This window comes from Triplophysa dalaica, chromosome 7 (assembly GCF_015846415.1).
Source record: "Triplophysa dalaica isolate WHDGS20190420 chromosome 7, ASM1584641v1, whole genome shotgun sequence".
NCBI lineage: Eukaryota > Metazoa > Chordata > Actinopteri > Cypriniformes > Nemacheilidae > Triplophysa > Triplophysa dalaica.
Window position 1 is genome coordinate 8,627,422 of NC_079548.1, and position 1,101,999 is coordinate 9,729,420.

Here is a 1,101,999-nt window from a genome sequence, read left to right on the forward strand (position 1 = left end):
TTTGTTCCGACGAACACAGAAAAATATATTTGGATTTAAAGAATGTTTGCAATTTTCAGTTCTGGGACATCATTCACAAGCCTACCATAGTAGATAAAACTTACTGTTTTCTCACTAATATGGTAGTGAATGATGTTCCAGAACTGAAAATTGCTAACATTCTACCAAATATCTTCCATTGTGTTCAGCCAAAAGAAAGAACTTTCTACAGGTTTGCAACAACTTGAGGGTGAGTTAATGATTACAGAATTTTGGGTGAACTATCCCTTTAAGACATGACACGAAGTAGGACGGTGGATGTCCGCCTCCCAAAACTTTTTGTCGATTCCCTACTATACTTTAATAGATGCCTTAATAAACAGAAACAAGTTCATAGATAATAAATATATAGAACATATCCAAACACACGTCAGTTACGCACAGCTAATTTCGGGTCAGCTTTGTGACGCGTTTTTAGGCACCGACGAAAAGCGCATGTCCGTTAAAGGGGAGGATTCCTTTAACAGCGTGCGCTCACACAGGAAACATGACGTCACATGCTACTTTCCCTACAGGACTCCAGCCAGCGGAGTAGAGGGGTCGAAGAAGGGAATAGAAATCTAAGTAAAGACATTTCGGCCCTCAGACAGCTCCGTCCAAATAAAAACATTACCATGACCGAAGAAAACATCTTCCTTTTTGTCCCGAATCTGATAGGTGAGTGTAAATCCATCGTTTCCGGTATTGACTACAAGTTATCGGAAGCTGCTCGTAGAGATCAGCGCAGTGAGCTTCATTTAACTGCAGCTTTTATTTTATTGAGCATTTAAGCATTCAGCCTTTTGTTTATGAATGTTCTTTTTTGGGGATGTGGGTGATGTGTTGCTTACTGATGAAAACAATACAAGTTCTCATAGTTTCAATGACAAATCCCAAACCTTCATCTATCAGATAAGCCATTACAATAATCGTTTATGCAGTCTATGTTGGGGTGTAAGTTAGTCCAGTACGATTCAATTCCAATGGTTCCCATTCATCAGATAACAGCCCACCAGTAAACCCAAAACATGACCAGGGGAGACCATTGAAGTTTCCGTTTAAACCAATAAAATAACCAATAAATCTGTTAGAAATGTTGTGATTCTTTCTTTTCCAGCTTGGTTGTCGCTGTAATCCCCTACAGTGAAATGCATTGAGGAGTATTCAAATTCTGTCACACAAGCTAAGATGCTTTCCGCTCAAGCCATCCCACTGCATCACTTTCATTCTCGATTTGTATCGTTTCTCCTCCTTCTCTTTAGGATATGCACGTATTGTACTTGCTCTGGTATCCTTCTTCTTGATGCCCTGCTGCCCAGGTCCAGCAGTATTCTGTTATCTACTGAGTGCGCTGTTGGATGCCTTCGATGGACATGCAGCCCGTGCTCTCAATCAAGGTAGTTATCTATAGACCCATGTTTTATGTGTTGTGTTTATTTCTGTTGTCTCACTCTTTTTATCCTTCACTTAGGTACAAAGTTTGGTGCCATGCTGGACATGTTGACGGATCGTTGCGCTACCATGTGTTTGTTGGTGAATCTGGCACTGTTGTACCCGTCCTACACTTTCCTGTTTCAGCTCAGCATGTGTCTGGATGTGGCCAGCCACTGGCTGCACCTGCACAGGTTTGTAAAACTACCAAAATCCTCGATTCGCCACTGAATCAAAATATGATTGGATTGGCTTCTCTACTTAAACCAAATGATTATCATGATACCTCATTAAAGGAACAATTTGAATTTTTTATGTTAAATTCTGTCATCATTCACTCACCCTCAGATTGCTCCAAACTTGTATGAATGTATTTGTTCTGCTAAACACAAAGGAAGAAATGTGTGACCCTGGATCACAAAACCAGTCTTAAGTAGCACGGGAACATTTTTAGTAAAAGACAAAAATACATTGTATGGGGCAAAATTATATTTTTTTCTTTTATGCCAAAAATCATTAAGATATTAAATAAAGATCATGTTCCATGAAGATATTTTGTAAATTTCCTACCTTAAATATATTAAAAAAAATGTTAGTAGATTGCCTGCCACAGTTCCCCTGATTAACAACTTAAAAAGATGATTTTATCAATATTTGGATTTCTTTGCACACTCAGATTATTTTTCAGAGTTTTATCTCAGCCAGATATTGTCATATTCTAACAACTCATACATCAACAGAAACCTTATTTACTCTGTTCTCAGATTATGTAATTTCGAAAAATTTACCCTTAAAACTGGATTTGTTGTCCAGGGTCACATTTGGAGGAATGTCAGTAGCCAAACAAATCTCATTCCCCATTGACTCCCAAAGTATTTATGTTCCCTACTATTGCTGTTGATATCTTCCTTGGTGTTTGGCGGAACAAAGACATTTATACATGTTTGGCAACCTGAGGATGAGAAAATGATGACAGAATTTTCAATTTTGGGTGAACAATCCCTTTAATTGATATTTTCAAGTGGGCCAGAGCACAATTGAATTTAGGAGATAGACCTGTGTGACTTTCATGAAATCTGTGCATGTAATCTGTTTCATTCTTCCTGTTTATTTTAGTTCCATGATGAAGGGAGCCACCAGTCACAAAGCTATTGACCTCTCTGGCAACCCCATCCTTAGGCTGTACTACACATCCAGGGTAACAAAACAGTCCTAAATTCCCAATATCCCACCCACAATTTTTAAGCACATTTTTTTGCAAGCCTATTTTGATTTGTTAATGAATCTTGAGTCAGTGCATGTGGTCACATCTGTTTTTAACATCTCTTGGAACACCAGTCTTTAAATGGGGGGTTTTAAGTATCATTCCTGTAAATGAAGTTTTTATTGAGTTTTCTTGTAGGACGCTGCAATAAATAGTTGGTCTAATGTATGCATACCTTATTGTAAAATGTCTCAATGTTTTTTTTTCCACAGCCTGTGCTTTTTTTCATGTGTATGGGGAATGAGCTGTTCTTCTGTCTGCTGTATATAATGTACTTCATTGAGGAAACCCAGGGTGAGTACCATCAGTCAGTTTGACTGTGTCGCTTTTTCATTTCAATATTGTGTTAGATTTATTCATTTGAGAATAATTTTAAAATCCTCATTGAGATTTGAGAGAATAAAGGTTGTTATCTTTCTTTTCTGCACAGTGTGGATGCAATTGCTGCTGGCAGTGTGCGGTGTAGTCTGTCTGCTGAAGTCTGGCATAAGTCTCCTGCATCTCATCACAGCCTCCCGCAATATGGCTGCCATCGATGTGGCTGACCGTGAGAATGAGAAAAGCAAGGCACAATGATAGAGAGAGAGAGAGAGAGAGAGAGAGAGAGAGAGAGAGAGAGAGAGAGCAGATGCATTGAAATAGAGCAAAAAAGGTGCGAGAGATAGTGCTTTCAATTTTAAAAGAGAAAGTTGTGATATTGTTGATAGTCCTAAAAATACTGAAGGCCAGTGTAGGATGAGTAAATGGAAACGAATCATGGCACCTTTCAAAGCCTCAGTATAAGCATTTACTTTTATTTAAATATAGATTATCAATGCTTATATACCAGGGCAAATCTATTTATTCACATTCCTATAGTTGTGTTTTCTGTTGCTGTTATTGGAATGAATTGCAGTATGAGTGTACCATGCTTATGTTTTTGACTGTCATTAGGTTTTTAGATGTCATTGGCTTAAGGTTTATAAAAATGAAATGATTCATTATTATAACATTGATAATAATAACAATTCATAAATGTTTTGGAATGGCTCTGGTCATTCAAATTTTTAACAAATACACATACAGGCACATTCCACACTTCAACTTAAAGCCACTTGAGTATTATTGTATTTGGCGGTTGATTATCATTAATTGTGATATTTAATCGTCCGATTTTGGGGCTGTCCAGCATTGTTTGATTAGACTCGTATGTGTTTTGTTGCAGACATGTCAAAATATTTATATGTTTGAATAGAAGTTTAAAGATTGATGGATTTGTTAATATAAAAGTTTCCTTGTGGTATCAGTTTCTGAATGTATTGCTGGGTTTTGGCAGGGGGCAGAAATATACTTTATGGTGAATTTGAGCACCTGAATACCCTGAAGTCTAAAAGCTATTGTTATTGATTAGTTTACAACTTTGGGGAATTTGGTTATATATATAATGAGAGTGTTGTCTGTGAAGAATATCCTTTTGTACCGTAAAAGGTGAGTTGACAATACATATACCTGACAACACATGCAGCTGTTTGTGTTTTTATATTTTAAGTCACACAGACTGTCACCCTGAATCGTTTTCAGGTTTTGTCAGCGCGTCTGCTATGTATTTACTTACATTGAGCGAGTGCAATAATGATCGGCAGTGATCTGGACTCGCTTATTATTTACAGCGGCTGCGTCTGCGTCTGCGTTTGCGTACGCCTTTACCTTTAAGGACCGGCGACGTTTTTTTTGTCCACCAGACAGCTCGTTTCCCACATACGCACGTACGGTTGTCTACCGTCAAGGCTTTTTGTGTACCGGCCCGTGTCTTTTAAAACCCATCGCGTTGACGGTTTCTTTCTTCTATCTGCTCTCGACATTTTTGTTGTCATTTGCGTCGGCCGAACTCACGCGTCGGAGGGGAGCGAGAGGACGACACGGAGCTCGAATACATCGCGTAGAGGAGGGGACGAAGACACGGAGGGGGTGTTCTCTCAAAATATACTATCCCTTTAAAACAAGGGGGACACGGCGGTGGGGGAGAGATAGCGGGGCAGAGAAGACGGGATAAAAAAAGAAAAGGAAGAAAGAGCGAGGGTGGGAGGGCGAGAGTATTGCAGGGGAAAAAAAGAAAAATGTCATCCTCTCGATTGAAATGCCGAGGCGGAGCCATGGACAACGACCGGTAAAGTGCTCGCAAGACGGGAATTGGATTTAACGCGACGCCGAGGCTCGAATAGATGCTGCTCGGGGCCTGGATGGAGAATATAATAATAAAAATGATGGCATTCAGTTTATCTACGCCATGAGTTCGCTAATGGCAATCAAACAATAAAATGCCATTTGTTTTGAAAATGATATTATTTTGCATGAAAAATGTGTTGTTTCACATGGCGGTGTCATTAACGAGAAAGCATTACATGCAGTAAAACAAATGTTATGCATCCTAAAGCATGATGAGCCACCGGTACATGACAATGGGGCGTTGCATCCGCTTGTTATTTTGAGAGATTGACATCTGTAGTCAATTGAATTTACATCATCATTTATAATCGAGAGCGTCAGTGCTCTATTTTAATATTTAGGACTAAAATTGCATATTAGTGTACTTTTTTATTTTAGTGGTGGCGTCGTTTTGCATGTAGTGGCTTGTCACGGAACAAAGTCGTCTTATAAATACTTAACACTTAAACATACAGAAAGAACTTTGTCAAGGGAAATACTAGTTTAGTCCAGACGGCAGCTGTCCAGTTTCACACCTCAAGATGGATGCAGCTTGGAGCAACTTCCTCTTTCAGGTAAGAAAAGTTGCAGGCTTTGTATTTGGGTTAGCATTCAAAGAATGTCACCTGCTTTTTAAATTGTTTATTAACAATAGCTCAGTAATACTGTGCCACTTTCCTTCAAAAGTAAAAGCAAAAGAATGTTTCAAATTTGTAATTTTGCCCCTTCCAAACACAGACTCCGCCTTCACAGTCCCAAACTGATGCGACCCTCCAATCAGATCTTTTGCCGGAGCTCACGGATGCCTCTCAGGACCCGCCTCCTGAAGACTTACCCCCGCCCCCATCCACAGTGGACACGGCAGCGCTGAGTGAGGAGCCTTTACTGGGTGAGGGAGGGGTAAAAGAGGAGGGTGGGGGGGAGTACAGGAGAGAGAAGTTAGGCTGTTGCATTGAGTTGAGGCATTGGTGACTTAAAGAATATATAGATGTGATAATTTTTTACCTGGTTAAGGTTAAAATGTGCTTCAGGATGCCCCCTAAAAGAAATGTGAACCAGGATAACATGTTCATTTCTTTCGGCTCAAAATCGAAAATTAGTTGGTAGACAACATAGTACAACAAGATGATCAAACCTTCCTATATATACATCTTTTTCCCAGTGAAACCAGTTTCTCGACCAGCCCGACCTGCACACATCTGCTCCATATGTAACAAGCAGTTTAAGAACAGCTATAACCTGCGGCGTCACCAGTCGGTCCACACCGGCGTGAAGATGAAGGACAGGGCTGCCAGAGAGAAATTAGATGGAGGGAAGGCCGGAGCACGTGTGGAGAGACAGAGCATCCCGCTTTCCCTTCTTCATCTGTCCATACCTGCCTCTATACCTACAGCAGTCGACCCCATGGCCCATCCTTCCCCTATTGGAAATCAGCAGACAGTTTCTCTCTCTATTGCCCCAGCAACGGTTGCCATGACGGTCACCCAGCCCCTCCCTACCGCAGTGGTGGTTACTGGGACAATGGTTCAGGTTGGTTTGGTTCGTGTCCGTTTTTGCCTACTTTGCATACCTGTGCTGTCCTATCCTTGATGTTTAACCCAGCGTGCTCTCTATTTATTATTACCTCTCCATATGCTCTCTGTTTTGTAACAAAGTAAAAATGTTCAGACCTCTTATCTAACAATTCCCTAAAGTCGCTCAGAATGAGGCTAGTGCGTCAGCAGTTGTGTAACAAGGTCTCAATCCTGCATTCACCTCATTTATCGAACACGCATAGTCAGTTGGTTAGTAGGTCAGCAAACATTGTTCTTGCTTTACTCAGAAAAGAAAAATCTGTCACTTTCCTCAAAAATAATATGCATTGAACAAAACCACTTGTTTAAAGCACCATAGACACAAACCAAATAAATTGGCCCAGGCCACAAATCCTGAAAATTTTCCTTCTTTTTTAGGCTGCACCAAATAGCAACGCAGACGACAACCTCAATAATCCCACCCCGATCCAAATATCTATCCCCATAACAAATACTCTGCCAGTAAACGCATCTCCTAATCCCAATCCAAACCCCAATCCGGTAAGGAAGAACCATGCTTGTGAGGCTTGTGGAAAGGCGTTCAGGGACGTGTACCATCTGAACCGGCATCGACTGTCCCATTCCGATGAGAAGCCGTACTCCTGTCCGATCTGTCAGCAGAGGTTTAAGAGAAAGGATCGCATGAGTTATCATGTCAGGTCACATCAGGGAGGGGTAGAGAAACCATACGTGTGTCCTCATTGTGCCAAGGGGTTCTCTCGGTAAGACATTTACTTCCACATACCTGTACACATGTATATAACAGGACATTTCCAATCAGTTGCATAAAAACACATGAGCAATGTTTAAACAGCATTTTGAATTATTTATTTAGAAAGTTCATTCACAGCATGTCGCAGCAGTGGGCGTTATACTGTAGTTCTGAGAGTGGACAAGGACTGTGAATGATATTGTTAATAAAGCTATTGAGAGATGCCCTAATTACTAATTTGAGACTAAAAGTGTGTTAGTATGATGAGGAATTAATGACCTTCTATGACTATCTTTATTTATCTACCTATACTCTATATAGACGCATTTAAATCATTGTACTGGCTTCAACAACGAAATTAGATTTTTTCTGTTACTGTTTTTTTTCTGGCCAAAATTTGCTTTTTCTTACTAGATATGTTTTATAGTGTCAGAGGTATGTTTTCATTACAAATCACTTAAAGTCAAATATTTTGTAACAACTCAATGGTAAATAAAACGGTTCACTTAAACATTTGAACATGGAAAAAAATCAGTTTACAGTTCTATTTTCGGCCTTGTTTGTTGTTCACATAGGGAGTGTGACTTTGTAGGCTCATTGTCGTTTTGTAAGTATTGTATTCTGTGTTTGAGCCCTCTCTCTGTCTTCTGCAGGCCAGACCATCTTAACAGTCATGTGCGACAGGTGCATTCCACAGAAAGACCCTTCAAATGTCCGGTAATCAAAACACACTCTTTTACTGTCTTCTCACAGTCCGATCTGTTAGTCTTTATAGCTGTCTTTAACAAGATTGATAAGGGGTCATGAGAACATGGTTTTAATGACAGATTTTGAAAGTAAAGAACACATTTGTGCTGATTCTGGGCGTGAATACTGAGCGATAACTGTTTATGTTACATTATAGCCTGCCCATAAGCAAACAATACATTACAGTCTTTGTTTTGGGTTCTTATTCCGTATGCCTTTATAATACAGTATAATGAGCATGTATGGACGTTAAAAACAAATAAATAAACAAATTCAATTCATAGTTTTAAATTTAGACATAATACGTACATTTAAATGCATAATCCCTTGTGGGTGCTTGTAAAAAAAATCTATACCATCAACAGCTTAGAGGCACAGATGATGTGGAAAGAAATAAGTGCTTTTAAATGGGGAACATTCGTTTGAATCATCCTCCCTCAATTTCTTTCGTTCATTATCAAACCATCAGCAATGTATCTCAATACAACAGTGTAATTCTGCGTATTACAGTGACATAGTTTTACCGAGTGCTTATGTATTCCAAAAAGTGCTTTTCTAATCATATGTGAGAGGACCTGTCCGTGGGCTGCAGCCATATTTGACTGTTTGTGTGTGAGCCAAGGATGAGTCACAATGTCTGCGTCAGATAGGAATTGGTTTGGACTATTAAAAAGAATGACGAAAGTATTTGCCGAATCGTGTTTTTGGTTTGTGCAGACGTGCGAATCTGCGTTCGCTACTAAGGACCGGTTACGAGCTCATATGGTCAGACACGAGGACAAGGTTCCCTGCCACATATGTGGCAAACTTCTCTCCCCTGCTTACATCACTGATCACATGAGGGTCCATAACCAGTCACAGCATCATGTCTGCCACATTTGCAACCGCAGTGAGTTACATTCATTCATTCATTTGTGGACTGATAAGCAAGGGAAATGTAATGACTACATTTTGTTCCGCATAGGTTTCACCACGCTGACGTACCTGCGTGTCCATGCTCAGAAGCACCACGGGCAAGAGTGGAAGGATGGTGGGGTCGGCCGTGGGTCCGGTCCAGGGGGGGTGCTGTTGTGCCAGTTGTGCGGGGTGCACTGTAAGACACCCACACAGCTGCAGGGCCACATGGCCACACATGCCAACCAGACAGACCCCAATGTTCCCTGCCCCATCAGCAGCAGTTCAATTGCAACTGTGGGTGCGACGACTTCAGTTTCCAATACTCCAATCACGGTTGGCCTGCTGGTGACTGACTGCTCCAGTATCGCTACTCAGAGCCACAGCTAGCCAACAGCACACCACGAAGAGGGAGGGGTGGGTTTGGATGAAAGGGGGATTAATAGAGACTATTGTACTAGAGGATTGTTCAAACCTGGACAGGTGAGGAATGAAGTAAACTAGGCAGAGCTGATATATTGAACATTCACAAAGTCGTGATTCAGAGATCATTGTGTATATCACAATGATTTTAACGTGATGTAACGTGTGCCTAAAATTTACATGAGTTTTTTTTAACATCGTCTCTTGGCAAAAAAAAGAATGTTGTTAAGATCAGTTCATTTTTGTGAATCAATTCAAAACTCAGTTTGTGTTGTCATTTAGTCTAATGGAATCCCCTTCATGGCTTTTAACATGCTTGAAAATGTTTAAAAACAAAATATATCACTGTTCATAACTACGTTGTGTGCATGTAAGGAATAAGATATATTAATATATGCAGATATTTGCTTTAACCATAACACCCATACATTTTTCTCATGTTTTTTAACATAGCCTCCTCTTATCCCGTGTTGGGTAATTTGTTTATTAATGGAGATATTACCATAGAGGAGGAGCCATTGTGAATGCAAATCAACATTACCAATCAAACCTCACTGTTTTCCCATCCAAGGCTGCCATGGAAATGCCAACACAAAAATTACCGTGGAAACCTACTCGTTAACCAACCCCTCCCATTCACCTTTCCATCTTCCTGGCACTGTGCTAGAACTAAATGACTTTCTCCAAACGTGTGACATATCCTCAAGAAACATCATCTTGCTTCAAATTCATTTTTATGTTCCTTGTATGTTTTAATCTGGTATGATGGATGCAGTACGATATTGTTTTGAGGAAGAAACCTCTTGTTTCTATGACGATCTGCTGGATGAATGGTTGGGGTGTCAGTCATTTCCCGATGGAGAGATCACTCTGGTTTTAATTGTTGACTGTCCCAATTCATTATGAAAATATTCCACATAGGAAAGTAGAAGAGTAAGAAGAATTGACACGTTATGCCTCCTAACCTTTTCTGTATATTATTAGAACTCACATTAACTTATGGTCTTGAAAATGAAGAAGACACATTTTATAAATGAATATACTCTGTTGTAAGAGACCATCATAAATGATCTTTACATGAATGGACCACTACACAGAACGTCCGAGGGGATCAAATATGGTGCCATTTCCTCTCTTTAATCCATGCAAAGGGATGTAAGGATTTCAAACGTTACATGGACAAAATATTTATATTTGTAATGTATGTGGTATATGTGAAAGCTTCAAAAGCATATTGTTAAATGACTCCTTTGATATTTCTCCCAGTTCTCATTGATCTTGATTTATCTACTAACTTTTGTTTTCAAGTGAGGATGTTAATTGTAAAGTTAATGAAGCTGCATAGGAATTTTCAAGTTCTGTTTGTGTTTATGCTTGTTATGCCAATATGTGTTGGTGTCGCTGTACTCTTATCCTAATGAATCTCTGTACAATGATCTTGCACCTAATTATACTGCATTTAACTAACTGAAGACTCTGTTCATCTATTGGGATATTCTTTATTATGTATAGTTTATCTGGTGCCTTCAATGTTGATATATAGTATGAAAGTATGCGACGGGGTGTGGCACTTTATAAAATAGGAAACTTTTTGGTAACCAATTGTTGTTCTTGAAGCATTATAGGAAAAAACATATTTTGGTATTGAAATGTATTACGTAAGAGAAACTGTAACCTACTTCTAAGTTAATATAATTTAAAAAGAAGTTGGTTTTAGTAATAGTGAAACAGTGATTTTGCCCTGTGCCACATCAAATGTCTTTTCCATTCCATTTACATCTTGTTGAAGTCATGCAACAATATCATTGTTTTGTAAAAACAAAAATCCAATTAACTACTTTGACCTAAATTGACCTAAAACTACTTTGACCTAAAAATATTGTTTAGCTGGTTCCTCATACAACCTTGTAACTATATGATTTTAACCAGTTTTTTTTTAAATATACGGTTATTCCATTATTTAGACCCGTTTTAAAGCATTCATAGAAGCCAAGTAGGTTGTCGTTCTTATTTAATTTTCTGTTTCAAACCCCAAAAAACATCTTACATTTCCTCAAATATTTTAATTATTAGCTGGATCCGATAATATATTTGATATTAAATTTATATTAAAGTGTAACTTCAGGCTTTCTGTTTTATACGTAGTAAAACCATAGGTCAATTAAAATGATATCTCTACATTTGGGCACACCAACCTATCTGAATTAATAATTAAGGCTGATCTGCCAACCTATTATGGCATATTAAAGGGCTTTTATAAAGTTGATATTACATTAATGTTTATAATTAACCTGGATACTTCATGATCATTGAAAAAATGTATAGGGAACATTTTAACGTTTGTGAAATATTTATGAAATATCATTTTTAATTTGAGTTGCTGGGGACGATCAACAATGCTTTAATCACCTCCGTTTACTCACTTGGTGAAAAGTATAAATAAATACTTTTGGGCAGTTCCAGACCCTATTTACACCCTCTTAGTGGAAAGTGTATAGTCGCCTGAACTCCAGTCTGTATTAACACAGAAGAGTTAAGGGTTAAATCGCATTGTTTACACCGGTGGTCCTACCCTCCCCCATCCGCTCATCCCTCCTTTCTTTCACCTCATCTCCATCCCCCTCTCTCTCAACTCCTCCTCCTCCTTCTCCTTCACTACCGCTATTTCCAACAGCTGATTTCCAGATCTGACAGAGAAACACGTTCGCAGACGGGCCGGATTTGACATCGGCAGCATCGGCAGATTAAAGCGGGTGAAAATGCAGAGAAAACGCTGCGGACCGCCAATATCCGCGATGCAGATTTGAGCTCCGTCGCCGCTGCCATCAGCTCCGAGAGGTTAGCCGCTGTGCTAAAGCTAACTTTACAAACATCTGTAGCGAATAAACACACATTCACGCGATTTAACACTGACTACGGCTCGGCTTTTCTTCCTCGTTACGCATTAGAAAAGAGTATATATACGTGATGTCCGATGCTTGGTCTAAATAAGATCATTTGTGAACATAAACATCATATATAGGTCATGGAGCAGATGAATTAGCCAGCTTAGCCGGGGGTAACAGCTGGTGAGATCGGGTTAGCTACAACAGGAGAGGCTCTGGATAGAAAATGAATTGATATCAAACTGAGCAAAAATGAAAGAAAGTGAGTTTGTGTATCGTAGCTTAAAGAATATTGTTGTAACGTCTAATTGCAGGGTAGCTTGTTAGCTTGGATATATAACGTTAGAGGAAAGAGGTCACTGCGAACAAAGATAAGGAACTAAAAGTGCTGTTTAATGCTGTTGGTCCGTCTCCAGACATGTAGCAATAATGCTCAGCTTTTTGAAGGGTGTCCAGACGTTGTAGACTAAGGTGTTGACACACTTCAGCACAGACTGAACACATGATAAAAGTACATAACGTTAGACCTTTGGCTTTGGCATACACTCGGTTTGGGTTTGTTACTGACAGTGTTGGTTCACGTTTAACTAGTGGTTACTAAGTTATACTTTACTGGTATTTAATAACTTGTCCCTTGAATAAGTAAAGTAAGGGATAACTTATTTTTTCTACAATTTAATTACAGCTACTTATGGTTTAATTGATCTAAATACTGTGTAATATATTCAATAGAACAAATGACAATTTTAAATCTAACTTTAAAATGTGTGCTTTAATGTATCCTTCACACATTTGGTGTACTTTGTTCAGTTAATAAGAATGTGGAGTTATTTATTATTTATTTGAATGAATTAAATAAGCTGTTTCATGTCTATCCTTGAATCAATTCTAATTAGGGTTGATGTAGGATAAAGATAGTAATAAGTAATTAAATACTTTTTGTAGAGAGTAATTTGTGCAGTAATCTTATTACACTATTGAATATGTAATTCGTAACTAGTAATGAATCACTTTTTAGAGTAATTTACCCAACACTGGTTACTGAGGGAGTTAAACTGTGGCAGTGTGGCTGCAGATACACTTCGGTTATCAGGCACTGGTTGAGGGAATTGGTTGTATTTTACTTACTTGTTTTACATTTTTGTATGTTACCTTATTTATTGTGGGTTTTTTGTACATGTTAATTGATAGCTTGCTATTTAAAGCAACAGTTCTCCCAAAATATTGTTTCTGTCGTTTGCTTTCTCTAATCTCTTTTCAAACTTGTATTGTGTTACGCAGAAATATTTTTAGGAAAATGTGCATGCTTGCCAGGCTCCAGGATAAACATCTCAGAGACCTGAAATGTTTTGCATATTTAAACTGGCGGATTATGTTAAATTCATGTGCAGTCTAAAGGTGCCATATTATAAAAGTAGTGAGCTCTGAGCATATCAAATAAATCTTCTTCATATATTCTCCTTTTCATTATCAATTTAATCCTTTTTGGGAGATTTATGACACAAGCTCGTGACCTGTAGCTTATACATTCAAATTTTACAACTTGAGTTGAATACGTTTGATGACTACCCATGTAACCAAATGCTTTACCTAAAAACCACCGATTCTTGTTTCGATCCAGGATGGCTTTCCATGGGTCCACTCGGCCAACAGTATGTGGTAATTTGTTCCCTGGATCAGATTTAGGCCATAAATATTTTTGCGTGAGCACCACGGCCGGCACTACCTCAACAGGGCTCGGAGCAACGCCAAATCCGACCGGACCCATCACACCCGCTGGGACTCCCAGGCACCCGGCATCTCTTGGAGGCAGCGCAGGTGGAGGGGCGGCCATCCCGCAACCTCACAGTAACCCAGCAAGTGAAGTTCCAAGTCCAGCAGAAATGGAGCCTGATCGACCTATCGGTTACGGTGCATTTGGTGTGGTCTGGTAAGTACACCAGCCATGGACTATAGGTGTATCTAGGTATATATAAATGATGTGTTCAAAATTTTTGGTCGGTGTGTGCAAATGCTCAATGTAATTGTTGCTATGCTCGTAAACATCAATCCCGCAATGTTTTTTCTATGGACGTTCCATCAGGCTTTTTTTGACATACCACAAAACTTATTAAAGGAAGAGAACATTATAATAGGTAATCTCTATTTTGTATGGCTTTGGTAGGGCTGTGACGGACCCTCGAGATGGACGCAAGGTGGCCTTGAAGAAAATGCCGAATGTCTTCCAGAACCTGGTCTCCTGCAAGCGTGTGTTCAGGGAACTCCGGATGCTGTGTTTCTTCAAACATGACAACGTACGTTTAAGAATGGAGTAAACGCATGTGTCACAGTGTATCACATTGTTTTTGTAGGTTCCAAATGAATGAGCAGGTGTGTTTTTGATGGCATGTTTTAATTTAAAGGAAAATTTGCTTTGACAGGTGCTGTCTGCCCTTGACATTCTCCAGCCTCCACAAATCGACTGCTTTGAAGAGATGTATCCTTCTGTTTTAGTTCTCTCTTGAGAGAATGCTCACAAGGAGAATCCTAATGGCTCAGTAGTGAGATGATAAAGTAGTTGTATTGTACAGGACTACAGGATGACTGTAAATCCAGTGTAGATGTTGCTATGCTGTAAATACATGTATTTGCATAGTGATCTTTTAGAGGTACTCTTAAAATTTCTAGAAAAACAAGTAAACGCAAAAACACTAAACACGTAATAAGAATGAACTTGTTACACCACCTTTTCATAATTTTGTAGAATGTTAATTCTAAATGTAGAGGTTTATAATGAGTGTGTAGATATGTCAAAGATATGTTATCTGCTTGACTCGAGCTGTTGTAGATATGTTATCACTGAGCTCATGCAGAGTGACCTGCATAAAGTCATCGTTTCTCCACAGCCTCTCACCACAGATCACATCAAAGTGTTCCTCTACCAGATACTCAGGGGTGAGTTCACATCTACATCACTCTTTACATGATAACAATGTAGTACAGGAAAAGTTGGGTTTTTAAAAAAGTATCACATGCACATGTTCACACGGATCCACGAAAATGAGTAAATGCTATATTGTAACATGCCATTGTTGTTTTGGGAGAACTCGGACAGGCCTAGACTGAACACATAATATGCATGAGCATGACAATAGCGTTTTCACAGTTCTGCACAGTTTTGTTGTAACTTGTCGTGTAAACAAGCAGCCAAAACGCATAAAAAGTTTTCTGGTTTTAGTTAAAAAAGGTTGGCTTTATTGAGTATCCGGACAGATAGGGGTTAGTTGTGTGTGTGCATTTTGTGCCTGAATTACGGCATGGGAAGGCTTTAATCCCGTGCCATGAAAAGAACCTTTCTAACGAAAATCCTGCCCAATTTTTAATCTCATTTAGAGCGTTTTTGATTTTCCTTGTCTACATTATAGGGAATGTGAAGATGATACTAATTGTATCCATAAAATGATTTCTAATAATAGTCATTAAACACTATGTAGTTTCCAGAGCACGAAATGTGAATGTCAAACTATTTCAAATGAAAAATGCACCAGTTTTGCGCCACAGTTATTTGTTTCTCTAATCGGAGTCTCTCTCTGTTCCTCAGGCCTGAAGTACCTGCACTCAGCAGGCATTCTGCACAGAGACATCAAACCAGGGAACCTTCTGGTCAACAGTAACTGTCTGCTTAAGGTAACGCATGTGCCCAAATAATAATGGTACTCTGTCCAATAAGGTGAAATGAGAAGTTGAGAAATGTTACCGTCCTTTTTTATTTAGATTTGTGACTTCGGTCTGGCAAGAGTGGAGGAACCAGACCCTTCTCGTCACATGACCCAGGAGGTGGTGACGCAGTATTACCGCGCTCCGGAGGTCCTGATGGGATGTCAGCATTACACATCATCTATAGACGTTTGGTCTGTAGGCTGCATCTTTGCAGAGCTGTTGGGTCGTCGCATTCTTTTCCAGGCTCAGAGCCCCATACAACAGGTACTGACGAATAATAAAGAAGAATCACATCCCCAAAAATGTTTTTGTCCATGGCATTATGTGTCTTGACTTTCCCCCCCTTTCTCTCTCTCTCAGTTGGACCTGATCACTGATCTACTCGGAACTCCTCCTCTCTCCGCCATGTCATCTGCGTGTGAAGGAGCCCGAGCGCATATTTTAAGAGGACCTCACAAACCAGTTCTGTACCCTTCCTTCTATTAAATAATAAAAAGCCATTTGTATTTCTATAGATTTCATTGGCTATACGTTACTTTTTGTAAGTCTTATCCATACAATTCTTTTTTTTAAATCTTTAGTATCTACGAAACCATGCATTTATGCTGAGTTATAAAAAACTGCACTTTTATTAATATATCTTTTTAATACTAGGCAAATCAAGTTGCCGAAACTATTATTCGGCTGTAGTTCACACAGGGATACTGCTTTCCATTGACAGTATTGTAAATTGAAGTTATGTTCTGTCTCCCTCAGCCATCACTGTCTGTTCTGTACATGCTGTCTGATGGAGCCACACACGAAGCTGTTCATCTTTTGTGTCGCATGCTTGTGTTTGATCCGGTATGTATGACATTATAATAGAATTCTGTGTTTGGGGTTGGTTTTTTAATATTTTGCGCTATCACTTCAACGATGAATCAGTCTGTGTCTATCTGCAGGCCAAGCGGATCTCAGGCAGTGACGCTCTGTCTCACCCGTACCTAGATGAAGGTCGTCTAAGGTACCACACCTGCATGTGCAAGTGCTGTTATTCGGTGCCCAGCGGTAGGGTGTACACCCGGGACTTTGAGCCGCCTGCCGATCGCCCTTTTAGCCACAACTATGAGCAGAGCATGCACTCTGTCTGGCAGGGCAAAGGTGACTGGCTTTTCATCACTGTCGTCTTTCTGCAACATGATAAATGTTCTTCCTTTTGTCAAGGACATTTTAATGACCTGCTTTCTCTTTTGGTCTCAGAGCTCATCCATCGTTTTATAACAGAGCACCAGCAAGGCAAACGAGTGCCTTTGTGCATCAATCCCCAGAGTGCTGCCTTCAAAACCTTCATTAGGTCAGTACAAGAACCCAAAGCACACGTTTACATAAAACTACCATTTTACAGAAGATTTTGGTAATTTGCTATAATTTGGCTCATTGGGAAATAGCTTATTTTAGTTGCATTTGATACATTGATTTGGGATCTTAAAATGGCTAATTGTGATCTGATTGAGTATGTCAAGGCTCTTTTTGATGTGTCTTGGCGTTTACCAAGCATAAAAAATTTAAGCAAACTGTCTCTTTTTCGTTTTTTTCCCGTATCAGATCTACGGCCTGGCATTCCTCTAAAGTATCAAGGAAAGAAGAGAGATGAGGTAGATAAAATGGGATTCTAGGAAATGTGGAACAGGCTCGTATTGGAGATGGTTGCAGATGGTTTTCAGCGCTCCTGAACATGGGATTTGTCCAAAAAACAGAACTTTTTTCAGATTCCATTTTCACAGGACTGTTTAATTATGTTTCGGATGCTGCTGGGAACATTTTTATACTGACATTGGGATAGAGAATTATGGGAAAGAACTTTTCACAACAAGAAAAAAATCTCATGGCTTGTAGAATTTTGACTAAATGCACCAACATCGATGTTGTGCAATACAGATATCTGGAATAATGCAACTGACAAGACTTTTCTGACGATGATTTTCATGCGCCGTATCACAGATGAGATAAGACGACGTGGTCTGGATGTCCATTGCATCGCCCTCATGGCCATCTGAAGTCTGCCAGTGCATCTCCAAACAATGTTTATAGACATGTATCACTGTGTTCCTTTTGCAGGTTTTAGGTTTTATTCTTAATCTTCGGATAACCAAAAGTTCCTAAGTCTTCTGATTTTTTTTTCTTCGATTTTAACATTCCCAGCATTCTGTTCAACAAAACTCAAAATTTGTACTTAAAAAAATTTTTAGTTTGGAGTTTTACTTGGTTTTATTCTGAGGGTTTCTTTCTAACCTCTTCATATTTCTTGTAGAGAGCATTGCATCTCCTGCGCAAATGTGTTTTAGAGATGTATTAGAATGTTGTATATGGGTGATTGTGTCCGGAAGAAGATTCCACTCTTCTTCAGTGTACATGATTTTGACACGTATCTGTGGAACAGAAGTTTGTGTAGTTTACAAAGAATCTCCACCTGAACCATCTTTCCAAAGGTTTCGTCCCACACTTAGGGCCAGACAAGATTGACAGTACCCTGTTCTCTCATCGGGTGAACAGAAAAGATACCCAAGTCTTCTGGTTGGATCTTATTTATTTTTTCTCTTTAATTTATTGTCTTGTCCAGCTTGTTGTGTTTGCTAGGCAGACCGGGGGTGCCTGTTTCTTGGAGACATGAGCGAGACATCTGGTCTGTGCGTATTTTTGTGCGTGGAGAGTTTAGGGAACGTGCAGTGTTGTACTTTTGAAATGTTTCATTACCTCAATAGGCCCTACAGGTTCAATGGGCTGGTGTGTATAGACTGAACCCAATCATTTTATCAAAAATGTACTGTAATAGTTGAATGACGTCAAGTGTATCGCGCCACTCTGCGGATCTACAGTCTCTCCCTACATCGAAGTTCTGCATCAGTCTACGTTTCTCCTTTTTAGAGTGAGGGATTGGCAGGACAGTGGCTGATCGATGCGTTTTAGATAGTCGTTGGGGAAATGCTGCTTTTTGTTTTGTCTAATACCTCCAAAACCTCCACGACTCATTTGTAAAAGTAACGTCTAGAGCTCAGGTTTCATATTATATGATATGGACTAGACTGTAGACACAAAACTTATATCCAGGCAGAGTAATTGTATATGGGCAATTGCTGGTGCTCTTCGTGAATATATTGTAGTAGGCTCAATATTCTCAAATGCCCAGGACTGTAAACGCCTGTCTCCCACCACTAGGTGGCAACAAACGCATAGGCTGATTTCTGATTAATAATGTCTCTGAACGCATGTATGTAAAAACTGTACTTGGGTTTGCAATTGCAGTGCATTAGGAGTTTTATTTTAGAAACTTTAAATGTGCTGTTGCTATTTAATTTTATTATAGGAACATATTTGGTTATTTTAGGTTGTTGTTTTCATGTATTGCGACCAATTTTAGGTTCTGTCTTTAATTTTGTTGACATTGTTTTATGACCACTTTTGCTATTGTGTTGGTAGAAAATCTAGCTGAGTAGACACAGAGGAATGAATATCGATGGGTTGGTGTAGTCGTTTTTGTCTTACCGACTGCCAAGTAGAAAGTGAGCGATTTAAGTAAATGGTGAATTCATTTAGTTGTAAGATAGATGTTAGACGATTTAAGATGCTGAAAACTTGATATTCGTGTTGATGACTATTATGGCTTTGATAATATGATTGAACAGTTGTTTTAAGATGGTTATTATTTGTTAACTGTTTTATTAGATTTTTTTTCTTTGTCTTTGCATTTTAGAAGAAAAAAGGTTTTTGGACTTTTGTGTTCCCAACAAATACTTGAAGTTTTTAAGAAAAAAAAGAAAAGTTGATTAGGGTAAAAATGGATATTAAAGAGACAGACACTGGAAACTTTGGCTCGGCATCTTTTTATATTCTCTATTTTAAATTTACCAAATGTTTTAACCATTGCTCATACCATTGTTCCTTAATATTAATGAATGTTTATTGTAAATAACACACCTCAAGGAATAGCAACGTAATGGCCACTTCTATTGTATAAAAAAGCATCTCCCAACTATATTTGTGTGTAATGTGTAAAGAATCGATAGATTAGCAAAATCATAATAATTTGTATTTTTCCTGCCGACTACAAAACACGGTCGGACCATCAACAGTTAATGTGGGTTCTCGCTATCAGGTCACTTTGTTTTCACTCGCCATTGGTCAAATTCACTGTCAGTCAAACCCTAACCCAAACAGCGAAGGGAAAATCTGTCGCGTCCGCCTCAAACACCCAATCACAGTTGAGTAACCAAGAGTCGCGGTGCAGATTTAAAAGTAAAATTAATCTCTTGTCAACACATTTCGGACAGAAAAAAGACGCGATATTCAACCGAGAGTGATGCACGGTAAGTTAAATTAACTGTTTCCCCCGTTTAATCAACATATACTCACCTCTCTCTCTTTATTAACAAACAATTATGTGAGAGGACACGGACAAAACTGCTTTATTTGTCCTCTCAGCGACGCTCTGAGTCATGTTAGCACAGCACTAGCCTAAAAGCTAGCGTGATTCCTTCTCCGTTTGCACGGGGCCACAGTTTGCATACAGGCGAATTAGAATAAGGCCTTATTTAGAAAACTTTCGCAATTTGGTTCAGGATTTGCACATGTTTTGTAGTCAAATATGAGCCAGCTTTCTCTAGTCCCCACCTGTTTTGTCTAATCCTGTTGAGGTGGTCAGAGATGCAGAACCGGGGACCAAAGTGGTTGCCTAGATACCTGCTTCTCTCCCCATCCATCTGGCAGTACAGGTATCCGCTCCGGCCACAGGTCACCTAGATTTTTGTATTTAAATAAGTTATTTGCAAGTCTAATGTTTGAGTGTAGTCACATCTGACCACTGCAGCGTTGGAGCTGCTGAATCAGCTTTCGTAAAGAGCTTTGGGAAGACCAGGTGGACTCTTATGCATGAGGGGATGCACTCTGCCAAAACGCGGTCACGGGGCAGACAGACGGGCGGATGAGAACAGACAACTGAAAAGACAAACGCGTTGCTAGTTTAGATTTGGTAAACAGACTGTCACGCTGTCCTCCAGCTCTCGTGGATTTTTGTGTTTATATAAACGTACATGCGTTTTCCTGACAGGCGGCCTCACACCACACTGTGAAGAACTTTGGGATCAAACGCTTAGGGTGAATCTACAACACCATGAGGACCGTCTCACAGATGCCACTCGGACCTCTTGATCCGCGTTCTGCAAGACTGTGACGGGATCGTCCTGCCCCACACCAGGACTGCTCAAGCCCAATGTAATTGCCTGCCTTTATTTGTTGGCTTGCTTCTCCCCTTCTCCGAAATAACCCCATGCTTTGCCCCACCTGTCCTGGCTTTGCCTTAAACCCCATTTATTGCCCAGGCTAATTTATCATTGTCTTAAAGCGACAGAGCCGCGCTATTTAAAGCTGTAAAGTAATAGCGTAGTTCAAGATCACGGCTCGTGCGCAAGATCACCCGTATTCTCGCTCGTGTTGGGGGTCGTGGGGCGGCTCCCCGTGTTTGCGCTCGGGTTTTTTCCACAAACCATGTGGGGAAGAACATCGATTTCTTACTGGCTGGTGTAATAAACGCGATCGGGCCTATCGCCTCCAACCTGTTAGCTAAAGGTCCTGTCGAGATTTCCTCCGGCTCGTGCGCTGCTGGACCGCTGGCGAGGAGACAATAGGATGGATGCCGCTAGCCTGCTAGCTCACAAGGTAGCGATGTGACATGTTTGCAACGGAATTGAAACGTTGGGGTTTGGTTTTTGAACACGTTTGCTTCGTCGTTGTCTGGGTTAAGTTTGCACGAAAGGAGAATAATCGGACGCACGCTGACTGACCCGAGACGACGATGGGTTTCATAACACGGTTACATTGTTACGAGCGAGATTCGACTCGAGTCTTCATTTTACGCAACGTTTTAGAGATTATAGAGAAGCATGTGTGATGTGTTTTCATAAGAGATGCTGTCGTTTGTCACCTGGATAAATTCGTGCTTTGTGTAATCTAAATGATGCATGTTGCATCCCCTAACGAAAAATGTACCTCGAGTTTACCATGATATTTGTAACATAACCATTCGCCCAAAACAACGAAAAAACATGGTTCATTTTTCTAGGAGATATATGAATACAAGACTCCAACTAGAAAACCTGTCCTCTGGCTCTGTGCATGTCTGGTCCTGTCATGTTACTTCTAGTATCTGTCACAGTTTTGTTTTTCTGTCTGTTCATCACATTTGAATGTAGCGTTTATGAAAATGTTTAACATGTGTTGGCTTTTTATGAACGTTTTAGCAATAACTGGAATACAATAGCTTTACCCCTCCGACGAGGTTACCCTCACTTTTATCTGCTGTACCACAGAATGACCGCCTCCACCCTTGGACTCACCCTCTTTCTTTCTCTATTTCCTCTCCCCTCCCTCTCCCCCTGCAGTAATCTTTCTAAATCTCAGGGTTGCTAATCCTTTCTGTGTCTATTTTAATACAGACACTCGCCCCACCCAGCTTCTGATTCAATGTAAATATGGATTGAGCATGTAATTCAGTCGTCCTGAATAATTGAAGGATTCCTTACAAAGCAATAATGTCGACCACTGAAGGAATGGAGTCCTTGTGGTCAGAAAATATCTGAGGAATATGTCCATAACAATAATCTTACCTTGAATAGTCATATGCTAAGTCTGTTTCTTTAACGTGATGTGACGTCCCAATTGTGACATCACTAACATGCATATTAATTATCCCTTTTTAGACAGATAGTGAAGTTGAGCAACATTTCCCGGGATTATGCTGAGCATCCTGGCAGCTGGCTCCATATTTTTCCCAGGCCTTTTTCTCCTGTCCAAGCGGATTCTAAAACAGGGGCTCAAGTGGGGCGAGAAGGATGCCGTCATCGTCTCATCCAGGTAAAGAAAAAGGCACAAAGAAAGTGAAGTGTATTTAGAGAGGCTGTCAGGCCAAAGATACCTTGAATCGTTTATTTTGACAAGTTGAAAATGTTACAGTTTACGTAACATATTCTTTTAGTTCCATTGCGCTGTAACATTTCATGTATTGATGAGCTTTTCTTCTAGGCAAGTCAAACTACTACAGCTTGATGATTCGCCCATTAATTGTTGTCAGCTGCTCTACATTTTTAATACCTCCTGTCGTTTATTTTGGTTTTTCTATAGTCTTCAGTGTCTTTTTTTCTCTCTCAGACTGGTTTCCTCCATTCAAGCCATTATGGCATCCTCTGCTGGCTATATCATCGCATGTTCATGTAAAGACATCATCGAGGACCAGTAAGTAATATTTCATGACTATGATAGAGTAAATAAAGCTTGGTTTATTGTTGGATGGCAAAAATAGACGTTGATGTCAATGTAGGGTTTCAGTATGTTCAACACAGCACACAATGTCTGTTCTCCCTTAAGGGAGTGTCTTCCTTTTTGCTTCTTTGCTTTTATGTGTGTGTTGTATTTAAGTATACAGCTGAGAATTCTCTGATTTTATGGGATTGTTCCCAGATGTGCAGGAGTGAAAAGTATTCCCTTCAGTCTGAGTGGTTCTAAGAATGTGCTATTTCTCCAATGCACACCTTGTGTCAATGTAATCTAATTAGTCTCTCAACCTAATTAGTTTCTTTCTGTGAATCCACTGTGGCACACCAAGCCGAGGGGAAAGAGAGAGACTGACAAGATGCTCTGAAACACTTGATAGTGGGTTTAGTCAGCGGTTTCAAGTTTGTAATTCATAGGTAATATAATAAGTATGTCACACCCAAAAGTCATACCATTGGTTGAGTTGATTTTGCCATGTCAGGCAGGTCTGGATGATTTTATCTCCATATTTTGATAGTTCTTAACTGTTCGCATTTTTTTGAGAAATCAGTTGGTGAATGGGTAATTTAAAGTCTCTGGATATTAAGCTGGGATAGGAGAACGTCTTTCGACACTGAAAAAATTACACTCTTGGTCTGTAAAGCGCATCCGAAAATCATCTTATGTGGTTTTATGCAGACGGTTTGTGGAAAGCAATTGGTTCCAATTTTATCTGCGAGCAATTTTGCTCACTTAAGTGAATTGTGTTCTGTTTATTTTGTGTCACGAACCGAAAACACAAGTTAATAAAGAGTAGCAGCTGAAATTTGTTTGCACAATCGTGTTTTGTAAATAATTTTAACAAAGTAAACCCGATTACCTTTCTTATAAATGCCGCATTTGGGGAGCAATGTGAATGCTATGAACTGTAAAAACATCTGCAAAAGATGGCATTTGTTATAGGTCTCAGTCAAGTCAGGTTGTGAATTTTTTGAATATATATAGTATTTTAGTTTGGAAGGTTTATGGGTGTGAAAATGGATTTTTAAAGTTATGCAGTTAGATATTTATCTAAAATAAATCCTATTTGTTCCTGGAAATTGTTTGATACCATCACAGCCTGATTTGCATATTCATGAAATGTATTTGCATGGTATTATACATGTGATTTGCTCAAGCTTTCTGGTTAACATAATTGTTGAAAGCATTTGTTTCACATTCGCATAGTTTGTCTAGCTGAGCGCAATAAATATCTGTCAATAGTTAGGCCTATTTCCTAGTCTTTGATAGTTAAAAAGTCATTAGACCTTTCATCACATTAATATTTGTCCCCATAATTATGCTATAGTATGACTCGAGACAAAAACTTTTGGTCTTGTGAACACCTCTGAACATGTGCCTTTTCTACAACATGCTGTTTGATTTGCAAGTCAAATTTTAAAGTCAACCAAAAATTAAAATTCTGTCATCATTTACCCACCCTCATGTTGACTTTCTCTTCTTTAAAAAACAAAAGACACTCAGCATTTGTTTTTAAATGCATTTTTTCCAGCAATGTAAATGAACGGAGCAGAGTAAAATGTAAAGGACTGTATAGATAAAACACAATCTGTTGAATGACTTATGTCTCATAGTAGTTTCTCACTATGATTCCTTCATGCACACATTTGTTTCCCTCTATCCAGGCATTGGCTCACCAGCAGCTACATCCTCTTCGCTGTCCCATACTTTGTCTATGACATCTACGCCATGTTCATGTGCCACTGGTACAAGCTTCAGGTGAAAGATCATGTGGAAGAAAGCGAGACCAAACCAATTAAATCAGCCATCGGCGGCTACCTGCACAGAGAGTTCCTTATGGTCCTGCACCACGTCGTCATGGTTACCGTCTGTTTCCCTGTCTCCGTGGTGAGTGGGATGAGGGCTATGCGATGTGGACACACTAATGTACCATCTTCTCATAATCAAACACGTGTAGTTCACATGTAGTTTTAAAATATGACCACAGAGGGCAGTCAGAGCAGAACTGGCTGTGTATTATAGTGCTTTTGGCCTTATGACTGTTTAATAGTGATTTGATGGGATCGTGCTCCGTGGGTGGCGTGAAGTGTGGCTGAGTCAAAATTGTCCCGTACGAGCCTGTGTACTTTCACCCTGTCATTATGCTCTCCATCACTCTCCATCTGTAGCCATGGAGACTGCAACCAGCAACTTGACATGTACATAGCTGTATGGCAGTGAGTGCTTTGGACTGATAAGACCAGAAAACATCTGCAGCACGTCTGCTGTTATACTAGAGACCTGCTAAGATTTCCCCCCTCTAATACAAGTTTCTCTTTTGTTCTTTTTTCCTTCTTCTTCTTTCCTTTACCTTTCCTCTTCCTATAGTTCTGGAGACAGGGTAAGGGGGATTATTTCCAGGGTGTGATGTTCATGGCAGAACTCAGCACTCCATCTGTTTGCCTGGGAAAAATACTTATCCAGGTACTACAAAAGCCTCCTCCTTTCATTTTTAACTTTCATTTACTTTGGTAAGCAGATTTGCAGCTTCTCTCTCTCTTGCTAGTTTATATGCAAAATCTGAATCTCAGATCTGAATGATTTAAAAGGATATCTCTCTCACTTGGTCTTTAAAGCGGGCGTAACACACAGGGTTTCTGCCAATATCATATTAATCTTGAGTACCTATAGAGTAATATTCGAAGAGTATTTAGTTTTATAACATTTTTAAAAGATGGATACAGCTTTACCATTGTTTCTAAAAGCATAGGGTAGGCTGAACCAAAGCACATGCGCACCCATTTTCAACAAAACACAGACATCAGTTTCACTCACCACATGCTGTTCATGTCCGGCATCTTTAAGCACTGGGACGGGTCCATATATCAGTTTCAAATGATTTCCAAATCCAACGTTATATCCACAGTTTATATAACATGCATCACCCAAATGCAGTGAACAAACAATCACCTGAACTTGCGAACGTATGCTCTCTCTCCTGCTTACAAGTAAAAGTGACGTCTGCGTATGCTCCTTATCCTGTCCTCATTGCTGCCGTGTGGCCAGCCACGTGCTTTTCTGGGAGAATTGTCCGATAAGGGACTAAGAAAACAGTTTTATATGTTCGAAAAAACTTTCCAAAACCTGTACGATCGCTGGGGGAGTGTATCGAGCACAGAAATAGTACGTAATACGCCCAACTTGTTTTTTGACAAGTTAAACATGAGAAGACCGCATGTTTATCATTGTAAAGAAGTCAGAATGCATGAAACACCGTTGCAGGGCCGCTTTAACAACTCTTTTGCGTTCTCTTGTTCAGCTGTCTTTCAATGTTGAATTACTTATGGGACTTGTCGAATCAAGGGTGGTCACCCGGGGGCACTGCTCTGCCTATTAACATTTTCTACCTGTTTAACACTCTTGTTCTGTCTATTTCTTGCTCTCTCTGTTGTTTATTTGGCTCAGTACAAGCAGCAACACACTCTCCTTCATAAAGTCAATGGAGCTCTTATGCTGGTCACTTTCTTCATCTGCAGAGTTCTTCTCTTCCCCTACCTCTACTACGCCTATGGCAGGTATGATCACCGTCTAACATACTCAATCCTTCAGTCCGTTCCTGTCTCTTGTATTTTTTGTATTTCCATCTATACTGCCTTACAGTTCTTGTAATGTTACCATAGCAGCTTCTCCTTTTGAATCAAATGTTAACCAAAAATGTGAAGACCACATCTTATCTGCACAAGTTATCCACATAAACAAATTTCAGCTTGCAGATTTGAATAAATTATTATGTATGTGTACAGGTATGCCTCCATCCCCTTCTACATGGTGCCGCTGTTTGTGCCCTGGCAGTGTAATGCTGGCGCAGCTCTGCTCATGGCCCCACAGGTCTACTGGTTTTCCCTCATCTGCAGGGGCGCCTTCCGTCTCTTCACAGGAGCCTCGCGCCACAGAAGGGCCCCCAGGAGCACGGACTCTAAGCCTAAAACCTCATTCTTGCCCCCCGCCAACGGATACAGCCCTAGTGAGACCGACTCGCACTGAGGAGAGGGGTAGATAGAGGGAGGTGGTATGCACAAGGTTCTTAGATTTAAAGTCTCGGTAAAGAGGAGTCAACAGACAAATGAACTTTGAAGATGTGTGCGCACGTTATTTACCCTCTTCCTCTCCTTAAGATTCCTGCAAGCAAAACTGCAGACCAAGCAAACATGCAGAACTCCTTTGTTGAAGGAAACCTGATCTGCTGCATTGCAGGGTTATTACATCATTTGTAGATTCCCATTATCATACAAGTTTTAGAAAAACAGGTGTGGATACAGTGAAACAGTGTTTGAAAATAAGTCACGGATGGAAATGGATACATCACTTCTCATTTCCTCTCTTCAGTCTCTCTCCCACTCTTCGTTTGTCTGTTTTGCAGTTGCGGAAGAGGGAACAGCGATTTCCCGGCCAGTTTGTACATATGTTTTAATATTTATGTTGAAGATAGATTTATTTATTTTAGACTTTTGTAGAATCTGTTAATTTATAAACATTTTTAGCTATTTTCCTCATTATGGGCGAATTAGGTTGAATGCAAAGCCGCACATGCTACGGATAACGGCGGTTATTTTATTATTCAGTCACTGAGATCCTTGCGTGGCCTGGTGCCAACTCTCCCAATCCTCCATCTCATCCTGTTTTTCCTGTTCCGGCTGCTTATCACAAGACTGGTAACGAAATTGAAGCCGCTAGGTGCAGTTTGATGGTGAATCAGCAGTTTTGAAGGAGGAGGGGGGTTCATTTAAAGGATTTGGATGGTGCTGAGGTAATGCATTAGCATATCTGCACTGCATTACTCCAATCCTTTTAAGACCGTTGGACAGAGGAGGCAGGGAACGAGACGCACGCTAAAAGCGTGCAATCAAAAACCAAGCTGTACTTGCCAAGACACTTGGACAGACCTCAGGCAATCGATCTGTACAGTTTTGTGCGAGGAGTGTACACGGTCCTTTCAGCAGATTTCCACACAACTAAATAGACTCTGTGCTACCACTAAATTGATTGTAATCGACACTATGAATTGGTAACTGCACATTTATTCTCCACCCTTTTCCGTGAGATCAGTCTTAACGTCCAAATACGTCCTAACAGCCAAAGGTACACTGATGAAGTGTGATGTCATCAATAAATTCTCACCTATTGTCATCGGTATAAGAATGATCTTTTAGCTACTCTTCCCTTAGGCCTGCTTGTCTGTTGTGCTGTACTCACAGACGGGGCTGTCAGCTTGATGTTTAACAGTATTATTGGTTTCTGAACACAGGGAAACTTGCACTGAATTCTCACAAGGTGCGGTGCTAAACAAACACGCACGTCTGTTTTGAGACACCTGGAGGCAGTGAATAGAGAGATTCTCTCAGATGTGAGTCTAGAGTTTAGTTCTTGACCAAAACGATCGAAGTCCTACAATAGATTAGTCCTGTTTCTATTACTCGGTTTTAATTTGGGAATTTTAGAGCTTATGCCCAAAGGCATCAATGTAGTCTTAGAGATATTGCATTCAACATACTTTTAAAGTACCATTGGATTGTTTCACACTAGGGCATCACAACACTTATACTAACTGTTTATTTATTCTGATTATTTATGTATTTATTGGACTGAATGTACCTATGAATACACATTTAAATGTTCTTCTGAGTGGACTTATTTTCTTGTAGTTGCCTGAAGACTGTTCTGTAATTCTGATTCTCCCATCTCAAATATACTCTGCTCTCCTGCTGTGATACTGCGTTTGACCTCCTTTTATTCAGACACAAAAGCTCCGTACCACCTGCTTGGTCTGTGTGCGTGCGTGCGTGAGAGAGAGAGAGAAAGAGAGAGAGAGAGAGAGAGAGAGAGAAAGACAGACCGACAGACCTGCAAACACTGACTATCCATACATCCATCCATTTTCTACCGCTTATCCGAACTACCTCGGGTCACGGGGAGCCTGCGCCTATCTCAGGAGTCTTTGGGCATCAAGGCAGGATACACCCTGGATGGAGTGCCAACCCATCGCAGGGCGCAAACACTGACTAGGAAAGGTTAAATCAGTGTGTGTTCAACATGTTTCCTTAATACTGAATAGGTTTTTAAGCACCATGGAAATAATACCGAGCATCCTAATTCCAACATATTCTTTACTTTGTTATATATATTGATAGAACTGTGAGCTGTTTTAATACCACACACAAAGTGCAGTGCCGCCACATTAATGCACGGGCTTGCCTGGGCTTAAGCTAAGGGCCCCAGGCGGGGGTGGGGTGTGGTTGGTGTGGATTGAAAAAAAAAGATGGTGTGTCTATTTAAATTATACTGAGTGCAAATAGCCCTAGTAACAATTTATTGATGCTGGAGACCCAGGTTTGGCCAAATTTGGTATTATGTCTTTTTCCATAACATATCACATCAGGACATTTATAAAATCAATGTTTACAATAAAATTAAGAATCTTTTTAATATTTAGTATTTACTAATGTGTTTAATCGTAAAATTTAGGATGAAGTTAGGGCTAGTTGTAGGGCTTTATTATTTCATAACCACTGTTTCAATCATTTTAATGAATGAAAAGATTTTCACCCTGTTATTATTGCCTAATGTTTAATGCACAGCAATACTTGGGTGCATAAAAAAGCAGCCACTATTTATAAGTAGGCTATCAATAGCTACTCTAACTACTATTTGCACTTAATCCAAAGAAAATAATTGTATTTGGTGTAAAGCATATCAAAAGAAGGAAGGAAGACATGTTCGGCTTTACTGGGGCTTGTGCATTTCTTTACTCTTCAGCTCAAAGCAAAACCTGCGTTTTCACAAACATTCATAAATATAAAGAGAGTTCTTCGTAGCTTTCTCACAATGTTCAGCATGAGAACACGAGACTTAACACCAGTTTCTCTCTCTCTCCGCTTTTTAGCTGCTTTTCTCCCGGCACTCGAAACCACTAACTGCAACAAGTCAGGTGTGTGTTATTTGCGCTTGACTCTCACAGCATCTCTTCCAACTCTCTCCTGCCGCAGACTTCACTAAACCCCGCCCCAATATCGCTAAGTAATGCTGCTATTTTCACTTGATATTTATGTATATTTTACATGACGCATTGTTTTAGATATTTTGTTAATATTTCTGCAAAATAAAGGTGGTTATTAAGATTGTGTGTATGTAGGTAATTCTGGTGGATGAAGGGCCCCTCAAGAGCCCAGGCGCCCCTTACAGTCTTATTGCGGCCCTGACAAAATGCCCTGAATGTGTGTTTGAAATATGTATATTGAGAAACTAAAGCTGTCACTGCGACAGTCTTGATTTAATTATTTTGGCAGTAGGAGCCAGAAGGTCCGAAAGAAAAAACTGTCTCTTCCCATTAATATCTATCAAGTATCAGCCATTAATCTTGTGTGGTGCTCGGGCCTGTTCTTCTTTCAAGACATATTTACAGGAAACAAATGACCTTCACAAACAAACAGGTAAATTACAAATATCAACATGCTGTCTATGTTGTTGTAATTGGAATCAAGTAAACATATTTAAATTTGTTTTAAAACCAAATATTTCTGTGCACCCACTAGACCTCCGGGTAACAAAAGCATGAACACCATACAAGGGTTAAAATCACAGATTAACAGCATTTTATAATCATTTATAATTGTTTCCTGGCATTTCTTAATTCTGAATAATGTGTCAAGACATCCATATTAAATGTGTATTTTTGTGTAATTCCACAAAACATTTTGTTGTATTTTTTTAAAGTAAACCGTTAAAGAGGCATTTAGATCTTAATGCATTTTTTCAATGGAATCAGTCTGAATCAGCAGCAATGTGTGTTAGCAGGTAGAGACTATAGAAGCAAATGTTTTTAAGATGCTTTAGCACACCCTGGTGGTCAACCTGTGCTTGTGGCTTATAATGGTACAAAGAATCAAAATCAAAAAGAGTTTAATTGCCAAGAGTGCAGAGACACAAGCAATTTTCTTTACAATTCATCTGATGTGTCATCACAAGTTATCTTATCAATACCAGACCACTCAAGATAACGTTTCAGAGGGCATGTAAATATTCACACAGCAGTCCATTGCCACATTCTTACCATCGTACCATTACATTTTAAAACAATGAATTAGTCACTTTGACTAAGAGTTGTACATCTCAAAAAGAAAAAAAAAAAATCGACATTCGAAAAGGTTTTCAGAAATTTTTAAAACTTTATTTAATTGTTACATAAAATTATCCTTTTAATCTCTTATTTACATTACTTGTAATCACTTGTAATGCTGACAGACATCAGTTGTGCTTCAGTACAATTAAAAACAGTCTTGTTGTGTCTTTCTGGAGGCAGACACTTTTATAGATGGTAAATGTTGCTGTGATCACATCCCTCCCAATCGATGAGCTCTGCGCTCTGGAACCACAACGAAATCTCTTTCTCTGCTCCTTGCACTGAATCAGACGCATGGACAACATTCCTAGACATGCAGTTGAAATCATGAATGTTGTTTTGTGTGTGAATCTCTTGTGCAAGGTTCTCTGTTTTTTTTACTCTGCATAGTTAAAACATATTTTGTTTTGAAGGTCTGTTTGCAGTAGGCTATGTTTTGTGTGCACAGAATGTAAATGTTCTGTATGTATGAATAACATGATTCCACTTACTGAATCAAAAAAATGTAGTGCAATAGTTATCACATACAGTACACTTTCACATCCCTAAAAAATAAAGACAGTCTACTGTGTAGCATGCATTAAAAAGTACACTAATAGCCATTGCTGTATTTACACTTTATGGTCTCATACCTGCTGATGTGCACACTTAAGTCTCCTCGAATAGTTCCAGGTGCGGCCCCCGCTGGATCCGTGTCCCCCACTAGCATGCGAGACGACCTTACTACATTATGCCCCTCCCACACCTGCAAACGGTCAGATGAATTATGTAGCGATTTCATGTTTCTTTCAGTAATTTGTGACTTTGCTTAGAATAGCGCAGATAGAATAGATCAGACTCATAAAGTTATTTTACGTTTGATATTTCAGCTAATACATTTTAATGTGTGAGTGAGTGAAACTTCTAAACATTATCTTCACTTTCAGGTTTACAGGAGCCAAACTCCCGAAAGAATTGCATACTGTGAATGGTGTCTTAAACACAGTCCCTTACTGAAGCTCAGCTTTTGATTGGTCCTCACCATTGCAACAACAGGGCCAGAGGTCATGTAGTGAAGTAGGCTTGAGTAAAAGGGTTTCTTCTGCAGCGACACATAATGCTGAGCTAACAACTTCTCAGGAGCCTGAATAATATTCAAAAACATACAGCATTGCATCTTTAATACACATGGAAACCAATAGCATGGTGTCCTACACCTAAACAGATTAATAAAACCAAGCAATGCATCCTCCATATGTCTTGCAAACATGACAAATACATAAGCAGAAAATAGATTGTTGTGACTCACCTGCAGCATCTTTAAGCCCACCAATCGGAATCCTCGCTGCTCAAAGCGTTTGATAATCTCACCAATCAGACGTCTCTGAACACCATCTGGCTTGACGGCTACCAAAGTTCGTTCCTTTATGCCAGGAAAATCTATAGCGGTACAGTTCAAGAGGAAAGCATCAACATGTGAGTTTCCCACAGGGAACTTAAAAAAATGAGACACACCAAGTCTTTCTCAGCAGAAATAGGCCTATCTCTGTAGGGTTAAGAGCATTTTAATCAGAGCGAGAGGGCCGAAACACATTGCTTTAGTGTTGTCAGAAGCAAAACGCATCCTCATATTTCTAGAAAGCTTATTGCTATCTGAGCTGCTCAAAAAGTGAAAGGCAAATAAACAAATGCCATGTTCTCAACATTTTGTAAATTAAAAGTGCAGGACAGACATTCATGTGATATTTAAATCACATCAGCTATTTCCAACTGTATTTATTACCACTGTTCTCACGTTGCTGCTGTTCATAATGTGTATTTATAATCCTACATTGCTCTGTTCATAATGTACATACAATTCCTACATTTCATTCCTATTTATATTCTGTATATACTCTGCTCAATACTGTATATAGCAACTCCACTGTATATTCTGTAAATCATAGCTTCACTTACTCTGCACTTTCATGTATATAACACACTATATTCTTGGACTTCTGGTTAGATGCTAACTGCATTTCATTAGCTCTGTACTTGTACTCTGCATAATGACAATAAAGTTGAATCTAATCTAATCTATTTAGTAAATGCTGTGATAATCCGCTAATAAATCAATCTGAAAACGTTTCTGCCAAATGTAAAAATGTTATACAAGCATCTGTAATATCAACGCTAAGGCCATTTAACATGTTTCTGAGTTTTTTTATTTGTCATTGGTTGTGACAGAACATTTATTGATTTTTTATGACTTATTTGTTTAACTAAAGTGAAAAAGTAAAAATGTGTGTAAAAAATATATACATTTATAAATACAGCCCATCCATCTTTAACAAGGATTGCACATCACCTAGTAATTTGCTGGGGCAATGTTTATGTTTTGTATTTATATTACTGTAGTAACATTTGAAGGTCATTTTTGGTATTACCAGTCAGAAGCTAAACAGAAACCAATGCTCACACATTCAACTGAAAAAAGTAAATCCAACTAACGTGACCGGCACGAGCATCTTCACTCACTTCTTGATCAAATTTAAGCTGTTCTACGCAAAATATGTTCATGTGCTCTTGATTTTACCCTCTTACTCTGTCATGACCCATTCAATGAAAAATTCTAATTGGCTAACTGATGGACCAATCATGCCACACTATGAAGAGGAGGGCATTTAGACCAAAGTTACTCTGGAGGGAATAACTAATAGGGCAACATTAAAATGATGCAACATTTTGGACTGTAAACACATTTTATTGACAGCTCTAGTTTAACAACATATATTTGTTCAATCTCAACAGGATTCAGAACTCGCCAACAAACTGTTTTTCACAACAAATAACCCAGTTAACCAATAACTGGAACAACTCATGCCCAGGTAATGTCATTACAATGAAAAATTCAATCACATGTAGGGGTGACCAGTACTGTGTGTATATTTTTGGAAGATCTATTGACAGAAATGCAATATACTATTATAAATTATATTTACATGATATATTCATGTTAATATTTTGGACAATGTCAGACGTGTGTCAGCCTGTGCTTCGAAAAGGCAAGGTTTGAGTGAGTCTTGGCTTGTAATTTGCAACCTCACCGCTATACGCTGCCAAATTTCATACACTGGACCTTTAAAGAGTGAAATCACCCAACAATGAAAATTCTGTCATTCAGAACATGCATGTCTTTTTTCTGTGGAACACAAAAGAAGACATTTTAAGATATGTCTCAGTGGTTATGTTTCCATACAATGGAGGTCAATGGGGGCCAGTGTTGTTTGGTTATCAACATTCTTCAAAATATCTTTGTGTTCCAGAAGGAAACACATAAAGGTTTGATAAGACATGAGGGTGAGTTAATTATAATGGGAAAAACTGTAAAAGATTTGTAAAAAAGTGTTTTTTTCAGAATTGTATGGACCTAGCTCAAAAACATGAATACAGAGCTAAAGGGTTAAGGTTTAAGATCAAAGCAAACACACTCACAATGGCTTATAGAAAATGCAAACCCTACTTTCTAAACCTTTGTTTTATATTAACATAGGCTACCCCTAATTTACGACCACAACTTTTACCAAAATACTTTGGTTAGTTACTTTGAAATGTTTAGTAGTAGGCCTACTGTATTCGTAACACTGAAAGTTCTTCATAAGAGCTGTTTTTTGTTATTTATAAAAAAATAAACAATAAACAGCAATTGTCTCTTGGGTTATAAAAAAAGAAAGTTGCAGACCTGCGTTACTGCCGCGGCTGCGCACTTGTCCGTGTCCCCAAAAGCATGAAACACTCGTGCGCGTGGAACTCCGCATGGCCGCTCGCGCAGCGTGGACGCAGAGACCCAGCGTCACTCCCGCCATCCTCATGTTCAGATGTGTTGAGATCCCAAACTTCACCAGAAATGATCTCGTTTGGCAGCATGCAGCGTCCGAAGCAGAATGATCTGACGCTTTGAACCCCGCCAGCCGGTTATACTCGATCACACACATGCGGTCATTCACCTGACATATCAAGAGTTTGCTCAGATGACATGAAAAGTGTCCCTGTGCGTGTGTGTCGACACAACTAGATTATAGAGATAACTGGCCAACTATCACGTGCACAAACATGACCACTTAATTAACACCATTTCCTGTTTGGGCAACAATCAGCATACATATAACACACACACCAGTTAAAACAAATCTGTGGGATTATTTTAAGATTATCACAAAAAAAAACAATATAGCAAAAAAGAACAGTATGTTTTTGATCGTGATATCTCAGATAATGGCTAATCTAGGGTCATCAGACTATGGCCTTCATCACCAAGAGTTTTGTGGACAGAGCACTTCCAATCTTTATTTTGAGAATTAAACATTTTGTCTGTGTACTTCATGTATTAATGTTGTTTGTTGAAAACCAGATGTTGCAGGAAACCCCACAAGGTGATGGTAGCAGATTCGCCAATGAAATCATTTTTAAAGTATTATGTGCGATATTTATTATGGATAAATATTATATTTCGAACCGGTCCAATGAGTTTAAACTGACCGAATTTATTCAAGACATTGTTTAAAAATGTCTTTTCTTGCACAGAAATGGGGTTTTATTCTAATATTGCAAAAAAGGCCCCGATGACATGTGACATAGCCTACATTAACTACAGTTTGACTAGTTATTAATATTTGTTTAATAACCACAGCAGTCATTCTTTTGGGACTTTACTTAATAAACTTGGTGCATACGTTGACTTGTTTTCCCAAAGCCTTCTTGTATTCTTCTCAAAGCTGAGCTTCAGTCCAAACACAACTACGCAACATGCATTTACTTTTGAATAAATCTTAAATAATATTTTTGACTAAGGGTGAAGAGACGTTCAGGATTTGAGAAAAATGTTGGTTAGATTATTAATACTCCAGCGTCTCTGAAGACTCGACCTGACAAAAAATTGGTTTAGACAACGTATGTTTGGCAGAACAGTGGAGTTTGTGATATACAAGTATAACTGTGTATTACCAATAGTTGAAAATGCTGCACTTATATTTCTACAAGATGTGTACAACATTTTATGCTTTGTGGACTTCTTAAAAGCGCTCTCGCGGTTCTATGACGTCAAACGCCGATCGGTCTGCGCAGCGCCGCATGCATTTCGAACACACACCTACTGGCTCGATGCGCCGTCCGCTGAATTATGTCACGTTGCCTCGAGACCGCAATGGCTATGGGTCATACATCGAAAAAATCCACTTCTAGAAACATCGCTGTGGAGCGCAAGAATCTCATCACCGTTTGCAGGTAGTTTTATTAAATCAAGCCCACCGAGCTCTTCTGCATGCACAAGGAGAGGCGTCATTGTTATGATCGTGTTTTGACAGCCCTCGGAATACGGTGTTACATACAGGCGTCACATGCAATAACAGCTATGACGAGTGATAGTAAGTCCTGTGTTATACGTGGCACTTGTCTGACAGCATCTCGGAAGATAGCGGAGGTTTAAAGTCAAAGGAATTTGTTTACAAAGCCTTACATGAGAGAAGAGATGGGCTTTCACCTTCAGGTGATCTCTCACTGTACGCGTTAGTAACGACATGTGAAGAAACGTGTAATATTTAATTGATATAATTCTGTATTGTTTTGTCATGTTTAACTGTGGCATAGAGTAGCCTATAAGGCGCATTCCATACGGCTAAGCTGATATATAAGGGGTTTATTATCGGAGGAGGAGCCCTTTAAGAATGCTGGTTCATCATCTTATACCAGCGGAAGCGCAACAGCTCAGCATCCATGACGTCATTCCATCCATCCGACCATTTCATGCTGAGGACCACATTACCTTAAATTTTGCTTGTGTAAATTTGATTAGGTTTTTCCATAAACATTCACAGAAGAAACAATAAAGTGACAATATTTCTTCTCAAGAAGCCAACGTGAAAGAGGGAGAGAGAAAAAATAGAAAAATCATGGTACAAGTTTTTACTTGAAGTAGAAAAGTTATTCAGAATTTTTGTGCATTAAAGTAACTTGGTATATTTGTTAAATGTTGCTGCAGAACAAATACTCATTCAGTGGCACAGTGACACAATTGTCGTCAGGAAGTCTTTTTTGAAAGACTGCAGACTTTCACAAATAACCTTTATTGTTTCATTATATTTACCCAAAAAAACGTTTGTTTCTACACCATATCCATAGCTTCTAACGTGTCAATCCCTTCATTATGTGCTTGCCATGTGTGCATGTGAACATTTGTGACAATAAAGTGACAATACTTCTTCTTGAGGAGCCAAGGTGAAAGAGGGAGAGAGAAATAATAGTAAAAATCATGGTACATTTTCTAAGTTTTTGCTTGAAGTAGAAACGTTTATTCAGAATTTTTGTCCATTAAAGTAACTTGGTATATTTATTAAATGTTGCTACTGTAAAACAAATTCATTCAGTGGCACTTACAATTGTCTTCAGGAAGTCTTTAGAAAGACTGCAGACTTTCACAAATAACCTTTATTGTTTCAAATCTACAGATGACTTGAAGATGTCTTTATATATACAATTTATAAGTCATTTTTCAAATCTGTTGTGTATTGTTGTTAGGAACATGTCACATGCCTGATGATTGATAATTTTCAAGTCCTTGAGTGATTTATGTAAAAAAAAATGTTTGTTTAGGGAACTACACCATATCCATAGCTTCTAAAGTGTCAATCCCTTCATTATGTGCTTGCCATGTGTGCATGTGAACATTTGTCCCAGTGTGCTATGCAGCATGCGTTGGTGAGTCATTACTGAATTGTGTATGCTAAACAGAATTCCACCACTGCATTCTGCTCTCCAGGGGTGTGTGGACTGCTCCACAGCTGCACTTAACCGGTTGTTTGGTATACAGCAGATTAAGTGGGTGTTGAATAATTCATGGTGTTTGGGGGTGCCCCAACCGTACGTCATGTACAGTTGCTGAATGGACAGAGAACACAGTTGTTGGGACAGCACTAGCATTGTTTTGTCATAATTGAAATGCAATCAAAGAGCTGATTGTGAGGTAGGCAAGTAACTGTGACATCATCACCCTATCTCTCTGCTTTGAGCATCTAAGAATTTGAGTACTAGATAGGATAATATGAAGAAATCGGTGGATAAGCAAAATATTTAACCTCTGAAAGAAAACAGGACCACTTACTTGCAATATTTGGATAAGAAGACAACAAATCATACTCCTTTAATGTAAGCACATATTTATTAGGCGTACAGCATCATGGTCAGAACCAAACTTTACAAAGTTCTACCATCTGTCATAATGTCGAAGCTGTTAAACGCATCTAACACATACTATGCTAATGCAGTGTGGAAAAATAAACGTGATAGAATGACAAAAAGGACTTCAGACCTCACAGATTATTACAGACACAAAGACGCTTTTGTTGTAAATGGCAGGGGCACTTTATCTGCTACCCACATCCCTTGTTTGGCCCTGACAGAGCTGTTGTAAAGACAAGTCACACAGGACACTCGACGAGAAAAAAACAAAGAATTCAAATGTGAATGTTAATGGTATCGGATGCTAGCAAAGAAATCTCAAATAATACATAATTAAATTGGATCAAATAAATTAGCTCAAATTACTTTGTGCTCATAAGGACACGATGTCCCGTGTCTTTATCAGCTGTCTGCAGTTCACTGGTATGTTGAGATCAGGAGACCATTATATTTTATTTCCTTCACTCTCAATCACCAAACCCTCGTCCTCATTGTCATGTCTCTCGGCCCACATCGATGACAACCTTTAAAATGTTCTATTATAGTGGGAATGCTACTGTGGCATCATCCTAGTGGTTTGTCTTTAGTGACCAAATTCATTTTCAGTAACCTTAATTCAACATGAGTATAGTATATGTTCAATGAAGAATAGCAGATAAGGCCCACAGAGATCTTAGGTAGCTTGAATAATAGTATATATGTATAAGGGCAAATCCACTTAATGTATATCAACCATCTATGTCTAAAACGAGAGCTGCTGACATTGTGGAGAAGGGTTCTGACCAACAGAAACATAGTTAGTTTCACATTGTAAGCACACAACCAATAACAACACCCATTTCTTATCTCAAAGCTGAGTTCATTCTGTGCTAAAAATTAGTGGTACTGCTATCTGTTGCTTCTTCTACGATAGTTACACACATATGATCTGGATCACTGAAATAATAGAACTAAACAGTCACACAGTTTACACAAACGTAAACCCAGACTAAACAAATGTCAGTTTTAGGGGGACTAAATATCCCAGAGAATCATTATAAGGCTATGTACTTAAAACTTTTACATGTTTGTTGGTTGGTCTACTCTAGAGACTTGTCTTCCAAATGTGTAAATGTAACATTGTTTTGATAAGCAAGTCAAGAATACAGTACGTAAGACAATGAGATACAGTAATGTTGATCTGTGGCATCCTTGTGAGAGCAGGTTTAGGGGTTTGGAACATAATGAAAATGTACAATGGGGCATGATAATGCCTCCCAGTTGAGAGGTAAGAGTTCCAGCGGTCAAGGAAAGGCTCTTGTTGATGCCCCCTATGCTTGGCTTTCAAATAACACGGGAGTGCCATCTCTTTAAGAAAGTCCTTCACATAACGTGACAGCGTGGTCTCCAATGATTCAAGAATTCTGCAAGGATGAGCTTTTGAGTCAGTCTTCGTATCAGCAGAACCAAGCTTTTGTTTTGTGTGTGATATTTTGATCTGAAATGATACACAAACAGTCACTTTTGAGTTGTGTAGAAAGAATTGAAATGGTACATATAGTTCTTTGGAGGTTTGTTAGCAGCAGGATTTTTTATGTTCATGTTTATTTACATACTTTAGAGATTCTTTGTTTGGAGGTTTTGGAGATCAAGGTAAGAGAGTCAGAAATGACTTTTTGTGAATTGCAATTCTTTCACCATCTCATGACCGAAGAGCAAACCAGAGGCATATTTATTTTTCCAAACATGTTGGTGCTTGGTACACCAATCCTCCAGATCACCTACTTGGCTTAATTTATAACACATTCCAAATCCATTTATTAACTCCATCTTTAATTTGCATATCTACTGGGTTACAAACATCTGAGGCCACTAGAGAGATTACTTTTTGGGAGAATAGAATACAAATACAAATATCTAAACAATACACATTTTTTTAGCCTACAAATGAGTTAGTGGCGTAACAATTTGAGTGAAATTGAATTGGAAGTTTACACAAGGTAATACCTTGTATGCCTCTATTTTGGTTTAATTACAACATAAAATGTTCTATCAGCATGATCTGACAAGTGTAGAAACTTCTTGTTTATTTACAGGCTTAAGTTGAATTTTGATTGGCAGATTTTCAATGTGGTCTCAGATATTTGGACTCCACTCCACAGTGGGTGTTCGATTACAGGAAAGATACAAGTTCTCTTTACTGTGGTAAACAACTGTGAGATTTAAATTTGGCTTGTTTTTCCAATCTGAAGTCAGTCTGGATTGATTGGATGAATGGTTGGAAAATCTTATAGGAATCAACATATCCTGGTCCTGCCTACAAGAGGGGTAAAGGAAGGGAGAACAATATTAGTACATTCAAAATATACAATGGTAGTAAGATTTAGTGAAATTTTGATTAGTCCGGTTAAAAAGAGGCAGGGTTAGGAAAGGTAAACATGAATGATTGACAGATTAGGCACGGGATAGAGGGATCAAAGTAATAAAGCGAGTAACAATGAAAGTCTATAGACTGTAAGCTTTAAATGCTGACAACAAAACCAGAGCCAGAGAAGGTTATAGAGAGTCCTAACAGCAAATGGTGTGAAATAATATTTTATAGAATTGTTTTTTGCGTGTTGCCAAAGTGGGCGGCACCAGAACACAAAAGCCATTTGTCAAGTAGCTTCACATTTGTTTTTCAGTGTCATATCGTACCAAGAGTCTTACTTCCACTTTTCTGCATTAGCATTTGTGCTCGGCTAAGCAAAGGGCTTTTTTGCAATGATCTTGCACATATTTACTAAATGTATTAAATGTTGTCATTCTTGTTTTTTTTGTGATGCTGTGGCATAATGTGCAAAAATTTGGTTGATTTTTTTACATTTAGTATTGTTTTGGGTGTTTTGGGGATTAAAATGATTCTTGAGGCTGCATGGGATTGCCCTTGTGGAAAACATTCTTGGGTCAAGCACAGATCAGTGAAAGAGTCCAGCCCATAAATGTCTTTGATGTTTAAAGAATACAAGACTGGCAGGATTATTATTCCAATATTCAATTACAATAAAGTCTTGTTCTTTGTGTAGTAAAAAGCTTGAAGTCGTAGTTCAAGTTTACATTAGTAGACTAATGATAAATAGACTACAGAGGCATAACATTAAAAAATGACACAATTATACAAACAAGGTCAATTATGTTACTAAACTCTAAAACATTGATAGATTAATTGCCATAAAGAAAAGATAAATGTGTATTAACTATCATCGCTTGTTGGCATATCAGATGGATTCAGTAGCAACTAACCTGTATTTGGGATTAAATCCATATTGATGAAAACGAAAAATAGACCTGATCCGAAATATACGTTTTTGTTTGTTTTAGGAATTTTTTTCACGAAAGAAATTTGACAATCCAGTAAATAATCTCCACTGAAGGTATGGTGTTTCTTCAACTCCTGGTGATATTTGCTCATGTTTATCTTCTTGTGCCAAGCTTGCTGAATCTGGCTCCCTACCACCCCACTCCCAGCACCCTGTCCCCCCAAAAACAACAACCCCCCCCCAATTTGGCCTTTATCCCCGTTAAAGAGTCTTCCTCTTGGGCATAAATGCCTTTCGGAAAGACGTAGACTTGGTGCCTCTGCTAAAGAAGGCGCCACCCATGGAGATCTTGGTCTTGCCACTGGTGATGGTGGAAGAGCCCAGGGATGTTGAGCTCTTCCCACGAGAGATGGAGGAATTTCCCAACATGATCTTGGACTTTTCTCTTTTGATAGATGTGTTCCCCAGGTTGAGGGCTGTCTTGCCCTCGGTGATGCTGCTGTTACCCATGGTGGAGGAGAAGATCCTGGCGGTCCCCTCCAACGGCCAGCCTAGAAGACCCGGAGCACGTTCAGGGTTAAACTTTCTCTGCTTCACTCCTCTGGAATGTTTTGTTCTCCTGGTTCTACAGGATGAAGTAACGAAGGCTCATCGCAAGTCCTGGCAGCAACACATCCCAATGCACACAGACAGCGTCTGGTCCAAGCAGATAGTGTCGAATGTGACAAGAATGCTAGGCGTGGTGAGAGCAACCCTCATGTAGCACCATTACGCTCTTGTTGAATTGTGCAACGTGGGCTCCACCAGGCCACATATCTCCCATGTGTCCCGTGAATGAACAGAGGCTACCGTAGGAGGCCTCAGTTCTATCTGGGGGTTGAGGGGACAGTAGATTTCATTGTCCCGCTGCCGAAGCGAGGCTGTGGAACACACTGAAGAATACATTGTTGATTGGCACAATCGGTGATGACATCACTTAGTTTTGTGGTATTGTGCCTCCTAAGTACTGCTCTCCAGTGTTTTAGAGATATAGCTACTGTACATGGCTTTTGATAAAGGTGAGCGTAAGACAAACGGCAGGTAATAAAGGGTGTTGTTTACTTGTGTTGGATGTTTTTGAAATCTCTTGATCTACATTAAGAGTGGTCTATTTAGATATCAGACAAAAATGTCTGTTTAATTTGTTGAAAATCAAAACATTTCTAGAGGAAACTTAAACGTTGCATTTAGTAAAAGCTAATTTGTTTACAATGTGTTTTTTTTTTTCTGTTTAAAGGTCAAAGCTTTAAAATATGTTTAAGATTAAAGATAACACAAAGATTAAGCATTTTGCAATCTATTTATTGACAATCATTTTAACTTCTTTGTTATATTTGTTTATTTATGCTACATTAATAGAAGCAACAAATGAATGATCAGTTATTATGTCAGGCTATGCTTGTACGATTAGTAGATTTAGATTAGTAGCATTTTTCATTTACTGAGAATTTTCTTTCCAAACACACAGTCTTGCATTCTGTATCCGTTTCCAACTGACAGCCTTGTGCATGTGAGCAACACACCAGCTGTGCCAACATACATCACTCATGACACAGTCCTGGCGGCAACACCCTTTCTCTCACACACACACAAGTGCAAATTCTCTACATGCTCAGTAAATGAAAACCATCCTTTCGTAGACAAATCTTTTATCATGTTCAATCGTATTCCATATCTGGGGCAAAGATGTAATACTCATTTCCAAACCAATTTAAAGTACATCTACATTTTGCCTCTAGAATGCACTGTGTACAATTCTAGAGCAACCTGGCAAACACTTGCATCACACAAAATGACAAACCTGCTTGAACGGTCTAGAACAAAGTCTTTGAGCACGTACACTGTTTATGGTTACATTTGTCACAGATTAAAATCCCAGTAGAGGTTCCATTGAGACTCCTTGCCTCTTTTGATGGACGTTTTGACCACAGTCACAGATTTCTCTCCTTGACTCAAAGTGGCCTTGCTCAAAGAACTAGTGGTCTCCCTGTGAGTGATTGTAGTTGTACCCACCACAAATGCAGTCTCTCCCTTCCTCAGTTTGGTTTTGGTCTTGGAAACGGCCGTCGTCCCCCACGAAATGGCCTTCTTGCTTTTCATCAGTTTGATTTTCCCTTTTGTGAAGCAGGTTTTTCTCGACAACAGGAATCCCTTCGCCTTTGACTCTTTGAAACTCTCCCCTGGCCTCTCTTGCTGTGTATCTGTCTCTGTCGTTCTTGCTTTTAAAGTCTTTGCCCTGGTGTCAACGTTTTTGCTTCTCCTTTCCATCTACTTGGTCCTGCGCTTCGGCATGAGGGCGTTGCGGAAAGAGGTGGAAGTTTTGCCCCTGCTGAAGCTGGCTCTGCCCAAAGAGATGGTGGTCTTGTCTCTGGTAATAGAGGATTCCCCCATTGAGGTGGTGGTGACACCACGGGTGATGGAGGACTTGCCCATGGTGATGGAAGTCTTGCCTCTGGCTATTGAAGAGCCGCCCACAGACAGGGCAGTCTTCCCTTCCGAAAAACTTGTGTTCCCCATGGAGGCATGTAGGGTGCCGGGTTTCCTGTCGGTCGTGTGTGGGTTAGAGTCTCGGCATGCTGGAGCCTTGCAGGTTTGACTTCCCTAGGAGATCACGGGTTATAGAAACTGTACATAGATTCCGGACAGCCCTAAATAGATCACACCACCATCTGAGTGAGTGGGAGGAGAAAGTGAGCATGTGAGTGATACGGTGGAGATTCGCTCACTATACTTAAAAAAAAAAGGCAATGAAGTTGGAATAGAACCCGGGACGGGAGGACAAAGGTCGACACGCCAACAAGTAGCATTGCGCTGTTCGTAAGGGGCACAAGGACTGATTGTGATAGCAGGAATGGTAACGTGAACATTCCATCAAAAGGGCATTGTGTAGCACACAGGACAATTGGGATTGACCTCAGCACTCCACTGTGGCTTTGCTCCCAAAACCGCCTGTGTTTCCATCTGTCTGAATGGCAGCCTTGAGCAGGGCCTGCACTGAGATTAACGCTCATGTGTCTTTGTGATGCTGGTCATATTGTGTCCTTCATGGTGTTCCATCTTTCCATGTTATTGTTGAGTTTTACGTTACTTTCTTTATTTTTTTCTAAATTTTCTCTGTCAATCCCCAACAAATGCAATCTTTTTAATACCACAGTTGTCACTCATAGACATGCAGTGAGATTCAATGAAGATCAAATGGAGACATAAATTAAGATGTTTCTCCTCATAAAAATACCTAGTAATCTCATGTGTGTTTTAGACAAGTTTCAGAATATCATGTGAAATTATCTGAGCCATGTACTAATACTGTATGTCAACAATTGTCTAATTTGTGTCTATTCCTACTTCTTCATAGTGGTTGAGACTTTCTTTAACTTAACCTTAGCTGTGAAAGAGCAACTCTCTGCATTATCTTCTTTTTCCTTCCAAAGGTTTTCTGTGAAGACTTTGCTGGAGAAGTACACGGCCGAGCCCATTGATGACTCATCTGAGGAGTTTATCAACTTTGCTGCAATTTTAGAGCACATCCTCAGTCACCGTTTCAAAGGTAGAATTGCCTGCCAATGTAACCAGTCTCTTACACACAGATTTTTTTGGCCAGTGCCTCATTCAAGAAACCTCAAGTAAATGAATTCATAAGGCGTTCATAAAACCTCAATCACATAAACTGTTGCATTCAATTTCAAAGCAAAATTCACAACTTCATGATTAACATATAATGTGTAGACAGTAGGTGCTCGTGAATACTATATGTATTGATGGATTTATTTTAATCAGGTCCAGGTGGTTGGTTCAGTTCAGATGGCCAGAGGAGCTTCTGGGACTATGTTCGCTTGGCCTGCAGTAAAGTCCACAACAACTGTATCAGTAGCATTGAGAGCATAGAGAACATTAGCACATCACGAGCGAAGGCAAGACTCTTTCTACCTGTATGTTTCTCTTTATAGCATTTCTGTTTTATCTGTGTTAATGTTCTAATTGTACTTTTGCAGGGACGAGCTTGGATTCGTGTGGCTTTGATGGAAAAGCGTTTGTCTGAATATGTCGCCACAGCTTTAAGAGACACTCGAACCACCAGGTCGAGCTTCTGCACAGTATATACCTGGTCTTAGCGGTGCCCTTATCATTTCAGTTTCACTTGATGTCGTAAATGTATGTTTGTGCTGCAGGAGATTTTATGATGATGGGGCTATAATGCTAAGAGAGGAGGCTACTGTACTGACTGGGATGCTCATTGGTCTCAGCGCTATTGACTTCAGGTAAGAGCACCTTATTCATGAAATGTATGCCCTTTATTTTAATGTATAACTTTATTCTAAATTCACTTTTTTGAGGGGGATTTTCGGCTGTATTTCTCAAAGGACAGGAAGTAATAAGGGACTCGAACTACTATATGTCTGATGTGCTGTCCACATGCATTTGGTTCTGACTACTTAATTACTTAAATTACAAAAAAAGTTTTTATAGTATTGAAACTGCTTTTAAAATGTAAACTTTCCAAGGACGCGCATGACGCTTTTAACAGATTAAACATGGTAGTGGTTTAAGCGGTTTAGCCAGATATTTCTATCTACATGTTTTGGTTTTACTACAAGGGTTTAGAGGTCTGCAACCCGACCCGGTTCGGGTTAATGTTAAATGAATAGCCTCGGGTTCGGGTTTGTAACAAAAAAATATATAGGCTATATACAAACAAGTTTGTGTTTGCTTTACATGAAGCTATTCGTATATCGCAAGCAATCATAAAATGCAGCATATTTCAACAAAGCTTGCTGTTAAATGCACTTCGGATTCGTGCTTAAAATGTAACTGTAATGGTCGGGCCGGGTCAGGTCAAACAATTTCGGGTACGGGCCAGTTTCCGGCTTTAGTTTAAAGCCCATGCAGACCTCGACAAGTTTATTGTTAGTGTCAAACTAAGGCCACGTTTACACGATGAAAACAGAAAAGGTTTTCTTTTGCGTTTTTGAAAAATTTCACGTACACACCACAACCTTATCAAAACAATCCCCGCTTACACAGATACGCAAAAATGACTAAAACGCTGTATTACGCACGGTTTATTGGAAGGCGGACTTCCCACCATCCACTCCTCTCGGGTCTGATCCAAAAGCGCCATTTAAAATCCCTTCGTCGCCGTGAATGAGTGTTAAGATTTTGCTGTAGATAAATAATTTGTCTCCGCCGGTGCTTATAGCACTGGTGTAGTAAATCTACACTGTGCTGGAGAAGCGTTAACAAACTATTGAGGATCACAAAAAAAAACATGTTATCCGCCATAGTTGTATTTGTTTCTCCTCTTTGTTGTGTTTGAGTGTACACGCGCATACCACACCCCCTCACCTAATACGCACAATGTCGTTTTCTCATTCTTGCGTACTTCAGGGTTTACACGGAAATGAGAACGCAGTGGTTTTCAAAGATTTGCACTTTGAAACCCGTTTTCAAAGGTTTGCGTTATCAGTCCCCTAAAACGCCGTTTTCGTGTAAACGGACAGCCAAATCACATAAATTGTTTTGCGCTTTTACTTGTAAACGGTCTTGTGTAAACGGCCACTAACATTCTCTGTCTTGTTCTTTCAGTTTCTGTTTAAAAGGAGAGGTTTTAGATGGAAAAACACCTGCAGTGATTGACTACACACCTTACCTGAAGTTCACCCAGAGGTGAGAGGTCACAATATTGAGCGGAGAATTTTCCTCATTTAATTACAATTGTAATGTAGTAGGGCATCCTTAATTTTGTTCGCTAGGGCATTCCTTAATTTGGTTTATTTTGAATAAACCATTCCTAAAATAAGACTGGGGAAACCGAGAGAGTTTGTAACCGCTGTGGCTCTTCTCAAATCTCTAAATAGGCACTGAATTATTTACAATGTGTCATATGCATACAATTTCGATAATCATGATTATTAAGATTACTCTTATTGTCAGTATTGACAGCATATTGTGACTTTCGCAGTTATGACTACATGAGCGATGAAGAAGACCGCCGCAGTGTGGATAGCAGTGCCAGTGATGAGAGCGTAGCTGAGCATCCTTACATTCCTCTGGTCACTGATGAGGAGACCTGGAGTAACAAGTGTCGAAAGATGGAGCAAAGATTCAAAATCGTCTACGCCCAAAAGGTTTAAATAAGCAGATTTTCCATCTCTAGTGTTGGCAGACCCAGTTAAAGCCAATAAATGTTGTGCTATGGAAAGTGGAAACAATTGTGGATCAGTTTTATCTGGTGCTGCAAAGATTGCACACCACGTTTAACATGTGCTTTAGGTCTAGTAACAGTTATCTGTATGTGTTATTGTTTCAGGGTTATTTAGAGGAGTTGGTGCGCCTGAGGGAGTCCCAGCTGAAAAATGTAGAAACTGAGAGCAAGAGGCTAGATGCTAAACTAGAGGAACTACAAAACCAGAGCCAAACGGAGAAGAAAGAACTAGAGGCCATTATACTGGAGCTACAAGCACAACTGTACGCGTACATACACACTACGTAACGCACAGACAATACTGTATTTGTCCAAACATGCATTGTCTAAGGGTCCTATTCTGGTTTGTTGTGTAGAACTGGCATCATTCCTCGTGAATCGTCTCATTTGGTTAAAGGCCTTTCTATTCCACACATCAATCATTGGACAACTGAACAAGCTGCCAATGACCAAGGAAACGTAAAGTTGTTCCGCAGGTAAGCATAGTTTGCGTGGAGCAAGCCTTGAGGCACCTTGTCGGCGAATTTTGCAAAAGCGACACCTACATTTTACCAAGAAATATAAAAATCTAGTCATTGATTTGTTTTTTTTATATTGTGTGTGTGTGTGTTTAGGAGAAGCTTTCACAGTTTGGACCTCTCGGCTGATGTAAGTTTGAACTCTGACTGTCAGAAGGAAGATGGCAATCAAAATGGAGACACGGCCTGGTCAGCAGGTACAAACAGTGGAGTTGCATGTATTATTGATTAGGTGCTGTAAGCAGTTTCATTCATTTTGCCTGCTTACGCTGTACTGTACATTTAACTACATGTCTTCTTTCCTAAGCCCCGCCTCCAAAGACAGTGTCATATGTTTGATAGGCAGAGAGCATTTCTGATACGTGACCCTGTTTCACAAAACCAGTCTTAAGTAGCACAGGAACATTTTTAGTAAAAGTCAGAAATACATTGTATTGGGCCAAAATTATCGATTTTTCTTTTATGCAAAAAATCATTAAGATATTAATTAAAGATCATGTTCCATGAAGATATTTTGTAAATTTCCTACCTTAAATAAATAAAAACAACTTTTCTGAATATTTTTATTTTTTTGCACTCTCAGATTCCTGAGTTTTAAACGGTTGAATCTCAGCCAGATATTGTCCTATTCTAACAACTCATTCATCAATAAAAATTGTATTCATTCATCTTTCAGTTTATGTAAAAATCTCCATTGTGAAAATTGACACATCCATCCATCCATCCATCCATTTTCTACCGCTTATCGGAACTACCTCGGGTCACGGGGAGCCTGCGCCTATCTCAGGATTCATCGGGCATCAAGGCAGGATACACCCTGGATGGAGTGCCAACCCATCGCAGGGCACACACCCTCACTCATTCACTCACGCACTCACACCCTACGGACAATTTTTCCAGAGATGCCAATCAACCTACCATGCATGTCTTTGGACCAGGGGAGGAAACCGGGGGGACCCGAAGGAAATCCCCGAGGCACGGGGAGAACATGCAAACTCCACACACACAAGTCGGAAGGGAATCGAACCCCCAACCCTGGAGGTGTGAGGCGAATGTGCTAACCACTAAGCCACCGTGCCCCCAAAATTGACACATAATACTTTTTATATTTGTCACCAAACATTCTTGAATGGTTCATTTTTAGGGGAAAAATGTAAACCGTGCAGTTTTGTGAGATTCACCCAAGGTTTTGTTATCCAGGGTCACATATATTGGTTGATTCAATTGGCGAAAGTGCACGTGCTTCCAACCTATCTCTTTTGCACACACAGATTTCACAGGACAAAGATTTCATTGATATTATGTGTATTCAAAGAAATGTGTTTTATGCCAAACACCTTTAATGTTTTCCCCTTCTTCTCCCAGCTAAAGATAACACACCTTCGATGCTGGGTCTGTGCGGTTCTTTGGCTTCTCTACCTAGCTGTAAGTCTTTGGCAAGTCTTAAATCCAGTGAGTATTTGGTCAACATCAGCACAGAGCCAAGTCCTGCCCTGTCCCCCAGCTAGGGGGCACTAGAGCACTCTTTTCCAACTGCACTTTTCTCCAGGAAACAATGCATCAGCCTTATATCAATGTATTATTCCCTCTGGTATTAAATACAACATGCATAACATTTTATTTTAATGAAGCTTTTAAAGAACAGTTCACCCAAAAAGGAAAATTCGGTCTTGATTTATTCACACTCTAGTTGTTCCAAACCTGTATATATTTCTTTGTTTGGTTGAACAAAAGAAGATATGTGGAAGAATGACATTTGTGAGGCACTATTGACTAACATAGTAGGATGTTCTGTTGAACATAAAAAAATATTTTGAGGAATTTAGGAAAGAAAACAGATTTTTCAACTCCACAAAGAAATGTATTCAGATTTGGAACAACTCGAGGGTGAGTAAATGATGACAGATTTTTTGGGGGGGGATGAATATCCTTTTAAGTTCCTTAATTCTCAGCACAAAACGCAGCAAAGTGATTAAAAATGACGCCTTGGCAGATATTGAACTTACACAGACTCATCTTAAAGGTACACTCTGTATTTTTTTGTTTATGTTGTTTATTACGCTGTTCAACATGAAATTATTTTTGGCTTTATAATGACTGTATACTGTTATTGTAGCATTACACGGTTTAAATTACCGATGCCAATGCAGATATGCTTCTACATGTATTTTTTTCCAATTGCGAAAGTGTCCTATAATGTCAGTATTCAGCTGGTTATATGAACTCAAAATGCCCCCATGAGGCAACCCGCTCAGACTAAAATAAAACTTTAAATAAGCTTAAATCCAAGTAATGATATGACTGGAGTCTTTGTCTCGTGTGAGTGATTTTAAACATTGTTTTAAATACTATTTCTTGGTGTTTGAATTGTTTTATGAAAATGACTGAATGTACTTTTTATTCACGCAGAAACACTCTTTTTTATGCCTAGCAGTATTATTCAAGAAAAAGAGACACCAGTTGAGTGGAGACAGTTGCGACTTCTGTATTTGCATGTGAAAATCGCTTTATTGAGGCTGTAAATGCATCTCCTTGCCCATCTGATGGTTATATGATGTGAGTGCAAGTATATTAACTGTTGTCAGCCAAACCCAGACCTTTTGTTATATCAGTTTCGTTTAGGTTTCTTTATGTATACATAATCCTCTATTTTGTGGCAGTGCTCCGATGTTTTGAATTGTAATAAACTATTATTTTATGTCAGCTGAGGCGTTGCTTGTATATTTCCAGATCTCACATTATAATCCCAGAATGCTTTGCACAAACCTCGGTCAGAACAATAGCATCACTCCATGGGAGAAACCGACATCTAGTGGAGATTCTTTGTCATGTTTTGTTTTTAAGGGAAACAGGAAAAGAATGTTTTGTAGACAATGCGCACAAAGCTTGCTACTAAATAAATGATCTGATATGAAGAAATGACTCAATATGACTTAGAAACGAGTTGAGAGAAAGACTTTCCTTTTACTGGTTGTGTTAAACGGATCATGACTGAAGTTTAACCCACCCTTCATTATAAAGGTTCAAGGGGTCTCGTGGGTTTATACACGCAAAGTTTTGAAATAGGCCTATATAGGTAGAGAAATGTTTAGGGATATTAATAGTTAAAAAGTTTGATAAAGTCAAATATGAATGAAAAGTCAAACTCAACCACTGTCTTGGGTGGATATGTCCACTGAATTGTTGCGTAATGCTATATCTGTAATGACTTTTCCTGTCATAAGTGTTTTAACAATTATTTAATATTTATTATAAAACCTTTATTCACAAAACAACCAGACCGAACTTTTGTTAACATTGCGTGCACACTTCACTGCTGGTGGCAGTTAAAAGTATGAATTTTAATGAGATGGGCGTGCAAGTCGACGTTGAAGACCCGCCCCCACCAGATCGATGCTGCCAGCAGCCAATGTGATGAAAGTAGTATTTTTCATTAGCCAATCGGAGCAGAAGCATGTGTTTAGACGCTACGCTGTAGCGTGAATCCGACACGAGTGTGTAGGTTGGCTGTTGTCAGATTGTGGACTGAAGAATTGGCAGCAGCCCATACAATGTAGTTGGTCTTCAACTAGTTCTCCAACTATATGTTTAGTAGGTCACGGGTGATAAACCGTTTAGGACGGTGGATACAACCGTGTCCTTCGTGATTTTCCACACGGAGAGAAAATAACGTGTTTTGTTTGAGCAGTTCTTAGTTTAGAAAAACTTAACTGTTATCACAAAAGAAACTAGCTAGCTGAAGAGCTAGCGGCTGCACTAACGTTGTTGTTAGAATAACAGCACGCGAGCTTTATTTTTGACGACTGGGTTAACGTTAGACGGCAGGCTTCAGCTTTAGGTAAACACTGACGTTTAGGCGATTCGTGAACTCTTACAGACTCCGAAAAGCACGAACGCGACGGTGTGAATGTCTTGTCGGAGTGGAATGGCACGGGTGGGTAATCCAGGACTGCAGCCCCTCCGAGCCACGGTCCCGTTCCAGCTCCAGAACCGAACCGCACCACGCTGCAAAGATGCCAAAACAGGTAAAACCGAGCGTAAACACACAAAAACACGTCAGAAATGCACGCTGTTAAGTTTCGTAACGTGACAAATCCTAACTACGCTGCTTAGGCAGGATCATATTGAGTATTTAACGTGTAAATGTGAGTGGATCATTTGCTCAGTCTTGTGGTTTAGCTGCATTCTCTTGGCTTCGGTGCAACAGGCGTTCAACAAGAAGTTTCTCAGTGCACTGAACGACCCCCACTTCGACCGCACCGTGTTTCATGGTCAATATTGTCACAAAACACAGCACGAGAGTAAATAAACATATTAAGCGTGAAGTTTCAAGACACTTTTGATCTCGATTTTCGTTGTTGATACTTGCCTGCAATATATATAAAGTCTTGTTTTTGTTTTGCCAGTTTGTGTTGCCAAAGCTGAGGGTGTCTGTTTTACTTCACCTTAAATGTCTGCATGCAGGAAAAACAAATGATCATTGTCACATTCTGATAACCTGCTGCTTCACACCAAGATGTCAGGTTTTAGGTCTTGCATTGTTTTGGGTTTAAACCTTGTGTAACCCATGTTGTTTTATGGAAGAATAGGTCAAGGTTCTTGGCAAACCTCGGTCTTGGTGTGACATTTTTGTAGGTGTCATACTGTCTCGGGTATTTTACATCAACGGACGTAAAGGTTCCCTCATCAACGTGAGAATACTTGAAACAGACTATACTTTTAGGGCAACGAGTGAATCACAATGAGGCCTTGAGTGCACCCTGAGTTTAACAATGCTCAAGAGGACGTTTTGGCAGATTCGGTCTTGGTCTGGTCGTGGTTGACCTTTATGTGATCCCTCTAAATATTTAGATTCTTCTTAGCCATCATTCAATTTGACACAATGTCATGGCAGACGTGTCTTAGCACACCTGGTTGTGTGTAACTCCTGTCCATATGCCAACCGTTCCGTATGCTTCCCACTTGTGGGAGGAGGGTATGACTATTGAAAGCTGTAATTCACAGGCGGATTTCATGCTTCATTTATACAACGGATGGGTGAATCTCACAAAACTGAACGCTTTACATTTTTCCCCTAAAAATGAACCATTCAAGAATGTTTGATGACAACACATTAATCGCACTAAATGTACGCTTTTCTTTTGATCGTAGGGTAAATTCACGCACCATTTCAGAATCTTAAATGAGCATGCAAGCACCTCAATGTCACTGTAGACTGTAGTCACCCAACCTGCTTGATACCACACCCTCACAAAATAACAGATGAATGCGCTTCAGTTAGCACCCGCTAGTTAACTTCCACCACCAATAGCCCCTATGCAAAGACCCCAAGGGCTGAGAGAGTGTGAATGGATTCGGGAAGGATCTGACAAGTTTAGAAATCGGATGTTCCATTATTAGATTCTGTGACGTGATCGGTGCTCGCAAGAAAGAAACTAATCTTGTGTGAATATGATCCTACGAAGTATTTTAGGTAAAAAGCCTGAAGACCAACCTGTCTACAGTGTGTTGATGAAGCACCAGGATTATCAGCATCCATTACGACAACAGTGGCTATTTATATAGTGTCTTTCATGCATGGAATGTGTCTCGTGTGATTTACGAGCGGCTAAAAGTGCAAACTCAAGAGATAAACCTGAAGATGATCACACATAAACGGTTATAAAAAAGTCTACAGCTGCATAGTTTTTACATGCCAGTTCTAGGGATGCAAGTTTGAGTCTGGCCATCATATTGAGCCCATAAACCATAAAATAATCATCTCACCTTTGTCATTCTCTCGTGTTGTTTTCTGTCCTGTTTCTGTAGCCGAATGTAGAACGAAGGGCCGTCCACCGAAGCCAACCTTGCGACGGACATTATCTCTGGATACTTTAGTGGGGCCGTACCTGCAAGGCCATTGGCCTAAGGAACCAGAGTGTCAGCCCATTACCTGCGTCAATGATAAAGCCACACAGGTGAGAACCTTCAGTGGACTCGCACACACTTTCTGTTTGTAAAAAGACTTATGTAGAAAGGATGGGGTAAAGAAATGGTTCATCATTTATGCACCCGTGTGTTGTTCCACACCCATGTTGCTTTATAGCTAAAAAAGGTTTGCAGAATCTCAATGGTGCTTGAAGTCTTCTAAAGTCATATGATAGCTTTGTTAGGAACAGACCAAAATGAAATTGGAACGAGATTGCTTATCTATGTTGTTTCGCCACTCATTGTGCCTAGAATATGATGAAGCACAAATTAAATGGCAGAGTTATGGTGAACTGAAGTATTATTGGCATAAGAAGACTTAAAGGGGTCATATGGTGCGAACACGTGTTTTTCTGTGTCTTTGGTGTGTTATAAGTTGCCCATGCATGTGTTAGAGACTTAAAACTGCAAAAATTGAAGTGTTCGAGCAAAAGATGCATTTCTATCTTAAAGCGAATGCTCACCCAGACCTGTCTGAAAGGCCTTGTTTAACCACACCCTCACAAATCTACGTCAGTTCGTGGTATGATTTGACAAAGACCGCCCAAATGTATACGCAAATAAGATGGGTGTACCTGTCAGTACAATTGCTTTGGAACCTGATGTTTACACATTGCATTACATCTAAAACGAACGATAATATTCGTTTAAGCCATGTCATATCACCCCTTTAAACATGTTTCATAAAAGTATTTTTAAGAACTTATCGTGTCGTGCTTGCAGTTGCAAAAACAGTAGTTGTCAATCCTTATTTACCTTCATTGGAAGCACCTTGGAGTTTCTGCTTAAAAAATCTTTTTGTGTTTCACGGATGAAAGAAAGTTATAGGTTCGGAGCAACATGAGGGAATGAATGTTTTGCGTGAACTATTTCTTTAGCCCAGGCTGGGAAATTAATAGCAAACAACAAGGTCTTGTTCAACCGTGCAGGATAAAGATTAGAGATGTAAAAAAAAAAAAATCCTTTGTTTGATCTAGACGTCGCTAGAGCTGTTTCAATACTTGCTGTTTTAATGATTGTTTATAAAGGGTCTTTCTTAAATGACCGAGGGGACAGCCTGTTTGTTTAAAGTCAGGCGGTTATTAATGAGAGAGATCTTGGCCTTGGGGAAAGAGTTCCTTTGGAGGAAGTTAAGGAGAACTCTGCTGGGAAAGGCAGCCATATTGTGTTTTCCAAATGGGTTCCATATGGGGTTCTGGTTTGCTGCTAACATGCCTGCTCGGGTTTACCATATTCAGTCATACACAAAAGGTGAAAGTCTTCATGCGTTGGCTGTTCTTCTCTCCTGGATTCATGTTTTAATTCATAAAGTAGAAAGTTATTATTATTATTAAAAATTAGATTAAGCATCCTTTTTACCACTGCGTATCCTTCGTTTCTTTTCTTGACTTTTTCTGATTTATGGACCAATTCTATTTTCTTCAGAAAGTTAGTCTCTAACAAAAGTAACACATTTAGTCCCTTGCTGCATTTGTATTGCGCTCTGGTTTGTCTGTCGGATTTGATGGTTGTGGATTCTGTATAGGATGTTTCAAGCTGCCTGTGTCTCTCAGCAGGTGATCCGCTAACCAGTCACCCAAAAAAGATGGTTTTGTTCATCATGACCTTCATACTGACCGTCCCCCAACCCTTGTGATACCCCCTACACACAATGCACGGGCAGAACCGTCATTTGTGCCTTTAATACATACATGCACTGTCTCCCAAGTTTATGTAATCCATTCATTCATTAATGGATGAACTCGACCTACAATTCCAATAAAAGCCCTGCCAAAGTAGACCTTCAACGGTTAACAATTGTAGAGGCTCAAGACGCTCCGAACGGTCCACCCCACCCCCATCCGATCACCCTTCCTGTCCAGTCGAGTGCAAATGGGGAACTTCTGAAACTTTATCCAGCGTCTAACATGCTGTGCATACAGAGCTGAATGTCCGTTTATAGGTCTAATCCCATAGCAGGCTGATGTGGGCGAGTGTCCGGGCAGAAAGGCATAAGGGACGAATTTAAATTCGAATCTATTCACACCCCTGCCCCCACCCGGCCATGCGAAACCTTCAGTCACTAAGCAGACGCAGTCAGTCCCGATCTCGCACTATGGGGGTGGAGGAGAAGTGATGACACAGTTTTATACGATGGCATGTTGTTACATTAGCATCCAGCAGCACAAGATATCCATGACCTCTGGTAGAGACAAGGGTGACGGCAAGATCTGAGACGGAGTGTAGTGATAGGCCGATACCCTGTATGACCTATGGCGACAGTGCTGAAGTGATATTCAGTACCTAGACTAAAGTTTCTAGACTAGGCGTTTTATAATCAAATTGATGCCTGGGACCCCTAAATATAATCAAACTTTTGCGAGTGACCTCCCTTCAAATGCTAAATGTTTTTATATATTAAAGGAAGAGTTCACCCAAATTCAGTCATCATTGAATCACTCTTTTGTCATTTCAAACCTGTCCGACTTTCTTTCTTCTGCAGAACACAAAAGAAGATAATTTCAAGAATGTTGGTAACGGCGGTACCCTTTGACTTGGATTGGTTTTGTGTCTATACAATAGAAGTCAATGGGTACCGCCGCTGTTTGGTTACCGACATTCTTCAAAATATCTTCTTTTATGTTCATACAGATTAAAACTTTTAGCAGGGACCAGCCTTAAGAACCTTAGTAAAACATTGTCAAAACCTTCTACAAATGCATTTACTTTAGATTCTTAGGTTAAAGCCTTAAGGGGGGCACATCAGATTATGAACAATTTTTAATTCTTGCTGTGAATGCAAACTTGTTTTCAACCTGATCCGGTAACTGTCAGTATCAGGTTGCCTGTACTAGATATCATCTCAGTCCATGAAATTTGCATATGCAGACATGAGATTCCCATACATATTGTAAATGTGAACGCTTCCTTAAGACACATGCACTTAAAATCAGGCAAATGTATATACAAACTGTTTTGATATACTTGAGTCTTGAGCCTGTCCTCCGTCTCAAATGTCATTTTGCATTTATTTATATTGTTTTGTATTTATACATGCTGATGTATTTAGTGACCCCTAGGTGCACAAGAACATTTATATCAACGTATTTATTTGCCATCATGAAGAATGTGACCGTCATCATTTAACTGTGTTTAATGTTTATTTTGTATTTATATAAAGTTGTTGAGAAAGAGGTAGTTTGTTTGCTTCTGTCACTTACAAAAGTGAGATGTACCCGGTGTCGCACACCACCCACCCCCCGTGCTCTAGGCGCAGCACCCCTCTTATTAAACATATTCTCATGGCCATGCTCAGATCACTCGCACATTCACAGAAACCGTGTGGCTCTCGGTTAGTGGAGCGTGCAAGTGCAGTTAGGTGATCTTTACCGACCTCCGACTTCACCCTGCAGAGTATGTTCAGCGAGGGAGCTGTAAAAAAGGATACACGGGCGTCATGACGGTACGTGAACGCGGGTGCTCCTTAGGACACACGCTCAGTGTTTTTTCCTCCGCCTCTTGTAAATGTAGTGCAGAGAAGTCGGTGGTTTTATCATTCAAGTCTCCACACAGCTGTGTGTGTTTGGACGTGTCTCTGTGTTCCAGGTGTGTCTAGCAGGTGTGTCACATCTTCTGTCTCGTATTCAAATAAACTCGGTGAGGCACGGAAGCTGCTTTCAGTTCCATTTGTTAAAATACAGAAAAAAATGGGTCAAGATTTTAAGCAGAGCAATGCTCTCTCTCAGCGCTCAATACAGCAGGTGCCTTAACTTGAACTGGTGCATGAAAGAACAGCATCGCTTTGCATTGTGCTTGTCTCGCAACCGGAAAGCTGTCAACAGTTCAGGGTGTGTTGTTAACTGTTTTTTGTTCGCTTGAAGGGTATAGATTACTTTATGTAAAGTGTAAGGGTGCTTGGAATTGTTGGGGTCGAAAAAGGAAGGTACAGTTCTGAATGTCTTGAGTCGGCTAGATGTTTGATCTCTCTCAGAAAAAAGCCTTGTGGTCGCAAACCTTTGAAAAAGGTTGTAAAGAAAATCATATAATTTTGCCTGTCTCTTAGACACCCAGTTCCTGGAGAGAAGACACACGAGGAAGGAGAGGGGGCAGCGGTCACAAACGCTCTGCATCGTGGGGCAGCGCCGAGCACCTCAGAGAGGTCAGTATCTGATGTTGGGTAAAAAGTGTGAAGTTTGAATCTATCCATAGATCCATCATATCGCTGCTGTCCTTCTGGAACCTTGCATTTTCATATTTCAGGATTTCTATGTTATGCCACAAGTCATTATTAGTAGTCACTCTTTATGGTTTTATCAAACATTTAGGCAATAAAATGTATTAAAAATTGTTTGTCAATTTAGACAACGCTATATTTTATTATTTAAAAAGCAATCAATTTCCTGAAAAAGGGATTTTGGACACCCGAGGTTTGGGTTTATTTGACCAAATTAAAGTTAAGTTGCTATTCATGATGCAGTCTGTAGTACTTCATTGATATATCACAACTATATCAATAGAAATGCATTTGTATAGAATGTGATATAACACATGAAAGTTAAATAATACTGTAAGATGTTTATCTTTAGTCCACCTCTCCTCTGTGCATGAGTTCATCTGATACTGTGACTTTTACCTTGTTCTACAGGTCGCTAAGCTACGGCAGTCCCTACAGAAACGCTCCAGACATGCGCCTCCTGCCATGGATTGCGAACACACACACCAACACATGCACACCAGCCAAACGCACACACCTGGAAGTACACAGGTAAACGCATGTGCCTCTTTGAACAGTTTTAGAATTGATCTTCTGCAGCATGCGGGTTCACATTCATTATGCTCAGAGGAGAGAAAACAATTGGTGGGAGGATATGACATGCATAGTTTATGGGCTGTGATTATAAATTGAGCCTTTTGAACGACCCCACTTCTCACTAGCAACAGAGATTTAAAAACAGAACAGCTTTACTTAGGGGATGATGTCAGCGAGTTGCTGCCATTTATATGACACACGCACACACTCTGGACTTGTGTTTGTACAGTTGTAGATGTATATAGATGCACAATACATTGTACAGTGTCAATTGTAGTGTGTAATTTGGTGTTGACATATCTGTTTACAGCCGAGTCAGATTCACCCCTTTCGAGACACGTTTAAAGCTTGTTTTTTTAGCTTGTCTCTGTCATCTGTTAAATCGTTTTGATTTATGTGCGTGTACGCAGACGATGCCTCTGATTCCACTGAGCAGACTGGCTCCCAGACTGAGACGCAGCGTGGAGGGATTGAACCTGGAACTGGAGGGAGTCTTTGTGTCAGAAACAGCAAAGGAACCTCACAAAGTTAGTGTCTCCCCACGAGTTTGAACTGGAAATACTTTCAAGGATAATAATTGCAGCATACGTCAGATATATATTCTCAAACGGCAAAGTGATTTCCAAAGTATAATAAAAACAGAATGTTATAGATCCGAAATGCACGCATAACCACATTTTTATTAACATGACCTGTGTGTGTGTGTTTAGATTCTCGATGTTCCAGATGGTCACAGAGCACCTGTTCCTGCACAGAGGCATAGCAGTAATTCACAAAGTGACCCTTCTCCTGCCCAGCTGTCTCCCTCACACTCACCCTGCACCATCACAGACGCCGGTCAGTAGCTTTTTCTTCATCTGAGTGGATGGGGGTTCTGACATTTTTGGCTATACGTAATGTTTTATCTATACATAATATATTGTATAGCCTATACAACTAGGTCTGTGACGGTGGCAGTTTTTTACGGTGGTATTGGATAAATCAATTGCGGTGGTTGGGAAATATATATTATTTCTATAAATAATATTTTTAGTATCATATTTGCGTGTAGCAACCACATGACGAGTGGAAGAGAAATAAAGACCTTATTTAAATACTTGAAAAACTTAAATAGTTAAATACTTGAAATTGAAATATGATATCTGAAATAAATGAGGATGAAACATCCGTCCATTTGTAATGCACAAATACATCTGTGAAAAGGCACACTACAGCATATAAAACATTTTAAATAAACATCAGTAAATAATGATATAAGAAAGTTAACTATTAAAAAAACCGCCCTTGCTGCAGGGGCAACTTCAGTCAGTCGCGTATTAACCCTTACATTCCTTCACAATTCAATTTGAATCAAATTGTTCAAACCTGCCTTGCCTTCTCTATTCAGATTGCCATGAAAACTTTACTGTATCCTAGTCGTTGATGCAAAACTTACATGTTGACATCGTTCAGATTAGAATGTGTACAGCTGCACTTAATGCGCGTTCAGAAGATGTGCACAGGAGCCCATATGAATAGATGTCTCTTCGCAACCGTTGCAAAACCTGTCAGCGCTACGACACTAAGCAAGCGGGTCATAGTCAGTTTCTGTTCATTTCACAACAAGATCCACTGCAGAACCCACTGAATAACCCAGGGTTTGATGGCAGGTCCGCGCTCGAACGCACCAATGGAAAAAAAATATTAAAAAAAAAACCGTCCACAGCTGAAAGGCTACAAATAGCAATCCTTATCGCAACTGTCATTTTTATTACACTTATATTTGTCACAGTGACGTGCACTACCGCCGGTGGCAGTACACCACTGTCATGGCACTTTACCACTGCCATTGTCACGGCCATTGTCACAGCCCTATATACAAACATATTGTATATATGTACACAGGCTATAAAAATACTGTAACATCTAGTTGTTGTGTCTGGAAATGTGAACCTGTTCCAACCTGTATCAAATTTCATTTATCAGAGACAAAATAACTATATTAGCTTTAGTAGTCTCTCTCTTCCTCTTTTCTTGTGTGTAATTCATTTTTTGTTACCTCTGCAGAACGTTACCACATGATGGGAAGTTCAGTGTTAAGTACTGAGTTTTTTTGCTGATGATTCTTTGTGTTGTGTTTAGATATGGTAGTGTGTGGATCGGTCGGCCCGCCTTCATCTCCTCCTCTATGTATGTCTGAGCCACCGTCCTCCTCCCCACGACCAAACAAAACATACGTGTTCCAGAGAGAGCCTCCAGAGGGATGCGAGAGAGTGCGTGTGTCTGAGGAGGCCATGTAAGTTACACATGCCTGTACCGAATGTGATGAATAAGAAGGGTTAGTTCCCCAAACATGAAAGTTGCCCTACAACAAGAATGGTGAACAATCTTAAGCAACTCAACACAATGACTACTGCTGTCAAGCTCCAAGGACAAAAACATACTGTAGTATGGTTGATCAAATTTCTTGTTTGTTTCTCGAATAAAAAACAGATTTTTTTGGTTGAACTCACAGTAACATCAACTATTTCCAAAACTTCTGTTCCTTTTAGACTTTCCTGTCGGGGAAATCCCCCTCGCCTGCCCTCCTGTCCTGACCCTAACAAGGTGAATTTTACACCTCACGGAGTATCCGCCTTCTGCCCTGTCAGTCTCCTCAAGCCCCTACTCCCCTCTATGGACCTGTTGTTTCGTGGCCTGTCTGTTTCACCTGTGACAGGCTGTTCCGCTCAAGGTCCTGGCACACATGCTGTAGGTGGTTACATGAACGGACCTTTCCCAGACTCAACCACAACTTCTCTGTAAAGAGGACATTCATGATGGGAAAAGAAATTAAAGACAAGAATTTTGTGACTGCCTTATCAAAGACTTGACATTAAGCGTCTCAAGAAAATTTGTTGTGGGACAGAGGGAAAAATGAATGTACGAAATGGAGAACTTTCAACCTATGGAGGCTGTATCAAAAACTCTTTGGTGGACTCTCAGCAATGACGTGCCGGCGACTTGTTGACCTCAGGGCGTTCCAGTTGGCACTTGATTGTTTTCTTCAAATTTTATAGTCTGTTGCTATAAATATCTTTATTGCTATAGTACAATATTGATGACTAAGAATATGTAATTTTTTAGCTCTCTTGTAAGATAGCAGAAACAATAACGGTCATTTTGAACATAAGACTCTTTAATTCAGTATTCACAAACGCAAGTCATTATTTCATGCTGACTTTTTCTCTGACCTGAAAAGTCACACGTAGTCCAAAGCATCTATGAAATCTATTCTTTGGCCTCTAAAGAGCTGTTTATGTCTCAACGTGGCATTTTATAACGAGAACTGATATCTTCAGTGTTGTCAAATGCTGGGTTCGCTTTACATGTCTGTTTAGCAGATAATATTATATACATCTTCTAAGAGTCATCTTCGACAGTGTCACTTTTTCCTAAGTTAGGCTTTAATAGTGTAGATATTTCAGACACTATACAGAGAATGGCAAAGCAACAAAAAGGGTATTTGATGGTAGTTTATTGTGGGCATCTCACACAATTCAGTGTAAAATGAGCACCAACGAGACCCTATTAAAAGGGTTTATTTTGCTACACACATGAAATCTATTTCTTCTGAACATAGCACATTATCTATTTAATGCTTAATAATAGTGTTCATAATGTTCGAGCTGGGCACTAAGCTGATTATTTACACTCTTTAGCTTGTATACACAGACAAGACCATTTGCATTGAGGTACAATACATACATTAAAGAATGGGACAAAGCAAGCTGTTGATTGCTGACATCACCTTAAATTTAAAGCACTGTTATAATCCCATTTATTTCCATGGATAGATGGGGCAGACAGCAGTATTGTGCCTTAGTCTGACATTATCTACTTGTAGTTTTTTAAAGTTCTACGTTTACTATTACTTTGTTCTGCAATGGGGTGTTGTTTTTTTCTGTTAATTGTATTCTGTTGCCCCGTAATATGCTGTCATAAATTTAAGTTGTGCATTTATGTTATCGATTCTGATTGCCATAAATGAGAAACAAGCTCTGAGAAACGCGTGGTGTGATTGTGTAGGATTTCTAACATTCCTTCCAATAGTATTCTTCAACTAGACAAAATGCCGTTCACTGACAAAAGCATACGTATACTTGTACATTTAATTTTTAACTGAAGGGTTTTAAATGTCATTTTGTATGATAATATTACATGCAGAAGACAGGTTATATGCTGTTTGTCAATGCCCCGCCCAACTAAGAATCCAGCCCTGTTATTTGCTGCATGTCGTCAGCTTTTACTTATTTGGGCCAATCGAAATAATCCACATACAGACACGTACAAAACCTGACGCATGTTTTATAGAAAGGCCCCTTTAGATTTGTTTATAGTAGACCGTTTCTATTGCCTAAATCAAATGTTGCAATTGTACATTGTTAAAATAATTTAGTAGAAAGATTGAAAAGAAAAAGCGTTTGACTACAGTCAATTCTGAAGCAGGAAGAAACGTGCGAATTTATATGTGCAAAGACTACACGTACTGAAATAGACAAGAGATTCTGCAAACATTTCTATCGCATTCATCAAAAAAGGACAACATTTTATTAAAAAGAAAATATACAGACTACTAAGCGTACAGAAGTCGTCGCTGTTTAGGAAATGAGGACATGACGTTACATTTAAAGTCTTTTTTATTATAAATCGTTATTTCTCCGAAGAGTAAAACCACCAGAAGTTACAGGCATGCAAAAGAGACTCGTTGAAAATCTTTGGGTCCTTTTCGTCTAGCATATCTGACGCGTCAATAAAAACACTTATTAGTGTGTGCAAGCAGCACTTACCACTTAGGTTTTCTAAATGTCCATCATAGACGGTTAATATAGCGCGAATCGTACAATATTTAACAGTAAATAATAGACCTAAATGCTTGTGTACTCTCAAGTTAATAGCGAGCACCTTCATCAATGAAGATGCCCATGTTCGTGCACATCTAGCGTTAGTGCATGGCACACGGGCACTACTTTCCTGTCTGTTAATACATTAATAATCATATTGTGTAACAAGTCATTAGGGAGATTTGTTTATTATTGTTGTTGCACGACGCTATATGTAACTTAATATCCCAGAAAGGAGAGTCTCGTCATCAGTCGAGAGAAGAAGGGGTGACTTAAGTTAGCTCGGGTCACGTAATCGTTAGGGCCGTTGGTCGCCGGTAGAGTGGATAGGGACGCAGGATCGCGGGGTACGGGGAGCGGAGCGGTGTCCGTGTCCATACCAAGACTGCTTGACGACAGCATGGCCACCGGCAAGGGGGAGAGCAAAGCGTCTCTTTTGCAGAACGAACGGCTCCGATTCATCGTGTGTTTCTTTGGCGTGTTCGTGTGCTACTTTTACTATGGAATACTGCAGGAGACAATGTAAGTATACAAAGACAATACAGCAATGCCTTGAGAAGAGTATGCATGTCTTTCTATATTTGCTTTGTGTACTGTGATGAGCTTCTGTTTGTGCATTTATATTACTTGCGTACAAGGTAAAACTGGCATTCATCTAGCATGAATCTTCATTTTGTTGCTATAACAACTAGACAACTGGTCTGTATGTTTCTATAGTTAAGTTAGATGAGCGAGGAGGACGCGACCCTTTAGGTATTTCTCCTTCGCGCTTGTTTCTTTGTGTATTTTTTTGTGAAGTACGGTAGATGCAAAACGTTAATGCTATATTAACTTTCAAAGTAAGAGGGATTTGATTGCCACATACATCGCGAAAATTGTCCCTAAAATCTGGTAATAAAACTAGTTAGATTTTGCGGGTTTGTGCCAGACCGGTCGAAACCCTGATTTGACCATATGCCCTTTCTCTTCAAAGCTCCGCCCCCACAGAATGTTAACCAATCCTATGTCAGCACATCCAGACGATTAAATTGACTGACAGGCAAAGAGCGTTTCTGAGTGGCTAAGGAGGCGCGGGCCACTCCCGTGACTTTTTGTTTACAAAACACGTGGCTGTCACAAAGACAGGTGTCATTTCTCTGGACATCAGATTCATTGTTATCTCTAGTGCTGTAAAATACTTAAGAGCACATGGTTCAAAATCCCTGAAGCTTAACTTTCTACTTTTTCTATAAATAAAAAAACAGCTTTGCTCTTTATACTGTGGTAGGCTTTGTGAGACCAGTTTTATTGAACTTTTTGTTGTCCTTTTGTTGTTCCAATTGCTTCCATTGTTTACCTCATTTGTAAGTCACTTTTGGCGCCTGCTAAATGACTAAATGTAAATGTTAAGATGGAGAGTTGTGGCATGAAAAACATCACACGTAGCATTAACATTTATGCATTTGGCAGATGCTTTTATCTAAAGCGACTTACATTGCATTAACCTATACATTTATACTTGGGTATGTGCAATCCCCTGGAATCGAACCCACAATGTTAACGCAATGCTCTTACGCAATGCATGTTGTAATCGTTTTTCTCACATGATTGTTTTTTTCCCCAGATTTTTGTAGCCTTGTTTCACAGATGTTTTTGTCAAAGGGATAAATCACCCCAACATATATAATCATTTCTTCAGTTCACCGACACGTCATTCCAAACGTGCTTGCTTCTGCGGAACACAACGGCTATTTTGAAGTCGTTTACCAAAGCGCATTGACTTCCATTGTATGGACACAAAACCTCACAGACATTTCTCAAAATATCTTCTTTAGTGTTCCACAGAACTAAGTTACATGCAGGTTTTACTTGACATGAGAATGAATAAATGATAAAACTATTCTCCAACTATCCGTTAAATTGAACGAATTGAATTTGTTTTTGTCTTTCAGCACACGAGGAGACTACAGTCATGCAGGGAAGACGGAGAAATTTCATTACGCCACCACACTAGTCTTCATCCAGTGCATCATAAATGCTGCTTTTGCCAAAATTTGTAAGTCCACATACAAAACACAAGAGAGCTTTTCACTTTTTAACAATGTGAGTTGTCGTTTTAGATTATGGTACCCTTTTTTGCCTCTATGTTTTTGATTTCTCATTCTCTTTGTTTGTGTGTAGTAATATTGTTTTTCGAGGGCTCAAGGCAGGACCATACAAAAAGCTGGCTCTATGGCTTGTGCTCTCTGTCTTACCTGGGTGCCATGGTGTCCAGCAACTCTGCACTGCAATATGTCAACTACCCCACACAGGTGTGTACTACTCATTACTCTCATGTCTCTCTTCCTCTCTTGAAACACAGTGCTCATGAGTCCAATATTTTTTCAGGTGTTGGGGAAATCTTGTAAACCAATCCCAGGTAAGAGTATAGCATCCTTATCTGTTTTAATCTCACAAACACAGATGTAATGCTTCAATCAGGAATGTTAAATATGCTGCACTGGTTTGATTGTTGTACAAACTTACAAAATTAGTACAAGTGCATCTGTGGATCGTTGGTGTTTATTATATTTTTTTCCATTGTTGTTTCCACTGCCTTTCCACAGTAATGATTCTAGGTGTCACAATCCTGAGAAAAAGATATCCCATGGCGAAATATCTATGTGTGTTTCTGATCGTCACTGGGGTCGCGCTCTTCCTCTATAAACCCAATAAGGGCTCCACCACATCAGATGAGCAGACATTTGGCTTTGGAGAAATGCTGCTGGTTGGTCTCTGCTTTTATCGGTTCCACATTTAACCATAGAGCATGACCATGTTTCGAATTTTTACTGTCCTCAATTCATAAAAATGACCCGTGTTATCCTCTTTTTGATGATAGCTGCTGTCTTTAACTCTGGATGGGCTGACAGGTGTTTCTCAGGATCACATGAGGGTGCGGTTTCAGACCGGTGCCAATCACATGATGTTGAATGTCAACCTCTGGTCCACACTAATCTTAGGAATAAGTGAGTTATTAAAGAGGGTTTCATTTAAAAAAAGAGTGTGCTCTATATCATATTTAAGAAACAGCAGGGGTGTTAAAATATTTCTTTAATTTTGTTGAATCATTTTAATTTTAATGAATAGATTTCCCACTCTTATTCATTTGGTAAACTATAAACATAGTTATGTGTATATAGCTGTGTAAAATAATTATATTGCAGTATTTCTTGTTCATTCAGTGAAAAATATAATTGAAAGTAAAGTAATTTTATTTAGTAAATTTGCGTTGTATTTTGCTTTTAGCTTTCAACATTAAGTCTTTATAGCAACTATGACTAGTTGGTTGAAATTATAATTTGCCTTGGTTGAATAAAAATCACCCTTTTGGTGTTTTCCTGAGCAAATACATAAAATATCTTCTGTTTTGTTGCTCTGAGAATATTTCCTCTATGCATCCTCCAGTAGGGGGAGCTCTGGCTCTATGTTTAACGTGAGCATTGTTGTGTAGGCAGGGTTTGTCAGAAGCAGCCCTGCTGATCTCCAGCAGCTGTTCCGTCTGTCTGCTTCATCTCTGAAAGGCATCTGTTCCTCACTTTTAATCTTTAATCTCATCACACATGCGGCAAAGTTCCTTCCTTCCAAACGTCTCATTATGAAACCAGAGGAGCTTTCCTGTGGCGCTTTCTGAAGTTATCAGAAATAATGAAGTTTTTCTACAAAACTTTCGGTTCTAACTATGCAAATACAAAAGAATTGCTTGTAACCAACATCCAAAATGATCACTTGCCAAGCGCCAAATGTGAGTACAAATTGGATTTGGCAAGAAAATAAAAGAGTTTTGATGAGAATTTGTCATCAGCATGGCTAAAGTGTCCTATCGTCACATGGATGGGAATATATTTTTATGAAAATAATGCATTTCTTTACTCGTAATTTTCTTTTATGACCAGTTCATTTTCTTAAGGCATTACCTTTGGTCAGCATGGCACGAAATAATTTCTGAACCCTGCTTGTAACCTGTGCTTGCAATTTTTAATCTCTTTCTTTCCTCTATAGCTGTGCTGTGGACAGGTGAAGTGTGGGAGTTTTTGACATTTACTGAACGGTATCCTGGCATCATCTCTAATATCCTCCTGTTTGGTTTCACCAGTGCTCTTGGACAGGTAGGTTTGTTTTGTGTGGACAATAGAACTTCCCTTTCATACACACACATGCTTATGATCAGACTGAATTATTAACCCAATCTAGTGTGACACATAAGTAAAGTTATGTCATATAATTGTGCTCGTCTTTCCCTATCCAGACCTTCATCTTTATGACTGTTGTGTATTTTGGACCGCTCACCTGTTCTATTATCACAACAACACGGAAGTTCTTCACCATCCTGGGTTCTGTGCTGCTGTTCGGAAATGTCATCAGCACTATGCAGTGGTTTGGCACTTTACTTGTGTTCCTAGGTGAGTCAATATATTTACAGTAAATTAAAGGTCCAGTGTGTAATTTTTGGAGGATCTAATGACAGAAATGCAATATGATACACATAACCATGACTTCACAGGTGTATAAAGACTTAAGGTAATGAGGCGTTATGTTTTTATTACCTTAGAATAAACTATTTCTATACACATACATTCGCCATGTTGTTTCTACAGTAACCCTAAACAGACAAACTGCTGTATAGAACGCGCTAAACACACACGTTATCTCCTTCGGCAAAGAAGCAGAAACGTGACGACATCTTAGTTCTGTGTCAGCCGCCTTAGTGCTAAAAAGAGAGGGGTGGAGTGAGAAGTTGGTTGCAATTCGCAACCTCACCACTAGATTTCATACACTGGACCTTTAAATGTCTACAATTTGAAATGTTCAAATCGTGTTGCTCTACTCTCTCTCTCACTTTACAGTACTTGGTTTTTAACCCTATTCAAGGACTTCCCTTGTATAATAGACAATGTAGGTCCACTTTTCTCAAAGGGTCATATGGTGCGAATACGTGTTTCTCTGTGTGTTTAGTATCTAATAAGTTGCCCATCCATATATTAGACATGTAAAATTGCAAACATTACAGTGTCGGACCAAAAGATGCATTCTATCTGAAAGAAAATGCTCACCCAGACCTGCCTGAAATGCCTTGTGTAACCAAACCCCCATAAATCTACTTCAGTTCGTGTTATGATTTGACTTAAGTTCAGTTTATAGTCGAGCGTCGGACCAACGGCGTAGCCTATGAAGAGCAGCGTACCCTACACCGTAGCCTGACGCGCACCTCTCCAAAAATGTAACAAAGCGTCAACTCAACGCGGACCCTACTCGGACTACAAGCGCTGTGATACGTCTGTTTGAACCCCTCCTTAGGTCAAAAAACTCTGCGATAGAGTCATGTTTACTCGAATGAATTATCTGAGTAAAATATTTGTGCTTCTGTGTTAAACATCTCAAATCTGCAACAAAAGTGACTGTTTACTTGCCGCTATCACTGCTTCTTCTTTGGCTATTGTCTTGGTTACACAAGCAATATGCGCGTTGAGACTGACGCCTAGTGGTCATTGTCTGTCGACGCGGACAACGACTCGGAAGTATAAATGAAAACCGACACGTAGAGGCTACGCCTAAGGTCAGACGCAAATCAAAAAATCTGGCTTAAGACCACCCAAATGTATACGCAAGTGAGGTGGGTGTACCTGTCAGTACAATTGCTTCGGAACCTGATGTTCCAAATATGGTAAGAGGCGTTACATTTCCATCACACACTTGCAGTATTCGACCAATCACTACGCACTTGTTAACTGGCCAATCATAGCACACCTCGCTTTTCTGAGTGATGAACTTTGTATAAAATCTTCGCGTTTCAGAGAGACGGGGCAAAGAGGAGATACAAACATGCACGGTATGTAGAAATACAGCGTTTTGGAACCTCAAATCGTGTAAACACATTGCATTACATCCAAAACAAACGATAATACTTGTTTTAGGCGTGCCATATGACTCCTTTAAACTATCTGGTCGAACTCATTTATTTAAAAAAGTAGAAATTTTGCATGCAAATTAATTTCTGATTTATTTGGCTAATTTGAAGACTTCAGATAAGCCTTTGTGAAATAATGACAGATTCAGTGTATCCAAAGTTTTGACAGCTAATGCTTGTCAAAGTTAAGACGTTCTTAACAGGGATAATAATCAGTCCAGAGCTGTGAGAACATAGAGAGTGGATATTTATAAGCCCGACCATTACTCTGCTCTGTCTTCCAGGTCTTGGACTGGATGCCAAATTTGGAAAGACTCCCAAGAAGACGACACATTAAAGACCTTCTGCACGAGGACTCCCACAAATGTAGAAATGTATTCTCTTAACACTACCGCACTAATTTCATCCGTGGTTTACTGCAGATATTTAATTTTTAGCACTCAAAATATTGTTATTATGCTGATGTTCTGAACATTTAATTATGGGATATATTTGCCCTTCATCTCTCAAAATGGTATCCATAGTAACAAAGAGAAAGTGCAGACTACATTGTGTCTGTGTCTAATCATAATCTGTCATGCTGAAATTTTGAAGAAATATCAAAATAGATAAGGGTTGGAGGAAGATCCTCTATGAAACCGTAGCTTGAAAAGTGCGCACGGCACAGCTTGATTGTACTTCCTGGAACACTCCCAGTGAGACAACCATTGAATTTTTAAGTACCCAGATTCTTTTGACACATATAAATATACCTCCCAGTCAGATTAGAAATAAAACAGGCGGGCTCTGCTTTAATGATAGTCTTAATTTAGGCAGTGGATTCTGTTTAACATCTGGTTATTGTCAATGCATTCCACAGGAAGTGTTTTTGTGTGTGTGTGTGGTGTTTACATTGTGTATGAAATACACAAACATCATTTACAGACGGTGGGAGGCTGTTAACTAAAGTTTACAGTCAGACCTGTATAGATTTTCTTTGTCAAAACATGACATCTGGTATGAAAAGCCATGTTTATATTCACATCCTGAGTAATGCAGCTCATGTTTCTTGTTTGCGCAAATAAGCAAATGTTTAGAAAGTTCACATTTTTTACACAAAAAAAGATCTCATCTCTATTATACTGTGTCTTTACGTCAGAATAAAAATCATATTTTATAAATGAATTTTTGTCTGTCTATCTATGCAAGGATCTACTTGGAATTCGGAATGTCTAACACAACCTCTCAGATTTGTGCCAGCATCATGTTCTCACTCGGTTCGGGGACAGAAAAGCAACCAAATGAAATTAAACACACAGCCCTGGACATGAAAGGTTTTATAATGTGCCTTTTTTCCAGACAAGTGCATGAACTTGTTTTAGGAGATACAGGTGGTACAAACATCAGTGTTGTAGATGACACCTATCTCGGGTTCACTTGAAAGGACTAGAGCACTTAAACTGGATCAAATGTACCTGACAAGAGTCAACACTTCACATCTCATAATTGTGATCGCTATAGAGAACAGTCACTGTTTGCTTAACAGGAACTCTGAGGAAAGGTTAATGTGCAATTCAAAGCAGAAAATGAAATTGAAGGGAAACAAACACGGCCGGATGTCAAGAAGGCAATCTGATTAAAAGAGCCAGCGGATGAGAACTGACAGCAAAGCTAAACTTAATTTCCACACTTTCCATTTAAACATGCTGCCTTCAGGGTGTCATGACTCAAATGGATGATGAAGAACTTATTTTTTATTGTTCTCTGTTATTTTAATACTCATTTTTAAGATGTTCAAAACAATGTTCAAAATTAGTGGCCAACAGCAATGGTGTCGTTTGATGCACCCAAGTATGAATTTATTACTGTGGAATTATTAACTTGTTAGTCTATGCATGCATGCATGTGGTTTTACATGCATACAATAAATGCGGCAAGTAACCATTTATACATAGGCCTACACCAAGGACAAATATTGCTTTTAAATTTAAATACATAATTTTCAATTAAACTGTATTAGCTATAATAATGCAATACAAGAACATAATGCAATTACTCAAAACATTTGAATCAAATCATCAGTAATAAATTCAGTAAGACAAATACTAGAATTATTTATTTAATTTTTTCCCAATTATGTAGGCTACAATAATGATATCAAGGTTTTCCCTGGATTATTGTAGGCCTAACAGGAAAAGAGCATCTTGCTAAATTCTTACAAAATAAATGGGTGAGTTATAAAAAAAATAAAAAATCATAAGTATAAAGTACATTTACATATACATATTATACATGTATTGGTAAATTACGAATAATCTATTAAATAAATAAAATATTCTAAAATTGACTTTGTGTAATTATTATTCAATATACTGTATATTGAGCAGCCTTGTTTTTGTGAGGTTCGCCATTTTTTAACAATTCAGGTGAAGCACATGCTTTCAAAAATGTTTTTCAATGAAAACTCATGAAATGAACATATATCGTATATATTTACTTCAAAGGTCAAACTATAAAACGACCTAGAATGACCTTCTCTTACATTCGCACTATAACTTTAACTAAAACCCGCACAACTCCGTCACTGTATTTGACTTGGGATCACATATTTGAAATCAATATAAGCACGTAGAACAGTTCTAGATCAGCGCAGCGATCATTATAGAAAGAGCTAATCGCCGTCAATTGGGTGGCCGAGGCAACGCCTTTATAAAACAGCTCAGCATTTAATAATATTCCCATCACTCCTACCTTTCATGTCTTTAAATTAAGTAACATTATTTCAATATATTTTGCAATCATTATCATTTAAAAACCTTAACAAGATAACAAATATATAGTAACCTTTCAAAAAAATCAGGCAATCTTCGTAAACACCCCTAGACTGAGACGTCCTGTCTCAGTGCTGGAACGAGACTGTTAGAAGTCGTTCAAAGGCCTTTGGTTAACTCTGGTTCGGTACACTTTGGGAGTATAAACTCATCTCATTCATCACAATGCTGGGTACGATCAGTCGGCAGCTCAGGAGCCACCCTGCTGTAAGTTATGTATGATTTTGAGACGGGTTTAACTCTAAAATTCAATGGCAGGAGCGCGTTTTTGAAGCGTTACCGTTAGCGTGTCTGCTACGGAATGCTAAAGACGCCGCTATTGTAGATACTGAATATTAATCATTCAACTTTTGTAAATACTCAAAGTATTGTAACAGAAAACAGTGTTCGCTAAAACAGAGGGTTGCTACGCTTATGCGAAGCTTCATATATGACTTACTTTAAAGTGATATATACTATAATATAGAATACCTGTAAAGGTTTGCTTTTCTGTGCTTTAAAATGTTAGACAGTCTAAGCGCGAGCTCCATAAAATGACTATTATGGAAAGCCGTGTTTCAATAGCGTTTTGACTTAAAGTTGACAACTAACGTCACGTAGTCATGTCGAAGTGTCAAGTCTTGACCCTGAAAACCAGTGAAGCACTTTTTCCTTGCTTCAAAACCCTGTGTATTTGTTATTTGTAATATGGCAAATTTATTTCTAAAAATAGTTTTATTAGCGCTTAGTAAAAGCAAACAAGTGCCACTGGTGGCTCACGTGTCACGTGACATCATTTCTATCTGAAGCTGAAGGACGTGCATGTTGCACATGGAGGGCACACAGGACCATACGACTTCTAACTACAGCCATTTCTTTTTGCGTTCCTTGTCCGTTTTTATTTGATAGTGAGAATATTGGTTAGGACGTATCTTTTTATTCCTTTACCTAAAGTATATTAACACATTTACATCTTTAAACTCATAAACAGGCTTGCTTTAGTAGAAACTGCTAAATTTTATTAAGTGACTGGTGGTTTAAATCTAGAATAAAGGGTACTAGTGTTGGCAATCACCCACCACAGGCTTATTTAAACATTATATTGCTTTAATACAAACACATATTCATTTGCAAATCAAAATAAATATAAATTCAGTGCAATATAATGAAAGTGTCAATATTTACTATATTCGTGCTGTTCCAACCCTCTGGCCTTTGCTTAAGCTAGGACTAACCCTTAGTTGAATTAAGATATTTATGTCGCTTTTATAAAAATGACTTGGGAGAATACATTACTGGTGTGCATCTTGAGACAAAACAATGGCACTGATGTATTTGTGGGCAAGTTAAATAGAGTTAAGACAGGTCAGAGGTCACACATTATTTTGGGTTTGGGACTAGATTTAAGTCTTGTCTGTGAAACCGGGCCTTTGTTTTTCCATTAAACACAAAATAGTTGTTGAAGCATGCTGCTGTTTTTCCTGCAACGTTTATAACAATCATGTTTGTCAAGATCCAATATTTTGCCAACATCAAGTTTTTACAGCCATTTTATATTTTTCTTCATCTCTCACTATAGCTGATCCCACTATTCGTTTTCATTGGTGGTGGATGCGCCATGTCCCTGTCATATCTGGCTCGCCTGGCCATCCGCAACCCAGATGTCTGGTAAGCATCTCTGCTGCTGAAAGTAGTCTATTAATAATCTGCCTCTCACCATTGATAATATAAACAGGCCTGTTGCATTTTATTGCGGTTAACTTGAAGAATAATGCCTTTTGATCAAGAATAAGTCTTTACTGATACCTTGAATCAGTCAGTTAGGCCAAATGGCTAGTGAATGGTTGTTCATTTTATCATTGTGTTCAGTTTTTTCATGCTTGCATGAAATTAATTTCATTCATCTCCACAGCTGGGATAAGAAAAACAACCCAGAGCCCTGGAATAAACTGGGGCCCAATCACCAGTACAAGGTATGACAACAGATGTCCTGCAGTGCTTTAATTCTATAAGATATAAGCAGTATTAACATGTATCTTGATACATGGACATGATTAAAGTTTAATTCAATTTATAACATTGCTCACTAAACTATGTATGTGCCACATTATCCAATCTTAGTCTTAAACTGGGAACTGCTTTTGCATGATAAACTTAGAGAGCAGAAAGAAATCCATTTAAGAACTCTGATTCAGGAAAATGGCTATTTTGACAACTTAACAACTCAAATAATACAATAATGTGAGCACTTTTACCCAAAACGCTGCACATGTCTATTTAATGCTTTCCAGAATGCCTTGCCCTGTAGAACTCTTGTTTGATCTTTGCTTGCTTTATAAAATCAGAAACGAGTCAAAACTTTTTCTGATAGGATTCAAGACCATGGCGTTAATGAAAGTGTTAATCTTCACATCTTTGCGCTGAGAAAAGTCCTTTAATGTGATGTTAAAGGAGGCTTCTGGATGTTCGTCTGCAACAGTGATTTTAAGTTTCAAAGCTGACTGACCAGTTTGTGTAGTAAAGTGCCGCCATTGTTCCCAAAGTGCCTAGAGGGATCATATTAAGAAATGAGACTGAAGGACCGTATCAAGACCTAATCTCAGATCTTAATGAGTTGAATTCATTAAGCGCTCCGTAAGCTCATTTTATGTGTTCCGTTAGTTGCCACGAATCTAATCAAGCTCATGTCTTAATGTGAATTTGATGCGGAGTCGAGTTCAAGTTCAATACTTAAACAAGCAGTGGAGTTAATGGATTTTGGGGAGTGCGTGTTATGCTAGCTGTTTGTTGAACTATTTAATATGTATTCTCAGTTCATCAGTTACAACTTCTGTTTTTCCCCCTTTTAAAGTTCTACGCAGTAAACATGGACTACAACAAACTGGAGAAGGACCGCCCTGACTTCTAAATGCATCTAGGGAATCCAGACAGTGCTGGACCAAAGGCTTGATTTAAAACAAAACCTAAAGAGCAACATGTCCACACTTCCATGGCCCTTCTTCTAATATTAATTTATGCAATGAGACTAAATGGCACAACCTTCTTAACACATTTGATTTATGGCGTTACTCGTATTTTCTTTCCAATGTTTGTAGTCGAACAGTTAATAAAAAGGGATTTTTCCCCACATACAGAGAAAAATGAGCTGATGTGTCACGATCATGTGGGTGTTTGAGTGTGTATTTGTGTGTGTAACAGATTTTTATTCTGTGCTGCAAAAGCAGACTTCCACTGGTCAAGGAAAGCTGGGTGTGGGCATGAACACATTTCTTGAGTTTTCATGTCCACTGTTATTTTGAAAATGTTACATTACATTATATTTATTTATTTTGTAAGTCAATATTTAATATCTACATTCGTTGTTAAATTAGGTTGTGGAAGATGCCAAGAGTAATGTGAGTGACTGAATGGAAAACCTAAATTTGCCTCAAGTTTATCATGACATCTTATTGTGGAGTTGTATCTTGGTTTCAGTAATATCTTTTAATTATACAGTATTCACTCAATAATGAAAGTCATATTGTTCACTCTACACAGTAATTGAATATGAGTTAATAGTCACAGCCAAACATTATAATAATCAGTTCATCAGCTTTTAAAAAAACACTTCGCCACGTATCTTCAGAAAAGGAAACATCCCCATCGCTTTAGGACTAGTATTGCAAAACTAATTTTCAGGCACTAGGCTATTGCTTTTCAAAGTTTGCTAAGATTTTGCTATGTAGTCACGATATATTGTAAAGCACACCATATATCTACGAAACACACCACCAGATTTTAATGTTGAGACAATCATGATTCACCTTAAAATTAAAGCTTTATTTTCTCAGAATAAAATTAAACTACTATCAAATGCACTGTATTTTCTTGATGTCTGAATACTGCAGTCGCCCGACAGCGCACTCTAGCGGATGAAGACAAGACTGCAGGTGTCAGAGCCCATGCACACTTTTGATTGACTGCTAACTTCACACACTTTGAAACTAAAAAATTATATTTAGTTTCTTAACACTTTCTGTCTTTGACATAGGCTACAACATATTGGGTACAGCTAGAATCATTTAGAAGTGTATAGTAGTTTAAATTAAATATAATATAGTTTTCCTTCGACTTAAAATGAACTGATAAGCTTTGTACTTTTGATGAAAGCGTTGATGTCTAAGAAAAGAGCAAAAATGAACATTTGCGTTTGAATTTTTTCGGATACGATAAGCCAAGCTTTTCATCTTCGATAAGGCGTTGGGTTGTATGCTTATGTGTTCATATTCCCGTTACTCTGAAGAGAACAGGCTCTTAGCTGTTTCTTCTGCGGTAATGCCATTTTTTCCTTGCTTGATGACTTCGCAAATGTCACGGGGGCGCGCACATCTCTTCCCCCAGACAAGCGCGTGAGAAGATGAGCTGCAAAATGTCAAGGAGACCTTCGCGTGCCAGCAGCTTTAACACTTCACACGCCTTCGCAAAGGTTATTTCACATTTTTCGCTGATAATGAAAGAATTGTGTCGATGGCTACTGAGATGTGGGCTGTTCATACGTAATGATTTCTAAGACTAAAAATCACAAAAATAAAAACTTCTATTAGCGATTTGAGCCGTTTTCCTAACTGCCGCTAATCCGCTGCCATCTTTTCACGCGGACTGAAGCTCGTCTAAAATCAGTAGATGCAGTCGAGACAGTTTGAGCGACCATCGTTTGTATCTTGTTAGTGAATATATATTTTCCGTCACGAATATTGAGAATTTTGCCGCAGTAGAACATCCGATCTTCATCCGACCTCCATATTGAACGGCAGCGGCAAAATCATAGTTATTAAGTAACGTTACGTTTGTTGATATACAGTTGGAGGTAGGGCATGACACATCTATTTTTACCTCAATTACAGCACTTAAAGGGCCGCAAATCCAGGTGTTTTTGTGTGTGCCTCTTTAAATGCAAATGAGCTTCTGCTCCCCTCACCGTATGCAAAATAGGAGGTAGAGCGCTTACACATGTGCTTTGGATGACATCAAGACAAGCAATATGGCGGAAAGCGCAATTACATCTGTGATGCCCTATCCAACCAAAACCATACTCTAACTGCAATAAAAATCACCTTGATGCCTTGTTCATAATTATGAATTAAATGAAAAAGACAAAAACATAGATAAAACAACATATGGGCAATTCCAGTTTTATGGACGTGACATTTTGTGTTATGGACGTGACATAAAAATGCTCAGAGAATGAATTTGTTACGATTATATTGAAACATCTGTTTATATTTTACTGAATCCTTGTTGATAGAGTCTAAACATCAAAAATGTCAGTCTATGAAAAAAAAATATTTTGTCAGATTTGACAAAAAGGACTCGGTTTTTGGGAGACGATAAACTTTGTAGGATTTATGTAAAATAAAATACACAATTCTGAAGCAATAATACCCAATGAATGGAGAAGGGATGCCTCTTTATAGAGCATAACTTGGTTACTTTATATTCATTTTCACGTGTCCATGCGTAGCGTTATTGATGTGACAATCCTGAAAATGGCTCTTACTAACTATGAAAAAGCACGCACTAAAAATAAAACAAATGATATACAAATTTGAAGAGATATCTCACATGGGTATTTGAACCAGCAAACGTTAAAATCTGTGCTGTACCATAGTTAAAACCGCTGCTAAAAGCTGACGACTCAATTTCTAAACATTTAAAGTGCATTTTCTAGGATTGCGGCCCTTTAAAAAAAGTTGAATAGAGACAAAGAATCATTTAAAGCTGGTCCTTACTGTAATCTCATGTAGAAATTATTCTCATACTTGGTTGACAGCAACACGATTATAAAACAGACTGATAGTAAATTCAAGCTGTCTGTCACCAAAAGGGGTCAGTCTCATGAGTCATCTATCTCTCTGATCTCTGACCTTGCTGTGGACATGGGCATTTGTGTCAGATCGAACTGCAGGTATAATGAGTGTGTGAGCGAAAAAAGTGTCAGAGTGTTGAAGATGATCTAGTGCAGGTCAGACAAGAGATCAGCTTGGTCTGAAACAGAAACACACAGTCACATACACATTTAGAGAGAATTATTAGCTCATGAAAAAGATTCTCTTTCAATGCTTTTCATGGGGTCACAGACAATGACCTCTGTCAACAATACTGCTATGTGCAATTTGCGATTTTTGCAAACGGTAGGCATTTCGACAACTCTAATCGTATGCTCCCATATTGCAACTTAGGTGGGAAATAACTGTGTCTTAGCACAGAAAAATGGAATACAACTCTGATCTTCATTTGTGCATGTACATTTTTATTCACTGAGCTCTTGACTCTGGTGTTTGTATTAATGTAATGTGTGTTGTGGCACGGCGACTGGGTCAGAGTATTTCCTAGGTTTGTGCAGGGCGACGCGTTTTTTACAAAGAATACACAAAATCGTATTTAATGTTTGCTCAACATTTGAAAAGTTTCACAAGTTTTATTGCTATTTTTTAGCTTAACTTTATATTACACTAAGCTTGGGTATTCTTTGAGCTGGTTATGGATTGCCTTGATGAGAGAAAGGACGCCTGCAAAAGGGATTGAGGGTAAATATTGGATGTTTAAAAACCGCTCACTCACTGTAAGCTCTCAGAGAACAGAGTGTGTTTGCTTTCTTTGTTGTCTGAGCTCACACAAAGAAACCTTGTTTTATTACCTAGAACGTTATCTTAAGATAAGCATTGTTTCTTTCCTTCAAATGAGTTTACGTTATTAAGACTGGATGGGCAGGCGAAGTCGTGATTTAATTGGATGAATTGTAAATGCTGTTGGGATTAAAAGGAATTGTTCATTTAACAAACATCTGCATCAAGTATGTTATTCTGCGATTAGTTACTAAAGTCGTTATGATCTCTTATCAATTTTAGCTTTATTGATGAGTGTAAAGTTGACAAACAGTAGACTACTAATGCTGGTTCATGTTCATTAAAGTTAGCAACACACTCGCTTTGTTAGTTTAAGGAAGTTTTAAAAGAGCTGTACCTTTAAGTGCTATTCAATGGGGTTTATTGTTAAAGTACAGGAGAGTCTGAACTTTTTGCCAAGGAGCATGCCAAGGGGACATTCTTTGTGACCGTTCTCTTTATTTATTTTCAAAAATATTTATTTTGTGTTGGCTCCCCAAAATGTATCAAAATGTAAAGTTTAGTGTGTTCACGGTTAACCTGAAACCTATCTAATATAGTCTGTTTCACCGGACGCACACGCCTGGCAAGAAGTTACGTTCCGGTTTGTTAATTGGTGCGGCTAGTGACTAGTTCTATAGCTATTTATATTGTATTTAAATCATTATTATAATATACATTTGTGTTAATATTTTATTGTATAATAATTGTATTAAAAGTTACACTTTACGAGAAGTGCCATGGGATCTTTAATGACCACAGGGAGCTAGGACCTCGGTTTAACATCTCATCCGTAGGGGGTACTTTATAAAGAATACTGTCCCCATCACTATACTTGGGCAATAGGACCCACAGAGACCACAGGGGCTCACTTACACCTCTTCCAGCAGCAACCTAGCTTTCCCAGGTGGTCTCCCATCCAGGTACTGACCAGGCTCAGCCCTGCTTAGCTTCAGTGGGCAACCAATCTTGGTTGAAAGTTGGTTTAAAATATTAGGTTAAAGATCTTCCCAATATTTATCGAGCATAGTTTTAAGTTTTAAAAAGTATTTGTACCCGATCCATTATTTTTAGATTAAAACCTGCCACATTTTGGTTAAGAGATGACATGCTTTCTTTGATCTCTTTTGTGTTGTCATTGTGAGTCTGAATTTCAATGCAAGTCATTACTTTTGATACGCACATGACCTTTCATGACCCAACCTGTTTCAGGAGGGCCTTATCCACTCCCCTCTGGATAATCTAAGATCACTAATAATCCACAAGACAATGAGATACAGAATCTCATTTGGCTCATGCTCCGTGGTGCTGACAGGCTGGGAGTGTCGATGGGGAATGGCCTGTTTCGATTGGATTATGAACCGAGTGTGCTTGTGGTTGATTGGATTAAATCGAGCACTTAAAGATGATTGGGTTACAGTGATGGATGGCCTCAAGTGTTGACAGCACCTTTCTCTGCTTCAGGCACACAGTTTTCTCTGCCTTTGTATATGTCTAGATTTTGTCCAGATCAGATATTTTACATTAAACATGAAGGAAAAAAATGTTTGGAAATTTCCTATTTGATATCATATAGATGAGTCATGAAAATGAGAATACGCCCCTTTATTCTTTTTTCCCCCCGCTACTTCCATCTCTTCTCATACACACTCCAACAAAGGTCAGCCGTGTCCTTGTAGTTTAGAGCTGTATTGGGTACTGCATGTGCTCAGAACCAAATCCATATTAATAGCAGTTAGGTGAGTCAGTACATTAGCCTGGAGAGAAATGAAATCAGTGTTATGTGTTTGAATGTGCTGTTTTGTGAATTGCACAGGAATAGGTCCCTGTGGAATAGAGGAAGTGAGTATTTGTAACGTGTTAATGTGATAATGGAGGGTGTAAGTGAGACTATTTCCTGTACTCCCAGAGGATTCACAAATTAGATCTCCTTAATATCTCAGTTGTTTCTCCAGGATTGATGGAGATAACAGTAATCTCACTTATATCTCCATTAGAGATATCTCAGCAATATCTGTGATAATGTACCTCAGACATTTCTCATTAACTGTCTCAAGACAAAGTTAAATCCTTCATTCTGCTGTATTTGTCGTGCCGATTTGTGTTTTTGTTTAAATATATGTTTATATGTTTGCTTTCTTTCACAGATGTATTGTTTGACCCATTGGAGGATTTGGGATGATTTGACACATTAAAAGGACAGTTCACCCAAAAATGAAAATTCGGTCATCATTTACTCACCCTCAGGTTTTTCCAAACCTGTATACATTTCTTTGTTCTGCTGATTATCCACCATTAACTGCTATAGTAGGGAAAATAAATACTATGGGAGTCAATGGGGATTGAGATCTGTTTGACATTCTGACATTCTTCCAAATATCTTCCTTAGCAGAACAAAGAAGTTTATACTGGTTTGGAACTCACTGAGGGTGAGTAAATGATGACAGAATTTTCATTTTTAGGTGAGCTGTCCCTTTAATGATGGATCCATGTGATTTTTGTTGCTTCAATTTATTGCATCGCATATAATACGTTGAAAAACACGTCATGTGCGGCTTAAATGGCATAAGGGTGAGTAAATTATGAGAGAATTTTTGATGTTTAAAATTTCCCTTAATCAGCTCATCGTGTTATTCGTATTTCTCATAAAGGGTTAGGTTTAGAGCTGAGGGAAAATAAATGGTATTACATTGCTATGAGATATCCTTCATAAGTAACTAAATGAATGTGTGTGACACGTAAAAACACCCCTCCACAGACCGTTGAAGTTAAACAGGGTTAAATTTCTCTCCGCTTTGTCAGTCTGTTCCTAGATTAAAATCAACTTTGATTGTGTGAAAAACAGAAATAGTCATCCACCCCAACATCCTTCCAAGTGACTTGGCATCTGTGCTGTTGTTGATTGAAATGCCTCCATCTTTTTCTCCTTCACAAACAGAAGCCGGGAAAAGCAGGTCAAAATTTAAATAGCCCAAAATAGAACATCTGGCTTGGGCTCTGTCGCTCAGCTGCGTGTAATGAAATATGGAAATGGAGAGGGGGGTTACTCTTCAAAGAGCGCACGGGCCCCTCTGCGCCGTACGGCCCCATCATGGGCTCGTGGCGGCCCCGCCTCCCCGTCCGTGCAGCGTGGTGCCTAGCGTTCAGGTGCCTCTGCGCTGGCACCGCCTGATCGTTAGTGCCTCCAGGCTGGCAGCACCGGCAGCTGGCATCATTAAACTTCAAACCGAGCTCCGCAGTCCTGAGATGCTGCCTTGCCAGACTCAGACCACCCGTTTGGCCGGCGTCGCCAGCAGCTGATTAGCGTCACGCTGTAGCGATGCCCCCACCTGCATTCACCTGAGTGTGGTGCCCGCTAACAAACTCACAGTTCACATGATATTGATCCTGTCTGCCAGTAAATGTGTTTGTGAGCTTCTAAATAGCCTGATCATATGTCTTACGTTGTCATGCATTATATTTAGTGACTATGAAACTTTCTCTCTCCCTGCGCTCACTACTCCCCAAGCGTGTAATTAAGATGTGAATGATAGCGGTTCAATTATTTGTCCAAACTATCTCTGTGGATTTAATACACACTCGTTGATGTGTGGGAGAGTCCCCTGACTCTTTACACGGGAAAAAGAAAAACAGTAATGACGGTGGTTACAAAGTGTCTCTGCCAGCTTTATAATTACATCATACTTGTTTCTTTCTAAAGCAGTTGATTGTGATGTCTTTTTAAATAATGGTTTGCCAGAAACGCTGAACTGTTGGCATTTGATTTCAGGAGGCTGCTGAAGAGTGATTTGATGTTTTGACAGGTATTTCTATGCAGTTCTGTGTTCACCATTTAGATGACATGGGCACAGGTATGCACCGCATTTTAAATGGATTTGGCTATTTCATGCACAGCATTTACTAAAAGATTTTAGAGCCACGGTTAATGTCTTTAGACAAACATTTTCACTGTGAGTTATAAATTAGATGCTTAACAATGCTTTTTGCAAAATCAAGTTCAAACCGATGTTCAAGTTAATATGCTAAATGAAAAAACCCAGTCCGATCTCATGAAGTTCGTAACTTCTTTACGAGGTAGCTCATTCGTACGAATTTGTAACTATTAGAAGAAGCAATATGAATACATAGAAATTAGCCAATTTGTAAAATTCATCATTGCTGTGAGATTGTGTCGAAAAACATGCCAATGTATTTATAAAACCATATGTTAGACTGTTTCATCAGACACACGAGCCTGGACAGAAGTTAACTTCTGATCGGTGTTTGTTTATTGGTCTGACTAGTGGCTACCCAGATGGCAAGCACATTTAGGCCACATGTGAAAATCCTCTGTCACATCTGGCCTAGCTATGGCATGGCTGAACATATAGGGCCATATTTGTTTAGCCATGACTTTAGAAATGGCGGGAATGTTCAATTGGTTCACATCCTGTTTTGGGGTATATGGCCCAGATAACCATGAACACTTGAGAACCACATATATAAAAAACATGGCACACAGTAGGAAACATTAACTTGTGGCTGACATTTCCATTGGACTTGGATAAAACACATGAAATTTCCAGCTGAAATCAAATGTGTCCTGCAGTCCTTTACAACACCTTTCTCTTGTTTCCTCATAACTTTTCAGGTTTAGGAAAGTGATGTTTTGACATTTTGAAGTCATTTAATTGAAATATGTAGCATTTTGTGTCAGTAGTGCATGTGATTAATATTTTGATAAATCGTATCATTGATGAAGCTGTCAAATTCGCAAAAAAATCTGGGATTTCCTCATCAATAATAGTTTAGTTCTGGAATAACACTCAGTCTAAAAGTGGACTCTCCAGACAGAGTAAACAAGCTCAAATTGACAAATACATATTTTTAAAGTAACATTTTTGTCTTTTAATTGTTGTTTAAATTCTAAAGGCCTTACCAACAAAATCAGAGTTTAAATGAAGTGTGCAGTAATATAAAAGCTGTCTAATGTGAGTATATACTTTTCCCAACAGATTTCCCTTCAAATGATCCCCACAGACATTGGGAATAACCCCAGAAAGAGAACTGTTAATGGAGTAAATTATGTTTATTTTTAACCCTGTTATTAGTGATGTAAATAGTAAATTTACTCTTAGAATGTTAGTTTAATCTTGACAAGTTTTAGTGTTCAGAAATGCAAGATAGACTCTTTCAATGTTAGATATTATTTAACGAAACTGATTACAAATGAATACAGAGTACCTGTACTTTATTTGAGTACTTGTAACATGACAAAAGCAAATCATTTTGAATATATTTGTGTAGTTGAGAGTAGTTGATTTTATGTATAATCTGTAATAAAAAAAATTATCAGTGAATCAGTGTTTGTGTTTAATATTGTTTGATTGTGTTTATTGAATTAAAAAAAAATGTTGTGGTGTAAATATGGTTAAATCCTGGGAGATTTCTGGCTTACGGTCTATCAGCCACACGTGGCCCACATAAGGGACAAACAGCCAAACAAGAGTGACCTATAAGATCCAGATATGGGCCACATCATTCTTCATTATATGTCTCACTATTGGTGGAATTATGGCACAGATCAGGCCAGGGAACACTTTCTTAAGTGGGCCACAGGTCAGCAGTTTATATGGGCCAGATCTGCACCAAAGGAAATTTGTTGACTGGATAATAATATAAATATGTATATTAAAATTGTATTTATATCAATATTGATTTACATTTTTATTTTATTTTGTAATATCTTTTTATTAACTATTAGTTGAATTATGTTGTAGTTTAATTTTATAAAAAAAAAACATATTGATTTGGTTGTGTATCTTTTTGGCATTTAAAGAAACCATATGTGATACTAAATTCGAAATATTGGAGAGGCAAGTTTAGCCAAGTAAAGGTTCTTCTTGGTTTCTTTTGCTTGTTATCAGAAATAATCTACAAGCACTCTATTGTTTGCTGATGTGTGACTGAAGTTAAGTTCTGTCCAGAAACGTGCGCATGCACGGTAACATTAGTTTATGTTCTTGCTTTGAAACCATCTGTAGAAATTAGATTTAGGTATGTGATATCTTGGTCTCCAACTATCTCTCTCAACCTTTAAAAACAAGTCATATTCTGATCTCCCATCATGCTTTGCAGTGGCCCGACTGACTGTTGTCATGGAGATAGGGCCTGACTGTAGGGCCCTGTGGTCATTCCCATTCTCATAGACTGACATTCCGTACAATGGGAATTGTAGCTAGTTGTATCAGTTCCAGCCAAACGTGAATCTATTTGATCCAAAATGGCTGACTATCAGGTTTTATTGTCATAAAGGGGTTAAGGGTATTCTGCTTTTGGCTGCAAACCCACAGCTCTTATGAAAAAAGTGTCTAACTGTTTCGACCGGCACTGCAGTATTTCTATTTTATAGGACATTTGGGGATCGGTTAATGTGCCATTGTAGATTCGGGGGGAGCCGCGTTGACGGACGCAAGGAGAAGCGAAGGAGTTCCATAGCCATTGCAAAGATGGCCACCTTAGCTGTAACTCAGACCGATTGGTAACAAAGGCTTTTCCAAACGCACTTGGAAAAAACTGGAACGGGGCTGAACTGAGATACTTGACAGAAAATGAGACAGATGTAGGTCTCGCAGACCCTTTAGGGTTGCCTGGATATTTATTTATTTATTTCCTTGTTTATTAAGGCCTTTCTATTGCATTTGTAGACACTTGTTTTCTCCCCACAGAGGCAGCAGTCGTTGATGTTCATCTGGCTGCTGTTGAGAGTCGTCCCTCACACGTCGAGCTAGTAGATATAAGTCAACACGAATGCGGTGTGTTCAAATGAACATGCAATAAGGTTTTTTTCGGTTTTTGGTCGAAGACCAACAAATTAGCTTTATTAACTCCTATAGGATACATGAATTTGAGTGATTTACAGGATTGTGACCGATCATTCTCAAGACGAGCGATACAGGAACGATCCAATCAGTTTTGAGGACGTAAAGTCTACTGCACTGTGACACACATATTAGTCCCAGGAGAAAACAGGCCACAGACACATTGATTTCTATGCTGCCTGCATTTCAGATCTACTCATATTCAGAAAGAGAAAGAATAAACTAAAACACATTCCTAATAATAATTTACATATCGACCTTATGTAAAATGTTGTTCCTGGAAAGCATTAGAAAGTAAAGAAATTGCATGGATGTTTTTTTACTCAAATTAAACAGCTAAACATGCTATGAAGGAGACATTTCTTCCCTTCGCTACATGTGACCATAAATCAATTTATGCTCCTTAATTGCTCAAGTGTGGGTCTCTGTGTTCATTCATTCGGTCTTGACCCTCGCTGTAAGCGGTTAACCTTTTCTACCTTGTCGAGTCCAAATGAGCATGCTGGAATGGACCAGACCGTGAGGAGGAGTGCTGAGAATACACCAGAACCTCCGGACTCCATCTGTCACTATGGAGACGGCAGAGAGGGAGGGGGATGCAGGAGTCCGAAGACAGGTGGACCCACCTCGCCAGCTGTTGTGACATCAAACACCTGTGCGAGTGAAGTGGACAAACTTTGTTCTTTTCCTTTCTCTAGGTCTGCCTGCCCTTGATCTGTAGTTTTATTTGTTATTATAAGTATATAATGTATATTTTGTAAAAGCGTGTACACTATTTACATTCTCCCCGCTCTCAAAGTTTAATGTTTGTCTCAGTGTCTCATTTGATTGCACTTATAAATGAGATCCATAGAGGGCGCTATTACACTGATGCTCAGGGGGTCTCCGGTGCGATATTACGACATGTGGCAACTTTCAGTGTCTGTTGTGAGCTGTAATGCATTATTATTCTTGACCGGTCCTCGCAGGAATCAAAGCGCAAGGCCTTTATGTTTTTATACACTACCACTCTCTCTCTCAGCGCTGAAAACCAGCCCTGAACTTGCGATCGCCACTGACCCATAGAGAAAGAGAGAAAGCGCACATCACCTATTCCAATGCACACGCCTTTTCCATTAAGTTGCAAATTTACTGCGATAGATTTAAAAAAAACAAGCATCCACCCGTGCTTGATTAGTCTTTGTCTTGACAACTATCCATTACAATCTTGTTTCTGTGTTGCAAACTGTCATCATAAGCCTGGCTGCTTCAGCCCTTTGTAGATATAGACTGTAACCAGACCCTCATTTCGAACCGGCAACACGCTCATCGAGAGGCGAGGAATAATTCATTCAGTCCTGAAACTCAAGAACTCCAAACGGATTTAATGAGACGACACTGTCCGTGTTTGTGTATTAAAGAGACAATTAGATGTAACCTTAGGATAGGAGAGGACAAATTATTAGGGTTATGTTCCGAGGCAGCAATAACAAGCTTTAATAAAAACCACTAGGAGCATATTTATTTACTGTTAGTAAGGCAAAGATAGGTGTTAAGATGAATATTAGTCTTGGCAATTTCGCTTTTTTTATTGGAATAACAGATTTGCTGTGTTTATGTATTACATTTATCAAGACAGAAGGCAGGTCTCCGAGTCCAGGTGCTTGACGGGTAGGTGCCAAAGGAAGGCAGTGTTTGAGCGTGTGCCTTTTGCTTGTCTGTCTCCTCCTCCGCAATACAAACAATCGTGTGTTCCTTCTGTAAAGTGAGAAAATACTATGCATGATGAGTGTTTTAAAGAGCTTATCTACAAATGTATGTTTTCCCCCCTAATATATAGTTTGAAGTATTGGGCTTTTAGTCTATTGACAACGTAGATTGACACAATTGACTTACAGACGATTTAAAAATCATAATAAATATACAAGTTTGATAGCACACAGTAGGATATATTTTCTTATTTATTTGAAATAAATGTGTGTCTTGCAATGTTGCAAAGGAAATTTTGTACCCATGAAAATGGTGTTTAGTACTTTTTAAGATAAAATCATGAAGATCTAAGTGTACTCAACCCTGTTATTTTGAGACACGAAGACTATGTTGTATACATGTGACCCTGGACGACAAAATCAGTCTTTTGGGTCAATTTTCCGAAATTGAGATTTTAACATCACCGGAAACTTTCTTTTGATGTATGGTTTGTTAGGATATGACAGTATCTGGCAGATACAACGGTTTAAAACCCTTGATTCTGAGGGTGCATAAAAAGCCAAATATTGAGAAAATTGCTTTTGAAGTTGTTAATCAGAAGCACTGTAGCAGGCAATCCATTTAAAAAAAATAAAGATTTTATATATTAAGGGTAGGACATTTACAAAATATCTTCATGGAGCATGATCTTTATTTAATAGTGATTTTGGGCATAACCGAAAAATGGATCATTTTGACCCATACAATGTATTTTTGGCTTTTACTAAAAATGTTCCTGTGCTACTTAAGACTGGTTTTGTGATCCAGGGTCACATATTATGTTTATTAAGTACAACATTAAAGGGAGTTCACCCAAAAATTAAAATTCTATCATCATTTACTCACCCTCTTGTCATTTCAAACCTTTATGACTTTCTTTCATCTGCAGAACACAAAAGAAGATATTTTCAAGAATGTTGGTAACAGAACATCGGTGGTACCAAATGACTTGCATTAGTTTCGTGTCTATACAATAGAAGTGAATGGGGACGAGTATTGTTCGGTTCCCAACATTCTTCAAAATATCTTGTGTTCTGCGGAAGAAAGAAAGTCGTGTCACTGTGCCATTTTGGTAACTTTCTTAAAAATAAATCAAAGACTAGAAGAACTCAACAATTTTACTAGAAGTGGACAATATTCAATCGTGCTGGTCATGTTTTAAGCTATTTTTAAGCTGTGGGCAGGTAGATTGATTTTTTCCTCAGAGTGTAATACGCAGAAATGGAATGAAGACAAAACCAGTTCCGGCTGTTGTATTATTTGAGATTTTTGCTGTATAGGTGCACGTATTGTAGGAAAGAAAAAAAAGTGTGTTTTGGGGAAAAATGTTCATTTTCCACCTCGACAGCTTGTAATAGAACAGGAGATACCTGTGAGAACAGGAACTAAACTCACAATCAGAGACTGGAAATGGTTCTAGCCTGGTAAGCGAGGCGATTACAACGGAAACTCCCACTTTCACTTTACTGAAACATTGTGGTCTGAATACCAATTGCTATTTCAAGCTATTCTAGTGGCTATAAGGAATCCCTCATTATTCATTCCCAGCTCGGGAACAAACGAGATTCCATTTTGACATGAGATCCTATTTGCAAAAATATAGTTCAATAAATTGTGTGATTTCCATATTGCGTCATCCTGGATTGGTTCTAGTCCAGCAAAGATATAATGCATTGTATATAAGCAAATAATTCTGGTCTACCAGCACGGTCGAGCTTGTTTAAAGCCTGGTGGGGACACCAGCATCCAAACACAAGGTGACTTGCATTACTGATTTTGAAACAAGGTCTGTCGTCAAGAGATTCTGGGAATAATGTACCTTGAGTGGATTTTATCTTGCTTGTCACGTTGATCTGGTAATATTGTGGAAAAAAAGTTAGGATGAACTCAACGGTGACCCTCCAGATGCAATGCCTGGAATTAATCCGGGTTGTGCCATTTCCTGGATTTCTACACACTCATCCCACATCAGGAACTCTGTCAGAATGTGGTGCAATAGGGATGACAAATGTTGAAGTTCTCCCACATCCACGTTTTATACAAAGTTTAATTCTGTTTCCAGATATTGCATTCATTTGTCATCTGTTTTGGCGTTCATTTAACCGCAATTGACATTCCCACAAGATTCCGTCTCACCCTGCTCACCTTCCTCTCTGATTCCTGTCTAATATTCATGCTGTGGTGATGGACATTCATGCATTGCGTGGGGACTATTACGCCTATTTTAGGCTCATCTGTTATCTGTGACTGAACATATTGAGTCATTGATTTTAGGAATTGTGGAGCCCTGCATGTGCCATGTCAGGAAGGGAGATGGGATCGAGAGAGAGGATTTTCCAGAGGCTTTTTCCTTTAACCTGTCATCTTGCTTTCATCTACACCAGGCCAGAAAGTCTCATTCTATGTCTTTACATACTCTTTTTATATTATATTTTATTTTATTATAGTATCACTCCAATAAATCCTTTTGTATGTAATTTTATTTATTTATTTACCTTTTTTATGTTTAAATAAATTAGAAATAACCTTAAAAATGTGCCATTTACATTGAATGTTAAACGTTGTAAATGTAATCATGCACTGATAATGTTGATATTTGTGTGTCCATTCTGATTTGCTTGTTCTGTTTGTTCGCATCTTGAATTGTGATTCTGTCTCTACATTAAGAGGTGTGTGGCTTTCATCTGCTATAGCAAAAATAAGAACAAGATCGAGAAAGCAAGAGAGGGAGGAAATGTAAAAAGGAGGCTTTTTGACCCTGGTGATTTCAGGTCAACCCACAAGAGGATTTACAGACATCACAGTCACTATCAGACAGAAAGAGGAGGCGGGGTGAGAAAAAATAACATCGTGCAGCAAGGTCATATAGGAAAGCTGTTAATAATGCAATAAAACATGTACATGTACACTTGCGCACACTCACACTCAACCAAAGACATGGCCATCTGGTCATGAACACGTCCTCTGTGGAGATTAATTGGTGATGTGTAGCTTCAGTCGCAGCACAGCGCTGGTGTTCTGTGCAGAGATGAGAGAGAGGAAGGGTGGGCAAAAAGAGCGCACGCTCGGGGGTGACTGTAAGAATCTGGGCATATGTTGGCGAAAGAGAAAAAAAGACAGGGACAAATGCACAAGCAAGAAGAAAAGGGAATGGAAATATATGATTATTATTTGTTGTGCGTGTGTGCTGCGTAAGGAGTTTGTAATACCTGGAGAGCCATCCGTGTGCATTCCCAGTCATTTGAATAGGTCAGTGCAATTTGACATCTGCTTTCTTTGCTCGTGTGACCACTGAACTTTTTGAATCATCAGATAAACAAGTTATGTCGTATTTTTTATAAAATAAAGGCAAAACTAAAAAAAAGATACATTTATATACATTTTAGTGATGAATTTCAAGTTGCATAGGCCTACATGTTGGTTTCCAATGAGTTGTCATATTAGCCAGGCTCCGCCTCCGACCTCAACTTCGGCAAACTTATTTCCTCTTTGTCCTCGGGGAGCCACTGATGCTACATTTCTCCTGTCCTTGTAACTAAGTGATATGCAGTCCTATTAATGCAAGTTATCATAAACACACATGCAAAAACACATATGAGTACAATGTGTGCACACCTGTGCTGTGACATGTTTAAGTCCTTCAACCTATTGTAAAACCTCCCTGAAGAGCAGTGCTGAGTGTCAGCCTCTCAAGTTGGCTAATTACTGTTGATGAATCCTCCATTTAAACCACATACAGAGAGAGACAGATGGAGAGGGAGAGAGAGAGAGAGAGAGTGCTCAAACCAAAAAAGAGAGAAAATTAATATAGGGTTGGAGTTTTCCATATCGTCAGCAAAATTGTGAAGACAGTAAATAATTATAAATCATCATAGAATTATGATATCAATTCTGGTAGATGTAGCTACACCATCATGCAAGTAAATTATTGTTTCTCTATCGACTGCCATTCAAAACTACACACTTACATTCTGACAAACTGCAACATGCTACTGTAAAACTAACAGATGTCCTTTTCTCTTTTTATTTAGGTGAGATATACCCCTATTTGCAGCGAAACTGTTTCGTGTGATGCTGCCGTAGATTTACATATGCAAATGTGAAACAGCGTTGCTCGCAGTTTCATAATTAAACAAATTCCAAGCTTGCAAACAAACGTCGCTCTCTATTACTTTCCCCATAATAGAGTTACCACAGCAACATGCATAAGTGGCTAAACTCATCAGACTGGAGTTCTCAGTTTCTACTCGGTCTATTAGCAGCTAATGCTAATTTAAACCACGCGACTGGTGATTATTGTCTGCCCGTGAAAATCAGAAATCAGTCTTCATGCTTGACCTTTGCTTTTTGTGCGTGGGTTTGGTAGAAGATTGAGGCCAGAGCCTGAAATAGTGTCAACAGGAATCACTTTTTACTTTTAATTTGCATTTTAAGGAGGATGTCTAATAAAATGGAATTTACCTTGATCTTTTGAAATAAATTTGATAGACTGTGTAAACATTAATAGAAACCTGCAAAATATAAATGCAAAGGCAAATCATGCTTTTTTTACCTTGACATTGACACGGGAGTGCATTTTCAGATTTTCGCTGAAGATTAGAAGGAAACATGAATTTTTAAAAGAGAATGACCCATACTGATAAACTATCTACAATAAATACTGATAGTTTTTGAAAAAATAGAAGTTGTCATTTTCAATTTCAAAAGGACTTTAATAACTAAAATTAAAATCATTTCATTAAATAAATTATTAGATTATGTATATCAGATATTATATTCCAGTTAGTTCATATATTCATATATTTTTCCAGTTTCCAAGTTGTTTTTTTCATGTTTGGTTAGTATTAGGCATTTAGTAATAATATTTTATACTTGCTGTATTTGTAACAATTTATTTCAACCTCCCAGCACTGACATTTATTCAAATCTGTAATGCTAAACATGACAAATCAAATCTGACCTATTACAATGGACATTTTTATCCAGCCATTATTCTAAAAATTCAGACCTGCCGTCTGCTGCCCTTTATATGTCTGTTTTGTATATGTGTGTGTGTCTGTTCAGCACAATTTATGAAATGTACCGCTTGCCCCCTCTGTGCGCAGATACGATGTGAGCTCCGGAAGATTTAGGGTTCGGATTTATGTTTGGAGGTCACTACGACCTGTTCTCGACAGCATGTGTGCGTGTTTCCGCGCTCTCACCGGACCTTCTCTACAGACGGAATGAGAGGGATTGAAACCCCATTTGTGTCTGAAGACAGAAACGGCTATGACCTAAGACCACCAAATCCAGGCTGTGCGTTGCAAACCTCTCTCTCTCCTCCTCCCTCTCCTTCCCGCTCAGCTCTTTTGATACATTCCATTTTCATATCAAACCCTCCCCGTTCATTGCCATGTGAATTGAGAAAAACCTGATTTTTTTGGCCAGATGTGAATGTAATGGATGAATAGATATTGTTCTGGAAGAGGCTGTTGGCTTTTTGTTGATGAAGTATTAGGACATGGCTTTGTGTGAAATCTTATGAACAGGCCAGACAGAATGAGTGAGATGCTGAAAAAGCGAGATCTATCTATCTATCTATCTATCTATCTATCTATCTATCTATCTATCTATCTATCTATCTATCTATCTATCTATCTATCTATCTATCTATCTATCTATCTATCATCACACAGTAATGTGGGTAGCATCTCATGTGCACTGTGATTGCGCTCTAATGAGATTCAATTAAACAGTCGATGGCATCTTTAATGAGTCTAGCGTTGAGATGTTTGTGATACTTCACTTGCCTCCGGTAATGGATAGACAGTCTTCTGTGTTTGCATGGACCAAAACGTATGTGTCTTTGTTTACGTGTATGAAATTAACGAGAATTCCAAAGGACTTGACCTAGCTTTTTACTACATATTAGTAAAGCAACATTAATAGAACAAAAATACTGTCATCATTTTCTCGCCCTCGTGTCTGTCATTTCAAACTGGACAGCAGAGGATGCTTCATTGGACATAACCATATATCTGCAGTGAATTATACATGGACTCCAAAGACTTTCAAATTCATCCCAACTGGTTTAAAACTGCTTCACTAACATATTCAATACAGTTTTTCTCAATTGCTTTGGCTCAATTCTCAAATGAAAATTGTATTTTCCAAAACAATAAGATCAGATCTCTGAACAATTAGCTTATTGTTCACATCAGATTGGAATTTCTTATTGATTTGAACAAATTGCAAATGCTTTGGCACATGTGTGAATACATTAAGTACAATCAACTGCAGTTTGCACAACAAATAATTGCATATGGCTTGTTGATCAAAACTGATGAGTCAATTCTCACTTAAACTGTCAAACTTTTCACAACTTCTCAATCATTTTTCATCGTGTACGCCATCACATTCAAAACAATCCATTCACTTAACAAAAACCGGTATACACGCATGTAAATTACATAAATATCTGACATTGATATTGTTTGTATTGTCTGCTACAATGGCAAATTATGTTGTTGTCTGGGATAATGTCAGCTTCCACCGAACCAACATTGTTAGGGAGTTGTTTGCTGCTCATGAAAGGATAACAGTGGAGTTCCTTCCACCATACTCTCCATTCCTAAACCCAATAGAAGAGTTTTGTTCTGCTTGGAGGTGGAAAGTATATGATCATAGACCACAAGATCAGATGTCTCTGTTGGATGCCATGAATGCTGCATGTGAGGACATCACAGCTGATCATTGCAGGGGATGGGTGCTGCATTCAAGGAGATTTTTCCCCCGGTGCATGACAATGGAAAACATAAGATGTGATGTTGATGAAAATCTTTGGCCTAATCAACAAGAGTGACAGGATGTCCGACAAGAATAATTAGTTTTTCATGGAGGTTATTTTGTAGTTATTTACTATTGTATTTTTGTTGTAACATACCGTAAGAAATATGAAATGTACAGCAATTGGACAAGCAAGATTTCAGTTTACATGTAATACACATACAAACATAAATGTACAGAATAAATCGAAATGTTCATTTACTTTTTTTCTATGTACTATTGACTCTTCTCAATTTTTTTTTTTTTTAATGAAACCTTTATTTCCATGGGTGACTGTCATGGTGAAAAAACAATTAAACATTTTGACCAGTGTGGCTCACACGTTGACAAATGTACTTTATATTTTGGTGGCCTTGGCCAAATTACTGACAAGATAACTAGGTTTTGAAGCATGCATTAATTGTTTTGGGTGATTAACTTCATTTTGCAGACATGCAATAAAGTTCTAAAGTTCCAGCAAACAGTTGTGACATTTGCACTCACAGTTTAGAGAATGTTAAGACTGTTGCGAAAAATGTGCCAAAGCAATTGAGAAAAACTGTAATTGCTGAATTGACTCGTACCGGTAACCGGTAAACCCATTTACTTTATTGTATGGACACAAAAGCGATGCAAGTCAATGTTTACCGTCATTGTTATGTTACCAACATTCTTCAGAATATCTTCCTTTGTGTTCTGCAGAACTGACACGAGAGTGAGTAAATGATGACAGCATTTTTGACTGATCTATCCCTTTAACATTACTTGATGTTTATGCACATGTGAATAATTATTTATTTTGGTGTGTTTTCCTGAAAAGATGAGCACATCTGTTGTCTTCTTTTGGAGATCAGTATTCCAATCATTGTTCCATAGGAAGATAAGAATTCCTGGAGCAACGCTGTGGAAACAGGCTGAATCCTTCCAGCAGTTTTCAGATCAAATCCCTCAAACTCACTTTTCATGTTTCGCTGGCTAATTAAGATATTAATAATTGAGACTTCTGAGAGTTGACACAGACTGGAAACTGTGAAATGGCAAACAGGGCATTCATCTGGTAAGAATTGCAGGAACCAACTGAGCTGTAACATAATCAGAATTCAGGGCTGGCTTCTGTTTAGATAAGGCTTATTATGGGATATTATTGAATATCTGAGGAACATTTTATTGTTCTGAGAATAAAAATAGACACAGATGAGATATACAGTAAGGCAATAGCTGATGTTCAGTATGTAGATTGCATTGGTCTTGGATGAATCTGTGGCTCTGCCTGAGAAACCCAGCCACAAAGACATTTTGTTGTTGTTGTTTCTACATAAAAGCATCTTACATGATGTAAAGAGCGTTCTGTGAAAAGCTTGATATCTTTCAAAGATTTAAATCACAGTGAAACTAATTGGTTGAAATCAAACTTTGAAACAAAATTACATTTTAAGAGTCTGGATTTCACACACAGGGTCCCATTTGATGAAAATGTTTAAAGAGTAGGTAGCATGAGATCATGAAAATGAGATTTCATGCAGTCTGTTATGTTTCCGGGTTTGAAAGTAAGCTGTCTGTCAAGTTGTTAGTCCGAAGGTGAATAAATAACAAAGTTATTTGCTTGTAAAAATGGGAGTCGACTCTGAATCACACAAACCAGACGTGGACTAGTAAACCCGCGTATCTACGTCACTATACATAGTCCCCGCCTACGTTTTGCTGAGACTGACGCAAAAACGTATCTCTCCTCCCCCAAACACTGTCCCCCGTTCGTGATGCGTGTGTATCATGTCTAGAGTCTGTGTTCTATGGTGTGACACTAAGTCCGTCTTATTTCAACTCCCAAAGGAAGAACATCTGAGGGAAAAATGGTTACAATTCATTTATCAAACGATACCAAAGGAGTATAACCCCAGGGTTGCACTGTGCACGCGTCATTTCACCGAAGATTGGTTTAATAATCTTGGCGCGTTCACTTCAGGGTATGTGAAACGACGATCCTTGAAAGAGGGGGCAATACCAACTCTATTCGGACCTGTTAGCTCCACCGAATGACAACCTGTAAGTGTGACTATTCATTTTTGTCGTAACTTCAAGAAATATTTTTTTCTACCTTATGTCTATGTTTAGCTAATGCATATAACGCCAACATTAGCATGTACCGTTATTTCTGGGGTGTTACAGTTTGTTTATCTGGCTATTATCTTTGCATTTTAACACATTTGCCACACGTGCACCTATATAAATATATTTGGGTGATGCTACAATAATTTTTCATAACGTCGACTTTCTGAAATGCTCTATGTACCATGACTACGCACAGTTAAGACAAAATAATAGTATTACTATGTATTAACCGTATTTTAAGAAAAAAATAATATTTTATTTAATTGATGAGCAAAAGCACAACATGCATGTTGTCACACTGGGAGTTTTTATGACAAGAGTTGTCACTTTTCACTGACAAACATCCTGCTCCAGTCGTGGTGGAGTTTGTTGTGGATTAGCGTCTTCTTCCTCGTCAGACTCGGGCTCAAATTGGTACGGTAAAATTGTCGCCACCTCTAGCTACAAATATAATATACATGACAACCAGCCACGTGTAAACCATCCTGTAATGATGGTGGTGGGGTTCCATTTGCGACATATGATGAACGCGTTTGACCAATAACAACAGACTACACCATCTGACCAATCACATGACACAAGGTTAGAGGGTAGGCGGGACCTAGACCGATGAATTGCAGAACGAATCATTTGCAAGTCAGTCAAGAAGTAAGGTATGAATAACTGCCTATTATTATGACATTATAGTGTTTAAACACATTGTGTGTACATAAACTTGTTGTTGGACACTCCATAAACCAAAGTAGGGCCTAAAAAACCCTATGCTAGGTACTCTTTAAGTTGGCATTAAAATCTCTTACATCTCTTATATGAGCCCAGCGTGAGACACGCAAGAGTGAGATCCCTTCTAGAAAATGTACAGGATAAACATGCAAGATCATATGGGGCTTTTCTCAGAGGACACATTCAAAAGACAAGAGAGTAAAGCTTAAGTATCCTTTCGCTTTCCATTTAATCGCATTGCTCTTCAAAAGTAACAATGGACATATTAAAAAGATCCCATTTGTGATTTTTCTGTCCTATGGGACCGTAATAAAGACTTTTTTTCAGTGAAGTGTATATGAAAGAACATTTCAGGCTCATTTAAGCTTATCATTAGAAAGAGACTGTGCACAAGCACGGCATTTTCCCTCCATGGGGTAAAATAGAAAGAGTTACTCAAACAACATTTGAAGATCATAAGACTCTCTTCCAATGGTCGCCTCTAATTGGGAGGAAACCATAAGTGTATTTTTATACATTTGTGTTTGTGTGGATCAGGGATGTCTGGTGAAGAGAATATTTAGAGAAGAACTTTTAAAACACCTTTTATATTTCCAATTTTCCTCAGTGGAACTGCATCTATCTCGCCAGCTTTAATAAACTCTTAATACTGTGCCTTATTACTTGTTTTTAAAGGGATGGGTTATCCGAAAATGAAAATTCTGTCATGAATTACTCACTCTGTATTTGTTCCAAACCTGTATACATTTATTTGTTTGGTGACAACACAGAAATATATTTGGAAGAATGCTTATAACCAAGCAGTTCCTGAACCCCATTGAATACCATATTATAGAACAATGACAACTGTAGTCAAAAGTGCCCCAGTAGGTTGTTTGCTGTCCTACATTCATGTCCAAAAGTACAAAAAATATATAAAGTATTTTTTCCTACTTTAGTAGTCAATGGGTTCCAATAACTGTTTGGTTATAATCATTCTTCCAAACATCTTTCTCTGTGTTTATTTGAACAAAGAAATTTGGTGAGTAAAGACATTTTTATTTTAGGATGAACTGTCCCTTTAAGAGGATTATAAAGATGCATTTCACATTGACAAATATGGCCTGATTTTGTGTTTGACAATCACTTTTGTTGGTCACAGGATATTTTTAATTTCTTTTACAGAAATTTGTTCGCTCAGGGCCTTGACCGCAGGCATGACAATGGACTATTCAACAAACCACAATCACCAATGTTAACTATAGAAAATGAAGAGAGAGAGAAATGACAAGGGTCATCAGGTTTCCTTGATCTTTAGAAATAATACAAGTTCGGAGTACTAAAAAACTAAAAGAACTCTCTCCCCAATAGAAAAAACACATTTCAGCACAAATTGTTTTCTTCATCTGCCACAATGTAATGTAGACTTTCCAAGGAGGCAATTGTTGAAGGACGAGGCAGTTAAAAACTATATTGTAGCTGACAGCAAACCCACGTCTTGCAGCAAAGCACTGTTTCTCATTTCACATGGAACGCTACTATTTTCAGAAATTCTTAAAGAGGCGGCACAAAAACATTTAATTGGTTGGAAAATGATTGTGAAAACTCCACTTGACTGTAATATTGAGCAGAAGAGTCACATTAAAGACAATTACAATGACTCTTTTAAGAACCATGTCCAAGTAGCCAGTAGGATGACAATGGCACAACAAGTAAAACACAAAGAGAGAAAAGTCAAATAGACAAAGAAGTCAAAAGTCAAGTGAGAGGGGGTAGGCAAGCATCTGAAGTATAATCTTGCTGTCTGTGCCCACAGTCTTCACTTAATATACACTGTGTGGGTGAACGAAACAAAATACTTCACCAACTCCCCTCGTTTTTATATGCGTTTGAATGTACAGATGTCCCTGTATGTGCGTTTATTTCTCTTTCTTAGAACTGATAAGGGGCTGTTGTCTATTCCCTTACTAATTATTATGCAGTTTTTCTCTGAACATCCGGCTCTCTGTGGAACACGAGGCATTTGGACATTATAAACACGCACTGCTGTTGTCCGGCAGACACAAAGACTTTCGAGCTTTCCACTCAACCGAACTTGCCATCTTTTGACATTTGGACTCATGTTGACATTTGGAACAGGACTGATAAAGATACATCAACAAGAGGCGCGACAGATTGGTTTCAGCATCCCTCAAACCCTGACAGTGGAACCAATTGAGTTTATTTTCAAACACGCTTTTCCGCTTTTTTTCAAACTCTCTCTCTCTCATTCTCTCTCTCTCTCTCTCTCTCCTTTACTCTTGCTCTCTCTGTCTCTTGCCCTCTTCAGCTCTTCTCTTTGAAATACTCTAATCTACACCACACTTGTGCAAACAACACATTCGGTAATTAAACTGCAAGCGCCTCCTAAGAAGAACCTGTTACAATTAATTATTCATATTCTCTGCCATTGTGTTTTAAAGTGCAGCCAAGCAATCAAATTAGTTTTTCTCTTTGGTTCTGTTATTTATTTTCCTTCTCTTTGCCGCACGTCGTCTGATGTACTAGTTTTTAAAGCATGCTCTTATTTTGTTACTGAATGGCTAAAGGGGGCAAAACTAAAGCGCCAGTTATCACACGCTTGCAGGCAAATCCCCTCTAAATGGCCGGCACTGTTAGTTTGTTGATAATCCATTAGGGTATTTGCAATGAAACTTCGCTGCACTGTAGCTACTTCCTTTATTTACGGTCCCTCTTGCACTTGTTCACTTTAAGAGTAACTGTTGTTTTGAAATCACTCATAAAGGTGCCGAACAGATCAAACAAGCTCACTCCCCAGTGTTGTATACTGATGCATTAAAAACAAATGAAAATTATTTATTGAAGATGGTTCCGCTCCAGAGAGACAAGGAAGATCCACACCTTGGTATTTTCTCAAGGATGATGTCTTCTTCATGCCTGGATGGTTTTCTTCGTTTTGCATGCAGATTGCAGGTGAAGAAAGAGACATCATGTATAGCGTGTGTGACCATAGCCAACAAACCAAAACTATAGATTTGAGAGCATGGTGTTCTAGCAATCTAAACCCTTTTTGAAGATATTTTTATTATTTAATATTTTTGTTCCATTTTCTGCGAAAGACTATTTTGATCTGCATAAGGATACTCTGGTTTTAGTAGCACGCAAGCATATAGATGGACTTAAAAAGAGAATATTAATTTAATGTCTATTTAAAGACAGAGCAACCCAATGAACACTTTACAATGTATAAACAATCAATCCTTTTGCATCACACTAAATGGTGCCCCTGACTTAAGTCTTTAAATAATTAAAATAACAAACCAGACGCTTGACCAGACATTTGTTACTGGATGGTGCTGATGAAAATCATCTCTTCCTTTCTTCCCCTTTTCATCTCGTCAGTTGTTCTTTTCTTTGAGGTCCTCAGCGTGATCTTGCCTTACATCTCTCTCTGTAATATGCAGGTAACCCAATTCCTCTCTTAAGATGCTAAATATTTTTTTGACGGTGGAACGGTTTGGTAAGCGATACACAGAGAAACATGTTCTGCGGGTAATGCCTATTTAAACCGTGCACACAGTATAACATTCCCTCATTCATATGTGTGTGTGACGGTACTACTTTAATTACAGTATCTTTGTTTTTTCCCTATACTCCCCATTGAGCTGTGACTTCCTGTTTCCCGAAAATTATTAATACATAAGCACTACATTGAAGACATACTGATAACAAAGCATCTGCACACTGGAAACAGGTACCTGGTGGGAAAAATGAAAAAGGATATCCAACACTTTTTTAATTTTAATAAATAGTTTGTGAAAAGTGGGCTTTAAATACCAGAATGGAATGAGGTGCGGGAGAGGGTTTCATTTAATGAAGAAGGTTAAAACACTTTCAAGAAAATTAGATTCATTAAAAAGACAAAAAAGTCTTTACATCATTTTAAATATTATTCCAATAAAAAAAATAGTTAAACAATTTACACACGTTTTATATTAATTAAACATCCTAAACACATTTCTCATGTATACCTATTTATCATATTAATCGCATAGGCAATGAGCCAAAGAACATTATGAAAATAGAGCAATTTTTGTATCCATTGTATTACAAACAATGGAAAATAGGTCACTTATACAATAAGCAATATAGGTCTAAAGTATAAATTTAAACTTAACCATTGCTATTTAAAGTTGTGAGCTTGGCATATTTTACACCCCCTTATACTTATATTAATATATTATATTATTCTCTTTCAGTGTTGTAATGTAACAAAGTAAAAATTCTTAGGTACAATATTTACATTTCTGCTTACTTTTACGCCACTACATTTCCTGAACAAAATGTTTACTTTTTTACCCTAAGCATGTTTGTTACTACAAAATAAAAGCATAAAAGTCGGTGATTTGGTCACCGCAGGGGCACCGCCAGGAATTTTGGGCTCCATGACAAAAAATCTAATTGGGCCCCCTCTGCGGAGTTGTTGTCACCACATCTCTGGGACCTAACTGTCCCATCAATAGCTTTACATAACTCTAATTAAAGGCTTGCAACTGTCTTGCTTCTTGTAGTTCAATACTAGTACTAGCACAATATTTACTGCTGGTGATTTGTACATGCATGCAAGTCTAGTATGTAGTTTTCTATTTGAAGCCAGATTAAACGCAACCATAAAAAATGTGCTGAAGGCTATCTTTTACAGTCTCAATGTATTTTTATTGTAAAATTTGACAAAATGGAAAATTCTCTTAACAGAATTATTATTAATTATTATTATAATTATTAATGAAAGATTTAAAAACGAAAACGAATTAACTTAAAAGTTAACATCATCCTCTCAAAACAATGAAAGCGGCAGATATTTTTAATTAGCTGCTCATATATGCCAACAAGAAAATAAAGTGGACATGTAAAATGGAATTTCAACACCAGGGTTATTATAGTGCTAAATGTTTACCTGCACTGATAAAATGGTGATTAAATGTAGGCTAACACTAGTCTGTTGTTAGCTAGCTTATTTCACTAGGGACATTAAGCCAACAGGTTAATACCACTCACAGACTATAGGCCAGTGGTTCTCAACTCTGGCCCGCGAGCTAAGGCAGGACCAAACCATTTCATGCAGATACAGGGGGGTGGTCGGTCAAAATGGATGTTTACTTTTTAGTCAATGGGGTTTATTTACTTTAACTGTCAAAAACAAAGATATCAATAATTGTATTATTATATAAATGTATATAATGAATGATGATGGTTTGACAATGTTATATTTATTTTGGGGCCCGTGTCAGTCATGGGCCCTTGGAATTGTCCTAACTTTTCCCCCCTATACGGCGCCCGTGGGTCACCATGACAGTGCTGAACCAATCATTGGTTAAAGCTCAATGTGCACGTGCCAAAAGGTGCTCAAACTTGCTTTAATTTCAACAAATAATATTGGGGCAAGGAGGCAACTTTCCTTTTATAAAGTTATGATTTATAAAGTAAAGTTATAAAGATGTGGCTTCTGAACTTGTATTTGATAGTTTCGCAATTTGGCAACATGTTGTTCCAGATAAAATTACTGAGCTTGAGACAGAGCTTTTACAAAGTTGTAAATTTCTATGTTTGCACCATTTATGATTTTTATTAGTGGTGGGCCGTTAACGGCGGTGAGACTTTTATCGCGCGATTAAAAATATGTCGCCGTTAATCTATTCTCAAAGTTGGGTTGGGAGCTGGGTCTATACTACGCAAGCTATGATGACTTTCACCTTGATATTTGAGCGCGGATGTATACCAGCTTAACTGCACTGTACGGGGCGAGAACGAGATTTTTCAACTCGCGTGATTCGCGGAAGCAGAAGCCGCCTCATCATCTCATAACCAGGGCTTCATTCGCGCGATTCGCGCAGCAGGTAGGTCTATTGGCTCTTTGCATTAACATATAAATCACTCGCGCTTGACACGCCATTCGCGTTTGGTCTGAACACAACATAACGTTACTGTGAAATTACCGCATCAAACGTGACGTGCTAACATGGATGCAGCTATGAAGCCGCCGGGTTTGCTTCAGGGAATATTTATTTTTAAGAAGCTTCCCAATAGAAACATCGACAAGACTAAGGTTGTTTGCACCTTGTGCAATGCGGAATTGGTTTAAAAAAAAAACACTTTCTCTCAACAGGTAGTGGTCTAGCTTTAGTTGAAACCAGTAACTTTGTATTGAGATCTAATGTATTATGGCTCCTGTATGCCATATCGCTTGTTGCTCCCTCACTCTTTGTAAGTCGCTTTGGATAAAAGCGTCTGCTAAATGACTAAATGTAAATGTACTGTAGGAGCTCTTCCAGTCTCAAGTACCACCTAAACGCAAATCATCCCTTAGCTAATGCGGAAGTAAACACAAGTTCATCTTATTGAACATAATTTAATTTTCATCACCAATTATCATAGTAGAACAGCTTTCTCAAGCAGTTTGTGATGCATTTTGGAAACAGGAGATGAGCCCCTGGTCTAATGCGCCACCTGGCTTGAGAAACCCGTTCTCAAAGACTTACTTTTAGTCATTATTTGGGTAGCACACATATTCTGAATGCCTTCGGCAGAATTCAAATGAGCCATTTTAATCTAGATTAATCTAGATTAATTCCAAAATTAATCTAGATTAATTCCAAAATTAATCTAGATTAATCTAGATTAAAAAAATTAATCTTTGCCCACCACTAATTTTTATGTTAAAAAACCTTTTATTAACAACTTTTGCTTCATCTTAACAATAAATAATTAAGTAGATTTAATATAAAAATTACTTTGGATACTTAAGTACAATATTTATCTGTTACTTTAAGTCACCGTGAGCTGGAAGTTTAAATTGTTTTAACTTCCCCATTCTGACACATTTCCGAGTGAAAAGGAATTTCAAAGGAGAAATTAAGTGGATGTGGCTCGCGCTTTTCCCTGTTAATTGATTCGATGTGTAAAAACAGTCGTCGCATTTTGAAATGAATCTGCAGCAGACTGACAGTTGAAGGAAAGGAGTTAACGGGTGTTTCGGCCAAGCCGTCTAGTTTGGATAGTCATTTCATAATCTCAAGATTATGAGGGTACATGAATTAAAAGAATAAAAAGAAAATGACCCACTTTGACAAGCTATTTACTAAAAATGCTGCAATATTTCATGAAAAAAATAAGAATTGTCATTTTTAATTTCACTGGGTGGGGCACGGTGGCTTAGTGGTTAGCACGTTCGCCTCACACCTCCAGGGTTGGGGGTTCGATTCCCGCTTCCGACTTGTGTGTGTGGAGTTTGCATGTTCTCCCCGTGCCTCGGGGGTTTCCTCCGGGTACTCCGGTTTCCTCCTCTGGTCCAAAGACATGCATGGTAGGTTGATTGGCATCTCTGGAAAAATTGTCCGTAGGGTGTGAGTGCGTGAGTGAATGAGTGAGGGTGTGTGCCCTGCGATGGGTTGGCACTCCATCCAGGGTGTATCCTGCCTTGATGCCCAATGACTCCTGAGATAGGCGCAGGCTCCCCGTGACCCGAGGTAGTTCGGATAAGCGGTAGAAAATGGATGGATGGATGGAATTTCACTGGGACTTTAAGACTTTTACTCAAGTCATATTCTAAAAGTCTACTTTCAGTTCTACCAGAGTAATTTTCTGCAAGATTTTTGTACTTTTACTCAAGAATTGCTTTTAGGTATACATCACTGTTCTCCTTATTACTTTTCCAACTCTTTTCATATTTAGTTAAATTTCATGAACTTCTTTTGGCTCTTAGTTTAGATAGGGAAAGAAAGACATTATTCAAACACAACTCTCTCCTTAACCTCACAGGAATGGAGTGGACAACCTGACACACACACACACACACAATAATCCCCTTCACAAAATGATACCATGAGTTTGATGGAGTAAATAATAAACTGAGGTGGTAATGTAAAGAGTGAGGGAGAATTTTTTTGTTCATTTATGATAATTTTCACATGTAATGAAGCGCATGTAAATATCTTTCTTAATTCAGAATTAAAATGAATTCAGATGTTCAACCAAATATCAGCTATACAGTTTGCACATGGGATAAAACTTTAACTCCCATTTGTTTTCATTTTAAAAAGCAGTATTGCTACTTTAAGATTGAAATTCAAGTCTAAACCATGCAATGTAGATAACATTTATTTTAATATTTATGATTTTGATGATAACATTTTTATTTTTACACACTACCCCCACCTCACCTGTTCTCCGACATCAGATTTAATGCCTTATATGAATTATAATGTATAAAACAACAAATATAAAAGCATAAGAAACATGTCCTGGAATGAAGTTCACAGTTGTGTCTTTTTCACCTAATATACAATAAAATAAAAACTGAACTACATATGATCATGCATAGATGAGATGACGGACCACAAAAGCTTGAATCCCACGACGCTGGAATCTGCGTGCGCGCTCCCGCTTTCCGTCATTCATTTAACCCGGACGTGAAGCCGCTCCATAGAAAAATATCCGATACGATACAACAACCTGCCTTCAAAAAAGGTACGTTTAAAAACACAACAAAACACTCTAGGTGTAGTTATATATTTCGCTATTGTAGCCTTCAGTTTGCGAGGTGAAGGTGAAAAACGCTTTTGTGGATGCCGTGTGGGTTGTATTTGAGCTTGTTGTAATGCTAACTAACGTTAGCTTAGCCTCTTGTTGCGCTTATCAGTCCTATCACTTTATGAGTTCTGTATAATACGAATTTTTTTTTATTCCTGCAGCTTTTGTCTTTAAGCCGTCAGACGTTTTACTGAATTAACGGTGGAGGGATTTTTTTTCCTACTGGGATAGTAAAAGGAGCATACTGAATATTTTCACGTGTTTTAAGTGTTGTGCAGTTTACGACTGTGTAATGTGTAACGTTAACGTTACTAACTGTGTTTTCATCTGACATGTTCATAAGTCCGCTAACGTTACAGTTCCCCGGGTTGTGTTTAAAGTTGTGGAGCTCTGTCGAGTCGACATCTTCACTACAAAGCGCGATTATTGTTGTTAATGCCTTTAATTTGTGATTATTGTTGTTAATGCCTTTAATTTGTTTTTGTGCAGAGGCCTGGGTATCACTGACACAAGCTTTGCTTAATAGTGATTCTTCATTCGCTGTAAATGTAAGGGTCTGTCAACGCATGCGCTTCGACCACCTTAAACATCCTGCCAAATAGTGGTTTGTTGTTGGGCGCATGCGCAGTGCGGCGCTGCAGAGGCGCACTTTGCCAGAAAGTGAGTCGCGTTCATGTTCGTGTTCACGCAGACGTGTTGAATATGTTGCTGCATTGCAGGAATTAGAAAGAGCTGACATGTTGTTCTGCCCGTGCGGTTTTGAAACTTAACTGTGGCATTCATGGCTGGGCAGTGGGAATGACTGAGGGTTTTCAGCTGGAAATATGTTGTTATGCTTCATCTAAAGACACCCCACTTGTGTCTCAAGGAATGATAGTGCTTAATTTTGCTGTGTTGTTGCTTTCAATACATGATCAATAAAGCGATTGCATGATTATTAATTACAAACAGACATGCTATGTAATTTTGTTTATCCGATCACAACCTAGCCATGATGAAAGTGTGCAAACTGCGTTTGAAATATTAATAAACATTGTATTATGTAACTACAAAGACCATGTGGTACTATTGGCACATTTTGAAATGTTTATGATAGTCTTCATAGCCTTGGCTTTGGCATGGCTTGGCTATCATGTTTTAAACTTCAATATGAGGACAGTCAAGTATTTTTTAGCTCTTTGACTCTCTCACTTTTAAGATATCAATTCCACAATCCCGACTGTAAGACTATGTTTAGGAAATGCATTGAAAACACCTTATCATGCAACACTAGTGGACACATACGTTTGCACATAGCAACTCATCAGTGTCCTTAAGAGCGATATGCATATTGTATTGTGTGAAAATGTCTGATTGACAGCCCTGAAAGCAGTTCTGATGATGCATGTCCTTATCTGTTTTTATATGTCTGATGCCTAGTTCTTAACCCCAACAATGAAGTGCTAAAACTAGGGATGACTTTTTTCTTTGCCGATTTGATTCTGATACCTGAATTCTGAATATCGGCCAGATACTGATCCGATACTAGCACTTAATATCTTATATTAATAATAGCGTAGAAGCATTATTATTAATATCGTAGAAGCATTTGAGCATTTTTACTTTCAAGCACATTTTAAAATGTTTTACTGTTGGGCAAAACCGTATATCTAATTTTTATGAAGAATAATGAAAACACAGGAACAAGTAACGTCTTGACTGTTAACGGACACTTGCATGCTGGATGGGGATTAACCTATGACAGCACCAGCGGACAGGGTTTTTCCTGCAAAGAGAAATTGGAGGCGGCTGCCTCTGTCAAATGTCGTGCCGCCTCAGACTCTTGCCCAAATTAATATCAGGTGTCTTGACAAGAAATGATGCGTGCATTTAACAGACTGTCATTTGTAACTGCAGTGTTTCACGGCTGTTTGTTTTGCATCCAAGTATGTTTAATTTCTTTAAATTTCTTAAATGAATATGACGTAAATCATTGTGATGTCTTTAGCTTTGCAGTTGGATCGTTGAATCAGTGTTTACTGTACACAGCGAGTTCGCCAGTATGAACACACATTGCGTTCAGAACGTCTCGCACACGAATGACTCATTTGAATGGATTCATTTGAACTGATTCATTTAAACTATTAAACTTTTCAGTCATTAGCGAATATAATAGATCATTGAATCGTTTAAAGTGAACGCAAGAGAATGCAGGATGTGGATGAGCTTTGCTCATTTAGTAAAACTGGTTAATTCAATTGGCGATTGGGGGCCGAAAAATTAGTTGAAAATTATATAAAATGCTTTATTTTTTATAAAAAAAATCTGTTTGGTCGAATAAAATTAATGTTTTATATAACTTAATTGTCATTTTCATCCAATTATATTTGAACTTTTAATATGTCAAAGTCACTTTGGTTAAGGCCTTCGTGTGCGTGTTCAAGATCAAAATTGGTTTATTCCCCGCATAAAGCTATAGAAATATATGACGTAGAAAACAGTGCTTGAAAACTTTTATGTTGGTTTCCCAATAGTTAGTCCTTTTTGAAGCTTAAGAGTAACATCCATTGGTAACGCAATGGATCGTATTTGAATGGAACCTGTCAGTCCGATTCCCGAACCAGAAAAAAAGAGACCCAAATCGGCCCCAATTCCGATCCAGTGTATCGGATCGGTGCATCCCTAGATAAGACCACACCATTGTCTGATTTGTTAAAGTTCCTGTCTGCTTCTCTTTTCAGATGTCAATTTATGCCATCCGTTGTTCCACAGACTTTTTTATTTCCATATTTATTTAGTTACTTTAGCATATGCCCTGAAACCAGTCTGACCCACTTCTTGCTAGTACTTTAGTCTGTCTCCTTTTCAAGCATATTGATTGTGAGGCAAATTTTATATTATATGTTCTACAAAATATCACACAATGCAACTTGAATTTGATCTTCCTATGAGTTTCATTGTATTTATTAGTGAGGTCCAAGTAAAATACTTACGTTGACATAATCACTGTACTTTTACAGGTCAGGAATATTAATCCTGTTTAGTGTTTGCCTTATATTGTACACGTATGACTGGTGTGTTTGCTGGTTTTAATGAAAAGTTCCCCCAAAGCTGAAACTTCTTTCATCTACCTTTCTATGGTTAAGAAATTGTGCATTTTGATTATTATCCTGTTTGCTGACTTATTTTTTGTCCATGTTGTGAAAGTTTATGGGGACTGGAAATATAACTTCAAAATGACATGTTTTCTGAAGCCATATAAGGGTTTTGTGTGAATTGAATGAATTATTGACTGTGCATTGGTGTGTTCCCCACTAAAATAATCTTATAAATTCAGATGATGTGGAATAGGTTGTGTGGACAACTTTATTTAAAAGTTTATTAACTCGTACAAGTTTGGATGACATAAATTTGCAGATGTTTAGTTTTAAGTTGTTTAACTGTTTTAAGGTTAATTTTAGCCACCGCCTCCTGATATTTTTTCCAATATATTTAAATACCATTGTGCTATTATTAAAACATCTCACTCTGGAACTGTTTAATTCGTTTACTGTAATAACACACTTAAGTCTGTTTCCGACGGATAGATTCCGTCTGAAGTCAGATTGTGAATGACAAATTATAGACTCCGTCTGAAGTTAGATTGTGAATCAGACTGCATTTGTGTTTTCCTCCAGGGCTGATGTATCTTGACGGGCCTTCACAGCAGGTGTCTAGAATGATGGATTCTATAGTGTAACTATCAGCTGTGTAAAACAGGGTTGATGGAGAGACTCTGAATAAACTCTTGCATTAGATGCTGATTAAAGTCCAGTGGAAATGTGATGGTTTCTTTCATTGCGAAAAGATTTACTACCTCAACTGTGGCTTGGCAGTTTCCGCTATTTGAAAATAAAGTAATCAATCAATTACTCAGCAACTCCATCAAAGCCAAGATATTATGCACCAAATTGCCTCGAATGATGAACAGTGTTAATTTATGTACAAAGTAACCCTAGACCAGGCGGCAGACTGCGAATAAGAGAGATTGCTTTCTGAAATATTCAGATTGTTATATTCTTTTAAGCTGTTGTTTTTAAGTAATGAGTAATGTTAACAGCGGTAAATGGCTTGCTCGGGCACAATAAACATAGATCTGTGTTTGTTTAATAAGGGAGCTGATGAAGTGTCTGCGTATTTACCCATTAAACACCACATATTTCGGCTTTGGAAAGAGGAAGTGGTGTAAAACATCAGTGGCAGCTCAGCAAACCGGCAGATGAACTGTGAACACTACATTAACAGTGGATGGAAGTTATGGGTAACAAAACATGCCCTGCACCCTTTATTGTACCAGTATAGTTCAGTTTTAATCTCTCTGTCTCTTTCTAAGTATTTTAAAGCAGATCAAAAAAAAAAAGAGAAAAGCGGTGTGTCAAAGACGAAATTAATGGCTTAAGAAGTGAGGTTCTGGCTTAAGACCATGTGCTTAATGTTAAAGATATGAGAGTATAGTTAGAATAGGCTAATTTTTCACGAAGACGGTTGCAGGGAGGAAACCTAGCGTCGATTGAATATGTTTACATGACAGGATTGAAATTGAAATATGGATTGGGGTCGTGAATACCTGTGTGAGCTTCCACATAAAGGCTGTGGTATTTTCCTGCTTAGTGTCTGAGCGTATCTTTGTCTTGGCCAAATCATCAGGCTAGCCTGTCAGGAATGGTGTATGCGTGTCTGATTATGTTTACTGTAGATATAAGCAGCCAGCAACAGGTATGAACTGGATTTGTGTCTGTCTAATTGGAATTACGCTTCTAGTTATCTCAACTAGAAATGTAAAGCGTGGCTTATTGCAAGCCTGGTTTCTCAAAGCATTTTTAAAAGCTTGTGTTTGCTTTAAAAAGTGACAACAGGCTAAAACATGTGCGTGAGCACAGAAGCAAACATAGTGCTTTTTTTTTATTAACAGATTTTTCACATATTTTTTAAATAGGGTCAAAAACCGTAAAATTACAGAAAAAGGCAAATTTACATGAAAAGTAGGAAAAAGTTAAATTTTAGAGAACCAACTGTAATTTTTACGGTATATTTCTGACGCCCCAGTTGCCAGAAAATTTTTCTGTTTATTGCCAGTTTTTTATAGGATTCTTTTGCTGTATATTTTTGAAATGCAGTCAAAAATCGTCAATTACAGAAAAATTCTGCAAATTTACCTCAGAAAACCATCCATCCATCCATTTTCTTCCGCTTCATCCGGGGCCGGGTCGCGGGGGCAGCAGTCTTAGGCAGGGATGCCCGGACTTCCCTCTCCCTAGACACTTCCTCCAGCTCTTCCGGGGGGACACCGAGGCGTTCCCAGGCCAGCCGGGAGACATAGTCCCTCCAGCGTGTCCTAGGTCTTCCCCGGGGTCTCCTCCCGGTGGGACATGCCCGGAACACCTTCCCGGGAAGGCGTCCAAGGGGCATCCGGAAAAGATGCCCGAGCCACCTCAGCTATCCCCTCTCGATGTGGAGGAGCAGCGGCTCTACTCTGAGCTCCTCCCGAGTGACCGAGCTTCTCACCCTATCTCTAAGGGATCGCCCACCCACCCTGCGGAGAAAGCTCATTTCGGCCGCCTGTATCCGGGATCTTGTCCTTTCGGTCATGACCCACAGCTCATGACCATAGGTGAGAGTAGGAACGTAGATTGACCGGTAAATCGATTGACCTTCTTCACCACGACGGACCGGTACAGCGACCGCCATACTGCAGAGTCTGCACCGATCCGTCTGTCAATCTCCCGTTCCATCCTTCCCTTACTCGTGAACACGACCTCAAGATACTTGAACTCCTCCACTTGAGGCAGGAACTCTCCACCAACGTGAAGTGAGTAAGCAACCCTTTTCCGACTGAGAACCATGGCCTCGGATTTGGAGGTGCTGATTCTCATCCCAGCTGCTTCACACTCGGCTGCAAACCGTCCCAGTGCATGCTAAAGGTCATGGTCTGATGGGGCCAGCACGAAAACATCATCCGCAAAGAGCAGAGATGAAATCGTGTGGTCCCCAAACCGACACCCTCCGGCCCCTGGCTGCGCCTAGAAATTCTGTCCATAAAAATGATGAACAGAACCAGCGACAAAAGGCAGCCCTGCCGGAGTCCAACCCGCACCGGGAACAAGTCTGACTTACTGCCGACAATGCGAACCAAGCTCCTGCTCCGGTCATACAGGGACCGGATAGCCCTTAGCAAAGGGTCACGAATCCCATACTCTCAAAGCACCCTCCACATGATGCCATGAGGGACACAGTCGAATGCCTTCTCCAAATCCACAAAACACATATGGATTGGTTTGTCAAACTCCCATGTACCCTCCAGCACCCTGGAGAGGGTATAGAGCTTGTCCAGTGTTCCACGACCGGGACGAAAACCACACTGTTCCTCCTGAATCCGAGGTTCTACCATCGGCCGTATTCTCCTCTCCAGTACCCTACCATAGACTTTACCGGGGAGGCTGATAAGTGTGATCCCCGATAGTTAGAGCACACCCTCCGGTCCTCCTTCTTAAAAAGAGGTACCACCAGCCCGGTCTGCCAGTCCAAGGGCACTGTCCCCGACCGCCACGCGATGCTGCAGAGGCGTGTCAGCCAAGACAGTCCCACAACATCCAGAGACTTGAGGTACTCAGGGCGGATCTCATCCACCCCCGGTGCCCTGCCACAGAGGAGTTTCTTGACTACCTCGGTGACTTCAGCCCGGGTGATGTATGAGTCCGCCTCCGAGCCCTCAGCCTCTGCTTCCTCAGAAAACCATATTATTTTACAGAATATTTCTGGTATCCCAGCTCTTTTTTTTTACGAGATCTTTTTTTACAGTGAAACTGATATATAACTGGTCTATAATCGTAGCACACACCAAAAGCACAAGCATAAGGAATAGCCATAATGCCGGCAACATTGCTCACGGCACGCAGGCAGTTTTGAAGTCTAACAGTAATTGTTTAGACGTGTTTTTTAGAAGGCCAGTGGATTTGTTAAGCGCTGCTTAGATGATTCTAGTGGCATTACTTTAAAGGGATGAATTCTGAGGCAGTTTGACCTGCTGACAGTCCAACAGCAAGTTATAAAGCACGCTCAATTCCTCTCTGAGTTTCTTAATTTATCCATTTTAAAGCGCCACTGCTAAAATCGGACGTAGGGAAATAGAAAAAATGTAGATAAACTTTTAAGCATGTTACCTTAGAAATTATTTTTTCTTATAGAGACACAGTCCATAAGGACACGTAAGAACAGTTTCCTACATTCTCTCCCACGCTCTTCTTTTCTTCTAGATTATTGTTGCCCTCATTAGTATTCATGTAGATCTTATACACTGAAAACATAAACAGATTGGACTTTATTTCACAATCTCTCACCAGAGAAATAAAGGTGCTGAAGTGCTCATTTTATGTCACAGTTTTGTTGCAGTAGATTTTTTTCCCACTTATATTGTTACTTCTTTGTGAACGAATGACCCTTGTTTCACTTGGTCAGTGTCCATGTACCAGCACAATTCTTTCGTTGGTGCAAACCAGGATGCTTATATGCTTGTTTAACAAAAACTGTTATTTTCTGAATGGGATGATGATGATGTTATTGTGGCTGGAATCTGTTCTGTGAAAGTTGTCCACTGGATGTTAGAACATATATTTTTTCAGTCTTGATAAGGTAAGAAAATAAACTAAGCCAGTATGTTTGCATTCAACAAATGTTGTTGGAGGGCAGTGTATGTGTGTATCTCTTTCTCTCTCTTCTCAATCTGCTGTGTTACCTTACTTGTGTGGTAATGAGTTTGATGAATATTCATGGTACGGGGCTGTTGGCAGCATGTAGATCAGGATTTCCATGAAACCGATGCGCTGGAGTGTTTTTTTTTTTGTTTGCCAAAAGGGCTTGGTTGTAAAAATGTATCAAAGTTCTGCTTTTGCTGAACTTTGGCACTGGATGAGCCATTGTGTCCTTCTGTATGTTTTCTGCTCTTTTGTTGTTGTTGTCTGTTATTTGGCATTATACAAACTTAAAATTCTCTTCATGTTAATGCTGTTTTACGCAGAACAAAATCTGTTCAGTCAAGAGAGGGAGAGAGAGAGAAATTGTGTGTGTATTGTTGTACAGCTTAATATCTAATTTTCCACATTTTTAGTTTCACCTGCTTTGTTCTGCTCCACCTGTCTCTTCCTGTCTGTCGATTTCTCCTTATTTTTTTCTCTAGATGTCAACTTCTCTCACTCTTTCTCTGCGTGACTTTACCTGTCTAAATACCTGTCTCTTTCCTCTCGCTCGCTCGCACGCTCTCTCTCTTTCTGTCTCCTGCTGTTATGTTTCTAACTGCTCGTTAAGCCATCTGTAAAACCTTTGATCTCAAAGCTTTGCCACTAAGCAGCCACACGGAGGAGGAGAGAGAGTGTGTGTCTTCTTTAGACATGATGTGTGTGTGAGAGATGCAGGAAGTTTAGTGCAGGATATTTCAGAGGCTCTAGCAGGTGTTTAAAAGGATTAATTTCAAATATTAAAAATCTTTTATAATTTTTTTTACCCTTGTGACATCCCAGATGTATATGGCTTGCTCTCTTCAGTTGAACACAGGTCTTTTTTATAAATAACGTCCATCAGTTTATAGAAGTGGTTCTCAACCAGGGGGGCACAGAGGTGCAGCAGGTGGGGGGGACGGTTCCCTGAAACCCCAACCTTTGGAACTCGGTCGCGAATGATTGCAAATTGACGGAGGGAAATGTTCTGACTGAATCTGTACGCGTGAGTGGCCGCTCAGACTCATTGTAGGTCCTGCACAGTGCAATTTTAGGCTGCGCACAAAAGCTTAATATCTACAAAGTAGGCAAACGTCCACTCGGGAAGCAGCAGCAATTACCTCTTCATATTAAGAAACAGGTAGATCATATAAGTATATCTTTCAGATTGTCATTTTAGAATAAGCGCAAGTCTCTATTTCTCCAGATGAGTTCAGAGTCCGCGTGAAGGGAGTGGCGTGTAAATAAAGTGCCTTTTCATGTAATTCTGAACTTGGACGGCTGTTTAAAGATGTTAACAGTTATTAAAGATGTAATACCTATTTCTGACAGGCAAATGACACCACACCGCGTCTGTATTATAAACTGCGAATAAACTCTCGCTCGTGTTAAAATCTTACAGATCTGATGATCTGGGAGATTAATCCTTTTGAAATAATGTCCAACAAACTACAATTTTGTAATGGTTTTAATGCAAAAAGCTATTGGTTCTCAATGGTATTGCAATGGAAACCATTCATACCTGTAATGGTTTCTTTTTTTTTATTATCAGGGTTGTTACATTTACAATCTGATCTCTTGAGATCAATCTGTCATATACAGGTATTTTTTGCTTCTTTATATATAGTTTCTATATCTAACATATTTTATACATAATCTTAATTATCCTTTTTTAATATGCAATTTTCGGCTCTTGTTTTGGTTTCAGTTTTGCCAAGTATGCTGAAAATAGTGTTAGTTTTATATTATGGGATGGATACTTTTACCTATAAAAAAGCGTATTATGAGAAAATGTTCATGTTCGGGTGAACAATTCCTTTATGCAAAGATCTATCATATGAAGCACCAAATAGTTTGTTTGGTCCTGGTTTGGTGAATCTTGCAGTACATATTGCTTGAATTGGAGTAAGATGTTTATACCAAGCTCATAAAAGTATTCTCTTCAAGAGCGAGTGCCTTTTTGAAGCTGATGCAGATGTTTTAGGAGTCATGAGGTGCATCTTTTAATGAGCTCATCAGCATCATTAACCTCTGACTGAACTAAAGCAAGGTTTGGGAATAGCAGTAAAGCGGTGTGGAAAATTAGCACTGGAAAGGGATTGGAAATGCACCACTAGCTTGACATTCCAGGTGGCATTAGCTTGTTATTGCTTGCATAGTCTGCTGATAAGTTTTTGTTGTAATGGCTGACCAATATGGCTTTGAAAATGGCTGATACTGATAGTCTAGAGATGCTGATATTTGATAACGTTCACAAAATTGCTGAAATTTTCACATATTAAGTTTCTCGAGCAAAAGAAGAATCAGTGTCATTAAGTGTGCAGTCTTGCTCGGAGCTATTTACTGTTACTGCTAATTAAAAATAAAATTGAAATTGTTTTCTGTGTGATGCTACTGTATTTACCATATGCTAATGTCACAGTGAAAGTTAGGGAAAACAAGCTGCAGTCAGCTACTTTTACCTCTCTATGCCCGTCTCTGTTTAAAACTAGGGATGGGCAATTTTCAATAATTTCATATATGAATATTCATTTATTTTAAATGAAGTTTATAATGACGTAATTTGTTACGTTTTTATTTAGACACAATTTCACATCAAGCTTATAATCATCATTAAATATTCATAACGCATTAACATTTTATCCCGTTTATCTCTGTTCAACAAGCCAATAACCACAAGCCGACAGCGGAGAAAAGGCTCTTCTCTAACTCGCGGTAACAAAACCCAGATCTGACAAGAATATCTGGCTTTGTTATTTATAAAGTTGGTCATAAATAAAGTAAACGGGCTTGATGCCTCCATTCCGACTGTTAAGACCTAGCAACAAAGATGGAGCCGTTGTGCTTGTTTCCCTTATACTTCGTGACTGTCATATGTAGGGATGGGTATCGTTAAGGTTTTAACGGTATTACTACTTTTATCGGTACCATTTATCGATCCGGTACTTTAACGGTACTCTTATCGGTACTTTTTGTTGTGTTTTTTATCAAAGATAAAACTAAAGCTGGAGTTGTTTTCACTCTTTAAAACATTCTTTACTCACCTAACATATCTTAATGCATGTAAAAGATGACTGATACCCGCCTATTATTCATAGAGAATTAAAATAAAAATGCATGGGGGCCTAAGTTTGTTTGTGTTTTTGTTGTTGTTTAATAATAAAGAAATGGTATTCCAATGATGTGTTGTGGCTGGAGATCTTCTCTTTTGTGATGATGTGTGTAGTGTAGCACATGCACATGCATCAGCAACAGGCCCTCTCAGGTTCATGCCTTAGACACTTTATACATTCAAATCCTTGATATCAGATGAGATGTCGTTTCAAATCATGGTCTTGTCCTGGTTGTGCAGTGTAACATGTTTGGGCTTAAAATTATACAGGTTTGGAAACTCTTGCAATGTACACACACACACAAAAGTTTATGTATTTCATCACTACAAATTAATTTTTAGGTAAGCTCTGCTTTATAGTTTCTTAAGCATAATTTACTATTATTCATCCATTTTAAATGCAGTACTGTGAAAGCATTTTCTATGTTTAAGATTTATTTAGGCTACTGCAGAAAAAATCCTCTAAAGATTTATGTGTAGGCTATTCTTTAATGTGATGTGTGTTTATTAACGCGAAATGTCCGTCAGTTCCACACTACACAGAGCTCGTGCGCGCACAACACGAAAGCTCGCGCGCGAGTTTGTGTAGTGTGGGACTGACGCACTTTTCGCGTGCGAGATTGCAAATAACGAAAATGCAGGAAAATGTCTTAAATATAATCGCAAATTAGAAATGGTTGGTCAGTTAAAATATGCTAGGTAACGTTTATTTATCAATAATAAATAGGAAATGTTTTTCTTAATTTCTCCAGTACCGACAGCAGAATCGTTAACGTCAGAGCTTATCGATACTTCGGTCTTTCATAATTTAGCACCGGGACCGATAAAGTACCGAGTTTCGGTACCCATCCCTAGTCATATGAGCAAGATATTTCCTGCCGATCAGCCCTGTATATAAATATTGTTTTCTTCTTTGTCTTGTTAAGCTTTGCATTGCATTTGCATCTAAAAAATAAGGTAGGCATATTTATTTCACCTAAGGTAAGGAATCACAGTGCGTTTTAAAACAAAAAAAACGTACTTGCTGAAGCTAATTTTTATTTTCCAACCAAAATGTGCAGATTACAGTTATAACTACAAACATCTTTACATTGATATTCACTTTTAAAGTTCTTTGTTTCAGGGTTACAAACCAAAACTGGCCTCATTATCACTGATGTTTAAAAAACGCTCTCGACAGAGGAAGTCTCCCATGATAAAACCTGCTTCTGCTTATTAATTGCAGGCTGTGTTTCACAACCGTGACCCACTGAAATAGTAAATATATAAACACAGGAAAGAACCAGTTTGTGGTGTCTTAAGCTGTTGAAGACAGAATAATCATCACATCCTTAATGTAAAAAAACATTATAACAGTCTCATCTGTAACAAAAGCGTCGGTTCAAAGCAGACAAGCTTGCTTTCCATCCTTGTGCTGTCCATCCACACGGGTGGCCTCACAATTCGCTTCCTCAAAGTGTCTGATGATTTTAAAAGCTACGCGTATGATCAAAGCCATCCGTGTCTCGGAAGGCTCTGATGTCATTCTCATTAGGTATGATGTCAAGATGCTTTATAGACCTGCTCTTAGCAAAGACGGAATACCTCATGACAGCCCACACACACACACACACGCCGATGCCTTTTATAGCTCTTTGTATCACCTTCTTCTGAGGAGCAGAATCAATTATCAGTGATTAAGTTAGTGTCAAACTCCTTATCACTCATTCACCCGGACACTTTTATCTTCATACATCTTTTCATCTGTTGTGCATCTCCCTCTCATTTAATCTGTCTCTCGTAACTCTCTTCAGATGTCCAAGAAAGTCCTCTTGCGTCCTTCTGGTGGCTTCTTTGTTCTTCCTTTTGTTTCGCAGCTCCTCTTTCATTATCGCTTTTGTCAACTGTGGAAAATGTGTTCTTTTAAAGATCGTCTCTTGAGAAAGAAATGATAGCTGCGTAAATGCAGTCTCCGTCTGTTGACATCAACACTCTCACTATTAGGATAAGGGTTCGTGTATGAAAGACACATCAAGGGTGCAGATAAAAGCTGGTGAATGTGTTTGGATTGAGAGAGGAAGGATAAATACGGCAGGAAAAGCGATGCAGACTTGGCAGAGAGCATCGTGTCTTGTTGCCCTTGGATGTCTTCTGTTGATCGTGCAGACGGAAAGCATTTATCTTCAGTGTTCCTGTGTGAGCATTTCTATCTGTCCTGCAGCTGACAGCAACACTTTTCATGTTGACACTTAGTCTCGCTTATTCGTTTTAACACGCCGCTGCTTTACTCTGAAGCGCACACCTGTACATCTTCCTGCCTGAAGGGGGCAATAACACACACCTTGTGGTTCAATAGTGGGTGTATCCGGATGTATTAGGTAGTGTGTCATTGTTGGCACTTGTTTATCACGGTGTTGTTTTTATTTTTGTGAAATTTAGTAATAGAGCCAAATTAAATTTGATTGTTATAACTTTTCAAATACATCATACACCGTAAAATCACTGTATTTTTGTACAGGCTGTAGCTTGATGTCCTTTGTAAAAGCTCTGGAAGCGCTGTTGTGCCACTTATGCACTTCAGATGCAGGATGTGTGAAATGGGCCTGTTTTAGATACCACCCAACTTTTCTCTATATCCATTTTCATTCATCTCACTCTTTCTCCTTGTTTCTCATCTCCTATACTTTTCTGTTTTTCTCATTCTTTCCCTCTCATAGCAGATTGCGGTGTGACGCCGAGTTGATCATCTGTCTCGCTCTGTCTCTTCCACTCTCTCATTTCATCTCTCTCACTCTCATCTCTTGCACACACATTCACACAGTCTTGGGAATTGATGCACCTATTTGCCGAAGTTATTTTTATTTAGTTGTTAGGTTTATTTGCATGCGATGTGAAAACCTGATTCAGTTATTTCATTTGAATCTACTTTGCTTTAATCAAACTCTCTCTCTTTCATTTTGATACAGATCAGTCGTTCTATGCTGGGAAGTTGTGAATATGTTTGCTTTCTTGATGAGGAAGTGTTTGCTCGAAACTTTCTGAAGATCAGTGTATGTGCTTTGTTTCAGAGGGGAACTTTTCTTTGTCTCTGAATTTGTGTGTGTGTTTTATTGCTTTCTTTTAAAATCCGAAGAGCGGAATGCATTTACTCTTATCCGTAATGACCAAATGAGAATGCGTGTAGTGAAAAAATTATTCTGTTGTTCTGTTCCCGTGTATAAATCATATTTTATATAAATTAAATTGACTTTAGAATCTTTTACCATTGGGTATCTCCCCTCTTGCTAAAATGAAGAAAAAAAAAATCCACATACTCATGTCATTCCAGACCTATTTGACTTTCTTTGTTATGAAGAACACAAAATAAGATATTTGGAAAAGCTGGTAACAAAACAACATTTGTTTTCAACAGAAAAAAGTGTCATATGCATTTTTTAAGTGATGTGAGGGTCAATATATAAAAATATAGACAAATGGTATGATCTTCATTTTTTGTGAACTTTTAAATGGCATGCAAGTTTAATAGTGGTGTAGCAATTTTTAAACTTTAATATTTCTTCTTTGTATAATGTCTAGTTTTTCTTTGAATGAAGATGCACAAAATGTTTATTTATCCCTTTTCGCTTTTTACCCCACAGTCTTCTTTGTTAAATGAAGGGAAATGTTTCCATTCTTGTGTCCTTGCGGTTAAGGTACAGAAATCAATAGTATAGTATTGTGGTCGTTTCTTTTGCACATGAATAGATACACTAAGAGACTAAGTATCAATATTTTAATTATGATTGTGCATGTTAAGGAATTGGCTTTTTAAAGCTCATTAGACAGCCTATTAGCTTTATTCTTCCATGTAAGAGCAGAGGTGAGAATTCTGTTGACGTGTAGCATAGCTGCAAGATCCGAAATGACTTGTCTGCTTTATGACAGCTGTGGTTTCAACAGCATTACAGGAAGGCTGACCAACATTGATAAACATGTCATTTTGAGTTGATCGGATGTGAAAGTCATGAGCAGTTAAGGTTTGGTTGACCAAAAAAGGATAGTGTCTTCATGTTATTGTGTCTTGTTTGGTTTGAATGTGTTTCCTCTGTGCAACATAAAAGGTTGTGATGGTAAGCTCCTACAGTGCTTTTCATCACAACATGAATGAATGAACAGTTGATGTAGGTCCAGCCACTTTAATGATGCTTCTATGGAACTTTCCAAATCCTGTTGGTTGTTTATTTGATTAGAAAAATATTGATGTGAACATAATATGTGTATAAGTTATACAGCCAAGCGTAATAAAATCACTTTGCAGTGATTATGTATTGCAAAATAATAAGTGATACCTATCACCATGCATTGTTTGAGTGTGTACCGTATTGTTTGATCCCTGTCGGGTCCCATTTGTTTTGAAGGTTTTGTGCGCATTTGCGTCAGAGTGAGTGAGGTGCTTTGACCACCACTTTAAAAAAACTGTTGCAAACGGCATCACGAAAGGAGGATTTTATGAGGTTGCTAGGTAGCAGGAAAGTGGGAAATGAACACCATAAACCGTAAAAAATGTGTTTGAGCTTAGGGAAAAAAAATGTCCTGCCAGTTGCTTTGATACATCGCAGAAAGACATTAAAGGACTTGTTGAGTATATGTTCATGAAACTTTTAAGTACTGTGGCGCAAGTGTGTTTGAAGACGGTCAGCATCCAAAATTTCCTGGCTCAAAATGTTTTTGTTTTGTTTTGTCAAAATAAAAAGTGAAAAGAGAGGAAGGAAGCGGACAAATAAAGTTGTTTGAGCACTGGATCACAAACTTTCACCAGGTGCATTATTATGCCTGATATAAAAGTTCAGTGCTTTGTTTAGCGTTGATGGAGTAATGTGGAAGGGCTATAATTCAGTCGTCTGTAAAGAAGCGGTTTATCTTGTGACCCAGTAATCTCTCATTCTTAGTTTTACACCTCCACCTGCTGTACCAGGCAAGACACACACATACAGACGGGTAGAAGTGATCGAGAATCCAGCCCTGGATTGCCGTGAGCAGGTTTTCTGATGATAATAGTGTTAAGCTGTAGAGATTTGAGCTTTTCTGAGAGTGTGGAGCAGTTAGAGCTCAGCTTGTGTTTGATGTCATGTCTAGAGGATGATGGGATTCAGAACTGGCCCTCAGTCGCTCAAGGCTTCAGACTGATCAGCCCCCATTGAGTTCTGTTCCCCTCCTTAAATACCAGACCATCTTTGGATTTGTCAAGACATTGAAGATTGCCATTTAGTGTTAGCACGGATGGAAAACAAAGCAAAGGTTTTGTACTACAAGGTAAAAAGCTTTTTATGGTTTGATTAATAGAAATATCATAGCATACGTCAATACTAGGGATGCACAATATTATCGGCAAGCAGAAATTTTGGACCAATATTGACTTAAAAATTAAATTTCCGCCTGATATGAAAAATTACGCTGATATGCTTTCTGACATGAGCAGGCACTTGCAAAGACACCAGCTGTCACAGCACACGTGTACTAAAGTTCATTTTCGTTTCTTATTGCGTCTGAACTGTCATATAAACACAGGCTTGTGTTAAAAACACACAAGGTTTTAGGTTAAGCCGGTGTTCTGACATTTTGTGCTACCATTAAGAACCCTACGTATTTTTGTTTCTCATCTTTTTAATTTACTAAATATTTTTGTTTAATGTCTGTAATAAATATCACCTACTGTTAAGCATTGATATCTGAACAGAGATTTATAAAATATATGCTCGAACAACATTCATATAATCATTTGGACGAGGAGTGCAAATCCGATCATAATTTCATAATGGAGCTAAATACCTTTATTATGATACTGCACGTCACTCAGAAATCCAGACGTGGTCACACTGCAAAATCCTCCATGCCAAGAATTCACAATATAACATCCATTTGCACTTTAAGTCTAAAAACGTAATAAATCAGAGAGCTGTGAATATATTTCCTATTGTGTACATTGGATTTCTTGTGAAAGAACTATCTATCATCGTTTTTTTCCAACAAAGCAAGCAGACAGCGCGGTGTTCCTCTGGTAAAACTGCATAAAATCTGATCCGTCAGTCTAATACATATATATATATATATATATATATATATATATATATATATATATATATATATATATATATATATATATATATATATATATATATAATTGAGCCCACGCACACATTATTCATATTTCACAAGCACAAGATTAGTTTATTTCACAGCTGTGTTGTTAGTTTGTCAGCTATAGGCTAATGCTATAGCACAGTACTGTGCTCCTGTCGGGTCCATCCACATTTTCTCTATCAGTAAGGGTGTACCTGCATATAGCCCGGGTGCTCTCAACTGTGCCCGAGCGCGATTGTTCCCACCTCTACCGCTGGCCTGCGCTCTCATTGCTATTTACCATCCACACCTGGGCATTCTTTCATCATTACGATCTGACTGCCTCAAAGTTAAAAGTAAACAAAGCGATCCCTCTCAGCACAACCAAATCCATAGCACTGTTCAGCTTGAAACTTATTAGACGTGTGTAACTTCATTCACTCAGTGCATAGGTCGATCTGCTTAAATCCTGTCATTGTCATACGAGAGCGATACAAGAGCAAACGGCAAAATAGCTTGTGTACTCCCCCTGTCTCCACACTAAAGTGTGTTTTTGACTTCATTCGGTGTTGAGCTGGCAAATTTAATTTAAATATTATGTGGTAAAAGTAATAGGTAAAAAAATAGGCCATTGACAAAATTGAGGGCTATACAGGAGGATTGTGAAAAGTGACACGTTATATTTGTGTCAAATCATTTCATAGCCAATATATATCTTGAATATAAAACTAAATAATAACAACTGTATAAAACTACAAATACAAAGTTTCTATGCATTTATGTTGGATTTATTGGGCTAGCAAGTGTTAAACCGCAAATATGAAGCAGTCTATAGCTGACTATTTTAAAGACAGAGTGACAAATTAACAGAACGATTCATAATATACATTCTAGGTTCTTGGTTTCAGTACTTTTTCCCAAAGGTGTGTAACAGCGCCATCTGCATTACAACATTACAAAACTGATTTACGTAATAACTCGTCTCTGGCGGCTAAGCGTTTTTTTTAAATGACGAGAACCTTTAATGGCGGAGAAAGAGTAAAAACGAATGATTTCTTTCATAATTTCTCAACAATTCTAAATAAGTCTGTATGTAAAACACTTGAAATTTACACGTTAAAGGTTTTGGAAGACAATAATTAGCGCTGTGTTATCGCTGTCAAACCATAAAACTCCGTTTATAAACTCCATTATGTTAAATCTAAGAATCGCATCACTAGTCAATACTGTAAATATTATGAAAGGTAGAATTTTCCATACATTTATACTGCAACAGATATAGGCTAGATGTGTAGCGTGTGGGACTGTTTTGTTATTCACCTGATTGATGTGCGGTCACAGGTGCGTGTGTATTGGTTATTTACATTTTACATTTATGCAAGTGTTTAAATCAGATGGTTTTGGATTTGTGGTAGTTCCCTTTATCTTTACTTTCATTCTGTGATGTCACAGATTTTTGTGGAATCTCCCAGTGACCTCCCAGCATTGTGCTCATTCTCTTCTCTTTTGCTTTCTTTCCAGATCACCATCCACATCAGAAACAACATTTAACTGTGAATCAATACCCTCCCAGCATAGTGAGGCTGACTGAGAGAGAAGCGACAGTGATTTGATAGTCATCCCTTTCTAGTCACTAATAGGTAAGTTTTCCATTTTATGTAACCCATTGAAGCGTATGGATGAGGAAATGAAAATGGGAAGCCTATTGTGTGGCTGTTTTTAACTTTTAAAACAATTTAGTTTTGTATTGAAACTCTGAGGTGAGTCTGACATACTACAAGCTATGCTGAACACAACAGGAGCCATTGATTAAGTGTTTTAAAAGAGGACAATGAAAAAAGTCTCCATGAAAAAAGTCTCTTTAATGGGCTGAGAAGGATGCTGGGAGGTCAAGCAGATATGGGAATTGGAGACAGGGAAGTTTTGGTGCCGAAGGATGCAGATTTAAGCATCTCTGACAATGGTGTAATGAAAGTGGCATTTTTACAGCTAATAATGGACTGCTGGTTGCTAAAATTATGGGAACATCACAGCAAAGGATGGGGAGGAGGAAGACAGTTGGGCGGGTGAGTAAAGAGAATGACAGTGCAAGAGACCTTACATTTTAAGGTACTCTCATGTTAATAAAGAGACCCACATTTTTTCCTCCTGCGCTCTGTGGTAGAGAAAGTGTCACAAGAGGGCATCAATGACAGAATTTTAATTTCTGGCTGGACAAACATTTTAAAAGAACCCTATGAAGGGCATAGTATGCCGGATGTGTCAGAATTTCTCTATCTGGTCCCGCGTGCAAATCCGAGAGGTGAAGGACTCATGCCGGGTACACAAACAGGCTCGTTTGCTAACTCGAAACACACACACACCTCATTCTCAGGTGCGTGTAGTACGGATGACCCTGCGGTGATCACAGCCGTGAGCACATTACTGCTGACAGCATAATTAGCTGCTCCTGACCCGGTGTCTGTTTTTATCCACGTCTCTGTACTCTGATTCTCTTTCAGCATCACCTCCATGTCTTTTATCTCTTAAGAGCAGCGTGCGCTCTCTCTCCCGCTCTGTAATTGATGACTGGTTGGGTTTGTCGTATTGTGCATGTATGGCCGTAATCCAGGACATACAAATCTGCATCGTAGTGAACAAGCGTTTGAAATGAACAGTTCTCCGAAAAACAGTCGTGTTTTCATTTACACACTCAAGTTTTTCAAAATCTGTATATATTTCTTTGTTTTGATGAAGGCACGGAAAGGTATTTGGAAGAATGCTTGTAACCAAACAGTTCTTGGGCCCCATTGACTACCATAGTAGGAGAATTGCTTTTTAAATTTCTTTGTACAGTTGAGCACAAAATATATTTTGAAGAGTATAGGAAAGCAAACAGTCTGGGGCACTTTTGATTACCATTGAAGTTTTTCCTACTACGGTAGACAATGGTGGACCTGAATGTAAACTACAGAAGGCAACCAAAAGAAAAATAGTTTTTTTGATATAATGCTGTAATATTTGTGATTGAACAATGAGCATTGCTGTTGTTAAGATGAAACTTGAACTAATTGAGAAGTCAGTTTGTTTGAATAACGTGTCGGTTTGTTTAAAGCTTCAATAATTTATTATTCATGTAAACTGTAATTTTATTTGCCTCTTTATTATTCTGTGATTGCTCAGAGATGTCATGAAACTGCAGTGAGGTAGTGAAACACAGTGATATTGACATTGAGGTTACTGCACGTGACACAGCGAGAGTAGATAATACGGGTTGTTGGTCCACTTCTGTATTTTTATGATAACCATTTTGCACCCCCATAATGCATTTATGGTTCTGGTGTCATAAAGTTTAACACAAAGCAGCCAGAGTGCTTACTGGCACACAAAAATATGAGCACATTACCCCATCTCACTCTCTCCATTGGTTGCCTATATCTTTTAAGAATAGAGTTTGATTCTACTCTTTGTCTTTAAGGTTTTTAAGGGGTTAGCTCCTTCCTATTTATCTAAACTTGTGACTGTTAACAGTTCAGCAAGATGTTTAAGGTCTTCTAGCCAGAATCTGTTAGGATTGTAGATCGCAGTTGAAAAAAAAGGGAGACCGGGCTTTTACCATAGCTGGTCCCAAATTGTGGAATAGCCGACCCCTTATAAGAGACATCTCTTCAGAATCTCCATTTAGAGCAAAACTAAAAACCTACCTTTTAGGAAAGGCTTATAATATTTGAGTCGTTTTTTAGCTTGTGTGTCTTTGTATTTTTATGTCTCTCTTTTATGTTGTTCGTTTTTATTTATTTATATCTATTTAAATTTTTATAAGTATTGTACAGCATGGTCAACGACCGTTGTTTTATTGTGCTTTATGAATAATTTAATCTTAACAAAAAATAACTACATTTTTACTTCAGTTTAACTGAATGGGGAGCAATTTTTAGGGATTATTAAGCAGTTACCTTTATGCATTTTGCAGATGCATTAATACAGAGCGAGAGACCGTGCATTCAAAGTATACATTTTTATTAGAATATGTGATATCGAACCCATGAGCTTATAAAATACTGATACAATACCGGTTAGGGTTGTTGGGTCAGAAAAACCTTAAAGAGGTCATTTGACTTGATTAAAACAAATATAATTGTATGCTTTAGATGTAATACAATGTGTATACACAATTTAAGGTTAGAAAACGCTGTATTTTCCACTTACCGTGCATGTTTGTATCTCTTCTTTGCTCCTCCTCTCTGAAACGTGATGATATTTCACAAAGCTCATCGCACTGAAAAGCGAGGTGTGCTTTGATTGGCCTGGTCACTAGTGCGTAGTGATTGGTCGAATACTGCACGGAAATGTAACGCCTCTTACCATATTCGGAACATCATGCTGCGCCAGCGACGGTACAATCAGATTTACAAGACCCCCCACCTTACTTGTGTATACATTTTGGCGGTCTTAGTCAAATCATACCACATAGTGACGTACATGTGTGGGGGTGTGGTTACACACAGCGTTTCAGGCAGGTCTGGGTTCGCATTGGCTTATAGATAGAATGCATCTTTTGTTCCAACACTTAGATTTTAGCAATTTTACATGTGTCTAATACATGCAAGTGCAACTTTTAACACACCGAAGACAAAAAACATGTATTTCCGCCATATGACCCCTTTAAGGTTGACGGGCACCATTAGAACGGAGTTGAATGGGTCCATTAGGTAATGTGTCACATAGAAAGCTAGACACAAGAGCATATTGTTTGAGGGACGGCTGTGTGAATATTTTTTAACCAGAAAAATTTTGAGATGTGCGGCCGCTCAACATGATAGTGAATAATTTTTTGTGATTACACTGTAAAACACATATTAAATGGTTTACAGATGATAAAGTAAATTTACATTTATGCACTCGGCTGATGCTTTTCTCCACAGCGATATACATTGCATTGTACTATATATTTCTGACTATGTGCAATCCCATGGGATCAAACCCATGACCTTGGCGTTGCTAGCTCTATTCTCTTACCACTGAGCCACAAGAAAGTACAATGTGTTGTCTTAAGAACTGGGTCGCTTCGCACGTTATTATTTTCTTCCAAATTAAAACAGTGACTTCCTTCATGGTATTGATGGGGTGTAAACACATGCAGTGCAAATTTGTCCCCAATTAAGTCATGCCTGTAACCGACGCTGTGTTGAGAGGAGGAAGTCTCACACTTCTGCTTTTTTAATAAATTACGTTCTGCTTATTTAATTCTTTGAATTTTATTCTCTTCTGGATGGTGTACATGGGCACTAGTCATAGAATATTCAGTGCTATGTGCGTGTGTGTGTCTGCATCAGGTAATTGGGTGACGGAGTGTCACTGGGGCTCAGTTTAAAGCCGCATACAGATTCCACCACGTTACGATCTCCCCCCCACACACAGTCACTGAGACATTTCACAGTCACTCCGTAAAAACACGAACCGTATGGTTCACCACCCACATTTCGGTGCGTGTGTTTGAACTGTTGTGGCTCATGTCTAGTGATGCCTATGAAAATATAAATATTAATTTTGTATCAACTGTGGGGTTCACTTCAAGAGTATTTCCTGTATAGTTAGAAGAAATAATGCTGCAAAGTGATGTTAAGATGAAATAAATTTCGAGTTCTTATAGCAATTTTGTTTAGATTTATTTCCTTGTCTTTCTTAAACAATCTACTCTGGATCTTGGTCACCATTCACAACAGATTTGTCTAAATTCTGGTTACCATTCACGACAGTCAGGTTTAGATCTTGATAAACATAAACAACAGTCTAGTCTTGATTCTGGTCACCATTTACACAGGCACACAGTCTAGTCTGTAATAGCACTGACACCATTCCTATCGAGAGGGGAACAAGAGCAGGTAACCCTCTCTTATCGCCACAGCAGGCCACCTGCCTTGAAATCTGAGTTTTTGCTGTTTTTTTAGACAGCGTGACCAGTTCACACAAAACTCAATCTTAATTGGCTCTGCCGAGGTCGCTATTCTGTATTTGTGTTGCAAGTACCCAAACACCCATTTAGAGGCCGGATCATTGATGTCGACTTTCAAAGTGTCTGTGAATCTGTGACACCATCGTGGGCTATAGTCTTTTTGGGGTTGGTTTGATTCTTTGCTTTGAACGTCGCTGGTCTATTGGAAGGACGCTGTTGTCCCGTCTGTTATGTGTTAAATTTGTGATGAGGTCACAGGGGAGAGGGGCACTGGGAGATTTAGCTCGACAGATCTCAAACATGGTCTTTATCTGTGTGTGTCTGGCCGTAATAATCAAACATCTCTTTGTGCAGTCACTGTCTCCCTTCGGTTTCGCTGCCTTTATTATTGGTTGTCTGAACGGTTGCAGTGTAGTTGAAGTGCGCCCCTGGTCTCCGATTGTGATGTGAAATATTACTCTGGTGATGCTCTGGTAGTTGTCTGTGGTTTAGTTGTCATAGAAATAATTGGGATTAATGATTTGGTTGTCATTTCATTGTTCATTTGTATTTATTCACATGAACCTTGGGAATAGCATATAAATAGAAAATATTTTCTGCACCGATCAAGTGGCTTGAATAATAATAAGCAGAATTTTCTAATGTCTTGTTGTAGTAATATTTTGTAGTAATATTACATTAGTGCTGCATTTACAATATTAAATAGGAAGTTTCAAAAAGGACATTTTACATTAATGGCTGATGTAAATATAAAAAAATAATATTTTATATTCACTAGGAATTATTTGAAATTCTTCTAAAATCGCACCCCTAGGTGCATATAGGCTGCACATACATAAACCGAGAGAGAGAGAGACCGACCATTCATGCTTTCCATCTTTATCACGACAAACTGTTTAGTTCTTTAAGGAATAAGGTATCATATAGTCATTTAAGGATAACATGTTGAAATATATTAATTTTATAAAAATAACCAAATGAAGGAACTAGTGGTGGGCATAGATTAATTTTTTTAATCTAGATTAATCTAGATTAAAATGGCTCATTTGAATTCTGCCGAAGGCATTCGGAATATGTGTGCTACCCAAATAATGACTAAAAGTAAGTCTTTGAGAACGGGTTTCTCAAGCCAGGTGGCGCATTAGACCAGGGGCTCATCTCCTGTTTCCAAAATGCATCACAAACTGCTTGAGAAAGCTGTTCTACTATGATAATTGGTGATCAAAATTAAATTATGTTCAATAAGATGAACGTGTGTTTACTTCCGCATTAGCTAAGGGATGATTTCCGTTTAGGTGGTACTTGAGACTGGAAGAGCTCCTACAGTACATTTACATTTAGTCATTTAGCAGACGCTTTTATCCAAAGCGACTTACAAAGAGTGAGGGAGCAACAAGCGACCTGTCTTACAGGAGCCATAATACATTAGATCTCAATACAAAGTTACTGGTTTCAACTAAAGCTAGACCACTACCTGTTGAGAGAAAGTGTTTTTTTTAAACCAATTCCGCATTGCACAAGGTGCAAACAACCTTAGTCTTGTCGATGTTTCCATTGGGAAGCTTCTTAAAAATTAATATTCCCTGAAGCAAACCCGGCGGCTTCATAGCTGCATCCATGTTAGCACGTCACGTTTGATGCGGTAATTTCACAGTAACGTTATGTTGTGTTCAGACCAAACGCGAATGGCGCGTCAAGCGCGAGTGATTTATGTGTTAATGCAAAGAGCCAATAGACCTACTTGCTGCGCGAATCGCGCGAATGAAGCCCTGGTTATGAGATGATGAGGCGGCTTCTGCTTCCGCGAATGACGCGAATCACGCGAGTTGAAAAATCTCGTTCTCGCCCCGTACAGTGCAGTTAAACTGGTATACATCCGCGCTAAAATATCAAGGAGAAAATCATCATAGCTTGCGTAGTATAGACCCAGCTCCCAACACAACTTTGAGAATAGATTAACGGCGACATTTTTTTTAACGCGCGATAAGAGTCTCACTGCGTTAACGCCGTTAACGCCGTTAACGGCCCACCACTAGAAGGAACATATTATGCACAGTCTGAAAGATGGCACTCACAGTATTTGCTGATCAGGAAGCATATCTTTAGCGATCATTTGAGTGATGGGGGCCGTTGTTAGCCCTTCCCGTCTAGCATAAAACTAGCTTGATCTGATCCTTAAACTATCCAATTGCTGTTGACCTGTGGATGCTTCACCCTCAAAGGAATGCCTCTCCTAATTCTTTACTTATGATGAGCAATCTTCGCAATCTTCACACACTATTCGATGTTCTATTATTAAATCAACTAATCGAATATTAGAAAATCGTGATTCATCCATAATTAATATCCAATATCGAAATTTAGAGATGTAACGATTCGCTCTGAGCTGGTTGAAATTCGATTATAATTAGTGCCGATTCAAGACGGTTGAGATGTATAATGAATTGCAATACACATTTTGAACAGCAGGGGCAGCTGTGTTTACTGCAAACTTGGTATACATGGATATGCTGGTATTTCTAAAATGTAAAAGAAATCTAAGAAAGTTACAGACAAAGTCGTTGTTTATATTAAAGAGACTTCTGAATTTTTTTTTTATTGTATTAATTTTTTTTTATTGGAGTTTAGATTTGTTATTTGACATAAACAATATTTTTATTTTACAAACAAAGAGAATCAATAAAAGGGCAGTTGTTTATTTCATATTTGTCTCAACTAATTTTGTAAAAATAAGTTGTGAACAGATCAGTATCGCGAGATCAGCACGTGAATCGCATCGTGAATCGCTTCGTGAGCCGAGTGAATCTTTACATCCTATTGAAACTTCATAGTCGTATCTTAATGTAATGACCTTCATCTTAGCACTATGGATACTCATCCAAGTTTACTTGTTTGTGCAGGATTGCTGTTATTTGGGGCTTCTTGCCAGATCCGTTTGGCTTTTCATCGTGTGGAAATGTGCACCCCCTCACTTGAAGTTTTCTGCCAACTACCAGTTACGTTTCAGAATACGGTTGTAAGCGAAAGTTGTTTTTCCTTTCCGCTCTTGACAGAGACAGAAAGGGCTTTCACACATGGCTCGGGCTCAGCTGGTGAGGAGTGTTCGATGTGTGAGAACGTCTGTGTTTTTCCCTTTAAGTGGAGAGAAGGATCAACAGAGATTAGACACTACTGTTAGGACAGCAGAAAAATTAGCCACCAACGAGCAGCTTTTTGTTTAGACGCTTTCGTGAGCGAGGACTCCCGCTAATTACCCGCTTTATGCTTCTAAAAAAAACTCCTTTGAAATCTATTGAAGAGGGATAATTGAGCCTGGAAAGTGTTACCAGGCAAAGTCAAGTCAAGGTCATTACTGAAAACAAAACGGGACCTGATCATCCAAGAGGGAACCAATCCTTTGTTCTTAATGTAGAAATGTTGTTTAAACTGAGCTGATGTGCTTCAAACACTAAATTCAGAGTAAACGACAAATTAGAGAAGGACCTGAGGGCAAGCCTTGGGGAACTCTTGACTGTTTGGAGCGATTTCAGTGGGCACGGCTCCCACAAAGCTGATTGGAAAAATCCATCAAATGTTGTTTTTTCTCTTCCAAATTTCATTTAAAACTCATCTCTTGAATCAGATCTGTTGTTCTCAATGTTTGTCATGTTTTTTTTTCGATTGGTAGTCGTCAGTAATCCTTTTTTTCCAGGAGCGAATATTTTGAGGACTCTTGATGATGTACTGCGCAGAAAAGGAAAAGGCATTTTTGTACTGCCAAGGTTTTCAATCACTGGCAGAATTGGATTTGGGGCCTGCGAAAGATCATAATATCGACACACTTAAATTGTTTTATTGAACCCTAAAACTCTGAGCGAGAGAGAAAGGGCGACAGGGAGATATACTGAAGGGGGCGACATTAGAACAGTGAGGAATAGGCTGCGTGTCTCCCCTCACACACCTCGCTTTAAAGGGTGGATATGTACAGATTACGGCTGTGGGTTTTGGCAGGTTGCAGGCGTGTTTTTGCTAACTCTGTTGTTCTGATGGATGGCAGGCAGCGGGTGGGCCCCCTGTGGGGCCCATGCCCTTTCCAGAGTGACACACATGCATGCTACTGCAGTGGAAAGGAATAAGAATATAACTATTGTTTTATTGGCTACCTCGCTAGAGTCAATTGATTCGAGTGAAATTCGTGCTTGGATGCATTTCAGTTTTTGACACGGCGGAAACAAGGAGCGTCGGAGATTGCGCAATTCCATTTTTACTTTATGATGTTCAGCTCAGCTTAACGCTGCAGTCTGTAAAGTTTGCCTCGGTATCACCATCTCGGTTTGAAACTAAAAATTGCAGGATATTTTGGAGCCGATGGCCTTGTGGGAAGTTCTTTGACGTGTGTGACGTGGTTGCATGTCAAGCCCAAGTTGGGGCCCTCTTCTATCACCCACGTTGCGTCCGGTTCTTTTTCCAATGGTACTGCAAAACCCAGTAATGAATCAATTTTTTTTAACCTTTTTGTTATATAACATTCAATCACACTTATAACAGTTTAGTTTTGAATGTGACTTATTCAATAATGAGTGGTATGCAGTACAGTGAAGTATGATTTAACCAAGGTTTTGTCTTTGCCTCATAACTGATGATACAATGCATTGTGAGCCCAGCAACATTTTAGGCTAGACAGATTTCCATTTTTTTAGATGTTGCTTAAGGAGGCAGCCTGTTGGGAGGGGTGTTTGTGTTTGTGTGTATGTGTATGTGTGTGTTTACAGCCTATAACTTTTGCCTAGGATGTTGTGAAGTTGAGAGTGTCAGCTGTCTAATTGATCACACTGCAGCAGTGTGCAACAGCAAACTGTTAACACACACACCCCGACTCCCTCACCGTCTCTTAATGAGACTCCCTCGATCTCTGTGTCAGTAGAGGAAATAAAGGGAAGAGATGGAGTGAGACAGGGATATTCTAGGGATTTTCTTTCATATTCTTTCATTACATCCATTTTCCTGGTAACTTTAGTCATATTAAGCTGCTATTATGTGCACTATTTTTAGGCGAGTTGGGTAAAGATTTGTGCACACCATTTTTTACATACTTCCAATCCCACGCATGCTAATATGGACCTCACCAGCTGAACTCTGATCACTACATTGAAGTGTTTTTCTGTTTGTGTGTTTATGTGAGAAAGACCGGCACGATCTCACCCTCAAAGTTTTCAGCTGCAGCATCTCTCTTTCCTGGCGTCTACTCATCCATTTTAATCAAGTTGATAATTAACTTCATTTATCCGTACACGAAGCGAGGAGGTGAACGCTTGGATGCATGAAATGATTGCATGTCACGCTGATACATTTTTCACTCTTCTGTCACGTTTTTGCCGTTAAGTTATGCAATATCAGCTTATTGACCTGGAATCACATATTTATTCAGACGGCATATTTAATTAACAAAAGCAAACAAAGCTCCAAAGCTCTGATGGACGGATGTACGCTCCGTTCAATATGTTGTACTGTTTTAGGGTCCAAGGTCATGTCTTATATTCCCAACACAAGAGTTTTTGAAGTTTAGTTAATTTTTGATGAATAAAATCAAATCCAGCCCTCCATCGTTTTGATTTTGTTATTTGTTTGTTTCATTTAGAAATGCAGATTCATGAACAATGGATTATTGGATTCTTGCATATATAAGAAATCAAATTGGATCTGCAACAAAGTTAGACAAACACATCTGATAACTGCGTTTTTGTGTCTTCTTTTGTGAACATGGTTCAAACTGGTTGTAACATACGTAGCGAAGGTTTAAATTGAACTTGCATCAAGTCTTTCCTGTAATTGCAGATCTGACATGCACAGTTGTGGGGAGGACGTTGCACCGAAGCATAAATCCATTAAAGCATAAATCTTATTAATCTGAGAATCTCTCTCCTGAGGTCATGCACATACATTTCAATCAGTTTCAGGGCAGGACTGACTCGAACGATCCAGCAGGCGCATTTTCTTCTGTAGCCGTTCTGTTGTTGATTTACTTCTGCGGTTTGGGTCGTTGTCCTGTTGCATCATCCAACTTCTGTTGAGCTTCAATTTGCGAACAGATGGTCATCCTCCTGCAAAATGTCCTAATAAACTTGGGAATTTATTTTTCTGTCAATGATGGCAAGCTTTAAGAGCCCCGAGGCGGCATAGCAGCAGCAAACCCTGATGCCTCCTCCACCATTCTTTACAGATTACGGATGAGGGTTGATGTTGGTGTGCTGTGCTTCTCTCTACATATGTATTCTATTCTATCTTAACAACTCAAGAACAGGATTCATTGCCCACAGAATGTTTTGGTGGCGAAGCTGTGGAACATGTAGGTGCTTCTTTGTAGACCTGATGTGCAGCAGTGATTGTGGTGTCCTGCTATACACTTTTTTGCTGTATTGTATGTTTACAGTTGTTGACACATCAACATAGACGTTTGCATGCCATGTACCAGAGATTTCTGTCTTGCATTAATACTCCAGGGTTCTCTTTAGGATCATAGATGATTCTGTGGTGTGCTTTTGCAGTCATATTTACAGGATGCCCACTCCTTGAGGAAACAGATTTAGGGTTGAACTTTGTTCATTTATAGTCAGTTGGACTTATTCAAGGATCAAACTTGAAATTTGCAGGTTAATTGAAAGGGGTCACACAATATGTCTTACTACTATTGTGCCACAATGTAAATGCTGCTTAATGTTGTAAAAGTAAATGCTGCTTTTTAAAGAGTGGTTCACCCAAAAAATGGACCTCATCGACTTTCCATAGTAGAAATAAAAATGACAACAGTCAAGTTAATGGGGACCTTTTTTGCACGAACTACTCATTAAAGATGTTGATCCAACATTGACCTTGAATGTATTTTAGTTTTCAATGGAGGTTTAAACAAGGTCAAATAAAAAGTATTTTGCTTTCTTTCAATGTCTCACTTCTGTGTCTGTGTAGAGAGAAGAAAGAGACTGCATTAAACTAAAAAGGAAAGGAGAAATTTGACCCATCTTTCCAAAATCCGTTCCACGTACCATTTAAGCCCCTCCCCTACATAGTTACAGCCACTCCCCTTTCTAAATCAAATCCCTTTTCCCTGTGCTACACCCTGCGGTAGGAGGTTAATGAGACGATGAGGTCACGTGATTAAGCTCATTTTCTCACAGGAAGTTCTGGCCTGTCGGGAGAGTCTGCTGGGCGGGGCTGTACTTGATGTTTCTCTTTCAAGTCGCAACTAAAAGAGAATCTGATCGCAGAAATGCTGCATGTTTTCTCTTTCTCCATTCCTCCTTTGCTCCCTTCACCCTCCCCTCATTAATTCATTAATTATTTTGGCGGGGTAACGGTTGCGGTAATGAATTCCTCGAGGGCTGAATCTCCTTGCCTGGCACCCATCTCATCCCACCCGCTCGGCGCGTGCCAAAGATCCAATCTCAGATGCTGTCTGACGCTGAAAACAAATCGTGATTAAACACACAGTCTGTTATTTCCTAGGCTGTTTTCACATGTGCTTTAATTGTTTGATATAGAGTTTGAGTCCTTCCTCCACACCTGCAGGTCACGATCACATTGTGCTTTGGGTTGTACAGTTGGGTATGCTTGCTTTACTGCAGGGGTCTTCAACATTTTTGGGGGCAAGGACCCCTTAAATGAGAGCAGGGACCCCCTTATACTAAATGTGTAAACGGAGCTATTTAAATAGAAATAACATTTCATTAGCACTATTATGCATGATATTGTTGCACTTTTCGGTGTATTCTTTTTATTGTTAATAGAGATTGTTTGATTATGTAAAGGGATTTGCAGCATCATACATTTTTTTACTTTGAGATGGACAGTTAAACATTTACTTGTCCTCAACCTTATTTCTTAATGAGGCTACAGTGAGATGACTGACCTTGGTTAATGGCACAAAGACTATTCTAGTGGAGTTAGATGTTGTCTCTGGATGCGAATTAAGTGTAATTATTTTCTTCCCGGCTCTCTGTGTGTTGCAGAACACGCTGCTATTTTATAATTCTGAGCTCCGTTGTCCTTCTCGTTTATCAGCATTGTCGCGGCTGGTTCACTGTTGCGAAAATTCACCAGTGTTTTTCTGCAGAGCATCATATCAGACTAAGGAGAGAAACATTTTTGGGGCAACTTGTTTGATGTGCACCATCAGAACACGGTGTGCGTTTCATTGATTTCTGACACGTACAATATTTGTCAGAGTTTACAATGCAGAAGCTGTGTGGTGTCATTTGCCTGTCAAATTAGCGCGTTACAGCTTTAACAAATTTCAACAGAACTTCAGAAATATATGAGAATGCACTTTATTCGCACACAACTCCTTTCATGTGAAGGCATACAGAGAATGCACGGATTCAAAACTTACAGTTGTGAAAGAAAGACATGGGTACTTTTTTGATTTAGGCCTACAGTTTTTTTTTTGATGCAGATGTAACGTTTCTTCTGTCACTTCTGCTTCCTGATTGGATGATTTGTCGGCATGCAGGTTAAAATTTCAATATGCGGGAGCTTCAAAGAGTCCGCACGGTCACGAAAGTGCGCAGCTTAATGATAATGTTGGTTGTAATATTTCTCTACCCGTGCTTTACATCTTAAACAAAAATTGCCTATGAGTAAACCGTAATTAGCAGACCCCCTTGCAGTTCCATGGAGGACCCCCTAGGTGCTGCGGACCCCGGTTGAAGACCCAATTTTTTACTGTATAGGTAACAATTGCGGAAAGATCAGGAGATTTGTTACTTGTAATGTGTTTTAATGTAATGTTTCTAGCTCTGTTGTGCATTTGCATGTGGTTGAATAAGTTACTAAAGTCAAAGACTAAGTTGTTAGGAAACTAATGAACAGCAGCAACATGCTGTTTCTTTGATGTGATGTGTGCCTGGAAGCTCAGTTTCCTCCTCTCCTACAGTACCTCTCGACAACAGCTGCGTTGTGTGTCTGTGTGCAAGAGTTTATCCCTTTTGTTCTATTGATTATTGTCACCCATTACTCACTCTTACCTCTTGGAAAATCACTGTTTGCTTAAGTTACTGTGTGTGATTCTTTAAACAAAGTGTCTGAAGACTTTTTATTTCGACGTTCGATTAGCAGATACATTGTTAAAGATCTGACATGTAATTTTAGTAATATAGTGTAATATAGTGTGTGTTTTAGGAATATAGTGCCCTAGCTCATGGGGTTTTCAGTGCTTAAAGGGTTGTTAGATCATCCGTGTGTTATATGATGTTGCCACCAGGTGATCCTACATTGACATTGCCGATAGACGCAATACAAAGACCGCTGGAAATGAAGTTTAGAAAACAGATAAGTGGAGACACATGATGAGAGACACACGCGTGGAAATTAATTGCCAGGAAGTCTGCGGTAATTTGAATTGCAAATGGCCACTAACTTGTTCCCAGACTTGAATGATTAATATTTTATTGTTTTACTGAGCAAAAATGCCACAAGTGTTTTTCATCAAAAACAAACACAACAATGGGAGGAGAAGAAAGTGAGAGAGAATGAGAAAGATCGGATTAACTGATAATATTCAATTGGAAGGTAATGAGTATTGTGTGTGAAGTCGTGTCATATTATTCTGATGTTATCTTACAGATAATATAGTTTTGTCTGGGGTTTTTCTTTAGCGAACTTGCCCTTCAAGTATAGGAGTGATTTTTTTTTATAATATTGTAAAAAATGTCTTTGTTACATTAATTATGTTTATTATATTATTACCTCAAAATAGCAACATGCGAACAATTTGCCTGAACACACCACATTTTCAGACCAGCACGCCCATGGGTGCACAAATGGGTGCAAATGCATTTGCTTTTTAAACAACATGATGCAGGATAGGAAAATGAAAACTGCGCAGAGTGTAAGATGGAGTAACATTGAGAAAGTTTAGAAATATTACTTTAATTTAAAATATCTGTATCAGTGCGTCACTAAATTGTATTTATTAGTTTGTTTTTAATGACTATATGATGAATTCAGTCTTTGGTCAGATGCTCCTTATGATTATGCTTTCAAAAGAGAGCAAATGCGTAAACATCAAGATTTATATCAAATGTCATCAAAAGGGCGAAAATTTCGAGAGATAATTGTTTAAGCGATATTGTCCAGCCCTATTGTGTAGGTGGAGAAACGGTTGAGTTACTCCGCAGTTCTGAAGTTTCAAATTGACCTTTTTGTTCTCCTAATATTCTTTTCTTTCTTTCCTTCCCTCCACAAGCTCAACAATACACTTTGTTTTGCACTTTATCCCTTTTTTCACGCCATGTACTCTTCCTCTCTAACTCTTTTTCAAATCGTCACAGTTTCTGGAAGGTTCTGCCGGGCCGTGATCTATCCTTTCAATCAGATGCTAATTAAGGGAAGGGGACGTCCCCGTCTGAGTCATCCGCAGACGAAGGGACGTGCAGGTTGAGCGAGAAAGGGGAGAGAGGAGCGTGGCGCCAGGAATCGGAGAGAGAAATAAGAAACGAAAGGGCGATGAGGTCGATTCACTTGAGAAAAGACAGAAAAATACTTTTATTTGATGTGTTTTAAAGTTTGGCTAAAATTAAAGATCCCCGTCGCTCCGTCTGGTAAATGTTCAGCCTCGTGATCGGAGCGCAGAAAAATCTTGCAAAGTAAATTAAAAAAAGTTCGCTGTAAGTGAGGTGTTTTAATAAAGACGTTTCCACGAGGTTCACAACCACGGGGGTCACTTATCACGGCCGTGCGTTCTTTAAACATTTATAAATGTCAGGCATGGAAGGAGAAACGTACTTTTCTACTTTAATTGGTTATTGGTTATGAACCTCTGTCCGACAGTTTTTACACTCATTAATTAGCCTTATTAATGACTTTCTGTTAGCTAAGTGGCTAGTTTGGTGTTTTTCTGGTCAGTTCATTAATGTCTGGGATGTATCCAGCTAATGATTAAAGTGGCTTCATTAGTGCCAGTCAAAGCAAAATCAGGATTAGTCTTCTTGAGAAAAAACTATTGAAAAGGTTAAAGGTTCAAAGGTTTAGGAGAAAATGAACAAGAGAACCGATGGAATGATGAATGAGCTTTTCTTCTGGAAAAGAGCCGGAGAAAGAGGGCTGGGGAAAAGAAGAAATTGTTTTTCCCTCAGCAGTATAAACATGTAGCTTTGACGGATTTAAACGTGCCCTACTTGCTGATGGTGCTTCCAGGTTTTCAGAGGTCTGGCAGACTCCAGTGGCAGATGAAGATAGGACCGAACTTGATATCAACAACAATGAGATCAAACGACAGGCGTGTAGATGTGGCGTTTTGTTTGATTTCATGTGTTTTTGGGGATTGTACATAGATAAGCACAAAAAAGAAAGATGGTTCAAACATTCATGCAAGCATGCAGAATCTGCTCACCAGGATGTGTTTGTTTGTTTCTGTAGATCAGTGTACAGTACATCATACATTGTCTCACTTTTTGAAGCTTTAAAGGGTTTTTTGGAGGGAATCCGTTTTCCTGTGACTCAAGTACACACTGCGAAGTATGCTAGAGCATTCTGGGTAATGCTCGGTGGTTGTCTACTAATACAAGTTTAAAGACCCAAGTTTTTGTTCAATTGAGGTATAGCCTCTGTTTTTAAGTGAAATCGTTTTAAAATCATGTCTGTAGTGTGTACTATGTAGAACAAGCTATGGATTAAAGTTAAATACTTGAGTTAAAGGGACAGTTCACTCAAAAATGACAATTCTGTCTATTACTCACCCTGAAGTAGTTGCAAATCTGTATACATTTGTTCTGATGAACACAGACATAAGACATAAGGAAGAATGTTTGTAAGCAAACCGTTCTTGGCCTCTTGACCACCATTGTAGGAAAAATTGATTAATACATTTATTTGTTCTGCTGAACACTAAAGAAGTCATTTTTCCTTCTTTGGTAGTCAATGGTGGCCAAGAACTGTTTGGTTTTAAGCATTCTTCCAAATGTCTTTGGACAGATGTCTTTTTTGAACAAAGAAATGTATACAGATTTGAAACAACTGGAGGGCTGAGTAAATGATGACAGAATACAATTTTGGGCTAAACTGTGCCTTTAAGAGTGCATACAAGGTTTTGAAATTACCAGTCATTAATAACACTTTTAAACACCCCCGCATGATTTCAAAGATCTAAGTCAGATCTGTTGCCGAAAAAGTTAAAAAAAATTATAGTTTCTTTTTTATGTCTGTCTTTTCTACTACAGGTTGTTATACTTCCCAACCGGATGACACACTGAGCATCTCCTCAACGTTCTGTCAACATCACTCACATGTTCTCTTGGTTACGCCCAACACGAGCGTGTGCCTGGATCCTGGCGGCGGCTGTGAAATTCGCATTCGTCTCTGAGTGAGTGACCTCGCTAGAGCTTTTCGTCTGGTACGACTCACGGTGGCTGGCAGAGGGTCCCTCCCCCACCCCGATTCTCAAAACTGGCGATGTCCAGGGTGCCGAGTCCGCCCCCTCCTGCAGAAATGACCAGCGGCCCTGTGGCCGAAAGCTGGTGTTACACACAGGTGAGTGCGTGCGTAGCTCTGTGTCCATCTGTTCATTGAAATACTCTTGACAGGGGTGCTCAATCCTGGTGGTCTGCCTTCAGAGTTAGTTCCACCTTTAATCAAACACACCTGAACCAGCAAATCAAAGTCTTTGGGGTCACTTGGAAATTACTGGCAGGTGTGTTGGAGCGAGAGTGTAACTAAACGGTTCGGGACGGTAGATCTCCAAGGGTGGGTCTGAGCACACAGCCACAACTTTCCCACTCAGCCTCGTCAAATATGAGTAAAAGTTTTGAGTCTTTAGCATCCATTGTCCCCTTTTTTGTGGGGATTGAAAAGAAAAATATGTCGATCAACAAACGTTTTTCTAAATCCGTTAAATTGGGAAATCCTGCATTTTCAATCTATGTGTGACAAACCACGTAACTGTATGTATTTGCGTGTGGGTCTAAAAATACATAGTGGCCATTATTCACAGTTTTTTGAGTGTGTGTGACTTCACAAGACCCTGCAGTGTGTTCCGACTCCCCACGACTAGAGAAATGTGTTCCATTAATGCGCTCATTTATCTCTCCATCTTTCTCCCCCAGTGTTTTTTGTTCGTGGTCTTTTATCCCTTTTCGTTTGTTGTCAGAGCGCATTAAGATGAAAGGCAGATTTGATGTGTCCCTTTTTGAAGTCTTAGCGACACTTGTGGAACTAATGGAGGGAAGGAAAAAGGAGATGGATAAATGGAAGAATGACGTGTCGTGTATGTTATGTACTTGTGTGTGTGTGTGTGTGTGCGCAGATCAAAGTGGTTAAGTTCTCCTATATGTGGACCATCAACAACTTCAGCTTCTGTCGGGAGGAGATGGGCGAGGTCATCAAAAGCTCCACCTTCTCATCGGGAGCCAATGACAAACTCAAGTGGTAAGAAGGGGAGGGGTAGTGTTTAATATGATAATCATGAGATAATGAGTTAACAGATTTCCTTTGTCCCATTTACTTTTGTTGTGTCAAGGTTTGTCATGACTGCATTACAGGGACATTTTGTGTCGCACAGCTGTTTAAATTCGGACACTAAAACAGGAGAAAAACCTGAAAGTGTCAGACTGTAGTGTAAACATGGTTTTGATGCAGTTTTTTTGTTTCTAAATGATTTCGTATTTTCATTCAGGTGTTTGCGAGTGAATCCTAAAGGTCTGGATGAGGAGAGTAAAGACTATCTGTCACTCTATCTGCTCCTGGTCAGCTGTCCTAAGAGTGAGGTTCGAGCCAAGTTCAAGTTTTCCATCCTTAATGCCAAGGGCGAGGAAACCAAAGCCATGGGTAAGAGCTCTAATAAACTCTTAATACATTATGGTATGAAAATAGAAATGTGTCAGCCAGTAGATTTTTAACTATACTGTGTGCTATGATATACATTTGTAATTTATATGTTTTGCATGTTTATCAGTGGGCAGTTACGCCTAATGTTCTTTACACAAAGTGCCATTGGTTTCATTCCCAAAATAGGCATTACGACATGCTTGTTTTAATATTTTAAAACCATTTTTCTTGAATTTCCAGCAAGGATATAACTATAAATTGATTTCAGACATACTGTCCACCCCTAATCCAGTGTATAATTTGATTTCCTTCAAGCAGTTGGTTTATTTTGTAATTTTGTTGAGAAGGGGAACCTTCCCTCAAGTCACCATAATTTCGAAACGAATTTCACATCGCAGTTCTTTTTACGGAACATTAACATAATCAAAGAGTATTTCTGGAGATTCAGTCGTCTGTGATTCCTTTAGAGACCTTTAAGATCCTACAGACGTGCGTACCTGTGTAACCGAGTTAATCACCAACGCATGCGCCTTACGGAGTGTGTGCGCTCTTTATTATGTGTAAAAGTAATAACACTCAACGTGAACTTTTCCCCCTCATAATATTAAATTTCAGGCAGGCGGCGGTGTTTAATTGAAATTTTTGGGGGTGATGTAGCCTCCAGGCTGTCCTGTTTGATGGGTGTAAGTGAGTTACAGGGGCTTTGGCCTTCAGTAGAAAGGAATTGCACTCCCTCTGTGTAGAAACTTTATGCATGGTTTCACTTTTCGTGCCTCGTCTGAAGCTAAGTATCTTATATAGCCTCTTACAAGTGTCTTTAACAGGTTTTCTCTTCTCATAGGAAGAACTTTTTTTAATTAACAGAGTTAATAATTACTTCATATTTATACAGTAAATACCAGAATTTGAATTTTGTTGGATAAATTACAAATATGTGCTCATTGACCTTTTGACCTCATTGATTTTGTCTTTATTATTATTCTGCATGTATTGCGCAAACTGCTCTAGAGGACGCGTTTCGTAAATACATTATCTCATACGGAAAAAAAGGTTAAAACGCGATGACATCTTTGTTCTGTGTCAGCCACCGAAGTGCATCGAAAGAGAGGGGTGAGGGGTTGAGTGAGCTTTGGGTTGCAATTCGCAACTTCACCGCTAGATGCAGCTATTTTTCAAAACGGCACCTTTAAACACTAATAAATACTATATATTCAGAAAAACTAAAAAAAGTATCTTAATTTTTCTACACTGTCCAAGTGCGCTTTAGGCACTTTTTAATAGTAAGTCACGTCTAACATCTGCATAGTTATAACTTTTTTTTATAAGTGTGACGTCTTGAAATTGATTCCATGTCCATCTCTACAACATGCTAGTTTGATTTTAAGCCAGGTGTTATATTAAAATGGTAAATGCCATTCTGAATAGTCCCCACACAGGTGCTTGGTGTTTTATTTGAGCCTGCAATAGGAGACGTTACACAAAGGGGTCGGAGCATTGTGCGTTCTGTAGATGAAACCGAGGTACGAGCAGTCACACTATCATCTTCCTGAAGTATCTCACATATGGGCAGGAGAACGAGAGCGAGAGAGGGAGGAAAGGGTGCCAGATTGTGGAAGTGAGATGAGGGGTTGAACAACCTCGTCTCTCATTTTCCAATTTTCTCATTTTCTGCACCTTAATGGGCGAGAAGGCGCTCCTTGTGTTTTGGCCTGCGCCTCCATTTCTTTCCAACGCGCAACAATCTCTCGTCTTCAGGAAAGGGGGGTGTCCCAGGGGAGCGGCGCAGCGTTGACAGCCCCCGTACAGTGATGGGGGAGAGTTTTTAAAGCTGGTCGGAGGATAAAAATATGGCAGCAGAAATTGCTCTATCGGTTCTGGATCATTTAGAATCCAATTTAATCCTGCCCTCCTCTAGGGGGAGAGTAAGATGGGGGACACAGAGGGGGAGAGAGAGAAATAAAAACAAAGTAAAGTGCTTTAATTAAGAGGGCTGTGTGAAGGCACTGGGACCCTGTAGGATGACTTGTGTTTATGGAGGCAGGCAGGTAGATGGGGCGTGCCGATAAACAGTGGTACAGAGGATGGTTTTGACAGCCATTTGAAACCAGTTTTAATGAGAACATTAAGCCATTCAATATTGTTCAATACTGCATCATTATTCAGATTTTTAATTATAAACTCAAAATAATGATTTTTAATTTTTGGTAAATGTCAACCTGTCAAAATGATTGTGCAGGAAATGTCAGATTTACATTTTAACCCATGTCATGTAAAGATATCATAAAGCAACAGGCATTTTGATGCTTTGAACAGAGATGACGATAGAGAGTCAAAAGTCATGGTTTGCAGTTTTAAGTCTTTTAATGGTCAAATTTGTATTTTTTTAGAGGAACTATTGACAGAAATTCTATATAATATACATAACTATATCTAGAGAGGTGTATATATACCCTTGTATTATTACTTGTTCTTGATGTGAACAGGCCTTTTGAAGCTGAGATGCTGCTGGACAGATGCGTTAGGTTAATGGATAAATCTAAGAGTCTAAAACATGAATGCAAGATGGATGAGTGTTGGGCAGTGTATAAAATACTCTGTTGATGAGCTCTCCTCTGCGGGCTGTGTTTATTTATTCAGATGAGACTGCATGCTGGCAAATATCGATTCTGAACGTGCTTTATTGGCTATTGACTGTTTGATGAATATTTACACGGCAGAGCTTTTACTACTGTTGCTCACAGCCTCGTGTGGCCCATAGATATGAATGTTCTCATCGATCAACTTTTATATTTGCCAGAAAAGAACAATCAGGTTTTACTATTTAAAGCTATTTTGTGAGATCCATTTTTGTTGAAGCTATTCTTCTGTATTCATATAATAATTTTTACAGGTATTTGCCTTCTGTACTGTATGACAGATATACTGTTGTTTTGTATGTATAGTCAAACAGAACTTGACAATTTGACCTCATTTTGACTCTTATTCTTTTGGTGCATTTTTGAACCAAGCAACCTTCCTTTTTCTGTGTGCCAGCAAATTAGGTGCTGTGCCCCAAAGCCCAGCGCTAGGACCTGAATATGTATTACCTCTCTTGCCTCCATCGCTCTCAATCAATCTCTCAGCTCTTCTTTATTGGAACTGTATTCTCTCAGTTTTGGTTTCTAACCCGTGTCCACTGAGGTCTGACCCTGGTTGGGTGCCAACTTGCCCTGCCTCACCGCAATTGGTTAGTTGTTAGACGTCCCAAGTGAGAGTACAAATTTAGCCAATGGCCCTATCTGACCCCATACCTTCTCGAGAGACCAATCAGTGTCTCTGTCATTCTTCCTGGATCTTTTGCCACTGTCAGTCTTTCTTGCAGTTACTTTACACGGGTTCTGAGTCTGCAGTGGTTCCATTTATGTAAGGGACAGTTCACACAAAACCACAAATTCACTTGTGCTGAATTTGTTCAAAAGCTATTTTAATTTTTCTGTTGAGCACAAAAGAAGATATTTTGGAGAATGTTGGATACCAATCAGTTCAGGGTCACCATTCACTACCATAGTAGTTTTTCTTAGGTTACGAACATTCTTCCAAATTTTTGGATATATATATTTGGAATTTTTCTTTTGTTCCGCACAGCAAATTTAAATAATTTATATAAATTTAAAACGACAACTGGGTGAGTAAATGATGACAGAATTTTTTGGGGGGTAAACTTTTCCTTTAAGCACGATGACTGATATCAGAAGAAGTCCGGCTGTTTAGTCAATTAATGATCAGCAAAGTTGCGAAAAGGCTGCTTTAATACATGTCAGAGTGGTGCTGGATATGAGAAATTATATTTTGAAATTCACTTGCTACCTTTTAATAGGGCAGTAACATGATTTAGTGAGAAGTACTTGATTCTGGGCTGGCTAATTAGCCACCGGTGCGTCAGCATCTTCCCTAAAGCAGTTGAATGAAAACTTGCCATCTGTGAACACTCCTGTCTGTCCAATTCAAGACATCACAGCTCATGAGCAGCACGCTCAGTCAGTCCTGGAAGCAAAACTTTAGCAGAACTTATTAGTGATGGGCAGACATATCTGCAAGACTGATAAATTGGCCAATATTTAGTCGGGGTGACCCCGAATAGTCAAAGATTCGATGCTTCGATAGGTGGAGCCTGGTTCGACTACCAATCTCACAGTCGAATCTTCGCAGAGGTGTTATGCAATGGGGATCATGCCATTTTGGTTATATGGGCAGTGGGATAGCAGACGGGCATTTACTGCGGCGCTAAAAATGTTATCTATGATGTAAAGAAATGGGACATTTTTAGGGTTGGGTACCAAAACCCCCAGTGCATTTGAATGCGAGGTCTGGCTATGACCCAGTCCAGGATCGCATCTCTCCGTGTCTTTGTGCTGCAAGAGAAGCAGCAAGTTCCGCACGCATCCGCAGAGGACTTGCAAATAAATATGTACACCGTTTCCAAACATTTGTTTGGGCATTTAAATATAAATTAAGACTTTGTCTGTAAATGCACGAAGTTCGTTACTTAGACTGAACTTTGTGAAAGAGTGTGCTGGAGAAAAAGGAGAAAGGGACTTTTTGACATTTTAAATGATAAGATGCTTTATTGCATTCCTCCTTTATAAAATTATAATTCTGTCATCATTAGTATTCCTTTCAAACGTGTATGACTCTTTTTCTTCCACAGAACACAAAGGAAGATATTTAAAAAAAAGGTAACCGAACAGTTCTGACAACCATTCACTTTTATTGTATAGACACTAATCCAATGCAAGTCAATGGGTGCAAGTTAACAACATTCTTCAGAATGTCTTCTTTTGTGTTCTGTGGAAGAAAGTTTTACAGGTTTGAAATGACAAGAGGGTAAGTAAACGATGCCAGAATTTTCATTTTTGGTTCAACTATTACTTTCAAAGCAAATATTATACAGATACCGGACATTACTTGGTTACAGTAGTAGTATTTGTACAGTACTTATGTGAAATAATTCCCTGGGTTAAATAAAACCAATAAATATGTTACAAAGTTATCTATTTTACAGAGTATGGTAAAATGGAGAAAAAACAACTCGCTTTGGTTATATACAGACATGCTCGAATTTGTTGGTACCCTTACAGCTGATTGAAAAAATGCTTTATTCCTCCAGAAGAGAGATGAAATGAAAAGCTATTGTATCATGTATACTTGCATGCCTTTGGTATGTCAAAGAAGCTGTGTAAAGATATGTATTATTGCTTATTCTACAAAGATATGTTTAAATGGCCTTGACACATTTGTTGGTACCTTTAGTAAAGATAATACATAATTGGATTATAGTGATATTTCAAACAAATTCATTTCTTTAATTAGTATCACACATGTATCCAATCTTGTAATCAGTCATTCATCCAATTTAAACAAAGAAATGTAGTCATTGTGCTGTTTGGTATCATTGTGTGCCGAACATGGACCAGAGAAAACAAAGGATAGAGTAGTCTGAGGAGCTCAGAAAGAAAATAATAGACAAGCATGGTAAAGCAACAAGACCAACTCTAAGCAGCTCAATGTTCCTGTGACAACAGCTGCAAATATTATTAAGAAGTTTAAGGTTCATGGTTTTGTAGCCAACCTGCCTGGACGTGGCCGCAAGAGGAATATCGACCCCAGATTGAACAGAAGGATAGTGCGAATGGTAAAAAAGGACCAAGGATAACTGCCATAGAGATACTAGCTGAACTCCAAGTTGAAGGCACGTCAGTTTCTGATCGCACCATCCGGCGCTTTTTGAGCAAAAGTGAGCTCCATAGAAGAAGACCCAGGAGGGAGAAAAACATAAAAAAGCCAGACTGGAATTTCCTAAAATTCACATTGACAAGTCACAGTCCTTCTGGGAGAATGGACAAGAGGAGCTTTTAGGCAAGTCACATCAGCTCTGTGTTCACAGATGAAAAAATCAAGCTTTCAAAGAAGTGAACGCCATACCTGCAGTGAAACATGGAGAAGGCTCGGTTATGTTTTGCGGCTGCTTTGCTGCATCTGGCACAGGGTGCCTTGAATCTGTGCAGGGCACAATGAAATCTCAAGACTTCAAGGCATTCTGGAGTCAGAAAGTGACCCAAAACACACCACTAAAATCACCCAAGAATGGATCAAAACTAAACATTGCACTATTCGGAAGTGGCTTTCTATGATCCTGATCTGAATCCTGTCATACATCTATGGAAAGACCTGAAACTTGCCGTCTGGAGAAGGCACCCATCAAACCTGAGACAGCTGGAGCAAATTGCTACGGAAGAGTGCACCAAACTACCTGTTAGCAGGTGCAGAAGTCTCATTGAGAGCTACAGAAAATAGTTGCTTGCAGTGATTGTCTCTAAAAGTCTTGCAACTAAATATTAGGTTAGGGGTCCCATCATTTTTGTCCTTGACAGTTTCATTTGGTTTATTATTTGCAATATTATATTGAATAAAAAATCAAAAGCAAAGTCTGATTTCTATTAAATATGGAATAAGCAATGATGGATGTCAATTACTTTCGTCACTTTAAAGTTATTTCAGAGAAATCAAAAAATGCATTGAAAAACTAAAAGTTAAATTCTCAATTATTAATACATTATTAAAACTTTGTTGATCTTCTTTTGTGTTTGAGTACAGCGGTCATTCTTCTGGGTCTTTACTCTTTAAGCTTTGCACATGTTTTGCGTATTTTACTTTTCTCAACGTTGTCCTTCAGTTTTCAACATGAATCCAAAATTATTAATACATCTTTTATAATGTATTTGTATAAAGGGTGAGCCATTTTTACAATGCTGTTCATCACTTTTTGCCTTGTCTTATGTGATAAACGGTGAATTTTCTTTTTGTTTTAACCTATTTACCCCACAAAGGATTATCAAGTGAGTTCCTCTACCTACACTTGAAAGGGAGACAATTTGTACCGTCACACCCTGGGTCTTCCTGTGTCGAACCGGTCCCTGCTCTTTCTCCCGGTCTCTCTCTTCCAGTGCTTCCCCACCGTGTGAATCTGTAAGACTTTTGCAGTTGAATTGTGAACACGCAGCCATTTCACACCGCTTTAACACACCTACACGCACACAAACAGCAGCATATTAACCGGCAATGACTGAGCCCCAGCTGCGTGCAACTGGCAGAAAGAAAAGAGGAAAAGATGCTCGAGTCGAACAAGTGTAACGTTTAGGAAGAGAGGCTGTCACACTAGATTGAGTGCGCTTGTCACACTTACCCACAATGCAACAAAAGCACAAAGGAATCCATTCATCTCTCCTTTTCTCTCTCTTCCACTTCCTGCGTTGTATTTCTTTCTCCGCCTCCATATGAGAGCAGTGACTAAGGAGTAATGCTCAAGAAAGATTACGTTGACACGTCTTGATTCAGCATCCATCATAAGAAAATAAACTCATGAAAAAAAGGCTCATGGATACATATACCAAGCGTCATTGCTGAAATGACAAACAAATCGGAATGATGTGCAAGCAGGATGAAGTCAACTGAACGGCGTTTCTCCTGCAGTTCTTCACTATCTGGTCTTGATCATGTTATGTAGTAGTCTCTGCTGGACACCACTGGAGCACACAGCCGGAGACTCTTTGAATTAGATCCTAGGCGTGGATAGTGGCCACATTTTAAAACCGCTCTGATGTGTCAGGTCGGCCCTGCTGTGATCTAGTCTTGTGTAGTGAACCTTTTTTTTTTGAGTTCCACTGGGTTCCACGTTGCAGAGGATTTTGACCACGGAGCATCCAATTACACAGGAAATCTCCCCAAATAACCCTTTTTTTTATGTGACATTTAGAAAATATGTTTTTTTAATGCAAGTTTAAGTTTAAATGAAGCGTTTTCTTTCTGGCGGACTGTCTTGAAACCTAAAAGCTGCTATTTTTAAAAGCAATAAGCTGCTTAAAGTCATGAATTACAATGATGTATTACAAGTCATGAATTACAGTTTTGCTACCACTAAGAGGCTTGTAGAATACCCCTTACCTGTGTTAAAAACACGCTCTTAAATGTCTTGGGTGGTGTTTACATTAGCCCGTACAAAAACAGCGTTTTAAAGATTCTATTAAAATGCAATTTAAGATACATAACTATGTCTTCGGATGTTTATAAAGACCTTACACAATGAAGCGTTATGTTTTTATTACCGTAGCATGATTTATTTCTGTCTACATACACATTGTTATTCCCCTTGCATGGAATTCATAATGTTGTTTCTACAGTAGCCCTAAATGGATAAACTGTTCGTAAATAGGTTATCACCTTCGGCAAAGAAGCGCAAAATGTGACAACATCTTAGTTCTGTGTCAGCCACCGTAGTGCTTTTGTTTGTTTGTTTGTTTGTGCGATATTCGTCATGGAGCTTTCAGAGAAACAGAAGAAGAGGGAAAACCAGCAGCATAAACAAAGTATATGGCAGAAATTAATGGCGAGCAAGATTACAGAGCCCACAAGAGAGGCAGAAAAGCCTCTTAAAGTGTATTTGGATTCAGATTAGTCTCTGAGATGTGTGCGAGATGTCTTGCATAGATAATTTTTCCTGCCTCGCTCTAATACTCAAAATAAATTAGCGGATGTTCTCCGTCGCCGTGAAGCTTTTCCCATGGAAATGTGTTGACAGGTCATCTCATTACAGAGACCCAGAACAAGGGCACTCTGTATACACCTAATGCATTTTTGTATCGTAATGTCGAGAAAACATGCCGATATGCTTGGGTTTTCTTTTTTGTTGTGCAGAGAGCCAGCGGGCGTACCGCTTTGTACAGGGAAAGGACTGGGGTTTCAAGAAGTTCATAAGGCGGGACTTCCTCCTAGATGAGGCCAATGGGCTGTTACCTGATGACAAATTGACACTGTTTTGTGAGGTAAGTGGTGCATGATCAATCTTACATTGTGCTTTCTATAGGAAATATATTGGAGATGGAGTTTCATTTTTAACAATTTTCTGAATGGCTCGGTCACACGGTAAACCCCCCCGTAATTTTACAGAATTTTAATGGAATTGAATAGTTTTTTATGCATTTTTCAGTTTTTTGTCTAATGTCAGACAATGTAAAATTACAGACAAAGAAAACAAATAGGAAAGCATGTAATTTTACAGGGAAAAACTGTTACTTTACCGTATATTTCTTGCGCCACCAGCTGCCGTACTTTTTTTTAAAGATTTTTGTACACTGCAGTTTTTTTAATGTTTAATGCATTTATCGAAACAAGTTTCACACAAACTTGCAAGTTTTTAGTTTTGGAATTACAGGAGTAAGAGAAGTGGTAAAAAAGAGAAATAGAGCTGGAGTATGAAGGGTAGGGCCCTAAACAAAACTTTTGTTAATGTTGTTCATTGCCATTGTTTGGGTCATTGTGAACTTGCCATAGAGAGTTGTTTAACTGTTTCTTAAAACTATGTTGGGTTGTTTCACCGAGTTCCTCCTTGGAGTTAGTTTTGGCTCCATAGTGCTGTCTCTAACATCAAACAGACAGACTCTGTCCTCTTCCTTCCCCTTCTCTTTTCCTACATCTCATTATTGCAAGAGAGCTTTTGCATCGCCATTGCTTTCTTCCTTCTTGCACCATTCTTAACTCACATTTTCCTCCCACAATTCCATTCTCTCTGTTTTTTATTTGAGGTGTTACTGTCTTTTCTATTGTGTGGTTACTTTTTTGGTGCTGCTCCTTAAATTTGGGCCAGAGTGTTCTCTCTCTCACAAACACAGTATTTTATTTGTATCGGTCAAATGGCTACATGGCAGAAGGCTTCCGATATATGTTTGTTTTTTGCACATTCATTTTAGAAATTAGTTTGACTTTATAGCTGTGGCCTTGGAATCATTGAGACTGTGGCTCTAGACTAGCTGAGAGAGGCTATCTATAGGATGTTATTGTTTTTGAGATCATAGGCTCTTCAGGCTATGTCCCTCAGTTTAATGGCTCGGGGTTAAAGCTTTCTGTGGATCTGATTTTTCAATCCTGAGTCTCTACCTTTCAGGACCGTTCTAATTTATCTGTCATTAATGTTGGTGGTCATGGCTTCCCTGCGCCATGTCTGCTGTAGAATAATAATGTCAATATCTTTTATACCATTGTGAGATTCTGTCTGTTTAAAATATATAGTGTTGTGTGTACGCGGGTGTTTTTCTACTTCACTCACCATCTACTTTTTTGCAGTTCAAAGTCAAAGTTTTTGTTTTGTCACAACCAACATTTTTCTGATACATAAATTTGGTGTTTGTTGGCATTAGTGGGATGGTGGAACCGTTATGCTGGGTTCACACCAAACGCAATTAAGCGATTTGTTTGAGTTAATAACATACAAAGTCAGGCGTGATTTACGTGAACGCATGTCAAAAGGTTGAAAATATTTTTTTAGATCACGTCACTCGCGGGAAAAATTTGTTATTTTCGCACGAGTGATGTGTTCTGACAAATAGTTTCAACCTTCGCAGAAGACGAGATGGACGAGCGTATTAAAGAGCATGGAGCGGGATTGTTCGCGATTGGTGCGAACCCAGCATTAGAGTCTGTTCTCTCTCTCTTTTGCTCGCTCGCTCTCTCTTTGTTTTTAATGAGAAAAGGTGTCCCATTAAAGTACTTGATGCTGATGTCTCTTTTCCACTTTAAAGATTAACAAAATGGAATTCAAAAATCCATCAGCATCAGCTAATAATTTATTAAGATGTCTTTCATTATAAGCTCCACTTCACCTTATTTGCATGTACATACTTCTCACTCTCTGGCCCCTGTTCAACCGTTTTGGCACTCATTCGTTCTCTCACTCCACCTCCGTCCTCCGGCAGGTAGATTGCTCATAGTAAATAAATGAGCTCTACGCTTTTTTTCTCCCTCCACCTGACAGCAGCCATCTTTCACTCAGTGTAGCCATATGCCACACTGATATTTCCGAGATCCACTCCGGCTGCAACATCTGCTGCTGAATCACACACACAAGTTTGGATGGTAGTTTGTTAAGAGGCGGAAAAGTTCGGTACCTGCAGCATCTGCTTTGTTCCTCCACACCCTCAGAACATGGAGGACTCTGCGGAGATGATGCTGGGATGGAGGGAGAGGAAATTAGAGCTAGGTGTGGCTGAAGTTGTGCAATGCCCTAATGAAATATTTAGACCGAATTAAATCACATTAGGAGTTTTGTGCCTTTTATTCGATTTATTATCTTTGACATTGTCTGCACGTTGGTTTTGTTCTTAATTTTAGCAAATTGAATATTTTTTATTTGCCATCTCTTAGGAAGATGACTGAAGAATGTGAATGTGATAGCACTTGCCACCACATAAGCCTACTGGCAGTTTTCAGAAACGACACAAGCCTTTTAATATCTCCATACTTCTTGTATCACAATTCAACTTTTCACATAAAGCTTTGTTCTTGGGTCCTTAACTATAGTTCTTCTACTTATTTCCCAGCATGAATTTACACCACAGGTGTGAAAAGCCGATGTGTTCTTGCCTTCTGGGAAACACATTTCAGTACCAAAACGTAATAAGGTCCATCTGTACATCAAGTCTCTATTGTTTAAATCCCTTTTCGTAGGTGTGTAAAGTCTGCTGGTGTCAGAGCCGTCGGTCTGTGTTTCACTGCACACACCACACACGATTGCAAACAGTTTTGCGAGACGGGAGGCAGGCGGTGCTCTCTAATGTGGGATAGGGAGGAATAAGAACAGGTGAAGGAGAAAAAGCGAGAGAGATGGAGGTTTGTGGCCAGAGCCAGACTTGAACAGCTTGAGTGGAAATGATGCGTGTAAAAGCGTATGTGTAGTCTGACTGTATACGCACACGCACACACACATCTACACAAACATGCAGCTGCTCGCAAATACCAGCCTGCCTCTGTCTCTCGCTCGATTACATTTATTTCAAATTCAGCCTTATTGGCATGCTACTTGTAGTATTGCCAAAGCATTGTACGGTTATTTCTATATAAATTGCTGTAAAATAACAAAATGTAATAAGAACAAAAAGAAAAACTCTGCCTTGCAGCCATTTTTACAGGTGCTTCCGAGCATTTTATTTTCATGCAAGTTTTCCTATCGCAGTTAAATCTGTCATGGGTCTCTCTCTCGTTTTCTCGGTACGGCTCTCTCAGAAACTCATTGGGAATGCATCAAAGTGTAATTGGTCACATGCTGACATTAGCACGCACAGTTCTTGGTTTCGTGTATTTGTTTTCTTGGATAGGGTGCAGTGGAAGTCATTTGGTTGAGCACCGCCTGCACGCCAGCATTAGATGTGCACACCTGCACCAGTGCGGGAGTGTTTGTTCATTTATTGCGGTTCTGTTGGTTCAACTAAATGAGGTGGTATACTGTATAGTAAAATGCAGTGCAAGTTAATGAGCTCATTCAATTTGATATGTTAATTTGTTTATTTTCAATATTTCATGCTTGTTCCATCTCAGAGCCCCTGTAAGCAAACAAACAAACAAACATGTTGGGTCGACACATGCATAAATTAATCAGCGAAAGACACATAATGGAAAGACAAGTAGCTTTAGCAGGAACAGCAAGTTGAGATGCATTTGATAGCCAGCAGCTCATGACAGATTTTCACAATGGGTGGGGCTGCCAAACCAACGGAATTTGGTGATTGAGAAAATGTCTAATTGATAGTCATTAATGGAGAGATTTATGTGTCTTTTACTACGTTTTAGATCAATAAATGAGGTACCATGAGAAAAAAGCATTGAGGTAAATGACAACTTTTTTATGTTGATATGGTTATTAAAATTCAATCTATCAGACATGATACCACACTAAACAAAAAGTCAATATCAGTTAAATGTTATAATTCTTAGTACCGATTTTAGTGTCACAGTAGAAGTCAGTTTGCCATTTAATGCACTCTCTTATTCAAAGTGTGAAATATTTACGTGAATATTAACAGACAATGGCACGGAGCCTCAAGGTGTTTGTTAATGAAGTATAACATTGCTTCAAGTTTTTCAATTATTCATGACAAGTAAACAGTTATGAAATGAAGAACAAAACCAAATTACAAGCAATGGAACAAAGCGCAATCACATACCAAAGAAGATACAACTTAAGTAAAGAGAACTTAAACAGCAAGAAAAGTTTTATAACAGCAATTCTTTGATGCATGAACTAAAGAGCTGTCAAACTATTAATCGCGATTAATTAATTAAAAAATTGTGTTTACATTATATATGTCTGTGTACTGTTTGTATTTATAAACATACAGATGTGCTCACATTTGTTGGTAATCTTCCTCAAAAAAAAAAAAAATTCTAAGAAATAACTTGAAACCGACAAAAGTAATTGGCATCCATCATTGTTTATTCCATATTTAAGAGAAATCAGACTTTGCTTTTGATTTATTATTCAACATGATATTGTAAATAATAGAACAAATGAAAATGGCATGGACAAAAATGATTGGACCCCTAACCTAATGTTTTGTTGCACAACCATTAAGTGAAAGTGACCTATTTGTCAGATATGGTGACCCATTCCCCAAATGTGACCTCTGCATTTAACCCATCTAGAGAGTAGTGAACAGACATACACCTGGAGCAGTGGACAGCTATCAGTGTAGAGCCCGTGGAGGAAGTAGAGGTAAGGTGCCTTGCTCAAGGCACCTCAGTCGTTTCCAGCCGGCCCTGAGAATCGATCTGGCAACCTCCTGGTCACACATCTGACTTTCTAACCATTAGGGCACGGCTGCCCCTTTAGAGGTGATCACTGCAAGCAAATATTTTCTGTAGCCCTCAATGAGACTTCTGCACCTGTGAACAGGTAGTGTGGTGCACTCTTCCGTAGCAATTTGCTCCAGCTGTCTCAGGTTTGATGGTTGCCTTCTTCAGACTGCAAGTTTCAGCTCTTTCATAGATGTTTGATAGGATTCAGATCAGGATCATAGAAAGCCACTTCAGAATAGTGCAATGTTTGGTTTTTATCCATTCTTGGGTGATTTTAGTGGTGTGTTTTGGGTCATTATCCTGTTGGAGGACCCATGACCTGCGACAGAGATTTCTGACACAGGGCAGTACTTTTCGCTCCAGAATGCCTTGATAGTCTTGAGATTTCATTGTGCCCTGCACAGATTCAAGACACCCTGTGCCAGATGCAGCAAAGCAGCCGCAAAACATAACTGAGCCTTCTCCATGTTTCACTGTATTTATGGTGTTCACTTTGAAAGCTTGATTTTTTTCGTCTGTTAACAGAGCTGATGTGAGCTTGTCAAAAAGCTCCAGTTTTGACTCTGTCCAAAGGACATTCTCCCAGAAGGACTGTGGCTTGTCAATATGAATTTTAGCAAATTCCAGTCTGGCTTTTTTATGTTTCTCTTTCAAAAGTGGAGTCCTCCTGGGTCTTCTATGGCACCATACCAACGGATGGTGCGATCAGAAACTGACGTCCCTTCACCTTGGAGTTCAGCTTGTATCTCTTTGGCAGTTATCCTTGGTTCTTTTTCTACCATTCGCACTATGCTTCTGTTTGAGCACGAATGTACATGCAAATATTTAAGAATAAAAAAATGAATAAATGTTCATATATAATTTGAAGTATTTGCAAATATAAATAAATATTAAAATAAATCTAACACAAACTTTTATTATGGATGCGATTAATCTCGATTTATTGATTGACAACCCTAATGAATTACATTTTAAGAAGTAAAGTTTAAAGCTGCAAATCAGATATATTTTAAACAAGACGGGCTGATACTATATGATTCATTTTATTCTGTTCTTTCTTCTGTGGAACACAAAAGATATTTGAAAGAATGTTAGTAACCAAACAACATGGTCCCTTTTGTAATGCAAATCCATCATTTCTCAATGACTTTTGTGTTCAACGGAAGGAAATATCATACTGTAGATAGAAGAATATGGTTTCTTTTGTCTTAAAGCAGAGATTCTGTTCTTTCATTGGACATAGTGTTTGTCCATGTATTCTTTACAGAAAATGTACTGTGAGCCATTAAAGTTTTTTTAAAATGTTAAAAAACGCTGGCGCTGGCTGGCAACCTAAAAAAAGGCTGTCCGGGAAAGAGTTAATAGCATTGTGAATATGTCTGTCAGATTACAATGCTATTTCACTATATCTATTATATACATTAATGTTTTTCTATGCCCTTTTCTGTAAAGCTGCTTTACTACAATGCAAAATGTGAAATGCTGAATTAAACTCAATATGGCATTTGATATATGGTTCGTAAAGCCCAGCCAAATCATCTTTTGAAATGATAATGATAATCAGTACATCATCCTTTTCCAGTGTTATGTAGTGGAGGCATGTTTGTTATTAAGAGTTGAAGTGAGAAGGTGTAATGTGGTTATTCTCTAATTAAAGTGTGTGTAAAGTGCTCACTGCTCGCTTTGATTAATCAATGAAATCATTATGACCTGGCAGAGCTCATTAGCATGAGTATGATGCCGTGGCAGCAGTCGGATCACCGCTGTCCTCTTGTGTATATTTTTAGATGAAGTAATTTTCTCGGAAATTTGTTCTTTTTCTTTCATTTTTTTTCTGGTTCCTTCTTACCACATACATGTAATGAAAGTGTGATTTTTCATTTATCAAATTCACACCGTGTCTACACCAGACACGATCGGCGTGACGCAACACGACAAAATACATTAGAAACGCATTAGGACCCATTATAATTTTAAATTCTGGCCACACTGGATGCGTGTCCTATGCCTGTCGCGTCCAGTGCAGACACTGTGTCAGGAATACGAATTCGCACACTGCCCCCCATTAGTATCAGTGTTTAGATTTGCACGTGCAGCAAACAGTTCCCTCACTTGAGTCTAGACGTCACAGATCTGCTCCAGTTGTCATCTCGCACTGCTCATTAAAGTGCTTTGACTTGAAAGTAGTGATCCATCCTGTTTCCGAGGCTGAAGGCAAAGTCTCGCGTTTGTAAACATATGGTTTGACACAGCACTTTAATGACCAACTACTTTGTCAGCAGTCTTGGTAGTATTTATTTCATTTTCCAAACAGTCGTCGGAAAAATTATATGGCGGAGAGTGCTTCGACTTATACGACCCATGACGTACGATTCAGTGTCAGAATTATTTATACCATTAATTCAATGCAGAAAACAGGGCAAAGATACAAGACATCATTTTGAAAGGTCTAATCACAGCAGATTCAATGACATGAAGTATTTAGTATAAGATGCATTTGCTACTTCAAGAATTATAACGAAGTATTCACCTTTATGCAAAAATCCTAATGCTTTCTGCAGACCTTTATAGTTGATTGATGTAGATTTGACTTTACTGAACCTGGGTCAGTGCAAAAGTGTGCAGGCGCTCAATTTCCACGATTCCTGTTTCCATGGTAATAGTGACTTCTCTCATTAAGCTCTCTGGACTTACATGGATGGATATTCAACGAAGATGTACAGACTGGAAAAAAAATGTTTGTAGGATTTTATGTGCTAAGGTATCATAACCTACTTGGATTTAGGGTGGATTTGCAATGGATTCGTGAGGCATTATTGGTCATGTCATAATTATTCTTTTATGTTTGCATGACTTAAGCAACATTGGCCAAACCATAGGGCTTTTAATTCTGATTTTTTTTCTGGAGAAGATTCCAATTGCTGGTTTGGGAATTCCAAGAATCGAGTCCTAGCTGCTGTTTTCGATTCCTGCTCAAATCCCTGTTTTACAACAGATTTTTCTTTGTAATTACCAAATGTACACATTTTTAATGCAATTTAATTTTCTTTTTACATGTATTCATCGTTCATTGTTTCTATAACAAAAAACCTTTAGCAAATATGTTGATCTTGTCCTGCAATTCCAATGGCACCCTCCAATAGCAATTAATAATATCATAAATAATCTTACTCCGTTTTATTTATTTACTAGCTGTTTTAAAAATAAAGCACAAGTCAAATTCCTATTGATTCTTGTTAACTCTTTCACCGCCATTGACGAGTTATCTCGTCATTTAAAAAAAACGCTTCCCCGCCAAAGACGAGTTATTACGGCAATCAGTGTTTGTACTGTTGTACAGCAGGTGGCGCTATTACACACCACTGGGAAAAAGTACAGAATCCCAGAACCTAGAACGTATACGTTTTAGCGGTTTTTAATGATTGTCTTGAGTGGAATCTGGGTGGAATCTTTGACAAAAACGTTAATTATCTCATTATCTAATTATCTGATTAATTATATTAATCAAAGTGATGCATTTTTGAAGAAACCTACCAACATCTACAGAGTGATAAAAAACGAACAAATGAAGATAGAAGAACACGGTTTCTTTTATTTAAAAGCTGAGACTCTGTTCTTTCATTTGACATATTGTTTGTCCATAAATTCTTTACAGAAAATTTACTGTGAGCCTTTAAAGTTGGGTGAAAATGTTAAAAAACGCTGGCGTAGGCTGGCAACCTTTTTTTGAAGAGGCCGGCGGCGAATGAGTTAAAGTTATTCAGCAGTGTACACAAAAATACTTGCGGAATATATAGACAGATCGATAATCCCTAAATTGTATAAAAAATATGTAAGAATACTGTGCATATAAGTGTAAATGACAGACAGATCTCACGAGATCAGGTACTAAGTAGGTCTTTTTTTTCTTTATTGACTAATAGACTCACACACAAATTTTTGCTTTTGTTCTTAGATCTTCTCATTTAAAATTTAATGCAAGTTGTGCAGTTGTGCCGCTCACGTTTTTAGACATGAAATGTGAATCGGGCCTTAAAGGTTCAATGCACGATGATGTAGTGCATCAGAATGTGTGAACCGGAAATACTGTTGTACTCTTTCATTTCCTCCATAAACCCATTGTTTAGGTGTTCAGCCTGCGTGTCATCTTGCTCTTCCATCTCTTGCTCGTCTCGTCGTCGTGCCCTGTTTTCCTTCAGGGGAAAGTCTACACCTCCATTAAGAACATACAAGGGCCCTTGACATTTAATTTCCTGTTTGTGATGCTCTTTTACCCTCTACCTCGTGTCATACTCGCTCACTCTTCCATCTCTATCCATTCATCTCATTCCCACTCCATTTCACTCTTCTCATGTGTCATCTTACTTTTATGTTTCCTGTTTTTATCTCAAACATCTCTCAAACACCCAGTATTCTGGCTAGCACTAATTGATGAGCTATAGTGTCTCTATAGTGTATAGTGTATATCTATAGTGTCTGAAAAACTTGTTTTCGTGTTTAAGGAAACTGCAGAAACTACATTAGTGCTGCTAATGCCTAAAAAATGCTTTTAAGGTTTGTAGCATACTAAGTCTTAAAACACAATCTCAGTTTTTATGTAGGGAGTTGAGCTTATTAAAGAAATCCTGCATCCTAATACTGCAATTATCTTCATATGAGAACCTGTGGCATTTGTGTGTGTGTGTTTGTGAGACTCCTGGAGTGAGATAAATGAACGTGCTTATGTCTGCGGGAACAGGTGGCTAAGTCAGCATGGTGGCCCGCCACACGCGCAATCACTCGCACACACACACTGTCTTACACACAGAGACCAGTAACAAATTGAGGCAATTTGTGTAAATTAAGAGATAACTAGACGGCTGCCCTTGTTGAACAGTCGTTGAAGTGTCCCCCCTGAGCCACTGTAATCGGGATCTGCCATATTGGCTAACATATGGATGTCCTTAAATGTGTGACTTCAAAATATAAAAAAACGTAAGATTATCATACATCTGGTGTCATTGAAGTGGTGGTTGACTGATAGTGGTCGGACAACACATAATAAGCAGAAAGAGGCTTTACTCCGTGTAGCGCAGAAGAAATCCGCTGAATTTGACTCGAACAAGAGATTTGTTCAGGATTCTGTGCTCGCGTGGATGCTCCCATAATTATCAGCATAAATATGCACAGTATAAATAAGAGATTTATTCTGCAATGCTTCTGCATTTGTGTGATGCTGCATACAAATCCAGCACAGTTGCTATAACGATAACTTGCTTTGCACTTAAAATCACTCCAAAATATTTGGGTATCGATACGTTCAAGTACACACATGCCTTCATAAACATATTTGCACTTTATGCAGTTCCACTTTTATAGTTTGGCAGCCCTGATTGATTTTTGCTCTCTGTTTTTGTGTGTTTAGGTGAGCGTGGTGCAGGACTCCGTGAATATCTCGGGTCAGAACACCATGAACATGGTGAAGGTTCCTGACTGCAGGCTGGCAGATGAACTGGGCGGATTGTGGGAACATTCCAGATTCACCGACTGCTCTCTGTGTGTTGCTGGGCAGGAGTTCCAGGCACACAAAGCCATACTGGCAGGTAACGTGCAGGAAAGGCACATTACACACTAATGTGTAAAAGGATCTTCTTTTTCTTTTAATGAAACTGAATGGAGGCTCTGTCTGTAGCAAGCGACAACCTTCCGATCTCTCTCGTGATGCCAACCTTTAGTGACTTTAACTGCAGTTCATCGACTGTCCGCTAGAGACTGGCTCCAAAAGCAGAATCTCATTAAGCTCCATGTTAAAACGGGGAACTTAAAGGCAGAAAAAACATGTTTACTCCGTGGTACAAAAAATGATTTTGGTCAATATAGCTAATTTATGACAACTGTGATTTTTTTTTTAATCACCCGTTGAACTTATATTAAGCCTTAAAATTCAGCAAATTAAGTGCGTGACGACTTGATTGACAAGTGGGTTTAGCAACCAGGCGCCTCAGGTCCAACCACGCCCCCCGTTTTTGCCCATTTTCGATTATCCTGGAGCGACCTACGGGTGATGTCACGGACACTACGTCCATATTTTATACATTCTATGGTCTGTAGTGAATATCACGTAGAATTGTTCGCTACTGTTCTGTTGGCTTACTTGGCTCATATATACACACTTTAAATCACCTTGGCATCAATTGATAAAATGTCTTCAAAAGTTTCTCTGAAATGGGAAATTAGTTCTGAGAAAAGCTCTAGCTGTCTAATTTGCCGATGTCACTTTATTTTTAAATAACGCATTAATAATAATGAAAAATAATTATGCGAATGAACAAATATAGTCCTGTGGAAGTTACATTTTCACTCAAAACTTGAAATAAATTTAAAAAATGTATTCATTACCAATATATGAAATATATATAAGTCATTAAATAAAGTAATAATATTAATAAATTGTTAACCATTGACAATTTTGATCCAGCTGTTAGGTTTTTGTTCAATGTCAACAATCTCACAATAGTGAAATACCAGATGGTGCATTTTTTTAGGACTTCAACCAAACGCCAAACTGAACACAATCAGTCACGTAAACATCGGATTTGGAAGTGGCCCAATGCCTCCAGCTATTGAACGCAGCCTTTCTCTCTCACAACCTGTCCTTTATGGTGAGGCGGGATTCCTCATTATATGGCCGTACCTCGTAGTGCTCATTAATGGCAGTGAAGACTGAGCTGATCAGCTGGTGTCTGAGCTGTGATTATACTGTGAGAGAGAGAGAGAGAGAGAGAGAGAGAGAACGTTCCTGACTGCAGACGATCTTTTGAACAAGTTGAAGTTGTGCAGACAGATTTGACCTCATATCCAGTCTTATCAGAGAGATGAAAATCGGAGGTGACATTGTTCTCTAGGTTAACAAGCTGAAACCTTGTGCAGAATTACTGAAAGAAATTACTGGATCATTTCACTGAATTTTTTAATTACTCACTATTCCTTTCAGATCCCAGCTATAAGACATTATATATGTAGCACATATATAAACGGTTTCAAAACAACAATGACAAAAACAAATGTTACTGCGCATGCATGGTTTTGTGGCCAAAACTTGACGTATCCTTGCAGATTATTTCTGATAAGAAGCAAGAAATGAGTAAATTACAATAGCTAGTAAATAAAAATTATATTCAGTGTTATTTTGGATAACCAGTCGAAGATCCAGGGGCAGGCTGGCCATCTGAAGCAGTGAAAGTGAAAATGGACAGAGGGGGACATCCCCCAAAACATGATCACGAATAGACGGGGGAGGAACTGAAACATGAGGTTTGGCTGCTCTTGGCCATAATGTCCTAGTCCTCCACTGAAAAGAACCGTTACTTGGCTAAACTTAAATGTGACAAGGTTACATGACCCAAATGTTTATTTAATACAATCAATATATAATAAATATTAATATAAATTAAATAGAATATAAACTTCGTTCCAGGTGCGTGTGTCCGATTAAACCGCCTATAGACTGTTAGCAGTCTTGAATAAACTTATGGACTTAAAGGGGTAGTTGATCCTAAAATGACAACTTAGTATCATTTAAACCCCATTTGTTTTTTTGATTTTCAGAACCAAAATATAGATTTGCTTGTTTTCGGTTTACAATGGGAATGCATTGTAACTGCCTCTTTCCAATCATGTTTTATTGCCTTTTATAAGCTACTTGTAATCATGAAATTTAAAACATGTTTTTAGATTATCCTGTATGTCATTCTCACTGTTTCAGAGGGTGAATGGTTAATTTTTATAATTAAATATTCTATTACTGTATTTTATATAAATATTTTATTTGCCAGTTCAAACCTCTTTGCTTTAATTTTAAGTTTGTGATGTTTCTCATCATTTATGATGGGCTTGTGTTGGTCAGAGCTTAGAATTTTTTGACGTGGCAACTAAATAAAGTCAACAGTCACTGTTTTTGTGTCTCTCTTTTACAGCACGCTCCCCTGTTTTCAGTGCTATGTTTGAACACGAAATGGAGGAGAGTAAAAAGGTGAGTTGGATTTCTTTCTCTCTCGCTCTCCTGCTCTCACCCCCCCCTCTCTCTCTCTCTCTCTAATCGAACTTCAAAAGAAGTGACAAAACATATATCCATTCACACTCCAAATTACAGTGTCCCTTTGTGTATGTTTTTGTGCGCTGTCTGATATTCTTTCTTATACTTCATCTCATAATATCTCAGATCTGCAGTGTTGGAGTTTATTAGTGATCCCTAGGTAGGGTTCAAATTCATTCCACCTATCAGAGGCCTAATTTTCATCCCAGCCGTGTGTGTGTTTGGTTTAATATCTCAACATTTCTCGAAAGGCTCAGCTCTACAGTGTTTCTCATTTTTGCTCCTTTTCAATATCCATTTTTAAATGACAATTTGCTGTTTTTTGTCTCATGTGGCATCAGAATATTATAGTCATTTTAAACCTGACATAGAATAGAGAAGTGAAGTTCTTGGAGGTGTTAAAGATGGTGAGATGGTGGTCTAGTGGGTTAAACCACTGAACTGGTAAATCAAAGGTTGCTGGTTCGATCCCAGCAGCCACCACCAGTGTGTCCTTGAGCAAGACACTTTACTCCATGTTGCTCCAGGGGGATTGTCCCTGTAATAAGTGCCCTGTAAGTCGCTTTGGATAAAAGCGTCTGCCAAATGCCTAAATGTAAATGTAAAGATCCTCTGTGAAAATGATTGCACACACACTCTGCATTTATATAAAGACTAAGAACATATGTGTGTTTTTTTAAGTTAAATACGCACACAGAGCTGGCCTTATCATCTAATGATGTGGAAAAGACTTTCTTGGCATCAAACCGGAATGCAATGTTTAACAAACGTCATTTGCAGGCTTTGTACCCTTGAATTGAATTAGAATTAATACTGTGAAATATCACCTGCAAGTGAAACATTTTTGAGACCGGCTAGTGATAAAATAATAAACAATTAAAGATTAACTGTAGAAAGTGTATGGAAAGTTATATTAAATAACATTTACATTTGCGTTATCAATAGTAGTAGTGAAGGTATTCATATCGTAAGTACTGGGCATTGAACTTAAATCCTTGGTGTTGCTAGCGATGTGCCCTTTTATTTCAGCTTGAAATACTCATCATTGCAGAGATGAGCAATGATTTCACTATGCTTTTTAACGTGGCTGATCTAGGATTCAATTTCAGATACTTAACAATTCGTTTTTAAATATGTATCTTTTAAGCTTCAAACTGCTGTCATTGGAATTGAGTAGTTTCGCCATTTCATTCTGTCATAATCTCACTTGTCATCCATGACAGTTTATGACAGCTAAAAAATCTGTTTCCACAATTAATAACAGTTAGTGGAAGTGCAGCGTAATTGAACAGAAGGCAACGGTGCTAATTTACACACTCAAGATATGCCCGGGTTCATCTGATCAGTCCGTCATTTCAGAACTGACATTGATCCACTGCATCGTGACCAATGCACGTGTCAAAACACGGAAAACTAGCTCAAGACACAGATAAAACAGCGAGACATGACACCGTGTGTTAAGATGAACTGTTTAAATGTTTTTACTTTTTTTATTCAGTATATTCCAATGACACAGGTCCTGCTTCGCCTCTCTCCATCTATGACATTCCTGCATTTCAGCGTCTGCTGATCCAGTATTCTTCTCTCCTGTCTTTCCCAGAGTTTCATCATGCACAGTTTTTTTGGGACAGGATATGCTTGCGTTGGGGGTTTGTGGAGCAGGGAGGTTTCCTGTTGTTCGTTTCTCTGCTACTGCTTATTGGCTCTGTAAGGATCTTTGCAGATGTGTTGAGAGAGACTTTAGTGTTACAGTCGGATTGTGTTGTGTGTTGTGTGGTTAATTGATGAATGATGGGATCTGGGGCTTCGGTTTGAAAATGATCACATGCGAGGGAATGTGGCCGCATGAGTGTCAGTTCAGTGTTGAGACGCGTTTGTCTGGTTTAGATGCCGGCTTTGGCTCACTGACTTGGCTGTGTGTCTATAGAATATTGATGTTTTGAGGTTTCAGTAGGGAAATCTAAATGGAATATAGTGGAGAGGAGAAAAACAGATTTTCTCTTTGATGTATCTAAAGGAAAAACTGCTGGGGGAACATTTCTGGATGCTTAAGTAGCATGATGTGTTTAGTGACTTGAGTTCGTAGTGTTAATCTGATGAGTTTGGTGGCGTTTTGTCGGTCGTATTCCTGTCATCTCTTAAAATGCAGCAATGACGCACAGAAAACAAGTTTCATGTTGGATTTTGGTTGTAAAACAGAAAACACCTTTTGAAATAGTGCTGGTAGCAGGTATCAATTTATACTTGCCGCTTTTAGAAATTTTACATCTGATCATTATGACTCTCTCTCTCTTGTGTGTAATTTTAGATGTAACTGGTTAAAAACCAGCAGGTTTTGGGCTTTATTTGGTGTACAAATTGTGGGCAGGCAACAGTGCCCTACCTACGTTAAACAAAGCAATTTAACCGAGAAAGCAGCCTCAGATGTGTATGTGATTGTCGGCGTACCCTTAAGGTGCAGACTTACTTTCTGTAATAGGCTTTGATATATAGTTGTATGTTTTTAAGTGACCTTTAATTTGACCTTGTGTTGCAGTGGCTGTTGGTGGGGTTGGGTTCATCGCTGTTGATGCATTAATTGGTTTGACCGTGATGGACGGACTGGGACAAAAAAGCCATTGTTACCACCGCTACAAAGAGCTTGTGCTTTGGCAGCCTCGGCAGAAGGGAATTCGCAACAGTCATTCCAGAACATTGATCAAGCGGTAACAGAAGGGGCTTTCTGGGCTGCGTTTTAATTTAGTTTTTAGCATCACTCTGCCCTTTGCGTGTGCGCCCTGACTCGTGCGGTTGGAGGTCAGTGGTCTCGCGGGTTGGTTGTGGGGTGCTCAGAGGAGACCGGAGGGGCTTCAGAGTGGAAAGGACGGATTCCAGAACAAGTGCTATACAATCATTTCAAAACCTACTTGAACAAGATCTAAACTTTTCATAGTCGAACTGCAGCAGGACAATTACATTAGCTCTTAAAACTCAAAGTGTAGCTTGTACACTGTATTTCAGTGGCTCGAAGTAAAGAGCCAAATGAAAATGTAACGAAAAAGTGTAAATCAAATTATTTAGTTTCAGTTGAATGTGGAAAACAGTGACTGAAGTAGCTGTGTAGTACATCAAAAGTAGAAACGGCCCGCTGTCAACTAATGGCTAATCATGATGTGTGCTTGCTCTGTAGACAGCTCTGTCGTTTAGTTTTGCCACACTACTTGCGTCTAATGTAGACACTTTGAACAAATGAGTGTTTGGAGACAACCTTGATATAATACTACAAGCATAAGCAGACAGGAGCTCAAAATCAGCCCATAATTCGGACAGTGTTTCAGGCAGTTTGTTGTTGATCAGCACATTTGAGAATGTTCTGTAAAAGCTGGAGATGTTTCTGATCTGATGTTCTTAGAGACATGTGATATTTACCAAGTTTTGCTCTCATTTCTGGCGTAGAACCGAGTGGAGATAAACGATGTGGAAGCTGAGGTCTTCAAAGAGATGATGTTCTTCATCTACACTGGCAAAGCACCCAACCTTGACAAGATGGCCGACGACCTGCTCGCTGCTGCGGACAAAGTTAGTCTTACACACACACTACTCAAAATTTTAGGGTCACTTGAGTGAAATGTTTCTTTTGATCTGAAGGCTTGTGTTTGAATAGCTTAAATTCTTTTTGTAGACACAAATATAATCGTGCAAGCATGTTAGTATTTTTATTGCAAAACTAACATTTTGCTTGGGTCCAATGTGACATTTTTTGGAGGATCTATTGACAAAAATGCAATATTAAAAACATAACTATGTCTTCAGAGGTGTATAATGAACTTACATAATGAAGCGTTACGTTTTTATACCCTTAGAATGATCTATCTATCTTCACACACCGTGGGTTCCTTTCATGGAAACTGCTCTACAGAACGCATTTCGTAAATATTATCTCCTTCGGCAAAGAGGCGAAAACGTGACGACATCTTAGTTATGTGTAAGCCACCGTTGTGCTTCAAAAGAGAGGGGCTGAGAGAGCCGTTGGACGCAATTCACAACTTCACCTCTAGATGGTGCTGAATTTCATACACTGGACCTTTAAATTCAGTTTTGTGGAAAAAACCTGTTAGTGTGTGAGAAATGACCCTTAACTTGTAAACGGTTGCGATCTAAATTCATGCTTAAAAGCATTTCATCCTCCTCAGAAGGTCTGGAAAGCTATTAAAATATGTTAATTTAATCTCAGGATGACAACAGATCTCAGGGTTTTGAAGATCATGTGTTCAGATTTGTTTTTCTTGGCAGACGCCAGCAAATACCAGAAAGTGTAAATGTGTAAAATGTGTTCTCTTTAGTAGCTAGGAAATACAGCCGTCAAGCGTTAAGACAACATTAACATTTGACAACATTTGTAAGCGCATATCTCTCTTTTTCTAGTATGCTCTGGAGCGGCTGAAGGTAATGTGTGAGGACGCTCTGTGCACCAGTTTGTCGGTGGAAAACGCAGCAGAGATTCTAATCTTGGCCGACCTACACAGCGCTGACCAGCTTAAGACGCAGGCCGTCGACTTTATCAATTAGTGAGTGATGTTCTGTTTAACCTTCCTCTGAAGGATTAAAGCAATTACACCAATCAGTTTTTCTCCTGGATGGGTGTTGATGATAGTAGACCTCTGGCCAAACCAATATTTTGTGTGTTTTTTTAAAGTATAATTTAAATTTAACTGCGAGTTTGTAATAAAAGGAAATAATTTAAAAGAAATTGGATATAATGTATCTACAAATCTATTTTTTTTGCGTGAAAGCAGTGGCATAGGGTGCAAACATATTTGAGTCTTTTCTCAAATATAGTTGTTTCCAAACCAGGATACATGATATTCAACTATCCAATGGAAAACGCGGTGAGCCCAATTTTCATTAACTGGATAGGTTTTTTTTTTCAACCAATGAAAGCGGGAAATTGGGAATCGTCCACTTGATTTTTTTGGCAATAAATAAGAGATTGGAAAATACCTATCCTGCCCAATAATTTTAGAAACGCCCCTTTTTGAGACCCCATTCTCCTTATGATTGAGCCCTGCAAATCACTGTTCTCCATCACTAAGGCCCCTCCCACTTTCCTTATAATGGCTATGCTGGGTCTTTAAGATTGTGAGGGCTGTGCTAGTTTAGTAACTCCTTTCTGAATTCTTATTTTAGCTAGCAAATCCGTTTTGAGGTTTTGCAGTGAAATTTTTTTATCTTCATGAACTTTCTCATCTTTCACTCTTTCTTTTGTTGATTTTTACTATCTTGTTCAGTCTCAGTTTCGCATCGGCTTTATTGGACGGTGTAATTTTGAGTTCATTTCGTGGATGGCAGTAACTTGGCCGACTTGAAACTGGACTGTGGCCATCTCATTTCTCTCTCTCTCACACAATGCATCTCCAAACAGAACACCCACCGCCGCAACAACAGCAGAGACAGAGGGGGATCAATAACAAGGGCGACACAGAAAGAAATAAACACACACAACAACACACAGCCTCGCTCAAACCCTTCGTCCTCTGTGCCCTTCTTTTCCTGCATTCATTGTGGCTGCTTATGTTATTGGTTTATGAGCCCATCCTTCTCCTCTCAAATGGTTTATTGCCACACATAGAAGTTTAGTGTCAGAGCAGTGCAGTTTTCCCACCCAGCCAGACCCCAGTCATCAGGACAACAACTGACAGCAGGAGAATCCCAACCGTTTAGAAAAAAATGTGACTGCCGTTTTAAGTTGCAGTTTGTGACTGGGTCTGAAAGACAACGTTAGTCAATTGAGGTCAGAGATGTGGACTAGCGGTTAACGTTCAGACCTGTTACCATTTTTTAAACAACACTAGATATATGCTTCATTACGTGATTGCACATTGACATGTTTTGTGTTGGGTCAGATGGAATTCTAGATTACAATGTATTTAATTTGACTTTTGTTTACTTAAAATCTCATTTTTATTCTTTTTTAAGTCTTTTGTTTGTTACCTGTTGTGTTCTGGGTACACTGTGACCGTAAAGTGACCTTTAGCATTGGGGAAAGTGGTACGGGATTTTGCCCGCAAGGCTCCTGTAGACGAGGGGACAAGTGCTGCAATTAATGCCAAGTGTTTGGGGGCAACAGCATAGAGGGGTTAGAGAGAGGTCAGTGTCTCTCACACACAAACACACTCCGGGTAAATGTCGTTAAAGGCCAGTTTTGGGTGTGCGTGATAGTGCAGCGCGGGTGCCCTCGGGGTGCTGAGCTCAGCAAAAAGGGGCGGGATCTTCAGAGATCGCAGGTGCTTTTGGCTCGGATGCCCTAATGTCGTTGTTTTCTTTTAGATATTTTTTGGAACGTTTCCATATAAACAAGTAGGTTGTACTTTAGGTTTCCTTTTGTATAGTGACATCATTTTTATTGCTTACATGTGTGTTCTGTTACCATTTCAGTGTGACGATCATTTTTAAGTCATTTTAAAGGACCTTCCTCAATGTACCTCAATTTTGCATTTTGTGTTATTATTTTTACTTTCTGTCTGTCCACTCTGTCTATTTCGTTATATTTTATTCACAAGTTGACAGTTGAATAAAATTACTGTTTAATTTATTTGTTTGCTATATAGCAAGAATTCGTCACTCCAAAAAAAAGCGCTAAAACGTGTCGCAATGTCTCTCTCTCTCTCCTTTTGTTCAGCCATGCCTCAGACGTGATGGAGACCTCAGGCTGGAAATCCATGGTGGCGTCTCATCCTCACCTGGTCGCTGAGGCATACCGCTCGCTGGCCTCTGCCCAGTGCCCTTTCCTGGGCCCCCCTCGCAAACGTCTCAAACAGTCATAGTGCAGTCCACTGGCGTTACCCTACACACACGTACACACGCACTCACACAACTGTCTACAAGGGGGCACTATTTTAGATTTACACCCCTCAAGCTCCGACCCTTTAGATGCCTAAACCAGCTGTTGATCTGCCCCTCCCTTCATGTTATCTAGACAGACCCCCTCTAGAGCACCAGATACCCCCTAATTGCCGCCCCACTGATGGCTTGGGGAAGTGAGGATGGTGTTGCTGGGTGAACCTTTTCTAAAACCTCAGCGCCAACCCAGCTGTCTGTTTAGGAGAGAAATGGATTGTTTATTTGGGTGTAGAATGGACCTGATGTCATGAGAATGGGTGGCCGAATCGAGGTTGAGAAACAGGACCAAAGCCTTTGGTTTGGACATATAAGATGGATAGTGAAAAGCAAAGTTTAAAGTCCACTCACTGGGGCTACCGTGTGATGTCCTCCTTCACTGTGTGAACTGGTTCTTCATATCTGCTTTATCCGTTCTTCAAAGGTTATCAGCCGATAGACGTTCCTCTTAACATGCAGAGACAGAGAGATTTTAACCGACTGGTGACGGGAATAGAGGACAAATTCGGTTACAAATGAACTTTTTAATGGGTAGCATGTGTCCTCAATGACATCAGCATTTAGTAGATTCCTGTGTGACTTTACGAATCCCTCGTGACGACAGCTTCTTCCAGAACTATCCTCTGAATTCTTAAGAAAACTGAATGGAGAGCTTGCCACAATAATGAACTTTGACCCATGACCCTGGAGCTATCCTGGCTTATGAGTGGACATGAAGTTAAGTTGGCTTTTACAGGTCAAAAAAAGTGGACACAAATCCAGCGAGGAAAATGTGGAAATGCTCATGGATCTTTTTTATTTTAATTTTTCCTTGTGACGTTTATTTGAGATTTTCTCCTCCTTGTAGCACTTGTGTATTTGAATCCAGGCTTTCTGTATGAAAAAAATGCAACAAAAAAACGAACTTGGCTGTGTTTATTTTTTTGTTCTTTAACAAACGCAACATAATGTTCATTTCTCAATGGATATCCAGCTTCATGCTGATTCAATTTCTTTATATTTGGTCTCAGTCACGGATAACACAAATCAGCAGCTCTTGCTAAAACAGAGAATAAGGGTTTTTCTTATTTGAAATAAAAGCCTGTCTATCTGATAGCATAGAGGAGACTCTTCGTTCTCGTAAAATCTAATTTAAGGATTTTGCACTGTCCTTGGAGTTAATTTAGATTTGTGTTATGTAGAATGTAGCAAATCGCACATAATACCAGGTGAGGAACTGAAAGGATTTAGGATTGTCAGAGACAACAAGGTGTTTGTTGGATACATGCAGAGAGAAATTAAAACAATCTTATAACAAGTTAAACATATTACAGGGCACAATATAGAACTGAAAACTTATATTTTTCAGCTCTTGAATGATTTGGTTATTCATTTCTTGATATTTATAGCAGGCAGCATCTTGCCATCAGAGGGCCAAACAGTGATTGTAAGTATATTCAACATCTTTAATGCAAGAGATAAAATACAACAATAATCCAGTTAAAAATAACCGCAAGATATTTTTCACCAATTATATTAAATTGTATTTTTTACAGTTTCAGAGAATTTCCATTGAAGCATTTGCACACACAATGTGTTTTTATAGAGGAATGACACTAGCAAACTGCATAATAAAATCGTTACATTTAATATCATCAGCTCACAATTTAGATTTGTAACTTATACTCTATTCTGTTAACCCTGTTTTGAAAAATTACTCCGAAATTACCTTAAAACATGAAATGGTATGCTTGACCTTTTTTGCTCCCATTATTCATTTTGATGATTACACTTATAGCTCTTTACAGTGAGCTTTACTCGTGAGTTTTCTATGATTTGCCTTTAGCCTCTTTTTTAACAGGCCTTTTGAGCAATCCAGTGGATTAGGTGTGAAAAGAAGGTACTAGCTGGTGTATTGTGTTCATCCTGAGATGCTTCTCATTTAGTTTTTTCTTCTCAAAGCCTTTTGAAATTCTAATACTCTTTCTGCTCTGTTTAACAGGAATCGGAAAAAAGCACTTACGAATATTAGGTATGCATGCCCAATGGAGTGTGTGCGCGAGACGTTTTTTTATTTTTCGCAATTGTTTTAACTTAACTATTTTTCTGTTTGTATGGCAATGAATAAGCGAGCTCATAAAGATGTGTGTGCCGTCATGTGCTCAGGTAAGCTCATGAAATCTGCTCGCTGGTGGCTGCACATGCCGTCCTTGAGCACGTGGAATGAAGCATTTGTTTGTGTATTGATGGTTCAATTGTGGTATTATGAGGATCTTGTTCAAGGTTTCTGAACCCATTTGGCGACAAAGCGCTTTGGAGAGACGCCACAGGGTCCTTTCTTGCTTTTCAAAGGCTCGTGGCTCCATACTCGCATTATTTACCTGTATCTGCACGTGTCCAATTTACAATCAAGCTTGCGATTCATGCGGCTGCACCGTGAGATCGATAGATACAGGAGCACAAATGGCCAATCACCAGCTCTCTGTCTCTCCCTCAATCACGTTGTCTCTTTTATTGAATGGAGGGGTGCAGCAGGTCAACGCTGCGAGCGGGATGTGCGGCTCTCTGTGCCTCTTGTTCTGCGGGAGATGGATGGATTTTGTTGTGCACTTGCTGTAGAGATGGGCAGAGACTAAATAGGTTGAAGGATGCAGGACGAGTGGCTTATTCTGTCGGGAGAATGAATGTACACAATTAGCTCTGTTTCTGCTGAAAGGGCTATATAAATATAGGGGGGAAAGGGGAAGTGTCCCTATGACTGCTGCCCATCAAGGTTATTATAGTTAACTAAAACTTTTAAAACATTTCTGTTCATTTAAATGAAATATAATTTCTCATTCTAAAATTGGGCCTATATGAAAACCATTTATTCATTTTTTTATTTCCAATTTTTGTTGTGAAAAGTGTTGGGCTGTCAAACGATTAAACATCCCCACAATAAAAGTTTGTTTAATAATATGTGTGTGTACTGGGCATATTAATTGGGTATTTATTAAAACATAGATGTACATAAATATATTTAAGCAAATATATAAAGGAATGAACATTTATTTGTTAAATGTAAATGTTATGAATATAAATAAATACATGTACATATTTCCTAAATGGATACATATACAAAATGTATGTACAAAATACACAGAGATGTAAAAACAAACTTTTATTATGGCTGCGATTAAACACGATTAATTGTTTGACAGCCCTAAAGAATCAATATAATATTTAACTGAAAATAAATAACCAAACAAAAACTGAAAACAAAATAAGTTCAACATACAGGTGCATCTCAATTAATTAGAATATCGTGAAAAAAGGTCAAAACCTTTTGTCAATCATTTCAGAAAGTAAAACCAATATATTATATATATTCATTACACATAGAGTAAAATATTTCAAGCCTTTATTTCTTGAAACTTTGATGATTATGGCTTACAGATAATGAAAACCCAGAATTCCATGGTCATTGAACCAGCTTTTGGTAGCTTTGGCAGTTAGGGCAGGTGCCAACTCCATCTGGAAAATGAAATCAGAATCTCCATAAATCTTGTCAGCAGAAGGAAGCATGAAGTGCTCTAAAATGTCCTGGTACATGGCTGCGTTGACTGTGGACTTCAGAAAACACAGTGGACCGAACTCCTCTTTTCAGATGAAAGTAAATTTTGCATTTTAATTGGAAATCAAGATCCCAGAGTTTTAAGGAAGATTGGAGAGGCACAGAATCCATGTTGCTTGAAGTCCAGTGTGAAGTTTCCAAAGTCAGTGAGTATTTGGGCTGCCATGTCATCTGCTGGTGTTGGTCCACTGTGTTTTCTGAAGTCCATAGTCAATGCAGCCATCTACAAGGACTTTCAAGAGCACTTCATGCTTCCTTCTGAAGACAAGCTTTATGGAGATGCTAATTTCATTTTCCAGCAGGAGTTGGCACCTCCCCACACTGCCAAAGTTACCAAAAGCTGGTTTAATCGCCATGGTGTTACTGTGCTTGAGTGGCCAGAAAACTCGCCTGACCTGAACCTTGTCAAGAGGAAGATGAGAGACACCAGATCCAACAATGCAGATGACCTGAAGGCCGCTAGCACAGTACATTGGCTTCCATTACACCTCAGCAGTGCCACAGGCTGATAGCCTTCATGCCACGCCACATTGATGCAGTAATTCATGCAAAAGAAGGCCCAACCAAGTATTGAGTGCATGGAAATGAACCTACATTTCAGAAGCCTGACATTTCTGTTTAAAATATCATTTTTTATTGATTTTATGTTATATTCTAATTAACTGAGACACTGAATTTTGGGTTTTCATTATCTATAAGCCATAATCCTTAACATTTCAAGAAATCAAGGCTTGAAATATTTTACTCTGTGTAATGAATCTATATAACATATTGGTTTTACTTTCTGAAATGAGTGACAAAAAATATTGACCATTTTCATATTCTAATTAATTGAGATGCACCTGCCTATATAGAAAACAATCATAGTGATAAAATGACAGAAGCAACAACAAAATAGGTAAAAATACAATTGTGTTTATACATTTTATGTTAAACAAAAATTTGCATTAAAGTGAAAATGGAAAATTAAAAAAACAATTCAAAACAAAACATTTAAAATAACTCTGTAACTTAGGCTTCTTATGACATTGTACTTGTGCATAAACCAATTTCTTAGCAGGCAAAATGATCGGAAACATTTTAATCAAGCTGGTTCAGCACCAAATTAAATATCATGCCAAGGGTCGCCTTGTCCCACTGTTGGGTTAAGATGATCCCTGACCTGGGGCCAAATGCCTCTTGAAGTAAACCGTCTTCTGCAGAATTCAATACAAGTGTACCTGTTGTCAATTATTTTATAACAAAATGTAATCAATGTGCTTCATCAAATGTTCTTTTAAAAAAATGCTTAGTCTCATTTATTTAGTTCATAAACGAATCCGCTATAATACATGTCAAGCAGGGTATTGGTTATAAATGCATGGTTGGAAATAAATGCACGATAATTGGATTTAGTAATAAGTCTGTGAATTAAGCACATGCCATGTTAATGACTGAACAAATTACTTGTTTGTGTATGTATCTATATTTATTTCCTCATACCGGCCCACACGCATTTCCTGTCTCATAAATGCATTTTTTTTCGCCTTAATATCATACATGACCGTTTGATTTGTCACTTGTCCTGCCACAGGCTGCAGATAGATGCTTTCAGACAGTCCCGTTCCTATGATGAATGGAGGACACCGCAGCCTTCTGATAGAAAAAGAGATGGATGGATATTTAAGGGAAAGGGGAAGCGATAAACTGATAGAAAGTGACTCAAAGCAAGAGAGAGAAGGCGGTAGATGAGACGGCTCTGGAAAGAGGAAGAGACAAAGATGTATGGAGAGGGATGTGGAGAGAGCAGCGGTTGTTTATCTCGCTCGCTGTGCATGTTACTTAAGCGGACGTATAGACTGCAGCGGGGCGGTCAATGGCGCTGAATAAATGCGCCGGTGGATCATTATCTACTGGCGCTGTTAGTCTCATGGCTTCTGGCCAGCGGGCTGTCTGTCAGCTGTGAATGACTATTGTCAATGTCTAGATGTGTGAGAAGATTTTGACCTCTTCACAGCTTTTGTGTGCAGCGAGGTAGCTGATAGAAAGTGGGTAATTGTTCTCCTAAAATCTTGTCATGTCATTCCTGGGGTTCTTTTTCAAGCGCACTAAAACACAAATCTTTCTTTTCAGTTTAAGCTCATTTAGCTTGTTAGTTTTGTGTTTGCATTTATAAGTACTTCCATTTAAATACTAAGTACTTTAATACTTGTTGATACTCTGTTTATTATGCATGTTATGCACTACACAACGTTGTTTTTTTTTATTAAAAAAAATAGACTGATGTTTAGTGAAATGTTTTTAACCTTTAGACAGACCTGCTGGGAATAGATGGACGAAGTTATGTACTATAGTATAATTAATGTCATTTTTAAGCTGAATTTCAGGTAAAGATCGGCTCTACCCATAATCCTGAAGTCGTGTTGCTGTGACAGTGGGAAAAGTGGTGATGTCCACACCCATGATGCATTGCAAAATGAAAGCAGTCACTGTTTTGCTCTGTTAATAATCCATGTATTCATTTTTCTTTTTTGGTTAGCCTTTTATGTTTTAGCTTATAAATACGATGCTGATATTTTTGTTGCAATTTCTGTTTTGGTAACATTTTATCTTGGTTTTGGTTTAAAAAATGATTTCCACACTGCTCTCAGTGGGGAGATGGAGAGCAAACAGACTTTTATCCTTCAGCAAACCCTCTGTTCACCAGAGACGCAACATAAGAATACAATTAAAGTAAAAGGCTCTGAGAAGTAATGAAAGCAGACGTGTTCTTGGTCTCAAGGGCCTCGTGCCTGTTTCTTCCACACTCTCCCTAATTCTTTTGTTGTCGCGCACACATTTTACACATTACTATTTATTTTAATACCTTTTCATACATGAGTGTTTAAATTGATTTGCTCAACCTTTACAGTACTTCCTTACTTCATCCCACGCACGCACGCACACACACACACACACACACACAGAAGTGTTTATATAAACAGTATGCTGAAACTGTTTGTTTGTGTGTTTGAAAACTGATAAAGCATGGGCTGTATTATGGCTGTGTTCAAGAGATTGATGTGGCTGCTGGTGTGGCTGTACATGCAGATAAATGTATTATCTCTTGTCATTGAACCATAAGTGTATTTTTCCAGTGGAACCCCACTGTTTTGCACTGCATGCATTCAAATATTATATTGAAGACACAATGCTGATGTGGACGGAGAGAGGAAGATGGTGTCTTCGGAGAAGACACAAGAAATGTTTATGGCAGATTTATTCTGGTAACAAAATACGACTATACATGCATTTCTTTAAAAAACTAATTTAGTAAAAATATATAACCTTAAATCTGCTTTATAATTGTAAATGGTTACAACATTGTTCCCCCATGGCATAGCATTTATATTTCTATAAAATTGACACCCAAAAGTCATTTTTACAGTTTGGTGGGACGAGGTGGGTTATGATCTCAATTTTTTTTCTTAATTCCTTTGTGCATTAATAAAGCTCAGCATTCAAAACTGTTATCCAAGTTATCGTAGGAAAAAGCCTAAATGAATATTTTTATTATGTAACTACATACCATTTGGTCACAGATTTGTTTTTTAACTATATATTCTAATTTATATCTTAATTTATAGTGTTTATTGCTTAAACTAAAATCTCACAAATTATATTTTTGGACGCTATACCGGATAATAAGGTTGCAAACATTTCAAACCATCTAAAACTAATAGAATAAAAATGTTCAACCCCCTCAGAGCTTTATCTTCATTTTCTAAAGGTTGAGCTCCACCTTTCAGCATTTGGTGAAAAAGGTAAACTTTCAGACATTGGTTTTGTATATCCATGGTTGTAGTTGTTTGCCATGTATTGCGATTCTTGTCAAGGTTGTGCTCTGTCTGTCTCCAGTTTCAGTTTAATATGCAGAGATTCATGCAAGTAACCTGTTGGTACTCTAGTTTGATTCGCCTGAAAAGTGTCAGCACGCTTCAGCTGTGGCGCTGTCAAAACATTCATTCAACAAGCCCTTCATACACTATGATAACAGTACAGGAATACATGTTAAGATTCACAAATATAAAATGCAATATGACAAACAACAAACTTGTATGTTAAGTTAAAACTACAGCTCTACGAAAAAATAGCCGTTGTTCTCTTAAATGTAGTCACTTATTACATATTAAAGGCTAAAGTATTAGTTGCTTTCTGTTTGGCTTGACCAATAATTAATGGAAACCATTTTTTCAAACATTGTTTTCATTAAGTTGGGTCCAACAGTGTTACAGACATTTTCCAGTTAACCTTCAACTCATTAACGGGTTCATGTTGTTGCTGTTTTCTCTCTCCTAACATAATAAGCCAAGCTCCCAGTTTACTTATCATATTGAAAGGAGAAAAATGAGAAGGATGGAGAGTGACAGAGGTGGCAGGAGGAGGTGAGAAAAGGGACTTAAGGAAGGAATGAATGCAAGCTTATGCGTTTGGTTTAGTCATAGAATGTGCTTTGGGGTAAAGGTGGGTCTAGGTGCTTGTTAGTATGACTATGTTAAAGTCTCACTGGATGTGGTAGATGGTGCCTGGTGTCTTTGATTGCAACCGTCCGTATGTGTGAGACTGGTTCGTAATGATATAGGGGGCTTTGTGATTAAAATGTGCCCTCCAGTGTCTCACAATTTCTTAGAAAAAAGACTGCGAGGTTCCATTCTATGTATACGCACACACTAGTAGATAAGTTTCAAGATGCATTCAATTTATAATCTTTGAAATCATTCGGATGCACACATGATGCTCAAAACTCTAGGTCGGCTGCTTGGTAGATTTTGAGATGCATTCATGAGTTTTTAATGCTCTAATAAGGCTAATATACACCTCACAACTGTTTTAGAAATGTACTTGCTCTGTTCCTAACTTACAAGCGTTTCCTCACCTCTTTCTTCCCTTCTATAATGAGCCTGTATCTGAACTGCAGTTTAAAAGACCGAGAGTGTGCACTTGTTTAATCTCTCTCTTATATACTCCCCCTTTTGCTACCGTTTTCTGCATGTCTGTCTAGTACTACCTTTTTTCCTCACCTCAGTCCAGTTCTCTGCTCTCTCCCTCTCTCTTCTTGGTGGGTCTAAGAGGTGTAATTGGCTGTTCTGCTGTTGGGGTTTTGTATTGAGAAGGGCTTTAATCTTTAGTTTCACTCAAAATGCAAAGTGAAGGCTGGAGGCAGTCAGGGATTTCACTCGCCTGCCTGTTTGTGTGTGTGTGTGTGTTCCTGTCTCACATTCTGCTCTAACAAACAGCACGAGGTCTGAGTGTATTTTAATGCACACTCCTAACAAACTCTACAAGGGGTGTGTGTGCGTGCGTTTGTATGTCATGCAGTCAAACTGCGCTCTGTGTATATCAGTGTTGAGGAAACTATAGTTCAGTCACATTTCAGTAGGTTTTAGAACAATCTATTGTAAGAAATACAGTAGCAGATTATTTTAAGGAATTTCTTTCAGGAGTCACTATCGTCAAAAATGATTCGGAGATGAACAGATGTTATTAGTTCTTAATGACATTTAAGTGTAACACAATTCGGTGCTGAATTCGGACTTATGAATAGGAATATCCGGAAGTCGAGTCCTGATTGTAAATTGCTGTTGGAGTTGGGGATGGAGGAGGGTAATTTGCTTGTGAGCGACGCGATAACCTGCTGATAGCTGAATGGTTTTAAAACAGAAGCTGTGGTAACATCATATCATTTTTATGCTTTGTAATTCCTCTCATGAGCATTCAGGAGTATAAATACTCCTCGATACCCACAGAAGCCAATGATAAAGGAGCAATGTATAACCGTAATATTATATAAAAAACTCTAAAATCTTTTTTTATTGTGCATTCCAATTGATATCAGTCAAAGTGCAGTTGGTTTGTTTTGATTAAAACCATTCAACTCAAATAATAAAGCTAACTAACACAATAAAAACATAACTTAATAAAAACATTTTCCTCACACATGACGAAAATCTAAATGATACTTTCTTGTTTGTTTACTGTTTTCAAATGTGATCTGTTTATTATATCACAGCATGAGTGTGTTTGGGCTTGTGTATGTGTGTTCTTGTGTGTTTAGTCACTGATTGACAGATGAAACCCACACAAGTCGAGGAATCTCCAGACGGCCACCGTCATGGCAACTTGTGATCGCTCGCGGCAACGTGTCTTCAGATGGTCAGGCTAGAAAGGAAAAAGAAATGGATGAAAGGTGAAGAATACAGACATGAATGGGGAAAGAGAGGAGAAAAAGGATAACAAATGGAGATACATAGGAAGGTGGAGATGCAGGAATCATCTTTTGGTGTTACCAGAGACGATTCACAGGACAGATACATGAGGTCCGGCTTACACACACACACTCTCTTGCGCGTTCATATGAAAGGTCACGGCCAAGAAATTAATTTGTTTATTGTGTCACTTGAGTTATTATCCCTGCATTACATCTTTCTCTTTTAACCCATTCTGCTCCTGTTTCACACTTTTTGTTTCTCTTGGTTCCTTGTTCACGGAGTAAGTTTTTAGATTTTTTTTGGTCTGGTCCATAAAGTATAATACAAGTAAAAAAATTGCAGTAAAAATGAATTGTGATTGAACAACATACTTGATTTATTTATGCAATTTCTATACCTACAAATATTTAGGAATTGAATTAAAACAGTAGTGTTTATAAAATACCCTTAGCGTTACCTTGTGTAACAAAACAAATGTAAACAACCTTTTTGAAAATATGAATTAATAGACAGCAGCTGTGTTTTTAAACCACATTTAGGGGACGGTTTCCCAAACAAGGATTATCTTAAACCAGGACTAGGCCTTGTTAAATTAGGATAATTAAGTAGTTTTAAAAAACATACTTTACAAAAAAACATTGATATGTGCATCTTGAGACAAAACAATCGCAGTGATATATTTTAAGATTTGTCAGTGCAAGGTGTATTCGATCAAGGCATCTCTAACATTTAAGTCAGTCTGAGACTTGGGTTAAGCCCTGTGCTCGACCAGATTTTGCCAAGTGGTTGATGTTCGCAGGACAACATATTCTGTTGCCCTAGGACAACATTTCTTTAAATAAAACCATAACCCACACCAAACTCCAACCCTAATCATAACTTACCCCTAAAATCAGAGGGAAATGATAAGTGAAAATAAGTATGGTCTAGAAGCACCTAATCCTGGTTGGAAGATTAAATTTAAAATAAACTGTTAATTTATTTCTGAAATCTGATTGGTTGATTTAAATTCTGTCACAGGGTCAACATGATGTTTTTCTAAGGATATCAACCACTTGGCAGAAACAGGAGAGCCAAGCCCTGTGCGGGAATCCGCCCCTTAGACTGTTGGCCTTAATGCTGTTCAACTGTAGTTTCAGTTTTACCCACTGGGGGACTGAAGACCAATTTCAGGAAACACAAAATTTGACCTGCTGTTGCTGATTTCCTGTGAGACCTTCAGACTCCATTCCAACTTCGGTATGTTAGTAATTTTTTGTCTTTTCCTTTTGGTTAACTTAAAAGCTTTAAGAGATTTAAAGTCACGGGTTGAAATTTTCCTTTTGGCCTAAATTAATAGGATTATTAGAATGTTCAACATTCAAAAAGTTACTGACTGCAATGATATCATCATAATATTTGCATATTACACTATACACGTTTTATATATATTTGTAATCCGTATAAAGGTCTTTGTTCTGATGAACTAAAAGGAAAAGTTCTTGGCCACCATTGACTGCCATAGCAGGAAAATGTATTTATAAATGTATGTTGTTCTGTGAACACTAAAGAAGATATTTTGAAGAATGTATGACAGCAAACAGTTCTGGAGCACTTTTGGCTAGCATTCCTACTATGCTACTCATTCTTCCAAATATCTTCCTCCGTGTTCATCCGGACAAAGACATTTCTACAGATTTGGAACAGCTAGAGAGTGAGTAAAAGTTTTTATTTTTGGGTGAACTGTCCCTTTAATCATACATGATCTCAATTGTATACAATAACATCAAAGGTTTGCTATACTTACAAATAGCTAGAGAGTACTAATAGAATCACATTACTAGAGCATTCGGATGTGTGTGTATGTGGTTACTATAAAAGTGTTTTTCTTTTTAGAACAAAGTCTGTGGTATCAGAGGACAGTCGGCTTTAATTTAGCTTTGATTTAGTGCAGCCCAGATCAAGTTCGAGTCTGATACCAGGGGAGTCTACGGGGGTTCTGATGTTTCTGCATGGGTTTGCTGAACTGCAGGAAGTGGAAAAGGCTGGCCGTCCCTGCAGAGCAGTTGAGTTGATTGGCTTTGATTTTGAGCTGTGTTCTGCAGAGCCAGCGTTGTTTAATATGCTGCAGAGACGCAGCCGTCTTTAATCGCTCCTGATGTTGCACAAAAATAAAGCAGATTTAATGAAATAGGTTTAGAACGGCGTAATCGTCTGTATGAAGCGTAGGCATTTCGTGCAGATGTGTTTGGTCTAGTGTCAGAAATAACCTTTTGTTTTTATTAAAGGAACAGTTCACCCAAAAATAAAAAATCTATCATCATTTACTTACCATCAACTTGTTGCAAATCCGTATAAATGTCTTTGTTCAGATGAACCCAGAGAAAGATGTTTGGAAGAATGCTTGTTTCCAAACAGTTCTTGTCCACCATCCTATGAAAATTTGGTTTAGACATTTCTTTGTTCTTTTGAACACAAAATAAAATATTTTGAAGAATGGAGGAAAGCAAACAGTTCTGAGGCACTTTTGTCATTGTCATATTTCCAACTAAGGCAGTCAATGGTGGCCAGGAAGTGTTTGGTTATAAGCATTCTTTCAAAAATCTTTCACTGTTTTCATCAGAACATTTATACAGATTTAGAGGGTGAATAAAAAATGACAGAATTTGTATTTTTTGGGGTAAACTGTTCCTTGACGGGCCAATATGTGCCTGAAGTTCCTTTTGTTTGTCACATTTTAATGTCAAATATTTTGTACTTGCTATTTCAAGCTTTTGAAGATGTTAAGTGCTTGACAAACACATCTAATTCACTTACCATCCCACATTCTAAATCCACTACGAATGCCACTGTCATTCTTTTTAGGGCAACCACAACATCGTTTTACGTATACTTTTATAAATGGTACTTTGATAAAAAAACTTGTGACTCTATGCTTGGAACATTAACATTGTGATGTTATCAGCCATGAAAAGTGGTGAACATAATTGTATTTAAACAAGATGTTTGTGTTCATCTTTATTGATCCTGACAGCTGTAATTCATCAAATGAGGAAGGCATTAGAACCAGGCACATTTCCAGTCCTGTCATGCAGTCGAGCCCATTCACATGTCTGGATCACAGTGGTTGTGTGTTGCTTTATAATCTGTGGAAGTCTGCAAAACTCATTCTTAGTTCATTTCCTTCACTGATAATCAAAGAACTTGATTAAAGCTACTCAACACTTAATTTGCATCAAATGAACGCAAGAAAAATACAGTTTGCTGTAGTGCATGCAGATAAAGTTAACACATAATAAACACAACTGTAGAAAATCCTGGGATAAAATACTAATATAGTAGACGTTAGATAACAGATAATACTACTCTAGTTCAGAGAAATTCTTTTACGAGTACTGAGGTCCGCCAAATTTTTCTAATTTTCTTTGAAGTTCTTTGAATTTGACTGTCGTTCAGCACCCGTGGCATCATGGGATAGAATAGAGTCCATCCAATGCAAAGCAGTATTTCTCGCTTACTGTTTTTGCATACTCGATTTTGACGAAGTTTTGGATTTGGGGCATCTCTTTTCACTTTATTCTGTGATCTTTGAATGCGATTCTGTGTGCTTACTGTATGGTGGCGAACACATTTTTGATTCTTGGTTGCTTTAAGAACTTGGTTGTGTGTGGTTTAAAAGGGACATTACGTTTTGGGATGCTGAACACAGTTCCCACGCAGAAAGGGTGTGAGGTTTGGAAAATGTCCTTCATTTACTGTTCTCTTGTGTTCCCCACAGGGGTTCAAGTGGCAGTGAAACATGAGCATGTGTGTTTGTGTGTATATTAGTGCATGTGATCTACTGTTATAAATGTAAACCTCTTCCCTTGGATTTGTGTCAGTTGTCCATATTTGTAAGTATATACTATATCTTTTTAAAGATATACTAATTTGTTTCAAAGCGTCATTGATTTTTTGGGGAAAAAACCTTTAAAGGACCATCGTGTAATTTTTGTTGCATCCAACGTTGAGGTTGCAAATTACGTCCAATGGCTCACTCCACCTCTCCCCCTCCCATTCGAAGCACTAAGGTGGCTGACAGGTGTCTTTATAGACTGATTTCACGCCGCCACCATGTTGAAATCGAAAGCGAGGGTGGGAAGAAAACAGGAAAGGCATATGTCTAAATGGTTTGGACAACCACCTGAAGTTATTAAAACGATGTATGATCTTAAATGTGCAATATAAGCATAGGATGCATGTCACACAAGCTGTTTTACTTGACCACTTTAGCCATAACATCACAAATGAGTTTAAACTGCAATAAACAGGATTCATTCGCACGCACACATCGCATCATTGGTTTATTTATGTCACAGACAACCGATGGTAGTCCAAACCATTGTAGTTTATCTGTCCTTCCTGTTTCCTTCCCACCTCTGCCTCGCTTTCAACATGGCATCAGTATGGAATCAGTCTACACAATGAAGACATAGTCATGTTTATTTTATTGCATTTCTGTCAAACCTGCAAAGAATTACATACTGGACCTTTAAGTAAACAGGGTAATGATCTGTTTCTCAAGTTGAACAACGTTGGTCTGTTAAATAAAAAAAAAACGGTTCACAGACGTTTCTTATTGAGGAGCAGACCAAAGACATTAGATGAGATTGAAATGACATGAGGATGAATAAATAATGAGTGAATTTTCATTTTCAGGTAACCGTTTTCCTTTAACAACTCTTACCCTGAGGCATCACAGCGAATGGGTCTATAGGGGATGACATACAGTGGAGCTTTCCAGCGCTGAGGTTTAGCCTCTCTGTAATAACGTTGCTCTTTCGCAGTCCAAGCATCCCGCAAATATGTTCTGGCTGAAAGAGTTTTCGATGTGAAAGGAAAGTAGCTTGTAATGGTCCGGGGTTTAATGCCGTTGAGAGATGCGGATCGCTAACTCAGCAGAGTTCCAGGTGTGCCGTGAACTTTTTACACGTTATTTATTCTCGTTTCGCCGGTGTCCTCTGGTTCCGTTCGGCTTGGGTGTGTTTATTGTGATTTACGGGTGTTACGGGCGGCAGATACGTAGGAATGAATCACTCCTTAAAAGAGAAGATCATAAAAATTTACATAGACCTCCACAAATGAAGCCAGCTGGGTCTTATTTACGGCGGGGTGAGCAATGGGCGAGCAAGTGTCCGCCTGTACTTTCCCTGCCCAGTTGGTAACAGAACGTGAGGATTTCACATTAGGACAAATATCTAACAAGGTTAAAAACATTGTGCAAAACAAGCGTCAGAAGTGTTGAAATTGCACATGTTTTTTTTTTTTTATAGAAGCCACACCCCTAATCCTTCACTAAATATGGTGCTGTCACACTGATTGGCATAGTGATGCGCTTCAAGTGTGGTAAATATTTCCACATGGGTGTTAGCCATGTGTCTGTTCATTTTTATATGCGTGTATCAACAATTACATCTCACCCCATTGCTAGGCCTCTGCTGGGGGTCTAATTTTCCCAGAGTGCTTTGCTACTCTCTGTGGCTGGTGTTAATATTGATGGGTAAAAATAGGCATGGTAGTGAGCAGATGATATTTGCCCACCCAGTGTGCTATAATAACAGGCTGTGTTTGCTCTGTGCTACCTACCGCATGAGGCGGATGTAAAATGGAAAGAAAGAGGGTATTAGAGGCAAGGGTTTTGTAAAAGCCTGTGTCGCATGCTAGCGGGTTCATCCCAGTATGTCAACATAGTGGAACATAGGACAATTATTAGATGAGAAAATGGGAAAGAGAGAGAGTGTGATAGACGGTTAAGGGATTGACAACCAATTACAAATGAAGTTCAGAGAATAGAGAGAATCTTGATCTGGGGAAGGTGAAAATAAATTATCAGAATGATCACTGATAACATTTTATTATTTTGACATGTAAATATTTTTTGAGAGAACGTTAGACACTTAGGAATACAATAGACAGAATGTTTTGTACTCCTAGCCGTCACCGTTCACTTTCATTGTTTGGAAATAGTATGCAATGGTGACTGAGGCTCTCAGGCCCTTACCGTCTGCCCTTCATTGCATTTCTACACTGTATCACTATAGCAGTATAGAAGCAGAAGTAACTGAACTCTGGTTAAGCAATGACAGAAATGCGATTTCCAATAAAACTATCAACACTTAGCATCTCATTTGTCTTGTCTGGACTAAGCAGCGAGTACAGCTTGTTTAGCTCTGGGCTACATTTAGCCATTTACTGTGGATGTTGTTAGCTACATTTCAGTGACTTATTTCCCTTCTGTTTGCCAGAGCAAGTTCAAGCTTTACTTTCAGCTAGTCCACTGAGAGGACACAATTATATTTCACTAGGCTCAAACTTATTTCTTTTTTATTCATGTAATTTGACTCTCTTTATTACAGCCTTCCTTTCTGCACGTCGAGTCTACATGTACCTTATATTGAAATGTGATTGGCTAAGAGAAGATTTCAGATGTTTTTGTTACAGCTAATGTACATGAAATGTGCACAGACACCTGCAGAGTAATGGCTTGTGGCCCATAAGGATTAACATATTGAATAAGAGTCAGAATCCCCTGTTCAGTCTGTTTTTTTAAGGTCAAGTAAATCCAGCATTAATGAATCGGTACTGTCTACATAAAGAACAGTCTGGCAAATTTTCATTTAAGCATATACAGTAGAAATGAAGGCTTATTGGCTACTGTAAGTATATCCTTGTTGTATTTGCAACTTGTGCTTAAAAATTCATCATCAAGACAAAAAGTGACTTTCTTACAAAACGTTTTTGTCTTGTTTTCAAAGAAAAATATCTAAAAGTTCATATATCAAGATACATTTTCTCTGGTAATCTGGTCGTCTTTGGTTTTGTCATGGTGCTGGATTTCATTTTCCCTTTTAGTAACTTTTTGTTAGTGATGTCTAGAGTTTGTTTATGACCTTGTCCTCAAGGCCTGTGTGGACTTGAGTCTCTTGTTTTTTAAGGTAATGTTGCCTTGTACAACATAACAACATTGCTGTCAGCCTTTGGCTCGATTGGACTATTTTTATGTTCTAAGCTAAAGTTTATATTGCCTCACTGTTCAAGTTAAATTATATGTTTTAATACATTATAATTGCACTTCAGATTTGTAAGTAGTAGAATTCGATTTACTCACTTGCAGTTTTCAATTATGCTGTGAATTCATTTTGATTGTTGACTCATTTAAAAAATCCCACATATGCGCATTTATGCAAAATGCTAAAGAATATTAATTCTGTTGTTATAGACGGTTTCAAAGCAACAGCATAAACAAATGTTGACATAGACACACATTTGTGGTATTTCTGAAAACAAGCAAAGGGAAATAACAAGGAAATTACATTAGCCAGCAAGTTAAAGTATGTCAGGACAGTATTTTTTGGGGTTATCAGAATAGAACCGTTACTTGGCTAAACTTAAATGCGACAAAGTTACATGACCCAATCAACAAATTGTTGATTTCATAAAATGAATACAATAAAATTCAACTAATTGTTTATTTAATACAATTATTATACAATAAATTATTGATATGAAATAATAAAATATAAATAGTTATAGTATTAGCCCTTAGCCAGACTTATCAACAAACAGACCGAAAGTTAACTTCAGGGCCAGGCGTGTGCATCCGATGAACCGTCTAACTGACAAATGTATGTGAATCGAATTGATGACACCATTACACGATCAGCATTTAGTCATTGCATAGCATTTACTGTAGCACTAATCTTCCAACGCATTGTGTTCAAAGCTGGCTCGCCAACCACATTAATTTAATCACTTCTCTGTACTGTTTCTATTAATAAAAGTGATAAGGTATTTATCATTGCGGTGACTCCTCCTCGCCACTTGCCGACCTCCTGAAGAGAGAGTGCTAATATACCACAGGGGTGAAATCGCTCGGCATGATAAGTGATGCTTGGGCTGAGGAACAAACACGTAAGTGTAAACTTCGTTGTGTATCCAGATTCGCATAAACAACACTTATGCATGAATGCAAGATATCCTGCAGGGCTATTAAACTTAAGTTTGGCACAGTGAAAATACAGATAGACTAGTGTGATAGATAAAGAAAGAAAGGAGTGAAAAAAGCGTACATCACTGCTGGGTTTTTCAGACTGTGTTGCCCATGGCGACAGTCCTGGCCTGTCGCAGTGGTTCCCTGTGGTTGAAGGTCGATGCTATAGAGTCCAGGGCTAAAAGCTGCTCGGCCAGGCCTGTGCACGCTAATAGAATTAGTGTGCCATCTGTTAGTGAGCAGCGTGCCAGCCTGGACCCCTGCTAATTATGATATAATATCAGGAGCAAACGGCTGATGACTTATCAGGGGCCTCGGAGCTGCTACCTTTTAAAAATGGGATACTGATGAAAGAATAAGGAAAAGAAAAATATTTGTGCAATGAAAAAGGTCAATAATGTGATTGTTTTAATATATTATTGTATTTTGTTCAGGTGCTTTAGAAATTCCACTAGAAATGTTGACATTCAGGGCACTGGGTTTGATACAAACATTTTTATGAACGGTACTGAAGAACTCTTTGATTTTTTTTTACCCACGATCATTTTGTTTAAACTGTAGTATTTTTCTTGATTGAAATACAAATATTGGTTAAAGTGGTGCTTTTATTTTGTCAATTTTCTGCAAAATACCTAAAAGGGCAAAAAGCAGTAGGTCTACATAGTTTCATTAAATGTCAATTTAGCTGATTTATTAAATTCCTTAGTCTTTTGAAATCATAAAATCGCTTTTTTATTGGATCAAGCTGACATTCTGAGGGTCATTTCATTTTACACATGTAAGTATGTGATACATAATACGTTTTGAAAGACATCATGGTTGGTTCATAATAATATTTGTTTCTTGCATCGACCAAATATCTCCACAGCTAATCTGAATTTAAATATAATATAATTGTGCTTTCTGCACAATGTCAATCACAAAGATGTTATGCAAGGCCAATATAACTAACTGTGTTTAAGATATATATATAACATAATAAAATGTCACGTAGCGCACCCTAATGCTTTCTGGGAATATGACATTTGATCACAAACAATTAATTACTCTTTGACACAAACATGGGTTTTATATAATAAATAATGTATAAAACCTCCAGCGTGAACTTATGGGTGACCTTTTCTGCACAACAATTTCTCCTGCTCTTAGACTTCTGACTCAGTTTAATTCAGTCTGTCTGGTACAGTGGTAAATAACAAACAACACTCTATAAATTCAAAGCATTAAGTTCATAACATTTCAAAGCAAACGGAATAAGCTGCTTGGCCTCATAACTGGTCTTTTCATTTTTAAATTAAACTTAAAGTTTTTTCTTTATTAAGATTCACATTTATATTTTCTGAATAGAATCATAAGTGTAGAGAATTTTGTGGTAGTATCTATCCATATTTTGTGTACAAAGTATTGTTAAGGGTATTGACCTGTCTCTACACAATATAGCCATTGAGGATTACATTGAGCGTTATACTTAATGTCACATAAATATGTCCATATGAAAGTAGCAACTATTTGACTTTAAATAGTTGCATTCTGTAATTTTCTCCTCTCTATTTTCAGTCAAAACACAAAATTGGAGGTCAAGTTAAATGCTAATATTTACAGTATGTGAGTTGATGTCAAATGATGGCAAACCAACATTTTCTGCGAAGGCAGACCCAACAGTTCACCATACACGGAAAAAATATCTAGATATCTAAATATCTATTGGTTTATTGGTTGAACACAACCATAGTACTATAATTTAAACAATGGCATGGGTTTGACCATGTGATCCTTAAATAGATTTAAACATCTCAAAAAAAATTTTTTGTTAAAATATTATTATAATTATAAGTTTGCAAATTATGGTAAATTAAGGAAACAGTTTTGTGAAAAGCCCTATAAATGTCTGTCGTCACACCAGGCATCATAGAGTCAACATGGTTTTCTGGTTTGCTCTCTAAGGGTTCTCATTTTCCTCATTTCCCCGTTTTATGTATTAGCTCGTGTCCCATCCCAGCATGCTTTGTTTCAGGTAAGATGACCTTGCGGCGGCCGAGTGGAGAGTTCTGAAGTGTTCCTCATTAAATGAGAGTGCTGTGTGTCTCCTCGTGTTGTTTTGTTGAAAATGATGCTATTACGGCTGCATGGCGCCTCTCTCTGTCACCCTAACGAAGCACGAGCCGACGCGCCGCTCACGCTGGCTCGACAGGTGTGCGCACAGGTAGTGACTGAAGACTCGCGACTCGCTGCGGGTCCCGGAACTTTCTTTAGACTCAGCGTGTGAACGGGGCGGACGATGACGGCTTTTTTGTTCTGGAACCGTGTGTTGTGTTCTTCAAAACGAGGAGGGAAATATATGAAGAGTACTAAAAAATATTGAGTCGCATTGTTCTCTTTAGTAACTCTTTTGCATGGGAATGCTTGTTTTGTCCACTTTTACACAAATATTAAAGTAATGTTACTTTTTAAAGTACTGTTAAGAGACGAACCTTTGCTTTCTCTGTTTATGAAGACAGCTTGTGACCACGTGCAATCATAACGTTTGCTATCGCTGTTTCGTCAACATAACGTAACGCGCGGTAAAGTCCAGGTAAGTATATTACATTTACATTTAGACATTTGGCAGACGCTTTTATCCGAAGCGACTTACATTGCTTTATCCTATACATTTTACATAGGCATTTGCAATCCCCTGGGATCGAACCCACAACCTTGCGTTGTTAACGCGATGCTCTTACCACTGAGCTACAGGAAACACGCTTTTTTACACTTTGTTAAAGAACGTATTTAAAAAAAAGAAACGAAGACCTTGTTTGAAGGACTCGCCGTGTTTGCTTACTTTTAATCCAATTTACTGTGTGTTTCTTACGTCTGTCTCTTGTGCTGTTAAGCTTTCCTGTAGCTCAGTGGTAAGAGCATTACCTTCACAACGCAAGGTTGTGGGTTCGATCCCAGGGTATTGCAATACCTATGTAAAATGTATAGATAAAGCAATGCAAGTCGCTTTTTAAGCGTCTGACAAATGCCTAAAAATGTAAATATTAAAACGCCGCCTGACTGCAGGTACTTCATGATTAGACTGCGGTGAATAAGATTGAGGTTGAAAATGAAAAAGCGGCGCGAGGAGGCGTCCCGGCGGAACGGATCGTGTGAGTGTAGCCGCGCTTTTTCCAGTTGACCGTCCGACTTGATTCGTCTATTCCCCTTGAGGTAAAAGGCCCGTCTGGCGGCATCCGAGGATTTAGCTGTCTGTCAGATGCCTGTCTGTAATTTGTGATTACAGCACAAGCGAAGGAGGTGGCAGAGATTAATTCAATCCAACCCGTGAATCTGATTGCTTGCATTTGCATATTAATGAGAAAATCTAGCGAATGTTTTTTTTTTCTTTTTGCCGTCCACTTTTCAACTTCGGCAGGTGCTGAGGCACAAGACTGATTTTTGAAATGAGAGAGGGGAAAAAACTGATATTTACAGCAGTCGTGTCTGGCGATCTGAGGTCAGTGTCTGCTTGCGCATGGATTTGCATAAATCTGCATGCGGAATGAGCCGAGATGCGCTAGTCGATTCCTATTGGATTCCCTCTTTATTTAGTCCCTTTTAAGAATGAGAGCTGGTGTGAGTGAGAGGGAGAGAGAGCACTGGGGGAGGTCCGTGTGGAGCCCCTCCTGAGTAGATACACATGTAATTGTGCGTTCAAATGCGTGTAAATAAAAGCAAAGCTGAGAGGTAAATACAGACACTTTCTCTAATTTGCCATCTGCTGTCAGTGGGAGCTCGCAGATAAACTGGGCTTCTGATGGTTGTGCAGGAATGTTGCTGATGGTGTCCTCTCCATTTCCTTTTGGCTTTACCTTTAAAGCAAAATAGCTTGCAGAGAGCTTTTTTGTATGGACATCCCATTGAAACATCGGGCAGGTGTTGGTAAACGTTAGTCAAGGGACATTCGGAGACCTTTTATTTGTAGTGCACGATGATGTCATCAATATTTCTAGTTCATTTTGTAAGGAGAGAAGACTAAATTTGGCCATATCTGATCGCCATGCTTAAAGACATTACCAACAATACTATAATAGTCCACTTAATGGAGTGCATGTGAGTAAATTTAGATACTAAGTGTGCCATCTTAAGCCAAGATGTGAGACATCATTCGGCTCAACCTTCACAGATGTTTGTTAGTACCTACTGTAGCTGTGATATACATTGGTTGTAGTCATTGCATTGCATCATAAGATCGGATATAAAAGGGTATATGAGGCTACTTTCAACACAGCCCCGAACTAAATCCAAATGAAATAAAGGTTTGGCATTTCAGTATTTGCCACTTGGGTCATGTGACATTGAAGCACTAGCAGGTGATTTTTGTATTAAAACACACTTCGTAGTCATGCGACACCTCTCCGATTGTGTGCCGCCATCCTGTTTCAGCTTCTGGTGTGTGTTAGGACTTTAAACGGCGCCGTCTCATGGGCCGTTGCTTCGTGGCTGTGCTCGGTTGCCACGCTGTTTTACGAGCGCCAATGTCAGGCCGTTAAGCGGGCGCGCTCTTTTGTAAAGGTTGTCTGCCTCTTAAATGCTGTCGACTTTATTGATGTGTCTTTCTTTCTTTCTCCCTCTCTCTCTCCCTCCCTCCCTCTCCTCCTCTTCGAGATCTGCTGGACGGCCCTGGTTTAAATGCAATTCTTCAACACAAGCCGTTTATTAAGAAGCGAGGGCAGGCTGAGAGTGGAGACCGAGGCGGGGTGAGATGATAAAGCAAATGAATGTCCTCCTTTCACCACTAAACACACACGCACATAGCAATGCTATTTAGCGAGCTGGAGTCAGTGGTTGTAAACAGGACTAGCCGTATGAGTGGGAACATAAATCACCACGTATGAATGCCTCTACGCTCAGCCCGAAAACACTGCCGAGGACACGGAGTGAAACGGGCTGTCAATCTCTCCTGCCGAGCGGGGAACTACAGCAGTGCCCTCACAACTGCTTAACCTTGTGCTGTTGGCTTATCAGGGAAAATGCCTTTACGAAAAGACTAATAACACGTCACCTAACGCTAACCATATAATATCTCTTAGTTAGGCTAACACAGGCACGCCAGCGCTGAATGGCCTATTGCTTTAATTCCCGTAATGAATGTTGAAAGTATGATGTCATGCTTCATATTCAAATTATTCATGTTATTGTGTATATACATGTGTACCAGGGGCGATTCTAGGATTTTTTCAACTGGGGGGCACATGGGGGCCACAATTAATATAGAGGGGCCATTCTTATGTTGTGTATTTATGTAGAACTGTAGATATCTAAATCATTTCAAGTTCAGTAAGCTTTAAAATCAGCAATTAACAGTGATACCATATTATCTTTTAATAGCAGTTATTCACTGCTCTAAATCAAAACAATAAAATACAATTTATATTAACTTTTCACTTTACAAAAGTGAAAGAAAAACTGTAATAAATGAAAATAATCCAATGTATTAGTGTACAACTCACAAATAATAATAGAACAGCCTTATTTATATAAATACATAATTAGCCTATATTAATCATTCATATAATAATTAAATACACAATTAATGAATTCATATAACTGTAATAAAAAAAAATTCCGACATCCTATTCAATTTGCATATCAGCAGTTGCAGTAAATTCGCCTCGATGAATAGACCAAATCTACTTATGTCGAGGAAGGTTAGTCTTGAGCATATTGATTGTAAAATATCATATATCAATACTTTGTTAGATAGCTACTTTTTCAAAAAGGTAGCTTTAGTTTAACGTAAAATATGTGGATCATAGAAACAGTTTAGAATGGCTTAATTAATCCATTGTTATTTTAGTATTACTTATTTATTTAGCTATTTAATCATGCATTTTTATTTATTTATGATTTTTTTTTATTTGAGAATGTTTCTTGATGTCATCAAAGGACGTTTTGTCACTTCTGTGAAAACACAGTACACGCTACACACCAAACTTGAGACTCATTTTATTCACTTTGCTTGACACACGATTCACCAGATTGTGCCACACAGCAATATCTTATCAACACAATATCTTGTACAACAAGAAAAGTAAACATCAAGATATAGAAATTACATACAACTCTATTTTATTTATTGGCGGATGACAAAAACTTTACCTCTTATCACAACCAGCCCAGCTGGAAAATGATACACTAAAAGAAGGTAAAATGTCATTATCAAGTCATGCGGTTCGAGACTTTAGAATATTCGTTCTCAAGACTCTAAGTCAATGTCATGTAACTTAATTTTCTTTATTTAGAGTGTAGTCACGTTGAGCATTAGCCTAGATAAACATCATACGATTTGTTTCGGCACCTCGCTTGCAATATCACTTGCTTATCGGCTGGGGAAAAAATCATAACGCAGGAAAACCCTGTTACATTCAGCCTCAGGAGCATAGTAACGTTAAATGTAATTATTAGCATTATGTTGGTCTGCTCTAAGAGAATACATAGAGCCTGGTCTGTCCTAACACTGTTACCAAACTCTCAAGTTTGCTATTCTTGGTCCTCGTTGAGAAGCATCACGACGTGGAATCATAAATCATTCTACTACAAGCTGAAAGATTATGATTTGAATTTTTGAGTGACAGACAAGTAGAAGGGTGGGGGCACACTGGGGGGCCAATCAGTTTTCAGGAGGGGCCAGTGCCCCCATGGCCCCTCCCCTGTCTACGCCACTGATGTGTAGTAAATAATATGAATTGACTGCATGTAGTTAACCAAACGTGATGATTGCCACACAGAAAGTTTACGCAATATGGCTGTCACAGTATCCGATTTTCACTCCACATTATTGTGAGCAAAAGAATGCAGGATAACAATATTACTAAAGTATACTGTCCCGTTGGCCCCCTCACACTCACAAACTCAACATTTCTAACAAATAAACTATTTTAGAGCTTGATTTTAACCTAAAACTAAAAGTCAATACAATCATTTTTATTATGAATAAACATTTGTTCATGTATTTCAGGGATCATTTAGTCTATTTCAAATGATTGGTCATCTTGAGGCCCCCTTGATCCAAATATTAAAGAGCACGTTCCCCACGATTCCATTTTTAACCTTTAGTTAGTGTGTAATGTTGCTGTCAGAGCATAAATAATATCTGCAAAATGATGAAGCTCAAAGTTCAGTTCCAAGCGATATATTGTCTTTAACAGAATTCGCTTTTCAAGGACTACAGAGAACAGATGGAGTACAGCCCTATACTTCCCCGGTACATGATGTCACCAATCCGAGTGCTTTTAATAACCTCCGCCCAAAGGAATACGCAAAATAGGGTCGAGGTCTTCCTTAGAGAAGAGGAAGAGCCGCTGGAGTAGTGTTTGGTTATCAGAGATCGTAAACATTTAACTGAGTTACGCGCTGAACTATTTTCACTTTCATTACAGTCCTACAGCTGGTAATAATAATTCCACAACACACATTCTAAGATAACCAACTGTCAACTAACAACTTCCATGACTTCAACATCGGTTGTAAAAGCTGCTCTGTGTAATACACTGATATTTTGTGAGTGTGTGTGTGTGCGCATACCTCTTAAACACTTCTATGAAACATCATTTGAAGCCCTGCTTACATATGTCTCCTTTACCAATGTCAGCTTTAACAATCAGAGCGTTTCGGAAGGAGGGACTTTATATAGACCGGAAGAAATCCAGTCTTTTGTTAGAGGTGGGACAACGATGAACAATAGACTTTAAACATGTGAAATATAATGTTTTTTGAAATTAGAAACATGAAAATCCATTGTTAAACACCAAAAAAAACACAATCAAAGCCTCTAAAACAGCCAAAGACTGGCACTATGAATGTTTACATGTTGTGTTCAATAAAAACATGAAAACGTATAATGTTTGTGCGGTATTAGTTTAAGCAGACTGTGTTTCTCTATTGTTGTGACTTAGATGAAGATAAGAACACATTTGATGATCAATTTATGAAGAAATCCAAGTAAGCCCAAAGGGTTCACATACTTTTTCTATCAACTGTAGATCCCACGGTACAGTACATTACAAAAACATGGATTATGATATTACACAAATGCCAACATTTTAATCACTTTATATTATTTGACGATTATGTAATGCAAACAAGAAAGGCTGTTGCTGAATCACAGACTGCTCTAGGTTATTTGGCTGTCATCTGATTTGTATTTATTTATATATTTAATAGTTTTTTTTGCTTGCCAATGGTTTAGGCAGAGCTGGTTTTTTTGGAAGGGGAAAGGGGTTATTGATGGAAGAAGAAGAACTAGAGATAAAAAAAATGATTTATTAACATCACTTCCAGATTCAACACCCACACACACTTTTTCCTCATGTAGTTAATAACTTGCAATATAAAAACAGCAGGGATGAGGCAGGGGTTTCTGGTGGACTGGTGTGAGAGACCGATTTGCTGATTTATCATGTGCATATTGGTTGTTAGGGTAACTTTGGATATTAAAAGATCTGGCGTGAGTAATTTTAGCGTTTATTAGTGTATGCGATTTCCTCTAATCCGTCTTGGTCTCTTTGACTCTTTAAAAGTTTTCTTGAAGCCAGTAGTTACTTTCAATATGCATTATAAATAACTTTTCAGATAATTTGGCTGCACAATTTATTGTTTTTAATATAACCAAAAAACTATGTGAAACGTTCTTCCTCAATAATACGTTTGTTCTTGAAAATAAATGCTTTATTATGGTGTACAATAGATATACACTGATTTAATAGAATGTTCAGGTGCTACAGTGAGTTCCTCTCAGGGCTGTTTCTGAGATGTATTGATTGTGTCTTCACGACTCTCTGTTGCACATCACTGCGCCTTCATTTATCTTCTCATATTCTTATAAATGAATTGTGCCTTTTGTTGATCTCTTTGTCTGTCAATAAATGCCTTCTATCCTAAATTGATTTTCTCTCTGTTCTTCATTAACTGAACATGTTTAGTCTGAGTGTTTGAGGTCAGGGTTAAAATAAATAATTAAGAAAATTATGTGAAATGTTTGCCTGTTGTTATTTGTTTTCGTTTTGCGTCTCGTACAGTATCAGAGAGAGAGAGAGAGAGAGAGAGAGAGAGAGATTAAGGGTTTGAGGACAGTGATGGACAATTCACTTAACATTCATGTAAAGGCTCTTTTGCCGATCTTCAGTTGTGAATGGATTTGCAGACACAGAAAGATAATATTGCAGTGAGGTGGTTGCTTTTTCTTTCTGCGTCAACTGGCCCATACGTCTATATTCCTTTTTCTCTCAATTTATCTCTACATCACTCCATTTCTTATTTCCCTCTTGTTTCCAAACTCCACACGTCAGCATTTGTGCAGACTTCATTGAATCTATTGCACCCTCTCCAATTACACGAGCATATCCCACCTCACAACATATTTGCTTTTTGCCTGTTTGTATTTCTTACTAGTGTGTATTGAAGTGCGTTTCCTGCATTGTTTATACTTTGTTGTGTATATGAATATGAGTATTTATAATCATTTTTATATTAATGCTATAACAATATGGTTTCATTCTATTCTCTTTGATTTCTAAAATATGTGATCATAGTGTGACATACACTAACACAATGTGTAACACCTGGTTGGGTACTCTGCAAAAGCACTTTACACACTTTAAGATACAATTATGCATACAGTAATGCCAAATAAGTTTTAGTTTCTGATGTTGTCCGTGTGTTGATAATCTTTTTTCCAGCGTGTTATACTGTATACACAAACACCTGAAAACAAGTGAGATCAAACTGCCTTTCCTCCAATAACTCACATCTTTTTATCCATCCCTCCAGCCTTCCTCTCTTCCTATTTCTTCCCTCGTTCTTTGCTCCCATGCTCCCAGGAGCAGATGGCATGAGGTTGGAGGTAGACAGGTAACAGACGACCCCATGTCCCCACTGATCACACATGCCCTGCCCAGGCCTACGCTGTCCTCCCTCCTGCTCGCCCTGACTCCACCCTTTTGACCTCTCTCACTCACTCCCCTCTCTCCCCATCACTCTTTCTCCTGATGGTGTGCTCTGTCTGGCCAGAAGCAGATGGTGGAATGGATCAGGGGGAGACGTCCTCTAGCCCGGGATTGGGTCCAGAGATCATAGACCATTACGGCCCAGTGGAGCTGGACCATAGCACACAGTGTGTGTGTGTGTGTGTGTGTGTGTTTCTATTTTAATCACTGCTAGTATGAGGCTTTTTAGGCTGATGTAATTTGTTTGGCATCATTCTATATTTTACAAATATGAAGCCAGCAGTAAGTTGTGTGTGTGTATCTGTGAATAATTTAACAGAATGTGAAATAAAGTTTTAAGGCAAAGTGAAATTAATGTTTACTTCTTAATAATATTCCCTTATTTACTTGTGTAATTAATTTCTTATTTCCTAGTGCATGTTAATCGGAATGAATGAATGTTTGCTTTAATGTTCTTTTATGAAAATGTAATATCTACAGTTGTAATATTGTTGTGTTCAGACGTATATTTAATGATAAAAAACATAGCAAGGTGTCATATTGTCGCTGTCCTTCCAAAACATTGAATGTCCAAATTCGCAGTTTTTCAGGAAATGAGAAAATCCCTGTAGTTTATAAATGATGACATACTGTGTTGTCCAAGTTGAAGAGCACTTTTAAACACTTTTTCTCTGTTAGATATTTGCAAAACCCATTGGATAAAATATAAAAGGTGACTAATAATTAGATTTATAACCAAATACGGCAGTGAAAGTAGGTTTATAAAAATATGCACAACGTATGAACTAATAATTTAATATTTGTCTTTTTAGATCCAATAAAATCCCAAGGGATAGACTAAAGAAATATGTTATTTCCTGCAGAATACGCCATTGCCCTGGGAACTACAGTGTATTAGTGGCGTTAAATGCAAAGCAAATTCCTGGTCATTAACATAACATTTCAGTATCACAAATGAAGTTTCAAAAGCTATTTATCAGCTCAATTTATAACTTTTTTTAGTAAAATACTTGAAACAAATATATTATTTTTCTCTACACTTAACCCCTGACTCTTGCGCTTTGAAAGTTTTAACCTCATTCTTACTGCATGTGACATTTGTACACCGTAACAGAAAATATAACCACCTTTGCTCTTTGTGCACCTTTGTGCATTTTTTCTAGGTCTTTTCTCCATCTCTTCGTCAGAATGTTAAAGGTGCACGACAAATTCACTTTGTTTAATTTTCCTAAAATGAATATCCGCCCCGATTGTGAGGATCGAAATGTGTGAGAAAGATGTAGACAGATGGAGGCAACATTGGACAAAGGGTGAAATAGAGAGATGGAGAGTTTTAATTCACAGGACTAGTGGGATGTCTTACCTCATTTCTCCTCTCTTGCTGTGTTCTAATAAGAACTATTAGAGCGCTAAATGATATTAAAGGGATAGACATGTGTGCATGTGTGTTTAACTCGGAGATGGACTTGAATGTGTGTGTTAATGTAAAGATGTGTGTATGTGAGACCACCAGCTGAGACAAAATGGGTTTGTGTGTAGGATGTTAGCTCTGCTGGGCTGTTCAGCCCCCCACTTGCTCTCCTGCTCTGGCTCCCCCCTGCCGAGACAACCATTCACAAGCTAAAAGTGATAATGGGAGATTTTATCCACACGTGTTCCCAATTTATAAATTTATGAGATATGTTTTTCCTTCATTTTACAAATCTCATCTCTCTCTCTCTCGCTCTCTTTTTCATCTTTGCTTTCTTTGCTCAAAGCATATTTCTCTTGACATCTCCTCCCCCGTTTAATTTTCTCTATTGGATACCGTAATTACGAATGTTTACTCTTACATGGGCGGGTATCATTTTCTTATTATGAGCCCTAAATAAAACATTTGTGTGTTTATGTGTGTGTCAATACACACTTGGTTAAGCTCGTAAAACAAAGTTTTCCAAAAATATTTGCTAGTGTCTTGGTGAGATTTTAAATATGAACCAATAAAATTATGAACTGCACATTAAAGGGACATTTATCCCAAAAATAAAATATCTGTCATCATTTACTCCACCAAGTTGTATCAAATCTATATACATTTCTTTGTTGTGATGAACACAGAGAAAGATATTTGAAAGAATGCTTGTATCCAAACAGTTCTTGGCCACTATTGACTATGTTAAACACAAAAGAAAATCATTTATGTAAAGTCTAAATGCCCTGTAGGTCACTTTGTTTATAAGGGTGTGCCAAATGCATAAATGTAAATGATAAAGAAGATATTTTGAAGAATACAGGAAAGCAAACAGTTTTGATGCACCTATGAGGACCATTGTAATTTTTCCTTAACTATGGTCGTTAGTGTTGGCCAAGAACTTTTTGGTTACGAGCATTCTTCCAAATATCTTTCTCTGTGTTCATCAGAACATCATAAGAAGTTTGTACATGCAGTATTTGGAACAACTCAAGGGTGAGTAAATTATGACAGAATTCTTATATATGGGTAATCTGTCCCTTTAAGTTGCAAGTTGGGTTTATTTATTTAAAAACCCTTTAAAAGACCAGATGACCCTTTTGACCCTAAAACACAGAAACGAAAAATGTTCGCTTTTGTAACGTTTTGTGAAAATGTAACACCTAGCTCCATCTCGAAACAACTTTACTTTTTTGATGACATCATCAAGCCCCATTGTTTTTTAACGCCTCCCTTCCAACATGTGCTATTCTGGTTTATTGCACCAGTTTTATGATCCAGTTTTTTAAATGGATAAAAATCTCACCCTTCATTTTTTTATTAGTCCTGCTGGATTCTGTTTTATTAAGCTTATATTTTGTGACGATGTATTATTTTAAAATGTGCAATTAAAAAGAATCAATATATGATCTTTGGAAATCCTTAAGTTGACTTTTCTGTTTATGTATATTTTTCCTTGAAAAGTTTAGCAGCACACACTTGTGTGTGTGTGTGTGTGTCCCTTTTGGCTGGTTTGATCACTGCTTTGCCCTTAATGACTGTTTAAAGACATTTATGAGTCACGCTTCATGAAACACTAGCAGCAGGAGACAAGATCACACTTTCACACATACACTCAGGCACGCAAAGAAATCAAAACTTATGAACTCCCTTATCTATCTTTCTGACTGTTTCTGAATCTTTATCAACACTTTCCAAAATCCCTGTTGCAACTGGCCGGTTTAAATAGAAGAGGGCCAGTTTGTGTTTGCATAAGACATACAGTATGAGACAGTGTTTGCGTGCGTGAGTGAGTGTGTGAGTGCTTGCGTGCGTGTGTGTGTGTGCGTGCGCCCGTGTGTGTGTTTAATAAAAAGAGCATTTCAAATGAGGCCGCAGGAATCAAGCCCGTCTTTACACAACGAGACGATGAGATTAGAGAGAGCTCACAGCTAATATAGAGCATGTGAGGGAGGGATTGTGTATATCTTTGCAAGTCCAAGTGGCAGGGGTGGATGTCTTGAGATGGTTTATGTGTGCTGGAATATAAGAATGACTCAGAGGTTGGAAAAAATGTGTTCAGGTGCGGAGTGTGTGTGTCATATTGAGAGACAGGTGGGCTTTGTTGCTGAATGATGAAGCTGGATTGATCATCGGTTCTGGACTCTAACCGTAGATATCACACCAGCTGGCTGCTATTCTCTCTCTCTCTTTCTCCACACACATTGTGCAGGTGGTTGAGAGGCGTAGAAACAGAGGAGAGTGTGTAGATGCTTTTGATGACCAAATGGGTGCCATGCCATTCACACACCATCAAACACATACGCGCACACACTTTCTTTTTGAGCGTCATTGGAAGACTGCAGGCTGTTCTTGTTAATGGTGGCATGAGAGCTTGTTACTGATCCATCATCATGCCTTACTTTCTGATTTTAAGTGGCTTAAGTGGTTAAAGCGAGAATCATTATTACTATTGATTTCAGATGAGCATTAAAATTTGGCAAATCACTCATCCTGCACCATCTGTACTATGATAAATGAATGATGAACTCAAATTGTGTGACTTGAGAAGAGGTTTGCTATTACTTTTCCTAAGTGTTCTGTGTGACCTATGATTACGGGGGTACAATTGTGTAGACATGCATTGAAAGAGAAAATTTTGCCCCGATGGCACATTTGACTCAATGGAACAGTTCACCCAAAAAGTTATTTTTTCATTTACTCACCCTTAAGTTTTTCCAAATCTGTGTAAATATCTTTGTTCTGATGAACACAGAAAAATATATTTGGAAGAATGCTCGATGTTACCAAAGAGTTATTGACCACGATTGAATTCCATATTAACAACCTGTTTGGGGATTTTTTTTGTTCTGTTGAACACAATAGAAGATATTTTGAAGAATGTAGGAAAGGAAAATGTTCTGGGGCACTTTTGGGCACCTGTTTGGTTACAAGCATTCTTCCAAATATCTTTCTCTGTATTCATTGGAACAAAGAAATGTTTACAGATTTGGGTCAAATGGTAAATCAATGTTGACAGAGTTTTTTGGGTGAACAACTAGAATCTATTTACAGTAGCAATGCCCTAACAACCACCCTGACATCTGTAGCAACCACATAGCAAGGTACTAACAACCATTCTGAACACCTTAGAAACAGCATAGAAACACCCTGACAACCACTCATTACCTTAGGATAGTAATAGTCAGTTTTGCTCAGACAAACATTGTAAACATCTTCTTTTCAAATCAATACAGTATTAACTAAAATAGTTTTTTTCTTTTAGAATTAATTTTCGTGCAAGCATCTAATATTCAGTTATTATCTCTATTTATAACTATGATATGTCATTTCATATATATAACACTGGAATGTAAATTGATTGCTAATAAGATTCAAGACTGCTTTCACAGGTCTTCTATCCTGTTCTCTCATCTGCACCTTGGGGTAAATAAACTTGCACCTTCTCACTGTGTTAATGTGTTTGCCAACCACAGTAAAATCACAAACCCAGCAGCACATTTACAACAAATAACAGAGCCATAATCTTTTATGCTACTATATCCTCTCTATGGGAATGAATAATTGAGAATATATATATTTAAAAGGTTATTAGATGTAAATAGTCCTTTTTGGATGTATTCTACATTATAGTAATAACATGGATGTATTACATGTGTTTAGCTCAATTGTTTTCTACTCCCTGTTAAGTATTGTGTGCATCCAAAAATTGAACGTACTATGGAGTATAGATGCTGTAGATGTAAAATGATACACTTTTCCAAACATAACTCATAATGCATGTCCCTAACCGTTATATATTCTTGTTTCGACTGCTTTAAATTTCATCTCCAAATCATTGAATCGCCTGTGGGATGTGTAAGAAGGGCCGGCTTGTGAGATGCTTTGGTTTGCTGTGCTGTCTAAATGAGAAAGGACATCACTCATTTCCAGCCTCAAATTGCCTTGCTCTCATCTGCGACCTTCTGTAAACAGCTTTACACCAGCCCCTGCTGCATCCGCCACACACAACCCAAGAACATGATATCTATACATGCACAAACTTCCTTCAACCCCATGCTGCTCCTTTTTTAAATTTGCACTGCATACGTCATGCATGTTTCCATTCTGAGAGAGATCTTGATCCTTGGACATATCAAAAACGATTCGTCCATCTCTAATCCATCTCTTCTGAGACCCAATGACACTCATTTGGAATGATCCACCGTAGCTTTGCATTGACCTGAATGGTATTTAAAGAGATAGATTTACTGCGCCTTATAAAATCATGTTGCCTTCTGTCTTACACAGAACAAAAAAGGAGTTTGAATGACCAAGACTTGGATTTATACACACTGAAAATGGATGGAGATCACATCGGTCACTGGTCCCCGGTCCCCATCCACTGTCATTGTATGTAATATAAAACAGCTTAGCTATTAATTACATTACATATTGGGGTTGGAATGATATAAAAGGGGTCATATGGTGCGAATACATGTTTTTTCTGTGTTTTTGGTGTGTTATAAGTTGCCCATGCATGTGTTAGACATGTAAAATTGCCAAAATTAAAGTGTCACCCAAAAGATGCATTCTATCTAAAAGCGAATGCTCACCCAGACCTGCCTGAAACGCCTCGTGTAACCACAACCCCACAAATCTACGTCAGTTTGTGGTATGAGTTGACTAAGACCTCCCAAATGTTTACGCAAATTAGGTGGGTGTACCTGTCAGTACAATTGCTTTGGAACCTGTTTATCCAAATATGGTAAGAGGCGTCACATGCTTGCAGTATTCGACCAATCACTACGCACTGGTTAACTGGCCAATCATAGCACACCTCGCTTTTCAGAGCGATGAGTTTTTTAAAAAATCTGCACGTTTCAGAGAGGCGGGGCAAAGATGCACGGTATGTGGAAAATACAGCGTTTCTGAACCTTAAATGCATACACATTGCATTACATCGAAAACAAGCGATAATATTAGCTTTAACCCTGTCATTTGGCCCCTTTTATCATGATTGTAAATTGTGAATTTTTATTTTGGGCTGAACTAACGCTTTAACATGGTGGTTCACAGCATTATAAAATGTATTTCTTCTGAACAATACAGATGTTGAGTATTTGCACGCTCATGGACACTTATGCAGTCCTTCGATTTTCTCTTCCCTTCCTGTTTGGCTTTTGTCACACTTGTTCCTTTCATTTTCTGTTCTTTATGCGTCTCACTGTGTCTCCATCGGTCTCTGATGATCTGTGCAGTGCCACGAAGGTCAGCTGTACCAAGGGGACTTCTCTGCTCGTAGAACTTTATGACTTTTTAATGGGACAGCAATCACTCCAGTCTGCTGCAATCACAGCCAATTAGCAGCTCGTGCTCGTTACCACTGCTCCCAACACTACACTAATTCCGGGTTAATTGGGTTTGATTGGGAATTTTTTTGAGTCTTTGTGCGATACGAGGGCGTGATGATAGATGACCGCAATCTTAAACATGTTTTAATTCAGTTTGGGAAATGCATGTGGGCACTGTGTTTCTATAAGCTAGAATGCGTGTGGATGGGTTTATGGGAAGATATACTCCCTCAGCTCACGATCCGTCAGCCTACTGCGTTTTAAAGCAGGATTTATTCAAATGAAGTTCCAGGAGGTCCAGGCTCTAAATTTTCTTTGCCAGCAAAGGTCTGATCCATTACAGTGAACCGAACCACTACAGTGCAAGGGCTATTTAACCTTAAAAAAAAATGCAATGACAGTTAATTTAACAAATCATTTAAAACAATAAATCTTGTTTTTTGTTTTGGTGTTGGCCAAATGTAGTTATATTTTATAGGTTTCTGTAAACGCGGATATGTTGTTAATTTTTTAGATGTGTGTTTAAAACTATAATGTGCAAGCTTTGAATGTTTCTTAAAACTTTAAAAACGGAACTCCAATAGTGTCATTTAATGATAGTTAAATGACTAGACATCACTTCCTAAAATGTGGTAGTTTGTAAGAATATTTGTAAAAATAAGATTGAAACAATACAGTTTTTTCAGTTAACTTTGTTAATTTATAGTATACTGGAGATCAGATGTGTTCCAAGTTTAAATTACGCTCTTAAGAAAGTAAACATAAAAAAAATGATGGATTGACAATGCAATAACTATACTGTAGCTGTTGTCTTTATGCTTAACTTTTATAACAACTCAAACTTTTTACCCAAAGCCACACTGGAATAACAATTGTAGATTTACTTTTTTCAAAATGTTTAAGTAAATTTACTAAAACTGCATAAAAAAGCTTGCCACAACATTTTGAAAAGTAAATTGACTTTATAGAAGTGTGTAAATACTTCAAAAAGATTCAAGTAATTCTATTAGTTGTTTTTTTCAGTGTGTTGTTCAAAAACTGAACTAAGTGACCAAACTGCATCTTAAATGACACGTACATGATGTTTGAAAGGCTTTTGTCTTGTAAGTGGCATTTGAAAAAAAGCACCTGCTTTATGGTTTAAATTAAGTGTTCATACAAGTTATTTTTACACAAGGTGAGTAAATCATGAACGAATTTGCTGTTTTAGATGAACTGTTCATTTAACTGTTCTGTGTGGGGTGTTGCATGTATAATTTTCTTAATTCATGAATGTTTTACTGTCCGGATGAGACCGATCTGGATAATGCCTGCTAATTGGCGACCTCTGTTTCAAAGAGAAACACCCGAGCTTTGAGTTTTTAACGGGAAATATCACAGCTGCTATATGAATGAGTCTGAGCTTCCATTCAGCCCACAGAAAGCGTCTGCGATCGAGACAATGAGCAGGTTCAGCCAAGTGAGACAATCACAGCAGTTGTTCAACAGTCTGTCAGACCATAAACTTCATAATTTGTGTTTTGAACCACAGGCTTGGCTTATCCTCTAGTCAGTCATTTGCCGCAGACAAAAGGTTGCATAAAATCAAAACAGATGAGTATCATAAATGTCACTTTTAAAATGCCAGTGGATAAAATGCACTTTTTCATAGCGATACAGGAGATCTCTGGTGTCTGTAGAGGTGATAGTCCGCTGAGGTCAGAGGTCAAGTTTTTAATTGTATTTTTGATGACAGGTGGGGTTTAACATATGCAAATTCTCACATTCTCCACATGAAGGAAACGATAGCGAGTGAGGGACGCGTGTGGCTAGATAAATGGAGAATAAAAAGCCTGATCAAATTATTTCTTTTAAATATTGATGGACAGAACCGGAAGCTAATTGAAATGAAAGACAGACATGTCTGTTTTGGAGAGAAACAGAGAGAGTATTAGAGGGATATATTTTCATTAGTACGAGTCATTTAATGGCTGTATGTGTGCGTGGTGATTGACTGGATTAGAGTCTATCTCTGTTGAGGGGAGATTAGAGAAAGTCAGAGATTAATATCCTGCTATTGCAGATGTGCCGTGAATTAATTTCCTCCTTATAAGCTTTTAAGAGTTGGGGACACATGTTAATGAACCAACGGCAGCTTGCAGCCCTGCACGCCACACTTATTCGACACCACATGGTTAATAGGACTTTCAGACAAATGCACATCAAATGTGGACGTCCAACTCTGGTATAAGTAATGGTTTTATTTCAGCATCATAAGATTCTTCTATTTCAGTAAATAAACTGTAACTAATACCAAATGGAAAAATTTTTCATACCAGAATTTATCCAACTGGTCTCACTTAATTTTAAGGTTTAATTCTTATTAATAGTTAGTAAGGTATTTTTTAGGTTAAGGTATTGGATAGTATTAGGGATGTAAAATATGATCGTGCAGAATATGTGCTTTATAAGTACTAATAAACGGACAATATGCTAATAATATGAATGCTAATGAGCTACTAGTTAATAGTGAGAATTGGTCCCATACTACTATTATTTTGTTCAAAATGTCTTTTACCATACTAAGTTATGGTACACCAAAGTAAACAAAAAATAACAGGGAATATATGTGATATAATCTATATATAGATTTGAGTATTGTAGTTCAAGTTTAACTTTAAATTCAAGGTTTATTTTTATTTAATATACGTTTATAAGCAACAACTGCTGTGCCAAAGTTCTGCATAGTCAATAAATAGAAAAGGTCCAGTCCATGAAATTTAGCGACATCTATCGGTGAGGTTGTGAATTACAGCCATCGGCTCACTGAACCCCTTCCTTTCAGAGTACTTCAGTGGCTGACACAAAAACAAAGATGTTGTGTGTTTTCGCTTCTTTGGCAAAGGAAATAACTTATTTACGAAATGTGTTCTATAGAGCAGGTTGTCTGTATAAGGGCTACTGTAACAACTTGCTGAATTCCATTCAAGTGGACCCGCGGTTTATGTAGATAGAAATAGATCTTTGTAAATAAACGTAACACTTCATTATGTAAGGTCTTTATACACCTCTGAAGGCATAGTTATGTATGTTATGGTGCATTTCTGTCAATAGATACTCCTAAATCTTCCACATTGCACCTTAAAATTAAAAAGCTAAAATATGTAGAACAAAACATACAGAGAGAGAGAGAGAGAGAGAGAGAGAGAGAGAGAGAGAGCGGGGGAAAAAATATAAGCAGTTAGTGCAGTTCGTGTTTTATTTTAATATGGCTTCTTTTTCATTCATGTTATCATCAAATGCCAATTATAAATAAATTAAATAAACAACCGTTTTAGATTAACTGATATGTAATTCTGATGAAGGCGTGTGAGTTTTCCAGAGTATTCTTGCACATGAGGTGAAAATGTAAGCTTCAAAAGATCTTTAATTTGGCCAGCTTGACCCTTTCTTGCACCCTGCTGTGATATTGCCCAGTTTTGTGACAGATAGCTTCAATGAAAGCCGTTGCGTGTACATTTCTCTGCAGTCCCTACAGGCTTATGTGTGTTTCCCGAAGGCCAAAGGCTTCATTTAGAGCAGAAACAGTGGATAATGTTGTTCAGATTCTGCTGACTCATTTAATAACAAGCCCGAAACATTCACACTAGTGTCTTTTTGTTACTCCTTACCCATATTGAATTCTGCCGCACTTCTATAGATATTATGTGCTCTTTAACTTTTAAAGAGAGAGTTTTTCTTAATCAGAGAGTCCACCGAAGTAAATCTCACATACACACACTGGTGGAGTGTGGACGGCAGAAGTAAAGGTCAGTTTAAATGAGTGTGTCCCTTGCGGTTCCCTGTTCGTCTCTTTGTGATAACTTGTGGTCTCTCACTCTCTCGTACTCCATCTTGTTGGCGCTGTCCTCTTTTCGAAAACAGGTTTAATTAATTGTTGGTTAATTATTCAAGTGAGAGAGAGAGAGAGAGAGAGAGAGAGCAGATATTTCTCTGTGAATGCTACCCTTTTCTTTTTATCCCTATATCTTTTTATATTAAGATTTACTGCTTCTGTTATTTCTCATCTATTTCCTGTGTTTCTGTTCTTCTTTGCAGATTTTTCTGCATTGGTTTGGTTTGAAGTTTCTTGGATTTGGTATGTGGCATCCATTTACAAAAAGTCAAGGTTTGGCAAGTTGAGGCGACATCATCCATATTTCTGTCTCACACTCTCTTTCTTCTCTCTCTATATATGTTTACTGGATAATGGAAAAATATTGAAATAAGCTATAAAGGACCTCAGGCGGCATCTGCAATGATTTTGCATGGTACAATGTGTTATTTGGAGCTGAAGGTACTACATTAAGAGGTGGGGATGTGAAGAGCTTTATGAATGACAGACGTTTCATTTCTGCAGAGCTTTTTCTTGAATTCTGTTCACATTGTATTTGTCCTTGTTATAGAGTATTACATTTTACCATCCCTATATCTAAGTTAAGTTTAGACCCCCTAACATTTTGTGTCTCAGAATATGTCTGCAATTTTTTTTGTGAAAGAATCCCCATTTGGTGCGCAGCGTATAGCTGTGAAGATAACCAGTCTGCGACCGTCCCCGGCGGTGTTGCCATTTCCAGATCAGTGTTTGGGTGGATTGTTTGGTCTGTGCGGATGCGTCGGAAGGAGCGGGGGGTTTATCAGATCTGTGGGGGACCCGGATCTCTAACAGAACTGCCATTCTCAACATTACCCATAATCCCTTGGGTGGCTGTTAGAAACTCATTGATTGAACAAAACCCCCTGTTGGGCCTGCAAACTAATCGATAAACCAGCATGTATCCCCTGCGGTACGACTGAACAGTGCGAGGAGGAGAGGAGTGTTTGTCGGGCCACTACTGGGACTGTCAAAGGAGTGCCTGATCTTACTTCTGTCCTTTTACAGGGGTCACACAGCACCTTTCTGCTTTCTTTCACATTAGCTTCTCTCTCCAGTTTTCTTTCTTTCTCTGCCTTCACGATAGCACGTATCATTGTTCATTTTTTTCCTATCTTTTTTTGGCCCTGTTGAAATTGTAGGCCTCCAAAAGTAATGACATTTTGTAGATTGGAAGAAAAGTCGCTTGCAGAACGCTGCAAACCTTCTATTGATTTCCATTAAGAATGCAATCAAATATCCCATGATGTCTGATACAAGAGCGAGGGAACCTTTGCGTGGTGAAAAATTATTTAATTTCTCTTATTGGCACTTCTGTCTTTTCCTTTATACCTGATGAGTTTTGTTGCTTTCAGGTATGAAAAGCTGAGATTGATGGGCTTGCTTCAATAATTCAGAGTTATAATACTTTGTCCTACCCGAACCTAATATGTAAAGACAACTATTAATAAGATGCACTCTTACAAAAATAAAGGTGCTTAAAAGGTTGTTTAAAGTGATTTTTTTGTTTGTTCTTTTAAGCAAACCATTTTCAGAAAACCAAATGAAAAAGGCGTTTTTTACCGTGTTTGCATTTGTATTACCCTTGTTTTTCATCATTACCCAATCAAGTATCACAAACAACCATTTGGACTCTAAAACACTCAACATTTATGTTCGGAACTTGTTTTTGCAATATTAAATAAAATGTGAAGGGGCGATTATATTAGTGGAGAACCATCTTTATCTTACATTATTATAGTCTGAAGATTAAATAAGCAGAAATCGTCTTCGGATGTAAAAGAAACCATTTAGAAAAAAGTTATTCTATGGCATCGTGAAACTCCTTTATTTTCAAGAGTGTATTTGAAAGGAAAATCTGTAAATATGAATGCGAATAAATGCGGACATAAATGTATGTAAATTGCTTTTTTTGGTCAATCATGACAGAGCAAAATTGGTTTGACTGATGATGTAAGTTTTGGGCGTGACTCTCTAGACCAAAGTCATCTGCCGAGTATTCAGGAAACCCGACTGAAAAAGGTTATTAGTCAATATTTTCAAGAACAAAGAAAGAAGAAGCGGAAAATGAAGATTAATGTCAGCCTGAAACTTTATTATTTCTGGTTGCGAATGACATTTTCACCTGTAGATGTTTTATTTGAAATAAAGTGATGTTCATGCATTGTAACTTTGTTGTCTTCCCTGAACACAGGAGAGTCAGGAACCTGTCAGCAGTTTTATACTCATCTGTTCGACCTGGAACAACTTAAAACACTGATAAATGTTAGTCTGGGTGAGCAAAAATTTGTCAGCGCTAAATTCCAGTGCGCAGCTCTTCCAGATACTATATCTCTGTCCACAAGCCATTTTAACCATGTGTGCTATTTCCTTTCAGGAAATCACTCTGAATCAATTGGCTAAAGCCATGAATCAACTCTTGTATCAACCCTGAACAGTAGGGAGCTGTGAATCGATCCTGATATTAGCCCTGAGTCGATGGTCTTAAGCCGTGAATCAACTATCTGCTTGTTGGAGAGTCGATTGTGTGAACCATGAATCTCCCTGGAGCAAGAGTTCGGCTGCCCGCCTCAGGGCCAACACCTTCTTCTCCCACCAAGCTGAGGCATGAATTATAGGACATGACAGAGAGGACAGGGAGAGAAAGAAAAGTATGAAGCGTTGAATATTTTGGCAGGTCGTCTAGAGGTGGAATGGACGATTCCATACACGTACTCTCTGCTTTTTCTCATCCTTCACTCCAGCCCTCATTCGTACTCTTGGCAGTCTTACCCTGGCCTGTCTGTCAGCGTGTCGCCGTGGCGATGGGCGGTGATAAACTTCGTAGGGTTGCCTGTCGTGCTCGGGCAATGAAACAGAATTAAAATATTAAATCTCTCCAGCGTCATCCGCCACCCCCCACTCGTAAATAAAACCATAAATTACCGCTCTTCTCATAAATGAAGGAGACACAGAAGATGGAGCTTTATAAGAAGGAGGTGCCAATGTGGCAGTTTTGCACCCTTACAGCCATCACTCTTTTCTTTCTGTCCTTTTCATTTCTTCATTGACGCCTAGCAGACATAAATGTCTGGTTGGTAACATACAGATGAAGGTTGTCTCATTCCGCTGCATTAAAATGAGTTCTGCGACCCTGGGGTCAATTTTACGTACATTGTATGCATCTATGGTATATAATAATGGGTTGTATGGGTCATATATTCACAGCTCAGTGGAATTGAACATGTTTTGCCTTGAACAACTAGAATTGTGTTTTAGTGAACACTTCAGTTCAGTGTGCAGGAAGGTCAAGGGCCAGAGGCACAGATGATGTACACTGCAGTTCAAAAGTATAAAACCATACTGAAAATATGAGATTTAAACTGGATTTACCTAGACTTAAAAAGTGTTTTAAAATTGTGAAGAAATGCTGAAGGTTTTTTGCATATCAAGTTAACATTGGTCCTTACTGTAGCTTGTCGATTTCTTAAAAGGATCTTTGTATTGGAAAAAGGTTCTTTAATGGACTTCCATATTATAACATTAAACTATATTTGCATATATTAATATTCTAACTATGTAAATTAAAACTATGCTAAACTATGTTATTAAACCCACCTTGCGATCATCGATAGTCAAACATTAGAGATCCGTCAGAGACTGTTTAATAGTAAGTTTTATTATTTATCAATTGGAAAAAATCTCTCTGAAAGTGATCCCAACAATGTCATTCTCTGTATATTTATAGTAATAGTTGCGATGTGAATCCAGCCCTCCTCTGTAATTAAGAAAGATTTTTAAAGCTTTATTTCTATACTTATCGTCCATATTGTGAATAGCCCAGGCTACAAAAATGTTTAAAAAATGTTATTTTGAGAACATTTGACTGAATGGTTCTTTAGGAAAACAAAAATGGTTATTTTAATAGATGGCTTTGAAGAATAAATTCGTTGAATTTTAAGTGTGCTGATTTAGAATTTGGTAGACAAAATTCTACTCCAATGTTACTTGAGGAGGACTGTGTAATTGTCTTGTTACTGGTTCAGCCCTGCAGCATCTTGGGACTGAAAATGTAATCCTTTGATTGTTTACCTGCTCACCCGTATGTGTGTGCTTATACACTATCTGCCTATATTTACACTTTTGTCCAGGTGGATTAACTGTAATGGTGTGTGGCCAATGCAATCCTGGCTGTCCACTGTGTGTGTGTGTGTGCTATCCATCTGCCTCAGTACAGCTGTTGCTGCCTAATTGGCTGGTAGGTGGCCATAGTCCTGCTAGAGAGAGAGAAGACGATATCAATCCACCTCTGTTTGGGATCAAAGGAGAGCATTTTAAAGTCTGAGGGCAGACTGTGGATAGATGCACACATATGTGGACTGACTCTGGCCAGAAGTTCTGATTCATTCAGGAAATAATTAGCTTGATTAATTCCCTTCTATAATGACCAAGTTTTGGATTTCTTGGAATACATTTTATTTTGTTACTTTTTATTGGGCATAAACATGTCTATGTGGTGTAATTATCCAGAAATTGGGATACAGTAAAGGGCCTCATTAACAGGCTGAAACTCTTTAAAAGATTAAAAAAAGCATTTTCTTTGTCCTATTATCTTGAATATATCTATGTGAACGATATTACTCATATTAAAGTATTCCTGCCATTCAAGATTAAAAATTACTTGAATATGACACATACCACCAACATATCAGCAAAGACACTGTTTAGTATGCTTGATAGTTAGCCATTGGTGGCAGCATGGTGCCTTGTTCCTGTGAGACCAGCGAAGGGTGGCATCCCATCCAAATCTTTCCATCTACTTCTGCTGCTGTCATCTCATCTCATCTCTCTCTCTTTCTCTCTCTCTCTCTCTCTCTCTCTCTCTCTCTCAATCATTTGCATATTTCGTTGTATATCTCCTTTGAATCGCAGAGTGCAGGTTGGGTCCTTCTGACTCTTTCAGTGATGATCTATCCATCTGTCCTCTCCCTCTCTCTCTCTCTCTCTCTCTCTCTCTCTCTCTCTCTCTCTCTCTCTCTCTCTCTCTCTCTCTGGATAATTAGAACAGGGGGCAGAGGCACACTTGAGTAAGCTCACTATCAGATGATTAATTGCTGGGGGTAGAGGGATGGAGCAGAGGGAGTCGCTGCAGAAGAGAATGCAAGGTTACTTATTCCCTCTCTCTCTCTTTCTCTCTCACTCTCATTGACTCTTTTTCAATGCATTTCATTATAGATTTATTTGTGGGGTTGTCGACATAACAGCATTCACAAAGCAATTAACAAGAGAAGTGTGTACAAGAATGATAAACTCAACAAGAAAATGAACTGATAAAGTTGAACTCTTCATCTTACTTCTGCAAAAGTTTTTGCGCGGTAACATTTGCTGGGTTTCCAAATTAATCATGTTTCTTTCTAGGCAGGTTTTTTCACAAATTTGATTTATTTATATCACGTTGCAGCTTTACAAGTATATATGTCTGTCTTTCCCCATCATCATCTTCATGTTGTCATTTGGCCAACAACCCAGTAAACGTGTCTAGATCGAGTCATTTCTCTTCTTTATAACTAGAATTTCTTAAAATGATTTTATTAGAAACAGATACTGGGTGTGTTACATTCAAAAGTGCTTTTTCTACACCCATGAAGCTGTACGAATAGCATTTATTGGTTATGTGATGCTTTATCTTGGCCTTAATTGGTTGTTTGCTTATAGTCCTGTTCTTTAATGGGTGCTTGCTTAGTTTAATCGGTATAAATGATTTATGTTTTGCCTCAATTTTCTTCTGTTAATATGAGTATTATACCTGTGAACATTAGTGTGTATGTCATTACACAGCCCACATTGGCAATTAACAGTAATATTGCTGTTATTTGTATTCTACACAGTCATTTCTCCGCCCGTTTGCTTTTTCTCCTCATAAAGGCTAATTGTTGATATCTGTCCTTGACATTTCAGCCTCATTTTACCAGCCATTGTCTGTCTTTGTGGAAGAAGCAATATTTCAAATTTCTCTTTTTACTGTGTGTTTACTGCTTTGTGGACGTTCATTTCCTGGAAATCTGTGTGCAACCAGACAGAATTAAATAAAATAATTCTATCTACAAGCACGCTCAACATTTGTCTGGGTGACAATCTAAAAAAACACAAGCTAATACACTCTCGTCCCTGTTATTTTTGTATTTGTCCTCATTTTCAATCGTATTTTAACATGATTCATTCTCTCTTATTGTGAACATTTTTACTTTTTTCGTCTGTTCCTTTTCATTCTTTTATACATTTGTCTGTCTCTATGTCTGTCCGTCTCTTTATTATTTGATGGATGATCTATGTGTAGGAGGACATTCTGAACAGAATTGAGACACGAGCAGCTAAATGTTAAGGGCCTCATAAAACGTGCTTGGCCTCCCCCAACACTCTCTATTCTTTAACCTGCTGCCATCATCCTCCATAACTCATCTTCTCATCCCCATCTCTGCTTTGCTTGTTTGTCTGCTCTTCTTTTCAACCTGATCTTTTTTTTTAGTTTATTGTTATTACTATAGTTTTCTGTGAAAAGTATTTGTAATTTTAAAAGAAAACAATACAAAACTTAACCCCATTAAAAATTGTTGTTTACTTTGATGCATCTAAGGTTCAGTCTGGATTCTGAGCAGTTTTTAAGATTCTAAGTTTTTGCATTCCATTTGATTTTGTAGATAAACAATTTGGGTTTTCAAATAAAGTCCCAAAATGTACACAAAATTGAAACTCACCTTTTTTGAGTATTCTGACTAGAATGATATAGAAAAACTGCTTGTGGTGTGAGTTCGGACTGTGTCCCAATGACAGAAACTTGTCATTGAACAGTATGACTGTGGGTTGCAGATGATAGCCTAGCAAATGATAAAACAATGCAAAACGTGTAGTGGGGTTGGGATGCAGTCAAGAAGTGTGTGTGTGTGTGCAGTTCAGGAGTGCATTATGTGATGTGACTCAGTGATCTTACTATTAATCCTTCAAACTGGAGTGTGTCTGTTTCAGCTCACAGGCTTTGTGTCTGTGTGTGTGTGTTCAGGGGATTTACAATGCATGAGGGCTGCTGCATGAGTGTGTGTTTGTGCTTGCGTGTGTGCGTGTACAGTACTCTAAATGGGTGTATGCTATATGCATATCACTGTGAATATAATCACACCGAGCCCTTCCTCTAATGCTTCTCTCCATCCTTTTATCCGCTCACGCTCTCCTTTTTGCCGTTTTTCTCTAGTGTCTGTGTGTCTACATTTGCTTTGTTCAAATCTTATTGCTAGAGTCGAAAACCTGGAATTTCAGCCAATATCTTCATGCCTCTGTGGATCTATTAAACTTAATTCTCCGTGTGTGATATGACAGTGCAGATGTAATACTTTAATAATAGCTGCATGCTAAAAAGCTAATGCTGATAACAGATGTGTATCAGGGGATTGTGCATTGAAGCTGGTGAAATGGAGGGACGAGTGTTGTTTTAGAGAAGTATAGGACATGTCTTTATGTCCAATTGCTTCCTCTGTGCTGTCTTACTTTCTCATAGGTCTTGTTAACTTGTCAATTTAAAACTAAGTAAAAAGTACATATCCAGCAAAATAAAGAGGCTTCATGATCCGAAAAGGACCATTTTGTCTGAATGGTAAATTAAGGACTTTCTGTTCTTTGTAGTTAGATCATTTAAAAAGATTATATATTTTATAATGATTTGTTAAGCTACTATATGGTATCTCACACCAAATGTTTTTAGGTTTCACCTCTGGTCATGGGATATACACACATCCCTTGCTCTTAGTCTGAGAGGTGCTGGTTATTAAGACGGAGCTGCACCCGCATCCCCAGGTAACGTCTAAGTTCCTGTTTATTAGGAAGGAGGAACAACAGCAGGAATAAATGGGGAAAGACAAGAAAGATGAGCGGGAGATAAGAAGAGAATTGCTTTACTTGAGAGATTCTGACAGTCAGCCGTTAAAGAGGGGAAAAATGGTACGAGAGAAGGAGGGATGTGCTGAAGGAAAGAAAATGAAGATTGATTGAGGGATCTTGAAGGAGGAGAGGGACACGGAGCAGAAGCTGAATCTGCAAATTGAAGCAACTCTGAGGGAAATAATTTAGGGGCGCTGATAATAGTAGCTACAAACTCAGGTGGAAGAAATAAAATAAACACCAGCTAACCAACTAATAAAAACGCACAAACAGACAGTCTGGTGTTTCATTTCTTTATGTAAACTTTGCAATTTGTCTCCACATTTCCTCTCGCTTTTGTGCAGAGGTGTCTGACACCCAGCCACTTTTATTTACAGTAACTTAAAAAGGGATGCATAGAGTCCATGGATGTGGTGGGGTTAATTAATATGTATAGACTGTGCCATTAAAAGTCGGAAATGCTGTTTAGCTGCGGCATCTAAAGTGCATAGCGTACTGTCAGACACAGTCTTCATTTAAGCATCATTGTAGCCCACAGTATCTGCTCATAATGTGGCGAGAGACTCACTGACTTGAGGGAGCCACCTTTTTCAGAACATGCAGAGAGAAACAGACATAAAGGAATGGGGGAAGGATTGGCCTGAGAAACTGTCACATGGGTCTCTGTAGGCCGCCTTCCCAATAAATGTCATTTCCCATTGGACTGTGGGACAGCCACTGCTTCTGACTGCAGGTTAAAGTATGCCAGTTTATTTCATGAGACAGAGGGAGGATTAAAAAAGAATGTGTTGATTAGACAGGAAGAGGGATAGAATATTGGAGAGTTCACTGTTCCAAAGATTTTATGAAATTGGTGACTTTGACTAAACATTGAAGAAAAAGCAGTCAATAACAGCCCTTCACGAACACCTTTGTTAAAAACAAAGCATACAGGGGTGAGACATGATGTTGGCTGAAAAAACACCAGTAGAATATTTGGTAACTCTTCAGCATAGGGGGCAATTCTAACAATTAACTATAGTTGTTATTAGCATTCCTTTTATTGGCAAATTGGCTGTTTATTAGTTCTTTAAACCACATATTCTGCATGACCATACTCTACATCCCCAATCCTACCCAATAACTTAACCTAACAACAACCTTACTTACTATTAATAAGCCACAAATTAAGAGTATTGGAGGGGAAAGTCAAAGTTAATGCTTTATTAATAGCGAAAATTGCCCCTCTGCTGAAGTGGGACCGAATATTTTTACAATTCGTGGGCAAAGGGTGACTACACTGAAGATGGTAAAATATATCACGTTTTGATTTATGTCGAATTTTTCATTCAAAATGAAATGCTGAGATCAAAATGTCGAATTTAATATGAGGAAGAATATTAATAAATGAGTATGTGACCCTAAATTTTGACCCCAAAGTCTTCTCCATCCTAGAAATTAGTATCTCTGTCCTTCAAACGATTATTCTCAGTATAGACCAACATTCTGTGTCTTTTGATTACAAAGGGTAGTGTGTAAATCTGATTCTTGTGATCATGAAATTAACAATGCAAAGGGAAACACCACCACTGCTAAAGAATTAAAGTAAAGAAAGAGAATGGAAGAGAAGGGGAGAATATTGAATAATGCATGTAATGAGTGCCCTATCACAGGGACCTGGAGGAGCACATGTGACCCCTAAACTTCCAGCATGTTCTGACAGAAATTCGTTACCATTTTACAAGGTGGCTAATTCGCATCAATTTGAAAGATGTGAATCTTACAAAAACATATGATTCTTAAAAGATGGAATACTGAAGCACCTTCCCTAACCCCACTCCAAAACCAGTCACTGGCACGAAAGCAAATCGCACTTAAATGTTACTTATTAGCAACCTTGTAAAATGGTAACGAATTTCTGTCAGAACATGCTGGAAGTTTAGGGGTCACATGTGCTCCTCCAGGTCCCTGTGATAGGGCACTCATTACATGCATTATTCAATATTCTCCCCTTCTCTTCCATTCTCTTTCTTTACTTTAATTCTTTAGCAGTGGTGGTGTTTCCCTTTCTGCCCTTTCTTTTATATCATTTTTCAGCCTAATGAAGCCTGTAGCTACATGCTGCAGGGCCTCCACAAACACACTAAAGATAATTCACTTACAAACTTTCTTTTATTATACAGTGCTAATGGATGGTCACCTCTGCACATACAGAAAAATACACCTGAAAACAAGCACTTATCTAATGAAAAATCCTTGCTTTCTAAATTCATAGAATATCTCTCCACGCGCACGCGCACATACATACTCCTCGTCTTTTAGTCAGGTGAATAATTACTTTGCCAAAGGGCACTGCTATGATCCCTGACTGGTATTTAAAGTCCCGTCAGTGAATTTAAATCACTTCCTCTGATTCACGGCACCTCACTCTGAAGTAGAGATGTCCTTTACAGGTGGCCCGCGGAGAGACAGAGATCTCCACTGCTGTCACGATGATCGACTCACAATGTCTCCTTCAGCTTTGTCTGTCTTGAGGTATGTAGGAGTGGGTCGTGAGATCATATCAATAGGGTTTGTCTGACAGAATGTAAAGCTCCTCTAGCTGAAAACATCAAAGGAGGCACATTTCAACATCTAAAACCAAATTCTTATCTAAACCATTGGATCATTATAAAACAGATCCGTTGAACCACTATGTTTTGATAGGATAAGCCATGTTCAAAGCCATTGTGCAATGACCATAAATGCTTTAATGCACACAAATTGCAATGCTCCTTAGCACTGTAAGATTGTCCACAGTTGATGATGTTGCGTCATCATAAAAATATATATTTTTATGTGTTTTTGTCTTATTTCCAGGTAAAAATATCTAAAAACAAGATACTATTTCAAGACAAAATTGTGTACAATAATTAAACTTGTTTTTTGTTTCATTTTCAATCATTTTTTAATCCTTTTTCATAAAACAGACAAAACAATTCACCAATGCTTAGAAAAACGGAAATAATTTTGCTACTCAAGCAAATTTAGTCATTTTTACCATTTTGTAGAAACAACGAGCCCCAAGAGGACGTATATTATAATGATTTTGCTTATGCTTATTAGGGATCCAGGTTATGCCGAAGAACTAAAACCCCTTAATCATGATAAAATCACTAAAATTCACAACCCCATGTAGCTTATCGCTTTTTAAGAAGCATGCAATAAGTGTCGGTTCACTATCTGAATTTATAACACTAAAACACATCCTTGGCTATTGTTTGGATTATCCAGAAAGTTTTAGAAACTTTCTGTTGTCTTTTGTTGACTTCCTGTGAAGCCTCTGGAGAACATTCCGTCAAGTTAGATCATTACTGATCAAGATCAGACCAAGACATTGATTCAATGTGAATGATATTGTAGTGTAGTGTGGAGACAAAAACGATTTTATAAAAGTAAAAAGCATTGTGGTCTAAGTAAAGAGCTCTGTTAGAACAAAGTTATGATATAATCATCTGAACCTGATAAATAATAGAAAAGACAAACTTTGCCCAATTAATTAGCCTGGTTTATAAATTGGTCTTCATTTATGTCTACTGTATCAAACGTTGTGATTTTCTAAATCGTCTGTATAGAGGTAGGCTTAAGCACTTTGTCGATTTAAAATGGTGTTAAATCTTTTGACAGAGTCATAATAATTAAAGTTTGATTCATCTTATTACATCCATTGTGCGGTTGAGCTTTTAGAGCAGTGGAACACTGTTTTTGCGCTATATAATCCAGCCATTAATTTAATTTTGCAAGGTCTGTGGGAGATAATTCTAATTAAATTAGAATGATTAGTTTATTCATATCTTTTTATGTTGGACCCTGCGGCTGTTTCTCTTCTTTTGTTCCTAACAGCCTCACAGCCTCACAGATGCTCGTTCTTTCTTTTTCTCTCTCTCTCACATACATTCCTCATCAGGTTTGTCTTTGGTCCTCCTCCACTTCCAGTGCTTTTTCTGGCCAAGTTAAACATGGCCTATTTTTTCTTTTGCTTTCTGTGTCTCTGTCTCTATCTTCCTGTGTGTGTTAGAGTAAATATTGAGCATTGAAGTTCTCAGTAGCAGTTGGAGTATGCGCCAGTGACGTTATCTTTGCAAGCCTGTGGTGTGCTAATCTCTGTTGTAGACACCACATCAATATATCATTGGTCCTTTTCTACTATCACAGCAATCTAGAGAAGCTATAAAAGGCTCATACATGGAGACATTTCCAAAGCGTTTGTGTGAATGTCTACACACATTTCAGAGGCAATGTAATATTCCTAAAAGTGAATATTCACACATTTGAATGTGATGAGCAGCGCTATGCTAATGACTTGCCTCTGGACTCTTTTGGTTTCCAGGTAACAGCTTCCCTAATTGGTTTTTATAGGCATGGAGGTCTTCGTCGTCCTACTCATCTTCTCTTTTTCCTTTCTGTTCTTCTACGTTGATCGTTTTTCTTTTTGATGCTTTTTCAACTTCGAGTATTCAGGAACCTTTTTGTAAATCTTTCAGGTTGGATCATAAACTAGAGAGCACATCAATATTGATGATTCGTTATGAAAATCAGGCCAACAGCTCATAGAAAAAATATCGCTCAACGTTTTACGTTGTAAATCCAACAGTTCTCAAACTGTTCCGTCATTTTACATTTCACGTACAATAAGAATCAGACAAGACTATATACGTTATGATGCTTGGGAAGTCTGTACACCTGAATACTGAAATGTATCTTTCAGCTTTATTGGATTTGTCCCTAAATTTAAAAGATGTGGTTAGTAACACACATGGGGGTTTCTGCTGCTAACACACGTAATTGATATTGAACCCACAACATTTCTTTATAGTGGGCATGCCAATTATTTTTCCTAATTTCCTATTTATCCCAACCCACAATCCCACAGCACAGATTTGTGCATTCTGATCTAATGTTTCAGTTTACTGAGCATCTTCCTAATGATTGTCAGAAAGCGCACCAGACACGTGCAGTGTATCCTAAACACACAAATATGTGTGTAACTGCTTTCTCTTGCTTCACTTGAGCTCCTGAGGCTGTAGAAATATCCCTCGTTTCACACCTCACATCACGTCTATTTAAACTCTTATTGAATGCTTGCTGTTTTGCTTTATGTGCTCAAAATAATTTGTCAATATATTTTGACATACAAGTAGGCCTACCCTTTAATATTCACATTATACATAATTTTTTATTTAAATTGTGAGTAGAAGTGCTTGCAAACCCCTAGTAGAAACTAGAAATATTACCTTCTTGTATTTCTTAAAAATGTATTCACAAAAGAACTAACAATATTAGTACTGCACGATTAAGTAGTTGTATTTTAATAACAGCTTAAAGGGATATTTCACCCAAAAATGAAAATTTTTTCACCAATTACCCTCATGACATTCCAAAACTGTATGACTTTCTGCCGAACAAACCAGGTGTAAAACCATTGTTAAGTGTGTTAGTGATGTTTCTCGGGTTTATGAAGGATTGGAATGACAGTGTATTTACACTGGATCAATTCATTTTAATCAACATTGAATTGTATTGTCTTTAATTCCGCACATTTAGTAATTCACAAATAGATGGTTTCAGCAGTAACAACATAAACAAACGTTATGTGGCCCAAATTTACAGTTACATATAGTCATTCAGAATTCGCTTTATCCAAATACGACTTACAAATGAGACATAACAATTGAAGCGATCAGCGCAACAAAAGGGCAGCAATGCATAAGTCCCATAGAACTGGCCTCAGTTTGCCTACAGTGCACGAAGCTAATACAAATAAAAACACACACACAATACTTACAGACAATAAAGTTTTACTTCTGTTAGACCTCCGCAAAGATAAATAACTCTTTTAATTGAAGTTAATACATTATTATAAGATACAATATTCATATAAATTAATAAAAATATACATTAAATATATTGTTACATTAGCCAAACCAATAACCAAACACAGACCGGAAGTTTACTTCGGGCCAGGCGTGTGCGTCAAATGAAACCGTCATTATAAGCATCGATATACAGGGCAATTATCTATTAACTTGATTAGCTTGTTGACATGTTTAACAGCCCTGTCTTTTTGTCCAATAGTTTTGTTCAACTCCATCATCAACTTTTATTATTCACTTTTACCATTCACACTCTTTCATCTGCATTTTCTGTCTGTTTTATTCTCTCTCGCTGTACAGTGGGGCACCACCACCGGTTTGCTTTGAATTACACTATTACCGTGGGGTTGAGAGGGAGCGCAGCTTAAATTAGAGCAGCTTCATCACTATCTGCAAGGTTATCCTCAGGCAGGCTGCACCAGAGACTGGATTGGGAAGAGGGATGATGAAACAAAAAGACTGGGGGGGGTGTGATGAAGGGAGGGGCTGAGGTCGCTGTCAGCTACAAGATTGTAATTGATCTGCTTTACGACGACATCATTCTTTGCCTGTTTAAGCTCATCTGCATGCTATATAAAGTCCAATTTAATGATGATTCTGGACAGATTTAATGCACATTATGGATGCAAAACTATAGAGAAAGTAAGACGAAAAGCGGGAAAGTAGGTATAGTAGATGAAAGAAAGACAAATAATAGAAGGTAAAGAAATGTGGAGGACAGAAGAAAACATGAATGGGAAAGAAAAGAGTAAAAATTAAATGAAGCAAGAAAGGAAAGAAAAATATTTTTAAGAAAAAACAGACAGACAGAGAAAAATAGAATAGAAGAAAAGGCAGAGAAATAAAACAGAATGAACAAAAAGAAGAAAAAACAGATGAATGAAAAAGAAACAAACAGTGAGGAGTAGACATTTGAGTTCATGTTGATAGTACTGTATGTAAAGTGAGGTTTATTGTATAGAATGCAATGTTTCAGTTACTCTGTTATCTCTCTCTGTGTCCCTGTGGACTATTGCCTCCTATTTCACTGTTTCTTGCCACGGGCACAGAGTACAAGAATGCAAATAGATAGATAACATAGGCTTTCATGTCATGCTCATGTCACCCGCTATGTCAATCACCATTCAAAACAAGACGAGACATGAGACGGCAGTCACTTCAGCCCTCTGAGCTCGGCAGCCAAGCTCAGTGCTTTCCTTCTAATTTATTCAGTTTTTTTGTCAGATGTCAGTAAACCACAATAAATGCCACCATTGTCATCCATACACTATATCAATATGACACACACGTAAAATAAACAATGTAAAAAATAGAGAAATAAACAGATAAGCCTCAGATCAGAGAAAAGTCCACTGTATGTCTGACATGTAATACAGCTTCATAGGATTCCCAAGAGTTCGATTATTGTATATATACTGTATATATATATTTATTCATTTATTTATATATTTATGTGCGGTATATGTCTATTCAGTACATGTTTCATCACACAGTTTGCTGCTTAGAGCCCACTTGCTCAGTTCTGGTTCTGAGGATCGACCAGGTGTCCGATGCTCTGTCCAAGCCCGAAAGGCCAGCCAAGGACCCTGTCGCTATGACAACTGAAGAGTTCCTCCACTTTTATCCTCGCCTTGGCAACGCCCAGCAGTGCGTGACAGTGTCTTATCCCTCTTTCTGCAGTCAGAGGGAGAGTTCTGAGTTGTTTTGGAGGCGTTTCCCTTGAATGAAATGTATCTATTCCTGTCGGGACTCTATACAAGAATAAACAGATTGGCAGCCAGCTTTGAGTGTAAGTTGCTTTCGATATGATACTGCTACTTGATAGAAATAAAAAACATTAATTTGTAATGCCACGTCCTTGTAAAAAAACATGTAAGTTGTTTAACATTGTTTTGAACAGCAGTTTAGCGCACATGCACTAATAAGCAAACTCCCTTTGTAGAGCGCCAGGAGAACACTTAATGTTTTGATGTTAGCTATAGGTGAGGGGGTTATGAGGCTTCAATTAAATATTGTGTTACCATGAGGAGGGGAAGAAAATTATTTGATCTTTTGCTGAGGTGCTTAAGGATTTGCGAATAAGAAAGAGGGGTGGATGGAAGGAAGATAAAAGGATAGAAAAAAACGAAGAAAAACAAAAATGAGAAACAAAACAAAAAATGAAGCACAACAAATAGATCAAACAAAAGAATAAACGAGTAAAACAAAAACAAGAAATGAAACAAAAACAAACAAATGAATCCCACTTAAGCAATTTCACGCATCTGTGAGGGAGGGAGGGAGGGAGGGAGGATGTGTCTGTGTGTGCTCCGGTCCAGACAGTAGTTTAGTTAAGCTGCAGGAGATTAGGAAGCTCAGTCCAGATCGACACCTCAGGGGGAGGAGAGCAGAGAGCTTTGAGACCACTGCACAGTTCAGCAGCAGGGCAGACCAGACTCCCTGCACTGGGCAAAACCTGGAGCACCGACGGTGCTTTATTTCCATGTGTCAGTATGTGCTCTGAGAATCTGACAGCAAATTTCATATGACCAGACTGGACAAATGGGGTTACACTTTTTAGATGTGACACAGAAAGCAAACGTTCCAGATCAAACGTTCCTAGATCATTCATTAAAACCTTGAGTTAGCTGATAACACCTGAAGCACTTCTTATTACACGGCTTGTTGGAATGCATGATTCTGATTTGGCCAGTCGCGAGATTTGCAGGTTCGTTATTCCCAGATAACAACCTCTCAACACACGGTAAACCGGATGCAGCTAAACATTTGGACATTTTTTTTGACAAGTTAAATATAAATATGTCTTTTTATAACATATATGACATTATATTTACAAATGATTAAATGCAAATTGCCTGTTCGTGACATTTGAACGTCGTTTCTAACATTTAAACCAAAAGTGAACGGCTTTTCCTCGTGAAAGGTGTGCATTTGGTAAAAATGAGCTAATTAAATATTTCAAATTCACATTTCAAATGCGTCAAGTAGCCGTGTAATAAGTGGGATAATGTACCATCAGCCGGCTGTTTTTGCGAAATAATGCAATTATTTCAGCGATAACAACCGGCTCCCTGTACAGTATCCCTGACTTAAAACATTAGGTCTCATTTACTTAGGTTTACATGCAAGTGTTCTTTTGTGTACAGAAACAGCTATTACCTAACAATGTGTTGCTCTGAAATATAAGGTCAGTAGTTGTAGTAGTTTAATTCAGTTTCATATTTTACTAAATGAGACCCAATGATGGTGGTGTAATGGTGCTTTTGTCAGTGTTACAGGACTCTGATGGAAAGCAGAGGTACAATAAAAAGGCCTTTGTAGGAATTGTGTAATGAGCCTGTATGTAAAATAATCAATTTTAGAGATTATAGGGGAATAAATGGTATGTCTTTAAAGAACAAGGATAAACTGATCTACCCACAAGAATGTTTCTATCTCCATTACTCACTAAATTGCACAGAACCCCAAAGGGGTTTATTCATCGTACTGAATTTAACTTCAGGCAAAAAAAAATTTTCATGGACTGATAAAACGCTGCTTTCCCTGAACTATTTGTGAGACACTTTGATGTTCCGTATTGTGCTTTTATGTTTCTCTAGTTAGCATCGGGAGTTTGTTTTTCAGGTTTTTTTGTATCTCGACTTACTCTCTTACATTCATTCTTTCCCTTTCTCATCTGTGTTTTGTTATATGTTATCTTGTGTGCGTCACCTATTTCTTTTTCATATTCTCTTCCATTTTGTCATGCCCACCTGCTTGTCACTGTAGATGTCATAACACCCACTGCAGTCTTTTACCTCCCATCATTCCATTCTTTCTGTTCCTTTTGTCCCAGTTGCCACCTGACAACTTCAGTTTACATGTTCTGTTTTCCCGTTTTGAGTTATTTGCTTTTTTATTAAACATTTGGTCTCAGAAATTAAATAATATTTCATTGTAGTTATTGTATTTTTGCTGTATTCTCATTGAAGGTTAAAGTAAAAGCCTAGATCTAGAGATCACCTGAAGCAGGTTAATCTCAGAATGCAATGTGATTAAATTATGCAAAATTAACAGAACAGTAATTCTCTTTTGTCACAGATAAACTGGCTGACTGCGAGGAAACATTCAGACAAGGACGAAGCAAACCTGCGTTCAGCTAAGTCACGAATCCTGAGTAAACAAAACTTCTTTTCTGCGCTTTCGTAACAGTGGAAACAATGGAGAGATTGGCTCAATGCAGACTCGACATCTCTTCTTCTCTGTACAGTTTTTTAATTAAAGTGCTTTCTGCCCTGCCTGTTTTCTCTCGCTTTCTCAATGATATAAGGGAGGCTCATATCTTATTTTCATATCTGGTCATTTCGCTCTTGCACTTTTGCATTCTGCCTCTGCAGCACTACCACAAAGGTCTTTCTTTCTACCTCATTTTCCATGTCATTATTTTCTGTTTTTTATATATAAAGGTGGAAAGCGGTGTCAATGCGGTGTATTGTATGTGTGGTGATATCTTATCCGATTCTTACTGCAAAAAAAATGATAACATCTTCCACCACTGCATAGTTGACTATGATAACCAGCATGTATGTTTTTCATCATCTAAGGGGTGTGAATGTTTGTATTTATAAGAAGTCTATAACACTGAGCACTGATGAGGGCAGCCAATCACAGAGTCATGCTGACGTAGAGGCCCCTCCCACCCTGAGCTGCAAACACTGTTCAACTGGGCCTGACAATTTGGTTTTGCATATATGTGTTTTTGCAGGTCACATTTGCCAGGTTAAGAGGTTCTTCGAAACGTTGACTGCAGCACATCCAACACTGTACATTCACCTTTATAGAACCACCTGTGATAACTACAGGTCACAGAGAAGGTTCGTGTCATTAGGGGGCGTTTCCATGACAGCTCAAGTCTTTTCATTTAATATTGTTTAAATATGTCCCATAGGTCAGCATCCCATCTCTTCTTTTGTCAATAATGAAACTGTTCATTTATATGCTAACCCCTTTCCCCAGACCAGCCCTCCTCAACTCCTCAACGCCCCCACAGCTCTACCCTGAGGGTAGGTAGGGCATTTCGTTGTGGTAGTTATAATCTGGGCAGACTTTCTGCACCAACCGGTAGTCTGTGCTGTAGAATGAAATGTAGATGCAAATGACCTTAAAGGGTTTGGAACAGATCCAGGACACGTGACTTTGTGTCTGCTCCTGGAAGCAGGTCTTGGAGGGGTCGTAATTGCAGAGCGAGGTGCGTTTGCTGCGGTCTACCTTCTCGTAATCTACACGGCAGTTGAAGATCTTGGAGTCTTTAGGGTAGACAACGCTCTGGCGCTCTAAGTCAAACTCCACTGCCTTCACCGGTGGCACCAGGCTGACCGAGATGTTCCCCTGGCCGGTGGAATTGTGACGGAAGTACACGCTGAAGGTTCCGTTCCCGTGATCCACGATTTTACCCGTGATGAGCAGATTGAGGCGCACAGTCTTGATGTTTGAGTAGAAGTCGCCCCATCCGAACATCTTTTTAAATTTGCCCGTTTTGACGATCGGGGGGCGGCGCTTGACGCGGGAGCTCCCCGACATGTCCGCGTCCGGTTTAAGGAGGTCGCTGCCCAACATTTCCCAGAATTCCTGTTTGGAAAAGGGAACAGGTGAGCGGTAGGGCAGCTCCATCGTCGAAGTGTTGGCGGCACGGCCGCGGCTGTGCATTACCCAGCGGCTCAGGGGGGAAATAGAACCCTGAGTTCCCAAAACCCCTAGAGTTTTGGAGGAGTCTGAAGAGGAGGAGGACTTTGATGCAGATGAGGGATAGGAAGAGGAGTGGGTATCTTCCTGTCCTAGAGCCAGCTGGGAAAAGAAAACAGGAACAGGAGTGAGACTCTAAGAGACAGTATAATAGAGTGGATGGAAAATTTGACATTTAAAGTTACACAGACAGGAATTTAAACAGAAACCAGTTTTGCATTTTGTGAAGGAAATAGCCAGTGCTTGCAAATGCAGAAAAAAGTAATTTTAGCAACCTTTAGTTTTGCTCTGCTCTTTTTACAGATGTACAGTAAGCGTCGACCAATCACAATTCAGTATACAAGTAAATGCATAAGAAAAGTACAACTGCAATTCATTACAATGACACACAAATTACAATGACATCATTCAGATGTTAAAAGACTTACATTATATTAAAGTCAATGGGAGCCTTTCAAAATTAATCTTAATCTTAAATTTCGTAATGGTTATGAAAAATGTGCAAAGCACATTTATGGCTGAAATTATCTGCAAACAAAATTTGAATGGAGTTTGTACGCCGAGTGGTTTGAGATAAATGTATTACAGAACGCTGTGGAGAATACGATATACAATATAAACAAATAAAATGTTTGGGGAAATATCTATATGCCGCTTATTTTCGTGCACTGTAATAAAAAGCGGAGCAATTCCAATACAGTACTTGCCTTGTAATAAGGCATGACTCAATTGGAAAGAAAAATAACAAACTGCTAAAAGAAAAACATCACAAGCAATTAAATTCACCCTCTGCAACACATCAACGTCCAAACCACATAAGTTTCCTATCAACAGAAATTAATCTGTGCAGTCTGACCTGTCCTCTACGCTCACTGTTCTTTATATTGCTTTAGATATTGCATGGGAATGGTTTGATCCCTTTATGGCTTATCTGTTTTTACAGGAGATTCACATGACTCCCAGAGCTAATTTGACTAAGAGAGAAATACAGTATGCATCGAAATTTCAAACCTCAATGCTGCTAGGAAAAGAAACAAACATGATAGCTCTGTTCCAAAAATGCAGAGAGCTGTCTTTAAAGGGATTTGGTCAAAATTGTATATATGTATGATAGCATACTTAAAGGTATAGTTCACAACAATTTCACAACATACTGTGTGGCTTTCTTTCTTCTGCAGAACACAAAGAAGATATTTTGAAGTATGTTGGTAACCGAACAACAGCGATACCCTTTGACTTGCATTTGTTTTATGTCCATACAAAAAAATTGAATGTGTATCCCGCTGTACGGTTACTTACATTCTTCAAAATATCTTCTTTTATGTTCTGCATTTGTGCATTGTGAGTGTGTCTTAGTAGTTTCACCCTGTTGTAGAGGTGGATGAGATGTCTCCCTAAAGTGGGTGTAACTGGTAATTAGTAGATGGTAATGATCTATTTGATACACCTTATACACATAATCTAAGAAGAGCTCTCTTGTCTTTTACCAGTGGGAAGCTTGAGTGACTCCTGTTTGTGTGTATGCGTGTTGTGGAGTGCCAGACAACAATGCTACTTTGATGTATTGTTTATTATCTGATAGGCTGTAAATTCTGTTTGGTCTGTTTCTCGAATCCCATGGACCTGAGCTGCACCGTATCCGCACGGACGGGTTCAAAGCCTTAGCCCCCCAAAAGACGCTCTTCCTTTTCATATCTAGGAAATAGAGCTCTGATTTAGCTAGATACAGAATCATTTCCAGGTTTTTGGGTTGTAGAGACCTTGCAGGTTACGGTGACTTAGGAAACAACCAAAACATTAGTGAACACTGGCAATGGTGTTAAAGTTAGCAGACATCATCTAACACAACCTATGGTCACATGACCTTTTGTCTTCACCTCCATCTGTTCCCGGGACATAAAAATGTAATCTGTGAAGTGCCGAATCTCTCTGAATCTGTGGTACATTAGATTTGAGGACAGCGTTTGTTTGCTTTAATTTGCTGGTTTTACATAGCTGCTCAGGTTTCACCTGAATTTTGCATGTAAATATTTTTTTGATGGGAAGTGAACCATTCACTGCTCAATGTTTTAAATGCGTTAAACCGATTTTGTGATGTTTATAGCATATTTTATGGTTTCAGCGTTTTATAACCCTCACTGTTTTATTTCCAAATAAAGTTCCACTTCACAAACAAGTGCTTTAAAAATGCTTTGCAAATTAATTCAAGTTACCAACCCATCAAAACAGACTACTTGTGAATTGCACTTCACTTGACATAACTTCTTTTGTAGAGCAATACTACATGATACACTTAGTGTGAATGGAGATCTAATGGAGAAGTTGAATAAAAATGCAAATAAGAATATGCTTTGAGACAAAGGTTAGATGTACGTTCTCTTCAATCAGCCCTCGTATCTTAGTGATTCCAAATTGTTGTGTATTCTGACCACAATAAATGCCTATCCACCCGCACAGCGTATGCATGCAATCTAAGTCTGTGTTTGAAGAGTCAGCCCATGTGTGAGATCCTGCTGCCAAGTTATATGAGTATGTATATTCAGACAGTGTGTAAGTGTGTGTATATGAGCATGTTCTCACTGTCAGGGCAGGACTTATCCACCGAGCTTAACGATCTTTCTCTTCCATAATGCATGCTGCCCTGTCTCAACCCTGATCCTTCAGCCCACTCTGAGGCTTCACGCCCATCTCATCTTGTCTTATTCCGGCTTATTCTGACTTAATCAGGCTTACTCATGCCTGATTTTCATTTTACTTTTCTCTAAGTGCCTTTCTCCAATCGTGATTAGACAGACATTTTATACGGTACGGATTAGCGTCACATGTGATTTCTAATTCAGTTTTCTGTGGTTGTTTATGTTCCTTCTTTTGCTCTCAGTTGCTTTTCTTGGATCTTGCTTTGTTCTCTTTTAGCTTTTCCGCGTTCGTGGCTCAGAGGTCTCTGTGAAAGGAGGTGTGGATTAATATCTGGTCTTGGCGAGCGTGTGACGCCTTTGCAGACTGAATAATTCTACATTAGCTCTGGTACGGATCTTCTAATCTGCTCAGCAGCTATGGAGAGAGGGTCTTGCATCAATGTCATGCCGGCTAATTGAAGACATAAATATTAAATTGTATTATTCTTGCTAGAAACACCTGTCTTGACAAGCTTTTGTTTCCTGTGCACACTGTCGGCTCCAATTTTTGCTGGGATCAATATGTGGCATACATTTATTGTCAAATTAAACTAAACCTATGAGTTTCAAAGCTTTCGTAACACCTATCATTTAATACTCGGCTCTCTGTTGTATTTGATTAAGATAGATTTAACTACAATGTTGTGCTAGTTTGATGTCAAGTTATTTATTCAATAAACGAGAATTACATTTGATATTATAGAGTCAAGCAGTAAATTGTTGTCAGCATGACTGATGGGTTTTATAGTTTTGATTATGAGTTCCCTTGTGCTAATTGACTACAGTGGGTCAGCAACTTCTTTAAAAGCAGTCACAATTCACAGCTCTAGTTTTCTCAGTTCTAGTTGTAGGACTTGCACATCTTATTTACGTTTTATTTAAAGTCTATATTGGGTTAAAACCCCCACTGCTTATAAATGGCACGCACGCCCTTATTTCTGTGTCCCTGTGCTAAATGATGCAATGTGCTAAAAGCTTTTCTTTTCGTCTTCCTCCGAGCAGTAAACACTCTGCATGAACAATATTCAGCTCTTTCTCAACCGAATGATTCTCCGTTCAAGGCTGCAGTAAATCCAGATAACTATGTCAAATTAATCAATCCATTTATCCACAGTTTCCCCAACACGATTCAAAACACCATTTTTAAATTGTAATAAACTAATCCAAAAGTCTGCAAATGTGTATTTTTAACAAGTCATCAAATGAACAAACACTCGGTAACCATATAAACTTTCTCAAACTTACTTTATTGACTTATATTGCTAAACTGTTGATGAACAAACACTCTTAGACACTTTGTATAGATTATACTGTAACTGAAATGATCACACATTCCAATCTGCTTCTTTTCAGGACGTGTAAATTCTTCATCTCTCTTTCCATCTTTTTGTTCCTCCAGCCTCCCAAACCTCCTCAGAAATGGTACGCTGGAGAGCCTGCATGCAAACCCCATTTCTCCCATGTGTCCCTGGAGAAGCATCCCAGTCCCAGATTAATAATGAACAAAAATAAAAAGCAGGTAGACATATTGATTTTAATCTATTCAGACTTCACTCTCATTTTCTTTTTCTCTCCTTTTTCCAGCAGAAGGGAGGATGAATTTAAAGCTGCTCAAGAGAGAAGGGGTGAGGAGGACAAACCGCCCCATTACCCTCTGCTCCTATATAACCTGATCTCAATTTCATTCTCTCTCTCTTTCTGCCTGTAGTCCTAAAATGCTTGAAGATGGTTGACTTCTTATATTGATCTACGGACGGTTTTCTCCTACAAAGTCTTGACCTTATAAAGATCGGTGAAAGCAGAACAAGACAGAAAGGGTACGATTTAAGAAACATCACAAAACATTTGTAACATAATCATGCATGTAAATTTAGGAGGTTATTGAGCATGTATCTAATAAATTAAAGTGGATAAACATCTGTTAACCATCTAATTCATTTTAACAGAGGTAGTTTGGCTGCTGCATGACATCTTGGAAGGTTTTGTCTCATTGAGTGGTCAGTTAAGATTATTTTGGCAGCAGAATGGTGCAGTTCCATATCCACCAGTAGGGGCGTATTTCATCATGGAAACCAGCATGAAGACAAAGCTGCAATCCATAACTTTTAAAACAAAATGCTAACTTAAGTTAATATTTCTCTTTTAAAAAGCTCTACCATGTATCTTTACTGATATCCGTGATCTGTTATTGATAACTTTAATCTATTGTATATATACTGTATTTACCTCTGTTAGTAAGAGCATGAACAATGGCAGCCACCCATGCATGAGACTGTCAAACTTAAAGACTGACATTATCATTCCCTTTTTTTTTAAAACATCGTTTTTTCATTGATTAAATGACACGACTGAATGAAACTTCATTTCGAATTTCTGTTGAGGAATAAGGCAGTAAAGGACTGAAAGAACATTTTAATCTCTCTGAATCTAGTGTCAAATGAAAGAATCTCTGAATGAGATGAACTGGATTTTTTTTGTCTTCAGTCTGAAATTAAAAACACGATTCACTCAGTATCACTGTAATTTTCTCCACTTCTCCACATGGATATTACTCCACCTTTCATTAATAAGGTCTGTAACTAAATCAACCGTTTCATCACCCAGTTGACTCGATACAGTATTGACTTCATTCGTTTCCTCATAACACTTGAAGGGAGCAGTGAGACGGCACAGCCATGCTAAACACCGTGGGTGGAATAACACATTATTGTCTTTTTGCCAAACCAAACGCTCATGGATGAGGAAGTAAACAGCTGGAGGCTTTGGTACTGTGTGCAGTGCAACAGTTCTCCAGACTGACCAGCCTCTAATCTTCGCTCACCCTTCATTTGGCTTACGACAGACTGAGAAAGAAGTAAAGGCTAGATGTTATAAACAGAATGGAAGACAATAAGGAAGAAAAATAGGTCTGCTGTGAGCCTCAATTAGAGGAGAGAGAATTCTCTTTAATAACAATGTGATGTTGGGTTGAGCGTGCTAAATCCAATTTACTTAAGTATTCATTTGTATGAGTTCTTTACACGCTAGTGACTTGTTCATAAGATTTAGAGGAAAATGTGTAGTTTAATGAGTGTATGGCGATGATTCATGCTTTAAGTTATCTGAAAAGAACTCAGAATCGATATACAAAGGACAAAGGGCAGAGACTAAACATTTAGACACCAAAATAAATGTTAACACATAATCGGCACTGATGCAGAGAATATAAAAGAATTAAAACAGAACAGCTGGGGCTGTTTCAGCACGTTGAGCTGTGGTGTTCATGTGGGTGGCCAATGTTTGACAATGGTTCATATTATTCGTGATTTTTACTGTCCTCTCTATATCGTTATGAATAACATAAGGCAAAAATATGAAAATCATTGATTAAAGGTAGAGGCAATTGAAGAAACAGACCTCGTAGCACACGTTTGGGGAACATATAACATAAATAGCTTTAATAGTTTTAAAAATTAATAGGTGGCGGCTACCAGAATAAAAAGGTTGTAATAGGCTGTCTTAATGGGGCGTCTGAACATTGTATTGCCGGGAGGCTTAGACTGGCTGCGCGTTTGGTCTTGTTGAGAGTTCATATTGGTTATCTGGGATTTTTATTTATTAAGAAGCATTTTAATGGCATTTTTTAATCTTTTTAAAGCTCAAATTTCCTTTGAGAAATCTTCAGTGGTGATGGTGGCCTTTATAACTCTCCATAACTTTAGATTACAAATTGAGATGCTTTGCTAATAAGAATAATATGTCATTCTAACTCGACAAGAAATGACATGTTTTAAAGGAAAGGCATTAAAGATACAGTGTATGAAATCTAGCAACATCTGGTGGTCAGGTTGTGAATTGCAACCAACAGCTCACTCACTCCACTCCTCCCTTTCGAGGCACTACGGTGGCTGACACAGGGCTAAGATGTCATTACGTATTTGCTTCTTTGCCGAAGGAGATAACATATCTACAAAACATGCTCTGTAGAGCAGTTTGTCCGTTTAGAGCTAGAAACAAAGTGGTGAATTTCATTTAAGGGAACCCGCGGTGTATGTAGATAGAATTAGCTCATTCTAAGATAATAAAAACAGAACACTTCATTATGTTAGGTCTTTATACACAACTGAAGACATAGTTATGTATATTATATTGCCTTTGGTCCCCAAAACAATTGCATACGCACCTTTAATACAGTATAAGAAATGTATAAGTATCATACTTCACTGCCACTGACATCAAAAGAAAAGGTATAACAGACATTTTTATGAATGAGGATTTGAATGAAAGAAAAATTCTGACTCCTAGGACATGATGTCTGCTTTAGTCTCTTTACTGCCGCTGGCAATGTAAATGTCTGGCCGGTTGGTGTGTTTAAGGAGACCTAAGGGATGATTAGCAGGGTGATAAAACAAAAAATGACAAGAGCACTGCTTTAGGCAGCAGATGGCAAATAGCTGTGCAGAAAAAGAGCGAAAGAGGGATCCGTGGGACACAACTGAAGGTTGCAAAATGCGGGAGAAGAGAAAGTGAGCAAGTGTGTGAGCTCCAGCGGAGACGAGCCCCCGTGGGCTGTGTGAAGTCCCACAGGAAAGAAACATAACAAATAAGTGTCTTTAATATCTCAACTGTTTCTCCTTGAGAGCGAGATATATAAACAAGATTAAAGTTAGCACATGATAAAAGTCTACTGCTGCTCAGACTTTTAAGAAACTGAGTCCAGTTATCATATTTTTCACCTTGACTCTGTCAGGAGAGATTTCAAGAATGTCTCATATTTGCTTAGAAACTACACTCCTAAAAAAGGGGCATTAAAATGTTTCTTTGATGCAAAAGAAGAACAGTGTACTTTTCTTTTACTTAAATACAGTTTTACTGCTGTATTGGTACTTTCACTCAGCTATTTTTCCTCACATTGTCGTCGCTACTTCATATGTTTAATTTTCACGTGATTGGCTAAGGAGAATAATCAGTCCCGTCACGTGACCCCATCCACTCTTATCACGCAAAGAAAACTTGCATCAAGCAGATTTCAAGACATCTGCCGCCAATTTAGTTTATGAAGGAGAATGAACGTGTTCGGCAGGCAATGCACGTATCAAAAGGCGGTTTTGCGCACTTGAAAGTCACTGGAAAGGGACACAACACGAAGACTCGTCTGAGATATGGAGAAATATTGAGTTCCTGTATCACTCCGTTCGCCAAGTTTCACCCAAACGACTATATCATGAGATAAAATTGTCCATCTCTCTCAGAAGTTTCTATACATCAAGTGCTCTGACCTTATGAGTAGGGAACATGTGGGACTGGAATGCATGCAAAGCAGTTTCGCAAAATGTGCATTATCAGTTATAATGTTGTAAATAACGTTCACTGTTGTAAATAATAACGTTCATGTTGTAAATGCACTGTTTGATCGATTTGCGTAAATAAGAAGTCATTACATCGAAAGAAGACGTAGGGATTACTTTTATGTTGCCTCTGTCTGTAATTTGAATTTTTAAAGACCTGAACCATGAAAAACCATGGACCACAACTCCAGGTAAAAATCTTTATTGTTCTACCTAAGAAATAATGTCACATACATCTTGGATGGCTTGAGGTTGAGTAATTGATCAGCCAGCTCCTCTACAGATATGACTGTTAATGCTAATCCAATGCAATTTAGGTTACAAATGTTTTTTTTTTGCATGCGGTATTTGGGGCTCTTATTTATTAATTTCTGCATTGTGGGGCCTAGTACACATAATTGAACAGTGTTGGAAGTGGATAGATGGTTTTAACTGGTAACAGAGCTCATGATAGACAGACAGAACAACACATCGAATGGTTATAACACCATGTGCAGTAATTTACTTGTAATTGAGTACAATTTCAGCAATGTAACAGTACTTGTACTTAAGTGCAAATTTTAAGTACTCTTTCCACCACTGCCGCTAGATATCGCAAAAATTTCATATACTGGGCCTTTAAGCATCCTAAAGCAACCTCTAAATAACAGTTTTCTTGTGGAGTGTTTTGGTTTTACAGGATCTGCTATAATGTTGCCAATCGAAAACCCAGGGTTAATGGGTAACACCTCTAAATCTATACATAGATTGAACCGGAACAGGAACAAATCCAAGTTAAAAATGACACAATTTAGTAAGTTACAATGCTTTCAGCACAGAAACTGATTAAAGTTCTACACTATGAATAATCATAAAACTGTGCCAGCTGGCAAGTTTAGGTTGTGTTTTTCCAGTCTGCTGTTTGTCAGTAAGGATGGAGAAATGAGTTGCCGTCGTGTAATTGTGACTCATTCAGAATTGTTGCACACAGGCCTAAGGTGCTTCTACGGGCGACAGAAAGGGAAGGTGGGAAGAAAGCATATTTCCATTGTTTCAAGGCTGGAGGACTGGGGTAAAGAATGAGCTGTAGGAAGTTACGAAATTAGATGGATGGGAACGGAATACTAGCATATTGCATACTGCACAGTGTTGTGAAAACTAAAAATATTTGTACCTGAGTGAAAAGTACAATAAATAAACAACATCATTGCCAGTCAATTCTCCACGATACAGTATTCTAAATAAAAGTAGCTAAAGCCTATATTTCAAAGGCTGTATTTCATACAATGTATTTTGGTTGGGCAAATAAAGTATGTCATCTACTTTATGTATTCCAAACTTTGCACAGTAAATAAGTACATCAGGAATTTCGCCAGAGGGACAATAAAAGCGAGCATGCACACGACATTTAAAGCCAGATTTAGATAGACAAGTCTAAAAGAGAGTGGGAGAAAGAGAGCAATACCGGCAGTTTGGAGAACAGCAGAGAGATGACCGGTATGGGTCTGTCAGCTCCAGAGGCAATGAACAGGCATTTATAAAGACAGGTACACAGTTTCACCCCAGCCAATTAAAAATAGAGACTGGCACAAAATTCTACCTGAGCCTCTTAAAGGGACAGTTACACTCCTCTACTGAGGCCAATTAATGAGACGACAGAACCATTTTACTCGGCAGTGCTCAAACAACAGCATCTGGGAATATCAGTGATTCAACTGATTTACCCTTATGAGAATCTGTGACTGTCCTTGGTGCCAGGATGAACAGTATTCCACAGTGCTGTTGAATAATAGCTTTAATCATTCAATTATGGGGTAGGGTTTTCCTGTCATCTTCTAATTGAATACAAGGTGATGGCGTCACAGACTACGGTACCTAAAGGTCACTTCACAAAGATCAGGCACAAAAAAACAAGAATATGTAGTATATGTATGAATATGGGTAGATGAATAGTATATGATGAGTACTAGAGTACATCTAAAATGAAGGGTTGTGGATAATCTCATAAACATAGAATTATTGTACTATTCTTAATAGGGCTGGGCGATATACCAGTTCATACCGAATACCGGTGTGTATTTTTGTAATGATATGGATTTTTAATATACCGCATTACCGGTGTATGTCCCTTGAACAACGTGCGGAACGCGGAGTAGTTTCAGTGGGGTCCCTTTCACTGTTGCAATGTGATCGGCCATTCACACAGAATGCGTCTTTCTATGCCGCAGCACTATATTATCATCATTTTTCTATATAAACATGCACTAAACTGAGGCGTTTGGATGTTTGCGTGTGTCTAATGCATGAGTGAGTTTCTCTATATGCTATGATGAGAAATAAGTGTCAGTAATGAGGATTGACGGCATGATCTGAGCGCTTTCCTCTCACATATCTAATTTAAGCCTTTGTTTTATGATTAAAAAATATGATCCATGAATCTATTGTGACTATGTAAAACACAACAGACATCACATGCATGTTATAATGGTACAATCGTTACTATCTTGTTTTAAACTATTAATTTCTGGATGGATGCTACTAACTCTTGAAGTTGGGGGAACCAGTGCTTCTAGGGAAAAAAGTTAATTGTGAGCACTGGTCTCTATTTATTTGCTTCAATATTATTTATAAAAAGTTACCTTTGCCTGCTATTCACTTGTTAAAGAATTCTAAACTTTGCCTTTATGATGGGGGATACTGATACCGTGACAGTATAAAAGGGCATTTTAAGTCAATCAACAGCACTATTTCCTCTCTCAATCAGTAGAAAATGGGGTAAAAAAATACCGCCATGTACCGGGAAACCGTTATAAATCTGGAAAACACTGTTATATAATTTTTTGGTTAAACCGCGGCGCCTACGCCCAGCCCTGATTCTTATGCACAACATACTATAAATCAGCCTAAACTTAATGTGGTAAAACCATCGTAAATTACAGACTCTAATAGTGTGTTGATTAAATTAAATGCTGATGCAATAATGTTTAGCAAATAGTTTTATTTTTAAGTAATATTGTTATATGAAAAAAACAATTCTTTCAACAAGTGATTTTGTTTATCAGCCTGATAGGTTGCCTCGAATTTGTGAAAGGTGCATTTATTGAAATTTTTCAATGGAGTCCACCTCATTCAGTTGGAATTATGTCTTTATTATACACGACTAAACACAAGGCTATGCATTTTCGAATTCTTTTTCATTTCCTGCTTAACAATAATATTGCTTGAGGTTCTAATTTTCTCAGTGCTGCATATATTTTCATTTTTGCTGTGAAATACTAAAGCACTTTTTAATTAAATGTGAGTCCTTGTTTTCATATTGTTATGAGAAGTCTGTTCAAGAGAATAAAATAACACCTGGCATATAATAACTTGTCTTTGAAGTGAAATTTTCAATATGGATTTAAATTAAGCTCCTATCAACTGTAGGATTGCAGTCTGCTGTGGCTAACCTTTTAAAACAGCAACCTTGTGGCCTCACAGGGCTGAAATATTCCATAACGAGTGTTTGAGAGCGTGCAGACAGCTCCAGCCCTTTGAATCACACCTCCCCTGGCAATAGTACAACAGACAGATACACTATTACCAAGTTTCAGACTGATAGCAGTGGAAAAAGAGGGACATATTTTTTGCCTGGCTGTTTAAAGAAACAGGCACTGCAGTCAATTGAAACCTGTCTGAAGGGGAAATGGACTACAGTGCGGTTGAAGTCTTTCTTAAATGTGGTGTTTTGTTTTTATGTCCTGTGATATAACAGCTTTACAATTCTGACCCTGCCTGTGAAAACTGAAGTCGTTTTTGTGACTTACTGTTTTCTACATGAAATCATCATACACAATTTAAAGAATATTGAGTAAAATATAATCTTGTTATCTTCAATATGGACTGAGTAGGGCCGAAATTCTAGTGAAATTTATGGTTGATATTACATTTTTTATTCCCATTATTTCAAATTTGATTTTGGGATTTTAGCATGGACTTTACAGTCTGGGTCACGATTTTGTACGGTTATCTACCTTAAAGATGTTGCTAACTTAAATATATTTTCAATTAATTTTTTTATAATTTCATTGAATTTTGCAATTTTGCAAAGCAGCCTTTCAGTAATAAAACTACAGTATAACTTATTTTATACATTTATTTATTTTTCTACCATTTTTCTACCATTTTTCTACCATCAACATATGATTGTAATGTGCCGTGAAGTTATTTCTTAAAAGGCAAAATATACAGTAGGTCCACATTCCACTGCATTTCCACTATAGGCCAAAGATTAAGAGATAAAGGACTTTTCCAGTAGGAAAGACTATACAAGCCTCTGCTACCATATGAATCCTATTAGAGAGAAAGAACGACATTGACAAGACATATGCCCTTCACAAATCTCCCAGGAGCACGGTAGAAAATGAATCAAGGTCTCTGACAAGAGTATCCTAAAATCTGCCAATAAGTCTGACAACATGTCTTTAATTTAGTACTATACTTCTTAAGAGAACCTCCTCTGTGCCGTTGAGTGCCAAGTGCCAAACACACAGACATGCTGTATTAGCTCCCAGTCGAAATACACTGTGCTGTTAACCTGCGTGTCAAATTAAGTTTGAATATTATGCTGAAAACAATATATGAGATGAGATTTTCATTTTCTAAATCACTCCACATAATTGAGGAAGAGGAAGGGAACCAGACAGGGTGCAATGAAAACTAGCCCCCCCTTCCCGACGCATCTCTCTCTCTCACTTTCTATGTTTCTCTTTCTCAATAAGAGCTATGTGCTTCTGTGTTTCCTCAGGCTTTGGATTGAAATCTCCATCTCTAATATGACATCAATTTTTAATTAAAGGCCCCAGATCCCACTCAGATTCCTGAGTATTCGCCGACACGTTTACTTCTCTGCAGACCCCGTCCGCTCACGCTGGGAGATTTCTCCTTCTGTTACATGATTAAAATCTGAAAACGGCTCTGCCCTTAGAACTAATTATTCCACACCAAGGCAAGAGACACAAGGGAGCCAGAGAACACAAAGGGGAGAGTAAAGGTAATTTCACAAGAAACAAGCCATTTGACTCTAAATGAATAATTTATGCCAGCTTCAAGGGGGTCACAAGAGCCCAATATGCAGACCCTTACACCCACTCGCCACCTCAGCCCCAGCTTCTAAACAAACATACGTCTGCTCCTTGCTCCACTACTTTGTCCAAATAGACGGCTCAGGAATACAGATTTTTATTCTTCTGGCTCTGTGCAAATGTTCAGTATGCCCCTGCCATATCGAACGGCACTAAACATTTTTAGAACTTTAAATAGTTTATTACATTTACATTTCTGCATTTGGCAGACACTTTTATCCAAAGCGACACAGCATTATCCTAAACATTAATACATATGTACAATCCCTTGGGATCGAACCCGCAACCTTGCGTCGTTAACGTAATGCTCTTACCACTGAGCTACAGGAAAGCTTTATAATTTAAAAGGGAATGAAAAAACAATACAAATGTTTGCAAATTTGTTTAATGCTTCCAAAACATGACTGTAACCTATTCATGCAAATACTGATCTATGTTTACTTGTTGGATAACAGATGGCAAGGTACGTGCCAGCTCCATTAACTGCCTTTATTACGTGGCCACCTGAGCTGACCATCTAACATGGTTGGGTTGGATTTAGACTAGCAATGTCCATTGGACCCGGAGCTAATTTAGTATTCACCGAGAGATGGCTGTACCTGAATTGGCTATCAAATTTTTGCATTATGCCGTATTGACACAGCGAACGTGCTCATGGTTGCAAATCAGTACGGTCTTATCTGCGGTATGTGAATTTTTACTTGGGGTATAGGAGGATAGAGGGCTGAAAGAAAACGAGTGTGCTGAGGGATTTGAGGGTCCAATCATGAGATTTTTGTCCCGGGCTGGGTGAATTATAGTGACCTGGGAATCAGGTAGGGGTGAGGCAGGTTGAAGGGTTTTCTCCTCCAAGGTTATGTGAGGTAGGTCAGAGATGAATTCGGTGTCCAGGACAGATCTGATGGCAGAGATTTTATTCTATCTCATCTACACAAACACCTTACTAAACTACATCTGTTCCCCCTCCCTCCCGTCTTCCACGCTCGAGAGCACAGCTGATGCACAGAGTAATGGGATTCTCCATACCACCATAGAACAGGCTCTAACAGGCAGTTTTGATCTTATCTATTTGACCCTATTTGCACTTGTTAGGATCATTCCTGAAACACTGAGAGGGAGAGGAAGAGAGAGAGAGTGAGTGAGAGAGAGAGAGAGAGAGAGAAAGAGAGAGAGAGAGAGAGAGAGAGGACAGGTGAATGGTAGGAAACCGACTCCTTTGATAAATTCTCTAGTAGGATAGTGATGTCTGGCTTTAAGTAATGTCTGGCTGCCATAAGACTCTAGGTGTGATAACATTTCAAAGGAGAAGCACCATGAATGCGATCGATCTAGTGCTGTTACGCCAATGTTTCACATCATTAGGAGAACCTGACTAATACAGGAGGGGCCATACTGTATCACTACATCTGGTAGCATATGACCAGGATGAATAAGAAAATGCTGTTGTTAAGTACCTTATTTTAAAGGGCAAAAAAAAGAAAAAACACACATTGTATTTGTATACTGTGAAGTATAATAATATTGTCCATCAAAAATACATATTTCACCCAAATTGAAAAAAATAATTTACTCATTGTCATGTCATTCAAAACTTTCTTTATTCTGCAGAAGAAGATTTTTTTTTAATAATTTTGGTAAAAATCCAAAATTGGACCCAATTACTGACAAAATCAAACATTTCTCAAAATATTTTATTTTGTGTTCCACAGAGAAAATAATTATATACATGTTTGGAATGATATGAGGATTATTCAATTCTATTAACATTTTTGATTGAAATACCCCTTTTAATACTATCTTTCAAACTTTTTTTAAATTGCAGGATAAGAATTATTGAAATATTAGTTGACATCTTGGAGGCAACCTTAGTTTAGGCAATATGACTCTGTTTGCATCCAGCCTTGAAGGTTTCGCCTACAGATGCCTATGTCACACCCTAATGATGTCAGCAGATGCCTTCGTCACACCCTGATGAGGTCATTGCAATGCTCTGGTAGTACAATAACCATCTGTCTGCTTTCGCAGATGGTGACAGATGTCTGCGCTTCAAATAAGTGAATGTGGCACTGCGGCCATGAAGAAACTTTGCCCCTCTCTTCAGATGTGTTTCTGAATGGAAAAACTATTTGAAGTCCAAAACCTCATAAGACACCAACAAATCTGTCCTCCAGTTATAATTGATCAAGCTGTTCAGACACTTTAGATGAAAATTGATTGTTCTGTCTATTGATTAAATGACTGATAAAACTATAAATGTGTAAGATAAAAGACTACAAATGGAAGAAAGTAGCTAACTGTTTAAGGCATGGAAAAGAAAAACAGACCTGTGAGCTGACTTGTCAACACGTTATAATGTATATTAATTAATTTTGTGTCTATATAAATGTGCAACACATACGGTATAACAATAGCAATTTTATTTTCTTAACACTGTTTTTTCCTAATTTTGCGATTTTATTTCTAGCACATTTTGCACCTAATTGTCTATTCTTTCCCTAATAGCTCGAGTCGATATACATTTATAACTTCTATTAATTAGATCAAATTATTGTAATGTAATACATAGTTGCAAACAAAAATGCAAGAGCTTTCAGCTATTCAAATTCCACTTTATATATTCTGACATTTATTGGATTTTTATATGTTCTCATAACTCATAACCCAATGCAAATAAGTGCTGCATTCTCAATGTTGCCGCAAGGGGTGCCAAAGCATTAAATGTCTGCATCTGAAATCAGTTTTCTCTCACTGTAAGTTTGAAGAAAACTTGCTGACCAAGATAATTCAAGTCAAAATGCTTATAGAAAACTACCTGAATAATTACACATCTAGAATATTGTCACCTTTGGAGAAAACTCTATCGCCCCCTTGAGTAATAAGGTATGTTACCACCACAGTAAAGCAAGTTATGTACGGGATAACCACACCCAGAATGCACTGCATTGTGTTGGCCAAACTTACACGCCTGTGTTCATATTCTTTATTACTGTAGATGTCTCTGTCTTACAGCCGTGGCCCTTGCACCCAGAATCACCTCCTGCCGTTTATGCGTAGTGCAATGTAAATGTAAATCGGTAACGTAATCCTCTGTGTTCATCTCAATTAAACTTTCCTGCAGTATTTATGTGAGGTCATTTAACAGCAATATAATTAAAGGGGATGACCCCCATTTTCGGTGTTGACAGGAGGGCTTATAATCTCTGCATAGAAGCAGTTCCACTGAAGTTGTCTTGTGCATTTCTCTAGCTTGAACTGTTATCTCCAAGGGGGAAATCCTGCCCGTGACAGTCATGCCAACGATACCGTCTCACGAATTGAGGTGTGTGGAGGACCTCCGCAGGCTGCCCCAGGAGTCAACCAGGCCCTGCTTATGCATAAAATCAACACATTCCACACAGGCAGACAGGACTGTTTAATGAATCTTAAGTCTTCAGTAAGTCTGTGTGTATATATCACAGTGTGTTGTGCATTGCTTTGTCACTACACTTTTGTTTTACCCCCAATTCAATACTGTTTTTTTTTGTCTTTATGTTACTGATTTGTCTGAGTGTCTAACATGCCCCTTTTCACTCTCAGGCTGAGCTGCGGGTTAAAGAAACATTTCTCAGAATGTTCCTGTGGGGTAAATCTGTCCAGACAAGGTAACGGAGCGTGAGAGGAAGGAGAGGTCTCGATGAACAGGAGAGTCTGTTCCCTCTATTTTACTCTCCTGAATGGCTTCAGGTATATTCTGTTTAGCCTAAAAACAGCCATCTTTAAGTGCTTGAGCTTGTAGTTGAGAATTTTCCCTCCAAATTGAATGGCTTGGGAAAAATATGTTTTTCATATTTGTGTTTTCCACTCACATTATTCTGAACAGGTGTTTTCTCCTACAATGTCTGTTTGGCGAACCCAAAGCTGAGCGCATACACAGATGGACTGAAGCTTGTCTGATTTTAATGCTGGTGTTTCGTTAGTTTCCCTCATGACTGTGTAGAAACTGGACTGCTGGCTCTGAAAAATTACATCTTGTAACTGTATTAATTTAATGAGCTCGTAATGAGAACGATGCTGGGCCAATATCATCAGCATAAATACGTTTAACGTGGTAATTGCCTGCAATAAGCTCTTGACTGCGTGACATTGTTCTGTGGAGGAATCACTTAAATCATTGCAATAAAGAAAGAGAGTGAAAAGGTTTAATTTGTGTAGGTCGATGCTGTAAAACTATTTAAAGGAATGAAAGTTGCTGGTTGTACTAATGAACAGGTCTGGACATATATTGATCATTTTTGATTTTTCGGTATCCCAACCAAAACGATTTCAGGAGTGACTCCTGTTTTATGTACACAAATAAAAATTATGATTGATGGATTTGCTCCTGCATTTAAATGAGTTGTCTCCATAATAACTTGCAAGTGTGCATGTGAACAGATTTTTAATGTTCACAAGCCACATTTTCATGAGTATAAATTGATCAGTCTGTGTTGCTAAATCCAGTGAGCTCATGCTAGTGCACACATTTGCTGAAAGCTTCAGAGTTTAACTGAACAAATGCTTGAAGGCTTTATTAAAGCTGGCCCTTAAGTTTCAATAAAGCGGCTGAAAATTAAATTTGATTATTAATGTGCTCTACACGTCTATTAATAATCTCTGCATAATGTTGTTTAATAAGGGATAATTCACAGATTGCTCTGTAATTTATCACTGTTCCGCGGCAAATGAATAACTCATGATGTCCAATTAAGGCGTGAAGACATTTTCTCGGGTTTTGCTGTCTCTCAGGTTTAAGTATTGTGGTAGATAAATGACCAAATGCCGTTAGCAGAATAGGATAATTACATTATTAGTGTCTTCCTAATATAAATGATGGTTATACTGTATCTTGTGACCCAGTCTCACGGCAGTTGGTGGCATAGACACCAAATTTGGAATTGATTAATTCGTGTTAATTTTTTCGTGTCAGTGAGCGCGGCCTTCTTTTAATGTCACTTAGCACAACTTTCAATACACAGACTGCGTGTGTATTTACATTTATATATTTATGACCTGATATCAAGAGAAGTCGTACATATTTTAGGATGTGACTTCACCCCAAACCCTAAATTTTTTGCTAAAAACGCGAGTTTCCCGAGGTGGCAAAAACGCTAATGGCTCCCCTAACCCCGCCCCTAAACCCAACATCGAAGGAGATAAATCCAGTCATAAAATGAGATCGTAGGAAATAGGAATTCACACGAATGAGCCACCTTGTAAAATAGGTTTGAATTCCCACCAGATTGTGTTGATTTATATATACAGATGAAAGATACCGCGTATTCAAATACATTAGATTGAAAGTCGTGCTGTATGACACGAAAAAGGGGAAAACCGTGTCAGTAAACTTGAATTAATAGATTACTGTTCGTGACCATGTCACAAATTCCTTTGAGACTGTTTTGCATCTTAAGTTATTAAGTAACTGACAGCACTTTCCATGCTAAGATTTTATTTAATGAGACTGTTGTTTACGTCACAAAAATATATATTATTTCTTTATGGAAGCCCGGTTGATTGATAATGTCCTTGGTATGTTTTCCATGATAAGGCTGACCCCCATCAAATCCAAACTTGGGTTTCAGATTTACGTAAATGTGACCTATTAAATTTCCTCTCACTGGCAGCCCCTTTCAGTTCATTACATGTAGGTGTTTTGTCATTAACTTAGGGAAGATTTGTCATCATTCTCAGTTGTCCGCCCCTTTCCGAATGATTCTTGAACGGACGAACGCAAGTAATCAAGTTTGCTTTACAGCGAGGATCTGCGTGTCCTTTTGCGGGGTGTAATTAAACTCCACAAATAAATTGTGTTTTGTTTGCGTTGTTGCTTACATTTAAGAACATGAAATTCCGTTCACTTTAATGACAGCATTTTGTATCCCTGCAGTATACAAGGGGATTAAAATGTGTCAAAAAGTCATGAATTATTCCAACTAAACAGCGGATAATTGTAACACAGAGGTTGCAAGAGGGATATTAAATTTAGACTGCAGGTGTTAAGCTATAACACCCCCACAGCAGGTGGATAAAAAACCGATCTAAACACAACCCTTGGCATATACTTATTAATATCATACGGTAAGTACACCAAGGTGGGTGCAAGACTCTTCACAGAGTGCCAAGAAGAACAATTTCCTCTGGCCAAGTCCTGAAACACTATTTCGGTTGATAATTCTTCTTTCTAAGTCGCACGTGCCTATTCAGATTTTTCAGTAATAGTGGAACCCACTAAAAAAATTGCTACTTAAAAAAAAATATTTTATTTTTATTATTAGCAACGTCCCAAAGGTAAAACATCTAATTAATAAGTCGCACTTTATCGAGTTCTGAAAGCCAACAGCACGATAAAGTCATAATTTTCTATAATATATTTTTTCTACGCTTTTGTCATAGGTCTGCCCAAAGTACAATTAAAAGTTTAAATCATGTTTAAGATCCCTCTTTGAGCACGTCTTATGCCGAGATTGTGGGCCAGGAATCAACCAGGGACTGTCACTGATTCCGTCTTTTAAAGTCAGGTCGCCTATATTACGTCTATTTTTAACCGTATATTCTTCCCTCCAATTTCTCTACGAACCGTGACGTTTAAAGAACAGTCAATTCCAACCACATCTCGCGCCCTAAACTCCCGCCCTCAGGTGTGGACCGTTGGCGACTCGAGCACACGGCGGTAAGACAGTTATGTTCACCCCTCGGCGCGCAGGTGACAGGCAGGTATGGCCACCTGAAGCGCCGCATTCAACCGATTACAAACACCCGGTTCGGTTGAATAAACGCAGTAGTCTATTGAAACTTAATATCGACCTTTAAATCATGTCAGCCGCTTACCAAGCACGCTGTCCCGTTGAGGAGCAGCAGAATGAAGCTGTGGTCGGAGCGCATCTCGTCGGTCTCCCTCTACAGGCTTTCCGTTCAAAAAGACGCGGCTCCCTGGTACCTTATCCAAAACAGCAAAGACTCGGTGCCATGTCCGACAAAACTCTCCTGTGAGTGGAGTCCCACCTGCTTTCTGTCAAGGTAAACTCGCTACTTTAAGAGATAACAGGAGCGCGTGGCATCCAAAGGTGCGTGGAAACTGAGGGAACACTTCATCTTTGCTATCCGCGGGGATGAAAGAGGAGACGAAGGCGTCCGCTTTACTCCATTTAATGTTGGCTTTTGAGTTAAATCATCTCCATTATCCGCCTTTTATTTGTTTGTGATGGTCATTTTTCCAGTGCGCGAGCCTGACGGGAGCGCAAACTCTTCGAGTGTCGCACGTATCAGTAGTTGCAGACTGGCAGCAGGGCTTCTTCACGCACTGACGTTTTAAACCCCCCTCTGTCTCTCTCTCTCTCTCTCTCTCTCTCTCTCTCTCTCTCTCTCTCTCTCTCTTCCTTTCGCCAGAGCCCCTAGTCCCCGTCTTTATCTTTTTCTTACTATACACCCCCATCTCTCTCTCTCTCTCTCTCTTCTCTCTCTATCTCTCTCTCTGTCAGTGTCTTTTTAATCAGCACTCTCATTCCTTATCTCTTGAGCCAGTCATCATGTGACAAACATCATCATTAGTGCATCAATTGGTATATGAGTAACTTAGTATGTGTAAAAGTGTGGGATTCCCTGGATCAACATCCTTTGCTGTTTCTTTTACCAAAATTACTCTGTCTGCTTTACAGTAAAGGTTAGGTCAAACGTTTTGGACTGGTTGACTGGTGAAGTGGTTGATAGGTATGTTTTTCCAGGAACATGGCCTAGTTATGTTGTGATAACGCTGGAACATCACAGGCTACAAACCCTGATGCCCGAGGTACCGGAGCATAAGACACAGGCTATTTGTATCGGTTTGCTTTGACACCACAGTCTGCATTGATATCTGTTTTGTGATATTCAGCTCTTTTTGTGCTATCCAAGGATTCTCTTCTGCATATAACTGGTAATTGGCCCTGGGAGAGCCCTACTGTGTGTATTGAAATGTGATTTGTTTTGCTTTATTGATTTGAAATAGCCTGGTATCCTGTGCCTCGCCCTGTGAGTGTAACATGAAATTGGTTTACTTACACTAAAGCCGATTGAGAGCACTTTCCATACTTTTGTTATGAGCCATAATGTGTCTTTTTGGGACTCAAGGGTGATAATTTCCCTCATTTTGTATGTCATTATTGCTCTGTCCTTTGTTGTTCCCTCACTGGTATTCCACTGGGTTACGCTGTTCTATGATTTAAAAAATAATAATTTTCCAAGGTTTCAATCAGAGCATTTGACCCTATGACCCCCACCATCACCAAGCCAACCCAATTTTTCACTTAATTATGTGCACACACACACGCTCCTGATGCCCATATAAATATTTGAGGACTGTAGTGACCTCAAAGGGTCAAATGTCACTAGTGAATTGTGTTTTGTTGATGCTTCTATGTGCCCCCAGGCTACACACACAAAATGAAAGAACAGTATAGTGATTATAAAGATATTTCCATATATACATAACCTAATTTGCAGAGTAAAATAACACATATGTATAGGTCATCATTATTTATAACCATTAAGATTTTGCATTATCATTGCAAAAAATAATGGGAATTACCAAAAAATTGTAAAAGTAGATTGCTACATTCGCTGATCAAAGTTATGTAGAAATATGATTAAGATAATATTTATGTCATGAAAATAATTTTACATTACAAATCTTAATTGTCCTCAAATGTGTTTTTGTTTGTTGATGTAATCAGGGATCTGGGCTTTCATTTATTGTGACCACCTGAATCCTTTCTGCTGTATGAGAGCTGCAGACATTACAAAGGTATTTGCCGCCATCTGGTGTTGAGTTGTTTTACTACAGCCTTTCTGAACAAAAGTGGTACTGTAATTTGTCCAAAGCAGTCTGTTTTTGAGTTACCACAATGAGAGGACCAAGTAATTAATTAATAATGGCAATTTGATTTATACCTGTGTGTAATTTTATTATATATTTTTTATAAATGTATATATTACAAGTTATTATTATTACTTTCAAATGTGTAGCCTCACAAGCAATTTGTCATATTAAGCAACAATATTTCTAGTAAGTGTAAAATACAAGCAAGATTTGCTCACAAAACAATAATTTGGTTTTATTTCAACCGAGAAAGATCAGACCTTTTTGAATATGAAGTTGCATTTCACTTACAGCATCTGAAGAGGGCACCATTGCTTTAAAATATACAAGCACTGCAGACACTGTTTCAACTGTGACTTAAAAGATTACTTTTGGGATACTTCACCAAAAAATGAAAATTCGGCCATCATTTACTCACCTTTGGGTTGTTCCAAATATTTATAATAGATATACGGAAGATATAACTAAACAGATCTTTGACTCCATTGACTCCCATTTTAGGACAAAATACTTCTTGTTTTGTTGAGCACAAAATAATACATTTTGAAGAATGCAGGACAGCAAACTGTTTTGGGACACTATTTACTACCATTTTATTTCTTCCTACTATGGTAGTCAAGGGGGGACAAAATCTGTCTGGTGAGTAAATGATGACAGAATTTTCATTTCTGGGTGAAGTAATCCTTTAAATTACAGCGAGGGCTTTTCAAAGGTGGTTTGCTTTTAGGATACATCACACTTTAAGTGACACTTACTCAGTTATTTCAGCTCAAATTATCCTCACCAGAGAATTATAAATAATATGACTTCCCTCCCACTGATTTTACCCCTAAAGCTATGTTTCTTTTTCCAGGGGGAAGAGAGCAAAAGCTCAGAGAAACAGGATATAAATGAGAAAAGCAATCTCACCTGGGGAATCCGGGTGGCCGAACAGTCACCAGTGCTAAAAACACAATCACAGCTGCCTCTTGTGCTCTATTCAACATCATCTACAGTCATACACACTCATTATGAAAGTAAACAATGAAACATGAGGAGGGGGAAAATGTGGATCAAAAAACGTAAACATAATCACAGACGGGGGAAAAGCAATGCACTTGCTATGTTTGTTTTTAGCTGTGACAAATTGTGCCGAAAAATGCAATACAATACCGAAGCGACAACATATCCCCCCAACTTTACATGATGCCAGCATTTACTCGGCTTGAGTACTGTTTATGATAATGTCACAATTACATTTAAGACTTCAGAGAAATCTGGAATGAAATAGATAACATCAAAGAGGGGACAGAAAAAAGCAAAAGGAAAAGCTTGGTAAAGAAAACCCGCTTGAAAGATGATGGAGCTGTAGTTTTCGTAAGAGGAGGTAGAGACTGCAGAGGTCAAGTCCATTTCCCTGGAATCAAGCCCAACTTGCTAATCAGCTGTTCTTTTCTGAAGAAAGAGGGAAAAATACACTCCTAATTTTAATCTTTTTCCATACAATTTAATCGCGGCTTATGCATTTGGCTGCTTTTAATAGAGATGCACAATAAACAGGCTAATTAGCATAATAGTAGTGAATGTCGAATGATAATGACTGAAGGAATGATATTTCCCTGGGTCTGTTTGCATATACAGTATCTGATTCTTTTAATTTCTCCAGCCCTACTGTTTGTTCTTTTGGTAGCTGTCATTTCAAGAAAGCTAAACAACTTCATCAATATGACAATGAGCCATTAGCCGCCCGGCATTTATTCCAATGAGTGTCGTTAGATCGGTCTGAATCCAGCTGTGGGTTGGCTGATGAGATGAGGCCAGAGGGGCAGGTCTGTCCTCCATGGCCTCTATTGATCTGAACCTTAAATGGACTTCATTAGACTGCATCAGCATGCTAAATATAATCTGGCATGAACCCACAGAAGCATCTAAAAGACATAAAACTATAGAGATAAAGCCACACAGTCGACAAAGATTAAGTCTGTGTCTGCTTCGGTGTCTCTCTTTTATTCTCTCTATCTTGTTTTTATGCAGTTCATGAGTATTAGGACTTTAGCATGACAGCTTCGCCTGGCTGTTTATTTTTGTTCTTTCTTAATTTCACTATCTCATACTATCTGTTTGAGAGAGAAGCATTTGAGTTATCTAACAATGAGATCTGTCATCTGTCCACCTCTGCCCCCTCAAATTTACTTGGTTCTTGATATTGGAGGAGGGAGAATTGCAGCGTGGGCCTTTTATGCTTTGTTCTTTTGTCATTCAACAGTAAAGTGTACTGGTTAAAGCCCCTCACTGTCTTTAAGTTACAAACTCCACTCTGCTTTGTACAACAAAGAAGAATTTAGTGTGTGTTTTTTAAATTTGATGGTTTAATTCTTAATATCAAAAGTAAGGGGGAGAGTGAGTGAGGCAGACAAACAGGCTACAGGTGTCATTCTGTGTTAACAGAGAGTAACCATTAGGTATACTTTGCTTTGTTGAAAGAGAATGAGAATCCTTTGATAAAGGTGAATGTGAAGCCTATTGAAACAGTGCTGAACCCTGCCACAAACACACACACACACACTGTGGCCCCTCTGGGAAACAGTAATTTGAGAGGTCGCCATGTGAGTGTATGTGTGCATTGCTCCTGCAACCCCCTTTTACCCCAGATGATCTATTTGAAACAGGAAGCAGTCGTGACCTTCTAAAAGATGGTTAGACACAACCTCAAATGCTCACAATTAGATAGTGTTACACATGTAAGGGAAAGCAGAGATGATGATGCTTTGCACACACGTATGTCCAAAGACATGCAAAATTCCAGACCCCTGTTTTTTTAAAGATCATCTCTTTATGATTTATACTGTCACAGACTTTATAGCGGCTTATTAATAGAACAATGCATGTTTAATAACTGTGGATGAGAATAAATAGTTTTAAGAGACTTTGGTTAAAGGCTAGTGAATACACTTCATATAAAAATCAATAATCCCAGCTACTTATCTCCATCTGACTCATGTGCAATGAACAATGTGAGTGATAGAGCTTCTTCTGTTGTTATCTTTTAATCATTGTTTCCCAGCTTTCTTCATTGACGTTTCCCTTTTAAAAATATAAATATCTTTCTGTATGTCACCTCTCGCTCTAAACTTGCAGAGAATACTCACACAAAATATATACAGTATATTTACATATCATCAACAGTACTGTATGCTATTATAAACAGTAATATTAAAACCATGTGAGACATACAGCTGAGGAAAAAAATAAGAGACCATTCCAAATGTTCAGTATTTCCAGATGACTTGTGGGCATTCCAGTCCAGTTTTCATGAATTTTAACAGAATCAAACCTCAGGAGTAAAGTCATCCAACAGCAACGTAAAAGACTGACAGGATGACAAGAAAGTAAAATCAAAATGATCAAAACATTTTTAAATACTTACAAATATTACTGTTGTATTGCTTAAAAGTAAATATGGACTGTTTCTTTTCCATATTTGAGATCATAAAAAAGTCTTGCATCTTTTTTGTTATCTTGTTTGTTATTTTGGCCTATTTCTCCAGTTTTTATTTTCTGCAAAGAAAGAAATACAAATAGAGGAAACGTTTTTACGGAATGAAGCAAAATTATAATTTTACCTAAACATATACCTAAAAATAGCAAATTATAAAATCAGAACAAATGGTTTGGAAATTGTCTCTTATTTTATTGTGGCTGCATATCTTTTTAAAAAGTAAGACCCTTACATCTAACAGGTTACATAACTATTGCAAATGATAGAATGAATTGAGCCAAAGACTCATTTAATAATGATGTGAAGTGATTTGCATTATTTGTATGTATTTTTTTTTTTTAATCTTACGTCGTCTTCCACACACATTCATGTAAAAATCTATATCTCCACCTCCACATTTTCTTGTTTTATATACAGTATGTTTTCAGGTTTGTTTTGGTATTCATACAATCAAGTTTTTAGTGTACTGTTTGTGTGTGTCTTCTGGGGTTTTGAAGATGGAAAAACAAGAGCGAGAGAAAGGCTAATGGAATTCCTGATTGAAAAAGCTTTTACTGTCACTAAAGTTGAGTGATCAGGTTGAGTGATCAGGCCATTTCATGCACCCACACTCATCTGAAGCCTTACATGTAAGCATTTAAGTCATGTATATATGAACCGGTGAAACAAAATAAATTCTTATGGTCGCCGTGGTCGTTTCTTGTTTTGCAAATCATGGTAGTATTGGTTGAATGTACTGCCTAAGATTTAGTTTGATGTTTTTTCAAAATTGGTACTTGTGTTGGTGCTGTTGTGTGCTCTCTTTAACAGGTTGGACTGTGCACTGTGATGCACCTTGGTCTTACACAGAAGCATTTCATGTACATTAGTGAACATTAGGTGTTTCTGCTTTGTGCATGATGTCCTTCCTTTTGTCCTCAGCATTCCATCTGTGATTTTTTGTGGTTTGTTTAATTTGTTGAACATGAATGTTTGGTCCAATAGTAGCAAATATGAAAAAGGAGTCTAAAAGTACTCTTTTTCTATATGAATGTAATTCTTGGAGTGAAATTGTTCCAGTATATTCCACTATGGCCATACTGAGGCCAGTAGGGAAAGTAAATATTGAGCATGACCATATGTGTGTTCTCTTTACTTGTTGTTCGCTTTGTAAGAACACATTATCAGATGTCTGTTTAATTGCTGCAATATTTAACAGATTAACCTTTTCAAGTGTAGGGTATCACATCTGTTATTCATGCAAGCAGCTGCATACCTTATATGTATTGTATTGTTGTATGCCTTTTTTCAAATATGAGCTTTAACCTAAATATATTACACTATCACTACATTGATAAAAAAGTGATAAGGCCTTGTTTAATAGAAGCTGAATGAATTGTTATTGTATTTGTCAACATTTCTTTCCTAATCATAGCTAGCTAGTGCGCTTTGTGCCATTAGGATTTTCAGCTGTAAAATTCAGTTACATTGTATTTTGAGAATCATCTGAATGCTTTTTGCTCAAGTGAAATCACTAAATAAACTACAGTCAAATATGCAAGTTATAATAATAAAATATTTTAATTTATAGTAGTACTCATTTGCTAAAAGCAGATTCGCCATGCTTTGAGTGAACCCTTGGTATTTCTAGCTGATATGATCCTAGTGATCTGAGTGATCTGTTGGGTTTATATTCATTGAGCATATCTGCAATGTATTGAGGTCCTAGGCCATTGAATGATGTATATACCAGTAATAATACTTTAAAATCAATCCTAAATTTAACTGGGAGCCAGTGTAAAGACCTGAGGACTGGTGTGATATGTTCATATTTTCTAGTTCTGCTCAGAATCCTGGCGGCAGCGTTCTGTATGAGCTGCAACTGTCTAATGGTCTTTTTGGGAAGGCCAGTGAGGAGTCCGTTACAGTAATCCACCCTGCTGGTGATGAAAGCATGAACAAGTTTCTCTAAGTCTTGTCTGGAAACAAAGCATCTAATTCTTGCAATATTTTTCAGATGGTAGTATGCTGATTTGGTTATTGCTTTGACATGACTACTGAAACTAAGGTCTGACTCTAGTGTCACACCAAGATTCCTGACTTGATTTTTAATTGTTTGACCCCTAGAGTGAAGGTATGCGTTCACCTTGAGAACTTCATCTTTGTTTCCAAATGCAATTGCTTCAGTTTTGTCTTTGTTTAATTGAAGAAAGTTTTGACACATCCAATTGTTGACTTCATCGATGCATTGGCACAGGGAGTCAATGGGGCTGTAATCGTTAGGCGATAGAGCTAAGTAGATCTGTGTGTCGTCTGCATAGCTGTGGTAAGCAATTTTGTTCTTTCTCATTATTTGGCTCATTGGGAGCATATACAGGTTGAACAGGATTGGCGCAAGAATTGAGCCTTGAGGGACTCCGCATGTCATGGATGTCCATTCAGACTTATGATCTCCTATACTCACATAATAACCTCTCCCATCTAAGTATGACCTGAACCATTTTAGGACTATCCCAGAAAGCCCCACCCAGTTTTCCACCCTGTCAAGAAGTATGTTATGATCGACAGTGTCAAATGCACACATTTAAGCAGTGTGTGGACTTGCAAGCTCCTTGCATTTTGGTCCTAGGAATCCTAAATTCACTCCTGCTTTACATTTCATTACAGGTTTAAATTAAGATGTATGGATTTGGCAGACGCTTTTATCCAAAGTGACTTACATTGTACTGTATTTTACAAGTATGTGTAATCCCCTGGGATCAACCTATGACCTTGGCATTGCTAGTGCCATGCTCTATCCACTGAGCCACAGGAAGACTTTTGTATTTGCTTGCGTCTCACTATCTTGTCTTTATATCCCAAAACCAGCACATCTCTAAACTGTCAACCTTCTGGTTTATATAAGTGACAAAATCTTGAACCTCAATCATAAGAACTGACAAGTCATCGTCCAACTTGGACTTCCAAATATTTTCCCAAGCAAGTTTAAAGCCACATATTGCAAATGTTGTCCGTGGTTATCGCATGACAACGTTGATGAGCGAGACCTTATTGTAATTTTACCATTTAGCATCTCTGCACAAAAATGTAGTCTATCAAGCAAACATTAACGTGACTATAGTACATTTGAACTAATAGCTATACAAACAAGATAATCACCCAAAAACAAAAATTTACTCAGTTTTGTCATTTCAAACCTGATGACTTTCTTCTGCAGAAGACAAGATATTTTGAAGAACGTTGTTAACAGGCCCCCATTCATTTGCATTGGTTGTGACATACAATAAAAGTGAAGGGGGGCCAGTGCTGTTCGGTTACAAACATTTCTCAAACTCGTGTTCTGTGGTAGAAGTTCATAAATGTTTGAAATGACTAGAGGGTGATGAAATGACAGAATTTCAAATGGGGAACAATCACTGAAGTATTCCCCACGAGACATCTTAAACTAGTTCCAAGCTCAAGTTGAATGAATCCATATTTAGACATCCCACTAAGCTACAGTGAATACAAAAGTCGAAACCAAAAAGCAATCAGACTTTCAAGAGTCACAGTGAATAAAGACAGGTAATGAATGTTGTGTCAGACTATATAGCCCAAAACCACCAGATATCAAGTGGTTTAGAAGCACATCTTTAAACTGTCAACCTTCTGGTGTTTCCTTAAAAAAAAACCAGCTCTTTTTCTCAAGACACTTGAAAAGTCAGGGTGTAAACATTTGTGACAACAGGTAGAGTCCAATAACTTTATTAAAATTAGCAGTGAAATTTACATCGTAAAGAAAACACCTCCACTGGAAACCACAGTTTCTTCACTCATCTTTCCAGCAACAGCTCTCCCTGGAACACAAGAGTCAGAAGATGAAACCGAGGTCTTTTGATGTGCACAAACCAAAGTGAAACCTACTTTTCCTGGAACAGCTCTGCTCACAGGAACCAGAAGCAGGGTGGCACACCGCGGTACTACAGTGAATATAGATCTGACCAACAAAGAGATCAGCTTTAGCAACAAATACAAAAGGCAAATTAGGTAAGGAAGGCTCTAAGGAAATCATACAGTCTCCTGCAGAGGGGCCAGTGATGATGGATCCACAAATGTGAACATCTTCACAACAAAGCGCTTGCTGTGGGTTGGGAACTGAAGACCAGACGAGCCAACTACAGGAACCAGTGCGGTCAGGTAACGGTCATCCTGGTAAGGACATCTAAAAGAGAAGTCACAATCAGGACTTGTTCACAGCACACTCTGGACAAATTCTTGGGAGTCTACTCACCCATCAACTAGAAGATCCCACTGGGGTAGACTGAGAGGACTAGGTGTTGATGTTGCCCAACAATGTCCCAACATCAAGACAAGATTGGGGTCAGTCCTCTCCAAAATCCGCACCTCAACATACACCGGCTCTCGCAGGACTTTTGTGACTGGATACTCATCCTCACTGTAGTAGGACGTGTAGGCTTCATCTCCTGAGGATGAACACTTGTGTTACAAGTACCACTCATCTTGAGAGATATTTTTTGAAGACTAGCAGTTACCTTCTGCACAGCCTTTTGTGACACATTGGCCATTTGCCAGTCTAAGCTCCACCCTGAGGGGTCCAGGAGCAGCTACAGGTGGAGGTTGTGGAACAGTGTTGACCTCCACAACCAGAGCTTCCACAGCAGTGGCAGAATATCTACACTGGAAGAGAAGTCTAGACGACAAACAGGGAGCTTCTTACATCGGTTCATGGATTCACAGTCCCAAGAGAAAACACAGATGACCTACTCAAATTGACTGTCCCTTGTGATGGAGCCAAGAGGTCCAATACCCACTTCATAGGATGAAGTCATTCTGTTCTCATACACCACATAACCATTTTCCTCCTGCAAACAAAAACACGATTGACATCAAATCTATTCTAGACATTCAAATCATCAACAGCAAACTCACCATCATGCTGGTGCCACAGGCAGTGACTGAAAACTGGTATATGGCAAAGGAAGGCGTTGAACCAACAGGACCACAAGGTGCTTCATTGCCACTCAGCAGACGGACCGTGTCCAGACTCAGACGTGGCAGAGTAACATCTCTAGCCACCACTAACACAAACTGACCATCGCTTATACACTGGACAGTCACTTTGATGAGAGACAGAGGAAGTTATTAAAGAATCAGCTTGGCAAGAAACATAGCACTGGTCTTAGACCATTACCTGACATTCCATAATAACACTGCTGTCCATTAAAGCAGCAGTTTATAGCTTCACACTCAGCACCACTGATACCCTGTTGTCCACACTGGATCTGCTCATAATCAGCTACAGCACACTTGTCAAGAGGTTCTGACTGTACCACTGGCTTCTGAAGTGGAAACTGTTGTTCAGTTTGCTGGAAGACTGAAGATTGAGGCTCCTGGGGAAAGTTACTAAACTGCGGCACAGCACGACAGAACACACAAAACCATGCACAAACAGCAACAAGACACAACATCCCAATAGTTCCAGCCATCCTGCCACAAGCTGACACTCTAAGAGTCATGTGTTTAGACTTATATACTCTGTAAATGGTCAGTCAGGAATTGTAGCTCCTCCTTGATCAATTAACAATGATTGTTCTCCAGACCTTTAAAGACCAAACAGAGTGATTCGGTCTCATGTTTTAACCAATCTTTACAAAGCCAACAAAAGTAAGATGTTCATTTAAGCACTTCACAAAACAGCTAGACATTAAAACTACAAAATGCACTTTTTAAAGGTGTCATGAACAGGGCTTTTTTAAATCTTTTTTACTGTTGTATCTGGTCAACTTATGACAGGGGTGTCCAAAGTCAGTCCTGGAGGGCCTGTGTCCTGCAAAGTTTAGCTTCAACCCTAATCAAACACACCTGAACAGCTAATCAAGGTCTCACAAAGTAAGCTAGAAACTTCCAAACAGGTGTGTTGAGGCAAGTTGGAGTTAAACTCTACAGGACTGTGGCTGGCTCAAGAAACGCTTGGTTTATGTGGGCAGGCCACATTGAAGACTTTGAAGTAATATATTCCTACTGCTATGATTGGGTAACAGTTCAGAAATACAGCGGTGTGCCTTGTGATGTATATTTCTGCGAGTCTGTTTGACAAGCTACACGCTTTAGGTTTAGGATATTTTTATTTGTCGAAATGAAATGTTGGTTAATATCGACCAAAGACAATGCTTGAGGCCAGCAGAGGAGGGCATAGAAGAGCTGCCGTCAGAAAGGCCATCGTCCTCAGGTGAAAAAAGACGCCGGATTTTGCCTTAAGAGGACATCCATCGGCACTCGGATTTGATGAAACCATCCGTAGTTATAGTGAAAGGTCTAAGTAAAAATAAAGTTTAAGTAAAGTAATGAGTAAAAACTATAAAGTCATATTATGTTAGACTGTGTTCTTTTGTTTTGTCATAATGATCATCTTTGGATAGACCTAATAAGTGCATGCGCGCAGTTGCAAGCAATGTTTGTATACTTTAACCACATCCGAGGATAGGGGTGTCTCCAGTTCCTGACTGTTATTTTGGGGGTCGCAGGCTGAAAAGTTTGAGAACCCCTGGCATAACTATCCCATTTTCTAAGGCTATCATACACTTGAATGACTAAAACCCCTCAGAAGTACAGTAGTCTGTCTTTACAGAAAGTTAATCTCTCACTGATTTTTTTCTCACTGTAATTTCTCAAGAGCATATTCTTTCCCATGGAGGCAACACATGTACAATCACACACATTTATAGGGTAAAGTTACTCCATGAATTGCATTGAATTGCAGTATTTGTATTATTATTTCATCATAAAGTAGTTACAATCTTGAAATCTCTTTCACAAAAAAATAGAAATGTCAGACCATCTACATGTTCACATGATCAATGTTAGCCATAGGTCATATGAAGACTTTCTTTTGTTCTGATGGCCCCTTTTCTCTCTCCAGTCTTTCGCAGTGCACCTCTGCTGAACTTCACTTCTGTGGCTGGTCTCATCATACGGTATTGTTCTACTTACATTCTATATTACAAAATATCTTTCACCAGTTACAGATAACTGATTACAGCTGGGTATGTGACCATGTTTTTACAATTATTCAAAAATCACAGGGTGATACACGGGTATATAAATCTGTCTATTACCTGCTACTATTTCCATTGCATTTCAGAGGGTGATTCTGCTTAGCCTACTTCAGTGAAAAAAAATGTAGGATTTGCAGAAGTGCAGGGCAAGAGTATTCATGCAAGAGGTTTGTCTTATTATCCATTAAAAAAATATGAATATATCATTATCATAATTGTGCATTTCGTACACCTATGTTTACATTATTGTTATTTTTTTATCAGAAGTTGAATACATCAATCTGAGAACATACACTGTGAGTTTGTGTGTATTGGTGCATGTGTACGTCCATGCATATGGGTGTTTATTGGAAAGGTATCAGATGTATATAGGCAGTGTGGTTATGATTAACAGACACTCTAACTCACCCAGGCTGTCAAAACATTCAAAACGCTTTTCATTTCTTCCAGATGAGAAGGACACACACACAACACGCACACATCGGTGCACACATTCTACCTACTGTAAAAAGAAACAGAGGTTCTTTCAGTGACCCAGGTCAGAGGTCACACATAGTAGACAGGCCTCTCCGATCGCAGGCTTTATTTTGCAGTGTTTTAACAGCACTAACAATGCCCCAAACATTTTCTCAGCGGTTTTCATAACATCCAGAGCACATCTAAAGGGCCTCAGTGAGCCCAGCGTATTCCAGCGCAGCATGCTGAAAGCAAGAAGGGTTGATGTAGAGTTTAGAGAGGCATGGAAATGTTAAGACTAACCTGGGTTAGGTTAGGCCTTGAAACGTGGTTGAGGACATCCCAAGGGTCATCTGATCAGCTGCCAGATTTCATTTTTAGAGAAAAACGATTTGACTGATGACTGGCTTTGCTCAAAGTGTCGAAACGGTTAACCTTCAACCAAAACACAGTAAGAGAAAAGGTAAAAGAGGAAAAATGATCAAATGAAACCAGCTTTGCACTTTTGTCTTTCTCTCCAGGCATTAAGTGGGAGAGCAAGGAGGTGAGGGGTCCTTCTATTCAGGAAGAGGGGGTTAGGCTCTTAGGATCTGACATTACTTTGTTTAGGTTCCAGAGGAACTATATATTTATGTGCTTTTGACATGATTTTGTCCACCCATGCTATAAGAACTCTATAGAAAATTCACAAAGGACCAATAAAAGAGAAGTTAAAGAGAAAAAGATTGAGAGAGGGGAAGAGAAACATGTTTTGCAGATATTTTTCAAGAGAGTTACAAATATTGCTTCATGTGGGAAGAGAGTGAAATCATGTTTAAAAAAGAAATTAAAATTTGTAAAAAGTACGCTAAAACGCCTGCATGCAATGTTACTGATCCGTCTTCAATGGCCGTATGTTTAAATGTTGAAGTGTTCTAACCTAATCACACAAGAAGTTGTAACTGTTTAACAAGGTTAATTCGTTTGAATTTGTACAGTAGTGTAAATCGTACAAAGCAATACTAAAGGCCCACCCCTAACCCTGCACTAAACGAAAGCAAATCGTACTAAAATGTGTCAATGAGATTGTACGAATTCATACAAATTAGCCTCCTCGTAAAATAGTTACGTTTTTTAGATTGTGTTGAGCTTTCAGTATTTCAGGACTGATGCATTTGGTTGCAAAGATCTGATCTACTGAGCATGTTAAAGGGATTCTCTCACCCTCTTGCTATTTCAAACCTGTATGCCTTTCTTTCTTTTTCAGAACACAAAATAAATTATTTGGAAGAATGTTGGAAACCAAACGGCAGTATCCATTCTTTTCCACTGTATTGACACATAACCAGTCCAACTCAATGGGTACCGCCGTTGTTTGGTTAGCAACATTCTTCCAAATATCTTCTTTTGAGGTTTGCAAAAGAGAGTTAGTCATACAGGTTTGAAATGACAAGAGGGCGAGTAAATGATGAGAGAAGTTTTTTAAAGTTACAGTTGGTGTCATAATTGCTGTAATGAATTGCTTTGTTGAATAGGTGCATGCACTGCAGCTTTTCATCCCTTTCATGTGTTTAGCATCTATATTTGGTTTCCTTTTTTCCGCATATGTTACTCTTGCCATCCGAGCAGACGTGATCTGTGATGATATGCTGTATTCATCCTTCTCTCTGTTCTCTCTGATGCTTGTTCTATTAAATGCCCTTGAGCTGCACTTAAAAAGCACTAATGTAATACAGCTATGTTCATGCACAGGACCTGTTCTCAATCTCACTTTCAGTATGACATAGGGATGTATTGAGGCGAGCATAGAGTTTGCATGACCTCCGGCTCGCTCAGATATTTACTTTTACTTACGCTTTACATCGACATGCTCAAAACATCCATTCTTTCTTTTTCAAGATAAAAGATGCATTCAGATGTAGTTCTTCATATTGGCCCTGTTGGGAGTTACACTCATGAACTCCATGTCTGGCAATTTGTGTATTCAGAAGTAGGGTATCAAAGAGGCACGGTGTGCTTAGCCCAGTGTGACCAAGTTCATCAAGCTCCTGCAGACGAGTCAAAAAGAACAACCTCACTGCTTGCAGAACTGGATTATTGGCAGATTTCTATGGGTGAACCTCAGGATATGAGACGGACTAATTGTTTTATCGATTTTCTTTGATCTCTTGCCATAAGCTACACACACTGCTCCTGTCTGCTCACTCACTTCTGTTTCTGTTTGATGGTCCACACTTTCCTCTGCATTTGTTTCACTGTTTTGTGTTGAGTTTAGGCCAAAGTGTGGAAATTTTCTCTCTGAAACTTGCACAGCAAACATTTGCTTCTTGTTTAACTTATGGTGGAGTGCACATCAGTGAGTTCCCTGTGATGTGAACCTCCGTTCACCACGACGCTGAGTTCTTAGAACATGTCACGCAATGGACATTTCTAAACATCCAGGAGGTCCAGATGTGTTAATAACTTAGAAATGCTTGGTTTTTCACGCAGTCTCATAATTTCCTGTATGAGTTTTTTAGATGATGGGGCTCCCTGACAGTTCTGAAGACATCACTGAAAGGATCTAACCAATTACGTAGTCTTATCCTCATAAAAGTCTGCACTTATCTCTCCACACTGTGTTCTAATGAGGGCTAATGGGCTTTTTTTGTCTTCCTTTTGTCTCTGGCTATAGGTAAATGTACAGTAGCTTTAGGTCATCAGCATGAAAAGATGTGACATGCATGTATAATGGTTGTGACGACTGCGTGTTCTCCATTAATCAGAGAATCCCCTGGAGGGCAGATGATGAACAACCCATTCTTATGATTACACTAATTTATTCCACCATTAGAGGATTTAATTTGATTTTTGTAATAATGAAAAATGACCAGCTTTGTCCTCTCGGTCCATTATGTAGCCCTTTCCTGTTTAACTTGAAAGTTCTGAATTCTTGCTTTTTAACAACAAATATCAAGATCTCTTCATATTTCTCTTCATTCCTCCTGCCCTCGGACCCTGGGCTGCCCTCTTCTGCCTTTATTATGTATCAAATATCCAATATAGCAAGAAGTAGAAAAAATGACAAAAAAAACCTCAAAACTCTTTGATAGAAAGCAGACCACACGCTAGCCTAGCCTTCTGTGATTGAATACAGGCTTGTGCCACCCTCGCAGTCACACTTAAACCGACCAGGTTTATACTGATTACTACAGCGACAGATTGGTGACAGACATTGAGGAAGCAAAGGCACGTACGTCTTAGTTGAATTATGGGAATTGAAGTTCACCTTGAACACATAAACAAAAGCATCCCGTGGACCGTGGCTATAGTAATGGGAGACATCTTTTCAGTTTGGAAGCATTTATTGTAATTAGTGGACTCTTTAAAGATTGATTATTTGCCCTTGGCATAGTAGAAATAAAGACTTATTATTGACTTTGTGTATTATACAATTAAATGGAAAGGTATGTTTACCACTAAAGACTTTGAAATGCCCGAATATTCTAAAAACAACACCGTTTTATCCTTTCTCTTTCTAACGCTGTATAGCATTTGTGTCCTTTGCCATGACAATGCTGTATGATACTTCCAAAGTACTGTACAGCATGCTAGTTTTCACAACCTATGGGTTGGCAAGTGGAAGAAATGTCCCATTAAAATAGTGTGCAAAATAAATGTTGTGTATTTCCTTCAGTAATTCTGTGCTATAACGCAGATATTCTTGTTGTAATAGTAGTTGTTGTAACAGAGTTGTAAGAGTGATTACGGCAATACTCCAATCAGCATATGTGTGAGAATACACAAACTTTATTTACATTATCAGTACCATTCTCCTCCTGTTACCCGCTGAGAGCTTCTGGGCTGTCTGAGAGACTGATGGTCCATATGAGAGGGTGTCCTCACCTCCTCTTACTCCACTTTGACTAGATCCACTGGGGAATCGGGTGTAGCCTCCTCCCCTGTGGCAACAGAGGTGCAGGCTTTCTCAACCTTTGCCCTCAAGTGAGATGGATATAGTTTTTTCCATCTTTCTACCACCAAGACATTATTTAGAACAGAACCCTTCTGTCTGCTGCTGTTTTCACAGTTTAAAATAAAGCCTCACTGTGCGATCACACCGACAGCGACACCCAGCAACAAAGTGAGGCATTGTCATTTATTTCAATGGAGAGCCGGCGACTTCCTGCGAAATGACTCGCAGTTACCGTTTGCGTCAGGAAGTGGGTGTGTTTAGCGACACGAAAAAGTTGAGATTTGCTCAACTTTTTGCAAATGATGTGCAACTTTCGGGAGAGGAGTGAAGCAGCGGAGCTCGGGTCATCTGTCTCTCGTCAGTTACTGCAGAGTTTGTTTATAAATGTTACTAGAGCAACCAAAGCTAGGAACAACTTCTAACGACCTTGTAGCAAGAGATTAGCAATACCTAGCAGAGTCGCTAGATGTGAATGCACAGTTAGAAGACATTAAAATAGTTTCGCTTATAGTAATAATTCAACCAGCACCCAATTTATTTACCCTCATATCATTCAAAACTTGTATTTGACTTCTTCTAGTGGTGAACACCAAGGAAGAAATGTCCTATTATTTTGAATCCACGCAATGAAAGTCAAGGGGGGCTAGTGGAAAACAAATCTTGTTTTATGTTCAACAGAAGAGAGAAAGTCATACAGGTTTGGAATGACATGTGTATGAGTGAATTTTTATTTTGGTGAACTGCCCCTTTAAATATTATGTCATAGGTTGATGAACACATATCTAGAGGTTTGTCAAGAGGTGTCTGTTGATTTTAAATTAAGTACTTCTAAGCATTTAACATCTTATACAGCAGCTGCTTTCAAAACTCGGTGTAAATATTCTTTAAACGTTGTTGTGAAATTGCAATCAGCCGCATGACCTGATGGCTCCAACCAAAGGCATTATTCCCTTCAAAGTGATTCCAAAGCAAAATAAAGCAACCTGTGTCGAACATTAAACATCCGAAGCGCTCACAGATTTTTCAAGCCAGCAGGTAACGCTCACCAATTTGTTTATTTTCCAGCTTTATCTCGATGGCAGCCATCTTGATTTCTGTTTGTTTTTATGGGACGTGAAATGAAGGGAACACAGTCCTTGACTCCGAAACTGGTGCCTGCTCGGACGGAAGAGAAATGAAGAGAAAAACCAACAGAGAAACATGCCGGTGAAGATTGATATGGTGCTGCTGATGCTGGGTGGCCTGCGAGGCTTCAGAGGAACAAGACATCAAGTACGTTTTGAGAGGTGTGTTTTCTTGCCTTTTGTTGAACTTCTTAGACCTGATTTAGTGCAGTTACTGTGCTGATTTTTGTCCTGTTGTTGTTGTGGGAGCTACACTTCCTTCTGACAATCTCCAGGCGTGTGCTCTTAGAGAAAATCACATTTTCACTAACTTGTTTATGGAGGCTCACAGGATTCTATTTGAAAAGAAAACAATCACAGATAACTGTGATCTGACAAAAGCAATGGACGACATGAGTTTAGATGCTTACACACTTTCGGTCTTTGAAGCTACACACTGTAAAACATTTATACGTGTTTCTTTATTTATTGTTAGGTGATTATTTACTTAACATAACCGTGATTAACTATTTTCAAACACTGTGTTAAACATAACATTATTTAACTATTTCTATACATTGACAGGTCATTCAGTGAATTATTGCTCCTTCAGACATGTGCTCTATATTTCAAGACTTCTAAAGCTACACAATAACTTTGTGTAAGGAACAGACTGATATTGAAGTTAATCTTCCCCTCCAGTGAACTGTTAACTTGAGAACTGCTTTGCCCGGTCACTGAATCAGAGAGTTGATTCTGCAAACTGCATCAGTGAATGAATCTTTCTTTTGAGATTTTGAGACTGTTCTTTTATTCATTTAAAGGTCTTCATTTACTCACGCTGTTGTTCCAAATCGGTGTACATTTTTTAGAGAAAGATATCTGGAAGAATGCTTATAACTAAAAAGTTCTTGGCCACCATTGACTAGTAGGGAAAATTAGTTTATACATTTCTGTGTTCTGTTGAACACAAAAGAAAATATTTTGAAGAATTTAGGAAAGCAGACAGTTGTGTGGCACTTTTGAATACCATTTTTTTTCTGTGAGGGTGAATAAATGATGACAGAATTTGTATTTTTTGGTGAACTTTCCCTTTAATTGTGGTTAATTTTAATGACGGACAAAATTTGAGTCTGTTCCTTATACAAAGCAATTGTATGTCTTCGAAAAACACACATAAGATGGTAAAACTTTCCAATAAGTTTGTATTTGTTAACATTTTGCACAGTGAACTAAAATAAACAACTATTAACATTAAAAATATTTTTAAACGCTTGAAACTATATTCCTATGTTCCTAGTCCATGTTAGCAAATGTATGTACTAATATTTAAAATACAACCTTATTGGAAAGCGTTACCCAAAAGATTCTGACATACCTTATGTCATTTTTCATGTTTTCACTTTTTTCCACAAATAATGTATCGAAGTCGTACATGTTTGGAACGGCACAAGGGAAAAGTATAGCTAAATTATTCCTTTAATTTGAAGACAGCAATATTGTATCTACATTCATGATGAATGTAATTTCCCATTTCCACATGATTTGAGAAACATGCACACACACACTCACAAACATGTATGTGAAGAGGAACACCCAAACTATCTTCAAAAGAGTGTGAAAATTCTCCTGTCAGCAGCTCATGTTAAATGACCAGGTGCGGAAGGGCAGAAGATTCATGCAGGAGCTGGAGTTGGGCGAGTTAATCTCATCCCTGTGTGGGCGAAATTTTATTATCAGCCTCTGCTTCAGTTAAATGCAGATCTATGTTGCCTCTCTTAGACCAAGCAGAGCAAATCAGATTCTGCTGCCGGTGTCCAAGCACCGGATAATGAAGAACATACTGTAAGTTGTACATTTGAACTTAGTCGCCTTCTACAGTTATGTACGGTGCAACATTCAATACTGTTTTTAACTTATTTATGATTTTAACCTTTTAATGGTTGGGTCTTGGCTATGATGTGAAGCTGATTCTAATATTAGGTTGTAACATTTTTTTCTTTTGGGTTTTCATAGGTTTAAGCATTCTAGTTAGAGTAAACAATAATTAAGACATATTCCTAATGATTATTGTTTTAAGCTTATGTGTATTCAGTTTGTATCTGACAAGAATTACTTGCTGTGAAGGAAAAAGTCAGATTCTAGCAGAATGCTGAGAGACATCTTTGAAAAATACAAAAACAAAGATATCATTTAAAAAAAGTTTAGTACACCTAGTTAAGGACTGCATAGATAGCGTATCAAGAAATCAAATCTAAACAGGATACTACATTTCTAAAAATAAATGAAAGATAACAGACTGCTCTCTCCAGCTATTCTTTCATCTCAGACAAGAATTTTTAAGCGCCATATATTGGTCATTGTGGCATGTAAGCAAATAGGATTAGATGTATTTTGTTGCATCATGTGTGGTTTTAGTGATGTGGTACATTTTTTAAGCCTTTTTGTTCATGTTCAAGAGTTTGTGGTGGTCCTTAGGGGGCTATGCAGCCGATTAAGCAAAATTAGATTAGCCTGCCCCGTTGGCTGTACAGTACATACTGTACACACCCCTGTTTTTTTCACAGGACCACCCTAAACTTTTTCGACAGGCTCATTATGACTTCCCCAGCTGTGCAAAACTACCAACAGATCCAGCTGTTCTTTGACAGCTCAGCCGAAGGGGTCACGGTTTGGCAGGGTAGCACTGTGTGGTCCAGTCAGCCCCTGCTGGAAGATCCTGTAATTCCACCTCCAGTCATTATTTAGAGCCCTTCAAAGGTAGCCGTAAGTTAAGTTTTATTAGATTTATTTCAAGCTATAAGTGAAAGGGAGGGGAGCCGTTGGTTGCAATTCACAACCTCACCACTAGATGGCACTACATTTTATATAATGGCCCTTTAAGTCATGTATTTAATACAAAATGTGATTCAGCGAATTTAAGAAGCTTTTTCATTTTCTTGTGTTACTACCACAAAAATGGTCCTTCTTAACACTCCTGTGCGACTCTCATTCTGTCTTTCTTTCTTGTCTACGCAGTATGTGTAATAACAGTTATAAGCTCTTTTTTCTCTATGTACCTCTCTCTCTCTTTCTTTCAGCTCTTATACTTTCTATTCAACCGACACATCTTGTCTTCACTTTCTGTTCTTTCTCGCGTTATTCTCTTACCTCAGGAGGGCTGAAAACACACAGTCATTTCACCTGCACACCGCTGGTGCCAGTGACACAGTTGGGGCCCGACACAGATGCTGCACAGATACTTCCAGGCTTGATGATGAGCGTAAATTACGTCATAATATGTCTGACCTACATCTCTTTCATTTAGTCGTTCTTCCTTTTCTCATCTTTTTCCTCTCTCTTGTCGCCCTCCTCGTTTCATTTAATCATTCATTCATTCATTCTCTCTCGCTCTCGCTCTCTCTCTTGTGTTCACTCAGGTATTGTACATTTTCAATTAAACATTTGACTCGGATTGTTAAACTGATAATATTATTCATTTCAACACATAGAATAAACAGTTTAATTGGTTGCATAAGAAAAAAGTAAAATAGGAGCTGTCTCTGGTATTTTTTTATATTATACATCAGGCAGTTTATTATAAATGTACAGTACTGTACATATGCGATGCATATACTGGGTGCTGTGAAAAATAGCCGTTGTGGTTTGTGAGGCGGCGACGTGTGTTCACAGGCTGATAGATGTCTTGGTCTCTTTGTGTCTTTCTCTCTCATGATCAAGTTCATGTTTAATGTGGTTTTCTGGTTTTAACATGCCTTATTTGCAACGCAAATAACATCACTGACACGAGATAAATGCCAAACCAATTGCAACATACAGAAGCAGAACAGAGCAAGTAAAATAAACAGCGCAATTTAAATGAAATCCCTCTTTCTCAGTTTCTAAACCTTCAAGATCTGCGGCTGCTCGCGTTATTGAATATGTCAGTGGTTTCTCAGTTTAGATGTCAACAGCAATGCGGTGTATTTGCATTTGGGAAGCTTATTGACTTAAAACCCCTCAAATGGCACTTATCTGAATAGCGGTTGACTTTAGGAAGGAAAAAGTCAGGCGATCTAACCTTTTGGTGACTTAAGCTTTTGGTGGCCAAAGACTGAAATGTGTGGTCTTGTAAGTCAAGCTGTGATCACATCAAGTTATCCCACTCGAATCTATTTCTGTCAGTCCATCCGTGTGAAATGTTAGTATTTCAAACATACACAGACACCCTTTTCCCACCTTTGACCTTCAAACTCTCTCGCCGGGTTGTTAAAGCAGGCAGGCTATGGAGGTTTAGTCTCTATGTATTCGCTAGCAGCGTGTAGTCAGGACTTATAGAGGCTGACCATCTGGTTTTGATCAGGATATATTGAACAGTTTTAATAATGGTTCTATCTTCTAATTTTCTCACAGTCTGGGTTTTTGCTCTGATTTTCTCTCGAAGAACTGAGACACCTGTCTCATGAATCTGACCTTCAAAACCCTGTTACTTACTTGCACCCACACACATGCACTTACATAGCTTTTGTACTTTATGAGGCGGGCGAGCAAACTGTTAATCTGTAAATTTAGTCTAGGTTGTTATTAACACAGCCAGCATTGTTATTAAGTATTTACAGTTTACGGCAACACCAATCAACACAAGCAACAATGTGTATTTTCTTTTATAATCTCAGTTTACCCGAGATGGTTTAGATTAGTCGCAAAGCTTGAAGTAATTTGGAGAACCTAAAATGCCAACACATAAACAGTGATTTTGATCAGATAACCTGCTGGGATATGCATCGACTGAGTGACTCCAATGCAAAACCTGTAATTATTCTAGTCTAGAAATGCAAAGTATTTCCATCAGTTTTTTTATTGGCATAAAATTAACCTTAATTAACCTTAAATAGATCAGTGCTGCATTTGAAAACCAAAGTCACATATTTCCTGTAAAACTTGTGGAAGGCTAAGGATGTGGCGGTCTAAATTGGTGACAGCTTGTTTCAATTGTTTGGTGAGACTTGAAACTCAGTCTTTCCATTTTTAAACTCAGGGATTTAAATCTGAATTAATGGCTGCCGGTGACATTTTACTTATTTGTGTCATTACTAGAGAAGCGACAAGGATTTTACTCTTTAGAATCAAATAAACTCCACATATTCAGCAGTCGGTCAGGAATCACTTGGGTGTTAGGGGTGTATGGCATCAATTAAGACTTTCTTTGCCATTTTCTTGGGACTAACAGGAGATGAAAAGGTTTAAACCAAATCAAAATGTTGGTAACGGACTAAATGAAGTCTGCTAATAATTGCTGTTCCTTGTGCAGTAAGTGGTTTGAAAATATACAGGAAAAAGAGCAATACTGTGTACATGTAAAACATTGAATGCATACGGTAGCAAACCTAGATCTTTCCATTTTAAAGCTGAGATCCTGTTTGAAACAACAATTGCAGGTTACATTACGTACTCTACATGGGATAAAGTCAAATGATGCAAAATTTGAGGGAAATCGCACCCAGTAGCTGAAATTATAAACCTATATTAGAGATGGTTTCAAAGTGACAACATTCGTGGAACCAGTAGTTTTCCAAAAAATGTTGGTGTGAGGCCGCCTTGGCAAAATAGAAATTGAATTAAGCCAAAAACATATTCAGTTGTACAATGCTGAGTCATCAATTATTTTGGTTGGTGGCCTCTTTTTCTGGTGTTTCATTACATTAAATGTATGATACATTTCTGTTATTCATAAAAGACCACACCTCTGTAGCCCCACTGGATCCATTTTGGGGTCCCCCAGGTGGCCATGGCCCCCAAATTGAGAACCACTGCCCATAATGTCCTGTACACATTCGCAACCAATAGAGTGCCTGTAGATTATTTCTGCTAGCAAAAGAAACCGAGAAGAACTGTTGCTTGTCCAAACTTGTCTCTCCAATATTTTGAATTTAGACTACATTATCAAACTCGAAATGTCCCATACGTTTTTTTTTTAAAGGAGTAGTTCACTTTCAAAATTAAAATTCTGTCATCATTTACATGCCCTCTTGTCATTCCAAACCGCTATGATTTTGTTTCTTCCACTGAACACAAAGAAGATATTTTGAAGAATGTTGTTGATAGCCCCCCATTCACATCCCTTGGATACATTTACGCATTTGGCAGAGGTTTTTATCCAAAGCGACTTACATCGCATTAACCTTTTACATTTACACTTGGGCATATGCAATCCCTTGGGATCAAACCTACAACCTTGCGTTGTTAGCGCAATGCTCTTACCACTGAGCTACAGGAAACAATAACAGTGAAATGGGTGCTTTGCTTTTCTGTTACCATCATTTTATCAGAAATCATACATGTTTGAAATGACAAGTGTGCGTGTAAATGATGACAGAATTTTCATTTTGAAGGTGAACAACTTTAAATGCGATCAAACTAAAGGACCCATTCAACTGTTTATTTAATACAATTATTATACAGTAAAATTATAATAGAAATGAATATTAACATAAATTAAATAAAATTATAAATAGTTTTATTATTAGACACTAGTTAAACACAGGCCGGAAGTTATCTGCAGTCCCGGTGTGAACGTCTGGTGAAACAATTTATAAGCTTACCCTTGCATATCATAGGGACGGTTTTGAAAACAGTTTTTTTGCCAAAAAAGCTACAGATTGTTGCTTTTATGATAAGTATATTAAATATAGTTTTAGACCCTTGCCCTTTCCACATTCATTGCTAATATAATTATGAGGTAAGACCTTATGGATCCTTGATGCATCAGCATTGATTAATGGCTATTGGTTTCAAGAAGTAGAAAGAGCTCAATAAATTGTGTCATGTTGTTGTGGCAGGTGTCGAATAGAAGTGGTCTTTATGACAGAAGTGTATTGAGATGTGCATGAGTGAGAGCTCTCTGAGACCATTAGTGATTTCTGCTTTAAAGTGCATAAAAACCTGATAATCTAATTATGATCAAAGTAACCTATTGATCACTTAAGTGGCCTGGGAGAGCTCCCACCCTCATTTCTGTCCATTCCCCTACTAACACTGATTGATTAGGTGACGTTGAGAAACTTCCTCACTAATGACAAAATTTTGGCTTTTATTGCGGGGCTCTGCAGACCATGGAGTCCCAAAAATTAACCTAACTTAACAGAGGCCAGTAAGAGCCACTAGAGTCTTAGAAACTAAACTGTGCTGATAGTGCAGACCCAAGCAATATTTCATTGTTCAAAGGTTGCTCTTTTATAATTCAGGGGCACCCTTTGACATTCGTTTCGGCACATTGTATAGTACATTTAGGACCCAGGGATCCACCTGTGGACTGTTTTGGCCATAGCCATCATTGCACTGTCTCTGTGTTCACTGTATCTGACTAAGATGCTTTGAGTTCAGACTGAGGATTCCCATCTGCCGCCATACTGTGCTGAAGGTCTCCAGGACCCTGGGATGATTTCGGTTGGGAAAACGCACCCTATAGGCTACAGGCCAGAGATCATCAGTATTTCTTTCTTTGATTTGAATTCCCAGTACTGACACATTATATTAATGAGACCTGTGCAGCCAATCAAACCAAACTACTCCATCTCAAAGCGGAAGAGAGAGAGAGGTAGCAGGAGATGATGTGAGTAATTTTACTTTAGTAAGCGAAAGTATTATATGTGATGCAGGACTGTAGATTTGGGTGCATGAGTAGGAGTGAATAGGGAGAAATATTTTTCTCCGTGTGTAGAAGGATATGAGTTGTCCCCATTGAACAGCTTTCTTATTTTATTTTTTCCTGCATAATAAAATTGATTTAGTATGAGATGCTTCGAGTACCAATTCTTTGTTTTTTTTAGTTGGTCATGCAAGATGATGTTGGACTCAATAGTGATTGCTCATCAAAAAAGTGAATACTGAACAAATTCAAGTTCACTCAAATTTCTGCATTGTATCACAACAAAATGATTCTCTCTGGACAAGAGTTCAGAAATAAGAGTAGAAACAGACGAAAATGTTGAAAGTGACATGAAGACAAATCAAAATATAGCTGCAAGTAGCAATTACGGGGTCAAGCCCTACGAGGGCACAAAGGGAAAACATGTGGACATTTCTGAGGATTAGTTTCTGCACAGCAGATATGTAAAAGCATAAAGTGTCATGAAAAGTGGACAGAACTCAAGCGCAGACGGACAACAAAAAGACTTCAATAAATTAAAAACAAAAAACAATACACACGAGAGGGCAAAACAACAAGACAGCAGGTAACAATAAAACAAAACTTCACAGGGAACAATACACTGAATTGACCAAACAATAAACGATACTTGACTAAAAACTGGACTGAGTCGCCTTGACTACGACAAGATTTGAAAAACAGGAGGCACGAAAATGACATAGTGTCATTCAGAGGGATTACAAAACAAAACGAACCGGCACAAGACAGCGAACATGAGGAGATTAAATAGGGGAAAAAATCAAGAGGGAACAGGCGAGGAGAATGAAACAATTACAAGATAATTAATGGGGAAATGAGGGGGTGGGAACGGAGACTAGACCGGAGAGCTCATTGCATGGAAAACAAGCGATCCACAAGCTTTTCCACACAAGACATGTGGTTCTGTCATGATCTTGCCACAAGACTAAGTAAAGCATGATCAGTAGAGGCAGAATCGAGGCAGAATCGACACAGAATCATGACAAAAAGAGCAGAATATAAAAGCTTATTACTTTTGACCACAAGATCATGCTGTCAACATGTTCCAGTGATGATGCAAGCCAAGTTCTGTGTCAATACACGAAAGTGTAGCGAAGATACAGCTACATGACCATTTGTTGGGCTCGCCTCGATTTCGTTAAGGCTCTATTTGAGACCTATTTGATCAATCAAAATGCTTTTATTAACTTTTATTAAGGGGTGTCCCTAGAAGCTATATACAAAATTTAGTGCAAAGTTTGATAGAGTATGAGATAGAGTCTTTCGTACAATTCAATATGACAGACAGCAAGTTTGGTGGAATATGAAAACTTTGATATCAATGAACTCGACTTGAACCAACAGATATACTAATGTGAATCGAATAACATTATGTGGATTTCCTCGTATGTTACAAGAAAATTTCGTAAATTTCTTTTTCTCTTGACCACTAGGGGCCAATAACTTGACATCTCCTCTTCGAACATGACCTTGATAAACAATACCAAGTTTCATTCCGAACTGCCATTGCGTTTCTAAAATACTGCATTTTACGACAAAATTCCAGATGAAATGTCAGATTATCATTTTGAAAACAAAGTTTAAAAACATAGGGAAAATCAGTAAGAAAACAAGAAAATTGCTTATTACTTTTTCCCATTAGGTGGCTATACGCTGGTTTCATCTCGATCGGAGTAACGGTAGTAAAGTTATAAACCTGATATGTTTGGCATCGTTGGACTCGGCAAGGATTCCGAAATCTAAGGACATGACTCCTATGAAAATCAACCACAGACAATGTAATAGGCCTGTAAATAAATATCTTCACAACTAGGTGGCTCTCTCAGGGCATGATGCAAAGTTACAGCATAAATTAATTTTGGTGTGCTCTCCGTCAAATTTGTTGATGCCCTATATTGGAAGGGTTTGGCCAATCGAAAATCTTTTGATTAATATTTGTCAACACTGTCTCTAAATACTACATCCCAAATTTCGTGAATAAATATAAATACATATTAAAGTTACTTGTGAAAATTTGGACTGTTATTGGCTAGATAGTTTGAATTAATGACTCCAAATTTGTTCTGGATAATGGTAGCACTGTCAAATGTCTGTGTGAAAAATTTCATAACATTCCTGCTTGCGATTCTATGGGCTGGCATAGGCTTTCATGATGGAAGAAGAAGAAGAATGAGAAAACTAACGGATACAATACTGGGCTTGATCCCTGATTAGTGGGTGGCCCACTGGGGCTGAATTTGATTGTTTTTTGGAAGCCAGCACAGCCAAAAACAACTTGATGTGTCAGTACTAAGTTTGATCTTTAAGGGACGAAGATATTTCTCAAGCTCTGTTGTAATTTAGCATTGATTTCAGACAATATAAAGAGCTTGGGTATGTCACACAGGAAATTGACCCACACACATCTGTGTGTGTGTGTGCGTGTGGGTGGGTGTGTGTGTAGGCCTACTCTTCAATGTGCGTGAATGCAAAGCCAAAAGGAAAAATTCAATTTCTGAGCGAGGTCCAAGCAGTGTATTACATCTAGTTAGGGTCAAATTAAGTTTCGTTAACATTAATTCCAGTTGAAGTCCACCTCTCATTGGACTGCAGTGCTTCAGAGCTCTGCGCTAATGTGAATCTTTCTAAAAGTTACAGTCATTGTGAGAAACAGAGCACTTAAATAGCGTTTCTGTCCTTTTTCTCAAAGACTAATAAAATTACCCATAAATGTCCCTCGTTTTATGATGTAACATTTCCTTCACCTTTTTAAATGGATTTTTGCAGTTCTTTTTTATATTCACTTGTAATAGTTTGGTGCAGGAGTTTGAAAGTGTGTTCTCTGACCTTCGCTGTTCAAAGTAACCAACCCAAAAAAAATCTGTGACACGATTGGCTGTTTTGGCTAATCTTTGTGTATTCCTATTGGCTACTCGTGGTCCCAATTATTCCCTTTATTACAAATAGAGAGCCTATACAATCATACCTGACCCTTTTGTTATGATTATATTAAATACCAACAGACAGAAAGAGAATGGGCTGTGGTGATTTTGATTTTCAGCTGTTGATTAGTTCCACATGTTTGGGGTTTGGCTTTGGGGACCTGAGGTAAAAGTAGATTGATCCCAACAGTCTGGCTGCTAAATCTTTTGCTCTGGTTTTTCTCTCTCACTTAATCTCCACTTTCTATTTCTTCAACTCTATCTTTCTACTTTTCGCTAACATAAATCTTTGAGCCACCCGACACACTTTCACAACTCTTCATGTGCTAAAGTAGTCTTAAGTAAAGGATTAGCTTGGTTTAAGTTTCGCAAACCTAGACCTGTGGATGACATCTCAATATTCAGTACTCAGAAACACTGTTGCGCCCCGGGCTAATAGACCCCTCAAAAAAAACAGTTTGCAATTTATGGAGCAGTTTTCATAAATATATTAAGATCATGCTCTGTATGGTGACCTTTACCCTGGTGTAGATAGGTCATTTGTCAAGGTTTGTGTGAAGTGAAAGGCTTGTCCAGCATGGACATTGTAGTTGGTCTTTTATATAGTGTCATAACTAGCATAGAGACGTTGTATGTTAAGGTTTCAGACACACCCAAGGTTGGGGGTCATTTTGTTTTAAAAAATGCAAAAATAATATACATAGAGTAAATTCAGGTTTTCAACTATTACTCAAAAGTCAGTTATTGCAGCTGAAAATGTGTCCGAGGAGAACTGGCCTTCCCAGCTGAGACTGGTTTCTCCCAAGTTTTTTTTTCTCACAATGACTTGATTGAATAGCTTTCAATAAATAAATAACCTTTTAGAAACTCTAATGGTCTAGTAACAGCATCTACCAGCACGAGCAGGTTTTTACCCTTTGGTCAGCGGTGTTTTGTCTTTAATGTAGTTGATGACCTGTCTTAAGAAAGGAAAAGGTTGGATCCGAAGGCGCTGCCAATTCTCTTTAATGCTCATGATTCACATTTTTTGTAATTTAAAACATAAAAAAGCAGGGCATTGTTAAAACCATCAGCGACGTTAGCTGAACATGGTGAATAAAAATCACAGATGAGTTCCTCGCTGTGCCTGTTGCATGTGGTTGTAAGGAATAGAAGAAAGAGGTGTTTGGTGGTTAGTCTTGGTATATTTTTTTGGGGAGGTGGAACAGTGGCTGAGACCTGAGTTGAAGATCAAAGAGAGGAACATAGCCAGCACAACAATTTAACATTACACACATGGTGGGCCACGCATTTTTCATGGAGGTTATTTCACTCCCTCGCACACACAAAGCGCTCGCTGGAATAGTTCATCAGATACTGTTCTTTCTCATTGATTTGGGCTTGTAAAGTGCCGTCTGAAGGGGAGGGGGTATGGCTAGGGTGTTTATAGTCCCTATAAATAAAACAAATGGTTCCTTATTGCTTATAAGTACTGTGAAATCAAATAAACACATAAACTACACATATACAGTAAATAATTGATTATGTACAGCTTAAGTGTTTTATAGCTGATTTTGATATGTTTTGCTTGTTCTTCTAACTTACTGCCTATTGTGTGTGTGTGTGTGTGTGTGTGTACAAGCGTACGTGTATTTGTGTGTGTGTTGGGTGTGTGTGTGTGTGTGTGTGTGTGTGTGCGTGCGCGTGTGTGTAGAACAGCAGATCAGACTGTGTTAACGTAAGTAAAATCTTTTGAGAGTGTCGTTCCATGAAATAATTTGGGAAGTCGATACACAGGCCTACCTCTCCCCCAGAACTAATCCAATAATGCTTTTAGCTGCCAATACAGTGAAGTACTCTCAGTTCCATTATACAAAATTAATCCCATTTAGATCCACTCCGCAGGTTTCCCCTCACAATTAGCGCAGCATATGTGGAAAAACAATCACATATTCGGCGTGGACCCATATGACACCTTCCAGTTATGCAATGCGCACCAGTAACTGTAAATCAAAGCGCACATTCTTAATGAAAACTACCACACAGCGTGTAACCTCTGCATGTCTTTGACAGGAAGGTGGGAGAGCTTTCCTCTAGCAGGTTTAGTCTGATCTTTAGTCCCAGGACCCATGTGCTTCATATTAGTCCTTGACCTCAACGCCTCACAGAAAGCAAACAATCATTGGTTCTCATAATCTCACTATCTCTCTTAATCCTAAAGTGATGATCTGTTTATCCTCGCTGAGGTGTTTGACAAAAATGGCATAGCTAGGGGGAGATGCCTGTCAACACAAAAAAATCTCTTGTTTTTAAGTAATGTTCCCATCTCAAAAAGAAAAATCTGACCTTGAGGGATGAAGATAGTCTTTTGTTTGTAAATGAGCTGGATTTTTTTTTCTCACCATAGCTTTCCACTCGTTCAATTTTTTTTATATATTTACACCTTTAAAGCCCACATTTTTTCCACCTTTTATAGCTGCTTTATCATCTTGCTTTTTGGTCTCTCTCTCTCCATCTCTCTCTCTGACTCATTTCTCCTCTGTGTGTAGTGGATGCCCACTTATTGGGGAGTGGGTGGCTACTGGCATGGCTCCAGTCTCAGAATATGGGGTGAGTCATATATTGCTGCTGGCACCCTGTGACAGCGGGTACTGGTTCCTCTTCATCACCATATGACTGAGACACAGGCACAGAGCCAGTTACCGAAGGCAACAGCGTGTGAACGTGCCGAGGCTCAGCTGCTTTGTCATAATCACAGCCGTAAAGCAACATCAGTACACATTAGCTGGTACCTTGTTTTATGATTTTTGTAACTGAATGTAGCACATTTGTGTTCTTAAAGGTATATTTTTCTCAAAAATGTATGCATCATCAACTTATAAATAAAATGATGTCATTATTTTATCAAAGCTGTATGACTTTCTTTCTTCTGCAGAACACAACAAGATATTTGGGAGAATGTTGGTAATGAACAACTGTAGTACCCATTGACTTGCATTGGTTTTGTGCTCAAACAATAGAAGTGAAGGGGTATTGCCAGTGTTCGGTTACCAACATTCGTCAAAATATTTTCCTTTGTGTTTTGCGGAAGAAAGACACACATGCGTGTGTATGTGCGTTTGTGTGTGGGTAGGTGTACAGTATGTGTGTGAGAGAGAGAGAGAGAAAAAGAGAGAGAGGTGGGTTTATAGCTGTAGAGGAGAGCTATATATTTTTAAAGGTTTGTCTGTAGCCATGAAATTATTTTTACGGTTTTTCCTTTAAAAGATAAGTGTCTGTGTTTGCGTAGAACTATGCTTGTAGGAGCCAAATCTTTGAACATTTCCAGATATACTGAAACATTTTAAAAGCCGACTTGTTAAGACATTTTGTCTGTATCAACAGCTCTGTGTGAGGGTTATAGGCTAGAAAATATTATTTAAGTTAATGACACAAGAACATGTGTGCTGTTATTTTTGTAATGTCTATAACAGTATGGCCCTTGATGACAAATTCATCACATTCAAGTTTTTTAAAGTCAGAGTCAAATACCCAAGACTCTATTTGAGCACATGTACATGTCTGAAGTGTGCTGGTTCATTTTTGTGTAATTGTTGAGATAAGACTGGTGTTGATGCATAAACAGAAAACACCTCTGTGCAGTCTCAGCGCAGTCCAGGTTTTATGATAATTTTATAGTTTTTTGATTGAAAGTGATGTAAACAGTGCGACAGAGGAAGTTCTGCTCAGTTTCATTCTTTTAATGAGCGGAAACGTGGGATCAATGTCTTTTAGCAAATATCAACATATTACTTCCATTGTTTCCCTCATTTGTAAGTCACTTTGGATAAAAGCTTCTGCTAAATGACTAAATGTAATATCAGTTTAGTTGGTTCTGCATGTGGACTCAAACACCCCACAATCCTGTTTCTGTTTCTTTAAGACACCTGGGAGGCAGGGAAGAAAACTCACAGTGCACTAAAATCTCACATATATTAATTTACAGTGAGTCACGGCTTCATGAGAGCGGGAATTCAACATATCCACGTTGATGGCTGTGCCGCGGTGACCACTAACCACACCTGGTCATTATCTCCCTCACTGCGGACGGGGTGCCTGTGATGGAGGCCTTAATGGTTTTCACACACACACAAATGCTGAGGCACATCAGTGTAAGTTCATAGCTGCACCCATCACTGCAGTCCGGACAGTAATTTCATAAAAGTGGATTTTTAATAAGAGGCTTTTAAGAGAACACCAGTACGGTCTCTGCACGTGCAGGGTGCAGGTTCAGGTGTGTGGGGGGGTCGCATCTAATGGTGATTAATGGTGTGTGTGGGGGGTTGGGATAAACTTCCTGTAAGACCCCATCACCACCACCACATTTGCGCACACACACATTTCGCAATACTGTATGCATGACCCGTACAGTGTATAGTTGAGTGTATTGAGACATGTTTATGATGATAGCATGAGAATATCTGCGTGAGTGTGTGTATATTTAAGGAGGGGAAAGATCTGGACTCCAGACACTAAGAGCACCTGGTTATTTAGATATATTGATCTGTTTCTCCACATCTATCTCTATTACCCCGGCACTTTAGAGGCAAAATCTCTCTCTCGCTGTTCTGTTACTCAATTGTATGTAACTATGAAATATCAGATTCATATTAATGCCTCTGAAGTCTCTTAAGCACTTAAAATACTGCACTGTATTAATGGTGAAGGCCACAATACAGAAGACAGCATGAGGTTCTGAGCTGCATTACAGAACATTCTATCTGTAGAATCCAGAATGTTATTTATTCAGTAGCCATAGCGATTACAGAAATTATCGCATTTCAATAAGTCATTCTAGGATTTCCACCGTTCAAAGGTTAAGGGTGTTTTGACTGAAATGTTTCTTGTGATCTTAAAAATATTTAAATCTGAAGCTGTGTGGTTAAATGTTTAAAACTTTTGACAAATTTACATTTTCTTTTTTTATAAAACTAAAACATTATTTAAAAAAATGCATTTTTAATGCATGACCAAGTTCCCAGGAAGATGCATTCCAAGCTTCAGGATGCTGCCTGATAAAATGCCATGAGAAAACCTTACCATTTAGACAAAGAAAAGATTTTAAAGGAAATCTTTAAGGCACCAGAACATTACAATTACAAGAAAAACATGAAAGACAATGTTTTTTTTTTTTTACATGTAAACTCTGAAGAAAACTGAAAGATCTGCAGTTTTTATAGAGTAACGATACGTAGTTTTAATGAGGTTGCTATTATTCAAAAACTTTGACAGAAATAATATAAATATGAATAAACATTGAATAAGTGACCCTAAACTTTCGCATGGCTGTGTACAGAAGCTGATACCCAAAGTGCGACATTATGTCAGAACAGCTATTTTTATAATATCTGTCATGTAAAACTGACAATTCGTTTAAATAACTATTCTCCTTTAGTTTTAAGAGGATTTTTCTTAAATCTCTAGATCGTTTTTTTAAATCATTTAAAAAGCATTTTTTTATCAATTCATGACATTAGTTCATATTTATCCACTCTTTATCCTTTACTTGAACTTTACATAAAGCTATTGCTTGCTTTAACCACATGTCCCAAACGTGCAGACTTTTTTTACAGTCACACAGACTGAAGGGTTATGAGAAACATTCTAAACCCACTGTGAATAGAGAGACCCCGGAGTGCTCTGGCCAAAGCTCATTATAAACCGCAACATGTAAACATTCATTTGTCCTATAGTTTGACAATGGGCACGCAAATAATAAACATTCATAGTACTATCAAAAATCATTTTTTTATATGTTTGTGAATATCATAGTGTGGCTGTTGTCCACGGGTTAATGAAAGGGTTACAGTATATAGAGGTGGGCTGACATGAGGGGGTGACCATAAATGTCACTATATTCTTGGATATAAATGTTCACAGATGCTTAAGTGAGAGAATTTATAGGCTGATTAAAGATCCACACCCGACAGATGGACAAAACACACACGAAGCATGAACTTCGTGTCATAGACTGTACAGTGGTTGACAGAATGATAGACATAAGGTGTCTGTTCAACATGCTCCAGGGTGTAGCTATGCAGGGGCGTAACAAGAGTGGGGTGTAGGCGAGATTAGACTCTGGAGATTATTCTGTAAAAGTCTCATTGCAGTGAATGTAATAAAACAGTTGAAATGGTTACTTAACATTTATATCAGGATATTGCAATAATGACAACTCTGCCAGTTGAATATTTTTTCCAAGGTAAGCTCAACTATTTGAACCTATACATAATCTTGAACAAATACAGCAGCTCTATATACGTTCAAGACCTACACATATTCTTTTGAGAATTTTTTCAAGTGAAAGTTATTAAAAAGGTCTCACTGGTTTGTGTCCCTACAATGGAAGTAAATGGGGGCCAATGTTGTTTTAGCGTTACTTAAAATAACTTTTTTGTTTGTTCTTCAGAAAGAGAAATTTATACATGTTTGGAATGACATGATGGTGAATTAAAGATGAACATTTATTATACTTTTTGTGTGCACCACTGCTGTATCCCTTTAAGAGGACCCTATTCGACAAACTTCATGTTTTAATGTTGTTTTTTAATAACTCAGTTCAACACTTGTAACAATAAATGTTAGAATGCTCAGATGAGATTTTGTCTTGCGTCTGCAGGTAAAGGTCAGATGCAGCATTGGGCTAGATTATCAGTTAGTTAAGAGTTTCCCATACAGTGTCGTATAGTAAACTGTGCTAGTGAATCTCATGCTTCAGTACATAAACATAAGCTTTGATTTCGATAGTTTTGCATGGCATGGCTGAGCTCGCTTTGGAAACACCTCAGTCGATCTTAATTGCAGGTCTTCTTTGTAAGCGCTTGGCACCGCTGTGCATAGGGGAAATTCAGTACATATGGTTACCCCTAAACTCATCTATGCCAATCAGACACGCTTCATTTGGATCATTTGCACGGCCAAACTTAACTGCAGGATAATACTGATTTCACACACCAGCCAATGACAGATGGGGGCGACGCTGAGGTCACAGGAAGTAACATACGCGGAGGTGAGCCAAATTAGATGACCCAGTGAGTGATAATTGAATAATTGTGATTAAATGAGTATGTGGACTGGGATAATTAAAGAAGGAACACAACCTGGTCTGCCAAGACCTTATTTATGAAAAAGGCAAACAAATCTGCATTGCATTTGCTTGCTTGGTTTAATACCTTTCTGTGCATGCAGTCATGAGTGGGTGGGTGTTCAAATAAGATCTTAGAGAGTATACTTGGTATAAGTATCCAGCGAGCATGCTTCAGATACATACAGACACGTTTTATTTGACATAGTGTAGTCAAGCAAATCAAGTAATGCAGTTTCACTGTGGTACATTTTTCAGAGTTGTTTGACTTTTGTGACTGGTGATGAACATGTTTGGCATGTGCTCAGAGCCTGTAGCTGATGTCCTTTCATCTGCGTGGCATTGAACAGTAATTGCAAACACTTATAATTCTCTGTGTCATTTAGACGCTACATGCATTATGAACTTTCAGAAGTACAAAATCTTAATAAGTATTTGAAGCGTGCATGTGCATCCATGCTGTGGTTGTCGTAGGGCGTTTTTTTTCTCACAATGTGTGTGTAATGTTAACATATTACGCATTGCATCTCAATTCATGTGTGTGCCTGAAATGAACAGATGTTTTGAACGGTCTTGTCTTTTTTCTTTATTGCAATGAATGGCCATACTGTGTCCCATTGATAAAATTCGGAGTATTAGCAATGCTAGACACGTTAGTCCATGCATTTTAAAAACCTCTGTGGTTTTCGATGCGACAGCCCTACGCATTTTTAATTTAAGTAAACAGTGTCTCCTCCAGAACACTTACATGCCTGTCAACTAAGATCTTAATATTGTTCTGAGGTTAAGCTTGGAAAAACAACTCTGCTTGTATTTTGTTAACCTGGCCTTAGGCCTTTGCCATTTCTGGTAGGCATTAGAGCATAAAACCACCTGCACATGATTTGAAAGGGAAATGTGGCGCATACCGTATCCTGCAGTCCTAATGATGCATGTGTGATTGAAAAAGACATCACTCAGATTGTTCATCTCTCTGGAATCAGTAGGAATGGTGATATCAGAAACCCCCAGGAAAACCATCTCTGGTTTTCATCTTCTCTTAGTCAGTTAGACGTCTACAGTGTTTTCCTGTCTCAAGGAGGCACACAGTAGTTCGATGTTATCCAGAGTTTACGGCATATGGAATTCTTCCATTATCCCACATTCTTCACTCTCTTCCTTTCAATTTTTCTCGAATTTGGATGAGAGTATCTATTTACCCTGCAGTCAAGAACGTAGTTGTGGGGTCTCCGATGTTAAGTTTGGGTCGGAAGCAAGCGCATATCGAGAACGCGAGACATCGGGCGGAAGCAGGAAGGAGTTTCCTGCTCGTCACCGGAATTCGTTTTTGATGACTTTGAGGAAGAGAATGATGAGATGGGAAAAGGTTTGTTTGTGTTACGCTTAAATGTCTCGCCCTCTACAATCCGATAATTTGCTCATGAGTCCATCAATCTAGACATCAATCAGCCAGTTGCAGGGTCAACCAAACAAATTAATGCTAAATTGGTTCACCCTTCGGGCTATTTTCACTGGCAGCATCTGTGAGAGGTAGGAGATGAGATTAGAACCAGAAAAAAACTTTTTTTGTTGAATACAGAGTCTTCATGAAAACAAACAAATGATACTACTGTAAAGCCAGTTAGTTAACACTCAACACAGGGTTGTTTATTTTTCTGAAACCTCTGCAGCACCTGTTCATCATTCCCCTGAAGATGTTAATAAACATTGTAAGGCTTTGAAAGATTGAGCTCCCCTTGATGCGAGTGCCTCAAGATTATTTCCAAAATTTTGGGTTTTGTTGAAAAGTAGTGAAGCAGTTTCTGTTCTGGTCGGGTGCTGCTGGTATTGCAAAGCCAAGCTTTGGCAGAACTTAAACTTGGTTGTCCTTTAGATTATTAAGGGACCTGTTAGGGACACCATAACACCAGAGTCCAAAACGCATGACCAGCAATCCGGTTCTTGTCAGAAGGGCCATTATTTCTACATAAAAGGAGGGGAGAAACCCAATAAGATGATGGATGAGAGCTGGTGTTTATTTGATGGGAATTTCTTCTGTGAACTTCATTGATTCTTTGAGAAGACCAAGAAAGAGCAGCTCTTGAAGAAAAGCAGATGTTCAGATCTAATTCTGTAATGGCACTAATCATCCGTGTAATGTGCGGTGAATTGTGCAGATGGGAGAAAAGAAAGGAATTTGCTGTTTCATATGCAGAAATCTGCGGTTTGGAATTGCGAGATTATGTAATTCTGGCTTTTTTAATAAATGTCTCAAGCTTTTGTCAAGTAAATCTAAAAACATTATGCTCTATGTTTTTACTTCGGTCCTACAGATACGATTTTTTTAATACGGTTACATTTTTTTTATTGTTATTTTTGCAAAAAAATAAAATGCATATATATATGTATATATATATATATATATATATATATATATATATATATATATAGTGATAGATATATCATTCTGATAAAAGCATTCCACTGACATGCATATGAGTTATGTATGCAATAATCCATAATTTATGCATTTCTCATAAACCTGAAGCCAATTTGCCAAATCACCTGCAGCTTGAATTTGAAACCAAACTATGAAAGTCGTCTAAAAACATGGACAGTGTTAAAATCCCATTTATCATGTTTGTGGGAAAAAGAAAGGTCGTAATTTAATCAGTTCCATATATGTTGATTTATTGCATCTTTGCCTTTGTGCTTTGGATGTTTTACTGTACCCTTATGGCTGGCATCTCTCACATTCACCTACTAATGATTTTACCAGAAAGACGCTGACGCTACGAAATACATGCAACCTAATACTTCTCTGTTTTTATAGGGTTAAACCATGTAAGTTCTCATCCACCTACACGAACACTTTACGAAAATATCCAGCGTACTTGTTGAGGGGTATTAACAGCATATCAACTGTATTGGATGCAATTAGATTCAGTCTTTCAACAATGGTCCCAAAAGTGTCAGGTACAATTTCACACAGCCACAGGGCCACATTTGATTAAACGGGAAAGAACAATAATATCCAGCTGCTGGGAACATATACTGTAAATATACAATACATACAGTATATATAAATGTGCATTTTGAATAACTGATTCCTTAATGCCCCTAAAGATCCTTAATGCCCCCCCCCACATTTCAATTGTATGCTTTCTGTATTGATTGAAGGGATTCATTTGAATGCTCTAATTATCTATCTTGCCGGTTATGTTTGCTTTTGTTTCATTCTTTTTTCTTTGTTGATTTTCCTACGAATCAAACCCATGACAATTATTTTCATCGTTTAATAATAATAATAATAATAATAATAATAATTTTCAAGAAAGCCTGTGCTATTTCCATTACAACATACCCAAAACAGTAGTGTGACAACATGCCCCTAAAACGTCAATGTGTGGAATTAAAGTTTTTTTTTTTTAATTGTTAAGCATGAAACCATGTAATACACAGGTAAAACGTATATTTGTTCAAATCCTTAGCATTGTACCTCAGTGTCTGTCAGGACTGAATGCATATTACGAACATTTGGGTTAGAAATCCTGATCCATTTCTTTAATGGTCTTTTTCCAGAGAGCATCCTAATGGACTCAAAAGGGAGCCCTCTTGCTGTAATCTCAGTCTCGTGGTCACTGATGGGTTATGGCTGTCATCACATCCTCACAGACTGAAGAGAGCCGTGTGGTTTTGAGGGAACGTTATGGTCCCCCTGTGATGATGAGAAATGAGGTAGAGGTGATCTGTGAACACACTCTTCTTATCACACACGCACATACACAGAGAGAGAGATCAAGTCAGTTTTTCTGCTTAAAGGTACACAAAGCGAATAGCACATTGGAGCACATTAAAGAAATAGTTCACCCAAATCATGTTGTTTAGTATATGCTGCTATTCCTGTCTGTGGAGTACAAAAGAAGAAATTTCATGCTTGTTCTTTATTTACCTAAAGAGGATGTTTGGAGCTTTCCGTAGAGCAAGATAGTCAGCAAATCATAAATTACATCTCGGTCTGTTTCTCACAATGTAGGATTCTTATTGTATGGATGGATTTTATGAAGGCTTATGTTTCTTGAAGCTTAACAGACATGGTAATGAAGTGGATGAAAAAAATGACTGAATTTGAACTGAGTTATACCTTTAATTTCCTTCATCTTTTATCATTGACTCTCAAAGGCGCTTACTGTATGTCCCAGAAGGTGTTGCAAATGTCTTGCTCACCCTAATGACCAAAATCTGAAAAAAGCAAATCTAATTACTATTGATCAACAACAACCAGCCGCTGTCGTTTATTACCGTGTTCTCAGTCCTCCTGCAGATTTGCACTAATGTTCTTTGTCTCCTTGACCCACTGCCATCCCAAAAGAGTCCATCACTTAGATGTTAGAAAAAGACACCACTGCAGACAGAGAGAGAGAGAGAGAGAGAGAGAGAGAGAGAATTTTTGATGGATGAGCCCGGAGAGAAAAGTGAAGGAGCTTATATTTGATAGATGCTGCAGAGGCTCACACATCCACAGAAGAGGGCGTGGATTGTATGTCCCTGTTTGGATGGAGGTCTCTTATCTCCTGGAGAACTGGGCCACAACTTTAGTGGTTGTCACTTTAGTTATAAAGGCCTGGATTTATTCACATCAGCAGTTACCATTCTGCTCCAAACAGCATCCACAGTCACCGTCAGTATTATTGACTTCCTGTACTGACCTCTGTTAGTGTGACTATGGGAAAGGATCCTAAGAATTATAAATAGCCAGATTTTGTGCTCTCATAAATGCAAGCCGAAACTGTTGTACCAAATCGACACTACAAGTCTACAAACAAGCAAGTGTTGTGGCGCAACAAATCTCATCTACACTCTAAGTCTCTACCGTTGTAGCTCCAGACAGCCTCATTGATTTTAAAGGGAACAGTTTTGTTACTCCCTTGCAGTTTCAATTAATTTACATTCTGCGAAACCATTTTCTCCTCAGTATCTGTTTGAAGTATTATGTGGTTTAAGTTGGCTCTAATATTCAATGGTCTCTAAGGTAAAATCACACAAGTATTAGTGCAATGTGTTGCTTTTGAGCCGTCCATGGTTTGAAAGTGTTGTTTTCTCATCAAGAAACTGAAAACAAACTACATCTATTTCCCAAATAGCATTTTTCCAAACATCAGAACAAAGAAATGTACACAGATTTGGAACAATTTGAGATTAAGTAAACTTAGACAGAATTTACATTTGTGGGTGAACTGTCCCTTTGGTTTGAAATAAGTTAAGTTGATGTAAAACTCGATTTTCATCGAATCAGCATGTTTTCTTTCCGAAAATGTTTTCAGTTATGGTTTATGCAAAAGATGCTGGAAATTTGTGAATCATGTCACAATTAATCTGGATCACTTCTTTTCCACCATAAAATGTGCATGCACCTTGATCCTCTCAAACAGTTGGCTGTGATTAAAGGAGACAGAGGTGTTGTGTGAGGGGCTTTATATAAGAGTTAGGAGATTTGAGTCTGTTTCCAACATCTCTTTCCCTGCTGGGATTGAATTTCATCATGGGATCAGCATATTTCACACGGGTGGCGTGTGGTTGACGTCCCATGTGCACATTGTTAACAAACCAATGCTATAGGATTAAATGTGAGTTTTTATTGCCCTTACTCAAAGGAAATGAAAAGCAGTGACATGTAGTGTGAAGGTTAGAGCTCTTTGTAGTTTAACACCTGCATATGAACATTTTCTGCGGGTTTTCTTATTTGCATGGAATGTAGAAGGTGTTAAAATGAGACATAAAAGATATATGAAAGTACGGAGCCCTTTTATACGGAGCCCTTTTGGGGACATGGTGGTGGAAAAAAAATTAGAGGGAAGAGAAAAATATTTTTTAAAACTTATGCGTTATCTCGCAAAATCTTTGCGTTCCCCCGAGAAACATTGCGTTATCTCGCAAAACTTTTGCGTTCTCTCGCAAAAACTTTTGCGTTCTCTCGCAAACATATTTGCGTTATCTCGCAAAACATTCAAACGTCCTGTTATTCAACTGCGTACATTAACAATGGAGCGGTTCATACTAGATTCCCGGACCAATAACTTGTGAGCTAAACGTTGTTATAACACAAACAACACATTATTCTTAGACAAGGATCAACAACCTAGTCTTCCTCAAAACGAGAATATAAATGTATCTCTATATGAGCAGGAAACATGGGGTAGTTCAAAGAGACCGTCTACAAATTGACTGTAAATCCAAAAAGCGTTATTAAAAAATTGTCATTAATAACTTAAATGTTACACACTGTAGTCTCACCAAATTCAGATTACACATTAATGGCCTCCTGCTGAATCTAAACTGGTTTTAGTTATACTACATTATGTAGCACTGAAGTGAATTACTATTTTGAGTAGCCTAATGATCTTCTGGGTTTGCCCTTTATAGAGGATCCCTTCGGTCTTGTCTCAGCCGGCTCCCGCCTGGGGCTCGTTTTGTTAAAATATTTAGTTCATGTTCATTGTTTACGTTACGTAGAATGAGGTATCATTTGTGTTATAAGAACCTTTAGTTCACTAGTTATTAGTTCGGGAATCTGCATATATAAACCAATGTTTAAGGAGCTAGTCTCAAACTCAGCCAGCAGGACATTAAATATATTCCCCTAATATTGTATTCTGTATTTATTCACACTGTATATCCTGCACTTGCTAATTGCACTTCTGGTTAGACCTAAACTACATTTCGTTACACTGTACTTGTATATGTGTAATGACAATAAAGTTGAATCTTATCTAATCTAAACAGGAAGTGTTTGTCCGAATTCAAAAGTTTTGCGAGATAACGCAAAGTTTTTGCGAGAGAACGCAAAAGTTTTGCGAGAGAACGCAAAAGTTTTTGCGAGAGAACGCAAAAGTTTTGCGAGAGAACGCAAAAGTTTTTGCGAGAGAACGCAAAAGTTTTGCGAGAGAACGCAAAAGTTTTTGCGAGAGAACGCAAAAGTTTTGCGAGAGAACGCAATGTTCCTCGGGGGAACGCAAAGATTTTGCGAGATAACGCAAAAGTGTAAAAAAATATTTTTCTCTTCCCTCTCATTTTTTCCCACCACCATGTCCCTAAAAGGGCTCCGTACAAAAGGGCTCCGTATGAAAGACTGGAAAGTCCCTTCATATTTTTAATAAATTTGTTGTATCTTACTGTATTTGTTAATTCAGCTAAATTATTTCAAATTGTATTTTTTTTTTCAATTACAAACCCCTTAAATGGACACAATGGTGAGGTTGGTTACTTGGAGGGCTAGAACCCATAACCTTTCAGTTATAGAGATCTGTGTGTTTTGACTTCTGTAAGTTACTGTAAGTTTTCACAGTACAATTAACTCTTTTATCTCTAAAGATCAGGGAAGATGAGGTTCATCACATGACCCCTTCAAACACCAGTACAATTGATCTTCTGTACACTTCACAAATGAGACACTATACACGTCAAATCAGAGAAGCTCGAGCAATTTATCACAACGAGACTTATTCTACTGTTAGATTCCTCTTCATTCTTGAGGGCCACTGCGGTCCTGATGAGTAAAATGGAGAGAGAGTGGAGGGCTATACTATTATTAGAGAGACTACAAGCTGTCAAACCCTAGATATCTCTGTCACGACTGAGTCATGCACGCCGGAGGGGAAATGTCATTCAGCATTTCATTTTGCGGAGACTTCCTTCGCTTCAGACCGCATTAGTGGACAGTACAGGCCATGATGGGGCAGCGATAGGGGCCTTTTAGTTTAAATATCAAATGGAAACTGCATTCAAAAAAATAAAAAGTGAAGCGCTCATGTGATTGGCATTTTCGCCTGAGGGACACTTCCTTTCTTGGAGACAAATTAGATTTTGTTCTTTAATGTCTCTTCCCCCCGTCCCCTCTTTTCCTTTTTGTTTCTCTATATATTTTGTTCTTCCTATCTCCATCGCTTCAGGCTTGCTGGCTTCGGATCAGAGACATTAGGCCATCAGAGAAATAAATAAAGAAACAAATAATGGATTGAAATACTGATTTTATTCTTTAATGGAGGTACAGAATTAAATACAAATTGTTGGTTTATCGCTGAGAGCAAGCCGTGCTGGTCAGGGCGCTCTGAATTTTTGACTAGACGCTAGATTTGTCTATGCAACGTGTCCATCTCTACCTAATCATTACTAAAGTGTACTAAAAGATACCGTAAGATATCATGCCTCAGAAGGTTTAAAATAACATGAATTGTAACAGGGCAACACACATATTTTTTATGTGAAATAGTAATAATATTAAAAGTAATAGTAATAAGAAACTTTATTACTACTTTACATGTTTAAATTAACACAAATTAAAATGTAAAAGATTAATTTTACGTTTTTAAAATAAAATAAGGCTTATTGGGGTGTTTTCCTGTATAGGGCTTGAGACCATATTCTGTCTAAACTGAAATCAACTTGCACTAATATATCTTAAAATACATTGTTTTACCTCAAAATGCACACATTAAATGTTTTTTTGTAAAACATGTTATGAAAAACGACATAAATGTCCTTATTTAAATAGGACTAGTCTTGGTTTAATATAATCCCTGTCTAGTAATCCACCCCTTAATGTTTTAAAATAACATAAATTTTAAAGGTACAGTTTGTAGGAATTGCCGCTAGAGGGCGCACAATCAAAACAGCAACAATAGCATAGCTTGATGACGCTGTGTAGAAGCGAGGAATGATGGGATGTGTTGTTTGATGGTACAGCTGATACATCAATCAGACGGGGAGAAATCATGTTAGCGGAAAAGGAAAAGGAAAAGGAAAAAAGTTGTATAAATGTTGCGTTTGATGAAATCATTGAAATTCATTATAACGAATTAGACCCTAGTTATGTAAGGTTTAAAACTAAATTGTTAGTCATAGATGTTACAGTAATTGTCCAATTCAATGGTTTGATAACACTGCACATGTTTTAAGTATTCAAATCAATCATAGTAAAAGTTATTTTGAACGTAACCACATCATTTGCATTAATGCTAGACTGACCGGACTCTGACTAAATCCTTGGTGTTTCGAATCTGAAGTCATAACCAAAACATGTTTTTTCGTCAATGTTAACAATCATAGTTAGTTTAGATGGATAGAGTAAGGTTAGGGTAAAGGTTTCGTAAGACTTGAAACACCAAAGATTTAGTCAAAACCAACAAGCCACGTCCACAGATCTTACTTGAAACACCAAGGATTTAATGAGAGCCGCTAGACCCACGATACAAACTACTTCCGCATATGTCTATGACAGTGTCTCGCGGTTGCTGCGTCAGTAAAGGCAGTAGCAAAGGGTATCGCAGTCTTCTTTTTTTGATTGCACTTTGAAAAGCGTCTGCTAAATGACTAAATGTAAATGTAATGGTGATATGACGGCATTGACAGGCGACTAAACGCCCCCTGTCCACTGTTTAGAATGGCGGTTTTCTCAAGATTTAAAAGCAGTTGGAAACATTTGAGATATTGTAAGTAGTCAGCTGAAAAAAATATATAACATTGGCCTAATGTTTTTTGGATATTTTACTGCTAAATTCTTACAAACTGTACCTTTAATATCGCTGTTTATTGGGGCATTTTGTAAAAATATATATATTGAATGGTTTTAATGTAACCGAATGGCAATTTTGAGTCCATTTCATTTGTCAAGTGGCTTCTGATTTGTCACCTGTTTTATATAGTTTGGGGGTTGTCATATTTTAGGATATAAAGCAGAATTTAATATTTTAGTATTAGGCTGGCATATTAACTTTATATCTGATATAAAAATATGCACAAAATGCCATTACTCTCTTATTCTTTGTACATTGCGCTCTACATATAATATGATTCAGTATTGTTCTGGGTAATACAGTATGTACAGTGTAATCTGAAGTCTCTGAATTACATCTTATACTGACACATCTAAAGTAGCTGAAGAGTAAAAAGGAGAGAATTTATTTTGTCAAAATAAATGAGGCGGAAAACCAGATCCGCTTGTAATGACTCCTTACGTCGGGTCTCGTTTTTCCCTTCAGAGGCCTTGACTTTGTTCCTGTGAAACATAACAGTTGTGTATCATTTCCTGAAGCTCTCAGGCTGAAGGACGGAGTCTCACACAGCAGAGAGCTGGGATCTCTGCTACTGGATCTTCTGCACATGTAACAAAGACCTGATCTGGCAAAGACACAAAACATATATTTAGTCTCCGTAATGGATCTAAGCCGTGATATAATAGCGCGCTGCAGATATTGACCTGACGCTTCTTCCCCTGCACTGCTCCTCTGTTCTCTATCATAGGCAGTGGCGCATTTAGACAGTCTTGCAACTCGATCCGCCCTGACTTGTATTGACCCTGATGTGCAGACATCTCTTTCTTTTCTCTCCTCTCTTCTCCTATGCCTCCTTCTTCCACGTTGCTCGTGTTTCTGCAGAAGTATGGAGAGCCTATTGATCTCATCCTTTTAAGTGTTGCCATAAATTTTGTCCTCATCATGAGGAGTAACCTGGGCTCTCTCTCTCTTTCCCCATCGCTCATGTCAAACGGCAGGATTGACCGGCCAGCCCCTGCCCAGCTCATTGCATGCACTTCCCACTCCTCCCCGCCGTACTCGCTAACTGCGGCGTGTGTAGCTGCGAGTGCCTTTGAGTGCCTTTAGGAGGTGGATTGAGTTTTCTTTAATGTAGTTACGATCGTATCCCACATTCGTTTTTTTCCACCGCTAATGCTGTTAGCAGTTGGCGGAGTGGCATCACACGCTGTTCAGCAGAGGCTTCCCGGAGTTTGTGGAGGGGGGGGCGAAATGAGAGCTTTGATTTATGGCTATCATTTTCAGACGGTTTAACATACAGTATTGATAAAGCAACTTACGCATAGAAAAGTACTTTCACAGATAAGTTATTCCCGTTTGGCACTATGGATACAAAAATCAGGTTGATGTGAAATGATTTGAGCATCATTAAAACCAGTATACGGCTTTAGTTCGCATCTCAGCCATGAATCATGATGTACTACTAGTTTGGTGGCAAGTGGTATTAGAAGGAGGGGCATTCCTTTTCTAGAGAGAATTTTATTGAACAACGTTTGGTATACTCCCCCGAGTGCAAGATGAGTCATCAATATTTGTAGTCCATTTTACCAGACATGACAGACTTAATCAAGTTTACTTTTTAACCTCTAGGAGTAGCTTACAGCTAAATATAAGTGTGTGAGTGCTAGGTATGAGCATTTGGGATTATAACTTTTTTGTATTTTTGTGTGTCATAACCCCAAATAAGAACCAGCAGTGAACAATTTATGTGAAACATAATTTGTGATACACTGTGCACATTTTTGAAATATGAAAGCAGCTGCAGTAAAGACACACACACAAGCTCACGCACACACACACACACCCGCGCCTATACTCGCAAACACACACAAACACACACAATTCATGAAGCAGTTAGCTTAATTAAAGACGCCTCCGTCTTCTATACTGCTGTAAATGGAATGAATAAAACAGGGCGGGACTCCAATATAATAACCTCCTCATGTCCTCATGCACATTGTAGTTAATTATGTTCCTGATTTACAGTCCAAGTTCAAAAGATCAAAATAAGGACATAATTGTAATTCTTTGACTGTGCATTTCTTGCTTTTAATGAATAGTCCAGACAAGGTGTTTATGTCTTGTGATGAAAAGGCGCACCTGCTCGCTCGCTGAAAAAGTTTTTCGCCGCTCTCGTAGCCTATAGACTAAACACACCCCTCAGGTTTCATTAAGTGTTCCTTAATAAGTCATTTGAATTCCTGTCCTGTCGTGACATTTCAGAGGGCTGTAAATATTTGCAGTCTAGCCAGTGTCCAGGGTAGGTGGAGGAGAGATGGTTTTTATGGGACGCAATGGTTTGGTTTAGAAGCAGCTGCCACGGTATTATGTGGAAAAAGTAGAAGCAGAGGTTTTGATAAAGCTGCTTCTGATTTAATGCCTGTCCATCATGACGTGCTGTTTCAACACAGGAACTCTTTGGCTGAACAGTGTTGGTGACTGAATAGACTAGAGTAGGTTTATAGAAGTTCAAAAACCAACAAATGCTTATATTTTTATTGACAAATTTAGCATGAGATGTTGAGGAGCTGGGTGTTTATGTAGTAGAAGCGATGAGATAATTTCATACTATTATATATACTACTTCAGATTTTCTACTACTATAGATTTTCATAGACTACTACAAACTACTACACAAGTTGTTCTAAATTCAGAGCTATAATGCATAAAGTAAAGTAGGGTAAAGTAAAATGAAAACAAAACAAAACTTTTTTTTTAAATAAAATGTATTAAAAAAGAATAATATGATTTCATTAAAATATTTTATTACATAAAATAAAATATTTAAAATATTATAAATATAAACAATCTATTGTTATAAATAATAATATACAAATATAAATAAAATATTACAAAATAAAAGAAATTATAACAATTGTAATCGTAAACATTATATTGTTCTAAATTATCGTATACAAATATTAAAAATTCATAATAAAATGTATATACTTTGCATAGTATAATCCATTATAAAGCAATGTGCAATGCAATACTCATTAAACTATTCTTATATGTCATCTTTATGTTTCAGTGAGTGGCATCAAGTCAAGTTTTTGTAATTCAAATTGTGTATTTAATTTGCGTAGCACTGGTTTAACAGTTGTTAGCTTGAATTTCTCAAAGTAGGAGTCAAGAAAGAGAAAAATCTGCTGACACTTTTTGGATTTACATTGCACATGTTTTTTAGCACGGTTTGCTAACTGAAATTCTTTTGAAACTTAGTTACAAACCTTACCCATTAAAGTTAAACCTACACAGAAATGATCTTGGATCAGTGCAAAAGGCCAACAAACCACCATCCACTGCAACAGCCATGATTTGATTAAGGCCTCTTTATTGTCCCCTTCATCTGTTCTTCCCTTCACCCGAAACAACGCGGAGCTCAAGGCAAGAGGAAATGTCAAAGCTTTTATTCAGAAGCTTTGTGTGTGCGAGGGCGCGTGTCCGTCCACCTTCCCTGTCCAGCAAACATGCTGCATTAGTCTTCTAAGCAGACAGTGCCTCTCTTTACTGACAGTGCCCTGCAATTTGTGAGGTCAGTATGGTGGGCAGAGAGACAAAGAGTTGAGAGAATGAACAGAATGAACAGAAGACGAGTATGATTAAGAGGGAGGCTTGGCATATTAACCAATCTTCAAAGTGAACCAAAATGGACCGCTATAAAATTCGGTCAATTATTCTTGAATACTGGAAGCTTGAATCGCCAGTACTGTTTTTTGACCCTTGATTGACTAGACAATCTGCAATGTCACATTCTCAAGTTCTGACATTAAAGAAGTAGTTCACTTTAAAATAAGCCCACATGGACTTTCCATGGTAGGAATAAAAATTACTATGGATAATCAAAGGGGGCTTATTTTAAAGTGAACTACTCCTTTAAATGTGATTAAAAATGTTAGTATACTGTTATAATAGTAAATATAATAGACATTAACACCAATCGCACTAGCCATAACACAGGACTAAAAGCTTATTTGATGTGTCCAAGTGCGGAGAGGGAGAGAGATGGTATAAGAAAGCAAAAGAAATATGAGGTGTGAGACTGTGTGGTGTGGACAATGGTTAAAAAAACACAGAGATAAAAAGAAAGAGCTTGCACACACACATACTCGTTTCATTTTCCCCTAGAGCCCAGTGTAAATCTTACAGAGGTTTTTACAGCTCCCAATCCTGTAGGCGATGTCAGCTCTTTAAAAGACTTATTATTTTGTGTAATATTCCTCTTAGAGCAGGGCAGGGCTATTACGACCAGCGTTCACACATAATCAATGCAGACAGGAGGATGCGCAGCAGTAACACAGCCAACAGACACACACTTCTCACACTGTGTGTGTTGCTTTGGTGCTGTTTATCACACAGGCGCTGCTTCAGGGGTTTCTGTCCAAGAGACTGTTATTAAAGCTCTGGCTTTTTGATGCTGGGTTGAAGGCTTCAAAGGTGATGCCACATGGCACATAAATGAAACTGAGGGTTTTTATTAGATATCTAGCGGTGACCCAACACAGTACCGAAAGAGTTTACAAAGTTGAAAAATGTATGAAATTTAAGTATGAAATTTAGCGACATCTAGTGGTGAGGTTGTGAATTGCAACCAATGGCTCACTCAACTGCTCTCCCCTCTTTTTCGAAGCACTACAGTGGCTGACACAGGACGAAGAATACATACGTTTTCACTTCTTTGCCGAAGGAGATAAAGTATTTACGAAACGCACTCTGTAGAGCAGTTTGTTCGTTTAGGGATACTGTAGAACAACATGGCGAATTCCATGAAAGAGGACCCCTCGTGTATGTAGATAGAAATAGCTCATTCTAAGGTACTAAAAACATAACTCTTCATTATGTAATCTTTTTGATTTTGTGCATGTATGCCTGGCTTGGAACGGTTGAGAAAGGGGAAAAACTCCACAGACATTTTCAAACTCGGCTCTTTTGCAAATCAGTAGCCCCTGTTCTATAATTCATGCATTCATGTACACACCACACCAACACCTGCTAGGCTATGAGAAGATCAAGGTTTTTTTTCATTGTTCAGAGAGGAAGACCAAGGGTATAAGAGCAGAGGTCAGAGACAGATGGTTGATGAGTTCCTCTCCAATGTATGCAATGTATAGAGACACACCTGTTATAAACTTACATTGACACCTAAACACACACAAAGAGAAATGTCAAGGTTATCAATGGCATCAGCCATTAAGCAACAGGTGCAAGGTTGTGACCACTGGTGGACATACGCATGCAGTCTAGACTGCTATTATAGATAAGTGTTACTTTGTAAACACACGTATACTCTGTGATAAGGTTTGCATGAACAAGCCGTGTATTTGCAATAAGGATTTTAAATTAAATTTCCTTTGAATCTGTTTGTCCAGTGTTCCCAACAGTGTTTCCAGGGTTTTAGAAATCTTGTGCGTTTTAAAAAGAGTTGAGAGAGACGATTCATTTTATTTTTATGGACCGGCAAGCCAAACCATCATTTAGGAATATTGCTAAAAAAATATATATTATTGTTGATGCATTATCTAGAGTATATTTAGCTTATACATATGGCCACAGAACCTCAAATCTCACTATTTCTCATGTGTCTAATGATGAAACATAGCTGTGGACAGGTATTTCATGTCATAAAGCTAATAATATATAGCATTTTCTAAGACTGAGATGAAAAATATTTATAATTTTGTTGCCAGTCGCAACATTTGCAGTTTCGTTATTCCCAGATATCAACCGCTCAAAACCAATAACACACGGTAACCTGGAAGCAGTGAATAATTTTCACAGATATTTTCAGCAAATTAAATATAAATGTGTCTTTTAATTCCATATATGATGTTATATTTAGAAATGATTAAACTAAATTTCCTGTTTGTGACATTTGAACGTCGTTTCTTACCTTAAAATCGTAAGGAAACAGCTTTTCCTCACGGCAAGTCTGGATTTGGTAAATATGAGCAGCAAAATATTTCAAATTCACTTTTTATGTCCATTTTTTTCTCATGTGGCAAGTACCTGTTTAATAAGCGGGATAATGTAAAAGCAGTCGGCTGTTATCGCGAAATTAGCCTCTTCATTGATTACACTGTTGGAGCTTATTTCTGCCATAACAACCGGCTGCCTGTTCATTATCCCTTACTTAGCAAAGGGCCAAAACTATTATATTTATAATTTATTACAGTATTTTAGACGATTACAGAATCTTATAAACTTCAGATCCGGAACCTCCTCTGGTATTATCTTTGCTTCAGATGAGCCTGTAAGTTTCTATATATACAAATCTGTCACTGTTGGAGTCATGTCGTTTAATTATCGCATGTGAGCTATTTGTCATGTTTTCACAAGTATCTGTGCAACTCCATTACATCCTCTGAAAATGACCCGAAGAGCCATTTAAAGTCATTTGTAACCCTACCCATCTCTAAGGTCATTTGCAACACATTTGCTGGAGTTCAGGTTTAAAAAAAAGCTTTTAAGTGTAGCACTGATGACATTGCAATAATAGATTGTATGTTTTGTGTCCTCCTAATTTTAAATTGGGTTTATTTACCAAACAGATATTGTAAAAACATTTTAGACATATAATTTACAGGAGACACTTTAAAAACTATAGCAAAAGTCTCACCTATATAGAAACTGTATATCTGACATCTAAGCATAATGCAATATGTTTATCTGTTTGTTTACCTTCTTGCCTGCATTAGGGGAGAAATGCCTTATCAGAGTAATATTACACTGCTTTTAGCTACATGAAGATATATTGCATTATATTATATAGGCATAATATCTTAACTCTTAATGTACAATTCTATATAAATATTTTAATAATTCAGCCTGCCATACATCTAAGTGCTCCTGTGGCCTTAGTCAAAGCCTTTTGTGTGTGATAATTAGGTCAGCCACTTATCTGAAAGACCAGGCAAGCTGCATGCTTTGTTTTTGCTCCATCAAGGCCCATCTGGTGCATTAAGTTATAGATGGAGAACTATTCCTTTATGCGGCGCAAGAAAGAGCTCAGCAAGAAAATAAGAGGCAGACATGCTCTCTGCGAGGTGTGGGGTTTCAGAACAGACCACAGGACACTTCAAAATAACTCTCGGGCTGGTCAGCAAATGATAAAGAGAGGCTAAAGTTCCCTTGGGGGAGAAACAGGTCGAACTCGGTATTTGACACACGGCCGCCATTGCGTGGATTAAAGTGTTGCTGTAATTGAGTTACAGCGTTCCAAAAAAGTGAGTTTCATATTTCGTTTTTGTGGGGGTGTCAGGTTAGAAAATAGAGCTGAGCTGGCAGCACAGGGTCATCATGTCAGCAATCAAATGTTACTGGCATTATGGCATCAGCGTGGATGGAACTGGCCAACACCCACATTGACTGATGAGAGTCCACTAAATCTGAGTGTTTTAAAGTAATTGGTTTACCATTTAAAGTCCGAGTAAAGTGACATTAAAATATGTATTCGGAGTTTGTCACACTACAGAAAAGTGTGTTATTAACCACCCAGCCAAATTTGAAAAAGAAAAAACATCCAAGTAAATAAAACAAGTTATCCAAGTCTTGTGAAAATAAGCAGGACTCTCTGCCCTCAAACAACGTCTAGTCCCCAGTCCAGTAGGCTACATGTGAATTATGTGTATACATTTTATTGGAGGAATGGAATTCAAACACGCGCGAGGCAATGTGCAGTGATCCGCCTTCCGTTTGCATTTTTCTCCTCCATCCATTTGCATCTGCATTACCATTTGCTTGTTATTTGGCGTGAGATTTGTTTAGTTGGGCAGAGTGAAAGCATGAGAGAGCCTGAAAGCGTGACTTACAATCCTGAGGTCGTGATTGAGCAGACACCGACCTGATGTTAGGCGCTCTAGTGATACAGGAGGGGCCATGCATGCTCGGACGCTCCATTGCGTCATCGAACCCCCGTTTTAGCCCCCCCCAAAAAATCCTGAACAGAGAATTGGTGAAAAACTGTTTCACGGTATAACTCAACAATTCAGTACTACAGTCTCTGTAATGTGTTACAGCAAAACATTTCAAAAATCTATATAGTGTTTAGAAACAATTCTCAGAATTCTTTTTTCCCGGACTTTAAATTCACCCAAAAATAAAAAAATCTGACATCAACTGTAATTCACGAATTGTTCCAAATCTGTATAAATGTCTAATGAACACAGAGAAAGACATTTGACGGAATGCTTGTAACCAGACACTTTCATGGCCACCATTGACTACCATAGTAGAAAAAAATATGATTGTAGGTTACGAAGGTGCCCCAGAACTGTTTGGTTTACTACATTCTTCAAAATGTCTTATTTTGTGTTCAACAAAACAAAGATATTTATAAAGGATTTTTTCCTACTATGGTAGTCAATGGTGGCCAAGAACTGTTCGGCTACAAGCATTCTTTCAAATATATTTCTCTGTGTTAATCAGAACAAGGAAATGAATACAGATTTTGAGGGTGAGTAAATGACAGATTTTTCATCTTTTGGTGAACTGTTCCTTTAAGTTGCGAAATATCAAGCTAACATCAATGTTATAATAAGCTTTGATGTTTGGCGAATTTGAACTGCACATAGTGCACAGTACATACAGTCCAACATCTGCTTAGAGTCTGAACTTGCAACTCCATAGTGACTGCAGTATTGATATCCACTCTATGTACAACGCCTTTCAGAGTAGGCGTACGTATCTGGATTTGTTTTGGGCCTAATTGGAATTTCATAACATGAGGACTTAATTTCAATAATCACAGGAGTTTAACATCTCATTTTAGATCTTGGAACCAATACATTTCTAGACTCTGAAGGTTTTTGGTGCCCTGTGTTTGTTGTTTCTAGGATAAAATGAGGAACGATTATGTTCCTTGAAGAAGGGCTCATCATTTCCTTTCATCCAATTAAATACTGAGTGAACTGATATTATATGAAACAGTCTCCAATAGTCTTTTAGGCTCTGCAATTACACAAGCCACTTCAGACTAGATACAAACGGTCAATGCAAATGAGTCGATAGTCTGCTTTGTTGTCAATCCATTTACTGTTGATCCGTTTACAGTCATCTCGAGTTCAGCACTGGGGCAACGCATTGTAAATATTTACTACATATGTGAAGATTGTCTTCTGTAATTGGCTTTGACAGATGTTTACAGGACATAAGCTTTGAAGCTTAGCATTGAAACAACATGGCCAGGAAGACTTAAAAGTAGAACACAGCCGCAATGCAACATCAAACCAACATGATTGAACCAAAAGAAAGACAGACAGATATTAGATGAGGTAGAAAGAAAGATATCCCTGCATGTTACCACTTGCATGACGTAGAATATGGATTAACTACTTTAAAGTAACTTCTGGTTGGCCCAGTAGGGCCTGTTACTGAAGCAACATCCTTTGTTGGGCTGGAATCAAGGGCGTAGGCGTAGACATTTTAAAATCAATCAAACTATATAGATCTGTTGTGTTTTCATATATACCATGAACTCACCAGTGGGCATAGGAGCAATTTGAAAAGCACGCACATGACAAAAAGTATCAGCTTGGATAATAAATTCAAGTGGCTTAACATTCGTGGACAAGGAGGAAACAATCTGTCAGGGGTTTACAAACTTTAAAAATAAATTGTTACCCCCTCAATTCCCTTGCAATCCACCAGGGGTTCTTGAGTTTGGGAAACACTGCAGCAAGGCATATAGTTGTGTGTCCAACTACCAGTTAATACATTTTTCCAGACTAGGTTAGATTTGATCCTTCTATCCATCCCCTTGTTAAGTCGTGACGTAAGGAATACAGTTTCTGAGTCCAAGCCTTCATTCATTTCAAGTGAGGCTACTATTTAAACAGATGTATATTACCCATATTTATTCATATCACTTATTTAAGAAAAACTTATTTGCATAGATTATTGAAAAAATTCAATCGCTTTCTAGCCATCTGGAGTTTTAGTAGTGTTATTTTTCCGCATACATTCGATTTTTTGTTGTTTGCCTATGGCAACTGATGGACCCTGAAGCGGTGGTGTTAGACGTCAGACTTAACAACTGGATGTTTTGGTTTCGTCCATTTCTCTTCACTGACACTCTGGGGGGTGAAGGCATGTAAGGGAAGTCTTAAGTTGCGAGGCTTTTGGATGAACTTTGAATTCACTGAATAACTTTAAATTATATGAATGAACAAATGACAGAATATGACACATTGCAGTAAGTCACAATGGCAATCTTTACAATTTTTGTCTCTCCTAACACCCTCCCATCCGCACCCAAATCCACACCCATGCATGGAAGAACATTCCTGTCCAACGGACACACAGTATTTTTTGTCTTTGTGTCTTGTTTGTTGTTATATTTTTAAGTCCTTTGGTTCATGTCTTTTAATTTGAAATGTTTTATATTCTGTAGGTCATGCTTCATGGCGTTAGTTTCCTTTTTTCCAGGTGTGTCTCATAAATGAATCATGTCATCCTTGCGTGTCTGTCCTCGTTTGTCTTTTTTGTCTGTTTTTCGTCTGCATGCATGCTAAACTGGTTTCTTGTCTTGCACATGGTTCCTTGCATCTTTCATTTGGCCTATTAATCAAATTCAGTATTATTCACATTAAAATGCGAATCTAGGAACAACTGATACCTTTTTGTTCAAGGGGTCATATGGCGCAAATACGTGTTTTTCTGTCTCTTAGGTGTGTTATAAGTTGCCCATGCAATTTAAGTGTCAGAACAAAAGAATCATTCTATCTAAAAGCGAATGCTCAACCAGACCTGCCAGAAACGCCTCGTGTAACTACAACCCCACAAAATTAGGTCAGTTCGTGGTATGAGTTGACTAAGACCACCCAAATGTATACGCAAGTAAGATGGGTGTACCTGTCAGTACAATTGCTATGGAACCTGATGTTCCAAATATCCCAATATCCCGCCACACGCTTGGAGTATTCGTACAATCACTACGCACTGCTTCAGTCTCTGGCCTCTTCTTAGACATGTCTTAGACGATTCCAATTCAAGGCCGGGTTACAGCCCATGTCTTTCACAGAGTTACTGTATAGACTAAAACCACTGCCTTGGTCTCTTACAGAAGGCTGTGGCGTTCCTTACGTTTCTGAGCAGCAAATTTGGTTGTCAGGAACCACCTGTAGATTGTGTCTCACTTTGAGCTTTTGATATATTTGTGATTTTATGTTCTTCTTTTCCTTCATTTTTGAGGTTATTCTTGTATTTCTTTTCATTATGAAGGTGCAGTTCCCTATTTCCCTTGTTTATTATGTCCAGGCGTGTTTTATTAATTAGTCTTGTTAAAACCTTAATCCTTGTGTATTAAATGTTCTCCTGTTTGGCTGTTTTTTGTTTGTTTGGTCTTGTCATGTACGGATGTTATTGAACAGTCCTGTCGCACTGTGTTCTTCTTGGCAAAAACATCTTCAATCAAACTCAGACAGTTAACTGGTCTTCTAGTCTGGACGAGCTGGTATGGCTGGTCTGTTTTGTTGCTTTCAAAGGGGGTTTTGTGCAGTTCAGCTTATCAATTTGGGTGTCATACAAACCAAGTAAACACCAGCTTGGCCAGGCTACCCAGGTGAACTAAGTAAGGGATAATGTACATGCAAATGGTTGTTATCGTAGAAATAAGCCCCAACAGTGTGATCTTGTACCACACTGAAGGGGCTTATTTTGCGATAACAGCTGGCTGCTTGTACATTATCCCGCTTACTACACGGCTACTTTCCCCATGAGAAAAAACTGGACATGAAATGTGAAATGAAAATATTGTAAGAGCTAATTTTGACCAAATACAGACCTTTCGCGGGGAAGCCACTTTTTGGCTTTTGACCCTTAAATGTCACGCACAGGCAATTGGGTTTAATCATTTGTAAATGTATTGTCACATATGTTGTTAAAATACATATTTATATTTAATTATTGTGTAATATTAAACTGTACCTGTCTAAATTATTTTCAGCATACGGGTGTAACGGAATCTCCCACAGAAACACATACGAAGGAAGCTAGGGAACAAAAGCACTTTTAATAACAACATCCATATACATTTGAGACTCTACAAGGAACATGAAAGCAGGTTGAGTATAACTAGTGTCCAGTGATGAGGATGATGACGGGCAGGTGCGATGATAAACACGGGAAAGGTGCGGGTTACTAGGTGTTATTAGCTTTGAGCGGTTGTTATCTGGGAATAACGAACCTGCAAATGTCGCGACTGCAACCAATCAGAATCAAGCATTACAACAAGCCGTGTAATAAGTGCAATATAATACACTTTAATGTATTTAACATGCACTAATTTTGTACTTAATATGCAAAAAGGAGTTTTAGTGATTATTAAGATAAACTTGAAAAGATCTACACTGTATGTACTCAACTGAGCTGTTTTTAAACAGTGTTTACTACAAAAACAACATATATTTTTGTATATTAATTACAAAATTAATATGTGACAATAGAGGTACTTTTTACCTGGGTAGAAGACAGATTGTCATACTGTATCTAATCATTTTTTTACAAGACTGTGTTGGTGCTTTACTTTAGTTAGACTTGTTTGTTGCAGTGCCACGTTTGCAAGAAAACCATTTAAAATAGACCTACTATATAATGTAATATATTTGTTTATATGATGTATAATTTTAACCGTTTTTTAATATCTTTCTACTTTATGTAGAGCACTTTGAGCACTTTGTATGCCCCCCTCCCCTTGTGTATGAGATAGGGGTCATGGGTATCGTTCCTGATTGCCTGGTGGTCTTTAATGGAGCTGTGGTTAATTGCTTTGGTTTGGAAATGCCCAGGTTAGTGTTACTTATAAAACTCTGGAGCAACTGATTATACCGCAAGCACACACAGACCCATACATATACGCACACTTTAGTGACGTTTTGGGTTTTTAAAATGGAATTATTTATTCTAAAGGACCATAAATCAAAATCACATTGTCATTATACTCATTACTTTGGTGCTGTGCCTGTGCATGTACAGTATGTTTCATACCGTTAAACTCATGTAATTGGGTTGTAATTGAGTGCATGTGAGTGACAGTGACATGTGTAGTGTTAACAATGTTTGCATGTGTGTGCGTCTGGTTTTAAGTTGCTATTTAATGCTAGATTGCAGGTATTCATTTTAGTCAACCTGGTTCTCATTTTCAGTAATTTAACACAGAGACAAACTCGTACAGGGGAAGCTCTGAAACTCATAAAATGTAATGTCACTCATACGTCATACTGTAGTTCTTCAGTTTCAATATGTTGTGTTAGAATATCCAGTGATCCACAGCTTGCGCTGTCAGCTCTTTCTTCTCTTGTCTGAGAACATGACAACATCAGAATTTCAAGAGAAGATATTCTCAGACTTCCATTAGCAAGACGTCTACAACAGCGGTTTTAAAAGCCGAACCCTCTGGCATCTGGTAGCCTGCATGGAGCCTGTAATTTAATACCTTGAATGACCAGTAAAACCAAGATGTTTCACATGGTCAGATGAAGATATCAATGAAGTTTTAAGATAAAAGTGAAGATATCATAATAAACACATATAATATACCGTAATATACTGGATATATACGTATATACATAGTTCTATATAATGTAATACATTTGAATGTATAACTTAATTTTAGAATGATACATAAGAAAATAGCATTTTAAAGAATGTCTCTCTCTCTCTCTCTCTCTAATGATTGAATAGTGTCCTGCTCTTGTTATAATCAGCTAGCAGCAGGAAGGGATGGTAAATTATCAAAATGTTTATGAGCAGGCTGTAGGTTAATGATTAGTTAGCACAATACAGTATGAAGATTAAAGTTTGGTGGGACGGCCGTCATGAGGTGAATAGATGCTTATCCTGCGGATTAGGGGCTTTGACAGGCGTTTTATTCCACAGTTTCTGCTGGCAAATGAATTTACGCAAGTTTATAACAGAATGGTTTTGGTCGAGCTGGAGAAACTGTATAATGTGAGCAATAATCTTTAAAGGGATAGTTCAACCAAAAATACAAATCCTGTCATCATTTATTCACCTTTGAGTTGTTGCAAATCTGTGTACATTTCTTTGTTCTGATGAACACAGAGAGAGAAATTTGTTCTTGGACCATAGTAGGAAAATAAATACTTTATATTTCTTCTGTTGAACACAAAAGAAGATATTTTGAAGAATATAGGACAGCAAACAGTTCTGGGGCAGTTTGACTACCATTGTAATTTTTCCTACTATGATAGTAAATGGGGTCCAAGATCTGTTTGGTTACAAGCATTCTTCCAAATATATTTCTCTGTGTTCAACTGAAAAAAGAAATGTATACAGGTTTGGAACAATAGAGAGTGAGTAATTCATGACAGAATTATAATTTTTGAGGGAACTATCCATCCATCCATCCATTTTCTACCGCTTATCCGAACTACCTCGGGTCACGGGGAGCCTGCGCCTATCTCAGGAGTCATCGGGCATCAATTCAGGATACACCCTGGATGGAGTGCCAACCCATCGCAGGGCGAGGGAACTATCCCTTTAAGAAAATCCACTAATCTCTTCCTTCAGTGATCATGTAATACTATTTTCATATGATTTTAATTATGACCAGATATTGTATCTCAGTCGGAAAACTTCTGTGAAACCATATTTTTGTGCAAAAACTTGTATGAGCTGTGTTAAGAACTTGTAAACTCCCGACATATTGTAGGTGTGTTCTGAACACAAGGACTAATCAAAATAGTAGGCAGCCTTCCAAGCCAAGGCATTATTGTGTATTATACAGAGAAGCCAATCCCAGAATGCACAGTAACAAGCTCAGTGATAAAATTCATCCATTGGAACACAAAGTGAGAGGACATCATTTTACATCAAAGCTATTAAAAATGTAAAAATGTAATATGTACAAATAATATTACATTTACTACAGTATGACCTATTGTAGAACCATGCTCGACTCAATTGTGATGCCTGTCTCCAGGACTGCTTTTGTAAAATGATTATGGCGTTGCTTGTGTAAAGTCTCAGTTTTAGAAAGAGGCTGCCTAATATGTAGGCCCTAGAGAGCAAAGCACTCACCAGGTGTTGGAACACTGTTGTAACACATCCATTGAGATTATACCGAATTTTTACAGCAGTTCCAGGCCCACTTGTAACTATATAGATCTCAGAACATCACCTCTTGGCTGCCCTGTCAAACCTTGTTAACATATTAACACTTCATTAACTTTCACGCTCTGTTATCGTAGTTCATAAACGTGTGGGTTTGGTCCACAGTTGTGTGTTCAATGCCTTGAAGGGCAGGTCTGACGTTATGTCCAGCTGGGGATCTTTAGTTTCACTGGACCATGTTGTTGGAGCAGCCCAGGGGGCGTATGGTGTGGAAGCGCTAAGCTCCAGTAACATGTTAGCAAAACAGCAGCTGAAAATAGATGAGTTCTGTAACTCTCACAGACAGATGTGAGGACAGACAGCCAAAAGAGAACGAGAGAGAATGATGGAGAGGTTAACATTAGATACAGGTTGAGAAAGATCTTATAAAGAGATAAAGTGGAAGGTGAGGAGATAATCAAAGCAATGCTGGCTAAAAAGACAAAGATTGCAGGTTGGAAATAGCACACACACTGATTCAGATTGTTTTACGTTCTTCTCCCTTCTTGCACTTTCCCACACCTTGCCTTGTATTACGAGCTGTCAGATGTCAGACCCCCTCCGAGACCAGCGCTGATTGATGACCTCATCAGGGAATTAATATGACAAACTCCATCAGAAGTTTTAAATCTGCTCCTTACTTGAAGGGTTGTCACTGTTGGACAGGTCCCATATGCTTTGCCTTTACAGATTTTAAAATCATATTACGATGTAAGACATACAAATCTCTTTCTTCAACAAGGATGTTAGACAACATTATAGGCATCATTACATGCAATTTACATTACGACGAGGCATTGCAAGATTTTGTTTAATAAGAAGATGTCTTTTGGATGCCACTGTATACACTAAATCATTTCTATTAACTTTCTGGGACCAAAAAAACCCATGCTGAATGTAAACATTAATATTGTTTATCTCAATCGTGTGTATGTTTTCCTGTTATTGTCAATGACCCTTATCGCAAGACGTGTTCTTTGATCAATGGTTCTCATCAAGTGGAAGTTGCAGTCTGATTTAAGGAGCGGTAACAGTTATGGTTTTGGTTAAGAGTGGTCGAAAGGAATGTGTTCCAGTTACAACAAAGTATGTTGATACAGGAACATGTCCTGCTTGTATAAATCACGTTAAAACTCTTTGACCCCATGTACTCTTCTCTCTGTCTGCCCGACCCCTCCAGTCATATTTTTGGAAGTTAACTGATCCTTAATTAACCAATTATAGCTTATTATTGATAGTCTGTAAGAAAGATCACAAGTCTCCTTAGTTCTTTCCAAATGGTCTTCTCGTGTCCGAGATATTCTTTTCCACCATATACCATTTCCTACCACCTGTCTTTCTTGATATTTTTACTCTCTCTCTCTTCCACACAGACATGACTTGCTACACATGTGGCGGGCAGATTGTGTGCACTGTCTCCTTAAAGTACAGTAGACAACTTGGTATAGTTATAGAGGGAGCGACATCAATATTTAGAAGGATGGTTCACCCGAAAATGAACGTTTTGTCATTATTTACTAACCCATTATTCACCTCTTGTCACTTTGAACTAGTATGACTTCTTTCTTAAGCAGAACACAAAAGAAGATATTTTATAGAAGTTGGTAACTTTACCTTTTCACTTCTATGTTATGGACTCATAACCAATGAAAGTGAATAGGTGCCACCGTTGCTCGGTTACCAACATTTTTTTTAATATCCTTTGTGTTCTGCAGAAGAAAAAAGCTAAACAGGTTTGACATGACAAGAGGTTGCATAAATGATGACAGAAATTTCAATTTTGGGTGAACTATTCCTTAAAGGCTGGTGGTTCAAATCAACCCTGATTTGCAATACATTTAAAATAATAAGTGCTTCTGGACAGACAATGACTCTAGTCAGACATGTTTTTACTAATTTCTTTGTTTTTTACGTGATTCTTATTGTAGTTTTTCCATGCTGGCCACCAACCCAAAAACATGCCATACAGAACGGGAAGGATTGGAGTGTGGACCAGTATTCATACCAAACCCAGAATATCTGGCTTTGCAAGACTACATATGAAAAACAGATAATTTCTGTGGCTAATCTTGTGATCCGAGTCAGAGGTTTCTCTGAACTCCAAAGATAACAGGAAATTTTCTCTTTATCTACTGCAGTTACATTGCCATTCACATTTACACCCATTAGAAACGCTAATGGTCCTCAGTCAGACCTCAGTTTAGGTTGCATTTATGCAGTCAGTATAAAGTTGTATGCAGTATGCAGTCATAAAGTTGGTTTGACTGTGAAAGTTCAATCATGAATTTAGGGACCTCTTCAAAGTTACATTCACAATAAAATGCAAGTCTCATTTATTAAAATGATTTTGATAAAAAACATTACTGGTGTGCATCTTGAGACAAAACAATGGCACTGACATATTTTAAGATATGGCAGTGCAATTTAATTTCAGCAAAGTCAGCTCAAACTTGCATTTTAGTCTGGGACTAGCCATAAAGGGCCGGGTATACTTGACTTTCCGCGTCCGTCTCGCCCACAAACCCGTCCGCTTCTTGATCATACTCAATCGTGAATAATCGCGGATCGCTGATTCCAAACTGATTCCTTACTATGCAAAGCCAAAGAAAGTGAGTTTAGAATAGTGAGTAAATGATGTCAGAATTGAACTGTCCCTTTAGGATAAACCTACAGTATAGATAAATTCCCCTTAACTGGACTTTTATAACAAAACTTGTTAATGAGCGAACATCTTGTGAATTTGCTGCCGTACATTGTTTTCTTTTCCAGACAATAAAGGCTTGTGGTTAGAGTGTCATTCTGAGCTATAGGCAGAGTAATGCTGTAAACATTCTGTATGTGGTTTTAATTATCTGCAGACCCTCGCTGATGATGACACGGGAAGGACTGTTTATTAGAGACGCTGATGACAATTAGGCAGGACTGTGGTCTGTGGTGTTTCATTAAAGCTAAAACATACTAATGGATTCTGATCCATACTGAACACTCACACACAGGGGATCAGGGTTTCGCTGGTTGGCTTCAGCAGGCAGATTCTGTAACTACCCCATGAGACTGTCAAATCATTCTCTCTTCATTGACATACGTTTAAAAGGGGTCATGTTTTCTGATTTAAATTCCAAAAATACACATACAGTTATATATATTTCACCAGATTATTTTCAGGATTGCCTTTAGCATTGAATGCATTCTAATCTCTTAAGAAAAAAGAAAAGAAAAAAGGTTGATTTGTCAATGTTGATGGCGATAATGTCATTATTAGGAGATGGTGGTGCAGTGATAGCTCACATGGGGCATTTGTGCAGTTGCTTCAGCTTTTTCTGTGTTCTGTGACAGTTGTTAAATAGAAATAATCTGAAACTCATGAAAGAGATTCTGATCTGGGCATTTAATAAATTATCTAATGCACTTCATTCCAAACACCCCATTAATATTCAGCTGTCCTTGTAGCTCTTCTAATGTGCAACCTATTTGAGCTCGATACATTGGCTCATGGAAAATTGTTCAATGGCACTTGTAAATGTCGCTGCTCTTGCCTGAGCCCTGTGTCAGAGACAGTATGGGAGATGTTTTTTTCTTCTGTGAGAGCTCAATGACCCAGGGGAGCGCCTTTTTAACTATTCATAAAACAATACACGCTGAGCCCTTGGCAATCAGAGAGCACTTAATAGACTTCAATAGCACTTACAGGGTCACGGCTTCACTCTGAAGAGAAACAATCAGATGGCTACTCTGTGTTTATTGTTCATGATAAATTTTTTTTAATGTCATCTATAAATAATGCGGGCATTTAAACGAAGGCGCGTCATAAAGAGGATGCCATTATTTGAATTTAAGTTGCGTCTATGGTAGTCTTGTTTTTCCCCACGCTTTAGAATTCAGAAGTTTTACATAATTAATATTACACATAGGAATTTATAGTCCGTTTAATATTTGACCTGTGGTTCTCACTCCTATCTTAAATGTGTGCTTTCACTGTGTGTGTGCGCGCGAGTGTGTATGCGCGTGTTTGTCTATGTTGATGTGTGTAAGTATGTAGGCATATTGCGTGTGTGGAGCATTTGTATGTCTGTCTGTTGTGTTTTCACCTTTTTCTTGTTTTTACAGGTATATGACTTTAGTTGTTTTACTTGTAGTCAAAATGTCTCATGTACAGCTGCTTTGTATCAATGAAAATTGTAAAAAGCGCTATATAAATAAAGTTGAGTTGAGCTCACCCAGACCTGCCTGCAACGCCTCGTGTAAGATTAAGGAATGTAAACTTAATTTCATAAAAAGATATACTTACTTAAATATTTTTTATATATTCCTGAAACACAATTTTACTTTTAAGTAAAGTGTAATGATTATTTTTTATAAACTTGAAGTTTGGACTAAATATATGATTTGCTCCTTGTTCTATTTACTTAATTTATACATGCTAATTCAACACAATTGGTCGAGAAGGATTTCTAATTCCCTGAAGATTTGCATCAGATTGCATTAGGAGAGTATATTTGAAAGAATATGAATATTTGATATGTTTTTCAGTAAAGTTAAAGGCTTTTAGTGTTTAATATTCAGTTTAATATCTAATATTCATCTTAGATATTTTGAAGAGTTTGACATATTTTTCAGTTTTGTGGTTTCCATTTTTCAGAAGAGTGGTGCATGTACTTAGTCTGTGGGAGGTTTCATGTAACCGTAACATGTGTTATGTCACCAGTGACTGTAACTGTGTGAATGCCAGTTATGAGATCAGTCTCTTCTTGCTCATTTTGGGTTGCATACGTTTGTTTTATACATATCAAGACTAAGAAATATGTAAAATAATGAAACTGAAAGAATTGTTTTTAGTAAACATAAAGTTGCAGGCAAATTTGAGCCAGTTTTTTAGTAAGTTAAACATATTTTTTTAAAAACAGTTTAGTTACCCCTTTTCACCTCTCTCCACTGGCCACCGGTTGAAGCCCATATCAGATTCAAGTCACTAATGCTTGCCTACAGGAATATAATTGGATCTGCACCAGCATACTTTCACACCCTTTCACACTCCTACACCCCATCAAGCTCCCTGTGTTCAGCAAACCAGTGCCGTCTTGTACTGCCATTCCTTAAGGAAGTAAATAGCATTACTGCTCACAACTCCTTCCTGGCGGAACATTCTTCCTAACTCGGTCCGGTCAACCACATCTCTCACAACATAAAAAAATACTTAAAACCCATATCTTCTGTGAATACTTGACAGACAAATGAGAAAAGAACTCTCTCTCTTTCTCTCAAGGTAGTGGTCTAGCTTTTGTTGAAACCAGAAACTTAGTATTGGCACCTATTGCAATTTTGCTCCTGTATTACACATCGCTTATAGCTCCCTAAACTCTTTGTAAGTCGCTTTGGATAAAAGCATCTGCTAAATGATTAAACATAAATGCAGTTGAGCTCACTTAATTGAATCAAGGCAACGAGTTTGCACATTTGCATTAAGTAAAGCAAATCGTTTTACAGTGTAAGTTGGGAGTACCTGTCAGTACAATTGCTTTGGAACCTGACATTCCAAATATGGTAAGAAGTGTTACATTTCAGTCGCACGCTTGCAGTATTTGACCAATCACTACGCACTGGTTAAGTGGCCAACCATAGCACATCTTGATTTTCAGAGCGATGAACTTTGTAAAAAATCTACGTGTTTCAGAGAGGCGGGGCAAAGAGGAAATATAAACATGCATGGTTTGTGGAAAAAAAATAGTTTTTTAACCTTAAATCATCTATAAACATTGCAGTAAATCTAAAACAAACGATTGTGTTTGTTTAAGACATGTCATATGACACTTTAACTTACTGTTATTTCTGTGTATGCATATTTCTGTTTGTCTGTAAAGAGTTTGGGATTCAAAGTCTGATGATGTCATAATGCTCCGTCTTCTTCAGCAGCTGATGTCAGCTAGATTTCGTTCTTCCATTTCTCTGGCTTTCCTCTCATTTTTGCGCCAAACGCAAATCTATTTTTAGATTTGTGTTGTGCACCGTTGTGCAGAGACAGATTACCCAAAGAATGAAATGAATATGAATGTGCATTTTACTACTTTCCTAGAGTCTTGTGTCTCAGTTTGATTGTGTGTGTGAATTCAACATCTGTTGTTCTATTCCTCCAGCCACAGCCATTCATCAAAATGAAGTGAATGGAATTTTCAAGCCCTTAAAAAACAAACAAATAAAGCCTGAGAATAGATGATTTACACTCTTCATTTGCGTTCGCTTCACTTCAATGAGCCTCTCTCTCAAGCAGCTGCCGCCAATGATAGCCACAACCAAAAGTATTATGAGATGAATAATAACTTGCCATAAATTTCCATGTCTCATATGAATATTGATTATGGAAGCAGAGACGATGCATAGATTAACTGAACGATTTGTGGTAGGCTGATCATACACAATGAATTTTTATGTGGACCCGGTCTGCTGACACCAGACCCTATAAATGGAGTGATCGTGAAGAAATGCCTCTGCAGTGTTTTTTCTCATTTGCTGCGACCGTATCTCTGTCACACCTACACACACACTTCGAGGGATACCAGGCTGGTGACTCACTCTCTATCGGATGGCGTTTTGGTATTTGTGTGGCATGTCGCCAGATTACAATTCTGCAGTAGCATCAAACACACACAAACAAACATAAATAATAAATATATATGTAATATATGTATATATCTTAAACATGTTGATTTGTATTTGACTGTGTTTATTCCTCTGTCTGAACAGAAAATAATAGAGTTGGATGGTTCACTCTTGAACAGATGGTGGAATCATGTTATGGCAGTCAGTGTTTAACAGTGTGCCAGTAAAATGCTCTGATTGAGACAATGACGGAGTAATAGCCTGCTGTGTGTGTGTGTGTGTGTGTGTGTGTGTGGGCAGGAACCATGTTACAGTGTAAGACTGCGTGTGTGTTTTTGACAAGGCTGACATATGAACAACGATCGTGTTGGAGGAACAGTGATGCACTTCCTACGGTTTTGATTTGTGCTGTCTTTCCATCTGCCTATATTAACACTCTTTCTCTTCTATGTGTGTTCCTTATTCCACTCTTTCTTCAGTTGGTTGTTGTGTCCCATTTTTTTCTGAGGTGTAGCAGGTGGTATGTGGTGTGGGGTCTGTGTGTGTGAGATGGAGTGTATTGATTTGTGTTAATGGTTGTGGTGAGTTGGATTTATTTAATCCGTCCCAAAGAATTCCCTATGTTCCATCTTCCAGTTTAGGATGAGAATCTAATGAAAATTGTGAAATTGTTTAATTATCGATAGAAATCTATTCATGTTTCTGTTAAGCGTGATCTATTTGTGCATTTAATTTGTCTCAAAGTTATTATGTGACCTCAGTTGTCTGTGATTTCACAGCTACTTAAAATTGCTGAGCAATTCATTTATGCAGTTATGACATCACATATGATGAGATTACAGAGCACTATGACCTCAAAAATGAGTTCAATCCATCTCTAAGATAGAAGACATCTAAGAATTATTACTTGATTATTACTTTGCTTTACAGAGCAATGATATCATAGGATACGACTTTGACCTGCTTTGAAGATCCATAAATATTTTTCAAGTTTCAAAGATTTTCCTTTAGTTATATCGGAACCAGAAAGAGCTTTATTGCCCAGTGTGCATGGACACACAATGAATTTGTCTTAGTGAGAGAAGTTTCCAGTGCACGTACAGGGTAGAAAAAGTTACACATGTAACAAAACTTACAATACACATTTGACAAAAAGGACAATATTGGGAAAAAGGACAATTGATTGTATGTTGTAAGTACAGATGTACAAATTATACTGTGTTATATACGAGTTATGCAGGGGAATTCCGATTGCTGAATATTATTTCAACAACATATGTATAATAAGTATATAGTTGTGTATTGCACGTCTTTTTATTGCACAGTAGAACATTTAATGGTTTGTGAGGTAGATAGCCTGAGGGAAGAAACTTTTCCTTTGTCTGGCTGTTTTGGTGCTCGGTGCTCTGTAGCGGCGACCAGACGTTATCATGACTTGAACATGAGTTTGAACTCACATAGTATTAGGTGGTGTAGGAGAGACTGTGTGTGTGGTAGCAAATTTTATTTCAGTTCCTGTAACTCTGTGGATACTTTGTGAATTATCTGTCAAAGTTAAAAACTCTGCTTTGTACCTATACTAATGGTGTTTAAATATTGTACATGAATGTTTTGTGTTTTGTGTGTTTTTGTGTAATTTCAAAATAAATCTTAATTTAGTCACATTTTTCTGATTGTATAAGAAACGTTTTATTTCATACATCATGAGCTGACCGGTGCGTGTGCGTTTGTTTGTGTGTGCGTGCAGGTTAGTCATTCTGACAGACAGTTTCAAAGCAACAACATCCACAAAGTGTCCACAGTGTCACTGCGGATGCACGCTTTTGTGGCCCAAATGTATCACATCCGCAAAGAAGTCACTGGAGAATTATCCAGAAATCAAGTAAAAGAATAACATGTAAATAACATAAACTAGCAAGTTAAAAGTGTCTAGTATAATTGTTGTTACTAGAAGAACCATTACTTGGCTAAACTATTTTTTTTATAAAAATGAACATACAATAAAATTCAACAAATAGTTTTTTAATACAATAATTATAAAATTAAATATAAATTTACATTAATATAAATTGATATATTATTAGCCACAAAAACAGATTTTTTACTTAGAATTTTAAAAATTTTAAAAACAGAATTTTACTTAGTGCCAGGCGTGTGTGCGATGAAACCATCTATAATTGTGGTCTTATTTTGTGATTCATGTTGTATCATAGTTCATCCATAAACATGGCACCATTTAAATCATTAATACGTTAAATTTTACTTGCCTTAAAGTTGGTTTAGTACTTTAACTTCATTTCATAAAATATTGCAGTTATACTTCTGCTGTCACCTCCTAATGGGCGCCAGTCTCCTCTAATACATGATATTATGACTCTTATTAACTTCGTTTAGATTCGAAAACGGATGTCTGGCACATCTGTGTAAAATCATATTTTTAACCACATCTTCCCATTCCCTTTACTCTCATTAATAATGGTGAGAGTGTTTTTTTCCTCTGTACCCTTGCCTGTTCCCTTGTCAACAGAGAGATTTAATTGTTTTATGTTCTCCATGTTTTTTTCTTTTTGAATGTAGTTGAACAACAATAATGTCCCTTTTTATGACAACATTTAATCTTTTGGTCTTTGTCTCCTGCTTTTTTTGGTGACTCATGGTCCCTATTAAATTTATGGGGGCAAATGACTAAAAAGGGGATGAATTATTTGACGACCATACACTGCGATATCTGCTTTTACTGGCTAATCTAATTGAATGTGAATTCTGGGCATTTGGAGTTTATCTCTTCCACCCTGCTGAACATCACTGTCTACAACCTTTCTGACAACCAACCGTGTGTTACCGTGCTGATGAACAAGATGTGTAAAGTTGTGTGTTTACTGTGTAAATTGTATAGTGGAATTCTACAGTTGTACTAGTCAAATGTTTGGACCCGCTTGTCTCTGAAAAGCTACTATTTTTATTTAAAAGAACAAATGTGGTTTTGAAACGGCTAAGTTGGTCTTAATATGAAGGAAAGGCAGTCCACAAGTGGCTCACTTACATGGGAACTACTTCAATATTGTTTGAAAAGCATCTCATGAATATCTCATGAAAGTGATGGAGAGAATGAAATCGTATGCAGACCTGTAATCTAGCCAAAAGCTGGTGACTTTGAAGAAACAAAAATATCAGAAAGTTTTGATATGTTTTGACATTTGTTGGACACTGCATTGTTCACAGATTTCCCTTTATCTTATTCCAAAGTGGCAGTGACCTTACTATTATGTTAAAATCTTGTAACAAACAATAAGCAGGTTTTTTTCCAAACCTGATAGTGTAAGTTAGAATAGCATGGCTGTAAGTGTGTGTGTTTCCCACAGTTATCGAAATAGACCGTTATTCTAAAATGCCTCGTAATAAAATTGAGCTTTTGTTGGGTATCAGTGTGAATACCGGGGTACGGTTGTAGCAGGTCAGAGTCTGGTTCTAATGAAGCATATGGATGTGCTTTGCGTTGTGGTTTGGCAATCACTTGGTCCAAACATATTTTGTGGTCTCTGCTTTTCTGCCCACTCTAAAGCTTTCAGTTTTTTTAGATCTTAAAACAGTTCTTACTCAACATTTTTTTTGTCGATAGTTTTTGAAAGCCACCAGCCAGTCGAATGTTTAATGACGAAACATCTGGCATTCTATCTGTAAAAGAGCCACACAAGAGTAAACTTACCGATATGTGTAACAAAAACCCAACACATTTCTCAAGAGTAATTTTTCACGCTTCTTAAATTCACAGTGTTCCCATAATTTCGGGGATGCAGAAGGGAGGTTGTGCTGGTTCATGCACTAAAAAAATGATTATGTGCCTTTGTAGATTTTATGAAAAGAAATTATTCAAATATACTTAATTTAATGTTCCTGTTTTTTTACAAAATAATTGAGTTAAAATAATGTAATCTTGGGAATAAATTTACTAATTTTGGTTGTTATGATTTTAATTATCTTGTTTGAGTTATTTTAATTCAACAAATTATTAACTAAATCCAACTCAATTGTATTATGTTGAACTCATTTAAATTGGTCAAATAAAGTTTACTCATATATTTTTTGTTGAGACTACATTAATAATTATAGTAGATATATCGACCTTGGCAGTTGATCTGTAGTTCCCAGCATGCTTTTCATCTGACTGCATTAGGAGATTCATTTTCCAGATGAACTGTCATGTTAAGTGTTTTTCAGTAAAATGAAAGACCTGTTTGTGTTTTTTCGTTGATTTATCTTTGAGATTTAGGAGAGTTTTGGTAATATTTTTTAATTCGGGTTTTTTAAGTTGTTACTGTTGTTCAGAAGTGCAAGCGCTTGTGCCTAGATTGAGGGAGGCACGGTATTAGTCATGAAATGTGTTATTTTACTTATTGAGCAGTAACTGTATTATCAGTACAGAAACCACCAGTCTCTTCTTACTAAACAGTCTATGTTGTGTCTAGTGACAGGCTAGTGATATGTGAAGTTTGAGTTAGACACTCAAACGCATGTTTTTGTTCAGTGTAATTTTTGTTCCTTAAAATAACATTTACTAAATATTTTAAGAAATCCTAAATGTATTTACTAGAATTTACTTTATTGCTTACGTTATAAGTTGTAATTGAATTATAGAATCAAATTGTAATTTAAAAAAGGTTTGTATAAATTTTATGAGGATTTTATTTAGTTAATTCTACAAGATATTTTTTTCAGTATGTGTAACGGCAGGGTCTGGATTTGCATCTTATATTAGTTGAGAAACTTCTTGGGAACATATAGAGGTTAAAAAAAGATCTTCAAAAATAATTTGATGACAATCAAGTACCTTTTGGTTCCATAAAGAACCATTAACATCTGTAGAAACTTTCAGTTCCAAAAAATGGTTCTTTGTGGCTCTTCAGATTATAAAAAAGGGAGAAACAGAGGCTTCTTTAAAGAAAATTTGAATGAATGTTTCTTTGTGGAACTAAAAAAGGTTCTACCATGTTGCTGTGAAGAACCTTTTAAGCACCTTTATTTTTAAGAGTGTAGTAAAGATGTTTGGTGCCTGTCTGTTTCCCAGGGTATTCTCATGACCAGTGAACATGGCGTGTAAAAAAATATTTTTAGATATTTTGTTGTCATCTTTAGTCTGGGATCAGAGCAGTCAATGCTACCGTATAAGGTTCTGCCCAGTATGACCCCACTAGACCCATGCACATTTAAAAGAGAAACAAAATCTAGACAGACAGACAGATATGTATTTTGTGAATGAAAAAGACCATTTTGAAGCAGTCATATTTGGTTTTATTTAATTGAATTCTAAATGCTTTTATTTCTTGTTTACATATGTGTATATGTGTCATAACAACTCCAGGAAAATTTACACAATGCATTGTACAGCATGGGTTACATACACACAACATTCAGCTCTGCTGAACAGCAGAGGGTGATTTCCATAAGCATCATGTGGCGATTCTTCCAAACGTCTCTCTTAAATGCGATATTATCTCTATATCTTTAATAACAGTTAATGTACAATCCCTTGTCATAAGTAAAACATATTTGTGAAACACAACGCTATCAAATATTGCCACTTTTTAAGCTTACAGTTTTAATATAAGAGCTAAACATTTTGTGAAGGTTGCACTGTGAAGTGAATGCATAGAATGGTTTTAATGTGCTGGAAAAGTGACATTATATGATGCTTTTTGTGTCTTTAAGTACACCGCTATTAGGACTGGTGTAGCTGATACAGTATGTGTCTTGTTTGAATTGTAGGCAGTTCTTGGAAACGCAGGACAATAGATAAAATTTACCTGGATCTATTTTACCTGGATAATGATGTCATGTCTGGCAACCTTTATCAACACGTATCTCATAACAAAAATAAAAACAAAGGGAATCTATCACATACAAGAAACACAGAACACACAAGATACATAGCTCAGAGACACCTGATATTGTCCACAGGCACTTTCTGGTGATGGACACTATTGAGTGTTCAAATCTATTTTAACGGCTAAGAAAGTAAGCGGTCTCTAGAAAATACTGCTTCCAAAGAATAAATCTATTTAAAATGATAAAAACTGCTGTTTTATAAAAAATAAAGAATTACTAAACGATGGTGGATACAAGTGGAGAGATTTAGTATTGTAAATGATGTTTTGACTTTCCTCTAATACTTTTTTTTGGCTGACAAGAGAGATTTGCAATCATTTTAGTGGATATTTTGTTGCATGAGTCGCTTTTATTTATGGATGCTTTGGCACATTCCTGGATATTGAATCAAGAATCAATCCACTTGTTACCTTTATTCTTTAAATTGTTTCAGATGCTCACTGATACTTTGACGCCTTATGGATGCCAAGCACAAATCATGTGGGTTATATGTGTACACATGATAAATGTCTGTCCCTCATACTTGTATTTTCAATCTATCTCTCAGAACACATCAGAAAAAACATTCTTCGAAAATATAGGCTTATTTTGAATATAATATATTTCAGTACACCGCCCGCCTGAGAAGCATCAATTTCTTTGATATTATTGTCACTCGATGTTTGCCAACCTTTCTGCTCCGCATTAAGACGTAAGAATGGGATAGACACAAGCTATTGCCAAGATAGCGAGAGAAAGAAATCTTATCTTGATCTCGTCAGGTTCTCAAGAGGAAGCTAATCTCAGAGCAAACATCGGTAAAGTGCCCCACGAATGAACGCTGAGCCCTCCAGAAGCCAGTGATTTGCTGCACAGTGTGATTTCATGGAAACCACAGCGTCGGGTAGATGCACGCAACTCAAGCGTTATAAAATCTGGAGCTAACAACCACCTCCCAAAAAGCAAGATGCAAAAGTTATTCCAATCTGTACATCAAACTTTAAGTTAATGCAGAACTTCTAGTAGTAACTGGATTGGACTTGTATAGTGTAAATCAGTCTATGACTGCAAGTCAGGAAGGAAATAATGTACCCGATGGAAAGTTTGGGTGGTATCTGTGTTTTGGACATGTTGACACAAGTTGGTCTTCATTGAGTTACCGTCATCTCAAAGTGGTCAAGCTCAGTGAGGACCAGCTAGAATCCAGCTGCCCTGTTCTGAAATTCTTGAGATGGATATTCAAGCAGGAAGTGAAAGTCTTATTCATATTGAAGATTTGTAAAAATGAAATCAAACCGTGATATCCTGTTGATGTACCAGTGATAGCACTATTACTACCGCTGAGTGCCGTAGAGTTGAACGGACGGTCCCAGAATGGAGAGGTAGAGCTCCGGGGTAGGGAAGCTGAGCAGAAGAGAGCCCCAAGAGAGTGAGCTGACTTTGGGGAGGAGAGACGGAAAGCATCAGGGTAATTACCAGCTGCCTGACAGGAATGTCTTACTAATGCCTCTCATGTTTATTCAGAGCCTGGCAGTAAGCACATTAGGAATGCAACGAAAGACAGTCCATTAGATGCTCTGTGTCTGTGGAATCCTCTACTTTGGGTCCCTAATGTCTATTTACTAGCGTAATATCCCAAGTGGATGGAGAGAAAACAGGAAGCAATGATCTATTTTTAGTTGTTCGGGCTTTTGGTAGCGTTGTATGGTTGGACCACTTCGGTTCACAGACGTGATGCAATTTATTTGATTGTTAAAATACTTGACGATTCTAAGAAAGTCTTTTTTTGGTTGATTTAGAAAAAGGTAAAGAAATTACATACTTCACCTTCAATGGATAACGCACTAATATTTTTGCTCTTTCTGCTGAATTGGCAACAGGTCTGCCCTGTAATTTGTCTAAGCCGGGCCAAGGACAGTCAAATGAAATGTCTCTCTTTCACATTCTCCAAACACGAATATAACCGTTTCCAGGACTGCTGAGATGACTGTGATTCAAACCACATTATGGCATCTGATGCACATGGAGTGAAGCATTTAGCCCAGACTTAAGTAGGTAGAGAGTGAGTCTGAGAGAGGAGAAAATGTGTTGGCAAAGATTAGAAAAACAATAATGACTCCTCAGGAACTACAGTAGTCTATGAATTTAATGTTTTATAAGAGTAGAAAAGATAAAGAGGAAAGAAGAGATCAGAGTTTTGGGGAAAAACGTGGGAAAAAAATGTGGTGGGGAATCCTAGTGTTGGCCGTTTAGTCCCAACAACATTTTCACAGATCCGGTCAGATCTAAATAAGCGTTTATGACAATCTTTGTAGTTTAAGAGAAACATTCACGACAGAGTTTAGTTGTAATAAGTGTTCCTTAAATCTAAACAAAACATTAAAATGTGTTATTATTTTAGTTTTTTAGTATTTTTCTGTAGTAGGTCATTAGGACAAACTCTTAATACACAAGATGGTTTAAAAATGACAATTTTAGTCTTGGTTTCTGTGAATCAGATTTCTAATGATCCAAATGTTTGTCAGCATTTCAGTTCTTAGCATCTCATTCTTTCGGTTCTGCTCTCTGTTTGGGATTTTAATCAGATTTTAAAGAGGACAGAACATCCAGGAAAAGAAACACTGAGCAGAGGAAGGCAGGGAACATGACACGCTATATGTCTGTATGTGTTTATAGAAAAATGGCTGTCACGGAGAGTGTGAAAGGGAGAAAAGGAACCAGAGCTAAGTATAGATCTGAGTCATTACTTTAGTAAAGGTCAGCAAATGTCACAGGCGCGAGTTGTTTCCCATAAACGCTGACCCGAGATCAGCTGCTTTCATAAGCTAACTGCGTAACCCACCCCCAAAGTCTGAATAAACACCTGGAAAGAGCTGCATGAAAATCTGAGGTTCTGATTAAATAAAGGACTTTGATGGTTAAAGACATAATCTGTTAGTACTTCAAAGATAAGGCAAAAACAAAATCCTTATTAAATCAGGCAGAAAGCCCCAGGTGGAGGAATCATGGTGAGGTTGCTAAATAACGTGATATCCGTGAAACTTACGACGGCCGTCTCTACATCCTCTCGTAAAGAGATCCAGAGTTCATGTCACGAGGTCACTGTAATACATTTGCGAAACCCGGTAGACTTTAAACATTCAGTTTTGTTGTCGTTGAGGTTTGAACTGGGCTTCAGGATACATTACACTGCAAACTCGCTTTGGGCTTATGTTGGTTTAGTAGTAGCTACTTTAGGCCAGATCGTTGAAGACATCTCCACGGATGCTGATGAACCGGCCCGTCAAAGAATTGTCCGTGCTGGGTTCAAAATGATCAAAGATCTGGTCTCGTAAGTCTTGGCCTCCCTGCCCGGACAACCATTATGGCTTCGCTCCTCCTTTCTCCTCTGTGTTCCTTCCGCTCTTGTTTTCTCCACTCCAACCTCTCATCAATTCTTCATCTTTGATCATGTTACTTCCTGGTCCTTACCGGTTAGGCCTGAGGTGGCGGGGAGTCAGGCTGCGCGCCCCCATCCACTCTCACCACTAGAGAATGACAGAGAAAAAGTTTGTTTAATATCTTGAAGCAGACATTTTTGGGTATTATAGTTACACTTCATGTTTTCATTTGTTGTGTTAATTTAGATTTTAGAATTACTTTAGAATTAGATTTGAGTTATTATTTAACAAAAGAAATGTATATCTTTTTTAGATTTTTAATAGAATTATTAATAATTAGAATCAAAATTATTAACAAAAAATATTTGTAATTTAAAATTCATAATGTTGTATTAATAATTTCTGGGTTTTTTTATTTATTTTTTATATGGTATACTATTTTTTTTTTTTAGTATTTTCATCATTATCTTCAAGCAGTATTTTTTTATTAATCAATTTTTACTTTGTCTTCAGAGTTCATTCAGAAATTATTTGAGGAAAAACCTTTTTAATTCAGTTTAAGCTGTTTTCTTATTTAAATTAATTCTTAATTTCTTTTTAATTAAAATGGAATTTATAATTTGTCATTTAAAATAATAGTTTATAGTTTATGTTCTTTAATTTTATATAATTTATTATTTTGCAGGATTCTTTTGTATTTTCATCATAATCACAACAGATACCTGCTGTAGTTCCAAAAACTGTACATAAAAAACAGATTTAAAAAAAAATTGATAAAAAATAAAGCGAAAAACATAAAGCAAACTATTTTTTTATTAATAGCAACATTGTGCCAGTTATGCCAGACCTATATTACATTGTTGAATACTGCACACAATAAATCTTGGTCTTGGTGTTCACTATCCTGACTATTTAAAGAAGAACATAATTCTTTTCCCTTTCTCATCTAGGATGAAATGAAATGGCCAAATCAAAAAAAATTCTTGAAATAACATGCAGCTTCAATTTTTAGCCAGTTTGAGGCAATCGTGCACCCCCTGGAGCTTTGAGCTCCCTGATCCCCTCTGCCTGCCCTAACCATTTAACTGCAATCACTACTACATTCAGCCCGAGACACAAATGCCTCATTTTCCCACTAACCCTTCAATCTGTTGTCAATTGTGAGGTGCCATGGAAACAGTTCCGGAATGCTGCAAGTAGGCTTTGAGTTCTGAGGTACCGTTTTGTGTCTGGACCCATTCAGAGCTTTGCCATTTGTGCAAAAAAACAACTTTTCTCTGTCTTGTCAATGACATCATTGCCTGTGAAGAACATTTACCCACCCATCCTTTTGGGAAACAGAAGTGTACTGTGTAATTAGATGGAAAAATGTAGTCCAGAACTGTGTGTATTTGCTTGTGGGGGTCAGAGGTGTCGAGACGAATCTGGGACTTAAATCAAATGCTAAACTGAATAGATCCAACATAATCTCACGGCTATTTACTATTTTACCTTAGAGCCTACTGGTGGCTGATTCGTTTGAATTTTGAAGATTTCAATAGTTTTTATGTGATTTTCTTTCGGGTCAGGCTACTTGTGTTTCGTTCATGTTTATGATGGTTTATCTAAATAATGTATATATGCATAAAGCAGACTGGAATAAGAAATCTAGAACATATTTCACGTAGCTAACACTCAGTCTTGCCAAACCTTTAATTACTCTAGGAATTTGCTTTATAGACATGGACATCACATGTCACTCAACATTTTAAAGATACAACGGAGAACAACAAATACTGTACAACCATCTGTGACATGCACTTATATATGGCCATACTGTAGTAATACAATTACCAAAATGTTGATTAGTCTGTCACTTTGCAAAATCAACATTTAAACAATGCATTTCTGACTATAATAATGGAGATAAATGAGACAAGGCATTGCAATGGAATACATGTTTAAATAAGCACTGTTTTGAAAGTATAGCCACAAGAGTATACATTTTAACATGATAGTGGGGTAAAAATGTGATTACAAAAAACATTAGATTAATTTTTTAAACACCCCAGAGCAACTTGTCCTGTCTACTTCCACTGTTTGGTATAGTAAACATGACTATTGAATGGATGAACTTGATGAATCAAAAAAATATATGGTCTCTGGAAATTTTGAGATGCTGTCATTTCTTTTGGTATACAGTATAGTATTATCTGCGGGTCTGGTCTCAGGTGCCATCGCTATTTAGAGATAGTTTATTATATTCTGTGATCCCTTTTGGGAAAGTGCACACTTCACATCAGAACCTGTATGGAAAGGCTACGCTCTTCTGTCCCTTGAGGGGCATCCTACATTTTAAGTATCCTCACAGGGGGATGCAGTATTTTGAAATCGCATTCTCTCGGTCTGCAGAGAGCAGTTGTGATAGAGCCTCACGCTCACGAGTGTCGTAGCACGCAGCAGAGAGAAACAGATGGAGAGACAGAGAGAGCGTGTGAGAAAATGTGCGTAGGCAAACATCATTTTAACATTATCTGCCAATACACTTATACTGTACGGGACCCAACAATAATCTGCACACAACACGGCCCCTAAACAATAGACAATGGATTGGATTCTGACTCATTACATTTTTTTTGACAATAGGGAAAAACACCCACATACATAAAGCAATTTAATTGAAGCAAATAATGATAGCAAGACGTTTTAAGGAAATGTATCTAAAGGGAGCAGTGTGGAGATTTTAGTGGCATCTAGCGGTAAGGTTGCGAATTGCAACCAACGGCTCACTCCACCTCTCCACCCTCCTGTTCGAAGGATTACGATGTTGCCGAAGAAGTATTTACAAAACGCATTAGAGCAGTGGGGGGCACGGTGGCTTAGTGGTTAGCACGTTCGCCTCACACCTCCAGGGTTGGGGGTTTGATTCCCGCTTCCGACTTGTGTGTGTGGAGTTTGCATGTTCTCCCCGTGACTCGGGGGTTTCCTCCGGGTACTCCGGTTTCCTCCCCTGGTCCAAAGACATGCACGTTAGGTTGCTTGGCATCTCTGGAAAAATTGTCCGTAGGGTGTGAGTGCGTGAGTGAATGAGTGAGTGTGTGTGCCCTGCGATGGGTTGGCACTCCATCCAGGGTGTATCCTGCCTTGATGCCCAAAGACTCCTGAGATAGGCGCAGGCTCCCCGTGACCCGAGGTAGTTCGGATAAGCGGTAGAAAATGGATGGATGGATTAGAGCAGTTTGTCTGTTCAGAGCAGGGCAGAGCAGGGCAGGGCAGGGCAGGGCAGGGCAGGGCAGGGCAGGGCAGGGCTAGTCAACTGGCTGCCCACGGGCCAAATGCGGCTCGCCAATCATCTTTAACTGGAACGCCTTAACATTTCAAATAAGTGGAGAGACTTTACTGACCCAACTGTGCTGTAAGAAGTGCACATCCTGAGACGCCACATCTTTAAAAGTCTGAAGCGCTGCTACATTCAGCACAAAAGTAATTCACGCGGCTCATTACGATTGACATCTTATAAAGCGATTTGATCGATCTTTCCAAGAAACGGAATGTTATTTACAATTTTATAATCAGCAGTTCACAGCCACAGGCAGTCGGTTTGTGCATGTGGTAGGTCGTGTTCCAAAACACGTTTTCTGACCTTGTAAAAAACTGCAGGAAGGTCTCAGATATTTGTTTTCATTACTACATTCAATATGTATGATTTAAACAGCTGTATTTATGAAAACAGCTCTTCATCTCCCTATAGAACTTGCACTTCAAAAGATCTGCCCTTCTTAGTGTCCCACGCACATGAATGTGATTGGAATTCACACGAAGATGCTATGATAGCCATATATACTGTATGATAATAGCATTCAGTTTCTTACACAGACCACAACTGATTCGCTTTTTAAGAGGCCAGTTTAACTTCAAGGGGCAGATATTACTTTTGTGATGAATGTGACATTTGACTTAAATATCAACCAAATATCTTCATAAATATCTCATTGAAAAAACAATGCTACCACCATCTTGGAAGTACTGAGGGTCTGGGGGTGAGTAAATTAACAGCATTTCATTTTTGGGTAGACTAACGCATTATGGAATATAAAATACAATTAAAAAGACAGTATCTCTTTTAATTAAATATAATGAAAAGGCACAAATACTGGATGCAATATTTGTGTGCATGTTTTAATATATTACCTATAGGTAACAGCTACAAAAATAGTAGGCTATAAAAGGAAAAAATACAATAAATAAGATAGCAAAAGAAATGACGATATAGTAAAAAACTAACCCGCATCCTATTCATACACTGTAAATGTTTTTGCTGTAGTTATGCAAGCTAGTTGCCAATAACTTACTGTAGATTTATATTTATTTAATTTGTTGGCAACCGTTTTATAAAAGATAAATGAATATTAAACATTAACAAGTCTTTATCTTTACAGAAAAAAGGATAAAATAACAGCCTCATGCAAGGCATTCTGGAAACCAGAAATCGACATTCACATTTTTACATTTAGTCATTTAGCAGACGTCTTATTCTAGGAACTAGAAATAAACATTTACATTTTTACATTTAGTCATTTAGCAGACGCTAAAATGTTTCAATTTAGAAATGGATTTCTGGTTCCCAGAAATCTTTGCATGAGGCTGTTATTTTATCATTCTCTGTATTTTTTTCTAATTTTGGTCGCCAGAAATCTTTGCATGAGGCTGTTATTTGATCATTTTCTGTATTTTTTCCTAATTTTGGTACCCAGAATGGTTTGCATGAGGTGGATTTTTTTTTATCATTTTCTGTATTTTTGTCTAATTTTGGTTCCCAGAAATCTTTGCATGAGGCTGTTATTTTATCATTTTCAGTATTTTTGTCTAATTTTGGTTCCAAGAATGCTTTGCATGAGGCGGTTATTTAAAGTTTTTTCATGTAAGGATAAAGACTTGTTAATGTTTAATGTTTAATAAAGACTTGTATCTTTGAACAAACTGTTGCCAGTTAATTGCATAAATGTTAATCTAAAGTAAGTTACTGGCAAACTGCTGCCAGTATTACTGTAATTTCTACCACCATTTTTTTATAGTGTACTTTCGGAATCTGGCATTCAAGGAAATATAGTTGAAGACCCCAGGTTGAGGGCTACTGTAAAAACAACATGACGAATTTCTGTGTATGTAGATAGAAATAGATAATTATTAAAAAGTTAATAAAAACATAACGCTTCTTAATATTCTAAATATCTTTCTACATATTACACACTGGACCTTTAAAGGGATAGATCACCCAAAATAAAGTAAGAAAAAGGCATAACTTTTCCAAAATGTCTCAGCTCACGTTTTATGAAAATTTGTGAAAGTAATGACAGAAGTTTCTTTTCTGGGTGACATATCCCTTTAAGAGTAAAGCTTCAGACGGTGAAAACCTTTGTTGAAAACCTTTTCTGTTTTTATACATACATTTGATATGAAAGAAGAGCAGGCAGTCCCATGAAAGATAGATGACCGGATAAACAAAGAGGATGAGTAAAACGGGAAAACAGAAAGCAAAATGTCCCACAACCACATAAAATATTAAAAACCCTTTCACCTCTCTCATATCTACAAAACCGCTCATCCATTCATCTCTTAGTAGTAAAAACTTGTGGGAGAGAATTACCAAAGAGGGACAAGAATGGAGAGAAAAATAGGATTCATTAACAATAAATTGACATTCTGCATTGGGACATTTTCCAGGCCCTACTGACGCAGCACATTTACACAAACTAATCCAAGTTATTTGTCACTCCTAATTATCAGCGACAGACACAAGAGACTAAATGCAAAAAGTAGAGATGCATACAGCTTGAAACTTCTGATTTCACTGGTTTGTTCCACATATTCACTGTTCTCTTGGGTGCTTTAACAAGTCGCCCTATTAGCGGTCCAGCTATCTCTTCCTAAACAGAACACACACACTATTTTTCAAGCACACCATATGGGTCATCTGGAAGTATTAATGGCTTCTGAGAGTAGCAGTAGCAAACGTTTGAGGTTGATGCTTATTAGAAGCTTGTTGCTACATTAGGAAAGCGGTCATTGGTGTTCCTGTAGGTCTTAGCCTGCGATTCGTCATACAACACCTGCTAATGAGCCAGTCTGGCTGTCAGACCAGCGCATGTTACTCGCTCTCGCGCGGTCCAGTCGCTGACTGTCCGATGCATACTGCACACAAAACTGACAGACACTTTCTGAGAAACTGTATGGCTTCTACACAATATTAGGTGTGTCTCAGTAATCTCTTGATTTAGTTAAGGTGACAGGTTGTTATAATGAACGCTTTAAAATATTTACTCATATAATAGATCTACTTGTCAACACTTGTTAGGTTGGTGGTATTAAATCGTTTAGTTTTGTTTGAGGCCCTCTAAAATAGATGCTGCATTGTACTTCTTTAAGTTAATTTCCATCGGTCTATTATCATGATATTAACTTTCATTGCAGAGTATTATATTTCAAATAAATCGTGGCGTAAAAACAACATGAACAGCGATTTCTAAAAGTTCAAGTTGTTTACACAGACCGCACGCAGACCTGTTTAAGTAGGTGCTTCTCAGCCAAAACCAAGAACTTACCTTAATGTGTTTATTTATGCAACACTTATGTTTATCTACATATTTTTAAATGAAATAGAATTTATCAATGAAAATTGGATTCTATGTTATTTATTACAAAACAGAGGCTGTAAGCACCGAGCATTGTTTGGTGCGTGTGGGCACAGGGGAGAGACGTGGAGACCGCTGGCACCGATGTGTTTAGAAGTGGCGCCTGTGTGTTTACAGTAGACATGTGTGAGAAATAAAGGAGAGGTGTCTCTGCCAGAAAGACACGATGGAACCATCACACCTGTTCAGGCTGACATTGTTGAATTGTGTGTTTAGACTGAAAGCATCTGCTGTTATGGTCCTATGGGACTCCATGCAGACAGTGGAGTGAAGGTACAGAGGAAGAGCAATGATGATGGAAAGATGGACTTAGAGAGAGGAAAAGAGAAAATGTGGGGATGAATCATTGTACGGTACTTTGTTTTATACTCCAATGCAGTAAAAATACTGTAACTCAGTTTTTTTAGTTTTGGTTAGGTTTCATAGATGGTTTCAGCGGCAACTACATAAACAAACGTTATGTGGCCAAACGTAACCTCCGCAAAGAATCAATAACTGTTGAGTCGTTTTTTCCATTTATGATATTTTTGCCATTATTTTACAAAGTGCAGTCATAGAGAGGAGAGGAAGCGCAGTGAGACAGAGAAGGGGGTGGGGCCAGAAAGGACCTCGAGCTGGGACTTAAACTCAGGTCACCCTTAGCACTGTCCCCACAGTCACAGGCTTTGAAGTTTTAATTTAATGCATTACATTTTGCATACGATAAAACCTTGATATAAAATAAATATACAGTAAATAAAGTTAACTTCAGTCCAGGCGTGTACATCCGATGAAACTGTCCATAGTGCGCTTAATTCTTAATTTTTTATGTCCATTGTTTAAGATATTTTTTACAAATTACTTTTAACTGCTGTAAGTTGCATGCAGTAATGATTCTTAGAAAAGAGAAACACTACTTAAAGGTCCAGATTAGAATTTAGATGTAATAAAATAACAGGAATATTATATTAGTTATCTGAAAATAAGTGCAATGTTCTATTAATGTTTTCTAATATTTTTTTAACATATTTGTTAAAATTTAAGTGTTTCTTGTAGGAATTGTTTATTTAGATCTGCAAACCCTCAAAAGGGTTAGTGTTCATTGTGGACATACTGTATACTGCATATATACAAACAGTATTCATGCATATATATATATATATATATAAACTTCGGTTTAAACCGTATAAACCATCCTCCATGGTTGCTTTAACGTTTACACACTTAGCTTTAAAAAAACTGATGGTTTTAGACAAGCTTTTTCTGTGTCCAGGAACCATCATCAAAGTGGGCTAATATATCTATGACGATGGGGTTGACTTAATGCCATCGGCCATTTACAATACCATTTACTATAAATGTAAATGAAACTGCTGCTATTTATTTATTCATTAAGAATGTGCTTTTATCCAGAGTGATTCACTCAGGCGAGTGCAGTCACTCTCTCTCTCTCTTTAACTCACACACACACACAGAAACAGAGACTAATGTCACATGTGGAACATTTGACATCGTACTTGACCTTTTAAATATTGGCTAAATTGTAAATATGATACTAAGCTCTTTTTGTAAAGTCTATGAAGGTTGCGTGTTGCCTGCTCTGTGATCATTTGCAGCATTTGTGAGACTCATGACTCATCTGAGCACAGCAGCTTATCTGGCTGCCAGCTTACAGGAAGAGATCATCTACCAGCATGCAAAGCAACTATAGTTTTTTTTATATGTGGCATTTATTATATAGCAGCACAAAAATGACACACTGTACCTTTAAATGCAATCTCTAAATCGACTACATAAAGTCATCTATAGTCCCCTTCCCCTTAATTTATACAGTACGAGCGGTGTTTCATACATTTAGAGCTCTTTAAACCCAGACCGCATATCCGCGGTGAAGATGTTTGACATCCTCTCTCGCACTCTATAGCAAGTTGAGTCAACAGGCCCACTTTGTTGTTGAGTTTTAAAAGTGTTCTGTCTCCTCTCATAGCATCACTCCGGTGTGAGGATAGTACATGACTGTAATCTCTGTCTCGTGGCCTTTAAATATTATTAAGAAGCACACTGGCGATTTAGAGATTTCTCAGGAATGCTTGTAAGCACGTTGGTTTATTTTTAGGGTTCGAGAGTGTTTGTGAACGTCCATGCTTGTAAGGTCTTGACTTGTCTGTCCTTAAGATCTGAGCGATAAAAACACCCAGCCTTACATGGAAACAACAAGTGTATGAGATAGCGATCGTAAAAGGAAGATATGAGCGTTAAGGGGAAAATGAAGACAAAGATATGCACATACTGCACGTCCTTTTCATGGAGTTTTTGAGTCTTTAACTTTTAACTCACCAATCTGTTCTGCGGCATGCAGCTGCGTGTGGGCCTGTGCTTGCGTCTGGCCCAGCTGCTCCTGCAGACTCTGACTGTCCACTGATATCCCGCTGTCACTGTGCAGTTTCTCTCCCTCTGGAGATGGCGTCTGATTGGCCGTCGCTGCACGATTATTAGCTGCCTGTTTATTTTGCTTGCAGCTGTTCCACCTGGGAGACGCAAACAGATGCATGCACATGCAGTGTAAATAAATGTCATGATAGAGAAGAAACCAAGTATGCTAGCATCTTAAAATGTAAAGATTTTAAAATCTGTCACATATTGATTGTCCACTAATTTGAAAAATATATTAAATGATATAGGATATCAAATAATAGTATATGAATATTATCAATGTTTTCACCAATATTTTTGGTCCTGTTGTGTATGCGTTTCAAACCCAGCCATACTCTAAGGGCATTCACTCATAAATGCCCCTTTAAAATCTCTTCATGTACATATCCTTTCACAATTTGAAATATTAGTTCCTAAATGTCTATGCTTACATAAAGAACCTAATGTTCCTGCAAACTTTCCATTGCATTAAAGGTTCTGTGTAGTAAAAAATGGTTCTTTGAACTATAAAAATAGTTATTATAGGAATTCTTTATGAACCAAAACCCCGTGGTATCACTTCCAAAAAAACTTTTTATGACTTTTAACACTGATCTACATTCTGTGTGTTTGAATGAGTTGATGTAAACACTGTCTACAGTTTTTCAGCCCCGTCCACAATCTTTTGTGATCTGATTTTATGTCGTTGTATTTCAGGTTTCTTTTTTGCTGACCTCTTGAAAATGATGTAAGCCAGCAGGCCGACCACGACCGCCGCAAGGATGGAGCAGTAGATGGGGATCAGGTTCTCGTTGAGTCCTCTGCCGATGAAGTGTGGGGTGCTAGGTTTGGGTGTAGTGGCATCCCCTCCAGGGCTGGGGCTCCATAATACATCCAGATCTGTCAAATAGGGGTTTGATTCGCTAAGGGAAGGCGTGGTAGGGGGATACGTAGGAGCAAATGGATCTATAATGAAGAAAACACAACATTTTTGTTTACATTTTGAAGAATTTCACAATTTCTCTGTTGATTTTCAGGTTTGGTGCTGTCTTACAGATCTTTAGTGTGGTCTCAGACTTTTAATCCCTGCTTGTACATAAATCAAAAGCACATAATGAATTAAACCTAATGAGTCACTGTAAGCCGTTAAATTGACCAATAGCTGTCTGAATGGTGTTACATGATATATTGCCCCCTGCACTCACTAAAGGCAATATTTGTCTTTTTATCTGTCTTCCTCTCTTTATTGATTCAATGCATTATTAATACATGCACCCCCCCCCAAACCTGAACACAATTAAAGACTTTTGAAGCAATACTAGTTTGGTTTCATAGTAAGGCAACGTCAGAATGTAACCCCACAAACACTATTAGATTTGAAGTAAAACATGATTCAGCTGGTTTTTGAGCCTTCGAAATAGTGGTACACGATATCTGTGTGAAAATAAAAACAAACAAATAAAGCCAAACTCGCACACACACACAGACACGCATGAAAACATTCCAGTCTTTCTCTTGAATAGGTTCCAGAATGTTACAGAGCTCATTCACATCTTTTATGGCTGTGAAACTGGCGGTGACAGGTTAGATCTGACTCAACGGGTGTCCTGAATTTACCGTGACTAGAGAAAATTCTGTATTTTCTTCTGAACTTTAAAGAGTGTGTGTGTGTAATTATGTTTGAATAATCATAATGAAAGCACTCTTGGCATGGACTGTTTAATAGTTAATTAAAAAGAATTGTTTGAACACACACACACACACACACATTTCTTTTTGTTATCATTTGTTTTCTATGGCATCTGATATTTTATCCATATTATATCACCGTTTGCAGTGAAATCTAACCCTTGCAAACATTTCTGCAGTTTTACATTTTCATTTTTTTTCTGTTTGTGTGAACATTCTGTAAAATCTGACCCACACACATATATTTATGAGGACATACCAAGGATTTCTATTTTATGAAACGATTATAATAGCTAATGTAAACACTTTATAAATTGCCCCCACATATTGTCAAAGAGAGTTTTTGTCATATTTGGGGTATAAATTATAGCTAAATAAACACACACATACAAGTAGATGTAGGCATTCTAAGACTTGTGTAGACAGTGATCTTTCATTCTTGTCTTCTTCTATCAGTCTCTTTTACTTGCTGGCTCTACCTCAGTAGCTGACAGTCTTTCAAGACCTCCCTTCTCATTATTTCTTAAAGGAAGGATTTCCACTTTACTTTATATATTATAGCATTCAGTATAAGTATAGGCTTACTGAGTAAAGCCTGACTGAACTTTAAAACCTCTGTTTTAAAAACTAGTTCACCATTTTATTGTGCTGAGGCGATAAAACAGTCAAGCTATAGGTTAACAATTTCAAATTCCTCTCTTTTATTTCAACTTTTTTCTTTACTAACTGGGCTTTTTTGGGATGAGTTGCCAAGTGTAAAGTGCTTGTTAACCCTCAGCTGGGTGCCTTCCTTAATGAGCATTCTTTATTCTCACCCTCTCCATTCTGTTTTTTAAACGAGGAGTTTACTGCATATCTGGCAACCTTGAATGCTTATTATAATGGTTCTCTTTATTTAACAGAAAACTCTGTCTTGAAAGACTGAATCTCGCCACACACACACACCAAGCCTTATTTGCTCCCTGTGTGTGTGTGTGTGTGTTCAGGAGTGTGTGATAGACAGGAGGGGGAGCGATAAGAGCCTGATGAGTGTGCGTGTGTGTGTGTGAACGGATGGATGACTAAATGAACAGAAGCTTCGCTGTTAACTGCTCTGATTAGCTTCAGTAATTACACTAGCAGGAGGCAAAAGCACACACGCAAATACACACTCACACACACACTTATTAAACAAAGGAGTGTTTTGAAAACGATAAAAATAGAGACGTTAGATTCAAAGGCATTTGTTTGAATGTGTATGTGTATTACATGTATGCATACATGTCTATTACACCGTTGTTTACATTGTAAAATGGAACCAAACTTAAACCTACATCTACACTGTGAGTGACGTGACAAAACATAACCAATGCATTTTAGCAATGGTTCGGAAAATTCTGCATAACATGAAATGAAAGTGTGTGTGATGCTCTAGCTGCAATAGAGGTCACAGATTGAAACCTGAGTGTGAGATGCTCCAGCGCTCTTATCGATCCAGTGAAGGAAAGGGCTCAGCATAACTCTCGCTCTCTGTCACACACACACATACGCAGACACATGCAACTTAAATCCGCATGTGGGCCCAGGAAGTGATTCACCACGTATCACGGACCACCAGCGTAGAGGGAGATTGCTCATTCTGTCAGATGATCGCTGAATGTGTGCCTGTGGTCATTTTCATGAAAGAGCTTGTTTTTAATATGCTCCTCTCATCGAAGGGCACATGCATGGCTGACCCACAGACAGATGGACATGAAAGGGTCAGACAGAGAAGGAGATGGATGAAATAAAGCTGTAAAGGTCACGTATGAGGTCAGTTTAAGTATGATGATGTGGTGCTAGAGGGTGGTCATCTGTATGGGATAGAAAAGGACTTCTCTGACTGGTGTGTTTGTGTGTGAGAGAGAAAGAAAGAAAGAAACTGCAAAAGAAGGCTGGTTTGTGCCAACTGTCACTATATAGGCTACACAAAGGATAATCATCAAACCGCCAGTACTATGTATAGAACTGTGTGGAGGAGAAAACTGTAGCTTCACACTCTGTAAACTACTTACAACTTAAAGGGATAGTTCACCCAAAAATAAACATTGTGTCATCATTTCCTGACTCTTGTCATTTCAAACTTCCATGACTTTATTTGTGTTGTAGAACACAATAGAAGATATTTTGAGAAATGTCATTGATTGAATAACGACGGTACCCATTCACTTTTACTGTACGGACACAAAACCAATGCAAGTCAAAGGGTGCCGCCAATCAGTGTTCAGTTACCGACATTCTTCAAAATATCCTCATACCTGTTCTGAAAAAGAAAGAATGTCATACAGGATTAAAATGACAAGATGGTGAGTAAGTGATGACAGAATTTTCATTTTTGGGTTAACTGTCACTTTAAAGGTAAAATCTTAGTGGTCAGTAGTTCTCTATTCTGTACTCTTCTCTTTCCTCTTCTCTATCTCGTCTCATATGAGATCAAAGGCAAATAAGTGCAGGAACTGCTGCCAGTAAAGCTGAACATGTACATACACATGATTGACAGCTTCGCTCTGAGAGATCTCTCATCTCCTTTTGGCGCACACATACTGTGTAGCACATCAAGTCATTAAACCACTGATCAATGTGCTAATGTAATTATAATCGTAGCATTTACAATGTTGCATTAAAGAATGATGAGTCAATATTGAACTGTACCACCGAATGCACTATATAACAGTTCTTTTTCACAGTTCTTTTTCACTGACACCAAAACCCAAACTAACATATCTAGCCCAGCAAAAGACAAAACGACCCTTGCACGCATAACAGCTCCACCGCTAGAACAGTAATCCACTGACACGCTACATTACATGCCCTCTTCAGCCATGGTAACAGTTTCCTCTGTGTGTTTGTGGGGGTCCTGCTAAACCCTACTGTGTGTGGACCAAATACATAGATAATACACCAAATACACCATACAGAATATCTCCAAAATACACATTACACTACAAATATCATTAAGTACATCGAAACCCTCTATAAAGCAAGGAAGCCCAACTTATGTGTGTACCTGAGCAGTAGTTAGTTGTTTAGTTAGTTTGTTGCACTGAAAGGACTTCAGAAGGAGAAATAGATCATGACATTTTGTTTAGCTAAATCTAGATTATAAAACAAAACGTTTTGTCGTTAAATACGATTTTGTAATTGTAAAATGGTGATATGCTCTCTAGCCTACTGACAGCACCTTCTTTATTATTATTTTAACCATTTCGGTATATTATATCACTAGAAACGTGATATGTTTATTTGAATGGACTTGTTATGTAACTATTTGTATGGCAGTTGGATGGCAAATTTTTGTTATCAACGCAGTGTAGGGTTTGTGTCACTGGGTTCAACCTGTTTGACCGTTGTGACCTCTGTAACAACGATGCCTTCACAGAATCTGCAATTTAACCTTTTAACTACAAGGCCACAAGCAGACACATGTGAAATGACCCAGAATGATCTTTAAACACATGGAGGAAAGCAAACATTATGCTTAATACTGAGGAATTAGCCAATTAGCTGTGTGCGTTCAAAAGTGTGTGTGCGTGTGTCTGGGCTTGCATGCATGTGTTTCTCTCACCGTGACAATATGCGTCTGCTGTAGGTGTGCACTCCCTGATTAATATCTCTGTGTCCTCTTCACAGATAGCGCAGGGGAGGCAGGGGTCCAGCGAGCTCTCCTGCTCGGAGAAGGTGTCGTCTATGCACTCCTCACAAACCGTGTCGTGGTCGTATTCGCAGCGCATCAGCACGCCGTGACCCTTCGGACACACGGTGCACTCCTTGCACTGACCAGACAGAATGTCTAGGAAGTAGCCGTAGTTACAGATGCATACTGCATCGTTCGAGTCGGTACAGGGGGTCTGCATGCGCATGAGACCCGTGCATTCGTTACACGTCTCGCACTTCTCTGTATGACTGTAGTTTTCAGAGAACGTCTCACCTAGAGAACGAGAGAGAAAATCAGAATGACAATGTAATTATAGATGCTTGTCTGCTGCTGACCCTTCAGACAGAACAGAAGAAGAAGTAAAAACCAGTATCAAGGAAACTAGATGTGTTCGGCATCCGAAAAAAGGTTGACAACATTGATTGGATTGTGTTTTAGAGAGCTCAGTGTGTAGCACTACTTGACTCAGTTTGGCATTGATTTCTGCATTTAGTCAAAACAAGTCTTGCTGGCATTAAATTTAAATTGCTCCCGAGACAAAACAGATTTTCAGCTTATTTCAGATTTCAGAATAACTGCAGTCCACAGGCGAGACCATGGGAGTCAAGGCTGGGCTGGTTGGCATGTTCCCATTAGCCCCTGCTGGAAGATGATGTAATTGCACTATCTGGTTCCAGAACGTGTATTTTCAACCTACGATAGTTCCGAAGTCGCTTTTTATTTAGACAAAGTACATAACTTTAGAAGCTACAAATAAGTCTCCAATAGTATATTTTAGTAGATGTTTTGTCTAGGGTCTGATGGTCTGTTGTAGCCTGGTAATACCATTCTCGGATACTTCGCTTAGCTTCGTAGACAGCGAACTGAAATTGAGCGGAAGTACGAAGTCTGACGTAGTCAGGCTTGCTCTGTTGGGGTTTCTATAAAAACTTTTTTTCGAGAGACGTTTTTCCTATATGAGGTTTTGTCCTTCCATATTAAAATTAAACAGGAATTTTAGATGCATCGGCCGAAAATGGAATATTCCTAGGATATTTGTAAATTATTCAGTATGTTTTTGTGTGACGAGGCATTCGGTGTACTGTGCTTTGGACAAGAGAATGTGTGAAACACTAGTTTTGAATAACACTAAATTTAAAGGGTTTGAAATGAAATCCTATCTGAGGAGGGATTTCAATACCCTACAACAGATTTTGTGTCATTATGATAGAAGGACAGGAGCACGCAAGATGGATCAGACAATATGAAAGCATTGGTTTTGTTGTTTTATTTTGATGACTCCTTATAAACAAAGTCATTTTAATGGGGTCCAACACTTCCCAATTGTTCCCTAATGACTACATTAGGATTAACTTGAAACTTTTGCTTAAAGTTGCTTAAACACCCCAATGTCTCAAAAAGTACTAAGGTTTGCCAAGATACCAAAGGCTGCAAAAAAAACCTAATCTGTAATGACTCAAGTATTTCGCATAAACTCTCAAATGTACTTATGTGAAAGGGGATGGGGAGCATGAACAGACATGGTAAAAAAAGGATATTTTATGAAATGATTGGACATATGTTTTGTGATGCTTGGACATGTGTTCCATAAAAGACAGAAAGTCATAAAAGCTTTAGGGACAAGAGTAAATGAAACCTTTTTTGTTGATATAAGTGTTGTGAGCTATGAAAAAACAGCCTCTGAGTTACAAAATCGTCCTTTGGGTTGTCATGTCAAAATAGTATGTGAAACATTCAATGTTGCTTGCAGAAATAACATCTGAAACCTGTTCAGACCAATTTACGTCATGCAGTTAATATGCCATTACCATAAAAAGATATGTCAGATACATCTGGGCTATTATGTTGAACTATTCTACCTTTCTTTTTTATATTACATCCAAATTTTATTAGCAAAGACATGCAAGGAACAGTGATTTTATTTAAGGAAAAGTTCCACATAAATACTTTCAAGTTAGGTTCAACGAGTTTGAGCTGCATGCAATGAACCCCCAATCTGATTGAGAATTACCATTACAAACACAGCCAACACACATCAAAACCTTTAGATCTCACATATCTGTTATATAAACTGATTCAATGTGCAGTAAATCTGAGAATCAAGCCCATCCACTCCGATACACTACGGCGGCTGACACAGGACTAAGATGTCATCACATTTTACATCACATCTTTGCTGAAGGAGATAACATATTTACGAAACGAGTTCTGTAGAGCAGTTTGTCCATTAAGGGCTACTGTAGAAACAACAAAGCAAATTCCATGTAAGGGGACCCGCGGTGTATATGGATAGAAATAGCTCATTCTAATGTAATAAAAACATAACGCTTCATTATGTAAGGTATTTATACACGTCAGAAAACATAGTTATGTACCGTATGTTCTATTGAATTTCTGTCCATAGATCCTCCAAAATATTACACATAGCACCTTTAAAGAGAGGTTTTCAAATCACCCTACCATGTGTATATCTGTCTCCATTGAGTATTCTTCTATTGTTTTAATTCTCTTGGTGCTAAATAAACAAGCAGACAAACTCTGTTTGTTTGTTTCTTGTTTGTGAGACAAACAAAAACACAGGGCTCTAATCAATGAACGCAGAACAGCAGGTCGGTGTGTCATGATATCTGCGCTAGGATGTTCTTGTTAAACACTGCTGCTTTCCGCAATGGCCCAGAGAGGAACATAGAGGATGTTCTTTCACAGCATAGAAAATAAGTACTCGTTTGTTTCATTTAACTTTTTCAGATGTTTCTCTTAATATGAATAGACACGAATGAGATGACTGTTGACATACAGTGAAACTCTCTAATAAATATGGATAGCATAGGCTCAGATAATTAGATTTGTGAAGAATTAGATGAGTAATGATGAGTTGGCTGCTAAGCAACATACAGCTTGAAATTAGCATTTGCTGTCTAGAAGAGATCTTACACAGTATATTAATCTGAATGGCTCTTATGCAGGAGCATATCAAAATATTGTTTTCCAACAGATCAGACATTGAAAGATATAAAGCTGGGCAGGCAGATTTGTTCGCAAGTTGCTTCCCTCAAGCTGTCTTATTTCGAGCGGAAGTTTTGATTTATATTTAATTAACAGTAAATTGCACTTTACATTTTGTTCCAGTCATGTTTACTCATGTTTTGACTTGGTTACCATAATGTAATCAACATGTTTGAGATCTACAAAACAACTGCACAAAAATGTTGTGCAAATCTTTGATGCACCAGCAAAAAACAACAAGTTTTTAGAATGCTTCAGATCAGATTTTTTTCCTCATTAATGGTATACAACATCTCTACTCACACATACAGTCAATTATGTTATTTTGAAGAGGTCTATAGATGGTCTATAGGAGGTGAGGTGGATGATGGGTAAACACACAGTATGGGTCATGAGATGAAAGCCACGGTGGGCCAAAGTGTCAATTCAGCTGAATGGTCATTCAACCCATCTGTTTCTCTCACTCTCATCCTGTTTCTCCTTCATTAAATATTAATGGATGGATATGACCTCTTTTTGCTTTAGAGATCAGCCAACTATGGTTAGGCAAAATAAAGAAATATCTTTTTATTGCCTTTTGATGAAATGAAGGTTATGTATCCCGATATTTTCTCATAGTTTTTTTGCAATTAGAGAAACTAAAAACAAGCAGTCAGTCTAGTCAATAAAAAACATAAAAACCAAAATGATGAGTTGATGTTTTGAAATTTATATCATGCCTTTCGCTAAATGAACACATTTCAGGTAGAATTATATTAACCATCTTAATTAAATAAAAAGTAAAAAATTATAAAAATTATATATTATGTATAGGTTGAAAAACACGTGGTAGGGGGCTATTTGAACATTTTTGACAATGTTTCTGTGTTATCTAATGTCCCTGTTTTATTGGCTGTTCACCTGTTGGAACTAAATTGGCGGTAACTCATGAATTCTTTGGAACACAGAATTACGGTTTGTCTAGTTTGAAAAAAGAAAAGGAGCTGACTGTTGCTAAAAATAAAAAATCACACACAGACACAAAAAAATGCATGCTGTTTGGTTTATTGTAAAAAATTACTAAAAAAAGTTTCTTTTTCTTTGATTAAAAAATACATAAAAAATACAGGTTGTATAAGGATAACAAAAAATCCAAGCACACTCTTTATAAAAAAGAATCAATAACTCTCCCTACATAAAATATAAAAAAAAACACCAAAGAAATCTGTATCCTACAGTCTTAGACCTTTCCAATGATATAGTTTGTCATGATTCGATTAGAAATTGCATGCACAATACTGACGCAAACTTAGGTGTCCCGTATACGGAACAGTTGACAGTTAACAGGCTACGGTGGGAACAAATGGAACGCTCACTGTCAGATCTGACATTTCATTTACTTTCACTACATTGCAATAGTCTTTGTGTTTAGTTTTTCCTTCTCGTTTGCGTTTACTTTAAACATGTCCTCTTTGTAGTGAGCAAAAACAGTTGTGACATTGATACGGAGCGCATGCATTCGCCGGTGAAGTGACCGAGCGATCAGACACATTCACCTGAACTCGTCCCTGTACTGATTATAAACACTCACATATAGCACGACACAAACTAAAACAACTGCGAGCGCCCACCCGCACACACACTAATTTAGATGTACACAAATAACAAATAGCTTGTTTTAGTTTGAACACAGGCAATTGTTTTCGTCAGGAGGGTAAACGAAAAAACTCAAGCTGCCTAATGTGGTCTGTCTTAAAGAAACAGTTCAACCGCTCTCATGTCATTCAAAGCCGTGTGAATTTTCATCTGTGAAACAGTGTTTCTTCTGTGATTTCACTTTGGTATTGTTTGTTTTTTTATTCCTTTTTGAGATCTTATTGTTACTGGCAAACATCCTGTTCAATCAAATTTTCTGTACGATCCACAAACCACCAGCAAATTGACCAGGTGACCTCTAGAGATTAAACTGCTGATAGTGTAAACAAAGTTTCACTGGGCAGGCAAACTCTGTTGAAAGTATTTATCCCTTCGAAATAACTGACAAATCAGACAGCCGCACAAATGTTTCTTTTTATTCTGAGCCGGTTTTCTGATTGGCTGTCACTTCCTGGAGAATTAGATTGTAACGGTGGATGTCTGCCAGTATTTTTTTTTTTTTTTTTTTAAGTAATCGAACGAATGAGTAACGTGCATTGCCTAATGCATCATATTCATCTGTAACCACAACTATATCAGGGTTTCTGCATGGTTTTTACAACCTAGTTGTTCTTTACTGGTAATATTAAAGAAACAGTCATACTTATAAAATAGCAAATCATGGCTGCAGTGGAATGACCACAAAGACTAATAAAAAACAGCTATGGCTCCAGCTCAGAGTTCTGTTTAAAAGTTCAGTGTATAGCATTAACCAATCTCTCTCTCTCTCTCTCACTCACTCACTTTCACTCTTTAAAGGCTGTATTAGTCTCCGTCTGGATGGGTCAGATCATATGATATTGCCTGTGCTTAAATGGATCATTATCTAATGCTGTAATATCCCAAATGCCCATCGGTCATTAGCCAACGCTGTGTTAAACAGCACTTTGACTGATTCTGGATCAGCATACTTCTGCAATCTATCCTGTACATGTATTACAAACTGAACAGTGATCATCGTGTATATCTTAACTCCAAAAAGATTTGCAGTAGATTTAAGAAAGCAGATTTCACAGGAATCTTTTCACATCTGATCTAACTTTATTTGACATTACAAAATGTTTTTTTTTTGTTCAATTGTAATATTAAGTAATTCTAGTACTCTCCACATTTGCATTTTAATTCAATCACTCAGCTCATGATTTTATCCCAACAAATGAATCACTATCATAATTTTTGTTTTTCTGAAATAAATTTTGAATCGCATTTTAGTCAGATTTAAAATGACTCTATAAATGAAATATGACAATACACTTTTTTACAAATTTCTAGAGATTTACACACATGTCATACAATGGGACTCACTGGCTAGGATTCTGCTGTTGGCATTGCTTGTGAGTTACTATCAAGCTAGCGAGTAAGACAGAGATGGCGGGATTACTGGTAATGAAATGGCGGCTGTGACACTTTCAAGATTGTGAGATGTTTGTGTCACAAACTGCCATATGAGTGTGTGTGTGTGAGAGAGAGACAGAGAGGGGGAAGAGAGAAGAAATGGACAACTAAATATTTCAGTAGTTGCTGATGTATGGTTGTGTCTAGACTGAGTAGAGGATAAGGGGATGAGCATGCTTGAAATAGCTGTGTGTGTCTTCACCAAACTGTGTGAAATAGGACAGACTCACAAAGGTCATAAAATGTGTCCCTGTCTATCCATAAACAGAAAGCTATTTTTTGTTGTTGTTGTTATTGATTTTGCCCTTAAAACGAATACAGATACTCTTGTAATATTCACCGTCACTGATATTTATATCCCAAATGGCTAAAAAAACGAAAAGCGCCGTTAGGATATTGATGTAAAGTGTCCTGTCCTGAAATATAAGACGTCCTCTATTTCAGGCATGTTGTTCTAAGTGCTCCTCAACGCTTGTGAAGGACTGCTTTGTGAAGAAAGTAGGATAGAGCCAGTTTTGGAAACATTGCACTTTAAAAACAGAACTGCTACGGAATAACTGTCTTGTCGTTTCTAACCGTGTCATTGACATTTCCTTTTTTGTATTCTTCATTCTTGTTTTGATGGCTGTGCTTCTTTAGTTCAATTGATGCCAAAACTTCAATGCGAGAATTGCCTCAGCATGCTGTCGTCCTGGTAAGATATTGAAATTTCCAAAATGGAGAAATCATACCGTGGTATTTGATACCTTTGTACTTTTCTACATAAATCCACGGTGTGGATTTATGTCCTTTTTCGTTTCTGTCTGTCTGGTTTTCAGCATAACCCCTCATACAGTAAATTATGACTGTGATATGAGAACATTTGGCAACAATTTAGGCATCAAACGTACACACACAAACAGCAGCTACACCATATCTGACTAATTGTGTAATTACTCTCAGCTTGAAGGCTGTTATTTTAGTCTATATGGTGTGTAGCCATAATGTAGGCATCATTGTGTTTGTGAAAAAATGCAATAAGTATATGTAAGTTTAGGTTAACAATTGAAAATGTGAAGATTATATATTTGCGTGCGTGCATATACGTTGAAATGGGCAAGTGTATTAAAGACTGTACTCACTGTCAAGGCATTGACTACATTCAGTCTGTTTGGCCCCGCACTCTCTGATCACTCCCTCTCCTGGTGGACACTGGATACAGCACTCACCACCCTTAGTGTACTGGCCTGATTCACACAACTCCTCAGCTTCCACAGCTCGCTCCAGTTTAGAGCTAAACGCCAGCCCCAGCTACAGAGAGAGAAAGAAATGACATGACATTTATTACATATCTGTTGGGTTGGTACCTTGTCTTCTTAACCGCCTTGTTTACTCATAACCTCTTAAAATGCATTAATATTGATAATCCTTTTCGCAATGTGTATTTTTGCAAGCACTTTGATAAAAACTGATATTTTGATAATTTTATGGGCATTGTGCAACTGTGTTACATCTCTAATAAACATTTAAAGGGACAGTTTACCCAAAAAATGAAAATTCTGTCATGAATTACTCGCCCTCAAGTTTCTCCAAACCTGTATAAATGTGTTTGTTTGGTTGAACACAAAGAAAGATATTTGAAAGAATTCAACTGACAGTTCTTGGGCACCAATGACTACCATGGTAGATCAAATGACAATGGTAGTCAAAAGTGCCCCAAAACTGTTTGCTTTCCTAAATCCTCATTTTGTGTTCAACATAACAAACAAACGAAAAATACACAGTGGTGCTTCCTACTGTGGTGGTCAATGGTGCCTCATGACTGTCAGTGGTTAACATTCTTCCAAATATCTTTCTTTGTGTTTAACCAAGCAAAGAGATTTATACAGATTTGGAACAACTGGATAGAATTTTCATTTTTCGGTGAAACTAACATTAATAGAATTTTAAGAATTTAAATTGTAATTGATGGTTAAAACATCAGATTTGCATTTATATTGGTGCATTTTACATGGTATTTCCTTTATGAAGTGCAAATCAAGTAAAGCCTAATTTTTTCCAGCACAAATATGGAACATGAAACAACCATTTGCATAATGCATGTCACATCTTAATGAATCCGGCTAGGCTAACCTCATCTCGTAGTCCATGAACTGCTTCTACACATTTGATGCACATGGGCTACAGTCTGCTAACAGCTGCGTCCCACCATATTTGGCTGATTGCGTTTCAGTGGTGGGGCCAAAAGCTGGGGTGTGTTAAGCAAGATGAGCCGGGTGGTTGTGAGTATACATATGTCTATTGTATGTCCAGCTGTTTTGCTCATACTGTCACGGGTACGATTACACATAATTCACACGTCGAGGTCTCAAAAAACGTGGTCTTCCGCAGACCCTTCATACCCAAGACACACACACACACTCTTCCACGGTCCATATGTGTTGCCTCTCCACGGGTCCTACTCTGTTTGTCCACTATTTATAATAACCCAGGGGGTTATAAACATCCTTTAACACGGCGCACACACATGCACTTTAACACAGGTGTTTATGGCAATTTCTGGGCTCTGGAGGCCGGTGCGTGTGTGTTTAGGAGAACTTTGAGTCTCATTAGTGAGGATGCACCCTTTGGTTTGTGTTAATTTACTACTGCTGTTCTTCTCTCTCTTTCTGTCGATTGGTTCAGTCTGGTCACATGGCCACATTTAGCGTTGATCTGCAATTGAAAGGTTTTATAGAGTGCTACAGCACTTGTTTTCTACATTTTCTATATGGATTGTTTTTATAATTTTCAATAATATTAAAAAAATTGCAGCATAGTACATACATTTATCACAAAATAATTGGTGTGAAAATAAGAACTGCATCATTTATTGATATATGGATTACACTGTAATTATTTTTCACATATTGGTTCTACAAAAGCATATACTGTACCAACACTTAGTCTCGGAGCTCGTGGTGTGTTTGTTTCGAAAGATTTATGCTATCACTTAAAAAATATATTTCTCTTTGAAGAAAATAAATATGATTTTTAACTTCTGTGACCCTCCTGTTATGCTCTATTGAGAACTGAGTGGGTCTTGTTAAACCATTTCTCTCTTTTATTGCTTTGAAAAGCAGCACAGATTCATTCATAAACCTGTGGATTCCTGAGTGTTTCAAAAGACGCATTCAAAAACAAGCACACACGCACACACAAACTAATTAAACTCCCTGCACATTTTTCTCCTTGCATTCATTAACTAATTAGCATACACTCTTTCTCTTTCACACACACATCCGTTAGAAGCAATATGACAATATTCTTTTATTAACAATTACAAACAATTTAGACAGGTTGACCTTCCTGACCTATCGCCCAAACCACAAACACGCACTCTCTTTGCCCTTCACGCACCTCATTCTACCCTCCCTTCATCCACATCCTTACTCGTTCTCATTCAGAAACAGATGCACTGGTGCAGTGGCCAACTCGCCCCCTCATTTACTCTCTCTCTCACACTCTCTCTCTCTTCTTAAACTCTAGATGTCTTCCTTTTTCTCTCTCAATTTGCATTCGCTTGAGTAAGCGTGCCACTGAGTTAACTTGGCAGGCTTTAATGGACTCTAGTATGAGCATGCCCAATGCTTGACACATTTCAGAAAAGGGTAAGAGAGTGTGTGAGAGTGTGTGAGAGAGAGAGAGAGAGAGAGAGAGAGAGAGAGAGAGAGATCTGCAACAAGACCTTATCATACTGTGCTGAGTGATTTGCACCTGTCCGTAACGCACTCTTTGCACCCTATCAGGTTCACCGTCGAATTAACACACCTCAAGTGCTTGGGACGCAAACAAACACAAACAGTAGTGTACGAGCTTGAAGACTGAGAAATATCGTGTCTAGACAAGCCATCACCTTTTTCAACACCAACAGTGCCGGTTTCGTCCCCGCCAGATCTCACGTAACGTGGATCAGGAAGGCAGAGCCAGCGCGCAATCTGTCAGATTACGCAGGAGTGCCCGTCTCCTGAGTTCTGCAGGAGATCCTTCACTGATTCTCTGCACCTGGATCAAACTCAATTGCAGGCACCGTTTGCCATTTTGCAAATCAGATTACTGAAAAGAGGTCACGGTGTAATTGTGTTTAGTCAAGAGCGTGCGCACGCTTAAATTGATTTGGTCGGTGTTACAAGAGACTGGAGGTGGTGCGGGTCACGCAGGGCTCGAGGTAGGGGACCCCGAGAGTCACATCCGCGCGCACTTTGAGTTTTTCCTGGCTACGCATCAGACGCTTCGCTTACAAAAAGTGTCGTAAGAAGTTAAAACACCAATTTCTTTATAGTAATAGTGGGTAATTAGTATTAGCGCAATCTTAATAAGTCAAATTGCATGGAACGAACTGAAAGCCTTGAAAGAACATTCTATTCTATTTTTTATACTTTATTGTTATTTCTAAGTGATATTTGTCACGTGTCACTAATACAAATAGCCTGTATATGTTTTGCGGAGGAAAAAATGCATCCGAGCATGAAAATAAACCAAACACGCACAATAAATCTATAACCTAATATTTACAAAACTTTGGGAGGTATTAATTTATTCAATTAAGCCTTCAAATTCAACAAAACCAGAAGACCCATTTATATCGCATCCCGCTTAACTTGACATTGAAGTTGTTTACAGTTGCGCACCCAATCTGTTATTGCCTAGAATCTTGTATTGATTTGAAGACTAATACAAATACTAAAATAGTGAAGAAAAACGTGTCTGACAACTGTTTTCCAGAAACCGTCCAGCTGAGATTAGTCATCACAACCACAGAACGACAACTAAAAACAAGTTCAGTTATATCCGCAGGCGCACTTAAGATGCGCATAAGCAGAAAAACGGAGCATCACGAAAGCTGAACCGGTTCACCATATGTCTGTTCACCTACTCACTTCACACATAAAATATGCGCATTTAACCTAAACTCTATTGCAAACACTTACCGCTCCACAAACCAAGATCCACACCAAGGTGTCCATGGCTGATAGTGTCCTTCCTAATCAAACTGTATATCTGTAAGTATGAGTCATGAAGCGCAGATCACCCATCCAACAGTTCATATTAGGTCCATGTGGTTTCCGCTGTTGTGCATGGCTGGTGTTTGGGACTTCGGGACTATATGAAAGCGTGTGCCTTCGGCCGGCGATCGCTGATGCGCTCCGATGCTGTCCTGCACTGTCCAGTGCTGTCCTGTATTCCGCACTCAGCGCTGTCCAGCAGTGCACTGCGGAGGCGAGAGTCGTGCACGCAGAGATGAGGGGGGCACGAGTGCCTGCCAACCCTCCCCCCCACCCTCTCTCTCTCTCTCTCTCTCTCTCTATTTCCTATATCTCTCTTCATTTAGAGACACGCACATGCAAAAGCACCGCATCGTATCTGCATCGTAACGATTATTGCTATATATCTCTCAACTCTGCCTTCTTTCATCTCGAAAAACACATTGTATTTTAATTCCTGAAAAAGAGAAACTGTATGAAACAGTAAACCAAACGCATTTAAAGTTTGAGGTAAAATTGTTATTTTTTATTTAATAAAACACAAAAAGAGTTGATCCATCATATTATTAAAACAACATGTCAGAAATTAATTAAATAAACATATTTACATGAAATGTACTGATTTTGAAGCATTTCATGTTTTCATAGCTTTTCTTTTATCTCATGTGAACTAATGGGTGTACTGGGCATGACGTCACGCGACTGGTGTAATCAAATAGACGCCACAGGAGGGCGACTGCAACCAGTGACTCACCCATGTGAGATATGGAGCGTAATAATGCCATAGACGGTTAAGTGCCAGGGATGAGATACTTTTACGATTTTTTCCTTTTCCCCTCCATTCTTCTGATATTTTCACCACTTCCATGTGTGCGTATAAGTTTCTGAGCTGGGTGATGGCTGAGATGGCTTTGAGTCTAACCTGTCTCACAGTTGAAGTTAAATTCAGTCTCGTATTAACAAAGCTGTTCGACTCCTGCTTGTTCATTTATTATCCATTTTTTTCAATAACAATTACATTGGTATTCAATCTCATAAAGGAATGCATAATGATGTTAGTCTGATCATTACTTAGTGCTGAGTGTGATGAGCGATGACCTTTAGTGCTGATATAGGCCTTAAAGGTAAACGATCTGAAACGTCAGCTCACCGATCCATTAAAGCAGAGCGGGACGTTTCTTAAAAGGTCTGTCAATAGTAAGACGTAGACTGCTGACTGGCATCAACCGACATCTATCACATAACACAGGAATGGGACTTGTACAACTGAAGACGTGTTTGACAGTTGACAAAGTGTTAGGAACATACCAAGGATTCCAAATATCTGTTGATCGGATATTGACACCTGAAACATTACTTGAAAGTGTAGCTTGGAAGACAAAAATAAGTTTAGAGGTTAGAGATGTTCTTCCTGTACGTTGCTTTGAATAAAAGAGTGTGCCTACGATCTCTCTCTCTCTTTCTCTTTCTCTCTCTCTTTCTCTCTGAGTCTGTACATGGTCATGATTTTTCTATAGTTTAGGGTCTGATATACGCTTTTGAGGTATTCTATCAGTTTACATTCTCTCTTTAATGACATAGCATTCCAATGGACTTTCCTGAGCTGTTGCTTGTGTCAAGTGTTTGAGATATTTTTCTTTTGTGTTTTTATGATTTGGTTTATTCTGGTTGGGGTTTGGGGTTGGGCATTTTTTGTTAGTTCTGAGATCAGTTGGATGAAGGGGCTTCTCCCTGGGTTCAGCTCTTCATGGCTTCAGGCTTTGTGATGGAGTGTCTCTGTATCGCTGTTCTTAAGGTTAGTGTAGAATCTTATAGCTCTTCTTTTTTGTATTTTAATTATTAGAGGATATAGACCTTATTCTGCTCTGCAGGCGTTGTTTGGAGTTTTTCACTGCATGATTTTACACATTTCTGAGTCTCTATTGGGTGTTTGTCCCATTTGGTGAACTCTTGGTTGGTTAGAAGACGCCTAACCTCACATCTAAACAGCATGATTGGTTCCATAATTGAATGGATAATTTTTTACCAGATTTCAGTTGGGATGTCAATTTTGATATTCTTTTTTGATGGCATAAAAGGCTCTCTCTCTCTGTCTCTCTCTCATTCTTTCTCTCTATATATATGCCATTATGTATATTTACTGTATATATGAAGAGTTTGGTTCCAAAATAAGATAATAATAAGATATTTTTTTTACTGTGCATTCCAATTAATATCAATCAAACTGTAGTTGGTTGGTTTTCATTTAAGCCATAATAACAAAAAAAAACATCTAACACATTGAATCACAACAAAAGCATGATAATATAATAAATAACATGTTTTTTAAACATTAACATTTTGTAACTAAACTCTTCATATATATATATATATATGAGTATGTATGAAATGTGTATATATATATATATATATATATATATATATATATATATATATATATATATGTAAGAGTTTATGTTGCAAATCGGAACCTGTTCTTTATTGATTTGTTCATAAGTCAATAGACCCACATCCTACATTCTTGCAGGAGACCCCCACTGCCCCTCGACACACACACATACACACACAGCTGAATTAACTCGCTCTGTGAAATTAAGGCATCACAGAAAGAGCTTTGTGATCGATGGATAACAGACGAGTAATCAGGAAAGACAGCTTGTAAAGATCAGGCGTTTTGCTAAAGGAATTAATTCAGCCTGGATAATTAATCCAGTCAGGCTAAAATTAAATCTGTCAGGATATATCGATGCTCCATAGAGTTACTTTGGTTAGAGACATAAATTAACAGTGTAATACTGATCTCAGTTAACATTTGTTATTACTGCCTGTCTTTGTTTTATTTGATTCTTTTGTCTTTATCTTTTGTTTTAACAACGAAACACAAGTTAAATAGCTGATGACGCACTACAGTCTAAAGACAATTTGTTTCATTTATAGGTTGTTCGGCTATTATCCTAGAATATTCTCAGTGAATATGAGAGTGTTCTGTTCTTTATCTTAACAACACTCTCTTCCCTGCGGAGGAACATGTGCAGATGAACCCCATACATTCATTATGGCAGACTACATGCACCCAATGCCAAAACTGAAAATAGAGCTCATTACATCTGATCTCCATCAGTAAATATAGATAAACAGTGAATACGTGCTGTTTGAATATGAAAGCGAGTATCCAGCCATCAGTCCTGGAAACAGTATCGGTTGCGTTACTATGAGTCAGTGAAAGAAGAACATCCGCACTATAACATATCATCATGCTTGAAATGGCCCCTTTTGCCAACATGTGTGTTTAAAGCTTAGCATGCATAATCTGATTCTTTCAAATCTGATTCAGCTTTCATATGCAGTCTGACATTCGATGCTTATCTGATGCAGTCTCCATGCATTTTCTTCATCACACATGAACTTCTTCATCACAGATTAACATTATCAGAGTTTCTTGCCAGAGGCTCCGAGTTGCTTTGAGAGCAAACGCAGTGGGAATCAATTGAGAGACAATGAAAGAGCAGATTTAATTCATTTTATGAGATCTTGCAGGGAAAATAAAAATCAAGGTGGCATGTCACGGCTGAGTCGTTCTATTACCTTTGTACATTGCATGCAGATTCTTGTCTATTTTGATGACACTGGGGTCACTCAAAAACATCATTCTGAACTGTCAAAACTAATCAAAGTTCACCAATATTTACTGAAATACATGCTGTACGGCCGGCAGGAGATTCATGTGCTTAACTCTGGGTTGCTAACTTTCATCTTTGTTAATTCATGTTCAACTCAGTTTTGTACCACTCTCCCCTCATGTTAAATCACAATGAATCTGTTGAGTGTTCATTAAGCTTGTATGTGCTATGTTTGGATGGAGAAACGAGCAGGAAATATTAAACAATACCCTGACACTTTCTTTAACCAATTAACACTGTTAACGCCATGTGTACACCAGAATTTTGGAATGTTTAACACTTCCAACACACACAGTACAAAGAGCCAAATGTTAAAAACTGTACAAATGGCTCCAACCTTCCCATTTCTATCTGTAACAAATAATCCACACTACAGATGTTGAGTTTGTCTACCGGGAATGCTATGCCTCTTTGATTCCATCCATGTGACTGACAGATCTAACGCATGCCGACTCCGTAATACCGTTTGCTTTGCCAGTTTTTATAAACCAGGAGTACAAAAGGGTCACCGGCGGCTAAATGTAACGCCATACCTCTCCATTACATGCTAGATGGATTGATCTATCATTCATTTACGTATAGAAGAAATGGCATGGGGCGAGTTACATGTCAAAGTTTAAGATCTCGACGTGTTTGTTCAGGACTCTAACTACAATCGTGAACCATAGCAGGCACCCCTAATGAATGGTTTTGTCACTGCAAATCGATGTGAGTGTTGTTGGACGCCCCTCCAGTTTCCAAGAGAGCGACGCTGATCATTCATTTTAACAATGAGCGGGAATTCTCATATGTGTGCATTTAAACCTGCCACATGAGAAGGAACATCACCTGCAATTGGTTATGGAAAAAGAATTAAGACTTGATGAATGTGCGTTCTTTCACAAACTATGTGTGCATGTGTATGTGAGTGGAATCCAGCCAAGCTGTAGGAGAATCGAGAGGGCATCTTTAAAGCGCATATATTATTCTCTCTTTTATTCAAACAGTTGCTTTCATTTTCTAGGCCCCCACAGCCCGTCTGATTCATTGTTTTGCTCTTGAAGAAAAAGCAACAGAGAACAGAAGAAACAATGTGGTAAGTGATGAGCTCATCAAAGTCACATCCATATTCTGAGCTATCAGATACACATAGATGTTGCACATCTTTGCAACGTTCCTCTCTCTCATATCTTTTTGCTTGTTACACATACACACAAAACATTTGTCCAGTAACATTTGATGACATACAGTCTGATGAAATTCGGTCTCTTTTGCTTCGCTTTTGCAAATAAAGGGGTTTACACAGATGGTACCATAATGAGACTCAGTGCAACAGAAGTATTTTTAGCTGTGCATGTGATTTCCTCTCATTTTGCAGAGTCTGTTTAACAAACAAAGCCACATTTATGACCACCTCTGAGCATACTGTAAAGCTAAACACTTTTTGTGTTTCAGCAAAACAGGATGGAGTCACACTCCAAATAAAGTTTTCAACAGGCAATCCACACCATGCAACTTAACATGTATCTGTGCATGGTTGTGAGTGCCTGTTGAAAGAAGTCCTTTACACAGGGACACCAAACCAGCACTAACCAGCAAAATTGGATGAATGGTATGAGCTTTAAATCTGTTTTACATGATTAAAAGGTATGTTTAAGGAATTTGCTTGTAAAATGTTTTTACACATGACATTTGACTCAGACTACATTAAGTACAGATTACATTTGGTATTGCTTTTGGTTGCCACTTGAAGTAAAATCTGGATCCTAAAGACAAGCTGAGAACATGCAGGACATCATGTTGCAAACATCACAAGCAGAGATCAGAGCTTTCAAGTTGTGCAAATGATTATTGTGTTTTTTAAGACTTTTCGCGAGTTCAGCATATCCATTGTACAATCCATTACCGGTCAATATTCTTTCATTGTGTATCACTAATTATTTGGCCTTTGCTTGATGAAGGGTGCTCTTACACATCCTATGATATCTTATTGCATGACTGAACCTTCATGCATGCCGTATTTTCTTGTAATTCTTGGGTCATATCTATCGCGTTCCAGACCATTTGCTCTCAATTTGATCCATAAGGAGAATACGCACACACATAATCACACACTCCCGAGTGAGCGCAGAAGCATGTGGCGTGGCGAGTTTTTTACTAGAGTAAATTTTTGCGGCCTCTCCAAGGTCATCAATTCTTATTGTAGCGAGACACATATTGAGAGGCAACATCAAACGTACGCCGGCTTCTTTACAGTGTAGCATAAATTATTATTCATCATTATTCTTACAGAGAATCAATCAATGCTGTGGACCTATAACACAACTATGTCAGGATAAAATACCGGATAGAATTTTATTTACCATCTGCTATCTGACTTTGTTTATGCACAGGAAAGGTCAGATGTTTAAATCTGGTGTCTCTCCCTCTCACACACACACACACACAGACCTTTGAAGTTGTATCAGTGGGGATCTCTCACAGTAACAATGGTTTTAATAACAAGATAATGCTATTAACTATAACCACTTACACTAAATTTAACCTTTACACAAGCCTGTTGACATTATTAGGTTTAAGAGGTTAAAGCAAAACTTATTCATAATTTATTAAGATGTCATCACAAGTCAGTAGACATGTGTGCCTTTATTTGAAAAGGTTCAAAGCCACACAGAAATCCACCAAAGGTGGCAGTGGTTTCTGCAATCCGGTTCTTTATATCATACCACTTAATGCACAAAAATAATAAACTTCTACGTGCCTCTGTCTGTGTTTTATAAGGGAAATGTATGGAAATAAACCTGGATGACCCTTTCGACCCATGTACTATTAAATGTGAGGGGTCAGGTGTAAAGCGTAATGGAAGATGAGGTGTGAATGTGTGAGGGTCAATGGTCACACTCATCATGTTTGAACAGCTGATTTGCGCTACATATCATTTGAAAATGAGCGACTTTGACTTTTCTATGTAAATTTCAATCACCATGTGTTAAAGCCCATGTGCGCCTGAGTTTGTTTGTCTGTGCAAATATGCATGCGTTTACATGTGTGGTCTCGGCATGTGTGTGCGTTCATGCCTGTGGTTGCAATACCCCCTGCTGGTGGAACAGAACATGCACCATTTCCGCCACACTGTTATACACCATTAAAAGATTGCAACATTTCACAGAGCTGCACAAATTGTGTTATGCCGCATTCTGAAGAAGATTGTTGCTTTTAGTGTCCTCATGTCTCATATAATTAATAAGAAAAATATATTCTAAACTTTAATAGCATTAACTCTGTTAAGTGCATATAAATAAAGACATAAAGTGTAGTCAGAATATCTATTTGCGTGTCATTAATCATCATTTACACTAAACATGAGAATCATCATTATAAAATATCACATATAGACCATTTAAAACTTACATGTATAATCAAATCTTGAAGATATTCATTCAACATTGATTCGGTTATAAATGTTATGTTGTTTGGTTCGAATGTTTGTGTGGTGTTAAAAAACTGAAACAGGATGTTCTTCTGGACCAGCATTGGATTACATTTTCCGAAGTTGTCTATAGTTTTTTATACACTAAAGTCAATAAAAAAAAAAATTAAGGATGTCATGCATGAAATCGTATTTAATTGACATAAATATCCACAATTTACTGTCCAATTGGTTTCTTCAAAAATTCTATTACGATTTTTCAGGTAATGCATAATTTCTGCCATTTTTAAGGTAGTCATTTATTTTTGATCAAACGAAGTAAGCTTCCTTACAGTTTATATCGGCTTTATCTCATGACTTCAGCTGTGATCCTTTATGAGCTCAATATGATTCTGTCGTCCTATGCACATAATTCGTCAGCGGTCCTTCAGTGTCAGTCTGTCGTTATCTGAAATACTACCACAAAAACAACTAGCAGTAGATTTTTCCTTAATACCAAAGACCTTAAGACTTATTAGTTATTCTCAGCTTTTTTTGAGATACTGATAGTGAGGTCAATCAGAGGCCGATCCACATACAGCGCACAAGCAGTGTCAGGGCTGAAGCTATGGTTGCAAGCGTAACATATCAAATATCCGTCAGAGTTTATCTGACACTGTCGGTTTCCTTTCGCTTCCTTCTTCTTTTCCTTCCTTCCTTCCCCCAACTACACCTGATCTCTCCCATCTCTGTTCTTCCATGTCCATCCGACCTTCTTCTTCCATCCTAACAAAGAGTGAACATTGTAGCTTGCGAAGCTTGTATCGGATGCTTTGATAGTGCAACCTCCAGAGAGACATTCTCCAGAGAGCTCATCTGAGTAATCAAACCATTAGTTAAAGCCAACTTCTACATGTTAATGGAGCTTCTAAACATCGACAGATCAATTAGTTTGGACGAACCCCTTTTAATGGACATATTCGTGAAGCATTAAGATATTACGAACATCTGTTTGCATATGCTTCTGAGTGCATCTTTAAAGCTGCGTAAGGCACCTTCTTTGTGTTTATGACTTCTGAAGCAACATTCAGGCAGATAAATTGAATCAGATCCAGTGTACTGAAGCATCAGATCAGTTGTTTACAATCCGTGGATGTTTCAGAAGTTTTCAAGTGAAGAGTAAAGCTGATGGTTGTTTGGAAGTGCTGCCTGCTTCAGTGGTACTCATCAAAGCTGATGTAACATTTAGGGAACAGAGCAACCGCACCATCATGCTCTAGTCGGTACAAATGTGCTGGAAATCCTCACCGTCTTTCTGTGTCTTTGTGTGTAGTTTTGGCTACATTTACATTCTTATGCATTTGGCAGATGCTTTTTTCAGAAGTGACTTGCAATGCAGGCTTTACACTTTATCATTTGGTCTTCCGTCTTTCCCATCAATTCTGTGGGAATCAAACCCATGACCTTTGCGCTGCCAATTAAGCTTTGTGTGTAAATGCCAGATTTTTTTTAATTCCCTCAAAATATTCAGAAAAATGCCCAACACCTACATATTGGGTAGTCCGTAAGGCTCAAAATCAGGCAAATCAGGTTTGTCATTCATGACTTTATCTGATGGTAATATAATAAACAATGTTAGAATAGACAATTGCACAGAATTTAATTGAATATTGTCTTACTGCTAAAAAGACTTAATACATCACACTCGATTACAGTGGGTCTTATGTACGTGATAACACTGAGACAGAAAGTATTTATTTCCAAATGAACCCTGACAGGGTCTTGTATCATCCTAAAGAGGTTTATTTTGTAAGAATGACAGATTGGCTGTGTTCCACTGATTATGTGCCTACTTACCGAATCAATAAATAAATGGACATGAAAATTGATTTGAGTTCAAATGATTTGATTATGTGAGAAAAGAACACAAAGGAATCACTGTGGAAATATACAGTTTAGGAAATTAGTTGTCCGGGATAGCAAGCAGATTCTTGCTGTCCTTCTTAAAGCGGCCCTTCAAAGATGTGTCATGCATTCTGACTTTTTCACAATGTTGTGCTGTCTTCTCATGCTTAACATGGTCAACTTGTCAAAAAGTTGGACGTATTACGTAGTATTTCTGTGCTCGATACACTCCCCCATCGATCATACAGGTTTTGGAAAGATTTTTTTCTAAAATTTTAAACTGTTTCACAACAACTTTTCTTAGTCCCTTATTGGACAATTCTCCCGTAAAAGCACGTGGCCGGCCACACGGCAGAAAGGAGTGCAGGAGAAGGAGCATGCACAGAAGTCACTTTCACCTGTAAGCAGGAGAGAGAGAAAGAGAGCATACATTCACGAAGTTCAGGTGTTTGTTTGTTCACTGCATTTGGGTGATGAATGTTACATTAACGGCGGATATAAAACTGGATTTGGAGATCGTTTGAATCTGATATATATAGCCGTTCCAACACTAAAAGATGCCGGAGATGAACCACATGCGGTGAGTGAAACTGATGTCTGTGTTTTGTTGACAATGGGTGTGCAAGTGCTTTGGTTCAGCCGACCCCCCCCACGCGCTGTATGTTTTCTATAACAATGGTAAAGCTGTATCTATCTTCTATAAATGTGATCAAACGAAATACTCTTTGAAGATACAAAGTATGCAATTATACTCTATAGGTACTCAAGATTAATATGAGATTGGCTTTTGCTGCTTTTTTATTTTTTGCCATAAATCATTATTATTAGTCACCATTGTATTAAGTGTATTAAGAAATACCTGCTTTAATAACCATGTGGCACATAGATTGATCCGCATTGTTTTCTCCTGTGAAGGGCATCAGTTCACTGAGTTCAAAAGGGGTTGTACATTATTCCCTTATGGTGACTGAATACAGTGACACAAACACATGGCATTTTACAATGTGTGTTAGTCATGGATGGTCAGAACGGCGTTTTGAAGTTATCCTGCCCTTTCTCTTTGACTGCACACATGCTTATCTGTTTCCATTCAGACCAAAATATGTGTTAATAATTTTCATATGAATTCAACTGAAAACAGGACACACTGAGATGAGAATAACTTTGAAAACATTTCTCCCCTGCAGAGATTTTTTTTCTTTTCGTTTTACTGAAACAGCACTTTTCCCAAATGTCAGTCAAGTGAGACTTACACCTTATTCTAATGTTTAAATCAGTGAGTGGTGCTTAACGTGTTGAGACTTATCTGGCACAGTCCTGGCACAATTGTGGAAGGTCCTGCTCTGATCCACCCTTAGTGCGGAGTCACTTAAAAACGTCAACCTAGTCTAGTATATGCCATTGTGTGACCTGTAACCCATAATTGCTTCCTGACCTTTGCCCTGGCAGCCTGACTTTGACCTTTCACGTCCTGTTCTGGTTCTTCAGGGGTTGTCCAGTTGGGCACCAGGAAAGGGGACCTCTGAGAACCAGACGTCCTAAAATGGCTTCCAGTAATCAGTTGGGTTTACTGGGGTAATAAGATGTATGAGCGGTGAGGTGCATAGTGGATGTGACGGGGGCATGATGGGAATACGCAGACTGCAGGTGTTTTCTGTGCAGTCTGGAAGGTGACGGCTGGGAAGCACTCCTAGAGACTAAACCAGCAGGTTTAAAAGCGCATAAATATGACAAGAGGCACCGTATACACTCACACACACTGTTTCGGTAGTCATAAGTATAGCTGGGCTTTTGAGTGATCCCTCCACTGTGGGTTGTGGCACAGAGGAGCAGACAGGAAGCTGAAAATGGATGAGCCTTTTTTTGCCAGGGGTCTAAATCATCCCTCGTTCTCTCTCCCTTGTTCTCTCTCTCCACCTGGAAAAACAGTGGTGAGAGAAATGTGATCTTGAAGGAGGGGTGGGGGGTAAGTAGTTGTCTGAGCCGCTTTACGGCATTCCGTTAATGGAGATGGATGTGGGATGGAATCGTTTTCACTTGGATGGAGGGAAGGAGAGAGTGAGTCTATTTCATTTGTTCTTTGCCAAGCAGAATATACTGCATATTCTGATGACATAACAGTGGTTATTATGGGAAACTGCTGAGATTTGACATCTCATTGGTAGTAATATTTGATAACTGATTTTACTATTAAGAATCCAATGTGTACAGTTTCTGAGTGATATATGTATACATTTAAAGTATTTTTTTTTATTTTCATGTTTGAACTGCCCATTACACATAATTGTGTGTTTGTGATATTTTATTTGGACATGGACTTTGGAAATCTCTTACATTTAAAAAAAAAATGGTGGTCTCCAATGAAGCTGGAGCCATTGGGCCTCACAGAACTATATTCTGTCTTTAAAGTCAAAATAATATAAACACAGACAAAGTTAAAAGCTAAAATAAAATACATATGCAAAGCATCTACATCTTTTTCTCAAACTTTTCACTCTGTCAAAAGCACTGTAGCATAGTGTCAATTGTCAGGCTTATGTGACATCATAATAATGAGCACATAATGGTGTAATGCAGCTCACAATCACTGTGTCCCGGTTAAAACCCACCTGGTCCGTAATAACAAATGACATATCAAATCAGTCGACTGTTCTGTGAAAACGACTTCAGCGGTGAGTCATAGGTAGAGCTGAGCCGTGTTCAATCTTAACAACTGGGGTCTAATCAAAAGCTTAAGCCTGTTTCGCTTTTTTGCACACCCGGTGACAGAAATTGTTGCCTGTTTGAGATCTAATGCAATCATGACTCCTCGTGTATTTGACCCGTCTTAAAGGTTTGCCACATAATTCTGTGTGCATGTCACATGCAGGGATGCTGCTTAAATACACAGGATCTGGGGCACAATTTAAAGGAATGATCCCCACTCCTATAGACTAAATGATTTGGCTGTATACCACTGAGGATTTTGTCAAGATGTGTTCCTAAATCAACTTTTTTTATTTTTGGGGAGGGGGGACCTGTCGAGGGAGTTAATAGATTTATGAGAATTATATGTGCCCCTAACCCAAAACTGATCCTAACACTTACTTTAAACCTAATCCTTGCATCTGATTGGTTGCTAGAGATGTTGATTCAGAAATCCTTTTTCTTATTTTGTGAATTCGCCTGTAAATATTGTTTTTTAACAAAACTAGTGCCAGAACCAAACTAATGATGAAATTAGCATAACTATGACCAAATAAAGATGGATTAAGACATAAATAAAGTTGAATAAAGCTGTAGTGTGGTGCATGTCGCCATCTTGTGGCTTTTCAACATCAGATTTGTATGCGCTCATCTTTTATTTGGCAAATTCCTCTTTTAGTATGTAGGAGGCGGTAGATGTTGAGTTTATAGGAATTTATTTGTATGTGGAAGCAGGGGAAAGAATACTTGGAAATTTAAGACAGATGATTGGGAAATATTTATGGAGATCAGTAAGACATTCTTGAGAGATATAGATGACTGAGTAGAAGAGGTTGAGGAATTAAACAGAACAATAAGGGATAGTCTATGTAAGGCAGCAGATGACGTAATTGGAAAAGTTGTGTAGCGAAGCAATTAAGTTACATAATAAAGCACTGAAAAAGATAAGAAAAACAATGTCTTATGGTGATTTTATTGAATATAAGAGGAAGCTAGCAATTGTTAGGAATGTTATTAAAGAGGCTAAAAGATATTATTGGAGACAGTACTGTGAAAGTATTGGAGAAGAAACAGAAATTGGGTCAGTGTGGGGTATGATCAAGAAAATAATAGCATTCCAGTTATTATGAACGGAAACAAACCGGCTGTGTCGGATGGTGAAAAAGCAGAAGTTTTAGTCAAAGCTTTTGTGAAAGTTCACAGTATTGATAATATTTCAACCTTTATGCAAAGGTCTATAGAGAGGTATCTGAGGGACAATCCAGACCTGATATACCATAGGGAGATTTCAGATAATGATTTCAGATAATGATTTTACATTGTATAAACTAAAAAGAGAAGTTTGTGGTTGTAAACTAACTTCTCCAGGGAAGGATGAAGTATGCTGGGAAATGATTAGACATCTTTCGGGTGCATCTCTATTCATTCTGTTACGACTTTTTAGTAATATTTGGGATAAAAGGTCCTACCGACTGCTTGGAAACATGGGATAATTATACCAATTCCTAAACCAGGGAAGGATCATTCATTTGCTTCAAGTTATAGGCCTATAGCGTTAACATCTAATATGTGTAAAATTATGGAGAGAATGGTCACTTTTAGATTGGATCATGTGATGGAATGCAGATGTTTAGAGTCAGACATCAAAAAGGCTCAAGTTTTAGGTGTATTTTTTATTGTGGACAAAGCCTACCACATGTTATGGAAAGAGGGACTCCTAATTAAGCTGGACAAGATGGGCAATAAAGGAAGAATGTTTAATTGGCTTCATAGCTTCCTTTTTTACAGATCAATTCAAGTCAGGGTGCAGTTCTACATACTCTAAAACATGTCTTTATAGAAAATAGTATTTAATTTGATTGTTAATTAAATTTTTTCTCAAGTTTGTAAAGGGATTGGAAGGTCCCTTTTTGCGGATGATGGGGCCCTTTGGAAAAGAGGAAGGAATGTTCCTTATGTGGTCAAAAGTTTATGAAAGGAGATTAAGGGGTAGAGAAATGGGTAGATAAATCTGGTTTTCGTATATCGACATTGGCAACCCAGGTTATATGCTATTCAAAAAAGAGAAAGAGCCCTTAAATTTGGTTGAATCTTATATAAACAACAATTAGAACAATGTGATTAGATACCGGGGGGCAGGGCTCGATATAAAATTAACATACATGTACAGAAAAGAGTTGAAAAGTGCAAAAAAGTCTTAAATAAGTTAAGTGGGGGGTTCTAAGCGTCTCTCTTTGAAGAATAAATATTTTGGGGGAAAATTATATTGACTATGGATGCATTGCATATGGGTCGGCATCTAAAACTGTATTACAGAAGGTGGAAAGAATTCAATCAGAACCTTAACGTATATGTTGTGGTGCGATAAGATCTACACCTCTGTCTCCAATGCAAGTAGAAGTGGATGAAATACAAATTGAATTGAAAAGAGTTAAGTTAATGCTGAATTATTGGGTGTCAATAAAGGGTCACTATGTGAATCATCCCATTAAGAAGGTATTGGCTTTATGCTGGGAACAAGATACTGACAAGTATAGTAGTGTTGGATGGACTGCTGAAAAATCTGCTCAATCATGTGACATTTTAAACATAGAAATGTGCCCTTCAATGGTAGTATAACCCATTTTGCCTTGCTAGGTGGATGGAGGATGCTCGAACTAGGAATGTGGTTATAGGCTTAGATTCATTCTTTGCGTTGGTTTATCAGTCAAGTCTTATCAGCGGTAGATCATCGAGACAAGACATTTTATATGAAATACTAATAAATAGAATAGGTGACAAAACATGTTTTCTGTGGGTTCCAGCTCATGTGGGGGTAGAGGGAAATGAGAATACAGATCAGTTAGCTAAGAATGCTCTAAAAAATCTAGAATATAGAATTGAAGATAACGCTAAACAAAGATTTACATTTAGACATTTAGCAGACGCTTTTATCCAAAGCGACTTACAAAGAGTTTAGGAGCAATAAGCGAAAGTTCATACAGGAGCCATAATACATTAGGTGCCAATACAAAGTTACTGGTTTCAACAAAAGCTAGACAACTACCCTGTTGAGAGAAAGGGTTAGTGTGTGTTTTTTTTTTTTTTTGATGAAGCTTAGGTCAAAATCAGATTAGCAATTAAAAGCAAATGACAAGATATGTGGAATGTGGAGGGTAGAGGAAGGCATTTGTATCACATTCAGAAACAAGTGGGAGGTGGAAGAGGGAATTTTTGTAGCAGAAGGGAGGACATAATTATCACAAGACTTCTTGGTCACACTGCACTTAACATCTCCTTATTTAGAATGGGTAAACATGAATCTGGGAATTGTAGTCGTGGTGGATTGTTAGAAACATTTGATAGAGTGTCATTACTGGAAGATGTTAAAATAATGGGAATTGAAAGAATTTCAATGAAAACACTACTGAATTATGGATCAAATACATATAAAATATACTGTGCTCTAATGAGATTAATAAATTTAATAGAATTTACAAGATGTTGGGATTGAATACTGAGATTTCTTAAATTTATTTATAATTAATTTTTATTCACTTTGTTTCTTGTTAAATATTTAACTCACCGTCAGCGTTCCACACTCCAGTCCAGAAGGTGGCGGAAACGCACCAAAAGTTTCTTTGACACCCGCCATCAAAATCTAAAAGAAGAAGATGTTTAGTTTTACGACAGCTCCGTTCAAGCAAGCGAGGAAGTGTTGTGACGTTGAGTGAAAACATCAGACATGGTTGTGCAAATAAAAGTAGAATACTGGTAAGTGACTTCAAGATAGAGTTCTGTGTAAACTATTCACAATGGTATATTATTTTAATTTGGCTCTCGTAAAAGATTCCTATTCTGAGGAATGGGATGGATCGAAAAGGGTTACGTTAGCTTAAGCAGATTGCTAACAATTATGAATCATCTCTAATCATAACATTTTACGTCATTTATGTATGGATAATCAGTAAACCAGGGAGTTTTACTTTGACACGTACTGAAAGCCTATATGTCCTGCGTGTCCCACGAACAATTATATTTTTATAATGCAATTGAGTAGATTTAAAGAGCAGTGATGGTATCTAAGGCTTAAAGGGACAACGTTACTTCACACAAAACATGTTGTCAGAATGATTATGCACTTTTACATGTATACATGGCAAAGGATGTCAATCTCCAGTGAATAATGACACTGATAATGTGCAAACGGTTTGCATTCTTTGCATACATAACATTTTTTCTCTTTCACAGCTATAATCTTTGAATTGGATTGTAACTAGTGGTGGGCATAGATTATTTTTTTTAATCTAGATTAATCTAGATTAAAATGGCTCATTTGAATTCTGCCGAAGGCATTCAGAATATGTGTGCTACCCAAATAATGACTAAAAGTAAGTCTTTGAGAACGGGTTTCTCAAGCCAGGTGGCGCATTAGACCAGGGGCTCATCTCCTGTTTCCAAAATGCATCACAAACTGCTTGAGAAAGCTGTTCTACTATGATAATTGGTGATGAAAATTAAATTATTTTCAATAAAATGAACTTGTGTTTACTTCCGCATTAGCTAAGGGATGATTTGCGTTTAGGTGGTACTTGAGACTGGAAGAGCTCCTACAGTACATTTACATTTAGTCATTTAGCAGACGCTTTTATCCAAAGCGATTTACAAAGAGTGAGGGAGCAACAAGCGATATGTCATACAGGAGCCATAATACATTAGATCTCAATACAAAGTTACTGGTTTCAACTAAAGCTAGACCACTACCTGTTGAGAGAAAGTGTTTTTTTTAAACCAATTCCGCATTGCACAAGGTGCAAACAACCTTAGTCTTGTCGATGTTTCTATTGGGAAGCTTCTTAAAAATTAATATTCCCTGAAGCAAACCCGGCGGCTTCATAGCTGCATCCATGTTAGCACGTCACGTTTGATGCGGTAATTTCACAGTAACGTTATGTTGTGTTCAGACCAAACGCGAATGGCGTGTCAAGCGCGAGTGATTTATATGTTAATTCAAAGAGCCAATAGACCTACTTGCTGCGCGAATCGCGCGAATGAAGCCCTGGTTATGAGATGATGAGGCGGCTTCTGCTTCCGCGAATCACGCGAGTTGAAAAATCTCGTTCTCGCCCCGTACAGTGCAGTTAAACTGGTAAACATCCGCGCTAAAATATCAACGTGAAAGACATCATAGCTTGCGTAGTATAGACCCAGCTCCCAACCCAACTTTGAGAATAGATTAACGGCGACTTCTTTTTTTATCGCGCGATAAGAGTCTCACTGCGTTAACGCCGTTAACGGCCCACCACTAATTGTAACATTTTAATACTTTGCTACACAGGTTACTTGACTGAAATTATTACGGTGGTTGAAGACATCGAGACGATTCTGAAGTATATATTGATTGTAAATATTGTCATTGTAGTTATCTCATGTCTTCTCTTCCCTATTGTGTGCTGCAGTGGCGGATGAGGGTACGGTCCCCGCTATCAGGAGCTCGAGCGGGTCGTCACTGCTGAGTTCACTGATGCGGATGTGGCCGGCTTTGTTGGTCGCCAGGGTGAGTAATAGTCATAATCTGGGGCTGCAAGAAAATATATATGAGGATTTTACCTACAAAAATACATTAACGTACGTTTCTGCCTTGCAGGGAGCTTTGAGATTGAGATCAATGGAAAGCTGATCTTCTCAAAGTTAGAAACCAGTGGCTTCCCCTATGAGGATGACGTGAGTAAACATCCACACATGTAATACGCTGGTAACAATTATCTCCATTTTATTGGATACTAATGGATGCATCCCTCTGTCTTCTTTTTTGTCTATAAGATAATGCGTGCTATCCAGAGCGCCTCTGATGGCCAGGCAGTGGAGAAGATCACCAAGAGTCAGCCTCCTTGTGTCATCCTCTAATGTTTTCATAATAAACCTTTTCTTTTTGGCTCCCATAACTATATCAGCACCTCAGGGACAACTTTGAGAAGGTCTGAAGATTAAGATGTATATAAAAATACCTGTTCTCATATAATAACTTTAAAAGGTCTGGTGTGGGATCCTTATACGTCCTCTCCTCTTCACTTCTTCTGTCCGGTTGCTGGACATAAATGATTATCGTAACTCTAAAGTCAAAGTTACGGTTTGAGGCCTACAGTCCATGCAACCTCTTCGCAGAAGAAGATAGATAGGGGACAATGAGGAGGGAGCCAATGAAAGGGTCCTTCTGCTTGTTATTTGGTGTTGTTTTGGGGTAAAAATAAAAAACTTATTCAAAATGTGTAGTGATGCTAATATACTAAAACACTGGTTAAATGAAGGGAACACTTTAAGCTTGAAATGATCTTAATCGACATATTTTCAGTGTGTTTGTTTGAGTATACTGTCCCTCATGTTTTGCTAGCATAAATATCTCAGGTGATGGTCATTTTTAAGCATTTTTTCCACATATTTTCAATGTTTAAATCTGGTTTAGTGATGTTTTTTTACTTGCAAACACTGTCGCAGGTTAGCATGTTGTATTTGTTTTTATAGAAACCTTTGAAGTCTTTGTGAAGGCCATGATTGATGCATATACAGTGCATCAAATAGACCATGAACTAGATCTGTCTCCCAATTTCATTTAAGGGGTAAATAAAAGTAACAACTAATGTTTTATTATAAAGGTATGTCTGTCAGGTTGTCTATCACTATGATTTTAATGGTACTAGCATATAATAATGTAGGTTAAAACAATTTAAAAGCCTTTATAATAAAGTTGGAACACATGCAGTGCAGTGTGCGTTTCTGCTAGTTAGCTGCTATGGAGGGCATGTGATGTTTAGCTGCCTAATGTAATGAACATTAAATAATAAACTTTAAATTGTTGACCTTAAATAAAATATGCGGATTGCTAATAATATTTATGTGTTGATTTTTTCTGACCTCGGAAATATACAAAAATTAAGTAATGGTACAATTGCTACGAGAAACGCCAGAGCATCCAGTCGTTTTTATTGTAGTCATTTAATGTGTTATTATTTACACTTGTATTTTAATTTAAAATCTAAAGGTAAGTCAAACTTTTTTACATTGAAAAACGCATCATCTTAATAACGAATTAATAAATTCACACGTTGCCATGTACTTCGATTCCATGTTTGGAATCGTTTAAACTTATTTTGTTTACTGCGCTTTTATTGGATATCTATAGAAACTCTGAAGCGTGTCATCATCGCGTGTCAAGGTAAAGGGTGTTGCTCTCGCTCTCCTGACGCAGGTGTCCCAGGTCGGAAGGGTGTGTAGTGACTTGTTTTTTATCTCCATACATACAACAAGGTAACAACTGAACCAGCACAGGCTAGGAGACGCGAATCATGGCGGTAAAGATTAAAGTTGAATATTGGTAAGGTTTTTTACTTATTTAAAGAATTTATATTTAATACGTTTTAGACGTTTTGGATTCTATACTTTTATAATAATAGTTAAGTTGTTATTTAAATTATGACTGTCTAAAAATCTAGCGATCTGACTCCTTGCAATAGATGTGGCCATCGTACGCCAAAATGTTAAATCGTCTGTAGGCAAAACACTAAGCATGTAGAACTGTAATCAAATATCTAAAAGTAGGAAATACAGGTTGAACCAGTTGTTCACGGTGACTTGACAACAAAAGGCGGGTGGCATGCACAGCAATGACTCTGAATAATGATTTTAAACAAAACTAAACAGTGTTTTGTAACCCACCAGCGGCGGATGAGGCTACGCGCCCCGCTTCCAGGAACTGAAGCGAAACATCAGCGCCAAGTTTCCTGATGCGGAGGTGTCTGGCTCCGTGGGAAGAAGAGGTGAAGTAGTGTCCTTAGATCTTTAATTCCAGTTAATGTGCAAAAGCATTACTAAAATGATCCAGAGCAATGTTTTAGAAATATCTTTATTTTTAACAATTAATACAATATATAACTGACATTATAACAACCAGTAAACCTTACAAATACTTTTATAGGGAGTTTTGAGGTGGTGATCAATGAACATCCTGTCTTCTCCAAATTGGAAACAGGTGGTTTCCCCTATGAGGAGGATGTAAGCAGGCCTATTTAAATTCTGTGTTATTGTTGGTGACCTCATACTTTGTAAAGTGCATCTCATCCGCATCTCTAAGACTTAAATATTTTTAAAATAACAATTAGATGCCTTTAAAAGGTGCTGATGGCACCATACACAGTAGTTTTATTGAAGTATAATCAGATTCTTACTGTAAAAAATTCTTAATAAGGACGGGCTCTGATAAAAGGAAAGCATGGGGTTGTCAAATTCAGTGGTTAAGCCTGAAAGTGCTCACATCACCTGTAAAACCAAATTTTACACTTCTGCTTTTTAGGAACAAATTTAGGGGGATACTTTCTGAAATGTAACTTTCTGTATTTTCACTTTAAGACAGGACTTTTAACCACGACTAGAATTTTGATCATGAGGATTGTTTCTTTTCTTTTCATTTACATTTTTCTTTCTTCTTGTGGTCTCTATAGATCATGGAGGCAATCCATAAAGCTAGGGATGGCAAGCCTGAGAAGATCGCAAGATATCGTAAAGACTGTATCATTCTGTAGCAGCTTGACCTCAGATCGTAATAACCATCTTTGCTCAGATAAGGTCACATGCTATTGTCAAGCTCTGAGCGATGTCTGATTTGTTTTGAAGCTCTTCTTCTGTCCTCTTTATCATTCTACTTTACACAGAGTATTTTGGACGTAAATGATTGCCATATCTCAAAGTTGAAACGTTATGGTATGAGGCTAAAGTCTGAAAAATTCCAAACCTGAAGCAGAGTAATAAAGAAGAGAGTAAAGAGAACAATTAACTCAATAACTTGAAAGTTGTTAAAATAATATGATTTAAAATAATATCAGTAATATATTATTTTTATTTAAATTTATCCTAAATCTCTCTTAAACTCTCTATTTTTTATTTACTACAATTGATTTAATTGGTTACTGTTCTTTTAGATGCCCTTGAAACAATTATTCCTGTGATCTCTAAAAAATAAATTTAATGCATTTCTGAAAAGGTGTTTTTTGGGGGTTATTAAGAGTTCAGTGTTGTTTCTTTCATAACAATATTTTAACACTTAAACATATAAAAAATAAATACCAAAATGAATTTATTCATCATAGTAAATGTACTGAAAACTTTTACCACAAAATTTTATAAAGTATTGTTATTTTAGGGTGTGTTATAAGTTGTGCAGAAATATATTAGTTTTATTGATAAGCTTTCAGATTGTAAACCATATTCACCACCACTAGAGAGCACTTTGAACACTATAATATGAACACTTTATTACAGTCATACAATAAAATAATTGAGTAAAAGCACTTCTTATTTGACATCGTAAATTTTCGAAAAAATATTGCAAACTACGTAATATATATTAAGTTATATGTGTTAGAAAAACTGCACTGAAAGTATTATTTGTCCGTATTTTACAGAATAGTTGTAAGTCTGGTTATATGTGTACTCTCAATATTTTACATGAAAACTAAATTTCTACTTCACAATGGCAAATCTCATTTGGAAAACACATGTGAAACAAGGAACAGACACATCATTATAAGTCAAGCATCTGTTTTAATACATTCAATAGATCTAAAAGAAATGGTGTTCTCATTTTTGAAAAATGCTATGTGACGAAAGTTACAGTTGTGTGAACGCCCTCAAAGCAGCTTGTGATAGTCTGTGTGTCCTATAGGCTGGCATGGTTATCATTGAGCATTCAAGTTGCTGTGCTTTATCATAAAATACCAGAGACCGAAGGAGAGACACACCTACACGCTCACTGTGTGCAGAAACATTTCAGATGCACTATAGTATGGGAAACAATGTTGAATAAGCACTATAGTGTAAGCCTTTTTAATATAATTGTGATACTCAATCACATCAATACATCAATAAGTTAACTAGTATTTATAAATGACCATGAACATTTCAATGTATTTATTACAACATGTAAAAATCAACTGTGAAATCCTACACAGACGTTTCTATTCCAAACAGCAATATTTGAGTGTGTGAATGTAAAAGCATATTTTTCTTGTCAACATTTGTCAGATTATCCTTTAAAATACTTACATTTTGCATATTTGTAAAGCACACCATATTTCTTATTGCATAATTAACTTTTAAATCAAAGCGAGTCATCATCATTGAAACAAATAACTTAAATAAATCAAATCTGCATTAGGATTCATATACACAAACAAACTGTTCCTTTCCCCCTAGACTTTAAACACATGGGTCCTTTTAGTTCCATGCAAAGAAGGCCCTCTCAGGAGATGCTATTATTCTACCCTTTAATAGGTCTCATTTACCACGAGACTGAACATTAATTACACTTTTAATCCTGAAGCAACACCTTAATATCATCAGATAACAAGACATGTAAGCCATCTAGCATATATGTGTGCACTGTTCCCTTTAGATTCTTCCAGATGTTTTAATTTGATCAATTACAAATTGATTTTATAATATCACATAATATTATGTTTTTTTACATATAAAGTATGTTTTCTGTTGATATTTCATTGCGTATCTTCTATGGTCAACTGGTTTTCCTGCAATCTCAAGCACTTTGTCTTACCATATTCCGTATGTACAGATACATTTTTATCCAAGGCAACAGCCTAATAATTTCAGGGACAAACCTTTTTTTCTGGATATCTGAAGAATGAAGCTTTCTGATGGACCAGCAGCACCCTTGGCCACTGGGCTTCCACCATCTCCATGTTTCAGGTGATAAGGTGTATTGAACATACAACCCACATCATAAGATTTATAAAATGGGATGTTTACAATTGGAGTCCGACTTTTATATTCACAACTGTGCACTTTTCGTTCTATTGGGAAAAAAACTACCTTCAAGCAGTCCTATTTCAACCTCACACCGAAAGTATACTAATAAACACTAAAAGAGATACTTCGTTTTAATTCCAGTGATCAAATTATGAGTTTTAAAAAGTCCAAGTCCAGGAAAAACAGGGTCGCACAGAAAGAGTGGGAAAAAGACACATTTACGCATTTACGCAAAACAGAAATGGCATGAGGTTTTATCTGTTTTTAAACCTCAAATCTTAAAATGTCACCTTATAATATAGTGTTATTTAACATTTTAGAATGTAATTATAAAAACGATTCATTTTTTATTTATGTGAAAAATTTGGTTCCAAAATGAAATAAAATAAAATCATGTTTTTATTATGTCATCATGCTTCTATTGTGTAAGTTAGCTGTATTTTTGTAGTTATTATGGCTTAAATCAAAACAAACCAACAGCAGTTTGGTATTAATTGAAATGCACAATAAAAGACATGATTTTTGAAGTTATGTCGAGTTATCTCATTTTGGAAAAACTAATATATATATATATATATATATATATAATAAGTTTAATAAAAGTCAAATAATGTGTCCAGATTCAGTATCTTGCTAATTTTATCAATAATAATTAATGAAGACACAACAGCACTGTGTGCTTAAAAAAGACCTGAACCTGAAAGGAGATGAAGGTCTAGCCACAGTATCCTGTTCAATGTAATATGCAAAGAAAGACCACGGATTATTGTTTAATTTAATGAAAAAATACACGATGATACAAATGTGTTCAACAAACGCTCATTGACCGAGATGCAGCAGTGTTTCCGTGACTCAGTGGAAAAAAGGTTACATGAAATCAAACTCATGTGAGGGCCATGAAGGGGGAAACCCCCCAACTACTATTGCAGGACTGCTGCAATATATCAATGTGAAAGGAATCCCTGACAGTTGTACACAACTTGACGTCAGAAGGCAAGATGCTGATAAATTTCCCCTGCTAATGTGATGACTATATTATTAATGTTTCTCCCACACAAGGGTTCAAACCTGGCTATGTTCCAGGGTAAAACTGGTGGTGCCACCAGTGTTAAATTTTCAAATAATGATGTTTAACCAAAACTAGCCAAAAGGTGCTATTCACATTAAATTAGTTGGGTGTTCAGAGCAAATGTAAGCATTAAGCACATGTAACACACATTACAAGCAAAAAATGTTCACTGTATTCTCACTCTGAGACAGTTCGGGGTGACAGTTGTTTGGGAGTGGTTTTAGGGCTGGGGTATATTCCCATTCCAAGGTGGCCCCATTGATAAAGCTGTTTGCTTGATTATTGGTGTCTTATCACCCCCCTCACACCCCTGGGTGCTCAAAGCGTGTCACTTTTTTCGGGTTTCCACGCACTACGTGACTACATCTTTTGCTCTTTTTCCATTACTCCCCCCCCACCCATGTCTTTTGAATCGGCCTGAGGTCAGTCTCGAGTTGGCCGTTCCAAGTGTAGCCACGGAAACGAAGCACAGAATCGCGCCAGGAACACCTGGGCTCAGGTAAGGGTGTGTCATGCTTTGGGACAGTTAGTCTTAGCATTTATGAAACGGTCTAATTCGGTGGAAAGACTTTAAAATGTGTGCAAATTTGACAGTGGTCTGCTGTAAAGTGGGGTACACCTGCTTAAGGTAATTTCAAGAGCAGATGTTGTTCTGTTATATAGCTTTACTTTTTACTTTTTTATAGGAGATTTTGTAATGACAAATTCAATGGTTAATTTAAGTGGCACAGAAAAGTTAGAGATGAAATTATAGGTAATTTTTGAAAATCATGACTTAACTAAAAACTTAAAGTGCTTAATGTGTATGTATGGTTAATGCAAGAGTGTTATCATTGCAAAATTGTATAATTACAGAGAGAACATATTTTTAATTGTTAGCCATTTTTGACCTTTAACAAAAACTTAAGCATTGCTGCACACAAATATTGATTAAAAATCATATTCATCAACCAAATATGAAAATTATGTTAATCATCTTTCATCCTTCAGTACATGGAATACATTTTTGTTGTATGTTTCATAGGAACTTAAGGACTTCCAAATTACAATCCATTGATAATTTTGATTTTAAGGCTTATAAATTATATTTATTAACCTTGTTGTGGTTGCATGTCTTATTAATTTACAGAAACTGCACAAATGCAAGAGCAGGCAAATTAATTAACGGCTGTTCCCACTTTATTCTAAGTAAATCCTTTTACAGTCATTTTCAGTTTATGTGTTTAAAGCACAAAAGTTTTATTGGTGACAGTAATCAGATTTATTTGCTTTTAATTAAGAATATCTGACTTTGAGTGTATAGTAAAAAAATGTAAAAGTCTGGGTGCAGTTTAAGCCGTTACAGTCAAGACTTCACCACAGCCCCTGATCTACTCTATCTGCTTTTGTCACTACGCACAGTGAGGGACAGAATGTTTCTTATCATACAATTGACATTCAGTCTTCTGATAATTGCCAGGCTTCTGTATACACACCCTTGTGACAGTTGGGTTACTGTAAAATTTTGCCTCTAAAATACATAAAAAACGAGTTATGGTAAAAATGCACTATTCATTAATGAAAAAACTGTAGTAATGTTCAAAATGTCAGAACTCAACGTGTCTCAAGTGCATAGTGAGAAGGAAAGTTTAGCTTATTTGATAGGTAGTGGTTGATTCTCAGGGAACAGATGTAATGTACCATGAATACTCTATTACATGCAAATGCCTACCTGTGTAATGGAAGAATGAATGAAAAATAAGTGTGCCTATAACAGTTTGGTGCTTGTAGTATCTGACTGTTATGTGTTATTTTGTTTCTCTCCCTTTTCCCACTCGTCACTCGTGTGTGAATGAAGGTTATGTGTGAGATTTTCTGAAAGTTCTGTGACAGAGAGAAGTTCAGACAGTCTACATGATGGAAGCCGTTGTATCATTTGAAGGGGTGAGAGAACCATCTCATATCAAATATAGTGGATGACATCCAAAAGATGTATTATACATTACACAACACATGTAGTAAATAGAGCCTCTCTCTCTCTTGCTCTTTTTCTCCTTCTCTCATCTTACTTTCTCTCTTTGAAGGACAATGACACATCTTATGAGGGCAGTGAGTCACCTGTACCCTCTCCATTCAGTTTGTAAGTATCATACTGTCTGTATGTGTCCTACACACACTGATCAAAACAAAATTAAGACGATGAAGTTGTGCCGGTTTACTGTATACTCGTAAGCAGCCACAACTACATTTAAAAGTCCTACTAGAACAATAATTCATGAACTGCTTGGCATCATTTTAAGTTTCTCATGAATATTCAAGTTTTCATTTATAAATAATTTTTAATAATAATGATAATAATTAATTAATGTGATTTTCTGAGCACATTTTGTGTGAAAGCCATAAAGTAAAATGACTACATTAAAATGATTCTAAATATTTAGAATATGAATTATTTGATGCTAATGACTCAAACACCTTATTCTATTATTTTGAGATTTTCATAAGGAGTGTTATATTGTGAATGTTCACAAGTTTAAAAAAATCTGAAAGAAATAAACAGTAGAAAAACCTGTAAATAGTTAGGGAAACAGTAGGAAAGTAACATTGTAAAATGTCTCCCCCATGTGGTGAGATTCAGGGCAGTGCGAGGGCGGGACAGTGTGAGGTTTTTGTTTGTTGTATCAGGGTTGGCTTGAGTCGGTTTGTAAGACGATGGAGATCAGTCTGGCCTATGATGAATAAGATCTGGTGAGTTTGTTGAGCTGGAACAGGCGCCTCTTTCCATGCTGTGTTTTGTAGTGTGCGCACTCTGTCGCCCTCTATAGGACGCCTGCGGTACAGAAGGGCAGCTATGACTTGGAGCAGATGAGGCAAACTGAAGAGGAGCCTCATCAGAGTTTTACCTTCTCCAGAGACCTTGAGGGTGTGTTTATCATATACACGCACATATCAACCACACCCACCTTGAACCAACCTTAAACTGATTTTTTGGTTTCAGCTAGTTAAAGCTGGTCTCCCAGCTTGGTTAAACTGATGTTTAACTGGTTTTAATGGGCACCAGCTGAAATACCTCTTTATGAGTCCTAAATTCTTTCAATAATCCTCTTTCAGCTGCTCGAAATACCAACACCAATGCCATCAAGAGAGGAGATGCAGAGGTGATGTATACACAAATTTTGTCAATAATTTCCTCACGTTATTCATCATCTAAAAAATATTATAATCAAAAATTGTGTTTGCCCACATCAGGCATATGTCGAGTTGAACGAGCTCAGAGGAGAGTCATGGCAGGAGATGGGACGCTGGGTGGGTTATGAGGAGAACTTCAACCCTGCCACTCAACAGTGGGGTGCCTCCCACGTGTCCTATCTCACCTTCAAAAGTCTCATTCAACTTCGGAAGGTCATGAACACAGGTGAGAAACAGAATGACATTTTTTTTTTAGACAACGATCAAAAGAGGGAACAAGAAACAATGTCAAAATTAATGGGGGACCTCATGTTGACGGCTAATATTTGGGGTGACTCTATCTAGGAGCGGTGCTGTTGGATGTTGATGATAGCAGCTTATCAAGCATTACTCGGAAGATGGTGGAGCAACTTTTGCTCAAAAAAGAGATCCGCCCCACTGACCAGGATGCTCTTCTAGCGATTCTGCAGCGCAAGCGCAGGTGACATACATGTCTCTGTTATCCCTTATGCGCACAGACATTTGTACCAAGTAACTACATAAAAAAGTTAGATATTTGTGTGCAGTAAACAAATCTCACATTGTGTCTGATTTATAGTCAATTGGAGGGCACTGCAACTCCTGTTGGTGGAGACATTGAGATGCAAACATTCTCAGTCACCAAGCAGGTACAAGTTCACCCGTTTATCCATCCATCTTGTATTAGTATCTTGCTCTGTCAGTCTCCAGTACTGATTGTTTCATGGTTTTGTTCTTCAGCGAGACATGGTTGATCGCGTGGAGGCCTCTGTTGTTTTATCAGGTAAGAACATTTTGGTTATTCCTTCTATAAAGGTTTTTCATCTGATTTACCATCCAGGATATTTAATGCTCATGTCTCTCTCAAGGCGTGGTGGAGAACCTTCAGAAACCGGTGGTGGCATTTGCACGTCTGAGGGATTCAGTGGTGTTGGATGGAGTTTTGGAATCTTCTATCCCAGTCCGCTTTGTTTTCTTCCTGCTGGGTCCCAGTCAAAGCGGCCTGGATTACCATGAGAGCGGCCGAGCCATGGCAACACTGATGGCCGATTGGGTAATATTAAGATATATTGAGATCCAGCCAAAAGAAATCTTCCTTAGTAAAATGCAGAGGAAAAATAGTCTGTAGAGTGGTTTGGGCACTAAAATGAACTCTCCCTGTCTCATTTGGTGTCAGGTGTTCTCACTGGAAGCTTACTTGGCCACAACTGAGAAGGATCTGACCGATGCCATAGCAGACTTCATGGACTGCAGCATTGTTATCCCACCCACAGAAATACAGGATGAGGCCATGCTCAAGCCAATCATCAACTTCCAAAAGAAGATGTTGCGGGAGAGAGTCCGCCCATATGACACCAGAATTATGTTTGGAGGCACAGGTAAGGTTTTATGGAATGATGCAGGGCTTCTTTATTTCTGATCTGTTTAAAGATCAGTCAGGTTCACTCTAAATCTCAAATGCTCCATGCAGAGCTCAGTTAAACACTGCACACAACCAGTGAAATGTTTGGTGTAATTTATTAATAAAATATTTCTTGAGTCTAAAGCAAGTTTAAAATTGTAGTTATGAAATGTATCTACCTTATTTGATCACCGATTTGGTGACATACAAGGCTGAATTGGGTCACTTAGACTGTATATTTCTGTATCCTAATCTGATCTCTGGAATGACATTACCTGCTCTGTTTACTTGATCAGACCAAACTGGACCCGAGAAGCCACGAGAGGATCCATTGGCCCGCACCGGCTATCCGTTTGGTGGTATGGTCAAAGACATAAAACGCCGCTACAAGAACTACCTAAGCGACTTCACTGATGCCCTCGACCCTCAGGTGCTGTCTGCCGTCATCTTCATCTATTTTGCTGCCCTTTCTCCTGCCATTACCTTCGGAGGACTGCTGGGTGAGTACATACTCTGCAAGCATTTACTGATGACATGCTGACTTGAGCAAACAAGAGTCTTGTCCCAAGTGTGAATGATTATTTCAAAGATATTCAGAAAACAACCTAAAACCTAAAGGTCTAGTTAGACCAAGAAAATCCAATCCATTCACTTATTTTGTGTGTTTGACCTTTGATCCCTTTCTATGTATTAGCGGATAAGACGGAGCACATGATAGGGGTCTCGGAGATGATGGTCTCGACTTGCGTGCAGGGTATCATCTTCTGTTTGTTTGCCGCTCAGCCTGTTCTAGTCATTGGGTTTACGGGTCCTTTGATGGTGTTTGAAGAGGCGTTCTTTCAGGTAAAAACTCTAAATTTAGAAACTGATTTAAAGATGGAGATGGTGGTCTAGTGGGTTAAACCACTGAACTGGTAAATCAAAGGTTGCTGGTTCGATCCCAGCAGCCACCACCAGTGTGTCCTTGAGCAAGACACTTTACTCCATGCTGCTCCAGGGGGATTGTCCCTGTAATAAGTGCACTGTAAATCGTTTTGGATAAAAGCGTCTGCCAAATGACTAAATGTAAATGTAAATGTAAAGAAACAATGCAACAAAAAATTACAACTGTCATCTAAGTCAAAACATATTTTATTTTCAGTTCTGCAAGTCTCAAGGCTTCGAGTACATCGTAGGCCGTGTCTGGGTGGGCATGTGGTTGATTATCATCGTGTTGATCATCATGGCAGTGGAGGGGAGCTTCCTTGTCCGCTTCATTTCACGCTTCACCCAGGAGATCTTCTCAATCCTGATCTCGCTTATTTTCATCTACGAGACCTTTTCTAAGCTTATCAAGGCATGCATGGTTCCACACACTCACATGTATATGAACTAATTACTTTCAAGATAATACAATAAATCCCTTTTTACCCCTTAGATATTCAAAGCACATCCTTTGATTTTGAACTACCCTTCTTTGAACGAGTCTGCGGAAGACCCCTTCCATTCTATCATAAGGGTTAACATCACGACACTTCTTGAAGGCAATGTTACAAAGCACCATGAAATACTAGAGGAGAGGGCATACCCCAACACTGCTCTACTTTCCATGTGTCTTATGTTTGGCTGTTTCTTCATTGCATACTATCTCCGTGGGTTCAAAACTGGAGTCTTCCTACCTGGCCCAGTAAGTTTGCCCTGTTCTGTCTTGTATCACCATTAATACAAAAAGCTTTCCTGTAGCTCAGTGGTAAGAAAAGTGCATTAACAACGCAGGGTTGCGGTTTCGATCCCAGGGGATTGCACATACCTATGTATACATGTATAGGATAATACAATGTAAGTCGCTTTGAATAAAAGCGTCTCCCAAATGCAATTACAAGTACTACATAATATACAAACATATATATCAGTCATGAGCCCATGTTAATATTGTTGTTAAATCACATCACACCACCAGATCCGTCGGATGATTGGAGATTTTGGGGTTCCTATCGCCATCTTCTTCATGATCGCTGTGGATATCAGCATCAGTGATGCCTACACACAGGTTAGAATGACAACCACTGTTTCAGTGTTCAGAGAAAGTGACTGTTCTTAACCTTCATATAATGCTCTTGAAGATAAAATAATGTTGTAATCTGGACCAAACCATAAACAAACTGGACTTCATTAAATAGTTACCATATAACATCAGTGCAAGACAACAACAGACTGTTTCAGTCATGCACCTCATAGTAACTAAACTTTGTTTTTACATTCTGCTTTAGAAACTGGTGGTGCCAAAGGGTTTGACCGTGTCTAATCCTGGAGCCAGAGGATGGATTATCAACCCACTGGGTGAGAAGCAGCCTTTCCCAATCTGGATGATGTTCGCCTGTGTTGTTCCTGGTTTACTGGTCTTCATTCTTATTTTCCTCGAGTCTCAGATCACCACGTGAGTGTCTCACTCATAAAGAATATTTAGAATATGCAAGTTAGAAGTTGAGTGGAATTGTTGGGTGTAGATCTTATTCTAAAGATCTTCTCAGGAAAAATTATCTGTTGTAATGGTATATCGTGATTTACCTCTAAGCATTTTCCCCAATCCAGGCTGATTGTGAGTAAACCTGAGAGAAAAATGATGAAGGGCTCTGGTTTTCATTGGGACCTACTGCTTTTGGTGTTCCTGGGTGGCATTGCCTCTATTTTTGGTGCCCCCTGGCTTAGTGCTGCGACAGTGAGATCTGTGACCCATGCTAACGCCCTCACTGTCATGACCAAAGGCCCCAGACCACAGATTGAGCGGGTGTTAGAACAGAGGGTCAGTGGAATTTTGGTGGCAGTGATGATTGGTAAGTTTTATCTTTCTTTGTGGTAATAACATTAAATAATTAAAAGTTTTATTAACATACTACATACAATGAAAATATACATTATAATACTTTACCCACAGGGGTCTCCATTCTGATGGAGCCTATCCTGAAGATGATCCCTATGACTGCTCTGTTCGGAATCTTCCTCTATATGGGTATCACTTCACTGAGTGGCATCCAGCTTTGGGACCGCATTCTTCTTCTGATCATGCCGAAAAAGCATCATCCAGCTGTTCCTTTTGTCACTCATGTAAGATATTGTACTGAGAAGCACATATGTGCACTACATAGCCAAAGTTCCAAATAGCAACAAACAGTCTCATACTTTATGTGAGTCCATCTATCTATCTACATCTTTTCCCTATGTTTCTCCACAGGTGCCAACAATGCGAATGCACCTATACACTGTCATCCAGATCATGTGTTTGGTGATTCTGTGGGCAGTGAAATCTACTTCATTTTCACTTGCTTTGCCCTTTGTCCTAATCCTAACTATCCCTCTGCGAATGTTAATGACCGGTCCTGTCTTTACTGTCAGGGAGATGAAATGTGTAAGTATATACTGTTTAGCCAAATTGAAAACTAACTGAGACCTTTATACATTTTACATAATGAATTATCACTGCACATTTTCACCCCTTATAATTAATGTATCTTATGTAACTTTAATATGTAAACTCTAAACATTATATATTTTTATTATGTTTAGAAAATAAAATTGTATAGTTTGGGCTTTTTAATATTAGTAGATTAAAATACTCTAACTTAATCTAAAATGTGCCATGCTGTCCTATACTGTATAATTGCACATATTAGCCAATTTGAAAACTAACTGAGCCCTTTATGCATTTTACATAGGCCTGATAAATGATCACTGCACATTTTATACCCCTTATAACTTCTGTTTATATTTAATATCTATAACTCTAAACAATTACATTTTTATATTATTAATATGTTCATGAAAAACAATTGTATAGTTTGGGCTTTTTAGTATTATTAGATTAAAATACTCTAACATAACCCAAAATGTGCATTGCTGTCATATACCGTATCATTTCACATATTAGCCTAATTGAAAACTAACTGAGCCCTTTATGCATTTTACATAGGCCTGATTAATGATCACTGCACATTTTATACCCCTCATAACTTCTGTTTATATTTAATATCTATAACTATAAACATTTACATTTTTATATTATTAATATGTGCATGAAAAACAGTTGTATAGTTTTGGCTTTTTTAATATCAGTAGATTAAAATACTCTAAATTAACCAAAAATTTGATGTCATATACTGTATCATTGCACATATCACTGTCTGGTTAACTGTATGTTGTGACCCCATGTGTTTTCACCTTTTTGCAGCTGGATGGAGATGATGCCAACGTAAAGTTTGATGATGAGGACGACTGAAATAACCCCAAAACAACTTTCTGATTCTGGATTCCAAGCCACTTTGTATTCATTTTACTGTGTGCATGAAATTATAATATTTTGCTTATATATTTTAACTGTTATGGCTACTAGCAAATCTTAGCTTGACAAATAGGTTCGGCATAACATCTTTATATTGTGAAATTTTAGATTTAGAATGCAGTTCATGCACACGTAAAATTCACAAGCTGTTCATATACATTCCATAGTTTAGATTTTTGTTTTTCCAAGAGACCATTGTGCTTTTTTTCTTTTGTGTGTTTGTGTTATTAAGATTTTTGCCTTTATACATCACAGTGTTTATTTATTTAAGGTGTTTAGAGTTTTATGCAAAATGGAAAAAAATTGAATGTCAGTGTGTGACAATATCACACCGCTGAACTACCAGCTTGAATGTATATCGCATGCTGTTTTAACAGATGATGCCCACGCAAAACATGCCATTATATTTCATATGACATTTTTCATGTTTGACTGTTTTCAGGGACATTGATACCTGTAAATATAATAGGTTTAGGACTACAGTATGTCAGCATACTTACTATTGCTAAGTTTTTACACCTGTGAGTATAACTGGAGTGACTATGTATATTTGATCTCTTATGGTGTATTTCATCACTCATTGTTTAACAATTAAAGATTCCTGTTCTAAATAAGTTGGAGGTAACTACATTTTCAATCATGTGTGAGCCAGTCTTATATTTAACTGATTTATACATTCTCTATGCTTTCATGTAGGTAAAGCCCACACGAGGTATTGTATTTCTCGCTGCGCATACCATTTGGCATATGACATTAAAACCCGCGAGAGCCTCTCGAATGTTGTTCCTTTTACATGGCTCTCACGGTACTGTGATGTCATCCACCTGATGGTCTGCGCAGCGATTCACGAAGTCCAACACAACTAATCACATTCCAATAAAACGAGTACGTCACCACTATGATGTTTTAACGAATCTGTGCTCTCATTGGAAAATGATGTTTTTTTCACCAAATCACAACGTCTTGATTGGACGTTGCAGGTGACGCCCACAAACACACAAGGTGGGGTTTAATTATTTAACGTGACCAAAATGATGTAGCTGTCAGAGCCAGACTGAAAATATCGAAAAGATGAATTAAGCACACAACTGTTCATTCTTTACAGTTTGCGGCAACTTTGTCTAAATAAATGCATTAATGCTGCTTCGACTTTTCTTTAACAATTTTTTTATAATAATAATAAATAAATCACACTGGAAATGAAGTAATAATAAGCCTATCACTTTTTTTATTAAACATTTATTTTCATCGTCAATATAAGTAAACATGTCGGTTTAAAACGAACACGTTGCATGCTTGTGTGGGATTGTGTTGAAGGCGATTCGCCAGCTCGTGACAGAAGCTCCGAGTAAAAAATCCAAATGGAGGCGAAACCCGGCGAGCCGTCCGTGATGATAGCGACAAGCATGGGGAGAGATTGAAAATGCGGATGTCTCTCCGAAAGAGAAATGAGCGGATCGAGAGAGCTGCGTGCTGACTGGAAGGGAGAGAGATGCGAGCGAGAGAGATGGAGGCGGGGGGGAAGTCTCTCAGCTCTGCGGGGACTGGAGCGCCCGTGCCCTGGACCGGCGGCGCAGTGCTGGCTAACATTCAACCCTCCCCTTGTTCCACAACCAGTTCCACACACAAGCAGCGACAGGTAAGGTCTAACCAGCGCCTCATCCTATCAACCGTTTGGTAAACAAACCTTGAAAAAAATCACCTTCGATACAAAAACAAAACCTTTGCATGAGTTTATTAAATCGTTTGCTTCGGTGAATTATTTCGTAAAGCCGTCTTGGTTAAATTCGCGTTGTCTTATTGCAAGGCACGGTACATTCCGAGGTCGCCTTACCCGAATTTCCCGTCCTGTGACTCGGGGAAAACATTCGATTTGTAACATAACCTTTCGTCGTGTTAAATTTTAAATCGAACCCTCAGTGTTTACAACCAAGTACATTAGACGCGATAAGGGCGCATCCGCTCTTGTTTGAAGCCCTTGCGGTTGTCTTTATTTCCGAGTGAAGGCTCCATGAAGCTTGTGGAGGGAAGAACCAGCCGCCTCTGGTTTGCCATCAGGGAGCTCGTCTATATATCTCACAGTGTGGGCTTTTCGCTTGCCTTCGTAAAGGCAAAGATCGCGATCACAGTCGTCAGTTTATCGGTTATCTATGTTTGAGGAGCAAAACCGGTGAGTTTTGAGTAGAAGTTTACCATTTAATATCGTTTTCTTTCGATGGGGTGAATTAGGCTTGCAGCATGCGTGGACGGTAGCATGGCGGTTCTAGAACAGTCGTCATGCCAGTAAAGCGTTCTCGTTCTCGGCTGTTACATTTTTCCATTGTGACTAGGGAGAAAATTATACGTTATTTCAAGGGCTGGATACATTTCTGACCGGATTAAACGCGTCAGTCCTAATCCATCTTCATTCGCCGCGTATTGACCGAAACTAACCGTTTATTTGTTTCATTTCTATTTTTCAAGTCTTTGAAGTCCCTGCTGCCATTCGCCGCCATACGGCTGCAACCACCTCGCTTTCGCCCCGTGTTCTTCGTCAGTCGAAATTCGGGGTAAATAACCCAATTTATTCACGGTAAGATGTGCTTTTTGACGTCATTTCTAACAAATATGAGGGAAATGTAATAAAAAAACTTTTTTGGAGCATTTCGAAGTTGTTTAAACGAAGCTGGTTTCAGCTATCGCCAGGGTTGGAGGTGGTATTAAATGCTAGTTCCAGCCGGCTAGCTTCGGTGTAGGTCACATCACAGGTCGGTTTAACAGTGCATATTTGTAAGACTGTTTACGTATCTTGATTTATTTTCAGATATGTTAAGTTAGCAATTTATCTGTTAACGTTTGTGACAAAACCTGTTGTCCAAAGTAATTATTTGGTAAATTTACTAGAACATAAAACATTAAAAGGCACTTTAGCACGTGCACATCGTGGTTGGCAAGTTATGGTAAATCATATCAATGCGACATCAGAAATGTATACACTTATAATTTCTACCCCCTTAACATTTTGATATTTTCCCATGAATGTATAAATAAAATCGAAGAACTTTTGTTTGCGATTTACAAAAGCGCATACAACTTTTAAATGCCGCCCGTTCGATATTCTGTATTTAACACCCGTTTTTCTGTGGTAAGGTGTGATTATCACGACATCCACAGTTTCATTTCTGGGGGGTAAAATGCCCCTGAGCTTCAGCCCGGGTCTGTTTTAAAGCTGGACTGTTCTGGCTCACGCGCCGCCATTATACATTCACTGCAGCAGCGGCGACGCCTAGCCTCTGGAAAAAGCCATTTTGTGACTAATTCACCCAGTTTACACATTTGCGAAACCGCATCAATTTATGATTAACCCTCCACATGTGTTCGACGCTCGAGGGTTTTATTCGAGCACGATAATCTCTTAATATAGTCTTATATTGCGTGTCAAGGGGGCGACCCAGAATCTGTCCTTGGCGGAAGCGGAGACCCGCGCCCAGTAGGTTTGGAGGCAGGCACTGGTGCTGCATGCTGTAGCAGTCACTCATGATGATCCCTGGTCGTGTTTCCCCCTCTCGACGAGACCGAAAGCAGATCCCGATCCGTGGTCAGCTGGTCCTTCCACAGCAGCTGGCTGCCTATCGTCCTGAACGCTTCTTCCTCCTCATGTAGTACCTCCCAGTATCCACTCATCCGCCGAAAATGTACTCCATTTTGACCGATTGGGTGAAATGTTCGCCCGGAAAGGAGCGGGTAGAGCGAAGAGAAGCCGTAGTTCTGTAGACAAAATGGAAGATAAGACGGATTGACTGTGCTTGCTTGTGTCGACTGCAGAGTTATTTGAGATTTGAAACCGTCACAAGCAATGAGCTCTGTCTCACGACGGAGCGTAAACGCTTAGGGGCGGTGTAATGAACATCAAGCGTTTATGTGTCGGGCTGGATTTTAATTCCACTTTTAAGGCAGGATTTTTTTCACTATTTAAAAAAACAGGTTTTATAAAACATTTTGATAGAATGATTCAGCGGTCTTTATAATTCTTCCAAAAAATAAATAAAATGCCTGTAGTGATAAAGCCATTTGAGTGCGTCTTTCAGTTTGATTAATGCATTATTTTTACATTTTAATAGTGATTCCACATAATGAATGGTGAAATGGATTCAACCACCCCAGACCCTGGTAAGAAACAAGAGTCTTATACTCTAAATGTGTCTATAGGTACATATGTGTGTGCATAGGTACATGGACATTAATTCCCCATTATTCTTCATTGTTACAGTCTGGGACCAGGATGGCATGTTGAAGCTATTGGACGCCATGAAGGGAAACCTTCCAGAGAAGGATCTGGCCAAGTACAAGACCTCAGAGTCCCATCTGGACTGGGAGAAAGTGGCTTTCAACCCGTACTCCGCAGACATGTGCAAACAGAAATGGCAGGAGGTTTCCAGAGAGGTACACTAACTGGCAACTACTGAGATACAAGTTGTCATCCAGATTGTGATTTTTCATGCAACAAGTATTGATATTTGGAATTTGGTGTGTAAAATAAGGATTTTGAATATGGTTGTGATTTTAAATATATTGTTTCTTTTCACACAGATACGCAAATTCCGCACACTCTCCGAGTTGATCGTGGATGCACAAGACTTTGTAAAAAACCCCTATAAAGGGAAGAAACTGAAGGTAAGGAATTTTATCTTCAAATGTGTGGAATGACAGAATTTTTCATTCATAAAATATCTGATGTAGCCTAAGTGTCCACCGAGGCGCATTTACGTGCCGTGCCATTCTGCCCAAAGTTGTGCATTTTTCAACTCTGGGCATCCGGTCCAACGCCGACGATGAACAAAAAAAGGCAACTGGTGGCTTTTTTAAAAATCTGTTGAAAACAATTGAAACACCACTCCGGCCGCAGGAGTAAACGCCTCGGTTGACACACGGCTTAAGAAATGAATTATTATAGTGGTCACTTACTCAGTTTTGACTCTTTTTCTTTTTCTCTCAACAGAAACACCCAGACTTCCCGAAAAAGCCGCTGACGCCGTATTTCCGTTTCTTTATGGAAAAGCGGGCCAAGTATGCTAAGCTGCATCCAGAAATGAGCAACCTAGATCTCACAAAAATCCTATCCAAAAAATACAAAGAGCTGCCGGAGCGTAAAAAAGTGAGTTGATTTTTAACATTTGATCTTTAAATGAAGAACTTGGCTTAAAAATGTATTTTAATTTGTCAAGGTGGGATCAGTATGGTAAAGATCTGCTGTTTATGTGTAGAAGTATTTATATGTTGATATTGTAGGGCTTTGTCTGGATAACTTGTTATTTTGAGTGATGCCTTTCTAGATCTGTCAACAATCTTGTATTGTTTTGTCTGACCTGCTTGTTTTGCCTTTTTTGTTAATAGGAGAAGTATGTGAATGATTTTCTCCAAGAAAAGGGGGAATTCGTGCACAGCATGAACAAGTTCAGGTAAGCCAACTACTTGTTGCATTTGCAAGTCGCATTTAATTTTACAGAAAAATGCTAATTTTTATGTTTCTGATCAGGGAAGATCATCCAGACCTTTTGGAGAACTTAAACAAGAAGTCTAATGTTCCTGAGAAGGCCAAGACACCACAGCAGCTGTGGTATTGCCACGAGAAGAAGGCCTTTCTCAAATTACACCCAGATGTAAGATCTATACGCACCCATCCAAACAAACTCGCAAACAAATTGCTGCAGGTGTCTGTATGCACATTAAAGCTGCCAATGAAGGTAAAATGCAACGTTCATGTTTATGGCTTGCCAGGCGACCACCAAAGACATCAAGGACAATTTCGGGAAGCAGTGGATGCATCTCTCTGACAAGAAAAAGATAAAGTGGATCGTCAAGTCCCTGGAACTGCAGAAACAATATGAGGTGAGGACTCTTTCAAGCAACACTTTGTAGTTTTTACAAAAATATTTCAGCTGACTGAGCAGCCTCATGGGGCCTAGAACCGCTTTGTAAGGTCTGCATTCGGGTCGGTACACACAGCCCAATCCTTCCCCTGCCTGCGGAAGAGTGTTTTATGGTTTCCAAATGACGTTTCTGCATTCACCAGTTTCATTAACTTAGTAAATAAATTCATGTGTATTGCGCTGCCAAGGGGAAGATTAAACAGGGACATTATTTACGAGAGTGCTAACAGACAATTATGTTTATCAACCACGTGGGGGAGCTGTGAGCAAAAGTTCTAAAGTGTTGCTTTCAGTTTGTACAGTATATAATTCAGTCGAGTCCGGCTGTTTCTTTTAAAGTTTGTTCATTGTTATCCTACTTTAGGAGACGATGCGCGAGTTCATCCAGCAACATCCAGAGATGAACATGAAGGAGGAGAACTTTCTCAAATCCACTCTGACGAAAGCAGAGAGACAGCTCAAAGACAAGTTTGACGGGCGACCAGACAAACCCCCATCGTGAGTTTAGTCTGCTTGGTTAAATGCAAATAAAAAATTCTTACAAGCCTCATTGTCACATTCTCATGTTAACGATTCGTGACCTGGCCTTGTTTATGGTTTTATACTGTTGTATGAGGTCTAGTTATGACGTTTGTATGATTTTTACACTCAAAAACATAAAAATCAAGAAATAATAGGCTATTTTCAACACTGGTTTTGGGGCCAGCTCTGCAAACGCTCGGTTTTAGTTGGCATTGAAGACACTTGGAAGTAAACGGACACCGTTTTGATTGGATAGCATTTTGCGTAGTTTGAGCCTTCTGTGAATTTGGTTCAAGACATAACGTTAGGTTACGCATTAGCACCATTCACAGTGTTCGCAGGGCAGGCATTAGTATTATCTGAAGAACTCCTGTGATTTATAAATGACCTCCCCACATCAGTATTTCATGTGACGCATTCGCACGGGATGATTTTACTCAACTTACTGATTTATTTCTCAGATGTGATGGCAAGACTTTGTGTAAAGTTTGTATAGCCTATACTTGTATTTCATATGACCATACCTGCCAGCATTTTCAGTGAGGCATAGTACAAAAATGTTTTACTTGCATAAGATTGCTGCACCATTACTATCGGATCCAATATTGACGGAACAGCTCTGCCTTTTAATTTTAGTCTCTCTACAAATCCAGCGTCGATCTGTGCCTTGTTCACGAAGGAATCTTCTGAGAAATAAAATAGCAAACACTCCATGTTTTTCCCACATGAGCTGGAACGTCTTTAAAAATAAACTTTAACATTACTAATGTCGGAATTTGAAGGAAGGTTATGCAGTTACTGTATTCTTCCACAACCAGGGGTACAATATTTAGCTATCTTTAACCGCATGTTTGTTTATTGTTTGTTCCGTCATCCGTGCCACCTCAGTTACTTCAGAATTGTCATGCGCGAACCAATAAGCAGGGCTACAGAAGTAGTCGTTGATATTTTTCTGTGGAGGCGGTGTTTGCTGGGCCTGGCGTCAATAACATGAAATCTCAGTAACCGTGGAGTTTTCAGTTCTAACACTTACATGATGTTTGAGCGAATATGATTCCCTCTTACATAACGAAAGCTCGGTTTAAAATTGTGATTTTAATTCATGCCTCCTTTAAAACATAAAACAGGTCATCAAGTTAAGACCTTTTTGTATTGACAACAGAGGACATTTTGGTATACTAACCTTTTTATAGTTCTAACTTTGTTTTTTGTTGTCTTCTGCCCCTTTTTTTCTCTTAGTAATGGTTACTCAATGTTCTGTGCTGAGCTAATGTCCGGTATGAAGGATGTTCCCAGTACTGAACGTATGGTCATGTGCAGCCATCGCTGGAAACTCCTCAAACAAAATGAGAAAGACGCGTACCAAAAACGCTGTGAGCAGGTATGTAGCAGGCTTGCATAAACACTGTTTTTCTGCACCATTTTCTGATAAGAATCAATAATGTTAACATATTTTGCAATAATTTTTCATCTCAGAGAAAAAAAGAATACGAGGTCAAGATGAATAGCTACTTGTTGGTAAGTCTATATATAATCTAATGGAATAATGCTCATCTCTATGTATTGAAATATCGAAATATTTTGCTACCACTTCCAAAAAATAATAATAATTGTTTTTGTATGTCTTAGAGTATCTCAGAAGAGGAACAGCACAGAATACTGTCAGAGCAGAAGATGGGAAGCTTTAAAAGGGCTGGAGGCAGTCCTGCTCCTAAAAAGAACTCGAAGGCAAAGATCAGTCCATCTGTCAATCATCTTTAGGTTACCTAATTAAACAACCAATAATTTTTCTCCCTCTTATTCTGCCATTTATTTTTGAATTGCCCTAACAGGCCAGCCTAGAGAAGCCCAAGCCCCCAGTGTCTGCAATGTTTATTTTTGCAGAGGAGAAGCGTCCAAAACTTCATCAGGAAAGGCCCGATCTCTCTGATATGGAGCTTACGAGACTACTCGCCCGCATGTGGAGCGATCTTTCTGACAAGAAAAAGGTATTCAGGACACATTGTGACAGTGAAGTTTTTCCATTTCCATCACTATTGCACAGAATCAAGAAGGATTGTCTTAGATATAAATGTGAAAAGAAGATTGAACAGATTTATGAAACCTCATGGTTTGGTGTCTTTTAGGAGAAGTATAAAAATCTGGAGATGACGTTGAGGGCAAACTCTGAGAAGCAGCTCAAAGAGGATAAAGGGAAACTACCAGAAACGCCCAAAACAGCTCAGGAAATCTGGCAACAGAGTGTCATTGGAGACTATCTTGCCCGATTCAAGGTACGTAATCAGAGGAGGAAAACAATCTCTTTTGTAGCATTGGATGGTATGTCCGGTAGTAATAATTGACTATAAAAGACCACTTCGAAAGATGTAAACAACACTGGTGAAATGCTGATCCAGAAATATTTACTGTTTCAAAACGTTCAAACAGAAAACAACCAACAGAACATTTATAAGCAAATCAAATTGTTAAATAAATACCATTACGTATTTAAGATAAGAAAAAGGTTGTGCTGCTGGACCAGTTTTTACAGTTTCTTGCAAAATTGTCTATAGTATTTTAACATACTCTGCAAGTCAGTCCTGTCCCCTCAATAGCCCACACTAGTTTTGTTGCTGATGTCACACTTTTTTTCTGGTTGGTCAGGGTGATAGAGCGAAAGCTCAGAAGACCATGGAGGCCACATGGAACACCATGGAGAAGAAAGAGAAAATTGTTTGGATCAAGAAGGCTGCAGAGGACCAGAAGAGATATGAGGTGAGTTCAAATAGATCTAAAATGGGATTTCAGAGATTTGATTCTCGATCCTTTTATTTGTGCTGTTGTTCATACATTAAATTATTTGAAGAAATTGTTTGTTCATTCAAATGTTTTTGTACCATGTTATCAATTTATGATTTTTTTCACGTAGAGAGAGCTGAGTGAGATGCGATCACCTGCTCCGGTTTTCACCCCAGGAAAGAAAATCAAATTTGAAGGAGAGCCTAAGAAACCGCCCTCGTAAGTTCATTGCTTAGCTGGTGTTTCTTGCTCACGGTTCTCTGTGCAATGCTCTTCCATGTGTAACTGTGTTCTGTTCACCTGCTATTGTAGAAATGGTTATCAGAAATTCTCTCAGGAGATGCTGTCCAACGGAGAGCTCAACCACCTGCCCATGAAAGAGCGAATGGGTGAAATCGGGGGCCGCTGGCAGCGACTTCTTCAAAAAGAGAAGGATCGATACAAAAAGTTGGCGGAGGAGAAACAGAGGCAGTACAAAGTGCTACTGGAGCAATGGCTTGAGGTACCAAAATATTTTCCGTTATTTTCAAAGTATCTATCAATCTGCGACATGTCATTTTCTGCATTTGTGATCTTGTAAGCAAAAATGGAATTAAAGAGTAATTTTGATTATTTTGACCCTCGCAGAGTTTGTCAACATATGAGAGAGCTGCGTACAAAGAATATAATTCTATGGTAGGTTAAAATGGACATACATTTTATTTAATATGCATTTATCATATTTTATGTTGTGGCGTAACACATTTCTGCTTTTATCATTTGAATTTCATTTGTGTTTGGTTAAAGTATGTTTGAATTAGGTAAACTATTTTATAAATACTGAATCATATATTTTCCCAAAATTTGTGTCCCTTAGAAAAGGAGGAGTACAGGAAAACAAGGTGGCACCAATGCTAAAGTTGCAGCCAAAGCCAAACAACCAGTGAGTGTAAAGACTGTGAGTTGTTTTCTTTACTATTTGAATTAGAGCTGAAATTTGACATTGTCAATTACCACATCAGGGGGGCTGGGGTCCTTAAAAAGTTAACCTAATATAAGGCCTTTTCATGGAGAATTGTCAAATAAGGGACTAAAAACAGTTGTTACAAAACAGTTTTATATATTCGCATAAAACTTACCGAAACCTGTAAGATTGCTGGGAGAGTGTATCGAGCACAGAAATACTATGTAATACGCCCAGCTCGTTTTTTGACAAGTTCACCATGTTAAGCATGTAAAGTCAGAATGTGTTGCACAGCTGCTTTAATAGGGGTTCACTTCCTTGATTTGGTATGATTGCGTTCATATCAGCAGCGAAGCGTGCTGGAGTTCACATGAACCGCACCCCAGACCTCCCTTTTTAAGCGGTATGTAAATCGAAGTTTTGGTTTTAAATTTCTTGTAAAGTGGCATTGAAATGGTCTTAAAAAGTCTTAAATTTAACTAGCTTATATCTGTAGACACCCTGTACATGTTAGGCCTGTCACAATATCACTCGTCAATTGAATCTGTAGTTTTATTTTCTCTTTTTTATTTGGCCAATGATTTGCAAAAAAATGTGTAGGGTGGGGCAGATCAAGCCACCATTGTGGCTCTTGAGACAAATTGTTAAACGGATGCAACCCTGCCACTTACTGGCAGTTGATTATTTATGAAATCATATGTTTGGGGACACTCTTGTACAATTTTAGCCTTTAATGCTTATTGAATTTATAATAAACCATGGAAAATGATGTTTATGAGACAAATGGACAAAACGCTAACCCTAAAGTACTTATTGGACAAAATTATTAGGCAAAACCAAATCAGGGCATGTATATGGGCTTTATTCTAATTTCCAAACGATGCACACTTCACAGAAAATTAAACATGCATTCCCTACAAAATAATACCACAAGAGGCACAAAAAATATTAACATCAAATAAAATTGAAGTCATTCTCATGGCCACTAGTTTTAACATGTATGCTAAGCATGTTTTAGCAGTGTTTTGTTATTGACTGTTTCCTTCTCAATTCCAAAGCAAAAAAAAGTGGTGGTGGTGGAGGAGGAGGAAGATGATGACGATGACGAAGACAATGATGATAGAGAGAAAGATTCTGATGAAGGATCATCGTCTGGAGATGATAGCGACGACGATGATGAAGACGACGATGAAGACGACAACGATGATGTAGGTTTTATAGCAGTCTGATTACTATTCCTTTAATATGTTTGAGGTTACGTATGCAGACACACATGTATATATTCTAAAATATTACTAATCACTTTCAGAATGAAGATGTGGAGGATGAAGTGGACGACAAAGAGAATAAATCCGAAAGCAGCAGCAGTGCCTCCAGCTCTGACGATTCATCGGGTTCGGATTCGGACTGAGGCAAAGCCATGTCAGGCTGAGCGCACAGACTGCCAGAAACGCTGTGATCTGAGCCATGAACCCAGGGGTCCGAGCCTGCTCCGCACTTCTCTTGTTCCACAACCAGAAAGTGCTTGCCCCATTGTAAAACATCTACAGCCACTCACTTCATCCAGAGTCTTTTCCTCTGCTTGTGTTCCTTTTGTTTCCCTGGACATCTTATTTCTTCCTCCCCCTCCAAGTTTGCTTATTAAGTTTAAAGGCGTTTTAGGCAAATAAAATGTGCACGAGGATGTGTACTCAGAATTCCTCTCCAGCAGATCAGAGACAAAGGTGTAGAGCTATTCTATTGGCTTTTAGTCATTGTTTGAAGCATTGTTAGGGTGCACCTTTTTTATTTTTTATTTAAAGGTTTCAAAGGAGGACAAAGAGAGTACCAGGTGCCCTTTTCGTTCTCATAATTGAGCCAAAGAATCTCTTAGTTTTGCTAATTATTTCGGGAGGCTAAGGGGACCAAATAATTGCACTGCTGAAGAATGTCTGCTCTCCTAATCTTCATCTGTACCTCCTTCTTGTTCTTTTAGCATTGTTCCACCGCAGACCTGTCATCTCCCCCCCCCCTCATTTTGCTTTGCTGATTAGTTTTGCTTCGGTTCAAAAAATGTGGTATTTTCAGGAGCAATGAAGCCATTTTGAATGTCGCTGCATGGACCCCGCTGGTCAATTCTCGTTCATAAGACACCATTACCTTACCTACACCTGATGGGAGTTAAAGGTGAAAATGAATTATTTATTTTTCGTCCTATTGTAAGAACGTTGCCTATAGCTGTTTTGCAATGTTGTTGTGACATAGTCACAGAACAGCAGATGTATTTGAGTTAACTGTTCAAAAAGATAATTAAAGTTACATGATAATGATTAGTTCATGAGTTAACTGTTTGCAAACACAAGCAATGTTCTTTTAGTTGTTTCACTGGCTGGGCACCAAAAGGTTTTCTCTTTGTTAAAAGTGATTTGTTTTAAAGCTGAGTTTTTCAACCACTATTTTATTTGGTGCTCCAAAGAACTATTTGTTTTAATTTGAGTAATGTTTTAAATATGAAAGACATGAGCTACCCCACAATTCAGTGCACTTATGGCGGAATCCCAGGCTCGCAAGCCCAGTCTCCTTTCAGTATTTGTTTTTATTTTTACATTTCATATATATCACTCCTGTAACTTTAAAGGTTTATCATACACCAGCTCAAGGAATGTAACAGACATGTTTTGCTTAAGAGAGGGGTACTGCTATTTGTCACGTTTATGTATAAATGAACAGTTTTGAGGGTGACTGGTATATTCTCTCATTTCAATGCATCTAAATTAAGAAAGGATCTAGCAATCTGAAATGAGCTACTGTCTTTTATTCTTAGTATTCTTAGTCTCCAATGTGATGGGCACAGTACATTACCTTTAAGAGCATTGGGCATTGCTAATTTGCAAATAAATAGTAGTTGAAAAGAAATTGATTACATGTATTTTTGTTTTCAAGGATTTCAAACGGTCATCTTTTGACATCTGGAAGCAGATGCATTTAATCTGTATTTAAGTGCCCAAAGTTTTCAATTGTGCGATCTTGTGTTGTTGGCTCAGTTAGCACAATTTGACAATTGATGATTTAAGTGATGGGCTGGAATAGGAGACCTTCCAGTCGACCTTCCAATATGTGTTCGATATTTTATAGGATTTTGAGAAAATAGACTTTGGCTGGGTTCAGTGCTGTTGTAAGGTATTTGTAAATACGGCTTAATTTTTTCCTTTGTATTGTGTGAACATAATTGGTTTTGTGTTTTCATTTGGTTAAGCAATTTGCTGCTTTAGCCAATATAGTTTGTCAGTTGGGGAAATGTTTTTAATTTGGTAAGTTTTAGTTTTTACCCCTCCCCATGTTTGTCTATTTGTAGAAATGGCAACAAAAAAAAGAAAAAAATGACATCTTAAATTTGTACTGCAGATTTGAAAAAATTTGGACTTTTCTATTCCATGAAATGTTATATCCCTGCTATTTACAATTTGGGCAAATAAACCTCTTAAACAGTGACACTGTGTTTGTATGAATGTGTGCTGGTAATGCGTTTGAACCGTGTAGAATTACAGGCAGCTGAGTCGACGGTTCATCCCAGATCGGTAATTGACTAGTGATGTCTGACATCGGCCAAAATGGCAGCGTTTTTAATTTTCTCTCATTATCTGTGCTCGAGCAACTTGAACAATTAATCGCATCGTCCATAATATAAAAAACCGATGTATATTTATAGGCAATTCGTTTAAAACATGTTGATTCTCTGTCGTGAATGAATGGGAGAGCAGCAGGTTCTTGGATGACCCACAACCCGGCCCGTTCACTCACGGTGAGTATAAACAGCGCAGTAAATATGCTTTACTGTTAGCGGCGCCAGTTTAACGAGTAACATTATTACATTGTGGCGGGAAAATATGTTACAATGTTGCAAAAATCTGCCCTTTTATGGCAAGTCGTGTAGCATACAGAAAATGAGGCAGTGCGACATTTGTTTACAATCGCAGCATGCGGCAACTGTCAAGTGTATGATGTTTAAATCCAAGCCCTTATAGGAATGCGTTCCTGGCCCTATTTTATTTGAATTTCTTGTTTTGCTGGACGGTTGCTGTGACCCACTAAAATAAATACCTTATTTTATTCGTGTCATTTTTATTATGACCCTGGTAAATAAATGTAAGAATTATATAGAGGGAAAATTCAACCTTAACTGTTAGGCGTAGAATTCCACACGGTGATAATAAATAAAATGTTATACACACAGTATTATTCTGTAAGTGTTTGATGCTCTTATGATGAAACATTGATAGTATGCGTGGCCTTATCAAATCGGTTGCGATGTAGTATACCTTTGTGTGTGTGTTTTGCAGTATTTTCCACCGTTTCATCTATTATGTGGACAAAGAGAGTTCCCCTCGAATAGTTGTTGCAAATGAAAATGGAGGACATGTCTCTGTCAGGCCTGGATAACACCAAGCTGGAGGTAAACCGTTCATGAGAGCAAAATTCTGTGTACATTTTTGCATTGGCATAACCATTGAAACCGAACTGTTACTTTCTCATTTGTAGGCCTTGGCTCATGACGTTTACTCAGATCTGGTGGAAGATGCTTGTTTGGGGCTGTGTTTCGAGGTGCACAGGTCCGTCAAACAGGGCTATTTCTTCTTGGATGAAACCGACCAAGAAAGCCTGAAGGATTTTGGTGAGTATGCTATGAATGTTTATTGTATTGCTATTTGTTAACAAGGGGTGGCTTTCAAATATATCATTTTTGTCCATGCTCTCTTTGATATAGAAATAGTGGACCAACCAGGTGTGGACATCTTTGGACAAGTCTATAACCAGTGGAAGAATAAGGAGTGCGTGTGTCCCAACTGTAACCGCAGTATCGCTGCCTCTCGATTTGCTCCTCATCTGGAGAAGTGTCTTGGGATGGGCCGCAACAGCAGTCGAATAGCCAACCGCAGGTCAGCTGGGGTGGAAGAAAGGGCTGTGATGTCACTACTAGGCTCTCTTATTGCTAAAGGGAATGCTCTGTAATAGTTCACATATCAAGAAAAAATTTTGTTCCCTGGGTTTCGAAACCCATCACCTATAGTGACCTATGGTTGTCAAACGAAAAATATCATGTTCAAAATATGACATTGTTAAAGTCAGATTATTTGCTAATTAGAAAGCATACTTACAGAATCAAGGGATTAAAGGCCATTCTTCAATAGATATATGACAAGAGCATTAAGGGGGAACAGATGGACTGAGACTTTATAAGCCTGGAGTAAAATTCTACTAAAGATGGAGAGAATTGTGTGCTTTGTTCTGCTCTTTCTACAGAATTGCAAGCAGCAATAACACGAGCAAGTCAGAAAGTGATCAGGAAGACAACGACGATATCAACGACAACGACTGGTCCTATGGTTCAGAAAAGAAACGTTAGTTCTAGTTCTTAGTCCTTCTCTAACTTCCCACATTAGGATGTTGTCGCTAATATTACTTTGTAAACCATTTATATTATGTTTCCCACAGCTAAGAAGAGAAAGTCAGAAAAGGTAATAGAGACGTAAACTTTTGTGTATGTGTATTTTTTAAGTGAATATAAAAAATAAGTGTTTGTGTGTCTCAGAATCCAAACTCTCCGAGGAGATCTAAATCTCTGAAGCACAAAAATGGTGAGTTTTATGGTTAATACCAGTTTTCAGCTGTTGACGTGAGGAACTGGGGGTTTAATATCGCTCTCGCTTGTCTCTCTATAGGAGAGCTCAGCAGTAGCGTCAATCCAGACCTTTACAAGGTGAGATCTTTTAATTCACGTCACTGTATAAAAAAAACTTTTTGTTGGACTTACAGTACTACTGTTGTACTCTCTCCCCTCCAGTATAACTACAGTTCTGGCATTAGTTATGAGACTCTTGGACCCGAGGAACTACAATCCGTACTGTCTACAGTAAACTATTTTTATTGCCCGGTTTCAAAAACAAGGTTATAGTAGACTAAAATGAATGTTTAAGCTGTATTAACTGAAAATAACTCCAGATATTCTGTGCTGGAGTCTGTGCAAAATATAATTTCTGATTGTGTAGTTAATACAAATAATTTCATCCTAAATAATAAATGAGATACAAATCATCTTATAACTAATCTTAATGCTTTATGGTCCAAAATGAATGAACAAAAATTGTTCTCTTTTTCTTTCCTCAGCAATGTGGGGTTGTGTCAGAGCACACAAAGAAAATGTGTACTCGGTAAGAGTTCGGTGTGATTTATGCTTACAAGTGCACATCAGATACACGCAGCCCTTGATCTCAATTAGAGCTTTTTCCGTTAACTTGCTCGCGATTCTGTCTAGTCACCAAGTTTATCTTTTTTCCTTTGCCAGCACAGAATATTTCTCTACAGCTGTTTTGTGAAGTCTATATTATGACTATAACTGAATTCTTAAAATCCAGTCTGGAGAGACTAAAAATGAATCATTTATTCACCCTCATGCCATTCAAACCTGTATATAAGACTTTTTCTGTCAAACACAAAAGAAGGTGTTTTAAGAAATGTCTCAATGGTTTTGTTTTCATACAACGGGAAGTCAATGGGGTCCGGTGTTGTTAGGGCACCAACATTATTCAAAATATTTTGTTTTGTGGTCTGCAGAAGAAACAAACTCCATGGCTGTGGTTTTTCTGCATAAATACGTATTTAAGTATATTTTGACCTCGCTGGGATCACCACGTAAATTTCAAAATTTCGATTTATAGAGCCGGTGTTGTGCCGAATTTGGACTCATCGCCAGATTACGACTCCACTGATTGAAATTGCTGGGAGATTAGCTAATCCTAACCCCTCCCCCACATCTAATCCTAACACTTAATATTACTGGTGAATGGTGAGTCATTATTGGGCACCACACTGGCCAACAGGGACCTACAGGGACATCATTTTGCGAGTTATCTTTATGTTTCCAGAGATTCTGTCAAAAATAGACCTATTTTATTCAATATTGTTTAGGTGACTGTTAAAATAATAAACATTTGAACAGATTTTTCCAAAATTGTCAGTCAGAAATGGATAATTATAATAGTTTGTTTTTGTGTTGCTAAGTGAAAAATATATATTTTTGGCAAACACTTGAAACCTTGAATTAACAACATTAAAGACTATTTTTGGCGGGGGGGGTTGGCCGAGGGTGCGTGCAGTCTTCCTTCTTTTTGTGCTTGGCTGATCACATGCCTGAAAGTCATACATGTTTGGAATGAAGTGAGGGTCAGTGAACTATCCCTATAAGGGTTGAATTTTTATTATTATTTTATTGCTCTTATTAGGCTTATGCTGGTCATTAATAAAAACATGAATATTGGATGTTATACCATGGTCTGTTTGAATACTTGATTCTGATTCTGAAAACCATTTAATGCACAGGTAGTTCCAGTCAATTTGATCAATGTTTAAAATTAACTGCATCACGTTGTGGGTTCTTGGCCTCCACATTGTGCATTAAAATTTGTATAATATATAAATATATATATAATGCACAGCTAAACGTGGATTATCCCTTACATATACCAGTATGGTCACAGATACTCTTAACAGTGAATCTGTGAAAATCCTGTGTTCAGATGTGTAGCTTGTGCTCAGCAATAGAGAAATGAAGGTGTTCATCTATTTGTGTCTGTGTATGTGCTGCTTTAGTGCTTTATACTGATTATGCATGTGATCACATGATCTTGTTCATTCATGTAAATGGAAATGATCATGTTATGTTGGGACTGATTTTACGGAACACAACTGGCAACCATGTCAATTCCAATTTTTGATTGGTTTTCTGTGTTATTTGCCATCATTCGGCCTCTTATTTTTAAATGTGTTTGATTGAAATAATCTGTCTCCATTCCATTTGGATATATCGGTACACCATTCTTTCCCAATTGGACAGTCATGGGTTGTTTCAAAGCACTGCCTGTTTTACCATGCGAGAGACTTTTTGAAAATCCGCCAGCATCGGACGCCCATCCCTAAATGCTAATATCTAACCCTGGAGCCCATTCTCAAATCCCTTTGGCGCTGTTCATTCAGTCTCTCGCCCAGTCATTGTGTCTGGTGCAGTGCGTAATGCCACGTTGTGTCCTGGCAGGTCCCAGCGGTGTCCCCAGCACACGGACGAACAGAGGAGGGCAGTCAGGGTCTTCCTCCTTGGGCCGTCCGCGTGAGTTTCACCCCTTCTCCCCAAACCTGACCTCTCCCTGCACAAAAATAAACAAGCATACTTTCCATGTTTCCTCGCATCTGTCCATCTCTTAATTCTTATTCATCAAGCCTCGATCATGTGTAGTCCAGAAAATAGACTTAATGGTGGAAAACACCTTGGTTTTTTTAAGGTACGGCATCAGAAGTGGCACATCTGGCATTTTCTTCCCTTGTCTTGCATGGCCACAGCAGGTTACCAAGAGTGACACATTTCCTCTCAGTTTGTTTTATATTTTTGATATAAAGATGATGATGCTTCATTCTCAACTCAATGTATATCAAGCAAACAGACTTGTAGTCAGCTAATACACAGTTCATGCACTTAGCATGACAGTCAATGATGAGGAAGGTTGTCTTCTGTTTGTTTTCCACAGAAGCAAGTAATACGATTTGATGACATAATTTTTGGATGTTCTATCTCAATTCTCCATTCGGCTGTTTGTTATTTGTATGGTCATGTCATGCTTTCTGTTTAATAGGTCAGCACTTCCCGACTCGGATACGATGCTGGAAAATGATGGCTATGATCCCGCTGATGGCCAGCTCATCATGTCCCGCCTCCAATGGGATGGCTCCTCTGATATCTCACCATCAGACTCTGCGTCTTCAAAAGCCAGTGAGACACCTCAAAAGATCTAAACGCAGCTTTATTCCTTTCTCACTACTTCTCTTTCTCATTTTCTTGTTCTGTTCTCCATCTCAGGCACCAATAATTCTGAATCAAAGAGACCTAAGAAGAAAAAGAAGCCTTGCGCTTTGTCCATGAGTAGCTCTGGAGGTGGAGGGGAGAGAGATAAAGGACAGGAACGAGAGAGGGATAGAGACAGAATGGCCGGAAGCAGTGGTGGCAGTAGCTCCCAGAATCCGCTGGGCCTGCCCAGTCGGAAAAAACGACCGAAACTGCCAGTCCCTCTGGCCCCCACAATCTACGATGACCTAAACTAAGGAACATTTGTCACACATGCACTTGAACTCTGCGGGACCTGAATATTTTGGATGCAACTTGATCACTCTCTAGATGTGAAGATAGATGAATGAGAACATCTGGGTGTCAGGCCATCAATTTTGTTACGACAATGTTGCACATTGAAAAGTGAGTCTTAGCGTTTTCTTTTTGTGAACGATTCTGTTATATCACTTTTTGTTTTTCCTATGCAGATTGCTGCCATTCCATACTCTGTACTGTGAGTATATGTGCGTTTTGGGTTTACAGTGACACATGGAATGTGCTATGGTGTGTGCGGGTGAACGCAAAAATGAATGTGAAAGTGATGTTTTGTCCCTGGTGACCCATGTTACACGATTATGTTAACATAGTAAGGTTCATCTGTGCAATGTCCTCTACTGGTTTTAAAGTTTTTTTATGTATTGATAATGATACTGTACCCTGTTGTTTTCTTCTCAACTGCAGTGCTACACATACTTTTTGACATCGTCTTGCTAAATAATGGATATCAGTTGTGCACCTGATAGCTTGATGCCAAAGCTGTGGATACGCAATCTTTTAAATTAATAGACATGTTTATTGTCATGCCTAGTCTGACACTATTTATTTCGTCTGCTTTGTGAATGCTTGACGTTTTTGTTTTTCCTTTTTTTATAATCATGGCTTTTGATATTTTTCATTTGATTCCAGTGACTGGATGGCTGAAGAGTTCAGTGGACTTCATATAACTTAATAGGTTAGATGTCAGCTTTTGTTTGAAATAATTTGTTAAAAATGTATCTCCTATGAACACAAAGTGAAAATGGTGTCTGAAAATGCACTTGGAATGGATTAAATCCTGTTAGTACAGCCTTATTTCTTTGTTCATTTTAGCTTAAGATATGTATGACCTGAGAGCCTGAACTTGCGTAAGCATGAGGGGAAGTGAAATATCAAAAAACCAAACGTGGTACAAGTTAAACAGTGTATACCATTGATGTAGATGGTCCTATAGCATGAGTTTTTTGTGATGCTAAGTTTTTGTTATCTCCATCTCTATAAAACAATATTTCTCAGGACTGCCCTATCTTTCTACAAGCATTCTGGAATCAGTAATGCTGAAACCTCATCATGCTCTGTTTTCGGTGTGCACTAGCAAGACATCAACAACACAACCAATGTATTTCAAAGACGGGACGTTTTATTCTGAAATACCTCATCAGAACAAAAACTAAGCATTTTTAACAATCGTCTGTGATATAAAGCGTGAGAATAGGTAGTCATGTTTTCCCCTAAGACAAAAGCAAAGTGACAAATTAGACTAGTTTGATACTCATACAGTAACCAAACTATATCACACATCTTAACGTTTTTAATCCTCTTGGTTTTATCTACAGTAAATACATTGTTTATATACAGATTTTACATTAAAACAAATTATTTGCTTTACCAGTGTCATGATAGACCTTAACCACGCTTTTAAGAAAAATAAAACACTATAGTGGTAAAAGATATTTAGCACTAATTGTGTTTGCCTCTTGTAAATCTTCACATAGTATAAAACTACACATAAATGATGATAATAACCATGAGCTGTAACAGGTGCAGCAATAGCAGCTGACATGCTGTGCCAGAGTTGTCATGTAGAAACACAGTTTGAAATATATACAGATTTCATATTATTTGCAAACATTCTTTAACTTTAAACATGAAATAAGCGAATGAAAGCAAATTGTATCATAGCACCTGTTAACGCATCACAGCTGTTTGTCATTATTTGAACGTTTCTGACCTTGCAACTATGTAGAAAAACAGTGTTGTCATCACTGGTGAAGACGAACCACAACATCTGATAAAACTGCAAGTTCTCTAAATGAGTGTTAAATGAGATGTATGATCTTAATTTCTCTTCTTATACGAAGGTACAGTTTAGGCTGAGATTAAATAATTATATAAGGTCAATTTTTCAATAAGCTAAATTATACAGCAATGTTACATTCTGATCACACATGAACACAACTTCAAACATCGAAATGGCACCAGAAGCCTGAAAGGCTCCCTGAGAGCTTTCTCTGCTACCACTGACTGCTTATTGCTCTTCTCTGGTTTCTCGCACCTTCTCAACACTTCTCCTTAGTATTGGCATCATTTTCGGAGGAATAGTTTCATCTGTCATCTCATCGACTGTGCATACCAAAGATGAGGAAACTGAAGAAGACTGTGACGCCGACCAGAGAGATGGTGGCGGGCGCGGTGAAGAGCTGGCGGTAGTTGATTCGGAAGTACCAGACCACAGCGAGCAGGACCACAAATATGGGGACGACAAGACTCCCTGTGCTGAGAGCCACACCGGCAGATCGCAATCCCCCGCCGAACATGGACATCCCACCAGGTCGGGGGTTCTCTTCTGGAGCGGCCTCGCGGAGCATCTGGGCTTGAGAGATGTGACAGTGGAGCACGCTGTTGTGGGTGATGTTCAGAGATAGGAGAGAGCGCTGGGGGTCCTGAAGGAGCTGACCCTGGAAGATGAGCTTTATCTGATGTTCGCGGCCAGAGAAGTATTTACTAAAACACATAAAAGACTCCATTAAGTAAAATAAATGTTTTTACACATGAACTAGGTAAGATCAAAGATTTTTTATTTGAAAACATTCCTTTCCCACAGCTAACACATCGAACATTGCGATTTCTCCCATTTATATGTAAACAAATGGCCCGTCTCCTCATAAGTGCATAATTGAGTGGTTTTCCTCACCTAATGTGTGTATTGTCAAAGTGTGTGTTTGACTCATCACCTCTTCAGTAGTCCAACTGTGTCCTGAGGTCTGATCACAGCAAGCTCCTCTGTGTCGTTCAGGAACTTCAGTCGAACTGTGATACTGGTGACCTCATCATCCTCTTCTTCCTCCTCCACCCCTTCGTCCTTTTCATCACATTCAACAAAACTCACTTTCTTCCTTCCGCCCTGAATGTCCAGCAGCTCATCTCCCGGCACCTCATCTCCCCCATCCGGCCTGGCGTCCCCCTCTTCCTGTTTCTCCTCCTCCACAGGCACTTCGTCTGGCTGCTCGCTGGACTCTGAGCTGGAAGGAGGACCCGTGTAGCTGTCGTGACCCCCGAGGCCGATAAGAGAGGCATGGGCACCCACAGTGAGAATGGTTCCCAGAATGTGATCTCCGCGGTCGGCTACGTGGGTGGACAGCCAAGCGAGAACCACGGCCAGAAACAGGACGATCACACTGCCCAGGGCCGTGGCCTCCCCCCCAAGCCCGTCTAGCACAGTTAGAGCACACACCGCCATCCCTGCCCCTCTCTGCCTACATGGGATAAAAGTTAGGGTGAAACGATGAAATGATTTTAGCTAAAAAGATATTCAGGGAGAACAAACTCTTCATTTGACATTATCAAATACAATAATGAGAATTAGTGACATCATCCCAAAATAAAAATGCCAAGTTACTTAATATTATTAGTGACAGTTTTGACAACACATTTTTTCGTCTCTTTAATAAAAGAGGACGTGTGTCTAAAAGCAAATTGGGTTCTTCGTTACTTGTCTGTATCTGGAAGTAACGTTAATTATGTATAATAATGGGCAACTGTTATATTACTGTAATAACGGATCGTTAAACAAAGGCAGTCAATAAGAATGACCTGTTAAGAAAGACTAAAGAGCTCTGTAAGGCACTTAAAGAGTATATAAAGCCATAACTCCATTACCTAACATTAAGTGACACACTTAGCAGTTTGCATTAGGCAATGAGTGTCAAATTTTGCATTTTATTTTCTTAAACAACAACAAAAACTGTGTTTCAAATGATCTTATTTCACCTGTTCATAATTATGTTGATCAATTAACGGTACAGTTCAGACAGTATCTTCCTCTCAAGACTAGCCGTTTCTGCTAAACCAATAAAGCCTTCCACAAACTTCTATCATTACATGTCTACTTTCAAAACGATCCTCATAATCAGGTTATGACTTGATACTGAACAAAATCAGAAGGAAGAACGAACAGAAACGTTCTCGGATAAAAAGTTATCTGCTGTTGTTTTTGTTTCTGGGTGAGATGGCAGCTAATCGTGTAACGTTAGCGGCGGTGTAGGACGACCTTGATTCGCGAGCTTTATAACGCGTTCCCTTTAAAAATACACGCATAATTCAGGACATTTACCTTCTCTTCCGTCAGATCATTGTTGTTCGACGCTGTTTCAGTCCCAGCATCAGTTGATATACACAAATATAGTTCACAGGATTAGAGATAAATAAACACACGTACACCCTCACAGCGGCGCGCACGCTTACAGCTGACGCTTTGCGTAAAGGGGGAGGTCACGTGGTCGCCAAAACATTCAGCGAGGCAAGAGGCTACTTTCACCATGCGGAATAAAATAATCATTGTATTCTTGTACATGTTATGGTTTTATAACTTGAGTGTTCATACTATACTATAATAACGATAAAGGTCAAAAGGTGAACTCTTATTTTCAGCTCATAATCAATAAAGACAAAACAAGTGCGAACCTAACGAGTTTGGTAAAACGGAGGTCGGACAGAGGTGCAAATGGGAGGGGCATCCGCAAGTGGGTGGAACCGAGGATTATGATTGGTTTATTTAATGTTGTGTGTAGAAGTATTGGTTCATGATCCACAGTTGGTGTAGTGTCTTGGGATACTAACAAAAGGAAGACTCAGCCAAGGCCATGATGGTCACTTTATTGAGGACCCATCACAGTTTCAGACATGCACACAAAAGCATTCAATGGCGCAACACACTTACGCTTCTTCACAGCCTTTAACAATGCCTAAAACACAATTACTGCCCCCTGCTGGGCATATCTCAATATCCACATACAACAGTTGGTGGCTTGGAATATTTTGTATAAAAATACAAGACTTAGCCCTCCCCAAAACCTAACTCACTGAAGTGGCAGCACAATCTGATGGTAACACACAATGTCAGAACAGCAGTGAATAATCAGTTTGATAATTGGTAACGTAAATAGAAACTGCAGCGCCCGCAGTGGTTTGGAGAAATTGTGGTTGCTGAATGTTTATTTTTTGAAAGTTTTATTATGCCATGCTGGCCATAACTTCTCGTTGCAATGAACTCGTATTATTGTATATTAATTTGATGCATTTGTGATAAAACAAAACTTTAAACACAGATGAAAATGTAATTTCTTATATAGTGTTTCATTACTGACTCTAGCGGGCTAAGCTCCTCCCACATGCAGTGTATGGCGTTTACTCCTCCCACCTGCCGTTCTCCGGGCTGCAGCGACCACTACTTGAATCAAACAGCAAAATAACAACATTGCAACGCATGGGACATCTTTGCATGTGATGATATGATAGCTTGTTTAGAAAAGTATTTGAGGTAAATCACATTTCTTTCACCGGAGTTGTCCATCATTTTGCAGCAGCAGATAATCTTTTAAAGCGCAGGGGATGTCAAGGTGTTGTATAGAAAAGTGACACAGCGACCCCAGGTGGCGGCGGAGCGCACAGCGGCACAGGTGCTGAAGAGAGCGCGGCTGACCGCTCATTTGTCTGACCGTGTCCAAAAAACACTGATGTTCCTAAACAAACAAACAATTATCATCAAAAGTGAAATAGTCAAACGGTAATCAAAGAGATCTTAAAAATACAAGTAGAGGCTTAATAAAATCATGTTATCCTGACAATCATGACAAAGACAAATCACAAAAAAGATCTCTTTAAGATCTCAATTTTGTTTCTGGATTAAATAAAAAACAAATGGAGATCAAATAGATGTATTCTTAGGTCTCCTGTTTCTCACATTTTTCCAGAGCTTTAATACAACAACTTTTTCTTATGAATGAAATTGTTTATGGGTTTTCAAATAGACCTTTTGTAGTTCCTCAGGGATGTCCTCAAACCACTCATCACATGCTGGCACCACTGCATAACAATTCAGCATCACCTCCAGAGCGTCAGGAGAGAGAAGGCAGAGTTTCAGCATCTGAGACACGCAGATATAAAAAAAATGGATTCATAATAAAGAAAATGATGCAAATGTTTGTGAGCTTTGTATGCACAAGTCTATGAAATAGCAACATAGGTTGATGGGGTTAACTCCCAACCCAGCAGTTCTTTCTTGTTAAATATCCTGATTCTACTTGAATTCTTTTGGATTATTAAAGTATTTTTGTCTATAGTATGTGCTTACTCTAGTTGAAGCAGGCTGTGCTCCATAGTTGAGAAGCAATCGAGCTACAAGGTTTGGCTGCTGGTCTGGGTAATCCTCTATTACCTGAAAAAAAAGAAAAAGAGGCAATTATGTCTTAAAATTAACTTGTCTAATCTACAGTCTTCACCCGCAGTTCTACCTGCAGCAGGCAGTCCATGGGTGTGTATCCAGCACAGTTAGCTACATCTGCTTGGGCCCCGTGTTTTAGCAGTATTTCAACTATCCGTGGAGAACAGTTTCCACAGGCGTTATGCAGGGCCGTGTGCTTCTTTTTTCCGGCAGTCTGTGCGTTAGCCCCAGCCGCCAACAGTCTCTGGACAATACGCAGGTACCGCCCTGCATCTGCTGGCCTTTCTGCCCCGGCACAGGCAGCATTTAGGGGCGTTTCACCTTCTTGGCTCTGAGCCATCACGTCCCCTCCGTAAGACAAGTAGAGCTCGACGTGGTCCTCCAGCCCTCTTCTGCAGGCCACATGAAGGGGGGTGATACATGTGTCCTTCTGGGTCACATTTACAAGCGCACCATTGGTCACCAAGTGCTCTGCACACCTACAAGGCAGATAAGTTTACAGAATTGAAACCTGTAAACTTGAATGTAGAAGTTTACAGAATATGGAAGTATTTCATTGTGTACCTTCAATGTCTAAAGGTGTAACATAAAATGTTCTCATAAGCTTTTGTTATAATTTTTTTGTTATGCTTTAGTATACTCACTGATATGTTTCCACTGCATTGCAGAGGTGCAACGGGGCATTGCCATCAACAGACAGCACGTCTGGGTCGGCCCCGTGGTCCAGGAGCAGGTGCACGCAGACATGATGGCCACCCGAGCAACCGTCGTGTAAAGCTGTTCGCCCACCTGGGTCTGCATTCACCTCAACTCCCCTAAACAGCAGTTCCTCAACACAGCCAGAGTGCCCCCTGCTGGCAGCTAGACGCAGTGCAGATGTCTGCTTCACCTTTGAGATAAGAGTCCACATTCCTGCACCAAGGAATAAATATTATTCTTATTGAAAATATAAGAAATCACATGATTTTGTATAATGTCCAGATTTTTACTCCAAAAGGATCCTACCCATCTCCGGGGCCCACGCCATCTCTTCATGAACTGTCTCCATCAATGCGTTGACCATGCCTGGGTCTCTAAGCACAGCGTACACTCTCTTCATGTCTCCACACATGAAGATGTTATGGATGGCTGGATCTCTGCACTGTATTTGAGGTGGAGGTGCACGGATGGTCTGGATCCTCTCATTTCCATGCCGGAGTCTGGGGGCGGCAGGAAGCGGTGGTCTGGTCATGGCTCTCCTGTGTGCCAGTGCCCGTCTGGCATCCTCCCAATCCTGAAGCTCTTGTTCCAGCCTTAAAGAGCGCAGAGAGGCAGAGGTGAAGGCAAAGGTGTCCCGGGACATTCCAACAGGAGTGTGGTAGTGTCTCAGAGTGGTGTAACTGGGGACTATAAATAAAATAAAACAGAAGCTGTTGTAAGATGTAGCGTGTTTGAATTCAGAGTCGTTTGCTGTTGGCATTCGAAAACAACAGGAGATAGTGACGGTCAGTCTAGGAAACAGAGCTAAGTAAAGCACTTACGTGGCATTTCAAACACTACAACATATTAGTAAACAAGACTCTTCTTACCTTTAAATTCCTATGTTGTTGTGCAGGCTGTACTTTAAGAATATAATAATTTATCCCCCAAAAACTGGATATCTGAGATAGATAGTGCTCACAATTGATCATAATTTCTGTTCATAAAAACGACCGCATGTCCTTTCATGAACGAAGCGTGACCTGACACACGGTGGCTTCTTGGTATTAATAGACCAGAATGTGAGAATATATTTTCAGCAGCAGCACGACATCACCGCTAGATGGCGCATCAAGAAATTCCTTTCGTGTAAAATTCCATAAAAAACTAAACTTTCGATTTTTAAACAACACACTTGTGTTTTTGAATGATTAATCATAATAGGTTAAATATTTACATAATAGGTTGAATGCATATATTTATTCTTTCTTATTACAACTTTCTAAACGATAGGAGAATAAGACACCAAAATGGTAAAAATGACACAAAAATAAGGGAATTGAAGTAGTGACCAAAATGTTCAATTATAGCCTTAAGAAAGGAACCTGCTCATCCCAAATATGGCCATATTTATAAAATAAATCCCATTGAATTCATTACTAGGAGTTCTTTTCATCAGGGGTTTGTTTATAAAACATATTTCAAACATTAGGCAAAAAAAGACATAACCGTTCTTACTTTAGAAAGTTAAAAAACGGCTCCCCCCGCTGCATTCCGCTCAAGTCATAAAAACTTTGAAAAAGCACTATTCCCGGTCCGCCACACTTCTTACTTTCACTTTTATTTCAATGTCGAAGCGAGACAGGCACTGAAATATCTCTTTGGGAAATGAAAAACAGCTTCATCTGAAAAGCGACACAACAGCGAAGTGTTGATATTACGACGCATGGGTGAGGTGATGAAGTGCGCATTTGATCTTGTTACAACAACAGTATAACTGTGCTTCTCACGAAGAGCTGTGTTGTTAGTTACACTTCCTTGTATGCTTCGATATAAACAGACGCTTCACTCAACTCCGATTTTATGCTTTTGATACCAAAACAAGTAAAACGAACTATTATGGCTTGTAAATATATACATTAATAGTTATATCAATATTAACCACGTGTTCGTGTTAAAATATAGGTATAGGTGCAGGATGGCAGAGGAAGGCCGTGCAGTGTACGTTCACGGTTTGCCGACAGACGTAGATCACGAACGGCTCCGGGACAAACTCCTGATTCACTTTCTACGCGCGAGGAACGGAGGAGGAGAGGTCACGTCGGTTTCTTTCATCAGTGGATCGCCAACGTGCGCCATCATCACCTTTGAGGAGAGCAGAGGTTAGAGTTTGTTTGTGACGGCTGCTGAACAGGGGAGAGGCATAAGTGCAGTAAGCACTGTGTGAGAAATATCTAAATGCATAAATATAACATAATGTAGGCCACGTTTATGCTTTAGCAATACACTATGACTTGCTTTAAAATAAAATGTATTTAATCTTGTGTTTTTCAATAGGATCTATTGACAGAAATGCAACAAAATATACATGACTATGTCTTCACAGGCGTATAAAGACTTTACATAATGAAGAGTTATGATTTAGTTACGTTAGAATGAGCTATTTCTATCTACATACGCCACGGGTCTATTTACATTAATGTTGTTTCTACAGTAGCCCTAAATGGACAAACTGCTCTATAGAGCACGTTTCGTAAATACATGATCTCCTTCGGCAAAGTAGCAAATAAGTGACGACATCCTAGTTTTGTGTCAGCCACCATAGTGCTTCGAAAGGGAGGGGTGGAGGGAGCCATTGGTTGCAATTTGCAACCTCATCGCTACATGTCGCTAAAATTCTTACACTGGACCTTTTAATATGTGGTCACATGATAAAATTAGGCACTGTAGGTTACCCACCGATATTACCTCACTCTTTATATTTCTGGTGCTGGAAAAGTGCATTTAAACATAATTGTCAAAGTACTTTGAAATAGGAATAGGAAACAATCCAAATGCACAGATCCAGTCCGAGGCTGCCAGAGTTTGCATATAGCTAATTAGGTTTGACCCTTGCAGGCCGATTGATCTGGCCAGGCTAGTGTTGTCAGACTCAGTTATTGATAAAGTGTTTGTCGTTGGAGGAAATTCAATGTGAATAGCAAGTGAGTTTTTAGTGTGCTTGGGTGTCCGTTTCACAGCATCGTACGACAAAGTATATTGTGTTATTTGTAAGACTAACATTGAAAGTCTGATGCTTTTATAAAGAGATCATTATCATAAATTAACATTTGTGTGTATCTGATTATTGCTTTTCAAAGGAGATTGATCATCTCTCTTTGGTTTCATTTAGTGGTCCAGAGTGCACTTCGTCATCATCCTCACATTATAGAGCTAGATGGCAGAAAGTATGAACTCTCCTTGAGCTTTCCAATTCACACGCCCTTGAGCCTGAATAAGGTTGGCTAACAAAATAAACATTATTTTTCACTTTTCCTTACACTTTTTAATATGATATATACTCATTACTTTATTTTGTGTCATTGTCTTTATTTAGGTGGTCCTCGATATGGCTGTGAGCATAGATTGCAGTCAGCTTAAACAGGGTGCAGAGACACTAAACACACTGCGCAGTAAATTTCCAGGCCTATATATGAAACCTGGCCTAATACAGCAGACGTGCACCTTGCAAGGCACATATTCTGTGGTTCAGGATGCCTTGTCTTATATGCAGAAGTACTTTAGTCTCACACAAAATCTTGCAAAGACCAAATATCCTGATGCTAGTGAAAATAGCGGCCATACTCCAGAGAAAAGGGAGGACCTTGGGAGTCAAGATCAACAGAGAGGGACCAGTTCTGCACACCAGTCATCGGCATTTTACTTGAGAAAACATGACATTGAATCTACTCTGGGATTAGGAAAAGAGGGGTATGGACTGAAAAATAAACCTGAAAAAGCCAAAGTGGAGGAGGGGGCAGAGTGCAGAATAAATGAAACCGATTGTCAAGATCTTTCACTCATCATGGAAGCTGATGTGTTTGCATATTTGCAGAACAACAAAGAGTACAGGCATTTATTGCAAAATCATGGCGCGCAAGTGGTTCACGTGACATCTGACGGGGTCACAACCCTGTACCTCCAATCAGAGGTAGCAACAGGGTCACGGGATACAAAGAAAATGCAGCAAGCTCACAAAGAGCTGAGGCAGCTTTACCAACAGCAAGAGAATTGCCTGAGGAAGGACCAGCTTCAGAGACGCTTCCTCTTCTTGCCAAATGGTCTGACTGCAGAGTTAAAAAACGTGCAGTCAGTACTCCCTAATGTTCTCCTTAGTTATGACCAAGACAACGTTTATATAGTGGGGGAGAAAAGTGAGGTATCTCAGGCCAAACAAATTCTACTGATTGGGACAGGTGAGGGAATGATTGGGAGCATGACAGAATTACCAGCATCCTCTTCCAGTTCTGCATCCCCATCACCGGAACCCTTTGAAAAAGAACTACTAACAAAAAAGAAAAACGAAGCGCAAACTCAAATGACCCCTAAACTGATTGGCTCAAACACAGAACGAAAAGGAGAGGGCGGAAAAGAATACAAACTAGCGGCTCGGTTTAAGAACTCTGGGTTTGGAGGTAGGGGCCTTTGTGCTAAAGAGGAGATGGGTGGAGATCTGAAGAGTATCACAAACAAAATGGAAATGCTAGGGTTAACCCCGAACTCTCAGTTAACACCACACATTAGGCCTTCCCTTAGTACTGGAGGCATTATCAGTCATGAAGTGACCGCTGAGGGAACTCCAACATTCAGGATGACAGGGCTAAACTGTACAGGGGAGGATGTCCTATTTAAAAACCAAGACAGGCTATCTTTGAATACATTAGGGAGCAACACATTCACTGGAAAATCAACTTCTTACCCTGCATACACTTCTGCAATGGCAACAGGAATCAATGCCACGTTGAACCCAAGTGTGAATGCTCTTTTGGATAGTAATACAGAATTGAAGTCCGCTGCCCCCTTCGCAACATCAGCGCCAACTTACACATCTGCTTTAAGGAGGACTAATAGTTTTTCTGGTCAGCTTTGCCTAAAAGAGCAAGTGCAAAAGAACCATATCCCTACTGGGTCATTGACTGACACACGTGCACATCAAAGAGCAAGATCCAATAGCCTTAGTGGTGGTAAAGTCAGTACAGGTTTACCTGTTCCTACAGTGGAAGCCGAATTTACAGTGTCTTCAGTAATGTGGAACTACATAAAAGAAGCTTACCACAACCAAGTGGACAGCATAAAATCTGACTTGCAGATGTCCGAGAAACAAGTAGGCAAAACAGAGCTGAGCGTGGTACTGAAGAGCACAGAGTCCTCTAAGGTTGAGGAAAGTCATCGTCAGTTTCAGAATTTAGTGGCTATGGTAGCCAGTGACTTCACTGTTTGGGATTTGCGTTTGGCTGAGCTTGGCCTGGTTGAAAAAGATGATATCTTTGAGGCCTGCTGCATGGACGTGCAGTCGCGTTTTCGTAAAGTCATCTTGCACACATTGATGGACAGAATTTTCATGCTTGGGCCAAAATTGCTTTGCTCTCAAGTCAGTGATATATTTAGGGAGGTATTTCCTGTGAAGGAGTTTAATTCATTTGACCCAATGGTGCACCTGCAAGAGGGTGTTGCTCAGGTAACAACCAAGGCATCTTTAAGCACTCTAGACCAAATAAGCAGGCGGGTACCAAAAGTTGACCACTTTAAGTCTGAACAAAATGAAATGATTCCATCTAACAGCGGTCAAACCAAATGCAAGAGTCAGTCAACGAAACAGAAATCAAGTACATTCGAAAGTTCAGAAAAACTTAAGTCAAAGAAAGATGAATTAAGCAAGACAAGCTTACCCAGTCAATCAAATGATGTCAGAAAAGACCAAACGGGACTAAGAAGTGATGAGCAAAGTTCTTTTGCTCCCAGAGCACACAAAAAAGAAGATATCTCATTGACGTTGAAACAGACCAACCTGCTTTCCCATAAACTTTTAGACCATTGTGTGTGTGGAGCAAGTGGCCCTGACGTGAAACGGACCAGCTGTGGTGTCATCCTATGCAGTGTCTGCCTCACAAAGCATTCACAATGCAGAGTTTGTGGACTGGAAGAGTTACATTCTAAGAAGAAGGTTCTGGAGAATCCGTTACAAGGCTCAAAGGATGTACGACAGAATCAGACGCAGGAGCATCAAGAAGAGCAGCATTCAGGAAAAGAGGCCCGAAAAGATCATAAGGGCATCCGTGGCACTGTGAGATTTTCCGAGATGTCTTTGAGCATTCCTGGTTTTGATCGATACACAACAGCCAAGATCACATATTACATACCTGATGGCATACAGGGGGTATTATTCCTAATACTTAATTTTTAAAGTGAAGCATCATAGCATGTGGTATACAATAATCAGGCCTCGCTCTAAACATCTCTTGTAGGATACCGATCCATGTCCCGGGTCATCATTCCAGGGTGGTCGGTTTGAAGCATACCTGCCACTCAGCCCAAAAGGAAAGGCTTTAATGCACTGCCTTGAAAAGGCTTTTCATAAAGGGCTAACTTTTGCTGTAAGTCGAGGCAAGAATGAAGGTGAAGGTGGAAAAGTGACCTGGGGAAAGATTCCTCACAAGACAAAGATGGACGGAGGAAAGAGTCTGTGAGTACAGATGTTGGAACTGCTACTCATATACTCAGAAATGTACTTTTTTCCCCATGGTTTATTCAGTATTTCACTAGATGTTGTTTTACTTACGTGTGTGTGTGTATCTTGTAACACATACATCTGAATATTTTGTCTTTGTAAAGTGGAAATAAAACATAAAAGTTTCTTTGTGTGTAGGAATGGATATCCTGACTCATCATACCTTAACCACTTAGCAGAGATACTGGAGGCTCATGGGATTGAATGAGTACCTGCGATTTGTCAAGATCAAGTCAAATCTTAATGGTGATATGACTACCACAAGTCTTCATCCTGACCACACATCATTTGCAAATAGTATTTTATATATCGATTACCTGTGATTTATATTGTAATGAATGTGGAATGATACTCTTAAATATAGTTTAATTAATAGGTAAGCCTACAGTATAAATAACGTTCAACCTCTGTAAATTCTGCATCGATTGAATGTCTCTTTGAATACAAAATCTTATTTTATAGTTTGTGTATTTGTATAGATGATTTGTTGAAAATGTTTTTTTTAAGTAAGTCTTCATCATACATGTAGCACAAGAAAACTTGTGTTTTGATGTGTATTGCTTGCTCTGGCTTTTAGTTGTGGTATTACTAGCTGAACTAGTTTGTGTATAATTTAGTTGTACAACCTTACAGTTCAGCAAAGTAAAACGTATTTTGTTTCAGTCAGTTATCAACAGTAGATGGTAGGTTTTTACATTTTTACACCGAAATTGTAAGTAACACTTGCCCATGCAAACCTTATTCTGCAAAAGATTTAAACTTAAGACAGTGTGAGAAGTTTTTGTATTGTAAAATTCACCTCAGTCAACCTAACTTTATCAGGGTTATTGATGTCACAGGACATTAAAAGGCGAGAAGTGTGTTCTCATATCAAACTTTAGCAATTTGTCTTATTTTCGTGCACTCAAATCATGTAAAGCTTGTAAACTTATGTTTGATGCATTTAAAGTCAAACCTTAAAAGACATATTTTTATGCATGCATGCATGCATTGGACCAAGAGAAGTTTCATTCAAGCTTATCAGAATCTAATGTAATACTGTGTACTTTTTAAATAATTAAATATTGTGTTGTCAAAGTTGACAAACACTTTTTAAGACTACTTTTTCATAGTTAGATATTTGCACAACCCAGTGACAAACAAATGGTGACTTATAATAATGTTTATGGCAGAAAATTTAAATCATGAAATATGGAGATCAAAGGTTTCAGAAGGACAGTGAAAGGTGAAAATAAGAAAGTACTGTAAATCAGACTTTGATATCACTTACTAACTGTGCCTATTCTGTAAATCTTAGCAGCATTATAGCAAACTGGTAATGTTTATGTACATCATATTGAAGAGAGTAGTTCCAAAGAGAAACAAACTCTGGTTACATGCTCTGAAACACAAAACACCTGACCTTGGCAGCATTCTTAATCTCTTCAGGGGTTATTTCCCGTACAGGGCTTAAGACGAGTCCATAACTAAAAAAATGATAGAGCTGTCTTAACTGAAAACTGCTTGCAGTGACATATCGTAAAATACAGCAGTGCCATTGTTTTGCACAACTGTAATGTTTGTTTGTATGGCATGGTTGTAAAAATTACTTAAATGTCCCAATTTAGCTAATGCATAGTCCTGGTTTAATATCTAATACATGTGTGGGAAACAGCCCCTCAATGTTTTGTCAAAATGGGTGAGCCAAGAGATCTGCTACTCCAAGACCAACTCAGCACTTCTGTGATCTATTGAATTCCCTGCAGGCTGTTTCTGCTTGGACTACGTTGGCAGCTGCTGGGATTAAAGAGTCTAACGGTTCCCCAAGGCCTTGTAATTGCATATTATAAATGTAATATAATGGACAGTGTTGCCTTAATTATTAAAATCAAATGGAGGTTAAGAACGAATATGTTATCAACCATATAAAGGGTTCTGCCTAAATACTTGAACCCAGTGCATGTAAAATATAAGATCTTAAAAATAAGATCCCACCTGATATTCATATTTTATTTTATAGTTGACATATCATAAGCAAAATGAAATAAAAATTGTTTGGTGTGTACAAACCTTTTCCTGTAATGCCTTTTCTCAAGAATTAAATACTTTGGCGACAGGGTTGAAATACCTGAACCTGTCAAGCAGGTTACACAACACAAACACTTGCATTCTCCGTGCCGAAAATAACAATTCAGATTCATGGTGTCCTCTGATGTGTTGAGAGCGAAGACAGATTTTGAGGAATGGCAAAGAAGTGTTTTGAAGATCAAAATCCTCTCTGTTGTTCTATCTGCTTGGACCAACTTCCGGAGAACATTTCCCATGGACACAATTACTGCATGGATTGCATTAAAGACAGCAAAGAGACAAGTTGCCCTCAGTGCCGAAATACCTTCACACCCAGACCTGTTCTCAACAAGAACACCTGCATGTTTGCAGACATGGTGGAGAGGTTTAAAAAAACAGGACTTGGGGATTCTTCACCTATGCATTTTCACGGCTCTGGACCTACGGATTGTAAAATCTGTACCACACAAAATACAAACACTTTGAAGGTCAGTCCAGAATGTGAGGATTTACGCTGCAAGACCCACCCGTGCCATCGTTTCAATGACCACACCAGAGAAAAGCCCACAGTAATTGTTGTTAGAGCGGACAATCCCGGCAATATCTGCTCTCGGCACAACAGACTGCTGGGGGTTTACTGTCGGACGGACCAACAGTTCATCTGTACTCTGTGTCTTAAAGATGCCCACAGAGGACATGAAGCATTTTCAATGATACCCGAGAAGAATGAAAAATCTCCAGAACACAGGAGACCTCTGGCAAAAAAAGTACACAGGGGCAAAACAAGTGGACATGGCAAAAGTAAGTCTAATAAGATCATGCATGGCATTGGACATAGACACAGTAGTGGCGGGCATACCCGGGTCTCACATGCAAACAGTGGGCATAAAACTGGCCAACAAAAAAGCACTGGACGTGGAGTTCATTCTCATGGGCACAGTCATGGTGCTGTACGCAGGAAGAGTAGAGATGGGGGTCATGGAGATTGGATCACAGGTCATGGTCATGCTAGGAATTGGGTCTAGAAGAATGGTGATACCTTAAATATACAGTGATTCATGAAGGAATGTCAGGATCACATCAGCACAGTTTTACATAGCAGCAGGATTATTAAAAGTTGAATGTTGTCTTCAGATTCACCTGTTCTCACTGCAGCATTTTTTAGAACAACTGTATATTCTCTTTTGGATAAATTGTCTATTTTATATAACAAAAGTATTAATTATATCTTGTTTTAACCATAAACAATTCACAAAGCAGAATGTAACAAATTTGTTTTGGAGTAGGGACATGAAATAACCTCATAAATACAAAATCTCTTATCTACACTCTGAATATGTGTCATTGTCAAAATAATTTTGATTTGAATATTTGAGATTTTACTTTTTACAAGACAATCAATTTCCAGACATCGAAATGGCAATCTTTTTGACATTTTCACGTTTTCTCTGACTAAATTAAGTTTAAGTTGCTTAACCACATTTTCTGTGTTTGCGTGTTCAAGCAAAAATAAAATCATTTATTCGTCATTTATTCAGCCTTTTGTCATTAAAAACCTGTATATAATTTGTAAGTTCAAGAAATGTCTTCGTGGTTTAGTGTATACAGTGGAAGTCAATGGGGCCATTTTAAGGTTTCCAACGTTCTTCAAAATATCTTATTTTATATTCTGAAGTAAAGTCAGAAAAAAAGTCACATTCACAATTAATTATTTTGTTTTTGTGTTTTCTTTCAACTATCCTTTAATGTGAATAAAAAAAACGACCAATCGTTATATAACCCAACTAATATGTGACAACATAATGCTTTGAAAATAACATAATATTGTGGGGACTAAGAAGTATTTGAAAATGAGATCTAATCTTATTATGTTGCTCATTCTACATTAATTCCTAAGAAAGCAGATCGCAAAGAAATCCCCTTTACATTTTAATAGTGCGTTTTTAATTTGATGTTGTTAAATAATGACTCCAGAAACATCAGTGTTTTTTTTTAGTTATGCTCTTTAATTAGTCCTGGAAAACATGTAAGGCAAAATGGTCACATCACACACAGAAGCATTATGAACTCTACGGTCCTCACGACCACACGCAGTCCAACCAACCCAGACTCAAGCACAGATACAGCAGCACTTCAGGTTCTCAAAATGAAACAGAGAAAGTTCAGAATGGAGGGTTTCTGAAAACAAACAAACAACAAAAACAACCTGCGGTGCTTCTCTGACGTGTGTGGAGGGAGGTGATTTAATTTTGACGAATAGGGGTTTTGAATATCTAACCAATCTGTATACAGGAACGCCAAATGGTGCTTCTGATTGGTTCTTGGTTTGAAAAGCCAAATAGTAAAGTTGGAACTGTAACTCAAAGAGTGCAAACTGAAAGACACCAAGTATGCATATCTGAACATACAACAAAGTCCCATTTCCGACAAAGCATTTGTGAGGCAATAACAGATGTTATGCTGAGTTTTATTATTTTTTGTTAGAAACGGCCTGAAACGACTTCAGTGTATCCGATGACACCAGCCATATAAATTCAGAGCTAAAATTCCACTTCAAGCCTTTCATAGCTAGTTGTTCACATGAATTTTAATATCGGTCCACTAAATGGCAATATAATTTAGTATCTAATATTGTAACTAATGTCTAATCATAAGGTTGATCAGCATCGGTTAATAACAGGAATTCTCGACTCTGCGAACCTGAGGGGTGTTTCCTGTTCTGGACAAGCTATTGGATTGAGTGTCTGAGGAAGGAAGCAGCTTGGCTCCCAGTCGCACAATTCCATATCCACGAGAGACAGTCACACCTGCAGCTGAGCTCATTGCAAGTCTTACGCGCTCTAAAAAAGGAAGAGGAAGAATATTCCATCACAAACCTTGAGAGACTAAGCAAGAATTGCCAGCCCAGATGTCATTGTTGGGTGTGTGCGTGTTACGCAAGGTCTCTGGATTCAGTGGTGCTTAATGTTAACCATGCAGACAAGACTAGGAGACGGAGAGGTGAAACTGATTCGAAAGCTGCCGAGATGAGTTCCAGAACCAGCACACAGGGTTCTAGATCTGGAATGTCATGCAGCAACGTGACAAAATACTGAACCGGACAAGATTAAAAAGTCTGCAGCGAGTGTTGCGTGAACATCAACACGTAAACATTTGTGACCTGTAACTGCTTGGAAAAGTACATTGACATAAATATTTTTAATCTGATTGCTGATGGACTTTTTTGTTTACCTCTGGTAAATATGCCACTTATCGACCCACACACAATACATTGAAGTATCTGAAAACAACAGGACACCTGATCTGGGGGGTTGTGTATAGACATGCGTGGAGGCAATCTGGTGTTGGTCTACGACTGAGGCACAGTGAGAACGAGAGGTTTTGCATTAATTTGAAAGTTAGCAGAAAAAACGTTAGATATCAGTCAGCACCAATAAAATTTAGGGCGTAGTCAACCACACACGACAGGAGCAAATTCAGAATCATAGATCTCGCAAGATTACTTTAACAATAACCACAGAAGGTTGCATCTTTCATCTTCACTTTGTTTTTTTCTTCTTCAGTACAGTAAGCACAGTTATAGCGAAGGTCGTGCCTTCACGACAAAAGTTTGGCACACTCTGTCAGGACCAACGAAACATGATTCATCACATTTTAACGGAACTGCAGCAAAGCATTTTCAACACAAATCACTAAAATGCAGACCACTGAAACAAACAAACAAAAACACGAAAGAGGACGGATATTTTTCACCTAAGTGTTAGTCAGGGTCACATGGTGTTCTCGGTCACCATCCACAATAACACAGGAAGAGAGCCACCAGAGCACAAAGAAAACAGAAAATCGAAAGTCAACCGGTGGATCCGCATTTAAATTTGGATCAGAATTCAGTTTCGGGTCCGATTATTCAGGCTAGTACGGCAGCACCACTCCCGCCCCAGTGCATCCTAAAACCATTAACTTACAGTGTAAGTGAAGCAGATGTGGCAATGGAGTGAGGTTTGTGAACATCATTTAGTGATTATGTAAACAATGCGTTGGCCTTCAAGCATCTGCATTTTAAAACACTTGTTTCTTGTGTTCGAGCGGAATAAAGAGGAGTGTGTTGGTGGGAGAGAGAGAATGTGACTGAATGTGCTGCAGCTGAGGGTCTGAGTGAAAACCTGGATTGCAATTGGAGATACAGTGGATCGGGAGTGGGACCACCAATAAGTTCAAACGATAGCAAACCAACACGGGCCGTTTACAGGGGCCTGAATATTTAAGAGCCAATGTGAGAGAAATTGATAAAAGACGACAGATAGTTTGTTAACAGTTCTGTTCACCCAAAATCCTGTCATCATTTCCTCAGCAAATGATAACAGGATTTATAATGAAAACGTATGTGTGATCCTTTAAAATAATAGACAGTAGCATAATTTAGCATGAGGGAGGTAGAGAGACTGAAAGAAATGATGTTTGAATTGAAAACTGACAAGACCTGAGGACAGACAGTCAGATACGGAGACGCGCACACGCACTGAATCACGCACATATAAAAGAGGGGGTCTGGTTTGTTTCACATAAACAGTTAATCACTGACATGAACCAGACTCCAGTGCAGGCGAAAGCAGTCAGCAGGTGTTTTGAATACTTGAATGATGGCACTGCAATCCATATAAATCACCAGCGGAGGCAGTAGATTACTGCTTACTTGGAAAGAGGTGGGAGGAGCCGGAGGATTTGATTGACGCGTCTAAGAGAGAAGGCAGAGGGAGTAACCGCATCCCTCAGGGAGTGTGCAAGTTATTTAAATGTTTATAAAAGCAGGGAGGTTAAAAGTATGAGGAAAATAAAAAGCGGTAGTGTTTTAGACATCTTGCTGTAGTATGTTTTGCAGGTCTGTGGGGATGTGGGGGATGAGACCTGACTGTCCTCTCTAACCGGACTAACTGCTGTTACCATACCAACCGCAATGACGCAAACTCTAACAGAGGGAGAGAGAAAGCTAGATGAGTGGACATCATATTTAAATGTTGCACGCAACTAGCATGCTGCGGATCATCGGATGGTGATCCGTCACGGGACTGAGGGGCGGAAAGCGCCCTGGAATCCTGGAGGAGGTTCAGGAATGAAAGGCCACTCCTGTCTTTATCTGACCCTCCATATGCTTCCACGTCTCAAGAGTTCATACAATGCGAGAGAGAGCGAGGACGATGGGAAAAGCCTGAGAGAACGTTCTCTACAATTGGACCTGTTTGCCAGCTAGGCTCATTAAAATCCAAGCACTAGGCCTGTCTAATGACATAGCACATTGATCAGCCAGCCACTGTAGCTTAAAGGGTTAGTTCATCCAATTAAATATTCAAACCTATATGGCTTTTTAACTCTCTTAGAAAACATTTCTTTTTATATAATGAAGGGGAATGGGGACTGGGGTCAAGTTCCAAAAAAAACCCATGAAATTGGTCCATGTGACTTGTGATGTCATGAAATAGCCGTGTGAAGATTTTCAATTTATAGTGCACAATATTCAAAATACAAAAAAGAGAAATGGTGTCATTCTTGTATTGTTGCAGATTGTTAGACTCCGTCCCCATTCGCTTTCATTATATCAATAAAAGCAGTCAATTAATAAAATCATCTTTTGCGTTTCATAGAAGGATAAAAGTCATATAGTTTCAGAACAACGTGAGGGTGCATAAATAACAGAATTTTCACATTCAACTTCTTTAAACCACCCTCTCTTTTCTGTCAAGCTTATGTGTAATGAGACGGCAATGTGTCAAAGAGGTTTCTTTAAGTTACTACACATGTGTGCTCGTATCTGTATCAAAGAAGCTCGTTGTCTCTCTTAGCCAATCAGAAACCACCCGACTCCTCCGGAGGGTGGAGTCAAATACATGTCAGTGAGTTGGGTCCAATGGAAAACAAACAAACAATGGCAACGTAGGTGGTTGCCCTTGTTTAATGTGCAGGGTGTTCTGGGTGAAGCTTTTGATGACATACGGCAAGCCATGACAAAGAGGGGAGGGGTCTGTCAAAAAGGGCAGACGTTGTTGTCACGGTAATGGCACTCCTCCTAAAGCCAGGCGCATTCTCATGGCAAGTACACAAACACGTGGGGGGGTGTAGTGTGTGCACAGGTTTTTGGCTTACGTCTAGAAACATAACGAATTTTTCGTTGGAACAATAATTTTATAGTGCATTAGTTTGACAGGAATAACATGGTAGTATATTTGGACAGGGTGCAGAATTCAGTTACGTTACTATATAATTGAAGACATTGGTTGAGTAAACATTGCAGTGATATTTATAAAAGGATAATACTGCCCTAACACGCTTCGACAGCGTGCAGTCATACGAAAAGTTAGAAAGGACACAGGAGAATGCAGAGGAACTAGGAACACAACCGGGTTACAATATCACAATAAAGTGGTGTTTTCCCTTAGTGTACAGTGTGTGTGTATATGTGTGTGTTGATGAAAATAAGCAGTGTGTGTTCAGAGCAAGAATTCTGCCAACTGAACGATCGCAGATTTAATGTCAGAGAAATTACCTGGGGTTTGGCAAACTCCACCATACAACCCCCCCACCCATTCACACACATACAAATATAACGCACACATACACACACGCAGACCACTCCCAAAACCCCGGACATGAACACAAATCACATTCACAATAGGCCTTGGCTCTCCACTCAGTTCTCCTCTTTCTTGGCTTCCTCCTTCTCTTCCGCTTTTTTGGGCTCCTCCTTCTTGGGCTCCTCTTTCTTGGGCTCTTCTTTCTTGGGCTCCTCTTTCTTCTTCTCCTCCTTCTTGGCCTCCTCCTTCTTCTTGTCTTCCTTCTTCTTGTCGTCTTTTTTCTTGTCGTCCTTCTTCTTGTCGTCGTCTTTCTTGACCTCATCCTTTTTCTCCTCCTCCTTCATGGGTTCGGTGGTGAGGATGATTTTCCCGATGTTGTTCCTCTCTTGCATCCTACGCATGGCATCGCCGACCTAAATGGGAGAGAGAGAGAGAGTGAGAGAGAGGAACGGTGGAGAGGGAGCAGCTTGATTGGCCATCTGCTGTGGTAAGAATATCCAACAAGCTGTTGATTCCCACCAAATTTCGCTGCCTGAACACATTTACATCAGGCAGATGAATTGGAACCAAATACACATATAAAATGAAAGTTCAACCAAAAATGAAAATTCTGTCATCATTTACTCACCCTCTTGTCATTTCTTTTGACTTTCTTTTTCCCACAAAACACAAAAGAAGACGTTTTGAAGAAAGTTGGTAACCGAACAGCGCTGGCCCACATACACTTTTATTGTATGGACACAAAACCAATGCAAGTGAATAGGGGCCAGTTAACAACATTCTTCAAAATATCTTCTTTTGAGTTCTGCGGAAGAAAGAGAGTCATACAGGTTTGAAATGACAAGAGGGTGAGTAAATTATACATTTGGGTGAACTTTCACTTTAATGGCTTCGGTGCAGTCTTTTATTTCCATTTAATAGAAAAAATATGATCAGTAAATCCCTTTAAAAAATGGCAAATGAATGAATAAGCGAGTATGAATTCCTGTGGCTGTGTTGCAGAGCGTGAGATACACAACCTCGGCTGTTTTTGACTCTGTCCACCTGTCTCGCTCGCTCATGTTTTCCCCCCAACTCACCTCTCCTTTACCACTCTACCTAACAACTAGCACCACGGCAACAGCGAGCCATCTCCTAGCAACGGTAATAGCAATCTGGCCCTGACGATTGACTTGTGGACAGAGAAGGAAAGAAACTGATACAGGAAATGAAAGCAAGAGAGAATTTCAAACAAACACAGTGCGCTGAAAAGGATGGTGTTCTCATCTGCTGTTTGAAATGGTGTGGAACTTTCACTGGAATGTGAAATAATGCATTCAAGACTGTAAAAGCGTCTTTTCTCCAATAACACAATAAGTCTCCCAAGACCGAAAAAAGCTCATATCGTCATAAAAGCATCAACTCGCATTTGCCGTCACTTACTGTAAGAGGGAAGAGACGTCTCCATAGCAACAGGAGAGAGAAGAAATAATAGAGAAAGATGGATGAAAAAATAGCAAGCGAGAACACTTGTTCAAAGGATAGAAGGAAAATGAGGAATAGACGTGTCATCGTGGTTAAGGTGAGGATCATGAAAGAAAGCCCACGCACATATATCCCCTCAAGGTAGCATCTCGATACATCAGCCTGCCACAAACTCTCACACAAATAAATCAAACCAAACACACAAACCCAGTTCAGATAACACATTCTCCTTCATTTACCTGTTCTAGGTGGTAAGTGGAGTCAATTCGGGGCTTGATCTTGCCCTGTCGGTGCAGGTCCAGAATGGTCGTCATGGCCTGAGCAATGAGCTCGGTCTCGGTGTCCAGGTACCCCAGGTGAAACCCGCACACGGAGCGATTTCCCTGAATCAGGCTCAAAGTGTGGACGGAGAACTGCTGGTACCAGGTCTTAGCCACCGCAAACAGATTCTTCTTCTGTCCTGACAACATGTTAGCGGCACCTGCAGAGCCAAAACACAATAACAAATCTCAGGTAAGGTTTATGTAGAGGCATTAGGAGAAAAAAATATCACGCTTGAGTCACAACATCACGTAAGATCTTATTTACGGTGCATTTGAGCAGTTGCATGATTGTGATTCCCATGGGGTCAACCATTAAAATATATTATTCTAACAAATATAATGTAAAAAACCTGCAGTGGGATCATAGAGCACACGGATTTCAAAAATGTCTATGTCTGGGCCTGTAAATCGGGCCGATGTGCGAGCGAGTCTTCTACAGTGCGAGTACGTTCACGGAGGATGAATAGGGATTTGTGCGACTTCCTTTTCTGCATGTAACGTGTATGTGGTTGACCGATGGGTGAATTATTGCTTAATGGCTCCCGCAGTGAATGTTCTCCCTTTACAGAATAGTGACATGTCTCTCTACCCCTCCTTCTCACTCTCTTTTCCAACACTGCACTCTTTGACCCTTCCTCATTCTCCCACTGTCCGCAGAACCTCACGCATCCCATATCTGTCACAGAATCTCTCAGTCTCCTTTTAGTGTTTCTTCACATGATTGTTCTATTAATTTCTTGTCTTTTGCACATTTCCACTCTCTGGCCATGTTAATGTCATTTCCTCATCTGACCCAAATTCTACACATTGTCTAAACCACCAATGTAAATCTATACAGGAAACGTGGAGTCTCCCAGCCACAATTGATATTGATGGGATGACTTCTTGAACCCCATGGTTGTTGGGGAAAGATTCCTCCCAAATGCCCACTTAAAGGGATATTTTCACCGGAAAATCAAAATGCGAATCGATGCGTTTGTTTAAGAGAAATATCCATTTTGACAGCGCAATTAACATTGATGTCTAGCTTCCGTTATCCCGCAGCTGCATGTGAACCTGAGGCTTGTTTTTCCGACAAATGACAGTGACGAAAGCTCCTGCACAGAGATGATGGTACCCTATTGGATCAAAACGAAAGAGGCCGCATTCGTCACCGTAACTTACGACATGCCTGCATCATTTGCAGGAAGAACAAGCCTCAAGTTCACATTCAGTCGCAATAATGGAAGCTAGACATCAACGTTAATCGATTCGCTTGAGAAGACCTTTGTTAAGAGCACGGAGCAGTGTCGAGCAGTTCTTTGATCGATAGATGCACTTTTTGGAGCTTCAACGCTCATTCACTCCCATTCTACCGCTTGGAAGTAAAAGGATACGTGGAACAATAACTTCGACCGCATTATTCTCCAAGAAGAAGAATATACTGATAGGATGCCTTGAGGGCGAGTAAAACATGGGGAAGTTTTGATTTGGCGGTGAAAAAGCTCTTTAAAGCAATGACAAGATCCTTTCTCTCACACACATGCGCGAGCGCACAAAGCAAGCTCTTAGTTGGACTGTGATTTGGAGTCCACCCAGTCTGCTACATTCTGGGTTCAGTGTCAGATAGAGGAGCCATTGTTCAGATAAAGCAGGATAGAGGAAGAGAGTGATTGAGACAGAGAAAGTTGGGTGGGACGACAGGACGCCATGTTGTTTTGAGGGTTTCTTGTTCCGGGTATTGTGTTTGTGAAGTTGATTTACTGTAATACGTCACTGTCTTTGGCAATTTTACCCAGATGGGTCTGTTGCAGATGGACAGATTCTACTAGGGGGAAAAACTGACATCAAAATTACTGCTGGAATCATTTGATAATTTAGACAAGCTGAAAATTGGGAAGGATAAGTAAATGGGTTCAAGACTCATTATGGATTTGTAAACAATTAATAATATTGGAACAAGTTACAGAAAACTTTATAAAGTTAATTGATTAATATGGAAGTGCAGTATGTGTAAACTGAATAAATGTCAACTGGTTGTAGCTCACCGTAGCTAATAAGCTTCCCCATTGGTTTCAGCAGGTTGTAGCCTTTATTGGTGTCAGAACCTCCCAGGGGATCAAGAACAATATCCAACCCTGAAAGACAGACAGAGACAAAGAGATTAGCAAAGATTACTAAATGAATTCTCAATTGCTCATTGATCCACAACTAGATTTTAAAGATCTGTCTGTTTGGGCCCAAGGAGCACTGTACAATGCGGAATGATGGGGAGGAAGACCCAGCAATGTAAACAAGGAAGAAATCAACCATAAAGACACTAAATATATTTCTAATAACTAGATTAAACTGATCTAATAATTGAAGATGGTTTCTCGGATGGTAATATTATAGTAATCACCTGAACAAATCTCCACTCCATTGGTCATCACAACATAAGACATGGAGCTTTAATGTTGGATGTAGAATAGACGCTTTAGAGTTTCTACTTCTAACGCTTTAGAAGCTGTAACCCACTAATAAGCACAAAGTTTATTTTCTCTTTTAAATGTCCTTTTATGGGTTACTGTGACTGTCATGTCATCAAGTGCATTTCCAGTAGTCACTGTTTCTCTACATTTCCAAAATGTTACGGTTAGAGAACCACATGCACTTAAATATTTGGTCAAGTGCAAAACAAAACAAAGGAATTCATTTTGTTCTTTCGTGTTATCAGAGGAATGAGCAAACAATTTTCTATCAGGTTGTGGTACAGTTAGTCTACAGATGTGAATGCCAAGATTTTAGATTTTAACCCCATGTTTACATAACTTAGTGCTGAAATAAAAACCTACATACATGCTTAGGGTCAAAGGGATAGTTCAACCAAAAAATTTTATTCTGTCATCACTTACTCACCATCTTAACCATTTTGTCCGTCTTTAATTTGAGTACATTTGCTAGTTTATTTTCACCAAACAAGTTTCACAAGGCAGTACGAGTTGATTACATTTCTGGTGATTAAGAGGCAAGTGTTTTTTTTATTTAAATCCAAGTCTAAAAATGAGCATTTGGTCATTACATACATTTTTAAATGCAGGTTTCCTATGCCGGTTCTCACCTTTCGGGCTTATCTTGCGTATTTCTTCGACATAATCTCTTGTCCTGTAGTCGATGGGGTGCGTGACTCCACCCTGGCTGATGACCTCGTGCTTGCTGGCTGACGCGGTGCCATACACTGTGACATCATTCACCGTTTTGCACAACTGAGTGGCAGCGATACCAACCCCACCTGCAGGGAATGAGAGAGAGAGAAAAAAACTTGAGTCTCAGGATTTTCAGCCTAAAACCAAAAGGGGAACTGTAAGAAAAGGGCATGAGAAGGCAGAACTCTGTGTAATATGAAATTAGAAACGCGCACACACACACACACACCCCCACACACATACAAACATTAGAAGCATTGTTTCAAAGCCATTTTCCTTGTTTAACTTAAGAGTGGTTTCAAAGGCAAATAAGTCTGACCATTATTCATAAATGGATTCTTAATGCATTTCTGTTCTAATGCATCCTTATCTGTAGAGAAACAAGAATTCTTTGGAAAGACTCAAGAGGGAGTTCTACACTCAAAAAAGTGCTGGGTTATTTCGGTTAACACATTGTTGGGTTGTTTATGATGGGTCAAAATTCTGGGTTGTTTGGGGTACTTTAAACACGCTGTTGGATTGAGCATTCTGAGTAAAATGAAATGTAGGAGGTCATTCACAGATGAACCCCCTTGTTGGGTTATTTTGACCCAATAACTGGTTTACTCCTTTTCCTTGGTCGGCCGTTTTTCCATAATGTTCGAAATATTACTGTTATTGTCTCACAAAATGTAGTTTTAAGACTTGTTTAGGCAAGAATGTATCGGTGTTAAATTCAAAATATTGATCGGTTAGTAAAGATTACGTCGATTTATAAATGTGCTCAAACCTTTTCGGAGATGTTACCTCCAAACAACAACCGGGCACTCCGTGCTCATGTACCCCACCCAACGCTTCCTCACCTCGGCACTCCCCTTTTTTTATAACGTTATATTTTACTACGTAACGCAAGCACAGTTACATACACCGTAACAATAACCTTAATCAGACTGAGCACGTTTACATAGTCATTTAGCAGATTTTTTTATTAAAACTCTAAAATTTTATCTCTGTGAAGCATTATATACTCTGCTGTGTCCTGAACTGCGTCCTGCTGTTGGAACTCCAAGTGTGAACTTAAAGTCCTTAAAATCTTATTAAACGTAATAAACATAATAGAATAAACGTGGCAAACTGTTGTTTAGTTCTCTCTTTTTCTAAACCAATACAAAAAAATGTGACAAATAAGGTTAAAATGAATTTTACCACGTTACAAAACAATCCATAAAGCCACACCGTTGTAATAAAAGCGTTATGACGAATGTCAACGACAGTACTGTCAGATGCTTCACTATGTTGGGAAAAGTGAATGAGTGAGCGAATTTAGACCCAGCTTACGCGTTTTCTGTAAACATTGCAAGACAGAGTCAATGATCAGGAATTATTTTTGCAATTCAGTTTGAATGGTGTCAAAATTTCACACTTTAGCTTTCATGATCTCCTATTTGGTTCTTGACAATTTAAAGAACTGAAAAACAAACAATTTGCCATATTGACTACTGATAAGATCTTTTTAAAGATTAACTCTTTGTATGAAACAAAGATCTTTATCAAGCGTCAATGGTGTTAAAAAGCCATTTATAATCTCCCTTCTCTGTGTGTGTGTGTGTATATATTGAGACGGAGAAAAAGCAAGAGAGAGAGAGAGATAGAGAGAGAGAGAGAGAGAGAGAGAGAGAGAAGTATCTTAAAGGTCATAAGTACATAAACCTAAAACTATTATCCAATGTCAAAATTACTACAGCGCACACCTACATTTATTCATAAAATGTGTTCAGTAAGCTCAATTCTCCTTAATAGTTAAACACACAGACTTTGTACGTAAATGTGTTTCATTCAGTTTGGGCTGACTGAGTCAGAGTTCAATGAGGGCCAACTCTGAATCAAGCTCATGTAATGCTCATATACAGCATCCTCTGTCCCATCACTTCATTATCCGATCTCTCTCTTTTACTCGGGAGTGAATAAAGTTTGTGTTGCTATGGAGACTCAAGAAGAATTGGTTTTCTCAGAGAGCAGCAGGGCCGCCATTTTCTCTGTCGGAGGCTCTTGATGCATGAGAACACACATGCCTCTCTCTCCAGTTCCCGGTGCTCTTTTTAACCTGCCGTCTCTCCTGTCTTGTCTCCTGGACCTCACGGAGGAGGGGGTTGCAGTGCCAGGCCACCCCATGACTGCTGAGCCGATCACAAGACTTACAGTTGAGATGCCAAAAGAGCCCCAGAACCTCACACACACACAGAAAATGAACCGCTTATGTGCTTTTATCTGCTAATCTCCAAAAATATGTGCACTTCCTTTTTTTATTCTCTCATTGCATCTGCAAAGTACTTTGTGTGATTTTTATATCTCTGCACGTGTGTGCTGACATTAGCCACCTCCCACTAAATATGGGCAAAAGGATATGTCATCCATCTACTTCTATTAAGAAATGAAGAGTTCAATTGCAATTGTTTTTAAATGATGGTTTTTACAGTGTATGTTTTTTTCTGTGGAAGTATTAACAAAAAAAACAGCTAACTTACTAAATAAAACCTATTAAAAATATCATAATATCATACAATCATATTTTAAGAGTTCACCATCAAAGATTTAATCAAAAGTATAATAAAAAAACAAGTTGTCAGTCTTTCACGGCCATTGACGAGTTCTCCTCATTTAAAAAAAAAAAACGCTTCCCCGCCAAAGACGAGTTTGTACGGCAATCAGTGTTTGTACTGTTGTACAGCAGGTGGTGCTATTACACACCACTGGGAAAAAGTACAGAATCCCAAAACGTATATGTTTTAGCGGTTTTTAATGATTCTTTGAACAGCTGAGATAATTAAACGTTTTTTGTCAATCAAAATGATGCATTTTTTGAAGGAACCTACCTACATCTACGGAGAGATAAAAAACGAACAAATGAAGATAGAAGAATCTGGTTTCTTTTGTTTAAAAGCTGAGACTCTGTTCTTTAATTTGACATTGTTTGTCCATACATTTTTTACAGAAAATTTAATGCGAGCCATTAAAGTTGGGTGAAAATGTTAAAAACCGCTGGCGTAGGCTGGCGGCGAGTGAGCCAAGTCAGCAATATATATTTAGTTCATATATTACTAAAATCTTTTAACAGATTTTTTTCAGTGGGACATAAAAGATTTATAAAAATATAAAAAATACAACAGTTAATTTCTCTTAAATTTACATGTATTATTCAAGTTTAATTTAAGTATACATTTAAGTCCCTAAGAACCGGAAGTTGCGATCGTTTGTATTTTCGTTTTTGGCGCATTTCCGAGTGAAACAGAATTTTGATTGAGAAAAATAGTTGCAGTGGCTTTCGACTTTCTCTGCGATTTGATTCCATGTGTAAATCAGCCGTTGCAAATTTTTTATGGAACTGGCAGCCGACTGACAGTGGAAGGGGTGCTCTGGCCAAGCCGTCTTACATACGTCATGTAAGATGGATAGTCATTAAAGCACGGAAGTGAATTTTCAGATTTTAACTAAAGGTTATGAGGCCACATGGCTTTTTAAAAGAGAATGATCCACATTGATAAATTATTTACAATACATTTTTTAATTTCACAGGGACTTTAAGTTTTTTTTAAACAGATTAAGCATCATTTTTTTCCTTTCATTCACACAATATAAACAGTATATTTCATTGATTACTAAATTCACAGCTTCAAAATGTACAAAACATTTTAAGCCTAAATTGTTTCATGTAAAATAACAGTCAAACATTTTTGAGTGCACATGATGTGCAATATTGTCTGGAGTACAGTTCTCACCCTTCTATCATATAGCAAACTGTGTGGCATTCACAATGTAGAGAATGAATGAACGAACGAACATGTGGTCTTGCACACAACATGCCATATTTCTATTCCACACTTACAGCTACTTTGGTTACAGCGGGATACAGGATATTGACTTCACTCTCTGTACATCACTTGCAATATTCCAGTACTGACAGTCAGTAATAAAAATTGGATTTGAAAACCAAATCATATTTGTGTGCAGTGTGAACAATGATAAGTTTTGCTGAGAGAGAGAGAGATAGAGAGAGAAAGCGTAAAGAATCTGTAGCTACATAAACAGATTCTCTGGTTTAATCCCATTTGTAGAGCTCAGGATTGTATGGTATTGTTTACTTGAGAAAATGAAGACCAATGTTCATCTAATCAGGTCAATTTACACAAGGGTGTCCACACACACACATACACAGTGAACTCTTTATGCTTCTCTCTATCAACACATTCATACACGCACTGAGATTTGGCAGGCAACAATCTCGACCACAACAATATTCCCCCTTCCAATATCACCCTCCTCCAGCGAGAGGGAATTTTCCCCAAAACACTGAGGAATTCTGCAGATTCTCAACATACGAGCGCTCGGCCCACACCCTCAGTGCAAACAGAGGGCAGAAAGAGAGAGTCTTGTTTTATTGCAAGCTGTTTGACAGGATTAAAAGTGGAGGTTGTGAATTTGCATCACTGATGAATTATATGATTGACAAGAATCTAGTCTCGATTCAATACTGAAGGCAAAGTTTCAGCAAAACAAGCACAACAGCGTATTGGTTCGAATTAACCATTCAATGTCGAACTATTCGGTATAGCATTAGGTCATAAAGAAACCGTACCCTGTTATTTTAACCTTGGAGGAAAGTGAACTAAAGGTAATTGCACATAAGAGTCGGAAATTTGTGTACGAACTTTTCGCACGTAAAAAAATAAATACGACCTCGTGATGTATCATCACATTTACACACTAGCTCTGATATTTTCGTACGTCATAAAATGACGACTTTCGAGTTTCTGTTTTTTTCGCATCTGTAGCAAGCATGGCTGTACCCACCATTGAGGTCCCCGAGGTCCAGAACTCTGTAGGTTTGTCGTGAAAAAAAGGCAACTTCGTAGAAAACGCCTAGATAACTGATCTCAGATCTGATCTACCTCAGCTTTTTAACAGCGCTCTTAAATTTCAATCTAATTGTGTTGGCTAACCAAATGAAGGAAGGCGAGGATTACGGTCCAATCAAATGAAAGGCGGTGTGAGTTGCTATTGACAGAAGTCAAGCGAGAGTTCAGTTTCTACTGTGAAACAGCACGATGTAAGTAGCTAACAGTTTAATGTTTTATCATAGATATGTTAGTGGCCATTCACATGTTGCATCTAAAATTGCGTGCAAAACGCTGACTGCGTCGCTTTCTCCCTGTATTCAGAGTTTGCACCAAGCGTGCTTGTGTCAACATTTAAACAACAAACCTGAGTAAACGACCGATTGTAAAATCGGTCAGATAATAGAACAAAAACATTACCAGACCTTCACTAGTTCATGCTTAACTGCGTGGCTTTGACTGAGGTGTGTTTATAGGTTGCGGTTAGCCAATTAAAACGACTGCATGATTTGCAAATAATTCAAATGCATAATTTTTAAACAAATTCTTCTTCTTTAATTCTGTTTCTATATTATTTTAAGTTGGCCTTTTTTAATAAAAGCAACTTTTGTATCTAAACAAAAAAAAGTTAAAGGGACAGCTCACTTATAGATGGAAATTCTGTTATCATTATCTTGCCTTTATGTAATTTCGAACCCAAATGCATTATGCTCCTTTATGAAAGACAGGTGGCATTTCAATCTGGTAGTATTTGTATAAAAATATCAATTGATCATGTGTATACTATCATTACTAATAAAAATGAAAAGACAGAAGGTTTTAGCAATTGTTATGTAATTAGTACTCCAAACATTTTAAAATGCACATATGTAGATCAAGAAAGTACATTTTCGACCTTGGTATTTGCAAAATCCTACGTACGGCCCTGGCAACAAGCATTTTGAGGTGTTTTGACAATTCAGAGACACCGTACAAACGATCGGCAAAATCCAGGATGGCATCTTTGTGCACTTCGTCTCGCAGCACAAAGGACTGTATGTATTACAAAGACAGAATATAAAGAGAGTGTGTCGGACGAGCTGTTCATTGCGGAACAGGATAGTATGGACTGATTTTCTAGCCACGGTGCTAAATGCAAGAAGACCATACCTCAACATTTGGGCAACTAGGGTTGCCCCGACTAAAGATTTTTTAAAGTCGACTAATAGTCGTTCATTTAGGCCAAAAGTCAACTATTTGCACGTTTATGAATTTTATTTTCAATATACATGGGGACATCAGATGATGGTTTAATTTTCATGGGTGAAAGACGTTTGATGTAACATTGCTCTATATTACAGTGATATACACATTTTTTAATTTAAATGAAGTGCTCAAGGGGCAGGTATAATGCAACACGCTGTGACAAAGCCTCAAGTTATAATCTTGAATCGTTAATAGTTCACTAGTGAAAATTGGGAAAATATCCATTTTAGGCAAAACAAACCAAAACGACTAAATTAAAATATTATTGAAAAAAATGGCATTCGAACACCTAACCAGTTTTTTTTCCTCTGGATCAGACCGCAAAAATAGCCTATAATTTGAAAAACAGGTATTTTCTTCAAAAACAAAATTGTTCCAACTTTTTAAAAGTAGAATATAAAATAAATTTTAAATAAACTAATAAACAAAAATACAGCAAACTGAAGCACTTAAAAGAAAATATTTCAATGGAAATCATCAAGCCGACGGCCTTAACAACGAAAAAACTCAGAGATCAGAATGCAAAAAATAGGAATAAATAAATAGATTCAATACATTCTGTAAACCAATTAATAAATATGAAGCAGTAACTCAACACTACAATAATATAGACCATTAACTTAACTTTATCCTACGATTTCCATGTCTCCGCCATCAGTTCTCTTCTTTCTAAAGATGGACGCACTGGCTTCAAGGAGGACTCAGAGCTCAGCCTTGAACATTCCAAAACACTAAATGTTCGGTATACACCATATAATAAGGCATATTATGCAAAGAAAGGCATGGAAGGGAAGGCATGTGCTTAGCAGATCTGGCAAACGTAGGATTTCATGCCTAATTTTTAGCCACCAAATTACTCTTACACCCTTTGACAAATAAACACTTAAATATGCTTATCGTAGCATGCCTATATCCAAGTTAACGGTAGTGTTAGAGCGAATGGCTATGTAAAGCGACTAATGTGGTGCACACACTTTTGAAATAATAAGCAGACAATCGACTAATTAAAATGTGTGTCTTCTAGTCAAATAACGAATAGTTGATTGTAATGGGCAGCCCTATAGGCAACATTACCAAAATCTAGTCCGTTGGTCCGTTCACAAAACTGAAATAATGTTTAACGGGAGAAATAACTAAACTAATGGATAGCGGCAGGTGGGTGGGATTCAGGTAGAGAGAGTGAGGACAGACTACCTAGTAGGTAATTGAGAGGAGCAAGGGATGAAAGGAGAGAGGCAGAGCTAACATTACGTTCAGGCTGTATTGTTTTGCGATTTTTTTTCATAACGGATTTATTAATACGCATCGGTCCTAGTGTGCAAGTGTCCAAAAAAAACGCTTAAGAAATGCAGACTGTATGAACACCTTAAGGCTTAGATACAAGAAGAGTTCACTCAAACTTTTTGTTTTTCTCAACTGGTTCGATGTCCATGATGCTAATTGGCATTGGTTCTTGCGCATCCCGCAACCGATCAACAATCTGGCAAGTTTAAATATGTGGATGCAAAAATTATATTTGAGAGCTATGGTGTAAATTTTGTTCTCTCACTCATATTCTCACTATTCCTTTAAACAAAGAATGGTATTCTCAAATGACGGGAGTCTCAAAGTTCTTCTAAATTGATTTCACAGACTTCAAAATACCAGACTGCGACTGCTCTTACTGGATGTTTCCGACTTAATATCTCTGAATGTGGTCCGAGTCATCCAGTAATAAAACAGTCAACTAGTACCATACTCTTGTTGTGAAATCTTATGTGAACGGTGCGATAAAAATACTTCAAGTCTGTTACCATGTTAAATTCATAGTTTACTCAAAACTGTCACGTTCACGACACGCATGCGTTTCGATGCGCTCCTTTTTCAAGGCACGTTGGGGTTGCATGGAGATAAAAATATTTCAACTTTTCAGATTGCCGCGAGTGCACCGCAAAAGAAGCAACCAATCACCTTCACCTGTTGTGAACGAATTTAGAAAAGCTCAGCGAAGATGGACGGCGATGATCACAGCATAAATAAATCTATTCGCAGTTTTTTTCAGGGTCTTTTCAGTGTATATAATCCATATTTCCTTTGTTAATACCTCCTAGTCTTAACAGCAAAGTGGACCTTGGTTGCTTGGCAATGGCAGACGCCAGGAGGGCGTGAGCTCTCAAATGCTTTGGAAAAAAGTACAGTTTTAGATGCAAAATGTGAATGGCCCGTGTTAAAGACAATATTTTTTGGGGGATAAACTATCACTTTAATGCTTTAACCTAAAAATGCCACAAATGCATGTCAGACTACTTTTAAGACTGTTACTTTCTCTCTCTCTCTCTCTCTCTCTCTCTCTCTCTCTCTCTCCCTGAGACTTATAGGAAACACATTTCCAGTTTTACAGTGAATCCAAAAACATCCTGTGCACTCCGATACCAAGCGCTTCCTGAGTACTGAAATACATAACACAAACATGCACATACGCATTCATGCGTGCATAAAAACAACAACACAAAAGAATCAAACATGCTAAAATTGAAAGAATTACAACAACTGACAACATAACTAGTTTATTCATTTATGTTTGTCTCTGTGTCTCACTCTCTCGCATTCGCTCTCTCGCTCAACCCATCCTCCCCTCCCTCTCCATCAATGGCACACCAGTGCCCGTAATTCTTTGTTTGCGATTTCTTTGCTTCACATGTCTGTGAATATTGCTGGTAATGAAAGCTTTGTATTAATCAATCTTTTTTCCGTTTATGGGTGTGGTGGTTCATGAGACGCTATCGTGCTTCTTTGAGAATCCTGGTTTCTGCAACACCAGTTGGACGACAGCGTTTCTTTTCACCCTGAGCCAAAGCTTCGTCCACACCCACAGCGTATGATACATATGCTCACCAACATTTACAGAGCCAGGAGATGTCATACACATATCAGACCCAAGAGAAAGAATATCCCCAAAAACATTCCTACAATCATTGTGTCCTAGTTATTCATGATACACAGTTGTCCAGAAATTAACACTTTTGTTAATAATGAGGCTCAGAGATGACATATTTTTGTATGCAAAACCCAGAAAGGAGTTAGCATTTTACGACTTTTTCGGTCCAAGTCTGTGGGTTTTTTGAATGGGTTTTTGGTAAATCGCCAAAATAAGGTCTGTGGTAAATAAAACCTCTAAATATTTTTTAGTTTTATTCCATGACCAAAAGCACACCAATTATAACTCGCTTGTGATTTCTTAAAGCCTTATTGTGTCTTTAAAAATTATTTCAACAAATTACGTAGGAACAGTTTTACGTACGGTTTGGTTTACACATTCATGAAAAGTGAGCCGAACAAATTACTAAGGCTCATTCTGCTTCGAAACATGCAAACAGAGCCACATAAAACCTCACTGAGTTTTAGGACTTTAGGACTTATATCCTCTTGCATGGATTCAGATTTTAAATAATCACTTTTTCAGATTTTGATTTCACCATATTTACTCAGAAACCCTAAAACGGGTCCCAAAATTAATTTAACCTTCACAACTCCAGTCGGTGCTACAATAAGCAAACTTGTTTACAAGAAACAGACACATACCTACACTAACAATTATAAAAAGTGTGTGTCACACGCCCACTGAAAGCAACGCAAGATGAAAGACCTCTCATTCACTTTATAAATGGCATGCCAAACTTCTTATGCAGTTTTTTTTAATCTGCTAATGTAAAACTGCAGCATATATTTGAATTGCTTCTACACAACTCTTTCATATTACTTCAGATATTAAAAAATGCAAATTCATTTTATCTGTAAAAACTGGCTTACATCACATAAATTCATATTTTGGGCCCAGGAGACTCTTTTAAATGAATTGTTATTACAGAAAGATAATAAATAGGTTATAGCTGCAGCCTGCCCTGCAGGCACAAATATTGGCACCAGAGGTGATGTACACTGCAAGATTGAAATGACAGAGTCATCCTGTGCAGGATTTGACCCAAAAACCTTCTGAATGTCTAGTCTAGATCTTTAACAATTATACCATACTGTAAAATTTTGACAGATTAAATATAAGAATATTCAACAGCTTTTATCCGACATGAATCAAAATAAAATTTGGTAGGAATAAGAAAAACTAGAGGCTTGCTATAGGTGGTACTGTATGTGCCCAAACCACAAACATGTACTGTACCCTCATTCCATACTACATGATTGAATAAAATGGAGTTTCAATCACAGACTCCTAAATTAACTGGTCATCTGTCCAGATAACAGACACTTAAAATGTTTACATTGTGAAATTAACAATTGTGCAATTATGGTTTTTGAACTAAAATTACTCTTCAGATCCAACCAGAGGTGTTCGGCACAGCTTTTCCGGCAGAACGTTGTCTAAACATTTAAAATGAAACCGCAGCTCACGGAGTCGCAACGCATACATGATTTTGTCTTCAACACCTACAAAAATATTCTCTCAGAATTAATAAACTGTTCAACACTTGCACCTGCACTTCCAGAGTCTTCCAAAGTTCATCCTTTAGAGAGCTTTTATTTCCAACAAACCCCCACGCATATCTACACCTGTGAGTGGTGTTCAACATCCCTCGGCAAAGGTTCATTACCGAAAGAAACATGCTCTGTCACACACACTTAAACGAAGTAGTAAGCACACAAGTAAATATAGAACATTGCACTTGTCGACAAAGCCCCAAAGATCTCTTTCACCAGCCGCAAGAGGCAAATATAGGCATATTTACGCACAACATCACATGATGGATATGTGCATTCCGTTGTTGGCTTACAAAAAGTAATGATATTACATTTCATGTTATTATGAAGCCCATTATGTACTTCTATACACACACACACACACAATCATTCACTTACCTGCAGCCATATGGATGAGTACACTCTGGTTTGGACGCAGGTTCCCAAAGTCGAAAAGCATCATGTAGGCAGTGATGTAATTGACAGGAAGTGCAGCTGCCTCCTCGAAGCTCATGCCTTCGGGCATCAGAAAAGTGTTTGTAGCTGCCACGACAACAACTTCCTGCCACATTCCGCTGCGGTTCAGAACCAGAACCTTATCACCCACCTATGGATGAGAAGGGAGAAATAATCATTTGTAGAAAACTTTTCTGGAATGTTTCCACAACAGTGCCTTTCAGTGGTATGAAAACGTTCACAAAATTCTATTAAACGCGTTACGCCAGCGCTCTAGGAATTTTAAGCATATGTCTGGAAACATATGCAGAACGCATTAGAGAAAATTTGATTAGCCTAGAATTGACATTCATGCAAAAAAAAAAAAAACGGGTTTTGGCATGAAGGCCTCACAGCTGCACAGATCTGGGATTTCGCTCATGTATGTTTTGGTATCTTTATCCTTCAAGACAGTGAGCATACCTCGACAGATATTTGAACCTGTTGTTACTGTTAGCCATCTGGTCTGTTCCTCCAAACGCAATTTTCAAGCAGATGAAATGTTGCATTTGAAGCTGTTGATAATATCTACACAACTAAAATTCCAACAATTACTCTGGCGACCCATTCAAAACCTAGACATACACTTGCATAGACACAGGAAAACTCATCCAACAGACTTCCACAACTTCCTCTCCAACCAAAAGATACAGGGTATAGGACATACACACACACACACACACTTTTGAACACCATAACTTAATGTTCAATAAAATATTTTCTAATCCATTAACTTTTTATTGCTTTAGTTTAAAACATGATTGGAAAGTGAGGTCACAGGCATACAAGGGACTTTAAAATATTTATTTTTAGTAGAAGCAATAGCAAGCAACACTTGTGAACACAGGTAAAGTGCGTCATTTCTTCCACATTAAACATGACAGCAAAAGTATTGGTCCGCAATGTGATTTTATTTACTGCCATTGCCACACAAATGACACACTTAACCTTTAAGCCACGTTCACAATTCACAAAGGCACTACAACACGCACTGACCCAACCTTTGTTCCACTTACAAATAAAAAACACTTAACCATTTTAATGCTACATCCCGCAGTGGTGCATTTCCTCGGTCAGTAGTACCATAAACATGTCACTTCCTCAAGTCTTTCTCTCTCCGTCAATTCCATTTATCTCCCATCTCCTACCTCTCTTTACGCTCTCGCTCTTCATTTCTAAAGATCAGTTCCTCTCATCGGGAGGGCAGGCAGATCCTTCAGCTTCAATGAGCTTGAGACAAAATGACACACACACACAAAGTGGGCAAGAGAAGCACCTATCCATTTATTTATTTCTCTCCACAAACAACCAATAATGTTACGCCACGAATCCCATACATGCAGAAGCTTTGCTCATAAATAACTGCAAACGGACTAATTTGCCCAGCATTTCCCTCACAGACAGGAAGACACACATACAGAATAATAGGCCCTAGGGACACATGGGCATCTTTGTCTACACTGTCCAATTAGAGAGAGGGAATATTCCCTAGCTGATACGCCTGTGCACTTGGTTTCTGTCCTTTCTCATCCCCTTCTCCCTTTAATTGGACGGTCTGCACTTCAAAGATCAATGGACATTAAAGTCTTGACCAGGAAGCAAGACCATGACTCACCAGTTGGGGAAATCACTCCCCCCACACACGGCACATATTTGCAAAACAGAGGAGTCACACTTGTATCACAAACTTATCATACTTTGTATTCTAAGCTTGTACAAACACAAACAACACTTTTCAGCTGAGGTAGCAAAGATCAAGGCCAGCTGACGGTCTTGTGAGATGTTTGTCACTGCGCTTTCTCTCGTCGCTTCCTTTCCTATGTGTGCAAGTACACACACACACATACAGATGGTAAAGGGTACGGTTATGTCACATAGAAAGACTTCCTTTGTATCTTATGAACTGTCTGCATGACAAGCAATTCACACATGAAATCAATGTAATGACAGGTTACGACGACAACAGTCAAAGTCTTCTAGGCTACTTTGCAAAAATGTGTAATAAGTATTGATATTTTATGTATACCGTTGATACAATGTTTTGTTACACACTTAATCGATATATATTAATATATTTTACGATTTTAGTAACATTAATATATTTGATCTTGCCTTGTTTAAAACCGCTGTAAGAGATCATTAAATGCAGTCCCGGGACTACGCATACATTATACACGTTACGTTGCTTGGCAACCATAAAAAAAGATGCTTTTATCCATTTCCACATAGTTAAAACCTGTAATTTTTTAACTAAGTCAAACTTCCACTGTAGCAGTACTATTGTTATGCAAGTACACCCCTCCAGCATTATATTCCACATTTGTAACCTCTCTCTCTCTCCTCTCACTTGGGAGGACACATCATTACCCCTCATTCCATTTTACCATATAGTGAAAGTCTGTGGTATCTGTATGTTGTAATCGACATCGGGAGATTTGCGAGACATCAGCGATGTGCAATAACATCATCACATCGCCCAGCCCTACTGCCTATACTGTATGTTAATCACTCATAGTACCACAAACTGAAAATAAATCTCAGCCTACAAGCCATTACTCTTCTTTCATAGCATAATTAAGCTGCTCTGAAAAGTAAGCAACTCTATGCTTAAGAAAACGTTATGGTCCGGTGTCAAACTCCCAGAATGTAACTTCCAAAGATGCTTCACGATCAGAAATGTTTTAAATCTCCAGATTCATCTAAATGGCCCGCATCACTGCTGTGGACTGACTGATATTCACTGTGCCGTTGTTTATCAACGACCTGTCAAATCATGCACACAAAAAGAGGGGTAGAGTGAGAGCAAGTGAGAGAGAGAGAAAAGAGGAAATTCCATTGAGACAATGTGGTCCAGAGGAAGATAATTGTGAACAGATGAATCTGATCCTTGCAACTGAGCTCTGATAAACATTATGTGTGTGCACAAGCAACAAGTAATATGAATTATTCATTATAAAAATGCTAATGAATTCAGAGAGCGGGCACGAGAGGGCAGTTTAGGAATAACATCTGTCAGGCCATGTGAGAAGATGTCATGATCTATAGAATTCACCTCAATTGCTCTCGGGAGTATGTTTAAAGAGTTGTTTACTATATAGAGACAGTTCCATCATCCGTCTCCATCTATTCCTCTATGAAAGAAGCATTTTCCAGACATCACAATCAGCAGATTCCTCACCTCACATGCTCAAACAATGTCAGCTTATCAAATTCTATCACGTCTCCAAATGTGAGACAAAGCAATTGTTTGCTTGTTGATGTGATAATAGGGGGGAGAGATGGAGAGAGAGGGGTGCATGATGACCTTTTAAATTCAATAATGGTGACAGACACAGCTGAGGAAGGGCTGAGCCAATATCTTTCTCCTCTGCATCACCAACCAGCCAACGCCTTATCGGGGTCTCTCTCTCTTTCTCTCTCTGCCCCCTTCTCCCTCTCATATGATTACTCTGCATTGTATATAATTATTATACAGCACATACCAAGTGGTATTCATTACAGTGTTTATTCTTTACATAAAATCCGATCAAGTACTCTCCTATTGAAAGATGGAGCGACGTTGCATGGCGTTGCCATGATACGTTGTCATGGAAACCAGCGCAGCGACCACCAGGCGTGACTCATCGATTCGTTCATATGGAGAGCATAGAAAGACACGAGTCGATCTGTCCACGTCATAAGAAGTCTACATTTTTTCCTGCCTTTAAAATCACTTGGACGGGAATGATTTGCGTTGTTTCATCACAAAGGATGAAGCTGCTCAACTTGATCAAAGTCTGTATTATCAGATGATCACAATAAGAAATTGTATTTCATTGGCGTGATGCCCACACAAACAGGCGTTGACGTTTGTATCAAAGGAGACAGAAATCATTTCGGTCTAAAATGACAAAAAAGGGCGTGAATGATGAATGATGTCAGAGATGTCACAATGCACGAGGCAGATGACAAAGGGCGCGTGCGGTTAGCGTGTCTCTTTCTCGCGCCTCGCCCTTTTCTTCGCGTGGGGATAGGAGCCGTACTCTCACATGACACCCGGCGTCGCCGCAAAAATCGGTGGCAGTGTCTGAAAACGTCAAAACTACTTTTTGGGGCACTTTTGTATGTTTGGAGGCATCGTATCTGGATGACACGCGTTTTAAGTAAAACTTTACGAACATGCGAAAGAGGGGCGGTGGTTCAAGCGAGCTGTAACTCTCTATATGACAATATAATGGGGTTCTTTCAAGGGAATTACAGCGTTCCTATTATATAATCAACGACGTGTCTGTACTGAAAGCGGAGCGTATAGACCGTAATAAATGGGGCGTTATATGTTGGGGTTTTCATCGGTCACCCAACTACCAGCTTTCAACCAGCCACAAACACAGATAAAGGAACGGTGCATTACTTTTACACACGGACACGTGACAGCTACAAAATAACATTCAGTCTACTGTGAACGTTAAGCGTTTTGGGCCAATGCTCAAGTTAACGACAAACGAATCCGGTTCTTCAGAGGTTACCGGCGCCCCTCCCGCTCCTCTTTTGTCTCCGGTGCCGACCGAGAGAGTGAACTCGCGAGTCGCCCTTTAAATGACTGACTTTATTACTGCACATCTTTCTCAGTTTTGAGCTTGTCATTTAAATTTCAAACACCGCAATCTAAAGAATAACACATGCAAGCTTCATAAACTTGAAAAGGTGTCGCGTAGCTCAATAAAATAAAGGAACGCGAAGTTAATACCACCGAAATAACTAGTCAATACGTGCCTCAAAGTAAACATTAACTCACTTTTCTGTCGGTCACATCTTCCCCGACCGCTTCGATAACCCCGGAGCACTCCATGCCAGGAGTCACCGGCGGGGATGGAAACCTGTCGTACAGTCCCTGTCTCGCCATCAGATCTGCGAAGTTGAGCCCGCACATTTTCACGCGCACCATCACCTCGCCGCTCTTGAGCACCGGTTTCCCTTTCTTGACCTGGAGCTTGACCTTATCATACCCGCCAAAACCTGTGAGCACCAGCGCCCGGTAACTGAACGTGTCCTCCTCGGGGGCTTTCTCAGCGGCTGGGGCTGGAGCGTCGGCAGCGGCGGCTGCCTCGGTGGATTCGCTGGTGGGCGGTGGGTCCGGTTTGCTCTCGGTTTTTGGGGACTCGGCGGGCGTCTTTGTCTCCTGCGGCTGCTGCTTTTGCTCCTCGGCGTTTTGCTGCTGAGCAGGTGCGTCTTCGCCGGACATGTTCAGAGTTGGAGTGTGAGAAGTTTGAGGAAAAACGTGGAGATTTGCGTTTGCTTCGCGACCTGAAACGGGCGGCTATTCAAATGCTTTGTTAACACAAACGACCTAAAAATACGGTCCACGCTCTTTTCTCAGCTTTTGCTAAAGGATGCTTCAGTCTGAGAAGGTGGATGACGGGGAGGCAGAGAGAGAAAGAAAGGGAGTAGAAGATGCCTCGCGACGTCTAGCGAGTGACCCGAGCCTCTGACAACTATTGAGAAAAAACGAGGCGAGGCGTGGCGAGCTGTAAAGCACGGAGAAATGGAGTGTGGGGGGGCGGGGAAAAGAATAATGGATTGACAACCAGGCAGCTGTGCTGACTTCAATTTAGTAAATGCAGTAAAGCTGTTTTTTACTACTCAGCTGAAATTTTTATAAGGAGAGGAAGCGGATTCTGGCGTTAAATACATCACGTTTAGATGACGCGTTGTTTTTTGTATGTATTTACTGTAACCTTTAGGGCATTTAAACACTTGTACAGGTTTGCACTTTGTTAAGGATTTTTTTGTATTGTAAAGCTTTTTTGGTCAACTTCAGATGTTTAAAAAAAATCGAAACATAAGATATAGAACATACATTTGTTGATTTGTTTATTAATAACACGTTTTTGTCGCAATACTCATTCCATATGTTTGTATTTGACATTATTAGATTCATTGGGTATAAACAAAACATCTCAAAAACACATAACAATACAAAGAATTGTGTTATTCGAGTCAATGTGAGGACATGAATACAAACTCGAAATGGATGTGCACATCTGCGTGCTCATGAGCATGTTTGTGGGCAAGCAGAAGTCCAAAAGGAAATGTCTATTTATTCCTTCTATTCTCAAAGATAAATCAGAAAATCACAAACCATTGTTAACACTTAGAGGCAATCTATCATGCCTGAGTGTTTGTAAATGCTTTTATATAAAATAACAACTGAAGTCATGACACGCTAAATCATCCACACAACACACTCACCCATCCACCCACTGTCATAGCAAAGGTCAGTGAAACTTTTAGTCATCAACAAGTGCGAAGGAAGTGCTTTTAGAGAAACAGGAAGTAAACTGCAGGGCATAGAGCCAAATGAGTTTTGACGCTACAAAGATCAAACCAGGAAAGAGATTCAATAACTGGAATGCAATTTTCTGTTACCACCATTACAGAAACACTGACTCGATGTAAATTGCTTTAGAACCCAAAAAAATTATTGGAAACCACCCAATGTCTCCTCAAGAAGCCCAGTTTAAGTCTTGGCAGAAAGGGGCCAGTCTGGTGCATATGTTCCAGCCTGCTGCCCCTGACGAGGCTAACATAAATTCACTTATAGTTAAAGATTAAAGTTCTGCTGGCAGGCAGACTCTATTATTTCATATAGGCCTAACCAACAGTATTGACAGCAAACAATTACGGTATATGTGCTAAGCAGAAATATATAGTATTTAGGAATGCATGTGAATTTTACGTAACATTTAAATATATTTTTATGTACTTGGCAGATGTTTTTTTGGAAGCGATTATTTTATGGGGGTGTTACTGTAGGATTTAAACCCATTACCTTTTTTTAAAGAAAATTGTCAATGAGTTTCACACAATTTGTGCTTTGGAAATTAAATTACATTTCAAATTGGACAGCACCTTGAGTTAAAGGCAACCAATTTAATGTTTTTATTCTTGCCTGTTGGATACACAGAGACCAATATATCCACGGGCCCGTTTCAGAAAGGAGGTTAAGTGAAAACTATGAGGCCTGGTTTCACAGACAAGGCTTAAGGCTAGTCCAAGTCTAAAATGTATGTGTGACCTGTCTTTACTGAATAAAACTTGCCCAGCAATATCTTAAAATATATCAGTGCCATTGTTTTGTCTTGAGCTGCACATCAGTAATTTAATCTCCTATGGTATTTTTATAAAAAATGTATACATCTTAATTCAACTAAGGCATAATCTTGACTTAAGCTAAACCGGGTCTGAGTATTTTAACCCTGAAATGGGGGAAACTCTGGGTTTTCCGCTTCAGAATGCGAGGTATGTCAAACCCGATAAAGCGGGTTAACTCAGGCCGGTTTATAAAAGAGAGGTAACTTATACTCAGAGTCAGTAACCAAAGTAACTTACTCTGTGAGCCTGGTTGGGTGCAGGTTTTCTTTGCTAAACCCAGATTTTCTTTCGATCTCCTGCCCCTGTTTAAAGCGAAAGTGGTGTTCCTTATTTATTTATTCATTAAAATAGTCATTCATGGCACACATTTTGATCACATAGCGACCATCACAGTGACTACATTTTTTGTAAAATTAAAAAAATGTAAGTGTCCGAATAAAAAGATGCATTCTATCTAAAAGCGAATGCGAACCCAGACCTGCCTGAAACGCCTCGTGTAACCACACCCCCACAAATGTACGTCACTTTGTGGTATGATTTGACAAAGACCCCCCAAATGTATACGCAAGTAAGGTGGGCGGTCTTGTAAATCTCATTGTACTGACACCGGCGCAACCTGATGTTACGAATGTGGTAAGAGGCGTTACATTTACATGCAGTATTCGACCATTCACTATGCACTTGTGAACTGGCCAATCATAGCACACCTCGCTTTTCATAGCGATGAGCTTTGTAAAATATCAGAGAGGCGTAGCAAGAGTAGATACGAACATGCACGGTAGGCCTATGTGGAAAATACAGTGTTTTTAACCTTAAATAGTGTATACGCATTGTATTACATCTAAAGCAAACAATAATATTCGTATTAACCGAGTCAAATGACCCCTTAAAATGTAAGGCTGCATTAATTCAGATGGATATTCTTTGATTTCAGGATAGGAATTTATGACCCGAGTGGCATTTTGTCATTTCCCTGTGCATTTTTATTCAAACAGTAAAAAATTTCTTTACAGTGAATTAGATATATAAAAATATATCTCATCCCTCCTTACATCAATAATTTCGGCCATCATGGCCATGTATTTCATCAAAGCATATTCTTTCCCTTACATGTTCTCACGAATGGTAGTTTTCTATAGAGGATAAGAAATGACTTAATAAAGTATGTGTGTAAATACAGAAAAATGAAGAAATGAAGCGATAAAGATAATAAACAATTCATTTTGACGTGCAGCTGTTCCTACCCACATCTGCACCGAGCAGGGTTCAATCTGATGATCAGTACATCAGTCTGAATCTATCACGAGAGTCTGTCACCCTAAAAAATGTCCTATACACCCCGACGTCTCACATAGACCACTACCACTAGAGCACTGATGAGTAGTGATTTTTATTTTTATTATAGTTATTTTTATAATAGCGTTTTATTTATGTTGTTTCATTCATTTATTCGTTCATTGACTGATTCCTTTGTTTGTTTATTTGTACTTTTATATTCTTATTAATTGTAATTTAAGTCATTTACAGAATAAAGCACATGCACATAAATCGACTGTATGCAGAGCGGAAAGTATGCCTCGCTCTTAAACGCTTTCTGTCGCCATGTTGCTTTTTTTGTTGCTGTTGCCATGGTGAATCGTAATATCGGAGCTCCATTGATCATGGCTTGTCGTTAGTTGTGGAGCAGGCGCTTAACTCAAGGTAATTCTACCCAGAAATGATAGAAACTCAAATCAGCTGTTCTGAAACTAAAAACTCAAAGTTTGCATCTCGGTGTAAACAACTCCGAGTTCACATTTTAACTAGGTGTTGGTTGAACCTCCTTATTGGAAGGGGGGCCCTGGACACGTTGGTATATCTAGTAAGCAACCACCCTAACAAGCTCATGCCAATGCACTAAAATCACTCAAAACTGCATAACAACAGCCTATCAATACAGTCTAGCTGACATAGTTTAATTTAGAAACTTAATTTAGAAGCTCTGCAATGGCAGACATAGGACAGTATCCCAGGATCCTCTTTGCCATCACTGGTTTACAAACAGGGAACCAACCAACAACCAACCAACCAACCAAAAGGTGCATACAGGGCAGGATGACATTGTCAAAAGGTTCATGGACAGTCGGAATGTGGTTATGATAAAGCTATTGAAACTTCTTGTGACAACTAAATAATTGCAACAATAAAACGAAGTCGTTTCGTTTGTCATTTACAACGACTAAATCGATTTGCTGTGCAATAACATGACTCACGTTTGTGGTCTCCCATGCTTGGTATTTGTCTCCCCCTGTTGTTAAAAGAAAAAAGTGGCTTAATGGGTGTGGTTGTAAGAATCTGCCCAATCATTGGGTCTGAGTTTGAGAGCAAACACACACACGTGACGATCAGCCACGAAATATATAGTAAAAACAACGAGATATTTAAAACTAAGTCTGTACTTGATTTCGGCCGAAGTTTAAATCTATATGTATTTCAGGCTAGTCAAACACCAACAACCTTTCTGCGGTAATCTGGTTTACACCCCTGAACACTGCAACTCCATTATTCAACAGCAGATGGAGACATAACCTTTATTTTGAATGTGAAAACATATTTCTGTCAGCGTGCACTGTTGGGTTATTTTAAACCCTGGGCTCAAAAAAGCACAAACACCACCATTGGAATAAATCTCGATTAATAACAAACAAATATACACAGAGTGTATAGACTAAACAGAATATGAATGACACGGTGGTGCTATAGCGCCCTCTTGTGTAGACCATACAAAATGATCCTGTCAACAGAACTCACAAAAAAGCCATTCTCCGTGAATCATTTGTGCTTTTCTTTGCTTTTTCACACGTTGACTGTGTGAGAGATAAAACGTGGAGACAACACAATCAGAGGAAAAGCAAGGTGAAAGTATCATTGAGAACTGACTATTCTCCGTCTCTTTTGGGGAAAGCACAACAAAAAATAGTGCCTGTTGTAGACTGTTGGAAGCAAAACTTTGTAAGGAGGGACCTGTTAGTGCTTTAATTGTCGGCTTACTAAACACACAATGTTAGCAAACCACATATTGTCTAACATTAATATATAGTTGTATTACTGCTATGACACTAAATTGACATAATTAAAAGTCAATTGCAATGCCTTGGAACGCGCAGCATTACTTGATGTTGACGTCCTTTGAACAGAAAAAATGCAGAGAGCGCGAGACAAGTGGTAATCCCGCCCCCTTTTAAACAACCAATGGCGTTTCGCTAACGGCACACAGTCATGTACTCTTCGGATTAAAGTGGCTTTGATTGGACAAGAACTTTGAAAAGAGGATGAAGTGTTATAACTCCTAAATGTGACTTTTGTCAGCGCCTAATAGCATATATATCAGTTCATTGACGTCCTTAAAGGTCCAGTCTGTATGATCTATTGAAAGAAAGGCAATACAACATATATAGCTAAGCCTTCAGATGTGTATAAAGAGTTTACACTGTGAAGCTTTATTTTCTATTACCTTAGAATGAGCTATTTCTATCTATATACACCGCGGGTCCACTTGAATAATTCGCCATGTTCTGTCAGCCGTCGTAGTGTTTAGAAAGTGAGGAGAGGGGGGAGTGGAGTGTGCGGTTGGTTGCAATTCGCAGCCTAGCCACTACATTACCTGACTGGACCTTTAACTGTGTGTTCAGACCAAACGCGACTTGCGCGAATAAATCGCGCTTTTCTCGCGTAGTTGGACGCTTGAACATTTTGAGTTTACTCATTCGCGCGACAAATTTCCTTCACTACAGACACGAATTCGCGTCATGGGAGGGGCTTCGGCTAGGCGGCTCCAGTCTCTTATATTGCTCAAATTGTGAAAAGATCGTTTTTGACAATTTACCAGATTGTCCGTCCTCCACACTCACTTTCTTCCAAGCAAGATTTCTGTTTAGATAGAAGTAAGATGTATCGTACAGCTCCAGGTATCCACATACAGCAACGATGATTTTGTCCTCCATTGTTGTTTGGGATTTCTGCCTCTGTTCGCAACATCATAATCACCTCACTACTATAGCAAGCTCCTGATTGGTTAACGCGGCGCGAATTTTCGCCAAAGTTAATATTTTTCAACTCGAACGCTCAATTCGCGTCCTTCGCGCTGCGCAAATCGCGCCGCAAGTAGGACTATCGCGTCTTTGCATACACTTAACATGTAAATCACTCGCGCTTAACGTTTCATTCGCGTTTGGTCTGAACACACAGTAACGCTTCATTCGCGTTTGGTCTGAACACACAGTAACGCTTCATTCGCGTTTGGTCTGAACACACAGTAACGCTTCATTCGCGTTTGGTCTGAACACACAGTAAGGCGCATTCATTTTTAATAGAAGGAAATAAACTTTCGTTTTAATTTCACTGGATGTTTAAGATACTCATAACGTAATACTTCTTTATATTAACGTTAAAACATGAATTTCCTGTGTTCTGGACATCTATGACTTAACATGACATGGTGAAACCGGGAACTGTAAGTGTTTTTAATGAAATACATTTAAAATATGCATTCGTAAAAAGTCTATATTCGTGGCTTGAAAAATCTCGTGTATTAACACGTGCAGTTATGAAGTTATAACTTTACCTGTGCAAACGGCATGCTTCTTCAGATTTGGTAATCTGTTAAGTGCCCAATGTTTTAAAATGTCACTTTAACGCACAAACCGCAATAAAAAGCAATTAAGACAAGCGATGTCATTTGACATTAGCCCTCTTGTCGAGGGGGCTGCAGCAAGACCGCGCTCCTGACGCGAGAGGAGGCTCGGCGCGTGGTGTCACCGTGGGAACTGGGAGACTGACAAGCGGACAGGGGAGGGGCGCGCGCCACTGTGAAGTGGACTCTCTCTCTCTGTCACATAGGTTACCCGTTCACTCCAGAGTCAGACACTGTATGTACTCTCATTCAGCTCTATAAAGGAACGATATCAGGTAGCGCATGGTGATCATAAACGCTGAGACTGAGGACAGTGCAGATGATTATGACGATGATGGAGGGGCAGTGCAGTCGCTGTAAGATCGTGGTGGTCGGGGACACTCAGTGTGGAAAAACGACGCTGTTGCATGTGTTCGCCAAGGACAACTACCCAGAGGTGAACCAATAACCTAAATTAATTACTGTTTGGACAGAAAATACGATAGCCTACAAAATAATGAAGATTCATAGTGTGTGAGTTTTATCATAACGCTTTAAACTCCGGGGCATAAGTTATTTTCATTTTTAATCAAACAGACGGTTTATTTAAAGTTACTGTACATTGAGGTGAATTTTTCCAGCAATTTATGTGTTTGCTCCAAGATGCGAACCCATAACCTTGCATCAATGAGTCACACACAAACATTTTGCGATTCCACTCTCTGAATGTTCCGAGATAAATAAAACTGTACGGTTGAGCGCGACAGGATAAGATATAAAAAGTTTTATAGATATGAGCATTTCTTTTGAAGTGATACGCGGCTGCTGAAACGCGACGATGGTGCGAGACGCGGCGGAACGGTCAGGGACCTTCATCATGAAGTACACCCCTCCCGAACAACAACTGGAGCAATTAAGTCAAGTTATTTACGTCATTTACATAGTGTCTCTGGTTCTTTATCCTGGCCCCATATTGTCAAATTAAGTATATATCATGGTGAATATGAAGGAAGTATAGCCTACTGCATTGTAATGCCCAGTGAGGATTGTTGGGGTAATTGAAAGCTATTTTTATTGCAGAGTTATGTGCCCACTGTGTTTGAGAACTACACTGCCAGCTTCGAGATTGATAAACATCGCATTGAGCTGAACATGTGGGATACATCAGGTAAGATCTGTTACTGGCCTCAGAACTAAATAGCGATCCAAAGTGAATTGAGAATTGCCAAACCTTCGGGGTCAACCAGACATGAGTGTAAATGTAGAAGAGACAGACAGATTAATAACACGAGAATAATAATAGAGAAAATAATAATATTGCATGATTTGATGTTTCAGAGCCTACTGTAAAAAAATTCGGTTATTTTTCTTTGTTCATATTTGTCTGTAAAAATGTTGGCCTACGTAAGAGCTGATCAAAACCATGAATAACAGTCCAGATTCATTCTTTGATGTATTGTAATGTTTAATGCAATATCTGCAAGATTTGGTAACTTGGCAAATTAGAAGATCTCAAGAAGAGTGATTAACAGGGTCAGATTCTCATAAAAAATATACTTTTTGGGTTGTATGTTGTCTATGACTCTGTGACGCATTAGAAAGAGAGACGTCACATAGCATTAAACTGTTCATGAGAGAATATTTTCTGTAACAAATCCTGGTGCCAGTCATGGATGCTCTTCATTCCTGACCTGATGCCTGCTGACCCCTCCCATGCTCTGCACGACCCCTTGTGTGTTTTTATGTGAGACTGATCATGGTTCTCTGATCTTTATTGCTTTTTAACGGAGGAGTGTTTCATTTCAGTTTTTCTCTCCACATTTTGATTTAAAAATGAAATGGTGTATGATGTGATGTGACCTCTAGATGAGGATATTTAATATAAATGGCTTAACGTGGGACTCTATGTAATGAAGTAATAAAACAAAGAGGAATAAACATGTTGGCTAAAGCTCAAGTACTGTTAGTGTGGATTTTACCACATTGAGTGTTAAGCTACATCACTCCTGACACACACTTCAGGGGTTTCTCAGCATGCGTGACCCATAAATCCCCGCTTTGAGCTGCTGCGTGTTTCCCCACCCAGCTATAAAAGTCCTTTTTGGGAATCGTCTTTTTTAAGTTCCTATGGGAATGTTTTCCTCTCCCGCTGTTGGTTCGAGGGGTTTAGATGGGTCAGACTGTAACCCTGTCGAGAGTAAATCTTCACTTTACTGTAAGGTTTCACGTTCCAGATTCTGGGGCACAATGCTCAGCAGGGGCCATTCTATAGACACTATGAAAATAAAGTTCAGCTGCTTTGTGAACTGTCAATGTTTAAAAGTGGTATTGGTAAGCCCTCTTCAGAACAGCTAGTCACCCTTGGGATTTGTGTACAAAAGCGTACAGTATATTTAGATATTTTATTGGGCAGTGCTGTTTAGCCAAAGTGACCTATAAATGTTTACTGTTGGTGTAACAGACTTACTCGGATGCTATTTAAATGTAATTCAAGGTGCTGGAATTAATCTATACAAAACGCAAGAATTTCCCAATATATCATCTTTTATGGCAGTTGTTGGAATTTACATTTGTAAAAACGGGATGATTGTGACTTGGCCGAACCGTATGGAGAATTATGACCGATGATGACTAATGAGAAATGAGACAAATTGTCTTTGTTGTGTATACGCTTCTGTATTTGCATCATCCCTCCCTCAAAATGTCAGCGTTTTTTGTTTGTTTTTACAAATTGAGAGACAAGTCAGAATCATTTTTATTATAGCTGTGTGTATGTCTTTGTGTGTGTGTGTGTGTCCGACACATTTCTGCTTATGCCAACATCTGCTACAATCTTTAATGACTCCACATAGATTTCAGCTTCACACACAGCTGCACGGCTGGTGAGAGGTGAACCCAAGTGACTAGGAGAAGAAGTTTACTGCCAAAGATGCAGGGCAGCGTTTTACACGGACACACTGTTCTTAACAACATACAAATTATGTCTGGCACTACAGACGTAATCACAGTAATAACCACCTGAGCACAACACCAAAACACAGCCGGCCGAAAACTCTACAGTGCCATTTAACACCCACTACAAACAAGACAGGAAATTAACGGTTTTTCGTGCGGCGCTGGTGTTCTGCGGAGCAGCAGAGGACAGTGACCAATGACAAGGAATTTTCAAGTTGTTAATAGGGATGCACCGATACTACTTTTTCCTTTCCGATCCAATTCCGATACCTGAATTCTGCGTATCGGCCGATACCGATTCTGATCCGATACTAGCACTGTTTTTCATGATCAAAGTAGACTTCCATATTTTAACTTTTATTGCCAGAGGTGGATAGTTAAGCATGTTTACTTTCAAGTACATTTTAAAATATCTGTACTTTATCAGAGTACTTTGGACAAAAATATTTCCCTACAGTATGAAGCACATCATACTTACTCCACTACAGTCCATAAACAAATGTTTTTTTTACTTTAAATCCATGAGTACATTAAAATCTACCATTTTCCTTTACTTAAGTATTTTTACTTAAAAGTATGATTTTTTTAAATGTAATTAAGTGCTGTATTAAACTTAAAAATACATACAAAACAAAAATGTGGTCTCATAAAGCACAGATACTTACAAAATGTTTAACAAATAAATCTGTTTATTACACAAAGCTATCACAATATGAAAGTCACCAAACTCGCTCATGCACATCCTGGACACAAAATGATGCGCTTAATACATTCGCTTCTACGTTATTTAAAGTCATGCGCATTGGACGCAGAATGATGCGCTTAATGCACCCGCTTCACTCACGAGCATCCCGGATAGTGATGATCCTGATGTCGCGGGGATCTTTGCTTCCCAAGTTCAAAACAGTTATAACACAAAGAGAAGAGATATGTTATGTGTTTAAATCATAGAACATTGAATCCATCCTAAAGTTTAAAGTTATGTATGAATGACGCATAACATAGACCGCTTCTAGTGCTTGAATCTAATAACGTTACACTCAGCGAGTACAGTCTCCGGCAAAATGCATTTTAAACAAAACCACAGACTATTATCTAGTGGTTATGAAGAATATTGAAAACTTTTGAACGAGTAACGTCCTGACTGTTCCCGGACACACGCATGCTGGATTGAGATTGACAGATGACCGCACCAGCGGAGGTCAGAGTTTTTTAATTATGCTATATTGGTTTATTCCTCGCATAAAGCTATCGAAATACATGACATCGAAAACAGTGCATGACAACGTTTATGGTAATTTCCTGATAGTTAGTCCTTTATGAAGCTTTAGAGTAACATCCACGGGTATCGCAACGGATCGGACTGAAGAGAACCCGTCAGTCCGATACCCGATCCAGCTAAAAAGACCTGGATCGGCCCCAATTCCGATCCAGAGTATCGGATCGGTGCATCCCTAGTTGTTAAACAGAAAAAAGTATTTAAAAGAAGTACACACTCACACAAACTAATGCTACACTGTTAAGAGATGCTTCACAATAGGCCAACCATGGAATAACCTTTTTTTATGTCTAAATTGTTCTATAAAGAAACTTAAACATCCAATGATCCTTTCTTTTTTACAAAAGGTTCTTTGTGCCGAAAAAAGGTACCTTAAAAGGGTAAGAAAGAGTTAATTAAAGAACATTTGACTGAATGGTTCTTTGTGGTGTGTTAGTGCTTTAGACCCTGTTATGGGAGAACCAAAAATGGGGATTTGTGTCGCTTCCTACAATCATATACAAAACAAGCAATATTTCCACAAAAATAGACTTTCTTTGTTTTTTTCCAGCCCATTTCCATTTCTTACAGAGCATATTTCTATACTTTTTATCCTTATTTGCACCCTCATCAAAGTCCTTCCTGTCTTGTTAAGCATCATTCTTTGGCTGTAGTTGACAGGCCTGCCAGAGGGGATTGCAGGACTTGGGGCCTATTGGGTGACTCTTGAGGCCAGCTGATAGCTTTGATCAGCTTCAAAACGCTCATTGTCACTCTCACACTTCCTGTCTCTCTCTCTCACTATCTCTCTTTATGTGTGTGGATTCATGTCCTCTCTCGAGGGAGGGACAGCTGTTTGAGAGTCGAATGCAAAGTCACAAAAAGGAGATGTTGTTGGCAGACAATGACAGTTAACATGTATGTATATACTGTGCACTGTATGGGAATTTATTTAAACAGATTGTCCAGTGTGTCGTATGCTAGAGCACTATTGTAAACATAACAGGAAAGGAAACAAACAGTGTGTTGGGAATGGAATACTAGATAAATTCATACTGAATATCCTGTATCATACAATGTACTATATACTATCATTTTGAATGGAAATGGCGAAAGTTTTGGCAATGAAGCTTTGTTTTTGTGTTAAACGTGACTTTTACCCAAATAATAGTATTCAACGATGTTGCCCCACCCCATTGCATCCCAGTTGCTTAGTTAACATATACTGTAGGTTGTAACAATAAATAATTCGCCTTTTTCATCGATATTAACTTTAAATGGACATCAAGCATCGCAGCGCTAATTACTTTTGTTTCATTTATTACACTAGACATGACAAGTCAAGTCAAGTGCATTGCACTGTGTGTGAAAGCATTCTGCACAGTGTGCTTTGACATTGACTGCACATTTTGGCAAATGCACTAAGTCATCCGGGTATTTCATGCAGTGCCATCGATAGGAGGGCGAGAGGTGGTGGGACATCACTCCCGGGCCCGTTAATTAACGCGGTCGTTCTTAGCATGTTTACACAAAATTTGCACATTGCGCACAATAAGCATACCGTATCAGTATGTATTTTCAAAATTGGATTATTTGCATACTATACTTTCTCTTGCTGTCCTTCTGTGGTATTAACATGCATCAATAACAGTCTGTCCTGCTGGATGACCCTTTTTGTACATAATTTGTTTGTGAGCACCATCATAACTGTTTTGCTCTTTCAATTAAATATAAACTTTTTCATGTTTACATCCAGACCTTTAACTGTGACTGTGTTCCGCAGGGTCCTCGTATTATGATAATGTGCGACCCCTGGCATATCCAGACTGCGATGCTGTGCTCATCTGTTTTGATATCAGCAGGCCAGAAACTCTGGACAGCATCCCTAAAAAGGTCAGAATCATCTCTCTTTTCTGGTCCTCTCTCCGGTCGATTCCTCTTCTCTGTTGAAAATGTAAAAAAAAATGACTCAAAAGAAGCTTATTCCGTGTATGGTATATTTGTGACGGCACACACTGAAAGACATTGGCTGTGTCCGAAACTGCCTATTTCCATACTACATAGTAGACGAAAATGAGTATCGAAACCTCAGTTTGCTAAAAACAGTAGGCGGGAAATACCCGAACTATCCCATGATCCCACGAGAGCTGAGAAACAGGCAAATTTTAAATCAAATAAAAATAGCACAAAACTTTAAAGAGTACATAACATGAGATCACGAAAATGACATTTCATGCAGGATGTAATGTTGCCGTGTTTGTAAGTAAGCAGTCTGCCAAGTTGTAAATCCGAAGGTGAATGAATAACAAAGTTATTGGCTTGGAAAAAAGGGAGTCGACTCTGAATCACGCAAACGAGTCGCCCCTAGTCCGATTCGCGAATCGCCACGGATTAACGTCACTACATATAGTCCCCACCTACATTTTGCTAGGACTGCCCGCAAAAACTTTACTCTTCCCCCCCAAACACTGTAGCTTGTGAGCCTCATTTGCAGTAGACCAATCACAGCAGGCTAGACCATTTTACCAATCACAGACTAGGCTGGCGGAAAGTAGGGGATTAGACAGATGAATCGCGGAACGAATCATTTGAGAGTCAGTCAAGAAGTAAGGTAGGAATAACTACCTATTACCTTCTACATACATAAACCTGTTGTTGTCGTTTCATAAACCAAAGTAGGACCTTAACAATCCCTAGTTATGTACTCTTAAAGGCGAAATCCGTTTTTAATCTAAGTGCCAATAAATGAATTTCCTGTTACTAAATTATGTTTTTATCAACACTCACGTTTGGGTTGTTTTTAATACATCATAGGTCAAAGAGCATATGGGATGAATGACCATAAAACATGGCGGATGCAGTAGGTCCCAAATGTATTCATACTATTCCCACTCATACTGTATAGAACGTATTGTTTTAACAGCCGGTAGGTAGGTACTTATTCAAATTCAGCACGTACTGTCACAGTAATGTGATTTCAGACGCAGCTATTGTGTGTAAACATGCCCACATACTTGCAGCATTATTATCTCGCTGTGAAACACAATATAACTGTCGACTAAGAGAAGTTTTTGTTTGTGGGTGCTTCGCAGCGGGAGGATGACAGCAGAGCAGTTTCACACAAGAACAATTAAATGGTTATGAGGTTGTGAACTTAAATGTGTGTTCTCTGTCTGAGAATTGGTCAGAATTAAATATAGTAGGGAGTATGACAGCACCTATATGATATAATATATAGCCTATTGTATTCTTTTTTATTAACTTAAAGTATGCAACTACGCAAGCATCCTGTATGGATGAATCCAAACAAGAATTAAAAAAAAGAAATCTGTATATATAATATATTAAAGGGATAGTTCCACCAAAATGACAATTCTGTGATCATTTACTCATCGTCTTGTCATTTCAAACTTGTATGACTTTCTTTCTATTGCAGAACACAAAAGGTGATACTATAAAGAATGTTGGCAACGGCGGTACCCAATGTGGCTAAACAATAGAAGTGAATAAGTACCGCCGTTGTTCGGTTGCCAACATTCTTCAAAATAACTTCTGCAGAAGAAAGTCATAAAGAAAGTTAAGCTGAATGATGACAGAATAAACATTTTGGGAGAACTATCCCTTTAAAAAAACTGCTGTAACAATAAATATAGTAACTAGTATTTTGGTAAGAATGATACTCTACTAAGTATAAAAATGTAATCAAGGTTTGTTTATCACGGTAAACACAAAATATCACGGTACTCGTTTAAAGTATTTAGCGATGACAGAGAGATCTAAAGTAATGACTCGAAAATCTGTTCAAATGCCCTTTGTTGTTGATTTCTCCTGCTGGGCGTTCAATAACCTCTGACCTTCACCGTTCCTCAGCTCACCCTGCCCCGCTAGAAACATGTTGCACATTTTTTTAACTTTTGCAGCGCTCTTGGGATCCCATTGAGGCCACCGGTCAGAGCTAAAGCCTGATGTGGAATATAGAAAGAAGGGGATGACATCTGATTGGCTAGTTATGGGTGGCATTTAAGGTTAAAGATCACTGTGCTGTTTTGATGGATGGTTGAACACATTCAGAACCAGTGAAATGGTGCCACACCTCAGATAGTTGAATTCAGCGGGGGCCACTGCACTTCACAAACACACACTCTCGCTCTCATACTCACCCTGTTTACACTGGTTTGAATGTTTCAGCAACAGCAGGAATGTTCGCGAAACGGCCGTACTGGACCAATAGACACGCTGTGAGAGGAAATGTTAATGAGTCTGGATGTAACTAATGTCCAATTTGCATTCTCTCTAACACTATACACGCATACAACTTCATAATTCACAGAAGTCACAGCAGATAATACAAACGATGTAAAACAGGTTGTCATTATTCTGCTACAAATGTGCCACAATCCAAAAGGAAAATCAAAACGCAGAATAAATGATAGGGAAGGAGAGGACATGGATGAGATGGACTCGTGCTAAATGTGTTACGTATGCATCCAAAGCAACTCGCAAATGACAAAGTCTGTCTGTCTTTCAGTGGCAGCTCGAAGCTCAGGAATACTGTCCCAGTGCAAAGTTGGTGTTGGTCGGCTGTAAACTCGACATGAGGACAGACGTCAACACCTTACGAGAACTGTCCAAACAGCGGCTCATACCTGTCACACATGAACAGGTGAACACATATACACACTCGCACAAAAAAGGATTGTGTGTTGTAAAATAACTGTTTACCAAAGCTGCTACAAGAAAGAGCATGAGATTTTAGCCTTGACATTAAGTTCAGCTTTTGCTGTCATTTATACAAATTTTACTTTAATAGAATACTACATATGAGAAAATGATACAGTTTTGATAAACAAATACGTAAAATGCTATCATACTTCATATTAGTTTCTTTCTTTATGTTGTTTTTTCTATTAGGGGAGTCTACGAGCTCGTGAGCTGGGCGCTGTCGCGTACGTCGAATGCTCTTCTCGCATGTGCGTGAACAGCGTGCGAGACGTCTTTCACATCACCACTCTTGTGTCCGTCAGACGTGGCCCCGCCCCTAGCCTCAAAAGAAGCTCCTCACGCCGCACTCTCAAACGAATGTCTAATCAGCCTCTACTGCCGGTCAGCTCACAAGCCACGCCCCTCGAACCCGCCCCAACCCTGAGAGAGGACAGAGCAAAGAGCTGCACAATCATGTAGCCCAAAACACGCACCAAAGCGCACACCTGGACATGCACACTCAGTCACAGTGGTGCGTATGAACTAAGACATGTGCAATGTATTGTGTGTTTATGGGACACTGAGGGTCATATGTGACCCACAGGACTGTACAGGTGTGATATACATTATAAAGAGGAGTTCTATTTATTAACTGTATCTTCTTGGCCTTTATTTTTATCATTGTGGTGTTACGTAGCAGACTTCAAAGCAAAGAGAATCAAAATAATAAAAAAAGATTTGGAATTTTGTTGCCTGGACAGCTTTTGTTTTGATAGTTACAAAAGTACTGTGGTCCACAGCTATAAGATAAGGCTAATGAAAATCAGCAATTCTGCGTTGGTGTTTAACATGTTTTTTACGTTGGTGTTTGAAAATCTCCAGAGTAATTTTTGTGGACCGTTTTTAATACTGTCACTGTTTTATTTTCTCTATTGGGACACACCTCTCTAGAGATCACAGATCTGTCACAAGCGCATTTGCGTGGAACTAAATCACTGGAATCCTGAGAATCTTTTCCCAGCATTAGCAATGATGAGCATTAGCGTCACAAAACAAAGACATCTGACATGTTCACTCTTTTTAGAACAATCAGTCATGCTTTGGGACATCACAAAGACATCATTCACACTATAGAGGAACGCCATTGCGAATGGTAGACACTTGTGAGCGGGCGTCACACATTGCCATTAGTATGTACATAAAGGAACTGTTCACACAAAAAAGTCTTCATTTACTCATCCTCAAGTTGTTCAAAACCTATATACATTTCTTTGTTCTGATGAACACAGAGAAAGATATTTGGAAGAATGCTTGAAACCAAACAGTTCTTGGCCACCATTGACTACCATAGTAGGAAACAATGCATTATAAATATCTTTTTTCTGTTGAACACTAAATAAGACATTTTGAAGAACGTTGGAAAGAAAACAGTTGTGGGCCACTTTTGACTACCATTGTAATTGTTCCTACTATGGGAGTCAATGTTTTGTTATAAGCATTCTTCCAAATATCTTTCTCTGTGTTTGTTAGAACAAAGAAATTTGTACAGATTTGGAACAAGTTAAGAGTTTTCTAAAATTCTCCTGCTAACTTTTGAATGTCTTCATGGTTTGGCTCCACCATATCTCAGCGAGGTGCTCCTCCCATTTACTCCATCTCGCTCACTTCAGTCTTCTGACTCTAGACTCCTCGCTCTCCCTGGGTAAAATATTTCTTCAATGGGGGGCAGATCCTTATTATCATTGTTCCCAAATTATGGAATTCCCTTCCAAGATCACTCTGCTGTGCAAATAACTTGTCTGAATACAAAACATTACTCACCTATTTTCAGATTTTTATTCCTCAAAAGGTATCTGTGTGGTATCTATGTTTTTTGTTTGGCTTTATTGTAAAGCGTCATTGAGTTGTGGAAAGAAACTATGTAAATAAAACATATTATTATTATTTTTAGGGTGAGTAAATGAGGACAATTTTTTTTCCTGTGTGAACTATTCCTTACACTTTAATTTCTCGTGGGAAAATAAATACAAGTTTCATTTTATAAATGTAATTTGGATCATGCTGTTGTTTATCATATAAAGATTGATTTTTGTCTCGAAAATTGTCCCAGTTACATAAAACGCTTCATCATGATATTATACTATACTATACTGATAACAATTACAAAATGTGCAAAGATAATAGAAAAGGGACCAACAGGAAAGACATTCGAGACACAAAAATATAAAGAAATTATTAAATGCTCCACGTGCGCTTTAGGAATGTTTCCTGTTTTTATTACCCTCTGTGTTATAAGAGTTGCTCTCTGTTTTTTATTCTAATAAAGCCATAATCCAAACACATTGAGGTGCAACTCAAGAAATCCACCTTTGTACAAGATATAACTGTATAGTCATATCTGTATGTAAATTCTCTTGGAGGCAGTCAGATGCACAAAAAACACCACGGCTTCATTTATCAGCAACATGCAGTCATTGCCAAGGCAACTATGTACAGCCTTTGTGACATCATAATTAGTCTAGTCTAGTGTGTGGAGAATGCTGTTGCCGTGGTTTCTGAAAGCTCTATGAAAAAGTCCATCTGTTTGACGAAAGAAAGAAACATCACATGCACGCATTCACACACACGCACAAAAGTCATGCATCCAACTGTATATAGTGACAGTGTTCAAATTGAGGTCTTTTAAATATGCAACGTTTTGCACGTTCTGTAACACATGTGCATCGCAGGTCACACAGAAACATGTGGAATGACTTTCTGACAGCAGCAGGTGGGACTGGCAGCAACAGTGATGACCAACCGAGCCCTAGCTCACGAGTAAAGAGGATTAGTCAATGTGTGCACCTGGCAGCCAGTTGGTCATCATATGCTCTCTGTATTTTCAAAGACACATTCCCCCTTCAAAGACCAAACTAGTTTTTGACTGTGGAATGTGAAATTGGACATTTCTAAAGGAAACACTATAGAAATTGTAACATACATGTATGTTTTCCCTGGACCATAAAAAAGATTTTGCAGGGGTGTATTTGTAGCAATAGTCAACAATATATTGTATGGGTCAAAATTATAGATTTTTCTTTAATGCCAAAAATCAAAAGGATATTAGTTGAAGATCATGTTCCTACTGTACGTATAACAAAACTTCATTTTTGTGAGAGGATTAAGCAAAATCGCTAAGAAAAATGGCAAGAAACACACCTACAAACTTCTCTCGCTGATGCCCGCTATTTGGGAATTACCCACTCAAGTTTAGTATCTATGTAAAGCTTAGAATTTTAGCTTTCAGGTTCATCGAAATCCATAATGTCTTTACAGTGGTATGCCAATAAAAAAATCTGTTTCATTTTAGTAACTCCCTGCTACAGTGCCTCTGATGGACAACTGAAAAGGCGATTTTCTCAATATTTTGTTTTTTTGGCACCCTCACGATTCCAGATTTTCAGATTGTTGTATCTCGGCCAACTATTGTCCTATCCTAACAAACCATACATCGATGAAAATATTATATTTTTAGCTTTCAAATGATGTATTGATCTCAATTAAAAACATTGACCTGTAGGACTGGTTATGTTGTCAAGGGTCACATATAAACCCTTGAAGTGTCTTAAAATGTTCCCATAATAAAACCAGAAATCACCTACTGTCCCTGTGGGGAAATACTAAATAAACAAAATAAATAATGTTGTATTGAATATGCTGACGCTGTGTGAAAAATATTAGCTCAGTATAAAAACAATATCAGTCGATAGAAGGTCCTCAGCGCGGCAGATCGTGTTGAATGACAAAGCGCCTCTATCTGGCAGAAACCACACGAACCGACAACAAGAATAAATTAATAACAGGTGCGACAGAAAAAAAAAACAATTTAAATATGAAATCTGACAAGGTGACGTGTTATTTGCGTGCTCTGATTGGTTATGAGTCCGTCTGTCTGTTCTGCCACTGAATATCATTTTAAAGTCACGCTCTTCAACAGTAAAATATGATGCCAGCTATTTGTGACATCTGCTGAAAATATAACTTTAACCAGCTTATTGGGCTTTGCTGGTCTCCCAGTCCGGTTTCCCTGAGAAGTGCTCAAAACCCTTTTAAAACTATTTAAACAGACCAGCCTTGAGGACCAACCACCTCAGGCTGTTTTTTCAGTAGGATTTGTTCGCACGCACTCGTGATTTGTGACAGCTGCCATCGTGACTGTGTCTCTGTGGATGTGTGTTTTGATTAAGCCTTGTCAAAGAAACACACATTGGCCAGATTGAAGGCTACTGACATGAGTGAACAAAGTGAGTCTCTAAGCACACTTGCCTTCTGCGCGTGTCCACACAGTGTTAAGTAAATAATAAACACCCGCTTTGGTGTTGCCTAGGAGACTTTATGGCAATATTCATCTGTGTGCGTGTATGTGTGCCCAGACATTACAGATCAGAAGCCAAATGACGGATGAGAATGTTAATGTTTTTTCCAGATGGATTTCTGCTTCTGTATTTCTCGGCATGCAAAGGTTTATTGACGTCACCCAGACAAGAGACTAAACTTTTTGTAGAATGAGACCAGATCTAAAGAACAGACAAGAGAAACATTCATACACAAAAACACTGTCAGTATTCAAAAGTAAATATTTAGACTTCCTCTTTGTTTGATTGCCAGTGTTGTCGCAGTGGCACGATTGGTTAAAGGTGAAGGTTCAGTGAAATTCTTTCATGCTGCCTGTTAACAGTCTGAGGTCTGGTAAAGATCAGACACGAGTCAAGGGTTAAAATCCTTCTGTCTGAAGGTGTCAATGAAACCAAGATGCTGTAGTGTCACCCTTCAACAAATACTAAAGGTTAGTTCACTTAAAAAGTACATGTTTCCTGGTAATTCACTCATGTAAAAATGGAAATCTGAACTGAAGAATCATGATATGACACTTACAAAACAAAAATCATGGGAATATGCTGGAAAACATGCAATATGCAATATATTTTTATTTATACAACAGTTTTTTCTGGTTCTCGAATCTGATTGGATGAGAGCCATGCAATGTTCCGCCAGTATCTCTACGGTAACCGCTTCACTGACTGTTTGTATCACTCCGCCACTAAACTACCTCAGATGCTATAAGTGTCCTCGCAACTGCGTCACTCTGAAGCTAGCTACACACACACACACACACACACAAAGCAGGTATCCTTCCAGAATGTTTACTTCTGTGATGCTTTCTCGGTTTTTGTAAAACTGACATACAATAAACAAGATATAAAAATTACAAACTGCACAATAATGTGTTGGGTATATTATAAACACGTGCACTGCAATATGCACATGGTGCATATTATATGATAGGACTTTCATCATATCGATCCGAGGTCACCTCCAAGATATGACGTTAAAGGTACAGTTTGTAAGAATTGCTCTGTCCCACTAGGCCAATGTTGTATATTTTTTGCAGCTGAGAACTTACAATATGTCAAATGTTTCCAACTGCTTTTAAATACTGAAAAAGTTGGCATTCTAAACAGTGGACAGGGGCCGTTTGGTCGCCTGTCAATATGGCGTCATATCCGCATTACCCTTTGTTACCGCCTTTACTGACGTAGCAACCGTGTGACACTGTCGTAGACATATGCGGAAGTAGTTTGTACCGTCGGTCCGGCATTAATGCAAATGATGTGTCTACGTTCAAAATAAAATTTACTATGATTGATTTGAACACTTAAAACTGTGCAGTGTTATCGAACTGGACAATTAATGTAACAGTTTAATTTTAAACCTTACACTACTCGGGTCTAATTCATTGTAATGAAATTTTTCAATACTTCAATAAAACTTTATTACTTTACCTCTTCCACTAACTACTCATTCCCGTCTGATTGACGTATCAGCACTACCATCAGCGGTGGAGTTGAAGACAACATATCCCATCATTCCTCACCTCTACACAGCATGATCAAGGTACGCGATTGTTGTTGTTTTGATTGTGTGCCCTCTAGCAGCGATTTCTACAAACTGTACCTTTATCACAAAATAAGAACGCTTATATACTTTTACGGTCACTTTTATTCACACGCACTCATGCCTCGTTATTTCATGCTAATAACTTCACTGAAGCAGCACAGGGCAAATTTAAAATAAGTGACGGTTTGGAATTAGACATGGAGGTTTATTTTACTGTTTTGATGGGCTGGAATTCGTGCGGAAGAAAGTAATTTCCCATTTCCTATAAAACCCTAAGGTTTTAAAGACACTCTGATGGTGTTTCTGATTTATCTACACACTTGTGCCGTCAAACTGATGGGGCTCTACATCAACAATTTTATTTAAACAATAGATTTGAAATGGATGCCTTACACCAATTTATGCACAATTTATTCATGAAGAAAAAGCAGCCAGGGTGAGACCTCAAAAATGATAAAATTATTTATTTTACATTCACAATCCAATTAAATGTGTCCTCCATAGTTTTAATGTTTACTTCTGTTAAAAGGTGAAAAAATCTAAATCGGCTAAGTGTTTTTTGACTGGTACTGTATATAAAACGATTTAATTTGTCGACAGTTAATATATAGAAAAATATATTTTATTTGCGTAATAGCAATGCCCTTATATTAAAAATGTACAGGTTCATTCATTTTATATAGCTTAACCAGACTCCATGAATTAACTGTACAGTAGGTTGTCTTGGATTTATAAGTTACACAAATGTACACAATGAACACACAATGTGAAGAGTGACCGACTCCCACATCTCAACAATGTGGTGATACACACACAGACAGCGACTGACGTGAGGTGATTGACACAGAAGGCACATTCCCACATGCTGATATACAATATGTCATCCAGTTCCTCAGAGAGCAAAAGAAAACTGACGTTCATTAACACATCAGACCTCTCACTTCATGTTCACTCTATGCTGTTTTATCATCTAACTGTCACACACACATATAGTGCATCTGCCTGTAAATCTCTGTGTGTGGCAAAACCCAATCACGGGGGAAATTAAAGAAACTCAGTCAGCCTTTACACCTATGCATGATCACAGCTTGAATAATCACCCATATCAGTGTTTTTCTTACCACACATTCTTTTCCAATGCACGCTCAATCATATTTACCCTGCACTAGCCCCTAATTCAATCACAGCAGGTTATTTCTGTTTGTTTAGATAATAGCCTACTCTAGAGGCAAACAGAAAGAGACAGATACAGTGTATAGTGATGCAGACCGGCAACCACTGCACCCAGGCAGTAGCCGATGTAATACTAATGTACACATTTATCTGCCCAGGGACAATAAAAACATTTACTGCCACCCCCTCCATCTCTCTCTTTGCTGATATACAGCAGACGGTGTGTGCAGTGTGTGCAGTGGTCTGGTAAGGCAGCTTATGTTGACAAAGCATCTAATCTAACCTCTTTTTTTGCCCCTTAAAGTCTGGGGAGCCGCCCCTTACAGCGTGAATTTTTTTGGAGGATCTATTGACTGAAATGCAATATAATATACATGGCTGTCTTCAGAGGTGTATAAAGACCTTACTTATTGAAACGTTATGTTTTTATGAGTTTAAAATGAGCTATTTCTGTGTACATGCACCGCGGGTCCCAATTTCATGCTTTAAGAAGTTCTACAAAACATAGCAGATTATTAGAAAGTATATGCAATGTAAGTAGCTACTGCTTGCAAAAACGTTTTGGCAAACACCTACTGAATAGCCAGTAATGCAAAAAAGATGCTTTTGCAACCAGATGGTGTAATTATAACATCCACCAGCAGGGGCCAAAAGGGCTCGTCGACATACTGTGTACAGGGGCACACTTATTTCAATAATAGCAGCCAGGTGGTAAATACATTTTATTTGTGGTATTAAAATTAACTTGATCATTTAAGGTAAAAAGAAAAACTAGTACAGCAATAAAAAGCGAAAGGAATGTTAATACTGGACGATTTTAAAAAAAGGCACTTGATGCCCATGATTCTCTCTCTCCCCTCTCAATACAAATCTGTATTCATAAAAACCTCTCAGCTGAGCTGTTGTTTGCCACTTCACTTGATGAAACCACATCTATTCATCTTTCTCTCTTTGTCCTCATTTCTCTCATTAGACATTGTCCATGTTCATGTGGTCGTGTGTTTTCGTGCTTGGTTGTGTTTTATGCATGCAACTGTCCCCATATAAACTGTCAATGAGCTTGTTGGAGCACAAACAACATCATTCTCTGACACAAACACACACCCGCATGGGGCCGCTTCAGGAAAGAGTGTAATTAACATAATCTATCCTATTCATGCTCACACGCTTCTCTTTGTTTAAATTAAATGGACAACAACTCCTGGCATCACCATTGAGACATACCACATACAGTACACACACATCTCTGTAGTATAAAGAAGAACCAGATGTGAAACTTGAACTACACCGAGGTAGAACAGCATATATGGATGATATTAAGATGTTGATATTTGTCATTTTGATTACTGTCTGTTAAGAAAAAAATTTGGTTTCAAGATACCATTATGAAACTTCTGCTGTTTAACATTGAAACCATTACAAAACTCTTTTATGAAGTGTGTTTTCGGCCTCATTCTAGTAGTTCTGTTGATTCCCATCGGCTAGATAACATCCTACCCAACACATTACTAGAGGCCCACGCAGAGAGTATTATAGTTAGTTTTGCTTTTTTACATTGGACCCGAGTTGGATAATAAAACAAGCAGATTGATTAGGAGACTCCAAGAAGGACTTCAGACGACGTTTCATAGAAGTGTTTAACACGCACAAAATATCAGTGTATTACACAGAACAGCTTTCAGAGCCGATGTTAAAGTCATGGAAGTTGTTAGTTGACAGTTGGTTATCTTAGAATGTGTGTAGTGGAATTATTATACCAGCTGTAGGACTGTGATGAAAGTTAAAATAGTTCAGCGCGTAACTCAGTCAGATGTTTACGATCTCTGATAACCGAACACTACTCCAGCGGCTCTTCCTCTTCTCTGAGGAAGGCCTCGCCCCTTTTGGCGTATTACTTTGGGTTGAGAGGTTTTAAAAACATTCGGAATGGTGACATCATGTACCCAAGAAGTAGAGGGCTGTAGTCAATTCCAGTCGTTCTCTGTAGAGCTTTATCATTTTTCAGATATTATTTATGCTTTAAAAGCAACATTACACACTAACTAAAGGTTAAAAATGGGGTCGCGGGGATCGTGCCATTTAAAACCCAAAACAATTCCCATTGTAACCATTAAACCCATTCAAATATCTTAGATGTTTTTCACACATTATTTAACCTAATTTTGTGTGTTTCCATTTGCTGGTTAGAAATATAGGATGACATACAGCTGTGGAAAACAGCATTTCTAGATTTACTGCACTCATTCCAGTCCAGTGTTTGTTGAATTTTAAGAAAATCAAACCTCAGGAGTGACAAAGCCACCCAACAGCAATGTGAAAGACGTGAGAACATGAAAACTATGAGAAAGGGTCATCACATAAAATTATTTAAAACTTTTCCTAAATACAACAGTGATATTTGTAAATGTATCGCTTAAAAGTGATTGTGAACTATTTTGAACATCTTTTCTGTTATTTTGACCTGTTTGCATTTTACTGCAAAAAGTGAAAATTCAATATTGTTAGTAGTTCACAGAATGAAACAAAAAGATTAATTTTAGAGAGTACATTTTGAAATTGTCTCCTAATTTTTTGCAGGTAAGAAATATATTTTGGACTGAATGGTCTATATCTAGGCTGCCGTGTCCTTGAGCTTCATTCACAGTGTATTATATGATGCTTTGGATGGGAAAAACATTTGCCAAATGAATATGAAATGAATGCACTCAGCACTTTTCTGGGAACCTACAGTGCTGAAACAGGCATTTCTGTTTTATTGGTTTCGAGATCAGGGAATATAGCACCGACACACGGCCATTAAGACGGACAGATCTAAAATGAACTGTCACTCAAATGAGATGATGTACCATTAACACCAGTGTACACACAACCTTTTAAGGTTATGTACTAACATTTCCTAAATTCAATTATTTTCATACAAAGCTAATGATATTTATGGGCCTAACATGTAGGTCTTCAAATATTGAGGCCCTTTTTAAACAGTTTGACGTTCATTCACAGTATACATTTCAACATGCCCTGGTTATTTAAAGGAGCATACTCTGCCCCCTAGCGGCAAAGGCTGTTTGGCACAACTGTTTTAGCATTGTGTCACTTGCATTTTTGTCCTGTACAGTTTACATATCTATTCATCCACTCATTTAATAAACTAATTACATGTATCCACAACTATAGGCAACCAGTCACACAAAACTGTCTTCATCACATAACTCTATATGACTACAAGAAAGGTTCACCCCAGCTTCAAATCCAAAATCTTTTAAACAAATATCGCATGGTATAACCATTTTTATGAAAAAATTAAGGTTTGGGTTATTACAAAACAATCATTTTGCAGCAGTCACATAGCAAACATATCCTTTATTCATTTTTAAAGCAAATTCATTCAACAAAATATCCAAAACAAACAAAAGCAAACATTTGAATTGTCTTCACAGGGACTTTCCTTCCAGTAAAAAATGTGTTTCATATAACTCAACTAGTTTATGTTCAAAAACAAAAAAACAAGTGATTTATAATTGAAGAATCACATGCTGTGTGCAATATGACGCTAACCATGATTGATATCATAGTCAAAATTGTCATGTAATATTCAGAGTTGTACCGTCTTGCATGGAAATATAGTCATGTATGTTATTTTATATATGGTTGTAATAAGTTGCTCATTTCAGGTCATATGTGACATTATGCTTTTAATGTAATTAACCGTCAGGTCATATTTAAAAACATCAACAGTGAGCAAATAAAATGTTACCGATGAGTAAAAAGCCTAAGTGCTAAACTGGTGGCACATCTACCCTCAAACAACGTCTCTCTACGAAGAACAGACAAATTAAACTAATGGTGAGCAATGTTTTCTGAGGCTTGCAGTTACAAGTTTCTCCCAGAAACATGGGAGATCTAGATCTGGTCTAGTATACAACCACCTAGCAAGCACATAACAACGCCCTGACAAGTGACAATGGCCCACAGCACCCTAACAATGTGAGTTTGGCATCGGTCAGCATCCTTCTCTTTCTTCAGAAAATGTGCAAATGATAAGAAATATATTGTCTTGTGGAATTCCCAAGACAGGATGGCTAGACAGGCTATATATTGTCCCATAAAAGCATGTAAAGCAGTACTGTGCTTGTTTTCTAAACCATTATGACCAACATGTGACATTTCACACATTAGTAATGTTGACAATTGATTTCTTTGGCAAACAGCACAGCATGAAAATTCACTTAGACATTGTGCAAATATCAAGTAGGGGGCAGTATTTTCCCTTTCAGTCCCAGCGGTTCCAGTAACTCCTGTTCAACTAAAGTCCCTTTCTCATCCAAACTCCACCTTTTACTGTCTCCTCGTGACTTCTCCTCTCTCAGCCTATTTAAAAAACATTTAAAATCTTCACCATTCCTCTCTCTCTCTCTCTCTCTCTCTCTCTCTCTCTCTCTCTCTCTGCGTGTTCTGGTTGGTTCCAGAGCTCTTCCACTAGCTGACTCAACATTCCACAGCTGGCCACAGCACTGTGTCACCTAAAGGTCTTGCCAAGAAAAGGAAAGAAACAGTTGCGAACCATCAAGAATGAGAGATGTATTTCAGTTAGTTTCTGGTGCGCTTTTATCAATTTCTGTCCACGTTTCCTTCTGTTTCGCACCACTAAACTTCAACAAAGTTTGATTATGTTTTTAATACCTATAATTTTGGGAGGGACCTGGCTTCTGACCTAAAGAACATCAAATTTCAGCTGCACATATTTTAGAAAGCAAACAAGGAGTATCACAAGAAATAGTCAGTCACAGTTAAAAAAATACTGTTGTGGTGCGACCTTTTTGGTCAAAATATGTGCTTAAAGGTCCAGTTCACCCCAAAATAAAAAGTCTGTCATCATTAACTCATCCTCAAGTTGTTCCAAATCTGTATAAATTCCGTTGTCCTGATGAGCATAGATAAAGATATTTGGAAGAATGCTTGTAAACAAACAGTTCTTGGCCACAAATAACTACCATAGTTGGAAAAATTACAATGGTAGTCAAAACTTTTTGCTTTCCTACATTCTTTAAAATATCTTATTTTGTGTTCAATAGAGCAAAGGAATTTATAAAGCAATTTTTCCTACTATGGAAGTCAATCGTGGCCAACAATGGTGTGTTTATTTAGCTATATTTGATGACAAAACTGTCCCCAAAAATCTGACAAAACATCACTTTATAGATGTCGTTTAAAAAATGTCAACATTTTTAATAAAAATTGCATAGTCTAATATGTAGGTTTTATAATTGTGATGTTTCCCCAGTCATCTAGCTAAGTGTGTGTATGTGTAATACGGAAATGCAAAAATATTTTGGAGAGAGTTTGGAGTTACCTAAGGATAACTATAGTTTGACATAAAAATTATCTCAGGATGAGAAAAAACATGATTACAAACTGTACCTCCATAACCAGATAAAACGAAAGGTAAAACTATAACTGTTGTAGCATCACACACTAGCCAATCCACACAGTTCCTCTGAGATGATGATGGGTAACAGATGTTTACATAAAAGTCATCAGCTGCGGTCTACACAGCTCCTTGAATGTCTTAAAAAACCAACATGTAAATTTTCTCAGTGAGTTGCTGCCTTCGCAGTTTTTCCTCAGCTATTCAGTTTTAACACATACAGCATTATTCTCCCTGTTCGTTCAGCTCCATGTCCGAAACAAGAATGTTTTTCTCTGTTTCTTCTGAGGGGGCGGAGTTGGTGCGGCTGTATCGAGCCCCCTCATAAGAACCTGCGGAGCCAAAGCTCCGCCTACGATACAGATAAATCCCACCAACCACCAAAGCAATCAGAAGAAGCGCTGCTACCAAAACCTGAATTAATACATGGAGACTGTTCACCCCAGCTGGAAAAGAGAGAAAATAACAACTTTAACAGCAGTTTTCATTCGACAGACCATTTTGAAACATGTCACAAGATGAAATGTATGTACGTACATTGAACTACAGGATCTGCTGTGGGTCCTGCTGAAAATAAAACAGCAAACAAAGAGAAAAGTTGGATTCAAGGTTGTTTATGTCAGTACATTACATGCCTCTTACAGGTGTGACTTCTCATACCTCGTGGCCGTTTACAGATGACACCATGCGTTCTGTTTTTGCAGGACCCGGGTCTCCAGAGACCTGTGTTGCTCTGAACCCAGAAGCAGCTGTTGGCAGACAGCATGCTTAGGTTCGCATCCTGCTGCTCCCAGTTACTGTAATCCACCCCTGCACTATCTGACCACTCCAGACCGCCTCCTGTACAACCACACACATACAGCTTTAGACAAATCACATTTTGGGATCATTTAAGGAAATTAAGGTTATTTGTTAAAAGTTCCTGCCTTTGGAGTTAAAGGTCATTCCGAGCCAAGCGCCATGGGCTTGTTCTTGAAAACTTTGCATGTGTTCCCACACAAAACCGTTTTCGTTTTCATCCACTATTGACAACAGCTTAGCTCCCACTGTAAGAAAAAAATCTATTTTTTAATGTATTGAAAAACAGCCATTTTGGAAACCCGAGTTTTCAGAAGGACCGCTATGATATAAAACATTTTTAAAAAGAGAGACAAAGCATCTACATAAATTAAGTGTGTTCTTCTTCACTGTGTTAATAAACACATCTGTGTGTGTTTTGGGGAAGATGTTACCTTTGCTACAGGTGCGCATGGCCTCATGTTTCAGCTGCAGTTCATGGAGGACGAATGAGTAGCAGTGATTTCGGAATGGAATCCAGGACCAGTTGCCTACAGGCTGTGGGCAAAAACCTGGATACGTCCACTTGTGGTCTATTGTTCTCTCTGACCGACACAAAACAATAAGAAAATAACTGTTATTTCTAATAATGTTTTTAAGACTTAAAATGTATGGAACTGAGTGAGACTTGGAAACGGAAGTTATGTAAGCCCATTGCATTGTGGGATATTTAACATTGTAAACTGTGGTTGCATACAGCATATTTTAGAAAAAGGCATTTTATGCATACATGAAGCAATTTTACTTTAGATAAAACTAAAAAAAATCTGTTTGCAGAAAAATCTGATAAAATAGACTAATTATCATTATAAAAAAAATTTGAAAAGTAAACTGTACAAAATTACAATTTTAAACTGAAATAAATTTAAGCTGAGGCAATAAAATGAATAACTGAAAATAAATAAAAATAAATAAAAATAAAACATGCAAACCTTAATAACAACATGTAAAAAAACAGATAACAAAATGACAAAAGCACATAGGGTTAATATTTAACTAAAATGAACAATAAAGCTACAAAAATAAAAAAGATACTTCAAAATGTTAATAAACCTTTAATAAATCTAAAAACAAAACCAGAATTGTTTAAAAAACATACTGTATTATTTTCTCACCAGTGTTAATTTCACAAATGGCTGCATTTAGTTTCATATTACAAGCAGCAACACTCCATTGGCCATCTGTGTTCATGTGACCACATCCATACATATTATTGGGCTCTCCATCCCGCCAGTCACTGAAAGTAATCTCCTCTTCACCCAACCACATGTAGCTCCGCCCCTTATAACACAACAAGGATTTGTTGCAACTTTGACATGTTCAGTGAAATGACACAGCTTAAAATCATACAACGCCTCTTACGCCATCGTTGTGTAACGCAATCCAGGCTGGTTTGCGGACAGCGTTTTGGAGGAGGGTGAGGTAGGCATGTTGCCGAGGGTCCCGTGCTGCAGCCAGTGTTCCATTCACAGATTCACACACCTGCAGAGCCGCCTGCCAGTCAAGACGCTTCTGCAAGACCCGGTACTGAACGCCATCAAACTGTAACGGACTATTTAATGCTGGAGGTAGTGGGTCCTTACCCGAAGGAAAGCCAGGGTCTAGAAACACAAAGATTTGCAGATGTAAGCCTGATTGAAATCAAACATCAATGCACCTTATCTCATAACTAGACAATGACAGCAACAAACTATGCGACAGAACAGTTTTCTTATAGGGTTTCTTTGAAAACTAAGTCAGTGTGGCTTTTGTGGTAGGCTCCGCGTCTATGCCATTATCCTCTGGCAGGCTCTGAGGTTCAAACACAAATCTGTTAAGCCGTTGGACAGGAATCCACGCAATATGGGAAACTCATTTCACTCCGAGTCATTCTGGTAGAAATACCATGCATGTTTATGACCGCTTTAAAAAGTGAGATGTTTCCCCACCTTTGTCCTTCATGCAGATGAAGCCATGTTTCTCTGCGTCACACTTGCGAGATGCCCACGTGCCCATCATCCGGTGAGGACTGCCATTCAGGATCAGCACACAGTTACCCTGATGACACAAACACATGCATGTTGAACACAAAGAGGAAGAGTAGGAGCTACAACAGACAGTCAAGGAGAAGCTGATACGAACAAACAAACAAACAAACCAAAATCATTCTTAAATTATTAGAGAAGTACCGGGCTTTTATTTTGTTTGTTGTCCACTGGTTCTCCCGGGGACCAGTTAGTATAGCTGAGTAGTCCAGGTTCAAACCACCTAAACTGAGCTTGGGATTCTGAGGTAAGACCCACCCACACATGAAAACTACTGTTGGGTAGTAGGGTAACAAGGAATGCTGTTTAAGGAAAAAATAGAAAAAAATCGAAGTTAATTTGTTTTTAATAATACAAGCTAACACAACACAAAGCCCATATGTTTTTACGTGGCACACATGCTTTACCCTGCACTATATGATTTGGCACTGTCACTATCATGGCTCCTTGTGTCAGGCAGGCTTTAGAGGCGGAGTCCCATGTGCTACGACTCGACAGCTCCTCCCCAAATGTCTTATAACACTGTTGTCATGAAAACAAGAATAAGACAAGAAAAAGGTTTAAATAAAATTAATGCTGATATATGAATATTAGTGATGCACTGAAATTTCGGCTGCCGAAAAAAGAAGTAAATAGGCCAAAATAAAAGCAGAAAAAGCTGGCGCCCGCCTATCCCTTCAGTGCTCGCGCTCACTCTAGTTTTTAATCAAAAGACCATCGTGCAAGCCCACCGTAACAACGACTTAAACAAATAAATAGAACAAAGAAAGCTCAAAACCAACGGACAGAAAAGGAGACGCATATTCTGTGTGATGTCTGCCTTTATGTTTCTTTATTGTCGGAGATCAAGCGCATTGACTTGTGCGTGTTTTAAAGCCGTGCTTTAAACGCAACAGACTCTTCACATATTGATGTGAATGAACAGCAGAACGATCTGTCAGTAACTGATGGACTTCCATCCTACAGGTGCTGATATCACTGATGCTCCTTTTAAGCCTGTGTACATGAACAGACTCTGTTGTTCTTGTTTTCCTTAAAATGATACTTCTTGTATCTAACTTGACTACTGTTATAAATATAATAGTTCTATTATATACAATGTTTAAATGGATGGTAAAAAAAAGTTTTATTTGATTGTAATGACCAAGGAAGAATAATATATTTTTTATTTAGTGGGTTAAGTGTGTTATTAATACAACAAAAAAATATATATATATTATTAAAAAAAAAAAATGGCCAAGTGCATCCCAAATTTCCGGTATCATTTCGGCCCAGAATTTTAATTTCGGTGCATTACTTAAGAATATATACAATATGTCTGTACAAAATGAAATTATATACAGCTGCTATCCTTCTGAAACCTTGTATCTCCAAATTTCATGTTTGTTTTTTGCCATGAAACATCATTAATCAGCTTTATGTTTGTCGCTGGGTTTTGCAAATATCGAACCAACGGAAAGTATTAAAAAGTGATGGTCAACATCAACAACACAGTATTAAATCATTTAAAAGCAGTGCTTTTTCCATTCCCCCAAAAAACAGCGAAATTGGACATACAAGATTTTTGGAAAGACAGCAACGCTCTTTAAAATACAATTTAAGAAGCCTTCAGCCTTACAAATCCTCTAACAATACTTTGCTCTAGTGAAAAAGTATAATTGTGTAATAAAGCTGAGTGAAAATGTGTTTCACCTTGTGTTGGAAAGGGCTCCAGCCCGGAGGGCAGCCGGAGGGTTTGAGAGGAAGAGAGGGTGTGGGAGGGATCGTACCAGTCACATTTACCCTTTTACACACAAATGGAAGATCAACATGACACTTCTGGTCAGCCCACTCGCCTGAGGGAAAATAAAAACAATCAACAACTTCACTTAATCCACAAACGATTCCCTAATATTACTGTAAAGTATCCTTTTGTTTATTATATGGCTCACTGTAATCCTTGACTCTGATTGGTCGGTGTGACATTTGATGTACCAGGACTTTCCACATCCCAGGTTTGAATTTGTAACAAATAAGTGACTAGAATATCTCAAATCAATATTTTGCGTCCAATGATTGAGTCCACATAGTTTTGCATTAAGAAAACATCCAGTCAGTATAAAGCAAATGATCAAACTTAGGTTATGTCAAATCAAAGTAAAGAAGTGTGTAAAAATAAGTGTAAACAATCAAACCTTTTGAGGCAGAGACCTGGATGCATTTGGGCTCTTTGCTGATTGGTCTAGGCTGTCCTATCCCCCAGGACACGTAGTTGAGCACAGAGTGATCAGACCACCTAAATCGGCCATCGCTTTTAAAAGTATGTAGCCCCATCCACCACAAGTCATCTTCTTTGCGGGACATCTGGAAAGAATTACATTTTATGATTTTCATGTATTTTTTCCTTTTTGCCCGATGTCTGCAACCCATTCAGACCAACCAACAGACTGATTTTCCCTTTAAGAAAATATTTCTTTACCTTGCGTAGAGTGTCGACCAAAAACTGATTCTCTCCAGGAGAGTGCACGGAGACCAGAGAGGCATCAAACCAGGAGCAGATCCTCTGAGCTTGGTCCCACGTCGAGCGATGTTTCGAGAGTTTATACTGAGCTTCCTCAAAGTTGACCCACTCTAAACCATTGTCTACAAACACACAAAACCTTAAATTACATTCAAAATCATATTTATCTATGCCTTTCTAAAGGTGAAAAAGATAGCATTGACAAAGCTAATTGTGAGCATTACCTTCATTGTTCTCGGGTTCCTCTTCCACCTTCCCTGCAACACCCAAATAAAGATTTACAGACTGTTCAGAAATAATGTAAAACCTTTAGGCATGTGCATTCGTTACCTTTTGGTATTTCGCAGATCCAGTCTAGCTCAGATTCACAATGTGACACCAGCCAGTTGGTATCAGCCATGTTTGCTGCTCCGCACTCAGCAGACCCATAATTCCCCCTGCCAAAGTTCTGATAGGTCACCTGAAACAGCGGGGTGATACTATTATTCAGTGGTGGAAACAGCTGATAAAACAATGGTACTTTTATATAAGTTAAAGCAGTAAATGATTTCAAGATTTATATATGGTACTCTCATGTAGTTTCTATGGTTTTGCTATAGTAATTTTTCATTTATATATATGGACTTCTAATACAATAAAATAATTAAGTTCAAAGAAATGTAAATAACTTACAGCAGATCCATCACTCCATGTCCAGCTGTCGCTATTCCGGCGAGAAATCCCGATCCATAGCCAGTGCTGCTCATGATCCTCCGCCTCCCTGCCCACACAGCCAATCCGAAAGTGTTATTGTTAGTCACTCATCAACATAAGGACATAAGCTAAACCATTTAGCCAAATGATAATGCTAAAACTTGCTAATTCATTTTTATTTTTTTATTTAAAGGTCCAGTGTGTAGTTTGTTTTAGAGGATCTATTGAGGGAAATGGAATATAATATACATAACTATGTCTTCAGAGGTGTATAAAGAGCTTACATAATGAAGCATTAGGTTTTATTACCTTAGAATGAGCTATTTCTATCTACATACACCCTGGGTCACCTTACATGTAATTCACCAGGTTGTTTCTACAGTATCCCTAACGGACAAACCGCTCTACAGAGCGTGTTTTGTAAATATATCTCCTTTAACAAAGAAGCAAAAATGTGACAACTTCTTAGTCCTGTGTCAGCCACCATAGTGCTTTGAAAGGGTGCTGGAAGGGGGGGAATGAGCCAGCAATCTGCCACCTCAGCCCTAGATGCCGCTAAAATCTGGTTTGGTCAAATAGTCCCACACACATACCCAAATGCTTCATGGAGAATCTGGAATACAAAAGCCTCCTCGTCCGGCGTGCCAAAGCTGGCGAGCTCAGCTCCATGTTTCTGGCAGAACCTGTGAGCTTGAATCCAAGTCAACCTCTTCTCCAACGCACCTGCATGAAAGACCTACGAAAGCACAGGGATGAGGTAAGCGCACACCCGAAACACAAATAAAAACAGACGTGTGTAACACATGCACCTTGAAGCAATGACGGAGAGCATTGGTGCTTTTCCAACCCGATGGGCACGCTCCTGTCAGGGAGGGTGTGGGCTTGGGAACAGGGGGGCTGGGGATGAAAGACGAGTCTGAGTTCTGTTTGCAGATGTATTTGGAGCGGATGCTGGCACAATCCTTCACCTCCCACAGCCCCATGGCCTGACCGGCCATCATCACCCCACAACCACCTTTTATCTGCGCTGCGAGACCAGAGAGCAGGACATCAGGCAAATACATGATTAGGTATAAAAAGTACATTTAGAGGAATCTACTTCTTACTTTTGAACATTTCGAATGTGTGTGTGTTTCTGTACCTGGCTCATCTCTGTTCCAGTTAGTGTAAGTGAGCTCTTCTCCTGTGATCCAGTGGAATGGGCTGGTGCTGTTCTCATTGTACAGCCCCAGCCAGAACTGATCTTCAGAGCGTCCTAACACCAGACTGCTCACAAAGGCCTGCTCAAATCTGAACACAAACACATTTAGGACTTCACATTTTTTCATTTAGACACAAAGTATAGAAAGCATAGAAAAATACAAGCGCCGAGCCTTGAATCCAGTACCTGTTATTAATTATGACAAGCGTGGCATTATTGCTATTGCACATTCCTTTTGCATCGTTAAAAGTTAAAGATTCTTCTCCAACTTTAAAACAGGAAGGATTGTGCCACCTCCAGCCCTGAGAAAGAAAGAGAGAGATTTGAATTTGAATCGCAGGTTTGAGACGTACTGCATTATAAGGCATATCATATAGATCATTTAGGATGATGTAAACAACGCTTGTCCTGAAGAACTCCCTGTTTCAGTTTTTTAACACTACACAAACGTTTAAACAATAAACAACCAACAGAACATTTATGACCGAATCAATAGTTAAACTAATACAGTGTAATTAAAATCTTATTACATCCGTCTGGACAAGTGTTTATATCTTGCAATATGTTCTTTAGAGGCTGAGATGCTGGTTTGATCTCGGCCAGCTGTTCAACCGCAGACTTAAAGTGGCAGTGTGTATTTTGTTCATTATAAAATCTTTAGAGTTCTCCCATTTCAATTTATGCGAAAAAAATCACAGACATTGTTTAATCTTTATCTTGATCCCATTTTTGTGCTGCTTTCACCAATAGCAAGAAGACCACGTCCACCATGATCTCATAAAACAAAACAAGCTTATGTTGCTAAACCAGCTAGAAAGCACCAAGACTGACTGTTTGACGTTATGAGCCTAAACCTACGCTAAAAAGAGCAAATAAAAATATTCACAATACGAACACACACAGTGACACAGATATTTGAAAGGAATGTATTCGGTTTACACATCAGCACTTGGCAGGAGGCAGCAACTGAAGCCGTCTGCCAGCTGTCTGCTCTAGCGTTGAACAACAACAAGACAGATGTTCCTTATCCTTGTGTGACAATATTGGAATCACAATCGCAGCTTCTGAAGAATTAATATTCGTCATAAAACAAAATTTGCTATTGCATATCCTTGTTGGTGTAACATCTGATCTAATCTGTGAACACACTTTCCACTCTTCCAGTATTACCAAAACATTGGATGGGCAAGCACAAATTTTCTCAAATGATATAAAATCTAGATTAAAAATCTTTTCACGTTAATATCGTCTCTTTAAAACATCCTGATTCAACGTTTTGTTTGTGACACCATTCAGAAATTCACAGCTTTCATTCAAAAAATATGTATGCCATTGCTAGCCAAAGACAAAAATCAGAGACCATTCCAAATTTTCAATTAATCAGCATTTCTAGATGTATTGGGGCCATTCCAGTCCAGTGTCTGTTGAATTTCAACAAAATCAAACCTCAGGAGTGACAAAGTCATCCAACAGCAATGTGAAAGACTCACAGTATGACATAAAACTGGGATAAAAATCCAGGTTAGAAATATGACCATCGGACCATCCCAGCTCAGACCACTACATCCCCAACCAAGAGCAAAGACGGACTATTTGTCTTATTAATGCTGAAGTTACAATATTTGGTATTAAATGCTAAACTAAAATCACATGTCACCAGTCTGAGTGCAGCTATGACACGTCAGAGGGGATCTGGCCCTCCCGGTTGAGCCTGGTTTCTCCCGAGGTTTTTTTCTCCATTAATCAATCATTGGAGTTTGGGTTCCTCGCCACAGCAGGGCAGTGTTGGCCTGCTCACCGGGAGACTGCATTCATTCATTTATTTATTTAGAAATTAGATGTTATTTATTAGAATGAACTTACTCGTTGTATAAATACCATGCACTGTGCTGTGTTTTAACTTTTCTGTTTTTCTTGTTTGCCCCTGTAAAGCTGCTTTGAAACAATACACATTGTGAAAAGCGCTATATAAATAAACTTGAATTGAATTGAATTGAATCACCTAAAAAAAGCCTTTTTGAACTTTGCCTAAATACTATTAATACAAATTACTGTTCTATAGCAGTAAAGCGAATATGAACTTGTTTTCTTTTGAGGTCTAGAAAATGCAGAGCATTATTTTTGATATTTTGACCTGTTTTTGTGCGGATAAATGCAAATAGAAACATTTCTTTTGTTTACAATTTGGGAGACATATTGTTAGTAGCTCACAAAATGAAACAAATATGATAATTTGACCTAAACAAATATCGATAAAATGTAAATTCAGAACAACTGAAAATGGTCTTTAAAATGCTCTCTTAATTTTTTCTGCGGCTGTATACATGTTTTATTATGAAACCTATTTAATTTTATAAAAATAGATGTATATCACATTGAACAAAGTTAAACAGTTTTTACATTTGACTTTCAAACCCTACATTTTTTAAATCTACTAAAAATTCAAAATATCTTCAATATGCTGAAACTCACCCAGTGCACAAAACAAAGCTCAAATGTTTGGTGCTCACTTAACAAACGGTTCTAAGAGTGTATGTGTGTCAGACGCCAGTGTTTACTCTATGCTTTTGTAAGGTCTGGGTCTACTGACCACATCTGGAGTTTGAACAGCATGACACAGCAGTGGCTGTGAATAGAGTCTTTATGCACACACAGAGAAAGTGAGAGAAAGGGCAGGCGAGAGAGACAGCAAGTATTTGGGTGGAGAAATCCAGCTAAACATTTCCAACCAGAACGAAGATAATAATCAGAGGATTAAAACTAATTAAAAAGGTTAAGGTACAGAAATAAAAAGCTAGAGATTGAACGGAAAGAGTGAATTACCTGTTTACACCCGTGATCCTCTATGTGTTCATCGGTTTTCTGTGCATTTCTCTTACAGATCGAAGGTAAAGTGTAATTGCATGGGCTATCGTTCCAACGCCCCTCCTACAAATACACACAAGTAGAATAAAGGGTTTATTCATTATCATTATGAAGCGATGGCAACAGAGATGCCATTCTTTAAGATCAGATCTATAAAGGATACGACTCAACTCACAGGGCCCCAAATGGTGACACAATCCTCATTGACGCTTCGGAAGTTGTTGGGTTCAAACGGGTGCCAGAAGGTGAAGATGACCGGAGTGCGATCCGTCCACTCAAAGTTCATCTGCATAACAGAATCATGCAGACCAATCCACAGCTCCTCTATATCTGAGAAACGGGAAGAGAGACTTGCAGTGACAACTTGCGGCGAGTCATTGAATGTTTCCATATACTGAGGAAAACCTGGGACTTTATATCTAAGATTACCTGTCTTCATATGCTTGGTAATAAATTCAAGCTCTGGGAGCGTGTGGATGCTGACAAGGTTAGCCTCCATCTTCTGACATGTTTTGTGGGCAGAGTTCCAATCCAGGTTAACTGTGTTCAGCCAATAGCAGCCCGCCTGGAAGTTCTGCCAGCCCACATCGCACTGGTAACGCCCATCGTCTGCCCAAGAGTCTATTACATACAAAGAAAAATTCAGGAATGCATACAGACAAAGAAACATACTATATCTCAGACATCAGAAATAAATGGAAGTGTTACTCCAAAAAGTTGTGACATTGCAGTGTGCCTCCATATGTGAACCACAAGCCACAAATGTGCACAAACGCAATGGGACACATACCTGTACTGAAGGGTTCCAGCGTCGCGTTGGGCCGTTTCTTGCAGATGTAAGGCAGAGCCACTGAACAGTCCCGGTTGTGCCAGCGACCCTGAGCATCAGTACTGACCACCCCACAATTCTCCTCCTCATCATAGCTCGGCATATCTGTAACATACATACTCACTAATAAAAGTACATCACTCCAACAGTAATGCACTATGTTGTTTTTATATAAAAAAATTGTTATATATAGCAAAACTTGTCTCCTAATAAGAACCAGTAGGGAGGTAGTTCACTAGAAATTAAAATAGAGTTTCAAAAACGTCATGGTAGGTGTGGCTTTAAAAGGGTGTGGCATCACCTGCTTCCCAGTTTAGGTATTTCAAGGGGGCGGAGTCAGCCCACTGCCAGCCACCATTGAGGTCAAGATCATTCAGACCCATCCACAGGGTGGAGCTGTACCCAGTTAGCAAACCTACAGTACATAAAGACTTTATCACACACAGACATTCCACAACAAAAGTGATGTATAGTATACATAGTTCTGCTTTGTTATGAATTTTATTTTTCTTTACTACAATTGTTAAAATTATTTTTTGACCCAAAAATAAGAACTGACAGATTCATTTCTCCAGTTAACAGCTCACTAGAGAGCAAACACCAAAGTGAGTAACAAGTCAACATGGATTTAAATGACTTTAAAGGGTTTTTTTGGCGCGAATATATGTTTTTCTTTGTTGTGTTATAAATTGCCCATGCATGTATTAGACATGTAAAATTGCATTCTATCTAAAAGCGAATGCTCACCCAGACATGCCTGAAAAGCCTTGTGTAACCACAACCCCACAAATCTACGTCAGTTCGTGGTATGATTTGACCAAGACCACTCAAATATTTACGCAAGTAAGGTGGGCGTACTTGTATGTACAATTTCTATTGAACATGATGTTCCAAATATGGTAAGAAGCGTTACATTTCCGTCAGACGCTTGCATTATTCTACCAATCACTACGCATGTGTTAACTGGCCAATCGTAGCACAACTCGCTTTTCAGAGTGATGAGCTTTGTAAAAAATCTGCGCGTTTCAGAGAGGCGAAGAGGACATACAAACATGCACGATATGTGGAAAATTCAGCATTTCTGAACCTTAAATCGTGTATACACATTGCACTACATCTAAACAAACGATAATAATAATTTAAGCCGTCTCAAATGACCCCTTTAAATATTGCGCACAAATCACAAGGGTTATTTCTGGTGAGGTTTTTTGTTTTTTTAGAACTACAAAGACAAAATGTTCATCATGCACTGTGTGCGAAGATAAGTATTTTAATTTGTGTGCATGTTTTTTTTTCATTTAAATCAAAGTAATTTCTGTGCCACTATATCCAGAGAGGTTTCAAACACTCCTTCCATTTGTCATTGGTCAGTCAAACAAATATTACTGCCTCGCATTGGTCGAGCCACTGTTGTTATGTCTGTTCCAGACTTTCATTTTATTTTATTTAATACACCAAATGACATCAGACATATGTAACCTCTGACAGCACAGAAATGACACACTACACCTTTTAATTTCTGTTTCTCACCATTGATATAGTTTTGTTCTTCTAATTTAGTGATGCTGAGCAGGTCTGCTCCCTGCTGGTGGCAGCTGGTCCGTGCTTCACTCCACGACAGTGTGGCTTGAAAGTTGAACTGGTAACAATTATCCATCAAAGGGTTAATGTCCCAGAAAGTCTCACATCCAGCACCTTTGAAAAAAGTGAAAGAAAACACACACAGACACATTTACAATATGATAACACAAAGATATGATCTCGCACAATGAACTTTGTGATTTTACTAAACCAGGTCTACATGTGACACGAGGCTGACTTTACTTTTCACTGGACAGAATCCCCAGCGCTGGTCTTTTCCATAATCATGGGTAGTAGCACACCAATGGAAGCCATCCTCCCTGCCCACGCTGGTGCAGCTGTGGAACCACTGACCATCGTACAGAAAGGGGAAATAACATGGACTGCCATGAGAGTTTCCCTGGATGGTGTAGACTTCTGTGGAGAAGCAAGTAAACTTAATTCCCAAAATGCATAGAACTTGAAAAATGCATTTTCTTCCGTGTTCAACTCTTTCTATAACTTGGTAAAATAAGCTTATTTAGGGAAAAGGTAAGCACATTAACAATCATATCAGATAGAACGTCTTGTCTGTGGACTAAATTATCCAAAAAAAAGAAATAATAAAACATAAAACAAAACATTAAATAATACATTTCCATATATCGGAACCAAGTTTTTTTATATATGAAAAAGACAATTCCTTAGGTATTATAGAAACTACATGAACGCTACACCATCTTTTCAAGACAACTATATGGTTAAAAGGATAAAAAATCAAAGATTAATCAAAAAAGAAAAGAGACCACAGTAAACCCTCAGTTTAATGTAGAAATATTCAATGACAACATCTCTACTGTTAAGATTTTAGAATGGAGTCCGTAGAATTTTTTTTCCTTTAATCTTCAGTTTCTTAAGACTAAAATGGTCTACAATGGAGCCTGAACGTGAAAAGATTCATGCTAAATTCATGGCAGAACGTTTTCAAACGTCAAGACAAGCTTTGAAGTTGGTTGGACAAAGGCTTCCTCTAAAGTTTGAAGATGTTCAAAGTCTGAAGGGTGCACAGGCTTTATGTACTGTAAAGACTTTAAGATCTGTACAATGGGATCAGACAGACAGAGAGAAAGAGCTGCTGTATAGATAGACAGCGAGAAAGACTAAACAGACAGACAGTTGCAGTAAATTGCTGTTAAAGGCCAGTGGTGAAGCATTAAAATGAATGCCTTTGTCATAATCATAGTCTCCCTTCCTTAACTCCACTGCCCCTCTTCCCGGCATTTTCACACTTTCATCCTCTTCGTTGCCCCTCTGATGGAATGCAGCTGTTACTATAGAAACCCCTAGGCATTCTGACTGTACAGATTAGCTTTCGGTTAACAAAGACGGAGAGAGAAAGTGTGTGAAGGAAGTGAGAGATGAATTAAATTACACAAAAAGAGGATTAGGTATAGGAAAAGCTGAGAGCACATTTCTGCCAGAGGAACTGAGTGTTTCTGAAGTTCAGAGATGTGGAAAAGTAGGACACTCAAGAAAAACAAACTAAAATATCTAAAATTCTCTGAGAACTTTCAAAATGCACACAGCTTATTCTTGAATACACACACTCGTATCTGTGTTTGCATGATGTCACTGGCAACTGTTTGTTGAAGAACACTTCAAAGGCGATATGCTTCAGCACTGAGACCAGGAAACATCAGAGATGAGGAAAATATGCTGCGAAGTAAATCAACCTGATCCAAAAATAGTGCAGACTAGTGATAATAATTTTTAAAATTCTACCATTGAAAACACTGTAATACGATATGTAATGTATATTAAATAATAAATATAAATTCCTTAACAATTCCATTAATGATACTGTAAGTATGATTTTGAGCATACATGAGGACTCAAAAACTTATTATGAACTTTATGACATTAAAGACATAAAGGTTTGTGTTTACATTATATGTGACCCTTGACAACAAAACCACTCTTATGGGTCAATTTTTCGTTATTGAGATTTTAAAATAATCTGAAAGATAAACTTACTATTGATGAATGAGTTGTTGAATATATATGCATTATCGTGCTGAAATACAACCGTTTAAAACTCAGGAATTTGATAGTGCAAAAAAAACCTAGATTTTGTACACTGTAACTCTGTAACACTGCCGGCCATTCACTCACAAAAATAAAGTTTTTATATTTTTAAGGTAGGAAATTTACAAATTATCTTCATAGAACACAATCTATAATCAATGTCCTAATGATTTTTGGCATTAAAAGAAAAATCGATAATTTTGACCCATACAATGTCTTTTACTAAAAATGTTCCCTTGCTACTTAAAACTGGATTTGTAATCCAGGGTCACAGATGTCTGTGTACGGTGCATGTTATTTTTTTATTTATAAAAACATACACATAGCCTACATGCATACATTTCAGAAAAATATTAATATTAATAATCTTGTATATATAATTTATAAATTATTGATAATTATAAATAAAAAAATGTTCCAATTTCCTAAATATGTATTCATTTACGTGTATGTTTTTATAAATACAAAAATTGTATGCAGAGTACAGAGATGTTAACACAAACTTTTATTCTGGATGCGATAAATCGTTGTCCTTATATAAAGAATTGTAAATTGTAAATCAAGTATACCGCAATTTCATTATTAAATGCATCATGAAGGACTGATTTCAGAAGTACATTTACAACCATAAAACAGGTTGTCTGGTGCAATTCATTCTACACAAGTGCAGGAGAGACTTTTAATTTGCTTTTTGGTATTTAGCCAATCTGTACAAGTTTAGAGTTGCTCACTGCCAAAGATCCTCTTGAAGAAAAATATGTAGCCTAAATATCACTGAGGAGATGTGGGTCTTGCCTCTGTGTGGAATACCTTTCCGTATTTTCTATACTTTCTATAATTCTATAGCAGAAATCCCAACACTTTTACGTTATCTGACCTTGGTAGGACTTGGCACAAAGGTCCTGATTGTCTCCATAGACTCGCCACCCGGACTTTTGGTGTGTGCCGATGACCGCCACTTTGACACTGCTGAGGACAAATTTAGGGGCGGGCAAGTAAATTTCCAGCGTATCCAGGAACCTGCTGCAGCTCCAGGTCCAGCGGACTCGCGGGGGCTCATAATCACACCGGAACACGCCCAGCGGAGACTTGTTGCCCAGTGAGCTCACGTTGCCAACGGTGATTCCAAGGCAGAGGGATGAGCCCATGTTGAAGAGCCGCCCTCTGGTGACCCATTTCCAAAGTTGGGAGTCATCCGTGCAGGAAGAGGACATGTACAACACGTTATCTCGTACCCCCAAGCAGCCCTGCTCCAGCTCATGGAAAAACGCGAAAGTGTTCGATTCATCGGAATGGGCTGTGGCAGAGAAAGACAGAGAAATAGATTAGCTGAGTTCCAGTATCCCTAAAATAGCACGCAATCAATAGCCATGACAATGTCTGCTTTGACTGCTGTGGTTTTTGTTTTCTGATGGTGTTTTGATGCCAATATCCATCGAAATCGCAGTTCCATCTGTTTTCATTGTGTATTATAACTAGAGCAGAATAAGCAAACCTGTTTTGATTCCCTTTCACCATGTTCAACAACAAAATAAGTAGTTCTTAGCCAACACAAGCACAAACCCAGCATAAACCAACCCGCAGTTTCTTTGTTGTTGAGTGGTTTTCTGTGCATTGACTTGCAGTGGTTGCTAAACGCCGATTTACTTTTAGCCCAAAAATCTTTTTTAAAAAGAAACCTGGGGTTTTGGTTTATTGTGTGCATGCTTTGTTTATGGCTTTACTTCTAATCTGTTTTTATCTCTCAGGGTTAGTCTAACTCCTAAAACATAGCTAGTAATTTTCGAAAACACTACCCCCTTAGTGAAATATCTTGAGAGAGCGCTGTGACATTTGACAACATGGACCATGCAAAAAATTGAGACAATGAATTGAATTGCTTCATTATTGCCCTAATGTGTTTATGATTAAATATATGTTTTCTGTATATTTATATATATACTCTTTTTATACCTCTATTCTTGCTCTTTTTCTCACTCTCTCCTTCCTGCAGGGGGAATGCGCAGTTATGTCCAAAATTCAGAGTCACAGAGTGAGTGAGTGAGTGAGTGAGTGAGTGAGTGAGTGAGAGAGTGAGGGAGGGAGACAGCTGTGTTTCCAAACATTATAAAACGGGTAGATAATAAAAAATGGGATTAACCCCAAAAACAAACAGGATGTTTTCTGAAAGCTAAAGAAAGTCAGAGTGACCCTGGGAGAGTTTCTGTAAATCCTCAAGCAATGTTCAAAAATACTCTGCAATTACTTTGCATGCTGTACAACATTATGAACTTGTGTAACGTTAAAATACAGACAGTGAATAAGTGCTGTATGCTATTTATTTTTTTATCAATAAAACATTTAAGCGCTACATAAAAAATCTGTTAGGTTTGTGAAATTTTATAGGGTTACATTGTTACATTTTCAATTGTAAAACAATAGACTTACTGATTCTTTATGCTAGTTGAATGCCAGCGGTACACCATCATACCGAATAGCAATATACACTCACCTAAAGGATTATGTTCAATTTCTCATTAATGCAATTATGGTGGTGGTGTAATGGTGTGGGGGATGTTTTCTTGGCACACTTTAGGCCAAAGGGGGTCAAACACAGTATTAGTATGGTGTTCCTAATAATCCTTTAGGTGAGTGTAGGTTACGGGTTAGGTATACTAACTTGTAGTTACTCTGGCTATACACATCCACATATATCCACATATACACACTGCTGTATCCTGCAGCTGAGAATCATGTCTGATTAACATCATGTTGCAAATAAGTCCAGAGCCTGGCAACAGTATACCTATGGAAAAGTCCTAACTCAAGTTTAACTAGCGAGACGTTAAATAATAAAAGCTGAAAAAGATCCAGCTATTTTTTTCCACGAGCCTTCCACTTACTAATAAAAAGCAATCGTGACATTGCGGGATTAAAGCAATTCTTTCTTTCTATGTTCTTCAGCCTCTCTCTTTCCTTAAATCAAACGGAATAATTTTGAGACATCACGTGACCTGAGCGAGCCACGTATTAGGTGGAGGTAAGACCATGGGGAGAATGATGGGTGGTACAGAAATGTGTGGTTACATAAACATCAAAGAGTTTGTCAACCAGCCTCTGACAGATAAAGGGCAAAGAATAAATTAGTCATTGGATTTTAGCAAGCTCAGACATTTCCTGAGCGTCTTCTAAATGTCTTTGTTTTGTGTGAACCCTTGGTAGGTCAACAGACCCAGAGCAGTGAAGCCAAGCATTTCACATTGCAGGCCAGGTAAAAAGAATGAAGTGGCGTAGTGGTTAGGGCTTGAAGCAAAAGGTCAGTTCAATACACGCAAGGAGAGCCGAAAGATCATCATTATTGTACCCTTTTCTAAGTTTACTAGCCTGAAGCAGTAATTCACCCATGTATGTATAATTTTGTTTTACACAATAAATAAATAACTATAAATACATTTATATATTTAAATAATTGAATATCCAAATATGGTTTCTCTCACGATTCAAGAAAAGTTTCTGCTAAATGAGTCCTTGCTTTCAGAACTATGGCATAGAAAATATATCAAAATAACTATGCCAATGGTCAGTAAACAACATGTTAAAACAGCATGCAGCAGAAATAACAATAAGTGTTTTAGTGTCAGTAAAACAACTGTAAAGCAGCAGACCTTGACAAAAACACAGAAATACAAATGTTTGTATGATACATTACAGATACTGAAAGGGGCTATACAGTGTATTTAAAGGTTGTCAGACATAGTTATTGAGTAGCCTTAAACCTTACAGGAAGAAGCTTTTTCAGTCTGTGGTTTTGGCATGAACATTTTTTAACCTTTTTCCAGATGGCAGATGAAACCACTCTTTGGGTGAAGCTGCACAGCGCTGTGAATTCATTTAGATCGCTGAGAATATAATGTTGACATTGATATGACTAGTGTGGGTGAAATTTGTCTTTTCATCACAATACGTGGAATGTTTAAGTAAAACGTTTTTCTATGTGTGTAGAGAGGTCTAAATACTCGAACAGAAGGTTTGATGCATGACTTTATGTCTGATTAGCATGCAAACACAAAGCAAATTGGCTAAGCAGCATTAGGCTGACAGATGATATTGTTAATTGTTAATTAACAGCTAATTGAACTAACAATGCCAACATATTAGAAACCATATAATGTCTAAATTTGGGATACAAGCCCTTAGAAATAAAAACAGAAGAAACGAGCACTCACTAGGGAGTAAAGTCTATGAAGGGTTTGTGGGCTTAGAACCCTGATTTTAAGCTACCAAAGCTAAACTTTTATTATTACAGATGCTTTTTGTTTATCTGTCATTTTCAAGAGGAGTGAGAGTGAGCGAGAGAGAGAGGGAGAGAGAGAGAGAGAGAGAGAGAGAGAGAGGGGGGGGGGGATTACAAGCCAGCTGGGAGACAGGGAGAAGAGAGAGAGTTGAAAGGGGGAGCAATGGAAGGGTGCAGAGAGAGGTCAGAGTTAGACAATCCTTTTGTTCTGTAAACACAGTGATTCACCAAAACACCAGAAAATCAGGCTGGGCATTTGTTTCTTTTAGCTACTGCACTGTCAATCCAGTCAGGACTGTGACCTGAAATTTGACCCCGAGCAAAACAGGTCTAATTTGAGTCTTCAAGGATTAGGCAAAAACAACATTTGTTCAGTTTTAAGATATTTTGATATGCTGTATCCCCATGGGAGTCGAGGACACAAAACACTCATTAAAATACACTTAAGACAAGGACACTACTGTAATCTAAAGGGCTATGTCTAAAGGACTAATCTAAACACTATGATGAATTTATAGATGCAAATACAAAATCTGTCATTTGTGAAACTGGACGACAAAACCAGTCTTCGGGGTCAATTTTTCAAAATTGAGATTTTTATATCATCTCAAAGCTGAAGAAATATTGATATATGGTTTGTTAGGATAGGACACTATCTGGTGCAACAACAACTGTTTAAGATGGAATCTGAGGGTGCAAAAAAACTAAATATTGATTAAATCGCCTTTGAAGTTGTTAATCTGAGGCACTGTAGCAGACCATCCACTCACAAAAAGAACATTTTTATTCATTTACGGTAGAAAATGTATCAAATATCTTCATGGAACAGGATCATTACTTAATATCCTAATAATTTTGGAAAAAAGAAAATCTGTTATTTTGACCCCAACAATGTATTTTTGGCGATTACTAAAAACATTCCTGTGCTACTTTAGACTGGGTTTGTTGTCTAGGGTCACATTTGGATAAAATGGTTCCAGTGTTTTGTCTAGTAACTGTATTTGTCTTTTCACAGTGGGTTGAAATTCATAGATGGTATAGTTTAAAAACATTGTGTTGACATGATTTCTGCAAACAAAATATTTTGCATCAAGGACTTAACATTGAGAGATAAGTGAAAATATGTGAGATGTCCCTCAGCTTCCATCTAGGCCTACATCAATATTCTCCTGTCAAGACTTAGATGTAATATTCTTTTCTCACATCTAACATCTAACATCTAACATGTGTACAACAGCTTACTGTTCCACTAAACGACTTTTTTCTTTTTAATAGGCCCTTGCAGTTCCTAACACATAGGTGCAAAAACATCTCGTTTGTCTGGCTTGGATGAACTGCGAGGTTGTGAGGGGCACTAAAAACGATAGAAGACCACCAAGACGGCGGTCAGTTGTCAGCTGGGACTCGTTATTGTGCAACCGGATATTTAGGGCACATCTGCTCGCGGGGATGCAAATAAAGCGCACGAGTAGACAGGTTAACAGAACAGCGCGAAGCCAACATCTGCCAACAAGCATTACAACTACCAACTTACAACCGACCTAAAAATGTCCCATTACTTACAAAAGTAAGTTACTCTATAAAACATAAAAGCGACCCGAGCACTCCCCTCCCCCGTTCTCCCTTCCTCCCTCACATCTGGTTCCACTCAAGAGTTTGGACTTTCGTGGCATTCCTTCACATCGGTGCGTCCACAGAGCCAACACAACACACCACGAAACTCCAAAAAAGCGAAGTCTTCGCGTTATTAACATCATTTTACGCGCGTGTATGAACAAAGGCTGCAGTTGCATAAAGGCGTAAGCAAGGAATTCATAATAAACCGTAACAAACGTGTCTCACCTGAGTGCGCGGTGCTCCACTCCAGACTTAATAAGAGAAATAAATATAAAGTGCATTTGCAAACATTTATCCACGCGCGCTCCTGGTGCCCGTCGTCGTGATGATGCATGCCTGCAGAGCGGAGAGGTGAAACGGAAAGAAAAACAACGGATCCTCTTCTCGTTAAAAAGAGAAGCAGGAACGGATAGGTTGTGTCAGATGGGATGTGTGGAGCTGTGTGCGTGGACTGAATGAGCGTTCACTTTCACCGGACACGCACACACTCACACGTCCCAGGGAAGTGAAGGAAGGCGGAGAAATAAGTTTGAATGACCACCCGACACCCAGGATGTGTTCAGCTCAGAGAAGGCAACACAATTCTGGAGCTTTGGGCTCTCAGGGAACGTGCGCAATTGTTCGGTTTGTCTATTTGTAATTAAATTATATTTTCTTTACAATTTATGTTGAGATAAAAACGCTTGGAGAAAACGTACATTGGTTATCTAGCGGACACCTTTCTGCAAAGCAACGTAAATAGGGACCATCATGAGTAATTTAATATTTCTATCTAAATTACTGTGATTTTAGCGTTATCTAAAATAACTTGCATTATTAAAGCTAACCAGCGAATTTGAATATCAATTTGCATATTTGGGATATGCATGCGTTTAAATGTAATTATACACCGGTCTGTTTGAGTACTTGATTCTGATTGGCTGGAAGGTGTGCATTAAAACCGTCTAATGCACGGGTCCAATCAATTTGATTATATTTGAAATTAGATGACAAAAATAAAAGCCATCTGTCCGATGAAAAATGACACTATAAACATCAATAACATCTTAATTTGGAAAATGACCATGGTATAAGCGGGATAAAGCACAGCTCCCCATGCATTAAAGTATTTTAATATACTTTGCAGAGGCAATCACCTCCAACTCCTGCAATAAAACCCTTTAATGCACGGCTAGCTGTGGTTTATTCCTAACTTATTCCAAATATTCTTTGTCTTTTTTCTGCTAGATTATTAAAAGGTAGGCTGCTTACTGATAATGCCTTTGACTATACGTGGATTGTTTAAACACGTTTAACATCGCATGAGGTGTGTATGGCTTATGCAGAATTGAATATGTCACAATCCTTACAGAATAATAATTCAGACAGGGAGGAATTTGTTAAATGAACTGCTTTAAAAATGATGCAGGATAACTGGCTTTGTTTCCTAACATCTGCTTATTGTATGAGCACAAATTAGACTGTCTAGTCTCCTCTCACCACCTTTTCTCTGCATTCAATTTCTTCTGTCATATATGTGACCGGAGAATACTGTAATTCATTTAGACGGCATTGCAACAATACTCAGATTGTTAAAGACTATTTTGCATTGCATGACATGTTCCCTGTAACTTAATGCATTAGATCACTATGACTGGATGAAATAGTTTGGCTCTGAACTGTTAGACAGGCCCAGAGTTGATAAAGCAATCAGCCACAGGATCAAGCTGTTGCTTGCCTTAGGATTTGTCCAAAACAACACCCAAATCCCCAAAAGATATTGAATATCTTCCTTATGGTTGGAATACACTACAAGACTTCTAAAAAATCTGAACAGATTATTTTTAGACATCATACACATGCAAACTTTTTTGAAAGTTTCAGAGAAAAACTCACTACCTGATCAAATCTGAAGATTGGCACAGACTTTCTGCAACAAGTCCAGACTGAAAATCTGAGCAAAAGTCTTGTAGTGTATTTTAGCCTTAAGGTGTAAAGGGTAGATTCATTTTTCATACTAAAACGTTATACCTGTAGCTGGTATATGCTGCTCCTGTTTGTAAAAAGAATCATTACAGAATGCACTCACTACATTAACTAGATTATCTGAAGATTGTTCACAACTAGTGAAAAGCTCCATTTGTAAAAATATTTAAAAGTAATGTTTTTATAAGGTTATCGTGTTATTGTGTCTGTGTAAGTTAGCTGTATTTTTTTTTAATTATTACTTCATCAAAACTACCCAACTGGAGTTTGATTGATATTATGCAAAACTGCAGAATTTTTTTTTAAATAGCAAAAACATTGCACAAAAAACATCATTTTTGAAATAAAATAAGTTCTCTGTTTTTGAAAATGAACCCTTCATTTGTAATAATTGTTCCCCGTCAATGTATACAGGTGTTGAACACAATTCAACAGCCAAATGCACATGGCTCAGCTTCAGGATGGATGGGTCAATGATTCATTCAGGTACTCATCCAATCTGTCCCTGATTGAAATGTAGATTTTATCGTTTCGAAACCTATTTCCAAGCACTAAATACTGAACAGAAACAGCCACATATTCTCAATTGTCACAATCCACAAGTATCGGCGTAATAGCTTGATGTGACATTTCTTCCTGCAGAAGTCCATAAAGGTTTAAACCAGAGCCGTTGCAATACAGAGTTACGACACTGCCATACACCACCATAGTAAGAATGCGGAAGTGACTCGGGTCATGGAGCGAACAATTGTTTTAAACACTGCACTGAAGCACATTTATTTCAGTGTCTCCCAAACTCATTTACTGTACAGTTGGTGAAATAACTTCATGTTAATACATTTTAAATATCTTATATTCATATTACAAAATGCTGCTATAAATGTCGTCAATGTTGTAAGCAGTGTACTTAATGTTCTAATATATTTAGCAAAATTTAAGCAAATATAATTGTTGTCGTCTGTCCCATCAAAATCCATTCAAATAGGTTAACAGGGATTTGTTTGGAACTATTGAGAGCTCAATGAACAACGTGACCACAGGGCATCCAGAACAAATGTCGTAACTCTGTATTTCAACAGCTCTGGTTTGAACCTACAGATAATACAGTTCCAGGTCTAAGGAGCCAGAACAACACAGAATCTGCATTGCATTCTGAATCAAATCAAAAGCACACACATCTATTATTTTCAGCATCGTAAGTGAGGCAATAAGGGAGGATAATAATAAATAGATTAATCTACAAATATATTATGGAGGCCACAGATCCTATGCCATGGAAAAACTGTCTTTAGGGCCAATTTAAACAGACACCTTCAACTACTACACTTTTTTGCACTAGGTTTTTGGTGGCATTTTTATTTTATTGGACTTCTGCATCTATTTGCATCAAATTCAAGACTCTGCTCCTGGCCTACAAGACCACCACTGGTTCGGCACCACCTTATCTTCACTCGCTACTCCAGACATATGTACCCGCCAGATGCCTACGCTCTGCAAACGAACAGTGTCTTGTGGTGCCATCCCAAAAAGGTAAAAAATCTCTCTGCGCACCTTCTCCGGATCTGTTCCACCTATGTGGAATGATCTACCTGCTGCTACAAGATCTGCAGATTCTGTAGCCATCTTTAAGAAACGTCTGAAAACGCATCTCTTCCGTCAACATCTGACTGATCTGTTCTGACTCTATTTTCTTCTATACTCTTTAAAAGAAAAAAAAGAAAAAAAAATGAATGAATGAATGGTTCTGTATACTGTGTTTGGTTAGAGACCAGTCTTCTTCTTTTTTTTGATTGCACTTATGCTTTTGTTGTACTTATGCTGTCCCAGTTGCTTCCATTGCTTACCCTACATGTAAGTCGCTTTGGATAAAAGCGTCTGCTAAATGACTAAATGTAAATGTATTTGTCATGTGTGGATCCATTTTTGCTTTCAAAACATTTAGGTTAAAAACATAATAAAGCGGAATAGCCGAAACCCTTATATCAAGAGATACAAGACCCAGCATTTCAAGGAACACTTCACTCAAAAATTTAAATTCTTTATAGTTTTACTCACCCTCGCGTCATTCCAAACCTGTATGACTATATGACCTCTGCAAAAAAAACAAGATCATTTGTAGAACATGGTTTTCCAACACACAGTCCCACTGACTTTCATTTTACAAAAACAAAATCACTGAAACAGTTATCAAAATCTATTATGTGTTCCGCAGATGACAAGTCATATACAGGTTTTGATAAACATAAGTGTAAATAAATGTCAGATTTTGGGTGGACTTTTCTATTAAAAGCCTTTTATAAGAAACATTTCAAGCTTTTGCAGTTGCATCAAGTTAAATGGAGGACAAAAGAATCAAACAACACAATATTTATTACCAATAGTATTTAATGAGCACTCCCAGTTCTGCCCTGTACCCCTGAACTAGCTCCACCCCCTCTATAGAGACCTTTCCCGCAGTAAACAGGATCCGGTAACCTGCCATTTCACCAGATCTAAACATGTATGAATCCATGTATTTTTGAATGCATGTGTATTTGTGTTTCTAAGCAAGGAACAAATGAATTCAAGATAAAATATCTCATTTTAAAACGTTAGATTCTGTCCAATTACACAAATACAAACAGAACATACTTGGGGCCATCCGTTAGCATCGCTAAAATTACCTAATAATACGCTGCCCAAAAATGCGCTTTCGAAACAGCATAAAGCAAAAAAGAAAAGAAAACATCTCAAGTCGAACAGCACCACCTACTGGTAGAGCTCAGCTTTGGTCATAGAACAGGAAGGGTGGAAGGGGGCAAGACACAAAGACAAACATCTCCAGATACAGCTAGACCTTTCATTACTCAAGCAGTACAAATATCTGATTCCCAGCACATAAGATTAGCTTACTTCAAGGTCCAGCGATACTGAATCAGGCTCATCAGCATCTATTATTTCATCAGACAACAGTTTGGATTAAAATGAAACATGAACTAATTGCCAGTATTGCTTCAATAAGTTTAAAGATCTCAAGGCAAAAGGTGGAAAGAGAGAGATGTGCTGGGACGAGCTTTGTTGTCACAACGGCATCTCCAGGTTCGTCAGGAATATTGTGGGGAGAATATCAGAATGAACAGGCGTATCCCATCAATTAAAACATCAATTGAAAAATCAAGCTGACCTCATTATAATGTATCCGTGTGTGTGTGCGCGCGCATTTGTGTTGTGGGGTGCAGGGCAATATACTAGTCTCTCCACTTGTCCGAGCAGCTGCAGTTTGGGCCATTTCACTCTCAAAGGCAACACACCATTCCTCTGGCTCCCTCTAAGGAGTGCTTTTCACTCCGCACCATCAAAAAAAAAAAAGAACCACCCCCCAGACTCCTAGGAGGGGAAGAAGGGTGGAGGGGGATGCGTCTCGTCTTCATTCCTCTCAGTTCCCTTCCTCCTGCTCCTTGCTTGGCAGGTAGGGGGTCTGGCTCCCCTTCGAGTGGACTTTAGAGAGGGGCGGAGCAAAAGCACCACTCCCTCTATTCCAATCAAAACAAGCGAGGATGGGCGGGACGCTCAATTTGAGGCGCTGCTGTTAGAGGAGCTAGAAGTGGAGGGGATGGCCATGCTGGAGTTACCAGTGCCAGCCACTGATTTACGCATGTGCGGAAGGAGGTAGGGATCGCTGGCTAGCTGGTGAACGTCAATACGATCCTCCTTACGATACACAAGACATCTGCGAATGAAGGCCTAAGGTAAAGAAGAAAAAAAGCTAAAATGCATTACATTGTCACATTCATTAGATAGAGTTTAGTCTATGAAAGTAATATCAAAAAAGTATGAATATACAGGTTCATATTACATTGCAGATTTAATGCATGAGTTTAGCAACACGTACATACGGGAATAAGAAGCACACTGCATAAATACCTTGGCCTCGGGTGAGACTCCGGGTTTGGGAGGAAACTGCACCTCTGTGGCTTTGAGAATAGTGTTCTCCTGCAGGATGTCTTGCTGGGACTGGTTATGACCGAACGGCTGTGTGGAAAAACAAAAATGGTGAAATGAGCAGACAAACAAAGAATTAAACATTTCAATCGACATACAGATGTCACAGTGTCACTTACCTTCTTCCCATAGAGGCACTGGTAGAAGATAACACCAACAGACCAAACGTCCACTTTGTTGGAGATCTTGGGTGGCTCTTTTCCCACCACAAAGCATTCTGGGGGAAGATACCTGGACCACCGAAATAAATGTTCAGTTTGATGAGAGCTAAGTGAGCTTATTTCGTGCTTATATTAATCTTTGCCCTTACACAAACAATTCTGGTAAAATGACAATGCACATTTACCAGTATGTTCCCGCCCCCTGTGATGTCAGCTCCATGCCATCCACCCCATAGTTATCGTCGTCCATAATCTTAGACAAACCAAAGTCTGTAATTTTGATCTCTCCACATGCTGTGCCATTGACTAGCAGGATGTTACCTAGCCAAACACAGTGTGTCAGTACATTCATCTTGGGTGACATCCTTAACATGCAGCTTAACAAGTAGATCTTATGGTCATGGCCTCAACTCCCATGTGAATCAACATATCAGTAAAAACCTCTGGGTCTGTGAGTGTTATACCTGGTTTGAGGTCGTAATGGATGACTGGTGGGCGGATTTCATTTAGGTACTTGAGGGCGTTGACGACTTGCATGATGATGGATCGAGCCTCTTTCTCTGACATAAGCTTGTGTTGCTTCAGGTAGAAATCCAGATCGTTCCCCTCACAGTACTCAAGAACAGTGCAGAATCTAGACACATGAAAACATTTGTCTGATGTTATGTCACATTTAGCAGGTTTAGCTATCTGTTCACTTTAAAGAGTTACAGGGAAAAGAAAACCGAACAGATCAAAGTACATATTTGAACAATGAATGACAAATAATGCACTGCTCTGGGGAAAAAAGGCTTTACAAAACACCACATTTACATTTCAACAAGACCAAGAATACTCACGAGTCAGTATCCAGGGAGAAGTAGTCATAGAGTTTGACTATTCTGGGGTGGTCTAGCTCCTTATGAATCCTATATTCTCGACATGCATGTCTGAAAAATTAAGTCCATTTCAATTCAAAAACAGATTCATGGTTTAAGACTTTTACTAGAAAGACTTTTGTCCACAATAAGGGGCTGTGTCCACTGAGGCGCATTTAGGTGGCTGAAAACGGCATGAGCTCAGCTGAAAACGCCCGCTGCAGGCACAGGGTTCTGCTCAAAGTTGAGCATGTTTCAACTCTGGAAGCTCGATCAAATGCCGGAGCAGATAGTGGGAAATCCGCATGGCACCAGTGCTGAGTGGAAAAAAAAAACGTCAACTGATCGCTTTTTTTTAAAGCGTGCGCAACATTACCGTTGAAAACAATTGTAAAAACACGCCAGCTGCAGGTGTAAACGCCTCGGTGGACACACGACTTAATGCAGTGACCAATAGAGAATAAGGGTGGTAGAATTGGACTTACTTGTGATAGTTCTCTTTCTTCTCATCCCTCCAGTTTTTATTAAGCTGGTGAATCTTCACAGCCACATACCTCTGCTCAGTCAGATCAAACGCCTGCAGAAAGAGAGGTTATAAAAAACATGCATAGGGAAAAGACTTAAAAAAATCAAAGCAATGCCCATATTTTACCATCACAGATCTTGTCTCACCTTATACACCTCACTGAAGCCTCCTCTTCCCAGCAAATGCAGGAGCAGGTAACGGTCATTTAATGTGGGATGATCTTTAAACCTGTCAGAGACAGTCACATCATTTTGGTAACAGATTAAACACCAAATAAACATCCCCCTAAAAATACAACCTTTGAGGATCTAAATGTAGCAGAATGCTTCGTAAAAAAAAAAGTGACACCAGTAAAGGAAGATAATTTGAGATTACATACTGAGAATTATCTTCATTGTGGATTCTCTTGAGCTCTCGGATGTGAAGATTACGCACACGCTCTAACCGTTCCAACTCCACCTGAATCTCAGCTTCCTCCTGTCAAACACACCACAGACATAAAGATCAGCTACCATGACAACGTGAATTTTATCACATGCTTAACACGAAGAGACTTACCTTCTTCAGGTGGCCGAGTCTCAGTTTGAAAATTTCTTCCTGCTCGTGGTATTCTGCTAACGATAACCTGCGAGCACATCGATAAACAACATATACCCAGGACGACAATAACTATTCAAAACCCCTAAAAGCCCAGCAGAAAGCAAGCTTACATCTCGTTATCTGCGCCGTTGCTCTTGCTCTTTCGTTTGTTGGGTTCCAGGTTTGGGGGAGGAGTCTGATTGGCGTTGGGTGGCTTCTTCTTCATCAGTAGTTTCCTCTGCCTCTCGATGTCCTCTCGCTGAGCATTCACTCTCTCTTGTTGTCTATATATAAACAGAGCATAATATGATTAATTAAAATATTTTAGAATATGGCAAGCTGTCAGAGTGACAGCTAAATATGCAAAAAGGTTTCTTTAACTTCAATGGGCTTTATCAAACAACATGTGAGCTATGTCTGGAGGCATTCAAACGTCTAGAAAAGGTTTATGCACACACAACAAAATCCTGAAAGCGGCACATTCAATCCTCAATAGCTTCATGATTACATTTATGCACATACGCGAGGGGGTGTGACACTGACCAGATTCTGCAAGTGTGTGTATGCAACACTGAAGTTTGTGTGTGTACATACTTGACTAGATTCTGAAAGGCATAGCCATCTGTCCACTGCTCGGTGAAGGACGCTCCATGTCGCACAGTGGTAAAATGCCCCAGACGGAGGCGGTCCTGCATGCTCTTTTCCCTGCATGCAATTTTCTCCTGCTTGGACTGAGAAACAATCAAAATTTAGGAATGTTGTTAAATGCACCAGACACATTAACCTCTGTATATTCACATGCACAAGCACATACAACTATTGAAGACACCATGAAAATCAAGACTATGTAAAAACAACCATAATATTTATAATTTTTCCTTAACTAACTTGAAGGCACACATAAGCAACATTGGCACATATAAAAAAACATCAACTTTGTGATCTCATCACATACCTTTTCAATAAGCAGTTTCTTGCTCATGGTCACACATTTGTTGAGTCGTTCTTTACATCGTTCCAGCATTTTCTGTTGCTCGTCGATCTGTCTGCGCAGGTCGCAATTCATCTGCAAAACACAACCCTCCCAACATGAGTGCTGCATTCCCCAACAGCTCAAAATAAAACCTGTCACAGGTAACTCATTTCAGCTCCCTTGTTGTGAACAACAGCCACTTATATTGCTAGGACACTTATAGCTTACTGTGTTCATCAAGGTACATACCCTGAGCAGATCATCAATACGTCCCTCTTTCTTTTCCAGATCTGAACTCTTACTGCTCTCCAGTGCTGCTAACTTCTCCATTGTCAATTCCGACTGAACCAGCAAATAAAAGTGAGGGATGGGTTAGAGAAATTGTGTCTGCAGGTGACAATATGCTGTGTAGGTTTGTGGTAAGTTGTGTTACCTGTGTGGTTCGGTGCTGCATGTGTGTAGAGGCCGACTTGATGAGACAGGAGGAGTGGTCTGTGTTTGCCGAGCTGATGGAGGAGGGGCTTCCTTGCTGCACCTGTCAACAAAAACACATTTTCATCAACACACACAGTTTGAGAAAGTCAGTTGGTATTCTAAAGAATCAAACAGCTGTACAAGAAACACAAGCCTATAATAACAGTTTTTATTTAGTTAACTTAAATACATTTAAATAATTGTTTATTATGAAATATTAAAGGGGTCATATGACACTGCTTAAACAAATATATTAATTTGTTCAAGATGTAACGTAATGTAATTTAAGGTTCAAAAACACTGTATCTTACACATACCGTGCATGTATGGATCTCCTCTGTGTCCCGCCTTTCTGAAACGCGAGGTGTGCTATGATTGGCCAGTTAACCAGATTGATTGAGTGTGTGACGGAAATGTAACCCCACTTGCGTTGGAACCTGATGTTCCAAATATGGTAATTGTACTGACAGGTACATCAACCTTACATGCGTTAACATTTGGGTGGTCTAAGTAAAATCAAACCACAAACTATTGTAGATTTTTGTGGGTGTGGTTACACGAGGCGTTTCAGGCAGGTGTGGATGAGCATCCGCTTTTTGATAGAATCTTTTGTGTTTTTTGTCTAATAGATGCATGGGCAACTTAAAACACCAAAGACACAGAAAAACACTTAATAGCGCTATATGTCCCCTTTAAAGTGTTCACAATTTTTGATATTGTGACACTATAAAAATCTTGTAGTGCGGGCAACATCAGATCAGTGAAGGAAAAGAAAGGGTGAAGTGGAAGAAGACTCACAGCAGCAGGAGGGTTGGAGAGAGAGTGTTGAGGTGAAGAGCGTACCACTGGAGGAATACCACTGCCCCCTGCAAACTGCATGCAAACAAAGCCATTAAAAATTAAAGCTTAATTTAATCGCTTATGATTTAATCACAAGTTATTGTAAAAACTTTAAAATGGCTGCTAATATGTGTTGATATAAATAAAATCAGCTAATCGTAGACACCGATAAGAAACAAACGCACACTAGCCTACCTCAAAATAATCACTGATTTTGTGTCCTCTTGCTCCTTTGCCTAAGAAAAAAAAAATGTTTCCAATATTAGGAGAAAAGCCACTCTGCAACATTCATAATATAGCTGCAGAAGATGGTCATTCACACAATGCCAACTGCGAAACTCAAATCAACTCACCCTGGTTGTCATATGGGTCTCCTTTCCTTTTACGTGTTCTCTGGTCATTGGATTTCTTCTCGGGTGTCTGGGGAGAAAGCAAAAGAATCCATGACATCATCTCATTCCACAACCCCATTCATTCCTGAGTTCCAAATGTTTTCATTGAAATGTTCAAGGCAACAGCCTCTTGCAACCAGAAAAACTAGAGACCAACATTTATAAACTAAACAGATACACGCCTTAAGATCTGCACGTGACTGTTTAACCACTGCTAAACATTATAAAAACCAACTAAAAGGTTTTTGGACCAGGGAGATTATCACCTTCATTTATATTTCTTTGAGAATCATACTATTATCTCTGAACCTGTAATATATTTTTTCCAAAGCTTCACTAAATATATGCTCAAAAATTTGGTAATTTGAAACAGGATGTCCGTTTGGACAAACAGTGGTTGACAGAAGCAACTGTCACCATATTCGCTGAAAAACAAAATTTATTAATGCAATTCTGTCTGTTGATGATAGTTGGTTAATAACACACATTACATTTATCCAATGGCAGAATAAATGAATAAATCAATAAAGATGTGCATTTTAACGATAAACAAATTCCAGATTTCCTGAATTAATAAATAGCGCAACTAAATCCGGGAGTTAAAGGAGGCATGAATTCAATTCACAATTTTAATCCGAGCTTTTATAATATAAGAGGGAATCGTATTTACTGAAACATCATTTAAGTATCAAAACTGCAACCGCCCTTGTTACTGAGATTACATTTGTTATTGACACCAGGCCCGGCGAACGGCAGGCTCTCGATTGCACCTATCTATGACGACATTGATAGGTTGAACACCACCTCCACAAAAAAATATAAACAACTAGTTCTCTAGCGCCGCCCACTGGTTCGCTGAAGTACTGAAGAACTGAAGTACCACCAGTGGCGTGGAACCAGATAGAGCGAGCAAGCAATAAACAAACATGCTGTTAAAGACATCTTAAAATTGTACAATCCCTGGTTGTGGAAGAATACAGTCGCTGCACAACCTTCCTTCGGATTCCAATATTAGGAATGCGGGGTTAAAGTTTATTCCAGCTCATGTGGGTAAAACATGGAGCATTTGTTCATTTCATTTCTCTGAGGATTTCTTCGTGAACAAGGCAGAGGTCGACACTGGATTTGTGAAAATTAAAAAGTAGTGCTGTGCCGTCAATATTGGATCAGATAGGAGTGGTGCAGCGATCTTATGGGAGTAAAAAAAAATGTTTCTATGCTTCACTATTGCTTCGTTAGGAATCGCTTATTGTGCCCTGAGTACTATTCACATGAGATAAGTATCATCTGGGAACCTCTAGTCATTTGTATTAAAGGTGCCGTTTTTTTCCCGTTTCGAAGCTTTGATTGTGTTTTTTGGGTGTTTAACAATGGATGTTTATGTTTCTAGTTTAAAAAAAACTTTATATTTCACATATTTCAAGTCTATTGTTCACCGCTGTCTCTCTTCTCCCAAATGCCTGGATTTTTTCCGGTTTCTTCGAAGTCTCGCCTTCCGAAACGCTCTCATTGGTAAAGCTGACCCAGGTCTGTCGTGATTGGTTCCCTGGTTAGAGCGTGTGTCTAAAGATGTCCCATCCATACTTTATCAGGACACTTATGCTTCTCAGGCTGTTGTGATTGGTCGGTCCCCCTCTCAGTGCACGTGTATTCATAAGCTTTGGCTTTTAGCAATAAACAGTAATAATGGCTTTAAATTCCCTTCATCAGTTAAACACATGCGGATCGATCAAAGTGTAAAGGAGGCGTATTCCTTTGGGCAGAGGTTTTTCAAAAACTCGGAATAATTACATTATTTACCTGGGAAGTATAGGGCTGTAATCCGATTCCAGCCATTCTAAAAGTCCTTGAAAGCGAATTCTGTTAAAGACAATATCTCGCTTGGCATTGAACTTTGAGCTTTATCATTTGCTGATATTGTTTAGCTCTAACAGCAACATTACACACTAACTAAAGTTTAAAAAAAGGCATCACGGGGAATGACCGCTTTTAAAAAACAAAAAGGAAACAGCCATTCCTACTTAACACTGCTGGGTGAAGTAAATAAAACCTAGAGCCAAATTAATCATTTGAACATTGCACTTCAAGACGGACCTCCCTGACTGTCAACATAAAACATGACAGCTGACAAATACATCACTAATTCTAGACAAAACACATGCATCCTTTGAGTTCGGAAATCAGCCCTGTGATATCAGAACAGCTTTACATCAAAAGCACCAAATTAGTACTAACCTCCAGCTCTTTGTCACTGAGAGAGCCCACGCTGCAAAGGCTCTGGTTAGATGACTCGTTTTGTCCAGAACCCTGCGGAGAGGAAGACAAATAACTAGACTTTTTGAATGAAATGCCGGTGTTTAAAAGGCTGCAAATGACAGACTTCTGCACAATGCTGTTAGCCTGAAGGAAAATTAATTATCTAAAATTTGAAAAGGACAGGTAAGGGAAAAAGGGTGACATTTAAAAAAAAGCACAGGCATGTGTAAATGTCTGCATGTATGAGTTTTTAAACAAAATAGATTTTATCTATATAGGATAAGAAAGCATGGACACAACATAAAAAGCAAACAGCCCTGTTTTAGTGTTGCAGTACATAAAAACAAATCTGACAATGTCATTTGTAAATTTAAGCAATGTAAACAAAAATTAAATACAACCTAGCTTGCATCCATCTTAAACCTAAAAACATAACTTTTAACATTTACATTTTACATTTAGACATTTGGCAGACGCTTTTATCCAAAGCGACTTACATTGCTTTATACTATACATTTATAGTATAAAGCAGTGTTTATACATTAAACACTGCTCCAAAAAATGAAGGGAACACTAAATCATCACAGCATAACACCAAGTCAGTAAACCTTCAGGAATATCAATCAACCCGGTAAAGATGCAAAAATGATTGTAAACCATTTTTACTTGTTTTGGTGCTAATAAAAGTGACGACAGGTACACTGGAAAGGCAACAGCAAGGGTGGTTTGGGGAGGATGATCCTTAGAGGGTCTCACAGACCTCCACGTGCAATGAAGTATCAGGGTGAAAACCTCAGACCTATTGTCAGATCTTATGCTTGTGCAGTGCAGATCCCTCCAGGTGCATGATAATGCCCGGCCTCATGTGGCCAGAGTCTGTAAGCATTTACTGGATGATGAATGCATTGACGCCATTGACTGGCCTTCCCTTTCCCCAGACCTAAATCCACTTGAGAACCTGTGGGATCTCATGTATCCAAAGCAGTCAAGTAATGCCAATGATTGCCCAGGCGCTCAAGCAAGCTCTGATCCAAGTCTGGGAGGAGATCCCCCAGGACACCATTTGCCCAGGCATTGTTGGAAGTTCATATGGTAACAGGGGGTCACGCATATCGGCCTACTGACTAACATTTTGAGTTACTGTTATGTAATTTAAGCAACTTTAATCAGACAGAATTTTCATTTTTTACAGTGTTGTTACTGTGATTTCTGCCCTGAATGCGTTGAATGTGTTGTTTTTCATTGCCCTTTGTAACTTAATTTTGTTCTTAGAACATTATGCAAAGTATAGAGTTTTAACCAGGATATTTGGTTTCATTGAGATCTAATACGGTGTGATTTAGGTGTTTCCCTTAATTTTTTGGAGCAATGTATTTTCTAAAGAAGGTCTTGATGGGACAAACACAAATCATGGATTCACAGGGTCAAGCTACCCCGCAAATTGCATACAGTGCATACATATCAGTGAATACTTGACAGAGAATCAGATAGAAACGTCAGCAGCAGACTTTTAGTCTGTCACCCTTCATCCAATTTTAATCGCATTAAATCTGATAGACCTCCAACAAATGAGAGCAAGACTTCAGCAAAAATAATTGGTCGGTGTGACTTCCTGTACCAAAATAAGAGCTGTTCTCAAGGGGAGCGGTCTTAACTTAGCAAGCAGATCTCTTTTTGGATAAAAATCCTCAATCTTCGACTTCAAAATGACAAATATCAGCTTTTGTGGAAATGGCAGAAAAGAAAGGCTTTATTCAAAGAGCAAAAGCATTGGGAGAGGAAAGAGGAAAAAATGTACACTTAATTCATGAATGCAGACAGGCCCAGGGCCTAAGAAAACATACAAATGAGTGCTGGATTAAAGAAGGCAAAGACAGCATGATGCCACAGACACAAGGATGGACGGATGAGATTGGATGAGCAGGAATTAGTATTTATCATAAATGAATAGAAATCGGGGCAATGAGGCAGAACTATTTCAGCATGAGACCGGACAGACCTTGGCAACTCCGACTCCAGTGAAACGCGCCTCAAGCAGCTCCTGCCTGCGAGGATCCAAGCTGTGCAATTCCTCCATCATGGCTGCAAAAGCGAGGAAGAGTTTGCATGACATTATGTAGCCATAGCGATGTTGCCAGTTTGACAAGACAGTAATGTGTGACATGTTGAGTCATATGTACCTAGTAGCCTACATGTTTCCATTCTGAGACCGAGTCACCCCCCCCATTCCCTGACTACCAGTTTACTTTACTCATTAGCTCTCTCCCACCCAAAGCTATATCCTACAGATACTCAATGACAAAAAAAGCATGAAAAATCTTTAAACAATGCCAGCCCAACCACAACGTGTACATTACAGATCACTACAGCTGAGTCAATCAATGAGTTCAGCTTTGATTATTGTTTGACTACAAAATAAAGGCAATTAGTGCAAAAAGTCAATATATAAAATGTATATTATATAGCCTGGCGATATGTCTGATGTAAAATAAAACACTTTGAAACCCTGGATTTCCCTATTCAACAAGACGAAGTATTAAAACATTAGACCGATTACAGAGTTATGTTTTAGTTTAACGTTAGTTCTCACACACCTATTGCACTTCCAACATGTTTTAAGACAAGCAAAATCAAAAAATACAATATTAAGTAACCATTTATAGTATATTGTTTCAATTAATAGAGTAACATGATGAATTAGCATAGTTATTAAGCTAGCATCGTAGCTACATCATTGGTGTGTGGCTGACTAAAATAATTGACATCTTAAAGAATATCACAACAAATAACATAATATAAAAAATATTAAACGGTAAAAACCAAAATGAATATACTAACTGAATAACTACAATTGTCTTTAAATCTCGATTTACCCGTGATTTGCGTCTATTGTCTGTTGTTCCCCGGAACCCCTAAAAATAACGTACTCTTCTAGCCTTCTTAAACATGCACAAATGTTTTACCTCTGATATCGCTGTTCTTTCACCCTCCTGCGGATTAATTCAATCACTTTTCTTCGACCGTTCTCCTCTTGTGGTCTCCCGACTCGCCCTTCCCACCTCAGCCCGACATTTCAGCGCTAGGCCTCAGTCGAATCCACGACCCTCGCCAGCGCTTGGTGCCTGTAATGTCGTTAGGGGACGCCAGCTCCGCGTCCTACTGTGGGCCGAGGATTGCGAGACCTCCGAGGCCTTGATATGGGGCTTGATCTCCCGAACCCGCCTTTCTCCGCTGGCCTCTTCGATGTCAATTTTCTTCCAGATTTAAGACATGTGGCACTCCACAACAGATTTTAGCCTACAGAGTTCCCCTCCCAACTTAATGTATTCACAACGAAATTAATAAATCTTGATTTTTTTCGGATATCAGTTTATCTTGTTTGTCTTCGTTAACGTACTTCGGGTCAGCACCGAACCGGGATCGAGTCCTGGAATGATAAAATTGCTGTTTAAATTCCGTTCCCCCCCGAAACACCACCTTTGGGATTTCAGGTGATGTATATTAAAAGATTCCAATCAGATTCCTTAATTCAGAATCGATTCGGTTCTATTTTTTGCAATGTAAACAATAATCGGTAAATCTCATATTTTCTCGTGAGATTGTGTAAGACTTTTCTACCTTTCGACCACGCCCATATCCACTGTTCAACACACATGATGAGTACCCATCATTTGGGTATTTTTAAAAAGTTATTTAACACTGTTCTTAATTAGTTAATAAAGTAACATGTTCTTAAATATTAACTATACAATATATATATATATATATATAGCCCATTGACAACTGCATTGTACAGTGTTTGCACCAGATGATAATGTTTTTATATGTGCCATGGTTTTGCTATGGTAGTCAAAACTATTTAAGAATAAACACCAAGTTAAATTATACATCTTTTGATGTTTGGGAATCACTATTCACTTTGAATTGTGTGCAGGTGAGTCTTAAAATCAACCGAAGACATGAAACTGGTAAAGTTTAGACACATGCTGTATAGGCAATAAAAAAAAGTAAATATTAGACTGTGGTTCAAATAGTCTTGTATTATCATCATTAGGACGATAAAGCTTTAAGTAATATCAGATTATAGTGATGTCACAACTGACGAGAATCTTTCACTTACGTTCATATAAAATAAACAATAAAGTTTTGGTGAAACTAGCTTTAATTCTATTCATATCATGTACTCAGATTCAAGTAGAGTATAATTACGGTCTCAAAAAAAATACATGAATATGTGTTTAAACCTTATAATCAGCATAAAATGTAAAAATAAAGAGATGAAAGTAGTAAGAGAGCTGCCTCTGTGAAACACCATACTCATTTATTATAAGATTAAAATCTTTAACAACTATAAAAGCATCAGTCAATGTGATGGCCAGGCAGTTAAGAGTCCACTGGTGCATTGTAGGAACAGAAGCCCTTCACCAGCCTTTCTCAGTAGACTGCATAAGATCGAGCCTCATTTCACTTCCATGGATTCAGCATGGTGGTCCATTCAAACCAAATATGCTTTTCTCTAAACTGTTGCTAAAATTGATGTCACAATATGACAACATTGCTTCAAGGTCAAATCTCACCACAACAGCTTCGATCTTAGGAGGGTGCCAAAGCCTTGCGATACTTGCATTGTACCCAAACTCTGTACATTGTCAGCTGCTTCCCTCTGTTCACTTGTAAGCGCCGGTCAACCATGTTCTGCACCTTTTCCAAGCTAGCACTGGAGAAAAAATCATGCAGCTCATCTGCAAGAGGACAAAATATCATGAAACCAGCCAAGGAGTCTATAGAACGGTTGTCCTATGGTGTAAGAAAGTAAAACAAAAGCTTGAACATGCATTTACCTTGCGTGAAAAAGTAGACGCGTGTTCCATCTCCTCTAACATAAAAATGTTCAGACAAGCACCTCCCTAAACAAGCAAAGAGCAAAAGTATGCAAATTGCATATATTGTTCATTCCGATACAGCAAGAAAGGCATTGTAAGACAGAGACAATAACAAACAATTGACGTTTTGAAAGATGAACAAATAAATAAATATGGCAAAAAATCTAAAATGTACCTTTTTTGAAACGAAGCTGTGCCATGTCATAGCGACCATAGTCTCGGAGTAGAAGTACTCCTCCTGGCTTTAGCAATCGTGCTAATCTATTAATAGCGTTCTGCATCCTGCAAGAAAGTATGAATTCAAGCTTGTATTTACAACATACATACACATTTTTATCTAAATCTTTTTTTTGAAAACTTTGCAAACTTATATAGCATTTCTCATATAATTACATAATTTCCCTCACTATTGTAAGTTGCTCTGGATAAAAGCATCTGCTAAATGCACTTACTTCTGAGGATGCAGAGCAGAGAGCACAAATATGAGGACAATGACATCCAGGCTCTGGTTTGGCATTGGATACTCTGCGGACTCTTCACTCATGTCATGGACAAACGCATGGCAGCGTGCGGAGTCGTATTCTGGATTTGACTGCCACAAAATACATTAAAAAAAGCGTAAAACACTGTGAATATGGACTAAATATCAAAGAAATATTTTGTTTCTCCTCACTTACTTTGACAAGATCTATAGCTGTATTAGAGAAGTCACAACAGTAAACAAAGAGTCCTGGGTCACTACAATGCAAAAAAGTATAAATGTTATCAGAGTGAGAGACACCAATATGGATAGCGAGTTAGTTTATAGCTAGATTCACTCACTTGTTAGTTTTCAAGATGGGAAACACTGTATTGCCAACTCCACAGCCTACCTGAAAATTCGGAAACATTTAAAAAAAGTCAAATTTTAGTATTACAAACTGCTGTGAGACATTTAACCACAAGCTGCTACGAAACTCACCTCCAGTATCCGATAAGATGATGAGTCTCCAGGAAATGTACCATAACTGTGAGACGAGGATAGATGTTCACCGTTTAATAAATTCATGGGTTCATTATTTGTGGTTTCCTTCTCTTCTGTGTTTTGTAAATGCTTTTGTTTAGGGGCCAGCTCAGGGAACTCTGTAAACAGCCAGTGGCGATCCTTGAAGAATCGGTTCTCATGAATGGTGTAGAAATCATTCCAGTATTCATTGGCTCTGCTGTCAAATTCCTCTGAAGGAAAGGTACCAACAAACAGAACATTAAACAACACAATTAGACATCAAGTGTCCAATTAGAAGGTTAGAATAAGTCTGTTTTAATGTTAAGACCTGATGTTAATAGGTCACCTACATTTGTTTAGTACTCTTGAAGTAAATATGATGGATGTTCATACCTTGTTTTTCTGCAGGGAGAGGCTGACTGTTTTCCTGCACTTTTTTCTGGGCGGCAGCTTCCTGCTCTGCTGACCACTCCACGTTATCCCTACAGCAGATTAAACCAATCAGATGTCAGCGAAATGGACCTTTAAATCACACAACACTGATGCGAATAACTACTGCTACATAACGTTTCTTGTAAACAACTTTTACAGAAATAGTAGATATACACTTATGTTTCAATAATGTAACATTCTGTTATCTGTAAATGGTAATACATACTCGACAGTTTCTCCATAATAAATGACAAACTCATTGGATGCTCAGACAACATCAGCATCACAGGGTATGAAAGAGAGAGACTCACCACGCGTTGTGCTGAAACACCTGTCGCGGGTCTGTCAGGAAACGAGTGCCGAACTGCGGTCGTTTCTGGACCTCAGAGAAATTCTCCACGGGTCCTTTAGCAGCTTCGGAGACGTTGTCCGCGGAGGAATGCTCACCAGCTACAGCAGGAGCCGCCATGGTCACGCGAACCGGATGCACATGGTAGTTGAGCGTAACTCTCAGTCTCCGCCCACTTCAGTGGTTCATCAGGAGAGATCGCCATCTATCGACCTCTATTAGACACTGCGCATAGGCTTTCAGTATCGAAAGACTGCTAATGAACAATTGAAGGGAGAGTTCACCCAAAAATTCTGTCATCATCTGCTCACCCTCATGTAAATTCATATCTGTATACATTTATTTCTTGTGATGAACACAAGCAAATACATATTTACAGGTTTAAAACAAAATGACAGCATTTTCATTTTTGGGTGAACTGTCCCTTTAATTCGAAATAATTAACTTGCGAACCCACACGTATTGATAATGTATATAAGTTAATGCACTGTATGTGCTTTGAATCAAAATGTTAAATAAATTAATGTGTGTATATATATATATAAATTAAAGCGTCTGCCAAATAGGCTTGTATAACTTGCACAATAGGAGATGATTGAAGAATGTTTAAGCCGCTCTCTTTTTAAATGACCTTAGTTAAAAAACAATTAGCAGTAGACGATCTGATACGGGCAATGATTATGATTGATATCAACACATGACATTTATATTCATTTCCTGGATAGCTATTAATAATGTTTCAAATAACAACATGGAAACTCATGTGCAACTGCTGCCATGGAAACAACAGTTCCATGGAAAAAATCCAGAAAAAAGTGCAAACTAGTATCTATGGCAACTAAAGTTTCCGATGCCATGTTGATACAGAATGTCATCCATTAATCTGTTGTGTTCATTTATATTATTTTATATATTTTTATGCCGCGTGTTTTCTGTTATGCTGATACGGAAGGAATCCGTAAGAAATATTTTTTCTAATTCAAATGGTATTTACATGTAGGAAATATTTTTCCAATGGGCTTTGACACTTTATGCTTTAATGAAACATGTGGTTGTAGATATCTGGACTGTTGGTGATCATTATGTGTGCCTGAGTGGACCATGACAGCTCCCACATTTCGTTGTCGTAACTTGTCATATCCACGATTTGATGAGATGTGATTTCGGGCTTCTTACCGGCCCCAGCATTCTCACAAGTCCTCAGGCGATGAAAATATACTGTCAATCTGTTATTATGTAACATATAGCTTCTTGATTCAATGGCGTTCTGATTTCTTCTGGATTCACAGTTTTTCTCATGCAGGAAACAGGGGTTCAGAGTGACACAGAATAACATTTTACCGCTTCTTGTCACATAACCTGTTTCTGTCTTCCCTGCTGCACTCTTCTTCCCTGGTTCTTTAACACTGTAATAAATGGATCATCAATGGAATTTTTATTTTACCTCACTTCTTGTGATTCTTAGTTTTTTGGAATATGTAGTAATATGTACCTCATAAGTGATTTACTTTTTGCAATTATTATAAGGTGGTATAAAGATAGTGACTGAATTGGCTGTTTAGACTATTACTTTTCACTTTTTTTTATTCTATGACATTTTCTATAAACTTGCACAAAGGTTATAAGCATGGGATGTGCATGTGAGGAAAATGTGGATTTATTTTAAATCATAAAACATTAAACAAACAGCAGTAGGAGATTTAAAATTGGATTGTAAATAGAAAATAAGCGGCATCACGGCATAAATCATGATGTGATCATTGTGAAGTGCACGATCATCAATCACGGATTCAACATAAAACAGATTGATGAAGCAAACATGTAAAACCATTCAGTTCAATTCAAAATATAACCACATGTAAAACATAAAACCACAGTCACATACATGTTATGACAATTAGTTATGATGAAAGTACTGCAGCACAAACAGCTCGATGTAGGAAAAGAACAAAAAGTCTCTCTAGAGTTTTTGGTTTGAGCTTCTCAAGATGGAATTTGTATTATTTTTAAAATGTTTTTCTCACCGCCTCTCTGTTTCAGCCGGATTTGAGCACAGATAAAGAGTGTTTGTTACTTTTGCATGCAAAGTTACATCAAGGTCACTTATAGCCAGAATCCCTACAGAACCCCTTAGTTTTCTTCCTTTACTGTATTCCCAAACATTCAGATGAATTTGTTCATTATAGTCTCACCTTTTGTCTAGTACTTAATTAACATTTTACACCCTATTCTTATACCAATGCTCTTCCTGTTTTTCCTCATATCTTGTTAGCATATTTTTGAAATGTAATACAGGTTCACCTTTGTAAATGCAAGGGTGGGGAGATGTGAAACATTGGGCAGTAAGGCACTTTTAAGCATCATCCTTAACAACTTTATGATGCAAGTTTAAAATGTATTATACATTTACATCAAATTGTAGCAGCAGTGCAAAACAAACAAAAAATAGTGCTGGAATGTATAGTAAGAAAAGAACAGCAACTCAGTCATACCAATTCCACAACAGCTTTCATGTCATGCGATACACAAAAAAGACAACAATAATTTTACACATATATCTATTCCATGAAACTTACATGTATGATATATTATTATCATCACAGTGTGAAAATAAAGCACAACAGACTAACACAGAGTGAACCACATTCATAATCACTATGGCAACAGTTGCAGATGAGTTAAATGAAACTCAAAAAATAAGTCATGTGTTACACAGGATTATGTGACAGCATTGGTGAATTGGATTGCCCGTCACAATTTCTAAGGGTGTTTAATTAATTTTGTTTTGTCATGTTCTTTCTGAATTTATTGTAACGTTATTAAATATAGACATAGGAAGGGGTAAATAGGGAAGAATATCTGTAGGTGCATATGTAAAATGTCATGAGATGCACTAAATTTGCATCTCAAAAATTAGAGAAATGACAGACTTTGGAGCAGTGAATTATTATTTTAAAATGCTTCAGTTCAATCCTATAAATACACTAAAACCACTAAATCCATTTTCATTAAGAAAAATCCTAATGTGATGGATTGAAAGATAATTCTGAGATGAACTTTGAGACACGATATCATTCCTTATTGCCACCGTATGCCACATTTTGGAAGGTGCTTGTGGCTCCTTTGTAGAGTGGATTATTAGCCTATAAATGAGAAGAGTGATCTTCATTATTGCTTAGATACAAAAAGTGATACTTGTGGCTTGATACCTGTGAGTAGAATACAATGTTCAGAGAATTCGATATTTTCCCTCGTACATTTTTCATTGTGAAAATATTTACTGAACATGCATACTGTATGTTGCATACTAAATGTTTTGACATATGTGTGTTGTATGGTTTGTATTTGGCTTATCATTTGATGACGGATGATTATAGCATTAATCTGCAAAAGCACTATTTTTAGCATTTCAATTTTTTTTTTAATTTGAATGAAGCAATATACTTTCTCAAGATGTGTGGTTTCCATGCTGTTTGTATGTCTTTGTGTCTAAGCCTTTTAGAAAACTGTTACCGTGCTGCAAAGATCAGTTTAACCAGCATTCATGAAATTTTCCAAAGGCATTCTAATTCAGTATCTGTACTTCCCACTATGTCCACTTAGTGTCGAGATTGCATTGAATGATAAGAAGTTAGATCACTGTATGGGTTTAAATGTGTAACATTTGTTCCTTGTAGCAAGAAGTGGTACCAACATTTTAAGAGAAAGAGTACACTACATTAGTACCTTTGTTTTTGTTTTATATCGATTATTTTTTATTAAGTGTTAAAAAAAAACAATCATGCTGTGGCTGTGTTATTGTTGATAATTCTTTTTGCAATATCTTGCCACACCTATAGAAAAAATGTTCTGGTATCTCTATCAGCGATTGGGTCATCCCGCTTAGCTTAAACACGGCTAGACATGCTGGATTTAAAATCTTACACAGTATCGGGAAAAAACATATTGTGAAATGATATTGCAGTTTTAAAAAAATTGGATTACACATTGAACGTGGCACGTATCGCATACTGAAAATAATCCTGTACATGACTAATATTCAGACTGAGTTTGCAAAACTTTGAGCACTTTATCTGCTGTACTCATCGAAACAAACATGTTGCAAAACTCTAACCACAGTTCTCTACATTGGACATTTTGTACATTAGTTTTGTCGTTTACTATTCATCTCAACATCAAATACAATGTTTTTGAAATATATGCGGATTGATATTACTGTATATTGCTAAATACTTTGTGTTTTTGCATATAGTTACTATGCAAAACCACAGTTAAAAGAATGATGTTTTTCAAGTTTTGTAAATGTTTTGTGGTTGTGAGTGTGAAGAGAGAAGAAACTAAAGTGTGGGTTAGATGGCAACTTACCGCTGCCCACTTAGCCTTGGCTTTCTCCTCCTCAAATTTAGCAAACTCTTTACGGTCATGAAAGGTGATCAGGAGCTTCCACACCAAGAGAGCAACCAGTCCAAGCAACAGAATAGCACCAACTACAGACAGAACACCTTTCAGGACATCAGGACCCTTCGGACACTCTGTAAAAGCATAACAGGACCAACAAATACAATGACAAGAATGATTTCCTTTTATAATTTATAGGACAACTTCTTTGATTTGGTTGTTCTCACTTAAACAAACAGATTTAATTCTGGTTCACAGAAATGACATATGTAATATCTAAATATGTTTAGTTGCATCTGCCAACATGAATACAGAATGTGTATGTGTATACGGTATGCTTCCATTTTTACGCATAGCATCTATTGTGGCGCCATGCATCACACCTCAAAATAGCTTTAAAATATTTTTTTCATGAATTCCAGAAAAATACTTCTGATACAGTACAGTACCTCCTCAGTCAAACCGGTGAATTTCACCAAACACATGTTAATGTGTGTGTACGTGTGAATGTGGATCTCGTGGAAAATGTTTCACAACATGTCAAAACATGTTAAATGTAACCGTGTTTCTCTCTGCCCTTGCCTGACCTGCTTTTCTCACAAGATACAGGAAAGATCCGCTGGCATCTTCATAATACTGGAAGTTCTGCACACAGTCATCCTCATCTTTGTAGCTGCAGTTCACTGAGTTCTTCTCACGAAAGACTGGAGAAAACAGACGAATCAGAAGGTAAAAAAATGAGTGTTTCATTGAGAAAACACTTCCATTCAAAAAGCCACACTCAATAATTGATCTATATGTTCACATGTGAAAACACTTCTAGGTCACTTCTAGCTCACTTTAGGGTGGCTTTCTTGGTTTGAAAAAAAACATGTTCACTTAAATAAAGACAAGAGAAATTAAGAAGAGAGAATGTAAAAAGAAGAGGAGTGAGAGGAAGAGGTGCACACACATTTTTTTAATTACAGGAACAAGGCTATTTGTTTACTGTTCCATCAAATGTGCCATCTGAAAATATGATAATGAGATACATAATGGGGATTAGTTGGATGTTGGCGATATAGGTTATAGAATTTCTGATTTGGAGAAGAGATTACCCAGCTCATCCACCGGCACAATCTGATCTCTGCACATGTTATTGCAGTTCTTCTCAAACAGATCTCCTCTCTTGTAGTGTGCACACTCCACACACTCCCTGCAGTTACACACATAGACAAACAACATACAATTATATAAACATCTGCAAATGTTTTCTTTACATCTTATAACTTTTCATTTAAAGTCACTTGTTTATTAGACTGTTATAGTAGATTGATATCGGGCTCCTCTGACGTTTCAGAAAAAATATGCAAAAGTCAGATATTTCAGAAGATTATTAAATTATTCCATGATCAAATGATTTCATGTTCATTTTCATGTACATTTCATCATCATCATTTCGTTAAAAATTCATCTTAGAAATTGTAGTAAAAAACATGTGACAAAATGTATTTAAAGAAACATAACAGAGGACTAAATGAAGTCTCCAGAACTACAGAGGAGTTCCAATGATTATTTATGAATAAATACCAAATCCTACAGATATCTTCCTCACTTAAATATACAAAGCATATACTTGCGAAACTAACTTTTTGATGGTACAGGAATCTGGGCAGGTGGGGCACTTCTCACAGGTTAAGCCATAAGCTCCTGGTTGGGTGCACTCACAGACACCACACGAGCAATGGCCCCGGCCACTACAGAGCAACCCTCCAATCCCTATACAGGTGTCGGTGCGGGTCGAACAGTCACAGATCTCACCTGACCACCCTGAGTTACACTGACAGGACCCACAGTTGCAATCGCCATTACCTATCAGAGACAACACGTGTGCATTAACAGACACTGGAAGATCATCTGAGGACATATGTGAAATTGATTGTGAAGATTTTTAATCCAGTTATCTAGATTTTTAAGGGAAGAGTTCCTCAGTGACTCCCACATGACCTTAGAAAGAATGCCAGAGGTGGACAGTAGTGAAGTATATTACTCTATTTATCTGTACTTTATCAGTGTTTTTAATTCTTAGAACAATTACACAACATCACACTACACTGTGAAGCGTAATATCATATTTTTACTCTACTACTCCCCATTGTTGACCACCAAAATTACAACGGTAGTCAAAAGTGCCCCAGAATGGTTTGCTTTCGTACATTCTTTGAAATATCTTCTTGTGTAATCGACAGAAAGAAAGACGGAAAGAAAGACAATTATAAAGAAATGGTCCCAGGCAAGGATGGCCAATAATTATTTGGTTACAAGCATTCTTTCGAATATCTTTCTCTGTTAATCAGAACAAAAAAATGTATACATATGGAGCAACTTGAGGGAGAGTAAATGATGAAAGAATTTCCATTTTTGGTTGAACTGTGCCTTTAACTCATTTGCACTGCTTTTATGGTGGGTTTTGGTCATTATTTGGAAAAGCTTAGTCTTTGTTATTAAGGCTTAAAATAAAAAAACATAACATGTCTTAAGTCCAACAATTAAATCCACCTTTGTATGAGGAGCTTACAGCGAGAGGTTGCATTACTCAATGATTTTAAACCAGTCTGGCCACTTGTTTGTATGAGTTGTATGTCTCTAGTATTTATACCCAAGGGGCACACTAAATAAAATAGCGGCACTTGTCATTCGTGTTAATGTTTAACCAACAAAATACTTAATTAAAAATGTAAAAAAAAAATGTAAAATATTGTACTCACTATACTTGTATGTGACTGATTTAAAAATTTAGAGCTAACATTTTTGCCATTACAATTGCCTGTCTCCCCTACTTTAAATCTACCATAAATCCAGCATTTCTGTTTGGCTGTGTATGTGGATGACATAACCTAATGTGGTGAAACACATTGGTGAGATGAGAGTGAGATCATTTGGTAAAAGACAAGTACAAAACGCAATGTATAATCCTCCCAAACATGCCATTAACAACTATAATCACATTGAGCTCTTTTTTTTTAAGTATTCATATCCTTACCTGAACACAACTGTCCTTTGGAACGATGACAGCTAAAATCATCACATTCACAGTATGGGCCCCAAACCTTCCCGAAATCACTCAAGCTACAGACACACTGGCCACACACGCAGTCTCCCCGCCCGTTACAGGCCAGTGTCCCCCCTTTAGGGCTACACCTGTCTTGCTGGGTGGGCTTATATTCGCCCTCAGAACACTCGCATCGTGAGCCCAGTCGGCTTGGATCGCACAGACACATGCCACACTCTAAGGTTCCGTTGCCATGGTGACAGAAGGGGCTCGCGGGTTCAGAGGACTGCTGACATGTACAGTCGCACTCAAATTCAACAGTGACCTCAAGAGCATCTTTGAAGCCCATTGGTTTTACAGTGAAGGTTCGGTTCTTCTCTTTGGGACAGCCGTGAAGTTTCGCTTCAACGCTGAATGAGACCTAAAAGAGACAAGTGAATACACATCTTGAACTACAAAACAAACAGTGTTTAAAGAAATCATGGAGAATATTTGAACCTCCAATACTGTGTAATGGCAGGCTAGTTTCAGTTAGTTCAAACTTTATGAATTATGAAGTTGCAATAAATTTAGAATTTAATTGAGTCACTGAATTAACCAAATGAGTAAAGCATCAGGTAAGCTGACCTTATCCCCAATTTTGACTCCGGCACAGGATCGGACACCAGCAATGACTTCTCCATCCAGACAGGTTGCGTTGATGAACAGCGATAACTCATCCGGAACATCCAACAGCTCCAGCTCAATCTTAGACCTGATCTTCTACAAAACCATAAACGATATCTGAATCACAGAATAATATCTGAACACAGCAATATAAATTATACCTAAACATAACATTATGTTTTCTTTTTAAATCAAGTTAAACCTATGCTCAACAAAACTAAATTAATGGCATAGTTTGCATGAAAAAAAAAGATGTCAACACCAAAGGAGATATTTTGATCAATGTTTTTGCGTCCACACAAATGATGTTCCATTAGCAAAAGTTCAGGGGGAGCAGATAATCAGGTCGGCTGATCCCCTATCAGCAATCAGAGCATCCGCCCTATCAGTTCAAGCGAGCTCTACTGTATAGATGTCTTGCATGCGTTCTCTCCCCTCCTCGAGCCCGCTTCTCCCGCAGGAGACACGGATGGGTTTGGGCCGGTCAGGGGAGAGTTCTCCAGGTTCGGTAGGAACCGGCAAGCTCTGAGTCCGCTCCCAGGTCAGAACTCCAAATAAGCATACCATTTTCTACCCTTGCTCTAATGTTATTATCTGCATATGCAAACTCGTGAAGGGAAGTCAATGTGGGCCAGTGTTGTTTGGTAAACATCATTCTTCAAAATATCTTCATTTTGGTCCGAAACATCCATTTCACAAAAGATTTAAACAGCCATTGTGTTCACAGATTTAAAGCACAGAAAACAATGACAAGTAAAAAATAGAACCGTTATATAAAAATATATAACTACTAACTTACTGCATAAGCATCCAGAATAAGTTGAACAACATTTTCAGAATTTCTAGAAAGTGTTCCCACTGCAGAACCAGGAATCAGCTCACTGTAATTCTGTTACAACGCAGAAATTATAACTCATAGTCTGTGTGTATGTTGCATATGGAAGTGAGATGTATGTACTGTATGTATTAAATAAACATGCATAAACTCACACGATACAGTGACACAATATTACTGGTAACAGCGAAGATGAGGTTGACATTATTCTCAGATATCTTGTCTGTGATTAGACCAAGTGAAGGATAGTCCTACAAAACACACACTTTTATATATCAATGTATTTAAATATATTTCAACACACACACAAACACATATATATATAATATATATATAAGGTCGCTCTTAGATTTTTTTATAATTTGTATATTGTATGTATCCTGTAGACTCACCAGTATAGTGGACATGTCATATTCATTGTTTTTGTTGATATAGCATTCCCCATCGTGAGGCTGAACAATTCCAGCGAGTCTGGCGTCCAGAGCCAAATGACTCCTATCATCACTAGCGAAGACCAGCAAATGAGAGGCATCAGGCCTCCAACCAATTTTATCCTGGATGAGAAAGAGTGATGATTATCTGCTTTTCTGATGTATTTCCAATGAACATGTTTGCATGTATTAGAAATACAAAATAATATACATTTATGATGAGAGCTCGAGACAGAACTTAAAACCACACGCCACATGCTAAGTGTGTGAGAGTTTCCACCTGTGTATAAAACCTTGTATAAATCTTCTGTTATATTTTTGATTAATTTGTATAACGTGTTTGTGTGTCTGTGTGAGTGTGTGTCACCTTGCATACAACTGCTTGCAGTATAGCATCAAATCCTCCTTCTGGAGCATCTCTATTCCTGGACACTTTCTGTTTATTCACTTCCTCTGTGAATCGTTCCACCTGCTCCGTCAGAGACAGCACATTGTGATAACCAAATTGCGGGGGGCAGGTCTCACGATTCCTATATAAACAGAAACAGCAGGTTCTCATATGGTCCACTATAAGCAAAGGTGAAATTAACACAACTTTGGCTTACTTGTAGCAAGGGTTCATGATGATTTTTTCAGGGTAAATGTACATATAAGGCGAGAGAGTTTTGTCTACAAATGCTCCAAACCCCATGCGTAGATTACGGGTGACACTGCCTAAAGCACGAGGCAGTTCACTACCCAGAACAAAAAGCTTCTGCAGGTCATCTTTCATGGTGCTGGTCATATCCATCAGGTAGTAGAGGTCAACGGGGTAATCGGCTACTTGCTTTACATTGACGGTGAAATGCTTTGAATCGCCTTAAATAAAGGTGGAAAAGAATATGGAAAGAAATATGGAAGAAATGTAAGTCTATTATACTAATCAAAGTGGATAGATAAATGCACAATTTTCATTAAAAAAAGATTTGATAAATAGAAATGGGAAATATGAATATATGTGTTAAACGTATTTGAACCACAGACCTCGCCTGAGTGTCAGATGTATTTTTTGTGGTTGCATCTGAACGATGTCGCTTGCTGAGCCCCACGCCCTGTCACTTAAGGCGAGGTCCTTTAGTATCTTAATGCTACTAACTGGAAACTCAATGAATTTCACACCACAACCAGACTGAATGAGATTGGCCCTCAGATCACAACGGGACAAACTGGACACCCCCTTTCCAAAGGTCTGACAAACACATTGTGAGACAGTGATGTGATTCAATGAGCCACCTTAAAACTTTAACCGTTTATGGACATTTATGTCTAAGCACATCTTTGTTTGTTTGTTAGTGTATGTGGGTATTTGTTACCTCCTGAGAACACCAGGCACAGGTAGGATGGGTAGACAAACATTCTTTACAGGTACTCAGTCCTCTAGAAGTGCAAATGTTAGAGCCTGGAAACATGACCAAACTCTTAAACATAATTCATCAGGATTTTGATTAATGTTGCAGATGTTAAAAGATCTCATGAATTGCGTTTCAAAGGAAATATCAAAAGACCAACTTACCCACAGCTGTGGAAACTAGTACAGATATCCAAACTTGCATCAAAGTAACTCTCATTTTAAAAAATCCAAAGCTACGGGCCAAAGAAATAACAGCCTCTTTTTGTGGTAGTTTTCTGCATGCACTCTGACTGATTTATGGATGTTCAAAGTGGGAGTGGAAACTGTCATTCCGGGGCATGTTATAACAGATGACCTAATGTTTTTCTCAGCACTTTGCATTCTCCTGTGTTTCTGAAATGTGTGGCCCCTTAGGCAGGATACAACTTACCAAATAAATACTAAATGAAGGTTTGGCTCTCTTACTTTTTTCAACAGTAAACACATAATTTAAAATGTAAACTTCCCATTAAAATAAACAAACTGAAATGTTGTCTCTTACCCTCCATGTTTGCAGGTTTATTCCATTTCAGCTGAAGCTCCTGTTAACCCTGTGGTTTGATGTGTTTTATTATTGTCTATTTTCAGGATATTTAGTACAAGATGCGTTTTTTTTATCAGTACTGTCGAGTATTTAATAATTGTATAAACACTTGCCACTTCCTCAGGCACAATACTGAGCAAGGTGCTTAGCACCATCTATTGGTTATATGTTTGCAATACACAAGCACGTCAAAATTCTACACGAGATTATTTTTTTCTGATGTAATTTATACATCTGCAGAAATGTTAATATGTGTGAGTAATATGTTTTATATTATGTATTTTCTATTTTCTTACATTAATACATTTTGTGTTAAAGCAGGAACTGACAAAGTAATAAAACGATGCATCTGCTTAAAGGCATCTAAATAGATAAAAAAAAAGTATTAAATCTGAAAAACGTATGCAGATTTAAAATAATGTCAAAAAATTACATAAAGCGTATTAGCCATAATTCTTTACATAACCTTCCAGCGCTGACACATGCAAGGTTGACAGATTCATTACTTTTACAATTAAATATTTTATAAAGCTGGTCTAAATGTTAGCCAAGTCAATATATATGTCTGTATATATATATATATATATGTATATATATATGTCACTCCATTAAAAGACCTGTGGGACTGGAGGAAAGACAGTTGAGTTTTTCTCTGGATAAAATATACAAGTGCTGTCCATATGAGATCAAAGAAAGCCTTTTTACACTTTTTGTTTTGGTTCTTTCTCTTTTACAGTATGTTATTTACTGTTCCTGACGTTTTGCCAATCATAAGATGTGTAAATGATACGATTATTTGTGAAGAAGAAACTGTATATGCTATAACTATATTATAGTTCTTTGCTCGTAATCATAACCCCTTTATTGCTATATAGCACCATATTAGTGGTTCTTCAGCGGGATGACTGATGTGCTATATAGAAGCGCTGAAGAACCAGACGGTGCTATAGAGCACCTCGGTCTGCCCAAATAACAAATATATGGTGCTATATAGCAATAAAGCGGTTAACCTAGATCAGGGGTTCTCAAAGTTTATATTCAAAAGTCCGAATCCAGATTTTTGTCATTGTCAAAGGTCCGGTACAATTATTATTACAAAACTTGCTTTTAATAAACGTTTGAAACAACTTTAAATAAGGGGAAAAAAAATTTATTTGGAGTTTATTTGGAAAAATAGATTTAGTTTAAAAAAAACATGTTTTTATTGTGTTAGTTAGCTGTATTTTATATGATCACCTAATCAAAAGACAGCAGTTTCATTGATATTAAAAACATTATTTATGAACATCTTGCAAGGAAGTTATGTTTCGCAAATCAACTCTTCATATGCTAATCATCATATTCATGGCGTCATCTTGTCGTACTTGCGTTAACTGTTACAAACCAAATGCAAAAAGCTAATGAAATAGTACTTCAATGTAACTTTTAGTGAATTTTGCAGCATAAATGTCCGTCTTGGCAACAAACTATGCCTATATTTAAAGAAAAACTGTATCCATTTTCATATGCACAGGCATAACAGTGACAGAGTTTTGCATGAGCTTCTGTTTTCTGCCCGTCGCTGCACAGATAAAAAGACGAGCTGAGTCGGCAAAGCGACATACGCGCTCGCGGGGCTGTACCGGCAACATTGTATCTACGCTCTTTACCCGCAGAAGTCGGTAAACACAACTAAAGACGTCAGGCGCGCATAAGCAGCGCGCAAAACGCTATCTGCCAACTAAAAACAAATAAAAAGTGGCGCGTCTAACAGCAATAAACGCTTTTTACGTGATCGGTCCGCCTACACTGGTGAACTTGGCGGGTCCGGAACGAATTCCCTCCCGGTCCGAATGCGGACAGGAGTCCGGACTTTGGGAACGGCTATATGATTACGAGGAAAGAACTGCTTTTAGTGCTGTATGGAACTATTTTATTTTAAAGTGGATCTGGATTCAGTTCAACTTTTATGGCAATTGTTTCAATTGATTGAGTACATGTTATGCTTTTCTCGTCTATTTGAACAATCCTTCAAAATCACTAACTCAGGGAAAACAGATCAAACAGTTCAGCCTTCATTTCAACATCTGCACTTGCTAGATTTAAAAGTACCACAGGCTTATTCTAATTTACCCCCTAACATACCAAATATTTTTGGTTTATACTCTTAAATATGCACTGATACTTATATATATATATATGCCGTGTAAATAGATAATATACAGCCTATATTAATTTATACAAATGTAGGCTACAATATAAACTGCAAAATCCAAACCTATATCATTTGTTTTTATAGTTACAATGTCTGACCAAGGAGAACATAAAAGAAATGCTTTCACGACATCTTTATTCAAAGCATGCTGCAGTACTTCAAGTTTCAATATTGTTTACAAAATACAGCATGCAGCATCGGTCTTATTCAGAAAGTGCAGGACACACCGGGCATCATGCATGCCAAAGGGAGAGACGTCCGCAGGTGCGAGCAGGGAAAATAAACGTGCAAGTTTCCCCACCAGATGCGCGCTCCTCCTTTCGCGTGCTCTCGGTCGAAGAAAATACATTTGGACATTTTAAGATCAAAACAGCTGCGATACCAAAATGCAAAAGTTACCGTTCACAAAACATGCTCTTAAAAGTGATTGTCTTACAAACAAAATACAAATAATTATACGCTGCTTATTTTCTGAGGTAAAAACGCGTGAACACTTCACTGTAATATCTAAAATGCAAAAGCTTTGTAAACATGAACAAACAATACATTCGCGTTTGGTAAACGTGCACTCTGTCATCTTTGCTTTAAACGAGTAGAAGTTGCATATCTCCACACAATCTGAGAACAATCGATGGTCACTGGTGCCATTCGGTACGGCAGCCCGATTACAGGTGACACCAGTGTCTAACTCAGTCCGATCATAACTGCCTCGACGTCTTTGGATGGTCTCCGGTCCTTGACCAGAAAGTTAATCATACTTTCTGACTTGATCATGAGGTTGCAACCCAGAAAGAAGATCCCGAACATGACGGTGAGCGAAAGTACGCACAGCACGGCGATCTGCACCACGCGCGTCACGAACAGCTTGCGCTCGTCTTGCGCGAGAACTAAAGACCCGCCGCCGTCGTTTGCGGTCACTTCGCTCCCGTTGCGTGCGCAGCAGTCCACCAGCGTCCCCGCGAGCTCTTGGCTGCGATTGAGCAGAGCCCCACGCGTAAAAGCTGTGTTGTTGAAGAATGTTCCGTTCATCTTGAGCGGGGACTCAAAAACACTTAATACAACACTAAATCAAGCCTCTGATGGCATCGACTGACTTTGTGCAACTGCCTGTTGAATCGGCCAAGTTTCATGAGGAGAAAAAGTCAAACAAGTATCTTCTAAAGTCATTTGTGATGGGTGACACACATCACAGGTTACAAGCAAGCAGGTTGGAGAAAAAAAGTGCTCCGTTTACGTTGCGTTCTCTCACACCCGACTGATAATAAGTAACGTGTAAATCAGTGCAGCAAAGCCAATGCAACTGAGACCTGTGCGCAGGTTTCGTGTTGTGTGTGGTCCATGCAGAAGGGGTGGGGGTGGCCACGAGAGAGCGACCAGCCTCAAACGTCGCCTGGGAGACCGTTCTCTGTCAGAGCTGGAAGATGCTCTGGCCAATGGGGTTTGATACATTGGTCAAAAACGGGCAGCAACCCACATGTTGTAAAGTTAATGATCATTAGACTGATAAATAAAATAACGTGCTTTTGGAAACATCTTTACACGTGCTTCCCAAAGTGTAGAGAATGCCAATGCAGCGCAAAGTGGGCTCGAGTTATGAAAGCGAAGTCTGTTGGATTTAATTCATACGGTATACAGAATTCTCATCGGAACGGTGACAAAAAGAAAGTGAAGACAGCGCGAGAGATGCTGCCAGGCGAGTTTGTTGAGAGCGCGCGGGCGGGCGGGCGTGTGCGCGCGCGCTGCGGCTGGCAAATGTCACACTGACAGAAAACCGTGGGAGAGATAAGACCGAGATAATTTAAGAAACGAAAAACGGAGTCGATTAAACTTTTCTGAGACAATCAAGGCGTTCACATTTGATTCCTCGCTTTTTTTTCCAAAAGAGAAAAATATTCGAATTAATCGAGAAATATAATAACAGGATTACATTATTATTTCACTTTTGAGCAGGGTAAAATATATGCGTTTTAAAGCGGTTTCAAACTGTCTGTATGTGAAAATAACGATTTTAGAAAATTGTTTAATACATTTTGACAAAGGTCACTAAAAGACAGACATTACTTTCTTCAATAATATGACTTACTTGATTAATGTTTTCAATGTAGGCCTAGTCTAAACAATTTAAAACAGCTTCTATGTAATGCAGATTAAAAAGAGTGCAAACCGAAGCTTAAGAGTCTCCTCATCTCCCACACAACTTCAGGGAACTTCACACATATTCCCTTCGTGCGTTCTCGCAGTCTATACAGAACAAACATGTATCTTTAAGGTTTGAGAAAACACATAGGCTGAATTAACAAGTGCTATTTTTATGAGTCTGTAATATTAATGTAATATTGAAATGTGGTACTTGAACATATTGATGGCACGCAGTGCTAGGCAACAGCCAACCTTTACGCATAAAGACAGATGGTTGTCTTGGTTGGAAAACCTGAAGAATTGATGGAGAGAGAGGGTTGAAGGGTGCATGGACAAAAAAGTGGGGAGTTGTTTCCACTTTACTGAGGGAATTGGCAGCCTAGCAACAAAATTTAAGAGATGATGTCCCCTAGCAACCAACAGGCTTCACTGACTTTTCTTAATGCATATAGACGCAACAACTAGAGGTTAACTTTAAACATGCAACAAGCCAGCGACGTAAAATTTGGCATGGCTGCCACAGCTCACATTCAGGCATACGCTGACACAGTCACAAACAAATACTTTCAGTAAAACAAGATGCACTGTTCTCAAGCTGTTCTTTCAGTGTAATTAGTTCGGTTGATTCAACTTAGAATCAACTTAGACTGAAGAAAACAGTAAGAATACAAATGCTTAACCTTCCCTTGCCACATACTTGGAAGTGTTTCGTGTCTGTGGGAGGCTCAAACTCGTTCCCTCATTTTCATTTTCCTTCACAGAGTCTCATCGGCACTTTTCTCAGATCGACCGGTGGGGTGAATTTGCAGTCAAGTACTAACCAAAAGACCAGGAGAGGTCTCACAATATGATGCTGTGTGTGCACTCACATCTGTTTCAGTGAGATGAGCCAGTGATGACAGTCACTTTCACTGTCATCATTTATTATAATAATCATACTCTCGAAGTGAAAAGATGAATATACGTGTGTGCATGCATCTGCTCTACTGTCTAAACCATTTGGTCCCCACACTGTAGGGTGTACCAGGATCCCACACACCAGCACACACATTCTTTCTTGTCTACCTCCAGCCATCTGCTGGGAGCACACGTCACACACGCTCACTTCATCTGGTCAAAGATCGGGTTGTTCAGCGGTGCTCAATCCAAACATGGATTATGTATTATTAGCCCACACTGACCCCAGATCAGCTCTGGAGCTCAAACAATCTTCCGAGCATCTCTAAGGACAATGTGTATGAATGAAAGTGGTGTCACAGGTGAGTAATAGATATCATTCAGGAAGTATTGTCAAGAGAACTTAAATGCACACACACAATGGAAGCGATCACGCCTGGACGGTGGCTTATCCCTATGCCTCTCAAACACAACTCCACAATTCCAGCACACAAGGCTGTAACTAAGCAACAGGCCAGAGAAGGGGAGCGAAAAGAGAAAAGGATGGGGTGACTATTGTTGGGTCCATTGGTATCAGTGATTTCTTAAGCATTGATCTAATCAGGCCCTACGACTCAAGCATTTTTTTAAACTCTCTTCATATCTCCACACCTTAAATGAATGGAAAATATTGAGATCTCACCATAGAAGTGGTTTGTCTCTGGTTCAGAGACAGGTGTGTGTTGAATGGAGAGGAACTAAAAGATGACGTTAAATGGAGAATATTCCCCAATGTTGTCTCACTTTAGTCTTCGCATCTCAGTTTTTCTCGTACTGTCTCCTTTCCACTGCAATGACTTATTAGTAGAGCTGGCTCTTAAGTTGACAGACAGATGCAATTAAAGCAGACAGGCTTTCAGAAAAAACATCAGCATTAATTAATGAAAACAAATTGACTGCTGATGTCAGAAGTGTAATTCAAGAGTGAAAGCCATTAAAGGAATAGCTCACCCCAAAATGAAACATCTGTCATTTTCTCACCCTCATGTCTTTTAAAACATGCATATGTCTCTTTTTTCTGTGGAACATGAGAAACGAGACACTGGTTTGGTGTCATAATTTTGTTCTCTTAATAATAAAACTCCAGATTTTTTTTTAAGGTAAATAAACTTTTCAAGAGGAAACAAATTGAAGAGAAAAAAATGCTGAAGAGGATTTTCGTTTTGAAGGCATTAAAACTTTCGAAGAGAAACACATTTTGAAGACATTTATTTCTTCACAAAGTATTTTATTTACATTGCGATTCAGGGCTTCCGTAGATTTTCTAACTGACTTCTTAACATCTTTTATACTTTTGGTAGATTGTACTGTATGCAGACATTCAACGCAACATTATAAAGAACCTGCAGCATGCCAGAAAAACACTAGAAAAATCCAAGACTGAAAGGGTCACTTTATTATATTTAAAACCAAACAATAAGCAGTGACAGTGATTATTTGAGTTTAAACAAAACACCATATCTACATAATCTCAGAATACTTGAATTTAAACACAGTAAAGTTTACCTGTGCTTTTTTCACCAGGCAATGGAAGGAACTGTACTAAAATGAACCTAGAGCAGTGATGCATAAGGAGCGCCAATGCCTGTGGGGCATTCAAATGAGATTCCTTTAGTGCATAGTGGGATCTGATGTCGTAGCGAGAAAAATTGAAGAAGACAGTATGGAGGGCAATATGAGTTCAGCAGAACACAGAGTGAAAAAACCAGCCCAAAACATCTCCAGAGGACACAACAGGAGCGTGATAACTTGAACGAATGGTGGAGATGATGGAATATGAAATAACCCTGAATGCTTGCATGTATTTCCGTTACTGGTCACCCAGTATCATCTTTAAAATGAGGCAATTTCAGGTGAATTAAAGAGATCAAAATTTAAATGGTTAACATCGCCCTGCTGGCAGATTTAAAAACTACACCATGTGATCAATAAAGAGCATCCCTCTACATTAACAGCCATTCAGATGTACATTTATGAATTTGACAGCGCTTTTATCTAAGGAAACTTTCAGTGTATTAAAGCTTTATTTTTTATGGGACGTTATTGATCTTTTTACAAAGAACATACAAATCCTAACTATTTTGTTATGTCTCGTAAGTGTTTTATAGGGCTCTCAAAAGTCTGAAATATAATGTATTTTCACTTCTGGAGCTTTTCAAGTGACAACTTCGCTATAATGAAGGGTTTGGGTGCATGTTGTTATGGTGACATCAGTAACAAGCGTTTTTCCACATTTCCTGTAGCTCCTGAGTAGTGACAGTCACATGACATTTACAGTTTAGTCGATTGGCTCAGAAAATCTGCATGTGGGCTGAGTGCCCATGGACAATAATGGCAATGGGAGTGTATTTCCTTGTGTTTGGTTTTACATACGAAGTGTGCGGGCTGCTCCCCTCTGAAGACACAAGAGTGACATCATCATTTTTCAAAATAGCAACTGCATATGATCTCAATAATCCATAGTTCAACACAGCCTACCACGTATGTACTGTATACACACACACACACACACACAAAGTGTCATCAGCACCTAAAGCCTGCCAGCTCAGGTTAGGGTTACCATAGCAACCAACAGAGATAATAGCCATATAGTTGGGCACATACCACAGGGTGTGTGTAAGAGAGAGAGAGAGAGCGAGAGATAGAGAGAGAGATATTTAGAGAGAGAGAGAGAGAGAGAGAGAGAGAGAGAGAGAGAGAGAAAGATACTGTATGTCTGTGTCAAAAAGTCACTGAGACCAAGTGACGATAGCTATCTGCCATCTGTTATTAAACATAAACTAATCTAGACCTCAATACATATCTGACTTAAGTGATGGTCATCTATCAAAGTAAAGCGTTCTGTTCATTGATACTTTTATATTTTGTTTTCTTAGAAAAATATATTTACTGCTCAATGCAACAGCATTTACTGTCATGACTTGCATTTTTCTACACAACAGCCATAACCAGATTATATAGTATAGTTGTAAAGGATTGACCAATGTTTAACTTGAGGATGAGGTACTTCAAGTCGGTGGTTCTCAAAAGGTGAAGACCCAACTTGCATTGTGGTCTAATGGGAAGTCAGTTAGGCAAAATAGAGGATGAAGAAGAAAAGTTATGTTGCGGACCTTGCAAGCATTTATCTTCTTTGGTATCTGGGTGGGATCACAATAAATACAGGTTCATACATTTACCAAGCTGTCAATTCTATTAACCTTTCCACAATATATAACTGTGGTACTGGTTTGGTTCGTAATTTAATGTATTCATGTAAAATATAGGTTTAGGGATAAAATAATGATAGAATCAAGATATGCAGAGCAAATGGAAAAGGATACAAATACTATAGCTGCTCATCATTAGTCTTCTCTTGATTTTTTCCCAGTATATTAAGGGGAAAACACAAGGTGTGATGATTGAAGACAGAAGGCATATGACAGACCCACATACACACTGTAAATAGATTCATTTGTTCCTCTCTTTCTGTCGCTGTCCTCGCGTTTCTCGATGCCCCCTCAGAGACAGGGCTCTTAAAAATAGCCGTCCCTCCTCCTGATTACGGCACGCGTCTTGATTAATTACAGTGTTTGAGGTGTTACTGTGTGGCTGGTGTGATGGTTTGTGGGAGGGATGCAATGAAGCTAAGGGAGAACGGGAGAGTGGGAGCAGACTGCAGGAGAAAATTAGGTGCCTTCAAAAGTTTGCGGCTCAAACAAATGGATGTAAAGGGTTTTGCATAAATATAAACGTTACGACGTCTCACCAAGTCATTGCCAAATCATGCATTAGGATAGATTGTGGTGTAAAGACCAGGGTAAAAGGTATTCATTGATAATATGATTTGTCAGTCATTTAAAATAGCACGGCCGCACTCTCACACTTTTTTGGCAAAAACATAATGGCAAAAATGGAACCAGGTTGGATTTTTCTTTACAAAGGTATTTGCTGTCAAGTCAAGTTTTATTTCTTTCCAATCTTCTATCTTCGGTCTTCTTTCTCAATGTGAGTCTATTCTGGCATCAGGGACATCTTTTGCTTGATGATATACATATTTTTAAACGTTATAATCCCTGGGAATTGATCCCATGATTTTAGCATCAGTTAGACTGATGGTTTACCAGATTTATACAGTTAAAGTATGTTACTATAGACCTATAGGACATCTGCATGGTAAAACAATTGTGTAGTGCCATCTAGTGCATATCATATATAGTGCATGATGTGCCCCCTGAATTATTTTATATGGTTTTATTCCTGGCAGGGAACACAAGCTAGCAGATGCTAGCAGATGCTGTTTTCTACAGAATGGATGTAAATAGAGACCATGGCTACCTTTGGTCTCCATCTGTTTTTATTCTTTCGAAATGTAGCATACTATCTATATACAGTATAAATGTCATTGTAATCTCAATTAAAACGTCTGAAAAAAATCCTTCACAATACCAGTTGCTGATAATATGAAAAATAACCTAAACTTTAGTCCCCAATGCATGTGATGGATAATTTTATCCCCTAAAACTAATCTTTGACCATCAAAATATTTAAAGTTTTTCCTTTGAAAACAAATGTTCCTGCCATAAAATAGATTGAATGTAACTACATCTCAGGTTCATTAAGTATACACAGAGACATGAATATGCAAATGACCTCCGCCTCCCCTCAATCGCACTGGACATTTCCAGACGCTTCTAAAACTTAAAATGAAACTGAGAACTGACACAGCAGTCCAGCAATACTTTTAGCACAAATCTATGCGCCATTTTGCATATTTATGTCTCAGACTTGTTCTCTGCAGGGGTCAAATAAAGTGTTGTGATCGGTCACTGGTTTATGACATCATTGACAGGAGCAGTTTCAAACCGCATTTTTTAAACTGTCTTTGGTAAACTGCAGTCTTATGGAGAAAATATACAGCATGCAATGGTTTAAAATTAAACAATTGCACATGGGTTGTATTAAAAACACCAAATACACAATACAATACACAAAATCTCAATACATTGTCTAAGCTCAATCGTCTGTGCCTTAAAGAATTATACTTCAGAATTCATTTTGACTTGTGACATCATATAGTTTGGAGGTTTTATAATGCTTTGTTTTGGAAAATGTCAGCGGTGTGATCATAACAAAAACTCCCCTAGCTGTGTCTATGTGTGCCACAAAACATTCTTCATGTTTGTTATTATTTGGTTTCTTATGCAAACTTATGCATGAAGGCTATCAATGGCATGACATCAGATATATTCTGGTGCTCACTACGTCAAATGAGTGTTTGACAATATTGAAAAAAGAATCTGTTTGCTCAAAACCAATGATTATTATGTTTATATTGAGTGATTACAGCAGTAAATGATTAATACATCTAAAATAAAATCTTGAAAGATATTGGATCACATTGACTGTGTTGATGAATGCATAGGTCGAGTTATTCAGCAATCTCTCAAATTATCTTTTCTTAACCAAGCCCTCTGCTGAGCTATATAAAAGGTTTGTATAAATTTTCTATCAACGGTACTGATAAACCCAAAACTGTAAACCCAAAGCTACTTTTCAAACAAAAGAAAAATAAGCCTCTCTGTTTATGACAGTGTGTACAGACATCTTGGTCACTATACAAAGACTATAATAATAACCAATAATAGTGACTCAGACTACATAAAAAAAAACACAGAAGATGAGAGAGATGATGGAGAATGTGAGAAAGGGAAAATAAGTAAAGACTGGGTGAGCTTTCACTGAATATATAGTTGATTTGATCAATATTACTGTGGAATGCAACAAATCCAGGCTGGTCACTGACTATGTGACTCTTGATCCAGTCCTGATACTTAGACACTCTGGCGTACACACCAGGAAACTGGGGGTCCACACAATCAGCAACAAAACGTATAATTCCAGACTGAATCCACTAGGAGTTCTGCTTACTGACCAGTGGCCCTCCAGAATGACCCTGCATAGAAATATTATACACTTGATAGCATGTTGTCTGTGATATCATTATTATAGGCCATATTGCATTAAGAGTTGCTCAGAATTGGAGTCTCCACTTCCTGCAATATGTCAGGAAATGTACCGTCTATAACGTCACAAAAACATGCAGTATAGCTTAGTGTAAAAGTTGTACACTATATAACAAAAGTGTCACTTGAAAACAATCTTAAATTACTTCCAAAAGTTTCCCCCTCCTGTGACCCAACTTTAAAGTCCTTGATCAAACACACTACCAGCAGCAGCCAGACAGATTGGTTTAATTTAATCAGTGAAATTCACACAAGAGGAGAGCTGGAGCAGTGCTATGTCATTGTGATGAGTAAATGTGTCATAGTTACGATGGTTGATGAGCTGAATTACTGTTCTAATAATCTCATGTGGATTTGATCTATTTTGGTTCCGGCTTCCCAAGTGGATCATAATGTCTGACCTGTCAATGCTGTACATTGCAGTCAGATTTAATCCAGATGCAGCATGTTGATTTGACTCTTAAATTTATTTTATTTTTAAATAAAATTATAAAATATCTTCATTGAACATGACCTGCTTAATATCCTCATGATTTATGGCATAAAGGGAAAATTTATCATTTTGGCCAATACATTGTTTTGTTGGCTATTGCTAAAAATATACCCTTGCTACTTATGACTGGTCACCATTTGGCACCAACTCAGTCATAGACGATGGCATTTGATCATTATGGTTACCTCTACACCAGGCACAATGTGCTCTTTGCATGCGTGAATTCTGCGTTTCACGTTCAGAACCCTCTGCAGTTTCCGGTTGGGAAAGCAGGTGCTGTACATTTAAGCATGCAGCAGTGAGAAGTGCTGTTCTACAGTATTTGAAATGATACATTCATAAATTAACATTTCAGATTTACTAAACAGGACAAAAAAACAAGATAGGTATGGGGGTGATCCCAAAAAAATGTTTAGTGTGAATGGGCTCATCTGATGTCAAATTTTGAGTTACTTATACTTTATTGCCTTCTCTTTCAAATCTAAAGGCAAATTCAAATTTAGTTTATAATACAATGTTTGTTCAGACTATTTGCTACCCTATAAAATAATAATTAAGAGAAGGAAAAATAAAATAATAGATGGTTTCATTGGAAATTTAATGGTTTCATCAGACATCCAAAAATGGAAATTCTGTCATCATTTACTCACCCTTAGGTTGTGAGACACCTGTATAAATACCTTTGTTCATCTAAACACAAGGCAAGATATTTGGATGACTGTCAGTAAACAAACAGATCTCCTCCCCATTTGTCATAGTAGGGAAAATACATTTTATGAGAATCAATGGGGATGAGATCTGTTTGGTAACTGACATTCTTCCAAACATCTTACTAATAAAATAATAAATAATGACTCCGACAAAGAATAAATAATTAAATCTCAGGCCCTCAAACTATGAAGATTGTAATTCACATTTCTGTTTTTTTTTGCATTTACAAGATTCTCAAGTCTGCCAATTAATTAATTTAGTCAATATTTATGTTTATACAGTTTTATAGATAGATAGATAGATAGATAGATAGATAGACAGATAGATAGATAGATAGAATGACTGCATTTACTTTGTAGCTGAAAAACTCAATGTCAAGACCACCATAATCAGTGTGGGGTGCGTTTCCCAAAACCATTGTTCCAACGATCAATCGCAAGCAGCATCGCAAAGTTGCATGGTTGGAACTGCAGGTCTAGAGCTGTGGTTAGTAGCATCGTTCCTTATTATTATGACAACTAGACTTACAAGCATCAAGCTTTTTATCCAAGTAAGCAAGCAACATGCAGTGCATTCCATATCCATCACTCAAAATATATACACGTTTAATTGGACATCTTTTAGTTTGTCAAGGAAATAGAAGCACTGTTTTTTAAAAGTGCGGATGCACATAATCTGCGTGAGATAGGACCCTGGGGAATCCCTGGGCAGAATGACACTTAGAAATGATTTAAATATCGTGATATAATACAACAGATAACAAAAATAGGATAACCAATGTGGTCCATACATGCAATGTATGTTATTTACAGCAAGAATTTGACATCTGAACGTATTTATTAGAAGACCTCCACCAGCTGTGTGGCGTCATCAACTAGATTGCTGAACTAACCAAAACCTAATAATAATTAGTGGTTATGAGAATGATGATTCTTTTTTACTGTAGGTATTCAACCCCGTCTTTCAGCTCTTTAGGATTCAGAACTATAATTTTAATGGAAGTGTTCCAAACATTTGTAGATCGATCAAGTTCCATTTGAAGGGCTAAGTTGATGTCAAATGCAAAACTATAGCAACTCTGTATGTAGATCAAACTAGGCTATTTACATTTCGTCCCTATTCCAGGGGAAAAAAACAAGAAAAACGTAAGGAAATTGTAAAATGAATCCTTTATTTTATTCTTAAAGCCCCTTTTCATTATTAACATAGACACTTAAATTTTGAAAACCTTCAAGTACAAATAAACAACTATAAAATGCACAAAAAGACGAAACAAACTTTCTGGATCACATCCTACAATAACAGAGGATGCACGTGAGGGCATTGATCACTTCTGTACAGTTTGATATGAAATAGAGCGTATGAACTTACAGAAAGACCGTATAATGTTCTGAAAACACAACCTGTAGTTAAAAGGCACTTCCCACTCAATCACTCTCTCCATCATCACTGATGATTCCTTGCAGATTTCTCCAAGCTGCTGCTCTCTTGTGCCCCCTGTTTGTGTGGCTGTCCCCACTGTCTGAGTCAGAGTCCACAACACACTTATAGACAGAAGAGGGAGGAGAAACATTGGGACGAGGGGGCCATGCTGCTCTCCTTTTGGGACGTCCTGAGTGTCAAGTTTAGGGGCGAACAAAGTAACAATGAGTGTTTGTTTCATTGATGAGATTGAAATTTATCAGGTGATATTAGGTGCAATTACCCTGAGTTGTGATGATGTTGCTGACGTCCAGCTCAGCCACCTCCTGTGCTTCCTCTCTCTTTAGTCTAGCTTTCTTACATTTCTCAATGGTCGGCTGACCTGGAACAAAGATAATTTAGGTTGAACACACAATCCCTAACAACGGCATATCAGTACGGTTGAACACAAAAGATACGGATATGAATTTTAGGTGATTTTTTATTTCAGCAATATAGAAAGATCACTTGCTTGGAATGCAAGAAGCATTTGGGGTGGTTGACAATTGATCGTAAATGTGTCCTATGGTGTGACAGCAAATTTGAGAAAACAATTACATATAACATTGTTTTATATTATTCATATTAATCATATAACATAGAAAAGGAGAGATTTATCTTCATTGTCATTTTTGCTGTCACAACATAGGACAGATTTGCATATTAGTCTGTCAACTATCCATAACACTCTGTGCATAACTAAAATCCAGCAGATAACTTAACATTCAATTACTAGATTTTTTTATTTGCAGGTATCTCTTGGCACAGCATTAAAATACGTCATCAAACACACACACACACACACACACAGACACACACACACACACACACACACACACAAAGCACGCAGAGAGACACTTACCTTCAACACCCAATTCCTCCAGCTCTTTTTTCAGCACAGTCACTTTGGCCTTTATCGATCGACAGCCGTCTAAAAGCTTCTTGTAGTTCCGTCTCACACCACAGAGGGCGATGTATCGCTTAAGACGGGCAACTGTCTTGTTCTCCTCATCCTGATGGTCAATGGTTATTTTAATAACGTTGTATATTCATTACATTGTTTATAAATTGCTGAAGATGGGACTGCAGGTTTAGTTTATATTAAACAATTAAAAGAAATAACGTTTTGTGAGAGATTTCTGAGAGAGTCTGCAATTACCAACTGATTTCAACAACACAAGCTAATAAAAAAAATGATAAAAACCTTTTTCTTTCAAGGTGTCAAACATTTAGTGAATTAGGGTTAGGGTTCATTGGCATTTGTGCGGAAATTTATTTTGAATCCTGTCACAGTCTATATGTTGAGATCTTGCCTTTCCTCTGGGTGTGCTCTCTCTCTCCTCACTGCGTTTCTTCTTAGTCACACTCGTCGGTTTCCTCTCCTCCTTGCTCTGCTCTTGTTCTTCCTCATCCTCCAGTGAGGGCAGAGAGGAGGAGTCAGAGTCCTCCTCTACATTCTTCTCGTGTTCCTCTGGTAAGAAACAGAGGGACAAAAAAAAGTAGGTTTATGTCTGGCTAGTGTTATTTTATAACAAACAATTAATAAGAGTAAAATTGACATGCTTACCTTTTTTCTTCTCTCTGAAGGATGACTTGTCAGCATCCTCCTCTTCACTCTCTCTACTCTCGCTCTCAGAATCGATGCTCTTCTTTGTTTTAGTCGTCTTGGTTTCCTCTTCATCACTCTCAGAGCTGCTCCCAAAAACCTGTCTTTCCACTGCTTTCACAGCATCTGTCTCTACTGGCTTCTTTTTCTTCATATCTTTTCTTTTCTCCAGTTTCTTCTCTTTGCTCATCTCGCTTTCATCCTCAGACTCATTGTTGCTATTTTTTGTTCGTCTATCACTTGTTCTTTCTTCGGTGGATGAATCTTTTTTTTTGAATGTATTCATTTTCGCTGTGGTTTTTAGCTTTTCCCCATCTTCATCTGAATACTCTAATTCCTCATCATCTTCACTTTCTATCATCTTCCCTTGTTTCTGTTGTCTCTTTTTCGTTTCACTTTCATCTTCGGACTGCATCTCTTGCTCTTTGGTTTGCTTGCCCTTTCCCATCTTCTGTTTCTGCTCTTTTACTTTTTTCCCAGCACTCTCCCTTTCCCCCTCACTGTCTTTGTCCGTGTTTTTGTCACTTTCTGCCTCTTTTTGGCCGTCTTCGTTCATAGCCTTGACTATTCCAGAGTCGGGGGAATCTGGACAAGAGAACACTAAATGTGAGCCAGATGCTTTAATGCAGAAAGATTATGAACACATTCAGCACAACATAAATCTCACTTCAATAAATAACATTTTGCTTGGAAATAAAAGGTATTGCATGGTCACCTGGAGAAGACTCCTCGTGCCGCAGCCTCTTTTTCCTTGCCATTTCATTCTTCAAGCCTTCGTCAGCATCATCATCATCCACCCTTTTTCTTTTTTTCTCAACAAATTTAACCAGAGGCTCATCATCGCTGCTCTCCTAGAAAACATAGTAAAGGTAAAATGTATTCTTTGCAAAGCCCTATAAACGTCAATGACCAATCATCCAAGTATGCATGTCTCAGATCCTGCATCATTTTGACATGTCAAAGCAGCACATTTTCCAGGAATACAGTGCAACATTCAACACTTCTCAAATCAAACTCAGTATTGCCATTGATGGTATAGATGATTTCATCTGACACATGCACTGACCCCAAGTCAAAGGGATAGTTCACCCAAAAATGAAAATTCTTTCATCACAACACACCGAAACAAAAGGCAAGATATTTGGAAGACTGTCAGTAACCAAAACAGATCTCATCCCCCATTTACTGCCATAGTAGGAAAAATAAATACTATATGGGAGTAAATGGGAGATGAGATCTGTTTGCTTTTTTAAATTCTTTCAAATATCTTACTTTGTGTTTAGCAGAACAAAGAAATTTAAACAGGTTCGGACCAATCCGGGGGTGAGTAAACGAGGACAGAATTTTCTTTTTAGGGTGAAATACCCCTTATATTTTATATAAAATGTACAATAATATTATTACATATTAATATTGTATTGTATGATAATAGTATTAAATTAATTTAAATCTTCTCCATAGTTGTTGTTTCTCTGCAAAGGTCTACTGGAAGTTAAGTTTGCGCCACATAACGTTTATTTATGTCGCTGCTGAAACCATCTATAGGTACAAGGCATACCTATAGTTTCCTATACTCATAATATAGACACACAAGGTAACCAGCTTTAACTTTTTCCAAAATATTAAAATAAGTGTATGTAGATTGTTAAAGTTTGTCAGTCCTCTTTTCAAAATAAATAAAATATATATATATATATATATATATATTTCCAAAACCAGACATCAGGAAAAAATGAAGGTCTATATACGTTTTTAATGTAAGATGAGGGAAAAAACAACATTGTAGATTTGCCAAGAACGTTTCTGTTCACTTAATTTTGTTGGTTGTAATAAACATCTTATTTTCAGTATGTATTATGTGCATCAATTTTATTTACTTATACCACTAAATAAGCACGTTTCCCTAAAAGAAAAATGAAGTTCTTCGTAAAACTTAAATGTATTCTTAGGGAATATTCTGTGAAGCTTGTCTGAGAATAAGCATTGGTATCTTGGCAGAGCAGAGTACATTTCTCAGAGAGAGGTGCAGTATTCATGATAGTAGGACCACCTTACTGCATCTCATCGACTGCTCTCCTCCTCACCTGCATTTTTAAGAGTTCCTCCTCAACAATTGTCTTCATCAACTGTCTATCCTTGGTGCTGAGTGACTCTCTCCCCACTTGCTCGAGGTATCTCCTTCGCAGAATGCCCAAGGTCAGTGAACTGAAACATGACAGAGAAAACTGTTCAAGATGCACATACTTGACGGACCACTAGAAACGTGCGTGACATGGTTTTGACTTTATATATTAAGCAAAGCATAATCCAAAATGTTCTGTGCAGTACAACTCTCTTGTACTGTGGTACCCTCCTCTGGGCATTGACACTTCTGACAACATACATCACATAGCGTGCTATACCTTGCTTAGAAATCATATTGGACACATTGTAAACCGCTCATTATCTAAATTAACAGTTTTTTCACCCTAATGCTTGCTTAGGTTTTTCTGACTAGAAACAGCCCAAAGTTGAGAACGCAAAAACGAGTAACGTTAAATTGATGAAGCAGGCCTGGCGTTGTTTGATAGCTGGTGATCATACCATCATCTTTATTGACGTTTCAAGTTGCACTTTCGATACTTTTGCCAGCGGTTTACCTGAGGTCCGAGCACTGAATCAGTTGTCTCACAACGAACTTTCGGATAGTGTCCTCTTTTTTCACCATGTTTTACACATCTACACAAACGGTACACAAACGCTAAACATCCCTGCGTAGTTAGCGCGCTACCCTGCCTTGGCGCGCTTTGCTGTGCGCGGTCACGTCAAGATACGTCATGACGCACAATGTCCAATGGACGCATTGAGGTTCCAAAATACAACACAACGGTTTCAAGAAAAATAACAATTTTATTTGAAAATGTTAACAAATTGTTCATTCATTTTGAGTAACATGCCGTCACAATATGTGTACGTCATTCTGCGTATTAGTTCCATTGGCAGCGTTTTAAGCAGGAAATGCGTGCATTTGTGGCTTACATTAGTCAATACAGATTAGTTTAAAAATGGGTTATACCTTAAATTAAAAAAAATACTCTTACCATCATCTCATAGCCATGAAAATTAAGTTACAAGACAATAATCTTATATTGTGTCATCTTGCCCAAACAAATCAATTATGCGACAGTTGTGTAAACAATGTTTGCGTTTAAGACTTTTAAATCCACCCCACCACCATTATGTTTATGGCTGTAACAATTAGTTGTGCACATTTTTGTCAGTTTCACAGAATATCTGACCAATCTGTACAATATTACAATTCCACCAAGTACCACTCACCCGGTCATTCAAACACATACATCACAGCTTACCATTAAACACTTTTACATGGTCAGGCAAAACAGAAATGAACTTCACATTTTTAAAATAAAAAGTGAAACATCTGGACAATAAATTAATTGAATAATAAATTAAATGTAAAAAAAAGGACAAGTAAGCAATTGAACCACACTGTGGCAATTTTAGGACAATTTCTAAACTAGCCTATAACCCCTCCCCCACCCTTTCAGTGCAGTATTAAATGTATCAAAGTTAAACTAAAGTTATTCCCATTTTTTATTAACATTGGTACCTGTTCACAGGACCCTAGTACTGGAAGGCCTCCACTCTCCTAAATGACAATTTCTCTGCTTCTTTGTACCTTTTAAATGTTTAGTCTTTGTAGACAGTCTGCTGTCCATGACCCCTTTCATCATGCATAATGTGCCTCCGCACATGGATACGTCTCACCCGTCTGTCCCCGCCCCCTATCCCTGCCCCATCCTCCTCTGATTGGCCAACACCTGATGAGACACCCCCTGATTCCAGCAGGGCCATGCTTCCCGAACCTGAACCACGACCATTTTCATAGATCAGGATGTTGAGTGTTTCCTCAAAGATACGTGCTTCTGGAAACTCAACCTAAATGAAGAGAAGTTGAAGAATTATGTCAGGTGTAAAAGACGAAGAGACAAAACAAGTGCTCCATTTCTCAAAAAAAAAAAATATAGGACATTCAATGCACCTGTCGGAGACTTATTTTAACAAGGGTATAATACATAGCCAAATATGTTAATTTAGACTTTTTTCACCATGCAGTGTAATTTGTATCTCACCGCTGGCCAAAACCTACAGACAGAGAGCAATGCACACACAGAAAAACAAGCTTTTTAATTCCCCGCTGCTCACTTTGGTCTGTTTCTTTTCAGTGGCATAAACAATGGAGGTACAGCAGACTTCAGCAATCTTGCGTCCCTCGCCATAGAAAGACCAGCAGCATATCTCGTCTCCCAGCACGTCTTTAATGAACAGCACTCTGCCATTAAAACGCAGCCCCAGCTTATCAAACAACTCGATGTTCTTCAGGAGGTTATCGTCTGAATTACTATGGGAGAAAACTTTGTGTTTACATAATTTTTTCAAAACTTTCTAGAGACTAAGTCCAAATGTAATTAAGCTCTATGGACTTTTCTTACATCGATAAACCATATAGTGTAAATTTTTACTATAGTGTGATCCAGAATAATATTCGATCACATTAAAGTTGATTTGCTTTATGGTTGTTAGAACGGAGTAAAAGAGTAAATGCTGAATGTGTGAGAATGAGTACCTGGTATAGGAATATTTATTGTTCCCTCTGTTGTTTTGCAGTTTCACCACTGGCTGTCATAAGGAAAGGAAAAAAATGCCACCCCAATTATTTTTATATATGTGTCATGCATTGCATTTTTTATTTTTGTCTCTATTATCTTACCTTCCTGCAGGTGGCTATTATCCTCTGCTCCTCTTTGGCCGAAGTGATCATAGGAATGTGACATCCCCAGCAGTTGTCCCTGCGTGTCTGCATCAACATCAAACGAGCCATAAGTAACTGATAATACGTTTATCAAATACTTTCCAGGTATCAAACTAAGAACCACAGATTATTTTTGTTCTACTTTGGACCAATACTGGATATGGTATGGTCTCCATATGGCAGTGAAAGTGGGTTTGATTCCCAAGGATTACAAATACTGGTAAAATATACACTTTTATGCATTTGGTAGATGCTTCTGTACAAAGCAATTTATTGTGATCAAATAATTGCAATCTAATGGACTAAACATGCTCTTCCTTCTAGTCAGTGCATGAATGAGTAAAATCACCTGTAAGGTGGTAAGGCAGTGCTGCACAAGGCCCTGAAGCCTGTAGTATTGTGCCTCCTTCAGCACCTCCTCCAGCTCCAGTGAGTTCTCTGGCAAAGGAACTGTCCCGTCCCGCAGGAAGTTCAGCACCAGGGAAAAGTGTCTCCCACTTCTGTCCAACACAACCCACCCTTGGGAGACCACACACACATTTATGCCAAATCTGAATCACAGCTGTAATAATCTGTTTAAGTGTAATTGTACATGTTGGTCAGATGTTTTATGAATGTTTTTCCTTACCCTCTGAGTCTATGGTGACCTCGGTGCTCCCATCGCACATGCTCCTGAGCAGACTGTCCTCCTTGCTGAGCGTCTGGACAGTGGTGTAATGGAGAGTACCTCCCACATTGAGCTTCACATACTTACTGCTGGTCAGGCTCCTCTCAGGCTTTTCTTCGCCAGCATGGCTAGTGGACTGTGCGGCAGAACCGGTCACGTTCACCACAGTCCCTCCAGATGAACCAGACGCTTCGGCAGACATCAGAGGACTGCAAATCAAACCCTGCTTCTCTTCTGCCTGACGTTGAAATGCAAAACACAGAAGTGAACCACCTTCTTGACGATAAGTGATACTGACTCACATCATTACAACATGGAACGGGAAGTTAACAAGAAACATGGACAGCAGTGTCAATGCTGGCGATTGCTCACAAGTTCACATGCACGGAAAATGTAAAAATTTACGAGGGGACATAAACTAATAAACGCAATGACACCTCTTCAGAGAAAAAAAGGTCCAGGCTATGACATAACGGAACAACGTCAGGCATATAAAACAATGCATTTAGCAGCTATCACGGGGTGTCACGTGGGAGTATCTTTGAACATGGAATTTATACGAGAGAAAAAAAATCCTCAAGGGGTCGTGAATGTTTCTCTACTACAGAATTATCACTGTAATAACGTTATTAATACAAAATAAACATAACGAATAAGGTCAGAACATTCTTAACATTAACTTCCAGCTGAGAGATCTAGCTAACGTTAATCCTCACACAGGCCACTCCAAATTTGCTTCTCTGTGATCCTTAAACAATTTCAACGCTAAAAATTAACGTTAGAAGAAAACCACATGTACAACACGGCCTGTCGAAGATCACTAGCCGTCAAGTGTCGTCAATATGATGTCTACATATTGATAAGCTTACTAGCTATGCTAACTGAGGGAGTGTCAATTAGCACAGTACTCACCGAGCTGCTTAGCGAAAGCTCTCACGACGAGGTGCACAAAATGCAGAGTAATCGCGATGTACGATTACATCTACAACAATAATCCTATCATGTTTTTCACCAGATCATAATGTCCTCTTGTTTCTCGGGCCAAAACTGTCTTCCTCTTTCTTGTTGTTGTGGGTTGACAGACAATGGCTGCTTCCCCTTGCGAAGAGTGTCTTCCGTAAGCTGTTTGGTCCAAACTGACGTCTGTCAAGATAGTTAATCCCGCCCCGTGTCATAGTGTACGTGATGTGGTGAATGCAGCCAATCGTGGAGGGTTGTTCCATTAGGTCAGCGTTTTCTAAAAGCACTCAAAACTATGGAAGGCCGTTTCCGCCAGGGTTGGAGATTCTTTTACAAGGGATTGTGACTTAATGAGAAACTTTCTCATAATAACGACTTAGTATCTCGTTATAATGAGATTCTCAAAAATTCGATTTTAATAGATGATAGAGATACAAAATCAATGATGTTTCAATCTAAAAATGACTCAACCTTGGCGGAAACGGGCCATACAAAACAATGTTAGAATTGCGGATCAGAAAGAATTGAAGATGCTTTGTATGTGCTTCGGCTCCACCTAACAGACTTCTGTGTAATACGCAATGGTTACGCACCTTAATGCACAAATAAACAGTAAATATATGGAAAAATATTTTCACCATCCAACAGAGACTTTTATTTAATCGTCAATCTCAGCAAACAAATAAATGTCTTCATGACAAGTTTATTATGTTGATAAATAAATAACAATCAAGTAATACTATAATGTTACAAAGCCCACAACACGGGCCCTGGTAATGGCACAGTGGAAAAGACAAAACTCACTGCATATTAACAAGAAACCATGAGATAAATAATAAAAAATGCACTTTATAAAAAGCATTTCAATTAGATTACTGCATCACAGCAAGCAGTTTTTCAGTATATATTTTCTCAACATAGTGCATATGCAACAACATCAACTGTGATAACAATGACAGTAAGTATAATTGATCGTGAATTCTAAGCTTGAAGCGGTAAAATGTACAATCGTCGCGTGCCATAAGCGAGAGGACATTCAGTTCCTCTGAAACATGGTCATTCAACATCAAGCAGAAAGAGATTCTAAGAAACAGCAAAGAACAATATGAAATGCTGGCATTGTCCTCATTATTACATAAAATTGTGAAGTACTATGGCAACCAGTGAAGTCACATTATGGGATGGAATTTTGGCACTGAATCAGTTGTGTATACAGAAGCCTCCATATTGGATCAAAATATTTACATTCAATATGTTCTTGTCATGTATGTGTGAATGTGTGGGCATGTGTCTGTATACAAACATGTGAACGTATGGTTTTTGTACTTTAGATTATATAGTTTTGTGTACTTGTCTCACCCCTTCTGTAAAGACCAGCTTGACTGTTGACCAGAATATCCCGTCGTTTAGATGCTGGGCAACTATGTGTAATGCTGGTGTGTTGGTTCTCCCACCAAGCTTTTTTATTAACCAGAAAGATCTTGTTAGAGTGGACCACCACCAAGCCAGCATAAACTGTCTTGAAAATTCTAAGATGGTTTTTCCAGGAGGGACGTCTCTCTCTCTCAGTCTATGAATCCTGCATTCTTTCAGTTTCTCTCAGTTACTCCTTTACTATTTTACAGTCTTTAAGGCACCAAACCTGCTGTTAGAAATCATGCCGGACTGTACTGTTTCTTTATATTTACAGACACACATGCACGCAAAGCATGCAGTTGTATGTACTTGCAAAAATGTACTTTCCAAAAGTAATTTCACAGGCACACATACTGTTTGTTACATACATACGTTTGTGATTTGATATAGAGAGAGATCACGAGAGAGACTGTGTAAAGTGAGATTGATGTCGTAGAATTAATATAATAAAACCAATTAATATCTTGCGGAGAGAAAAATAACAGTATTCCTTCATCTTCTTTCCATTCACCCACAATTTGGATTCATTTGAAGTCGTCTCAGATGGACACCTCATACTCTCGTGTGTCCTGCAGGGAAAGAGAGGAAAATCCAATGCATGTGTGCTTTACTGACATCATGAAGGAAAATTTGACTAGTTTGGATCATCAAAGCCCTAGCAGTGTTGGGGAAGATACTTTTATTCTTCAATGTGTCAAATAAAAGCTACTGCAAGTCAAAGTGGAATGCCTACAGTCAAGCTACTGTCTTGAAAAAGTAGTTTGTAAGCTACTTACCAAAAGTAGATTTCTACAGTTAAACTATAAAGGGACAATATCTTATTAAATAACAATATCATATGAAATAAAAAATATAACTCCAATATAACATCGATGATGTCCTTCTGAAACCATGTATCTTCATATTTCGTGGTTTTTATTATCTGCCATAAATCATAACTATTAGTCTCCCTTTATGTTTGTCCTATTTAAAAAGTACTTTGGTTTTTCCAGTTCCTAAAAAAACTTAAAATTGGACCTCCGAGGCTTCAGAAGGACATTTGCATTATTAAACGGTGCTCTTGAATACTTGATTCTGATTGGACATCGCCACATTCCACACCTCCAAGGTTTGGGCAATTTACAAGCAATAACATAAATAAACGTAACTGCGCATGCTGGCTTTTATGACCCGAACTCAACTTCCGGTAAAAAAAAGAATAGAGTCCCTGTAGATTATTTCTAAAAACAAGCAAAAAAACAAGTAAATTACATTAGCTATCTAGTTAAAAGATGGTCTAGCCAGTATTATTTTGCGTTAGCAGTAGAAGAACCTTTACTTGGCTATACTGAAATATGACTGTAACAATCAGACATTGCCATCATTGCCACTTCACAGATGTACCCATTCTCTTTCCCTGGATTTTTGACATTACCGAACTACATTACCCATCATCCTTTGGACCCGTCATGATTGCACCCTCACCTGAACTTCATCACCTGGACTATACATATACCCATCCTTGTCTTGTGTTCTTTGTCAGGCCTAGTTGTATGTTATACCGTCTAGTCTCGACTCATTGTATCATTGTATCATTGTATCATTGTATCATTGTATCATTGTATCATTGTATCATTGTATCATTGTATCATTGTATCATTGTATCATTGTATCATTGTATCATTGTATCATTGTATCATTGTATCATGTTTGTGTTTGTGTTTGTGTTTTTTGATGTCATCTGTTACACCCTGGACTAAACTTTTGGATTTTGCCTTGTTTTTAGATTAAACATTTTTACATTGCTATCCGGTTGTGGCATCGTTCCTCTGTCAAGAGTGTAGGGTTACAACGACATGGTCACACGTCCCATTTAAATTGTTTGTTTATTCAAATTTATAAACAATAAAATTTCAATATAAAATATAAATTGTTATATTATTAGCCACAAGCCAGACCGATCAACAAACAAAGACCAGAAGTTAGCATCTGGCCAGACGCATGCGTCCGAAGAAACTGTCTATATTATTCCCTTATAAAAATTGCCTTAAACTATGAACACAGGGTCATCTGGGCCAGTTTAACAAATAATTACAATTACATAAAAAAAATGTTACAAATGAACTCAATATAAATGTGCCTAATTAATAACAAACATGGATTTATATTTACAAATAATTTAACCAAATTGCACGTTTGTCTTTTTTTAACTTTTGTCTTTTTTGAAGACTTAACGGATAGTTCACCCAAAAAATAAAATTCTGTCATGAATTACTCACTCTCTAGTTGTTCCAAACCTTTATAAATGTATTTGTTTGGTTGAACTAAGAAAGATATTTGAAGGAATGCTTGTAACCGAAAAGTTCTTCAACACCATTGACTACCAGGACAAATTACATTGGTGGTCAAATGTTCTGGCTGTCCATTTTCCCCTAACTTATATTTAATAAAAGACTATTAATTTGTTGTAACTGTACAAGACAAATAAATCTCTTTAGCAAAGTCTTAGCATGCAGACGTAAGGCAATATTCTTCTGTACTGTAACCAGTGAGTCACTGGAATGTGTTTTGCTAAATTCTAGCCATAAGTAATCTGAATTCCTCAAACAGGAAATCAGAGTAGGTGCTTAGTTACAAACCCCGAACAAATATATATTCTTCTTACCCCTGCCTCATAGAGTGGGTTGTTGAAGTCAGATTCCACTGTTATGGGACTGTAAGTGTGGGTGTGAGAAAGAGACTTCCAGAACAGTGGTTTCCACTGCCACCTACACACACTGAGAGAGACAGGAGCATGTGTGAGCAAACCAAAGAGCAGCTGAGATTGACAATGATCAGTGAAAATAACCAAATCTTAAAGTTATCAGCCAAAAGATGTTCAAAATTTGTTTTGCTTTATTAAAATCTCAAACTTACTTGGTGTAGTACATATAAATTCCACCAATGAGTAGGATAACCAATAAGATTGGCAGAATAATAGCCAATGCAATGTTCTCACTCAGCATTTGGTGGGACGCCTCTAATGACTGAGAAACTAAATACAGGATAAAATAAAATGTAGGAATCATTAGTAACACACTGGGTTGTATAATCACACAAATGTGAATAGTATTGATGCTATGATGTTCATCATTACCCTCCAATTTGTGATCATCCAGTAGCCCTTCATAGGCCACTGCAAACAATATAAAACAAGGATTTTGACTCTTAAGAGGGACAGAAAATCTCTATTTAGTGGACTAGTTGATTTCCTCGTACCTTTACAGAAGGGTGGTGGGCTGTTCCATTGAGATGGGTGTCCAGGGACACAGTTAATGATGACTTCCCCAATGAGTTCATAGCCCTCATAGCAAAAGAAACGTAGAGTCTCGCCTGCCTGGTAACTGTGCTTATATAGCGTTTGGTAGCCATTGTCAGGTACCCCCGGATTTGGGCATGGATCATATTTTACTGTTTATTAATAAATCCACAAAACAGACAATACACAGGTTACGTTCCATGTTTAGGCTTTATGATCCCTTTCGAATGTGAATGTATAAAGTAAAAATTAGATGTGATGTTAATTTATCAAACACATCATGCACATATCACACATACTCACAGACACACTTGGGGCTACGGTCGCTCCATTTGGGCATGCCAGTGTCCCTGCCGTGGCATGAGATCTGACTCGGACCCTCCAACTGATAACCCTGGTTACATGTGAAGCGTACCACAGTTCCCACAGTAAAACCAGACTCGGGATGTACTGAACGTGCTCCGTTCACCACCTCACCTGGATCAGGACACTGCTGAACTAAAGAAGGATAAAAAGGAACACAGAATATCAAACAATGAATCAATAAATCATCCATATGTGCAAACAGTGAACTGAAATATTTATTTTTTATAAGTAAACATTATACACAATATCACAATACTTTTTAATTATTTTTTGTATTGTTGTATATTTATATGTTACGAAACATAATTATTTGTGTTTACTAAATATGTGTATATTTTTATTATAAAATAATACTAATATATTAATATAACTCATCTCACTTCTCACACAGGTGGGCGGGTTGTTGCTCCAGGAGAGATCCCATTGGCAGGTGATGATGTCAGAGCCCACAATGTCATAGCCAGGCTGACACTGATAGGTCAGCACACTGCCCCTCACCAGGGACGGGTGGGAGGAGCTGCTCCAGCCGAACTCGATTGGTGGAAGGACAGGGCACGTGTCATTAGGCTCCACCTCTGCATAAAAAAATGAAAGGAAGTGACAACACAAACTACATAAACTGCACAACTACTGCTGCTTTGATATCTCTTTACCTCTGTAGTGAATCAGGAAGCCCTGGCTGAGGATAAATGTGGAGTCGTCTGGATCGCTCTGAAACTGAATGGTGACCTCTGAACCCCCAGATACAACCCTGAACCTCTCTCTTGAGCCCAGGTATTGTCCAATCACATGTGACATCAGGTCATGTCCATCAAATATAGTTAGAACGTCATTATGGCGGATGTTCAATCTGCATGGACAAGACAGGAAGTGAAGGTCAGGTTTAGTCTCTATAGTCTCAAACATGTAAATACAAACACTAACACCTACATTTGGACATCCAATTCGATGCGCTTGTCCTCGTTGACGTGTATCTGCCACAAACAGTCCTGGCCTTTAGAGTAGCTCTGTGGCCAATCAGGTGACAGCACTGTTCCCACTGAGTCTGTCAGATCCCCACCACACAAAGCTAAGCAAATAAAGAGTAAACAACATAGTGAAACAGCATTCGAATGTGTTTGTATCTACTATTAACTATGAATACAATTGTAAAAACAATGCACGTCTCATGGAGTGTTGCAATGATGAACTGATAGATAGATATTTGACGTAATACCTTTGCAGACAGGCTCGCTCTCATTCCAGTGAGGTTCACTGGGGTCAACACACTCCATAACTCCTGAGCCCTGTTCCATGACGAAACCAGGAGAGCATGAGAAGGTTACTACGGTACCCAACGGGAAGGTGATGTCACTGCTGCTGAAATTCCCGTGAGGCAGGTATGGTTCATAACAGTGTTCCCCATCGTAGGCTGGCAGAGAAAGACAGTTAAGAAACATTAGAATGTAATAGAGTAAGGATGAAGGATGAAGGAAATTGTAAAAAGCTTTATATGAAACGTTTTTAATAATAAAAGTGTGAGTAGTGTTGAAAATAGTCGGATGAAGTAGCGGCCAAAATGATCTTGTTTGGCCAGAACTTTTCACTTAAGGGCATCATTTAAACACTGGCATTGTATTTAGAAATTGTTTAGACATTCTGACTATTAGTACAAGCAAAGACTTGTTTAACTGCCATAACCAAGAAACAAAGAAGTATACTGTTTTCTATGTGGTTATCTAGGTAAAAGGATTGTTCATGCAAATATGAAAGGTCTTACTTTATTTACATCATGCCCTTATAAACCTATATGATCCTAAAGAAGATATTTTAATAAATGTATTTTTATAAATGTTTTTTGTGTCCATACAATGTCAAGGGTTTCAATGCTGTTTGGTTACCAATGTTCTTCAAAATACAGTCAAAATGCATTCTTTATATAGGAACGAAATGGTCATAGGTCTGGATTGAAATGAGGTTCATTAAATGTAAAGTATGTTCATTTATGTTCATTTTTGTGTATACTATCCCTTTAACTTCATTATGTGCTTCAATAAATCTCTGCATTCGATATCAATAATCTTTTTCACTGATACATAAATTCAATTTACAGATTTTCATCCCCAGAAATAATTTTATTAACACAGTAGCCTACCTTAAAAATATGACCAATAAAAAAACGTTGTGAGCCCTGTAACTCCCAGAGGTAAAGTCATCCAAAGAGATTGCCAGACTGTGAAAGAACTTTCCAGTTTGTGTACAATGTGCATGTGGGCACGGCACACCTGCGACAGCTACATAATATATAAGAACTAAAATCTCTCTCGTGTCCATATTTCTTATCAAATCTTTTCCTCTCTAATGCACATACAGACTTTCACTCTCTTTCTCCCCTTTAGCGCCTCACCCTCATAGCGGAGCGCCAGCAGCAGAGGAATCGATGAAGAGTCTGCAGTGAGTTCCACAAAGAGAGAATTTCCCTCGCTCACGATTCCTCGTTCTGGAACGTCATCCAGATCCGAGTCGAACAGAAGAGGAGCTGTAGAGCTATTCCCACTGCGCACAATCAATCTAAGAAAGGAGAGGGTTTACGGAGAACACAGTGACATTTAGAGAACAGAGTGATTCTAGAAAACTCAAGATAGATGGCACGTGTCAAGGTTGCTCGTGGAAAAGTTTAGAGAAACCACTTCTTCCTTGACTTAACTACAGTTTCAAAGTTGCTTGACTGACTGAAAATTACAGTGACTGGCTACTTACTTATCATTGTCTTCATCAAGAGCCACCCTCTCAAAGTGAAGGTGGAGCCTGTGTCCCTCCTTGGCCTCCAGCAGCCAATGGCAGCTCAGGTTGCTATGGTTACTTGCAGAGGGGAGAGTCGGAGAGAGTATACGGCCCACAGTGGCATTTCTGATCCATCCTCCACAAGATACAGCTTAAAAATAAAGCATGCACAGATGCTTACACAGTGGCAATAATTTCACAATTGTATATACTAGAAGTAGCACTTTGTAGCATTTTGCCATTAGTACTTAAGCATGTAACCCCAAGTAACCAAAATGAAGTGGGGAAGAGAAACTAAACAAATGAAAATAGTGCAACCTACCCACACACTGAGGTTCAGTGGTGCTCCATTTGGGTCGAGTGGAGTTTAAACAGGTTGCGACCTCATGACCTCTGACCTCAAACCCAGGATCACAATGAAAGTGAGCTTGACCACCAGGGTGAATATCTGTCACGGTCACTCCACCGCCCTCAGGGGAAAGTGGGAATGAGCAGGACAGAAGGAATGCTGGATTGTGAAAACAAAAAGCGTTACTATTATATATTTTTTATCTATATTATTTATTGAATCCTCTTAACACACAAAATATTGTAAACTTTCAGTAGAACCTGATACCTTGATAGTGAAAGCTGAAGACACCATGATTGGCTTGTTTCAGGCTCCTGTAGTGAATCTGCACCTGATTGGTTGAGCTACGGATCACCTGACCTTCGCTCATTAGCGTCTCGTTGGCCAAAATCCCTGGTACCGGCCCACCCAGCTCCAGAATGGTAAGCGATTCCTCCTTGGACAAGTTCACTTTGTTCACCTGAGACAGATAGGTTGTGTTACCATGACAGCAGCTAAGGATGATTTTCACTACGATTGTATCAAAGGCAAAGATTTGAGAAATCATTAGAGTGTCATCGTCCCATGCAAATGCCAACAAGCTGATCTGAACCAAATATTTGTTAGCAGCCAGTAACCATGGTTACCTACAAAGAGGCTATTTGAGTTACAGTGAAAACCTTGGTAACGGTGAGGCTGCCATACCTGTATCTCAACACCATATCCAGGATAAACTGTGATGCTGTAGGTGCATTCTAAGGGCGAGAATATAGATGAGGAAGAGGGTGAATCAGGGGACTCAACTATTCCCTCCATTCCTGACAGACTTGCGTTACATTGCACTGGAGAGAAAGAGTACATTTTTCATTCAGAATTGTTCTCACATTTCCAAATTGCATGTGATTGTTTTAATGCAATATCTTAACTAAAGTGTATTTTGGCAACAAGATAGATCAGCAAACAATATATTATTGATAAATTTAAAAAATGCTTTTGATTATGATACCCGGTGTGTGCACTGTCGTTATTGTTGTTGTCGTAATTAGAGTGGTTGTGGTCTCTTCTTCTGCAGGTGGCGATGTCACGCCACTCCCAAAACCTGATTGGGCAGCTTGAGGTGCGACCGACGAGGTCACAGCTGTAGTGAGGATACCCGGTGACATCATTGTCGAAGTGACGTCTGCTTCTCTGATGGAAGGAACAGCCTGGGTCGGGTTGGTTGTTGTACCTGTAGGTTTAGATCAAAAGATCGCTCAATATAGATGTTTCCTTCCATAATAAACTGAGTTCAATAGGTAGCTCAGGTAATCTTCAAAAAAAACTAACCTCTGTTACCAGGTGTGTTGCCAAGGTAGTCCTTACTCATAAGTGCAGCATGGATGAGTTCTCCCAAGGGGCGAGGGCTAGAGGTCACGGTGACTAGATCTTCAGAGTCTGATGTCCCTAAGGATGCACCTGAAATCAAGAAATTTGTCAAGCTTTGTTTCTTTCTGTTTTTTAGAAAACATCTAATGTGTGCATTCACTTGGCTTGAAGAGTTAATGACTCCACACATGTTTGTGCACATTACCTGAGGCCAGATGCAGCAGTGTGACATACAGTGTCACAGCATAAACTGTGGACACCATTTTTAATATGGGAGGACAACCTAGATGCAAGCAAACACACAGGTAAATGAATTAATAAAGAGAATAATTAAAAAAGCTAAATATCAAGACAGCATGGCAAAGGAATCCTAAAGATGAAATTAATTTGTTTATGACTGCAGTTATTATTTATGTATTATTATTTGCTCCTAAATTTCTTGCACAATTGTACGACCTCTTGTAAGTATTGTTTAGTTTTGCTAAATTGCTAAAATGTGTCATCCTGCAAAACATTCTCACAGAGTCTTTGGTTCGTTTGCTTTACATTTTTTCGTATTGTCCCTGCGTGGCCTTGGGGGCCTGACAGTGCACGAGACATATGATCCCTGCCGTGCCCACCCATAAATGATGTCACCACTATCACAAGACCCAGGTAACCAAGAGCAGGTCTTGGTTGCCAGTGGCCCAGTCGCCTCGATTAGTATTTATCGCACACTCCAATGCTGATCAAACAGCTTCATAATATAACTGTTAACAGCTGTAAGCAGAATATTAAAAAAACATACTGAATGTGGATCTATAGATGCAGATATGAAACATGCGGGAAGATGCTGTTGCTGACACTGCGGGCTGAACGTTTGGATGTCTGATAATATATTCACATCGTCTTCCCCTGGTCTGCTTCAAAAACATCTCTCATCCTTGCCTATGACGCAAGACGCCCAATCCCCCCCAAAACGCATTAGAGAACCGTCTAGACTAGATAAACATACATCTTTCTGACTAAGACCAATGCTTGTTAAATAGAAAAGGTTCACATTGATTTTACCAATGCGTTTATATCACCATTACGCATGTGACTGTCGCTTGATGTAACGGACGCGCAAACACCACCGACGGAGAGAAACATAAATATACGCACCCGCAATACGCAGTCTCTACTTTGTATTCGTAAAAACAAATCCTGTGGTCTTCCTCTTGTAATCCTGTAGATATTTCGTGTGTTTTTTTTTCCTCCTGAGCACCGCTGCTCGTTGCTGCGTTTCTAGCGCGATCCTCCGTCTCTCGCTCCTCCAACCCCCTCCAAAATATCACAACTGGCGTAGCGCGTCAAACGCCTTTTAAATAATCATTTGCACGCTCCCGCCCTCGTCAGCATCAACTATGCGTTTTCCATTTAACGTTAAACCCCACAAAACACAATACACCTTCCAATGCACGGAAAACAATTCGTTTTCATGCGTTCTTAGCTCTGTATTATTTTCATGCGTTATTTCTGTCCGTCTAGGCCTGAGGCGGGCTCGCAGGTGAGTGAAACTGGCAAAGATGGTTGTTGCTACCCGTTTGGTTGACGCGTTGACTGTCAATGTGTTTGGTTGGTTTGAGGATATTTTGTGTTCATATGCGTAGCGCCGTCCCATGGTCGAACTGCGCTATGACAGAGATGACGCTCTGCATAGGAGCTGTCCAGCACCTCGGTGCTGAAACTTGCCCCGCGTGTCCCGAGGATCTCGATTGAAACAGATTCCAATGAAGGCTTAACTATTTAGAAAAGAGTGACTTGAAAATGTAAATGCGTCAGTACGTGAACAAAGGTAATAAAATATGTTTGATATGTTCCGTAAAAGAATAGTCGTTCATCCGTATTTACGGAAGTGAATGCGGAATCCACTGAGGGCTGCAGACTGGAAATAACATCGACAGACGTGTATTGAGCTAAGGGGGAACGAGAGATTGAGTAAGGTGTGGAAAACTGGTGAGTACACAAGCTTTGCGTTACGTAATGGTTTGAATGTTTACTTGTAGTATTCGACCCAAATCCGTCCCCACTCTCTTCCCGGAAATCCTTGTTGCATGCTACGTGAGTACGTCGAATGTAAGCGAACATATACACTGACTGCAGTAGGAATCATTATGCAATAGTGCAGGAGATACATTTTGCGTGTAGGGAAGCCTTTGGATCCAGAAATTGTCACTGTGAATGTTGTGCTCAGCTGAATTGTATTTCCGCTAAGGAATGCTAATAAGTCAAAGTGTATGTATTGATTTGTAGTCTGAAGAAGTAGGCCTTTCATGTAACAAGTGCTGGTCATTCAGTTCATAGCATAAAGAAGACAAACAGGCGTCTGCTGGAGCCTGCTCATGAGAAATGCGTTTGCATCAATATCCTGGTAATGAAAATGTAATGCTTGCATTCTCTATCTCTCTAAAGCTCACTCTCTCAGCATTATGTCCTGGTCTCTGGACTTAGTGCCTCTTCCCCCATGCGCACTGTTGGGTGGTCCCCCCCTAAGTGGGCTGCTCTGGACCGTCCTTCTCCTCTTTTTATGGTACTGCTACCGTGTTGGTTCTGACCCACCGTCTCATTCTGGACTCCACAAAACCAGCTCCTCGTTCTCACGGTCATCCAGCCGATTGCCTGTTGACCCCGGGCACTCTGCACCTAAAACATCCGCGGCGATCGGCATGGAAACGGGGGAGGAAGAGGAGGGGCCCGAGAGCTACCTGACACCTGTGTTGAGCCATGCCCCTTTCCCGACTGAAGTCGCCGCAGAAAGCAAGAAGTTGTACAGAGCCCTTCAAGAGTACGCAAAACGTTACAGTTGGGCCGGAATGGGTCGCATTCACAAGGGTCTGCGTAATCAGGTCAGAGTTTGGAAATTGATGGCTCTTTTATGTCATCATTAACTCACGCTCATGTTATTTTAGAAATTGTATATGAGTCATTCCTCAATGGAGCACAAAATAAGATATTTTTCAGTGTTATTGTGTCTATACAATGGAGGTCAATGGAGCCCCAAATTGTTTGGTCACTGGCCCCCAATCACTTCTTTTGTATGAACACAACAACATTCTACAAAATATCTTCTTTTGTGTCCTCTACCTGCATACAATTTGTATTTTAAAATAAAAACCATCATTGGTCTCATTGCTATCTAGGCTAAAATCACAGAACGGCCGTCCATTCAGAAGCCTCATCTCTTCTACCTCCCAGATGTTCCCAGCATCCCTTTCTTTCCCAGGGATGCTCATCGTCATGACATTGAGGTTCTGGAGGCCAGTTATCCCATAATCCTTGCTGAGTTCCAGGCGGTCTACCAGAGGGGAATTGATACAAAGTTTGGGTGGACCTACCAAGGACCAAAAGTAACTAAATGTTGACGATTGAAAAGAAATGAGCTTGTATACAAACATGATCACAAACCACTGTCATAACCAGTACATGTGTTAGGAAATTAATTTAAATGTCAAAATTCTCATTTTTGGGTGAGTTGTTCCTTTAAAAGACACCATTTTTATCACCTCTGCATCATTTTTCTTGCACTCACATCTAGCCGAGAGTCTTTCACATTATCTGTCTGTCTTGCTCATTCTCTCCATAAAATACTTAAATCAATATTTTTACTGCACCACTGTTTGGGATCTATTGCCATCCTGCTCATAACCTTCACACATAATCGATATATAAGAATGCAATAATTGCATTAATACAAAAAGATTTTCAGCAGTTATACACTCATGTCTGAAGACACGATATCTGCATCTGTCATTTGTTTATCTCTTAGGGCCAGGCTGTGTTCCCTCTCTATAATGCTGGGGGGTGTGTGGCCGGTAACTGCCGTGCATGTCCGTGTACATATCGAACCCTCCTGTCTCTCAGAACCTTCATCAGTAGTAACTCTCTGGGGTCTGCTGGGTTCTGGCTCCTGGGCCCTGGAACCACACTGGGAGGGTCCTACGGTCCTACAAACACCCGTCTACGCTGCCAGCTTGGTACATGACCGATTCTGTTGTAATAAAATGTCATGATCTATTTCTGTGAAAAATATGACTGCCTGCAAGTAGTGCCTGATGTTGAGGTGGTCATAAAATCTCTATGTGCTGATCAGGTTGTTACTATAATCATCAAATTTATTTATATTAAATCTATACCTGAGGCATTACAATGCCAGACACAGGTTGATCATTCATAGCTTTTTCTCGATTGTTTTCATTTATGTCTTGGAAATGTGGTTATGGTTTCACTCTGATTATCTCTTCTTTAGGTCTTCAAACACCTGCTCAATGTGAGCTGGTTGTGGGTGGTGAACCACAGTGCTGGTCAGAGGGACACTGCCTCCTAGTAGATGACTCCTTCCTGCACACTGTCTCACACAATGGTTAGAAAGCTACACTGCCCAAACCTTTATAGTTTACAATAATTCTAAATGACACTTAAATACAGAATGAATTCTATAACTATCTGACACTAGATTTAAAGGGCTAGATCACCCAAAAATAAACATTCTTTCATCATTTACTCTCTCTATAGTAGTGCCAAAGCTGTATGAATTTCTTTCTGATGAACACAGAGAAAGATATTTGGAAGAATGCTTGTAACCAAACAGTTCTTGGCCACCATTGTAGATTACAGTAGTATTCAAAAAAAGTACCCAAGAACTGTTTTATTTCCTACATTCTTCAAAACATCTTCCTTTGTGTTCAACAGAAAATGTTCCTACTATGGTAGTCAATGGAGACCAAGATCTGTTGGGTTACAAGCATTCTTCTTAATATCTATCTTTGTGTTCATCAACACAAAGAAATTTATACAGATTTGGAAAAACATGAGAGTGAGTACATGAAGACAGAATTTTCATTTTGGGTTTAACATTCACTAAGAATCACAAAGTAAAAGAAATTCTTAAAAAAATCAACTAAAGACACGGCTAAATGACTAAATGTAAATTTACATTTATGCATTTGCCAGATGCTTTTATCCAAAGCGACTTACATTGCATTATACCATTTGTTTCTGATCATGTGCCATCCCTGAGATCAGACCCATGACCTTAGTGATACTAGCGCCATTTTCTAACCACTGAGCTACAGGAAGCTTTATAAATACTGTATGTATGTCAAAGAATATCTCTGATTTGATCATAAGCCAAGAAATGAAATACAGCTCTGTTGTAATAATGTGCCCAATCCAAATTTCCAAAAGAACTTTTTTATTATTTTAACCAGTTTCCCAATTTTTCTGCAATTTGGGAAAAACATGGTCACAAAATTGAAAAACAGATACTATTTTACCTTTACATAATACTATAGTAAATTAAAAAAAACTATTTTTTCCAGAGATGTTTATGTAACCAACGTATGTACGTGTCTGTCGACTAGGGGGAGCTGAAGACGGTCCCAGGGTCATCTTCAGCGTGGATCTCTGGCATCCTAATGTGGCTGCAGCAGAGAGACAGGCCCTGGACTACATCTTCGCCCCTGAGTAGTAGTTCCAACTTAATTTCCCAGGATGTACCAGTCAAACCCCCCATGGTGAAAGGCCGAAATGTTATTTATTAAAGATTTCTTTAGTTAAAGGACACACTGTGAACATGTGCCAGTCATTCCTGCATATTCAGTGTGTGTGTCATTGTTCAACACAAACGTTTATTTACAACAGCAGTTTCCTAAATTTCTAATCAGCATAGACTACAACCAACAATAGAGATCAGATAGTTTATAGACTACGTCGTGCTCTGTAATTCTGAGCACAGCGATACTGTGATGTCATACAAACAACAATTTTTGAACATCATATAACTGATTTGTGCCTGTTTTAAATAATCCCGCACTCTTGTTATGTAATTTTTGTGCCTGACTTCCTCCTCTCCTGACCTCTCTGATGTATACTGTGATGGTTCTCCGTAAATACTGTACAAGTGTGATTCATGCCTACGCTACATTGTTTTATTACATCGGATGTAAATTTATTTTCAGACCTGTGAAGCACACACTGAAGACAACATACTTTATAAAACCGGACTACTTGCATGCATGTAGCCAACAATGCATCTAATGACTTTTGTGTAAATCAATAATGTGATGAACTAAACTGATGTGATTACAAATAAAACTATTTGTTTAAAGTTAAACACTTTATTCTCAGTTGAGTTACCGACATGAAACCCTGCAAGCAGTTGCTGTCACTCAATGTCCAGATAGAGACCTAGATGGAAGGGGGGTCTCCTCTGTCACCATTTTATTATGGTGCATTGAAACCTGTAAGAAGGATAGAATGTTAGAGGGGTCCAGGGGTCCGCTGTAAAATAAAAAATACATGAGTCGAAGACACATAGAGAAAGAGACTCAGTGGAGATGAGAGTTTGGATAATGTGTTTAGAAATAATACTGGCATCATTAAAGTACAGGGTTAGAATTACAGAGTGTTAGTGGAAAATGATAAGGTCACTGGTTATGTTGAACAGTGTCCTCAGTCTTATGTAGCCTTCTCTGTTGCACAACAGAATATGAATAAAAAGAATAATCTTCCATTTATGCAAAATACAAATTTTCCAACGTTTATCAAATGTTTTTGTCAACATACTTCTTTAAATCAGGCAATCATTTTATCGTTTTCTATTTGACTGTTACTAATCCTCTTTTCAGACTAACTCTGGCTCTCCCTCTCTTCTGTCAAATATGGGCTCTTAATCTTACAAGACATACTAGTATTGGTGGTGAGTGCGGTCAGCTCTGGGATTACTGGCCACTGTTGAAAATGCTGAGCATTAACAATTTACATAACTCACTGAGCGATATGTACATGTGTCAGTAGTATTATGATGTCATTCTATGAGGGTTACATAAACCTCCGATGCAAAACACACATGTAAGCTTTAAGATACGTGATATTGATGTAAAAGTACATAAACAGGAAATTAATTTAGGGCATGTCTTGTAGGCAAATAGATATACTGTAAGTATGATGTGAATATTATTTTTAACAATAGATATTAAAACACATCAGCGATTTGTAACAAAAACTTTCGAAAATCCATCTCTCTCTCTCTCTCATTGAATTATTCAGAAACTGTTGAATGACATTGAGGAAGGTTGTTTTGGCTCCTCCTCACAGTAACGTGAATAGAGGGAGAGAGTGACATACACACAATCCAGAAGAAAACTGAACACAGGTGCTTTACTTGACCTGTCTGCAGAACAGAGAGGAACTAAGGAAACAAGTAAGTGATGGGCTTGTGTTTAGGACTAGTTTACAAGTTTACACATTTTATACAGTTGAATTCTATTTCTTACTTTTAATTCTATGTAGGCTACATTTATATTTAGACACATACTGTTATAAACAGTGACTTGCTGTGTCAGTTTATTTTTCTTTTGAACCCGCAATATCTGTGTAGCGAAATTCCTGTATAAAAAGATTGTTTAGACTATACTAAGATAAGAAAGAGAACAACCTTTAACTGAATGGTTCTTTTATAGCATTGCTTTGTAGAACCATTAAGCGCTTTTATTTTTAAGAGTATTTCGTTTGTACAATGCTAATTTGTATTTTAACACATTTAAACAGAAGGGAAACACAAGAGGCTGTCAGAAATGAGTCTGGGACCAGCGTGCATTTTCCTACGAGGAGCTAAAACCATTGTAAGTTTTTATCATTTTTATCTGTCCATTCAGTTCTAGCAGATTATTCTTTGCAGGAGTTTTTCAATGGTTTCAATTGACAATAACAACAGCTTCTTTCCTACATAAGATATAACATAAAAGTTACCTTAGTTTTGCTGTATTCAATACTACTGGTGAATAGCCTGTGTAACTTTGATGAACGTACAACAACTAACAGTAAACGTTTTACAGGACCGACCGCTGGCTGATGAGGAAATAGACGGTAAGTCATGCATTTTACCTTCATCTGAAGTAAAATACTAGTTTGTGTTTTAATGTTCATCTTAAATACAATTTAATTGAATAAACAAATGTTTATTGTAAATGTTTCCCTTCAGTTCAGAGTTTTTCTAGGTCATTTACATAACCAGATTGTAAAACAATCTGTTGTAAGTTATATTATCAGCATAAAAATTGCAGTATAAAGCAAAAAAGAACACATAAAAAATATTGAATTCCCTACAGTGTTTGGTATGCCCCCTTTTGCTCTAATGACAGAATTGAGCTGGCATAGACTTCACACATTCATGTAAAACATGGTGAGTCGTGTTATCCCATCTCAATCATTGCAGAGCATCTTGCTTGTGTCAGTGACTGAACAAAAAATCTAGACTTTCAACAAATGTTTGCACCCCACCATTTTTTCCAAGCAATGGAACAATACAGCCCTGATAATTTATGTTTATCATATTTTTATGTTTTTGTGTATTCGTCAAAATCTAATGTTTCTGTGTGTGCTCTGTGTTTGCTGCAGAGTTACGGGAGGCATTTGATGAGTTCGATAAGGATAAAGATGGGCTGATCAGTTGTAAAGATCTGGGCAACCTGATGAGGACAATGGGCTACATGCCTACTGAGATGGAACTGCTTGAACTTAGTCAGAACATCAACATGAACCGTAAGACATCTGTCATCTTTTGCTCTGTATCTCTCACTCTTATATATAGATAGAGAGTAGTATTTTTGCCTCCAGCTGTTCTACCCTTTACATAATTGTGATTTTCCAATCTGGTTGCTGCCATGTGATTAATCTAAATCTATTTCATCTTTTTATTTGTCATGTGTTGATCACATTTAGTCATTTAGCAGACCACTTACTTGATCACTTACTTTGTTCTTGATTCTTTGCTTATCTCTGTCTTTCTGCGTGTCTGTTGTGCAGTTGGTGGAAAAGTAGATTTTGAAGATTTTGTTGACCTCATGACACCAAAGCTGCTGGCGGAAACAGCTGGAATGATTGGACTGAATGAGTTAAAAGAAGCATTTAAGGAGGTAAATAGTACTTTTAATAACAAGTTCACAAAATTCTACAGCTATTCCATATTTCTTATTTTTTAAATGTGTGTGTAGTTTGATTTAGATGGTGACGGTTCCATCACAATAGAAGAACTGAAGCATGCGATGCTTAAGTTACTAGGTGAAATGGGAAACAGGAAGGAAATTGAGGCTGTGGTCAGAGAAGCAGACAACAATGGAGATGGGACAGTTGATTTTGAAGGTAGAACATTTAATATTTAACCTTTTTATTGCACAAACTCACAAGCAAATAGTGTCCTTTAAAATTAAATTAAGTAACCCCCAAAATATTTTGCGTGTGACATTTTCTCTCATGAAAAGATATTATATTAAAATGTTAATAAATTTTGATTTAATTGTGGATTTTTTTGCCTAATTAAATAAAAAAATCTTCAATTATTGAAATAACTCTTGTTAAGTGCTATATCCCCTGTTATACAGTCCAGTGGCATGTTTCTACATGCATGAAAGGTGCATTATTCAAACTGACCTTCTTCAGTAATTGCTGAAGCTTAGAGATTGTTCCTTCAGGGCAGGGGAAGAATTACAGTAATTATACCAACAGATCAGTGTAGTGTGACCACTTTCTTGAATGTGACACACATGATCTCATGTAACCTTGACCTCTCATTTGAACACACTTGCTGTGGAAGCTCGAACTGACTTTGCCAGGGGAAAGATGTTCTTGGGACAATATCCCCCATGACTCTGGAACATTTTTGTACAAAAAGCCGGGATATCAATGTTGCATTTTAGGTGTCCGTTGCCACTGTTTCTAAGAAACATCTGATACTGATAATCTCACATCCTGGGAAAATGTTTGCACAGTTTAATGCTTCTAATTATGGATTTTTTATCTCTCTCCTGCAGAGTTTGTCAAAATGATGTCTAAAAATTGAGAAGATACCCAAGTTGTTAAAGAGGACTTGACAAAGTCAAACCAGAGAAGATACCATCAAAACTATCACAATCCTCAGAGATATTCAATAAACCTTACAGACTGCAAAACTGTCTATATGGGAACAATATTTTATAAACGCTGTGTTTACTGCTTACTCTTTGAGTGCTGTTTTACTTTATTGTTATGTGTACCTGAAACCCTAACTTCTCTTTATACTATAAACTCTGCATAATGATGTCAAAAGTATTATGAAATACTTTATTAGGCATGTCTCATATATGAGAATTGGATTGTGTCTTTCGTTGCAACTTTTGGGATAAAACCAAATCAAAACTGTTTCAGAGGCTGCTTCTGTTTTGTGACATTTTTGTGGTGTGTGTTTGTATGTGTTTGCGTGAGTGTGTATTCATGATATTGCTGTACTTTGATCATATCAGCTTTAGTTCAGCTCTTCAGACATAATGAAAAATGAAAAATACAGTCCATCTATAGTCTCCAATATGTAGTCTATGCAAGTTTAATTACTCTAGTGCATCTGTGTGGAAATGTGTGCGTGCGTGCGTCCGTTTATACATGCATTTGCGAATTAAAAGAGCATTAACAGTAGATTTGACTAACTGGCTATTCATTAAATGGAGAAGAATTTAAAATGACTTCCTTTACTTTATACATTAAATAATGAGATACTGTCCAAAATAAAAATTGTAATATCCTGTCGGTAGACTGGGCCAGTCTGGGAGTCTCACTCTCATCCAGCCAACCATACACCCAAAGCTAATTTTAAAACCACTGCAAACCCCAATCAACTATAATTATATATTTCAACTATAAAGTGCGTCGCTTAAAATATTATTCATTAAACTAAATGTCACTCAATTTACATTCATTGCAAACGGGAACCCATTAAAAACATTTTGAAGTGTGTGAACAAAAATAAAAATGACAGCATCAAAAGAAAAACAGAAATATCTGCATCCGTGACCTACGTGAGATTATTAGACAGATAATCCTGATATTGAAAGATCATTGGTGCTCATATGTTCCATTATATGGTTTGAAAATATCATTAAGGTGAAAACCTTTATAACGTAATATTGAAAATATCAAATCCTCTAATCTGTTAATCTTCTTAACATCAACAGATGATCACACATTTCCACAGACTCTGCATCACATCTGCTCAACACTTCTCCAGCAGGTCAAGCTTGTGCCACTGCTACAAAACAACTGCTCTTGACATTTTTGAAAACAATATGTCTATTTGTTATACGTGATATAAAATCTTGCATTTTCTTGAAACAGCACTGTCCAGACATCTCTACAATTGTTGATATTGAGTTGTATTCGTTTATCCCGTGTTTCTAGACGGTCAGCTCAGATCATCCTCTGTGGCAGATGTTACCAAAAGACCCCCAATACGCCAGTGATGAGATCCGGCAGCTGTCGCCAGGCTGTTTCACTAGAAATGCAAACCAACAGACTGTAGACATGCACTTATACACGCAACTGCGTGAATTTGAGGCATCATTGTTTTGCCAAAGGATTTTAACATTTCCTAAGATTTTTGAAATTTTATAATTGTATTTTATAAGAACTGCGTTCTTCTTTTTTTTTGTAAATAAACAGTGTTCTCATTAGAGCCACCATAGCCATAATGGAAACCAACTCATTGCATACTACAACTGATTTAACTGATTCTACAAAAAAATGAAAAAAAAGTTTTTATGGGGATTAGATAGCAGTAATGTCTACACAACATTGTGTTAACATAGCCTACACTTAAAAAATCCTGTGTTGTTACAATTTATTATCGGCTGAAATATTGAAAACTGTAAGGTTATAAATGAACAAATTACCTGGTTTGTGCAGTTTAGGGTGGTTGTCACAATGTAAAACATAATACACAGATCCCTTTTTAAGTCTATGTGAATTGTGGAAAATTTAAAGTATGCACTTCAATTATTGTATATTGTAGGTTATTATCATATTGCAAGAAATTACATAAGTGCATGTCAGCGTTAATGCTGGCCTGTTTTTTTCGTCTTTTTTCAATCCCCATAGGCCATAATCTTTTATGTATATATATATATATTAAATATTCCAATTAGATGATATAACAGGATTTCTGTTCTCATCGCTCTATTAAAACTGTAAAGGGACTTGAAATCTTTTTTTCCTTGGCCATACTCTTGCAGAACAGTTTTATCCCCGCAGCAAAGTAAATGACTGTTGTCTGAAACTAAACAGGAAGGCAATGAAAATACCACATTACATTCTCAGAAAAATCTGACATTTAACACAACCTAGTCACTAGAGGCCGCTGTTTTTGCGCTCAATGTGAGAATTTTGTAATCTTTGTTACACCCAAATGAAAGGACCCAAACTGATAAGAATCAAACGCAGGCAGCTCATGGTAGTCGATGACATTTTTTATTTGTTGTTACAGTATTGTAAATTGAACTTTGAAATTCAGGCCATCCTCGTCTAAATGGAGAGGCATGTCCTGCGGCATGTCAGTCAAAGGTGGGAGGGGTTTCAATGCTCTTACACTCATCTTACAAAAGAAACAGCCATCCACTGCACTCCAGCCAGTGCAGAACCAAACCAAAGACTACCAGAAAACCGTTATGCTTTGACCTTCATATGAATAAAACAAGCTCCTTAGTTCCATGTTTTGTCCATTTTCTGATAATGATCCTTGAGGCATTTTCCAAACAACATGACCAACGTAACAGAATTAGGAAAGAAATTACTCAGTCATTTATTTATTTATAGTCAAAATACACGTAGTGAAATGTTTCATTGGTGAAACAAGCTCGGGATTCATAACTCCACTTGTGCATTCAGTAAAAAGCTGATGGTTGCAAAATGAACCAAAAACCATTAAACAGTTATAATTATTATAAAAAGAAATGCCGGCGTCACTTAATGTATCTTAAGTGAATCCCTAAGAAATTGGCAGCAAATGATGAGGTGTAAAGTCACACTGCACAATCACGGATACACATGCATACTGTACACATTCACACCAACATTCACACTCAATGGACATATCCTGGGTGAGGGATGACAATTTCCTGTTTGGAAGGGCTTGATGATGTGGCACGCTGCGATTGGCCATGAGGACTGAAGGAGGTCAAATAAAAAGTAGCCCCTATTTTGTTTCCTTCATTCTTGAATCTCTTAGTCCTCTCCGGCTTTCATCCCTCTCACAGTCCCTTGGCTGCGCATCTGAAAATAAAATAATAGTGGCATTTAGCCTAAATGCGTACCATATAACCGTTTCTCACATGTGTCTATCGCAACCTTGTTTTGGTCCAATTTGTTTTTTATCAAAGTAAATGATTAACCGTATTAACCCTGTCGCTATTTGCTCTGCAATATAAATCTAAAATAAATCTAGGTCCTTTCATTACTCGCAGGACTGCATTACATGGTTCCCATAGTAATAAGTACCTGATCCAGCTCCCTCTGCGTCTCTTCTTCCATCCGGCGAATGTCATCCATAGTTAAGTCCACCCAGCGGTCCAGCCAACAAAACAGCTGCCGGTGGAAATTAGTAAAAAGCCTTTTCTCCTGCTACTCAAAAGAAAGAGATTGGTGTTACTGTAAGAAGATCAGCGTCATGACAACAGCACATACATTATTATAGGATGCTGATGGCTCACCTTATGAATGAAGTTCTCCACGCGTCCCTGTAGTCCCCACCAGCGGAAATGAACCGTCACCAGCTTATACGCTGTCATATAGGGACAATTACCATTGTGAAGCTCTTTCTGAGGAGACATGGATGCAGGTGACAGTTCGTCATTCTTTAACGGATTTCATTCATTAAAGACATTTGTGAATGAGAATCATAGTGAATCTTTATAAATGTGAGTGCATGTGGTCATGAATACCTTCCATTCAGGTCCAAGAGGTCCTCTGCTAGTTTTCTCAGAGTGATAGATGGCAGGGTCCTCATCCGGTTTATAATCCTGAGAAATTAAACGGAAATAGTGGTATGACTCCGTGTTTAGACGTTATGCAACATTTATGGGTTAAAAAATAAACATACACCAAGACAATAAAGAAAAATAATAAAAACTTTTCTAATTCAACTCACCACATCATCCACCTGAGAGCGGTCGGCTATATCGATCGGAACAATCTCAATCTCCTCCCACTCTTCAGGAGGAAGACCGTGAGGCTGTGTCAGAGGAAGATCAAAACATTATATTAAAAATATTGGCTTTATAGGTTTTTCCTAGCAGTTAATAATCCAAAAATGAATGTGTTTCAAATAGCGAAGCAGAATGCATTTGCAATATTGAGTTCCGTCAACAACTCTTCCACGAGAAACATTTAGTTTGCCATCATTTCATTTTCAACAGAGACAAAGCATTTTATCACAAGACATCAAGTTAAAAGGTGAGCCCAGAACATCACCACACAACAAATGTGACAAGTAACAGAGAAAATATCAATAACTGCATAAATTAAAGCAGCAAACCGTAAAACACTAAATCCATAACAGTAATCGCATAAATTAGTTATGCTGCAATGCATGCTGGGAGTTTACAAACTAGTGGAGACTACATTTATGGGAAGTGTGAGTATATAATTTATTTTTATATAGATTGAAAGCAAAAAAACAACATTTTTAAGAACATTTATGGAACATGTATACTTGATAATACATATTTTTATAACTTTGTATTAAACTTACATTCTCAGTTGTTCCTATGTCAGGTTTATGCCAGGTTTCGATTTTAATGAAGAAGTCATCTTTCATATACTCATTCTGAAAAGCAAAAGCATAGCATGTCAAACGATAGCCTTTATTGCTATTTAATAATGCAATATTTAGATATCTTCCCAAAACAGCTCAACTAAACTGTGATTCAGCAAAATTGACCTAGGAGTAGTCTTAAATGACCTCAGAGTATGACGGTGTCAAAATTCACTTACTGTAACAACTGTAGTGTTCCACAATCAATTTAGTGGGAGAGAAAAAAGGAGATTGACAGTCAGTAAAGGTATTTTGTTTCAAAACACAATCCCAGTTTAGTAACACAAGCACAGAGCATATAGAGCACAATCTCATGAAGGATCAGTCCAGTGCAACGTATGTAGTACTTACTAGTACGACAGTAGGGGTAGGCATTCCAGGCTTTCTCGTGAAAAACCAGAGCTCCTTCTGGTGCAAACATCTGAATAAAACCGGGAACCTTGCTGCAAAAGACAAATATTAAAAAGACAGGAGAGATAAGTAAATGTAACATTTCTATTACTGCAGTGGAAAGTGGGGTAAGTTGTCACAATGGGAACCATCATTTAATATTAACTCTTTCCATATAGTTACCTCAATGTGTATCATTGTGTTTTGATGGTGTTCAATGTTTTTAACAAAAATATGACGACGTTACTGGAGTTGTAGTTTGGAAAGTTTTGAAGAGTATATTTGATCCCAAAACAACAGTTAAACCGAGCGTTGGAAAGAAAACAGCACATACCTGTGTATGTGGTAGATCTTGTGGGTATACTGGCCCTTCTCTCCGTCCTTCTCGTAAGGTTCATTTCGGAGGACCTCGATTCCCTCTCCTCCACCTGTGTTATTCTTACTGGCCTCTGCAACAGAGTACAGTTGGCCAACCTGGTACTGGGAGGGGGAAGAAGTGCATTACATAAGTAACTAACCAATTGTTTACACTGTAGATTAACAAAGTCAACCCAGAAGGCTTGTCGGTATTAAATGGGCAAACAAAACTAGAGCTGTCTTAGTATTTGTTCAAGTATGCAGAGAAATACAGCGAAAATATTCCAACGGTATTGATTACAGAAGACGTAATAGCAATGAAGCTCGATCTTACCTCTTCTACTGAACATGGCAACAGCACCTGGCTGTAAAGAGAAGTGATGCGAGAGGTTAAAAACATTAATATCACTATTAAAACACAGGCGTTGTATATTACAAACTCAGCATCGCCCTGAGCCCATGTAACGGGCGTGTCGTTAACCGGCCCCGGTTTCTTTATAAATAAATCAGTGCGTTCCCATCCGGCGGAGTTTAAACGCGATATATTTGTCTTGTTAAAGATGCATAGTATCGTGCGTTGGTTAATAGCCGGACTGGCGGGGGAACGGTTCGCAAAACACTCTTGGTCTGTAACGGGAAGGCTAGGCGGCTAGTGACCACCAGCCGATCGAAACCAGGGGGTTTAAATCGCCTATTTATTATGCCATTTATGAATATGCGTAAAAACGGACACCGCTTGATGCATGTCGTAGAATCTATAGCGTAGGTAAAAATCTAACTGAGGTACGGCGCAAAAGCTACTCACTATTGCTTGACGAGTACCATCCCGAATCTGGACAGAACGGTACATTCAACAACAGACTGCGGTCGCCGGAAATGAGAGCAGCGCGTCATCGGTGGAGAGGGGCGTAAGAGGACATACAGGGGTCTGATGAGATGGACCATGATGGGAAGGGAATTTCATGGGATAAACGACCGTTATAAACCGCGGTAAAGTCCGTACGACATTCATTAGACATTCGTTGACAAGGTAACATTTTACAGTTGCTTTGATACCTTTATCTGAGACAGTGTAAGAGTTCAATGAGTGTAAGTACAGTCTATTCAACATATAAAAATAAGGATTCAGTACTGTTTTTAAATATTTCTGATTATTTATCAGAAAAACAACCTTGTGCATTATAGGGAATAATATTTTGAATATTTCACAGCTGATTTAATACATTTATCTGAAACGGTATCCGAGTTTAATGAATTTAAGTAGGTACTGTGTATTGAACATGTAAAAAAATAAGGATTCAGTATAAAAACAATACAGGCGTAATCAGAAAAACAATTGAAAAGTTTAATTTGTATGAAACCGAATGTCTAATGAATGTCAAAATAATTTTACCACAATCTTTTAATCAGGATTTGTCTTGTTTTGCTTTTATAATAGTTAAATGCAACTATTGTAATAAATACACAAATAATGCATAAAACATGAGTGTTTTTATTTACACTTTCTTCATTTCGCCTTCTCCTAATTCATTTGCTGGTTCAATATATGTGACCCTGGATCACAAAACCAGTCTTAAGTAGCATGGGAACATTTAAAAAAAAAGACAAAAATACATTGTATGGGTCAAAATTATCGATTTTTCTTTTATGCCAAAAATCATTAGGATATTAAGTAAAGATCATGTTCCATTAAGATATTTGTAAATTTCCTACATTAAAAATATAAAAACCTAATTTTTTGTGAGTGAATGGCCTGCCAGAGTGCCCCTGATAAACAACTTCAAATGCAATTTTCTCAATATTTAGTTTTTTTCCAATATCAGAATCCATAGTTTTGAATGGTTGTATCTAAGCCAGATATTGTCATATTCTAACAACTAATACATCAATAGAAAGGTTATTTATTCAGCTTTCAGATTATGTCAACATCTCAACCTCGAAAAATTGATCCATAAGACTTGTTTTGTTGTCCAGGGCACATATATATTATTTAGGGACATCAACATTAGCCCATTCTCTTATAGAGCTTCGGACCATCACCTTGTAGATCTTGCACAACTTTACATGGCACGTTAAAAAAATTCTGAGGGAACATTTTTGTGAGATGAGCAAGTTTTTTTCATATATATATTTTTTAATTTCTTTGTTGTTTTGACAAAAAAAATTTTTTTATTTATGACCTGCTTTATTTTTTCATTTAAGCAATACAAAAGAATCATCTTTGTGTAATGTTTAACCAGTTTTGTTTGAATGTTTCACTGATATTGTATAAAGGTAATATTTACACAACCAGTACTTTCAACCATTTCATGTCATTATAGATTTCAATTATAAAACAGCAGTCTAGTGTAACAGCCATTTAATTTGCAAGTTCATTGAAAATATTCAGAAAGATACCATGAAAGGAACATATAAACTGAACTTTTTAAATATGGAACTTAATACAATGTATTGTCTGCACATAGTCTAAATGCACAACTGAAATATACTGTTTATTCAGAAAGCTTTCTCCATATTTTTCTTAACATGCAGATGAAACAAGAGTAACATTTTGACAACACTGACATCTGTTATATAGATATTCTTAACAGAAAAACATTTTTTAATTTGCAATATTCCATCTCCAATTCTCATAGAACAACATATTTAACAACATTACTATATACTCAAATTAACAACTCAAACCAACAATCACCTAAACTGAACAGCGAATCACTGTATTGATCCACAATCAAAATAAATGGTCCACCACATGCGCTAAACACAGCAACTTTTGGAAATAATGAAGCATAACCACAGAACAATAACACATATGCTCATTATAATGTAGTACACCTAAGGACATACCCTTCTTCAACTCTCTTCCATTGAAGAAATCCTGCAGAATTTCCCCTGAAGAGGTCTGAGCACAGCTTTTCAAACCTTACTCTGGTGATGGATGTCCTCATACAGAGAGTCGATATCAACGCTGGACTGAGAGCTGAAGGAAAGGGTTCTCTTGGCTCTTTCACAAGCTGTATGGAGCCTCCTCAGGGCTTTCTTGTTCTGACTGATGTCCTTCTTGTGTTTTCTCTTGAATTCTTACAAAATGATTTACCATGCTGTTGTCAAAGTGTTTCCCACACAGGTGTTTGTCTCCAGCTGTGGCTTTCACCTCTAGGATGCCATCTTCGATAGTCAGGATGGACACATCAAATGTGCCTCTAGCCAGGTCGAAGATCAGGACGTTACGCTCTGAACTTTTGCCTTTATCCAGCCCATAGGCAATGGCTGCAGCTGTGGGCTCCTTGATGATTCGGAGAACATTCAGGCCAGCGATTACTCCAGCATCTTTCTTGGCTTGCCTCTGGGAGTCATTGAAGTAGGCAGCAATGTGATAACTACATCTGTCACCTTGTGTCCAATGTAAGCCTCTGCAATCTCCTTCACCAAGACCATAGACGAGATTTCCTCAGGGTAAAATTATCTGGTCTCTCCTTTGTATTCCTCTTTAACCTTTGGCTTTCCCAAAGACTGCACAACTGCATAGTCAAACTTTTGCAGATGAGATCTTCGTTTAACAGGTAAGTAAAAGCTAATCAGCTGTTAAAAACAATAAACACAAAAAAGTATTACATTTCATACAGAATTTTATACAATGCACAAAAAGCAGCACTTCTAAGAAAATTGTATATAGATCATTCGGTGTGAAACCAGTCCATGTAAGGAAAGTTCTAGACAAAAACTTAGGTTACATAGACATAAATACCACACACTAACTTTAAAAGTGCAGTTTTATCATCCAACAGATAGGATGTGAAATCAAATCAAATATATATTGTGGAGTACCGGTTCTTCAACATGAATAAGCAGAGATATCGTGGGTTGGTTGGTTGTCTTAACAGTTAAAGTGGTAGGCTTACCAAAACTAAAAAAGTAATATGTAATGTAATCTGAAACAATAAAATAGTAACTGTACTCTGATTACGAGTATTTTAAAATGTAACATAATTCAAATTGTAAATTACAACTACCTGATATGGAATCTGATTACATAACCCACAATTCCTTGCGTCGGTCAACGTCTGTTATTATAACGGCAGCAGCTGCACATTCAATCAAATTTGTGGTTTAAATGTTAACAGTTTACAATTTGTGTCACCTTTTTTTCTAAGCAGGCATATGTAGTAAATAGGTTTATCTCCCTTATTTTCACCAGTCTGTTGGTTTTTAGTAGTCATATTAAGAAACACGTTCTTTTACCCGAAACGCACACGAGACGCTTGTTTGCGCCATTGTTTATTTAACTATTTAACAGCGCTGTGTCAAAAGCAGCAACCCGGTGCACAACAGTGTCCAACGTGCTCATTCAAACGCGACTTTTTAAAGTCTTTTATCCAATGTATGTGAAGAAGGCATTGATTTCAGTCATCAAGAGGCTGCAACGTCTGTCAGATCGATTGGCATTCTCCCATGTCAACTTGCATAATAAAAAGTCACCAAAACATTTTTCATTATTTGATTGTTCTTTATTGCTTTCGTTTTCTCTTTTTTAGAAGATCTTCAAAGTGTATGCTACAACATAATAACTACACTGTAAAAAAATCCTGTAAAAAACGGATAAAGTACTGGCAGAAAATTACCAGTACATTTTTCTTTATATTACGGACATTTAAGTTCATGCTAGAATGCAAGTTAATGCAATGGAGAATGTTGAATACAGTTAAAACAACTGTAAAAAATTATTCCTTAATATTAATACATTGTGCTCTTTTTTATGGATTTTTTTAGAGTGTAATAAGCCATTAAAATTGTTTTATGTATTATAACATTTTATCTATGCCTCAATTATGCTTTAGTTGGAATGGTCTAAAACAAATACTTTTTATAAGCAAAAAATATATATTAAAAGGTTTTCATTCCGTTATGTCACAGTATCGCGCTGCCTTTCAATGTCTCACATTGTCCCATATAAAACGGATTGCCTGTCCCACATTTGGTTTGTTGGGTGGTTGTCAGCCTATGCGTTACTCTTATGAGTTTTTTCATGGTGAGGGTAGAGTGGATCTCTCAGATGAATTTGACAAGGGCTGTTCTGGTCTGTCTTTGTCTTTTCTTGGTCTCGACACACTCGGGTCTTGGTCTTGACTTGGTACTACCTATTGCCTGTTTGTCATTATTGTTAACTCTTCATTCTTAAGACGCTTGCTGATCATAATTTTCCAAGCATTTGTCAATAGAGGGCACTATATGCAAGTGAAAAAGGTACAATCGAGTTTCTTGTTGCGTACACTTGTCTGTAAGAACACTGTAGCTATATACAAAACGTGATAAAAATGTTTAACTATTAGTTTCTTTTCATAACTGTGGTTGGTCCAAAGTGTAGGCACACAACGTAACTTGTATTGGAGATTTTCCTATCTAAAAAAGATATAAGAAACTGAACAAAACCTTAAATGTTCCTAATATGACACTTACGGCATGCACATAGCCTAAAGCCAAATGCATATTTGGTTGCAGACCAAATTCAAATTCTGAGAATTTACATATTAGGTTTATAATTTAAAGTCTGACAATGATTTTGATAAACTAAGCATGTCAAACTATACTCACAAATTCTAAACAACCTGAATACTGGGAATGAAGGATGTCAGTGTTTCAATATCTGTTGTGTTTACAGGAGCATTTAACTAGGCTAAACAAAAAACAATAAAATCTGGCATAATCCTCAGGGTGTTGTATTCGTAAGAAGTAATATTTGTATGTTTCTATCATTACTGTTTTAAAGAAAACAGTAATGGATTGATTAACTAGCTGTAAAGCAGCTGCTCACTTCTGTTAAACGGTTTTTGCAGTTGATGCAAGCATGTTCTTGCTTTGTTCTTGACCATTCTGGGTCTATCTGGATCTTTCTGGATCTCTGGTGATTAAGCAACACGTGTTTGCAACAGTGTTGGGTTTAACTAGCTACTAAGTAATTAATTACTATAATTTAAGTACTTTTCCCTTGAAAAAATAAAGTAAGGGTTTACTCTGAATTTTTCTGCAATTTAATTATAGTTACTGATGAAATTAAACTATATACTTTGTATGATATATGTTTGTGCAATAGTGGAATTGACATCAACATTCAAAGTTTAACTTTAAAATCCATGCTTTATATAATTGTCACATTTGTAATACTTTGGTCAGTTAATAATACTACTTTATGTCGTTTTATATTATTTATTTGAATGGGACGTATTATGTCTATCCTTGAATCATTTAACAACTCAAGGTTGATGATATAGAAAGTAATTAGTAATAAGTAATTAAATACTTTTTGGAGAGAGTAATTTGTACAGTGATCTGTACACTATTGAATACGTAGTAAATAGTAATTAATTACTTTTTCAGAGTAACTTGCCCAACCCTGGTTTGCACATATGCATGCAGAAAAAGTACTGAAAAGCAGTTAAATGTGTTTGTGGGTTTCCAAATTGATCAAGAGTGATGCATGAACAAAAATAACTTCAAAGACAACAAAAAGCTACACGTAAATTATGTGAACTTAATCTACTTGGTAAAACTACAAATAAGGATTGTAAAATCACATTTTTTTATCTATATCTGTAAATAAGTTACAAATATACAGTATTTTGCTACATTAGTGCCATTATTTGTCCTTTTTAAATGTACAACACATTAACATGACTAAATTCTCAAAGCTTCGCTCATCTAGTGTATTATATAGGTAGGAAAATATAGATATACTATCATTTTTATTATCATTTTAGAAATTTTTCTCTCCAACTGTTCTCTTTGAGACTCGAATGCTTCTGTCTAGAGAAATAAAGTCTTCGAAATGCCCTGGCAGCATACTTAAGTCTAATGAATGTATATTGCACATTGGAGCACAAATTCCTTACCTCTTTGATGTAAACAAAAATAAACAGAATGTTCTATTGGCATTGCCCTGTGAAATTTCCATGGGTACAACAGATAAACACAGTCTGATTTACAGAAAGAGAATAGAGAATTTGAACAAACAAATTGTAACCACAGCACAGTAAGAGAAGATTTAAAGCAAACCAATTCTATTATCTTAAAACAATTTGGTTCTCCAAAATAGTCCGTAAAAAAAGTTAATACAAAACGTATTACACTATTTAACACTTTAAAGGTCATTTAAAAAAAATGTGCCAATCAAGCTTAAGACATTAGACAATCAAATATGCTTTATCTTCCTCCATAAATCTTTATAACAACTTGTTTAAAATGCTTTCCATTACTTAGTTTAAAATATTTATGGCCCTTTTCCTCCTATCTTTTTTCTCCCATTGAAAATCCCCTTTCTCCCACACTCCCTGTCCCCCAACCAACTCCCTCTCCCACTATATCGCGAGAGACTGATTGGGACAGCAGGCAGAGAAATATTCATATACCTGCAACAAGACCAATTGCAAAATCCTCATGCATAAGTAGAGATCAAATAATAAATCAATACGTTTAGCATCAACAAGGGACAGCTTATCCGGAGAGGAATGAATATTCGTGTTAAAATTGGCAGACACACTGTCTGCTTAGCAATACAGTCAGCTAGCTGACCAGCTGCTCAAACTTGGTAACGTTAATTTATGAGCAGAGCTGGGCTAGCTAGTTAGCACCACGGGCTATTCAAAAATCCCTTTGTACCTCAACTTCTTCTGTTTTCGCACAAATCGCGTGTCTAAGTGCAAAAGGTGAGTTAATTTAACATGTTATTTCTATTGCACATGCTTGTTAGCAAACTGGTCAACGTTTTTATGAGGTTACGTTCACATGCTAAGTTAGCTTGAGTTAGCTCGGTGTGTTGACATTATGAGCGTGAGCGCAAATGACAATTAAACTTAACAATCAGACATCTAGCTATGTTGACTTGTGTTGCTATCCTTTGTGCGATTCTTCGAATCTCACAGTCATGTAGTACAAGCAAATGATAAGCCAGACAAAAAGGTCTGTGGTGCTTTTCTACTCATTGTTACGCAGCTAGCAGCATTGGCCTCGAGTTACACACTAGCCTGTAGATGGTTCGTTATTACCGGGGCTAATGAGCATCATTTCTGCGTATTTGGTTTATGTAAACCGACTCACTGTTGTGTTCTATATGGTTTGGTTCGCGTTCAAATGCTTCATACTCTACAATCGTGGGGCTTAGATAGCTTTGTTATGACAAACGAGAAATAGAGCTCAGCACGTTTCTTCTGAAATCAGGTGCAAGATTGAGTCTCGCAACACATTGTAGTTCAACCAAAACAACACGCGTTCATCACCCAGCACTTACCATTGCGAAACAAATACGGTGATTATACCTATAGTTTATATGTCTATGTACACCATGAAACGTTAAAATGCAATTCTAAACTCTTTGCAAAATCAAGAATAGAAATGCGGAAATTTTATATTTTTTTCCCGAAAGTATGTGATGCCTTTGGAACTAAATATAACGTTATTGCATGTAAATTAGAGGATAGTTCGGCCAAAAGAAGCTCATCCTTTATTCACCATCATGATGTTAAAATCATGTAAACGTATCTTTAATCTGTGCGACACAAAATGTATTGAGAATATTTTAGGGGTTTTGTATCCATACAAAAAGGGTCAATGATGTTGGTGACCAACATTCTTCAAAATATATTTTGTGTTCACGTCATTCGAGTTTGGCCTATAAAGGATTGAAAAAAATTGAGTTAACTATCCCTCTTGTAGATCACCGATCACAAGTATATATATATATATATATATATATATATATATATATATATATATATGTATATGTATGCGCACACATGTTCATGTAGAATAATTTTGTGTTAAATGTGTAGAATGTGTAAATTATTTATTATAGCACAAATTCTAATATATTTTTTTCTGTCTTTATCAGTCATTATAGGTCACAAATCTGTATCTCAGGATCCTTGCAGAACCTTAAAAAACACCTGAGGACTAAGACCTGCTGCTCCTGGCATTTGTTTTTGTGCACAGCCTCTTGTACATACATTTATACATTGTAATGTGTAGTATGTAAATTATTTTAGAACATCAAACTCGTGAATGACAAAAATATAAAAAAAATTAAATGGGGGAAGACAGTTATGAGTCATTTTTAGGTCAAGTATTCAATATTCATGTCTGTTGTAAAATTATAGCCCGATGAACGGAGTCTACATCCCCCATGCCCACATAGATCGCAGCGATCGCTTGATCCAACATCCTTGATGATCAATTGGTCTTAAATTGATCACTCTGTTTGGCAGTCATGAATGGCTCCCTCTTAACTCCGCCCAGTCCCCGGGCTGCGGCTAATTCGTCTCCTCTCCCACCCTCCCCATCTCCCTCCCCTTCTCCTCCATCCCCATCAGTGTTGCCCCTCTCCACAAGACCCCCGCCACTGCCTCCTCCGACTCCTGCTGGTCTGCCCTTGTCATCATTATCTGACACGCCCACACCATCTCCATCTCCCTGTCTTAGCTGGACCGAGTTCTGTGAGCTCCACGCACGGGTAGCCGCCGGTGACTTCGCCCGTCATTATCGGGCCTTCTTGCAGGAGAACCCGCATTACTCCCCCGATTCTGCTGCTGCTTTCTGTCGCCGCTTCACTGACAGATTTGTTCGACATTTTGAGAGTGAACTCGAGGGGACTGGCGCTGGCAGGGAAGGAACAGGAAACTGGGTAGCCCAGTCAGATGTTACATCGCTGGAAGAGGACGCAACATCCCCGTCCCTGCTGCCACCAGAGATCACTACCCCCTGCCCATCCACTCACATGCGGGCCTCACCCAAACCTCTTTTGCCCCAACACGGACAGGAGGAAAGCCGTGATGCCGAAAGATTTCAGATCCCTGCAGCATTTCAGGACTCGTATGCCCATACACAAATTCTCCCCCCTTCCTCCTCGTCTTCGTGCTCGTCCTCAATGGGCGGCAATAATGGGCGGAGGGAGGAGAGAGGACTCGCAGTTAAACAGTATCCTCACAATCCATCTGGCTACAAGGACCTGGAAGAAGAAGATGACAGCTGGACGGGGCCTGTAACTGGAGAGGAACTGGATGCAGATGCTGTAGGGAAGGACAATGAGACAGAAGGTGAGGATACCTCAGAAAGAGCTGATCTCGACCAGATGCCAACATACCCCAACCCCTCTGGCACACCAGCAGGCTCTGGATCAAAAGGAAATGGTACCCCCATGGGGAGTCACTCCAAAAACAAACTAAAAAAGCGTTTTTCTTTACGCAGTGTGGGTCGCAGTGTCAGGGGGAGCGTGCGTGGCATCTTACACTGGCGTAGTTCCTCCAGTGACTCCCCTCAAAACTGCACTTCGGGTAACTCCACCCCTCTTCCTTCCAGTTACAGCTACACTACAGGCCTGCAAGATGGCAAGAGGAACTCCAGCTCTCAGGCTGTTCCCTCTTCTCTTCCTGTCTCTCTGTCCCTCCCTCTTTCCCTGCCCCACTCTTCATCATCATCATTGCCTCCATCATCATCCAGCAGTGCAACCTCGCTCTCCTTTTCTGAGGCCCGTGATTGGCGGAGGAGTAACGGAGATGGGGAGAAGGAGAAATGGAGTCACAGGTTGGACAAGTTGCGACTGTCCCGGTCACCGCCACCCACTCTGTCCACTGCTACTCCACCCTCCTCGGCCATATCTCCCTCTGGTTTGCCCCCCAGCTGCGCTGGTGCCCCTAGGAAAATGGGCAGGCTGGTCCGGGAGGGAGGAGTTACTGTGTGCTCGTCTTCGGATGAGTTTTCGAGCTCTCTTGGATTCCCTGGGTTCTCGTTTGGACTGCTGCACCATGGTACGGACAACAGCAACTCTGCATCAGTGCATCCTTCAGCCATGGGGGGAGCTGTTGGTGGAAGGGGGGCCCGTTGGCACAAGTGTCGCCTAGTTCTGAAAGAGCGAGATAAGGACGGAGGGGAAGGATTGCTGGAGTATTTCCTGGAGTTTTACATCCCACCTAAGGTAAGGGAATTAAATTCCAAAAATATAATGTTTCCAAAAAAACTCATGTTCAGTCTACTTTGGTGATTTGTTTTAAAGACAGCAAATATATATGTTAAGCTCTACAGACTTGATTAGATCTTGACTTGACTTTATAATTTGTTTATTGTTTGTAGTCCTCCAAACCCAGATTGACTATCCCATGCTGCTCCATCGTTGATGTTAGAAGCACTACAGCCATAGAGGTGCCGGACAAAGAGAATACCTTCCTTCTGCGAGTATGACAAAGTTCCTCTGTTTTAAGTCCTTATAGTGTAAATCAGACCACATTGCATCCATTAAACCACACATTTGATCTTGTGTTTTTTTTTCTTGCAGTTGGAAGGGCAGGTGCAGTACGTGATCGAGACCAGAGATGCAGTTCAGATGAGAGCTTGGCTCAGTGACATCAGAAATGCCATTTGTCTGAGGTAGAACTTGGTTATTAAAAAGTGAAACCACATAATTATATAATAAACTCAGCAGGAACTCGTCAAATGTGCTTCTTGACCCTTCCCATTAGTGAGCAAGAGGATGTCGAGGGAGTTTGTGGCAGTGCTCTCACTGACCTCAGCGGAACGCCGGATTTCAGCGACCGTCTGTCTCAAGGTAAGTGGTGTGGGGATGATGTAATCCAGCTGTGGTTAACTGCATTCAGGACAGCATGTGTAATGGGGCATGTGCTTGCACCCATCTCCATGTTTTTGCCTATCTTTGAATGAGTCTAGTTTGAAAATAGCAATGAGGAAGCTGAAATGATCGTTCACAAAACAAATCTGTGTATTGAATATACATACACAGAGAGCATTGATCAGGTGTTTGTGCTTTTAATCCAGTGTGCTATGGTGGAGTCGGTGGTTCTCCCCAACTTGAGCCTCTACCTCCTGAGTTACCGCCCCGTGCCCCTCTTGACGAATCAGACAATCGATTAGTTGGTGGAGGCGGAGCAGGTCTCGGCACGCCTTTTGCTGAAACTCCTGATGCAACAGGTATTATGCTACATTAAACCATTAACAATGAATGAGATTTGGTGGACACTTAAAATTTAGGTGCATATAGATAAAGGCATAGTTCACTCAAAAAGAACAAATCTTTCATCATTTATTCACCCATGTTATTCCAACTCCCTACGTGAGGATATTTTGAGAAATGTCTCTGTGGAAATCAGTGGGGTTTAGGGTTACCAGCATTGTTCCAAATATCTCCATGTTGTGTTCTGCAGAATACAGTCATACAGGTTTGAAATGACATGAGGGTGGATAAGTAATGGAATAATTAACAAAGCTAAGATATATTTATTTAAAATGTACATTTTCTGCATGTCGGATGCTTTATTCCAAAATGATTTGCAGTGTATCCAAAAACATCAGTTTGTGTGTTGACTTGAAACCTATTTAATGCTTTACCAGTTTAGCTACAGAAACCAAATCACATCTGTGCCCCACAGGGTCCTTCCTGTTCTCTGAAGGTTCTGTGTCGGAAACTGTAGAACATCCTCTAAGCGAGTGTCAGTGGTTCCACGGCACACTCTCCCGTCTAAAGGCGGCCCAGCTGGTGCTGTCGGGTGGCATGGCCAGCCATGGGGTGTTCCTCGTCCGGCAAAGTGAGACACGCCGTGGAGAATATGTTCTCACCTTCAACTTCCAGGGCAAGGCAAAGGTAAAAAAAGTGCAATATGTCCGATGAGTTTTTATACTTTTTATATAAAGATGTTTAATACTTCTTGCTGTATTGTCGCAATTGCTATTCAAACTGATATTTGTATATTAGGGTCAGTGACAAAACAGGGTTGGTAAGGTGAGAAAATCAAAAATCTTTTAAAAGCTGTTTTCAACAGCATGTATCAGATATTTTTTAAACGTTATTAGTGTATTTATATACTTTTTTGTAATTACAAAATGACACTGATTTCGAAGACTCCTCACTTGGAATTACTTGCGAGTGCGTGTCTGTAGACAGCTTCACATGAGGTTGCCTGGAGTATCTATAGCTGTGTCCCAAATGACATACTTTACACTATACACATAAAATATGCGCTCAACCATCTAGTGTATGAATTTCAGATAACTAGTGTTGTCCCAAATTGAACACTAAACCGTTTTATACTAACCGGAAGTATATCAGTTTCCCAGACAAGAGCAAATGATTCAATCGCACAGCATAATGAGTGTGAATAGAAATTTGATTTGTGCATTTTACATTTAATGAAGTTTTAATCTGTTTTGCCCAGAAATACTTTAGTCGTCATCATGCTGAAGGGTTATCACTCTGCGAGAGTCATTTGGGAATACATTATTACGTTTTTGTTTAGTTAGTGAATATCTGTTTATATTAAGCTTAGTCTTCCCCTGTCACTTTGACTGGGGTAAAATGTTGTGTGCTTTGAGCACTTAAAAATAAAGGTTGAAGTAAAATAAAATGCCACATAGTTGGGGCCCCTATACATGGAATTGCCTCGGGCACCCAAATCTCTAAATCCGCACCTGGAAAGGTTAAGCGGAAAGCCCTAAGATGGAGATGAGCTGTGTGTGTTTTATGCAAATGACTAAACTCGTGCATGCGGCTGCTCATATAGAATACACCAAATTCACCAACATGAGGACGAGGTTAAGAACAATTTCATGTGGTACGCACGTGTTGTGAATTAGGCAGAATGTTTTCGTGAGAAGTTTTAAATGTGCGCATAAATATGAAAAATCGACGCAATTGTTAGTGAATGAGACTCATTGTGTGTTGAATACATAAACACTGAACATCAAGCATAATAGTCAACAAGATTTTATTTTCCTCAACGCTGAACAAACATCTGATAACAACATAACTTGCATTAAAACGCGGTTTGAAAAAGCATGAGCAGACTGTCCCTTCAAGAGTCTCGTAGTTCGGGATAAACTTTGTTTATTAGTTAGCATAATGTTTTTATCTTTTATTTACATGGATGGATTTAACAGTGTTTGCATATAATTAACAAGAACTGCTTATGGTCACAGAACGGGAAATATTAGAAATAAAGGTAACACTTCAGTATAGGGGGCAATTTTCGCTATTAACAAACTATTAACTATAAGTTTTTCCCCAATTAACTCTAAATTTGTGGCTTATTAATAGTAAGTACGGTAGTTATTAGGTTTAGGGATTGGGTAGGATCTGGGATGTAGAGTATGGTCATTTATAGCTAATAAACAGCCAATATGCCAATAATAGGCATGCTACTAACAACTAGTTAATAGTGAGAATTGCCCCCTATACTGAAGTGTTACCGAAATAAACTCTATATTACATGTTTTTATTCAGACAACACTTTTCATAACACGTGTTTTTGTGAAAGCAAAGAAAGTGTAACAACAACAAAAGCGTGTAGACTTTCCTGCATCTAACGTTTCCCTGTCGATGAAAAGATCTGTCGTCTTCAGTTAGTGGACACAGACTGTGAGGAGCTAGCGTTAAATGGAAAACGCGAAGTGGAATATACAGATTTTTAGTGGTCTAATAAGAGAGTTTTTTACGGGGATGTGAATCCTCTTAGCTCCACTTCGGCTACCGTTCTATTTCGTCTACCAAAGGTCGCCACCTGTGAGCACTAATGGGCAGTGGCTCAAGCCACAGAGCCACCCCGTGAACCCGTTCCGGTTCCCGTCGGTCCGGGAGTTTTAAAGGAAAATAACTGAAATACGAGAGTTTCACGGGAAAAATAACAAAACGGGAGGGTGGCGGGAGATGGGTGTGAAAAACAGGTATGCCAGGTATGCTGACAGGTTGACAGGAATGCTGTAGCCACTGACTCGAAATGTGAGGAGCACAAGCAAAACATTAAGGGGCACACCTTAGATCAGCCTGCAATGTAATTATTCACATTTACCCCCAAAATAGCTGGATTACTGATATTGACAAATAAGTTACTTGATGACCGCAGATTTGGTTCTGCTTATTTTAAAAGAGGCAGTCTACACAGAAGATTTGTCAATAATTGGTGCTAAAAAGAGTGACTGTAATCTGAATTCATTTGAACCAACAGAAATTGTGCTTGTCAAAAAGTATATATTTAATTGCTACAGTGTAACACATTAAAGCAAAATGAAAGGTCTTGAGTTATTGCGTATTAAGGACACTTTTCCTCATGTTCAGAAAACACATGTAAATGTAATGTCAAATAAATCTTAACAAGAGCATTTGATTATTGTTCGTTCTTGCTGTGAACAGATTTGAAATTATCCAGCACTGTCTCAAGTATTATAGATAAATTATGATTCCTGAACTCCTCCGCGGTTATTTTCTTTTGAAACGTCTCAAATATCAAATTGTTTGTCCATGGGCTCAAAGAATCTGTCACCGCAAACAACGAAGCGTAGTAATATGCTCACGTTCCGTGTGTGTGTAAACTTGTCAATGACGACCTGGATTGTGCGCGTCCGCGGCAGCAGGAAACAGTGACACGTGAGTGATCTGCGCACTGGCACGCAGTTGACCATCATACGTTCTAATCGTCTTTCCACATGAAATAACAACTACAAGAAATTCCAAATTTGCAGGTTGCACTTGGGCAGGTACTTGTTAAAAACCATTTAGTCGCGGTCTGGAGCCCTTGAAATGACTTCCAAATAGTATTTTACATCTTTAATTAACATCATAAATTAGTGATCTATGATTAAATTGGCCCTTAACATAAAGGTTTGTTATAAAAGTCCAATAGTGTAACTGGTTACACTATTTGAGATTTCAATTTAAAATCAAATTTGACAGGCTTAAATTGACACCTGTGTAAACATCTATGGCCTTGATTGGAATATATCAAATGAACATTTTTAAGTTTTTACTCATTTTTCAAATAATGATGAATTATCAATATGTTCATGGGGTCTTACCATTTGACAAGAATCCCTGAAACATCCTAAACATGTCAAATTATCTGGCCTTTTAAAGAGTTACTAACCTTTCATGCAGCAGTTCACCAGGGGTTCTTCTCCGTGATATCATTTCCTGTCATGTCTTCTCTCATACTATTAACAAAACTGCACCTCAAATGGTGGTTACGCCCCCCTGACACTTCATGAAATTGTAATGAATTAAAACCAGAATTTCAGTCTTGGTCTGCAGAAAAGAGAATGTATGCAAGTAATTTGCTAATTTATTTGATAAAGTTAACCTTTTTAAATGTAATTAAACCACAGGGACACAAAAAATGAGCGTCACGTTATTGACCCATAGACATTTTGGTATGATGACATGTATGTGTGCATGTAGGGGGTTGCTTAGTGTAAATGAGGAGACTGATCACAGTCAGAAGTGGAGAGCAATTTAATACATGCTGTATTTACTCACGATTCTGTTTTGCTTTTATTCTGACATTATTTTCTCAGCACTTACGTCTCTCCCTGAATGAGGACGGACAGTGTCGTGTGCAGCATCTTTGGTTCCAGTCCATTTTCGACATGTTGGAGCATTTCCGTGTGCACCCCATTCCCCTAGAATCAGGGGGGGCCTCTGACGTCACCCTCATCAGTTTTGTGGGTGCTACAAATGTCCGGCAACCAGGTATGAAACGAAGGGCTCGGCTCTGAGGGTGAGAGTTCACAGCGCAGAAAAACTCTAGAGGAACTCCATTTTAGATGGCAGTTATTTGAAAACGTTCTCATATGAGTGGTGACTGCAGGTGCCACTTACATCTCCCTAAAACAACAGATTGACTGAAATATAAAGATTCTTTAAGTCTTAAGGTCTATTCTCACAAAAAGGGGAATATACTGTAACTAAACCAAATTTTTTGTCACGTTTAGGTAACACATGCTAGATTCAAATGAACAGAGACATAAGTTGATTTGCATCTAAACGGCTGTTTTGGGGAGATCCTAGTGGCCCCTCAAAAAGGACAAACGGTTGAATGAAAAGATAACTTTTAGTTTTTTCAAACTACTCTTCATTTGAATCCTGGAACTTTGACACAAATCTTGTTTGTATGTGTGTCATGTAAGTGGGATGAATCTGGATTGAATTTTGTGTATGTGTGCCTATCATGACTAGCATGGGACAACACCTGTCACAGAGATATGACTAAATGTGGGCTCACCCTGTGTATGAGGTCACCTCCTGTCATAAGTCATGGCATGCTTTTGAAAGGACACACTGTGCAAGTGTCTGCACTGACTGTTCACGCACACATCCCTCATTGCTGGCAGAGTCTGCTGTTGGCTGCCTGTGCATGGCTCTGTAGTTTTATCAATGATTTTTTCTGTGAATTTTGATTTGTATGTGTGCATGAGTGCCTCCTGATATACGGCCCCTACAAATCCCTCCCTAAATCTTCAAAACTTTACTCAGCTCTTTCCTCACACCCCTGGATCTCTTCTCACTCATTTTCTTTTTTACATTGTTAAAACACCTTGATTCTTAACATTTATCTCTCCACTACGTCATTCTTAATTTAATTTCCCATTCTTTATACAGATATCCTATTTCTTTCTTCCTCTCATCACCATTGCTTTATTTCTGTTTCATCAAACACTAATTCATACCTCTGCTACCCTTCCTTCCTACCATCCTGCTTCAGCCTCTGGCCTTCCCCATACTGCATATCAAAGCTCTGATTGGCTTTTTCTGTTGTTGTTTGTCGTTGGGTCATCTTCGCAGGCCGGGAAAGGGCAGGCAGCCGCCCCACAGTCTGTGATGTCATCACCACGCGCCACCCTGACTCTCCATCAACCCCCATCTCTGACTGTGTGTAAGTGAGACCAGATTCAACTGAGAGAGACAGACAGGGTCTGAGAGAGACAGAAAGTAGTGGTGATAAAAATAATGCTGCAAAAAAGACGGGAAAAAAGCCAATCATGACAAAGGTCAAACATGTAGAAGCACACGGTACATAAGCAGAAACATTTTGGGAAACATTTGTGGCTCATTTAAAATATACAATATTAAACAAAGTTCACAACCCATTTTGTTTTCAAGATAACAGGATAGTCAATGACAAGAAAAGTGTTTGTTTGGAATTGATTGGACTGGGGAAAGTGCATGTTAAAGGAATAGTTCACACAAAAATGAAAATGCTGTCATTATTTCTATTTACCTCTTGTCTTTTCAAACCTGAATGACTTTCTTTCTTCTGCAGAACACAAGAGTTATTTTGAAGCATGTTGCTAAACAAAAAAACGTTGGTCCAATTTGGTAACCAACCATTTAAACATTATCTTCTTTTGTTTTTTGCAGAAGAAAGAAAGATATTGATATACAGAGGATGAGTACATGATGACAGAAATGTATATTTTAGGTGAAATATCCCTTTAAATACCAAAACGGAGCCAAATAAATATAACCTGCACTGATATATACAGTATCTACTAAGACCAGGAATGTTAATACAAGTAAACAGGATTTATTTAGATTTCATGTTGACTTAGTTGAAAAGAGAAACAGGATGTAAGGAATAAGACAGAAAAAGAAGACGGAATCCTGTGTAGGTGAGACAGGTCATCCGTTCACATCAGTGCACATCTGTCTGCCTAACTTCCTCATTCACGGCTGGGTTTCAGTTGCACACATCCATCCTGAAATGTGTGTCACGGGTAATGCATTCATTGAACATTCGCTCACAATAGCTTGCGTTTAAAACAGAAGTCTTTTAAATGTCACACATTTTATGGACAGTTAGCTCTGTCTCCATGTAAACGTGAGGGGCGTCTCATTTTCAGTGAGTCCCCGTGTGATGACTGAGCAGACATTTCTCAATCCATGACACTTTACGCCTGTTTAGTGGAGGCAGGGTGTAAACAGTCTTTGCGGAATGTGTTGACCGATTCCATTACAAGCATGTGTCACAGCTTTATTTCTTTGGTCTCTTCTCTTTGTATTTTACAATGAACACTGCTACTTACATTTTACATTTAATTCTGTGTGCTTTCTCCACCTCATTCCTCTCTCCTCCTCCTCTACTGGACTCTCCCCCTTTTCCTTGTTGCCTCTCTGTCTCCGTTTTCCTCTCAGACTTGACCAGCAGACCCCGTAGTCCTCCCCAGCCACCGCCTCCACCTTTGCCTCCTGGACGCCCTCCGCCCCCAACCCCACCGCAAGACAGAGGGAGTGAAACTGAGGCCGCGGGAGGAGGTGGAGCCAGCAGCGGGGCGGAGGAGTGCGAGGAACGCGAAAGGGATCCACCGCTCCTCCAACTGGAAGGGGTGGAGGGCGAGGAGAGGGAAGGAGGGAGGGCAAGAGCCATCGACAACCAGTACTCCTTCTTTTAAGAATAACGAGGTTGGATACGGAGGATGAAGAGGAGAGCCTTTCACAATCAGTATTTTTCCTTTACCTGAAGAACTGACCGAGAGTGTTCCAGAGTCATTAACACTATTGAACGGAGAGAGAGAGATGGAGAGAATGTGAGAGAGACATTCATAAAAATAAGCATATACGATATTGACGGTACATCATTAAAACACTAAATAACGGTACTACACTAAATTAAATTGAGGGTGGATTGTGAAAATCAGCTTTTACTAATCTGTTCTCTGGTGTTTGTCAATACTAAAGACAGTTCCTTCTCTGGTGCTGCTGCATAGGAAGGTACGAGAGCTTCGCCAGTGTTCTTCAGACTGTGCAGTTCCTATGATGGTACCACACTGGTGTTGTGTCTTTAGATACATGTTTCACAAATGGAGGAACACGTGTGTCCCTTATGGAAATTAAGATTGTTACATTGTGTCGGACTCTCTTATTCATTAGTCTAGTGTTGCCCGGCCCATCGCACTTATTCAACAGGAATTGTTTTTATTATTTTTTCCTCAGGTGAGTGGATAGTTACTTCAGAGATTGTTACCCACCAGCACTCTTATTATACTGGAGCATTGGTCAGATTAAGTTTCTTTTGTTTGTATTCTGCCACTGACAAACTAAGAATGTCACAAAGTAGTAACCTAATACTTCCTGTTCATTTCAGTTGAATAGCAGGCATTGCCATTGCCAAAAGCCCAATTGTTTTAAATCTAGTAGTATTACTTCTTAAGGTTAATGAAAATATTAAACATCTCCATAGATTCCATTATTACCTCAGAGTCCTGATCTGTTACCCAGCTCCTCTCCACGAATGAGAGCACAACATACGGAGCCAGGACGAATCCTCTGCTCACCCTCTCTCTTGCTCTCTTTCATTATATTCTCCCATTACTTGTAGTTTCAGAGTCTTGCTGTGCTACTGGTGCATTTATTTGCATTGAGGTGGAGTCCAGAGGAGGGAGAGAGAATGCTCTTTGTTTAAAAGAGGAATTTGTTGTCGAGTACGTTAATGACAATAATAACTGCTAATAATAATTTTAAATTTAATAATTGTCCAAATAATAGTATTATTTTATTTTCAAATGCCTTTATTTTTGTTGTTTATTATATTGACACATACTATTTGTTCTCCGAGGTCTGTTTTCTCCTTTTTTTTGTGCCTTTTTATATCTAACACTGTCCCCCACTGCTGTCTCTGTCAACTTTGCTTCGCTTTCCACAGATTTCAGGAAAACGTTTTTAAAAAAGGAAAAAAATAGTCCCTTTCTTCCTGTGCCTTTTCGTGTTGTTACTTGCCATTCCCTCGTTTTGTGCCAGTCATTCTTCATTTTTTGCCTCAGTCTTTTGCTGCACCTGCCATTCATTTGAGTGCCTCCATCTGTAATCTCCTTTTTAATTCATTTCTCTTTTCCTGTCTCAACTTCTTCAGATGTTCTTTTCTTAATCCCAGTACGATTCTTTGTTTGCTTTGTGCTCTTCTCTCGCTCTGTTTTATTCTTAATTTAAACCTATTATTGTGCCTTCTCTCTCTTCTCTTCTTTATCTCTCTTGTCTGTGCTGGGGCCGTGTTAAGGTGGACACTATTGCCCACTCTGTGTAATTAGTTTCAGGTACTACATTGAATTTAATGATGATGATGATGATGATAATAATAATATGATATAATATAATTATACTGAAACAATGTTTGTGTTGTGTTTGTGTAATTGGGATGGATGGATGGCACGTATGGTCATAAACAGAACTTTACTACCAGACTTCCATTGTGTGCTCATAATCCCATGATGATTTAAGTACATTTAAAAAAATATATGTGCGATTCAGAGGAAACCATTGAGATAACGTGGCCAGTCACATTCTTCGTTATTAGACTAGATACAAAGCTCTTTGCTTCCAATAAAAAAATCAAAGACATCCTTTAATAAGAACAATATACTTGGAAAAGAAAAAAACAAACATATTAATAAGAGACTTTGAAATAATGAAAACGACCAAATCCATAATGTTGCGTGAAAAGTCACGATTTTTGGTTATTTGATTAGCTACTTTACTCTTTGCTTTCGACAAAAAACAGACATCCTTTACAAAAACATTATTCTTGGGAAATTAAACATCAAACATATTAATAAAAGAGACATTGAAATAATAAAAACGAACATTTAGATACCTGCAAATGCTTAATGTTGTCGCGTAAGGAATTTTGTTTGACTAATAATGTTTAGTGACATTTGACTTTATTCAACTGTAGCTAATTAAATTAACATAAGGCGCTTCTTTTTCGAAGCATGTGAGCGTGTGGCTGACTGTCGACGTGATGTGGCTCTTGTACGCTATTGCGTATTCACGCTACCTTTCACGGCCTGGTCCAATGACAATCGAGGATTGTTGAAAAAACCCACTGCGTTGATCGCTGGCTAATTCGCGAGACGTGGTGCCGGTGTCATATTTAATAGAAAAATAAGGCTTATTTTCCTTTTCATGTTCTATTCATGAAACAATAACAGACTGAACTGGACTGGGCTGTAACAGAAAACAGGATCGAGCGGATTTGAGAACCCGGCGAAATAATATAAAATAGGACTGTAGACAGGCTAGTCCAGTTACTAGCTTGTCATAGGCAACAAGGGGAAATTTAGCGGGCAACTCAGCGGCTAGTTATGTCCTTTCGCCGACAGAATGTAAGTACCACTTTTGAATATCGCTAGATACGCTTTTTAAATAAATTACACACATTTTAATTGTGTATTTTATATCGAATATGATTTTCAGATCCTAAGTTTGTCACATGCCTTGAGCTAGCAACTTTCATACTTAACATGCTAGTTAGCCGGCTAACCATCGTTGCATTAGATAGGTTATTTAATATACCTGGACGTTTGGTAAGTTATATTATGTGTATCAACATGTTTTATTTTGTGACAACAGCCTGGACCCGGCGGCCGCAAAACATCTAATGGAACGTCAGGCTCCATGGCCCCATCAGTTCCGGGGAGTAACTCTAACAGACCCATCCCTGGAAGGTAATCGCACGTCGGGTACTATTCTCAGAAAGTCCGGGGCTTAGCATGGTAATGTGGGGCCTACCGGTCAAAGTGGGCGTGTTCAGAACGCATACTTCATTATCCCCTAACGAAAGCCAATTGCATTGAGCTTTGTTAAATTGGCAGTATCAACGGCCAATCGCCGCAAACCATTTTTGATCGACATGCTTCTGGGCCAATGATGGACGAGACTGTCGCCACCATTACACAGCCGCTCAGAAAGATTACTGTAAACCAATAGAATTTCGCTTTTATATAATTGCTATCTTTATGGGCCTATAACTACATTCGGAGGCGGGGCATGGAGAATGCTCAGCAGTGTTTTGTTGTTGTTTTCGAACCCATATGATTCAGGATTGTGTGCTGTGTTTGACTTTCAATTTGAGCCATTTCTGAAACACGACTTTAAATGAGAGCCGGGATGCATACGACAAAAAAGTACAACACTCGTGTTTGTTCTAATCGGGGTTTTTGATTGTGTTAGGGGGGCCGATCGCGTGCGTTTGCGCACATTAATGTCAAGCTGTTTGTCTCCGATACGGCATTAGGTTGTAGTGTTAGCCAGCGCCGCTAACCCACTTTGCGTTCTGACGTAATTAAAACACGCGCTCTGCTGACATTGTTTACACATTTATCTTACTTGATGATCTTTTGTTGGATTTTTTTCATCGGCTTCAATCCAAATATTGTCATTTTTTTACTTCTGTGTGGTTGTCCTTTTGTTACACCAAACGCGTGTTGCAGTTGTTTTCTGAAGAGCAATATTGGCAACACCGGAGCCATTTCCCGGGAGCTGCCTGCTTGGAAAACAAATTTAAGAAGCCATATTAGTGTACAAAAGCTTGACCGTTAGATAATTGTTTTGCTTTTTCGTGAGTTCTTATGATTAACATTAAATTGGTTTTAAACTTTTCTTCAAACTTAAATAACTATTGTTGTATCCTTAGGAACAGAAATTCTGTGAAGACATCTTCACCCTCACCACCTGTACGTATTTCAATTCTTCGTTCTTATATACATCTTAAAACTGAAATAATAACTGAAACAATACTGCTCATGCAATAATATAATGAGACAAGCGCTGGAGATCATGTTCTGAGTGAATCTAACAGGACTTTTATTTTGTGTAGGTGTTTGATGGTGTGTACAACAATTCCCGAATGCTACATTTTCTCACAGCTGTGGTGGTGAGTTTTGGCATGAAGTGAATTGTTCTGTAATTGCAATTGTTTAGTTCTAATTAGTAGCCAGTTTTAAATGAAGAAGAACTGTTTTCTGTTAGTTACTAGTAGTAATATCATTTGAGTTCTTACTCTGATCACTTGTTCTTCTTCATTCAGGGATCCAGATGTGATGTTATGGTGAAGAATGGTAGTGTGTATGAGGGAATATTCAAGACTTTAAGCTCCCGTGTGAGTTTTTCATTTACATTACATTTACATTTGTATCCAAAGCAACCTACAAATGCAGAACATTTGTCCACAACGAGAGCCAACAGTACTGCAATGTCAAATATTAAGAGTACCATATATATCATAAACTAAAATAAGTAGATATGCCTTTATAATTATTACTTTATCATATACATGTTATCTTTCCTTTTGAGTAGCAAAATATATAGTGCCTTCTATACAATCCAGATAAACTGCACTAAATTTGATTTCTAAATCTTACACTAAAGATGTAGCATATTTTTGCAATTATTTGACACCCATAAATTTATGAAGTTTACCTACAACATAAAATCAATGAAACCTCACTGTGTCTTTAGTGTGAACTGGCAGTGGATGCAGTGCACAAGCTGAACAATGAGGATGGGGATGGAGGTGGTGGCGGTACACCTGCACACCCCAGGCGAGAAGAGATAACTGACACGATGATCTTTGGCCCGAGTGATCTTGTCACTATGACCTGTAAGGATGTGGACCTCAACTACGCTACCCGAGGTTTGTGACATGAAAATGGTCAGTGTACAGTTTGCGTCTGGTGTAATAGGTGGTCCAATTTTCAATGCTTTGTGTACTTTTTAGATAATTTTACAGACTCTGCGATCAGCTCAACAAAAATAAATGGCGACCACAGAGAGAAGGTCCTCCAGAGGTGGGATGGAGGTGACAGTAATGGAGAAAACTTTGATCTTGAAGCAGACGCGGTAAGTTCTATCCACATGCGTCTTAGTATAAAAAAGTACATAGTCTTTATTCAGTTACAGGTAGCTTAACCTATTTCATGTCACTTCTTTTATGTCAGTCTAATGGTTGGGATGCCAGTGAGATGTTTCGCTTTAATGAGGAGACGTATGGTGTTAAGTCGACCTATGATTCCAGTCTCTCCATGTACACGTAAGTTGCTTCTTATGATGCTACACGCAAGCAGTCCTTGTTATTTGGGAAAAATTAAAATATGATTCTTCCTCTCTTAGGGTGCCTCTAGAGCGGGGCAGCTCAGAGGGTTTCAGGCAGCGAGAGGCTCGAGCCGCCCGATTGGCCAATGAGATTGAATCAAGTTCACAGTATCGCCACCGGGTGTCGTTAGAGAACGACGATGGAAAAACTGAAGAAGACAAATTTAGCGCTGTGGCGCGAGATAGAGATGGAGAAAGGGAGAGAGGAAGAGATAGCCCTGGATTCTCCAGTGCTGGAAACAGGTTCGACATATGACATGTTGATTCTCTTGATCTCATTTCTCTTGACCTGTCACTCTTGTATTGGTATTTTAATATCTATTGCTGTCTCTGTTTATTATAGGGAGGGTAAATACATTCCTCTACCTCAGCGGGCACGTGAGAGAGAGATGGGTGGAAGAGGTGAAAGAGGAGGAGCCGTTTCCACCCTGCCCAATCGAACAAATAGACCTGGGCCTTCAAGCTCTTCCCCCAGGCCTCTCCCATCTGGGAGCAGTCAGTCCATTCATCCCAGTGATAGGAGTAGCCCTCTGTCTGTCAGAGGAGGATACTCTACCTGTAGCCCACCTACACAGCCCCGCCCTAATGAGCCGGGTCACTCTAGCCCTCCCTCTCCCCACACACTCCCACATTCGCTCTCGCAGCCGCAATCTCTTTCTGATGCTGGCCGGCCTGTCAATGGAGGTAAACTGTTTGTCTATCTGCACCTATGCTTATGTTTCGTTTGCCTGTGTGTGTTACTCATGTAATTTCCATTTGTCTCTTATAGTGTCATCCAGAATGTCACCCAAGTCTCAAAGGCCTGGCCAGAACAACAGAAACCTGCGTAACTCCAACTCTCACTCATCTCCTACAGGTGATATACACGCTTGCTTGCATAAGTTCACACAAGTTGTATCTTTAGGGATCTTGTTTAAAATGTTGCATTCCATACATTCGGTGCCACAATCTTTAATTAATTGTTGTTAAAATAATCAAAAATGCTGTTGATCACAGGCACTTCCTATTTCACAATTATCATGCTTTCCTTTCTGTCTTTCCTCAGTGCCTCGTTCTCCTAAACCAGATGCTCCTTCCCAGGACCCCCCTTCAGCCGCTTCCCCCTACCCTGGTACATCAGCTAGCATGGTGACTCCCAAACCCACTGGCCCTACCCCTCCGTTCCCTGTTAATGGTGAGATATAAACCTAAGTGGTTACCCGCTGCGTGTGATTTGTACATGTGCACAACTATCTTACTTTTCCTTTGACTTTTTAGTGAATGAAATTCTGTCTAATGAACGAACGGAGGGTCCTGCTAGTCCCCAGGAAGGAAAACCCAGCAAGGGTAAGTCTGACCTACATTTTAAAGTGTTTAAACGTCGGTTAGTTACACACGTGTCATGTGACTAATCATTTTTGACTATTTCCATTCAGGCCAGCAGAGATCGCAACACATGGCGGAGCTTCGCAGGTTTGGTAAAGACTTTAGGGTGAGTATTCAAAGCCTCAGATTCAAAGCCTTCTCCAAGTTCACGTTTAAATTGCGTGTCTCCCTCTGGTTTCAGCTTCCATCTAGCTCCAATCCCAACACTTCAACCATGCCTGCAGCCTCTGTTCAACAGAACCCCTCCCACAACACTCAAACAGACCCCATCCCATCTACAGAATCAAAACTGGCCCCACCCACAACCCCAGACCTTCTGCTAGAGGAGAGAAGTAGAGAAACTAATGCAGAGGGGGTGGCAACCACAACTTCTCCACCAGCCATGGCCATTTCTGCTCAGCCTGGCCCTGCCATGCAAAATTCAACTGCAGACGGCCAATCGGCTGAGACTCCCCAGCCTGTGAGGACCCCAGGTAGTGAGGAAGGGAAAATGGAAACATCCGAGAGATCAGAGGGCATGGCTGAGTGAGTACAACATTTGTAGGGCTGCGTTGGCTGTATTGGCTGTATTGACTTGAATACATTTTATATGGCTTTCCTTTTCAGTCAAGTGAAGAAGTCTACACTGAACCCCAACGCCAAAGAGTTCAACCCCACCAAGGCCCCTCTTAGCATGGTAAGAGCACTCATTCCCAATGTCTAGTATCTCCTACACAGCTGTTGTATAAGTATAAACAATCATCCCTGACCTGATTATGCAGGTGAAGCCATCTCCCACTCCACCACGGCCTACCCCGCCTAGCCCCACAGTGGTGCTACAGCCTCCACCCGGCCAGGGAACCATCTACAATACTCAATATCTGACTCAATACGTCCCGTCCATCCAAATGCAGGGTCACTCCGTTCAGGTGTCTATCTTACAGTCATCTTTGCCCTGCACACATCTGATGTTTACTTGAGGGAAATATTTTAAATTGTAATATGTTTTTGTTTGTTTATAGCCACCTCAGATGTATCAATATCCTATGACAGTCAGTCAAGGAAAATACCAAAGAACTAAAGGTAATGTTTAATTTTATACATAATGGGCATAACCGCTCAAGACTGACACATACACACTCATTCATTTCTCCCAACCTGTCTCAGGTTCTGTGGGGAACCCTCGTCCAGACCACAGCTCTTCTGCGCCCCCTATGATCCAGACTGCACAATCAGCAGCCGGTCCTCCTCTGGTGGCCTCTCCGTACCCTCCACCTTATATGCAGTATAACCAGGTCATCCCAACCATGACCCATTACCCTGGACAGGTACATGCATGCACACTTTCAGTTGATCAAATGATACTGTGTGAAATGTCCATTCAAGGTGGATGTGCTTTATATTTTAAATGATAACCTTCTCCACAACTTTGGTATATCCTTTTCTGTCAACTCTCCAGGTGTATCCTATGCTCCAGGGTGGACCAAGGATGTTGGGTTCAGGAGGGCACCCCCAGGCGCTGGGTCACCCTGGGCCCCAGTATCCAGGCCAGACTGAAGGACCACCAGGTCCTCAGCAGGGGATGTATGGTGAGTTGAAAGAGAAACAGACTTGGAGTTCATGGAAGGTTTAGAATTACAGTTGCAGAAGTATTATTCATGGATTTTGATCCTTTTGATTCATTGCAATATTTTCAGCCATGTGTTGTGCTCTTTCAGCTCCTCAGTCATTCTCTCATCACTCTGGTTCAATGCACCACCCTCAGCCCTCCAGCACCCCCACAGGCAGCCAGCCGCCTCAACACCCAGCTCCCAGTCCAGGACAGGTGCATTCACACATCTATCATTAAAGATGGGGTAACACACACAGTTTCCGCCAATCTCATATTCATCTTGAGTACTTAGTGTTATTTCATCAAATTTCTAAAAGAGAGATACAGCTGAAGGATTATTTTTTTGGAAAAAGATAAGCTTCTGGTCGGCAGGCAAGGGGGACGAACTACAGCACGAGCACACCACACATCATTGTATAGTTTATTTTATCCACGTACGCGCCGATTGCGACACAAAACACTGACATGTGACTTAGTTTATTTTACAGCGCGAATCACTTCAAGCCGAAGTACTTTATCAACCTGAGACATTACAAGCAGGATTAGCTTCAAGTTGTTCATCAAGAGGGATCAAGACCAACTGAACAAGACAAAGCTGACGATGGAAGCAATATTTATCAACATTTTTACACCGCCATTGAGTGATTTGAAGTATATTATGTTCCAGACATTTCATGAAGACCCTAATAAACCATACCAACTTGTTGAAAGTGCTCATCCAATCAATCCTTTTTCACTGTTAAACGTGCTGGCTTCTCATGCTTAAAGAAGTCAGAATGCATTAAATTGCATGTTACCCCATCTTTAAACTTGCAAGTCGTTCATTTAGCAAGTGTATGAAATGAGTCAAATTGATAAAATAACCTGTTACTAAAGTGTTGACACTGTGTCTATAGTCTGGTCAGTCCGGTCCTCAGCAGCAGTCTCTATACCACTCCGGGCAACTGTCAGCACAAACACCACCTAACCTACCCCCGGGACACAGCTCCCCACAGGCCTCCTACACCCTTCAGGGCTACAGCCTGGCCGGACACCAGCCCATGCCTCATCCTTACACATCCATGGGACAGCTTGCACAGGTAACAGCTGTTTCCGCATGCAAAAAAGTAATGTAATTGGTGTTCTTTTTAAAAATTCTGAGATGTCCGTGTTCATTTTCCACAATTAATTACAAATTTACATAATTATTTCTTCAGCTGACGTCAACATTTTCTCAGGGTCATGTCCAAGGTGCTCTCTCGGGTCCTCACCACTCAGGTGGTCATGGCCCACCACCAGTGATGCTGCTTCATGGTCCTCCACCTCAGCAGGGTTCTGGCCCCCAGCATGGACCACATCCAACCCAACAAGGACACCAGTCCTACACCTTCATCACATCACCTCAGTGTAAGTTCCTTGCACCAGAGAACATCTGAGGTGGCGAGTATACTTAATGCTTTCCGACACAATGACTTTAAATTGTTTTTGTTTCCTCTTCTCCCTCCAGTGCAGGCCCACCCTTCACAGCAGCTTTCATACCATCCTCCTGGAAACTGACAGCCTGACCGGAACAGAGCCCATCACCACAGTGTGACAAATGAGCGCCCCCACATGGACACGTGTGTGTGTGTGCGACCACACGCTCATATGTACATACTCTAAACCTGTTCTAAGAATGGAAAGATTTTGTTTTTATTCATACCTCTGGCAAGACTGAATGTGCTCATTTTATTTTTTTCTTTGTGTTCTTTTTAATTTGAGTGGGCGGGGACACATAGTGTTTAAAACAGACTGAGGGAAAGTGTGGGGAGAGGGACAAAACTCAAATGGAAGGAACGAGGGACATTTTTATAAATAAAAAAATACAGTGACCTCTCCCTTTATCCTCAACCCCCTTATTAAATAGGTAAATAATAAATGGTTTAAAAAAAGAACAAAAAAATAAAAAGCGTATAAAAATAAATAAATTTTTAAACTCTCCCTCCTTGTTTTGTCTTAAATAATTTGTCTTGATCACACACTGCATACTAAGTTTAGTGCTGCTGACTGGTCTACCCTGAAGATTTTCTTTTATGTTCACTGATACTGCAAATCCTGCATTAATTCAATACAGGGTTTCATTGGTATGTGTTAAGCAGTTTTAACTTATCTACAATTAAAGTTCACACTCTTGTTTGACAGCAAGTGATTTGGTCATGCTTTATTTCACCCAGTTCCTAACAAATAGATAGTAGCATTTTAATACATGGCAAATCAAAAGCAAAAAAAGTCATTAAAGTGGTCAGGTCATATTAAAGGTTGAAGCCATGATGCAGTACAATGTAAACAGCAAAAATACTTTAAAGAAAAACTATTTAAAACATTCTCAGGTATCGTCAGCAGATCTGTTGTAAGGGTTTAGGAGGTTTTTTATATAATTCTGTATGCTCTTCATGCAATCTAAATTCCAACACCGGAGCATTTGAAAACTCGAGGTTCTTCTAGGCTTCTGATGTCCGGTTTTCCTCGGGTTAATAGTAAATGGCACTAACCAAGAAACCAATTGAAGAGAAGAAAAATGGTTTAAGAAATGAGATACAATGTGTGAGACATTTAAAGAGCATAGACAGTGAAAGTATTATACCTTGATTAGGATGCATGAGGGTCTGTGTTGACATAATCAGAGCTGCCCCGGTCATCACTGTTTATGCTGCCAAAGGATTGAGCTGTCGATAAACAGAACGAAAAGTATTATTTTTTATCCTCAATCATTTTAACAATTATTCGGTTCTTCCGACTTCATGTGGCGGTGGCGCTGTGCAGACCCAGAGTCATTGAAACAGAGTTACGACACTCGCATGGACGTACGTTGAAAGAATGGAATGCGAGTTAGCGGAAATTTCTTATACCCATAGATCTTGTATGTATAGATCTTGTATCTATAGATCTTATGTTCATTTTACTCTGCAGACAAAATGCTGCTGCCTATAAATGTAGACAACGTAGTATTCAATGTACAAAATGTTCTAATATATTAAGCAAAATGTATGCAAATATAGTTGCTGTTGTATCCCGCAAAAAATCCATTCAAACAGGTTGACAACACAGATTTGTTTGCAACTATTGAAAGCTCCAAAAAAAACACGTATCTATACGGTGGCAAGATCGAGTGTCGTAGAGCGAGTGAGTGAGAGAGTGAGTGAGAGAGAGAGAGAGAGAGAGATCTGCCAACAGAAGTACCAAACGCTGTAGCGTCACGTGATTTACGGATGCTTCAGGTGTGCCAGGAAATTATGTTTTCTCTTTAAATGCTTTATTTCTTTCATTTTTTATTAATAAATTGGCATTCGTCTTTAAATGGGTTAAACATTGTTTGTTTAGTCGCAACTCCACGCGTAACTAGTAAATTCCGGGAACTATTGAGAGCCCGTATCACGTGATTCATGGAGCCTTCGGATAATTCCAGGAAGCTATGCTTTCTCTTTAAATGCTTTATTTCTTTCATGTTTTATTTATAAAGGCTTTCGTCTTTAAAGTTGACTAGAAGTTTTCCTCAGTTGGTCCGTTTAGTCGCAGCTCCATACGTTACTGGTAGCTTTCGGGAACTGTGAAAAAACTTGTTCCATTGGAGTCACCGAAGAAGACGCGACTCTCTCACCAATGGCTCTGGAGTGTCGTAACTCTTTAACGTCTCTGCGCAGACCGACCGGCGTATGAAATCAAAGCACCGCAAACTCTCGCGGTAACTTACGTACGCCGATTTGTTTGCGCATCGTCGCGTAGTCTTGTTTTGTATATATTTAAAACGAATTATTCACAATGAAGACAAACATAAACCTAAATAGAATTATAGCATGTGTAGTGTTTCATTTGATTTCAAATTTACCAGGGGTTTGGTTTCCGATGTGGAGGTTGTCTTTGAGATTTTCATAATCAGGGCAGTCTGAGTCCGAGTCATTGCACTCGGCACGTGTGTCACATGAAGATTTGATCGCGTCTTCGTTTTCTACGTTAATGTAATTTTCTCCTACAAAGTGAAAACAACGACATAATCACATCATTTTAGAAACACAAAAGGTGATCCAGATCCTTAAAGCAGTGTTAGAACTTAAAAAAAACCTGCTTGTTTGTGTGAATGTAACCGTATTATTGTAACAATTGTAACTTTGGTGTGTTTGGTGAGATGGGATTATCATGGTAAATGTATGCAAACGTATTTAGTAGGGTGAGAATAATAATTAGACACTTCAAATTCTGTTTTATACTATTGTGAAGGCTTTAAATGTTCCCGGTCTGACCTGAGCTATGAGATGATGCTCTGCTGGTTCTGTTCGGGGAATCTGCAATCACAATTCTGAGGAAAAGAGAATAGACTTGTTTAATGTGCTCCATATGTTTTCAGGTGGGTGTCTATGGTAAATGAGATCAAACACCACCATTGGTTAAATGTTTGTGTTTGTTTTGAGGAACTGATTTTGTATCAGACAGATTTGCTCTTACATGTAATTGTTATCAGACTCATCTGGGGGCTGAAGGTATGGCTCATCTTCACAGTCTAAATCAAGTATTATATCACAATTATTTACCACACACAAATCACTGCTGCACTTGTAAATTACTCAAACCAAAATAATAATATACATTAAATGTATCATTTAATTGGTAGTTGGTGATTCACAAAAATTCTCTTCTCACCATGTTGGTTAACGTAGCTGGCTTGACTCCCAGCTTTTGAAACGAAAAAAAAGAAGATGGGCTTAATGATGTATGGGTGATTAAACAATGACTTACATTTAATATTCTGTGATCATAAATACTAATGTAAATAATGTGATGTTTTTTGACATTACAGTTTGTTTATTATTATATTGTCTTAAAGTTAAGTTTGTGAAACTCACTCTCAGAGGGAGGACACGAGGGGGCCTTCACTGCTGTCATTGATGGAGAACTGAGAGAAAGTGATTATTAACACAAAACATAATCAAGTCTGCATGTATATCTGTGTGTTTGTGAAGAGATCAGAACTCACTTGGGTAGTTGGTAAGGTATGGTTGTGATTCTGTGATGGTCTGGATGGGGTGCATCTGATGAGAGAGAACAATTTTTAACCTTACTTGATTCAAGGCGTACATATACCAGACATTTCAAGTTGAGATAATATTTTTCACAGTGTGTTAAAAGAGATGAAAATTCTTTTTACATGTAGACTGGGGATGCCGAACCACAAAACCGGCACTGTATAAAGAGAGAGAGAGACAGAGACAAAGACAACATTACACTGAGGTTTTTTTACATACACTTTTATACTCTTGCTGGCTCTTTGATTGGTAATTAAAATGTAAGAATAGTATTGCTTACTTTGGGTTGTAGTCTGGGTCCTCACTGGTCCTTTGAGGGATGGAGACTGTAATATAAAACTTAAATTATTCCAGTCATGGTGCACATGCGAAGCATTGGTATTGGGATATCATTCTCTTTTAGTTTTTTATTTTAATTGGAAATAAACCTTCAAACTTATTTTATCATGCAGCTTAGATGAGACAAAAACTCTGACCCTTTGTCTTACTTGGTTGTTTTCTCCACCAGCAGTCGATGCAAAAGCTGGAAACTAAGATGATTGACAGGAGGACAGCCACGCCTACCACAGTTAACAATGCAATTGAGTCCATAACTGAAGAAAGCAAGAACATCCCATTAATAAATGTATTAGTCATTTTTCAGTTTCATGCTTCAAAAAGTCTAGCCTGTCACATATGTATAAAATATGAAAAAATCATGTGCTGTTCAGTGAAGTCGGTTATATTTAATATTTGTACATTTTACAAATTAATTTATTAAAAATTCACAAATTAAAAATGTATAGATGTGTGAGATGGTTAGCTGAGGCTGCTGGTCTTTGGTGAACCTTCTTGTGGAGCTCTATAAAATCTCAATCTTTGACAATAAAGCAAAACTAAACCACTTTTTGCTACACTCGGTTGTAGCTTTCCCAACAACTTTGTCTCACGGAACTCCTAGGCCTCCTGACTTAATTGAAGAGAAATGATTATCTAAGATCTTTTTCTAGTGATAATACCTGAACATCTTGTTAGCCTAATCCTTAGAAAATGTATGACTTTATGCCTTGTGGTGTACTTGGGTGTCTTTTTGGAAACACTGACACTTCACTGCGAACTTCATCATAAACCTTTTGGTGATTTTTGCGGTAATACACACACATATCTTCTGCTCTCCGACATTTTGAATACTTTGAGCCATTGCACTTCTTAAATTAAGTTTTAGTTTTTCCTATTTTTATTTACCAGATTCTCAATTCTTGAGATTTCACATCCACTTTGCAAGTTTGGTACACATCTTGTGTGTGTGTGTGTGTGTGTGTGCGTGCGTGTGTGTGAATGTCTGTGGTTGCATTTACTGCCAGGAAACGGATTTCCTGTATTTTGCAGTTAGATGAGAAAGACGACAGATTACGAGAGGCTTGGGCTTCCATTATTCTCCTGTCACGTTCTAGTGCTGGCGGTTCTACCAATATTTTCTTTCAATTCCTCAAAAAAATGAGTCTAAATTCAATGAATATAGTCTTGAACACCCTAAGATGTACATAATGGCAATCTTAAATTAAAAGGTCGAATCATGAGCTCATAACAGACAATTGTGGGGATTATTCTATCAAAACATAAGGCTACTTCAATATATAAAATGTGAAATGTTTTACGTATGATGAGTTCAGATGCAAAACCCTCTTACCTCCATCAAAAATTAGATTAAATTTTGAGTGAATGTATACGTTCCTCAAATTATTTAGCTTTAAAACCTGCTAAATTCCACATTCTGCCTGGTCTGAAATATCTGTAGTATTTCTGAAAGTAATCCTGATGAAAAATGCTCATTAAACGAAAAGTCATCTGATGGATTTAGAGAGTTGTGAATCTGAACTCATATGTAATCACACTATGTTTTATACAGTTTGCTTCATTGAGAAAAGATGCTGGTGGTGTCAAAGGCAGAAATGATGTAAGTGGTAATTGGCCTGGTAAAGTGTTTTGAGGTGTAATTTGTGGTGTGACATTACAAGACATTTTGACCCTACGATCTAAATCAAACTATTGTCATAATATTAATAAGCGCAACAGTAACATTCAAGTCAGCTAGTCCTGGCCAGTAAACAAAATTTCTACATAAACCTGCATTAACACATTTATTTTGCGTTAACAGGACAGTTCAGTGCGATTTATTTCTACTTTTCACAATATGTAGCCTACAGTTGTCAATAAATAATTTAATGAATTACAAATTAGTTACACAAGACGTTTAAAAAGATGAGGAAGAAACCTAGCAACAAACCAAGATTAAAATGTTTAACAAAGGTTACTAACGCATAAAAATGCAAAGCATGGAAAGAAAGGTTTGGGCTTAATAATTAAGAAAGACAGAATATGGAGGATTGTTTTATATAAAGGCCTATTTATCTCTGAAGGTTAGGAAGACATTAATGTCTTGAACTAAAGATTTACTTGTAACCTTATACACTACTGTACAATCTTAAAAATAAAGGTGCTTAGATAGCTCTTTACGGTCATACCATAGAAGAACCATTTTTTGTTCTTTAGTGAAAACCGTCTTTCTCTTACTTTTTTAAAATCTTAAGAATTGTATAATCCTTTTTTGCCACAAAGAGCCTTTTATGAAACCGAAAAGTTCTTCAGATGTAAAAGGTTCTTTATGGAGCAAAAAGATTCTTCATCGAAGAACCTTTTAAGGGTGTATACGCATCATATAAAAAAACTCTACATGCAACATATCCCACTGATTTACTTTACACCAAATAGATTTAAAAATTTTACTTACCCTATAAGTAGCAGCACACAAGTCTTCAAGACACCACACGTTTCTGCTCAGCAGAAATCTGGAACCACACTGGAGACCAGTTCACACATACGCTGCAGTGTAAACTCACACCTAACTCACAGCTCACACTGAGTGTGCCATCATGTTTTTTAATTCTTACACCTACACAGCTTGCCCCTTCTTGGGTCCAGTCCACCCTCCTCACTAGTCCCTGAGCCAAATTTCAGCAATCCCAATATTCAGCTTTGTAATATGTTCATATCTGCTTAAGTAATCTAAACCTTAAATTTCACTGTTTTGTGTGAGCCGTTAAGATGTGTCCTCATCTACAGGGCCTTTGCCGCAAAGAACTCTACTTTTGGGTTTCTCCTATTGCTGCACTTGCTATCTCAACTCTCATAGGCTGACTTAAAGCGCCGCTCCGTCACCTGCACCACTCAGCATCTTTTTTTCTTATTTTTTGCTCTCTAAGTTCCTGCTCCGCTGTTCATTTCACCACCCTCTTTATCTACCTTTCATGTCTTTTCTGTCACCTTGGATATTTGTTTTCATTTGATTTGTCATCTAAAGGCAAAAATGCAAAAATGTCACTAAAAGAAACATTAACCCAGGTTAGCCAGAGAATGTTATACATTTAAACAAACACTTTTATGGTGTCTAGATCTTGTGCTAAACAATAATCAATCCTTAAAAAAAATAAAAAGTCAACAAATGCCATAATTGATGCATGTTTCTCAACAAATTGAAATTAATAACTTGAAAAATAAAAAAGTACTCTATTAAACTTAATGAAAAATTGCTTTTTAATTGCCTTAACTCTGAGCTACATGATTGCAGACAGTGACTCATAATTACTCAATCTTGCACCCACTCTCATGGCATTTTGTGGTGTTTTTGTTGCCTACACAAACAAGCAAAATTACAGGAATGATACAGGTAAAGTATATTCTCACACGAGCGAAACAACATCCAACCAATGTTCCACCATACAAAGAACGATCGTTTCGATTCAAGTTTGTAATTCCTTCACGAGACATTTTCTGAGCACATTTAACAAACAACTTTTGCATCTCTATATCCCACCTACAAACAGGAAAACCACAGCAACTGAAAACCTTCTGATCTACATTTGTGCCACTGCAGAAAGAGAGAGAGAGTGTGAACGAAAACAAGCCAGAGAAGCAAAGCAGAGAAAGTAAAAGACTTAATATTATTAGGATGAGCCCTGTGAGACTAGGAAAAGTACAAAAGGATAAGAAAGTGTAAAACATGGACAAGACAAAACGACAAACGACACAAAGGAGATCAAATTTGTCATTTAATATTAAAAAAAGTAAAAAGGATTAGCAAGCAATACCTTGTGAATTAGCTCAATGTACTGCCTTTGGTAAATAAATCTGATAACGAAAAAACACAGGAACGCACAAGAGCCTGCCTTCAGTTAAAATCCTAAAAGTTTAGAGACCGTTAAAACAGCATATTCTTAAGACATGCCAGGAGCCAGGCAATTGCAACAAACATGTAATGTAACAATATGAAATAAAATAATAAAACAAGAATAATTCCAATATTTGAATCGTGAATAGACAGGATTAGTGTTTGTTTTTTGTTTCCATCCTAAAACACCATAAAAAACGAAATGTTGCATGAAAGAATAAAATAAAAGCAAGGGCAGATCATAGACAGGCCTCAGTACATTGCTTAAGTCTGATTCTGCTTGTTTTCAGTCATAGTCTGGTGGATAAAATGCTATATTATGTTGACAGTGCTTTGGTTTTCAGTTTATATCACTTGTTATGAGGGATGATCTGTCTCACTGACCTCTGATCCCCCAGACAGCAATCTGAAAAATCCATTCAGACCCGATCTACAATTCACAGGGTTTGAAATCTAAAACACGACTGCATCTCAATTAAAGGCAAAACAAAATATTACCCTTGTCCATGTCACCAACATACGTATCCAATGTGCCTTTCGACTTGCAATGAGCGAAAAGCAAAACTTCAAAGACATTCAAACATTTTTGATACTGGTTTGATGTTAGTGATATAAACAAAAAACAGACCATAATAAATTACTATAAAATTCCCCTATTGTGGGGATTGTCCAATCAGTGACTATTTGTCTGACACTGCTGCAGGATTGGCTGGGGATGGACCAATCACACTGCTGGTCCCCGTCTTGCGAACCATTCCAATTCTTTTGTCTTCTCAAATTAAAACGCTTGACACGGTGACTTTAGTGGACCTGCCTCTCTTTGGAACAACAATTGGTGCATCATCTGAAAAAATAAGACACACATCAGTATAATAGACTTCCATGTCAACGTGGCCCTACATGATAAAATCAGAACATGAACATGAACATTCGATTATAAACACTTATCCTTATATTCCTCACAGTGTGGAGTATTGTTTATTTTCAATTTGCTAGTTAGGGCCAAGATCAAAATTTACATATAAGGACAGAATTTGTGCTACTCCTTGAAATATTGAAATATTCGAAATAGTCGATATCCCTCGAAAAACAAAGAATAGATATCAATTGACAAAACAACTTTTTTTGCGAGAGCAAGATTACTAATGTAGAATTAAATCAATTCCTTCAACTCTTTCAACTGAAATACATTGACATAATAGCAAACCAGACTTCCCAGAAATCATACCCTGTGTAGAGGGGTCATCAATAATTTACCAAAACTCTAATCTTACAGCCGACTGTTATGTCATCACTTACCAGAGGGCACATAATTCTCAGCCAGATGTCGGTCTTTTTCGATGTAGAGGGCAGTAGCCAGAAAGAAAGCTCCGCCCCCTACTGCCACAAAGGAGCACAACAGGAGTGACATCTGAAGAGAACGGAAATCCCACATGTACGAGTGTGACGTTTTCATTGAGTCTGACACCTATGTAAGAAACAAGGACAACTTGTTAATCACTATCTTGATGAACAACCTCTTTAAAACATCTATGTGTGTGTATGTGTGTGTGTGTGTGAGAGAGTTAGAGAGTGAGATAGACGTACCACTCCTATGAGGTAAGGGCTGATAGCATCACCAAGCAGGTGTGAGAGGACGATCTGAAATGCCTCTGCCGTGGAGCGCCGTGTGGGGATCACTACATACTGAAAAGTGTGGGAAACCATGAAAATGTGACACATACTCAGACAATGGCTGAGCCGTTTGATTTGCTATTATCAAAAAACATGTGGTCTGTATACAAATGTGATCTGTAAGCTCTATATTTCTAAATAGCAGTTTAACGGAAAAGCAAACCCACCAACAGAATGTCTGCAACTATGGCCCAGTTCATACACAAGAACGTCTCGCCCAGGAAAATGAAAACCTTGAGAAAACAAACACGCATATTCATGCATTTAGTCATCAACGGAGTCCAAAACCACTCAGTCAGCATAAAAATAGACCTACATCCAACCACTTGAATATTGCTGCGGTATCAGTAAAAACTGCAAACATTTCCGGGAAAAATAACTGGTTAAGACTAACTTAGATAAGATAAATGATGGTGACTGGATAGGTCACATGCACAGATTTGGATAAAGAATAGGACTTACATATGTGGCAACTGTGCTAGCCTGAGCAAACATGACAGACAGATAAAGAAAAGGAGCTGCGAGGAGGAGTGCTGCCGCGCAGACCAGCGGATCAGCGCGTGGTGTTTTAATCCTGAGTTTCTTGCTGACCTGCACACCACTCGCCACACCCAGGATACCAGACACGACTGTGAGGCCTCCAAATATCAGGCTACAGGAGAGTACAAGACTATTAATTAATACTGCGTTATATGTAGACTGTATGATAAGTTGAACAAAATAGAGCGAAAAAAGTCTTTATAGGTCCAGTTAATGAAATTTAGTGGCATCTAGTGGTGAGGTTGCGAATTGCAACCAATGACTGTCTCCACCCCTCCCTTTCGAAACACTACAGTGGTAGAAACAGAACTAAGATAACGTCACGTTTTCACTTTTTTGCCGAAGGAGATAATGTATTTATGAAACGCGCACTGTAGAGCAGTTTATCTGTTTAGGGCTACCATAGAAACAACATGGTGAATTCCATGTAAGGGGAACAAAGGCGTATGTAGATAGAAATAGCTCATTCTAAGGTAATAAAAACATAACGCTTCATTATGTAAGGCAAGGGTCTTCAAACTACTTTTCTTTGAGGGCCAGATTCCAAAAGTATAAATAGCTGCAGTTACTTATAGGTCTTATATTAAAACATGCACACAAATATTGAATCCATTATGCCCTTTCATTATATTTAATTAAAAGAGATATTTTCTTTTTAATTGTATTTTATATTCCTTAATGCGTTATAGTTTTCCCAAAAATTTAATTCCTGTAATTTACTCAACCTCCAGAACTTCCAAGATGTGGGTGGCATTGTGTTTTCAATAGGATATTTATGAAGATATTTGGTTGAATTAGTGAAAGTCTTATTAACTCATTCGCCGCCAGCGAATCTGATCTCTGTCTTTTGATTTATGTTGCTCTTGGGCCGCCAGTTGACTAGCCCTGATGCATGGTCTTTATACACCTCTGAAAACATAGTTATGTATATAATAAAACATTTCTGTCAATATATCCTCCAAAAAAATTACACACTGGACCTTTAAAGATCAAGTTTGTGTCCGTTTGATAGTTGGGGGACTACCTGTCAGTGTTGTCACAGGGTTCCTTCAGACAAGGCTGTTTCTCTCCAGTGAAAACAGCCGCTCTGAATAAAAATGCAGGGGCCCACAGGGCTAAAGATCCTGTCACAAAGGCTACAGCTGTGAAGCCAAATGTGGACAGAAGAAAACTTGGGCTAAAAAGACAGAAAGAGGTGGATATTTAGGTAGAGAAAGGATAGAAGCAACATTTAGCCAATTCAACTAATCACAAGATAAACTGCTCAGTGATCTTACGTGATATGCAAATCCCCATAATTAATTCAATCCCCCATATACCTGTTATAAATATCCAACTTGTTATTATAGGTTACAAGTCTATTTATTTTATTTGGATAATACTTAACAGTAGCCATGGCAGTAGTTAACAAAACAATGACGAAATGACTGCCCAACAATCTGCTGAAAAAAAAAACTTGTTCCAACAACAATATCAGATATAAAAAACTTCCCTGCTTAGAAGCGAAGGCAAAGGGCATGACTTATATATGATGCTTCAAAATGCAACGTGAGCTCTTGATGACTCACTTCCTGCAGAGTGCTTTCATGTCTTCCAACCAGGTCGTTCTGTGCAGCACGTGCTCTGGATGAGCTTCGATCGCCCCACGCTTTGGTTCCTTAACCACAAACATCAACAGGATCACTGCCAGCAGGCCCAGACCAGGGGTCACCTAAAAAAAGAGCAACACAAATCAAAAGACAGAGATCAGATTTCAAAAGATTCAGTGGTCAAAACAAAAAAGCATTATAAAAAATGTATGATGTAAGATATATAAATTAATGGGTGAGAAATCTGGTGCTGAAGACATACCCGAAGAGCCCAGTGCCAGTCTTTTGCCACCGTGACCACCTTTGAACCCACTATATAACCCATACCACTGAAGGAAGAAAGCAGCAGATGTTACATTACATTTACACATTTGGCAGACGCTTTTATCCAAAGCGACTTACATTGCATTATCCTATACATTATTACATAGTTATGTGCAATCCCCTGGGATCGAACCCACAACCTTGTGTTGTTAATGTAATGCTCTTACCACTGAGCTACAGGAAAGCTTTTGTTTATGAGAATACTATTCTAATTAATCCCATCCTCTTTCTTTACAGAGTAATCAACTTTTAACAATGATGTATGCACCTTTCAACAACATAGACCTACATAAAATGAGCTAGGTAATGATATCCAATAGTATGACGTCTCGCTAAATCGTTTATGAAAATCAATGTGAAAAGTCCTTGTAGAAGCAATGCCTTATAAAGGTGTTTTGTTTGTGTTTGTAGTCCCACCTGCCTACAGGAATGGCGAAGTAAAATATTGACAGCATGTTGGTCCTCTTCTCCTTGACGAACAGATCAGCGATGATGGTGGGAGCGATTGTGGAATAACTGGCCTCCCCCACACCCACCAGTCCCCGAGTCAACAGCAAGGCCCAGAAATACTGAAAAACAAGTTTATTTTATTATTGTAAGTCACACTTTAACTCTTTAAAACACATCTTCAATAAAGGATTCATTTACTAGAAACTACTATACAGATGTGTAAAAAAATATTTAAGTCAAATGGTGTTTGAATTAAAAGGTTAATTTTTTGGAGTAAATATAATAAGTATTTCGTCATAAAAGGATACTTCACTCAAAGATGAAAATTCTGTCATCATTTTCTCACCTTCGAATTGTTCCTAATCTGTATTCATTTATGTGTTCTGATGATCACAGAAAAAAAGATAGTTGGAAGAATGCAATAACCAAACAGATGAGGGCCCCCCATTGACTCCCATTGTAGGAAAAAATACTTTATCGTTTTTTTTTTTCCACGAAAGAAGACGTTTTGAAGAATGTAGGACAGCAAAACAGTTCAGGGGCACTTTTGAATACCATTGGTTCTTTTCCTACTATGGTAGTCAATGGGTGGCAAAATCCGTCTGGATAAAAGCATTCTTCCAAACATCTTTTTTCTCTGTGTTCATCAGAACAAAGAAATGTATACAACTTGAAGGTGAGTAAATGGTGACAGAATTAAAATTTTTGGCTGAAGAATCCCTTTTAGGGGTTAGTGCAGGACTTACATCCTTGCTGACGTAGGAGCTGGCCAGTGTCACTAGAGACCAGAAGAAAATACCGACACACATGATCACTTTCCTATTATACCTGTCCCCGAGGTAACCGAACAGAGGAGCTAGGAACATGTAACTGCAGATGAAAACTGAGGATGAAGAGAAAGAGTCATGAAAAAAGAAAAACTTTTTTTTATATTTTCATAACAAGTACGAATCCCACACATAGAAAAGAATCCTCACCTGTCTGAAGCAGCCCTGATTTTCCATCACTAATGTTGAAGAAATGCTCAATATCTGTAAGAACACCTGTTACAGAAGATATCACAACTTTATTATTCTTTTCTACGATTCATGTCATTATGTAGTATATTTACTGCAGAAAACAACAACAACAGTTTATTAACAGTTTATTCAATCCATATGGAATGTTACGCATGTTACAAATTTATTTTTAGTTGGCGATTTCTTTGTTCTCCTTTGAAGCTGTTTTGAAAGAATGCAACATTGTAAAAAAGCAGTATATAAATCCATTTTAATATAAGTCTTTGTCTTTTTTTTGGTGACACGCCAGTGATGTTCGTTTCAGTATCACTGCCAACTCTTTGAATTGAATGCTATAAAACATTGATGGCACCGGTTACCTGCTACAGTGAATCTGTCCATATAGTTCAGCAGGTTGACAAAACAGAGTACAGCCACAGTCAGTATAGCTCTCCTATCTGACACCCCACTAGCAGACTCCTCCTCTTCCGGAGATGGCACCACCCCATTATTTGTAGGTCCCTCCTCCTCATTATCATCTGAGAAGAAGGGCGTGGTGTCCGCGGATGCATCTACCATCACTGCTGCGGGAGGAGGAAGACGAAGAGGAATAATAAAGCAAAGGACAAATCTTTCAAACAACAAAAGCAAAATGTTTTGGAATTAAGAATGCATATAAAGATACAAATTATACATCAAAATATAGTTGGATCGGCCTGTCAGAAACATGCACCCATCCCAGAGGCAAAACAAAAGCACTGTGTGACACTATTCACTAAATACAAACTACTGATTACATTTATGATGAAACATAAGGATCCAACTTCCGTGTGAGTAAGACTATCCTTTTACAGGCAAATCAGACTGTTAATTCTGGCACAGCATGCTTTGTTCTAGTGTAGTAACCTAAAGCTGACTCCCCGGGACAGAATGCATGAAGTGGGCTTCTAATCCAATCTAATTCACCAGGTGTGCATTTTTCGTGCAAAAGGCAGACACACAAAGAAGGAAGTAGGAACAGGCACCAAGCATGTGATATAAGTGATTCTATCCACAATGTCATGTGAATACAGTGACTGGGGAAAGGCTCAGAGTAATAATCTTGTTATGTTTATAAAAAGTTGTGCATGTCTTATTAACACACATGAAAATCTGGGCATTTGTTAAGGTGTGTTTACATCAACCAATGAATGAAATTCTCTAAACCTATTTTGACAGAATAACCTTTATCCACTTTGTGCAATCTGCGTTTTTACTTAGATAAGAGTTTCAGCTGAATACAACTAAAGCCAATTTATTTCTGCTGACTGATCACTGATCGTGCGATGACTGCTGTTGACCAATACTAGTCTATGTAGAGACATGAAACTACGTTTTGCAATAAGCCATTGACACTGTTTCAAGTAAACAAAACACAAAGTTCGTTTCTAAAGTGTCTGCTCTATCTTTTGAAAGGAAAACCAGTGTGACATTTGTTTAAAACACTCACAGTATTTCCACAACACTTAGAAAAGTAAAGAAACAAGAAAACCAAGGAACAACATTCCAGATAATTTAGACCTGCAAAGCCGTAACTGGTAAATAAAGCGATATAAACTGTCGCCACGTGAAATGCGTTGTTTTGTAAGCGTAAGGTTTGTGTATAAGTGCGTAACGTTGTTGTTTACCTGGAAAATCCAACGCGGAGTCAGACGCGCCCTCAAAGTTGTTCCCCCGGAAGCTGTTAGGATCCCTCTGAATTGCCGAAACCTTTCAGGGTGTTATTTTCACCTTACCTCCTGTGTGGACATCTTCGGATTTCGGTGAAGGGCTCTAAAAAACGAACTGTGCAGCGGAACGACTCAGTTTTGTTGCCGACTAACAAACTCAGCACGACGCCATATTGGTATGACGCAGTACTTCCGCTGTTCAGTCATGTGATACCCACTCTGACGCAAGTCAACACATCGCACTGTGTGGTTGTCTCAATATTTTTTAAGTATAATTAATCGCTGCTAAAATAAAATTGAAAGAAAATGAAGAAAAAACGTTTAACACGTAACCAAAAATTATTTCGACATTGCAATTTATTTCTATATTTGTGACTGGGACAATGGTGTAATTTGGATGGTCTACAACTGATTTGGTATTTATAGTTTATTAAGTTATTTCATCAAGCAATGACAAAATATTCTAACAAAACCAGCAGTGAATCTAAACCTTTAGTTGGCTTTTTCTATTTTATTGATCAATCAGTAGTGCTTTATCAGCATGACCTATTGGTAAAGCAGTGATTAATAGTTTGAGCTGATCAATAGTGTGAGATAACAACAGTTCATATGAATGAAGACTTACAGCTGGGATTTAAATCCCCATTTAGGTCATAGACAGTAAATTAAGTGCCATGTTAAAAAACTCAATTTATTAGATTTCTTTCAATCATGTCAATATTTTATATCAACAATGAGGTACATTCCAAAAAAATCTTAAATAAATCTGGTTTATGTAAACAATGTAAAAATGTCACAAATTTACTTTCACAAAAGGATGTCAAATTTATGTAATGTCCTTGTAACCTAAAAAACATTTCTGTGGTATGTTTTTAAGCATGGGCGATAAGACGGTCTGACCTCCAAAATCCTTGTGAACCACAAAAACCATTCTCTTAGACATTTACAAATATAACATTACATATAGAACATGGTCATGGTAGTACACCAAACAATACTAACAGTTAAGCCCAAACTTCAATGACATCACCATCCTCCATGTCCAGCTCAGCTGGAGTCTGATTATGTGTGACCCTTGACCCATCAAAGAGGAATTTAACCTTGCACCTAGCACTGGCACCCAAACCAGAGACATACTGAGACAGGATAGATCCTAGAGGAGCAGTCTTCAATAAAAAATACAATAAGTAAGTTTCATAAAAATCTCCATTAAAAAAAAAGGACCAACATGTTTTTAGAGTGACATACGTACCTTTTTCACTGAATACTCCTGTGCAGATCCTTTCTCTTTGCCTTGAAGTCGTACGGAAATGACATCACATTCTTTTCTCACTTCTTGTTTATTCTCTGTTACTACACAGTCTGGAAAAGACAGCAGAGATAAAGGGTGATCAGAAAAGTTATATGAAGTATAAAAGAAATGACATGAATTCACTTAGACAGTTAAAAAACCTTCAATCTGAAGAGATTTTTTATTACCTATGATGTCAGCTATGCCAAGTCCCAGCTCACTGACTGAGGAGTGAACCGGAAGTTCAACATCTTTCCTTAATAACAAAATTTGGCTTGGGAGAACATTAAGTTTAATGGACAGCTGTTCCGCAGCTTTACTCAAAGGAGCTGTCTGCAATTGAAAATCACATAACTGTAAGAACACTCATCTGTCAGGAAGCTTGAATACGCTTCTATATATAGTCCAAGTAAGAAAAAAACACAAGAATTATGCTAACTCCACTTACAGAAAGTATTGGGATTTTGTGCAATTCTGTTCGGCAACGGAATTTTAGTGAAATTTCTCGTGCCACGTCTCGGTCCTCATTTCTCAGGGGGCGTTTGCGTTTGGTGTCAGAAACGATGATGATCTCATCATCTTCATCATAGTCATTTAGGGGAGAAGGGGAGTTTCTATATTCAACAACAGGTTCTTGATACCCAGGTGAAAGACACACAAGAGAGCCAATAGCATCCAATTTTCTGTTGATTTCTCTAGAAAACAGCACAGAAGACAAAACGTCAAACCCTTGTTTGTTAATTTTATTACTTCTAATATTGATCATTTCTTATGCTCCTTGACAGCATATATTATTGTTTGGCCTGAAAGCATTCAAACACAACAGTACCATGAGAAAAGTCATGCTAAAATGACATGGGATGATGACACTTACTTGATTTTTCGGTTTGCTTGTGTGCTCTGTTTGACTGGTGGACTGCATGGTGGAGGGGGTGGAGAGGAGGAGCGAAGAAATTCCCTGAAGATGAGGAAGTTTAGATACATCTTAAGATATAATATAACAGAAAATAGAAGCAAAAATGGTAATACATACAATCAATTATTTTTGACAGCCTGTTATAAGACACATTTTGATTAGAGAACTTGATGGGTTGATAAAGCATACAATAAAGTTAGAGCAAAAGGACACAATTTTTGAAAAATGTATATTTATTTAAAAATGACTGAAAATTAAAATGGTACTCTTTCAAGTAAGGTTATTAACAATAGACTTTTTATATTCTGTGTTTAGCCAAAATCAGTCCAGGGCTGGGTTTCCCGAAATTCTTAAAGCTACATCAATATTAAGTTATAAGAGAGTCGGGGCAAAGAAGAGATACAAAAGTGCACGGTATGTGGAAAATACAGCGTTTTTTAACCTTAAATCGTGAATACACATTGCGTGATAATATTCATTTTAGTCGTGTCATATGACCCCTTTACGAACTACGTAGTGATACGAAGGTTTCGGGAAACCCAGCCCAGTTCCTTACTGAGCGTTAGTCTGTTGTGGCTCCTCCTCCGAGTCACTCAGATGAATGCTGGTTGACTGTTTCTCTGTTTGGGATGGGGAAGGAGACCAAAGAGGACCACCTTTTTCTTCCTCTAGCAATTTAAGAAAAAAGTAAAAGTGACATTAGATTGAACCTACAGAGGTGTTGAAATATATATATTTATAAAGGGTCTATTGGAAAAAAAAAACTTACTTAAAAAGAAGCAGTGTCTACATGAAGTTCAGATTATAAATTACGTACTTATATTAGCACAATTGCATTACCTGTGAGACTGGTTTGTTGGAAGGTTACTGACTTCAGATTTAAGGAACTGTTAACCTGAAGCATAATAGACATGTGATTTACCATAAGTCTATTTGTGGTCTTATGGACTTGAAGGAGATATGGTGGTTTCATTTAACCCACCTTGTTGGAGTAAACAGGTACTGTTGTGATAGATGAGGGGTCGATCATGCGTCTGCGTTTGGGACGTTGTTTCGGATGATCCCATACAGGAGCATCCTCATCACTATCTGATATCTGGAATAGGAGTCACAGAACACCGGTATTGATCGACAATAAACGCGATATCAAAACCATGTTAGTCATTATTGTGTTTACACCACCCATGTATATAATGATATTGGAAATAATTCAGCTCCCATTTATGTTTATCCTTAAGATTCACTGTGGGTACAAACTCTCTCTCTCTCTGCGTACCTACACTCGTATCAGAGTTTTTGGTCAAAAATGAGACACAAAATAAAACCAATTAAGATGAACTTGAATAAGCACTACGTGTTAACTGAAGTATATCACAATAAAATCGTTATCGTGAATTCTTTTGACATAATAAAAGTGTAGTGAAACTCTGACATTGGGACAGGCCCTAATCTGGAATCAAATATTTCCTTTTATCCAATGTTCAGTCTGTAGATGCCTAACTGTACGTTACTAATAGGTGCACGCGCTCACAGACATAAACCGGATAATGAAATGGACAAATAAGTTGAAGATTTACTACGCATTTAAATCTGTCAAACATGTTTTCAAAATGAAGACAGATGGGAGGGTAACGTTAAGTGCGAAACAAACGGTAACGTTAACTACAGGCAATGCTAATAACGAGAATAATCACCAATTTATTAACACGTTGCTGTTTGTTACAGCGTGACAAAATGAAGATGTTTTGTGGTGTTTTCTAACGATCACCATTCGTATGTGTATTGAAGTTAACAACCAACGCGGACCAGAAGAACTCTTTAAACTTGTTCTAAAGAACAGTAGGGACATCTCACCCGTTCAGCCATGATCCGCTTCCGCGCGCTCATCCTCATGGGCGCGCACGGAGTGACGTCATTGAACGTAGGTCGCATTCAGCCTGTGGAGATTTGATTTCAAAACAATAACAAGCGCTTTTAAACGATAATGCTATAAATAATGATTTTGATCAATTTGAACACCAAACATGTTTACAAAATTATTATGCAGAAGCAAATTAACACGTCATAACGATCCTAACTACCATTTAAAATGAACCACACTTGTAGATGTTATTATTGGTCTTCAAATAAAACAAAAGATTTGTGTAACTTTCATTCAAATGAGGGTTTTATTTTGAGCACATTTCACCTGCAGCGAGGTTCCATGCTTCACGTGAACATCATACAAAACAATGCAGTATAAAACATACCAACACTATGTACATGGTAACGGGGAAATATACACAAAAAGTACGACAAAACAAAGACTGGACGCTCTTAATTCACATTTGAGCCCACAATCACAATGACCATGCAGTTCACTTTACCAATTAGTTTCTTTGCAAACAATGTCCCATATTGTATTATTTTTTAGGTTTTAATGGTTTCCATTTTGTGTCTCTTTCACTTCTTTTTGTTCTCTTTGCAGGCTACTACATATCGTTGGGCAACGTTGAGAGGTGGAGAATAGCCATCGGCATAAGATGTATCTTCAAACAGCACGGAGTAGTCATCCTGGGGCTGCAAAGAAAGTGACATTTGTATATCTATGGGGGAAATACCTATATACTTATATAAACAGACCATCTTATAATTTCTTGTGTGTTTTTGTACTAATAACAAATATTAATTCAATCACCATTTTCTTAGGGTTAAGAAATGCACATTTACAAACTGTTTAACAAGCACATACAGGAGTGATGTTTGGGATGAACATACGTTTTTAGGCATAAAATCGATCATATTGAAGTATAATGGTATAACAGGTCACTTTTCCACGTGAACACTCCGAAACACGCTCCATTGAGTGGCAAAATCTCAGGAAAATGGCTGCTTACACTATTGGGAAACTCAATTCCGTGCAATATAGTGTCCAATGACACCTGGTTCCTTTGTAAGTCGTAAGGATCACCGTTGAGTCCAAAAGCTTTAATTTCAGCAAATAATTGCGTTATAGTCCCGGTTTTTTGTTTGTGCCATGTTGCTGCATGTTTTACCACTCAATAGAATTTGTCCTCGGACTCAAAGGGGTGTTCACACGGGAAAGTGAAGTCAATGGAAACCCTCTATACTACACTTCAATCCTTGCTTTTCTGGCTTGTGTCTCTCACCCGGTGTGGTGGCGTATGGATCAAGGCTCTGTAAAAGCATGTGGTTTGTGGATAGAGGGCCAGCACCAGCTGATCTTTACTGAACAGGGCCTCTGGGTCAGTCTCGGGGTTTGCTTTCCACTGTGGAAGAGGTATAATTCTCCTCCGACTCAGTGTGTGCCTCCTGGATACAAGTATCATAATCATATTTTTGTCATAACTTTAAATAATGCTAAGGTTATGGATTTATCTATGATATATCAGTTTTACTTTTAGAAGAGGAAAATATACTTACTCTTTACCCTCTTCATCAATGTCATCCACTTCATACCTGATTGAAAACGATTGACATCATCGTCAAATATTTATTGCCATGCAATTTGACAAAACATTTTTATACCACCACGCAATCTAATTTAAAGTGAGCCAGTGGCCTCTGGCTGAAATCAACTGATATATTACTTGTTCGTGGAGTGGTTGTAGCTGACCACTTCCGCCAGAATCCACTGCTCATCACCATCCACGGCCTTCACACGGGCCGCCACCTTGTCCCCCTGCTTCGCCACATAGTCACTGTTTGCTGGTATAGCACCACACAGTGGTGGAGGACTGAAAGAGCAAGAGATGCAAGAATTGTGAAACATGAATTTGAGATGTTTAATATAGTGTAACAGAAAATCAAGAAAACTCTAGACAGAAAAAGTACCTCTCTCCAGGTTTGCCTATCCAGAGAGGCAGGGTCATAGCTGACTGCTGCAACAGGGTCATCAGGACGCCTCTGCGCATGGTCTTTCTTGGGGGGTCGGTATCACTGTACACTCCCGCCATCCTGGCAGCTGCAGAAAGGGTGGAGTAAATAGTTGGCTTCTAAAATCATCCACATCCACATTTATGGCACCCAAGACTTACCAATTCGCCTTTCTTCCAAAAGGGATTTGATTTCTGCAATCTTGTCAAGCGCCCGTCGAAGTATACTGAGGGAGGAATGCAGATAAATTCTATTAGTCAATATTTTCAATAAGAAACCACACCTGTCAGTCCGTTAGTTTTCTTTGGGAATTTGATGCATTTGAGCCTGAGGCAAAACTGCCACAAGATGGGGCTATTTAAAAGCAGTTTATCTGTTCCTTATGGTAAATGGCTGAAATGTAAAAAAATCAAAAAACATCTTGGGTATAAGAAAACGCACCTTTGCAGTTAAAGTGATACATCACTATATGCTACAACATTCAAATAAACATACCTGCATTCAGCCTCAGCATCTGCTTTAGCAGTAGTGTAAAGACCCCTTAGTTTTGTCCGATAGTATGGAGATGCTGTGGAGGTAGTTAAAAGTAAACATAACATACAACAAAAATATTAGATTAAAAATCTGAGATGAAAGAGCTCCAATTTTGGAGACATAAGGAATAACATGAATATGACACACATTAAACAATAGCATGCTTTATATCATTTTAAAATGCTCATTGAAGAGCACATAACATTGAACAATGTCTTACTCTTATTTTCTGTCTGCATCCTTTCATGTGTCTTCTGGATGTTGAGAAGATTGTGTTCGCTTCTTGACCGCTCCTCCTGTTTTTGAGAGATAAGGGTATAACAGGGTAATTTACACAGATATGGGCCACAAAAGTATATATAGTGTATGTTTCCCATTTCATATAACCCAAAGAGAGTGATCACCTGAGTTTGCTTTATGAGTTGATGTAGCTCATTGAGTAACTCTGCGATTTTTGTGTCTGCTGATACTAAAGCCATTGTGCCTGTGACGACAACAACAAATATTAACGTTATAGTAACGTTAAACCGAAAAAATATATGCAATTCCAACAATTTGTGTCTGGGGTTTATGCTTGGGACGTATAATACATGAACAATGTAAATAAAAATGATGCATCTAAAATCCAAATAAAGTAACGTTAAATTATTATTAAAGTGACATAAACCAGAAATCACTCATTGAACAGCCTCCACGCGCGGATTTAACCACGAGAACCTTGAATCTCACCTTTAACCACACTGTTCGTCGATAACGTTCAAATAGTCCCCTATTTTTGTACACTGATTACAACAAAATATGTATGTACTATTTTTCGCCGTTGTTAGAAAATTCTAGGTATTGTTTTCGTTTTGCTATGTTTGGTTAGCCTATCTGCTAGCCATCGTACGGAAACTTCAAAAGGACAAACTTAAACGCGATTTTGATTTTAGGCACGACTCAAAGAACTTCGTGGTAAGGAGCGTGTTTACAAGCCTTGCTACACTCGTTAACGCAGTTTAACAAGATAAACACAAACAAATAAAGTGATGCAGATGTGATTCGATGCCAAAATGTATTAGTTAGTTTAATATTTTTTCACTTATGACATTAAGGGTATATTTAACCACAAAAGATAGGATCGTGTGGTCATAATCATCACAATAGTAGCCTAAATATGTATTTTGTTAGCCCTACGAAAATTAACCATAGTTTTATTGTACTGAATAATAGAAGTGTGTCTATGATTCATGACATAGCCTATTGATTACCATTTGTATTACCATCATTTGTGATTACCACGGTTTAACTGAAGTAACCAGGGATTCTTTTTATTTGTAGTAAAACCATTATGTTTTTTCATAAAGGTGGTGCTTAGTTCTCTTGCTGGTGTGGGGGAATGAGCACCTGTTAAAGAAATATTAACCTGAAACAAATAGGTAATTCAGACAGAAATAATAACAAATTTATCTGACCTGAACTTTAATATGTTCTAAGAACATGAGTGATGAGATAACGTAAAGTTAATTTTCAACAGATGATCTTAGAGAACAGTGTGATAAACAAAACTGAAAGACTGAAAAAAAGAAAGACTGTGTTGTCATAGCTGAAAGCACAGTTTGGCCCACATAAGAACTTTGTAAATATTTGCTCTACAGAACACTTTACTCTCACATGATATGGATTTGAGTGCCAAGAAATGAGTGCAAGGCGAAACAGTATGAGAAAAACCTAAAAGGAAAATATGAATATGATTAAAAAATAAAACTAATTTTATTAATAAAAAGATAATAAGGATTAAGCACTCGGAATGTGCTCAAACAGAAAAACACTTGTGTTGACACACTGACTGGACAGTTTGTACTTCTTCAGTATTGTTTATGTCTTTGGAGTTGGAAGAGCTGTGTAATCTCTTTTGTATCTTGCCAAGGACTAGCTTAGCAACCCATTTCTCACGTATTTCATGCACACTCATCACAAAACCACGCCATGGAATGTTTGAGCACATGAGAAAAACTGAATCGGCTGTGCTCATACACTGCAATTACAACACCTAGTGTTTAACACAAACCACAGGAGTCGTATTGTAAACTAGAATAACTTAAAATATTTGCAGAAGTTAGACACCATACAATATATGCCCATACACCATAAAGGTCTAAATAACTATGAACTAACTAAGAGCTAACTTTAAGAGCAGCAGACACAGATAACTTTGACCTACTTTATTTTACTTAGGCCTACTATACTCTCTTTTTATTAACTTTGCGTACATGTACATTCCCAAAATAAATCCACTATAGTATATCATTGAATATTTATACTTTTGAATAGCTGCCATGTAAAAAGAATTTTGCCAGGAGAATTTAGTACACATATACTAAACAAATATGTGAGTTGGCTTGGCATATTGCAAATGCTATTAGGTACATAGTTTTAAGCCTGGTAGGCTTTGCATTTATGAAAAAAGTAATGTTTGAAAAGATTTGAAAGATTATGTACAACAGATTGGACTTTGCAGCAGATGATGTGGAATCCATCAATGGATGACAGATGTATTCTGTTTGCTTTAGAGAAGTTTTATTTTGCTTGGTTGCATCACACAAGCATGTGATGTGTCAGTAAGTTTTATTACGCATCGTAATAGTGCCTCAGTATTTTAACACAAGCAATAATATTATGTGAATTTACATATCAAAACACGAGAGAATAGAGTCAATGTCATTACGATACAAGAAAAAGACACATATCTTTTGCTGGTTTGCTAGCAGGAATTCAAAGACAATATTGTTAGATCTCATAACAACACCATCAGTCAAAATACACAATACAGTAATCAGATTTGGACAGGCGTAATGGTTTGGGGAAGGTTGGCATCAATGCATAACAAAAACAGAAAATAAAGAAAACAGACAACCACACAAAAGGCTATTAAAAAACAAGGTCCACATCTTTCCCGAAGTCAATGTGTAAAATATGTCTTTTAGATGATCTTTAGATGATATAGTAACACACACAGAATGTTTTAGAAAGCAAATATTTTATACAAATGCTTTAATGAAAAACACATGCTATTATTGCCCTTTTTATTACATAAACAGTTGCCATTTTTCATGGCTTTTATTTAAATTTTTATCAAGTGAATGTAAAAGTGTACGTCATACAAAAACAAGGGCATCTGATATGAATGACATCCTGTCTGGCACTGGTTTAGGTCTAATGATCAAACATTAACTTTTCTGATGCAACCTTTCCTCGTGGTCATGTTGACCGACCCACAAGTTTGGAGGAAAAAAGGGGCGGGGCGACTTCTTTAAAAAGAGACGTGCGTACACATAAACAACGCTGAGCTGAGAATAACAAAGAAGACATCTAAGAGCAGTGCTACCACTGAACATCGACTACTGTTATACAGGCTTTTCAGAAAAGCTAATTTCCTATCTGTTTGGAGTTTCTTCTCGTTCGTTATTCTTAAACGTTTTGTTTGAATTCAATCTGTTGCCTACAAGTGCGAAAAATGAGCAACCACGTTGACGTGAAAAACATTGAACCTACCAGCTTTGAGGACCAATACTATGATGAATATGAATATTACAACCTAACAGACCGATATACCGGTAAGTAACGTTAGTTGATATGCTTTATAAAGTCGATTTTCTTCCCCAAAGTTGTGCCTTGATTAAAAAGTACCGAATAGTTGACTGTAAACATTTCGCTGTGTGAAATGTAGAGGGCGCCAGTCGCAAAGGCAGAACGAAGAAGGAGGCGAGCTGCAACACTAACAAACACAACCCCGGTGGACACGAGAGAAAAATAGTGGTTAAACTCCAGAACGCTGAAAAGAAATGCAAAGAGTGACACTAAAAAGGTTCGTCATGTTAACAATATATGCGTTAACTATCTGAGCAGGAAATATTCAATGTTCGTGTCTGTTTTTACAGATTCATTTGGACGGCTATAACTGGCAACCGACCACGGGTGTCCCTTCGAGAAATGGGCTGTGAGCTTCGGCAGTGACTGGTTCATGAACCTCAGCCTCAGGGTTCGGATGAGATAGTGGGTTGAGGTTGAGTAAAGCAGCTTCGAGGTCACGGGTATCACTTTTGTGAGTGGGCTGGGCCATGCAGGGCTCGCACCTGTTCAGAGGAACTAGAACTTGGGTGATGGTTATTCTTTTAATGTGTATTGTACTCCATGACAGATGTTTTAAAGTAATTTTAATAAAGATTTGATTAAACAATTGACTCTATGATTCTTTAATATGTTCCATCCACATGCACCTGAAGCAGAGATCAGACCCTAATAGACTACATTTGCCTCAATAAAACATGTAGGCTATGCAACCCAGATATATTTCTCTTGCAAACTGAGTAATACCTGCCATTAGTAATATTTATAATAGACCGCTTCTAACGTAAATGTGTAAAATATACCTAATTTGAATTCTATGTATGTAACAAAGTATAGCTCATGTAATGTAGGCTACTTCTAGAACTGCACAGTCTGCTTGACTGTCATGTGTCCAACACTTAACATACAACCTAGGAAACAATCTGGCAAGGCTTCACTCAAAAGCTTGATGGAACTAGATCTAATTTTGGGAAAGTGAAAGCAATAGCAAGACACTGCAAGAGAAGTGAAGCTGAATATATGATGTGGAATTGCACTTCCAGATTATGTATCATGTAATGGCATATACAGTTTAGAGAGTAAGTTCACAGACATTTTTTTTGGTCCCGTTGTGGAGGGTGAAGTGGAACATTATAAACAACTAATATAGCTCAATAACTGAACGGATCTGATTTTATATCATATGCCATAAATTGTAGTATTCATATGATTAAAAATAAGGTAAAAAAACTACTAAACTCCAATAGAGTTTCATCAGCAACAACTACATTTTACATTACATTAACATTTAGTCATTTGGCAGACGCTTTTTATCCAAAGCGACTTACAGTGCACTTATTACAGGGACAATCCCCCTGGATCAACATGGAGTAAAGTGTCTTGCTCAAGGACACACTGGTGGTGGCTGCTGGGATCGAACCAGCAACCTTTGATTTACCAGTTCAGTGGTTTAACCCACTAGACCACCATCTCCCAACTAAAACATTTTGTGGCCCAAACTCAACTTCCGGTAAACATCCACAAATGATCAATAACTGTTGAGTAGTTTTAATACAATCAATATACAATAAAATAATAATACAAATGAATATATCTAAAATTAATTATATAACCAGCCAAACACAAACCATCTATACATGGGATGCACAATTAAGCCACATACCCTAACATTAAAGCTGCAGGAACTGTCTGAAACATATCCAGTTACTGAATATAAATTTACCACCTAAGCATTTTGAAATTAGTTTTTGACCATGATAAGCAATGTGAGCACTTTGAATTTAACAATTGTTTTATGAATCCTATTAAGCATATTCAGCACGTAGAGATATGCACACAGAACCAACCCATTAGATTAAAACTTAATCAGTTAGTGGGCCAGGGGAATCATTCAAGGTTTACAAGTGTTTAACTCTCTGCCTTTTTTCTCTCTCCAAACGTGTGATGAATGTTATCAACATTTGAAGGTTAAGCTTGTGTGGTGTTAAGTCAGCTGAAGGCTAACAGTTTACCAGAACCACTTGGTTTACAGAAAACTCTTCAATGTAACCTGATTGAGAAGATTTTCCAAATCTGAAAAGAGTATAATGATGAGGAAATAAACTGCAAGATTAACATCTTGTGTTTATTAAATAACAAAGTTGAAGAAAAATAGTCTGATTTGCAATCATGTTTGAAACTGATATCAAGTCCCACAAATATACATACATACACACATGCACGCATACAAACACACACATACAAGGAAATCGCACATTCCCTCAAAATATCCTCCCTCTTACTTTGCTTGTACAGTAACACAACATAATCCATTTATGTCACCCACAGACATGATGTTAGACATGCATAACCCTTTTTCTTCATTCTCTTTGTTCAACAGAGCAAACATGAACATGAATACACCTGTTAAAGCAAAACAAATAAAAAATGTTGTCAATATTTTTTATATGCAGATTTTGAAATCATCCAGGTTATTAAAGGACACAGGCGCCATTTAAGGGTCAAATTAATTCAGGATGAGTTATATGCTCATAACTGAACTGTGATGCAGTTTTATTTAAGTGTGCACAGGAATTGCATGGTAATGGATGACAAACGATAAACAAAATGAAAATAATCATATTTCTATTTCACATTTTTTCAAATAACATGGCTGTTAAGAACTTTATGGAGAAGTTTTATTACATTTAAAGTATTGTTCCCCCGTCGATCTCTCCATCCATTTCCCTATCTCGTATCGGTACTTGTGGAGATGCTCCTCTTGTTGCCTAGCAACAAGCCTTTGGAAATTCCAAAAGAGACCACAGAGACCATAGACCACCTCTCTTCATGGTGCATGCGTGCAGTTGTGTGGATGCATGTGTAGGCGAGGATGGATGGGTGCAGAGTGTGTATGGAGTCAAAATCTGCACCACTGACAGCTGCGCAAGTGTGCAAATGTGTGTGCAATTGTGAGAGTGTCTCTCATTGGTTTGAACATCTGGCCAGTCCCTGCTGTCACAGTAAGAATGTGGAGTTGGTGTGAGTTTTCATGCACGAGACCACTCGGGTTAGCAGTCATGTCACACAGTGTGTGTGTGTGTGTGTGTGTGTGTGTGTATTTACTCACATGTGAGTGTGTCTTTTCCTGAGGGCCAGGGGTGTCTAACTTTCTGGTTTTTATTAGACTTCTGACAATCCTTTAATGTCAATCGCATATCTAGACTAGAAAAAATAACAGAAGAAAGAGTCTAACCCCATTAATTGGTTCAATGAACACTGCTTTATTTTCCGCGTACGCAAGTCAGACTCAAATAGCAACGTGAAGTAAAAAGAACTGTGATTTTATTCTTTAAAAGTCTTTCAAAGACCATTAACACAGCATTAAAAGCTGCCACATCTCCATATGTCTTCATAGCTCATGCCAATGTAGGCTTTTCTGTTAGTCAAGAATGAGATAGAAAGATGCGCAAGTTACATTTGTTAATTCTTCGTTCTTAAATGCCACAGTCATTCCGTTTTCCTTCCTGATTACCGTAACCTCAATGGCTTTGGTCTTTTCATACCCTACGTTTCTCTTCTTGATGCTTTTTCTTACATGCTATTTCTACCAAACCAATTATCTATACATCTATTAATTTTTTGTCACCACCTCTAAATTGTTTTCTTTTTGCTCGCAGAGAAATGCGCTGGGTAATTCTGCTAGGCTGGAATAATGACACTCAGCCCTATATTGGACACCAATGGGTTTAATTAATTGAGATGATAACAATCCAGTTTTAATTTCATGCACATTAACAGCTCCACTCTTTAGACCTCGTGCCCCCCCCCCCCCCCACAGATCAACAACCGTCCCACCTGTTTGCGATCCAAATGATTTCAATTTGCTATCCTCTCTGACAAGATGTGCAGTCACAGTCTAATAAGTGAGAAAGTGAAGAGAATGACACGCACCCGGGCAATAGTTGGTAATGTTGTGCTGCAACTCATTACCATGGTGACAGTCAGGTCAGGAATGTGACATCATTGCTTTGATGTCTACTAGTGTCAATGTCAATGTCACTGTAAAGAAAACGTAGCTCTCTTCTGTTGCTCTTCCCTGAGCTGTGTCTATAGAAATACCCTGCTTTGTTTTGTTGCAAACTAAATCTGTTTTGGGATCAGTTATGCTTGAAAGCTCATACAGCAAACTCATTTGAATTTGAAAGCATGCCAAATTATCACAAAAATGATTTATGTAGCACATCTGATTCTTTGATAATCCGCTCAACTGAAACATTGTTTTACAAGAGTAACAAATTAAAATTTTACACTGGGACAATTCTTGCCTTAAAGGCGTTTAATCTATTTTTTTTTATATACAATGAAGTTCATACTATGACAATTGCCTCATGAGACCCAAGTTTTTGTCTTTGAAGCCTTTATAGTTTGTTACTATATATTAAAACATATTTAATTATTATTTTATTTTGTTGAATTGAATTGAAAAAAAGGTTAAACATTTTTGTATTTTCGTATGTACCTTAATACACGTGTATATAAACAATGTTGCAATGCCTTTCTTGCCTATTAAGCAACAAAACAACGACAGGAAAACAGACACAATCACTAATCCCTGTGTCCAATTCAAACAGTGTGACATTTGCAAATTTCAATCACCTTACAGCAGCTCTAAAACAAACAGTACCTTGTTGTTGAGTGCTTTGTTTGTTGTGCTATTTCAAACACTCTAGATGCATAATTTATAAAATCAATGTTCATTTTTCTCCTTCAAAACAAGAAAATACTTTTTTTAAATGATCTGTTCACATTGTATGTTGCAGGTAAGCGAAAATATTACAGATTGTATCATGATTGAGTGATTTGATGGACTGAAGGAAGGAAGATGTTTAATAAAATGTACACGTCTCATACCCAACATGTACTTTTTTAATACTGTTTTTCAAGAATATGTGAAATGTGTGCAGTTTTTGGTAGTATAAAACAGTAAATTCCATAAAAGTACACTTTTTTCAGTCCATGATGGTACTACAATAAATACAAAAAAATTGTGTTCCACCATAAATAGTTAAAGATCCAATTTATGTAATTTAGTGGCATCTAGCGGTGAGTGTGTGAATTGCCAACCTATGCTCACTCCACCCTCCCTTTCGAAGGATTTAGGTGGCTGACACATAACTAAGATGTCGATGTGTTTCCACTTTTTTGCTGAAGGAGATATCGTCTTTACTTACTGTGCTCTGTAGAGCAGAGTTTAAAGGTACTGTAGAAATAACAAGGTGAATTCCATGTAAGTATAGCTCATTCTAAAGTATTAAAAACAAAATGCTATATAAGGTCTTTATACACCTCTGAAGACATCAGTATGTACTGTATATTGTATTGCATTTCTGTCAATAGATCCCTCAAAAGATTACAAACAGCACCTTGCCTTACAAATGTCTTTCAACTGGGGAGGACATCAGAGGGTTAATAACAACAATCCTGTGATGCTCTCCTGTGATACAATCATGTAATATCCGCTTCAAGTTATGAAATATGAATCATGACCGCTGCAACGCCAATCCGAGGCACCCAAAGCCGCTAGCTTTTGAACTCATCATAACCGTTTGATTCTTCTTAATAGAAGCTCCAATCCTCAACAAACCACCCCAAGCTTTGCCTCCACCATGTTGCAACTTGACCCCCTCGCCTTATATTAAATGATAAAAATTACGGCTCTTCATGTAGACATCTGAGCATGTGGACTGCAGCACATTCATATGCGTACTGAGGCTGCAGGGCTGGTTAATTGGCACACCGTGGCCTGTATGTGTTCTATTAGAAGGCTTTCTTCACTGTGGCAACTCTACTGCTATCTGCCAGGCGCTTCGCTTTCATTACACCTGGGAAGCAGAACTCTCTGATCAGCGTGATAGGGCCCTAAAAAGAGTCGTATGATGAGGGGGAACAACACGAGTGATTTAATAAGCAGCCAATATATTATGCCACAAACCTGCCAAAGAGAGGCCAAGGTGATGAAATAAAATACATGATACAAAAGAAACAAAGAGAAACATCACGCAAAAGAATATTCTCTCTCTCTTCGTCTTTTTCGCATTTATTTAAACAACTGAAAACATCCTCTGGGAAGAGATGGATAGAAATGGGGGGAGAGACAGGAGTGGGAGTGTGTGGGAAGAGAGATGATGGAATGCCTAGAATAAGAAAGAAAGAAGAAGAGATTTTTATAAACAGGAAAACCGGTTTGTGCTAGAGAGCATTTTAATCCTATACAGACTACAGAGGGAGAGAGAGTGAGAGAGAGACAGAGAGAGACTAAGAAAAAGGGTTATAAAAAAAGATTCGTTATTCGCTCTTCAAAGATCATTTCTGTGTACGCGAGTGTTTTTGAGCATTCTGATGTTACCGTGTGTGTGCAAAAACCTGAATATAGTGTTTTCTCATGTTATAGTGTTAACATGTTTTTAATATTGTTCTGATGTATTGGCGTGTCCAAACACGATCTGATATTGTATTCCGCAAGTGTGTGTGTGGAGAAGTATGTTCTCACGCGTGTATCATTAGGCATCATTAGAGCAAATTATATGGAGGGAGAGGGACAGATGCTGCCTTTGGCACAAGTATCTGTAGTGCTGTGAGGAGCTCACGCACCACAGCAGCATAATGCACAGACCACACAGCTAAATATTTGAAACACACCAAAACATTCAGAAATACACTCACACTGCATATACCGTACATAAGCAGTACATTCACACATATGATCACTCCCGACATACAAACAAAACATGTAAATGCATGCGTAGAGACTGCATGTGACAAATCTTAATCCTTCATTCTTTCCCACACTGGTTTCACTACATCAGTAAGAATATCATATTGACTTCCATTGATTTCCTTCCAGTCTTATTAAAATTTCTCTCTGCTATCCCCACACAAACCTGTTGACATTATTAGATTTGACTGATTTATTTTCTTTTTCTATTACTAGTAGAGCACTTATAATATCCTTACAAATCAGTTTTTGACATGTTTCATTATAACTGTCTCGATGTTTGTGAAAAATTTGGCCTCACAGGTAGCCAAACCTGCATGTAGACGCTAATAAACAGTCACTGATTAAGAAGCCCTGTTTATTGATATAGACAGTAAATAAGAATGTAGATATATCAAAACAATATTGCACAAATTACACCGAACGTCGAGAAACTGAGTGAGTGAGTGAGTGAGTGAGAGAGAGGGAGAGAGATCCCTAAAGCACAAATTACAGTACAACAACAAACAAAAAAACATCACCCAAAATTGATTTAGGAGTTATTTTGTTTAAAAAAATTGTTACAGAATTAAAAGATTAAACACACTTTTCTCCCTCGTGTATTTGGACGTATTGTTCCACCCATTTCTGCAGATGTAATCCTATAGATTCTTTGATGTTATGATAGACACTCACTCCTCTCCATCTCTGCCTCTTCTCCTCTCTTTCTCTCTCTCTCTCTCTCTCTCTCTCTCTCTCTCTCTCTCTCTCCCGCTCTTCCTCTCCCTCCCCCTCCCTTCTCCTCTTCTCTTTCTCTCTCTCTCTCTCTCTCTCTCTCTCTCTCCCTTTCTCTATCTCTTTCTTCTGCAGCACCTGTTAGTGCAGATCCCTGTGCTTTGGAATTCACTTGTTTATGAGGGAGTCTTTCACACTCACACAATCACAGGTAAGTGAGAAATAAATCTTATTTCCTCATCCTATCCTCCAACTTCATTCTATTGCCATTTTAGAGGAATGTAATCTCCTAGTATTTCCTCTATTTGTTTATCCCTCTCCTTCCTAACCCCTCCCACCCTCGTCTCTCTCTGTTAATTAGACAATCCATCGTTAACTCTTTCGTGCTGTTTGGTTGTTCGTACATGTTTGGACTTAACAAAGTTTTTTCTGCTTACCGCCTAACCTTTCTGTTTTCTTTCTTTCCTTTTTTTGTGTTTGTGCCACCCCCTCCGTAACCTGTACACACTCATTAAGTATTAATGTACTCATGAATGCATGCCGTTAACCTTTTCCATCTCTTCCTGTTTCTTCATCACCCTTGCCCCTCAACAATCGCTCACTCCGTAATTTGTGTTATTTTTGAATGATCTTAAATTCATGGAATTAATGTGTTGGACTACAGTAGCACAGAGAGATATGTGAATAATCTGTGATTTCTGTGATACTATGCATGCTTTTTGAAGCTCATGCGGGAAAACGTGATGCAGACTGCTCTCTTTATTCCTTAGTAATCCATCAGTGTCTCCGTGCAACAGCTTCTCATCAGGACCAGTTATCTGATGTAGATAAATAAAAGAACATGATAAGAGGATAGATAGATAGATAGATAGATAGATAGATAGATAGATAGATAGATAGATAGATAGATAGATAGATAGATAGATAGATAGATAGATAGATAGATAGATAGATAGATAGATAGATAGATAGATACACTGTAGATAGATTGACACCAAAGTATTTGTAGTACAGTAGCCCAAGCATATTTTTTGACAGAAGTCCAAATCCCATCTAAGCACCTTGTTTCATGAGTTTGGCTTCAAGTGCCAACGGTGTCATAATTTGCTGTGACAGCCCATTGTCAAACATGTCAGTAATTTACAGTACTGAAATATCTTACTTCCTCTCACTCCCACACTATTCCCCCACCCAGCCATGCTCAACTTGAAGTCATCTTCTCAACAGCCTCTTCATGTCCTGCTGCGATCCACTCTTACGCACTGCCATTCATTCATTCTCTGAACGCTCTCATGGAGTTAGCGGGCTGGTGCGCAATGCGCACAGTTCAGAAGAGAGCATGCACACTGCAGAAGGAATGAGGTGCAAGTTCAGTAGAATAGTGCAGGTTAAAGGAATAGTTTAACCCAAAAGGAAAATGCTTGCATTACCCTTGCATTCAGTCTTTAAAGAGTATTGTCGTTGTCCTTCTGAAATCTCAGACGTCCAAATTCGCCGTTTTTCGGGGAATGGAAAAACTCTGTACTTTTTAAATTATTGCATTCTCTGTTGTCAAACTAAGCAAGCACTTGTTAATACATATCATTGTTTAAACAAGTGCAAATTTCAGTCACAAACATAAAGAGTGATTAATAATAATGATTTATGGCACGAAATATAGAGATACGAGGTTTCAGGTGGACAGCAACGATATGTAAGATACAATTACATTTATATTCTAAAATGAAATTCAGATTTATTCGAGTGTTCCACAATTCCTTTCGCTGTGAAATTTTAATTCCCCACAGACTGAGGACAGGAAAACAATCCCTTGATTTCAGTCCATGTTCAATGGCTTGAATTTTTTTAAATAAATAATGAAACAAGCAGTGTCATAAACCATCATAGACACACATTATTATGTACAGCAGGTGGTTGGAGGAGATTTGATTTGAAAGCTGAGAAAAAATTCAGCTTGGCATGAGGTAGTGTGGTAATCGCTAATCTTGTTAGCGTTCGTGTGTCATGATCTCATTAGCCGTGCTGCTCCAATGCCATTATGACAACTTACCTGCCTTCTTACCTACTGTCAAACGGTGAATGGAGTTTGATAGATTGACAAGCGAAGACACGCAGGCTGAAATGACAGTCACGGCATGTTATGATGTGCCGGTGGCCAAATGGGGCGAAATTACCTTAAAGGTCAACAATGCATGAATCTCTGTCCTATTTCTGCTATTCTCTTTTTGACATAATGGCTGCTGGTGTGTTTCCTCACTGGTACAGACAAAAAAGTACAGACACACAATCGGTATGGTATCTTAATCATTTTTTGTGCTTTTAAAGTACGACCTACATACCATGATATGGGGATAAATGAATCAGTACTACACAGTTTCATCAGATGCACGTGCCTGGACAAAAGTTTCTTTCTGGTCTGTGTTCGGTTATAATACAACAATTTATTTCATATTTAATTAATATTAGTTTAAATGTATATTTTATTGTATTAAAAAGTTATTGATTCTATACCGGAAGTTAACTTTGGGCCAGGTTACGTTCGTTTATGTTGTTGCCGTTGAAACCGTCTAAATAACTATATATATATATTCAAATACCAAGGTACTACCCACTGATACCATTATTGTACACAGAAATGTGCTTGAGAAATTTTATCTGAAACCTTTTCACACAGAAACCATTAAAGACATGTGGATTTTGTAATTATGCTAACAATTTCTTCATTATTTTTCTGGGATTAGTTTGCAAATATCCTGCAACATTCCTAACAAACCTTTAATTGCATCTTAAGTCTGCCTGGCAATAGTCAAAATTGCGTTTCCTTTGTCTCTTATCAAATTACACATTCATTCTTTCTCATTGCCTTTTAAACTGTTTTCCATTCTCTCTTCGTTCTGGCTCGCTAACTCTTAAAGCTAATATTTTGTCATCCACTCCATTTGCAAATCCCAATGGCCCTTTAAGCAAAGCTCTAACTAAAGTAGGCAAACCTTCCTCCGTGCTTTGCTCCATCTCAGCTTTCAACTCACCTGGGGGGCCAAAAGAGCAGGTTGAAGGTTTTGGAATTAAAAATGCATTGTGGCACATGTGAGTTGGGCTTTTCTAAGTCAGTTTTGACAGGGAAGATCAATTCATATCAAACTATATCTCTAAAGTCTCTAGAGATGAGATGAAATCCATATCTGACAAGTGTGTCAAAACAAAAACCAACAAACAAGGCTTCTGTTTAAAGGACAGGTCTGCCAAACAAGACCTTAAATCAAAAAACGGCGACACATGGCTTTAACAACAGTTTCAATTTAAACCAAATAATAGAGACTATCTCAAAGCCTCGAGGTGGTCTAGCTCTGTGGGGAGGTGGAAGTCAACACAGCAGTCCAAGGACTGCTTTTGGCTCCGAGCATAGATTTCTGCTCACGACTTCTAAACAACTCTGAGCTTAGATGGCATGTTCAGCTTGAGATCAGCACAAACTTTTTAAGCCACAGCATCTATACACCCACTCCCTATCAACTTTGAACTTACAGATTCGCTCTTTCCTAGCTGCTTTGTACCTACTCATGCTCATACCCTGCATATGCTCTCGTATACTGCATGTAGCTATTCCGCCCAGCAAGTTCTGGCTCTTATGTTTATTTACGTCTGTATAACACATGAAGCTAAATTTGTGCAGAAGACACCAAAGAGACCTTTGATAATAATAGAAAATGTCTTGCCCCTGGTATATAACAGGACTCGAGAGCCTCCAAAATGCAAAAATATGGTACAATTTATTTGATATACAGTATGCTTGATCTCTCAGCTGGTATTGCTGACTGATCAAGAGGTGATTTGTTCCAATGCTCCAACCATCGTGAATTTGAGGTTAAAAGCATTTCACACAAAGCAGGCGCCCTCAAGCTATAGGTGGTGAATTTCTGCTGTGGAACTTTAGCGGTATATGTGAAATGTGTGCTCCTGAAACAGTTTCTAACATCTTTTCTTGAATTACTTCTTTTTACTTGATTGAAATACCTTACAAAAAAGAAATTTGTTTAAGTGTGCTGTAACACTTCTTTGTATGCTTTCAGTCTGCTTTTTGAGTATACTTTTCAAAAATATAAGTTGCTTTTGGGAAATATTCTTTAATCACTTCTTAGTATTGGACTTATACTAATGGAAAAGTTATTTCAACCCAACATTGGTTAATTTATAACCCAACAGTTGGGTTTGTACATTTTTGACCCAACACTGGATTGAAATCAACCCTCCAGTTTTAAAGTGCATATTTGGTTGATACTCTTTTAATAAAGACATACTTAAATGTATAATTCATTACATAATTATGCAATCAATTATGATTATTTAATATTATATTATATTTTATTTTATTTTAGTACACTGTATTTTGTACTATATTATTAATATTTGTGAATTTACATATATATATACAGCCGCCAAAAGTTTAGAGACCATTTCTAAATGATTTTCAGTTCAGTTCTGAAATTATTATGTATTGGTATGTGTTGAGGTAAAATAATCATTTTTTGTTACTTTTGTCGTTTTTTGCTACTTACAATTTTTCTCCCAAATTTCACATGAAAATTATTGTTTCTATTTGCAGAAAATGAAAAATAGAGAATGGAGTTAAAATACCAGAAAAGATACTCTGTATTTTTTCAGATCTCAAATGCTTCAAAGAAAACAATTTAATATATTTTGTAATATTTTTACATGTATTTAGGAAAAGTCTTTCACATTGTTGTTGGATTACTTTATGTCACTCCTGAAGTTTGAGTTTGTTGAAATTCAACAGACACAGCAGTACAACAAAATAATATAATTTTACTCATAGTTCAAAACTGTTACATTTAAAGTAGGCTATCCTTGGAAGTGGGCCAATTTAGTCCTTTTCAGACCTTACTAAGTAGTGATAAAGTAAACTTAAAAGTATACTACACTTGATATTAGTATACTTACTACATAGAATTATTATGCTCATAGATTTCTTGAAGTACACTTAATAATTTTTTGATAGTTTCTAAGGCTGTTCACATAAGATTTGTAGGTTCTTTCACAAATGTATGATGGTGGCTTTGGGCAAGGCACCTAATAACAGGTTTCTCCGGGGCGATTGTTCATGTGAATTGTCCTTAAAGTCGCATTGGATGAAAAGCATTGGCTTGATAATAAGTGTCAAAATAACCTTCTCTCTCTGCTTTAGCTCTATGACGGTGCGTAAAGGAAAAAAGCTCACCATCTCCATCCAGGAACACATGGCCATAGACGTCTGTCCAGGCCCCATTCGACCAATTAGACAGATATCTGCCTATTTCCCTCGACTCTCGCCGACCGCTGAGTCCGTCTCACCAAACCCTTCTGCATTGGCTCTCAGCCCGGGAGGTGGGGCATCTGGAGGAACAAGTGGAGGTCTCTTGTCCCCTCTGTCGGCAGGGGCAAGGGGTGGGGGCGGGACTCTGTCAGCAGCAAGCAGCATTGAGACCTCAGTGGACATCTGCAGTTCAGACAGTGATGACTGTAGTAAGTTTTGACAAGTGTGACCTTGTACATACATCAACATTCAATAACACACATAAAGTCCATTCTTTGCAACACATCTGTCAAATGATAATGTTTCTTAACTGTATCATATTATGGATAGTTGTATCTGTTGTATGTTAAGGTTTATGTTATTGTTATTGTTAACTTCATTCTTCTGATTGTGTAGCTGCACTGGGTACATTAGAGTTTGAACTGAGGTATGAGAGGGCAACCAGTTCACTTCACTGTAACATCATCAGAGCCAAGGTAACCTCCATGTCACACCTCAGTAGTTCACTAAACACCCACACTAAACTGCAAAATCATTTATGCTTTAGCAGTTTGTTTTACTTTAGCAGCAATTCGTCTTCATTTACATCCACCGAAAAGCAAAGAAACCACTCCAGTTCTGCCTTTAATCAGCCTTTCTATATGTATTGTGTCAATTCCAGTCCAGTGTTGAATTTTAACATGGAAACTCAGGAATGACAACGTTATCTAACAGCAATGTGTAACAATGACAACATGTGAAGACACATGAAAATTCTGATAAAAGTCTGGCTTATTCCATCAATTTTCATTTTTTAACTGATAAAATACACGAAAAATATTAGCATTGTGTTGTTTAAACATTAATATGAACTATATTTTTTGCAGCATTCAATATTCGCAAACATTGCATCTTTTTTTGTCCAAATGCCCAAAATGTCCCGTTTCAGTTTTCTCCAAATAAAAAACGAAAACAATATTTTCAATTGGAAATTGGGAGAATCATTGTCAGTAGTTCACAATATAAACCAAAATATTTTTTCTTAAACACATACATATAAATAGTAAATTCAGGGATTGTTTTAAAAAAACAAATTTGGAGTGGCTGTATTTCATTTAGAAGTACTGTCTATAAAATATTTCATTTTCGGTAGGGTCTGAAACCTATGGATTTCAATGGCCTGGCAGATCCTTATGTTAAACTTCATCTTCTCCCAGGAGCATGCAAGGTGGGCATATTTACGTTTTTGTCTATGTGGAACAATAAACTTTAATACATTTTTTATATTTCATATAAGTTCATCTGAAATATCTACAGTTCTTTATTGCCATTTGAATTATTTCAAAAAACATTCTGGAATAAAAAAGTTACTTTACCTTTGTTATGTAATAAACCTGATTAGTGTATATTCTTAATTCATGCATCAATTGGTAAGCCGTTTAACACTCCCCACTCTACATTCTTTAACGCTTTATCCATGAATTTAGACAACTTCAGCAAGGTTTTATTGCTCAAACAAGATTAGACTTTTACACTTATTTATTCTTTTATATCTTTTACATACTGTAACAAGTTGAGATGATGCATTAGTGTCCCTAGTGATTCACATGCAACTATGCCATCAAAACCCACACTCTAAAAATTGCTGGGTTGTTGACGCATGCTGGGTAAATATTGGACAGAAGTGGGTTAAAAATTAACCTGGGTTATTTCAACACCGACTTCAAGGTTGGGTAAAGACAACCCAGCAATTGGGTTAAAATAGCCCAGAATTGGGTAATATTTTAACTCAGCACAGTGTTCTGTCCAATATTCTACCCAGCACTTTTTAGAATGTGTGCATACTCAAAAAATGGACGACCTCTTCATTTAGAAAGGTTAACAGTATTTTTGTCTCACATTGACATATTAAAATCTGTCCTCTTCTCTTTTCCTCTGCCAGGCAAATAAACTGAAAACCAAAACGGTTCGTAATTCTTTAAATCCTGTTTGGAATGAGATCCTCACTTACATAGGTATCACAGAAGAGGATATGCACAGGAAGACCCTGAGGTTAGTGAACAAATTAATGCCCTCACGAGTGTACTTGGGCTGTAAATTTATTCTGCATACGTCTGGTGAGAGTGGCTTGCATGCGTTTCACCAGCAAAATTGTGACAGAAAGTGTGCCAGCCTATCAACCTCTCCTTCCACCTATAGACCTTTAGGAATGATCTGCTGTTGTCAGAATCTCTGCATATTTAGCCTGAATATTTTTGGAGCTCTTGAATGCACACAGAGTTCCATCATCTCCAAGACTCCTCCAAAGAAGTGCAGTAACTGTAGCACTCAGGTTTTCCAGACAAAATTACCTGTGCGTTCACATTATAAATGAACAGTATCCCCTGGCAACCCGCTCCTGTTTTAAAACTTGCCGTTTTTTTCAATGCCAGAGGGACAGATGTCAGAGAAAATTATTTAGTCGTTTATCTCCAAGAGAGAGTTCAGAAGCAGAGTGCAGTGTCGGTTTCGCAAACACGCAAGCAGACCTTTGAAAAAAAGAGAGTTGGTGCTTACTACACACCAAGCAGTCAGAGCCAGAAAGATCACCCTAATCCCATTCATAAATATACATATCTGTCTGAGCCAATTCCGCCTCATGCTGTTCAGGGGATGGTATTTTTTATTAGCATTATTACTTCTGCCCGTACAACCTTTATAGCTATTTCTAGATTTTCCTGTAAAATATTTTAATAACTTGCCTTTTCCTGAATGTTGTTGTTTTTCTCAGGTTATCAGTGTGCGATGAGGATAAACTGACTCATAATGAGTTCATCGGAGAGTCTCGCGTGGCCCTGAGACGTGTGAAACCAGACCAGACGAAACGTTTCTACACCTGTCTAGAGCATCCACCACCTGTAAGACAAACACATGGTCATTTAGACTATAGTCCAGTGAGGACACAGAACAGGAAAATGCAGTTTTCAGTCAAACAAACCAATTTTTAAGGGAGTTCAACCAAAATAAATCTTTCATCATTATCTCACCCTCGAGTTATTCCAAATTAAGGTTTTTGGCAATGATTGACTAGTAGGAACAATTACAATGGAAGTCATAATGCCCCAGAATTGTTTGCTTTTCTGCATTCTTCAAAATATGTTCTTTTGTGTTTAACAGAACAAAGAAATGAATAAAGCAATTTTTCCTGTAACGGTGACCAAGAACTGTTTGTTTACAAGCATTCTTCCAAATACCTTTCTTTGTGTTCATCAGAACAAAGACATCTAAATAGATTTGAAACAACTTCAGGGTGAGTAAATGAAGACAGAATAAAACATTTTGGGTGAACTGTTGCTTTGTGTAGGAAGATCAAAACTAGCATGAGCTGCAATTTGAACAACATACACCTAATAATTTACATACATATTTACACATTAAGCTGGTGTAAAATGCAAAAAAATTGTTCATTGCTCATTTGCACTCTGTGGGAGTTGCCTATGACAAATATTTGCGGACAATCTGCTTTATTAATCTGCGTATTCTTCCTCTCCGTCTATCTTCCAGCTTCCCTCGCCTACAGCAATGGGAGCAGCCCTGCGAGGGATTTCCTGTTACCTAAGAGAGGTACTCGACCCTAAAACCATATTTCTTCATCTCTCCCAATGAAAGACCATTAATAAAGCCCTGATATTTACACATGTGAGTTTGCTACAAGGTTTAAAAGGAGTCATCGGATGAAAATCCAAATTTTAAGTGCTATAATTGGGTCCCCAGTGCATCTAGCAACTCAGAAAACGTGAAAAACAAGATCCCTGTAAGTTTGTTTTGATGAGCATTTCCCTGCAAGCATGTGAGAAATCCAGCCGTTCAAATTTCGCTCCTATAGTGACGTAAAAGCAGGATCTTATTATAATATTACCGCCCCTTAATGTACAAAATTCCACCACAGACGCTGCCGACATTGATGTTTTCACAAGCGACAGCGTTGTACGTGATGCTATGGCTAATATTTGTGGACAACATGCAATGTAACCGCTGCACAGAATTCTAACCTCTAAAGAGACCGGAGTCTCTTTATTTATTTTTTGTGGAAGTCCCTGAGAAACCATGAGTAAAAACCTGCTTGTATGCGCTAATCACTTCAAGCCGGAGTACTTTATCAACCTGGTACAGCACAAGCAGGATTAGCTTCAAAGTTGTTCCTCAAGAGGGATCAAGACCAACTGAACGAAACAAAGTTGCCGATGTAAGTAACATTTATCAACAGTCTGAATGAACGTACATGTATATATACGTATATATATATAGGAGGATAACGTTAGCATATGATGAAGCTAAATCAGTCATGGGCTAAATAGAACATTCAAAGCCAGTGTTAAACTTACTCTAAATGTATGTGTTATTTGGTAAATTAGCACTTTGAGTTTAGCTGTATGTATGTTAATACATTAATATGTTCAGCTGCATCAAGCTGTTTGTTTTACTAATGAACAGGGGCGAACACTGCAGTTAGTTTCGTTTTTAATGTCTCAAATCGAAATATCTGTCACAGCATACAATTTATGCCCTCACGTTGTGTGTGTAACTTTATAACTTGTCAACGACAAGCGCTTAAATCCACGTAATTCAGCTGAGATCTGCAGGTATGCATTCCGTGGATTTAAGCCAAGCATACACACACAACGTGAGCACATTGGCATGTGCTGTTTGCTGTGACAGATTTTTTAGTCTCCGGATGAATGAATTGAGATGTTTAAAATGAAACTAACCACAGAGATCAGAAAACATAATTAAGCCTAACCATTGCCATGACAGTACTACATGTGTGTTGTGTTGACACGAAAGACGGAAGGGGAGTGGGGTGCACTGTAACTCATGATCATTTAAAGAGACATGCACCAAAATGGGTTGGTGTGAGCAGAGCTGTTTTTGACGAGGCAAAAAGGGTTTTGTTTACACAGCCATTGAGTGATTATAAGCATATGTTGCAGACATTTCATGAAGACCCTAATAAATCATACCAACTTGTTGAAATGCTCTTACGATGAGTCATTTAAATATTTCTGACCGATAATTGGCTGCTGATTAATGCTCTCACAGTCAAATGTTTTCACTTGAGGATCTCGGCTCATTTGCATTTCAAGAAGAACATTGAACACATTATGATAAGTGGGTTGAAAGAAATCGATTAGCATTTTCATTACCACTCCAAACCGTTCTCAACGTGTTAAACGGGCCACGCCGAGACATAAATACGACACAAGGATTACTGGAGTAAGAAACATTCATGTAAAGAAAAGGGCAGACGTGTGGATTTACTACCTGTGCAATTCAATTTAAGCAAATCCATGCTCTGTCTGTCAACAGGAACGAATATGGAATGAGGGTTAACCAAACTGCATTAAGAGCCCCAGAGAGACGAGATACAATTTGTACCATTTAACTTGCCGAACACAGTATTCTAATGCCAGAGCTGAAAATTTCACACACCTAAAACATGTCTGATCTTGACAAAAGGAGAACATTTTCTTTTGCATCTACACATTTTTAGTTCATTTTCATCTTCACTCTGCCTCTGTTTCTCATTTCATTTATAAATTTTTAAAAGATAAATTTGAAAGGATGGAAGGCAGAACACTTTGAAAGTACCAGAGATTTCTGGGGACCAGAATAATAATACTTTCAAAGGAAGTGGAAAAATGAGGGAGGATTATGTTGAAAAAAGATACAAAAAAGCTGAAGATGAAGAGAGGAGAAAGAAGAGGTTACAGGGTTATGAATGGACAGGAGGTGCCGAATGAGTGACAGACGACACACTCACAGACCTCTGGAGAAAGAGAAGTACATGCAAAGCTGACAGGGGGAAACTGTTGAATTGCTTACAAGGATCACAAAGGAAGAGATGAAGGTTTGGGCTAGAAAAAGACAGCATGTGAAAGGGAAAGCGGAGATGGATACAAGAGAAGTAAAGAAACGGAGTATGGCAGAGAGGTTTACTACCCCAAAATTAATGAATTAATTTATTCATTATTTATTCATTCTCATGATGTTTCAAGCTCGCAAGACTTTCTTCTTACAACATGAGACATTTTCGAGGTTGCCTTAATTTATGCAATAACAATAAATGGCGACTGGATCTTTCAAGCCTCAAAGAGTATGACTCTGGTCGCCCATAACATTTTTGAGTTATTTTAAGATTTGTGCGGTGTGAATCTGCAGGACAGTTTTGGAACAGATAATTTGTATTCACTTGAAATTTGGATGTCCACCCTATTACTCATGAGAGAGGTGAACAATTCGTCATTGGGGACAAAGCGATTGCTTTCATGAATCAGCTGGTTTGGTTCACCAAAAATGACTTGTTCTTGAATCAGATTAATTTGACTCTTGAGAGCTCATTGATTTATTGGCTTAATGTGGAGTTTTTGGTGGCATCTAGTGGTGAAGGTTACTAACTTCAACCAAAGGCTCACTCCACCCCTTGCCCCTCCCTTTCAAAGCACTACAGATACAAAACAAAGATGTCCTCACATTTTTACTTTTTTGCCAAAGGACATAACATATTTATGAAAAACGCTCTGTATATCAGTTTGACCGTTTAGGGCTACTCTAGAAACAACATGGAGAACGCCATGTGAGGGGACCCTCTGTGTATGTAAATAAACAGCTTAATTTAAGGTAATAAAAATATAACACTTAATTTTGTAAGGTCCTTATACACATCTGAAAACATAGTTATGTGTCATGATCCCGCCTTCCAAGAAGCCATTTTTCTTGTTCTGGCCGACAGGATCATGACAGCCCCCCATCTTGTGATGTTTTGGAAGCACAGGGCCTTTGATCGTGCCATGTGATCTCCTGTCCTCCGCCTTAGCCCTGCCCCCTCGTTTCCTCCCCTTAGTTTCTTCCCTATTTTAAGCCTGTGTTTTTGTTGTCTGGTGTTTTGTTATTCCCCGCCACATCTTCTCTGCCCTGTAAGTTTTTTAGTTAAAAGTTGAGTTTTTTATTTTATCCTGTTATGTCCGGTTTCATCCCTCGAGGGATCTTTCTGTTCAAGATTTGTTAATAAAGGTTTTAATTTAAAGAGCTGTCTGCAATTGGGTTCTGTCCTTGCCATTCATGACAGTTTTATATCTTATATTGTATTTATGTCAATAGAATTACACAAAGCACCATTAAAACACAATTGCAAACAATGCCAAAGATTGATACCCAGCCCAGTTCAAACCCGTGGTAATGCAAATTTATTCAGTGCTATACGGTTATGTGCAGATTTATAGAATAAGCCGTTGACACATCTAACCTTACAAAGCCCCAGACAGAATTTATGGCACAACATTTACACAAGTGTATTTAAAGCTCTTGATTTGGTGTCATGACTGGCAAATGTACAGATTCTGTTCGAGGCTGATGACACACCACACCATCTGCCTGCTAATCATAAAAATCTGAATATGAAAGCTCTGCGTGTTTGTGTGTGTGTGTTGCTGGCCTCATTGCACACCTGTTTACCCGCTGGTTACTCCCCCTCATTATCCATCCTCAGTCCGTCTGTATGATAGGGGTCATTAGTTTGAAACCTCAACAGAGCAGCCAAAACTCACGCAATTCAAGCTAAACCCGCGCTAAATTGATCCATTCAATTCGGAAATACTATTGCTATTTTAATTAGTTGGAAAATGTCATGCTGTCAGAGGAGAGACACAGATACGCCATCTGCTATACTCCGAGGCTAATTTGTAAGATGAACAAACTTTCTTGCAAAGAAAGAGCCATTCTTTTATATGTGTTTTGCAGTTTTGTGTGTGTGAACTGCTTCTTTGCAATATTTAACGTTTCACATTTATGATAACATAAGTATAAGAGTCATTCTTATGCATCCTAACCATAACCAATCACATTTTCTGTCTGGCCCCTTATAAACCCAACTTTGACAATTGCCACAACAATGCTGCAACAATTGCAACTGACTGTGATGTCAAAGTGATGATTTTTTGTGTAATTGACCTAACGTGGCATTGAAATAACACAAGCACTTATTTTGTCCGTCTCTTGAGCATTAGACGACCGCTGGGCTGCTCGTCTCGCTGTTTGCTTTATGAGTTATTTGTTTATAACGCAGAGGTCGACCCACTGTCTACTCACTATCTGTATGTGTCTCCTCGCTGTTCAATTAATGAAGGTCTGGCAAACCAACTTTCACTCACTCCTGCTCTCTCTCTCACACACACACATACTATCTGTGTCTATCCCCATTAAATTACATTAATGAAACAAAACACTTGCCAAAAAACAGGTTTGGCTTGGCATACTTCACACTAATGGGTGTACACACCAGCGTACACACACAAACACACAGTTATTGTAGCAGACCGGGTTATAAAAGAGGAGAGAGAATTTCCGAGTGCAAGGTAAAGAACTAGAAATAACAAGGCCCTTTTTAGAAAAACAAACATAGGGAGAGAGAGAGACACTGTGATGATTATTCTATTGATCGTGTCCTTTGGCTTGTCAGGGTGGGTGCAGCAAGGAGAGAGAGACAGCTGAAAACAAAGGCAGGCTGTGATAGGGTGAGAAAGAAAGGAATATAAAACATAAATTACAGGTCTAAAGCTTACTGCTTCTTATATAAAGATTCATATGAAAAGCTATTGCATGCATCACTTTACTACACTTTATATATTATAACATTATTATATCACGTCCATTTAAAATGTATCAGTAAAAATATAAATGTATTTCTGATGTGCAGTTCTTTTCAAACTGTAAAAAAGTATGACCTTTTATAAACTAAGTATCAAAACTTCTCTTGTGCTAATTATTGTGGTCAGTTTCGTGCGGCGTCAATGTTTCAGTCCATAATTAGCTCAAGTAAATTTTCAATCGACCCCTTGATTTTCTACATGTCAAGCTTGCAAACTGTTGAATAAACGTTTTTCAAGAGTATTGCATGTAAATATTGTTGCTCTCTTGGTACAAATTACATATTCAGAGTCACACTTAAGCATTCTTGCATCCAAATAAGCTTCCCTTAAGCTTCGATAAATTGCAAGCTATGATTGTGTGTGTGAGAGAGAGAGAGTGAGAGAGAGAGAGAGAGAGAGAGAGAGAGAGAGAGCTGCTTGTCTGTGTGTGGAGGACTGTAGCTTAGGTTTCACATAAATGCAGATATTATCATTTAAATAGGGAAATTATTTTTGAGATACAATTTGAGACTTGTCTTGTATTAGAATTTTAATCAAAACAAGCTGCCGTCAAGCCAAAAAAGGTACTTTCTTTAAGAACTGAAAAAATCCATTTCAACTCAATTGTCCAACTACACAATCAAGTGCATAGTGTCAAACCACAGCAGCATCATGACCAGCTGTTTATAATTATCCAACATGTTGAACATTCTGCGATTTTAACCAGAGGGAATTCTTTGTCATTGGTTTGGTTGTAAACAGTGCGCCGGACCTCCTGGTTTGTCACTTTTAATATAGTTGATTAATTAAGTTTATTAGCTTGTCCTCACTCTCTCATGCCATCTAAAATACCTTCTCCCCACCCACTGACCGAATCCTCTTTCATGCTAGAATAAATCAACCTCTCCTCCTGTTTGGACATCCTCAATTTACACACTCTGATTTGATCTTTCTTTCTGACTTCCTGCAGTGGGAGAATGAACAGTTGACCAGTTTGGAAGAAAGAGGCCGCATGTTGCTGTCCTTGCAGTTTCTTACCCCACCTGAAGAGGGAGACGGAGAGGGTCGGCGAGGGGGCTTGTGTGTGGGAGTGCTACGCTGTGCTCACCTGGCCGCCATGGATGTTAATGGTTTCTCGGATCCCTATGTAAAAATGTGAGATTTTATAAGTAACTTCAGAAATATAACAACTAACTATTGCCAGAGGTGGACGTGCTTAAGTATTTCACTTTACTCAAGTACATTTTTAAGTACATGTAATTTATCAGAGCGTTTTTACTTTTAATGCATAGTTCACGCACAAATGAAAATTCTATCATCGTTTACTCACCCTCTTGTCATTTCAAACCATTTTGACTTTCTTTCTTCTGCAGAACACAAAAGAAGAGGGTGAGTAAATTATGCCAGAGTATTTAAATTTTTGGTGAACCATCCCTTTAACTATTCAAAATCTAGTACTACTTATACTTTTACTCAAGTAAAGTTAAAGGAGCATAAAAGTCAGAAGATTTTAATGTAGGCTATCTAAGCTATGTAAAAAAATCAACATGTATTCATGAAATGAAATGGAGTAAAAAGTATGATATATCCTTTATAATGTAACATTTTTCCAAACTTATTTTTTTTACAGATATTTAAAAATGTATTTTAAAGTAAAAACACCTAACTACGGTCCACCTCTGCACTGAAAAAAAATTGCTACCTTAAATTTTGAAGAGCATTTAAATCGGCTTTAAATTCGTAAAAGTTTTTATATTTTTTCAAGTCATCAACTCATCAATTCCAACTTTATAAATTACAGCAACTTACAACTGAGTCAAAATTTACATTTACGCATTTGGCAGACGGTTTTATTCAAAGCGACTAATTACTATTGCATTGTATTATACATTTGTTTCTTAGCATGTGCAATCCCCTGGAAATGAACACACACCCTTGTCGTTGAAAGCACCATGCTCTTACCACTGAGCTACAGGAAAACTGCTTAAACTTAGTTGTAATGACTTATAAAGCCAACTTGATTGTATCTAAAATTGTAAAGGCAGCAAACATATTTTGGTTTGAATCCCCATTTTCATACCAATAATTAATTGACAAGTCCTTTAGTCAAACATTTTTTTTAGATTTGGATACATTTAAATAACCCTTTTGCTCATCCTCACATTGTTCTTAGCCAGAACACAAAACTGATAGCCTCAAACCCACTTTTATTGTATAGAAAAAGAAAAAACGTTTCAGCATTCATCAGTCACACATTTTACAATGACCCGAGGGAGCAAAATATAATGTCACACATTTCATTTTTTGGGTGAACTCTAACTTTAAATCGCATTCAACCAGAATCACTCTTTTAAGCACAAAGCTGAAAAGACACACAGAAAAAAAATGCTTCCTTCGGATCCTGAAGCCTGATGAGAAACTATAAAAAAGAAAAAGCAAAAGGGCACAAGAATATGAATGCAGGCAGGTTAGAAGCAGCAAGCACCATAATGACAGTTCTCTTTATCGATCAAAAATAGAGAATATGGTAGAAGTGAGAGAGAAGATAGATAAAATAATACGTCTGAAAAAAAATCACCCCCCTCTTCCGATGCATCTTCTCACTCTCTCATTTATGATCCCCTCTAAATCTCTCATTATTTTTCTCTCATCGTGTTTTAAAATAAACGCTCTCAAACTGTTCCTCCTCCCCGGGCAAAATGGCATAAGAACAGACAGGACCCCCACCCACGTCACGTCCCCTCCAGTTACTATCTCTACACTCCCTTCACAGATAACCACACACATTCACATTCTCACAGGATCAAAGACACATTCTAACTGTGTGCTTGTGTGATTGTGCTTCTTGGTTAACAGCAGTACACAAAGAGAATCAAATTTTTAAAGAAGTCTGTGGGATGCCCCCACCAAGCTAAAAAGCAAACGGCTTTGTGCCAATGTCTTCAAATAGATGTGTGACAGTGCTGGCAGTAATGCTTCTTTTGTCTCCGCTTGTTTTAATCTCTGTCCCTCCAACTCTACTGTCACTCTCTTCCACCGCCTGCTTCAGATATCCATCACTTTGTTCCTCTGTCTGCCTTTTCCTGACAGATATCTGAAGCCAGATGTAGAGAAGAAATCCAAACACAAAACAGCAGTGATTAAAAAGACCCTTAACCCGGAATTCAATGAGGTATGAATTTGTTTGATGAACTGGCATGGACTACGACACACTCATTTCACTTGCATGTCACGCATCTCATAAGACTTTTGAGGGCCACTGAGCGTTACCGTGAGTGTTAATGAGATGTCTGGTCCAATATTTCCATTTTCTTTCCTCTGCCTCTTTGCTCACTTCGAATTCCCACGACAGCTTCTCTCAAATCACCATTCCATACATTCCTCATTTCCGTCATTACCCTGTTTCACTTGGACACCCCATTTTTCTCTCTTTCCTCCTTCCCTGCTGTCTTACACTGTCTCTGTCATGTGGGTGGCGGATGATTCGCCAGTAAGGCGAGTGTTTTGCTTCCATTCACTTAGAAGTAATACACACACAGATTGGTCATATAATTACTCTTTGGCTCAGACCGAAGCCTGCTCACTCATTCTCACGACTCCAATCTCACACCCCTCTATCTGCTAAAAAGCAGCTCTGCCCTCGCCTCTACGGGAGCCACGCTCGGCAAAAGATGATATCGCAACACCTCCAAACAGCTCACGAGGCAGAATTCCAGGGAGAAATAGCTGGCAGGAGCAACAGCATGTTTTCTAAGCGTTATATTTATAAGAGTTTAATTTAATTTATCCGAACTAGAAATAAAAGGGTGGCGGTGGAGTGAAAGTGACAGGAAGGTCCAGCAAAGGATGGACGATGGGGGGTGAGGAGTTGATCCCTGTGATCCTAGCTTGATTGAACTCGGAAACCCCCAGCTTGATTTAACTCGGAGAGCAGCCCGCGTTTAAAATGTATTCTTGTCTATTTGATATGTTTTTTTTCTGCACTGAAAGCTATTCAAGCACACGCTTTGCTACAATCAGTGGGTGCGATATCACCAGAATAGAACATCTGACCGAACACCCAAATGCCACCTGTTTCTCACAATCCGTTATGTGAAAAACTCTACGTGGGGTTTCATTATTTCAATCATTCCACAGGTGTCGTGGTGAAGGGGTCATACATTTGCATTTGCATTTGCATTTGTCATGAAATATCTTCTGTTTCTGTAAATGAGAGAATACGACTGAATAAATAGCATTTATTCAAATGGAGGAGAGAGCTGCTAAAATCCTATTTCTACAATTGATTGTAATGAAACTATTGATTGTGGCATTAACTACCAGTCAGAGATAATCATCATGTCATATCTTTTCACACACAGGAGTTCTTCTATGAGATCTCTCTAGCTGAACTGGTTCATAAAACACTGGAGGTTACGGTTTGGGATTATGATCTGGGAAGATCAAATGATTTCATAGGTGAGAGCAAAGAACACTGCGTTCTTAGAGTTCATTTCGACTTCGGTTATTTCCATGAGAAGGGTACAAGATAAAACCTAGAAAAAAGAAAAACATTTTTCATTTTGTTACATGTTATTAATAAAAAAACACATTTGTTTTTCACTTACTCCAACATCAATTCCATAGATTGTGCATGTCATTAGGTTCACTCTGAAAATGAGGTATCTACAACCTCTTGGTTTTGTACCCTCTTCATGGAAAGTGTCATATATTTATCACAAATCTTAACTGGATTAATGGTATTTAAATGTTTTTACTCTGAAAACTACATATGAACACACACAGACACGTATAAGCCGAGATGTATATTTCTGTTTGCAGGTGGTGTGTGCTTGAGCTGTCAGGTTCAAGGAGATGCTCTTCGCCACTGGATGGACTGCCTGAGGAACAAGGGTCAAAGGGTGGAGCGGTGGCACATTCTGACCAATGAGCTGCCTCAGACCACCTGCCACGACTGAGGAAGTGACCTGTCAGGAATGAGCAAATCAGTCACGATAGGTCCATCGATTTGATTGCTGTGAGGTGGACATGAAGATAATGAAATGAGCTGCGAGGTCCAAACAGGGGCCAAGAAGTAAATTACAATCTTTGTGCTGTTTCAAATGAGGCTGGGGATGGACAACCAGTTGTCTCTTGACTTGGTGTCACTCAAAGTGACTCGCCACCCCTTTCACACATTTTTCTCTCTCTCTGCTGCATGTTTTCTACATATTTTGCAACGTCATGTCAGTGTATTTTACTCGTGTGTAGCACACCTCTCATTTTTGACTGACTGATTGTGCATTTTAATGTTCAGTGCTTTCGTAATGCTTGGAGACAGAATTAAGACGCATCTTGATGCAGAACATGGAGGTGCATGTAAACTGCCTGCAGTAAACTCGTTACAATGATAAACACATGCAGAGGCTCCTTGGGGGCCTGTGCTCACGATAGTGTCAGTCATATTCGAACTGAATACAATTACATGAAGAGAAGTTTTGTGTGTACCGCTAACAAACAGACTATACATTTTGTAGCATGATGCAATGTTTACATTTTTTACTTTGCGAACTGTGTTTACCAAGGTCTCAGATTTGCCAGTTGTAAATTTCCATTTTCTTTAAAGAGATTTTATGGGCATTTGATATCACATACATTAAGTAATTGATATATTTTTGGAATCTAATGTTTGTATGTGCTATATACTAAGATCACGGAGTGCGTCTGCATGCGTGTGAGTGCTGTTCGGTTGTTTTGTACAAAAAAAAGTGTTGTATTCTTGAGGGTTTGTGCTTTACATTTATATCAAAGTGTTTATGTACAATTTGGAAATACATTTGAAATGCATTACCTCTTACAAATGTGCATCATTTCTTTGGACTGAACATAGAAACCTCTAGGAATTAAAATCCGTAATCGCTTCGGCAAGCAGAACATCTATCGCTGCAAACTAGCAACATATAAGCACTCCACCTAAATGATCTCATTTGCTGCGCTTTCGTTCCTGCTGTGATTCATCCATTGTTAAGCAGCTTTGATTTTGTGCAGATTTATAGTAGTAAGACACTCTGAAACAAAGATTCCAAACCTGTGAGGAGCTCTGCTTCTCTGGTTCTTCATCATGCTTCTCGAATAGTTAGTGTTCGTAATTAGAAAAACACTACACACTTCACACAAATATATCAAGTTCCATGAGTTTAGACTGGTTTAAATTACTCAAAGTCTCAATTCGAAGGCTGCGTCCTGAGGAGGTCGCATTTGTAGACCGCATACGTCATTGATGTAGTATCATTTCAGTTAAAAAATATTATAAAATGAACATTGAATTATCTTAAGACAATAATTGTCGTTTCATTTTTTTCTACAACCTCGATGACGGCGGCCAACAAACGCAACCTTCGGAGGACGCAGCCTTCAAAATAAGGAAACTTGATGTTTCCTTTATTCTTGCATTCGAAAAAGGCTCAACCATGCCACCCAGTGGGAACTTGCTCTTAATGCAGTTTAGTTCAAGCCCTGTATGAAATGTTCAGGTAACGATGAGATAAATTATAAACTTGTGTATTTCCTATCTTTCCTGTAACTCAGTGGTAAGAGCATTGCGCTAACAACGCAAGGTTGTGGGTTCGATCTCAGGGGATTGCACATACCCAAGTATAAATGTATAGGTTAATGCAATGTAAGTCGCTTTGGATAAAAGCGTCTGCCAAATGCATAAAATGTCAAATGTAGTACCTGTAACAGCTATTTTTTTGTCTATCACTACACAATCTCTTGTTTAAACATTATTTACACACCATCGTGTCATTTCGAACCTGCATAACTTTCTTTTTTCTGCAGAACACAAAAGAAGATATTTTGAAGAATGTTGGTAACCAAGCAACATTGCCCCACTTCCATTGTATGGACACAAAACGACATTTCTCAAAATATCTTATTTTCTGTTGGACAAAAGAAAGAGTCAAATACAGATTTTGAATAACTTTGTGAATAAATGATGATAAAAAAAAAATTGGGGGGTAAACTATCACTTTAAGAATTATAAGGATATGCAAAAAATGCCTAGTGAGTATCAACATCAAGCCAAAAGACTTTATAATACTATTGTAATCTGGACGATACATTACAATGCAGCAGAAAAGCAGCATTGTGTAGCTGGTAATGATTTCTTTTATTGTTAGCGACATCCTATTAGTCTGATGGCAGTGCAAACAACATGACATCAAAACTGTTTTAAAAACACCATCAAACGCTGTATTGATAAAAAGAAAGAGTCTCTTGTTGAAAAAGGCAAGCCCCCCTTACTTCTTATTCATGTCAAATTAACATTTAATGTTGGGAGCAGGAAAACAATTGTACCGCTTAAAATAACTTAACACAACTGTATCCATCCAAAATAGTGTGATCAATACATTGATAACGATGAGAAAACCATCCCTAAATTTATAGTTTAAGTCCCGTTAAGTCCCGATAGTTTAGGTCGCCTGATGAGACCTTTCGTGCAAACGCATGTGATTCCGACGTGTGTACGCATCCTTAAAGCTGCGCGAGCACACCGGACAGTCATAGAGACGCAACTGCAGATGCACACGTCTGTGGTTCCTCAAAGTTCCGTCATTGTTGAAACGTTTTCCACACTGGGCACAGGCATACGGCTTTTCCCCTGTGTGAATGCGCATGTGCACCTTCAGCCGTGAATGATGAGGGAACAGTTTTCCGCATTGGGAGCACACATGCTTCCCCTGACATTTGCCTCGTCCTTTACCCTGTCCCAGCCTGGATTCTCTACCGAATGGTGTGATGTGACGTGGAGGATTGACAGCGACAGTAAGATGACCATTGGTGCTTGCATCGTGAATCCTGATTTTGGGTGATCCTAAGTCAGTGTTTTTATAAGAAGTGGTGGAGTTGAAGTCTGTTTCTGGGCAGGAGGTCTTCAACACACTGGGGTTGATGGACATTTGTAAAGTTCTAGGATTTAATGTGTTTATACGGCAATTGTTCACACAGTTATGTGATTCTAGATCCACTGTAGAATTCGATAAGCTGAAAATATTAAAATCGGACATGTGGTCATCAGTAGCGGCTGACACCTGAGCAGTGCAATGAGGTGGCGGACTGTGGGTTGATGTGTTAACGTTAGTGAACTGTGAATCAAAATTCTCCAAAGGCTCTGTTTTTATGTCACATGGAAATGTGCTTGTTTGCAAATTCTCATCTGTTGCTGCAGTGAGTGTGCTTCTTATTGGAGATGAAGATAAATGGGCTTCATTCACCAAAAGGGGCTGACTTGAGAACTCTTCCACTTTTGTACTGGTGAGCTGGTCAGTGAGTACCTGGTCCTGATAGATTTCTGTGGGCTCGGTTTCAAAGCTAGACCTCCACTTCAGGTGCTGGGGTAGAGATGCTGGTTCAGGGGCGGGGGTTCCCGCATCTGTAAAAGATGCAGAAGATACAATTACTCCAACAAAAACTACTCAAGGTAAGATAAACATACAGTAGCCTATCAGGAGAATGCTTTTGTCACAACAATTTGTCTTGCTTCATAGTTTTGAATACAAAACAATTATCATAAAAGGAAAGTAATGAGAAAGTTGTAAGTTGACCTACAACGCTAAACAAACAAATAACTACCTTTTTAAAGAATAATGTAAACAGCAGCGTTGAAGCTTTGACGTCATTGTTATGACAACGCTGGAGCATCTTATCTTGTTCAACGACTGAATACATAAAGTTTTAGGAAGTGATAGTATACCGTTGGGCTCGAATTGTTTCTCAATCTCGTGGAGTCTTCGTCTGAGGTACTCGTTGTCTTTCTGTATGCTCTCGAGCTCGGTCTCATACTGCAGGACAGTCCCGCCAATCATGTCCATGATTTCATTCAGCGCCGCCATCAAGCGTTCCGTCAGAAACGTGTTTATGATCTGAAGCTTTGTCATTTTGTTACTTAACGTTACTTGTACGGAAGAAAGCGTGTTTATTATTTTCGGCGTAACGTTGGGGGAAATGAAAACACGCCTGCTTGGTCATATGACCACGTACGCGTTCCTTTATAACTACAGAACACCGTACAACTGCCGTGATTCTGCGCCTCCCCAAGGTGTGGAGTAGTAAGTAAAGGCCTTTTGTTTACCACTGACGGCGCAGGATTCGGTTTTTGACTTTTTTGCAACTTCAACCCTTTTTTCAATGAAGAACGTGAATAACCTTAGATATTTTGAGGAAATTATAGTTTACAATATGTTTTTTATTTGTCCGGTCAACTGGTTTAGGGTGTACTTTAATTATATAAATGTACAACAACAAGAGTTGATCTCTTATACACAGAACATGGCAATTTCACTTAAAACCATTTTGTAAAATGAGTCAAGATTATTGTAGTTTAAAATATTTATGTTTATTGAAATCAAATAAAACGTTGCCCTAAATGTTATTTTCAAAAAGTTAAAGCACTATAATTACATTGATTGAACTGTAGACATCAGTACTTCATGTATCTGCTCTATCGTACTGTTTACACACACATAGCATCATTTGCACTCTATACTGCTCACTTGCACACCAGGAATATTACACTGAATGCTCATTTGCACTAATGGACTACTCTCATAACTGCATTACCTCATCTACTGCACTGTAACTTTCATAACTGCATTACCTCATCTACTGCACTGTAACTTCAATAACTGCACCAACTTCTCTACTGCACTGTAACTCATCTATTGCATTACTGCATCTATTGCATAACTAACTGCATCTACTCATCTATTGCACTATAACTTCAATAACTGCATCTACTCATCTATTGCACTATAACTTCAATAACTGCATCTACTCATCTATTGCACTATAACTTCAATAACTGCATCTACTCATCTATTGCACTATAACTTCAATAACTGCATCTACTCATCTATTGCACTATAACTTCAATAACCGCATTAACGCATCTACTGCACTGTAACTTCAATAACTGCATTAACTCATCTACTGCACTGTAACTTCAATAACTGCACTAACTCATCTACTGCACTGTAAATGTATAACTGCATCTACTCATGTATTGCACTATAACTTCAATAACTGCATTAACTCATGTACTGCACCGTACCTTTAATAACCGCATCAACTCATCTACTGCACTGTAACTTTAATAGCTAATGTCTGTAACTAATGCACACTCAAGTCACTTGCACTATTGTATAGTCTTTATTGTTATCTGTTCATAACCACCTGTACATTAATGTTCACAGTATATAGCCTTCTGTTTATATTGTTCATAGTACATACCGACTGTCATATTTTCATAGTACATGCCCATTGTATAGTATTTTCCTAATATTGTATTCTGTATTTATTCACACTGTATATCCTGCACTTGCTAATTGCACTTCTGGTTAGACCTAAACTACATTTCGTTACACTGTACTTGTATATGTGTAATGACAATAAAGTTGAATCTAATCTAATTTAATCTAATAATTATTAGCCGCAAATAAAAGAATAAACTAAAATAAATGTTTCTTAGCAACAAAACAAATAAATAATGAAATGACAAATCAAATGGCTAAAATTAAATAAAAAAATAAAAGCTAAAATATTAAACTGGAATAAAACTATAATAATATAACAATTCTGTATTGAATAAGAAAAACACAAAACCTCTGATTTTGATTCAAAGCGGTTAGTGTGGCATTTGGTCAATGTTTGTGCATAACTTATTTCAATAATAATTACAATTATATAGCGCTTTTCTGGGTAGCGTAAACCCTTTACATGGAAGGGGGGAATCACCACTAATGTGCAGCTTCTGTCTGGATGATATGAGGGCAGCCATATAGCGCCAGAATGTCCACCACACACCAGCTAAATGGTGGAGAGGAGACCGAGTTACAAAGCCAACTTGTGCATATGTGGATGATTACGAGGCCATGATGTATAGAGGCGAATTGGCTAATTTGGCCAGGATGACAGGGTAACACCCCTACTTTTATTCAAAGGATATCCAGGTACTGACCGGGCTCAATTGTGCTTAGCTCCAGTGGGCAATAAGTCTTGGGTTACAGGGTGATGTGGCTTCCGGCAATGCATCCCATCTGTTCAATCCTAGACAAATTGCTACATTATGGCAAAATACCATAAGATTAAATGTTAAACCAGCTCCAGTGCCATCCTCCTGCGAGAGCCTGTGGACTGACTGACCATTCCAGGTCAGGCAATTCCATCACCAACCATGAGCAAAGACGGACTACTTGTTGTCACATTAATGCTAAACAGTACTTACAATACTAAGTATTTAATGCTAAACTTCCATCACATGACAGCAGTTTGAAGTTATAGCTGCACTCAGTTACATTATGCCATTACAATTTTCCCTGCTTATAAAATTCCTGTTGTTTTGTTATTGGTCACAAAATGAGACAACATTAGACCTAAAGTTTCAACAAATTAATTTCCTAAATCGCAACTAATAAGCTCTCCCACTTATTCACAAACATTTACTCAGAAACGTTTAGGTCACTGAATGCAGCTGTGACATGTCAAGAGTAGACCTGGCCCTCCCGACTGAGACTTGTTTCTCCCAAGGTTTTTACTCTCCGTTTATTTATCTTTGCAGTTTAGGTTTCTCACCACAGGGCCGTGTTGGCTTGCTTACAGGTAGACTGCTTTTATTAGATTAGGTTAAAGGTTCGGTACATTTCAATTCCGGAAACATCGTTTACCTGTTCTGTGTTTTAATTTTCTCCTGTTAAGTTGCTTTGGAACAATGCACATTGTGATAGGAACAATAGAAATACAACTGCATTGAATTAAACCATCATTCTAAATATGTAATGCTAACCCTGTAATGAGGCTAAGCACTCCAATACATTGCCACATAGCTTATCTTGAAAATGTGACGCAAGTGCATTTCCTGCAGAAATAACACAAAGTGAATGTTCCTGACTTCCCTCTGAATTTAATACAGCACACACATACTTAACATTCAAATAACAAATGATGCTAACATTTACCATGTTTCATCCGAAGGTGTTTTAAAAGAGCTGAAGTGGTGTACTCTTTGCGGCCACGTGATATAACAGCTTTACACATAAGGCAAACTGCTTTGCTACAATCGCCCTGTTTGAGCGAAAAATACTTCCATACAGGGCTAGATTTGGCTATTGTCCTTTTTTGCATTTCACAGCATTTACTGTTACATTTGGAACTGTTGGTACATAATATGTTGTGATAGGGCAAGTGATGAGCACCATCCGATAAACTGCTATGCTGGGATAAAGTGGCAGGAGTTTCATTGGTAGTGTGTGTGGGTTGACTTGGGTGCTGTGATCTGTGGAAGTCCGCCGTCCCTAAAGGGAGGTCTGGACTATGCGGTGACCAACTCTGATATGCATCCTCAGTGTTTCTTATATCGTCGCCTGAACACAAGCTGTTTATTTCAACTTTAATCTTTTTGGGAAAGTCTGTAATTTCATCATCATCAGCAGGATTTGTGTCAGATGCATACGGGTCCTTGTTGTCAACTATCAATGGCAAAGCTGCAGATTCTTGGTAAGCGTTGACGGAGCATGCAGGCTCTTCTGATTTTATTTGTTGTTCGAGATGTGTCTGCCACTGGTTTTGATGGATCTTTTCAAGATATTCAAGTTCTTCTTTCTGGCTGGGAATCGGTCTAGGCTGTGCAGGAGAAACAGGCTGACAGGACTGAAGAGCTTAAAAATAGCATAAAACGGTAAAAATGTTGGTACTGGACAAAGAAAGTTAGAAATAAAGTATATGTACATGCAATACATGACAGTTCAACAAACAACAGATATTTACAAAACACTACAAAAAGGTATTATCTCGTGACTACTAGTAAACCAATCAAATCACATTCAGACCACGAAACGAAAACAAACTCAAGGCAATTTGGTCATCTTATAAACGTTAATAAAAAATACATTTTCAGAGCCCAAACATAAGTTACTGACCTATTTTAAGCATTACGCAACAAAACATGCATCACTGAAGACACATTGCGCGAAGTTTAATGTCACTTCGTCAGCTTTAAAACAACCATACCTGCGTTTGTTTGTTCAGGGAAGCATCCTGTAGCCCGTAACATTTCTTTTAGCCGTTCGTTTTCGGTTCGGATTCGCTCGGTTTCCTCTTCATACTCCCGTACAGTCCTGCCGACTGTGAGGATGATCTCCTTCACCGCCTCCATTAGGCGCTCCGTCATAAAAGTGTTCAAACGATCCAGTTTAGTCATTTTATTACTTAATAAGAATCGCTGTACTTTTTTCCGATGAATATAAAAACAGGACCAGTACGAATTTATTAAAGTTCCCTCCTTCAAACATAAAAACACGCGACCACTACGAAAAATGTTGATGTAAGTAAAGGACGCATAGCGCCATCTTTTGGACGGGAGGGGAAGTACAGTTTCTAATAAAATGCCAAAGAAATCATTACGCTCCCTAATATAGATAATACACACATAAATGTAGCACACATCATTTTGGTACTTTAAAGATCTTCTGCATAAAAATACACCCTTAAATTACATTATTTCAGATTCTCAATTATAAACAGGATTTACACAGTAGGATAAAAAAATCATTCCATAAAAAAGCATAACATGATTGTAAACATTTTTTATAAAAAAATCATTTAGATTAACAGATTTTATAACTGTTTTTATGGATGAACCAATATTATCAATATCATGTTATCGCAGTGGTGAAATGAAATATTATCGTGGCCACATGACTGTATAAAAAGATAGGTCTTCCAGGCCTAACAAAGAGAATGTTCGAAAAAATTATAGATGTTACCTTTGCCAAGGTCCATCTGGTGCAAATATTTTATTTGATCAAAGGGATATTAGGTCATTTGACCCTCATACTACTCATACCCGAAGGTATTATCGCACAGTGAGATTTTCATTTTGTTACATCCCTAGATTAAAACAAGACTACAATACATAACCACATTAGTTTACGGTGTCAAATCTGTGTCATTTCAGCTGCAAAAGAGAATGTGCTTCTTCTGAATGGAACTGATTTGATCAGCAGATTTGATCAATTAGTGTGTTTCAATCTGAAACTTTAAAAAAGTCTGCAAGTGTATGATGTGTAAATCTGTACAGATTTTAAAAGTCTTGTAATGTATTCCAGCTGTAAAACAGCATCAGTATACATTATACAGAAGAATGCTTGTAATTGAACCATTATTGGCCAACGTTAACACCCATAGTAGAAAAAATAACAGTGGCAGTCAAAAGTGCCCCAGAGTTGTTTGCTGTCCTACATTCTTCAAAATATCTTCTTTTGAGTTTAACAGAACAAAGAAATGTATAAAGCAGTTTTTTCTATTATGGTAGTCAATAGTGGCCGAGGACTGTTTAGTTAAAAGGATTCTCCCAAACATCGTTCTCTGTGTTTATTAGAACAAAGAATGTATACAGATTTGAAACAACATGAGTATGAGTAAATTTATAGATTCTTTTGATGAAACTGTTCTTTTAAGAAAGTAGAAGGAAAAAAATATGAGATTTATTTAAATTACTTTACCTTGACTTGTGGATGCAGTGTCATCTTCTGTTTTTACATGATCTGATAAGTTGCATAAAGCACCTTAAGTTTAAAGTGTTACACTTCAGGGGTGATTTCCCTTCACCAAAGACAATAGGAGTATAACTCAAGCAAAACTTAAGTTATATTTAAGGGCATTCTTAAGGGAAAATTACTCTTAAGGTGCTTTATGCAACCGGGCCCAGGACTCTCCACTCTCTGTATTGACACAAGTGAATGTTAATTATAATTAACTTAATTAAATATTATATCTAACATTATATATTTTAAGAAAACAAGTCTTATTATGTTTTGTCTAGTTTCATCTATCGTTGTCGTGTTTTCACCATGGACCCTTCTCTCTAGGCTTTTCCTTTAGTCTGTGCTCGATTGAGCACCTGAGCAACAGCTTGAACAGCTTGATTCAGCTTAAAAAAATAATAATAACTAGCAAAAATGCCTCAAGTGTAAATTCACTCACCATGGTATTTTAATGTATGATCTAAAAGGCGATACTTCTTAAGCCCACATTACACTGATAACACCAGAACGTCCTCTCACTTAAGAATATGGATGTTGTACACATGTGATTAAAAGGGGAAAAGGTTAGAAATGGTTAGACATAGCAGTCATCTTTAACATTTTCATACCAGACGCACCGTTTTGCACACTTACCAGTGTGGGTGTATTCATGTATCCGCAGGGTGTACTGCCTGCAGAATGTTGCCTTGCAGTGCTGACAGGCATATATACCTTTGAGTCTGGCAAAACACTTTCCATATTAGTTTTTAAAACCTGTTAGATCTGTTCATTTACATTGTAATTTTAATGCATACAGCTTTTATACATAGACAATTTTTTAATACGAGACTACCATATTAGTTTTGCAGAAACAAGAGCAGTAGTAGAAAAAAAAAGTTAAAGATATAGTTCACCCAAAAAGGAAAATCCTGTCATGAATTTAGTCGTTCGTTTCACATCTGTGTAAGTGTCTTTGTTTGGTTGAACACAGAGAACGATATTTTGATGAATGCTTGTCTCCAAACAGTTGGACCTCATTAAATTCCATAGTAGGAAAAAAGTTAAATGGTGGTCAAAAGTGTTCCAAGAACTGTTTGCTGTCCTACATTCTTCTAAAAATATCTTCATTCATGTTCATCAGAACAAAGAAATATACACTGCCTGTCCTCAAAAAATGTTGCACACTAATATTTCATTGGACCACCTTTAGCTTTAATTAAAGTACGCGCTCGCTGTGGAATGGTGTCGATAAGCTTCTGCAATGTCCTAAATGTCATTGTTGCATTAATATTTTGCCAAGATCTTGTTTTGATGATGGGAAAGTAAGACAGCTGAAGTCTTCTCCAGCACATCCCATAGATTCTCAATGGGGTTAAGGTACGGACTCTGTGGTGGCCAATCCATGTGTGAAAATAATATTACTAATTATTTTATAATCTAATACTCCCTGAATCGCTCTTTCACAATTTGAGGCCTAATGAATCCTGGTATTGTAATCTTGGAATATGCCAGTGGCATCAGGGAAGGAACCAATTGATGGAATATTCCTGATCCACACAAACATCACTTTTACACTTTGCTGTCGATTGACTGACTTCAATATTTCCATGATTTCTTTGGGTGAACTCAATGAATTTAGAGCAGAACTGACTTATTTTGTACAAGAATGAGTTGATGTTTCAGGACCAACATTTAGATTGTCTATTTCTTTATATTTGAACCAAGACTTGATGCTTCAACATTAGCATCAATTGTTTCTGGACTCTGTGAGGAGATGGGATTTGGACATTATTTGAACATTGTCAATGAATGAGCTAACTGCTGCAAACTTTCTATCAATTTAAGTATAGTTGACTACCTTAAACTGCATTTGCATCGTGTAAAAAAATTATTCTGGTTTGCAGGAGGTTCAAAAACCTCCTCCTCTCATTTGAGTTCTTGTCAAAGCTAAGAGCTTTTGCCTCGGACTCATCAGGATAAACTGTTTGAAGATGAGATTTTTATTTTAAAACTTGTTTTCTTGCATTAGAGGCAGTAAAGCATGTTGAACGATTGGATTTGGTATGACATTTGGGACCTTTTGAGTTTTTTCAACAGTTGATAATGCATCCTTTTCTGACAATGACTGCAAAAAAGAAACATTAACTGTAATAAACATTTTAATGTTTTAATTGTTTAACATATGAATAAATCTGTATATCAGTTTTTGCTTGATAGTCCTACAACTTTAGTACCAAAGAACACAACATAACAAAAAGCCATGAACAGAATTTAACATGAGTGCATCATCCTCCAAAATAAATTAGGAATGAACCTGAGGGTGTGCACTTGGTTGCCTTTTATTTGTCTCCTCCTGTTTTGGACAGACATTATCGGCGTCTCTTTTTCTCTTGTTGTGGCCGGTGACTGATGTGGCTGAGTTTTGTTGAGCTTTAGCAGCATCATCACTGCCATCCACAGTCATTTAATATGAGTCCTCTGTGATATCATAATCTTTGGATTGAGGGTAAAATAATTGATCTACAGGTTTGATGTCTTGCACAGGAGGATTTAGGTTGGGATCTGGAGAAGTTCCACTCCACTCCAGTCCGGGTCTGGACTTCCAATCCTTTCAGGCTGGGAATGTTGGGTATGTTCAGTATAACAGCTATCTGTAATAGTTTTCACATCAGAGCTGCCTGAGCCAATAAAGATGTCCCTTTGTTCAACTGAAACTTAGGTTTGCTGTGTTTCACCACCAATGGGTGGATTGAGTGTAACATTTGATTGCAGATCTTGTGAGAAGGAAGAAACAGAAGAAACAACACATGATGTTACCTCTTCTTTCGGCCTTGAGGAAAGTTTTAGGTCCTCACTCAACCCAGTTTTGTGCGTATCACAATCAGATTGTTGAGCAACGATTTGTTGTGTGTCAGAGCAGCCAACGTTTGAAACACAAGGTTGGTTTGCAGCACTCAATTCGCCATCAGGTTGAGGGTGATCTGTTTGATCTACCGATGATCCCTGAGGAACTGTACAACCGATATCTGATTCTAAAGTCTGGCTCAGTTGCGATTCACATGCTGTTTCACAAAAACTATGCTCTTTATTCTGTTCTCTGGCGCTCTTTGCATACGTGCATCTGTCTTTGGACCTTTGGCTGGTTGAGTAGGAGCTTTCCTCAATATCCTCAGAACTTTTCATATTTTTTACAGAGGAGTCGGTCTTGCCTAAGACTCTACATTCTTCGGAATCATCCCTATCTGATATCTTCAAGTGAGAAAAAGGATTAAAAAATAATTAATTTAACTTGAGATACTTCAACACCTCTGTTTATATATTTACATATTGAAAGATTGATGTTATAACTCTTTGCATTTCGACAAGGAAAAAAATGCTACTTGCATACCTGAACATTTACACTTGGTCGCTTATTTGTTTTATCATCAGCAATGATATCCTGCACGTCTAGTAGCTTCTTATCATCATGAGCTCGCATGTGCTTCAAGAGAGATGCTTGACCAGCCAATATCAACTCTGATGTCTCACATGATTCCTCCTGACTCACGGCGCCGTCCCCATCATTTTGATGTGACACACTGTCAATACTTTTGATATGAGTGGCATCATCAGCCTTTAAGGATTCAGCTTCAGAATTCAAAATTTGGGAGTTATTTGGTAGACATACATGGGGGGGATTTTCATCAAGTGGGACTGTTTTCTTTTCATCAAAACCTTTGGAAGGGTCTTCATCCATGTCATCTTTAATTTTGTTGACCTGTAACCTTCGCTTTTTTCCTCTAGGTTTCTTTGACTGATTTTCACCATCAGGGAATAATTCGGAACTGGTCAATGTTAAGCCGGTTTGTGTCACCGTCTGTTGTTGTTCATCGTCTATTACTATCACTGCTTGAATGTCATTTGCATGCTGTTCACTAGAATGAGTTTTACCAAACATAGCAGTTTTCTTCTTGTCAGAACTTTTGGAAGGACCCTTCATAAAATCCATATCATCTTCGGAGTCTGAAAAGACAAGATTAGATAAAAGAGAAGGTCGTCTTGGATTGCTGATCTTGGTTTTGACACTGCGGGTTGTTTTGTGGAATGCGGACTTTGAAACTGCAGTCTTCAACTTTTTCCCAGAAATGTCCTTACGCTTAGTTCTTCTAGGTTCTGTCTCTGGTTCATCATCTATCACTATATAGTGTTTCTGTTTTACTAACTCGGATTGAGAGTCGTTCTGTGGAAGTCCAACGGTCACACAGACAATGTCTGTCTCAGGAATAACACTGCAGATCTTTTTAACCTTATTCTTGTTGTCTTGACTCAATGATCCAGCTGGTCTTGAGCAATGATCCGCAGTCTGTCCTTCCGTAACATTCACTTTTTTGTTATCAGCCAGAGCTGGGGACGAGGTATGAACAACTTTGAAGCTGCTGCTTTCGTAACTTCCTGATTTGCAGGCATCTACACTGGGGAATGTATTCCAGTACGTGCGTTTTGGCATGATTGGTTCCAGAACAACCTTGGGCTGCAGACTAAGGTGGCTAAAGAGGACAGACCCATACAAATTTATGGGATTAGGTTTCTTGTTGCAGGTGGGAGGACCTTCGGACTCTTCAGATGCATTCTGCCTTGAAGGCTGCATTGGGGGGAAAAACACAATTAAAAATTCTTAAAATTACATACATATGCACTTTTACCTCTTCAAGAGTACATTTTATTTCTAAACAAGCAACACTGTGTCTACATCGGACGTGACACCCCACAAGACAACTGCCTGTTCTTAATAAGTTTGGTATGCTACAGCGCATCCATAATGGACAAAATTTAACCCATTATATTGGGTTCCAAAGTTTTATATTCTCTTTTGTCGCACCACGCCACTGTAGAGATTGTGTAAGGCAGTGGTTCTCAACTCTGGCCCACGAGATCTATTTTTCTGCTAAGTTTGAATGCATCTATTCCTAAAGACACGGATTAGCTTGTGTAGGTGTGTTTTATCATAGTTGGGACCAAACTCAGCAGAAAAATGGATCTCATGAGCCAGAGTTGAGAACCACTGGTTTAAGGTACAGTCCACGGCTAGCCTTGCATTCAGTAAGGAATAATTGACGACGGCCCGTTCAATTACTCCAAAGTAAATGCACACCCCGAGGTGGGAATGCGGACACAATGCGAAGCAGAGTAACTTTGCAATAATTGAACAGACGGAGCCCTGTTTTCGAGCTTTGAATGTGTTTTTTTTAAATATTTAACATATTTCAAGTCTATGGTCCACCGCTGTCTCTCTTCTCTGGATATCTTAGAATTTGTGTAGCTGAACTCTTATTACCAGCTGTAGGACTGTGATGAAAGTTAAAACAGTTCAGCACGTATCCCAGTCAAATGTTTACAATCTCTGATAACCGCACACTACTCCAACGGCTCTTCCTCTTCTCTGAGTAAAGCCTCGCCCCTTTTTTGGTGTATTCTTTTGGGCGGAGGTCATTAAAAGCCCTCGGACTGGTGACATCATGTACCCAGGAAGTAGAGGGCTGTAGTCCAATTCCAGCCGTTCTGTGTAGTCCTTGAAATGCGAATTCTGTCAAAGACAATATATCGCTTGGCACCGAACTTTGAGCTTTATCATTTTGCAGATATCATTTATGCTCTTACAGCAACATTACACACTAACTAAAGGTTGAAAAATGGGATCGCGGGGAATGGCCGCTTTAAGGTCTTACAGAAATGTATGCTATGACAAGCATATCACTACTGACCTTCTGAAACCTTGTATCACCATATGTACTTAAAATATAATGAAAATACCCAGATGCCCTTTGTGAATAAACATTTAAAAAATGTCCAAGTCGATCCTATAGTTGCAAGACCCACAGAAAAGACATCAGCTGAGGCAGCAATATTTCATTCTTTAAACAAAGAGCGACATTAAATATTCAAACCTGGTCTTGGCTGGGTCATAACCGTGAAAGAGGATAATCTTTCCATTATATAAAAAAAGCAATAACCACTTTGGAAGTACCAAACTTAAATATTCCCCACTTAAAATACAAAGGTTTTTAAAAAATGCAAGATTTTTGTATCATCCTAGTAAGGCATTTGGTGTTCACTTTTCTTTTTTAAGCCCTCTGCATGGATAAGGTCATTAAAATGTAAAATAAAATATGCAAATAAATAGCTTTTCACTTTCCAAAAACATGAAGCTTTAATAAAGTATACAAAGCAGAAAGCACACAGATCAGTAAAGGACATAATCCTCAAATTTCTATAGTTACTGCAGCAGGCTAATTTAAGGTTTCTTCACTGCAATTGTGAACGCATAAATCTCATCCGTCTCTTTGTGAGAAACTCATTTATTCGTCTTTTTATCATATTGAAATCATCTCCAGTCATTGGAACTTGAAAAGTCTGATCAATCGCTTTGAGAATCGTTTCCCGTAGGTTATTAGGCAGCGCGTTTTTTCCTCTGGAACCAGTGAAGTTAACCGTGTATATCCAATTCTGATACACGCCTTTCGGGATCAAACTTTTAAACATAAGCGCAGCAAAGCGATCTGGTCTTGGTTTTCCACTACGTTCGGCTGATTTCACATACAGTTGATGTCGTTTCTCCAGGGACACTTGATTTAAAGTTACATCAGGCAATATCCCTCCCCGTTTTAAAACCAGGGGCACATGATCCAGATATCTTGAAGGTTTTCTCGATGTTTCAGGCACTCTCAAGTGGAGCAATGACTTGACCGAAGAAGAATTCTGTGAAGTGGTGGACGGAGAAGAAAACGTTGAAATTAATAAGAAAACAGATCCTGTGAACTCCTGCGAGTAAAGATGAATGCGAATACCTGATGATAATTCCATAAAATGCTTATTTACAGAGCTTATACATTAAAAATGCGATGCTCTACATTTATGCAGAGATTAACATAACAGATCATTTTAATTTGTCACTTTGACAGGCTAAAAATCTCTCTTATCCTTCATGTTTCCTTCATTTCCCTGGGTCGCAAAAAGCAGGCATACTGGTGAGAGGAAGAGGGAACCCAAGCAAAACAATCAAAATGGAGTAACTGGCTTCAGGAACTGGCGCTGCTAGTTCAGAATATTCATTTTAAAAAAACATCACAATAAGACTAACAATGATGGAACTGGCTGTTTCTGGTAATTTGGTGGACGTTTAGGACACAGATATTAATTTGAAAAATGTATGTAAAACCCAATAGGCACACCCATATTTTTTACATATTACCCCGATTTCACTCTGCATGTAACCACCAATGCTGGTTTCTTGTGGCTTACTCAATGTGCGCATGTCCATTTATGTTCTGATGTCAAAACGCAAATCAAATGTAAACCTACACAATATGAAACCTTAAGAAAATATTTCTGTTTACCAAATAAACGTTGATATTAAAATTAGACATTTATATGAATCAAAAGACAGCATGTGATTTCATAAAACATCACAAATTTCAACATACGAGAGACTTATTTCACCGTTCAAGTTGATGTATTAGGGAAACAACTTAGGCTTACCTTTTTATTGGCCCTTGCTTTCTTGTACTGCTTCTCACCAGTTTTTGACTCTTTATTGAGAACAGGCTGCTCTTCTTTATCACTGAAGCACGTGTGCTTCCTCAGCCATGTCGACGATGAATACACTTTTTTACAAGTTTCGCAGACGTGGGTGCCAGCATCGTGTAATGTTGCTTCATCAACGGTCTTCATCGGTTGCAAAAGAAAAAAAACAGAGTTTTCATTCAAATCATGTTCATGTTTAAACCATGAAAAATAAACGACTAAATCCATGTTATGACCTAATCACGTCATCAAAAATTATTTTAAGCTCCATGCTTCTAGCTGTGATCATTATAAATTAATCATTAGTGTGGTTTACTATACACAAACATACAGCAACTCACAGAAGTGAGTACACCCCTCACATTTTTGTAAATATTTTATTATATCCTTCATGTGAAAACAATGAAGAAATGACACTATGCTACAATGTAAAATAGTGAGTGTACAGCATCTATATAACAGTGTTAATTTGTCCTCTCAAAATAACTCAACACACTGCCATTCATTTCTACACCGCTGGAAACAAAAGTGAGAACATCCCCAATTAGCCATTTTCCCTCCCCTGTGTCATGTGGTTCTTTAGTGCTACAAGGTCTCAGGTGTGAATGGGGAGCAGGTGTGTTAAATTTGGTGTCATCGCTCTCACTGGAAGTTCAACATGGCACCTCATGGCAAAGAACTCTCTGAGGATCTGAAAAAAAGAATTGTTGCTCTACATTAAGATGGCCTAGGCTATAAGAAGATTGCCAAGACCCTGAAACTGAGCTGCAGCACGGTGGCCAAGACCATACAGCAGTTTAACAGGACAGGTTCCACCCAGAGCAGGCCTCGCCATGGTCGACCAAAGAAGTTGAGTGCACATGCTCAGCATCATATCTAGTAGTTGTCTTTGGGGAAATAGATGTACGAGTGCTGCCGGCATTGCTGCAGAGGTTGAAGGGGTGGGGGGTCAGCCTGTCAGTGCTGCACAAGATGGAGTAGATGATGCACAAGAAAGCCTGCAAACAGTTTGCTGAAGACAAGCAGACTAAGGACATGGAATACTGGAACCATGTCCTGTGGTCTGATGAGACCAAGATAAACTTATTTGGTTCAGATGGTGGCAAGTATTTGTGGCGGCAACCAGGTGAGGAGTACAAAAACAAATGTGTCTTGCCTTCATTCAAGCATGGTGTTGGGAGTGTCATGTTCTGGTGCTGTGTGAGTGCTGCCTACACTGGGAAGCTACAGTTCATTGAGGGAACCATGAATGCCAACATGTACTGTGACATACTGAAGAAGAGCATAATCCCCTCCCTTCGGAGACTGGGCCGCAGGACAGTATTTCAACATCACAACAACCCCAAAAGAACACTGTTTACACTGTTATACAATCTGTACACTCACTACTTTACATTGTAGCACAGTGTCAATTCGTCAGCGTTGTCACATGAAAAGATATAGTAAGATATTTACAAAAATGTGAGGGGTGAACTCACTTCTGTGAGATGCTGTATATGTTTATTAACATGCAAAGGTCAAATGTGTAAACAAAAGTACCCACCTGGGTTGAAGACCTCTGTGACCTTGTCCGACCGAAGTTGGAAATGATTTGAAAGTAAGAACTTGTTTTTTTCTTAGTGTGAACAGTACGAATGTGTGTCCTCAAACAGCCTTTCATCATATACACTTTACCACAGTGTGGGCAAGAGCGGATTTTTTTTGTTCTTTTTTGGGGCACTTCAGCACTTCCACCATCATTCTCTTCTTGTTCAGACAGCTGCAAGGAAAACAAATATCCAGACTTACTCAGTGGTGAGAACATGGCACTAGCAATGCCAAGGTCATGGGTTCAATCCCAGCGGGTTGCATATAGTCCGAAACAAATGTATAATATAATGCATTGTAAGTCACTATGGATAAAAGCGTCTGCCAAATGCACGAATGTGAATGTAAAATGTAAATTTACAAGATATCACTGCTGTCCTTCTGACACCTCGTATCTGCCTATTTCATATTTTTTTTATCATGTAAACCTATGTTTGTCACTGGTTTTTGCCAATATCTAACAAATAAAAATAATTTTAAAGTGCTTGTCAACTTTGACAACACTGTGTTTAATCATTTAAAAAGTACTGTCTACTTTCTTTCCCTGAAAAACAGAAAATTTGGACATTCTTGGGTTTTGGAACTACAGCGACAATCTAATCAAATGTTCACATATTTAAGGTGATGCTAAACATCAAAAGACGTTCGAAAGATGTTCAGGGACAAAAGACATAGTTTGTGCAGGTCCGACACATTTACATCAAATGGTTTATACAAGAATTATTTTTCACTCACATGTAACATCCTCATGTGGTTCTTGAAATTGTGTAAGCGAAGGAAGACTTTGTCACACTTTAGACAAGGGAAGATCTTTCGACTTCGTGCCACCTTCTGAAACAAATGTAAGTCCATTTAACAATGAGAGAAGCCAAAAGAGACATGTTAACAGAGACTTTCAAATGTAATGTTCATTGGTTGTGAAAATCAGTGTTGGGTTTAAAACAGTCGGTTACTTAAAAGTGCTATAGATTCCAGTATTACCAAGGCAATTTTAATTAGATAACCTTTAATTCAGATTTGGCCAAATATATGAAATCATTATGTAACGATAACAATGTGGAAGCTTATTAAAGGGATATTTCACAGGCAAAACAAATGTTCCCCATCTTTTACTCACCCTCAAGGCTGAATATTTTTCTTGAAGAATAATGCAGTCGTATCAGTTATAATACCAAGTATCATTTTACTTCCAAGCAGTAGAATGGGAGTGAATGGGCCTCAACTTTTTGAAGCTACAAATAGTACATCCTTCGATGAAAGAACTTCCAGATAATGGAAGCTAGACATCAACGGTAACAGTGCAGTCAATATGGATATTTCTCTTAAACAAACACTTCGATTCGCTTCAGAAGACCTTCATTAAGACCACAGAGCCGTGTCGAGTAGTTCTTTGATTGATGAATGCACTTTTTGGACATTTAAAAAGTCAACACCCATTTACTCCCATTCTACCACCTGGAAGTAAAATGATATGTGGTATTATAACTTCGACTGCATAATGATTCAAGATGAAAGTTAAATTCAATTAGGAAGCCTTGATGGTTAGTAAAACATGGGGACATTTTATTTTGGCTGTAAAATATCCCATTTAAATGTATTAACGTAATGACATGACGTTAAATGTGTGAAATACATCAAAACAAGACTATTTAAAAAGTATACCCTTTTATAATACCTAAAACAGACAATAGTGTTTTAAATACATTAGGCTAAATCTATTACTCCTTATCCCACAAAAATGACTCGAACACTTAATTTCAAGTAAATCGTTTTATTATAACCACTGTATAATAAATACACAGCATATATATACTTGGTTAAACCAATTTTTTAAATATGTAAAAACTTAAAGCTGTGTGATTTCTAGAATGAATATATTGTGCAAATCATAAAAAAGTACTTTAGCAGGCAGGGTCATGTTTACACATTTTCATAGCCTGGTTCAACCTTCAAATCTTGTATTATCTCACTTTTAACTTGCTCACAATATTCTAATTTGACCACATGGTTGTTCACAGTGTTGATCCATGAATTAATTGGTTTTACATATCCTTTAGCCTCCAAAAATACACTCCTATGTTTTACTCTAAGATGAGACCACATATTAGATGTATTCTTCTTAGCCACTTCTCTGGACCCCTGGCTAATTTTGGCTGAACACACATTGCAGACGACTTGGCCGCCAGCTTCTTTTGTGTAGTAGTCCCAAACTTTGCTAAAACAACGGCTTGATATTGCCACCTGTGCAATGACAAAAACAAAGTTCATGTCAAATCTTAGTTGTGTTATTTCGGATATCAAAAAACTGACTACCTTTAAAAGTCACATAACACATGGAATGTCTTTATTAGATGTGTAGTCTAAATCAACTTAGTCCGACTACCTTTCTTAACAATTCTTATCTGTAAACTACAACCGCAGGACTTCTTAAAAACAACGAACAACTTGATCTATTCAGATGATTATTTTAGATAAATAGCAACCCCTTCTTTAGCTACCTATTACCTAATAGACATTATCTCGCTAACTAGTTATAACTATGTAATGATATGCTCGCAATCTTTAGAATTCATACTTGTATTCAATGTGTCTCATGTACAGCTGCTTTGTAACAATGAAAATTGTAAAAAGTGCTATATAAATTGAGTTGAGTTGAGCCATCTGCAACAAACCATTTCCTTTCATTTTCATTTTAAAATTGCCAACGCTATTCTACATGATAATAACAAGTTCTTTACTACTAAAGTAAATATACATAGTTACAGTGACCATTAAAGTGCCAGGTTTGTTTGTCTGTACAATGTGCCATTTTTAAGTCGCTTTTGTCCTCAGACTCACCATTTAAACTGCATCTCCTTCAGTAGTTGCTTTCTCGTTCTCTTCATAGATTAGCTGTAGCTGTTAGTATGTTCACTTCATCCTGGGATCAGCGCTTTCTATCTTAGTTTTAAATTTTCATACACTTTGGGTTTTTTATTTATCACAACTAGCTTAAAAACAGTGTGAGATCTTTGGCTGTGCTTGCCCCACAAAATATTATAATATAATAAATATACATATATAAATAAATTGCTTTATATTCAACTTAATTTTATAACATAAAAACATAAATTTTTAAGGCAGGAGAAAACATAATGTCAAAGGATGAACTGAAAGTCTAAAATCCCTTTGAAAATCGGAAATATATTTCATGGAAACCTGAAAAAAAACAAAGCTATAGAAAACTGCAAAACTGTGACTAAAAATAAAATGCAAGCCTATTTATATTCACCGTGTAAACCCTTTGGTATAGCATAAAAGAAGTGCTTTGGAGCATTTTCAGATCAAACTGGGATGTATTATCAGGTTTTCCAATGTGCCGTGCCACTTCAAGTGTATGCATGCTTGGGTGCAAACAATTTGATATTCATGCAAATTAAACTTTTTCCCTCAATTTGTTACACTTATAATCTGTAATAAAAATAAAACTTAAAAAAGTAGAATTTGCACCAATGGTCTCAGACTCTGGGTATACGTATGTCTAAACACACACCATTTATTATGCTAGAGAACGTTAACGGTACCTTTTGTCCTTCTTCTCTGCTAGGCGGGTTAGGTGAGTTCTCTGCATTCACCTCGTGGCTCTTTATGTGAAACTCCAGTCGTTCGCTTGTAGAGAATCTGTCACCACACATTGAGCAATTGTACTTCTTTTTGAGACCTTTTTTAACTTTTTTGCGTTGAAGAGGCTCAGGGTTGGATGCGATGTTTTCTTGGACTTTGCTGGTTTGATTACTGCTAATAGACACGCTGTCTAACTCCTGTTCTTCAGCTTCGTGTTCAGCAGACGGCCTACTCCTGTTTGTCTGTCCAGAGCCATCCGAAACATCCCCTGTATTTTCTCTTGATATCTGTATGTGACAGAAAAACTTGTTTTTGTAGCATCGCTTTTGAAAAAGTAAAGCCTATCAACAAATGCTAAAGCAACAGTGCCTGCACTAGAGATATACTATTTCACTTGTCTACTATATTAAAGTCCTAATTTAATCTTTGTTTCAGCCCGACAGTGTTTTGGAACTTTACAACATGTTGATGCTTACCTGGGAGAACCCCCGCAGTTTCTTCTTTCTTAAATTGTCACCATAGAAGCATGCCTTGCGCCTGCGGTACTCATATGGCTTCGCTGCAGAATGGGTCCGAGAGTGAAACATAAGCGTCTGTTCCCTTCCAAAGACTTTACCACAATCTGGGCAAGCGAAGGACATCCTCTGCTTTTTCCCCCGCGCTGAACCGTACGTGAACATGGTGGATGGAGTTGGATCAAACTCCAGGGGTTCCATGTAACTTTGGGTAGATGGCCACTTCGCACTTTCTGTCTGGCTGTAGGTATTAATAGCACTTGTTCCAGCAATGGGAGATCCCTGCTCGGTGCTTTGAGGCAACGGGGCAAAACCGTTTACAGGTCTTACATACAGGGGGTCATCAGTGAACTCGGTTTTGATCAGAACAGTTTGTGATTCCTGTTCAAATTCAAAGCTGACAGCACACTGCTCCTGCTGGGATGGAGTCGACTCATCTAGGGTGGAAAGACGGACAGGGTCATATGGGCCTAGGAAATAAACATTGACATATGATGAGACTAAGAGAGACACAATGGGACATCATTTGGTCTAAAACCTGTATGTTGGAACACAAAAGAAGATATTTCAAGAAATCAAGGGTTTCTGTCCATACCGTAAGAATCAATTAAGTACAATGTTGTCTGGTTACCAACATTCTTGAAAATATATTGTTATGTTCTGCAGAAAAATGTCATTCAGGTTTGGAATGACATGAAGGTGAAGAAACACAACGAACAAATATGCATTTTGTGGTGAACTATCCCTCTTCAAGGTTTCTTTCTAGACTCTAAAAAGGGTGAAGCCCTGCGTCCCTGCACCTGGACGTATTGGAGCGAACACAACATATTCAACTCATTGTGTGCATAACATGGAAACTAACAATGCACAAATGTTGAGGAATAAACGTTACCCTGCGGTGACGCAGTTTACGATTTGTGAAATATGTGGGTAGTCTAATGCAACTGCAAGCTGGCTAACATCATAACAGTCGATGTTTTAACGTTGTCATATAACGTTTCCTCTTTTGCATCACGTTAAGGGATATCAAACCAAAACGTTAAATGAGCACAACGGTGTCAAAAGAGTGTTTTAATAGAATAATCGTGCGACATCCAAACAAGTGCGTCGATGACGGATCGACTTGCTGTTATGTGCTATTATGGTATACTATTCTGACCCCGATCTTGATGCACAGTCGTAGTACCTGGCCAGTTCGCGCGATTTGTGTCCTCCATCGATTGTAGCCTCCGTCTCAGAACTTCGTTTTCTTTCCGCACCCGTGCCGTCTCCTCTTCATACTCCAGCACGGTGCCACCGACCATCTCCATGACCTGTTCCACTGCCGCCATCATGCGCTCATTTAGAGCGCGGTGCAAAAGCTGCAGTTTGGTCATTTTTTGTGTATATTTCTACTCAGAGAGCATTAATGGAGTAAAAGTTTGTAGCTTCAATCGCTGCATGCGCTGCACAATTCGTCTTTCTTCCACCCGCGACAAAAGACGCCTGGCATCAGTCGAGCGCCACCTACCGCATCGGAGGGACGAATTTGCAAATGTAGCTTTCAAAACATCGTATCCGTAGCACGTTCTAGCAAATAAAATAAAAACGGCTAGAAGAATATATATAACGTTTTTACAGTACATTTAATTTATAACAGATTGGGAGGTAAATTATGATCACATATGTCTGTTTATACAATAATAAGGGAGCAGTTAACGTGAATCCCCTGTGCGTTGTATTACCATTGTAATGTCAGATTTTTCCATATTATTCGTGCAAAATGACTGCATGTATTTATGAGATATTATTTCCTAGAATGATCTTCCTTGTTCTATAAACAGCATGCACTGTGCTTTACATTTTCTGTGTTTTTCAGATTTTCTCTTGTAAAGCTGCTTTGGATCGATCCACATTGTGAAAAGCGCTATATAAATAAAATTGACTTCAAAAGACACTATAAACATCACAGTGACTGAAAGAAACTCAATTAAATAGCGAAACAAAGCTTAAAAAGAATTTTATATGATAAAACTGATTATATTGTTTGTGGTTAAACACAAAACCAGTTTATTGTTTTTGTATTAAAACACACACAAGACATGACATCATTTCAAATGAGATGGTGGGGATCTGACACTTGCTGTGTAGTTTTTTGAAAGGAACTCTTTCTGTGAAGTGTACTATATTCAGAAACATACTAGTGTGCACATCTTTATATTTCCTAATCAGGTTAAAGACAAATTTCTATCAACAGAAATCTGTTTGACAAGTGAGCTTCAGCTCATGACTATTAAAATACAATCCGATTGAACAAAATATACCAACAGTTCGGAATAAAAATCAACTGTAAAAATAAACAGACGTTCTTTCAGGTGACTTGAAGCAAGCCTGCAGTCATCTAGCAACAATTACAAATCACGCCATGTCACCATTTAAGCAGCGGTCTGTCTTTCTGCTGTCGCTTCTTCAATAAACCTCTGGCATGTACGCTCATGTCTCCTCATGTTGCCGCACTGGGTGAATGTCTTTGAGCACCAGTTACAGCGGTATGGCCGCTCTCCTGTGTGCGTGCGCATATGAAAGCGAAGATAATCAAACTTAGAAAAGTTTCTGCCACACCAGTGACAGCTGAAGGATCTTTCATGCAATTTTCTGTGCAACTGCAGTTTTGCCAAATCCTTCAGCTGCCTACCACACTTGTTACATTTATACGGCCCCTCACGATGATGATCATCTGGGATTTTTCCTGAATCCTTCTTATTGAGTTCCTTTCGCTGTTTTTTTTTCAGCGTGGTTGAAGTGTCACAGACTGTTCTTAGCTGGTGTGTGGTATCTGAGTCTTGACATTGACCTGCATGAGCAGGCGGTGTTATTGTGATAAAAGTGTCCTCTTGCTCAATCTTAATTGAATGTGCTCCTACACAGGGCAAATTCATATTCCGCCTCTCATCCATACTCTGAGAAACAAGCAGTTCTCCTGTAGATAAATGAGATAATGTGGAGGATCTGTCTTTGAGATGTTCTGACTCTCTATCATTTGACTCTGTTTTACTGATTGGAGTCAGCTCCAGTATGCATGGCTTCTCATCTCTAAATGAAGCTGGACCCAGGCCATGATTCTCTGTTCTCTGGGTCTCTTGGTCTTCAGTTTCATTTTGGGAATTAGGAATATTCTGAGAGACGTTGTGGACTTGTACTGGATGAAGAAAGAGAAAAGCAGAGTGAATAAGGAATGATATGGCACCACGGCATAACAATACGCTCTGCTCACTGTTCAATATAATGCACATTACTGGGTTTATAATACAATAGCATTACTATGTTGAACAAAAGTATTTTCTAAAAAACTGATATTTTCAGCATTCCAACATTAAAGGGATATTTCAGTCAAAACAAAATGTCCCCATGTTTTACACACCCTCAAGGAACCCTGACCGAATATGACTTTCTTCTTGAAGAATAATGCAGTCGATGTTATAATAACATGTATCGTTTTACTTCCAAGTGGTAGAATGGGAGTGAATGGGCTTAGACGTTTTAAAGCTCCAAAAAGTGCAGAACTGCTTGACACGGCTCTGTGGTCTTACAGGTGTCAAATGACACGGCTAAAACGAATAAGATTGTTTTTTTTTTGATGTAATGTAATGTGTATACACGATTTACGGTTGAAAAACGCTGTATTTTCCACATATGGTGCATGTTTGCATCTCCTCTTTACCTCACCTTTCTGAAACCCACTGATTTTTTTACAAAGCTTAACAGGGTTCGATAATTTCATAAGAGGTGAACAAACACATGGGTCACAAGTTAACACGGGATACACATAGTTTTGCTTTCGTAAATCCTGTTATTTAAATGTGATCTGGCTGTTCTGCGTGTCTGAGTGAATTATGTGCACAGTTTAACATGCAACACGAGTGATGGTCGAGGATTTATTTGCGTCTGCATATGAACAAATTAACTGAGAATTTATTTAACAAACGTTTACTTTTTGATTATCGGCAAAAACAAAAACACAGGACAAAAACAAGAGTCTTCCCAACGACCCATCAAAATAGAAGTCCCGTTAAATTGAACACTCAGACAAAAAATACTTTAGTGAACTATAGTATTTGCTCCTGAAAATTGTAGTGCCCTTGTAGTAAATGGATAAACACTGTATACTATAGTAAAGTTCAAAAACACGATAGTATCTAAGAATTTTACTGCAGTTTACTATAGTTACTGCAGTTTAAATATATGGCCCTAATTTATCCATCTGTATGTAACATAAATGTCTCTGTCAGTTACCTGCTTTTTCATGATGAACTGCAATTGCATCATGTTTTTCATGATGACAACCGACAATTTATCCTTGTGCTCCCACTGTTTGGCCTGTGCTAACAAACTTTAAACCTCTCTAGCTCCAGCACTACAGTATGTGCAAAAAAAGACAGCATTCATTAACTGGATTCTGTATGCTACTACAGGGCACTGAGGCAAGTCACTCTTTTCCTGTTGGTTATTTCCAATGCTGGCAAATGTAACCTTCCAGTTGACCTGCGAAATCACTTCCATTTGTTTTATTAATAAAGGATATTGGAAGTTAAATCGGTCTTTGCAAAGCATTAAAAAAGTACAAAACTATTTTTAAAATCTCCATTCAAAATATTATCACAGTGAATCTTAGAATATATGTTATAATAAATCATAAGTCAACTTTTTCTTTCTCTCGTTTGAATAGCAATTTAACAAAGTATGTTGAAATTGTATTATTTTATTGCAAGTACTTATAACATTCGTTAGGTGACTTTATTCACGAAAAATACAAAATCGCGTGGGTTTGTGTATCATTTCTAATAGTGTGATTGGGGTAAAATCTCATTCAACATCTACTATGGAGATTGACCCGGCAAAATATAACATGTATTGTGTATAAATGAGAATTTACCTTTAAAATGTGTCTCTGTCCTCATCAAAACATCCCTCAGTTGCCGTTTGAGCGTTGCGTTTTCCGCTCTTGTACGCACAGTCTCCTCTTGATAATCTTTCACCGTTGTCTCCACCTCCTCAAAAATCTCACGAATGACAGCAGACAAACGGTTTAACAAATGAGAGTGTAACAAATCAAGTTTTGTCATTTTATCAAGAATAAAATCCGATCAAAACACGCGGAAGAAGGCAACTGTTGTCTGTCGGCTGCTCTCGCAGACTAATATAGCGCATTACTGCCATCTACTGGACTGTAGTAGTCTGTTTACAACTAATGCTCATTACAAAACAGTTTTCCATTACTAATTATTTAAGAACCACCGTATGGAGGTAGTGTTGAACTTGTATAACATTAAAATCAATAAAAATGCATGTAAAACGGCATAAAGTCCCATCTACAAGATCTTGTAGACTACATTATCCCCTTATCCCAGCTCGTTAATGTCTTCAACATTAGGAAGATCAAGACACAAACTGGTAGATATATGACAGTATGATAAATAACCTAAAATGACCAAAACATTATATTTAGCAAATTAATATTTTGTAACTGTGCCATATGAGAAATATTAAATTGCATTCGTCAAAAATTTATAATAGATACAAATTAGTCAGTTTTGCATGCAATCCACAAGGACAGTGGAATAAATGTTGCTGTTGACACTCAATACACGCATTTCCAAGAACAGCACGGCTCTTGAAACACTTAGTCCAGGCTTTGAGTAACACATTAGTTTAGACCTTTTACAGACAGCCTTCATGTGTCTCAGAGGAGCTGAGGTATCCGTCCATTTAATAGCTTTGCCTTTCATCGTAAAACGGCAGATTTTACTGCATTCAGTCTCTCAGTTTTAAATTGAGCTCAGAGACGCGAATCTCAATCACTGTCTGCTGCTCACACAGTTGTGTAGTCTGGCACATGGACTTGAGGTTTTTGTGTATATTTTAGCTAATAAACTGTGAAATGTGAATATACTATGTTTAGGCTCAGAAATCTGACATATTAAATAACAAAATAGAGATTAGTAAGAGAAGATGGCCTACTGATTGTTAACCTCTTTAATGTTTAGGTTTTAAAATAGGACAAAATTATAAAGGTTTTCTGTCCATTGCATTAGTAAACAATTGTAAATATTTCCCTGTTGTTTAAAAACAGCTGCCATTAATAACATAAAACAATGACAGCCATGCAGAATTATATTTAATGGTCGAAAGTGATTCATGTTTATGTTGTTTTGAATATAGTGTCACACGGAAATGAGTTTAAAAGACTTTTAAAGGTTTGAGTAAGAGATCATTCAAAGGGCTTAAATTACTGAGTTTGGTGGTTGTGGATTACTGCAACCAAGTTTTTCTGCTTCTATTAACATCACGGTCAAATAAGTGGCCTAGAGTTTGCCAAAAGACAGAGCTACAACCTCTACCACTTAGATCAGATTAAACCATCATGTTATTTGATTAGAATGTGTAATTAAATCCCACAAGGTGAAGTGTGCACTCTGTCTCGCTGTCTCCACTAGTTCTGTTCTCTGCTCTTATAGTGCTCTGTTTTACATGTTTTATCTCACCTTCACTCACTTACTTATTCTCTTTCTCTCTCTGATCTAAAGAAGTAGTTGCAAGCAAATATTTAACCTGATTTGAGGCAAAATTCAGAACACGAAATCATTTTGAGTGTCATAGTTGCTCATCAGCAGAAATTCATGTTGAAAATCTAGAGATATATAGGGTTTGAGGAAAAAATATTTGTATTTATAGCCTATGCATGGCCTTCTATGAGTGACAAACGGTAGATTAGAAAAGATAGGGATGTTATAGAAAATATTGTCTCGCATCGGAAAAAAAATACTTTAGAATACAACTGATATTAACTCACTATCAGACTTTTATTTATCAAATGATTTAACATGACTTTTCATGTATAATTTTATTATTAATGTATCATATGCAGTGTCTGTGTTGTGATTCTGTTTGCTGAACCAGGTCCATCTTTCATTTATGCATTTGGCAGACGCGTTTATCCAAACCGATTTACATCGCGAAGGATTATTCATTTGTTTCTGAATATGTGCAATCCCCTGAGATCGAACCCATGACCTCGGCTTTGTTAGTGCCATGCTCTAACCACTGTGCCACAGGTATTCTTCTTCAATAATTAGTCTGAGTTCAGACCTTTGGTTGGTGCATTTGACTTTAATATTATGACCCGTGGCCCACCCCTCTCCTGTCAAACAGCTTTATGATTAAGATTTCATCAACCAATTATCTTTTTTTCTTATGATGGTCACTCTTAAACAACATATATTTTTATAATTTAGTTTTCTATGCTGTTAAATCCTTTGATTACCTCAGCAACCCCAAAATTCGCTAAGACCCACCCCTTCCTCTCATTTCTCTCATCTTGGTCACAGAGATATCATTTTGCTGCCTCGTCTTCCAAAACCAGTCTATCTCCACAGCTCCCATCAACCTGATTCACATACTTTCCTGCGGTCCCCTCCCCCAGAGTCTTTTAATAATTCACACTGCTATAAAATTCAAATGAGATAGATTTTTTAAACACACCATAAACTCTGAGCTCAGGCTCTCTTTCTTCCTACCCCGCTGCACCCTGGTCTCTTACTGTCCTCCTCGGCTACCAACCGTTGCCCTGGAAACTGTAACGTCCTGGAAACACATGCAGCACGAGGTGTAATGAAAAACTAGTGAAAGGGAGTTCAGGAAGATGTCCAGTATCTCACAGGCTCAACAGACCCTTAAATATGAGCATTTGGTGCTTGTATTGAGTACAAACACACAGAGGTGGCATAATGAGGAACAGTTTATTCATTGGGCTCATTAATGCATACTTAGTGTCAGTACAGAGCAGAATACAGATCGATACTGCGAGATCTATCAATTCGGTTTCGTATACAGAATACATCACATAGTGTTGTTCCAAAGCAATTCATTAAGGCATGCACAGGCAAATCTGCACAAAATCAGGATTATATTAGCCACAAGAGTTATCATAAGGTCTTATATCAAATATCAAGAAAATGATTCCATTGACAAGAGGTAAAGTTGTGACAAAATGCAGTTGAGTGCTGTATGAACAAAAAGGGTAAATAAAATAGATTCTGTTAACAGCAGGTAGAACTTGTAACCCAGAGAATCAAACTCAGAGTATTTTGCAGCATAGACATTCTGTAAACATGCAATTAAGGTTCTCATACCAGCAAAGCACAAATGGCATACAAAACAAAAGGCATTTTAAAATACATACTGATACAAAAAAAACTTGAAAGCACTGCATGGTTAACAGTCAAGATCTGCATCACGAATACTGTTCATGTCCATCGAAAGAGATTTAGATCAGCAGAAGCAGTACAAATATGTACAAACACATATATACATACATATGTATATACAATCATGAGATTCAGCAGTGTAAGCAGGTTAAATATAAATAGGTGCGCAGAACAATTCAGTAGAACATAAGTCAAGCAGGCATTCACTGACTGCACGCAGTTCATATGCTAATAAAAAATGTGCATGCCACGATCATTCATGTGTAATTGGTGGGGATGTGGAATGATCAGAAATAACAAGACAATTTTAGCTCCTCCCCCAAAAATGGGGCCCAAACCCAGTTGCTGAAGACACATTTACAGACTGCCACACAAAAAAGATTTTCCTCTTAAAAAAATAAGGATCGAGTGCCTTCATCACCATCAAAAAGCTGTAAACATTAGTATAACGGAATCACTTGCATGCAAGAGACCTGAAGCTATGAAAGTCTGATAAATGTGGGGCAGATCACGATGTAAGGCCCCCTCTGTGCATTTTTTTTGTGGCCCCCAAAAAAAAGAACTTACCTTAGAATTTTAATTAAACCAAAAACATATTCTAGTATATAATGCTGGAACATTAATTCTATGATGGTCGTAATGTTTAATTGCACAAAATGTATGATAAATTTATATATCTCATAAAATACCACAAACAATCATTTTATCTGTAAAATGACTTCCTCAAAGAAACATATAATTATCCTCTCATGTCCTGTCTCTATCACAAAGATGCCCACTGATTCCGGAAAAAAGCTGTCCTATATGGAAACTTGGCAGAGTCTTGATTTTGGCACAGTCTGTGTGGCCTGACAAGAAATGATTTAGCTATTATTCTATTCAGCGAAACAAACCATTCCATCAAACAAACGGTTTTAGTTGTGTAAAGCAATTTGCTATTGTCAAATGTACTTCTGTTATTGTTGAACATCCAGGTTACTAAGGGTTATATTGAAAACATTGTGGTATAAAACGTGACTGCTTTTAAAACAGTCTGGATCGACATTTTGCCTCGAATGTCACACACCCATACTGCTAAAACACGATAATAAATAAATGCGTCATGTTTGTCTGAAAGGAACTGGCTTAGACTGTTAAAGCTGCATAGAGGAGGGGAGGGCATGCTTGCGAGCATTACAATATCGGCTTCCTCACACGCATGCAAGCAGCCCAGAACGGGCTGGGATCCCTCTTGGCTCTACTGCATTCCTCACATCTCATCATATCAGGGCTATCTTTTCATCAGACGCCAGGCTCCTCCTTCTTCTTTATCTAGCTTTCTCTGTCTCCATCCCTCCATACGTGTGAAACAAAAGACCGCATCTCTGCTTTGACCCCCTCCCACTTCCTTTTATCTCTGTTAAGGATTGCAGGTTACACATTTTTACTGACAGAGAGAGAGAGAGAGAGAGAGAGAGAGAGAGAGAGAGAGAGAGAGAGAGAGAGAGAGAGAGAGAGAGAGAGAGAGAGAGAGCGTGAGAGAGAGAGAGCGTGAGAGAAAGAGAGAGAAAGAGAGAGTGGGGGACAAAATGTGCTGACCCCTCACATCGACTGACATCTTTGAGACAATCATTATGTCTGATAAAAAAGCAAAAATGTTTAAGCCTTGGCTGCAAAATCATCACTCTAACTGCACATCTTTCCAACAAAGGCATTAGGAAAACCTGGATTATGAAGAGCTCTCTTCAGTAGGTGATGCCGATTCTGCCTCTGTATAACTGATCGATTACATTTTTATCTTTACATTTGACCGATAAAATGAGATCATTCTGGTGGTATCCACACTGGCATCAATGACAAGTCCTTCGCAGAAAAAAACATGCATCCTGTTTTGCTCAATATCCTGGGTCCTTAGAGGAGCTGAAGAGTCCCTGTTTTTCATGATCGTACTGGCACAACCAATTCTGGAGACAGAGTTTAAATGAACTGAAAAGCATTCAGGAGCTCGGGCAATGCAGAGAAATGCATGACAGATGAAAGATGACGAAAATTGTCATCATGGATTGGTTGTTGATTTTGTCGTTTCGTTAATCCATCTTTGTGACCATCAGGTCTTCAGCATTACTAAAAGAATAAAAGAGGCATTTAGAGATTGAAACCGTTAATTCATTTAAACAAAAGACCACAAATATTGAATTGTGATTCATTTCATAATTGTTGTATATTTTTTGTGTTAACATGATTCTTTTATCCACGCACCTAAAGGTGCTAAAAAGATTCTTCACAGTGATGCTATTAAAGGCTTTTAGTGAATTGTTTTTAAAATGTATATTTTGTAATGTTTTTAAATTGTGTGCAATCATTTTCCCCTATGGGCGGTTTCAAAGCAACAACATAAACAAAGTTAGAAACCAATACTTGGCTTAAGAAAAATAATATAATAAGATTAATATACAATAAAATTCAACAAATTGCTTAGTTGATAAAAAATGTTATCAATAACATATAAATATAAATTAATAGTAATATAAATAAAATATAAATAGTTACATTATTAGCCAATAGCCAGACCGATAAAGACAGACTGTAAGTTAACTTCGGGCCAGGCGCATGCGCCCGATGAAACCATCTCTATGAACCTTATGTCCAACAGAAAGCCTCTGTGTCTAGTTTATTTTCATAGCGCTTTTTACAATTTGCATCATATCAAAGCAGCTGTGGATGTTAAAGGTTCTCTATGCACCATGCAACCCAAATTATTATGTAGAAATAGCTACATTTAAACAAAGCGCTCCTGGACTAAACTGAAACATATTTTTTTCTGAACACCACAGGGCCATCACTCCTAACCAGATCCACTAGAACTCAATAATCAGTGTCACCTGTAATCAGATCTAATGCAACCCTGCCCATGAGCTAAACCTTCAGTGTGACATTGACCTGAATCACAAAGTCAGCTCTCGGTTTGCATTCAATTTCACAAACTCTGCACTCTTGGGCAGGATACTCACCACCCCAGTTGATGACTACAGTTACAATAATGATGATGATCCCGCCCACCAGCGACACAATAGACAGGATCTTTGCGTTCCGCCCAAGACGACGAGCACCATCCACATTCCCTTGTTGTAGACTGTTACGAGACTGAGAGAAGCAAACAAGGTTACATTGATAGGAGATCATTGATAATATTTACAAACAGCAGCTTCCACATACTAATAAAACACCCATCTCTTCTTAACAGAAACCATATTCAGACTGCCCACCCCACACTTTTCCCACAAACACACCATCACTGAGAAGGTCAAGCCCACGATGTTGATTGGCCAGACGGGGCAAAGGCAAGCCAGAATAGCCCATATCAGATAATCGTTGGGTTTGGAGCCAAGTCCCGCATCCGTGGCTGCACTTGGCCGTCGGGTAAGGGAAGGTCGCGGTGACCCCGCGAGACTTATTGACCCTGAGCGACTGCTCTGCCTGGCACGCCCGTTTGAGTGCCCGTGCTGGGCATGCTGCTGATGAAGAGGAGAGGCAGCAGATGGACAACTGTCGATAACAGCCGAGCAAATGCCATTACCTATTGTGATGGTGAGAGAGAAGAATTAATTAAAAAGATCAACACCAAGTCCACACCGCAAGCAAACTATAATTTGCTCAGATTTTATTTATTATATAACTTGATTAGATTCAATCTAGTTTAAGCAACAAACCTCCCTTAAACAAGCAGTTTCAGATTAACCCTAAATTGAGAAACTGAGAAAAAAAATGCTGACAGTTTGATTTCATACTATAGGGGAAGCTCGTACATCACATCGATTACATTGTTCATGACATCTTCCTTCTGTTTATCTTCACATGTGAGACAGAAGGTCTGGCTGCATCATTTTTATGTCACACTTGTAAAGCGCTGTTTTGCTACTCACTATTGCCAGGTGGAGGTTGGTGGTATTAGGATCACGAAGTGTACACACTTACCACAATATATGCATACTTTACTGAGTGCAAGATTATTCATCAACAGTTGTGTTCAAATTTTACAGAAGAAACATTTTGTAAATTTTGTCAGCCTCAAAGCTAACAAACATGGACTAAATACCACAAAACGATATTATACATTAAAGTAACTTTAAATTATAATTTGTCAGCAGCAAGCCACTGAGAATACTACATGCTTATTGCTAACTGAAACCATATAGAAAATATTTAATAAATGTAAAAACAAATCCTTAAACTTGGGCGGTGGGTGTCCAAACTCTGTAGAGCTTGCTGCATGTGCAAATTCAGTGTGCACCTGTAAATAATACAGAAATACGAAATTAAAAATGAATTTATATTTACTTGTTTCCATCTTTTCATCAATGACTGTCAGGTGATCTTTAGGTGGGGCATCCTGAGATGGTGTGGGGTCTAAAGCAGGAGAAGGTGTAGGAACAGGGGCTAGATCTTGCTGTTCACTTCTGACTGGCTGAGAGGAGTTAGGGGTGTGGTCCGACTCTTTGCCTGCTTGCTGATTGGTCTCTTGTTCTGATTGCTGTTGTTGTGGTTCTTCCTCCACTGCACCAGAGGCAGCACTGGGAACTGTAGCATCAGTGTTCAAAGCCATGCCTAAGATGCCAAATTCCAGACGTAGGTTTGCCCGAGATCACGCTTTTGTCTCCTTATAAACTCTGGATTTCTGGTTGTTGAAACTCTATTGTAAAATAAAAAATGAGTAAGCTATGTAATGTAAACTCCATATTAATTGTTTATTTCTAATCATATTGTATTGAATTGTCAACACAACCTGAGTAAATAATTACACTCTTTAAACTGTTTAACTTCCTCTCCCTCAGAGAAGGAGTCTGTCAAGAGACCATGCAAAAACAAAATTTAAACAAAATACTAATTCAACCACAACCAGTTTCGTGCTAAAACTATCCTCACGCTCTTAAATTCATTAGTTTTGTGAAGAAATGCATTGACAGAATGTCACAATTAAGTATGCATGTACAAGTTTGGCTGTTTTTTTGTAAACGTCCTCACAAATGCAGTAAAGTAGAGGTCGAAATGGATGTGCATTATTAATATTAAAATATTGTATATTAAGTTCTATCTTTTTTTAATACCCTTTTTGCTGACCTGATATGGTAAAAATAATTTGTAGCAGTGTATAATCTTTTGTGCCAAACCTCCCTTTATACTTCTCAAAGCTATATTCAGTTAACGATCCAAGCTCAACTGCTTTAATACACATTTTCATTACTACATTTAGTAGAGAAAAAACAAATAAATACATTTTTTGATGTTGATCACTCTGGCCACTGTATGCCAAAAATGCATTGTAAGGAATTTTTACGTGGTTTTCATTATTTAAAATTATTATAAAACAGCCAAATCATATTTGTAATGTCAAACAGTTTCAAGAAGGTGAATGAAAATAAAGGAGAATGTAAACATCATGGAAACAATCCAAGTCTTTCTCCTCACTAATAGACTTATTTAAACCACCCAGTGTGTGTATCTAACCTAGTCAGTGGCACTCTTATAAATAAATCTGCTGATGAATGCTCTTCATTTGATTACGAAACATCTAAAGAATGTTATGTCTTTTTTCTTTTTACAATTACATAATAGAAAGAATGCTAAAAAATATTTGTTAACACTGTCCTTGAAGCATGTATGTATAATGCATCATCAGAGCTATTAAGGGTCAAATGCATTATAATTCTTCATATTGTGTGTTGTAATGCATTATATGTAGTTGTGAAGAATTATAACCAATAAAAAAAGTTTATTGTAACAATGAATTGCTTAGTGTTGTAATGCATTAATTGTAATAAGAATTATTTATAAGACTTTACAATGCATTAAAAGGTGCATTACAATGCTTTAAAACTACTTTTATAATGCATTATACATACATGCTTCAAGGAAAGTGTTACCAAATATTTTGACCATCACACAACCCACAAAATAAACGATCAAGGCAAATATAAACTCAAATTTAACACGAACAACAATTCGTTTCAGTTCAATGACACCTGAACTACCGCAGGCACGACGTCGTCTTATAGACGGCTTAGACTTTTTGTCACACCCAAAATCCCCCAAAACATCACAATTATTCAAAATATTCTTACCTCCTAGTTACATTCATCCAGACGTGTAAATGCAATTCGTTTCTACATATATTTTATGACTATGTGCATTTGTTATATCTGAGAGCTAGTCTACATGAGCATCCGATATCACGGTATCAGTAATAAAATCAATGTCTGTGAGAACACAAAGACCATCAAAAGACACACCCATATATAACATCTCTGCTCATTTATCAGCTGTTTCCTTACAATATTTTTTTTATACTTCAAAAAATGGGTGCTTAATAAACAGACTCGACTCGTATATCATAATGCTCTTACTGAATAAGATAATCAATCAACACAACATCAATTACTTTCTCCTCTCATCCCTGTCACTCTTTGAAACTGAGAGCTCTTAGACACGTCGTAGGCTAACAAAGACACACAAACACACACACGAGGGACACCCAGCCACGTTTTCTGTGTACGAGTGGCAAATTGCTGTTATAATGTGATGGGAATAATCCGTTTGTAACGCACAGACACCAGTGCATGCCCACACGCTCGCGCAAACACACACACAATACGGCAAAAACAAAAGTGACACACCCACGGCACCGACACACTTCTTTCATACTTCTACAGCAGCATGCATATCCAATGCAAACCCACCTTAATCTACTGCAAGATGAGCGCAAACGTTATAGTCCTTTCATTTTGAATTAAAATAAACTGTAGATTTATAAAATCAAATTATGTGGAGAATGCTACAAAATAAATGTTATAAGTCTTGCATTAACCTACGAAGCACTAGGCTACTACAAAACTCATGTCACGCCGGGTTTCAGTCCGTTCTCCCTCACTGCGCTGTGCATGAGAACAACTGATGTGCGCGCGCTCGACTCCGTGGCGTGTGCGTGATTTTGTGTATGCGCAGAGAAAGCACCTGATCACACTGTGCACACAGGCTATGATTAAACAGTAAAACGGTTTAAACCACACAGCTGCCGTGTTAACATTGTGTATTATTGTTTCGTTCCGATAATTTGTGCAAACGAAGATAGATCTCATCTCGCAACTCCGCGTAAACGTGATGGCGCAGCGCGGTGCAGTAACCAAGTTTGCCATGTTGCCATATTGTAGAATGTCAGTATCAAAATTGTGGTATGAGGCCATACAATGCATTAAACAATCATAAACTTAATTTGGCTTCGACCCCATTCCCCATGCAGCATATAATGCACCGTAAGTAACAGGGCTGACATGCGGCCAAACGCGGACATCACAGGCATGCAATAAAGGGATAGTTCACACAAAAATGATGTGATCATTTGCTTACCCACAGATTGTTCCGAACCTTTACACATTTCTTTGTTTTGCTTAACACAGAGGAATATATTTGGAAGAATGTCACTGACTTGTATTTATTTTCCCTATGGCAGAATTAGTAACAACCTGAGAGTGAGTAAATGGTGACAGAATTTAAATTTTTGGGTGAACTATCCCTTTAAAGCCAGGTGGGTCTTTGCTGTAATGCAGTTCATTTTGAACTATGCAACTTTAGATTCAAGCGTACAAATATCACCAAAACACCCCACATGTACATAGTGCTCGTTTTCCCCACAACACTGAGTATCGTAAACTTGTGTGTTGCTTTTTATATTTTAATTACCAACCTCACAAAAAAGAAAAACTATAAATTACGTTTGAAAATTTCTCCAATTAATCTATATTATTAAAAATATTAATTTATATTGTTGCCCTGCGATGGGTTGGCACTCCATCCAGGGTGTATCCTGCCTTGATGCCCGATGACTCCTGAGATAGGCGCAGGCTCCCCGTGACCCGAGGTAGTTCGGATAAGCGGTAGAAAATGGAATGGAATGGAATTTATATTGTTCAAAAATGCGATGCATAGACCATGATATTTTTAAGCTTCGCAGCTAAAAGCCCCAATATATGCAAGGTGTTCATTTTAACATCACAAACATCAATAAAAATCATATGAAAATATACGGTTGATACAGTACTTTTATTAGATATTTGACAATCTAAAAGTCTTTAAGAGTGGATACAGAAAAACATAAAGACCTACTGTAGCAATTTAACCAAATATTCAAAAGGCACTTACTTCTTTTTACCCATTTACATTAACACAAAGTCTTCTGAAAAAGCACATGTTAGTAAATACAAAACTAGTCTGTTTTTCAAACTAGGTTTTGCAAGTGTTACAGCGGGTTATTGCTATGCTGCATTATCACGTTTGTAATATAATTTGGTGATCAAAGATAGTTATTATCATCACAGTTTCATTTGTCCATCTTGTATAGTATAAGGCCTCTTCGTCTTAGTCTATTATTTTTTTTATTAAATTTGGTTGTCTTTGCCCTGCAAAGCCCCCAGGAGGCCATTGGCAGTAGTAAAGAGATTAATAGGGGAGGTGCCATCTGTGATAAGAGTAGATTTCAGACCCAAAGACTGCAGGAGCTTGACCTGGAGAAAAACATGTTATATGTGAGATCATTGCATTATGCATTCACATTATTCAAACACCCTTATTTTTCAGACACCCAGTTAAAAACAAATGTACCTGTAGTTCGGGTCCAGCACGAGCCATCTCCTTCAGAGTTTCGGTACCCAGGCTGCTCACTAGCTGGCTGAAGCGCTGACTCTCAATCTCAGCCATCTTTTGTTGCTTATCTACCTCCAGGTAGTCCATCTGTTTCTTATAGCCTAGTTCTTGATCCCGTGCTTTGGACAGACGGGCCAGCTCAGCTTCCTGGGAAGACAAGTGTATGTCAAAAACTCGGTAAAATGACAAATACTACATTGGCAGAACAAACAGAGAGAAAAGGGTGCATGACATACAGCATCGATTCTCTGCGCTTCTGCTTTGAGTTTGGCCTCTTCGACAGCAGCCTCGCCCTGTATACGAGCTGCCTCGGCTCTGGATAGAGCTTCTGCTTTTGCTGCTCCTGTGCTCTCCACTGCAGCGCTGAGACACACAAAACAACATTACTGATTATTGGATTATTGACCATGAAGTTGCAAAATGTGCAGACCAACTTTTAAATAAGTGCAAAATCAGGGTAATGCTGGACTTCCAATCACATTCAACACCAATCACAATGAACTAACATCATGACTGACATGACCCAACCAGGAAAGTGTTGTTTTAGCAATAGATTTTATACCTCTGGGCCTCCAGCTCCAGCAGCTCTTTTCTCGCCTTCTCTGCCTCGGCCTGGTCTGTGATCTTCTGCCTTTCTAGACGACCACGAGCTTCCTGCTCAAGACGCTCAGCCTCATGTCTGACAGAAAGACACATAACATTAAGATAAGTATTTCAGATATTAAGAGCAAAACAGGCACAATTACAGATATTTGATCTTATGTAAGTGACGGTTCACCCCAAAACAAAAATAATCTGTGGTCAGCTGCTTTACCTTTAGTCATTTCAAACCTTTTTTTGGTTTTGTATGAAGAACACAAAAGAAGATGTTTTGAAGAAACAGAAAAGCGATAACCATTGACTCACATTGGTTTTGTTTATATACAATAGAAGTGAATGGGTACCATCCCTTACAGAAAAGAAACCCATGGAATCTCAAGTAAAAACCCATGATAAAACATGTGATCACATCCACACCATGTTGCACATGGAAATTTTCATGGGATTCACCCAAAACTGTTCCAAAAACAATTTTTTTTTGCACATGTGAATTTCAAGTGTCTTTTCTGCAAGGTATCAACATATATTTTTCTGTTTTTAGCAGAAGAAAGACAGTCATACAGGTCTAAAATGACAAGAGGTGGAGTATCATATTTGGGATGAACTATCCATTCTAAATTAGTAGATCTGGCATGATAGTAAATAACTAATGACTGAGTTGTTTTATTCAGGTAAAAAATGAAATTTTGGCTTTCTACCTTGCTGTGGCTTCCTGTGAATTGGTGGTGATCTCAATGGCTAGTTGTACACTCTTCTGCAGAGCATCACGTGTCCGTTGGTCCACTGGCTCCACAGATTGAATGTCCACGCTGGTGATGACTAACCCATTCTGATTGAACCGCAGGCTGGATCTCATTGCAAGCTTGTCATCGAAACCAAAGACAGCTGAACAGATGATCCTGTTGGAGTTCTTTTCGACAAACAGACATATATTATTATGGTGTTCAAAGGAAAAATTGCAGCTCCAATCCCTTAACATAAATTTTAAAACGTTTCAACATGTATAGGTTGCCACCAATTACATTAGAATATCAGAATTGTCAGTTGCTAAAATTTTCCTAATATCTTTCTTTGTGTTCAACAGCACAAAGAAATTTACACAGGTTGGAACAATTTGAGGGCGGGGAAGAGAATTCATGACAAAATTTCCGTTTCTGGTGGAGTATCCCTTTAACTGTTTGAAATGTGTGCCAAAATTAATTTATTTTTTAAAAAATAAAATAGTTTTTATTTTTTTGTTTACATGTAAGACATGGACTGAACAATTAAGAAATGTGGCCTAATAGATGTGAACACAAATACTGTTTATGAGCTTCCCAGCATAAACCCTATAGAAGCTGGTTGGCAAAATGCCAAGAGTACAATTTTATAAATAATTCCCAAAGTTACATTTTTTTCATAGTTTATGAGTTTTTTTATTATTCTACTCACTGTGTGGTCACTTTTTTCCTTTTGCAATGGCAGATATGATTTCACAACAGTCTGTTGACGCTTTATGAAACCATTATAAAGCACCGCCAAAGCATAGCCTAAAGTCAAGCAACTTCTGCAACACACAGTGAGGAAGAACCTGTGCTAACAGGTATGGTAATCGGGGAAAAAAATCTTGTTGCTTTTAGAATTTAACCTGGTATTACATTATATTTTGAGGTTAATTTAATATCTCTAACACCGTGTCCTAACCAGTTGCAATTTGTTTGGCAATAGAGGTATCTCGCCCATGTTAATCAATAGTCTGGGTAGGACACTTTTGTATAGTGTTATTTTGTACATTTTATTTTTGGTTTTTACTAATTGTTTCTAATATTTTCTTTCTGTTACAAGTGACATATTTAATGCACATTCAGAACACACTCCTGCAACTTTTGGGTTGTAAATTGAACTATGCTTGGTTGTTTTAACCAATTGTTGGGTAAAATATAAAAAAATGTGGGTTCATTTAGCCCAATTTCTTTTGCACCTTTTTGATCCAACACTGGTCAGATTTTCCAAGTTTCTTGCTTTAAAAAGTCCATTTTGTGTTCCATTTTTTTTTTATTAAGCCTTACTGTGATTCAAGTAAACTTGGTAAATTATTTAACACAGGTGTGTCATGTACCTTGTGGAAGTCATCAAACTGGACAGAAGCAACAGCTCCTCTGATTCTTGAAGCAATGGCCTTACACGCATCGCCCACAAAATCAGGCACTGAGAACAGAGCAGCACCCTGGGCTGCCTCTGCAGGCAGTTTGATATCAAAGTGCCTAACAGAAAAAATAAAACAAAGTAAGGACATTTAACATCTCTTTAATGATTGTTCTTACAAGGGTTTGAACCTACAACCGCTGGTTAGACCAGATAAAACTTGACATGACATCAAACCCTGACCACTCACCTCTGGGCTTATCACACTTAAAATGTTTACACCATGACCTTATTAAACCTGCATTGTCGTGTGCTGTTTAGTCATCAATTCGGTCATCAGGTTTTACACTGTATAGACTTTGAGCAATGAAAGCCTTTAGAACTGATCTTCAAAGCACTGGCCAACAGAAGCATTACTAACTGATACTGTTGCTCATAATAGACATACATTTTGAAACACTAAACGTACCAGTTGTAGGAGAGCTGAAGCTGCAAGCGGGCATGGTCAGCTGTTTCTATGGTGATGATGTCAGTGCAAAAGTCTGGACCGAGCAGGAGACAGATGGTTTTGATGACGTTAGGACGTTTGGGCTTGTCTCCAGATAAAGACATAACTGTAAACTGCTCATCGGGACCCAACATCACCAATTCAGGTCCAAACACAACCCTGTGAGAAACAGAAAGAGAGAAGGATGAAAATAGTGTAACATTTATTTAAAGGCTTATTAAAATTCCAAATCATGAAACTACAGTTGTTCTCATTTACAATTTCCAAGAAATTGGTTTCAATACAAATTAAATTAGCAATCTATACATTTATTTGAACAATGTAAAACAATATTCAAAACTTGATTCAAGAAGGTAAGCTTCTAATAAAATTTGTTGGTTTAATGTCATGTGACTTCTATTTGTCTTAAGTACCTGGCCTTCTTCTCTCTGTAATCGTAAACTTGAACAGCCGCATTATGTGGAACACGAAAAGTGACCACTCTGTTTTTACTCCTCTCAACCGTTAACACTGGTCCAAAACGGCTGGAACGGTCGGCCAGCGGGTCACAGGCTTGACTCAGAAGAGCCTCCACATTGGCAGGAAGCTCCTTTTCCCACAACTCCTCATCATGTGTTAGCATGTAGGTCTGGCCAATCATAGCGCGCACCTGAGAACCACATGTTTACATCATGAGTGGGGTTCTTGAAATGGGATAAATCTGAAATCACTTCATTAACCCACATAAAACCCTTTGCTTCTTGAAATAATTAAAGAAACAGTTAAACACAAAAATAGTATTCTGCCATTTAATATTAGAACAGAACTGAGAATGTGTCAAAGAAGTGAGCGTACTGTGGCTGTCAAACTCTGTAATGAATCCCCATTCACTTCCATTTTATAACCAAGATATATGTATAAAAATTATAATACAAAAATGCATTTTTGTTTACCTCAATAGAAAGAGAAAGAATAATGACAGAATTTTGGGGTTGAACTATTACTTTATCTGAAATAAAACTAGTCAAGAATAGTTTCAAGTCTTTCCTGTCACATGTGACTACTAAAATGTACAGCAATCTCAAATAAGTTTCATGAAATCTGTTAAAATGTAAAGAATGAACTTGTGCTATATTATCTATAAAATCTTGCCTTTCCAGTTTTGATGTCACGGATGTAAATTCCCTCATTCTCATCCAGTGGGATGGCCTCACGACGCATCAACACCTCCACGGAGACGGGTGGCACATATTCGATTGGGCCACGCAGCATCCAGCGGTCACCTGGACGACGCTGGAGCCCCCGCTTTTTGGTGCGTTTTTCTCCTTCTTCCACTTCTTCTTCTTCATCCTGCTGAAGCAATGAGGAAAGACGCGGGCCAAAAGAAAGGACGAGGGAGGAGTAACAATGGCAAAGATTAGTGTAAGGCGGGGACTGACACTGTTGCACAAGCGGCATAGACTGTATGCATATCTATGTGTGTGTGTGAAGCAAGGGTAAATGAAATAAATTGCAAAAAATCAAATTCATATAATAAACAAAAATAAACAAACGAGGATGGGAATAAAAGTTTATAACAGGGATGGGGGGAAGGGAATGAGTTAATGAAGAAAGTGATGAAACTAAAGAGACACTCATTTTAATGCAAGATCCTCTCGTGCAGATGCGCTACTTCTGTAATCTTATTCAATGTTCACCTGTGATAATGTTTATAAAGTTTTTGAGAAATTGTAAATATATCATTGTCTCAATTTTCTTGCAATGATGACAGCGGTAATTCTTTAAACAACCAAGTGATAGTGAGGAGTAAGCGGGCACACATCCAGACACCCGCAGTAGTCGAGTGCACTTTTGGCATTTTAAAGAGCTGATTCAGGTTTCTGGATAACAATGCTTTAGTGTGCCAGATCACAATTTTTTACTCAGAACCAGCCTGTGCAATGTTTGTGCATATTTACTCTATTACCCCTTTTGCCTTTTTCCCTTATTTGGTACTAAAAATGTGGACTGGATGTGCAAATAAAATGCTGTATCAGTGAACTCGATTCATCCTTAGTGAACACCTCCCTCTTTCTGTCACTCTACATTTAAAAAATTATATCTTCTCTTTGTTTAGTGATCCAGAAAAAGCTCTTCCTGTTCACACACACACACATGATTTATGAATCAGCATAAAATACAATAAAACCTTCTCTATACTAACAGATGCCTCCCTTGGAATATAAATGTGCTGTCAAAGATTTACGGAATGCAGTATATGCATTTGTTTCTGGGGAAGGGTCATAACAACCAGTGAGAACAAGGGGCATAACCACAGAGCTCTTGCAGGACAGGTAAGGTGTGTCACATAAACACACCCAAACTCCGTTTGTTTTCTTTTGTTTCACAATCTCTCCGTCTGCACCCTCTCTATTGATTCAGCTTCCATTCAGTTTTTAGGTTTTCATGTATTGTTTTCTCCCTCTTAAGCTTTACCCTTCTCAGCGATACTTTGAATTTAGTTTGAATACTATTTGAATACATTATTGCTCTTCTTTTTTTCCTTTTGTAGAGAGCAGGTGTTTTAGGACATGTATGTTTATTATGTGCAATGTTGCTATGCCATGTACACTGAACTTTCAAGTGTTAGTTCATTATGTAGTAAAATAGACATTTAGTATTTTATTACGGATGATCAAACATGTCAGGTACCCCTTCTTTGTCGACAAAGGTCTCCACGGCACGGAGAACAAGCCCCTCCTCTTCAGACAGCACGTACACATCCTGAATACCATTTTCCAATATCTCACCTGGCCTCAGAAAGAATGAACACTCCCCCTACAGTATGAGTAATAGAGAGAGAGAGAGAGAGCGAGAGAGAGAGACACACAAAAAATTGCATTTGTTTAAACAAGAAATGATGCAAAGTGTTTTGTAACTCTCATGTTTTGAATACTGTATTAAAAATACTGTACTAAATCTTATAGTTAATATTTGTTGTAAAAATGACAATGGTGTGTTCACCTTCACTACTTTCTTCTGTCCGAGCTGAGGTTTTCCATCGTGCCCCACGGGGTCCAGAATCACACAGTACTGCCTGCTGTTTAGTGTCGTCACTTCAACCACCCCGACAACCTCCTCAGCAACAGAGGGTATATGAGCTTCTCTGTCGGCCACGGTCACCAGCCACTCCTCTCCGGTTCGGCGGTCCCGGCCCCCGGCATCACGGAATGCGCGAAGTGCTCGCACGTGCAAGGCATTCTACCAAAGAGAAGACCATTGACCCTTTATAATGCTATAACGTGTGCTATACATTAACCTTTTCGCAGAGACAACGGCTAAGGATAAAATCTGTGGCTAGAGTAGAGAGGAACTCAAATTAATGGCAATCCCAGAGGAGCACTTGAAGGGCACTGAGGGAAGGAGACATTACTCCAAGTGTCATTCCAAACAAAGAAAGCCATCAAATACCTACATGGAAATTCGGAAATTAGCAAAGAGAACACTTTTACCAAGGCATTGTCTGTATATTTTACTAAACGTCATGAGAAGACAAGACAACGGAGAAAGGGAGAGAGAGAGAGAGAGAGAGAGAGAGAGAGAGAGAGAGAGAGACAGTACCTTGTCTGTCAGGATGAAAGCATTGACAATCTCCACGACCTCTTCATGAGCTCCAGGCAGGTAAGCTCCCACCTTACTAACCTGCCACTCCTCACCTGAGACAAACATTAAGAGTTACATCGTGGATTCAAATTGCCTGAAAGACATCGTCTGTTGGTATTTTTGTTTCTGTGGTCTCGCACCTGTAACTCTTTGGACTCCGCCTCGGTCCAGACCTTCTTTACGTGCTCTGAGACGAATGGCTTGGTTCTCTCTGATAACGGTGGCCTTAATGACTTCCAGCACTGCAACCTCTTTACTGGGAATATACGTCCCTGCCAGACATTAACAGACAGGTTAGACATAATAGACCATCATATGGTATTTAGATCTATGCATTTGGCTTAATGTTGTTTTGTTCGAGGGAATAAAGATTTCTTTCACAAGTTACTTAATCTTCACAATGCATTCTACTATTTACAAATACTCCATGAGGAACAACTTCTTTACTTTCATTTCCCCTCACTTTTTAACTTCCATATTTTAACCCGCTGTTTCCACTAAACAGGTTATTGCTGCACAGAAGTGAAATGTCAGGTGGTTTGTACATGTGCTGCAGTAGTACCTGGTCCCTCAAACAACCACTCATCTCCCGCTACTCTCTTCTCTCCTTCCTCCTCTTCAAAGTCAAGCAGGGCCTGCAGGCGCAAGGCTGTGTCTGGGTACACAATCTGCAGCGGTGTCACATTCTGTAGGAATGAGAGAAAGAGATGCAGTGTTTACATTCAATGTAAAATATCAGTTTACAGTATGAGCTTATAGAAAAAAAGCCTTTTGAATCTCATACCTTTTGAATCTCTTCACCAGGATAGAGGGGGAATGGGTCCTGGGTCAGACGGATCTCCAGGTCAGCGTGTCGGAGCTTGGCTTGACCGGATCCATCAAACTGAACCAGGGCCTCATCGTTGCGAACAACAGGGTTGAGCACAACACAGTAATGCCGAGGTGGCACCATAATCATACGGATTGGAGCAAAGAGAACCCTGGTAGAGAAAATAAGGGGGGGGGGGGGGTTGAGGGAGTTTTAGATGTACAAGTTTGTATACAATTATAAGAACATATATACAAACAAAGAGCTGATAAGAAATTTAAACATGTAAACTATTAATAAAAATTCAAGAAGCCATGAGGCTCATATGCACTTCCTAGCAATATGCAGTGTTGTCTACATGTTATGCTCTCAAAAAATGGCAAACTAAACAAAACAGCCACAGAAATGAAATAAATGTATGAAACATAAAACATCTATGTACATACAACATACTAATAATAAACATGACTATGCACAATCAGCTGTTGTTTAGCTTCAGAGAAATGAGGGGCATCAGACAGGCTTTCCCAGCACCCCCTCCCTTCTTACATTTTTGATTCTGACACAATTTTTGATGTCACAACAAAGATGAGACAACATCTGCACTGGTTTTTAAGTGTTAGCCTGTATCTCTAAACTTGAGTAATATGTACTTCACTTGCACAATACCTACTTTTTATCTTTTTTATTACCTTTCATTGTCCTGGCGGATGTAGGTGAGAGGGCCGATCTCCACCCGCGCAATGTTTGTGTTCTGATCCAACACATGGATGTAGTGGTGAGGTGGGATCCTAATGATTGACGCGTCCATGACTTTTTCTGTGGGGCTCTCTGATGTATCATTTGTAAGTACATGCAGAACACGTTAAATATCAGAAAGTAAAAAGTTTTTTCTTGCAACAAGAACATAAGGACAACCAACAAAGTTAAACAAATAGAAATGTTGCATGTGTTGAATATAATCTGCACACACACATTGTTGGAAAACAACTGACAAACCACACCTTTTTTACAATCCTTGTATATTAAACAGGTTGGTTGCTAGGAAAGTCCATACAGTTTGTTCAGATTTTAGGTTTGGTTCTGAATTAGGACATTCTTCCCATAGTGTAACTATGTTTATGCATTCCATTAATAAGCTTTATAAGTTTATTGGTTTCTAGTTGTGAATGAATGTGAATGTCAAGATGTTTTCCAGGGTCGTCTTGTCTGTGAAGTCGAAGGTTTTTTAAAGGTTTTATGAGTGAACACGCTTCCACTTGTTAACATTATCTCTTAGGGCATACTTGAGATAAGGCTGCTAAGAGTATTAACGCTGCACCAATATTTTATTGAGCAAATTTGTTGATAAATCTTTGATTTCATCAGGTCTTGCAGTTTGGAACAGGAAAAATCAATGTTAATCGAAGCACTTTACAAACACATAGCTACTAGGTATGTAAAAATATCACAATCTCACCGCGGCATAATACCTCGGTATACTGTCCATGGTAAGATATTTACTGAAACATTTGACAAATGATGACTTGGAAACGTGCCGTAAGCATACCGTAAGGTATGAGTTATAGTATAAGATGTGTAAAATGACCTAAAAATCCCAAATTGTAAAATAAAATAATTGCACAAGATGTAACATGTTTATTCTAACATTATCCATTTTACCCTTGGAAGGCCTACAGTCACAGACCACAAAAATATTGAGACAATTTTACTCTTCTGTTAACACGATATCGATAATGTTGTTGTTTCATCCCTAATAGCTACCATGGCATATCACTGATCCTATTTCACACTCTGAAAGAAAACAAAAAAAACCTTTATTTGCATATGGTTTAACACATGACAACGTCGATGTTGCATCCACAACACAATTGCTACAAAGATTGACAGGCCGATAAGAACAGCTGCCGGGTTGCACAACAATCGCAACCAGTGTAACATCATGTCAGGTTGGGTGTAGCACACATGGTGTTAAAATGTATCTTCGTTAAGAAAAGAGTCACAAAACAGAGTCGTGTTCTTCTTAAAACCTTAAAAGGTGCTTTAAATAATTAATGCATAAACATTTAATAATGTATATTCATCCCAATCACAAAATGTCTAATTTTACAGTAATTGGCATCAAACACACACGCTGCGGTTTATGACGTCATTAGATGGGCTGGCCTTGTTTGAGATTGACCAATCGTAAAACGTTCACGTTGACACGGAAATAAAGTGTTGCATTAAAGTTCAATACATTAAAACAGAAGTATCGCATGACAAATGGATTGAATTCCTAAAACTCTTGGTAAATATCAGTATTAAACTGATATTGTTTATTTGCTTCATTTTTACGTAAAAATCATAACCATATTCTCTGTCTGTTCTATTCCCGTTACTGCGCTACGTTGTTTCACATTAAACTATCATTGTCCTTGTATCTTTATGCATGTAGGCCTATCGTTAATTTGAAAATCAACATTAAAAATGAAAAAAATTCAATACGTCAAATACAATGGATGCTTAAGTCATAATTTGTATCGAAACAAAACAAATGAGAACTCGACTTACACTTCAGGAAGAATAAATCCTTGAAACTGCCAATCCGATGTTAGATTAGTCCGTTTAAAACAGATGACTGCTCTACACTGCGTTATAATAGACTGTAGGTAGGTGTGTCCTTCCCGTAACTGGGGGGTTTAACCAGGCCCTGTCCTAAATGGCGTACTCGGTCTTGTGGTCCACACTTGGTGACGTCAGGAAGTAGAGACCTATAGGGCACTAGGCACAAGCCCACAAGGGTACATGGGAGTGCATTTTGGTACAGATGTGAGGTCATCACACCGGAAAGAGCAAGTGGTGCTTTATAATCACTCTCGCGGGACTTGTCGTTCGCTGATCAGTCTGCGCAGTGCCACGTGAAGTCGATCACACTTGTTGTCCCGTTGTAGTTATTGACGTTTGCAACTGCTTATTATTTGTTTATTTGAATACACTATTCTTATGCACACACTTCTTAATATACATATATGTTGTTATTTAATATTTCTCTATAATACAGAAGCTGTATTGTTCAGATTTACAGAGCCCAGAGACAACTACAAATTTACAACAAAACATGGCTTGTTACCTTAAGTAAGGTAAATGCACTAGATTAAAAGTTTGTATTCTTGTATCCAGGCTAAATAGGAAATAAATAAGCAGTTATTTGAATAAGTAGCTAATTAATACATTCATTTAAAATGTTATCAAAACATTCATTTAAGAATGTGTTCGTCATGTTTACGTAAATGTCTGACATCCACGACTCTCCTCCCATCCGTTCTGTGATTGGGCGTTCGCAAGGATTTCTGGGTTGGGGACTTCAATGGAGTCTGCGAGGGCAAAAAGGAGGCGCTCGCGAGCAGACTTCTGAGCGCTAAAAAGACAAATGGGACACTCTACGGACTCGTATACTTGGCGACCACGCGCAATTTAGTCCACATGAAGTGCGCCATTTGTGACAGGGCCCAAGTAGGATTTTTCCAGTCAATATCGCGATATCGCAATATCATGTGGTCTCGGTATGGAAGGCCGTTTTGGCAAATATTTCTTTAGACGTAACGTGTACAGAAGAAATAACGCGTGGGCGCGTCATTGCGCCTAAAGAGGTAATTTCGTGAACAAAGGTGTTTGTTTTAGCCAATGGCAAGTCCCAAAACGGAAAATTTGCATAAAATGTATTAAGACATATAGTCGTGACGTCATCATTGACTTAACCACGTGTCATTCATGCGTGACATTGCACGTGGTCCTATGTCATTAGGTGTATTCAAGCTCATGCGGCGCTGCGCGGACCAATCGGTGAGATTAGCCGGCAGCAGTAGAGGGAGATTTGAAAGAAGGAGCAGTCAAATCGTTCAAGCTCTACGTGGCATGTACCGGTGCACAACGTTTTGCTACGCTTTCCGGGTTGAATGACATTTTTCCTGGACGGTTGAGATATGTTTTCTCTTGTATGGTTGGTGTGTCAAGAATGTCAGCTCAATCAGCAGGATCATGTATATAACCCACACGGTATTAAAAACAGACAGCTTGCACAATGGGTCTACGTAAATTAATTCACAAATGTGTCCGCTGCAGCTCGGTACACGCAACAATTGAAGATATTAGAAGACATGTATTTTGAAGTATCTATCACGCATTCATACCGATTTCATCAGGCTTCGAAAAGTCTTCAAAAAGAACACAAAGGCTGGTTCTGAAATCGCATACGCAATGAGTAGGTAATCAATTTTAGTAAGTACGTACTCAACGGGGATAAATAGGTACGTACTGTTTTCCCTGAATGGGTGTAGTATGAATGCGATCGGCCGTTGTCTGCCATATTGATTTCTTTTAATGGCAAGGAAGCAAATTACGTTTGTGGTGCATATCTTCCACCTACTGTACTGGAGTGTGCATGGGCCAGAGATTAACCATGCTACGTAATAACAAGCGCAACAACATAAGTTATGAGAGACAAATGTATTAACATCAGAAATGCCAACTTTACCTTCCATAAGTTTTATTTGCAACATGTTAGTAATGCCTTCACCAATGAGACGTCAGGCAGCTGCTCGACGATCTCGCCTTGTTGTGTTCAGACCGAACGCGAATTGCGCGAATAAATCGCGCTATTCGCGTGTACTTGGACGCTTGAACATTTTAGTTTACTCGCTTCATTCGCGCGTCAAATTCGCTTCATTCGCGCGTCAAACTCACTTCAATGCAGACGCGAATTCGCGTCATGGGAGGGGCTTCTGCCAGCCAGCTCCATTCCCTTATAGATAAATTGCTTAAATTGTGTAAAGATCGTTTTTGACAACTTGCCAGATTGTCCGACCTCCTCACTCACTTTCTTCCAAGCAAAATCCTTTTTATTTCAGTTTCGATAAAAGTAAGATGTATCGTACAGCTCCAGGTATCCACATAAAGCAACGGTGATTTTGTCCTCCATTGTTGTTGAGATTTCTGCGTCCCCTCGCAACATCATAATCACCTGACTGCTAGAGCAAGCTACTGATTGGTTAACGCGGCGCGAATTTTCGCCAAAATTCAGATTTTTCAACTCGAGCGAATCGCGCGAATCACGCGAACGCTCAATTCGCGCGATTCGCGTCATCCGCGCAATTCGCGTCATCCGCGCAATTCGCTTCATTCGCGCCGCCTCATTCGCGCAATTCGCGTCATTCGCGCCGCCTCATTCGCGCGATTCGCGCCGCAAGTAGGTCTATCGCGTCTTTGCATTGACTTAACATGTAAATCACTCGCGCTTGACGCGCAATTCGCGTTTGGTCTGAACACACCATTAGGAGAGAACTGCTGATTTTATTGTCAAGGAATATAATTATTATTCCTTATCAATTAAGTGTACCCTAGAAATGCATTGCTAGCCCACACCTAAACTTGTGCACTATATTATTGAAAAGTACACACCAATACTTTTTTTCCTGAAAATGATATATTGTATTAAAATAGGCTTTTAAATGTAATTTTATCGTCATATGCCATCTATGCATAAATACAGACTACAAAAATGTGTATGCATACATTTTCAGTGAAGCAATGACATAATGAATGTCTACTATGAACTACATGTAATATGTTTTATTTACGGAAAAACATGAATAAGAAATACGTAAATTTGATGTAAAAAAATAAATGAAATGAATCATTATTAATACATATACAAGTAAACATCACATGAATCAAATCTTTTTTTTTCAATTTATTGTTATAACAAATTATTCTATATCTACAGGCGTTGAACCCCACATACTGCCATCTCGCAGCTGACCACCGTCACTACCTTCGTGATTTTAATGAGTGTGATCATCTTTGCCTGTAACAGTCAAAAAATATTCAAATTACCTGTTTAATTTGTGCTCAATACTGCATTTAAATGTGAAGGTAGCTAGTTGCACATGTGTTAACATGCTGTTTATTCAACTCAAATTTCACTGAATTCATCAACAGTACTAATGAAAAAATAAAAATGCACATTATGTTATGTAACTTAAGTAAATATGTTTATTAAAATTACTTATATGTATCTATGCAAGCAGTGAACAATGTTTTTGTACCACATATTAACAGACATGAGCTTACTGCAGGGTCGGACTGGCCATCTGGCGTACCGGGCATATTCCCGGTGGGCCGCTAACGTATGGGGCCGGAATGGACGCTTTGGCCGGTCTGATGGACGTATTATAAAAGTGAATGCAAAAGACATGGTATCATGCGCAACCCCCCCCCCCCCCCCGGTCCACATGTACCATGCACACTGCTGTGGGCCAAAAATGGCAAGGCCAATTTCTCTTCCCAATCCAACCCAATTTCTGTTCTCCACACAACACATGCTGGGGGATTACCTTGTGAGAAAACATCTTCAAGCAGTGTCACCACAGAGCTCCCTACACCAGTCTCACACAGATTTAATTAACACCGTGTCTACAACGGACATGCCAGGAGAGACCGCGCCGCATCCAGTGTGGACAAAATTTGAAATTATATGGGTTCAAATCATTTGTTGTTACTATAACATATTTTAATCGCCAAGGGGGAATTTGCCCCTCCAAGCTCCACACTCACAAGCTCACAAGCTGTTAGTATGGAGCAGGTGGCTTATTCTGTCTTCACGAGCCACCCGTGTCCCGGGCATTCTGAGCAGGGGCGCAAATCTTATAGTGAGGGGGAAACCACTCTCCACCCTCAGGCCCTCAGGCAGTGGGTCTTCTATGGCAGGGATTTGGCCGAGCAGCCGTAGATCTCTTTGCCTTACGTGATAATGCCCATTGTCCTATATTCTTCTCACTATGGGACAAGGACTCACCACTCAGGGTGGACGGACTAGCCTATCCATGGCCTCAAGTGCTGTTCTATGCGTTCCCTCCTCTCTGTCTGATAACGCATTCTCTGGCCAGAGTAAGTAACTGTCTTTGATTTTGACTTTGATAGACTTTCAAACACTTCAGCGCTCAAATGATAGCTGGAAATGTACCGACTGGTACCAAAGTTTAATATCGTGACAACACAACAGGCCTTTATGCCTTAATACTTAATACATATGAGGTGGTGGAGCTATCCGCTCTTTTTCCGCTGTTGAGGATGGGAGGTTAAAGGGTCATGCGGCTGCCATGCAGGTTTTCCTATTTAGGACAAATGCTTTTTAAAGAGCATTATACTCTATATCCCTTCTTTAGTCAGGGCCGCAAGCCTGGGTTATACTTGTTGCTAGCATGTTATTTTCTTCTCAACCTGACACCATGAGTTCATATCTGGTTGTGTTGTCAGGTTTGTTTATGTATGCATGTTGCCACATGTCATCCATGCATTTACTGGGATATCTCACTGCCCAGGTGGGTTGTTATATTGTGACATGTCATGCATCGCCTTTTAAGGTGACCGTCCTCTGGCTTTCGGAGCCTCGCTGTGAGTGTATGGGGCAACCGGGGAGCTGTCCATATCTCCCATAGGTGGATCTCGAACACATGATGATAAAAGAGAACAAAAGGTTACTGTTCATAACCCCGGTTCTGTGAAGCACAGCGTGGAGAGATCACCAACTTAGCCCCGCTTGTTGCACGAGAAGCGAATATGCTCACTGAGGAAAGGTAGCACATGCAGATGCCTTTATGCATTAGGTGAGGGGGTGTGCCCTCACCTGGCATAGGGCACACGATCCTGTCTGTCAAAGCCAGACTTGGTGCAATTGGATGCTTCTGCAGAGGTCAGGTACGAATGTCCTTCCCATAGGTGGATTGCTAAATTAATAGTATTGATACCATTTTTTCTTGGTTTAAAAACGTGAGATTTGGTTTTATCTAATCAAATAAAAGTAAACTATTATTTTCTTTTAATTTTGGCTAATTTCATATTCAAAAGCGTAAATACCGATTAACTAAGCCTTTGTATTACTTCTTGAAAATATATTTATGTTATACATGTTAATTATTTTGCATTCAAATATTAAGAAACGATTAAGACTTTCTATATGTGAATCTCAACATATTTATGTAATGAATTGCCTAACCCCTGTCTCTTTGTGTTTATCATTATACGTAACTTACTGTAGAATATTTGGCTGTACAGCACAATTTTTTTGACTCTTTTGTTTTTTTAGTTTTTTTATTGGAGATTAATATATGCAACAAAAACACTGTAATTATACAATATAAACAAAGAAATATATAAAATAAGAGAAAGATAAATAATAATACAAAATATAAAAGAAGAAAAAAATACAAACAAATTATATAAAAAAGGGCATTCAATAACAAATTTGTCAGCTTTGTTGAAGTTCAATAAAAACAGAGTTCGTACATAAAGCAGCAATCATATGCATTGATACTCATGTGGGCGTTTCTTTCTGCTTCTCTTTATCCAACCAGAGAAGTCTTTGTTCAAGGTTATGCGCATGCTCGTTCGCCTCTGGTTCATGTGTTTCTTACGCAGGCACAAGTGGTGTAGGTCATTGTGATCTAATAGCACAGCGGGTAAGTGATCACGTTGTAAAAAGTATTTTTTATACGTGGTTTCGTCGGCTTTATTTCATAAAACTAAATATTTATATTGTGTTTTGTTAAAAGAGAAACAAGCGTGACAAGTGCGTTTTTTAGAGGTAAAGCTGGCGACAAGGCATGATTGCATGTGAATTTCAGCATTAGCGTGTAGCAAGCTAGTTTAATTAAATCCGATACTAGTGCAGAATTAGTTTGAATCCACATTTTTTTCAGATATTGTTTATTTTGTTAATGCCAGCTTTTTAACCAAGAAGCTGTACGATCTTATCATTTTAATTTTAACGGTTTTTCAGTGACCATACCTAAACTACTCAAAGTGTCACTGGCGTATTTCATTCGTGTCAGTGTCGTTTCCATGCTTGACAAAGGCTTACGGATCGGAATCTTTATATTATCCAATGCATTTATAAAATCCACCTGAACGTCAGTAATCGTAGATATATAGTGAACTGAATGTGTGCCTTACATTTTGTTTCCGAATTCACGCTAAAAGTGCTTCTCTTACCAGGACTGTCACATTGTTGCCATGGCGAAACTCTTCGAGTCAGTTGGAAAATTGGGATTAGCCTTGGCTATTGGAGGAGGTGTCGTTAACTCTGCTCTATATAATGGTAATTATTATATCCAAGTAATGCATCATATATATTGAGGATCGTGTAACTCTGAAGCTGAACTCTGTGTGTTTCTTTTCTTTTAGTCGATGCAGGCCACAGGGCAGTCATCTTTGACCGGTTTCGAGGTGTGCAAGATATTGTTGTTGGGGAAGGCACACATTTCATTATACCATGGGTTCAGAAGCCAATCATCTTTGACTGCAGGTCCCGTCCACGCAACGTGCCTGTCATTACTGGTAGCAAAGGTACATAACATCATATAGAAAGATTTATTAATTTCTCACTCTGATGTTTTCCTTTTATTCTTTGATTCTCTGTCAGTTCCATTATGCTTATCATCTTTGTCCTCTAACTATGCCCAATGGTCTGTCTTTGTCCTTGTTAGACTTGCAGAATGTAAACATCACCCTCAGGATTCTGTTTAGGCCTCTTGCAACGCAGCTGCCACGAATTTTCACCAGCATTGGTGAGGACTACGATGAAAGGGTTCTTCCTTCCATCACTACTGAAGTGTTGAAGTCTGTAGTGGTGAGTATTGGTGAAGTCGCTTGGACTCGATGGCAGAAGTTTAATAGATGACACTAACACGAAAGCTTTTGTGTGCTTCCGCAGGCCCGTTTTGATGCAGGTGAGCTTATTACTCAGAGAGAGCTGGTGTCCAGGCAGGTCAGTGAGGATCTGACAGAAAGGGCATCAACCTTCGGCCTCATCCTTGATGACGTCTCCTTGGTAAAGACTTCTCCCTATTTTAGTTTATAATTCAAAGCTTCTGTCCTCTCCAGTGTCTCACCCTTATGTTATGTTACTTTCAGACACATCTAACATTTGGAAAGGAGTTCACCGAAGCTGTTGAGTTGAAGCAGGTTGCACAGCAGGAGGCTGAGAGAGCCAGGTTTGTTGTAGAAAAGGTAAGAGAGACTCTGAGTTTAATATTTACATCATGAAAATAGATTGTAATACATTTAAATAAAGAAACTAAATAGTAATAATTTAAGAAATCCCGTTATGATATTTATCTGTTGTTTTCATAAGCAACGTTCTATCTGTATTTGTCTCTCAGGCTGAACAGCAGAAGCAGGCCGCCATAATATCGGCTGAAGGTGATTCCCAGGCTGCTCTGTTGATCGCTAATTCTCTGGAAGTGGCTGGTAACGGTCTTGTGGAGCTGAGAAAGTTGGAGGCAGCTGAAGACATCGCCTTCCAGCTCAGCCGCTCTCGTAATGTTACCTACCTGCCAGCCGGACAGGGAACTCTCCTTCAGTTACCGCAGTAACGGGGGAACTGGACACACACACACACACACACACATCCCTTCTGTCTCTTTACAGTAATGTCAGTAGAATCAATGCAATTCTGTATTCAGACTATAGGCAAACAAGAAGACAAAAATACCTTGTTTTTCGCTCTTTTATTCCAAGCATTCTCTTTCTCTCAATTTCTGAGGATATTTTACGGACTGCCTCAAGGTGGTTTCAGGAATAAGAAAGAGGGACACAAGGTTTGAGTGTATGTGTATTTACATAGTAAAATGTCAATGTGAATTGACCTTGTTTGAAAACCATAAGCAATTTCAGTTCAATCAGAGTATTCTTCATTTACAGAAATTGATCAAATTTTAAGACCAATTACAAAGCTACTTTAAACTATGTTTATAAGCAGTAACAAAGACTTTGTATGTTTTTGATCTCAATTGCACCTGAAGGACCGGCTGTGTTGCATTTTGGTTTAAAAGTGTTTTGTTATTGTTTGTTGCAGAAGAATTGCCCTTGCTATCCACAAGTGGCAAATTAATTAAGGAATGATAAATAAATGATTCATTTATATTAAACTTAAATGCTTTGTATGCTTTATTACAAAAGGAAATTTTATTTTGGTGCACAGAGTGATGTCTTTCTGGTAGCTGCAGTTTTTTTCTTTATAATAAGCACCCGTGGCTTACTTTTTACGTGGAATACAAAAACGTTATATTTATTTTACTGTGTTTCCTAGGGAGTTCCTCCGACAATGGCAACGAGTGAAACCATTAAATGCAGCGTATCTGTGTTTGTCTTTTAATATCCAACAGAGTGCATCCGTGCTTATATAAATCATCATCCCTCCGCTCACTTGACACCAAATCACAAAACATGTACAAAATCTTTTTATATCGTCTTTCGTTCTTTTCTCACTGCCTCTTGAAACTAAATTCATGAACTAGCCACCGAAAGATGCTTGCAACAGAATAAAAAAAGGCTTATATAATAATATAATAATTATAATAATATAACTTCAAAGTAAACTCTCTTATGTTGTTATATTTGAAATGTTGTAATTCTGCAACATAAACACATCAGTAAGGTCACAGTGTTGACCATTTTCAACTACCTCTACCCACAGGATGTCACTGTTTCTTTCCTCTTTTTACACGTTTGTCGCCATCTTTCGGAGAATATAAAAAATGTGTATCATATGTGCCAAATTGTTACATTTTATACAGTTTTATTTACCTTCAGACAATTCAACTTTTGGTAAAATGTTCAATTTAAATATAAATGTTATTTTATATTTAGTAGGAATGACTTTATTTTTATTATGCGCCCATAAACATATCAGGTAAGAACAGCCATTGAAATTCACATTTACTCTATATCTAATTAATAGTACGGCATAAGGAGGCTTATTTTATTCAATGTACAGTAAATAAACCATTTAATTCATCCTGATACCCCTTCAGTTGTCTGTATGCCTGAAATAATAAAGCGATAAAAAACACAAGTTATTTAAAATGATTTGGGTTGTTTCTTACAAACTTCAGCTCTCAGTCTCTGCTGCACTGTATTTGACAAGCGCTCCATCAAGAGAAGACACTTTATTCAAGGTGGTTCGCCGCAGGGAGGAAGACGGGCGCGCGCATTGAACGCTGTCTGGTCTTTGAGAAGCTGAAAAAACACCGATACTACGCGCGCTTATACACCACAGACAGCGGCGCGGCACGAGCGCCTCGAATAAACCAGGAGGATGGTTGATGCGCGAAACCTAGGCCAGCCACGTAGCGATGGCTTGTAAACGTTAACAGCGGTGGTTTGGTACAATTTAGCCTCAACCCCAAACTATTTACGAATGTCTGCTCATGCAAACTCGTCGCAAATACTCAGAACACATGCCACCGAGCAGTTTGTCCGAAGAAAATAAAGAGCGGTGTTGTTTCATCCGAACCCTTCAACTTGAGGTGCACGGAATGAGGGAGAGGGCGCTCGTGCCTCGGGTGAGTACTCGAACGAAGAGCTCGCTAACGTTACAAGTTAATTTCTGCTTTTACACTTTTGCACGATGACAGTTGTTCGCCATATGCAAAACGACAACAACAAGGAAATCCTCGTTGGACGCCTGTGAAGGTACGATGTTGTCATAGTGACAAACAATGCATGACACGAGTTATTCGGTTTTTGTTCGCCAAGAAGAGGGGTCGTCAAAATATTATTGTTTTCTCGACTTATTCGGTTGTGCTTACGGACGCTTTAAGAGAATAGCAAATGGTAACGTTAGTTTGCAGAACGCACGCAGACTGGACCGTACGAAACGGAAAACAAGCCCGGAGTCGACATAAATCTGGGCGGTTTTAAAGGTGTAAAAAGTGAAAGTCGTCCACGACGAAGATGTTAGCCTGCTATGTACCATAGGGATACGTATCCTGTTGTCGTTGCATGTTCTTCGTCAAGATTTCTTCAGAGTGACCACAAAAAGTCACTGATCCTATTGCGTCCTACAATTTGGCAAAATCAGGTCCTGCGGTAGCTTAAGTCCAGCGCACGCAACTGTATGTGCACTGGCCTATTAGCTCTGCTAGCCGAACGGCCTGCACGCCTGCCGTCCCGACCAACCAATGTATCCTTTAGGTTAACCCTTTCTTTGCGCTGCTTTCCCCCAAAAAGTTACTGTTTGCAAATGAGTTGCACCACACCCTTGGCGACTACGCTAAATATGGCCACAGTGCGGTGTGCACGAACTAACGTTTCGCAGTATTGTTGTATTATTCTCCTTATTGTGGTGGAGGTGTCGGAGTTTGGTGGGGTGTTGTAGATGCGCGCGCTAGGCCCTTCTCAAACTGTAGCGTTGCTAAGCGGCATTAGCTCAAGTTGCTGCTAGCGAGGAAATCTTGCCATTTGTTTTACCCACATACACATTATTGGTACATTGTTTTACAAATTAATGGTCTATTGGCAAAGTCGTGATGTGTCCCTTCACCACTCGAGTCGCATGTCTGCCGGGCATCTTTTACCCAGAAGTCTTTGATTAGGTTAGGATTTGTGAAATGTCCCCATTTATATAAAAAAGTAGCCTTTTATTCTGTTCCCGCGATGGCATGAATTTCGACAAGAATATTAAATATGTTTTTTTCAGATCACATGTGGGTGACTGTTAGAGAGGTGAATCTTGATTTGTTTGCAAGAGTTTCTGACTGGTTGTGTTACGAAAGTGTGGAGGTCAATTGTTTATAGTTGGTTGGTTGTAGGTATACCTAAATTTTTCTTTGAAAAACTTTGGTCTAAACATTTCAATGATACCTTCCTCAGATTCATTGACAGGAATAATGTAATGAGAGGTAGGCAATTAACCGTAATCATCAATTTTGGGCTTCCTCAATTACAAAAATAAAATAATAAAGGTAAACCGAATATAACAATCAGGCTGCAATGTTTTGGTAGATTACAACGAGGAAAAGTCATGGTTATTCGTGGGTATTGTGTTATGCAGAAAACAACACCTTTTTTTGACCCACTGTCAGTATACATATTTTGCAAATAAAGATTTGTAATTTGAATGACAATTATAGCCCTCAAAATGATGTCACTCTGTTTTTCCACACATCTTGGTTACTTTAGGCAGGCATCTATGCACATGTGCTGTATTTCCTGCTGTAGAAAATCTCTGTGTAGCTTAAAGTGATACTTCACCAAAAAATGAAAATGATGTCTTCATTTACTCACCTTTGAGTTGTCCCAAATCTGTGTAAATTTCTTTGTTCTGATGAACACAGAGAAAGATATTCGGAAGAATGCTTATAACCAGACAGATTTTGCCCCCCCCCCTTGACTCCCATATTAGGAAAAAGTACTTTAACAATTTTTTTCTTCTGTTGAACACAAAATAATACATTTCGAAGAAAGTAGGACAGCAAACAGTTCTGGGGCATTTTTGGCAAAATCTGTCTGGTTATAAGCATTATATCTTACTCTATCACATCTTTGTCTATCAGAACAAAGAAAATATTTATACAGAGCTACATAGGTACAACATAGGTACTTTGAGTTTGTGAAAGTGAATTCCTATTAGAGGAAAATCACTTTCTGCCCTCCAGCCGTGCCTCACACGTCATAAAAACCACGTGACTGCACACAACCTATTGTGAGAGTTTTTGGTGGGTCTTCTTGTGTTTGAAACAACAGTTAGAAATACTTTACTACCCATATTGAAGGGTTTGTCTTAGTGGGTAAGTTAGTGTGTGACTCATCTTTTTTGTGGTTAATACAGTTGCATAACAGCACTCAAGGAACATCTCAGTCTTTTAAGAAAGTGTTTAAGTTTGTAGATTCTCAGTTCTGACAGGGTCATTATGTTTTGGATTGAATAATTAAAATGTGGTCTGCAGATTTGGTGTTCAGATCAAGGCCAACACGAGGTCAGAAATGATGGAGAATGGGACAGATGACGAGAACAACAGGAAGGGGAAATTTGTTTTGGTGTGAGGATCAAGTAAAAGATGACGAGATTGGAATTGAGTTGTTGACATCAAATGTTTTCATTTTATTTAACAATTTGAGAATTATTTTAGCATGCTCAAACTAATATTTAACTTCACATAGTGCACTATTTCCTGTTCACTAGACGTGCCGATGTGACCATGACATATTATTTTCTTTGCCAAATAAACCATAGAGATTAAAGTGAATTGAAGTGGTTTTGTTGACTGAATTAGAAATCAAATCAGTTTTTTTTATTTGTGGTTGACAGAAAAAGGTGAAATGCTGGTATGATAAGTACAACTTCCTAACTCTCTGTTACGATTGATTGCACGATTTAAGCTTTAGTCGAGTCATTTGCCTGGTTGTAGAGATTTTGATTCTGTGATTGTCACCCACATCAAAGCAGCTAGCTTTTTTTGTGCGAGGAAACCCAGGATTAGTCACCGCTATCATCGTCTGACTTGTTCACGGTGATGAGAAGAGCAGCCTGAGGTATTGTAAAACTTCAGCTACAACGGTCTGTCTTTGAGTGAGAAACATTTAATTATGTGGGTATTGTCTTTGACACTTTAGCATGTGCCCTGATATCATGATCTGTTCTTCGCTGACAGGGGACCAGATCACATTCGAGATTTATTATCCATGTGTTCCACATTAAATCCAAACCCATTGACCTTGCGTTCTTGTGCATGTCTGAATAAAGTAAAGTAGAGCGTTTAAACTTCATATCCTCTTTAAAAGTGTCTAGACACTGTGTTGCAGCAATTGAAGACCTGCTTGAGAACCTGATGTGAAGCGTCCTTCCGATGGGTGCATAGACCATGCACTCAATTCACAACTCGGAACAAGTTGTTAATCTCTTTTTTTTTCTGTGGTAGTATGCATATAATAAACATATGCATATTGTTTTGAAACAAAGGCTGGGCGGTATGTCCTTATTTTGCATGCCAAAAGAGTCAAGCTGAGGATTGTACTGGAAGCTTGTTTGCACCAACCTAAAGGAGGCTAAAGAACGCAAACGTGCATGCTGGATGTTTGAAGTGGAATTGAAGTAGCTCTGTTTGGTATATACCGATGTGTTATAACTTTCCTGGCTACCTTCTTAAAACTCCACCGCATGCTTGCACTATAAGTTGTGACCCCCTATGCACCCATCATGTGGTCACATAGCCTGCGCTCTCCAGTTCTCAGAAAGTTTCAAAGCGCACAGGAAGAAAGGTGGAGGTGTGTGCATATGGCTGTATTGTGTGGGTTTGTGTTTACCTGTGTGTAGGTGTTTGATGATCTGCATATGGTTTTATTTGTATTGGTGGGATTGGTAGTGTAAACTTTTGTTGTGTGACAGTTGTTCGATATGGACAATCTGCAGCATAATTATCTCACAGGATGTCATGCTTCACTGTTTTACACAGGTCTGTATTCATATTCAAATAGTAATGGTGTTATGCAATCAAAGTTATTTTTGTTAAAGAAACACCTCTTTAAAGATCTGGTCTTTGTTCTATAAATGTAACATGAACCTTTACATGAAACATACCTTAGCCACTTTCTTCTTTTTGATTGTACATTTGAGAAACTTGTTTAACTCTTTCATCATGTCCTCAATTAAATGACAACCCACCCTCAAATGCACACTACTTATACAGATGATAGTCTTGTTTTAAACAGTGCATACATTCCTAATATGACCCACTATACACATCCATGTCCAATAACATTTTCTACAATGAGATAAAACTAAGTCCTTTTCATCTAGACATTCTCATGCAGCTTTAGGAACAGAGCAGACCATGATTACCAGACGTTTTCCAAAGTATACTTGGTTTTAAAGATTTGCTTTCACCTGGCTGCAACAACTGGGGTTGCACCTGTGCAGCACTCGGGCAGTGAAAGGCCACCATATTGTCATGTCTAACTCTCAAGAAAAGAATTAAAATCGGTGCTGAATCTTATCTGTGAATTGCACAGACGAGTCGGCTGGACTTGGTAGAAATACGTCTGCCGTTATTTAAGATGTAGATGAATGCGAGTCACGTGTCTCGACATGCAGCTCTATAACCAGACTGTGATTATCTCTGTGGTCACAAGGCTTGAAACGAACATGTAATTGATGTCATGTCAGTGTGGTGATTTTCAGAGCTGTACAATGAAATATTATTGAAGTAGAGTGCGTATTTAATGGAAACATTTGTGCAGTTCACACGAGCAAGCAGGCTTAGCACACGCATACACAGAAGAGACGTTAAAAGATACTCAGGAAGTCAAGGCTGGTGCCGTTGAGAGTAGAGCGGATAAACAGAGCTATTTTTCCTGTTTGTGGCTGTTGTTGTCTTGTTTTTGACCATGCTGACTCACAATATAAGGTGGGGTCTGTTTTCACCTTAATGGGGTTAACAGCATCACTGTTGTAAGGGTGCGCGGGAGCCATTGATCATGGATTCCTTGAGTGCTCGCACACAAATGCACAGTCGGATCACTCACACTGAAACTTGTGGTCTCATTTTGGTTCTTGAGTGTGTAACGGTTCCCGTTGTCGGTTGAATGTGTCTCGTTTGTAGAGTGAGAATTATATAGAAGAATCACACATGAAAAGCTTGGGTAGTTAGTTGTGTTTGTTTCAGTTCTGTGGGGTTATATATTTTATTGTTGCTCACGTCACTTTGTCACAGAAATTCGTTCAATGCTATTTGTGGCTGGAAGGGATTCCCAAAAATCTAGAATTTTTTTCAACCTCATGTGGTTCAAAACATTTATATGACTCTTCTGTGAAACACAAAAGAGGATGTTTGGAGAAATGTCTGATACAATGGAAGTCAATGAGGGCCATGTTGGTTGGTTGCCAACAATCTTTAAAATATCTTTGTGCTCTGCATAAAAAGTCGAACAGGTTTGAAATGACATGATGGTAATTTATTCATATTATTATGGTAAATAGTAAATGATTATAGAATATTCCTTTCTGGGTGAAGAATGCTGTTAATTCAATAATTTTGTTTATAATTTCACCCAAAACTGTTCAAATTTAACAATGTAAGTTACATTTTGTTTAGCTGGAAAAATCGGTTTAAGTATCAGTTTAAAAAAAGTGTTTCAAATTGGCAAAATTCTGTCTATATCATCGAATCTCAACTTGTTGTACGATATAGGTTAGAATAGGATAATGTGTGAGAACATGTGCAATATTTGTGTGTGTGTGTGTGTGTGTTTACTGAGCTTTATGTGGTTTAAATTTAAGCTGCTCACATACGCTTACACAGAGAAGCGAAACGGTTGTGGCTTGATGTGTGTATCTGATTAGTAGTAAGATTCTAGATCTCAACACCTTAACCAGGCTGCAGTTTCATTTTTCTTTCTCTTTCCCTCTCTCTCTCTCTCTCTCTCTCTCTCTCTCTCTCTCTCGCTCACACACACACACAAACACACACACACATCTTAAAGGATGTTTGACACCTGATTTGAAGACAAGAAGTTTAAACTAGATGACTGTTACTACTGCATTGACTGGACTGGCTAAGGCTGTTACTTTGATGTGCGGTATCTTACACGTTCTTCGTTATGTTTTCATCCAACTCATGTTGTTTCAATGGTAGCGGTTGTGGTTCACTCAACCCAATTTGATGGACATAATTAAACATCGACTGCCATAATAATTGGTCTCAATTGTCTTTTTAATCCTTTTCTAACCCGTCACATTGTGTCTTGTTCTCTTTCAGGTAGTGTCTGGCTGCAGGGTGCTGATTTGAATCCGTTGATAATGACTGCTAGATCAGAGCGGTGAAGCCGGCGGCGCGGAGACGCCGTCAAAACTCAGACATAGAGGAGGCAGCTTTTGTGTCTGATACAGAAGAGATCGCAGAAGAGTTGCCGCCGTTCCTTTGCAAATGAAATGAGGCGCTGTTGAGACTGACACAGATCTGAAGCAAAGAAAATTGCACAGCAAGACACACTTCATGTTAGAACTTTGAGAGCAAATCAAAATTCTGCTTTTCTTTTTTACGCCATAGCAAAGCCATGGAGGCTCAACTTGGGCTTGGCTAACTGTTTTGGGGTCTGTCCCCATTCCGCTCTTTCCGTTTGCCTTTCCCCCCTCTAGTTTGTCTTGCCCTCCTCTCATTCACTGGGGAGGAGGGGTACGTTGCTCCCTGTATCTCCTTCACAGGAAATAGTGGTTTGTGTGAAACTTCAAGAGTAAAACAATCCGACTGAACATTTTAAAACGCAGCCACTCGAGCAAACTGCTGCAGATGAAATCGGCAAGCCTGACACTTAAAGAGGCGGTGTCTGGCCCAGAGACAATGTCTCAGGAGGAGGCACAAATGACCCAACCCCCTCAAACCTACTTCCACAACACCTTGACTCCTGATGCCGAGCTTTCAGCCAAACTTTACAAACGAGACGTTGCGGCCAAACCCTTTTCGGTGGTCATCGACAACACGATGGCCATTAGACCCGACCCACTGATGCCCTCTGAGATAAATCCTCATCCCGCCCAGACTCAACAGTTTTACAGGGAAAACTCTGCCACGTCTGCATTGAAGGGGGTGCCGCGGAGCAGAAATGGGGGGACGTCGGAAGATTCCGAAGGTGAAGAAGGAGCAGGGTTGGAGGGCGAGATTAAACCAGGGCAGATCATCGTGGAGGTCAACCTGAATAATCAGACTTTACACGTGTCCAAGGGAGACGACGCAGAGAGTCCTAGCACTGTGGGAGATCATAAAAGCAACAGTGAGGAGGAGGATGAGGAGGAAGAAGAAGAGGAGGAGGATGACACCGAGGAAGATGATAGCGTAGATGACAACGACAGTGCAGAGGAGTCTCTGGAAGAGGAGGATGAGGATGAAGACGAGGAAGAGGAGAACAACAGTTGCCAAACAAGAGCACAACGGGGAAACAGGGGTCGAGCGGCTGCTTCGCCGCGACGCAATAGCCGGCGTGTAACTGCAACATTGAAAGGATGTGCAGCTACAGCGACCACCGGCATGACAACGAGGGGGCGGAGGAAAACAACTGCGGCCCCGCTCCAAAAGCGTAGATCTGCCAAGAAAGCAAAAGTCTCAGCCTCCTCTGCCTCAGGAAAAACGGTAGGGCCCAAGGGAGAGGGCGAGGAGAAAGAGACGCTAGCGTGTGAAAAATGTCCACGTGTATTTACTTCTCGCTGGTACCTGGAGAAACACATGAATGTCACGCACAGACGCATGCAGATCTGTGACAAGTGCGGGAAGAAGTTTGTGCTGGAAAGTGAACTTGCTTTGCATCAGCAGACAGACTGTGAGAAGAACATTCAGGTAATAAAAAAAATATTCTTCAAAGACAATATTTTCCAATTATGATGTAAACAAATGTTTTATATACACATATAGTCAGCGATGAATGTATGGTTCTACATCAGTAAGCCAGTAGATTTGAAAGTTTTGAGGCCATGAGAGGTTTTGAACATTTATTACCTGCCAATGTAAGTGCTGACCAGCAGGTGGAGACTTCAGCCAGCTTTAGCACCACTGCTTCTACATATGTACGTACAAAACAATCCATTGTGTGTATCTGTGTGTTTTCCCAGTGTGTGTCATGTAACAAGTCTTTTAAGAAGCTGTGGTCCCTCCATGAGCACATTAAGATTGTTCATGGCTTTGCCGAGAAGAAATTTGCCTGTGAGATTTGTGAGAAGAAATTCTACACCATGGCCCATGTCCGCAAGCACATGGTCGGTACGTAACTGTTTACACAGGCACACTTCAATTTCATCCTACTGAATACTTAAAGATAGCGTTTATATGATAAAATATTTTTGATAGCTTTATATGCAGAGAGATTTGTAAGTGCTTTACAGTTATTTAATTACATATACAATACAGAAACATATTTGTGTGTAATACAGCTGATGTTGTCTGTCTCTAGCTCACACAAAGGACATGCCATTTACCTGTGAAACCTGTGGAAAGTCTTTTAAGCGCAGCATGTCCCTGAAAGTGCATTCACTCCAGCATTCAGGAGAAAAGCCCTTTCGTTGTGAGGTATGAGCAAAACACACGAATTGTATAAAGCGCTGAAAAAAGGAAAGAATCTTAAAGGAACAGTTCAATCTAAAATGAAAACTCTGTCATAATTCAATGAATTTCTGATGAACACAAAGAATGATATTTGGACGAATGTTTGTAACCACACAGTTCTTGGCCACCATTGACTACCGTATTTTGAAAATTACTTTGTTCTGCTGAACACAAAAGAAGATATTATTAAGAATGTAGGAAAGCAAACAGTTCTGGTTCACTTTCGAATGGCATTATAACTTTTCCAGCTATGGCAATTTATACAGATTTGGAACAATTTGAGGGTAAGTAAATGATGACAGAATGTGAACTATGAACTGTCCATTTAAGTCTTTAGTCTTCATTTAAAACAAAACATGTAAAATAATGTTCAATAAGCCATTTTTTACCATTATAAGCCCTTTCAGTATTAAACAAGATCAGACCTGGTCCTCTGTCTGTCTCTCTCTCTCTTTTTCTCTCTCTCTTTTTCTCTCTCTCTTTTTCTCTCTCTCTTTTTCTCTCTCTCTTTTTCTCTCTCTCTTTTTCTCTCTCTCTTTTTCTCTCTCTCTTTTTCTCTCTCTCTTTTTCTCTCTCTCTTTTCTCTCTCTCTCTCTCTCTCTCTCTTTTTCTCGCTCTCTTTTTCTCGCTCTCTCTCTCTCTCTCTCTCTCTCTCTCACACACTCTCTCTCTCTTTTTCTCGCTCTCTTTTTCTCTCTCTCTCTCTCTCTTTTTCTCTCTCTCTCTCTCACACACTCTCGCTCACTCTCTTAATGGTGAGTTTCTGTGTCTACTCTAGATGTGAATTAATGGCTGGCTGACACTTTATTTGAAACTCACCGTATTAAACAAATAATGATAAATATAAATATGACTCTCTCCATATTTATTTTTTCTGTTCCGTCATATTTGGTGTTTGCTTTACCGGAACACTGTAAGACCCCATGTCCACTGCAGAATTTTGACATGTGCAAACACTGTATTTCTATATGTTTGAATAAGACAGAGAATAAAGGTGTAAGCTTGTTCAGTACATAGAAATGTTTGTTGCGTTTCTGTTTGCCAAAATCGTTGGACGTATTTTTTAACCAGTGTCGCCATCAGACTGGACCTTTCTGAAAGAAGTTTGTGTCCGTGGCAAGACCTTTGTGTACTCATACATTTATATTAGGAAGTTGTTTTTTATATCTGTTATTTTGGCTTAAATGGTAATCTTCAAGTATGCTAACTTAGTTATGTGCAGCCAATAAACATAACGTGATGTCAGAGTATTTTAGTATTTTGCTAAATAGACATTCATTATCTCAACTTCTTGTAAAATGTATTAGATTCCAGTATTTATATGAACCAATTCTAAACAAGAACAGACAATGTCCATCTGTACTGAAATCTTTGTGGAGTTTACTCCTTTGTGGCACCTTTTCTATGTCAACTGTTATGGGGTGGACATCCCATGAGGGTGGTCAGGGTGGGGCATTGTAATTTTTTTTAAGGATGTAGTGAAGAGAGATCCTGTGTGCCAGTGGGGTTGGCCTGTTTCCTAAAAATAGTTTCTTAATGACAGATGTTATGAACCCAAATGACAGGTTATTGTGGTCCTATTACACATGGTTGTTTCAGTCTGGCTCTGATTTGATGTGAGGCTGAAACAGCATCCACCCACGCTGTCTATTTCTGTGTGTTCAGAACTGTGATGAGAGGTTCCAGTATAAATACCAGCTGCGGTCTCATATGAGCATTCACATAGGACACAAGCAGTTTATGTGCCAATGGTGCGGGAAAGACTTCAACATGAAACAGTATTTTGATGAGCACATGAAGACGCACACAGGTGAGGTGCACAAACATGCAATTACAAAATGCCATGATGCATATGTTTTGAAAAAAAATATTTTCAAAGTGTATCTTTAAAGCACACTTCTAACACCAAACTTGTAAAACTGAAGACATTTATTATTTGCTCTCCGGCCAAAAATGAATGGACTAACTAGTCTTTTTTAATAATAATTACTTTGTTCTTATAATTATTTAGTTGTACATCATCGTTTGCTCTTCTTTCTGAAGTTTTTCATGTATCCTACAGCTCTAATCTCTGTGTTGAAGAGACAGTTAAACCCTTTTGGTTAGACACTCCTAAAATTGTCTACATGTTCTCTGTAATAACACACCACGTTTGAAGCCCAGCCTTCTTTGAAGCACTGGCAAGCCTGGAAATGAGATACCCAAAGTGAAAAGCAGTTTGTGAACTCTTGGGTATACAGACATATCTTCTTTTAAACAGAGATATTTGGAAATATGACACAAAGCTTTTTGTGATGTCCGACAAACCTGTCACACGTATCCAAAGTTTTTTCTTAAGGGTGACAGAATGAGAAATTTGAACAGTCTCATTTCTTTCATGCGTGAAATATCCGTGTCTCTGGTGCAGTGCAATCAAACATTTTTCTAAACTAACGTAAGAAAGGAAACAAAATATATCTAATTTATCATTGAAAAACAAATTTTATTGTCTGTAACAGTTAAACAGTTTCCATGTTATGCATTTAAATCTGCACTCCAGCGCAGTTGACAATCAAACTACGCTAGCACCTGAACAACAATAAAAAAAACTCCAAATCTTTTTCTAAATTATCTTAATACAGAAACTGAAATAGATCTGTTTTGTTTTTATTGGCATATTATATTTCTTTTAATGTCAGGCATGTTGTTTCCGGCTCGCGCTGTTCTGTAGTTTATTAAACGTTTATTAATTCTGAACATGTCGCGTGTCCTTTTTGCACCAAAATGCGACACTCCACTCCCGTGGGTCCGCAGCAACACACCAACCAAGCATGAAGTCCATTGGATGAATGGTTCTTATAAAACTTCAAACAGAAAGATAGACACAGAGATTCCTGCCTTTAATATAGAGAAGAATATGTTCAGCCCCCTCCCTCTGAATAATATTATTAATATCCCTCTTTCCAATATTCAATGTTGATTACTAAAAAAAATGCTATTCAGTACAGCCCTTCCTCTGTCAGAAGGGTAGCGAAACCTGAATGGCTCGTTTTCTCACAGGCTTGCAGAGATAGGGTCAAATAAACAAAGTTACTGATTTGTCATTTTTCAGAGTTTGTAGATTCAGATTCCTGATATAGCACTTATACATTTAAAAAGTCAGATGTTTCATTTAAAGTTGCAAACGAAATAGAAAAACACATATTTGCGCCATATGACCCCTTTAAAACTTATTCTGTATCTTTTTTGTATAAGACAAAAGTTTTAGTGTCTAAACAAAATATGAATGCTCACCCAGACCTGCTTGAAATGCCTTGTGTAACCACACCCCACACGCTTGCAGTATTCGACCAATCCCTACGCACTGTTTTACTGGCCAATCATAGCACACCTTGCTTTTCAGAGTGATGAGCTTTGTAAATATCTGTGCGTTTCAGAGATACAAACTTGCACAGTATGTGGAAATACAGCATTTTTTAACTTTAGATCCTGTTTACACGATACCATAATATAACAAACGATAATATTTGTTTTAGCTGAGTCATATGACCCCTTTAATATTTCCACAAATGCTCACTCAACTTCTGTTTTGGCTATGTAGTCTCAATGCCAGACAAAAAAAGCTGTTAATCATTGTTTCATGTATCGTTTATAAAAAAATTTTTTTGCAGGTGAGAAGCCATTCATCTGTGAAATATGCGGCAAGAGTTTCACCAGTCGTCCCAACATGAAGCGTCATCGCCGCACACACACAGGAGAAAAGCCGTACCCTTGTGATATCTGTGGGCAGCGCTTTCGCTTTTCCAACATGCTCAAGGCCCACAAAGAGAAGTGCTTTCGGGTCACCAGCCCGGTGAGCCTTCAGCCTGCCACCATGGCACTTCCAATTCACCTCACAGGCCACACGCCCTCGTCATCAGGCCTCGCCCCCAGCCCGGCCCAACCCACTCAGTTATCGCCATCCATTGCGCAAGTAGGTCCTGGAATGATCAGTCCTGCCACTGGGCTCCTGCCACAAAGGGTGGTCACCACACATGGCTTATCTCATTTGCACCTGCAGGCTGCACCCGCACAGCATCACATTGCGCACAGTCACATGCCGGTCCATCACACAGGACACGCCCCCATGACGACCCACACCCCTCAGCAGGTTTCAGTGCAGTCTTCTGTCCTGCCCCCTCCTCCTGCTCTTTTTAAGAGCGAGCCAATAAACCATTGCGCACATGAGGACGTGTACCTGCGACAGGGTGCCGCTCAACAGCACCACTAACACATATTCCCTAATGCAGCTCATATCAGGTGCTCATTGGAGCAGACAGACATATTTCTGCATTACACACTTGTCTTGTTCACACAAGAAAAAACGGGAGGAACTCTTGGTGGATTGTGTTACGTGTTTGAGGAAGATTTAAAACTGATGACTCATGACCAAACTGGATTGTTAGACGACTGAACTCGAATAACTCCAAAATTACAAACACATCACTTACCCGACACATTACTCCGATTCATCTAACTTTAAACTCTGGTTGTGTATCACGATGATCAAAAGTTGTCATTCAATTTGAAATGGCACAAACATGTTTTTTCTGTCTCTTATCAACTCAGCTGCTGTTGCAAAGGTTCTACGGGTTCAAACATTCACAGGTCAAAGGTCTACATTTCAAAATCACCAATTAAAATCATTTTTACAAAATGCAGTATAACCTCTTTAGAAATGCAGGTCTTCCCTATCACACAAAATACTCTACGAAGTGAAATACTGACAAACATACATGGATTATCATTCAAACATAGTATGCAGCACTTAAACTCAGTGTATTCAGTTTGACTGAAACTTTTCTGTCGCCTGATTGTGGTTGTTGTTGACATTTTATTCCAATATTGGAGTTTCTTTCTTTTTATGAAATTGTGCTGACTGGACAATGCCTGTAGCTCTCTGGCGTGTTCAGTCGGAGGTTGAGACTGTTAAGAAAGACCAATGCTGTGATGTGTTATTGGAGGACTGCAACTAAAGTGGAAAACCATGATTCATTATTTTACTGTATGTGCTATGTATGATCTAACTCACTTAACCAATATTTTTATTTGTATAATGTAGATAAACTTACTCTGTGAGAATTTTTAAGAGGAAATGGAATTTGTATGTTTAGGTGATGTGTATGTGTGCGAGAGTGTGTGATGGGTTGGAATAATGGAAAAGGTTTGTTTCTAATGTATTCAAACAGAATGTAGGGCAGGACTGTTTGTATGTGTATATCTCTTTGTGGTGCTGGTATCAAAAGCTGCTTTTTAGTTGCTCTGTTTTCCTGGTACATGATACTTTATCATGCAGATTGATAAAAGTTTGTCTGTAAAAATTGTTTGGTTAGGTGTAACAGTATATAGCGGCACAGAGAAAGCAATTGGTCAATCAGACTATCGATTGTGTGATTTTGTTCATTCTCATAGACTGTCCTCTGCACTTTACTGCCAAGTTAAAGGTTGACAAAAGCAACTGAAAAGAATAATCACGTTCAGTGTGTGAAAGATGGAAACTGGGGAGAATCAGACACTGATCACTTACGTCACAAAATGTAAGACGTATTTCGGCCCATTGATACCTATGGAGGTGGCTGTCAATCATTTTTAGGCATTGCATTACATATGTCTGATCCTCTCCTTTCTCCATCAATGGATGGAATGCACTTTCTAATAAAATCTTGCTAAATAGTTAAAATACGCAGACCATAATAATGTTTATTCTTGTGAGATGTTTTAAAAACAAATGGACAGTCTTCTCTCATCTAGTCTGTCTCCGTGTCTCTACCCACTCGACTTAAGCATTGTTTTGTTAGCATTGTGTCTGGTACAAAAACGTCTGACCTTTACTTTGTTATATTTTGTTTTTCTGTTTTCGAGAGATCATGATGGATTTGCATTAATGTTGAGCCTTTTTATATAATGTTCATTTAACACACTTTCTGCTAACCTTAAAGAAGTAAAAAAGAAATATGAAATAGACATGAGCACTGTGTACTTATTATTCCTTGAATTTTTATTTGGTGTGTGTTTGTGTTCGCCAGAGTAAACAATAATTTGAAATTGAAGTATTGACAGATTCAGTAGGTATGAAAGGTTTGATCAAACCCTGCTTTAACAATTCTTAAAACCTTATGTGTGGATTACATTTATGTGGTCAGGGGATAAAGAATACAATTGGCTTAAGTGTTAAAACAATAGAGGTTTGAGATGTTATCCTTTATGTAGAACAAACCTTTGTGTTAAATGCAAGAGTAACATCGATTGACCGTGATTAAAGTGTGTTCATGTCCTTTTTGAACTCTGATAATTGAACAGATAACTCCATTTTGTGTTTCTCTTTGCATTATAACATTTGTTTTGTGGATTCTCTTTGTACATAAAGGAGAATAATTGCATTTTTTCGCTCCTGCTCCACTCTTCCTAATGTTAATCGATATGTATGTGCGAGGGAAATGAATGGTAAACAAGTATTTGTCACAACACACCCTTGTAATAGCCTTTACAGCAGGCTGTCATTAAGGGTTTCCACAGAAATAGCAAGGCACATCAGAAGATGCTTAGGAGTGTAAACCCTAAAGAGTTATTTAACCGGTGAAGTGTGTTATAAAATATTACACAGTTGTAACACAAGTGTGAAGCGTTTGCCCATTAACTGTTACGGCAGTAACAGATATAACCTTTGATTTTAAATTGTGTAAGGAAATGTTCAAATAAACATTAACGAAATGTAATATGAACTAGTCAACACGTGTATATAATGTAATGTAGGCTTCAACAGTCGGTCACGAAGAGCGACGGGTAGGGGGCGTGGTTTTGCCGACGCGCGTCACTGTGGTTACAAAGCAGCATCGGACCTTAAAAGCTCCATCACTGGCGCAAGATCAGCCGGGCAGACACAGGAAGCAGTGACCAGGGGTGATGACCAACTGAACTAGCAGACATCCAGCTCAAGGTGACTTAATCTTCTGTTTTATTGACCGATAAATCATTTCAGTTACGATAAATTTTGCCTGTTTTAATGCTGTAATATTTAGGCTAGACTGGAAATAATTGACAAAAATAGTTCATTTTTACCCATAAACTTTAAAAGCGATATCAAGTGGCACAGTTAGAAAAGGGTACTTTGTAAAGAAACATGGTTGTTGCATCACCTGTTATATAAAAGGTGAAAGCAAGGTCACGTGCTACATACCGGCTTTTGAACTAGCATTACATCACGACGCAATTGGCTTTCGATTTATAACGTTATATTTTGACATTTTGTCAATATTGAGTTATTCATATATTCTTGTTCTGTGTGAAAACTAAATCAGAATGTGTGATGTCTTTTCTTTTACATTTTGAGATTTATTTAAAAAGCTTCTGCTGTGGTTTCCAGCAACAGGGGTTAGTTTAAAACAGGACTAGTTTTTACAAACATGCCTTAAAAAGAATCATAACTTTAATACATTTTGAGTTAAAACATTGGCACTGATGTAATTGAAGATGTTTCAGTGCAAGCAGTTTATAATTTAGACTGATCTAACATTACTTTAGTCTAGGACTAGTCTTAAGCCCTGTGCGGGAAACCACCCTTTATGTACAATGTCAAATGGAATGCAATAAATACAAAGCACATTCACTTAAAACTTCTCAGAACGTGGATGGAACCTTATAATTCCAAGGCGCAGCATTTTACCTATATAGTATAATGTTACGCTGTATCCTAAAAGCTCTTATGTCAGTACCTTCGTGGATTCAGGCCATATCATGTCGTGTTTTTTGGTACTCTTACAGGTGGACAGTGCGCAGAGTCGATCTCAGGGTAACACCGGTGAGTTGCAACTTGATAAGCATAGGCTGCATATTAAAGTAGAGATCTTGAATAGAAAGAAGCCTGCACTGAATAGTTGTGCATGTCCATATATATTGAGCAAGAGTAATACATTTATTTATTAACAGGTAAAATATACCACAAACATTTGGATCATCAACTGAAAAAAAGTTTACCTATTCAACATTTTCAATTATACATGTGTATCGTTTTATTATTGTACCACTCACCACCTCTCAGTTATTTGACTGAGAAAGAGTTGTTTTTGAGAGAGTAATGTTAATAGAAATGGTGTGGAAGTTCAATTATACTAGATCAGAATGGACCGGTTTCTTTTCCTTTGTCTTCTTGCTTTTTCTTTCTGATTCTGTTTCATTTATTTTATCATAACCTGAACTTGGCTCATTCTTTCTCTAGAGGAAGAGCAAAAGCAGGAGAAAGGGTGTTCGATTTCCCTTCCTATCCATGATGCGGGACTCTGTCTTCAACTGCTGCGTTTCCCCACCCCACAACCCTGAAGGGGCGGAGGAACATCATCAGCATAGCAGCAGAGCTCAGGCCCTCCCCCCTAATGATAGGCGTTTCCTTATTTTCTTTGACTTTGATGAGACCCTTGTGGACGAGTGCACCGATGATTCCATGGTTACCGTGGCGCCTGGTGGAATCCTGCCCGGGTGGTTGAAGGACACGTACCGCCCCGGCCACTATAATGAGTACATGCAGCGTGTGCTGGCCTACCTCGCTGAACAGGGAGTCACGCCGGCAGCTATCAGAAGCAATGTGGAAAAGCTCCCTCCTTGCCCGGGCATCCCGGCTTTAATGCGTTTCCTTCTTTCCCAGCCATCACGTGACTTTGAAGTGGTTTGTTTGTCTGATGCTAATACAGTCTTCATTGAGACGTGGCTACAGCATCTAGGGTTCCGCCCACTTTTTTTACGTATTTTCTCCAACCCAGCTCACTTTGATGATAATGGGCAGCTGCAGCTTCGCCCGTTCCACTCCCATGACTGCCTGCGGTGCCCGGCGAACATGTGCAAAGCGGTGGTGGTGAGGCAGTATTTGGCCCAGCGCATACGTGAGAGAGGCGGAAAGCCATACCAGAAAGTTCTGTATGTTGGTGATGGGGCCAATGATTTCTGTCCATCACTCATACTATCACCGGGTGATATAGCATTCCCTCGCTGGGACTTTCCAATGCACAAACTGATCCGAGAGATGGCAGAAGCCAAACCTGGAGAGTTTAAGGCTAGTGTGGTACCCTGGAAGAGTGGAGAGGATGTCATAAGCACGTTGAAGAAGATATTAGAGAAGCCTTAAATGGGCTAAATAAGGACCTTAAAATATATCAGCTTTTATTAATTTTATTCCAAACTCATATGGCATTACCAAGTATAATTAACTTTTTTATATGTGAAAAATGTTGAGGCCGTTTAGAGACCTTCAATGACATGCATGGTGTTTTGGTTTTATGCCGTTTTTTCCGATATATAAAAAAAGCGAAGCAAGTTTTACCCTTAAAATCACACTGACATTAACTCATATGTGTTGAACACATGGATGTGCAAGAAAAATATCCGTATCATTCACATGTAACTTGTACTGTTATTTTTTTCTAAGAGGTGCTAAATAATTATTTATGTGGAGTATTTGAGTTATCAACTAAATATAACTTTTGTCATTGAGAAAGAACCTCCTGGTTAGTATTTGTAATATTTAATCTTAGTCTTACACATTTATATTATGTACATGTGAAATATAAATGTATTTTAATCTATATTTAGTTTAAAATGCTTTGTAAACACTCTGTATTATCTTGACATGTAATTTTCACACCCATCATGTATTAGTAGGGTCTGCTGTAGTTGTTTAATGTATATTTTTGAAACCATTGCATATGATGTTAAGCATATTTGTGGTTCTTTGTGTTTTTTGTCTTTAAACATGGAGCAAGTTACTATAATCTGATTATAGATTGTCACCAGCATGGATATAAAGCCAGTTACTCAACTCTGTGTCTGTGCATGTTTTCACAAAATACACATCTCTTACATCTCTAGTGTTCAGGCTGTTTATAAATGCCATACATTTAAAAATCATAATACGCTATAGTTTAATCAAATGCACGTTGTACAGCTTTATGCCACTGTAAAACTTTGCTGTAGTTTTGCTGCAGGTTTGCCTGTTACTGACTGTAAATTTAATTTACAATTTTGTTTTAAACACAAACTTACCTATTTCTTATTTGCATGTTTTTCTTTCATGAAACAAGACTTAATATCTTATGTCACTTTTCTTGTTATGTTAGTGTCAAATATAAATATAAAACTAAACAAAGGTTCTTAGAAATAATGTCATTTTGTGCAGTGTTGCCGTGCTAATAATGCCAGTCTCTTCTTGCTCATTTTGAATCTCTAAAGTCAAAGTTTATTTATTTTTAACTCAAATTGAAAACAGTAATAATAGGAAAGTAATTAAGTATACAGTAAGTTACTAGCAAACCTGCTTCAAAACTACAGAAAAGTTTTACAGTGTATATACTACATAAAAACAAAACAATTATTGCCCTGCCATAAACATATTTTGTTAAATTAGGCTTGACAGGGACAATCATCTCTCTGATGTAGTTAATTTCTGAGCGAAACTATATTTTTTTAACAAGCCCTGGTAACACCTTTACTCAAGAAACCAACAATCGACCCCTTAGTGGTCAACAATTACAGAACAATCTCACACCTGCCTTCCCAAGGCCCTCAAAAGGGTATTATTTAACCAATTCTCTCATAGCACAACCTTTTGGACATTCAACAACCCGAATTCAAGAAAGGACATTCTACGTAGACCGCTCACCTGTCTGTCGTCGAAAACCTATGTCATCTGTCGTTATTCTGCTTGATCTGCATTTGACACTGTGAACCACCAGATCCTGTCGACTCTCCAAACTGGGCATCTCTAGAACTAATTTGACTCTTATCTCACAGGCAGATCTTTTAAGACAGGTGTCTCCAACCTTTTAGTAAGCAAGGGCTACCTGAAGTGATAAAATGGGCTACTTGTTGGAAATAATGAGAAAATACATTCAAACTTTAAACTCTGTGATGTGTAATGTGGTGCATTACCATCTACCAACTGGTAAACTTTGTTTAGCAGCCCTGTCGCCATTGATTATTAAAATTTTCCACTCTTCACGTTTCTGGTCCTCATCTCTTTTTTTAAGATTTGTTTTTGGCATTTTGCTTTTAACTGTACAGCTTAGTGTTAGAGAGGAATGGAGCGAAACTATACTTAATTGTATAGTTAAGGTTCTACAAAAGGCTTTGCAAAAATATAAATGAGCTTCTTAAACAACCATGTTTCTCATATCTATTGTCTATAATTAAATTAATCTGATAACACAAAATAATATAGTATAGTATATTAAGTATTTTTAATGTAATCACAATTTACTTTTTGCTAGGTGCCCCCATGGAACTCTGAAAAAGGTTTTTGTAACAGTTCATCAAGTAGAAATGGGCTGTAAAAAAGGGAAAAAATGTCAGTAACCCTTCATCTCCACCTGGCGGCCAAACGTAACACGCGCGTTTAAAGAGACCGCGCGTGTCAAAACAACAACTATTTTCTCATTGGCCTGCGATGGGCACGTGACTCCACAGCTGATTTCCGTGGATGGCGTGTTTTCGTAGGATCCGATGTACGTTCTCACCCCTCCGATGCATGAATGCACTTTTCGTCGCGCTCGAACCAGCCGTGGTACACTGACACACTGCTTCCCCTGTTAGCAGACGCACACGTCATGGCCCAGGCTACACAGATGAACGTCCTCGACATTACAACGCCCCTCAGAGTGGAGCACGACAAGAAAAGACGACAATTCAGCATCAGACTGAACGGTAAGCAATGCGTCAGATAATGAGATGGTGGTCGCGGGAGGGGGAGACAAACCCAACCAACGAACGACCGCCTTCTAAATGTGTCTATTGTGTTTATTTGCGTCGATGGAAATGATACACTGTTGCCATGTATTGGGAATTATCTCGTTATTCACGTAGATATTGTAACGTGTTATGAAAACAGTGTTTCTTGCATCTCCCACCAGCTCTCTCTTGAGCTTCCAGTGTTGAAGTAACTAACGTTAACCCTTTACCCTTTGATGTTAACATGCTCTTCATAAGTAGGCTGTGCTGCGATTTTACTTTTTATTGTTGTGCACGAAGACGCAATGTTTGCATTCACATCCACAGTTTGAACATTTAAGTTTTTATTTGTTTATTTTTTCCTAGATGATTCAGAAACTAAGTTGCTAGCCTGCTCGCTAGCCATCCTTTCCAAGCATCGTTTTACTTCCTGTTCCACTACAGTCGTAGATTTGTATCTAAAGAAAACAAAGTCGATACTTTTAATGTTAGTCAAAAACATTCCTATTTCCATGTCGAGATGAGCAGATGTTTAGTATTTTTGGGAAGTCCATTTTTTTTGAGGGTGACATTCTAATGTCAATTATATTTGGTCTGAAGGTTCCCATGACAAGGCTGTGCTGCTCTATGAATACGTGGGGAAGAAGACTGTGGATCTACAGCACACTGAGGTTCCTGAAGCATACAGAGGAAGAGAGATTGCCAAACACTTAGCCAAGGTTGTCGAAAGTTACTCTTTCAGAACAGTGTGAACCTGTTTAAAACAGTGACACAGTTATTGTTCACATCTGAATTTGGTTTGTGTTTGTCGTTTCTAGGCCGCGATGGATTTTGTAGTAGAGGAGGACCTGAAAGCTCACTTGACCTGCTGGTACATCCAAAAATTTGTCAAGGAAAATCCCCACCCCCATTACTTGGAGCACGTGCTCCATTGAAAGGATTACAGAAATGAGGACAGGAAGTGACCTTCTCTCAATTCAAGGATGATTTGGGATTGGGTGGGATGGGTAATAGTTGGTTGAGGGAGCACCCCTGACATGTCTGACTGGTCTTGAAAACTCCACTAAAAAGAGATTTATTGTTGTCTGTGATCCAGAGTGAATGAGATTTAAGAACAGAAAATTTCTGAAGCTATACAATGAGTTTTAAAACCCTGTTCACCTCATGGACATGGAGAAAAGTGTGGAGTATGAGATGAGCCAGAGATTCTGTCTCCCAGTAATTTACAGGGTTTTTGGACTTTCAAGCCAATTCATAGAAGTGAAAGCATAGCACCCATTATGAACTCGCATTATCAACTGTTTGATATGGTCATAGGGGTGTCATTGGACTCCATATGAATGTCGTATGCCTTCAGGTTTAGTGGTGCTTATAAGAAAGATACACATGTACTTGTGTTCCCACACGCACACCCAGGCTCTCAGACCATTCAAAGTGCACATCCAGCCTAGCATAGAGACAGCACATTCTGCCATCCCAATAATAAGAAACAGCTGTTTTATTCTGTGCATGTTTTAGGCTTACTTTGTGCTTCTGCATGTGTCTTGTATACTATGGCCAGTGAGGAACTCCGACTCAGCCAATAAGACAATCGCCCACTCCTATGATACGCAGGGCTGAACCTCTCAGGATGCATACTTTATGATAACAATAACGCACCTCTACCTAGAGGATTCTGTTACATGTGATTGTGTATGTGTGATAGAGATACATTAAATGAGTGAATGTATTATTGTAACTTCCAGAATTCCCAGGGGTCTATCAATGTCAGACCAACATCAATGAGCAGAGGTCATCTTTAATAGAACAAATTACTCTGCTGTGTGACCTTGGAAGTTTATTATGTAACACAAACTAAAGATGGAATTCATCAATTTTTACACTCTTATGTATTCTTAAAGTTACTCTTAATGGTTTTGAATAAAAAAATAATGATTTAAAAATGTTCTGCTTATTTGCATTCATGAATATGAAGTAATTAGTATATCAGTTTGTTTTCACAAAATGATATGTTTTCACAAAACAAAACAAAAAATTCACGAAACAATGTGAAATACAACATTTTCTTTTACATACAAGTTGATGTACCAAAAGACACAGCATGGCATATCAACCAAAGCAAGCCTCAAACTATAATTTCTCATTCTATAATAGTTATTACTGTAATTTAATTTATGTGACAGTTCATATTCATTTTTTTGTATTAACTTGTCCAACAACACATTTAAAAATGTGTAAACCGTATAACTCTTATCATGTTCCCAAATTATTGGAATAAAACCATTATAGACAAGCGTAGTCAGATAATAAACAAACACTGTCTTTAATGGTTGCATTCCAATAACAGTGTGTGTCACAGAACAAATCTGTGTTATTATTTTTCTCCGTGATCCAATTTCTATCATCAGTTTTTAAAAGCAATAAGGAATGAAGTGCCTCTGGAATCGGGATTATCACAAATGTTGTGTTCTTCCAGCACAAAGACTTGGCACACTGGATTAGGTTCAATGCCCATAAAGACCGACACTTGCTCTGTGAAATAAAAATTCCTCTCAGGTATTAGGTGTAGTTTTGACAAGCCTGGTTGGCTGGACAGGGGGAAATCACATATCCTGTCTGGGCATTTTTTTTCTAGTAATATTGCCAATTTCATACATAATTTAGATTTTTTTCTATAATTTGATTCTATCATTGTTTAATAGACAATATAAAATAAATATGTGATATTTAATTATTTGAACTGTCAGAAGGACATTTTTGTAGGGGCCCCAGCCCTGCTTTGAAGTATCCTACTTCTCTGCTAATTTGATATCAGTCTCTTCTGCCTAATAATATATTCTGCAATAATATTTGATGTTAGAATTTATTATCAATCATTTAAATATACAGTACAGATTTTTTACTTTTGCAGTTATTAAGTGCACAATTTTAACCTAGTCAGTAGATAACACTCTTATGTCCTTTTAGCTCACTCTAAATACAAATGCATCGAATTCACACATCAGATTTAAAGCTTACATGTTATGCAATGCGTTGCTACTTGGGGAGACAGAGAGCGTAACCTACACGTGTACCGAGGACCGTATAGTTGTTATAACAGCGTTCTCGCCCCTTGTGCACTAGCTGTGTGAACTCGTTGCCTGATCAAGAACAGACCACATTATGGGTGAGTGCCTTCTAGCTTAAACTGGAAAATAAAGTTTACGTCAACAATTAAAATGTATTACAATACAAACCTTTACGTCATTTTAAAAGAGAGCTTTTCTTAGTGTCGTTAGTGCATAAAATCTGGGAATGAAATGTCCTACTGACAGCCCCACAGTGTTGTCCTTGCATTCGATTGGCCATCGCTTGTTATAAAAACGCTCATATACTATGCAGCTGAAACCATAATCACAATGAAAACCTGTATTCATCCATATTTCTAACCGCTGATTTAAACACAAGAAAGCAAATAATAATGTAGTTAAACATTCTGATAGGGTCCTTAACCGAGTTGACTCATGGGATCAGTAGTCTCGTAGATATGCTGCGAGGCTTTCACGTCAATTAACAACGCAGGGCTAATAGAACTACATTATCCATGATGACGTTCGCGAGTTTTGCGTCAATTCTAGTCAGTTGCTTTTCAAGATGGCGTCGCTGGGAAGGAGGCGCGGTGTCCCAGTCAGCAGGGAGAGGTCAGCTACTTTAAAACCTGTGATTATTTATCAGTACGTTACACGAAACGTTAAGTCGAAAAGTACATTTGAGTCTTATTTACTGTTGTTAAAATCTCGCGTTGTTACGGGATTTTTGCCGCTGGGAAACACTGAAAAATATTGTCTGAACACATCTCATGTGATGTTTTGATTAGCTTACTGGCTCTGGGATCTCTCAAATAACTAGCCCCAAAATACCTTAAAATTCCTTCGTGTGTTGTTAACATTTAAGATTTCTCAACTTTTAATAAATGTACGTGTGGACTTTACAGTGCGTGTTTGTTATACTTACTGACAAGACAGCCGACGCGTTACAAGCGGGACAGCGATTTTCAAGGAGATGTGTACGTGCAGCTAGCAGGCTCTCGACGTATAAGTTTCTACAGTTACTGTCGTGCTGTTTTTTTATCGTTCTTATTTAAGATTTGTATTCATTTTTAGTACAACTTTGTTAAGTTCGTTTTTGTACATCCTGCTAAACACCGTGTTAAATATAATTAAAAAAGTCAGACTTCTGCATTTTCGATTAACTTTGTCGAGATAACACACCGTAATTTTCTAAAATGACGATCACCTTAATATTGCAGCTGTAAAGATGCCTTTGTTTTCTTTTTTTTTCACATTTACACTTCAATAAACGTCATTTATATAAGGTGTGTGAAGTCAGGCCTCTGACAGCAGGGTCTGGTTGGCAAATATATTTTTTTTCAGTCCAGCTGAATTGACCATGATTATTATAATTTAGTTGTCAAATTAGTTTCATGCTAAAGCTCCATGACAACATTTAACATTTTTCCTCTGTTACTCAAGGGGAGTGATGGCGGCCACAGAGTGTTACATCGTCCACGAGATCTACAATGGCGAAAATGCTCAGGAGCAATTCGAATACGAGCTGGAGCAGGCTCTGGAGGCTCAGTATCGTTACATAGTGATCGAGCCCACGCGCATCGGGGACGAGACGGCCCGCTGGGTGGCCGTTGGAAACTGCCTGCACAAAACAGCCACACTGGCAGGGGCCGCGTGCCTCCTCACGCCTCTCGCTCTCCCTGTCGAGTACTCCCGTTATGTGGCGCTGCCGGCTGGCGCTCTGAGTCTCGCCTGCGCCACTCTCTACGGCATCTCCTGGCAGTTCGACCCCTGCTGCAAATACCAAGTGGAGTACGACAGTCAGAAGCTCTCGCGGCTGCCACTGCACACGCTCACCTCCTCCACGCCAGTGGTTCTAGTTCGACGCGACGACGTGCACAGAAAGAGACTGCACAACACGATAGCGTTGGCGGCCCTGGCGTACTGCGCCAAGAAGATCTATGAACTGTACGCTGTATGAGCTCGATGGCACACTCACACATACGCAGACAGATACTGATGTACGCGTACACACATACACACGAGGCAAGGAGGTGAGAAGCACTACTATACACCCAACACTGGCAGATACACGCATACTCAAACATACACATGAAACAGTATCGTACGGATGGACCGATGGAGAGAGTGATTGGAACAAACGAAAAGAACAAGGGGCAAGACAAAAGCAGCACTCTCTCTGTCACAATTTTTCATCGTTTCACTTTCAACCGGTTAAAGATTGGACAGACAGACTAGATGGACGGATGTTTATGGAGAAGTGTTGGGGGAGCTTATAGTTGCTAGAAGAATGAATCTTCCATTTTTTTCTGTACTTTAAGTGATCTCACCAGTGCACTTGACTCCCCCTTCCCACTCCTTTCCTGCAGACCCTCTCCGACCCCATATCACCTGCCATCCACACGAAGCTTACGCACCTGGCCAGTGACCTGTCGTAATGTGAACGTGTGGTGGACAGACAAACATGTTTTAAGAATGACCTCTCTTTTTTCCCTCTGTGTAGTTTTTCTGTACCCTGCCTTTGGTGCGTCACCTTTTCATTAAACAGTAGGAGATTTAACCTCAATGGCATCTCTGGTGACCTTTATTTCACCCTAAGGGGTGGTGATCTTTTCGTTTTGCTCATGAGACTCATGTTAGATCTCATGCAGTCACTTTTATAGTATTTTATTGCTCAAGGCTTGCTAAAAAGCAAGATCTTCGTTTCTAAAAAGGGTATTGCACATGAAATATTAATTAATTCCCAACTTATTAAATGTATTTTCTGGGATAATAGATTGATTCAATGGCAAATTGGTTATTCACTAAGACTGCATATTTTTTAAATATGTTTATTTGCCATGTTGTTATGATTGCACCCTGGTTTCTGGAGCACACGCATAAGATTAAGTGCCTGAATGATGAATCATCTGTGATACATTAGTTATGGAGTCTTTAAGAATAATTAGTGCTGTAATTATTCAAAAATTTAAAATGCAAGAAAATAACTACATTAACAACAGCATCTGGGGAATGTTATTGATAACCAGGAAAATACATGTCTCGTATTACCTTCAAATGTGTTGACGCAGTCTTAACACGTGCATATCTGAAAGTGACACTGCACCATCAAATGATTCTTAATACAAAGATAATGTTGTCAGATGAGCGAATCAGAATCTACATTTCAGTCCTTGTTTGGATTTTTCTTAATATGAAGCCAATTGTAGAAGAATGTGGAGGTAATGCCTCAAAACAGAATGGATGATTGCACAAATTTCTGTTCTTCTTTGAAGCTGTGTTCCACATAAGAAATGAAACGTTTGTTCAGTAAAAACATGGTTTCAAAAGAGATCAGAATGGAACGTACAGGAAATGTATCTTTATTGAATAGCTTTTCATAACAAGTATCATTCTTTGGGCGGCCTTCTACAGATGTTGGGCGAGTTTCTAAAGGACCTAGGAATTGAATTTTTCTGAAAGAAATAGAGCACTGCAATATACAGTACTTCATGAACTTGGGAGGGTATTAAATCAGCGAGCCTTGAATCAAGCTTATGTTAAATAGTGTCAGCTGAGGATAGACTGTGGAACTACAGTTCCCTTCGTGTAGACAGACTGTTTACATGCCATTTAAATACGGCTGCGGTAGAAATATTTGCAGTTTCCTGAATCAACCTTTTTTGGAGGCAAATCACCTAGGTTTGCATAGCAAAGTCACTATTGTTGATATGAATCGGTTTAATTATATTTACAAAAAAGCAGCTGTTGGATTAACAACACTGAATACTCTTAATGGTTTCATGAAATGATACAATAATCTCACAAACATTGACACTGATAGAAGAATTTAATCCAAAACTGAGGTATTTCCCTCTGCAAAACGAGCAATCAGGAATGGACACCCAGTATTTTATTGGTAGGTTCATGTGTGACACACTTCTTTAAAAATTATTTTGTTATAATTATCATAACTAGATTACTGCTCTTGCAGTATCTGTTTTTATTATTTTATGTAATTGCCATGTTAGATTAAAGGGACAATTCACCCAAAAATACAAATGATACCATCTATTACTCACCTTCGAGTTGTTTCAAATCTGTATAAATATCTTTGTTCCGATGAACACAGAAAGAAATGTGGAAGAATGCTTATAACAAAACATTTCTTGGACCCCATTGACTAGCATAGTCTGAAAAATTACTCCATAATTTTTTGTCCTGTTGAACACAAAATTGCTTTACAATTGCTTCCATTGTTTATCTCAATTGTAAGTCGCTTCGATTAAAGCGTCTGGTAAATGTGAGAAGATATTTGGAAGAATGTACAGCAAACAGTTCAGGGGCACTTTTCACTACCATTGTCAATGGTGAGCAAGAAATGTTTGGTAACAAGCGTTAGTATAAATATATATTTAATCGAACAAAAAAATGTATGCAGGTTTGGAACAACAAGAGTGTGAGTAAATTATTACAGAAATGTTATTTTTGGGTGAACTATCCCTTTAAGGAGCACCAGAGCATAAGGAATGTTTAGTAATAAAAGTCAACATATGGGAAATTCAAATAAAATTGTGATTTGTACGCACAGATTAAAACCATAACAACTGTAGGCAATCAAATGCAACATAAATTGCAAGCTCAATGTGCCATATAGATAGAAAAATAGTTTAGAATATCAGGAAATCGTCACTGCAGAGACCTAAGTATGTAATACATTACTCTCAAGCAAGGACGGATCTTAGCAATTGACAGTGATCCCATCACTGAATAAATATGAAATACAAACACTTTAAGCTCGGATATCTTGGAGTCCGTCTTTTCCCCAATATTGTTTTCACTTATTCTTCTTTAAATTTTTGTTCTTTTTTAGCCCGCGAAGCCATCAGTTTGAAGAAGAGGGTAGGCCAGAGTGCACGAAGATAGATGGCTAAAGTAGGCAGTGGCCCAGCTAATACAACGTCTTTCTGTCTCTGACGGACAGCCTTTAGAATATCATGTGCAATGTCCACGGGATCCCGCCCCTGTTCTGTGGTTTTGTCCATTACTAAAAGCCAAAAGAAAAAAACATTCAATATATATATAGGGAAAAAATTAATGTATTAAATAATATATTTATTTACACTTGAACATAACAATTGATACATATTAAACAACATTTACAACAACATGCTCTGACCTCCATATTTGGAACCGTCCCCTGTGACTGCATTGATGGACAGGTTTGTTTTGATGTAACCAGGGCTGATGACAGACACCTTCAGGCCAAACCTGTCAACCTCAGCCCTCAGACAGTCAAAGTAGGCCTGCGTTGCATGTTTAGATGCTGCATCTTAACAACACATTCAACAATCCAAGCACGTCAGTGACACACATGAATTCTGCACAGCAGCTTAATATAAACCTTTATTCACAACTCTTGTACAAGGTCTATTTGTTTGCGTGTAAACTTACATGCAGATCTATATGGTATGGAGATCTTTCCTTGTACACTGCTGATGACTACAATATGTCCACTGCGCCTATCTACCATAGATGGCAGAATGGCTAGACGGGAAGAGAAAAGGAACTATTATGAAGCGTCATCATTTTCTGTGTCTTTTTGTTTTGTATCCACTTACCTTGAGTGAGAGCAACAGGACCGAAGTAATTGGTCTCCATGACATCTCGCTGAACAGAGACGTGGGTGTCCAAAATGTTGCCACGGTAACTAATGCCTGCATTATTGATGAGGACATCTACATGACCATGGCACTTCAAAATGTCCTCAGCGGCCCTGGCAACCAGAGCTGTGTTGGAGAGGTCAAAGGTGACAGTGCATGGAGCATAAGTCTAAAAAAAGACAAAAATCTAGTTAGGAGACGATATGATGAGCATGTTTATATGGTACATGACCACACATGCATGTCTAGTGTACACAAACAAATGTGAATATCTTCACCCGCATCTTTCCACAAGGTATAGCTGTCAGCTCATCAACAACCTCCTGGAGTCTCTTCTGGTCCCGTCCGCACAGGATTAGCCGGGCTCCTGCAGCGTGGAACAGTCGTGCACATTCTGAAAAAACAACCGATGCACTGTGATGCAAGACAAACAGCCAATGAAATGATATCAAGTCAAATGTCATCGATAAGACGGCATTATTATGAGAGTTTGAGTAACCTTTGCCCAGGCCGGAGCTGGCTCCAGTGATCACAACAACTTTATCCTGCACATTCTGCTTGTGTCTCAGTCTCTGGACCACTTTCAGTAAGATCAGGAGCCCGACCGTCCCGACAGCCACTGATCCCACACATAAACTCAACACACGCTCCATGTGTCTGTACACATATACAAAAAAAATGAAGCAATATTTATGAGATAGTTCACCCAAATAAAAAAATGTCATAATTTACTTACACTTATGTGATAAGAAGATATTTAAGAAACGTCTCATTGGTTTTGTGCCCATTTAATGGGAGTCAACAAACCCAATGTAGTTTGGTTACTAACATTCTTCGTAATATCTTCTTTGTGTTCTGTAGAAGTCAGGTTTGGAGTTCACTTTGACTATGGTTACAAACAATAAACTATATCGAGATACTTTCAGAGGACGTAAAAGAGTACACACGGATACACTAAAGGTAGTCCTTCAAAGGGATAGGGACATTGTAACATTTGTAACATACGAGTTAACATTTTTCGTTCCTCTCGATAGTTCAGAGCACAGCGCAGTCTAATCCACAACTAACTAAAGGACAAGACATGCATTAACACTTCATTTGCCCTTTGCTTCAAATATTTTAAAATACTTCTTGTTAGATTTCTCACATGTCATCAACATTGATTATGAGGACGTTGCATTTACATAAACACATATACATACAAATTGTTCTTGTACAAAACAATACACCAGTGATACCCACACACATTACTCACCGGAAACAGAGGACCCATGTGATGTTTAATGAACATTGAACGCGGAAGCAATGGTTCACGTGGGTTTTGTTGTGATGCGCAACCAGATTCTACTATGACATCATCATCCTGGTCTCGCGGTAACTTGATGTCATGAGCCTATAAGGCTGCGTACGCCTCATTAAGTCGAACACGCCTACAAATCTCACTTAAAATAATAAAAAAGCAAACTGAGGCTCGTGGCCCCCTGGTAAACTGAAAGAGTAATTCAGGGGGGTGTGGCATAGGGCCCAGGGGTTTTTCAATTTAGGAAAAAAATGTTAATATTACATTGTTTTATATTATTATTAATATTCATCATAAAAATACCCTTATACCCTTAAAAAAGATTAATCTCCATCCTTAGTTTTTTCAAAAATTTCGCCGTCACATCAAGGACATTTTTTCATATTAGTCTGTAAACTGCCCAAATATTAATCTTAATGCAAATGTAAATAAACTCATTAACAGACTGTGGCTTTTTTTACACACATCATAACTTATCAGTGTGAACTGTGGATTTAAAATATGCGTAAAATATTTATGTAATCTTTTACCAGAATAATTTTACGAGTGCACATGATTTATATGAAAACTAGAAACTGTTTAGAAACTGGAAAGAAATATTCATAATTTGTGAAAATTTCAAATCCTTTTTTGTAAATATTTATGTCTATTCTATTGAACTATTTTACTACTAGGACTAAAAAAATATGGGTCCTCTTGTGGTTTTGGCAGGTTTTTGAGTTAAAACACAGACACACGGGAGTAAGCGTCAGCTATATTTTATACACAGTTGGGTTGAAAACTTATTTCAACAACACAGAAATCTTTAAAACAGTTAAGAAGAGCTCTTATAGGCCTGCATGAGACATGTTAAATGAAACAAAGGACACAGCCTCTGCGAATTATCAATAAATAAACCAACTGATAATAATTTACATTATGTTACAAAAGCAGTAAATACTGGGGTTTGTTATTGTCTATTTACATCTGTGCAAACACTCACATTTATATACACACGCACTCACGTACAAAAAGAGAAAAGCAAAACACATGAGTGAACCCTGTTCAATAATTACCCCCTTACTGGATCAATATCATAGGAAAGTAGGAAATAAAACCTAGTGTTGGAGGGGAAAAAAAACTTTTTTTAGAGATGTTTGATCTTGCATTTGAGGCAACTATACTGCATTTGTGTAATGGATAACCTTAGTGTGTCAGATATTTTAAGCTCCTGTATTCATATCACAAAAAAGCCCTTGTTATCGGTCCCTTTTCGTAGTGCAGATTTTAAAAACAAAACAGGTTAACGTGGAGGGTGTGCACATACGTACACAAATGCATTTCTATGGCTTTTGAATATTTTGCCCCACCTATGAAGACATGTATGACGTACAACAGGAAAGGAGTCACAAAGACACAAGATATACAATCCTTGGCTCCACTTACAGATGCATGCACATGCACACATACAAAAATGAGACAAATTAACATACAAAAAAAGTAATTCGTTCAGATATGGCTGGTCTTACTTTCTCTGTACATGAGGTTGCATTGTAAACTGGAGTATGCTTCAGTTTTTAAATTGTCTGGTAGCGGCTCTTAAAACCCCAGCCCCAGTACTACAAAACACACATATATAAACCACACATTCTCTCTCACACACATACAAATCCACAAAACCCAAATGCTATTGTGGATCCCGACAATCTATTGCACTTCAAACAGCTGAAACTGATTCCAAACTGTATGTTGCTCTGGTTAACATTCTTCTTTCCAATCCACGCTTTGTGATTGATAACTGCAGCTTTATCAGAAGAGGTGAGGCAGTGGCTGACCCCACCCACTAAATCAGTCCACTGGAGATGGGAGGGTCGCTTCTGTGACGGACAGCTCCTGCGCGAGGTCATTGAAGCGGGCGATGTAATCAACGCTGCTCTCACTCATCATACAGGCCAGCTGAGTATCCACCTGTAACATGAAAACAGTCAGACCTTCAATAACATCTGCGAATCTTCATGGCACCTGTCAACCTAAATGAGACACCTGCTCTGCCCTCACTTCCTGTTTATTTCCCAAAGCATCTGTTGATAATGCCCCGTATCAAACAACATTCAGCTACCAGACAGCAGCTGGGACTTCCTGTTTCAGAGGCAGTGATGAAAAGGCTTCTCACCTCAGCAGCATCAGGTAGGCCACGGGATTGAAAACAGTCATGGGAGTTGCCGTCCAGCAGACTGGGTCCAAGTAAGGCTGTGTTGCTGGATGGGGGAAGGGATGTTCTTCTGGCCTTATCAGGAGATGCCAGACTAGCTGCAATCAGGAAAAACCAGAGATGCACTTGTCAATAACGTTGACACTGAATGTACTCGGTAAGTGTATGTGAAGATGCTGTCTGTAGAGTTGTATTGATGCCGAGTTTGTCTTTGGCACAACTTATAAAAAAAATCTATACAGCAACTTAAAATATTTGGGTGATTGACAAAATGAATCATCATGAATGTATTGTTCTACATACAGAGCAGGCAGCCGAGACTTGAATCAGTAGAGTCATTGGGGTACCACTGAGGGTCATGTGTGGGTGATGGCATCCAGCTGTGACATGGAGAAGGGAGGAGCTTAGATCTATCACTTCCATTAAGCTTAGGAGGTGAAAGCAAGGATCCATCACCTGAGAATGCAATATTAAAGTACTTGAATGAGACAGACAAAATATACACTTTGGAAAATACAGAGAACATTTCTCTTTTTTGCTAAAAACTCGCATGAAGGCATCAACGTATATTTATAAATCCAGATATGTCCTATTTAAAGGTCCAGTGTTGCGAACTGTAACCAACTGATCACTCCACCACTCGCCCCTCTCTTTCGAAGCACTGTGGCTGACACTGGGCTAAGATGTCGTTACATTTTCGCTTCTTTGGCGAAGGAGATGAAGTATTTATAAAAACGCACTCTTTAAAGCAGTTTGTCCATTTAGCTACTTTAGAAACAACAAAATTCTCCACAAAAATGACACATTGGACCTAAAAGGTATTGGATGATACATGGCATTTGGGATACACTGACTCTGCCCTGATTATGTTTTTAAACATACTAATTTCATCAATAGTTAAGATACATTTCCAATGAAGAATTTCAATGGCTCAATCTAAAACAATCTGAAAAAGAGAAATGGAACAGTGAAATAAAATCTCCCCCACAACTAAAATCTACAGCTATCCAAGACTTACCATAATGGGAGTTGATGGCGAGCTCGATAATAGAGTCACTGATGTGTGTTTGTGCCTCTCCAGAAGGGAGAGACTCTTCTGGAGGGCCCGGCAGAGATATATCCAATAAGGAAGCAACACTGGGAGGGGCTAAAAGAGAGTCTCCACCCCCTGGAGACGGTGGAGAGACACCATTCTGAAGCGATTCCTGAACACAAAAAAAAGTTAAATTCAGAACAGAAACAAACAGGCCAGAGTAAAGATTCTTTGACAATTTTTTTTTGTCTCACCTCAGAAGGCTCCTGATCGTGTAGATCGGGCTCTTGTTCAGGTGTGGAGTTTATGGCTTCTTCAGCATGCACAAGTGCCTTGTCTATGCTCGGGGCCTCCACATCTCGACAGGGGCTGCCTGGGATAATGCCTGCCGATTTTGCTGCCATGTCAATTGCACCTGAAACATTTAAAAGATATAAATGTTTTGTTGAATTTAAAATGAAGTGTATAAATTCCTTTTACAGTTTGGTTGTGAACTTACTGGAAAGATGACTAGTGGAAGCAGGACTAGCACCAGTGGACGAGGATTTTGACGGAAGCTGGCGGTTTGATGGGGCGAGACGAGTTTGTATTGGACGAAAGGAACCCGTACCTGATAAAAAAAAAAAAAAGATTGATGGAATAACAAACTGACCGTGATGTGTGTGATGAGTCTTGAAGTGTAAAGACAGAGACAACTACAAGACAATAATTGACTGATTTGCATTTTAATGAGAGATAGGAAAAGTGTTTGCGAACACTTTCAAAAACTGTCATTACTATCATTACCTGTAGCAGATGAATTCGAGAGAATGGAGAAGGAGCACACGTGTGGTGAAGTGTCTCCAGCTGTTCGTGGCAACAGCGTCCTCTGTGGGAAAAATATAGGCCTCTGATATCATTTGCCAGTAACACACAGATAAAGATAAAACTATGCAAGTCTGTAGTTCATGAGAGATGTTGCATGTCTTTTCATTAACACTCACCTGAACCACAAGAGGTTTCCTCAATGGACGGCCCCTCCCTATTTTCCTATGCTTCAAGAACATATCTGACTAAAGACAAAATAAAGCACAATTAGAGAAAAAAATCTGTACATTGAAACATTGTGGTTTATGTTTTTGGAAGTATTTTTTGTTGTCTTTTTTTCTCATTCCCCCCACAAAAAGGTTCCCTTATTTCTATAAAAAAACACTTACACAACTAAGACTGATGGAGTTCAGTTGCTGGCGAAAGGCTAGCTCCGCCTCCTTATTATCAGAGAACACCCGTAACTGGCGGGAGCTGTTGGGAGGCAGAGTTGTCGGGACAGCGAACCCCTCACTGTCACCGCCGGAGGCCAGCAGAGAACGTGGCAAACTTCTCCCACCTGTGGAGAATATATCTTTTTGAAATTTCAGCTAGCTACTTCCTTGGGGGTTAAACTAATAGAGAGTAGTGAGATATTGTAATATTGAATCAGTACGCTAATGGGTTTCATTCAAGAACAGACGGTATTGACCATAAGGGTAGTAACACCTCCAGCTATTATCTGCTGTTGGTCTATTTATATTGGAACACAACATTTTACAGTTTTGGGTTGTTATTCATTACACACATTTTTAACATTCAACTACTTTCGTCTATCACAGTCGAATATACAAAGCCTGTTACTGAACAGTCAATTATAGCAAAACTGACTGCATCAATGGCATGTTTTTTGCAAATGTGTTTGGGAATCCTGTTTATGGTCATTTTTGCACTTTCATTTAGGCAGAAATGACACACTGTGGTGTGATTTTACCTGCATTATTCAAAAGTATTTTAGAGCGCGCTGCATTTTGCTGTCGACCACAGCTGGGACTACGGGCTGCCCCGGCTGAAGTTCTGCCTGGAGGAGTAACAGACGATTCCTCTTGCCCTGACTTTAAAGGTGATGTTCCTACTGAACACACTTCTGGAGTCTGGAACAGAATAATACATGTATAATAAGACTATGCAAGACCAAATAATCAGGACAAAATAGTCACACAAGTTTAATTCTATTTTTCGTGCAAAAAATTAAAAGGGAAATGCATAAAAATCATAATAAGTGGACTCACTGGTTTGGGGTTGACCTCAGATGACACAAGTCTCAAGAGGCACCGAAACACATTTTGAGCGGCAGGTGGGGCTGAGGGGTGAGGCTTAGGCTGCCATTCATACTCCAACTGTAGTTTTCCTGGCTTGCCCAGCATGAGGTAGAGTTCTGCCAGTGTCACATTCTCAGAGCCTTGTGAGGTCCATCCTTCCTCTCTGATTTGCTGAGGAGATCGTCCAGTCCCACCCACTTCCTCACCACGCCCTACGAGTTCCATTTGCGGCAGGCCTTTATCTGATGTAACCACTGTTCCAGGTTCCTCAGTCCTGCTCTCTACAGGAGGAAGTTCTCCCTGAGTTTCTGTGTCCTGCCCACTAGGATCAGTCTGAGGCTGACCTAACAGAGTCTCTTGCTCCGCAGTCCCCGTCCCACTTCCCTCCAGTCCTATAGGAAGTGATGAAGTGAGGGTTGGACTAACCGGAGTTACAAAGGGAGAGTTAGTGTACAGGGGTGAGTTCACACTGTTCTCCAACCCTGGAGCTGAAGTGCCGGTGTCTGAAGTATCAACAGAATGCCCATCGCCTTTTTTAGGGTCTCCTCCCATTGGGCCAGATTTGCCTGATTTCCCTCTAGCAGGCTGAATTCCCAGAATGTGAGCAGCAGGTAAATCCCTAATACCCGTGCGGCAACGCCCACTCTCCTGCCAGTACACGGTGCAGGAGGCCTTTGAGTGTACAACGCGAGCCACACCTGGTAAAGTAGTTACTGTGCTGTTCTCTGCAGGAAACAGAAACAGGTCTTCCGACTCGCTAGACCGGGCCAGGCCCTCTAGAGCTTCTCGTTCCGCCAGGCTCTTACGCTACACATATTATGTTAAGGCCAATTACGACTGCAGAACAGAACAGAACACAAAACTAGGGTTTGGATACTAAGGTGCTGTTTACATTAGCCCGTTTTCATAAGCGTCTCTCCACATCTTCTGTGAAGTGAGACTGGTATAGAGAAGCAGCAGGTTCCACAAGCACCCGCAGATGATTTGCAAATGAATGTGTACACCGTTTCCAAACATTTGTCACTTACTGAATGTAAACTTGTCATTCTCTCCACTGAAAGCAACCGTATGCGTCATTAGGATGGAGAAAGAGTGCGCAGGAAAAAAGTGAAAGGGACTTTTTTACGGTTTAAATGGTAAGATGATTTATTGCATTCCTCCTTTATATCCAGTAACTTTATTGGTTCATTGGTAATGAATTGCTGTATTCCCGTTTGTAAAAAAATAATTAGTTATTATAAAGTAGATTTCTGTATTGTATGGCACTGTTGGAACAGCATTGTTACGTGATGTTTAAGGAAAATGTCCAAATGTTTTTAATTTTATTTATTACAAAGGAATATTATATTAAACAAATTCTGTAAATTAATGTTTGATTGTTTTTTGGTGCATCAAAGTTGCGCTGCACCCTTGTTAACCACTTGGTGTCATCCCCACATGCACGCCGCGCAATGACATCGCAGTACTGAGTGAGCTATTTAAAAGCATATGGCTCTCGTTCGTCTCTTGCGTTTCAGTAATGTCACCGCGTCGATCCGTGTTTGCGCAGCTTGAAGTCAAACAACCCTGTTGTTTTCACGGCCCTTTCAAGGCTGGTCATTGTCGTCTTCAGGTAGCGTAATGGCTCATATGACAGGGGCTTAATGAATCAGGGAAGCAAATGCAATGCGTATTCTTAAGTCTGTGCTATTGTCAATTTACACAGAAACGTTTCCAAAAGTCTCAGTTTTCGGAGGTAGAAAAACTCTGGAGCAGTGTTAATGTCAGGCGTAACCGTAGCAAGCTTTTAAAGGAAAACGCACTAGTATAAAGGCGCCTAAGGGTAATGCACCATACATTTATCCCGTTAAACAGATGAGAAGGAACAAGGAAGGAAATTAAAGTTATGACTGAGATGTGAATTCAAGGATACAATTCGTTCATCCTGCATAGCCCACTTTTGCTTCAGGAACTCGATGAGACTGGAGACCTTCCGGTGGAGCTCAACCACCATCCTACAAACACACCAATAAGAGATCATTACCAGATATATTAGACTACAGCCCATAAATTACATGATTCAAATGAAAATAAAAGGATCTCATTTACTTGTCTGATAACCTGATGAATCGTTATCAATAAGAAAATGAATATGTTAAGTTTTATTAGCTAGTTCCATCTCTAAAATCTCTTAAAGGATCTGTGGGGCAACACGTGTGCATTAGTGAAGCTCACCTGAGCCGAGGATTATGGGCTAGACTCTGGACGCGAGCCCAGGAGTGGTTGCTTCTTGGCTGAAGCTCCACAGCAACCTTCAAGGGTAAACGCACAGGCTTCTGATCTTCTTCATCGCTCACACCTGAAAGGATGAGCGGAAGATTGTAAGAGAATCTATAACACCGAAATACATCACATACAATCTGTTGGTGTCCTAAATTTGCATTGTCCAATCAGTCCTGAAACCATGGAAACAGTGAAGGACCACCCCTCCTACACTATGGAGATCAGCCACATGGATCACGCTCGCCCACCTAAATGCCCATAGCGCTCCACTGTGTCATGTCTGGTCTCACCCTTACTCTTTTGCTTCACTGAAGTCAATGCTTTAATATATCTATATATTGGACTCTATATCGCACACAAACACACCATCTGGGTCACAGAGTTTCTTCAGAGCACGGCACATGGGAGCTTTGATCCTGAGGTTTCTGCCTTTGGAGCGCACGGTGGTGGCCCTGAAACAACACACACAAAATTAAACTAGTATCATGGTTGGATCACAGTGTATAAAGACATGACATACACTTTCCCATTACACGTGACCTAATGCTTCCTTGTACAATACATTTCCAATTGCTCACTCTCAAAACATAAGTGAAAGTGACCTTTTAGTCAGATATGGTGATAAAGACACACTTACCCCTGCTGAATAAGTTCATTTAGCTTGGCCACATTTTTGTCATCCATCACTGGAACAGAAGATAACATGGAATGTCAAGTTCACAATGTTCCCATATGCAACCATTTAAAATGTCCCCCTTGATGAAGAAACAAATTTATCGGATATACTTACAGCCTCCAACCTTCTTTCTAAGTTCAGCGTAGCAGATGAGGCCATAGAGCTCTTGTGAGGACTTCTTTAGAACACGGGAATAAACTAAGAAAGAAGAGGATGAAGTGAAGAGTTTTATAAAATTATTCAAAAATAAAAAGAATCTTTACCTGTGCACTTGGCAATGATTAACAACCAAAATATGAAACACAACGACACACATTATGGAGGACGATGTGCTGCCTTTAAAATGTGCTAAATATCTAGATTTAAGTTGCAATAAGGATATGTTAACTAATCATTAACATGCATGCAAATGTGCATGGTGTGGGCAGACACATGATTTGATCATGTTCTGACTGAGAAACTAGGCAGTGAGGAAGAGCATTTAACTTGAGATCCAGGTGACACACTCAATGTAAATTCAGCTGGTTTGGATAAAAGTGTCTGCTAAATGGGTAAATGTAAAAGTGATGCTAGGTACATCTTTTTCTTACTGTCAATCTCACCATTGTTGAAATCGATGTGTTTAGAGATCTTGTGCCAGGTCCTGTAGTAGAAATGGCGTACCTGCTCCTTGTTCTTCACCATACTGGCAGGTTTCCCTTTCTTTTTATATTTAAGAGCAACATTGTTCTGAATGGCCTCAAAATCTTTCCCATGCTGTGAAAGAGGGAGGTAAAGACAGAAAATAAAATACAAACCCAATCATATTATTAGTGATGCTGAACTTCAGCTTAAATATCAGAGGTTTGAAACCAATCGTTATAAACCTAAGACTAAACTAAATAAAAATCCCTATTAGAGCAGTAAGATGAAATGCATTATAATAGATTAGGTCCAGCTAGTCTAAGAATCGTTTCCATGTCTGATAGTAACAGACTAATCGGGTGAGAAAATCCACGGAAAAATCCTACAATTGCAAAGAACTTTAAGCAAGTTGGCCAAATCATTTAATGTTGAAAAATCACCTCGTAAAGTCCTTCAAAGAAACTGTTCTTGTCCTCAGTACTCCAGGACTCCCACTGTCTGCGCACTCGCTTCTGACTTCCCCCATCTTCCTTCTCTGCAGGGCCCTGGCCCTTTGGGGCAGATCTGGATGTCCCGCCTCCTCCAGAGCTTCCAGCTGAACCTGCAGCAGCTGTCACACACACAGAGAGACCTGCTTCTGCACCTGATAAGGAGAGGTAAAGAAACAGGGTTAGTGTGTTGTTTTAAACACATTCTGTAAACATCAGGACAACTACATTATTACATTTATTAGAACATGAAACAAGTATTATAAATTAAATGATAAATAAAAATATACAACTCAAATACATCTTTAATGTTGTGTATTTTTAGTTATGCAAGGATGCAGAAAGAAAGAGAGTTTGTAACCACTGTGGCTTTTAAAGTAAAAAGGTCACCTACAACGTTAGACTGTAAACCAGATACAGGCACTGAATTATTTACTACATAAAATCAGTAATATTAATAGAATATCAATGATCGTGGTTATCAATATCACAATTATTGTCAATCCTAGCATACTGGACCAGTACTATGGTTGGTATTGTGTGATGTGACAAGCTTATCTACATCAACCAAATGTCAGGATTCAAACTTTCAAGAAAACAAACACAAAACTACTGTTACTGAGGTGCTGAAATGTGATTATTAATAGCTTTATTTCCATGATGGCTGTGCAACCAAATACTTTATTCCTATTCATAATATTTGAATTGATAAACCAGAAAAACTAATACGGAATATTTAAATTTTATACAAATTTATATTTTATATATGGTTTATATTGTCAACAAGAGAATATATTGTTTAAACAACAGAATATATTGTTTATACCAGTATATTAATATTCATAATATTAGGCAGAGAGTTGAAATGAAAAGCAGTCAACCTCTACACCTCATTAGAGAAACTAAATGAGACTCAAGATCCGGAATCTATTATAAAAATGAACCTATTTCAATTTCAATTTTATTTGGGTGCAAGTTGGCATGACAGTATCTGCATGTCAGGAAGTATGTGTAGAGTATCTCGGAGGGTGTCCAGACCTGCTGCTAAGTGCACTGATCCAAAAAGAACATGTTGAGAAACAGAAGCAACTCACTCTCCACCTCTCAATTACACACAAACACACAACTAGATGCGATGAGCATCCCAAACAAACTCCAGCATTCAGACCGATTGTCCTTAGATGCGATCTACAAATAAACATGAAATTTACAAACACTGAATACAATCAGATTATTTAAACTCATGACATGATTTACTCAGAAATCAAAATTAAACTCCTGTCAGAATGACAGCTAAACTTAATGAAAAAAACAAAAAACAAATGTAAGCTTTCTCATTCAAAATAACGTAGTGATGCTATTAAATTCAATAAATATGAATATAGTGCAAGCAAAGCATCCCAGTGTTGACCTTTACAATGTGACCAACTTGTCAAATCACTTTCGCTCACAAGTTGCACTACAGCTTCACTGCGTTGTCAAAAAACAAGCAATCCATAAGCTCACACATCACACGTTAAATGGCTTAAAACGCCTTCAAAAGTAAATAAGACGTATAAAGAATGGATGCATAATGTCCTGTGCTACAGGTGAGCTGTGGACACACGTCCAGATGGCCACTTACCTTTCGCTTTTGCGCCTCCGTGACCGTTCAGCGCCGGGGACTCGGCATCTTTCCTCAACCGCTTGCTCGGAGGTCGCACGCTGGATCGGAGAAAATGATGCTGGTCCTGGTTGTTCGGGGCCGGTGTGGCTGAGGAGAGAGCTATCGGGTTGACCTGGGCTCCGGGAGGGCTAGGTATTTCGGTAGAAAGTGTCGGAGCCGAACCGGAGCTGGACGTGCTTGATGGATTAAGTGTTTCCTCTGCTACTCTCTTTGTACTCGTCTCATCGCTCGCCTGATCTACGCTCTCTCCATCCTCGCCCCCTTCGAGCTTTCGGTCCGGTTTGCTCGGCCCCTCGACACCCGAACCGCCCCCTTGGCCCACTGTCATCCTGGCAAAACATAAACGAAGCATATTTGTAAACATTTGCCGTGACACAAAACAACGATCAACTTGGAAAGACGACGTTCTCCTCAACTCAACATGGCCGCCGCTGTTTGTTTCAAATCCCCTCGCACCGTCCCGACAAATCGCATCGAAAAACACCTCTTTTCTCATTTACGATTTTGATCGAAACCGCACATTCCGCAATATTCCTAGCCTCCCTATTGTTTAGTTTTGCCTGGCTCGAGTTGCGAGCCGTCCTTTATTTACCTTGAGATTCAAACGCGAGCGCCTTCACTTTAGCGCCCTGCAGAAACGACAACGAAAATCTTTCGCGCATTCGACCTCTAATTAAAGTGCTCGTTTCTCACGCTTTCTTACCCATTTTCTAGCTCTTCAAAAGCGGACGGTGTCTTCTTTCTCTTCACCATGAGTTCGAAGATTTTAAAAGCCCAAACCTGACGATTTTCAACATATTCAAAGCGCAAACGAGGTCAGGCAAAGTCGTCCTCTCCTGGCTGCTGCTCCTACTGGGGTTCAACTCCGCGCAGCGCAACTGGGAGCTCTCATAGCCAAAGCAACTCTGACTCACAAACTCAATACTTTTATCACAAACATAAACAACTATCATTTACGTTTTTGTTTACTATAAAAACTGCACGATCACAACGCGGCTGTACTACCAACACGAGCGCGGGGTTTTTATATATTTCAGTCAAAACAAACATATTCATACGGTCACTATCCTCTGCCTGGACTTTGCTTGTTTGACCTACGTCATCATAACAGTAGATGCTGATTTATCGTTAAAATGTTCAATTTTGCTCCGTGACATCACAGTCCCAACGTTTACCAAAAATATGCATAAAGTGCACCTTGATGTCATCATCTCAACAATGAGCACACCAGATACAGATCACGCACTGTATACAGAAGGGTTTGTGGGTTGAAAACGCAGCTATGAATTAAACAAGTCACATGATTCTTCATCCCAATTATAACAGTGCCAATCAGCAGTTCTGAATCGTTCTCGAATCTCCCATCTCACCCCCTTCGTAAATAATTGTTTCAATAGCTTGCAACTAGGTTTACTCTAAAAAGGGTGTGTCTTCAGATCTCTTTGCTGTGTCAGTATATTACAAAGCCTATCTTACTTCACAATTGTGTGCAAAACCAGAGTTACATACTTGATCTATAAAGTTTGATCGCTTTATAGTTTATTTTTGTTAACATTTGCAGCAAATATGCACATTTAGATGTTATGAGGTCCTCTGCTGTTTATATGTTTGATGATGTTACCTGTATCCTATGTTGACAACGTTTTGCTTTGCTGCTGGTGAAACACAACTTTAATCTGGATTCATCCCATGAAAAACGTTGTAATAATGTCTTTATGAAATGAGAGATGGTGGGGCAATGGTGCTAACCTCAGCTGCTTTATCATCAACAGCTGCAGCTGTCAGTGGGAGCACTTGGATAAAACAAAAAGCCTTTATTTAATACTTTTGAGAACGTAATTACATTTGGTTACAAAAGTACACATTTTGTCTAGTTAAAACTAAGGGATAAAGGATGTATGAAGCTCTGGGTTTTCGAGGAAAGTATATGATTTTGACTAAATGACAGGTGGTGGTAAAATATGAAGCTCAAAGTACTCGGACGATGTGATTCAAAGCCACATGCACAATTGTTGAGACCATCAGATGGCTAAACCATAGTAACGTATCGTACAATCTAAGCCTGACTGTTACATGTCAAAGTGTGTCAGCAGCTGACTGCTTGATGATATATACTTGAAGCTTGTCGCCACACAAACAACCTAAATGTACAATGCCTACAAGCAAAATCTGAAGCAACACAAAGAGGCTGACAGCTCACAGTACAGTTAATATAACAACGGGTACCTAACGAGCAATGCCATCAGAACTGTCATTGAGGAAAGTTGGTCCGCTAACTTGCTAGCTAAACAGTTTACTTGCCGCTCCGTGCACGAGTTACGTTTAAAAAAGAGCTCATTAATGTATATTAGCTATATATGTCGTTGAAAAAAAGATTTTATAAGTACTATACCTGTTTAGGAGGTTTCCCTTTGACTTTGAAAATCTCCACGGTATCCAAAGAGCCTAGAACAGAGAAGCAGGAGAACCACTGAGAACTGCATCCCTTCCTGTTTTTCTCTGCTCTCAAGCACGCCTACTACGACTCAAAAACAAAAGCCGTGATTGGTCGATATGCAGCGCGTTGCGTGTGCGTAAATGATAGACACGTCAATTTCCCAATCCATCACAAGAAATCGTCCGGGGGCGTATTTTCAAAAGCATCCAATCAAGACTTACGTTTATACAGCGTCATTTTAGTCATCAAAAAATGTTTTAAAATAACAGTCCCACCCTGGTGAACGAAAACAGACAATATATGTATGGCAGTAAGAATTATTAGTGGGTGCCAATGACATTTAAACAGGTTAATGTTTTCGTATATACACAGAATTATTCCAGTTTAGAAAACGATCATTTTGACTTTTTCAAGACTGAATGTTATATTACAATGTTGATGCCTGACTCGGTTTTCTTTGATCTGTAAATGCATATTTACATATTTGTAACCCTGGATGAGAAAACCAGTCTTAAGTAGCACGGGAAGATTTTACGTAAAAGACAAAAATACATTGTATGGGTCAAAATTATCGATTTTTCTTTCAGAGTTTTAAACGGTTGTATCTCAACCAGATATTGTCATATTCTAACAACTCATATATCAATATAAAGCTTATTTATTCAGCTTTCAGAATAGGTAAAAAATGAGCCATAAGACTGGTTCTGTTGTCCAGGGTCACATTTGCATTAGTTAATCTCCCAACCTGTGATCTGTTTGAAATTAGATTTTGTTGGCAGCTAAACATTGAAAATATTTATGTTTTACATTAGAATTAATGCAGAACTATATTTGTATATAATAATCTTTTATTATATTGTTTCCTTAAAAATGTGTACGTAATTAAAGATTTCGAGAACGACAGTGTGCGTTTGTAGCTCATTAAAATATCCAATCAGCATGCGAATCCGTACATGGAGACTTCCACAGCCAATAGAATTCGGTCTCATTGAGATTGATTTTTGAGTGGACCATTCCCATGATGATATATGAAATCAAGCTTCCCTGGGCGTGGTCGGGCGAACTTGAGAACCATTTTTTTTTACTTCCAGTTTAGCACACAGCGGTTGTGGCAGGACAGCTTTAGGGGTGTTGGTGAAGTTAGTGGGTCACGTCGTAGTAGACTGTGACAAGCAATCATGACTTCAACAAATATGTTTCAGGGAATTGAGAATAATGCCAAACCAAGTTCAAGGTATGAGCCGCGTGCTGACAATCCAGTGTTTGTAGTTGGTTTATTGTAACGTTTTTCATTGTTCATCAGTGGTCATTACTAGATAAGTGAAAGAGGAATTTGAGCATGTCCAAGAGCTAACAGCTAACTCAGATTAGCCGAGCATTTATTCTTACGCTTGATTGGTTTAAAATGTGCCTTTAAATTGCATCCTTAAGATGCATTGATATACTCTTTATACTCTAGTGGGAAATAATGATAGTGTATGTTTTCTTGGTTTTAATATAGAGATAATCAATTGTTAGCAGTTAGCGGAATATGCTCGGACTCTCAAAGATTAAGTTTTGTCAGCCATATAATCGTAATTTACTTTAATCGATTATAAAGTAACGATTTTGAATAAATTGTGCTCTTTTCCAAATTTAAAGTGACCCCGATTTCTCGATGTGTTGTTAGTAAACGTAGTTTTGCCGCAGTGTTTGGTTTGAGTAACGTCAGTGTGAGGCTTCAATGAGTGCATCAATCGTTCACAAAGTATGAAGTTAATGGTTTGTTAAATGGTAAAACAGCCTGAACACATAAGCTTCGATTACTATGTACTGTTCCCTCCAACATGGCGCTGTTGAGCAGTAATATAAAATGTTTTGCTAGAAAAACGCTAATTTGTTATAACAAATGTGTGAATAAAGGGTCTTTGCAATGCTTGCTTTGTTAAACTGATCATTTATTAATTTGATAATCAGTTAGAAAGCAATTATTAATGGTGTACTTAAGCTCATATTACAATTCTGTATGTCTTTCTGTAGAGTTCTAAGACCTCCTGGTGGAGGCTCCAGCAATCTCTTCGGTGGTTATGAGGAAGACACATCCACCTCTAGACGGCCAAACAAGATGTCTTCCTCTATTTTTGGCCCTCCAGAAGAGACTCAGGGTAGTCCTAAACGCTCTAATCCCCCAGGTGAGAGCTTTGTGAAGGCGTTCCTTCAGCAAAATGAATATTTAATTGTCCTAATGTTTGTTTGGGGGGCTATTGCACTTTCAAAGTTAAAATCTTCACAGGGCAGTGTAGTTGCTTCAGTAGATCTGTTTAAAGGCTTTCTTCCTCCTGCATTCAATATCTGGACACCAAAAAGGAATGTCAAAGCTTCGAAACACTCAGTGAAAATTATATACACCCTGACAAACTAGCCGTGTGGAAAGACCAAAACATTGGTCCAGTTACTGCACAAGCAGTTTGTGTTGAATCCACTTTCAGGGGCTGGAGAACAGGATCATGCACTTAGATCTCAACACCAGAAACACAAACATCATTCACGGTGACTATCATGAAACATCATTAATTGAAAGACAACTAAATACAACAGGCAATTTCAACAACAGCTGCAAAAATGATGTTAGCAAACACTAAAACAGAATCCTTTTTAAAATTTGATTCAAAACCAAACTAAATATGCCACAATGCATGCTGGGATCTTTTCTGTTTGTTTTGGACAAAAACTCAGTCAACAAAATAATCTTTATTAGCAACATGGTGTGAACAAATTTTGTTCCGTATACATAAAAAAGATTAGTTACAAACATGAATTAGTTATAGGCTAGCCGCTAGTACATTAAATTCAAGTTTAGTTTTTGCACTTTCTCACAGTGACTTAGCTTAAATGTGCACCAAAAATGTGATTATTTCCAATAATCAGAGTTAAGACTTAAATATATTTGTGTGAATCGCGTCAAATGCTAAACGCCTTCCTCTGGATGCGTTTCATGGTTATTCGACGGTGTGATAAATACAGAAATATGATGAAAATGTCTTTGCAGCTTTTGTGTACTTTGTCATCGCGTTCGCGCTGTTTCTGTATGAAGATAAGGAGCAGAGACTGCTGGCTGCGAGTTGTGTTGATGGTAAAACTTATTCGCACTTAAGGTGCGTGACGGAAGAACATGCGCACCTTTATCAGAGTAGCATCAACGCGATTAAGGTGTTTACATGCCTTATTGCCTTTAAAACCGGCATGTTACTTCGAGTATGCTTACTGCGATTGAGCTTAATCACAATGATTGCGGTCATATGAGGAAAAAGTGTTATCGCAGTATTGCCAAAATCCAAATAATTTTATGATTGCATTATGAGGGTGCATGTAACCGTGGTCAATGTTGCATGTTTCAGAACAGCTTTTACTTTTGCCTGTCTATGCCTTGTCTTTCCAGTTCATATAGGTTTTTAATATAATTAAGATAAGTAAATTAGGAAAATTTGTTTTTTAAATTATTGCTTTAGATGTATTTTTAGATGTATTCCTAATGAGCAGTATAGTAGCTTGAGCTGGAATTCTTCATGCTGTTGGATGCAGGTGTTGATCATGTCCACATTTTTCTTTCGACAGGCTGTATTGCTCAGGGATTTTCCTTAAGTCCTGTCTCTTTCTAGTCTGGAAATGTTTTTGTTTTGTGTCCATTTAATGGCAGTGGGGTCAATCTTGCATGTGAACTTATCTCATCTCATCTCAAACTGTTTTGTTCATACTGGCATTTGTGTGGCAGAACCTTGACTTTATCTCTTTAAAATATTTTACTTTAAAATCGTGTTGGGGCTGGTTGAAAGTGACTTAAGTACATTCAGCCAAATCAAATTTGTGAATTCTGTGGTTGTATTGAAAACCAAAAGACCATTGCTTGTATTTTTTTATCTTTTTGAAATCAATGATTCCAGTCCATTTACAAGTTTCTATATGTGACATTAACACAACAAGCATCTGTGCACCTACAAGCTTATTTATTGTTTTTCCTTTGTGACAGGTGGAAAGAGCAGTGGAATATTTGGGCAACCAGAGGCTCCTAAAGCTCAGAAAAAGCCTGTTCCCCCTGGTGGAGCAACAAGTAACATATTTTGGGGTACAGAGCCAAACCCACCTTCTGTTAAAAGTCACCCCAACAAACCAAAAGTAAGACCTCAAGAGTGACCGTTTTGTTTAGGATTCCCACAAAACCTAGAAATTCCACGAAGAACCACGACCAGCTTTTAACTCTAAAATCCTTTTTTTGTAGGACAACTTGAGTGTGGTTGTTGAAGCTACACCAGATCCACCAGGTAAATAAATCAAGTGATTTAAAAACCCCTGCCTGTCACGCTCTTTATTCCTCTTTAATCGCTGACTAGCAGTTTTATTTTCCTTATTCAGCGCCAGTACCTAAGCAGCAACCTGTTGTTGAAGAGGTGAAGGCTGAGGTGGCTTCTCCTCCACCCACACCGGCCAAAGAAGAACCTGCTCCAGCTCCAGAACCAGCAGCCAATAAGAATTCTGAATCGGCCACAGAGCAACCAGCAGAAAAGAACCATGAGCCACGCCTAGGACCACGCCCTCGCTCTCACAACAAAGTACTTAACCCACCTGGTGGAAAGTCAAGTGTGGTCTTCTATTAGCCCAAAGTTCAGCTTCTTTGTCTCTTATATCCCAGTTTTTTCCTCGGTGTATGCTTTCAGCATGTACTAAAACTTCTCCTTCACCATTTCCCTTCATTCACTGCATATTTGTTTTCTTGTGCTTTTCTATTTCATTTCTTGCTTTTGCACTTTCTGATTCATTCCTCATTTGATCTTCATCCCTCCATTTATTTAGTCATTGTTACTGTCACTAATTCAAACAAATGGTTATTCTTTCGAGTTGACGTTTCTTTATATTTGTTGTCTAAAATGTATAATGTATATCTTCATAATGAATCTCAGCAGAGTCTATCCAATGCTCAACTGGAACCACTGTCGGTCACCAAAGCAAACTCTTCAGCATCAGCATGTTCAGATTTACTTTTGGAACTTGAATGTCTTACTACGGCTTGACTTTTGTGCAGTAAGATGGCCAACAGTAAAAGTAATCGCTTGGGTGCCAAACCAAAAAAAGCACAATTGTTTCAACTGATAATTACCTATGCCAAAGGATACCATGCATACAATCAAATGTTATTTACATATCTTATCAGAATGTCCACACCCTCTTCACTCGTCATATAACACAAGACAATATGCATTGACAATATGTAAATTGACAAATTTGCTGAAACCTATGATATGCTGGTTGCTAAAGAAGAGTACTTTAAAAGAGTCACTGTGCTGTGGATTTGTCATCCTGCTTTTATATTGATCTTGTCTGTCTTCTCATCAGCAGTATGTATATGTTTTGGGTAAAAGTTGTAGTTGGATGTGACGCGTCTGTAGAAGTGTGGGAGATTTGCCCTAAGTAAAAGTGCCACCCACCCCTGTTCAGAAAACTTATGTGGTTCCTTGGTAGTGTGACCGGCTGAGATGATGTCACGGAAGTCAGTGTCTTGCAATTGATTTGTATGCTGTTTTGTATTTCTGATTTTTTTTTTTTCATGACAAAAGAATGTTTTACCATGTTGCTCAAAATAAACTAACGCAAATCTTGATTTAATATATGGCTTTATTGACTCTGAACCCTTTTGCATAGTATTAAACTGTATCACTTATGACTTGGAGCGGTCAGAAAATGTAAAAGTCTTTAGTATGTAAAGGTGAAAGGTGAAGACCATTTAAAATTCATCATTTCCATTATTTTTTTTAAATCTTTGACATCACTAAATATAGTACAAAATAAGGTCAAGTTTGTTAATTTCTTTTACCAAATCGGGTCTTAATTTTGAAAAAATGATGTAACCAGGGCGGGACCCATTCACTTGCATTGCTTTTGTGCCTAGGCAATAAAAGTGAATGGAAGCTGACGTTGTTCTGTTACCAACATTTTTCTAAATATCTTTTTATTCTGCAAAAGAAAGTCATACAGGTTTGAAATAACAAGAATCTAGTAAATTATGACAGATTTTTGTGTGTGAACCATCCCTTTAAAATAATAGACCCTCAATATGACCCCAGTTTTCCTGGGAGGTGATTTTTATCATGAATACCACATCCCGAGTTTCATGATAAATACACTGACAATAATTAATAAAAAAAACAATAATGCATAGGCCATAGAATTATTCATTGATTCCTTTGTTTTTGTTAACTTCGTCTATCAGTTGTTTAACCTACTTAAGGTGAGAATAGGATATTTAACGTTATGCCAATAACATAAAGTATATGTGGGCCAAAAGCGTTAATGGTGCTTGTGTGAAACCATGTTGCCTGTGTGAACCCTGCGATGAGACATCAGAATCCAGGCCTGCTCCATGCAGTCGCTGTGACGTCAGCCAGAGAGAGTCATCGCCGCTCGCTCGAGCAGCAACGGAAACAGCATCACGAGCCCCTGCCGCCCAGTCAACCACCGGATTGATTTCTAATGCCAAAAATGACGAATTTACCATAAGGCTTAAAAAAAATATTGGCAGCAATAGTCTTTAAGTACACTATACAGTTGCTATTTATTTGCATATTTATTTATTTCCCTTTTTTCGCTATTGATTTTTCTGTAATGGCTGGACTCATGGGCTGCGGCTGTTGAGAGGCAGGTGCATCGTCACACTCGTTGGGCGTCGAAGTGATGGATTCCGCTCCAGCACAGCGATGAGACGGACGGAACCGAGGTTAACTTTTCCCGTGAACCAATCCTGCGGTGAATAATCGAGTCCGTTTGTGCTGCCGACAGTGGCGCAGGAAAACGGGCGGAGAAGAGGGCTCGACCCCTCACAAAAGCTCTTCCTGAACAAATTCGTTTTAAACGGCCCGACATTCGTCTCCATGGAGTGAAAAAGTCATCACGCACAGCTGATGACATTGCCATAAATTCATGGAAACCTTGCTTTCGGGTGAACAAAACGTCATTTCGAGTCGTGGGATAACCTGTTATTTATTCTGTATCTATTAACGAGCTACGATCCAACGTCGCCAAGATGATGGAGCTGGACGAGGTGGTGTATCAGGACGATTATGGGTCCGTATCTGTCATGTCAGAGCGGGTATCGGGCCTGGCCAGCAGCATCTACCGGGAGTTCGAGCGCCTCATCATGAGCTACGATGAGGAGGTGGTGAAGGAGCTGATGCCACTGGTGGTGAATGTGTTGGAGAACCTCGACTCGGTTCTGACGGAGAACCAGGAGCATGAGGTGGAACTGGAGCTGCTGAAGGAGGATAACGAGCAGCTCATGACGCAGTATGAACGGGAGAAATCGCTCCGCAAACAGGCGGAGGAGGTGAGAGAGCCGCCTTATATTTGTTTGTCTATTTTGTTCATCTAACAATAATATTATGACTCCATCAGGTTATCATCCTCTTGTCATTTTCCAGAGGGGAGCGCTTAATTACATTTGACTGGGTTATGCCTTCAGTTACATTGGCTCTACAAACCTCTTATAGCAACAGAATGAAATGTTACCTTCGGAGATTCACCCACATCAGGTCATTTTGCAAACTGAAATTGAATTATTATCCCATATCATCTGTTTTAGAGCTGGTCAATAAAGTGTTTTCAAGTGTGCATTGCGATGCATGTGCCTGTAATGCAACTTTACCAAACAAGTTTTTTTGAATTACTTCCAGTAACATTCTACTTTTTGAAACTCTAAAATAAAATAAAATAAAAATATGTGTCTGCTTGTAGTGAGCAAATCTCTCTATGAGGTTGTTTTGTACAGGCTTGCAAATAAATAATACAAAGAGGAAGCACTTTATCTATTTCTAGCATCAAAATATGCACCGTTTCATGGACAGATGCCTTTTAAAACTCTGCACAAAGAATTTACACACTCACATGGATAAAATTTCTCTCAAAGATCAAAGATGCTGGCGTTTTGGTTGTTGTGCTTGACTAGGCATGCAGATATCATGTAAGTGTTCAGTTTTAAAAGTCACTAACTGGACAGATTTAGAGTGTAAATGTAAACTGGAGAGAGATTGAAAAAGCCACACAGAAGACTGCAGTGACCTTGTTTTTGCAACAGGAGATATACAAATAAAAAAAGAGAAATAAAGGCTTTTATTTTGTAACATGGATGATACAGTACAGATCATTTCAGCATGAAATCCAGCCATAATGTGAATGCTGGGGTTAGCTGCAGTGATCCACACATGTATCTGTTTGTTTGGCACGGTGTGTGTGTTAATGCTAAAATAAAGTAATAGAAAGCCATGACCCATAAAGTCTGTGGTTAGTTTCAATTGATTTTTGTTATTTTACACCCGGGTTTGTATCTGCTAAGAATTGGGTTGAACCCAACAAATACGTTTTTATAGACTGTTTTAGTGGCTACAACATAAAGAAACATTATACAACATTATGTGGCTCAAACTTAACTTCCGGTGCAGACCTCTTCTAAGAATCAATATTGAATAGTTAATTGATGAATATACAATAAAATACTAATGTTATTAATTTCAATATCTATCTATACAGCAAAGAAACAATGTTTTGTCAGTGAGCTTTTAGTTGTTACATGTAGTGTCCTTTTCAAAACCAATTGTGGCTGGAAGAGAATTTTGCATGTATGTTTTGAAAATGCAACATTGTTTGAACAGTTAAAGATGTGTTTTGGGTACAAAGGACAGTAGGTGAGGGAGGATGAGTAGAGAGGGTGAATATGGGCTATCAATTCCTTTATAGAAGGAGGCTAGCTGACGCTGTAACCTGATTCTTATGTTATGACACAGACTTGGAGTGAGTGAGAGAGAGATAGTAAGAGATGAAGAGAAGGGAGAGAGAGAGAGAGAGAGAGAGAGAGAACAGCATAAACAGCATTCTCAAATTTCTTGTCCTGTGGGATTATGGCAGACTATAATGCACACCGTCAGGTCAACCATCTCTCACAGTCTTCCTCTTTTAGAGACCGCATTATGTACCAACTGACCTTTTGTATATGGAAACAACATTTTTCTACCTGGAAAATAAAATGTATGTCTGATGACTCAAATTTAGCATCATTGACGATGAAAACAAGTGCAAAGAGAAAGACTTTCATACTGCTGTGCTGATCCAGTACTGTAAACTTAATAAAATATCTTAGATCTTTTGTGATGTGCATGTATTAACATGCTCTATATTCATGTCTGTCTAATGGAAAGTGGCAGGACAGGGGCATCTGGCTCATGCCAAACTTGTCATATATGATTAAATGGCTGAATATGAATTCTGTTGATCATCCTGTCCCGAATGGGTTGACAAGACAAGAACTTAAATGATCATCTTGGGATTCTTTGCATTGTCATTATGTTATGAAAACCATTACATCATGTTGCAATGGCTCTAATCACAAATCTAGATGATTTGCTACAGTGGGATCTACAGAGTGCTCTGTGTGACTATAAATCAATTACATGAGTAGACCATGGAGATGTTTGAAATGAGGGAATCTGACGTGCAGGTGTGTTACGGTGTTGGGTTCTTCCTCTCTTTGCTGTACTGGGATTACTGAATTCCAGGAGGTTGTCTGTGACTGGGCCGCACTGCAGAAAGAGCCTATTGTGTTCTACTTAAATCCTTGCAGCTCATAGTCACCACACACGGCACATGGTCCTGGTAAACCCTACAGGTCCCCACAAAGATAATAATATGGTATATTCCAGTTATGTTTGACCTTGTGGGGACATTTTTGTTGTTCAAAAGGAAAATTATGTATTTTGAAAATATAAAAATGCAGAAAGGTATGTGTGAGGATAAGGTTATTTATCACATGTTATATATAAAAAATGTGTTTTACTTCACTTTTTGCATTCTGTCTGTAAATGAAAGGATCTGACCTTGTATGAATGTGTTTGTGTTAACAGAAGTTCATTGAATTTGAAGATGCCTTGGAGGGTGAAAAAAAGGAGTTGCAGTCTATGGTGGAGGGCTTGGAGCTACAATCAAAACAACTTGAGCTGAAGACCAAGAACTATGCTGACCAGAGTAAGTCCTTGAAGTCAAATACGCACGTGTACTTAATTGTACTTGACCTATGAAGATGTTCCTCTCTTGTAGTCTCTCGTCTGGAAGAACGAGAATCAGATATGAAGAAAGAGTATAATGCCCTTCACCAGCGCCATACGGAGGTCAGTTAAACCCCAACAAACATTAAAAACTACAAGCCATTCAAACTCTTCACATTTCAGGCATTACACAGTTTACACACTGATATCAATTTGACTTTCTTCAGATGATACAGACATATGTGGAACACATTGAGCGCTCCAAAATGCAACAGGGAAGCGGCAACCAGGAGTCCACAGGCTGCGGACGGGCGTGAGTAATATATATGTGTGCATATCTGTTAGCACAATGGTGCAATTCAAAGCCTTTGTTTACATTTCGGAATGTGTATGGTATTCTCTATGAAGTGAATTGAATTATGAGCAAATTTGTTCTTTTAAAATATTGTTTTGTGGGTTACAAGTAGAATCTCTTAAATGAAGTACAACGTGAATTAAATTAACCCAGAAATATTAACTTACTGTAAAAAGTGAAATTCTCTTATTTGGGAGTTGTGTCATTGGTTTACTGTTTGGATGTGTAGGCATTTTTGGTTCTGGATGATACAAAATGGCCTATTATTGTAACTGTTGTCTTGGTGATGATGTTGTTAGGAGCTGGGTGATGATGCTCAGTGACAGCATGTCTTGTTTTGCTGAATCAGAGCTAGGGTTTGGCTTACTTAGTCACACATGGCACACAATTAAGCTCTTAAGAACTGGGGCATATTTTGCTATTTTTTTATTTGAAAGAGTGCCCGACCCACATACATTAGAGCAAATTGATAAAAGGATCTCAAATGTGACTTCTTGATCACACAAAAGTCTTAAGGAGCATTTTTACGGAAACATTTTTAGTAAAAGACAAAAATATATTGTGTGGGTCAAAATTATCGATTTTTCTTTTATGCCAAAAATCATTAGGATATTAAGTAAAGATCATGTTCTATTAAGATATTTGAAAGATTCCTAACTTAGATATATCAAAACTTTATTTTTGTGAGTGGATGGCCGGCCACAGTGCCTATGATTAACAACTTCAAAGGCGATTTAATCAATATTTATATTTTTTTATATTTTTAGATTCCAGAGTTTTAAACGGTTGTATCTCAGCTATACATCGATAGAAAGATTATTTATTCAACTTTCAGATTATGTAAAATCTCAATTTCCAAACAGTTACCCATAAGACTGGTTGTCCAGTTTCACAAATGATAACAATTTGACAATAATTTGATAATTTTTCTATGTAATGTGGTAAATACGTGAAATATACTGCACAGTGAAATTCTTGAGAGAATGAGTTTTTATTTGATTAGTGACTTATCTATGTTTTGTACGTTGGTGGAAATTGGAAAGAAAGCTTTCAAAATATACCATCTCAGTTTGCTCCACAGTTTATAGATGATGCAAACCTGGTTTAAGTGTTAAAATGGTTTTAATTTATTAATTTGGATTCAGTGAAGAGTTTGACCTTGACATCTACTTACTTAATTTATGAAAATGATTTGTTGTAACCTCCATAAAACGCTCCCTTATCATTGGTCATTGTGACATGTCATTGTTTGCAATTTCATCATTTTTTCAGTTTCAACATGGACTTTTGACAAGAATTCCATCTTTTTGTCAATAACTGTTATGTTGTATGTAATACATGGACTGTGTGTTTATGTTAGTATGCATTATGTGTGCATGTGGGTGTTCACTTTCTTTTTGTCTCTTTCTTTCTGTGCGTGTGCCGCTGTGTGTGTCTGCAGTCAACGACACACCTGGAGGAAAAGGTAAAAATAACCAAAAATATCTGAGATTTCCCCCGAACCTATTTTGCGCTTACCTCCCATTCAAAGTTTTTCATTAAAGTATGAACCCACTGCCCCATCACCCTTCTGTAAAGATCAAACCCAAACCCCTGTCTGGTTTAATTATCAGAGACTCAGAAACAAGTACCTCTTTCTCCTCTGCGGGTTTGTGTGCATTCATCCTGTGCGCCAAATTTCGAAGTTAATTTTTTGGTGTGACACCCTATGTACACTGGACACAATCGGTGACATGATGCGACACATCAAGACGGCTTGAAATAAAACTGGAAGCATCAAGCTATGACATTCATAGCATGTTCCCTAATGTAACATGATAACGAATAAAAATCGTAAGTAAAATTGGCTTCCAGTGTAGACAGGGTGTAAATAGGTCAGCTTAGTGTAAAGCACGACAATTTACCTTCTTCACCCTCTCTTCCTCCCCTCTTTCTTTCTACAGTAAAACAGAGCGCCCTCCGTCACTGAGTTTGTATCCTGGTGGAGATGGCATGGTACGTGGGGGTCCTGGGGGGGCTAGAATGGTTTCGTCAGACACCTGGCATTCCAGTGATCTCAGCAGACCTGTCTACGCCCCTGGCTACCAGGTGTGACAGATATGGCCCTGCCCCCAAAGTGCTGGGGGAGGAGTCACAGTAGTCATCGTTCTGTCAGCCACTTTCCCTTATACCTGCTTGTGTCAGGTCAATGGGTGATTGTTTAATGGACAACAGCACGTCTACAAGGGTCCATTTTGGTTTGGACGTTCATCATTTACACTTTTCATTTCTTTACTTTTGTTCAGTGACCATTTTCGGTCTGATTTAGGCTATCTGAGATGAACAGATATGTTCTATTTAATGTTATTTAATAGATTAAATCATCTGTTCTGTAAAGGAAATGTGATGTGATATGTGTGTGTGACTTTCCATTTTCCTAGAGTTCAAGTCACATGAGTACGCCTAAGGCAGTTTGAGTTACTGCTTTATTTGATAATGCTTTCTCTATTTTCATATTTTGTTATTTCAAGTAGTACTTCACATATATGAGTATAAGAACAATTTTTGATCATAACTCTTTTGTTTGAGTTAAATGGGCATGATGTTTGTGATCTTTGAGCATGTATTGTGTGTAATTTGTTAAATTCTCTCTTTAGGAGGATGGCTCTGATTCAGACTCTGTTGCCGCCACGCCCAGCAGCACAGGCAGCAAATCAAACACTCCCACCTCATCTGTTCCCTCGGCAACAGTTACTCCTCTTAATGATGGGCTGGTATCAGTGGAAGAGCTTGTAATATCCCGGGGGCGGGGCCGCAAAAATGCAAAGCGGCTTAGTAGAAACATGGAGGTGCAGGTCTCTCAGGAAACCAGGAACGTCAGCATTGGTGAGAGAGACAAGATCATTTTGTGCAAACAAGAAAAGTGGTTACACAAACATAATACAAATATATTTTCCCCAAAAATCCTTCCACTCAAATAAAAACAACGATTAGGAATTATGTTGGAGAAAGTAATGACATTTTTTACAGTACCATAGATGTGTGTTGTTCTTTTTAACTGTGTGTGTGTTTGTGTAGGTATGGGCAGTAGTGATGAGTGGTCAGAATTTCAGGAAATTCTAGACTCAACACCTGAGATAGACATGTGCATGGACCCTCGAATGTTTGGAGGAGGAAACAGGTAGAAATATACTACACACCTAAATACAGTAGTAAATAAACAGTTAACATCTTTAGTTTAGCCTGACAAATGACCATTGAAGTCAAATTTATGTTATAAATATGTTTTAAAGGTGTGTTTAATTCATCTGAGGATCTAATGACAGAAATGCAATAAAATATACATAACTATGTCTTCAAAGGTGTATAAAGACCTCATATAATGAAGCGTTGTGTTTTTATGACCTTATTATGAGCATTTCTATCTGCATACACCCCGGGTCCACTTGCATGGAATTCAACAAGTTGTTTCCACACTAGCCCTAAACGGACAAACTGCTCTACAGAACACGTTGCGTAAATATGTTATTGTTTAACAAGAAGTGAAAACGTTACTACATCTTTGTCCTGTGTCAGCCACCGTATCGCTTCGAAAAGGAGGTTGTGGAGTGAGCCGTTGGTTGTAATTCACAACCTCACCGCTAGATGCCGCTTAAATGTCCACATTGCTCCTTCACATAAATAAGTAAAAATACTTGCTGAAAAGTTGGTTACTGTTGTTAAGTGTATTCAATATAGAAGCAAATGTGTGACAAAATATACTCTATATATAAAATATTCTTTTGAAGTCCTTCTCAGGGCATAGTGAATGAGGCATTTGGCATCAACACAGACTCCCTGTACCACGAGATCAAAGATGCCAAGTCTGACATCATCGGTGATGTGGATGCTGGAGCTGAACTTCTCGGTAGGCTTGAGGAATTTATATGTAATCTACACACCAGTGTGTAACCTACATTCATTATGTATTTCATGTATTATTATATATTTTGAGATTTAAGCGTCATAGCTAAGCGTATGGCGGCTGAGGGGCTGTATATCCATTGTTTTTTGCACCTTAAACTGCACGCCATTTGTTGGGATACTCAGGATTGCTGAAAGTGTCCCCAAAATGGATATTATGCCTGCTTGATGGCTGTTTCTTTTGCCCTTTGAACATATAGATCAAGTGAAATTGCTTTTTTTATCCTACTATTTCAGATGTTTAATTTAAATTCTTCCAGTCATTTACGTTGGGGATGTTTTAATTTCTTTCATTATCAAGGTAGAGCTTCTGTTGATTTGTTTACCTCAGTATGAAGGTGGATCTTTCTTTTGATTGGCCGTCTAACTCACTGACCCTTGACCCCTCTCTGTGCTTCCTTCCTGTGTGTGCTTCTCTCGGCCACGCCCCTAGGGGAGTTCTCAGGTGTGTATCTGATCACTGATTGGTTGGTAGATTTGTTTCTCGTTTTTATTTGCTCCATACTCTTTGTTATCTTCATTTAAATTAAACATTGACATCACTTTAGGAGAGCTAGAAAACAGAATAATCTTTTTAATAAATAATCATTCAGACAAAGCATTATTGACATTATTGGTCTGTGCCAAGCTGTTATGACTTTCTTTTGTTAAAACTCGGAATAAGCAAATAAAATAATATGCACGTATATTTAATACAGATTTCTGAAACATTTTACTTTCTACTATTAATAAATAAAAAAATCTGAAAATGTAATTAACATGTATAAAAAATACCAGGGGCCTCATTTATAGAATGTTGCGTATAAACCGTCCTAAATTAGATTTTATGAGTGTGTACTTGTGATTCATAGAACGAACCCATGCACAGAAAACGCATGTACGCCTTTCTATCAGATGTGAAGTGTTTAAATCGTAAATGATCACAGTTTTAGATCTCCACCATTTAATGTTTTATTAATGTCATTAATATATGAAAGAGCACCTGTCAACTTCCAAATCCTTTAAGAGTTGCAAGAATGACTTATATTTCCAAAAACCTGCAGCTCTCGGACAAGCAAACGTGCGTAAGTCAGCTCAGACCCTGACATGGCGCTCTCCACATTTTTGCTTACACTTTACAATCAAATCTGTGCGTATGCACGTTTTTAAATGAGGCCCCAGAATGTTGTTATTTGGTTTATAAGAGAGTTATCAACTGTGATAATGTTTGTGTGACAAATTTCCTTATCTTCAATCTCTAACATGTGCCTGTCCATTTGTTTGTCTCTCTTCTACTCTCTATCTTTTTTAATTTCATCTCTTTAACCCTAACATCTTTAACATACTTCCTTTGCTCATCTATCCTGAATCTTTCATATCTCCCCCGCTCTTTGTTTCAGTCCGGGATGATTTCTTTGGTAAGGCTCACGCCCTGCTTATGGGCAACCTTCACTCTTGTTGCTTAAAGTAGAACACTGTGACACATTATTGTGATGTTATTATTTGTAGTTATGCCTCGGTATGATTTTCCGCTGTGCTTGTGCTCTTCTATTCTTCTAAGCCTATTAACATTGGCCACTCAGTGCTGTGCTTCAAAATGCATGGCTTTACTGTTATAAGAACTGCTGTAATTGCTTCTATAATAATCACACTATTTATCATAAAGGTTTCTGTTAGCTTGGATGTTCACATGTCATATAAATTTTCAATATATGAATATTAAATGTTGCAATGATAAACAATCAATGAAAATGATTATTTGATGTGGTCTGATGATGTTTTAACTGTATATTTTCAACAGGAATGGGAAAAGAGGTGGAAAATCTACTAACAGAGAACAAACAGCTACTGGAGACAAAGTAAGACTACTTTGTGCCTATGTTTGTGTGTGTGTCAATGCATGTTCCCTACAGATCCACCAGATCCCTACGTTCTGCAAACGAACAACATCTTGTAGTGTCTTCCCAAAAAGATAATAATCACTCTCACGTATACCTTCTCTAGATCTGTTCCTCATTTGTGGAATGATTTGCCCACTAATACGATTAGCAGATTCTGTAGCCATCTTTAAGAATCTTCTGAAAACACATCTCTTCCGTGATTGACTTCTTTTCCTTATCGTGACCTATATCCGAGGGAAACGGCATCTGAAATTCTGTCAGGACCACTGTTGTCAAATATTTAACAAAAGCATATACTGTACAGTGTTAGAGGTTGGCGGAATGAATCTGCAGCAATACATGTCACCGCACCTGGGGAAAAGGTTCATGATGCGCAAGGATTCAATTAAATGATCTGACAGATTCAGGCAGATATGGAGGAGATGGGAAAGGAGGTGGGTTTTGAGTGCAGCACGATTAAGCAGCGATGATAAGGAGCAAAGAAAGGCAACTTAGATAGGACACAGACTAGTATGTGTTTTTATGATTACTATTGGTTAACGTTGAGTAGCTGCACCTGATGCAAGCTAGACTCACATGACCTACCAGAACTAACGCTACGCTTGAATTTGAAAAAAATGTAGGGCAGGGCTTTATTTTGCTCTTCTCTTTTTGATTGGTTTGTTGTAATTTGGGCCTGGAGGGGAGGGCTAAAAATGCCTATCCATTGGACAATCACTTTACTGTTGTAATCCCACCTCTTTGTTGTTGACGTCATCTGGTGAAGAGTTGTTGTGGAGAGGGGGATAGGAGCTTTTTTATTTAAAGATTACATGTGCAATTTAATAAGAAAAAATAATGGTGTGCAGGGATAAATCATGTATAACACTCACTGCAACATTGTGTAAAACTCTTCGAATTTTCCCGTTTGAATTCATGGTGACTTTAAAAATCAAGGTAATTACAATACGGTCTTATAAATGAATAATCATTTATGCATTGATATATGATAATGTTTAACATAGTCTTTAATGCCATACAGACGGTTTTAAAGCAACAATATAAACAAACGTTACAGCGCAAGCACACAGTCATGGACTGCCCTTAATTTCCGGTACACATTTGTAAATAATAGAATGCCTGTAGATAATTTCTGATACCAAAAAAAAGAAACCGAGAATAACCGTTACATGTAATATTTAATAATATTGTAATATTGTAATATTGTAATAATTTCCCATACAGTTTCTTTAAATGCGACAAAACTACAGGACCCATTCAACAAATTGTTTATTTAATAAAATGAACATTCAACGAAATTCAACGAAGCGTTTATTTAATACAATCGTTTTACATTAAAGTAATAATTTAATTAATATTAATAAAAAATGTAATGATTTTAAATATAAATAAAATAGTTATATTATTAGACACCAGCCAGACCGATAAATAAACACATGCCGGAAGGTTACTGCAGTCCAGGCACGCACGTCCGATGAAACCGTCTATAAAATGTCACACCGCAGATATGCAGACATTAGCCACCTATCCATAAACGGCTAATTTGATGATGCCATGTGCCATGTGTAGGAATGCACTGAACATTGTGAAGAATGACCTCATAGCTAAAGTGGACGAGCTGTCAAGCGAACAGGAAGTACTTCGGGAAGAGCTGGAAACAGTGAAACAGTCCAAGGTCAAAGTGGACCAGCGAATTAAAGAAGTGGAGGAAGAGCTGAGGAGGTAAAACTTGTCCTGGTGATGTTTCTGTGATGCTACATCACACGAATCTGAATCTCTCTTTCATTTAAGGTTGAGGGCCGATGCTTTAGGATCATCTCAGGATTGTAAAGATGAAGGTGGAGAAGATGTAAGTAGTCATATTTCAAACCTAATGTCTAAAATAACCCCATTAACTTTCATCACGCTGTAAGTTGCATCTGCTATTATTAAAAACTAAGGTTCACTCTAGAGTAATTTGGATAATAGTGCAAAACCACCATCAGTGGTTGGACAGGGAAAATATTAATGACGATCACATTAGCCTTGCTTTATCTTACTTTATCCGTTTTCAATTAAAAAATGCTACAAATAATAAATCTCTAACCTTCTCACAATGCTAAGGCTACATATTTCATGTATTAGTTGCTGTAAAGCACTAAAACACTAACCTCCGCACCACTCTTTGCCGTGTGGCTCTATGGTCCAGTATTCATCTCCGCTGCAGGATGATGTTGCCATGACGCAGAGGCGTCGCTTCACCCGTGTGGAGATGGCCCGTGTACTGATGGAACGGAACCAGTACAAGGAGAGACTGATGGAGCTTCAGGAGGCTGTGCGCTGGACTGAGATGATCAGGTGAGGGAGATGGAAATTGCATATATTTAAACACATGCACACTCATATGTTTGGCCCTCCTGGACAGAGCATCTCACAATTCCACCACATTCATTTGTCATCACAGAACTTTATCTTCTCTTTGTCCACTTTCTTTTCACAGGGCTTCTCGAGAGAGTCCTCAACTACCTGAGAAGAAGAAATCTATAATCTGGCAATTGTAAGTATTTCACCAGTTTAGAGTTTTTAGAAACTGAATTCACTTTGTTGAAACATCAATATTATGTTTATGTAACTTTCATGTTCCGTCTTTCTCCCTCCAGCTTTGCACGTCTTTTCAGTTCTTCCTCGAGTCCTCCTCCAGTAAAGCGACCTTACAGCAGCGTCAACATCCACTATAAGTCTCCTTCCATTGGTGGCTACAACCAGCGACGCTCACAGACCATGTGTCAGATCTCCACTGGCAACTGCATACTGGAGTTCATGCCTGAAGAGTGAGAAAAAGCACATGAATATGTGTCCGTGTCCCATGTTCCTCACATTCTCATTCACACATGTTTGTTCTCCCTCCATCTGTGTCCACTATACAGTGTAATCTTTCTGTCCTTTGCTTAGGCAATCTGATGCCTTAGAAATGCTTTGTGCTAATGATGCATTTTAGGTTATAAAAAAAAGCTTAAACCGTACACACAGACACACAACAACTTAACCCTCTAAATGAGGATGTGCTGTTTTTATGTAAACTAACTCTAACATGATCAAACTGTACACAGACACATAAATGAAACAAATTTACATTTATCATTTTTACAATTGTACAGAACTTTACAATAGGAAAGATTTCATTATTTTATTTAAGGATTGTTCAAATGAGGATACCCCTGAATGTAACTTGAGGGACATTTGACAAATTTAAGCAAAATACACTTGACCATTTTTTACCAATGAAATATATAATAATATAAATTAAAGACCAATTGGACTGAAAGCATCATTAAGTTGCTTTATACACATTTCAATAGATATCATGATAATACCAATTTTGTGAATTCTTTAGGCCCTATTTTCGTTTATCACATTCATCTCAAAAGATTTTGTTCTCGTACATTATAGATGAATGCGTGTGTTGCCATGTGCTTCTCTCATCCTGTGTGCATCCACAGTTTTAGGTGTCCAGTATAACACTTTACGTTTGACATCTCGCTGTGTGTATGTCTTTTATGTCTGTTGCATTTCTTTTCGGCCACGGCAGACTGGCTGGGAGATTCTCTCGCTCTTTCGCTCAATCTCTCTCTTTCTCTTCGTCCTGTAGAATGCCCAGTAACGGTGTTGCGTCTCTTCTCAACGATTCGGCGGTATGTACCCGCAGAGAGCAACGTCGCGAGCAATACAGGCAGGTGCGCGAGCACATGCGCCGGAAAGATGGCCCCATGCAGACGTGTGGCTGGAGTGTCCCATCCCGACTCAAACAGGTATCTGAACTTATGTTGATCTCTGACAGAAGTGCATCACCAGACCTAGGATATACTGGAGTATGTACTTCTGCAGAATTGAATAATCCAATACAATGGACTTGACACAGATACGGGACCAATTAAAAAAAGCACAACAATCCAGTATAAAGCAGTACTGTTTATTCTTTACTATTGTTTGTGTTTTACTATTTCACTTTACTTAAAGTGAAAATAAGAAAATGTACTGGCCATAAACATTCCAACATTTTTTGTGTGATGTTTAGAAATATACATTTTTGTCCTTATAATAGTGGAATTGTTAAGCTCTTTCGCTGTTCTTCTATGCATGTTTGTGACCGTCACTGGGTCACTCGCAGCATCATACATGCACCAATCTCGTGCGATACTGCATCTGTTGCACCATTTGGACACATCGGGATTTTGTTCTGCATAGTTTCCTCATGTTTTGATGGTTAAATAAAAAAAAATCCACAAACGTGTCACTTTAGCGAGGGGCCGCAGCCAATTTGTACATGCATTTGGAGCTTTCCGAATGTTGATTTCCGAACCCGATTGTAAGATATTAAAGATTGCTTTGTGGCTGTCATTGGCCGTTTCCTAATATGCGTTCTTGAGCGGTCTTGTGTCCCGGTGTTCTCGCTCTAAATCATCAAAAACCGTCAAAGTGCGTTCCAATAGTTAAGAACAGAGAACGCTTGAAAGTACTCGGATGTGTTCTTGATATCAAGGATGCATCAGATGCAGCCTTGCGCACATACGGAACCCGCTTGAAGTCCCAGAAGTCACCATGGCGCGTCCATCCAAGTTCGTTCTTCCGAGGCTGCCTCGCAAGACCGGTCTTCACGAGAACACAAGTCCGTTCTTTGCGTTCCTGGAATTGAGAAACGGACTGTTTGAAAGTGGCTGGATGTATTCTTGATATCAAGGATGCATTGAATGAAGACTTGCACCTACCGAACCCCCTTGAAGTCCCTTAAGTCACGGCGGCACGTCCTTCCAAGTTTGTTCTTCAGAGCATGACTCGCAAGACCGGTCTTCGCGAGGACACAAGTATGTTCTTTGCGTTCTTGGAATTGAGAAACGGCCATAATCATTTGAAGGTAAAGGAAATGGGGTATTAAACCTCTAAAAATGAAAACTGCACTTAGGTTGTTGTTGCATTGTCTTGTCAGTTGTTCTGAAATTCTTTATAGATATTTTAAGTGGAAATGGTTAGCACCACGTCGTGCTGGTCTTTGGTACGTATGGCAACAGTATAAGGTTGCCATGCTGACAGTGTGTTTGTCAGGGTTGCCGTGGTGACAGTGTCGCCGTGGCTCTAACTGTGATCTCCCACAGAATGGCTCCCAGGTGGACAGTGCCCAAGATACCACAGCGAAGAGGACGCAGGCAAGTCTGAGCGGCAGAGGGCCAGCATGCACCTCTCCCACCCTGCCCCTTTAAATCCCAGCCCTAACCTGTCTCTAACTCGGTCAGAAAATCATAATGCCATCACAGGATGAACATGTCTTTGCTATTGGAATATAGGTTTAGAAATTAACCTTATGGTATTCGTCGCGTCTGACAAAAATCAACCAGCGGAAAGTACAACTGTTGCTCTCCTGTTTACTAAATGCCGATAAAGCTAATAACACGATGTTCATTGTAGGCATTTGACTGAAATATTATTATTTAAGGTGCCAGTGTTATTATTGAGATAACATGCTAACCTTATTTCTCAAAATATACTACAGATGCCCATGAGCACCTGGCATCTTATCACAGCAGTTTACACTTAGTATCAAATTAAATTGACCCATATCCAAACCCCTCCCAGTCTAGAAACGGAGCTGTTTTATCCACCCCAGACATTTGCTGACAGTACAGTGTAGGTTAAAGGGATACTTCACCCAAAAATGAAAATTCTGTCATCATTTAATCACCTTCAAGTTTTTCCAAATCTGTATACATTTCTTTGATCTGATGATCAGTGAGAAAGATATTTGGTAGAATGCTTATAACCAATCAGATCTTGCCCCCCTTGACTCCCATAGGAAGAAAAAATACTTTATCATTTTTTTGTTCTGTTGAACACCAAAGAAGACTGTTACGATTAGTGTCAGCGGTGCGTTGTTCCCTCAATGCTCTCGACGGTGAGTAAATGATGACAGAATAATTTTTTTAGGGTGAAGAAACGTTATCCCTTTAACTCCTGTCATTGCGCCTGCGTCTGCTTTGCAACCCTATAACCTATAACAGACGTTATTCTCCTGCTCTGGTTTGCTTTTCTTTGTCTGTCTGCCCTGGATCGAGGCAGTCTGAACCGAAGCATGATGAAGGCATCCTTCTTGTATTGTGTAGCGCGGATCTTATTTACTATAATCATCTGGACATCACTGCCCTACTGTGTCCTCACAGGCCAATGAAAAAGAAGATACCCGCATGAAAAATGTCCCTGTGCCAGTATATTGTCGCCCTCTGCTGGAGAAAGATCCTAACAGAAAGGTACAGGACACACGCACACGGTCGACTAACCTTAAGGTTTCATTTTGATGCTATGAACATAGATTATTTTTTTCCACAGCTATGGTGTGCAGCTGGTGTAGATCTGACTGGTTGGAAGACGTCCAATCAGGAGGCTGCTGGCGTGAAGCAATCCAATGGCTCGGATCCATTGAGCGGTGAAGATGAAGACAAGAGCGAGCATAGCTCACCAGAGAAAAAGAAGGTCAAGAGATATAATAACGACACAAAGATATAAAAACATGAAATTATATAAACAGTTTTGGACAAGAAGTTCAAGATGCTTGCAGAAGAAAAAACTTCTGAACATAGTTTTATTTAGCATTTTTGAGAATTGTTTTTGTATGTGTCATATGGCGCGAATACATGTTTTTCTGTGTCTTTAGTGTGTTATAAGTTGCCCATGCATGTATTAGACACGTAAAATTGCAAAAAATAAAAGGGTCGGAAAAAAAGATGCATTCCGTCTTATAGCGAATGCTCACCCAGACCTACCTTCGTACCTACGCCTCGTGTAACCACACTTCCACAAATCCACATCAATTTATGGTATGATTTGATAAGACCAATACTATACAAATTCTATAAACAAAACAAACACTGAAACATTAAAACAATACACTGTACTTAAAAATGATAAGGGTCAAGTAAGACCCAGTATGTGAAAACCCAGCTTAAAGTGGTATTTCACCCCCAAATTAATATGCTGCTATCATTTACACACACTTTTGTCATTTCAACCCTTTATGAACACAAAAGAAAATACTTTGAAGAAAAGTGACGTTTTGTAACCAAACAGCACTGGCACCCATTCACACAAAACCAAATCAAGTCAATGGGGGCCAGTTAACAACATTCTTCTAAATATATTATTTTGTGTTCCGCAAAAGTAAGAAAGTTATTTCTATATTATTAATAATCTGAGTACTTGTAGTACAATCTTTTTTGAATATTTTGCCGTCCTGTTTTTCATCATGCTGTATTTCACCATTTCATATGACTTCTCATAGCTCCTAAACTCAGAATTAGATTATGTGACTTTAGCCTTGATTTCACAGACAGGGTCACAAACCTTTTTTCACTCTCATTATTAAATTATACAGTACGTTCACGTTACACTTGTCTCTGTCTTGAAGCCTAAGGAACTGCACGAGACTGATTCCATGAGCAGCCGCGTGTGGATCCTGACCAGCACTCATTCAGCTAGCAAAGTGGTCATCATCGACGCAAACCAGCCCTGCTCACTAGTAGACCAGTTTAACGTGTGTAACGCCCACGTGCTTTGCATCTCCAGTGTTCCAGGTTAGTGTACCTGCCCTTGAAGATGATCTTTTATATTAAATTTAAATACAAATTTTATATTAAATACAGGTAACACAAACATTGACAGCAGTCCAGACATGTAAATGTTACATAATTCTTGATTACAATAACTGGCATATTTTCATGTGAAGGTGCCAGTGAGAGTGATTACCCGGCAGGTGAGATATTTTTGGAGCAACAGGTTGGTGACGGTGCTTCAGAGGAGAAGGGTGGAGTGGAGGGAATGTTGGCAGGGATCACAATTGTGGGTTGTGCCACCAACTGCAGTGTAGTACGTAGCAACTGTTCGTCCCGCACCGATACGCCTGTGCAAGACCGAAGCCAAGGTAAAGTGAATGCTGAATTCCATGCTAAACTGTTTATGAAGCACATTACTTACTAGTCTTGCAGTGCATGAACATCATATGATGCAACTACTGTTTTTATATTAAATGCATTCATTTAGAATTAAGGAAACTGTCTCCCTCTAAATTGGCAATTGGACACATCCCACATTCATTTGTATTGTGTCATACCTGAATGGTGCATATCCTTGATGCATTGGTTCTTATATGTTTTCTTTTATATTTGTGTGTGTTTAGCTCCTACAGCTCCCGTGTGTAGAAGCTTGGCTGTATCACAGTCAGCAGAGGAGGCAACAGAAGCCATTGAGGTCTCAGAGGAGGCGGCACCCAATGAGAACACCGACAACACCCTCGGAGCCTTCACCGAGCATGTCTTCACCGACAACACACGCAGGTACCTCGCACATAACACACACCCTCCAGAGTGTTTAGTGCTTTGATGTAAATGATGTAAATGTCCTCTGTAAGGGCTCTTTTATTATATCCGTGTTATTTTATTCATACAAATTTATTTTATCAAGCATTTTCAGTGGTTGAAAAATTAGTCAAGTCACATAGTCAAGTCATCATGGGAGTGGTTCATTTGTGTATTTTATGAAATTATTAAAGGAGGTGCTGTATTGACCTAAACTGTTTATATATGTACAGTAGGCCGTTGTATTGTTTATTATGTATAACATTCACAATGGGCTCTAAGCATGCGTGACTTCCGCGCTTAACGGTCAGAACCCTATGCAGTTTCAGGTTGGGGAGACTTAAAGCAGAGAGAAATTACAAAAATTAGAAAATAGTTACATTTAGCAGATGCTGTACATTGCGGCACACAGCAGTGGTAAAAAGAAATGGCGTTCTAGCGTATGTTATATATAACAAAATGTTAAAGTCTGAGAAGATTGCCAAGACCATGAAACTGAGCTACAGCACGGTGGCCAAGACCATACAGCAGTTTAACAGGACAGGTTCCACCCAGAGCAGGCCTCGCCACCTCGGGTCCAATTTGGAGATTTTCACATAGGGTTGACCTCACTTTTGTTGCCAGCGATTTAGACATTAATGGCTGTGATTTGAGTTATTTTGAGGGGACAGCAAATTTACACTGAAATACATGCTGTACACCCACTACTTTACATTGTAGTAAAGTCCCGTTCTTCAGTGTTGTCACATGAAAAGATATAATAAAATGTTTACAAAATTGTGATGGGTGTACTCACTTCTGTGAGATACTGTGAGACCTGATTTGTGTTGTGATAAAGAGATTAAAGAGATATCTGTAAATTAGATTGTAGATATTATACATACTATGGATTTGGTTCATTTTAGTTTAGAAACCATTTAGGCATATGTGTTCTCTGTTTTATTCTGACTCTGTATGTGAATTAGTGAGGCAGGCGTACCAAAGGAACAGGTGCCATCAGCTCCTAAAGATTCTGAGGAAGCTGGAGATGATGTTGCAGGAACAAGTGCAGCTCCCACCATGTGGCTTGGAGCCCAGAACGGCTGGTGGGCATCAGATCCTCTCTCTCTCCCTCTTCCCCTCTCTCTCCTCCCTCTCTCCCTATCCCTCTCTCTCTCTCTGTTTTCTCTTCCATTTTTCTATTACAAATTGGTTTTTTACAATGTTAGAAATGATGGCTTTAATAATTTTGTAGACATTGCATTTTTATTTATGTTATAAATCCATTTTGACCATATTTTAGTATTTTTGGTACATTTGCTTAAAGACTATAATGACAACGGAAACATTTTTCTGCAGGCTTTATGTTCACTCTGCAATGTCAAACTGGAAGAAATGTCTCCATTCAATCAAACTTAAAGACTCTGTATTAAGTTTGGTGTAAGTACAATATGAAAGTGTTTGTATATGTCATAACAATAGGATATGATAAAGAATAACACCTGTTATGTCTAATCATTTTGTTAATGTCTAATAATTTCTTTGTATTGTAGACATGTGAAGGGCAGGGTTCTGGTTGCATTAGCCGATGGCACTCTTGCTATCTTTCACAGAGCTGAAGGTTTGCCTTATCTCACATATATTAAACTCATTATCTGTCTCTTGATCTTAATGTTTTTTATAATAATGGACATATTTTATCTACATAAAGCAATAAGGATCACACTAATGTGAATACTAATGTATGTTCTTTGTATGAAATCTGCACATAGATGGACAGTGGGATCTATCTAACTATCATCTAATGGATTTGGGGAGACCTCACCACTCCATCCGATGCATGGCTGTGGTGCATGACAGAGTCTGGTGTGGCAACAAGAACAAGATCCATGTCATCCAGCCCAAGAGTATGCAGATTGAGGTCCGCCCAACTGAAAAAATATCATTAATCTCAACCGTTTCTCAAACATTATACATACATCAGAAATATTATGCTTTTGTCCTAAAATGTTTGTTCCCTTTCCTCAATGTTTCTGATTTTTATCTGGATTTCTGGGTTTTCATTTGGTCTCTGTATTCCCTCTCTGCTTCATACAGAAATCGTTTGATGCTCACCCACGGAAAGAGAGCCAGGTGAGGCAGCTGGCATGGATTGGTGATGGTGTCTGGGTTTCCATTCGTTTGGATTCCACTCTTCGCTTGTATCATGCGCACACTCACCAGCATCTACAAGACGTGGATATTGAGCCATATGTCAGCAAGATGCTCGGTAATGATTCGTTTTTATTCGTTCAGATTTATTAAATCAGTATATGAAGTATTATTAAGCATTATAGTTTATTTTACTGTGAAAATCAGTTTACCTCACAAGAACAGTGATTGTTATTATATGTGACCCTGGATCACAAAACCAGTCTTAAGTAGCACCGGAACAGTATTTGTAAAAGTCAAAAATACATTGTATGGTTGATTTTTTTTTTGTGAAGATATATTGTAAATTTCCTTCCCTAAATATATAGAAACTTTATTTTTGTGAGTTGATGGGCTGTTACAGTGCCTCTGATTAACAACTTCAAAGGCAATTTTCTCAATCTTGAGATTTGTTTGCACCCACAGAGGCCAGAGTTTTAAATGGTTGTATCTCTGCCAGATATTGTCCTATCCTTGTAAACAATACATAAAAAAAAAAAGACCTGTAAGACTGGTTTTGTTGTTCAGGGTCACATATTTGGAGGCATATTGCCTTTTATAAAAGTCTGGCAGCAATAACAATTTACATTCTGCTGTCTTGTCTCTGATTGACAGGTACCGGAAAGTTAGGCTTCTCTTTTGTCAGAATTACTGCCCTGCTGATTGGAGGAAACCGGTTGTGGGTGGGGACTGGAAATGGAGTCATCATCTCTATTCCTTTGACTGAAAGTACGTCGTAGGGATACACACTCTGCAAAGAGACACCGAAATAACATCCTTTTTTTTTTGATCAACCTCATCTCCTTTTACTTTAAAGTACACTCATACAATTAAGATATTAGGTCATATTTCTATTGATATTTAGAGGCTTGATAAAGGCCTCAGAATACCAGCAAACAAAACACATACAGTATTTATACTTGGCAGATGCTTTACCTTGAGCAACTGACAGTGCATAAAGATATACTTTTTTCAGTACAGAATACATTCTATCATTATATGTGCTTCTTGAGCATTGAACCCATGACCTTGGCAGCTGGCAGTACTATGCGTTTTAGATTGGCAGTTGACATCCAACTAAACTGATCTTGTCAGCAGCAGATCTGAATCCTACTAACACTTCAGGATGTTAAGCACCCAGGATGGTGTTAAGGTTATCACCATCCTGGGATTAAACCTTTAACCATTTGTCTGTTCAGCCTCCTTTTATAATCCATGAATTAACCAAGAACCTCTGGGCAACATTTTGGTGATCTCCTATCTGTCTCAGCTTCTGTTTCTTATTCAGTATTTTATAATCCCCCTCTGTCACTTTGTCTCATGTGTGTTGCTCTCTTGTCCTGCCCTGTTCCCCTTCCCATTTCCTCTTTCCTATAGCTGTAGTTCTTCATCGAGGTCAACTCCTGGGACTGAGAGGTAAGTGTAAAATGTACTGACTGTTACTTTCTTGATATCTTGTGAGGGTTCAGATTCAATTCACATTATTATCTTAATTATACTTTTCCTGATGTCTTGTCTAGCTTCATTCTGTTTCAGATTCAACTCACATTATTATCATAATTATTCTTTTTGGATGTTTTTTCATGCTTCATTCGGGTTCAGATTTAATTCAAATTATTATGTTAATTATACTTTTTTGATGTCTATTCATGCTTCATTCAGATTCAGATTAAAATTCACATTATTATCTTACTTATTCTAATTTTTATAATTCAATAAACTTAATTTTGATTATTTTAGCATGTTTCGTCATGGATGACTTACCTCCAGGTCTTATACATCTTCATTATATTTATGTCGTTGTGGTCATAAATGTTATGATCTTCTGTCTTGTTGTTTCTGGGTTTAAACGTGTGTTATAATAATGCATGCCGTGGGCTCTTTTTTATTTATTTTAAAACATTCACATTTTTTTCTATGCAGTATCCAGCAGTATTTTTTTTGCACTGGCTGTCCCTGTGAATTTCATTGCTTGGTCATTGCCATTTCTGAACAGCGTTTTTTATTTTGTGTGCAGCAAATAAGGTGTCGCCCACATCATCAGGAGGTGTCATACATGTATATGCAGATGACAGTAACTCTGAGAAGAGTAGCTTCATACCGTACTGCTCCATGGCTCAGGCTCAACTCTGCTTCCATGGACATCGAGATGCAGTCAAGTTCTTTGTGACAGTACCCGGTTAGTATCAATATTTATTAAATCCTTAAAGGGATAGTTCACCCAAAAAGGAAAATTCTGTCATAATTTACTCTCTAGTTGTTCAGAATCTATAAAACATTATTTGTTAGGATGAACACAGAGAAAGATATTTGAAGGAATACTTGTAACCGAACAGTTCTTGGCAACCATTGACTACCATGGTAGGAAAAATGACAAATGTAGCGCCCCGGAACTATTTGCTGCCCTACATTCTACAAAATATCCTCTGTTGTGTTCAACAGAACAAAAAAATAAAAATTAACTTTTCCTGTCATGGTAGTCAATGGGGTCCAAGAACTGTTTGGTTATAAGCATTCTTCCAAATGTATTTCTCTGTGTTCATCAGAACAAAGAAATTGATGCAGATTTGAAACTGTAATCAAATGACCGATTTTTTATTGACCGAATACTTGATTCTGATTGGTCAATGATGGGATTCTACAATTTAATATTATATGCTGTAGTATTAATTATTTAGAATGTTTATATAAGGTGTCATTTTTTACACACAAAATAATTTGCATGACCTAACTCAAATGTGTAATTACATTAATGGTATCATTCTTAATCTGTGTTCAGGCAATGTGTTGGCCACCCTGAATGGTAGTGTGCTGGACAGCCCATCAGAGTCCCAGGGGTCCACAGCAGCCCCAACGGACACCGAAGCACAGAGTGTTCAGAACGTGCTGGTCCTGAGTGGAGGAGAGGGATACATTGACTTCCGTATTGGTGAGAAGCTCTTCATTTTTGTATCTCGACGTTGGACTCTAAACCCCCTTACCATTGGTTACTATCCCTTTACTTAATCTCTTTCTTTCCAGGTGATGGAGAGGATGACGAAACAGAAGAAGCAGATGGTGAAGCCCCTCAGATGAAGCCAGCACTGTCTAAAGCTGAGAGGAGCCATATCATTGTTTGGCAGGTGTCTTACGGCCCGGAGTAACACTAACAGACACCTCCCGCCTTCCCCCTCCCCTTATGCGCCGTAATTCCACCCTCAAAGAAAAAGTATGAAATCTTACCTCCTTCTGTATCTACGCCCCAAATTCTGTACCTAAGCTATGTAACTACCCCTTTAAAAGTCCTATATTGAGCCCTAAGCCTGTATTTTCCTACCCTAAAATTGTAACTACCTATACGATCCTTCATTTCACCTTAAAATTTTACCAGCCCTAGAAAAAATTACACAATGTCCGAAACCCCCTGCATATTATGACTGAATGGCAATTTCAAATTAAATACATGTAAACCGCTTAAACCAGTACCAAACTACATTTCTGGAGAACTACCCAGTTTTTGCCAAATACCTTATCTTTTACCAATCCGTCAGCACACAGCTCACTGAATGGACACAGGAACCCAGAGAAGCTGGTTGAAATGAATTATTTTTAAAGAAAAACACATATTTGTCCAACAGGTTTTCTAGAGGAGAATATCTAGTATCACCTTACTAAGTTTGACTTCATAAAACACAGCAAAAATGTAAATATGGGAATATGGACTGCAGGGAAAGAACGTGAAAGGTGATCAAACAAGTGATCAAGTTTTGTGTTGACAATATAGCACAACCCAAAGCAGCTTTTTAATATCATCATTTAAAAACAAAAATATTAAACTAAATAATCAATCCAATTGCAAGCATTTTCAACCTCAGTGAGATGTGTGCCAAATGGATTTGATAACCTTCCCAAAGGGATTAAGCATGACGGTTGATGCCTTTGGCTGCAGTTTTGACGGATGGATGTCCCACCCAGTCGCCTTGTATGTAAATCATCACTCTGTGTTCTCTATGTGTGGTTAAGTATTAATAAACATGTTTATGTGCTGAAGAATTCTGTGTCTTTAGCTTGATATATTCAACAGGATTTTGAAGACCAGTGCTACATTAAAATATTTATTTAGAATAATATGGACGACAAAGATGAAATGTACAAATGAATTTATTTGCGATGTAAGGTGCCCCTCATAAAGATGACAATGTGACCTGCTCAAAAGTTGGACGTACAAATGTAAACAATCTCTTTCAAGTGGCTGTTGACATTTTAAGTGCTGAGAACTTTTGAGTAGTGCATTAAGGTTCCCATAAGGACATTTATCAACAATAGCACAGACTTAGGAAGATGAAACATTTTTAACAATGAGCAAATCCAAAATACAAATTCTTATTACATTCAAAACAGCTTGACCAAAACTACCTAAACCAAAAAAGTCTGTCAAGATAAAGCTGTGGCTGACTTTAAAGTATTTTGGTCACTTGATGGCTTGAGCAATGTTTATTTCAGCAATGTTAATTTATTGTCGCAGTGTCAAGGTTTCTCTGATTTGCTAGATGCACTTCAGGGGTGTAAAAGCCGTTACAATAAGCGCATGACTGTCTCAAGCATAGATCCAGTGCTCACTGCACTCCTCCCAGCACAATAATTCATTCTCCTTAAACCACAGTGCCATCTCTCTCTGGGCACTTTCAACTGAATCACTGCCATGGATAACATTCCTGCAGAGAAAACCATAAATAAACATTATACAAAAATAAGAATTTACAAGATTTATTAAAATCAGACCTTACTCTTTTCCGATTTCTTAAATAGAGATAACTAGAAACAAAATTAATAAAAAAAAAATGTCTTAAAGGAGTCATATGATGGAATTTTATGTTTTGCTTTTGATTTAGTGTGTGATATAACCCTCCAAAGTCACAAAATTTTAAGTTTTGCACAAAATTATTTACTCAAAGAGAAAAGTCTGATCCAGATCTGCCAGATCAGAATCAATCACGCCCCCAAATTTGTACGACAGTTTGTGGTAATGTTTGGATGACACCGCCCAAATGTACACGCAATGAAGGCGTAGCTGCAGTTATCACAGCCGTGGTGCATATTCCATTGGAGATGCATAACACTAAATAAAAACATGCATGCTATGCTTGCATATGTGGTTTTAACCCACTTGTTTCATTGTTTAATCTAAGACTGCTGCTTCTACAACTGTTATGACGCGCAACGTCTCAGAGTGATGCCCTGGTCACATTGCAGTTTGAGCACGCAAATATTTGTCACATGCAGCTGCGAACACCCTGACGAGAGAATGGTCACGCCGTGACATATCTATGTGGTCGCACGTCTTCATGTGATTCAAATTCGCAGGTTACCAAACTTGAACTTTGGAATGCAGCGGAATGCGCAACGTTTCCAATCCGTCAACAGTCACAAATGTTCTGAAAGAGAAGACGTCCGACCGAGTTTATCAGGACTTGACGAAAGGTTAGCAGTGTTTCCAACACACCCTTTCTCTATGTGCTCCGTGTGTTTGTGTGCAAGCTCTTCTTGCCCTCTACCAGTGAGTTTGGTGCGCTGTGTAGTTGTTACTCCGTGTAACAGTGTATTTTATTTTTTTCTCTATTTGCTCCAAATTATCTGCGCTATACGGGATCTTCAATAAAACTATAACTCGCATTTAAAATCAAAGAAGCGCTCATAATACAGCAACACATTGATGAGAGGAGGAACAACAGCATATGGCAAATAAGTAATATAGCCAAATTCACATTATATAGCCTCTTTTTAATGTAGATCTATGGTGATGTTGTGTTAATAAATCAGGATTTTACCAGCAGTTAAAGTGACATTTGGTTGTTTTAAATACGAGCTTTTGTTTAGTCACTATTTCATATTCGTTTCATGTCTGACAACAGACTACAATTGCTACAACAATGCTTTTTCCTCCTTAAAACGTATAAAGACATTGTATAGTACCAAAAACACAAGTTAATAATGTTTTTAATCATGTCATATGACTCCTTTAAGTATCATGTAATGTTTTGGGGGGAAAAATACCCAGAGACACTAAAAGGCCATTTGATAGTTGACCTCACACCAACCTGCCCACTTCCACACAGTAGTCTCCTCTGATAGTCCCTGGAGGAGAGTCTGCTGGATTCGTCTCTCCAAGCATCTTTCTGGAAGTCTTTACCACATCCAACCCCTGCCACGCCTAAGAAACCAGAAAGAAAACAGTGACACACAGCTCATTTGAGGTGCATGCCATAACACAACAAGCCCATCAGAATTCTACAATATATTTAACCCGTACCATAGCTACAATGGGTCCAGAGCTCATGTATTTGACCAAGCCACTGTAGAAAGGTTTCTCTCTCAGTGCATAGTAGTGCTGTCTGATCTGCTCTTCAGATGCCTACAAAGTACACACAAATACATGAAGCTTGGTTAACAGACATGCACATAGTTATTGCAAATGTCATGCTCTACACGAAATCTTGTCAATATAAAAGCAATGTCAATGTTTAATATTGCGTTACAAGTGATAAGTAGAAGTTGATGTTTGTCTGGATGACCCGGTTGCACTCTCACCTGTAGGAACTTCATGCCGACCAGTTTGAAGCCCTTGCGTTCAAAGCGGCGGATGATCTCGCCCACCAGTCTGCGCTGAACACCATCTGGCTTCACCGCTATGAACGTGCGCTCGTTTACACCGGTCCATCCTGGCATTAACATACAAAACTAAGTGATGCATTTGCAGGTTTCTATGAAGTACAAAGTAGTAATTTGTGTCACACTTGATAAATCTATGGGCATGTGTGTTATTCTAATAAAACATTCTTGAGTTATGGAGTACAGTGTAATGTTTCATTATAATGTATTACAATTCAAACCTTCCACAATCCAAGAATAATAAATACAAGATTTTGTAACTGATACATTCTTTATTAAATATTTTCATTAAAATGTATAAAATCGGTCAATGCCTGTTAGAATCATTAATATGTAGAAGACTTTGCCACGAATCGCCCAATGCCACGACAATAATCCCGCTGACAACATAAGCATTTAAAAGTTTATATTTTATTATTAATTATACGTGACCCTGGAGGACAAAACCAGTCTTAAGGGTAGATTTTTCGAAACTGAGATGTTTACATCATCTGAATGCTGAAGAAATATGCTTTCTATAGATACATGGTTTATTAGGATAGGAAACTATATGGCGGAACAACAAGTGTTTACAAAGCTGGAATTTGAGGGTGCAAAAAATGCTAAATATTGAGAATATCGCCTTTGAAGTTGTTAATCTGAGGCTCTGTAGCAGACCATCCACTCACAAAAGTAAAGTTTTTATACATTAAAAAATGTATAAAATATCTTCATGGAACAGGATCTTTACTTAATATCCTAATGACTTTCAGGCAAAAAGAAAAATCTTTACTTTAATGTATTTTTGACGATTACTAAAAAAGTTCCTGTGCTACTTAAGACACAATTTAAAATAATATAATAATATAATATAATACAAAATAAAATGTGTCTTATTCATAATCTATTCTAGTTTCCTGTTCTATATAGGTTCGATTTAAGTGCCCTGCAGTTTATTACCGAAGTACGAGTCCTCTTACACACCAGACTCACGATCTTTTGGCCCCTAAATCCATGAGCTCGTTTTGATCTGACAGCGAACTTTAAGAACCCATTATAAGGTCTCGAGCACTACCCCAAAGCAGCTGGCCAATCACGTTTAAAGCATAACGCAGTCTGATACTTAACAGCCAATCACGGGTGAGCGTGGCGAATGAGAATACTTATCTGAGCCAATCGCAGGAAAACAGACTTACCTCCACTATTAATATGATGTAAAACGTAGAAACCAACATGCAAATAATTCAACTTAATGCATTTAAAAACATAAACCTTTCTATTTAGAAACATCCACAGGTTTGTTCAGGGTATTAGAATTTACTATGTGGTAACCCCTTAATGGTAAGTTAAACCTATTCGGAAAAGACGTAAATAGCCTCGTGTAGTGTAAGTAAGCGAAATGCTTTTAATAACAAAGTTTGTCCTGAAGGTGTACAGTTAAATAAAATATGACAAGTTACGTATTCTGCCTTGCAATTATCCACACCCAGCACAATATCTCGTAGATCTGGATAGGCGGCTTACCAGACAATAACTCACGAAATGAAGCACAAATAACCCGCAGACGAGAAATGTTTGAGTCGTCCCAACACTCTTTAGTGCAGATAAACAAAAACCGGTTAAAAAGACTCTTACTTACCGGTCTTAAAAACGTTCGCAAACAGCGTTAGGAAAAGTATGATCATAATTGCAGGGCACGAGGATGCCTCAAGAGTTTTCGGAGGAAAGATGGAGCAGATGCCTGCGCGCGCTGATGCCTGTCGCTAGTTGACATGCGCATGCGCGCACTATTGGAACTCCCTTTTGGGAGAATAACGCAAAAAGTATTTTTATATAATAAGAATATTTAACTTAATATTTAATACATGTATTACTATTTTAAAGCATTAAATATAATACAAAGTACAAAATACAAAAATAATAAGAATATTTAACTTAATATTTAATACATGTATTACTTTTTTTAAAGCATTAAATTAATTATTGCGTTTTGCCCTAAAAATGCCAAAATGAGTACATTGGTTAATTTATGAAAAATCATCAAGCCAGCCCAATTCATTAGTAATCATCAAGCCAGCCTTCAAATGGACCTGAAGGATTCTGTGACATTAAAATCTACTATTAAATGAGACGACAATCAGATCACCCACATTTATTCTGAGACGTTTAATTAAAGCAAATAACGCAAACAATCGTACTTTTCAATTATCTTACAGAACACAGACATTTTTTTATCACAGACAAAATAAAAAAACAGTCTTTGCGCACAGGTTTCAACTTCTGGGGTTGAACACCTATTGACATGAGCAACAGGAATCTCCTTTGAAATCTCCCCCTACATTTACCACATATTTTCAGAATGATGAATGAAAACCTCATACAAACTATATCCTTAAATAAAACATGTTCTTATTGTGAGCAATGAACACTTAATATGGAACAATACCATCAAGAGGCAGAACTCACATCACCACAGCCGATAATTACTAAGACAGGACCAGCACCAGCATCAAACAGGTGTTCCCTCCTGCTTTTTCTTCTCTTCCTGACTCCTGAAATACTCATTACTGAGCAGCACATTCCGTTTCAATGGTAAAGAGGGCTCTGGGATGGCGCTCGCTGCCACACCCAGCTGTTTTGCTTGCTGAGCCAAAATCATAGCACGCAGGAGAGGAGGATACTGCACGTAACGAACAGGAGGCTCAGGAACTGGGTCACATAGTTTAAAAGCCTCTTCTTCATGTTTGGGAACCAGACGCCAGTCATGGTACATGGCTTTATCCACCTCATGTTCTGTGAGTTCCTCTTTACCTGGAACACCAAATAAGTTTGCTGCAGTGATGGTGCGGTCTTATTCATAAAAAAAAAACTATAGTATAATTCTACTATAAACTCAAATACGTCAGTGAAAAACACAATGCTGTGCCACTCAAATATGATGAGAAATAAGACACTTGGTCTGTCCAAAAAAATATCTGTTCAATGCATTGTGATGACTACTCTAGTAGAGGACAGTATATTATAGCAGTCGGAAAAATGTGAGACACCATTGGTCTTACATCTGTATTTATTCATTTAGATGACAATTTTATCCAACAAGTGACAAAAAAATCAAATGTATTATACATTTTTTAGAAGAGGTCTAGACTTACCTCTAAATGTTAGGATGCCCCATGCTTTTCCATGGTCCATATTCTAAAGCCAAGAAAACAGTATTTTTTTACTTACACAATATTTGAACAATTAATCATCTCAATTACCTGATACAACATTCACTTCTTACTTCTGCTGTATAATCCACCTTGACTTTTGTTATTTTCCAATAACATGGTTCTGTATGTTCATCCAGCCAAGACTTGCGTGTGAAGAGCCGCCCCACGCCAAACATGCGCATGCCAGCTAGCAGTGTAAAAAGTCGTGTTTCTCTACGCACATCTTCCCAAGACAGCACTGGTAGCTTTTTACCAGTGAACGGTCGTGTCATGGTTTCGTAGTCTAACGCGTAGCGTTGAGAGTCATTTGGTCGGTTCTTGAGTTCTCGGTAGGCCCGGATCTTCCGTGCCATATCGGCTATAAGCCGCAGACGCTTTTTCTTTACCATGTTGCCTAAAATACAAAGAAGAGAATTACAAAATTTAAAGTAATAATGGACATTGAAAAATTATTGATGCAACTTTAAGTAGTGAAAATTGACAAAAAATTATGTATTTTGTGTTTGTATAAATTTGTATTATTTATGTTTATTTAGATCTTGCCTACCATTAACAATAATTGCATCTGATATGCAGGTTCACACATTCCTAATAAATCTGTGATTTAACAAAATACTATAAAAAAAGAAAATAGTCTTAAATGTTTGCCATGCCAATAACTGTGTATTTTATGACATAATTCGAGCAGAAACTATTTTTCTTAGATAAACGTAATCTGAACTGTAATGCATTGCCCTTAAAATGATCAAGACGCTTTTGTCATGACGTTTCCATTTGTAAAAGTGAGTTTAAAAACAAGGAAACCTGTTTAAAAACAAAGGATCACGTTTATGTAATTATGTGGTTTACCTATGTATGATCAATCACAAGACTTATGACAAAAAGGACACTTAGGTCTTATTGAAGCAAATACTGAACGTCGTCATTACTAAAGTTATACGTAATTAATACATTTCTGCTACATTCAGCTGCCTTCTGAGCACGTGTTACATACCGTTATCTCAAAACATTCAAGATATTACACTGGTAAATTTCAAACTTCCACTCAATCTAAATAAAAGCAAATTAATTTATTAAATAAATACAAATACGACCCATTCCAGCATATGTTTGTGTCAATGACAGTTCTGTCTTACCACTCTGTTTGACTTGACCTCCACAGTTACGTCACGCCTGCTACAATCCGTCAGGAAAATCAGTCCGTGTGAAACACGGTGAAATATCGTCCGTTCCGTTTAAATGTTTTTAATATTCCATTCCCTAACACAAGCATAAATATTTAATGTACAGTTAAACAAGTTTATATTTATTTAAGTAATAATGCCGTTTAAGAATTACAAATGACAAACGTTATTGTTGCATAAATGTTACATACATGCTGGATTAAACGAAAAACATCCTCCACAAAAGCAAGAAATGTATATTACTATATATGTTATTTGTTTGATAAAGGTCTTAGTATTAACTATGTGAAATCCCATATACAAAGAACAACACTATAATACATTTTTGAAAATCTTTATTAAGAATAAAAAAACACCCAGCCCCTTTAATGCATATATATTTTCAACATTTTTTTAAATTAATATAAAAGGCCATGCTTAAAGTATGATTTAGAAGAATGAGAAGACTGGGGGGCATAGAGAGAGAAAGATTAATACAGAGTCAATGAGATAGCACTTAGGACATACAATATGCATAAGACACAGTATGGGGAGCTGTATATATTTCTTTACATACAATAAGCGAGAAAGTGCTTTATGCATAACGAAAGCATGTTTCACTTTCTTTACAATGCATTACAAAATCTGCAATAAAAACCCCATGTGAATTCAATATGAACCTCATGTAGAATTGTTGCACAGATTAAAAACTGAATTAAATTCAGTCAGTTTGATAACTGCATTTCAATATTTTCAGGAAAACAGCATTTTTCAAATACTGTTCAAAGACATACATACTTGAGTAATGACTAGCATCCAAAATAATTCCTAAAGATAAAAACGGTTAAAGTACACACATTCTAAACTTTATGTTATTAAAAACATATTTTACTGACAGTATTCATTTTGATGTCGCTGCTGTTCACTTCCAGTAACTTCGAATTCATTGATAAAATAATAACACAAGTGATGATTGTTTGATAAAGAAATTCAAATATTAAGATATAACGAATCCTATGAAACATCTCATCTGCAGAGTTCTTCTACCCCATGTGATATGATGCCGGTAATTGAAAAATGTAGGGTATATGTTTTGTTTATGTGTATGAATAGATCTCTGCCTTAGTGTGTATCAGTTTTTACCTGCATTTCAAATGGTGGCATGTTGTTTCCCTACATCATAAGAGTCACAAAGGTCATGTTTGTTATCCAAGGAGCTGATGAACATCGTCATTCCATTGTGTATTTGGGACTTCACAATAGAACAATAGAAAACAAAAAAGACTGAATACTGTTATGTATCCAAACGTCATCTTAAGGGGGAAGCTACCTTTTGAACCTTAAATGAAAGGTTACCAGCAATACAACTAGTAAAACTGGCTCAACAGACCTTGAATTCTGTTTAAAGTTACTCAGCAAACTCAGTTATCCACCTTTTTGGGAGACATCACAGGTCCAGTGTTTACATGTAGATTTTTTTCATCTGAGGAAATATTTTAAATGTGTGTGTAATGAGAGGATGGGTGGATGGGTATGAGGAGGGCACAGTCTCAGGTCCAGCGGCAGCGTTTCCGTTGACAGGCCTCTGGGTCGGAGGAGCAGCCCTCAGAGTCACTACCCGAGGAGGGCCCGGGAGGGGTATGTGTGTTTGAGATTGTGTGCAGGTGTGTGTGGTCCAGACTCAGCACCCATCCCAGTTTGGAGTGAAGAAGATGTCTAAGACCAGGTGGCAAGGGCAAAACTCGAAGAGCATCGACTCCAGAGGGGAGGAGCTGGCGGAGACGAGAGCAGCAAAGGTATTGAAGGGAGGTGGGGGCCGAAACAGAACGAATCACCTTCATACTGCTTTTGGCAGCTGTGGAACATGCCATAGGAAACACACGCTTGTTTTTCATCTCTGTAGCTGCTACACCTACCACGCACACAGATACACAAACATATACAAAAGATAAATGTTACCAAATGCATGTTTGTTATTGACAAACATTGAAAAACTGCTTTCCAGGTATGTCCTCACAAAACATTCCTTGCACAAGAAGCTCACTGTAATTCTATCATCCTTCATTTGGATTTTTTTTTTTGCATATTTCAAAACACAAGAATGGAAAGGTCACAGCTGAAAACAACTCTGCTGCTCTCACCGATGCATTTGCGGTTTTTATAGAAGGTGAGGGTTCCGTGCCAAGTGTCCAAGTGAACGCCAATAATAGAACCCTGGCCGAAACGTGATGAAAAGCTCACTTTGTCACCATTATGATGCAACAGACCTGAAGGAAACACAACTATGCCTTTAAATAACATAGGACTTAGGGATTCTTTTGAAAGACCAAGTGTTTGTGAACGTTAGTACTGTCATGTTTGTTAACTAAACTTGTTTTACCTGTATATGACAGACCCCAGCTGTTTTCATCTTTACCCAGCAGGCTGCAGAACGTGTGTCTATATTTGTCCAGATTTACATCTGATGTGCCAATACCTACCATCTAAATAAAAATACCATCATTGATTCAATATTAAAAACAAACAAACAGCACATTTGGAGCTATGCAAACCCATGCAAAACCCATTACCATTGTGTGGCTCATTTATACCTACCATATCTGTGCCGTAGACAGGAGAAGTCATTTTGATCTCCCAGAAATGCTGTCCATCCGAGAGATCCTTGGAGCCACGAATGGCCGCTGTCCCACAGCTATATTCCGAATGGAAGCTCACTTTTCTGTTCTCGCAGCTCAGCACTGTTGCAGATGACCGGATGCCTTCATCCCACACCCAGTCGAAATCTAACAAACATGTTAACAGCCAATATTATTCCAAGCGGGCTGGTTTCGAACTCACAACCCACACTGACTGATGACAGTTATTAACATAACAGGCATGGCACTACCTTGGTCATCTTCTCCACAGTGGCAGTCCCGCAGGTGAGTGTAACCCCGGAGTCGCGGGTTACAGCCGAGCTCCATCTGTGAATCACAACTGCAGTATGACTCTCCAGTCACGGGCACTGCACTCGGAACCTCTGGCACAATGGCTGGATACTCAGCTTCTGAATCTGAATCACTATACTGCGAATCAAACGCATGCTGAAAATTAAGATCTATGGTAGAATAGGTGTATGGCAACCAAATTCAACACTTGGATTAAGGCATTCTTTCTCTTGCTCCTGACTTATATGGGAATGTATGCTGAAATGGCTCGTGTGCGCTTTACATTTTGTCCTTTTATCCAAAGCAATGTACAGTGCATGAATGGTATACATTTTGTCAATATGTGCGCATGTCCCTAGGGAGCGAACCCATAAACTTTGCGCTGCTAACACTATACCAGTTCGAACACAGTAATTAAGGTAAAAAATCCATTACTAATGACATCTAATTATAAATAACCACTGTAATATACTGTATGTAGGCATTCACATATTACAGCAGTATTAGAATCACTTCATTCACAGTCACCTGCTGGCGATCGTAACCCCACTCGTCACTTTCGGAGGCCAGAACCAAAGCTCTCGCATCTGCATCCCTTCGGATTCCGCTCCACACGTACCTCCAGGCTCTGCTATTTCTGCTCCGCCTCGACATGCCTACCAGTGGCCTCTACACCTGTCAATCACTGAGAGAGAACAGACAGTCCCACAAGAGAAAACAAACAGTGAATAATTTTAAGTAAATTCTTTTAAAGCTATGAAATAAACATAGGGTTAATGTATTGTGAGATGTGCACCTTTTTGAAAGAAATGTCTATATTTATGTAATATAACGATAACAACTCGGGTTTTCTATTGATTCTTTGCAATCCTTTCAATATTCATATTTAGTGGGTTTTTGGTCGTCACCCAACAGTAACTTTAGTTCTCAACATTGGGTAGATCCACTTTGGGAAATCATCCCTTCTCCACTTTCCTGAAGTCTTATTGGATAACGGCAGCAAAAAAACTGGCCAATTGTCACAAGACATGCGACATTTTAATTGTCGACTAATCTTACGATTATTTTTCCGATTTGTCAAAGAAAGATTTTTTGGTTGCTTTATTAATCCTTTGGCAAACTTTCCAATAAATAATAAATTCTAGTATTTTCTTACATAATCAAGTATATCATAATTTTTACTCCACTCCACTACATTTCATAAATAAATGTTATTGTTTTAACATTATAATCCTGGTTTACATTAAAATCAATATCTTCTTTAAATTAAGTACTTTAATTTTTAAAGTACAAAAGACAGATTTTGAATATACTTAAGAACTGTATTAAAGGCAAAACATTTAAAAATGTGTCTATGAAATACTAGAGCATGATATATGTAATATCCGACTATAATACTACTATCGATCTCTGATTGTTCCATAGATCTTTCACAAATGCATAGTGGCTAAAAAGCGCGCATGCACAACCTGATCTCTCCTGAATTATGCACTTAATGCTTTCGCTTTGTTATTTACAGTTATGCCCATCCCACTACACACAATGATGAGCTTAAAGCACATTCTCCTTCTGAAGTCCTCCCTCTTGGGGATCCTTTTGCACCCCAAAGTAAATAACAGTTTGTACACAACAAGAAGTGATGTTATGTTACATGTTTAAAGTTTTCACAGACATGCATTGCATCTATCCATCAGAGGTTTAATAAGAGTTGTTGCGTATGAAGACGCACAACATTCAGACCACTTCTGGTGCTTTTGGTAGTCTTTGTGCAGGCCCCATTGGCCTTCTGGATACCCATAAGCACTGCATTGCCTGCCTGGGCCTGGCTCATGCTGAGGCTGCCTTCAGCAGGAACATTGCTCTTGGAGTCTTCGGGTTGAGGCTCACTGCCACCAGCAAGCAGCTTGTGGACCCACCCATTCGGTGTGGAAGCGGCGACGACCGGGGCTGCCGTTATCTGCTGTTCGCCTCATTCCCCAGTCCTTTTCATTGAGGAGAGCTTTCACCTGCCATCGCGGGCTTCAGCGTCGAGGAGGACAACAACTCTATGTCCATCTCGGATAAGGACTGGGTAGAGCATCCGGGTCTTCCATGAGGAGTTTGTGAGGGTCCTAGAGAAGGCGGTTAAGGAGTTTGACCTCAACTGGACCCTCCGGAGGAGCCGCCTAAAAGGAAGCTCGACTCCTGGTACTTCAAAGCGGGGCGACAAATTGCGGTCTGCACCACAGTCAGTACATTCATGCTACTATGCAGGCCATGTCCGCCCACGTGGACGGGGATGAGGCCCACGGTTACATGTGCTTGCCTCCCCTCGCCGATCATCTGTATCCTTCCTTCACCCTCGCTGATCATCTGTGCCTGTCCTCCACCTCGTAATTTGGAAGAAGGCCTGCCACCGAAGCCTTTAGGGCTCATCGCCCAGTCGCAGACAAGGCTTACACCTCTTCTGGGGAAGCTGCTTCCACTCTGCACACGATGGCGGTGCTGCAGGATTTCCAGGCTAAGACCCTGCAGTTACTGGATAGCGGAAGCCTGGAGACAGACGCCATAAGGGATCTGAGAGCGGCAACTGACTTTGCTATGATGCCTACCGCGCAAGCTATTGACAGATAGTTCTTTCTCCACTAAACTTCGTAAACAACGCCAAAGTGTGGACACTTACATGAGCAGACCCCAGTGCAACGGCTTATTATGTAACAAAGTATATTTCGGCCACTTCTCACACAAAGAGCAGACCCTTTTCCTAAGGTTTTGCCTTGTATATATGCTGTCCGACGTGACCTGACCCATTTACATTTATGCATTTGGCAGATGCTTTTATCCAAAGCGACTTACATTGCATTGTATTATACATTTGTTTCTGACTATGTGCAATCTCCTGGGATCAAACCCATGACCTTGGCATTGCTAGTGTCAAGCTGTAACCACTGAGCTACAGGAAAGCATCATGACCCATCATTTCGTGCTTCCTATCACCACTTAATAGATCCTCGCTTTTTTTAGTTATATCATATCTGTGTCATATCCAGTCAGCCCCTTATATCAGGTGATTTTGGCGGTTCTCATATCGACATACGAGTAATTGTACCCCAAACTGAGTGACATATTTGTTTTACTTCAGACAACACCTCGAAGTAGGCGTTTTCTGTGATTCATGTGGCCATTCCATATGTGAATTCATTCAGGGAGCGAATGTCTTCGCATCCTTGTTATTTTGACATCTGGCTGGATTTGGCAGAGCTGCTGACCTAGCAGCAGCCGCTCGAGCCCACGTTTGCTACACAGTTGGTACTGCATTTTTGACGTTGCTCTGTGTACTGCTTGTGGGATGGCTAGATCCTGAGCTGGTCTTAGTTAAGCGCTGCTGGCTTGCTATGCTTCAACAGTTTCACATACAAGCTTACCCCTTTGCATAAGGTTGTGTTCCTACTGCTTGTTGGACCGTTTTCTCTGTCCTCTTTCTGGGCACGTTTTTTTTGTGCCCTTATCATGTGTGCCATTTAAGCCCTGATTTTGAGCTCTCTTACTGATATGTCGATTAGTCCATTAGTGAGACGTGCTAAACAGCTGTAAGTGTATCTCGTTGCTGTGTTGAGCATAAAGCGCTCATATAGTCACACATATGACTCAGTCTCGGTACGAGCTAATCTGTGAGGGTTCACATGGGCGACTTATGTCTGCTCGCGGCGGAGAACGCGCCCTGCGTTTGTTTCTCGTAGGATATGCAGGTGCAGTGATAACAGTATCGAACCGGTGTCTTGGTTCGTGTCCGGTATTTTACGCTTCTTGCGGTACAGGCTGAAAAACGGCGGCCCCGTCCACGCTGAAAGTTTATCTGGCTGCCATCCCCTAGTTTCATTCTCCAGTTGATGGGCAACTGATTGGTAGGCTCACGCTGGTGGTCAGATTTCTAAGGGGAGTGAGGAGACTGTTTCCCCCGCGATCTCCTTCGGTGCCGCCATGGGACTTAGCGTAGGTGCTGATGAAGGATCTCTTTCTTCCCCCTTTCGAGCCTTTTTAAGCGGTTTCAATAAGAGAGGTCTCTCTAGCCATCTCCTTCGCGCCCCCTTGCTTGGCTAAGCACACTAAGGGGATTTACAAGCGCTCTCAGTCCGCGCTGATTGCATTCGTTTTGGTGCCGGCGACTGCAGCATCACTCTCCGCTCGAAATAGGGTTATGTGCCAAAGTCTCTGTCAACCCAGTTTAGAGCGCAGCTCATTTCCTTGCCCGATTTGTCTTCCGAGCTGTCGGCCTAGCATGATGCTAACGCTTAGAGAGCAGTCTGCCCGGTAAGGGCTTTGCGGGCTTACATTGATTGGTTGGATTGGTGTACATTACCCCGTGCTTGGTGTGTTTCAACCCAGTTGGTCGGGCTGATCTTGCTACTCTCACCGCGGGATTGTATACCGTTCCCATAGTGGAATCTCCGCAATGTTGAGAGACCGCTCTTGAAAGTCAACGTCTGTGGTTACCGTCGTAACCTCGGTTCCCTGAGATAATTAGACCGCCGTGTTCGTTTTTTCTTGCCGTTATCCAACATGACTTCAGGAAAGTGGAGAAGGGAAGAGTTCCCGTAGCGGAAGCTTTACAATGTCTTATTCCCACTTCTCAGGGAATCGTGGTTAAGACAGGAACCGATGTTATGACAGGAACCAGAGATGTTTTTAAAAGACACTATGAGGCCCGATTCACATTTCGCATCTTTTCAGCGCGCATATTCGTTATTTTAAATAACCGCACGCATGCGGTGCGACACTCTCTTTTTTTCAGGAGCTTCGGGGCCCCATCAAGATGAAAAAATCATGGTTGGCGACTGGTTGCTTAGCAACGACAGACGCCACGAGAGCGCAAAGTCCAGGCCTTTTGGGGAAAAAAAGGCCTGATTCACATTTCGCGTCTAAACTGCTCGGAAAACGGGATCTGCACTGCGTTCTCCTTTTTTCACCAAATCGCCCGGACTTTGCTCCCTCCTGGCGTCTGTTGTCGCTAAGCAACCGTTGGCCACGATAGCCGTTGAGACGAGGAGGTAAAAACAAAGTATATATGAATTATATGCACTGAAAATACGTTGCAATAACTTTACAATAACGCTACTAGATTTAGTTATGCTGTGATCATCTGCTTCTCCATTTTCAAAGAGCTTGTCTGTATTGGCAAGTTGGTTCTAGTCACATGACCATGCGTTGCGCTTGCGCCGTTCTGACAGTTGAATTTTTGATCTCGATGCGACGCCGACGCTCATGAAAAAAAATGCGCGCGTCTACATTCGCGGAAAAGACGCGAAATGTGAATCGGGCCATAGCTGGCAACAAGCTCACTTTAACCACGATCGTATTTAATTAATATCTGACATTCACCCGTCCGTTTTTAATATCACAAACCTAGCCATTTGACATCTTGCTGACATTAGTTTACTGTTAACTTCCAAAAATACATAACATGTTCACTTTGATAGGCCTCGCAGAAAGTGACCAGCTAGACAGACCTTGCAAGTCTAAATGATGAACATTTTGTTATTATGATAGCTTACAAAAGCGCACATCACTTGCTATTTTACGCATACCGTTGATTACAATGATTTAAATACAATACCACGCCCCATATGAGAATATCTGCAGGACAGAGCAACAGGCATCGCCACATATCTCGTCCGAGCGCTAACGGAGACTCACGGATTTAGCAAAAGCTCAACATCCTGTATGCTGCATGCATCAACTAAGCGAGGCAAAGGCAAACCTACCTGTTTCAGGGTTCCAACCGTAATCGTTAGTATCTTTTATTCCTAAAGAATTTAGTATAACGCTATAACGTGTGTTTTTGTTACAGCAATCGGATCCTGCCACCCGCTAACTGTCACTTGTATGTGACCTACTTTCAGAAACAGAGGTAAACAATGCCTTAGCAAGTCCCGCCTCCACGGTTCTAAATCGATTGGTTAAAAATATCGAAGTGGGTGTGGTTTATCACATGTTTAAACGCCTGCCACTTAAATGCAAGCTATGAGCTAAACCTACAGTTGGAATAAAAAACATAATTTATTTGAGTTTTTCCGTTTTGTGAATTTAAAAATAAGGTTTGCTGTAAAAGGTTTTTTATTATGCATTGCATTGTTGCAATCACTGATTACAATTATTAATCTATTCCCAGTACTAAAGTCTTTTATAAAGTGCTGTTTGTTGTACTGCCTATAATGAATGTTGTTAAATAATATAAAATGGATGAAAACATTAAAGGATTTTGTAAAAATTTTGCATAACAACAAAACAAAGTTATGCATTACGATAACTAGAATTCCCAGTGCATATTGTTAACATAATATAGATTAGCCATATTTCTGAATGAGCAATTGATAAGATTACTAATAAAAAGTAATGAGTAATAATACAATTAATTTTTACAGAGCTTTTCAAGTTGCTTGTGTTAGAAAGTATTTGGACTGTTCCGTTTGCCGATATATTATTGAACAAGTGCTGGTGGCACTGTCTGAAATGAAGCTGTGCTGTTCTATAGCGCCCCCTTTCTACCAGAGGAGGCGTGTCTTCAGCACGAGCGTGATGGGGAAGTTTGGTTGAGGCTGCAATGCAGTGATTCTGACATCCAGATGGCATTAATCCCTGTGTTACAGTCTGTTAGCCTTGGAGAGAACATCATGACCACAAACAGATTTATGATCAAAATAAGAACCATTTATACTTTTCATGAACATATAGGGATAACAATATGATTTGTGCTATGGTTATGATTTTAACTAGAATTCATAATAGGCTGTAAGCACATCAGATAATAATGATAAAATACACTACCGGTCAGAGTTGTGGGACACTTGAGAAAGGTTTATCTTTACTTAAAAACTTTTGATCTGAAAGTGTATGGTTAAATATCTGATAGTTTATATATAGTATAGTTTATAATAGTTTAGCAGACAAAATATAATTTAGCAAACAAACATGTTTTTTTTTTCACGAGAATGCAAATATTTTATTTAATAAAAAATATTTTTGAAATGGATGACTTTGACTGAATAATGAAGAAGGGACAGCCAATAACACCACAGAATAGATGGGAACTCCTTTCATATGGTTTAAAAACCATCTCAGGGTGAACCTCAAGAAAATGCTTGATAAAACAAAAAAACATTTCTGCAAATTCTAGTCAAAAGGTGACTACACTGAAGATGATAAATATAATACATTTTAATTTAGCTTTTGTTACAACATAATTTCCTTTCCTTCATTATTATACTAAAATATGGAAAAATATGAAAACAAGTGTTCAAAAAAATTTGACCGGTAGTGTATGTGACATGCAACATAAATAACTTTAGCACTACTTTAATACATCAGTGTTTTTAAGTATCATCCTACATCTGTGTTTATGACTGCAGGAAAGAGAATCTGCAAGGGTTTTCAATTTAGGTTAAGGAAGTTTTATTTGGAAACTGGACAAGCTGCGCTGGAGTTGTTCACCCATTAATGGAACCAGAAACAGTATTACCTGCAGGTAAACGCTACATGTCTGAAGAATGTTACGTTATGAGATAAACCACATACTCAGAAACATACGTTCTTGTATATACATTCTTTTCACACATACTTAGTAAACTTGCACATCAATACCTTGATTAAGACAATGGTCAATACATACAAAGAAACTCCACAAATTTCCCACGGTGCAATTCACCTACCTATACAGATATATACGTATGTACTTCAGATACACACACTCACATATTGTATTTAGATAATCAGGATTTCAATAAAGACTATGATCCATTTAAACTTTTTAATGAACATTTCGAAAATCTTCATAAATAATCAGTAGGAACAAAAAACAAACAGAAATAATCCATATTTTTACATGAAGTCCTCAGCATCAGTGTCTGTATCTGAATGGTCCCAAAACAGAGAAACAAAACAGTTGATTTGTTCTTCCAATGAGAATAAAACTATGACAAAATAAAAGATGACAAACAGGTGTAGCATAGGAGAATGCGGGCATCCAATTACACACATGGGAAAAGAGCAATAGCTACAAAGCGCATTTACAGGGGGGAACACGCGTCAGGCTACTATACATAGAGAGGAAATTCAATCACACATTCACTTGCAAACAGCACTCTCACAATACACGCATAAAGTCCTCCCTCTTTATTTTGGGTGGTGAATTTATTTAATTTGATTCTTCAGGAGGATGTTTGTGTTGGTGCTTGTGTGTGTTTGTGTTGTTGAAGGATGTTAATATAAAGAGAGAATGAGGGCAACAATTAGCCCTTGGTGGACAGGATAAGAGCAACAATTAGCCCGTATAGCCCAAGAACCTCAGCGAAAATGAGGATGAGGATCATCCCCACAAACAGGCGAGGCTGCTGGGCTGTGCCCCTAACACCTGCATCACCCACAATCCCAATGGCAAAGCCGGCTGCGAGGCCGCTCAGACCAACACTGAGCCCGGCACCAAGGTGCAAGAAACTCCTAAGGAGACACAGAGCAGAGGACATTAAGGTACAGCGTTACATTTGACACTAGTTTTGCGTTCCTACTTATTATGTACATTTTACATTTTTATGTTCAAAATAAATGACAACTCGCAGAGCAAGCATTTTAAAACTGAGCAGCAATAAAATGTATGTATGTTTAGTTGTAAGAATGCTTTGGTAGGAAAAAATAAACACGCCTAAATGACAACTTTTCATTAGAAGGAAAAAAACAAAAATAATATGCGTGGCTCACTTGTAGAGTGTGACTTTTTCATTGATGTTATTGGCAATAAGAACAGCCACTACCAGGCCGTAGATGGCAATGATACCCGCCATGACCACAGGTATGATCGATTTCATGATCAACTCTGGCCGCATCACAGACATAGCAGCAATGCCTGTGCCACTCTTGGCTGTACCATATGCAGCACCCAATGCTAAAAAATAGAGAGAGAGAGAGAGAGAGATCGTGAGGACATTCAGAGACATACTATGACACTTATTCTTATGACATCATGTTATGCATATTTGCCAAGTGATAAAAAGGTTAACAAATAAGGTTGCATGTATTCCAAGAAGTGTTATAGGTAAATATCCGACTAATGAACATCATTCCAACACCTACCTCTTAAATATCTACCTCTTAACCTCCAGCCCCCCCCCCCAAAAAAATAACGCACCAAGGGTCATTTTGTGACTTTTATTACGTACTTAAAAAAGCAATGTCAGCAAACATTTAACAGTAGTCAACCGCTTTCCTTTTCAGTCACATGACTACACCAAGCAATCTACTTGGTAGAGTTGCGTCAAAATTGTTTGGATGTTTCCCGGATTGAAACGCGGTGCCCGGAGACGGCAATGGCTCCGTTTAAAGGAACTATTGCAATAAATAAAGTGATAGCCTGGCTATTGCTGACTGAAGATAATATGCTCGTGTGACTCTGAGAAACAGTTAAACTGACGAGGGTGTTCCTGTCTGGGTGTGTAAGTTAATAAAAAAAGAAAAGACGTTAAAACACGGTTGTCGCAGTAGATAAGACTGAACCTGTTTGGGTTAATCAACCAATAGATTTCTCTTATGTTAAAAATCAATGACGTTAAGACGAAACGATGTCTGGACAAAATTGTATAAACCATTTCGTTATATTACATAAGGCAGTCTTCCTATCCATAACAGCTCAGAGGACATTAAATAAATGACGTCCTTGCTCAAACATTGAAACGGGAGAGAGGTTGCGACTCGGGCTCATCCGACACCGTAGTGTCTTCGTTTTGTCACCCAAGGATTCGGTTAGCCATCACAATGAAGCATATAATTAAAATAAAAAATTTATAGACATTACGTCAACTGAGACGTCATGTGCCGTGATGGAAACCTTCCTATACGTTACTATACTACAGGTACGGGCTCAGTAAGCCGAAACATCGCGCCATTCACAACAGCTCGATCGATGCAGACCGAACCTTGAAAGCATTCGGGATATAAATTAAACAAACCATCTAAAAGACTCAGTTAACAGTTTACACACAATTTAAGGTTAAAACGAAGATTTTCTTACCACTAAACACCATTGCTGCTGATGCACCCATCACTGCGAAGAAGGAAGCGTACTCGGGGCTCTGGGCAGACATTCTTGCACGTTCGGGACACTAAAAACTAAAGACGGAAAGGCCTCAGTGGAGGGAGGATGTATAGACTCTAAAGAAAGACTAATCTACGTTGACAGGTCTTGAGTGGTGAGAGAAGAGCGCAAGAGATGGTCACGAATCCAACAAGAGCCTGATAGCCGGTGGAGAGGAAGAAAATGGCGAAATGGAGAACGTCACATGATCTACCATAAGTGCAGGGTCCATTTCCGCTTCTTTGGGGATGACTTATGAAAACGCAATACCATTTATTCCTGGGTTTTGCAATGACTTGGTATCACGAGATCATAGAAGTGACATTTTAGTCCGCTAGGAAAATAAAATCACCATTTCTAGCTGTACTCGAGCCATAAGCAGTTTAGTTGTTTAAAATAACCCCCTGTTTCACAGATGGTTTGGTACATTCCATTGCAGGCTTCTACTGCGATGTGTGAACGTTAACTAGTTTTTGATTGCTTTGTTAAATTGTGTTGTCGAACTGTTATAACCATTTTTAATGTAATACGTAAGGCAAACGTTCGCTAAATGTCATATACAATAGAATCATATTAATATGACATTAACCGTTTTAAGTGTAAGGCTGCAAATTGCAGGATTTAACATTCAAATCTAATTTGGCTTTAATAATTGAACTTTAAATTCTCTGAGATGTTTTAAGGGCTTTACTATGTAGGAAAGTGGTCACTGCAATTTTTAAATGTTGCAGGGTATTTAGTGAGCAAAATCTTTACATTCCCAGTGGAAGTCGTGTGAGGTGTGCATTCATTGTCATGTGCTCAGTCTCATGACTTCTAGGGTTGGAAAGAGAGTTCACAGGGGAAGTAAATCTATCACTATGAGACAGTGTCTGGAACAGAAACATATAAAATGGCTTTGTGTAAGTGCCGTAGTTTTGGGGAACTTAGGTTTTATGTGTGGGAATTTTGATATAACCAAAATAGTAGAAGTTCCATAGTGACACATTTTGTCCTCTTCATGATAGTCACTGATGACAATCACCTGAGCTTTTACAGTCTACATTTTACACAGAAGTAATAAAAACTTCAGAGATAGTGATAATGCAAGAAAAAGATACTTGCATACTTGTTTGTACATGCATAGTACATAAAATAGACAACAAACATTTTAAGTATCGATTAGACAAAATTAATACACCATATCAGGAATGGATTTTACTTTTCAGCTAAGCTTCAAATGCAACCGATTGAAATTTGCAAAGACATTATTTAATACTGTTGGACATACTTTTGGCCACTGCTGTAAACCTTAACTAAAACTCGGCTAAGGAGAGATGGAAATTATTTTCAAATTCCATATTGTATTAATTTTATACAGTCTATGGTTCAAATACTACAATCGTATACAATTTAAGATGCATGTAACAACTTGTTTGGAATTTGTGTGCTGAAGGAGGGGACATTAAATCACAAAAAGTAACTGAATGGATTTTATAAATTCAATCTGGGATAATGTAGAACCATTGGATGTCGCTGTAATTCCTCGTATTTCTTTCCATTGTCTACGTGGCATTTGCTCATCTGGTGTCCAGTACTGCTCCCTGTAGGTAATGTGAATCCAGCATAGACTACACAAAGGCAATGCCTTCTATTGATGGATCTTTAAATGCGTCTTTATCCACTGTCTGTCATGCCTATTTCTTTGTATGTGTGTTGACGCCTCTTTCTACATGTCAGTATTTATGTTTATGTAATTTTAAAAAACGACTGTAGGGGGCACCCGGATTTGAACCGGGGACCTCTTGATCTGCAGTCAAATGCTCTACCACTGAGCTATACCCCCGTCTACTTCACTTCCAAACTTTTCGGATGAAGTATCAGCAGTAATTAAAGAAGAATTCGAATATGCTTAAAGTGGAGTTGTGAGTCTTCACTTTCCTCGATCGAACTTACTCTGATCCGATCACGATTCAGAGAGTCACGATACGTTAAATCCGTCTTCGATTTCAGCTGAATTTTCTGCTTATTTTAAACTAAGGAATGAACATGTTTTTCTATTTTCCCAATTTATTTAACGTTGTAGCAATACATGGGGAAATAACTATTTTAAACTGGCACTGAGCTTAAGTGGATTCTCCGTCATGTGGCACTTGAAATGTGGTGCGTTTAAAGTGTCGTAATACCAGGGGGCGCTAATGGCAAGCCGAATTAGCTTTTAATCATTCTCAGTATATTAATTTTTGATATCAACAATTCAATCTTTACTAGTAAAAAAGTGAATTCTTGATATCAACAATGGTATTACCACTAGTAACAATTGCTATTTTTGATATCTGTAATTGGATTTTCACTAGTATTGTGTGCCTTGACATGTTAAATTCTTGCAAGCCGATTTGACTTTTAATCATTCGCAGGATATCAATTTGTGATATCAACAAATTCAATTTTTACCAGTAAAAATTATAGTTCTTGACTTTAACAATATAATTTCTACTAGTAACGATTGCTATTGTTGATATCAAACATTGTCACTAGTTCAAATATAATTCTTGATATCATAAATTGGCATTTTTACATGTAGTAATTCAATTGTTGATATCAAGAATAGACATGATCACTAGTAACCACACAATTATCAATATCAAAAATAAAGTTTTTACTAGTAAGAATTGCATTTCTTATATTTAAAATAAGATTTTTAACATGTAAGAAATGAATTATTGATATCTGTAATTTAATTTGAAGGGCAGCCTATTTTTATATTAAACTAGAAAAAATACAATTAAAGATATCAAGAATTAAGTTATTTACTAGTTAAAAATACTTTTTTGATATCAAGAATACACATTTCTGCGAATGATGACGTCTTTGTTGGTATCAACAATTCACATTTTTACTAGTGAAAATGTAATTACTGATATCAAAAATAGCAAGCGTTACTAGTAGAAATGTCATTGTTGATATCAAGAAAGATAATTTTTTACTAGTAAAATTGAATTGTTGATATTAAAAATTCATATCCTGAGAATGATTAAAAGCTAATTCGGCTTGCCATAAGGCGCTAATGTTCTTCAATATCTGGTTATTCGTTGACGCTGTTCTCCACAAAGGCTCTTCATTTTGAAAGAAAGACATTTATTTATGAACATCCATCATTGACATATAATACATGCATTTGAAAATAGTGTTAATTCTTGTATACTGACAGTTGTAAACAGATTCGTTATTTTTTCAAAACAGAAGAATAGTGTTCAAAGCAATCCGTTAAACATCAATTTTAATCTTGGGATTTTGTGGAAACATTGTAACCATGGAGGGCTGCGTATGTAGAATCTAACAAACCGTATGTTAAAAGTGTCTTCTACGAGAAAATGCAAATAAAGAGTTTTGTGTTTGTGAAGTGCTTGAATCATCCTTTTGCTCGATCATACATGGCAAAGGCTCCAGCCAGGAACAGTTTGTGGGACCCAGTGCTAACGCGACGAAAGGGTTAAGTCTCATCTTGCAACTGTGTCCTGCGTCTTCCAGTTGTTTCAATACAATGCCGTTTTCCCAGAGGCCTAAAGACAGCTCCCTGTAATATGTAACAGATTTTACTCCTAGTTATTGCACATGAAAAGGCCTAACAATCATCTTTCATTATATATTTTTCGTAATAATTGTCATTTGATGCAGGAGGCCTATTTCAAAATTATTTTAAATGATTTCATCATTAATAAAATGGCCGAAATCATAACACATCTTAAAACTAAAACTATTAAATAAAAAATACATTTTGAATACATATCTTTCGCCATCGCCAACCTTTGAGGATAAATTCCTCCCGCGGACATGAATGACGCATCTGCTCTCGCGGCGGTCCATTGATGCTGCCGCCGCATTCAGAGTATGTAGATGATGTAGGAGAGAAACATCAAACCGATGATGGCGAAGAACATCAATAACAAGACGTCCAGCATGATGTTTGCGTTTCCGCAGAGCAGCGGGTCCAAAAGATGCCCAGTCACCCAAGCAGGTGTTTACATGAGAAAGGACGGTCGGATTGTGAAGACCCCTCCCCGCCCGCTACACTACAATCCTCATTTATAGAAAGATGTACCGGGCAGTGACACGTAAGGGGGTCGGTCGATTTTTAGTCCAGTTTGGTTATGCTAAAAACCAGTCTGTATTAAATGTATGGGAAACTACACAACTATTCTATAACGCAGACAGAAAAAGGTTGTTTCGAATGGGTCGGGCGTTGTAGGATTATAGGGAATCTGTCGGGGCGGAATAAAGAAACGTCTGGGTGTGATGTGCATGTTTCTCAGATGTTAGGTTGAATGCAGTGTGTTATGCATACATTCAATTAACACACACTTAAGACATTGATGTAGGCGTCACATCACAATTTCCACCTTTTAGTTCCTTTTAAAATGAACTCTCCCCGTTTATTTTTGCTGATTTGTCATTTAATAATGACCATTACTCAAAGCGAGACATTCCACAGTGTTACAGTGTTTCCTTTAAAGGGTGAGTGAACAAGTAGAATAACTTCTCATATGACTTACTCGAGTCCAAGATGATGGACTGGAATAAGAAAATGGATTGAAACAAAAGGCGTCCAGAAAAATGCAAGAAAAAATCTGATTAGTTTACTTTTGCAGAGATATCTCGTATCACCGAATGGCTCACTCTATCGAGTAAAACAGTAGAAAACAAAATTGAAAAAAACTCACTATACTTGCACATAAATAAAAAAAACATTAAAATTCCTTTAGAAAAAAGCACAATCACTATGAATTTACATCAATTTCACCAAGACATGGTTGCTTTTTACATGTGAAATGGCATTCTCAAAAATGTGGGACCAGGTGTTGGCTTATGATCAATTGTCATGAGAGAAATGTGATGCATAGAATACTCTCACAAAAGATATTGATGTAATTCTTGAAAACAAAATATGTTTCACAGAGAACAATGATGACCCAATATAACACTTTACTTTAGTGGGAACAGTGTCTTGAAAAAACAAAACACTTGGAGTACTTGCTTCGATCCTCTGCATCTATATTTTGTCATTTAAGAGAACAATGGTAGGTAGAGTCTTTGCACAGCAACATGTCATTGGTTTTCAGTTAAGAGACAAATACATGCTCGGTTCTAAAACATTCTAATTCCATAAGCTTAGCTGCTTAGCTGTTTGACAAACTCGCCTGTCTTGGTATACAAATAGATTTGTTTTATTCCACTGATATTGACATTAAAATTCTGTCTCATACAATACCAGCAAGGCAATGAGAATAAGCATGATATGAGGAAAAACAAACAAACAAAAACATCAATAACAACATCTTACAGAACAGCTCTGAGATACAGTTTCAAACTATGCACATGGAATGCTTCAGAAACAAAATAGAACCAATGGAATGATTAAAATTAAAATCTAAAATGGTCCTTAGAATTGTGCTTGGGCTCCTCTTTACGCTCACTTACTACAATCTTCTCCTTTTGTTCCGTAACTGTACAGTTTCTTTTTTCCCTTTTGTTAAGAGTAAGGTACATCACTTCACAATTTCCTCTTCATTTTAAAAGCAGGAGCAGCAGAACTAAAATAGGCTCATGTATTCTAACTGGTTTTATACAGGGAGGAATGTGAAAGATAAGCTTCAGTAAATGATAGCACAAGACTCCGCTCCTTTCTTACAGTTTTAAGTACATCCAGTTGAAAAAGAGGAGCCTTTGAGATTCCCGTTTCACTACATGATGCAAGTGGCCAGACTTATGGAATGATTGGAATGACCAAATCTCATGTTCAAGCATTGCTACAGACCCACAACCAATGAGATGTGAAACTGTCCTAAATACATCACATATACAATTACAGGATGAAAATAAAATATCAAACAAAAAGTAGTTAAAAAAAGAGATCTCACAACTGAGGTTTGAAATCATTTCTTTCACTTATTGTCATGGCAACTGATACAAAGTGTTGAGATGTTTGAAGTGCTCCGTAGCAGGCCCTAAATATTTCAGCGGCCTATGTGGTTATGTATTTTGTGTGTAGGTGTGTGCGAGTCTTCTTAAGACTTAAGTGCCACTTGTGACAGCACCTTTTCAGGACTGAGAAAAAACTGAGAAAAGACAAACAAAGAGACAGACTGACAGGCAGCAAAAGCAATACACAGAGAAATGCATATTTGAGAATGATATGGGAAAAGTAGTAAATTGTAATTGACCGTATATGTGTGATATTTGTATGTGTATGCATTGTTGCTGTGTTTGGTTATACTGTATGCGGTTACTGAACTATGCCTGTTTTGGATCGTAACTGGATCATAAGGCTCGACCCCTGATAAGACAATTAGTGCAGGAATAGAGGAAAAAGATCTTGAAGGTGAAATGGCACTCAGCTACTCATCTGCGACTCCCTCTCCTTTTATCCCTCCCTTTTTCTTGCCCTCTCTTTTTCCTTCTCATTTTCAGATGGCCTCTACGTAGTTAGCGGGCAGCATTCCCTGCTGGCCGGTGCGCTCCACTCTCCCATACATCCAACCCTCATCGATCTGCTGCACGTCCATGATTACATCACCGTCCAGGAATGACACCTCATCTTCATCAGCTGCGGTGTAGTCATACACGGCTCGGTAGCGCTTCTGAAACATGTGCACATGAGACTGTACTGACACACACTGAATGAAATGATTTGTTTGTGTTCCAAAATGCAAACTACAGTACATGCCTACATTGGCATCTTAACCATGATACCTAAAGTGACTGATTTTTAAATGCAACAGGAATGTGTACGTGCATAAAGTTTGACCGGTAAAGTTCATTATTACCCCAGAGCTGGGAGGAGGGGCGGCAGCCGCCTGGCGCACAGGCTCGGGTTCATAGTGATAGTTCTGAGATGCTGCTGGGGGCTGATATGCTATGAGAAAACAATAAATTGAATCCTTTTGTGGAAAACCGAGACTACTGATTATACAACAGACAAAGCAAAAACATGAAATTTACCTGGAGTTGTGTGTTGTTGAGGTGTTTGTGGGTGATGAGGAGGAGCTTCGCCACCCATTCGGCTCCTTTCAAATTCCTCATGGTATTTAATCTAAAACACACAAAGAAGCCTGAATGGAGTATGTGAGCTGTATTAAACGCAAACCACTGAGGAGTGGAATATAAATAGAATGTTAAGGGCTAAATTTGCTGTCTTGCAAACGCTGTAATTATCCCTCTCTGGAAACAGTCCCTCATTTTGTAAAGTGGTGGTTTCTGGGAGAGGTTTGAATTTAATTAAACTCTTTGACTCAGAGCCAGTGGGAGACCTGTAGTTCCTGTACTGACCACAAAGGGTCACTCACGCTTGTCAGTATTGCTATTGCACCAACAGGAAATGACATTGTTAAGGAAGTTAAGTGACCTAAATGTTGCCAGGCAACCAGTGTAGATACTACAAATGCACAGCTGTGGTGAGAAAAAGGAAGGGTGGGATGAAATAAGTGCTTATGTATCAAGGTCAAACTCCTATAAGTCATTAGTTTAGATTAACTATATAAATTGATTTAATATTATTTGAGAGATAAGGAGGACAATGTCGCAAAGTGAAACCAGAATAGAAAGGAAAAGATAATTTGGGTAAAGGATTACGGCAGTTTACTCAGTCTCTTCATGAATGTGTCTTTTTACATTTGCTTGTAAAACTGCTTTTTAGACATAATGTCAGGTGTCTACTACCAAGACAAATCTTCAAAATGCCTATGTTTTGGTGTTGAACCTACGTTGCTGATTTGGTCTTGTGTTTTCTTGATTCTCTGCATCTCTGGTGTGTCAGCCACAACACTGAAGCCTTTTCCTTTGCTTTTCTCAAATTCTTCCTTATAGAGCACCTGCAATACACACACACACACACACACACACACACAGACGAACAGCAGAAGAGCCAGGTAAATCCTTTATGCCACATATAAAGACGCCCTTAAAAGTTTCATCGAGGGATCAAGATAATTCAACATCCTCCACCCTTCCTTACTCACAAAATACAAGAGTGTACAGGAGGGTGCAGCTCTAAGAAATGACTATAATAAATATAAAAAAAATATATATTTTGGGTTGGATGATGGAAACACTATTGAATTTGTCCAATTATTATAATCTCACATTTATAGATTCTGCATGTGTATTCATGACTTGCATAAAGAAACTGAACTGGTGGAGCATGGCACGGGTGATCCTAAGGTCATACCCAAAGTCATTTTGGATAATAAATGTCTGCCAAATGGCCTATGAACATGCTGAATGAACATGAACTTCTTGCCCGACCAGGCCAGCACAAATTTATCCTCGGTGCAGAGCCCTGCTAATGTCAAACCTATTTCTTTTTACCTGGCTTTGCATCTTGCTCTGCTGTTTCAGGCGCAGGTTCTCCGGGGTGTCTGCAACACTGGTGAATGATGTCTTCGGATAGTGTCTAAAACACAGAACTGATAGTTAGATCTGAAATCTACTCTGCATCAAAGGACAGCACAAAAAAAAACATCACACCAGCTTTCATCTCAATATTTCTTCAAGTTACATTATAAACACAGAAAGACAACCTTAAAAAAACTGACCAAACATTCAATTATAGCTATGTCTATTTTGTACATTGTTAAACCCAATTGTTAAACAGCATCTTTCATTTAGGTAATAATAGACTTAGCTGACCCAAATCAAGGCTAATGCAAATAAAATGTTCTGTTTTTACTGTGTTGCTGCTAAGACAAAACTTATAAATTAGTGATAGTTAAACATGTATGTCCACATTAGATTTTCACCTTTATGGGGGCGTGTTGGTGAGAATGTTATTGTGATATGCTTGTTACAAAAATGTATACTAACTCTATTATAACAGCCATCATTTATCTTTTGTTATATGTTTAGTGTATAAAACATGTAAGGAACTCCTAAAACAAACATAGTTGTCCTCTGCGGGTTACCCTATCAGACTGCCAATCTGCTCAGTAAACCTCTAGACAAACAGAGGTGTGCTTCCACCACCAAATACCATGTAAACAATACATGCTTAGTAAACCATTGCAACTAAACAAATTCAAACTGTAATTCTGTCTCTTAACATTAGTTCGAAAACATAAATATAGTAACACGTATCAAAAAATAGATGCAGATATATCTTAGAGATGCCATAAAACAAGTATTATTTTCATTAATTTGCATTAAGTTATTCATTGGTGAAAAGTCCTCTTCCATGCGCTCGATAAAAAGGCTCTACAGGCACAGGGAGGAAAACGAACCTAAACATATACAATGCCTTGCAAACGTATTCATCCCCCTTCATTTTATTCACCTTTTGTTATGCTGCTACCTTATCTTAAACTACTTTAAATTATTATTACTATTTTTACATTAATATACACTCCATGCACACTAATGAGAAAAAAACAGATGTGACACCGAAAAACTAAAAAAAGACATTGCAAGTGTTCATACCCTTAACTCAGAAGATGGTTCAAGCACCTTAACAGACTCAAATCTTTTTGGGTATGATATAACAAGCTTTACACATCTGCATTTGGCAATTTTCTGCCATTCTTCTCATCAGATCCTCTCAAACTCTGCCAGATTGGATTGAGATCATCAGTAGAAAGGCATTTTCAGGTTTTTACAGAGATGTTCAGTTGGGTTCAAGCCTCAGTACTAGCTGGGCCACTCAAGCACATAGACAGAGTTGTCCATAAGCCACTCTTGCATTGTTTTAGCTGTGTGCTTAGGATCATTGTCATGTTGGAGAATGGATCTTCTGCACTGTCTGAGGTTCTGGGCTATGTTTTCATGATCATTATCTCTGTATTTTGTGCCGTTGAACTATTCTTCTACTCGTGACAAATGCCCCAGGCCCTGTAGCTGAACCCCCCCCCCCCCTACATCACGATGCTGTTTCCACCACACTTTACAGTTGAGATGGTTTTGTACAGGTGTTGAGCAGTGCCTGGTTTTCTCCAGACATGCTGCATGAAACTGAGATTCATCAGACCAGATAATCTTGTTTCTGACAGTTTGAAAGATTCGTTGAAGATATCTTTTTTTATATTTCAAGTTTCATGTGTCTTCACTGAGCAAAAAGTCTCAAGTCTGTGCACTCTGCCATAAACCCCAGATAGGTGGAGTCTAGCAGTGATGTTTGTCTTTCTGCAAGTTTCTCCCATCTTCATACATGATCATGGAGCTCAACCTGAGTGATCATCAGCTTCTTGGTCACCTCTCTAACCAAGACCCATCTCCATCGATGGCTCAGTTTGGACAGGAGGTCACCTCTTTCATTTAAGGATTAACAGAGGCTACATAGTTCCCTTGACCTCATGTCTTGGTTTTTACTTTGACATGCATTTTCAGCTGTTGCACCTTTTATTGAAAGGTATGTGCCGCTTCAAATCATACTTATTCAATTGAATTTGCCACAGGTTAACTCCACTCGAAGTGTAGAATCATCAAAAAAGCACACTAAAACTTAAGAGCTAAATTCTAAGTGTCCCAGAAAAGGGTATAAATATTTATGCAATGTACAATTTTCATAAATTTGAAAACTTGTCACATACCTGTTTACTTGTTTTACCATTATTATGCATGGAGTGTAGATTAATGTATTTTTTATTTATTTAAAGAAGTTTAAGATAAGGCAGCATCATAACAAAATGTGAATAAAATGAAGGGGGATGAATACTTTTGCAAGACACTCTAAATGGGCCTCAATTTCTGTTATTATATCAGTTAGCAGAAGATATCAACGTGATCTTATCAGATTTTTTCACTTCTGGTGGGCATGTCATTTAGACCAGGCCACTCTTTCTGAGAAGTAGTCAACATCTTTATCTGTTACATACAAGAGAAAATGGCATAACCATGTTCACTTATTATCTTCAAAATAAGGACGGAGTAAACAGCAGCAGATACACGGTCAGGGACGTAAATCATTTGCTAAATCAACATTAAAATCCCCCGGTGTATTTAAAGCATGTGTCCGAGCGTATGTTCAACAACAAGAATCCTTACACTTTTGAGGGATAGTTGAGTTTGCAACTTTCAACTTATATTTTAGGAATACCACAAGAGATGTACTTGCATATTTTATGCCAGCTGGACACAAATATACCTAATATCTGTTTTATGTGGCTGTCACAAAGCAGTATGCTAATACAACTGGTCTTAAAATACATAAACAAACACTATTATTAAACATTAGAAAGTGTTGTTTCCATTTTTCTAAAAACCCACAAGAAAAAGTTTAGATGATTGAAGAGACACTACAAGATGTTATAGCCGACATATCTGACATAATATTGAGGTGAACTCAAAAAACGTGGATTCATTTCTGTGTGTATGGCTCATTGTTGTGTATTAACTGGAATGTTCGAATGTCCTACCATTAAATGACTGAATAAATCAGCTCTTGTCTGTGCACACATGACCTTTCACAGGCCCAACACACATAATACTCATACGGAGAGCAGAGATACTTACGCATTACAGTATGGTCTCTTTTCAAAGCCTTTGTAGTTCTTCATGTTTAGAGTCATCTTACACACTTCACAGCTAAAGCATCCTTTATGCCAGAACTAAAAGAGATCAAGAGGAACGGATGAAGCATTAAAACACGTAAATATATGTTTTGCACACAAGAGCGACGGGGAAATTACTTGCAAATCGATTACAGAAAAGCAAATAACAAACTTGTTGAAATCCCTATAGTGTCGCTTTGGATGTTGCAAAGTCGCCCCCGAGGATTAAATGGAACAAAACAATGAAGTGCTTGTTCTTGGAAAGTTCTTGGAGGGAAAGACAGGCTCACGCAAATGTGTGTTGTAAATGATGGCCAACCTGGGGTTGCTTCTATTCTGAATAAAGACCGGTTTATCAGGCATTCAAGTTAAAATCTTACTAAGACATTTTATATAACCCCCTACAGGAGCACACTGGTTGTCAAGTGGTTACTAAGTGAGTTACATCACCATTTCCCAGCTTCTTGCAAGACAAGAACAAATGGATAGAAAGTTCCAGAACCAAATACTTGTGCAGGGTAACACCCTGACATATGAAAATACTGACCTCTATTTCAAGCATTGTGGTAAAACAGGCTTTTAATGGAACTCAACACCACATCTATGGGTGTTGTGACATACCTTTATTGCCAAAAATATATATATTATAACCATGATTGTGTTTCAGTGTGGCACCATATTGTGTTATTAGTACACAGTTAATAATATCATCAATAATTTTACGGCAGTTTCTGGTTGACACTTTATCATAGTAGGCGGTAGTTTTGCACCCTTTTAACATTTTGTTTTAATGTCAAACTTTCTCTTGGCCAAATACAAGACTAAAGACGAAATTGAATGAAATCGTGGTTTAAAGAAATAAATAGATATCGTGGCCATGATAATGGTGTATTGAAAATCTGATACTGTCACATCTTATGATCTAAAAGAAAAACCAGTGGGCTTTAGAGACAGTGAATTTCTTGCTTAGTTCTTAGTTATACTAAAACTGAATCACTGTAAAAAATATATTATAATAAATATCGATATCCAGAAAGAATATTTCTGTCAACCAACTGATCAGCCATCCTTTTCTTTTTCAAGCAAACTCATGCACTGACAGGACTGTGAAATGTTATAGCATTAGGCAGGAGGGTATACATTGATCTTTCCTTTTAAAATTTACCAGATGCATACATAGAGAAAGTTTTGATAACATTCGATACGGACATGCTTTGATGCCTTCTACCCCTGTGCATTACTGACCTCAAAGGCAGCATATTTCAGGATTCAGAAACGCATGTAGATTGTACCCATATACATTGGAATCTGTGCTAAACTTTGATCAGTAAATTCTTTACTTAATGTTGACCACAGGAGTATTTCACTGATAACAGAGACCGTACACAGACAAATGGGCTTGAGGGACTGACCTGACCTGATACCCTACATTCCTTCTAAGTAAACAGCCAGTCATGCGTGCATGCAACTGCAACGTGTATAATTAGGATGTCAGTTCATCTTTCTTATTTAACACTTCTGTTTCTCTGTTTGGTGATCACACAGTCATGCATAATGTCTTCGAAATGTTAGAACACGCTAGTCTGAAGACAAACTCTGTATCGGAACAACATCAAAATATAAAAACATCCCCAGTTTTTCCTGATCAACCGTAATCACCATCTTTAAAGTAACCATTCCAGCGGGTTGATGTATTTGATGCAAAAAAATAGGTGTGTGAGCAAACAAGTACTGTTTTTTTACTTATTTAGCAATCTTTAAATATGGGAAGTGCTTTAGTTTTTGCTAAATAAGCTCAAAATATAAATCGTTTTCTCTTACAAACATAGCCCCGGTATCACAGACAAGTCTTAAGACTAGTCCCAGACTAAAATAAGTTTTGAGCTGTCTCAACTGATAATAATTTGCGTGGACATATCTTAAAATATGTTAGTGCCATTGTTTTGTCTCAAGATGAGTAGTAATGTTCTTTCTAAGGAATTTTAATAAAAGCAACTTCAATAGAGTAAAATTAACAAAGGCACAGTCCTGGCGTAGGCTCACCCATTGTAGTCATTTTGATAGCTTTCAAGATAATGTAATGTCAACTTAATATAATTTATTAGTTTATGTTCAACTAAAGAAAGGTAACCAATACAATGCAAACAGGCAATTTCAGCATTATGGATGTGACATTTTCAGTCAAAACTTGAAATACAAAGAATGCATTTATTGAAAATATTTTGAACCATTTGTTTATATATATATATATATATATATTATATCAGAAAAATATAAATCTATAAATTAATTATCTATTTTAAAATTGGGAAAAGTTAATACATTATGGATGTGATTTAGGATTACTGTGAATTAAATTGTTCAAACCAAAAGCAATAAAAATGGAGGAGGGATGGCTATTTAAAGAACATGAAATAGTTACTCATTTTCAGGTCCTCATTTATGAGGAATATTGATCCTTTTGGATGTGATAATTCCCTTATGGCTAGGAAAAACTATGCTTTAAGAGACAATCAAATGTTGATATCCGACGTATCAGTATGATGAAAACCTTCATCATACGGTTGACATTTTTATGAAATTGATTACAATTAAATAAGTTAAAAGCACCAGCTCAAATCCCGTCGACAAAAGTATAAAGTTCAATTTTGGGAGGACTGTCCATTTAAATGTCACTTGTAAAACAGCAGGGCATTTTTCTTCATAACCCCTCTAGACCACCTCTCTCGGGTGTGGTTCTTCTTACCAGAATGACAGTTAAAGAACTCAAGCACTGAAGCAGATTGACTTTCCTTCATGCACTGAATGAGAACCTGTACCATTCACTGCCGCTTTGGCTTCTTTGACGGCATTGGTGGGAGGTGTGGCATCAAACGCATCCACTGCTCCCCACGTTTACCGTTTTACGTAAACTGAATCCCTCATACACGCACTATACGTCAGCCTGCGATCCTTAGCAGAAAATTGTATCAAGTCGGTTTTATCCGAGTCCATCAATCGATGAATGTGCTTTTAACGTCCATTACTCACGTTATCACTCCCCCCATCCCAGTTATTCTCAATGGCAAGCACTTGTACTGCATAAAAACATAAACCAAGACGACCCCACCCACTGAAGCAATTCATAACTCAAGTCATCACTGAAAGAATTCGCCACAGAGCGATAAGGATATGTGTTAAGAGGGGGAGGGTCTGTGTATAAAATCTCTTGCTCCACAGCGTGTCGAGCCACACTTCCTCTCCGATTGATAAACATGAAGCAACGATGTGCACATTTTAAACACGGTGTATATGAAAGGCCCGTATGATGTCGGCTGTTGCAAGCAAGCTCTATTAAAGGCTTACATTAGGCGCGGTTCGGAATTAAAGGAGGTCAAGGCATCCTCGAGCTGACGTTGTGCACATGCAAAGTTGCACATCTGCAAACTTGGGTGGACAACAACAAAAAAAAACATGTCCACCAAAAAGCATGCATGCGTAAACATCTTGTATGAATGCTGCTGTCTATTCATTTATACATTATGAATCAAAACCGTATCAACGCTGAGCATTTGACACAACTTCGTTGGTATGTTGTGGGTTTTTCGGGTCCGTGTCGCCCACTGGGCAGACTGACACGTCATAAACAAACCTCCTCCTCTCGAGCGAGGCCACGAACGAGCTCTTGCTCACGTATTGTGCGAAAAAAATAGCGATTCCCACGCAGAGATATGTCGATATCTGCCCCGTCTGATCCGCGTTTCACGTGAATAAAACGACTAACCGTTATACGATCGGCAACTTGTAGCATGCTATGAAGTTATCACAATGAGCCTCTGCTTTACTAGCAAAGGGCTGCAGCACCCGTTCGCTCGGACGCTTCCGTTGTATCACAATCTGACTAACCACAAAATCAAATGCCTCGTTCGGGCCATGTTATTAAACGGGACTTATAAATATGACACACGCGACATACACTTCATCATCATGACCAAAGGTGTGAGCTATGCTAGCGTGAGCTAAGTTTCGCTTAGCCTTACCTTGTCAAGACAATTCACTTTTTCCGTGGGATACACCACTCGGTTACATCTGCCACAAAGTGGATTCATTTTGGAGGGTGAGTGCGGCGGCTAAAAAGGAGATGAAGAAATGACCCGCAGAGTGTAATTTCGTTGATAACGCGAGAGGTACGGATCGCTTGCCGTTGATGAGTCCAGTTCGCACCGCTGGCTGTCAGCGAACGAATCCGACACGGAAGGCGCGCCCACGGCACTGCCGCTGTGTCCTGCTGCGCGCTCCCGCGCAGAGACAAGCAACCTTGGCCATTCAGTGGTAGACTTTCACTTGCAAATATGAACCATCTTACTCGAATTTTGCCGATATCATTATCGTTAAGCTTAAACATCTCAACAAACTCGGGATGTTTAGTCAAACGATTACGTTGTACAAATGTTATATCTGTAAAAAAGTCAGTATTTAACCAGGTTTCAACAAACTCCCCCTTTAAGGAGTAGACTAGTTAGTTAGTTCACCCAAAAACAGAATAAGAAATTTACACAGGGTTTGAACTAGCCTACATGAAGGTGAATAAACAGAATAAAGGAAGGTGAGTAAATGATAATAACAGACTTTTAGATAGCTATCCCTTTAAGATGAAAACAACTAATTATATTGTGTATAAGATTTGTTTTTAACGGTCACATATAGTCCAGTAACACTGTATCACGTAATTTTAACGTCTCGAAATTTTTGTAAATTATGAATCGGATGGGACAAAATACTTGCGCGAGACCTGGTGGCCAAATTTAGTACTGCATGCATTCCACTACTAGTAGGCCCAGTAGAGAAGTTTGAGAGTATGCTCATTTAATACTCATTATGCTCATAATCAATGATTTTCTTGGGACAAAATGTAAAAATATGTACATTTATACACTGCTTTTATTTAAAGAACTGTATGAAAGATTAGACCAAACGTCATATACCAGCATTTATTTTGAACAGTTAAAAAAATCCTATATAAGTTCCTACATAAAATGTATAAAATTTAATTTTATATTATTTGCTGGGTCTCACCCATAGAAACTGTGCAAAACAATTTAGACGTAAGGCTTATTCTGAAGAAAAGATTTAAAAGACATGCAATATCAAAAGTATAAGCATGCCATTGAGTAATTTGGTTGCATCAGTGTTTATTAGCCCAGACCTCACTATTGGGGGGTTCAGCAAATGTCTAAGGGGGCCTCAGGTGACTTTAAACTATTTCAAATAAGACAAAATAAGCATTTAAATAAGCTAAAAGTCTATAGGTAGACTTAGACAGAAAAGTCCAACAAATAATTTCACAAATCACTTCAAGAATGGATTAATTAGGCATCCAGACAATTACATTACAGACTCCTATGTGTATCAGTACTCTAGACACAGTCATACCGGGTTGAACGCACACAGCTCTGAAAACATACAAAACAGACACTCACTTCTACATACACACCCAATAGTCATTTAATAGCAGGTGACTACTCTGTGAATAGCTCACCTGTGAATAATTTTGTTATCAGGGGGTATAGCTCAGTGGTAGAGCATTTGACTGCAGATCAAGAGGTCCCCGGTTCAAATCCGAGTGCCCCCTCTTTTCCAGAATACTTTAAACGAACTTTACAAACAAAGCTTGGGATAGGGTTTGTCAACATCAGTCCTCAGGTCACATGAGGTTATTAGGCTTTGGAATAACTTTTTTGTCTCAAGTTCTTTATTTAAGGCTAATAAAGACAGAACAGGTTATTTAAAGTAGAGAAGAGTTCTGCTGTCTATAAAAGTGGACACAGAAGACAAAATAAATGGTTATTGTAAACTATTATAACTGTAGAACGTCTGAATATAAAAACTTTGACTAAGTGGCTCTTTTGGGAAACTAAATTGTTCTGTATAGAACCATTATTTTCCAAGAAATGTGTAATTGCAGACCAGATAATACTAGATATATGACAAAATACATCACTCTAGTTTTTCAAGCTCTATTTTTCTTCCATTGCTTTAATTTAAATCATTTTGTAGCATAAAGCGTTGGTGAAGTATACTATGATAATGCACTTCATGTCATGACATAAAGAGTTTTTAATAGTTGTGAGGTCATTATCAGCTGTGAATTCAAATAAATATAAAATGTACATAATCATGAAGATTTTCGACCACTCTGTTTTTGTAGTTTAGCTTACAAAAATCTTGATGGATTAAGGAAATGTTTCTGATTGGTAACGTTGAGAGTAAGCAGAGTGTAGTGTTTTGATAAGATGTTTCCTCATGCTTAGTGTGATGTCTATCGCTGGGCATCTCAACACTCAAGGAAGTAAGTCTTCGAGGAAATATGATTAAGTGCTCAGATATCTCTGGATGGTTGCTTGTTTTGGGGTGTATCATTTTTACGCTTTGTTGATAAACATCAATTTTAGAAGTTTTGTTTATTTGTCTTCTTTTTTATGATTTGAGAACAAAACCAGGGGGCACCCGGATTTGAACCAGGGACCTCTTGATCTGCAGTCAAATGCTCTACCACTGAGCTATACCCCCACACATAAGTTATTTAAACAGGTGCTTTTTTCACATGAGTAATCAGACAGTGTTTAATGGGTGCGTGCATAAAGGTGTGATTGTTGGTTCATTTCCCAGCCAAAGGAGAAACCGTTTAATTAATGGCTTGTTCCTGCTGTGGAGGTTCTTCTGCATTGGTCTAATAACCTTTTTGAATGGTGCCACGTGACTATTTGGCCTGTTAAAGTGGAACATCAACATTAAAAAGGAACAAGGCAGATTAATACGGGTATGTTATTAATAATTAAAGGAATAGATGCAGTTTGACAGAATAGACATAATACTTCACTCACTGGTGTCCACCTGTGTTTTCACATCAATTACAATTGTTTAGAATCTTTTTGTAGGTCAGTGAAGATAAGGATGCAAAAGCCAAACTTTTGAAGCCAGAGTTTACTCGAGCTAAACCCAAACGTCTAAGGAACAAGTTTCATGCAACAAGTTTGTTCTGTTGAACTCAAAGAAATATATGTGGACGAAAGTTGGCAACTGAGATTTATGAGATTTCCTAAATATTTTCAACAGAACAAAAGATTATTCAATAATTAGTTCACCCATGGTAGTCAATGGTGCTCTAGAAATCTCAGTTGCTAACATCCTTCCAAAAATATATTTGTGTTCACCCACACAGATTAGGAACAATTTGAGGGCGAGTCATTTGTAACAGATGTTTCATTTTTGGGTGAACTTTTCCTTTAAAGGGTTCCCAGATTGGGTGTTTTGACCCCAAGTAGTTGAACTCACGAAATGACAACCAACATCTGAGATTTCGCTTTAGATTTGTGTTCCAACGCATCATTTTATGCATATAAGGATAGAGGTATCCTTTCAAAATTCTGCACAGCAGAATATGAGTATTTCTATTAATGTGCACATTGATTGATTACTTCATCCAGGGGGCGCAATTACTCATGTCAATTCAGACAACCATTTGTTTTTTGATTGCCTCTAAAAAATATACCATTAAAAAATATTGCCATTTCCTGTGGCTCAGTGACTAGAGTATGGCACTAGAAATGCCAATGTCATGGGTTTGATCCCAGGGTATTGCACATAGTCAGAATCAAATGTATAATACAATGGAAGTCGCTTTGGATAAAAGCACCTGCCAAATGCATAAATGTAAAATCATACACAATGTAATCAACCAAGGTCATTTGCAAAACAAAACCAATCCTTCATGCAGGCCAGTCTATGTATATGGACCTTAAGTACCCATTACAAGAGCATGTATATTAGCATATGAGTCTATAGGGAGGGCACAGTTTATCATCTGAATGGCCAGAGAAGTCGACCACTATTTGATCTGACAATGGTCTAACACAGACCAGAAGCTGTTTAAAGGGTATAAACTGTTCTGAGTCGTACTCACTCCACTACTACTGCCTTATACTTTTAGAATCACTTTATGCATACATTTTTTTCTGAAGTACATTTTAACAACCATGGTTTTAGTAGAGATTTTTATTTGTACAAAACTCTTTTTGTACAAAATTATATACGAAAACATACTGTATCCAGGCTTTTTTTAAAAATAAAATACTTAAACACTTTGTTCTTTCGGCATGCAAACAACTGTACAACATTCACACACATCAATTCCCTTTAAATACTTCAAGTAATGCTTGCTCAACAGCTTAGTGGCTCAGCACAAATCAATACCGTCCCACATCACTTTCCGTAGACAATTACTCCACTTGTGAAGCGGAGCTGTCTGTAAAAGCCATTCGCTTTACCAAAGCAGAGGCCAATGCTTAACACATGGTCATCGTGATCACATCAGATCATTTAAGTTCATTTAAAAAAACTGTAATGTAAACATGTCATGTAAAAATATGGACCTCTAGAACGGAGTCATGTGATACACAAATATACACACAAACGTGTCTACACACATACAGTACACACTCTCACAAACAGACACACACACATGCAGGGTTTCCATGCTTCATCCGGTATCCATAGTTCAGAATTGAGGTGAAGGTGGACGATGCATGTTCCTCCAGGGTTTAGTATGTACCTTGAGCAGGGTGCTGTGCAGAAGGAGGCACTGAGAGTTGGGTAAAAGTTTAAGTGGGCCTCTCTTTCAACAGTTTAAGGGGTTTAAGAAGAAGCACAGACTGTGGACTAGTTTGCCAAAACACGGGTACGCATCCAATCCAAACTTGCTGGTAAGCTGCAATATGAATGAGAAAAATATGTGTTTGTTAGATTGGTTAAACACTTGTGTCTACTCTATATATTGACATATACACCTATATAAGCTTTGAAACACACATACCCCTCTCCAGTGAGAGCGCAGCAGGCCTGGACATGCCAGGATCGGGCGTTGAGCGAGCTGAGCGTTAAACTCTGAGAAATCTCTGCGGCCGTCATGCTGTTTTTCATGTCTTGCTTATTTGCCAAAACCAGCACAGATGCATTCTGTAGATCCTATGTAGATGATGAAAAAGGAGAACAAGCCAGAACGAACTGAAGTTATGACATCAGTTAGGATCACAATATAGAAAAAGCACGAAAATCTTTGCTGACTAAGCAAACGAACCTCATGTGCGAGCATGCGATGCAGTTCCTCCTTATTGAGTGTCAACCGCTCCCGGTCAGTGCTGTCAACCACCATTATGACAATCTGTTGCATTTAGAGAGATAAATGAATATACTTTGATGAACTCTCTTAGACTGACACCAAAATGACCTTGACCAAGCTAACATTAAAAAGGCAACGTGCATGCAAATATTCTTACACATTATTGCCTCTACACAGCTCAGTGATAGAGAGACATGACAGGTACAGCAATCAGTAGTGTTTTACATAACACATTTCACATCAGCAAAGTACACACCTCTGTATTACAGTAATACGAGTTCCAGGTAGTTCTGAGACTATCCTGGCCACCGATGTCCCAGACGAGAAAGCGTGTTTTCTTCACCGAGATCTCCTCTACATTACTCCCAATTGTAGGAGTAGTCTGAACAGCCTCTTTAGTTAAACTAAACAGAACGAGAGCAAGAACGCATTCATTACAAATTTGCAAATGTATAAAAAACAACTAAACAAAAGAGCATGAATTTTATTTAAACAGCACAGTGGGAAGATACATGTCAACATGACACTGTTTAAGTAGTAAAACAGAGCAGATTGTAGTTTACGACTGCCATGAACACTATTCCCCATGTTCACTTACAATTGGTAGAGAATGGTCGTCTTTCCAGCATTGTCCAAACCAACGATAATTACTTTGTGTTCTAAAAGAAATAATGGGGCATGTTAGTGTAAACAATGTGATTTTTATTTGCTCGGTATGACTATGTTGATCAACTTTTAAATCCACACCACACACTTTGAGTTCGAACAAGTTCAGAGAAGTTAGGTACACAAACTGTAGAATAACAACAGATAAGTAGAAATTCCTTGATCTTTGAACATAGATGACTGAATGTACGAGCCATACTTATCTAAGGTGTGATAGAACAGAACATTCGAAACCACCGACATAAACAGTGATCTAGGTGGTGGTGTTTTATCTGGTAGAGTACTTATCAACTATGAACTATGAAATCAATTTAAGGGACATGGTGTAAGCTAAAACAGTGGTTCTCAAACTGGGTGCCCAGGATGGATCCAGGGAGGGGGGCACAGATTTTGTCCCATTTTGTGAAATATAAAATCATTTTTATAAAATCAAAAATCAGAAAAATAAGCCCACCAACCCAAAATGTATGTTCCAGCATTATATAACTGAACATGTTTTTGGTTTAATTAAAACGCTACGTTACAGATTGTAAGTATATATTTGGTGGCCGCAAAGTGATGCATACTACACAAAGGGGGCCTTACAACAAAAAGTTTGAGAACCGCTGAGAAGTGTACAGCTTAATATAATGTTACTTGTCCATGTTCATACTAATCCATAACAAAACCACTTCAACAAAGGAATAATCGACATTAAGTCATTTGCTTAAATAAAAACACAGCTACGTTTAAATACAATAAAAACAGAGATTCATGCTTAAACTTGCTCCCTCTTTCCCCGGACCCCCTTCTTACCTCTATCCCCGAACACAGTCATCAGTTTGGCGAACAGCAGTCCCATTTCCGACAACAAACAGGTTAAAGGTCTCGCTTCTCGATCGCGTTTTCGTTTGACTTTACTCCACAGGCTCTTTGAATAATTTAACAATAACGTTACCGTTAAACAATAGATCAGCGATTAAACAAACGACAGTGGCCCGTTGTCTTGATACTCCGTGTCGTCAAATAATTCGTAAAACGTGATTTAATGTTGTTACACGTAATTTGAGTCCTGGTTATTTAATCCACTAACGGCGGTTTAATCAACCGGTGCTCTACTATAAAACCGGATCGTAATACGGAATCTCGTCGTGTTTTTGGTGGGCGTATGTATGTTTAAACGACGAGTAATGACGTAATGCACGCGTCACGCGTTTCGGGTGCAGTCGAAACGACGGCCCTTATTGGACGCCCACGATCATGACGCAAATTTTCGCACAGCTATTTGTTCGAATTCTGAACGGGGCGGAGCTCGCCGTGACGTTTCATTTTCGTTGTGTGAGTTTTATTTTCACATTTTCAGGGGGATTTTAGAGCACGTTAAACGGAAAGTAATTAAATCCGAGCAGAAGCAGAGTAAAAGTAAAAGAGAACCACTGGGATTCCCGGGAATATCCTTTGGTTACAAACAATAACAAACGGCCATCCCCTCTATTATATTATACTATTTTATATAACAAAATAAAATGTATTCTAGAGGAACTAATGGATATCCAAACTCTTCATGTTATATCAATATTTATTATTCTTATTATAATCTCAGTTATCTTCCATGTTTGTTATTAATACCTATCTAGTAGGCCTATATCAGAGTCCAATAATAACATTTTTCCAAAAATCTCATTTTAACACCATATAACACTTATTGATGTGGTTTAATGAAAAAGCACAAACAAAATAATCGCCACCGAAACAATGGAAACACATCATTTGAATACTTGGAATGTTATGTATTGTTTTCACTTCACTGTTATTGTTCCTTTTGAATGATATGATCAGACCATGATGAATTTCCGGTAAATTATTTTCTGTCTATGTCATGCTTAAGTCCTGAGCTGAATCAGGTTCCACACAACACCCACACTTAAGCACTGTCTTACGTTTAAATGTTACATTTTTCAACATCAGCAGTTTTGTCGCAAGTTAACTGTCGAGAATGACCTGAATGTCAGAAAAGCTGCTACAGGAAGAGCAGAAACGTGCAATGTGCTGAGCGGAAGCAGATACATAAGTGTGGTTAAATGTTATTCACACATCTGTGAAGGTTTATATTTTCTGTGACTTCATTTATGTGTTCCTAATGGTACACCTGTTAAAAATGTGTTACTGTTTCAACAGATTGTTTGTTTTCTTATGTGTGTTACTCAAGAAAAAGTGAGGCAACACTTATGATTTATGTACAATTATTTCCAGACATAGTTATGCATTATACTTAATAAATATAGTGTTATGTTACAGGTTTTATTCATTATTTGGCTAATGTAATGTAACCAAATGTTCATTTTAAGGTAACTGTAATGTTTATTTCACAGACACAAACTTGTGCTGATCCAGACGTTTGACTGTAAACCTGGATTGCCCCCATAAATGAGAGGTGATAAACATCTTTTCATTTCTCTCTCACACCCCATTGTCTGTTTCCTGCATTGTTTCCTTTCCTCTTTCTTTTGTTTTCTGCCTGACCCCCCACCACCAGATATCATTCTCACTCTTACTTCCCCCATCACTTCACACACTTTACACTCAATTTCACCATTCCAGCATCTCTTCTTCTCATGTTTCCCACAAGACATTGTGGGAACTTCTCTTTCTCTATCTGTCTACAATCTGCAACCTACGACAATAGCAACAGCACAATGACAATAGCAACAACACAACCACAGTTGATCCAGATCAAAATTTTTAATTAAAATATGAATTTATCCACAGATTAAAAACAAAAAAAATGTAAAGTGGAGCTACAATCAGGCACCAAATAATACGTTTTTCTTTATATTTTGAAACAATTGCGATAATGCAACAATAACATTATTTAATAAGCTATCTACTTGTATTAAGCGAATATTGTTATTATATTTTAAATCATAGCTGAGGGTAAAAAGAGGCTCAAAGACATTCACCAACGCTCTGGTTACATAAAATAGTGGACTCCAGATTTTCTCTTTCACACGCACACACGCGCGCATACGTACACAGACACACACACACACACAATAATGGCTTATAAATTGGCCACAGAGATAACAATACAAAAAGCAGTAGCAATAGCGTTGGTTTGGCAGTTTGGTACTGAGAGTGAGTGTGTGGATGTAAATGACTGCGAGAATAAATAACTGTGTCTATATCTGGCTTCTGATATCTTGCTGTGAAGTAATTCCTTAAACTGGCATGCCATAAACACATTGCTTTGTCTAAAAGTGACTAGCAATGTAAACCAATCACACGCACAACAACGACAACTATATGTTTTGCACTGAGTTAAGACAGCCCACCATGGTTACAGCAGGCATGGCCTGATGAAAGATTCTGGCACTTGTGATTGGTTGAACTGTGTGACTGAAGTACGCATAAGGCAGAAAATGTTTCTGGTGGCAGTGGTACATTGCGGCAGAACGCTGAAAGCCCTTGAACAGGCATAGAAGACAATTCAACACAAAATAATTTTCCACAAGACTAAGATCACAGTAACCTGTTAGACTTTAGCAGTGGTATCAAACGTTTTGGACTGATATTTACTTTCGATATTTCTCAGTCTTTAAAAGGAGTTAAATTACATTTGCATATTAATGTCATTTTTTAAATACTAGCAGATCTGGATTAGCATTGGTACACGGATGCACATCAGCATTTAGCCCTATTAAACTAAAGTGAGCACCACAGCACCCCTCCTAGACCGGAAGAATACATAGCAGCGGTGGAGCTCTGAAGAAAGTAAAGGTTTTAGGAGGCTAAAACAGTCCTTTGAGACTCAATAAATAAAATAAATAGAATAAAATATGCCAAACATATTGGCACGCACTGTTGGGACAATGTTGGGACACCCCCAAGACTCTTGTGTATCAGAAAGACCCTGTTTAAGACTACAGAGGACACACACACGCGCTCAACCAACCTACGAACCACACACACATACACACAATTGCAAGATTTTGGTTATACATTCTGAATCATGTTTAATGTTCAGCAAGAACGGTTACTAACCTCATTATGATTAGGAGTCATGCAGTTCTATACAAAAGTAAAACAGAATGAAGACGAATTAAAACAAAGTTTTTTTACTGATCCTCCTCAAAAACTATTCAACTAAATTTGTGATGGCTGAAAGCTTTGTCTGAATAATGCGAATGTTGTGAGTGTTAGTTATACAGCGTTTGTCAATGATTGTGTGTTTCTCTGGGTTGTAAACAGATCCGAATCATTTCTAGATAGCAACAACTCTTCAACCACCCCATCCCGTCCCATTGGTGATCTTCTCTTTTCTCTCCCGTGTCAGGTAAACCTGCTCTAGCGGATATACACATCTCTGCTCCACTCCTCCTGATTATGGTTATGGCCGGTTGTTGCTCCGCCCCCTTCTGCATCTTGACAGTAGCGCTCTCTCAGCTTGCCTCGTCCACGCTGATTGGTCGGCGGTGGGACCACGTTGAGGTTCTCCTGATCAGGCTCTGCCCCTTCATCCTCCCAAGAGGCTTGGCGAGGAGCATGCTGGCCAGGATTTGGACGGTAGCGACATGGGTCCGGCTCCTCGTATGGGTCGGTCTCCATGTCATCGGTGTAGGCGGAATCGCGGCTGCCCTGGGTCTCAGAATCGAACGTGTCTTGTCGTGACAGACCCCGTCCGGTTGTTTGCAACTGGCTGCGTGATGAGCGCAGTGGCTGCTTTCCACTCTGGTCGCTCTGGTAGTCTTGGAGACTCCCACGTTCAGGTCCTTCCCTCTTTTGTTCCCCATGCACCAGGAATGGCCCCTACGCCAAGACACACCACCAAAACACACCGGGCCAATGCGCATGCAGACACACAAAACAGAGCAAGCTTGTTAATGCAGAGGTTAGAAATCAGCTTCTGCACCAAAGGTTTAGAAACAAAGGTTTAGCATGTTAATTTAACAGGTTGATCATCTCGGTAACAAGAGGTAATATATGAATTTCATAAAAAATATAGCTGTTACTTGCAAGTATTAAAGGAAGGGGTCACCCAAAAAAGAAAATTCTGTTTTCAATTATACTCACCCTTCGAGTTGTTGCAAATCTGTATAAATGTCTTTGTTCTGATGAACACAGAAAGATTTTTGGAAGAACGCTTGTAAACAGACGGTTCTTGGCCACCATTGACTACCACAATGGTAGTCTAAAAGTATATATTATTTTGTGTTCAACAGAACAAAGAAAATGTTCCTACTATGGTAGTCAATGGTGGTCAACTGTTTGGTTACAAGCTTTCTTTCAAATATCTTTCTCTGTGTTCATCAGAACAAAGAAATGTAAAAAGATTTTGAACAACTTGAGGGTGAGTAAATGATGACAGAAATTTCATTTTTGGGTGAATCTTAAAAATACATTCATTACTCATCAGGCATTTATGGGAAAATAGTAGTAAGTTCACAGTAACACTGATTTGTATTACATTCTTTCTTAATATGATTGTGGTTGTACAAAGCTCTAACATATACGTAGTTGGTTATTTGCTATAGAAAACCTCCAATGCTAATCTCTTCAACATGCTTTATACAGATCACAGTTCTTGAAAGCATTAAGTGTAAGTTTATGTTAGCTCTTTGTTATTTTAATATTCTATTTGTTTATTATATTAGTATTTTTGTTACTAAAATTGTAATAATTTCTATGTACAGCCCTTCAAATTACCTTATATACGGTACAAAATGTGTTATTTAAATTAGCTTGTCTTGCCTAATAATAAATATTTACTTTAACTTGAAAAATACCAAGAAATACGTTCTGTTTTCAAAACAACAGAATGTAAATGCATCTGACAAGCTGTGTTTCAAAGATCAGCGCCCTCTAGTGGTCGCAATTAATACTGGAAAATGAGAAATGTGAGTGAGATCCTTTCAACAACTGCTGATGACTACAAAAATCAAGATTATATTAGATATTTCAAGTCTCTTCTCATATTGGATCTTTCTGGAGAAATATAAGCCAAAATATATATTTGTTTACTGTAAGAAATCTAGTAAATGATTGGTGCTTTTATATTAAAGATAATCATTGTATTTAAATCCTCTTTTATAAAAAGAGCATCTGACTACTGTGGAAGTGCAGTTTTGGTCTCCTAGACAACCATGTAATGGTGGCGACTTAGCAGATGGATGCTCATATCTCCTTGATCACAAAAAGTGTCGTGAAATCCACACACACACACGCCGGGAAGCTATTATCAATCCCTGTGTCCCTCGCTCACTAAACACTTTCTCAATTTCTGTCTCTCACCTATTCACACAAAGGCACACTTTAATTCAACTTGGGTAAACAGCACTGGCGTCAATGCACGTACGCAAGCCTCGGTTAGAATTGAAGCCCAGTGTTAATAGGATATAGCATGTGACAGCGTTTTTTCAGGGCTGGTGCCATGGCAACCTGAAAGAGGGTAGCGATCTGAACTACGTTTTGCTGACGACATGAGGCCACTAGAGTCCAGCAGACGCTTCAAATGCAGGAAGGGGGAGATATGTGCGTGTTGTTGCTGGATTGTTTCATGCAGGGTGGTCTAAGAATTATATTGAGAATATTGTGTATGTGATGCTGTGGGTGCACGTGTGAAGAATATCTTTACGTGTGAACGTGTTAAATTGTTCAATGTGTCATAGGAAAGAAGCAGAGATGGATACAAAAATTACAGTCAGACATTTCTTTCTCTTGATCAGGCATTGTTACATTTCTGTGATTTTGTTGCCACGGTAGAAAAGGAGACAGTTTCAGGACTCTTTCCCATAAATCTGGCCCCGCCCTAGAAGGCGTGTTCCTCTTCACGTGGCCCCTCCCCTGTGGGTGGGTAGCCATCGAGGAGATCCATGTTGCGACGGAGGGAAGTTAACACCTGTACCTGCAGGTTAGAGACGGGTTCAGGCGAGGCAGCCAGGGCGGCTGTCGCCATAGTGCGGTTGAGCAAAGGGTTGGGTGGGTTGCTGCTGGGGGGATGTGTAGCTTTCCAGTACGCCTCCAGATATTCAGCCAGGTGCTCACATGCATCCTCCAATTGATTCTCATCTAATATTATGTCAAAAAGCTCCTGAAAGAGACAAAGGAAGACATGTTGTGTGAAAAAATGAGGGAATGTACATTTCAGATATTGAGGACAGAGATGTTGCCATTTGGTGGATCTCAGTAACACAGTTGGGTCTTTATGTAAATACTTAATTAATAAATATATATAATATTTATTATACTTAAGATTAAATTTATAGCAAACAAAAAGGAAAACATTTCAAGACTATTAGATAAAGGTTTAACCATCTACATCCCCACGCACACAAATACTTACAGGAGGGCATTGTGCTAGTTTATCAGCTGCCACCATTTGGACATTGAGATGTTTGGCCTGAGATTTACCCCGAGACTTTATCAGCCTTTGCAACACCTGATAATGAGTCCACGACACACATGTTCAGTAACATGTTCATACATGAATGTAAAAAAAGCTTATCCCACAAAAGACAGTGTTTACCTTTGGAGAGGCAATCTTGATGTAGACTATGATTGGTGCAAGTGATGTTTTGGCCAGTTGAGAAGGATGGTTAATCGTATCAGCATCCAGAGCCACTAACTGAAGTGTTCGAGCCAACTCAAAGATTCTTTCTATCTCGCTCTGTACCTCAGCTGCCAGGAGAGATGAAGGCACTTATGAACACACAACTACATCAAAGTTAAACTGACTCTATGTTTGTGAAGTAAACGGTATATCTTAATAAAACTTAATCTATACACTACAAAAAAATACTTATTTTCATGTATTTTCCCATAATGTTTTGCAGTTTAGATCTTATAAGCACACAAAAATGCCTTTTACACAAAAAATTGATTCACAAAGACTTACCTCCCAAAACCGAAAACCTTGCGTCATGTTAGTATATATCATGCGCGTTGGGTTATTATGGTTCATATATGCATGTGTGACCATGTGCATGTTCAGTTTGCTTCCATTTATCTTTAAGTAAATGGAACGCTGAACGTTATGACAGTAGAATTATGATTGTATGTCTGTTTGTGTGGGTTTCTGGGTTGATTCAAGAATAAAAACTTGTGTACTATAGATGTGACAGGTTATGTGGAGTGACATCAAACCTTTGACAGCGATCAGATTAAAAAAAAGTGTTTTTAAAATCAAGCAAGCTATTCTACTTTTAAATTGTAGCTTGTCAAGGTAAAGGCTATTCAGAAAATAACTACATTCAAAATATAATTACTGGTAATGAAAGTTACAAATGAAATGTAGTTTAAATTGAAGCTATTTGAGGGGCAAAATCTTTTCATTATATAACCATTTTGATGTGAACAATAAGCACTTCCCTAGAGCACTTCAGTTTTCTTTCTATAATTAAGTCAAAGACGTTCTTTTGATATTTCAATTCAGTTTTAAATGTTCTATTGTGGTTGAATTTTGTTCTAGTTCTAAGTAAAAACAGGAAGTGCTTCTCGATCAATGTTGTTTACAAAGCCCCTAGAGCCATCTCAGAGATAAGATACTTGGTTTAATGTTTTAAGTTATTATTGTCAAAGCTTAGTCAATTTTAGGTCTGTATTCAAAATACAATGTGACCATCACATTGTATTTAAAAGCAGCTGAGCTACACTTACGCCACTAAAAACTAGTGAAGTTAGTATTGTTGCTACATTTAATTAGTTACTCTTTAACCGTGCCGACACATGATTTCACTCCAAACTTAAAGCAGGGATGACAGAACAGATGGATGGGTAGAGTTAGATAGATGGATGAAGAAAGGGATGGGATGGATGAGAAGATACGTACCCAGTACGTCTGAGGTGGAGAGAAAGACAGGGGGAGAAAGTGTGTTGTGTGAAAGTGTGGCAGAAAAATGAAAAAGAGAAAAGAGGCAGATCAGATATGAAGACAAAGAGCAAGAGAACGAAACATTCAGAAAAATCTAGTGAAAATTCAAGAGATTGACTCATTTTTTGATCAGTCTTGGGGCTAAAAAGTGACTATTTACCATGAATCTAAATTGAAACAATGCATTCCTGTGAACTATTACCATATAAAATGTGAATGTGGGACAAAATGTTTTTTTTGGCCATAAATAGGTTGTGATTTTATTTGGATTTCAATTGCTAATTGTTTTTATTCTCTTTGCGTTTTTGTTTACTTGGTGTAACCTTTTACAATACACATTCCCATTATTGTCAGAAATTCATGTGCGCGCATTATTCCAGTTAAAAATCCCATTATACATTTCTTACTGAATATCCAATTTCATTTGGAAATATGTCAGATTGCGAAAACTATATTAAGCTACAAATACTATATATTATGTACTGTATTTTGCTTACTGCTGGACCAACATTTATCATGAGTCAGAACATCATCAGAATACGTCTGGATATCACAGCGGTCCTTCTAAAATCTTGTATCTCTAATTCTCCGTGTTTTGTGATTTTTTTCTTCCATAAATTATTATTATTTGTCAGCCTTTATGTTTGTCACTTGGTTTTCCAAATATCTAACCATTAAAAAAGTCTTAAAAAGTGCTTGTCAACTTTGACACAATATTTTATCATTTAAAAAGTACAGTGTTTTTCCATTTCCTGAAAAACAGCAAATATGATAATGTGAGGTTTCGGAAGGATAATATTCAGTCTGTTAATATATCTCCGGCAAACCATATGTGTAGCTTTCACATGAAAAGTTTTGCAGAGGTAAGTTTACATTTGTGTGACTGTGTGTTTCATACCCAGACTGGATCTGGTGCTGGAGCGCTCGATGATCGTGTGTTTGCTGGGGTTGTTTAGGACGGAACGTTTGGCAAGTGAGATGTCTGCTGTCACCCGAGTGATGGATATTCTGGAACAAAAAACAGATAACAGTGTGACCTTGGTATAACCTGTATTTTAAGGTATTGCCAAGGATAGTGATGTTAACACGACATTGCCCACACAGATCTTTTCCCTCTTTATCGACAGGCCAGTTGTAAAAATATGAATGTTTCTTTGATAGTGAACATGACCCCAGTTATATTTAGGGTCTGAAATGAACTCTCGCCAAGCGTCAAATGCAAGTTAAAATAAGCTTTGGCGATTAAATAAAACCAGTTGGCTGATAACTTTATAAGGAACTGCAACATAATACTTGATTCATAAAAATTGTAAGAGCGATACCATTACTCTGATGTAAGTTACGTGTGCGATTCAGAAATACACACCAACTATTAAACAAACATCTGTCATGTGTCTTTTACCTAGTGAAAACCAGAACACATATGTTAAGAAATCACTGCTATAAGTCACCAAAATATGAAAATACGAGGGACAATGTAGTGATTTTGGTCTACATCAGTGCCAAGTGTATTTTAATGAGACAGAGACTTATTGTATATATGATTAATATGATATAATGACACATATATGCAACTACAAAGTAGCTAAATAATCACAATATGATTTCTTGGCATGTTTAAAGACCCTTTTTAAATGAATTAACAATAACATTTTCCTTTAGTACCCACCTGCCCTCAAATTTGTGTTTTAAAAAGTCAAAAAGAGCCTTCTGCATCATATCTGTCACCTGTTAACACACACAAGTATTAGAATCTGTATTGAAGGTCTTATCTGTTTGACACGCATTAAAGATTGAAAGGTAAATAAATCAAGTGTTCTTGCCTCGTAGCCCTTAAGTGACGGTCCCACCAGAATTATGGGTCTCATGGAAGGTACCACATCGTACGGGGGAACGTGTTCCATCTGAAAGTTCACACACAAATACACAAAGACAGATATGTTTTTCTGTTAATGTACACTGGGGACTTTCTACTGGCACATTGACTTCTAATGTTTTTATACTGAGGTAATGACATTTTTCATCCCCTAAACCAAACCCTCACAGACACAAGCTGGCATTTTGACTATGTTTATTAAGTAACAACGGAACAAACCTGCACACTTAATGACACCACAAAACACGTGAGTTATAGTTCACAAAATAAAACCTGTTTTGTCACATCTCCCACAAACACATTTGTGACTGACTTATACATGAACATTCAAGCCATTTTGAGCTTAAATTTTTGCCAGAACAGACCTACAAATCTACACGTATCTAAAAATAGTGATGGACATCGCTGCTTCCTATGATGTATTCTGTCTTTTGTTTCGAAGCATTTTTTTACACTTTCTTTGTCTCGCTGGTATTTTTAATAGTGGTGGTCTTGTGTGAGAATTTGTATGATGTGTTAATTACTATTGATCAAAGCTGCTAAGGCTCTTAATAATAAACAATGCCTTCAACATCAGTACCAACACTGATGTACATTCAAAGGTCCTGTGTGTATTTTTTTGGAGGATCTATGGTTAGAAAGGCTATTTAATATACTGTACATAACTATGCCTTCAGGGGTGTATAAAGATCTTGCATAATGAAGTGTAATGTTTTCATACCTATTTAATTCATTATATAAAAAAGGCTTCTCTCTTCCCTTTATCGGACCACCACTGATTCATAGAGATTCATCTAAAATAAAACCACTTCATGATCCGTTGATGGTCCTTCACTTCATCATCTGTGATATTGAGTGTATATGAGAAAATGAGAGCGAGAGATTCTGCTCAATTGATCTCCATTTGCCGTGACCACCTCCCACTCCTCTGGCCCCGTTATATAATTTCTGATAGAGCCACAGAAAACAGGAATACCTACAAACAACTGCAATGTACTGTAATCAGTTCGAGTACTCTAATGCTCTCGGGCAGGTGTCGGTTCATGTGCGCTTGTGTGACAGTAGCCAATGTGACAGACAGTAAAACGCGTGGGCTACACGAGCTGTCAAGGACCAGTTTTAGAAACGGAAACCGTGGCAACCTGTCAGGGGGTTTTCTTCAGCTGGTGAGCAGGTGCAGGAGGACGGCGACACTCTGTACTGAAACTGTGAGTGCTAAAAAAAAATTGTCCTTCTGTACACTGTTTTTGAAAAAAGGATTTTATAAACATAACTTGAGTCGGTATGCTACTGTCATCTGTATTTCAGCCATTAGAGAACTAAACTGGTGTTTACAGGGGCATTTGCGTATAATAATAACATTTTTTGCCAGATGAACAGTGCAATGTAGAAAGGACCGCTCCAAGGCTCTTAAAATATAAAGACAAAAACGCAAGATCAAAAAGTTTGTTGTTGGTATGACTCACCGATTTCTGTTTCTGTTTGGCAGGCCCACCTTTCATTCCGTACACACATGCATTATGAGATCCATAGAGAGAGAGAGAGAGAGAGAGAGAGAGCGCAAGCAAACAAACAAACAGTTTTATTAGTTACAAAATGTTAATACATAAGGGATGCTGGAAAAGGAAGAAAATGGTTTTGTTGTTAGATTTGTTTTATTAGATTCCTTGGCTAGTTAATAAAATCATTTCATTTTTATTAGAAATAATATTCATCAAATGATAACATTCAGCCAGCACAAATCTAAATGAGTTTACATCTTGCTTCCATGAAGTTGCATGATATCAAGCTTTATAATGCAATAATCTCTTAAATGTCCACATCAAAACACAATAACACACACACACACTCCCCGCATGTTTCAGAGACACAGAAGATGCTTGGTTAAGAGTGAGTCTGAATATTAGTCACAAGTGTAGGGGGCCTGACTTATGATGCATTCTGCAGTTATCACCAGGGTTACCTTCTTAAAGAAAGGGAGGCGGGGCAGGTTGCCTTGAGGGGAGGTGACACTTCCACCCACACCCTTATGGTCACGGGTGTCGGCAGTCTCCATCTCCTCAACATCCGAATCCAAAGCATCGTCATAAAGCCCCAGGGACAAGTCAGCTAAAGGGGACCGATTGGGAGGTGGGCGGGGTTTAATGAAAGTACAGAACAAGAGAGGGAGAGCGAGGAATAAAGATGGAGACAAACGGAGAAGGAGAAAGAGAGGAAGAACAGCAGCATGATGTACAGAGTTTACAGAAATGTGATGAAGAGAACAAAAGGAGGTGTTGTAGAATAAAACACAAGGAAACTTAATCAAAGCAAAAGACCTTTGTAAAACTAGATTTTTTTTTACACTCAAACGTGAGACTATGAGCAATTACAATGAAGAATTGATAGGAATGATAGAGAGAAAATAGGAAAAAACAAAGATAGAGATGGATTACAGGATAAGAGGGCAGGGGCAGAGGGGATCTTAAGAAGTCTGATTCTCTCCAATACCAACGCCATGGGTTTGATTCTAAGCCAACACATGTACTGCTAAAAATCCCTAAATGTCAATACAGATTAAAGGGCTGGCCAAATTTGTAAATGTTGGGAGGTTTTTAAGACACTATTGCAGGGAGGTTATATCGCCATCACAACAGAATAGAATTCACAGCATTACAGTAGATCATACCTGTTCCAGGTGGGGTGGGTCTCCGGACACCTGTGGCAACATCCAGACTGGAGCTTCCACCAGACTTACTATTAATAAAAGCAACAGAAAGTAATATTGGTGAATCACGAAAGGTTATGCTTGTTTAATGTTTCATCATCATGATTTGTGATTGGCTTTCGGTCCGGCTTAAGTCATCTCTTATTGGCTGTTACCTGGAACTGAGGCGGTTCTGTCTCATTCTCTGTTCTTGTAATTGCCGGGTACTCTCAAGCTTAACTGGGCTCGGGATAAACCCCACTTCACATCCCTCCTTTACCAAACGCCCGATCCACCAGTCATTATTGTATTTCTGTTAACAGAAGAACTGCCTTTGAATTCTAAACATTCATCGTTCTCAATACTCAAGCAAGAAGCATAGCAAAATAAAGACATAGGAGAGAGACAACACAAAAACTCTTAAAATAAACAAAATTTGAATGTATTTCAGAAAAATACAAGCGTTTCAACCGCTCACAATAACTTGAATAACTAATATGACTGACCTCTTTGATGTGGAGAAAGTCTTTGGATTCGAAAGAGATGGCCATGCCTTGAACTGGGACGTCATCATTAGGCCCTGGATTATACCCAACATTAGTCCTCACCGCAAACGCTACAGGCTTGGTCTATAGACAGATAAAGGGAAGAGTGGGAAATGTAAATGAGGTGAAAAAAATTACAAAGAAAAAGAGTGCCTCAAGAATAATGGAGAAATTAAACAGAAGTATGGAAAGAAACAAGGGACCTTGGCTTTCTCCAGGGTGGCAAGAGCCTGCCTATCTGCTTCTTTCCTGAGAGCCTCAGGGTCCTCCTCCAGAGACACGTCAGAGTCTGAGGGACGGCTGGTGTAGGAGTCCGCTGAGCCCTGATAGAGAACCAAAGAGAGAGGGAGTGAGAGATCAAAAGAACACAACAATTTATCTGTTAAGATTCTATTGCACAGTGTGGCAAAGTTTTTTTAATAAAATAAAAAACAAGAACGTTTGGATTCCTCTTATTTATCAAAAGAGAAGCAATACAAACTACATAAAAAGAAACATTTAGTTGTTGTGTGATATGATTTTTGAATGAAGAACAGAACAAGATAGAGGGAGGGGGCAGAGATGATTGGGAGGAAGTGAAAGAGAGAGGAAGTAGCTTCCCATAATGCTTTGCGTTTGTGTGTATTTGAGTGTTTCAACAATTTCAATTATTATTGTGTTTAATCAAAAGTGTCTCAAAAGGATTACGGCCTATTCACAACATGAACGATAAATATAAAGACAAAGATTCATGATGCAATGATACAACATTAATCTGCATCTACTGTGAAGCGATTACATTTTATCTAACATGATGTTACCATTAATTGATCTAATTAATCGCAACTTAATCACACATCGCATTTGGGGCAAAAATATAATGTAAAGCCATAATAAGACAATACGGAAAGTAGCTTCAGATGTTCAGAACGGCCATAATTTTGTTTTTTTAATTATTATAATTAAAGACCAAAATAGTTTGGTTACTATTATTCTCAAGAAATATCTTCCTTTTCCCCAAAGAAATAGTAATTCAAGTTTGAAACGACACAAGGGTTAGAAAATGTAAATAAGCATATTTTCTTTGGACAAACTATCAAACTTTTTCAGAATTGTTATTATTTTTATACTCTTCAAATTCTTTAAAGAATTAAAAACTGCCAGTAGGTGGCAGTAAATGCCATTATTCATTAGATTCACTGAATTCGTTCAGGAATGCAGTAAATGACTCTTTATGAATGAGCCACTAATTAATTGAATCACTCAATTGATTCGCTCAAGAAACATATTCATTTAGAAACAAAACCATGCTGTGTGAGACACGCAACACTTCCCCTGAGGCTTTTATATTTTTAATATATTTTCGTTGAAAATACTGAAAACAGACAATGTTGTCTATAAAATATATTTTAAAATGAATTTCCTATTTAATTAACTGTTGTATAAAATCAACATGACATGTGCACTCCTAGTATTCTGGACAAAAATAGCACTGCTATGATATTGTTTGTGCGACTGTATAATTACATAAATATGAGACAAAAGCTCATTCAGTGTAATTTTTGCAAATAATTTCATTTTAGGTTCTTTCCGACAGTTTTCTGTATGTTATATATCACGCAGTAAGCTGTTGCCAGCATCATATTTGTCACCAGTCATATGAAATGTAAGATAACCTACTAATGTCTTGGGCAGATAGTTAAATGCGTTAAAAAAATTATCGTGTTAATTTTCCATAACACTTTAATTATAATTAACGTGTTAAATGCACAGCCCTAGAATGAACATAACATTATCGACAGATATGAAGTGTAAAATAATAAACATTTATGGTTTGAAGATGTGCATGAGATGTTTCGTAAATTATATTAAATCAGCCATTGCAAGATAAATCACAAAATGCTATCAATCACAACACAAAATCTGAGATGCAGTGAAAATGACATGGTGGATGTTTTTAAAAAAATCTGCAAATTTGTACAATCTTGGACATTGATAATGAAAAGAATAAGGGAAACTACTGAAAGCAAGTTGTTTCAAGAGAGTTCAGTCCACAGGAAAAAGAGCTTAAAGCTAAAGAAACACCCATATATGTTTGTATGGATTTGTGCTTGTTTAAGTGTGTGGGTTATAGAGTTCATGATGATACAGTACACACACACACTGAGTGCAGTACAGTGTCAGAACCTCTATATAAGCCTCCCACTCCTCACATCTTTTACATCCACCTTTGCCCTTGTCTTCCTCTTTGTCTGTACATGTTTCAGGTGTAGATCGGACTTGTGGGTGGTGTGGACGAGCGTACGGACAGCTGCAAGAATGACTCACTGGATGCGTCTGAGTGTGCGAACATGAGTGCATTAGGTTTGTCACATATTTGTGAACGTGTGTGTTTTAAATAGAATCGAGAGTGTGTCAAGCTGACATATGCCATATGCAACGATGTTTAATTATTCATAGTTAAACATAGGGCCAGAGGAACCCAGCACACACAAACAGAATAAATCATCCTTCATTAGAAAACAGTAGACCGCAAACTATTTGTGACCCTGGATCACAAAAACGGTCTTAAGTAGCACAGGAACATTTTGAGTAAAAGCCAAAAATACATTGTATGGGTCAAAATGATCTATTTTTCTTTAATTGGAAAAATCACTAGGATATTTAGTGAAGATCATGTTCCATGAAGATATTAAGTAAATTTCCTACCCTAAAAATATTAAAACTTTATTTTTGTGAGTGGATGGCCTGCTACAACAACTGATTAACAACTTCAAAGGCAATATTCTCAATATTTAGATCTTTTTGCACCCTCAGATTTTAATGGCTGTATCTCCGCCAGATGTTTTCCTATCCTAACAAACCATATTTTAAAAGAAAGCTTGTTTATTCAGCTTTCAGGTGATGTAATAATCTCAATTTTGGAAAATTGACCCACAAGACTGGTTTTGTTGTCCAGGGTCACATTTGGAAAATATTGGTTGTTAGACTTTGGTTTTAATAGGAGAGCTGTTGTATTTGTATTGGTCCACTAGTAGTTGGGACAACTACATTTATACTAACTTACAAAAAATTAAACTTATATAATTGATTTACTTGATTTAATTTCAATATAACCATTGAACTCTCAATTCTGCTGTCTCCTGTGTATTTTTCTGTCCGTTTTCAAGATCAGTAGCAGGTGGCCTCCATAAAGGTCTAAGTCTACAATATCCATTCACCCGAAACAGTGCAAACAACAACCTGAGAGACTCCACAAATATCACAGTGTTATGAAGTTGGATGCATTCAAGTAACAGCGCATTAACAATAATATTAGCTCAGGCTCTGCCGAGCTCATAAACAACGTTGACATTTCCCCGCCTTCCAGTGTGTAAAATTCCCCCGGTTGTGTAGAAAGCAGCCCACAAACACTCTGCATGAATAACACTGTCAGTCTTTATGCTTGAGACTTCAGCCACGGAACAAGAACATCAAGAAGAACAGAGACAACAAAAGACATGCCAAAAAATGATGAACAATGCAGAGAGCATAATAATAAGAGAAATGGGACAGAAAGAAGAGAGGGAGTGTGTGGGAGGGCTGGAGAGGAACGATGAGAACAAGCTTCTCCCACACACACACATGTACTGTACACCAACAAATTGTGTAAGGATAATGACTAGGTCTCTCTACTGAAATAGAGATATAAAGTTGTAAATTTGTTATTCCTCTTTTATTTAAGAAATATGGAAAGATTTTACAATATACAATTTTAAATATTACATCTGTTTGGCAACTGGCAAAGGAAAGACACAAATAAAGTGCGTAAAAACAGCAAGCGCAGGCTAGGTGTAAGCATTTGGGGAAAGAAAAATGATCAAATGCTTAGAGGGATTGAGGGATAGTTCATGCCAAAATTAAGTTTGCATCATTGACTCGCCCATATGTTATTCCAAAATCTGTATGGCTTTCTTCAGCAGAACACAAAAGAAGATATTTTGATGGACATCGGTAACCAAACAACATTGACCCCTATTAACTTCTGGATACAAAACCACTGAGACATTTTTTAAAGATCTTCTTTTTTCCTCCACAGAAGTAAAAGTCATATACATGTTTTGAACCACACGAGGGTGAAGAAATGTCAGAACTATCATATATATATATATATATATACTACTATAAATTTTGGTCTGTTCAATACTTTTTAGAGCTTGAGACCCCCTGCTCAATCTCAACTATCGACAACAATCTCACAATTACATAACAATTATTCAAAATGTTTTAGTTTTGCGCTCCATAGAAAAGATAACAGTGGATAATGTAACACAGTCACAAATATACAATGAAGCCATATGCTTCAAAACAGAAGACACATTTTTTACACAACCGAGATCAGATTATATAATATTTTTCTTGAGGGCATTTAAATTTGAACTGAACGTCCACACAGAATAACAAACAGCAGGCATTCGTGCGAACATTTCGTAAGCAAATAACATCCACGTTTGAATACATTGACCCATACAGTCATACAGCCCTAGTTTTTTATGGAATTAATCCAAGGCTCAAAATGTATATTCTGCAAAATTTTTGCAGAACACTTTGTATGTTATTACTGATGCACATGATATTCAGTCTCGACTTAAGTCTTTATTTAAAAAAAATTCTGCTTATTTACACAACATCACAATCTTTTAGCGTTGCAAATGCATGAGACAATTATGAAAGCTGCACAAGTCAAAGCCCATCTTCTGTGACAAAACACCTGGCACCTCCCTTTTTTTACTGTTCAACGTCCCCAAAAAGCAAATTATCTAACCTCCGAAACATTGAAATAAAATGTTACAAGTTCATCACATCTGATCAATTTCCATAATAATTTCTAATCAAAGGAAGCTTTATAAGTTGCAATTGGTGGTTTAGTTGCATATACCATGATTATTTGTTTTATGTTCATTCTAAAAATGATAATATTGTAAATTATTTAGTACCCGTTTACAGTTTTCCCAAAGAGCCACAACTCTCTCTCTTCTTCCCTACACTTGTAACTTGAATGTAAGATACTTGTACAAAAAAGAGAAAACACAAAATCGATGACTTTGATAGATATTGCAATACATAGATATCGCAATAATATCATTACTGAGAATCCCTTTAGCCACAATAACTCTGTTGGGAAAATCTGATATCATGCCAGCCCTATGCATAACCATGATCCATGGGTGCCAAGACCGGACGGAAACCAGGAAAAGAGCTCTGTGTCAGGGCAACTAGCAGCAGCAAGTTCCCCGATCAGTGCTGGAGGTCTAATTTAAACCCAGGAGGCCTAAGCAGCTGCCCAGCCCAAAATGGAATCAAACGACAGAAAGAGAGAGAGAGAGAGGGAAGGAGAGAGAGGTATAGAGAAGGTGGAAATAAGAAAGAACACTTATTGGGTCCAAGGCACAGTTTTCTGACAGCAGTGCAGTCTTGTTAGTACACATCAATAACCGCCACACAAACCGCACAAACCATTCTGGACGTTTCTTACCATTACGGGCCTTTGAATCCGTGCATTCGTCTCCATGGCACGATCTCCTTGCCACGGTAACAGAGTCACACCCAAATATCCGAATCTACACCAAACGCGATGCGAGTGTGTGTGTAATGCAAGGGTGTGTATTAATGTGTGTGTAGCTGTGATGGGAGAGTGTTGAAAAAAGTTAGGCAGAGAACAGTTAGTGTGTGTCAGAGAGTGGCCAATTGCTCTGCTAACCTCAACAACCCCCCCCACCAACATTCCCCTCTACACACACACAGCTGAAACCTGTGCTCAGTTTCTGAAGGGGGAAATGAGAGAGAAACGGGGGGGTCATATTGCAGGACTTGTGCTACATTTGCAGACTGGGGGGTTAAATTTAGCTGTGACAGGCAGTGGCAGATCTCTCTCTCTCTCTCTCTCTCTCTCACTCTGTCTCTCTCCATCTCTCTTTCTCTCGTGTTTAGCTCTGGTATGAAGTGGTAAGTGCCAGGATGAGTGGGATGTCTCAAAGAGCCCAACAGAGAATGACAGAAAGAAAGAAAGAAAGAAAGAAAGAGAGAAAGATAGATAGATAGAAAGAAAGAAAAAGAAAGAAAAAAAAAAGAAAGGAGCAGAAGGGTACCTGACTCACTGCACCCACACTTCCATTCACTCATTCCGTCCACCTGAGATTGAGTCATTCAAGCATTTACTGTTAGTTCAGAATCACATCTATTTGACCCTAATTATTATTCATACTAAGTTTGTGTACTTTTTTATCAAGGAGATAACAGTCAGGTATGAAGAGCATGATTGAAATAAAACTAAACAATGGATTTTACAATTTTTTTACTTCATTTCTAATCCAGCACTATCATGAACATATACAGCCAGAATAATGGCAAAGTTCATAAATTTAACTATGATATTGGCATATTTGCTGAAAACATTACTGGAGCCACTAGAGGGCGACCTTTGACCCTCAAGAACTTCAACTTGTCCGATCACCCATCATCATCACTGTACACAGTCTGTCTCACACATCTGTCACACACTCTCTTCCACATTGGTTCATGCTCAGTCTTCACCTACTGTGACATGTTGTATATTACCACGGACAAAAATTACAACTTTGTCCATGAGGTTGTAGAAAACAAAAATGTTTACAGAAATGCATTTTTATTAAAGTGCTTATTTGCATTCCTCAGTAAAAATGTGTTGGGATGTAATCTTTGCTTTACTGCTGCTGTATTCAATGATCCCAATTGCTATGTACAGAAAACATGTATATTTACACAATTATAACCACACGAATGCACTGAAGCAGCTAGCAGCGTCTTTTGTGCTGCATCAGGTGTGACCGCGGCATAAAGGGAATTGTGAGGTGATGTTCTGTTGTGCAGCTGCCATTTGAAGCCATGATCAAACACCACTCAGTCCTTAGAGAGCCAAGAAGCACTCAACCTCAGAGCCAAAATGACGGAGAGGTCTGATCTAATGGTACCAAAACGAATGGGAAAATTAGAAAGCGATCCATCAGGAGAACCCATGGGACACAGGGTCAATTATTCTGCTTCTCATTCTAATCAACAGTGGCGGGAGAGCCACACCCATTATCTTACAACAATAGAATATTGTGTGTGCCAGCAATACATGACCTCAGCTGTTCGCCGCCATACATTTTTTCAGCAATCAACACATAGGCCTGCCAGCCCACATACACACACACCTATATACACACGCTAATCGATTTGCCTCCTTCTCTTCTGACTGCGCAGCATGCTGTGGGGAGATTCGGGGCCCTGTCACCATGGCAACCTGTCCAGTATAAGAGCATAAGCGTGTATGTGTGTGTGTATATTTGTTCATATGTGCATATGTGTGGGTGTGTATGAGACCGAGGCCTACACAGGTTTTCATACTTTCAGCTGCCAAAGAGGGGGAAGACGCACGCAGAAACCTACTATATTTACATCATAAATATTCATGAATCTTCAAGAGCAGTGTCCTTAAGCTACAAAATGTCACTTTTTGGTTAAAACCCACAATTTTATTTTTTAAGTAGAGATTTTTAAACCTCAGGGTCTTAAATTGGACTACTAAAATGTTAGCAGTGGTTATAATTTATGATAATCTAGATTTGAACATTTTCTGAACAAAATGTGATCTTGAAAATGTGATTGCAACACAATGCTGAGGTGTTGAGTGTGGTTGCTAGGGTTTCGTTTTCCTGTTGCTAAGGTGTATTGAGTGGTTGTAGCATGTTGCTATGTGAGGATATTCGTGCGTCTGATATTCTGTGGTGGTTGCTAGGGTGTTCTAGGTGGTTGCAAGGAGGCTTACTGGACCAAGTTAAAAGATCCATGCCATCAAGTTTTTATGATATTGTGGTAGGCAAAACTAATGATGATGATCGACAAAGTACCATAAATGTTTCACATGATGTGAACTGTTGGCAAAAATAATGCATTTAATAGGAAAACCTAAACAACGCTCGGACAGAAAAAGACACCGTTTATTTTAACACCGCGCAAACGTTATAACTGAATACAGCCAACAGAACATTTATAACCGAATCAAATATTAAATTAATATCTTTAAGATTTACTTATATATGCTGAATAAAAAAATGATAAAATAATGAAACCGGACGTGCTTCTGTACCAGTGTTTACATCTTGCAAATTAGTCTATAGGGGTGTGGGTGAGGATAGGTGAGAGTCGACCTTTTTGGTCTCAATGGGGGGATAAAGATATCCCTGCTGGCAGGAAAGATAGAGGTATTTTAGCATGACACCCCTGGTGGATGGGCAAATGTCATGCAGCAGGGGCTGGGACGAGATGTTTGGGAGAGGAAGACCTAGTAACAGCAAATGTTTGGAAAATGTCAAGTGTACATGAGACAGAAAAATACTAGGAATATTTGTTTACTTCTTCATTGTCCACTGCCTTTTTGACTATTTTCAAAACAGGATTATGCAATTAAAGGTCCAATGTGTAATTAAATGATCAATTGACAGAAATGCAATAGAATATATTTAACTATGTCTTCAGAGGTATAAAGACCTTACATAATGAAGCGTGAGGTTTTTATTACCTTAGAATGAGCCATGTCTACACACTGCGGGTCCCTTACATCGGATTTGTTATTTCAAATACTAATATGTGTACAGTGACATACAGTTTTGACATATTGTGGAATTACAACCTAGGATGTCTTCTGCAAAGGAAATATGAGTGACCGAGGCATTTCTAAACAAACTTGTTGTCTTACCTGCCGTACAAAGCTGTTGGAGGTTGTGTCTGAGGAAGTGCTGCCATCCGAGCGCTTAAACCGACTTTTCCTTTTCATATATTTCCCCTAAAAGAAGTAAAAACAGAAAGGGAATGATATGAAATTAGAGAAAATGGACAGTTTTCTGTGTATGGATGATCTTTTACACAACCCTACAAACATACTCTGGATTCTACGCAGGGGTGCCGCTATGGTTTCTGGGCCCTCTGGCTAATTTGTACTTTGAGATATTGCTTTCAATAAGAGACAAAAAATAAATACATTTGAAAGGTTTATTTATTAATTAATTAAAAATGAGTCTGTAAATCTTAGTCTATAAATAAAAAAAACTAAACCAAAATATGAATTACATTACCAAGTTACAAATCCTTTTGCACACATACAGTATTGAGCTGTTACACACCAATACAATTGAAACATTTAAACACGACAAACAACAACAATACATATTTACAAGAATTTTACTTTCTCTCTTAAACAAGACTAGATCAAGAAATGTTTGACCAAAGCTTGTATAGCTTGTATTATTATTATTATAATCATATTCATAACAGGTTTCACACAAGCAAAAATAACGAAAAATCATTAAAACAGTGAACTCAAGAAAACAGCTATAATCTTAAATGATTTTTAGGACTGTTTTTATCAACAGGATTCTACAATGATTTAAATGAAACGAAGAGGATAACTCTAGCAGATAACAACATAAACTTTGATTGATTTCTTAAATCTGTTGTAAGATGAGAAGCTTTAATATACATAAATGGACTAGTTTGGCATTTGTTGCGTTTCTGTCTTTTCTAAAGCTCATCACAATCGATTCTCCAATGCATAAAAATACTTCCTTGGCATATTGTGTTACAAAACATTGGGTTGTGTAACTGATAGAATTGGATAGACACAAACAGGGAACGTAAATCACCTTGTTTAAAAAAAAACTGGGTGACTAATTGTCGTCCTTGTCTCGACCTCCCTTCTCTCTCTTGTTTCTCTTTTGATATCCTGATTTTGCATGCCACTGCGCAAAGTCGATACAGGTACGGAACTGTGAACCACTTCTCTAAATGATCCGGTAACGTCTTTTTTTGGGGACACGCACATACACACGCGAGTTCTGCTGGGCCCCGAGTGAAACAAGGGCCCTTAGAACCGTCCTCATCCCCCCCCCTTACGGTGCCCCTGATTCTCCATCCTGTGTGTGTGTCCAGATTTGATTACCCATAATTATTTCTCATATCCGCTGGTTTTCTCAGTAATCTGATTGGCTTGAACATTGGCCAATGACCTGGCTGCCCTCAGAGAAAAGCCCAATGTGGCATTCATAGACGCCAGACTCTGTTGCCATGGAGATCAGAAGGCAGCTAATTGGGTTTGGTGGCACTAAGACCCTGATGGAATAGGCATGTTCAAAACCCATATTCACTCAGATGCATAGAAGCTACTAAACAAAACCATTATACTTGTAATTCTGACTGCCTACTCATCTTATCTTTTTATCAGGTGTCATGCATGTGAATCTAACTCCACAAATACAGCAGACAATTTTGGTTTAAATGAGACACAGCGGAAAGCTATTCAGGGGTTATACAGGGTTCAGACAGTTACAAAAACAGATAAATGTATTATTTTACCGAGTGAATCTTCTCAAATATACAAACAATATTGTTTAAAGTTTTATTTATAAATAATGTTTTTTCAAAATACATTAATTTCAGAAATTACATTTAAAGTCCCAGTGTAATTAAAAATGAAAATGATTCAATATTGCAGCATTATAGTAAATAGCTTATCAAGGTGGGTCATTTTCTTTTTAAAATTCATGTTTCCTCATAATCTTCGGTTAAAGACTGAAAATGCACTTCCGCCCTGACATAACTATCCATCTCAAATGACGTTAACTATATGGCTTGGCAAGAGCATCCGTTAACTCCTCCCATTCAACCGTCAGTCTGCTGCCAGTTTCATTTGGAAATCAATGTAACAGCTGTTTTTACACATCCAATCAATTCGTAGTGAAAAACTCAAGCCACGCCCATAAATTTCCTCCTTTGAAATTCTATTTCCTTCGGAAAAGTGTTAGAATACAGAAGTTAAAACAATCTCAACTTCTGGTTCACAGGGACTTTAACACTTGCTATGTCAAAGTTTGACACTCATATATCTCAACAACAGTGGAATTGTGCGCTAAACACTGATTACATAAAATAATGACAACTGCCACAAACAAATTCTAAGCTTTTAACCAAAAGCAGCTTTGTTGGAAAACTGGAAACCATTATATAAAGCAACCCACAAAAAGATGTTGCATGCTTAATCGCAAACGCTTTATCACAGACTTTAACACAGAAATCATTGGCACGATTGGCATATGAAAACAAACAAAAGAACAGAAAAGGATGTAGTTTTACCAAACTTAACTGAATTAAACTGGAATTATCAATTTAAAAAAACATCAAAGAATTAACAATAATATGTTCTCTAGAAAATGCTTGTATGCTGCAAAACCAGATCCGAGAAAGGCCAACAAAATGTCAAGGGATGTATTGCTATGGTGATGAGAGACTTCCTGTTGACAAACAACCTCTGTGGCTAATTGGGTAATTAAGGTGGGAGGCTGTGCCACAGTCAGGGGGAAGGATTTTGGTTATAAAACACTGTGTTACAAAAATTGCATCGCAGAAAATAGAAAAGGAGCAGAGAAGAAGCTTGAAGGTAAAGGAAAGTCAAAAAGTAACATCATTACTTACTCCATGCTCTTCCAAACCTGTGTAACTTTCAGTTTTTAAAAGATGTTTGGAAAAATGTTAGTGATTGACAGCTTCAGTCAGCCCTCACTTTCATTGTATAAAAAAAGTGTGTTGCTCATGAAAGTTATTTGTCTGGAACATGAGACTAAGCAAATAATGACTAAATTGTTATTTATGATCAAGCGCTTCCTTAATGAAAAAAAGACTAGGAAACATACACTATTCCTGCACTATTCCTGCCAACCTGCTCACACAAGCACACTCCCTTCTCGATACTCCACCTCCTCACAGCTATGTATAGATGTGATTCAGATAGAGCAGGTCTCCACAGCACAGGTCACACACACATTTACGCTACTGGATTATATAAAAACCCATTATATAAATACAGCCCTAGCAATCAGATAACGATTAAAAAAGCATCCGTCTACACACTAAACACAGCAATTACAACCCAGTAAAGCCAAAAGAGTGGCCTGTGTGGAACAGGTGTATACATCATTAGGAATAAGTCACAGACGGCAAGAAAAACACATTCTATTAAAAAGGAACAACCAGAAAACTGTTGATATGTTTGTATAGCCCATGTTTGTATTAGGCTACTACGCCACTTTTTGGTGGGGTTAATGTGGGCGTGGTTTATCAGAAGAAAGAAAGATCCTCATACAATAAGAACTGAGACGCCATATGATGACATCATTTTTTACAGTACTAAATATTAGAAAAATCTTTCTCTTCTTACGGACTTAATCGTGCTTATTGACTAATGCAACTTTGAATACTACAACTTACATGAGCCCTGATCTATTACCATGCTTAATTATATAAATTAACGATTTTGTTGTGACATTACGAATTCTCACTGGTTGTAATTTCGTCAACAATGGTGATTCGTAACTTAGAAAAGTGAATAAAAGCGAGTTCATTGCCAAGGTCCTCACAGACATAACAAAGTGACTCATGATTCGCGTAAATAGGTGACGAAATAATAGTGTCTCAGTCAAATAAACGTGTTCGGTAAAACAATAAATAGACAACACAACTTTCGGTTGCTTTCCTCACATCACGCGTCTAAAAGGACATTGTGGCGAGCGAGGAAGCAAAGATGCAGTTGCCAAGTAACGAGAGTACGGGCTATTTCAAAAGCGACTCATCTTAAAAATAAAGATAAATCTGTGTTTTTAGTCAAAAAGACCGACCGGTCGTTTTATCGTGCGAATGGTCCGTATTTTGCTTTTTCATTTGTTGCATGCACTTACCTGAGAGCCGTGCTGGTCAAACATGTCCATCTGGATTTCCTGGGTTGAGGTGGAAGGCGTCCTGGACATAATACCCCCCTGTACCATTGATTTAAACTTTCAATTCGTTTCTACTATTTCATTTATAGCCTGCCGTCAGTTTAAAATTCATGGTTCAAAATAAAATAAAAAAACGAAGGTGGTTTTCTCTCTTTCTGCCCCTTACAGATGGGTTGTCAGTGAGGTGTTGCGCTCCCAGCCCTTGGTGGCGTTCAACAGAGACCTTCTCCCTTTGCAAATACACAGAGCCCAGTCTCCAGCTGTTCAGCGGAGGGACCAAACCCCTCCTACCTCCTCTCGTCAATCAATCGGCTATAAATTGGGCGGGGCTTGTTGGCTGTTTGGGCACCCATTGGTTGATAAGATCGAAATTACAATGAGATGGATGATGGAGCATGATGAGCTCTTTTACCCCCCCCCCCCACTATACATAATGGGCGTTGATTGTTGCTTCGTATGAACTTAATATATGACCACACCCTTTCCTTTGTGCCCTTTCCTCAAAATAACACTTTAGTTGTCATATTGACAAAACTGATTAATAATTTTATGGTCTGTTGCGCGTAGAATAACAAAAAAAAGTGCCATAATATTGTTATCTTGATTTTTTTTACCATAAGTAATGTTGTTGATTATATACGAAATATATTGTTTCTCTTTCCCATAACTTCAATTCTTTTTTTTCCAAGATAAAAAAACTGTATTGAATGATGAAACAAATTTTACATCAACGCACAGGAAAAAATAACTCTGCACAAATATAGATTTAGATAAAAAAAGGTATAAAGTATATATGTATGTATATACATATCAATATAAATAGAAAAGAAGCAAAGTATTGAAGACAGTTCTCACTGAGGGTGACATGATGCTGTCATATAGTGTCAGTTTGTGTGTGTTTTGTCAGTGTTTTGTTGTGTTGTACTGTGCTGGTTGTTCTTTTGTCGTGGCAGGACTTCTCATTTCTTGCAGCTAGGTTTGATCTTAGTTCTTATTGTTGACAGAAACGTATTTTAAATCGGGTCCTCTTTTACTAAAAAAGCTTAATTCTCGCAACTTTAAACATTATAATGTGCTTCACTTTGACAAAATGACTCGACGCTTTTAATCCACTATAACCAAACTAATATTAAGTCCTATCACTCTCTCCATTCAAGAGATAAAACACTGCCCTCGTGTGGCCTATTTTTAAAACAGCAGCTGGCAACAAGCGCCGTTTGGATTGTACCACTCCTGTATTCGCGGGAATTGTTGCGTTTTTAAAGTACATTACCGGTCCACATGATAATACTATTAATTGAATTTTAAAAGAATAAAATGTTAAATATGAATATTATAAGTATATGGAATACTTTATTAAAACAATTGTATCCAATTAACACACTCAAATGATATATGTAATAAAAGCTACCCCCTCTTCAAGATGATGACGACATAAACGTAGGCTCTCGACACGCTCTCTGTAGCCCTTTTGCTACGACCAACTTTCAGCCATGAGGTAAAAATCCAGTCGTGCTTTCATTTTTCCGTCGTATTGATTTACTTATGCTGTTATTTTCAGCAGTAACGCGAATTTAAGCGAATTTAAGTAACGCTGTACTTTTAGGTCAAATGTTACGCTCCGTAGGAAGACGTTGTGTGCCGTAGTGTATCGCAGCGCGTGCCATGGACTGGATCGCCATGTTGTTTCAGATTGTCATATGTGTTGCGGCACCATTTAAATTCGTTTATGTCTTAAATACCAATGATCAAAATGATCAAATCGAGTTTTGTTGCACTTACAATTATGTATTAAAAATAACAATGTTCCTGTTTCATGTCTGTTCACTTCAGTGGTTATTGGACGTCGGGTAACGTTAGACATTAACATGCCCAGACGAGCCCTTCCATAGACATCTATGGTTATTCGTGATATTCTGATGGATTTATACGAATAAACGTTTATATTGTCTCCTGATAGATCTTTAATTTAAGATTATATGACAGTTTTGCGAGTTAATAATTCAGTAGAATTAATTTGCATAAAAAATATGTATCCTTGTTTGGGCACAGTGCGAGCAGATTATACTAAACGTTAAACTTGTCGTGTTTTATTGTTGTTTTAATGAAACCATTTTAAGGGTCTTATTTGCTTTGGATAAAAACTTAAATATTGTTATTGAAAACGTGTTTTCTTTCCATTTAAATGACTAAATTTAGTATTAATATTCACATCAATACTTAAGTTTGGTCTGTTAAACAGAGAGATATATTTAGCAGGTACTGGGATGATCTATTTCTTCTAAATGCTAATAAATGTTTTGTTTTTTTACGCTTTCTAGTATGCTCAGGCTTCAGAAGAGGTTGGCATCCAGCGTTCTGCGCTGTGGAAAGAAAAAGGTCTGGCTGGACCCAAATGAGACCAATGAAATTGCCAATGCCAACTCCCGTAAGCATTTAGGATGACCACAAAATTCCAATGTTTTAAAATGGGCAATTGTGATAAGGTGTTCTTATTTGAATCCCCAGGGCAGCAGATTCGTAAGCTGGTGAAAGATGGTCTGATCATCAAGAAGCCGGTTGCGGTTCACTCTCGCTCGCGATGCCGCAAGAATACGCTGGCACGGCGGAAGGGTCGTCACACGGGCGTTGGTATGTACCAAACAACAATTTTATATGATTGCCAGTTACAGGAATAAAAAGTTGAAATACCTACCGAATGTACCACCTGCTGTTTTCCGGGCGTGTTTTGATTGCCGTGTTTCTGTGCAGGTAAGAGAAAGGGTACAGCAAACGCACGTATGCCAGAAAAGGTGGTCTGGATGAGTCGCATGCGTATTCTGCGACGTCTTCTGAGACGTTACAGAGAGTCCAAGAAGATTGACAGGCATATGTAAGTCCTCCACATAATGTATCCTAAAACCTAAATGCTCAAATTTAAGTCCAGAAATGAGCGGCTGTATAGCAGGCTTTGTTATGAATGTTGTTTGAAACATTCCAATTATGGCAAAACAGAACACTTTGTGAGATTACATACTATGGCTGAAGACCCACAAATAAATGCATATATTTGTCCACATTTCTTCCATCAGGTACCACAGTTTGTATTTGAGGGCAAAGGGCAACGTGTTCAAGAACAAACGCATCTTGATGGAGCACATACACAAGCTCAAAGCAGACAAAGCCCGCAAGAAGCTCTTGTCGTAAGTACCTGAACTACATTATAATGGCTGATGAAGGAAACATGCAATTTAGTTTGCACAATGACAATTCGTTTTTCTGTTCCATTTCATTACACAGTGCACTCAGTTATTTGTTTTTTTGATGAGATTTGGTTGTAAATATAGATATGTATTTATTTAAAGATCCTAATAATATTTTTATTCTGCTTTAAAGTAGACCGAAATAAATCTGTGTGTCCTTTTATCATTTAGTGATCAAGCAGAGGCCCGTCGCTCAAAGACACGCGAGGCAAGAAAGCGCCGTGAGGAGAGACTGCAGGCCAAGAAAGAGGAAATTATTAAAACTCTTTCTAAAGAAGAAGAGACCAAGAAATAAGTTTCTTGTTTGTAAGAACAATGGTCTAAATGATTGTCCAAATGTTCTAATAATAAATACACCATTTATTACAGCTCCCCAGAGTCCTTTGGTTTCCTCCGCAGTAGTTTACCCAACACAGAGATAAAATCTAGTTTTTATTGATCATCACCAACATAACTCGCAGGATTTTAAAACGTAATACTATCAACGCATAAATGAAAGGGCTGCATAGTCTGAAACCGTAATATTAGTTTTATTGTAATTAAGTTTACAATTTTTGCTTTCTCCAGTGAACTGTAGGGAAACCTGTGTTACTGAGATTTAGCTCTCATCCTGCAGAAACAGATGTTGGGTAATCGGTGGTGGTAGAAAGCTTTGGTACTGCGAATGGGTTCTAAACAACATAACTATCAGAAATATTGTGCATACAGTCACCAAAACTACATTTATCCTGTCAGTGTTGTAAGGTTATGGCTAATGTTAAAGAATATAAGGAACATCAGTAGACCGTCTGCTAAATATGATTATGATAGAGATGGAAATTTAGGACAAATGACCAAACACACAGAATGTCATTGCAATGAATCAAGCATTTGCAGGCCTCTGAATGTTTATCTTAATTCACAAGTTACTGGAAATATTTCAAAAGATTTTCTTGATTTTTTTTTTTGTGTTGATTAACATTTGATTAAAGTAAATAAATCTGAGCAAACAGGAAACAACGACATATATTTTACAATATATAAACTTCAGGGCTCAGACAGTACGTGGGGATGTTTGACAATTTAGCACTAGCAATCCCTGTTTACAAGATAATGTATTTACAAGAAAGTGTATCCAGAGCACATTAAACAGATTCTTAGTTCCTAAGATTATAACCATTTTTGACGAGTCGAATTTACCGAAATGTCTGACAATATTTAAATCACCTAAAACAAAACCGCAGACTACAAGTACAAACATCTCTAAATGCCAGTTTTATTAAGAGAAACGGTTCTTACACATATAAGAACATTAAGATATATGAAACATGTCAACAAAGTGTATAAATACATAAGATTGTTAAAATGAATGTAATCCTCAAATGATTCACGCAAAATCCATATTCTTAAATCAACCAATATTGTCTTTGGAAATCAGGACGCTTGTCATATGCCCCTCAACTCACTCTGAATATAAACCCTAATGATCTCTACACTTGTTTTTATTCTGTGTCTGGATCTGGATTACCTTCGAAAATCACAGGGATTTCATTTGACTGATCTGGAATACCTTCAAAGATCACTGGAAGGGTCATATTTGCCTGACCAAGCTCATTTGTAGCGATGCAAATCACAGTCCCGATCCTGCCAAAGTCCTCAGCAGTTATCATGAAGGTGCTGCTTACAATCATGTGACCATCTGATGCTATGATGCTTTTGTCCTGCAGAAGGGGCCAGTGAATATCAGGCAAAGGCACACCCTGACTAACACACACACAGGTGAGAAGATCCTGCTGCTGGGTGCATGCAGAGCTATTCAGTATCTGAGGCTCAGCTGCAAAAACATACAGTAAACGAACAGTTACAAACAGAGGAAGTTACATTGTAATGAATAAAAAGAGATGTTAAATATTACTGTACTTACAGTGAACTGTTAAAGAAACGGAAGCACTGGCGGTCAGATTTTTTCCAAATGTAACCTCGCATGTGACCTCTGCTTGGTGGTCTTCAGGCACAGGTGTGTAAAGAAGCTTCTCAAAGTATTTTAAAACTTTATCTTCTTTCAGTCGATGCCTCTGGGGAAAATATTGTTTTGATCTGAGCCCCTTCCAGGTTATTTTTGGATCACTAGCAAGACAGAGATCCGAAAGACTGCAAGTTAGAACTGTCATCTTTGTGGCTACCATGACGTCGGAGCTTAGACTGATGTTCATTTTCACTGTATGGGAAACAAGCATTTTTAAGCAGATTCATTCCATGCACATCTTCCAACAATTTAAACTCTTTCAGCCTGCAGATACATACCAGCAGAGTAAGATACTTGAACCGTTTCAGGAAATATGTGCCTTTCATTTGTTGCTAATTTTAACATGAACCCATATTCTTCAGTTCTGTCCAGTCCGATGAGGTCCCACAGAATAATGCTGCATTCTTTAAGTGTAGAAAGTGCTCTCGACAGTCCGTTTGTTTTCTCCACCTCTTCTGGGCCGAGGGGGGACTCCGGGCTGCCTTTAAACCAGATCTCAATGGCCATGTATGCTGTTGGTAGATCAGTAAATCCACACGGGATCTGGGCACATCCTGCTGCTGCAGTTATAAACTTCTGTTCTAGATGCAATTTCAAATGACCTGCATACAACACGTAGCATAACAAAATATCAAGAAACACTAAGAAATTGGTTTGCAAATTTTTCACTGAATCATTATTTAATCTCACCACCATCCTCAGCAAAGCACCCATTACTTGATCCTATCCACATGTGAAGCACACAGAGCAGAACCAGACCCACTGAAAACTTCATCCTGCAGCGTTTTTAAATACAATTGAGATTTTACATTTCATATAACATTTTGATTATAAAGGAAAATCATACATTTGCCTACCGTTGCATCTTTCATGTGTCAATTTTGATCACCTCGGGTTGCTTTAAACCTAGATACTTCGCTCCCTGTTTCTTAATGCGGTACAATGTGCTGGAGAACTTTGCGTCTTGCTTTTAAAGGAAGAACTCAAGTTTCCCAATAAATAACTGGGCCTGTGAGCACATTTTTTCTGGTGCATACCTCAATAAATCAGGACTTACGTAAGCGTGAGGAAAACAGACTTTTCTTCTTACTCAACCTTCCAAGATGCATGTCACTTGTGAAATGAAATCACATTTTGGAAGCTGTAAATGGAACATTTGCTACATGTCCTCATACAACAGCTTAAAATGGAAAAACATCTACATTCTCACCACTTGTTTATTTTCTGCAGGGTCACAGGAGGGTAAGCGCCTGATCTTAAAATTAGACCAGAGAAAACACTGAGAATATCTCTAAAAAGATCAGATATAGAATCAGCATTCGACTATGGTACTACATACGCTTGTAATTGCCGTGATCAACATGTGATGTAAACTAACCTAAACTAAACCAAATTTATACTTAAACCTTTGCTTATTTACAAACTTTAAACCTATATTTATTGTGTAAACATTGTATTGCATTTACCTAAATCTGCACTTTTATTATCGTGCCTGACACTGAAATAGGTTATATACTAATGCAGGGGCGAGCAAACTATGGCCCTCGGGCCACATCCAGACACCCAAACATTTTTTTTAAATGTAATCAATAACACTGACTTTCAGTTATAATTTTGGTGAAAAATGCTGATTTAAACATCGCGTATCACAGGCAGTTTCTGACAATCTCATATTAATCTTGCGTGCCTTGAAACTAGTTATGCATAAGTCGCATCTTTGAAGAGTATTTAGTTTGATCAAATTGTAAAAGAGAGCTACAACTGTACGATTATTTCCAGAAAAACACGAGATGCTAGAGGAGGGACTAGTCGGGAGAGTGCTATGGAACTACAGCACGAACAAGCAGCACATCATCACATTAATCCCTTTTTGTTTTGTACATTATGCACGTACACAATTACGTATACAATTGCCAACAAAAAACACACACATATGACTTAGTTTGACTTACTGTTTTAAGTTCATGTAATACATCTTTTAGCACTAGCTAGGACCGCGCTATCGATCAGTTTCAAACGATATCCAAATCCAGCGTTATATAGCCACCGTTATATAAAATCCGTCACTGAGATATCGTGAACAATCAGACACACCTAAACTTCACGTTTAACAGTGTAAAGAAGTCAGAATACAAGACATAGCATGATACCCCATCTTTAATGTAATACAAACAAAGTCCGTTAGATGGCGCGAGTCTGCAATGCAGCATATTTGAGTAAAACTGAAAAGGGAGGTATGCGCTGGATAGACGGACGGGGTTGAACGTTGCGTTCGCGTCTGGTGTTTTATAAGCGCTGAGGCGGGACGAGTGTGGTGAGCATTGGTATACTTTAGCATGTCATGGAAATTTCAATAATTTCAATATCGCGTATCGAGACACTTGCGTCTTGAGCGCGGAAAATGAGATACGGCTGTGACGTATGGTTCTTCTGTTCTGCCATCGGTCACTATGGCTGAGAGACTGTTAGTTTCACTTATTATAAATCCGATTTGGTTAAATAGTGGAGTGACACGGATTGGGAAATGGTCATAGATATATATAGTTCCCTTCCCGTAGTGATACTGGTGAAATATGTGGAACATTTTAAAAGCCATAAATTCAATATGGAGCAGAATTAAGTTTAGCCATTTGGTTCAGCCCTCCACTACTGTTCCATTTCTTTTGTGGCCCCTAAGGATTACTTACACACCCCTTAATTAGAGGAATATTTGAAATTTATAATAAAAAATAATGTATACTGTAAATTATTTTGGCAAAAAATGTGTCTTATGACAGTGCGCCTATGTTCTGCCATTTTTTCAATATCAAAGTGTTTCCAAAAGACAGGGGTGGAAGGAATTGCATGTACATACACTACAGTAGCAAGTTATCAAATTTAAGTTTGGAATAAATAAAAAATATACATATTTAATGTGCGGCCCTTAAATCATTCGCCGCCAGCCTCTTTAAAAAAAGTTGCCAGTGTTTTTTAACATTTTCACCCAATTTTAATGGCTCACAGTAAATTTTCTGTAAAGAATAAATGGACAAACAATATGTCAAATGAAAGAACAGAGTCTCAGCTTTTAAACAAAAGAAACCGGATTCTTTGCATCACTTTGATTAAACAGCGGAGATAATTAACGTTTTTTTGTCAAAGATTAAGCACAGATTACACTTAGAACAATCATTAAAAACCACTAAAACATATACGTTCTAGGTTCTGGGATTCTGTACTTTTTCCCAGTGGTGTGTAATAGCGCCACCTGCTGTACAACAGTACAAACACTGATTGCCGTAATAACTCGTCTTTGGCGGGGGAAGCGTTTTTTTTAATGACGAGATAACCTGTCCATTGCCATTTTTTTTTACAGATTGTTGTTGCATGATATAAGTAGCATAGATAAAGCTTAAATTTGAATGCCTGGAAAAGCCACCTGTATGTTAAAGATTCAGTTAAAATGCAGTTTAAATGTCTAGTTAAAAAATCACATGCAGCAATCACGATCATGGCTTCCTTATCCAAATTTGAACAACAGCTTTGAACAACTCATTGATCATAGATCATGTCATTCGAAGTGCAAGAAATATTGTTTTTAGTGTTTCACATTTACAACCACCAGATTGTGCAATATGTGTAGCACTGTTACCTGATGCAAGAGTGGGTCTAACCAGTGTATTTATTGGTAACTGTTTTAATGTGAGGACAGTTTTAGGTCTGAGTTTGGGACACAATAACTGAATAGAAAATAAATTAAATGTCAACGTCAGGATTTTTTTGATTAAATTTATACAAATATGTATTCTGTTTTGTATATGCTGAATGGTTATCAGTAAATTTAAAGAGATTATTGCCCCAAAAATGTTAATTCTGTCATCATCCCCTCCATGTCATTTCGAACCTGAATGGGTTTCTTTCTTATGAAAAACACAAAATATATTTTGAAGAAAGTTGGTAACCGAACAACGATGGCACCCCTTGACTTGCATTGGTTTGGTGTCCATACAATAGAAGTGAATGGCTACTTCCGCTGTGCGGTTACAGTAAACACAAGTAATCACAAGAATTACAGTTTATATTCTCAGGTAGGCTATTACCACAACCCAAAATCTTCCAATTCCCTCTTTCCAAACTATCATGTCAAATTGGTAAAGCTAGGGTTCACACATAAGCGTCAAGGGGGTCACATCAAACTTGCATTTGATTGGCTTATAGACGCTGCCCATTGCATTCCTTGACAATCATTGGCTACTGCACTGAAGGGAAAATCCTTCTCTAGCACACATACCCTTCTTTCAAGTCATGAGGTGCTGCCATGGGCTAATTCTGTACCCACCACTCGTATTACCCATATTACCCTGAGAGAGAGAGAGAGAGAGAGAGAGAGAGAGCGTAACTGTGTATGTGTGTATGAGAGAGAGTCAGAGAGAGGGAGGGGCGAGCAAGTTGAGTTCAGAGAGGGGGAGGGTGCTGAGAATGTGGGAGAAGCAACAGCTTGAGATTTCTAGGGAGTCTGTCTAAGGGAAAGTCGGAGCCACTAACAAATGCGAAGGAAGTGTGAGAGGCAAGGAAATGACGGTGAAGAAGTGAAAGGAAAATAGGAAACATGCCTTACAGAACATAGGGAGGAAAAGAGGAATTTCTTCTTGCGCAAGAAAAGGCAAAAATGGAAGAGACTATAGATGGATTAGTCAGAGCTTGAGAGAGCAAAGCAGCAGAGAAGTGAGAAGAGACTGGGCCTACCGGTCAAGACAGTCATTTAAAATAAGCCGGCAGAGGAAGTTGTTGGCAGAAGTAGCATCTGCTTTTGAATGAGGGTTCACGAGGACACATGCATGTCGCCGGCTGTGTGTGCGTGAGAGTGGACGCACGTTATGAAGAACCGAATGCTCTGTCTGCTTCCGGTGATCCTTGTGTGTTCCTTCTGCAGTGTGGCCTTCTGGTTTTTTCTTTCCAGCAAGTAAGTATATCAGTTTCAGGCTTTCTGGCCAATGGACCTTTTCTTCTATTCAGAGTGAGAACTTGAAAAAAACACCGTAATAAATCGGCCCAGGAAGGGTCTTCTGGCAACCGGGATGTAGACTTTGAGCACTCAGGTTTTCAATCTCTTATTGTGTTGAGTTAGTTGGAGTCGTCAATAAATCTTTATAAGTTACCACTTTTTAATCTTTGCACTGTCCCAGTGCTTTTTTCCTCCTCTGATTTGTAAATGAGTATTTTGAGTAGTTGATCCCGCACAGGAGTTTTCACAGACAAAATGGGATGCAATACATCAGAAGTCTAAAAACGTTTTTTGGTAAAGTTTCATATCAGATTAATAAATAATTAAATGTTTGTATTGTCAAACTCAGTTCTCCTAAATTAAAATGTGTATAAGGTTGTATCGCTAATGACAACATTCTCAATCACATATTTGAAAGTCAAATTAAGGTTAGAGAAGAAAGGGATTCCTGAAATGGGATTCCTGATATCTTATTATAAAGTGTGTGTATGTTTGTTTGTGTTAGCAAAAGCCACAGTGATATAATATATGTAATTCAATACCTCAAATGAAAAGTAAGTAAGGCAAATTTGATGTTACCTAAATGAAGAAATACCGATTATTGTTTTTTGCTGTCATGACGGCGACCTGGTATTTCTCATGTGCTGTTACACTGGAAACAACAGCCTTTAATCACAACGTGGCATGTAGGAAATTATCTGCCTGGATACTTCAAATCACCAGACCTGTCAACATACACTATGTGTGAATTAGGCTGTTATTTAGAGGCCAAATTACAGGAAACAATGTTAAGTCTTTCATTTTTATTTAAAAATAGCACACTAAAAGTTATACAAAAATAAAAAAATCTAAGTACATTTTTGAAGCATTCGAGAGAAAGAGCTGAAAGCTTTCATCTGAAATGGAAAAAGGCATTCACTTAATTAATTAAACTTCTCTAACACCACGAGAATAAATCTCAAAGCTTTCACAGTTTAATAGATTTATCTAAACTCAACTCAAATATGTCTGGCTGTATTTTGCAAACAGTAGAAAAATGTGGTAGAGTGGAATAAAAGGCGTAACAGACTGAAAGAATGCATTTTGATTGTGATCAAACTACTCTTTGTTTATATTGTATGTGAACTTTTATTTATAAATTAACATTTGAGGATTTTCAAGTGTCTATTTCTCCCCACAGTAATGTAATCCCTCGTCTTGCTTCTAAGATTCCTCAAAAAGGCTCTGATGCTTCAGCACCTTGCACAGGATGCAAGTATGTAAAAAATGCTTTACCTAACAATGTATATGTTTCATGTTTTCATTTTATTTTAATATACAATTTATTATGTGTGTTCAATTTTCACAGAGACAGTTTATTAATTACCAAAGCACTGGAGAACTACTCAAGCGAATGGAAGAAACAGGAGGCAAACTTCAAAAAGTTCAGGTACAACACAAAACTTGGACTAAAATCGCAAATTTGCTGATCACAGATCATAGGAGGGATTATTTATATAGGAATGCAGGGTCGTGCTGGACAAAACTCAAATCAGCGAGTTCACATTACTACAGTCAACAAAAAAGCATTTTTTTTCTTTAAACAAATTTTACATACTTTTTTACACACAGTATGATCATCCCATTGAAACACAACATGAAGCACTCCTAATTTGTTAAGGTTTACATGTTTCTACACAAAGCTTTAAATAAAACTGCCAGCCTGCTGCTTTGATAAGTAGAGCAGAAAGATAAACATAACACTTCTCTTCTCTTGAGGCTGGCGATTCAGTTTAGATATTACTAACTGACTTTGTGATGCTCACAGTGTACATTACAATGCATACAATATACATTTACATTCTATTTCGAGAGACGACAGTATTGTGCTTACGTTTGCTAGCATTGAAACTGAGGTTGAAACTACCCCTACGTTATTTATAGATGGGACTGACATGCACTTGATGCCCAGAACAGGACATTAAATTTCTTCTGAGAGGGTTTTCATGTGGTGTGGCACATCTTTTCTTTTGTTATCTATGACTATATTATTTATCGTAAGTTTTCTTTGCTGTGTTGGTTAGTTTTTAGTCCGCACTTAAAAGTTCCCTATAGAGGAACGCCCCGTTGACGGGCCAAACAAGATCTGCTGTTGTCCGCCAGGTTAAAAGTAATTTCCATCGTTTAGCTTGAACAACGAATAGTTTTTAAAGTTATTTATACGTTATAAAATGCAACAAACGTTGATGAGACACGCCTGATCTATGCTTCTTTAAGTTACAGCTTTGCTGCGTTTTGCTCCCGATACGGCGGGAACGATGTTGGTCCTTGTGACAACGAATTTTGACGTCGAAATAAATTTCTAAGGTCATCAACATAAAATGAATAGTATACTTTATTAAAATATTTACTATAGTAAACGCTAGTAAATTGTAAAAATGAGTACACTTCTTAAATGTAGACTACAGTATTCTGTAGTATTAACTATAGAGGGTATGGATGTGTCGTCACTTGAACACCACGTGAGCACACTGGGTTTTGCCACCCAGGGGTGGGGTGCCCCGACATGTTCACGTGGGAAAGTGATGTCAGTGCATACCCTCTATAGTAAATTTATAGACGTCACAAGCTTTTTATAGACCCTAGGAAGTACTAGGTAAAAAAATGCTAGTTTCTGGTAATTTTACAAAATTTAACGTTACATGTTGCTTGTTAAGTATGAGAAGGTCAGCGACGTCATCGTAATCGAGAACAGAAAAACATGTATAGTGGTGGAGTACATTTTAAAAGCATCAGGACATAATTGGTCATCAGGGCACCTGGAATTCTCCATGTGGTCCGGAAAATGCTTACTTACAACAGATTAGCTGCATGCCTTTTGTAAGCTCAAAGGCTGTTGAGTTTTTGTTTTTCCATTACATATTCACATGACTATAACACAACAGAGTCAGTGTGTTGGGGTCTACAGTAGGGTCATACAAAGCAGCACTCAAGACAAAAATACCACTGAAACTGACAACAAAATGCTGCTGATGTTTAAAATGTGGTGCAATGCCTCTGGTGAATTCCTCTGGTTTGTATCTGCTATCCAACATTTGACATTTCAAGACCCTGATATATTCATTACATAACGTAGTTATGACTTTAGTACGTCTGCGGACATTCTAGCTATCTGCAGCTGTCAAATCCGTATTTACTTTCTCAGAGGTGAATGTTATCACATGCGCAGAAAAAAGTTTACCAAAAATATGCAATGATTTCCTGTTAATAAAAAGTGTGTCTGCATCCCTTCAGGTCAGTATTAAGCAGCAAGTGTCATGCTGTGTCTAAGGCTGTGGTCACACAGAGTAACACACCACTGGGCTCAAATGTGGTCTATGATGGAGAGAGGAGAAAGCCACTGCAGGTGACACCAGCTCTGTTCAGCATACTTGCTAAGGTAATATGTTAAAAATGTAATAAATAATTGAAAATAGTACATTTAAGTCATTTTGAAAGTTGCAAACCTCCACTGTTGTGTTTGTTTTATACTGGATATGTTTGCGTTAAAGCATGTTTGTCAGTCATCTCCTCGTTTTGAGCATGTGTGTGTTTGTAGGAGCAGCCCTTTGGAAATGCAACATTCGAATCGTGTGCTGTGGTGGGGAATGGAGGTATTTTGTCCAATAGCAGCTGTGGACAGAAAATAAATTCCGCTCAATTTGTCATCAGGTCAGTATCGAATTACCTCATGTGATCGATCAAAATGAAAATGTTCAGAAACTCAAGGCACTATTTTAGGACTTTTGTCTTATCGCCTTTAAACTTGTTATTTATTATTCTCAGGTTAGGTAAAGTAAGTCAAGACCAGCTTAAATTATAAGTATTTCAAATACTCACAATTTGGTCGGAAGACTCCTTTGTGGTATGTCCGTGCTCAAAGTCTTAAAACACTAAACTAAACCTAGGTAGGCAGCTTTTGTTATCAATTATATTTCTTTAATTTCTAAATTCAATATTCAACAAATATGATACTAAATACAATAACTACAGTTTCAAACAAAGGTGTATTCAGCTTCTGGGCTTTTTATGGTCTTCTTAAGCGGGTCTTGTGGCGTAGGGTATACTGATGGTCTGCAGTATCTGAGTGGCTGTCGGTTCTACTGTCCTTATACCTTTTATTTTTCTTGAACTACTTCACAAGTGCATGCGCATACAACTGTCCTGTTTCACTTCTCCTTCCACGGGTAGCCACACCCATCATATGCACTTCACTGATAAAGAAATAAGCAACAATAATTCAGCTAAATAACGAATGGGCTAAATAATTGCACTTTTCTTGACATTATGTAACCGCACACAAGAAAATTCTATAATTTACCATCTTTAATTTTATTACTCATTTTGCTCCTAAACATTGGTAAAGCCTAAAGACTGTAATGTGGGCCATTTTAGGATCAATGAACCTTTGTCCACCCCTGTATTGTTAGATGTAATCTTCCACCACTGGGGAACGGACATGAGCAGGATGTTGGCAACAAAACAAACTTGGTGACTGCAAATCCCAGCATCCTTCACGAGAAGTGAGTCATTGATTTTGATTGTTGGTGTGTCTATTATATGATATCTCATTAATATGCATTGATACTTTAAACCTGTTGTTTTTTTTGTTAAAAAGTCTGTACATATGACATTATAGACAAAATAGACATATCAGAATCAGAATCAACTTTATTCGCCAAGTGTGCACACTGCACACACTCAAGGAATTAGTTCTGGTAACATAAGCTCTCAAACATACAAATATAAATAATATACAAATGTGCAGTTTAGTTATAACCACAAAAACTATAATAGCATGTATTAAGTGTAAGAGTAAAGATATTGCAATGATATATATTGCACTTAACAACTAGGAGGTTATGGTGGAGGTATAAGCTGTTTAAAAATGAGTTGGCCTGCGAGAAGAAGCTGTTCTTGTATCTGGATTTGCTAGTGCGCAGTGAACAGTATCGTCTGGCTGATGGCAGGAGTTCAAACAGGTTTTGTCCAGGCTGAGAGGGCTATTTGATGATGTTTCATGCCCGTTTCTTCACCCTGGAGTTGTACAAATCCTAGAGATTGGGAAGGGACACACCAATAATCCTCTCAGCTGTTTTAACAGTCTACTTGTGTCTGATTTGGTATCTTGGTAATAGTATCATATCCTAGCTAAGATATTCTGCCAGATGACCCAAGTCTCTAATTTAGACTGTCAAAAAGCCACCAAAGAAAATTCTCAAAAGCTTTAAAGCCATTAGTTATCAATGTCACAACCTTGTTAATATTTTTCGTATAATTTTTCGTGTCTTTTAACATACCTTCAATGACTCTTGTCACTTTTGCTCTTTCTAAAACTTCTACCTATTTAAATACAAAAGGAGAGATAGACTGCACTAGATGTAAAATGTGAACTTTTTAGCATGGAAGTATCACGAAATGGATTCAAAGAACAATAATATTGAATTAAAATACAAACCCAAAACAAAACCCACGATGGGGAAAAACACAGGAAATAATATTGATTATAAAAGAAACCATTCCCACGAGGGGGAATAAACTGAGAAGTCAGAAAACGTATACTTCTTCAAGAAAAGCAAACTAAGCAGGAAGAAGGTTTAGACAAAGTAACACTGCGACTAGCACTAAACAATCGACAACAATCTGACAAGAAACAGAGAAACAAAAGGGATTTAAATAGGGAACAACTAACCAGGGTTCTGTCAGGACCCTGTCAAGAGAGTTAGAGAACTCGAAGTCCTGACGGGAAGTGACAGTTTCATTCAACATAAGATTGTTCTCAAATACCTGCCATTTTAAATCATTTTCTTCCTCATCTATAACAACACCCCATTGACCACTGAAAGACTGTGACATTCTCTATAAAAATAAAACCACATTGTTTATTCCAGGTACAGCGGACTGATGGATCGACGTCGTCCGTTTGTGGAAAGCCTCCGTCCCTACGGACAGGCTTTACTGCTGCTACCAGCTTTCTCCTATGGCCACAACACGCCTGTATCCCTGCGTGCATTTTACACACTGGAGGACTTTGGCAGAGAAGGTCCGCCGCCTGTTTTTCTGAACCCGGACTACATGAGGAGGCTGTCAAAGTTCTGGCGCGAAAGAGGGCTCAACTCGGTCCGCCCCAGCACGGGACTCATCATGGCTAGCTTAGCGCTAGAGATTTGCACTAACGTCCATTTGTACGGCTTTTGGCCTTTCAACAAACATCCGCATGACAATCGGCCGATCACCAACCATTATTATGATAATCGGGAGAGCAAAAAGAATGTGCATTCCATGCCAACTGAGTTTGAACATTTACTAAAACTCCACAAGCAAGGTGTGGTGCATATACACCTGGGTGACTGTCAACACAATCGGAGGTAAAAACATGTGGGCCACAGAATACATCTTTATCCGATTTGCTACTAAAACACCTGTAAGGCTTATTTTCACTGCTGAGAGAATGAAGGCCTTTCTGAAAACAAAGCATTTTTGAATGTGCACTGAGGCTATGAATCTCTATTGCTTGAATTACTGTTCGTACACACTTTACCGTAAGATGAATTTGCACATATACTTGCACATTTTGCCTCCGTACTGTGAAGGAATTTAATTAGGAAAATGACTCCCAGACCTGCATCCTCCCTAAAGACCCCTAAGCACTCATTCACGCGGTCTTGCCTTAGTCAGTCGCTCACTTTTGGTACGCGTCTTCAGCTGTTGCCTCTCATTCATCACAAGTGCCAGTCTGTTCTCTTTCAAAACGAGCAGTAATGGATCTGATCTCAGGTGTGCGGAGTAAGCTGTAATAACATGAACACTGAAATCAAATGCCGCCTTCCTGTGAACATGGGAAACTCGTGCCATCAAGTTGGGCGTTCGTTAGGACGACATGTAACACGTTCAAGTTGGAAAATAACAAGGAAGGAGCAAACTTAGAAATATAGTTAATTTATGCTACATCCATTTTATATATCTGTTAAGTGCCCAAACAGGTATCCCTTTACAAAAGACATAGAAATCTTACATTTTTCCCCATACGGTGTATACTGGTATCATATAAAATGTTTAGTTTTCATAAAATAATCTATACATCAAGCATATAGTGATTGAAAGAACACATGTAGAATTGATATAACTGTCCAAAATCATTCATTACCATTGACAACAGTTTGCATTCCATCGTTTTGGATTTCGACAACTCGGCTCGGCAAGTCGTATTGTGTAAAATCCAGAGATTCCCAGTTCCCACTGTTTAACACAACTTCATTTGAGCATTCATGTGCCTGGAACTCGCAAATATGTGATATTTTCGTCTCCACTTGAAGGCGGCATACTTCTAGACTTTGATTCCACATCTTAGCTGCTTCATTTTAAAAAATAATCTTTAACACAAAGTTTTAGTTTTATGTTTATAAGAGCTTTAATCAATTTTGAAAAGAAAGATCTCAAGTAGATTCATTTGAAAGCTGTGATGGAGTTAATTAATACAATGTGGAGGTGTCGCACCTCTAATGTCATGCCTGGTGTTCAGTTGTTAAATATGTAGAATATATGTGACAGAATTTACTGCACATGTGAAAAAGCTTGAGGAAAGCATTTGAAAATGGCGGTGTGGAGGATGGAAAACGCTTTTTAATATTATCCGGATTAATGTTGACATTTAGAGAATTTGTTGATCTCCGGATTTATTTAAATGTGACAATATGATTGCTGGATGAAACAATAGGAAACACATGTGTGGGTTAACTTCACTCAGAGTTAGAAAAAACAGCTGTAAATGCATATCAATAAATTACTGTATGGAACATAAAATTGGTTTGGATAATTAAGTAAAACACAGTTTTTTTTATATTCTTTGCATTTTAAAGTGGACATGACAGCATTAAAAATGTAAAATGCCCCCGATGTGTATAAAGTTGTCAGATCATTAACACCCCATTCTGAGGGGATCAAGCACAGATTCTGAACACATTTAATGAAGGTGTAAATGCTAAGGCATTTCTGTGATATAAATAAAAGTACACAAGGGGAAAAGTCAGAGATGGAGAGGCATTGAAATGTGTAAATGAAATTTAGAACATTCAGATGATCTTTGCATTGCCAATGGAATACTCTACCAAATGATCTACAGGAAATGTGGACAATGCACATTTAAAACAAATATTGAATTATTGGTAGTGTCAATTTGTTTACTTTCTTGTGAATATCATAAGTTTAATCATTTATAATCAATGCTGACTAAGGAAGTCGCCCTGTAATTTATTTTCTGTGTTTTGCTTGCAACATGCTGGCAGTAGGCTCAGACGTACACTTGTTTTTCGAAACGCTGCTAGCTGATTTGCTCACACTCTGGGGATTCCTCTCATATTGGCCTAGCGACCTGTTTTTTCTTCATCTGTGTTTGCACGCTTTTTCTTTTGAAAGGCCTTCCCTATGGACAGGTTATTTGACGGTGCTTTTGTTCAGTCTGTTAATGATTCAAATCATTTTGATGCCTTACAGAATCTACTCTCTCATAGAAAACCTGCTTCACTAAATTCCAAGAAACTTGAAGTTCTGGACATAAGATTGGTTTCACCCCATGTTCCTTCACACAAACACATCATCCATCAAAGTTAAGGATAAACACAGACAAATTTGATTCGAAAAACACTTTTCAAACACACACAATAGTACACCGTTTTATTTTTTTATTAACAAAATAGCTCACATGCATTTTCAAATCCAAAGAAGGGTTTCCAAAATTGTAAATAATTGTACATCTCTGGACAATCCAGCATGGCACATTGAAAGCTTTTTTTGAGTCTCATTTTCAAACACAGCGACAACACATAGAAACACACAGCAGTCAGGACGAACGTCTTACAGATAGATAAGGGTATGAAATATCCCGGCCATAACCAGGGACGTACAATAAATAGAAACACACAGTTCCATGCTCACAAGCATGTCTGAACCGAAATTGGCATCAGACCTTATTGTGACCCTGCTGCAAAGATTTGCTTTGAAAGCAAAGTGTCAAAAAAAGCACAGTCAGAAGTGAAGTAGCTTCACATACTTCAGTATCTTTCTCAGACTGCTGACACAAGTAGCCGAAAGGGTTTGAAGGCTCTTGATCGAAAAAAATTGCCTTGCTTAACCCAGAATCCACACAAACTCGAACACACATCAACACATATGTAAACAAACACACTCACACAAAGTGGTGCTCAGATGTGAGGCAGAGGGGTATCGTACGCCCACTCCATCTGGAGCTCTTGAAATACAGCTGCTGAAAACTGTAACACCCACAAAGTTAAACCCTCATTTTTGTTGCTATTTTTTGCTATAGTTTTTCATTGGAAGGAGTTTCAGGGAAATTCCCGTTTTCCTTAACATTCTTAATTTCCCTCGCATGCAAAATCCTAAGGGTCTCATCTCGAGAAACCAACTGTAATAAAAATACATAGACAAGGGGAACAATCCATATTGACTTTAGGAACATACTGTAGGAGCACAATTCACTAAAAACATTGAAAAGAGTATTTGTAAGGGTAACCATAACTACATACTGTACATCAAATTGTATTTACTTATAATTATTTTACAATGAAAGGCAATGAAACCATATAAAATCCTACAAAACCTAATTTGTTTAACTATATGGCCATTATTAAAGAGAATTCCATGTTTTAAAAAAACCAAACAACATTTAGAAATACAAACAAGTCAAGTCTGACTTGTAACTGTGAATAATGCCACAATCTTCAGCATACATAAGTATTGCTGAATTAGTGATATGTAAAGGGTTCATCTTTTTTCTTTCCAATTCACTAATCGAACATTACTCGCATGCATTCATGCAATCTCTCCTCCAACTCATCCTCAAGCGAACGCACACGTAGGCACACGCAGTTGTGTTTTATGGCGTGTTTTCCCCAGTCGGTATGACTGCATAGATGCATGAAGTCTTTATTATGAAAAACAGTATTTGGTCTCCCATGGCAATCTTCACTTTTGAAACATCCCACATAAAGGCAAAAGTCTCACGAGTCGGAATGTGGCAGTAAGAGAGAAACCGGAAGACTCGTTGTGTATATATTTATGTATCTATAGGTAAATATCTACATTGCATGACATGGGGTCTGGATTTTGTCAGTCCTGCTGCACCGACCTCAGATTCCAGCTCAGCATCCAAATTAGACCTGCTACATGGATTGGCTAGATTAAAGTGTGTTTATGTGAAAGAATGTTGTCATAAAAATTCTAAAACATTTGCAACATTACAAAGAGAATGTATTAGTCAATTTGAATATTTTTATATGCATCTACATTGTTTTATATGTACTTAAGGGCTGATAAGATTGCAGCCGCGTAGGCTGCAATTATTTATTTAGCCAGCAGGGGATAGTATTACAATAGCATAAGATCTGTCAACTGAGCAGATTAAAGGGATAGTTCACCTAAAAATGAAAATTCTGTCATGAATTACTCACTGTCTAGTTGTACCAAATCTTGAAATATTTCTTTGTTCTGATGATAACAGAGAAAGATATTTGGAAGAATGCCTCTGACTGCCATAGTAGGAAAAATGACATTGGTAGTCAAAAGTGCCCTAGAGCTGTTTGCTGTCCGACATTCTTCAAAATATCTTCTTTTGTGTTCACAGAACAAGAGACAAGTGTAGCCAAGTAAAGGTTCTTCTCAGTTTCTTTTGATTGTTATCAGAAATAATCTACCGGCACTCTATTGTTTGTAAATGTGTACCAGAAGTTAAGGTGGGGTCACAAAAGTGCACATAAGCATTACCGTATGCTTTTGTTTTTAAGATGGAACTGTCTATAAACCTCAGAGTGCAACAAATGCATCAAAATGTCAAATGCATTTAACAATTTTTTACATCATCTACCTACATCTTGCATGATTATAGCTTGGCATTGTGATACAAAGTTACAGTTCAATACTGTTAATAGGAAGACAGCTGGCTTGGAATCGGATTGTAATGTCCCCGCGCTTCCAAAAGGGATCCGATAGGAAGACTTTCTCAACTTTCTTTTCACTAATAAGTTCCGAATGTCAGAAATTAACGAGCTTTTCTGGATTGTGGATGGGATGTTCCCAAAGCTAGACATAATCTTGAGTGCACAAGATTATGTTTGGAAGATCAAGAATAAGGAAGAAATCCGTCTCATTCTCAGAGTTTCTTTAAGGCACTTAAAGGATTTCAAAAAGATATACAGCATATTCTCCGTTTGTGTGCGTTGGCTGTGGGATACACGCAATATTTCGTGTCCATAAAGTGTGTGACTGGATGAGAGTGTTTACATCAAAAAGGAATTTAAATACATGTAGCGCAGTGTTCGGGTATACATTTGCGCATCAGATCCAAACAGAAGGCTTGACTTCGCCTGATTTGCTACTGTTGCTGCTTCCGGCGCTCCCTGGTTTTCCTTGCTTGGGCCGATGTTTTCGTTCCTTCTGCGGTGCTGTGGTGATGTTGCTCTGAGGCTTCTCGTCGATGTCGTGGTTGTCGTTCAGGTCATCGTGGTTATTATTATTGGCATGGTGTTGCAAGGTATAGGCTTGAATCGCCGCCTCTAACTGAATGGCGTCTTTATTGATCGGCGGTGGCCTGGCCTCACCCGCCGATGGAAAGTTGTCCTCGTTGGAACCGTATTGCTGTTGTTCTTCCTGTGCGATGTTGGCGCGGTTCTGCTTGCATGCCATCTTGGCATTGGTCAGGTCTGTGTATGGCATGGTCTCAGGCTTTACCACGATGTTGTAGCCTGGTGGTGCAGATGGGGTGTTCCAGGAGAAGGGATAACCAACGTAGTCTGCTTCTCCGACACCTCCCCCGATTCCACCTACAGGTTCTCCTTCGCTAAGCGCTGGCCCGCCCACTCCAACAGACACACCCCCTGCTGCCAGCAGGCCCATTTGGTACTCGTCATCTGCTGCTGATGCGTTTCGTTTGCGCAACATGTCGTTGATGGTTCCCACCCCGAGATGAATCATTTCCCACAGGTTTAGTAGTAGGCAAAGGCAACTGACACCGTACATGATTCGAAGAAAGATGGTTTTTTCGGTGGGGCGGGAGATGAAGCAGTCCACGTGGTGTGGGCAGGGCTTATCCGAGCACACGAAAACAGGTTCCACGCGGAAGCCGTACAGCAGGTACTGTCCTGCCAGAAAGCCTGCCTCCAGTGCAGAACGAGTCAGCAGCTGAAGCACGTACACTCGCATTAGACCGTCGTCACTGATACGCCGCCGTCCATCATGACGTACCTTCGGCTTGGGTCTAGGTGGAACCAGCTCTCTCCGTGAGCTGTCAATCTCAGGCACTTCATAGATCATGGGGTCATCCTCTCGTTCCTCCTCCCCATCCTCATGTCCCGCCCGGTGCTGCCGTGCCCCAAAATACATCTTTCTCGGTCTCCTCTGCGTGTATCCACCAGATGTACCATCTGCCACTGGTGCCCCAGCTGCACCCCGCGAGTCCTCGATGTGAGAGATCTTATTGGCTGCGTAGCCCATGTACAGCAGAGAGGGCAAGGCAGACAGAATGATCTGGAAGACCCAGAATCGCACGTGCGAAAGTGGCGCGAAGGCATCGTAGCAGACGTTCTCGCACCCCGGCTGGCCCGAGTTGCAGACAAACTTGCTCTGCTCGTCGTAGTAGATGGACTCGCCGCCCACCGCAGTCAGTACAATGCGGAAGACAACTAGCGTGGTGAGCCAGAGTTTCCCCACCGACGTGGAGTGGTGCTGGATCTCCTCCAGCAGACGTGTTAGGAAGCTCCAGCTCATGACGTCTGATGACAACAGGGCAGACAGCGTCCCACACTGCACAGCTCACAGACTCTGTGGGCAAATACAGAATCTATTGTAAGACCACAGAAATGCAATGTGGATATTTAATAAAATAATAATTTATTTAGTACCATAATATAATATATAAATCACAAGTATAAGACTTTTAATGTAGCAGTAAATATAAACTTTTTAATCATTTATAATTAGTCATTTATACAAAAATAAATGGAAAAAAATGGCACACCTTTCATTTAAAAGAGTCAATTCCACGCCTTTACATACAGATCTACTTTATGATAAAACACATGCATATTCAATCTCCAAAATAAAAAATGTGTTTAAGCTTGATTTGGTGAAAAGGAAACTGAGGCGATTTATTATAATAAGCAGCTCTTTTAAAATAATAAAAATGTCAATAAATACCATGAAAATGTGTCTTGTTGTGTTTGTACGCACAGGTATATTGCTGGCCATAAGGTCAATTGAGAGACTCAATGAGCAGAACTTTCACATGCATATACACAGACACAATTACCTGAAGCAATGAGCCTGAACCACACAAGTCTTCCCTGAGGGAGAGCAGCTTCTGACAGGCTCTGGTGAGCGAGTGTGTGTTTGTGACCTCTCTGGTTTGTCTCTGCTTGTTTTTTTAATGAATGTCTGGATTCCTGCATCCAATAAAGCATGAAATTTTGATTGCTACGAGCAACGACCATCTTAGGTTACAAACACATCGGATAAAGACATGATATATATGTTACGTTGTGTAAGTGTGTGTGTGTGTGTGTGTGTGTGTGTGAGGAAAGGAACGGACAAAAATAGAAAAGCCAAATTTGTCTCTCCATAAAGGTCACAGTCGTCCTTTTCTAAAATTCTCATTGCAAACTCAACAGGCCCAGAGGGTCCAGGACTTTCCTGCTCCACCTGCCGAGACAAAGACCACAGCGGTGTGCATGTGCTGGTGTGTTTCCTGCCCTCCCTTCAGTCCGACAGCCCCACACCAGCCCTTCACCTTAAATCTGTGTCTCACAACACTGATAGAAGCATTGACTTAAAGTGTGACTCGTGTGTAGACACACAAACACACACAAAACAAAAGGTTGCATGCAAGCACTTAATTAAAACTACAAAACTAGTTAAAGCATGAACAAGAGAAATTGAGATCTGCCCTTCCTGTTCATATCTAGCTCGCACTATCTCACCTAACTCTCTCTCTCTCTGTCTCTTTCAAGGTTGAAGCGGCATTCACCCCTAAAGGGAACAAAAGACTTTGTTTTGTGACTGTTCAGTACAAATTAACAAACAAATACTCGCACCCACACACACAGACTGTGGCCACAGGGAGTCAACTAATAGCCATAAAATGATAGTGTGTATATATATTAGACATGCAAGCACAAAATAAAGTGTGCCTCCACACTAGTATTCTGTCAAAACAAACTTCTGAAATAACATAAATGTCAAAGGACTCTGTGGGACAGAATGTTCCTCGTGGTGTCACACTACGTTAAATAACTAATTTGTTTGTTTTCAATTCATTAATTCACAAGACAACTCAATGAGATGTAAGTGCTATTGAAACTGTTAGCAACAGTTTTAGCAATTTAATCCTGAAAAAACTCACATATCGCATTGTCATCCCTGTGGGGTAATTTCCCAGACAGGAAATAGACTAGTCCTAGACTAAAATAAAAGTAAGACCTGTCCGAACTGAACTTGTAATGACATATCTTAAAATACATAAGTGCCTTTGTTTCGTCTAAAAAAGGCACACAAGTAATGTTTTAAGTAAGGCATGTTTGTTAAAACTACTTCGATTTTCTGGTTAAACTAAAGCCTAGTCCTGGTTTAGGCAAGGCAAAGCCTCTCCGGGAAACTGCCCCAAATTGTCCAAATTCGCTGCTTTTCAGGAAATGGAAGAAACACTGCACTTTTTAAATTGTGCTGTCCAAGTTGACAAGCATTTTTTAAAACTTATCATTGGTTACATATTTGCAAAACTCAGTGACAAACATAAAGTGTGACTAATAGGAATGATCTATGACAAACATTTACTAAAGAACTACAGAGACACCAGGTTTCAGAAGGACTTGTGACTGCGCTCTTGCACTTCAGAGAAAAACTATGATCATAAACGGACACTTCTTACGCTAAAATCTTATAAAATAAGCTGTGATCGCAGTGGCAAAAAGCAAAAATCGTTATCTGTTCATCGCTACCAAACAGCTTGATCAATTCATCTAAAATGCACGGTCAGTCTAATTAACTCTATTATGGGTGGATACTGCCCCATTTTTATAAAGCAATAAGTCACTCACCGGCAGGCTATGCATTACTCTGGTGCTATTTACTGATTAAAGTCTTTACTGTTACTGGGTCTATAGCATGCGCATGGCACACACACACACACACACTTAGTTTTCTTGCCCGGCCCTTTGGCAGGAAGAGTGTACATGCTCAGCAAAATGCCCCTCTGCTCCAATCACAGCCAATCTATAACCCCCATTTATCAACACCTCTTCACTCTCAATCTTTTACCACAGCGGTGCACAAAAAAATGAAATGTCCTATCAGCTAAGAAACTTAAGACAAAAGTCTATTTGAGTTCACAGATACACTCAGGATGAACACTACTGTGAGCTTATGTCAATTCAGGTCAAACAGCGGCGACATATTTGCCTGTAAAACGTCACACAAGCGCACGCTGTAAAGCTGTTGTACTCACACATACTGGACATTCTGTCTCCAATGACTCGGTTTTCACTGTCTGCTTTCTCTCCTAACATTCTTCCTCCTATTTGTTAGAGAAGCCTTGTGGATCTGAGACCATTGACCTCCAAGCAACTCTGGGCATATACACACACACACACACACATGTACTGTAAATAAAGACGCCTGTCGCAATAAAGAATGCTGAGAGTCTCAGAAACACACAATAGCCCTGTTTACCCCAAAAAACTGGGTCATAGGGGGTTGTGGTTTAAAGGGGGGAGTGTTGTGGTTTTAATGTGGGCTGCTGGGTGGGTTGATATCTCTGATGTAGGAGAAACAGACAGCAAAACTGAAATTAAGGGGTGATAGCGTGTTACTAAAAACCTCTCCTCACATACGCACAAGAGAACAAAGTCATAGACACTTGTCATAGATAAGTGAGTATACAATATCTTTCTCCTATAACCTTATCGCTTAACCCCACCGCCACGTCTTTCTAAAGCCCCCCTCTTTCTCTCTTCAGTTCTTTCACAACACACTGCTAAAAGGAAGAGAACTTCTTAATGTTTGCTCTTGTATGCATCTGCCCATCTTTGGTCATGGCTTAAATTAGAGCTTCCAGGGATCTCCAGCTCTCGCATTCTTATCCAAACCGTTTCTTATCTATATGCCTCTCTCCTTATGCCTTGCTCTCGCAGTTAAGAGTGAGGCGAGATCACAATCACAGGACTTCACAGCTACTTCCACAGACAGTCAGTGGGAAAAATCTCATTAAAAATTGACTTACGTTCCCTAAATGCGATAAGGGAACAATCATTTTAATGTGAGTATATTTGAGAGAGAGAGAGAGAGAGACAGAGAGAGAGAGAGTGAGAGAGAAGCTTTGGTGCTGGCACATTCAATGAAAACAGTTTCTCCAGTAATTAGGATTTGTTATGGAGGCGGTCTGTTGTAGATTACGGGTTTTAAAGTTAAAGATTAAAGTTAACTGTTGCTTCAAAATGAAGTATGATAAGTTTATTTATGACAGAAACTCAGAATGGTCCAGCCTAATTTTTTTATCCAGCAAGATATAGATCTGGTTCTGTTTTAAAAAATGTTGCTTTCCGTGTATGTGACTTCTATAGCAGGCTTTTTTCTCAAACATTACATCTACGAGTTCATTATAATTGTGTAATTTAATAAGAACTATGATCTGTTTTCTGTACCAAATATTGAAAGAAGCAGGAAAACACTTTTTGCATCACTGACCATGATAACTATTGCCAATAAACCTGTATGTTACACTGTGCTGTGTAAGTTACACACTAAACTATGATAAAGTTCACATCTGCAGCCACATAAATCCAAATGGATAGAACTGTACAAAGAGTCCAAACCTTTTGGTGTGCTGAGGGACTTAAGCTGGGATGGTGAAGGGTTGAATCACAGAAGTAATGAGAAAAACGTTTGTTGTAGAACTCAATTAAACCTGATCTCATTCTCATCGTACATCTTTCTAGACAGATATGAGATCCAGTGAACATCAAATTGATACAAAAGTTTGAGTCTCATGTTTCTCCTGATGCAAAAATACAATTCTCCCATGTTTTTCCTTTCTGAAATTCAGATATTTGATCAATTATCTCCTTAACAGTTTCAGTAGAGATCTCCGTTACATCTCACACTGTGCTCAGACTTTTCACCTTAGCTAGAAACTCTAACATTTCTTCCAGTACATATTTCCAAATTTCAAGTTTTGTTTGCCCATTAATGTGTCATTATAAGTTTGTGTCATTACAAATCAACAGTGAAAACACTCTTATGTGTTTTAAATCGGCTTATAAGAAAAATCAAAGTCCAGTTCAGCTATGATGACTCATGAATGTGTTTAAGAAAACAATGCCCTTTACACATCACATAGAATTATTGATGTGTTTTCCTATGCTTAGCTTGCTTTGGTAAACTATATTTATCATGCTTTATTTTTTTATTCAACCTCTCATTTGGTAAGTAAAAACAACACAGCATTTGCGTGTTATATAGTTTTTTTGACAGCTAGATGGTTCCAAAGCCATGCGTTACATTAGGCAAACAATTACCTGACAATCAAAATTTGGATTCAATTTGACTTAATTATTCAGTTTAATGTTTTTTTTGTCTTCATTCTTTAAGTGTGTCAATTGATGTATTATTTTTTATTTTTTACAGTTATGTTTATTTAACTATTATGACAAAGGGCCCCCAAAAAACAATGTTTAGGGCCCCCACACATAGGATCGGCACTGTGTAGGATTAAATCTCTTCATTAAGCATTTTTATTCAGTTCTTAATATTATTTTGGTTGTATTTTGTTCAAACATTTGTGCAGTGTTGAAAACCTGAAACAGGAAGTTCTTCTGGACAAGCCTTGTTTATATTTTTCAAGTGGTCAATATACATTTATACACAACAAGTACATGATATCAAAATCAAAATCTAGTTATGTTTATACAATTAAAATTCCTATGCTTGCATCCAATATACACATTTTTTCACAAAATGTATATATTAAGTATTAATATACACAATATTGAGCTGTAAATGTATTTGTACAGACTTCAATGCATATCGACCACGACATAATCTCAATTGTGTTTCCAAGCAGCCAAGGTGAAATATTACCCTATTTGTTATTTTGATAAATGACTGCTGCTGTGGAATCTGCTTGAGATTCGGCTTGAATGTACAATGGATGTTATCAGAGGGAAACACTTTGCATATGATTATGCATGTATAGTGAGGAGTTGGAGTGGAGTGATACTTCAGGCATTTATAAAGTGTCATGAATACACAGCTACTCAGATACGTACCCTGTTAAATACATAAAGAAGAGAGAGAGAGAGAGAGAGAGAGAGAGAGAAAGAGAGAGAAAGGTTGTCATACCTCTACCTCCCCAGGCGTCCCAGCACCCGCTTATGTACCGTGTCTCTAACACTTTTTAATTAGTGGTAAGAGGGCGGATATTTAATTACTGTTAAAAAGACACACAGCACTGTGAAGAACAAACTTGGAAGCGTGTATTGCATTTACAGATTAAAATGTTTGTTGTCAAATTAATATTAAAATTGGGATTTTATCAATCATTTAATTCATTTTAAAGGCCATGTCTATACAATAGCCCTGAGGCAGCACAAGAATTAAAGAGCTCCACATCTTCATTAAAACTTTGAATTTATATTGTGCCAATAAACAAATATTTAACAACATTTCTTATTAAACTGGTATGGTATCTTGCTTGAGTTTTCTAGTAAAAAGGTCTATTTAATGGACAAAAAGCAGCAGAAGCAGATTACCATGCACCATCTACACTTGTAATCCCTGACAAAACCCACATCACACAGCAGTAAAGCCATAAAGTGTCTTAGAGGCGGGATGTTTAAATTATAGTGTCTTATTATAGGTCATTAGTGTGGTATTAACCCAAAGATTAATTAAAGCATTAATGTGTGACCTGTGACATAGCTACAGGCAGTAACTGATCCCCAGTCTATTTCATATAGCAGTAGGGTGAGTATTACATTCTTTTTAGTTCCTAAAATCTTTGGAATACAGCAATTTTAAACAACCTCATTTGTGAGGGTTACTTAACAGTTTTCACAAAGCATCAACATCATAAAGTAAACATGGTTGTGCAGATTATGATATTGTATATATAAATAAGTATGTAATGTTTTTTACTTACACGTTTATTTGCAAAAACAGGTTCTTTTTTAAATCATGTTTTTATTCTGTTTTATTGTGATGTTACGCCGTTTTTTTTCATTTAATTATTACCTATTATTAATTATTACTTAATCAAAACCACCAAATGCAGTTTGATTGATATTACTTGGAATGCACAAAAATCACAATTTCTATGAATTTAAAAGTAACTGCATTTTAGGTAAGAGTACATTATGTCACATCACAATCATAATCTTGACAATCAGAAAATAGCAATGAATTGAGTTTTAACAGATTTACAGCTCTACTGTAACTGTCATGCATTAAAATAAATTTTGTGAATATGTGTTCTTAACAAATGTTCAACTTCATAGCAGTTTCATCTTGTTTGCTAATGCGTAGACAAAAACATTACTGAGGTAAATAACATAAAATACAAAATGACAGAACCTCAGCTGCTTCTCACCACAATTTATGATTACACGCATGTAAACTCCATAATTTCTTCTGGTGTTGCAGTGGCAATAACAGTCTGATGATTTTTCCTCTCCACTTCCTGTGAAGTGATGAATCGATGTTTCCTTATTCTCTATGCCTTTTGCATACTAAACATCTAGACCCGCTTCACATTCTACTCATGGTTAAAATATACAGGATTTTTAATATCAAAGTTTCAATGGCGCCGCCATATTGGTCGTGGCAAGAGGAGTATGTAAACAAATGCAAGTAAACAGGGAGCTGCCTTTTTTCAGCATTAAAAGCACAGTAACTTTTACATTTCTTATTACATGTCAATGGTTTAGGATATACATGCAGCACAAATACATAATGCCTCTAGGTGCTTAAAATCTCAATATTTAGTTTTACAAAAAATAATCAAATAGAAAATAGCTAAACATAGATTAATTGTGATTGTTTTTATGGGAAATACACTAGATTGAACATGTGATATGTTAAAAAATAAATAAAAATAACCATCTTCAATTATTAACCGAGAACAAAACAGACAGAGATGGTACGGAGAATCATTTAATTTGAATCTTAGAAAAAAACATCCAATGAAATATCATTAATTTACGTTTTTGAATTTACTTTTCTTCATTGGGAAAATAGCTTTTCCTGTCCTAATTTGAGCTTTTCTTGAGCTCCAGGTCAGAAGCCGGAGCTTGTTAAAATACACTCAAAAACATACAATTTTAAAGATAAAAGTTATCCCTGATAGATTCAGTAAAACAGTTACAGAAGTAAAACATTTATGCAACATTTGTAAAACACATAATACATTATTAATAGTGTGATATGGCATAACGTAATCAAGGAGGCTCATAATTTCCTTTTTTCCTAATATCTCAAGTGAACAAACTATGTTGTGATCATGTGCATTGCATTAACCTTAAATAATATCACATTAGCAATGTTTGCACAGTAATTAAACAAAAATTAGCTTGACAAGCGTGAGTTTTAACAATTCCTCATGACAATATATTTTTTTAACCGTTGATAACTGGAGCCGAAATGTTTCTGTACTCCACATATGTCGTAAAGTATTGAAATAGGTTGAGAAATTATGTTTTATCCAGAAAAAACGCAGCACCAGAAATGCTCTTGCATGTGTTTGTAGTTGAAGGTTAATGTATGATCCAACCAACGAGCGGTTGAGGTATTTCTTATTTCTATGGTTACAACATCCAACAACGCTGACCTCAGTTTTCAGTTTGAACATCCACTGTATCATTTGTTAGAAACACTGATCTGTTCAGACCCAAAACAAGTCCAGCAAGGCTGCCTTCCTTATTCAGGAGTGCAAGTATAACAGATAAGAACACGCTTTCTTTCTTTCTTATCACAAAGACATGTATCTTTTTGTCATATACAACACTGTCAGCTTAAAACTTTTACAAATTCATCAAAAAATGGCGTCTAGAAAGCCAGACATTTATAGATGAGTTAGAAGGTAAGAAATAGTAACCCCCAGCAGGAAATGACATTTATACTTATTGGGTATGAGATGAGGTGAGATATTAGGCACATGTTGACTATAGCAGCCCTCTCAAAGCTAAAACTAGAAGATTAATCAAAACACCTTCAGGGAAAAACATAAATGTGGATTAGATCATGAACATACCTCATAAATGGCAATGTTTGAGTCAGCTAGTGCATTTTTGAGATTGATTGTTTTCATACTGACAGCTGACAGCTTGAATTACAGAACAGGTTTAGAGCAAAAATATACATGGAGCTGGTGAAAGTATAAAGATGGTAAAGAGAGAAAGAATGTGATAACAGCAATATTGAGCACACATTGGAAACACAGGGCATTCTGGAAGGTCAAATAAAGAGGACTGGCAGCAAGAGTGAGGGGAGAAAATAAATGTGAGAATGTTATTGCGCAAAATAATGCTAACAAGATACATATAATAATCTGAATATTAAGGAGAGACACTTGAGTCACCCTTTCTCCAAAAATGTCGATGGAAAATGTTTTGTTTGTGTGTTCGAGTGAGTGTAGTAGATAAGGAGTGAGAGGTGTAGTAGCGGATGTTCTAATTAAGGATAATTTAAGAGCTTAACATTATGTGTGTGAACATCTGCTCGGTTTGCCTAATTTGGGGGCAAAGTGATTAGTGATCCCTTAAGGGAGTTTTCTAAGCAACACAGACACAGCGGTTATACATGTTTGGTATTTGTTGTGTTCCACTGATGTCTAATACGCTGAATCTCTTTAGAGACAATGTTAATTAAACAGACAAACTGGTGTGCCATTCTGAAGCTTTGGGTGAAGTTGAAAGTGTATAATGTGGGACAATAATAGCAACAACAGTAATAGTGTTTTTCTTTTTTTTATCATTCCAGTATATCGATTAGTCGAGCATAGAGCTTGCACTAAAAAGGTCATGGGGTTGATCCCAGAGGTGTTAGTAGGCCAGCAGGGGGTGCTAACCTTGGGGTCTGTGTGGTACCTAATACCCCAGTATAGTGACGGGGACACTATACTGTCAAAAAGCACCTTCCTTTGGATGAGATGTTAAACCGAGGTCCTGACTCTCTGTGGTCATTAAAAATCCCAAATTTGCCCCCCAAATGTACCAATTGTACATTTGTTCCCCCCATATGTACCATGTACATACATTGTACAAATCCCTAATCCAGCAATAAACTGGTGTGTGATGGGCATTCTGGAGCAAAATGGCTGCCGTCGCAAGATCCAGGTGGATGATGCAAATTGGTGGTGGTTGAGGAGATTTCTCTTCCACGTAAAGCGCTTTCAGTGCTCAGAAAAGCCCTGTATAAATGTAACAAATCATTATTATTATTAATTATAAACCCACATTAATGTATACCTTGAACGAACTACATGTCTAAATGTTAACATAATCCCATGTTTTTTCACACGTTAATCTTTTTTACAGCACATGAACCGAAACGAAATGTGAGAGAAAATGTTTCATTCACACTGACACTTTGCTGCATTGCTAAAACGTCAGCGTTGTACATTTCTATAAGAATCCATTACAAACCAAGACAAAGTAATTCGAAGCAATAAAAATAACTAGTTTCACCATCAATACATGTGACAGCATAAGCTGCACATGTGTCATGCCTGATGTCTCTTTTTATGTCCAGCTATGGGAGTTTGTTCCAGCAGAACATTTAAAAAGCATAATACGCATTAATGTGCCATGCATTCAGACTGCTTCTAAAGCTCTCTTAATAAGTCCATTTATAAGACAACAGAGAGCTGACAGCTGTATTCCAGAGGCAAGAGGAAAATGTCAGCACAAGCGCTCCACGGGGCATTCCTATAAATGAATATTTCTAATAATATTCCCCACCATTTCTATGAATGGTAATGTACTGTTATGAAAAAAGGACACCAGAGAAGTCATTTTATAACGCGGAGATAACAAAGCAAAGCGAAAATAACAGAGTATATTTAAAAAGGTGAGGTCAAATTAAACCTAGTCCTCACTCTCTTGTGTACATCTATATAAACACACATACGCACACAGTGGAGAACATTCATCAAACCATGCAGATATTGTAAATGACTGGAGGGTAAAGAGGCAGACTGCTCGACTCAGAATATACACACTCACACGCAATTACATACACAATGACGCTCCCATTTATGCACGTTACACAAAAAAGGCCTGTGTTACACGTTTATAATCTTCGAATATTAATGCAAACCCACAGTAATGACCTTAAAACAGATGCTGTTAATGGACAAATGGATCATGCTGTGTGTTTGAGTCCATTTGTGAATACTAGATTTAGGACCAGCAGCCCTTCCCCCAATCCCCTCTTTCTCTTAGCTCTCCTTTTTCCCTTATTCACCTCTGAGCATGTGTGTTACTGTTAAATTCATCCATCCTCTACATCCCCCCTTCACCTTCTTCTCCTTGAAACAGGATTTTGGGCTGATGCAGAACGTGTTTGCTGGATTGTTAGTGCTTCAGCTGAACTGTAAAATCAAATCACAGACATCCTCCAAACCCTGCGCTTATGAGCCATTCACCCACTTTTTCAAGGCGACTTTCATATACCTCAAGACATGCAGCATTTTTCGGTGTAAAGGGCCCAAAACTGTCATTTTGTGTAAATTGTCATTTACACAAAATTATTTTTTATAATATAAATGTACTACAATTGTTTACATTTTATATTGTGTAAAATGTATGAACATTCTACATTTTATACCGAAATTTAGGTTTAGTATAAAAACACAATGGCAATTTAGCCATATACACCCAGAAAACCCAACCTAGATTTAACTTTCAAGAGACCATTATGCAAGATGTAAACAACACTGGTCCAGAGGCACTTCCTGTTTCAGTCTTGAAGCTTTTTCACAAATAATTACTAATCTTTTCTTGAAATACTATAATTAAAAGATGCAGAATAACTCCACTTGATCTACAAGCTGTGTAAAATTTTACCATTTGGCAAGTGTTAATACTGGACACAGCTCACGTATGAGACTTACTCTTCATCATCCCTATCTCACGCAAGTTGTCCATGTTACTCTCATCCTCCTGCTACTGCTACAAACTGACTTCCATCCTGCCCCTGATTATTATTCAGTCACCATACTGAATACATACACTGTAGTCTTATCGACCAGAAGACTCGTGCATTAATCAAAGTCCCTTCAGGCCAAGTCAGTTCACTTGGCGGCCATCTTCCCAACAGCCTCCGGCAGCTATTTTCTTTGTAGGCAATAGTCAGCTTCTACAGGAATGGATCTAGATGAATGAACAAAGAATATGTTCTCCAATACTGTTCGTGAATAATACATTTTATTAACGTTTAAGCAGTAAAGCAATCAGATAATGCTTGTTTGTTTTCCGTCATTAGGTCAAATCATTAACTTTAAACATATTATCAGGCGGGTCCATGCTTATGCACACTAATATACTTCTGTTCATTTTTCCAAGTGAAACTCATCCTCCCCCAGCTACGAAGAATGTATAAAGAACCCCACACACACGTACAGAGATCTTTATATTGATCGGTGACATTTTGTCAGCTTGTGTATTTATTTGATTGCTGCTAAATTAATATCAATCACACCAAAAAAAATCTGGGGAAAAAACCAATGTACAATTTTTAAGATGTTGTAATTTTTTTGATCCATCCTTAAATTAATCATTATATGCCACAATAGTGTCCATGTTGATGTGTTTAGAGACTAAAACAGCCAGAATTGTCTAAGTCATTAATTTAAGTCTACATATAACATAATGCCCCTTAATCACGGATACAGACTGACTCAAACAAACATTGTTTAAATGATCCATAAAAAACACTTAAACTTAATTTTAAGCAAGTCAAAATTAGGAGGTTTCTAAACTGCACTGAACAATAGCCAATGAACTAAAAAGCCCTTTCTCTGACCCTATGTATTTTAATAGCTACAATATAGTTTTTTATATCTTTACTATCAAAGATCAATACTTTTTTGTTTTTTGTTGCTATTAAATAATGATGCAGAAAACACTGTTATGTCTACATACACACATACAAACTGAATCAACATACACAAAACAATGAGGCTCACAATGCGTGAACGGTATTACCTCATTATCTCTCTCGTTGTCCTCAGTCTTATGGTCTATCTGCCTTCTTGTTGTATTCGGCTGTCCTCTATATATTTTTCTTTGTCTCTCAATGTCTCTCTGTTTCCATCTGGTATCGATACAATGTATGATACATAATGATGATAATGTAGCCAAAAACTTGATATTTCAAACATAATACTGGAAATATTTGGGTTTTTATGTCAACATTAATATACACACGCAACTCGGACACAAAACATCTTTCACGCTGATTTAAACAGAAGAGCTACTCATGGCTGTTGCTTTCACCTCCAACTGAAGTCATTGTTTAAAAACCCAAAGCACTATACTGGTGACATCATCACCTAGTAGGTAACAGAGGAAAGCCCCGGATCAAACATATGAAGCAATTCAGAGAGCTGTAACAGCAGCAAAAAAATACTGCTAGTTAAACTATATGCTACACATGCATTTCTTAAATTCGATTTTACATAATAAACAACAAAAATAAATCATGTGAGAAATACGTGAACCTTATTATTTTTAGTCACAACAAATAGAAAAATTAATAAAACTCGCAGATTCAGCACTGGGACAGTCCATCCTAAAATAAAAGCTGCCATCATTGATTCACCCTCATGTCGTTCAATACCTGAATATTACTTTTTTTGTGGAACACACAAAAGGATATTCTGAGAAAGGTCTCAGTGGTTTTGTGTTGTTACAATGAAAGTCACTGTGGGCCAATGTTGTTTGGTTACCAATGTTCGTTAAAACATCATTTGTGTTCTTGCAAAATAAGGAAAGTCATACAGGTTTGGAATGACATGACGTTACGTAAATAAAAAAAGAATGAATTTTCAATTTTGGATCTAACTTGGATCACTGTACATTGGACTGTCACATCTATTGTCATAGTTGTTTGTAATCCATGCTTCTCTCTTTATCTGCTGTTGTGTCTCAAAGATGATTCTCCATTAATAATATTGGTTAATTATGATGCTAAAACATTTGCCACCAATGTTTACTGTTGTGTAATTTTAAGTTGTTATGCTATGCATAAAAAAGATTTTTAAAACCTGTTTTGACCTAGAGGTCTTCTCTGCAGAGGAGACATGGGGACATACAAAGAAGCCATGAAGTAAGAAACAGCTTAGAGCGAATATGGCGAATATATTTAGTCTCCATGGAAACGATGACTTACCAAAGAGGGGATTTCTCCAAAATCTGAGCTTTAAGCCTTTGATCAAGGTATTTGCAATAATAAGTCTATGTGACATGAAGAGAGCCACGCTTTCCACTGAAAACTCCATCCCATATCTCAACAGACAACTTTGCATTATAAAATGAAGATCATGTCCGAATGAAAATTGAGTTTATTTTTGAACAATGTAACGCTATTTCCTTGGACACAATCGCTACCACAGGGAAACAATACAACCCCCTTACAGTTTAATGAGCGTTCAATCATTGACCTGCAGAAAAGTATTTACAGAGATTTAAATATACAAAGTGAGATGCGTTCTCTTTCGCTCCTCTCTACCTCATTCTTACATGCTGTCAATGTATAAACATTCCCTCAGGCATAAATCATCAAAGTTTGTAAGTGGGAATAACATATCCCATCAAATGCCTCTCACCTCCTTTTCTATTTTTACAGGTTGAGTTAAGGCTTGTTTGTCAGGGGCACTGCTGCCTCTTCTTTCCTACTACTTCTGTCCATCTGCTCTTTCCCCCCATTATTCATGTCTCCCTTGGGGAAAAGAAACGGCACAACAAATTGGAAACCATTAGGGATGCTGCAGCTATCGATTATTTTAGTAGTCGAGTATTCTACCAATTATTTCATCGATTAATGTAGCATTCGGATAATAAGCACTTTTTCTTTATAAAAAAGCAATACTAAATATAAAAGAGAAAATAGGACAGGTCTCTTAAAATGAACAACTAATTTGTTTCCTTTTTAGAAAAATAAAATATTTTACTGCCGAAATTGCATAGATTAATATCTGTGAAAAATAAACCCATTTAGTACATTCCATTGCCATATTACATTCAAAATGCAATATAATACAAATATATAAATTAGAAACATAAATAAAAATAGAAAGAATCATTTCAAAGGTAAACAACTAACTTAATAGATGATGCATGATGCATTTAGTTTACCTAAATACGTTACAATTTTTCAAAGATCTGTTTTTTTTTACTATTAAATAGTAATACATTTGTCCACATAAAACTACTGTAGTTAACCAGACCTTTTTTTTCGCAGGTCGTCGCAAGATGCTTATTTTTTTAGTGTGTGTTTGATAGCTTCACTTCACATAGCTTCACTCAGTAAAATGTTCTGCGATAAACTCTCAGAGTAACTCTGGAGATGAAGTTCATGTCCTCATGCAGTGCAGACGCAGACAAATCCATGAGAATCATGCGTGAAGCACTTTAAACTGTGCAGTTCATACACGCAGAACAGCCAGATGGCATATTTAAAAAGCAGGATTAGGTAGTAATATGGACTCAATTATATGGATCCAATGCAGCCGGAAAACCAAGTTTCACTCACAAAATAGACTTAAACTAAGTAAAATAGCGGTGCCATTGATTAACGTCACACAGAAACTAGCACGACGACAAGCGCGCTTCACACAAACAAGCGGCTCTGTTTAATGCACTAGTCAAACTGTATCGCATTCGAGCTACACTGGTGAATACATATATGCCGCACTGTGCTAGGCGCGCATGTGTTTAAACAGCCACAAAGACAGCTTTCAGCCTTTGGACATGATACGTACTGTAAATACTTTGGGATGCGCGCTAATCAGACAGGATAAACTTTGCCAGCTGAAGTCCTAAAAGTTTGGTTTAAAGATAAGGAATGTACTAAGCACAATGTTCTCTCACCATTCTCACACACACACTCAGTGTTTTCGCAGTCTCGCAGTTGTGAGAGCAGAAATGAAAACCTCTGCCCTCTGTATATTTTTCTGCAATTTATTCTGCTGCCTCTTCTGTGTTAACATAACATGACCAGAGTTTATCGGGCTGAGCATCAGTAATAATGGTCCGTTGGGAAACGCAATGCTCTGTGTGTACCGAAATTAAATGCATTAAACAAAGCTTTGAAGCATAATTTGGAGATTGAGTTACTCGAGGAATCCTTCCAGCTCTAGAAAACATTATAAATACATTAATCTATTTAAGACTAAGGAGAAATTTATGGCACAGAGGGGAAAAGGAAGAGAAGTTGAGTCGCCGTGCAAACGCAAAGATGCTGGGTTAGTGTTAGTGCGCTAGCATATGTGTCGCCGGCGGGCTTTTTCCTCGTCTGTAGCACATGGTGGCCCTGTGCTCTGATTGGCTCTGTCCTTGTGGCCATGGAAACCCAGCCATGGGTGAATGATACTCCCTCTCAACATGTCTTGGGGAAAAGACAGGAAACAAGGACAGCTCACAAACACACACTCAAATGTACACAGGCACACACATTCTGTCTAATACTTTTTGACCTGTGTTGTAGGACTCATGTTTTGCGTTGGTGATGTAACCAAGAGGTCTGTCACTTTGCTCATGGCAGGATCACTGTGGGAGAGTTAGAGGTGAAAGGGAAGGGGAAACAGATCATAGGGAAAAGAAACAAAATGTGCAACAACAAACTATCTTCAAAGTCCTTTCTAGCTAAACTTTGTTACTCCGGTAAATTAAAAGCACATCCACCTCTAACGGCACAAAAAGTGTTTAGCTAAAACGACATAAGAGAAGTGTTTTAAGATTACATCACTCTCTCTGTATCTTTATTTTGGAGGCAGTCCCGGTCCAAAGACGCTCAGATTCACACCACATGTGTACAAGCACACACAAAACTCTGCAGGGGAGAATTTTCTGTAAAAGGGAAGACTCCCTGCAACAAGTACGTACTAACTACATGCTACACAATACAATACTTAAAGTTACACTTAACCAAAAAATTAAATGACTTGCATTCTTTCTTTAATTGACTTTTTCTTCAGACCACAAAAGAAGATATTTGGAAGGACAACATTGGACCCATTGACTTCCACTGTATGGGCATTTTACAAAATACCATTTGTGTTCCACAGAAAAGTGTTAAATATAGGTTTTGAGGGTGAATAAAAAACATTCCCTTTGAATACTTTTTGTAACTTACTTTAATATTAGTAAAATGTAAAAAGATGAGAGAATTTGTAGTTTTGGGTGAACTATCCCTTTAATTTAAAAAAATTGTATTCTTTGAATCTTAAAACTTTTTTTTAAGTAACAGACAGTGTGTTAAACAGTGTAGATCCTAGAGAAACAGGGGACATAAATTGTGAACACAACAAACAAAACTACAAAGAAATTGTATTTTCTGTTGTCCGCTCTAGGTAGAAATAAGATTTACTCTTCTGCGCTCACAACACTCGCTTTATAAAATCAGAGACTCTAATAGATTCTGCAAGTATGTTATGGTCCTCTTTTTCTCTGTTTTTATCTCTCTTTTCTCTATGACAGGACCCAGACTCGGCTCGGTGCACGGAGCCTATGCAGGTGTCTTTGACACAGGTTGAGTCACTATGAATGTGTGTGTGTGTGAAAGTTTTGAGAAAGATAATGCTGGACAGACCATGGGAAATAAAGCTTTAAATCAGGATGGCTTGTGTTTGTGAGAGTGTGTGTCTGGCCTCTGTTATCTCAGTATGTCCTGTCTTTGCAGTCATCTCTGGCTGTCACATACCATTAATACTGATTGCAGATTTACTCACTCAGCCACAGAAGCTGAAAATGCACACTCGTATTTGTGTGTGTGTGTGTGTGTGTGGGGGGGGTGACAAAGGTTCACTTTTGTACTGAGCTGAGTGGAGAAAAGAATCACATTAGACTCCTTCCCACTGGGAATGTCAGTGAGGATCTGTAACCACACACACACAAACATTTTGCATGTGCGCTATATGTGTGTGTTGCACTGAATGATGGAGTCATTGTGAGTCACAGTGATAAGAACAGCACTTCCTTTTACAAAACTCATATGTGAATACACAAACAAAAGCTCACATAAACACTGTAGGCTCTTTTCACAGTGTTTGTGTGTGTGAATAGAGTAAATGCACAGTAAGATCATAACAAGGAGAACTACAAACTCACTTTATGAACTAAAAAAGGATTTTTAGATGGCACTGAATGTTTGTTGAGTACAACCATGGCTCTAAATTAGAAATAAAAAACAAAACTCCTTGTGGGGTACATAACTAAGCACACAACCTAATAAAGGCCTATTATTAGTGAAATGTGACAAAGTATAAGCAAGCTAAAATGTCACATTTGTAAGTATATTTCCATACGATTCCATATAGCATGTCATTTTTAAACATTTAGTTGCAGCTTCATTGCATCTTTAAGGGTAAAGGTCTGAAGTGAAGTGATGGAATCAATATGTTGCCACACGTCGATAGAAATGCATTAATCTTAGACTTAGACCTCAGAGGGTTGAGATACCACCGTATTAGTCACACAATTGTGCATAATGTTTCATTTTGAGTAGACTACCATCAAGCGTTCCTTATTGAAACGATGCACCTTATTATGTCAAACAACAATGTGAGTGAGCATGCAGAAATGCACACCGTTGGTACATACTGTATTTCAGCTCCATCTGGTGAATGCCAACATTAAAGAAGGGGTAAATATGCTATTTCATGCATTCTAACTTCTTTACACAGTTAAACTTGCTTCTCATGCTTGACATGGTCAACTTGTCAAAAAACGAGTTGGACATATCACATAGTAATTCTGTGCTTGATACACTCCCACAGCAGTCTAACTTGTTTCGGATAATTTTTTATAAGTCTGTATTCCTGCAATTTTACCGGAAAAGCACACCCACGGCAAGGCAAAAGAAAGAGCCCGCCCATGCGTCAACCGACGAGCTATAGGAAGACCCGCTTACCATCAAGATAGGCTGCGCTGTGGGCATGCAGGTCTGCTCGTTACTCTTGCGATAGTGAGATAAGTTGAGCTTTTTGTGTTTGTTCACTGCATTTCAGTGATGGATGTTTTATAAATGGTAGATATAACGCTGGATTTGGAGATCGTTTGACACTGATAGGTGGAGCAGCCCCAGTGCTAAAAGATGCCGGACATGAACTGCACGCGGTTAGTCAAAATAAGTCATATGTTTGTGATTTGTAGGCATTCGCCATGTACGTGCATAATGTAAAAAACACGATAGGATTAATGCGATGATGTATCGTGTGCTCATGCTATTGTAATGGCCCCCACTGCCTGCCTCCAGCAGCTCGTCTTTTTCCTGAAATATCGCTCAGCTGTATCTCTCTTTTATAAATGTATAATTTATAATATAAATAAAATTGAATATTTGCCTGACGGTAATCTTCACCATTCATTCTGATCTCCATATGGTTTGATCTACTGACAGACTTCGTAACAGACTAGACGAGAGGCTTCAGAGCTTCTCCAATTATCTGATGTCTCCTCTATCTGGGTGGTCAAAACTGACTTTGACCAACCGGAACAGAGCAGTCTGTGCCTTTTTGTGTGTGTATGCTTATGCTAGAAAGCTGTTCACAAGCCAGGTTTCTCAGTTTAGACTCCTGGACTAAGAGTGCGGGAGCGTGAGTGTAATTGCATGCCAGACAGTATGTGCTCGTCATCTTTCTTATACCCTGGCAACGCGCAATTTCAATCCCTATCTTTAAAGTTTTTCTTTCTGTTGTTTATCTACATGTCCACTGTGTGTAGTGAATCACAGGGGAATTTTTTTTGTATCAATCACAGATCCTCCATGTAGACCATAGATGAAAATGTTCTAATAAAACAAACAATTTGTGTGGGGGATAGGGTTAAAGGGCAAAACTCCCTTTTTCTGAACATATTTGAAGAGCAATGATAATTTAAATTACCATAATGTCAAAGCAAATCCATTTTTTCACCATCTTTCAGGGCTGCACAATTAATCAGAAAAACTAAACGGGAATACAATTACGGGTGAAACAATTATGCAATCGCCGAAAGCCTCAATTACAGCTGTCAATTTGCATTCATTTATTTGCATTTCGGCATTGTGTTTGGGCACAGAATACGGTGGATTAATATGAGAATTAATCAGAGAATTAATATGTAAACATGTCCTTTAGCCAATTGTTTTGGATTTTCTACTATGAACATAACTCCCACAATTCTTTTTTATTTTCAGTTGAATAATTAGTTTTGGATATTTATATATGAAGAATATGGCATGCAGCTGTTTCACAGAAAATTCTTAATCATTTCAAAGCTTCAGAGTAAAATCTATTAATCTATTCATCTGTAGCTCAGTGGTAAGAGCTTTGCGTTATAAACGCAAGGTTGTGGGTTCGAACCCAGTGGGTCGCACACACCCATGTAAAATGTATAGGTTAATGCAATGTAAGTCGCTTTGGATAAACGTGTCTGCCAAATGCATAAATGTTAATGTAATAAAAAAATCGCAATTACAATATTGAAGTGAATAGTCAACAATTATGATTTTTTTCAAAATCGTGCAGCCCTACAATCTTCTATCACACATTGTATAATCAAAGAATCGGCTGTATTTGGCAACTGCGAACACATTTGTTGTGGTTTCCACCAGAATTACTTTTGTGTATAGACAGGACAAGAAATCGAAAAATGATTTTTTTTCATTTACACATTCAGCAGATGCTTTTATCCAAACGGACTAACATTACATTATTCTATACATTAATATCAGAGTATGTGCAATCGTGATGGTAGAACCCATGACCTTGGTGTTGCTAACGCCATGCTCCTAACACCGAACTACATGACAGAATAAACATTTTACAGCCATAAATCCACCACTGGGGATATCAGCTCACTGCCTGTCCAACTTTCTATTTCACTATGAATATTTAACCACTTTCATTGTGAAATTTCTTATACTCTCTGCAAATAATATACATTTGAGAAGTCCAGAGAGAGAGAGAGAGAGAGAGAAAAGAGGGAGAGAGAGAGAGAGAGCAGAATCACTGAAGCAGCAAGCAATCTTCGAAATAATACAAGAAACTGAAACGTGGCTGTTTTAAAACAATACTAATATTATTTTGTTCTGTTATGCTCCATCACTCCACCCCTGCTAATGAAATAACTGCTCATTCTCTAATATGAGCTAATTACTTTAATCAGATGTTTTGATGCATAACTGTGACAAAAACCCGAAAGGCTTGTTGCTGTAGAGCAATGAGCATAAAAATGGTGTGGTGTTGCATAGTGTGTCCATTTAAGAAAAAAATATGAACTCATACCAGCAGATAATAACCAGACCTACACCAAGCACTTAATAACACTAGCTGGTCACAAACAGGATGACAGGGGAAAATACAATTAGATTTAAATGCCTTAAGCATGGGACAAGTACACTTTCTATGATGATGGTAACCACAATCCTCTCCAAAACAAACATGTTTTAAACAGACAGACATTAGAGAATAATCTGACAAAGCAACAGTGTTAATAGTGATCTCTAAACTTTAAAAAGCGCCTTTGCTTCTTAAATCATAACTGTTATTCTGTTTTTTTCTTAATAATAGTTTTGGGGCTTTCCTGTATCCTACATAGTATTCTTATCCTTACTATTTATGAGAATGTGAAGATTTTTTTTTTTTTTACATTACTACACTTTTTATGTAACTATTTAAAAATGGTAGTTATTATGCAAACATGCAAACGTATTAAAACATAAAGGTAACATAAGATAAAGAGCAAAATAGCTTCAAATGTATCATGTGCGTTATACAGTTAACAGTTAATTCTGTAGCGCGCACATCAGTCAAACACGTTAGATCACCACAAAATCCTTAACCATATACGACGACTAAGTTAAAATCCACAATTACAGATTTGCAATTCTAAGGCCAGGCAAAGGCATCCTAAGCAGAAAATGTCAAGTCTGTGATGATGTTATATTTCTGTCAGCACAAAGCTACGCCTATGGACACGAAACGTATCATTTCAATGTGTATATGATAACAACCTGTCGTGATTTACACAAAAGTTTCATTTTCCTCCATAAATATAATTTAACAGATTTGCAGAAAAATTGATTGACACCCATCACCTTCCCATGCTGTGGTAACGTAACGTACCCAAGTCATTCACGCGCACATGCTGCTTCTCCACAGGAATATCTCGTTACGAATATAACATGAGTAAAAATGACCCTTACCGCTTTGCGAGTCTGTGATGATTATTTTAAGGAGAAGGATGCCCTGGTCAAACGACGAAAGAACCCCGTATTTTAATCGCCCGCTGTCGGACTCACCGCTGCCTCCGTCTTGTACGCGCTGAAGACTTCACGAGACCTCGCGTGCCTTACGTCCGATTTTAACATACTGTTCTGTAGCAAACGTTATTTCGAGCGTCATTAATGGTCCTTTGCGACGTTTTGTCGTTGTATTCATAAATCCCAGAAGAAACATCAGTCATCGTGAAGACATCAGCGCTGGTCCTCGCTAACAGCGGAATTCATTTTCGCGCGTCTGGCGCGAGCTCGTCTCGTGTACTATTGGCAAAACATTCATGCGCAGTTAAGGAAAGCCGCACGGGTCATTATACGCTTGTCGGTTTTTTTGTCGCGCGCCTGATATCACCCACTACAACGAACACGTGCTAACTATCCATCAAAACTGTGAACAAAAGATCTGAAGTTGTGTCCACGTCTCATCTGCGTCCCCACTGGGAGGTTGTGAAGAATAGCCGTTTCCACGTTCATCCACCCTTCAGTTTGATCGTTTTCATGATGACAGGCAAAAGTGCACGACCTTGTCTGAAGGATGCTAAAGCGTATTAACACTGACGGATGGTCGCACATTGGCGAAAGGAATTTCACAAAAGGTGAAGGATGATGGAACATGCGCGTGTGCGCGCACCCGTTTTTCTTTCGCAATAATACGCCTTTGTGTTCTACTGGGCATCCTACAAGCTCTATATTAACAGCACGGAATACTTTTAAGTCATATTGTGACCCTGGATCACAAAACCAGTCTTAAGTAGCATGGGAACTTTTTTAGTAAAAGCCAAAAATACATAGTATGGGTCAGAATGCCCAAAATCATAAGGATATTAAGTAAAGTTCATGTTCCATGAAGATATTTTGCAAATTTTCATCCCTAAATACTTAAAAAGTTATTTTTGTGAGGGGATGGCCTGCTACACCACCTCTGTTGAACGACTTTAAAGGCGATTTTCTCAATGTTTAGATTTTTTGGCACCCTCAGATTGCAGAAACGTCTGTATCTCCGCCCTATATTGTCCTATCCTTAAAAACTCATACATCCATAGAAAGCTTTCAGATGATGTAAAAATGTCAATTTCGAAAAAATGCCCGTAAGAGTGGTTTTGTTGTCCAGGGCAGTGTTGGGTAAGTTACTCTGAAAAAGTAATTAATTACTAGTTACTCATTACATATTCAATAGTGTAATTAGATTACTGTCCAAATGACTCTGTCCAAAAAGTATTTAGTTACTCATTACTAATTACTTTCTATATCTTACTTCAAGGATAGACATGAAACGGCTTATTTAAATCATTCAAATAAATAATATTATTAACTGACCAAAGTATTACAAATGTGAGCACAGATTTTAAAGTAAGACTTCGAATTTTGATGTCAATTACACTTTTGCACACGCATATATTTCACAAAGTATTTAGTTTAAGTACATCAAAGTGACTGTAATAAAATTACAGAAAACATAATAATCCCTTACTTTACTTTTTCAAGGGAAAAGTAATTAAAATACAGTAACTAATTACTTAGTAACTAGTTACACCCAACACTGGTCCAGGGTCACATCTCAGGTATATGCTTAAAAAAACAAATACTGTTTTTTTATAATTATATGTACATTATAAGTCTGCGTCTTCAAGCATCCGTTTGATTTCAAGCTGGTAGCTATATTTGACATTATTTTATGTTTCAATTACAGCTACGTTTGTTTAAACAATGCTTTTCAGATTATAATCGTTTCGAAGCAGCTTTACACAAAATCTAGTAGTTTTGTTATGTCTAAAGGTGTATTTACAAATCCTGATCTGGATTTCAAAACACTGACATAAATGCTAATATTTCAAATATAAAATGAAGGATGACTTAAAATATGAAGCTAAATTATAATTTGTGGTATTATTGCATTCGTGATATACAACATAATTACAGCCGATGTCTTGATCCTCTCATTAAACTGAATTAACAAAGACATCTAATACCTGTCCCATACACTGAATCAGTATTTGAGTCGATGGTCCTTACCCTGAAACTGTGTTCCATCATTGTAAAGTCTGACCGAGCCATTGCCAACTCTCCATCTGCTTTCGAATCTGACATTCAGACACTCTGGCAGGATGTTGACTGGTTTAGGTGCATTGGCTGACATCTTATACAGCGACATTGGAAATGGGGTTTTCTCCTCACCAGAGGCACATCTCTCGCTCTCCGAATCTTTCTTTCTGTCTCTGTCTCTCGCTTTCCTTCTCATAATCTTGTCAGATTATGGCAAAGGGGCATGAAATATTTGTGACTAGAAGGGCACATATTTGATCAAACTGTTCCCACAATTCTGACTGGGAGATAGGGTGAAATCAGGCTTCCAAAGTTTGGACGCGCTTCGTGGTTTTGATGTACGGCAGAGTTTTCTGCATATGATATGGAGCTCAAAAACAGCCTGAGGTGACAATGAGTGATCCAACGCTTATCTTCATCATATTATCCCTCGCTCAATGTGTCTGCTGGCGCCCTGCTTAACGTGAATGTCTCACTCCAAGTTTTGGGAGACGAGAGGAGGACTGCCACACTGAAACGTCGGTCAAGATGGTGATATTGTCACATCAAATCAGTCCATTAATTTGTCAGTCAATGGGATTGTACAAACGACAACAGAGTCAAAACTCATGAGAAGAAACTTTCTGAAGTGCTTAAAATCAACATGCATGGGTTACTCTGATAATCTAAGCAATCTTTGGACATTTTTGGAGATTCCTTGGAATTAATGGGATGGTCATATTTGGGTGTGTGTGTATCTTGAATGGCTTTGTGCTAAATGCATACAGTATATTGACTTCAGGCCTATATTTGTGTGAAATTGCTGAAACGCTGCCCTCATGTGGTTTGGTGGTTTGGTGTTACAGTACAAAATCATCAGCACTGTAAATCACAAGTAACAAAAGCTACACATTAAAGCTACATACGCAAACAAATGTCTTTAGGTGTTTTAGTTTGATGGAACAACACTTATACTTAGTGTAACTGTGTGCTATTACGTTCTGTAACCACAATCACCACTATATATTTGTTAAGACTGTTTTGGTGATCACAGTTTGTGTTATCAGATTTATTACACATTATGTGATTGTGTGACATTTTTCGACTGTGAGGCAGAATGTGTTTATGCGCATGTGACTGGGTTAAGCCAAAGGCATCTGGTTTGATGACAGTGAATGTGAAGCATGCTCTAACATACACACACACACACACAACCTCTGGAATCACTGCTTAATGTAGATGTTTTACACCAGTAAACCAGGACTTTTACTCACAAAATCATTTCATCATTCATCCTGTAAAAAAGGTCAAGCTGGTATTCAATCCTTCCTCACTGTACTGATATTATCGTCCCTTTAGAGGCGAGTTAGATAAGGTAAAACCTCTATTGATCATTTCCATTATGACCGATTGCCATGGAGATGTAATCTTTAGGGTTTCTTTTGACAATATCTACCCATTTCTCTACCAGTCTGATTTTTATCAATATATAATATCAGTCTTCTCAATTGTAAAGGAAACTCTGTTTAAAACTGATAACCCGATAAAAGTTCAATGACACGAGGACATTTTTGTGTTTCTGTGAAAAACCCTGGTTTTACATGTTGACAGAGATTTCTTTCTTACTTGAAGGCACAGTTCAGAAACATCATTCATGCTGCAAAAAATTCACATTTTAACATCATAAATACACACTTCTATGCCTCTCAAGTCCAAACTAATTATTCATCACACCCACAGACTCATGTACACAAACAGTCCATCCTTAAATTTAAAATATAATTCCCCTTGACACACAGACACTTAACCTCAGCCAGACCTTGATGTGATTAGATGAATGTTGACAAAATATTGCTATTAAAGTGATGGTTCACCCAAGAACAAAAATGTCTTCACCATCTTGTCATTGGAAACTTTCTTTCTACAAAATATCATATTTTGTGTTCTGCGGAAAAAAGTCATACGGATTTGAAATGACAAGAGGGTGAGTAAATAATGACAGGATGATGACATTTTTGGGTGTATGAGCACTTTCACAAAATTGATAAAACTGTGTTCACTTATTTTACATTATTTCTGTTATTTGGTTAAAGTTAGATGTAAAATACACTATTAGGTTGTTGGTAAACTAAAACTCAAAATGTTTAATGCTTTTATCTAAATTTTTGGTCAATTAAATCCATATTGATTGAATATTTATGTTATCTGCCCCAAATTGACAGTGTATCAATTATTTGTATAATTTGTGTCACGCTAAATATTTTCTCCGGTTCCTTATATTGGTAAAAAGTAATCTATTATCTGCCATGATTAAAATACAGTCAACTTGACTTCACCTAACATACATCTTTATTGAAAATAGCACCAAGCCGGACAAGAAATATCAAGATGAATGACATTCACAAAAATGTCAGACTTCTGCCTGTTCAGTAGCTTTCACTCCTGTCAACCTTTACTACTGCTGTCTTTTTACACATACATTTTTACAGTATGAATTAATATGCATTACTATTATTTCTCTTGCTCTCCGTGTCTGTAGTCTATTCAACTAATGATCTCCAAGTTTCCTCTGTTCAACATTCCCTTCCAAAGTTTGAACATTGCATCATACTGAATATCAAAATCACCTTTCCCTTCACATCATAGTGTCCTCAAGCCTTGCACCTTTAAACCACAATGGATATCACCATCTCAGAGAGAATTCATACATAATGACTCCAAGACACATCCATAGGTCAAATCCTTTTAATCCCACATACACAAGTGTTGTAAGATTTCACAAAGATTTTCAAGACATTCAAAAAGACTTGCCTTTACATCATATTCTACAAAAACATTTTATGAAATATAAAAAATAAACACGGATCAAAACAGCAAGGGAGACTTGGGGAGATCAGTATTGATGTTAAAAGATTCTTGGGTTTGTTTCTGCTCCATCACATAGGGTTGGATAAACCTTCCAATTCGAAGTAAGAGAAAGTCAATTGAAGTTGGTGGGCAATGATCGGAATGATGGGGATTAAGATCATTTGTCATCACATTGGGTAGTTGAGCACCACGTCCTGTTTGGCCAACTCCAACAACATAGGATCATCGAAGAACTTGCTGATACTGACATCCTCACTTAATCCCTGCAGGGAGAGGAGAGCGACAGATATGATGATGATGTACAAAGATATTCAAATTAAAGTTGACTGACACTTCAAAACTGCAAACGTGTCTCACCTTGCGCCTGCGGGTTTTGATCATGAACTCTCGGGCTAGATGAGGAGCGGGCTGAGGTTCTAGAGGACGAATCACAATGCTCTTATCCAGAGGATCACCAGGAACAATCTGGAGGGATGGACAGAGACGGTAACATCTCAGGACAGTGCAAAAGCTTTAATACCGTGTGACATAAGCACACACAGAAACACTGTTGAAACAAGCGGGTCTTCTGCTGCTGACTCAATCTTCTGCTACTCAACATCTAACATATCACAACGCATTAACTTACAAAGTGCAAGTCAGACACACACACACTCAGTCGAACACATCCAAAAACAACACAATACCCAGAATAATTGTTTATATGTGAAATATATCTTTTGTTTTCATATTTTCAAACCTTTGTTTCTTTTTCCAAACTATCAAGTGATTCCAGACATTCAGACTGTATTGTGTGTATAGGTAACAAAATCCTGTTTGTACAAGCGTGTGAATGTATTTTTTGTATTTGTACCTGCCAGTGGTGGAACACGCTGAGAGCGAACGCCTGACCCTGTGTGTGTGTGCGAAGATCAGTCTCAAAGCCAAACGAATCAATAGCAGGAATAAAAGCCTTGATGGTGTAGAGCGGAGAGCCAGGGATTGGGGCGTCCTGTGTCACATGACCTCTACAGGGCACAAAGGCAAGAGATCAGTCAGAGGCGCGTTCCAAAAGAAGATTGCCTTTATTAAGAGAGCCGCTAACTTTTGCTGCCTTAAGCAACAATCAGATTAATGTGTGTTTGTGTCTACGTATACAGAGACAAGAGTCAGCAATTTTCTCATTCCGTGTTTGTGTTGTGTGTCACCTCCTGCGTGCCAACACCGTGTACACAGCAGAAACGCAGTCAGCGGGGGCCTGGACCTCTACAAAGTAATAGGGCTCCATCAGCCTAGGCGTGGCCTGCAGAAAACATCCAATCGCAAATGAGACAGGAAATAGCTAGTAAATGACCGTTTACGATAATCACCTCAATCTATTGAATAGAATTAATGATTCAAGTAATTGAATGAAACAGACCAATAAGACTAATGGAAACAATGATTAGGCAGAGAAGGAAATGGAGGAGTGGAGAGAGAACGAGAGAGGGGGCGTCTGTATAGATCTATAGGAAGATAAATTACCATTAGGAAGGCAGAGTAGACGACTCTGCGAGATGTTGGGATCACCTGCCCTCCTCCTCTGTGCAACGGTTCTTGTGCGATCACAGCGTCCAGGATCTTAAACTTCACATTACGGATCGCTGAACGAAGGGAATGACGACACATATTCAATAGAAAGCAAATGTGTTGAATGGTGAGAAAGCTACGCACTATGTGAGATGTAATATATCAAATATAAACCTAGATCAACTCATGAATATTAACGTGGTTACATATGCGGAACAGAATGTAGAGATGATCCATATACATTAGATTAGGTTATCCATTTTACTCTCAGACTGTATAATGATTTCTCTCAGTGCGTGATGAATAATACAATGTCACACGTGCAGAATGCTAATGCAGATATAGAGATGTTCTGTAATGTCTTACGTTCATCACATAAAGGACCCTCACGTGTCCCCCACTGGAAACCCTGCACGATGCTGTCCTTCACTGAGCCGAGGAGAGCTTTATCTACCTACAGACCAAGAGAACAAAAATATTTATTTAAGAACATTTACATTGACAAGCTTTTTTTCAGTTTAGTTCATTGTAGCGATGTGACTAGCAAAATCAATTACAAATGCGATGCAACTGGAATCTAAGTACATTTGACATCAGAAGTCAAAAAAGATGATTTTTTGAAGAATATTGGAAACCTAACAGCGGCGGCACCCATTCACTTTTATAGTATGGACACAAAACCAATGCAGGTGAATGGGTGGCAGTTAACAACGTTCTTCAAAATATCTTCTTTTTTGTTCTATGGAAGAAAGTAAGGTTTGAAATGACAACAGGGTGAGTTAATGATGACAATCTTTATTTTGGGGTGAACTATCACTTTAATTCTGTAAAAATAATGGAGGCTTGAACGACAAGTTAGCATGAGCTGTAAAAAACCCTGAATTACCTCAGAGGGCAAAGTGTCATCGACTAAGATGTTGGGACCAGTTGTATCAGGTCCAAAAGCCCAAATGGAACGAGCTGCTAGCAAATCCCAGTCGTATTTAGTCTGGAAGAATTCTCCCAACTTTTTTCTGCAGACAAGACAAGCGTGAGAAAGATTAAATTACTTGACAGAGATAAATGGCATGTAAAGCTTATTTGCTAGCCTCACAGCAAAACACACACACACACAGTGATGAAAATAAAGCTGTAAAACATTAAATTATTTAAATGTTGTTTAGTTTATTTTTGTCTTAATAAATAAAGCACTTCAAATACTCCTAAGTGCAATACATTACAATAAAAAAACTGTGAAATTCGGAGATTCCCTACCTGTTCCACGTGATTTGCACCACCTCGTTCTCAATGTCTTCTGCAAGCCCCTTCTCCAGCGGTTCTGCAATCATGGTGATCTTATTCCTGCCGATCACACACAGACACAATTACAGCTCATTTTTCAGCCAAACCAACCATCATTGAGACGCTGATGGCATCATGCTGTGAAGAACACACCACTGCAGTTCAGAGATTACGTTTATTTTTCATACTTTTTATTGGGCGTTTCAGCGAAACACTTCAGGGAGGACGTCTCCACCACAGTCTCACAGAAGGTCACCACAGGGTCAGCTACCTATGGAGAAAACCTAAGGTTGAGATAATCTATTCACACAAATGAGTAAATATCTGTGAGCAAAAAAGCACCTTGATGTCAATCTCAGAGTACATCTTCCGCAGGTCGTGCATGACACAGTCCAGGTACAGCTCACCTGTGCCAAGAATCACATGTTCTCCCGACTCCTCCACCTAAAAAGACAAAACACCAAACAAATTTCCATGTTAAAAAAAAATTCCAGTTAGATCAGTGGTGATAGGCATTGTTGTGTTGTGTAAGTGATGCTCCAAATGTTCAGCATCAGAAAATATTCAGCCGATAATAGTAAAAAAATCACGTATATGATCAAGCAGTAACCAGCGCAGAGAGAGAGTGAGAAATGTTTTTTTGACTTTTGAGTCCATTTATTACCAAAAAGTAAAAAAACATTAACCAAACATTAAGATTAAAAAAAATATATATATATATATATAAAAACACACATGCACCCATTTCACACTTCATGCGAGAGCAGTGCGTAAGCAGGGCATATTTTTTTCGCCGCACATGTTAACAGATGAGAGCATTCATACGGCATGTGAAAGCAGCATGTGCTCGCGGAGCAGAAGCGGCGCATATGCAGCAGCGCAGCGATCATTTCGGCGCAGTTTGGTTTTACTGGTTTTTCAATTAAAGCGACAGTGCATTTTACGTACCCACTTTACGGACAAAACCCACTTTTTTACCTTTAAAGCATGTAAGTGACGTCTTAAGTGTTTTTATAGACGCCATTTAAAAAAGGTTTAAATAATGCTTTTGCCAGGAGTTTGAGTTTTTTGGCCAAAACTACAACAGCACATTTTAAGAATTTATAATACAAGTATGTCTGAAATATTATGGTTATATTGCATATGAAGGAATGGAACACGATCTCATTCGGCTGTCAGTGTACTGTCTGAAACCCACTGTCGTCATAAATGTTTGCTCATTAATGAATGTCAATAATGTAATGAGAAATTGCATTGTTGTACTGTGGTATCCAGGCCAGGTATACACCGCAGGTGTGAAAGGACAATGGGCACGTGCTGCTAACGCTCTCCCTGCATGCTGCTCATGCGTGCAGTATGAATAGGGGGATAGACAAAAATTTCCAAAATGCCATCATCATTCACATTACCAAAACACCGGTTTTCAGCCCATTTAAATTTAAACAATTCCATGTCATTGACCAGTTTATCATACATAAACTCAATTTTAATATGAGATTTTAGTAAGCCTTTTAAAATAGACACAATATCAGTCGACCCAGCACCATTCAGCACCACCGTAAATTTCTTATGTATGACACTCTTCTAAAGTGCAAAACAATGGAGAGATATAGAGCGTTGCGTTGAATGAAAGCGTCTTTACAGCTCGGCAAGTTGTGTACTTCATACTGGAGAGGGTGGTCTGACAGTAGCCCCGCCGCTCGCGACATCCTTTGACATCACACAGTGGTCGCGTGCACACAGTTCCCTGTACTAATCAACTTGTCACGTATATTCTGTGGATCCGGCCCATGAGGAAACCTTCTGAGAGAACAGTCAGCTTTTGCGGGCAGAGTTCGGAGGAGAGACGCTAACTGAAATGGATGTCAGTCAGAAATGCTTTCTGAAATTTCTTTAAATCATTTTGTAGTGTAGTCTATAATCATCCAACAGTTTTCATTAATTCATATTTTTATAATGTTGAATGACACTTCTTAATGAAGTGTTTTGTTTTAGTGGTACAGAGTACAGTACATTCTTTCAGCAGACAGTCACAGGCCTAATATAGACTTTTCCATAAGAGAGAGGGGTAAATGTTTTAATTTAGCATACTTGTTTTGGTCAATTTTATTTTAAGTTATACTGTATTATATTGAAAAGCATGAAAATCTAGAAAGCAAATTTTGACCATACAATCTATCTAATAGTGAAAAACATTTGGCTAACTAAATAAAATAAATACGAAAAGGCATGATCAGTGTTCGATATTCAGCCTTCGGCCAAGAATTTTCATGTCAGTGCATCCCTAGTTAGTTAGTTAGTGTGTTACCTTAGTAGTAAGCGAAGGATAACTCTTGTTGACTTTTCTGAGTCCGTCCAACATCTTTGGCAATTCAGAGGGATTGACCGGCTCCACAGCTATTTTGATCACAGACGCTGTGTTAAACTTCAATGGCCTGAAGATCTGAGCCTGCACACAAACACAATTCCCGCTTTAGTTTCAATACCTCAAATTGACAATGATTTTTGAATTATCACAGAATACAGAAAATTCTGTCATTATTTACTCATTCTCTTGTCATTTCAAACCTGAATGACTTTCTTTTGCAGAGAACAAATTATTTTGAACAATGTTGGTAACCGAACAATGGCTGTACCCATTCACTTCTTTTCTATGGACACAAAACCAAGTCAATGGTTACCAACGTTATTCAATTACCAGAATTCTTCAAAATATCTTCTTTGGTGTTCTGCAGGAGTCATACACATTTTAAATGACAAGAGGGTTGGTAAATAATGAGCTTTCCATTTATTGTACTTTGTTTCTCTAGCTCTCTCACCTCTTCATTTCCACGAGGTTCGGTGATAGTGGCCGTTTTAACAATAGGTTGGTCGCATCCCTCTATCACTACCCAGTTACCAGCCGGGACACGGTTCACTTCAATCTGATATCTAGCATGAACACAATAAACTTAAATGTTTGTCTACAAGCCGAATTAATTGAATGTCCGTTTATTGACCAATCAGTATGATCGGCGTGCAGAATGTGATTGTTACCTGGCGACAGAGATCCACAGGCGTCCGATAGTGCAGATCTGTGAGTCCTCCTCATCCTCCAGGGTGTAGTTCTCACCCAGCACCTTCACCGGCTGACCAGCCTGCAGTGTTCCACTCAAGACTCGACCGAACGCATGGAACTGAACGCCATCATCCGTGCTAAACATCTTAGTGGTGTGACACATCAGTGGACCCTAAGCGAGAAAACATTTTCATAAATTTTGATTCACTGAAAAACATTGGAGATTAAAACGTAGCGTTTGTAACACACACTTACATCAGGGTCACATTCAGTCATTGTCTCTGCAAGGTCCGAGTCCAGACCACCAGTGTAGGTATGCTCGATCTTGGCTTTGGCGCCCCCTTCAGGAGACGGTATGTGTTGCACACACATATCCACAAAGCCTGTTGATTCAAAACATTTACATTGTGCATTAGCCCAATGCAGACATGTTGTAATGTTTACACAAAAACAGTAAATGATTATTACTAAAATACTGACATTTAGTAGAACATTTATGCATAACGCAACTATAAACACCAACCTGTAAACTCCCCAAAGAATCGGTTACAGACGAGACGCAGCAGGGGTTTAATGTTGAGCTTTAACTCCTCTTTGGTCAGATGAATGCCGAGCTCATCTAAGACACGTGGCAAAGATGTATCCACATCTCCAACCACCTAAAGATACACATTAAGAGAGTGTTAACTATTTATACTCGTGCCACTGGCCTAAATGAAACTGTGCGTGAGGGTCACCTGTGAAAGAATCTTGTAGAGAGGCTCTAACACGAACTCCACAAAGCTGCGCTGAGAATTGCTGCTGGGGGCTTTCTTTGTGAATTTCCTCCTGACGGACACAAAACCATTTACGTTAGAAGAAGAGTTATGAACAAAACATGCAAGTCACTTTATAAACAAAACTATCAATCACGAAGACTCACGTTTTGGGGTTGAAGTAAATGTCTCCCCAGAGTCTCTTAGAAAACTCTGTGTACATAATATCACCTGCAATAAAACAAGAAAGGGAAAACAAGCATTTCAGACGAGTTTTGAAGAAGTTTTATGAATTATATGTGTGTGTGTATGTGCATCTAACCATAAGTGTCGGCATAGATTTTAGCAAAGGAGCCGAGAGTGAAGCAGATGCTGTATTGTGAAGAGGCGAAACACACGTTCCCCAGTAAAGGAGAAACAACAAGCGATTCGTCTGTGGAGTATGTGCTGTCAGATGATAAACACACAGAGACAAACACATCGTCAGTCTCGGGAAGCTTAAAAAGAAACTCAATCAGGTTTAAGATGTCATTTTCCACGAGTACCTTAGCAATCCATTGACCTCGTCCACAATGTGGCGCAGTTTGTAGTAGGCATCAGTGGGTGGCAGCTTTAGCTCAACGATTAGACGATCCACTTTATTAATACAGATAGTAATGGCCAATTTCTCCTGTACTGCGTGTTTGATCAGTCGCTCAGTGTTGAGCATCACCTACACACAAAGCACGACATTATATGAAACGGAGAGTAGATCAAAAAAACTCAAATAAACAGTTTTGGGCAAAAGTAGTAGGAAAATTCACAGTGGTAATCAAAAGTGCCCCAGACGTATTTGCTTTGCTTCATTCTTAAAAAATATTTTTGTGTTTAACAGAACAAAGAAATTTATAAAGCAAATTTTCTTTCTATGGTAGTCAATGGTGGCCAAGAACTGTTGGGTTACAAGCTTTCTTCCAAATGTCTTTCTATGTGTTCATCAGAACAAAGAAATTTATATAGATTTAGAACAACTTGAGGTTGAGTATATAAAGACTTAATTTTGATTTTAGTGTAAGCTGTTATTTTTAAGTAAAAGGAAGAGGTGCATTTTATATAAGACAGTATAATTTGTATATAGAACATCTGTACATACAATATACTGTCTATTGTCTTTTTGTCCAATATTGTCTTTTGGTCAAATGTGTATTGTCTCTCACATATTATTTTTTACATTTTGTTACCTGTGCACTTTTTTAACCTGTATGTGCACTGGAAGCTTCTGTCACCAAGACAAATTCCTTGTGGTCAAGCACACTTGGCAATAAAGCTCATTCTGATTTTAGCTACAAACTAATGTCACGGGTGCATTTGATATCAGCAGTATGTGTGTACTCACCCCTTCAGCTGCATCTATAAAAAGCACGATGCCGTCAGAGAGTCTGACAGCCGATGTCACTTCATCAGAGAAATTGACATGCCCTGAAACAAAAATGCATGAAATGGGAAATTCACATCAGCAAATTGCACTCGGTCTTGGTATTTCATGAAGATAACGCATTATTTAGTCAAACAAATATGTTTTTGTTATTCTATAGGAAATTGAATGTCCACTGTGTCATTGATTCAGGGCATGAGCATAAGAAAGAGATACGCACCTGGTGTGTCCATGATGTTAAAGAGGTAGGATTTTCCCCTTGAGTCAGGTAGCACCATGGTAACAGGAGCACTCTTGATGCCAACTCCCCTCTGTTAAGAAACACATACATTAATATGTTTGGAATCAACACTGAATATACTTGCCTGTGTGTGTTCTTAAAGGCAGTCACTTCTTACCTCTTGCTCTGTGAAAAGGATATCTGTGTAGCGCAACTGCAAAAGGAGAAAAAGACCAACAGTTTAGTATACACTGTATATGACACATTTGTGAGGCTCTAAGGCAGATTTACAGTATAACTGACCTATTAGATGGATATGCAAACTCTATATACTTACATCAGCGTCGTCTCTCTTGCGGATTTCAGGATGAGTCTGTTCAATAAGGCAGTCCACAAAGCATGTCTGTGGGGGGACACAAAGGCATCTCCATTATCTCCTTAAAATCTATTAAAACAAACTTGTCATATAGGGCTGGGCAAAAAAAAAAAAACAGCGTTTTTTTATGTGGTCGATTCGAAAAAGCTGCAAAATTCTTTTTACACAGAGAGCCTTTCATTCATTTATAGCTTGATTAACATGGCAGATGCAGGTGTTGTTGTCAAATTTAGAACACCACCTTCACATAAAAGGTAGCAGTTCACATGATTGCAGCCTCTCTTTACAGCTAATGTTGTGAAATATAGTTCTTACACTGTCTCTTAAATGTAAAATTACCCGATCATGATTGATCAAGGTATGACACTTTTCTTTTTTAATATACCCAAGTGTGTTAAAAGTTTAATATACAGGTTTGTGGCTCTTCATTACATTCTGGAAAAAGTATATGATTTGACTCGAATCGAGAGCTTATGAATTGGAATCAATATCCAGCCCTATAGTTAAACCAGTTCCTATTTATGTACATAAACATAACTGACTGCATATGACAAATATAATTTCATTAAAAGACATAATTGAAAAACAGTGTTAGGTCTGTCTGTCACACCTTGCCATGATGTAAGTGTCCACATAAAGTGACATTTCTGATCAGCTCTGGACTGTCCATCAAATCAGCAAGAAACCTGCAGTTAAACATAACATGATAAGTATACAGTCTAAGTTAACAGACATTCAGAAAGAGACAGGAAAGTCGTCCTCAAGGAATACACAAACTAATAGAACGCATTGCTTGGTTTTGGATACATGTGTCTGCCAAATGGATAAAAATCGAAGAATATTACTCACTCCATTTCATAGACTGTAACTGGAAGCTCCTGCTCCATCAGCGTGAAGCGCTTTGATTTCACAGGTTTAATGATGGGCTCTGAAAGTGGAAAGAGAAAAAACATTTGACACTGCACAACATTTTCGTATGTTGCATAGCAGAGTTCTCCAACAGTGTGTACAGGTGTGTTTTACCTGTAAGTGGTTGAGTGTCTTCCTCTTGGACAATCGTCTCCACCTCTGGACCATAAACCTCCTCGGCCGTCGGATAGTACTTTTTATCCTCATGCAGAACCACTTCCATACCACCACCAACCTCATCGCCTTCAGCCTGGTCTTCATCATCGTCCTCCTCATCAGCCTACAGATAAAAGACACCACATTGTGAGACCTCAACACTTTCAATTCACACCACATACACTAATATTGCTTATATCTACAATATTCATCAGTTGCACATGAAACATTAATTCTATAGACTGACCTCTTCAGCATCCCGGTCCTCTGCTTCTATTTCATCATCTTCATCAGAGTCCAGCTCCGGTCCAATGTAGTTACCAAACTCATCATAAAGCTCTGTCTCCATGATGGCGACTTCTGATGGAACAACACAAAAACGTAAGCTTTTACAAATGTCTATCTCAGTTTGTAGATTACTACGTAGCAACACAAACATCATTGGTGTGATCACAAGGAAAATTGAATGCACGTATTGGATTCTTGGACGGCATGGGAAAACAATATTTAAAGCAAAGAACCATATAATGTTCATACGTAACGTAGAAAATCAGGCTGAAAGGAAGTTAGTCCAATTATAAACAAGTAAATGTCCATATTGATCAAACGCGTCTGTCATACCTAAAAAGTTGTTAATGCAGGCAGGTTCCTATGTTTAGAAACACAGTAGGAGCCAAATAAACGAATTTGATTTGACATATGCACACCACGTTTGTGTAACATCAAGCTATTAAAATCATTTTAAAAATAATTGTGCCAAAACGAAAAGGTCAGAGTTTAAAGTGGTTGCCGCTTCTGAACGTGCAATGTACGTACAACACTGTGTATGAATGAATGGCTCCGTTAAATTACGCTTTCATTTCTACTTTTCCTATCTCTTATAAATGCATTGTGTATAACAATGTTATACCTGTATGCTTATAGCTAACTTGTTCTGCTTTCTTCTGCCCGGGACCCCGACTTTAATGTTTCTTTCAAGTATTTTCCTCCTGTTTTCAAACCATGCACCGCGAGGTCTTCACGCAGCCCAACGTATGTCGCACACTGTTGACGTCATAGTTTGTCGACTTGCGTATTTGCCTGTTCAAAACAGAAACAGGATTGCAAAGAGCACTAGTTTTAAAACCGCGTTGTTTTACCTATTACATGCAACTTTCTTAGAACATCATTGGTTTGATCCACACAACTACACACATGTTTTTGAGAACATATAAAGGAGAGAAACATTTGTTAAAATACAGAAGATGGCGCCAACGCAGTTTTGAGGATTTATGAACCTCAAGTCGTTTTGGGTTTCATCAGTCAATCATCTTCGTTGTTAAAGTTAACAATGTCCCATTGTTGCTCAGGCTCCATACACCGGGAGAGATACAGGGGTATATGTCATTTAAACATCGGCTGATGTCCAATAAATACAACTTCAAATAGCTTCAGTGTTTTGAATTCAGTGTTTAAAATACATTTGATTTATTAATAATTTTATTGGACAAGTGAGTTTAGTTAGAATGAGCAACATTTAGTTTAACAGAACTAAAGACAATTAATTTTCCCTGAACTCTTATGAAAATCTTTTGCCATGTTTAGACTTTACATTTAGTAATTTACCAGAAGCTTTTATCCAAAGTGACTTACAAAGAGTTAAGGGAGCAATACGCAATATGTTATACAGGAGCAATAATATAATAGGTGCCAACAAGTTACTGGATTCGACAAAGCTAGACCACTACCTGTTGAGCGAAAGAGAGAGGGTAATTGTTTTTTTTGCATTTCTTTTTCAGTATTCACAGAAGAGTAGTTTAAGTAGTTTTTTGAATGTTGTGAGAGATGTGGTTGACCGGACCGACTTAGAAATTTTACAATGAATTTTGTCTAAAATGTAAAAACATACACATCTAGCTAAACATTCACCTAAAGCTTGCATAACACACACAATGGTTGCATTGAGAATTTGTGCATAATATAATATTACAATAATTATATTTTGTGTGTGTGTTTTTATGCCTTTGTCTATGTATATAGATATTTGGCTTTTCTTACATTTAACTGTATATATTTCATTTCTTATAACTTTATACTTGTTATTATCATTTTTCATCTGTTTTTCTTTGCTGAGCTTTCCTGTGGCTCAGTGGTAAGAGCTTGGCACTAACAATACCATGGTCATGGGTTCGATTCCCAGGGGATTGCACAACAAATTTATAACACATGCAATGTAAGTCGCTTCCAAAGCATCTGCCTAATGCAGAAATGTAAATGTGTTTCATTGATCATTAAACAATGCCAATAAAGTTCTATTCTATTAGACATTATTCTGTGGGAACTCAAACATTTTCATTAATGTCGTGTGAAAAGAGCAAATACATTATATCAACCAAATTAGTTAATATGAATTAAGAAGAGGAACACTAAAAAAGCAGTTTTTATTTTTCTTTCGTCTATGTTTCTTTAATTGTCAGAATATAAAATGCCACTGTAAAGTCTGATGTTTTAGGCTAATTTAAGTGAAGGTAAAATAGGCTTATAAGGTATGTTAGATTCAATATAGGACATGAAATTATTTACAGTGAAAAACAGTAATAAATATGATTCTGTGTAGTTAACACCACTAATAACCATAACAAACAATGGAAAATATCCATTTATTTTGCTAGACAATAGATGTTTTTTACTGTAAAACATTAAATAATGTTTTTGTAAGTTAAATAAAAATATGTATTCAAATAAAATAATCCAATATCTTTTCAGTGATAAACATTTCAACTATCGCAGTGGCTACAAAATAAATTGAACATGTGATGGCAAGTCTCAGTAAAGGGCATTGTCAAAATGCATTAAAAACATTTTAATCATGAACTTTTCAAGCATTATCAACACAAAAACAGCTGAGATGTATTGTTACGTAATGGCATCGTCCATGTAATGTAATATTGTGCGAGTATGTTTGCATGTGAACTTTCGTATATGGTAGAGCCCTGAATAAAGCGAATCATTCTAAGCATCATCATGGATGGAATAACAGATGCCGTTGTCCACCATCCTGTTTGTTTGCCCAAATGTTTTGTAACGAGAGAGAGTTAGAAAGTGGGCACCACTGCTTATTTGCTACAGGGCTTATGTGTACCTTTATAAAATCCATGTGTATGTATCTGAAGAAGTCTGAAAGGATCTCAAGACCTCTTGGTGCGAAGGATCCATTTCCCAAGGGCCCAGTGCCAACTGTCACAAATGCAAACAAGGCGGTGGCAAACGCACAAAGTGGTAATGTATCAGGTGCGTGATACATTATCTAACATAAAGTTAACCTAGCAAGAAATGTAGAATTGTGATTCTGGCCTTTCCCACAAGGTTGTGGCGTTCTGGTGTTAATCAATTGAGTTTATCAAAATAAATATTTCTAATTTTCATAACTAATTGAGCAATTTGCATTATTGACAGACTCTCCCAAAGAAAATAAAACACAGTATATTAGTTTTGAAAGTTAAAATAACAACTTTTCCACAAACAATTTAATGGTTCTCTTTTTTTGTATTCTGTGTTTGCATGTAAGCATGACGTATACTGTATGTGTATAAATAAGCACTTGTTTGCAGTCTCTGAGGTGCTGCTCTAATAACTCTCTCATTACTCATTTTGATCAGCACACCTGTGCAGAGGCGAAAATAAATGACACACTTTTCCTGTGTGTGCATCCCCCTCTTCTGTTTTTTTTCCATTTCTACTGTCTTTTCTATTACAGCTGCATGTCCAGAATCGGATACTTTGCCAAAACCTGTGTGATCGGTAAATATTTCTGTTTCTGTATGTCTATTATTGCTGTCTATCATCTGTGATCCAGATATACTCTAAAAGTAACTAACACACTCAAACACACACATTTTGGGGATCTAAACACTTAAATACTTTATGAACTCAATATTCTATTTCCTAAACCTAACTTATAACACGCAAACATATATTGTTTTTATGTTTGATATATTTTTAGTTTTTTATGTTATACATGATGCATAAAAACTTGCACAGACATTAAGTGTGCACACACACGCGCACGCGCACGCGCACGCGCACACGCACACGCACACACACACGCACACACACACACACACACACACACACACACACACACACACTCACACACACGGATGCACACACCTACACGCGGACACACACCCACGCGAGGACACACACACCTGTTAATCAGCAGTTAGTCCTTGTGCTGTAGTTGATGAGACTCTTGATTGTTGGTTGGAGCCAGGGGAGGAAAAGATAGCAGAAGAGCTCCTCAATTTTCCTCATTTACATAATGAAAACACAACAAGAGGCTTAATTAATGCTTGTTATTTAATTATTTTGTGAAACCAATGCATTTCTTAAATGAGTCATCCAAAGAGGATCATCTATTTATTATAATGATTTTATGAGTACTGCATGACTTCTAATTGGAAGCATATAGTGTAATAAGAATCAGCAATCTAAGTAAATGCTATTCACAGATGACGATTAATAATTTATCATTCGTGACGAAAAGCAGTTATTTATACGCAATATATATACGTAACTGCATTTGCAATTCCATTTGGTGCTAGTGCTGCAGAAATGGAACATTTCACATTTAACCCCTGTATGGTGTTTATGTTTTTGTTACTCAGCCGAAAATCGCAGGTCTAGTGGACCCACATATAAAAATGTATGTAAAATGTTACACAACTTTATTTAAAAATACATTAACATTGTGTATGATTATTAATTTCTGTAACTCACCTGAAAATGTTTATCTTGAATAAACATAAATGCTGAAAAAAACAATGAATCACATGTTATTTTTACTAAACAGACCCAAACACCAGACAAGGGTTAAATTATAAAGATCAAAAATGGTTCAGCTGAAATGCCCACAACATCAGAGACAGCAAAACAAGGCAACCAAAACAACAGTGGCTTTGAAACAATGACCTTTGCTCGAGACACAAAAGAAACAAACATGAAGTCATGTATTTTATCTTCAGTGTGTTTATGTTGCACGATTTTCATTGGTATTTCTACAGGTGTAATAACTTATTTTTGATTACGCAGGATGGATGAGATGGAGGGAAAGATGAATGGCAAACATGGTGAGAAACTAGTTTACAGGAAGGTGCAGAAACAGCACAACAGATTGAGGTCACGTACTTCTCTGCTCTAACTAGATCGCACTCACTGAACTTATGCGTGCATGTGTATGTAATATTTATCAAATTCGCAATGTACAAATAAGTCTGTGCTTTTTAAAATTGGTATCAATCCCCGTGTGACACCACTCTATTTTTCTTCTAAAATAAATGCTTGCAAGCTAAAACAGACTGGGTTTGTGTAAGTGTACGTCTGTGGCCTAAATTCCAACCATGACAAATATTGTGCTCTTATGTTGTGCCTGTGTGGAACCATGTGGGGTTACATAAAAAATGTTTTAGCAACACACCGTGAATCATTTACGCTGTTGTTTGTTTACCCAAATTCTTCGAAATATCTTATGTTGTGTTCTGTAGAAGAAAGAAAGTTAAACAGGTTTGAAATGACCAGAGGGTGAGAAATAACGACACAAATTTTTGTGTGAGTTATACCTTTAAGTAATACAGTTATAAACAAAGCAACTTTCAAATGCAGAACATCACCCACAACCTTTCACACAGTATATCAAAAGTCAACAGTACTGGTTGAACCACAATGTCAAGTTTCAGAGAAAAGTCTCATATTAGATAGAGCAGATGTATAAAAGCAAAAGAAAGAATAACAAAAGTTAAAGATCAAGAAGAATTGTTTAAAAAAAATTGTTGATACCTGTTAATATTCCAACATTCTCTGGATTTAATTTTGGATCGTTTTTATTAAAAGCAGTAACTTCCGTAGGCTTACATTACACCAAAAGCTTCTCTAATAATGGCAACAGTTGATTTGATTGTACATTTATGAGGAGGGCGTAGAGATAGGTCACTTATAGAATTTCATTGAACTCACAGCTATGTGACACTCATCTTGTTTCCATGCTCCATATGTCATAAAGTTGGTAAAGAGACACACACAGACACGCACGCACACACTTCATAATGAATGTGAGTTTGTTTAGTTTCACAGTTAAAAGAGGGCAAACGTCCTCTATATCTGCGAAGAGCCAAGATTATCCTCACAGAGGCTTTATTTTACCATCACTTCATTGATAAAGGAGGACACATTGACATAATCGAGTCTCTACAGTAATAATTAAATTCTAGTCCATATGGACCCCTGAATTTCCACAACAGACATCTGTTCCTCTGCCTCGAGGCCAACGCACAGACATATTTCCTGATTAATATTAAAACAAAATCCCAAAGACTTACAAGAATTACAAAATTGTCTTCTTAACTTCTTTAGAATGAATTAGCAGTCGAATTAGGAATTCAGCAATCTTCAGGCTACACATTCACTATCTTTATACAGGTCCTTATGTGTCTGAATGTGAATGAAAATGTGCAGGTGTTTTCACTCTCTATAGGAATTATAATACCTGGAGAAAGCCATCTATTCGTCCATCTCAAAAGCTTTTGATTGGTAGCAGTCAAAACAGGTTTATAATCTTTCTTTGAAAAATGAATGTCAAAACTAATACGTAAAGTCTGTACTTTTAAGCTTCCTGTAGTCCAGTGTGTATTATTTGAAGTGACAGCTAAGTAATTATTCCCTAAATATTCCTATCGTAGAACACTTGAAGAAAGTTGGTATCCAAATGAGTTCAACTGTATATTTCACTCGATCAGTTGTCTTTAAACAGGTATTTGCATTAACAGTAAAAATCAAAATGTTGTCTATGGGTCTTGCCATTTCTTTTCAAGCCATTTTAAGGGTTCTCAGGGCGTCTGTTGTTTACTGTAAACTTTTCAGACCTTCCTTCAATAACAGATCAATAACAGAACTGTTCCAAACATAGCCAGCAACGCACCACATGAAACACTATCAGGACATGCCACTGGTGCAACCTAAGCTGACATCACAGTAAATGTGCGTTAGATGGAATGCAGCAATGTGGCTTGTTTACCACAAGAGCTTCTTCAGACCACAAACAACACAAAAACTTTATTCTCTTTCTTTCATTCTTTCTTTCTACCTGAAACAAACAGGAACACCTTGGCAAATACACACAACCAGAAGTAGTCGTCATTTTAATTTGGTAGTGTGACCTAGCATGACCGATGAGACTATACATGTGTTTGTGTGTGTATTTGTAGAGCCAAATGTCCTCGTTCTGTCACCATCTTTACCATGTGTGCACCCCAACCAAAAGAGCAAACCTCTTCAAAATGATTCATCTGAGAACATGTTCTTACACACACACACCATGCAAACCCTATGGAAATCACTTTGCACAAATCCACTCTCCAACTGTCAAAAACATGATTTTTGACAGACTGCATATTAGTCTCACTGCTATGTATTCAGCCAATCTAGAGGGCAGTAAAAATTATTTATTTATTTTGGTTTAAGCATGCACACGAGGCAGCTTTCAAGAGCTCTGCGATCGAGGTAGCATCGGTAACCGTCTAGTCCTCAGAAATGCCAACTTCACAGACAGAGAGAGCAACCGAGAGAGAGAGGGTGTGAAAAATTGCAGCAAAGATCAGATAGCAGACAAGGGTAAGAGAGAGAGAGAGAGAGAGAGAGAGACGTGTTTTTAACGTTCAAAGAGAGTCATCGTTGAGGTGCTGGTGAGAGATTAGTGACACTCTGAACATCCGAACACCAGAGGGATGACCACAGCCTTGCTAAAGATTACTGGAACATCACTGGATCAACACTAGGGACCATTAATGAAACATTTTGATGTTGTTAGCAAAGGAATCTAATCTGCAGCCTGTAGATAGGAAGCCTCCTTCTAATATATGCATACGGTACATGTGTGACGTTAAAGATGAGGACCTCGCTGGACAGTCAGGATGCTTTTTGTTTTCTTGGAAGGGATCACTCTCCTTCAGAGGAACCTTAAAGAAACTCAGCGGAATCATGCTTTAGTTCAACTTGAGATCTAGCGAGAGAACCCAGTTCGCTTTCTCACCTTTTAAATTACATGCACACGTCAACACAGGGGAGAGTAAAGGTAAGAAAAATTTGTTTGCTGTTGACACCTAAAGTGCCTGTTGACATAACAAACTTTAAATAGTACAAAATCTTTGTTTCCTCATAAGTATACAAGGATTTTCTGCAACCTGTAGGTGTTTTCGAAATCTGTGTTTCTGCTGCTACCTGTCTTGTGCCGCATAACGCAGGTGGGGCACAGACACATTGCATGTTCCGTACTTAACAACGTGTGCGTCCTCGAATCAACATTAATGGTCTGTCAAAATGCATAAAGCATTCCCACGGTGACGGATTTCACTGGAATCCTAGAATGTGTGCATACATTGAGCTCTGTGCTTTTGCTTCATAGCTGTTCAAAAACAATAAAAGTGAAATATCACCAAACAAATAAAAAATTATCAATGTACAAATTTTCTAACCTTCATCTGGCTTAAAACTCACTACGTGCAACTCTACTGATCCATTTTGGCACTGCGCATATAGTGAAGTTGATACGAGTCTACATTCATAAAGTTTATTAGGAGAGACTGATACCGCTCTGCGGGGGCAAATGCTTGGAGGGAGGAGTCATGTGAAATAATTCTTGAAGTCTGTCAATTAGCTGTTAAATTTGTTTTTTCATTTTAAGCCTGGAGGTACTGTTATAATGTTTGTCATGTTAAAGAATTCAAATGACAGCTGACAGCTGACAGCTTTGATTTTATTTCTTTAAGACAACAAACATAAGAAAACGAAACAGAACACTCTGTTTAGCTAAAAGATGCTTAGACCACCGCCACCATAGGTGGTCGTTATTGACATAAACCACATCCAAAAGTGAGATTTTCCCTGGAACGCTTCTGGATTTCAGAATACACCTGTTCCACCATTTTACCCCTTAAAGCAAGAATTATATTTCCAAAATTCACTAGTCTTAAAAAGGTACATCCTCCCATGTATTAAAAGTCTTATACTGCCCCAATACAAACTCACATACAGAAGAATGAAAAATATGTAACAATCCGTTTTTAATTGATTGAGAGCATAGTAAAGAGATCATTTAAAGTTCAAATGTGATTTCAATGTTTATATATATTGTCATCATGGAATTATAAGGTCATTTATGTCAAAGTTAAGTTATTCACATATTCCTTCTGTGACAACTTGTTTACCCTTTGTGATGTTTTCTTTACATTGTGTGGATTTTGGGACTTTCTTTTTAAGCAAAGACAGAAAATCAAAAGAGAAAACTATTGTGGATGTTGATGACAAAATGTGATTGTTGAACATTCACAGTGTAGTTCGTACATAATCATCATAACAACAAAATCACACCAGTTAAACATGAGCTGACATTTAGAATGGAATTAGCTTTCATCACATCAGGAACAGTAAGACGCCGAGGAAACTATTTCCCTACAACTGGAAATATTTTTTCTCTTCGGTTATTAAGAAAGTTACAAGCCCTTATTCCTCTCAGTTTTGTTTGAGTGATTGGCCACCTGGAAGATGACTAAAATACCACCGCCCAAAGCCAACAGTCACCCCTCAAACAAACACACACACCTACACTCACACAACATTTCTACCAGACAGGTTTCCATGGATACCTCTATATCCCTCTAGTTTTTCATGTGATTTTTTTTTATTTAGAATTGTAAGGACGACGCAGCGTTTCTGCGCGTCTGTGTTTGCGCCTAAAGTAAATTATGTTTTTCTCATTATCACTCTGATCCAATCTGAGGCTTCTTAGTTATTCACACTTACCAAAATAGCAGCACCTGACACTACCCAGCCCCAGTGTGTGTGTATGTGTGTGTGTGTGTGTGTGTGTTTTGATGGTTCTCTGTCAGTACAGTATGTCTTGGAGCACAGATTCTTGGGTGTGCGTGTGCAGTAGTTTCACGGAGACAAGCATCTATTATTAGAAAGACAGATCACTTGACTCAGGCAGTGGCTAGACGCCTAAATCTGGACCCCACCGGCAGCTCCCGGCTCAGAGCTCTCCGTCAAAAAAAAACGTCAGTGAGAAAAATCTGAATAATGACGATGACGATAACAATAATGACGGCAACGCAGTTTCTCTCAGGCTATTGGTGCTCGCACCTCACCACTTCACTGGAAATAAAAGGTGCAGAGATTCGCAGGAAAAGTGTGAAATTACTTTAATTAGCTACATCTGCTGTGATAAAGCCACACACAGTCTGGCGACAGATGTGCGCAGATACACGTTCTCTCACTCACAGAGTAGCACTGTTGCACTCACTCGCGGATTGAAGTAACACACATGTTAGCTGCATTTAGGATGAATAAGACTTTATTTTCGAAATATATTCTGGGACTAAATCTTATTTTGGGCATGCAGAGTCAACTGCTTCATTTAGGCACTCTTAAAAAGATAAAACAGATATAGAGATTTGTAATACTATAAACTTATCAAGAACAATGTGGTTCCAAGAGGTTTCCAACCAAAGGTCTGTGAAGTCCAGCAGTGTTCTGTGGAGATGAAGAATACACATACAATTGTTATACAAATTCTATCTATTTTTACATTGACATGACATAGACCAATTTGGAAGACGTTAACAACGTTGGTACAGAAGAACTTCCTGTTTCAGTTTTTTTAAACTGCACAAACAATTAAACGGAATACAAACAACAGAATGTTTATATCTGAATCATGATTTAAAGATATGAAAGTGCTGCAACACCAGTGTTTACATCCTACATAGAGGTCTATAGTGCTTATCACAAGTATAGTTCCTGTGTAGTTCATATATATTTTCCTTTAGCTGTACACAATGTGAGTAATATGAAAATCTCATTTTAGCTTTGTGATGTAATTGAACGCGTGCCACGCTTTTAAAGCTCCAAAAAGCACATCTATTCTTCATTAAAAATAATCCATAAGACTCAGACAATAGGTTAATTAATTCCAAAGCGAAACATGTGAGAAAAATATTCATATTACAAAAAATTTAAGCTTTAAACTTTGGCATCCAGACCTTTGAACACCCACATGACGTAACTGTTTACATTTAATTCCTTTAATGCACCTGTTTTTAATGAGTCTTTATACAGTATTACTACGAAGCTTTTTTATGTAACGATTTACAGTGTCAACTGAAAATGCGTTTGTGTTTACCTTTGTAAAGGTTGAAAACCCCTGTGTAAGACCACAGGTCTGATCTGACCTTTTGCTTTCTCTTTAGGCATCCTGAACAGCGATTGATCCACTGTTACCTTGGTCCTCTCTCCCACTTACTGATTCTGGCGGGGCAGAGTGGCATGAGCGTGGGCAGGCCCCACCGTTACAACATTGTATCATCGTCCGAGGAGGACGTGTATCGCCACGGCAACATGCCCGCCCTTGGCAATGGCTTTGGCAACGGCAAGATCCAGACACGGCGGAAGGCGCGATGCCGCTTCGTCAACAAGACGGGCCAGTGCAATATCAGTTTTGTGCATATGGACGAGCAATCCCAGCGTTACCTCGCTGACCTTTTTACCACGTTTGTGGACAGTCGCTGGCGCTGGATGTTCCTCCTTTTCTCACTTGCGTTCATCCTGTCCTGGCTCGCGTTTGGTTTTGCCTTCTGGGTCATTGCTCTTGTCCACGGCGACCTAGACCGACCCGCTGGAGAAGACTTCACACCGTGCGTCATGCAGGTCAACAGCTTTGCGGCAGCATTCCTGTTCTCAGTTGAGACGCAAACCACGATCGGATATGGATTTCGCTGTGTGACCGAAGAGTGTCCTCTAGCCGTGTTCATGGTCGTCTTTCAGTCTATCTTAGGCTGCATCATTGATGCTTTTATGATCGGCGCCATCATGGCCAAAATGGCACGGCCTAAGAAACGCGCAGAGACGATACTGTTTTCGCACAACGCCGTCATTTCTATGCGCGATGGGAAGCTGTGCCTAATGTGGCGGGTTGGAAACTTGAGGAAAAGTCACATTGTAGAGGCCCACGTGCGGGCGCAACTTATCAAGCCTCGGATAACAGAGGAGGGCGAGTACATCCCCTTCGATCAGATCGATATAAATGTGGGATACGACCTGGGTTTCGACCGCATCTTCCTAGTTGCTCCCCTAACTATCATCCATGAAATAAATGAGGACAGCCCGCTTTTTGGAATCAGCAAGCAGGACCTGGAAACATCAGATTTCGAGATTGTGGTGATACTAGAAGGGATGGTTGAAGCGACTGCGATGACGGCTCAGGTACGCAGCTCCTATCTGGCCAGCGAGATCTTATGGGGCCATCGCTTTGAGCCAGTGGTGTTTGAGGAACGGAACCAATATAAAGTAGACTACTCACACTTTCATAAGACTTACGAGGTGCCCTCAACGCCACACTGCAGTCCCAAAGACATTGATGAAAACAAATCGCTGGAGTCTGGTGGCAACTTCTGTTACGAGAACGAGCTCGCCTTCATTAGCAGGGATGAAGAGGAGCAGGAAGTGGAGAATGGTGAGAGAGGGACTGAGCTAGAGACCCTGTCTGCCAATATGAACTCTGATCAAAGGTCATACCACAAAGAATCTGAAATATGACCTTTCATCTCCGTGACCCCTTTGATGACTTTGCTTTTTTGTAGAACTCCTACTCTTTTTGTGTCGGTTGTCATGGGTAGATACAGAGAAATGCAAGTGCCATATTCAAAGCCTTGACCCACTGTCCAAGAGCCATGCTGTAGTGAAGGGCAGGTCAGGAAAGAAAGTGCTTTTGTTGTTGTTGGAAATGCGAGGCCTTCCTGTAGGAAAACTTGAAAAATGGACTATCTGTTTAATAATGTAGTTTCAAGTGATAGCTTTAAGTAGTATCATTATGCAATACAAAGCTAGCCTGGGTGCCATATTGACTAAACATTTGCACAAACTAGACCTCTAGAGTGTTTGCTTGTATGTTAAGTAGAACATGACAAACTATGTTTTGTGTGACTTGCAGCAATAAAATGTCTTACATTCATCCATCCATCCATCCATCCATGTTCTTTCTATTCACCGTCTGGCTAAAATGAATTTCTATTACACCAGGGTAAAGACAGGTGATATTTCTTTATATCACGGACTGCTGTGTGCAACTAATGCCAAAACAAATGCTAATTTACTGCTAAACAATGAGCAAGATGGCTCCCAGGCCAGCAACTAGCAAAGAAACAAAGTTATTTATTTAGTATTAGAAAGTTAGTCTATATAGCTATATATTTACATTTACATCTACGAGACGCTTTTATCCAAAGCGACTTACATTGCATTGTACTATACATTTGTTTCTGACTATGTGCAATCCCCTGGGATCGAACCCATGACCTTGGCGTTGCTAGCATCATGCTCTAACCACTGAGCAAGAAACACATTCGTATTTTTAGAATATAAGGAAGATTGTAGCTTTTTCCCACACCATACAACCATTAAGGTTCATACTCAGGACAAATAGTCACATTATATGTTGAAGACGAAATAAACAAACAACAGCACCAAAAACACACAAAAAAATATTATGTTGCTTCAAAGACATTAAACCCAAGAGTGCTCATCTTTAAGTGTTTTAAAGTTGATTTTCAAAAATGTCAAAGTTCTTATGGCATTTCGGTAGTGTGTTTGTCTTTTAACATTAGAAGCTACATATGTGGTAGATGCCAAAGATTTGACTAATTAGGTAATGGCTTACTATTGCTTTTTGTGTAAATCACAACTGTGAACGTGGTTTGTTGATCAGAAGTATGTGGCATTCGATTGGACAAAATGAGAGTGAGTGCAAGATGAGTCATCAATATATTTGGTCTATTTTCAAGTTGCATTAAAGCTTACAGACATGTACTATAAAAGTCTCACAACCCCATTTTTCTTTTTTAGAAATTTGGTGTAATAATTGTAGATTTCAACTCGCAAGCTAAACAAATTTCAACAAGAAACTAACAAAAGCCGAACGCTAACCGCCCACCTCAGATATCTTGCACGGTAATTGGTGACTGTGGCTCTCCTCTGGATATCTCCCTCCTCTAAAATCAGAGCATAGAGAAATAAGAAATAGAGCCAGAGACAAAGGAGGAACAAAAGGAAGAGAGTGTTCACCCACTCACCTCATCCATCACTGTGCTCTGTGGGAGAAAATAAGTGAGCCTGATTACATAAAGGAGGCATTATATAAGATAATTAAAATAAATGAAATGTTTCATCAAGTTAAATTATAGCCAATGTCGTCCTCTCATGGATACGAGTAAAAAGCAAGACAATCCAGTTGCCAAACATAATTCAATCAATTTACGGCACCATGCTACATATAACTCACAGAGCAGTGTAGTTTATTGTTTTCAAAATGTTGCTCAATCATTATTTGGACACAATACTCAAAATATTTCGTGTTTTCAGATCCTGTCCTTATAACCTTATCAGCTAGCTCTGATACTGTGACTTCAGCTTAAAGATGGGGTAGCATGCTATTTCATGCATTCTGACTTATTTACACTGCTAAACAGTCTGGCTTCTCATGCTTACCATGGTTAACATGTTAAAAAAACCGAGTTGGACGTATGACGTAGCATTTCTGTGCTTCATATACACCCCAGCACTCCAACTTGTTTCGGAAAGTATTTTATAGCAGGGATCCTATTCCTTTTATTGGGCAATTCTTTCAGAAAAGGATGCCCACTGCAAGGCGAAAGAAGTAGCCCGCTCACGCGCTACCCGTCGAGCAATAGGAAGGGTCTGTTATGAAGATTGGCTGTGCTGTAGGCCTGCACCTGCAGCTCGTTACTCTTGTGATAGTCAGAGAAGTTGAGGTGTGTATGTTTGTTCACGGCATTTCAGTGATGGATGTTATATAAATGGTGGATATAACGCTGGATTTGGAGATCGTTTGAAACTGATAGTGCGGTCCCAAGGCTAAAAGATGCCGGACATGAACTGCATGCGGTAAGTCAAACTAAGTCATATGTTTGTGTTTTGTTGGCAATCGGTGCATACGTGCATAATGTAAACACGAAGGGATAATGCGATGATGTGTTGTTTGCTCGTGCTATTATAACAGCTCCCACTGCCTGCCTCCAGCAGCTCGTCTTATTCTGGAGATAATCTTACAGCTGTATCTCTCTTTTATAAATTTGATCAAACTAAATACTCTTCAAAGCTACCACGTATGCAATACTACTATATACTACAAAATAGCTACTCAAGATTAATATGAGATTGGCAAACTGCCTGTTTTACCCCATCTTTAATACAACGTAAAGCAGCCATGATCTAAAGCAGTGTGGAAACACTTGTAAAAAAGAGGACTGCAGGAAAAAACATAGGTTGTACAACCTGGTTTTTAAAATAAGATGGTTTGTTGCTGGGCAGTGGTGGTCCACAAGCTGAGGTTAACCAAGATGCTCCACCACACGAAAACCACATAAAATAAAAGGTAGACAATCCAGATCAGCTTGGACCAACTAAGGACCATAAATGTTAAACCAACAAGTAAATCCTTGTTATGCAATTCAACATTTAAACCTATTCTTTAAAAGCTTCTTTCAAATAATGATCTTTTTTAAGATCTAGACATGTAATCATAAACTGTACACCCACATTTCATTATTAACAACTATTGTCTATCTTTCTCATACATAATAAAAGTGTTTTGAACATAATATGAGAAAGAAGTCTGTCTAAAAAACCTCAAGGCATCACACTGTCTGTCAATGGAAGAAAATCAATAAATAACCATGGTGAAAAATGTTACCATGGCAACGGCATATCTATAATTATCAAAAGTATACTGTTGTTGGTCTACATAATGATTTTTCTTTCTGTACTTTAACACCTGACCACCAACAATTAAAAAAAACACGTTTTAAAATTTTAGTTTAAATCTACCACTCAACCTAAAATAATGTTCAAGCCTGTCACATAACATAAAATACATGTCATTACACTTTAAAATACACACAAACTGAGATATTTTAAGCCTAACGGAAAAATGATTATGTAATTACTGTAAGTTAACATACAGTCCGCTTATTATACCATTATTTATAGAAAGGACAAAAAGTCCACATGCCCTATTGTCACAACTTAACTTGTGCTTTACGTCATAACCCAGGGAATGTCTCTATTGGTGGCTTTCTTTTTGTACATTATTACTATGGGAACCGAAAGCATGTGCGAGGTTCCAACCTAAAGGCTTTAAGAACACGAGTCACATACAAAGGTCAAAGAGACCATGCACATTCGCCTTCTGAGAAGGGTGATAATTAACACCAGATATAGCCGTAAAACCAAAAACAGAACACGGAAGCGTGGATTCAGCATTTACACATGTCAACTACAGCACTCCTTACATACTCCACAACAGAGGAAGCAATATTGGGTCTCAGTGTGTAGGGCTATAGCTACGGGGGATAAATAAGAATGAACATAACAGCATACACAACATTTTCTACATTTATTTTTGGAAAAGGGCTGGATATAGCCAAGTAGTGCAAATATGGTGTAACATTAATATGGTGCAAAATTTATGATTCCAGTTTGGATAAATCCGTTTTAATATTGATATTAGGAAAAAATCATTTTAAAGGACCCGTTACATAATCCACAACACTGCCAGCAGTACTGGTTCTCATTGTGTAGGGCCATAGCTACGGGGTAAAAGGAATGAACATAGCAGCCTACACATTTCTACATTTATTTTTGGTAAGGGGTTAGGGTTAGCAGAATATAGTGAAGAAATGCAAATATGGTGTAACATTTCTGATTCCAGTTTGGATAAAATCTGTTTTAATACAAGTGTGTATTTATGCATCGCAACTACCTGGACAAACACAGGACTGGAAAATTAAACAGATTTGAGAATAAGGAAATCTACACCAAGAGATTCCAGGAAAACCAGCGCATTTTACAACCATTAACATCTGTATCATATCTCACATTCGGCTGCCTGAAGTATTAAATTATGTGATTCCGAACCCATAAATATATTTTCTAGTAGCCAGACATAGAACAAACAGTTTACTCACACTTCCAACCGCACTATGCTGAGAAACTGCCGAACACATTTAGATTTTCTCTTTGTGGTTGGAAATTTTATAGCCTACAAGTTAAAACAGTAAAATGACAAAGGAAAAGACTCCCTTACACTATATTATCTTCCAGTATATTAAATAATTTAAGTGTGTTTACACATATATATATATATATACACACACATATATATATATATATATATATACATATACACATATATATATATATATACATACATATACATACACATAGCTTTTATAATATTGAAAACATAAGTACTTGCCACTTCACCTATATTTAAAATAAGGTTTTGAATAATGTACTATTTACCATATTGTATTTATTATATCCAGTATATTCCCATGTAATCTTTGTGGAGGTGCTGATGCTAGAAAGTTGTACATGAAAGATGTAAATGCGTTTCTAAGGTAACACAAATGTGCTAGGTCTGCAGTGAATAGAATGGGCAAAACTTTGGCCGGAGAGAGGGGGACTGTCATGTTTTAAATTAATCAGTGTTATAAAAATGCACCATTATGAAGAGATCATCGTTTCAAAAGCGACATGCATTATTCATAAGTAATTACTGACAAAGAAGCGGTTAGAAATTTAATTAGAGCGCGCGCACACCTGCCGTTCCTCCTCTCTGGGACATAAACGGACCCCAGACATGAAATCACAGCTTTCAACGGGAATGAAACACAAGCAACACATTTTAGAGCCACAAATGGCGCGCAACCAAGTTGTGCCAATATTAGATTGGGGCATTAAGCTATGGTTTCGTGTTCAGATGTTATCGTCTAATTAGTTCGCTTCTGGACAAATCACTGTTGGTGCTAATGCGTACACAGTGCAGCTCTTCAATTAAAGTGCACTTTCAAACATTGCCTCGCTCTTTATAGTTTAAATCTCTCTAAAAAAAAAAACAGGAGATGGAAATTGTAACACAAACATTACCATGAGCAGAAAGACGTCATCGAGATCCACTTGGAACTTTGTGTAGTCGCTAAAGAAGCGAGGCACAGTTCAGAATCAAAGTACGATCTCTAGTGGCTGATATAAGGTACTACATATAAGAGCTGTGTGCAATGTGCTGAACCTGAGTGTAAACATGACTGCACGTCTATTTCGAGATTCAGTGGAGAAAAAAAAAAGTCAACAGGTACTATATAACAAAAAAGGAAAGAAAAGATATTAAGTGTGCACCAAAGCAGCATACAAGATACCCAAGCCGTTCAAAATAAGTCAGCCAACCTTGAGTTTTAAGATAGAAAAAGATTGACTTTATTCATAATCAAAGATGAAGTAAATCAAACTGGTGCCCAGTTAAAAAACTGAGGCAAAAGCATATAAATATAAAACAAACAGTTTAAGATTTTAGAGAGACAACCTAAAATAATCAGTTCTATTTGGATCCGTCTAATGTAGTAACATAACAATTAAAATGACTGAGACATACAAACACACACACCGGTGACTATAGGTATAATTAGAATTCAGTGTGTTAGGAAAATATACATTTAAATAATTCAACCCACATCAAAAACTAAAATTATGTCTCTCTTTCTCTCACACACACACACACACACACACACACTCAAGTTTTTTGCGTGCCAGTTAATTCAAAGAGCTTCATCCTCTCCAGAACAGTAAGTCCATCCTTAAGACTCTAAAAAAAAGAGAGAATTAGACAGAGTCATAATGTTTAAGATTAAGGGAGCATCAGTACGTTGTATGATGTAGCTGCACACATAATCCAACCTTGGATCCGACGGCTTGCGAGTGTGTAGAACAGTCAGGGTTACTCCTGGATTTCATCAGATCTGTAATACACAGTTCCACACTGTTTGTTTATGCATCTGCAAGCATTTTTTTTCCTTTACGTCTTGAAGTCAATTTCAGTTACTTACCATATTTTAAACTCCGCTTTCTACCTGGCTCTATCCTCAAGCCATTTTGAGTTTTGACTCCTAAAGCACTCAGCTCTAACTGTAACTCTTTAAAATGCTTAAGCAATTATTTAAAACAAAGAAAAAACATGTTAGTATGGTCACACAACCAACTTTGTTATTCGATCAATCCCTCATGCACACTTCACATTATATTTCATTTAAACATTTGTTACCGTATTTGCTGCCTGTAGCTCCAATTTAAGTGAGGTGATCTCTTGTTTCAAACATTTAATCTCCGATTCCTTCACTCTCAGATTCACCTAGAATGATAAAGCATTTGCGAGGTTTAGTATACCAAATTGAAGTCAAGAAACTCATGGGTGTCTAGGATGTTGAGCTTTACCTCCAGCTGATAAACGTCTTTCTCCTGAGAGGACTGCGTGTGCTTCACCTCCCCATTCATCCGTGAATGCATCAGAGATAACTCGGCAGCCAAACACTCATTTAACTCCTTAAAATATACATTTTATGTGAAATAAAGGGAAAAAAAGTTACTGGAGGGTTATTCGTACCTTGTTTCCAAAACATACAAACAAACAGTGCTTATCGTCAAATGTCCCACATCACTCCCTCTTGCTACCCATCGAAGAATCTTGGCATACCACCCCCAGCTAAACTGACTACCCCGTGACAGTCATTATGTAATTCACACATTTTGTCTCACAATTCGTACATCCCATCTGTAGGTGTGTACAGTACTTGGCTGTGTACCCGGTTGTGAGCGTGAAGCTCCTGGTTCTCTCTCTGCGTGATGCCTAACGCGTCCCTTTCAGCCTCCATGGTTTGGGTTAAATGAGTGTTCTCAATACATTTCTGAGAATACTGCTCGGACAACACCTCCAGTTCTCTATGCAGTGATTCAAGCTCCTCACTGATAAAAAAAACACAAAGACACATTTTAGTTGAAAGAAAATGGCAATCACTCCCCTACAGTAACTGAAAATATGTTAAGTCAATAATGAAATAAAAAGACACAGCATACTTCCGTATTTATCGTTTAACCATCAATTGACTTCGTGTATCTGACTCCACGCACTGATTTACGAAGGTTATTTCTCTATGACACTCACTTGTATTGTGCATGAAGCTGGCAGATGTCCACATTGGCTCCACTCTGCATGGCCTTATGAGTCTTGTCCATTTCTTCCTTATGGGCTTTCCTCATGGCTTCAATGGCTAAACAGGACAAAATGAATGCTGTTAAGAAAGAACAATTCCTGTCGGAGCCCTCTCTGTATTTGTAGTTTCTTCATTTGTTAGATGCTTTTATCCAGAGGTAGAAGTCGTAAGAAGCACCTGCAATCGTAGCATTGGTTTCTTCCTGCAGCACTCTCTCTCTTTCTTCCGTCAGTCTTTCCACTTCTCTTTGATGCTGCCTTTGCATCTCATCAATCACTCGCTGGTGGCTCTCCTCCATAAGGCTAAAAGCATGCTCATACGTGGCCTAATACACACAAACAAGTGCCTCATTTTTGCAGTTTGCTTCTTGTTAATCATATGATGTAATGAGAATGTGTGGTTGCATACCTTGACACTTTCTAGGTCTAGCTGAAAGGCATCCTGCTTGCTAAGCTCCTGCTTCAAGAAAGTGATTTCACTCTGGAGTTCTCGGATTCTTACTTGGAGAGCAGTGATCGACACTTGCTCCAACTCTCCATTGTCTTCTTGTAAGGAGAGCGGTGGAGCTGTTGGCATGTTCTGAATGTAGTATTTATGGAGGCGACTCATCTCCTCCTCATGTATTTTCTGGAGCTCCTGGAGTTTCTCCTCAAACTCCACCTGCAGTCTTTCTGCCTCATCCACCCTCAAATGGGCATTTACCTCAGCAGAGACATGCCCCTGCTCCACCTTCTCTACAACGACACGACCCTCAAGCAACTTCTCCTCGTAGAGTTCGGTCTGTTCCTGTAGCAGAACCTCCATGCTACGACACACCGCACGAGCCTCGTACTCCGCCTGCTCTCGTTGTTTGCATAGAGCACTCATCTCCTGCTGCATGGCCGAACGTAGTCTACAAGCCATGTACGCCAGAGCAGCCTGACACATAGCAACCTTTAAAACACTTGCGGGAAGTTCACCGGTCATGCCAGTTTCTTTAAGATTGGACTGTAGATGTGTAGAGAGGTCCTGCAGTGATTGGGCCTGAGCATGAAGCTCTGCTGCTAAGTTCTTTCTGTATGCCAGCTGTACTTCTGAGTCCTCAAGGAGAAGATTGGCTGCAAGTTCTTCCATCTGCTCACTGTAGGGGGCAAGCTCGGATGGGCTTATATCAGCAAGCTTGTAACCCTGCTTGGACTCATTTTCCTTTTTTGAGCCGGATAGAGAACTATCCAAAACTGGCCAAGGCAACAGGTTAAATGGCCCAGAACCCTGCTGCTCCTGTGATGAATGCGTATGGACTGTGTGTATGAGGTATGCCAATTCTGCTCTCACACATAATCTTTGGATATCATCTTCACTTAATATACTGTTTGTCTGATCTTGTTCTTGAAGGTACAGGAAGATCTGAGAGTATCTAGATTCCACAGCCCCACAATCATTCCCTCCTTGTGACATCCTAAACACATTGACACGTAGATCCGACAGTCTACTAAGGAGCTCAGTGCTCGGATGCTCAAGCGCAGAGGCCATCCTTTGGATGACCAGTGCCTCCAACGACAGCACTCTGCTGATCATGTTCAGAGTTTGAAAACTTCCTGGATTCTCACAAAGTACAGCTTTTCCTTGCAGGATATTCAAAGCACCAGTACAACTCGGAAGAGCATTTACAAAGAGTAAGCCATCCAGATTCTGGATGGAAGTGTGCCCACAACAAGAATCATTGAGTGTGTGTGGCCCTTTGTTGAGTTTCTGTTGCTGTAGGTGAATGGTAAGCTCCCGGAGTCGATCTTCAGTGTCGCACAATTTGAGCTCCAGCGCCTGAATCACAGAGATCACCCGATCAGACTCTTCCCCTGGAATAATGGGTTGTGTTTCTGAGCCATTCTTCCTTATCATTTTCTCTCTGATGTTTGAGACCTTTAACATACATTGTGGCTCGGTCATTGTATCAAAGGAAGCATTCACTTCTGGAGGAATAGTTTGAGCTTCCTTGAGCCTACGTTCTGTCTCCTCAAGACTACTCCCAAGAACAGCCATCTTGACAAGCACTTCCTGTAGTTCGCGCTCCTTCCTGTCTAGGTCCTGTTGTTTCCGCTCCAACTGGGTTTGGAAACGCTCCTCGCAAACTCTCTCACAGTCCTGCAGGGCACCTCGCAAGCCCTGTGTCTCTTCGCAAGCTCGTTCATAATCGTGTTCCATGTCGTAATAAAGAGTCTCTTCGGTGTGAAGGCGTGCCTGCAGGCGTCCGACCTCACAGTCGGACTCTTCAAGCTGGTTTTGCAGCTCCTGGCACCTTTGTACAAGCTCAGTTACTTCACCCGTTGGCCTTTTATCCAGCTCAGCTTCTTTCAGCCTCAGGCGCTCCTCTAATTCCTTTAAACGCTGCTCTGATTGGTCAAGGCTGTCACTGAAGCTCCTCCTTTCCCTTTCTTGGCTCTCTTGTAGAAGACGCAGGTGCCTCTGCAGCCGAACTTCTTTCAGGGCTTGTGCCTCCTCTATTGATTTGAGACAGCCAGTTACCTCATCCAATCTTCTCTGTAGGTCTTCCAGCACCCCCTCGCGCTCCTTCAGTAGAGTTTCTGCCTCTTGAGTTCTTAATTCTGCCTTTCGAAGGCAGTCTTGGGTATCATTGAGCTCGCCTTGGAGTCTGGACTCAGAAAGTTTAGACTCACTCTCTTGTGTTTGACTCCTTTCTTGCTCAGATTCTATCTCTCTACGCAGGCTTTGAAGCTCCACCTCCCATTGCCATTCGGTCTGGACTGAGGATGAAGAGAAGTTGACTAGCATAGGAGAAGTGGGCCGATCAACCTGTAACTAAAGAATACATAAATAAGAGGAGATACTTTGCAAGATTACATTGCCATAAACACCACATAGTGAACAAGAATTATACCTTCTTTTCCTTTTTAGGTCTTTTCACCAGCCAATCCCCAGGGCTGTCACAGTAAACACGTACTGAAGCTGCATCCACCTCCAAGCTGTCCGGGCTTATTGATCCAGGGGAGGTATGATTGGTCACTACCATCGTTGAGTGTGATGGTACATGAGTGGACATGCTTTTTAGACTCTGATAAAGTCTTGTCTTCTGAGGACATTCCTTTCCTAAAGCCACAGATTCAAAACATACAACCGGCCCTTCAGGGGATGATGCAGGTGCAGGTGGGACCCGGTGCTCATAATAATGGTTCCATTCCCTTCCTGACAAGTCACTGGACAACTCCTCCTTGTTTTGTTTACAACTCAATTCTGCCCAGTCGAAGGTTTTGTAACGGCCTTCTTTACGACGATCACGGATGCGACTTCTTTTCTCCTCCTCCTGGGGAAGTGTATTGTACTGATTGATGGAGCCTGTACGAGTATGCGCACCAATCGCCTTTTGAGGAACAGAACTGTGGAGGAAACAAAGAAGTACACTACGATCTAGTAAATTAAATGACAATTTTGTCTGCTTGTGTGCACAATAATAAAGTATCCAATACATTTTAGTTACAATTAAATTGCATTCAAACCTGGATTTTACAGTGGACTGTTTCCTTGTATAGCATAAAGAAAATAGAAAAGTATTTAAGCGTTAAGATGCTAACACGTTACTGTTGTTTTCTTGGCAAACTGGCATACTAATTCATCTTATGACTTTTAATCACTATATAAAGATATATTTGTTGACTGTATTCATATCATATTCTTGGTAAGGTGTTGATGCTGTACCATGTGACATCAGGGGCAACAGTGGGTCGGATATTTTTCATAACAGCCTGGACCCAGTTCCGCCGTATCCCATAAGTCATAGCACAAAGTGTGAAGACCCCATCTTTTGTCTAAAATAAAAAGAACAGAAAAAATAAATTGCACACACCCAATCCTCCAAACTGCATAATCTAACACTTTAATACAATTAATATACACTCACATGAATCTGAAACCCATAGTTTCTCTGTACAGGGTAATCTGTGACATCATAACAGGTTGACAGGTTGATCTCACCATCCACATCTGCTGCCTATAACAAAAAACATAGACAGAGCATTCAACTTCCTATAACCGATTTTCTATAAGAGCAAACTGCTTTGAAAATCTGCCTGAACCTAAAACAGACAAGATCATTACCTCTTCGGCTACAGAGTCCTGGTAAAAGCGCAAAGTTTGGTCAGTAAGAACGAACCAATGTTTCCGCCACTGGGAACAGAGAAAAGAATGTTTACCATGTTAAAAAAACCATTCATACCAAAAGCAACGAGGTATGCATTCACACATCTTACAAATCACCTTTCCATCTTCTCCCAGTCTAGACATCCATCCCTTCTTGAAATTGAGGAGGTCAGGCTTGGAGGAAAAAAGGAATGTAATCAATTTAATTTATACACAGTAGACATTTTGATTAAATTTATTGATAAAAAAATATTTTTGTTCTTTAAATTCATCTGGAACAATATTGAATCTATCGATCTATAGAGTACAACATGCTAGTTACAGTGGGGGTGCGATCAAGTGTCCGTTCCAGTGATTTGGAGCGAAAACTGCATGAGGTGGAAGGTCGAGGTAGATCAGGAATGTCATAATTTGGAGACAAAACCTATAAAGAGGCGTTACAGAATAATCAACATTCAAACAGCACATAAAAGTAATAAGATTATTAAAGACATATTTACTAAACCCAATATTTACAATAATACACATTTCTGCGTAAACACATCTCATTGAATCAATGCAGCACATGTTTTCACCTGGGGCGTACTGGCAGCTGGTTTGTCATTTTGTTCAGTGGAGGTCGAGGGTTCAGCATCACGAGTGAGACATAAACTCTCCTGCTGCTCAGAGACCCGAGATCTTCTACAAACAAACATGAACACAAAACGTCAAAATTACACGTTTTGCATTACCCAAAGTAAACTATTATGCAAAGTAGCATTTACTAATTATGGTAATCAAGGAATGAAAAGAATAGGGATGGATAAACGGATAAGGGCTTCTGCAACTAATGTGAAATGTGTCATGATTGGATGGCAAATGCGAGTGTAGGGAGTTCCGTGTGAATCTGATGGATGGGGACAGAATGAATTGTCCTGAAAAACAAACATGAGGAATGAAATAACTGTAAAGCACTTCTGACGTAATGGTTAAACAATAAGACATACTAAAGGAAAGGCTACAAATGTTTTACATAAAGAATAAATCTGTATATGTAATTAAGGATTCAAGCGTGATATGACTAGTCTTACCTATGCTGGTTTCCAAACAGCCGATGTGCTTTTCTTTCCGAGCTGCGTGCTTGATGTGCATTATGCCTGAATGTGTGTGTTCTTGATGTGTGTGTCATGGATGAGTGTCTCTCTTCAATGGATTCCAAACCCTTTCTATCCCTGGAGCTACAAACCACATCCTCAGGATCACCACTAAACTGTGTACCGTTACAAGTTGGTAAAGGAAAGTCAGAGGAGCAAGAAAATTTGGAGGTAGGAAACATAAAGGGCTGTGAGGCAGGTGAACAGACAGAGGCAAAGTCACACCTGGAGTCAGTGTGTGATTGTGCATCACCAACAAGAGGACTAGTCTTCTCCAGAGAGGAATAGCCACTTTCAATTCCTAGACGATTCTTATTGCCTGAAAAAGCAAGTCAAAATGCAGTTCTTCAGAGACAAATGTGGTGTGCTTTTCCTGTTCTTTGCCAAATTGCCGATGTTAATGTTTTAAAAAAATAAAAAAGGTAAAAGTTAAAATGAACAGAATAGCTTCAGCGACTAAAGTCAAAGGGATAGTTCATACAACAATGAATGTTCTGTCATTATTTATTCACCCATTTTAACCTGCATTACTTCCTTCCGCGGAACACAAAAGAAGATATTTTGAAGAAAGTTGGTAACCGAACAGCATGGGCCCCATTCACTTCTTTTGTACATTAAACCAATGCAAGTGAATTGCAAAACCAATTTACAACTTTCTTTAAAATATCTTCTGCTTTGTAGTGCGGAAGAAAGCCTTACGGGTTAGAAATTAAAAGATGGTGAGTATATGATGACAAATTTTTGTAAATTCTGTCATCATTTCTTTGCAAAACTGTATGATTACACTATCTTTTGATATGACATAAAGGGAGACTCAAAAATACTTGCATGAATCGTTTATACAAACAACTTAAAAACAAAGCCATACAAGTTTAGATGGACATGTCAACAGCGTACGTAATGACAGAACTGTTAAAAAAAAATGTCTTTGAAGAAACCATTCAGCACAACATCTTTCCAGAAAAAAGAACATTAAGTTTTATCTACCTACCTTTATAGCAAGCAGGAAAATCAGTAAACAACTAAAGGCAAAACACACATCCAAACAAGCAAACACAATCCCGCATTTAGGCCACTTCGAGGTCGTACCGTCTGTGCCGGAGCAGCCTGAGAACTGATTGCGCGATGGAGAGAGTGATGATCCCAGCATGCTGTTGAGTGATGGAGCATCACTGCTGGAAGAGGCCATGACTTCACCATTGGGTGACTCCTCCTCCAGCTTCTTTTCTGAAGAGATCAAAGAGACCCCCTCCAACGCACTCACCAGGCTGCCTGCTCGCTCTTTTTTACCGGTCCCTATACTACCGCTGCCCTTGACCCTGCAACCACTAACTATGCTGCCCTTACTGGTGCTTAATACATCGCTTACGGCCTGGGACGCTCTTCCGGCACTGATATTACTAGAATTAAGACTTCCTCTTCTAATAATACTACTGTTAAAACTACTTCCACTACTGCTACTTCTCCTATCAGTACTGCTGCTGGAGGTTTGTAGTTCGTCTGTCTGCTGAAAGAGAGAGAGAGAGAGAGAGAGAGAGGAACATACAGGTAAGTAAATCAGAGTTTGGCAGGCTGCACACAAGACCTCGACCAGCAAAATCCGATTGGCAGGGTTGGTAAAGGAAAAGCCTCTCTTGGCCTCGCAAACATGCTGGCCAGGTATGTTTCCCTTTTGTCAGACAGGAAAACACACACATGCGCACACACACATTCTGCCAACAGCCTGCTCACTTCCCACACAACAAACTCTTTACCCTCCCCAGGCGATGCTCAATAATCCAGATCACTTAAGTTAATTCTATTAATGTTCCATCTGACTAACACTTTAACCCTTAACCACTTCATGCACATACTGATAATTGTTGCAGCACAGTGGAAAGACACTACACACAGACACTCTTGCATGCTAGATCAATTTGCTCTGTTGTCAGCAAAAAGAATATGCTGGAGGTAGAAAAAGAGAGATTAGTAAATCAAACGGACAGAAAGAAAGGCACAGCACTTAGAAATGTAATTAAACTAAATAATGGGGGTGGAGGGGGGCATTTAAAGGAGCAGGACTCCAACAGCAGCGTTCCTTTCAAAGGCCAAGCAGATAGTTAAAGGGATAGTTCAACCAAAAATGAAAATTCTGTCATCATTTACTCACCCTTATGTTATTTCATTCCTGTATAAATGACTTCGTAATTTTCAGTTTCGGGATATCATTGACTACCACAGTAGGAAGAATTAAATGGTAGTGAAAGGTGCCCGAGAACTCTTTGATTCCCCACATTCTTCAATATATTTCATTATGTGTTCAACGGAACAAAAACTTTTTTTTCCCTACTATGCTATTGGATGATGTCCCAGAAATGAAATTTGCGATCATTCTTCTAAATATCTTTTTTCTGTGTTCATTGGAACAAAGAAATTTAAACAGGTTATATACAACATGACACCGTCTCTACACCGGACACAACAGGCGCGACACGACAAAATACATAAAAAAAGGCGTAAGAACCCATTATAATTTCAAATATTGTCCACACTGGATGCGGCGTGGCGAGACGCGACAAACTCATCAAGAACAAGCAAGTTGTTGAGTAAATGATGACAGATTTTTCATTTTTGGACGAACAATCCCTTTAACAAAGAAAGTAAAACATTTATATCACCCTCATGTCATATTGTGTAGATGACACTTTTTTTTGTGGAACACTAAAGAAGATATTCTGAGAAATCATCATTCTTTAAAATATCTTTTGTGGTCTGTAGAAAAAAGTAATTTAGGTTTGAAATTACATGAGGACAAGTAAGCAATGAGAGAATTTTCATTTTCGGATGAGTTATCCTTATTGTCAGTTGCATGTAATGTACAAAAAAAACTAGTTAGCCTAGTTGGAACCTAAATTATAAAAATTTTGCACTTGAGGTTCACTTCTTTAGAGGCTTTAGTCAAAGAGCTCTAGTATATAAGTGAGTAAAACAAAAATCCTATACATGTACTTATAAAAAGTGCATTTTAAATTGCTCTTGAACTTTCCATCAAAACGTATCAAATTTAATGCAGTTTCAGCTTGAACAGATGCATGCAGATTATATTATTGAAAACTGATTGCAGCGACAATGTGCCAAACTGGAATTCAGTCAAATCCATTGCATTCATAAGCAACATTGAAACAAAATCACCTTCAACACTTGAAAATACAACTGGGTTAAACTGAAAATCAGCGAAAAAATAAAAATACATTTGCTTTTCCTGTTATTCATATATTACAAAAAATGTGCAGAAAGGTCAAGTACACATTGAACAAGAGATATTTCCACTGTTTATCACATTTATGCATGTGAAGTGGGGCATTTAATGTGAACAAGACTCACCTGTAGAAGATCAATATCTTTCTTCTTTTTCCTTTGATTTGATTTAGCAGCTTTGGGGTAAACGATCAGATTTTCCTGCCACCTACGAGGAAACACATACTCTAAATTCAAATCCAGGTCAGACATTGGATCCAGAGTCATATGACAGAGGGAGGCAGCCACACAGAAAAACAAAACTCACATAAAAATGTCTTACTTTTGCTTTTTGGACATCACTTTTTCTAGTCTAAAACGTCTGATTCCAAAAAAGGTAATGAAATAGCACGAGACAACAGCCTGAATGATCTTAGAAACAACAGTTAAGATAATACACGTACATACTAATCCAAGACTCCGTTGACACCTTCTATTACACTCTTAACGGATTAGATCAGCCTTGCTGAGATTTACTGACTTAAAACAAGTTAAGTAGAAACAGAGGGATGAGACAGAAAAAAAAGAAAGATTTTAGATTTATCTGGTTAATCAAACAGAGCGAGAGGCTTGAAAACAAGAATATTACCCCAACCACTTTAGTGTGCAGTTTTAGGTTTACCTGCTGATGCTGACTGCGTTTTCGGCTTTAATGTAAAAGTCTCGTTCAGTGAAGCACAACCTCAAACAGTTCTGGAATCCGGTTTGAGATGAAGCATCAAGTAACTCGCAACACTGAGTCATATTAACACTTCCTTGGGGCAACGTACCTGCCTAAAATAAAAACACTCAACCAATGCACAAGCAGTCACGACATGAACACAGCATGAGGACCTCACCATCTCATCCAAAGAGTAGCGTAGAAGCCCATGCTCGTACAACACAAAATATCTCCTCTGCCATTTCTATAGAAAAAAAGATGGTGAAGAAAGATCAATGGTGTTGGTAAAAGAACAAGATGACATTTAACAGGTGTGTATCTGATGAAAATAATCTCAGTGTCATCACCCGTTTCCTGTGGCCCGGATTGCTGAAGTCAATGCACTCAGGGGCCAAAAGAAGCCAGCCCACCTGAACAGGTTTGCTCTGTGATAGAAACAGAGGAATATCTATTGAAAATAACAGTGTCAGCAGAACATTTAAAAGGTCAAACTGCATCCTTTACCTGATATAGGTCTGCCTCGCTGAGTTTGTGCGAATCCACGGTTTTGAAGCAGTTTTTACATTTACTTTTGTTAAAGATGTTGGACTGGAAGCGGCGGCATCGATTTTCTCTTGTGGAAAACATTGTTTGGGGATTTGCGGGTGTTAATAAACCACAGAACAATTAATAACAATTTAAACGTGCTGGGTTCACGTCCTCTTTATTGTTTTCCGTGCCGCTCATCAACGAAATGTTTCATTTAGCAGCAACGCGCTGTTTAAATGCATCCGATTTTTGTGGACTACTGGTAAAACCCGAACTTTTTAGGGATTGGATCATCGACTGAATATCAGCGATAAGGATTGTAAAGGAGTCACTGGGGAATTTGGTGAAATGAGGCGTTGATGACGTCATGTAGATAGATCACGATCAGCTGTCCCAATTTGCGCTCTTCATTGTGAACAAAACACCGAATTTGACTGCTATGTTCAGAAAGAAAGTATTGTTTGTTGCATACAGAATATATGATGGATTTTGCTTGCCTTTTAATACGCGTTATATTTTTAAATAGTACGTTAGAAAGGATGGTTACTACCAGTAGCACGCTACATTGTAGTCACGTGACCCCTTTACCTTGCACGGTCTATTCCTATCTTGCGAAGTTTTTTTTTTCATTTTTAAATAGATGCTTAGGTAAACAATTATACGAAGAATGGCATAAAATATGATACAAAAATAAAATACTTTTAGCTGTGAAAGTTGTTGTTTAAATGTAGTCATTTTTAAAGCGGCATAGCTGCAGCTCATGCCATTTAACTATTACATTAAGAGCTCTTTTCCCAAACGAATTAAATGAGTTTGTCATGCCATTTTGCTGTGTACTAAACCTATTCACTGCTCCATCAATGTTTCATGCCAAATCGCTATATTTCCTTATTTAAAATGTACTGCAAGATGCACTTTCCCTCCAAAACGCTATAGGTGCCGAACCTGTTTTTAGCCTAAATGCGATATGTCCTCTCGACCAATCAGAATTCGCTTGTTAGTGGTATTTGTATGCGATATTTTTTAATTATTTGTTGAATGTGGTGGAAACTATTGAAACATGAAATTGAAAATATTTATTCTATTTGACTATTTAGTTTGTAACTATTTATTTTATTTGGCTATTTATTTCATCCATTTGCATTTATTTGATTTATATTAATTTATAGTATGAGTCCCTGATGTCCTATGTTTCATGTTCTCTTGTTTGCTTGTTTTTAAAGTGAAATAAACCAACATTTGTAGCGTTTGAAAAAAATAAAAATAAACTTTGAATTTATGACCGACAATATTGTTTCATTTAACAATCATTGTTTAACATGTTCAGACTGAGCCAAAAAAACATTCTAACAGGATATATTGAATATTAACAAAATGTATGGGTCTAGGTAAAAATATGTCATTTTCATGAAAACTATTAAAATGGATTTATAGCGTTTTGGAAAAGAGCTCTTCACATGTTCATATATCTTCATAATAAGATGCAATCACATACTTTACAGTTCATCTGTATTGATATGTTATGCCGAAACACAAATAATAGATAAATCATAACAAATTATGACTGTATGAAAAACATATGAATGTTGTGATGATGCCACCAGTGCTTCTTTATTAATAATTAACTTCTATACATAAAATAAAATGTTCTTCTTGCCCTATATGTCAGGCTATGCAGTAAAAATGAGGATATATATATTCTTTTGATGTCATAAAACAACAGAGATCACTATTGTTAACAAGATCTTAATTCATGCCACACCAGTCTGTGAAGGCAGTAACATACATGTTGCTTTAGTGTGTCTGAATGTGTGAGAGTGAGTGAGACAAAGATGTTCAATCAAAATTCTCCACCCTCTGCCTTTGAATCAACTTTCATCTTCTGTTTCGTCATTATGGCCTCCAACTCTGTGGTTTTCTTCACATCCTGAAATGAGAGTAATAAGAATACAGATAAAGACAACCAGCAAATAGGCTCAAACTGGACAAATAATCCGACTTCCCGAATCTGATTTAGGAATGTATGTGAAATTGAACTCTTCTAATATTAATTTTATTTTGATTGTTCTGTCTGTTTATGGTCACGAGTCACAACAAAGACTATCGAGTATATTTTATAAGGGATTTTAGATTACTAACATTACAGGTTCTTATCTCAAGCAAACTGTGATTGATAGGTCTTGTTTATTGATTGGTGATTGAAACTGTGAGGTATGAGAAGTATTCTCATTGACATACTCATTGGCAGACGCTTTAAGCGACTAACATTGCAACTTTATTTGTTTCTGACAATGTGAAATCCCCTGGGACCAAACCAATGACCTTGGCGTTACTAGTGCCATGCTCTAACCACTGAGCCACAGGATTGTCAATGAAAATTATTCTACAAATGTATGATTAATACCTCCAGCAATGACTTTTGCACCATTATCTGGCTGTATACTCTGGCGCCTTCCTCTGGTAGAACGGCACGCAACTCCTCCTTATTGAGAGTGAAGAGCTGAGCTCCCGACAGGATGCCCAGACTCTTAACAGTGCTGTTATAAAACACAAAGCAAAACATTACCAAACATCTTTAGTGAGGAACATATTTGCCAAAAAAAAATCTGAATGAGTTCCCATAAAATCCTCTATACATTTATTGCCATTTTAATCACAGTTACATACAGAGCAAGCCTGGGTATCAAACAAATGACATTGCTACAAGGACATTTTTACCAATTGAGTGACAGAAACATTGTGTTCAGATGTATATTACTCACTAATCACTGAAGCCTTTGGCCGTCAGCCACTCTTGAACCTCATTTGGAGAAGAAAGGTTGTTGAGGGGTGCAGTTGTCTCATTTGCTTTATTAATTACTACTGGTCGTATTGATGTTGGTCTACCACTGGCCAATCGCTTTATGAGCTCATCGTTCATCATCACTACTGTTTACAAAAATGAATAGTAAACAAAAAAAACATAAATATGATATTGGACATCACAAATATCATCTGGATGTTCCTTATTATCCTAGAGAGGTTATTACCTATGGCTCATTCTACAGCTACAGTACAGCATGGTCCATTGAAAAGTAAATGAATACACCACAAAACGTATTCTGAGTTTTCCTTATAACAAAAATAATTAACCACCTGTGGCGAACCACAAGTTTACTGAATAGACATTCACTATGGTACTGTACCGTTAAGGGAGGGAGGAGTTAGTTTTAGTGTTGTGTTCCGGTGGTTTATGTGCGTGGTGGTTTTTATCCTCACTCGCTGTTCAGAGTGTGATTTATTAAAGTGGAGCGTAAAGCTTCATCTCTTGTCTCCTTATTTATAACACTCCACACACCTAATGCTTTGAATAATCCCTTAGAATAAAGTCTTTCCAAAGCCGTAAAAGAACTGGCTTCAGAGTAAAACGCAAGACATGAAAAAACGTCTGCTTATGAACGCAGTGCAAAGGTATTTCACGAATGACAATTTGTTTGCATACATACTTTGGTGATTATCACCACCCTGCTCTGTAACCATTAACCCTTGAATAAGGTACTTAAATTAAACTGGATTGATGCATGTAGTGATACTTTAAAATTAAATCTTTAAAAGTGACTAATTGACAGGTAGTCTAGTAAGAACAATAACATTCAAAAAACTACTTAAAACTCAACTCTTCTGTGAATACCTGACAGACAAATAGAAATAAAAAAAACTAATCCTTTCTCTCAAAAGGTAATGGTCTAGCTTTAGTTGAAATCAGTAACTTTGTATTGGCACCTAATGTATTATGGTTCCTGTATGACATATCGCTTGTTGCTTCCTAACTCTTTGTAAGTCGCTTTGGAAAAAAAGTGTCTGCTAATTGACTAAATGTAAATGTAAGAAATATTACATCTCTCTCCGCCATCTCCCATCGGGGGCATGCTCTTTGGGCGTGCATCAAGGTGGATTGCATTTCCGCCCAAGGGGTTGGGTGCAGCATAAGAAAACCTCCCACCTTTTGGGGGAGAGACGGGAACTTTCTATAAAAATATGAAAGGAATTAGTTTGTTAAGGAGTGACGACACCACTCTGACGCTTTACATGTATTTTGGTACACCTAAAATCAGATTTTTCACAACTTTCATGACACAATGAATTCTATCAGTATTTCACATTACTGTCAGGTAGCTTTATGTCATTCCTGAGGTTTGTTTCTGTTGAAATTCAGCAGACACTGGACTGGAATTGCCACAATACAATACATGCAGAAACGCTGATTGAAGGCAAAACTGCAGTTTTGTTAAACAGTTTAACGTCTGTATATATCGAAGCAATCAGAACTCTCTGCTGTCCAGACATGAAAATGTATGCATGTGAGCATAATTCCTTTACCATCGACTGGTTCCGCATTACAACATTGGAGGAATCCACCTCTGAGTGATTGATCGGCTCTAGGATATTATGTGGAACAAAGCCAACTTCACCATAACTATTCCGACATTTCCACCACCGCTTAGTTGACTGTAACACCTGAAAAAGAGAGAGGATCTTAATGTGAATCCGAAGGAGAGATAGAGTTGGGATTTGCAGATAGTTTCGAAAACCTGTCGTTAAGTATACGGCACAACTCCTTGTCCTGGCCCTTGAGGTTTAATTTATGGATTACACTATTGCATTTGGGTGTATTTCACAAAGAAATTCATGGTTATGCAATTCTCAGAGAAATTGTTTATAAATTGCCTGTCACAACCTATAAAAAAACTCAGGTCTAAGAAAAACATGTGTAGCAAGGTACCTCCAGAGTTTCTCCATGTAGCACTGAAAGCTCACTACTGTTCCGTGCCACAAAGTCGTAACTGCATCGGTACATCCTATCTTCTGGAGGAGGCATAGAATCTTCCATCCTACATTGTCACACGCAGACACACACACACACACACAAAAACGAGACAAAGTTCCACCCAAATGCTTTATAAGCAAGCAGCAAAACACACTCACACACATAGGGTGTTTGGTCAATACAAACCTTTCATGTTCCTGTGGCATATCTTGGCGTGCCTGGTCAATTACCGGTGGAAAGAGGGTGAAAGGAAGTGACAGTGATTTATTTTCTCACGTTTGTATCTGTCTGTTTGCGTGTGGGTCTCATACCTGTTGAGTCTGTATAAGGGCTTCATGTTTGTGCTGTGACTCGATGGGGTCCTCAATTAGTTGTCCATGTGCATCTGTGGTATTAGGGTGCCAACCGTCCAGAAAGACAGGTGTGTATTGAGGCACAATCTCACTGAGTTGAGAGCTGAAACATGAATACAAAAGAGTTAAACCTCAGTTAAAGTTTAGATGTTCCGAATTTTTGTCTTGGTAAACTTATTTTAGTTTAACATTTAATTTAGCTGGTTCTATTTCTGAACATTGCATTGTTTGTTACTTCGTACTAATAATTTATGCAATATCTAATGGTCATATATGACATGCCTCCCTTTTAAGAAATAAGATTTATTACAGACTTTGGCAGGGTCCAGTAGTGACCAAGTGAGGTCCAGAGTGCTTTCTCTTGTCCATTGAGGGCATTCTGTAGTAGAGAGATTGCTCCACTGGTCAGAGCAGGACTGGAGACTGTTGCTGCCAACTTCGGACCACCTGTGGTCTTCACCATCTGGTGAACAACAAAGCACAGAAACCATATGTTGTAAACTAATTCTGTCTTTATTAAAAAAAAAGCGTTATTACTGTTCTCCTGTAAATTACAGGTCATGGTGCTCATTTCTATATTAAGTTGTCTTATAGATTTGTAGATGTGATTTTCTGTGTTTTGGTGTATCTTGAAATCTGCTATGTGTTTAAAGCTTTTATAAAAATTTAAAGTTTATAGCTTGGGTGTTATTGTTTTTACCAAGTCCAAAGGAATGAAGACATGATGTAAGAGTTCTTCTGATGTCGGGTCGGAGAGTGCCGTCTTCAGGCGGTCCTGCAACCACACATGTTCATTACGTAACAAATGTTTTACAGAGTCCTTAAAGGGATAGTTCACCCAAAAATGAAAATTCTGTCATCATTTATTCACCCTCCTGTCATTTAAAACCTGTATGACTTTCTTTCTTCCGCAGAACACAAAAGAAGATATTTTAAAGAATGTTGGTAACCAAACCAAGTTGGCAACACTGTATGGATACGTGTGAATGGGAGCTGTCGCTGTTCGGTTACCGACTTCCTTCAAAATATCTTCTTTTGTGTTCTCCGGAAGGAAGTTAGTTATGCAGGATAAAATGACAAGGGGGTAAATGATAACAGAATTAAAAATTTTGAGTGGACTTTCACATTAAATATAAAGCTTGTCATATTTGTGCATTGAAATTATGTGTTGAAAAAGGTTTCCTAGTCTTTGAACATTAAATATTTATTTTAACACTGAAATCATAACACACGTCAGCTTTAAGGGGATGTGGGGTTCGTAAGATAGATAAGAAGGTATGATTTTTTTAAATTGAACTTACCAACAGACAAAAAGAGTATTTCATCTTCTGAAAAACATCCACAAACTCTTGTTCTGATGGTGGAGCTGCCTTTTGTGTGAGCAGTTCATCTAAAAATCACAGATTCTAATTATTTAATTTAATTTGAAAATGTTAGTCAGGCTTGTAAAGTCTCTTGGTCAATCTCTCTTACCATCCAGCTCTTTCTTTGCCTTTGTGCTCTTTTTGCGACTCTTTTTCCTGTTGGGTTGATGTAGAATACTCCGAGCCTCTGCTGTCAGCTGCAGACGGGCCATGAAACGCTCAATGTCAGCAAAACAGTGATTCACCAACTCCTGACCAACAGAGAGGTGTAAAATACTGAAATGCCAGTCAATTGCAGAGTATATCAATCTGACAATCATTTTTCTGTGCTGTAGAGTCACACTTACAACTTCTCTCTCTGGGTGGATCAGATGAGAATCTGTTTCCACTCTGTCTCCTCCATTTACTAAATACAGACATATAATAAAATGTACATACATATATATTTTTATAGGAACCTTACCCAATATATAAAAATGCTATAAACACATCTATATTTATATTGTTTTTGGATATTTAAACTTTATATAATTTAAGTATGTATAAATGTGTATATAAATATATATAAATTCTAATTGTAAATACTGTGAAATAACATTTAAACGCATGAGATTATACACCTGTGGGGTTGTTGTTGGCAGCGTTAGCATTCTGAGGCTTGATTATCTGTGACTGTTTCCTGGGGATAACTTCAGGAGCTGCCATCTTTCAGAGTGATATGAGAAAAAAAACATAATAAGAGATAAAAATATAGACAATGTTGTGATGAATATGTGTAATCACCTTTTCTTGAGCATACTTACTTGACCGAAATTATAAACGCAACACTTTTGTTTTTGCCCGCATTTATCATGCGGTGAACTCGAAGATCTAAGACTACTACACAAAAGGTATATTTCTCTCAAATATTGTTCACAAATCTGTGTAAATCTGTTTTAGTGAGCACTTCTCCTTTGCCGAGATAATCCATCCACCTCACATGTGTGGCATATCAAGATGGGGATTAGACAGCATGATTATTGCACAGGTATGCCTTAGGCTGGCCACAATAAAAGCCCACTCTAAAATGTGCAGTTTTATCACACAGCACAATGCCATAGATGTCGCAAGTTTTGATGGAGAGTGCAATTTGCATACTGAGTGCAGGCATGTCGACCAGAGCTGTTGCCTGTTAATTGAATGTTCATGTCTCTACCATGAGCCTTCTCCAAAGGCATTTCAGAGAGTTTGGCAAACATCCAACCCGCCTCACAACCGCAGACCACCTGTAACCACACCAGCCAACGACCTCCACATCTAGCATCTTCACCTCCAAGATCGTCTGAGACTAGCCACCTGGAAAGCTGATGCAACAATCGGTTTGCATAACCATAGAATTTCTGCACAAACTGTCAGAAACCGTCTCCAGGAAGCACATCTGTACGCTGGTCATGCTCATCGGGGTCTTGACCTGACTGCAGTTCGTCTTCGTAACCGACTTGAGTGGGCCAATGTTCACATTCGAGGGCATCTGGCACTTTGGAGAGGTGTTTTCTTCACGGATGAATCCCGGTTTTCACTGTACAGGTATATGGCAGACAGCGTGTATGGCATCATGTGGGTGAGCGAATCTGAAAACATCCCAGTTCTTGCATGGCCAGCATACTCACCGGACATTTCACCCATTGGGATGCTCTGGATCGGCGTATACGACAGCGTGTTACAGTTCCTGCCAATATCCAGCAACTTCACACAGCCATTGAAGAGGAGTGGACCAACATTACACAAGCCACAATCAAAAACCTGATCAACTCTATGCGAAGGAGATGTGCTGGTCTGCATGAGGCATATGGGGGTCACACCAAATACTGACTGATTTTCTGACATCACCAGACCCCCTAATACAGTAAAACTGCACATTTTAAAGTGGCCTTTTTTGTGGCCAACCTAAGGCACACCTGTGCAATAGTCATGTTATCTAATTAGCATCTTGATATGTCACACCTGTGAGTCAGACAGATTATCTCGGCAAAGGAGAAGTGCTCAATAACACAGATTTAGACAGATTTGTGAACAATATTTGAGAGAAATAGGCCTTTTGTGTACATAGAAAAAGTCTTAGATTTTTGAGTTCAGCTAATGAAAAATGAGGGCAAAAACAAAAGTGTTGCGTTGATAATTTTGGTCAGTGTATATCTGTTATCAGGATCATTTTAATATATGGGACTACAGTAAAATAAAGGACTCACACTTGGGTTCTATTAGCGATTCCATTCTTTCCAAATTCCAAAAACAAAGTGTTAACTATACACTGAATCACAATTACAACAAATCAAAAAATGTGTCCTAAAGTGTGGTATATACGATTGAAAATCTTGCAGGTTTAGAGTGACATGGGGGATATTTTAGGGATATATATATATAGACATTAAATCATGTCCTGTCATTCAGACCAGTAACGGAACTCTCCCCAATAAAGGGTTAAGTGCCTTTCTCTTGGACATAATAATGATAACATGCATAATATCCTCAGAATGAATCATTGTATGCCTTTATCGTATGTCTAACAGTATAGTAATCTCAGTGTCCACCTCCTGTGTCACAACTAGGATCTGTAACCCCTATTATGCTGGCATTAGACTACCACCACCCAAATTTCAAAGAGATTTATTGGGGGATGGATTATTGTCAGAAAACATTATAAAGTGAAGACAAATACAAAACATTCAATGAAATAGGCAGGTAGACACAAGAAGATTGTAAAATAAAATATCTTTGACATATGTTATAAAAATGTGTGCCAAACTAAAAAGAATATGCCAGGAAGGTGGACAGAGTATTATTTTACATTTAAATAAAAGAAGCCTTAGGACCCACAATTTGTGTTGCACAATTTGAATAGCTTTTGTAAATCTGGTCTTGGTAGGATTGTATGAGTTTCACTCATAGGCAGTTCAGGAATCCGGGATAAAGAACGTCGGCATTCCGTACATAGCTAGTACATTACTTCACATAAGCTTCACATTCAGTTACATATGTGGCCATTTAAATGACACAAAAAAGATTGGTTGAACAAGTGTATCATGTTTGTTATTAATGTATCGTGTGCTTACACCAGAGCACATGTAATATTTGGTTTCAGGGTAAAAATATTTCAAAGAAAACACTAAAATAAACGCTATAATAAAATCACTCCCAAAAAGAAAGGACTTTTAACATTTACAATTATTGTTCTGTAAAAGCAAAGCAATGACTGGAGGTGGGACAGCAGCTAAAATTAGCTCAACACTTTGTTTTCATTTCAATCAAAATTTTGTTGAATTGTCAAAACTTTGTTAGCAGGTATATGTATGCCTGTAGTATTAAACATTATTATTATTATTAGCTTTATTCAGTTGTTGATCCCATACAGTGATTTATTTTCAATCCTGCGGATTAAAAGCACGGATGCTTTACCAATGTGCATCACAACTAATGTCTTATTCTGACTATAAAGTCATTTTATAGGCTAGTATCCTCACTGTTAATAAAAATACAGAATTGTCATTGATGAGTCTGGTTTTTATAATGTAATAAAGATTTAAAACGCTGCTTTAAGGCAAACTTACCGTGCTTTAGATGTGTGCTCCTTCTTGTGTCACATCTTCTGTTTACACCTAATAGAGAAATGCAAGAACAAGAAAAACTAGTTAATCTGTTTAACTTGAAGCAAACCTAGACTTCCTCTCTCTCTCTCTCTCTCTTTCTCTCTCTCGTCTGAGTTTCAGGAAGTTTGTGTTAATGTACTCTCTGATTACTGCATTCCTCTATATGAAACATAAGATGCATACATATATATTAATAAATTATACCATTTTTTTAAATACAACATCATGAAATGTAACAAGTGCAAAGTGCGAGTAAAACGAAATTATAAAGCAAATATTTACAGACCCTTTTTTTGGAAGTACTGTCAGCTGTTGTATCGGTTTAGTGTATTCAAGCTGGGCTTGTTTGACTAGATCTGTCATTCTCTCTCTCACACACACAAACACACACTCACCCACACGTCTGGTTAATTATCTCTGTGGGGACAGTCCATAGGCTTAATGATTTTCTGTACAAACTGTTTATTTTATATCCTAACTCTACCCCTTAACCTAAAGATCATCTAAAACATTTTGCGTTTTAGATTTTCAAAAAATATTGTTTTGTGGGATTTATAAGTCCCCATGAGTTAGCGTGTGTTCAGGTTAAAGTCCACATCAAGATATAAAAACATGGCCACACACATACACACAAAGATCAACAATAATATAATTATGTATGTGGTCCCTTGTCTAATTAGGAAAAAACATTGGCTAAAATAATTCAACAGAATCATTTTATTCTATTGATTCTGGTTATTGTGAACACAATTAACTTTCATTCACAGAGGTCTTGAGTCTTTATACAGTTTACTACTCATTAAAATGAATACACACACCACTTTCATGATACTTCTTCCATCAATGATATTAAGCATACGTAATATACAGAAACATATATAATACAGTACGTCTAATACTGAAAATATGTTTTTAATAGTTGTCTGTTTGATCAGTTATATGTAGGGATATAACGATTCACCGTGAGCTGGTTGAAAATCGATTATAATATATGACGATTCAAATCGGTGACGTTATAGATATCGCAGTACATGTTTTGAACAGCAGGGGCCGCTGCATTTCTGTAATCTTGGTAAACATGGATATGCTGGACGTTCCTTAAAATAGGTTAAAGTTAGGAAAAGCACAAACAATGTCTTAGTTTGTTTATATTAAAGAGGCTTTTGTATTATTCATTTATTATTTGATTTGGATTGTTTTTAACTGCAATTTAGTTTTGTTATTTGACATAAATATATTTTTATTTAACAAAGAATTGTGCAGAATTAGAGAAATAATAAAAGGGGAGTTGTTTATTTTAAATAAATAAAAAGACCGTGATTTAATCGCATCGTGAGATCAGAATCGTTACATCCCTAGTTATATTACATCTGATGATACTCCAATTTTACTAGGAATTGGCAACAGGGACCCTCGTGGCAGAATTTCAATATTATCCGACTGCATGGGTGTAAATCCAGGGGGGGACATGTCCCCCTCTATCCGAGGGGTTCCCCCCCTCGATCAATTAGACTCGCATTCGCTATTGTCATGAATATATTTATGTTTACCTAAACTAATTGTGTAATTAGAAAAAAATACAAACGAAAAAATGCGTTTAAAAACTGTTGATTTCCCCCCCTACCTCTCACAGTGGTTTGGCCCACTACCTGCTCTCCCCGTTAATCTCACCTGTGCATGTTAGCGATTAAAACGTTACTTAGCTAGTAAACGTTAGCTAGTTAACGTTAGCTAGTAAACATTAGCTTGTTACATAGGACGTCACACACTGCAACTAACACGCCGAAGCCGTTTCCCACGCATGGTTTTATTTTAGGCGACCTGGCATGATGTGAACATTAATGCCACCGATCCTGCCATTCAGGTCCCGTGTCACACATACCGGTTACAATTTTGTGACGTTGGCACTATATTTAGCGTCCCCAAAAGGTGCACAGCTTTCATTCAGTTGGAGAAGGTCGTTTTCTCACTTCTCAGCATCTATTTTGTGCAGGATGTGCGTGACGCCCTGACGTAATAACGTCGCTCGCTCTGGCGTAACGCGTCAAATCCATCATCCCGCCCGGCAAACCGAGCATCATACAGCAATACTGGTGGCTGCAATTACAAGGACATGGACTGCAGGGACCGCACTTCTAGGCCCCTATTTTTCGGGGGAAACGCCACCTTAAAAGATCTTAGTGACCACCAAGGCCGAAGAATAGTAACGTAACTTGGTTAAGTTATTTATTAATGTTTTGTCATACTATTGCCTGCTCTGAGCTCTGTCCTTCATTCATATTGACTACACAGTTTCGTTACATAACAAAATCTAGCACGTGGTATTTTAACAGTCAAATATTATGTCAAATGATTGATTATGATATAATCAATATTAGAAAAATAATGTCAAAATGAAGACTTCGAGATTCAATTAAATGACCTAAAATGGAGTAAAAACCATGAGTATGATTAGGTTTCACAACGAAGTGTTACATATTGTGCTGGCTAAACAAATACTTACAACTCGTTTCACAGGATTAGAAGTTTATTAAATTCCAATTGTTTACAATGTTAAACGAAAAAAAATATGATTCCCCACACACTCTTATTTTCGTCCATACTTGAGATGAACACACACATCAATCCAGTTGCAGGTTTGACATCAACCAATTTCGCAAGGGTTGATGAGGCATTATTTCTTATATATGCAGAGTGACATTTTACTTAAACTTGAAGATGAAGGATTTGCAGAATTACTTATGTCAAGAGATATGATTACTGAATGGATTGAGAATCGCATAATCAATTCTGTGTGTGATTCTTCTGTATCTGTTGAGAAGGAATTCTTCCCCTGAATACTCACCACTACAGCAGAGAGTAAGCATGATGTGTCCAAGAGACTTTCCATAATTACCACATATAGAGTTCAAGATTCAGGGAGGTCAGATATGCGATAGTGCTTCAGACATCAGTTACAATAACCTGTGTAAACAAATTGATGAAGGCATCAGGATGAATTACTTAGCAAATGAAATCATTCAGGCTGTCCTGCGGATAGTTATACAGGGACAGTTCAAGGAAATGCTCATCAATAAAGACGTTTTGAATGTGTCAGAGCTAAAAAGTTTCCTACAGTCACATTTAAGTGAGAGAGGAAGTAGTGAGCTTTTTCTTAATGACTACAAGACAGCAGGAGCATGAGACTCCACAACAGTTTCTATATCGTGTAATCGGACTGAAACAGAAAGTGATTTTCACATCCAAGCAGAGCAATGCTAACATTGAATATGAGCCACGAACAGTTCAGAATGTGTTCCTGCATACAATTGACCAAGGTTTCCTTCCCAAGTACAGTGACATCCGAAGCATCAGAAGTATAGTGACAGAGCATTGGGACACACCTGTGGATCTAAATCACTTGACTGAGGAGCAACATATAATAGCAAAGAAAATGTTGTACGAAGAGTCTAGGGCATTTGCATGCAATAATGAAGAATTGGGTTGTGTCCCAAGTTTGCAGATGTCCATCCACCTGATTGATAACATTCCTGTCCAGAGAGCATACTCGACAGTACCCAAACCATTACATAAAGAAGTGAGAGAGTACATCCAAGACCTCTAAGCCAGAGGTTGGATTGTGAAGTCAAGTCTCCTAACTCTGCACCAGTTGTACAGTATGTGTCAGAAAGAAGGATGGATCACTATGACTCTGTGTTTACTACAGACTACTTAACAAGAAAACTGTTAGGCTTCCTCTGCCTTGGATTCAAGACCTAACTGACACATTGGGAGGGTATAGCTGGTTTTCGATTTTAGATCAACGGAAAGCTTATCACTAAGGTTTCATTGCAGAGGGTTCGCGACATCTGACTGCTTTCGTTACCCCTTGGGACTGGGTACGAATTCCATTTGGGTTAACTAATACACCTGCTGCCTTTCAACAGAACATGGAGGAGATTCTAGACTCCGTGCGGAATGAATGCTGTATCCCTTACCTCAACGATATCTTGTGTTATGTAAAAACTTTCGAAGAACACGTTAATGACTTACAGAAGGCGTTGCAAGCTTTACAGCAGCATGGAGTTAAGCTAAGACCTGCTAAGTGCGAGATGTTCAAGAAAGAAGTGCGATACATCGGGCAACTGGTCAGTGCCGATGAACTCAAGATAGACCCTAAAGATTTGGATGCCGTACAAACCTGGAAGGCAAAGAAATCTACCACAGTTGGAGAGGTTCGGAGGATGATGGGGTTCCTCAGTTACTATCGATCTTATGTCCAGGACTTCTCTCGCATTGCCAACGGAGAGAAAACAATCCATGAGGATGTGCCAAACAGTGGGCAGAGCGAATGGCAGAAGCTAACCGAATTGCTTTTGAGAACAGTAAGAACTCAAGTGCCAGAGTAAAACTATATTGTTCTATAGTTGTTCTTCAGCCTGGTGACAGAGTACTAGTGAAAAACCTAAGTGAGAGAGGTGGACCGGGAAAATTGAGATCGTATTGGGAGCAAACCGTGTAAGTTATCATGGAGCGAATAAAGGATAGACCCTTCTATCGAGTGGTTGCAGAGTTAGACAGGTCAAAGTTAAGAGTTCTACACAGGAATCTTCGGATGATTCTCCACAACAGTAACCCTTCAAACAACCTGGAAAAGAAAATCAAATGTCATGGACAGAGACACTGGCAGAGCAACCTGGGGCAAATGATGAAGAAAATGAAGCAGCAAGTAGACCAATGAGTGAAGATGGTGTATTTCAGCATGAAATTGTCGATGCACCTACTGAATCCAAATAACAATGACCAAAACAGCACAGTCAGAGGGTCCACACGTGACAGGAGACCAGCAGCAAGGTCCACTTATGACAGATTAGGTCAGCCTACTAGTCAGTCATACCCTACAGTAAACATCTTAGAGTGTTACGATACAAATCCGATGCCATATTGGAGGCTGTCACCCTACTACATTCAACCCTACATCAATACTCTGTACTCTAACACACCTTACATTAATACATATTATCCCATTTTAACATCAGTACCTACATTTCCACAATGGGTAGCTCCAATGACAATGGGGTATTAATATATATATATATATATTTATGTTGGCAGCAGCCATTTTTCTTTGATAGGTGTGTGGTATACATACATGTATCCACATTGTAGTTTGTATTTGTAATTATTTATGTTTTATTAATGTGTGTTCTGAGCCTGTTTAAATTATTACTATAGCACACTGAGTTTTAAAACAGTGTAATGCCGGCCTCTGCCAAAAGGGGGCGCATAGGGTTGTCATGTTTACATCATACGCTGACAGCCGCATCTAAGGAAATCCACAATCCGTTTCTTGTATATATTTCTCCTGAAATTTCAGGCATGTTATTACAATAGTAAATATTTTTGCAAACATTGATGTTATACCGAGTAAGTTAATGTTTTTTTGTTAAAGTCTTTGGTATCTAATAACTTAACTTACTTACTGTGGAGAAATATTGAAATTTGTAATGTGTTAAATGGCACATCTGTAAGATATCTTTTGTATTTCAGTATAATCGCTGCAGGTAAAAGGGCTCAAACTTGTATACATTGTATTCACGTTAATAAGAAAAGTGTATATTTGATACAATGGTTATTTGTGTCACATGAGTTGGCGTTGTATTTCAGGTCATATTGATATTGATACACAGTTTATTTTTTAAATTTATGCTCAAGCAGAAAACAGATTGGCTGACATAAGAAACTTTTTAATGTGTTGCTGCACAAGGAAGAGATTTATGGACAATGTAATGTGCTTTGTTGAAGAAGAGACGGGTTCAAATAAAAACTTTATTTTTCATATAAACATGTAGGCTAAGAATCCCTATTCTTGTCATTTTAAGAATATGCGAATGTTAAGAATGAAACGGATGAACTGAAAGAGAACAGATCATATGACGGAACTGTTTAATATGTTAACAAACAGACGCTGCCAGCAGCATCTTAGGAAAGCCACAAACCGTTTCTTGAATATACTTCTCCTGAAATTTCAGGTTTTTAATCTGCCTACGAGCCGCAAAACAGTGATAAGTTCTAATTGTATTTTAATTATTGTGTAAAACAATACAACAAACCTTAAACACGTGAAAATTTGGAGTCAGTGCCTACAAGCTCCTTACGCACGTGATGTGGGCTTTGCAAAATATAAACACGGGGCGTGTCTAAAGGCGGGGGAGATAGCCATGCATTCTCCTTTTACTTCACGCATGCCAACACAGCAGCTCCCTTGAATGGGTACAGTGAACATACATTTTCTATTTAGTAACTTTGTACTAAAATTTGTACCCTTGCAGTATTACTTTAGAAGGTTTTATGCTGAAAGGTCGAACGAGAAACCTTCAAAAGACCCTTTAAAAAGTTCTCAGCATGGCCTGGAATGTGACACAAAGTAAGAGCTGTTGGGAGGGCGGGCCACGATACAGCATAGATAAAAAGCCCGTAAACTGTTCTCCAGTGACACAGCAACGAACGTCAGGGTCTGATATTACATTTACCGAAGTTGTACATTCGGTGCCTTCCAACGTGGCGAACTCCCCACCGTCCAAACAGTTTGATAAATATACAGCAGCGGGTCTGAACGACAGGATTCATATAAGAGCAGATAACAGAGAGCCTGGCAAGACAAGTTAACGGGTTTATCACTTAAACTAACGCTACAACACCGACAGGGCAACTCCCCCTAAACAGACAGCAAGGTAAGGCAATGCACGCGCAAACACGAGTCAAACAACTTGGTTGCAAAAAAGTTTTTTAATGCAATGCAGTTTCTCAAGAAACTAAATCTCAAGAAACAAACATGTGACCAACATAGTTACACTGTAGTGTTTCTTATTTAATAACTTAACTTCATATTATGTATATTAACACATGTTTATGCTTTGTTGACTGGTGTCGTGTCTTGTCGACTGATTTTATTCCTGGTTGTTTTGGAATGTACAGCATGTTCCTAAAAATACCGTCAGCTGCCAAATTCGCACCAAGTTAGTGATGTTGCAGAAGACTTAAGCCAAGAATATACCTCTAGTATTTTAACCTTAAATTAGCATTTACAAAGGAACCTTGTTACAACGTCAAACAAGTCTAATGTGCATCCATTTGTTGCAAAGTATTGAAGTTACTCAGTGATCTGAAGTGTAGGCTACTTAACTGTGCCATTTTAAGACACCATGAATGGAAGTAAAACTACATGAATTTAGTAAAAGGATAATGTGTGACATTGGAGCACATTAAGTTTGATATGAAAGTGCACTTTTTTTAACCTGCGATAACACAGGGCTTGAGTCAATGAAAGTGTTTAGTTTTAGAACAGGACATCAGGACATCTAACACAGGTGAGTTGTAATAAGACTAGTTTAACTAATAAGAAGCTATAGTGAAATATATGGCCACTACCCCCTGATGTTATCAAGTAATGCATTCAATTTACAGTAAACATTTGAATCAAACCCATGATCCTGTCATGGCTAGCACCAAGCTCTACCGGTTGAGCTACAGGCACAACACACTATCTAGAAATTTAATGGACAACCAGAAAGAAAGCGTTTTGCCACTACTTTCAGATATATGTGTGCAATCCCACTGGATATTTTACAGAATGGAGTATTGGATCAAGTTTTATATCCACAATTGTCAGAAGGACATCCACACCAAAATGGGGAAAGTTTTAATAGCATTTTGCATAATTATACAATTTACATATAAGGTGCACATGTCTAAAGTACCTTCATGTGCTGCAGATTATTATAGTAAATGTTAGTATTAAAAGTCACAATACAGGGTGCAGACAGCAAACACTACATTACAACACTTACAGTGTCCTCTACGTAAAGTCAAGAAGTGTGTTTCAAGGGCAGTTAGAGATAAGAAACACAACTACTGCTCACTTCTGCTTCTTTTAAGGTGACATGCCATTTTCAGACAAAGAGGGAGTATAAGTTACTTTGAGAAGTATAGATGGCCAGAGGTATAAAGGATATACGCGAAATTACCTTTATTACTACAATAAGGAAATATTTTGGGGAAAGTGAATATTTCAGTGGTCCTCATGATGTTAATATTCTTATTAAAAGTCTTTGCTCTAAAGTGATGCTTTCTAATAATGTCATCATCATGATTAAAAACACAAAGTCTATGAACTAAATTTAAGTATCAGACAACTATAAAATAAGTAGCAGGTCAGATATTAGAATTTGTTTCTAAACTGGTCTTGCTTAAATGCCTACAGTAGATTTTGGACATCAAGCGATGTCCGGAGACAGGACCATTTATTTTTTACTTTAAAGGGTTAGCTGACGCCAAAATATAAATCCTGTAATCATATGCATTTTTCTTTTGTGAAAAAGTTATAAAATGTTGCTACCTGCTTGTTTCAAGTAAAAATAAACAGTGTTTGAAGAAGCAGTTTTGAATGATACTTTGTATTTTGGAATTATATATTTTTGAGTCAATGCTTTGATGACCATTTTTTTGAAACATTCACTCAGTTATGCTCTGGTCTTCATGATTTGACCTTTATGATATATACTTTGACACTCTATGCCTTACTTAAAAGGAAGATTTTAAAACTTGTTACACCGCTGTCAATAGACCTTTTACTGCTGATGCTGTCTACACAAATAGACATGTGTTCACATGCACATGAGGATGAATGTAATAACTCGAGATGAATACGGAGACATTTCACAGCCAATCAAATTGTGAGTTGAGTGGGAAGGTACTTGTAAAAAACTGAAGTGCAAAAAGATAACAAAGAAATTACATGAATAAAGACCACAGGCAGACCACAGGCACTGGTTCTCAGGGTGAAATGCTGATCAGATGACAGTTAGATAAAGAGATGAATTACCGGCCTTTTAAATTCTGAATTAAGCTGTTATCTTTCTCACGTCTTGCAATTTGGCTTACAGTCTTACATAATTTTGTTGTTTGAGATTGCATTAATAAGGATTCAAAACTGTCTAGACTTATTCAGGAAGCACAGAGTTAAGGGACATAAAAGATGTGTTTATTTTTCCCCTGTCACAATATTGAAGACATGGAGTCATCGGACACCTTGAAAACTTTCCAAATTACAATTGTAACAGACCCCAGCCCAGCGCCTCCCCCCACCAGTCAGAAATCCAGAAGCCTGTCAAGTCAGAATAGCCTCTCCACCACTGACGTAGTCTCACACCTCTTTCACCGTCACTCACATGGCCTCTCTCTCTGTCAACAAAGTTCTGTATTTTTCCACTCTTGTTTTTCGCTGTGCAGAGGCCTTTGTCTTACAGTGAAAGACAGATTTGGCTACCTCATGTCTGCATTTGTCTTAAATGACAGTTGTTGTGGCAGTCCTGTATATTATACACTACTTATTGGACCAATGGGAGAGGGTTCCCAATCATAAAAATTGTGTCGTTGAAACTTAGTTTTATATCGCTCCCCAGTTTACTGAATGATGACTTTAAATGTGTTGATTTCTGTACATCTGTGGAGGTAACTGGATTGAATTCTTACTCAGGCTAGAAGTTTTGTTATGGTTTAATAATGGGATACTTCACCCAAAAATGAATTCATTTACTTGCCTTTGAGTTGTTCCAAATCTGTATAAATTTCTATGTTCTGAGGAACACCGAGAACGATATTTGGAAGAATGCTTATTACCGACAGATTTTGCCCTCCATTGAATACCAAAGTAGGAAGAAATACAATGGTAGTCAAAAGTGCCCCAGAACTGTTTGCTGTCCTACATTCATTAAAACGTCTTATTTTCTGTTCAACAGAACAAAACAAGTATAAAGTTATCTTTCTTACTATGGGAGTTCAGTTTGGTTATAAGCATTCTTCCAAATATCTTTCGCTGTGATCATCAGAACAAAGAAATTTAAACAGATTTGGAACAACTCAAAGGTGAGTGAATGAAGACAGAATTTTTTTTTTCGGGTGAAGTATCCCTTTAATGTCATGTTTTGTGTTTAAGTTAGTGTAATGTACTTTCTGACCGAAATCTTGATCTTGTGATTTGGAGTGACTTAAGCTCCTGGAATTGAGGTTACATAAGCACAATACAGTGCTTGTAAGTTGTGACATGCTGTGAGGAACCTCAACATTCTTAGTAAACTTGAAGTGTATACCAAGTGAACGGTTGCTGAGCAAAAGCAACTTGGAGTGTAAAATAAATGTGAATATATATATATATATATAAATCAAAATACAAGGTATCTGCTGGTTTATTGTATGTAACTGTGGTACATTCTACTAAACAACATATATTTTTAAACATCCTTTCTGGAGTCACATACGAAAAACATCTACTGTATGACCGAAAGAGCATTTTCAGTTTCCAGCAGTTGAAATAAACAGGAGTTAACTGTCCTAAATCTTGTTCAGCCCTGTTTGTTAGCTGTGGGACAACACAAGGGCAGACTCTGTATGTGGACAAATCTAATTTAAAATAGTACAGTTTTTGTTAAAAGGGATGTTTTTAGGAATAGGTCAACTCTCTTATGAGGAATTGAGCGTCACATTTGCTGTCACATATTTAGCCCAAGCTATGTGCAAACATTTATAAAAAATAAAAATATCTAGGCTGTGGGTGACCTTTTTGTATGCAGACTTGTACTGCTGAATGTCAGGATTATATCTCTGGGATCGAAAAGACTTGCACGAATAAGAAAGTACATAAAATATTTATACTTTCAATTTTCAAAACTGTGTTTGTCAAACTGGGAGCAGAAATGATGACCAAAGAACTAAGATCCTCATAAACCTTTCTTCTCTTTCGCTCTGGTTTTCTGCGGTCAGTGGGTGCAAGCGATCCCATAATCTTCTGTTTACTGTACAGCAAGAGGCAGAAAAATGATAGCTGAACGTATGGAGGGAGATGTTGAGGTTGATATGACTTTTGACTCGACTAACTCCAATTTATAGGAAGAAGAAACAATGAAAGCATTCACTGCTCTCCAGGGAAAAGCAAGAGAGTCTGAGGGAAAGGGGAGAAGCAAATAAATAGAAGGAGATCGAAAGATCTGTGAGCAATGAAGGGTTAGTTGTTCCTGCCGGTTTACTGTGAATTTAGTTCGCTTATCCAAGAAGGTGTCTTCACAGCAGTGTCTAGTGGAAAACAGATGCTCACACGCCTCACATTGCTTCATTGGTCACTCACATTTTGAACATGGTCTTGCATCCACAGTATGCAAATCTTAGATCTTTTGTTTATACTCGTAATGTAGGTAATAACAACGTTCAGCAATATGACCAAAAATCGGCCAGAAAGTGCACAAAACACATATAACCTAAAGGGTAAAACAAACAAATGAGATCTTAAATATATCAAGCTATCCAAGTCTATCTATTCATCTTCAATATCTGTACATTTTTTTTTATTTGTGTCTATTTCTATATTAAATGAATTCTAGGGAAGAACAGCTGTTGCATAAATGAACCATTACTTGGATCTTGATGAAGCGTTGACAGAGCAACCAGATAAAGGAAATATTTTCCTCTGCGATTTAACATGAACATTTTTTTAACTTAAATAATTAATATGTATATCATATGTTAAAGAGTAATTATTCCTTGATTTTTAATGTCTTATTTTTGTGTATGTAATGTCCAACAACACTTTACGTACACACAAGGTGTAAAAACACTATTATTTTGTTATAATAGGCAGTTGTTCTCACCATACTTCTTGACTGACTCTCAAATGATTTGTTCGGCAAATCATCCTTCTAATCCCCTTCTTTCCACCAGCCCACTCTGATCTGACTGGTTAGATGATCTAGTCTGCTATGATTGGTCTACCGCAAACAATGCTCACGAGCTACAGTGTTTGGGGTAGAAGAGTGAAGTTTTCGTGAGCAGTCCTAGCAAAACATAGGCCAAGACTGCATCTAGTGACGTAAAGAGTCGACTCTCTTTTCCAAGCCAAGTTATTCATTCACCTACGGCTTTACAACTTGGCAGGATGCTTACATTCACACACAGAAACATTACACATAGCATTAAAATGTCATTTACATGATCTCGTAATATGTACTCTTTAAATAATAAAGTTTCAAGATTCGGTGGTAAATGCTGTGCTCTCGCTTTTTAGATGGAGAAACCACCATTGCCCACTGATTTGGATGGGTGTGGATTGGCTGCGGGTCGTTCAGACATGGCTCTGGTGTCGGCTGATGAGGGCGAGGCTACGGGTACTGAGGAGCAGGGAGACAGGCCAGCGTGGGACAGTAAGATACAGTATGTGCTCGCCCAGGTGGGTTTCAGTGTGGGCTTGGGCAATGTCTGGAGGTTCCCCTACCTTTGTCACCAAAACGGAGGAGGTGGGTATTTGTGTTGAGTATTGTGTTTGTTTGGAAATAAATCATTGTGTTCACACTTTCTCTCGGTCTGTAGGTGCCTTCATGCTATTATATGTGATGTTGTTGGTTATTATCGGGGTTCCTCTGTTCTTTATGGAGTTAGCTGCTGGACAGAGCATCCGCCAGGGCAGCATCGGGGTCTGGAAATACATCTCACCCCGCCTTGCAGGCATCGGCTACTCTAGCTGCATGGTAAAACACACACACACTTATAAGTTTTCTAAATATTGAGCTTACCATAGGCGTTATGATTTTCAAATAAATATAATTTAGTATTTTTAATAATCCATTTTAATTGTGAGGCCCGGCCATCGGTTGGTGGTCGGTAACTTTATACATTTCTTTTTGTGTGTTCGTTGATCACTTTAAAGATATCAGAATTTTATTTTCACAGAATATTCTTCACATTATGTAGAATGATTTTATATAGAAAATTACGGTGGCCGCTGGGTGTCACTGCGCTGCAACAGAAGAAAACACATGCAAACACAAAAAAAACACAAGCAAATTCAGAAAGCATTCGCGTTAGTTTGACGACACATGCCCTGTAAATTCTCGCAACACAAACAAACACAGAAACGCGCTGCAAATTCTCGCAACACAAACAAACACAGAAACGCGCTGCAAATTCTCGCAACACAAACAAACACAGAAACGCGCTGCAAATTCTCGCAACATAAACAAACACAGAAACGCGCTGCAAATTCTCGCAACATAAACAAACACAGAAACGCGCTGCAAATTCTCGCAACACAAACAAACACAGAAACGCGCTGCAAACTGCACACACGACAACGGAAGTGTTTCCGGGGGACCGCAAAAACTGATGCACCTGATTGGGACGCGCTTCACTTGGACTGTTCAAATTCGTTAGTGGAGTTGTCAGCCACATTGAAGGTAGTTGCTTTATAACTTTATTTTAACTTTCTTAACGTACGTCCGTAGGATATTATTAGCCTGTCGATTTGAACAGTTTAACAAAAACTATGAGACATAGTAACTGCTCGACTTACTTAAACAAGTGTCACGTTAAAAAAGTTTAATGGTTTAATGATTAATGATTAAAAATGTATTGTAGTCGACATAGTCAGTGTGGCTGACAACTCCACTAACGAATTTGAACAGTCAAAATGAAGCGCATGAAGTGCATCAGTTTTTGCGGTCCCCCGGAAACACTTCCGTTGTCGTCCGTGCAGTTTGCAGCGCATTTCTGTGTTTGTTTGTGTTGCGAGAATTTGCACCGCGTTTCTGTGTTTGTTTGTGCTTCGAGTATTTGCAGGGCATGTGTCGCCAAATTAATGAAGATGCTTTCTGAATTTGCTTTTGTTTTTTTTTGTTTGCATGTGTTTTCTTCTGTTGCAGCGCATTGACACCTAGCGGCCACGGTAGAAAATAGTCAATCAACAAAAATGACGTTAGTTCAGGTATCACAGGCAGGGTCACAAATATGAAGACCAAAAAGTTATTAGTTATGCTTAAGCAGCCTTTATTTTAAAGCCACAAGAGTTTTTTTAACAAATGAACATGATTTACCATGTTATATGAACATATTAAAGTATAACAATGTCCATCTTCTCATGTTAAAATGGACAATTGTGTGTTAACGTTCAGTTATATCATTAGCGACTTTATATTTAGAATGTGTTGAAAAGTGTCACGTTTCATCTGTTTGTTACGCATGATGGGATTATTTTAACTTGATTTAGGAGCTACAGTTTTTAGAGTGCTACATTAGTTTCAACAGAAAATTTGTTAACAGATGAAAAAATCCAAATACATCATGAAATTTAATTGTTTTAAGAAAATATTGTCCTTGTGGGTGTCATTGAAAGCTCTAAAGCACAGAGCCAGCGAATGTGAATGTGTAGATGTCATGTTCTTACACAACCCATGACGACAGATGTTTTGCTGTGTATTTTTAAACATACTTCTGAGGGTTTATTATTTCTTCTCAGTATGTTTATATAAAGTTAAAGAGGCTGTTCTGTGTGCAGCTGAATTCTATTTAATTGTATGATAATGTACACGATTTACCACTAAAGAAAGAGAAAATTGCAAGTGTATGACCTTCTCTCTCTGTTTCTAAATGACACAAATTAAACACACCATGTAGACTTTATATACCTATAAAGCTCAATCCATGAAAGCATCTCTCTCAAAAACTCACTTGTTTTTTAAGGTGTGTTTCTTTGTGGCCCTCTACTATAATGTGATCATTGCCTGGTCGTTGTTTTATTTGGGGAATTCATTTCAATATCCATTACCATGGGAACAGTGCCCTGTCGATCTGATCACAAACCAGACAGGTGTGATATTAAACACACACATTCACAATACGTACATTTAAACTTTTTGCATATTGTGTATTATACGGCTCTGTTCTAACAAATCTTGTCTTGCAATCTTAGTGAAGGAATGTACAGCAAGCTCTCCTACTTCATATTTCTGGTTCAGAAAGGCTCTGGATATCTCAGACTCCATAGATCAGTCGGGAGAATTTAACGGCATCATGTCCGGTTGTCTTCTTGCTGCCTGGGCTATAGTGTGTCTCGCAATGATCAAAGGCATCAAGTCTTCTGCCAGGGTACACAGTACATGTACACAGACGTTATACTTCTTATTTAAATGTATGTCACTCTGCTGTGAATGCTTGATTCCGATTGGCTAACAGACATTATTTTAATCCGTTTCTTTATTAATGTAGTAATTTTGAATTGTTTGTCACGGTGATGAGTTTAAATAGAAAATTCACTCTTTTTCACATTCATGTTGGTTCAAACCCGCATGACTGATCTCATCCTTTCCTCTAGGTGATGTATTTCTCCTCTGTGTTTCCATATGCTGTTCTGATCTGTTTCCTCATCCGAGGGCTCATGTTGGACGGGGCTATAGATGGCATCAAATACATGTTTTATCCAAAGGTAAAAAACAAGGGCTTATGCTTCCCTTAACTGCATAGGTATCAAAAGTGCTGGTACTTTGTAATTGGGTCAATACTGAGATAAAAGTGTACCAGATCTTGAAAAAAATATTTCAATTACTGCTTGTTTGAACTATATGTAAATGCTAAATGCCATTAGTATATTTTAATTTGTTCATATATCTTTAACCATTTTATATTAGCTAGTATTTTGCAGTTGCTATTGACTAATGAAATGTTGGTCCCGTGACCACTCTTCTGTGTATTTAATCTTCTAAAAGCGTTTGTAATCTAATTTCACAGCTGGAGATTTGGGGGGAGGTGAAGGTGTGGCGTCAGGCGGCCACGCAAGTGTTCTTTGCTTTGGGTCTGGGTTATGGCTCCGTGATCGCATATTCATCCTACAACCCCGTGCATAACAACTGCCATCGTGATGCCATCATGGTCTCTGGCATCAACTTCATGACGTCAGTGTTGGCCTCTCTTGTCGTCTTTGTGGTCCTCGGCTTCAGAGCCAAGAATATTTCATTGAACTGTGTTGCAACGTGAGTGTCTAAAGCCATAGAATAATCAAATTTGTAGACATTGTCCTCTAGTAAATTCAAAAACTGCTGTTCAATTTGTGAATGAATCATAAGCCTGTTTGTGAACTGAATCAGTTTGTTCATTGAACATAACTGGGTAAAACAAATGATAACTTCACAGTTTGTGATGTTACATTTTCAAGTTAGTGTTAATTATAACTTTTTGTGTTTGTTCCTTGGGGTATTTCACTAAATGTTAATGTCACTTTGCAGTAATTTGGCCTCACTGGCTGAAATGGCAGAAACAGATTCATTACAGCATTGGTGGCCATGGTTTAACATGTCTGATCCCAAATCAGTGAATCTGCAGGAATACAGAGAATGGTACAGCCACTATGGAAGCATGCTAGGGTCAAATATCACTGACTGTGACCTGGAAAGAGAAATGAGCAAGGTAATGATTCTTTCTTTCTATATTTGTACTTAAGTACACGGGTTGAAAACTTAAGCCACTATTGGCACGCTGAAGGAAAATCAACGGCACAGCGCTCATGCAGTTGCCGCATAGCAAGGTGCGAAAAAAAAAAAGAGTCGGCACAATCTTTCAAAAAGGTCCGTCTGTATGCACTCTTACTGTTTAAGACAATGTTGTTTGCCAATTATCAAACTTGCTTTAAATCTAAATGAGAAGATCAATGAGATAAGAGGCGTGATGCGGCACCACAATATCTGCCTGTAAAATATGTTTTTAGCACGCAGACCAAGAGCCAAAATGGTAAAAGTATCTTGCCGGTGTTGTGCCGAAAAATGACTCCTGCCAAAGTATGACTCCCTCCATTCCGTTTAAGAATTTGAAGAGCGTCTAATTAATATTAGATAAAATTAGACTTAAAATATACTGTAAAGATGTATCCTGCACTGGACACGTTGCCTATACATTCTGTATGTCCGAGCTCAAGTTCAAACTCTACTGCTGAGAGAAGCAGGACCAATTTTAACCCATTTTTGTTAGTTTAATTTAACAATATGTGGTATTTGAACCATATTTAATGAATTGGCTTTATATCATGTTGGTAAAACCGTTGTTATTGTTCTGTGTCTGCTGTTAATGTGGTAGAATTGAGTAACAAATCGTATTAATGTGCTATTTTTTTCCTGTTATTACCAAACATATAAATTAGTGGTGGGCATAGATTAATTTTTTTAATCTAGATTAATCTAGATTAATCTTGGAATTAATCTAGATTAATCTAGATTAATCTATTAATCTATTAAAATGGCTCATTTGAATTCTGCCGAAGGCATTCAGAATATGTGTGATACCCAAATAATGACTAAAAGTAAGTCTTTGAGAACGGGTTTCTCAAGCCAGGTGGCGCATTAGACCAGGGGCTCATCTCCTGTTTCCAAAATGCATCACAAACTGCTTGAGAAAGCTGTTCTACTATGATAATTGGTGATGAAAATTAAATTATGTTCAATAAGATGAACTTGTGTTTACTTCCGCATTAGCTAAGGGATGATTTGCGTTTAGGTGGTACTTGAGACTGGAAGAGATCCTACAGTACATTTACATTTAGTCATTTAGCAGACGCTTTTATCCAAAGCGACTTACAAAGAGTGAGGGAGCAACAAGTGATATGTCATACAGGAGCCATAATACATTAGATCTCAATACAAATTTACTGGTTTCAACTAAAGCTAGACCACTACCTGTTGAGAGAAAGTGTTTTTTTTAAACCAATTCCGCATTGCACAAGGTGAAAACAACCTTAGTCTTGTCGATGTTTCTATTGGGAAGCTTCTTAAAAATGAATATTCCCTGAAGCAAACCCGGCGGCTTCATAGCTGCATCCATGTTAGCACGTCACGTTTGATGCGGTAATTTCACAGTAACGTTATGTTGTGTTCAGACCAAACGCGAATGGCGCGTCAAGCGCGAGTGATTTATATGTTAATGCAAAGAGCCAATAGACCTACTTGCTGCGCGAATCGCGCGAATGAAGCCCTGGTTATGAGATGATGAGGCGGCTTCTGCTTCCGCGAATGACGCGAATCACGCGAGTTGAAAAATCTCGTTCTCGCCCCGTACAGTGCAGTTAAGCTGGTATACATCCGCGCTAAAATATCAAGGTGAAAGTCATCATAGCTTGCGTAGTATAGACCCAGCTCCCAACCCAACTTTGAGAATAGATTAACGGCGACATTTTTTTTATCGCGCGATAAGAGTCTCACTAACGCCGTTAACGGCCCACCACTAATATAAATATATCTTGCAGTAGTTTATTTACACAATTAAGACAATTTTGACAAATTACATGTATTTACAGTATGTACTTGTCAAGGTGTTGAGTCCAGAGTTGTAGCGTAGCGCCACCACCAGGCACCACATGGAGGCTTGTGTGTGTACAGTTACAGAAAACAATAACGTTTTGTTTTATGAACATTAGTTAACTACATCACTAGCATGCTCAAAATACTTATACAACATTTATTAATCTTAGATAAAATAATACAATTCAATACAATACAATTATCGAACAAATTAAAAAATTGTCTTTGATCCCCATTTCTTATAAATTCAATGCATAATGCATGTTCCTCAAAAAAAAAAATGTTCTTCAAAAACTATTCTAATGTTTTGTGTAAGCAGATTACATATACTGGACAATTATATTGAGATATAATTGAATGTTGTTATGGCATAGTGATTACCAAGAAAGAAAAAATGGCACATGTCAAAAAGGTTGCCGACCCCTATTTTGGTGCATAGTATAGGTGTACTTTATTCTGGTTAGACATATTTAACAATGTATCCATATATCTCTCAGGGTGTGGAGGGCACAGGATTGGCTTTCATAGCCTTTACAGAAGCGATGGCTTTGTTTCCTGGAAGTCCGTTTTGGTCAGCGTTGTTCTTTCTCATGCTGTTGAATCTGGGCCTGTCTACCATGTTTGGCACCATGCAGGGGATTCTCACCCCACTTATGGACAACTTCAAAACGCTGGGGCGTCACAAGACCATGTTGACAGGTGCACCCATATTATTCACATACAGGCTGATATTAATGGATGGTGGGCTTTAAATAGTTATTTGATCAATTTTGGCCCCCGATACAAAAGTCAAACATATGTTTTCTAAAGGCTGATACAGATCCTATTTTATCACTTTAGTGGCTATTAAACAGGCATTTTCTGTATTGGGGGGCACTAAAAAATGATACCTTCTGTTTGGTTTTATTGTCATTTTTTCATTATGCATTGCAGTGTGTAGCTGTATGCTGGGCTTCATCATCGGCCTGCTCTTCACGCAGAAGAGTGGCAATTATTTTGTGACAATGTTTGACGACTATTCCGCCACATTGCCGCTCATCATCGTTGTCATCTTTGAGACTATCAGCGTGGCTTGGATTTACGGTGCTGATCGGTGAGAGGAAATCATTGAACATTTTGCAGATTTATCAGCATTTATGTACAGTTTTTGTCCTCAATGTCTTGCAGGTTCTTGGACGATATTGAGGTGATGCTACATTGGCGCCCCCCAGTGATATATTCCTACTTGTGGAAATATGTGTGCTTATTCAGTATGGTGGGATTGCTGGCTGCTAGTCTTCTCCGTATGGTCTTCAAACGTCCCACTTACACAGCGTGGGACCACAACATGGTAACATACAAACTAGACCTTGATGAAATTGCTTCTCTTTGAAAAAAGCTGGAGTCATTTATTATAACTTCCATATATAATAAAACTGTAGATACTGTATATTTAGATATATTTAATACAGCTTTCTTGTAGCTCAGTGGTTAGAGCATGGTGCTAAGGTCATGGGTTTGATCCCAGGGATTGCACATACTTAGAAAACAAATGTACCGTATAATGCAATGTAAGTCCCTTTGGATAAAAGCGTTTGTCAAATGCATAAATGTAAATATAAATGTATCAGTTTAAGATTAATTTTTTAATATTGTAACATCAGTGGTTTTGTGAACATCTCTCTCTGTGTCTTTCTCTCAGGGTTCTGAAACTACCCTCGAGTACCCTGGCTGGGCACTGGCAATGCTTTCCATGCTCATCATCGCTGCATCTCTCCCTGTTCCCATTGGCTACCTGCTTACCTTTCTCAGAAACAGGCAGAGCCTGACCGTGGAGGAGGACGAAGCTGAGCGTCCAAGAGAACGTTACTCCAAATGCAATTCCGCAGAACCAGAAACAAATAACCATCACTCCCCACTGGATGAAAACAATAGTCGGCCTCATACCGCCTTCCTTACGCTGGGTGCTGAACACTACAGATTGCTCCCACAACAGGAGGATGCTGAGGAAGAGGAAGACACAGTGGTATGAGACATGGGGAAGGTGCGGTTTAGACATATGTTGTAAAGAGAGACACAGGTGTTTTTAAACGGAATAAAAAATAAGACTATTGATCAGTATTGAACTCCTTTATAATGGAGTGGTGGGAGGCAGGCTCCGTTTATTCTCATTATGCTAATGAACGTTCATGAAAATTTTGACAGCTACAAGCCTGGAGATGGACACTTTTTTATGAGTGCACCAATCATTCAGTTACTGTGTTATTGGATCAATGTGTGTAAAACCCTCAGTGATGTGTCCTATCTCGGAAGTGCCAACATAATAAGTATGCACACCTTTTTAAATCTGAATGCAGACGATCCTGTCATTTACTCCTATGTATGCACACTAATCTCAATGCATTTCAGTTCTGTGATTTACTTACTTTGAAACGTAAATGATAGAATTTTTATGTTTGAGAAACCTGTTATTAAATTGTACATCTTATTACAGCTTCATCAAAGGAACTGGAAAACTCCTGCATTCTCCTGTAATGTAGAATGCAATACATTGTAGTCAACAGCTCAAGCAACTTAGACATGGAAGCTTTAAAGATATCTTATGCAGAGACAGTTAAAGGGATAGTTCCCCCCAAAATATAAATTCTGTCATTTATTCAGCATGTCTTTCAGAACTTGTATGACTCTTCTTCCCTGGAACACAAAAGAAGATATTTTGAGAAATGTCTCAGTGGTTTTCCAAAATATCCAAAATATCTATATCTGAAGAAAGAAAATCAAACTGGTTTAAAAATGACGTGCATGTGTGTAAATGCAAGAATTTAAGTTTGGGTGAACTACCCCGGTTTAAAAACTAAAATGACGTTATGAAAATATATTGTCTTTATTTAAATTTAGAATTATTTAGAAATACTTCGAAATATTAATTTGAATAAAAAATATTAACCTATAACCTATTTAGTATAGGGGATAGTTTTAGCTTTGAACTGGTTGCAGTATCAAGGGTTTACATTTTATTATTAGTAGTCACCGGTAAGGCATGGACTGAGCAAAGTTATTGATTTTATCATTTTTAATGACAGTGAAATAACACATTTCTTCTAATATGATTGACCTAGATGCTGCTTGTGGCACAAACCATAAGGACTGACGTATGTTAAATTATGGCCACACAATAAATTCCTACAATGCAAACTGTTTATTTTGCTTCGACTGCATGGGCAGATAGAGCTTTATGTGCGAAGTTCTGATTAGTGTTACATTCAATAAACATGAGTATTGTGTGATGTCAGATGAACAGTTCAGATAACTGGTACTGTATAGAGATCCTCTGGTAGTATAAATGGTCCTTGCAGGTGTGAACACAAAAACACAGGCAGCTTCATTTCATGGCCTTTAATGATTATTGTAGGTGAGAATAGATTTTGGTCTGTTTCAGGCTGACCAAAAGAAAAGTTTTTTAGTCTATATTTTAGACTGACCCACAAGAGAAAGGTTTTAGTCATTAGACTATAAATTAAAGCTATTTTTAAATTTGTATGCTATAGTTCATGTTTGGATTTGTGTAAAGGGTCTTTGCATGTTGAACTTCTTGCTGAATATGATCTTCATGGGTGTTGGTACTTGTGTGTATGGGTGGTAAAAAGAAGGATTTTGTAATATGCAAGGCAATGTTGAAAGTTTCAAAATTCTTGTGTATATATATATACACAGGCCTTGTCTGTGATAAATAAAAGACTCTTTAGGCAACAGCTTTGTGTTATCATTCTATTTACCCTGAAAACTGACATCTCAAAATCTTACTGCCAGCTCTGGCGAATCAAAACTGAGTTACCAAATTGTCTCCGTAAATCGTACTATGTGACATGACTTTCCAAATCATGAAGGTTTATTGATTGCACAAATCTCCCTTCTAATATGAAGTTTCTGTATTAAACACAAGATGGCGACAGCCTATCCGCTACCTTTTACGGGAGAACCCGAGCTCCCTAACCCTTTAAACACATTTATGCACATTTTAGTGTAAACATTTGTTTAATGTTTACTAAATCATTAGTAAATCATGTGAAGTTTGCTTCACAGTTTAACTTCTAACTGCGTAGGCTATGTGTGTATGTATGCATACAAGTTATATTTATTATTAGTTCATAACTTAATATTTTTCTAAATGAAAACTATTAAAAGATTTTTATTTGGAAATGGTTACTTCCTGTAAATAAAGCAACGAGAGAGAGGGAGAGAGGGAGAGAGGGAGAGAGAGAGAGAGAGAGAGAGAGAGAGGGAGAGAGAGAGGGGGAGAGAGAGAGAGAGAGAGAGAGAGAGAGAGAGAGAGAGAGAGAGGGAGAGGGAGAGAGAGAGAGAGAGAGAGAGAGAGAGAGAGAGAGAGGCTGCACGGGACAGGAACACACCGGTCGGACTTGAAAGTTGTGAGGATGGAGATCCGTCCGGACCGCTTCAAGGCTCAGGCTGGAAAAACCTTGGGGAAAATACACAGGTAAGCATCTCTTGAAGTAATTTGATAATTTATTAGCTGTTGTTTCCATATGTGCATAATCTTACTTTTCTCTTGGATTATCTGTAGCCTGTTCTAGAAACTCAGTGTGCATTGTTAATATTCGTCTAAAAAGTTGATTTAAGAATATCTGGAATTTTTGCTATCAATGTTAATGTTTGAAACTCAGTTTTTGGGTAAAATGAGAAAGAATCTGGTGCTGTAACCGTATATCAGGTTTATTGTGCTGACTTTAAAAGTGCTTGTGTTCATTTGCAATCCCCTTGTGCGTGCGAATCCTGCTTCGAGATGTCAGGTGTAAACCCTTCTCGTGATTTAGTCGCAGTCAAAGGTGTTTTAGGTAATCGGGCAGAATGTATAATCGCCCACTCTACCAGACAGAGAAGATTGTCCAGATGGATCAGATTAGTTTGCGGTTAACCCGATGTGCCAGACATCCGTCGGCCGCTTTCTTTCTGTTATATGCGCGTGAGCAAACTCGTATTGTTCCACCTGAGCGTCAGGTAGGTCCAGCGCATCACTGCACAGCCTACGAGTCCAGGTTCTTGACCACGCGCAGATTGTAGCAACATGACCAAATTAGGCCTTCATGCGTCATAAATTGCAAGTAATTATGTTACAGAAATGTAAGATTAATATTTATACAAAATAAAACTTGTATACATCTGCATGATGTGAAGCAACAATCCCAGTATTTAATTATTTATATGAAAAATACATGAGTTTAAAAGAAAAAAACTATGAGATTTTCCCCCAACCAGACAAACTGGTATTTTGGTAGCTTAGCTAAGAATAGCCTATTAAAAATCCATATTAATATAATATCTGTCCAGGCAACATAGAAAATTATGTAATTTATGAATTATCCTAAAGGTAAGAAATGCCTTTAAAATGAATGCAACCCAAATACTGAAACGTTGGAAAAACACTTTTGTGTCATAGCACAATGTGCATTAATGTATTATGGCTCCTGCATGAACTATCGCTTATTGCTCCTAAACTCTTTGTAAGTCGCTTTGGATAAAAGCGTCTGCTAAATGTCTAAATGTAAATGTAAATAGCAGAGTGATTCCAAGAGTTGTGCTACTTGGGTGCAGTTTTTGTTGTTAAAGGCAGAACGCGCACTTTGCCGTAACACTTCCGTGGGATTTTAGGTATCAACTAAACATTTAAATCCTGATCGGAAATAGCTCATCAGAAACACGCACGCACACACACCGCACACACACACACACACACACACACACACACACACACACACACACACACACACACACACACACACACACACACACACACACACACAACAAACACACATGCACGCACATCTGTCGGCGCTCCAAATCCCCGAATGGCCCCTCCCCATCATTTGCTCCTCCATTTAGATGGAGGAACCATTTAGATGCGCAAAATCGGGATTGGATGACGGCCAACACTTTTTATACTATCTCACACGTGCGGATTTGCCTCACTGAAGTCATTTTAGTAGCCTACAACTTGAAAAAAATAATGCACACGTCTCCGCTTTTTTTGTCTTAAGGTAGTCGACAAGAATACAAAAGCCTTGCGTTGCGCACTCTGATGGTAATAACCGAGACATATGGTAGACATACCATTTTCATTTTAAGTGGTTAGGCCAGGATTGTGTTTAACCATGAATTAATCATCGCCCAGCAAAAACAAAGCAAACTTTCAATTTAATCTCAACATTTTTCATGTTTTTTTTTAAATGAGCGTTTCTGCATTTAGACTTATAACTCTAGTCTGTCAGCAACTGTTTCTTTTTCATTTTACTTATCTGTTAGTTCTTTCTGGTAATTCACACCTTTGGCATGTTGTGGCACTAACCCTAATCTGGATCAGAGCTTTATGCAGTAAAATAAGGTCTGAAGCAGTGCTAACCTTTACTTGGATGTAAAGTTTACACGGGTTAAGTATAAAAACCACCTGATATCTGCATAGAGGTTTGTGTTAGAACTTCAAATAGACTGATTTTGATTCCTGACACTTTGTTCTACAATGACACTTAATGTCACTGATAATATTTTTGAGAATAGCAGCCAGCAGCTGATTAATCATTTAAAGCTCAGCGATATGCATCTCTTCTGTTTCATCCTCACAAGCCAGCTATGGAAACCAAACCTCACACCTGCAGTACTGGCATATCTTTCTTATCCTTCTCTACTCCATCACTTCGTCTCTCCACTTAACTCATCTCATTTAAGCATTCTTTAGCCACATCCATTCTTCCCCATTCACAGTCAAAAATTCCCATTTCATGCCACTTTAAAAGGTATAGTTCATCCAAAAATGTAAAATCTGTCCTTTTTTTAATCACCTTCAGGTTGTTTCAAACCTGTAAACATTTCTTTGTTCCAATGAATACAGAGAAAGATTTTTGGAAGAATGTTAGCAAATTTCAGTTCTGGGACATCATCTACCATAGTAGGAAAAAATACAGATTTCTATTTTCTGTTGAACACATAATGATAAATGTAGAAGATTTCAGGAAAACAAAGAGTTCTCGGCACCTTTCACTACCATTTAATTCTTCCTACTATGGTGGTCAATGATGTCCTGGAACTGAAAATGACTGACATTCTTCCAAATAGTTTTCTATTTATACAGGTACGAAATTACATGAGCATGAGTAAATGATGACAGAATCTTTATTTTTGGATGAACTATCCCTGTAAAACTGTCACTCGTTCCGTATACGGGACACCTACGTTTGCGTCAATATTGTGCAAGTAATTTCTAATCGAATCATGACAAACTATATATCATTGGAAAGGTCTAAGACTCTTTTTTTAAAATAGTTTATGTAGGGAGAGTAATTGATTCTTTTCTATTAAGAGTATTTTTATTAATGTATTTTTTAATAAAGGAAAACCTAAACTTTTTTTATTATTTTTTTACAATAAACCTAACAATTTTTTGTTGTTGCAATAGTCAGCTACTTTTCTTTTTTCAAACGAGACCAACCGTAAGTCTGTATTCCAAAGATTCATGATTCCAAGATTCATGAGTTACCGCCATTTTGGTTCCAACATGTGTTTTCATGTGTAGGCTCAAATAGGGCTCTGACAGGAAGTAAAATTTTAATTTACTAAATTTACACTGACATTTCATGTTGATCACTTCTGTATTGCATGTTGACTGTGAAGGTTAGGCTGCTGGGATGTGTATAGGTTTGATTGTGTGTGTGTGTCAGGAGGGGGGAAGCATCTCCCCAGGTGACACAGTCCCACTGAGACCCAATCTGTTCAATAGAGGCAGGGGAGGGTCAGAGGAGTTTGGCATAAAAATAATGTCACAACGCTGATGCTAGAACAGAGAGAAATGTGTGGAGGGGAGGGGTGAGCGAAGTGGAGATTTGTGGATCAGCTTTAATCTCTTACCTTACAACATCATCAAAATTTTCCATGCAATGCTCCAAACAAGGTCAAAAAGGCGACAAGCTGCCGAAAACCTTTCTGTGCATTAATTGACACTGGGACTGTGAACCATAATGGCAGGACGAATAAAGCATATATATAGATGAAAGAATTGATTGGGGGGAGTGGGAAAGGGTCTGGTGGGGTTATGTAATCTTTTTTCACTGTTGTGTCTTCATCCTCTTACAACTAGATTAAACAGAAAAGAGAGTGTGTGTTTGAATGTATCTGTTTGTGTGCATAATATACTTTTCAGATCACCACTGATTCTATTTCTAGCTACAGCAACTTTACATTCTATACAATTTTTGTGTATTTAAAGGCATGATTTATAAGAGTGAGAGACAGATGGTCCATAGCTGTGTGTATGTGTGTGTCCATTTGCATATACAGGTACACCTGAGTGTGTTGACCTTGATATGCAGAGAGGTCAATGAGAGATCGATAAAAGCTATCAATCATTTGCTGAGATAGTGCTGTTAGTGAATTTGCAGATGTGTTTGTATTAGAGGTTACAATTCAATTTTGGCGTAGGATATGCTGATGTTAAAGGGACAGTTCACCCGAAACAAAAAAATCTGTCATAATTTGTTCACCCTTGAGTTGTTCCTAATCTGTATATAAATATCTCTGTTCTGATGAACACAGAGAAATATATTTGGAAGAATGATGGTAACCAAACAGTTCTCGGTCACTATTGACCACCAATTTAGGAAATTTTATGTTTGCTGTCCTACATTCTTTAAAATATCTTCATTTCAATAGAACAAAGAAATGTATAAAGAAATTGTTCCCACTATGGTTGTCAATGGTGGCCAAGAATCAAGTAATAAAAGACAGTTTTCATTTTTCTGTGAACTGATCCTATGAAGCACATCATTCACCTTTGAGTGTGTGAGACTCTTATATTTTTAGTTATATTAAAGCTCTTTATAGCTTTATTCTTACAGCACAGTGTTGAGGAAACAGGGAAAGACTCTGGATGAGAGAGAGGAAAACGGGAGGTGGGACAGGATCATGAGTCAGGACACGATTTTCACACTATTCCCTTCTGCTGTTCACCTGTCTTATAAAATGGCCTAAATACCCACACATAGGTCAGATGGTTCATCATGAAGTGTAGCATGTGATTTAGATGAGCTTACTGTTGTTGTATTACGAGATGCTAAAGTGCATGATCTGTAATCCTTGATTTTTTATGTCCAGTGGACACACGGTACAGCACGCATACAGGCACATAAGAGAAAGCAAACGAGAAAGTCTTCATGAATATATGAAGGTATTAATTACAGCCAACAGTCATTCTCATTAGTGGACAACATATGTGCCGCTATTGGCTGCAATCTGTTCTTAACCATCTTTAACCTTAATTACACATCCTTACGAGTAAATGTGTGTGAATTCTTTTTTACAAACTATCCGCTTTTTTATATCTTTCCTGTCACTCTTTTTATCTCAGTCATATTCATCTCCGGAAGTGAATATTTTCTATAATCCTAATCTGAGGGTTGGGTTGCAGATTATCGGTGGATAAAAGAGGAATAGGGGAAATGTAGGGGAGGGGCTACATGAGTCATGGGGGCGAGAGGTTATACTCATAATTGAAGCACATTTAGACACTTTGGTCTTTTTTTTGTCTAGAACACGTCGTAGAATTAATCTTCTTTCTGACATACAAACACACACTCAACTCTTCCTCATTTCTCTTCATGATTGTTGTTTGAGGCTGAAGGGATTATGAGGGATCTGCTTTGTAGGAAAGAGAGAAATAAGTATGGAAGGAGGCAGTGATTAAAACACATATTATGATACTTGTCTGTGAGATGTGTGAAGACCATCAATTTTTCTCAATATTATACATTACTTAAAAGATGTTGTTTTGGTGAATTTTACAATGGTGAATTTGTTTCACCAGAAACAACATACATTTTTATAGATAATTTCTGGATATATTTTGTATCCACTCATGGAAACCCTAAATTTAAAGTAAGCCGTGTTTGTCATGTTTATTGGCTGGATGCGTTGCAGGCAGGTTGCATGCGCAGATGGTCTCTCTTTAGGCCTCTGCTGGACTCCCATGTACGCCAATCCAGTGAGACACTCATTCTTGTTCCATGTCCTCTCTCCCTCTGTTTCTTCTCTCTACGACCCACCTGCATTTGGGTGTACTGTATATGTGATGTAATTTTATGTCGTGTGAGGTTTCCCTACTAAAGAATTTCAAGTGGATTAGCTTCAAGACCGGGATTTTACATTGGACATTAGGTGGCAATCAAAACATTAGCAGATTTTATATTTTTATCTTTATCTCAATCTTTATCAAAACATGTTATAATTGGGCACATTTTTTGGCATTCAAGGATAAGGGAATGTCAGACAACCTGCCTATATACCGAGATTGACATATACATGTATCTAACTTTCTTTTTGTTGTCTAGCTGCCTATTAATGTAACTGAAGATTCAGAAAGTGTGTGGTAATATTTTATTAACCCTTGCATTCAATGTACCTCAAGAATCCTCGAGAAAAGGCAGCAAAATGGCGAGACCATCGAGTTGTCGGCAGAGGGTCGTCCTGAGCTGGTGGAGGAGAAGGAACTTCCCGTCGTGGACTGCACGTGTTTCGGGATGCCGCGCCGTTATATCATCGCAATCCTGTCGGGACTGGGATTCTGCATTTCCTTCGGCATCCGCTGTAACCTGGGCGTGGCCATCGTCAGCATGGTCAATGATCACACCATTTATCAAGGGAAAAAACCTGTAATAGTGGTTAGTATGAAGACAGAAATTGTATCTATTCATTGACATCAAAGACAATTAAATGTGGCCTAGTTTTATGCCATTTATAGTTATCTATTTTGGTAATCCAGATTTTGACAAAATAACAATGTTGTTTATCCATCTGGTAGGGAATTTTTAACTTTTGTACCCATACGATCAATAATTTATACATAGTTTGAAGGCAAGATTTGACCGCTATGTGTCTCCACCCATTTGTCTGTGAGACTGTGTTTCCAGACTGTGAGAGTGTATCAGGTTTGGTTAATTCTGAAGTAATTTAGTAACACTTTAGTCACACTCAGTATTTTGATTCAATAAAAAGACTAGAACAACTCTGTTTGTAACCCTTTTTAGATATTTTTGTACATGGCCTTAACACATTTCAAATGTATCATAACACAGAAAAAGGATAATTCAAGTTATCCGATACATTGAAGAGTGATACAATTATTAAATAGACTGTACAAGCACTGAATCTTTAGAAGATTGAACACTGTTGTGTTTGAAAATTGGATGAGAGCAGTTTGACTGTCTTTTTTTTTGTAAGGCTGCTCAGTTCACATGGGATCCAGAGACGGTGGGGATGATTCACGGCTCGTTCTTCTGGGGGTATATCGTCACGCAAATCCCTGGGGGATTCATCTGTCAAAAATTTGCTGCAAACAGGTAGTGGGATCAGCAAAATTGGGATGTTTTTTTTCTGAGTGCTTTTAGTTGGGAGAATTGAGAATTGCATTTTTGAATGAATTCTTCAATTGAAATGATGTTTTAACGGGATGTTTTAGTGTAATTAGAAATCAGTAGACTGTATGCATGTGTGTTTTGGTCACAGGGTATTTGGCTTCGCCATTGTGGCCACGTCGACCCTAAACATGCTGATCCCAGCAGCAGCAAGAGCTCACTACGGGTGTGTTATCATGGTCAGGATATGCCAAGGGCTTGTGGAGGTATGCCATCTGTGTGCCTGTGTGAATTTATGTAGAGTTTGAAATCTAATTGTATTATTGATTGCATAAGGCTGACGTAGTGTCATGGTTACAGGCAGTGTATTTTACTTTCTTATTTCACAACTGTAAGGGTGTGTCATATCCTGCCTGCCATGGGATCTGGGCCAAATGGGCACCACCCTTAGAAAGAAGTCGACTGGCTACAACAGCATTTTGTGGTGAGATGTCAGCCTCACTTGAGTCCATCATTGTCATATCAATTTGATAAAAGACCACTTTCATGCAGTGGTCATCAAAGGAGATAGAAAACAGAATCTTTTTAAAATAACATGAATAAATATATTAATTACACGGCTCATTTGAATGAGCCGTTTGAACGTCGTTTCTTACCTTAAAACTGTAAGTAAACAGCTTTTCCTCACGGAAGGCCACATTCGGTAAAAATGAGCTAATCAAATATTTCAAATTCACATTCTATGTCCAGTTTTTTTCTCATGTGGCAAGTAGCCGTGTAATAAGCGGGATACTGTAAAAGCTGCCGGCTGTTATCGCGAAATAAGCCCCTTTTGTGTGATACAAGATACTACATACTAATCACACTGTGGGGGCTTATTCTGCAATAACAACCGGTTGCCTGTACATTATCCCTTACTTAGCATTGTAAAATGTAATGTTATTTTTTTTTGGTCCTTAAATTGGACCATACTCTGGATGGGGTGGTCCCTGTCTCCTGTTAAACTTGCAAACCTTAAAATCAAAATAAGTTTTGTGATTTTGACTGATTCTGTTAAAAACATTTCTTTAATTTAGGATCATATGCTGGAGCTGTTGTTGCAATGCCTTTGGCTGGAGTCTTGGTACAGTACACTGGCTGGTCTTCAGTGTTTTATGTGTATGGTAAGAAACCAACACGAAACAAAATGACACAAAATTCTCTCCTATTTTTAAACTTTCTCATTTCTTCTCCATCTTGTCTCGTCTCACAGGTGTTGTAGGAATTTTCTGGTATCTCTTCTGGATTTTGGTGTCCTATGAGAGTCCAGCAGCTCACCCGACCATCACACCAGAAGAGAGGAAATACATTGAGGAGGCCATCGGGGAAACCTCCGGCCTGGTCAACCCCCTTCAGGTACACACACAAAGAGAAGCGCAGACATTTTTATCACATCATTTTCTCCAAGCATCACCCTGAAATGTTCTCTCACTTCTCGTCTCTAAATGCTGTGTGCCGCACTGTGCTGGATACATTCGACCTTTGCTTCTACTTTACTCTGCAGAAATTTAAGACTCCCTGGCGGCACTTTTTTACCTCTATGCCTGTGTACGCCATCATCGTGGCCAACTTCTGCAGAAGCTGGACGTTCTACCTGCTCCTCATCAGCCAGCCTGCCTACTTCGAGGAGGTGTTTGGCTTTGAAATAAGCAAGGTGAAACACACACACCTTTTATATGAGTAAATATGATTTTACATTTTACAAAAACGTTTGCCTGATTGCCAACTATGTAAAGATATTTGCATATAGACTTTAACATTCTGTAGATTCATGAAGCAAGTCTACATAAATGTGTTGAATTTTTCTGTTCTTCAGGTGGGCATGGTGTCTGCACTTCCTCATTTAGTGATGACCATCATAGTACCTATTGGAGGGCAACTAGCCGATTACCTGAGAACGCACAATTTAATGTCCACAACCAATGTCCGCAAACTCATGAACTGTGGAGGTAAGATAATGAGTGTCCCCAAGGGTGACATACTGGTTTAAAAAATGACACAAAAATTGATATATTGTCAATTTGTTTACTGTCAAACTAGAAGCTGATAAAAGACAAATCGAACAATAACACTAAAGGGGTTTTAAATAACAGTAAGTGTTCAGAATCAGAAACTCTCAGTGTGCGTGATGCATGATAGATTATCTGCCTGTTTTTGCTCTGTCTGGTCCTATGATGGCAGCTGGAGTGATAATCTCAAATGCATCGATGCATGATACACTCACTCTCTCACAAACATCCACAACATACAACAACACAGACTCTAAATTAAAACAGATGGAGCCCAGCATCCTGGAATTAATTGCCGCTCCACGGAAAAAAACAGGTATGCTCAGATACAGGTATACCGTGGCCCATAGTGGACCCCATGTGCTCTTTTCAAAGGTCTATCAAAGCCACTGCTATTCCAAAAATACTATAATGTTTGTGTGTTTGTGTGTTTCAGGGTTTGGAATGGAAGCCACTTTACTCTTAGTTGTTGGTTTCTCGCATACCAAAGCTGTTGCCATTACTTTCCTTGTTCTCGCTGTTGGCTTCAGTGGCTTTGCAATTTCAGGTTAGTAACAAAGAAAAACCCTAAAGAAAATAGGAACCAATATGCAATATTCCGTGTTCTTAGAACGTAGGTTTAGTTCTGTTATAAAATGTTAAGCATACAGTGTCCCAGCAATGCTGAAATGAATCCATGTGTTTTAGTTGCTGTTTGAGATTCATCTATGACTAACATTTCCACATTTTTTTCATTTTCTCTCACATTCTTTCCCTCTCAGGGTTCAACGTGAATCATCTTGACATTGCTCCACGTTACGCCAGTATCCTGATGGGAATCTCCAACGGTGTGGGCACTTTGTCAGGAATGGTGTGTCCTCTCATTGTTGGAGCGATGACCAAACATAAGGTACGTGCTAATAATACCACACAATTACTCACGTTTTTACAATTGGATTGAATTTTTGCCTTCGATATTTATTTATTTTTGTTTGTTTGTTTTTCTTGTAGACACGTGAGGAGTGGCAGTATGTTTTTCTCATTGCATCGATGGTGCATTATGGGGGTGTGGTGTTTTATGGTACGAAATGTGACTAAGCTTGAGTTTATATATTTTTACACATCATTTGCATTATTTGAGAACTTCTATATGTGCAAACAGGCCAATGTAAACAAAATATACATTCTTAGTTGCCGTTACACATATACATTTACATCCAAAATAATCATAATCCAAATTCTATTTGTAATTTCTCTCAGTACTTAAAATAAATGTCATTTCCCAGGGATCTTTGCATCAGGTGAGAAGCAACCATGGGCAGATGCGGAGGATACCAGCGAGGAGAAATGTGGCATTCTGGGAGAGGATGAACTGGCCAATGAAACAGAAGAGCTGTACAGGACTGGTGGACAGTATGGAGCTATAAACAAACCGCATAATGTTGGTCCAAATGGGGGCGGAGGTGGAAGTGGGGCAGGATGGGTAACAGATTGGGATAAAACAGAAGAATATGTTCAACCAGTTGGGACAAATAGTTATTTATATGGAGGTGAGGGAGAGAGGGAGATCACATAGTAGGTGCATCAGATTTTAAATGGTGTAGATACTAAAGACTGAATCAAGAAGTTAAAGGAATAATATTAAGATAAAATAAATAGTCTATATAATTAAATAATCTAAATACAGAGTATAATGTGATTTGAGTGAGTGAGTGAGTGAGCGAGCGAGCGAGTGAGTGAGCGAGTGAGTCTGTTAGTTTGTGTTGAAAAGAATGTATGTGTTTTTAAACTTATCAGATTGGGTTGCTTCTCTTGATCATAAATCACACTTTGTGCGTGTTTACAGTTGAGATATTTATTTGTCAGTTTGAAAAAACAGCATTATGAAAATAAAAAGATACTCATGGCTTTATTTGAGGTTCCTCAGAAGCCACACCCCACTAAGGGAATTTATCATTCTTAGTTCCTCTTAAAACAGTTTCAACCGTAACCTTATCAAAAAGTAAAGATTTTCGGGCATTTGTGCTAGAATGCCAAAAGAGTCCTTACAATTTTTTTATCTGAGGATCCCACAAAAAATGCCTCATGAATCTTTGATTTTGTCAGTAAGTTAATAAACACAGAGTATATGAGCTTTTGTGTATGTACAAGTTGAGTGTATGTGCGTATATTTTTCCTATATGTGCTCATGTTCCTCTTGTTTTATCCAGTGCTTTACATTTTAAATGGGTGCAAGCAAACCTATGGATGTGTCTTCTTATATTTGTGTACATAGTTTGCTTAATTGTGTGTATGTGAGATGAAATGACCTACTTCCTCATCACTGGGTCAGTGCACAAGTGATGATTTTTGTTCTCTGATGTAAAATGTTAATCATTCTAGCTAGCACAAGCTTACATGTGATACACAGATGTGGTACACACAGGGTCCATACATCTGTAGCTTTGGTTTGTTTTATGCACGTTGGAGGTTTATGTTACCGTCAGGCAAGCCCCATATGAGTATATATTCAGACACAATCGCAGAAACATCAGAAAATCCATTCGCAAGAATAAGTGCTGAGAATCTAGACGATAGAAAGTTGAGAATAAGTATTTTGATTTTGAGAGACTATTCAATAAGAGCGCATTATGTGAGCTGAAGGATCTCTAATCTGATGTTTTTGTATTTTTCTTCCATGTTTCTCTCCTAAATATTGATATATTTTTTAAATGTAACAAAATATAAACAACATCAAGATGAGATACATTACTTTTTTCCCAAATTTAGATTTTTTTGGGGGGGAATAATTTACAAAATGTACAAAATGTATATGTCAAAATTCCTTGTGTACAATAAAAGAGAAAACTGTATAAGAGTGTCTTATTTTGTCCTTGCATTAGGAACCGAAACGTAGCCTATGTGTGACGTGCCTAAATAAGTCGAATTCCGTTGTTTCTGCATCACTCTGATTACTTTCCCTCGCGAGCTCTCATCCGGTTGTCTGCTTATACCTTTATGATCCCTCTCTTTCCCTCCTCCCTCACGCTTCTCTCCACCCACAGAGGGCATCTGCTGTCCTTTAATCTTCGCCTAAAATCACCAAGATAATCCCTCTACCCATCTGTCATTCAGAAAGAGAATGAGACAGAACGCGTTCTTTGGATGCCAGCGCTATGTCGTTTTAAAATGTTTGCAGTGACATCTAGTGGTTAAAATAGTAAAGTCTGGCAAAAATAGGAGGATATAAATAGATTTGACCACTTTTTTACGTCACGACGTCACGTTATATGAAGTGTCGTTACATGAATCCAGACCATTTACTGCGTTATCTCCAGAAAGTATTAAATAACTAAACCGATCTAAATGATGTTTTCACATTATTTACACACATTCAGTATTTTAGAGCTTTTTCGTTGCAACAACTATGTATTAACACAAAAAACTTAACATTTTAACTTTAAGTCTTAATCAGATATATTGAAATATTTCAAATAATTCGGATGGCTCGACTTGTCCCGCTGTCCTTTTAATGTTTAAAACGAGCCCGATTGGTCCAGACTCAGGGGGCGGACCATAATGGAGAATTTAGAAAGAGGCATCGCATTACCATTGGCTAATTCTCACTTCCGTTTATTACTCGCCCAATAGAATTAGTCACAGAAAAGGATCGGCTCAATTTCATTGGTGATCACATTTAACGATCCCACCCCCTCCTCGCCCTCAATGAATCTGGGAGTCTTAGCCGAAAAGAGCTAATGCCTTCACGGGCGGATTTTTTAGGTTAATCGTGACTTTTGAATCGTGCTGTGAAACATACATTAAAATACGAACGTTTTACATTGTTACGGATGACGTTTTACTAGATCAAGTGGATTTAACCCGCCTCCGTCTTCCGGAAGAGTTTAGTTTGTCCGATCGATCGTAATGTGGCTCAGGGGCTAATCCTTGGACTTCATTCAATACTAATTCATCTCGAAGCGCTTCGTTTTGGACAAGCGGACCTGTTTTAAAGACAACATACGAGGTAGAAAACACAAATGGACCAGTTATTAAAATTGTACATGTTGATAGTCATTGGGGTTAACGACCCATGCTAACGTTACTGTTGTTTTAAACCGACTCTAACAGGCTAACTTGGGTAAATTGGGCTAGAGTTGAGAAAAGTTTCGCTTTAACCTCAGTCTTAAATGTCGTTAATTGTCATTGGTTGACCTTTTATAACGAGCTGGAAAACGTTTACCAACTTGAGTAATACTTCTAGTCATGTTTCATGTTTTCCGGCTTTACGCTCCAGATTTTTCCTGGTTGAAAACAGTCAGACTGCTGCTTGTCTTTTACTCCCTCCCTCTCTCTTACCTCCTTTCTCTCTCTTTCTCACCAAGGATGACAGAGTACAAGCTGGTAGTTGTAGGGGCTGGTGGTGTTGGCAAAAGTGCACTGACCATCCAGCTCATTCAAAATCACTTTGTAGACGAGTACGATCCCACTATTGAGGTATGAGGTCTTCTGCTGAATGTTTTTTTAAGTCAGACGTCTTTGCTGCTGATCATAATTTACCAATGTTGTTCTTTTGTGTCTATTCCATGTAGGACTCCTACAGAAAGCAGGTTGTAATCGATGGGGAGACATGTTTATTAGACATTCTGGACACTGCAGGTCAGGAAGAGTACAGTGCCATGAGAGACCAATATATGAGGACGGGAGAGGGGTTTCTTTGTGTATTTGCCATCAACAATGTCAAGTCATTTGAAGATGTACATCTTTACAGGTACACAGGCACACACAAAAAGAAACAGGATGTTCGGAATCCTTGGTGTCCACCGTGGAGTAAACACCCATGTTTTTGCATGAAATTATATTTTTGGACCTAGGTTGTGTGGATATCCTGTGATGTGCAGTGATGTGCTTTGGCCAGGACTTTCTGCATTTAAAGCTATTTTACTTCCTGAAAACCTTTCAAATGTGATCAAAGGAAAAGTTTCTAAAACACGAGTTAGAAAACTCATCCCAAAATGGTGACATCACTGCAGATCATTTACCATCTTTCTTTTTGGTGCCGTTTGGCAGAATGTACTCAAATATCCATGAGTAATAAAGTCAATGTGGATTTTAAGGAAAGCCTTTTTGAATTTCACACAGAAGTTGTTCTTAAAGACATTGAATCATGATTTGTGTATGCAGGGAGCAAATAAACCGTGTCAAAGACAGCGACAACGTCCCAATGGTACTGGTAGGAAATAAAAGTGATCTGGCTAATCGTAACGTGGAATCACGTCAAGCCCAGGAGCTCGCCAGAAGTTACGGAGTTCCATTTGTTGAAACATCTGCCAAGACACGACAGGTGGGTGGAGACCGAATTCCCAAATTTACTTTGGCTTCTTAATGTTAGAACTTGGCTTTCGTGTTCATGTAAGACTTTTCTCATATTGTGTTTTAATGTATTATTTTCAAACTTTGTCTGCAGGGTGTCGAAGAGGCCTTTTACTCTCTTGTGCGGGAAATTAGAAAATACAAGGAGACAAACCGCAGCAATAAGAAGAGTAAAAAGCATAAGCAAAGACGTTGCACTCTTTTATAGCAATACACGCATATAGCCTCGCACTGCACCCCTGTGATAGCAATGCACTCAATGTCACACACACTACTGTAGCATCACACATGCATACACACTTAGTTTGATTCAGGGTGATGTGTAGAAACCTGGCTGTGTGTGTTTGTTTGTATGCATGTTTGTTGTAGCGTGGGTGATTCATTGATACTAAACATTGAATTGTTTGGAAATCTTTTTTTGCCACAGTGATATAAAATGATCCAGTGTTTTGCCATTATCCCTTGTAACTAATTTTGGCTGGATAAATTGGTCTGAAGTGGTCATGTAAGACTTACAAGGTTATAGTTCTATAACAGTGCTTTATAACTACAGCAACAGGAAACAATGAACTTTTTTTAATCGATTTGAAAGAGGGTGAAGGGATTTACTTTAAGCTGGTAATGGGTAACTGTTTATTACGCTCCTCAGATTCCATTGCTTATAGAAAAAAATGATTGTTTATTTTGAGGTTTATAATGTGGGAGGAGCCTTTCAAATGAGCAAAATGTGTTAGCCAATCAGAGCACCAGCTTGACGACACGGTTCTGTTAGTGATCACCAGGAAACAAGGAAGCTAAGAAGTCCCCTAAAATACACGAAACGGTGGGAAAGCCCAGAGAAAGTGGTAACTTCTTTTAAACCACTAACATGTGTGTTGTAGACGTCAAGAAAAGTGACCTCTCAGTGAACTGGGAAAATGTTCCTTAAGTTTTCTGGTACTCTGTTAACTAAACCAGTAATTTGTCATTTTCACCTTTTATCAGATTCCCACAAAATGCAATTGACAGAGGTCTCCTTTTTTATTACTTTGTGCCTAGGTTTTTACTTTAGACCGAACTTTATTGGTCCTTCACTGCTGTCTAATTTTGTAGTAATGGAAATTTAAATGACGCCAATCTTTTTTATTTTGAAACATCTGTATTTCATGTAAAAGTCCTGTAATTTTCTTAATAAAATGAATATTTAACCATTTCAGTCACACCTACCAGCATTATATTTGGCATTAACATTTGCTGTATTTTGATGAATTGTGTAAAATGTCACCTGTCAGGAGGCATTTATAACATGAGAGAGTGAAACTTTATTAAGAGGAGGTGTTTTTCTTTTTGTGCCAGGCTAAACATATGAGCTGATCTCCTCATTGATACATTCCTACTGCCACAGTGATGATACAACTGTAGTTGTTTTGTGAATAAACACACTTTTGGTTAAAGATGATTCTGTCATTTCCTAAGCATATACAGTATGTGCCAGCAGGAGAAAGGTGAAGCTCTAGTTTAGTGATGATGTGTGCTTCGCAGGATGTTATAACAACTATGTCTAATGTAATGAAAATTACAGTAGTAATAGTAAATGGGTGGGTGTTGCTTTGTCAACCTGTCTGTGCCAAATTCCATTGTATTGGTATTTGATATTCAGTGTGTGTAGATTTGAAAATTGAAAAATGTCCAGGTTTAAATCCCATATTATCAATATAGACTTCTAAATATTTGTACATGAAGATGTTTGGATGTGTTTAAAAATATAACATTTACTTTATGTACTGTATATGGGTTTAGATAAAAATGTTTATGCCAAAATCTTTTTTGCTAAAAATTCTTTAAGAATCGGCTGAAAACACATCTCTTCATTCTGCACCTGACTGATCATTTCTAATTTCTATATCTTTTCTACATTATCACAAAAAAAAGGAAATGCATGCTTATTCAAACTTATATAAACTAAACTTTGCTCTGTACACTGTAGTAGGCTTAATGAGACTTGTTTTTATTGCTCTTATGCTTTTTGTTATCCTAATGTTTGACGCAATTGCTTCCATTGTTTAACCAACTTGTAAGTCGCTTTGGATAAAAGCGTCTGCTGAATGACAATGTAAAATCGTGAGAAACTTCATCTCCATGAATTACAACGTTGACAGATTAAAAAAAACAATTTTACAAAATGCACTTTATTTTTTTCACGACTAGAAAACATGTAGATTCTTTACAATTTGGTCTCTGAGGTAAGGATATTATAAAGGAATTCAAATACAGATGGAGAAAGAGGTGAAATCTCTCTCACCAAGCAAAACGAGAGATCAGCTTTGAATGGTCATCCAAATCTTTCTGTACCTTCTTCCTCATGTAAAAGATAGGACAGTCTCGACTGAAAAAGAAGGAAATATTATATAAAGTTTGTTTTTCTATTTGTTTTGTGTGAATATTTAAATAGACGTTTATCACACAAAATTGTGTTCAAGAATACAAAAATTACTGCAATATTTAACAATGTTGCCTAGTTATAAGATTGTAAACTGGGTTAAATCTACGAAAGTGATGCTTTACACATGCCTGGTACAAAGCACATCTTCATGTAGTGAACCCTGACAGCGCTGACACTGAGTCCATAGACGGGAGAACTTCTCCTCCAAAGTTGACAGATGAGCAATCTAAACACACACACACAAATAATCTTCAGACTTCAGAAAGAGCAAGAACTTCCATTACAATCATATACAGTTGTGTCCAAAATTATTCAACCCCCACTGAAATTGATTGTTTTGGTCGGTTTGACATTGATTATGATCATTCAGTCATCCTGCTTACAATTAAATCAAAGAGGCACGTGTGGGTCAGACAAATATAACATAACATTTATAATGAAATAACCACAAATGTCTTTTCTGAGCTCACATCATTATCAGTTTTATTCAACCCCCAAGTGACATTCAATCTTAGTACTTGGTACAACATCCTTTTACAGTTAAAACAGCTTTTAAACATGAAGCATAGCTTGACACAAGTGTCTTGCATCGATCTACGGGTATCTTCACCCATTCATCAAGGGCAAAAGCCTCCAGTTCAGTCACATTCTTAGGCTTGCGCACTGCAACTGCTTTCTTTAAGTCCCACCAGAGGTTCTCAATCGGATTTAAGTCTGGTGACTGCGATGGCCACTTCAAAATGTTCCAGCCTTTAATCTGCAACCATGCTCTAGTGCAGTGGTTCTCAATCCTGGTCCTCGCGACCCCCTGCTCTGCATATTTTGTATGCTTCTCCTACCGCTTCGGAGGTTTGATTAATTCGCCCATAAGAGCCCTGCGAAGTAAACATCACTAGATATTCTGCCATAAATCCCGTTCGAAATGTGGATAATGTTGCGCAAATCTCAAAATACGGTTAAATTACCCTTCAATCTTCCGTAGTAAGTTTTGTTCTTCGTGTTCTTAAATTAACGTCAGCCGATTTCATGTGTGCAGGGAGTAGAGAGCAATGAACACAGTTCAGGGAACACGTCAATCGGAACGCGGTTCATTCATTAAGCTCTCTTCTAATGAGCTAGAGATTTAAATCAGGTGTGTTAAACAAGAGAGATACACAAAATATGCAGAGCGGTGGGTCGCGAGGACCAGGATTGGGAACCGCTGCTCTAGTGGACTTGGAGGTATGCTTGGGATCATTGTCCTGTTGAAAGGTCCAACGTCTTCCAAGCCTCAGGTTTGTGACGGACTGCATCACATTGTCATCCAATATCTCCTGGTACTGAAGAGAATTCATGGTACCTTGCACACGCTGAAGCTTCCCAGTACCTGCAGAAGCAAAACAGCCCCAAAGCATGATTGACCCCCCGCCATGCTTCACAGTAGGCAAGGTGTTCTTTTCTTCATAGGCCTTGTTCTTCCTCCTCCAAACATAGCGTTGATCCATGGGCCCAAACAGTTCCAATTTTGTTTCATCAGTCCACAGAACACTATCCCAAAACTTCTGTGGTTTGTCTTCATGACTTTTGGCATACTGCAGTCGACTCTTCTTATTCTTTGGGGACAGCAAGGGGGTGCGCCTGGGAGTTCTGGCATGGAGGCCTTCATTACCCAGGGTGCGCCGTATTGTCTGAGCAGAAATTTCAGTACCAACATCTGACAAATCTTTTCTCAGTTCCTCAGCAGTCACACGGGGACTTTTCTCCACTCTACGCTTCAGGTAGCGCACAGCAGTCGAAGTCAGCATCTTCTTTCTGCCACGACCAGGTAGCGTTTCAACAGTGCCCTTTGCCTTGAATTTGCGAATGATGCTTCCTATGGTGTCTCTTGGTATGTTTAACATCTTTGCAATCTTCTTTTAGCCATTGCCCTTCCTGTGAAGAGTAATCACCTGTTCTCTTGTCTTCCTGGACCATTCTCTTTCTCACCATGTTTGTAACCACACCAGTAAATGTCTAGAAGGACCTGAGTATCACAATCATTTTAAAGCTGCCTAATTAATGCTTATTAGGCTTTATTGCTGCTCCCTGATATCCACAGGTGTTTTCAATACCTGATTGAAAACACTTCGCTGAACCTCTGTTCTTCAGAGTGGTAGTCTTTAAGGGGTTGAATAATTATGTCAATGAAGAATTCACAAAAGAAACATTTACTACTGTATTACAAAACTAATTGATGTCATTTTAGTTGCATATGGTTCTTTAAGAAGTCCTTGTAGGATTTCATTCTGAATACAATTACAAATGTACACTAAATTCCCTAAAACCATTTACAGCATTGGGGGTTGAATAATTTTGGACACAACTGTATTTTGCAAAAATAATGCGAAAAAGTTTCATGAACAAAGAAGACAAACCTCTTTCTGATAGAGCTCGGACTCTTTCTTTTTGCAGAAGTCACAAACAGCCACTGTAGAGAGGAAAATCTTCAGTTACACAAATTTTGGTACGCAAAGATTTGTGGTACAGTGTGACTCACAGCACTCTGGTTTCGTGCATCATGTGACACGTACCATCGGTTTTAAGTACAGCTCTACACCCAATGCAAGTGCTTCGCTTCTGAGCGAATGCCATGAGGCCACCGACCCTAGACGTCAGGACTGTCTTACATCGTGTGTGATCTCCCTCTGAAACAACACAAATCAAAACTGTTGTCAATAACTCCTTAAAATACTAAAAAAGGTCTCACAATAATAAAAAGTCTCATGTGCGTGCATGCATTTGTAGGTTTTGTTCAGAGACTTCTCAGATACTCACTCAGTAACACACTCTCAGCTTTACTCTCGCCCAGTATGGGCTCAAAGATACGCAGTAGAGGTTTAGACAGCTGCTGTTCCAAGTAGTACTGCGTGTCTATAGGGATGTTATTCTCCAGCACATAAATTGGGTCCTAAAATACACCCAAATCAACATTAACATCTACCAATATGATTGAGACTAGAAATATTAGACATCACATAAACACACAGTTGACCTCTGATTTCATGTAAGCTGCCACCCCTTTTGCTGCTTTGATGATGACATACGGAACCCTGTCTCCGAGTTGTGGAGCGCTGCCAGCGTCACGCTTTTTCATTCTGCAATCCACACGCAAACATCCGAGTTTAAAGCACATATTCATAAGACATTATTAGCAAGCGATTTTATGCTAAGAAGTCACGAATCGTCATGTGGACTGATGATAAAAGTGCAGACACACACCTCTCAGCGAGCTCGACATGAGCCTGTTTGCCAGCGTACTCCTGCGCGGTACGTGTGAGCTCTTTCGTTATGACCAGCTGACTGATGTCGATACGGTTGCACAGGAGGTCAGAGATGACCTCTTTAGCATGAGACACTGCTCCATCGGGGTCTCTGAGACACACAGCATCACAAACATGAAAACAATGTCACGAGAATATTTTGGTTTTAGTATTTTTAATGGTTCTTGATTTACAACCCTAGGTACAATAAGTGCGTTTACAACAGCACAACATAAAAAACGTGTAAATGCATGCCTTCCCTATTATGCACGCTACTCTGTGCGTCATTGGTGAAGATGGGAACACATGGTGGTTTTCCGTATGTGGTAATGTTTGTACCTGTCAATAAGGATGTTTTGGAGGCATGTGTTTATAAGGTTGGCCACTAGAGGGCAGTTGTCTCGTCGGACTGTCTCTATTCCTTTACAATCCATTTTATCATGCTGTTCAGCACTGGAAGAGAAATACAGCCCTGCGTACCGCTTCTTATTGATCAACAGATAGGGGTAATACACCTGAAAAGTTGTCACAGAGACAGGTTATTAGGAATAACATTAAACGGCTTCCCATAGTTGAGTCCTGGACCTTTCTGTACCTTCTCAAACTCCAATTTAATTGGTGGTACGAAGTGTGAAGAAACCCACTCAGCTGCCTCCTTTCCCAGATTCATTGCTTCCTGTACTGTGGCCACACCCAGTTTCACCATGACAGAGTCTGTGTCTCCGTAAATGACCTGAAACATATTTGATTTAAATCAGTGAGATATCGTTGCATTTAAAACACATGACGCTACACAAAAATAACATTTATAGGCTGAATACCTTCGCATCCGCCTGGTAACCTTTAGCAATTGTGTATGATGACTCCACTAGCTGTTTGGTCTTTTCAATCATCTGTCTACCAAAGCCTGTGACACTCTGTAGACATAAAAAAATACAGTCAGAACAGTCCCACATCATCTTTCTCCAAAGCCGACAAAATTCCTTACAGTATCCACTGACCTGTGAAATCTCAAGGCAGGGCAGTTTGCCCACCTGAGCCCCTGTGAACCCATACACCGAGTTCGCACTTATCTTCAAAGCCAACTGCCTTCCATCCAGCACCTGCTTTTTAAAGGGATCTGTCTCTTTTTTTAGCTCCGCCTTCGCCCTGTATGCGCAACAAATGTATGTGATTTTATACTTCATTTTAATAACCCGACCGAAAGATAGTAAATGATGGTTCAAGTCATTACTTTTTCCTGGCACCAAGTAGGTTTTCCAGGATCTCAGGTAGAAGACCCTTCCTCACAGAGCTCTTCACAAACAGGTCACCTGTAGGGGTCTTAATGAAGTCTTCGGGCCCCAAACTACACACGTACACACATTAAAAATCTAGAAACGCAGTTCAAAGAACATTTTAATGACAATGTTTACATGTAAGACGTGTCTCTTACCCAAGTTTCTCAATTTGACCTTTCTGCAGAAGTGTAGTGTAACACAAATTATGAGCCATCATGATGGAGGGATACAGGGAGGAGAAATCAAGAGTTGCTATAGGAACACTGTAATATCTGTGAAGAAACACACAGTTACAAGATAATTCACAAATATTTGCCAGATTTCCCCATCTCAATGTGAATCTCTTAAAGGGATAGTACACCTAAAATTGTTAATACCCATAATTTTCTTACTCTCATGCCACTTTTTCTAGATTCTTTACATTGACTTGCATGTTCTATGAAAGAACACTTTTACCCAAGAAGGTTTTTGCTGGCAGAACACAAAAGGTGTGTACAAACCCTTTTTCTGGCTCTATGACGGTGGCTCCAGTGTAGTCCTCTCCAACCTCAGTTTTCACCACTGGCATGACCAGATCCTGCTTCATAGCCTGAACAAATAAACACACGTTTGAATCTACATGTGCAGAATACAGGCTAAATATAATCAAATAATGTGTCTGTGTTGGAAAGTGAAGCACAGACCTGTCTGAGGAGCTGTGAAACCACTTTAATCTGCTGTCCACGAGACAGAAGGTAAGTCAGGGGCACTCCGGTTACTCTGGCCATTTCCATGTAGTTAATGACGCACATTAACTTTTGCAGTAAACGCAGCGGCAAGTACGCATCCTTCAGACAATATACAGCCAGACGCCTCCGGGTTTGCTCATTCCCGTTCTAGTACAGAAACGTCTGAATTATTTAAGGGACAACAATAGTTTACTGCATATTGCAGCTGCAATACTTTACTTTGGGTTAAGTATTAAAAGACGAAGCAAACACGATTTTAATCAAGTACATCAAAGATAAAGATTGATAGAAACTGATGCGCAATTCAAAAAAAGCATATGCCAATAATACCTCAATTTTTATATTCTGTGTACATTCTGCTTGTGTATTCGCTGATAGGAGGCGAATAATAATGTGATAATAAATCATTCATATGGTTGTGTGATTATAAATATTTCACAGTTCAAAAACATGACATTTAAGCATTAAGCAGACTAAGTTGAATTCTTTACAGTAATTATTGTGCAGTATAATAAAGAGCTCTGATAAGATTTAGGAATGGGAAGAATATCTCTGATTTGCTGCACCTGTAGGTCTGTAATGATTGAATGCTGCACATCCTCCTTCTGCTCTTGCAGAAAATGGAAACTGACGGCGTTAAGTGTGTAAGAACGAAGTTTATAATCCCTCAGCAACACCTACAACAGGTAAAACATGGTACACAATCAATAGAGTTGACATCAGTATTACAGCGTGGTTTGTGTGTTTGAGTTTTCACCTGCAGAAGGTCAAACTGCACACGTCCCTCTATATTGACAGTTTTGTTCTCTCGGCGACCCATCTGCTTGCTCTGAAAACTGGAATCTCTTAAAACCGACTTAATGCCTCGCACACGACCCAAATATGGAAATAAATTGACCTATGGAGAGAAAAGAATGATGAAGAATCTATCCAAATAAATAATTAAAGCCTCTGCCCTACTATCACCACAATGATTTATAATAATCTAAAATAAAATCACCATTGCACCCCCTAGATCGGTTCACAACAAATCAAATTTGCTACTTATTCTTGGGTTTAAATACATACACATTACCTTTAAAGTTGCAGCTCTATTAAGAAGGTATGGAAAATCGAAGTTCTGAATATTGTAGCCAGTGATGATGTCAGGATCCACCGTCCTCACAAACTCTGCCCAGCTCTGAGAAAAGTCACACAGAAAATTCTCACATACAACCATCCACAGACCCTAAAAAGGAATAGTCTTACTTTCTGGTGTCTAAATACTTGCTCCTAACCCACTTTATTGTGCAGAGTTAACCAAGATAGATTTAAGAGACCGAGAATCTCTGAGCACATACCTGCAGTAGCTGTTTTTCCTGAGTGAAACAGAGAATCTGAGAGCCCACTATACTGGCGCAGCTCTGTAAAGTGAAAACAGTCCGGATAAACGGCTCCTTCTCTCCCTGACGCTGCACCATTGAGGCGATCTGAATCACTGGGTCGACCTCTGGCTCAGGAAACACACCTGTAATCCACACAAACTCAGTTATTCTGCAAATAAAGCTATGAAAATACAAACTAAACAACATAAGTAACCACACACAAACCTTTCCTGCCTGCACACTCGATGTCAAAACTGAGCACTCTTAGAGGAGCGATCCTCTGCCAATCTCCTTCAGCTGGATGACTGATCAGATCATTCCACGCCACGTCCACTTCATACTGACACAGAGACATCTTAGAGAGAGAGAAATAAGTTACCCTAAACTGCAGAATGGTTATTGGAATTGTTATATTCTCTTTAACATCTCCGTTCTTACCTTCCCTGGATACTGCGAGTTTGTCTGACCTTCAGATTTCTCTTCTCTCACTTTGTACTTTCCTTTAGGAAGCTCAATCCAGCAGCAGCCAACCACATCAGTGTCCACCATGAACCTGACGGGACATACACACAGCGTTCTTATTCGCTTTTTCAGGTCACACAAACTATGTTAACCAAACCGAAGCTTCAGAATACATACTCAATGCGCACAAACACACACCTGATCTCAAAGTCGATGTTGGCCTCAAAGCCGTGGTAGCTCTGAGTGGCAAAGTTGGCAAATTTAAAGCCCTGCTCCAGGATTCGCTTCGCCGGCGCGATCAGTCGCGGTATCGCCATGGTGATGCGCAGAAAGTCATGAGGGCGGTTTCCACGGTAATGGAACATACCTTTTGGGTGAAAAACAAACAGCAGCTACAAACATCAACAAATAATCTCGGACACATTTGAAGAAAAGATATTTTAAGGCACAGCGAGGTGCATGAGATGCATTTAAATATGCGGAAATCAAACAGACAATTTGATGTGAGGGAATAGGCAGAGCTCAAGGTCACACCTGCCAATTATGTCATTGTCTTGAAACAATGACAGTTTAAAAGATTTTAATAGGCATGTAAACGTTTCCTTCAATTTTATGCTGGTGAGCTGCTATGAATCACAATTTAAAATCATTTTGGTTCCAGGCAGCTGTTTAAAAATGACATCACACCCATTCAGTGTTTGCTTACTCTTTAGGAGCTTTAAAAACACCTATTTATATCCAAGGAAGGCTTACTCTCTTTAATGGTGATGTCCACTGCCAACACAGTGATGGCTATGTTGTCTTTGTTGGACCGCATGTCTTTCAGCACAGCAGAGTTCAGTTCTCTCTTAAACTCAGCCAAGTGCGCATTTGTAAAACCTGAAAAAGACACAGCGGGAATTTAAGACATCCTTATAGATATGATATTCTACGATCAACACATACACTCAACAAAAGTCTCGCACTGTAATAGGAGGCTTACCGTTTGGTGCAGGAACATAGAAGTATGGGGCAAATCCATGAATATGACAGCACACACTGTTCCCACTGTCTGTCACACCAAACATGCGCACTATTGGGACTTTTCCTTGAACCTGCCCCGGCATACCTGCTACTGCAGATCCTGTGCACACACATAAACAGAACAACAGCATGATGAGTAAGAGGCAAATGAAATCAAGAGTAAATCAGTGAGATTGTGTCTCCCACCAAGGTAATACTCCAGGTCTATCTGTTGGAAGATGAGTCTGTCTGAATTCGGCTGAAGAGTAGGTGCCTGAGGTCGTTTCCAACGTGGATTAAGATCAGCAGAGAATAAATCACCTGAGAAACAGATTGACACAGAATATGTTTATAACGTTTAACTAATTGTAAACGGTATGCACTGATTTCTTACCACAGAAACATACATACCCACTGGCGTGACATCATGACCTGCCTGCCCCTCCTCTGACTCAACCTCCATCTCCATTTCATCTAATAAAGCAAGTTCCTCCTCAAACTGGGAGGGACTATCCTCCCATTCAGTGCTCACTTTTCCTTTTTTGGCTTGTGAAGCCCCGCCCATCGCAGGGCCCCCATTTCGACGTTTGAAGTCCATTGTGCTGCAGCCCTACAAAGCAGGTTAAAGACCTTACATAAGCAAATCAAATATTTAAAAACAATTATATGGCTTCGACCATGTTAAACAGAAGTGAAATACAAAGCATGAGTAACAACACATTTAGGGGAGAATATGATGATGAAATAAAGAGGTCTATAATAAACTGCAGGCACAGTGCATGTTACATTTAACGCTTCAGCTCAATTCGAATAGCATTTACTTTAGGTTGAATTAATACCACTTTTATAATGCATAAAGCCGCGGATCTGAAATATGACAAAATACAACTTACTATGGAGGGTAATGTGTATAAGGGGCGGGGCTAACGAAATAGACGTATAAATTAGTGAAGTCGTCAAAATCAGAGCCTTTGAAATGGTCACTTGGTCCATGGGGCGGTCAATAGTTCCAAACAAATCTGTGCGGTCAACCTATTTTAATGGATTTTAGCAAGACAGACAACAGCAACTAAATTTGCATAAATATTGCTAAATATATTGGCACATTGTGTACACTGATTACTACGTTGGCAACATTTAAAGCAGAATTTGTCTGGGGAGTAATACGAATATAAGATCTATGAATATATGATATATCCAACCTCTTAAAATGTATAAACAAGCAGTTATGTCACCAACTGTAAGTTACAGCAAATGAGTTGTGGAGACACTAAAATGAATGGCCTTCAGTATGACATTCTTCCTATGGAGGTCTATGTGAGTTTCGTAACTCTGGTCACAATGATGTCAAGTCTGTCTTGATAGGAGAGTGTGTGACAGACATGTTATATGTATCAAAAGAAACAAACATGTTGAACACGTGCACCTTAAATTAGTACGTTTTTAGTGTAACAAGCAACGTTTGAATGACCCAACTTACTGCTGTTACATGGTTAATAAACTTGTTTACGATAGTTACATAATCGATGTATATCGTTTAACAGACAAAATATCCAATGCATTGTTTCCATGCAGGTTCTTTCACGTGAAACTAGTTGCATGTTACTTTAATCCTCTCACAAGACATTTTTCTGTAACAAGATCGAGTAAATGTTCGCCCTCATAATGTTAAGTTTCATATTGTGCATTACATAGAATACTAGGCAAACTGGACAAACAAGAACCTTAGCAAAACAAGTTAGCAACGAGCAAACAAAGGCACAGGCAGTATATCACGCTAAAAAGCTCACGTGATGAACTGTATCTAGTAATCATTGATATTACGACGCAATGTTGACGCTGCATGAACACAAAATATTTCACCTGTTATTCCAGATTTAGCTCTAATGCTGCATGCATGAACTTGACCGATCTCCCGCCACTTCACTGTTGAATTTCAATATTCACCGGACATGGGCGGCGATATCCGTTTTCCCGGCAAAATTGCGTAGAATCAACGGAACAATGCAATTGGTCGAAATCCAGGAAGTGAATCGTTTAGCGATAACTCCCATGTTGAGAAGGTCCTGCTTGGGTAAAGAGCTCAGTTAGACATATAAAAAATGTGATAAACAAAATGTTATTATAGGTATTCTTCACAAATAAAATTCGACTGTTGGGAAGTGAGAGAATATGGCGTCGCTTCATCCATTGATAGGACTATGGATGTATATGTATGACGTATCATCTATTTATCACGTTTTGTCCATTAAAATGTATCCCCACATCTCTTAGAAACAACCTTAAAGTACCCTAGTAACAAAAAGATGATATTTATATTGTACCTATATTACATTTATAATAATATCGTGCATTATTATTTGTATTAAGATATATCGCTACCCATTACTAAACCCCGTTTAATAAGTTATGTAAAAACAAACACTGCCCTCTCTCTTGAAAGTATAAGTATAAGGCGTTCCTCAGTTGTCTGTGCCCGACTGGCATGATGGAGAACCAACCAGGATTACCTTATCAGCCAATCAAATTTCTCATACAGGAAAACGCCTAGCTCTTTGGGGAGGCGCAAGAAGCGTAGAAGCGCTTCCATCAGTCCGAGAGATCAAGAATGCATGATCCAGGGACGTTTTCATATAAGACACGCCTTCATTTAACGACGTAGCTGTGCGCTATTTTATTCACCCTGACGAACAACCAAAATGCCCAATAGGCAAAGACGCTTTGCGCAGAGAACCCGCCCACTGTCAATTCATCCTCCCGGTGATTGATTCCAGCAGATGTGAGGGTTGCGCCGCTGAGTGAGGAAAAGACGCAACCGCAGGGTAAGTGTACATGTAACTGTGCTTTAAAAGGCGAGGGTTTGTTGTCACTCTGAAATTAAATGTCCGTGTACTTGAAAACACGGTCGTCTATCTGCAAGCCCTTTTGGCAAACCCACTTTCTCAGCCTGCGCTGGGCAGTCTGTCCTTCCTGATGGCGAGATCCTAAACTCTGATGAGAAGCTCGATACAGGATGCGTTTTTGTCGTGGTATCAACGTCTACTTGCTTGACAGTCGCATATTTGTGTCCTCTCAACCTTTTACTTGCTCCGTTGTTATGGCGACAAGCGTTCTGTCTTTAAATGTCTCTGTGTGGTCGGACCGCACGTACTCTTGACAGTGCACGCACGCACGCACGCACGCGCGCGGAAGCTTGTGTAGTTATGTGCGACATAGGCGCCTATATTAAAAATGACGAAGCACGCTGATGTAAGAGCTTAATATAAGTAGAGAAATGTAGTAAAAATGAGTATTGTAGTAGTCCAAAAACAGGTGCGTGGAACAGTGTTTATGTAATAAGGAGGAGCTTTAATTAGCGTTAAGATATAAATTAAGCAAGGCAGGTTTATAGCGTTTCTTGCTGCCCTTTTCAATTACTTTCCCGTAAAACCACAGCCTTGTGTTGCTCAAGGTATTTTGCAACTTGTGGGTGGGTAATGATCGTGTCGCTGTGATGTTTGAGAGTTCATGCCTTGACTTGAGATGAAGGCACAATGTCATAATCTGTATGTGTACGCATCCTTGATGGAAGAACACCTGGTGTAATCTAGACCCACATGCACGCATGCAGATGACTGATAACAGGAGCATGACCTTTTTGTTCAACCTTAAGATTAAAATTTATGTATTTAAAAAGTATGGATATACATGCACAATGTAATTGTTTAATGTCATTTAAGTCGTATAACATCTATCGTGTTTTTTGAAGAGAAGGAAGTGAGCATGGGTGTGTGGTCCAGTTCTTCATGCAATGCCTGAAGGTCATATACTTACTTATACTGCTATTGGCACATAACAAAAGGCTGCTGAAAATAAGCTTAGTTACAATGGCAGATCTGGCTGAGTCTGCTAAAAACACACTCATATATATACATATTGTCTGTTGACCATTTTAAAATAATGCCTTCAAATCTGACTTTTTTCCTTATATTTTTGGGGGGTGCAATTACCTTAATTGCCACTAGGGGAGTGTGATTTCACTCCTTGTAAGCAACAGTTTGTGACTATAAAGAATAGTTTTGGCAAAGCTTTGTGCAGGTTAAATTATGTTCTTTATTTACCCAGCATGCCACTGGCACGCAGTTTGTCGGTCACCTCCCTGTCCGGCCTGGATGATTGGGATGAAGAGTTTGATCTGGAGGATGCAGTACTGTTTGAGATCGCATGGGAGGTCGCCAATAAAGGTATATGTGATATATGTATATTGGTTTGGTCTTGGATATTAACTTCATAGGTATCAAAGGATTTAATGGTCGTGATTTACAGGTAATAGATACATGCAGTTTCCATTTAGCTCTTTTAAATGTTACTGAGTTTTGAATGTCATCATGTCATGGTTTCATGATCTTGATTTCACTCAAATATCAACATTTGTTTTTGTGGTATATTATGAAACATAACAGATCAAAGTGCTGTACATGTGCAATAATACTGAGAAATAAAAATACACATAATACTTTAAACACAATAGAAAATAGTGCAATGTGCCATGTCTCTGATATTTGCTTTCCACATAATTTCTCCACAGCAAATGTAAAAAGATAAGTTTCATTAAATAGTTTTAAAAATAGTTTTTTTACATACTGTATGTCCAAACTGTATGTGCAAACCTTGATAAGATTCGTAAAAATCATCCTCTTGTTGATTCACTCACAGCATCACAGATTGTTTTAGGTCATAGGTTGTTATAATTGAAGTGTGTGTGTGCACTTTTATCATTACTTTTGTGGAAGGTTAAAGGTTAAAGCTCGTGTAACGTTGGTCAACAATCTATATTGTACTTTTACAGGCAAGAGTCAATATATTTAGGGATTAATGCAATAATGCTACATATAAAGACCCTTAGACTCCTGAGATAGGCGCAGGCTCCCCGTGACCCGAGGTAGTTCGGATAAGCGGTAGAAAATGGAATGGAATGGAATAAAGACCCTTACAAACACCCTCAGACTTTGGCTTGAGGTTTTTTATAAAATATATAAAAAAATATTTTTTAATATATTCATTTATTTCTTAATAGTTTTTTTTATTGCTTTTATTCTGTGTATGTTGGCCTGCACTGTCTTTTGGAATCTTATACTGGAACCAGATACTGTTGTGGTTGTCACACCACAAAAACCTATAGACCACATGACTTAAGTGCCGAGCATTCACAGATACTCTATCCGCCACATAATTTTAGTCCGTGTTTGTTATATGGTATTGACAGCTAGATTAGCTGAAGGTCAAGGGGACATATTGCGAGACCCACTGACTGATGTCAGTCATGGTTATCTATCTGAGCTGTGGTTTATGAGGTTAGGGGGCTGTCTTCTTAAAGGAACAGTTCACCCAAAAATGAAAATACTGTCTTCATTTAACCACCCTCAAGTTGTTCCAAATGGGTATACATTAGGGCTGCACAATAATATTTTGTGATACCACTAAATCCTACTGAACAATCTGGCTGTAATATGCAATGTGTCCATTATTTTTTTTTATGCGTAGCTTCTAAAAGCAGTGGGAGTTTGAGCTGCCTATAATGTGCATTTGAAAAAGCAACACCCGTCAAACATGATCATTATAAATATACTTTATTATCATAAACATACCTGATGAGGCTTGAGTAACAGTGATAAAAATATGTCCATAGGCACTTCATAGATTCTAGAAGGTGTTATGGTCTTCTTCTGCAGTGGGTATTTGTAGATCCCGCACGAGAGCGCCCTCTGGCTTTCGGATGCAGCAGCATTTTCCTGTACTTCACTCAAAAGCCGTGAATTGTTTGGTTACAAGCATTCTTCTAAATATCTTTTGGAAATCAATTTTTATTTTTGGGTGAACTTTCCCTTTAATTGACCAATAGGTGCTTACCCATCTGTTCAACTTTAACTAATCTTAGACAGCCCATTTGCAAACTGCACATAATTGAAATAAACTTCTGTGATCTATTAAGCAGAAGCAGTAATCAGATCTAATTCGACTTTCTCATCTGTTCCTAAATGCCATGAGAAAAATTACCTGTAATATGATGCTTTACATGTCAGTCAGATGACTCGGGCAGTCTTAAGTTGACGGTGTTTGTTTAGTTTAATTAGCAAAAACCACCAGACATTTTGCCCCTCGAGACAGATGGTTTACTAACAACTTTTTGGGTTTGTGGCAGTTGGTGGAATTTACACGGTGATCCAAACCAAGGCACGTCTGACCTGCGAGGAATGGGGCGAGAACTACTTTCTGGTGGGCCCTTATATTGAGTCCAATGTCAGGACCCAAGTGGAATTAATCGAACCCTGCAACGCACCGCTAAGGAGAACCATCGAAAAAATGAACAGCAGTGGATGCAAGGTACAAGTAGCACAATATAAAAAATCTGTCTGTCAAGTTGCGTATGTGGACTTGGTTCTGTATGCCCCTATTTTTTCCCACTCATTTATGTGCACACATACACCACACGGTCTGTTATAATCTGCTCCTAGCCTTAGTGAAACCCTATACCTTCATTCTGAGAAGTGTTCGACATCTCCCTGGTGTGTATGTGTTTTAAAGGTTAAAGGCTATATTAGTGGGGTCTATTTCAGTACCTTGTGTTTCAGTATCTTGAGTACCACCATTAAACAGAACTGAACAAAAATCAGTTTCAAATCCAGTTTTTAAAATATTAGAAAGTCTATAAATGTTGTTGGCCGTCTGAAGTAGTGATGGGCATCGGTATACAGTCAATATTAATATACAGCCGTGGAAAAAAAAAACACTCCAGATTTTTATTTAATCAGCATTTCTCTCTATATTGGGGCCATTCTGGGCTGGTGTCTTTTGAATTACAACAAAATCAAACTTCAGTGACATAAAGTCATCCAACAGCAATGTAAAGGACTGACACTAACTTTACCATAATACATGTACAAATATTACTTTTGTACTGCTTAAGAGTTAAAATGAACTTGTTTTCTTTGCAGTATTTGAGGTCTGAAATAATACAGAGCTTCTTTTCTGTTATTTTGACCTGTTTTTCCAATTTTGTTATCTGCAAAAAGAAACAAGATCTTTATTTGAAAACCAAAAATATTTAGCCTAACCGTTAATTTCTGGCAAACAGACCTACTGACTTTTCTCTATAGGTATATTTCGGGCGATGGCTGATCGAAGGCTCTCCGTATGTAGTTCTGATAGACGTGGGTTTCACAGCGTGGTCTCTGGATCGCTGGAAGAGTGAGCTGTGGGAGAACTGCGGTGTTGGTGTGCCTTGGTTTGACAGAGAGGCAAACGATGCCGTACTCTTCGGCTTCCTCACCGCATGGCTTTTGGGAGAGGTGTGTCTGTGATCTTTCTATACACCAATATTCTTTTTGTGCAAATGTAAGTGTATATGTGCATTTGGAATTGCAATACTGATATTATTTGTACAAGCACACAGTAGATTGTGTCAGTTTACTCTCTGATTTATGTTTGTGTGTTGCAGTATGCAGCTCAGTGCGATGAACCCCCTCACATTGTGGCTCATTTTCATGAGTGGCTAGCAGGTCTGGGCCTTGTGTTGTGCAGGCAGCGTAAGTTACCTGTAGCGACCATCTTCACCACACACGCCACGCTGCTCGGCCGATACCTGTGTGCCGGGAACGTTGACTTCTACAACAACCTCGCAGAGGTTTGTGAGAGAGGAAATGTATATTAAAATGTATGTATGGACTTTGATGGGCCAATATATAATGCTCTGAGACAGAAATGACAATCTTCTTTTGATAATATTACTTATCAGTAAGGAAAGGTATTTCCAGTTGCAAAGCATGCACAGCGATAACAACAAATGTGTTAATAACTCTGCTTGTGTGTCTGAATAAAAGTAAAGCCTATGGTTCACTGAAGTAAAGCAGTGTTCTCTGGGTGTATGTGTTTGTAGTTTAATGTGGATAAAGAGGCAGGTGACAGGCAGATCTATCATCGATACTGTCTGGAGCGTGCAGCGGCCCGCTGTGCACACGTCTTTACCACAGTATCCCAGATCACCGCCATCGAAGCTGAGCACTTACTGAGGCGCAAACCAGGTGATCTATGAACGTTCAACCCTTTCCAAAAGAGCTATTATAGATCCTCTCATAAAATGCTAAAAGCAGATTTAGTTGTTTAATAATTCAAGCAGATTGGTCTGATTTGGGGCTCTAAAGCCATTAATCGCTTTCAGGATTTGAGTTTTTGTTCACACATTACACATGTCTATGTACTGTGCATATTGATTTTGTATTTATAAACACAAAAACATACACATACATGTATATACAGTATATAATTAGGAAATATTTAGATTTACATTTACCAATATCATTTATATTTTTTTCTAATGTGTTTATAAATACAAAATTGATACGCACAGTACACAGACATAAGAAATGAAGCACAACTTTTTATTCTTTATTCTTCAACATTTGACAGCCCTAATCTGATTTAAAATGATTGCGCTTGAATTTCTAGACTAGTGTTCTTGAAAGCTTTAATACCAATCATTCGGTCCAGAACCTGGCAATAAGCCAGGAAAATGTTTAAGCTATTCTTACCCATCACATGTTTATCAACTAAGAATATTTACATGACTGCATTCTCACACTCATTACACATCTGCCCATGTGGATCGGTTTCTCCCGCAGACATTGTGACTCCGAACGGCCTGAATGTGAAGAAGTTTTCAGCCATGCACGAGTTCCAGAACCTCCACGCTCAGAGTAAAGCACGCATCCAAGAGTTTGTCAGAGGCCATTTCTACGGGTCAGAATTCACTCACAAAAGTTATTCATATTACCAAACATTTTCTCACACTTTTATTGTTGTTTTGGGTTAACTGCAGGCATTTAGATTTTAACCTTGACAAGACACTGTTTCTTTTCATCGCTGGCCGCTATGAATTCTCCAACAAAGGAGCTGATATATTTCTCGAAGCGTTGGCCAGACTTAATTACCTACTGAGGGTAAGTCTTTATGTGTGAATCTCTAAATAAGGAGTCTTAAAGACACAGAAACTGATAATGGCCAAAGAAAGTGTCAGAGCAGACGTTTTAAATGATGTTATTAACGTTACCTTTTATTAGCAGACCTCAGTTACTAATATCGTATGATATGGCCCCTTTAAGTTTTGCTTTTTATTCGAAACTCTATTTCTATGCACCCAGGTGAATCACAGTGAGATCACAGTAATCGCATTCTTCATCATGCCTGCCCGTACCAACAACTTCAACGTGGAAACCCTGAAGGGTCAAGCCGTACGAAAACAGCTCTGGTAACCATGACAACTGCATTGTGAGGACTGCTAACCTGAGAGACACTGTAGCACCCTGGAACCCTAACACACCCAGATAACCTCAAACCCCATCCCTTGCTTTGCTTTTGCTCTACGATGATGATGATGTAGAAATCCATTTATTCCTTAAGTAGAAATAGACATAATAATGATTTGTTTAAAGGATGTTACATAAATACAGTGGCTCAAAAGTCTTATTTCATCAATTTCAGAGTTGTATTGTAATGTTGAAGTAATATTGGCTTTTTGTTGTTTAGGGACACTGCACATACCGTGAAAGAGCGCTTTGGGAAAAAACTCTACGAATCACTTTTAGTGTAAGCTGCCATTGGTGTTTGTACTTAATTGATACAATATTGGAACAACACCTAAACTTGGATTACAGACCAATTAACGTACAGTCCTGCTCACTTTTTTCGTCAGTGGGCAGTTGCCTGATGTGTCCAAGATGATAGATAAAGAAGATTTCACCATGATGAAGCGCGCCATCTTTTCCACTCAGCGGCAGTGCCAGCCTCCCATCTGCACCCACAACATGTTGGAGGACAATAATGACCCCATCCTTAACTGCATCCGTCGCATCGGCCTCTTCAATAGCTCACAGGACAGAGTCAAGGTGCGCATGTACAAACAGACATGAGAGCAGAAGTAAAGACGTTTAATATTGTAACAGCCTCATGTTTTTCTGCGACTGTAGGTGATCTTCCATCCAGAGTTTCTTTCGTCCACTTCCCCTCTCCTGCCAATGGACTACGAGGAGTTTGTACGAGGGTGTCATCTGGGAGTATTTCCATCTTACTATGAGCCATGGGGATATACACCAGGTAAAAACCCCATATACACCCAAAGTCCACAAGTAATGATGCCTGTTTTGTGTGTTAATTATTAAGTTCAATAATAAAAGTGAAGTTTAGTTATTGTTTATTTATCTTAAATTAAATAAACCCTTTTTAATAGAAATTGTTTGATACAGAACTCACTGTATACAGTATGTGCAATGTGGGTCACTTTTTTTTATTAACTAATCTGTTTCTGTTATCACAATGCAGTATTGAGTCTCTCGCTCTCGCTTTCTCTCACTCTCTTTCTTTCCATCTTTCTCAGCTGAGTGTACAGTGATGGGTATTCCATCAATTTCTACTAACCTGTCTGGGTTTGGCTGTTTTATGGAGGAACATATTGCTGATCCAACATCTTATGGTGAGAGCTGGGCCATTTCGGGGGTCTTTTCACATGTGGTCAGGCAATTCACATCACCGTTTGACCGGTTGCAATTGTGATCATTTGTTCCTTCTCCTTCAGGTATCTACATTCTGGACCGGAGATATCGTGGAATCGATGAGTCCTGCAATCAGCTGACGTCTTACCTGTTTCAGTTCTGTCAGCAGAGCCGCAGGCAGAGGATCATCCAGAGGAACCGAACGGAGCGCCTCAGTGACCTGCTGGACTGGAGATATTTGGGAAGGGTCAGACACTGCATACATTTGTGCAGGCTTTTCACTTACAACACAATAAAACACAACTAACACATTATTAGTAGATGAATACATTTCCCATAATCCTTTACTCTGTTCTTTCTTTCTTCCTTTTAGTACTATATATCTGCCCGCCATATGGCCTTAGCGAAAGCTTTTCCAGATACATTCATATACGATCTTCACGAACCGACCTCGGTAAGCCAAACAATGAGGAACAGTCAAATAAAGGAAATGTAATGATCTAGTTTCTGGATGTTAACATTGTGCATTTCTTTAATTTTCATAAATCAGGCCACTGGTTTCCGATACCCACGTCCCGCTTCTGTGCCTCCGTCCCCCGCCCATTCACTTCACTCCTCCCCTCATCACAGTGAGGCCGAGGATGAGCACGAACGATATGACGAAGAGATGGAGGCAGAGAAAGATCGACTTAACATCCGCCAACCTTACAACCGGAACAAGGATCAGACAGTCGATCTTCCAGAGGAAAACTAAACACAGCCATACACACAAGCATGCATACCATAGCAACAACCCTCCCTGAAAAGTGACCTGAACCTCCGTAGTTATTGCTAATGAAGAGAAATAAATGAAATATTTATGTATCTGATGAGACATAGTTTGTGAATTTAAATGAAAGTTGAATGTCTTCCTTGGTGTCTTCCATATGAAGCCTAAAACTAAAATAAGGGAGTAGGAAGATGAAATGTTAGCCAGAGTAAGACAGGTGAAATTTCGTAGAGAATGCAGTTCTGACATTAAAATCTAACAGGCAGAGCAAGCCACTGTGAAAAATGACCCCAGTAAGCCTTTTGCCACTGTCATATTATTCCTTAAGACTGAGTCATATCAGAGAAAATATAACAAACAGTATTTATAAGTAGATCTTTATTGTGAATGTGAACTTTACAGAATTCTTAAAAAAATGATATCCCATTTAAAAAGTTATATTTGATTATTTATACCCTCCAGATTTCTCTTCACTGTATTATATAGACCATTTTACAAGACGTAAAGAACTCCCAGATGCATTTCCTGTTTCATTTGTATGCGTTACACAAACGTTAGAACAAAATATAAACGGAACATTTTAAAATTGAATCGAAATGTCAAACAAATATCTTGAAGACTTAATATGTGAAATAAAAACGAATAAAATAAAAACTTAAACAGGAAGTGCTTCTGGACCAGTGTTGATGTCTTCTCAATTGGTCTGTTGACCCAGGCATAATGATTATTCCGTTATTTTCCCAGTTGTCATGAAATAGTTTATATGAGCTTGATGTAGCTAAAGCTAAGCCAGTCAGTACACTGGAGCATCATTGTTACTGTAACAAATATACACCAGCAAACTGTTTGAGTTTGTCGCTTGCTGTAGAATTGGCATTAAAGTCTCAAACATTATTTAAATGACACCTGTATTTATTTTCACTATCTGTTTCTTCAACGCTTTAAATGCTACTAGTTTTCTTTAGTTGACCCAAAGAAACATGCGTTTATGTCTGCAGTCCAGTCATCAGCACAGATATACTGTCCCACCATGACCCCTGCAAACTGAGAAAAAAAACATCAGATATAATAGATACTTACGAAAAAGTTTTTTGTTCACTTCCACTTTCAATCTCAATTTTATTTTTAAAGGACTGTAGAAATGAAAGTTGATGATGGCATAACAGGAAAACATTTCCTCCACAATATCAGGTTTGGCTCATTCTTTGGATTTTGGCCTAAACTTTGGCTTTTGTTGTTTTTACATACATACCCAGTAAACTGCTCCAGAATGAATTGTACGTGGCATTGCCTGTAACAGCTCCCAGTTTGGCTGGGTTCTTTCGAACCGTTTTTACCGTGAACCCATCTGGACCAGTTGCTTCAACTTCTACAATGTGATAGTCAGCCAGACTGGAGAGACGAGGACAACACAGGAAATCAATGAATGGCTCATGTAGAAAACTCTTGTTTCCAATGGAATCTGTTGAAGGATTAGTGACTCACGCAGTGTCTGATACTATCTCTCCGGTAACCCCACGGAAACCCAACTTTGATGCTGCTATTGCTGCCGCCGCCATGGTGTTCACATTGTTTGGAGCAATGGGGCAGAGTTCTGCTACTGAGCCATGGAACAAGACCCGCCTCCCTTCTCCCTCTGTCCAATCAGTGAGCGGACCGCCAGTCAGGCGGAAACAAGAAGGATGCTTAGACATTCGAATGGAGAGCGCCTGCGAGAGAGACCCATAGGTTGCTCATTCAGAGTCTGGGACATTAAAAAAGCAGGAACATTCTTTCCACAATTAAAATCTACAGTTTTGAATTCAAACCACATAAAAAACTATGAATTCCTATTTTAATTTAGTGGACAATCATGGATTGGAACTCCACATCTCACCTTCAAAGTCCCATTTGCATTCATTCTTTGAATATCTTGTCCACCCCATAATGCACCACTGGGTATATAGAGTGTTCTCCCATGATGCTTTGCAGCTGTGCAGAGTTCCTGTTCAAGCTGGGGTTCAGAGAGTGCAGATGGACTGCCCACCTGAGGGAGGGGCAAATATGATCTATTGAAAGATCTATTTAATCACTTTTGAAATGTCATAACATCTCAAGCCCCTAATGCAGTGTATTAAAAAAATATTATATTATATTTAAGAAAATTGTTACATTACCAGGAAGTGAGCATGTGACAGAAATGTTGACCCAAAGTCTTTAACTATCTGTGGATGACACACTTCCACTATTACATTAGCATCCCTGAAACACAATAAACACATAAAAACACTATATTCCAATACACATGCAAACATACAGACAATATGTAAATTGCGGTGTATATAGCAGTGCAGACCTGTGTGTGAAATCTGAGAGGTCATTTAAAATAAGATCTTTGGGCACAGAGTCTTTAAGTTTTTCTGGATTTCGGTTCCAAACATATGCCAGCTGGAGACCCACCTCAGGCCCTTCTTTTTGGATCTTCTCAACAAGAAATTGACCTGAAGAAGTGAAGATGACACACCAGCTTCATGCTTTGAGCTGTACCAATTTATACGCTTTATTATTTCGCTAAACAATATGCGGAAAAACATTATTAAGTGCAACTGAATTTGTAAAAGCAAGTTGATTGAAATTTCAGTCAAATGGCTCACCCAAATGTCCATATCCCACAATTCCGATCTTCAAGGATGATGCTCTGTCAGCCATATCTGCACAGTGATTAAATCTAAGTTTCAGAACACAAAGCATAACCCATTCCTGGAATGTATGTGCTGTCATTGAAGCTGACTTTTCATCCACAACAACCTATTTTACAGCAATCAAAACCAACCATTTGTTGCATTACAATCAACACCAAGTTTACTTAAACAATACAACACTTTGATGGTATTTTACAAGAGGAAACAAGTAAGACACCAGAAAGGTATAATCAGATTGGCTCCTCCTCTTCCGTTTATTCTTCTTTATCTCAGTTGTGGAAATCTCTCAGCCAACATTCTCTCAGTCTTCACTTACCAGCTAATTTCTCACCTTTTCTCTATTGCTTCCTGCCTACTTAACTTTCCTCGATCTCTCCGCTCTGGGGTGATTGTGAGAAAGAGGGGTCAAAGTTCAGTTTGGACAGTAGTGTTAATGATTAGACCTCCATATGAATTCAAAGGCTTTTGGTTATTCAAAAAAGATCACTGAAGTATTCATTAAAGAATCCCATCAATAAATATACAACAAGTATCATATAAACATAGATCTCCAGACATCTTGACTATTTTAAAGTAACTCTTAAGCAGTGACACTAACTGCACCAAGCAGAATTCCTAAAAATTCTCAGCATTGGTGGAGCAAACAGTTAGTCCCGCCCCCAAGCTCACACCATTGGTTAAGGCTTGCATAGAGCTGACTCAAACGCTTCTGGCTTGAACTACATGATAAGAAGTAGCCCCAGATTTAAGTTGACCAGATTGTGTTTTTGACGTTAAATATATATATATTTTTTAGTTACAGCTTACAATGCTGGAATAAATGAAAATTGGTTTATTTCACAAAGACTGTCTAAACCTAGATATGAAAAAGTAAACCTTGTTTGCTGTTCAATTGGTAGTTTTGTGTCGCCCTCTTGTGAGTAGAGATTGTAGTTTTTATACATTTTATCACAGCTATACAGCTGAAAAAAGTACCCCAAAAGAACCTGAATAATAATAACAACTATTGTATGGAAAATTAACTACCATATGAATGACACATAGGCCTATAGTAAGAATTAAAAAGCAGAGTAAGAATGATTAAGAGAGAGAATGTTATCATTAATAAAGGACAGTATGTTTATCTGCCTGAACAAACCTTTGCTCTTAATGATGATGTCACTACAGGGTAATAGGCCATACCAGGGCTCATATGAGTGAGGAATGAGTGAGAGACAGACACCAAAAATTGGAGAGAGAGTGAGGGGTGTACTTTGTTTATGACTGAACAATCTGACAGATAACGCATCACTCATATTGGTCCAAAGTCCATATTTCCACAGCCAATGAAACACACTGGCACAGATTCACAGTTCACAGAGACTTTACAGATCTCTTAATTGTGGAATACCGGCTCCACATCTCAAGTGTTTAGGACAGAAGAGAGAGATGGATATCCTGGAGACAAGTGAATATGATCGGAGACAACGCAGGAACACGGTAATCACAGGCACACACAAAAACACCTGAGCACAAATGCACCTGCGCTCAGCTCTTTTATCAGATTAAACAGTCACGCTCTGCATGTTCATGCAATTGATTTGTCTTACACACCAATACACACATCTCGTCTGATTTAACTCTTACGAGTCATATAAAACATAAAGTTCCTCATGACAAAGACATTCACATTTGTATTTTGTAATACTGTCACGTTATTTCTGTATAAATTCTGCTTTGTTGAATACTAAGTGCAGTATGTTTGTGACTGATTCTTTTGTTTTCATTCTCTTCTCCTTTTCTCTTCTTTTTTCAGACCTGCGTTGTATTTCTGTATCTCCTCCCCTTTTTTGCATCCTGCACGATATATTTTTACTTATGGATCCCAGATTCTGCCCCATCTTTGATGGCCGCTGGCATAAAGGCCGCCCCTGTCCTCTCTCTGGCTCTTCTGGTTTTCATCTATAACGGAGGGTGGAGTCTCCTGGGCGTGGCAGGAGGGTTGCTGCTGTCGGCGGGAGGAGACTGTTGCCTTATTTGGCCACAATTATTTATCCCTGGTACAGACTCTCCCTGTGTCCATATCTTAGGTCTCCCAGGGCATTTTCATTTTCTTAAACTGATCTCTGTTTATTTGTCTCTCGTTCTCTTATACAGGAATGGGCTGTTTTGCTTTGGCCCACATGCTTTACGCCGTCACATTCCTCTCCTCTCGATATTCTAAAACCTCCTCCTCCTCCTCCTCAGTCCTGATCCTTAACCTCCTGCTGTGGTCGATCGGTGGTGGAATATATGTTTACCTGGTGCCCTTCCTCCGACTCGATCCAGATGCCGACATTCTCGTTCCAGCTATTGGAGGTTACGTCCTGCTCATCGTCATCATGGCCACGATGGCAACTCGTACACGTCGGTCACTCCTCATTATGGGTAGTGTGATCTTTATGGCGTCTGACCTTACGATTGCACTCACAAAGTTCAACGTCGTTGATCTAGAATACAAAAAACACATCATTATGATTACATACTACCTGGCACAATTGATGATCGCGCTTGGTGACGTGAAAGCATGGATGGAGGCGGATTCTGATGACATCCTCAAGTGGAAGAGGTCATAAGATTGCTCTGCACGCAGGATGTGCCAATAGTGCCCAGTCGTAGTACAAGTTTGTGTATTATTACTGAGAAAGGTTCAACACGACTGCCAATCTTGGATCTAAAATGCATTACTTCTGTACGGACATGATTTAAATTCAATATGGACCTATTTTTAGCAAACCTTTGTTGAGTTGATGAAGGCCAAACTCACCACTGACTCTCCTGACAGTTTTCTCCTAACGTATTTTGATGTTTTAAAATACTGATAACCGTGTTAACATCTGGACTTAAGTGTGCATAGCAGAGTGAGTCACATTTGAACAGAAATAAAGGAGACGATACTGTATCACAGTGTATAAAATACTTGTTTTTATTTATTGACTACAAATGTTGGAGGCATTCCTCAAAACTCTGCTGAACAAAACCCAGAACCCTGTCCAAAACTCAATAGTTGATAACTGTTATTTAATTTATTTAATGGTTAGTGAATTGTATTAGATTTGATGTAACCTAATGATGTTGACTGGTGTCCCTGCTGATAAAACAAGTTTAATGGTGGGATGTTAAATCCTACTGGAATAATGGCCTAAATACACCACACAAAGGAATTTTGTAATGATTTTAATGAAAGTTATTGGGTTGTATGTTCTTTTGGAAACCATTCCCATTTCTGTGATGGTTTCTACGTTTTATTTTCAGCAGGGCTGTGATGGTTGTTATAGTTTTTTTTTAATATTGTGACAATGGTAGGCAACATTTAAAAATATAACTCTCTGAAATGTATTAAACACTGTAAAAATCTTGACTCGTAAAGTTAACAGCATATGAAGATTTTACTCACCTGTCAATTATGGGAGATGCTAGAAAGAGCCAATAGCACAGCGCCATCTTCAGCTTATATCGGGTGTGTGCGATCTGGCTGCTATCACCCGCACTCGAGAGGATGCGGCTTTAAGTTAGTTTTCACAAATGGTATAAAAATATTCAGGATTACAGGTTGACAAAACATCCGCCACGTTGTCTGACAAAGAGAATAAAACAACCAGCGGGAAATTGGGAGGCAAATCAATGCAATGCTGACAGAAGTACGACGCTCTTCATTGTATACAGAGAACACGATTTCAGACATTACTTTGGTCGTCTGCTTGACTGTAAGTTGCGTAAATTTTAATATTTATAACTGACAAATGACAGTTGACTTATCAGTGGAAAATTAAAAACTGCAACAGCATTCGTATCGAGAGATGTCAAATAGAGAGTCGTGTTCATTTTGAGGTCTATGTTAAAGGAATAATTCACCCAAAAATGAAAATTCTGTCATGAATTACTCTCTCTAGATGTTCCAAACTTGTGTGAATGTCTTTGTTTGGTTGAACATAAGGAAATATATTTGGACCTTCCTTTGGAAGAATGCGTAGTAGGAAAAATGACAATAGTCAAAAGTGCCACAGAATTGTTTGTCGTCCTACATTCTTCAAAATATCTTCTTTTGTGTTCAACAGTCCAAAAACTGATAAAGGATGGTAGTCAATAATGTCCAAGAACTGTTTGTTATCAGCATTCTTCCAAATATCTTTCTCTGTGTTTATCAGAACAAATAAATGTTTACAGATTTGGAACAACTCAAAGGTGAGTAAATGATGACGTTAAGATTTTTATTTTTTGGTAAACTATCCCTTTAACAAAAAAAGACAGGGATAACTGCTCAACCTTACGCTGTGGCAGCTGATGGCTGTGGTGAAAGACAATTATGTTTGGTCATAAGATGTGTAATGTCTAGTGTTTGTTGGGTTTAATTCCTAAACCACTTTGTTACATATTACTATTCAAACGGCTTCAATTTCATACCGTATGTCGGGTGTACTGTGCACCCTAACATAGTGAGTGGGCTATCGCTGTGATTTCATAATTTTTATTAGTTGTTATTAGTCCATAGCTAACATTTCAATGTAGTCTAATCCATACAGTGCATATTTAAGTGTAGGTCACATTAAAGGGGTCATATGATGTGCATACGTGTTTTTCGGTGTCTTTGGTGTGTCTTAGTTGCCCATGCATGCATAAGACACTTAAAATTGCAAAAATTGTGAGAATTGTTCTGAAAAGTGTCAGAACAAAAGATACATTCCATCGAAAAGCGAATGCTCACCCAGACCTGCCTGAAACGCCTCGTGTAACCACACCCCCACAAATCTACGTCAGTTCATGGTATGATTTGACTAAGACCGCCCAAATGTATATGCGAGCAAGGTTTGCGTACCTGTCAGTACAATTGAATTGATGTTCCAAATATGGTAAGAGTTGTTACATTTCCGTCACACACTTGCAGTATTCGACCAATCACTACGCACTAGTGAACTGGCCAATCATAGCACAACTTGCTTTTCAGAGCGATGAGCTTTGTAAAAAATCTGCATGTTTCAGAGAGGCGAAGAGGACATACAAACATGCACGGTATGTGAAAAACACAGTGTTTTTTAACCTTAAATTGTGTACATTGCATGTAAAATGAACATTATTATTTGTTTAAGTCGTGTCCGCTTTAAATTAAAATTAAAATTGAATAAATACTAATGAATAATAGGTTTTTAACTAGTCTTACATGTTTCCTTCATTTTCTAACATTTCTTACTTGTTTCTGTACATCTCTGTCTGAAATCTATGTTGCCACAAAGCCAACATTTGTCCAATAGTAATTAACTTAACAGGCCCCATTTATCCTCAAAATAACTCCACAATCAGCAGCCATTGTGATAGCAGGGTGTCAGTTGTAATTGCTTCCTTTCTTTCCGTTTCATGTTTGTTTTCAGACCTTTGAGCTGGTGTGATCTCTCTGTAGAATAAGCTTCCTCTGGGTGGAAATGTCAGAGAACTGTCATGATGTTGCAAGCTGTCTTTCTCTTGCTTCATCTTTCAAAGACTTTTATTCCTCTCCATGCCTTGGATATCTCCGAGTCTCAGCAAGCGGAACACGGATGCCCAGAAAGCTGTTTCTGCTTTGAGAGTGTTAACGGTGGGCTGTTGGTCCGTTGCAGCAACATGCAATTGATAACATTGCCGCATGGCCTTCCCAACAACACACAGCATCTTTACCTGAACAACAATCTGCTGGTTACCATACCAACTGATTCCTTTCTAGACCTCCCCCTGCTGTGCAAGCTAGATATTTCCCACAATAGGCTAAACCACCTGGAGCCCGGAGCCTTCCGAGGTCTGGCAGACTCGTTGGTTAGCTTAGACCTTTCCTACAACCAGCTGGAGACACTGGACCCGAATGTGCTTGGAGACATCCGAGCCCAGACAAATCTTTCCCATAACCCCTGGCTGTGTGACTGCCGTCTGCAGCTGACTATGCCACAATTGCTCCTGGATCCATCCTCCCTCTCTGAGGTCATGTGTAACAGTTCTGAGCCAGAAGAGTTGGGGGCTCAAGGTGTGCCCTTTATTCTGATAGCGACTGATGTTGACTTTTGTGGGGCGCTTAGGAAAACCACTGACGTGGTTATGCTGGTAACCATGTTTGGGTGGTTTGCTATGGTTATATCCTATTTAGTTTACTATGTGAGGTACAACCAGGAAGATGACGAACGTCACATAGAGTACCTCAAGTTTCTTCCCAGGGCCGGTCAGAAGAGTGTTTCGACACATAGCACGTGGTTGTAAATGTAAAATATGAAGTGAAATCCAACTATCCTCAATATCCTCTGTTATGCGATGTACAATCTTTCAACTTTGTTAATTGTTTATAGTTGACTCTTTTATAGCTCCGAAAATTTGGTGAAATTCTCTAGGTTTCATTATGGGGCGGTATCCCGGACAGGGATTAGACTAGTCCTAGACTAAAATAAATGCTAGAGCTGTCCAAACCAAAAACAACTTGCACTGCCATATCTTAAAAGACCTAGTTGCTTTTGTGTTGTCTAAAATGCACAAAAGTAATATTTTTAGTAAGGCATGTATGGTAAAACTACTTAAATGTCCTGATTAAACAAAGGCCTAGTACCGATTTAAGATACACTTACATATTGTGGACATTTATGTAAAAACCATAAAAGTACCAGTAAGATCACGAAAATCAAATAATTAGCCTCAAGTTGAGTGTTTTTCAGAAAAATAATAACTTGTTTTTAAACAGTAATGGACCCATAGAAAATTAGATCATAAATGCACGAGTACCAATATAAAAGTTTGTTCATAACTGTGACAATACATCAATAGAACAATTAGGTAATCATTTCAACAATTCGCCAATATAAAAGTGCAACAATATAAAAATGACAACTTGGTATACAAATATTTTAAGTTTAATAAACTTCCTTTAAAACTAGACCACTTATAACCATGAAATCGTCTTGTCAACAGATGAGTTATGAAAGAACAAATAAGCAACAGAACCACATGTAGTTTCAAGCGAGTGACACAGACAATAATTGTTCAAGATAATGGAGGAGTATTTGATCATTTTTACTCCATCCATTCATAGTCTACAATTTTGTTAAACAGTGAAAGAACCTTGGAATGATGTCTTTTGATTTCTTGAGATGTGGGGAATATTTTGTGATAAAACATGAGGAATGTTGATAAAAAGTTTTGCTTTTATTTCTTGCATGAAGAATAATTACATCAATCTCAAATTTGTCTGTAAAGCCACAACTCACCAAAATCTCACCAATAACATGTTAGAATATGTGTCTGGGAAATCACCCGTATAAGTATTCATTTAGTTTCAGTTGTTTTTTCGTTAAATTGCTTTGGAGAAATAAAAACAGAAACCAATGAGACAATTGGTAAAATACAGCTGTAAAATGAATACAGATTTTATCATTTAAAAGCTTTGGATTTAGGTCAATCTGAGATATATTGGAGTTCAAAATTCAATAATATCAACTTTTACTTGCAGACAAATGAGCTTAGTGTGTGATATTGTTGAGATCTTTTCTGAAATGGAGACATTTGTGAGATTTCTTTCAGTTGTTTCTCAGGAGAAGTCTTTGAGAAATAAGAAGCAAAAGCGATGCACCCCACCCCACACAAATGAAAACGTTTGAGAACATAGGTCTAAATGAATTAGTTAAGATAAAATATTCGTGATTTTTATTTTTTATGGACACATAATTTAGTCAATTAATTTGAATGAACTGTTATAACGTGTTAATCACCTTAAAATCACTTTTTACTGTTTTGACTTCCCATTTTTATCATGTGAGTTTAAATAGTTCATAAAACTATGTATAACATTTCAACATGTTTCACTAGTAATCTTAACAAGTAAGTTTTTATTTTGTAAATATACCGTGTTGGCTAGTAGTGCATGTGTTTTGATATTAATTACATTATGTGTAGAATAATCTGTGTCAGATCATTTCCCGTCCTCTAACATAAATCCCATCTATAAAGATCAATAAACTGCTTTTAAATATAATCTTGCAGAATCTTTAATAATCTTCAGTAATCAATGCATGGATCAAGTCATGTTTAAATAGTAAAGCCATGTTGGACACTGCTATGTGTAATTTATGTTGTGTTAAGTGGAAATTCTCAAGAAATTTTAACCAAATATCTGATAAGACAAACAATTCTTAAGGGGACCCGTTGGCTTAAAAAGCCTACAAGTTAAATGTTTTGGTAAATATCTGCATGGGATTTTTTTGTGATACTACTTTAGAGACCTGAAACATGCTGGGCTCAGCATTTCAGTGGTTTTTTAGGAGATCAGGCTCATGTTCCACAGTTTCCTTCTTGCTGACCTTTTGTTTCTGTTTAATATAGTTTACTGGTTGATACTTAACACATCTTGCTGTTTCATTTCTGCATCATGTGTTATAGAACAGTGGAAAGTTCATGGGATGGATCCGTGGGACCTCAAATACAGATCTCACATACAATGAAGCTCTGTTTTTTCTGTAATCAAGCCTTTGTCTCTATCATATGTTTTAATGACTATACCATGTCTTCAGCCTCTTCATATATGCAAATTGTTTCACTGCTGTGCCCACTGGCCATACATTGTTTCTTGTATTGAACTCATATCAACAAAAAAAACTGAGAAGTGACAAAGTCATATGTAACTGAGAGAATGCTATTGGTAACACACATACAAGTCTAGGCTTATTCTTTCACAATCTTGAACGGTGCCTAAAATACATATGTAAAATTTGTGTTTGTTTGCTTTCTTTGCAGTATTTAAAATCTTCTATATTTTTTTGTTATTTTGACCAGTTTTTGAAATTGCAAGTTTTTGCCATAAAATGCAAAAAACAATGAAACGATAAAAAACAATATAGTTTTGTGGAGAAATTTTGTTACAAGTTCACAGAATTAAACAAAAATGATAATTTTAAAGAACCAAATAGGCTATATATTTAAAATATTGCTATTATGGATAGATGCTAACTTCATTTAATTGAAACTACCTGCAAAATGACAATAAAGTTGAATGTAATTTAATAAATCGCATTTTGGCGTCTGTATTATAGGATAATGCACAGCGCGTGTTATTTATAAGCAATTGGTGCGAATGGGCTGAATAAATACATGTAAAAATAACTTTTAGTGGCTTTGGAGAAAAGCATCTGTCTAATTTGCTACGTATTTTTTTTAGAAGAAATGAAAATTAAATGTAAATGCTATTAAGCCATCATTTAATTATTGAAGTAAAACTAGAGCCTGATTCCCATAGAAGACCATTGACTGTGTGAGCACTTACTGTTAGTTCACATATGCAAGACACAATGGTCTAATCAGTATAACATGTCCGATCTTTTAATATCCTGAAAGATAAAAGTCAACATACACTAAGATGAGAACAAACAGTAGGTTTAGTACAGTTGTCAAGTTTTATTTTGTGTACCGTTTGAAATCTTTTTCCATTAAATCGAAAGCTTCTTCATATCACGTGCTTTTTAAAAAATTTTCAGTTTAGACCTTTTCACCCCATATTCATTACATAACAGTAAAAACACAGTTTGTGGTCACCTAACATGACACCTGATGTGGAGACATTGGAATTTTTCTTTTGTAATTATCTGTTTAAATATGATTGGATAACGCTCCGACCACATCCCCTATAAGAGAGAACGGAGAAGCTCATACCATTACAGATGTCATCAGATCAACTCACACAGTAAGTCAAGTACAGAATATTCAGGTAAAGCCATAATGATTTAATCTGGTAAAACCTTCATTTCTTATTAGTACAACATCCACTTAATATTTAATGTAATGTGTATATGTATATATATATATAATTTTTTTTATATGTATACTGTGCATTTCAGAAATTGCACTTGTTTAAAATATTTTAAATGTCGGATCAGGCTTTATGTTTGGAAAAAAAAACAGTAAAATTGAATTATATAATAAAATCTGAAAGTTAAGTTGATAAAAATTTAGTTCTGAGAAAGGGTTGATGATTTGTTTGGAGATAACACCTGGTTTGATATTTTATACTTGGTTGACAAGCAGATTTGTAATAGTGTGTCATAAGTGTCCAAATTATTTTAGGGCTAACATATATAACTGCAGAGCTTATTTATTTATCTTGAACAATAAGCGACTTATATGTTACCTCCACAGAACTAAACAGCACTTTCTGAACCTCAAACCAAAATGTCCGATTTACAGCCAATCACAAAGCTCAATGTCTCCACCAATGTGGATGAGGAGGAAATCTTTGGAGCTCAAGGCTATGAGCTCCTTAACGCTGACCTTAATGAAGGTGTCCATCCGAAAAACCGTGTCTTTCTTTGGTACAAGAGAGACTGTGGCGTAAAGCCAGTGACAAGGATCCAGCTTTCCTTCAATGATAACATGAAAAAGGGTCTGTCTGACGCCGGATACGACCTGGTCAACAGGGATCTGAACGCAGGAGTTCCTGGAGATCACATTTTCCTGTGGTACTTCTGTGGCAGCACTCAATATGACATCCCCATTGTCAACCTACAGGTCACCAAAAATGAAAATGAAGAACCTGCTCTTCTGAGAGACGGATGGGAAAGGCTGGGGTGCGACCTGAACCGTAACGCAGGAGGTTGCTTCATCTACCTGTGGGTGAAGAGAGCAACGCCAACCTACATCTGTGATGTTGCGGCAACTATTGACAACGCATCTGATAAGCAACATTTTATCGATGGCTTCACACGCATTGATGAAAATGTCAATAGGCGTGCTGGTGGAAACTTCATTTGCCTCTGGTATCGCCGGTCTTCCGATAAAAGCAAAGCTCTCTCGGCTCTTGAAGTATCTAACACCTTCCCGGAGCAGGTGAACCTTCAGGAAAAAGGGTTTAAAAAGATTGCTCTTAATCTCAATAAAGGCACACAGGGTGATGATGTCTACCTGTGGTACTCCAACGAAGGATGTGAAGAAAAGATGCAATCCATGGCTCTTCTGATTAACTCTAAGACCTGGATGGTGTATCAGAAAAATGGCATTTTTGTTGTGGAGAAAAATTTAAACGAGGGCAACAAGGGAATGAAAATGTATGTCGCTTACAAGTAAAACCACATATTCCACATATACATCGCGCCGTGCATGAGTTGTGGCAAAATTATTTCCTTATTTAGTTTTAAATGTTAGCAGCAGAATAATCAGTTAAATAAGAGAGTGTGAAGAAGTGATCATTATTAGATTCTTAATCACATTGTTTTAACAGGAATGAAAGTAATCAGGGATTTAAAGAAATATATTATGATTTACCTTTTTCTAACAGTTGACCGCACCTTGTGTAGTGTTATAATGCATTATAAAATAAAGTCAATCTTGATCAAAAAGAGGCTTGAGCTTTTTACATGTGAATATCCATCTGTGGGACACCAACAACTGGTGAAATGTCACTTTTAGACATATCAAATCTTATATGTGACCCTGGACAACAAAACCAGTTTTATGGGTCAATTTCTCGAAATTGAGATTTTCACATAATCTGAAAGATGAAAAATATAGATTTCTACCAATGTATGTGTTGTTATGATATGACAATTAATGGCTGAAATACAACCGTTAAAATCTCTGGAATCTGAGAGTGTGAAAAAATCTAAATATTGAGAAAATGGCCTGTGAAGTTGTTAGTCAGAGACACTGTAGCAGGCCATCCGCTCACAAAAATAAAGTTTTTATATATTTAGGATAGGAAATTTACAAAATATCTTAATGAAACATGGTCTTTGCCTAATATCCTAATAATTTTTGAAATAAAAGAAAAACCTATAATTTTGACCCATACGATATATTTTTGATTTTTTACCTTAAATGTTACAGTGCTACTTAAGACTTCTGTGATCCAGGGTCACATATTATATACAATTATATACAATAAAAAAGTGTTTCACCTGCGGATATGGCCCTCCATGTTGGACATCACTCTGAAAAATTTTAATCCATTTTAATTTATGTCCATTTTAATCATGTGTTCAAAGTACATTTATTCTCCATATACTGTCATCATCATGTGTTATCCTGCTCTCACACCATTTAAAAAATGTGGTCATTAATGATCCCATGGAACTTCTTTCGATTCTGCTTTCTGTCCACGAGGTGGCAGCAACGCAATCGTGATCGTGGTTCGGCATGGTGTCCCGTGTGTCTCTAAGCTACACAATACACACGAAAATTAAGAAAAGTTACATACATATTGGATGTATTGGGAAAAGCTATAACATGCACTATAAAGTCTCTATGAAGAATCAGGTTAATGCGTTTTGAAGGTGACTTTACTGATGATGACTTACAGTGCAAAATGTGATAACATTTCAAAAATCATGTTTTTATATTGTCATGATTTTATTGTGTTTTATTGTGTTAGTAATCCGTATTTTATTTGTTATTATGGCTTCAATCAAAACAAACCAACTGCAGTATAATTGATATTAATTGGAATGCACAATAAAAAAAAAGGTTTAAAAGTTTTAAAAACGTCATTTTGGAACCAAACTCTAAATTTTGTTCCCTTTCAAACAAAGACCTTCAAAGTTAACGCAATAGTCTACTATTTGATCTAACACAAAAAATACTCGGGTTCAAAACAACAAATAAGTAGGCCTACAACTAAAGTCAGTTACATTCTTGTATGGACATGTTTTATTTTTAATGTAACATGCTCCCCAAGAGAAATATGCCTTTCGTACACTTATGTAAGAAGTTTTTGGCCTCGTTTTAAAGCATCTTCTGTACTATTATGAGTCACTTGAAGTGGAATTTCCTGTCATTTTGCACTCTTGTCTGAGATCAGATTGGCAGCTATCCTGCTGCGATAGGGACAGATAAGAGTGTATTGACAGCAGGTAGCTTACAGTACACAACAATAGCAAAATCAACTTGTTGGATGTGAATAAGTGATACATGTAGGCCTATGGGACAGATAAGAGTGTGTATTTTTGTCCACTTTTAAATGTTTAACTTGAAAACAAATAAAGAAAACCAAGAGGCAAACAATTACCTTAATATATCCATGTATAATGCCACAATCTCAGCATTTCAAACCTAACAGTGTACAGTAAATGGTGTGTGCATATTAAACTTGATCGAAGAGAAAGTAAAAAAGTATAACAAAACATTTTAGAACCACCCTCTAGTTATTATATTTGTTGATTATGACATTTGGAATTTAGATTTAGCAACAAAAAATGTAGCACAATAAAGGCTAAAATATGCAATACTGAGTGTGTGTGCATGTGTGAACCTGGTTTTGGAAATCCTTCAGTTGTGCATTTTTTCCAGCATTTGTCAGCACAGGGCACATATGGGTTCTTCTGCTGAAGTTATCAGGGATGGAACACAGGAGAATTTTTGTCCTGACCATGTTCGTGTCTAAAAACCCTCAGTATTGCATATTTTAGCTTTTATTGCGCCACATTTTTTGTTGCTAAATCTATATTGCAAATTACATAATTTATCAAATATAATACCTAGAGGGTGGTTTTAAAATGTTGTGTTGTATTTTTTTACTTTCTCTTCGATCCAGTTTAATATTCAGAGACTGCTTAGAGCAAACCTGTTAAAGGAGACTCGATTTTCTATAAAGAACAATGTATTACGCACCAACTCTGGCTTAACCACTGGAGTGAGTTTTAAGGGTCATTGAAGATTATCACAGTTTATTCTGTTTGTTGATGCTTGTTGCGTAGGAAATAAACACTTTGACCATTAAATAGCTGAAATGATAATATAGAGGTGAATGTTTAATCCGTGTTAAAGACGTGTGTGTACTGTGGATTTATGTTCTGTATTATCTTGCTTAGTAGGGCAATTTGACCCACATTAGTAACACGCTCAGCTGCTATGCCAACACACTGACTTTTTGGAACAAAAATGACAGAATCGCATCCTTTTTTCTTGTCCATTGCACCTCAGTGACTAGAGTAAATAAATAGAGTATCAATACTCTACCTGTCAACAGAAGATGATTTTTTGTGGTTCAGGCATAAGCAGGAGCCCATGCAACTCCTATTATGTTATTTGTTCCATACTTGTGTTTACACAATCTGAGCAGGAATTTATGACCAACTGTACAAGGTCAAAGGTTTTCTCGTTGGTTAACCACTTGACCTGGCGGTCACCATTAGACTGACATACTTCATACTTTGGGTATGTTTTGGGGTATGTTTGTGGAGTCTCTCAGTGAGTTTGTTCTGTGGGAAGGAGTGTCTACGTCATTCATTACCATTAAAGTCATGACCCTATCCCCTGAGACATCTTGGAATTCGGCACATCCACTGCGTGTGTGTGTGGAGGATGCTAGTGAAGTGTGCTGTGGGAACTGTTCTCCAGTGAATAAGAACTCCTTATTTTCGTTCCTTGCCTCCATATGAGGAACTTTCACTTCCTGCCTCTCTGCTAGGATGAACTGTTATTGTCACTTATGTGTGCTGTCCGTCTGTGTTTGTATGCATGTACGTATGTGTGTCTCACCAGAACAAATAAAGCTCTCTGCTGTTTTTGCTCTTATTCATAACCATAGCCATTCATAACAGTTTCATGCTCTGTAGGCTGATCAAAAATCATTAATCATATTTTTATTTGCATTTGGCAATATGGAAGGCTACATTTAGATTTGCTCATTTAGCAGACGCTTTAATCCAAATGGGTTAATAATGGAAGCAATGGACTACTTGAATGTAGCATCGTGACGTACATCCAATCGTACGACTCACAAGTTTCCGGCTATATTTATTAACTATGGACTGTTGCTCCCTGTGCAACCTAAATGGTAAATTTACAATTTATACGTCCATACATTTTCAGCAACATAAGAAATATTCTAAAAATCACTAGGTATAAAATCTTCAAAATATCTGAGAAAGTAATGGCTGGTGAACAATAGCATTTCACTTTTTTCCTCAAACACAGCTCCGTTGCAGACGGAACGCAAATCACAGAAGGCTGAAGGAGACTTACAGGGAATCATAGCAAGACATTGTTTGGATTAAACAACTACAGACTTCAAATACCACCGTGTTTCATGCGTGAGAGAGCACGAACACACTCATTATTAAAAGTTTGGATCACCATGTTGTGTCGTTTTTTTAATCAACAAATGTAATGCTAGTAAATGCATTCTTTATTAAAAATAGCTATAAAAAGTGTAATTATAACTAGGGATGTCAAAAGATTAATCGCGATGAATTGCATCCAGAATAAAAAGTTGTGTTTACATCATATACAGTTGTGTTCAAAATGTATGATGATTCAGTCATCCTGCTTACAATTAAATCAAAGAGGCACGTGTGGGTCAGACAAATATAACATAAAATTTATAATGAAATAACCACAAATGTCTTTTCTGAGCTCACATCATTATCAGTTTTATTCAACCCCCAAGTGACATTCAATCTTAGTACTTAGTACAACATCCTTTTACAGTTATAACAGCTTTTAAACGTGAAGCATAGCTTGACACAAGTGTCTTGCAGCGATCTACGGGTATCTTCACCCATTCATCATGGGCAAAAGCCTCCAGTTCAGTCACATTCTTAGGCTTGCGCACTGCAACTGCTTTCTTTAAGTCCCACCAGAGGTTCTCAATCGGATTTAAGTCTGTTGACTGCGATGGCCACTTCAAAATGTTCCAGCCTTTAATCTGCAACCATGCTCTAGTGGACTTGGAGGTATGCTTGGGATCATTGTCCTGTTGAAAGGTCCAACGTCTTCCAAGCCTCAGGTTTGTGACGGACTGCATCACATTGTCATCCAATATCTCCTGGTACTGAAGAGAATTCATGGTACCTTGCACACGCTGAAGCTTCCCAGTACCTGCAGAAGCAAAACAGCCCCAAAGCATGATTGACCCCCCGCCATGCTTCACAGTAGGCAGGGTGTTCTTTTCTTCATAGGCCTTGTTCTTCCTCCTCCAAACATAGCGTTGATCCATGGGCCCAAACAGTTCTAATTTTGTTTCATCAGTCCATAGAACACTATCCCAAAACTTCTGTGGTTTGTCCACATGACTTTTGGCATACTGCAGTCGACTCTTCTTATTCTTTGGGGACAGCAAGGGGGTGCGCCTGGGAGTTCTGGCATGGAGGCCTTCATTACGCAGGGTGCGCCGTATTGTCTGAGCAGAAACTTCAGTACCCACATCTGACAAATCTTTTCTCAGTTCCTCAGCAGTCACACGGGGACTTTTCTCCACTCTACGCTTCAGGTAGCGCACAGTAGTCGAAGTCAGCATCTTCTTTCTGCCACGACCAGGTAGCGTTTCAACAGTGCCCTTTGCCTTGAATTTGCGAATGATGCTTCCTATGGTGTCTCTTGGTATGTTTAACATCTTTGCAACCATTCTCTTGACCTCACCATGTTTGTAACCACACCAGTAAATGTCTAGAAGGAGCTGAGTATCACAGTCATTTTAAAGCTGCCTAATTGGTGCTTATTAGGCTTTATTGCTGCTCCCTGATATCCACAGGTGTTTTTCAATACCTGATTGAAAACACTTCATTGAACCTCTGTTCTTCAGAGTGGTAGTCTTTAAGGGGTTGAATAATTATGTCAATGAAGAATTCACAAAAGAAACATTTAATACTGTATTACAAAACTAATTGATGTCATTTTAGTTGCATATGGTTCTTTAAGAAGTCCTTGTAGGATTTCATTCTGAATGCAATTACAAATGTACACTAAATTCCCTAAAACCATTTACAGCATTGGGGGTTGAATAATTTTGAACACAACTGTATGTCTATGTACTGTGCATATTCATTTTGTATTTATAAATATAAACACATACACATGTATACATATTTAGTAAATATTTACATGTATTTTTTATATTTACCATGATGGAAATTATATATAAAAGTTTATACATTTTTAGTTTTTTCTTAAATATGTTTATGGATGTGTGTGTTAATAAATACAAATTATTGTGCACAGTACACAGATATATATTACGTAAACTTTTATTCTGAATGTAATTAATCGCGATTAATCACGATTAATCTTTTGTCAGCCCTAGTTAAAATTTTAAAGAAAAAAATTGCGTAGTTAATGTATTTATTTTATTGCTGAACAGTCCTATTTGAAAAAACTCATATTTTTAAATACTTTGCAATGCGAATAAACGTCTAATGAATTAAAATCCACATCATTGTATGGTGTCATTTTATTGTCGTTAAAATGTACAGTATGAAATATAATCCAAGAAAAAGACTAAACCTTTACGAAACAGCGTTTAGGAAAGTGATGGAGTGCACACAACGGATTTATTTTTCAGGATTTATAAAGGGGTGCTGGTTTGTTCGAAAACACCACACCGTCTCTCAACGTTTACCCGCAAAACGCAAAACAAAAGCACAATCCGCCTGGACTAATGCATCGCATCGAGGAAAACGCGGAAAACTACGTGCAAGTAGTACATTGGAACAACATAAGAACAACAAAAAAGCCTAAGTGCAATAAAACTGGTCTCACAAAGCCTACCACAGTATACAGAGCAACGTTTTTATTGTTTTTTTATAGATAAAGTAGAAAAGAGATGTGCTGACAGAAGAGACGTGTTCTCAGCCGATTCTTAAAGAATATTTGGTATTAGCAGACTGCCCACTGGGAACTACTTTTTCATTTTCTAATGATGACAATTCATCAAAGTCTCCCTCTAAAAAAGTGAAAAGAAATAAACTTACGATAGAGGCCCAAATCCTTGGCAGACAAGGCCAGCTAATGCCAAGTGATGTCATGTGATCATGCAAAAATCCTGTGAACTCTGAAGCATTCCTGGCATCTCAGTCATTTGGTTTCTCTATGTTTTCTCTCAGTGGAGGTAAGAGGGTGTGATTTTTTTCTTATGGGAGTTAAAGTAATCATTCCGACGTGGTTTCGACTGGTAAAGGAATGTTTAAGCGGCCACAAATATAAACAAGTATATACATTTGCAATAAAAAGATTTTTAGATTTTTTTCACATCAACTTAGAATCGGAATAGTGACCAGAAAACATTATTCTTATCTTAAAACTACACTCTTAAACATATAGGTGCTTCATGTCGCCATAGAAGGACATTTTCGTCTAATTGGTTCCTTTAACATCTTTGTGGCGAAAAAAGGTTCTTCAAGATGGTTTTTTAAAGAACCCTTTGACTGACTGGTTCTTTGTGGCATTCAGAAAGACCCTAAATAACACGGCAGATAATGCTGTTGTTATCTCATCAACCTGTTTGAATTTTTCATTTTTTTTTTTGAATGCATGATGTTTTCTTTGTTTTTAACATCTTTAAAATGCTTTTCAAGCAATGTGCTTATTAAACCTGTCCAAATATGTAAAACATGAATGCACCAAATGGAATTACTTAGGAAAAATGTCAGCAATTTGTCATAAAAATGGTTGAAACATTGAAACATTTTTCCATGACAGTCGTGGGAACCCTACTGTTTGTGTGTTTATGTAGTTGTTCTCGAAGTTTCCACAGCCATTTTTTGCACTTACAGGTATGACCAGAATGGCTTCGGTTTTGATTTCCTTTAAACAGAAGCTCATGGGAGAATCGTTGAAAACACAAGGATGGGTGGATTCATCATTCTTGTGGTATTGTTCTGATCTTCCTATAAAATGGTTTCTACTAGTAAACTGTTTAAGAAATGTGTTCAATGTGTTCTGATGGTGCTTTAGTACACTTTTTACAAACCACAAGGTCTTAGATGATGAGTTAAACATTCACTTTTTTAAAGATCCCATTCCCCGCGGTCAAATTTTTCAACGTTAAGTGAGTGTGTAATGTTGCTGTTAGAGCATAATCAATACCTGCAAAATGATAAAGATCAAAGTTCAGTGCCAAGCGAGATATTGTCTTTAACAGAATTCGCTTTTCAAGGACAACAGAGAACGTCTGAATCGGACTGTAGCCCTCTAGTTCCCGGGTACATGATGTCACTATTAAGAGTGCTTTTAATGACCTTTAAACACCCAAAATACATAATCAAAGTCTCATAAACAACAAAAGAATGGCTCCTTTAAACTAAAGTGAAACTCAAAAGATTTGAATGTTTTCATAGTTTACAATTTGCTTCTAATCTACACAATGGTATCTCTGCTATTACAACATTCACTGATTCACTTGATTTTGGAAACACATAAAATCACATTAGAAATGTATTCAACCCCTAAATTATTAAAGCAAGAATGACGTTGATAACCAAACAACACTGGCCCCAATTGACTTCCATTATATACGTAATTTCTCAAAATATTTTTTTTTTGTGTCATGAAAGAATTAGTCGCATGCAGGTTTTGAACAAGATAAGGTTGAATCAATTATGCGTTTTTTTTTGTGTGAACTACCACTTTAATTGAGAAGGTTATACTTTTTCCAGATCTATCAAATGCAATGCAAATAAGCTGAACAGGATGAGAGATTTTCCATTACTCTCTGAAGAGTCAATCTGTGGTGAGAGACCCAGCACTTTTTCTACACATATTTTTTATATAGTTTTGTTTGTTTTGTCTCAGTTTCTACTGGTATTAATGCAGTATGGATGATAGTCAGCCTAAATATTGGAGTTGAGTTTGTGACTCTTCTGTATGCATGAACTGCATTGCTTAGCATTTCTAGCCCCTTTCACACAAATGCTTATTGAACATTGACCACTTTGGCATTTTTTCCTGTGCTTAAACACATTATAAATAAACATAACTTCAAAACGGTGGTAGGGCTAGCTAGACTTCCAATGATGTGTGTGCACCACATAGTTAAAAATACTGCTATTCAGGTTACTATAGCTCTATGTAAATATAAATGTGACAGCATGAGCTTGTGTTAGACAAGCCTGAAACCGCATCATAAGGGAACCAATAATAACAGCTTTAAAATCATCACCAGTTCATATGGAGCAGCTGCAGTGCCGTCTATATGTTTTTCGGGAGCTTCTGTGTTGACAGAATTTTGGCACAGATGACTGTTGCTGTATCAGCATTAATGTTCTGTTGAGCGATTTATGATGTCTATGAGATGTTGGAGAATGGATTTACCTGGTCCGTCTGTTTATAATATGCTTATGTTTCCATTTAAAACCCATTCTGTCTGAATATACTTCCATGGGAAAGTATTTGGTTTCATCTTCAGGTACATGCTGATGTACCATATTTAAAAAAATGGGTAATGAATCCATTACACTTATGATTGAAACATCTTAATGTAAGTATTTTAATGCGAGTGCAAGGATACGATGTTAAGAGTTACTCTTGGTTAAGCAGACAAAAAAAAGTGGTCCAAGAGACTTCAGTTTATGTGGCGCATTCCATGAGCCAAACAGCTGGAGTTTTTCTGTCCAGAGCATCCCCTTCATTTTTTCCAAAAAGAGCACGGAAAAGTAAAGCAAACGCCAGTTTGGTATGAATTAAGTGGGAAAATGATGGTATTCAGCCTTTTTTCAGTACGGATGTGTGTGTCTCTTGAGCATCAGATTCCTCTTGTTTGCTGACAGAGGTTTATAGCATTTTTTAGCTGAAGCGGGACGTCCAGCATTGCACGTGGACAAATTCCTAACCGAAGAGATTGAAAGATGTGACCTCCTCGCTGTCTCTGGCCTGTAATTTGTCCCATTGACAATAATTGCATGATGACGTCTGCTTTCTCTCGGCCCTACAATGTTGAGATGCTTTCCCAGAGTGTGGATAAGGAACACAGAGCGGCTTACGTAAGTCAGCCATAATGCAGAAAGGCATCAGAAAAAATTATATATTAGCAACAACATTACAGAGAGAATTACATATTACAATTATATTAAATATGTAACTAAATAGTTAAACATCATATCATTTTGAATGGGTGAACATGGGTGTGTTCCAAGCAGGGGGATTTCCATATTTGGCAACCAGGATGCCAGGCCCAAGGATCAGACAACACCTTCGGGTTTCCTAGCCGGACAGATACTTTCTGTTTTTGGGAGTTTCTAAGGAAATAAGTCTACATGAGTAAGTATTTATTGGTGATGTCATGCTACCTTTAAACGGGTGTGTCTTTACTCTAAACTACTTCTCAAGCAGTTGAAGGATTACACAACTCAAGCTTAATTGAAAAGCAAGGATATGATTGTGTTTAAGAGCAGACACACCTGTCCCGTGAGCCTGTGATCACCTTGAGATGAAAGAAGTGCTCTTCAACAGGGCTGTTTTTGTCATAAAACGACACCACTTAGAATGTAATTGGATGTAATCCACAAACAAAATGAATTCATTGAGCTTTGACTCAAAATATTCATCACCTGAATTTATCTCATGTGTTGAATCACTGATGTGGACTTGCTTATTAAAGGCTGCGTGATTGCTTAACCATTTCATCTGAACTCAACCAGGGTCTGAGACATTAAAGATAAGCTCTTAGTTGCCAGACATTGAAGTGTCCTGTAATTTTCGTTTACTTCTCAGAATAATGTGTCAGAATAATGATGACTGTGATGTGGTGTGCTACATGTCCTCAAAAGACCCCAGAGACGTACATCTGTCCACAACACGGCTATAATTATGAGATGAGACGTTTCCTGTCATGTGGTTTTTGTGTCTTGCAAGTCACTATCCATGTACAGTCAAACCATAGGGGAGAGATGTGTCGGTTATTGTGAGGGGATTATGTTAAGTGTTTCCAGCATGTGCATAAAGGTGACTCCATTTGACCATCAAGCATTAATAAAAAGCATTTTCTTTTCTTTTTGTACTGTTTGTTCGTCAGAGTCAACGTTTTTCACCCCATTTGCCGGAATATTCCATGTGACATTTCAAACCTGTTTGACTTTATTTCTTCTGCAGAACACAAATGAAGATATTTTAATAAATGTTGGTACCCGAACAAGAGCGGTACCCACATCCTATTTAGGGAGAGTGACTGAATATGGAGACAGACACTGATAGCAAACATTACATTTTTATATAAATGTCTATTGTTTTGAACTCTTTAACAGTTTTAAAATATAAGTCTACATGTTTGCATTTGTAAATCTCATATTTTCATTGAAGCATTTAGCAGATGCTTTGATGTAAAGTTGAGAAAATTATGAAAAGAGTTTAATCGTATGGGTGGTGCATTTGAAAAGTGCTATGACAAAAAAGCAGGTTTCTGCAATGTTAGACAATACCTGTTGAAGGATGGGTTAGAATGTCATAGTAAGTCATTTTTGCTGTTTGAGAAATTTTGACGTCATTATTTTTCCATCAGCACTCACACAGGCATGAACCATCATCTTTCAGTCATTCTCACACTCATTCAGAGAAAAGGGCCGGCGTGAATAATATGCCCGTGTGGTTTGAACGTTAGCTCTCAGCAAAATTCCTTTCTGGTCCTTTTCACGCTCATGCACATATAGTCACAGCCACAGTGTGTTTCTGTGTGAATGACTGGAAATTGACACTATAATAGTTTGATGAAGATTTTGCAACAGAAATACACGTTATCAATATTATAGCTATGTACTGCATATGAAATACAATAAAGGCTGCTATGTTTTTGTTCTCTGTAAGAGGTTGACTGTGTGCAAGGGAAAACAGGTATTTAAAAAGCATTCATAAAACTCAAAGGGTACGAAAAGCACACAATACATACACTAAGTCATATTCAGAATGTTTTATTACTCTTTTTAAATGTTGGCCCTTATATTTTAAGTCTATTTCTCATTTGGGAATCCCACAATGTTTTTTTTCTTCTGTGGCTTGGTTTATATGGAGGCCTTAACTTTGAACTCTACCGTCTGGTTGAATGCCTTTACAAATTAGGTTTTAAACTGAAGGAACCTTAGACTTGAAGGTTTTCCCTTTCTCACTGCGGGACGAAACCCTAAGGAGCAGCACGACCATATAGGAGCTCTGTTTAGCTCCGTGTCAGAGTCTGCACAGGAAATCTAGGAAATTCCTAACAGGGATGCGGAAATCCGTCCGCTGTGAGGGGATCTGTACTGCACACACACAAACTTCTGTGTAAGGATTTTGCTATTGTGTGAACTAAACTAATAAATGTCTGTGTTTGTCATATGTGAACACACTAAGTAAAATTTCACAAATACTTTAAATTTAAAATTCCAAAGTGAGGTGTGAGATTTTCCATCTGTGCCATGCCTCACACATTTTTAGCCCTGCTGCATTTGACCACATTTTACAGCTTAACTAATTTATAAACCTAAACTCTAAATATTGGAAACACTATCGGATCCAAACCACAAACCCGGTCTGGAAAATGTTGAGTTCCCAGGCAGCCCGTGTAACCCCACCAATCATGTGAGGCCCTTTAATTCTTTTGTGGCTTCAAAGTCTAACGTCACTTTTTGGGGTAAATATCTTTAAAACAAGTACATAAACAAACAAAATGCAAAGTGTTTTTAACAAAAAGTAAATGCTTGACAGTTAGAAAATGACAGATTGCAGCTGTATCAGAATTTTTTATTTATTTTTATTAAGTCAAAACTAGACAAAAGTACAGTCTTGTTGCCTATAAATAGTCAGATTTGATGATGAATGAAATACTCTGGCATCCTTTCTTCAGGTGTGTTGTTGAGACACCTGTCATGTGATACATTGTTCCTATTCTCTTACAGTAAACCATGCCCTTTCCTGAGAATATTACACATTCTTGACTTGTTTCCAAGAGAACAATGTCCATATACACAGTAAACACATTTTTAAAATATGGGGCTGACTGTACGGTGTTTTTTATCTCTTTTTTTTTGCATCTCAATATATAGATAGTAGTGGAGAACTCGGGTTGCTCGCAGTGCTGCTGTACATATGTTGGCACAGGTCCACTGGCGCACTGGCGGCGGCCACACAGTTGTTAATTAGATGTACATGTGTTTCTTTTTTTGTTGTTGAGTTTTTTTTATTTTTACAACATCAAAAAGAAACAACAGCAACAACAACAAATAGAGTATAGTATGGGGGTATGCATACTGTTTTTACATTTATAGTTATATATATATCAACATTTTCACACATGTAGACTCATTGTTTACATTGTAGTATTCAGTCCAACTCTCCTAGTATTTTAGTAATAAATCCTTTTTAGATCTCAAAATTAAAACTCAATTCTTCCTTATTATATATTTCTTCAACAATTTCTATCCATTCATCAAGTGAAGGGGTGTCCTGCTATACCAGTTCCTGGAGATACTCTTCTTACATGCAACCCTTAATATATTGAGAAGATACACATCTTCTCTCAAAACAAGGTTTTCAACGTATCCAAGGGGGTACCATGTTATGAAGTCTCTTGGTATTTCATATCCTAAGATCTTTTGAAATTCCAATAAGACCATGTTCCAGAAAGATAACATTTTTGGACAACTCCAAAATACATGTATGGTCAACATCAGCCTGGCCACACTTCCTCCAGCACAGTTGTGGTGCAGATAATTGTCTGCTTTTAATTTTGGGAGTAATAAAAAAACGCACCAAATTTTTCCATGCAAATTCTGGTAAAAGTCCTTTTATCCAGATTATAGTTTTCTATAAAATCAGCGAAATTTTCCTTGAGTGACGAATGTGCACATTGCTGTTAGTTGCCCATTTCTTAAACCCTATCAAAAATCCCTGGTTTAAAATTCTGATCATATGCCACCCATCTCAACCATATAATTTGATTTTGTAGGCTATACTGTTCGATTAATTTGAATTTGGATAGGCAATGCTTTGTCTGCCTGTTCTAAGATATATAATTACATCATCTGCAAACAACCCAATTACATGATTTTCTTCTCCAATTCTTACCCTGCTAAACTCTTCACCCGGCCTAACTGCTTGGGCTAAGGGTTGGATATAAAGAGCAAACAGAGTAGGGCTCAGACAGCAACCCTGTCTCGTGCCCCTTTATAGATTAAAGGTGTCTGTCAAATGTCCATTCATTTGTATAGCAGTTGGCTCTTAGATTCTTCTAATGCACTGATGTACATGTATCTCTACGGTATTTTAAATCCTTTAACTTTAATCATCATATAGAGAGTCAAAGAAAGTTGTAGTCAGACATGACACAGACCAATGAAAGCATGTGCATGTAATACATTATTACAAAGTATTACAAATGTGACTATTAACATGTTAATTTGTTGTATGCTATTGTTAGATATAGCTGTGTGTGTGGTTTGTACCGTTTGTTCAAAGTGACAGCTCATTGTTAAAGTAAGTTTATCAGCTTTGTTGTTAGAGCCAAACCTTTTCAAGCGAATTTCTTTAAAACACTGGAAAATGTTTATTTTCCGAATGCTTTCCTTCAGTTTCATTTTCATTAATTTCGTAATGCATTACATTTTCTTTTGTCTTTGTCCTGTCCCACTTTTTGTGACATGCTGTGACATTTATACCACATCTGTTTCATTTCATTTTCATGTGTATTCTAAAAGTGTACATGTGTGCGCACATTTCAGTAAATGTGCACACAACAGCAGGATGTGGACAAATCTGTCACACGCAGCTAACTGCAGCAGCATCTCTTGCTGTTAACCTTTATCTCTTTGATGTTTCCTCCCACACAGCGGTGAGAGAGATAGATCTGATTGCCCTCAAATGAACTAAAGGAATATCATCATTGTGAGATTAAAACTACCATTGAATGATTCTGATTTATAATGTCATCTTTCTCCACATGTGTTCAAAATATCCCCTGCTTTGTCTTTCTTTATGACTGAATGAAATCTTACATCTAACGCTAGGTTTATTTCATATTCCAGTATGTGTTATAAAATGTGCTTGCCTTGAACACATACTGCGTCCATGTCATCTTGTTGTAAATAGATTTATATAACTCGATCCATGAATGATACACTGATGCACCAAGCAAAGGTGATATAACAGACCTAAGTTTCCATTCTGTTTCATCACGATTCCTTCTGTTTTCTATTATTGGTTTGTTTGTTCTAGCCAGTGGATTAATGGAAAAATTATACGCTTGATGTGAATGTCTAGCTTGCCTTTCTCAATACAACTACGTCTGACTTTTTACGTCATTTAGTATCACGGCCGGAATACACACAAACAGTCTCACACACGCATGACAAAAGATGTTTGCTCAGGTCATATGGTCACAGTTGAAAGTCCCTTCAGCGACCCTTCAAATTAATGTGCACACGGACATAAATGGATAGCAACCGTAAAAAATGCAGCCATTTGCACCAAATGCACAAAAGCAGCCAGTGAGAGACAGAGAGAGAAATGGTCACTCAAGGTACACTCAACAACAAAACAAAACAGCTAAGATTCCATCAGACATCTGCGAGCAAGCTTCTACCAGAGTTTACCTTATGAGTGATCAAATGTATGTAGGAAAAATCCTGTTTCATGTTTCTCAGTGTGTGGCTCACGTGTAAGGGTAACCCTGGATAATTTCACTTCTGTGAGGAGTGAAGAGAATGGGAGAATATAGAACTTGACATTCGTTGTTGTAAACAACAACTTTAGGTCAAGCAAAACAGTTACATAAGCTATAAGCTATTCCCAGAGAGGCTGACAAATGAATGCAAGAATGCTCCTTTCTCTGGAGTCAGTCTTCACATTCCTCTGTCTCCTGTTTGTGTACTGGTTTGTTCATTTTAAATGCATCACACATTTCTTCTATCTATCTTTCTATCTATCTATCTATCTATCTATCTATCTATCTATCTATCTATCTATCTATCTATCTATCTATCTATCTATCTATCTATCTATCTATCTATCTATCTATCTATCTATCTATCTATCTATCAATCTATCTATCTATCTATCTATCTATCTATCTATCTATCTATCTATCTCTCTCTCTCTCTCTATCTCTCTCTCTCTCTCTCTATCTCTCTCTCTCTCTCTCTCTCTCTCTCTCTCTCTCTCTCTCTCTCTCTATCTCTCTCTCTCTCTCTCTCTCTCTCTCTCTCTCTCTCTCTCTCTCTCTCTCTCTCTCTCTCTCTCTATCTCTACCTACCTACCTATCTGTCTGTCTATCTCTCTCTCTCTCTCTCTCTCTCTCTCTCTCTCTCTCTATCTATCTTTCCATCTATCTATCTATCTATCTATCTATCCATCCATCCATCTTTAGATCTATCTATCTTAAATCTCTAGTCAGGTTGTAGCTTGTATGTATCACCTGGATACGAGCACTGTTTATCAATGTTATTTACTGCACACGATGACTACACTCAGTCACTCACATACACAGTTTGTCATATGCAAAGCCAATTATCTAATGGCTGTCAGGATTCCTGTCACACCAGTCCTGTCATTCACACCCTCTCACTCCCTATCTGCCACTAATCTATGTTTTTAGTTTCCTTCTGCCCCTATGTATCAACATCTCTCGCTCTCTTTGTCTATCTTAGCAAACAGCCTTTCCTAATGATTTCCCTATTGGTGGCCCGCTTTCTCAAATTTCACAGAAAAATGACTGTAATGTGTCTATGTGAAGACATTTGGTTACTGGTGACAAGCAGATACGTGTGTGTATCTAAATATAAGAATACGTGAATACATCTTTTAAAACAGGTGTTTTTTATGACTGTAAATGTTTGTTTGTTTACATCATGATAAAGTAAACCTGTGAATTTCTCGTTGTAAACATTAATACCAGAAACGTGTGAGTTAATACTCTGGCTTTCTGCCATGAATCCAGTACAATGCTCAAGTTTTTGTAACTGCAACACATTACTGTAAGTAGTCAATGCACACATTTCTATTCAAATGTCCGTGTGCTGACCACGCCCCCTCATTATGCCTCACACTCCAATTGGACATCTCTTTAAAGGCGGGGTTTGTGATGTGCCTTTTGCCTGGATTGTTTGTCCGCGTTCTCAAACAGGGTTAACGCTGCGCGCACTGGAGATACTGGTGTTCAGTCGTACTTTCCTAAAGTCCTGTGAGTTTCTTTGAAGCTATAAAACTGTCAGCAGTAAAATTTGTCTAACGTCTCTCGCTTTTATAAACTGGGTCAAGGAAATACTTCGCTTTTGAGATTTTGTCAATGCAACAGTTAGTTTTCAACTAACTATCTTGTCCCTCACCAAAACTGGATACATTGAGTTAAAAAGTATTGGCCTGAATCCTGATGGACTGAACTTTAATACATATTTGTATACGCCAGACATCATCCCGCAGCAGGACTGTAAAAGCAGAAAGCGCAATGATGAACAGAAGCGGAATGGTCAATATTATTCGCACGCGGATAAGGACCGACCCCTTCAAGAACAACTATGACCTGGTCGGCAAAGAGCTTGGCAGGTAAAATAACATTTACATTATGTGACTCTCAAACAAATGAATGTTTTTAAGAGAGGAAACGTGTTTAAAGGTATGTTGGCTGTCCACGCAAGGCATTCGTCTAATCGTCTTGAGTGGGCTGCTAATTAGGAGAATGAACGATCTCCAGCTGGCTGCCAAAATCGGTTTGTTTGGCTCCCGCACGTGTCATCACTGCGCACTTTTGGATCCATACAAATGACTGCCTATGCCTGTCTATAATGCATGCATTCCCATTTTGGGAAATTCAGATGAATTGAGACACTTTGTTTCTTATTGGCGCGTCCATTGTCTAAAGAGCAACCTGGCCTCGGCATGTGTTTTCTGAAGAAAACTGTACATGTTATGTCAGAGCAACTGTGCCCATGTGCAATGAAAACGAAGGCTTGACATTCTTTTCCAAAGGTCTAGTTTGTGAAATTGGACATTGTGGTATGGTTTGACCATTCTGGATCTGTTTTGGAAGTGTTAGTTATATGTGTTTATGCTCTTTGGATCTGTGTCTTTGCCTATTATGGAGTTGGAATTGTGCCTTTCATTGCTTTGTTTTCCAGGCAGCTGAATTTTAATTGGTGTGTGATGGGTAATTAGTGGTTTGGGTTTATAGAATATCTTAATCTGGATTTGGTTTATCCGATGCTGTCATACTTATTTTGCTCTGCACCCACAGTACAAAAGGTACATTAAATGCGCTGATGTCCAGGAGTCGGACCCCTCACCTCAAGAGTTTACCTCAACTGAAAGCATACAGAACCCCCACAGGCACGAGTTTCTAGGCAATTGTTAATTTAATATTCCTTTCTGATCTGCTTACCATAGTGGTGCATTGAATAGAAGGCGGAATGCAAATGTTGGCGGATTTTGACTTTGAGATTAGGTACACGGAAAAAGATGGTCTTGAATCCCTTTGACACAATCTGATCTCTCTACCTTTCTACCTTATTTTTCAAATGTATAACAAAAACAAAACCAAGTTTTATTGATTCTTAGGAAAGATAGCACAGCATGCTTTTTAAACAGAATCGAGCAAAAACAAGTTTGTTTGGTTTTTATGTTAACACATAGATGAACTGATCAAGATTAAGATGTGTTGGACATTCTTTGGTTGTCAAATAGCAGAGGGAGATTTTACAATGTAATGAACTACGGTTAGTATTCTAGGGAACCTGTATGGAATTGGTTTGATATGCATGACATTTATACATTTTATTTATTTGGTTGAAATAACAGTTGGGGCCACAATAATATAGTGCTGAATAGGTTCATCTTGTACTGTGATTTTAGTCCTGAGAATAAAGCCTGATCTATTTTAGTGATGGGTCGACTGTAAGGCTAATTTTTGTAGCTCTCCTGATGACTATAAAATATCAACTGGCCCATATTTTTGCTCCTTATCCTATAAACACGGACATGCATGCGGAAACTGTACATTGCTTGCATCTAGAGTGAGGGTTCTTTGACCGAGCACACAGAATGGCTAAAACATCTGGCCCTGTTGTCAGCACTTCATTTGTTTAAACAAACCTACAAGAGCAATTTCCTTATTATTCAGCAAGATCAAATCCAGAGTCCGTTCCCAGACATCTATTGTGTATTGTTTATTCGATGGAAGATTAGTTGTTTAGTTATCAGCTGTGTTTAGTTCCGTTTCGTTTCCAGTAATTTTGTTGCCCATATTTTGGAATTTGTCTGATTATAATGGTCGTATGTGGGGGGAAATCTCCTTCCATCTTGCTCTTTTGAAATGGCGTAATGTGGGTGAACGCTAAAATCTCAAGGAGAAATCTGTGCCTGTTACCTGACATACAGTGCTGTGCATGTCCCAATTTCTAAGGGTTCTTTGGAGTTGTGTCCTGATTTGGTGGGATGAGAAGGTATTTTAAGCATGTCCTCTTCAAAACTCCTTCAGAGTATCCCAGAATGAGTTTAACGCTGACCTTCGAAATCCTGCTTTTGTTCAAATGGATGTGACTGCAGTATTTTCCACCGTTTCTGCAGACCTCTAACACTCTTTTCTGGGCCTTTCTGTTGCCTTCATTCCTCCTCATCACATAACTTTTGTGATGGAACTTGACACAAATTTTTTCTTCTTGCTATGCGGCAGTCGTGGTAATCTAAGATTTTTATCCCTAGGAAGCCAATAAAGTTCATAAATTCGGCTGAAGACCAGCAGCCTGCTTGCCGAGGCGGTCTGGCGAGACTTGTTTGGACGAGAATTGTTCCTCTGAAGGATTGTGGGATGTTGACTGAGCCAGTGATTATTTTTTCTTTTTTTCTTCTGCCATACCAGTCGCAGACTAATCGCACATATGATTCAGTGTTTCTCTTGATAATATGGGTGAACGATTCCCCTCTAATAATGGATGGAGGTTGTGTGTATGAACACGTCCATGCTTATGGGCTTTAAATGTTTATTCATTCTTCTAACTCTCTCAGAAGGTGGCTGAGTTTCTACCATCTGGGCGAAAGAATGAAACTTCGAGGCTGACAGTGAAAGAGTGATGGTTCGAGACTTCCTGTGTAAATATCATACCGTCACATTATGTGGGTCAACTATGAAGATGAATGCACATTTCCCGCCCTCAGTTCTTGAGTCCATAGTTTTAGGGAAGCTGTGGCCGAATTTGTGAGTTCTACACTAGCGTGTACCAACAGTACAGCGACCTGGTGATTTAAATAGCCCCCAAACCTAATTTCGCGACCACCCCCCACCTCCTTAACACCCCTCTGAGAAGAGAGCAAAAGAAATGTGTGTCTGGAAGAGTTACGGCAGCCAATGCGCTGACCTTTGTCCTCATCACCTCTCCTATCCTGCATTTATTTGTGACATTTGGAGCCCAGATCACATCTGCTTCCTCTTTCTTCAGCCGAAACTTCAGGAATTAAAAAATTGGCTGTTCTTTAAGCTCTGCATCAGTCAGAAACGTGTGTTTTTGTTTTGAATTGTATTTGTCGCCTCACATGCTGAGCTACAGAAAAACTGGGCTGCTCTGAAAGTTGGCACCGTCAAGTGCAGTTCTTGCACTCTGTTTGAACCTGGTGGTCAGGCTTTGAATAAAGCCCAGAGAGATCTCGGGAGATGTAGAGCACGGCATTGCCAGAACGTGGCAACTACACTCGCGTTTAGCAGGAAATCCACAACAATGCTGGCAGTGGACACAATTTTTGGCAGAACCCTGGAGGATTTAGAGGGGCTTTTCAACATTCTTTAAGCCTGGGAATTGTTACCACCAAAACATTTGATTCATGTTTATTAGCTGAAAAGCCGTATGTGATATTCATTTTGCTATTACAGCGTGTCCATTTTTTAAATATAGTTCTAAAAAGCAATTGGCTATTTAATTTTTGTCCATTCCCAACTCTTTCAACAGAAATTGCTTTAACACAGGAGGGAAAATCTCTACACGCCCTTTTAATTTAGCTTGACTGAAAGCCTTTCTCTACATCTTTTATTTACCACCTGTATGTCTGCGTATCAGAGTTTTAAGAATGGTGTTAAGAGACGTACATGGAAAACCGTAGACTGAGGGGAAGTCATGGGCTGTATATTATGTTTATAAGTGTCATGTTTGGTCATTGGCTGAATTGGACTGGGACAAGTGGACACCATCGGTTCTCAATGGAGGCGTCTCGGAAGAGTGGGTGGTCTGTCTATTGGGGTCTTTACCACACACATAAAATGACTGTCTCTTTAGGAGATGGCCAGAAGAGGAGGTGGGGTGGGTGTGGTTGGGAGCCATTTGTCCCTCTCTCTGTCAAACAAGAGAATGTCCTCACTGACAGGCCTGTCCTTTGTGTGTGTGCAGCACCTCGGGTGTCTGCTGACTGATAGATGTGCGTTGGGAGGGCAGATGAGGAGGCGACAGGAACTCTGGTGAATAAGCTTGTGTTTGTGCAATTTTGGAGCGCTCCAACTGTCAGTCTTATCTTTAGGGTGTCAAGCTGTCCAGGTGGCAGAAGTGATGTGACTTTGTGTCTACACCGGACGCAACTTGACAACCTGCTTGTTCTTAATGGGTTTGTCATGCCGTGCTGCATCCAGTGTGGGCGCAATGTAAAATTATAAAGGGTTCTTTCTAATGCGTTACTTTTGTCGCGTTGTGTCTGGTGTAGAGACTGTGAGCGGTGATGATGATGAAAGAGTGAAAAATGGAGGGTTTGAGAGGGATAAAATGATGTCCACACTTCGTCAGCATTTAATCATTAGCTCTATTCAGAGGAAGGAGATCGATCCTGGGGATGTTGAAAACAGAATGAAAAATGATTGACAGCACAATGTTCTATGTGGGTCAGAGGAGAAAAAAAACTGGGTTATACATTTATTTTATAATATTATGTGTTTGTGTATCTGCAGGGGCAAGTTTGCAGTCGTAAAGAAGTGTGTGGAGAAGACCACTGGCAAAGAACATGCTGCTAAGTTTCTGAGGAAAAGACGGAAGGGTCAGGACTGCCGTGGCGACATTGTACATGAGATCGCCGTTCTGGAATCGGCGGAGGCCAATCCATACGTTGTGGCACTGCACGAGGTCTACGAGACCTCCTCTGAGATCATCCTCGTTTTAGAGTGGTAGGAAACTACACACACACACACACACGTTTGTGAGGATTTATATAGTTACATGATTTGGGGACATTGTACAGAATTTTTATTTCAAGTTACAAGTGCTTTAAAATGACAGTTTCTGAGTAGGTGTGTAGAGCAGAGCAGAACTGTGTATGGGCTGTTTGTTTGTACCTTTTTTGGTATTCTACCACAGACCGCAGTTAAGTTCTTCTTTCAACTGATGGAGCACAATGTTCTAATACAATATAACTGAAAAACCATAAATGCTGCTGCAGTGACTTCTGTTTTAGCCCCTCAGGAGGGGGTCAAATCCGAACACGCTCACCCCACGTCTCGGAGTGCACACTAAACATTTTGTAACCTGACCACATTCCAACTATGCAAGAATAAGGACATAACCAATTTCCTTATGTTGTTTTCTGCTGAATTTTTACTGCCACCAGTGAAAACGTCCCACAGTTTTGTGGTTCATGTATATTGGACCTCACTTCCATCCAAAATTAAATATCTGAAAAACATTGCACAAATGGTTTGAAATTAGATTTTTTTTTAGAATCATTGCATGTCAATCAAAGGTGTCATTTGCATCCAACCCTTTTAAAAGGGCATGTTTCCGAAATATGAAAACTCTTTCTCACCCTTGTGTTGTTCCATATCTGTATTCATTTCTTTGTTCTGATGAACACAGGGAAAGATATTTGGACGAATGCTTATAACAAACAGTTCTTGGTCCCCATTGACCACACCAGTAGGGACAATTACAAGGGTAGTCAAAAGTGGCCCAAAACTGTTTGCTTTCCGAAATTCTTGAAAATATCTTTTGTGATTAACAGAACAAAGAATTTTATGAAGCAGTTTTCCTACTATAGTAGACAATGGTGGCCAAGAACTGTTTGATTACAAGCGTTCTCCAAATATGTTCATCAGAACAAAGAAATTGACACAGATTTGGAACAACTTGAAGGTGAGTTAATGATGACAGAATTTTCACTTTTGGGTGAACTGTTCCTTTAATATTTATGTGTAAATGATTTATTAATCTATTCTTAATATTGTAATTAAATTAAGCTGAGCCTCACTGTGTTATGATTTTATTGGTGAAATGCTTATTAGACTTTCAACTAAAGTGTAATCACACTATTTTGGCTTTTCCAGTAACACTGTAGCTGATAAAATGCTAATGAGGAAATGATGGGTCATTAAGGTTTAAATGCCTTACATAAGCTTTCTGACTCTGTATCTTTTATATCTTCTTATCTTTCCCCTAATTTGTCGAAGGAAATTCATGTATTTTCCCTGCTGACTGTGTTTTGGCAAACTAAGATTTCAACAGCCCATTTTTTTGGTTTGTTTTGCGTGTCAGTCAACCAGACGGCATCCTGCCTCTATAGAATGACGGGTTTCTAGAGGATTAGTAGATTGCAAGCTACCTTTTAGACAGATCAAATGCAAAGAAATAGTAAACCCACTTCCTGCACACAGCTGAGCCACTTCCTCTGAAGACAGCTGTATGTCAGTCAGTGGCGCATGTATGCACGCACATCGGCATGCGTGCAGACAACCTGTCGAGTTTGTTTACCTTATAAGGAGGGGGATTATTTCTCAGCCTTCAGTTGGCAATTGTTGTGATTTCAAGCGCGACGGTCAAGGTCTGCGTGTGTGGTTAAGAAATATTTCTGTACTCCTTGTTACTAGACAAAAACGTTTTGTCGCGTGTTTAAAGAATATGTCTTATTATTGTTCTCCCTCTCTCTTCGGTCTTGAATCCTAACCTGACGTGAGCAGGTTTAGCAGTAAAACCAGTTAGACAAAAATAAATACTTAACTTTCCATTTCCTGTGGCTTTTTTTCTAAAAGCAGTGCGCTTGCATGCGCAATGCATCGCCACATCCTCTGTTGTAAGCAACCGAGTTCTCATCTCTGCCTTTTAATGTTTAAAAAATGGACTATTGTCAGACCGAGAAAAGAAAGGTCATAATTACATTTACCAAACATACACAAACACTTTTGCATGTGCAAAATTTGAAAGACCAGCTCTTGCATTAATGCAAAGCTGTTCTTTCTAAGGACATATACTTGTGTGAAGTGAGATTATTTACATTTTTCAGAGCTTGTTTTTAAGGATGGGATTGATTTAGAACAGGAAGTAAATTACCTATGGCACTTGTAGTAACAACCTGGCTGTCAGCCAAAACACCCCCGCAATAACTTGGCAATGACATGCCAAGCCCCCACAGTGTTGTGGCAAGTTTGTCACAGACTACTGTGAGCTTCAGATAACAGATACTATTTGTACTGTTTGTGGTGGGGTTTTAATCATCATATGTTTTTACCGGCACTTACGTAACACTGTCACCAGTCCTCATCATCTGTTTCACTTGTCTGCTTCTGATCAAACACCCTCAGTTCTCTGACAGCTAGTGTTCAGTGACTTAAGTCCCTTTGACTGATGTAAATGAACAGTGTCCAACTGCTTCTACTTCAGCTCATTGTTAATCCCTCAGTAAAGCCGGAGAGATACAGGACATCTGTTTTTGCAGAATATTGCTGGCTGTTGATACAAGTTTTTTTTTTTTTTGATCTTGGAATCGTCTTGCTTTGAGTTTCTGCTCTTCTGGCTGCATAGCTCACATTTTTTGCCTGAGTTTCAGTCTTTTTCTCAGTGGGAGTTGAGCTCTTGGTGGTCTTGGTAGCATGTTTTGTTTTTGGTTTTTAAAAATGAAGTTTATTTGAATAAAGGATTTCTGCCTCCGCTCCACACTCTTATAGCTGAAGACCAAAAAGTGAACTGGCGTGCAGTGCTGTCTATGTTTTTAACCTCTAAGGGCTTTTTTTACTTGCCAGGTGGTTAAAAACTTGAACCCTGGGTTAAGCAGTAAACTGTGAGGTTGGATCTGCTTTTGCACAGTTAACCATGATTTGAAGAACAAACCCATGCGTGCATGTTTGATTCGCTCTGAAATTCATTAATCGAAGTCAGTCTCCGGAACAACTGTATAAATGTTTCGAATTTCCTGTCAAGCTCACAACAATACCAATGTGCCAATGCATTTCCTGCATAAAAGGCTGTAGGAAAGTGGCCCTGTATGCATGAATAGATTTCTTGGGGGTATGTTTATGCTTTTATTACTTGGAAATTTGTGACCGGATGGTGGAGGATTTATTCGATTTGAGGGCTTGTTGTTTTGATGAATTTTATTAAAGGAGGCCCGATATCCCAGTTGTATTTGCCTCTCATGGCTCATCTGATTAGCAATACCCAGAATCCTCTATTTGTACAGCTGGTTTCATCAGTTATGTAACTGATCACACTCGCACAGATACATACAGAACATCTACGAGATAAAAACATTGTGTATAAAAGTGTGTGCGGCCCTAAATCCAATACACATGGGCCTGATTTTCTACGTCTTTCATTGCCCAAGGGAGTATCCGCCTGCATATTCTTGTGGTCACCATAACCCATGCCATGGTTACGCAAGGCTGAGTTTCCACCGCTCCGCTGGTACCCAGTGGTCTCATTTAATTTAATAATTGGGTCTCTTTCACTGAGACATTGTGTCTATTTTAATGTGTATGAAAATAGGAGCGAACACCTGCACGATGGAGAAGGTGTACCAGTGTACTGTTGTTTTCTGGGTAATTTTCACAGGTAAACAACAATGGGGTGTTATTCACTTTATACTTTTATGTAAAGTCATGAGAGCAGAGACATGACTAGTTTTCAACATCTTGGCTTCTAGTGTTAACTTATTAACCCTAAACCATCGTTCTGCCATGTTTGTTGTCCATGTAAGGTTTTAGATTGTGACGCACTCTCTTTCTCACTTTCTCAGTGCTGCTGGAGGTGAAATATTTAACCAATGTGTCGCGGACAATGATGAGGCCTTCACAGAGAAAGATGTAATCCGATTGGCCCGGCAGATTCTGACGGGTTTGGCCTGTCTCCATCGAAACAATGTAGTCCATCTGGACCTGAAGGTAAGAGTTGGTCATTAAAGTGATTGTTCACCCTAAAATGATAATTCTGTCATCGTTTACTCCTTGTCATTTCAACCCTGTATGACTTTCTTTATTCCACAGAACACAAAAGAAGATGTATTGAAGAATGTTGATAACGGCAACCATTCACTTACATTGGTTTTGTGTCCATACAATAGAAGTTAATGGGTGCCGGTTACCAACTTTCTTCAAATTATTTTCTTTTGTGTTCTGCAGAAGAAAGTCATACAGGTTTGAAATGCGAATTGTGTAAATGACGGCATTTTCATTTTTGGGTGAATTTTTTTTTTGGTTTTGTTGAGACGACACAGTAAAATCATGTACAAATGCATATGCCCACAGTCTTTCATTTAATAAAAAAACACTGTACCATATCTCTGTAGTACCGGATAAGTACATTTGAAAGCTTGCATAACAAAAACAAAAGTAATATTTTTCAGATTTTGTCTTCCATTTATGCTACAATAACCTCTGGCTTTGATTTAGTTTTTGTTTTAATAACATTTGTTGCATAACTCAAAACGGAGGTCAGCCCTTTTTAATTATACCCAGTCACAGGCATCTTTCTTTTATTTGTTCTTTAAAGACTTGTCTCACCATTAGACCTTCTCTGTTCTGTGATGTTTATGAGACAGGCCTCAGGCCAAAGAACAGAGAGAGAAGGTGAGAAGGTGTGGAGCGATTTGATACTGTAGAAAGATTCTTAAAGGGATAGTCCCCAAAAATTAAGCTTCTTTAGAAGACTCTGAATGTAGCGCACAAATCTTATGAGCCGTATAGCTTTAGGCAAGTAGCAAACCATAAATTAAAAGTTTGTAGATGACACAACTTCTGTTAGTTTACAATGTTCTCAAGTCATCGATCAGACCTGTTAATTCAGGTAACACTATAGAATATTTTTTGGGTCAGTGATTAAAATTATTATTAATGCCCAGGTGTGTGAACTTGAAACATTCTAATCTGTCTTCACGCCTTTTATTTTTGTGCTTTAGACGAGACCAAACAAAAATGCTCATTTATTTTACAGGGTGTGAGCTTAAGGTTGAAGTAATTTTGAGTTAAACATCTTCACATTTAGCATTTGGTTAAAAATAAAAGCAATTATCAACATTAATGTTCCCAAGTGTGTGTAACTTTGAATGAATTCAACAGTTCTGGGGTAAATAGTGATTTTTGTTTCATTGCTTGATTCTTTAGCCTCAGAACATTCTGTTGACCAGTGCTCAGCCTCTGGGCGATATCCGTATCGTTGATTTTGGCTTATCTCGGCGGGTGGACAGCACGACGGAGGTCCGGGAGATCTTGGGAACTCCGGAGTATGTGGGTGAGTCACTAGTCTCTCATTTCCCAACTTCAAAACCCCCTGCAGAGTAGCAAATAACAGATTGAAGGTGAAGGCTCCTCATCACAGCATATGTAATGGGAACAAAGTCATCTTTTAAAGTAAAAACTTGTGTAGAGATGGTGGCTGTTCACTCAGTTGCAGACCCCTTATTATGAACTGTAATGGAATGTTAAAACTTCATTTTTGTGATAGCTTGAGGCTAAATATTTGAGTTAATCATCTTGCTATTCTGGGAAAATGGATACAAATATTGATGACTTAAATGAACTAATACCTAGCAAGTAATTAATCCTATGTACGCTACTTATTGAGTCCAAAAACATACAATTCCTCACTCAAAACCAATCATTTTATATAAAAAATAACTCTCCTCAAATGATGTCGTAGGTTAAAACATCCTCAGTTTTCTGACCCCTTCGGAAAGTGTGTGTCAGCAGTGTGATTTTACTACTTGCTATGAAACAGAAAATTGATGTACTATACTCTAGTTCTGTGAAACGCTATCAGACGTTTGATAAATGTCTCTGTCCTTTCAGCTCCTGAAATTCTGAACTATGAGCCGATCAGCACAGCTACTGACATGTGGTAAGTTGAGCTCATTGGCTGTTCAGAGTCCAGTGTGTGTGTGTTAGTGTGTTTACACATTACAGTGTGTGACACATGCATAAAGTGTTTTGTAATTCCATTTAGCCCAGTTACATTTTACATTGTGATGACATCTGGTTAATGGGCCATATCAAAGCAAGATACTTGCAATAAAGGACAGTTTTACTGTAATCCAGCAGTACAATAAACCTGTCAGTAAAGCTTATTATCAGTGAAGTAAAATCCATTTACAGCCTGTTGATAGTCTTGATCGAGCATCGCTTGGAATATTTCCCGGTTAGTTCTCACGCATATGTTTTGTGTAAAGGGTGTTTGTCACGCACAGTATTCAAATTTTCTAGATCATTATCGCTGTATTTGTTCTTGAACAGTAAATCCTTAACCAAATTTGATCCTATCTCATGTTAATTTCTCTTTACATTTGCCACCTTTTCTAATGTTACTCAGACCAGTATGCAACCACCCAGAACGCTTTATCTACCGCATAGGAGCACAATGAAAACAGCCTACCATGTCTGTAAATTGTATGTCGTAATGTCAAAGCACTGATCTTCGTTCCCCTTTTGCCCTGCAGGAGTATTGGGGTACTGACTTACGTCATGCTGACGGGGGAGTCGCCATTTCAGGGAGAAGAAAAGCAGGAGACCTTCCTGAACATCTCTCAGGTCAACGTAGACTATTCCCAGGATGTCTTTGAGGGAATTTCAGACCTCGCTGTGGAATTCATCCGGTCGCTGCTTCTTAAAAACCCCAGGTATGGGACTATTGTGAACGTTATAGTTTTGAAGTAAAATAACTCTAGGGATTTAGACAGACATGTTTAGGCAAACTTGTATAACCTGAGTGATGAAATGATTCTACTTGGATCTGGCCCAGTGAAATAATAAACGGGGCGTCTGATCTTGAGCTTTAATCTCTCATTAAAGTGTAATAGCTTCTTGGTGTAGAATATACAGTTAAATGATCCTTGCAGCCCTACTGGTTTCCCACACTGGATATTTTTCCGCAACTGATGAACATTGAAAGCCATTTTGGGTCTGTTGGTTAGTGTAACTAATGGCTGTTCGGATCAGTCGCCATCGCCACCCTGTGGGAAATGATATCAGCCACCGTCTCCAATCCAGGACTGTGATCTGCACCCCATAAAATTTAGTCTGTAGATTATCTGTACTGAGAATGCAGGAGGGAAAAAATAAGAGCGCTTAAAGCTGTGTAATTTTTTTTGAGTGAGTAATTTTGGGGAAAGAAAAACCGTGAGATGGAGAAACAAAGTGCTTATGAGAATTTGTTTTAGTCTTATTTTTTAGTCTTTATCTCTTTAAATGTTGTCAACTAAAGGTTTTCTCATTTTTTCTTTCTGCAGAAAACGAGCAACAGCAGAACAGTGTTTAAATCATCCGTGGTTGATCAGTGAAATTCATCACACTGTGGACGCCCCACTCGATGAGCAGGAAGCCAGCCAATCAGAATCCGAGCCTGAAAGTCCAGTCCTTTCACCTGAGCTTATCATGCCATCATATCTAACCTGCCCGGGCCAGGGGGAGCTGAAGACGGGTCGGGACACTTTTAGTTTCTCTGAACCGTTCCCGTCCCGTACCGAGATACAACAAGAGCTCATCTGTTAGGTGACAGACACTGTTGTCCAATCTGAGGACTGTGAATCTGTGCAGCCGATGAGGCTCCTCCGTGCTATTGCCGGATGGACTTGAATCCTGCCAAACTGGTTTGGCGTGGTTTGGACTCCGCAGCAGCGGACTTCTCGGGTGTTTGCGACACTGTTATATGTGTGCGTGAAGTCAATTTCTAATGTTGTCTGTGTTTGTCAGAGTGTGAATGTGATGTGACCTCCTTTATGACCACAGAGTTATGCGCGTGCGTCTACAACGAATCCAGATAGCAATATGAACTTATTTTGTAAGCCTTAAAGGATACTTAAGCGCTGTATAAAGGCTCTAAAATATGCACCACCATAGACTGTTTGTTATTTCAGTGTGGTTTGAACCTTTACTCTGCTTTCTGTTCTTGGTCTTAAACTTATGTTGGAGTCATTCTGCAATATAAAGGAGACTGAAGGCTGTGAAGAATCCTGCTAATGATTTGTTTTAACCAGCATAGTTCTTCATCGATTCAGTTCATGTCATGAATTTAAGATTTAGTTCTTAAAGCCCACCTCTCAATTGTTTCCATTAGAACCAGTTTAAGAACACCGCTGTCTAATATAACTTCACCCTTGAGGCTCTTCCCCAGCAGAGTAGGTTTTTCATTCTCTGTTACATGAAATCCAAATGTTAGTTTGCACCAAACATAAAGGGGGGTTTCTGTGATGAACTTTAAAAGGAATTGACTTGCAGAGACCTCTTGTTCTAGCACATTCTGAGGAAAAAGGTTTATATTCAAATCTCCCCACAAGCACATTAAGTAGTTCAAGATGGCGTGCTCATGCGTACCCACAATCCACAATTTGTTTTGTTTCAAAACACCATTTCTGTCGAGTGCCACAAAACCACCTTTTCTGTTCTTAGTCATTATAACAAGTTTGCTGTAATTGCACAAATGTCTTGTACCGTTGTTGTGTTTTCACCGGCTATTATTAGCTTTTTTATTTGATCATCTTCTGTACGTTGTTTTAATGTTTGGTAGAGCATCATGGGTAAGAAGTAAAGTTCCAACTTGTCAATAATGGACTGGGACTTGTTTCGTGACCCAGTGCTGTTTGTGGTTGAATTTTGAGGGAATACTTAGAAGGTCTTTGGATTTGTGTATTTCGGATAGTTGTGGGAGATGTTTGCATTTTGAGAAGAACAGAGCACAACAACAAAAGTCTTTGATTTAAATGTATAATTTTTATTTTATGGAATGTTATGTAAAAAAAGTATTTTTCTACTGGCAATGTATTTTATGATTAATATGAGAAAATAAAAAGATTGTAATATTAATTTAGATTTTTTTAACCAGTTGTGCTTAAATGGTTTGCACTTGTGTCCAAATGGACAACATATATGTATTATTGGCATGCCTGGCAAAATATTGAAGAAAATAAATGATCTTTTTTGTATTAAATTTATGGAGACTCTTTTGTTTGCGTAATTCTGTGTTTAATTTTGTGTATGTTTCTGCGCCGTATACTGGCAAATCTAGCATATCTAAACAAAAACTTCATACATGGATAAATACAGGTTTCATCTGTTAAAGATTCTCACAGGAAGTCTTTCAATTTGCAACACAAGGAAATAATGCAAGCCTTGATAAAGATGTACATAAATATATTCATGGACATAAAACAGGTTTACTGTACTAATGTAAAAAGCATTTAGACTGAACGCATTTAGGGAATGCCAGGTTAAGTGTGTAACATCCATGCATTCTTCTACACACGCAGGTTAAACAAAGTTGATGTCTGCCAATAATTCTTGTTTTAATGTGCTTTTCCTCTGGGTGTTAGCATTCTTCCTGCGCACACACACTCTCTCTCCCACACTGCTGTCTGGAGTTCCCATTTCACAGAGAAATTAGGACACACTGTGGTTTTTCAGGCAAGATGATTGGCCAGAGAGATGATTTGTTTTCGTCTTCACCTTCAAGTGATGCTGTGCTGCTATTTTTGTAAACTGTTTAAGCCAAATAACCTTTCCCTGCCTTTAGTAGGTTGCAAGTGCAAAAACATTTCTTAACAATTGTTTTCTTTTTAGTGTTTATACTACATTTTGTAAATGTACAAAGCATTTGCTCCGTCTTAAGTCTAGAAGTTTTCTTTGTTTTCTTTTTGGTCCTCATACTTTAACATAATGGGGGGTAACTGGAACTCATTCTGAAATGTCATCTCTAATATTAGCCTTCAGATCACCAGAGCAGAGGCCCGGAGTAACAAGGAAAAGTTCATAAAGGAGATCAGGAATTCCAAACAAAGGAGAACAAAGAGGAATGTCATCGGATCAGCGGTTACAGTCACTAAACTATGGCCTTACATAACTAAAGGGACACTGTATGAAAGCATAATGTTTTACGGTAGTACAGAAATAAAGAAGTTCTATAGCTGTCTGCCAGTTCGGCAGGTAATGTTCCTTAATGCATGTCCAAATCTTTACGTATAGACCAAAAATCGAATTCCTATTTCATTTACATTTTTGGTATAGATTGTTAAAAATCATTCTCAACCTTTATGTTCTCATAGCTAGCATATTACACTTGTATATACATTGTGTATACATCCCACTAGCTCTGTTTTTCCTTCCCTTGACTTTTTCACTTAGTGACAACTTACCTCTCACAGTCTCATTCCTAACCTTCGTGACTTCTCCCTGCAGGCAAATCCGAGATGTTGCATAACCAGGACATTCCTTTACGCCTCTGACCCCATTAGAGCTGATTAAGGTGAGACAGAAAAATGAACAAGAGAAGAGAGAAAATTGAATCTTCCTGATGACCACATTCTATGTGACGGCTGTGAATATCATATTAACAAATACTGAAAGATAAAAGGTGGTTTATGTTACTGTAGTGTGCGCATTTCCTTTGTCATGCGTGAGGCAATGCATGTTTCAACTTACATTTTGCAGGATTATAGATTGTATATCTTGAGGTCATGCAATATGAATTTGTTTACCCTAGCCTCTTCCCTAAGTTCCGCTTGAGGAAATCCGCCTCTTAAAGAAATGCCTGCTTTATGTCCAACGGTTTTCAATATTCTTCAAATCCAAGCTTGAAATGTCATTAAATTTCATGTCTGATAACAGGGTATCGGGGAAAGAAAACAATCTTGTGTGTCTGCAGTCATATAAGAGGATTTTGAGCTGAGTCAATATCATGTCCTCTTTATCAGGGTTGCAGGAGGTTGTCATGCAGGCATGAAATGTCAGTAAGTGATTTGAAATGGTCGCATGTTATCTGATTATTGAACGTGAAATGAATGTGATATGTAACAAACGTTCAGAGTCTGTTTTGACTGGATCCTGTGGTCTCTATTTTGACCGAAGGGGGTGTCATTTGCAGTCCGGTTGCCTACATAAACAAGAGACGTTTTGAAGTTTCCCTTAAGCCGTGTCAGCTTAAACTATTACGATGCTTATTATCAGCAGAATTTTCTTATTATTTTAAAAGATTAAATAACTCAGTGGAAAGACATGTGTTTACTTGTTTCATTTGTAAATGCTTCAAAAATATTTGAATGTCTCAAAAGTATTGGGCCGTTCTTTTGGCAAAATACATCTTTTAGACATGTTTTCATAATTAAATAGCAGTACTTTTCTTTGTTTTACTTTCTTTTCAAAACCATAAAAATTAATCTTAATCTAGTTTTAGCTTTCAGCCCCGCTGCACAGTCACAAGAGCTTCCAGTATTTCCAAACACACACCGACCATGTTTTTCCCATAAAATGTACATCTATTCCTGTTTACTCTACACTCTACAAGTTGAAAACAAAAATGGCCATTGGCTAACAAAAGATTGAAGCACACATGCACTGAGCATAAGGACTCAGGGCTGTTTTAGCAATTTTCTTAACCTCAGTAATACATTGTATGCGACGTTAATAGGTTTATATCAAAATCATGCTTGCGACAATCCAAATGTGCTGTAAATATGTATTATTTAATGTAATGACCTGTTAACGACAGCTAAAAGGAATTATTGTTTACCTTTTGCTATGGCTTATCCATATGGTGGGAATTACGTTCAGCTGAAGTTTATTTCTGCAGAACTTCATTTGTAATCTTTCATCCGTGTCACTTTTCTGTGCTCCAAGCTTCCTCCAAGTTATGCAATTTATTCAGTGCTTTATTGATGTGTGTGTGTTTGTCTGGGTTCAGAAAGAATGGGTGGATTTGAAAGTCCCTGCCAATTTTTCACATTTTGTTGTACTTCTCCCTATAATCAACCAAATCTTACAACATTAAAAATAAATGGACACATTCCCATCTTGGGAACAATTGAAGGGGTACAGCGGGTTAGGCTGATGTGAGAAACAATGTTATCACTATGGGAGGGGCAGTCACAACACTGATAGGAAAGGTGTATCCCATTTCATTACCTTAGACCCCCTCTATCCCAGAATTACCTTGGACCATGTACCATGCTTGATGAGTCAATGTACTTGTTTATCAAAATTGGAGGGCTCAGCCCACCACATTTAAACCCCTCCTTTCAGTATATCACTTTTTCTTGAGAGAACGACAGGTTGTATAATTTGAGTAAAAAGATTCTTAAATAGTTCTTTTGTTGTTCTTTTTCAAATTGATCTTTATTAAATGGATCTTTTATCGATCTTGAAGTATTTAATATTTCAAGATCAATAAAAAAACAAAGAACCATCAAATAAATAAAATAAAAAATATATTGTTTCATAAATGTCATTGCATTTTATTTGTCATATAAATGGCCTTACGCTCGTCCTGAATGATGCTTTAACTGAGAAAAGACGCAAATAACATTATGCTGCATGCCAGGAATGAAATAAGCAGAAACCAGATACGTCAATGTAGGGAAACTGTCTGGCTATTCTCTACTGATGCGGTAACTCTGCCGGAGGATTTGACATTAATGGGGTTATTTATTTATATCCCTTGAAAGTGAGCATGTGGAATCTGATACTCCTTTATCTGGAGGTTGATCATCTTAGGTATGTTCCAATCTCACAAAAACAAACATGACAATCACCACCCAGTACATTCCTGTGTGCAAGAGGTGTATGTGTCCATAAATAACCGTTTTATCTTTTTCAGCCCATAAGATCTTTGAAGAAATTATGGTGTATTCTTGTGGTTGTTTTGGTGAAATATGAGTGACCTAAGGTGAATGAAGATACAATTCTTAGAGTAAACCTGTCTCCAGTGGGCACTAAATCACTACGAGGTTTGGAAAATGGATCAATGGAATTCTAAACCTTCAAGCCTAGGGAAAAGACATATTTTCAACTACTCTCTTTCTCTCTTTCTATCTCTCTCTCTCTCCCCCTCTGATGAATGTTATGTACTGAATGTACGTTGTAATGTTCAGAAATGAGGCAGGAACATTTTTATACACAATTATTTTTCTGACAGTTCTGACACTCCATCTGAAATAATTGCCTCAGAGTCTTCTAAGCTAAAGAAAATGAAAATGAAAGATAATACAATGTATTTATTCCTCTTTTGAATATTTCGGTTGGGTAAACAAGTTAATAAGTTGATTCATTTTGGGGTAAACAATCCTATTGGGCCCATAGACCAGACTGTATGCACAGTTTATAATTATATTAGTGAGGATCAATTCAGATGATCTAGACTATCCAACCACATTTAAAGATAATGATTTTAGTAGTAGCAATGTTATCAAATGTTATCGTACACAAACCGGATTTACCTCATGTTTCTGTCACATGGGAACCATTGAGTTCAAAGAGCCTGAGGTGATGTTATGAAACAAGTTATGAGGCTTATGCAGTAAGAGGTGCCTATGAGGAAGAACAATTTAAACATTTCTCACACAGACATGCAATTGCAGCCAAAATAGTTTTTAGCACTAAAAAGCGTGAAGGTCCCCTTTATTGAGTCTAAATCCATGTGTTATACTTCCTGGCGTTTATACTGGAGTTATAAAAACCAAAGAACATGCTCAAATAAATTGTGAAATGTGTTTTTTTTTGTCTGAGATCTCTCGGGTGGAAGCTGTTTTAACCTTCTGCACCTCCTGGTTTATGTTTATATTACTTGTTATTCCTATGATATGATATGGCTTGCAGACATTTTGTTCATTAAAAGCAATTTATGACTGCTATCATAATCACAATAATTTCTTAAGAAAACATAATACAAGCTAATATTCTAGCAAGAGAGGAGTGCTTGTGGCAGTTATGGGAATTATTTCTGACTGCAATTGTGAGTTGAAGTGAATGTGACTTTTCACAGCAGGAATCTGTGTTCACTCTGCCTCAAGTGGCTTGCTATATTTTACAACCTGTAGGTTTTTATTATATTGTTTTTCAATGAATAATAGACCCTGGCCTCAATAGAAACATGTAGTGTATAATGAGTTTAAGACCCCTAGCTCTATCTTAGAATAAAATGCATTTGTTCATGTGTCACAGTTAAATTTAGCTTGTTCTAGGCCAACGAGATATTTCATAATGCCAACCCAGAATATATGCATCAGACAGAAATAGTGCCCTATTTAAAGCGTGTGCAATAGCTTTCATCTCCTTTCTTTTTATTTTTGCATGTTTAAATGCCTGAAGTAGATTTAATCAATCCCAGTTTAAACACCTTTACTGAATAATGTGCTTCTTAATGACAAAAACACGTTTAGTACACAGGTCTTCGTGTTTTATCCTGTTTTGTGTGGTTCTGTAGTGCCTCCTGGCGGTGCGAGGGTGTGCTGCATGTGTGAGCAGCAGCCACTAAAGGGAGTGCGTCACAGGTTTAATCTGTAGGTATCTCTGCCTGATAGATTGGTAAATAAGGATTACGGTCTGTGACATATGCTTACATTCAAATACAGATATCAAGACTTAAATAAAAGTCTGTCATATACTATATGAGTATGATTTTTTTCCATGCACCAGCTGTTGTTTGGATGGTACAGAATGATTAAAATGATCTATAATCTAAATGCCAACCCACATATAGAGTTATTTAGGCTTTTGAGATCCTTAATTTACATATGAGCATCAAACAGACGTGGTGAGGATGTTTTCCATTTATTTTTAAAACTTTTTGCAACCAACAGATGGCGATGTCCCTCAGCATAGCCGCCACTAACAAACCCCAAGAGTAGCTCAACAAACGTCTATGGAAAGTCAAATGCACATTATCACTTGTGTGCTAAATTCACTCATCTTTCTGTGTAGTTCCTCTCTCATTAAAGAGCCAGTGACAGATTCTGTAGAAAGTGGCCTCTTGGCATTTGAGATCACATGACCCTGTATGTTTATAATTAGTAAATATGTGTCACTTTTATAAAAAGAAAAGGGTTATTTGGTATCTCTGTAAAGCAGAACTCTACGTTTAAAACTATTTTTGATTCCTAGTGTTATGAAGCTTGAAATTAAAAATGCAATCACAATAGACAACAGTACTGTAGTAAAAATGTCTAACAATACTTTTTTGGTGTGTTCACACGTTAAAAATGTTGAAAATGCTTACTGACACGTTTACCGTGAGTAGGTAGACTAGTAGAAAACGAAAACATTTTATTTTGCAGTTCTTACTGTCAAGAGTTCCGGTGTGTCAAGTGACATGAAAACAAGCACATTGAACTGCAAAAGTAAGGAAGTGGTTTTTTAAGAAGGCAACCCGTTGTAAGATGCAAACAACGTATAGCATGATGAGTCAGCCTAAAAACAGAGAGGGTATAACTTTGGACAGTAAAATAGAGCACATTTTATCGAACATTGTGACATCAATATACGTATAAAACAATACGAATTTAATATATATGATGATTAATAAATGCCTCTGCAACGTTCCGTTTTGCAAGCACCCTCACCCTGCCCAGGTAACCACGATCACGTGACCAGGTTGGGCCGGCCGTTCATGACGTCGTGTTCGTTCTGGTCAGCTGATGCTCGCGACGCAGTGGATTTAGAGACTACAGGACTTCACTTTTATCAGTTTCTGCGCTGTAAGTTATATTGTTTTCTTTCTAAAGTTGCTTCAGCTCATATAAAAGAGACGTTTTAGGAGTCTAAAAGCGCATTTTCTTTCAGTTTTGGGGATGTGTCGTTAAATGGTGTAATTCACTGAGGTAACAACCTGTCGGTGTTCTTAGCATTAGCTATTAAAGTTGTTGATGGGACTGCTAAGCCAAAATATTTTCCTTTTATACGACAGAAGTTGTTAACCTGAACTTTTAAACAGGATACGTCGTCTTTTTAAAGTGACGTCATTGTGCCATTTTGCTATGCTATTTTATGCTCTTTGCTATTTTGTTAACGAAACTTTACTTGTTGACGGATGAACTTGTGTTGACAGCTAACGTTACACGTCTTGCTAATAAGATCGTATTTGTGTTGAACGTTACCCCTCTGGCCTAACTTATATGGGGAGTTATTGTGCGTTGAGTTGTCTTGTTTATTATAAAAGTTGGAATTAGAGATGAGAAAATGTTGATCCCTCGCTGGTTTGCAAGGTAGCTAACGTAATAGACTATTGTGTGGTAATGGGTTGTGTATTTATAGCTTGACCACAGAGTTTCCTTCGGTTTTGTGTAGGTGAAGCCTAAACATATTCTGTTGTTATATTGTGCTCTGGCTGCTTTAAATCTTATTGGTTGACTATTAGATCATCTCAAATGCGATGCGTGTCAAAAGACGTGTGTAGGGCATAGATTCACTGTAATATTACCTAATGATGCTGATGATGGGGTGGCTGTAATGAGAATGGAAAAAGCACTATGAAAAAGGGCAATGAAATCGTATCTTTGCTGCATTATTTAGCACGTGTGGAATTACCCATTGAACCATAGTGCTACCTTCAGAGCACTAGAAAAGAAGATTGGTGATACTTGGCACAAAGAGTCACATGGTACAGCTTAATCCATAATCCAGTCTCTGCCCTCTGAGTCCATTGTACACTCATTTGTAATGAACCGTGAACTTCTTTTACACAGTAATACTTAGAAAAGAATGTGCACTTCACTCTTTTAATAGAGCCAGATGCATTTTTAAGAGGAAATGCGAAGTTGAGATTGGCCTTTAAAAAGTACATTCATGCAGTTGTACTGCTATGTCCGGCTCATTTTGTGTGAATGCTGAATACTTCTGTGTGTTCTGAGATGGCAACCTTTTCTTCCCATAGCTGTTAGGGCATCACATGCTAAGAGAGTGATGAAACATCACAGAAGCGTAAAATTCCATGTGTGCCCTTATGAGCACGAGATTGTGGAATTTTTCCTAAGGCTTTTTAATAGATGGCCTTGTTGTTTCTGAGAAGTCAATAGGTCATGTGTGTATTATTGCTGAAGTGCATGACGCTATAGGGATGAATTTCAGGAGATGAGGCAGATCATCAAACGTTATGCCTCCGCAAAGAATCTGTAACTGTTAAACAGATTTAACTTAATTTATTACAATTAATATACAATGGAATATGAACTATTATTAACATAAATTAAATAGTAAACAAATAGTTATTTTACAACCAAACACAGATCAGAAGTTATCTTCGGTCCAGTGTGTACGTCTGATGAAACTGTATCTAAGTATCTAAAAGTTGTTACTTTTAGCATCATCTCTCGATGCTAAATAGTTAATTCAGGACAAGGACAAGAATATGTTTGTGCTCTAAGATGCTTCTGCAAAGTAGAGAAATTGTTTTGTCCGACTAACTAATGAGAGTAGATGGTTTTTTTTGGTAGGTATGTCTTGGCTTTCTTGTTCTTTGGTTCTCCTTTTTGTGAAAGCAGAAAACTTGTGTGACCTAAGCTGAATATCTGCTTTTAAACTGAAGAAATGTACACTTTCTTGTCAACAGGACTTCGTTCTGTAATGTATGTTTAATAGACTTGTTTTAAATTTGATTAATCTTTCTCTTCCCCCAGATATTCTCCCCTTAGTGCATTGGAAAGAAGGCAGTGCATTATGGGGGAGCTGTTTCGCAGTGAGGAGATGACCCTGGCCCAGCTCTTCCTACAATCAGAGTCAGCCTACTGCTGTGTCAGTGAGCTGGGGGAGATCGGCATGGTGCAGTTTAGAGACGTATGCACTTTTGTGTTGAATTTTAAAAGATTAGACCGTTATTTCACCCTGTGAAACTCTCTTCTGGTTTGACATCTTGGGTGTGAATGTGGTTGGGGTTTTTTTCCAGAGAATTTTAACTAAGCAGTTTATCGGCAGAAGTGGCTCAATGTCCTTTTTCTCTTTCTGTGAATTACAGTTGAACCCAGATGTCAACGTTTTTCAGAGGAAGTTTGTAAATGAAGTCCGTCGTTGTGAGGAAATGGACCGGAAACTGAGTGAGTTGTTTTGTCAGTATTGCTGGGACAACACGACATCGTGTGTTTTGGTTACGTCAAATGGAGATCATCACTTTTTCTTCTCTGTTTCTGCCCCTTTTATATCTCACTTTTTTCTTTTTTGTTAAGGGTTTGTTGAGAAGGAGATTAGAAAGGCTAACATACCTGTTGTAGACACAGGAGAGAACCCAGAGGTCCCTCTTCCTCGAGACATGATTGACTTAGAGGTACAAAAAAACATCTATTTACAAAGAGTTACAATTGGCCTGAAGTTCTTTATTATTGCCTTTCTTATTCATGTATTGTACTTCCTATTTATTGTTATTCTACTTGCCATTTCTTGTATAGGCAACTTTTGAAAAGCTGGAGTTTGAGTTGAAGGAGATCAACACCAACCAGGAAGCACTGAAGAAGAACTTCCTGGAGTTGACAGAGCTCAAGCACATCCTCAGGCGAACACAGCAGTTTTTCAATGAGGTTTGTGATCTCTTCAAAACCGTTTTATCTGCTTTTCCTGTGGTGTTATTCAGAAACAAATAGTATAATGTGGTATTCATTTATAGTCACGTAATTATCAACACCAGTCAGTGACCAAACAAAGCCAAGAGAGGCACCAAAACATATTTTTCCACCATGTTTGCCATGATGTGACAAAGACAGATGCATGTCTAACAGATTGAAAGGCCATACTCTGAATTCCTCGTCACATCCCAGCCGCTGATGGTGATGTCAAACTGCCCTTCCCAAGACCAGTTCAGCAAGGTGTTGACACGTTACTTGTAAACGTAAAAAACAACCCTTTGTGTCTGTAATAATTAGTCCCTATCAGGGTGTTTCTTCTCTTTCAACCTGTGGGAGATCTTTGGCCGTATATTTCTGTGCTTTCTGACACTTATCTGGATTTTAACAAAATATTGTAATTTTTGTATTGTAATGTCATAAAAGATCATTTAGTTTGAGCATCGGCGGTTAAGCTGTTTACTGTCTCATAATCATTTACCTACACTTACACAAGATCGGGATGTCAAAGAGACTGGTGGTGGGTGACCGATCGTCTGTGGTGTGAGGTTTCTTTGAGTTAGTGGTTGAAGATCTGGGTTAGTAGTTTAACTGTAGGTAAAAACTCCAGGATAGACTCATGAGTTACCAACACTGTACCTTTGAGTAAAGGCAGTTTGTTCCTTGTAATAAGTTTTCAATGCACATTTTCTAAATTGGTGATGTATAGAAATTAAGCTTTAGCCCTTAGGCATGCTGTGAAAAAAAACATAAGGTAGTTTGAGTTCTTACACCATCTGTGCTTAATTTATATACCCATAACATATTTAGCCATAACATAATCTGCCTTTTGCCCCATTGTTGGTCAAGAGCTGTGTTAGACTTGTTGTTTATCTTTTAAAGTATATAAATCTGAAATTAAATTATAAACTCTTGGCTTTAAACCACTAGTACTCATATTGCTCTTTTTAAATTATATCTAAAAGCGGAGAAGATTAAGAATATTGAAAAGCTTAATTTCTTCCCATTATGTCAGATGGAAGATCCTTCACTTTTGGAAGAATCATCAACCTTAATAGACACAAATGAGGTTGGACGCGCTGCTCCTCTCAGGCTTGGGTCAGTACGTTCTCTGTGTCTTTGACATGATATACTACACTGTTATAAACCGAGACTTAACAGATATTGTGACGTAACTGCCGCTAATATTGATGGTGTCATTGATCTGTTACCACTTGAATGTGTTCGATACTACATTAAACAAGTCCAGCATTTATTCAGTTTTAAGTACTGTAAGCAGAACACAGTTATTATGAAAGGAGGAATTCATATAGTGATGTCATGCTTATTTGATATAAGCTTGACATGTGAAATGACAGTGGATGAGCAGATTCATACACGCAGTATCTAAAGTAATTTTAATAAAGTAAATTCATAATTTCCTCAGTAAGGTTGAATGTTAAAACAGTAGAAGCTTTAGTTATTCTTATATTAGATGCATTTCCTAGAAGTGTGATGCTAATATACACATTGACTTTAACTTTTGACACTGGTTGCAGTTTTGTTGCGGGTGTGATAGGCAGAGAAAGGATACCCAACTTTGAGAGGATGCTGTGGAGAGTTTGCCGTGGCAACGTGTTCCTACGGCAGGCAGACATTGAAGACCCACTGGAGGACCCCACCACAGTAAGTGCCCTTGTTTTTACACAGTGAAGGATAAATAAGATCATGCGTTAGTCTCTATTTTTTAAAGTAAATTGATTTTTGTAAAATTCTAGGTGTAATGTCAGCTCATGTAGCATAATTTACTTTTTAAAAATGCAAATTGAATGAACTGTTTTTTTTTTCTTTTTTCTTAGGGCGACAATGTGCACAAGTCTGTGTTCATCATTTTCTTCCAGGGTGACCAGCTGAAGAATAGAGTGAGGAAGATTTGTGAAGGGTATGAACACAGACAACAAAACACAGTGACAATGATTGATTGTGGTTGCTAAATGTTTGCCTTTTGAAATCATAGGTAAATTTTATTTAGTTATCAATAGTCATCGGCTTTCCTGTGGCTCAGTGGTTAGAGAATGGCGCTAGCAACGACAAGGTCATGGGTTTGATCCCAGGGGATTGCACATAGTTAGATTCTTTTTTATAGTACAAAGCAATGTAAGTCGCTTTGGATAAAAGCGTCTGTCAAATGCGTTAATGATATGAGCCGGCAGACTTTAACTTGCAGTGCTGATCTTTGTTAGGTTTCGGGCTTCTCTGTACCCCTGTCCCGAGACCCCTCATGAGAGAAAGGAAATGGCAGCTGGAGTGAACTCTCGAATTGATGATCTCCAAATGGTAAGAGATGCGCACACAGAAGTCTCACACTTAGACTCTCAGGCCAATTAAAAAAACAGTTGGTGGATTTAATTTTTTCTTTGTTGTATGGAAAAAAGTGAAGGTGGATTAGTGTGAAATCTAATAGATGATGTGTGCACACTTGATCCAGTGCTGTTATCAGATTGTCCTCTCTGTGTGTGTGTGTGTGTGTGTGACTGTTGTCTCTCTTCTGTTTGTCCCTATGTGGTAGGTGAACAGACAATCCTAACCAGATAATGGGCCCAAAAGTAAACATATAATGGGATACTGCTATCACAAAAGCATACAAATTTGAGGAAGAAAGCCAGCAAACAAAACATTTCTGCATATTGGCGTGGAGGTGAATTTGATTTGACAGTACATCGATTGATGTTATTTACTTTGTAAACTTCAGCTGAGTTAGCATAATGTAATTACAGGCAATGAAAGTGGTGAAGATCCCAGTGCTTTAATGAACAAATTAGATTAGACCTCCAGTTGAACAACTGCTGTGTGTGTTTCTGTATATATCTGTCTTTTTTTAAATCTGTCTTCATGTTATCCTTTTTTATTCTTTCGATTAAAACCAATTTACTGCCTGCAGATATGTCAAGGCTTAGTTACTCTTTGTCATTTTATAAAATGGAGGGAATCTTCTTCAGTGAGATATTAGGGGCTACGAGTGGGCATTACAAATGACTGCCAGATGGTGTTACAGCTCTGGGTCTTTGAAAGAATCTTTCGCGGTGCCTTATTTGGGAAGGAAATCTGGATGAGTTTGTCCTCACACACATTTACATAGTGACCATACCTGCCCACCCACCCAGATGCCTATTCACCCACACATGTTCACCACAAGGCAGGGCAGTTAGTTCTCACATCAGTGATCAGTCCGTCATGCAAGGTGATACAAGTGTCATGCCTAACAATGGCATCAAGCCGTGACTATATTCACATTCAGTCACAGGGGTATAAATTGAATCGACATTGAACATTGTGGATGCAAAATCTAATTTAAACAGAAAGAATAATAACAAAGTGTTAGCAAAGAAATAGCATAATGTAACAAAATAAGCATGTTTGTGATCTTGTAACATCTTTCACAAGGTCAGATTATGTTGAAACACAAGTATCATTCTCGAATCAAGTGAGGATAGCATGAATCACAAGTCGTGTAAAAACTTGTAAAGTCCATCTTTTTATTATAATGATTTAATATAGTTTGTATTAAATTCAATTAATGCAAAACAGCTTTTATTTAAACTAATAATCTCTGGGTTTTAGACCCTGGGGCTTCCCATAAAATATGACAAAATCCGTCAACAGCACCTGTAGCCAAGACAGTTTAGAAAGAAAATCCTATAAAGACGTTAGTGTTCGTCATTTCATCACAACGCCCCATTTAGAGCAGTGTGAGACGCTTTTCGAGCAGAGGAGAGTAATGTGTTCTAGTTTAATTCATCCACCCTCTCGCAGTCATTGTGAGTGTTCCTCCCTGTGCATACCCACATTTTCAGGGAGTTCTCCTTCGTTTTTGCTGCTACACTTGTTTACTCTGTCTCATCTCACACCCTGAAATCACACACAAGCTGTATTTCAATACCTAGGACAGAAGCCAGAGAAGGCAGCGTGCTAACCTGCTACAGAGTTTGGTCATAATAACTACACTATTTGGTTAAATAACATTTAAATCAAGTATACAACACTCACTGGTTTTGTGACACAGTCATGGATCCTTTTGCTCTCACTGTTTACAAATGTAAAGGAGAAGATCCAAACACAGAGTGCTGACAGAGCAGGGACAGCGCTTGCTCTTGAGTTCCATGTCACTGACTCACTTCAAGCTATTAGCGGTCCTATTTGTCCCTGGGGTGTGATAAGAAATGGTCACTATGTGTGTGTTTTGTGTGTCTGTCCGTCAGTCATGAATTGTTAACGTCCCTGTGCTCCTTTTCTTACTCTGAAATGAATGCACTTTTAGTATTGTGCCTTAGTGCGCAAGAATGCGCTGTGTGTGAGACAGACAGAAGGCATTGTTGAGAATTTACATCAATCCCAGATTGTGCAAGTCTGTCCGATTGCCAGTGTGAATGAGTCTGTGTCTTTCCAGCCTGGGTGAGTGTGGGTTTTGGATACTTGGATATAGAATTTGGCAATGTATCTTGTCTAGCATGCCGACATGATACTGGTGCCTTGGCCACTCCTGAATGATTGAGAAATCCGGCTTACCTAAAAAAAGACCAACTGTGTGAGTGATTAGGATTTACAAGCGTGTTAACTGTTACAGTTGTGACTCGATTTGTCCCGTTTTTACAACAGCATGCATATTTATAGTTCCCAGGTGTTATAAATCTGCTTGGTTGGATCACAGCGCTTCACGCCAGCTTAATCCGATTCTGATTTGATTTCCTTCCACTTCCTGTCTTAAGCCTTCCATTTCCTGTGCTGTGTGTTTCAGGTACTCAATCAAACGGAGGATCACAGGCAGCGAGTGCTGCAGGCGGCTGCTAAGACTGTGCGTGTGTGGTTCATCAAAGTGAGGAAGATGAAGGCCATTTATCACACACTGAACCTCTGCAACATCGATGTCACTCAGAAATGTCTGATTGCGGAGATCTGGTGCCCTGTGTCAGATCTAGACACCATTCAGTTTGCACTCCGACGGGGCACGGTGAGACCTGCATTGTCAGTGTATCTACAGGGGGGAAAATAAGTATTTGACACATCAGCATTTTTATCAGTAATGGGATTTCGAGTGGGCTATAGACACAAAATTTCAAGCAGATGTAGCCGTCAAGCCAAATATTGAATTCAAAGAAATCAGAACATTTAAGTATAGAAGTTCAGTCATAATAAATAAAGTGAAAAGACACAGTGAATAAGTAATGAAAACATGAAGGTAACAAGGTACAAAATGGCATAGAAAGCCAGGAGATCACCTGAAATCTGCCAGTATTGAGAGAGAAACCCTGCCCCTATCAGTACTAATTGATATCAGCTACTTTAGTCCTAATTGATGGCCTATAAAGGGTTCTCATTACCTAGGAGGCACACAGGAAAGACTTCATGATGGGTAAAAGCAAAGAACTCTATGTAGATCTTCGTAATCTTATCATTGAAAGCATTTAGATGGGAATGGTTATAGGCGCATTTCCAGAATGCTGAATGTTCCTGTGAGCACTGTGGGGGCATTATCCGGAAATGGAAAGAGCCTCTGTTCACAATAAACCGGCCACGATCAGGTGCTCCACGTAAGATCCCTTTCCAAGGAGTCCAAAGAATAATCAGGAGAGCTCTCCAAGAGCCAAGAACCACTCAGGCAGAACTTCAGGAAGACCTTGCATCAGCAGGTACTGTTGTTTCAAAGAAAACTATAAGCAATGCACTGAACCGCCATGGCATCCATGCATGCTCACCACGCAAGACTCCATTGCTGAATAAAAAGCATGTTGAGGCTCGGTTAAAGTTTGCGAAAGAGCATTTGGAAAAGCCTGTGGATTATTGGGAGACTATAGTATGGTCAGATGAAAGCAAAATTGAACTTTTTGGCAGTCATTCTACACACCATGTTTGGGGAAGAAATGGCACTGCCCACCATCCCAAGAACACCATACCAACAGGTATATTTGGGGGTGGAAGCATCATGGTTTGGGGCTGCTTTTCAGCAAGGGGTACTGGCAGACTTCATATTATTGAAGGCAGGATGAATGGAGAAATGTACCGGGACATTCTGGATAAAAATCTGCTGCCATCTACCAGAAAGTTGAAAATGAAAAGGTGGACATTTTAGCTAGAAAGTGATCCCAAACACAAGGCCAAGGTCACAATGAAGTGGTTTCAAAGAAAGAAAATCAAGCTGCTTGAATGGCCCAGTCAATCACCTGACCTAAATCCCATAGAAAATTTATGGAGAGAACTGAAGATCAAAGTTCAGTATTAAATAAAGTGTGTTCAATACTTATTCCCTGTGTCATTTCACTTTATTTATTATGTCTGAACTTGTATACTTAAATGTTCTGATTTCTTTCTATGAATTCAATATTTGGCTTGATGGCTACATCTGTTGGAAATTTTGTGCCAATAGCCCACTTAGAAATCCCCTTACTGATAAAAATGCTGATGTGTCAAATACTTATTTTCCCCGCTGTATAAACCATCTAAGATCTCAATGTTTGCCCAGAAAACACAAAAGGAACACAGCACTATTTCAGGTTGTGTTTAAAAGCAACATTATGGTTTCGGGTAATGTATTTGGAGTCCACATGTCAGTTTATATGAGGTTCATTTCGGTACCTCCACACTAATTCTAGCCGTGCATGTGTTGTCTCTAAGGAGTGGCCTCTTTGTTCTTATCGTCACATACAGTGAGTCACATTTTGCGAGCATGACTCGAGCTCCCATTATCTCGTGACACACACATACAGTACACATGCACACAGGGGACTGAGTGTTAGGACGGAATGCCCAGATGCTTTTACATTGAGTCATGAGCGCTGTCAGATGAAAGTTTACATTTCCCTGTGGTCAAGAGCAGCTGAAACATTACCCTCCTCTCAGAGCGCCACAGATTGACTCTGTCCATCACTTCTGCTGTGCCCTGATGGATAAATGGATGAAAAGATCGACAAGATATGGTCCAACTGGTGTTCATCATTTTTTTAATGGGGTCTTTCTTTTTCTGGGGTTTCTCGCGCCTTACACGATGAAGGCAGAGTTAGTGTGTAATACCTGCAGTTCATGCCGTGAGAGGTATTAGTATAGAGGTCAGAGGTCATTAGAATGTTAACCTTGTAATAACCACAGCTTAAGAGGATTAGGTTGCACACATTCACCTTCTGTTCCTCTGTGTCTGTCTCTGTCTGTCTTTAAAGGGTTAACGCAGGTTAAATATAGTTAATACAGTACTCATTATAGATTCTTGCAGCTTGTTGGAAATCATCTTATAACCCTTGTAAAGTATTGTTTAGTAGATTTATTCTGTACAAACAGGAACTCAGATTCTTCTGTGTAGCATTTAAAAGGACATGTGGACGGTGTGCTGGTCCTCACACGTGGTATTCTTCTTCATGCCTTATTTAACTAAAAGCTATTAATACCAGCTGTCTCAACTCAGTGAGTGTAAAAAATTTAGACGTTTTAAATAAAGACAAACAAAATCAAGATAAGTTTAAAAGAATGTTATCTAGAGTGCAAATTTTCATGCATGGCAAATTCCATTGTTATACAGGAAAAAAGCGGATCCACTGTTCCTTCCATCCTAAACAGAATGCAGACCAAACAGACGCCACCCACCTTCAACAAAACCAACAAGTTCACCTCTGGCTTTCAAAGCATCGTTGATGCCTATGGCATCAGCAACTACCGCGAGATTAACCCAGGTAACCCCGACATCTACACTTTGAACATCCCAAGACTTGCACAAATGAGCTATTGCTAGATAGATACATACATCATGTGAAGGAAGCAATATGTTGCTTCAAAGCACCCCTTGTCGATAGGACCCCTTATAGCTTGTTTTAGTTATTTCAGAACTCATTAGGAAACAAATCAAGATCAGTTCCTCATTCTCCATTTTTGTGTTCAGCTCCATACACCATCATCACCTTCCCCTTCCTGTTTGCGGTCATGTTTGGTGATTTGGGTCACGGTGCCCTCATGACCTGCGCTGCACTCTATCTAGTACTGCGAGAGAGCCGGTTAATCGCCCAGAAAAATGAAAACGAGGTATCCGCCCATCAATTACATTGTTGTTTCACTAGTTAATGTAATTGGATCAGAAGTGTAATCCGAAAACATAAAAGTCAATGTACAAACCGTGCTATTGTGCATTCATTTATGAAGCAATTCCACATTTGTTGTCTTTGTAGATGTTTCAAATGGTGTTTGCTGGCCGGTACATTATTCTTCTGATGGGAGTGTTTTCTGTGTATACTGGAATCATCTACAATGACTGTTTCTCAAAATCTCTCAATGTCTTCGGCTCTGGCTGGAGCGTCAGGCCCATGTTTGGAGTTAAGGGAGCCAACTGGACGTGAGTTGTTGTTCATTTGAACCCATTCATGTGATGTTAGAGCCAGATCTTGTTTTTTTAGGTCTTTGCTTAATCACTCGCATCTTTTGAGTTTAAAGGATATTACATCCATCATTCAGATCACATTACTCTTGACAAGCATGTTTATTTTTTTATCTTCTAGGTTTAAGACTTTAGAGGAAAACAGATTGCTGCAGTTAGACCCTGCTGTGCCAGGAGTGTTTGGTGGACCCTATCCCATCGGCATTGACCCAGTAAGTGTCTACAAGAAAATTCTTCTGAACGACTTCAATCCTTTAATATTTAAATGGAAACCAATAAAATGTTCTGTCCTCACAGATTTGGAACATTGCCACCAATAAGCTGACTTTTCTAAACTCCTTCAAGATGAAGATGTCCATCATTCTGGGAGTCATCCATATGCTTTTTGGAGTTACTCTTAGCCTCTTCAATCACTTGTACGCAGCCGTCCATTCTCCTGAGTTACTCTCAATATGTTGTTTTATATGTGCTGTCTGTATTCAAATGCTTATGTCTGTTTGTGTGGGTTGAAGGTATTTTAAGAAGCCTCTGAACATCTACCTGGGCTTTATTCCTGAGATCGTCTTCATGACCAGCCTGTTTGGGTACCTGATGTTGATCGTCTTCTACAAGTGGACGGCATACGATGCCAGGAGCTCAAAAGACGCCCCCAGTCTTCTTATAGCCTTTATCAACATGTTTCTTTTCAGCTACAACGATCCCACCAACAAACCTTTATACAGGGGACAGGTAGATACAGAGACTGTGATGTCATCAATACTTTCAGACTTCTTATGCACAAAAAAAACTAATTTTCTTTCTCTCTCTGTTACTCTAGATGGTCATTCAGTCTCTGTTAGTTGTTACAGCTATCGCCTGTGTGCCATGCATGCTTATAGTAAAGACCCTAGTTATGCGCAGGCAATACCTCTGGAGGAGACACCTGGTAAGAACTTGTCTTCAACGCTCGGAGTACTGTTTTTTTATTAACTCCCAAAAGATATTTCGGATTCTTGTATGGTGGCTTGGCTATACGTTTGACATTGGCTTACCTATGACTGCTTCCTCACAGGGAACACAGAATTTTGGGGGAATTCGTGTGGGTAACGGCCCCACAGATGACGAAGCTGGGATCATACAACATGACCAGCTTGCCCAGAATGTGGAAGAAGAGCCTGAGGTGAGGGGACTTCCTGTTTGTCTCTCTCTTTCATCACTACGGGTGGTACATGTGTTTTCAGCTTTGGCTCTGAGCTAAAGCTTTCAGAGCTGTGAAATGAAATAAGTTCAGATTTTACACTGCTTTTATACATTACAATACAGTATATTTGTCGATTTAAATGATGCATAATTAAATGGATTGGCTATTCTCTACTATAAACATGATTGTTGGGTTCCACGGCTGTAAAAAAAAAAAAACATGTTCTTTAAGATTTACAGATCATATTTATTCTATATTTTTTATATTTTTGTTGCATTTTTCAAAGTTGTGGCATTACATTATGCAGTCTCACAATAGTCTGTTGCACATGAGAATAACACGCTGAACATTTATGACAATAACTGTGGATTTCTTCAAAATGCTTTATGAGCCACCATCCTGTTACCACCCACACGGTGTCAAGCTCCACCAGCGCACCAAAAACAGCCGCAGTTGGCAGTGGGGTCAGCAGTCTGCAGTGGGCATTCCTTTCTGTGACTCACTGCATCTGTGATCTGCATACCAGATCTGATTTAAACTGGGTCAGCCCCTTTAAAAAGAGCTATCTCTCCCCCCACCACTGTATCCCACAGCAACCAGTGTCAAAACACTAAACAAACTCCCACCCTGAGATGGTCTTCTCTTGAAATATCTTCCCTTTTTAATATAGATTGAGATCTATAATAATGCATTTATTATTTTTTTTGCAGTGTTTTGAGGTTCAAGGGCAGGAGTTGACAGATTAGTGCCAAAAAATATCCTCTTGTTACTTTAAACAAGTGGTTTTCAAACGTTTTCGTTGTCTGGAATTTTTTTTCATTCATAAACATGTTCAATTACAGTTAACACTTCACAACAACGTGGTATTTGTTAACAACTAGTTAATGCACTAGCTAACATGAACTTACAATGAACAATACTTCTACAGTGTTTATTAATAATAATTCATATTAATTTCAGCGTTTGCTAATACATTATTCAAATCAAATGTGTCACTGTTAACATTTTTAAAGGCACCTTGATCTGACATAAATAACTTTATTGACATGAACTGATATTGACAAGGATTAATAAAAATGCTTGTTCATTGTTAGCTAATTTACTAATGCATTTATTAATGTTAACTAAAAGCACCTTATTGTAAAGTGTTACCCAGTTATACAATGCTAGAACATTAATTATTTTGTTTGGTGCTCTTATTTCTCTGTTTGATTGCCTTAAATTTTTGAACAATTTCTAAATTTCATTAAATGGCACAAAATCTGTGGCCTCACCTGGATCCATCTTGGGGCTCCCAGTTTGAGAACCACTGCTTTGAACTACATAGGGCTGTCACAATATCAGATTTTCACATCACGGTTATTGTGGCTAAAATAATTTGCGGTAATGATATTACCACATTATCTATCACGGTTATGGTCAATCCCGATATATTGTGACACCCCTAATTGTGATATTCTGTTTATTGGTTTGGGTTGTAATTTAAACCTTTAATTCGACTCAACTCAACTTTTATTTATATTACGCTTTTTACAATTTTCATTGTTACAAAGCAGCTTTAAATGAAAACCTGTTAACTATAAGCAATACACCAAATAACATACACACACTGACACTCACACTAACGTACACCAACCACACACACACACACACACACACAGAAAGATAGTGACAGAAGATAAGAGAAGAGCTTTGGATAATATTCAGTATTTCTTAGTGTTCGAACAGATTGGGTCGCTCCATATTTCAGTGATGTCACAGTTAGCGATTTAGTTATCCGATCTTTGTATTTCCTGTGAATTTCACTGTTTTTTTCCCCCAAACTATCTCCTAAACAGATTCTAACTCTTGTCAACCCTTTTTTTAACCCTATGTGCGTCTGTTTGTGCGTGTGTCCAATTTCAAGCAATCTGAAGAGGAAGTGGTAAGAGCAGGCCTTCTTGTTTTGTTTGGTGTCATATTTTCGAATGCGTGTGTTTGTGTGTGTGAGCGCCATTACCCTTGCTCTGCTGTTGTGCTTGTGTGTATGTATGTGTTAGCGTGTAAGTGTGTTGGGTAGTCTCTTTTAGGGGGTGTTTGGTGAAGGTTCTCTTCTATAAGAATGTTCCCAAGATTCTTTAATTTCCCCTTCTCGTAGCTGCCATCATTAATCGGAGACAATCCAATGGGCCATAAATGAGGCGTGACTCTGATACATTGCAGCAAATGATGCATTTTCTTGGTGATCAGGCTATGATTGTGTTCTTAGGCTCTTAGATTCATAGCCGCTAATAATGCTGTGATTGAGCTGGGAGTGGGATTAGATCTGCTTGATACAGCCTGATTCATTAGTCTAAACTGCTTCTCTTTCTCTCTTTTCAGTTTAATTTTGCAGATGAAGCGGTGCATCAGGCCATTCATACTATAGAATACTGCTTGGGCTGCATTTCAAACACAGCCTCTTATCTACGGCTCTGGGCACTGAGTCTGGCCCACGCCCGTGAGTAATACGCAAATACTGATTCCATCAAAACCTTGTGTGTGTGATATAAATTTGCACTGTAAAATGTTTTAGTTTCTAAAACTTTTTAAAATTTTTTGTTTTCCTGCAGAGCTGTCTGAGGTCTTGTGGTCTATGGTGATGCACATTGGCTTGGCATCTAAGAATTTAAGTGGATTCATTGGCCTGTCATTCATCTTTGCCTTCTTTGCAACGCTGACAGTGTGTATTCTCTTGATCATGGAAGGACTGTCTGCCTTCTTGCATGCCCTCAGGTTGCACTGGTAAGTGCACACAAGCCTATTTAAACAAACCAAAATCATGGTTTTATTTTTCTTCATTTCACAGGGAACGTGCAATTGTTTTTGTATACCTTGAATGCAGTTTTAAGGAAAAAACTTTGTCTGAGCAGTCTTAATTATTTTGTGTGGTGTTCAACCAAATAAACCACGGCACATGTTTATATTGTATAGCTGACAATGCCTGGAATTGTTTTTCAAATACAAGCATTGTGCATGTGAGCAATGACTTTTATAATTGATAGACTTGCATTACCTGGCTACATTTGCATTACATTTCATTACAATCCTTTACATGTTCGGTGTAATGAATACAGATTCTGTCTGCTTAACTCGGACAGAAATTTGTTGACATATGCTTTTAGCCCCTGACCTCATTCTCATTTAATGTTTGTAGGGTGGAGTTCCAGAATAAATTCTACACCGGACAGGGCTTCAAGTTTATGCCCTTCACTTTCGACAGCATTCTGGAGGGCAAGTTTGAAGACTAAACCACACCCACTTTTTCCTCTCTTCCAGCTGCAACAACCCTAAATTAAGAGAGCCAATCAGAAACAAAAACCAGATTTGATCATTTCTATGAACATTGTGATAAAAATCGACATTGGCTCTACATTTTTTAGGTGTTCTACATCAGGATGTAAATGGAATAATTTACAGGTTAATTACATGTGAATGACGGAGCTAGAATTGCGTAACATGTTTATTACATAACTTCATTTAATATGATTTCATAACTTAAGTTATATGTACTTTTCATAAGAACACGTAGCAAATAACAGCATATATGTTTGTTTTGAATACATTAGTAAGGGATGCAGATTTCTTCAATGCCTCATAAATTTGTACCTTGTACATCCTGATTCTCTTTTTCCCAGTCCCTTAAATTATTAGTTATTTTATGCAATGAGACTTTGTGTACTGAGTTCCTGTCATACAGAGATGATTATGTCATCAGTCATATCTAAATGAACGTTCCGGATAATGCCATGAATAAACCGGATTTATCACACATCAGCAAATTTCACAAATCAACACTTACAAACTTAGTGTTGTTGTGTTTTATTTGGGATTTAATTGTTTTGCTGTTTTGTTTTTGAATGCTGTTTTTCTTCATGTTAATCTGTTCGGTGCAATGCTCATGTTTGGTTGTGTACATGCCCATGCCCATCCTCCTAAAGAAGATGTGTTGGTGTCCTAGATGTCAAATGCAGTCCAGTGAGTTTTTGATTAATTTATTAGAACAAGTAGATGCAGATGCAGCCGTTGACGCGAAGTGATTTCTCTATTTTGTTTGTCAATAAAGAGAAAGGGGTGGACCGGAACGGATGATTTAGTATTCTTATTTTTAAGTTAAAATAGCTGTCTTTCATATGTAAAACAAATAGATATTCTATCTGTGTCATAGGAAACATTAATTAAATATAAATGGTAATATACATTTTAAGATGAAAGTAATGTTTCTGATAATATATGTATGTAATTACAATGTTTTCAGTGTTATTGATTTGTATATGGTTGTTTTGTTTAATAAATGTCGCTTTATGTCAAATAGCTTCATCAGGGCAGAAATGGGTAAAAAATAAATGCAGAAAATAAACATATGTTCTTCAAGGGTATAAACTCATGAGATAATAAAGCTACAGTTATTGTCTTTATGTTATTAGCAATAAAATAATATTTATCAACTTTAAATGTAAGTGTGCGGTAAGTACTGGTGTGGCTCATCATTACTGAAATTTGTGATGGTGTTAACACTTAAAAGTTTCGGGAACACAAAACCATTGATCGTAATTTCATACTCAGATTAAGTCTTTTATGACTCATAAATCCATTTGAGTTGTTTGTCTCATACTCTTGCGTGTGTGAGTGTGTGGATGGGTATGTTCGTCTATGCCCCTGCCAGGTTCTGGGGAGGGTGGAGACTCCCCTTAAAGGGTCAATAGGGGCGTGGCTTTACCATAAGTGATGTCCACAGGGGGCTGGCCAAAGGGAGGAAAGGGAACCCTGGCAGGAGGGCTTCGCAGGGTGCTGTGGCATTTGTGCACGGTCACACGCACATACCTACTTGCACACACCTCAGTCCCAAGCTAGTCTCCTTCCACTGACTGGCCGAGGTCCCAGACTTCTGGACGGGAGCAACGTTTGAGGCGTTACTGCAAACTTAGTGAGTAGTGCGTAGTTGTAGAAGGTAGTGCAGGTGTACGGAGACATAGAAGTTTGGAAGTTGGAGTTGTTCAACTTTGATCGTTGGGTGTCTGCTGTCATCCAGTTCTTTTTTTAGTGCTTTATTTTTACCCTGGGCCTGCGTTCTTGCACACCGGACCACGTTTGTGCGCACTTCAAATCTCTGCCTGCAAGTAAGCGTGTGTGTGTGTATTCATCGTTGTGTACTTGAAACCTGACCATGGCCGACACTGACTTCAAACTGGAGCGCGCTATCTACGCCGAAGTCTCCGATGATGACGAGGAGGTTGCATTGGTTACGCCTGCGTCCAAACCTGCCAAATCCACCAAGGTGTCAACCTCAAAACGTGGGGACGATGTTGATGACAGTGACTCTGAGGTGGACCTGATGCTGGGACCCGGTCTCGATGGAGGCGGAAGTGGAGGAGTTGAGATGTCAGAGGCCCAGGCTACAGGTATGATGGTTCTGGCACTCCTAGATAAAATCATAGGTGTGGTTGACCAGATCCAGGAGACTCAGACTGGTTTAGAGGCCAAGCAGGAGACCATGGAGAAGAACATGACCGGCATCCAGACCGACCTGGCTAAGCTGGCAAAGAGTCACGTGGGAACTGCTGGGACGGTCAACAAGCTGCTGGACAAGGTGCGGAAAGTGAACGTCAACGTGAAAAGCGTGCGCACGGAACTGGACAAGCAGGCGGGACAAATCAAAAAGCTGGAGAACAATGAACATGAGCTCCTGAAGAGGAAGAACTTTAAAGTCCTCATCTTTCAGGTGAGTATGCGGCCGTGCTTGTGTTGGTGATCGCAAACCCAAACTGAGTTTTCTCACATATCTTAACCAAACGCTTCTAACTAACTTCCTGTACACCTCCAGTTCATGACTACCTCAAGGGCACAGAGTGATACTGCATGGTTCAATCTTTACTGGAAAACGGACAGACTTTCAGTTATCTGTCCAGAGGTATATCCTGGCCAACACTTTTGGGGTATGATGAGTTCAACAAAACTGAGAATTTGCAGCTGGAATCAAGAAATTGAATAATAATGAAATCATATTTAATAAATATACATCAAATGGAAGTGGAATTGGTTAAAAAAACAGAATTCACAGAAAATGTAACAGAAGAAATTCTGTCATCATTTACGCAATTCAAACCTGTATGACTTTTTTTACTTTCCCAGAACACAAAAGAAGATGTTTTGAGAGAAGTTGGTAACTGAACAGCCCCAGCACTGTTGCCATCACTGTTCTGTTACATTCTTCTAAATATCTTCTGTTGTGTTCCTCTGAAGAAAGAAAGTCATACAGGTTTGACAAAACACTGGTTAGTAAATGACAACAGAATTTTCATTTTTGGGTCAACTATTAAAACATTTTGGGTTACTTTAAACGTCACCTTTTATTGTCCATTTTTATTTATTTAAAACAAAAGCAACACAAATAACTTGTAATGTGTTAAAAAAACAATTAAAAATTTCTGGTAATTAAAAATGTTGTTATAATGTAGATGTGTGGGTTACCATATTTCAAAATAAAAGTCCCTCGTTGCAGTGATGCTATAGATAGAAGAACCATTTTTGGTTCTCCAATCATCCTTTAACCCTCCAAAATTGACCTTTGGAACAGAGCGATTTGTGAATTTCTTCTGCAGGTCTACATAACTTATAACCAATGCACTGCACCTATCTACTGTACAGCTAGGACTATTTCTGGATGCTTATAAAAGCTGGACCCCAGCTGCTGGGTGGTCTTCTTCTTTTTCCTTTCTCATAAAACCCTGAAGGTTTGTGTGTGTGTGTGTGTGTGTGTGTGTGTGTGTGTGTGTGTGTGAGGTGGACTAGGATATCTCACCACAGATGTGCTCCTCTCATTCACATCATCTGGAGTTTGGGTTTTCCAATGCATTCCTTTCCAATGAATTTTCCTGCATTCATTTGTTCAAAACTATTAAGTTATCTCGATAGCCCCGGATATAAGTAGGCTGATATCTCAGGCATCACATAAAGGTGCGTGTAAAACTTTTTGTCTTTGAATATGTGTGATCTTTCTGTCTTGGCCACTTTTGGAGTACACATGGATTGCTCTGCAGGGATTGGCCCTGAATTCCCCTCACACTGTCACAAAGTTTCAGCCTTCTTCTAAATGGACCTGTGAGGTTAGATAGGTTTCTGTCTAACCTCACAGCAACTTCTGAACAATGCTGGTTCAGCACATTGCACAAATATAGAAATGCGGCAAGGAGCCATATGCATGTCCCAAAACACAAATAAAGTTACAAAGTATTATTTCGCCTCTGAAGTTGACCACTCCAAAAGTGATGAGGAAAAAAATACATAAAAAATGCAGAAGTATGCACAAAACCAGTGGATTGTGTTGAATGATATACCGTATTATGGACTCTTGTAAAACTTTGGACAATGCTAAAGTGACAGTTCACTCAAAAATGAAAATTCTATCATCATTTACTCACCATATTTTTTAAACCTTTATGAATTTCTTTTGTCTGCACGAAACAAAAAATACAATATTTTAAGGAAAGTTACCGAACAGCACTGGACCCATTCACTTCTATTGTATGGACGCAAAACCAATGCAAGTGAATGGGGTCCAGTTAAAAGCATTCTTCAAAATATCTTGTTCTGGAGAAGAAAGAAAGTCATACAGGTTTGAAATGACAAGAGGTTAAGAAAATGATAGCAGAATGTTTATTTTTGGGTGAACTATCACATAGTTTAGCTGGTTCTTAGGAAATTGTGTTAATCCAAGAATTGTTAGGTTGCCTGTCTCTCATAAAATGGTGATGCACTAAATTGAGTTTAAATAAACAGTGTGATTTGAAATGGCTTGAAATTCCTGGCTGGAGAAATGGAAGTTTTGCAATAGTAATAATTTATATTGCATGTTAATATGCTTTTTTGGTTTGTTAAGGTGTTTCTACACAAGTGTATTGATTAAAATAAAATACATTGCTTTACATTTGATGAGCGCTTTAAACCTTCATACATACTTACTGTAAATGTCATGATCTATGGAACGTGAGATCAGTCTTACAGTACAAAGAGAGCAGGCACCTTAAGAAATAACAGTTTTATTTTTATCAATGTTTTACTCTTTCATCAAGGGAGGGCTATGAAATAACTGTATATGACTCTTTTCTTTGTGGAACACAAAATAAGATATTTTGAGAAATGTCTCAGTGGTTTTCTTTTTTCAAAGCAGTGGAAGTCAATGGGGTCCAAAGTTGATTGGTTATCAATGTTCCTCAAAATAAGAAAATAATATTCTTTGGTGTTCTGCAAAAGAAAGTCTTACAGGTTTGTAATGAATTTTAGTTGTAGGGTGCACTGTGCCTTTAAGGGTTGTCTAAGGTAGCCTTTGCATGTCAGTGGTCCTTCAGGACCAAAGTTGAAAAGCCTTCACTAAGTCATGTGTGTCTGTAGATTAATCACTATTCGTTGTTTTTAAAATACCACCAGACACTTCAGATGTGAATGTGTGTTCTCTGTAACCTGTGCCAACATGTGTTTAGCTCCAATCCTGGATCAGTATGTGGAGTAATATTTCGCTGCTATATAGGATTGCAGTTGTGTGGAGCAAGTTAAATGTGGATTGAGCGTGCTGGAGCGTTGGATGGACAGAAGCTCACACTGAGACCCCCATCCCCCCCAAACTCTCCTTACCGTCTAATTATAGAACAAAATGCGGTAATGTCTGCAGGCTGGCTTAAAGGTGGAGTGGCTGATTTGGAAAGGCGCTAACTTTAGCCTGCTAGCACTGAAATTATAATCCAACCCTCTAAACTATTCGCCGTCTAAAGCCACACCTCCACCAAACTCGTGAATGTACGAATGTATTCGTAAATCTACATAACGAATTACCAACTAAATCCATTAGATTCTTCTCGAAGCATGTTCAGTACATGCCTTTCCATAAGAAAGAAAGCAGTCATGGTATCGTCTTTCAGACCCTTTGCCGGCCGGAGCTGTCTCCATCGTTTAAAGCTGAACCGATGTAAATTCAAGGTTTTCCTTTTTCACGATCTTGAAGTTTTTTTCGTCACTGCTTTTTCAAAAACTGACTTTCGTTTTCCGTCAATTCCGCAGGAAAGTTTGATCATTGCTGTTTGTCCACCATTCTTCCTACATTGACACAGTGGATGTGAGCGCACTGCGGCGCTGATGACATATGATGTCTGCATTAACATGGTATGCAGTGGCATACAAAATATGTTGGCTGAAAATGTACACATGACCAGTCACAGCGTCGGCCAGAACGTTCTGATTGGGTGAACGTTTTTTGGTCTCACGCCGTTCACAGACGATGTTTAATTACAAAAATATTATTTGAGCACTATACCTCTTGATGGCTATCAGGATGTAAAGAGATTTCCAACCAACAGGACAAAAAATGAATCACCCACCCTGCCTTTAACAAAACTACTGTCTAGTAAAGAGTGTTATAGAAACAGCACCTGCTTTAGCAGATTTCAGTTTAATTCAGCATGGCGTTGAAAACATATTTTAGTGCTTGAATCGGTTAATGGTACAGTTAAAAAAAATCGCATGTCATTCAAAACCTGTATATGACTCTTTCTCCTACCAAGAGAAGTGTCTCAGTGGTTTTGTGTCCATACAATTGAGGGGCCAATGTTGTTTGGTCACCAACGTTCTTCAGAATATCTTAATTTGTGTTCTGCAGAAAAAAGAAATTCATTCAGGTTTGAAATGACTCGAGAATGATTAAAATAATATGTGGTTCATAGTCAGATTGCCATGATCATTTAACACCCCATATGTGATTCCGGTAAGCCATAAGAAAGTTATGCAGTATGTTAATATTTATAACATAACTTTTATAACTATTATACCATAATATTTAATACATAACATTTATTGCATTACTGCAGTGAGGCTGAATCCTCTGACGGCCGGGTCAGTGTGTTCTAGCACTTTGCTGTTGTTTACTCTGTACCAGCGTTACTGCATTTAGATCCACTAACTAGTAATTTCCTTTCAGCGTTGCTCTGAGAGACTGCCTGAGGGAAAACATGGGTGATGTAATAGGTCTCTTATGTTTATAATGCACATGGTACTGCACGATAGAAATGAGGGGGCGCAATTGAAGTCATATATTTTTATTGTAAAATGTTGTTCTGTTGGTTCAGGGACCTGTTTGCCATTATTTCTCTAGGTATCTCTTGCGTAATGAGGATCATTATAGTCTGTTAGGAATAAACAGAATACACACCAGATGGATCACATACATGGAGTACTTTTGTCTCGTCTGAGAATAAGCAAACTGGCAAATTACAAATACTTAAAAGAACAGTTCACCCAAAAAATACAATTCTGTCATCATTTACTCACTCTCAAGTTGTTCCAAATCTGTATGCATTTCTTTCTGAACACAGAGAAAGATATTTTGAAGAATGCTCATAACCAAACAGTTCTTGTCCACCATTGACTACCGTAGTAGGAAAGATTGCTTTGTACTTTTCTTTGTTCTGTTGAACACAATAGAAACATTTTGAAGAATGTAGGAAACCAAACAGTTCTGGGGTACCTTTGACTACCATTGTCATTTCTCCTACTATTGTAGTCAATGGTGACCAACAACTGTTTGGTTACAAGCATTCTTCCAAATATCTTCCTCTGTGTTCATCAGAACAAAGAAACACAGATTTGCAACAAACTGATTTGCTGACAGAATTGATGACAGACTTTTAGCTGTGTACACATGTCATTTCTGTAGTATTTGCATGTATAAATATATCCAAATATTTGCAAAAAATAGACTGTATATATGACAAGATATTCATTTATGAAATATGTAGGGTGTGTGTGTGTGTGTCACAGCTTGTGGAGTCTCAGTTTCACAGATCTCTGCTGGAATGTCCACTGAGGCTGCAGGTTACACTACTGGCATTTATCAGATATCTAATCACAGACCCCTGAGACCCACATCAATTACCCCAGTAAAACTCTACTTCTGCTAGGTGACAGGCCGATATGCGTACACAAGTAGGGAGTAGGAGAAAGCGAGATACTTGTGTACACATATTCATATTTTTAGGTATAAATAAGTTGACATTTCAATTTTAATAGTCAGTGCCAAAATACTTGAGATGACAGATGTTCAATGAAGCCCCACTGAGTGAAAATATGACCGCTGGAGTTTCTCTTTTAAGAGCCATGCAAATGGAAATATTGCAACCTGTTATTTCAGCACCCGTGAGAATCTGAATCTCAAATTGTAAGGCTTTAACACTGAGAGAGGCTGTTGGGAGCAGAAGGGTTTAGGTGATGTGACTTATAGGGTTTGCGTGATCTTACTGCTGCATTGCTGGCCTGCGCTCTATTTATTGCGCTGAATTCAGGGTATCAGATTTACACAGACGGCAGTGTGTGTTCAGTGTGAGCGTGTGTGTGTAGTACAGGCCAGAATATGAAGTTTGATGAATGGGTTGAAGATAAATGCAGCATGTGTTGCCACCTGTGCGGGTGTGTGTGCGTGGTTTTAAAGAAGGTAGCCAACTTTTTGGTAGACCCATAGCAGGTGACGTGTTAAATAGGAGACTTGGAATGACTGTATTTGTGTAATTGAGATATTTTATGTGTAACGTTGATAGCGTATCGCAAGTGATTTCTCTCAGGTCCTGGAATAACTAGATTCTTTTATATCGCTTGCACGGGGCAGGGCTGCGGATGAATATGTTGTTATTAAATATAGATCGCCAAGAGCAACACTCGATACTGAAGCAATCCTGTGCAGCAGTGTGCATCCACAGGATGTCTGTCTTTTTGGCATACTGTAGCTTTTACCCTTTGTATCCACTTCTCCATTAATCTTGTTTTCCTTAAATCGCACCCCTAGATATTTGTTACTTTTATCCTTTCATCTTTAATTGTGACTTGAACACCTGCCTGTAGGGAGATGGAAGGGTTTGTAATTCCCCCAATTGGAGAAACTATATCGGCTAACAAAACCCATTGACATCCATTAAAGAAATTAGCATCTAGACTGAGGAAATGTTTAGTTGCTGTAACCCCCCTCATATTCCACTATTCCATTTCATTCTATAGGGATATTTTTCCATGTATTTATTTGCTTTGTTTTGTTATTTGTTTATTGTTATATTGTTTATTTAAATAGTATTGTTTACATTTATTGCTTTTGCGCTTTTTGCTGCTCCAGTTTTGTGGTGATAAGTATAATGTGCAATATATAATGATACAGTATAAGTGCAATGTCTATATATGTGTTGCTGTAATTTAACTATAGTTACAGTGCTTTGGATTGTGCCTAAGAACACCTGTCACCCATAAACCACCACTGTAATGCACAGCCTCATTTTTATAATATATGCATCACATTCCAAAGTGTTCTTTATCATATAATGCTTCCCAAACTGGAACATTTCTGTACCCATCCTTAAAATGTTGGGTCACATGCAGAGGAGGTCAAAGGTCGAAGAACCTTCATTACTTTGCTATATGAAAGCATGAAAATAACTGCTGGCCCCGTTTCACCCCTGGAGAGTAATATAGTTTCTAGCCAATGAGAAATAACCTGGAAATATTTGCTTCAACGAGTGTATCAGTGTGTGTTTGTGCACTATGCTTGTGTTTGTATGTCGCACTTCCAAAGCTTATTTTTGATTCAAAACCTCTCCAGACCTCTCATTCTGACAGATAAGACACATATCTTGTTGTTTTCATAAGTGATAAATAGTCTCTTTACAGTTGCCTTCATAAACAAGCGATTACGATTTATAAAGGTTTGAGTTTTTGGTTCTTAGTGAGAGTTCTGATCTATCTGCTCTGTTGTGGACCCAACCAAACCCAGCAGTTGCTCTTTACCTCATCCTCAACATGTCACACACACAGCTGTTGTCAACTCATCACAAACAAGTTCTGTGTAGCTGTATATGTCGTGCAGACTGCTGCCTTAAAATGTGTTATTGTTGTCTTGGGAACAGTTGTCATGGTGCCATGCCCATGGATAGCTGTTAATCGTGTAATTATTCGTCTCTTTAGATTAATAGGGTTGTGATCCTTCTATATATATATTATGTGGGCTTTAGAACAAAGCTGTTATACGAGGGGTTTTAAGTTGTGATATGGCACCAGACACACTGGCAGCTAAATCAATGTAGTGTTTATTGCTGCTTTATTTGTGCTGGTGTTTTTACCAATTAACCCAAGTTAACCTAAAAACGTCTGCAAATCCGAAAAGGTTTTACATTACAAATAACTTTAAGACAAACAGTAGCCACCAAAGTGAGCAAAGTCGTAAACTAGTGCTAACATCAGAGACTTCACAGTTAGGCTGTTATCTTTCTCAGCCATCTGTCCAACCCCCCCAACCTACATAGACATCTGAGTCTTCTGCACTGAGCACAAAGCCACATTACCTGAAGGTCTCAAGTATGGGTCTTGTCTTTAAAAAGCCTATGAATCTATCAATGGATGTGTGGTTGCTATGGTAACAACATCTCTAATGCTAGTGTGCTGTAGGGAATTATGATTCAGGATCAGGCATTATGGCATATACTAATGATTACTGTTCGGATAATGAGGGAGATGGAATGCAGAGAGGGGAAAGGCTGATCTAAAATAAACACACACACACACATATTCAACCTTCACAACCCGATATGGATAGAGGCGAGTTTACAAGGACTTCCACTGGCACACAGTCAGAGAGAAGGCAGATTGTTAATATAAAGAACTGTCCAATTGTTAATTGTAAGGAAACAATCTTTGTGAGAACGAGAGGTTTACAGCATTTACAGACTCAGGTCCCAATACTCAGACAGCCCACAGACCCCAATATGAATAACTGGATTTTCCCTGTTTATTCTTTAAACAGCTTTTATTAAAGTATTAAACAGTATTATTGTCTTACTTAAAGCATAACAGGTTATTTTACTAACACAATTAGTGAAATACACTGAATGTTTGTTATATTTCTAATGATAATCTTATCTGTCAAAGGCAAGTATTTGAAGGGCTGTTTCTCCTTCTGACCACCAGAGGGCGTGTTGTACTTATTCAAGCTCACTGCAGTCATTATAACTTACTTGGGTGTAATCAAAAGATTAAATGTACTATGCGGTATCATTCAGCACCATATGGCAGTATGCCTGCTTTTCCTTTTTCCAGTGAATTAAAGGTTTTAATACGTTCGATTTCACAAAAAGGCTTTAGTCCTTTTGGTGTCTGCACGACTTATCTTTGTACAGTGTGCCGTGACAACTGTCTTAAAGGCTATGCAAAGCCAAAACTATTTTTTTAAGTATTATAATTACGTAAAGTAACTTTTGGGGTGACGACGTTACAAGGAAAAAAATGTAATTCAGTCATCATTTACTCACCCTCAAGTTGTTCCAAGCCTGTATACATTTCTTTGTTCTGCTAAGGGAAATAAATCCTATGGGCGTCAATAAGGGATGAGATCTGTTTGTTTACTGACATCCTTCCAATTATCTTCCTTTGTGTTAGGCAGAACAAAGAGATGTATACAGGGTTGCAACAATCTGAGGGTGAGTAAATGATGACAGTTTTCTTTTTTGGGTGAACTAGCACTTAAATGTGTGTCATCTAACCCTTCTCCTCACATTGGCCGCTAGGGGGAGTGCGTCTCTCATCTGTAAACTCTCTAATGGCCTGAAGTTGAAAATAATTGCATTGACATTTTCTGTCTTTGCATAAAAATCAGTTCGTTATCTTACAACAAAGACCCTTCACCCGTAAAAAAATGTAATTGCCTTCACAGAGGTTAGATGAGTTACAGCATGTCTTGAGGAGTCAAGCTGAACAGGTTTTTGGGGGTGCCAATATGAAGTAATTGTATGTCTTAAGATGGAGTAAAGTCAAATTGGTGAGGCTATATAGCCAGAACACATTTATTAAGTAGCTTATTGCTTCCTTATTGGAAATTCATTGGGTTAGTCAGGATAGCTATGACAGGAATAACAAGTGGTTAGATAAAATCATGCGTTTTGAGCAAGGGCGAATTCAGAATTGCATTATGAAACATGTCTATTTTAGCGTACTGTCTTTTTGTGTTGTTTATGCAATCCCCTCTCTGTTTATTGAAGATAATATTGAAAGTCTGAATTATTTTAGGGATTCGTTTATTTTTATTTGTATGAAATGGTAATGTCAAGAGGTAAAGTACATTTAGCTGGTCCTTTTTTTGTTGTATACATGGCTGGTTTTTAGGTAAATAAGCGGGAATTAAATCTAATTTGGTATAGCCCAGTTTAAAAAAGAAAAAGATAGCATCCAGTAAAGCGCAAATACTAGTAATGTCTTTATTTACTTTGGTGCTGATGAACATTGAGCTATTGTTTAAATTTGCTTTTTCTATTTTCTTTCATAGGACAAGGAAAAACCTGTTAAAGGCCCTAAGACGCCAGTGGCTGTTGGAGAAGAAGGAGAGCAGGTGCTGAGTGAAGGTGGAGAGGAAGTTGAAGAAGAGGTGGAGATTGAAGAGATCATTGAAGAATCTCGTTCTGATCGCATTAAACGCAGCGGCCTCCAGAAGGTTGACAATCTGAAGAAAGCCTTCAGCAAGGAGCAGATGGAAAAGACCAGACAGAGAACCAAGGACAACCTTGAGAAAACCAGACAGAGAACTAAAGCGAACCTGGAGAAAACACGTCAAAGAACCCGTGAGAACCTGGAGAAGACCAAGAAGAGTTTTGGGAAGAAGATGGGGAAGCTGGGAACAAAGATGACGCCCAACACAGAGCGCCGCGAGAAGATCCGCAGCTCTAGGGAGAAGATGACTAAGTCGTTGACGCCCGCTCACAAGTACTACGGCCGCTCCAAATTGACCACCTATCGTGTACCGCCATTTACCTTCCACGTGAAAAAGATCCGCGAGGGTGAGATGGAGCCCACATCGGAGCCTGAGGAGCAGGTGGAGGAGAATGAGGAGGTCCAGGAGATTCTTGAGGAGGAGGAAGGAGTTGGCCTCGTGTCAAAGGTGGAGGAAGGTGAACTGGTGAATCTGGACAGCCCGGAAACGGATGCTTTGCTTGAGGCAGCTGATCACGCCCGGCTGGTGTTACAGGATACGGTGAGGCCCAGAGAAAAAGCCAGCCAGTAAGACGAGCCGGAGGAAAAGCTCAAGATGCGGGGGTCTAGAGATAAATGAGGATAAATGGATGTAGGGAACTGGGATATGATTGAGGGCGGAATAAGAAAGCAAGGAAATGTGGAATAGACTGGACCTTTGGCTGAACATTTTGTTTGTTTGTTGTTTGTTATTATATATTAGGCTAAACCCCAAGATTGTGATTTGTTTTCAACAATCAGTTTCTAAAACTGACTAAAGATCACTTTTTATTGTGTTAATTTGTCTCTGAAAGGATTAAGGAAATTGTTTGGTGTGATTTTGAAGTTTTCATAATCTTGACATGATCTTAATGAACATAAAATGTTATATAATAACACAAAGCTGAATGTGTGTGTGTGAGGGGGTGCAGTCATAAAAAAGATTCATAAATTCTCTCTTTAATGTCCTATTACATGGGGTATAATGTTAACCTAATTGTGAATTTGAACACTACCAAGGTGAAGCTAGATAGTATTTATAAATTTATATTAATGTGTCTACATTTGAACACGCTGTATTCTATGTAATATCTTCTGATACGCATGACCTCTGATTTCAAGAGTATGAAATAACAGCAGGCCTTGTGCATCTATCTGAACATTTTTATCAAAGAATGAAATGTTGGAATGATTTGAAAGTGAAACAGTGCTACGAATTCAATTACAAGAAAGGAAGTAAAGATTAATGAATTAACTGTTGACTAACTGACATTTTCTCTGTTGATACTGAAGGTTTCACAATCATGAAAAGGTGTTTTCTGTTTAGTCACGAATGTGATCATGATGCGTTAAATCCTTTATTCTCTGACTCAGACTTTGTCTAAATGTTATTTGATGTTATAATTATTGAAATTCCCATATGGTGAACATGTTTAATCTTAGATCAAACAGAATATCAATGTGATTTGAAAAGGTTGTTTTTGGTTACATTCATCCTGAGGTATATTCAGTATTTGGATGATTCTCGTATTTGTACATATACAGTTTTACATGCTCGCACCAAGTCTGTTTATTTTCTTTTTCATACACATACAGTACACAAATGCAGTATTAGATAAACAGGGACCTATATGGAAAAGTATTGCTCATATTTGTAGTGATCTACACAGCTGTGTAGTCAGGCTCATCATTGACTTTCTGTATTTGAATATTAAACCCAAATACTAAATGTCAAAAGAGCCATATATATGTCATTTCATTTATACAAACAATACACTGAAAGTACATTGTTTTTGTATCATGTTGATGATATGATGTAATAAAAATATGAAGTTAATGTAGCATGGTCACAGCGATAGTTTTCTGGATGTAATGTTCAATGAATGAAGATAAATGAAGCTCTACGTAGTTCTTTGTTGCCCTGTGAGGTTTGTTGCTGTATAAAATGATTAGGGGAACATTGCTTTTATTAAACAAATAAAGCTGCAAAATTAAGTAAAAAAAACCTTATGAGATATTTACTTTATAAAGATCTAAGGTACTGGAGAGGAGAATCCGGCCGATGGTAGAACCTCGGATTCAGGGGAAACAGTGTGGTTTCCGTCCCGGTCGTGGAACACTGGACCAGCTCTATACCCTCTCCAGGGTGCTGGAGGGTTCATGGGAGTTTGCCCAACCAATCCACATGTGTTTTGTGGATTTGGAAAAGCCATTCGACTGTGTCCCTCGCGGCATCTTGTGGAGGGTGCTCCGGAAGTATGGGATTCAGGACACTTTGCTAAGGGCTATCCGGTCCCTGTACCACCGGAGCAGGAGCTTGGTTCGCATTGCCGGCAGTAAGTCAGACTTGTTTCCGGTGCATGTTGGACTCCGGCAGGGCTGCCCTTTGTCGCCGGTTCGTTTCATAATTTTTATGGACAGAATTTCTAGGCACAGCCAGGGGCCGGAGGGCATTGGGTTTGGGGACCACACGATTTCATCTCTGCTCTTTGCGGATGATGTCGTCGTGCTGGCCCCATCAGAACAGGACCTTCAGCATGCACTGGGACGGTTTGCAGCCGAGTGCGAAGCGGCTGGGATGAGAATCAGCACCTCCAAATCTGAGGCCATGGTTCTCAGTCGGAAAAGGGTGGCTTGCTCACTTCAGGTAGGTGGAGAGTTCCTGCCTCAAGTGGAGGAGTACCAATATCTGGGGGTCTTGTTCACGAGTGAGGGAAGGATGGAACGGGAGATTGACAGACGGATCGGTGCAGCTTCTGCAGTAATGCGGTCGCTGTACCGGTCTGTCGTGGTGAAGAAGGAGCTGAGCTGCAAGGCGAAGCTCTCGATTTACCGGTCAATCTACGTTCCTTCTCTCACCTAAGGACAAGATTCCGGATACAGGCGGCCGAAATGAGCTTTCTCCGCTGGGTGGGTGGGCGATCCCTTAGAGATAGGGTGAGAAGCTCGGTCACTCGGGAGGAGCTCAGAGTAGATCCGCTGCTCCTCCACATCGAGAGGGGCCAGCTAAGGTGGCTCGGGCATCTTTTCCGGATGCCCCCTGGACGCCTTCCCGGGAAGGTGTTCCGGGCATGTCCCACTGAGAGGAGACCCCGGGGAAGACCTAGGACACGCTGGAGGGACTATGTCTCCCGGCTGGCCTGGGAACGCCTCGGTGTCCCCCCGGAATAGCTGGAGGAAATGTCTAGGGAGAGGGAAGTCTGGGCATCCCTGCTTAGACTGCTGCCCCCGCGACCCGGCCCCGGATAAGCGGTAGAAAATGGATGGATGGATGGAGATCTAAGTGCTGCTTGTTAAAAATCATTGGAAACAGAATGACAATGGTACAATAGTTGCTATAGTACAAAAGTAATGTACACCTGCTGTAATGTTGCCTAAATTAGATGCCTAATGACTTTTGAAGCATCCATTGATGCATTGATCCATGATGCATTTTTCATCAATATAGTAAAGTATTAAAATATTCACATTTTCATAGATTGGATTTGTCAGTACACTGCATAATGCAGTAATGCAGGCAGCTAGTTCTGGATTTAGCTTGGTCTCTCTCTCTCTCTCTCTCTCTCTCTCTCTGTCTCTGTCCTTGGTGGTGGTGTGTTGGTTGTAGAGGGAATCCATTAAAGGAATCAATGAAGGAATATGATTAAGGAGAGTGCTCTTCTAAAACGGCGGAGGACGACAACAGGAGACAAAGAAGGAGCTTGGATAAAAGACACAACACAAGAAAAGCAGACACTGACAACCAAATTTGATGATATTTCTTCACAGACAAGGCTCTCAGCTGTTCAGCAGCCGTAAAAAGATAACAACAGGCACCAGAAACTGCTTCTCACGATTTTAACACAAATAATACTTGGAAACCTTATTTTACTATTTAACATGTTTGATTTAGCAACACATCAGACAACATTGAATCGCGCTTACTTGATATTCAAATGATAAGAGTGGGTAAAATCATTTTTTAAATAATAACTAAATAGATTACAGTCTGTACGGAGATAAAAAAAAACATGTTTAATATAAGATATGAAACATCTCAGTGCCACGTAACATAATTCCAAGACTAGTTCTTACAGTAAACCAGCACGAGTCTGTTTTGTCCATTAGTATCCCATGAGAACAGACGCTTGTCTGTCCACAAACACAATCGCAGGAAGGACCCACTATGACATAGGGGTGATGTTGTTTTTCTTCGAGGTAGTTGTGAATTTTCTTCCTTGCTAAATGTTGAGGCCGAATTGCAGTAGGCAGTGCCTGTAATAACTAATAGCCTGCATGATTTGTCTAAAACAAGACTGTTATTATATGTGCCCTGCATGTGAGAGGAGACATATGTTGGTTATCCGAGACTTTATTAACCCATTAAATGAGATCAGTTGCATTTTAGCAAGACATACTAATGCACATTGGGATGGCTTCTCTCCTCTTTAGTTTTATAGGCATGTTTTCTACAAAAGTCCCTAAATGACACTTCTAAATGTACTCTGACTCAAAAAATGTACGTCGTCATACATTGATTTCACAGAGGTTAGATGAGTTACAGCATGTCTAGAAGAGGCTACTACAGTTTTCATAGCACACTACTACACATTTTTTATAAAAGGTATTTTCCTCTGTATACCATTAGTGACAGAAGAGCAGATATAGCAGAAACGACAAAGACTTGGCACTTTGGCCATATCCTCAACTCTGTGAAAAACACCATCTGGTGTTTCCTTCGAAGTCCATTTGTAATGTACGAACACACTGAATGCATTACACAGTGACACACATTGTTTTATATTTCAAGGAAACACGCTTAAGCTTAATAAAATAAATAAAATGTTTAATTCAATAAAAGTTTTAGTCATATACTTTGTTTTTGCAAAAAATGCTTTAGTTTCAGACTCAATTTGTCACACAACACTTTAACCAAGTTTTTAAGCTGATCATTTGGCCCCCCGATTTACAAAATGGTTTCATCCTCAACTCGTTTCAAAACAACATAATTATTCGAGTAAATAAAAAGGACATGAAAAATATAATAACCTTGAGTTCATTTAAATATTTTTTCTCCACCACCCGTGTCCGAGTGTTATTAAAAGGATTTCATCGATTATGGGCAGACGTCAAAACGCTACACCTTTCACATCCACTGAATTAAAGTTGATATGACGTCAGCGCTGCCAGTAATTCAGATGACTTCCAGCCGCGCTGTTCCGTAAATCCGCCCTTCCTCCCGCCGCACTAGCTTTCAGAACAGCGCGCTCGGAGGGAGGACACATCTGTCATAACAGCCTACCTTGCCAGCGCCATAAACACAGACGCTCTCAAACTCGCTTGGTGTTTGTCCCGCCTTCCCAGCCTCCTTCGAGTTCAGCTATTGGTCAAAATCGCGTTCTCGTTCACAAGCGTCCTAAAGTCCTGTCAATCAAAGAGTAGCTGGAAATGTGCAGCACATTTTCGCATAGAGCGCAGTAGATTGCGTACCAGTGGTCCAAGAAAAGTTGGTAAAGACGTTTTCAGAATAGCGAAAAACCTTTTAAACTCGAGTTACTGGCGTTTCGGACGACTTGGTAACGTTTCGACGGCGCTTGTTTCCGCAGGGGACTTGTGGACAGATCGACACATTTTCTCAGAACCCTCGAGCTACACACAGGAGGGGTAAGTTATCCAGCAACCTCTTTTTTATGGCTGTCAACAAGCGCAATCGAGCAATTCTGTGGATGTTTTCAGTTAAAATGTGTTCTGCGGTTTATGTCCCATATCAAGGTTCGTGAATACTGTTTTGCATCGAGTTGTGTGATGATGTACTAAAGTGCTAAGCTGCCGTTTCATTTCTGAGAAGGCGATGCGCTGATGACGGAAATAAATGTACACAATGTTTCAGCTGAGCCGTTACATGAAAATATAACAATGTATCACTTTGTAAGGAGAACAATAGACCGATACACGACACATGTCAAAAATAAACGGTGTTAGTCTGTTATGAAGTTAGAATAAGTCAATAAGAAGTTGAAAGAAACATTAACAGTTAAATCAGGTTTCTGTGACGTAAGCCTGATGTGATGATTTCATCCTGACGTGCTGTTTTTCTGGTGTTAGCTCTTCTGAAGAGCACGACATATCATGCTGTCGTATTTTATCCTCTCTCTCTCTCTCTCTCTCTCTCTCTGTCCCTCTCTCTCCCTCTCTCTGTCCCTCTCTCTCCCTCTCCATCCCCCCATTCACACACGCCCACATCTCCAGCACAAAATCGGTTGCTTGTTGTCCTGATTCGCCAGTCAATAGATATGGATCGATCCCATCATAACTTCTGTTGGTGTCTCCGTTCAATCTGAAGATGCGGAGTACTCTGTCTTTTCTCACGCGGGTAATCCCCACTTCTCCCCCATGACGTCACCTCTTCCAGTATATGGCCGAGGGAATCCTCGTGTGAGGTGAAACGGAGAGCGGCGGCACAACGATCTTTGCCGCTGGTCACCGCATTTTCATTTCTGTTTTTGATGTAAATTCGGGGAGTTTTGCTTTACACCACAAACGAGACTATTTTATGACATGTTTCGTAATTAAACTACTTGTGTACAATTTGATTGTATGAGGTCTTTAGAGGTCTTTCGTAATATTACAACGCCACTTTTCTTATTGACGTTTAAGTATTATAGGTAATATTGATCATAGCATATCTATTGTTGAGTTCCAATTTGAGCTTTTATTTATAAACACAAACCCAATCTAATTCCTTGCATTTGTACATACGATTTTGCATCAAAGGGGTTTTAACATCATTAGAGACATGGAGATGTGTTTTATTAAGCTTGGTTTATATATAAATGATATATGCTTGCTTTTTTATGCCTAAAATACTTTTTACAAGTATGGTTTACTATGATTACAATGGACATTACTCCATTCCTTTTATTAGTGTTTGTTTCGTTATGTTCAATTAGTGCCACATCTGAAAAGCTTCCTCTTTTGTTTTCGTGTTTATTAAGTAATCAGGATGTACACTAATTTCACATTCATACAACAGCTACGATTTCCAGGCAATTTCACCGCCTACTACTCCTTATGGGGTTCAGTAATTATAACTACTAAATCAGGTCCTTTGTGTGAGAAATGTCTGTTAAAATCTGACATTTTAAATGACTCCGTGCATTCAGATATTGGTTTTAGTGGAGTCAGGCAGTTGAGTTCCTCTATATGCTCTCACGTATAGAGCACTTCAGAGAAGGGTGTAGTGACCTTTTTTCATGGACTCAGACCACAACATCAAGTTTTTCTGGGTTTCTAATGACTCAGCCCGTCATTACTGTGTAAACTGATCTAATAAAGATCAGATCACTTGTATTTTCTTGTTTCGTCAGTAAAGGGAGTTTGCCAAACATACCATTTGCTTGCGAACCCCTGAAATCTGATGAAATAATTGTTAAAGGACCAATGTGGAGATGTCAGTGGGATCTAGTGGTCTGGTTACAAATTGCAACCAACGGTTCACTTTAGGGCTGGGCAATGGGACGATGTTATCGTAGATCACTGATCTCTCACAAATATCCCGATGTTGATAACAACAGACAGATATCAGATGATAATTTAAAAAAAATGAAAATGCGCGTTCCATTCTGACTCTCAAATGATTCGTTCCGCGATTCGTCCGTCTAGGCCCCTCCTACCCGCTAACCTTGTGTCATGTGATTGGTCAGAGAGTGTAGTCTGTTGTGATTGGTCAAACGCGTTCATCATTTGTCGCAAATGGAACGCCTACAATCATTACAGGATTACGGTTTACATGTGGTTGGATGTCATTTATATTATATGTGTAGCAAGAGATGACGGCGATTTTACCGTACCAATTTGAGCCCGAGTCTGACGAGGAAGAAGACGCTATAATCCACAACAAACTCCACCACGACTGGAGCAGGATGTTTGTCGGTGGCAAGTGACAACTCTTGTCATAAAAACTCCCAGTGTGACAACATGCATGTTGTGCTTTTGCTCATCAATGAAATGAAATATATATTTTTTTCAAAATACTGTTAATACGTTAGTAATACTATTATTTCGTCTTAACTGTGCGTTGTCATGGTACATAGAGCATTTCAGAAAGTCGACGTTATAAAAAATGATTGTAGGTTCACCCAAATATATCTATATAGGTGCACGTGCGGCAAATGTGTCAAAATGCAAAGTTAATAGCAAGATAAACAAACTGTAACACCCCAGAAATAACGGTACATGCTAATGTTAGCGTTATATGCATTAGCTAAACACAGACATAAGGTACGAAAATATTTCTTGAAGTTAAGACAAAAATGGGATTATGTGGAGCTAAAAGGTCCAAATAGAGTTAGTATTGCCCCCTCTTTCAGGGATAATCGTATCATATACCCTGCAGTGAACGCGGCAAGATTATTAAACCAATCTTCGGTGAAATGACGGGCGCACAGTACAACCCGGGGGTTATACTCCTTTGGTATCGTTTGAAAAATGAATTGTAACCATTTTTCCCTCAGACGTTCTTCCTTTGGTAGTTGATATAAGACGTACTTAGTGTCACACCGTAGAACACAGGCTCTAGACATGATACACACGCATCACGAATGAGGAACAGTGTTTGGGGGAGGAGAAATAGGTTTTCCCAACAGTCTCAGCAAAACGTAAGTGGGGACTATGTCTAGTGACGAAGATACGAGGGTGAACTATTCCACGTCTCCCATTTTTACAAGCAAATAACTTTGTTTATTTTACCCTCGGACTTACAACTTGGCAGACAGCTTACTTTTCAAACACGGCAACTTAACAGACTGGATGAAATGTCATTTTCATGATCTCATGCTACGTACTCTTTAAATAACACTAATGACAGAAGTGTTAGTTTTGCTTTTTTATATTGGTCCCGAGTTGGATAATAAAACAAGCAGATTGACCAAGAGGCATTTGCAAGCATGACTCAAAGCATGTTTCATACAAGTGTTTAAGAGGTAAGCACACACAAGCTGTTATTTGACCGTTGGTTATCTTAGAATGTGTGTAGCT

At 38.4% G+C, this 1,101,999-nt stretch overlaps 87 protein-coding genes, 1 long non-coding RNA gene and 3 other non-coding genes across 170 annotated transcripts; 43 read left to right on the forward strand and 48 right to left on the reverse strand.

The window, feature by feature from the left end:
- The first annotated feature begins 524 nt into the window (after nucleotides 1-524).
- Nucleotides 525-4,001, forward strand: cdipt (CDP-diacylglycerol--inositol 3-phosphatidyltransferase (phosphatidylinositol synthase)). The gene is made up of 6 exons (XM_056753189.1): nucleotides 525-696; nucleotides 1,281-1,415; nucleotides 1,490-1,643; nucleotides 2,566-2,647; nucleotides 2,926-3,007; nucleotides 3,144-4,001. Exons 1-6 carry the CDS (start codon nucleotides 537-539, stop codon nucleotides 3,287-3,289), a joined length of 759 nt encoding a protein of 252 aa, XP_056609167.1. The 5' UTR covers nucleotides 525-536; the 3' UTR covers nucleotides 3,290-4,001.
- Nucleotides 4,002-4,360: 359 nt separating this feature from the next.
- LOC130426422 (vascular endothelial zinc finger 1) lies at nucleotides 4,361-10,714 on the forward strand. 3 transcript variants are annotated; one of them, XR_008907182.1, is made up of 8 exons: nucleotides 4,361-5,472; nucleotides 5,636-5,786; nucleotides 6,060-6,436; nucleotides 6,850-7,193; nucleotides 7,837-7,900; nucleotides 8,648-8,819; nucleotides 8,895-9,307; nucleotides 9,701-10,714. XR_008907182.1 is itself a non-coding variant. In XM_056753187.1 (7 exons), exons 1-7 carry the CDS (start codon nucleotides 5,440-5,442, stop codon nucleotides 9,212-9,214), a joined length of 1,461 nt encoding a protein of 486 aa, XP_056609165.1. In that variant the 5' UTR covers nucleotides 4,361-5,439; the 3' UTR covers nucleotides 9,215-10,714. The 3 variants fall into 3 exon arrangements, 2 of the variants coding, with proteins under 2 accessions (XP_056609165.1, XP_056609166.1); XM_056753187.1 differs by having other exon boundaries at nucleotides 8,895-10,714; XM_056753188.1 differs by having other exon boundaries at nucleotides 6,060-6,427; nucleotides 8,895-10,714.
- Nucleotides 10,715-11,816: 1,102 nt separating this feature from the next.
- Nucleotides 11,817-19,668, forward strand: nlk1 (nemo-like kinase, type 1). Its single transcript, XM_056753619.1, has 12 exons — nucleotides 11,817-12,085; nucleotides 13,754-14,062; nucleotides 14,297-14,426; nucleotides 14,553-14,608; nucleotides 14,960-15,066; nucleotides 15,713-15,798; nucleotides 15,886-16,095; nucleotides 16,192-16,293; nucleotides 16,588-16,674; nucleotides 16,773-16,971; nucleotides 17,071-17,164; nucleotides 17,416-19,668. Exons 2-12 carry the CDS (start codon nucleotides 13,755-13,757, stop codon nucleotides 17,462-17,464), a joined length of 1,428 nt encoding a protein of 475 aa, XP_056609597.1. The 5' UTR covers nucleotides 11,817-12,085; nucleotide 13,754; the 3' UTR covers nucleotides 17,465-19,668.
- Nucleotides 19,669-20,077: 409 nt separating this feature from the next.
- Nucleotides 20,078-28,880, forward strand: tlcd3ba (TLC domain containing 3Ba). 3 transcript variants are annotated; one of them, XM_056751913.1, is made up of 8 exons: nucleotides 20,078-20,174; nucleotides 20,915-21,078; nucleotides 22,563-22,716; nucleotides 23,011-23,094; nucleotides 24,798-25,020; nucleotides 25,501-25,596; nucleotides 26,578-26,687; nucleotides 26,916-28,880. In XM_056751913.1, exons 3-8 carry the CDS (start codon nucleotides 22,598-22,600, stop codon nucleotides 27,154-27,156), a joined length of 873 nt encoding a protein of 290 aa, XP_056607891.1. In that variant the 5' UTR covers nucleotides 20,078-20,174; nucleotides 20,915-21,078; nucleotides 22,563-22,597; the 3' UTR covers nucleotides 27,157-28,880. The 3 variants fall into 3 exon arrangements, with proteins under 3 accessions (XP_056607891.1, XP_056607893.1, XP_056607892.1); XM_056751915.1 differs by lacking the exon at nucleotides 20,915-21,078 and having other exon boundaries at nucleotides 20,079-20,174; XM_056751914.1 differs by lacking the exons at nucleotides 20,078-20,174; nucleotides 20,915-21,078 and adding an exon at nucleotides 21,119-21,522.
- A 2,434-nt stretch (nucleotides 28,881-31,314) lies between these two features.
- nme4 (NME/NM23 nucleoside diphosphate kinase 4) lies at nucleotides 31,315-35,268 on the reverse strand. Its single transcript, XM_056751919.1, has 5 exons — nucleotides 34,989-35,268; nucleotides 32,577-32,707; nucleotides 32,310-32,411; nucleotides 31,921-32,033; nucleotides 31,315-31,595 (listed from the first exon to the last, which is right to left on the reverse strand). Exons 1-5 carry the CDS (start codon nucleotides 35,239-35,241, stop codon nucleotides 31,475-31,477), a joined length of 720 nt encoding a protein of 239 aa, XP_056607897.1. The 5' UTR covers nucleotides 35,242-35,268; the 3' UTR covers nucleotides 31,315-31,474.
- Nucleotides 35,269-36,402: 1,134 nt separating this feature from the next.
- Nucleotides 36,403-51,219, forward strand: rundc3aa (RUN domain containing 3Aa). The gene is made up of 11 exons (XM_056751883.1): nucleotides 36,403-36,529; nucleotides 45,228-45,343; nucleotides 45,574-45,707; nucleotides 45,789-45,874; nucleotides 45,966-46,055; nucleotides 47,380-47,460; nucleotides 47,756-47,921; nucleotides 48,104-48,261; nucleotides 48,355-48,474; nucleotides 48,613-48,713; nucleotides 49,882-51,219. The coding sequence occupies exons 1-11, from the start codon at nucleotides 36,426-36,428 to the stop codon at nucleotides 50,022-50,024; spliced, it is 1,299 nt and encodes a 432-aa protein (XP_056607861.1). The 5' UTR covers nucleotides 36,403-36,425; the 3' UTR covers nucleotides 50,025-51,219.
- On the reverse strand, nucleotides 38,437-42,010 carry LOC130425632 (uncharacterized). Of its 2 annotated transcripts, XR_008907082.1 has the most exons (3): nucleotides 41,741-42,000; nucleotides 40,075-40,775; nucleotides 38,437-39,956 (listed from the first exon to the last, which is right to left on the reverse strand). It is a non-coding gene; the product is annotated as an uncharacterized LOC130425632 (long non-coding RNA). The 2 variants fall into 2 exon arrangements; XR_008907081.1 differs by lacking the exon at nucleotides 40,075-40,775 and having other exon boundaries at nucleotides 41,741-42,010.
- zwi (zwilling) lies at nucleotides 43,083-44,593 on the reverse strand. Its single transcript, XM_056751939.1, has one exon. It carries the CDS (start codon nucleotides 44,311-44,313, stop codon nucleotides 44,065-44,067), a length of 249 nt encoding a protein of 82 aa, XP_056607917.1. The 5' UTR covers nucleotides 44,314-44,593; the 3' UTR covers nucleotides 43,083-44,064.
- Nucleotides 51,220-52,026: 807 nt separating the features above from the next.
- fam117aa (family with sequence similarity 117 member Aa) lies at nucleotides 52,027-63,293 on the forward strand. The gene is made up of 8 exons (XM_056751887.1): nucleotides 52,027-52,541; nucleotides 54,325-54,473; nucleotides 58,526-58,621; nucleotides 59,108-59,227; nucleotides 59,683-59,799; nucleotides 59,983-60,109; nucleotides 61,394-61,547; nucleotides 61,804-63,293. Exons 1-8 carry the CDS (start codon nucleotides 52,424-52,426, stop codon nucleotides 62,054-62,056), a joined length of 1,134 nt encoding a protein of 377 aa, XP_056607865.1. The 5' UTR covers nucleotides 52,027-52,423; the 3' UTR covers nucleotides 62,057-63,293.
- Nucleotides 63,294-63,991: 698 nt separating this feature from the next.
- Nucleotides 63,992-71,224, forward strand: slc35b1 (solute carrier family 35 member B1). The gene is made up of 9 exons (XM_056751904.1): nucleotides 63,992-64,656; nucleotides 66,066-66,169; nucleotides 66,295-66,425; nucleotides 66,502-66,532; nucleotides 66,720-66,880; nucleotides 66,995-67,121; nucleotides 68,155-68,261; nucleotides 68,402-68,555; nucleotides 70,345-71,224. Exons 1-9 carry the CDS (start codon nucleotides 64,535-64,537, stop codon nucleotides 70,395-70,397), a joined length of 990 nt encoding a protein of 329 aa, XP_056607882.1. The 5' UTR covers nucleotides 63,992-64,534; the 3' UTR covers nucleotides 70,398-71,224.
- A 1,692-nt stretch (nucleotides 71,225-72,916) lies between these two features.
- ndufa4a (NDUFA4 mitochondrial complex associated a) lies at nucleotides 72,917-75,993 on the forward strand. Its single transcript, XM_056751938.1, has 4 exons — nucleotides 72,917-73,077; nucleotides 74,429-74,517; nucleotides 74,762-74,822; nucleotides 75,701-75,993. The coding sequence occupies exons 1-4, from the start codon at nucleotides 73,036-73,038 to the stop codon at nucleotides 75,755-75,757; spliced, it is 249 nt and encodes an 82-aa protein (XP_056607916.1). The 5' UTR covers nucleotides 72,917-73,035; the 3' UTR covers nucleotides 75,758-75,993.
- Nucleotides 75,994-106,088: 30,095 nt separating this feature from the next.
- On the forward strand, nucleotides 106,089-173,200 carry spop (speckle type BTB/POZ protein). Its single transcript, XM_056751888.1, has 11 exons — nucleotides 106,089-106,225; nucleotides 124,727-124,845; nucleotides 141,329-141,638; nucleotides 142,411-142,532; nucleotides 142,780-142,931; nucleotides 151,662-151,789; nucleotides 161,995-162,172; nucleotides 164,546-164,601; nucleotides 168,100-168,222; nucleotides 169,069-169,211; nucleotides 171,323-173,200. Exons 3-11 carry the CDS (start codon nucleotides 141,561-141,563, stop codon nucleotides 171,465-171,467), a joined length of 1,125 nt encoding a protein of 374 aa, XP_056607866.1. The 5' UTR covers nucleotides 106,089-106,225; nucleotides 124,727-124,845; nucleotides 141,329-141,560; the 3' UTR covers nucleotides 171,468-173,200.
- A 50,660-nt stretch (nucleotides 173,201-223,860) lies between these two features.
- Nucleotides 223,861-249,905, reverse strand: LOC130425613 (neurexophilin-1). Its single transcript, XM_056751917.1, has 2 exons — nucleotides 249,481-249,905; nucleotides 223,861-229,632 (listed from the first exon to the last, which is right to left on the reverse strand). The coding sequence occupies exons 1-2, from the start codon at nucleotides 249,532-249,534 to the stop codon at nucleotides 228,841-228,843; spliced, it is 846 nt and encodes a 281-aa protein (XP_056607895.1). The 5' UTR covers nucleotides 249,535-249,905; the 3' UTR covers nucleotides 223,861-228,840.
- An 8,823-nt stretch (nucleotides 249,906-258,728) lies between these two features.
- Nucleotides 258,729-280,849, reverse strand: LOC130425823 (zona pellucida sperm-binding protein 4-like). The gene is made up of 10 exons (XM_056752228.1): nucleotides 280,730-280,849; nucleotides 280,279-280,359; nucleotides 260,155-260,371; nucleotides 259,893-260,080; nucleotides 259,728-259,825; nucleotides 259,496-259,653; nucleotides 259,234-259,426; nucleotides 259,017-259,164; nucleotides 258,867-258,939; nucleotides 258,729-258,799 (listed from the first exon to the last, which is right to left on the reverse strand). The coding sequence occupies exons 1-10, from the start codon at nucleotides 280,847-280,849 to the stop codon at nucleotides 258,729-258,731; spliced, it is 1,347 nt and encodes a 448-aa protein (XP_056608206.1).
- Nucleotides 280,850-321,753: 40,904 nt separating this feature from the next.
- On the reverse strand, nucleotides 321,754-351,429 carry ngfra (nerve growth factor receptor a (TNFR superfamily, member 16)). The gene is made up of 6 exons (XM_056751901.1): nucleotides 351,162-351,429; nucleotides 347,334-347,502; nucleotides 340,048-340,410; nucleotides 335,510-335,741; nucleotides 334,701-334,891; nucleotides 321,754-325,860 (listed from the first exon to the last, which is right to left on the reverse strand). Exons 1-6 carry the CDS (start codon nucleotides 351,195-351,197, stop codon nucleotides 325,808-325,810), a joined length of 1,044 nt encoding a protein of 347 aa, XP_056607879.1. The 5' UTR covers nucleotides 351,198-351,429; the 3' UTR covers nucleotides 321,754-325,807.
- Nucleotides 351,430-366,500: 15,071 nt separating this feature from the next.
- On the forward strand, nucleotides 366,501-369,741 carry selenow2a (selenoprotein W, 2a). Its single transcript, XM_056751936.1, has 4 exons — nucleotides 366,501-366,626; nucleotides 368,312-368,409; nucleotides 368,500-368,576; nucleotides 368,676-369,741. Exons 1-4 carry the CDS (start codon nucleotides 366,598-366,600, stop codon nucleotides 368,757-368,759), a joined length of 288 nt encoding a protein of 95 aa, XP_056607914.1. The 5' UTR covers nucleotides 366,501-366,597; the 3' UTR covers nucleotides 368,760-369,741.
- A 322-nt stretch (nucleotides 369,742-370,063) lies between these two features.
- Nucleotides 370,064-371,879, forward strand: selenow2b (selenoprotein W, 2b). The gene is made up of 4 exons (XM_056751937.1): nucleotides 370,064-370,224; nucleotides 370,569-370,666; nucleotides 370,825-370,901; nucleotides 371,348-371,879. The coding sequence occupies exons 1-4, from the start codon at nucleotides 370,196-370,198 to the stop codon at nucleotides 371,426-371,428; spliced, it is 285 nt and encodes a 94-aa protein (XP_056607915.1). The 5' UTR covers nucleotides 370,064-370,195; the 3' UTR covers nucleotides 371,429-371,879.
- A 3,189-nt stretch (nucleotides 371,880-375,068) lies between these two features.
- On the forward strand, nucleotides 375,069-384,253 carry slc4a1a (solute carrier family 4 member 1a (Diego blood group)). The gene is made up of 21 exons (XM_056751858.1): nucleotides 375,069-375,235; nucleotides 376,574-376,659; nucleotides 376,800-376,855; nucleotides 377,541-377,638; nucleotides 377,827-377,873; nucleotides 377,965-378,130; nucleotides 378,250-378,385; nucleotides 378,503-378,572; nucleotides 378,664-378,706; nucleotides 378,792-378,976; nucleotides 379,100-379,301; nucleotides 379,621-379,824; nucleotides 380,019-380,167; nucleotides 380,466-380,660; nucleotides 380,742-380,990; nucleotides 381,264-381,353; nucleotides 381,574-381,740; nucleotides 381,896-382,137; nucleotides 382,239-382,408; nucleotides 382,536-382,709; nucleotides 383,529-384,253. Exons 2-21 carry the CDS (start codon nucleotides 376,630-376,632, stop codon nucleotides 383,574-383,576), a joined length of 2,721 nt encoding a protein of 906 aa, XP_056607836.1. The 5' UTR covers nucleotides 375,069-375,235; nucleotides 376,574-376,629; the 3' UTR covers nucleotides 383,577-384,253.
- Nucleotides 384,254-384,929: 676 nt separating this feature from the next.
- Nucleotides 384,930-397,262, forward strand: ubtf (upstream binding transcription factor). Of its 6 annotated transcripts, none has more exons than XM_056751865.1 (22): nucleotides 384,930-385,278; nucleotides 386,103-386,211; nucleotides 387,740-387,788; nucleotides 387,889-388,061; nucleotides 388,209-388,292; nucleotides 388,618-388,773; nucleotides 389,013-389,077; nucleotides 389,155-389,278; nucleotides 389,397-389,507; nucleotides 389,913-390,046; nucleotides 391,310-391,451; nucleotides 391,547-391,588; nucleotides 391,700-391,798; nucleotides 391,903-392,058; nucleotides 392,197-392,343; nucleotides 392,714-392,824; nucleotides 392,979-393,067; nucleotides 393,161-393,350; nucleotides 393,476-393,523; nucleotides 393,705-393,785; nucleotides 394,850-394,999; nucleotides 395,101-397,262. In XM_056751865.1, exons 3-22 carry the CDS (start codon nucleotides 387,752-387,754, stop codon nucleotides 395,200-395,202), a joined length of 2,241 nt encoding a protein of 746 aa, XP_056607843.1. In that variant the 5' UTR covers nucleotides 384,930-385,278; nucleotides 386,103-386,211; nucleotides 387,740-387,751; the 3' UTR covers nucleotides 395,203-397,262. The 6 variants fall into 6 exon arrangements, with proteins under 6 accessions (XP_056607843.1, XP_056607845.1, XP_056607848.1 ...); XM_056751866.1 differs by lacking the exon at nucleotides 384,930-385,278 and adding an exon at nucleotides 385,296-385,809; XM_056751867.1 differs by lacking the exon at nucleotides 386,103-386,211.
- Nucleotides 397,263-397,352: 90 nt separating this feature from the next.
- atxn7l3a (ataxin 7 like 3a) lies at nucleotides 397,353-403,767 on the forward strand. 7 transcript variants are annotated; one of them, XM_056751890.1, is made up of 13 exons: nucleotides 397,353-397,572; nucleotides 398,111-398,223; nucleotides 398,310-398,442; nucleotides 398,536-398,707; nucleotides 399,072-399,169; nucleotides 399,264-399,286; nucleotides 399,361-399,406; nucleotides 399,491-399,528; nucleotides 399,613-399,681; nucleotides 399,936-399,979; nucleotides 401,860-401,931; nucleotides 402,452-402,588; nucleotides 402,676-403,767. In XM_056751890.1, the coding sequence occupies exons 2-13, from the start codon at nucleotides 398,173-398,175 to the stop codon at nucleotides 402,915-402,917; spliced, it is 1,125 nt and encodes a 374-aa protein (XP_056607868.1). In that variant the 5' UTR covers nucleotides 397,353-397,572; nucleotides 398,111-398,172; the 3' UTR covers nucleotides 402,918-403,767. The 7 variants fall into 7 exon arrangements, 6 of the variants coding, with proteins under 6 accessions (XP_056607868.1, XP_056607873.1, XP_056607870.1 ...); XM_056751895.1 differs by having other exon boundaries at nucleotides 399,613-399,716; nucleotides 402,676-402,888; XM_056751892.1 differs by lacking the exon at nucleotides 401,860-401,931.
- Nucleotides 403,768-404,076: 309 nt separating this feature from the next.
- On the reverse strand, nucleotides 404,077-407,230 carry tmub2 (transmembrane and ubiquitin-like domain containing 2). The gene is made up of 3 exons (XM_056751911.1): nucleotides 407,072-407,230; nucleotides 405,693-406,214; nucleotides 404,077-405,462 (listed from the first exon to the last, which is right to left on the reverse strand). The coding sequence occupies exons 2-3, from the start codon at nucleotides 406,196-406,198 to the stop codon at nucleotides 405,075-405,077; spliced, it is 894 nt and encodes a 297-aa protein (XP_056607889.1). The 5' UTR covers nucleotides 406,199-406,214; nucleotides 407,072-407,230; the 3' UTR covers nucleotides 404,077-405,074.
- Nucleotides 407,231-407,596: 366 nt separating this feature from the next.
- Nucleotides 407,597-411,495, reverse strand: asb16 (ankyrin repeat and SOCS box containing 16). Of its 5 annotated transcripts, none has more exons than XM_056751880.1 (7): nucleotides 411,377-411,495; nucleotides 410,186-410,566; nucleotides 409,825-410,092; nucleotides 409,251-409,659; nucleotides 409,091-409,174; nucleotides 408,770-408,883; nucleotides 407,597-408,479 (listed from the first exon to the last, which is right to left on the reverse strand). In XM_056751880.1, exons 2-7 carry the CDS (start codon nucleotides 410,520-410,522, stop codon nucleotides 408,294-408,296), a joined length of 1,398 nt encoding a protein of 465 aa, XP_056607858.1. In that variant the 5' UTR covers nucleotides 410,523-410,566; nucleotides 411,377-411,495; the 3' UTR covers nucleotides 407,597-408,293. The 5 variants fall into 5 exon arrangements, with proteins under 5 accessions (XP_056607858.1, XP_056607856.1, XP_056607857.1 ...); XM_056751878.1 differs by having other exon boundaries at nucleotides 410,186-410,589; nucleotides 411,377-411,423; XM_056751879.1 differs by lacking the exon at nucleotides 411,377-411,495 and adding an exon at nucleotides 410,749-411,361.
- si:busm1-163l24.3 (uncharacterized) lies at nucleotides 411,459-416,866 on the forward strand. Of its 4 annotated transcripts, none has more exons than XM_056751846.1 (6): nucleotides 411,459-411,593; nucleotides 411,824-412,020; nucleotides 413,031-413,137; nucleotides 413,235-416,054; nucleotides 416,143-416,360; nucleotides 416,544-416,866. In XM_056751846.1, the coding sequence occupies exons 2-6, from the start codon at nucleotides 411,837-411,839 to the stop codon at nucleotides 416,611-416,613; spliced, it is 3,399 nt and encodes a 1,132-aa protein (XP_056607824.1). In that variant the 5' UTR covers nucleotides 411,459-411,593; nucleotides 411,824-411,836; the 3' UTR covers nucleotides 416,614-416,866. The 4 variants fall into 4 exon arrangements, with proteins under 4 accessions (XP_056607824.1, XP_056607826.1, XP_056607823.1 ...); XM_056751848.1 differs by having other exon boundaries at nucleotides 411,459-411,588; XM_056751845.1 differs by having other exon boundaries at nucleotides 411,478-411,601.
- A 3,568-nt stretch (nucleotides 416,867-420,434) lies between these two features.
- vat1 (vesicle amine transport 1) lies at nucleotides 420,435-446,516 on the reverse strand. The gene is made up of 6 exons (XM_056751882.1): nucleotides 445,806-446,516; nucleotides 440,936-441,143; nucleotides 429,884-430,054; nucleotides 428,832-428,921; nucleotides 426,721-426,962; nucleotides 420,435-425,430 (listed from the first exon to the last, which is right to left on the reverse strand). Exons 1-6 carry the CDS (start codon nucleotides 446,250-446,252, stop codon nucleotides 425,134-425,136), a joined length of 1,455 nt encoding a protein of 484 aa, XP_056607860.1. The 5' UTR covers nucleotides 446,253-446,516; the 3' UTR covers nucleotides 420,435-425,133.
- A 6,362-nt stretch (nucleotides 446,517-452,878) lies between these two features.
- rnd2 (Rho family GTPase 2) lies at nucleotides 452,879-462,972 on the forward strand. The gene is made up of 5 exons (XM_056751920.1): nucleotides 452,879-453,270; nucleotides 453,894-453,981; nucleotides 458,810-458,919; nucleotides 461,555-461,689; nucleotides 461,938-462,972. Exons 1-5 carry the CDS (start codon nucleotides 453,154-453,156, stop codon nucleotides 462,205-462,207), a joined length of 720 nt encoding a protein of 239 aa, XP_056607898.1. The 5' UTR covers nucleotides 452,879-453,153; the 3' UTR covers nucleotides 462,208-462,972.
- Nucleotides 462,973-472,177: 9,205 nt separating this feature from the next.
- mrc2 (mannose receptor, C type 2) lies at nucleotides 472,178-495,228 on the reverse strand. Of its 2 annotated transcripts, none has more exons than XM_056751822.1 (29): nucleotides 494,972-495,228; nucleotides 489,734-490,153; nucleotides 487,036-487,209; nucleotides 486,742-486,906; nucleotides 485,513-485,626; nucleotides 485,173-485,316; nucleotides 484,812-485,003; nucleotides 484,558-484,712; nucleotides 484,341-484,445; nucleotides 481,704-481,819; nucleotides 481,458-481,606; nucleotides 481,126-481,343; nucleotides 480,910-481,052; nucleotides 480,296-480,383; nucleotides 479,954-480,083; nucleotides 479,848-479,880; nucleotides 479,582-479,745; nucleotides 479,298-479,466; nucleotides 478,816-478,958; nucleotides 477,531-477,645; nucleotides 477,268-477,425; nucleotides 477,028-477,136; nucleotides 476,462-476,700; nucleotides 476,215-476,380; nucleotides 475,495-475,644; nucleotides 475,189-475,308; nucleotides 474,923-475,102; nucleotides 474,800-474,826; nucleotides 472,178-474,708 (listed from the first exon to the last, which is right to left on the reverse strand). In XM_056751822.1, exons 1-29 carry the CDS (start codon nucleotides 495,078-495,080, stop codon nucleotides 474,488-474,490), a joined length of 4,416 nt encoding a protein of 1,471 aa, XP_056607800.1. In that variant the 5' UTR covers nucleotides 495,081-495,228; the 3' UTR covers nucleotides 472,178-474,487. The 2 variants fall into 2 exon arrangements, with proteins under 2 accessions (XP_056607800.1, XP_056607799.1); XM_056751821.1 differs by having other exon boundaries at nucleotides 474,800-474,829.
- Nucleotides 495,229-499,063: 3,835 nt separating this feature from the next.
- tlk2 (tousled-like kinase 2) lies at nucleotides 499,064-511,372 on the reverse strand. Its single transcript, XM_056751871.1, has 21 exons — nucleotides 510,714-511,372; nucleotides 509,750-509,832; nucleotides 507,730-507,801; nucleotides 505,456-505,522; nucleotides 505,298-505,338; nucleotides 505,061-505,135; nucleotides 504,222-504,323; nucleotides 504,038-504,130; nucleotides 503,771-503,881; nucleotides 503,410-503,546; nucleotides 502,947-503,099; nucleotides 502,795-502,861; nucleotides 502,616-502,713; nucleotides 502,383-502,464; nucleotides 502,196-502,287; nucleotides 501,693-501,782; nucleotides 501,318-501,487; nucleotides 501,039-501,174; nucleotides 500,812-500,923; nucleotides 500,615-500,722; nucleotides 499,064-500,434 (listed from the first exon to the last, which is right to left on the reverse strand). Exons 2-21 carry the CDS (start codon nucleotides 509,828-509,830, stop codon nucleotides 500,261-500,263), a joined length of 2,061 nt encoding a protein of 686 aa, XP_056607849.1. The 5' UTR covers nucleotides 509,831-509,832; nucleotides 510,714-511,372; the 3' UTR covers nucleotides 499,064-500,260.
- Nucleotides 511,373-512,046: 674 nt separating this feature from the next.
- Nucleotides 512,047-514,528, reverse strand: mettl2a (methyltransferase 2A, methylcytidine). Its single transcript, XM_056751897.1, has 9 exons — nucleotides 514,362-514,528; nucleotides 514,012-514,100; nucleotides 513,595-513,848; nucleotides 513,456-513,505; nucleotides 513,311-513,371; nucleotides 513,086-513,225; nucleotides 512,809-512,915; nucleotides 512,592-512,657; nucleotides 512,047-512,492 (listed from the first exon to the last, which is right to left on the reverse strand). The coding sequence occupies exons 1-9, from the start codon at nucleotides 514,517-514,519 to the stop codon at nucleotides 512,344-512,346; spliced, it is 1,074 nt and encodes a 357-aa protein (XP_056607875.1). The 5' UTR covers nucleotides 514,520-514,528; the 3' UTR covers nucleotides 512,047-512,343.
- Nucleotides 514,529-516,040: 1,512 nt separating this feature from the next.
- On the reverse strand, nucleotides 516,041-525,441 carry itgb3a (integrin beta 3a). The gene is made up of 15 exons (XM_056751864.1): nucleotides 525,313-525,441; nucleotides 525,113-525,198; nucleotides 524,784-524,988; nucleotides 524,366-524,618; nucleotides 524,128-524,290; nucleotides 523,722-523,883; nucleotides 523,485-523,580; nucleotides 523,294-523,383; nucleotides 522,456-522,590; nucleotides 521,820-522,249; nucleotides 520,426-520,648; nucleotides 519,895-519,992; nucleotides 519,385-519,501; nucleotides 518,765-518,931; nucleotides 516,041-517,542 (listed from the first exon to the last, which is right to left on the reverse strand). The coding sequence occupies exons 1-15, from the start codon at nucleotides 525,365-525,367 to the stop codon at nucleotides 517,471-517,473; spliced, it is 2,352 nt and encodes a 783-aa protein (XP_056607842.1). The 5' UTR covers nucleotides 525,368-525,441; the 3' UTR covers nucleotides 516,041-517,470.
- A 2,683-nt stretch (nucleotides 525,442-528,124) lies between these two features.
- rprml (reprimo-like) lies at nucleotides 528,125-529,257 on the reverse strand. The gene has a single exon (XM_056751934.1). The coding sequence runs from the start codon at nucleotides 528,954-528,956 to the stop codon at nucleotides 528,612-528,614; it is 345 nt and encodes a 114-aa protein (XP_056607912.1). The 5' UTR covers nucleotides 528,957-529,257; the 3' UTR covers nucleotides 528,125-528,611.
- Nucleotides 529,258-536,633: 7,376 nt separating this feature from the next.
- On the reverse strand, nucleotides 536,634-537,398 carry zgc:163079 (uncharacterized protein LOC100006550 homolog). Its single transcript, XM_056752230.1, is given in 4 exon segments — nucleotides 536,634-536,638; nucleotides 536,754-536,962; nucleotides 536,964-537,098; nucleotides 537,163-537,398. Coding segments are annotated over 4 exon segments (585 nt in total).
- Nucleotides 537,399-539,361: 1,963 nt separating this feature from the next.
- Nucleotides 539,362-544,077, reverse strand: hirip3 (HIRA interacting protein 3). Its single transcript, XM_056751875.1, has 8 exons — nucleotides 543,918-544,077; nucleotides 543,363-543,483; nucleotides 541,994-542,129; nucleotides 541,240-541,863; nucleotides 540,986-541,143; nucleotides 540,535-540,685; nucleotides 539,917-540,015; nucleotides 539,362-539,823 (listed from the first exon to the last, which is right to left on the reverse strand). The coding sequence occupies exons 1-8, from the start codon at nucleotides 543,983-543,985 to the stop codon at nucleotides 539,639-539,641; spliced, it is 1,542 nt and encodes a 513-aa protein (XP_056607853.1). The 5' UTR covers nucleotides 543,986-544,077; the 3' UTR covers nucleotides 539,362-539,638.
- Nucleotides 544,078-544,147: 70 nt separating this feature from the next.
- kctd13 (potassium channel tetramerization domain containing 13) lies at nucleotides 544,148-547,869 on the reverse strand. 2 transcript variants are annotated; one of them, XM_056751903.1, is made up of 7 exons: nucleotides 547,671-547,869; nucleotides 546,720-546,992; nucleotides 546,441-546,610; nucleotides 546,050-546,136; nucleotides 545,906-545,958; nucleotides 545,485-545,680; nucleotides 544,148-545,217 (listed from the first exon to the last, which is right to left on the reverse strand). In XM_056751903.1, exons 2-7 carry the CDS (start codon nucleotides 546,958-546,960, stop codon nucleotides 544,969-544,971), a joined length of 996 nt encoding a protein of 331 aa, XP_056607881.1. In that variant the 5' UTR covers nucleotides 546,961-546,992; nucleotides 547,671-547,869; the 3' UTR covers nucleotides 544,148-544,968. The 2 variants fall into 2 exon arrangements, with proteins under 2 accessions (XP_056607881.1, XP_056607880.1); XM_056751902.1 differs by having other exon boundaries at nucleotides 546,720-546,996.
- A 536-nt stretch (nucleotides 547,870-548,405) lies between these two features.
- Nucleotides 548,406-558,791, reverse strand: sez6l2 (seizure related 6 homolog (mouse)-like 2). Its single transcript, XM_056751860.1, has 19 exons — nucleotides 558,377-558,791; nucleotides 557,439-557,516; nucleotides 557,195-557,323; nucleotides 556,875-557,096; nucleotides 556,574-556,710; nucleotides 556,157-556,349; nucleotides 555,863-556,048; nucleotides 555,517-555,691; nucleotides 555,164-555,327; nucleotides 553,994-554,188; nucleotides 553,708-553,846; nucleotides 553,431-553,627; nucleotides 553,158-553,352; nucleotides 552,715-552,909; nucleotides 552,372-552,563; nucleotides 552,250-552,288; nucleotides 552,030-552,147; nucleotides 551,779-551,890; nucleotides 548,406-549,703 (listed from the first exon to the last, which is right to left on the reverse strand). Exons 2-19 carry the CDS (start codon nucleotides 557,494-557,496, stop codon nucleotides 549,674-549,676), a joined length of 2,676 nt encoding a protein of 891 aa, XP_056607838.1. The 5' UTR covers nucleotides 557,497-557,516; nucleotides 558,377-558,791; the 3' UTR covers nucleotides 548,406-549,673.
- Nucleotides 557,411-563,366, forward strand: asphd1 (aspartate beta-hydroxylase domain containing 1). 2 transcript variants are annotated; one of them, XM_056751900.1, is made up of 6 exons: nucleotides 557,411-557,538; nucleotides 559,667-560,100; nucleotides 560,395-560,601; nucleotides 561,021-561,228; nucleotides 561,501-561,614; nucleotides 562,615-563,366. In XM_056751900.1, exons 2-6 carry the CDS (start codon nucleotides 559,684-559,686, stop codon nucleotides 562,719-562,721), a joined length of 1,053 nt encoding a protein of 350 aa, XP_056607878.1. In that variant the 5' UTR covers nucleotides 557,411-557,538; nucleotides 559,667-559,683; the 3' UTR covers nucleotides 562,722-563,366. The 2 variants fall into 2 exon arrangements, with proteins under 2 accessions (XP_056607878.1, XP_056607877.1); XM_056751899.1 differs by lacking the exon at nucleotides 557,411-557,538 and adding an exon at nucleotides 558,913-559,210.
- Nucleotides 563,367-564,828: 1,462 nt separating this feature from the next.
- Nucleotides 564,829-567,092, forward strand: cabp5b (calcium binding protein 5b). The gene is made up of 6 exons (XM_056751931.1): nucleotides 564,829-564,876; nucleotides 565,090-565,120; nucleotides 565,652-565,795; nucleotides 566,060-566,169; nucleotides 566,248-566,395; nucleotides 567,064-567,092. The coding sequence occupies exons 1-6, from the start codon at nucleotides 564,829-564,831 to the stop codon at nucleotides 567,090-567,092; spliced, it is 510 nt and encodes a 169-aa protein (XP_056607909.1).
- Nucleotides 567,093-569,507: 2,415 nt separating this feature from the next.
- On the reverse strand, nucleotides 569,508-573,540 carry pitpnbl (phosphatidylinositol transfer protein, beta, like). The gene is made up of 11 exons (XM_056751941.1): nucleotides 573,418-573,540; nucleotides 572,947-572,977; nucleotides 572,590-572,735; nucleotides 572,217-572,308; nucleotides 572,045-572,052; nucleotides 571,803-571,877; nucleotides 571,200-571,283; nucleotides 570,994-571,071; nucleotides 570,763-570,870; nucleotides 570,551-570,673; nucleotides 569,508-570,325 (listed from the first exon to the last, which is right to left on the reverse strand). Exons 1-11 carry the CDS (start codon nucleotides 573,504-573,506, stop codon nucleotides 570,278-570,280), a joined length of 882 nt encoding a protein of 293 aa, XP_056607919.1. The 5' UTR covers nucleotides 573,507-573,540; the 3' UTR covers nucleotides 569,508-570,277.
- Nucleotides 573,541-575,239: 1,699 nt separating this feature from the next.
- Nucleotides 575,240-577,032, reverse strand: LOC130425620 (heat shock 70 kDa protein-like). The gene is given in 4 exon segments (XM_056751929.1): nucleotides 575,240-575,694; nucleotides 575,696-575,981; nucleotides 575,984-576,194; nucleotides 576,754-577,032. Coding segments are annotated over 3 exon segments (519 nt in total). The 5' UTR covers nucleotides 576,051-576,194; nucleotides 576,754-577,032; the 3' UTR covers nucleotides 575,240-575,528.
- Nucleotides 577,033-579,983: 2,951 nt separating this feature from the next.
- On the forward strand, nucleotides 579,984-591,733 carry sh2b1 (SH2B adaptor protein 1). The gene is made up of 10 exons (XM_056751861.1): nucleotides 579,984-580,312; nucleotides 581,494-583,572; nucleotides 583,728-583,829; nucleotides 583,930-584,021; nucleotides 584,114-584,199; nucleotides 584,427-584,579; nucleotides 585,038-585,249; nucleotides 588,948-589,122; nucleotides 590,215-590,305; nucleotides 591,565-591,733. The coding sequence occupies exons 2-10, from the start codon at nucleotides 581,869-581,871 to the stop codon at nucleotides 591,584-591,586; spliced, it is 2,637 nt and encodes an 878-aa protein (XP_056607839.1). The 5' UTR covers nucleotides 579,984-580,312; nucleotides 581,494-581,868; the 3' UTR covers nucleotides 591,587-591,733.
- Nucleotides 591,734-594,230: 2,497 nt separating this feature from the next.
- Nucleotides 594,231-602,209, forward strand: atxn2l (ataxin 2-like). 3 transcript variants are annotated; one of them, XM_056751855.1, is made up of 24 exons: nucleotides 594,231-594,527; nucleotides 594,775-594,869; nucleotides 595,838-595,877; nucleotides 596,021-596,077; nucleotides 596,231-596,302; nucleotides 596,662-596,836; nucleotides 596,921-597,042; nucleotides 597,141-597,232; nucleotides 597,313-597,537; nucleotides 597,638-597,978; nucleotides 598,064-598,150; nucleotides 598,340-598,468; nucleotides 598,552-598,620; nucleotides 598,710-598,765; nucleotides 598,841-599,184; nucleotides 599,266-599,335; nucleotides 599,421-599,567; nucleotides 599,661-599,721; nucleotides 599,806-599,966; nucleotides 600,098-600,227; nucleotides 600,357-600,463; nucleotides 601,147-601,329; nucleotides 601,447-601,636; nucleotides 601,737-602,209. In XM_056751855.1, the coding sequence occupies exons 1-24, from the start codon at nucleotides 594,507-594,509 to the stop codon at nucleotides 601,784-601,786; spliced, it is 3,024 nt and encodes a 1,007-aa protein (XP_056607833.1). In that variant the 5' UTR covers nucleotides 594,231-594,506; the 3' UTR covers nucleotides 601,787-602,209. The 3 variants fall into 3 exon arrangements, with proteins under 3 accessions (XP_056607833.1, XP_056607834.1, XP_056607835.1); XM_056751856.1 differs by having other exon boundaries at nucleotides 601,468-601,636; XM_056751857.1 differs by lacking the exons at nucleotides 594,231-594,527; nucleotides 594,775-594,869 and adding an exon at nucleotides 595,189-595,328.
- Nucleotides 602,210-602,414: 205 nt separating this feature from the next.
- Nucleotides 602,415-609,222, reverse strand: lat (linker for activation of T cells). The gene is made up of 12 exons (XM_056751923.1): nucleotides 608,057-609,222; nucleotides 605,775-605,879; nucleotides 605,567-605,612; nucleotides 605,409-605,443; nucleotides 605,238-605,292; nucleotides 605,107-605,156; nucleotides 604,904-604,936; nucleotides 604,709-604,763; nucleotides 604,507-604,562; nucleotides 604,095-604,235; nucleotides 602,853-602,934; nucleotides 602,415-602,755 (listed from the first exon to the last, which is right to left on the reverse strand). The coding sequence occupies exons 2-11, from the start codon at nucleotides 605,875-605,877 to the stop codon at nucleotides 602,858-602,860; spliced, it is 651 nt and encodes a 216-aa protein (XP_056607901.1). The 5' UTR covers nucleotides 605,878-605,879; nucleotides 608,057-609,222; the 3' UTR covers nucleotides 602,415-602,755; nucleotides 602,853-602,857.
- A 139-nt stretch (nucleotides 609,223-609,361) lies between these two features.
- On the reverse strand, nucleotides 609,362-616,956 carry spns1 (SPNS lysolipid transporter 1, lysophospholipid). The gene is made up of 13 exons (XM_056751881.1): nucleotides 616,736-616,956; nucleotides 615,449-615,652; nucleotides 615,048-615,113; nucleotides 614,817-614,953; nucleotides 614,038-614,189; nucleotides 613,559-613,625; nucleotides 613,276-613,418; nucleotides 612,732-612,884; nucleotides 611,630-611,819; nucleotides 611,335-611,400; nucleotides 611,081-611,179; nucleotides 610,793-610,961; nucleotides 609,362-610,337 (listed from the first exon to the last, which is right to left on the reverse strand). The coding sequence occupies exons 2-13, from the start codon at nucleotides 615,645-615,647 to the stop codon at nucleotides 610,267-610,269; spliced, it is 1,512 nt and encodes a 503-aa protein (XP_056607859.1). The 5' UTR covers nucleotides 615,648-615,652; nucleotides 616,736-616,956; the 3' UTR covers nucleotides 609,362-610,266.
- A 498-nt stretch (nucleotides 616,957-617,454) lies between these two features.
- nfatc2ip (nuclear factor of activated T cells 2 interacting protein) lies at nucleotides 617,455-620,877 on the reverse strand. Its single transcript, XM_056751898.1, has 9 exons — nucleotides 620,839-620,877; nucleotides 619,967-620,080; nucleotides 619,825-619,879; nucleotides 619,541-619,652; nucleotides 618,943-619,026; nucleotides 618,517-618,763; nucleotides 618,257-618,401; nucleotides 618,030-618,139; nucleotides 617,455-617,943 (listed from the first exon to the last, which is right to left on the reverse strand). The coding sequence occupies exons 1-9, from the start codon at nucleotides 620,875-620,877 to the stop codon at nucleotides 617,782-617,784; spliced, it is 1,068 nt and encodes a 355-aa protein (XP_056607876.1). The 3' UTR covers nucleotides 617,455-617,781.
- A 256-nt stretch (nucleotides 620,878-621,133) lies between these two features.
- Nucleotides 621,134-624,290, reverse strand: sgf29 (SAGA complex associated factor 29). The gene is made up of 10 exons (XM_056751912.1): nucleotides 624,124-624,290; nucleotides 623,799-623,878; nucleotides 623,615-623,690; nucleotides 623,356-623,428; nucleotides 623,022-623,086; nucleotides 622,819-622,948; nucleotides 622,575-622,721; nucleotides 622,408-622,443; nucleotides 622,134-622,296; nucleotides 621,134-621,543 (listed from the first exon to the last, which is right to left on the reverse strand). Exons 2-10 carry the CDS (start codon nucleotides 623,871-623,873, stop codon nucleotides 621,427-621,429), a joined length of 882 nt encoding a protein of 293 aa, XP_056607890.1. The 5' UTR covers nucleotides 623,874-623,878; nucleotides 624,124-624,290; the 3' UTR covers nucleotides 621,134-621,426.
- Nucleotides 624,291-626,704: 2,414 nt separating this feature from the next.
- On the forward strand, nucleotides 626,705-627,617 carry nupr1b (nuclear protein 1b). The gene is made up of 3 exons (XM_056751940.1): nucleotides 626,705-626,990; nucleotides 627,104-627,241; nucleotides 627,315-627,617. Exons 1-2 carry the CDS (start codon nucleotides 626,891-626,893, stop codon nucleotides 627,229-627,231), a joined length of 228 nt encoding a protein of 75 aa, XP_056607918.1. The 5' UTR covers nucleotides 626,705-626,890; the 3' UTR covers nucleotides 627,232-627,241; nucleotides 627,315-627,617.
- A 6,979-nt stretch (nucleotides 627,618-634,596) lies between these two features.
- On the forward strand, nucleotides 634,597-654,182 carry doc2a (double C2-like domains, alpha). Its single transcript, XM_056751885.1, has 11 exons — nucleotides 634,597-634,685; nucleotides 639,678-639,994; nucleotides 640,182-640,261; nucleotides 640,918-640,992; nucleotides 641,707-641,816; nucleotides 642,535-642,661; nucleotides 643,308-643,367; nucleotides 649,398-649,582; nucleotides 651,518-651,599; nucleotides 652,789-652,885; nucleotides 653,249-654,182. The coding sequence occupies exons 2-11, from the start codon at nucleotides 639,682-639,684 to the stop codon at nucleotides 653,383-653,385; spliced, it is 1,266 nt and encodes a 421-aa protein (XP_056607863.1). The 5' UTR covers nucleotides 634,597-634,685; nucleotides 639,678-639,681; the 3' UTR covers nucleotides 653,386-654,182.
- Nucleotides 654,183-655,568: 1,386 nt separating this feature from the next.
- Nucleotides 655,569-657,458, reverse strand: LOC130425594 (zinc finger protein 62). The gene is made up of 2 exons (XM_056751886.1): nucleotides 657,162-657,458; nucleotides 655,569-656,840 (listed from the first exon to the last, which is right to left on the reverse strand). Exons 1-2 carry the CDS (start codon nucleotides 657,343-657,345, stop codon nucleotides 655,882-655,884), a joined length of 1,143 nt encoding a protein of 380 aa, XP_056607864.1. The 5' UTR covers nucleotides 657,346-657,458; the 3' UTR covers nucleotides 655,569-655,881.
- Nucleotides 657,459-660,349: 2,891 nt separating this feature from the next.
- On the reverse strand, nucleotides 660,350-661,774 carry si:dkey-93n13.2 (uncharacterized). The gene is made up of 2 exons (XM_056751910.1): nucleotides 661,472-661,774; nucleotides 660,350-661,119 (listed from the first exon to the last, which is right to left on the reverse strand). Exons 1-2 carry the CDS (start codon nucleotides 661,659-661,661, stop codon nucleotides 660,410-660,412), a joined length of 900 nt encoding a protein of 299 aa, XP_056607888.1. The 5' UTR covers nucleotides 661,662-661,774; the 3' UTR covers nucleotides 660,350-660,409.
- Nucleotides 661,775-665,131: 3,357 nt separating this feature from the next.
- Nucleotides 665,132-677,718, reverse strand: zgc:66474 (uncharacterized protein LOC327500 homolog). 5 transcript variants are annotated; one of them, XM_056751854.1, is made up of 8 exons: nucleotides 677,437-677,718; nucleotides 676,212-676,687; nucleotides 675,696-676,022; nucleotides 672,868-672,963; nucleotides 672,089-672,304; nucleotides 670,501-670,686; nucleotides 666,374-667,606; nucleotides 665,132-666,234 (listed from the first exon to the last, which is right to left on the reverse strand). In XM_056751854.1, the coding sequence occupies exons 1-8, from the start codon at nucleotides 677,624-677,626 to the stop codon at nucleotides 665,701-665,703; spliced, it is 3,258 nt and encodes a 1,085-aa protein (XP_056607832.1). In that variant the 5' UTR covers nucleotides 677,627-677,718; the 3' UTR covers nucleotides 665,132-665,700. The 5 variants fall into 5 exon arrangements, with proteins under 5 accessions (XP_056607832.1, XP_056607830.1, XP_056607831.1 ...); XM_056751852.1 differs by having other exon boundaries at nucleotides 676,212-676,720; XM_056751853.1 differs by having other exon boundaries at nucleotides 677,410-677,718.
- A 540-nt stretch (nucleotides 677,719-678,258) lies between these two features.
- On the reverse strand, nucleotides 678,259-681,405 carry zgc:66443 (uncharacterized protein LOC406856 homolog). The gene is made up of 2 exons (XM_056751905.1): nucleotides 681,163-681,405; nucleotides 678,259-679,428 (listed from the first exon to the last, which is right to left on the reverse strand). Exons 1-2 carry the CDS (start codon nucleotides 681,350-681,352, stop codon nucleotides 678,665-678,667), a joined length of 954 nt encoding a protein of 317 aa, XP_056607883.1. The 5' UTR covers nucleotides 681,353-681,405; the 3' UTR covers nucleotides 678,259-678,664.
- Nucleotides 681,406-684,006: 2,601 nt separating this feature from the next.
- Nucleotides 684,007-691,421, reverse strand: LOC130425616 (proline-rich transmembrane protein 2). 2 transcript variants are annotated; one of them, XM_056751921.1, is made up of 5 exons: nucleotides 691,207-691,421; nucleotides 688,811-689,162; nucleotides 687,763-688,049; nucleotides 687,484-687,616; nucleotides 684,007-686,596 (listed from the first exon to the last, which is right to left on the reverse strand). In XM_056751921.1, exons 2-5 carry the CDS (start codon nucleotides 689,073-689,075, stop codon nucleotides 686,580-686,582), a joined length of 702 nt encoding a protein of 233 aa, XP_056607899.1. In that variant the 5' UTR covers nucleotides 689,076-689,162; nucleotides 691,207-691,421; the 3' UTR covers nucleotides 684,007-686,579. The 2 variants fall into 2 exon arrangements, with proteins under 2 accessions (XP_056607899.1, XP_056607900.1); XM_056751922.1 differs by lacking the exon at nucleotides 691,207-691,421 and adding an exon at nucleotides 690,592-691,095.
- A 1,126-nt stretch (nucleotides 691,422-692,547) lies between these two features.
- mvp (major vault protein) lies at nucleotides 692,548-703,612 on the reverse strand. Of its 2 annotated transcripts, none has more exons than XM_056751863.1 (17): nucleotides 703,381-703,612; nucleotides 701,520-701,658; nucleotides 700,804-700,999; nucleotides 700,582-700,705; nucleotides 700,160-700,291; nucleotides 699,978-700,072; nucleotides 699,381-699,617; nucleotides 699,069-699,194; nucleotides 697,530-697,727; nucleotides 696,812-697,047; nucleotides 696,360-696,557; nucleotides 695,865-696,009; nucleotides 694,465-694,676; nucleotides 693,729-693,845; nucleotides 693,403-693,529; nucleotides 693,125-693,313; nucleotides 692,548-693,027 (listed from the first exon to the last, which is right to left on the reverse strand). In XM_056751863.1, exons 2-17 carry the CDS (start codon nucleotides 701,636-701,638, stop codon nucleotides 692,902-692,904), a joined length of 2,577 nt encoding a protein of 858 aa, XP_056607841.1. In that variant the 5' UTR covers nucleotides 701,639-701,658; nucleotides 703,381-703,612; the 3' UTR covers nucleotides 692,548-692,901. The 2 variants fall into 2 exon arrangements, with proteins under 2 accessions (XP_056607841.1, XP_056607840.1); XM_056751862.1 differs by having other exon boundaries at nucleotides 697,530-697,730.
- Nucleotides 703,613-709,220: 5,608 nt separating this feature from the next.
- phb (prohibitin) lies at nucleotides 709,221-711,794 on the forward strand. Its single transcript, XM_056751933.1, has 7 exons — nucleotides 709,221-709,325; nucleotides 709,861-709,963; nucleotides 710,050-710,211; nucleotides 710,352-710,494; nucleotides 710,579-710,695; nucleotides 710,779-710,874; nucleotides 711,027-711,794. Exons 2-7 carry the CDS (start codon nucleotides 709,879-709,881, stop codon nucleotides 711,237-711,239), a joined length of 816 nt encoding a protein of 271 aa, XP_056607911.1. The 5' UTR covers nucleotides 709,221-709,325; nucleotides 709,861-709,878; the 3' UTR covers nucleotides 711,240-711,794.
- A 118-nt stretch (nucleotides 711,795-711,912) lies between these two features.
- Nucleotides 711,913-727,718, forward strand: znf652 (zinc finger protein 652). 2 transcript variants are annotated; one of them, XM_056751873.1, is made up of 6 exons: nucleotides 711,913-713,340; nucleotides 719,403-720,974; nucleotides 721,247-721,394; nucleotides 721,585-721,700; nucleotides 723,402-723,546; nucleotides 725,387-727,718. In XM_056751873.1, exons 2-6 carry the CDS (start codon nucleotides 719,934-719,936, stop codon nucleotides 725,983-725,985), a joined length of 2,049 nt encoding a protein of 682 aa, XP_056607851.1. In that variant the 5' UTR covers nucleotides 711,913-713,340; nucleotides 719,403-719,933; the 3' UTR covers nucleotides 725,986-727,718. The 2 variants fall into 2 exon arrangements, with proteins under 2 accessions (XP_056607851.1, XP_056607852.1); XM_056751874.1 differs by having other exon boundaries at nucleotides 711,913-713,210.
- Nucleotides 727,719-728,581: 863 nt separating this feature from the next.
- phospho1 (phosphoethanolamine/phosphocholine phosphatase 1) lies at nucleotides 728,582-731,543 on the forward strand. Its single transcript, XM_056751916.1, has 3 exons — nucleotides 728,582-728,691; nucleotides 729,516-729,552; nucleotides 729,970-731,543. Exon 3 carries the CDS (start codon nucleotides 730,018-730,020, stop codon nucleotides 730,867-730,869), a length of 852 nt encoding a protein of 283 aa, XP_056607894.1. The 5' UTR covers nucleotides 728,582-728,691; nucleotides 729,516-729,552; nucleotides 729,970-730,017; the 3' UTR covers nucleotides 730,870-731,543.
- A 1,652-nt stretch (nucleotides 731,544-733,195) lies between these two features.
- On the forward strand, nucleotides 733,196-735,400 carry natd1 (protein NATD1). Its single transcript, XM_056751932.1, has 3 exons — nucleotides 733,196-733,439; nucleotides 734,064-734,182; nucleotides 734,282-735,400. Exons 1-3 carry the CDS (start codon nucleotides 733,268-733,270, stop codon nucleotides 734,396-734,398), a joined length of 408 nt encoding a protein of 135 aa, XP_056607910.1. The 5' UTR covers nucleotides 733,196-733,267; the 3' UTR covers nucleotides 734,399-735,400.
- A 1,153-nt stretch (nucleotides 735,401-736,553) lies between these two features.
- On the forward strand, nucleotides 736,554-739,097 carry tmem11 (transmembrane protein 11). Of its 3 annotated transcripts, none has more exons than XM_056751928.1 (2): nucleotides 736,554-736,629; nucleotides 737,975-739,097. In XM_056751928.1, the coding sequence occupies exon 2, from the start codon at nucleotides 737,982-737,984 to the stop codon at nucleotides 738,489-738,491; it is 510 nt and encodes a 169-aa protein (XP_056607906.1). In that variant the 5' UTR covers nucleotides 736,554-736,629; nucleotides 737,975-737,981; the 3' UTR covers nucleotides 738,492-739,097. The 3 variants fall into 3 exon arrangements, with proteins under 3 accessions (XP_056607906.1, XP_056607904.1, XP_056607903.1); XM_056751926.1 differs by lacking the exon at nucleotides 736,554-736,629 and adding an exon at nucleotides 737,061-737,143; XM_056751925.1 differs by lacking the exon at nucleotides 736,554-736,629 and adding an exon at nucleotides 737,081-737,176.
- Nucleotides 739,098-740,231: 1,134 nt separating this feature from the next.
- On the reverse strand, nucleotides 740,232-743,506 carry dhrs7b (dehydrogenase/reductase (SDR family) member 7B). 3 transcript variants are annotated; one of them, XM_056751908.1, is made up of 7 exons: nucleotides 743,429-743,506; nucleotides 742,673-742,830; nucleotides 742,452-742,567; nucleotides 742,132-742,342; nucleotides 741,965-742,057; nucleotides 741,690-741,842; nucleotides 740,232-741,557 (listed from the first exon to the last, which is right to left on the reverse strand). In XM_056751908.1, exons 2-7 carry the CDS (start codon nucleotides 742,824-742,826, stop codon nucleotides 741,352-741,354), a joined length of 933 nt encoding a protein of 310 aa, XP_056607886.1. In that variant the 5' UTR covers nucleotides 742,827-742,830; nucleotides 743,429-743,506; the 3' UTR covers nucleotides 740,232-741,351. The 3 variants fall into 3 exon arrangements, with proteins under 3 accessions (XP_056607886.1, XP_056607887.1, XP_056607885.1); XM_056751909.1 differs by lacking the exon at nucleotides 743,429-743,506 and adding an exon at nucleotides 743,003-743,418; XM_056751907.1 differs by lacking the exon at nucleotides 743,429-743,506 and adding an exon at nucleotides 742,910-743,418.
- A 709-nt stretch (nucleotides 743,507-744,215) lies between these two features.
- On the reverse strand, nucleotides 744,216-757,003 carry cramp1 (cramped chromatin regulator homolog 1). Of its 8 annotated transcripts, none has more exons than XM_056751842.1 (20): nucleotides 756,914-757,003; nucleotides 754,480-754,850; nucleotides 752,808-753,010; nucleotides 752,334-752,499; nucleotides 751,858-751,941; nucleotides 751,705-751,753; nucleotides 751,434-751,519; nucleotides 751,020-751,143; nucleotides 750,718-750,799; nucleotides 748,776-749,612; nucleotides 748,478-748,637; nucleotides 747,894-748,063; nucleotides 747,681-747,749; nucleotides 747,484-747,565; nucleotides 747,197-747,307; nucleotides 746,952-747,112; nucleotides 746,683-746,869; nucleotides 745,968-746,120; nucleotides 745,626-745,762; nucleotides 744,216-745,420 (listed from the first exon to the last, which is right to left on the reverse strand). In XM_056751842.1, the coding sequence occupies exons 2-20, from the start codon at nucleotides 754,847-754,849 to the stop codon at nucleotides 745,301-745,303; spliced, it is 3,351 nt and encodes a 1,116-aa protein (XP_056607820.1). In that variant the 5' UTR covers nucleotide 754,850; nucleotides 756,914-757,003; the 3' UTR covers nucleotides 744,216-745,300. The 8 variants fall into 8 exon arrangements, with proteins under 8 accessions (XP_056607820.1, XP_056607819.1, XP_056607821.1 ...); XM_056751841.1 differs by lacking the exon at nucleotides 756,914-757,003 and adding an exon at nucleotides 756,271-756,302; XM_056751843.1 differs by lacking the exon at nucleotides 756,914-757,003 and adding an exon at nucleotides 756,143-756,238.
- A 1,030-nt stretch (nucleotides 757,004-758,033) lies between these two features.
- Nucleotides 758,034-762,595, forward strand: jpt2 (Jupiter microtubule associated homolog 2). Its single transcript, XM_056751924.1, has 5 exons — nucleotides 758,034-758,192; nucleotides 758,978-759,129; nucleotides 760,965-761,110; nucleotides 761,214-761,256; nucleotides 761,348-762,595. Exons 1-5 carry the CDS (start codon nucleotides 758,137-758,139, stop codon nucleotides 761,587-761,589), a joined length of 639 nt encoding a protein of 212 aa, XP_056607902.1. The 5' UTR covers nucleotides 758,034-758,136; the 3' UTR covers nucleotides 761,590-762,595.
- A 793-nt stretch (nucleotides 762,596-763,388) lies between these two features.
- On the forward strand, nucleotides 763,389-787,761 carry mapk8ip3 (mitogen-activated protein kinase 8 interacting protein 3). Of its 12 annotated transcripts, none has more exons than XM_056751823.1 (34): nucleotides 763,389-764,309; nucleotides 766,876-766,996; nucleotides 767,069-767,139; nucleotides 767,244-767,329; nucleotides 768,813-768,836; nucleotides 769,315-769,459; nucleotides 770,008-770,236; nucleotides 770,429-770,531; nucleotides 771,139-771,257; nucleotides 771,747-771,758; nucleotides 772,693-772,710; nucleotides 773,094-773,151; nucleotides 774,763-774,915; nucleotides 774,985-775,042; nucleotides 775,382-775,530; nucleotides 775,673-775,729; nucleotides 775,833-776,003; nucleotides 776,822-776,981; nucleotides 778,323-778,373; nucleotides 779,382-779,468; nucleotides 779,548-779,691; nucleotides 780,623-780,788; nucleotides 780,941-781,135; nucleotides 781,391-781,547; nucleotides 782,534-782,653; nucleotides 782,907-782,987; nucleotides 783,101-783,168; nucleotides 783,320-783,468; nucleotides 783,645-783,816; nucleotides 784,353-784,466; nucleotides 785,115-785,153; nucleotides 785,755-785,916; nucleotides 786,517-786,666; nucleotides 786,759-787,761. In XM_056751823.1, exons 1-34 carry the CDS (start codon nucleotides 764,010-764,012, stop codon nucleotides 786,878-786,880), a joined length of 4,011 nt encoding a protein of 1,336 aa, XP_056607801.1. In that variant the 5' UTR covers nucleotides 763,389-764,009; the 3' UTR covers nucleotides 786,881-787,761. The 12 variants fall into 12 exon arrangements, with proteins under 12 accessions (XP_056607801.1, XP_056607803.1, XP_056607810.1 ...); XM_056751825.1 differs by having other exon boundaries at nucleotides 775,400-775,530; XM_056751832.1 differs by having other exon boundaries at nucleotides 769,315-769,366.
- A 100-nt stretch (nucleotides 787,762-787,861) lies between these two features.
- nme3 (NME/NM23 nucleoside diphosphate kinase 3) lies at nucleotides 787,862-792,134 on the reverse strand. The gene is made up of 5 exons (XM_056751930.1): nucleotides 792,004-792,134; nucleotides 790,305-790,435; nucleotides 790,027-790,128; nucleotides 789,815-789,927; nucleotides 787,862-788,431 (listed from the first exon to the last, which is right to left on the reverse strand). The coding sequence occupies exons 1-5, from the start codon at nucleotides 792,047-792,049 to the stop codon at nucleotides 788,314-788,316; spliced, it is 510 nt and encodes a 169-aa protein (XP_056607908.1). The 5' UTR covers nucleotides 792,050-792,134; the 3' UTR covers nucleotides 787,862-788,313.
- A 382-nt stretch (nucleotides 792,135-792,516) lies between these two features.
- mrps34 (mitochondrial ribosomal protein S34) lies at nucleotides 792,517-794,773 on the reverse strand. Of its 2 annotated transcripts, none has more exons than XM_056753275.1 (4): nucleotides 794,713-794,773; nucleotides 793,648-793,970; nucleotides 793,517-793,559; nucleotides 792,517-793,175 (listed from the first exon to the last, which is right to left on the reverse strand). In XM_056753275.1, exons 2-4 carry the CDS (start codon nucleotides 793,963-793,965, stop codon nucleotides 792,874-792,876), a joined length of 663 nt encoding a protein of 220 aa, XP_056609253.1. In that variant the 5' UTR covers nucleotides 793,966-793,970; nucleotides 794,713-794,773; the 3' UTR covers nucleotides 792,517-792,873. The 2 variants fall into 2 exon arrangements, with proteins under 2 accessions (XP_056609253.1, XP_056609252.1); XM_056753274.1 differs by lacking the exon at nucleotides 794,713-794,773 and adding an exon at nucleotides 794,571-794,706.
- Nucleotides 794,774-795,080: 307 nt separating this feature from the next.
- Nucleotides 795,081-803,564, reverse strand: spsb3a (splA/ryanodine receptor domain and SOCS box containing 3a). The gene is made up of 7 exons (XM_056752636.1): nucleotides 803,408-803,564; nucleotides 798,195-798,351; nucleotides 797,627-797,804; nucleotides 797,335-797,522; nucleotides 797,120-797,222; nucleotides 796,881-797,006; nucleotides 795,081-796,651 (listed from the first exon to the last, which is right to left on the reverse strand). The coding sequence occupies exons 2-7, from the start codon at nucleotides 798,318-798,320 to the stop codon at nucleotides 796,290-796,292; spliced, it is 1,083 nt and encodes a 360-aa protein (XP_056608614.1). The 5' UTR covers nucleotides 798,321-798,351; nucleotides 803,408-803,564; the 3' UTR covers nucleotides 795,081-796,289.
- Nucleotides 803,565-805,435: 1,871 nt separating this feature from the next.
- atp6v0ca (ATPase H+ transporting V0 subunit ca) lies at nucleotides 805,436-807,967 on the reverse strand. The gene is made up of 3 exons (XM_056752637.1): nucleotides 807,703-807,967; nucleotides 806,397-806,580; nucleotides 805,436-806,138 (listed from the first exon to the last, which is right to left on the reverse strand). The coding sequence occupies exons 1-3, from the start codon at nucleotides 807,773-807,775 to the stop codon at nucleotides 805,931-805,933; spliced, it is 465 nt and encodes a 154-aa protein (XP_056608615.1). The 5' UTR covers nucleotides 807,776-807,967; the 3' UTR covers nucleotides 805,436-805,930.
- Nucleotides 807,968-809,518: 1,551 nt separating this feature from the next.
- trnac-gca (transfer RNA cysteine (anticodon GCA)) lies at nucleotides 809,519-809,590 on the reverse strand. The gene has a single exon. It is a non-coding gene; the product is annotated as a tRNA-Cys (tRNA).
- A 3,355-nt stretch (nucleotides 809,591-812,945) lies between these two features.
- lasp1 (LIM and SH3 protein 1) lies at nucleotides 812,946-823,537 on the reverse strand. Its single transcript, XM_056753373.1, has 7 exons — nucleotides 823,298-823,537; nucleotides 819,241-819,335; nucleotides 816,109-816,193; nucleotides 815,505-815,612; nucleotides 814,744-814,834; nucleotides 814,569-814,657; nucleotides 812,946-814,382 (listed from the first exon to the last, which is right to left on the reverse strand). Exons 1-7 carry the CDS (start codon nucleotides 823,364-823,366, stop codon nucleotides 814,209-814,211), a joined length of 711 nt encoding a protein of 236 aa, XP_056609351.1. The 5' UTR covers nucleotides 823,367-823,537; the 3' UTR covers nucleotides 812,946-814,208.
- Nucleotides 823,538-824,817: 1,280 nt separating this feature from the next.
- Nucleotides 824,818-824,889, forward strand: trnac-gca (transfer RNA cysteine (anticodon GCA)). Its single transcript has one exon. It is a non-coding gene; the product is annotated as a tRNA-Cys (tRNA).
- Nucleotides 824,890-825,755: 866 nt separating this feature from the next.
- Nucleotides 825,756-825,827, reverse strand: trnac-gca (transfer RNA cysteine (anticodon GCA)). The gene has a single exon. It is a non-coding gene; the product is annotated as a tRNA-Cys (tRNA).
- Nucleotides 825,828-827,294: 1,467 nt separating this feature from the next.
- On the reverse strand, nucleotides 827,295-830,245 carry arl5c (ADP-ribosylation factor-like 5C). The gene is made up of 6 exons (XM_056752863.1): nucleotides 829,897-830,245; nucleotides 829,034-829,094; nucleotides 828,692-828,839; nucleotides 828,394-828,477; nucleotides 828,130-828,281; nucleotides 827,295-828,024 (listed from the first exon to the last, which is right to left on the reverse strand). The coding sequence occupies exons 1-6, from the start codon at nucleotides 829,940-829,942 to the stop codon at nucleotides 827,976-827,978; spliced, it is 540 nt and encodes a 179-aa protein (XP_056608841.1). The 5' UTR covers nucleotides 829,943-830,245; the 3' UTR covers nucleotides 827,295-827,975.
- A 1,569-nt stretch (nucleotides 830,246-831,814) lies between these two features.
- Nucleotides 831,815-856,103, reverse strand: cacnb1 (calcium channel, voltage-dependent, beta 1 subunit). 3 transcript variants are annotated; one of them, XM_056753070.1, is made up of 14 exons: nucleotides 855,818-856,103; nucleotides 851,791-851,877; nucleotides 843,257-843,376; nucleotides 843,015-843,137; nucleotides 842,685-842,821; nucleotides 842,491-842,558; nucleotides 841,289-841,317; nucleotides 839,770-839,850; nucleotides 839,616-839,674; nucleotides 838,845-838,954; nucleotides 836,603-836,754; nucleotides 836,420-836,515; nucleotides 835,982-836,167; nucleotides 831,815-833,886 (listed from the first exon to the last, which is right to left on the reverse strand). In XM_056753070.1, the coding sequence occupies exons 1-14, from the start codon at nucleotides 855,902-855,904 to the stop codon at nucleotides 833,425-833,427; spliced, it is 1,797 nt and encodes a 598-aa protein (XP_056609048.1). In that variant the 5' UTR covers nucleotides 855,905-856,103; the 3' UTR covers nucleotides 831,815-833,424. The 3 variants fall into 3 exon arrangements, with proteins under 3 accessions (XP_056609048.1, XP_056609047.1, XP_056609049.1); XM_056753069.1 differs by lacking the exon at nucleotides 841,289-841,317 and adding an exon at nucleotides 841,786-841,931; XM_056753071.1 differs by lacking the exons at nucleotides 841,289-841,317; nucleotides 851,791-851,877; nucleotides 855,818-856,103 and adding exons at nucleotides 841,786-841,931; nucleotides 848,548-848,750.
- Nucleotides 856,104-857,285: 1,182 nt separating this feature from the next.
- rpl19 (ribosomal protein L19) lies at nucleotides 857,286-859,466 on the forward strand. The gene is made up of 6 exons (XM_056753868.1): nucleotides 857,286-857,354; nucleotides 858,178-858,284; nucleotides 858,365-858,487; nucleotides 858,608-858,728; nucleotides 858,928-859,038; nucleotides 859,270-859,466. Exons 1-6 carry the CDS (start codon nucleotides 857,350-857,352, stop codon nucleotides 859,391-859,393), a joined length of 591 nt encoding a protein of 196 aa, XP_056609846.1. The 5' UTR covers nucleotides 857,286-857,349; the 3' UTR covers nucleotides 859,394-859,466.
- Nucleotides 859,467-860,333: 867 nt separating this feature from the next.
- bckdhbl (branched chain keto acid dehydrogenase E1 subunit beta, like) lies at nucleotides 860,334-862,240 on the reverse strand. Its single transcript, XM_056753867.1, has 5 exons — nucleotides 861,961-862,240; nucleotides 861,794-861,879; nucleotides 861,382-861,705; nucleotides 861,002-861,295; nucleotides 860,334-860,911 (listed from the first exon to the last, which is right to left on the reverse strand). The coding sequence occupies exons 1-5, from the start codon at nucleotides 861,966-861,968 to the stop codon at nucleotides 860,580-860,582; spliced, it is 1,044 nt and encodes a 347-aa protein (XP_056609845.1). The 5' UTR covers nucleotides 861,969-862,240; the 3' UTR covers nucleotides 860,334-860,579.
- A 2,930-nt stretch (nucleotides 862,241-865,170) lies between these two features.
- On the forward strand, nucleotides 865,171-873,996 carry st8sia6 (ST8 alpha-N-acetyl-neuraminide alpha-2,8-sialyltransferase 6). 2 transcript variants are annotated; one of them, XM_056753765.1, is made up of 7 exons: nucleotides 865,196-866,045; nucleotides 867,268-867,342; nucleotides 867,436-867,516; nucleotides 869,361-869,505; nucleotides 869,665-869,777; nucleotides 870,536-870,628; nucleotides 871,997-873,996. In XM_056753765.1, the coding sequence occupies exons 1-7, from the start codon at nucleotides 865,960-865,962 to the stop codon at nucleotides 872,475-872,477; spliced, it is 1,074 nt and encodes a 357-aa protein (XP_056609743.1). In that variant the 5' UTR covers nucleotides 865,196-865,959; the 3' UTR covers nucleotides 872,478-873,996. The 2 variants fall into 2 exon arrangements, with proteins under 2 accessions (XP_056609744.1, XP_056609743.1); XM_056753766.1 differs by lacking the exon at nucleotides 870,536-870,628 and having other exon boundaries at nucleotides 865,171-866,045.
- Nucleotides 873,997-874,769: 773 nt separating this feature from the next.
- On the reverse strand, nucleotides 874,770-901,066 carry gjc1 (gap junction protein gamma 1). 2 transcript variants are annotated; one of them, XM_056753778.1, is made up of 2 exons: nucleotides 900,567-901,066; nucleotides 874,770-878,936 (listed from the first exon to the last, which is right to left on the reverse strand). In XM_056753778.1, the coding sequence occupies exon 2, from the start codon at nucleotides 878,880-878,882 to the stop codon at nucleotides 877,455-877,457; it is 1,428 nt and encodes a 475-aa protein (XP_056609756.1). In that variant the 5' UTR covers nucleotides 878,883-878,936; nucleotides 900,567-901,066; the 3' UTR covers nucleotides 874,770-877,454. The 2 variants fall into 2 exon arrangements, with proteins under 2 accessions (XP_056609756.1, XP_056609757.1); XM_056753779.1 differs by lacking the exon at nucleotides 900,567-901,066 and adding an exon at nucleotides 879,424-879,551.
- A 4,323-nt stretch (nucleotides 901,067-905,389) lies between these two features.
- On the reverse strand, nucleotides 905,390-929,416 carry eftud2 (elongation factor Tu GTP binding domain containing 2). 2 transcript variants are annotated; one of them, XM_056752510.1, is made up of 31 exons: nucleotides 929,399-929,416; nucleotides 929,260-929,317; nucleotides 920,004-920,035; nucleotides 919,433-919,533; nucleotides 915,493-915,605; nucleotides 915,204-915,369; nucleotides 915,030-915,108; nucleotides 914,791-914,866; nucleotides 914,142-914,207; nucleotides 913,983-914,018; nucleotides 913,805-913,895; nucleotides 913,546-913,628; nucleotides 912,716-912,882; nucleotides 912,493-912,617; nucleotides 912,338-912,401; nucleotides 912,153-912,243; nucleotides 911,939-912,074; nucleotides 911,671-911,798; nucleotides 911,394-911,587; nucleotides 911,177-911,288; nucleotides 910,666-910,806; nucleotides 908,700-908,801; nucleotides 908,546-908,628; nucleotides 908,331-908,417; nucleotides 907,963-908,089; nucleotides 907,443-907,530; nucleotides 907,032-907,150; nucleotides 906,716-906,810; nucleotides 906,382-906,535; nucleotides 905,886-905,993; nucleotides 905,390-905,791 (listed from the first exon to the last, which is right to left on the reverse strand). In XM_056752510.1, the coding sequence occupies exons 5-31, from the start codon at nucleotides 915,592-915,594 to the stop codon at nucleotides 905,696-905,698; spliced, it is 2,916 nt and encodes a 971-aa protein (XP_056608488.1). In that variant the 5' UTR covers nucleotides 915,595-915,605; nucleotides 919,433-919,533; nucleotides 920,004-920,035; nucleotides 929,260-929,317; nucleotides 929,399-929,416; the 3' UTR covers nucleotides 905,390-905,695. The 2 variants fall into 2 exon arrangements, with proteins under 2 accessions (XP_056608488.1, XP_056608487.1); XM_056752509.1 differs by lacking the exons at nucleotides 919,433-919,533; nucleotides 920,004-920,035; nucleotides 929,260-929,317; nucleotides 929,399-929,416 and adding an exon at nucleotides 916,156-916,296.
- kcnj12b (potassium inwardly rectifying channel subfamily J member 12b) lies at nucleotides 922,666-928,287 on the forward strand. 2 transcript variants are annotated; one of them, XM_056752511.1, is made up of 2 exons: nucleotides 922,666-923,349; nucleotides 926,522-928,287. In XM_056752511.1, exon 2 carries the CDS (start codon nucleotides 926,598-926,600, stop codon nucleotides 927,864-927,866), a length of 1,269 nt encoding a protein of 422 aa, XP_056608489.1. In that variant the 5' UTR covers nucleotides 922,666-923,349; nucleotides 926,522-926,597; the 3' UTR covers nucleotides 927,867-928,287. The 2 variants fall into 2 exon arrangements, with proteins under 2 accessions (XP_056608489.1, XP_056608490.1); XM_056752512.1 differs by lacking the exon at nucleotides 922,666-923,349 and adding an exon at nucleotides 925,288-925,440.
- Nucleotides 929,417-933,701: 4,285 nt separating the features above from the next.
- On the reverse strand, nucleotides 933,702-945,690 carry LOC130425526 (myosin phosphatase Rho-interacting protein). 5 transcript variants are annotated; one of them, XM_056751737.1, is made up of 23 exons: nucleotides 945,095-945,690; nucleotides 944,938-945,015; nucleotides 944,769-944,834; nucleotides 944,552-944,703; nucleotides 944,017-944,098; nucleotides 941,743-942,157; nucleotides 940,879-940,972; nucleotides 940,096-940,201; nucleotides 939,843-939,944; nucleotides 939,638-939,694; nucleotides 939,479-939,547; nucleotides 939,282-939,371; nucleotides 939,080-939,189; nucleotides 938,265-938,760; nucleotides 935,798-938,185; nucleotides 935,567-935,714; nucleotides 935,341-935,446; nucleotides 934,982-935,141; nucleotides 934,614-934,721; nucleotides 934,444-934,530; nucleotides 934,229-934,325; nucleotides 934,080-934,141; nucleotides 933,702-933,987 (listed from the first exon to the last, which is right to left on the reverse strand). In XM_056751737.1, the coding sequence occupies exons 1-23, from the start codon at nucleotides 945,215-945,217 to the stop codon at nucleotides 933,916-933,918; spliced, it is 5,268 nt and encodes a 1,755-aa protein (XP_056607715.1). In that variant the 5' UTR covers nucleotides 945,218-945,690; the 3' UTR covers nucleotides 933,702-933,915. The 5 variants fall into 5 exon arrangements, with proteins under 5 accessions (XP_056607715.1, XP_056607714.1, XP_056607716.1 ...); XM_056751736.1 differs by having other exon boundaries at nucleotides 940,096-940,198; nucleotides 941,743-942,160; XM_056751738.1 differs by having other exon boundaries at nucleotides 935,798-938,179; nucleotides 941,743-942,160.
- A 1,018-nt stretch (nucleotides 945,691-946,708) lies between these two features.
- eps8l1a (eps8 like 1a) lies at nucleotides 946,709-955,653 on the reverse strand. The gene is made up of 16 exons (XM_056754048.1): nucleotides 955,555-955,653; nucleotides 955,230-955,277; nucleotides 952,263-952,347; nucleotides 951,990-952,048; nucleotides 951,752-951,893; nucleotides 951,580-951,668; nucleotides 950,979-951,053; nucleotides 950,593-950,741; nucleotides 950,237-950,381; nucleotides 950,112-950,143; nucleotides 949,881-949,989; nucleotides 949,478-949,615; nucleotides 948,996-949,125; nucleotides 947,881-948,046; nucleotides 947,523-947,655; nucleotides 946,709-947,045 (listed from the first exon to the last, which is right to left on the reverse strand). The coding sequence occupies exons 3-16, from the start codon at nucleotides 952,345-952,347 to the stop codon at nucleotides 946,959-946,961; spliced, it is 1,539 nt and encodes a 512-aa protein (XP_056610026.1). The 5' UTR covers nucleotides 955,230-955,277; nucleotides 955,555-955,653; the 3' UTR covers nucleotides 946,709-946,958.
- A 5,879-nt stretch (nucleotides 955,654-961,532) lies between these two features.
- On the forward strand, nucleotides 961,533-977,139 carry slc6a16a (solute carrier family 6 member 16a). The gene is made up of 12 exons (XM_056753494.1): nucleotides 961,533-961,981; nucleotides 967,363-967,591; nucleotides 967,665-967,822; nucleotides 969,810-969,936; nucleotides 970,039-970,214; nucleotides 970,441-970,551; nucleotides 970,854-971,095; nucleotides 971,348-971,528; nucleotides 973,906-974,107; nucleotides 974,342-974,501; nucleotides 974,576-974,738; nucleotides 975,090-977,139. The coding sequence occupies exons 2-12, from the start codon at nucleotides 967,363-967,365 to the stop codon at nucleotides 975,417-975,419; spliced, it is 2,079 nt and encodes a 692-aa protein (XP_056609472.1). The 5' UTR covers nucleotides 961,533-961,981; the 3' UTR covers nucleotides 975,420-977,139.
- A 630-nt stretch (nucleotides 977,140-977,769) lies between these two features.
- On the forward strand, nucleotides 977,770-989,674 carry slc17a7a (solute carrier family 17 member 7a). The gene is made up of 13 exons (XM_056752003.1): nucleotides 977,770-977,882; nucleotides 983,853-984,105; nucleotides 984,665-984,783; nucleotides 984,950-985,064; nucleotides 985,195-985,282; nucleotides 985,875-985,961; nucleotides 986,051-986,193; nucleotides 986,342-986,491; nucleotides 986,654-986,786; nucleotides 987,283-987,393; nucleotides 987,608-987,735; nucleotides 987,837-987,906; nucleotides 988,112-989,674. Exons 1-13 carry the CDS (start codon nucleotides 977,821-977,823, stop codon nucleotides 988,399-988,401), a joined length of 1,749 nt encoding a protein of 582 aa, XP_056607981.1. The 5' UTR covers nucleotides 977,770-977,820; the 3' UTR covers nucleotides 988,402-989,674.
- An 849-nt stretch (nucleotides 989,675-990,523) lies between these two features.
- Nucleotides 990,524-993,368, forward strand: zgc:55558 (GTPase KRas). The gene is made up of 5 exons (XM_056752004.1): nucleotides 990,524-990,831; nucleotides 991,190-991,301; nucleotides 991,397-991,575; nucleotides 991,989-992,148; nucleotides 992,272-993,368. Exons 2-5 carry the CDS (start codon nucleotides 991,191-991,193, stop codon nucleotides 992,383-992,385), a joined length of 564 nt encoding a protein of 187 aa, XP_056607982.1. The 5' UTR covers nucleotides 990,524-990,831; nucleotide 991,190; the 3' UTR covers nucleotides 992,386-993,368.
- Nucleotides 993,369-994,335: 967 nt separating this feature from the next.
- pold1 (polymerase (DNA directed), delta 1, catalytic subunit) lies at nucleotides 994,336-1,006,796 on the reverse strand. Of its 3 annotated transcripts, none has more exons than XM_056752091.1 (28): nucleotides 1,005,652-1,006,796; nucleotides 1,004,577-1,004,779; nucleotides 1,003,125-1,003,323; nucleotides 1,002,921-1,003,034; nucleotides 1,002,694-1,002,834; nucleotides 1,002,465-1,002,590; nucleotides 1,001,910-1,002,078; nucleotides 1,001,688-1,001,802; nucleotides 1,001,475-1,001,604; nucleotides 1,001,226-1,001,392; nucleotides 1,000,961-1,001,065; nucleotides 1,000,643-1,000,783; nucleotides 1,000,452-1,000,562; nucleotides 999,841-1,000,032; nucleotides 999,658-999,746; nucleotides 999,313-999,429; nucleotides 999,112-999,225; nucleotides 998,879-999,026; nucleotides 998,699-998,794; nucleotides 998,473-998,610; nucleotides 998,217-998,392; nucleotides 997,837-997,989; nucleotides 997,610-997,712; nucleotides 997,393-997,525; nucleotides 997,149-997,262; nucleotides 996,993-997,045; nucleotides 994,728-994,825; nucleotides 994,336-994,542 (listed from the first exon to the last, which is right to left on the reverse strand). In XM_056752091.1, the coding sequence occupies exons 3-28, from the start codon at nucleotides 1,003,309-1,003,311 to the stop codon at nucleotides 994,455-994,457; spliced, it is 3,318 nt and encodes a 1,105-aa protein (XP_056608069.1). In that variant the 5' UTR covers nucleotides 1,003,312-1,003,323; nucleotides 1,004,577-1,004,779; nucleotides 1,005,652-1,006,796; the 3' UTR covers nucleotides 994,336-994,454. The 3 variants fall into 3 exon arrangements, with proteins under 3 accessions (XP_056608069.1, XP_056608072.1, XP_056608070.1); XM_056752094.1 differs by having other exon boundaries at nucleotides 1,004,577-1,004,782; XM_056752092.1 differs by lacking the exon at nucleotides 1,005,652-1,006,796 and adding an exon at nucleotides 1,005,224-1,005,317.
- Nucleotides 1,005,415-1,014,899, forward strand: gys1 (glycogen synthase 1 (muscle)). Its single transcript, XM_056752095.1, has 16 exons — nucleotides 1,005,415-1,005,535; nucleotides 1,006,818-1,006,936; nucleotides 1,008,895-1,009,076; nucleotides 1,009,850-1,010,041; nucleotides 1,010,191-1,010,376; nucleotides 1,010,629-1,010,773; nucleotides 1,011,371-1,011,488; nucleotides 1,011,568-1,011,688; nucleotides 1,011,890-1,011,996; nucleotides 1,012,275-1,012,334; nucleotides 1,012,441-1,012,633; nucleotides 1,012,715-1,012,841; nucleotides 1,013,122-1,013,217; nucleotides 1,013,320-1,013,483; nucleotides 1,013,610-1,013,690; nucleotides 1,013,787-1,014,899. Exons 2-16 carry the CDS (start codon nucleotides 1,006,819-1,006,821, stop codon nucleotides 1,013,988-1,013,990), a joined length of 2,094 nt encoding a protein of 697 aa, XP_056608073.1. The 5' UTR covers nucleotides 1,005,415-1,005,535; nucleotide 1,006,818; the 3' UTR covers nucleotides 1,013,991-1,014,899.
- Nucleotides 1,014,369-1,017,062, reverse strand: aspdh (aspartate dehydrogenase domain containing). Of its 3 annotated transcripts, none has more exons than XM_056752097.1 (8): nucleotides 1,017,018-1,017,062; nucleotides 1,016,639-1,016,695; nucleotides 1,016,341-1,016,485; nucleotides 1,016,162-1,016,246; nucleotides 1,015,882-1,016,031; nucleotides 1,015,491-1,015,714; nucleotides 1,015,258-1,015,397; nucleotides 1,014,369-1,015,049 (listed from the first exon to the last, which is right to left on the reverse strand). In XM_056752097.1, exons 2-8 carry the CDS (start codon nucleotides 1,016,691-1,016,693, stop codon nucleotides 1,015,012-1,015,014), a joined length of 837 nt encoding a protein of 278 aa, XP_056608075.1. In that variant the 5' UTR covers nucleotides 1,016,694-1,016,695; nucleotides 1,017,018-1,017,062; the 3' UTR covers nucleotides 1,014,369-1,015,011. The 3 variants fall into 3 exon arrangements, with proteins under 3 accessions (XP_056608075.1, XP_056608074.1, XP_056608076.1); XM_056752096.1 differs by having other exon boundaries at nucleotides 1,017,003-1,017,057; XM_056752098.1 differs by having other exon boundaries at nucleotides 1,016,639-1,016,712; nucleotides 1,017,018-1,017,046.
- Nucleotides 1,017,063-1,017,946: 884 nt separating this feature from the next.
- tmem86b (transmembrane protein 86B) lies at nucleotides 1,017,947-1,019,606 on the forward strand. The gene is made up of 3 exons (XM_056752099.1): nucleotides 1,017,947-1,018,165; nucleotides 1,018,482-1,018,725; nucleotides 1,018,823-1,019,606. Exons 1-3 carry the CDS (start codon nucleotides 1,018,115-1,018,117, stop codon nucleotides 1,019,278-1,019,280), a joined length of 753 nt encoding a protein of 250 aa, XP_056608077.1. The 5' UTR covers nucleotides 1,017,947-1,018,114; the 3' UTR covers nucleotides 1,019,281-1,019,606.
- Nucleotides 1,019,607-1,022,140: 2,534 nt separating this feature from the next.
- lrrc3cb (leucine rich repeat containing 3Cb) lies at nucleotides 1,022,141-1,022,923 on the forward strand. Its single transcript, XM_056752234.1, has one exon. It carries the CDS (start codon nucleotides 1,022,141-1,022,143, stop codon nucleotides 1,022,921-1,022,923), a length of 783 nt encoding a protein of 260 aa, XP_056608212.1.
- Nucleotides 1,022,924-1,026,338: 3,415 nt separating this feature from the next.
- Nucleotides 1,026,339-1,028,033, forward strand: si:dkey-30j10.5 (uncharacterized). Of its 2 annotated transcripts, none has more exons than XM_056753379.1 (2): nucleotides 1,026,339-1,026,407; nucleotides 1,026,836-1,028,033. In XM_056753379.1, the coding sequence occupies exon 2, from the start codon at nucleotides 1,026,869-1,026,871 to the stop codon at nucleotides 1,027,757-1,027,759; it is 891 nt and encodes a 296-aa protein (XP_056609357.1). In that variant the 5' UTR covers nucleotides 1,026,339-1,026,407; nucleotides 1,026,836-1,026,868; the 3' UTR covers nucleotides 1,027,760-1,028,033. The 2 variants fall into 2 exon arrangements, with proteins under 2 accessions (XP_056609357.1, XP_056609358.1); XM_056753380.1 differs by having other exon boundaries at nucleotides 1,026,339-1,026,383.
- Nucleotides 1,028,034-1,044,498: 16,465 nt separating this feature from the next.
- On the forward strand, nucleotides 1,044,499-1,058,503 carry stk17al (serine/threonine kinase 17a like). The gene is made up of 7 exons (XM_056753689.1): nucleotides 1,044,499-1,044,904; nucleotides 1,049,277-1,049,489; nucleotides 1,053,323-1,053,467; nucleotides 1,054,686-1,054,812; nucleotides 1,055,370-1,055,418; nucleotides 1,056,014-1,056,193; nucleotides 1,056,803-1,058,503. The coding sequence occupies exons 1-7, from the start codon at nucleotides 1,044,807-1,044,809 to the stop codon at nucleotides 1,057,062-1,057,064; spliced, it is 1,074 nt and encodes a 357-aa protein (XP_056609667.1). The 5' UTR covers nucleotides 1,044,499-1,044,806; the 3' UTR covers nucleotides 1,057,065-1,058,503.
- Nucleotides 1,058,504-1,064,890: 6,387 nt separating this feature from the next.
- Nucleotides 1,064,891-1,081,780, forward strand: atp6v0a1a (ATPase H+ transporting V0 subunit a1a). 7 transcript variants are annotated; one of them, XM_056752492.1, is made up of 23 exons: nucleotides 1,064,891-1,065,031; nucleotides 1,066,949-1,067,105; nucleotides 1,067,284-1,067,362; nucleotides 1,067,492-1,067,589; nucleotides 1,067,711-1,067,839; nucleotides 1,068,038-1,068,124; nucleotides 1,068,897-1,068,979; nucleotides 1,069,420-1,069,546; nucleotides 1,069,720-1,069,802; nucleotides 1,070,104-1,070,197; nucleotides 1,072,656-1,072,868; nucleotides 1,075,425-1,075,575; nucleotides 1,075,782-1,075,921; nucleotides 1,076,065-1,076,228; nucleotides 1,076,392-1,076,482; nucleotides 1,076,568-1,076,686; nucleotides 1,076,783-1,076,999; nucleotides 1,077,088-1,077,195; nucleotides 1,077,322-1,077,429; nucleotides 1,079,357-1,079,374; nucleotides 1,079,812-1,079,929; nucleotides 1,080,042-1,080,213; nucleotides 1,080,626-1,081,780. In XM_056752492.1, exons 2-23 carry the CDS (start codon nucleotides 1,066,989-1,066,991, stop codon nucleotides 1,080,717-1,080,719), a joined length of 2,610 nt encoding a protein of 869 aa, XP_056608470.1. In that variant the 5' UTR covers nucleotides 1,064,891-1,065,031; nucleotides 1,066,949-1,066,988; the 3' UTR covers nucleotides 1,080,720-1,081,780. The 7 variants fall into 7 exon arrangements, with proteins under 7 accessions (XP_056608470.1, XP_056608466.1, XP_056608471.1 ...); XM_056752488.1 differs by having other exon boundaries at nucleotides 1,077,088-1,077,429; XM_056752493.1 differs by lacking the exon at nucleotides 1,079,357-1,079,374.
- A 471-nt stretch (nucleotides 1,081,781-1,082,251) lies between these two features.
- cavin1a (caveolae associated protein 1a) lies at nucleotides 1,082,252-1,094,971 on the forward strand. The gene is made up of 2 exons (XM_056751776.1): nucleotides 1,082,252-1,083,190; nucleotides 1,092,806-1,094,971. Exons 1-2 carry the CDS (start codon nucleotides 1,082,636-1,082,638, stop codon nucleotides 1,093,535-1,093,537), a joined length of 1,287 nt encoding a protein of 428 aa, XP_056607754.1. The 5' UTR covers nucleotides 1,082,252-1,082,635; the 3' UTR covers nucleotides 1,093,538-1,094,971.
- The last annotated feature ends 7,028 nt before the right edge of the window (nucleotides 1,094,972-1,101,999 follow it).

Excerpts from the sequence above, each read along its gene's own strand:
- gys1 (XM_056752095.1), top strand. The coding sequence starts at position 1,006,819 with ATGCCACTGGCACGCAGTTTGTCGGTCACCTCCCTGTCCGGCCTGGAT. Across the intron at positions 1,009,077-1,009,849 it reads TGAACAGCAGTGGATGCAAG|GTATATTTCGGGCGATGGCT; the intron begins GTACAAGTAGCA and ends TTTTCTCTATAG. Across the intron at positions 1,012,842-1,013,121 it reads GCCATGGGGATATACACCAG|CTGAGTGTACAGTGATGGGT; the intron begins GTAAAAACCCCA and ends CATCTTTCTCAG.
- itgb3a (XM_056751864.1), bottom strand. The coding sequence starts at position 525,367 with ATGAGAGTTACTTTGATGCAAGTTTGGATATCTGTACTAGTTTCCACA. Across the intron at positions 525,199-525,312 it reads ACTAGTTTCCACAGCTGTGG|GCTCTAACATTTGCACTTCT; the intron begins GTAAGTTGGTCT and ends TCATGTTTCCAG. Across the intron at positions 524,619-524,783 it reads ACATCTGACACTCAGGCGAG|GCGATTCAAAGCATTTCACC; the intron begins GTCTGTGGTTCA and ends CCTTTATTTAAG.
- tmub2 (XM_056751911.1), bottom strand. The coding sequence starts at position 406,198 with ATGGCGGTGTGTGCTCTAACTGTGCTAGACGGGCTTGGGGGGGAGGCC. Across the intron at positions 405,463-405,692 it reads ACAGTTGGACTACTGAAGAG|TAAATACTTCTCTGGCCGCG; the intron begins GTGATGAGTCAA and ends TATGTGTTTTAG.
- aspdh (XM_056752097.1), bottom strand. The coding sequence starts at position 1,016,693 with ATGGCTGACAGAGCATCATCCTTGAAGATCGGAATTGTGGGATATGGA. Across the intron at positions 1,016,486-1,016,638 it reads TGTGGGATATGGACATTTGG|GTCAATTTCTTGTTGAGAAG; the intron begins GTGAGCCATTTG and ends TCACTTCTTCAG. Across the intron at positions 1,016,032-1,016,161 it reads TGTCACATGCTCACTTCCTG|GTGGGCAGTCCATCTGCACT; the intron begins GTAATGTAACAA and ends CCCCTCCCTCAG.
- tmem86b (XM_056752099.1), top strand. The coding sequence starts at position 1,018,115 with ATGGATATCCTGGAGACAAGTGAATATGATCGGAGACAACGCAGGAAC. Across the intron at positions 1,018,166-1,018,481 it reads GGAGACAACGCAGGAACACG|ACCTGCGTTGTATTTCTGTA; the intron begins GTAATCACAGGC and ends TTCTTTTTTCAG. Across the intron at positions 1,018,726-1,018,822 it reads GCCACAATTATTTATCCCTG|GAATGGGCTGTTTTGCTTTG; the intron begins GTACAGACTCTC and ends TCTCTTATACAG.
- slc4a1a (XM_056751858.1), top strand. The coding sequence starts at position 376,630 with ATGATGGAAGCCGTTGTATCATTTGAAGGG. Across the intron at positions 378,386-378,502 it reads ATTCTGCAGCGCAAGCGCAG|TCAATTGGAGGGCACTGCAA; the intron begins GTGACATACATG and ends TCTGATTTATAG. Across the intron at positions 382,710-383,528 it reads CTGTCAGGGAGATGAAATGT|CTGGATGGAGATGATGCCAA; the intron begins GTAAGTATATAC and ends ACCTTTTTGCAG.
- mapk8ip3 (XM_056751823.1), top strand. The coding sequence starts at position 764,010 with ATGATGGAGCTGGACGAGGTGGTGTATCAGGACGATTATGGGTCCGTA. Across the intron at positions 764,310-766,875 it reads TCCGCAAACAGGCGGAGGAG|AAGTTCATTGAATTTGAAGA; the intron begins GTGAGAGAGCCG and ends TTGTGTTAACAG. Across the intron at positions 775,531-775,672 it reads CGCTGGACTGAGATGATCAG|GGCTTCTCGAGAGAGTCCTC; the intron begins GTGAGGGAGATG and ends TTCTTTTCACAG.
- LOC130425594 (XM_056751886.1), bottom strand. The coding sequence starts at position 657,345 with ATGACAAAGCTTCAGATCATAAACACGTTTCTGACGGAACGCTTGATG. Across the intron at positions 656,841-657,161 it reads GAAACAATTCGAGCCCAACG|ATGCGGGAACCCCCGCCCCT; the intron begins GTATACTATCAC and ends CATCTTTTACAG.
- atxn2l (XM_056751855.1), top strand. The coding sequence starts at position 594,507 with ATGTCCTTTCGCCGACAGAAT. Across the intron at positions 598,151-598,339 it reads CTCTCACTCATCTCCTACAG|TGCCTCGTTCTCCTAAACCA; the intron begins GTGATATACACG and ends GTCTTTCCTCAG. Across the intron at positions 601,637-601,736 it reads CTTCATCACATCACCTCAGT|TGCAGGCCCACCCTTCACAG; the intron begins GTAAGTTCCTTG and ends TTCTCCCTCCAG.
- vat1 (XM_056751882.1), bottom strand. The coding sequence starts at position 446,252 with ATGTCCGGCGAAGACGCACCTGCTCAGCAGCAAAACGCCGAGGAGCAA. Across the intron at positions 441,144-445,805 it reads AAGATGTGACCGACAGAAAA|GTGGGTGATAAGGTTCTGGT; the intron begins GTGAGTTAATGT and ends TCTCATCCATAG. Across the intron at positions 425,431-426,720 it reads CCACTTACCACCTAGAACAG|GTCGGCGATGCCATGCGTAG; the intron begins GTAAATGAAGGA and ends TCTCCCATTTAG.
- atp6v0a1a (XM_056752488.1), top strand. The coding sequence starts at position 1,066,989 with ATGGGGGAGCTGTTTCGCAGTGAGGAGATGACCCTGGCCCAGCTCTTC. Across the intron at positions 1,067,840-1,068,037 it reads CACAGCAGTTTTTCAATGAG|ATTGAAAGGCCATACTCTGA; the intron begins GTTTGTGATCTC and ends CATGTCTAACAG. Across the intron at positions 1,077,000-1,077,087 it reads AACCTTTATACAGGGGACAG|ATGGTCATTCAGTCTCTGTT; the intron begins GTAGATACAGAG and ends CTGTTACTCTAG.
- LOC130425613 (XM_056751917.1), bottom strand. The coding sequence starts at position 249,534 with ATGCGCTCCGACCACAGCTTCATTCTGCTGCTCCTCAACGGGACAGCG. Across the intron at positions 229,633-249,480 it reads TCAACGGGACAGCGTGCTTG|CTGGCTCTAGGACAGGAAGA; the intron begins GTAAGCGGCTGA and ends TTCTTTTCCCAG.
- ubtf (XM_056751865.1), top strand. The coding sequence starts at position 387,752 with ATGAATGGTGAAATGGATTCAACCACCCCAGACCCTG. Across the intron at positions 388,774-389,012 it reads AGCTGCCGGAGCGTAAAAAA|GAGAAGTATGTGAATGATTT; the intron begins GTGAGTTGATTT and ends TTTTGTTAATAG. Across the intron at positions 391,452-391,546 it reads ACCAAAAACGCTGTGAGCAG|AGAAAAAAAGAATACGAGGT; the intron begins GTATGTAGCAGG and ends TTTTCATCTCAG.
- slc17a7a (XM_056752003.1), top strand. The coding sequence starts at position 977,821 with ATGGAGATCCGTCCGGACCGCTTCAAGGCTCAGGCTGGAAAAACCTTG. Across the intron at positions 984,106-984,664 it reads GGAAAAAACCTGTAATAGTG|GCTGCTCAGTTCACATGGGA; the intron begins GTTAGTATGAAG and ends TTTTTTTGTAAG. Across the intron at positions 985,065-985,194 it reads TATGCCAAGGGCTTGTGGAG|GGTGTGTCATATCCTGCCTG; the intron begins GTATGCCATCTG and ends CACAACTGTAAG.
- nupr1b (XM_056751940.1), top strand. The coding sequence starts at position 626,891 with ATGAGCAACCACGTTGACGTGAAAAACATTGAACCTACCAGCTTTGAG. Across the intron at positions 626,991-627,103 it reads CCTAACAGACCGATATACCG|AGGGCGCCAGTCGCAAAGGC; the intron begins GTAAGTAACGTT and ends TGTGAAATGTAG.
- lrrc3cb (XM_056752234.1), top strand. The coding sequence starts at position 1,022,141 with ATGTTGCAAGCTGTCTTTCTCTTGCTTCATCTTTCAAAGACTTTTATT.
- jpt2 (XM_056751924.1), top strand. The coding sequence starts at position 758,137 with ATGACTTCAACAAATATGTTTCAGGGAATTGAGAATAATGCCAAACCA. Across the intron at positions 761,111-761,213 it reads GTCACCCCAACAAACCAAAA|GACAACTTGAGTGTGGTTGT; the intron begins GTAAGACCTCAA and ends CTTTTTTTGTAG. Across the intron at positions 761,257-761,347 it reads AGCTACACCAGATCCACCAG|CGCCAGTACCTAAGCAGCAA; the intron begins GTAAATAAATCA and ends TTCCTTATTCAG.
- si:dkey-93n13.2 (XM_056751910.1), bottom strand. The coding sequence starts at position 661,661 with ATGACTAAACTGGATCGTTTGAACACTTTTATGACGGAGCGCCTAATG. Across the intron at positions 661,120-661,471 it reads CCCTGAACAAACAAACGCAG|CTCTTCAGTCCTGTCAGCCT; the intron begins GTATGGTTGTTT and ends GCTATTTTTAAG.
- mettl2a (XM_056751897.1), bottom strand. The coding sequence starts at position 514,519 with ATGGCGGCTCCTGCTGTAGCTGGTGAGCATTCCTCCGCGGACAACGTC. Across the intron at positions 513,226-513,310 it reads CAGCTATAGATCTTGTCAAA|TCAAATCCAGAATACGACTC; the intron begins GTAAGTGAGGAG and ends ATTTTGTGGCAG. Across the intron at positions 512,658-512,808 it reads ACAGCTTCGTTTCAAAAAAG|GGAGGTGCTTGTCTGAACAT; the intron begins GTACATTTTAGA and ends TTGCTTGTTTAG.
- pitpnbl (XM_056751941.1), bottom strand. The coding sequence starts at position 573,506 with ATGACGCGCTGCTCTCATTTCCGGCGACCGCAGTCTGTTGTTGAATGT. Across the intron at positions 572,736-572,946 it reads TGCCATGTTCAGTAGAAGAG|TACCAGGTTGGCCAACTGTA; the intron begins GTAAGATCGAGC and ends TCCCCCTCCCAG. Across the intron at positions 570,326-570,550 it reads CGCAGAGGGAGCTGGATCAG|ATGCGCAGCCAAGGGACTGT; the intron begins GTACTTATTACT and ends TTTTATTTTCAG.
- arl5c (XM_056752863.1), bottom strand. The coding sequence starts at position 829,942 with ATGGGACTGCTGTTCGCCAAACTGATGACTGTGTTCGGGGATAGAG. Across the intron at positions 828,282-828,393 it reads ATCGCATGCTCGCACATGAG|GATCTACAGAATGCATCTGT; the intron begins GTTCGTTTGCTT and ends TCATCTACATAG. Across the intron at positions 828,025-828,129 it reads TGCGCTCTCACTGGAGAGGG|CTTACCAGCAAGTTTGGATT; the intron begins GTATGTGTGTTT and ends TTCATATTGCAG.
- zgc:66443 (XM_056751905.1), bottom strand. The coding sequence starts at position 681,352 with ATGACAAAACTTGATTTGTTACACTCTCATTTGTTAAACCGTTTGTCT. Across the intron at positions 679,429-681,162 it reads GACAGAGACACATTTTAAAG|TACAAGTCCACAACGTCTCT; the intron begins GTAAATTCTCAT and ends TTCTTCATCCAG.
- LOC130425616 (XM_056751921.1), bottom strand. The coding sequence starts at position 689,075 with ATGGCTTTGAACACTGATGCTACAGTTCCCAGTGCTGCCTCTGGTGCA. Across the intron at positions 688,050-688,810 it reads TGATGAAAAGATGGAAACAA|GTAATGGCATTTGCTCGGCT; the intron begins GTAAATATAAAT and ends CCATCACAATAG. Across the intron at positions 687,617-687,762 it reads GCTTGACCTTCTCAGTGATG|TCTCGTAACAGTCTACAACA; the intron begins GTGTGTTTGTGG and ends TGCTTCTCTCAG.
- ngfra (XM_056751901.1), bottom strand. The coding sequence starts at position 351,197 with ATGGACACCTTGGTGTGGATCTTGGTTTGTGGAGCG. Across the intron at positions 347,503-351,161 it reads GGATCTTGGTTTGTGGAGCG|CTGGGGCTGGCGTTTAGCTC; the intron begins GTAAGTGTTTGC and ends CTCTCTCTGTAG. Across the intron at positions 325,861-334,700 it reads GCATGCCGCAGAACAGATTG|TGGTGAGAGTGGATGGGGGC; the intron begins GTGAGTTAAAAG and ends GTCATTCTCTAG.
- nfatc2ip (XM_056751898.1), bottom strand. The coding sequence starts at position 620,877 with ATGAGGATGAGCGCGCGGAAGCGGATCATGGCTGAACGG. Across the intron at positions 618,764-618,942 it reads CAAGCAAACCGAAAAATCAA|AGAAATCAACAGAAAATTGG; the intron begins GTAAGTGTCATC and ends GCTGTTTTCTAG. Across the intron at positions 617,944-618,029 it reads AGGAGTATTCAGTGAAAAAG|ACTGCTCCTCTAGGATCTAT; the intron begins GTACGTATGTCA and ends TTTTTATTGAAG.
- mrc2 (XM_056751821.1), bottom strand. The coding sequence starts at position 495,080 with ATGCATCATCACGACGACGGGCACCAGGAGCGCGCGTGGATAAATGTT. Across the intron at positions 481,820-484,340 it reads AGGATCACGGGTGTAAACAG|GGCTGGAGGTGGCACAATCC; the intron begins GTAATTCACTCT and ends TTTCTTTCTCAG. Across the intron at positions 480,384-480,909 it reads ATTCTCCATGAAGCATTTGG|GGAGGCGGAGGATCATGAGC; the intron begins GTATGTGTGTGG and ends CTGTGTGGGCAG.
- zgc:55558 (XM_056752004.1), top strand. The coding sequence starts at position 991,191 with ATGACAGAGTACAAGCTGGTAGTTGTAGGGGCTGGTGGTGTTGGCAAA. Across the intron at positions 991,302-991,396 it reads AGTACGATCCCACTATTGAG|GACTCCTACAGAAAGCAGGT; the intron begins GTATGAGGTCTT and ends TATTCCATGTAG. Across the intron at positions 991,576-991,988 it reads GAAGATGTACATCTTTACAG|GGAGCAAATAAACCGTGTCA; the intron begins GTACACAGGCAC and ends TTGTGTATGCAG.
- bckdhbl (XM_056753867.1), bottom strand. Across the intron at positions 861,296-861,381 it reads TCAAGTATCTTACTCTGCTG|TGAAAATGAACATCAGTCTA; the intron begins GTATGTATCTGC and ends TTTCCCATACAG. Across the intron at positions 860,912-861,001 it reads CGTTTCTTTAACAGTTCACT|CTGAGCCTCAGATACTGAAT; the intron begins GTAAGTACAGTA and ends ATGTTTTTGCAG.
- rpl19 (XM_056753868.1), top strand. Across the intron at positions 858,488-858,607 it reads GGGTCGTCACACGGGCGTTG|GTAAGAGAAAGGGTACAGCA; the intron begins GTATGTACCAAA and ends GTTTCTGTGCAG. Across the intron at positions 859,039-859,269 it reads GCCCGCAAGAAGCTCTTGTC|TGATCAAGCAGAGGCCCGTC; the intron begins GTAAGTACCTGA and ends TTTATCATTTAG.
- sh2b1 (XM_056751861.1), top strand. The coding sequence starts at position 581,869 with ATGAATGGCTCCCTCTTAACTCCGCCCAGTCCCCGGGCTGCGGCTAAT. Across the intron at positions 584,022-584,113 it reads AGAAATGCCATTTGTCTGAG|TGAGCAAGAGGATGTCGAGG; the intron begins GTAGAACTTGGT and ends CCTTCCCATTAG. Across the intron at positions 585,250-588,947 it reads ACTTCCAGGGCAAGGCAAAG|CACTTACGTCTCTCCCTGAA; the intron begins GTAAAAAAAGTG and ends TTATTTTCTCAG.
- spop (XM_056751888.1), top strand. The coding sequence starts at position 141,561 with ATGTCCAGGGTGCCGAGTCCGCCCCCTCCTGCAGAAATGACCAGCGGC. Across the intron at positions 142,932-151,661 it reads CGAGGAAACCAAAGCCATGG|AGAGCCAGCGGGCGTACCGC; the intron begins GTAAGAGCTCTA and ends TTTGTTGTGCAG. Across the intron at positions 162,173-164,545 it reads ACACAAAGCCATACTGGCAG|CACGCTCCCCTGTTTTCAGT; the intron begins GTAACGTGCAGG and ends TCTCTTTTACAG.
- sgf29 (XM_056751912.1), bottom strand. The coding sequence starts at position 623,873 with ATGGCTTTAGTATCAGCAGACACAAAAATCGCAGAGTTACTCAATGAG. Across the intron at positions 622,444-622,574 it reads TACAACCACTCCACGAACAA|GTATGAAGTGGATGACATTG; the intron begins GTAATATATCAG and ends GTTTTCAATCAG. Across the intron at positions 622,297-622,407 it reads ATTGATGAAGAGGGTAAAGA|GAGGCACACACTGAGTCGGA; the intron begins GTAAGTATATTT and ends ACTTGTATCCAG.
- spsb3a (XM_056752636.1), bottom strand. The coding sequence starts at position 798,320 with ATGTCGAGGCGGAGCAGAAATAGCAGAGCCTGGAGGTACGTGTGGAGC. Across the intron at positions 797,223-797,334 it reads CTGTCTACGGCACAGATATG|ATGGTAGGTATTGGCACATC; the intron begins GTAGGTATAAAT and ends ATTTTTATTTAG. Across the intron at positions 797,007-797,119 it reads CTGGGGTCTGTCATATACAG|GTCTGTTGCATCATAATGGT; the intron begins GTAAAACAAGTT and ends TGTTTCCTTCAG.
- lasp1 (XM_056753373.1), bottom strand. The coding sequence starts at position 823,366 with ATGAATCCACTTTGTGGCAGATGTAACCGAGTGGTGTATCCCACGGAA. Across the intron at positions 815,613-816,108 it reads AGAGCAAGATGCAAAGCCAG|GTGCTCTATAAGGAAGAATT; the intron begins GTAAAAAGAAAT and ends TGTGTATTGCAG. Across the intron at positions 814,383-814,568 it reads CCCCTCCTCCCAGCTCTGGG|AAGCGCTACCGAGCCGTGTA; the intron begins GTAATAATGAAC and ends CACATGTTTCAG.
- si:dkey-30j10.5 (XM_056753379.1), top strand. The coding sequence starts at position 1,026,869 with ATGTCCGATTTACAGCCAATCACAAAGCTCAATGTCTCCACCAATGTG.
- LOC130425526 (XM_056751735.1), bottom strand. The coding sequence starts at position 945,217 with ATGTTTTCCACAAGAGAAAATCGATGCCGCCGCTTCCAGTCCAACATC. Across the intron at positions 939,190-939,281 it reads ACTATGGGTTTCAGATTCAT|ACAAAAGATGGGGTCTTCAC; the intron begins GTGAGTGTATAT and ends TTTTTATTTTAG. Across the intron at positions 933,988-934,079 it reads CGCAAGCCGTCGGATCCAAG|AGTCTTAAGGATGGACTTAC; the intron begins GTTGGATTATGT and ends TCTTTTTTTTAG.
- lat (XM_056751923.1), bottom strand. The coding sequence starts at position 605,877 with ATGGACTCAATTGCATTGTTAACTGTGGTAGGCGTGGCTGTCCTCCTG. Across the intron at positions 605,613-605,774 it reads CTGGTGGAGAAAACAACCAA|TCTCCATCCCTCAAAGGACC; the intron begins GTAAGACAAAGG and ends TTTATATTACAG. Across the intron at positions 604,563-604,708 it reads GAGTCTGATAACAATTACAT|AATTGTGATTGCAGATTCCC; the intron begins GTAAGAGCAAAT and ends TCTTTTCCTCAG.
- asb16 (XM_056751877.1), bottom strand. The coding sequence starts at position 410,639 with ATGCCAACAGCAAACGACTCTGAATTCAAACACGCTACATCTTACAAC. Across the intron at positions 409,660-409,824 it reads AATGCAGTGGAAACATATCA|GTGTGCAGAGCACTTGGTGA; the intron begins GTGAGTATACTA and ends TCTGCCTTGTAG. Across the intron at positions 408,480-408,769 it reads TCCCTGAGGAACTACAAAAG|GAACATCAGTGTTTTTTGGA; the intron begins GTCTATTTGAAA and ends TTGTTTGTTTAG.
- kctd13 (XM_056751903.1), bottom strand. The coding sequence starts at position 546,960 with ATGTCTGCCGAAGCGTCTGGTTCATCTGGAGGGACTGTGGTGAACGTG. Across the intron at positions 546,611-546,719 it reads GGTCACCATAGACTCAGAGG|GGTGGGTTGTGTTGGACAGA; the intron begins GTAAGGAAAAAC and ends TGGTCTCCCAAG. Across the intron at positions 545,959-546,049 it reads TAATAGCCACCTGCAGGAAG|CCAGTGGTGAAACTGCAAAA; the intron begins GTAAGATAATAG and ends TCCTTATGACAG.
- mrps34 (XM_056753275.1), bottom strand. The coding sequence starts at position 793,965 with ATGGTAAAGAAAAAGCGTCTGCGGCTTATAGCCGATATGGCACGGAAG. Across the intron at positions 793,560-793,647 it reads AGGTGGATTATACAGCAGAA|AATATGGACCATGGAAAAGC; the intron begins GTAAGAAGTGAA and ends TCTTGGCTTTAG. Across the intron at positions 793,176-793,516 it reads GGGCATCCTAACATTTAGAG|GTAAAGAGGAACTCACAGAA; the intron begins GTAAGTCTAGAC and ends TTGGTGTTCCAG.
- zwi (XM_056751939.1), bottom strand. The coding sequence starts at position 44,313 with ATGGGGAACACAAGTTTTTCGGAAGGGAAGACTGCCCTGTCTGTGGGC.
- zgc:66474 (XM_056751850.1), bottom strand. The coding sequence starts at position 677,626 with ATGACCAAACTGCAGCTTTTGCACCGCGCTCTAAATGAGCGCATGATG. Across the intron at positions 672,964-675,695 it reads GCAGAGAAGAAGGACAAAAG|AAGGTGGCACGAAGTCGAAA; the intron begins GTACCGTTAACG and ends CATTTGTTTCAG. Across the intron at positions 672,305-672,867 it reads ACCACATGAGGATGTTACAT|CTGTCTGAACAAGAAGAGAA; the intron begins GTGAGTGAAAAA and ends TTTTCCTTGCAG.
- nlk1 (XM_056753619.1), top strand. The coding sequence starts at position 13,755 with ATGGCTTTCCATGGGTCCACTCGGCCAACAGTATGTGGTAATTTGTTC. Across the intron at positions 16,096-16,191 it reads CTCAGAGCCCCATACAACAG|TTGGACCTGATCACTGATCT; the intron begins GTACTGACGAAT and ends TCTCTCTCTCAG. Across the intron at positions 17,165-17,415 it reads GCCTTCAAAACCTTCATTAG|ATCTACGGCCTGGCATTCCT; the intron begins GTCAGTACAAGA and ends TTCCCGTATCAG.
- cacnb1 (XM_056753069.1), bottom strand. The coding sequence starts at position 855,904 with ATGGTACAGGGGGGTATTATGTCCAGGACGCCTTCCACCTCAACCCAG. Across the intron at positions 839,851-841,785 it reads GCCTCCCTTTCTTTAAGAAG|ATGGAACACGTTCCCCCGTA; the intron begins GTAACCCTGGTG and ends GTGAACTTTCAG. Across the intron at positions 836,516-836,602 it reads TCAAGATTGCCTCTCCAAAG|GTGTTGCAAAGGCTGATAAA; the intron begins GTAAACACTGTC and ends ACTCATTATCAG.
- ndufa4a (XM_056751938.1), top strand. The coding sequence starts at position 73,036 with ATGCTGGGTACGATCAGTCGGCAGCTCAGGAGCCACCCTGCT. Across the intron at positions 73,078-74,428 it reads AGCTCAGGAGCCACCCTGCT|CTGATCCCACTATTCGTTTT; the intron begins GTAAGTTATGTA and ends CTCTCACTATAG. Across the intron at positions 74,823-75,700 it reads GGCCCAATCACCAGTACAAG|TTCTACGCAGTAAACATGGA; the intron begins GTATGACAACAG and ends CCCCTTTTAAAG.
- znf652 (XM_056751873.1), top strand. The coding sequence starts at position 719,934 with ATGAAATCGGCAAGCCTGACACTTAAAGAGGCGGTGTCTGGCCCAGAG. Across the intron at positions 721,701-723,401 it reads AAAAGCCCTTTCGTTGTGAG|AACTGTGATGAGAGGTTCCA; the intron begins GTATGAGCAAAA and ends CTGTGTGTTCAG. Across the intron at positions 723,547-725,386 it reads GCACATGAAGACGCACACAG|GTGAGAAGCCATTCATCTGT; the intron begins GTGAGGTGCACA and ends ATTTTTTTGCAG.
- eps8l1a (XM_056754048.1), bottom strand. The coding sequence starts at position 952,347 with ATGGCAGCTCCTGAAGTTATCCCCAGGAAACAGTCACAGATAATCAAG. Across the intron at positions 950,382-950,592 it reads CACTACTGGACCCTGCCAAA|CTCTCAACTCAGTGAGATTG; the intron begins GTCTGTAATAAA and ends TTCATGTTTCAG. Across the intron at positions 947,656-947,880 it reads GCCAAAGGCTTCAGTGATTA|CACTGTTAAGAGTCTGGGCA; the intron begins GTGAGTAATATA and ends GTTTTATAACAG.
- mvp (XM_056751862.1), bottom strand. The coding sequence starts at position 701,638 with ATGGACGCGTCAATCATTAGGATCCCACCTCACCACTACATCCATGTG. Across the intron at positions 700,706-700,803 it reads CTGGTGAAGAGATTCAAAAG|AATGTGACACCGCTGCAGAT; the intron begins GTATGAGATTCA and ends TCATTCCTACAG. Across the intron at positions 697,731-699,068 it reads CCTTTGTCGACAAAGAAGGG|CAGGATGAAGAAGAAGAAGT; the intron begins GTACCTGACATG and ends TCATTGCTTCAG.
- cavin1a (XM_056751776.1), top strand. The coding sequence starts at position 1,082,636 with ATGGCCGACACTGACTTCAAACTGGAGCGCGCTATCTACGCCGAAGTC. Across the intron at positions 1,083,191-1,092,805 it reads TTAAAGTCCTCATCTTTCAG|GACAAGGAAAAACCTGTTAA; the intron begins GTGAGTATGCGG and ends TTTCTTTCATAG.
- LOC130426422 (XM_056753187.1), top strand. The coding sequence starts at position 5,440 with ATGGATGCAGCTTGGAGCAACTTCCTCTTTCAG. Across the intron at positions 5,787-6,059 it reads GAGTGAGGAGCCTTTACTGG|TGAAACCAGTTTCTCGACCA; the intron begins GTGAGGGAGGGG and ends TCTTTTTCCCAG. Across the intron at positions 6,437-6,849 it reads CAATGGTTCAGGTTGGTTTG|GCTGCACCAAATAGCAACGC; the intron begins GTTCGTGTCCGT and ends CTTCTTTTTTAG.
- spns1 (XM_056751881.1), bottom strand. The coding sequence starts at position 615,647 with ATGGTAGATGCATCCGCGGACACCACGCCCTTCTTCTCAGATGATAAT. Across the intron at positions 611,401-611,629 it reads CTAGCACAGTTGCCACATAT|GTTTTCATTTTCCTGGGCGA; the intron begins GTAAGTCCTATT and ends TGTTTTCTCAAG. Across the intron at positions 610,338-610,792 it reads TGAGAATTATGTGCCCTCTG|ATGATGCACCAATTGTTGTT; the intron begins GTAAGTGATGAC and ends TTATTTTTTCAG.
- phb (XM_056751933.1), top strand. The coding sequence starts at position 709,879 with ATGGCGAAACTCTTCGAGTCAGTTGGAAAATTGGGATTAGCCTTGGCT. Across the intron at positions 710,696-710,778 it reads TCCTTGATGACGTCTCCTTG|ACACATCTAACATTTGGAAA; the intron begins GTAAAGACTTCT and ends TGTTACTTTCAG. Across the intron at positions 710,875-711,026 it reads CCAGGTTTGTTGTAGAAAAG|GCTGAACAGCAGAAGCAGGC; the intron begins GTAAGAGAGACT and ends TTTGTCTCTCAG.
- nme4 (XM_056751919.1), bottom strand. The coding sequence starts at position 35,241 with ATGTGTGTGATCGAGTATAACCGGCTGGCGGGGTTCAAAGCGTCAGAT. Across the intron at positions 32,034-32,309 it reads CTGGCCCTGTTGTTGCAATG|GTGTGGGAGGGGCATAATGT; the intron begins GTGAGGACCAAT and ends GACCGTTTGCAG. Across the intron at positions 31,596-31,920 it reads TTAAGTGTGCACATCAGCAG|GAATGTTGTCCATGCGTCTG; the intron begins GTATGAGACCAT and ends CTGCATGTCTAG.
- atxn7l3a (XM_056751890.1), top strand. The coding sequence starts at position 398,173 with ATGAAAATGGAGGACATGTCTCTGTCAGGCCTGGATAACACCAAGCTG. Across the intron at positions 398,224-398,309 it reads TGGATAACACCAAGCTGGAG|GCCTTGGCTCATGACGTTTA; the intron begins GTAAACCGTTCA and ends TCTCATTTGTAG. Across the intron at positions 402,589-402,675 it reads CTCTGCGTCTTCAAAAGCCA|GCACCAATAATTCTGAATCA; the intron begins GTGAGACACCTC and ends TCTCCATCTCAG.
- phospho1 (XM_056751916.1), top strand. The coding sequence starts at position 730,018 with ATGATGCGGGACTCTGTCTTCAACTGCTGCGTTTCCCCACCCCACAAC.
- hirip3 (XM_056751875.1), bottom strand. The coding sequence starts at position 543,985 with ATGGTGAAAAAAGAGGACACTATCCGAAAGTTCGTTGTGAGACAACTG. Across the intron at positions 541,144-541,239 it reads CTTCAGAGAGAAGAAAAAAG|AGGAACACGAGAAGAATGTA; the intron begins GTAAGCATGTCA and ends GTTTCTTACCAG. Across the intron at positions 540,686-540,985 it reads AGAGCACACCCAGAGGAAAG|GATGAGGAGAACAAGACAGT; the intron begins GCAAGATCTCAA and ends ATTGACCATCAG.
- cdipt (XM_056753189.1), top strand. The coding sequence starts at position 537 with ATGCTACTTTCCCTACAGGACTCCAGCCAGCGGAGTAGAGGGGTCGAA. Across the intron at positions 1,416-1,489 it reads AGCCCGTGCTCTCAATCAAG|GTACAAAGTTTGGTGCCATG; the intron begins GTAGTTATCTAT and ends TCCTTCACTTAG. Across the intron at positions 3,008-3,143 it reads CTTCATTGAGGAAACCCAGG|TGTGGATGCAATTGCTGCTG; the intron begins GTGAGTACCATC and ends TTTTCTGCACAG.
- natd1 (XM_056751932.1), top strand. The coding sequence starts at position 733,268 with ATGCACTTTTCGTCGCGCTCGAACCAGCCGTGGTACACTGACACACTG. Across the intron at positions 733,440-734,063 it reads ATTCAGCATCAGACTGAACG|GTTCCCATGACAAGGCTGTG; the intron begins GTAAGCAATGCG and ends TTTGGTCTGAAG. Across the intron at positions 734,183-734,281 it reads TTGCCAAACACTTAGCCAAG|GCCGCGATGGATTTTGTAGT; the intron begins GTTGTCGAAAGT and ends TGTCGTTTCTAG.
- sez6l2 (XM_056751860.1), bottom strand. The coding sequence starts at position 557,496 with ATGGTGTCCACAGTTTATGCTGTGACACTGTATGTCACACTGCTGCAT. Across the intron at positions 552,564-552,714 it reads CCGTAGCCCCAAGTGTGTCT|TAAAATATGATCCATGCCCA; the intron begins GTGAGTATGTGT and ends ATTAATAAACAG. Across the intron at positions 552,289-552,371 it reads CCCACCACCCTTCTGTAAAG|TGGCCTATGAAGGGCTACTG; the intron begins GTACGAGGAAAT and ends TATTGTTTGCAG.
- kcnj12b (XM_056752511.1), top strand. The coding sequence starts at position 926,598 with ATGAGCGTGGGCAGGCCCCACCGTTACAACATTGTATCATCGTCCGAG.
- dhrs7b (XM_056751908.1), bottom strand. The coding sequence starts at position 742,826 with ATGGAGCGTGTGTTGAGTTTATGTGTGGGATCAGTGGCTGTCGGGACG. Across the intron at positions 742,058-742,131 it reads TCCTGTTGCTCTCACTCAAG|CCATTCTGCCATCTATGGTA; the intron begins GTAAGTGGATAC and ends CTTCCCGTCTAG. Across the intron at positions 741,843-741,964 it reads CATACCATATAGATCTGCAT|ATGCAGCATCTAAACATGCA; the intron begins GTAAGTTTACAC and ends TGTGTTGTTAAG.
- asphd1 (XM_056751900.1), top strand. The coding sequence starts at position 559,684 with ATGTCCTGGTCTCTGGACTTAGTGCCTCTTCCCCCATGCGCACTGTTG. Across the intron at positions 560,101-560,394 it reads ACAAGGGTCTGCGTAATCAG|GCTAAAATCACAGAACGGCC; the intron begins GTCAGAGTTTGG and ends ATTGCTATCTAG. Across the intron at positions 561,615-562,614 it reads GCACACTGTCTCACACAATG|GGGGAGCTGAAGACGGTCCC; the intron begins GTTAGAAAGCTA and ends TCTGTCGACTAG.
- stk17al (XM_056753689.1), top strand. The coding sequence starts at position 1,044,807 with ATGATGAACAGAAGCGGAATGGTCAATATTATTCGCACGCGGATAAGG. Across the intron at positions 1,044,905-1,049,276 it reads GTCGGCAAAGAGCTTGGCAG|GGGCAAGTTTGCAGTCGTAA; the intron begins GTAAAATAACAT and ends GTGTATCTGCAG. Across the intron at positions 1,053,468-1,054,685 it reads TAGTCCATCTGGACCTGAAG|CCTCAGAACATTCTGTTGAC; the intron begins GTAAGAGTTGGT and ends TTGATTCTTTAG.
- si:busm1-163l24.3 (XM_056751845.1), top strand. Across the intron at positions 412,021-413,030 it reads CACCTTTGAGGAGAGCAGAG|TGGTCCAGAGTGCACTTCGT; the intron begins GTTAGAGTTTGT and ends GGTTTCATTTAG. Across the intron at positions 413,138-413,234 it reads CGCCCTTGAGCCTGAATAAG|GTGGTCCTCGATATGGCTGT; the intron begins GTTGGCTAACAA and ends GTCTTTATTTAG.
- rprml (XM_056751934.1), bottom strand. The coding sequence starts at position 528,956 with ATGAACGGAACATTCTTCAACAACACAGCTTTTACGCGTGGGGCTCTG.
- tmem11 (XM_056751925.1), top strand. The coding sequence starts at position 737,097 with ATGGCGTCGCTGGGAAGGAGGCGCGGTGTCCCAGTCAGCAGGGAGAGG. Across the intron at positions 737,177-737,974 it reads AAACCTGTGATTATTTATCA|GGGAGTGATGGCGGCCACAG; the intron begins GTACGTTACACG and ends CTGTTACTCAAG.
- nme3 (XM_056751930.1), bottom strand. The coding sequence starts at position 792,049 with ATGATCATACTTTTCCTAACGCTGTTTGCGAACGTTTTTAAGACCG. Across the intron at positions 790,436-792,003 it reads TGCGAACGTTTTTAAGACCG|GATGGACCGGTGTAAACGAG; the intron begins GTAAGTAAGAGT and ends TGTTAATGCCAG. Across the intron at positions 788,432-789,814 it reads TACTGTGTGGAAGTGGGCAG|GAATGTTATCCATGGCAGTG; the intron begins GTTGGTGTGAGG and ends TTTTCTCTGCAG.
- cramp1 (XM_056751836.1), bottom strand. The coding sequence starts at position 755,017 with ATGAGAAAAGAGGTGTTTTTCGATGCGATTTGTCGGGACGGTGCGAGG. Across the intron at positions 754,851-754,937 it reads AACAGCGGCGGCCATGTTGA|GATGACAGTGGGCCAAGGGG; the intron begins GTTGAGGAGAAC and ends ATGTTTTGCCAG. Across the intron at positions 749,613-750,717 it reads CTATGCAGGATGAACGAATT|CGTAAGAGCCTGGCGGAACG; the intron begins GTATCCTTGAAT and ends TAATATGTGTAG.
- LOC130425823 (XM_056752228.1), bottom strand. The coding sequence starts at position 280,849 with ATGTTGCTTTACGGCTGTGATTATGACAAAGCAGCTGAGCCTCGGCAC. Across the intron at positions 259,165-259,233 it reads TGGGATCTTCTAGTTGATGG|ATGTCCTTACCAGGATGACC; the intron begins GTGAGTAGACTC and ends CTTCTCTTTTAG. Across the intron at positions 258,800-258,866 it reads GCAGAGCTGTTCCAGGAAAA|GGAGAGCTGTTGCTGGAAAG; the intron begins GTAGGTTTCACT and ends CTTGTGTTCCAG.
- tlk2 (XM_056751871.1), bottom strand. The coding sequence starts at position 509,830 with ATGATGGAGGAATTGCACAGCTTGGATCCTCGCAGGCAGGAGCTGCTT. Across the intron at positions 502,465-502,615 it reads CACAATGAAGATAATTCTCA|GTTTAAAGATCATCCCACAT; the intron begins GTATGTAATCTC and ends TGTCTCTGACAG. Across the intron at positions 501,488-501,692 it reads TTCTCCCTGGATACTGACTC|ATTCTGCACTGTTCTTGAGT; the intron begins GTGAGTATTCTT and ends TCATGTGTCTAG.
- fam117aa (XM_056751887.1), top strand. The coding sequence starts at position 52,424 with ATGTCTTGTCGGAGTGGAATGGCACGGGTGGGTAATCCAGGACTGCAG. Across the intron at positions 58,622-59,107 it reads GCGCCGAGCACCTCAGAGAG|GTCGCTAAGCTACGGCAGTC; the intron begins GTCAGTATCTGA and ends CTTGTTCTACAG. Across the intron at positions 60,110-61,393 it reads CTGCACCATCACAGACGCCG|ATATGGTAGTGTGTGGATCG; the intron begins GTCAGTAGCTTT and ends TGTTGTGTTTAG.
- cabp5b (XM_056751931.1), top strand. The coding sequence starts at position 564,829 with ATGAGTCTGGGACCAGCGTGCATTTTCCTACGAGGAGCTAAAACCATT. Across the intron at positions 565,121-565,651 it reads GGCTGATGAGGAAATAGACG|AGTTACGGGAGGCATTTGAT; the intron begins GTAAGTCATGCA and ends TGTTTGCTGCAG. Across the intron at positions 566,170-566,247 it reads TAAAAGAAGCATTTAAGGAG|TTTGATTTAGATGGTGACGG; the intron begins GTAAATAGTACT and ends ATGTGTGTGTAG.
- tlcd3ba (XM_056751913.1), top strand. The coding sequence starts at position 22,598 with ATGCTGAGCATCCTGGCAGCTGGCTCCATATTTTTCCCAGGCCTTTTT. Across the intron at positions 25,021-25,500 it reads TCTGTTTCCCTGTCTCCGTG|TTCTGGAGACAGGGTAAGGG; the intron begins GTGAGTGGGATG and ends CTCTTCCTATAG. Across the intron at positions 25,597-26,577 it reads TGGGAAAAATACTTATCCAG|TACAAGCAGCAACACACTCT; the intron begins GTACTACAAAAG and ends TATTTGGCTCAG.
- gjc1 (XM_056753778.1), bottom strand. The coding sequence starts at position 878,882 with ATGAGCTGGAGCTTCCTAACACGTCTGCTGGAGGAGATCCAGCACCAC.
- eftud2 (XM_056752510.1), bottom strand. The coding sequence starts at position 915,594 with ATGGAGACAGAGCTTTATGATGAGTTTGGTAACTACATTGGACCGGAG. Across the intron at positions 908,802-910,665 it reads ATCCTTCGCTTACTACTAAG|GTGGAGGAGTCGGGAGAACA; the intron begins GTAACACACTAA and ends TTGTCTTTTTAG. Across the intron at positions 908,090-908,330 it reads GTGCAAATCACGTGGAACAG|AAAAAAGTTGGGAGAATTCT; the intron begins GTAGGGAATCTC and ends TCTTGTCTGCAG.
- rnd2 (XM_056751920.1), top strand. The coding sequence starts at position 453,154 with ATGATTATGACGATGATGGAGGGGCAGTGCAGTCGCTGTAAGATCGTG. Across the intron at positions 458,920-461,554 it reads TGGACAGCATCCCTAAAAAG|TGGCAGCTCGAAGCTCAGGA; the intron begins GTCAGAATCATC and ends TCTGTCTTTCAG. Across the intron at positions 461,690-461,937 it reads TACCTGTCACACATGAACAG|GGGAGTCTACGAGCTCGTGA; the intron begins GTGAACACATAT and ends TTTTTCTATTAG.
- slc35b1 (XM_056751904.1), top strand. The coding sequence starts at position 64,535 with ATGGCCACCGGCAAGGGGGAGAGCAAAGCGTCTCTTTTGCAGAACGAA. Across the intron at positions 64,657-66,065 it reads GGAATACTGCAGGAGACAAT|CACACGAGGAGACTACAGTC; the intron begins GTAAGTATACAA and ends TTTGTCTTTCAG. Across the intron at positions 67,122-68,154 it reads CACACTAATCTTAGGAATAA|CTGTGCTGTGGACAGGTGAA; the intron begins GTGAGTTATTAA and ends TTTCCTCTATAG.
- st8sia6 (XM_056753765.1), top strand. The coding sequence starts at position 865,960 with ATGAAGAACCGAATGCTCTGTCTGCTTCCGGTGATCCTTGTGTGTTCC. Across the intron at positions 867,517-869,360 it reads GCAAACTTCAAAAAGTTCAG|GTCAGTATTAAGCAGCAAGT; the intron begins GTACAACACAAA and ends GCATCCCTTCAG. Across the intron at positions 869,778-870,535 it reads TCCGCTCAATTTGTCATCAG|ATGTAATCTTCCACCACTGG; the intron begins GTCAGTATCGAA and ends CTGTATTGTTAG.
- doc2a (XM_056751885.1), top strand. The coding sequence starts at position 639,682 with ATGACGGTGCGTAAAGGAAAAAAGCTCACCATCTCCATCCAGGAACAC. Across the intron at positions 640,993-641,706 it reads TTCTCCCAGGAGCATGCAAG|GCAAATAAACTGAAAACCAA; the intron begins GTGGGCATATTT and ends TTCCTCTGCCAG. Across the intron at positions 652,886-653,248 it reads AAGATCAAATGATTTCATAG|GTGGTGTGTGCTTGAGCTGT; the intron begins GTGAGAGCAAAG and ends TTCTGTTTGCAG.
- atp6v0ca (XM_056752637.1), bottom strand. The coding sequence starts at position 807,775 with ATGTCTGCCCAGAGCCCCGAGTACGCTTCCTTCTTCGCAGTGATGGGT. Across the intron at positions 806,581-807,702 it reads AGCAGCAATGGTGTTTAGTG|CATTGGGTGCTGCATATGGT; the intron begins GTAAGAAAATCT and ends TCTATTTTTTAG. Across the intron at positions 806,139-806,396 it reads GAAAAAGTCACACTCTACAA|GAGTTTCTTGCACCTTGGTG; the intron begins GTGAGCCACGCA and ends GTGTCTCCTTAG.
- slc6a16a (XM_056753494.1), top strand. The coding sequence starts at position 967,363 with ATGGAGAAACCACCATTGCCCACTGATTTGGATGGGTGTGGATTGGCT. Across the intron at positions 967,592-967,664 it reads TTGTCACCAAAACGGAGGAG|GTGCCTTCATGCTATTATAT; the intron begins GTGGGTATTTGT and ends CTCGGTCTGTAG. Across the intron at positions 974,108-974,341 it reads TCACAAGACCATGTTGACAG|TGTGTAGCTGTATGCTGGGC; the intron begins GTGCACCCATAT and ends TATGCATTGCAG.
- rundc3aa (XM_056751883.1), top strand. The coding sequence starts at position 36,426 with ATGTCACGTTGCCTCGAGACCGCAATGGCTATGGGTCATACATCGAAA. Across the intron at positions 47,461-47,755 it reads TACCTGAAGTTCACCCAGAG|TTATGACTACATGAGCGATG; the intron begins GTGAGAGGTCAC and ends TGACTTTCGCAG. Across the intron at positions 48,262-48,354 it reads CTGGAGCTACAAGCACAACT|AACTGGCATCATTCCTCGTG; the intron begins GTACGCGTACAT and ends TTTGTTGTGTAG.
- pold1 (XM_056752091.1), bottom strand. The coding sequence starts at position 1,003,311 with ATGGACTTCAAACGTCGAAATGGGGGCCCTGCGATGGGCGGGGCTTCA. Across the intron at positions 1,000,563-1,000,642 it reads TGCAGTTTGACCTTCTGCAG|GTGTTGCTGAGGGATTATAA; the intron begins GTGAAAACTCAA and ends TACCTGTTGTAG. Across the intron at positions 999,430-999,657 it reads GTCATAGAGCCAGAAAAAGG|ATATTACAGTGTTCCTATAG; the intron begins GTTTGTACACAC and ends GTTTCTTCACAG.